At 38.9% G+C, this 1,153,433-nt stretch overlaps 6 protein-coding genes and 4 long non-coding RNA genes across 102 annotated transcripts; 5 read left to right on the forward strand and 5 right to left on the reverse strand.

Moving 5' to 3' along the window:
• Nucleotides 1–194,873: 194,873 nt before the first annotated feature.
• Nucleotides 194,874–682,432, reverse strand: PARD3 (par-3 family cell polarity regulator). Of its 29 annotated transcripts, none has more exons than XM_086863388.1 (25): nucleotides 682,161–682,432; nucleotides 633,953–634,054; nucleotides 489,357–489,537; nucleotides 459,734–459,912; nucleotides 444,617–444,748; nucleotides 411,013–411,104; nucleotides 407,975–408,058; nucleotides 399,695–399,820; nucleotides 397,934–398,313; nucleotides 387,702–387,841; nucleotides 386,069–386,197; nucleotides 382,195–382,233; nucleotides 369,595–369,783; nucleotides 368,952–369,122; nucleotides 358,865–359,015; nucleotides 352,149–352,338; nucleotides 347,205–347,353; nucleotides 346,116–346,160; nucleotides 339,684–339,911; nucleotides 332,776–332,992; nucleotides 310,502–310,612; nucleotides 292,369–292,623; nucleotides 209,818–209,938; nucleotides 200,427–200,554; nucleotides 194,874–196,985 (listed from the first exon to the last, which is right to left on the reverse strand). In XM_086863388.1, exons 1-25 carry the CDS (start codon nucleotides 682,278–682,280, stop codon nucleotides 196,592–196,594), a joined length of 4,053 nt encoding a protein of 1,350 aa, XP_086719514.1. In that variant the 5' UTR covers nucleotides 682,281–682,432; the 3' UTR covers nucleotides 194,874–196,591. The 29 variants fall into 29 exon arrangements, with proteins under 29 accessions (XP_086719514.1, XP_086719508.1, XP_086719568.1 ...); XM_086863382.1 differs by having other exon boundaries at nucleotides 347,202–347,353; nucleotides 682,161–682,384; XM_086863442.1 differs by lacking the exon at nucleotides 310,502–310,612.
• Nucleotides 502,292–523,803, reverse strand: LOC147655950 (uncharacterized). The gene is made up of 2 exons (XR_015279385.1): nucleotides 521,866–523,803; nucleotides 502,292–507,289 (listed from the first exon to the last, which is right to left on the reverse strand). It is a non-coding gene; the product is annotated as an uncharacterized LOC147655950 (long non-coding RNA).
• Nucleotides 558,468–564,425, forward strand: LOC147655951 (uncharacterized). The gene is made up of 3 exons (XR_015279381.1): nucleotides 558,468–560,217; nucleotides 561,197–561,252; nucleotides 562,800–564,425. It is a non-coding gene; the product is annotated as an uncharacterized LOC147655951 (long non-coding RNA).
• Nucleotides 682,433–684,207: 1,775 nt separating the features above from the next.
• Nucleotides 684,208–768,995, reverse strand: CUL2 (cullin 2). Of its 28 annotated transcripts, none has more exons than XR_015279394.1 (24): nucleotides 768,519–768,995; nucleotides 765,148–765,286; nucleotides 759,116–759,218; nucleotides 757,244–757,338; nucleotides 754,234–754,339; nucleotides 751,213–751,295; nucleotides 746,291–746,387; nucleotides 746,089–746,199; nucleotides 744,663–744,825; nucleotides 743,358–743,482; nucleotides 741,702–741,809; nucleotides 739,657–739,716; nucleotides 739,151–739,279; nucleotides 738,935–739,021; nucleotides 738,270–738,422; nucleotides 737,806–737,883; nucleotides 735,991–736,057; nucleotides 734,721–734,923; nucleotides 732,277–732,378; nucleotides 731,450–731,566; nucleotides 728,200–728,347; nucleotides 687,889–688,042; nucleotides 687,018–687,325; nucleotides 684,208–684,351 (listed from the first exon to the last, which is right to left on the reverse strand). XR_015279394.1 is itself a non-coding variant. In XM_086863663.1 (22 exons), exons 2-21 carry the CDS (start codon nucleotides 765,264–765,266, stop codon nucleotides 728,216–728,218), a joined length of 2,238 nt encoding a protein of 745 aa, XP_086719789.1. In that variant the 5' UTR covers nucleotides 765,267–765,286; nucleotides 768,159–768,777; the 3' UTR covers nucleotides 684,208–684,351; nucleotides 728,200–728,215. The 28 variants fall into 28 exon arrangements, 13 of the variants coding, with proteins under 13 accessions (XP_086719789.1, XP_086719826.1, XP_023775819.1 ...); XR_015279390.1 differs by lacking the exon at nucleotides 768,519–768,995 and adding an exon at nucleotides 767,950–768,092; XR_015279410.1 differs by lacking the exons at nucleotides 684,208–684,351; nucleotides 687,018–687,325 and adding exons at nucleotides 715,704–715,806; nucleotides 717,747–717,949 and having other exon boundaries at nucleotides 687,911–688,042; nucleotides 768,159–768,777.
• A 46-nt stretch (nucleotides 768,996–769,041) lies between these two features.
• LOC111924080 (uncharacterized) lies at nucleotides 769,042–779,955 on the reverse strand. 2 transcript variants are annotated; one of them, XR_015279450.1, is made up of 4 exons: nucleotides 779,615–779,955; nucleotides 776,820–776,913; nucleotides 776,189–776,228; nucleotides 769,042–774,309 (listed from the first exon to the last, which is right to left on the reverse strand). It is a non-coding gene; the product is annotated as an uncharacterized LOC111924080 (long non-coding RNA). The 2 variants fall into 2 exon arrangements; XR_015279449.1 differs by having other exon boundaries at nucleotides 776,138–776,228.
• A 25-nt stretch (nucleotides 779,956–779,980) lies between these two features.
• On the forward strand, nucleotides 779,981–816,056 carry CREM (cAMP responsive element modulator). Of its 31 annotated transcripts, none has more exons than XM_086863764.1 (10): nucleotides 779,981–780,265; nucleotides 783,058–783,158; nucleotides 784,939–785,048; nucleotides 785,615–785,732; nucleotides 793,032–793,178; nucleotides 798,054–798,145; nucleotides 798,288–798,433; nucleotides 804,616–804,759; nucleotides 812,656–812,812; nucleotides 814,474–816,056. In XM_086863764.1, exons 3-10 carry the CDS (start codon nucleotides 785,011–785,013, stop codon nucleotides 814,616–814,618), a joined length of 987 nt encoding a protein of 328 aa, XP_086719890.1. In that variant the 5' UTR covers nucleotides 779,981–780,265; nucleotides 783,058–783,158; nucleotides 784,939–785,010; the 3' UTR covers nucleotides 814,619–816,056. The 31 variants fall into 31 exon arrangements, with proteins under 31 accessions (XP_086719890.1, XP_086719873.1, XP_086719865.1 ...); XM_086863739.1 differs by having other exon boundaries at nucleotides 779,988–780,265; nucleotides 814,875–816,056; XM_086863781.1 differs by having other exon boundaries at nucleotides 780,018–780,265; nucleotides 783,058–783,137.
• A 24,008-nt stretch (nucleotides 816,057–840,064) lies between these two features.
• CCNY (cyclin Y) lies at nucleotides 840,065–960,081 on the forward strand. Of its 3 annotated transcripts, XM_086863993.1 has the most exons (10): nucleotides 840,065–840,486; nucleotides 912,810–912,884; nucleotides 918,521–918,555; nucleotides 929,099–929,199; nucleotides 932,260–932,295; nucleotides 936,074–936,131; nucleotides 936,233–936,352; nucleotides 947,367–947,533; nucleotides 950,810–950,972; nucleotides 957,089–960,081. In XM_086863993.1, exons 1-10 carry the CDS (start codon nucleotides 840,333–840,335, stop codon nucleotides 957,203–957,205), a joined length of 1,026 nt encoding a protein of 341 aa, XP_086720119.1. In that variant the 5' UTR covers nucleotides 840,065–840,332; the 3' UTR covers nucleotides 957,206–960,081. The 3 variants fall into 3 exon arrangements, with proteins under 3 accessions (XP_086720119.1, XP_086720133.1, XP_023775802.2); XM_086864007.1 differs by lacking the exon at nucleotides 918,521–918,555 and having other exon boundaries at nucleotides 840,088–840,486; XM_023920034.2 differs by lacking the exons at nucleotides 840,065–840,486; nucleotides 912,810–912,884 and adding an exon at nucleotides 917,242–917,367.
• A 13,152-nt stretch (nucleotides 960,082–973,233) lies between these two features.
• On the forward strand, nucleotides 973,234–983,272 carry GJD4 (gap junction protein delta 4). 2 transcript variants are annotated; one of them, XR_015279462.1, is made up of 3 exons: nucleotides 973,234–974,023; nucleotides 976,757–979,820; nucleotides 983,132–983,272. XR_015279462.1 is itself a non-coding variant. In XM_023920601.2 (2 exons), the coding sequence occupies exons 1-2, from the start codon at nucleotides 973,960–973,962 to the stop codon at nucleotides 977,935–977,937; spliced, it is 1,245 nt and encodes a 414-aa protein (XP_023776369.2). In that variant the 5' UTR covers nucleotides 973,234–973,959; the 3' UTR covers nucleotides 977,938–981,402. The 2 variants fall into 2 exon arrangements, 1 of the variants encoding a protein (XP_023776369.2); XM_023920601.2 differs by lacking the exon at nucleotides 983,132–983,272 and having other exon boundaries at nucleotides 976,757–981,402.
• Nucleotides 983,273–995,215: 11,943 nt separating this feature from the next.
• FZD8 (frizzled class receptor 8) lies at nucleotides 995,216–998,528 on the reverse strand. The gene has a single exon (XM_023920545.2). The coding sequence runs from the start codon at nucleotides 997,872–997,874 to the stop codon at nucleotides 995,859–995,861; it is 2,016 nt and encodes a 671-aa protein (XP_023776313.2). The 5' UTR covers nucleotides 997,875–998,528; the 3' UTR covers nucleotides 995,216–995,858.
• A 20,274-nt stretch (nucleotides 998,529–1,018,802) lies between these two features.
• LOC111924073 (uncharacterized) lies at nucleotides 1,018,803–1,078,126 on the forward strand. 4 transcript variants are annotated; one of them, XR_002861446.2, is made up of 6 exons: nucleotides 1,048,844–1,049,386; nucleotides 1,052,778–1,052,863; nucleotides 1,055,216–1,055,271; nucleotides 1,056,690–1,056,742; nucleotides 1,072,313–1,072,494; nucleotides 1,074,713–1,078,126. It is a non-coding gene; the product is annotated as an uncharacterized LOC111924073 (long non-coding RNA). The 4 variants fall into 4 exon arrangements; XR_015279464.1 differs by lacking the exon at nucleotides 1,048,844–1,049,386 and having other exon boundaries at nucleotides 1,052,319–1,052,863; XR_015279467.1 differs by lacking the exons at nucleotides 1,048,844–1,049,386; nucleotides 1,052,778–1,052,863; nucleotides 1,055,216–1,055,271; nucleotides 1,056,690–1,056,742 and adding an exon at nucleotides 1,018,803–1,019,586.
• The last annotated feature ends 75,307 nt before the right edge of the window (nucleotides 1,078,127–1,153,433 follow it).

Genomic DNA, 1,153,433 nt, shown 5'->3' on the forward strand with positions numbered 1-1,153,433 from the left:
ATATAATTTCATGCAACTTAAAACCCCCAATATCAAAATAAACGTGAAAGAAACTGAATGGGGAAGGAAAACAGTACAGCAACTTTTGTCCTCTGATCAGCATTTTTGCTGTTCAAGACTTCCTGAGTGGTAAAATAGCTCAGCCACCCATGCAGTTAAGTCAGAGGGCAGAAAATTTTCATATTACTCAGATTTCCTCAAGGGGATGACCACGCTGTGACCTCTTTGCATTCTGCAAAGCTCTGTGACTCAGAGAGGTTATGATGCTTCTATTTTAAAGAGTTTCTCCAGTGAACATTTAGGCTTTCCTCTGTGACACTTTTCAACTTGAGGTGGGTAAAAGCATCTCGCCAGATCTGGTAACCTAAGGTCATTCCTGGACTCCCAGCATTAACATTTCATTAGCTGCAATACTCGGTGTTGCTGTCCAAGCTGTGCTTTACTTATGTGACTTGACGCACTTGAGCAGCCCCACTCATTTCAAGCTCTGATGTAAATGAATGACTCTACTTACAGAGTCATCCCATCTGTTTTTTTTCTAGTACAAGCCTGGTAAGCCTTTTTTAATTAATCTTAAAAAAAAAAAATTCCTTTAAGGCTTGTAAAACAGCAACATGTTCCTGTTAGGAAAAAAAAAAAAGAGAGAGAGAGAAAAAAAGATAGCTCCATAGCTAGATATAGGCTTCAGATATATTAAACAAGACCCAAAAGAACAAAAAAAGCAATGAGGTAGGTGAACTAACTTACCTTAAAGTTATTCCCATTTCCAGGACTGAATATTAAAGCATCCTAGGATTAAAATAATAAATAAACAAATGTAAATGTGAATTTCAAGCTGAAATTTCTTTGTGACAAGTGCTGTAAGTTAAAATGAACAATTTTTCAGTATTTTCCTGATGTACTTCATTCTGTTGCCTTCTATTTTCATGGGTTTGTTACTTAACAAACATAGTTATACACATTAAAGAGAGCATTTTGAAGCATATAGCAGATTTTTCTTATAATCATGTGTATCCAAAAGCAGAAGAAACTATTTCCATAGTTCAAGAAGCAGGACAATTAATACAGCTTTTGCAGCTTGATACCATATATTAAAGTGATGATGGAGCAGCTTTTGAGGAAATTGAAGCAGGTACTGTACACAGTATATGAATAAATTGAGAAATATTTGATAAATCAGCTCATTGCGACACTTTTTCCTGCTTTGCATGGTTGCTTTACTGCTGATTGCATTGTAGCTTGGCACAAGGAACTGGTAAGGAAAATAAGAAACACTTAATACATGTTGACAAAAAAGTGAGAGAAGAGGAACAAGAAATAACCTGAGTATTTCCCATAACTTGCATGCCCCATGAGCTGTGGTCAGGTGGGAGAGAGGTAGTATCCCACTGTTCTTCCTACACTCCAAAGAGCACGGAGCAAGCTGGGAGCCAGGGTGAAACCACGCATTTCATTCACAGATCTTGTACAGGTTGCAAATGCATTTTCTTCTGACTTCCCTGCCAACCTCTATTCCAGGCTTTGAGAAGCAGGTGGTGCACAAACATGGAGAGGCAACAGTGCAAATGTCATTAAAGCAAATGAAGAAATTTCACCATCCCATATTCTGAAACTGTGTGATCCTTCCATATTACTATGGGTTATTTGTTGTAATATGCAAGAGCTAAGTACAATCTCTAGCATTTCTTAGACTTGTTGCGGATTTTAAACAAAAAACAATGTAAATCTAGATCATGCCAATGAACATCTCACCAAAACACAGGCAAGAGGAGACATTTAAGAGTAGTGATTCAATAACATTTGTAAAATGCTTCCCTTGTCACATAAAACACCAATTCATTTGCCCATATAAACACATCTAGTTCAATTTTATGCAACTCAGAATATGCTGGGCACCAGTGCAGCTATGGCACAGGACCTAGGACAGACCCAGAGCTTTCTGGAGAGGCCTTTGGAGGCCATATGGGATACTGGGCATTTCTAACATCATACTATTGATTCCCCTTCATGTGTCTTCCAAAGGCTCATCATCTGGTCTCCTACCACTGTCAGTCATTTCTGTTCCAGTTGACTTAGTAGAGATGAATATTCCCTCTTTCCATTAAGGGAACCTAGATGATTAAATAGAATAGTCCTTGACATGGTAAAAGGTAGGGGATGTCAATCTTGCTTCCTGTGCTAGAATATTATTCAAACAGTGTTGCCAAATCTGAGTGAGTTTGTGTCTACACAGTACAGCTCAGCCATCAGTCATCCCATCAGACAATGGTTATACCACTGCACCGACATCCTGAACAGACAAGGAGCAGACACAGCTTCTGCTCTGCTTGTGGCTCTCACAGGTAACTGCAAACACTGAAAGAGGAGAGGAACTTGTCCTGACACTGTCTTTCTGAAGCTGGCCAAAAGTAGTTAGCCAGCTTTCTAAAGCTAAACTAAAAAAATGGTCGATTATTTTATTTTTGTACTTACACAGGCATGGGGTTTCAGGTTAAACCAATGCAGGTATGCCTCAGTTTATTGACAATGAACGTCACTAAAAAATACCTGGAGACTTAAGAAAGGGAAGACAACAGTTTGAAAAGAATGTATTTTCCAATCAGCTTTTGTGGTGCAGCAGAGAAAGAAAATGCTACTCAACATTTCCGGAGAAGAGAAGCACAAATTCTGCTGAATTTTTTTATATCTATGACTGATTGAATTATCCATTGCAAATAGTGTTTGTTGCTAATTTGGCCGTTTTGCAGTTCATGAATCATTCTGGAAACAATCCTGATTTCTACAAACACATTTGTTATTTGTAAGTATTCACTGAACAGTTTTATACGAACAGATTCAGCCTATTGTTTTGTTCTCAAATGGTGTCATCTATTCACTATTTGAAGTGTTTGACTGGTCAACCAAATCACATACTATTGTCTGCACTTCCTGATCAGGTAACTGAGACTTATAAATACAAGTATAATGAATAACAAATGATGAATAGCAAATAGGGTATAACAAACATTGGATCATCTGAAATCTCATATTAGAAATACATAATTAATGTAACTTTTAGGACTTAAACATTTGCCTGAATACCTGGCAGCTTCCAGAAGATCCTGAAACTATGACTAATACCTGTCAGAAATATCAGCAATTATATTCTCCATTTTATTAACATAACATTCAAAAATCAGGATGTCCATGGATAAAGAAAAGTTGAACATAATGGCAAGAGTGCATTTATCTGCATTTATGAATGTGTATATTTTATTCTACTGCTATTTTCCACCAATAATCTAAATATATTGTTGAAGTAAGACTGTATGAACCTAGCACATGACACTTTTCAACCAATAACAGGATGTGACTTCTTGGTATATACCAAAATGGAATAGAGGAAACAAGCAGAGACAGGGAATGTGTTTTAAATTGAGATTTGATGAGGCAGAAGAAAACAGTTCCAGATTTAAGGAGCTTCATGAAACATTTTCAACTAACAAACTGTTTTAACATTGCTTTTAAACCTTGGTTTCTTTTTGACTTCTTATGTTTTGTTTTTAATGCTTTGTTTATTTTTAATTAAAATATTAATATTGTCTGAATTACTGATCTTTTCTTCTGTCTTTAGACATGAAGTTGTCACATATTTATGAATACACTCTGGCACAGTGAGATTTAATAACTAACTGATTATTAATGCTACCACTATTTGTTTTGAAGGAGAAAATTCAAAGAAAAACAAGTGATGGTTAGTTATCTAACAATTTTTCATGGTTTAGATACAGAATGTCAATGTACTCAGTGGCCAGGAGGATGTTTTGGCTGGAAAAGGAAGCTGCAATGGATAACTTGAGCAATCTCAATCTCATCTCTTGAGATCCCCAGGAGGTGAGTGAAAGGGTCTGTCTCTGCTAAATAGAACTGAATACTGTGTGTGTAATACAGATATAAGCAAAACTGCAGTCTTCTGTTTCAGTCCCTCATCCAATGTTTGGGTTCTATTTTATTTTGGTCAGATCCAATCTTGTGTGAGAATGAAAATATTTTCTATGATTATATGAAACAAGGCTTGGATGCTAACTAAATTTACAGACATTTAAAAAAACCCTTATACACAAGTATGAAGTACTGTACTGCTGTCACGATCTGTTGATTAGTTTAAGGCTATCGGTTGAAAGCATTGTATAAGATCAAAGTGCTCTTTTGGCATGACCCCTTAGCCAAATGCCAGCAGCTTTGCTTTCTGTTTCAAGTACGAAGAGAAAGAAAACTTCTCAGATGTGTTCTTTGGTCCATCTTCATTTTGAAAGACAGTATACCACAGGGTCTTTCTTGGAGCTCACAAGCTATAAACTACCACTCTCCCGATAAGAAGTTCCCCAGCCTTTCTTTCTACCAATTCCCATAACAAAACAATATTTCCTTCATTTTATTTGGCCATACCCATGACACCTTCTCTCACTTTGATGGCTTTACATTCACATTTTCTGCTGAAATACCTGTCCAAAGCTTGCCATGCCAGCCTTATGTCCCTGCAGTTATAACCAGTCAGCCTCTGAGGCTTGTGATCAAGTCTCCATGTTTCTAGGAATCTCACTAAATGTAGTTTAATTATTTTTTCCTTGGGGCTGAAGGATGGGTGTTCAACATGACCATGGCTAAACCAATTCAATTGTCTTGAGACCAAACAGTCATTAGAGAGCAGTCACTAATTTTTTTCCGGGATAACAATATTATTATTTCCTGGCCTTGCCATATGGGTTGCATAGGGATGGGACACATAGCCAATTAACTGGAACAAAGGTTTAACTTAAAGCAATAACTAGAGTGCATTTAGTGCACTTTGGAGCCATGGTTATCATTACTGAATTATAAATATTAATAACAGTTAAACACTTTGTCAATGGTGCAGCCATTAAACATCTGCTGCCTCTGTTACAAGGTGCTTTTTAGCCGGAGTGAAATCTCTACTTTGGGGCATGTGGATATACATTGATATTTGTGACTTAATGTAACCTGGAGTTCTGGTGTCTCCATGACAGCATTTTCACTTCAAAATGGCTAACATCACACATACACCTTTCAGGAGTATCAATTTTTCGAGACTGTTGATGAAAATTGTTATTCTCAATGACAGTAGAAACACTAGACAGGATCCATTTTTGTTTGCATTACAGGCTCAGGGCTTCAGGCACAAGGGCTGTTCCAACAGGACCTGGGCACCAAACTCCCTCCACAGGAATGCAACACTTATCTCCTCCTCATTGATGCATCGTGGTACCATGAGGAAGAGCATCTGTGCCTCAGAGTGGCCAACAAATGAGCTTCTTTAATGAAAAAAATAATCTGATTTTTTATCTAATAACATGCTGGAGGATGTGTCTGTCTTTTCTGAAAATATGATTTTCTTGATAACCACCAAGATGTCTTGAGCAAACATTGTCAAATACAGATTATCCTGAGAGGAATAATTTATTTATAATCTTTCTTTCAGGAGTGAAGACTACAATTTCTTTAATCTCTGAACACATAAATGAACTTAAAACTGTGCATAATGCTTAGGAAGTGGAACAGCAAGAAAGAAACTTTACTCTGACAGATTTTATTTTTATAAGGGTTTCATTTGGTGCTTTTAACACAGGTAAATGTACCTTGACAATATGCCAGAAAAAGAAATAAAATAATTTCAACTGCCAGATATTTCTCCCAGAATTACTTTGTTCCAAATCTAAGGCTCGGTGGGGAAGAAGTGATTAACTCCCAAGGTCATTTAAGCATCAAACTGTACTTCTGGCAATAAAAAAGCCCTCTTAGAAGGAACATTCTCAAAAGGACACCTCATTCTGAAAGCAGGTGTAATCAGAATTCTGTTAAAGTGGAAAGAGAGCAAACTAGGCAAGAAAGGAGTAAGGTATCTGCAGTCCTCCAAATTTCATAGGAGACAGAGAACAAACCAGGCTTCAGGCCATAGGCAAGACATTATGTGAACACATATTGTGTTGAATTGATTTCAAATCCAGCAAGAACAGTCTATTCTGTTGGTCTAGTAAAATGTTAAGAGGTAGTTTTATCTAAAAGGAAGAGGCTATCTTATAGTGAATTCTTAAATTCAGAGGATGAAATTCTGGTAAGATAAGACCAAAGTCCTGGAAATGTTAGCTAGAGATGAAAAATTTTTAATATGCAGTGGAAGCGGCTACTATAAAAGCTACCAAATATCAGAATCTAAAACCTTTATTAAGAAAATAATCTAGTGGCCATGCAATATTTTTATACTAAGGACTCAAGGAAACTTTATTGATTTGAATTTAAACTCAGGCATGTTTTGGATTCAGCTTTGAATCTCACTGTAAGTCAATTCTGGCACTACATCTTTAGCGAATCACCAAGGACTTTTGGAGGTAAAGATACTTACACATTTCTAATATCTTAGTTCTTGATTTACATCAAAATCCTATTAGTTAGTTCCTGTGTATATTCAACAAAAAAGAAGAGTAGCATTCAATATGCAATATTCATTCAGAGTGTAATTGAATCAATGGTATTAAACGTACAGATGAACTTAGCCACTATAGGATTATGGATAAAAACATATTTAGCAGAAGCAATAAAATGACAATTTAACATATAAAAGGGCAAGCAGCAATTTTTCTTAAATAAAACAGGGACAAGAACAGCAGAAGTGGAAAGTGGAAATTGTTAAATAAACTGGTTAAACGAGACATCACTATGCAACAACACTGTATGTTACCAACTTAGAACTCAGTTGAAGGTGTCACAATGTAAATGTCAGGTCTAAAAAGAATTTTGTATAATCTGGAAATTCATTGCAGTGATGTTAAGCAATTTTACAGTAAATTGACAGAGAGTTATATATGACCCATAGAAGGGCAAGTGTTCACCATACTTCAGTGGAGGTGAATGCCCTAAGAATATTAGCCTAGACTTTGTTTCCTAAATATGTTTGGTTGCTTCTTGCAATGATTTCTGTTTAGAACATAGGGGACTGAGACAACTTACCCTGAATGAATCTTTTCTTTGCAGTGAATTTCTAATTTAAAAAAAAAAAAAAAAAAAAAAAGGGAAAGATAAATAGAGGATTCTGATTCCAATTTCCCAAATCATTCTTGATATCCAGGTAAACTGAGCAACTGTTTAAGATCCACTATGATTTATAGTTCACATTAAATGTGTCTTTGTACATCATTTTGTAGGTGCCAACATTTGAAAGCCAAACCCAGCAATGTTTTTGGCTAGAAAATAAGAACATACTTCTGTACATATCTGGTTTGGTGAGTTTTTGGCAAGATGGGATGGTGAACTGCTCCTATGAGTACACACCCAGGAGGTGTGTCACAAACTACTTGCTGACCTTGCTTTGTCTTGAACTAGAAAGAAACTTGCACTGTGAGTATCAAGTGGAAAGTTAAAAAAAAGGAACCATAGTCTCACTGTGTTGATAAGAAGCATTACCCTGTGATACTTGCTAAAGGATTTAGTACCACTAAATTCAGTCTAAAACTAGCTTGAGGATAATCTGATAAAGTTAAATTCACTCAATTTATAAACATTTGCATGTTATTTATTCATATCGTTTACATGTGTTTGCCCTGATAACACGAGCCTATGTGAAACAGCTGTCAGCAGCCACCAGAATTTGCTTGTTCACTGCTTTTTGCTGGAAGCCAAAAACAACTGCCCAGGCCCCATGAATACATGCAGTTCATTTATCCCAATTAGAAACTAATTTCAGGCAAGTGCCACTAACCAAGAACAATGTGAGACAGAACAAGAGAAATTATCTACAGCAGTGCAGTAAAAGAAGAAAGAAATAACAAATGAATATTGAGACATTCCATAGAAAATGATGTTTTTAATTTTGCAGGTTACAGATAATGTGTTTTTCTGGTACTGTGCTTAATATTATCTGTGCAGACACATCAGGCTCATATTTTGAATTGAATTGGAGTGTTGTTTCTGTGTTTGCAAAATTCAGATGGGAGTCTTGCATGAAAATGCTTTCTCCTCTACCTGTATTCATAAATACTATGGGAATAGCCCTGTTCACAGCCTGCTGTCCTCCGGTGCTTGGCCAGCAAATCCAAGTCTTAAAACACTTAAGAGTTTCCAAATCACCTCATGTTTCTTCTCAGCTTGCACTGAGATTCTAGGAAGGCTCTTCCTCAATGGATAGCTGGTTCTTATTGCTAAGCTGAGTGCCTAAACACACCTGATGCATAGTTTGACCAACTATAATTTTCCTTTTATTGCTTCTTTTTAGTGCTGATTGTTGTGACATATATTGAAAAGGCCAGGATCACCCAGCCTCATATGCAGACATGTAAACTAAGTGAATGACAAAGCACAAATATGACAGCTACCACCATTCTATCAACATGCAATGTTCTCTGTCAGGTTAGTAGAAATTCTAAATATTTTTCCTTGCCATTTTTTTTTTTTAATTGTTTACAATTTTGCATAAATTGTTAGCAGCAGCAGTGTAGAATTACGGTACATCAGACAAAAACAGAGCAGAAGAGGTAAGAGAAGGCTGAAAAAGGAAGACTTGGCCCTGGTCACAGAGGGCTGGGTTGGAGATTGGATAGGCAGACCAAACACCCCTAAACCCATGGGTCTTGGTGGGATGCACCCACAGTGCTGAGGGGGGCTGCCAGATGTTGTTGCTCTGCTGCTCTCCGTTATAATTGAGAAATCCTGGAGAAATCCTCACAATTCTGTGATTCTGTGACTTCTTTTCACATAATTTTAAAAATACCTATAAACATCCATTAATTGGTTATAAATTAAATGTGTCACCTTTTCAGGAGCACAATGTCACCCATGTGTGTTGTAATGAAACCATTTGGCACTTTAAATTTCCTTACAACACACACTCTAATGTAGCACATAAGTTATTCAAGGTATAAATTAGAGTAACAGTACTTTTGTTAATATTAAAATATGTAGTGAAGGATATTGAAAATATTACCAAACCCCCAACTTGTGTAATATTTGAATAATTCTAGAAAGGAAACTGGTTTTTTTTGTCAGCCATTTCACTATTAAATTAATAACAGATTCTAATACAGAAAAGATGCACAGCTCTTACCAATTTTTAAAATACTATGCTAAGAAATGATGATGTACCATACCATGAAACCATAAACTAAGTAAATACAATCAAAGAATATGAAAAGAGAGTAAAATTCTAGTTTTTCACTTAGTAAAATTGTTTTGGAATAATGTATGCAGAATATTTGCTATTTTTCTGATTTGAAAAAAAAACCAACCAACAGGTTCTCAAAAACACATTAAAGGTGGATTTCCAAATCTTGCTCATGTCCACTGGTAAGTGTACAAATCCTATTAGAAATAGAAGTTATATTGGTCAAAACCAAACAAAACGTAAATAAATTTCCAGTAGATTTTCTGTGCAAAAAATTGAGACAAATAATACTTTGGCAGGCAAGGTAGCTACCACTAGATTATCAAAAAGAGGAGATTAAAGTATTCATGAGACCTTCAAATGGGTGTCCTGCTTCACAAGCATAGTTTGAATTTCAAATAACATGGACTAAGAAGATGCTACAGATCACTGCACTTGCCTGTCAGTGTTACATGTGATGCTTAGCAATTAGTTCTAGGACTTAAATTTGCAGGAAGAGATGATTATGTACAATAAAACCTAGGAATCTTAATTTGACATTGATGGTATGAGTGAAAATGAAGTGTTGTCCTTCCTTCCTTCCTTCCTTCCTTCCTTCCTTCCTTCCTTCCTTCCTTCCTTCCTTCCTTCCTTCCTTCCTTCCTTCCTTCCTTCCTTCCTTCCTTCCTTCCTTCCTTCCTTCCTTCCTTCCTTCCTGCCTTCCTGCCTTCCTGCCTTCCTGCCTTCCTGCCTTCCTGCCTTCCTGCCTTCCTTCCTGCCTGCCTTCCTGCCTTCCTGCCTTCCTTCCTGCCTTCCTTCCTGCCTTCCTGCCTTCCTTCCTGCCTTCCTGCCTGCCTTCCTGCCTTCCTGCCTGCCTTCCTGCCTTCCTGCCTTCCTGCCTTCCTTCCTGCCTTCCTTCCTTCCTTCCTGCCTTCCTGCCTTCCTGCCTTCCTGCCTTCCTGCCTGCCTTCCTGCCTTCCTGCCTTCCTGCCTTCCTGCCTTCCTTCCTGCCTTCCTTCCTTCCTTCCTGCCTTCCTGCCTTCCTGCCTTCCTTCCTTCCTGCCTTCCTGCCTTCCTGCCTTCCTGCCTTCCTTCCTTCCTGCCTTCCTTCCTTCCTGCCTGCCTTCCTTCCTGCCTTCCTTCCTGCCTTCCTTCCTGCCTTCCTTCCTGCCTTCCTTCCTGCCTGCCTGCCTTCCTGCCTGCCTTCCTGCCTTCCTGCCTTCCTGCCTTCCTTCCTTCCTGCCTTCCTTCCTGCCTTCCTGCCTTCCTGCCTTCCTGCCTTCCTGCCTTCCTGCCTGCCTTCCTGCCTTCCTGCCTTCCTGCCTGCCTTCCTGCCTTCCTGCCTGCCTTCCTGCCTTCCTGCCTTCCTGCCTTCCTGCCTTCCTTCCTGCCTTCCTGCCTGCCTTCCTGCCTTCCTGCCTTCCTGCCTTCCTGCCTTCCTCCCTCCCTCCCTCCCTGCCTCCCTGCCTGCCTCCCTCCCTGCCTGCCTGCCTGCCTTCTCTTCCTTCTTTTTGTCTACTTCTCACCCTTTCCCTCCTTTTTTTTCCAATGCAGTATGCTTTACAAGCTTTTATGGTAAGACAAATGGAAAAAAAGTTAAACACTTCTGATACTGGAAGTATGCAACAATATATCAGCTTTATACCACACTTAATAAATTCACTTGGTTGTTTTAAAATACACTTTATGTCTTGGAAATAGGTACCTCACATGCTCATTAGGGACAAAACTGGGTTGAAATGAGTTGTACAATGTATTTTTTTTATGTTATATAATTATTCATATATAATGAATGATGTATATTTTCAAAACAATTATGTAGCTCACTACTGACACAGAAATTACAGATGGCCTGAGTTAAATATGCTTTTTTTTTAAATTATGCATGAGGCTTATCCAAAAATCCTGAGCAGTGTCAGAATTAGACTCAAACAAAAGTTTGTAGTTTTAGAATAGCCTCTCATTTCAAGTGATACATTCTGTTTCCTAGTTTAGACATAGGATATTAAGGTAAAGATAGAATTATTTTATTATTTGGCTGGCTGTTGTAAAGGAATTGGAAAAAAAACCAAGAGTTGAAACTGCAGGTACAAGCTGCAGAACCACATTATTATGTTATTGCCAGGGTCAGGAATTAGCATTTCCTCTGTTCCCTTACACTTCCTCCAGAGTCCTCTAGCCATCAAATCCTGGTTCTGTAACTCCAGACTTTGGGGTTTTATAGTTGTTGTTGTTTAGGGTTTTTTTTTTTTTTAATGCTTTGGACATCAGAAATACCAAAATATTCTTTGATTTTCAAGGCTTTTGGAGCACTGAAGGTTTTGGAGGAGGAAGTTCATGTTCCATGAAATTGCACCAATGCCTTTATTAATTACCTCTTGTTTACACATCAAGGTCACATTGGAGACTGATTTCCTTTACTTAAAAAAGTGTAACATAGGCAGTGTTGATTGTTCAGATATTATTGGCTTCTAAGTTCAATTTCAGACACATTCTTACATGACTGAGCACAGTACTCCAAGCCTCTGCTCTTGTCATGGTGAGTTTATGAACATTTTGCAGTGAGATTTCTGTTAACCCTGAGGCTGTCAAACAGTATTTAAGATAAAACAGCACCTGATCACCACAGAACATTTGCCTACTTATAAAGAACAAAAGAGAAAACAAAAACAACAACAAAAATAAAATAATTAACGACTACTTCATTCCCACACAGCAAAAACTAGATGTCAACTGATCAGTTCTTTATGCTTGCATATGCTTTTAAAATTATCTTTTTTTTCTCAACATCTATCCCCATCAGAACATGTTCTACAGTTGTAAATCAGTGCCAGTGAATTAAATTTTGCTCAGGGCATTGTGTACAATTGCAATATGGCTATTAATGCAGGGAAAATAAACAAGGAAAAAATGCTTAACATGACACAAGATCTGACTTATTAACTGATTCAGTATAAATGAATGTCAAGTAAATGACAGCCCCAGGATCCATCTAACACAAAGTTGTTTGAAAAAGCATTTCAGCAATGGCTTAGGATATGTTATTCTTTCATTCAGTTGCCCATGCTTCCAAGGGAGGGAAACATAGCTTCAGACAAAAAGAAGAAAAAGAAACACACTACTTCAAGTAAAATATTGCATAAAAGAGATTTTCTATTTCAGAGGGTCAGGCTAAAGACAGTGATTAACAGAAGAGAATGTCTGACTGAAGGAAAGGAAGACTTCTTTCTAAAAAAGCAATTGCTGAAGACAAGAAGCATGAAAAGCCCATTGCCATGGTGCTGGATGTGTTGTTGTTTCTTTTTGACCTCACCTTGTCCAGTCAAGATGACTAAAAGCCTTACTTTGTTATTTACTAGCTTTTAAGCATATGGTTTTTGACAGTCTTCATTATTCTTTAATAAGTTTCTTTTGTAGTGGAGCTCACCCTTTAGAAACTCAGTTAAGGAATTGAATTGAATGTTCTATCTAGAGCAGGTTCATTTTAATTTATTTAAATATGTAAAGACATTCTGTTTTGTTTTGTGGGTTTTTTTAAGTACCCGTGGGCTTGCAGGCAGAGAGGTATCTAGCCTTATCTCTGAGTGAAAATTCAGCTCTCAGTTCCCTGCAAACTTTTCCTTGTTCAAATTAGGGCATCTCAATGCAAGAGCTTGTTAAAGTTTCATGTTATAAGGGATGGGTTTGCCTTGGCAGATTAATTTAACAGCAGGAAAATCTACTTCTGTTTTTCTTAATGCCAAGTTTTAAAGCCTGCTTACTTTGTGGGTGGTGTGATTCAAGAGGAAGCAGGGTAGCCACAGGCATGGGATCAGAACTTCGTCCTTATGCACATGAGTGGGTGTGTGGGTGTGAGAGAAAAGCAGGTACGAGGTTTCTATCCTTCCTCCTTGCACTCAAATCCCTCCCTGGGCATCTCGGGGTGCTGTGCATGTTTGTGACCAAACACACTGGGCCAGTGGGCTGCCCCTCCATTTCTACTGGGCTGGGAAGCCTGAAAAAGTGGCAGACAGGCTCCTGGATTTGAACCAAGAGGAGACAGAGGAAGCCATGTGAGTAGACAGGAGCCTTATTGTCCTAAGGAGGTTGCACAAAGTCTGGAGCAAGCTCCACTGTGCTGCACCAGGGCTGCAGGATGGGACGTGGGGCTCCCACAGGCCCGGCACTTGCAGGGCAGCAGCTGCACAAAGGCCCACAGGACACACGGTTTCCCAAAGGGGCAATATCACAGCCGACCCCACACAGTGCAGGCCTTTTCCCATGCACACCTATTTGGAAAGAGCTGTCAAATTAAAATGAGCCCTTTTGTGTGTGCTGAGGCTAATGGTTAATGTAATAAAACTCAGCAGCGTTTACAACATGAACTGTGTGGAACCATGGAGGGAGAGTTTGTGGGCCTCTTCTCACTTGGTTTTCATATATGTGTAATGATCAAAAGAGGCAAGTTAATAATGGGCCAAGTAGTGACACAAACAAACAAACTCCATACACACCAAAAGAAACCACAGCACCTTCACCTAGCTCAGGAAAAATCAGCTTTCCTTTGGGCCTGGATGTTGCAGTTTTAACTACTGGTGTGAGCTTGCTCCAGGTGTATACTCAGCAACATTTTAAGGTTGCTGCAGGTCCTGCTGACATATCTGGATGAAATTTTAAATCAGCTCTAGTGTTTTACTGATCAGAAACCATTCAGGGTCATCCCTTTGCTGCTGCCACTGTAGGTGCTGTGCTAGCTGCCCCCAGCCTGGCCAGTCCAATGGCACCTGGCATGCCTCAAGTCATGTTGCGCGACTTGGAGCTCTAGAAGATACTCCTTTAAAACATGAAAACTTACTCTTACCTCTCTTAAGATTACCAGAGGCAAACAGTAGGTAGAGTGTCTGGTTTGACAGTTTAATGGATCCCATTTGGCAATTCTGACCACTATCAAATTTGAAATCATGAACCTGCACATTGATATTTTTACCCATGGCACTCAGGAAGAGGACAGAGACACTTTTCTAGCTGAGACCCAAAGGTGGCAAGAAATAAGGCCCAATGATCTTTGATGTCTAGTAGCCTGTTTATTGTAAGGAGAAGCTGTAAGACTCCATTTACAGCTTTGGTAGCCTTCACTGTTCAGCTTCGATCACAATTTTCTGTTGTTTGCCAAAGCAGGATGATATTGGAACATCTGAGAGTAAAACCTGTCTTCTAGTTGTCTTTTCACATCTGTGACCACATAGCTATCTTGCTTTTGCACTCACTTCTCTCTAATTTGTTTTCCCAAGAAGCAGTCTCTTTCTAAAAATATTGATACAGGAGCATGGGGAGGACAGCAGAGAACCCATTCAGTGCCAGCTTCTCTGCTAGCCTGCACTGTGAGCTGTTTTGTTGCTCACAAGCTGATGTTTTTCTCACCTCTTCCATCTTCTTCTACTTAGTCTAACTCCAGCCCCTGCACCTGCTACTTCAGGATATTGCCATCTATAGCTTTCCAACACTTCATATGCTGATGAATAGTTGGCTTCTGGTTGATTCAGTATAAGTCCCCAACTGCTGCTGAATTCACTCTCCAAGTCCAGAACAGAAGGGACCTTTATTTACCTTAATGGGCTCTGAGGAGTAACACTGCAGACAGTCAGGTGCCTGGTCTCCTCCTACTGATTTCTGCCCTTGGTTTTGTGACTTCTGGTTGGCAAAAAATTTCTGCTCAAGGTGCTTGGATCTGTAAAGCATGATATTCTTGGCTAACTGCAACACTAGGAAATTCCATACCAAAATGTCCTGTTTCTTATATAGATATCTCTTAAAAAAATTTCTCTCAATAGAATCCCATAGTGACAGAGTAAAAATGACAAAATTTAGAGTAACAGAGCCTTCCACAGCAGAATTATTAGAAATTAATATGAAATAAATAAAAAATAAATAAATAAATTTTTAAATCGAGCAAAAACCTGCTTTTTCAAACACTGTCCACAGCTTAATTACTGTTAAGTCCTTCTATTTTTTAATTTTTTTTTTTTTTGTGGTGAATTTGCAGGTTGCTGTGCTAATACTACACAACATTCCTTTAAGGCTTAAGCACATACATTTAAAAGCTGATAACATTTTTTCCATTAGAAGAGCTTAAGTTCTTTTATGATATGTTCAGGGATCAAGTTTCACAAATTCAGTATTCAAGCCAACTAAAGTCAGATGTCCTAGTACCACAAAGCTTAATGAGTGAACTTTTGCCTCACTAAGGTCTGGCAGATAAGAAGAGATGAATACCTTAAAATAAAGGCAAAACATTTGCTTCAACATGTAAATGTATTTGTTCAGACTGTAAATTAAATTCAATTAAGTTCAGAGAATAGTATCTTGAGCATTTTGCTAATTATAGTTGTGAGTTTCAACTCATTAAACTCAGATAGTACATTTAAGAAAAGAGAATCTGCCAGGAAACTGCCCATTACACGGGCTGGTTATCTCATTTCCATTAAAGCACCACTAAAACTTCGAGATGTGCCTTCAAGACACTCTACAGGAGAAGGAGGAAAAGAGGAGAGAACCAAGAGCCTATTCACCAGCTATAGCAAATCACGATCAGCTGCAGAAGGGAATTTGTATTTTCTGGGTGTACAAAATGCACATCAAAGAATGCCCTCATTCAGCATCCATGTGACTGGTGTCCTCAGGAGTCAGTTTGTAGTGCCACCCACCTTGACAAACCTCTGGGACTGGCTGATCTCTCTCTGGTTAGAATCACCCCTCTGCTCAAGAGACAAAACTCACTTGAAAAAAGCTAAATTTCTCAGCAAATTTGGGCCAAATAAATGCTCACTTTTGTGATAAGGGCTAGCCTGGCCAGAACTCCAAGGCTTGATTTAGGTATCATTTGACCTAAAACATGAGCAAAACTATGCCAGCAAGCAAGAAAATAAGAAGGGGAAGTGGGGTCAAACTGAACCTATGATACAGGGTAGGAAAGGGCATGAGAATTACAACTGAGGCAAATGTGACCAAAACAGTATGAAGAGGAGATGGGAGAGTCCAGAGTAATGTATTGGGAACCTATATGTTCCCCAGTTGAGGGAGAAAACAGCCTAAAGTGGAAGGAAACTGAATCTTTTCAAGTGCCTGGCATAAAGAAGCAAGAAGTAGGCATTGAAGGGAACTGGAGAAGTAAAAATCAACAGGAGGTTGACACGTCAGGAGAGAGACATGGAGGATTGCAGCCTCTGGAGACTAAGCCAAGAACATGGCTTACAGAAGCTGCAAAATGTGCAACCAAGTGTTTTCATAGAGGGACTAGCTAGTGTTGGCACAAGACAGCAAGTGTTAGCACTGGAAGACAGAAGAAGTGCTCAGTGTGTGACAGTGATGAAGTCCCACGCAGCCCTGTGAAAGTATGTCTGAGCTGCATAAAACCGCGAGCTCGCTTTGAGCTAGTTAGCCAAGCCTCAGAAGCAGTCTGTGCATGTTAGCATTGCTTTAATTAATTTAACTGGGCTAATACCCCTAATTTGTTGGAGGTATCTGTAAACTGCTCTTTGCAGGGTTAGGCTGACATAGTGTACCTTTGTTAGAGAGAGTCACTCCAGAGACAGCAAAACAGGTCAGACCCTTACAAACCCCTTCAAACCCTTAATTTCCCTACTGCGTGTCCTTGGTCAGTGATTAGACTGAGCAGAGACTCCCAACAAGCTCAGGCTGCTGAATACTGACCTCTCTTAACTGCTGCCAAAGCTAACAGCCACAGCTATGTTCTCACCAGGTGGTCTCCCTTCAAGAAAATGCTCTTTCACTTTTTTCTTCTTTTCCTAAAAAAAAATTAAATTGTTGTATGATAGAGAAAACTTGCCCCAATGCACGCTATTTGCAGCAGACAAAAAGAGCTGCTTACATGATTTTTGTGTGCTGTGTTTTCATTCTTCTCTAAACTTTTTGACTGGGTTTGAACTCCTGCCAGCTTTTTAGCATAGCAACTTGTTTTCTTCATGACATTCAGCAAGTGGTTTTGCCTCCTCAAAGACCTGGGCTGCAACCCAGGGAGAATTTTACATTATGAAAGAATGAAAAGTTGGTTAGAGCAGGAGCAGCAAAAGCCACACACCTCTTTCCCTCTGACCGCAGACTAACCCACCACACTGTCTCTATGGCCTGGGTACGTGATATTATGACTATGATCATGTGGGTCCTAACTCTTCCAGCAGACAGGGGAACATAACTTATTTTATGGAAAAGAGCCTATTCACAGGGCTACTGTGTGCTTGCTGCTACATGCATGATTTTAATAGGCTCCTGCTTACATGTCTGACTTTGCACACTTAGCAGAGTAGAATAACACAGTTAGAACCAGACATCCTGAAAAAGTGGGAAGCCAGGCAGGCACGTCTTCCTCTGTAGCCACCTAGCCTACCTGCTCCTGGCTGCCCTCTTCCCTAATCATGGGAATCACATGAAGTGGAGGGAACATTTTCCCAGGGGAAGAGGGAAGTTTGGGCAGGCCATGACCTAAATAAATTATGCTAGCAGCCTGCGGATGGTTTGCAGACTGTGGGTTAAACAATTCCAATATGCACAAGCACTTTGAGAGCCAAACCCCACTGAAACCAACAGAAAGTTTTCCATTTGCTTTAGTGAGCATTGGATCAAACATTATAGATAGGCAAAAGTGAAAATAAGAGACCTCTGTGCATTGTTGGCACAGTGACTGTAAATACCATTGGAACAGAAACAAGCACAAGATACCCTGAGGCTGCATGAGTGTTGCTGTCCAGTGATTGGCTTTCATTTGTTCCCTACCTCAGTGGAGCCACTTTACACTGCTGGGTAGACCTGGCTCTTACTCTTTGCTCAGGAAGGTTTCATTCTAGTTGCTTTTATCATTGGGCACAGGGTGCTCACAGTGCAGATTATACCAGCTAACAGGAGCAAAGTAACTTTAGGTAATTGTGCCAGCATGAGGAACAAAGGAAAGCATTCTCGTAACACTGATAGGCAGAGCAAACTTGAAATCATTATTACTGAGCCAGAAATACAGATTCCTCTTCCAATAGTTGGTTTCCTGTTGGCTAGACTCAATGAGATACAATTTGCAGGATGGAACAGAGTCCTTCAGTGCAAGATGTGAATATGACTCTTGACGCTGCATTGCTTTAGGCAGATTATTAATCTGTCCCTTCTTTTAATCATCAGCTAGTGACAAGTTAGTGGTGATTTTATTAGTATTACTTGTTGGAAATGGTGCCTTAATTTATGGGTATTTTTTAATTTATACTTTTTTTAAAAATTAAAGCCACTTGATGCTAGGCAGTGGATTTTTTAAATTAACAAAACAAGCAGTAAGAAATGCTGTCTTAAACAAAGAGAAATATTGTAAATCAACAATAAAGGTGAAGAGTGAAGAGAGACACCTTCTCCTTACAGATACTTCTGGGTAAGAAAACATCATCACAGCTGGGGAATTTGTCCTAGAAGAATCAAGCCCTACACATGTGAACACATTAGCTTAATGAAATCCCTAAGACTAGTGGAACTTGGAAAATTTACCTTGGAGGGACAAAGTCCACATTTGCAACAATGTGAGACATCTTTCACAAGACTCATTTCAGTGCTCTGCCTCGTCCCTTTTTTTGGGATTTCAAATACACAGCCAGGTCACAGAGAGAGTGGGACTTATTTCAGGTTTATGCCTTGAGTCTTACTTTTCCAACCAGGCATTCACAGCTGTAGGCAGGCCCATGAAAGTGTGATCTTTCAGTCTTGAACTTGAAAGACAACTTTCAAGGTCTCCTGTACACTGGGGACGGCAGGATAGAGAGTCTAAGCTCCTACTTCTTTTGGTGTATCTATTTCCACCTAATTCCCAAGACTCTCTTGCCTCCACTTCTAATATACCAGATTTGCTGTGATCAGGCCTGTGTAGCGATGAAAAAGAAAGGTAGGGAGTGAAATAAAATGTCAGGAATTTGGTTTGCACCAGATTTTTGGTTTGTTCTTATCTCTTCTGAAAGTGACTGCTCTATTTAGTTTTGAATAACTGCTCTGCAAGTGGGATTAAATTTTCTTCTCTCCTTTGGTTTAATGTTGCAACAGAGACAGTCTATATTATACAGTAGCATAACACATGCCTTTTAGAAAAAATTCTGACAACATGAAATTCCCATAGGTGGTATTCTCAAAAAAATTAGCATAATTATGTTAGGGAGAGATCTTTACTCTTATAGAAACTGTTTGTATCTGTCAGGGTCTTACATATAGGTTGTTGCAAACACTATAGAAATGAGGAACTAAACTGACACAATAAATTTTTTTTAGTGATTGAACAAAAAAGTTTGAAATTGAGAAATTAAATCTCTTCCAGTAGTATAGTTGTATTTTTACTATGGCATTGCACAACTAAAGAAAGAATCAGAAAATAGAGATGGAAATTAAGGGCTGATGCCATATTACTGTGAAACACTTTAAGGCTTAATTCAAATCCTTCTGAAGCCAGTGTTATGTGTATCAGGTCTAATAGTAATAATAACAGTAATAATGGTTGTTCTTAATAATTAAGGCTGATTATGAGGCACTTAGGGTAATGCTGCTATTTACTTTCACCACCCATGTACTTGCTTATGTGGAAATAGATTAAACTGTGATGAACAGCTATGGTTGTGCATGTTCAGTTTTGATGACTGGAAAGTGCTAATTGATTCTCCTTGAGCTTTTTTTCCTTGAGGCTCTTTTGACCTCCATCTTGTTCAGGATTTTGGCTCACAGACTGAGTTTTATCATCATACATCAGGTATTTGACCTAAAGGACTTTTTCCCCATTTATTGAAGAAAGATTCTGCAAGCTTTAAGGGATGAATTCAGCATACAATCCAACTGGATTTTAGCTGTCCTTTTGCAAAAAGAAAGAAAGAAAGAAAGGTTCCGTCCAGGGATGACGAGCGTGCTGCTTGCCCACCTCTGCACTGACTGAGATCTTACCAAGAGAGCTACAGCATGAGTGCTTCTCTAGAGGATGAAGCCCTGGGTCTCCAATCCATGCCTGAATCCCAGTGAAGGCAAAACCATCCTGTTCTCAAATGCAGCATTTGTGCACACACAGAGCCCATCAAGGACTGCAGACATTATGACAAGCTGATAAAAGACAGTCACTGTACTGAGGAGTCACAAGATAAACACAAGACCTAGAGAAGAGAGAGGGCTGTCATCTGCCAAGAGCAAAGGACCAGGATAAAGGCTTTTTAAGAGGACTGATTATTTTTTTTCAAGCAGATGACATTGCCATGTTCCCAGTAGACTGGCACGAGTCTTAGTGTGTGTAATGGAAGTGGCCACTGAAGGAAGAGGACCGGGAAGAGGAAGATGAATAGATCACTTGCAGATTAGTGCTATGAAGCTCTTTTAAAATGCTGAACCACTGTTATCCATACAGAGAGGCATTCTGGTCTGAAATGAACGTCACCCCTTGGAGAAGAGATAGGGACATTCTTCTACAGTCAGTGTACCAGACATATATCCCCATCAATTCCCCAGTGGATTTCCCTGAGAAAAGTCAGAACATTTACATGAAAGGTTTTCTCTGGCTCAAAGTCTCATGGAAAATTTTGATCCCATGGTTTATTCATTGGGGATTTCCCACAGTTCCCAGGGAAACCAAGAGGCAAGGCTGTAAGGGAGCAGGTTCTTTTGCTTTCATCTTTCCCACAGATCAGTCAGTTTTACATCTTCCTATGAGCTGCTGCTCATAGAGAAATATGAGCTTGAGGGACTATAATAATTCTTTGTTTTGTAGATGAGACTTCATTTTAATTAACTCATGATGTGAAGAATGAAATTAAAGGTGAAAGAAGGAAACCCTTTCCTTAGCTGGACTTTTCTTGTTGAGTTTCATGAGTACATAGGTTCTCCTACTGAGAAGAAAGGCCCTGAAGAAAGGTACTTGGAAGCATGGAAGCCTTGGTTCGGGCACAAGGGCTGCAATGCCATGAGCCTCCATTCTTACTCCATTAATTCCTAGATTCCTTAAAAAACTTGACAAAGTATGCCTCAAAAAAGAGCTTGATACCTTAATCCAAAGTATATTACATTCATAAACAATTTCCATCATTGTCTCTTCTTCTCCCTTTTGAGACAGAATAATGTACTACTAAAATAGGATTCTGCTTTCCTGTTGAGAACATTAGAAGCAAGAAAATAAATAGTTCTCTTCATTACCAAAGTCTCAGAGGAACGCAAACAGAGAAAAAGGAGCAAACATAAAACCTATTTCCAAGGTGTTCTGGAGTAATGCATCAGCCTCTGATCTTCAGATACGCATCAGTAAATCCAGACTTTGATCTACAAAGCACTTAAGTACTTGCATAACTTGGAGCATATGAGTAGCCTCTTCACTTGAGATTAGCATGTGGTTAGGTGCTTTTCTGGACTGTGGTTTTTCAAAGGAGTGCGCTGCTTAGTTACTTATTTTGTAATGTGGGAAGAAGTATGGGGGGGAAGGAAGGAAGGAAGGAAGGAAGGAAGGAAGGAAGGAAGGAAGGAAGGAAGGAAGGAAGGAAGGAAGGAAGGAAGGAAGGAAGGAAGGAAGGAAGGAAGGAAGGAAGGAAGGAAGGAAGGAAGGAAGGAAGGAAGGAAGGAAGGAAGGAAGGAAGGGAAGGCAGGAAGGAAGGCAGGAAGGCAGGAAGGCAGGAAGGAAGGCAGGAAGGAAGGCAGGAAGGAAGGCAGGAAGGAAGGCAGGCAGGAAGGAAGGCAGGAAGGCAGGAAGGCAGGAAGGCAGGAAGGAAGGCAGGAAGGCAGGAAGGCAGGAAGGAAGGCAGGAAGGAAGGAAGGCAGGAAGGAAGGCAGGCAGGAAGGCAGGAAGGAAGGCAGGAAGGAAGGCAGGAAGGCAGGAAGGCAGGAAGGCAGGAAGGAAGGAAGGCAGGCAGGAAGGAAGGAAGGCAGGCAGGAAGGAAGGAAGGCAGGAAGGAAGGCAGGAAGGCAGGAAGGCAGGAAGGCAGGAAGGCAGGAAGGCAGGAAGGCAGGAAGGCAGGAAGGAAGGCAGGAAGGCAGGAAGGCAGGCAGGAAGGCAGGCAGGAAGGCAGGCAGGAAGGCAGGCAGGAAGGCAGGCAGGAAGGAAGGAAGGAAGGAAGGAAGGAAGGAAGGCAGGAAGGAAGGAAGGCAGGAAGGAAGGAAGGAAGGAAGGAAGGAAGGAAGGAAGGAAGGAAGGAAGGAAGGAAGGAAGGAAGGAAGGAAGGAAGGAAGGAAGGAAGGAAGGAAGGAAGGAAGGAAGGAAGGAAGGAAGGAAGGAAGGAAGGAAGGAAGGAAGGAAGGAAGGAAGGAAGGAAGGAAGGAAGGAAGGAAGGAAGGAAGGAAGGAAGGAAGGAAGGAAGGAAGGAAGGAAGGAAGGAAGGAAGGAAGGAAGGAAGGAAGGAAGGAAGGAAGGAAGGAAGGAAGGAAGGAAGGAAGGAAGGAAGGAAGTTGGCTGAGGTTAGAAAACAACAAACCAAACTGAGTTTCCTAGCAGATGATAAGACTGCTGATTTAGGCAAAATAAAAACTAGGATGTGTATTATATTGTAAAACAATTCAGAGCCTCTTAGCCTTATATTTAAATCATTACACTGTAACATCCAGGAAAATTTAACTTTAATGAGAGAAAAAGGTTGCCCACTGAGTAGTTAGAGCTTTAGGACTGTGTGAGATCAGTTTTATTTACGTTTCTTTCTTAGTTTCCCTGCTTCCTTTATAATTTTACCAGAAATCCTGTCCCTTATAGCCTTCAGATGAGATGATTATATGGCATGTAGATTCTCTGTTTTGGTCTAAAAAATTTGAGCTCATTTTAATTGAATGTCTGAGCTTGCTCTTTTTTAAATTGAACAGGTTAGGGAGATTTAGCTCATATGGATAATGCTCAACTCATATGAGCAGATGAATTGGCACACTGGAAGCAGAGATGGCCATATAAAAACTGCCCGTAGATAAGGATGATGGAGTTTCATGTCATGCAGTTAATTAGGCAGGGCCAGGGGACATTCCCAGGCACTGGAGCTTGATTATTTATACTATGAAATTGTTAGGATGATGTCTGGCGTGTTTTTGGCAAAGGTACAAACACCCCATCTAACAGAATGCCAAGCAATTCCCAGGAACAGCATGAAGAAGGAATCCTTCTCCATAGGCAGTTTGCATCCAGCCACCCTGTTCTGGAGGGTAAGTTAATTCAATAGTACAAATTCAGGCTGTTCTGCATCAGTTTGCCTCAGTGCCAGCAAATGTTCCTGGGCATGCTTAATTTACTCATAAAGATGCAGCCATAGGTCCTATTCATGGACACAGTGCTGATTCAGTTGACTTCCCAGTCTATTAAAATAGAGATAGAGTTTGATTCATTGCAAGCAAGATAAATATTTGGAAATGCAGTAGAGGTGAAACCAGCAGGAGCCTGGGAAAAAAGTCCAGCTGCAGGAGGATCTGCTTTGAGAATAAACAGTAATAAAAATACACTGGCTATAGATGTAAGTTCATCTAAGGAAACAAAATGAGAATGTGTTGAGCTGGCACAACAAAACAATTACGTTGGTGAGCCATAGAATTAATGAAGCCTGATTTGCCACAATTTGTATTTCTCAGCTGGTTGACATTGTGCAGCAGGAAAACTATGACATAGTTGCCATCACAGAAAGATGGTGGATGACTCACACAACTGTGCACTACAAGGATTGGCTATGAACTCTTCAGGAGGGACAGACAAGGGAGGAGACATGGTGAGGTAGCTCTGGTATAACATGGTATATGTTAGGGACAGTTTTGATTGCCTAGAACTAAATGATAGTGGCACTAGACTAGAGTGTTTAAGAATAAGAGTCAAGGGGAAGGCCAACAGGGAATATCCTGGTGGGAACCTGTTACAGACCACCCAACCAGGACCAAGATGCAGACAAAATATTCTATAAGCAGTTGACAGAAGACTCACAATCACTGGCCCTTGGTCTCTTGGGGGACTTCAGCTTACCACATCTCTGTTAGAGTTGCAATGCAGTAGAGAGGAAACAGTCTAGGAAGTTCCTGGAGTGTGGGGAAGATAACTTCCTGGCACAGCTGGTGAGTGAGCCTTGGGGGGTCACCCTCTGGACCTGCTGTGTGTGAACAGAGAAGGACTGGTGGGTGATGTGGTGGTCAGAGCATGTCTTGGGCATAGGACAAGTAAGGAGGGTAAGTAAGCAGAACTGCTATGTGGATTTCCCAAGGACAGACTCTGGCCTGTTAAGAAGCCTGGTTCACAGAGTTCACAGAGTCTCTCAGGAGACAGTCCTGGAGGACAAAGACAAGCCAGCAAAGACAAGAGCTTATGCAGAGACAAAATTAGAAGGACCAAAGCCAATATAGAACTTAAATCTGCCTACTGCCATAAAAGACAATAAAAATATTTCTATAAATAAATCATCCACAAAAGAAGGGTTAAAGAGGGCTAAGGTTGATCTGGCATTGAAACAGGCTGCCCAGGGAATTGGTGGATTCACCATCCTTGGAGGTATTTAAGAAATGTGTAGGTGTGGGACTTCAGAAGATGGGTTAGTGACAGACTTTACAGTGCTGGTTTAACATCTGCACTCAATGACCTAAGAGATCTTTTACAACCTAAAAGATTCTATGTTTCTATGACTTTGGTTTTTAAGAAGATTTGAATAAAGGTCCCTTCTATCTTTGTATGGTCTCTCTTCTGCTTGTATTCTCTGAAGTTTGTCCACATGTTTATATAATGTTCCTTTCCTTCTGTCAAGTTCCTTAGAAGATCTCTCTGTATACGGTGACTTGTTTTATTAAAGCTTGTGAGAACTTGGTTATCTTTGAGACATCTACCTCTCTGTCAAAATCAGTCAACATCTTCAAAATTTAGAGGAGTACAAACACGAGAGCTGACTGCAGAATCCTTGTTTCCATATGAAACAGGACTGCAGAACCATGGTGCATTAGGACACAGCTCATGCTCTTAGCATAGAAACAAGGAGACAGCATGGAAACTCAGGTGGGGAATATGTCAAAACCAATACATGGCAATTTGGTTAGCAGCATTCACTAATACATGAATTTTAAAGTTTCAAACCACTATTTCATTAATTTCTGATTCATTAACTCCTAGAAGCAGCACCCATACTGCTCAAAACATCTTTCCAAATACACTGCCAAGCCCTTGAGAAGATTTATTTTCACCAACACCAGAAAAAGAAAATATCTGGAAGAATAATAAAAAATGGATTAAAGAGAACAGAAATAATTTATCAACTGCAGACATACAGGAATAGAAAAAGATGACTACAAAAGACTCCTCAAAAAAAAATCAAGGAAAGAAAGGGAATTAAGTGCAACTATTTTACACTAACAATACATCTGTATATGTTTGTCATTGTCACTGACAAATTGCCTCCATGCCTGTTGGTACGACAAGATATTACATGATATAAAGGGTATAAGGCAGACTGCCTCATTGGAAATGTGCTGGTTTTTTTTTTCAGGTCAGATATCTAACAGGGCTGGATTCTTCTCATTTACACTGCATGAAACAGGAATAGCTCGGTCTAATTCCAGTATTTCAAAACCCAAAGAAATAGGAAGAAAAGATGCTACCTTTTTACTTAAAACTTGTGCTTCTGGGTAGGAAATGTGTAGGACAACAGACCTGAAAAGTGTCATGGGACAGATGTACATTTGACTTCCCTGAGCCCCTCTTTTACCACTCTGTATATGTTTTTCTAAAATTAGTCCCCTATTTCTCCATTTCCATTTTTACCAGCCCTGCTTTTTATTTCCAAACACTAGGTTTCCAGTTTGTGCTGGAATAAGAATGATGTGCCTGTCAGAGTACCAGTGTCCATTGTTGTTTCACATTAGAGAACTAAATTTCTTATCTGAGGCTACTCAGAGAAAGATATTGGAAGAGCTTGAAGTCAAACTTGAGTTTTATGCTTCTGCCATTGGACTTTGTGGACTTGAATAGAATTTCTCCCAATTAAGGAGTTAAAATGCTTGTTCTTGACAAAGAGTGGAGAGATGGGCTGACCTCAGACTATTCCCTTTGTAGACACATATCACTTAGCCTCTGTACTCTCAGTTTATTCTGCTTTAGGGCTGAATTATAATGTAATTAACATGGATATTTATGTTTATGTGTCTTTTTGATGAGACAAAGCACAAAATTGTTCTCAACAATCTTCAGAGGAAAGTGGGAGAACCTCTCTTCATTCCTCCAGACAAAGGCCTTGATTGCTATAATGCTCCTGGGCTTATATTCAGCCTGGTTTAACATAACTGTGGGAATAAGCAGGAACAACCACACTCCCCCATGGGAAGGCATGCTTGGAGGGAGCAATGTATTGGCCCTAAGTGTACAAGATCACAGTATTTCCCAGCCTATGGAATAAATCCCACATGGTGGAACAGACTTGGTCAAGCTTAACATGAGGCAGGCTCAGTGGTTCCCTCAAATCCATTTATTTTTCTCACTTTCCCTACCTCCCCTCTCATCTGTACCCCCACTGGTTTCTCTGCAATATGATCCTGCCACTATGGACTACAGGTACAGAGGACAAGAAAATCAAACCTCCTCCTCCTCCTCCTCCTCCTCCTCCTCCTCCTCCTCCAGCATCCTATGTCAAACCACCAGTTTAACTCACTGAACTGCAGAGAACCGTTCACTGTTTTCTGCTGTGCTGGTTCCACACCACTTTCAAGCTTGTTCCAGCTTATCTTGGGTAAAAAGAACATAAGAAGAACCATAAGGGAAGGCCATGGATGTTGGGAGCCTGGAGGAGAAGAGTAGGACTGGCCCTTGGGCATGTTAGCAGGCAGAAGCAGCTGCCTCAGGGGGTGGGGAGTCACTCTCTCAGGTCTCCTCACCAGGAAGAGTCAGTCTGGTGTCACCCTGAGTGTGACGAGATTAAATTGGTGATAGCAGCAGGAAGACAGAGAGAAGAAGGAGGGAAGTCTCACCAAGACAAAAATAAGGAAGATTAACTGGAAGGAAGAAGGAAGCCAAGGGGAAACAGATTGAGAGTTGCAGGAGTTCAGTGCCAGCAGATGTTCAAAATCGGATGGGCTGAGGGAGCTCCGTAGGGAAATGAGGGTTGGAAGGCAAATGCATAGGAGAACGGCAGGAACCCAGAGGGAATTGCTGCCAGGTTAGAAAAAGGAGCAGGTTGTGCTGACAGGCTTCTCTTAAGCTGCTTTTCTCCCACTCTGTCAGTCTGATTTGTTTATTTTGCCCCAGAATTTTTCAAGTCATTCTACGGTAAGGTTTAAAGCAGAAAGAAGGGATAAGCTTCTAGCAGACCCGTGTGTTTGACCCACAGTTCAGGATATATGCAGCTAAAAGCTGTTGCATCTATCACTTTGCAGGTATTTCATTATCTCTGAGTAGAAGCCTGTATATAATTTGAAAAATACCAGCAAGCCCTTAACCCCGGTAAAACAGTGGCAGAACAACCCAACCAGACAGACCCCTCAGTAACCCCTGAGTGTGTAAGGCAGAGTAAATGGCAGCTGCATAGCAGCCTGCAGCCACTCTGTACAACAATAAGGGAATTTAATTTGTTTCTGAAACCTCAAGTCTGGTGCAATGCATATTTATGGATTGTAAATGTACTTCCTTGCCTTTGTTTCACTGACAAACTTGCAGTTTGTGCAAGGTGGGTGCTTACTGAGTGTCCCTTCTCAAATACTGAAAGGACTGTAAACTAAGTCAGCTTAGAGTTATTCCTTCTATCAAGCTCCATCTGGTTTTGTGTGGTGGTAAGTTTGAATAGCCCTTTTCCCATGCTCAAACCATGGATAGCTAAGTGAAGACAACTATGGAATCAAAAGATGATACAGCAATTTTTTTTCCCTGTTTTCAAATACAAATTTACAACCTTTATTATAAACTAAAATTAACCATCTAGAACTATTTTTCACCCTTTCAATGAATCATTCATTATGTAGCTCAGTTGTTGCAACATCGTCATAACTTCAACTTCACCATTAAACACTATTCCGATTGAAAGGAAGGAGACAGATGTCTTCCTTCATTCTTTCTTCTGGTCTCATCTTTACTCTTGGGTCATAAAATCAAAAAAATTTTCCCATTCTGAGTACCTGGTGCAACTTGGATTGTACTGTCATGTCATGTTATGAAAGAGCTCTAGGTGCAGGACTTTCCAGATTAGTTGTTAACTACATTTTACAGGCTGAGAAAATTGAGACAAGAGAGATCATTTTCAATTATATGAAAGCCACTGGAAAGAAAATTAAAAATATTACTTTAAAAAAGAAAAAAATCAATTAGTGTGATAATGTGCCCATCTAAATAAAATGAATAGCATGGAATTTATTTCCCTTCTATGATGAATCTGCAGGCAGACACTCTTGTCCCAGATAATGTGGAATTATGTTCAGATTAGGCATGAAAATCAGAAACACTGAGAAAGACTTAGGATCAAAGCAAGTTATGCTATTCAGACCCCCAAATGTACACATTTTTAAAAGCAAGGCAAAGCTGACATTTCTCTTGAGCTCTTCCTATTTACATGGTAGATATAACCCAGGCAATACTAATTTTCACAGCACTACAGGGAAATCATGATCAACTACATCTTCTGTAAGGAGTTTCTCTAATGAATTAGTCACAAACATATTTGTATTCCTCAGCACTCTGTACCTCTTGTGTCCAACACATGAATCTCAGAAGCCACCACTTTTGTATTTTTAAACAAGTGCTTGAATGGTTATTCACGTTCTGGAAAGAATATCAGTAACAAGTGAGCAAACTTTACTGCATCCCAGTTGTAAAATAACCTCTGATAAATTCTGGAAATCAAAAGATAAGGCATCCTTTTTTCTGATTTTCTTTCTGAGCAAAAATTAAATCAAGACTTCTGTTCTATCAAAAGAAAAATACTGGTCAAGAATAAGGTTGTTCTTGTGTAGAAGACAATGAAGAGGTCTGCCAAAAATTCTTTAAATGCCCTTGAAAAAGACCACAAAAATCTCCAAGCCTTGGTCTTCCATTTCTAAAGTAAGACTGATGTTACCTTATTTCTTCCATTCTTAACCTTTCTGGCCTATTTTTGAATATAAATAACCAAGAAATAGGAACTGACTTATGGAATCAAAGGCATCAAATGAAATGCCTTCCCTCTGGCAATGACTAAGAGCAGATCTTCATAAGACAGTAGAATATACTCCAGGGAAAGAAGTGGAAGCATAATCTATCCTTTTGAAAGATTCACTTTAATCCTAGAAATTAAAGGTTGACCTAAACCATGAAGCATGAAGTTTTCTGTCAGAACAAGGTTATTTTAGGTATTATAAGAGGCCCTTTTTTTCATATCTCTACCAACTTTTCTTCTAAATGCTGCTAAATAATGTGGGAATGCATTTTGCTGGATGATTCTCAATGTCTGTCTGAATAACATCTCTGCTATGGGGTGTCTAGGACTTTAGGTTGTTCACAAAACAAATAAATACAGATAGGGAAGCAGTCAGGGGAGGGAACAGAGTTCTTTCATATAGGCTTAAACTTCCTTTTCTTTGTATGCTGGAAGGAATGTAGTCATTAAAGAAAATGTTGAGTTGTGCATTTTGCAGTGGAGTTCTTTGCTAAACTATATCAAACAAATGAGTCGGCTCTTTTGTATCCTCTTTCTAATTTGAGATGACTCTGAGACAGCTTTGCTTTAGGAAAAACAGGAAGTTTGGGGACTCCTTTCCTCCAAAGTTGATGCTTTTTGATTTCTTTAACAGTCAGGATGAAGGATAAAACACCACTGTCACCCTGTGTGATTTTGTTCTGCCTTCATCTTGTCTGCGCAAGAACCCCTAATTGCTCACCCCATGGTTGGAACTGCAAGCTGGGCATCTTTGTGGGTACAAACCCCAAGTAAGAAGAACAGGTCTAACCTTTACTCCCCCTCAAATGGTATAAACTGAGTCAAAGCCTTGTTTTCATTCAAGAACTGAGCCTTTTCAAAAGCCTGCTTATGTGTGTAAAGTCTGCTTGTTTTTGGTGGTTCCTGCCCCCTGGAAGGAGGCAGAAGCAGGTTTAGGTGCTGACAGAGCCTGTGGCAGCAGTGGCTCAGTCCTGGGATGCAGCCTGAGGCACAGCACAGGGAGGGGACCATGCTCCCCTCTGCCACACACGGAGATGAGGAAAAGCAATTTCAATCCACAGCATAAGGCTTACAAAATAAATTGCTCTGCACCACCCCAGATAATTTGCAGGGTATTAAATGGAATCCTTTTAACAGGAAATGCTTGCATCCAAGAAAAGAGCAGCAAAGTGAGGCTGCAGGACCGGGGGAATTGCCAGCCTTGCTTACTGGTACCGCAGGACAAAGATAAACTTTAAATGGATTCAGCAATTGAAATGAGGGCCAGGTGAAAGCTGCTGAGAGAAGGAGAGTATCTTCTACTTTTCTCCTATTGAGCATTCATCACGGTCTCAATTTATTCCTCATCACACTATCTGGAAAAGGATTGTGAAAGAGCAGCAGCAGCAGCCTAATATTGGCCACCTCCAGCTGCTCCCTATTTGCCCCAGCCCTGTGTTAGGCATGGGCAGCATGGCAGACTGGGAAATGGCTTTTACTTGCCACATCACCAGGGCAAGGTGGAGAGGTGTCACCCTCAAGGAGACAGGTCTGTCAGGGCTCCTTGCTGCAAGTCAAGGATAGTAAAGAGTGGAGACAAAGGAGACTTGTCCCATGAAGGGTAGATGGAAGAATTACATGGTTATATTGGATTAATATTCTTAGAGAAATTAGGTGAAGTAGTTAAGTATTCAAAGAGCCAAGGGAAAAGAGAGCAGGCATAATGCAGCATCACAGACTTGGCTAAAGTGGGAAGTCACCTTTGAAGGTCGAGAGCAGATTACTAAGGAGCACATCCAGTCAGGTACTTCCCAGCCCAATGACACTGCAATCTCTGCTGCAGTGCACAGAGTCCTTAAACTGGCTGTGCTGGCTAATATTGCAGTCTGATGAGCAAATATTCTGGATAGTAATCTTCCAGGAGCTAGCTCACCCATGCTTGTACGCACCTCAGTGACTGCTGCATAGAAACACTCTGGAGGATCTTTGGTCTTTTATGGACAGACCAGGGTCATTGCCTCTATCAGGATCCTGACCAGGTTATAGGCCTGGTGGACCTAATAATGAAAGACCTTTCAAAATGTTATTTCAAAAATAGCCTTTTGATGTGGCTTGGCCTATTGCAAAACATTGACAATTGTTACTGTTTGTTCAAAACCCTAGACATAATCACTATTACAGAGACTTATTTTTATTTTGCTTCTATAAATGTTACAATACACAGCCCACACATGTAAAAGGAAAAGCAGTGTAGAAAACAAGGTATGGAAGCATTTTAAATTTTCTTTATGTTGTTTTTAATGAAACTGGACTACTTCTTTAACAGGTGAATATTTGACTAAAAATGCTTCTGTTTAAAACTGCTCTCAGTAAACTGCAGCTCTATTTTTGTCATGAGTGGGAAGACTCTCTGTCAAAGGACAGGGTTGCTTTTCCATTAAAATCTTAAAATCTGGTTTATGCCCTGTGGTTGGTTTAAATGCATCCATGTTTCATTTGGATTTCTTCCTGAGTGAAAGGTGCAAAATCTATGTTCAGCTTGGATTTTTGAAGAGTTAACAAAAACATAGGTACAGATGAGTACAGCAGCTCTCTCTCCCATGAGAAAAAAAAGAAATAAAGTGTTTAGTGAATATCTTTCCCATGTGAATTAAAAGGAAGATATATGTAAAACTGCTTTTAGTATGCAAACTCATAAATTCAAAAGGAAACTGTTAAGGATCTGAGCAGCTTTCACACATACTGATTTCAATAAAAATTGAAAAGACTCAGGGGAAAACACCATCATGCCCTTAAATTTACCATTTTAAAACTTCTTGAGCTTATATTCTGAGCACAGCTCAGGGCAATTTATCCTTGCAAAATGGACTGTGTCTGCTGCTAGCCTCCTGCTTCCAGGGACTGGCCAGGAGAGCTAAACAGTATCATGCAAAGATACCCTGGTATAGCTCCAGTGTCCACTTTTTAGGGAAAAACAAGTCTCCACTCTGATATATTTCCAATCTTTTTTTTTGCAGCTATTCACAGAGTAGTTCCATTCACAGTGACAGACTTCAGCAATATTAGGCTAATGCTTATGTAAAGGGTATGAGAAACCACATCTTTTAGTATACTTTATTGCAAGCTTGCTCTGCAGTTCACATGCAGCACAACATGTTAAAGATCTTTAGAGAAAATATCTTTGTCATCTAGATACTTTTCTAAGAGGCAAAGTTACTGAGATAAATAGGACAATACCAACAACACAACATTAAGGTTATGGTTCCTAATGGCTTTAGCAAACTTAAGCAAATCCTTTTCACAATTCTGACACCATAAATGAAGTGTTTGAGATGGTATCTCCAGCATTTGAAAGAGCAACTCTGACACATACTTTGATTAGGGAAGCTGACATTTCTGTTAAAGTTCAGCAAGTCACAGAATCCTCTTAACATATGGCCAAATATTGCAATGTTCTCTTATGAAAAAGGTGAGTGTGATTGCAGATCTCATAAGTTTTGAAGGCAAAAACAAAACTTACTGCATCTGATTCACTTTTTCATTCTCAGCAAAACAAAGAAAGATGGGGAGACAGATAAAATACCAAAGCAGAATAATGATAATAATAAATCCCACAAATGCTTTGAAGACTTAGAGAAGACAAGAAAACAATGCAAATTTTGCTATTATACAAATATTATGGTACTGAAATTGCTGAGATAGAAGTTGAAGTATATTTAGCATGATATTATCACCCTTCTGGTTTGATGACAAACAAGCCTCAAACCTAGAGATGGGACTCAGGCCATAATGTGAGATTTACCAGCCAATTTTGCCCACAGCTCAGATTACCTCTGTCCGTATCTCAAGATCTGGATGTCCAAAATATTTCTGCAAATTTAGAACATATGTAGTGGAAACTAGTAGAAATCCTGCCACCACAGAGCCTTCTGAAATGTTGCAGTGTTGCTAGGTTGTGACTAGATAGGTGTACTAACAGATTACTCATCACAGGACTACATTCAATGAGAAAGTAGAATGCAAACTCTTTTATGTAAACTTGTAAAAGGATCTAAATATTTTTTCAGTTCAAGATCAGTAACGGATCTGGTCAATTCACGTTTATTTAAAGCAATTTATCCAGTTCTCTAGTTTTTTCTTCATCTGTCCAAAAATATAAAAAGAGGGTCTCTGCAAAAACAAAATAAAGCACTGAAGTGTAGCATAAAGATTAAGTATTTATACAGGTTTTACAAACAGGGTATCTTGAAGAGGAGGATGCTCCATTTATGCCATCCACTAGCAGCTGATGCAAGCTGTCTATATAACAGCACATCCTAAATAATGAGAATAAAGACCAATCTTCAGAATTATTTAAAAGATTTATTGATGCTTTTATTGAAATAAATGTACTGGAAATAACAGAATAAGGAAACAGTCTGAAGACTATAAAGTTTGCATAAAGAAACCATTATGAAGGTGTGCCAATAGAATAATTGTTTAATATTGTGTTACCAATGCATCTTTTTTGCTGATGTTGTTGCTATTGGTTTTTTGTTGTTTTAAGATTTATTTTAACCAATGGCTTTTCCATTTAAAGAACAAAATGCAAGAACTGTTTCCTGAGATACAAAGTGGAAATTTTCAAAAGAAAATCTAGTCAAGATTAGGCATCAGTCTGAGATGTGCCTGGCTTTTTTATTGAGATTTACCTTCACTCTTTGCCATCTGAGCTACACTACCAGACTTGCCTCTCACAACATTTTCATTTAGATACCATATGGAAGATAAAGGAACCTAAAGGAAATAAAGAAAACACAAAAACAGAACAAAGGATCCTGTAAATCAAAAATTTCTGATGATTTCAGACTAATGGAAAGGGTTTGGCCTCTTTTATTATCACTCACAAACCAAAGCGTCTGTCAGGATATCAGTCTTGGAGGAGGACTGCCCTGGTTATACAGCAATGGATTGCACAAACACTTAAATATTTGCTGTTTTCTGGGGAACTCAGAGCTGTGTCACCCTAAGTCCTTGGGATATTCCATCCAAATTTCATGAGTGGATGCTGTAAATACTAATCAGAAAGGCAACCTGCATTTTTGCCTCTATTTCCCAGTGTTGCTCCCAATGTCAGTATTCATATTGGAGAATCTGAGGATGGTCCTGGACAAGATAGAAAGAGGAGGCAGAAGGGCAAAAAGCCTCTTCTCCTTTCCTTTGTGCATTCAGCCACAAACAACCCTTTAACAACATGAAGTTTTCGTATTCAAGGGAAAAAAAAGCTGCCTGTAACTTACTGAGAGTAACAACTAACTGTCTGCAAACATGTGAAACAGAACGATAACATCTTTTGATCATCACACCACAAAGCATAAAATACCTTGTACACTCTGTAATATATTACCTTTGGATTCTTTTTAGAAAAAAATGTTGTGTGAAAAATCCTAGACTGGCAGACCTTCAAAGAAACTTCTCAACATGGGAGTCATGGCTCACTCCCTTGTTTCCCCTCCCAGGCTCTGACAACAGTCATCCCAGTGGCCTTGATGATGCAATTGCTCACAGGGAAAGCAAAAGGGGCAATTAACACTCAGCCTCAGCATGGGCCCTTGTGATGCTTCTGGTGAGAGCCATGATTTGTTCCTCAGGTAAAAAGTCATGTCATCCAAAACATACTGGCTTACCTTTTTAAAGTTCTTCACAGAACAGGACACCTCCAAAGGGTATTTTGAGAAATCTTTAACTGCGCCTGAAGACCAGGGCTAATGTCATCACTTAAAATTCTTTGCTAGAATGTTTGGTGCCATATTGATTTTGATCTTCAAATTAATTTTTATAAATTCAGTTGTTGATTGACTTCTCCAAGACAAGTTCAGAGTCACAGTTAGGGGGCTCTGAAGGGCCAGCAGCCGAAGGCTGGGGTACCAGCTCGGCTCAGTTGTGCCCTGGGGAATTCAGGGGGGCAAGTGAGACTGCCAACTGGTCCTGATTCTTCAGCATCTGAGAGGAGCACTTTGGAAGGAGTAACTTTCCTGCAATTTTGATGCAGCCAAAGAGGCTTGCTAGAGTAAAGAGGTAATGCAAATGCAGGATATGTTTGGGAGTGGGATCATTGCATGAAGCATTCAGCTTCCTTTAATCAGCATTTAACCTCAGTTCAAAATGGCATTTTGCCTCCATAGCAATCTCCTAATTCCTAAGCATATTTCATATGAGATGCAATGCAGGTAACCATGTGCTCTGACAGCTTTGGCTTTAACCTCTTTCTTGTATCAAAGATCTGTGGCCCATTCTTGGCACAAACCATCTGGCTCATACTGCGAGCAGGACAAACGTCTTTCTCAAGTTCTCTATTGCAAATGAACTCTAATCCCTTGATTTCTAGAGCTTGGGACTAAGTATGTAATAAAATCACTTCTTCCAGTCCTCAGATGCTATTTCAGACTAATGCCCACAGGAAGCTCAACTTCCTCCATTAGGTCTATACATGCAGAGGAATGTGAGCAGGAAAATCAACTAGAAATGGAAATGTTTCCAAGAACCAGGCAAAAGGATCTGACAGCATGTCCTCTGCTCACAGAAGTGTGGTCAGTATCGAGTCAGAACTGAATTTTAGGGTGCCTTAAGAAGAAGGGAATTTTCAAGGGCAGTGGAAAGGCTGCCAAAGTAACAGGCCAAAGTCTTACTCAGAGGAAACTCCCCCTAAGTTCAATGGGAGTTTCCCCTGAGAAAGGGCAGCGAGGTTTAGCTCATAAACCCTGCATATGGATTTAGCAAAAAAAGGATTTGTCTGTTCAGATTGGAGGAAAAAAGTTTATTCTCTTACGAACGAACTATACATATGGACCTTGTTAATTACTAGGAGTTCCATAGGATTTATCTGTTCACCAGCATATTTATTTCTCCTAACATCTAATGTACCTTTGACCTTTAATATAATATCAATATTAAAAAAAATAAACCAATAAAATAGCATGGTTACCAGAACTTATGAGTTTCTATTGTATTGTCAAAATGCTCTCCTTGCAGTCTCACTCATTTCCTGTCAGGAGAGTTTGGCTCCAGTCTCCAGTACATAAACAAGCCCAGGAGCTGGCCCAAGCCAGACATTTTGCACAGCTAACTACAGAAGATGCTTTAGAATAAAGAAAATATAATTGTCCCCAAAGGACCTGATCTCTTTTTGGGTGTCCAATATCCCTTTGCCTGGCTTTTTAAACAACCTCTCCTTTTGGTTAACAGCCAAATAAAAGCCATGAGAAGGCTTTTTTATTTTATTTTGTTCTGCATTTCTAATGAATTTTTCAATTTACTCTAAATACAGTTTCTTGATACTCATGTGATTATTCATGATGCAAATGATGCACTGGAATTGTCTCTTTTTTGCAGCTAGTGAAAGGAGGTTGGGGAGCAGCTCCTTGGGGGAACACATGTGCATTAGTTCAGGTAGTGAGGAAAGCCCATCTCCAAATTAATATTTGCCATTAGCAGAGTGTTGTGCCTATTGTTGCACTGGGGATTTGAGGTAGGTTATGGAAGGAGAGTCAACCTTTGCTCTGCAGCACACCATTTTCTCCTGTGGACATACCCGTGCCAATGTCTAAGCTTGAGTCAGAAAAAAAAATAAGATTTCTCCAATAGCTTTTTCTCTCAAGCTCTCACCACAGAATAATCCTTTCCTCCCTATAAACTTTTATCTTTAATTGGCTTTTAGGGACTCTTATCCATCTACTTTTTATTCTGTGTGTGAATAATTCTCCCTTTCTCTTCTATGTTGCACCTCAGACTTACAGTCATATTTGCCTTGTTTTCTGGGTTGGTCTTTAAGTAACATGAGAGTAATGCTGATACTGCATTAGTGATCAATTAAAACTGTGCCAAGTGCACACACTAAATAAATAAATAAATAAATAATCCAAGTGGTACATTTTGATGTGCCTTTGAAAGGAGGAAAATTCCTTTCACATGGCCTCTTGTCCCTAGAAATCTACAAGTTTCTTTGTCTTGGCAAATAGCCAAGCAGCACCGTGATGTACCATTTTTCTTGGCCAGTGTTTTTAGGTCTTTTGAAACCAGACCGAGTGTTCACATGGTATTTCTTCATTTAACAGCTGCAAGACAGTGACCACAGCTGCATGTGCAGCTTCCATCTATAGCAAGGGACGTGGTGGGTTTTTTCTGAGATAGCTGACTAAACAAAGTCAAACTCAGGACTGATACAGGCAGTGCTGTGGCTTCCTACAAGGCCATTTTACTCTACCTATAAACCTCAAGGTTTCAGAAAGCAGAACCAGAGAGAGGCCTTTGCAGGGTGGTTGTATATACACATGCTAATTTTCTGTGTGTACAGGAGCAAATTAGCATCTCCCGAGGTGAACACCATGCAAGTGGACTGAATCTGAACATCTGTAGTCCACCTGGCAGCAATCTTTGGGAGCCCACACTGCTTGGTGCTTTCCCTCAACCCAATCCAAGTCCCTTGAGGTTACAGACTTGGCTGTCTATTTAAATTGACCCTGCTTGGAGTGGTCCCTTACATCATTTAATTTAATAAGCAATAAACTAAACTATTTGTGAGATTGGCCTAAATTGCTTGCTGACAAAGTGCACTGACGCTGGTAAAAAAAGGGGGAAAAAAGAGAAGGGGAAAGTACCTGTCAAAACATAGTTCATGTGTAAGGCAAAGACAGCCAGGAAACACTCATGATGGATCCTGAATGATCAGACAGTCTTGAAGTGGAAAGGAGGAACAAATGTTTCCCTGACTGCTTGTTAGGGGTTTCTGTGGTGTTCCAGTGAAGAGTGGTGAGGTTTATGTGGGGTTAAGATATCTGGAACTAAGCCTGGCAGGATGGAAATATTGTGCCTATGCTTAAAAAGAGACATTGCATTTGTGCACTAAAACATGCTGGTTTAAGACTATAATAATAATATTATTTACCAGTTGTTGGTGGTTTGAACATGAACTGAGAATGGAATAAACACATTTTAAAAGCCACAATAGAAATAGTATCCCAAAACATCTCAGGAAAAACTCCTAAGGAGTTTTTTTTTGAGGACTGCGGTACTAGTCAGTTAGGTGGATGCGGCTGCTTGATAGATTTATTTACATACAAGGATTTGTGTTAGTTTTTTATCCATTTGTTTAGCAATTGCAATGACCACACTGTGAAAGCAGAATTCCTGCTTTAAAGAGGTCATTTAATCTACACACAGTAACAAATAGATAGGTGGGACAAACTGACAAAGACTGCATAGCAGCTAAGGTCAGCAAAGCAATCTCAATTTTCCTTTTGTCCAATTTACTTTCTGGTTTTGTTCTTGTAGAATAGCAGTGGCTCAAGGCAAGCATCGGGAATGTGGCTCCCCTGCTGTGGTCCAGCCCGGGAGAAGCAGGACAGTGGCATGGGCAGGTCTGTGAGGGAGCTGCACTGCTGTGTGAGGCAGAGCCTGGCAATCACAGGCAAGGAGGCTGAAATTGCCATGGAGGGGGGCACTGGGAAAGTGAGAGGAGCGGTCACTGCAGACCACCCTGGCTCGGCTGTGACAGCAGGGCCCTGGGGAGCTGTTAGTGTTTCCTGCCTCTGAAACTCTCCTGGAGGTCCCTTTCCTTTCGGGTCTCTGAGGTGTGTGCCTCATGGCTCTCAGCCACAGAAAGATTTGGGCACATGGCTCATAGGGTCAAAAGGAATGGCCACCCTTGTAGCAAAAACGAAGATCATCTGTGTTTGTTGAATTCTTTTGGCATGTTTCTTTTACTGAGGAGAAGCCTTCACATGCTGTCAGCTCTCCCAGACTGGGACACGTCATGGTTGCTTGGCTCCTCCTGCAAATATATTCCCTCTGTTGGTTGTTTTTACACTTACAGTTTTGCAAACTTGTCCTATAATGTGCTACCATTTTAATGTTTCAAAACAATAGATGAACAAAAATAAAAGAAGAAAGGATTACATGTTCTACTAAGGATCTAGCTACGAAACATGTTCAAAGGTTTCCTAACAATTCCATAGCTGTCTCAGGGTATAAGCAGACCAGTGGGTCAACAGGTTGCTTTTATCCCTCCCTAACTTGAGCACCTTATATTGGCATGTTTACATCCAGCTGTGGCATAGCCCCTTGTGTCTATTATGTATTCAGACATTATTAATAATTGATTAACCCTTTACAAACCACTTAGATGTGGAGTCTCTTTCTAAAGTGGAAACAGGAGCTGATCAGAAAGGTGCTTGTCAAAGAGGCTATTAGACAACATCCTTCCTGCCTGAAAAAAAACCCTCCACTAATAAACTAACACATGAATTCAGATAAATTCTGTTCCGTTTTTATCTGGAGTTCTCTTCTGTGAATTCAATTCCGTCTTTGGCTCTTTCTCTGTTTACACAGAAGAGATTTCAAGTACTCTAGGGGATTTGGGCTGTATTTTCTGTGAAAACATTTTCTACCTATGTCATTTATTAATTCACAAATCCTATATGGTCTTCTTTCCTCATGACACACCAGGAATTATGCACACTCAAGGGTGAGTGGGCTGTAATGATTTCCCCATGTAAGGCTGCCAATATGTTTGTTGTTGAAATGTGCAGCTATACAAAAAACCCTGAGGGAAAAACATGTGTGTAAGTTGGATGAGTAGCTTTGTTTGAAATTCTGTAACCATAAATTAATTGAATATATTTATGGGTTTATACAATCACAGAATAGTTTGGATTGGAAGGGACTTTTAAAGATCATTTAGTTCTACCACCACCACACCCCCTCCCTCCATGGACAGGGACACCTTTCACACTAACAGATTGCTCCATCCACACTGTCCTTGAATATTCCAGGAAAGAGACATCCATAGCTTCTCTGGGCAACCCATTCCAGTGCCTCCCTAACCTCATGGCAAATAATTTTTTCCTTTTGTCTAAACTAAATCTATCCTCTTTTGCTTTAGAACTTTTTGCTTTATACCTTATCCTGTCACTTACAAGCCCCAGTAAAAAGCCTTTCTCCACTTTTATTTAATGAGCTCCTGTAAGTACTGAAAGGCAGAAATAAGGCATTCCCAGAGACTTCTCTTCCCCAGGCTGAAAACCTGCAATTGTCTCAGCCTGTCTTGATAGATGAGGTCCTTCCTTCTGATCATTTTTGTGCTCCTCCTCTGCACCCACTCTAGCAGGTTTATGTCCTTCTAGAGATCACAGAAGTCACAAATATATCTGCCAGTGGCCAGGGCTTTGGTTTCATCATCCACACTGAACCTAGGGAGGTTACAATTCTCCCCACCTCTCCTCATAGGCTCCAAAGAAAGGATCTCTTGTCCTCTCCTGGGAAATATGCTGTAGCAATAACAACACACTCTGAAGCAGGGTAACAGAGACTTCTGTTAATAAATCCCCTGGGGTGAATTAGAGTGAAATGATACTAAATGACCAGTGTATACATGAGGCAAATTTATTTTAATACAACTTAAATGCAATGCAAAATAAGTATGTGGCCATCTTGGTTCTTTTCAATAAAAGTACAAAAGTATCAAAAAGAAAATACTCAAGGAGAAGAAAGAGAAAGAGAGAAAGAAAGAGAGAGAGAGAGAGAGAAAGAAAGAGTGAGAGTGAGAGAGAGAGAGAGAGAAAGAGGGAAAGTAGGAAAGAAGGAAAGAGGGAAAGAGGGAAAGAAAGAAGAAGGGAAGGGAAGGGAAGGGAAGGGAAGGGAAGGGAAGGGAAGGGAAGGGAAGGGAAGGGAAGGGAAGGGAAGGGAAGGGAAGGGAAGGGAAGGGAAGGGAAGGGAAGGGAAGGGAAGGGAAGGGAAGGGAAGGGAAGGGAAGGGAAGGGAAGGGAAGGGAAGGGAAGGGAAGGGAAGGGAAGGGAAGGGAAGGGAAGGGAAGGGAAGGGAAGGGAAGGGAAGGGAAGGGAAGGGAAGGGAAGGGAAGGGAAGGGAAGGGAAGGGAAGGGAAGGGAAGGGAAGGGAAGGGAAGGGAAGGGAAGGGAAGGGAAGGGAAGGGAAGGGAAGGGAAGGGAAGGGAAGGGAAGGGAAAGGGAAAGGGGAAGGGGAAGGGGAAGGGAAAGGGAAGGGAAAGGGGAAGGGAAGGGAAAGGGAAAGGGGAAGGGAAAGGGGAAGGGAAAGGGGAAGGGAAAGGGGAAGGGGAAGGGAAAGGGGAAGGGGAAGGGAAGGGGAAGGGAAGGGGAAGGGAAGGGGAAGGGAAGGGGAAGGGAAGGGGAAGGGAAGGGGAAGGGAAGGGAAGGGAAGGGAAGGGAAGGGAAGGGAAGGGAAGGGAAAGGGAAGGGAAAGGGAAGGGAAAGGGAAGGGGAAGGGAAGGGAAGGGAAGGAAAGGGAAGGGAGGAAGGAGGGAAGGGAAAGGGAAAGGGAAGGGAAGGGAAGGGAAGGGAAGGGAAGGGAAGGGAAGGGAAGGGAAGGGAAGGGAAGGGAAGGGAAGGGAAGGGAAGGGAAGGGAAGGGAAGGGAAGGGAAGGGAAGGGAAGGGAAGGGAAGGGAAGGGAAGGGAAGGGAAGGGAAGGGAAGGGAAGGGAAGGGAAGGGAAGGGAAGGGAAGGGAAGGGAAGGGAAGGGAAGGGAAGGGAAGGGAAGGGAAGGGAAGGAAGGGAAGGGAAGGGAAGGGAAGGGAAGGGAAGGGAAGGGAAGGGAAGGGAAGGAAAGGAAAGGAAAGGAAAGGAAAGGAAAGGAAAGGAAAGGAAAGGAAAGGAAAGGAAAGGAAAGGAAAGGAAAGGAAAGGAAAGGAAAGGAAAGGAAAGGAAAGGAAAGGAAAGGAAAGGAAAGGAAAGGAAAGGAAAGGAAAGGAAAGGAAGGAAGAGAGAAAGAAAGAGAGAGAGAGAGAGAGAATAATAGTAGATAGTGGAAAGATATTACTAGTCATGGATCTAGCAACAAGACCTGCAGTAATGGTACCAGTCTTGATCCATGAGGGGGGCGGCCCACCAAACCAAGAGTTTGTCAGGTTACACACATTCATGATGGCATGGGAATGCTCAGATCCCTCCCCAGGGACGAAATTCTTTGTGATGCAACACTATGAGGCATGTGTAGTCTTCTGATGGAGAGTTCCCAGAAAGAGTCTGGGGGTGCTTTGGGGCCCTTTGTGGCCCACACACCCCTCTAAGGAGAGGACTGCTGTTTGACCCTGCTTCTTGCAACAGTGCAGCTGTGGCTTATGATGAAAATGGGGAAGCTGGCATCAAAAAAGCATTGCCTCATCTCCACAGGATCTGCTTTTTACCAGCCATTCCCCTCAGCTGGTTTGAAACAGGTTCGTGAAGTCTCCATGTTCCCAAGTGTCCTGGATGCAATCACCCAAGCAGTAACAGAGACAGTGGTTAAGCTGCCACACTGTAGTGGCAGAGAAGGGATAAACATACATGATTTGTAGTAACTTCTGATGGAATACATTTGATGGCTTAAGAGCCTTCTATATAATAGTATTAATTCCTACTGACTCCTAGCCAAGCCTTTTTTCCAGTTAAGAAGAACCAACATGTGAAGCAGGAGGCACTGAAGTGACTTAGTTTGACAACAGAGGCTGAGTTCCACAATTGAAAGGTATTGCTGACAGGACGCTCAGGGGATTCACTGTGGAGTTTCATAAATTTAAAATAAAGCACCTGCATCTATGTTGAGCCCTCTGTTTCTGTACTACTGAATGATCCTTTGAAACCAAAGACATTGATGTATTCTACGCTTCAGGGGAATCAATAGAAACTTTAATCACAAAATTAAATAAACCCAAATCTACTGGCATTACATGCTAACACTTTTGGAAGGAGCAGCATGATGTTTTATATTCCTCCTGCAACTGGGCTTATTATTTACTAAAAAAAATAAAAAATTAATAGCTTCTTTAGAGCTATTGTGATACAGAAGAAGGACCTTCCCATCATTTTCAGATGACATCTCAATGGGCTTTAGTGCAGTTTCAGAGGAATAGCAAGACATGTTCTTTTGTGATGCAATATTTTTGGCAGAAGGAATTTGTTACCTCTTAGATCTTCATCACAGTCTCTGAATCTCCTTAAAAGGTCTGTGCCACCATCCTATCCCACTCATCCTTTATGCACTCCCAAGGCCTAGCTGTGAAAAAGCAGAGATGTGAAGGCAGGGACTTGCGAAGCAGCAATGTACTCTGCAGAGGCCCACCTGAATCACACATACAAGGATGTGTGCCTGAAGTTCCTACATTGTATCAAGCAAAATGAATCTAGAAATTAGTTTGTCAATTCTCCAGTAGAATTATGCAGAATGATAAGTAAACATAAAACTTAAAAATCCTTATTTATAAAAAACTAAAAATTCTTGTATGTGCAAAAATTTAAAGCTAAGAATTTCTTTAGAAAATGTACCTGTTTTGAAACTAATCAATTTCCCTGAAAAAGTGTTGCAAAAGTGAAGAATGAAGTCCTTCCACTTACTAAGTCCATTTCTGAAAAGAATAAGGATACATATAGTGGAAGCTTCCCAAGCAGAAAGGCATGAAACCTCTTCATTTTATGTCAAAAATAAAGATTCTACATCCATGTTCTTCCTGGAAATTAATAGAAAAATTCCATTTTGGAATTTTCTCTTTCCAGGGCAAATGTTTCAAAATATGAACTATTTCTTTACATAATTTAAAAAAAGAACAAAAAAAACCCAACAACAACAAAACCATAACAAACACAGTAACAAAACAAAACCAACAAAAAACTGCACAAAAGAACAACAAAAATAAAACAAACAAAAAACCCCAAGCAAACATTAAAAGCAAAATAAAATAAATACAATAAAATACAATAAACACAATAAATAAAATAAATAAAACAAATAAAATAAAAGATGTATTACTAAACAAACAATTCTACTAGAACCATCACAGATTTTTCATTTCAAATTTTGCAAGAAGCCAATGACTTTATATATACACAGAAAGATTTTTCATTTCTAATCTTCATATTTCTTGCTATTATGACTATTATTTGTGATAGAAGGAAAAAACATTGCTTCATCTGAAAATGGTTAGAAGTTTTACCCAATAAATAAATAAATACATAATCTACAATAACAGAAGCATACACTAGTGCTCTGTGAACCTACAGTAGTTCATCCCACTTCTGAACTAATGGAAACTTGCGGGATAGGGGTAAAAGATTTTTTTCTCTATAACCCAGGCAGAATCAGGTCTTTTTTCCCTCTTAAATGACCTGACATATTCAGGTTTTGTGGCATGTTAATTTTGGCTGGCTGCTGAGTGCTCATCAAGCTGCTCTATCACCCCCTTCTCATAGGACAGGGAGAAACTATGGGGAAAAGCTCACAGTTTATGGGATCAAGACAAGGACAGGCAGATCATTTCCCAATTACCATCATGGGCAAAACAGACTCAGCTTAGAGGAAACTAGTTTAAGTTATAGAGAATTAAACAGAATAGGATAATGAGAAATATGAAGAAATTGTAAACACCCTCACATCATCCCAGGCTGAATTTTCTTCCTCACTCTTCCGCCTCCTCCCTCCCAAGCAGAGCAAGGTGATGGGGAATGGGAGGGGTTGTCAATTCCTTATGTTTCATCTCTGCTCTTCTCTGCGCCTCATGCTCTTCCCTGCTCCAGAGAGGGGTGCTCCCACAGGATATAACCCTTCACAAACTGCTCCTGGGAGTGTTCTTCCCATGGGCTGCAGCTCTTCAAAGCCTGCTCCAGCATGATTCCTGCCCATAGGGAGCAGTCCTTCAGGAACCAAGCACTCCAGTGGGAGTTCCTTATGGGATTACATCAACAGAAAATAGAACACAAAACTTTGTTTTAAATCAATTTTGGATTTGTCATGGAATGATGGACAGTTCCATAGCTTTTTGCAAGGATGGGATCTTTAACAAGTTATGCTCATGATTAGAGTCAAGAAAGAGACTTGTGCAACTGTTCTAGATAACCTTGCTTAATTCCTCATTTGCACCTGTTAATTCTGAATTTATCCAGAGATACTGTTCCCTTTTCCATATTATCACCATATTCTGCAAAATGTTTCTCTGCAGGATTAACTTTGAATTCAGGAACAAGGAAGAGGTACCACCTGTTGAAAGATGTGTCCATGGAGTCATTTTCAGGATAGAGACTGGCTTCTTGAATTTTTTTTTTTTCCATGGAAGTAACCTTAAGGGCAGAATTTATATAAGAATCCATTAGGGACAGACACAATTGGATCTATCATAGCATATAATGACTTTCTGGGCCACATGTCACTTTTCTTTGCATCTTGCAGGCAATTTGTGAATGGCAGTTGGTGAGACAAGATCTGCTATATATCTTTCCAGTAGAATATTGAACATGACACAATAAAGTCTGATTTTAATCTCAGGATAAATAATAAAAATAACATAGAAAAGCTGTTAGTAAATACTGTAAAAGGAAGTGCTTTAGGGTGTTTTTTGATAGTGTACTTATTTATAAACCTCTCCTTCCCACATGCTAAAAGACTCATTAAGTATGAGGATTCTGGATAAGAGCAATAGAGTGCAATGTGCAGTGGGTAGCATGCAGTAAATATTCAAAAGGCACTGGAGAGTCCTTGTTCAGGGACCAAGCTCGGGAAGTGATGTAAACTCTTCACAGAGCACTTAATTTGATTCTCTCAGAGATTTATTTCAGCATGTGATTGATGGAAACTGACTAAGTGGTAGTGTGGCAAAAGTACAAAAGCTATTGAACTATTAATGTTATTTATAAGGACAGGACTAACCATGATAAGCAAGGACCAATATGAAATGTTTGTTTACTTATTTGGCGTGAAAACCCTTCCTTTGTGAGGAGCCAGCAGGACTGAACAGGCTGAACAGAAGGCAAAGACAAGTGCTGGCCTCCCAGAGCTGTCATAGGCTCAGCTCTGCCTACAGTGGTGTGGGAAGCAGGTTAGGGCTGAGAGCTTTTGCAACAGATTTCAGAAGCACTTTGTGCAAAATAAAGTATAAACACAAAGGCCCCGAACTTTCTTCAGAAGAACACGTTGAAGAAGAAAATGTTGTACTTCATCTCTGACCTGTCAGCTGCACCGGGCTTTGCCATTTCATCTCGTTAAGGACATCAGAAATGGGTAAGCAAAGTGGAGCAGCAATCAGTATTCTTTGTATTTGACAACCATTTCACCTCCCAAAGAAATCACCCCTTTCTTGGGTCCACATTTCCTGAGTGCTTGGAAATCACCACAACATAAATATACGCCAATCAAGTGGTTAACATAATAGCATATTGTGAAATTATATGTAAACATCAAACTACATTGATTGGGCAATTTCCTATCCAGTTATTCTTGAATTACCACTTCCCTGAATATGTCTTTTAGGAATGTCTCAGCTAGAAAGCTGTCTGCAAGGTTTTATTCTCTTTAGACCTGGTTTATTCAAAATATTCCAACTCCCACACACTGGCCAATATATTGCAGGCCCCTGGGCCAGCAATAACAACACACATGGGTAAGTTACTGGCCTGGTAGGGAATGCGTGGAGGAATATGGGTAATTGACCTGCAAATATTTGTCTGAAATAATTCAAGAACTTCTTGCTTGTCATTTGCCACATGAGCTCAACCTCTAACCCATTTAATACCATTATCCTGAACTCAAGCAGAGGGATCAGACATACCAGCATTCCAGTACAAGAATCCCTGTGGTACCATTTAATTTGGAGGAGGAAGGAAGGGTTGGAGTTGCAGGTGGCCTTGCAATTCTTGGGAAACATCCTGCTTCACATGAAGGTTTCCTCAGTAACTATGCAAAGCCAACCAATGTGTCAATCAAAATGTGGTGAGTAGTCAGTCCAAACATCTGCCTTTTTTGTCTGGTTTCCCTGGGTGTTCTGCCTGCATTTTGTAGCATAGAAATACTTGACATGAAAGCATTTGCTCAGTTCACAGGGAAAGGCACAGCAGCTTCTTGGATTCCTGTCTTATTTGCTTTAGCCAACCAGTCATCTGCATGACAGAGGACTGTTTTTAATTTGATGCTGGTGCACTGATTAACAGTGCAGGTCCCTTAGACTTGCCAATCAGAAATATTAGTGAACTTGTAAAAATTTACTTATGAAAAGTGACACCCTCATATCAGTTCATGCTGGCATCTACCTACTAAAAGAAAAATGAAATCAAATATTTTGTGTCATACAAATCAAAGTAGAGGAGAACAGGAGGAACATGTGGCACTTTTCCCCAGTGCATCAGACAGTTGTTTCCTAGATAATAATTAGATCTCTTTCATTTATTGACATTTTAGGTAGGATTTATGCAAAAAATATAAACTCCTGAGGTAATATGATATTCAAGATCTGCTTTCAAGTTTATTCCAAGTTCATAAAGGCCAAGGAGAGTTTTGTCTTAACAGAGCTTTGAATCAGGATTTTTGCTCCAAGAAGCCTCCACTCTTCAGTTATGTTCAAGATATGTGGTATCTTTTCTTGTGAGAACAGGCCTTCTGAAAGATCTTGTGGGTCACCAGGTCTAAATAACATCTGAATATTTCCCAGCTGTCTAGGATCTAATTCTGACCAGAATCAGGAGGAAGAGAAATTTCATTTTCACACAAATTTTCCAATGTATTTTTCAGAAGCATGCACACAAAAAGTGCTGGCCTTTTAGTTCAGTTTAGACCAAACATTATCTCATCTATCCTTGCAACCACATACCCTTCAAGGGAGAATGCTTATGATAGATGATAGAATTATGAAGAATTATAAAAAGAAATTCTGGTGAACCTCGAACTAGTATTGCCCCCACTTAGGTTCATATGTCTAAATGCCAAGTGCCAGCTGGGACATTGCAATCTTTGGCCATGTCTGCTCTACCAGAAGGATGAAAGAGTAGCTAACAAAGCAGTATGACCATGCACTTTCCTTCCTGATTCTTGGCTTTACCTGGGTTATCAGTTGGCTTCAGTGGGGCTGCACAGTGCCTGAGAAGAGTTCAGATCCCCTGCTCCCAGGCTGCACTAGACGTGCCCAGCCCTGCCCATATCCAACACACCCAGCATGGGAACAGGAGAGTGAACTCTGCTCATCCCCAAAGCTGCCTGAGCTGACCAGACCAGCCCCTGCAGCTCAGCAGGACAGGTTTGACAGGGAGGCTCAGTGGGGCCTGGGACTGTGACATCCATGTGACATTGGGGACATTTGTCTGTGTCTATATTAAGCAATTAACAACCATTGAGCACAGGACCAGGGCAGGGGCCATGACTGACCCCTCTGCTCATCTTTACAGGTCCCTGGTGATGCTCAGACTTGTACAAGCAGGAAGGGGCCAGGCACTGGTACCATCCCTGTTGTGTCACCTGCAGGTGGGTGGGGGAGGACACCTAGCTTCAGGAAAAAACATTCTCCCTTGGTTTGAGTTGGCTCAAGACACCCCCCGTTGCTGTTTATGTATATGTATATAGCAAACTTTATTGAAGGATGTCTGAAATACTGGTTTGATGCTGGTTTTTAGTGTCTGGTCCATACATTAATTTGACTGGGCATATTTTGCCCCTTTCAATCAGACAATCTTGAGTGTCTGTCATAGTGATAAAATGTCTCATGTGCTCTGCCAGAAACTGTCATATTCCCATTGTTTACTGATTCCAGGCAAGCTTAGTCATAGTGGTACTACAAAAAAAACCAAACAAAAAAACCTTGAAAAATAAGTTAGAATAGAAGATAAAGATGATGGAGCTGCCTTAGGACTTTAAGATTGCTATCATTTATCTTTTATGAAAAGCATGCATTTTTTTCTTTAAGTCCTGGATTCTGTGTTGTTTGTTGAATGTTGCAGCTACTGCTTTCTGTCTTGGCTTTTTAATTTTTCTAATTGGTGAGGCAATAACACAGGGAAGATGGAATGTGCTATGCAAGTGCAAAGCAAAATCCAGGCTCATTGATTTTGGTGGAAATTAAGACCTACATCTATATTTTATGCTTCTATAGCACATTCCATCTTCCACACTTTCCCATTTATGGGATAATGTCACTGGAGAGAATACTTCACATCCACTTCTGTATTATTTAGCCATGCAATGTGATAGTGATAAGATCAAGATGTTTGGCACTAAAATCCCAACTGTTTCAGCAAGTGCTTCATGGTTAGTTGGGGTGTCATATCTGTTAACAAGCTTATTCATCATCTTTGCTTTTTCCTTGTGGAACAGGTAATGAGTGGTAACTTGTGTATCTCTTTCTCTAGTCATCCCCTTCCCTGTTACATAAACAGTTGTCTTTCATTGGATAACAATAAATCTTTCCTTATATTTGGTGTGTTATTTATTTGCTTTGGTTTTTGGCTTTGATTTGGTTGGGTTTGTTTTGGGTTTTTTTGGTTCGTTGTTGTTGTGGTTGTTTTGGTTTTTTTTTCTTTATATTAAATCTATAGACTAGTTCACATGAGAGATTTTTTACAGAACTTCAAAACCTGAAATGAAGAACTGTCTGGTGCTTAAATAAAGGTTAGGATGGAATACCCAGTCTGACACTGACTATTATAATCATGGACCACTCACTTTACCAGTCTCTTTTTCCTAAAAATGGGACAATTTATCCTAACATTTATCCTCTTTATGGAGTGGCAATTTAATAATAATAATTAATAATACATAAAAATGGGACAATTTATCCTAACATTTATCCTCCTTATGTAGTGGTAATGTTTCATGACTTAGGAAATGTTTATAGCACAACACTGTTATTAGCATAGCATTGTTTACTTCTGCAAATGTTGATTAAAGACACTAAAATTATCTCGATGATAAGGGTAAGGTACAAAAGGAAATGAAAATGAGGCTTTAATCACTGTCTCAGTGTATAAAGGAACACAGATAAGACCATTCCCAAACACAAGCTATAAATAGGAAATTACCCAGTGAGTACAATTTTGTCACATATTTTCTCTCTGGGGATTGCATGTCAGCAGAACTGTGTCTTTGCTACCTGCTGCCACAGGCTGCCAGCTTGGAACCAAGATCTCAAACATGGTGAAAGGATAAAGACAATTAGCAGCCACAAGAGCTTACATGGGTCTCACTTCCACAGATTTGGTCACCTTGAGGACACCCGCTTTCAGTGGCATGCTGTGGCTTCAATTACATGGTTGCTGCTGTGTTACTGTTTTGCCTTCTGACATTAAGATATTGCCAGGTTAAATATTGCCTCCTGAAGGTTTGCACTGAGTCAACTTCATGTATGAAGCTAAGAGTGATGAAAATGTCTTCTGGATTAGACAAGTTAACGTTGCTCTTGCTGACTCAAGCAATGGGAGACTCCTTCGTGATCCTTTCACTTACTAGACATGCTTCTTTTGTCTAAAAGTCTGCAAGTCTTCCACTACTCAGAAGGCACAGCTTCAGCTCTCTTCTTCTCCTAATTTGGTTGGTCTCTACCTCAGCTTGCTGTGATGCTTGCACATCCACCCATGTGTGTTTTTTCCTTTCTGAGAAAATCTGTTGCAGACTATATAAAGTGATCAAATTCCAGCCACTGTCCCAATTTTCATTCTTTTCTTGAAAAATTCAAAAATTCTCAGAAAAGTCAAGAAATCATGGTGAAATCAACATGGAAGTTGTAACAGAGTATCCCTGGTGCCTGTATGAGCCTTGAAAAAATATATATTTACTTCACTAGTATTTTAAAACTTCACAGTTTGTCACTGTTTCTTTCCCAAGTTGGGTTTCTCCTCACATCTCCTTCTTGTTAAGTTTTTGACTTTGGGAGCCTTGCATGTGCACACCAGCTGTGTGCACATAACATACACTTTATGCAGAGCAGATGAGAAAGCAGCTTTAAGTGAGTACCAATTATCTCATTCAGAGTCTGCCCTCATCAAACTTTCTCTATTTGCACAGGTAGCACAGGTAGAGCAGAGGAAAAAAAAAGAGATTTGTTGTGGGTTCTTCATTACTTCCCTACTCAAATTTCCAGTTACTACTCTAGCTCTCTGCCAAAATTATTGTTTGTAGTCCTTGATGATAAATTTAGGATTACCATAATCTATCGCAGGATTAACAGTCTCTAGCTCCATGAAATACATACCACTCATCCACCCAGACTTCAGCAGCACATCTACTGGAGTTGGTAATTGAATTTGGCTTTTGTCCCCATGCCCTGTAACCCTCCCTGGCACCCCACAGTTACCCCCTTGCCTATAAACTGAGTAAGGTCAGGGTGTGTCCCAAGCACTGGCACAGCACTGCCCATACTACAAAGCCATAAAAAAGGTACATGACATGAGTTTGGACCAGCCAATCCAGTATTCTTCCAGACAAGTAGTGGACATGGCTATGGGACCAGCAAGGACTAGAATTCACAGCTTAGGTATAGTTGCCCTGCCTGGGAATTAGAGAAATGTTAGTTAGACATGTACTGTGCTATATCAACTGGCTACAGGTGCATCCACATCAGTGTTTTACTTTAGATCAGACATTTATTAAAAGCTTGTTTCCTGATTGGTTCCCAGTTCCCCACAATCCTATCTGGAATAAAAAAAAAGAGTTCAAATATCCTGTCACCTAGGTCAGCAAGGCATGAAATAAAATTGTTGCAAGTATGTTACCCTACCATACCCAGCATTCCTAAGCTACTGTACAAGACAGATAAACCAAAATTTTATTGTTAAAAACAAAGCATTTCAGAGTCTTGATGTAGCTTTGAACATTGGATGTAACTTTAATAACCAGGTTGCATCTTATAACTCAAATATGACAGCAGATGCTCCTTTTTCTTTGTGTTCCTGTAACACCAGTATTCTGTGTAAGACAGTCTAGTTTGTACAGGGTGCATCTAAAGACTCACAGCTCAAAGAACCAAATCTTTGTGCCCAAAACATATTGATATATACTCACAATCAAAAGGTCTCCTAGGTTAATTCTGCAAAAGGTGCAGCAACATCAGCATTAAACAACATGTATTATGTGGACCGTAATTCTTACTTGGCCATAAACATCAGGCAGTATATAAGTGCAAGTGTGAAATGATTTTATGGTCCTAGATGTTATTGCAGCCTTTTTTCTAGTCAGGTATTTGTGGGATCTTCTGCTTAAAGGAAAATATTGAAGGAGAATTGGAAAATGTGATATCTTTTTCAGATAATATTTCCAATTTTCTCAGTTATCTGAAGTCCTAGAGAATGTCTGTTAAGTTGCCAGATTTTTTCATTGAAATGTGGCCACTGTACTTTGAAAAACAGACAACAATAGCCCAAAATTCAGATTGAAAATGGAGGCCCTTTTAGAGGAGGACTAGAGGAGTGTATATCTACCAAAATCTTTGGTTAATTTTAAGGACACATACCATGATTTTCTATGCACAGCATGGGTTACAAATTGATTCAAGAGCATATCTTGGGAATGTCATTGCAGAACTTTGCAGGATGATCTGGACTGGCATTAAGATCAACAAGACTGTGCCAAGTGCTTTATATAAAATGATGCCCATCTTCCACATTCCTACAGTTCCTATTTTGCCATTCATGTGCCCTCACAGAGTCAAGCAAACAGGCAAGTGAGAGTATGGAAACAAGTGCTAGAAGATAAGAGAGATTTAATCCAATAGATGTAGAAAAAGATTGCCTTGAGCATGTTTGCAAAACAAGTTATTGTTTTGTATCGTGCACAGATTGGATATCTTGGGATAATCTGTACTTTGGGGAATTACCACTTTGCTCCAGCCCTGCATCACATGTACATGAGACTATGAGAAATCCTTTTCTGGCTGTTCCTCTGCCCAGCAGATGGACAGGATAGATATGGGATTTTACTTTTTTTTTTTTATTTATTTTAAAATTTTTTCCCTTTTTGTCTCTTTTCCTAAGTCCAGTTGGCAGATCTTGTAATTTGCTGTGTTGACCCTTCCAGGGCCTTGATACTGAACCTACCATCTGGCTGATAACGAGGCCAGCTGGACACTAACACCAAGATTCTGTCCCAGGCTCACATCTTCTTCTTCATCTGGCTTCTTTTTTATCTGTTTGTTCTTGTTATGCCTGGACCCCATTGACATCATGTTGTGCAAAGTCACACAAAGTTCTTAGCCAACCTTTTAGTTTCTGGGTACACTTAATGATGGCAGGGGTGTTATTGTTCTGTCCCCTTAAGCAACATTTTATTGTTGTATATGGACCATATAGGGTGACAAAAAGAGAATAACCTGATGAAAATGTTCTCAAATAATCAGCAAGGTTTGCTGGTTGTAGCAGTAGGTTCAGATAAATCACTGGATCATTTCCCCCAGAGTTTAATTGAACCACTGCTCTTACTCACCAGTTTGATTGATGTGACAATGTACACAGATTCTTGATTCATAAGAAGTAAACATTTTTCTGTTGTTAAATTAAAGATCGTCCTCTAGGACATTCAGAACAATTGAATCTGACAAATACTCTTGGTACACTGGATGTTATTGCATCCACCTTAGTGGGACTGGCTGTCACAGGCTCATATCTGTACGCTACATAAGCTTGCTTCAGGACCCCACCGTGTCTGCTTCTGCTATGTCATTACTGGCAGTGAAATGAGAGTTAGAGGATCTAGGTGTCTTTGCTGGACACAAACAACAGATCATACAGACAAAAGGGTCTCTCTTTACACCCCTGTGTAAGGAAAGGTGAGGCAGGAGCTGAGACAGCAGCAGAGAGGGCAGGGCACAGTTGTCACCAGCACAGCCCCTTAGCATCCCAGCTAACGTGAGCAGAGCAGGTCCAGGGAAAGCAGCTGCCTTCAGCCTGGAGCCAAGATTGGCAGACAAGTCTGTAGGGATGAGGCAGGTCTGAAGTCAAGCCAGGAGGCCAAGTCTGCCTGTCAGGGTCAGAACTCACATCAATGAGGTATGTGGGCAGGGACAGCTGAAAAATTGCTGTGACAAGGACCAAGGCTTTTGTGCAACATGCTTAAAAAGCTTAAAAGTTTCTGACAAAACACAGAGGATAAGAAGAATCAGATCTATTATGTTTTGTAAGTTTAGGTTTGGTAAGGTAACATAACAGACATCTCACTTTCAATTATAAAAGTATGATGTAACTATCCTTTTTACATTACTAATTTTACATTAATATGCTCTTTATTAATTCACAGACAAGTGTTTCTCTTTATAAATGCATTTCTCTTTATTAATTCTTTTTATGAATTTGCAGATACTTTATCCATGAGAGACTGAAAAGTCAATATCCATGCTGTGATACCCTTGCCCCTATCCAACAACATGCCAGTGTTATATCTTCATGTAAGAAAGAGATCATTCTTCCCCAAGGGAAGAATTTTCCTCAACATCTGCTCTATATCTTCTGCAGTTCCTGCTGTAGTCTCTTACACAGAAAGGACCACTCTCAAGTGTAAAGACCCCTTTTGACAATGATCAGTTTCTTGGCAGCTGTTAAATGAAGTGCAGTGCAAGAACAACCCTCCACATGACCATGGAGGTAAGTTAATGATACTTTGCCAATCAGGCATGTGTTGTCCCCATTTAACAAGCCTTACAAGATATATACCAACCTGAATCCTCTGAAGCTTGTAGTAGCAGGCCATTGATTTATGCTGCTGTTGCCTTAGAAAGCACAGAAGGGTTCATGTTGCCAGGGATGTGGGATCAATCCTGTAATTACAGTCCATTAGCAGGGAAGCCACTGTTAGGCCTCTCTTGCATTAGAAATAGACCATCATTTCTAAAACTGTCTAAAACAATGAGGTCTATGAAAATAGCTCCCAGTTGTGAGGAAGAGGATTGTACAATCAGCTGGAGAGGTAATTGCATTGGAGCACAGGTCAGCACAGAAGGGAGATGGTCCTTGTCTCAGAGCATTAAAGACAGTCCACTATGGTTTCAGAGTGATTTTCAAGGCCACATTTGAAATCAATCTGCCTCCAGGTGGTTTTCTCCAGAAAGATTTCCCATTAGATCTCTACTTAGTGTTTTGCACCCTTCTGCTTCATCTGGCAAAACTCTAAGGAATTGTTTTCAGATTCACCATTTAGTTTCTTGCGGAACTCTTAGAGACACTTCAAGGCCACTGCCTTACTGGTGTACATCTGACTAGAGTTTTGAACCAGTACACAGCCACTTGTCTCTCCTCCTATCCAAAACTCTGCTGATGAACTCACTTGTTGGAATTTAATACCAAAAGCTGAAGTACAGCTGTAGCTGAATGTAGTGCTATTCATGGTCACATTGTCAAGAGCCAATTGCTGTTCCACAGTGTTAATGTACTACTTCTATTACTTTTGTGAGAACAGGTGCCAGCCAGCTGACACAGGGTGCTGGGTGCTTGCAAGCTCAAACAGATAGGTTATTAAAACCTTTTAAAAAGAAAAAGCTGGCTCTCAGTTATAAATGTGGCTGCCCAGCATTGCCAGACATTCAGAATGCTAAGGAGGAGGTATGGCTGTTGGTAAATGATGTAGCTCTAATTTTATCACCTCTAATCTCTACTGTTGACAGCAACCAAGCTGCCTTCTACCCACCCAGAGAAACAGCAATTAGAGGACCTTCTTCTCTTACTCATTTCCAAGACTCCAAACCAGGGCCTGCAGTTATATCATGTCTTGCATTTGCAGAATTTTATCTTTTTTACACCACCTCCTATCCTGTGCATTGACTGAAATACAGCACTATTTCTCTGAATATATGTTCAATATTGCCTTCACCATCTCCTTTTCTCTCTTCACTGAAGAACAAGAGAAAGTCTCAGGGAGAGACATCTAAAGATTATTAATAATGCCTTTTTACCTAGATCCTCTTTTACCCTACATAATCATTTAGTCATGACTCTACTTATCCTATCAGACCAATCCATTTTTTCTTCTGTCAGTTCCCTGTCCAAGTGTCAGCAGTCTGGGGCACAGTGATGCTCAAGCCCCCAGGCTAGGTGGGCTCTAGCAATATATCCTCTCTTACTGGAATAGTTTATGCCAATACAGCTCCCTGGATTTCAGCCCACAGGCTGCACATGAAAGAACTGAAATCAGCACTCCCTAGTCTCTAATTCCTACCTTAATCTCTACACACTTATTGTAATCTTCCTGGGCAGTTCTAAAGGAAGGGCAATCTCACTCACTGACCTATAGCTTTTTTTCTCTTTCAGACAGGTCAGCAAGCAGCCTTATCCAAGAAAGTGTTTAACCCCTTAGCAGCAAGAATGGTTTCCATGGCTCTTCTACAGGAATAATGTCAATGATCATTAAGATCATAATTAATAATCATTTGTCTAAAAACTCAATAATGTGAATTTCTTGGCATATAAATATGGCTCAGAGCTTTGGGAAACTCAGGTCCACTTACATAACTTCATCTTTGAAATCTCCCAGTAATGTTGAGATTTGTAGCCACAAATAGATTTAGGGGAATTTAGAATTCTTTGAAGGTTTTGATCCACATTTAACAATCTGAGCCTCCATTAGATGGTACCTGAGAAGCTCCTTGACAGGCACTATCTCCTAGAAGCACTGTATGGTAATTACAGCAGCTCCCATCTTTGCTCACTATGTTGCACTTAGTAGCTCAAGAGTGTTTTTTTTTTCCCCCTGGTTATGGTACAAAATAGTATTAAAATAAAAATCTAACCAAGAGCCAAGAAGCTGTTCTGACAAGTTAACAACTATTCCTCATTTTGTTGCTTCTATCACCCTCTGTGTAAAAAAATGCTGTTACACTGGAAATAATTGCATTTTGTTCCTGTTCCATACTTTTCTTGCCCCAAGTGACCTGTTCAATTCTTACTGTAGCTCTTTTTTTGAAAAAGCAGACTCTACACAAGGTATCAGCAACAGCCAATTTTTAAGGGACATCTTCAAATATTGCAAAGTGCTCTAAGTAGATTTAGGAGATATCTCTTACCACCTGTCTGAGCAGCAGGTAGCACAGGTAGTTCTGCTGTGCTGTTTTGCAGAAAAGAACTGAGTAACAAGTTTATAAATCCAGGGAAGGATGTGCTGAGTTACTGCTGAGACTGGGGCTCAGAGGAAGTCCCTTCAGGCACTCATTCCCTAGCTGGACCAGCAACTCCCTTTCCCATCAGATGGCTGCACAGGTCAGATTTTGCTTCCCATGGTCATGGTGTATCTGCTGTGCTGGTGCCAGAGAAGGAGATGGCTGATAGAGAGATGTGGGTGCAGACCCTGAGCCAGTTGTCAGGTAAGAGCAGGGTGCTGCTGTGGGACAGCTGGCAGCCAGCTGGGTCTGAGAGGACATCAGGGTGCTGAATCCACCTTCCTGCAGACAAAGCTGGTGCATATCCAGAGGAACCTTCCTCCACTCTGCACCCTCCACAAGAGTGTGGACACAAAGAGAACAGGACTTACTGCTTCTCCAGGCACAAAACAAACCTGAGCATTTTGCCTCCTCCCCATGCTCTCTTGGCTCAAGATATACTCTCTGAGTGACTGGGACAACACAAATTTACCATTAGGATCTGTGCACACTCCACTGTCACAATGAGTTACGAGTGGGGAGCCTGAAACTTTGGCATGACAATCTTGTACCACAGAGCTTTGACCACTTGTGCTGTGCAGGGTAAGGAGCTACAGCCATTGGTGCTGCCATAATCTTCCTTCAGGTCCTGAGCCTTTTCAGTGAGCTCTGGTGCTGTATGTGTAAAGAGCAATGCAGTGTTGCAGCTAAATACCTCCTTTCAATCAAGAGAAGTCCAATTTTGAATCTCTCAGATACAGACAGAAATTTTAAAAAGTGACCTATGGCAATCATGGGAGAATCTTTACTAATATTCCTCCTCTTCAGTGGCTGCTGCACAAGCACAGAGACAGCTCCATCCTAAAATGCTTCCCTTCTAGAGGAAAAGACAATAAGCAGGTACAGAGAACTATCTAGAAATTACAAGGAAACAGTTAGAAAACTGGTCAGCATGACAAACACTAGCTTCAGCACAGCAGCAGCCTGCTAGTTGTTACATCTTTTGCAGCCATCACAGCAAGAGAGGATTTTTTAAATGGATTTGAAGGAGGGGCAGCAACCACAGAGGTGCTTGTTTTAAAATTGAGAAAGGGAATGTAGGAAAAAAGCAGCACAAATAGTAATTGAAGTCTAGAAGGACACTGTGTTGTCTTGGCTTTTGTTCCTGAGACTGAGGTGTTTTGGGTTTCTGGGTGGTGGAGGGGGCATGGGGGGGAGAGAGAATCTTTTCCAGTATGTGAAAACACACATGCACACAGACACACACAAAACATTTCCTGCTTAACATGCTTTCATTGCCTACATCTCGAGCCTTTGTTACGGTTACATTTGGTTCTCATTTAATCTGTGCTTCCCCCCTGGTGCCTCTGTCTCGCATCCCTCTATTGTTTAGCTGAGGCTCCTTTCAAGCCTCTCTCCTCACAATGCCACCGAGGGCTCATGCCAGTCTTTCTTCTCTTTCCCTCTTAGCATTGTTTCTCTCCACCTCTCCAGCATTTCCAGCATTCACTCTTATTTTAAGCCTTCATTTTTCTATTATTGTTTTTCCCACTATTATTTCTCCCTGTCATTCTCCCTCTGTCTCTTTTTCTGACATTTTCTTCTGCCCTGAATTAAACATGCCCTTTAACTTTATTTATCCTCTAGATCAATTCTAGTCTGTGTCTCTTTTTTTTTTTTTTTTTTTTTTTCCCTCCCTTCTGGTTGTTTCATTCCCCTTCTCTCTTTCTGATCATCTTTTTCATGCTCTCCTTTCCCCTGAGATCTGGTTGGTATTTAAGTAGATCTTCAGTGTGTAATTTTTGTTTATTGCCAGACCAAGATTTAAAGCCCACCTTGACAAAGAAGATATCTCCACTGACTTTGGGGGTCTACCTGAGTGCTGTAACTTATAGGATTTGTTCTCTTATAGAAACTGAGTTTCTAAAGGCTTTTGTTACAAACTGAACTCTCTACATATTATATGTGTTTGTGGCCAGAATTTGAACTCAGTGTAGTACACAGGTGTCACATAAGTTACAACAAACATCTTCTTTGGTACTTATTTATTTCTTAATTAAAACATGTGAAATTGTGCTAGAAAAAATATGGTTCCTTTTCTATTTCAAAAGAAAGACTTTCCTGATGCAAGTGATGCTACAACAGCTCTGTCATTGTGCATCAGTAGCTGTTCCCAGTGTGGAAAAAACCCCAACATTTTGATGTTAGCTTTTGGGATATTGTAAACTCTGTCTTCTATGATGCTCTGATTTTATCCTCACTGAGTGAAAACACTGGGACAACTGAGTTTTATTCCATCAAACAGAAAAATCTAAATCACATCTAAAGACACTATTTTAGTACTTCCATGTCTTCTGCAGTTTAAATAGTTAAATTTTTTTTTCTCATTTCTGTTAGGGGCTTTTTTCACTTTAGAAGAGAAGTACAGATCCAGAAGAGGACATATGGGCTGAATATGGGGGAAGCAGTCAGACTGATCTTAATGTGGAAGGTCAGAAATCCCCTTTATTATCCATATGAGTTTTATGGGTTGTAAAAGGAACCATCAAATTCAAGTCAGGTTCCTTGAATTGCAGGAACTATGCAGTTTCCCCATTCTGGATGGTTAAACAAAATGAAAAACATGAAAAAAATTACACATGTAAGACAGTCAGAGGAGTTACTCAGTTTAATATGTTTTTAATGATATCTTAGCACTTAATGTGAATTTCCATCCTGTATGGAGATGCATCATGAAACTTTTTAGTATTATGACACTCTGGTTAAATTCTTGCCTACTTCTGATCAGTGGTTTATTTCCCTGTTAAAAAGTGTTCATCATCATTTCCCCCTTGCAACTTTCACTATGTTACTTCTTTTCAGCATCTTTTCTTTTTCATTCACAACCAGACAAATTCCTCTCACAGCTACGTAAGTGTTCCCCTCTTCCACTTTCATCTCTCGTGTTGCAGGAACCATTTCCTCTTCCGCTGCCGTTATCTCGAATGGGCTTCCCCATATCAGTGACTCTTTCATCTTATTTCAAACATCGAGAACATCATTCAATCTGTCCCTTGGATAGCCTGCTTAGGCCTACTGTCACTTTTACATTGAAATTATAGTTTAAAATACAGCCTCACTGTAAAAGCATTTAGGGGCTATCATTTGCACAGATGAGTACAAAAAGGAAGACTGGTTCCATCTTATAAAGCAGCCAAAGCACACAGCTTGCAGACTTGTTTATCACATATCTCAGCCTGATTTAAAAAAAAAAATAAAAAAATAATTAAAATAATTACTTGGAAGAAGGCTCAGAAAGGTGAATCAGTGACCTGCCACCTCTGGGAAGGGTGTTCCCAGTGTAGAACCAACCTATTCTTGCTTTTGATATCTCAAATCATTTCACTGTTTGAAGATCAGGACTCCTAGCCCACCTCCATAGCTAAATCAGAAATCAAGGCACCAGATCTGAGGTGACAGAAAATCTCTGAAGTTCCCTTCACCAATGACATAGCCGAGGACAACCCACTTAAAAGCCTAGGGTGCCTAAAAATAAGATGCATCTGGAGCCCAGCTCCTTGCCTAAGGTGTTGATTATTTAGAAAAGGTCATGAAAGTTTCTGCTGGATTTCCTTCTCCACATAAACCAGTTTGAAAAATAGCAGTTTCAGTATGAGGGCATCCACATGGGCTACAGATTATCTGTATGAACACTGAGTGAGCAGGGCCTTTGCACCTGCCCTTTGGAGTTCACCTAGACATGGCCTCAGCCTGATGCATTTTCTTCAGAACTCTCTGGGTGCTGTGCTCGTGTCTGAGCTCTACAGCAGCAATGCCACAAGCCAAAACATTACCGTGCTCTGCAAACCTCTGGCACAGCAGTGCCTTTCTTTCCTGAGCCTTCCTCTGAGCTCTGTTATGGCTCTTTACAGGCAGAACTCAGTCCAAAGCATAATTGTGTGAAATTGCAAGAACAGGTAAGAACACATCTTTTATACCCACAAGACAGACTTGAAATTAAAATCTGGTATAACAGACAACTATTCTCAGATCTAGCTGCAAATGGTAAATAAATCCAGCTTGTAACTTAATGATCCTTGTGTTTGCAACCAGCAGTGAAAACTGCCTGGGGAACAAAGGCTGGAACTGTGTGTGGAAGACAGAATGAAGTAATTGGCAATCATATACAGAAAGCACCTGGATTTTATCATTCCAACCTGGAGATGCAGTCATGTTAGTCTGGCCAGAAATCACCCCGTTAGTGAGAGCTGCACTTCAGGATCAGTCCCCTGGATATTAGATCTGTGCTGCTGCTCATTTCACATTCATACCCCACATTAGACACCCTGCACTGCACAGAGCCTTAGCTACATTATCTCTCCAGTCCCTCCGGCTCCCTCCTCCCACAGCTTGGACCACAATCATCTGCCTTTCTTGGAATTCATTTCAAAACAGATTCATGTGGCACCTGCTATTCCCCAACAAACAAATAAATTAGCTGCTGTGATATGGAAATTTGCATGATTCACTGTACTTAAAAACTGTTAGCTGTGAACTTATTAATTGAAAACTGCAGGACAATAATAAGTGTGTCCTTCAGTCTGAACATGAGTCCCTTGCTGTAATGAATTTGTAAAGCAATAAAAATGTGTTTTTCAAGGAAAATGCCACTGCCTCAGGACAATTAAGTTTTGGTCATGCCTCTCAGGAGACAGATGTGCTCTCATGGAGGGAAGCACAGGGCTCCCTTCCAAACCTGTGGCACCCCAAGGCATGGGCAAGACACAGGGGACCTCAGGGACAGCTCTGCCAGCTTTGCCTCTCCTGCCCCTCTGCAGCAATCCTACCTTCACCTTTGGGATGCTTTCCCCCACCCCTTCCCCACAGCTGGGGTGCAGGGAGGTCGCTTTCATCTCCCTCTTGCACGGCTGCCCCAGGGGCTCTCTGTGCTCCTCCATCCCCTGTCATCCCCACGTATTGGTGGGGAGAAATTATTTAGTCCTGGTGTAACCTCACCTTTCAGCTGACTTTCCTCTTTATTTTGCTCTCCTTGCAGAATACTGTGCCTATTGATCTATTTGCTCTGTCGTGGTCCTAGGTACTCACACAGGCTTCTTTGTGCCTTGTTGCAGACAAAGTGTTTCTCCCATCTTTCACTGGAAATTTCATAAGCAAACTGCATTTGTCTTGCAAATAAATGTTGTAAACTCTAAAAACTATCAAGCCTATGTTTTCCTTAGTGTGTAGTGTGAGATAACACCCATCTGTAACAAGTTCCCCATATGCATTTGCATGTCTAATCCATGGAGTCTGTGACCACTTCCACCCTGAGACACAATCTGCAATCCCAGTGAAGCCAATACTAATTGCTGGTCTAGAATATTGTACCATATATTTTTGTACACATTACAATTTTCAAACAGGAAACCATTAGTTCAATCTGCATTGACAGAGCATGGCAATATTTGGTATGAATCCTGGCAAAATCATTCATTGTTTTGTTTTCTGTATTTTTCCATCTTTGTTTTCTTTCATTTATTCAGGAAGAAAGAAAGAGACTGCCTCTAGTGCTTGAATTTTAATTCTTTGCTGCACTGTCCTTGGGCAGAACTGAATGTTTCTAAGAGGTGTAACACATTGTACAGCAAAAACATGGATGCATTGCCAGTGGCTCTAATGCCAGGATTTGTCGTTGCTTTCCTTAACAACTATTACAGATTATTTTTGAAATATGTTGAAAATACTGATAGTTATTCTAACTTGTAAATTACAACCCTCAGAAAAATACAGAAGCAGCTGTCAAATAACCATCGTATTTGTGGGATTTAATTCAAACACAGTTTTATATTTCTGTTGTTTTTGATGACAATAGTAAACTACTACTTGCATTGCAAAGCCAGGGATTGATGTTTTCAGAAAAATGGAGTAACCATGTGAATCTCATGCCAATATTGATGCAAAAAGCAACTCGTATGCATTGTAGAAGATACTGTCTAGTGAAAGATCCAGCTCATGGGTTAGGACTAGGTCATAAAGCAAGGAACTAATACTTTCATAGTCAGAAATAACTGAAAAAATACTACTCGATTTAGAAACAAAGTTTTCCTTTATCTGCCCTATACAACCAAATTTTTCTTGCCCTACTTTCGGGCTTTTCTCATTTACCTTGTGTTTCTCAATCCAAACTGTTCTATTAGTCTGATTTTTGATCTCGTGTTAACATAAACATACAACTGCGGTGGCCCAGCAAAGCCAGGTCTGTGGGAGGGTTGAGCAGTCGTGCATCATCTCAGGATCCTTCTTCAAGGAGGACTTCAGATCACTCAACTCTTGCTGTCTGTAGAGTCACACCCATCACTGTTACTTATTTTCAGCAAAGTAAAATGAAATCAGACTAACATCTCAGGCTAATTAAAACATTGTTTTCCAGATCACTCTTAATTTTATATCGCTTAGTCATTTTGCATCTAGTGTCAAAACCACAAGCTCAGTATTAGAAAGCTCACTCACTCTCACTAATCTTTCACAGAGGGGAATGATGATGTTTTTTTGCTCTGAAATATAGAACAGAGTATCTGCAACAGATCTAGCCACTGGGTAAAAACACTAGAGCTCAAAACCTGCTGTAGGAACAATTGATTTCAACTTGTAGTCCATGAACTTAATCATAAGAACATGACAAACAAACAAGCTCAGTATCACCTCTATCAGCATCCTCAGTTTAAAAGATAAAATTTAAAAATCCAACTCAAAATAAGTCAAGAGCATATCAATCAAATGTATGAAAAAATAAAACCAGTCTGTAAAATTTTGGCTCTTGTTAACAGAGACTATTTGTCTAAAGGACACCTTTTTAAAAGGCATAATTTAAACAGAAAGGCAGGAAAATTATTCGAGCTCACTAAATGAATGCACATGACTAAAACATGAAAAAAATCAAGCTTGACATTCAAGATACATCTGAAGTTAAAGGGCAAGAAAATGTAATAAATCAGAATATTTTTTTATTATAAAAGCACAAAAATTTCTTCCATGTCTTTCAGTCAAAGAAGCATGGCTTATGTTATGTTTTTCTATTTATTTTAAGCTAAGAAATATCTCACAGTTATAGAGTTCAGAGAAAATGATGTTAGACTTATGGAAAAGAACATTAACTGCTCAAATTTTAAGACACCTTTATTAGATGATCCTTAATGCCTGATTATGGTTACCCAGAATTTAAAAATGTCTTAATGGTGGGAAGGCAAGTCATGCAATGAATAGATAGAAGAGGAATGTGGAGAGACACAATCCTAAGTTCAGATCAAAACAACAAATATTAAAATAATGTCTCTGATTAAAGCACTTGATCTCACTGGTATTATCCTATTTTATCTTTCCAAATGGCCTATCTGGCAATGTATTAATCTATCACTACCATTAAGAAATTGAGACAAAAAAAATCACCTGAAAAAAATAGAATAAAAAAACCCTGTCAACATTTGGCCCTAACATAACTTTCTCTTAGGCAAGCTGCAAGGTATTAGTAGTTCTTTTAATACAAAAAGATGGAAAATAGTTTTTGCATCAATTAAAAGCATGGACATTACTTTTTGCATTTTTTCGAAACCATCGTCTCACACTACCAACTACAGTATTTCTAGAAAGTGTATTTTAATTAATTATTATTAATTATATTATTCTTAATATATTAATTATTTTAATGATGTTTCCTTCTTAACATTTTCTTAAGTGGTATGAGGAAAACAACCAACAAAATAGAAAGGAAACAAACTTAATTAAACAAAAACCAGTGCAAAACTTCTCAGATATTTAACATGTTAGAAATAAATGGAAATACACAACATGACCAGGGTCCCTCTGGATTATATAACCAGGGCTTCAATGTTCACTTTATGAATTGAATTTTGAAGCTGCAATTTAAACCTTGATAGGAATGAAGTGGTAACATTTTACTCTCAGGAATGTCAAGGAGGTTGCCTTTGGTCCTGGCCTCTCAAAGACTGGAACTGGACCAGTCAGAGAGGAGATGGATGTGAGCATCACATGTTCTTCACTGCTGGGCAGAAAGCAAAAAGAACTATTTGGACACACTCTCCCTGTCAACTCCTTAAGCAGAGTCACCTCAGACTGAAGGACTGCTGCACTGTGGATGCAGCTAATCACCATTTCTCTGCCTTGGGTGTGCAGTCCATGGCCACACTGAGCTGGGTCAGAGGCAGCTGTGGGGACAGAGCTCCCTGATGACACAGGTGTCTCCTTGCCGTAGGGCTAAGGCACTAAGGCAGATCTGACACTTCACAGCTATTTGCTCAGTCTAAGCCACCACATAAAAACTAAGCAAATTTGTGTGTGTGGGTATGTGTGTGTCTCCAGGTAAGCAGAAATTGACCTTTCAGAGAAGACTTGTGCCAGTGTCCTCTCACTGTAGTTGTCTTTAAATCACTGTGCCACTAATACACTACATTAATAGCAAGACATCTCCTTGGAAGAATGAGTCGTGTACTCTTTGAGACTTGTGGGCTTCCTTTCTTCTGAATCACAGCAAGTTTATCCTGGGATAGGGCATACCCCTCCCTACAGGGACTAGAAAGTGGTGAGGAGAGGAGTAAAATAGCTTAGATTAAGAAAACAAATCTTTGAAAACAGATGATGTAGTTAATGACCTTTGTTCCCTTTTTCTTTCCTCCCAAAATTTAAGAAGCTGAGTGAAGAAATTTCAGTTTTCACACTAAAGAGAGTTTAAAAATTGTACTCCACATCTACACAGAGGGTACCATGCTTTTGGAAACACAAAACAAACCTGGTTCTCTCTCAGATCAGCTTGGTGCATCCTTATCACCTGCATATTTAATATCCAACAATAAGTAGCATTAGGAGAACAACAAGAGGCAAGAAGCTCTGCTTTGTTTAACCTGAGAATTGCTATATGCTTATCCAAACCTTATCTACATCCTTCTACAAATATGTGAACCTCTGGGTATGAGACATATTTAGACACCTGCTACTGAAATTAATGGGAGCTGCAAGCAGAGAGTTCCCAGGACAAACAGATATCTTAAGTCTACAAAATTAGGTTGAAAATCTCCCAGGAACAATTTTTCTCTCTCATCATATTTACTACTTCTCACCAGGAAGGACATATTTGAAGTGCAGGCTCGTTTGTAATATGCTGGTAATATGGATTTACTTTTTTTATAGGAAGCAACCAGGAGACAGGGCATTATAACAACAAAAACAAGCAACAGACAAAAAGGAAAAGTGTCTGAAAATGGGATTGTCTCAAGATTCCTAGTGGATTGTCAGTGGGTTATAATTTTAATCCCAGCAGATTAAGCTTTCTGTGATAAAAGGGAGAAGTGCGAGGGAAATGGCTTCTTAGGCCCACTCTTAGAATGCAAAACACACGGGCGTGCTGCTAAGCTCATGCACTGTCTTTCTGAATTCAATGGTCCCTTTGCAGATGCACGAGTTTGGGGAAAGAATGAGGACTGCAGCTTTCAGCCTGGTAGGATCAGGATAGCATTTTACACACTCTCAATCATGAGAAGAGGGTTCTTTGCCATTTAAGTACTCCCTTCAGGAAAAATGGCTTTGGGATGGCTTCTACAGTTTCTAAAGCTTAAAATGATACCCTGGAGAAAAAGTATATGGTTATGAGGAAGACTAGGTACTGTAAAACAGCTTGCTGTAAAGGTCCATAGCAGATGAGAGGAACTGGCTGGTTTACTTTTAGTTCTGCCTTGTTCAGCTTTATGGCTTTTGTTTCAATTTAAAAATAAAGCCAAATTTGTGCTTTGATTGGATGTTTCCAACACTGAACAAGTACTGCAAGATAAAAAAGGGCACACACATTTTAGTGGAATGAAAATATATCTAATCCTGCTGAATACCTTCTTTGTAGTCATCCTCCACAAGTATTTGTGAGAAGTATTATTTTCTTTTCCCTTCCCAGAGGAAAGAAAAAAAACCCCACATTCATAGCAGTCAGGTCTCTCACAGCTGATGACAGAGCTGAGTGCGCATGGACCACACAATTCATGGTTATGATGATAGACCTGTGTTCCCCCAGAGCAGAGCTGCTATATTACAGTTCTTACAAGTTTGTGGGTTGCTAGACATTTTGTGAGGCACCACTGCGTGATCCAGGCAATGCCCATTGGTGTCATGGTGTGTGGACCTACAGAGCTGGAGTGAGCTCTTTCCTCCTCCAATCCTCTCCATTAGCCAAATGTGGTGCCAAAAGTCACATCTTTTATACACAGATATGGGCAATTCAAAAGGTGGTCCAACATATTATAAGCCTGGGGGGCACATTTTGAACATCATCTGTTGGAAACAGAAGCTGAGATGAGCTTGGGTTAATCCTGCAGAAAAACTTGGGCACTGACCCATCAGCTACAATTCAAACTTTGGAAGTTATGGCTATGGAAATTAACCATAATCTTTCAAAACGACACTGCTGCATTGCCTTGGGGATAATGTGGCATTTCTTGTCCCAGCCTCTGCAGAGGCTGTGTGGGCTAGAAGTGAGTTACTTCTGTAGTCACAACAATCTCCCCAGGCATGTTTCTGTGGTGCCGACTACACTTGAGGACTCTGCAGGAGCAGCTGTCTCTCTCTTGTTGCTTTCCACATGCATCCACCAGAGTAATTTGAACTAAACCAGGTCTGAGTAGAGTACTTCAAACAAGCTTTTATGTGTCTCTACCTTCTCAGGCTTACAAAGTCGTGCCTTGATAGTACTGGAAAAGAGAGGTGCCCAAAAGCAACTTCTGCTTTTGCATTACATGAATCAGTAGCACAGTTGTCCATCTGCCATTGTAACCTGGCTGTTAATCAGCTGAGTGTTCCCATAAGGTTTCCTTCTCTTAACTATTGGTGGTTTCATTTCTCAAAACTCCCCCTGCAGCAACAACAATGACAATGAATTTCTCACCAATCCAGTCCCCAAGACAGGATGTCCTCAGAATGAGAGGGGCTCTGCATTCTTCACATCAGCAGGAGATCAAGGGTCTGACTTTTAGTATATGTGCAAAGCGACTTGACAGTGCACCAGCCTGAGATGAGATGAGATCCTTCTTATAACACATGGCTGAGCTAGGGAACACAGACCTGCAGGCTGTTGTGGGTGACAGGTATTTCTGGGCTTAGAAAAGTTTTTAGAAAAGTACTTACTGGGTAACATCAAGGCCTATGAAGAAGGAAAAAATCTTTGGTTCAGTGCTGCCCAGACCTACAGATTGCTGGAGGGTTGAAAAATGTACTAGGGAAGGGTCACTTTATCACAGAATCACAGAATCAGGTTGGAAAAGACCTCTGAGATCATAAATTCCAACCTATGACCAAACACCACCTTGTCAACCAGACCATGGCACTGACCACCTGGTCCAGTATGTCCTTAAATACCTTCAGGGACAGTGACTCCACCACCTCCCTGCAAAGCCCATTCCAATGTCCACACTTTCTGTGAAGAAAAGGGTGACTGCTCACCTTTGCCTAACATTTTCATCTCTCCTGGCCATCAGCCATTGGCCAGCCCTTGTGAAACCTTGCCTTTGCTAACGAGGCAACACAGATATTTAACCTGACTCTTTGTAGACATTCACACATTCTTTCTCTTTTGAACTGCTTTGCTTTGCAAGTGTGTGTGTCTGTGTGTGCGTGTTTTTCCAGGCAGGGACTGGGGGATGGAGGGAAAGGAAGGGAAGGATGCAGACAAAGCATCACAAGGAGTAGAAGGAATTCCTGCTACAGGCTAAACCCTTCTTAGATTTTCAGGTTTTATACAGAAGTAGGCATGAGTCAAAATCCCAGGTCTGAAGAGCCCAAAGCTGAGATTTGTTATTTCATGGACTTATTATGCATGTAATCATTTTCTCATACTGCCTTCAGGAAGGCTTGTTAAAGAGTAGGATTTTCATTTTCTTCCAGTAGGCTGCAAAAATGCATTTGGCAGTGTGTAAATTAGCTGATGTAGCTATCCCTTCAGCTCCACTGACCACTACACTCACCTCACAGGCTAGAAAATTCCTGCTGAAGCTTCACCACATCTTGTTGAATCAGAGATGCTATGCTAATGTAGGGATACACTGCCTATAATAAGCTCCAGTTTCTATGTGCTAATAATTCTAGAGTGCTTGTAAGTGTGCTTAATAATATATAAAAGGACAAAAGAGTGGGAAGCAAATGCACATGGGGTGGATGGACATAAGAAAGAAGATGCTTTTCCTATCTTACACTATTAAATGTAAGATATATGGGAGGTCTGAACAAATCTCTCTGGCTTTCTGTCACATAAAGGTAGGCTCCAGTTTCCCATTTTAAAGATGAGTTTAATAACGTGAACGATAGAGCCAGATTAATTTTGTTTTCATCTGTAGGTATTATACCAGTGGGAAATGCCATCTGATAAAGGGTCTGATTCAGCTACCAACCTTTCTTGAAAAGGCATAATAGAATAAAAGCTATCTTCAAAAGACATTGATGTATTTATGTACTGAAATTAAAAAGTAGATACTTCTGTCTTTGCTGAAGTTGACCAAGTATATGCCACATTTCTTCAGCTATCCAGCATCTCGGCTTGGTGTGAATCCTGTTCTGGTTTTGTGCTTCCCAATCAGTGACCCTGCCTGTTATTCCTGAAGCCTTTTTCTTTTTCACATGTAATAAGCTAACTATGTGAGTTACCAGATAAGTTCTGCATAAGGAGAAGAGCATTATTCCCAGGGAGAGAAGAGACTGTTTTGAAGCTGAGGAAATAAAAGGCACTCAAGTGTCTTTATTTTCATTCCAGTCTAGCAAAGCTCACTGCTGGCGAGCTCAAATCTAGGTGGAATATCTACCTTTGACAGTCTTGGGATATCAGCAAAATTAAAACTCTGAGCACAGAGGGTTTTTCTTTTAATTGGGCTTACAGCCTCCACTAACAAATTGCAAACATACACTGAGCATAGATGTAAACAAAAACCTGCATGTAGAACCCCTTGCACTGCACAAATAGACATTAAAAATCTTCTCAGCATAAATGCTCTTTCTGCACTACCCCCTTCATTCTTTCTACAAATATACAAACATACAAACAGGACCACATATTTTCATTTGCTTTCTTTTAGCATTAGAAAGTATAGGCATTTATCCCCACCAGACTGTTTATAATGATGCTCTAGGTTTAGCTGCATTTCCCCTTTGGCTTTTCTCCTGAAGCAGAGAAGCATTTGCACAGAGCACACCAGGTGTTACTTTCATATCCTCAGACATACTGGAATATATTAACACAAACACTAAATCAAAACACAGCAAAATTAATGATCACTGCTAGGCTAGAGAAACCAAACTCCTTATTACCAAACAAGACTTGTGTGTATTGTTTCTGTTATCTTAGTTCCTGATTAATATAAAATCAGATACCAATAGCTAATTAGCTGTTCTAATTATTGGTTTGAGTTTGCATAAATTATGCTGAAATGCCCAACTTTCTCTTGCTTTAATCAATACAATATGTCCAAAAGTTGCTTGGGGTTGTAAGATAATGAGATAACTAAAGCAGTATCCTGTACACTTCATTATTATAGGCTTCAGTCAAAAGAAATATCAGTATTTTCAAATTATCCCCACTTAAAGTGTGCAGTCTGAAGCCTACTGCTCATCAAGCAACTGCTCATCAGCCCTGTTACTCTCGTAACTACTGCCTGACAATCACATTATCAAATAAAATGTAGACTGAATAATGTAAATGGTTGTATATTTTCCAAAACCCACAGTGTCCTGAACAATACAAGCTGCACCATTTCTCCAATGCGTGGATTTAATCTTTGTCTGGATTGGCCTCTTGAGAGTAACATGTAATCCTCTGAGGGCACAACTTTGGCAAAAACTAATTCTCATTCAGACATGACCCTACTGCAATACAAGTTCACTTCCAGGGCACCATGGCCTGCTCATGCTTGTAATGCTAATCCTTTAATATAGGGGTTACTTCTATAAGCATCATGGTCATTTGCAAATGAAGTAAATTCATTAATTTCCTAAAAAGCTGACTGCTATCTCTCACTTTCATCTGCTGCTTTAAACCCCTTGATTATGAATAGATTCAAATGATTTTAGTAGAAAAAAAATTTTATGTATTAATGACATAAGTGAAGGATAAGAAGAAAATTATCACTGCAGTGAAAGAAGTAGAAACAGGCACAGTGAAAGTGAGCTTTATGGCTCATATATTTTCATATTACAATCCTCATACTGTTAGGCAACACTACTCTTCAGCTGTACAAATAAAACAACTATTCATCCTGAATCTTGCCAAATTACTTAAATATCTAAAAGGTGATTTCAGTTGAACTTGGGCATCTAAGTACAAAAAAGTGATTATATGATAATGTTTATTGGAATTTGTGCCAGCAAAGTTCCCTAAGAGACAAAGGTTTTGCAGGTGTTCACAGTCCCTCCCACCTTGGCTATCATAAGCAGTCTGTCACTTAGGCCCTGCTTGAACTTGTTCAAAGTGTACCATTAAGCATTCCCCAACAAGATTCTAAAAGGGAGAGATCCCATCACCACGAACTGATCATGGACTGGAAAAACCATGTTCTCTACCTAATATACAGGCACTGGTGATCAATGCCATCTGTTAAGATTAAGATAGAATGAATTTAAAGACCCAGCCAAGCCAGAGCAGGGAAAAAAATCCTCTCTTTGGTGAGAGGAAGGTTCATTTAGTTGAGAAATGGGGGACTTGGCTGCCACACAAGAGTCTTACAGTCTTTCCCTTGCTCTTTCCATTGGCTCTGGCTGTTTTGAATTCTACTGAATGGCTTCCATCCTTGCCCCAGCAGCAACAGAAGTTCAACTTGATCTTTGGACTCCACACAAAGAATCTCGTACTTATGATGGTTGTGGTCACGGAAAACAACACAAAACTGGTTAAACCCTGGGTTCTGAATGATCCTCTGTCATCACAAGGGACCAAAGACTAGCTTACAAGTCCAGATCAAAAGTTCACACCTGCTGCATATTTACTTAGGGCAAGAATTTCCCCTTATGTTTCTCATGTTATTAAGACATTAAAATGAGAAGAACATTGGAAGAAAAGTGGAAATAAGGATCCAGATTTAAAATATGATTCTTTCAGTAACAAAGGCATTTACTTTTCAAAACAATTAATTATGTTTTTTAGAATGAATGGAAATTGAAGAATTCCTCCTCATAGGAAGATCAAGGGATAGGATATAGCCCTGGTTGGCAGTGGAACTGAAAGTAAGCTTATCCGTTTAAGTACAATGGAAATTGTTGCTGCATAACACCTTCAGCTGTGACCTTGAAGAGCAATCCTTCTGGATTCAAAGAACATTCTTTCACAATGAAAAACCTGGAGATAGTTATGGTAAACTACGGAAGAGCACAAATACAAGAACTGTGATCAGTATGGGTGCTGTGAGAGAAAGCCCGTGTCTTTTCTTTAAAGGAGGTGAGGATACCATTGAAATAAACACAATAATTAGTGCTTTGTCATGGGGCTCATGGAGGGGGTTGGTTGGCAGATGTCAGAAACACATGGACATCTCCCAAGTGAACAGCAAGAGATATTAAAAAAAGAAAAACAATTGAGGGTCATAACCTGACAGGTAATCAAGAAATTGAGATGTCTGAAGAATGACAGAACTTTGAGACCAGATGGGATCCAGCATGCTGGAAAATATGGCATTCAGAGACAGGGGGGAAAGAGTAATCGCTTTAGTGACCTGCAGATTTATAATATCCATATATATCCATAACAGCAGCACCTGTGTATGCAAGTGAACTGTACAAATTAATTTCATCATTTATGATTTCTGAGGGTATAGAAAATTTACTTTGTTTTTACTTTTAGGTCTAGACAAAAAACTTTCATTATTTGTATTTTTTTTTAAGTTGCCTTTCTCTCTCTGGCTCTTTATCATTTCAGTCTGAACTTTGTTGCCCTTGTCTTTTGTTCTGACTGCCACTTCACAATTGAACAGCAAATGAATCCACTTACAGCCTCTTTATTTCTTCATTGGTACGGAAAGTGAACAAAACTAACACTTACCGTTATCCTCCTCCTCCTGAAGCCACAGCCCACCATGGTAAATTGTTCCCATTCAAAATGTCTGTGATGATAGCCAGAGCAATTCTTTGTTCTGAAGCACCCAAATAATTTCTCAACCCGTTTATTTGATGAAAAACACCTTCATGTGTTTCAGTAAAAAAAATGGGTTTTCTGTAGCAGGTTTGAAATTGTGTCATTAAAATCAAAATGGAATAGAACAAAGGACACTTCTTGTGTACCATACAATGTATGCAGGGTTGAATGCATCTAAGATGTGAGATCAGGATGCAGAGTTTGCAGCTGCTTCCCCTTTATAGAATAAGAATTACACACTGTGCTAGCAATGCTAATCCTTTGCCCATGTCTGATAAATTCTCTCCTGGTTGTACATGCCGAAATTTTGAGTTTGAGAATCATGACAAAATCCATGATTCTAAGAATAGAGCACTTTCAGGTATTTGAAAAAGTCGAAGTTTTACCTAAATTCAACCACCCCATCTGCAAAACAGCATAATAATGTTATGCATTGCTAGCGAAGGAATTTAATTTTTTTTCCTAGGATTTTTTTGGTGTGTAATTTTTTTGTGTGTAAGGAGCTGGAGACAGGATGTCCTGCCAGAGGAATGCTAGCTGTGGAGTGAGTGCATGAGTGAATGTGATATAACAGCAGGCACAAGAGTTATTTTTTTTGTTGTTTTTTTTTTCTTCTTCTGCAGCCAGAGTCCTTTTGTTACCACAGTACTGTGCAGCTTTCTGAAAACCAGCCAGGAAGGTAGTGAGGATCTCCAGCTTGAAAGGAAAAGGCATTTGCCTCGTCCTCCTCTAGAGGCTGGTGGGGAGGGAGCGGGAGCCAGCACCAAGGGCTGTAGAAATGTATCCCAACAGAGTGTGCTGCCCACCAGCAGCCCCCTGCTCAGCTCAGATGCTGCAGCCACAGGCACATCTCTGCAAGAACATCTTCAGTTATAGTGGAGTTACAGCAGTGCCTCTTCCTCAGCCAGCTCTGTTTAAAAAGGCTGGAGTCACTGCTACAGCCAGTCTGGTGATGTGAACTTGGCCCAGGTGCCTCAAAAGTATTTGTTTAGGAGTCTAATTCCTATTGTAGTTAGACATTTATCACCTTTGAGGAATTACATCTTCAGCCAAGGTAATTTGATAAAGAAATGTTTAATAGTATTTTTTTTCATGCATCTAAGCACCTCACATTTACCTGTGCAGGCCTCCTGAATGATAGGAAATTATTGTCTCTGCTCAGAAACATGGTATTAGGGCATGTAGCAGGTTAGGTCTGTTGCCTAAATTCACACAGGCAACCGGCATCTTGGCTAGGTTTAAATCCAGGTCTCTTGATCCAGTACACTAGAGAGGCTATCTTCCTCTTCAGGAAAGGTGACTGGAAATGCTCTGAAGCAAGAAATGTGCAGTGCTTGTCTAACTGCAGCAGTAGGAAAAAAATTTAAATACCACTCAGAGTCAGGCTTGGGGAAATTCTGATTTAATTATGAAAAGTCAGCATGGATTCAAGAAAGCAAGCTTGTGCTTATGACTCCACTGATGGGATTCTTTCTGAGTGGATAATAAAAATATCAGATAACAAGAATCCATACATTCTGTTTAACTAGATTTTTCTGTAGAAAAGTCAGGTTCTTTGTGTTAAATGTCTGACTTGGGGAAGCAAAGGGATGCAAAAGAAATCCCCTTTTAACTTCTGCCTATGACAGCTTTCCATTAGAAACTACAAAGACTTCTCTCTCACATCACAGAGACAGGGATAAGGAGACAGCTTTAAACCTCTGGGAGCTTCGAAACAAGATCAAGAACATTCTAAAGAGGAAATTGCTCATGGGGCCACTCACATTGGGACTCACCAAGTTGATGCAAGTCTGTCAGTGGCTGCTGGCAGCCCCAGAACATATCCTTCATCAGGCCCTTCACCTCACAGAATTTGCTGAGATGGTGCTTGCAGCCACAGGAGGTCTGGAGAGCCCTGGCCGACTCCTGCCAAGACCAATGGCTTTCAGATACATCCCCTTTCTTACTATTCTGTTTCTCTGAATTTGCAGTGTCAGCTTTCTTGGGATATCTAATTTCAATAAGCCATGAACTAGCTCAAATATTTTTTCAAGAGGTAACCATGTATTCTAACAGTTTAACATGTAAGGATGTGACTAAAAGAGAGTCACAAGGATTAGTGTGAGGATCAATTCTCTTCACTTTATATATCAATGACCTGGAAGAAAGAAGATGCTGTAAGTGGATTACACTTGCTGATGATATAAAGTGAAGGAGCAGTCAAAACAAAGAAGGAAGGGCAACAAAATTCAGAATGTATTCTTTAGTTATCTGGAGACAGCTAGGTAGCTCCTAAGTTTCAAGGTATTTAAGATAATGAGTCCGATAATAAAGAAACAAAAGGAGAGAATATTCACAGAATAGCCACACATTACAAAACATTACATAAGTGCGGTATGTGGGGTTAGTGGCAGAGAGAGCTCTAACAGCATAAGCAAAAGTGTTGAACACTTTTTGAACTGGAAAAAAAATATCTCAAAACTGTAAGATAAAGGTGACTGTAAAGCAGGAAAAATATTCAAATTCTGTAAATGAGACTAGTTTTATGACAAAATATTGCATATTTCTAACTAACTATGAAAAATATGTTGTGGGGAAAAAATGGTAGAACAGGCCTCTGCCAGAAACTGTCAGCTGTTGAAATAGCTTGATTATCCAGGGACTGGAGATGAAATCCAGGTTTGTATGGGTGATAATAGATTGAAGAAGTCCTTGGTGCAGTACCCACAATACTAAAAGCAAAATAGAGAAAGGACAGGAGCCTCTGGGAGCTGTGGCACTGCCTAGGGCACGGAGGCCTGGACACCAGCAGAGGGTGGGCGCCAGGCAGGACTTGTCTGCTCAGGGAATGCATTCACCTGACGGACAAAGGGCAGCACAGGCAGTAGAAGCAGACAATTTGAAAAGTAGTTTGGCGTGTACTGTCCAGCCCCCGCAGGGATTGGTCACAGCCTGTTGCGGCTGCTCTTCCCCACGGGTGTCCACGGCCTATGGGAAGCCCACAGAGATGGGCAGGGATCTCTGTGCCGGCCGCAGCGAGGGCTGGCTCGGATCCCACGTGGAGAGCGGCCTTCCTGTCCCTCTGATTTTCCTTCCAGCAGCCACTAATGAGCTCTCTGGCCGTGTCCCTGTGCCACGGTGCCGGGCCTGGGGCGGCTGCCCGCGGCTCTGGCGGAAGCTCACACTGCCCAGGCCGCCCCCGGCCCTCCTCTGTTCCTTTCCTCTGTGTGTGCGCTTGCTGCTGGTTTGTCACAGCCATTAAGCCGTGTCGCTCCTTGCTCCCCCGGCTGCCGGCATTGTTGCCCTCCCCAGGTGCCCCCGAGCTGCAGGAGCAGCCTGTCCCTGCCTCGCCTCCTCTGTGGGTGCCCGAGCGCAGCCCGGAGCGGGCCGGCCCCGCAGTGCTGCAGTGCCCTGGCAATGTCCGCTGCCTTTTCTGCGGTCTCAGTCCCCTGAACGGGACCTTCTGTGCCCGCTGTGACACACATCACACTGGGGCGACTCCTGGCATCTGCTGCCAGCTGCGTGCAGGGCCGCTGCTCCCTCGGGGCTCCGCCACAGGCCCAGGGCAGGGCGGGCAAAGAGCGTCGGTGCGTGCCCACTGCCTCACCTGCTGCTGCTGAAGAAAAGGACCCCACTACAAAAATTTTATGATCTTATGGTCCTAGAAGAATTTCCTGAGCCCAATGTCTGACTAGGCTAGAAATTTCAGTAGTGTTTTCCTTTCAGCCTTGAAATAAATGTTAACTGAATTGTGAAAAGCAAACTATTGACCTTGTTTGTAAGAGCAGATTTGTGCTAACAATATTCAGCCTTGCATTATCCCCTGCGTTTTTTCTTTGCTTCAAAACGTTTTAGATTCAAATCCTTTAGCTGATACTCCATGATCAATTTTTCTTTCCCAGGTCTTGATAATAATTCCGAGATAACTCCAGGTCTGTCCTGCAGTACGAATGCCCATCCACAGCTCTCACCACGACCAGCCCAATGAAGTCAAGCTTGCAGAAAGGACTCGGAAACCCTACAATGTCCTATGCGATGCAGAAGGAAGCAGATGGGGAGTCCTGGTCCTTTGCCCAGCTCAGGTACAGACCCAGCTTGATCCCTTCCGGCACCTTCTGAGACAGCCTGAATGCATCATGAACCATGGAGTCACAAACTGTATTTGATTCGTTATACTACTGAAATAAACGGAATCATTTGGGTTGTGTGACTTTCCCTATGACAGATAAAGCCAGAAGCAACAAATTCCCTAGTGGGTTTATATGATTAATATATTATGAATTTATAATATTTTTGCTTTTGACAGACTTTCAGAAGAAATTGAGACCTGTTCTGCTATCACACTTCCTAAATAAAATTGCACTTTTACTTTTTCTGTCAGAAAACTTGCTGATAAGCCAGAAAAGATCTGAGAAATAGACACATTTGGGAGAAGATTTTACATTATTATTGGGTCTTTGTTCCAAGCAATTTCTGCATCTTAGGGATCAAGGTGAGCCTCCCATAATGCACCTGCCAGTAAGCAGGTATTAAAAGGAAGTCTTTCTAGGCATTTATCTGTGAGACATCAGACTGTAAGATGAAAAGATACCTAGGGATTTGCTGACCATCACAGACAATGCCTTGCTATGATTAAAGCTATGTATGTTACCTGGACAAAGCTACATCAAAGTGCTAATTAGGAAACATGTATTTCTGACTGGTATCCTCTGAGGCTAATATGCTTTCATTTGTGTTAAAAACCATGTCTGATGCAGAGAATTGGTGTGAGCTAGAAAGATATATCTATATAATGGACAGTGTTACTATACTCTTATCTTTTCTGTGATATATTCTCTTTAGGCAGAGAAAGAAAATTTCTGTTTATCTCATAGGGCTGAGACATCCAATTAAAGAGCCTTGTCCTACAAAATCATCTTTCTGAAAGTAAAAATGAAAGAAAATTGGTTTGATTCACTTATTCCTGATGATAAGTACTTAACTATCAGTTTTCAGGAGATTCTAATACTATAATATTCCCCAAAGGCTTTCTGTAACGGGGATAGACCACACTTACACAAAGAAGAAGCGAAAAACATCACCCACACATTGTACATGAATATAGATGCTTTTAAAAAACCTAATTTACCAAGGCAAGCAATTGATAGATAACAGGTGAAGCAGTTCATAGAAAAAGCTTTCCATATTGGTAACGAAGCAGCCAGGATGCAGTGTGTGCTGTAACTGAGAGGTGCTGCCTGGTTTGCAGCACCTCATGCTCTGAATGCCCCTCTGGCTGTGGCAGGTCTGTTGGGAAGACAGCAGTGCCTCTGCTTGGGGAAATTTTGCCTTTCTCTCCAGAAGTGTCACATAACAGACAGGGATACAACAAATCAAGTCATACCAAAGTAGGGAGGGACATTATTCACCTTTGAGAAAAAAGCATATAGCTATTCTCCTACTGAATCATAAAACTGCATACACTTAAGTATAAAAGAAACCAGAACCTATCTCTTGAAGTCAGACTGGTTTTGATACCCTTTTATCTAAGGAACAACAGAACCCAATTGTTTCTTGGTTGGACATAGACCATTTGCAGGCCATATGGACGTCCAAGTTTTTATTGCACATGCAAAGGATATTTTCCAGTAACAAGTCTACATTCTCAGTGCTTCTTCACTGAGTGAGGCTGCAGGGAGTTCAAGTAAGTTTTTCTTTAAAGAAAACACAGCACCGGGACTAATGTGACTAAGTGCATTACATTTACTGCTCCACTTCATCTGGTATAGGATAGAAAAGGTCTATTGAAATGACTGCAAAGGTGACAAGCCTTCAGAAACTCAGCTGCTTTCATTTATAACTTACTTGAAGAAGTAATTAGGGTTCTCACTTCTTGGCTAATGCCTCCTAATGGTCTCTTTATTCTTGAAAATTTTACAGTACTTTGACAGCTGAAAGGTAAGGTAATTGTGTAAAAATGTTTATCAGGAATGGCCCAATAAAAATATTTTCTTTCAGGCTACAAAGGCCTATGCCTATCTTTTTCTGCAGAGAGGTGGAATGGAATAACTTGTGTCACATTGTGCAGACAATAGAGGCAGGCAATGGGAATACATAATGATAATTCAACCCAAGTGCTATGAATGTGAAAGGCCATTTTGGCCAAACAATGCTCTGCCCGTTTGACGTCCTGATTTTTCTTTGGATGTTTCTCATGGAGAGCAGAGTTTCTTTCATCCTTTACACAAAGTAATTTCAATTCATATTTCAGAAAACTAGAGGCAGCACTCTGTGCTATTCACTTACCCACACACTGCTTCCACTGCGGAGGTGCTAGTCAAAGACGTGGGTGCTTGAACGGCTCCGAAGTGCCCAGCCATGGCAGGGATGCACACAGGTCTCCCAGAGGTGCCAGGACTAGGGGGAGTGTGAGGCAGAAAACAGTTCTTCTTTTGTCAGTAAAAGCTCAACTGGATTGAAGCAGAACTGGCCTGTCTAGGAAAGGAATTAGAGGTGTGGAAGGGTTTCAGTACTTGGCCCATCACTTGTCTAACAGAAATATCATCGGAATCAGAAATGCATCATTTCCAGTGTAGGCATATCAGAAATCTTTGGGTTTTCTGTTATGGCTGATTCCCTCCTTCCAGTGACAAAGCAAATGTAGACTTTAAATCCACAGGTTCCTGACTCAGCATCATCAATAATTGAGCTGTTAAAGCATTTCCTTCTTGTTGAATGGTGCTTTGTTCACAACTAGAGCCTACTGCGCGAGGACCATTTTTCTTTTAAAAACTAGACTGTTCTATAATAAAATTCGCCCATACAAACATGCTTTTCAAACTTCTTATTGGCTTTGTTGATGTGTAAAATCCCATTTTTTCCACATATTCACAATAATTCAAACTTAGGTGTCAATCACTTTTTCATTCCCAGGAAACAATTTTGTACCATGGAATACATTCCATTCCTGTCACGGCACAAAGTGAACTATTACAAAAGGATAACCAATACTTAAGGAAATATATTTTTCCCCGCTTCTTCCATACTGTTTTTAAAATTCTATTTCCCATTGTGTTTTCTCCTACAACCTGGCTTTGTGATGTTGCTGTTTGCATGCAGAAGCTATTTAAGTAGAACGTTGCACCTCACTTGTTCAGAGCTTATAATGAAGAAAAATGTGCAAAAGCATTACTTCACAAAAAACAGATAAGTAAGCATAGTGCCTGTCAAATTTTGTCACCCATGCTTGGCAGACAAAAAAATAAACAACTGCATAAGCCCGGCACAAGAGTCTGCAATCCACAGGGCATGAAATGTCTTGGGGACTAAGTTTGTATTCTGCATTTCTTCATACATCTCACTAATTATCTGTTTCTTTTCCTAGGCTGCAGAATCTGCAGTGTATTGCAAAGCAGTAGCTGGGAGGCCTCTTAAATGTATCTGAGATCAATCCCTTGTGCGGTATTATCTCATTAAAACTGGCCCAAACCCCAGCCTGCTCACTGATATTTAGATTTCTACATCAAGCTGATAGAAGGAAAAGAAGCATTGCACTGAGGCATTCAGCACAAAGTATGCATTGCTTCATAACAAAAAAAAAAAGAGAGGGAAAGGCTTTTTTTCGCTTATCTGCTTTCATAAACAGACAGAGGTAAGAAAACTGCTATTAAAACTATTAAGCTACTCTTCCCCAGTATCTGTCTCACGCTAGTTCTCTGTGTTACTCATGGCATCTGGCAGTGTTTTCACTTAAAACAGGGTTGCTGTTTGTTTTTCTTGCCAGCTCTGCAATCCAGATCTGCTTTTATTTGGGGAAAGTGAGACGATTTGGTGATGCTCCTGACAGAAAGACAATAAGCAGTTAGTATGCATCCCATGTACGTGGGCTCACTGCTCTGCTGGGTGAAGACACTCCGCTGCAGGAGAGAAAGGCAGAACTGTGGCTGTGCCCTGCAGTCACTCCTGAAAAGCTGAAGCCAGGACAGAGGGTGCCCTGTGCTCCAGGGCCAACCTCCAAAAGGGTTGCACACATATATTTTCTACCAGCCAAAAGTCACTGAGAGCAGTGGCTCATCTGGCTTTCTGCTTTCCTGGTCCGACAGCCCCTGTGTTCAGAGATGGAGAAAAAAACGGTGTCTTAAAGCACACAAGGGGAATTCTCAACCTGAAACCTCATTTAAAGGAGAAACTTGCAGTGTGGTAGTGAACAGCAACACTATCCTGCTTTGGAGGGCTCAAAGAGGGAGCAGAGATGTGTGTGAGATGTTTCACTTATAAAAAGAAGCAATTTAGGCTCATCTGTTAGCAGCCAATTTTTCTGAGTAACAGGGCAAATCATAGGTACAATTCTTGAGTTCCCTCCCTACCTGGCCATGGAGGAATAGCAGTGTGAATCTCATGAATCATGAAGATAAGCATGATGCAGAGCAATAGAATTGACAAAATATTTCCTCAAATTCCATCTAAATGCAATGATAAGTTCTCCCTTCCCATGCCTGTCGGAGCAAGAGATGTGACAGCCCCAGAGTGAGAAGAGATAGCAGCAAGTGTAAAAAATAAATTAATCGTGTTCTAACCATATGAAAGTACACAAAGCACAGAGCAGAGCTTGAAGAGGAGAGCATTTTGCTTTGTAAATTCAAATCAGAGGAGCAGATATTTTCTGCGTTCAAGAACGCTGCAGTACCCCTCATTTTCCGCAGCAGGCTGAAAACCAGCATGAAGGGAGGAAATGAGGACCAGAACTAAAGCAAAAGCTTGTAGCATACAGATGCTCAAGGGAGAGAAATTTCTCTTTAATTATGAAGTTACTAGTGTAAGTTTTGTAATAGAAATGCTGCTCCATTAACAAAAAGTCTAGTTTTCCATGCCAGTATTTTCCAGATTTGTCCTTCTAACATTAACTTATTTCCATGAAGAAGGCGGAAAGATTTGGGTTTTCATTAACTGTTTTTCATGTGTTCTGAACCTAGGATGTCGATCAGAAATTATACTAGATAGTATCTGTGTGCTTTAAAGTATGTCTCTACTTGTAGCAATTTTCCATGACTATGAGCAAGCAAATACATAAACATGTGAAAATAGGAGAGTTTTCTTTTTTACTCATTGAATTTTAGTTAACTAGCCTCAGGAGGAACATGGTTGAGTATAGTATAATAGTTGGAGTTGCTCCTTTCTTCATGATCTTCAGAGGGGTTACTTGCAGGTGCAGAGTGGACATTGTAGCCTAACTCTCTCTTATGCTGTAGCATGTGCACCTAAACTGCTTGTGGGCATATCCAATATTCTAAGGAAGGGAAAACAGGGTTCTGCCATTATGATTTTCTATTATATACCTATGGAAAAGAATGAGGAATATTAGCCACACTGACTGGAACAGCTAGTTATCACCAGTTTTCTGGGGAAAAAAAATCATATTTCTCCAATTATATGAAGTTCTTGAAAGATTTTTCTTACGGGTCAACACTACCCACTGCACGGTATGTAGCCATATTCCTTTGCTGCTTATTTACAAGCAGCGTGTTGCTAATATTCAATAGTCAACATTTTTTCCCTATGCACTATTTGCTTAAAAGCAAAGTTTAAGGGCTTGACAAAATTGTCTTCCAGGAAACCTATTTATACATGCGTTTTGAAAAAGGAGCTCTGATACAAATGATGTTAATACAGTCATAAAGGTGGATATGACTGTGAGTATCTGCATCTACAAATAATAGTAAAATACTAGAAATTTAAAATCCCAAATTATTGAAAAATGTTTATACTTCTTCCTGCATCAGCAAGCACATCATCTTTCAGTATATAACTGGTTTTTTACCAGAAGAAGAGCTTTCCAATGCAATAGGTTGAGTCTCCTTTTATTTCATACAATTTTTCCCATAAGTGTATGAGTGAGATACCTTGACTTAATGATGTCATTTCAGTGCCAGACTCTTCAGTGGCAATTACCAAAAGGGAAGGAAAAAAAAAAAAGAATGAAATCCCCGGGTGCTTTTGTTAGTTTTTCGTTATTTTCTCTTTGAAAATTATTCTTCCATAGTTCATCTCAAACTGCCTTTTTTCAAGCTGAGTAACCCTATTGCTTCTGCTGAATACACAGACATGACCACCCACACTTAGGAAAACCTTGCCTCTTGCTGAGCTCCTCTGAAATGGCAGGGCTCATGCAGCAATAAAACTTCATGATCACAGGGGAAGGAAATAGCGCAAGGCTAGGAATCCTCCTGCTGTTTCCATATTATTTCCTAATTTCAGAATAAGCTGAGAAATAATAGGGGGTAAGTATATTGTGAGAGTTTCCTCTGTGCTCTTCTGCAATTTCCCACCTAGGCTGTCATGAGTGCAAGGAACTCTATTAAACTGCTACCCCAAAATCAGCAGCTTGGCAGCCAGTCTAACAAGCAGGAAAACTTTATTCTCCAATTTTGTAAAAGGAAGTTTTCCTCTTGCATGAAGGAAGTGGAATCATAGAGGGTTACACATTCTGGATTGTATTTTTTTTCCTGTCTCCCAGCAGGAATGAGATCTTGATCTGGGGCATGTGAAAGGTTATACTTGTTTACACTTAGCCCTCAGTTTGGTCCTATATTGAGGTGAGATCCAGCTGTGATGATTTTGAAACGTGTCCACATAGACTGAACAGCCCTGGCAGTCTGGGGACTGGGATACAAACACAGTGTTGGTTTTCACTAAGAACATCTACCAGGTACCACTCTTCAAATGCATATGGAATAAGGCATCTTGTGGCTGCAGCTGTTAATTTTACTCTTTTGTTTCTTTCCTTCCTTATAAGTCTATTTCTGTAAAGGGTCAATCTGTCCATTGATAACTCAGTCTAAATGACCATATTTTCAATTAGAGTTTCATATAGAGTAATAATTTTAGGGATACAGACTGCAAGTAGGTAGAATTTGTTCCATACTACAAATACCACATTGGTGGGAAAGTTACTGATAAAAGCAAAGATTCAGTTTTGTAAAAAATAGCTAAAGTTGAAAGTGTTATAAAACATTTTGATTATGAAACCAGGGCAAGCCCAGATATACTCCTCCATCCAGAAGACTGTCAGCTTTACATTGCATTATGAACAACACAGCAAAATCAGCCAAGAACTATATTACAGGGTGTGTCATATACACATGTGAAATATATCTATTCCAATGTACCATTTTCCTGTACACCTTGGTACAGTAAACTCTCTCAAGTCATCCCATCAGCCACAAATCACTTTTTGGTTTAGCTTTTTTTGTTTGGTTTTTTTTTTTGGTTTGGTTCGGTTTGTCTTTTGTTTTCTTTTACTTCAGAAAAGCCTATAACATTATTTGAACATGCATTTTTTTTGTGGTTTCCTTTTCCTTTCTCTGTCTCTAAATTGGTTGCTTAAAGACTAATCCTCTGAAGGAAGCAAATGAAAGCTGAAATCATATTGTGTCAGATGATTAAGTATTCCAGAATTTTAATTTCAAAGTACAGTGGATTATTGTACTTTAGACAGTGGATTTTTACTGTGTTACCACCTAATGAGAGCACCTGTGGTCTTCAGAACTGAAGTCACAGAGGGGCACTGCTTTTAAATCCCATGAATTTTCTGGTAGACTTGTTATTTGCTGTTCCCTTTCCTTCCCCAGAGTTTCAGCATCTTTGAACACCTCAGAAGTGCTAATGCTTTACTTCACAGAAAGTGGCTGAGGTACAAACCAGCCTGCTACAACAGCAGAGTACCACTGCACTCTGCTACTGGTATTTATTTAAAGCCTGCTATGAGAGGAAATTGCCCAAAAAAGGCCAGGAGAATGGGGAAAATATGTACTTGGGGGGATCACAGCTGCTGGGAAGTGGAGCTCAGCCATGCCAGACCACTCTGCTGCCTCTCCTGGTGCTCCAATCTCTCACTCTCTAGGTAGGTTGGGCTCTCCCACCGTACATTAGCACAGGCTGAATCCCATAGTGGGACTGTTGCTCAGCAACAGCAGTGAGAACAATTTGGTTTTGGACCATTCAGAAGATGATTACATTTGCAGCATGTTCCCCCCCACCCCCCCTCCACTTGCCAGTACCTATTCCTGGACATTGTAAATATTCATCTGAGTTTTGCATATACAGTAGTTTCCCCTGTAGGTAAAAACATACCATCCAAATGAGCTTTTAAGAGTACTTTGCTGTGATGCATACCTACATTTCCTCTCATTCAGTAGCTATAATGTTGCACATGAAATGGCACTGTTGGGCTTCTGGGGGGTTTATTTGTTTTGTCTATGTCAGACAAATTTCAGCTGGAGCAGGGCTGGGCTCTTTATGACAGTGCTGCTTCATTGCTTTGTTTGAAGCACATAAAACAAGTGAAGTATTTTAATAGTTGTGAACACCTGAATGACTTTAAAGCATTTGAGTAAGAGATAGGTTCAGATCTTCAGACTTGCAATTTCCTTCCTAATTGTTTCTTTATCTACACATCTTTCACCATCCCATTAGAAAAGCAGTCCCACGCTCTCAACTTAAAAGAGCTTGTCTAGAGACTATAATGCAATATTTAAATATTTGTCATACATTTCCCTGAGCTTTCAATCTCAGTAGTAATTTATTCTCAATCTTCCGGTTTTACTTCCTTTAACACACATGTAACAGTAGCAAGGGTAACTCTCCAGGCCACTCTGACCCACCCACCCTTTTGGCAAGGCCATTTTCCACTGCCACTGCACAGCAGACAGAACACTCCTGGTCCTTTTGTCTTTAGTGCTTCCTTCATGCCTTGCAGAACAGCGTACAGTCACCTACCCATCTGTGCCAGGATCACAGAAGCTAACTTGGATATCCCATTTACAATACATTTACAATCCCATTTACATTACATGCAACCTTCCCCTTATTTCTTTCCCCTGGATATGATGGAAAACAAGAAGGGAGGGAGAAAAAAACAAAACAAAACTACTTCAGAAATCAATTTTTATCCTCTAAGACCAGTATGGATGTGTGTGTGTGTGTGTTTTCAGTAACACTGGGTCCCAGCCCACTGAATCACATCGACATGTTACTAATTTAAATATATGGGATCAGCAATTCCATTATTGTGCTTTTAGTGAGATATGCGCTTGTGTACCTTACCAACTCAGTCAAGCGTAGGTTGTTCTCGTCTGCTGTAGATGTACAACAGGAATCTGGTATTTTTGCACAACCCCTGCTACACCTTCCTTTTCTCATCTTATTTCTGTCCTTGACAGTCCTCTGAGGCAGTGAGGTGACCCACTGTGAGCTGCCAGCCTACAGGGAAAGGACAAGGAAGAGGGCGGAAAATCTGGCATTTCTCTCAGTTTTTCAAGAGCACCTTGTTGTGCCTTGGCTGTGTCCTGACACAGGGGCACAGGGGCTGGCAGAGACTGTGGCATGGACCCACCTTGCCCACCAGTCCCAGACCCTGCAACACCAGAGCCTGGAGCTAATCCCTTTCCACAGCACATCTCCTCCCTTTTGCAGCCGTGTTCTGAAACCTCTGACAGGATCCACACCGTACACATGAAACCTCTCACGGACTGCAGCCTGCAAGACATTCTTGCAGATAGTTCACATACAAAGTCAAATGGCACTAGAATAAGCCCTGCTTCAGACTCCCCTTCATGCATACCCAATAACAAAATACTTTTTTCCTCTCTAATTGGATGTATTAGAGCAAACACTAATACATTAAATACAAAGTTGGGTGGTTTTTCTCAGCTTCCTCTGTGCAAGTTGTATTCATCATGTAAGTGCACATTTTTGGATTTTAAACATTCCTCTTTTAAAAATGCAAGTTAAATGTTAATCAGTGAGGTAATCTTCATAAAAATTACTAGGTATCAATGTTCAGTTCCAACCAGATATTTTCTCATTATATTGAAGGAACAAATTACCAACTCCTGCTGCAATGAACTCCTTGATACAACATGCATTTATCCAGGCCCCATGGGGGTCATTACAACAAGATTCACCTCTGTGTATGTGCATGTATATATTTAAAAATCACCCCCTCAAATCTCTCCTTTGGTCTTTCAGCGGGGAACATATCAAACAGCTACATCAAATCTCATACACACATCAATATCATGCTAACAGTGTTGAGTTTCACTGAACCCTATGCCAAATTAACTTTTACAGGGCAATTACAAAATCTTATAATCATGCAAATTAGTAGTTAGCAGCTTACATCTTCCAATTAAATTGCCACCTGCTATTCTAAGATCCAAGTTAGCCACAATAAACTTTTCATTTTTCTTTTTTAAAAAGAGACTCTTTATGTGGAGAGTCATCGATGTATAGATTAGCCTTCTCAGGGACAGGGGTCCAGCTTGAAGCAATCACAGGCAGATTATTTCAGCTAAAGAACAAACCCCAAACCATAATGTGAAGAGAAACCTATTTACACTTGAGCTATTATCAAATTTGAGTGTCCAGGTACACTCCTAAGCTCAGGGTCACATCCTGTCTGCAGCATAGTCCTGTACCCAGACAAGATCCAGGCATCATCTGCTCCCCTCTTACATTCTCCCTCCCTCTCCCTCCCTGTGTAAAGAAGAAAAGCCATGACTACCTGGGCAAGGGTTGGCCTCTGACTCGTGGAGATCAGCACAGTGTTCCCCAGCAGAGTGACCCTCTTTCTGCTTGGTCCACAAACAGCCAGGTGTCCTGTATATTCTTCCTTACAGAATGAACATGGCACATTTCAAAGCTTTCTTCCAGCTCCCTGCAAGGTAGGGAGCAGGATGAAGTCCTGCAGTTTACTATAACATTAGGGAAGAGGATGAGGACATTTACTGGATTTACAGGAAAAAAATTGGGGCTTTAAAGAGTCAAGCTCCTGAGTTTAGCAAAGCAAAAACATCATCTTTTGTTGCTTATGAAGTACAGATTTTGTAGAAAAGAAGGTTTTTGTTTTGTTTTTGTTTTTTGCTAAAAGCAGACAGAAGATCATACTGCTTGGTTTCCTAAAACAACAAAGGTGCCAAAGCGCACTGTGGCCTACAGAATTAACTATGGTGATGAAAATCAAACATCTCAGAAGAAAAGTCAGGCACAAAATATAGTAGGCAATGAAAACCAGTGTCAATTCTGAAATATGTTACAGAATTAAATTCTTCTTTCTTTACGTTTTTCTCTCCTTTACCTTGCTGCCCTTCAGGGGACACCCACAAGGCTTGACTTGCACACTGGGGCAGGATCTCTGCACACCTAAGGCAGCACTGCCTTCGGTATCCAGGAGATCATTTGTCAGTGGTTTGCAACCATCAGTGCTGTTCTTCAAAGTCAGTGTAGTTTACATCTGCCTTGTATTAGGCTTGTACAGAAAGCTGGCCTGATACAGAGCACAGCAGCTTCTCAAGTTTTGAGGAGACATTAGTGACCCGTAGCCAGCAGCAGAGGTTCTTCTGAGGGACAGTTTTTCAGGAAGCTTGGTGGGTCTCCCCAAATACTCAGCACTCCCATAGCCAGGCTCCAGTGCTGAGTGTGTTGCTGTCCTGGCATGTGAGTTTGGTGGCTCATTTGGAGTGACTCCTTACTTACTCAGCCCAGTTGTAACAGTTCTTTTCTGACTCATAAAATTCCTTATAACTAAAAGGAATTGGGGTTTGCTTTTGTTGTTTTAAGTGAAAACTGAACTTCTGAAGAGAAAAATAAACAGCTACTGAGCTGTAAAAAAGGACTGTTACTACTTCTGCCACCAATATCATTGCAGCTGTTCATAACCACAGCCATACAGCCTAAATCCAGCACAGAACATGAGAATATCCCCAAAAAAAGGTAACAGAAACTATAGATATCTTCATTCAGAGTATGCTCTCCGCTATCTTCTCTCTTCCTAGATATGACAAATGCAGCAATATCAGAGGATATGTAGATTAGACTTTTTGTCTTTGGAAACACCAGTGTTTAAAAACTCTGAATATTTAAGAAGCATCTTATTCTCAAGGATTTGCCAATGGAGTTTCAGCATGACTGAAATTTTGATTCCTGGCTGAAAACAGCATTATTTTTTTTTTTTTTTTTTGGGTACATAACTAATTTAGATTGAATATCAGAATACCAAATAGCTATAGAAAGTCCTCTCTTGCCTTATAGCCCTTATATATAGAATTTCTATGAATAAGGCAATGTATTTGCAATCAGTAGCAGTTGTAGTTTATTTACAATCAGTGTATCAAAGCACCTTTTACATACATGGAAACAGGGAGAGAAAAAAAACACGGTTCTTGTGCCAGATAGATGTGAAAGATTACACAGCTGCAGTGTCTTGAGGTTACAAAGCTGCCAATTTAACAAGCAAGATAAGCAACAATGCTGATGTATTTATAGCAGTTTAGACATTTATTGTGCGTTTTAAAAGAAATGTAATGAACCAATCCATAAATAGTATGGGGATCATAGGTTTATTGCTGCCTTAGTGTAACAGAACCTTATGATACAAAAACATGTCAATAAGAAACTTCTGCATTAATGGCATTGGCAATAAGCTCTTTGGGGCAGGGCTTGGTGTGTGTGCTTGGGCAGAGTGTAGCACAAGGCAGCATTCATCTGGTGGGACCTTGAGCTGCCATTGTAATGTAAATATTATAAAATAACAATGGGAGATCTGAAAGCTGCAACAGCCTCTGACAGGAAACAGATCATTATCTTGAACAATATGTTCAATTAAAATTTGTTTAATAGTTGGGACCTAATCTGGATCTCTTGTATGGATGTCAGTAGATTTTGGAGCATGTCCTTGGACATGGAATATTGCAAGTGTGCTGGGTGAGGCAGCTCAAGTCTATAAGCTGTTTCACAGAAAAAATAGAAAATCACAAGGATCTACCAGCTCATTAGACTTTAAGGTTGTGAGATATTTTCTTATTTAATTTAAGAAAAGGTATGTCAAGCAATAAATTAAATTCCTACTTCTCAATATGTACATCTAAAAGGCAATTTGCTCTGTCTGCTTTATTGATCAGCAGAACAAAAAAGACGTAAAATTTACTACTGTAAAATCCTTTTACTGTCCCCAGTCATATGTAAATGGCAAACATTTTCATTTAGTAGTGCTGTCATACGTTACCAAGTGGGGCAACTTTTCCTACGTGTCAAAATGGCTTTGCACCATTTCTGTGATAAGGAGAGTGCTGAGACAACTCTGAGCTGTCATCACTGAATTCTCACTCGTCTCCACGTCACGCAGTGCTGTTCAAGGATAGAGCTGTTGGCTTCTCCCCTTGACCAGCCTAGACCTTTATAGCATAAGTGAACAACATACCATGGGTTAAAAGCAATTTCCCTGCCAAAACCACTTTTCTGACTGGGGACTTCCTGTAAAAATTCTGGCTTCAAGAGGAAAGTAGAAGAGAGTATGCTAAATACTTTACTATTTAATTTTGAAAGTGATGACGCTCTCCAAAATAAATACTGGAGACATTCTTAAGCAGTATATGCTTTGGACTGTAGTTGTAGGCTGGCACTCAGCCACAGTTAGGTGGTGTTTGGTTCTGGTTTCCCAGCCAACCTCTCATGAGTGAGTGTTAAAATGTGCGGTGAAAGAGTGATGAGGAAGAAGTGATGAGAGAGAAGTTGAGATTACCTCTCTGTCACAGATTGCCCTGCTAAGGTCAAAGTCAATGTTATTAGCAGGGAATGCTGATCAGAATTCAATACTAAATGTAACCCAGTGACATGAAGTTTCCTCTTTCAAACTTTCAAGCCTGCTTGGAGATGAGTGACACATCTCCTAAAGTGCTCTCGTTTATAAATCCACTGCTCCTCAGACAACCCCTATTCATGATGGAAGCTCCTCATTTCCAGTTTTGAGTCCTCTGATTTCCTACAAAGTTATGGACACTTTCCCTACAGCTACTGGCTGGCATCAGTGGCATAACTGTGTGAGACTCTCATGCAGCATTGCTGCATCTCTGACACATCTGTCTCTGAACACAAGCCCGGGATCCCCGAGATGCCACTGCTGTTACATCTGCATGGGACTTTCAGATTGCTGTACATCAGCGCACATGTGTTTGTTTTCAAAGTCAACAACAAATGTAACATTAAACACCCTTGACTGCTCCAGTGAACAGCCTTGTCTGCTTCATGTTGCAAAACAGACCTAATTCTTATTGTAGCTGGTTTGTGATTGAACTAATGGTGCATGCAGAATCATAATTCAGCAAAGTGAATTAAATTATCAAAGAGTCTTTTACACTCAACACTTATCACTGTCTATCCAAGAAACAAAACAGTGTACTTGTGGGAGGGCAAATTTTTTCAGAGAGCTTAGAGGGAGGTGGATGGCCAGCTGTTGGCAGAGAGGAGGCAGAGACACAATTCACAGAAGCATTGAGGGGCTGGAAATATGCAAATGACAAATCTAAGCAAATCAGCAATCCTCCAAAGGAGAAGCATAAGTGGATTATAGGAATAATTTCCTCTTACAGATCCCATTTGTATGGCCCTGACTGTCATTCATTACCCCTACAGTTTAACAAGGGACATGAATTACTTGTTTAGGATTATTTTCCTCTTTTGGGAGGAGGGTCCTCAGGTATCTGCTGTTCCAGGGTAAGGTAAAATTTGTCACTTAATTATTTTCCAAATAAGAACCTAACTAAAGGTCTTTGCATGGCAACAGAAATTTTTCTTTCAAATCTAAAGGAGGCAGATATAGCTAGTATCCTAGAACAGTGTACTTCAAACCAGCTTGTATGTCACTGGGTCCAAATGCCTTCATGGCAGTGTAGCTCCAGCTTACCTGACTTACCAGATCACACCTTCACCTGACCAAGGAGGAGAATGGTTAGCTTTCAGGACAATGCAGAAGGACAAGGTTATGTGGCCTTTTCATTCTACCCTAAAGAAGTTATTTGAAGACTGCTGTGAAGTTTGGTTTGTTTGTTTGTTTGTTTGTTTGTTTGACTGTGTTATTTTACTTTACTTGGTAGGGAATTTATTTTCCTTACAGGATGCACTTCGAATAATCTTTAGGGCTAGTACACATCCTAGAAGATGCTGAGCTGACCCATCCCAAATAAGACTGAGACCAAGATAAGCCCTAATCCACTACTGGTTTTGTACTGCGAAGGAGAGTTTTGGCTTAGCAGATAAGATGCTTATCTTACAGAAAGCTGTTTCTGTAAAGTGTCTAGCCAATCTCATCATTTTTGTAAGCTCAAAAAATCAGCAAATTAGGTAGATCTTGGTTAAGTAGGGGAACAGGAGGTGTAAGACAGGAAGATGCCACTTTTCCATCCTATCTGTGCTGCAACAGAGGCTCTCTCATAACTCCCAAATAAATAACAGTGACAGTTCCCACAAATCACAGTTTCTTTCTTCTTGGAAGATCAATCTCTTTATCAAATTTTAATTACTTTCAGATATTTTGTTTCTCTTCAAGAGTTTTCAGGCTGCTCTTGAGGAACACTAGTGGGTTGCAGTTTCACTGAAGGAAAACTGCTGTTCAGGAATGCTGTTGAGACCATGACCATTTTACTCCAGCTTGGAAGGATCATAAAGCTGGAGATTCCCAAAGAAAGATTGGTTCTTAACGTGTCCTATCTGAAAGCTATATGAAAGATGTTTGTTTCTCTAATTCTTACAGATCTGTACAGCCATAAGTTTCACTGCCTCTGCACATTGTCTTTTTCTTTCCTGTCTGTACAATCTGAGAGGTTTTTCCAAATGTCCAGTCCCTTTTTACACTGAATTATTTTTCAATGTAATAATTCAACCTATTTCTTTATGTCCAAAACAGAAGACTGTGTTAACTTCTCCCAGCACTAGCATTTCACATGCCTGGTGACTATTACTGTGTTTTCCTCTTCATTATCCCTTGTTCACACTAGATATCATCTGTTCATTCAGTCAATCCAACCAGCTGGATTTTCTAAATCTCTGTTCATTCTCTGTTCCTTTACTCTGGACTCTCTCCCTTGCTCACCATCCTTCTCAAAATGCCCCAAACTGTCAAATCTGTTGCTGATTCCAAACTGGGCTGTGTACAGCAGAAAATCACCCTCACCTGTCTTTCCAGCTGTGCTTGCTTGTAGTTCCCTGCAAAGAAGAAGAACATGGGACAACAGATTGAAATTATTGACTTAAATTACCGTGCTGATTCACTGTAATCTCCTGCTCTGCCGAGCTGCCTGGCATAGGCGATGTGTTTGTGCAGGTGATGAGCTCTGCCGAAGTGTGCTACCTAGAACTTCCCCCAGAATGGCTCCAGCTTGTCAAGATTATTTAGTATTCAAAGGCTGCCCTGCAGTAAGTCCTTTTTGGGTTTCTATCGTCTGTATAATCTTTATTCCATCATCTGTTCATGAAAAAACAAGCTAAACCCAGCCTATGTGGAGCCCCATTTGATGTGTCCTTCCATTTTTAGCCAGCTCTCGGGATTCAGATCTGATCAGTATTTTGTTGACCCAGTGCTGATGCCTGGGCAGGAGAGAACTATTTTACATAAACTTCTGACACAACCCCTATTCTTTTCTGCTTCTATTGTGTCCTATAACACAGCTAATAATAAGGCAATGAAATCATTGCCTCCAGCTGTTTCCCAACAGAATTTACCAATAGGGTAGTGAAATGATCTCATTTAAATCTCATTCCACACAAAGCATTGAACTGTACCAGCCAACACCAACACTGGTTCCAGTGTGGTCATAGTGCAATTTCCTTGACAGTCCTGGACAGCTTCAGGGAGATTACAGATGGATGGGGCCCATTTGGTTCCAGCTGGACTGAAGTGCAGATGGATCCCAAATGTCAGAAAATGGATCCCTACAGCTGAAATACTTGTGGATACTCAAATTCCCTTAGAAAGTGACAGTTCTGGAAATAACATTTTCAGTACCAGTAAATTAGTCCCAGAATGGCATTTCCTGGCATGTCCACAGTCTGGATGTGGTTAGCTTGAAAGAGACACAGAAAAAATGTTGAAGCGAAGATACTATTGTGCTCAGGAGTTGCCCCATGGGAAAATATCTAGGCTTGTTCTCTCACATTTTAAAGATATTCCTTTTTATTTAAATATTGTTAAAATTGATACAGGTAATGGAACTCAGAAAGGCTTGTTTGAAAAACAGGGAAGCTATTTGGATGTGTGAAGGCAGCTCAGACAGACAGCTAACATAATCTACTGTGAATATTTTATTTCCTTGCTGTGGAAGGATAAGTCTATCTGGACAAAACTGCAGCTTCCAGCTCCAGTGTCAGAACATGGCAGGACTGCAAAGATATCGCTGTCCAGCTAAAGCCCTGTGACAGTGCTAAGGACTTTGCAGAATTGGAAAACAGCTGGTGGGAAAAATATTTGAAAGTGAAGATTTCAAGAACATTATCAAGTATTGCTAAAAAAATTCAAGTTCTCCTAAAAACCAAACGGAGCTCAAATGCTCTGAAGTAATTGGAGCTTGTGTTATTGCCAGGACAGCCAACAACCACAGGCTGAGCAACCTGGTTTTCCTGGGATGCTCCTGAGCACCTACAAAACTGCCCAGCAGATTCTAGCACTGACGAAAGCGGCCACAAGCACAGCAGGTTCAAGCATGCCAGGATCTTCTCCATGCAGGCAGAGAAGAAAGGAAACTCTGCTAAAATTCCTGCTGATTTCAAAGGAGGATCCTCAGAGATATCTGCCAGTTAGCTCATTCTGTACTGTCCCTTTCTATAATGGAGCCAGGAACAGAGATATACATCAAATACAGACCAGATGCTCAGAAGTACATGCAGATACCAACACTTTAATTCCTTTTATAGGTAATGCTTTATGTTAATTCCCAGTAGGGACTGTAGGCTGGACTATACTTTTGAGTGAAAGATCTCAAATTCAAGATTGGTTTTGAATATGTGTGGGAGAGAAAACAAAAGAAATCTCCTTTATGTGCTGTCCAAATTATTTATATTTGGACTGAGTGATCTGCAGAGCAGATGGCTAAATGATTTCTAAGCTTCTCATAGGAAGCTGAGTCCTCTGTATTTGCAGGTATGCACATATAGATACAGTTTGTCTCGCTCTACCTTTGTGTTTATTGTGAAATGTTTCTGTAGGTCTATAGGGTGCACACAGGTTATCTTTTCATCCTGGCTCCAGAAGATTTCCATGGGCCTTCTGTGTAATAAACCAAGCAGTGAAATTGTTTACCACACAGAAAATCAAAATATTTCAGTCTAAAAATTGATGACCTGATACAATATGTGAACTGTGCTTCTCTGAGATGTGCTGCATGCTTTACTTTAAGTTCATACAAATGTCAGTGGATATTTAACAGATTTAACTTCTTATTTCTCTTTAAACTGAATGAAGGGAACACTTTTCTTCCTTCTCATTTTAGATATGAACACTGAGTGACATTTCCTCTAATTTGAAATAAAATATGGCAGTAACATTACTCAATCTGTGCATGAGAAAATGGATGCCTTCTCCTGTTACAGAGATAAACGTGGCTGTTGGGCTATCCCAGTAATAAATTATAGAAAATACAGCCCTCCTGAAGTAATCTTCTTGTATCTTTCTGTTTTTTCTCCTGTGACTACTGCTGCAACACTGGAAAGCAATGAAACTGGTAATCACTATTTTCTGCAGTTAACTGGTTTTTTATTAGATTGTACAAAACTTGGGGATTTTATAACATCAGAACCATCTTGTTCATAAATGGGGTATAGCACATGTGAGGTGATTATGCTCTGGATTTCAGAATCTGGAAAATGCTGCACTTGATCATACAGTCCTTTTACAGCAGTAGTTTGCCAACAAGAACCCCATCCCAGTACCCACTAAAGGCTAGACCTGTTTTACATGAGACATTCCCATATTTTACAGTCAAACTGCCTTATTGAAGATGTATGTTGACTCAACTTTTTTTTTTTTTTTTTTTTAAATTAATAATCTATGTATTTTTCTTGCTCCTGGAAGGGATTATTTGCAGATGTTAACATATTCATTTTTCTTCAAATCTTCAAAGAGCTATATTTTCATAGTATTCATTGTTTTGAACCTGAAATTCCATACCTAATTCCATGAACATGATTGCCACAACATGTACTGCAGTTTTAGCTGCTTGTTTTCTTTTAACATTTTCATTAATAGAGCATCTCCATCTTATAGAAGTGAAGTGTTCTTCTTAGACCTTTTTTAACCTGAAATGTATCCCATCAGAGAGCACTTCTCCACCCTTTTATGCCTCTAGAAACATGCTGTCCATGTTATAAATATCAATAAAGCTGGAAGGACGTAACATCAAAATCTCCAAGACAACACACAAAGATACAACAAATCAAAGGAAAAACAGTGATGGTTTGATTAGACTTTTAAATAGGGTATTAAAATAAGGTTTTTAGTTAAATACAGTGTCTCTCTCAAATTGGCAGGAAAATCATTAACCAAATGATGCTAAATTTGCACAGATTGTTGAATAAATGAGTGAGACTTGCTTTAGATGGCAGCAGACCAGCCAAGAAACATACATACAAAGACTTGCTGCTAGTCCACATGAACAAATGTCTTACATGAGGATAAGAGTATTTTTTTAAGGATCAGTAATTGATTAGCTACTATTATCATTAGCTAGTCCTCCATATGGAGTAATTCTCTTAGAGTCTGTACAGGTGGAGGAGTTATGGACACATGTTCCTGTGCAATAATATGAGGTTTCTTGCTTGTGTGCAGAATGGCTGCTGTTAGCTGTATTGCTATTAATCAAAATTTGTAGCTATGTATTCCAGACATCTAAAATCTGTGTAACTTTAAATACTCACTTAACTTGTTATTTTGGTATATTTTTTGTGTGTCCTTCCTAGGATACATCCAGAGAAATCCAGGTAACTGGAAGCACAGAGATAAACAATGCAAGGATTTTTCTGAAAAACTGAATCATCTAAACAGAACATTTACAGCTCAGTTTATGATGTGGCTTTAGCTACCGCTAGCAATACATTTCCAGAACATATTTATAAACTGTGATTTCTTCCTCCTAATGAAAAATTTGTTTTCTAAAATCAACCAACTCCTGGATAGTCATCACCTGGAGTAATAGTTTAATATACAGTAAGTGTGTGTGAAAAAGCCAGAATAAACAACATCAAGGTATAACCTTTCTCCCAAAGGTGAAATGTAATTTTAATTAAGACTTAAAAGTAGGATTATTTGTTATCATGTTTTTATTGGCACTCATTTGATTAACATTGTGCTGAAGGCAGGGAAGAAGACAGTCAGCAGGTGCAGCCTAAAACTGAAATGAGATCCTGGTTCTTATCTCAGTACATCTGGTTGTTACTTACAGGATAGTCCCTGTCCAGGTCATCATTTCCCAGTCAGAACAGGAAAATTGTAATCAAATCCTCAATAATTTAAAAATCAGCTACATCACTGTTAATATGTCAGACACCTCAGGACAGCAAGGGGCATGTGACAGTTTATGTGGACATGGCATAGTTCCATCCTTCTTGAAGTTGTTTGACCCTTCTGCCCACTGGGAACCATCATTGTCCCACGCTGTTATCCAAATCTCCATTTGTGAGAATGGGGGCTCATGTGGCAAAAGCAACCTTGCAATTAAACAATCTCAGCAGCTATGGATAAACTGTTCCCTGGTATAGGCATGGCTGAAATAGGCAGGAGTGGGAGATGGTGATGACAGATATGCATCAGTTCAAGTTCAAACCTGAAATAAGGGGCCTTGGTGGGTGGACTGATGATCATACTTGTAAACAGTGATCCAGGGGGCAACAGTTTTCATTTGGAAACTAGAAATTAAAAAAAATAAGTGTCAGCTAAAGCTAAAGTTGGCTGAATTGAGGGGAAGGAGGACAGCCCAAGTAGCTGAAGGCCAGGCTTGGAGGTGGGTGGGATATGCAGCACAGAACCACATTTAAAATAACAAGGTAATTCTCAGAAGCGATTTCCCCCAAGTATTTTGAGCAATGAAATAACCACACTGGTCAATGCCTATGATGTGATCTCATCCCCAGAAGTATAGTTCCAGTTTCAAATACCCTCATAAAGTGATTACATCATAGAGATGCTTCCAATTTTACAATTGAAAAAGACTCAAAGTACAACCTCTCTACCAACATAGGCTAACGAAGCATATGGAGAAAAGACCCTCCCTGCTCATTAACAAAACTAACATAATGCCCCTAGAGGAATTAAAGGACTTTGGAGTTATAGTTAAATTTGTGCAATATTGAAAGACATTGATATTTCCACTCCAAGGACTGCAGCACATCCACTTACAATACACAGGCTCACAAGGCAATTCAATAAAGCAGTTCAACTCCAGTGAATTCAGTGGAGTTGTGCCAACCATGGATTCAGCCACCTGATTGTAAAGTACAGTCTGTGATGGTGTGAATTATATGAAGTTTCAGATCCAAGTAAATATCAGACAACAGCAACTATATTCCATTTATTTCAGAGTTCACCTGGGGACTTTGCAAGAAGACTTCTTTTTATTTGAACAATACTGGGATAATTGTAATATCTTAATATTGAAAAGAAAGGAGCCAAATAAATTGCTAAATGATGTGAGAGAGAAAGACAAACCATGCTAGAGAAATTATACAATGGGCCAAATTTATTGAACAATGCACAATAATATGAGAATCTGACATTTATTTTCAGTGTTGAATATGCAGGATACATTTAATATGCTCAAGATGCACTATTCAATCTGTAGCAGCTGTCTTTGTAGTGAACATTGCAGAAGAATCAAAAGGAGGAACATACAGTTAAATAACCATACCAGGCACCTTGCTCTGCCCCTGCTAGCTGTCACAACACTCCTTCCTTCTATTCAAATACAGCATTTAGCTGAGATTAACTCAAAGAACAGTGTTAAGTGTTTCACAGGAAAGAAAAGACAAACAAAGGAGAGTAACCCATTTGTGTGAAATGATCTGTACCCACCAATATTTCCACATGGAGAAACAACTATTCATTGTTAAATTATCAGCTCAAAACTATGAAACATCAAGGATTCAAACCTAAGTGAATTGTTAGGTAGCTTCCCCAAGAAGCTGGATCTTTTTCAGAACTAGATCTGCACTGACACCCTGCTTCTGGAAAGCTTCATTATTCATTTATGTTTTGCCTTCCTGGAACAGGAATGGATGTAAGCCTGAACTGCTCTAACTTAGAAGAATAAATAACTATCACACAGGCCACAACATGTAGAAAAAAGGGAAAAGATGCTATTGCTTCTGGTCATTTGTCACTAAATCTGGTCTTAGTTGCAATCACTGCATCTGAGGAGAAACAACATCCTTTCCAGTCCTTTATTTCTTTTAGTGCTCTCACAATGCCATATCCATGTGCCATCTTTACCATTTGTTCCATTTCTACCTTAATTTTATTAGTTCGACTCTGCCTCCTCTAGTCCCATTGGATGCACATACTCCTTCCTGCCTGTCCCATTTTAAAGTCAGGAAACATGAATCAGTGGTCAGACTATTTCCAGGTCTCAGATTTTCCAGGTAGCTCTTTTTCTGCTCCTGCCACCCTGCTGTTCTGTTTCACTCTGCTATATTTTATGCTCATCACTGCTAAGGCTGTTGTTAAACTGAAATGCAATGCTTGTTTACAGGGAGACATACAGGAAAATTATGTACAGATTAATCAAAGCAATGCTTGTTTACAGGGAGACGTGGGGGGAAAATTAGACACAGATTGGCCAAAGCAACAGAGATATACTTCTGGAGGCAGCCGTGCAGATGCGGCAGCTCCCAATGGCTCCCAGCTGGTGGTCAGAAATAATCATCCTGCCCAAGAAAAATGTGATGTGAAGTCTGTTTAACACATTTAAATGCAGATGGATTGTCTCACCTTCAGGAAAATGTCATCTTTCCCAGAGCATCTGATTTAGGGTGCACAAACCCAACCTAACTCTAAACTGGAAGATGAAAGTTGAGAGGCCACATGTGGACAGGGGCTGAAGCCTCCCCAAAGATCTGGGTGTGCAAAAAGGAGTTAGACCCCTGAAAGGCAGCAGGTATTAAGCATCAGGTAATTGGTGCTTATAGCTGAATCAGGATACCACTGGGCCATAGCTGGTGGGATGAATTTAGTAACCCCTCCCTTGGTGACATGGGCTTACTGTGAAGACTTCTGTTGTTCTCTGTGGGAACCATGTATTGATGCATGCCAGGTTTGGGTTTGGTTTTTTTTCAGAGGGGAGTACAGCAGCAATCTCCTTGCTTCTTTTGCTCTGGGTTGGAAGGGCCTTTGAAGACGAGTGAGGCCCTGCCCTCTGAGGAAACAACAGAGCATAGTGGGGAACAGGAAAAGGGATTTTTCTGGATGTAAGGTGAGCATGAGTGACTCAGCAGAGGAGAAGAGAGCCTGGTGCACTGAGATAGACCTCTGAGAAGTGTGGGAAACAGGTTCAACAGAGATCACAGAAAGAAGGAATTTTGGTGGAGTAACCTAAACAAACTGTAAATCTTGTCACAAACCAGAGCAACCCTGAGTTACTGATATTCAGAGCAACCCTGTCAGAATGTCCTTGTCTTGCCAGGACACAGTGCAGGAGAAAGTTCATTTTCAAACTCTCAGTTTACTGTATTTCCTTCTGGACCTCCTCCATATTAAGTTTATTCCTTTAGCTATTACTCAAATAAAACCCAGTTTTCCAAGTTTAAAAAGTGTCTTTAATACTTTGGGCTGCTTGCAGCAAGGTTGTGCAGGCTGCAAAGCTCTGGTGAACCTGTGATAGTTTCAACCCTGAGTGACTTTGGATTGAATTTAGAAGTGCACTCAAACATTTTGTCTGGCAGATGAAGAACAGCAAAGAGCTGAGGGAGTGTTCATCTTTTTCTATCAGACCTGCCTGCGATGTCTCTGTGACCTAAATTGCTTTCAACTTCTGTGTGGACTTCTTCATTCAGCGTGCTGGCTTCCCACTACCCACATGGTCCAAGTAAATTGGATGAGTAATATCACATCTGGTCTACTGTTAAATTTGTGTACCCATGTAGTAATTCAGTGTTTAGAATGTTAACTAATCCTCTGGATTATTTTGTTTTTGTTTTGCTGTGTTTTGTTTTGGTTAGTTAGTTAGTAAGCTTGGTTAGTTTTGGTTAATTACTTTGTAGTTTCAGTTATTGTGGGCAAAAGCAAAAACAAGTAGTTTTATTTCTTTTCATGTATCAATAGACATATTTTAGAAGCGGCAATTTTGTTTTCAGCTCTTTCAGAACCAATATGAATAAAATCATGATTCTGCAGCATTTTCACTGATTACTAATGAATTTCATCTGGTACATTTTTATACAGAGCCACAGAAAATGCAATATCTCGTCCTTCACTGGAAGGAAAAAATTGCCAAGCTAATTTAGATTTGCTGAAGCTTTAGCCTTTATGACATGTAAATGACTAACACAGTAAAAGGAGACAGCACAAAGTTTCACTGAGTTTCGACAAAGGGTAGGTTTATCCACGGGTGTAACTCAAGGAAAGTTAAGAGAAGAGTCTGGCTTGGAGACTCCCAAGCGGATTTCTACAATTTATGGTTTACAAATCCACCCTAATCCTTGTCCTTCCTATCTGTTATGGGCTACTCACAGGCAATAAGTATCTGTCACATTGCCAAAGAACAGTTGTTTATCTAGTTTTAAGTGAGTATGGGAGCCCATTTGTTTGTTTTCACAGGAGGTATGATGGATGCAATTACAGGGGCAATAATATGCATGGTTACAGCGTAACTGCTCTGCGGATCAGACAACAGCCAAACCATCCATCTTCCATGCATGCAACCATCACAGATCTTACCTTCAACTGAATGAGAGCTCTCCAAAATGTGCAGAAACTTTTCTTTTCCAAAGTTGAGGGTAAAACCGAATTGAATTGTTCCCCCTAGTGCCTGTGGTATTAGCATGGCAGGAAGATAGACTCAATTTCTGCATAACTGGGGCATGATTTGTGTCTGGGGAGCTCCTTCAACTTCCCCATTGTCTCTGCTTGGACACAAATGTTATATACTGGGTCCCTGACTGGGTGGAGGCTGCTGCTCTCCTCCATCATGAAGAGATTCAATATTTAAGCAATCAGAGCTCATCCTTCTGAATCAGGCAAAAAACTGATTTTGATCTTTTTTCTGCACACTCACTGTCTGCAGAGAAGATGCATCTCTCCCCGCTGTAAGATGTACTCTACTGGGCACTCTTTCACTATGAGTGTGCAAATCCTAATTTGTCTTGTCTTCATTGATATATTCTGTCTCCCAGCACTTTTAGGGCCTGCAACCTTTTCTTCTGTCTAGACTCTATCGTTTGATTTATTCTCCAATTTGATTTAATCTCTGATTTAATAGTTCTCTTGCTTGCACCTGCCCTTTTATTTTGTTTGTTTGGATTTTTTCCTCACTTCTTTACTATATGACCTTTCCTAGACCTGGTTTAAAAGACATATATTGCCCTTTCTATTGCTATATTGTTCTTTTTGTCCTTTTTCCCCAGCCCCTCCTTGACCTCCTAGTTCACTTAAAGGGGGAAGGGGTGCATGGAAAGTAAGGGTAAGACAAAGCTGATGCTGATTTGGCCCACTAGAGCCTTGGAAAATAGCTGACATTTGCTTGGACAAAATGTGGGAAGCTATGAGAGGCCAGAAAATCCTAGGATATTAGCTCAGCAACATTGCAATGTGTGTATTTATAATCACCTTTGCATTCTTTTTATATTATCTGATCAACTTCTAAGAGTTTTCTAAGTCACACTATACTTTATAATACCATATATTAAAGATTGAAAACATAAGACTTGATGCAGGAAATAGGGGTAGATGTCAGGATTTGACCCACTGTTGAAAAGGAAAGGATTTTTACAATCCAAAAATAAGCTTCACCCTGAAGATGTGCCACCCTCTTTAGGAAATTCCTGTTCTCAGTGTCAGCCCTGCTAAGGCAGCCGAGCAGCAGGAATGGAGCAGACTGTCACAGACAAGAACATCATTGTACACAGACAGAACTGGGAAAAATTCTGTTACTGTGATAGATTTCTGTAGTAACAACCAAGGATGATAAATTTCAGAAGTTGGTCAGGGTTAAACTGGTAAATCATGCAATCAGTTATGGGCTAAATATTAACACAAGATATTCTCAAAAAAAAAAAAAAAGACAAAGTTGATTACATTCTTTCAAATGACTCCCAGATGTTAAAATGTGCCTTCCAATGAAAATAATTATATAATTTACAAACCTGAACACCATGTTAAAGGAATGGTAGTGAAAATTACTGAGTTAACAATTTAGGCCCATGGCCATTTTGTCTCTCTAAAGACACACAAGAAAACTTCACATGTACTGAGAGCTGTTGAAGTGAAAAATTCTGAACTTAACAGATTTCATACCTAGTGCATTAACTAGAATCTTTTCACTGCAGGCTAAAATGCAGTCATTTTTGCACTTTTTGTGACACTGTGATTTATTTACAAGAAGTGTTTTCGTTTTCTATGGCTTGCAGTGTATGCCTTGGGACTGTGGAGCAGGCTCTCAAAGCCATTTAACCCTGTGACTGCAAATTCCAGTGACAATGAGGAAATACCCCTTACCTGCATAATGCTGCAGGGGAGCTTGTCTCTGTTTTTTCCCTTCTGCTCCATTACTTTTTGCTTTTCTTTGAAGTGCCCAAAAACATTCAGTTTACCAGTTCCTCTTTCATAGTCTAAATATAGAATACAAACTTTTAGACTAAAAATAACTTTGGGGTTCTTTTTACTTAGTTTCCATAATTTAGAATTCTTGACATGCTACTCCTGGTTTCAGTCCTTGCTTCTTTGCTCTTCTATTTTTTTTCCAAATTAGAGATGAAATTTTCATCTAATACTAAGCTAGTTTTTCAGAAAACATCAAATAAATGGAGCTTCTGAGAACTGATATTATCACAATGCCCTAAAAATGGAATTAAAATACACACACTGTCATTCAATATCTTCCATATTAAAGCTGTGAGAATTACTTATGAATTGCTGGTTAACTAATTAATACACAAATAAACACATACGTAAATGTTGAACTGTTGTTCATGATTACTTTTTTTTTTTTTTGTGCTTGTAACATTTATATGAATCTCTGAGTTACTTCCCAATAATGAATGTTGCTGGCAAATGTATTTTTTAATTAGTTGTCTGGGATATACGTAAAGATCATATTTTGGATGAAGACCCCACTCTGTGGCTCAGCATATGCAAACTGTGATGGTTGCTCAAAACTGTTATGGGAAGAATGAGGGGATTTGACTTTCAAAACCAATTATAAATTATTTGCAGAAATTAATGGTCTCATCAGTAGTGGAGACCAGGTTTCAAACACAAGTTAGCCCTGAGGCAAGGACACCACCAATGGTTTTCCCTTCTAAAAATATTTCCTACTGTGTTTTTTGTCTTTGTAGATCATCCTTAATGACATTGTTGTTGTAATAGTTTTAATGCAAAGAATAAGCCAAGAAATGATAGAGAAATATAAACTGTGATTTTAAAAGGTTAGGTTGCTCTTCTAAGGGATGTAGTTTGCTAGGGGAGTGTGCATCTTTTCAATAATTCATACTGACCATTGGGTGGATCATCTAACTTCAAATATCAGAAAGTTTGCCCTCAAGATCAGTGCCATTGACCTCATGATATATTTACAGTATTGTATCCAGCCCAGTACTATCAGACAACATTACACTCGTCTTGGCTTTGGTGTCCAGGATGCCTCAGATCTTTGGGGATCCGTGAATTATAGGAGTCTGTTTCTTGAGGTGCTTTGAATGGCACTTATGATTAATGTAGACATTTTTTATGCTTACATTAGGGAAAATGACCCCAAATTCCAGCTGTAGCTATAGAGAAGATCTCCATGCATGCCTAGAGCTTCAGAAGCCATGGGGTTGCCCCCAAGGCCAGAGGTCTCTGACACCTCTGGAAGGTTACTGGAGAACTGGTTTCCAAACAGGGCCTGAGACACCCATGGAAAAATTCTTGCTAGTTAAAAAGCCCAACTTCATCTTGCAGTGAGGAACAACTTGTGTTCTAACTGATGCATTCAAATGAACAGATAAATTACTGGCGGTGCTTTTGAAGTAGTATCATCCTCACCAATCTTAAAAATTCTGTTAGCTACCTGACAGAACAGCTTATATTTTTCATTAAATGCTGACAAATATATTTTCTAACTGAGATCAAAATGGCATTATTTTCCCTTGAGTGCACTAATGTTTTATTTATATATATTTATTTTTTAAAAATCTCTCTGATATTTACGGAGTTTATGAGTTTTGCTTTGGGTTTGTTTTTTTCTTAGTAAAGGTTTCTTTTAATCAAATGTGAGTATTAACTATTTATTAGCTATGGTCAAAAATAAACTTTCAGATCTGGAGGGCAAACACATTGTAAAGCTCTCACAGTTTAATCCTGGATTATGCAAACACTCAAATACTGGGAAGCTCATTTAAGCGAGAGGAGCAGTCAGCCTGGGAGGGCTTGGGGCAGTGTTCTCTCAGCTCCGTTCCCAGGCACCTGCAAAGCTGGATCTGGGCTTAGACGATCAGTGCCCAACCTTTTGTAGATCAAGAGCCAAGAAATAAAACACAAAAAGAGCCTTGGTTCCATCACTGGCACAAGTGCTGGGTCTTTGTGCTGGAATGAGCAAGCTCTGCCCCAGGTGTTTCCAGTGTTGTCTGTCTTTGTCTTCCGCTAGATGCATTCTCTGCCCCAGCTCACATCCCTGCTCCTCCTCCCCCAGCACTCCACTGCCTCCTGACTCACTCCATGCTGTGGATTTTACAGCTAGAATGGCAGGTTTTGACACTGTGCTCTTACCAAGTAACCACAAAGACGTCTGGGGACCGAAACTGCATTTCCAAAGATCTAAGTGGTAGATGCTTGTGTTGAAAAACTTGCTGTGCTTCAGAAAAGGAGGCTTCATTAACCAGTCATGCCTTCAGTCTTCACATCTTTGAAAACATCTGAAAAGTATGATTACTCATGGTTCCCGGGATCTTCTATCAAATTAGATGTTTCACCATTTATTTATTAATTTAATTTATTTATTCATTCATTAAGTTATTTATTTTTCCAGCTTATTTTTAAATCATGTTAATTTTTTTTTACTTGCCATAACCTTTAAAGGATCTTAGAGGAACGGGTGATAAAATGTTTACTTTCAAATGGACACAGCTATTGAAGTGTATACTGTTCATAGCTGCCAAAAGTAATACAGAAAAACAAAGGAGAGTGACATTCCCTTTAAATGCATGCTGAAGTGAAAAATAAACTTTCAGTGATCCAGACTGTAGAAATGCAAGATGAGAGACTGCCATTGAAAAAAGTGTTCTATTAAATTAAGATGCTACTAGATGTCATTGTGACTCTGTGGGTAGCATGTCTGTCTCACAGCCAACTACTTGTGGGTTCAAGTCCCATACTGGGACTTTGGCTCCCATCCAGTATACTGCAGTAATAAGCAGCGTGTGGCACTTTTAGAGGTGTCATCCTTCAGAGGAAATGTTAAACCTACTGTCCTTCTGCCAGCTCTCCAGTTGGAAATTAAAGATCCCAAGTACCCTTTGAATACAGTGAGTAATAACCTTGGGGCCCTGGCCAAGATTCCCTCTCTCAATAAAAGAATTTGTAATTCGCAGGGCATATTTCACAAAATAGCAGAAGTCATAGAAACCAATGGAAAAGCCTCATTAAAATTGTCATGGTTCCTTTATGTATTTTTCAACATAGCAAGTCACCTAATTGATTAAGCTTCAATGGCATTTTAAGCAGCTGCCATAAATTTCCCATACAGGGACATTCAAAAGAACAAAGAACAACTTTCACTACACATCTTTGAGAAACAGCTAACTCCCATAGACACCTTTGAAAAACTCAGTCCAGGTTCAGGAAAGGTCCTTGAAAAATGTTTGACAAGAGCCCCTTTCAGAACAGACCTTTAGTGCAGAGCGCCACAGCAACATTCACGGCCTGTTAAGTGGGAAGATGCAGAGGAATCTCTCAGCAGCCCCATGTGCTGCTCCACTCTCTGAGTGCCAAGAGCTGATACACTCATGTTTCCAAAGGTATTCTTGCACTGGAGACTTAACCTGGCCAGCTGGTGTTTACATGCCATTAAATATGCTTTTAAGACATTTTCCACATGTCAGGAATCATAGCAAAGTCATTTAATGGCAGTGGGCAAATATTGTGCTGCTAGCATATGTACATAATTGTGGGAGAGATCTCTAGCTTCTCTTGTGTGGGTTGGGTGAAGCAGGACTCACATGCTCTGAGCTCTGAGCCCCCTATTTCCCACTGGCCCTGGGCAGCTAATCTGAAATACTGTCATTTACTGTGGTGGTTTTTACCAAACTACCACATTTACATATCAGGAAACTGTAAACTATTTCAGAGCAGCTGGAATTGCATCTCATAACCTGCCTACACCTTTTGTCTGCAGCCTGGTTGCCCCTCAGCTGGTCCACTTTGGGGACTTTACCCTGTGGTGTGTCACCTGGGCGGGATGGAGGACCCAAGTAACGTGATTTCTCATCACAAATCCTTAGAGTAGCCATGAGCTGATCTCACGGAAGAGTAAGAGCTTTCACCAGCTTCCCTCTCCCCTGGTTACTAAAGGCAAAAGGCTCCATGTCCACATAACAGCTCGGTGATGTCACTTCTGGTGAGCCACGTGCTCTGGGAAACTAAAATTTAGCAGTCTGTTTTTCAGCCACCTCGAGCTCACTTGCAGCAAACAGGGAGAAAGTACACCTAGATAATATTTCACCTCCTGGAGAGCTCTAACATAAGAGAGATCAGAAGAATTTTTTACTAATTACAGCTGAGGAAACAGGAGTGCCTTGTGCAGATGTGGACGTCAGACGTAGGAATTCAACACTTCCCATGTCTTCACAACCTAAATCTTTATTTCAGGGAAGGGTATCCTGCCTATGCAGTGTGAGGAAAGCTGAGGCTGCCAGAACACAGCAGCCTGCAATGTTGCATAAAATCTCCTTTGTGAACTACATCAATAATATTTTTTTACTACTTTATAAATGCAAAATGTACCACAAATTTAAAAAAACTTAAGTGTTTTATAGAGAAACCTCTGTAGTGTCAGAACCTTCTGATTTTGTTTTAGTTTATGTGGCACGTATCCCTCATGCAGACAACAAAATGAGCTCCCCTGACGGTGTCCAGGTGCAGTAGCAGTCCCACGAGTACCGCTTGATGTGTGCCAAAGATTTCCCATCACTGCCCACTCGCTTCCATGACTACATTTTTAATGCAGTTTTATAGGATGGGTTGTTGTGGTTTCTTGCTCCTGAAAAGGTTTCCTCTCTCTCTGCTCACTAGCCTTTGAAGAAAATAAGTGGTAAGGAAAGAAAATGGCTTCTGTCTCTCTATACCTTTCTCAGCTGTTCCTTTCTCACAGTTCCAATCTCAAGTGCTCTTCTGAACTCCTCACTTCAGTGACCGCCTTTCTTAATTTAATCTGGACAAAGCACCGAGTTCATTTCAAGTCATAAAGCTTGATTTGCTGTGTGCTCTTGGCAAATGTGAATAAGCTCCCTGGCTCCTTTTAATCAGCTATCATAATAATTTCTTTTTTTTTTTTTTTTTTTTTTGTAAAGCTGCAGCAATTAGGTCACCAAAGCAAGTAGTCTCTTGTGTTCTATTGAGAACAAATCCATCCTTCTCTGACTTGCTGCATAATTTAATTATTAAAGCTTGATATAATTTTGGTTTCCATGTAAGGCAACCCCATAAGAGCAATTACACCCTTTCGAAGGCAAGGTTACTACTCCTAGAGCCAGTGCTCAGAGGGCCTGGTACTGTGCTGTATATGGTAACATTACTACTTCCTACCACTCACATTGCAACATTTGTCTACCTACCCAGCCAACAATAGCACTCTGCTGGCTGCCTCCCCATGAATCTGCACTGAGCTAGCATGTGCAGGATCTGGTATCAATTAGTTAATAATTTAGCAATGGTTTGAAGATGTAAAACAGCTGCTAAAAGCTAAGCCTTATTATTATGCTAACTAAATTTTTTTTCTTCCACCTTTTCATTTTTTTATTCCTTCAGAAAAATAGTATTGTATTATTAACTGTGTTTAGCACCTCCTAGTTCTGACATTAAAACATCTAAAATGTTTTGGTGTAATTGCATTGTTTTGTATCACAATACCCAAGATGTTAATTTCTGTATGAAAATTTGCATAGCTAGATTTTGGTTTAAGAACTGTAACTGTTTCTGTTCACTGCTTTCCAAAAGACAAGAAAATAGTGTGGTATAATATTTTACTCATCTGACTGCAGAAGTTTACCAGATTAAATTATTTATGAAATTTGAAAAAAAAGATTCAGTCACTGTGTTGATTTTAATTTTCAATCTCTGTTTTTCTTGGCTCCCTCTCGGTTCCTTTCACCACCCCAGGAGTATCAGATACTCCTGGTGCATTTGGGAAAGCACTCTCCTCAGTTACATGTTTTGAGGATCTGATTGGCACTCTAAAGGAGGCTGCTGGGCATAAGTAGAAATCCTGTATTTCAAGAAAGACTTGTAGTACCCACATGTAGCTGGAAATTGAAGAGACACAACAGCAGAGTTAAGTAAATGGTGCCAAATGTTGCTGGTCAGAAGAACAAAGTATCTTCACACTCACCTTAACACACTGTGCAAATTGCTGAAACACAAACACATTTTGTCTGACTCACGCAGACAGAACAAGATCCAACTGCAGCATGCTGAGAATAATGGGGCCTTACCACTGAGTAAGCTTGTGTGGGTGTTGCACTGCACATTATAATCAATAGGAATTATTCTAAAACACGAATTAGAACAACTGTACCATCTTAGTAAAATGTTGATTTCCACTTTTTTTGCAGGACTGAATATTGCAACCAAAACAATTTGAACTTGGAGATATTGTCCTATGCCAGCTATAGGAACTTGCTAAGATGACATGCAACATGGTTTTCTCTTGAATTTAGTTTAAATTCCAATAAACCTCACTAAAGAAACTTAAAATGATCTCTCATAAACTTCACAGCCTTTCTAGACTGAATATATCAAAATTCTTCTGGTGTTATAAATCATTAAATACCTTCAAGCCTGTCAGAAACACACCATTTATGTAACAACACTTCAGTTCCTTAAGGAACAACTAATTAAATGTCCCTTTTACATACTTGCTTTGTCCTGCCTGTAGTGATTAGGACACATCACGCATTTTCAGTCAGTGTGAGGGCACTGGAGTTAGCTTCTTGGAATTCCATCAGGATAAAAATAAAGTTGTTCTTAATATGTGACACATCATTCAGTATGGCTTGTTCCAGACACTCTGTGAGAGGAAAATAATGCATGCTTTGTCACTTGGGGCTATGTTGGGCCATGTGGAACTATTTTAGCACTCCATGCTTTTGATGGGGAGAGCAGCTAATCCCATTCTCAGGTACCAACACCAGAGGAGCATGATTAACATGCAATTCATATACAAAACCTGTGAGAAAGCTTTGTGCAGAAAATGAGGATCTTCACAAACCTTCTTGGCACAAACAGGTGAAGCTGTTCTGCTCTGCCATACCTGGGGGCAGCTGAGCAGGCAGTGCACAGTGGAGCTCTCTGCCTTTGTTCACAATCCAGGAGTTCCAAACAGCTCCGTTGTGAAGCACAGGCTCAGCCTTGAGCTCCTGGCAAAGGCTGCACTTTCTGCCATGCCTGTCATGTGTGGAAGAGCTGGGCAAGCTCTCCAGAAACACCTGGGCAACTTTCTGGGGAGCAAAGCTTCTCTTGAGCTATCAGGCAGCAATGTCTGGTGATGTGCTCTAGCTGGTGGCGAGTAAGGAATCAGTGGGGAAAAGAGTCTTTAGCACACCCCCCAACAAGACAGCATGAGCCAGCAATGTGCTCTTGCAGCAGAGAAGGTTCATGGTATCCTGGGCTGCATTGGGCAGAGTATAGCCAGAGTATTCCCAGCTGGGAAGGTGATCCTTCCTATTTTTTCAAAACAGGTGAGGTCATAGCTGCAGTACCATGTCCAGTTCTGGGCTCTCCAGTACAACTAACATGGCCATAATGGAGAGAAACAAGAGGCACTCAGGAAGGAAAAAGAAGCTGAGCTGCCCAGGTACTTTAAATTGCTAATGTGAAACTGAGTAAAATCAGCTAAATCATCCCTGTGCATACCAGGGATGTTAATGAACAGATAGATAAAGCTGAATCACAGTGAAACTTGTCTCAGGATTACACTGTCTATAAGTATATATATAAGACAGTATATAATATCCTGCATCCTTTATTATCTTGTCTTGGTATTCCCTTTAGGACTTATTCCCTTCCCTAAAGCTTCTTCCAACTGCCAGGGGCTCTGCACAGCCTCCTCAGGTTCTTTGTAGAGCCACCACATCCTGCCACAAGCCTGCCACTCTCCTTCAGTGTCAGCAGCAAGAGCTGTAGCCAGCAAGACTCAAGGATATTTGACCTCTCATTCAGTCCATGTATCAATTCTGCTTCAAGCTCAATCTCCAGCCTGTGTGGGGACTTCAAAGCCACAGTCTCATGCACTGCATTGATTTTGCCTCCAGAGACTATGAGAATATTTGCTTTCTCTGGGAATACTTTTTTTTTTGCTGTTGCAGAAAATCAGACATAGACATATATAAACAAAATCTTTGAAAGAACATCTGGGACAAGCAAGTGTCCAACAGAGAAGTATCCTGGCCTGTTTCCACTCTTTTGCCACTTGAAACTCATCCCTAGAGCCATAAACAAAGTAAAGAACAAGAGCATCAATGTTTTTCAAGGAATTCTCATCCTGCATCTCAAAGTAATTGCTACATGCCTTTGCCTGCAACCTTATTTTGTGCAGAACCTTCATTTGCCCTTAGACATCAAAAACTCCCCAACTTTGAAGAAGTTTGAATACAGATCTGGTCTTTGCAGTCGAAGCACACCTCTAGCATAATGATGAAAAAAGAAGGAATGTATTGAAGCAGAACACAGACAAACTTCTTCCAGAAGTCACTCTAATCAAGCAGCTGCTTCCAGCATGAGGTCATGTCAAAATGTTCCTCGACATGGCGAATACAGTTCTGACGCGTTTTTTTGAAAAGACTAACTATATTAAGCTCATAACACTACTAGATCCCTATACTGGCCTCTTAAGGCAAGCACGAGTGTGTTAAGACACTGGTTTATTCCATAGACACAGTCAGAGGATAATACTCTTATTCAGTTACTTCTGCCTCACCATGGGAAAGCAAACTGTAATGAGTTATATATAGAAGAGGCAGATCCAATTTTTTTCCTAAACAGTAAATCAGCTATACACTTCACATTCCAGTAGTTGCCCACACCAGTTGTAATGTACTGGTTGTAGATTTTGAAGGAATATATCTGGCATTTGAACCTCAAACATATTCCAAAATTGTTATTCTGGTAGTGTTGTTATCCAGACTACATAATTACAGATTAGAAATCCAGTGGTTTAGGCAATGCTATAAATACATAACAAAGATGGCATGATATAAACATGAATACAATTTTACATGAAAGTACATGATACAGAAGTGCATGATACACTAGTATTCTTCACCATTGTGATCTATCAATACTAACCTAGCTTAGTTGTTAAGGTTGAAATTAGGCTATAAAAGGTCAGGTGTGTCCTTGAGGTATGGATCTGAAATATATATGGGAGTAAAGCTCAGTGGAAGGAGAAAGGGGACCCTTCTGAGGTTGATTTGCACAGGTTTCTTACAACAGGAATTCTTAAAGAGCATCTGATTTTTATCATGTCTGGGGCACCAGAGCAGAAGCAATGGGACTAATTATAATGGCAATAGCTATGATAACAATAAGATGAGAACAACACAACAAAAAGATAAGCAATTTTTGTTCAGCAAATGGGTTCACTTTAACAGAAGCTTGTTTAAACTCTTGGGCAATGAGAGAAGGTGATTATTAGTGTACTTGAAATGTTTTCTGTCATCATATTTTTTCAACAATGCAAAGTTTCTAGCATTATAGGTGAAGAATTATTTAGTGAAAAAAAATAAATTTTCTGTTATCTAATCCAAGCCTTTACACTTGTCAGGTCTTGTCACATGTTTCTGTCCCCCTTCAGCTGGAGAATCAGTTATGGGTTCAAAGTTGAGAATATTTTCCTCCATGTGCCTGGTGTTTCTCAGAAATTTAACTAATGGTCACTCAGAATTAGTCATGTATCCGTCTGAACAGAGTATACAATGTTTTCCTTCCAAAGATATCATATCCTTGGCTATAGCCAGGCGAGGCGGGTAGGTGCTCTAATTACGCTTTCAGAGGACAACACTATCATATTTACTCTCATCTTTTACTCATCCTTTGATAGTTTTTTATGATTGCTGCCTGGCTTTTGGCTTGCAGCCATTTCCCATCCCAAAGGCAATGACAGTCACAAACAGAAAGAAAAAAGGAAAAGATGACAGGAAGAAAACAGTCAAGTAAAACAGAAGGAAATTCTGGAGGGTAAGAGTGAAGGTTTAAAAGAAAAACTTAACACACAGCAGAGCAAAATAAAATGCCTAAGACACATTGGTTTGAAGATAAATGCAAAACCTTTCCTTTAGACACTTAACAAGTACAGTGAGACAGTAGCAGAGAAAGAAGAAGGGGGAAGGACAGCAATGGAGAAATTGTACATTGTCACAAGATTTTCTCACAGCACATTCTGAATCCACACTATAAGGATGGCTGGTTGCAATTCATAAAATAAATATCAAAAACCATACCTGTTTCTGAGTGGAGAGAGTAAGAAAATCTCTCAGCACAAAGTCTCTTAGGACATATATCTCAGCCACAGCATGTTTGCTGAAAATATAAAGGTGTGTTTGACAGAAAATTTAAAACATATTTTTTTAATCAACAAAAACAAGTTAATTTTTTTTTTTTTTTCTTAAAATGCTTATAACAGTTATGAAGTATGGAGTTTCTGGTGAAAATCAGAAAGTACCATGTTCTCTAAGCCAAGCATCTCATAACCAGAAGGAGGACCTGGCCCTTTGCTTATGTCAGGCTGGGATGGGTGAGGAGCTTCTTTCATACCACATTTTAGTAGCCTCTAGGTCTATATGATTTTGAACAGGAACAGCTTTGAAATCATGAAAAGTTTTTACAAGACGTGAAAAATGTTTCCTGTCCAACTCTAGCATGAAGATTCTTATATGACCAAATAAAATGATATATAATGACTCAAATAGCTTCATTAGTTCGGTTTATTGTTGTGTAAATTGCAGAAAAGGCATGGAACTCAAATATGCAAAGGTAGCAATTCCACTACCTACTTTCCAGCACAACATCTGTTTTCAATTTAAGCAAATTTTACCATTTCCCAACTGCAAATTGGATGACATACAACAAAAACTGTGTTTTAACAGCTTTAGCATTTTATAGACATTACAGCCAAACACCAATCCTTTACCTTAGGAAAAATTAAGAATTACAAAGAGCTTGCTATAAAAACACCTAATCACCAGCACCCAGCTGGAAGCTGTATGGCCTACTGCATAGTAAGGTCTGCTAAGACACAGAACACACAAGCTCCTGGCCTTGAAAAAGATGCTTTTCCTTCTTTGTTTCCATGTCTATAAAATGGGGCAATGATACTTATCTGCTGTGTAATCAAGTGCTTTAAAAACAAGAGCTTGTTGTTTTTTGCAAAAAGGACATCACTTGATGTTTCTAACAGCATGATTAATAATAATGCAAGATAACAAATGCAGTAGAAAATATTTAAGCAAGCTTCAATGAATCAAGTTAAAACTTCTAGTTTTGGGGATCTATTTCCATTAGATTTTTAGTTCATATAAAGCACAACAATAGTCCTTGTTCATAGCAAAAATATTCCAATAGATTGAGACTTTAGTTACAAAACCAGCTGCATCTTCCTTAGCCAGAGTATGTTTTCCAGGCTCTGTTAACATAAGGCCTGACATTTTTATGCACTTTTGGAGCTCATCCCTAGTAAACTGGCAGAATACTAAGTATAATCACAGAATCACACAGAACAGGCGAGGTTGGAAGGGACCAGTGGGTCTGGTCCACTGCTCAAGCAGGGCTGTCTCAGGAAACAGGACTGTGTCAAGACAGCTCTTGAACAAATCCAGTGAGGGAGACTCCACAACTTCTTGGTCACTTGAACAGGAAAGAAGTTCTTCCTCATATTCAGGGGTCTCATATCACTTTGCCTCCTGTCCTCTTGCTTGGCAGTACCAAGAAGAGCCTGTCTCCATCCTCTGACAGCCTCCCTCCAGATAGTGATAGACAGTGAGCAGGTCCCCTCTCAGTCATCTCTTCTTGAGGCTGAACAGACCCAGCTCAGTCCGTCCTTGTAAGAGAGAGGCTCCATCCCTTAATCATTTTCATTGCCCTTCACTAGACATTGTCAAAATGCTATCAATGAAAGAATGCCAAGATCTTTAACTTTTTTGTAGCAGTAAATAAATAAGCTACATATTAAAATACTTATTGTGAAAGCCTGAAAAATCACTCCTTTATTCCAGATCATCTATAAAATCTGGGCTCCGCTTCAGTCTGTTGGAGTTTTGCCATTGATTCGGCAGGGTACAGATTTCAGAATGGACTTTGAAACAATTGGATTAGAAACAGCTACTTTCCTGATTTCCCATATTTCACAGTGGAAGCTGAGAAAGGACATTTTGAATATTGAAGTAATTTAAGCCAGCCAAAAAGGATGCAGTCGGTAAACTTGTTACTTTGCTAAAAGATTGACTGTCTGGAAAATGTTAGAAAGCTGGACGCTTATTATTTTTGCATTAGTTCTCAGAGATCTGAGGCACAATCTGTGAAATTAATCAAAGGTGTGCCTGTGTACACTATAGTCAGTGTGGTACCAGTTTTCTGTTTATCACATGCTCATGAACTCTTATAGCCATATGCTCATACACACTTTGATATATCGGAGTTTCATATAGCTTAAACTGTTCGTAAGCTGACAACTGCACAGAAAAGAAAGAAACCCAAAAAATGTATGAGAGTGCTTTCTACACTTACTATCTGGACAATATTCTGCAACACTTTCATTCTTCTATCTATCATACATCTTCTTAGTACTTTAGACCTCAGGAGTATTTTTGTTTTGGTAGCACCGATGAAACTAATCAATGTTTTTCACTTTTTTATATTCTACCTCTCTGCTTTCATTTTTCCCGAGACCAATATAAATACTCTCTTGTCTGAAAGTTCAAATCTGGGTACTGCAAATTATGTGTCCAAAAGACCTTGTTTCTCTCTGTGCTTTCTCTCAAGACCACAGGGTCAGAATCTTCCTGTTTTTGTTAGGCTGCTTTCTGTTCATCTTCTCCTTCTATACTCATATCATCGAAGCAATGTTTATTTCCCGTTCATGAAATCTCCAGTTCTTCTCCTTTAATCAAGGCCTGCCCCAAGGACAGTGATTTGGACAGTAGCATCTATTGTTTCAGCTGTCTTCTTCCAGGGAGGATCCTAATTGCTTCTCCCACCTGCATGACAAAGTTTGCAAACTCATCACCATGGCCCATGACTGTCCAGAGACCAAAACCACTTCTGCTGCATTTACCCATATTTTGCTACACTCTACTATATTGCTAGTTGATCCTGTGGGCCAAAGTCAGCCTCTATGCACATATTCTTTTCTGACAATAGACAGAATAAATACTGTCCAATCAAGAGATTATTTTTGGGAGGCCAGCAACTGATAAATAAAATTCTGTAATACTGTATAAGCTCTACCCAGTAAATTGGAAAGGCCTCAAAAGACCTACAAAATCTTATTTCACACACAGGCACATCTATACACACTTGTATTCAAGAAAAAAATATAATAAAAATACATTATAATTATTAAATTTTATATATATTATAAATATATATAATTATAATTGATCTTGCAATCAAATACTCTTACACAACTCAGTTTCTCTACAATATCAGCCTCTATTGTATAAGTATTCTGTTGCATTAATTTTTTTTTTCCAAGTGCCCAAAACTATTTAGAATAATGGTCCACCTGTTCACCCAGTTGTCTTCTTCAGAAAGGCTGATTGGGATAATTGGTGGTGGGGCCTGATGAAGGGGGCGGGAAGATGAGGTCAGTTAATTGCTGCCTGGGGAAGAGGATGTAGGAGGTCTCTTTTGTTCCAGGCCAAGGGCCCACTTGTAATAAATGACATACAACAGAGATGCTCAGAAGACAGTCTTTTAAGATCCTTCCCACAAGGGAATAGCAGATGTTCTTTGTGATTTATGGGTCTGGGTTTTGGGGTCTAATACTGTAAAATGTCTGTGCAATCTGGACTGGGCATCACAAACAAGCGCAAACAAATATATCATGACATTATATCTCCCTGTGCATTAACAGAATAAAATGGGAAGCACCAGAGCTGGGTAAAATACCTTTCAGTTCTCCTTTTACATAACTGAAATGTGTGCAGACCTCACACACTTTGAGAATTTCCACAGCCAATGCTTTCTGGAAGGAAACAGCCCTCGTCCTGAACACTGCTGTCCCATGGGTTCCCTGCCTTTAGATTATGGGAGATCTCACATCTGTTCTCAGACTTGCCAGCTCTAATAAAATGTATTTATTTCAAGCTTCGCTGATGGTTAGGAAAAAAAACCTTAATAACTATTGAAATGGAAATCAACAACTGTTCCAGGTCACAGTAAATGGATTTGAGGACTTAGTAACCTGGCACCCCTGAAATATCTTCTACATAATGCCAGACAAAATGAGCATATTTGTGAGCATTTGGTCAGCTTTCATGGATGCATACTCCATTGCTGAACAAACGCCATGCATCTTTCTTATTTCTTCCTTTTTCTTATCCTCTCTAGAGAAATAAAAATACAGGAGCCCTAATACAGTCTTTTCTATCTTCCTTTTCCTCTCCCTCTATCAAGTATCTTTGATGCAGCTGTGATTTACAGTGTTGAGGATGGCAAACCATCCAAACTCCACACACTGTTGTTTCAAGTGAGGATAAGGAGTTTCAGAACAGCACACTCCTAAAGGAAATAGTGTTGCTCGACAAAGCCATGAGAAAAATAACCTGCTATACTTTTGGTATTGAAACATGTGCATTTTCTTCTTCAGCCCCTAATGACTGTTTGAAGAAAAAAAAAAAAAATCAAGATTAATTTGCTTTGGAATTTGTCTGGGAGAGTATTTAGCACATTTTCACTTATGTTCGGATGCCGTGGCTAGAAAAGGGTATTTGTGTTGGTATTCATAAGCCATACCTCTCACTTCCCTGCCAAATGTCTTTATTGTAATGGGGTTTATATGGGAAATACCTCGGTTTATCTAAAATACGAAGAAAAAAATATTTTTAGATCTATTTTCCTCCCTCCCCCATCTCCATTCTCACATGCATAATTAGCCAGCAATCAGGTATAATAGCTAGACATGTAAATGCCTTTAGTTTCGTGCAGGTGCAAAAACCCAAGGTTATACACAAAATCAAGCCTTAAGGATTAGTCTTTCAGTATAGGACACAAAGGCTGCCTTCCCCTTCTCCTCTCAACTGATTCCTCAAATACAGATACTTCTTTCATGTATAAAATCTAATAATGTAATCACATCCTGACCCCTATAATGTATAATGCAAAAACAATGTTGAGTGAGCATCTATTATGAGTCAGTTTTGGCATCAGTTTTGGCAATCTGAAGATAGCAATACAGTGAAGAGAAAATTAACTCTGGAAGATGAAGCAATTACCAGGAGATCAGCTGAAAAAAATGGAGATATACTTCAAGGAAAACTTGGGAAACAGATTCTTTTCTGACTTAGAGGCACTAAGCTGTTTTTTAAGTTACAAGAAAAGGAAGAGATAGGGCCTTGGGAATAATGTCTGTGTATATGAGAACATACATAAAAAGCGAAATGGGGAACAATCTGTAGGGATTTATTGTTTTCCCATAGTTAGTGTACAGGATACTTACCTTTATCTTCCACTAAAGCTGGATTAGCATTTTGAACTTTAGAGATGAAAATCTTCTCCTGGGCATATAGGGTTTTCTAAAGGTGGCAAATAATGATTCAGAAACCTCTTCTCTCCTAGATCATTTGTCAATATTCAAAACTAAAATCTTGAGTGAAACAAATGGTTCAAGGTACACAATCAGACCTTCCCCAAGGGGTAGTAATATGGCATTTATTTAAACTCACCTAACTCTGCAGCTGACAATGTGTAGGGCTGTGTTTTATGAGGAAGAAAAGAGGTTTTTGAGGTGGCTGAATAGCTGGGTTAAAAGGTTTGTCAGCACAAAAAAACAACCAACTTCATCCTTCTTGTGGCCATAAAATAAATACAAAATGCAGGCACTGTGAGTAGGTCTGGGTATATGGTCAGAGAGGTCACTATATTTTTCTCCATAGTCACAGGTACTTAATTAGAGCTAACTTTTCTGAGGAGCTGTGGAGTGTCCTCACAATCAATGAGAGGATCAGTTTTACAGAGGCAAGAAACAAATTAGTATCACACAACAATAATCTTTTCTGTCAGTTTTCAGACTTAAGCAGCTGAAATTTCCCCCTCAGTACAGACACATTTTTATGGTGTGGAAGCAAGCTCTAACTTGCTCATCACAAAGTCAAGCAAGTGCAGGAAGGGCAGATCCCTGTGAGATCTGGCATGCCCTGTTTAATGACAGGTACAGATAGCAGCGACTGCAGCCTGTCCTGTTGCTCTTTACTTCGACCACAGAACCAGACCAGTTCCAGAAGCAAGAGAGAGCACTGACTACCCAACAAGAAAGTAAACATTGAAAACATGCCTTTGTCTGCAGCCTAATCTAACCCTGCTGGTACTGAGACAGAAGAGCGGGCTGTACACAGCGCATTCAGGCACTGCTGGGCTCCCACTCACAGCAGCAGGACAGAGCCCCGCTCCCGGCCCTGCGAGAGCTCAGCTCTCTGGGCACTGGAGAGTTTGCACTGCAGTCTTTAACCTCTCAGACTGACTCTTTTTTGTCTGCAAGAAAAGTCAAACTGTCTCAACATATGAGATTTAGCTCAGCATTAATCCACTAATCCTAAGCCTAGAAGGGCTTTTCTGTGGCAACCTGAAATTTCTGCCTTGCCATCCCATATTATGTCAGCTTTTCATGTTGCAGCTCTTTCCTCAGCATTCTTCTAGCTTAATTTTCATACTGTTTCTGGAGCAAAGTGCCCTAATGTCAGAGATTACATCCCTCACAGGGAGACCTAGGCACATCCTGAAAGAGCTTGGAAACTGAAAAATTGTGCAAGAAGGCCCAGAAACTCCACCTTTGAAATGACAACACATACTGTCACAGACATTTGGTGCCTCTCAGATTATTCTGTGCTCTACATTGAAATACAGTGTTTTTCTTCCTAAGACTGGCAGCTTGGAGGCAGTGCCAGGCTCTTTGGAAGAGCACCCTGCAAACACCTCTGTAAATCGCCTCTACTCCCCCAGTGCTCCTTGCCCTGCCTGCATTGTGTACTTTCCTCCCTCTGCCACTGATGAGGCTCTCCCTTTTTGAGAGCCAAAAAGCCATCCACTGTGGCTTTCTCTATTAGGCCATAAATGCTCTTGAGCTGCTGGAATCTGTTTTGTAAATAGACAATTAAAATGAAGAAGGAAAAAAAATCTCTGCTCATTTTGCATAGTCAGAGCCCAAAGACAGCTGTCTTCAGGGACTCAATCCTGCACATCATGAGAAGGTTCTGAAAACTGCTGAGTACCTTCATCTCTAAAGAGCTTAATTGGAGACAGGGGTAGTAAAGCACCTTCAGCACTCCACTGGATGAAGCCACATGTTATTGGGACTCCCACTGATTTCTGTCATCAGAGCAATTGGTTTTGAGAATAAGCAAGGAAAAAATCTCCCACTGACACCAGTGGGAATCCTTGGCACATACGGGGAGCAAAACGTTATGGTTGAGATCTCTGGATATGGGAGCAGTCTTTTATTCTGCTTATGCAAATTATTTATACAAATTATGCAAATAATTACCAAGTCATTCTGGTGACTGTGTAATAATAACAATAATAATTATTGTAATTACTAATGTTGATGTTTGTCACTATTGTTGTTGTTCACATTTGTTGTGATTGTGCCTTTGGGCCAGCCAAGAACAATGTCCATTAGGGCTGTACTCAAAGGAGCAGTCACTGCCCCTAAGAGTTTACAAACTGAAGAAACCCCATGGATGCAAAAGGAGAGGGAGGGAGGGCCAGTGGGAGGGGATGATGCAGTCAGTGGATTTAGGACTGGGGACAGGGAAGCAGCAGGGCAGGGAGCCATAGCAGGATCAGTATGGGCAGACTGTAAGGAAAGGAGACATTTGTGGATTGCCTTTGTGTTTTTCTCCCAGGACTGTACAGGTGTTAGCATTATGCCAGTGTGTGAGACAGATACACCCACTCCTCAGATCTGAGTGTGTAAGAGCTTTGTGGGAAGTGCCTGTCCCATAAAGTCACATTTTACCTACTCTTGATCAGTACAGAAGTCCCTCAGTTTATGGGGATTTTGAGGTGCTGTTGCTCTGCCCTGAGGTACACAATGTCTGTTTTAGCCTTCCAACCCACTCCCAAGGAAACTGCACTGATGATGAGTTTTCTCTTAGACTACTGTGTTCACACCTAAAAAGGTGGAGACAAAAAACCCAAACCAACAATTAATGAAAGTGAGACCTGGCCTTACCTAACCTCCTTCATTCCTCATCAGATGTTTTCCAGGTGCTTACTGATACAGAGAAAGAGTTTTTGCCAACCACTTCTTCCTTCCCAAAGTGGCTGCACTTCATTTCTCTCCCATGACCTTGAATAACTTCACCAACCACTTCTATATAAAGCAAGCTGGGGCTGGTTCTCCAAGCTTTGTGCCAGGTGGCAGGAACTAGCAAAACCCTCACAGCTAAACCCCTGTGAAGCAGGGTGACCTTCACCCAGCTGTGTGCCAGGACCTGGACCCAGCCCACGCTGTGCCTGGCAGAGCAGCGGGAAGGGGCAGGGCTGCCTCCGGCCAATGCCTGTGCCTATGCTCTGGCCTTGATCAGTTTATTAATAGAGCAACTTAATGTGTTCTTTTTGCCAGATCCCTGCTGCTGTTTCTCCTTCCTGCCATTTTCAGAGTGTTTGTTCATTGTTACTTGAAATAAATGAAAGAAAAACTTGTACAAATTACTTGTTCCCTGAAAAAATGCAAGGAATAGTCTCATTACTCATGTTGTAGAGATAACCCATCAGCCCTCTTGCATTTTGGAACTAGTATATGTAACATCTCATGGCTCTTCACCAACAAGACTTTCAATTACAAGACCATAAATCCAGTCAAATTTCACTGAAGTCAAGTCTTTTATTCTTGATTTACTCCCTTATAATTTAAAGCACTGTAGCTGTATTGTGCTGGAAAAAATAGAGGAACTTTTCAAATCTCAGAAGTCTGAATTTCTCAAAATGACATATGTGGCTATGATTTCCTGTGTGAAGTACAAATTATCAGGAATGTTTCTGCAGAGCTGAGAGATGCCAGAAACCATTTTTTTTTGGTCTACATTTCAACAGTTATTCTTATCCTGTTTTAACTTTTGTGTAAGTAATAAGGATGGATGAGCGTTCTTCCCTTCATTTTTCAGTCTCTGTATTTTCACTCTTCATTAGGTTTTGTCTCCTCTGTTCTCTCCCCCTTTTCCCACAATTTCTTATTATTAGAATACGAGGTCATTTATTATCAGCCTGAACCAAACTTTAAAAACTACAGTCTTCAAGTGGTTCCTCCATTAGGCATGAGCTAGGCCTATTCAAAATGTGTATCACATCATCATTTTGGTGCCTAATAGTATCTTGCATGACAGAAATATGTAACAGCATTTTTATGACAAGGCTTCTGATAATCAGAGAACATCTGATCTATTTATTTATATCGGGTATGATGTGGGGAGTTCAAAGTTGCACATAGTAACCTGTATTTGCAAAACTCTTAGACATTTTTTTGGAGGACTGTCTGTCGTGGGAGGGATAAGACAGATGAATGTGAGGAAATAGTTGAAAGGTTCAGCTTCCACTAGAATAAATATGAATAGCCTTGAGCTGACAGATGTAAAAGGACAATTGTTTAACAACTTCCTTTCTACTAGGAGACAATATTCCAAGCTCCTGTAAAATACAATACACTATACAATATAAACACAATGCAAGTGTGCTTACCAAATTAAATAACTGGGGTAAGAATATTTGGATAGCTGGACTTATTTTCTTGATTTCTAATTTTCAAAAAATGTTGGCTAGATCTTGGTTTACAAAAGTCTTAGTTAATTTAAATTTCCGGTCCTATTATCCCTTTCTGAGCCTCCTGGTAAGCTGAGTAGGTTTCATAGTTCCACAGAATAGTTTTGCTTAGTGGAATGGTATTTATCTTGGCCATTTTAAAGTTCTCTGTTCAGCAGAATTTCTCAGATTAAAAAAAATTCAGAATGTGAAAGAACTGCAGGAAACAGCCCCTTGTATAAAATCAGCAGAAGCATTTCCAGATTATCAGATCCCCACAAAACAGGGAAATAGCCACATTCTGTAAATGGGTAAAAGGAAATGCCTATATTCTGTAAATTTCAATGGATAAAATGTACCTTCTACCCATTGTCCCAGGTTTCCTCAATACCTGTTTCTACTCAGTGATAAGGAAAAGGGGCAAAGAAAGTCAATAGTGCTCAATAGCTGCATGATCAAGCTGATCCATCTCCAGCTCTCACTGTGGTCAGAGAGTGTCTTGGCTGCATGGCTTGGTGCCATTTTCATCTCCTCTACTACTCCCAGTAGTATTGTTGGGTTGAAACAAAATTATTTTTGGGACAGGATAGGAAGGAGCATCAGCACAGGAAATTCATCATGATGTTGCTTCTATTCTAGTCATGCAGAAGGCCAGAGGTAGAGGTGCAGCCCTTTCCCTTAGCCCTTTCCTTCAGATCCATGTTGCTGGGTTTCTGCAGAGGATTGTCTTATGGCCATGGACATGAACAATTGCCCTGAGTAAATCAGAGCAGTCAGTCTGCTCCCACTCCCCAGACATTCATATCCAGTGCTGGGTGTCTCAGGTACTGAATCTGCTTACACCCCACAGCCTATGGCAACAAATTTCTCTGTCCTTGTCCCATTTTGCACCTCACCAGATCCTGATGAGCCAGTGAAACAGCTATGTTTACTTCTGCCCCACTATCATCAAGCTGTATGTACAACAGAAGTCAAAGAAGTCTCATTTGCCCCTTCAAATGGCTCTATTTCTATATACCATAAAAAGGAACTGTTTCTATTTATTAAGGCATTGCTCTACCCTTAGATGAGGAATGTCACAAGCTCATTGTAATTATTAACATGGAACAGGGCTAATTCTGAAATAGAAAGGAACAAATTCTGAAAGTACTGATAACTAAATTATTTGTGAAACTTATGTGATGAGCTGCTTTATTGCCACACTGTCAGGAAAGCTGAGAGGGGTACTCACAGGAACTGTGGCATGTAGATGGTGAGTTTTAAGGTCAATTACAAATCACAGTGTATACATTTGCATATTGTATGGTGGCTGAAAATGAATGTGCTATTGTGAGCATCTATTCAAGATCCCCACGCTCCAACTGGCTCTGCCTGCTCCATTTCAGTATAGTGTCTAGTAATAGAATTATACTGTGAACAATATACATCCTGAAGAATAATAGGTTGAAATTAATTCCCCCAGTGGTGTTTTCACTGCACCTTCACCTTCCTGGCAACTGTGAATATTGGTAGCTTATCTTAGACACTACACCAGGAACAGACATTTAAATTAATTTTAAGCAGCTTGAATTAAAAAAAAAAACTCTATTCTTTTTAAAGTTGCCTCTATTCTACTGCTCTCAGCTGTCTTCCTTTTTTCAAAAGTGCTCACATATACTTGAAACAATAATTCTTTTACCCTAAAGCGTTTTCTCAAGATTAATAACATAAGCAAACATCATACCATTTTTCTTGGCAACAATCAGGACCTCATTTCATTCTTGAAGTTTATCAGTTCAGTTCAATTCAGCAGGACTTTTTTTTTTTTTATATATATAAAAAATATACAAAGATTCTCAAGCTGTAAAGAGACAGACACCCTCAGGTACCTGTCATAGGTAATCAGAAATCATACTCAGAATGTGTATTTCCCTTGTACGTCCATTTGTCAGGAAGTCCAGTCTTGGACGCAGATGACTGCTTTGTAAATGGATCATCTGTTGTCTAAAACACTGAAGTGGAAATAAATCTTATGACATATCCTGAGCCTTTCATCTGTTGATTTTTTTTCCTAGACTGGAATAAATTGAGGGATTATATCTTGTATATCATAGCTAGAGAGCTTAAAGAAAAGGACTTAGATATGTAATGAATAAAGATGTCTCCTGGGAAAGAAAGAAAGAAAGAAAGAAAGAAAGAAAGAAAGAAAGAAAGAAAGAAAGAAAGAAAGAAAGAAAGAAAGAAAGAAAGAAAGAAAGAAAGAAAGAAAGAAAGAAAGAAAGAAAGAAAGAAAGAAAGAAAGAAAGAAAGAAAGAAAGAAAGAAAGAAAGAAAGAAAGAAAGAAAGAAAGAAAGAAAGAAAGAAAGAAAGAAAGAAAGAAAGAAAGAAAGAAAGAAAGAAAGAAAGAAAGAAAGAAAGAAAGAAAGAAAGAAAGAAAGAAAGAAAGAAAGAAAGAAAGAAAGAAAGAAAGAAAGAAAGAAAGAAAGAAAGAAAGAAAGAAAGAAAGAAAATAAAGATTCAATGAATGAAATATTTGCATAGATAAACAGAAAGACCTGCCTGAACCTAAAAAGGGATGACAAAGAAATGAAACAAAGTTCACCAATGGAAATAGTAGCAAATATTACCAGATTTTGCTAGATCAAGTGTACCACTGTTCAAACTGGATCGGTTCTAAAATAAATAACAGTGAGAAATAGCTGTGATCCATTGATTTTTTTGCTCCAGACAAACATTCTCTCAGCAAGCAACACATTTTATCATAGCAGAGGTAAGCTTCAGTAGCCACTCTTATTATCTTCAGGAGTCTTCCACAGCTGATACACCTCAAATGCACATTTAAGTTCAGGTTTATGTCCTGACTTAACACTTTCAGTTTTAAGTGGCTTCTACTCTTGTTTTTTTTTTTCTGAGGGAGAAGGAATACTTTGTGTGGTCACACTACACAGAAAAAAAAATAAACTAAAAGTGACATCAACAGGAAACACTAGAAAAGCCTGCATTTTAAGCATCACATAAACACCAGCTTTGTTCTTTTCTTTCAGGACAGAGAGCATCTTTCCAGACAGGTACATTTGACAGTTCTTATTCACTAGCCCTCCCATCCCCACTACTAGGAGGTTCAGTTAATGGTCCTGATAACTGCATGGGTGCAATGCCAGCAGCTTTATCAACATGTGAGTGTCTGTGATGAGGATACAACTGACCTTAATTCCAGTTTCAGACTCTTACAGTGACTTGCTGTATGACCTTCAGCAAGGAACTTCTCTGCACACTGTTATTCCCAACGGGATAAAGAGATAATGATGTCTATCCACCTGGTAATGAGATTTGAGGGCTGCTGATAAAGTGCAGACCAAATTCTTGGTATTATCAGCACTTATGTGACTTCAGCAGCGTCAGTCAGTTAGCCTTTGCAGGGAGCAGGAGCTGGGTTGGGAAGCAGTAATTGGAAGTAAAAGCAATTGATACAGAGGTCTGCTTAATGTGGCATTCTGGGCATTGACTGGTATCGTGGTGGGGTTTATATGCACCTTGTGCACCTTGTGTCTCAGAAAAAAAGATAAGGCAAGCAGCTTACTGCAGAAAAATGCCTTTTCTTTAAAATTTTGCTTTGCAAGTGAACTTCAGTCCCTGCTTTGAAAGGAATGGTGGGCCAGACAACTTCCAGAGCTCACTTTCAACCCAAAACCCTCTTTCATCCCAACTGGCTGCTGTTGCCTTAATTTCCTTCACCCCTGTATAGCTGTTTTTCATATAATGCACTGTTTTCCTTCAAAATCTTTAGTACTCTCTCTGATCTATTTTCTCAATATTTTTTACTTGACCAACTAGAGGCCAAGAGAAAGTTACAAACATAGTTACTTTTAATACTAGGTCATCCTTGTCAGCAAAACATACCCCATGCACTATTGCACCTAGGCAAAGGTACTGGATATACCAGTTAAAGGTCAAAGTAGTTCTGACAGTGCAAATGCCAAGAAAGGAAAGTTCTTTTTCAAGTTTCTTTTCTGCTCATCCATTGCATATTATCAACTCAAGAAACTCAAGAGTATCCCACCTGCTTCCTCATTATTGTCCATAACCACATCATTTTTATTTCAAACACAGATTCCTATCCAAGTTCATAAATTACTTTTTACAAGCTTTTATACTCAGTATAAAAATGCGGAAACACTTTATGCCAGAAAGGGGGAAGCTCCACCCCACTGCATCAGCATTCAGCTGTCTTTTTAAAGATTTTGAATGGTGGAACTTGATCTGAGGGGGAAAATATTGTTTTACTTTAAAAGGGTATAAACAAGTGATTATAACAGGTACAATCTTTACTTTTACATAAATATTTTGATCATTCTGGCAGGAGAGGAGGCCTTTTGCTAGAAGTTAGCCCATCTCTTTTTTATTGCAAAAGTGTTGTACTGGCACAATTTTTTGTTTACAACAGAATATCTGAGAGTTTCCTTATATGGAAAATAATTCAAAGGAAAATTAATAGGTTATTGCTACAGCAATCTACATTGCAGAATTTGTACAGTTCCCAATCCTAAGGAGGTCTGTGAAATTTTGCATTTTTTGTCATTTTTTGTAATTTGCAGGGTTCTCATGTATACAGATGTTCTCCTTTTGGATGGGAAAATGCATATATTGAAATTGATAAAAAATCCAATATGCTTTGATACACTTTTATCTATAATTTTTATTATTTTTATTGCAATTACTAAAATGTGAAACAGAAGCAGAAAGGAAGGTGTTTCACACTAAAGAAATTAGCCATGCATTCAGGGAACACACTGAGTTTTTTTTCCCCACCCTTTTTTCTAGCACATTTTTAATCCTGCCTATCCAGAAAGAAGGAAAAGTGAAAAATGGTGACAGAAGTTTATACAAAGACAAGTTTTCCTGTCAGTGCCCCTCATGTCCATGGGAGTATGGAGGATTTTGTGCACTGGTTTCCAGCTGTCACCATGACCACATGGACAGACAGGCTGCAGCTCATCATAACGCAGTCCAAGCAGCTCCAGCCATACCCACACCCCAACAGGGATTCCATAAATTCACTGGCATTTCAAAAGCAAATGCATCCAATAATTGGAAAGGACATTTATCATCTTTTTAGAGGTTTAATTAGACTCGAGTCAAAATCACTACACACCTAGAGACTGGGAAGCACAACCAACCATACTTCTTGTAACTGTTTCAATGACTCAAAACTCTTTAGTAGGAGTGCAGTGGCCCATCCGGACAGTGGACAGCATACACATTTTTTCAGCTATAACTGGTAGGAACCTGCTCATTCCCAGGATATTTTGGCAACAGATACAAGAGTTAATGGCTTTACTCTCCATCTCAGTTCTAGCATTAGACAGGACATTCTCAGATCTAGCATTAAGACAGGATTTATTAGACTTTTTGTTAAATATTGTCGAAGTCAAATGCTGGTGTGGGAAAGCACCTATGTAAAGTGTTAAGCACATATTTCCTGTCAGTGACAGCTTTGTGAGTATTTACCTGAAGAAGGATTTGGCCAAACTGGGAAGGAAAACTATGTTGAACTTTTGTTAAATTTTATTTTCTGTTTGAATTCTAAGCCTAATACACAGAACAAGTTTTCTTTCCTGCAAACTGCTCTGAGTGCATGAGGCCTCATTCAACATATAAAAAGGAAAACCATGAAGCATAAAGGTGATCAGTGTCAGAGCAGTGATGAGGGAAGCACTAGGGGCTAGTTGTGCAGTGCAGAGTGCTGTGATACACAGGGAGGAGAGACAGACTAGTGGAAATCAGCTGGTGTTCTCATCCGTGCGTTACGTTAGATGCATTGACAGGAGCAGACATGATGATTTATCTGGGAGAAAATAGCCTGGTAGTAGATACAGAACTCAACTTCATTAAGATAGAACTGCATACAATATCCTTGAGGAAGGCAATGCAGAATATAAAATGGATCTGGAAGAAGCACTATCAAGTCGTGTTTAAAGGCATTGAAAAAAAAAAAAAAAGATGCAATTGAAAATACTTTGATAGAGCAGAGATTTGATAATGTGACCCTTCAGGCTTAAGGGTATTAAAATATGGTCTAAGATGTATTAGTTCTTTGTGTTAGCAAACCCAAAAGGATTAAACTTATTCATTAGATATTCTAGGAGATGTAGTGAATGCAAACTTACTGGGTCTTTGAAGAAGGATCTGACAGGATGGGTTTTCCTACTTCCCAAGAAAATCACCTAGTGACAGAAAAGCCAGGACTCTTGTCTTATCACCCATTGAATAACAGTGCCATTGACCCCGAAGTGGTATTGCAAAGGTGAGGCTAGGTAGGGAAGAAGGGAAGAGGAATGCAATTGGATAAAAATTAACCCGTTCTGGAATGTACAATGAGAGTCACAAGGTATTTTATACTTTTGTCTATGTACACCAAGGGTTAACTTCTTTCTGCAGCTTCTGGTTGAAATGAGGAAAATAAAGTTGCTTCTGAAAAGATTGTGATTGATGAGCTTTGACCTTTGATGTTTGACTGCTTTGATTGTTTCCTGATATTTATTATTTAGCATTTATTGACCAGAAGAGGAAAGAAAAAACGCGTCATTGCTATCTCAAATTGGTGAAGACTCCGAACTTCAGAAGATATTAAATTTTGTGGAAAATGATCAGGCTTTGGGCAGTATTAGTAGATTTTAATGTCAAACTTTTTTTGTTTGTTTGTTTGTTTTAAAGAAGCAAATTAATATGGAGCAGGCATTATGCAGTTTAAAAATAAATTTCCTGTTATTAGAGTAGGTCACTATTACAGGATGTTTGCTATGTAGAATAAACCTTTGGGGATAGCAATCATATTGGACAGAGAGCAGATTGTGACAGCAATAATAAAGTGAACAGCACAACAGTGTGGGAAAGGCAGAAGAAAGAAAAAACTATTGCACTGTATATTCTTAACAGAGATTCACATTGAGATATAGGCTCAAATAATTATAAGAATTAAAAGTATTTTTTCTTCTTTTACATATATATCCCTAGTCTGCTAGAATACAAAAAAGAAAACACAATTTTATGGATTCATTTCATTGTATTTTTTTTCCTTATCTGTACAAGACTCAGGATCTGTGTGCAGTAGTGACAAACACTACATGTCATGCTGCTGATCAGTGCTAGCATATAAACCCACCAAGTCAACAACCTAAATGCCAAGCCCCTTCTGAGAAAGCCTGAGAGGAAAGCTGAATTGGATGCCAGACCCTGAAACATCTTGTTTGCTCTTGTTGAACACAGAAGACAAGATCATGAGTGCTCCACACATTCTGGCTGCCCCCAGCAACAAAATACAAGCACACATCTCAGCTGGCTTTTAATATCAGTGCAAAATTTTTAGTCATAGCAGAGCAGAACTCCATCCATGCAGGACTTTAGAGAGCTATCTCAGCAGCTTGACTTGAAGCCAGATGAAAACAGGAAATCAGTACAGCTGTTTGTGTCTGCTGGTGTACTTATTTTCTTTATCTGGGATTTTATTTTATATTCATCATCCCAATGTCAGGGCACTTCTATTCACAGCATCTAAAATAATCATGAGCACCAACTCAGGTTTCCAAAGGGCTCTCAGACATATCTTAGGAAAAGCGCCATGCAGTAGTCAGGTCTGGGGTCTTGCAAAATTGAGACAAAGACTGCCCAGTGTCACAGTTTTTATGTGACAGTTGTAAATGGAAAGGATCCAGCTACAGTGTCAAAGCCATCTTCAACACACAACCTTTGGACCTGCTGTAGAACATCCAACATTCTTCCATCATCCAGTGATGCACTCATGAAGTTTAATCACCCACCACTTTCTAGTACAGAGTTGATATCATAAACACTTTGGGAAAGTGAGTTTGGCCCTTTTTCATGAAGACACTGGGGTTAGTGCAGTGCAGGACACTGTCTGGATGAAAGTTTTGGGGTTCAGTATTAAAACTTAATCAGGAAGGACTGTGTTTGTCTTCTCTGGTGTGAGTTTCTGTCACCTCAGGCAATGCCTTAAGCAAACTGAGAAGGAAGGCATTGGTCATCACATAGGTTCAATAAAAAAACTATGCAACTCTGTATTTCCTGATTGAGAAGCACTTAATAATTTCATTATCTCCCTTATAATCTTAATTTTGAAGCAGCACTTGGGCAAATGGAGCTCTATTTATGTAAGACTGGATGGAGACTGGTCAATGGACAGGTGTTTAAAATGAATGAAGACCTTTTAGACCAAACCTGAGCTCCTTGGCTGTGGCCAGATTCAGCCACAGGGGTTCTACTCATTCCAAGGAGGAGATGGAGGAGCAATGTTCTTCAGATGTCCCAGTGTCATTATTCCAGAGACTCTGAGCTGAGCAAGACAGCCTTAATGACACAGCCTGTGCAACACATCTATTCCAAACCAAGAAAGAGCCTCTGCACACACTTACTCTGTCATCCTAGGGTTGTCTTCTGTTACTGCCAAACACTTCATTGTGTTTTCTTAACACAGAGTTCAGTGTTTGCACTACTGAAACATAATCTCCCCTTGTCCTGGAAACATTCTCAGAGCAGCAGGGTGAAACCAATGTCATTCATTTTATACTAGGCCAGAAATACCATTTTAGGAGATGAATCCCCTGCTGACTGTGACACACCAAAGGGCTAATGCAGGGGCCAGTGGGTTGGATTCTCCTGTCCATCCATGATACTCAGTTATTTTCTAGTACTGCATGAAAGCTGTAACTTGCTACTTGGCTTTAGTTTCCTCTGTAGAGTCCAGATGCCAGCTCCCTGGTTGTCCTTGGGGCATTACCAGGAGTGGGAGGAGTGGTCATGAGCTCCATGCCTACCTTCTTCCCAGTTTCCTAAGCCAGCTGTGCTAGTAATTTTTCATCACTATAAAACAATTTGAAGCATATTTTCCTTTATGCCAAGGACTGGCATAAGCAGTGCCCAGCACAGACAGAATAAAACACTGACCTTTGCCATTCTGTTCTCATAACTTGCAAATGAGCACTGCTTAGCTGGTGCAGGAGCCTGGCCAGCATGTGACAAAAGAGAATGAGGAGTTAAGTGTTCCCTTCCTCTCACAACTATCTGAAATTCATTTGGCCCCTCCATGGCTGGAAGCCACTGCACCTGTGAGTATATCCCAGGGGGTCACTGCGGCCTGTCTGCCTCAAATGTCAAAAAATTTCGGCAGATCCTACAGTGGGAAAATGAAGAAAAACAGAATCTGCACCACTGGATTTTCATTTTGGATAGTAAAACACTATTTATTTTCCTTTAATTATAGAGCAATCATGCTTCTCTGAAATAAGGCTTGCAGATTTCACTATAACTTCTCTCTTAATTGGATGTTTGTGAATGTAAAGGTTTCTAGCATGACTTGTGAAATGAAACAAAAACATCATTTCTACATTAATTTAATTCTTCTATTTCCAACCATTCTCTCACAATCAGGTTTCCTTGATATGCTTAATCTTTTGCAATGGTTTCCATGGCAACTCCTCTTCATTGTGGTGACACCAAGGACTCCAGTAATCATGAAGCCAAACTTTGCCAAGGGATTGGCTTTTGCTTTTTTTCCCTGCTGTCTCTGCCACAGCAGCCCCTGCCTGCTTCCTCCTGTGTGCTCCACCTTCCCCACAGGCACACTGAAAGGCAGGGGTAGGAAACACACAATGGGATGTTATTGAGGTTTTGTGATTAGTGCTATAGACAAGGCTCTCTTTTCAATTCTCCTTACACATTGCCGTTTACTGCTGCATTCCCAGTAAATCCCCAGCAGAAAGATGTGGTTCCCATAGCTGTTCATCCTCAGAAATACAAAATGTTATCCTGGCTGTAGAGTGCAGCCCTGCAAAGCAGCACAGCCTTTCTCCAGAGCACAGCATCACCACTGTGCCTGGTGTTCAGTTACACAGAGCAGCCTCCTCTGTTGGGCTCAGCGCTCAGCCGTGGGGCACAGAGTGTGAGTTATCCCGTTCTGCACCGCACACATCCATCCCAGCATCACACAGACACTGCTTCACCCCTGCCACAGCATGACTGTGGTTAAACCCATGGCTGCAGTGTGCAGCTGTGTGAAAGTTGCTGACACCAGACTGAGGTGGCTCCAGCAGCATTTGGTTATACACTGCAAGAACTGTACTTTGTTGCTCCAATTTCCTTCCTACAGTTCACCTCCCCCTCCTCCAGACCAACCAGCTCTGAGGAATGGACTATGTGACTGGCAAATCAAACATTATTATTAATCGCTGTAATTACTTTTCTTGGCCCAATTGCAGAGCCTGGGAAGCTAACCACAGTCTCTAGAGTGCAACCTTAACTACAATATGTTTCTGAGCCACCATTACCTCATTGTTAGTCATGTTTAACCAGAAAGAATTGTGAAACTTTTTCGTCCCTGAACCCTCTCAAACCACGTATGCTGCACAGATCAGTGTGAGAATATCTACATGAGAATATCTACATATATCTCTTTGTGTTTCCATCTAACCACTGACTGCCAAAATCTCAAGTGTCTGGTTCAGGCTGAGGGATAGACAAGCACTCTTTCTTCCCCTAGTCACAAGTGGTGTGAATGGTTTAAAAACAGTAATGATATAAACTTCTATCTTTGAATGCCCACAGAAGGAAAAATGTCCTCTTCTGAAAAGCATCAGTTACGGGGTAATAAATTCATGACTACGAGGTCACTGAACAGAAAATGTATTGAAAAACACTGTGCCTCTCAGCACACTCCCTGCTTCTCATGTCCATCACCAGCTCCTCATGTTCAGCGTGAGAGGCCAGGGCATGGTACTTGTTCTTTGTCCCAGGTATTCCTGCCTGACCCATGCATCATTCTGCACAAGCATGTAACTGTCCCAAAAGCTGATTTTTTTGAAGGGTTACTTGTCTCTTGATGCAGTGACTTGATCTCACCTTGCCCTATACAGGTGTTAGTATCAGCAAGAGAGAAGGAGCAGGAGTGGAGTAATTTCAGGTGAGAGTGAGGCAGAGGATACCTTTTGTTTCAGGCTTCATTTTATGCATTGTTTTTCTTACAAATTTACTATACTGTGTATTACTTAAAATTAAACCTACAGTAAAAAAGAAAACTTTTGTGGTTGCACCTTTTACCACTAGGACATCAGAATCATTTCTTAGATCAGTCTTGTTTCCTTTCTGCAGGGACTCACAGAACTGTTTTACAGGTAGGAATGCATTTATGTTTTTCTACTGCACGATATGACCTGAGACAGATGAAACACTCAAACCTGTCTTTGGCTTAAGCTAAAATTGTACCTGAGGTTGTCCACATTATTACAGAAAAATTACAGACATGTGGTAACATCACAGCCCTTCTCAGCCACCCAATTAATGGAGTTGCCATATGGTTATGAAAGTGGCTGGCATTTTTCAACCTCTGCTCTTCAGCTAACTGCTACTTTGCAGCCTGAGTGGAAAGGGCAGATGATTATAGAGCCAGCAGGTGAGGGAGAAGGAGGGAACAGCTCAGACACATTTTAGCCAGGGTTTCTTAGCAATCATCATCATCAAGCAGAAGGAATTTTGGTCCTCATTGTTTTTGTACAGGCAGGGGTAGGCAGGTTAGTGCTAATTGCCAGCTACCTGTGAACACTCAAATTAAAACTCAGCAGCCACTTTGGGGTTTTTCAGAACTTGAGTGAAATGGCAGGAGAATGCTGCAGAGGCAAAGGACTGCTCGCTGTCCGTGGGTAAAATCAACTGACAGGAGGGCAGAGAAACTCCCTGGCCAAAGCAGCAAGGCAAGAACATCTTAGTCCTTCCTGTGGCACTGCCTTGCACCCATGGCAAGCCACCTTGAGAGAAGAGCCTTGGACTTTGCAATTGTTTGGGTGGCAGAAGAGCTACCCCTTCAGCTTTAGGGCTAACCTGTAGGAGAAATGCAGCCACCATCACTAAAGAGTAATGAGCAGAGTAAAGGCACTCAGTTCTGTGCTCAGTATAGTGAACTCATTCATGCGCTTGCTAAAGGTGCCTCTGCCAAGGACTCTGAACTCAGTGCAAAAGGTTGTTACTGTTTCCCCACTCAGAGAGCTCTACTGAGCAATCAGATATTCAAAACAACTCTTTTTGCCATGCTTGTGTACTCTGCTGCCAGGCACAAATGATGTGCACACAAATGGTGGCATGGGATGTATTCAGAAGTGGTGGACAAGCATCCCTCCATAAAAAAGATGTATCCATAGCAAGGACAGAGCAGCTGTTGTTCTTGTGTCCATAAGGGACACTGAAAAGCCTTGGATTAATCATTGCCAAAGAGCAGGTAAGTGACAATAGTGAGAATTTTCATTACTAAAATGGGACAAGAAAATGTGTTATTTTGACCTTTTGCAAAAAAACAATGTAGACCTGAAAGTATAGTAAAGGTCCTTTTGGCCTTGACCTTTTTTTTAGGGCTGTAAATATTACTATTTCTAAAACCTGAGCTAAAACACTGTGACTGCTTATAAGAAAGATGTGTTTGTAATTATTTACAGGCAGGAAATTTTATATGCAAGAGAACTTAATGCTGAAAATCTGGCCCTAAAAAAATTAGTAATGAATGCTCCAGTCAATATTTCCCAAACATTTCTCTGCTGTAGTGTTGGCTAAGCTTTTCTGTTTCAACAGTTCCATTTTGGTGAGGCACCTGTAAAAGTACATTCCACTAAAATGGAACTTTTGCTAAAGTGCAGCAGAAGAAAACAGCTCTGACATTTTTATGATCTCCAAACACAGACAGCCATTCAGAATACAGATACAGGAGTCATCATTCATATAGTCCTAGCTGCTGTTTTGGTTTGGTTTTCTGCCATGACTGTAAGAGGATCTTGCTTTTAGCAAGCTCGCCATCTAACAAGATTCCCAGCCAAGACCTTGAGCATGGTTGGGAGAGCATTTGTATTCAGGCACCTCTGGTTTGAAGAACCCTATTGTAAATTCACATAATCCAATTCTTGACTTCGTTTTGTTTTTTTTTTTTTCCTCTTCCCACATCCTGACAGGACAGACTGTCAGTAAGAAGATAGGTAGATATGTGCATACACCTGGTGCACACCTTGAGGAAGCTTTCTGACAATTTCCCTGGAAATTCCTACTAAGTTAAGTCAGTGGGAAGACTGACAGCAGAGCACACCACCAGAAAAGACTCTTCTTTGTTCTTGCCTCAGCCAGTCATGTTGGCTGTCCTCAGTGTCTCCAGTGAAGGCACAAGGGAAGCTGCAGGCATCTTATGCTGCAACTTCTTCTTTCCTCCAAGGACTGTCACTTTCAGCAGCACTATGCAAGGAAGGAATACAGCCCATTAACTAATTTATCAACATTTACATTGCAAATATTATCTAATTAAGTAACACCACTTCTTTAGCATTTACTGCATATCTCTAGCAAGAGTTTACTAGCTGGATAAAATATCTCAAAGGAGCTTAGGAGTTTAGCTTTCTAGTCACTCATTCCATTTGGTGTTATCTATGTTGATTTTTTCTCCTCCACCTACAGATACATGAAGCAATGAAAACAAGCTGCAAATCCACACTCTTGCCTTTGGAGTCTCTGATCCTTAAGACAAATGTACAGTTATTAAAACAGTTATCAGACACTTACAATCTAAGTGTTGCTAATGGACTTCTCTTTTCCACTCTTCATAATTTATACAGCATTTGTTCTCAGAAGTGCAGCTCTGGCTGATGCAGCAGCATAAAAAACCAACTTACCTGAAGCAAAATAATAACAGATCTTTGGGGAAATCCCACCATGAAAGGAGCCAAGAGTAAGAAAAGCAGAAGTTTAAAAAGCTGGACTGAAATGAATCCAAGGAAAACATGCATACACCAGCTACTTAGTTTCAAAGGAGGCAGGTGGCTCCTGTTCTTCAGCTGCCCATTTCCTTTTGTGGTCATTTTTCATATGAGTCTCTTCCTTTTCTTGCAAGGCAAAATCTGAATATATTGTTTCTGTACTGTGCTTGCAGTTTCCAACTCAGCTTACACATAAAATAATTCAACCGCAGCTTCCTACATTCCAAGTTTATCTTGCTTCTGCAATCGCTTTCCTCTCCTCTCTTTTGGATACTTCAGCATCAGGAGGATGTGGGCAAATCAAAGGGAACTGAGAGAAAACAAGCTGAAGGAATTAAGTGACTGAATGAAGGTGCATTAAAATCTGGGTAGTTTATGGCATAGTGAAATGCAATATCTGGCCAACATTCATGTATTTGGCATGAAACAATAATTGAAAGATTCTGTCCTAGACTCTCAGTGTCATAGCATGCTGCTAGCAGTACAACTCAATCACAGATGTATTGAACAATCAGTTCAGGAGAGTTCAGTCAGTCAAGCACACATAAGAACCTTCTTCTGCTTTTCCAGCGCTAGGAAATATATGCCAATCTCTTTATTTTTTTTAAATTCTCACAAGCAGTTCTTCTATGTGGCCTGACGTGACCAAATTCCAGTTATTTGAGACTATAGGAAAATGAAGTCTACTAGCTTTTAAATATTGCAAAAAAAATCAGGAGGGAGAACAAATGCTGAAATATTTGTTCTGAGTAATTCTGAATACTGAACAATTATTTAAATACTGAAATACAAATACTGAAAGTTGTAAGTGATTGTAGAGCTGGGGCTGGATTAAAGAAAAAGAATGTCACATAAGGATATCAGAAACTTAAGTCTTGATAATGAGATAATTATCAAGAAAAAATGTAATTTGCATGAAGATATCTTAAACCTGAAAATTTTGAACTAGAAAAACTGAAATTATAAATACAATGAAGGATTTGCTATTACTTTATGATTATTTCTATTATTTTTAACAGCACAAATAAAGGGTGGGATGGAAAAATACTTAGAGTGATTATTCAAATGACTGCTTCATATGCAATAAAAAATAAGGTCCATAATTCACCAAAAGATAAATTCAATGTTTTAAAAGTTGTTCTTAGTTCTAGGTCATTTGCTTTACTGTGACTGTGTAATAGCAGGGGCAGAAATATATGAGCTCTGTCTTCAAACAGAGCACACATATTTTGGATATATATGTTCATTTCTGAGGACAAGGAAACTATAATGTCATTGTAATTATGGGTTCTGTAAGCCTTGTTCAGCTTTATGATACACAGTATGCACTTATGTAGTTGGATAATAAAAATTTGTGTCTTATTTGTGAAAAACACCTTTTGCTTTAGCCTAGAGAGGTATTCACAATAACATCCTCTCAGGTGCTCTTGCAAGTATTCATGCTGCATCTCAGTGAATAGCTCCTGCTGCATTATATCTTCAGGCAGTACCATTTCAGCACAGAAATCTCAAGGAAGAAATGAGTCATATCTAAAAAAAGGGAACCAAACCCAAGCATTCCATGTGTTGCACAACTAGTGAAGGCTTATTGCTGTTGGATTTGTATCCTGTGTTCGCCAGTATTACCTATATCTCTACATTTCTTCCTAATCTCACATCCCCAAATCTTCCCCACAAATGTGAGCTCAAGCCACTAGTATGTGGTGTCTCCCAGTACTTCCATGTCATGTTCCTTCATTAACTGCATTTACTAATGTCTCTGCACCTACTGAGCTCTCTGATGCTTCCAGAAGCTTTCCTCATCCTCTCTGGTCCCCACGATGCTGCTCTCTTGCCTCACAGAGTGGGGATTGACCACTATGACAGCCTGAGACATTTATTTTTATCCCTAAGGAGCCTTTGCCAGACCTTGCAAGTGGGCAGGGGATGGAGGGATTGATAGTGCAGGGCTTCATCCTCATCCTCACTAGCTGCCAGCAGCTCTGTGGCCAGAAACCCAGACAGACAGGGTGGATCTCTCACTGCTACAGCACAGCCCTGAGCAGGCTGATCTGGACTGAACTCTGTCTTCTGAATAGGACCTTTCTGCGTTGGTAAACATCAAATTTGAAAACACTTTATATCTCTGAGACATTTAATCCTTTGTCAAATTTGCTAAACTCCTATCGTAACTTCTAAAATTCCTGGGTGAAGACAGGAGTAGAGAGACAGATGGACACAGACAAGCATCTCTGTTAGCACATCTCATCACTTTTCATTAGACAACCAGGGTAAGAAACTAAGAAGTTGAAAAAGCAGCACTGCCTCTATCTCACCAAAGCAGCTACTGAAACAATGTAGGATTTGTCACCCCTGTTTCTCAGAAAAAATGCTTACTTACTTCCATAATTAGTTCTATGCCTGCTAGACCAAAGCATGAAATCATATTTTTTCTGATCCAACTTATCTAGACATCATTGTCTCCTAATTTTCTTTTTCTAATTTTCTCTACTGCGGAAACTCAGATACACTGACACATGCACACCTCAAATGCCTATGTCTCACTTGCATGGTCAGTAATTTTGCACAGTTATTTAAGAACTAATTAGAGATTATTTTTTTTCCTCAGGAAAGCAAAACTATTTTCAACATCATAAAAATTTTAAATAATCCAGGTTGGCAATTTAAAGTTATTACTGGATTCATTAGAGCTTCAATATCCTACCTACTGCTGAGCTGCTGACAGGACGAGATTTAGCTGAAATTAGTGGATCCAATTAGAGCCAGGGGTTCACACATTGAGCACTTCCAGAGTACAAATTATTAGTGACATTTCTAAACAGTGATTGACACTGAAGCCAGCACATGTTTCCTATACTGTATGGAATACTATGAAAAAGGTTGAACTTTGCAACCTTTCCATGGTACTGGCAAAAAAAAAAAAAAATCAACTTTCACTTATTTGTTGTCCTTTATTTTCAGCATAGAACTTTTTTTTTTTTTCCACAGAACAATTGGACAGTCCCAACATAAATCAGGATTCTAAGTTGTATTCAAATTTATCAAGGGAATGGTTGCAAAGAGCCACCTTCAGAGACGGGGATTGTTAGACTTACCTCTGTGCAGAAAAATCAGCGTATTACAGACACTAAGAGTTGCTTAAGCCTCCATTATCAACCTACTATTGTGAATAAAAATAGGTGAGATGGTCTGTGTTTACTCATTTTCATATCTTATACAATGAGTTCTTTGGAATGTTTTTCTAATCTAATTAAAATTCATTTTGGTATGTCATTTATCAGCCCAACTGATTCCCAGTTATATCTCCCTGCAAACTGTCTCTGTTAGAATATTATAAGTGCATTCCAAATATAAATAATTAATAAGACAAGCGTGCCTTTCTTATCATGGGTTGCATGTTATCAACAGACTCACAATTCACATTTGGTGCTGCAATCACTTTGCTTCCAGCAGCCACTCAAGTACCAGTCCTTCTGGGTCCTATTGTGAGGGAAGAGATTTAACCATCTTGGATGTTCTACGTGGTAAGATAAGGAGGCGTGCATGTGTGAGAAGTCAAGGTCAATTATCTTAGTGTGGTTTTTCTGTTATTGGTATAACAAATTGCCAAAAACTTAGGCCCTGATCCTGTAATTATTTTGTATGCAAAAATCATGTGGACATCAAAGTGAATTAGTTCAGCACAGAGAGGGAGTGCAAGAACAGGCATCCAGCAAAATGTTTAATATTTTAAGTGTATCATTCTTCACAATACTGCTCTGTCAAAGTAAATGAAGCAGAGTAATGTTCATTGGGAAAAAAAACCCAACCAATTCCATTTCCACCTTCCCCATATAAATAAATACTAAAGATTCCAAGATATGAAAGAAAGCCCTGAGGAATAAAACCTGATTGGTAAAATTTTGCCTAAGGTGTTGTAATAGACACCACAAAATACATGCTCAGTCACTGAGTTTCCACTACATTCCTCATTATAGCTGCAACTGGCTGAATTATTCATTATAGATAACACACCATGTGAATTTATCATAATATTATTTATACAGTAGAAATTATCACCTAAGGCTGATGGCATTTGTTTATGTTTCCCACTATATGGCCAAAACTTTATATAGCAGGGGCACATTTCTCATTTGCAAACTGGCCAACAACTACAACAACAATATTATTAACAACTACAATAATAACCATACTTTCTGCTCTAATCTTCAAATAAAGTTTCATTCTGTCTGAGTCCATGAAAACATCATTCTTCATGAGTAAAAGCAGAGGAAAAAGTGGTTCTAAGTTGCATCAGTTGTTATTGTATTGCAACAGAAACACAAGGTAGGATGCCACTATCAAAGACATAATTGAAAACTGTAGAGAAAGGCTCAATAAAGCTGAGCATACAATGCTCTTGTCAATTGTTTACTGCAAAGGAAGTTGTGTCCTTCATGAACAACAGAACTGAGGAACATCTGCCAGTCATGCATAGTCCCCATCTTCCCTGTCACTCTGTGTAGTCTCTAGTACTACAAAAAAGATTTCAGAAAATTCCATTGGTCTGCTCCTAAAACACCTGTATTAGTCCTAAACTGTTCTCAATGTATCTGCACAGTCTTTCTGAATCAGCCAGAGCAATGATCCTGTCAGTGGAACAGCAACATTGATCAGGGCTCTAGGATGAGGTAGTTGGGTTCATATTTAGCTAAAGCCCGGGTTCACCACTTTCTTCCCCCTTTTTGTAGCTCAGAGGCTTGATCCCTCTGGCCTAGTGGGTTTCAAAAAATATGTGTTCTTCAATATCTCCTCCATAATTCTTTCTATTACCACCTTCAAATATATCAAAAAAAAATACCATTGGTTTTGTCATCAAGCTTTTTGCAAATTTGACTAATTCCCAGTTCTCTTCTTCAACTTTGATGTATTTCCTTCCTTATTCCCTTAAAGACTATTATGTCCACACATTCCCAGCTTACAGATCCTGGATATGAAGATCTCTCACATGACTGTAATCTTTTATATACAAATATCCTGAGAGAAAACAGAGGGGAGGCCCCCAGGATCCTGTTGCTCAATATCCACCATTCCATCTGGGATGCATAAAATTCCTAAATACTGTGTTTTGTTGCCTAAAGATGCTTCCAATCTTCCTAGCTGTAGCTGCACTTCTGAGCAAACAAGTCCTTTAGTGCCAAAAAAGCCCAGCCAAAAGTAACTGTCCCACAGACTCTTGGTTGAACTTGGACCAAACAGTGGCCTGAGAACTCTAACACTGCAACATCTGACCACTGCTGCAACTTTCAGAGGTTGTGTCTGTTATGTGCTTCCCGTCTCAAATCCCTTTAAGATGTGCATGTTTAAAAGACATCTCCTTGTTACGAACTACCCTTATGCCAGGTTATGTTACCCTACCACCTAGTGCTGCTAAACAACTATGAAGCCTAGAAGAAAGACCTGCCAAGCTGCCAGTAGGAAAATAATACTTTCCTTAACCAGCAATTTTCTCGTATTCTGTCACATTAGATTGGCTGCACAGCACAGTCTCACTGCAGAGCTCTGCTGGAGGCAATTTGGTTCCTGAACTGATCATCAAAATTGGCATCAGCAAGCTCTTGAAGCATCTGCCCTTTCTTCTCCCAGGAACCACCTGCATTCAGCTGGACAGGCAGAGGTGTCTCAGGTTTGCTCAGGCTTGCACTCAGAAGACAATAAGGAAAGGGAGAAAATAGCCTTCGCTGGCTCATTTCCTTCCCATAACACATTCCAGACCCCACCATTTTTGTTTTAGCAGCTCCTCCCTTATCCTGGTCCAGGCATTGGAAATAGCTGCTGGACCTTTCACATTCCTCTGGAGGCCTCTGCACCAAGGCTTCATCCACAGAAAGAAAATTCAGCTCCAGGATAGAAGTAAAGTCCACAGGGCCAGAGAGATGTTCTGTTTGTCCAACTTCTCTACATTCTCAAAACACTTGGCCAATCTTCATCTCCTAGATTCTCTTTCCCCTCCCAGCATGAGAATTATTTTCCCAGGTCATCTACAGCAAAGCTCTGCTTACACCACAAAAACACAGTTACTGATCCCATGGCTATGCTCTGTAGTCTTCTGAGAACAGATAGGAGCTCACAGTGTGCTCCAAGACAGCAGCTGCTTTTTTTTATAGCAGAATGTATTTGCTGGGCTTTGGCACGGGACTAGCCACATCCTCCAAGCTTTTGCATTTTGGAGCAAAAGCAGAGTTTGTTCCCACAGACCTGCAGTAGATATTCTGGAAATATCCTTCTGATCTACTCATTCTCCCATGCTGTGTTTTCCTCAGTCTGTGTTTTTTTTTTGACAGTTTCATAACTCTTTTGTGGGAAACCTCCCAAGTCCTGAGACCTTGATTCCAGCTCCAGTATTTTTCCCAGATACAGTACAAACTTGTGCCACAGTAATTAGATTTGTGAAAGTCCAAAAACTTTCCTGCACTTCCTTGTTCTAGAAAATATATAAAAACTAAAATCCATTTCTCCCTGGAGCTATATCATTGCTTAATGTTTAGAAGATGTCAGTGACCAGAGCTTCCAAGCTGCACTTCTCTCCCTTTAAAAGAAAGCAGACAATTGACCTGAAAAAACTGTAGTCCTTATTTTGAAGTCTGTCACATCCATAATACCTACCCATCCCAAAAATGGGATATTACTACACCTTTAATTGTAGTCATGGATAACCCTCTCCTTTCCAGATCTGTTTCCTTAGCTGTTAATCCAATAGCATCACACTCTGATGTGCTCAGTCCCCTCTCATCTTCATTCCCCCAGGCCACTTTCTGGACCTGTAAAGGACAGCATTTCCCTGGCCCAGGGATTACAAGACCCTTGCAGAGTGCTTAGAGTCCTCTGGTTCAGGAAGAAGGAATTAAGTAATTAATTAGGAATTGAACTTTCCCTCCTTTGTAGTCTCATTATGAGTACAGCCACTTTTCCCTATGAATATTATTTCTAATCATCCAGTCATAGAATATCCTGAGTTGGAAGAGACCCACAAGCATCATCAAAGTCCAGATCCTATACTTTCCATCTCAGAAGGTACCACTTACATGGCCAGTCTTTTATTCAGTGATCTTTGCTAGGTGTGTGATGGAAGAGTCTCTCTAGTCGTTGTACACCAAAATAAGTTCAGTGTTCAGACAAGTATGTCAATAGAACTTTCATATTCAGGAGTCTGGCAGTCAGCAGACTCTTGTAGACATTGACATAACTCAATAATTAGGCAGAATATTGAGTTAACCAAAGAAAACCAGCAGTTTTGTGGGGGCTTTGTGAGTTAAATAGTCTCAGTGAAGAGTCCAGAGGTGTCAATGTTAGTGCAGACTGGAGGAAAGAAGGGAAGGATGCACAAGGCACAGGATCCAGAAGGCAGGGAAATAACCTGTCCCTCTTGTAGCAGCAGGAGACAAGTCAGCCAACTGTGTTGTCCTCTTATCTTCCCCTCAAGATGCATTATCAGTGTGCTCACCACCAAGCCTCACTGGCTGAGGCACTGGCATGGGCTAGGTGAGGAAGACTGCTGTTGGTCAAGAGAAAAGTGTCCTTATAATCTAGTGAGGCTGACATTCAACTGCCAAGAAATACCATTTCAGATGTTGTGATTTCACTGTTAAAGCATGTGAAGAAAATGCCGACTTCTGAAGTTGTGAGTGAAGTTTCCTTCTGGACAAGAGGTCTGACTTCACTTTGAGCATGTTGAGGTAGGTGATTTGGGAAATGCATTTACACCCCTGTTCAGTGAGTTGTAGTTAGGCAGTAATTGTGCCATGTGGCTCTCCACCACAAACAGCCAGTAGACAGATTGCACAGTGGGATATTTCATTTTATTGGAAAAGACTTCTGAATAACAAATACATTAATGGGATCCAGAATCAGATCTTAACTTGCAAACAAGGCAAAAAAGCTCCATTTGCTGGGTAGTTTATTTCCAATAAATAATTTAACTTCTTCCAATAAAAAGTTCTGCATTCTGAAACAGAGAATTGCCTTTGCAGGAATTATTCCCGGTGCAGCATTTGTTCAAAGTCATCTCTACTGGATTCTGGAGGGCAGTATAAGTTTCAGGAAAATAGTTTGGACATCCTGCAAAACGTTAGTTGCAAAATCTCAGCTGCAAAATCTCCTCTGCTCTTTGAGCTCAAGCTGTACATAAAATAATGAGAGCTTCAGGCATCTCCTTCTCTCAAAGCTGTAATTTATGTCAATAGGCAGGAGGGAATTAGTGCAAAGCATAAATTATCCTTTCACTACACTACTGATTTCCAAAATTTATATTTCAACAATCCCAGTACAGACCTCAGCAATATGAAAGACTTTAAAATTATATTGATCAACAAGTGATAAAAGAATCCTTAAAAAATAACATAAACCCAGTGTGTTGAAAATATCCCCAGGAAAACACAAGACTTCTGAATATATGCTTACTCTTTCCAAGATTTATTTTTCCTTTGTCCTTAAAGAAATTCAAATTAATTATAAAAATGAGGACATTCCTAATGGGATTTTTACTGAAATGTTACAAGGCTTAATTTGTGTGAAAGTACCAACAAGTTTATTCATTTTGTAGGAGTGTGGAATTTGCTTCACGTAATACTCAGGACTTAGCTACAGCTTTGATAGAAATGTTATTTGGTAATTATCTTCTCTTCCCTTGGGGACAAAGTAATTAATTCTGTTCTGCAGTTCACAGCATATTCTGTTTTACACACATATGAAGGATGAATTTTGGAAGATTATGATCAATAGTTACTTTATTGACAAGCAATAACTCATCATCCTGACAGCTCCATGACTTTTAAAGAAAAGTCAGAAACACAGAAGTCAAACTTCACTTCTTAACATTTTTATTTGTATATTGGCGGGGGTGGGGGGAGGAGAATAAATCTAAAGGAAAATAAAAATTTTAAATGAGGCTTCATGAAAGAATTAGATGATATTTCACACATAAACAAAGAAAATAGCTGCCCAAAATTTATATTTTTAGTAAGTCACTGCTAAAGTAAAACCCATATGTTTTCCCTTACTTGTTGATTCTTTACTCTTTTCCTTTAGAGTAGAGAATAATTTAAAGTTTAGGTTAAATTCAAGTTTGAACAATAAATTTTAGACATAGTTAAGGAGCTGAACCTTCCCTAAGGTTATAGGTATGTGACGTTTTAGTCCATTACAGAGCAGCTCTGTGTGTTTGGACTGAAGGTGTTCATCACAGCCTACCTTTAGTCAGTGTGGTGTGTTTCATACTTTGAAAGAACATGAACAGGAGAAGCACATACCAGCTGCTAAAAACCAAATACAGAGAGCCTGGAATTGCTGTATTTTTGAAGAGGAAGACAAAAATGTTCCTACTGGTATTTTGTACCCAAATGTTACTTAGTGGAAGGCACTGCTTTCAAGAAAAGAATGCTTTTAGTAATTGCATTTGCAGACATTTTTTGCCTGCAACAAGGGAAGTCCCAGTTCAGCAGGGCTATGGGGGAAAGGGGTCACCTCTAGGGATTCTCACATAAGATGTGACTCATTCCCCATCCCAGATACAACAGCCTGGGCAAGGCATTTTGGCTAGAGAGTTATGATTTCCTCCATGGATCTTTTATTAACAAAATCTTCTGGTACAAATGCAAACATAAAGCATGGAATTCCCCCTTTTCAGTCTAGCCTATCCCATGAGAGATCCAATGAAAAGTTCCTCAAAAAAAAGCACTCCTGTATAAACAACTGTCCCCTCCAGGAAAGGTCGTGTCTTCTCCTGCATGTGATGTATTCTGTAATATAAACACCACTATCGTTTCTTGGGGTTCTGTTTTCCCAATTGAAAACTATTGATAATGATTATGATAACAACATTTTCTACCCAACAGGAAAGCTGTGTCAACAAATGTATTAAAATTGTCAAAAAATGGAGGTATAGGAACACAAATACTGATACTGTAGCAAGGAAATAGGAACTGTATGTTCTTAAGTTTTCACAGTCCAAAACCAGTCAGCTCTGAAACAACTGAAATTCTCATTTATTCCATCAGCAACTGAGGAACTTGGCACCAGCCACTTAATTGGTGCTGGCCTGAGTCAGTTTTAAAAAAGCTCATGGATGTAATCTGCCAAAAAGCCAACAATTAGATGTTTTACAGGAAGCTATTTCATTGACAAAAATTAAGTTTAGGAAGAACGAGTTGGAGGACTGGAACTGGCTGCATTTCACAACAGTGCTGGTAATAAATCTTGACAATAAAAGGTAATGAAATACTTAAGCCAGAAAAGTGAAATCACTAAAAATAAAACTAGAGACAAATTACATTCATCTCTCAGATCTCATTCAAATATCTGACTGGAAAAATTTCCTACCACAATAGCTGCATCATCCCCAGAGATCCGCATCTGCCTTCACCCATGTAACTCTGCCAATGCAGAAGACAAATAATGAGTGGTGTTCCTTTCCTCATTATATGTGCTTCAACTTGTGGCCAAGATAAAACACTCAAAGTGGATAAGTGAGCAGTAGCTATGTCCAGCAAAGATGCCCCTCAAGGATGCTATCCAGACTCAGAGTGACATTAGTGAAATAAAGAAAACCAACAAACAAACCAGAACTAACAGACCATCAAAGGTCTGAAAAAACTCTTCCAAGCCCAGACCAAAGAACGCCTCTGTTTTTCCCCAGGCACAGCCTGGCTCTGACAGTGCAAACACCCACTCTTGCTTCAGACAGCCAGGGACTCAGGATGTGAGTAGTCCTTGCACTCATCACATGAGTATTAGCACCTTCGGGTAAAACAAGTCTGGTTCTTCCATCACAACCAGGAAATAAATGTTGTGCCAATCAACAGGAGAAACAGAGCCATCAGCCAGCCTCTATTTCTTTTCCCCTGTCTTTAGCCTGTCTTATCACACATCTCACCCGAGCCCAAAGCACATAACTTGCATTAAGATCGCAGCATGAAGGTGGCCACGGTCTTCCTACTTTATCACTCCTTCTCCTGAGCATGAGGTCCCATGAAGTTTCTTCAAGCACAGGCTGTCCTGCAGTGTGCTGGCACATACAGGATGCACACCTCCTGCTGTGGGCTGGATCTCACTGTGCTGAGCTCACCCAGTTAACACCACGGGATCTGATCCCCACAGAGCAGCCCAGCACAAAGCCAGTGTCTCACTTGGTTCACACAGTAGCTTCCTCAGGATTAGTTGTCACAGCACTCAGCATCATTAATTTGCCCTTCCTTGCCACTGGGAAGCAGGGCTAATTACTGAGGATGCAATGCTGGCTGATAAAGCTAGAATGTCTCACTGCTCTGCTGCTATTTTAGTTGATACCAGTCTGAGATTACCCACAGCACCCTATACTGAGTACAGTGAATGAAATGAGGAATAATGAGGTGAAAAAAACTCCCTTTGCCCTTTTTCATACTTCAGCAAAGGTTTGGGTCATACTTGATTTCAGTACAGGTTGAAGGTTGGGGTCAAGTTTTACTGGGGACAGCTCAACTCTTCCTATCCTAATTGCTCAAGCCTATTTTTCATGATTAATTCTCTCATCAGTGCTTCAAGGTCTTCAGGGATTTTGGCAAAGATGACAGTGTTATCAGCTGATCTAATGTGGCTTAGGTGTTCCCATTTATCATGATGCCCTTTCCCTCTCTATTCAAGGTTTCTATAAACTTTTCCAAGCATGAGGTGAATTGTTCCAGTGTGACAGTATCTTTTTGTCTATTCAATTCTTTCATTTGATCTCTTCACTTTTCCTGTCAATGCTTAAATGTCACTGCAACACACTGCTCACGTGCTTTGGGATTCTGAGAAATCCTTCTTCTTATTCAATGTTTCTCATGCTGACTGTGTCCAGGTTTTTTGTGTGTACACTGTTTCCATTGCACACCTCATTAGGGGCGTGCACCTGCTCCCATCAAAACCAGTGGCAAAATTCCCACTTACTTCATTTAAAGCAGGTTTGGACCCAGCAGTGTGCCAACTGATAAATTAACTTTCAGACAAAACCCAAAGAGGTAAGAAATTTTCCAGGATTATGTTTTGCCATTTGAACAAAGGGAGATTTTTGTAATTGAAGTTGTCAATAACTTTTCTGTATATAATAAATCACTCTTTAGCCACTGCTGAAGACCTGAGTGAAAGTAGACTCTCTAACAATGTTAAAAAATAAAATAAAATAAAATAAAATAAAATAAAATAAAATAAAATAAAATAAAATAAAATAAAATAAAATAAAATAAAATCCAGTAGATTTTTCATAAAGTGAACTACATTAATGAAGACACCATTAATACTGTAGACTACAATTGCTTAAGATAGAAAGTGATGCCTGCTTTTCAAAATGAATTGAAGGCCATTGCCAAATGACCAATACAGGATATTCTCCAAGTAAAGTCGCTGCAGTAAAATTACAACTAAATACAATAAAAACATAAGAAGAAACATAAAATATTATTTTGGTCTCTGTGGCAAATAAAGAAAGCATTTATTATTTTTTTGAGAGGTTAGCCACATGGAATGAAAAATCAGGGTTGATACACTTTTAATATTAGTCTGCCATGATTACTATTTTGACATTGTAGAGATGTTTCTTCCACAAGAGATAGAGTGAGACTGTAGCATGCAGCAGCTTGAAATAGAAGACAAGCTTCATCTTCCTTTACAGTCAACATCAGCCTCTTATTTCTGTAACCTAGCCTAGCCTTCAAACAAATCAGGACATGTTTAAAGTTGGTTTATAAAATAAAGCACAAGATGATCTACATTTCTAAATTGGTTTTATTGTGTTGAGTCAAAATTTTCAGTAAATCAATATCTGATTACAATTTTCTGAAAGTCAAAAAAATTTTGTACTAGTTCTTGTTTGACTCACAACTGGCTATATTGTCAGATTTTGATCCCAAACACGAATTTCTACTTTCACTGGCTGCAGAACTGTAATATAGATTAATGTCCACTGAGCTATAGTTTGAGATGAAATTAATCTCTCTCATGATGTAAACCAAATTTAAGTCCTAGCCTCCAGAAATTGTTCTGTTAATGAATTTCTTCACTAGTCCTTCATCACAAATAACGAACCCAGCCTGAAAATCTTTAATCAAATTCCCATGGAGCTCATTAAAAAATCTGGACATTTCTCTGCGTGAACTATAGGATCAAATATATTCTTTGTATCACTGCTACTGCAGTGAGTTTCATCTATCAGCTTTCAGCTCCTCTGTGTTGATGATACCTGTGTGTTGCCCAGAGCACACCATGCACAGGCAAAAAAGGCAGCAGAGGCAGAACTGAAGGAAACTCTGCTTGGTGTTCAGCAAGTATCAGATAAAGCAACATAATCTTATTCCTTGTCAGCGCTGTACAACCCCCAGGCTTCCCTCCACCAGAGAACTTTTCCCTCCAGACTGGGAGGTCAGTTGCCATGACTGCACATCACATACCTTTTCTACCCGATACCATGCTTCCTAGTGTTTATTATGGAGAGAGACCAATTGCACCAGGTAAAAAATTCCGAATCTTAGTCTTGATGATTTGAGAGGCAATAGCCATGGAAAGTATGAAACAGACCTTTGCCCCCCCTGCTAGTCATACCTTTCATTAATGACTTGATCAGTGCTCTGGGAGAGTAAAGGCTTTCAGAAGACTACAGCCCAGCTTCCTTAATTTGGTTTTCATATCAAAAGTCACTGAAGTCTCCTTCTCTTTACTAACAGATACTTGTAGGACATTAAAAACATGAAAGTCCCACAGATCCCCTCTGTAATGCTCTCCACTGCAAGGTTATGTTCCATATGAGGTTATTCACTTTGGCTATCAGCTGCACTGATCTTCCTGAGCAGCGAAGACAATTTTACCCTGCACTTGACACACAATACACTGATTCCTTGGCTCCTGAGAACAGACTAATTGAGAGGGTGTGCTGTATTACAGAACACGATTTGCTTAAAAAGATTACCATCTAGCTCATTAATTTTACATTACCATACCATGCTTCTATTGACGTTATCACAATGCTTTCTACAACTACTTACAGTGATCAGAAAAATGCACAGAGATCACATAGCCATTAAGGTGATGAAAAGATTTTTAGAGCTGTTATTATTTATTTATGTTATAGCAATGCCTCCTGGTCTTGGTTCATTTTGGGGTTCACTGTGCCAAGCCAGAAAATGTGTTCCCTTTCCTGAAAATTTTGGAGTCTAATTACTCCTGTAAGTGACAAAGATGACACAAACAAATAGGAACAAGGAAGAACGCAGTGGTTGTAACTTGCATTTAAACAAACCAAATATTTACACAACTGGAGACCTTATGTGCATTTTATAAATATACATTATAGAATAGGAGTGAGCAACAACAGAGTGGAAGTGATTGGCAAGGGGACAACAAAAAGAAGACTGAGCTGGTGAGAATTTTCATGCTGAAATAACAGCCTGGGAAGGAAAAGAATTCAAATGGATCAGATAGAATCTGATCTCATCAGTGAAGCCAATGCTGCAGTGTTAGCATAATTAGATATAATATTTCTGACTAGTAATGGCAATATTACAATAATTTGTGAAGTGTCTTATACAAGGAACTAGATTAAATGAGTATGAAACAGTTTTTGTGAGCATCAGTATTCTCGGGGTTTTTCTGGGAGAAGCCAATCTGGGAGATTCTATCAGCAGAGAGCTGAGGGAGCCAGAAGAGATCCAGGTCTCTTCAAATGCCAGTGCTGACCTGGTCTAAATTAACTGTTTCTATTTTACAAAGAATTCTGACATTCCAAGTAACACAGCCTTTCATTTCAGAATGAAATGTTAAGTAGAAATTGCTGTTGAAAATTAATTGTAATAAGATTCTGCTTGAAAGGATTAAAACATTCCATTGAAAGAAAATGACGAGGAATTCTGCAGCACAACCATATGTGCCCAGTACCATCTGAGACACCCACAACAACATTTGGAAGAAGCACAAGCTGTGAGGTACCTGGCATGGCTCTTTTGACTGCAGGAAGTTATAGGAGTGCTGCAATTTACAGCTGAGTTTGGAAAACTGCTGCCTGCTCTTCCACAGCAATGGATTTGAAGCCATGAGATGGCTGGCTCAGAGAGGAACCTACAAGTCTGCCAAACACAGTGTTGCAGGAGTGAAAAACAGAGCTGAAGTCCTCAGGTTTTCCAGGCTGTGTGCTGCAGAGGAAGGACACTACAGCAGCAAGGTTTGCCTTTCCCCAGTTCATCACAGTAATCCTTCACAGTGTGCTAGAATCTACCTGTCATTCCCAGTTTCATCTTTTCCCACTGGTCGTAAAAATATCAAAAGGTCGATGGGCAACACAGCAGCTTTGAGCTTGGTTGTTGACTGTCAGGTTGGCATGGGAGAGCAGCAGTGATGCAGAGGTGGTGCTCATGGGGCTCCTGAGATCCCCAGTTCATGTTAGGAACCACTACATGCTGAAGAATCTCAGCTGAAAAGGAAGATGAGCCTAGACTTCAGATCTTATCTGGAAAGCTGATCCAAAGCTCCTGGTTCATGTGTGTATGGTGGGGACTCTGCAGACTCACAGAAAATCCAGCCTCAGAGCACCACATGACAGATTTTGTCAAAATGACAAACTCTGCACAACACAGTTGCTTTGAAGCCTCTGGAAGCCCATAAGATGAGCTGGCAAGAACTCAAGCATGTTGCTATCAGAAATCCACCTGTGTTTCTCTTGTATTTCATTTGAAACTACATATTTCCAGAACAAAATCTGGATTTCATAATAGAACTCAGCTGGAAATACCCAATACACTCAAACAGGAAGGTCAAGCAGTGCATATAGGAGATAAGGAAAAATTAGACCCCTTAATCAGCTTTCCCCTGTGGCTAGATATAAGCAATAAAAATACAGTGAAATAACTTGTAAAGGACTAACAGAAAGGAAATACATATATTTAAAACTACTATTCATCCTTACAGCTTTTAATACTTATAAAAAAATCTAACACCTTTATAGTTCTGCCATAAATTCTTCCTACAGTACAATCTGGGGCATTACACAGCACTAGCTTACCCACAGTACCTTATATTGGGTTTTATTTTCCCCTTGCTAATGTGGTTTCTACTCAGAGGTGATGCAGCTGTAGTGATGCTCCTAAAGACATTTGTCCCTCTGTCTCACAGACATGGTTTCAATTAAGTTTAATTACAGCCACTGCAGTTTCAGACCAAAGTCCACTTCACACCATGGGTAGCTTCTGTTGCGGGACAGCTCAAATCTGAAATCTCTACAAGAACAGAAAATCAGAAAATCTGCTGCCACTCCAATAGTATTATTTGCAGTCACAATGGGTGAGTTTCCAAGTCTTTTTTTTTTTTTTTTTTTTTTTAGTGCTATTTGAGGCTTATCTGGGGCTTCACTGCTGCAACCTGTAAGCAAGGAAAAAGATGGAGCGAGAAAAAGATGAAAGCAGATCTCCTGAGGCAGACTTTTATCATGAATCTAACCATCTCTGATGCTTTTTTGGAAACCCCAGTTCCTGCTGTCAGTTGATTATAAAGACCAGATTCCTTTTTTCTTAAAAAACATAAAAAGTTATTATCACTGACAATTACAGAGAAAAGTCACAAAAAACATGACTGAAGAGTTCCTGCAGGGCATCAAGGAGGAGACAAAGGAAAAGAGTTGAGAAATTATTTCTCTGACAACCTTATTCTAAGCAAAACTCAAGGTTTCAGAAGGACTTTGGACTGTAAACAGGTATCTACAAAGAATGAAGGAAAGGGTAAATCTCATGCCTAAAGGTTTAAGAATAAGTAGAACCAATCCTTTAATGCTGAAAACAGAGGGTTTGACACAGATTCTGGTACAATCATGGTTGGTTTGTGCATCTCTTGGTCTGCTCCAAGCTTAACTTCTGCACAGTAACCAGCTTGAGGCAAGGCTTGGTGCTTTGGGTACTTCCAGGTTTTATTCTCACCCCAGAACTTTTTGTTCAGAACCCAAAACCTACTGGGATGGATTATGTGGATGTTGTGCTCTAGCTCAGTGCTCAAACACAGAAAATGGCATGCAAAAATCTGTGAAGGGAATGCAAATCCACATCCTGAATAGGCCAGACACATGGCACCCTATTAGGAGCTGTTTCTCAGGCATCAGACAAGTCATTTTTTAATTTGTTGATGCCATGCACAGGATCCATATAAAGCCAGGCACAGGATCCAAGAACAAACTGAAAAGGAAAAACAAGCAGCATTTGCTCCCAGCAGCGATTGCAGCCACATGGCAATCTTGGCTGCTATGCAGAAAACATTCATTAGCCTATTTAACCAAAATTAACTATGAAAATGTACTCTGCATTTTCTTCCCTCATGTTGGTAAGGTGTCTTTTAACATAAGTGTTTTCTAACCAATTTAAAGCAATTTTTTCCTGTAAATGGTATCATTATTATCATTACGTTGGGAAAGGTTAGGTCATGATTTTTCTCAGAGTTCTCAGAATCACATTTTACTTGCTAAAATGCCAGAAAAAAACTCATACTTTAGATTCACTGAGATGCAGTAAATTAACATCAAGAAAGAAAGCAGAGAGCATCCTAATGGACAAAACAGAAGCAATAAACTGTAGTTACAGATAAATGTTCCCACAAATGCCTTTCTTCTCAGTGAAATCAAATCAATATCCCTCATTCAACAGCAAATATTTCCAATGACCTGACCTGACCACGTCTCACAGCATGGCCCTGGCTTCCCCAAAAATAGAAACAAAGGTGTTGCAAGTTGCAATCCTGAGTTTAGGTCACCGAATCAAAGTACCACTATGCCAGTGTTTGCACGCTTCCTCTCCATCTCTAAAATGTGATCAATCAATACATCTCCTTGGGAGACTTAAAACCTATATGTAAAACTGTGTTTACCACCCTATGTACACTTCAGTTGCAAATATATATATACTTGAATGATGCCTTTTTGTAAAAAGAGCCTTGGAATGACATTTGTTCCACAATCTTGCTGAAGAGTGTGGAGAGTTTTTGTTTCAGCAGAGTTTGGGCTTCATCTTTTCCACCTCCACAACCCTTCCTGTGTCATAAGAGAGCGTAAAAACACTTGTGCTGAACCAGGCTGATGGTTTATCTCACTCAGCATCTTTTATCTAGTAGTGTAACAATGAGGCAGCACGAAGTGACACTTGCCCAAAATACAATCCAGCAATTTGGAATACACAGCTTCCTTAGCAGATGATGTCTTTAAACTTACTAGCCCTCTCACTATATATTTTTGTAGTTGCTTTTTGAACTCCATAAACTTTTATCATCTGCAATATCCTGTGGCAAGAAATTCCATAGCTTACGTACATGCCATGGAGACCTTCTCCTCTTTTCTGTTGAACTTTTCAACTACTAACTTGTAGGTATAGGTGCTCTCCTAGTGCTTGTGCTGCAAGAGATCCATGCCCACCTTTTCTATTCCTCTTGCGATTTTATACACATTTGTCAGAGTCAATCTGAGGTGGCTTGGTTGCCAAAGTGTTACATGGATTGGATACTTGGTTAAACTTAAATGGGGGAGCTGAGATTGTGCATATTATTCAAGGAGCAGATGAAAAATTAATTTCTACAGTGAAGTAATATTTTCTGGGATTTTTTTTTATATTTTTCCTAGTATTTGTTAACACTAGATTTGGTTTTACTGCTAATGAACACTGAGCTCATACCCCACAATTTCATTCCTGAATTCTTCAGCGTTCATAATTTTACAGGTGAAGGTCGATTTTTTTCTTTTGTCCATCACTTCAACATTCAACTACATTGAATTCTTGTGCCATTTTATTGTCTAATCGTTCGGTATCGTGAGGTCCTTCTGCGACACTTTGTCCATGTGGGCTGTCATTTCTACTACCCTGAGTAACAGCCCCATCAACAAGCTTTATCACCCCTCCTGCTTCCTCAGTAACTGCTCACTGTTTAACCTCTCCTGCTTGCAGTTTCAAGTGGTAAGTAGCATGAGTTGTGTATGATTACAACACAGCACATCAGAAAGGAAAGACTTAGAAGAATTATTGTATAATATTTCTATTCCTTTTACCACCTTTTCCTCTTCCCCATCTGGCCTATATTCTCCCTGTCTGCAATATCTTCTGAGAAAAAATATATGTTGTTCAAGGAAATTGCACTGGTAGCTGTTCTCTGAAAAGAACATTTGGATAATTAAAAGGCAAATTCTTTTTGATCTTCAGCCTTTTTTAACTGAGCTAGAACCAGGGGTAACTCTGAAAAAGAAGTTTGAATGTACATGTAGGGAGAATCATCACTTTCTTCATTTAGTGTGATGTTCTGACAGAATCAACTGCAGTTTTCTTCTTACTGTCTGGTGGGCTGACAAGAAATCTCTCCAAGGCCAGAACAAAGAATGCTCCAGGGATCTGACAGCACACAGGATTTATGTAGCAGCAGACCATCATCCTATTCAGAAGCATTTAGCCAGAGAAGTTTGCCTTGCCTCTACATCCAATTTCCATCAGTCAGAAATGTCTAGGGACCGGAAGGATTTAAGAGCAGAGTGTAACCTTTGTTTGTGGGTTGTTTTATTCATTCACAACATGCAGGAAGTATGAGTATGCACTTAAGAAGGAAGAAGAAAATACAAAAATTGTTTTCAAATCTGACTGAAACCATACTGTTGAAAAAAGTCTCTTAATTAGAATCCTAAAAAATATGATCTTCAGGATTGCTGTTTTCTCTAGGACCAATGACAATTAAAATGTTCCTCTTACATTTTGTCCTCCAAAGTCCTCTTTCAAAGTATGGAATTTTGACTAAACTTTAACCAGACAGAAAATCTGCAGATGCCACAACTAAGACAATTCATGGGACTCATTTTAGCACTTATCAGAGTTTGATAAAAATGGTGGCTGTTCTTATTCAACATTCAGAAATTTAGTTTCTTTTGGTTTTTTGGGCTTTCTGCAAAGTCTTTGCTATTTCTTTAAGCTGTTTTTCTTCCAGGGAATCACATGTATTGAATGACTCCAAAGTTTTCTAACAAAGAAACAATCATCCAATTATCCTACATGAACCAAGCCAGAATAAGGTCATCCTTCTTGTATAAGGATTGTGTAAGTTTCATGTAAATAAAGCTGTATATGTACATATTACAAAACCAGCTTATATTTGGAATAGTTCAATGTTTCATGTGACCAATGTCTTACTACAATTTATGATCTAGTTACTCAATTACTCACATTTTCTAAAAACAAGCACCTTCACCTCAGTCACACTCCACCTAACTGGATAATGAATGTTTATGTTATTAAAACTGGGAGAGACATCCCAGAAATTTCACTTGATTGTGCAGTTTTGTCAGCAGTTATTCACAGATATTTAGAACCTCGTGCTTTCCTTGAACATCCCAATGAATGCTTACTGTAGCCTACACATCTTCACTGGAAACAAAGGCTGTGGGTATCAGAGTTGAAAGCCTGAATTTTTTATTCATAAGAAGTTTTTGCAGTCAATGTTGAGCCTGAAAATAGTGCTGTTTGCCTTGAGAGCAGAAAATAGCAATTTAAGCAGAATCACTGACTGTCATGCACAAAAAAACCAAGTTAGAAATATATTTGCATGAATAGTCAATGAACTGAAGATTTCTCTTCTTATGCATTAGACTTCTCAAAGATTGCCTAATGAAGATTAGAGTGTTTCCTTTTTTTTTTTGTTTAAATTAGGAGTAGGTGTGCTTCAAAAATAGTTATGCCATGTTTCTTTGCCAATAATCTTTGTTGACCACAGGATTCAGCAGCTACATCTTTACCATTTCAGCAGTCATCACATTTTAAATTTGTTTTCCATCCAAGAAATGTCAATTGAGGAATAACTCTGTCAAAATTATTATTAAATTTGCAAAAAAATGTATCAAAGTATGCATATGGGACTAAGTAGAATAAATCCAGACACTCACCTTTATGTTAAGAAATCTCACTATTTTTTGCAGGTGGACAAACTAGACTTTTCCTTCTCTCCTTTGAGGACAAAAAGAAAAAAAAAATGGCATCTGTACCTAGCACAAGGCATTGCCATCTGTATGCACTAGAGTAAGCCAATTTAATTCTTAGGATAATGGGACTTTCAAGTTTCCAAAGCTACAGGCAAAAACCAATATATTCCACTTTGTTTTCTCAGATCCTAAACATATTTTCCCCCAAACTGAAAGGATTGCCTTAATGATAACTATTGATATTTGTATATTTATTTTGTGAGCACAACTTTTGGAAAATATTTGAATAAAAAATTCTGTAAAGGAAATAATGAAAGACAAGTAAGGTCATGTGTCACTTTTGAGCTTTAGAAAGACATAGAGTTCTCAGAAAGTCACCTTCTGTATTAAGAATGTGCACAAGAAAATGAGTGATGGAGAGAGAAAAATCAGGGGTACAGCTACTTTGTGCTTCATTTTGATAGAAAAAATCTGTGTCAACCAAATAAGGTTTTTTGCTGTAACATAATTCAGATGAGTCATAATGTTGATTCTTAAACCAAAGGCATCAGACTCTGTGAGATAGCAAGCTCAGACCCATAATTGAAAGAATTATTTATCAGTCTGAGTTGAATAAGACATCATTCATTTAACAGAAATTAGAAGTAGCTGCCTTGGCAGAGTTTGCCTGTGGAATTACAAGAGGATGGGCAAGAATTCTTATAAAGCTGAAGAAGTCTGTTTACTGACTTGAGCAGACTTTGAAGGGAGTCTCTTTGCATTCTGCGTGCAGTGCTCTGTGCACAGAGTTATCCTTATCTTTAAATGAACAAATGCTGAAAATCTTCTACCCTACCAGTCTGTCTCAGCAGAGCAGGATAAACGTGCTCAGCTGAATGCACAGTTAACTCTCTGCACCAGGGCTTTACATGTGGACCATTATTTTTGTCTTTATTTTTAATGATTTGTTTCAGTTTGAAATTCTGTTTGCCTTCAGAGGGAATTTAATTTTTTGTACTCTCCTTTTAGCTTTTTTTAATCCAGATTAAAGAATACATCCCTATTAAAAAACTAACTATGCTTTATTCTGTCCAGTGTAAAATTCCCATTTTAAATGGTGCAATCATAAGTCACTTTTTAAAAATGTAAGACGGAATTTGCATTGTGACTGTTTCTACTTTTATTCCCCATGAAAATATTATTCAGAAAAGAGCTATATATTCTGGGCAGATAAGCACATAGTTTCATTTTATGGTGTTCATGGCAGTAGAAATTATATTTAACATTTCAGTCGGGCCTCTAATACAATTCATTGTTTTCCCTCATTCATATTTTCTTCAAAAAAGACCCTGAGGACTTGATAATCTTAATGCCTCCATTTTCCTAAGAAGCATCCTTTTTTCCATTATAAATGATGCATTTGTTGTTTTAACATAACTTAAGCTACTATTGGATAAGCAATAAAATTATAACCACTGTACAAAACACTTCTAACTTTGACATATTATCAGTCATGAGTAAAGTAGCTCTTTAAGTCTAAATTGAAAAAAAAAATTGAAAATAACACGATGAATTTAGAAAAAAAGAGATCATGAATGAAGAGTGTTTGATAAGGATCAGCATGTCAGTCTTATCAATAACATTAGTTCTAGCACTTGTAACACCTATTTGTTCTACCAACGTGCTTTGGACCCAGGTCAGGAGATAAAACAAGATCTTAATGAGGATGCTCCACATCCATTAGGCATTTGGATCTATCTGTTTCTGCTGCTGTTGCTGTTAATCACTCTCTTTATTAAATTTTTATGCATTTCAAGACATTCTTGTGCCAAAAATGGCAAAACCAGTCCCGTAGCCCACAACTTCATTGTTTCTCACTTGCCTTCTTCCTCTGGTGGCTCTCTGTGCAAGTGAATGAGGCGTAATTTACCCAGAGAGAGACACAACCCCAGCTCAGCTCCAGCTCTAAGATCCCTCCCCTGCCTCTCTTGCCCCTTGGTCCCCCTGGCAGTGATGCCAGCAGTGCCCACAGCCATGGGACAGAGAGGGGACACCAGGGGCAGAAAATGACTAAGGGAAGGAAGTCAGCTAAGAAGTGACAGGCAGGAATAGAGTAGAAGAGTGAGAAAGTGAGAGTGAAGCAGTCTGTGGTAATTACTCAGGACACAGAATCAGCTCTCCTGCTAAAATGAAAGGAGAAAAAAGGGAGATGCTGGGTTAACAGCAATGGGCATGAGAGTTTCATCCTAATACATACCGAGAATAGGAGCTTTATCAAAGCTCTTTATACACTGCAAGGAAATAATGTATCCTCTCTTTCAGGGTGCTGAAACACTGCTCAAGGACCTGATTTTGAGTTTTAAAAAATAGTGTAGTAGGGAGAGAAGTGCTAGAGGACTAAAAGCAGAAGGAAATACCCATACTGTGTCAATCCCAGCCATAATATTCCAAAATGCTCCTTTAATAGGGCTAGATCTTAGTCTGCAATCTGCTACCACTTACTCAAACAAGGCAGCTGCGTCATCAGTGAGGTCAGTAAAGAAGCAGCAAAACCCAAAATGTCAGACTAAAAATCCTCTTCTCTCTTAGTCACTCAACATTCATTTCCCTGGTCCTGACAAGGTCAAAATATCCCTAAAGTAGCTCCTGGGCAGGCAAGCCAACAAAAGATCAGATTTTAGGCATTAAATGCAGTTGTGGAAAAAAAAATAGCTTTGTGAAGGCAGAACATGGTCCTTGGGTTTATTTTAACATCAGACATCATGTCTTTATATCTACCAGCCACTTCTTTACTTGTTAAAGAGGTCTGATCTTAAGAACTTATCCCAGTCTTATATCATGTCTCTATCATTATCTGTCATTTATTTTGACCAAATTATGGATAACTACCTATTATGTTCCATATGCAGTAACTTTCTCACCTGGTTAACTTTGATTAAAATTATTGGAACTAATGGAACACATGATTCTGAGATGATAAAATTACATTCATATTCTTACACCTGCTGAATTCTTCACTTCTAGCAACAGGTCATCATGTGTGATTCAAACTAAATACGACATTTCTTTTTCTATTTAATCTTTTTTTTGTATGCAGCACAAAAGAAAAATGTTACTTGGCTATAAGCATCTTTCAGAGCAGCCTAAGAAAGAAGACAACTTAGATCTTCACTTCTTATAGTTGAATTTTGGTACAAAATTGCATATGCTACCAAATTTTTGCAATGACAGATTGCTGATATTCAGACTGTTCAGCATAATATGTAGAGATTTTAAATAACTGAATGAACTTTCCTATCAAAAGCAACTTCATTTTCACAGGCTAATCAAAAGGACATTGTCAAGGTTGTTAAGTATTAAAATTTCCATAAATTGGCAGTTGTTCCATTTGAAAGTACTTACCTTAAAGAGACACTATCAGCCTAAAAAGAGACACATTTAAACTTGATCTGAATGTAGTGTGCTTTTAATCAGTGAGTTTAAAGAGCTGAGGGATAATGTTTTATTTTAATTTTTGGGAGGCACTGGAAGGCTTGTTTGCTTTCCTGGCTTTTGTGATATATCATCTTGTAAAGTTTTCAAACACCTAACTGGCAAGAGTGTAATCCTTTCCAAAGCAGCTTCAGACATGTTTTCAAAGGTAATTTTTCACTTAAAGATGCAGATTTCAGTGGCAGCGTAATGGGTGCTTTTTGAAATGGCAGGAGGTGCTTATCTAAATTTTAGATTTCAAAATACTTCTGCAAATTGGGTCATTGAGTGTAGAAGAAACTGTGCCACTGTCAGACAGTGGGATTCGTATTCTTGAATTCTTTAAGTATCTATAAAGTTTTGTTCTCCTGAAAAATTCTTTTCCCCATCACACTGTTTCAGCAGTGACTAAGACTTGACTACTTTTGTGAGCAGTTTCATGTTATTTCTATTTCACTTACACTGGAGGTTTTATAAGACCTAGACCTTAGGTATTCAGTTTGAAAAAAGGACACACACTAGGCACTGCTACAAACTAGCTCTATCATACACCAACATATGTCAAAATAAAATTTTCCCAAATAAAATATGCCAAAAATATGCCAAACTAAAATATGAGTCATGTTCCCAAATCTTTTTCCCTTGAAAAGTTTAGCAAATTGGATACTGGTTTAAAGGTAAAGTACGTGCTATTCTAAGATAAATGGTCTTTTCAAATTACTTGTGTCTCTATTACACCCCACCATATTCTTAGAGAGGAATTTTAGTTTGTGTTGACATTATTTCAAAGGAAGCTGATGCACACTGATGACCATTGATGCCAGGATTCTTTTATGTGGTCAACTACACCTATGAGAATTTTTGACATCTATTAAAAATCATGAGATTCCAGCAAGTAATTTAGGAGCTGAAAAATGCACCAGTTATTCTTGCTTTCAGGAGTGGCTGACAGTTGTCTACATCTGCCCTTTACCAAGTGATGTTGTAGTTCTGTGAGACAATTTTGTGAAAGCCTTAAATTACTTAAGAGGGAGTTACTGCAGAGGAGATGAAATTTATACAATATGAACTCCAGCTACATGTTCCTTTTTGATGCCAGCTCTCCCATCAACCATTTACAGTTTCCCCTTTAGTCCCCTTTGGTATATTCTGTCCCTTCATGCAGCTTTGCATTGTTATCAGAGTAATTCCCTTGCCTTTGGTGCCTGTGCCTACTGCTGCTCAGCAAAAGTCACCAAGCCAATCCAGAGAAGGCTGCCATGCAAGCAGCTCTGTTTTGCAATAGAACAAATCTCCTGTTTGACATGAATACTAGACTCAGGCTAACTATCATCCATTTTCTGCATATCTTTGTCTTACTTTGGAAAGTATCTGTGGTTTAGATGGTGCTATTCTACACCATTCCTGGTAGTACTGCTGGGCTGTTTATTATCCCACAGATGTCTTGCAAGGCTTAGCATGACAAGAAACAACACTTTAGAAACTGAATTAAAAATTGCTGACAGTCAGCTCATTGTGCTTCATAAAATTGCTGCTGTTTGTGACATTGGTTTTGATGTTTTACTGTGCAGAGTCATACACCTGGTGTTTATCTACCCACTGCAGGAGAAATGTGGGCATATTATAAGACTATCTCATTTTGAGGGTAAATTTTTCTCAAAGGACTGTCTAGTAACAATACATCAGGTTTTTAAGCTAGGCAGTTTTTCTGTCTCACACTCATGCTTTAAAATATGTTTTTCACATCAAAAGTGTTACCACACTGTCCTTATTCCTGGTGATATATTATCTCCACTTCTCTCAGAATGAGGGACCTTATAAATGATCAGCATCATCTCATATCTTCTAATAGTAATGTATGTTTCATTTGCCACACTGGAACAGAATTACCTCAACCCACTCTATCAAATCTCTTTGGAGAATCTGATTTTAACCTGACATGTTGGGTCCATTAGAGACTGTAATTATTTAGGGTTAATTGTACAGGTGTGGAAGTAGGAAAGATATTTTGAGTCGTGACAGATAGTATCAGGGTCAGACTTGGGGTTAAGAGAAGGAGGGTGTGCGGCATTTCTTCTCTCCTTTAATAGAACAATTAACACTTAGCCCAATCAATCTTCCATTTTTGAATGTTCTGCTGATAGGTCATGCACCATTACATCAGCATGTGAGAGATGGCCAATGCAAATAGGTCACTGGGTATCATCTCAATGGCAGCTTGCTGTAAATCTGATATGGCTTAAATGCAACAGAAGAGCACCAAGATGAACAATACAGGAAGACTCACAGATTCAGAAAACTTTATTAGCTAAAAAGAATATTTTCTTAAGCAGGATAAGCAGAACAGCACTGACCCTACCACTGACTCTGGGTGCTGATCTAGCTGGAGGTCTCTAAATCTAATAATAAGTGTAGAAATATCTTCAGACACCAAATCTCATTTTGTAGATTGCTGTCCATGGGTTAACAGAGGTTTTTCCCTTTTTTTAAAGAACAAAGAGACAGCAAGCCCAGTTCTATTTGTTTAAACATTACTGGGTAGTGAATTTAAATGATGATCTTTTTGCACAGATGCAGGCTGTCATGGGGTAGCTTTACTTTTAAGACAGCTTAGAGGGAGAGGAAGTTGAAGCTGCTGGTGGCTGATGGGAGTTTTTCCCTCCTGACCAATTATCGGTCATTTTCAAGAATTGACAGCAGATCTGACTATTAAAAAGTGAATTCAACTTGTAAACACCCCCTTAAAAAGTACAGACAGAATTTTCTTGCTCTCTTTAGTTTCCGGCTTCGGACAAGGTAGCAGGCTCTGTCTTGGCCTCCTCCCCCCCCTCTCCAGGGGGGCCGCAGGGTGGAGGGGGGGGGAGGGAGAAGAGAAGCAGCGCTGGCCAGCCGAGCTTGGTTTTCAGTTTTTGCTGCTAGACTGAAACTTAACACCATGAACTCTTGCAGTTTTCCTAAAGCTTTTAATTCTTTTACTACCTGGATAAACATACAGATTACTCCTTTTCTCAGAAAGACAGAGAGAGAGAGACAATCAACATAGAGGAGACATCACAGAACCACCAAAAACAGTGAAGAAAAGAGTTAAGTTTAAATAAGAAAGAGAGAATAAGGAGATGCTTTACAGCTGAAATATCTTTCTGTTAAAGCTATGGAGATGGACAATAATAGTATAAAAAGACTCCTTTAATTCATGATAAGAGTATTAGGAGGAATGAGATATTCAAAGTGTAACTTTTGAGCAGAAGAGAGAGAGAGTGCTTGTGATACTGTGAGTTGCTGGAATTGAGTTGAGTGAAGATTTTGAAGCTTTGGGGGCAAAGAGAAAACTGTTTTCCAGGAAGGCTCACAGAGACAAATGAAGAAGACTTCTGCCTTTGAATAACTTATCCTTAAAAATAAGATTCCTAAACTCTGTGACCCATACACACCTTGGAGATGTGAAATGGGAGGAGAAGATCTAATGACAGATTTCCGGGCAGCTGGCATTAGAGAAATAGAAAACTATGATGAAAAAATAGTTTTCTCGTGAGAAACTCCGTAAGCTAACAGAAAGAGACTTCTGTTTCTCTACAAAGACTGATGAAAGACTGTAGCAAGAATTAAGACTGTTTTTAACCACCAAAGTCCTAAAGTTATTTGTCTCTTTGTTGTCATGTGTACAGAGAAATAGTTAAGATGTAGAAGATAAGGAGGTTTTCTGAAAGTTTATTCTGGTATTCTCATTCTTGTAGTTTGTTAATAAACTGTCTTTATTCCTTTAAGTCTTAAGCCTGTTTTGCTCTTGTTTTAATCCATATCTCACAACAAAAAAATAAGTAGTTTTTTAGTTACTGGTTTAAAACCACGACATTTGCTTCTCCATTCTTTCTGATGGAACAATATGAGAAAAGTCCACCCTTGTGTTTAGGGTGTGACTGTAAAGAACATGATCTGTTCCCAGTCAGGGCACAGGTGTCCTGGCACATGGCTGCACCACTGCTGTGTAAGGAAGGCTCTGGGGTTGCAGTGTACTCAGGACCCAAGAGAAATCCCCTGAGGGCACAACCTTATTTCACAGTGACCTGCTGTGGATGCAAAACAATTTCTCATGTCACACTGTGAGTCCCTCAAGGGTGGCACTGGTTTTGCCTCAAGGGTGGCAACTGAGTGTTGAGCCTCAACAAATGTGTGCCTCCAGTCCCCAGCACTTGCAAGTTTTTCTGTCATATGAGTTTTAACATGTTCACCATATGCTTCTTTAATTATTAGATAGTTAATTGATGCATGCAGTAGTTAAATTTTGCTGCAAAGTGGGGTTTCTCCACTGTTTCAGTCTGGCTCAGGGCATGCTGTTCTACAGTGGTCCCTCCTGTCTCCACCCACACAGTGCCCACCACAGCCCCCATGTCCCACCCCATGTGTCTGAGCAACTCGAGTGCTGTCAGCTGAAAGGCAGCAAGATCACACCTCACCCACTCTGCTCTCAGGTCCTCAATTAAGATCAAGACATATGCCCTTATAATGGGTGTAGGAAAATAACAAATTCCCAAAAGCTGATAAACAGTCTAATCAACTTAATTTGAAGTGTGCATTATATGCAGCTCTAAAGTTCAGCTTCATAACAAGAACACCCAGAACTGCATCTTGAGCTGTAATTTTAGTTTCCTTCATTGCCATCACATGGAGGGACACATTTGTCAGCTGCATCATTCGCAAGAGTATTGCAAAATCTTTTATAGCTGAAATATTCAAAGCTTAAAATTCCCATTCCATATGATTTTTTTTTTTTTTAAAGTTAAAGCCAAATCCCTACATTTAATCCAGAATAAAATAACAATCTTTAAAATTTTCCAGGGAAATGAAAACCTTGTCTGCTGACTCCCACATCTCCTCACCACATTCCAGAAATCATGCAGGAACATCAAAAACTCAAACTACCTGGCTCTGAGGTTGCTTGGAGGCTCCCATCTCAGTCTGTCTGTTCAGAGAAGTCTCTTAAGTCTTGAGACTTTGACCTCTCTCTGCTGTGGGAGCATCAGGATGTCTGATACAAGAGCAGGCTGCATTACAGGACCCAGGCCTCTGGATTGTGTTTGGGAAGTCGAGGGTTCAAACAACCTCCCAGGGGTCTGACAGAGACTTCCATGTCATTCTGTTGTTGGGATTTTTCAGAAAACTTTTTGTTATTTCAGGTTATCCCTGTTCTTAAGACTTGGAAAGTTTTTAGGGAAATATGTTTTTCCCATTTGTCTCTGGAAAAAAAAGGATGAGTTGCATGTGCAGCTTCCCTTCCTTTGATGTGTCAATCTTGAACTCCACTTCTGAGTTGGCTGAATTGGTTCCTCTCTTTTCATTTATTATCATCTTCTGAAGAACACTTTTAATAACAACAGGCTATCTGCAGTGTCTCTGATTTAAGTAGCAACTATTGATTGACTAGTTAGAACTTCCGTGCTTTATGAATTGTTCTCTAGAGGTGACGAAATGGGGAAATCAATGCATCAATTTGCTTTTATATTCCAACCCCCAGTGCAAGTTAAACTTTTTCTAAGCAAGTTTCAGAAGGTGAAGGAATATTTCAAAGTACAAGCAGATTTTGTGGGTGCAGAAGGGGAAAACATATCATCAGACATTCAGTTTATCAAATGTGGTAATTGCAGCAAAAAAAAATAGTAGCTTGAGCCAGTGATTAAACTTACTCCAACTAGAGCTCTTTATTGAAGAAGTAGACCATTTTAGTGTATATAAAATAACTTAAAAAGCATTTTAAAAAGTCTCAAAACTGAATCGTTTGAATGGGTGGAGAAATACTTTTATTACTGTGGCTGACCTAAAATAGTAATGCAAAATTTTCACTCCCTGATTGCTGTTATTGCCATGGCCATAGCGGTTTACTCTATCAGCCTATATTTATACAGGGGGAAAAAAGTCGGGGTTTACATAGATTTTCAGTAAAAATACAGCAGAAAGTCATGATATAATAGAAGCTGCTATTATTTGAGTCACTATAACATTTTCTGGGAGCCAGAATAGTACCACATGATAATTCACCTACCTTATCACAGCAGAAAACCTCTGTACACTGAAAATGAAGTACAGGACAGGTTAATCTTAATGGCTTATATTGACAGATTAAGTGCATATGTTTTGCCCATGCGTCAGTTCTGAATTCAAAGAAACAGCTACAGGCTATTAATTTTGTTCATTTTCTTACAGAGTAGGTACTACATATGTTCAATACATTAACAAAAATATGTCATGCATCATTTTCTTTCAGAAATGAAAACAATGCACTTTGAGGTTTTTACATATTGCCAAGAATGTTTGGAATAAATCGACCTTCAACCTTATGAAATACAGATTCGGCTAAAATAAGAGACATGTATGACTAATGGCCATACCAGGTAGAAGAAAATTATTATTCTGGTTTTAGAATAGCCATAAAGTAAAGATAATTTCCATATTTCTGGAAACAAAATGTCGTAGAGACTGATAATATGCACACGGCCATTATTCAGCAGATGGGGCATATTATATTCATGGGTCAGATCTTACACTAATGAAAAAAGTGTCTCCATCAGCTTTGAACTCCTAGTTCCATGACTTGTAAAGGAACTGTTTATCCTGAAAGATCAATAATTTAATCAGCTGCTGATTATTGTAATGATTAATATGAAAAACAATTCCAGGTCTTGCTTAAATGAACACACCCTCTATTTATATCTGTGCTTATTCCAAGGAGTGTAAATGTTGGATACATTAATGAGGAGCAGGACTCTAAAAATCTTCACCATAAATCAAAAACTTAATAAGCTACCAAAACAAGAATTAAAATTATAGCATTTAAATGTACAAGCAAAGAGGACATTTTAAAAAGCAAAATGGAATAAATTGCCACCATGAATTACCCGACAAGAAATCTTTGACAATAAATAGTGTTTCCCAGCATTTCCTTCTCCCCTGCCCAGTTTAGTTCAGAACTAATAATTACAATTTCAACTGCCATCATAAAAAAGCATCCTTGCAGAAAACAAACCAGAATGTTGTATTCATAGCCAAAGTTAAATAGCAAATCTGTAGGTTGCTGGATCCATAGGCCAGGAGCAAAGCTCACCAGATGTAGCTTCAGTTCCTGCCATGTACTTCTGATATAACCTTGAGAGGCTTAGGGCCATATGCATAACTCCTTCTCCAAGCACTGACTCCCAGGACAGGCAGGGTAGTGAAATTATCTTGTTTCACAAGGATATAAAAAAGGTGAGATAAACTCCACAAGCCAAAATAAGCCTAATTTTCTCATGCAACCTCTCCAGAAATCAGATGTATATTCGAAGACCCATCTGGCCCCACAGGAAACCAGGGATACTTGTCCTGCCTGTAGGAGGGTATCAAGTAAGAAACCTAGAGGCAAGAAGGGCTCCCAGCCATATCCATGTCCTTGAGAGCTTAAAACCACTGTGCTAGTATTGTGCTTAGGTATTTTTTTAAGTTGCAAGAAGGCAAGGTGTCAGCTTCTATTCTATGTCCCAAGACTGTCTAGCCTATGGCTCATGGCTTGATTTTGTTTTGTGCCATGGACGTTGCGGAAACAAACTGTCCTCATGCTTGGGAGAGCAAATCACTCAAACTGGTCTGAGAAATGACATAATTATTCAAAAGAGTGCAGTACAAGCCCAGCAGGGCTGGTTTTTAAGGTCACTCTTATCACATTACACGGTTGCTTAGGCACAGTGCCTCTCCTCTCTTGCCAGGGCTTCTGACCAGGTGCAGAGCCTCTGCCATGGTGCCTCAGGAATCTTTTCTGGCTCCAAAGTAGGTAGCTTTAGTAGGCCAGGCACTTTCAGCTTTATGCAGAATGCTAGAGTTTGAATTTTCCCTTGGTATTTCAGCTGAACTGCTCTCACAGATCTGTCTAGCACCTTTGGTGGGTGCCCACTCTCAGATGCTGCTCCAAAAGGACTCTCACAGGTGCCACATCTAAAGCACTGTCTGATAACATACTGGATGCCTTTGCTTAGCACTGAGCCAATGAACTGTGATTAAATCTTGATTTAATTGGAATTTAGGCATGTGAATGAGAATAATAATTCCCAAACTGTAAGGAGGATTTGAGAATAAGCTCACTAGTTCATCCTCCAAACCTAGAGTGAGACAGTCACAGAAAACAGTTCTCTATTACTTTCACACATTATCTAACAAATCTTCACAGGATCCTGGTGAAACCAGAATTATGATTAATCTATTTTTATCCTCTTATGGTTACTAAGGCAGAAAAAATAAGCCCAACATATATAAGTAGGTTGCTAAAAATGTCATTCATTTATTTGTCCTTGCAGACACATATTTTGCATGCATCTAATGATAACATTTTAGATATCTTTGTTAGAAATGTTTGGAGTAAATCACATGGCTGACTGAAATACGGGATTTTCATGGAATATGCTGACAACCCATGAGGCTAATTACCAGCCTGTGCACTTGTACACTGGTTATCATGATGGCACACATGATAAATGCACAAAAATATTTTGCATCAGCTCCTGAAGCTAAGACAGTAGAAAGATGAAAAGACAACACAAAAATAGGGGGGCAAAAGATGCTGAAATTACACAAACTTTTCTTCTATGATGTAGGTACATGCTATTTCTCCAAGGAGCTTATTACCTATGTTTTGATCCCGGTGCTGTTATTACTGAGCCTGGGGAAAAAGGGGATTTGAGAGACTCAGGTAACTATCTCCATTAGAACTAAACATGTTTTAGGGTGCTTGTTCCTATTACAGAAACAAAAAGAGGGATTGTTTTGTCACATGGAAGGTGTTGAAAGGCAGGTCTGGTCGAACATGCCAAGCTGTATTTATGCCTGCAGCTGGTCTGATGCTCTGCTGAGGAAGGCACAGAGAGCTGCAGCAGAGGCAGTGGAGCTGAGCTGTCTGTACAGCTGAGAAAGGCTCCTGAGCATGTCTCCTGTTTTATTATGATTCAAGCACACAGGTAAGTTTTTTAACCTCTCACTGGGTTTAAGATCACATGGCAATCAAAGTGTGGTTGTTTCCAGTCAGCAGGGCACTCTGGTCCTTTGTCAAGCTCAGATGTGTCACTCTCAGGGTACATCTCAGGGCTGGGGGACCCACATGTTTCTCTTGCTGAGGATGGCGGGTGCAGAATCCAACATCCCTCAGAGTAAAATCAACTGCAGAGGGGTTTATGGCTCACTTTTAGTGCTGCTTTCTTTTTCTATCACCTCCATCACCATCACTAGTTTAGTGGTTCTGTTCAGTGCTGCTCTCTAACAGCAAGAGATTAATTGCCCACTAAGACACCTGAACAAGAAGCCACAGCCTTGAGTAGAACAACACCTGCAGAGAAAAGCAGATCCTCCCCCATCTCTGCTCTTCAAAGTCTCTTCCCTCCTTCCCACTCTGTTACTGTAGGATTTTTCACAGCCAGGTAGTCTGAACAGCTACCTCTGCTTTAAAGTACTGAGGGTGGTATAGCAGAAGGAGGGCAGGCTATCTTTTAGCACATGACTATAGTCCAGCAGTGATAATCATTTCAAACTAGCTAGGAAAAAATAAGCAATATAATAATGTTAGTCAGGTAGCTTTTTCTACCTTATCAACACCTGCAGACACAAACCTGCACTGACAAATGCTACACCAGAGGGTAGGATAAGTGGAATTAGAAAATATTACCTTCAGGAGCTATTGGGCTCCCAAATGCGATATGCAACAGTAATGTAGATAGCAAGGAAAAACAGACAATAAGTACAGCTTTGAATTCAAACATGACCTTCAAAGAGCTTTTTCTTAGAACACAGAGTAAAAGCCCTAAACCTTTGAAAGAGCATGACCAAACAATAAGCCCCCAACTTCATGTACACCTCTGAGAATTCATTCTCAATAATGGACTCTCAGAAGTCTTTTATCACTATTTTGAAGACTTTATTTATCAAATTTGAAAGATATCTTCTTTTTGCCCCATTTTTATCACAGTCTCAAGGTATCTTATCAATATTCACTCAGCAAGCACAAGCATATTTCTAAGTGACAGTACAGAACAGTATGTGACAAACTGGAACATTTTTGCAGCTCAGACCAATGTGCAAGATAAAAGCATATAGACTCCTGCAAGAGCAGCAGGGCTTTGGCTGAAATGTCAGAAGCAACTATTTTGTGGGGAATGATTCATTAAGCTGGCACTTCAAAAACTGGAGGAGCTTTTCTAGTGCTGCAAGTTAAGTTTGAGAAACCTAGACTGCCTTGAACTATAGGTTGAAAACTGGCAAGAGACTACTAACCCTACTCTTACTCTTCCAAATCAGAAAAATTGTGCTTTAGGAAGCCTATTACGTGATGTTTCATAGGCAAGATCTTCTGTAAAATGGAATTGTGTTTGCAATTCATAGACAACAAAAGCCATTACACTTTCTATTAGGAAAACACATGTTTCCAGACATTTTTGGTCAAAACTGAAAAATTGTTATTCTCCTTCAACACTGAATTTTGAGAGTGGATGAAGAAAATTCCTTTCTTAATGTAATTTGAGGATTCCTTAGAATGAAATGTGCTTAGGAGAAAAAAACCAAACAATTGTCATCATTTAATGCATCCTTTATTAAGCAGATAATTCAGGTAAACAGATGAAGCTTTTAAAATGAAATAAACTTCCCAAAAGATTTTGCAAATATAACTTCAGTTTAGCAATTGTATAGTTGATTCAGAAATTATTACATTTGTCATGAAACTTCATTGCCTTGGGCACCTACTGTGTGAATGCATCTGAGCCATATAAAACATTTGTAGCTTACATATGAGATAAATGAAAAAGCTTGGAAGATGACCAAAATTTAAAAAAAAACCCCAACCTGTGAATAAGCAATCATAAAATCATATTGAAAAGATGAATTAAACTATGTAAGGGCTTGTTAGTGAACAAATATTAAGATCAGCCTGATAATTAATCCCATTATGAATAAGGTATAGAAGAATAATGCTCTGTTACCTCTAACTTACTTTACAATAATATTGCACAGTGGCTAGACAAACAGTCAATCCAAGAAATGCAATACCAACAGTGAATTCTTCAACGTGGATGAAGTTTTACCTTGTATTAAAGCAACAGACAGTTCTTTGATTTAAATATTCCTTTTGTTTATCTGTTATATAATAAAGGAAGACTATTGCAAAATTGATCTAAGGCACTTCATCGTTGAGTAAAATGATTATTTTTGAATGCATTTTTTGTTTATTACTCTTGTGAAATTACTGTGTGCTTCAAATGAGAGAAATCCTATGTGTATTGATGAAAGGAAACAAGAATTATCCAAAGGCATATTACTGAACCAAAACTTGATTCTGAAATGTATTTAGTCCTTTACAATCAAGTGTTAGATAGTGTGCTTAAGCATTTTGCCTATCATTAATGTGCTGTAAATAGCAGTGGTGTAACTCCTCTTGGCCTCATCAAAGTTAAGGATTAGTCCTAGATCCAATTACATAGTGCTAAACAGCTCTAAGTCCCCTGCTGAGATGATATACAATATTTTTCCCTGGTAGTGTGTCTTTTCTAAAGATAATACAAACCATACAGCATCGATGGATCACAGAACTTGTGGGGCTTTCTTATTCTGAGAAAAAACTCCAGCTATCACCTGAGAGTAGAATAACATGTTTACTGCAAGCCTGTTAAATGCAGGGGTTAACTCCTGTTCTTGGGAAAACTGGGGGTGGGGAGGAGGTGGCTCACTGGCAGTGGCAGGGCTGACCAATCTCTAAAAATCAATGCATGTAATCAGCTTTAGAAAGGTAATCAAGTGTTACATCTACATTCCCCTAACCAGTTCCAATCTACTGGAGGTTTAACTACAGTTGATTTAATGAGGCTGTTCTGAGAACTGGAAGGAAGTTTGGGGATTTTACTTAAGAAACAGTAGATGCAGGAGCAGACACTTGGGATTTGATAAGTGAGGATGAGAAACCCTTGTTAATCATGTCTTGCTAGAAGTCAATAATTAAAATCTCATTTTTTCCTAAAGGAATTCTTACTTCACTGTGTCTACAAACACAGTCCCTGGCAATTGTCATATGACTTTTGAGTTAAATGTTTTAGTCTCTAGGAAAATTATTTAATAGGTTTTTTATTCTTTTGAAGTCTGCCAAATTAATTAATAGAGCTACATGAAAAGGGGCATTTACTGCAGAATAAATCTGCTATAAACAGCTAGGACTTGTTATGTTGGATTTAACTCTCTCAGAGTGAAAAAGTGTTCCTTTCTTGCACACCAACATTTTAGAAAGGGGCAGGAAGAACATCAGAATAGTCCAGGAAGTTTCAGTTTGGGGAATGCATTGGCTCATGGATTTTGGTGACGCTGTGAGCTCCTCTTTCAGAGAGCAAAACCCAAAACACACAAGAAAGAGTGATATCATGTATAACTTTAGTGAGAGCACTTCCTGTAGAAATGTTTTCTACAGTGTGTGAATTTCACCATCCTTAACCTGTTAAATGTGTAAACAAATTTGTGTGGTGTGAGAGAAAGGAATAAAGGTGATTGATCCAAGCACTGCACGTATGTGACAATGCTTCACACTGCTTACCAGGACATAACAAATAGTTTAAAGACATTTTTTCTTCTTGCTTTTATCTTAAAATGAATCAGTTGAAGAAAGAAACAATAGGGAATTGTTGAATTAACAGTTTATCTAGCACTCTCTTGAAACTGTCCTAGGTTCTGACTGTAATACAGCTCACTCCTGAGATGATGTTCAGGAACCAATACAATTACAACATGAAGATTAAAATAAATAAAATATTAAAACAAATAACAAATCAGTTCCCCATGGGGAGCAATAAGCAAATGTCTTTATGCTATTTGAGATTCAATCATCATATCAGTCTGTGATATTGAAGGCTACTTTTGAAAAGTTGCTGGTAATAAAGACAAGTAAAGACAAGTCAAACCAAGTGCCTTTTCTCATAAAGTCTGCTCTAAGCTTCTTTTGGTTATCTGTGCAGGAAATAAAAATGCAATTAAAAAGAAAAAAAAAAAAAAGGCCAGCCAAAATAAACACACACATTTTATTTTCCATTTCTCTTCTCACTTGTCATTTATTTCCCTTTATGGAGGCCACCAAGGTTTTTAATTTATTTCAACCTCATACTCAGAGCCCTCTGATGTCATTAACCATTGAGGATTCATCTACTTCTATTCTTATATGATATGGTGAATATGATAATGCACATGTAGATTTCTGGTACTGTACAGCCAACTTTCCTTTCAGACACACACCTAAAAACTAATACATAAAACACCCATTACCCCCATTAGGACAAATATACTAATCCAGTAAGTTTTCTTCCCACCTGAAGAAACTCTGGAGCACACTGCATTAGATTCTTACACCTTCCACTTCCCAAATGCTTTCTTATTATTTTATTATTTTATTTTATTTATTTATTTATTTATTTATTTATTTATTTTTCTTTTTTTAATTTTTTAAAAAAAAAATTTATAATACCTCTGACTCGTATTTAGCTGAGATAGAGTTAACTTGTTGGTACAGTGCTTCATTTTTTGGATTTAATATGAGGATAATGTTTCTAATCACTGATGGTTTAGTTACTGTTGAGTAGTGCTTGCACTAAGGACTTTTTAGTGTCTCAGGCTCTGCCAACAAAGAGGTGCAGAAGAAGATGGAAGCCCATAATCAGGAAAGCTGACCCAAACTATCCAAAAGGGTATTCCATACCACAGAATGTCATACTCTATATATAAACTGTGGGAAGTTGACAAGGAGATGCCAATTGCTGCTCAAGAGCCATCTGGGCATCAATCAGCAGGCAGTGAAAAACTGTGCCTCACTTGTCTTCCTTGGGTTTTATCTCCCTCCCCCCTCTCTCTTTTCCCCCCATCTCCTCTTCACTGAATCCCTTTTCATTACATTATGATTTTATCATCATTAATATTACATTTCAATTATTAAACTCTTCTTATCTCAACCCATGACTTTTACCTTTTTTTTCCAATTCTCCTCCCCATCCCTCGGGGGCAGGGGAACAGGGTACTTAGTTGCTGGCTGTGATTAAACCATGACAACTTCCATCAAGAAAATAGCATATATTGTAAGGATTAATGTCTCCCAATAATAAGAATAGTTAATTTCCCAAAGGATATTTAATGTATTCACATCAGCACATACTAGTGGGAAGAGTGTAGCCAATAAACACTTGGGGTTAATACAAACTAGTTTGTATGATCTCAGACCCAGATATTCAGCTGGTGTTCATTGGAATGTATCTCCACTTCCTTCTATGAAGTAATAACAATGTATATCTGTTGAAAATTTGGCCATTTAGATTTATTCTTTTACGAAGTTAGAGAAGAAATATCTAGAATCAATACCTGGTAAACTTTTAATCTCAGTGATATTAAATTTGATTCGTTATATGATGCTTTATGAATTCCAGATACTTAATCTTTGCTAAATAGTTTTTCATCAGTAAATTCTAATGGCTTTGTGAAGTGAGTAAGAAGATGAAAAAAATTATGTTTCTTGCAAGGAAAAATATGTGCTTGAAACACCAAATAAATGAATCTTTTATCATGATTCCTAACTTTTGAATGTTAACAATTAAGATAGGTACATGCCTTCTGCCTGGTCTAGAGGAAGAGAACTACCTTCTACTACACCTCAGAGCTATTCAAAGTGACAGCCAGAAAAGGGATTTTTAAATTAAAGCATACTTTTCAAAGAACAGCATTTTTGGCACTGTGAGTAACTCACAGCACACTTCACCTTACTTCTGGAATATTTAGAGGGGTTTCTTTCTTTTATCTTAGGGAATTCAATTTCTGCAAGGCAGAGTGAAAAGTAGTCTGGACTATGAGGTCCTACTTCTATGGAACCTCAACAAGCAGCTGTTGCAAGCCCCAGTGCTTCAAAACATTGAAATACTTGCAGTCAGGGAAATGGAAACTGTGGCACACAGAAATGTAAAAGACAGAGAAAATATGTTACTGAGTTATTTTGTTAAAACCCTGGTGGTTTTGGAGAGGATCTCATGCTACAACTCCGAAAAAACAAAAAAAGCGCGGGAAATGGTGAAAGAAATGAATAGTGAGCAGTAACTGCTGGTCCATGTTAGATACCACATAAGTACAGAAAGTACAGATGACATGGAAAAAGCCATTGGAGCCAATAAGAAAGAGGGAAATCAACTAACCATGCCATAAAGCTCAGGAATGACAAATTGAAAATAAATCTCAGAGCAGAACCTCATGTCTCTCTAAAATGTTGTTGAGAAAAAGGTGATTATGACCTTAGTCTAAATTCCCACAAAGAAAATATGATCCTATCAATTCTGTGTTAACCTGAATTTTTGGAAATAACTTGAATTCAATCAAGGCATGACTTAGAAACCATTAGTTTGCTCTTGGGTTGTAAGCTTGAAAGTAAAACACTATTTTTAATGTGTTGCAGTTGAAGACAGGCTACAAACATAATGAGGGAAAGTGAAGAGAGATCAAGATTTTCAAGAGACATTCAGATTAAAAGGCTTCAGTGATACAAGCAAATTCCTTGTGAATAAGCACAGAAACTACACAATGTTTGCAGCCACATCATAGAGGGGCTGGGTACTGTACACAAAATTGCAGTCTTCAAACCAAAAAATTTCTTCACCTCTGAAGTGCACACTATTTACAAAGACTTACTCATGAACAAGTGTATGTCATTTACTCCTGCAGATAAATTGACTCATCAGCCACAAAACTACCCTTTGGCTGTGTTTAGTCATCATTATTGAAGGTAGAGACATGGCAGGTGTCACGCATTTCAAGCAAATACATTTAAGTAACAAGAAAGTGAACTGGTGCTAAATATTGCTGCTGAGTTATGCTATAAAAAAAAGCCAAAACAAAACAGTGATTCAATGGATAAAAGAAATCAGAGAAGAGAGTTGGGTGGGTGGATGGGTATAGTACACCAATAATCCCATCCTGCTACAGTAAAAAGATAGGATTGTCTAATAGAAGATACAGATAGAAACTTCAAATGTAAAACCTTACATTTAGCCCCTTCACAGTATAAATATGTCAAAGATCATTTTCTTTAAACATGCTGAATGTTTAACATGTTCCATAAACATATTGAAAAGATAATGCTTCTTCTCTTTCTCTGAAGTTTTGACTCTTGAGGCAAACATTTTCCTTCTTGATGTTTTGACCTGAAGAGAGAGAAAATGAGGTATCAGATATTATCCTGCTAAAGTCAAAGAGAGATGGAAATGAGAGAACATAAAACTATTTTTCACTAATGTCTGATGAGTTTGTTCAAGTATTTTTTAGCTTTCGAATATCTGTTAAATGTGGCAGTTTTTCTGTTTATTTGCATGACTAAGGATGTTAGCATGACAGTCTCCAACATCCAGAGATGGCAATAACCACATAGACACACTGTTAACCACATAGACAATCTGTTTGGAGACAGATTACTTTTCAAAAGTTGTTTCCTTGGGAAAAAAAAAAAATTATATTTGCTTTTTTGAAGTGCTCAAATGACTGGTGAAGTTCATTTAAAATAAAGCTACAAAGGTTCAGGAGAATTTTCAAGATTAAACGTGCCTTTTGTTAAGTACTGAAAGCAGAGCAAACCACGTAAAGATGGGAGAAGCTTATCCAGATCAGCTTTAAGGTATCTTAATAAAGCTTGAACTGCTGCAAATGATTAAGCTAAATTCATGCTAACATACTAATGGTTCTGCATATTAGCAATGTTACCTACTCAAAAGATTGAGGAGGGATTATTACCTGACATTTTCATGTCCTTCCTGAACTCCGGAGTATGACAGTTTGACTTAAAACAAAGTTATCTCTGTCAGGAGAGGATGAAATAGAAGTGACAAATACTTAATCAAGCCAGAACCTGGGATGCTGAATTGAGGCTGAAGGTGATTATAGTCACTGGTGATGGAACATTATCCACCTATGTGTTTTATCAGTGAAAAATTATAAGTTATTAGTTTGAAATTTGTGAAGTGATTCTTTCAAGAATCTTGCATTATGATGACAGAGGAGAGATTTACTGTATTTCTATTAGAAAAAGGCTGAACATCTCTGCTTGGACTAGGGAGAGCATCTTAACAAGAGATAGGAAGAGAAAATGAGTTGAGAGGACATTCAAAAGCAGACCCTGGAGTTCAATCTCAAGCTGAATCAGGACCAACACACAGATTGCAAAATTTTTGCGAGTTTTATAAACTGCCTTGGCAAAAATCCTATCAGATGAACTGATCATATGCTTTCTACATCTCTTAATTAGCAGCAATCATGTGAAATCAAGGAGTTCTGTGAGGATTCCCACACTTAATAAAAATCATCTGAAGAGAATGGCTACTTCACTACATCTGAGCTAGAAAGCAGGTAACTCCTGTTTCTGGATCCAGTTATGAACACAGAAAAGATCTGTGGTTTTTACTCAAGTCCTGGATATTAGAAATAAACAAATAAGTGCCTGTGTGGATGCCTTTTTCCCCCCATTTATTAGCAATTTCCTATAAATCCACAGAATAAGAAATATCTGAGGCATCCTCCTGTGTATTAAAATTCAGTATCTCTGTGTTTGGGCAATAAGATCAAATATGTTTCTGTGTCTGACTAGCTAATGGACACTGAGGCTGGCACAAACAGCATTTCTTCCATGTCTTTTCTTCCCCTCAAATATGCCCATCAGGATTTTCTAACCTGACTTTTTTCTCTAATCCTGCCAAAAAATGGAACTCCTGTGGCTCACAGGAAATCCTGAGTGGTATATTCTGACACAAAATTCAGTCTTGGGCAGAGAGCTGTAGGAAGTGGGTGACCTCTCCCATGTAGCTGGAGTGCTGCTGACCAGATGACTCACGGAGGAAACACAATGTTGACACAGACACAGCAATGCTGTTGAAAAGATTTTGTTTAGCAATTGTTTATTTACTCAGGAACTTGGTACCACATTAGCACCTTTGTTCTGACTTGGGATTCACTGATTATTTCCAGAAACCCTGACTGCTACCAGAGTAACACCCTTAGCAATGCTTTAAAAACAAACACTCATTACAGAATCCCATATACAGAGTATCCATATACAGGCAGGTTGGTTGCTGGATAATTCTGCCATGCTGCATTTTTAAAGAGAAAATGAGCTGGGGAAAAGTCCAGGAGTGCAAAACATTTGAGCCATGAGTTCTTTATTATCTTATCCACCAGTAAACACCTTCATCTAAACTTATATACTGTGTCACTTTGTCGACCGGAATTTGGCACAGGAATGTAGGTGCAATAAAGTCCCCATTCACCAAGTGATAATTTGTGAGTCAGTCATTGAAAGGCTGTGTGTTTTAAGCCATTCAGTTTGTCTTTCTCGTGAGGTGTAGGTGTTCCATGTGTTCTCACAGCATTTGGTAATAAGCCATCAGACACAGATGAAGGAACCTAGTAAGCAAAAGAGGGAGCCTCGTAGGATATTGTAAATACTGTGCCTCCCACTCGAGGATGGTTGAGTGTCACTATGGGAAGAAATATTTCATTGGTATTCTGCAGGCATTGCAGGAAAATGCTGCTATTACAAAAGCCTGGATCTTAAATACTGAGGGGGAGGGAGAGAAGGGTTTAATTCTCACTCTAAGTCTAAAGGATCTTTCTAAACAAAACTAGGAAATAAGGAAATACTGGTCTGATTAAAGCCTATTGATAAGAACTGAAAGATTTCCATTTGTGTCAAATGATGTTGGCCCTGTTCTTTTGTGATTCTGTGCTGTTGTTTGCAATTTATTTTTTTTCTGGGACACAGCAGCAAAATCACCTTTCCATTTGAAAAGCATTTCTCTCTATCATATTTTAGAAAACGTGAGGTTCAAGCCTCAGGGACATAGCATTTCACCTTACCTAGAAGGTGCTCAGGAGAAAATAAAGGCATAGTGGTCAAGACAAGCAGTAGTAGCTTCTAATCATTGAGTTTTACTGTCCAGCAAAGCATGAACACTCAATTTTATTTATTAATGTGAAATTTCAACAAGGAAAAAAAAGCCAGACTGAGCCTTTCTCAGGGGTATGAAATTAACCTATGGAATGATCAAATGGCCATTTATGTGCTTGTACAACTAAAATTAATATGGCACAACATACTTTTTTCTTCTGCTTGGCTGAACTTTATTTTCATAGCAAACATCAATTAAATATGAAAGATCAAGCCAATATCCAGTATTCAGCACACTCTGTGATTATTTGTAGAATTCTGTATTTTCCCTATAACAAACTGTCACTTTCTAAAAGACACAGCAGAACTCAAGGTTTCTCAAAATAAGAAAGTTGCCCACAGAAAATTCTATAACATTATTACTTATTTTTTGTATATGTAAGTTACCTAAGGGAAAGACCTCATATTTCATGCTACATGGGCAAGATTTAAAGCAGTGATACATTTTCTCAGGCAGTCTAAGTAAAGAAGATAGCATTCCCTGGTTTTTTCCCTCCTATCCTTTTTTCCATGGCTACATTCTCTTGAGGCTGGGAATGCTGTCCTCAGCTGGGGCTCTCTTTTTCTACAGAGGCTGCAAGTTAGAGCAAAACTGCCCTGTGTCAGTGGCATACTCCAAGGTAAATAACTCAGAACAGTCAGGCTGATAGCTTTATTTATTCCACTGAAATGGAAAAAGCATCAGTCAAAGTTAAAGAAGTTGTGTGCACTAAACTCATTGCCATGAATGAGTGCATTCAAATCATGGAATAAATCATCAGTGAAGTAGAATAAAATGAGGATGGAACAGGTAGGAAATGTCCACAGACCTTCTGGCTTCCTTGAGCATTTCTGTTGAGATAAGATTAAATAGCAGTTCCCCAAGCATCTTGATGACAAGCCCTCTTCCATTTGTCTACTGAAATCTAGAGATCTAGAGATCTGGGTTAAAAGACTACTAAATATTATAATTACCACTTAAAACCTAAGACATTATTACAAATATCTTCAAATGAGACTTGATGCTATTATGCTGAATTGGATCTGTGTGTGCCAGAAGAAGCCACAGCATGGGCCATCTACTTATGTCAGTTTAAGATGTGCCAGTAAAGGCACAAGCTCATGATAAATTGATTTGCTGAATGTTAAATATAAGCCCATCTACAACCTACCCCCCTCTAACTGAACTGAATTAAGACAAATTAGTCTGACTTGGGTCTAGTCACAGGCTCTGAACACAAAGGCAACTGTGTGTGCAGTGGAGCAACAGCCACCAGGGACCTGGCAGATTTCTTGGTCTGCTCCAAAGGGGCAGCCAGCCTGTTGATTAACCTAGGTAGCCAAAGTTTAATTAGTGAGGGCTGGAGAAGAGTCTAATGACAATCAATGTCTTGATCTGCAGTTATTTGTTGGAATTTTCAGCTGGATCTTCCTTGAATAATTTTAATTGTTGAATGTCTTATGTGAAGACTGGGAATGTCTGCAGGACATACTGCTAGCTTCCTTAATAGCCCATTGAATTAATACCTTTTTTTTCTTTTTTAATGATACTCCTAAAATTATACAGATATAAAATTATCTAAAAATAGATGGATTTTTTTTTTGTTTGCTTTTAAAGGCAGAAATGACCCTACACAATGCAGAATTAAAATGTTTCCCTGTCTTTAGTGATTGCCATGGTCTGATCAATAATTGCAAAGCCGATCAATACAGTCTCCCTCCAGCAGTACTCCTGAAGGAAGACACCCCTTGCCAAAGCACCTGGATCTACTCTATTGCTATAAAGATTTACACAACCTGCCAATAGATATGAGGTTTCTATTGGTATGCCTTGTTCTATTAGATACAAATAGGTTTTCCATTAACAGGGCGCAATGAGATGAATTAAGGAGAGATTTTCAGTTGCTAAATTTCCTCACTTCTGAGAGGTTAAAGTAGATGGTGGGCATTTCAATATAACATTTTGGAACTGAAGACTTTATTTAATTTAATTTTTTTTAACATGGTTTCCTACTGGAATTGTTCAATTTCTGTGACTGGGGCTGCATCGCTTGTCAGGCTTGTAGTTATTTATGTTGGTTTCTATCTCCTCCATAATATTTTAGTAGTAAATATGATTAGGAGTAAGCTTTCAATACTCACTTTTTAAATGTTTGTTATTAATAAACAGAGAGATTTTCATATCTTCCACCTAGGAAGCATTTAACAAATGTTTATTACATTTCCAAAGTAACAGAGTTGTGAGGTAGACAAAGATCAAGAATTTATCAAAAAAAAACAAGGAGGCTTATTTTTTTCTCCCACTTAGCACTAACCAGTGTAGCCCTTGCTTGTGTAACATGGGACACAGAGAAAGGCATTCATCTGGATCTGGGGTCTCAGGGACTTTAGTGCACTTTCCTCTTGAAATATGAGAAAGAAATTCTCTTAAAGAGATGTGTAAAGAACACACCCTCATCTCACTGAAATACGAAGGAATCTTGGTTTAAATTTAAGTAGGACAAGATTTTGAGATTAAAAGGGTGGAATTCATCACATCTATCTTCAATACTCTAAATTTAGCTGTCAATCATATAGACTTCCCTTAAGGTTAGGCCAGTCTTAGCACACAGTCTTGAACCCTTGTTTAGGGCAGGCAGAAGTTCTTTGTGTAGGCAGTTCTCACTCAGCTGACTCAGAAATATATTTATATGAATAACTTACCCTACACACTTTGGACTAACTCAAGTTAGAGAATGTAAATCCCACCCCAAATGGAGAGCACATGATAGAGACACATCACCTTGTAAGCAGCATGGCTGGGATAGGAATTTATGGTTTCCTTTTGCTCAGTCTAACATTCAGTAAAATGTGCTATGAGGCACTAAATTCTTATACTAAAAATAATAGAGAAACGGCATTATTTTATTCCTTTCCATTCACTATGAAAAAAACCAAAAACATAGTGAACCATCAGAGGCGTAAAAGCAAAAAAGGTATGAATGTAATACAGGACAGCAGATTCAGTGTTACTTCAGTCAATGTGTTGTTGGTGGCAGCCGCAGCTCTGGGAGCGCCTGTTCCCCCAGGCCTCCGTGACCCTGCTTTGTCTGGGGCCAGCTGAGCTCCCAGAGCCGGCGCTGAGGGGCAGCAGCTTGGGAAGGGCTGGAGGGAGGGAGGAGGGCAGGGAGGACACAACTCCATCCCTCCTTGCTGCTTGGGAAGGGCTGGAGGGAGGGAGGAGGGCAGGGAGGACACAACTCCATCCCTCCTTGCTGCAAGGCTCCTAAACCCGCGTGCAAGTGCCGCTGGTATTTCCTCAGCCACCAGCTGCTTTTACCTCATAAAGGGGCTTGATTGCTTTGTTCCCGTAGCCTGGCCGATTGCTTGGCACACCCATTATTTTTAACGAGGATTGTTATTTTCCTTGGAGCCAGAACATCCCTGTTGGCAGCCACTAACACCTTTCGGCCTAACTGTATGGTGCTAACGTGTAGCTTTAAACACACTGCAGATGGAACAGGCCAGCACAATCCTTTCCTCAAAATGTCTGCACCCTCACCAATAAAGGGTTGGAAAATCTGTGTGCAGCTCACACCCCGACTCACCAGGGCAGGAACACACAGAAAGAGTGAGCGAATGCCCGGCTCCTCCAGCCTCACGGGTGCCATGGAAAGGCAGGAATTCATGTGTGCCCTGGGCCTCTCGTATAATGAACATTCAAAGAGACTCGCAGAGGTCAAGCTCCAGGGCAGGAGAGTTCACAGAGATCTCAGAGCTTACATGTGCTGTGCTAGAGAGTGCTTTCTTAACATTTCAAACCTCTCACCTCTGTACCAGGGCCAAACCAAAACCGGCCAGAGAGACTGAGGGACTGAATGTGCAGCCCAGAAGTTGGGTGTTTGTTGCAATATTTTAATTTAATTGGAGGCCAGAGGAGAGAGTGCCTGGCCCTGTCTTGGCCAGACAGCAGCTCTGGGGCTCGGGCATCGCTCCAGCTGAGACTTGCACTACCACGCTCCTGGAAGTGCTGGAAGTCCTGGGCTATTGATTATTCTGCAGGCTTTATCCTCACTGTAAAGTTTTCCTTTTGACAGATGGGGTTTTTTCTTTATGATTAAAACCTCTCTGTCAAAAAACTCCCCACCAGTTCTTTCACTAAGACAATCAGTGACTCAAATCAAAAGAACTGCGATAACCCCAAACCTTAGGACTGAATTGCCTTAATTATATATTACACTTGATAGAGCAATCAGAGTTGCTTTGATTTGGGTTATGAATAGATAAGATCTGTATGAAAGATTTAAAAAGTCACTCTGTGCCTCTTTTTTCCCCTTTCTCTTTTTTTTTTTTTTTCTTTTTAATTGATATTACCTTGACATGCTCATGTAAAGTATCATATTCTCTCCCTGGCATGACTGAACTCTGCTGCTCACAGTTTTATCACTGCAACAGCAAATATTCTTCTTAGTTTTGAGAAAAAAAACTTGGCAGCAAAGAAAAGGAAAAAATGGATTTGGAGTACTGTCTCTGGTTTAGGCACTTATCTTGAATTTAATCTTCAAGCTGAAGTTCCTGTTCTCCTTTTTGTCCTCAGTACAAAAAAATAAAAATTTATTAGAATACAAAATATTTGTATTTGGTTTTCAAATCAAATTTAGATTTTCAGTCACCAGATACATTGCTTTCTTTGAAAACAGCTTCAGTCAGATCCTAGGATTTGACTACAAAAGGATATGAGAATGCGTCTGTTCAACAGGGAAAATAAGATTAAAGCCCTTTATGAGAAGATGGTAGGTTCAAGGTGACAATGCATCATGATTTTATACCAAACAGAAAAAGCATTAAGAATTATCTCTAGGTCACACTACTGACTAGCAGTCTGCAAACCATCTCTGTTACACAAGCCTGGTTTTAGTCACAGAAACATCAAAAACAACCCCATTAAAAAGAAGATATTGAAGCATCAAGAGAATATTAACTTGACAGCAGCAGTATCTTGAAAGTGTATTTCTTACTTGTGGTATTTACAAGCCAGATTTTCAAAACTGCTCTTTATTTTTGACTGTGTCCAGTTTGCAGATGGAAGTCCAGCATGTAACATCATTCTGGGCTTCGCTCTTCCTCCCTCTCTCCCTCCTCTCGCACCACCTGGGTGCTCATTTTTCCATGATCAGAAGAACTTCTGAGACTCAAGGCTAATGTTTCTCATTTGGAACCCAGGTCTTATTGAATCATGTTCAGTGTGCAAAATTATGTCTATGTAATTTTGCCTTTAACTGAGCAAACAAAAAGGCACAGCAAGATCATTAAAGATGAAGTTAGCAGACTTCAGACTGACAATAACATAATTTTTTATCAGTGCAAGCAATTAAAAACTAAGGATATTGCTGGAGGATGTGGTAAATTCTCTGCCCCTTATCATTTAAATATAAACTGGATGTCTTCCTGAAAGATTTTTTTTGATTTCAGCCACAAACTGGGTTTGATGTGGGAAGTATTGAACGAAATTCTACAGTTGGTGTTAAAAAGGAAGTTAGGTAATAAACTAGATTATTATAGCAGTCTCTTCTGACCTCAGAATCTCTCCAGAACCTATCTCTACCTTCAGGACTAATTTATTAAAAGCCTGGCTGGCTGTTGCAGGCAATGAAGTATTGCAATACTTCAAGGGTTCTGTGAAAAAGGACTGTTTCCAACATTGCTGACTGCAGTCAGCGTTTTCTGAAGATCATAGGAAGTGAAAATACAAAATAAGCATCCTTCTGATTCATGTACATTTTCCCCAAAATGCTTGCTTCCAAGTATTTTTCATTATCCAGTAACTGCACACCTTAAAATTTGAAATAAAATATTAAAAATTAATAACTTCCACTAGCTTATGATGCTTCTTCTCTGTCACACAGAATAGATGTCTAGGAAATATTACTTCTGCACACTAAGTAGGGATGCAACTCTGGCTGTGAAGAGCTTGTCTATAAAAATCTGCTTGCCAAGAAGCACAGTCTAATATGAAAATACTAAAAGAATCAGCAATTAGAAAGCTATCAGTAGTAAAAATTTGAATATTCAATCAGTTCAAAGACAAAAAAAAGTAACTGAAGTCTCCAGGGCCTGATGCCAAGACACAGTTGGTTAAGTTATTAGACAGATCTAGGTCTAGTGCTAACACCACACATGGGACAGTCTGCTGCTTGCTGCTGGGTTTGGTACCATGCTCATGACTCCTGTAATTTTCACATTTTGCTGATAAATGGGACAAATGGCATTTCTCAGTTTTGGAGCCTTGGAACATCTGCTGCAAAAGGTATCATTTTTTATCCTCCTCAGGCAAAAAGGTAACCAACTTCACACCTCCGTGAAAGAAGAGAAAAGGAAGAAAAGATATGAAAGGAATCCCAGATTTTTTTCTTGAGATGTCCTCTCTAAAAGAGCAGAAAATCTATTGTTAAAATAAGTCAGCTCAGTACTCAATAGTTAGTAAAACACACAGAAATCTGGAATGACTACAGAGAAGCTCTATACTGTAACCTTCTGAGAAAACCTTGAGAGGACTTCTCATAGAAATTTTCCTGCTTTCTAAGCCCAGATGCAAATCAGCCTCAGAAATATGTGGGGCCTGCCAGGGCACCTGCTCTGGGACCCCTTTTGGTAGCACAGTGATCCTGGAGGTGTGAAATCAACCCTTCAGTTCTCTGTTACCAATCCAGAAAAATGTATTATGTCTGTGTTCAGCTGTGCTGCTTTTTTCACTCATTTAAGAGGAAAAAGGGAAACATACTGTATGGAAAAGCATTTAAAAATAATATCTCCCTCATTCTTTACAAAATCTAGAGTTAGCTCTAAGGAACAGAGTTAAGGTTTAGATTTTGCAACAGGAGAATGTGCCCTTTTGGCACCTTGTATGAATTTCTCTGAACTTGGCTGAGCGTTTTTCCACTAAGTGCATTGTAATGTATTTGAAGGAGAAGAAAAAAAAAAAGCTTTTTTTGTTGTTTTTTTTTTTCAGTGGTGACTGCATGGGACTATATTTAAAGAAAATTCAGTGGTTCTTTCCATATGTTGAATGACATTCAAGATCCAAATGAGCAGTCATTTTTACCTTAGACATTTATCAGGAATGTGCTGGCAAATATCACAGGCAGAAAATTTGCTGGAAAAACTGGGCAGAGATTTCTATTATTCAATATGCCTTTACTCTTCTTTGCTGATGCTTTTTAAATTAAAGGCTATTTCTTTGGCATCAGTGTGCTCCAATTTTACTAGAAATCATGACACTAAATATACCATACATATACTATGAGGGCGCAACCTAAAACATATTAGCTCAGCGGTTGTATCCTTAAATGTCTACAAGTTACAACGTGTCAGGAAATCTGGGTTAAAAGGGTGCTAGAACTGAAGCCTGGTAAAAAGGGAAGCAGCAAAAGAGCGCCTGCTCTGACAGGTCACTGGATTTTGATTATGCAGTCAGATATGGTATTCATCCCCTTGATAATGAAAGTTGGGTGGCTGGCTGGAAAGAAAAGGCACGGAAGATGGCTTTTGGTCATTGTCTGAGCTATTTCTGGTAATCCTCCTTACTGTTTAACTTGTGTGTTCAGGAAGGATTTGGGCCTGTGGGGTAAATGGAATTGAAATCTCTCAAGAGGAAAAAACGATAAGGAAACAATGTGTGCTTGCCAGCATTTTTAGGCTGAGATGTTTAACAAAAGAAGAAGCCTGTGTTCTGTATTAGGTTACTGCATTGCCAGCTCTACTGCTTTCATTGCTGCCACACAATGCCAGCTCAAGACAATAGGAGGACTGCTGCTGTTCTCTCAGCTCTTTGCTGAAATTGTATCAGCTGGATCAGAATATCACCTATCAAATGTCATAATATTGCAAATTACTCACCATTTAATAAATACACATAGTATTTAGAGGGAGATTAACTCTTAACCACATTTCATTTATGGTTTAGTGTGGACTGGGACAACACCCGTGGTGACACCAGGAGACAAATCAGCTGCTATGTAACTGTTATTGTTGTTTGAGTTTTTTAATTTTTTATACTTTCAGAGCTACAAGTCAGGTTTCCAGATGCTCCTTCCCAGCCAGAGTGCTGCATCTTAAACTTTGTGCAGCAGAGGACATAACTGTGAAATTCACAGCAGATCAGTTAATTCAAGAGAAATGTAACAGCTAAGTAAACTAACGTTACTGCAAAGGTTTCTTCTGTGGTAATGACTCCCTAGCACACAGAGAGGGCAAGGTAGTTCCTGGCCCTGCTGTCCCTCCATCCTGTTTGAAGGAAATGCTGCCAGCTTTTGAGTCAAAGCTTCTAAGAAGCAACAGTGATGGTGCTGTTGGCACACAGCGGTGGGACAGAAATTTGTATCCACCCTCAGCAAAGTAAGAAAAAACACAACCCAATTGGCCACCCTTGGACAAACACAGCTGAGGTGGGAAATAAAGTGGGCTAACCAAGGTTCAAGTGACTCCCTTGTACTCAGATGGAACAAATGTGCTTCAGGCTGATGCTTACCTTGGTCCTGCACCCTCCACTTTCTCTCACCACCCTTCCAAAGGGGTGGCATCAGGTTCACAAGGGCTCTGCCATGCCAGAGGCATAATATCAGAATGTACTTCCACCATGGCAGTGTGTGCAGGGCTGTTTGCCATTTGCATTTATCTGCCCAAACCTTCCCAATCACTTTTTACAGTTTAGCTCCAATCACTGTAGACTGTAACATTTAATATCAAATACTCTTCCAACATTCCCACATTAATAAACACAAACAGTGAATCTTCTCTCTGTTGTAATCGTGATTTCTGGCAGCATTTAAAAGTGCATATTATTATGACAGTATTAAGAATTGGTACAGCTTCATGCAGTGCTGGAATATATATCCAAAAACTAATTTACTTGAGTTGTAATGTTAGGATTATCCTTCTGTCTTTCATGACTGATGCTTCATCTGGAGAATGCTTAATGTTTTCTTGTCAATGAGTGTTAACTCAAATGAATTATTCCAATCTGTTTACTTTGTCCCTTTCTAACAAATGCAAATTATAATTAAAAAGGAAAAAGAAAAGGAAAACGCAAACAGCATTGAAAACCTGGTATGACAACACTGTAGATTTTTCTACTCTTAAGTCCACATCAATAAGCAATTTAACAATAGAACTCTTAATGGGAGACCAACAGATGAAATTGTTGTAGAGCAGATCCATGGATGAAGCTTTTTCTTTGCTCACATAATTGCATGCAGCCATCCTTGTGTGAAATCCCCCATCAGATTACAGGGTTTGTTGTATGTAAATTGAAGACTAAATGCTTGGTAGCACCTTTCAGCTCTGCAATGCTGGAAATGAGTTTTTTAATAGGAAATTAGATCAGTAATATTTTAGTCAACAAAAATGCAGAAAATTTCTGCATAGAGATGAGAAAATTATTCATACAAACTGACTTTAAAAAAAAAGAATGAACAATTGTTAAATTCTGTACACTACTATTCACAAAAATTTCTGTGCATTATTTTGTAAAAAAAGAATGAGACGTGCAAAGACAAATTATTTCTGCTTTGATGGCTATAGTATTGGCTGAGCTTTTGACTAGCAACAGGTTGCAAAATTTAGTGGTTTCAATTTTTAATATGAGTTTATTCACTTTTCAAAGTGAGGAACAATATGTGGAAAATTACAATTAACTCAGTCCAGATTATAAAACAGACTTCTGCAAATCATCAACCAGCCACTATAACAAGACATTGCTATTTCCAGTCCCTTTTACGCAGCAGTGGATTATATTAACCTTCAGTGAGTTTCAGAAGCCAAAGCCAGACAAGGACTTCTCAGTCCTAAACTGCCTTTGCAAATGCAAAAGTAGTTCCTCTGGTGTAAATTTGCCTTTCTTTGTAGCTGATGGCCCAGATTTTATTACTATAAATTATCATTACTTATAAACACTTATTTAAATGGTTCTTGCAGTTGAGGCTGGACCACAGAGCAGAGCCTGACTGTACCACACACAGAGAAAGCTGAGGAAGACGTGTGTCACCAGCAGGAAACAGCAGATGGTTGGTAGAATGAAGCAAAACGTACATCACCACCATCAGATGCAAAGTTTCAGGCAAAGAGATTCCTGCTCCTAAGAACCTACTGGCTTTTAATAGCCTGGCTACAGTTGAACTATTACACAATGAAAACAAATGTCCTCTCCAGCTTTCTGAACACAGATGATAACTGTTCTGGGCTCCTGACAGAAGGCTGCAGCTCCTGAAAATCTCTTAAAATCCTTCTAGATAGTTTGCAATCTTCAAACTGTAACCTTGGGAATGTGTCTCCTATTTCTACGAGAAAGAGGTTTCTCTCTCTCTCTAAAAGCTTTAATGAAGTGGTCCCTTAGAAAAATGAAAAGAACTGAGGAACTCATTTTAGCTGTAGCAAAGAGCCTTCCAATATGTTCTGTACTTCTAAATGAGAATATTACTATGATTAGGAATACAGCATGCACCTGCTGCAAAACTCAATATAAACCAACTTTAAAAAACACCTTTCACACCAACTTCCCTTCCACCACCAAATATTCACTAGCTTTTACTGCCAACAATACTATTTTCTTCTATAGATAAAAAAATAAACGCAGCTCCTTGTCCCAAGGACTGACAATCTAAACACACCCCAGGGAAACCCACAGAGGAAATAACAGAGGGACAGTAACATTGTTCTCTTTGTTGCCTTGTTAATTCACATCTTATGTGCTACACAATAGAGTGACTCTAGGAGAGTTGTGGCTTTTGTGCTGAGGTTACTGCTACCAAGTTTATTTCTTTTTATGCCTTTGGGGCATAAAGGAGAAGAAAGGGCAACCAAATCCCAGTGGCTCTAATGGTGACAAGAGTGTAAGGGAAGTGGAGAACCTTTTTACTCACATTATACACCTCTCCCTCACACTTCATTTCTTTCCTTATTTTTCTGAGACAAGGATTACTCCAACAAACAAGCAGATTAAAATCAGATACGTGAAGCTATTATCACCTGTGGTGTCATCTCTCCCTCCCTGACAGATGTCACTGCAGCCACTGCACTGAGAGGTCTATTTGTGAATGTAAGTCCATTCCATACCTCGGCTGCTGTAAGATGTGCATCTGAAAACAGAATTTTGGGAGCCTATTTGCAAGGGAAGTGGGTCCTGGCATCCTCTGGAAGGGTGCGAGTGGCTTCCGCTTCCATCCATCCGCCTTTAGACCACAGTCATGTCGCTTTGAGCTCTGACACCATCAGTCAGGAAGAGCAATAATACATCTAAGGAATTTTGGTCTTTCTCACAGTAGACAGAACACAGTGGGCATAAATATCTTCTAAACTCCCCCTAATTTTTTTTTTTTCTTTCAAAGATCCTGGACTTGATGTTTTTCTTCATCTCATTCAGAGAGTATACTGCCCAGTCCCTAAAAGTGCCTAGGAAGTGTGCACTGCACACAGAATAGAGATCAAAGCCATGTTCTTTAGTCTGCTTTTGTGTAATCCCAACTCAAGCTTCCAGTCTCAATTTTTAAAATTGATTAAGGTGTAAATTACAAAGACAATATTACTCCCAAGGACAGAAAAATATTAAAATAGGTTTACAAATCTAAGAGAGAAAAATCAATCACAGGCAAGAAGTAGCCTAGGATATGAATGAATTGCATGTCATCTAGAGAAACAAATAAATGCAACAGAATTAATCAGCAGATGTAAAAGAGAGTGTGATGCTGATATAAAATACAAGAGATTACAAAGAGATGTGAAACAATGACCACATGCACCATATCATAGCTGCTTTCTGCGTGGATAGGAAAAACACTGAAGAAATGCTACAAGTAATTCTATGAAGAGGGACATGAATTAAAGGCAAATTAACCCAGTCTGTGCCTCTTTCATGTAACTGACACACACACAAACCCTACTTTCACAGTCAGTCCCCACTGTGGATTTCTGACCCTCAGCCTTCCTCTGCCATGCTAAAGCTGAATTTTAAATTGAGTCTGGAAGGCTAGGATGGAGTGGTACAACAGCAGCATAAGAAATAGGTGAGGTTTTTTCTGAGTTTGCATTCCTGACAGATTCCTCACAATGCTTATTATTAACTAGACTGAGGACTTGGGAAAGAAAGATGTAGAAACAGTCAGGCACAGCAAATAGAATTAGGAAATATTTTGAAAACAGTCTTGCAAGCCAGGACATGCAATAGCCAAATTCACTTTAAGTCTCAACAACCCAAGTTCAAAGGTTTGAATTACTCAAGAATATCCTATGTTTAGCCAACACTGCTAGTCTGGCACATCTCTTCCTTGTCTGGCCAAACCCTTCCCTTCTCAAAATGGCCAGAACAGATAAATGCAGTGTTACAGGTACTCATTAACAGAGAGAACGTGACCAAAACATCAATGCAGCTTTGAAAGGCAGGCCATATATCTACAGTCGTGGCCACATATCTACAGTCATGATGGGCTTAAATTTTGTTCTGTTGTTCTTCCAGCTGTTTGCCAGCAATAAATGGCAATTGTACTTTCCAACCATGTTCAGCTGGGCTCTATGCCATTTTTTGCTGTTTTTGATGGCAGAGTTCTCAAAGACATGCATTAAACTATCTGGCCCATGCAATAACTCACTAGGATTGCACTCATGCTTCCAAGGAGGCCCACAAGAAGAGGGAAAATAGGTTTTTTGAGAAAAGCAGCAGTATTCCACATTAGTAATATTAAACTTTCCCAAGGAATTTCAATAGCATTAACAAATTATTTTGATAAAATACAGGAGGCTTTGCAGATGGTTTTCTCAGGGTTTCAACAGAGCACAATGTGCAAGCTGCACACCCACTCCTCGATGTTGTAAGCTCCCTTACAGTCTGTCCTGTGACCATTCTCAAAGATACTAATGTTACAGACTTAATCTCATAATGGTAATGCGTCCACAAACAAATTACTGTAGTAATGTGGTTAGCTCAATTAACTTTTGAATCTATTCACTAGGCAGAACTAAAGGTCATTTTCTATTAAAATATCTCCCTCCCACTTCCTTATCGCCCTTTGTAACTTATGGGAGTTAATATTAGAAATCCTGTCTACACTATGTCAGGAAGAAGACAGGATGACGAAGCCAGAAAAAGACCTTATTCTTTACTAACATAACACAGACACAGCCCAAAGAGAACATCTGCCTTCTTTCATGAACACATCTAATTATGGTAAATTGTTAACACCTTGAAGAGGAGTTTCATAGAAGAGTAAACTTTAACATATGCCATCCTCACACATAAAACATCCTGTACTTCATACTTTTCCTTACACATGCCCTTTTTCCTACAAACAGTTTATCAAAGGCCTTGTTTTGAAAAGGACTTCAACCTGTTTTCTATTCCTGTGGATGCATTTTTTAGTGCTTGCAATTATTTGCCAGTGCAAATAAATCTGTAGAAATGTCAAGCTATGTAATCTGGGAATGCAGTCAGGAGATGAGACAGCAAGGCCCGCAAAACTGCAAATGCAATTATTTCCCCATGCGCAAATGCAAGACACTACAATTTAAGTATTTTGGAAAATCCTGCCTTTACTTTATTTGGGCATTGGAAGCTGCCTGTCCACCCTACAGCTCCTGTTACTCTTCCCCTTGAGATCCCACACTAAAGTCACAGTGAATAATTTGACACTATTATTGCCATGGAAACACCTTGATGTCATGCATACACAGAATCATGATTGACATTCCTGCAGTAACCAACTGAATGAGAAATGAGGGGAAGAAGGAGAAAGCCAGACTCTGCTCCAATACTAATGGGGGAAACAGACTATCATTGGCACTGTAAATATTGCTTTATTCATAAATCTGCCTTCTCCCATTTTTCACCATGCCAACATATCTGTGAAGAGCTCCCATCAGACCCCAAAACACACACAAAGTGCAGAGGGGGTTCCTAACACATACCTGGATTTGGCCAGGTTGCAGTGGATGTCCTGACAGTGCTCTCCTTGGGCAGAGGACTCCATGCTACAGCACGGAAGATTTTTGCCACAGAGGTTAGTCTTAAAAATATGGCTCTTAAATGTCATAGGTATGGCCTAATATAACACAACACATTAAGCAATGTGGGTTTTGCCTCTGAGGATAGTCTTCAGGTACTCAGCTGGGCTGTATACTCTTCTCTTCTCTTCTCTTCTCTTCTCTTCTCTTCTCTTCTCTTCTCTTCTCTTCTCTTCTCTTCTCTTCTCTTCTCTTCTCTTCTCTTCTCTTCTCTTCTCTTCTCGTGTTCACAGGATGACACACACAAACCATTAGGAATAGTATAAAACAATATCTGTTAAGTATTTTTAAAGCTCAGTGTCTGTAGCAGTTTTCATAGGGGTCTACAGGCAATACCAAGACAAGGATGGAAACAGCCTTTTATTTTAAATTTCATATGTACAATGAAAGCCATTTTACACAGTTATGTAAATTCTGCGTAAAAAAACCTATTGTCATCCAATGTCACTGTGCTTATACTAATAAGAACTTTTAAACATGGAGTACATTATTAACAACAAAAACTGTTAACAAACAGGCATAAAAGACACAGATATGTGTGCTGATATTTCACATACATTCTAGAAACAAGTTGGCGCAAAAATAAAATGTGCCAGTAAAAAAAAATAGGCTTCTTTTTTTTTTTTTATCACTCAATACATGATTTTTTTCTTGCTGTCTCTCTTTTTTGTACACAATATGCTGAGATCCATTCTCAAGCCTTTTCACATCAGGATTTGCAGGCACTTCAGCAACTCACCTTTTTTTTTTACAATACATGAACTTCAGACCAACAAACATAAAAACAGCTGCTGCAAAAGAAATTCTCATATCCCATATGCACATTTAAATATTATTCTCTGTTAGAGCAATCATTTTGCTTTAGTAATTTTTGGATACTGACATGTTTTCAGGATGATGTGTAACAGTTTGTCTCCACTTATCTCTCATTCATTTGCTTAAAGGTTTCTCTTTAATCTAGCATCATGATGCAACAGTATGGTATATGGAAGCACAAAGGAAATTGTCCACAAAGCTTCACACTGTCTAAAAAGAGGGAATTGTTCTCTTTACAGCTATTTGATCCAAAGAAAAACTTTGATTTCTGCTGCTCTTGCTTTGAGCTATCTCCAAAATTTGCTCAAAGAGAAATGAACTGACAAGACACCCTCCCTAGTTCTCTTCCTAGATACAAGTGTCATGTGACCAAATTAATTTAGAAGCAAAGCAAAGCAGAACTCAATTGCATGTGTGTTCATAATTTCCCATCTTTAATAAAATAGTAAAATATACTTATCAAAGGTTTGGCTGTGTCTATATAAATAATCTCTCTCCAGTTATTTCATTTGTAATGGGCTGTGCATTAAGATTATAAGGCAATTCGAACAGGATTCTCAGGATAACTGAAAGCTTAATATTGTTTTCCTCATGAGTCAGGATAAAGGCTTTTTTAATAAGCTCAGAGTGGGGAGAGAGAGAAAAAAAAGAGTGCATATGTGCATAATAGAAGAAGGATAGTTTTTCAGCATATAGACACTTAAATATTGATCAACAAAGACTGGTAATGACTCCACCATAAAACATATCAGAACTCCAACTGCAATCCAGAGTACAGCTCAGCCTTATCCACTCAAGAGTGATATGTACACCTCCTTCTGACCCGAGAGAAATAATAAAGGACATGTCAATGCTTCCTTCAAACTCAAATTCATTAATTTTATGCCACAAAGCTGCACGTTGGTGTAACAAGTCACTGCAAATTAAAACACATTACCACAAATCCTAGCAAAAAGCCATTGACAGCTACAGGGCTGGGCTACGGAACTCGGAACGCAGGGGTGGCACTGCTCACTTCCAATATGATTGTCAAATGGTGGAACGTCCTTCCATGGATTCAACACTTGGGACAGAACACCAAAGACCTGGGCAAAGGCCCACCAATGCCTTGCCCATATTTTCAAAGGCACTGAAATAGAAAATGGATATATTCCTTAGTACCATCAGCGTAAAAAGTTTTCAAAATATAAGTCTTTATATGAAAATGTTCCTTATTGCATGGTAAGTTGATCTTCATTTTCTTCACCTCAAGAATAAAATGGTCTTCCCTTTTCTGGTGTTTGCAATCTGTTCAGCCTCGCTACCTGAGATGGTGAAGGTGGTACATCTTGTCTGAAAGGACCTTTGGGAGGGGTATAATTAGGGTCCTGAATTTTCTTATACGAGTCATAGTTGCTAGGCCCTTCAGAAGAAGTTTTTTTTTTCAGTTGTTGTTCTTTCCGCCTCTGCTCTTGACGGAGCAGTTCTTGTGTTTCTAGCATCACCCTGGCATTAAAGCCATGTCCCCCCATATAGCCATTCCTTGATCCCTGGTAGCTGGAATATCTGGGATTTTCCTTCGCAGTCTGGAACCCTTCTCCAGGGGAATAACTCTGCTCCCAGGAGTCTTGAGATACAGAACTGGCATTTTTCCTGCTTTGCCTGAAAAGAAAAATGAAAAAGGTTTTTAAGACAAATATTCTGGCTTACCAGTGACTGTTACTGACAACGATCACTGGAAAGAAGGCAGCTTCTGCCATGCCCAGCTATGGACATGCTTCTAGATCATTCTATGCATGTTCTATGCCATAGCTAGGCAGCTTTTGCCCAGCTATGGTGTTCTCTAGAAGTCACTTTTAGAGTCACAGTTCTCTTCTGCCCCAAAATGCAATCTTGTCTTTTTTGCTGTGAGAACTTTGCTTTCCTAAATATCTGAACTATATTTCTAGGCCTCTGCAGGAGGAATATGCCATCAAAACCCATCCAGCTACAATTAACTTCATGTTCTCAAGAAAAAAGTGTTACAATTCAGTTGCAGACTAGGAAAGACCATACGTGTTGCTGTGCATCCTAAGAATGCAGGTAACAGCCAGCAACTGCAAAGTCACTCATGAAGGATCTGAATCTAGACTGACACTCAAAAATGCAACAGGCAGATCCTTGAAACTCTTGCCCTAACACTGCACAAAGTCAGAAGATAAAGCTCAGTACTGAGAGGTAGTTTCAGTTTCTTCCTCCCATTTCCAGAACTAAGGAATTTTGTGCAATAAGGAGTGTTTCCCAGTCTGTTATAGCTTTCATAAAAGAAGAGGCAGAGATAACTTTTTGCTCATTTTTTGGCTCCAGGGAGTAGATAAATAGGCCAAATACACATAGGAATTACAAATTCTTATCTCTTTACACAATAAATCACCACATTATTTTGAAGACAGATTATGGTTTTGAAATAACTTTAATTTACTATCAAACTGCTAGATGCTTGTATGAATTTAAAATAAGATTGGTGGTGATAAAGTAAAACAATTTTGTGCTGCAGCAAAAGAGATACCCACTTTGAGATTAAAATTAGAGTATGAGAATCAAGCAATAAAATAAAATATATTGCAACATAAATCAATAAGAAAATAATTTAGTTGCTTACATATGGCTTGGTTTTTCATGTCATCACATATGACAGTGTGGCCTCATCCAACAAACATGCAGGCGAGACGGAAAGAGAACTGGAAAATTTTTCTACCATTGCTAAAAGTAAAAAGTCACCCAATGTTTTTGCAATCTTCCTTCCACATGTGTAATTTGAAATCTACCTTATTTCATAACTGATTCTGAGACCTCTGGATGAAAAATGTTATGCAAGATGAATGTAAATTACTGCAGCAAAAATTACAACATAATGTAAATTCTTACAAAATTTTTAATAGTTGTTATTGGCATTCTCATATCCAAGTTTGCCAAAGCAACAATGCTTCTGAGTCATGTTTTATCACTCCCTGGAACAAGAGCAAATTGAATGAACCTCTGTAGGCTACGAAACTGTCAAGTTCCTGATCTAGAGCAAGATAAATTTTAAGCAGTAGAAAATTAACGTGGAGCTAAACCTTGCTCTTACAGTTTCACATGGGACAAGAGGATGACTACTTGAACCAATTTAATTTACTGACTGTTTTCTGGTACTTGTTCAAAATTAGTTGGCATACTTTCCCTGTCTTTCTGGGAAGTTCCTTTAAAATTGTCTCAGGAGTTTATTTGCCTTCAGAACTAAAGATTTGAATGCACAAAGGGGAAAAAAAAAGGAGGGTCTTAGAGAATACGCAGGATAAAAGGCAGCAAAGCTCAAGAATGAAGCCAGTGTACAAACTTCAGTCATTACAAAGTCATGGTTGCAACATAAAGCTTGGGACCCAGGTTTCAGAGTAACAGCAAGATTTCTTTAAAGATCAATCACAGCATTAGGAACAGTTTGTAAAGCTGAAGAACACGATGCCCCAGGTTGTTATAGGAGTATTGTGGTATTTACAGTGCTGAACTGCAGTTCTGTCTGCTCTCAGCACAGCTGAAACACCCAGGGAGCTCAAACTAAGCCATTAAATTATCATTAATTACCCAGTAACATGCATTGCTAGATTGCTAGCCATTTCTCATGTTGAAAACCACCTTGAGTAAAGTTCTCAGTAACTCTTTTCAAAACAAGCATTTCTATGAGCTGTTCTGTGATCTATTTTTCATATTTCTTGCAGATTAATTTTCACCTTGGAGTTTTTAATTTCTGCCACTGATCTGCCACTTGAACAGCATTGCAACTGATTCCAAATTTTAAATGCTACCAGAGATTGTGAACAGGGGAAGGAAGTTTTAAGAATCATAGTTTTAAAACTAAATAAATGTGGTTGAGTGGGGCTAGCATAACTGAGAGAGAATTTCTCAGGAGAAACAATATGGCATTAATAGGTGTGGTAACTTCCAAAGGAAGGCAAAGATAAAAAGAAGAGGGGATATAAAGATTTTCAAGATGAGAAACTAATGATCTCAGAAAACACAGGAACTTTACATTTCCCTTTCCCACCTTCCAAACTTAACAGAAAAATTCTACACTGAAAGGTGTTAAAGCATTTGAAAATCTGAAACTGTTTTATTTTCAAAGATGTTGCTAAGATAAGAGTTCATGGATAGAGAACTTTGCTACAAGGCTTATATTTGTTTCCAAAAAAAGAGTTATAAAATACCTGGTAAAACATTTGTCACAACAAATTTTTTTTCCACACCATTTCTACACAAGTCATGACAAATAATGCAGCCTTATTGGAAAGCAATTTGACACCAAGCTCCGGTGTAAATTATTCTCCATTCAACCATTGCTGCTGATATTTCAAAATGCAAAGACTATTTGCATAATGCTTAACTATGAGTTAATTTGCAGTACAAGCTGGCTAAACTTCTATTAATTCTTTAAATATCAAGTAAAAACATCTTGCCCAAACAACTAATCTTTTAAAAAGCCTTCTATTTTAAAAAACCATAGGTTTGTTTACACAAAAAAATGCATTAATTTTCAGCATTCCATATATATTTTAAAATGTATATATGTATAGACTTGAAGACCTTTGATTTCTTAGATAATTTTCTCAGTTCCATATTTTTTTGTTGGAGGTCTTGAAATTTTTTCCCTTTTAATTTTTTTTCCATATTAATATCTCAAAGATAGAATTTCTACCCAGTAAGGAATCAGGCAACAGAAAAAAAAACATCTGACATGTCAAAAGGGGACACCTCATGTCATGCTCAGGAGACTCTTGTAATTGTAGAAAATTAAACTGGATGGTATCCCACAAAGAAGAGGTTTGTTTTAATATTTCAATTCTATTGGGTGCTGAATGTCATCAAGTTTCCCTGAAATCAGCTCTGAAGAAATTCTCTGAAGCAATTCTCAGCTACCACATGCTCTCACTTAAGAAATTCTATGCCTCTTCCACAGTGAATACATTCCACCCAATATCAACGCTGAACAAAAGTGTGTGCACAAAGTACGACATTTTCCTCCACCAATGAAATTAGCTCCAGGCTCCCACACATGGAACAGCTGCAGACCAGTGTCAGTTCCCATACCTGGGCAAGGAGCTGTACTGGCGCTGAGCTTGCTGGAAACTCTCTCGTTCTTCTTGCCGCTGCCGCTGCATTTGGACCTCTACGGACACGGAGTGCCTGCCACTCTGTGAGTACGTCTTGGTGTTTGGCTGCAAAACAAACATGAAAGTGTCTTAAACAAAGCAGAAAAATGCCCTCAAAAGAGCTACCATTTAAGTTGCTGTTGTACAGTTACAGCGATACTTGATTCAACATGCAGTACAAGTAGCTCTTTCACAATTATTAGGTTAAATTCTCACCCGTAACAGTGGCCAGTGCTACAAATTCTGTTTCTGATCTACCATTTCTGAGATGTATGAGGCAAACAATCATCCAGAACGGGTTATGCTTTTATGGCAACACTGTAATTTAAATTAAGTCAGTGGAACAGATTTTGAGACTCTAAGTCACCCTATCCATGGTAAAGCTAAGTTCTACCCCCTACCCTCCTTTGAACCTCACCAATATACTCGAGTGATGCTCTCCTTTAGTGGAACCATCCTATTTTGCAGTTGGCCCAGAGATGGGGAAAACATTTTCTGGTTAAATATGATCATGTAGATAAATTCAGCAAGTCTCTTGGGGACAATGAGGACTCCTGTATCTCTGAGTAGGATCTTAATGAGGTGACAATTTGAAACATTGAAGACAACACTAAGAGCAAGTGAAAATGGATGACCTTTCTGGAAATAGAGTATTACAGGTCAAGATCTGACAGAATGGCTGGATTCAAACTTTGGAACATGGAAAAGTTTACTTTTGTAGAGATGCCACTTTTCACTTTACCCTAGCACTTTCTTCAGATTTTGTAATTTCATTTTGCAAAATAGAGTGTCGCAAAAATCAAAGAATGCTATGGGCTTTTCTTGTTTTACTAAGAAAGTTTTGCCTACAAAGAAACAGCATTATTTTTTTTATCCTTAAAATTACCAGTACTATTCAGAATATGTAAGCTTAAATATGGGGAGGTTAGGGAGCATAACCACTTGTCTGAGCCTGGGACTGAAACAGCTTGTCTAAGACTTACTTTTAAAAGCATGTTTTGCCTTTTTATCTCTGCTTTTCCTCAAAACAAACATCTCTTGTTTTTTTTCTATTACAATTTCTGCAGCAGAAAAGAGATCCTAATGGCTCACAAATATATGCAAGATAAAAGGCTTTTCAAAAGCTTTGCACAAGTTTTAGAAACTAGAGTTGTCATTTGTGACATAAGTGTTTTACTATAGTCACGTACCTGCAGGTAGCCAGAAACAACAAGTTTTAAACAGGTGTACAACTTTTAGAAACTTTGTTGTCAATGAGAATACACTTCAGACAGAGCATCAGTCTCAGCTCAGAATTTAACAGATAAAATTTTCCCATTATAAGATTACTGGCTGAAAGAACCAGAATGTGAAAGCACTAGGCATAACAGTGAACTCATTTAAGAGAATCCTGAATGTAACAGTAATGTCTTTTTCAGAATAGGTTTACTCTGTAAAAACCTCAGTAAAACAGCATTTCTAATGAAAAATGCTTTAGGAATGGTGAGATGAAGCAAGAAATTGAGAAAACAGAATCATGTGTCAGCCTTGTGGGAAATTTTCTTAGAGATGAATAAGCTGTACATATGTACGTCCAAACCAACAACCCCCAAAGAGATTTCCTACTATATTAAATAAGGGCAACACATACAGAGCAGCATTTCAGTTATTGCATATGTCAACATTTCTAACTTTCTTGACTTTATTGAGAGTCTTCTGACATTTGGTATTTTATTGAAGGGCTCAGCTTATGGAAGGGAGTGATTACCTGAAAATCACACGGTTTATTTCTGAATTCTCTCCTGTGTGGTTATAAGCAGCTTACAATGAACCAGAGGGAAACTCTAAAGTTCCCATATCAACTTCCCCATAAAGAATAAAACATTTAAACTAAGATTTTACAGCTGATCTCCTCATTTCATGGGTTTCACTTCAACAGCATTGGAAAGCTTACAGCTACATTATGTCATATGTGAGAAAGTACTTATCATAGATAAGACATGAAATCAGAATTGCTTCTCTTTATTTGAAAACAGTTTCCCTTTTTTCAGTTGGCTGTAAATATAAGGGATTAAAGAATTTGACAATACAAAGAATGGTTAAATCACCAAACAGGTGGAGATAGCATTGAGCTGCTGCTCAGTTTAGGTTTATACAAGCCAATAAAATGCATCATCTAGAAAGCACACATACGTGAGGAAAGATGAAGCCTGCAGTAAAGTGACAGAGGCTCTGCTCTGAAAGTCCTAATGGAGTATGAATAGACTGAGATCAAAATATAACTCCAGGGATATTTCTTTTTAATGCACAGAGGAACCAATGGTTCAATAGAGGCAGGAGCTGTCACTCCTGTCTGCCTGCTGTGGTGCATGCCCAGAATGACAGGATCTGAGGAGTCAGGTCTGGATTCTCTGCAGTTCACAAAGAATTTCATCTAATGGACGACATTTATAATTTGATGGGTCTAAAGGCAAACATCTCAAATCCATTATCTGATTTACTGAAGGTATGAGTACCTATATACCCTGTTAAACTAAGAGGATTTGCAGTACTTAACTGATCTGGAAAGGAAATTTATTTAGTCTGAATGTTTTTCACATCTACAATAAGCTGTTCATATAATTGAATCTATTATCCCATTTCAAGTATCAAAAAATATGTCCATAAGATATAAAAATTCTCCCTTTGTATGTAATCACATATTCCATATCATAACATATATATACACAGTCAGGCACATTCAGCCATCAGAAAGGCTTTTCTTTCAAAACTTTTCATTCAAAACCTCAGTGATACCATTGTGAATGCCCTTGATATATGGTTATGATGATATAAAGGCTTAATATGTTCCATTTTAGACCCTTAACTTGCTCAGTAAAATGCAAACCTCCATACAGTGATATAACTTTTCAATGTGCTGTTGACTAAAATAACTAAACAAAAAATACTTATTTAATAAGCAAATTTACTTATTAAACTTTAGTCTTCAAAAACTAAATGGTAATTTTGTCTCAGATCTCATAGTACGCTATTAGACACATATATTTTAATAAAATACATTCCCAAACACGCATCTGTATAAATGCCTAGCCCATATATGTTAAACTGGTGAAAATTAATAAAAAAAAAAGTTGCACTATTTTCAGATTTTTCAACAGTGAAAAAACGTGTACAAGGAGCACACATAACACAGTAATTATAACACTGATATCAACCCAAGGCTAAGGACAATTATAACAACCTGAAACCATCCAACAAAGCTGGAAACAGCTCGCTCTTCACAGAACAGATTGATAAGAACCCTGGCCTCGCTTGCAATGAGATGTGTGACAAGCATTGACCTTTTAAATTAGGATGTGGTCAAGGCCACAATAACAATCAAGGCAGAGTTATACAAATAAATGTATGTTCCTGTCTTCCACAATACATTTAAGTGGCAATGATAGTGAATTCAGCATTGTTAAACAGTATTCAGCACTTAAAATTGTGCTTTAAATTACACAGCTCTCCTCCCAAAGATGCATAAATTTAAAACCAGGGCTGCAAAGTTAAAAGTTCTTTCCTTCTCACTTTATGCAAAAATATTTTTTCATGTTACAGAGAATGGCTCTGTAACAGAACATGCAACCACCATGGCTCATGTTGCAGTGACCATTATCAGCAGTCCAGGGCAACTTATTTTAGGGACAAAGGTCCCTCTTCTCTTCTCCTACTTATCCCAGGGGCTGCCCACACACTTCTGTCCCTGCACAGTGGCACTTCTACCCACACAGGGGAGTTCTGCATGGTGGCAGCATGGATCCACTAGGAATGGCACAGATCACAGCTGCCACCAAATTACAGACAAGAGAACGTGGGGACCAAGAAGGGCACTGGCTTTTCAGGGAGATCCAACTAGTTCAGGTGACAGGAGATCTACCAGTGACAGTGACATACCTATCTGACAGCCTAGAGACACAAGGACAAGCTGGGAGAAGTGCTTACTGAGACTTAGAACTCTTTGGGTTGATAAACAAATAGTTAGCAGGGAGATTACTAAAGGAGCAAGCCAGTATTTTCCCAGTTATTAAAAAATACCACTATTTTATTAAAAGAAATGTGCTATAGTTTTTGGTTTTTTTTTCCACATTAAGCTCTGTGTTTAACCAAGAATTTTCAAGTTCACCTGGGGACTTGGCAGGCACAAGGACCAAAAGCCCATGGTTCTCATAGTGTAGCACTAATTAGAAATAGATAAGATTAAATGACCTTGCCTGCTTTATGTGCAAATGTACTTGGCACAGATGACAGACAATCTAGTAACCGTGTATATCAAAATTCAAAACGATAAAAAAACATTCAGTGTCTCTGGGAGATGTCCTTGAAAACTGTTTTTACTTCCATCTTTGTGTTTATGTTGCTATGGTGAACAGAATATGTAGCAGTATGTCTTTCAGTCTTTTAAGAATTGGCAACAGGTGCATTTATTAACTTAGGCAACATGTAATAAGAAAATCCCATCCCTTTCTGTGCCTTTCTATGGTGTATATGTAGGAAGCTGAGCAGTACAGAACAATGATTTCTGTTCTGTATTAGGAGGAGCAGAAAAATAATCTTCAGTATGGCAGAAACAAACCACTAAGCCCTGAAGTTCTGCTTGAGGTATTTATGTTCACTGTATGCCTGTGAGCTGTATATATGTTTGTTTACTAACTAAAATGACTTAATTTCATTTTAAAATATTATATCTTCACTTTTTAATTTCAAATATATTAATAGATTAAGGCTAGTGGGTAAGAAAAAAGTTCAAAATAAAAACAGATATTCAAGTTGGAGCCTAAACCTTAGCAAAAAATGCTGGCATTTTATTAAATCCTTTGCAGATTTGATATTTAAAATGGATATTAACCACACAGCTAAAAGAAAATACCTGTGGAGACACTTTGCTGCACAACTTTTTTTCCTCTCTGAAACAGATTGTAGGATAGGATAAACTGCAATTCAGCTTTGTTTTTTAGCTAAACTTTAATTCAGCTTAAGGTCTTTGTCTACTGCAACAGTCCTTTAGATATTGCCTAATATCTTGCATAAGCTATCCTAAAATAGATGCTTGAAATGGATTAATAATAAAATGAATTATTACAATACTTGTCTTTCTCATTAATATGTTGAGTAATTCTCAACATAATTTACAGCCTGATATAAACTTTACAATGTTTGTATTGAATAAAGTCTGTTATTTATTTTTTTCAAGTAATATTAATATACTATGGTCAAAGTTATAGCAATAAAAATTGGGCTTTTTTTTTCTCCTAAAGAATTTTAGACTATTAAAAGTTTAGTATGGCTTTGAGAAGGTCAAGGACTTGAATACAGGGATAAGAAATAAGTATCTTAAACAGGAAAAAAAGATTTTTTTTTTTTTCTTTAGAGACAAGCACTACAAACCAACAAACAGCAGAAAAAACCCACACAGTCCCCAGACCTTCTAAGTCTTTATTTATCAGGCCATGTATAAATATATTATTAGGACTCCTGGAGTCTTTCCTCTTTTTAATTTTTCTAATTTTTTTTCTAATTCATGTAATTATTTACTTTTCACAAATTTTTGCATGGAATTAAAGCTATACTCAAACAAGTCAGGTAGTGTATATATTATGACCTACTTAGCTTTTATCTTTAGAAAATAAAGTATCATTTTATTTGACTCCTAAATATTTAAAGTACATTTTCCTCAGCAGCTCTCTTAATGCCAGTTTTTTCCCATCATTCAAATAGATCCAGAATAACTGGAAATTAATGTATTTGTGAATAGAATTTGTTACTTCCCATTTTCAGTACCAATTATTGTATTAAATATGATGAAATAAAGCACCAACTTTTGTCCCTCAAGCATCTTTGTGGGCATTTTTGGATCACTGGTGTGCTTCCACAAGCAGGACTGGCAAGCAGCTATAGTATTTTCCATGGTTTTAAAATGCTCTGTTTTAAATTTGGATTGCTCACTCCTGTGGCATTTAGGGCTACAGAACTGTAATTTTATTATTGAAGGGGCAGGTATGTCTGTTAATCAAGATGTGACCAGGCAAAAATATGAGATATGGAATAAATCACAATGAAGTCCCCCCAAAGTCTGCAAAGGTAGGCTTCAGCAGACCTAACACAATGCAGAAATGCACAGAAAACAGGGACTCAACTTTGGTACCAAACAGAAAAATCATCCCCAAAAGAATCCTCATTGGTATAAAAGTGTCATAGCAACATCAAGGGCATTAAATATTAGCAGACACACTATAATTCCATACAATTCTGCATGCCCAGATACATATTTCTGCAAACTTTGACTGAATTAACACCAGCAGGATTAAAATGGATTAATCAAATGTTATTTTTATCTTTTTTTTTCCATGCAACATCAGGCCTATAGTATTGCCCTTGAAAGCTTCTTGTACCTTGCTTTTTGAAATAGACACACATAAAAAGGGCCACAGAAAAGCAAAAAGAAAGAACAGCTATGCAGCCTGAGAAAGCCATCTAAAATAAACAAATGCAAAATTCTCTTCTATAAAGCTTTGACTCAGCTTGCAGGTCGAGTGAATTTTAGAGATGGCTTGATGTTGCAACATTTAGGCAGTTATTTAAACCCTAACAGTGTGTCATTCAAATGGCCTTGAGCAGAAATGTTATGCTGCTTAATAGACGGTGTCATCTCATTCCAGCACTATCACTTTTTGTGCCTGTTAAGCTGCCTGATGCTGTTGAACACTCACAGGCAGTCAAGTACTTTGTTTACAGGCAGGACAAACACAGTGGGGCAAAAAGTCCAGCGCAGTTGCATTGCTCAAGTACAGAGAAAGGACCTTCACCTGACGGGCCCCAGCAGAAAGGGATGGGCCAGGCACACACAGGTACCACACAGAGACAGTGTGATGTTGTACTCCGTGGAATGAGATCTGCTTCCCACCCAGGGAGGAGACTGAAGGTATCCTTCACAGGTAACTGGACCCCTGTGTCACAGGCCGTTAATAATCTGGGTTTTAATCTGGTGATTTTTACAGGACTATTTTAATAATGTATTAGTACGTTTCTGAGGCACTGAGCTCCTCTGAATATCCTCAGAGCTGATGGAGCAGACTTCCATCAGCACCCATTACTTCCACTGCAAACTCCATGTTCATTTATACTTCCTTAAAGTAACCAACAGTCCCACATCACATCAGCACTTCATTCCCTATCCTCAACCATCCCATCAGCTTGGTAATAAGAAAGGCAAATTACTTATCACCTTGTAGCACACACTTCTCCAAGGATGGGTTTTGCCTCTCTTTCCATCCAAACCAGGTCAGAGTTGGCTGTTGTCTTGTGGCTCAGAGGCTTCTCTGTATGCAAAGCCTTTTGTTTATGTAGGCTGCACAAGCCATCTCCCTCAGGTGAAAACACTCTTTTCAACAATGGCCCACGTACAGTTGCACTTTGCACTGCTGTGGTTTGGAACCAACAGCTCACAGATGGAGAAGACTGAAAAGACACTGATGAATGTATCTAAGTATTTTCCTACACATGTATTATAAACCAATTCTGCATTTTTTATGTGTCATTGGTATTTAATAATACATCTGGATTTGTTTTGAGAGGTTGTCTTAAGAAATTCCATCATTTTAGACTAACATGTTAAAGTAGTAAAACACACTCCTAAGAAAAAGAGGGTTATGGTTCTTTAAAACTGAAATGACTGTGAACTGATGAAATGGATGAGATCATTGCTCTATCCTTTCCAAGCACTGTGATCTTGAAAGGCTGGAGTACATGATGGAAAAATAAAATTATAAGTTCAAATAGACTCTGGGAAACTTTTTTTTAAAGTACTTATCTAAAATAAAACATTTGGTCACCTATGTATTTAACAACAGAGCAGCTCCTACAAAAACAACAATAAGCTTCCTAATTAATATTAATACATTAAGCTGAATTAGTCACTTTGAACTCATTTGCATGATCTGTAGAAGAAGAGTAAACAGAGAGATACCATTTGTTTGCATGAGAGAAAATAGAAAGGTCAATGTTCTGACCCAGAATTTAGGAAATTATTCCATTCCTAAGGTAATCAGTCTGTCATCCAAATAATTCCCTTCTCACTCATTACAAGAAACTATAATAAAAGCCAAGCTGACTGTCTAAAGTTGCTATGGCATTTAGATATACAGCAATTTGGCCCATGACCTTCAGTAGCTTAGTTCCCAAGTCTTCAAGAGTGCAAGCTTTTCTCATACACATTTTTCCCAAGAATGTTGCTCAAATCTCTCATTTGGAAAGCAAACAGTAGCTGATATGGGTAACAGAAGGTATCAGCTACACCCAGCCCCAACCTAACCCAAACTGCTAAGCTATCCCTGTGATGGGCTATCACATTATCTTCCCTACCTCAAACTGAAAGCACCTGGTCATAAAAAAGTTTGCATTTATTCAATTTCAGAGGAAGATAGATGTTTTCTAGTACAGGAAAAGAGAAGCCTACACCCTGATACTGTTCTCAGTGAGTTCATACACAGACATGTGGCTCTTCAGCTGTTCTCACCTCAGCCTCGGTGTGCATAGCAATGCTGAGCAGCAGTAACTCACCACCTTCACCTGCTTCAGAGGAAGCTATGAGAGACTCAACTGTTGTCATCACACCATTCCCGTCTTTTTGGGAACACAAATCTTTATTATGGAATTTTCAACAAAATTAGGTTTTGCCCCATATTTAAAAGGTCCTAATTTAGGATACATAATTGATTAAAAAGCAGCACTAATTCATTCAATTATGTTAATCAAGATAAGCACATGTATTTAAATAATTGTATCACATTACTAGATCAGTTTGAACAGGATTTAAAAGATCAATTAGGACATATATCTCAATACAGAACTGTCTTAGCTAATGTAAGTGTCAGAGTGGCACTATTGTAAAGCAGTCACATCTCTTTTTTACTGTGAAAAGACATAGCTCTGCCTTTATGAAAATAACTAAACACTGTGATATTGATTCAGAGAAAATACCATTTAAAAGGTTACAATCTTTCATTATTTATTGTTAGTATGTATTTTATTCTGGTTTTCCCTGAAAATTTCAGATCAATGCCTTTGATACTAATCCAAGCAGTAACTCACAGAGTTCAAGGGTCTAACCACAGAGCAAGTAATGCTATCTGCACACATGACAGAAGGCTAAAGAAGTTTAGAAATGAACTAAATATCAATGAACCAAAAATGGGGATCATAGCAAGGGTAGAAGTGTGGAGGCAGAGCACCCTTTTAGTCTGCTCCCAACCCACCGAGGAACAGCAGGAGTCAGCCAAGCTTCCCAGATCTGACAGGCCCTGCACACTCACCCACGGCTGCTCAAAGCTGTAAGTGCGTCTCCTGTCTTCCACGTCCTCGTCCTGCTTTGCCTGCTGGAACTCTTGTCTCAGGCGCTGTATCCGGTCGTGATTGTTGGGGGTCGATCTGTTGCTAAAAGAGGAAGGATGGAAATGATCAATATACTTGGAAACTGCCACCTGTGACTGGAACTGCTACTGCAGTGCAGGACTACAGACCTAAAAATAATTTACAAGCATTGAGTACAAAGATCTTTCATTGTTTTACAGATTATTAATGTTTTTTGTCTTATAAAGAAATTTCAGATGTTGCAAGGACAAGACAAATAAGAATATTTCTAAAAGTTATCACAAGTTTTTGGCACCTTTTCAGTCTATGTCACTCCTAAAGAATGAAGAGGAATAGATATAGTAGTGTCAGACTTAACATAAAGGGAAATTAAAAGTCTAATGATCTCTGCTACTGAATAAACAATAAAGATACTTTCCCCCAATCAATAAACTGTAGTACTGTCCGATCTTTATTCACATCAAATTAATTACGTCTGGAGGCTCTACCTATATAAAATTTGGTTATTTTCCCCAGTCAATAAGAGCCTGTCATCCCTTAGTTCTGTTTTTAACAAGTCTTTTTAATTGATCAGTCTGAGAGCATTAAAAGGCTCGGGGGCCAGTAAAAAGCCATCCATTTGACAGGGCCATAGGCAGGAATGGATCTGGGCAGCAGGTGAGAGCTGGCTTCACTCAGCCCCACAGACACGGTGGGCTGGGGAGGGCTCGGTCCCAGAGGTACAAACCAGCACACCCAGAACCTCCAATCCTTCAAAACCATCAATTTTTCCACAATGCCCAGTAATCCATGCTCCATGGTGCAGGAGTGTGTGAAACCATAATGAAATGTGCACAGGAAAGGCTTATTTCATGGAGAAGGGGGAAAGTGGGTATTTATTAATCCTGGTGACATTTTTCCAGCTGTGCAGCTCCTACCTGACCCTACAACTCCACTCTTTCAAACATGTTAATGTGAGAATCACAGAAAGCCTGACACACAAATATGTTATATCAAGACTAACCAGAAGCACTTTAATCTATTCTTGTGGGCTTCTTGTGCCCTGCATTTCATTGTTTATTTCAAATGAGCTGATGAGGAATGGACAGCTATTACTTTATTTCCAAAGAGAAATCTGCAGAGAGACAATGGAAAGCAATTCCATAGATTTATTTTCTTGGACACAGGGTACAATAAAACAGTGAATTTATATCCTGTGTCTTCTTTCATGTGAAAAGAGACAATTCTAGAGTCCATTTGTGACAGTTTCCCATGTCTTTCAGGATTGGTAGGTGCAGGGGATTGGAGGCTATAGATGTTTGAGACGTTACCTCCCACTCTTTTCAGTGCCAATAAATAGAGTTTATCAGTGCTTGGTTGGCCAGACAGCAAAATTAGTAGGGTTCTGGCAAAGGCTAATTTTTGAAGTGGTTCAGGCTGATTTTATTTTTTTTTTTTTTTAGTTTATTTGAAACCAAAGGCCTTTGCCTTTGAAAAAAAAAAAGGAAAAAGAAAAAGGAAGGAATTTAGAGAAGTGTTTTCTTTCATGCTTTTTTTTAAACCCAAATTGGAGCTTTAGGAAATGCTTTATTTGTAGGGTAAGTCAATTTCTATGTGAAAATTACCCTTTTGTAAAGTACAATTAAAAGAAAGCTTAATTTAGAACAGGTGGAAATGAAACACTGGTATTTTCAAAATTTCCACTTCATTGTAGGTGTGCTGCTAATTTTATTTCCTTACTTCGACTTCATTTTGTGAAACAGCTTATCTCCATTTACAGTTCTATTTTATGTAAATTTATTCCTCATTGTCAAATTCTGCCCAGCTTTACTATACAACTGCTTGTTTTTTTCTCTGTGCATTGCTATACACTTCACAATTTAAGGGGATTCATCACAATCCAATACAAGACATACAAAACAGTTTTTAATGGTCTGTTGATTAACTGGTATTGTTAATTCAACAAACAAGTAGTCCACTGCTTTCTACACAGGCAAGTGTTTTTTTCTGCATGATAAATTGCACTTAAAAAAGAAAAAATATAGTTAATATTAATATTTCAGACATAAGAATGTATGTTTGAAAGAGAAAATATCATTGAAAGTCATTGAACTTCTGCACAAAAATTAGTAAAGAAGTGCCATCCATAGACACCTTGTGGTATTCAAGATGATGGGTCAACAATGTGTTCCATAATCAAGGTTGTTCCAGGTTTTAGGATCAAAGTGCAAAAGTGACACTGAAGCAGTTCATCCAATGGCAAACAGAAGGTAAACCCCAAAAGTACTGCACTAAACCCTGTGCATCATAAGGATACACTGCACCAGCCCCAAAATGGGTTACTGGAAAGGTTATTACAGATCTACAGGGCTTTTACACATTTTGTGATAGTTATTCATTAAAACAATGATATTATCAGAGGAATAGCAAGAAAATGAATAGTGTCCATGCCATGGAGCCAAATTGTGTCTTCTCCCAAACAGCAAATGTACGAATTTGACACTCTCTACACTGCAGAGAGGAATAACAAAGGACAAGGAGAACCCAGGGATTTATGATCAACTTGTCTCCAAACCTAAGAACTTATTTTAATGCCAAAAAAAACCTTACAGAAACATGAAAAGAAAAAAGAAGTCAAGCTGATTTAAGAAAAGTTATTCAAACTTATTAAAGGTTTGATAATGACAGAGAAGATAAATCTTTTAACAATATTTCTATTTTATCTGAAAAGCAAGGGACGTGACTCAGATTTAGAAAAACTGCAAAAGAAGTGAATTATAAAAAGGACTATTTCACAGAAAAGAAAGAGCAAAATTAGAAAAAGGCATTTCTGTATCCACTCAAATTTCTTTGAGCTCCAAGTCTCTAAGAAATAGAAAGTGAGATCATGTCAGTGGGTTTATAACAGTTAAAAAATTAAATATTTTTATTTAGAAAAGGAAAAGGCAGACAGCTAAAGAGGCACTAAGATACAATTCTTAAAATATTATTTGAGGGCTTAGACTATATCTTAGATTCACCTCCTTTGGTTTCCATTTTCATTTCAACCTTGTTCTGATTCTCTGGGTTAAATTATAGCTGCCTTAATCTTCTCACCACTGAGGGCTTGCACATCTCTGTCCTGGCCTGCCATGCTGTCATCTCTTTTTGCACCTTTCTTCATGCAGTTGCTCTTATCATCAGTGCTTTCTTTGCTGTTTTTTATGTCCCCCACTGCACTCCCTCTGCACTCAGGGAACACTAAGTACACCCACTTGGTATCTCATTCAACTCCCAGTCAGTACTTCTAGAAGGAGGGAAATGTAAAAATCTTAATCACAAGGGAACACTGTCACCAATAAAACTTTGGAGTCAACATTGCAAACCTAACTTTATTCCTTTTCAGGTCCCAAGATGTTCTGCTTTATTTACAAATCTTTATGTAAGTCACATTATTATCCCTTGGGGCAGAGCTAAACAAATTATATCCCATGTGAAGTGTCCTTAGTCAGTCTAAAGCAAAATGAATTTTGACTTATTGGATTAACTGACCCAAGAGAGATAGGGTCATATCAACAGACTACTAGGATGCAGGCTGCAGGTGTTCTTGCTGCTTAAATTCCCCATTGTGGGAGTATGGGGCAAGTCCTCAAATGTTCAATTAAATGTGCCATGTTTTGTTTAAATCCTTCATTCAAAAGGAAAATCTGAGGCAGATCCACCTCAAAGAATTCAGGACTATTAGCAGGAAGGAGGGAGTTTACCTTGAAATACATCCAAAGTCTATTGAAGATTTGACCTATGCTGGCTTTAAAATTTTTAGCAAAACTGGAATTACAACTCTCTACAGTAGCCACAGCTTGCCCAAACTGCCTTCCCTTGTGCCTACTTAAAAACAGGATGGCTGTGAATTTACAGAAGACAATTAGCACCTCCTAGCATCAGATACCAGTGATGTTCTTCTAACAAAGTGCTCTCAATATTAAATGTTCTTAAAATAAATAAAATTCAAGGAAATGCTTTTAGGGCCAAAGTTTACTTGGGTTGCAAAGCATCTGTGCTTTCTTGTATCACAGCTCTACTTGGCACCCCATTGCCTTCCATCTGCAGATGGCACATTTCACAATCAGTTGTTTTCTGAGTGCTGCTTCAAAACACACCACCACCAGCACAGACTAAAAATGCAATGGTAAGCAAGGCTTAAATAGGCCAGGGCTGTCACATATTTCCAGAAACAAGCAGTTGCAGCAATGGCCATCAGGGTCTCAGATCATTAAGCAATGTCTCAGTGTGATGTCATGCACTGATGTGCAAAGCTGTGTTCCTTTCAAAACAATCAGATTTTCAGTGAGATAAAGTAGATACAAACATGCCACTGAACAGGGATGACCAAAGATTTGGGAAAAAAAATTATTGGCGTGAAAAAGCATGGAAAAGGGTCTTAACAACACCACCAGGCAGTTGCAACTTGACTAGAATAACCAAAAGGTTAGTAAACAAACAGTGTTCTTTACACCTTGAAATCTTCTATCACACATTTGAGCTGCTGGGGCCTCGCTGGGCTGACCAGCTGCTTAGATCTCTGGATAGCAGTAATAAAACACAGATGGGTTCTTATTTGCTTCAAGCTGGCAAATAACTATCACCCATTTGTATGATATAAATTCCTATTCCTCTGAACAAATTACTTGTGTCATATTAAAAATTAAGGTCTGAATTAGTATCTACCTCTGTTTACACACAGAGAGGAGCAGGAAACAAATTTATTTCCATCACACTGAGGACTGTCAATGTGGCCATGCCATGGTTGGTGGCACACATCCTAACCAAAGTACAGGACTATCTGAATGTCTCCAAAATTGGCCCCTTTCTTCATCACTTTAACACGATGAAACAGCCCAACAGAAAGCAGAGTGGTGATAATCTAATATAGAAACTCCTGCTACATTTGCTGGAACTCAAGCACCCTCTTGCCGCAGTGCTTAACCCCAAGCAGATGGATTTGTCTGTTTCGGATGGCCCTTGAGGGTGAATAAGCAGAAACTGTCAAGTTATTTCAAAAAGTCATGGACATAAAATAAAATGAAAGTGTGCCCTTTACCAGCCTTGTAGTTGCCACCACGTCCCAGTGCACAGTCTGCTAGTTTGTTCACTTTAAGCAGATTTGTTAATCATCAGTGACACAGATGACTGTGCCCACACAGTGCAGGGTGATAAGGGCTGAGCAGCAGCACAGTTTGTACCGTCTCCTTCCTGCCACCAGCTTGCCAGAGCAGGTTGGTCTTTTCCTAGTATTTTGTTCTGTGGTTTATTTTTTGACATCTAAATGCCACTCCTCAGGCTTAAGTTAGTGTAACTGATTTGGCTGGTCCTCTCCTTCCACTGTGCCCTACATATGGTCCTTTTCTGAGACATCAGGGAATAGATTTTTCATGAACACATGGATATTAACACATACAGACATGGTACACAAACAGGAGCTACCATGGATGGTACTGTATAAAAGAGCTGTTGCATGATTACAGAATTAATACAGTTATCTGAGAAAAAAATTAGCTGAGCAAGGGATCGAATTTGTTAGACTACAAATGTACTTGTACTGTGGTTGTAACCTTGAAGGAGGCATAAAAAGCCTTATTCTACACTACTTTTTTTTTTCCTGAGTGTCAAAAATTTATTGGAAATAAGGCATAAAAAGGTAGGGGAGAGGTGTTAAAAACCAAAAAATGTATGAATTACAAAACTGCAAATAAAAATAGTTTCTCTGCACAAGCTTCATTAAGTTTTATCAGCTAGTATCTTGGGTTTTTACACTCAAACCACAGGTCATAAATTCACAGTAAATCCCCCATATGTTCACCAAACACCTGAATTCAATTTCTCTTCTAGTTGTAAGAAACAAAATGTGCAGCTCAAATTAATTATGCATGCAAAGTTAGTTTCTAACAAGGGCAGCTTCTTGCATGCTGAAGGGTATACATTCTACCAGAATTTTTTTTTCCCCCAGATCTCTTTCAATTTTGGCTAATTTCTACTGTTCACATGGTTATAAAGCTCATCCTCTCTTGCCCTTTCATATTTGCTAAATGAACAGAGAGCATTATATATCCTTTAAAGTCTGCAGATTTTAAAGGCAGTTAAATTCAGGGATTGGCTTAATGTGACAGGCAAGATATAGCATGTCACCTGTACACATACCTACACACTTCAGCATACTAATTCCATCAAAACAGGACTTAACCATTAGGATTTATGTCAATATGTATGCATGTGAAATCAGCTCATTGGGAATTTTAGTGTCATTCCAGTTTACCTTCACAGTGGAAGTTCATCAACTGCAATATCATGAAGCATGTAAGTCTCCAAATGCACTCACTTTCTTCTTTAGTGAGTAAAATTAATTTCCAGATTCTGGCATTATGTTTAGATGACAATTTTACACAATTTCAACAGAGGAAATAATTAAAAATTAAAAAGATACACTTCTCCAGATTAAAAAAAGTAACCTCAAATGCTCTAAATTCGGCACTCACTTCTGATGTAATGGCCATAAACAAAGTGGAGAGGTGGGGCTGATGGGGAGGTCACTTCTCCACAACAGTCTCTTCAAACTTTCCAGACTAGATTTCACTTTTAGTCCCTCTGTGGCCCTTCTGTAGCAGGGCCATCATTTTACAGCCAGTGAAATACGAAGAATGCACCCAAGACCCTTTTTATTGCCACCATCACTCTTCCTTATTAGCCTGTCAGAGCCTGCACACCGGAGACTGAAACCCAGTCTTACTTTTCAGTGGAATTCTTCTACTAAAAGGAAAAGCAGAGATTTTAGGAGCTTGCTATAAACATCTGAAAACAGATACTCAGCTACTGGGTTATCACACAGTCTAAGCCTTACTTTAGAGCTGTTAGATTTTGCAGATATAAGCCAAGCCAATTTTCAGCCACACACAACTTGTTAGAGCTGTTGTCATAGGCTATTGCATTTTCCAAGTTAGAAAAAAAAAAAAAAAAGTTAAAGAAAAAAGAGAATGCCACAAAACCTAAAAGAAAATACAAGACATCTCATTGTGAATTTCTTATGAGAATGTTAAAGAAATAGCAGAAATACGCAGAGAAAGGTTTAATAAATCATGAAAAGAAGAAAATTTAAAAAATCCTAGTGATCAAGCAAGACAGAAATTTGCAGTTTTGATTCTAAATTAAATACAAAATTACTTCTAAGTCAGGAGGGGAGAAATAGGCTCTGACCTAAGAATCTTCCTATCCTAACTGGAACAGCCAGTGATGGCTCCAGAGCTGTTAGGTCTGATGAACATCCACAATTAGGCATCACAGGCTATTCTGAATCAATGTGAGAGCTGCCTGGCACAGCAATACGAAGACATTTAACAAAGACCACAGAGAAGAAATCCCCTCCTGGACCCATCTGGCCATTCCTGTGCCAGCAGAAGGGATCATCTAGAAGATCCCTAGTAGGCTTCAGGCCATGTCAGCCTTTGTTTCCATTTAAGCTAATCCAGCTGCTTTGCTAGAAGCTCTTTAGGGAGAGCTCCCTCTGATATCTCAGGATGAGACGTGGGGGCAGAAACATTCAGCAGAGGGGCAGCAGAAGCAGCTAGGGAGCAGCCACTTCTTAAAGCACAGCAGGATTTGCAAAAAGGAACATCTGTCTGTGGCCAGCACCACCTGTGAGGTGTGAATGTTGTGATGTAGGTACAGCCCAGCTGCCTCCAGCACATCTTACACGACTCAGCTCCTGCTCTGTGCTGACACTGTGCTTTACACTACAAAATCTGCTTCAGAGCCCAACTCTAGCCAACACTGGAGTGCACAGAAGTCATGTGTCTTTTCATGGGAGGTGTCTAGCAACATTAAAAAATAAAAAAAAAAATAAATCATGATTGCACCATTTGAAGGACAAACCAAGAGGGATATTCAAATTATTCAAATTATTCAAGTTTTTCAAATTTCCAAATCTGAAAACAGATTTGGAAAATAAATAAATAAATAAATAATGCACCATTAAATATGTAGTGCAAATGATGATTTTTACCTCTGTTTCAGTGCAAAACCTCACTTTAAAAGTATTTAGATCTCGCTTAATGCACTGAAATGTTATACTAGAAACCTAAACAATATTTTATCTTGTTTATTTCTCTTTAATTACAGAAAACACTTAGTAAATAGGTACCAGGGTGTTGCAACTGACAAAACAGAATGTTTTTGACTCTTGTGAACACTTGCCCTTAATAAAAATGACATCTTGTTTTTAAGTATTCATTAAACTATAGTATTAAGCAATACACTGCTAGACAAACACTGATCTGTGGACTAAGACACCTCTTTAAAATGCCTGTACATTTAAAAAGATAATACATTACACCAAGTTCGTGTGTCTTCCCCTGTCCTTACCAGCCTCTAACAAAATTACAGTATAATTATTTCTGTACTTTGACAGAGGGGCTATTGCATTATAAATCTTCAAATAATATTTTGATTGATTTTACATTATATCTTATTTTAACTATAGGCTAATTTCAAACTGCAGAATGAGAAAATTTTCATTAAAACCAAACAATCAAAAATGACTTGGCCTAAGGATATCAAATCTAGGTGAAACTTGAGGAGACTCTATATAAAACACAGAAAATTGTGGGATAATTGTTTTATTTTTCAAACTAGATAATTTGCAGTCTCTAAATTAAACTTTTAATCTGAACTTACTGTTGAGCATTTCATCATTCATTGCCTGTGCACACAATATGAATCAACCAAGAAAAAAATAAAATCAAAGTTAAGATTGATTACTTGAATTGATGCCTAAATTCACCCGACTGTTGCCTTCTTATGAAGTTTATCACTAAGATTTACACTGATTAGCATAAAAACTAATTAAGATTTTTTTAATTAAATATTAGATGCATATGGAGAGCAGAAACAGATCTCAGTATTATACCTTGAAAAACAAATGATTTCTGGATAAATCCTTTCAGCACTGTATTTTAAAAATGAATATCTTAGCAAATAGATGTTTTAATCATGATTTACCATTACACTGTCTTGATTAACTTGAAAACTATAAATTGCTGTGAAATTACAATTGTATTAAAAAAAAAAAAGTCAGTTCCAGATAAGGACAGAAAAAAAACAGCAATTACCATTTATCCAAAAATTCATATGGTTATTTAGTGAGTTAGGTGAAACTTAACTTTTACTACTTGAGGTATTTTCAAGTTATTTCACTGATTTTTCCTCTTGGGAATGCTAAATATGTCTTTTCCTCAGGAATTCTTTTTCAGATGTATTGTACAGGATGCACAGTAATTGCTTGCTATGCTTTGAAACACTGAATTAGAAATGCTGAATTCTAATATTTCCGGCCATTGGGCTGTTTAGTCTCAACCCAAGTGCAGATTTCAGCAACCCAAAATCATGTATCTCTCTTACTGCAGACAAAATAAAATATTTAATTATAACACCAATATTTTGCCAACACAATTAGCCTGATAAAAGCTATAGGAAAGCTAATTTATTTACCAGGAGAAGATGTGATTTTTTGCAACCAAGTGTAATAATTTAAAAGGCAAGTATGTAATTCAAATTACTCATCTGGACCCTTTCTATGGGAAATACAGAGAAATAAGTTATTCCAGAGGGCAATCACCATACTTGTCTTTGGATGCAATTATTACTCTCAGGAGGTCATTACCTTTTTCATTGACAAAGAAGAGTAGAAGCTTCAGGATAGTTTTGACAATTATATTAGGGCAGATGAATCCACTCCAGATGGCTAAATTGTGCTCAAGGTAGGTGGAAAACGAATCATCCTAAGAAATCTGGTACCAGAAATGACTGGTAGGAGGTGATGGTCAACTGGCATAGCAGTATAACCCAACATTTTAATCTTTAGGCAGAAAAATTCATTAGAACAAAACTAAGATGCTCAGCATCTCTGTGTTGGCATTCATAAAACCGCAAATGGGCGAAAACCGTTTTTAAAGCCCTGTATAAAGTTTATACAATAAACAGATCTCATTTACTTCAGTATAATCTTAATGATTCTTTATAGAGTACATTATGCTTCTGTTTGTAATTCTCTTTTATGAAAAAAAAATTAAAAAGGCCCTACATTTCTTAGTTTCTGAAGTATATAGAAGTGTATAGGCATGCCTGAGATAAGCCAAGGACTGCAACACAACGGTTTTTGTGGTCAAGGTCTTATCACTATGACTAATTTGTATCTCAACTTTTACATTACTTGAGTAAATGCCATGCAAATGCTATAAGATTTTCTTGGTTAACATAATTGCCATATGCTTTTTAGTAAACAGGAAGAAATGAAACATACATAATAAGTAATTCCACTTAGCGCATCAAATTTATTTTGCATGATATTGGCAGTACATTACAAAGTTACAATAGTATTATTTCTCGTTGTTATTCTTGTAGTCAGCCTTAGGTTGATAACGTTTCATTTTGACACCATAATGGTGTCTCTGGGGATTTTGATGACAATGTGTTTTGACATCATGTTAAAATATATCCAAACTGATATCACTTTATTTTGTCATCATTACCTAGTTGGATTTCTAAGATACTGCTTTTTTTCTGACATCTTTAATCAGAATGATTTCAGTCCAAGTTGCAAGTGTTATAAAAAAGTTTTGCAGATATCAAACATGACTGTGTAGCACACATTACTGCTGCTCAAACTTGCACTGGCCAGATATCTCAAAATACAGCAGATTAGTCACATGGTACAGGGCCTCAGATCATAAAACATGAAAATTACTTTTCTTCTACAGCATGATAATAAATATAATAAATTGTACTTTAATTCTATTTCAGACACTTGAGGCAGGAGGCCCAGCAGCAAAAACGCTGCTGTAAACCAGAACCTTCTGCTGCCGTTGGAGCGCCTGACGTGCACTCACTTCATGGGTCCCTGCATAGAAACCAGAAATATTTCCTGAACGCTATTAAAAAAGTGAGATTTCTAATTCGTAAGCCTTGCTGAAATGGAAATTGCTACATATGTGATTCTAACTAAAGAACAGCTATGCCAGTTCCTGTACAGAGCTGTAAAATGCATCTCTGGGCTTGAGCTTTAACTAGTGTAAGCCTGTCTAGACCCACTGAATCCAAGAGAGCTTTCAGAATTTATGGACATGTGAAGATCTGACAAAGGTTTTGGGGAAAGAAAGAATGAATAATTTTCATATCCAAGCTTCTTGTTACCAGTATGAAATTCAGGGATTAATTCTAAAACAATTTGCTATAGAAATTATTTGGTAAGCTATCCCTGGCTGCCAGAAAGATGCACATCATACCAACTGGAACATGTCCACTTACAGCTCACTCAGTTATATCACTCAGTGTCTTCTTTTTCTTATTTACTATTTCTTCATTCTTTCTCTACAACGAATTACAGAGCAACTCCAGGGAAATCAACACATTACATGTTCTGAGAAGCATATTTATTCAGCACAGCAGCTCAAGTTCAACTTACTAAAATGATTGCTGATAAAATCTCTAATTTTAAGCATTAATGCATAAGATTTTTCTGCCATTCAAATCTGATCAAAGAGATTAAAGAACTTTTTCTTTTCCCCGCACTCTCCTAAACCATAATACTTAACAGAAATTGCTTGTATTATCTTATTTCAGAGAGCAGGCTAGAACTGAGACAATCCCTTGATCCCAGTTCATGAATAAAGCATTTAATGGACTGTACTTGTCAAAGGACACACTAAGCATTTGATCTATACAGTAAACAAATATCTATGAAAAGCAAGCCCCCAAAACACAAAAAAAAAGGCCATTTCAACTCATTATTTAAGATACTTTTCTTCCTTCCTCTCTTATTTCAGGATTAAGACTCTGAAGGCATTGATGGGATGACAGACTCACATTGAGATAAAAAACAGAATTTTTCAAACAACTGATGGTAACAATTTATATTCCAGGGAAACAGCTAATCAGGCCACCTATAGTTCATATCCAACCACTCTCCAATAGAAGGAATTAATTGTTACAACACCAGAAAATGTATAATTATTTAAGAGGTGACAGAAGTCTAAGTTGTACCCTGACATTCCAACGCTCTCCACATCTTTTTTTAGTGTTTCCTTTGGGTATTTCAAGCAAAGGAGAGCTTCTGCCAACAAAGGAAAATTAAGCTACAGAACTGTGAGTCTACATAACTATGAACCCAACTGACCTGAAGAATTTGATACATACCTAAAAAATGTTCTTTCATGCTCTCAGAAGACACAATGAGATACTACAAGCAAGTAACTGCAGCTGTTACCATAAGCATTACTGCAAAGCCAGTTCCATTTAATGCCAATTATAGACTTGTTTCTACTGGCATCGACCATTCTTCACAAGGTAAAATACTAGTAGGCTGAAATGTCTAAGAGGAACATATATAAAACTATGTCAATTTTAACAAATACATTTATTTTTAGAAGGTTTTAAAACTATTTTTTCTGCCTCAATTTTAAAACTGAGTGCAGCTTCTTCAATTATCTGAAAAAATAAGAATTGCAATTAATTTCTTAAAAATCTTTTTCAATACAATGAGGCTTATTAATGCAATGAGCTGTTAAATGACAGACTAATGAAACATCAGCACAAAACTGCACTGGTATTTAAGATTAATCTCTGAAATAAGCTCATAATGTAGTACTGACTTCATAATTCATGGGTTATATATTGTAACAGGTCACACTATTTTTTTTTTGTCATGTGTGACTGCCATGGTCCTGTAAAGAGAGATACAGTACTAGACATTGCACATCACTTGTGTAAGCACCAACCTTCTTTACAAATTATTTCTCCCATACAAATTGTAAGAGAAACTCCATGAGTATCTACTGGAATTTTAAAAAAGAAGTAAGGCGAGACATGACTTCCAGAGAGCAGTTCATGTTGCTATCATGCTAGCTCAGATTAAGTTCAGCTCCCACAAAATTTCCCATTTGAGCTACACAGTAATTTGCTTTCCAGGGAAACCAAAACCAGGAATTAGAGGCTATGTAAGGAAAGAATGATAAATGTCCTTAGTAAGCAGGACCCACAAAGATCTGATTTTGTTGCACTTTTGCTATTTGCTTTTTATTATTTTTGCTGGATTTCTGCATCATTAAGCATTACTCAGATAGCAGGACTCTATCTGCAGCAGACACTGCACAGACTGCTTACAACCAGTCCTTAGCCAAAGATTTCAGTTTTAGGACAGATTTCCTCTTGCACAATGGAGGCACACATACATCTGTGAAATGTTCCTTTTCCCCAGAACAAATGCATGCAGTGAGGGCTCAGCTCAGTGACTGACTGACTGCAAAAGGAGCCAAGCTGTACGGGACTACCCTGGAGACACCTAAAACCAGATGAATTAGATATTAGAGCAGGCTGCTGAAGTCAGAGTACCTGAATGAGAACCTGGTAATGATATTTGAAGGAATTCTGTGGGATTTAGGTGTCATCCAAACTACTGGAGAGGGTCACGTCAAAGTTGCTCACTAAGTCAGAAGCTGACTAGCACACAAGAAGGTGATGGTATCTACCCTGACTATGAATAGAGCTGGCAGAAAAACTATGAGTGAGGTGACTACAAACTCATTTTTCCTATGCTGAGGTTGAGTAGATGCTTTTTACAATCGTGATTGTTAGAAAGGAGAATCCTTCTTGAGACAGTTCAACCCCTCCCTGTCTTCACAAGGCAGTACTTACCCCAGCCACCCCTACACTCACGGGAAGGGAGGTCAAGGAAGTCACAGCACCTGGGGAATTGACTTCATTTGCATCATTTTTACTGCCACTCTGATTAAGAGACAATGTAAAAGTATAAGCAATTCCCAAAAACCATTCCGGGCATTTTTAAAATCAAACGATAACTCCCTTTGTTTTGTACAGCTAAATGTTTGTTTTCCAGCTGTAAAAGCTGGTATTGAGAGAACAATACAACTCTTTAGCTCATGGTACTTACTTAAAACAAACCATGGCATGTCATATTCTAGCTATGGCTCTATTACTAGTGACCAAATCTGGTTGCATTTTTCCAATTGCATCACTCCCAGTAAATTACTTGCACTTGATGTAGACTAGGCATAAAATGTGCAGAAAACAAAACTTTGGCCATTTTAATTTAAATTCTCATAATGGCAGGTCAAATTTATGTGAACTCTTTGGTGAATTGGTTCCTTTATTAGTACCCAGTTTAATTCAAATCAGAGTCTTCCACAGATGATTAATTAAATATTAATCAAAAGTCCAGGGCAGTCTAAGCTTCTGTTCCATTAACCTAAATGTGACTCCACACAGAACCACAATGCCTTTTTTCCCCCTGCTCTGTTTTAAAGAAGGCTTTTAGTTTTTTTTCCCGTTATGGTGCAACTCCCTGTAAATGCAGACATGCTATTTGCAGTGTATGTTTAAAGGTCGTGATTCTTTTTTCCTTCTCTAATTAAAGCTGCTCTTACTCACAATTAAGCCTTCAAGAAACAATTAACAGAAGTCAAAACTTTTTTCCATCAATATGTTTAAGAGACGTACAGTGTATACCCTCTATTACCACTGGTGTCACTGAACTAATTATGTGATGTTAAGGTTCACCTTCTTGGGTGTAAATTTTGGTTTGAGTTGACACTAAAAAGAAACATCAATTTATTAGAAGATAAAACTTGTTCCACAGTAATGGAACAGCTGTGTATATAAATTTATTGCAGCTTAATGTTCTCACACATAAAGCAATTAGGGCTTTCTGACAGACAGACTTGCTAAGTATAGTGTGGAGCATATAGTAATATGCAGTTACAGGCACAACACACTTAAGAGTGATCATATGTATTCTGTACAGTAGTATCAATTTCTCAAGCCTTCCAACCCTAGACGTGTCCTTAATTAACATAAACGTATGCTTATAACCATGTGAAATTTTCCTTTTCTGAGGAGGAACCTTTTCATGCCATGTCATTTTATTCATAGATACCTCTTGTGCTTAATTTGGCTTCTCCTTCAGCAGGAATAGATACAGTCTAGGCCTGGTTCCTTTAAGTGGGCTTAATTGTTTTGAGGCAATAATGCTGTCATGAGATTCCTTAAAAAAAGATCCAAAAGTAAAACCATATACATGGTGTTTGGGATAAGTACTTTTATTTCTGGAACCATAAAGTATGAACTCATGGAACAAGCTGTGTTCATCTAGCATCATTTCCTCTCATCATCTGCTCCCAGCTAGCTGTAGTTGCCTTCAAATATCTTCCAGGATATTTTTCCTTCTATTCTATCTTTCCTATAGAACAATTATATTTAACTTAAGCTAAGGATTGCGGTTTTAAGGATATTGATCAGCAAGACTAGCAATGGAAACTGAGTATTGAGAAGTGATCTTCCCAACTAATGGAATTTGATACATTTTTGTAGCATATTGGAAGCCTGAGAAATATTTGATCTTGGACATGGGTAACTGAGATGATAATCTTCCTGCTGATGGACTAAGTGCTTAGATTAAATGGAGTTTTTCAAAAGACAGTCCTGAAAAAAAAAAATTAGAGTTTCACTATGTGTATGAAGGGGTACAGACCTGTGGGTTTCTATGGGATTAAATAATGTGAAAGGAAGATTATTACAATAAAATAACCATGTGATTTTTTTTAATCTAAGGTTCTCAAAACTGTCTAAGACAACTGCAGTGTGTTTCACTCTTTCTCTAAACTGGTGTTGAAGTTCTGCTCTCTGAGCAGAATGTTCCTGTCTCAGCCTTTGAGCCACAAAGCACTCATGAAATTACAGGTTTCCGAATCAAAAAGCTGAATGAAAAACCATGTTATTTCCTCTTTTCTGTTTTTTTTTCTTCAAATTGACTTGCTTTAAGGAAGATCAGTGCCCTGGTCCCTCTGTGGGCTCTACCACAGTAAGGGACACACAATGTAGAGCAGAGGAAAAGGCAGGAGTATGGCTTTTTCAATGGAAATTGATCCCTTGGGTGTCCTGCACTCCCTCTCTATCAGCACAAGAGGTATTTAGATCCTCAGACAGCCTTAAGGAAGTCAGGTTAAGGTAGAATAGGAACCTAAGAAAGTACCTCTGCAGTGAGAGTCTGGAAATCCACTTGGCCACATGAGGAAGACAAATCAGTGGTGTGTCCTTCTCAAATTGAAACGTTAACAGGTAAAGCAAAAATTTATGAACAAAGAAAATAGGCAGGCATGTATGTTTTATCCATTTTACAGTTCAAAGGGATGTGATTATCCTCTGCTGAAATAGCAGCAGGAAATCCCCTCTAAAAAGAGGGAAACTGCACAACAATACAGGTGACAACTTGAGCTTTGATGGTGCTGTTATCATTAGGCCATCAGAAATGCCTAAGTGGTGCCAAGACACCCAGCATTTTCATTTGACTGCCTTTTCTGCTTTTGTCTTTGAGATATGACCTGGGTCAGTGAATCTGATCACAGCACATAAGCCAGGAATTCTTAACTCTCACCACTTTGGAGAAGCTACTCTTAACCTCTCTCTGCTGCAGGTGCTGGAAACACTATCTGAAAAATTCAACAATATTTAACTTCAGTGGAGGACTGATCTAAAGACTAGTGCTTCTGGAAGAATCCTGAAGATAAAAATGTCAACAACCTAACTAACTATTCTCCATTTTGGTATCTTTGCAGCATAGTAATTGAAGGTAACTGGCAAATAAAAATATTTTTAGTATTCCAGTTACAAACAAAATTTGAGCTACTACTGAAATATAAATCCCTTATAAAAAGACTCTTCCCAGTAATTAAAAATTTCTGCAGCTCCAGACTCTTTAGCTCAGGGAATAATTCATTCTTAACAAACTTTAAAACTACACTCTATCTCCTATTTCTTTCACACTATACTTAAAAACCTAAATTCTGGAGCAGTGGTGGGGTTTTTTGCTGTTTCTCTTTCTTTTGGAAAACCGTCACCTATCCACCACACTAAATAGATTCCTTTCCACTGTGCTGACAGCTGTTTCCCAGGTAACCAACCTAGATATAAGTTGACTTCAAGCAGTGCAGGGGAACCAGTACTCACATCCCCTCATTTAGGTTTTGAGGAGCCATTTTTAACAGCTGCAGTGTCCCCAGTGCCCCCAGCAGCCAACAGGAGCTGGGAGTATCCAGAAAGTAATTGAATAAAGCTCATCAGCAGTCAAAAAATACCAGCTAAGTGTAATTTTATAAACAGAACAGTAAATGCCATTGGCAGTTGGAAATTAAAACTATCCTCAGTGGTAAACCAGCAGGATTAGACTTCACACGAGCTGTCACTTTTCACGGGTTCTGCCCGATTCTTCCCTGTTCCATAAGGGAACTGGGAGAAAAGTGGCAGGCGTTTCGTTGCTTCTTTCTATAATCAGGAGTCATTGTCCCCCCAGCTTGTGAAAGCAACTGTTTAATACACCTGACTTCAGAGATTCCATCTGCGGTCAGCCAGAATTCTTCTGGATTTCACGGTGATTGAGTACATGCAATTCCAGTAATTTTTTGTCCATCTGTACTTTGCTGCTGTGTATTAACTGAAAACTGAATTACTCTGTAAGGCACTGGCTACATTGGAAAATATCTGTTATATTTCTCTGTTTTTCTGATTCAGGCACTTAATTTTTAGAGCCACAGCATCCAATGCTGCAGCATAGAGAGCTGACAGAAAATATTATATGTTCAACAACTGAACAGTGCACTAAAGGAGTAGGATTTGCCCTATAAGCATACAGAGTTTTTGCTGTTTTTTCCCCTAAGATAATGAAAAAGCTATATCTTTGGGAAATTCAATGCCAGATGTAAGTGAGTAGTATTGCTGATTAGTCAGTTCCTAATAATGCTTGTTAAGGAAACCCTACTGAGCTTAGGTGGCTTTATTTTTATGAAGAGAGGAATACACTTCTTTCAGTTCCCCCACCCTCCCCGAGATTTCTCCTTTTATTATGATGGAGTATGGGGTTAGAGATCCAACAAATGGGATGATCTCAACAATTATGTAGGAAATACACAATGCCATACATGGACGAGCATATGCACCTGGCCTGTCACATGAAGACAGCTGAAAGTCTTGAACAATCATTGCACTCTGTTTTAAAATAAAATCAGGCTTTGGCATGTGGAACATAAAGTTATTTGCTCACATTGTGCTCAACTGTTCAGATATTCAGTCATCCAAGAATTTTCTATTCACCATTCCATTTCAGACACCGCTTTTTCTCCAATGTTAACACAATGGTCCCTTACAGTTAGCTGCAATTTAATTTTCTTGTTCTCCTAGTAGTTTGGATCTGACTGCTGTCCAAATAGACCTGCTTTGAAAATTGACATTGTCTTCTCCCTTTAATATTCCATGAAAGACAGACTGACCACTTTGCACAGTAAAACAAATGTCATCACAATTATTCTAGTTTCATCTAGAAAGACTCAATGGTGCCTCTTATCTAAATAAGCCTATCTAGCAAATAATCTACCACGCCCTCAAATTCCTGCTTTGCCACAAGCTCGGAGGTCAGACCCACTCAGCCGGGGTCCAAGAAGCAAACAGTGATGAATGGAATCAGCCTGCTTTGTGGTTTCTTAGTGCCTGTGGTGGAAGATACACCAGGACATCCTGAATCTGGCTCATTTCCCTGTGGAACACAGTGAGTCTCTGTGAGATGGTCTCTGCCACCCTAGAGCACTACAAACAGGAGCAGCATTCTGTTGAAGAGAAATTCTTTCTTCTTTATGTCCTCACATGGACATGGAAGAGGGCAGAATATTATACATTTCAGTATTGTCCCACCATTTCTTCATCCAACATCTATTATGTTGGTTTTAATAATTTAAGGGAACTTCTTTTGCATAATCTAATCAAATTTCTTAAAAAGACATTGTGTTAACAATAGGTCATATTGAGAGCTACACATACCATTTTCCTAAAGACAGTGCTTTTAATACATTTCCTGCCTCTGAAATATGCACTGGTTACTCATTTCTAAGACCTGTTAAGAATTGGAATTTCTATGAAGTACAAAATTCAGACTTGGGTGTAAAGTCAAATACTAAATTCTTCTATGAAAGAAACAGCTTTGAAAAAAGCTAGGGTGCAGAAATGGTGGAAAACATTGCTCTAAAATTATCTACCAAAATGAAATAGTTCATTATTCCTTAAATGTTAGCATTCATTTTGATTCACCTGAACTGTACATGTTCCATTTGGAATCACTTCAAGAAACACCTGTGCTGCTCCCAATTTGCTACAGGCTCTCATGGACTGCAGTTGAAGTGCGTTATTATTCTCCAATAATGGATTTTTCAGCAAAAATAGGTATTTCATGATGTACACACAAAAATTCAAGCAGAAGTAAAAGTACATTGACTTGTGAGAGACAGCATCCAGTAATAAGTTGCCACAGAAGACCATATCCATGCTACATCTTGGTATCAACATGAAAAAAGAAATGTTTAACACATTAAAATATTTTATCGTGGATTGAATTGCATGATCTGCAATTATCATATGCTACAATTACACCTTCAGAATGAAATATTTTTAATACAGAAAAATTAAAACCTATATTTTAGGAGGTTCCAAGGGTTTACTAAACTTTGCTCATCCACAAATTTTATCATAATAGAATAAAGCTTTAAATTAAGGAAAAAAACCTGCGAGAAATAAAAAGAAATAATGTACCTCCTATTTGTACAACTCTGTGGAAGCCATATAAAAATCCATTGGAAAAGCATCCACTTTCAGTACCACTGGTGAAAAAAACCCTATCTTCTTCAGAAATAATGGGCTTTCTGAAATTAGCTACAACAGCATAATTGCTGGGTGAGGTATACAGCATTTTGCAGGCTGGCTTTTCCCTCAGAGCGAGATCCTAAGGCTGGTTATAAAGGTGTCATCTTCTGGAATCACTTCTGGTGCTCAAAGCAATTACTTTTCAATGGGGAAAGCAAGTAACAGAATAATAGTACACAAGAACAGAGTTCAGTAGTTTGTAAACCCTGACCCTTCATATCATTCATTTATTGACTGAATTGCTAGAAGAAGTGTGTTACAATTAAAGGACTACAACCCTCATCTCAGATGGCACATGGAGCACCATGAAGCCGGTGGCTGGTAAGAAGAATTTAGAGAAGAAACTTGTTTAAGATCTGATTCATACACAAGGACCTTTCCTCTCTTCAAAGGAAAATGTGAGAGCTTTGTACAAGTAAAATGCATGTAAGGGAGATGAGAAACAAGAAAGAAACACTTCATCTCCTGCTTCATTCTCCACTAGCAAGCAAAGGGTGTCTGAGATGGAGGGGGAGGTGAGGCACAGATGATTAGGAGTGTTCATGAGAAGTCTGGGAGAGGCAGGTGCTGCTGCTGCTACAATGGAGTTTAAAGTCAGGAAAAGAAGTTGCTGAGTAAAAAACATATGGTACTAGATCAAAATTGCTGAATGGAATGTATATTTTTTTCTACTACCCTACTTTCTCCCAAAGATTTTGGTTTTATGTGTCAGTGAATTTAAACAACAACAGGCCACTGCAGGAAGCAAATGTTAATGACCAGAGTGTGAGAGAGCTGTTTCTGAGTAAAGAGAAAGAACTTCTAGAGGTTTTAGGCTATTACTGCAGGTCAGTACACACATCTGTTCCTCAAGAGCTTAGCTCCATGGTTTTTCCTTTCAGGGCATCCAACCACCTGCCTTCTGCAGGAAGAAAGTCAAAGGAACTGGGTTCAGAGGATGCTGGGGAGGGCAAAAAGCAAGGAGAGCACAGCAGTGAAAACCAACTGAGTACTCCTTAATCCTGTTTTAGCTTGCACAAAAGCAAGAAAGAGGACATTACCCAAGACACCTCTGCCTCTCAGCTCTTATTCTCTTCTGCAAATCAGCTATTAAAGAAATGAGTGAAAAAGATTGTGAAGAACTCTTATGGGAGAAAACAATTTTTTGAGAAGTAAATTTAAAATAGAGGAGAGCTAAGGGAACTTCAAGGAGGGAAGAAGGGGAACAAACATATGTTTATGGAGATACCAGGAGATTTAAAGGTTGATGAAGTACTTATGTATAAATCTGAAGGGGAGATAGAGAATAGCATAATAAAATGTGACAATATTACTAGAGAAGGTGCTAGGAAAAGATGGAAAAAGGAACAGGGCTTAGGAATTCTATAAAGAAGCTATAAATAATAATGTGAGAATCATCTGAAATTTTAGATATTTAAAGATAAATGTCTGAGTGCAAGCTTGTCAGTTTTCACTGTAGGGAAAAATATCAGTACACAGACACTATGAATGATGGGTGTATAATTTACCTTAGATACCTAGGGATCCCAGAGGACATGACCCCTAGAGAGGTTTCTTTCTACTTGATATAAAAGGACTTTGGTAGAAGCCAAACTTCAGAAAAGAATCCCAAGCCTATGAGAATGAGACTAGGAAGGTGAAGACAAATGTTTTAACTGAGTGAGAACCAGACTCAGGCAAGTGAAGGTAGAAGTAGAGAGGAGACAAACCACTGGACAAATCACACAAGTGTGCAGAGACAGAAAAGTTAATGGAGGAAAGAAACATTTGAGGAGCAGAGATCTAATACAAGTTGGTTTCATTCAACTTTTGAGTATGCAGTGAAATAAAGAAAGTTTGACCTCTGAGATCATAGCCTTTATACTCAGAAATACAGTGCTCCTTTGGTTGTAGTCTGACAACAGTATGTGCATAAAAGCAGTTTTTCCTTTTCAGAAGATGAACATCTAACAGTGTGGGACTGGAAGTTCAGGAAAATCCACCAACCTCTGCACCCTGTAGCCTCAGGCTTAGCAAGACTGTACTCCAGAAAAATCCTCCTTTTCCACCTCCTTGCCAGGAACAGTGTAAAGCTACAAAATACTCTGAGAGAAAAAATTAAAACTCTCCATACAAAAGACAGTAAAAGTCTACAAAACTCGTTGTGCTGCATACAGAGACTACAGGCATTGGCAAGACAGGATACATAAAATGCCTACATGGTTCCTTTGAGAAATACACTTCACATTACAAAGAAAACAAAACTTTCTCTTTCATATAGAGGTCTCCAGCAAAAAGGCATTAGGAAAATGTGTCTTGACTTCAAAAGGGGTGTCCAGGCCATCCTTGAGTTTTACTGAGAAGTATCTCAGCAGTGTTTGTCAGCGCAATGAGGAGCATCAGCATTTCCCAAGACATGATTAAGCTCTGAAACTTCAGACAAAAGCCCTGTCCCCAAACAACCTGCCTTGAAAAGTCAAAGTAATTCTGGCCTTTTCAGGTGACTAATGGATGACATGAAACATGGGATTAATTAAATACACCATAAATTCAGAACAACAGATACAAACAATAAACTGTGATCTTGTCTGCTTTCAACTTCCTCTTGGCAATACCAACAAATCAAATATCCAAAGGTTAATATCACATACTTTATTTTCAAGACAACAGCACGGTATATGGGCAGTCACAGGAAAAGTAAACTAGATATGATTAAAGAAATGTTATGACCTTTGTGAGATTTTGAGGACTGCTGAGCAGCCTGCAAGTTAATGTGACAGATGAGAGAGATTGGTGTTTGTTTACAGCATGTCTAAAGGCAATAAAAGAACCTACAGAGGAAGAAAGTAACAAAGAACAATTCTCCACAGCTGAGTGCCCCTTCCCTGAGTCTGCTTCCCTGTTTTCAAGAGAGAGAAAATGCAATGCATCCATGCTCTGAGCCCCTGAGTCATGTATTTATAATTTATTAAGAGGTCAAAAGTGGCATTTGCAAAGTCTCAGTGTTCAAAACTTCTTGAATTGCTCTAAGAATCGAGACTCTGTTTAAATTCAATAACTAGAGCTTATTGAACACATCCATTATGACAGGAAGTTCACCTGCAGCAAAACTACAAATTCCTACCCCGTCTGTGCTGCACGTTGTTCAAGACCCAGGATCAGATTCTCTGCAAGGAGCTTCAGCATTAGGCATTCCAGGTCAGTCATACCAGGAGACATAAGCTCAGAGAATGCACTTAAATGCACTTTGATCCAGTTTTCTCTTTTTCTCTCTTTCCTTCTATCCACGTACAGTATTCTAAACAGGCTTTGCCAAAATATGAAGTACTTTGCATGTCTTTTGTGTTTGACTGGTCTTCTTAGATTAAAATAAAAGCTTAATGAAAGTCGACAAAGAACAGCCTGTAACATTTTAAAAGATATGTTCAAACATTAAGTGATTCATCCTCACTGGCTCATTAAGAAGAGGAAATTGCGGCAGAATTCAGTGTTAAAACCACTCAAAGAGTCGATGACAGATCCAGGATCAGTTCTTATAAATTACTGTCTCTCACCCTCACTCTCAGCCCCAGCCCTGCAATAAACCTCTGTGGGAAAGTTTCCTGGGCCAGCTCGGAGCCATCACGTACTCAGAATAGGCTGTCACAAGTTGAGAAATATGCTCGTCCTTTCTTCTTAGCATTCCACCAAAGTCTCAGCCCTTTCAAACACCAGGCTTATGATTTCAATAATCCACCATGGTAAAAGTCATTTGTGGAATTAGATATATTGCTAGCTATTGAAATATTTTCTATTAGCTATTAGTGCACTGTTGGAGCACATCAATACAGAGCCCAGATATTACAGCAAGGGACACCCTGGAAATGCCTAAGCAGACTGATCAATTTAATCTCTGTTGCAATACAGTGCATTAGTGGGATGGCTAATTTTTTTTTCTTTTTCTTGGCACAGCTTAGGGAGCTCAGAATTAGGACAAATATTCTCTTTCCTCCTCAACAAACGCTTAAAAAATGACAAAAGTGACAGCTTTGAAAGATTGATTTTTTAAAAGTGAGGTTCTGTATGGTAGCTTATAAAAGCACTTCAATTTAGAATGATTATTAATCAACCATCCGTTCAGATAATTTTCTAATTTAGGGAAAAAAAAAAATCTATATTCTGTCTCTTACATCCCCATCAGGTACTAAAGTATGAATGTCTGCACTTATTAACAAATACAAATAAGAGCACATTATCTGATGCAGAGAGACAGTTAATGCTGGATGCAATATTTCTACCTGACAGAAGATGTTCTGAATTTTAGTACAGAAGAGTTATAATACGAACTTTAAATATTTTATTATATTGCAGTCATAAATACCATACATGTATGAAATGGCAAACCTATTCTGACAAACTGGAAAATAACTGCATGCTCTGGATGCTCTCTCTGGTTCTACACAGAACATAGACTTAATTTCCTATTAAAAAAACATGAGATAATAAAATAGCAAGTGCAACTAAGGACAAAAAGATAAGAGTACAATACAAACAGCAGAACTGGCAAATAAAATTTTAGACCTGAGGAATTAAAAGATATTTTGACTGACACATTTATAAGCCTGTCCTTACACTGATTTATTGTTGTGTGGTCTATCTACTTTGTTTGCCCAGCATGAATAATGTGAAAATTGGAAATATAATGTGAATATTTATCACCACAACATTATTCTGAAACAACCCAAAGCACTCAAGTCATATGCAAATACCATAAATTAGTTTTCTAAACAAAGTACATTTAAAACTCAGTCCAGAGGAGTTATGTGCCTAAATTGGATGAGGACAGAAAAGTATTTACAAAGTAGGTCTTCACTTTCCTGGCCAACTTTTCCAACTGACTGACTGCCAAGGCAAAGAGGAATGCTACCCTTGCTGCAGCCATGCTTAACAGAATAAAATCTGACTTAAAACCAAGAGTTGCATGTCTGGGAGACTGTTCTCCCTTGAATTGCATAGGAAGTTTCAGAAGGAAAACCAAAATAAATGTACAACTCCAACAAAATATTCTTGGAGGCAGACACTATTGACTTGGAGACTACATAATTTTAGAAGTGACTCATAATCCTTTCTAAATGGACCTTGGAATCATGTCTGGTTGAAAAATCCACGTTTATTGTGACATATATATACATAGGCATAATTTATGAAGGAAGACATGCAAACACAATTGTAACACAAAATATGTGGCAAGGGAGTCATTTACTAGTCTTTCATACAAAATACAAATTTATTACTAAATGTCTATGCCTAAAACTCAGTATGTAGTACATCATATTTTAAATTATTAACATCTCTGCTGGAGAAGCTTCCTTCATAAAATATTTACACAGCACGTCTCAGGACTCTGTATTTTGCCAGCAGTTACTCAAAGTGTAAGATAAATATAGTTAGCAGGTCATTCTTTCCCTTGATAAGCTATTCTTTTCACTAAAAACACCACCCAAATGTTTAAGCTATGCTACTGCTGTGCCCTTTGTTATGAAATACTGCACTCAATATAATGATATATTTTGACCTCTGAGAGCGGTCAGGGTCAGAGGGCATCACTTTTGCTAATGACAGGGCATGGCTGTAAAATGCAAGAGGCAGGCATGTTCCAATTACTTTTCCAATTAGCAGCAACAATCAATGCAGCTGCAAAAAGCCTTAAGGAAACTGGCAAAATGTTACAAAATATGGATATAATTCTCCTTTAAGGAACAAGCTTAAGAACAACTATTAGTAGTCCCTTGATTATTTTTTCAATACTACAAGAGCATTATTAACCTTTCTTTCAAACCAGGCAATTGGAAGTGTTGCCTTATCAAAATCCAGACAGCTCTTCAACACAAACAAGAATGACATAACTTATTCTTTTCTAACCTAGGCAAGAAGAAAACTTCATGGTCATTTTGCTAGAGAAAGAAAATAGAATTTATGATGCACACTTCAAATATGCTGGATTTTTATTTATAACTAAAAAATAATTATGCATTATTTTTTCAGAGTGTGAAAATGTTCTGTTCAATGGAAAAAAATAGTCTCCAGCATTTCAAACTCTTGGCAAACAGTGGCCTGGGCTACTAGAAATCTTCTCAACACAGTATGAGAATTCTCTTGGCATTTGTATATTCGGTTTGTCAATGTCAAAACAAAATTTTAAAGATGTAAGAAACCAGAAAAGCAGAACTGTAGACTCAAATGGATTTTAAAACAAAAAAGACCCAATCGTACCCCAGACACATGCATTTTGAAACACATAAGTTGCTACTGTTACCAAACTTTGAGCAACATAATTTAAAAGTGCATATGAACCACTTTCTTCATGCTCGTAGTTTTCTTTAGGATATGAATTTATAACTATTTGGATCAGTTTTGTATTAAGGCTAATTGAAATACAGAAAAATCATGATGAAGTAGCAGTTATTTAACTTCACAATATGCAAAGATCATTTTCTACTATGGGCTGAGTATTCCACAGCAATATCCTTCACATCCCAAACTCATGGAAGCACAGAAATAAGAATTCTGTCATCATTCCATTTAATTTTTGTTTTAAATTATGTAAAAGGGACATATTTTTAATGAAAAAAAAATTACAGACTATGTAAGAAATTAAAATTATCTTCACGTCCCTTACTACACAGAAATTATTAGCAATAATACAAAGGAAGTATTTATTTTATATATTTGGGGAGAAAGAAGGCTGTCAATTGAATGGCAAATAAGGAGACTACTGAAGAGAAAATATCTATATGATTTTTTTTCAAATTTGCAAGAGGACATTACTTGTGGTTTACAATTTCTAAGGGATGGTCTGAGAGTTTTCTCTGGATAAGTATTTTGTAGTGTAATATCTACTGTAATACAGCAGAAATTCTAAAATCTATAAAAAACACAATGTGTCAACATTTCAAGGAAATAAATGGGATCATCTCAACATGACTTCATTGTAAGGAAAAATTGTGAAAATAGTGTTAAAAGAGGCAATCAGTCAGATTGAGTGGTAGCATGATTAATACCAATCAACACTGTTTAATAGAAAACAGGTCTTCTTGGGGAATTTTGTACCATTTTGTGATGATATTACAAATTCAGTAGACAAAGATAACTTTTGAAAATACTTGCTTTAATTTCTATATAAATATCTCTCCTTATTGTATCTCTGATGAAAAAGTGGCACAAAATCAACATGGCTCATATATTAAACATGTTAAAGATCTCTAAGAATCTGCAAAAACAATTTGTAAATAGGGAACCAACAGCTAATGGGAATATCTTTGGTGAGATTGCAAAGATGTGCATTATGAAGAACCAACAGGATTGAACAGTGATCTCAAGATATGGATGAAAACCTGCATACTTCAGAACAAAATCCTGAGCACAAGTGATAACTAAAAATACCCTAGCAGTCCTAATAAACAACCAGTAGAAAATGGAGTCTTACACAGCGACTCTGAGAGCTTGAGTATTCAGCAGATTCTTGCACCTAGATGTGCAGCGTAGGAACAGAAAAATCACATATATCTGCATGTGACATTGATAACATTAAAAGAAAGCAATTCGCAATTTCTGTCACCACACTTTCAACTGAATGTCTAATAGAAGAACAGAAAATACAGTGACAAACCTTTGGAATAATTTACAGTATATGCTGTTATTTTTTCTCTCATCTGTAATACTAAATTGAAATTAGATAGATTAGAAATACTACATTGAACAAGGAAAAGAGGAACTGATTAAGAAAATTCAGCAAACCTTTTTTTTGCACATGGAATATAAATTTGCACAGAGAAAAATATCCTTTCAGTGTCGATAATGCTTTTGTAGTTCACAGGAGCTGTGGGGCTGAAATAAATTTTAATGCTCTTTGTAAAATTATTTCAATGCAAAAAATAGGAGAATAAACACATGTTCTTTCTTGTTTACTGATTCTATCTCCTGAATTTCAATATTATTCATTAGTTCTATTGTATTTTAAATGAGACTATTTCAAAGTGTGGTTCAAACCACCGCTGACATTACCAGGGACCAATGCATCCTGCAGTCTCAATCAGAGACTGAAACCCAAATTGTAAACAAGATTGTAATAACAGATACAAACCTGGATCAACTCTGTGTAACAGTGATTAAAGCAATATGCACCCTGCACTTTCACCTTTGGAAAATCACCTGGTTTAGACCAGTCCCAGAGTTCCCAGCTACAACAGATAAATGCTAACATAGAATTTCTGGAGTCAAAGAGACCCTTGACTATGCAAGTACCCTCTTTATTTACTTCCCCTATGAATCAATCAAGAACAGTAGTAAGGTAAGAGTTAATTCTTTTTGCTGAAAGATTTGCTAATAGTTGTGGAATTTGCATGATAATACCCACTCATTACAAAAAGAAATATATGTATTATTTTAGATGAACAAATGAACTCCAGAAAGGAAGACTTAAAAAAAAAATAAATGAAAATGTTTTGTTGGCTGTGCCTTGTAATTGCTTTCCTTAGCATCTATGTGTTTGGCTGTGTATTTGTACACACACAATTAGGTCTGTGCAACTGCAGCAGCACTGCAGAGTTCCCTTTAGAATCAGAACTCTCTAGCTGACATGAGGCAGATCTCTAGCTCTGTTCCATTTTGTACTGGACAGCGGTAAATTGAAATTATGTCTAGTGTGGCAGACTCCTCAGCAAGCCAAACTGCTTAGGCTGTCACTCCCCTTGAACTTCCCTCTTCAGGTGAAAGTGCTGGGGAGAGGAGAGGAGGGAGGAAAGCATCCCACGGTCTTGGCTGTCTCAGGGACACAGGATTACAGCTGTCCCAAGTAAGTCTAATCTGTTTTTTTACCAACTGGAATCTTAGAAAAATAAAAAGATGACCCACAGATAGATGAAAACAACTTCTTGAACTTGACCACATAATCTACATGACTTTGCTAAAAATTGTGTCTTGCACATGAAGGTGGCATTGTAATGGAAGAACACAAAGAATTAGAGAAGGGTCCCTCAGATGACAAGCAAAAGCCAGTCCAGCAAATAGACCAGAGTATCCTTTCTTAAAATGATGCACTATACATTTCCATCTTCTGTGATATCAGTGGTATGGTAAGTATAGTATCTCCCCTTTCCACCTACCTCTTTCTGCTCTCATTTCTCATATACAGACCATGCCAGCACAAGCAGGAAGGATGAAAGGTAGACTGAAATATGCTTCCATATGGCAATGCATTGACCTCTGAGACATCACTCCGGATTCACACTTGCAAATAGGTCTAAAGAATTTCCCTTTGAAGAGCAGACAGAGCAGCCCCTCTCTGCAAATTACTGAGCTGGGGAAGTCAAGCATTTAAGGACTGCAGTATTTCATGCTGCATGGTAGAGGAATTGCTCAAATTTTAAGATATTACTAACAACTATCACTGTAACAGTATCAGAAAACTAAAGTTGAAATAATACAAAAAAACACTAAGCATTTTTTAAAATCACTTTTATGTGATGACTGTGAATCATAAAGGGAAATTATATTCATCACACATACCCTAGGTCTGTATTGTACTTGTGCTTTCCAAAGCTCTTAGATTACTAAACAGAAAACAGGTGTTTAAGTTCTTATGGTACATCTGTCAAATTCATGCCACACATGTTTTTTTTCCCACTGAATTTAAGCACTAATGTAAATATGATGTCTGTAAGTTCAGTAATAAAGAACACCATAAGATAGTGGTACAGGTACTTGCAATGGGTTAAGTAGTTGGTGTTTCTGGCTAACGCTCAGTATATTATAAATAATTCATTACTTTAACAGATCACTTTCTTTGTACCTTTTTTTTTTAATAACTTCTTACCAAAATTAAACCTTCCATTATATAAACTAAACATTACAACAAATAAAGAGACATATCATGTCATTTCACCTACTGCAGGAACAGCAAGTAATGAATGATTCTGTCTCATGGCTCTTGGATTGAGTGAGAGAAGGTGCAGTACAGTCTGCTTTTAAAGTTTTTTATGGTTTTATACACTGATCTAGCTTTATTTTATTTTTAAGGTCAAGGGGCGCTATTAAATCACTTGACAAATGGCATAACATATGTTCAGAGGAAAGAATCATAAAACCTAGGAAGACATTACAAAGTTGCACATTACTGTAGAAAATATACCAAACAGTAGAAGTATCATAAAGTTACCACACAACAGACTTCAGGAAACCTATTAATTAGAACACTGTGGACATGACGATAAAGGGATAAAAAGATAAATTATGTTCTTGTTAGAAGTGCCCCCATGTTTATCCACCAGCATGTACAATTAGCATTTAAAATTGCTGATGCAGAAAATGGTCCAATTTTTCACTGCTGCCACTTCTGGGAAAGGTGCAGTTACGTATTTTCAGGCAGAATAATAGGCACAGAGGTGATGTGCTTCCTCTCAGGGGCAGAGCTTGCCAGCTGCACAACTGTTTAGCACCCCAGGCTTGCCAATCAATGGCAGCAGCACCGGCAGTGAGCTCAGAGGAGACTTTCACTTTGAACTCATCAAGAGGATAAAGGTGCTGGCATGGCCAAGTGGGAAGGAACTAAATTTTCTTTAAACCACCTGCAAAGGCTAACTCAGAGCAAAGATTTGTTTCCTGACTGACTGGTGCCCCTGAGCATGAATTTTGGATGTTGGTAAAAGAAATAAAAGCTAACTTCCAGCAATTAAATTCATAGAGCTTTCTGTAGTTATAAAATCACCAATATGAAGTGAATAGCAATGCTGGGGGAGAGCAGAGGCTGTTACTCTCCTAATGAAAGTCCTCTGTCTTTGAGTTTCCACCTCAACCTCCATTTAGTTTCTGCAGCTTTATCATGCCTATGTAATAGGCAGTTTTGCTTCCTCCTGCCAATAGTCTGCCATGGTAAATAGGAAAAATGTTCTCAAAACTGCACAGCCCAATCACACATTTTATATCTCAGAAATTAGATCAGTTTATGAGCAGAATATAACAGTTCTGTTATCCAAGTCTCACAATTTAATCCTTACTCTTATGACATTTATGTATTTTCCCAAAGCGCCAAGTGATGGAAGTTACACATCCCTTGCATTTTTAATCTAGTTGCCTAAGAAAAGGAAGCTTTTATGATCATGCTGGTCTGTATTTCAAACTATGAATATTTTTCCAACTACAGCCTGATTTAAGGTACAGTTAGGGATCAAAGTATCCAAAATAATTAAGTTCCTAATAGTTTTATACAAATCTCTGTTTGGGTCAAGGACAGAAACTGAAATTGCTGGCTGCTCCAGTGGGACTGTGATCATAACTCAGCTCTAAGACTGCGCTGTGGAACTGCCAGTTGGTTGACCAAGATATTTATCCTGGCTACTCAGCATGTGTGTAGCTTTAGACTTGCTGAACTTTGCACAACTGGTGCCTTTTTTTCAGGTGGGAGTGTAATATGAAGGGAGCTGATATCTTTCTGGAAACAAAGAGTTTAGAAAATACAGGACAAAAATCTGTTGGACAAGAGACTTTCAGTTCTGCTACTCAAAAAAAAATAAGCTTTTCTCCTTTAAAGTAATACCTACTCACATGAATGCTGCAGAAAAGCCTGCAAACACAAGCCACTAAATCTCTAAGGGCTGAAAAATCAATATCATGCATCTAAAGAATTGTAAAATTTTTATCTCAAGACTTCTGTAAGCACCCTCATGATCTTAGAATGGCAAGCATTGATAATGTGATGTGAGACATTACATCAAAATGATGACAGCACCAAATCCTTGTTTAAAAGTGAAACACATCTGAGATGCAATGCTCAGAGAAATACAGAAGGGGAATTTCCCCATAGAAAATATAAACAAGAAATTGAGAATGGGGTCTGAAATGCTCCCATTTACTATGCCTTCACTGTGAAACACATTGGGAATCAGAAAGATACCTACTTTACTGCTCAGAACAGATGGGACATGGACTTGCATTGCTTTTGATACCTTTTGATAGAATTATTTTGTAATTTTCATGAATCTGTGTCTGAGAACCTTATCTACAGGGCATCTACAGAAAGAATAAACCTCCATAGTCTCATATTCAACTGCTCCTTAGAAAAACTCACATCTGCACAGAAGAGCTGAAGCTATTGAAGGGTTAATAGAAAGAAGAGGCTAAAACATTACTTTAAAATGTTTCATTCCACCTCATTTTAAAGTTTGCATGCTGATATAATACTGCCATTACCATATTAAATCTGAACCCTCCACAGCTACTGATATGTCACTATAAATAATTGAATAAAAGCCTATTGGTTGCTGAAGCAGAAAAATAAATCCATGACAGAAACCGACTCTTTTTTTGTCTAATGAATTTCAAAAAAATTAAAAATACCAGATGGTTTTTAATTCAGGCAAAATGATTAAAAGCTCCCAAAGTCACTTCTTCTCCTCAACTAATTCTGATCTTTCCTCTTCTGTTCATCTATTTTCTGCAAGCTTTAATCCAATGGGCAAATAAACTGCCCCCTGCATTAACCTGCAATCTAGCTATTACCTACTTAGCAGCATGTCATGAACAACAAGATCCCTCTAAAATTGCAAGAAGTCAGCCTGCTCAATGGAACAGCAGAGGCACTTTGGTAGTCCCTCTCTGTCCTCACAGTAACACATGCAGAGTATTTAGTATTTACACTCCTGTCTTGAGCTACACTAACCCTTTTTTTAATGCCTCAGGATAAGGACAGCATGATGCAGAAGCACAAAAATGGCCATTCCGTATCCTTAGCAGGCTGGTCTCAATGGAGGAGAAAACAGCCTTTTAGGGAAGCAAAATTCTTTCTCTACTGAGTAAAGAACTGAGGAAGAATAACTTCTGTGTAGTATTCAATACTGAAAGTTAAGGATGAAGAATTACCCCACATGTTACAATGAAGCTCTGGTTACCTTTCTAATCGGCATGGTGAGCACACTCTACTACGCACAGCTCATATTTCTGCTGCATTAAAAACCTTCAAAAATATAAAGTGTCCTGTTTTGTAGCCTGGTTTGACTGTCAGAAATACAAGGCGTAAAAAATATAAATATGAGGGGCTGCAACCTTTGCAGCTTCTTACATCTTCTTTCACAGGAGCATCATTTTAGGCTTGAATAAAGTAACATATAAAGCTCTAGTGAAGTGACGTGGGTTTGGTTACTTCCTCTTAAAACTGAGATATAACTGAGGGACGTTCCTGCACTAAAATTAGCAGCTGTGCTCTTTTACAAGATATTATCACTTAAACAGTGTCAGGAAAACACTATTCACTATTATCAACTATGGACCAGGAAGATCTTCATACAGACAGATCAAGTGAACAAAAGACAGATATGAGAGAAGGATAATAAAAATAAGTAAATCAAAATGCAAATATCTGGGGCTCTAAGGTAGCTGATGGATAAACCTCAAAACAAAAACATACACTGTGTTTTATTGGAAATGCATTATTAAAAGATTACCATTAAGAACGTGGCTAGGAAATTGTGATGCTCTTTTCTGCTACTGATGGTTATGATTAAGCATCCTAAGACATCCTTTGCTCAAGACATACAGTTCCTAAACAGAACTTTGTCTTTGTCTTTAGCATGGCTTGGACTTGAACAAACTCCAGAGTATACAAAGTTCCATTTTTATTCGAAAAGCGTAAATATAATTAATTTCCTGTATCAGGTGTCCATTGTCAAGTGTCAACAAAACATTTGTCTAGCTCATCATTTACAAACAGGAGCCATTAAATGTAAAGAAATGGGCATTTAAAGATACCATAAATCTTCTACTATTTGTATAGCTACCACATGATTTTGGCACAGTTTTGTATTCTGCTACTCTGGTTTTACAACAGTGTAAAACCGTCAACAATACACAGAGTACATCAGTCTTTCTCTGTGCAGGAAGATCAGACCTGTAAAGTCAACTGGTATCTGCAAGAGCAGAGTTCTGCCCAAATTTATCAACAACAAAATTATTAATAACTCTGCTTAATTACAACCTGTACTATCCAACATAGAATTCACATGAGTTTTCAAGGAGATTTAATTATTTAGAAAGTTGAAAGATGTAATAAGCTATTTTTGAGACAAAAAAAAAAGAAAGAGACAAAAGTCAACATTTCAAACTGGTAATTTTTTAATGATCTGTACTCAAAAGCTGTCAGAAGATATTCTCTGTAATACAATGAAGCAAATCCATTCTTCAAGTCAAGGTAATAGTGGGAAAAATAGGCTTGGTAACAAAAATAATTGTTCTTCTGACTGCAGAAGAGCTACCAGTCCATGGAACCACCACCTGAGCAATAATAATAAATAAATAATACTTTGGACACTGACCAGTAAAGAGGGAGAAGGTCTTAAATCAGAAACAAAAGTTAACTTTGAAATCAGGCCATACAAAAAATGACCACAAACATGGAGCAGAGTTATTAAATTTCTCAAATAAATTATTAGTGCAAAGAAGCTTATGGTGTTCTTGAAAAAGGAACTTAATATCCTGGCAGAATATTATATTTAGAAATGTATTCATAATTTCTCATGTGATTTTCACCCACATATCAGTATTTATATGGGAACATAAAGATACATCATAGAGAGAGAGTTTCAGATTTGCCACAGTGACACATTTCTACATCTGCATCTTTGTGCCTAGTCAAATGTCTTGAGGGACCATCAAAACCTTCAGCTAAAATTTCATTTATTTGATCAGTTAGGAAGAGATTTTCTCAGCTTTTCCAAGGCTCACTGGATTCCTTTCCTTCCAAACAGACTGTGTTTCATGTTCTCAGTCCCAGAATACAGTAGAAATATGCCAGCTGGCTTAAATGCCAGTTTTACAGGGGCTGTGCTCGGCAAAGCTGACTAATGTCTGCATGCTGTACAACCCTGGGAGAGATAAGCAAACTTTGGTTAACCAAGAATTTTGGTTAAGTGATTTTCTGTAAAACAGGGCTAGAATGTGTATTGTATGTCTTGCTCAAACAGATGTCATCTAAGCTGCTTGGATGCTGACATTTCAGCTGAATATTGCTTATTATTAACATATGCTAATTGCATGCTATTTATGAGTAGCGTACCATGCTAATCAGTTATGAGAGTGGTTCATCCTACATCCAGTTAAGGAAGGACTTCTGAAATAAGCCATGAGACTCTGGTCCTGCCCTCCCAAAATGCATCATGGAGTCATCTCTGGCTGCTTATACTATGAGCCCCAGACACAGTGGGCTCCTTCCTCCTTTTTCAATACCAGTAAATATCTGAGATCTAAACAAAGATCTCAGCACGATCTACTTGGAGATTTTACTGCTCACTGCAAGGAAGGTGGGTTAGATAACCTTTAAAAGGTCCCTCCCAACACAGTTCTATGATTTTATGATTACAAAAATGGCTATAAACAATAGAAACCTCCAAAATGGAGCACAACAATACACTGTGAGTAAGCAGAAAATGAAAATAAAAAAAGAAAATTCTGAAATGATAAGTAAGGCGCAGAAGGCAAAAAATATTCCTGAGAATATATGCAAAGGTAGAAGATAATAACCATGCCTACAACTAAAGTTGTCAAATAAAACTGTTCTGTTTCTCACAAAAAAACTATACTTTCTATATAAATTGTATTCAACATCATCAACTCAGACAGATTTGTATTAAGTACAGATTTATCCTCTAGCTAGTTATCCAGCACTAACGTAACATAGCTCATAAATTATGACAGTTTTATGTGAGTTCAAACCTGAAAGCTTAAGCCTGTGGTGTGTGCCTATAAAGACATTATAATTGTATTTGCATCATATAACCTGAAAAAGTAAACTTTATAATTTTTCTCAAGACCTAGTTTTAATGCCCACCTCTTCATATGATGTTAAATGTATTTGCACTTTTAGTTCATACTTATTTGTACCCAATGAGCCAAATTAATCAAATTCATCACAATATGAAAATTCCAGTGTTTTATATGAGTGCATTATCCATAGTTTAAAATGAATAAAATGTATCTATTTACAAATTTGTTTTAAAATTACACTATGGACTCTTTCTTTACAACAATAGCAAGCCTGCTGTTTTCATGCCTCTCAAAAACAGAATTCAGACACATAAGAAAACACTCAGTTGGGCAATAGAAAATAATTTAGGTTCCTAATCTGGACTTACTTAAATAGACCTGAATTCTGTAATAATGCCTAAAACCACTCTTTTTTAAGAAATAGCAATAGGGTCATGATATAGAAAATACTATGGGAAATAGCTGCCTAGCCTTTAGCCTCAAGAAGGATAAAAATTCCTAAAAGGAAAGGCACCCTAACATGCAGCTAAATTTTTGAGGACTAAATTGAGAGCTATCCTTCTGTAGTACAATGGAGATGGAAAGACAGATGTTTTAAATCTGCAGAGTCTCAATACTACTGTGCTCTGAAGACAGCAGGCAACAGAATGGAAGGAAGAAAGCATCTTGATAGAAAAAAAAACCCAGGAGTTAACCTGCTTGATCTTTCACACACAGCAACTTGATTTTACAGTGCTTCAACAGTTCCTCCACAGTCAGAGGTGCTCGCTATTGTACTTGTGCGTGTGGCAGCCCTACCAGCACACCATCATGATCTCCTGTCCTTTGTTCTAGCCTCAGAACTCTTGAAAAATAGACTTTTCTAAATACACTTCCTGAATAGTTCACTTCTGTTGGAAATGGAACTAAATAACCTAAAAGAGATCACCTTTACTATACCCAGTAGACAGACTAGCCGGTGTTGGAGATAATCACCTTTCAAAAAAGATATAGCTAAACCAGCCAGGTTAAAAAACTATTGATTTGGCTACATGAACACATCTTCTTCATCTGTTTTCTCATAAGGCAGACGATATAGCACTGCTTCCAATCACAGGTTTTTAAAAGCTGTTCTTCAAACAGGCTATTGAGCAAAAAATAGAAAGGCCATTTACTGAACTGAAAGGAAAAAAGCTGGTTGATTTGAACCAGGTCAGAATTCTCATTAATAACTTTAGCTCCATATACTAATCCAAAAGTTCTGATTACAGACATCATTACAGAGGAAAACAAAAGAGCTGCTATTTCTGCAGAAGGGGAGATAGCACACAGACTCTCAGACATCAAACAAGAGCAGCAAATATGTCTAAAGTCTGACCCTTCTCTTACTCCTATAGAAATCTTGATCTCAGATCAAGCCATTGACAACATTAATTATCCACTTGAAATGAGCAAAGGTTTATTCTAATATTCACATTGTTATTGCTTCTGTCTGTCTCATTTGAAACATAATTTAAAGTATGATGATCTGTCACAGGCTCTTAGCAGGAAAATACACACTACCACAGCATTCCTTCTAGGACATCCTCTGGGAGGTCATTCAGAGCCAGTCATGCCGTCAGCTGTAGGAATTAACATCAAGTAAAATATATTTTTACACCCTAAAGCAAACTCACTCCTTCCTTTCCGATTGCCTGGATAACAAAGTTACCTGCTACAAGCTACAGAGCAGGCAGATCTCCCACTAGATCAGACAATAAATAAGGCACTCAGCACCTAACAGGATAAAATTCAAAAACCCTGCTTCTGCAACACTTACATTTGAAGATCAAGGCTCAGAAATGAAGGACATGATGTTTTCCATATGCACAGTACTTAATGATTTAAAAGTAAACATATGTACAAGTGTTTCAGTAATTGGGTCCTCAGACTGTAGTGCTGTCTCTTTATTACTGGATTCTTTAAAAATCTTACATTACTAATATCCTCCAAGGAATCTTCTGAAAGAATGTTTTCAGCAAAATACAACCCTAAGATCTGCTTTCCTACTTTAAAGATATATAGCTTTTCTGGTATACCAAGAAAAAAAAAATCCTGTACTACTCCAAAGGAACAAATGAATAATCTCTTTATAGAGATTATATATATATTCTATATATATATATATTCTATAGCTTTATAGAAAGCCATGAGAACTGAAAAACAATGGCTATAATCACATTGAACAACAAACTGGATGTTTATGATTATATGTTCATTGTCCAATTTGGGAGAAATACAAGAAATGCAATAAAGAATGGATATATAATCAAACATTAACTTCAGGCCATTTCAAGAACATCAACTCATTTTATTGTTAGAGACAGGAACTCTTCCCCTGGAACTTTCAGGGTAACCCACCCCAAATCCCAAAGAGCCACCACAAGACTGTCTGCAGGCTGAAGTCCTACACTGGTGTGAATACACTGACATTTGATCTATTTGTTCACAAGACTATTTTCAGGTTTTCCTGTTAGGCCTATGAAGGACATTTGAGAGAAGTGTTTGTACTGGCGTTGTTGAAATGCAACATATCATGAACATGAGTGGAATTGTACCACACTCTTTATTCTAATGATTTTTCATGATGACAGATGGCTCCATAACCTTATGCCTCAGCCCAAGTGCAAATTACTTTGAAAGGCTGTATTGACATGCTCATGGACACGGCACAAATGCTCCTTCAGACGCACAATAATATTTACAGGCATATTAAAACACATAAATATAAATATAATGAGAGAGTAATGCATATTTCAGAAATTTAATATTCACTGCAAATGAATTAATGATTTCACCTTTTGTCCTATAATGTTTCAAACCTCTGTATAAGTTCTGGCATCACACTATCATTTCAAATTAACTGTAATTTTCCACTGCTATGCTTGCTATGAATGAGAAAACATCTAAAGAAACGACAAATGTGCTGACACATTCACATTCACAAAAAACCCAACCAAAAAACAAACCAAACCAACTGTTTTCTCATGTGGAAAAAGCTGTATTTTTATTTCATTTTGCACATTATTTAATTTCCAATGTTAGGGTTTAATCCTAGTGTGTTTTCAGTATTGAATTGAAAATTTCTAAGACTAAATAACCTGAAATAAAGATTTTGTGTATTTCTGAGGATAGCAAAGTACAGCCCAGCAGCAGAATTCTATCACAACGGGACAATGTATTAAAAAAAAAATAAAAAATCCTAAAACGGAATATAGCTCTTCAGATAATTAAAGTGCTTTAGACCACTAGCCAATTGATTTTCTCCTTGTAAAGGTAGTTCAATTGAAATGTTCAGAATAAATCATGTGTTAAAATTATCTTTTAAAGTAAGAGCTGAGTGCATATTGATTAATAATTATTTGCACTAACGGACTGAACTAAAGAAATACCATCAATTACTTCAAAAAACTCAAAGATCAATCATGATGAAATCAATCATTGAAAGATTCACTACACTTTTCCCAATATTTCGGAAGTGTTCATCAAATGACTTTCTAGGGATACTTTGGTTTCCTGTTTCTAGAGCTACGGAAATTTGTTTTAAATGCCAATTATCACTAGGTGTTTCAAATGCCTAACACAGCTCTCACCCTTCAGTTACAGGGGAGTTCTGCAAGAAGAGCAAACATTTTCTACATCAAGTATAAGGCATAAGGGGGCACTTTCACCAGGGAAGTTTAGTTAATATTTCATACTTATGCTCCCACAGCAAAGGAAATGCAAACAGCCTAAATTAATGACCAGAAAAGATGATTTACAGAGAGCTCCCATCCAAAGATGGGGGATACTCAGTACAAATTAACTCTGTTTTACACACTTATGAGTCCTACTCACTGAATTTGGCTGGGCAGCACAATAAAACTCCAATAATTCTCTAAAATTTGCAATTTAGTTTGCCTCGTTATAAATAGCATGGAGATCGTTAATCCCTTACAGCACCACAGGCATTACTCAAGCCTGGCATCGTATTGAAAATCAAGCTGAATTTTCTCTTCTCATGCTGCATAGCCCCATTAAGAGACAGGTGGGGAGTCTGCTGGCTGTAGCACCAGGTTTTAAGCAGGTTTGAATGAAAAAGAAAATTTTCTGTGGTTCTGATTTTCAAGGTTTCTTTTCCACTAGGTTTCAGGTTTATCCACTGCAGAAGTGTTAACTAGAAAGACAAAAACAGGTCATGAAAGCTGGTGGAACTTAGTCCACACTTGGGTGGAAAATATTCAAAACTGCAGTGCTGACCTCTTAGTTAGTTCTTTGTTTCTTGTTTGTTTGTTTTGTTATGTTGGCTGACACAGGACTAACTCCCATATACACTAACAGGTCTTCAGAAGGTAACATAATTTCTGGGCACTTCCTCTGTAATGCACAAAAAAACTTTTTACTACCTGAAACAATAACACATTTTAGCTGAAATATTTAAGTTTAAACATTCTTTACATAAATGAGATGCACAGATCTGTCTGAACACCTTAATTTTATGCATTTTTATATTTCTAAGCAACTTAGTAGTGAGGACTGCTTATTTGCATTCATTTACATACAATTTGCACAAAAAGTTGAAAAAGGGTAGTAAGGAAATCCATCATTTTGACTTTAAATTAAAATATTATTTCTGTAAGAAACATGTTGAATACTTATTTTATTTTACTTACAACATCGCTTTTAATATCTTCATAAATATCAAATGTCACTTCTCAGAAATGGTGACTTTTTTCACCTAGTAGGTTTAAGAAAACAATCCAACAACATTTTTGATATAGAGAGATGCAAAATGCAACCTCTTTTCCCCCCTAAGAGAATTTAATTTCTTAGCAAGGTGAATCACCATTCTGATAGATTCTGGGTCTCTAAATTTTTATTCTACTGATTTTTGAAGCCCCTTTCGAGTCTTTGCCAGGTTCAGGAGGGGAAAAGTATAGATTCCCTTATGAAAAAATGGTGCAACATGCATGTACAAATTTAAATGTTTTTAAGTCCTGTGCTGTGTGTGGATTATCTCTCAAATGATGTTAAAACATGTTCAAATAAATTCTCAGTAATTTCACACCTACATTCAGCATATTTTCTTAGTCTTGTAAAGATACATTTTCATATGCAGCCACAGCTCTTCTGGCTGCCAGCTGTACCCCTAATCAGCTGGTACTAAACCATATCTGTTCTCAGCATTACGATGGCCAATGGCTTCTCATTCCTTTGAGTTTGCACACAGTTTAACTCAGTTTATTTCTCCATCACATTCAACCTGTGTCCCATTACACCCCCATGCCTCTGCAACACACAAGTAAAACCATGAACTTCAGAAAAGGCAAAGAAAGATAAAACCATGGAGCAGATGCTATCCAACAGCTGAGCTTTCTAAGGCAGCACATTAGAAAATTCTGCAATGCAAAAGTGGTCTCTGGAAATAATCATGGGTCAGATTTGCTAAACATCCTACTGTCAGCCACAGTGACACTTGTATCAGCTTTCACCATATCCCTGGTGTCAGTAACTCACAGTGCAGTATCAGGGATAACTCACCCCTGAAGGGCTCAAGCTCAGCTCAAGTGAAGGCAGCAGAAGTGTGTGCTTGGCACATCCTCCAGTGACCCCGTTCCTGGGATGGTCAGGAGAGGGTGACCCCTGAGGCAGCACTCAAACCTCTGCAGGGGGACCTGGGGCATTCCACCCCTGCTGGGCACAGGCCACAGAGGCAAAACCCAGGGTTACTGTGGACATAGCCCAATATCCTAGGAGCGGGGCTGCCTCAAACTAACAGTAAAAGGGAAGATACTTTATACACTCTGCTTCAACTAAAGCCAAACACACAAGTGCTAGGAAATAAAATGTGTATTTTCAGGCTCTCATTATCATTGTTCAGGATTCTTCCCACTCTTCTTTCTTATATGTGTGCTTTTCTGTATTTCATCCAAGTTCCTGGGTGATTCAAGGTATACATTCCTTAAGTTTGACTTACATGATTTCAACTGCACAATATTTTTTAAAATAATTTTGTACTGATGTCCATCAGGTCAGTAACATATTGCTTTTTCTTACATTGCCCTTATAACACATTGCACTGGAAGATTTCAGACTTTGAAACTCAAAAGTCTCTACTATGTATTTCTAATCTGGCTGAAATGTGAAAAAAAAATTTTACTCATGCAAATTAAAAGATGGTAAAAGTATATTAATTTTCATAACCAGATTAAAGCGTTGTAATAAAACTTTCAGTGACTCAAGGGAAAGACTGCTTGAGACAGCAAAGTGTAATTAAGCGAAACTGGAGTATTTGTATCATTAAAGAAAATGTTAAAGGTAATTTGAGTCTAGGGATCAGCACTTCAAACCTTCCCTAACCCTATCCTTAACCTGCAACCTGACTTTGTGGTGTAAGCATTTTTGGTCAACAGCAGCCCAGAGGCCTCATGAAATTAATTAAGTATCCTATCTCTTTACAATGGAAACAAACCCATCCACATGCTGTTTGCGTTTCTGGCATGATCGGCATTTGTTCCTGAAGTCACCAGCATCAGCAGCTGGGAAGCACAAGACTGAGCTCTCTTTCATTTCTTTTGTCTTATCTTTCTGCTTTTATACACATTAATTATGGCAGTCCACAGGTGTTGGTCTTATAACACAGGTATGTCCCCTACTGCAAAATTTATTATTCTGATGGTTCTTAGCAGAAGAAAGAAAAAGCTTCCCAAAATGCTGAAAAAAATCCTTTGTCCTTAAAGTCTTTATACTCTCCCTTAAAAAAACCCTCATGTGAGTCACAAGTGGGAGGACTGCAAGGAGGCAAGGATGCATTTGCTTTGCCATCATGTAGCAGCTGTCAACACTTCCATGCCAATGACAGACGTGAAACTGCATGAGAATTTGGAAATCCAATATGGCACAAAAAAAAGAGATGCCAGGAAAAGGTTAGTCCATGTTTCCATGCTGATGTAGCCTCCACAAGCAACTGAGTGGACTCATGTGCTCTGTCACTACATGGAGACTAATGGCAAGATGAGGGTTCAGAGCCGGGGTTCTCAGCTTCAGGGCAGATGCTCCAGGCAACCTCCCAGAGACCTGTGGCAGTTGTGCCAATTATCCCATGGATCCTCCAGCTCTACACATTTATCAAACTGCATCAGCAGCCCAACACAAAGAAAAGACACCAAAAACCCCACAGAAGCCTTATTATTCACCCAGCGGTCGTACGAGCACTGTCCCTTTGATGGCCATCTATATAATCATCATTCTCACTCTAGAGAATGGGGTCCTGAGGCCATAACTTGGTTTGTTTTATAAATAGAATATTAATTTTCCCCTGCTTGACCATGAGATGCAGGTTTTAAAAGCAGCAGAAAATTCTAAGAGCCCCAGAAGAAAGTTATTGAGCAGAGTTTGACTGTTCACTGTCATGTTGTTTTACTCTCTTGTAAATAAACTGCAAGTAGTTTTATATTCCCTAAGTTAATACGAAATATATTAGCAAAATGTTGCAAAGGTCTCTGATTTTATAAGGTTCACTTTTGCCTTAAGAAAAGTTGGTAGGCAGTTTTAAAGTGAGACTTTACAATGGAATAACCAATGGCATTTAGCATATGGATAAATGATTTTTGAAAACTTGTTTACACCCCTACAGGACCGTAACAGAATCCAAGATCTCTGTAATCATCAATACCTTATTTATGTAGGACAATCACATGATTGGCAATGCACACATCAGTGAGAATAGCTTCAGTGCCAAAACACACACTTGGTAAGATTATTTGCTCTTAATAGACATGACCATCACATTGGTAAAAAAATGCTGATCAGAAGCCATTAACACACACCTCTGAAATGCTGCTCTTGGATCTTCTCTTCAATTTGAATATACTCTAGCCAAAACAGGAGGAGTTTCAATTTAATATTTTATATCCAGTGGTGAAGCAAATACTTCAAATGTCATGCCAGCAATTAAAATGTGTCTAGATTTTTTGGCTACTGTGGTAGTTGAACTTAGGACCTTCACAGTGAGTCACCACAGTCACACCATTACTGAGATATTATATTCTGCAAGTACAAAGATGGGAAATTTTCCAGATTGTCTGCCAAGATTCACTGCACCTAGGATACAGCAAGTGTCATAAATAGAATTTGCCACAGCAAGCCTTGCAATAACTGCCAGAGAAACGCAACAGACCTCCTGCGGTCTGATTTAACATAAACAAGCCAAGACATGGAAAAAGTAAAAACACTGCCCTGCAGTCACTGCTTAATAGCTTTTCCAATTGAGCACGGAGAAGCCTGACGTATTGAGAATGTCTGTCTATCCAGTGTACGGCTGTTCCTTATGCGCTGCAGCTTCTGCCACATCACAGGGAACCTTCCATTCCTACTTGGAAGATAGCAAATTTATGTTCAGAAAGAGCTGAATTTCGAGTCTGCTGCGTGTGTATATGTGAATATTTGCTTTTAGTGCTTCTCCGCCCTGAAACAGCAAAACAAACCCCATGCATGTTAAAACATATGGCTTGGGAGCAGAATCACTAAATGCAAAGTGCCTTTATTTCTTCATTGAGTCTCATTTTATAGCTGCTTGTGCAATCCAGATCACACATCTTCCTGAGAATATTTTACAAAAATAAGTTTTCCTCATGAAAACACAAGAACCCCCAAAGTTTTCTTATAGGTTATTACATTTTTATTCATAGAATGATATTTAACTTTTATTCTTATAATGAATTTCCTACAAATAAAAGAATTTCCCATTTTTTCATAACACATAGCTTGAAAAACTACTCCTCCTCCCATAAGACATCCTTTAAAGATTAAAATGTTAAAACAAACTTAAGAGAACAAATTCTCATTTATAAATACTTCAATTATTATCACCATATTGTTACAAACATTACCAAGGGTATTACGTGCAAGCATTGTGACTGAATAATAGACTGGATAGAACTCTACTTGTAATTTCTATGTAATAAACTTTAGATTGCAGTTATAGTATAATCCAGAGTATTGGAGGAGTCAATAGAACTAAGCAATAAAGGAATGAAATACTTAACAATTGCATTAAAAAGGTAACACTGCCTTTAAAACAAAACATTGGTTAATTAGTTGGAAAGGGCAAACTCTTATTTTTCTTCCTCTTCATCTTGCTACAAAGAAACACCATTCTGGGAAAGGTCATGGTGCAGTATGGAGAAATTAGGGAAATAGATTGCTGTGAACTTAGTCCTACTCTTCTGTGGCAAAGTGCAAAAGCCTGCAGTTGTAAAAACAGTCTAGAGATAATGGCTTATCAATAAAGAAGTAAAATTGTAAATGACTCCATCATGAGAGCTTCAGGCACAAAGCTAGCACAAACAGCACTGTCATATGTGCAATTCTTCCATGTCCCTAGAACAGGACAAACTTTACTCTAAAGAAATGTGGCTTCTGGATCTTAGCCCAACACAGAAGAACTCAGTAACTATGAAAAATCTGTGACATAAAAATGTGGCTTGTAAGGCTGAACTGGAAATATTCTCCTGATATGCTATTGGGTGACAGCTCATCTGACAGCATCTGCAGAACCATTTCTATCCTTTTCTAATTTGCCTGGGTTTTACACTGCTTTCTGCTGGCTTTTAGTGGCTTGATGTGTCTTTACTCTCTAAGAGCTCATTTTGTAATATCAACACCATCAAAAAGATACAACTGCAGAGCTACAGCAAGGTCTGTAGTCATCCAGGTATCTGCAAGTCAGCAATCAAAAGATTTATTTTGACCACATCTCCTTATTATCTTGCTTTTCAATCAAAGCAGGAAACAAATGCAACTGTTCTTCATGCAACATGAGTTCACTTTCAGTGAGAACCCAGCATTTGTTTTTCTGATATTTTCTGGTGGGAAATGAGCTAAACTACAATCAGTGGCAGTCTGTGATAAAACTGTGTTGGGCCTTAAAAAACCATGGGTTTTTGATGTCTTCAGACACTGATTTGTGTCACCTCACATCACTTTCCTATAGTCCTTTGTTACTATATGGCTATGCTAGACAATGCACAGATGTGCTAGAAAGTGTTCATAGTCAAATATACATGTGCTACAACAAATTCACTTCCAATACAATTTTAGCAGCCAAAAAGATTAGCTGCAATGGGTATTATTCATTTGTTCTTCATTTTAGTTCTTAGGGTATGAGCTTATCTACTTTTAAGCTATTAGATTCATGTCTTTCTAGGCTAAAAATGTTAGAACTCTTTCTTTGCAACTAGGAGCAACTCTGGGGCAAGTCATCATGTTGTACACAGTAGTGCAAGCTGAGCCTCTCAAGCAATCAGCAGCACTGGCCCCCTGCACCAGGTGCTGATTTGCCCTGTAACAATAGGCACAATTAAGTCAAAGCCAACCCGATTAACTCTGCCCCAGGGTAACCCCTGCATGCTCACTGGTTCCCTTGATTAACTGTACAGGACTGATGGACAGGAAGGTGTCAGGAAAACCCCTGAAGAATTAGTAAGCCTGCAAGGAGACTCTGCAGGAGGGAGAAGGTGCGAGAAAGAAAGAGCAGAAAGGTGGCAGTTTAAAACACTTATTAAAGGAGTTAACAAAATAAAAGGATGTAATTTAAATCACTAAATGACAGAAACCTATTGTGATGAGGCAGTGCAGTGTCTGAAAGTGGATACTCCCTGTAAAGATCACACATGTACCTGCACAATAGCATTAGATGAGGATGGAATTATAAACCTCAGTGATATTGGACTTTTTGGGTTCAGCCTCCTTGCAATAATTGGAGTAGGTTTTGTATTGATAGTTATAATGTTCAGCCATACAAAGCATTTATTAGTACCCACCTGCTGGTACTACTTTAGTGCCCCTTATGCATTGCCAACAAGAACATCAATCAGTAACTCATTAAAATAAAACTCAAAAATATGCCAGTGAAATGCTAAAACATACTTGAAATATGTTCTGTTAGCTTTCCCATATTCCTATACTCATTTATAGCATCAAGGTATAAGCCAATATACAGAAGCTCAGATGTTGTTGTAATTTTAGCATAGGGCAATGTTAATTATAGCATGTCAAGATATTTAAAAATTAATAAAAGGAGACAATTCCATTTTTTGTCACATACCAGTTAGAACTACTTCAGTTCATCACAGCTGACTGCTGTGTGGTTTTGGACTTTTATAGCATTTTGCTCTGTGTGGAAGGAGTGCCCTCCCCCACTTTAATGGCAGTAGACTGCTGGGAGATTGTTCAAAGATAAAAATATGTACCACCAAGTCCCTAAAATGTCATGATAAATGAACTCAAATGTCACTATTAAAATATTTCCTTTCATCAGTTTCACAGTGCAGATCTCCAATCACAATGCCAGAACTGACACAACTTTGCTCGTACTTCTGTGGGAATACTGAATTTCTTTTAGAAGGTTGATTTTAAGACAATGGAAATGTGTGTGGCATAAAACTGAGATAGCCACCTGCAAAGTGACTTAAAAGGTGCCCCCTGGAGAAAACCTCTTCTGCATGACCCTCTTCTAGAGGAAAAAAAATCCAGGATGAGTTAATCACAAGCAGACCCCTGAAACAATTCTCTACAGGTTTCTTTAAATGTGAAAAGCATCATTTTGCTTTTAACTGATCCTGTTAACAGTCTCTGAGAAAGAAAAAAAGTCACACAGCATAAGAGAGAACTGCTTATGAAGAAAACAGAGCACTAAATGAGAAATTCAAGGGTACCAGATTTTTTTTCCTTTTTGCCACTGTTATTCAGTGCTGTGTTTCCAAATAGCAAGGAAAAAAAAATAAAAAGAAAGAATACCTTTAATGCAACACCAGAATCAATATGACCATGAAAATTCTGTTAGTTTATTACGGGGATTTTCTGTAATGTGTCGTGCCTTTCTCTCTCCTGTCTAAGTATTTTCTATTCAAATATCCAGGTGATGTTTTGGAACTTTTAACAAAGGGCTGATAGGAAGTGAAGGCTAACAAACAATGCGTGTTTATAATGAGAACCAAACTGCTACCTGCAGAGAATAATACAGGATGATCTCTCTTTGGAGAGGGGGAAAAAAAATCAACAACATAAATGGAACGCTGTCAAATTTATAAGCAGCAATTTAGACAGCAAATATGTTGCTTGGGTTTCAGCAGTCTTAAACACTGTGAGCGGCTTAACCTTATCTCCCAGTGCCACTGCCTTCCTGGAGTAATTGATGCTCGGAGTCCCCCAATTTCACATAAACCAGGCCACTGTGTTATTGTATACAGCAATCTAACTGCTAGCAGAGACAGGAAACGGCACTGAACCCAGATCAATAGACATGTCAACAGTAAGCTGCTTAATCTAATTCTGCCTATCTCATCTTGGAGCACAGAGTTTGCAATTTTACTGCTAGGTCCCTCTGGCAGGAAATGGTTTGGAAAGTTTAGTCTTAAGAAGTTTAAGCGATATGCTTATCCTTCAGGCTCTTGAATGTTTATTCAGCAGAATAGCTGCTTTAAATGTTTTATAAATGGTAGCAATGTAAACAAGGCACTCCTGAATTCCTTCCCATATGAAAACCATAATGGTGATTTCCTCACAGTGGACAGGGAGCTTAACACGACAGCCAATTACACTTAAAGGTAAATTGCATTTCTACAGATGTACCAAACTCAAATAAACTTTTGTGATCAGAATAGTTTTCCCAACAACCCCTCCTTCACTCTGATGATGTTCCCACACGGAAACACTTCTCTTTTAGCAGTTAGGTTGCTCCCTCCTCCTTCACAGCATTTTCAAGTATTTCCCTGCAAAAATACAGACATACATATAGATAGAATTCACAGTTCACTGGTGCCTGTTCCATGTCCCAAAACACTCAGAGTTTTCAATTTCAACTAAACTATGACAAAGTCATGGTGCATCCCCAGGGGTTTTGTGGTGCCCGCAATTCAAGGGGCCATGGCCATTGCCAGCAGAGGGGAAATTTAAGCTCTTGGTTAACTTTGGAATCACAGCTGATGTTTTCCAGCCATGACAGACCTTTAAAACACTTTGACTGTCTATTTGTCATTGGAAAACAAGTGCAAACTTGTTTAGAGACGAAAGATGGTGTTTCACTCAAGGTGCTGGAGAGGGAATTAGGCTATACAGGTTCTTTCCTGAACTCTGCTACAAAGTGCCAGGGTGATTGTGCCAGCCAGTTTTTCAGTGCTTCAACTCCCCATCCATAAAATAAAACTTTCCCAATTGCCCTGGAGTGCTGAGATACTTGAAGCATTAGTGTCCATGAGGTGTTCAGACACCACAGTGCTGAGCACTACAGAAAAGTCAATAAATGAACTCCATAAATAAAATGTTACAAAAACCCACTCAAGTCTTTCAGCTTGAAATCATGACTGCTCCCATGAGTTAGTGCCTCAAAAATAAATTTAGCAAAGATTCCAGGAACAATACAGATGAGGCTAAGATTAAGAAATAGCAAAGAAACAATTATTATTTATATACTTGTACATTGCTTAAAAAAACAAGTTGTTTACTACTGGAAGTCTTACAACACACTGCATACCTCAGATGAGGAAATGAAGGTCCTCTGAGTAATTTTTTTTTTTAAAATCAACTCAATTTCTGTAGCATTATTTGTGAACAAAACTCTCTTGGACAAAGACTTAAATGGAAAGAGTTTGCATGCATGGCTTAAAATCTCTTCAAGCCTGCCATCTTTTAGTTTATAAAAGTTTTACTCTTGTGCTCTAAAAGCCTAAATTATAGAATATTATTCCTAAGATCAACAGCATGCCATGAATAATCAAAGCCAAAGTTGAAGAGATTCTTTTGTCAACAATTCATGGACTCAACAACAGCCATTTCTAATAAGGAGCAATTTAGTAAAAATAATAAAAATCAGGAGACAGTCTATCTTTGAATGTAGAACCCAGTAATTTAGTTCAATTAGTTCACTTCAAATAGAAACTTATAGTGTGCTAGTCTATTTTGGTTTCAAACTTATCCCACCCCCAGTCCACACTTTCAAAGCTCTAGTATATTCCAAATGCTAATTAACTACCATTCCTTTTAAACTCATGAATATCCCTACAAATCTGACAGTGTGGAGGTTTTACATGGAGGTTAGACTAAGAAATTACATTCTCATTAAAATGCAAACAAACTAGAAAGACCTTATTTTAATCCCTAATACACCATTACCTGTCTCAGCAGAGACCATCATACCCAAGAGCAGCTAAGAACAGGAACACATTTCTTATCTTAGTGACCCACTCATGGAGATCTTCATTTGTGGATTTCTCAGTGTTCGTAATTTCAGCTTTTTTCTAATGACATCTTCTCTTTCTCTAGATTAAACTGTGGATTTTCATCCCTCACTGTTCACTCAACTTCTCATAAAAAGAATGCCAGTACAGTGGTAAACAGTAATTAGCCAATTAACAATGCCACAAGATGGAAATAATACATTTTACCAGCTCATATATTTAAAAAAAAGTAACCCGATTCTTTACAATCATCAGTTTTGGCAACAGTGAAAATTATATATCCATCACTATTTTTGCACATTTACATGATGCTTCTCAATATAAATGAATATGTAATCTCTGTGGAGAGGGAACTCTGTTTTCACATGCATTTCTTTTATACCTACAAGTGAAGTCACTGATGATTTCTGCAGTGCAAATAAATTATTATTCCCTCTGTTCTGTAGGCAAAAATATACAGGGAGCTCAAAATCTTTCCAACTCTAACATTAAATTGCAAAACAAAAGCATGTGCAGAATCTTGTTGTCAAATGGCAACAAGTCTACTTGACAAAAAAGGAGAGCACATCTCGCAGTTCTGAGTGGAATAATTAATGTTAAAGGGTTTTAAAGTCTTGGCTTTATGAGGGAAAAGCACACAGAAGATAGATAAATGGGTAATTAGGGTTTCTCTATTAAAAATATGGCAAATCTTATAAATAAATAATAATTAAAATATCATTATTGTAGTGCCATATTCGGTATGTATATACAAAAAATACACTATCTGGACATTTAAGTGTTGGACCATTTTTATTAAAATTAGACTAGATCATAGCAGGTCCTAAATGTTGGGTTCCCCACCCCAAATCTCAGGAATTCAATTTTTTACTTCGAAACGTTTTCAACAGCACTGTACAAACTGCCTAATACCGTGAAGGCAGAGAGTTACAAAGATGGTTTCAAAGTATTGTGCCAAAAATTGAAAAACATGTAGCACATTTGCGGCAAAATTTGAAATGTACATGTTCAAAAGATGGAGGCACAACTGTTCAGCTGAAAAGTTATGTATACAAACACCACATGAATTTTTATGATGTCCTGATCCTTTGTAACAAAAACCAAAACTACACTCCTTTTTTAAAACTCCCACATAACCAACATGAAGATGTCACTTTTTATGTTGCACTGGCTTATATGCAACCAGATAGAGATTCAGACCCTGCACGTCGGTAGACAAGCAACCTGAACATGGGTGCTTACCACTTTCCTGCAAGCATGTGAAGCTTTGAATTGGTATCTAACTCCCTCTGAGTTCAGTAACATTTACATGCCTAACCTGCTTAAGCACTTCTGAAAACCCTACTGTCTGCTTAAAATCTCATTTTGGCTAGTCTGAAACTCATAAGGCTACTACTCACAAGACTGCTCCATTTCCATAGCCACAATCACCATTAGCTCATGACTTTACTGACTGGTGGAATGGCAGGCAGTCCTGCCAAAAGGACTGAGTCAAATAGATGGGTAGGTGTCTTTCTAGCCCTTGTGTTTAACAAGTACATTGGTTGCTTTCTATCCAGACTTAGATAAATGAGTAACAAATTAAAAGAAACGCTTTTATGATTCACTGCAGTAGCTCGCTTTCTGTGCTCTTCTCTTTTCTGATACAAGGTTAAAAGTGACTGGTAAACCTTTTAAGGTTATTGAAACTAAATTATTAACACTGTGTTTCACCTTCCTTTTGTCCTCTTCATGGCATTTTCCCTGATTGCTTACTGCTACTCCACTCCTACAAGTTGTAAATCAAATGAAAAGCCTTTAAAGTACAAAACCATCTGATTAAAATTTTCATCCACAAGGGAACCACAGATATGACAAGACGCCGCATTATGCAGTTTTTACATTTAAAACATCTGACAGTCTTTTTTTTTCATGTGTGTGAAAATTGAGCGCTTTCATCTTTGTAAGCAACAAAAAGGATGATTCTCACTCATAAAACCCATTTGCAACGTTCAAAACATCTTTGATAATCTTCTGCATTGCATAACTGCATTTGGTGCAGTATATGCAGGCATAAAGTACCGTGACACATGGCTAGTCTGGTCACATCTGAACTTCTTCCAGCTCTGACCTGTACAGCTCACAGGACTGCTGAGATTACCCATCAAACTCAGCAGCAGATCCTTCACAGGGAACCCACACTCTATGGGCAGCTGAAAACATAAAGGAAGACAGGGTAAACTGTGATCAAGTGTCCAATAAATACCTGTAGTGGATATTTCTGAATACCTTTAAGGAATGAAATCTGTCTAGAAGGAAGTAAAATCCAATTTACATTTTAGTGAGATTTCTAATGCAATTCCTATCTTAGATAAGATATGGGTTTATTTGACAGCACACTTCTGAAAAGTTGGCAAACAACAACTTTCTTAATGCTGCTTTTCAGCAGCAGAGTATAGGATGATCCATCACCAAGTTTTCAAGATCTGAGCTCCTGATACTCCAAAAGAGACTAAACCAAGCAAATTTCTGCATTTCAGTTTTCATTGGATTTCATAGCTGCTACAAATTTATGGTCTGCTAGGCTGGCATGCAGTTACTGCACATATGCCACAGCAGTAAGAGGTTTGTTTGTCCAGCAGTGGAATCCCTACACTGGAGTTAAAACATCAGCCTGAACCATGAACAGGCTTTGAAGAAAGCCCATGGTGCTAACACTACACTATTTAATATCTGATATTAATGATATCTAATATCAATGTCTGATAACACATTCATTACGGAGATATGAAGTTTCAGAGAAGCACCGAGCTCTCATTAAATAGTAGCAACAGTCTGCTGGGCCAGCAGCATTTATTTATTCCTCATTTATTTCATGGATGTACTATTTAAATGCTACTGCATGAACAAGGTGTCCTGTAAGCCAATTGTTACAGGTCCAAACCGAGTATTTGTTACACTAGGTTCGGAGTCAAAAGCACAGAAATGCTCCTTCCTAATCCCAAGGCATGTCATGTATGCATTGCTTTTCTAGGGAACGAGGTCAGTGACAGGACATTGAGAGCTCTGTCAGGAAAGAATTCTGAGCAGGAAAACCTTAACGTGTGGCAAGCTCCAGGAAAGTATCCCAAGAGCTCCAGGAGAATCACTGAAATGACTACCTGAGATAGTACATTTGGGTCAATAACGCTAATCAACAGAGATTTCTTCATGAGGAGAGGGTCTCAAAGACGTTTGTTTTCCTTTGTTTAGGATGCAAGGTACCAGTTCCATTTAGTATTTCATATAGAAAAAAAGCATTATCTCAGCAGGAGTGGAAAGCACTGATGGCAAAGTTTGCATGGGAAAGCACAGGGTGCTGAGATGGGCAGAGAGGACTAACCTGGGAGCAGTGGCTGAAGGCAGTGCCTGCGTCTCTGAGTCAGAAGACAGCAACGTGTGGGCATTTGTGCTGTATTTGATCTGGCACTCTTGCTTTTCCCTACAGATTAAAATCTGTATTGCCATTTCCTACTGGCAAGATTTTCTCATGGAAACCTGAGCAAGCTGCATACAGAATGAAGAAGCTCTTAGGGCTTGTATTTATTGAACAACTTGTTTTCTCAGATGTCAGTTTTTCTTCCTTTCCCCCCACCTTTTTCTTCCTGCCTTTGTTTTGGTGTTCAGACACCTAGAATCCCACAATCAATCACAGCAAACTAGCTCCCATAAACCTGCTTAGAGGAAAACAATTTCTTCCTCAGGCCTCGAACCCATTCCCTAGAAACCAGCTGTTTCTCTAAATATACAAGGCAACAGCACCTGAAAAACTGAGTATGACATTACGTGACAGGAGGAATCATTTCAGCTCTGCCATCCCATGGCTTTGTAGAATTGGGATTCATGTAATAAAATATGTAGTTCAAACAATTTGGAGATCTATTTATACAATATGCATTAAAAGAGTCACCAGCCAGCATAAAAAAAGGCAAGGGCATAAACAGCTGGGAATCCTCAGCAAGATCTCATACGCTTCAGGGAAAGATTCATAGTCTCTTCTTCTGTCCCAGGGAACTTTTTTGTTTTACAATGACACAGTTGTGACAAAGGAAGAAATGAGGCACAAAAAGGTGAAAAACAATTTCCCATCTTTCATTTGCTAAATGCTGCTGTACCCACTCTGGCGTCAGAGGATGAGCTTGGCTCCCCTTTGTTTCAGCAGCCACCGCAACACATTGTGCAAGGCCTCCAGCTGAGTCAGTGCTCGCTCGCTGTGCTCCGCGCACACAGATGGGAGTAGGCAGAGAAATGTCAAGCTACTTGGATTAGCTCGGCTTTGGTCACGCACAGAAGCGGAACTCAGGGCACCGAACAACCCTAAATTAAGCATGAAGCCTCCTCCTCAGTCCAGGCACCTCATTTTTCAAGCATTAGTCATTAAAGAACTTCCAAGCTGGTAGGTCTTGCTGTGGCTTTAAGTGCTTGCTTTCATAGCTCTACATCCTGGCAGTAAAGGTACCTTGCCCTGGCAATGAGATAAAGCCATCGCATAAAAAATGTGTTATGACGTTTTAAGTTTTTAAATCACTTGGAATGCATGAGTATAGTTAACTTTTACTGTTATTGTTGCCAATCCCCTTGAGGGAAAAGCAATCTTCCTATTCCCCTCACTCTATGTATGGCATCTTTTTTGTCTGACATATTTCAGTAATTGGGCATGTTTATTCCTCAGCTAGTTCTAACACAACCAGTAGAGGCTGCATTTTGAATCTATGAGAGCAAGCTGGCAAGTGCCATGGAAAAAAATTAACATTTCCAACAGTATGCAACACATGGATGAATGTTACTCAGCCTGATGGGATGTGCAATTCTAAAATCTCATACAAATATCTGTGTATTATTCCACCACTTCTCTCTGTGAACACTGATTTTGGTTGAAGGTTATTTCCAGTTCAGACTCTTTTTCTTCAGCATTTTCTCCTGTCTTTTCTACCTGCTATAACACCCATTACTGGCTCTCACTCCCTACAGGGACTTGTTCCACTGCTTTCCTTTCCGTTTTCTTGGTACTAATTCTGTCTCCTGGTCTTCTCTCTGACTTCAGGCAAAAAGCAGATCCTGTTCTCCTTCGATACACAATCTATAGGAATATGATGTACAAATGGATGAGAATTTGCCAATTTCACCTTTTGAACAGAGATAATAGCCTTTTGCACTATATTTCTGTTTGTCAATGCTAAACCACAGATCAACTACAAAGGCAGGCCTTTTCAATCAGGTAATAAAAAAGACTTCCACCACAAATTCTTCTTTTGCAAATTTCCAACTGGTTATGGGGGTTGCATCATAGATGAAAGGTGCCACCATGTTTGGAGTTCTCAAACATGAAAAACAGCAGAAAGAGCAGTATTACCATGGCATCAGCACATTTTTTTCTTCTTACCACTTTTAGCCCAAACCTTCAGGATCCTCCTTGCTCCTCACCCAACTGTCACAGGCAAAGGACACATAGGAAACACTCAAACATGAAACAAAATAACTTAAGAGAGCTGCTACCATACTGCTGAACAGCAGTTCATTGTTCCCTTCCCTTGGATAGTTTTAGGCCTTTATTTTACTCAAAGATCTCTTACTTACCAATGCCCTGACCTTGGCATCTGTGCTACTCTCTTAAAGCTAATGTGATCTGCTCACACAAAGCAGACTATTGCCAAGGAGCATAAGCAGCCCTAGTGATGTCACGGAACTCATTAAAGATATAGTTGACTTCTTGCCCCTAGAAAACCTAATTATTAAATGTAACCTTAGCTGAAAACAGTAGTGGTTGTTGATAAGCAAAGTAAAACAAAAGGTGTTTTGTTCAAACATAAATATAGTACTTGACCAATAAATAGGAGTTCCTCCTTTATAACTGTGGCAAACTGTAGTTAACCATGAAATTCCTGAGATAATTGATATAAAAAAAGAACAGAGTATTCTGAAATACAATCACGTGCATAGTTTGAAAATCTAATTCCTAATGCAATTCATAACATTAACACCAGGTCTAGAAAACTTAGTGGTTCATTTTAATAAATAGCAAATGCTGCACATTCTCACTCTGAGGACCCATTAGGAAGCTAACCCTGATGTAAAACTGCTATAATCTATCTTCTGAGAATTATTTTAAAATATACCTTTTATAGCAAATGTAAAACATAATAACTGTGTTGTAAATGTGACTGCTGTATTTATTTGTTGCTATAGCTATGGATTGCAAATTTAGAAAGGAAAAGTACACTTCAAATACTATCACAGACAATAAGAGCCTTATGCTTCTACACAATATTAAACATGGCACCTCCCACTGGTGATATATAAATCACAGCACTGTTAAATCACCTTCTTTCTTTGAGCAAACAAACTTCTTGAAATTTCTTAGATTTCTTGTAAGATATAATGTTCTTATTTTATCTATTTTTATCTATCAAAGGGCCAAAAACTACTGACAATTTACATGTCACTGCAGTCCAACCATAAAATTTACACAAACAGCTAAATCAGAGAAACCAATATCCTTGAAATACAATTGACTAAAGGAACAGTTAAAAAATCGAGATTTCAAGTGAATATTCTCAAGGGTCAAGACATTGTCTTAAGATTGGAATATGCCTAGAATATTTACAGACATCTCTCCCTCTTCTCTGTCTTTATAAAATGACTGCAAAACAATTCTCTATAAACACTAACAGGCTATCCTGAACAGAATGCACAGGTCTATCCACAAATAATTTCAATGGGATTGCTGCAGCTTTGCAGGTATTGTGCTGTTTAATAAAATAAGCCAGATACAGTCATCCTCAAAAAATCAGGTGGTTCACATGCATTTTAGTACACAAAATATTCTTAGGATGAGAATGGATATTCCATTATTTGAGGCAATCAATTTTAAGTTGGTTAAAGTTGCCCTGGTAATGATGCTATGGAGAGCAATGCTGCAGAGACAACATTCATCACAGATACTAACACAATCCCCTCAAGTTTCTTTATAGGTATTGCAGCCTCGTTTTGTACAATTTTCTTTCTTCCTTGCTGTATGCTTCAGTATTTCATGAGAAATTTTTACATGAGGTCTGTTCAACCTCCATGTAGAAGCTACCAGTTAAAGCATCACTCCAGGTTTGAAGACTATCTGATGAAGGCATTGACGAATCAGTGTGAAAATATGACTTCTCAGACCAAAATTATTCAAAAAAAAAAGAATATTCATATACATAATATGTAAAATTTTAGCACACATGAAAACAACACTAAAATATATGTGGATGGCCTTAAAAAACAGCAGTTAAAATACAAAGTAACCAGGGGGAAGTAGTTTTAAGGGAAGTAAAATCATATACACATATGTGAGCTCCAAAATGCTCCTTCCCTACTTTTTTTTTTTTTTTTTTTTGGTGGGGATGTATGTGAGAGAGGATATCTGACAGATGTCAAGGTCAAATCACAGAGCCTGTAGAGCTAATACAAACTATTACAGCACTCAACATGTACGTGTCACAAAAAGTGCATGTGATTTTAAACTCTTAACCACAGATTACAAGCTGGCTTCCTGTGACTTTTTAAACATATGGGCAGAAGCGAGGATGGAAGAAAGCATTTTTGTGTGATCTGTCATTGATCTGAGAATGTAATCTTTGTTTTATTTAAGTGTCACAGCTTGCTACAGTAATGAGCTGAATAGAATATTTTAAAGGGTTAAGCTTTTGAAATGAGGAAAGGGCACAGTAACATCTTAACCCCTTACAAGTCAGTAAACACTGCACATACCTGAAGGTCTTACTGTTTAAGGTCTTTCTTAAATTAAAAGATCATTTTTTCTTAAAAAAAAAAAATATCAATCTCAAAGCACTAATTTTAATGTCAGATTTGGCATCATTGCTGTATAATTATCTAATGCCTAATATATACTTGAAAGAACAAAATGCATCACATATTCCATGATTACAAAATATATATAATCCCTATTTATATACTCACATTCTTCAATATAAAATATGCGATTATAATATTCCACTAAATGAACTGTGATAAAAATTGTAACTATCTGATATTTTTCCTTCTCTCTCATTCTGGCTTTACTCTTCTGTCTCACCCTAACTATAAGCAGCAAGGAGTCAAAATTAATTATTTGTTATACAGTTACATCCAGTACACTGGGGCTTGTACTACACGAGCTTCTCCAATATCCATGTTAAATTAAACACTAGCAAGGTCTAGGCAAAGCCATTCAAAAAAAGGCTCATTCAGGTCTCCCTGAGCATTCTGTGAACACAGGGTAGAGTGTACCAGGATGTGAGGACCCAGTGTGGTAAATTTACTGCTCAATTTCTCAGCATTTTCCTCTCCAGAAGCTCTTCTCACCTGCAGTCAGGTACTCTCACAGATGCAGCTGATACACTATGTCTGACCTTCAAAATACACTGACACTGCATTCATTGCTGTGTTGCAGCAACAACAGAGTGCTGTGTGCACATAACACTCTGTTCACTATGATACAAGAAATACATTTTATGTTTGCTTTTGCCAATGATATTGCAAGGCAGAGTGCAAATTAGCTGAAATAGAAACATAATTATATAAGAAATCATTACAATTTCTGAAAAAAATGTGTTTTTATAAAGTGGATCATAACTTCCTAACTTCAAAATTAAAGGATGCCACAAAAGAGACTGAGTTACTTGAACACTTCCATAGGCAGTGATTTTTATGTTAATGCAAGGAACGTGCTTATTTTTTTCAACTACTAGAGATGAAAAAGAAACCTGTCTAATCCTGCAAAATAAATGGTTTTAAATGTCAAGACTCTGACCACTGAATTCTTGCCAGGTAACCTAATCCCGTTGCTTTCAAATTAAAAATGGAATTTGAACTACTGCAGTTCTGCTCTAAACAATGTTGTTTCAAGCAGAGGAGTAAAGGAAACCAAGCAATTACAATAAAAGAATAAAAACATGTCATTTTGTGCATCTATGCCACGGACACTGCCATTCCTGAGCAGAAGCCAGGTGTGAAAATAAAAACATCTGCCCTGCCTGAGCAACCCAGGTTTGGGTGTCCAAAATCTCCCTTTTACATCTCCTCCCACTGGGGTCACTGACATTGCTCAGGCTGCCCTTCTTTGTCTGGGGTATCAATAACCTCTTCACCCTTCTCAGAGCTTTTGTCTAGTCATTCTGTCAAAGTTGAGCCTCATATTTTCATTTTACTGCTATTGTGCTGTATCAGTAACTTAAAATATCAGAAGATTCATGATTAGTTACTACACTATTTCTTCCCATGTAATTTCATTTTCTCTTTTCATATCATCCACCTTCACAAATGCTAAAAACACCTTTTATTCACCTTGCATAAACATGTGTCTGTATGTATTAATCCTGGTCTAGCAATATTTGCACTCTACGCAGTCAACGTTTTCCAAAGATGAGACCTCCTCTTAGGCACCAGATTTAAGATGCAGAAAACCTCAGATACATGTTTCAAAATCATAGATAATCATTGAAAATAAGACATAATGGATAATAGAAAATAGATGTCAGTCCAAATTTAAATACCTAAACTGGACAATTTTATTCTAAACATGGAGCTATTAAACTGAAATATTGAAACAAGCCTTATAAGATGGCTACTTAGTCAATTACAGTAACGACAGAGAATGAATCACAGACTCGCTGAATATTCTGAGTTGGAAAGGACCCCAAGGATCACTGAGTCCAACTCTTGAGCAAATGGCCTGTATAGGGGTCAAACCCACAACCTCGGTGTTACTGGCATCCTGTTGTAAGCAGCTGAGCTAATCACCCCTACCAAAATCCTATCAAAAACCTGAAAAACTCTACAGGGTTTAGAAGAGTATTACTTTGTATTTTACTTAAGGGTCAGATATTAACATAACAAAGTACAAATATCATGGAACTATGACAGAAAAAAGTCAGGTCTGTCTCCTGACTGTGAAGCTCTTTATATCATTCTAGGTTTGAAGTGGGAAAGGCACAGCATGACACAAATGCACCTTGAAGTGCCAGTTGACCAAAAGGTGATGCCATCCAAGTACACAGAATCTGTTGTACAGAACAGAATCTGTTCGTGCCCCTTCCATGGGCACTTCTTCCCTCACCACACCCATGCTCATAAAATAACATGATTTCACCTAAGTCCAGCCCTGGTGTTCTGCACCAGGCATTTTGTGAGATTCCTCAGACTCAGCAGAAAATTATCCTGGGTAGAGAAGAGAGTTCTCTGTGCAGCCAGTGAGCAGATGTGGCTTAGCAAATGGTTCCGTGATTCCCAAACCACCACCGGGAGGAGGTCAGGACATCAGAAATAGAGGAAACTGGAAAGGGAACAAAACATTCCTCTTTTTGGTGGCTGTGAGACACCACAGCAGCCCAGTTGTTTACAGAAGCAGAGTACCAGAGCTCTGGGAAAGGGAAGTGCCTCTGTATGGAAATATTAACATAAGTGGTGACGTTCTCAGGTTCACTTCGTCAACAACCAGTATTTCTGTATACAAAATCCTTTAGTAACTCGGAAAAACTGCAAAATGAAGGAAACATCAAAAATTGCTTTAGCCAAGAAGCTTCATAGGTTAACAAACTTTTCCAGCAAAGTATCTATGATTCTCAATTAAAAAATTATTGTTGAAAGTTTGTGTTGAGAAGAGAAAATCACCATATAAATGGAATGACATGGACAAAACCACTCAGAAATGTTGCAGCTAACCATGTATCTCTAAACCAGTACAGAATTCCCCCTTCCATCTGCTTAGAAGAGTTTAAACCAGAAAACTTGTGATCACTCAGCTAAAGCCAAACAAATTCATGGGCATATTTTGCAAAATCTGATATACTAGAAGTCTGCACATATGGATGTGACACAAATAATTAAAATTAAAGAAGAAAGCACCCTCGGGTCATAAAAGAGTCTTGAGAGAGAAAGACAGAGTGACACTGGAACAACAACAACCACTGCAAAACAGAATATCTACATCCATAGACATCTACATATTAAAAGGAATGCATATTCATATTCCCTAAGCAATGTCCCTCTGCTCTTCCAAAGTCAAAGGAACTCTTCTCTAAGTGGATAAAATCTTTCTCACTATGTTTTTCAGCAGCTGTCTTTGCTGGTTTCTAATCAAAGCTTATGATAACTGGCTTTGGCAACAGACTGTAGTTTCCCAGATGAGTAAGCAAACAAAGAGTTTATTTTTCCCCCTCTTCCATAGAACTTGAGATGCATTTTCTGTCATAAAAGGGAATTGATGACTTCCATAATCTGGTCAACACCTCAAATACATTTAATGAAGGAACATCAGGGGTCTATGGTATTTGTATACTTCAAAATGCGGACAGCTACAAGACAAAGATAAATGCCAGCCTGGAAAACAAAAATCCAGATTGTAGCAATTTATAAGAGTACAAAATGAGAAACCTTTTGACAAGAATTCATTTATATTTGACTGAGAAACAGATATAAGAAGAGAAAGTACATTGACATATAAAAAAATCTTCACTGGGGTTATTCTTAAGTATTCTTTAAATCAGAGAGGGGGGGAGCTCATCACAACAACATTCACTGATTTTATCGATTTAGAAGGCAGGGCCTAAGGAATGTCAGACCAGAAAATCATTAAAATCAACTACAAAGGAAATTCATCATGACAAAAAAGGAAGTGGGTGGATGAGCAAAGCCCATAGAAGAAAAATAACATTGCCTGCTGTTAGATGCATGATTTAAAAAAAAAAAATAAATAAAGTAAATGTTAAAATAATTCCTATCCATTTAATATGAGAAATCTAATAGATAGATACCAATACATTAGGGTAGAGGGTGTATTGTCTTGAAGAGACATTGCAGAGTTCCATAAAAAAATGTGTCTTGCCACTGTGTCAAAAGACAAATTTTAAGTTGAAGATTAAAAATCTGACTATTCCAAAACATAAAACTTATATTTCTTAGAAAGACTGCATAAAAAGAGAGAAAATATATGCTAAACCCACAATTCTAATTTACTTTTCTATAATGAAACAGAAGACTATTGAATAAAGTCCAGCAGAAGGCAGGATGTTGATAATTGACAAAGCAGACAACTTTAAACATCCTAGGACAAGAAAGATTAAGTTTAATACATCTCAAATGTGTGGGTTTAAAATAATTTCATTCAGCATTTGTTCTCAGTCTTGAATAGGAGAGGAGGAAGAGGGGAGATTAAATGGCAGGTGAATTGAATGTTTCTTTTGACGATAATAAAATCTAGAGCACTGATGGAATGTAATTTAATCTAAACCAGCACAAACCACTTATGTGTGTGACACAGGTCTGATCCTGCTGTGCAAGCAGGAAGCAGGAACAGCAATGTACCCAATGTACCCAAAACTACCCTTTGCACATGGGATGTGTTCAGCTCTGGGATTCCAAGACAGCCTTAACACAATTCACAGCAAATTCAGGGAAAAAGACTCAGATGTGGTTGATGTTTTTGAATGCCCTGCTTTTCTCATGTTTGACTTGAGAATATTCCTCTTGACACAGACAAGTGCTGCAAGCAGTTGAAAATGAGGCTAGAGAAGTTTAATACGAAGCAGTCAGAAAACTGAAGTGAACAATATTTGGCCAGAAAAATTTAGTATACAAGCTGCATAATTCACTTTTCCCTCCACAGCCCTAAACAGTGCTACACTAAGCAGTAAGTCAGGTGCTAAAAAATAGACATCTTGCAAGTGGTGGTAATTTTTACCACAGCTGCTGAAATTGGTAACCCCCATAGCCAACCCCAAAGTCCATCTTCATCTTCTACCACCTATCTTCATTCGTGATTTAATAGAAACACCCCACCCACCATCCCCAGGAATAAAACTTGGGTACTTGCATGGTAACTACATACAGTTTTAGAGCACTGCTTTTTCACTGCTGTCAGTCAAGAGTGGTGAAAAAGACTCTGAGAACACATTGTCTCATATTTAAATGGCAACTTCATGAGTATCTGGAGTCAGACAGAGAGTGGGATTCACCTAATAAAATGAAGGCATCTATATCTGTGTCACTCAGTCAATTAAGATACATAAGACTTTTAGGTTAAGAGTTTGACTTGATGATTCCTATTTGCTTCACGAAGTGCCTGCAAGTTAATTCAAGCAGTTAGAGTCAGTGAACTGCATATGCAAATGAGTTCACAAAACTACAAATTTCTTATTTATGCCATTTTTTTTGGTTGCCTTTTGTTTTTAACCTAATTTTTTTTCATCTTAAAGAAACAAAAACAGTTGGACTGGGTCACAGAAAAAGTCCATCCTCTCCATGCCTTGTAACAGCAAAAATCCAGGGTAGAGTACAAATGTATAAAGAAACCTCTCTGATACACACCTCCCATCAATGCAATGTGCATTACTGACTGCTTTAGCTGGCTTAATATTTTTTTGAGGCAGCAATAACAACGCACAGGGTTCCAAAAGCAATTGTCTGTGCAATGCTTCAGAGCAGCAAAGCACGTTACAAGTGCTAAGTATGACTATTCAACGTGTTCACTTTTATTAGAGATTTGATGATGAAATGCTCAGATTTAATATGCCTATTACTTGTATGAGCACAAAATAATTCATCCAAAGCTTGAAGCCTATTAGCTGCCAACTAGTCTACCAATTTACATGATTTTCTGATTAAAAGCACCCTGAAGATCACTGCAGTAATAATGAGGTGTTTCTTAAAGAAGCCAAAGCAATATACTTATTTAAAAATATTTATTATAACAGCAGTTTAAACATAGTAGTTATAGTTTTCTTTTTCACACACAAAAAGTAAACATTTGCCTCTCTGGCAAAGCTACTTCTGTACAAATTTTCAAAGTAATAGCTTTGAACTTCCAAATTCCTACAACATATTGAGCTTATGTTAAGGCAAGGTAATTTTCTATGTTTTGAACTATTTAGCACAAAGGATCATGCTATCATCTCTAACAGTTCTTTTCTGTTCCTCTTAGTCCTAGCTAAACATTCTCTTAAACTTCTATGTAAATACTACTAGTAAATAACAATAAAATTAATAATATTATTAATAATAAAACTTAACAGCATGCCACAAAAAATTATTTTACCATTTTTTATATTCCTAAAAAAAAAATCACATGATCTCACATCACTAGCAGAAAAATAATAATGTCCTCACTAAAAAAAAAGTCAAATCAATAAGTTTACACTGGGGCCTCTAGAAAATACCATATAATAGACAATACAAAAATGCTCAGTGAATTCAAATGGTTTTCCCTAGCTGAAAGGGACCTGAAAATCCTGCTCTCAAAAAAATGAACTTTACCTGGTTATGGCAATCTCACGTGACCATAAAGACTTCTGATGGTGGAGAAATCCATAGTCTTGACAGGTAACCTACTTCCTGTGCTTCATCCTCTTTCTCATTAGACAAAAATATCTTTTTACCTTCCCCTTTAAATCCAGTATTTTTTGTCCCATCCACTGCAAACAGGGAGAATAAACTATTTCCTTCTTTTGAGAAACCTATTACACTATATCAGGGGGGTGTCAGAGTTTGACAGCAGTAAAGATCACCTCTTGAAAAGATGTGTATCCTTTTGAAAATAATTTATGAAACATCTTTCCATTAATAATTATTGCCTATGAAGATGAACAACATCTGTTTGCACAGTCTCATGTTAAATACTGTTAATGTCCTTTGTTATGCTGGCACTGCCAACATAAAATTTTTTAAATGTTTTACTTATTGAGCCAGTTATAATAATCAAGTGAGAAAAATTCCATTACAAATATTAAAACAATCTATTATTGCATTTTTAGGGATTGACTACATAATCCCATGACTACTTATGCAATATTACAGTTGCTGAGATATCACAATTCTTATATGCTTTTTCAAATTATTCTTTGAACAATGTCTCCCCCAATCTATCATATATTATATTATCTACGTAAAGCAAAAAGTCTTATAGTCTTACAGGTTCTCAAAATACGTCATAAAACTGGTTCTTGTCTTGCTTGAGTAAATGGTATTAATGGAATATGTAAAAGTAGATGACTGTATACAATTGCTATTTAGTCCCTGAAAGGCAAATTCTTCTCTTGCAGCCAAATTAGAGCTATCACATGCAACTGAAATTGCTGAGGAAATGTCTGTAAACAACATTTTGTTTTTAAATTCAGCTTCAAGTATGTAGAGATTGCACAGGAGAATTTACTCAAAAGCTACAAACAGACATTATTCAACAATTTGGGCATTATTTTCACTGAAGCATATAAAATTTTATAGTACAACATGGAAACAATACCTTTCTAAAAAATGAAACCCCAGTTATTTATCAATTTGGTATTCATACCTATGGCTCTGTGATATTTAAATACCCATCAAAAAGAGACAGCTAGTTAGAGATAACAGACATCCATGCATTTAAGTCATCTTACAAGAAAAAATAAGCTTTAAAACAGGAAACGGGCAGCATTTAATTACCAATATTTGAGTATCCAGAAGAATACAACTCCAGAAACTTTAAAACTGGCCAGATTCAGCGAGCTAAATCTTCACTGCTTTTTGTCTTGTATATATTCTTGCCCCAAAAAAACACTTTATGATGAAAGGAGAGTGATGCAAATGAAAGGCCTAAGTACTTGATTCTTATAATCCTAGAAATTAATTCCTTTACATAGCATTTGTTTTACATACAAATATTTAGAACTTATATGTATTTTAAGCACATTGAAGTATTTAAAAGTACACAATAGCTGTCCAGATGCTGTCAAATTCAGACATAATACTTTGCCTTTTCATGCACAGAAATGAGGACAGACACTGATCTAAGAGGAAAGGGCAGGAAAGTGCATAGCTTTTCAGCTTGATCTTGTATGTGTATGAATCAGGTTTAACTTTCTCCTGACTACTGTAACTGTAGCTAAAAGTCACTTTGTGAGTATCATCAGCTCAGATACCTAAACATGGAAATCTAAGTCATTTTAGTGACCAAAAGACTTATTTCCATTGAAATGGCAAATACAAAGTGGACCTATAGCAGCTGCAGATCCTTCTTGACTGGAGCTACAGGCTGGATTTGTGACCTTTAGAACACCCAAAGTTGCTCCAAATACTTACATTCGGGCATTGCATCTGCCTTTCATGGGATATTCACATGACTAATTTTCAGTACACATGTTATGAAAAGCAGATGTCCCAGACATTAGAGAAAGGCATGTTCTAGAGTGCTCTGATTTTCCCTGTGGAGGTATCTCTATCTATGCACTATATAGATTTCTCTCTCTTAATACCTATCCTGTGAACATCCTCCTCAGTGCCTTCATTTAATAAGAATGTCAAGATTGTAAAGGCAGATGCAAAAGTGAGGCTGATTCACCACAACATCAGGATTATAGAACATCATCAGAGCAAACCAGACAATGCCCTGGAGAGCTATGGATGGCCAAGCCTTCACTGAATGGACTTTCATTTGAACCATGCCCAGAGAGAGGAAGCTTGGTTGACTCTGGACTTTAAGAGTTCATATCAACTTGGTAACTAAATGACCTCAGGGCAGGATTAATATGTATGGGTAGGGAGCATTTGCAACTCTGCCTAAAGCTATCTCACTCCAATGCTCTGAATTGTCCTCCTGAGGATACTAGCTCTCTCCTTTGGCTATATAGATAGCTTGGCTTTCAAATTTAGGCATGAATAAGCTCCTTTTGAAAGCTTTGAATTATATTTTTGTGAGTGAGATACTATATAAGTCTGTATAGCTTTGGCTGGGACATATCCCAACAGATTTGGGCCCGATGGAACCACATTAAATCAGAGTATTTCAGAGATACCCATTCATCCTTCAGGAGCTAAGACTAGAATTTAGAATGAAAAATTTTGGATCTAAACATACCAGTGGCATTTCTTTAAGTTCTCTATATTTTACATTTTCTCTTTAACTCTGTGAAATTTTCTAATTTGACAGCTAGATCCATAAACCGTCATGACTATCTTAATGTTATCAACACTCTTAAGTGCAGTATGAAAGCTCAGTTCATTGAACCATCAAATAATATGACATGACCTAGTCCTGTTAATCATCATATATATATCTATATATATATCTATATATATCTATATCTATCTATATATATATATATATATATATATATATATATATATATCTAGAGAGAGGAGCATATGTAATCCATTGTACATTCAGCCTGTCAAAATGTTTTAATTATTCAGTCAGAACAGTATGAATGCATGAATCATTTCAGTGTTCAGCACACAGCAAGTTAGAAAATGGTCTTGATGAAATAACTGCATAGGAATTTTTAAAACTATTACTTTTAAATAAAATTTGGGGTATAAGTAAGGAAGGTATAAGCAGGTAGAAGTCCGGTCTAGGACTGCTCAGAAAACATCATTTTTTCTGCCCCCTCTGCTAAGCCCTTTCCAGTTCAGATAATGTTTCCACTCTGCTGCAGGCTTCTGTCAGGAAATTAATGTCTAAGCTTGATGTCACCTGAGGACATCCAAATGAACCACCTGCCATCTTTGTAGCCTCTTTTCTTTCTAATGGTGTGTTACATCTTAACATTTCACATAACAGCTGTAAGACAGGCAACCTGATCTTATTACAAACTCTATAAATATACTGCACCATACTCTATGGAACTGCACAAATGAGAGTAAGGTAACATCACTCTTGAGGACTTTTTGTGCTCTAAATGTTGTCTTTCACAGGGCAATGTACTGGGCAAAACTGTAGGCTTTGGCAACAGGAAACCAGACGGAAGAAGACTGATTTTCTCTCCTTTTCCTTCTTTTACAGGATATTCTTGATTTCATTCCCTTCATAATATTTCCACCCCTAATGTTGCAAGAGGAAAGGGGACAGATGTTGTCTAGAGGGGATAATTGCAGGAGATATTTTGCATAACAGGGTGAGAATCTAAGCTATGAGACAGGACTATTTCTTATCTGGTGTGTTTGCAGACGAATGTATTAACCAGAAGTCCTTTAAGGTACATTAGGCTTGACAGTTGTCTTTCCTCAGTTGTGAGTTTGGCACACGTGACTGCTGTGAGATAAAGATCCAGGCTGCCACTCACACTCATTTTAATGCCAGTTCAATCCTGACACTCTCCAGTGTCTAGTGAATCTGTAGTGAGATATCCTGAAGAAGTTTTCCCTCAGTTCTTCAAATGAACTTAATATAGTGTAAAGTGAGAGTTTATGATCCTGGAGAGAGATATACTATACAGACTAGCACAGCATAAAAAGGATCCAGCATCCCCCAGTGTCTCAATTCTGAGCCAAAGAGACTATTTCCTAATCAAAAGCCCTCATATTTTTCATTCTTTGTTCCTCTTTTGATAACAGAAGACCCAGACAAACAGAAGCAAATAGAAACTCTATTCTGCTGTTCATGCAAGCCTGTTGACAAAATGCCTCCCATAGGCTGCTTTCCACCAGCCCTGCTATTTCTTTTAATCCATTCAGTCCTGAAGAAGGATCAACTTAGGCAATTAGACAAGGGATGTGGGCTCTGAGGGATAATTGGATGACTTGCATGCAATAAACTTCTTGCACGGTTTCTTCACTTTTTTCTTTTGGGCTCTTTGCTCATCCCTTTGTTTCTCATCATTAATTTTTTTAATCAAGTTTGCAACACCCTTGCAGTTATAGCAAGATAGTAATGTGACCAAGCAGCAAGAACCTGAACACCTACATTGCAGCTCCTGCTGTTTTATGCCTCTTTAAATTGTTCTGATGTGGTATCAAAAGGGATGCAGCAGTCAAGGCTTCATTTTTGTATCTGCAGCACTGCTGAAGTTGCAGGGTGGGAATAAATGAACTCAGATATCTTTGCCTAATCTCAGGTGAATCCTGGAAGAGAGCTCATACGAGGGGAAAAGGTATTACAGCAGAATTTATTTGGTTGTATTCTGGTGAATTGTGTGTGAAATATATCATAGCCAAGGACCTTACTGACATACATAAGGGACTGAAATGTATGAAATGTAATTATTACCTTTTTTTACCTCCTATAACCATCTTCATCCCACCTTCTTGTCATCTCCAAGTCCAAAGTCTGGGAGCTCTTTTTGCCTTGGGCACACAACGTCATTCTCATCCTGATACTTCTAACTTTCATTTTCTCCTATTTTAACATGTCCATCTCACATCAACCACTTCCCTCATGTCATCCTTCTTAATATTATATTTATTTGCTGTATAATATTGCCTTCCTCTGCTCTCATGAGTTTAAACTTCTCTTAGTTCTTTTATTTCCTGTACACTAGCACAATTTGTCAGACTGGATGCACAGCAATTTAAAATCACATACAAGTTTCAACATTTCCCTCTAACATTACAATATAATTCTCTTTTATAATAAATCCTAGTGAAATATTAATGATCCTTATGCTATCAACTACAAAAAACCAATAACAACAAAAAATAAAAATCTGATTTTACACTGCCTAGCTTGAATGCTAGATTGTGTACCCAGCTGCTGAATGTGCAGAAGTCCTTTTCAGTGCTTGTCTGTAAGGAATAAAATATTGCAGCCACAGCTACCAAGATTTAGTTCAATCTGTAGGAATGACAGTTTTCTTTTTGTATGCCCACATTCAGCCCCACATGACAAATAGACAAAATGTCCTGTCAACCTCCTCTGAAAAGATGCTCAGGTAACACTGACATAATATGAAACCAGGACAGACTGTGCAGAAACTTGTGAAATGCTGTACATTTTTTACATATGAAAAACACCCATCAAAAACAAGGTCAAGAGCAGAACAAAATTTATTTCTCCTCTTAGTAGGGAGATAAGTATTCAAGAGATATCTGCCTTCAGATGAAAGTATGGAGGACTTTAAGACTGGATAAATACCTGACTGAGAAAGAAATGGAAAACCACTTTTCAGAGTTCTTGAATGACTTGAGGCAGCTCTGTTCTCAGTATTGCCTCAGTGAAGAAAAGGTTTGAGTACCTCAGGAAGAATGATGAAAGATGTGACTGTTGATTTGCTTGAAATGGCACTCCTGTGTTCTACCCAGAGAATATAAATTGACTGAAGATGGAGTAATGAAATAAGAGGGTGAAAGATGAAAAATGTGATTAAACTAAACACACAAAAGGAGTGATGTTGCATTTGTCTACAAAGAAGGAAAGGAAGATGGTAATGCTTTGTGTCTTTTCTGGTGAGCTGTGGTGATAGCTGAGCTTGCTTTGTTCAGTTCTTGGCAGCAAGCAGTTAACTTGCTGTTTTGTGACTGAGGAACACACATCAAAACAGTTTTTTCCTCCTTAGTATCCCAAGGGACACTCTCAGATAGATACTGTGAATCTCAGCTGGTTTACGCATTTCTGTTGTACACCTCAGTACATTCAAGAGAACATGGAGGCAATAAAACAAAACATTTAGATTAAATACCAGGTAATTGTCTTCTCAAACAAGAGCTATAAGAGAAAGAGCCCACATAATGCTGTTGAACACACCCCATTTCAATGTGCACTATGCAAGTGATAGAATACACCACAGTAAGAACCAGTTTTAACTAACAAGGTCTTCTCTGTAACTGCAGAAAATAGTTTCTGGAAGAATATCAACAGGCGGTTCTCACAAGCATACAGGTGTTAACCTTGGTGCCCTGGCCATGTTCCAGCCCAGGTAATTATACTTTTACACTTAAATTCTCCTTCCATACTGTCCTGGCTCGTCTCCACTCTCAGGCCCTGATTTATGTGCAATTAAAGAGCAGCAGTGTGTCACTGTTGTCAGTGCAGGGAGTGGTGAGGGGATCAGCTGAGGGGTGAAGGAGTAGTTATATTAACTACAAGTCCCTTTAAAGGTTATGGAGCTCTTCAGGGTCCTTACAAATATGCTCTCTAGCTGAAAGATAACCCTGCCCAGACCATCCTATTCATCATGTGTGCTTACAAAGAGGACAGCTGATTTTTCTATTATTTTTTTTTTCCTGCAGGTGAGAGTATAGCTAGCTCTCCTTTGTCGCAGCAAGCTCAGCAGGTAGCTTCCTCTCCCTGATCTCCATCCTGCAGCGCTCCTGATCTCCACAGGAGAGTTGCTTCATTTCCCCCTCTCTCCTCTTGTGTGCCCCTTCAGCTCCACATGAGATCCTGTGTCTCCTGAGCCTCCATTCCTGCAATGCACTCACCATCTGCGAATTCTAGCCCAGAACGAACATAGCAAGCCGGACTTTGAGAAATGCTTGGAAGCCTTTGATTCAGAATTCACTGCCAACACAGTATCATTTCTCTGAGTTATGATCTCTTTTTGTCCAAGGAAATTGTGCAGATGAGCTGCAGAACCTCGGTGTTGAAAGAGAAACACAGAAAATCCTTTAGCAAAAGAAAGGCAGTCAGAGCCACACGTCCCACACAGCAGCAATCCTGCCCTAGCAGAACTAAGCATGCATAAGGAGCAATCCAACAACACACACAGCTCTGAGTCATTTTTAAGGGTACTTTAAGATGCATCATTTTTGGTGGAGATGAATGCTGTAACCATAATACAAAACCTGTGAACTGAAAGAGAAAAGGCAACTTCCTATGCAGCTTCCTTTATCTAAAGAAGAATCAAGAGTTATACTTTGTTCTCAGACTTATTCAAGTTTTGGGAGTGTAGTAGAGAAAAAGACACGTTTTCAAAATAATTTGTGAGAAACTAGATATGTATTCTGAAATACAAAAATACAATAGGTAAAAAAAGCCATCATTGGTAATCATTCAAGGAGAAGTTCAATGACAACAATTATTTTGTAAGGTAATCCTATTATTTTAAATTTTCTTTTGATGCCTGAAAATTTTGAATCTCTTGTTTCATTTTCCTAATATTACATGAAGTGATTCATTCATTTTGGTAAGATTTTTTAGTTTATTTTTTTACACATGCGCACCAAACTCCTCTTTGAGCTGCACAGCATTAGAATGAGAGAAAATGGACACAAATAGCAGGACAGGAAATTCTGATATAAAAAGCTTTTTCTTTCTGCCTTTGTTTTTCTAGCTAGCATGAAGCTGATCAAATACTGGAACAGGCACCCAGGGAGCTGAATGAAATCTCCATCCTCAGAGATATTCAGGACACAACTGCAGCCCTGAGCTACCTGACCTGACCAAATCCACCCTGAGCAGGGGGTTGGACTAGATGACTTCTGGAGGTCACTTCCTCTAGAGCAGAGGAATTTTTAGAGATTTTCTAAATGAAAAAACATTTAGACAGACATAAACACATGCACATAAAAATTGTGTGACAGCTAAACACATTCTCGTATCTGCATTTCATTCTGCACATGGGCATGTGTTCTACTGAATGTGGACACACACATATGACACTCTACATAAAAGATGGAGGCATCTGAGCCATGAGAAGGAATAATAAAAAACACAAGTGTGAGCTTCAATAAAGTAGGATTATTTCTGACACTGAACGGTATGTTGGCTTTACCTATTTTCCTGCTAAATTCTGACATCTTGAGCTGCAGCAATTTTAACTACAGCAGAACAGTGCAACTAATGAAAGCTAATGAAATTCAGTCCGCATGAACTGTTCAGTGCGGCTTCACAGGACAAACAACTTAGCTGTGGCCAGCTAAGCAAGACGTAGAGGACGTTTCTGAAATTCTAATTAGACTGAATTGAGAAAAATGGCCTCTTGGAAGGAAAGAAAAAGATGGTTCTTCTCTAATTCACTATGCCCTCACAGAATGGACATCAGGTGCATCCACCCAGTGTGATACATTTCACAACTGAGATGAGCAAAGGAAAATGAACGTTGTGATGGTTTTCCAGCTACTCACAGAAAAGGATAAGGGTACAGCCTGATCCTGACTTGGATTGCTCCAACCCACTATGCTGACTAACCAGCCACTGGTTGTTTTAACAAGGTACCAAATGGAAAGCTTTCCGGATACTACTCTACAGGGAAATCTTCCAAGAAGAAACAGGTTATGAAGCTCAACTTAAAATAGTAACAGAAATGCATTTGGGGACTAGAAATTACCAGAGTATGATAATGTAGACAAAACTTAGGTGAACAGCCCTACTAAAGTGAAAGGAGCAATTTCTTTTAATTGTACATCCTTTCACAAAATGCCTTTGCATAAATTCCCATAATTGCTCTTCTCCATGATCCCCCAAAGATTTAGACAAAAAAACATTACTTACAGCACTGTTTTAATACCAGGTTAGTTCTAGATGAACTATAAAGGCCTAATGTAGTAACTGCACAATCTTAAAAACTCTACCAACTCTTTTAAATTCCCTCTGTCGTGTCTCTAATATTTTTGCCTCACTCGCTATATATAAAACCATACACGTCCTCCATTTTCAATGTCTGTTTGAGAACTTATACTTTATCAGATACATAGATTGAAAAAAACTCAAACAAGAGAAAATGCATGGAAAATTGTTTCCACAGAAAAGAAGCCTCTGTCTTAAGTACAGTTTTAAAAAAAGTTGGATCAATTAGCAATCTGTGAATGTTAGAAACATCTTAACAATGTCTCAAAGATGAAAGAGCATATCACAGAATGAGGAAAAGGGAAAAAATTAAATTATGTCTGCAGTCCTAATGAATCAAAGCCCAGAAGGTGGTCTCCGAATCAGCAGGTTTTGATGAAATATTAAGAAAAATTATTATTGATGAAAAATGAATAAGCTCTTTTTGATTTTAGCAACCTTTAAATCACACTTCACTAATTAAAATAGCTTCAGCACAACCCTCCATTCCTTGATGGGCATTTAGCAACCTTAAAAACGGGTGGGTTAATTTGACATTTTAGCCAATATGCATAGAGTTTATCTTAAGATGGCAGACAGAGCACAGTTTAAGGTGATGTACAAAATAATACACAGCTAAACCTTGTTTTTTTCCTTTTTTCTTTTTTTTTCACATTATATCCACTAACACAATTACAAAGTAACAACAGGCAACTTCTGCTTGTTTTCTCTGCAGCATAGTAACATATACTACCACTGTTAATGAGCCATGAACTATGTCTTGGGAAATAAAGACCAATGCTAATATTTTCTGTCTTCTTTGTTTGCCAGGTCAGAGCTCTTCCCATCCCAAAGATAAGTGGAAATGAGGGACATTAGTTCTCACATCCCTTTAAGTCTAATGTTAATTGTTTTTTTAAAATGTTGGGAGTAGAAATTATGTGTTCTCTTTTCATCCCAGTTTGCACTGTGTTTCCTTTTAAATGGAAACCTAGGAATGAGGGAAGGCTGTAATCAACAATGAATTGTTGCACACAGAACACATTTCATTACAGAAAGCAATGCAGCTCAGGCATGCCATGCATTATTGTTACAAAACACACAAATTAAAATGAAGCAAAATCTGCTTCTCTGCTTTTCCTTTCATAAATTAAGTCTTATATGTTATATCACTTTCTAAACTCCGGGTAGATGAAATTACCTATCCATTACAAATATGTCATCTATTTACCATAATAACATTTGATATATCCATCATGTAAGAAAGATTGCTATGAACATATCAAATTGAAAAGCTATTTAAATGCCACAAGTATTTTAAAGAATGAAAAAAAAAATCATGGCAAGTAAGTCTGATTTTAGAAATAAGTCTGATGTTCTTCAGAAATACCTAATCATATAAAATAGATCATGCAAGAAACCTTTCAATGTTTCACATCACAGTGTTTGAGCCTTAAGGAACAAGTTTTCAAACACCTTATAAACCAATTCTTTAACAATATATCATAAAGTACAAGGCAGTTAGAATATACACTGTTTTCTGAGTGATGAGTGGAAAAGCACTGTTTTTCAGCTTTCCAACCAAGAACAAACTGAAACGAGATCTTTCAGCAATTTCTCAGTTTCCAGGGCTGCCAGTGTGGTATGTTTCATACACATTCATTCAATGAGTTTACAAGATGTTAAAAGGAATTAACCACTTCCCCCTGAAACCTATATGAAGTGATGCTATTTTCCTTCCTGAAGTTCACTGCAGAGGATTCCTCCCCACAATTAGACTCCACCACTTCCTCCAGTGACAATGTACTTTAACCATAAGGAGGAAGATTTGTAAGTCACATAAACAAACAAGACTGGCCATAAGGATAAACAGTGTAGTTAAATATAGTTTGTCTCATCTGCAAAGGAGGTATTATTCATAAAAATAGAAAAGAAAGAAAACCCCTTCAAACTCTCCAATATTAGAAGAACATCCATTAAATTACATTAAAAATATAACTTTAATTTGCATATTTAATTTTAGAAACTAAAAAGCCAAGATCTCATGAAAACACAGGACTCTCTCCAAGCTCTTCCTGTGCATCCCTCCCCCATAACTACACAAATCTAAAATGAAAAACCCTAGCTCTTCAAATGCTTGGAAAGGAGAAGACTGAATCCTTCACCAAAGAGGAACAGATGGGTTGACTGGAGGAACATAAAAGACAAAAGGATCATAAATTTGTATTCTGTTTAGAAAGGGCCACATTCAACAGCAACAACAAATTAAACTGATTAAATTATGGTGTTCAAGTGAGGCACAACATCAGTCTGCAATCCAAATTTTGGTTAGTAGGACTTGCAAAGAACAGATTTTAGCAGTTTACACCGGTAAGATCAAAGCACTTGATTTAATGAACGGGAAAGCCTTTGCTTTTTCAGCTTTGTGTACTCAAATATTCTCCATAATTTTCTCAGGATGAAGAACTTCAAGTTGCATTGATGGCATTAGTGGGAAAAAAAGATGTGCACGTTACACACACAGCTGGGTTTTTGGACTGCAGTCTCAAGCCATACAATAACCATTTGATGCCCAAGACAAGGTCTTTTCTAGCTTTTGCATCATGTTTTTTTCATACTAGGATATATATAGTTTTCTTTTTCCTTCTTTCTTTTTTTAAGATTAAATATTAACTTCTACCATCTGGGAAAAAAAAAAAGTAAAGGTTTTTCTCTTTTTTTAATCCAAGCAACAAAACAACTGATCTATACTTGTGTGCAAATTGTACTAATATACCAACAAAAATACTATCATAATTCAGTTACAATGTATTTAAATTGCTAATAAATTGTATTGAAGTGACAGGTTTTGACCCCCTTTTTATAAACATTCTCTTATCTGCACTTAAAGGAATTAAAAATCACCCAGCTATGCAGATACCCCCAACTTCCAGTGGCGGGAGCCCATCCGCAGTCTCCCAGAACAGGGGCACCAAGGGCACTTTTGGGTGGGCCCCTCTTCACCTCCCGGTCCTGTAACCCAGAGCGGGAAGTTCATCTCTCTTATCTCTCTGTGCATTTGCCCACTGCAGCCATTTGTAGAGCTACTAACTCCAGCTGCTTTAGTGAAAACAAACAAATAGCTGTGGCACTTCAGACTGCGTGGCAGGCCAGCCGGAGGAGAGGGGAAGAGCAAGCACCGGGGTTTCAGTGAGGCTGTGGCTGTGGTAAATGGAGAAAGACGTGGTTCTCACAACAGTATCAGTGCTTGGTATCTATTCAGAGAGAGACCAGGACTTTCAAGTAATTAAAATGGGAGACCTGAATAGAGTTCACTGTAAGTCTGCCATTTATTCCACCAAAGTGGTAACCCAAAGAGGGGAGTGCAATTGCATACTTTCACAATAGGGAGCCTACATAAATCCTCATGAATTTATATTAAAACTTGTCTTATATTCTATCAAGATGGAAGAACAAAAGAAAACAACCAACCTAAGATAATAAAATGCCAATGCTAATAGTGTCTATTGGGTTCTAAATATACGGGTCTATGAGAGACCAAGCTAATTTTTAGGCAGTCCTGGGGGCAAGGATTACTGGCTTATAGGATGAAGGGTAGAGAAACAAAAAAACCCAATGTGTTAGCTCTAAAGTGAAATTAAACCCCATGAAGAGTCTCACAGAGGCTCTAACTAATCCTTCTCTGGGTTATAACAGACAGAGGAAGAAAAATACCACAATGACTTCCAAGTATTATTTTCAGTTTTACACATTAGAGAACTGCAAATAGTTCATTAACCCACTGCTCTCCAGGCAGCTTGTCTTGGAGAGTCTGATTATTCCATAATGGCATGTGTGCCATTTCCTAGGCCAGGAAACTCCTTCCAGAAGTCAGATTCTCACAGGAATGAAGCCCCGTAATGCCACAAAAGAGTGACATTGACTGGAAGGTATGGATTTAAAACCTGTGACTATTAATTTCTGAAACATTACCGATTACTTATGGAGTTTGCAAAACAGGAAGGTGCCTGCTCTGAAATGCCCGAGTATTCTCAACATTTACCTGCACGAGTGCTGCCTTCCCCTGTAGCATGGTATCTGCAAGGCTCTGATGGCAGAAGGTGACAAACAGGGAACAAGGGATCCAGGGGACAGGAAAACACTTCCAGATCAGCAAAGAGAAGTAAACAGAAGTAGGAGGGAAGAGCTTACTCATAATCTTATCCAATATAGATTGTTAGCCTTCTGCACAGCTCTGCAGGCTTTAAATGTCACAGGATAGATGGTTTGCAGTGTCGTGGCCTTTCCCTTCATGAAAGTGCTCTTCAAGTCAACTTCCAGAACCATCAAAAAATCTCTTCATCTAAGAAACATCCTAGCATTTGCAGGATGCATCACCCTGAGTAATAACTCCTATCTCTATCTCTGGTGGGCCTAGCAGTAAGCTCAAATTCCTACACACAAATGATCCCACAGACTTAAGAACACTCCTGTGACTTACATGACTAATAAAGAAGTTTAATATAGCTGCACAAGAGCCTGCTTTTTTAACAAATATTTATCCAAGCACAGCAATATAGTATTTCATAGCTTTCATGACCCATTCTGCTATTGCTAAGAGTCATTTTATATACACTAGAAAGACAGGGTCTGCTTATTTCATTTTTTACATATTCTTTTATTATATTAAAGTGTTTCTATGCAGTTTCCAGGTTTCATTACTCTCATGCCAATTTAGGCACAAAGATATTACTGAGAGAATCAAAGTTAACAACCTAATAAAATGTTCTCTCTTTCTTTTTGGAAAAGCAGCAAGCAAAGTATGTGACCCGACCTGAAAAAACACAATCTTGCCTCTTTGCACTGAACAGATGACAGTTAAAGGAAGTGGGGTTATTTTCAGTTCCCAGATATTCCTTTGACATAACTTGATTCCACTCCTGATAGAAAATAAACCAGTTCATAAAGGTCTCCCTTCTAAAATGAAGATTTTTTTTCTTTTAATGGCAAAATGCATGCAAAAAGCATATGATTATGGTATTTATGTTTCCATTAAAATGTCCTCAGCAAGCTGGAGGAGTCTAACCTACTATTTTCAAGCTATTTAGATTTACAGCAGCACAGTGCCTATTTTATTTCAATTTTATTTCAATTTTATTTCAATTTTATTTCAGGACAATGCACTCCTGGTGGGAAATGATTACAGAGTGACAGCCATTAGGAGTTGTCTTTCTACATCGTGCTCAGCTATGGATGTCAGGTGATTGCCATAAAGCCCCACTGTATGGCATCCTTGTCATCTACATAAAAAGCAGTATTGATCAGTCGTTCAGCTTCTCTTCTCCGTGATGCAAAACATACTAGAGACATTTTTCAGCTAAGCTGAAAGCCTTATTCTCAAGAACTATGTTCTTGAGACACCTCTGTCCCGAATGGTAAAATAAACATAGATTATACATTCCACCTCTGCTTCCCTCCATCAATGCCTAACATAGAAGTGAAACACTTCTTAGCAGCCTGTTTGCTATCAGCACATTGGATGGAGCTAATGTCACAAGGGTAGCTCATGTATATGGTGCTAAGCTGACCATCAATCTCTTCCAACATATTCACTTATTTATTTATTTATTGCTAGAGCTTTCTTTCTTGTGAGCAATAAACTCTTTTGTTAAGAAAGACAATCTGCTTTGATTCTCTAGGATAAAGAACAGAAAACAACTTTTTTTAGTGCTGCATCTTTAACTGATATAATCATGAAACACCAAATCAACCAAACAAGCAACACTGTCCCCTCTAAACCCCACCAATATCCATTAATGACTGAACTCTGATGCAATACAAATCTGCATTAAAGTAATTCTAAACCAGTTTCAAGTCCTGTAAGGATATATTTGAGTAGCATTTACTATTTACAGGCTGGGGTTTTTTTAACAGCCATTGTCAGTAAAATTGGGTAAAACATTGTCACTTACACACATCTAGCTGTGCATGTCTCGAAAGAGTGAGTTAACATCTTTTTCTCCATTGCTGTATTTTGACATTGTATGATCTACTTTATATTTATAGAAATGGACAGACAAAGTTTAAGGAATAACCATGTGCTTCCTACCATTTTATACTATCTGTCTGCACTGATGAGCAGTTTACATACTTGTCCTCCACTTTGCTATTCACTGTTTGCCAAGATACAGTTGAACTTACAACAGTTGGTGGCATGTGTTGATGAAAGTAATAGAGAAGTTGAGGGGATATTAAAGGAAAACAAACCCTGACAAGGCCTCACACACAGGAACAGTAATTCTCTTGCAAGTTACAAAAAAATTTGTCATAAGTGTTCAGCAATGGCATGCAAACTATTATAGGACATTTTGTTATGGGCTCCTTTGTAACAGGCTTTTAAATAGCCTTTTGGACATATTTAAATGTCAAATTTTGTTTGGCACTGAGCACCAAACTTCAATAGAAATAACATTTCCCACATAAACAACGCTGCTTTTAATAGGAACGTGCTAAAGATTTGAGACAGCCTGGCCATTACCAGCTCCTGGCAGTTCAGCAGGAGGGTAACACACTGTGAGTGATTTCCCTTTCCATCCACAAAGGCTGGAAGCAACTGTTTTTACTTGGGTAGTAACCTCTGAAACATCTAGAAGGGAGGAAAGGATGGGAGGCTGAAGAAGTAAAACACACTGAAAATAACACTCACCACAGGTTAACACTCATGTACACAATATTTGAAGGATGAAGAACTGCAACCAACTATTTCCATCAAATTTCTTGTAGCATTATCAGACTAAATCAGACTGCAGATATGAGAGCTCCATGAAGAAGAACCTTGAGCAGAGGCACTTACATGCTTGGTGTCAAAAGGGGCATCATAGGAGATGCCAAGTGAAAGAGGAAGGTCTCACTGCTAGAAAGGGATAGCAAGAAAGAAGTTGCAATGCACATGGGGTGAGGGGACAGGTATTCTACAGATAAGGAGACAAAACAGTTAACAAGCAAGTCCACATGGTCACAGCTGATTCTTAGAACAATGTTCAGATGATGCTTTTTTACTTTATCTAAGATAAAGCCTGTAAAAGACAGAGCAGCCTTTGGGAAGGTACCTCAGCCACAATCCAGGCTCTCATGCTGAGCATTACAAAGGTCAAGCTCCCAAACATCCTTCACACACCTCAAGGATGACTGAAAGCCGCTCCCTCACAGCTGTACACCTCCTCCATGCCCAACCAGGTGATCTTTCAGATCCTTTCTGATCCAAACTATTTATTATATGATCCTGTGACATACTCTTTCAGCACTAGGCCCAAAGTACAGACTCAGCTTCTGGGAGGGGTAACTTTGAGCCTGAGATTGTGCACATTACTGCAATATTCCCCAGAAGGTCGCCTAGATCCAGCTGGGATTCACCATCTCCACAGCTTGGCTGTTGATAAAGACGTGAGGAGAGAGAGGAAAGAAAACCCTACACACCAGACCTTCATGCCTCAGACCCCTGAACAGGTATGTCAGAGTACACTTACAGCAAATAATAGTATTTTTACATCTGAATTAAATATTTCTTTCTGGGTGTTTCTTGTCAAATGTGTCCCCTTTATCAAGGGACCAGGGTTGGTTTTTCATACCCCATTTCTAGTACCCTACTTGAATCTTTTCCTTTTGCTCAGGCCCGTTGTGTGTGCTGGGTCTTTCCTTTTGTCACAGCATGATCCAGCTGTGAGAGACAGGACCCTCCGTGCTCCAGGAGCAGCCTGAATGTACAAAACTACTGCACTGCTCTTCAGTCCTACCCACCTGATTAACATCAGATTCCCCCAGTACTCCATTATCTTCCACTTTACTCCCTCTCTCCTGGCTCTTTTATCAGCCACCACACAGAGTTAGCTGGGTCACGCAGGTCTCCTATTTTGCCGTGCCAGGTTTGTATCAAAGAACTTTTTTTTGTTGATGTGACATTGATGCCATTCAACTCCAGCATGAAACACTGCCTTTGGTCTAACAAAAACAGCCATGAGAGTCACCACGTGGCAGACATATCCAACCAAGCTATCTTGATTTCCAAAGGCACAAAAGTGCTGAAATGTCAGGCACCAGGGTATACCAGTGCCAGCCAATATAAGGCCAAGGAATACAAAATTTCAAGGACACAGATGAAGCTGTCATCTTTTAACATTATTTTGCTTCCTTCACTGAAATAATGTACATACATCCACAATATATAAATTCTTTTCATCTAGTATGAAAAGTAGACCTTTTACACAACGCAAGAGAACAGTGAGACTGAGAAAATAAAAAGACAGCTGTGCAACTGATTTTTAGTAAAAATGTATGCATTCCAAAATGCATCTGAGATTATGTTATTTGTCATATTAGAGGATGTATATTTATCAATATTATGTAAATAAACTTTGCAAAATAGATCAAGTGGAGGCTCAAATACAATACTCTCAGTCCTCAAAGACTTCTAGATATTTAGCTGAAATATAAATGACCCCATCACCACCTAGAACAGAATACACAAGGTGAATGCCACTGCTAATGTAGCAGCTATACAGATCTCAAGCACTGCACACAAAGACACTGCTTTGCTGATTTAACTGAAAATTCAATATTTTTCTCCTGGAAAGAGTGAGGTAGAAAACTAAATGAATGGCTTTACTAAGAACTACATAAATAACTTCCAAATGAGTGAATAATATGTCTTGCACTAGGATTTTACTGTTAATTTTTGTAGTGCTGAGAAAATGCAGAACTACAAGTTTATAATAGTAAGCAAATAAAACAGGTGTATTTTCACTGTTAAAGCACAAAAAAACCTGTGAATTTTGCTTTTCACTGTTTTTACTTTATGTTAATTTACATGGCTGCTTTAGCTTCAGGTTTTCAAATGCACTCAGAACTCCATCAATAGAAACCAGAATTTTGCCCAGTTTCAGCACAAAAACAAGCAAGACACAGTTCAGATAATGTAACTGCAGGAAGACAAATCATAAGCTACAACCCAAGAAGTAACTCAGGAGTGAACTGCAGAGTTTTCTCACTTGGTCTATACTTAATCAAAAAGCTCAACCTGTTAGACTGAAGTTCAAGACTAGAGTAGGAATCCATGTAAGCTTTACCCATTTTTGCTGTAACAACAGTAACCTTTTAGAGATTTTGTAACAGCTGTAAATAGATTGGAAATGCTGTATTCCACAAACATATCAGCTAGAGCTTTGGCAAATAAACAGGATTACATTAAAAATTTGAATTTAATTCTAGTGATACCCAACAGTGATTCCAAAATTCAAAACCGTCTGAAGAAAGAGAAGAAAATGTCACTGCTTAGCAGAAAACAACTTTCCCATCCCATTCTGTAACAGGTTTGCTTGAGTGAGTTCAATACTGTTCTACATAAAGGCTTTAAAAAGCCATTAATAAAAATGCAGCTCTGCCTCTCCAATTGATGCGAACAACCATCTCCCATGACAAAATCAATACAAGGGCAGATTTTGAGAGGGTGTATTGACTGATTGATGTGTGGTGCCTACCTGTCTACAGGTGAAGACTTGGAATTCCGTGGTTTCTTCACTTGGGCGTACAAGGCTTCCACTGTCTGCCCTTCCCTCGGGCTCTGTGGTCGGGCGTTCAGCGTTATTGTGCCACTGTTTGGAGAGTCGTAGGCAGCGATCCCAGCGTACATTGGATCCGCATCACAGCCAAACGTCCGGTTAAAATCCTGGATCTCTGCATAGTCACGTTCCCGAGCTTGTCTCTCTCGAAATTCTCGAGTTTTTGCTTGGATTCTGAAAAATTAAAAGAAGGCTGAAACTGATGGATGTCCCCCCTGAGGCATTTGAAAGCAGCAGTTACAGACGCTTTAGGTAGCCTATCTTAATGGAAACCAGTGAAGGTTTCCAGTTTCAGTTTGCCATGAGGTCTCAAGTTTACCTTGGACATTGAAGCCTAGATTGAAACAAAACTAAAATCAACATTGGACTTCAAGGAGTGTGTCTGATTATCCACTGTCTTTTGTTTCATTATTAGCTAAACAATGACTACCCATAGTTGCTGGTAAGCAGAGTTAATCTACTGTTTCATGCTTCTTAGGATGCCTGTGCTATTACCTGGCCTGACACCATTCATATTGTATTGCACTCCATCAAAACTTACCAGATGTAAAGGTTCTAATGCATATATTTAGAGAGGAATTTTAATGTATTTTTTTAGCTTAATACCACAAAAATCATATTGTGTAGGGATAGGATACACAGATATATTTATGTTTGCATGCATGTAGTAAACAGCAGAAGCAGATTCTTGTATGATTCCTTTGAGATGTGCATGCTTTTAAAAATATATAAACAAACTGAATCTGGCATCTCTCAAAAGCAGGCTGCTTCTTCTCAGAAAGTAAAAACATGTGCCTTGTGTTAAAGTTACAAATGAAAGGTGATGCTGGACAGGGTTTATATCTACGTGCACTAATTTAGCTGTATGATAAAAAGTGACAGATAGAAACAGATGACATTTAGGAATCTGACAAGCACAAATCGAGCACAGGTCATATTTTCAAAAGCACATAAAGCTATTACAAAAATTTGATCTGGGCTTCAAAGTCTCTTCGGTATTTTATAAAAAGTTGATGTATTGCACACACACAAGCACAGCGAACTGACCACACCCCCGCTTCACACTGCCACCCTACGCCAATTTAATGCTCTGTCATCATCCCAATATGAAGCTGTCTCCTCCCTTCCATTAGTAAAATGTGCTCCTTCTTCATCTAATACAGCCTTGGCTGCAGTGTGACAGCATTCATCCATGCAGACTACAGCTCTGTGCATCTGCTGTGTGCCATTTCCAAAGACATCTTGACAAGAGCAGCCTATTCAAAGTCTCTGTCTCTTTTGAAAGCAAGACTTGATTCTTCTGAAAATAGAAAAGCCTTAAAGTTAGGTAACTTTGACATTCTTGGAAATTTTAAAATGACCCTGTCAAGATTAGATTTGCAAAAACAAAAGGGGCTACACAAAGGGTAGGATTCAGACTGCAAATAAAGACCTGAGATCTTAGTGCCAGCAGTAGGTGAGCTCAGAGCAGCCACGTGTGCTGGCTCCCCTTGCAATGGCCAGGAGCTGCTGGCAGCAGATTCCAGAGTTAGGAACCATCCACGTGTCAGAGAATGAAAGGAGTCACTTAGAGACACTTTTGATACTGTTTCTTAGGTCTTCCTTGGGAGCTTGGATACCCAGCCTTGACTGAGCTGCTCAACCATAAGCAGCTCTGGCCACCTGACATCCCCAGGTAATCCTGATGGACTTGGGGCTGCTGGGCAAGGACTCCCCCAGGTCATGCTGAAGTCTCAGAGACTGTGACAGCCCAAATGACAGAAGTCAGCTGTGTTCAAGCATGTGAATCCAGCCCTGAGCTGGGACGTGAATATCAGAAATGTCTCTTGCTCAGACTGAGTCCCAAACAAACTGTTCCTTTACATTAACAAAGATCACCCCAAAAAATAAGGGAATACAGGGATGGATACACAGGATGGATACATGGATACACAGACATGTTTTCCCCCACAAATCCTGAAATTATTGACCACAGATAGTGATTTGGAATACAACTGATTGACTGAATTATCTTCAACAGACAGAGCCATCTACATTGATAGTTCAATGACCCATTAACATGCCCCATGTTCAGTCACAGTGAAAAGAAAAAAAAAATTAAAAGTTCAGTGTAAAATAACATAACTTTTTAATTTTGCAAATACAAAGTTATTTTCTTTACTGGTTGATTTTTATTTTAATAGGGGAAAATGGAAATGAAAACTATAACACTAGTGAGAGAATTTTCCTCTGTAGTTTCAGCAACATCAGACTGGAATTGTTTTTTGTTTAATTTGCAGCAGAGAGGGACTCAAAAGTTAAATCCAAACCTCATTTCAAACAAACATGGTTTCTGCAGGTCAATTTAAAAAAAAAAATTAAAAAAAAATTAAAAAAACCTCTTAAAACTCTTTAAAACTCTCCTATAACCCAAAGGTCTTACAGCCTTAATCATTTGGAAGGTACCTATGTAGGAGAAAAATCACCTGTCCATGTTGATTTCTCTCACTATAGTTTACCTACCAGTTTGTAGTCCAGTATTAAGTATTCTATGAAGAAATTTATTTCTCTACTGATATTTGTCCTCTGAATGGGAGAAGCAAAGGAAATTAGAAATTTCTTATGTATTGGTAGCTTTAATTGTCCTTTAAATGGACAATTTATCATCACATAAAGGAACACTGTCTGACACCGATTTGAAGGAGAAAAAATCCATGTATTTTAGATAACTACAATTTCAGTGCATGAAATCAGACAGTATAATAATAATAATAATGTGGCATAGAGTAATTAAATTAGAACATTGAAGTGCTTATAAGACAAACTACCTGGTGGTTACAGGTGATATCTGCCTTTGTTACACAAACTGCTATGGGAGAGGGCAGTGAACTGTGACTTTTGACCATGAAGATCACATCACCCCTCACAGGTGCAGACATCGGTGTTCCCTGTTTCATGTGAGCCACATTTTCTCCTGCATCTGCTTATTGGCTCTTTAATAGTTTGGATACTGAGCCATCTGCAGCCAGAGAATTCAGGTTTTCCCATGCATGGCTCCATGAGGGATACTTACTCCCATTCAAGTGGGAAAGAACTGATTGTTGAAGTGTTATGCAAGTAATTATGCTTACATCCACCAGGAAAATTTTTAGAGTACTTTCTACAATTGCTAATACAATGTATTAATACATGTACATAGTATTAAAAATCAGAGTCTAAACACATTAATCTTCCTGTTAATTATAAACAAACTACCCAGTAACTGTTTGTAATAACATTTAACAAATGATAACACTAAAATTAAAGTTATAAGATGTCCAACCCAAATGTGAAACCCAAAGTGTTCAGGTTTTTTTTCTCTTAATTATTGTTTTGTGCTTTACATTTAAGTCAGTGTGCAAATGCTACCACTTTCACATGACAGAAGTATTAATATTTTGATTGCTTAACATATTTTTTAATATTGTTTAAAATATGTTTGGCTTTTCCTTTTCAAGGACATACCACATTTAAACATTATGTCTTTCAACTTGAAGGAACAACTAGGGAAAAATATGTAGGCATATTCTTGAAAAGAATAAGAGCTCTCAGCTGAATACTGCACTATCCTTTTTGAATTATAATAGCTTTTAACTCTGAATATATTTTTATATAAGGACCTGAACTTCATGTAATGCTGTATTTTGTGTTGGTCCCTCTGTGTCCATGTGTGTGTATATGCTTGATAAGCCCTAAATCATTTGTTAGCATACACCACATCAAGTATCTATATGAGAAATGCCCGTGCAGATTTTTGTGGGGAAGATTAAAATGGTTATGTAAACACACTATGTAGCACAGATGAGAACCTAAAACTCGCTCTGTGCTTCAGCCCTAATCAGCAACACCCCTGCTAATGAAATCCAGTATCTGGAGAAGTGTTTGACCACAGTGCTTTGGTTTCATAATGTGGATAAGTGTATTAAGCTGTCTTCACTGAATTGTTTTCCTTCATGACATGGCAGAATAAAAATGTGTATGTCTGAGATTTCAGATCAGCTAATTTTGAGGATTTATGGACTTACTAAGGATTTCGTGAGGGTTTGATAATAACAGTAATAATAATAATGCTTAACAGTCACATAACTCTTCTCATTGTCACAGAATTTTTGCAAAAACTGCTATCAATTTTTCAGTGTTTAAACTGAACTTTTAAAAATACAAAAGCTATCCTAAGAAGTTTCTAAACCCTTCCTGCTGAAATGTTAATACTGAAAACGTCAACAACGCACTGTCATACTTTTGAGACTCAAATTATAATGTTCAGTATAAACTATCCTCATGCATTTGTGTGCCATTCAATTCAAAAGCTAATGATAACTGCTTCAAATGACAATATTGTTAGCTGCAGAACTTCCTATAATTGTTAGAAGAGCTTTTCATTGCAAGCTAATCCAGTAATGATAGACATACCCATTGTACAGCAGTTCCTATGCACATGAAATGGTGGTCACAAAAAGAAGGCAAGAGCTTTTGCATATCTGTCCCCAGCAAACAGCAGCTACCTCGTTCCCCTCTTAAAAACTGTGATATTCAGCTTTCAGATGAAGGCAACTACATTTTAGACATCTAAATTTAGATGTCAAGGTATGTTCTGAACTCCCAGGAAAGCTGGTCAAGATTCAGTCACATCAGCAGCTGCTGCAAGGTCCAGCACACAGTTCAGTTGAACATCTGCAACATGGACATTTTTAAGGAGAAGCCAGACCCTTCTGCAGGCTCTACCAAATGTGCTGAGTAGCCCTTCCTTGACCACAAAGGGCCTTTAGCCATGCAACTTATATGTGGGTACAAAGTAATCGTATTAATTTGGGATTCAATTCCATCCTGAGATATGTTTACATCAGCTCTCTGAACTAGACTTTTTTTCAGCAACAGAAAAGTCAATCTATGGAGCTGGATGAGCTATTGTTGGTTAAAGTGAAAAAGCAAAGCTGTCAAAAGAAATCAAACCTAATTTCATTTAAAGTTAGGAGTAAAATATAAATATATAGCAAATCCCCTGGGACCTTCAGTCTCCTTTGTTTGGATTTTTTCATATTAGTGATTTAGGTCCTTGCAAAAAAATCACTACTTATCTTAATTGATGAACACAGCATGGGAAGGATATTCACGGCTAATACATTACATTTACCATTGCAATGGCAGCAATGTCCTCCCCTAAGAGCAGAAAAAAAGTTGGCTGCTGTTTCTGGTGTGCAATTGCTTGGTCAATTCAATTAATCCTCCTGCTGCTGCCAAGATTCAGCTATTGCCCAAGTGATAATCCACACCCTAGTCTTTTCCACCGAGACTCACTCATTTACAAAATCAGTATTGAACACTTGCAGTTCCACATATGTGAGATGGCTGACAATGTTTATTAAGGATAGAAACAGCATTGTGTAAGGACAGAAGCTTAATGACAAGCCATTCACAGCTGCCAGTTCTCAGTTCTTCTACCATCAGACTGGCATGCGCTGGGATGATGGATTGGAAACAGAGAAAAACAACAACACGTTTATAAAGCCAGTCAGCTTGTTCAAGTTAGTCCAGCGGGATGAACACATTCAGTCCAATTTTTGCCAGATATCGCTTCTAATAAAGAGGTCAGAAAGTGCATTGGCCAGCAGCCAGATCTTGTCAAATTTGTCCCCTCCTTCTTTGCTAGTGAAAAATACCTTGCAGGCACGGCACACCAGGTCTCACTGTTCCTCCCCCAACCTCCTCAACTGCCTTCAGGGCTTTAATGGCCCTTTTTCTAATCTCTGGCAATCAAGTCAATATGGGAGTTTGTCCTCTCCTGTATTTTCCTTTGACCTTTGTCTGGAGCCAAGCAGAATTTTTCTGACAACTACCCTTGTAATGAGAGTACCTTGATTATAGGCATTACTGTGATTTCACTCTGAACCGGCATATGACACTTAGCTTTTCTTACCATGATTAGAGCTAGTCAGTTATCACAGTTATAACCACCTCTCAGCAAAGCCATCTGCTTTCCTGGGAAAATCATTCCGAAGGATCACTGTGCACAATGGATAATCCTGGCCACCAACAGCCACAGCTTGTAAATAAGACACCTCCTCTTCCTCATTTCCCCCCATTTCATTCAAAACTTCAGCACATTCTATAAAAAAGTTAGAAAATACTGCTATGTAAATATAATTTTTAAATTGAAAGGCTAGAGACCCATCTTTTCAAGTCATTAAAAGAAAAATATTAACAGTTCTGCCTTATCTGCTATAGATATACATGTGTGGCCAGTTGACTGAAATATGAACATCCTCTGACCTCAGACACATGAGGAAACACATGCAAAATGTGGTCAGTTTGCACAAGCATACAGGGACAAAATCAGAAAGGCTAAGGCATAATGTGAAATAAAAGTAGCAGGGAGCTTTAAAGATGACAATAAATCATTGCGTAATTGCATTAGCAGTAAAAGTAAGAGCAAAGAAAAGGTTGCTCCCCTGCGTGGCAGTGAGGGAAGGATATTGACAGATGATGCTGAGGAGACCTAAGGTTTAATGGTTTTCCCTTTGCATCTGTCTTCACTGAAATGGTTGACTGCAAGCAGATGACCAGCATAATTGACTACTACCACCAGTAACAAAAATATCTTCAATATACCAGCAAAAAAAGTAGCTAGAAACTGATTAAGGTAGTTGGAGCTCATCTGACTCACAAAACTGTCTGAGGCAGCCTCAGACTTTTTCAGCAACTAGGAAAACTTGTAGAGGACAGCTAATATACTAAAAAACTAGGAAAAGTCAAACATACCTCAGAAAAGGAGGAGAATTAAAGACTCATCAGTTTAACTTCAATCCCTGCTTAAGTAAACTACTGGTAAGCACAATGGGACAAGCAGTAGCCATCATAGAGTTATCAAGAACAGATGTGGTAAAGTCAGTCAGATTCCCTTCTAAAACACGGGAAATGGCCTTGTGAACAGAGCAGAAACTTTCCCTGGCTAAGAAAAACAGCTGTGGGATGGATGCAATAGGTTGAACAAGGCTGCTCCTACAGAGTACCTAGAGAATAGGTTCACAGTCACCAGAATGGACAGATGGAATTTACTCAGGGTTTTTCATGATTAATTAGGACACAACTGAATCTGCAGAAAACCCAAATGAACAAACTTTGGAGGAAAGCATTAACATTTCAACTGTTTTTGAAATACAGCGTAGAACTCAAAAACAGAATTAACTTAAATAACAGCAACTAGAAGGTAATTTACATAGTTAAAATAATTAAATGCTCAATTAAAAGTAGAGAAAAAAAATCTGTGAGTTGCTTTTTCAGGAATGGATCTGGAAGTTCTACTGGTAACACATGTGAGTCAGCAACATCAAGCTGTTTGGGAAAGAAAAAGACAGAGTGGGGACATAGCAGCAGTCTGCAAATACCAGAGGAAAAGAAGAATGTGTTAGGTATTTAACTGAAGCAAGAATAATTGAGTTAAGATACCATGAGCAGGGCAACTTCCTAAACAAAAGGCAGTGGAAGACTCTCATAGGAAGCTGTAGAGTTTATTGTAAACTAAAAAAAACCCCCCAAAATCAGGATGAAACAAACATCTTGCAGAAATGGCATACCATGCAGATCCTACCTTGAAAAAGTGACTCTTAAAGATCTGTAATTCTGCACCTACACAGAAATTTTACATGCATGTATTTTCTATGTATTGGTTCTACAACAGCTGAGAAATATAACAAGGACTACATTTTTTTTTATTTAAAAAGGCTGCCCATCATCTCTAAATTAAAGAAATGTATCTACATAATCAGACAGTCTTAATTTTCTTTCTCCTTCAACAATCACAGCCTATCTGCCAATTAGAATATGTGATAGTACTTACTGTCTCTCTGAAGATCCCCCCTCCTCAAATCAGAAGAGATGCATGAGAATTTCAAAAACGTTTAATGAGCTACAACCCAGGAGGGCTGCAGTTAAAAAAGAAAAAAAAGGTGAAGGATAAAGGTGATAAGGTGATTACTTTAAGTGCCCTAATATATTAAGGAGAGAACATTATGCTCATTTTTATAAGGAGTTATATTAAAGAAGGCTATTAAAGAAGGCAGCAAAATACAAATGAAGACGTAAAGAAATGAAAAAATGCAGGAGAGAAAGTAAATATTATGCATATGAGCAGGTGAAGTGCAAACACCAATTTGAAATCAAGTGACATTGATGAAACTAAAGGAGACATTAAAATTATTTCCTCTAACCTTGTGGAATCTCTCATATATTTCACCCCCATCCTGCCTTATCACCTGACCTTCTTGATTCACCCTTTGTCTTTCCAAAGTGAAGACAGTCCCCCCAGCAGAGTATCTCAAACCTGCTTTCCTGGATGTTGCAGTAAACAAGTGAAAATCCTGACTTACTTTGAGTTTAAAAAACTACAAATTATCTTACTTACATTTCAATGGAGCTTTCAGCCTACTCTGCAGTTAATAGTCTGCCACATTTTAGGGTGGAGGGTTTGTCTGCTGTGCTTTCTTTAAAGAGTATGTTTTAGCCAAAGGAGAATGTTGCAGGTAAACAGGCAGCATAGGTCTGCTTGTCTACAAAACAATCACTACCTTGACTGAAGTTTTTTGTCCTTATTTTCATGGCTAAATCAAGGGTTAGTGACCCCAACAGTGGAGGATCACCCAAATGAGCAACTGAGACTGTTACCCTGCTGGGAACCATGTTGCATCAAAGAACATCATTGCTGTCTGAAAGAAAAATGGATATTAGTTTTTCTTTTGCGTAACAAAACTGGCCAGAAAGGCTGATATTTACACCTATGACAACAGGACCCCGATCATTAGATTATTCTAGCTCTAATCTTCTATTTAGCTCTTCTGCTGGACTGAAGTAGCAAGGAAGAGATCATGATATTCAACTATTGCTGAAACACAACACTGCTGAAACACAAGCTCCTGCTTTCATGCCTCCTCACTTTAAGAGCTCTGGTTTCCTCCTTCATGCAGACTTGCTTGGACCATTTCTTCCCATACATTTTTTCCCCAACTGGAGAAAATTTCACAAAACAGCATTGGTAGGTAACATCTGAATTCTGCAGTCAGATGTGTAAGGAGCAGCTGCTCCCATGTGTGCAAGAAACAAACAACACAAGCATACTACATTTCAAATGGTACCATATACCATGAATCAAATCAGTCATTCCCAGATACTGCAGGCAGCAACTGGAGGTCGAGCTACAATACTTCGTTACCAGTTGGTTGAGCTGAGCCTCTCCACCAGCCATGCTCCTCTAGCTGAAGTCTAATAACAAGAGGGGCACAAAACTCTGCTGCTAGCTCTATTTCAGGTCCATTTTTCTGCATTTCTAGAGTACTACATATAAAATAGCCTAATCTGGAAGTTGGAAAATGAAGCAGTATGAAGTGAAAAACAAAACCCCAATGAAAAACCTCACAATAAAGCAAGGATTATGTGAAGCTCATACACCAAAGATGAAACAAAAGGAAAAGGGAAAAAAAAATGCAAACCAATAAAGAAAATAGCTTATAAGTCAATATCTTAGCTTAGGACCCTCAAATTCACACCTGCAATACCTCTGAGGATTCACTTCTAAAACCTTTCTGGGTTGCAGTATTGAGAGCACAAATGTCTAGCAGGGGCAGAATCAGAGCCAGGGGTCCCATAACTCACAAAAAGTTTGTTCTAGTAACTGGTTACAAAATAAAGGTTGTAGCTGTAGTGTGCAGGGATGATCAATATGCCTGTTAGAATGTATGTATCATTAGGTGTCTTTCTGGCTAGTCAAATACTTGCTGCTACATTTAAGAATTAGAAAAAAGGAGTAGGATTAATGCCTTGTTTTACTGTCAGAGTCCTGTAGTACAGCGTGGAAAACCTGATAGGTTTTGACTTCTGTTCTATTCAGCAAAAGTAAGTTCAGCAAGTCAGTAACTATGGTACAGCTATTTTAATACTCAAATAAGTCTTTGCCACAGTAACTCTGCCACTAAAGGAAAGTTCACATGACATCAGAGGACACGCTGCTGCCTTAGCCTAAAGTTCTTGGCATTTTAAAGTGAAACATTTTAGTGCTCTTACTTTGAACTGGTATGTCTAAGAGAGCACTGAATCTATACGATCTACAAGACACCTTAAATTAATTTGTAACACAGAATATTATAAAGACCACCTAAATTATGTTTTTACAGTATCTTGCAAGGGACTTGGCTAGACCTTGCCCAGGTGCAATGTGTTGAATCACTACAGAAAAATGATAGAGAAAATACGCTTTTTAGCATGATGTCTTAAAATCTCTATAACTGCAATATGTAGCTAGAGAATATGTCATGTTTTGCTTGAAAAATTACTCCAGTAACTATTATTCTACAAAGACTTCAATTTACATATCTCCCAAAGTCAGTATTTTTATGAAGTGGAACTGGCCTGAAATCTTTTTTCTGAAGTTCAATATTTGCATGCTTCACTTCTGTATTCTCTTCCAAAAATTACTGCCATTTATTTTTTTTTTTCATATCCTGGACCCTTATCCATCACGTAAAAAACCACTGCCAAAAACAATGCTACAAATCTCAATGAAACTGAGACAAGCAGACCACATCACAAAATAAGTGAGAATGAGAAACATATTGCTCTAATTTTCTGATCACTGAGGAGTTTTTCCTCTGTTACATGATGGGAAGAAGGTGAAAGTTTTAACAGAAAATTTTATAAATTACTTATATTCTGAATGTTTGCAGTAATAATGGTTTTGGAGGTAACACTTTCTCTGAAAGCTGTTAAATGGCATCAAAATACAACAGCAACGAAAGTAAAGGTGAACCTTTGAGTTATTTCAAAAATACAGATATCTCTTAGACAATGTAAGAAACAAAAATCATTTTCTTATCATAGTATGTTGTCTTTTTTCCTTAAAGTAAAATGAAACTGCTCAGTGAAAATATTTTGCTTAAGGGGGAAAAAAGTTGGGGTTTTCCAATAAAAATATTATGGTCTCTCTGGGAAATCTGGAAAGACACCAAGGGTGTCCTGCTGTTCAGCCCCCTACTCCATCTGATACTTTAACAGTTCCAGATGGCCTTTACTACAGGATGACCTTCCCTCTATTCTTTTATTATGACCTTTGGGTCACAAATTATCTATAGGATGCTGCTGTCATTCTGTAAGACACTGCTGTACTCTTTCATCTAAAGAATAAAGATGCTTAACATTAAAACTCATCTTTGTTAGGCTGACCTTCCAATGATGATCAAACCAGACAGTTATTCCAATCAATGTCATTGCTGCAGAAAATATGTTTCATTTTTTGCAACACTGACATTAAGAAACTAAGGCACAGCTTTAAATCAAACCACTTTTGCAATCCGGCTTGGCTAGAGAGCATAGCCTGTTATACTCATATAAATATCCAAAATATTGCTGCAACGCTTCTGATGAGTTACATTGATTAGAAGGATGTGGTGGGTTTGTTTTTTGTAAATTATTGATGTGGTTTTCATCCCAATGTCATTGATAGGAAGTAATAAAACTTTATGTAGGTTTTATAAATTATTTGTCTTTCTCTATCATCACTAACAGAACACATTGAACTTACATAGGAAAATATAATAAATAGTCCCAATGTACTAAATAAAGTAATAAGGTTAATTTCTTTCCTGCTGTCAGTAAATTCATGTTAGCAGTCTCTCGTCAGCTTGACATCAATTAATGATTTTAATTCCAGACTCTTGTCACAGTACTCACCACCCTTTCGTCTAATTAAAATGGATGATGCATGATGAAGGGAAAACACAAGACTTCTGTTCTTGTTGTAACATTTCTATTCATTAGTATACTTTTACAACAAAGGGCTTGTGGCTTTAATGGTACTACAGAAGGATGAAGAAAAGTTTATTACATGTTAGAGATAAAGACCCATATACCCTTAGGAAAATATAATACAGGAAGCATTTTATGGAATAACCAAATCCTTCAAGGAGGGGAAAAAAAATCAGTTTTATTTTAACTATTAATGAGCAGGCAGAATGTTTCCCTCTAAATTTAGGACAAATAATGCGTGAACGACACCCACTCTACTCGCAGCCTTGTTTACACCCGCACGAAAAAAGTGCTGTCAGCCTATTGACTGAGCTCCAAAAGCAACAGCAAATCTGCCAGTGCAGGACAGAGGCGACCCGCCTCCCCGGGCACCGCGACACCGCGCTGCGCCCTCCCGGCCCTGCGCCCTCCCCGCCCTGCGCCGCCGGCATCGCCTGCTCCCGGCGGCCTAAAGCCACAGCCGTGCCGGGCAACCCACAGCCGTGCCGGGCAACCCACAGCCGTGCCGGGCAACCCACAGCCGCGCCGGGCAACCCAGAGCCGTGCCGGGCAACCCACAGCCACGCCAGGCAACCCACAGCCACGCCAGGCAACCCAGAGCCGTGCCGGGCAACCCAGAGCCGTGCCGGGCAACCCAGAGCCGTGCCGGGCAACCCAGAGCCGTGCCGGGCAACCCACAGCCATGCCGGGCAACCCACAGCCATGCCCGGCCGTCCATAGCGCAGAGCCACGCCGGGCAACCCACAGCCATGCCCGACCGCCCACAGCCCACAGCCATGCCAGGCCGCCCACAGCCAAGCCCGGCCGCCCACAGCCCACAGCCAAGCCCGGGCGCCCACAGCCCACAGCCAAGCCCGGCCGCCCAAAGCCCACAGCCAAGCCCGGCCGCCCACAGCCAAGCCCGGGCGCCCAGCAGGGCTGTCCCCAGCTGACACCGGCGCCGGGCGGGGCCGCACCGAGCGGTCCTGGCGGAGCTGGGCCGGGCCGGGCCGGCAGAGCCGAGCCCGCAGCTCCCCCTCCCGGCCCCGCCGCTCCCCAGGCACCTCCCGGCCGGGAACTGGCGGCACTTGGGGCACAGCGACGGCAGAATCACGTAAATGTAGCTCCCTTTGTAACCCAGAGGAACAAAAGGTCACGCTTTCCAAAACAGAACGGGGGGAAACCGGCACAGCAGGTGGTTTCTGGTCCAGACGGGAACTATGCACATACACGTACACGGCGCGGCACCGCTCTGCCGTGTTAAAACTGTCCTCCGGCAAGCACAGCACAGGCTGGGACTGAACAGCTGCCGTGACAGAGCAGAGCGAGCCCCCGGCTCCACAGACCCCCATCTGACCGCTCTATCGCCCTCCCAGCGTCTCCGAAGCCTCTGCCACAGCGCTTCCACCAGTACAACACTTTAATTCTCTCCCAAAAGGTTTCTCCTTATCTCCTCAAGACTGATCCTCCCAACACAGGTGTTTAAGCACTTGATTTTGCATCCATTTCAGTGAAAGTTGAGGAAGAATACAATTCTAAGATTAAAACACTTTTAGGGTAACACAGGGATTTATAGAACATTAGTAAAGCTCTTAAATCAGTGTATTAACCAAACAGAGAAAAGATCCTCTAGACTTTGCTTCCAAGAGGAGAAACTGCCTCTAGAGGCGGATTACAGCATAAGCGCTGTTTGCCCATAGATGGATCATGAACTCTGAATCATGAGATTACATGAGAATTGCAACTTTCATCTTTTAAGCATTATCCAGCAGTGAAGCATGCTGGATTCAGATAATTTCTTATAAACTTCACAAAGAGGTATGTTTAATTCATTCCTCTGTTATCTACTACTCGGGTACAAAGAGTAAAGTTGTTCAGGTCAGGGAGAACTTTCTTTGCTGGAGGAAGTCAGTCCAAGGCTGAAGATCAGCAGCACACATGGTCTTGCCATGCGTGCCAAGAACTGCACATGCCTGTGCTAAAAGAAGGGAAAACCACAGGGAAAGGGTTTGGAAAGGTTTTGGATTTGCTAACAATTTATTCTGTAATGAATACAAAGTTTAAATGGAAAGAAAAAGAATGAAGGAAAAAAGGGAAGAAAAAAAAAAAAAAAAAAAAGGAAATTGAGGGGAAAATGCAAGGGTGTGGAAGAGAGAGAAACAAGAACCTGCTGTTTGGAGGGATGTCTCTCTCCAGCAAGAAATACTAGTAACAACCAGAAGAAAAAAGCAGTAGGTTTTTTTAAACAATTATGTCTTCACATATCCTAAGAAGGAGACTACACTAAAGGGCCTTGAAGAATTCAGAAAACATTTCAGAGCAATCAGGTTGCAGGACATCAATGGACACACTGACCAAATATTGAGCAAACCTACCCTGGAAGACCCTCAAAGACCAGATGTAGAGGGTTTCTAGAATGGAAAGGTCTGTGGGCTTCTAGAGGTTTAGATGCAGCAGCACAGAACAAGGTGACCACCCATATGAACTGATTCTTCTTGGTCACTGACAAAAGTTTCAAAATCTCCTTTTAAGTCTATCCAACATTGCAATGCTTGTGCAAAACTATAAGCAGTTGGAAGCAGCTCTAAAAGCTTAAAATATTCCACACATCTCCAGTCTGCAAAATCCAAAGGATCTTAGGAAATATGCAAACCCCAGGTACATCAGGAGACCCTGGATTTGATAAAAGACCTTCTATAACAAAACCACAAAGGACCTAGGGCTGTTTTCTCAGCCTATCCGTGTGAATGTAGCATCTCAGTGGTACCCACTTTGAGCAGTAAAGTGATAGACAGACAAGATGACCACACAGCAAAGAGGAGCTCCAAATTAGCATATATGTAAAACAGTTGTGATCTGGCACAGGACCAGAAGTAACTGAATTTGGTTCTTATTCAGCTTCCTCAAGACTGTAGTACAGACTCTTAGGAGACTCAAGGCCACAGTCAGAAAACCTATTGCCTCATCTTGCCTCAGGTTTTTGACTGGTGCCACTGCTGGGGAGAACCCTTTCTAACAGCACAGCACAGCCCAGACAGATTTTAAGATCAGTGCTTGGCAGATACTCAAGGATAATGCAAGCAGATTTGTTTTTGTGCAATAAACCAATGTTAAAGCACAGTTACATGGGGCAATGTTCTATGGCCTTGGATGAACTGTTGTTCCAACATTTGGAGGATTTACACATAGCAAGCATTTTACAGAATTTTTGGTAAGACTAGTGGGTGGTCTCCTCAAGAAAACTCCTAATTGTTCCAGTATTCCTTGTAATTGAAAGTTGGATTATTTTCAACTAGATAACTTCATCTTTCATTCAAAATTACTTTAAGATTGTCAGTAAACATGCACCATATACATATATGTATCCAACATAAATAGGATGTATATTAAGAGATTCACAGCTTGAGATACACTCCTTAACCAAAGAATCACAGAATCAAGAAATTATTATTAATAATATATTTATAATATATATATATTTAATAAAGGCCATTTTATTCATTTAATTATGGTAAATTGAAGAGCATTAATTTTCTTATTTGTCTCATAATCCATATGGATGCTAGTTTTAAAGAAAATACTACTGTAAGCACAATACTATTAAAATTAATAATTCCATAAAATTGTGGGCATGATTGATTTCTTAATGGGCTGTTCACTTGTTCTCAGATCCCCCCAAGGATTTTTGCTCCTAGCCTCTCATACATAGTAAATTCATTAAATCCAACCTATTTCCCCAAAGCATTGCATCATTTTAGAGGTATACAGTATCAAATACCAAGTAAAATAGAACAAGTGAATTGCACTGCTAAAAAAATTGAGGAGAAAAAAAACCACAGAAAACAAAGTTAAAATAGCAGCCATTATGAGCCAACACTGACAGTAATATTTTTACTCTGTCTCCTAGTAAGCATTTTGAGGGATTGTTCAGTTAATTTGCAAGAGTACTCTTCATTAACAGCATGTATCTAACATCATTATTTTACAGGATCAAAAGGAAACTCTGCAATCTAGCTGCAAAAATATTTAGTCTCTATGGACTAAATCAACATCTGAATTTTTTAGAAACATAAGGAAGCACCTCACACATTCGGTTGCTATTTTATTATCTTTTATTAGTTGTACATGCGACTGCCCCAAAGAAGTTGCATTCTCTTATAGACATAACACAAAGGAAAGCAAATACACAGGGAAAGAGAGTAATGGGAGGAGAAGGACCCATGTTACTGTAACATCAAGCTGTTATGAAGTTCTGGCACATGCATTTTCTGCAGTTTCAGTGAACACATAAAATTGTTTTTATGACACACGAGGAGTGAGATTCCAGGAAAGATTCAAATTGGTTAGCATAACTTGATGGACAGGGATTAGGATTTGCTCCATGCATTGGGGGCTATACAAATAATTTCATAATTCTACCTTGGTACCCAGCGTGACTATTGCAACCTCTCTTACATCATCACATGGACAGTCTATACTCTGACCATTCTTACTGAGAGAGACAGAGAAACACAGAGAGACAGAGAGAGAGAATGAGAAGAGAGAAAATGTTACTAACTCAGGCGTCAAGTCTTCTTTTTATAAATGTATACAGCTGATTTTTTATGTTACTAAGAAACTGTAAGGGGCAGCTGGGGCTCAGCAGTGTGTGAAGCCAGGGCACAGTGCAGTGCCTGTCTGGCCAACCATCCCCTGCCCTGAGCTGGGCAGAGCAAACGAGGCAGCTTTCCATGGCTCTGCACCCCTGGCATGAGCTCTGCAGCTGCTCCATCCATGTGAAGAGAAGTTGGCTGCACAAACACCCTCATCACTTGTTTCCTTCAATTCCAGCCTTTCTCTTTACCATTTAATCTGCAAGAACTTTACTTTTAAAAACAGGAACAAATTTAATGATCCTGCCTCACTTTTGTTAAAAAAGAGAAAATAAAAAAAAATCAGGCTAGCAAAAAACATGCAGGCACTATAATCCAGCCACCTTCTACAATCAGAATGGATGGACAAAGACAAGAATACATTTTTACATCAATTTATGATAATATATCTGCTAAAGAGTAAAAAAAAAATCCCATGGTATAATCTAAATAGATGGTCACAAATTATAAAGTTTCTGGAGTTTAACAAGTTAAACCAATAAACACACACTCCCAGCCTGCCTTTACTGTGAATCACTCAACCCTAAAAGAACTGAAAGCAAATCATTTTAGGTATAACTGAGGAGTCTACACAAGAGTTACTGTGGCTTTCTATTCTGCTGATCTGTTAATGATGAAGCCACCATTCATGAACTTTTGTTCTTATCTGCAGAAGACTAAGGTGCATAGAGATAATGGTTAAAGACATCATTATGACCGATTAGTGATATCTCATCTAAGGACAAAAAAGTTTCTCCATCTATCCTAAAGGTATGGCTGTGCTATAGCATGATTTTTAGATAAATAATTCTAATGCATAGTTCACTTTCACTGCTAAGTGTGTCTGAATCTATTTACCATTCAGTAATCAAACTTTGTAAAGTTTGTCTCCTTACTGATGTCTGCTCCAAGAGGCTGTCTCTCCACTCACATTTCCCAGTATAAGTTAACTGATAACCTAAGCTTCTCAAGATTTTGACTAAATTGATCTGAAAGACACCAGAGTCTAGACCCCAAATATCTAGGACTACAAGAGACAGGATGGAAAGTAGACTGGAAATATTAAGAAGAGCATATGACATATATATTATATAATTTTTTAATGTTAAGGGAAGCTGTCAAGGAAAAATAGAGGTACTCACCACTCATTTTTACAATTAGCAGTTTAATATACATATCATTCCATAAACAGACTGCATGGCACATAAATAGACTGGACTCCAGTGACAAATATACTAGTAAGTATAATTTTTAGGCTTCTTCTAAATTTATCAATGAAAAATCTAGATATGCAAAACTCTGAAGAAAAATACAAAACATACTTCATTCTATATAAATATTTGTTTTCTGAAAATGTCAGTAAAATCAGTTATAGAATATATAGAGAAAGCATTTCATTTTATTATTTCAGTCTCCTCAATAAGAAAGGGAGCTCTGTGTCTATAAAAGATGCTTAACACAGCCAAAGGAGCTGTTCATACTAATGTCCAAAATAAATCCAGCTTTGTCTTGTTATTTGAAGTATATAAACATATCAATATGTGGAAAATTTCATCAGTGAAAATTGAACTTCAGTTATTTAATTTAAAAAGCAAACTCTCTCTATCAAGGTTTAAGCAAATACTGAAGTCTACCTCTCCTGTTCTTGCTTCATTCGTATTCTCTCCTCTTCTGAAGAAAGAGCTTCCTGCACTTTTATTTTACCAGTTTTCTCACTCTTGTCATCTTTGCGATGTTTCCCAAACCTGTTAATAACACACAAAAAAAGAATCTAACTTGTGACATGAACAAAACTGTATTTTCCTTCTTCCATGACAAAGAGAGCTCTCCAAGAAGGACTGCTGGGAAACCAAGAAGGGAAAGTGCAAAGACCTCAGAATCTCAATTTTTAGTATTTTCAGGCTGCTTCTGGGTTGGTTGTGGTTTTTTAACACAAAGTGGTTTTTTTTAATTTTTATTTTCATTTCACTCCTCTTAAAAGTTTATAGAATTCCTCATTAGAGAATAGAACGAACAAAAAATAATAATTGGGACCACATTTCTCTTTTGTGGCAGGGTTTTGGGGCCACTATTCTCAAACAGACAGTCAAACAGTGTTTTAGAGTACTATCTGTGCCCAAAGACACAGCCCAGGTTTGCATTAAGCAAAGGCTTCCCCAGGGACACGTGGGGAGAGAGGGAACTGCAGGTCCGGCAGCTCCCGGGGCAGCACCGCCCCCCACACCCCTCCAGGGCCATTTCACCACACAGGGGACACCATTCAAAATTGCCAATTTATTCTTTTTTAGCACCAGGGGTTCTTAGTTAAACTTTATTACTCATGACTCCTTCCCCAGGGGTGTTCCAGTGTAGGAGGGACAGAGCTGTCTGGGCTGCCCTAGACAAAGACTGGTGCTGCCAACCCTGACTTTGCCCTCTTCACATCTCCTCTTCCCCTCTAAAGGCTACATTTCAAATATATTAGGTTTCTTCCATATCTGCACATTCAACTGTTTTCTTTACACTTTCAGGGAGTGAAGAATTTGGAATTTGAGATACTCAGTTATTATTAGGACAAAATTATTCATATTTCTTAAGACATTTCTGACCTATTCTGGAAGGAATGACTTTCATATAGAGTAAACCAAACAAACACTTTAATATAACCTTTAAATAGATCTAAACTTTAGATGGAAGTTTTCTATTTAAAGCAGAAGGGCTAACGCGTATCTGTTAAACAGTATATATACCAATTAAATGTGGCATCATTTATCACACCAAAAGCAGTAAGAATTTTACTTTTTTTATACCAAAGGCTTATCTGAGAGCTGACTGACACTGGCACTTCACATTCAGGTTCACATCAAAAGTGTAATTAAAGCACTTTACAATCAAACATGTCTAGCAATTGTGCTGACAGGACACCACAAATGCTCATGGACAGTGAAATAAACCACAGAGTTCTTAAAGCTTCCTTCAGACCTGTTAATATCTTTAAAATATTTAGAGTTTACCAGGCATTTAAAATATTTTCCCACTTGTTCCTTTTTTTCTAGGACAAAGCCATTGTGTGGGTTGAAGACATACCACACAGCAACCATGCAGAATGATTGATTTCCGGCCATTCAATCAACAGATATTATTTATATTGTGTAATCATGTTTATGGCTCTTAGAGCAGCTCTTTAAAACCAAAACACAAAAATACAGCGTAGGAGCATGTACATAAACTTTCAAGTGTGTGCCCATTCTTCACACAGATTGCTCATTTCCAAAGTAATTCAGGCATCTGAAAACTAAATCTGTTTATTAATAACCACCTGATAGGGTATAGGCAGAGGACATGATAGGGTTAAAAAATGCAAAATAGGGTGTAAAGTTAAAGTGTCTGATTTTATACTGTTATATATAAAACTGACATAAATTCAAACTGAATTTAAATTCATAAAACTGAAATTAAATTCAAAACACCAAAATGTATCTTTTAAAACACCCACCTATTTATTAGAGTAATCAAAATCATACAAAGTATTTACATATATGGCACGAGAGATTCAAATCAAGTTCTGGATGATGCAAACAAGACAAAAGAGATTGTTTAATTTAAAATAGCCCTAAAACCTCAAAGAGGAGTTTTGGCAGAAAAACAGTGGAACTGAGCCACTCTACCCTGAATCACAGGGAGTGCCTGAGGTGGCAGCATGGGTCTGACTGACAGAACATGCAGAGCTGTGAGGAGACAAGCAACATATGTGGCACTCTAGCACAGCATCTCTGGGATGCTCACATTTGCTTCAGTCTCCTGTCCTTCCTCAACCCATTTAAAAATGTCAGGCAATGCGAAGGAATCAAATTCTGGAGTACCCAGTTTATTTTTGAAAAAGAAATCACGGTTTAAAAAAATGGCGGGGGGGAAGAAAAAAATTGAATTAGTTATTGTCCATTAGGTTTTGGCAGCAAAACAGAATTTCTGCCACCATAAATCAATTCATTAAAAGTATGAACAGATATATAGTGAAATCAATGCCTTATTAAAAAAACAAAGTACACAGAAATTTTCTATTAATCCTTATAAGCAATCTAGTAAATGTCTGGTCAGGCTGCATGATTGTGAGGAGAGTGTTTCTAACATTAACATGTAATGCAAACCTAGCAGAATTCAATGGTTTGAATTTGCAGATCCAACCACGCAAGTCCAGAGCACACAGAGCTCATGTGCATTCCCACAGAGGCACAGGTGGGCACCACACATGGAGCACTTGGAGCAGCACCAGGGCTCAGTTTGCTTTGAGTCACGAGCAAGTTGCAGCAACAACCCTTCTTCTCTTTCAGGGTTTTCTTCCAACCGTCCGGGAATTAATGTTCCTTCTGTCCCCGAGGACCATCCTGATAAAAGTCTCTGGAAGACAGCTCTGGTTCTTTCCCAGGCATTTCAGAGGATGGCCATATTTTTCCCACTCTGACTGGAGACTTCCCAGTGCCCATCTCTGACAAGCTCAGTGGTCATCCCAGCAGTGGACAGCCTGGCAGGGTATGAACCATGGTGGTCTTGCACAGGTGCGTTCTCTGGACTTTGTCACCCGCAGAAGTGATCTATCTGCCATAATCACCACTGCCTGTAACAAGTTCAGCAACATTAACTGCACTGTCCCTACACTGGAACCCAGAAAAGCAAACACCATCCTCCCCCCTCCCTGATTGTTTCATGTTCATTGCCTCCATGTTTCTAGCTCAATGCACAGTTGTGTTAATTGTGGCTAAACAATCATAAAGCTTTGAGAAGACGCTAAGACAGCATCTCAAGAAGACACCGAGAGAGCCACCAAGCACTTGAGAAAGGTGCTGAAAAAAACTCTGATGGAGATACATTTTTACACCGCCACACACCTCCTTTATTTCTATAGGGGCAGTCAACTCTCCCCACTACAAACATAATTCTAAGTCTTTGGTAAGATTATTCTTGCTAGTAATAACCGTGTTTTTTATTTACTGCTATTAAAAGTGTTTGCTTCATGAAGTATGATTTACAGTCATAATGAAACCCACAGCCCAAATCAGCATCCTCTCCACCAAATTTATAGCAGACATTTATAAACTATTTATTTAACAGTCAGATTCAAGCTAAGTTTAACTACGGAAATGCAACATCCAGCAATGCTAAGGCACACCATTAAAGCCAGCTGTTAAAACTCTGTCAACTGTACTGTGGTGTGACTACACTGGTGTCAAGATACTGAAAATCACCTGTCCTAATTTCTTCAGGTAGATGTTTCCTACTTATATAAACAATGTTTTCTTTTCATTAATATTAACCGAAAAAAGACACAGAAATAAGACTATTCAGATCACTGAAATTCAAACAGTCTATGTAATATCCCTTTGAAACACCAAATACACATCCCACAGTGTCTCTCTGTGCACTGTCTCCACAGGCAGAGGTAAAGCCCTTTCTGCTGTTTGGTGGCCCTTGTTTAGTTGTGTGAGTCAAAAGTCTGGATCAGGCTCCTGGAATTACTCCTGGCATGTACAACACCCTGAATTGAACGCATTGGCTCAACACACAGATCTGGCTTACCTATATGAAAGTTTCACCTCCTTTCAAGTGCGATTTGTCTAGTCCCTGACTTGCCCCATGAACATTTTGTGTTTGACACCTTCCCTGCAAGCCACCAGGCTTCATCATTGTGAGTCTTACCTCTTTACTGCTCAGGTACTCAAGAGGAAGGAGAGGTGGAATTAGGATGTGCATCCCATATATGACCCATGGCAAATTTGGAATCTTACTGCTTCTAATACTATTTTTTCCATAATCCATATATTGAAAGGCCTGGCACACCCACGTAATAAGTTCTCCCTCTGAAGTGACTGCTCACTTACTGAGAACAGCCTAAGACTGAAACTTGCAAAGTGGAATCAAAGGTATCTCCTTTGTAAGGCAGAAATCATCATCAATTTGTGCTGTGTCAGAGAGACTCTAGACTTCTGCAAGGCCTTGAGGACACAGGCAAGTGCTGTGATCCCGGCCCTCGCTGCTCCCTCCCCAGAGGCAGGAGCAGTTCTCTGCTGCGTGCAGCTGGTTAAGAGTGCCTCAAGCACTTGGTGATTTTCAGGCGCTTGTCTGAACCTGAGATGGTCTCATTCTCACTGCTGGGGGGCTGGCTGCTGGGATACTTGTTGCAGCTCTTACAAATGCAAATGAAATGACAACTTTCCTTCTGATACAGACATGAAAACTCCATCGCTCAGCATCTGTGCACAGCAATGCTCCTTGCATTAGTGAAAATGAGGACAGTGCTTAAAACAAAGCTAGAAACTACTAACTTTGGAATTAAAACCCAAAAACGTTCAGAAAAGGAGCATCTATGGCACTGATGTTCAGACAGTCTTGAGAATCTAATCCCAAGCTCTTTTCTTTTGCAAGGTCTGGTGCTGACAATTTGACTGTGAGCTATAAAAGCCCAGCCTAAATCACTGCACAAAATACCAATGCACAGACACAAGCTACTACATGACATGCAACCAAATCTCACACACTGCTGCCTCCCCAAGCTACCATATTCATGAGGAGAACAGTTCTGGTGCTGAAGCTTGAGCTGCACCAGCTAGTCTGAAGCACCTACAGCCACAGAAGCACAACACTGACCTGAACACCACTTTCCTCAATCTCAATTCTTAGAAGCAGAGCACAGATTATTTTATCTCAGAGCAGAAAATAAAAGAGAAAAAAAGGAATGCACATTTTCCTCCAATTCTCAAGTTGTAAAAAAGTTACCATTCTGTTCATACATATCCTTTCCCAGATACAGTTTAATACTTCTTTGATGACATGAACTGTATTGTTACAGAATGATCTCTTCATAATACTAACAATGTTTACTTCATGTAACAGCTTGTTTATTCAATAGCTCTCGCATTTAAATTCTGTTATGAAAAGTATAGCTAAAAAGTTTAATTTTATTTTGTAGCTGCACAAGCAAAGAAAAAATTTCTATGACTTATTGAAATACAGGTTGTAAATTAAAAATACCCTGTCTGTCCAAGAGTGTGAGAAATTGATGAAAGAGAGCAGCTGAAATTTTGTTCACTCTAATTGCCAAGATACTCCAGAGTTCTACTTATTTTATATCTTCTTAATTCTCCTTTTACATTAAGGGTTGGAGAAAGTTTCAAGGTAAGTGTAAATGCTCAAAGTCATATTCACAGATCCACAGACTTAATATCCTCAAATTCAGCCAACAACAGGAATCCCAGTAAGTGAATAAATTAAAAATTGTAAGAGGACCATCTTTTAAATGTATAATCTCTAGTGCATAACAGCCAAGTCACATCAGAGGAAAGGACCACCCTCAGACCACATGATATTTGTTTGTCACATTATTATTAATGAGAAGATGAGAACACAGACCTGTAAACTCGACCCTCAAATAGGAAATCTCATGAACTTTGGATAATCTAATCAAACCAAAATGAATACACAAACCTCTGTGTCAGCTGGCTCACTTTCAAGCTTACTTGCTTGAATGACTGTCACCATTAGGAGGTGGCCTAATCCAAAGTCTATCACACTAACCAGAGAGGCACTGACTAACAGGTGCCTTCAGTGGCTTTGGGCCAGTGCATCAGAGCAACTGAACAGTATGAGGCTCAACAGAGAAGACAGCATAGAAGAACATCTAAAGAACTGGCTCAAGCTACAACACGATGCCATATATATAAAAAAATATGTGAAATGTACATAAAGTACAGATGAAGACATAAAGAACATGCAAATGATCTTGCATAAATAGATATAAATACAGATAGAACATGCGAAGCAAGAAGGATGCCTGAGTAACAACAGAAATTCCACATTTACAAGTTATCTCAAAAATAGATTCAGTTTAAAAGAATATATATCAGCATCCTTGATACAACAAAAATAATATTCGCATAATCTGCTAAATGGATTTTACTCTGATGCGTTACTGATGAGATCATTGTAGTCTGCCAAATCATCCACATATTTCATTAGAATAAAGAGCTACAGAAGAAACATGCATTAGTTGATTAATGAAAAAAACACAAAAATTGATTGAGACAGAAGTTCAGTAGCATTATGTTCCTTAATAGAAAAAAGACCATCATTAAAAATTAACAATTGGTAAGTGTCTTGAGCTATTTTGTCAGTGTTTTCTAGCTTCAAGGCATGCTCTTTTTCCCATAGTAACAAACAGTATTCAGACACACACACATAACCTAAATACTGCTTGAATGATTTTGCAATAATTTCTTTTTCATCCTGCTGCACCAGCAAAATCATAAGATCTATACTGCAGCATATTATTGGGATACACAAAACCATTCTGTTGCTGAAAAAAAAAAACAACACAAAAACAAAGATTTAACATAGCACACAAACAAAAGCCACCCTCCTTAGTGATGACCTGAAGGTTTAGAAGCCTTCCATTCCAAGCAAAATTGTGCAAGTGCTTTTTTTTTAAAAACATGTCTTTAAATGTAAACATTTACATATCAGCAATGGAATTTTAGATATAGCCTGTTATCACATGTTATCACTAACCAAATTAGCAGATCCAATTCTACTTGTTGGGAGGGAGTGGAATGACTGCTGGAGTGACTCAGCAGCAGCAGCACTGTCCTGAGATGACACAAAAGCACTGATGTGCAGGCACCTTGGTGCAGGAGATTGTGGGCATAATTAAAACAGACACTGATAACTTCATTTTTTCCATGGATTTCCTTGCCTATGTTAAAACTGATAAAGCAGCAATCCTTCTGATGCAACATTCAGCAGAGGATCCCTGCCAGGAGGGCTCCTGGAGCACTCTGCTGTCACAAACCAAGAAAAGCACATTACAAAAGGTCACACTTAACTCCTGAAAATGAAGAATACTCTAAAAAAGTACACCTGTACTTCTTCAGGCCAGTGAGGTTTGCCTTCAAGAAATAAGGAAACGTGCTGAGCCACAAACACAGAAATTTAAAGCACTAGAACCAAAGTGGATATTACTGCAAAGTATCAGCCCTTTGAAGTGCCCATCTTGGGCCTGAATACTCTAAAGCATGTGAAGGTCTTCTGTGTTTTATTCACGCATTTTCTCGCAGCAGCCTCTGTATCACTTTCCACACACTAAAAAGCCATTTTTCAGCCCCGTTCAAGGGGGTGTTCTAGTACATCTCACCAAAGTTTACTCAAAAAGAACAGACAGGACAGCGCATTTATCTCAACACTTCGTGTACAACAGCACCGGTGATTCCCACAACAACTTCCTGGAAAGAAGTGGAAACAACATATGTGATCCATAACTGCTTCCAGCCAGTGAAACGTAATCTGCCTGTCTTTGTGAGCCAGTATCCCAACTTCAAAGAAAATGGGTAAGATGCCAAACTAGAGACATGTCATGAGGCTTCATTCAATTATTTTCATAAACAGTTTTGATAACATTTCCTGAAAGGCATGACACAACAGGCAGAATATTATTCACACCAAGTCGCTCTCTTTTCACAACTTAAGCATTTGTAATATTTACTTCCAGCATAAAATGGTGGAACTTTTAAAAACAGATTTCTTTTATGGAAAGACCATCTGTTTGCAAATTTCTAAACAGAAGATAATCTTCTTGCATTGCTACTCGTGATTGCCTGAAGCTAGTTGGAGCCATGGACAACTCTAATAAATAAATGAAATAATAAATAAAGCACAAGAAAAGCCCTAACAACTACTTCAAACTACGGTAGTTGAAATGTAGGCTGAGAAGTTCAAAGAAAGTACGAAAAACTTTACAATTATACTATTGGAAAGAAAGCAGCAAGATAGCAGAGATGTCCAAATCTACTCAAGTAAGCAATACCACAGCATAGTAAAAGTCACCATAAATAATTCATATTCATGGTGGTCAGACAAAAACTGTTAGACTGGGGATTGTGGCATCCCTGAAGGAGTCAGGAATATCAAAAAAATCTTCTGCTTAAGTATAATTTTGTTAACAGTCATCAGTGATGGGAGCAACCACAGAAGCAGTACATGACATTTTAATGGACATTTCATAACAGTCTAAGCATTTTAAAATTTGTGACCGAATTCTTTAATGGTGTGCATGTATTCAAAAAAGAGAGTAGTTATTGACCACAGTTACTTGGCCCAATCTTAAATTTGATACACTACTACAAGTGTGCTACTTGTCACTGAAGAAAGTAGCTCATACATGCAACCCAGCCAAGCTAATTCAGTCTTTTTATAGAATATATATATTAATATGTATTTTATAAATATATCATCTCAATCAGCAACATATACTTTTATATTGTGATTTAATATACTTAGAAATTCTCCTTTCACCCCTCTCACACAGAATGCTCTTCAAGACGGCAGTGCCCTGTTCTAAAATGCAGTTCTGGACAGTAAGATACTAAACAGTAACTGAAAGACTGTAAATATAAATTGCAAAAACAAAATAAAGCCTCACTTACAGAGTAAAGAGCAGATTCCTGAAAAAGCCTGAGTGAAAGCCTGCAGTATGTTAACTCCCAGACTGCATACATAAAAACACACATAACAACTCTCTGCTTTGCAATACATAGTATCATACATAGGGATAACAAAAAATTCCTGCAGCCACTATTAACAAGTTCCTAACAACCGAAAGTACAGTGTAGTCACTCTTCTATAACATAAGCAATTTTTCTGTGAAGAAGTAAAATCCTACATCCCTACTGGGTGCCAGGTTCAGCCCCATCTCTGGCTCATACTGTGCCAAACAGGTGACACCACCTTACCCCAGCGTTCCCACCTGCCCACAGCTGCCCTGCAGCCACGCAGAAGCTGGGCAACCTCTGCCGTTGCATTTGTCACACTCCACAGAGGGGTTTAAAAATTGTGGACCCATTTAGGTATGAACAATACTACATTGTATGCCTCTAATTACCAGTGTCCACTAAGGATCCTTAGAGACAGCGTTTAAACCGTGGCTACTCAGCAACGCGTTCTCTCCACAACTATACTTCTAATTCCTGCTCTGTTCATTTTAATGCATTATTGTTTCCAAATACAATGCTTCAAATTGCAAATTATGTCTGGCTCAAGGGCTGATTATGAGAAACACTAGCACTTCTGCCTCTGTGTGAATAACTCTGATAATAATGAGTGATTGACTGAGCTCCAAGAAGTCCAAATGATGAGAAGGGTCAATTTGAACATTTTTATTAGCTTCTTTTGTTAAACCTAACACTTTGCCAGGCCAGAGACAAATACTGCATCTGGTTACCATGATTTTTTGAAACCCTACAGAAGTACAATTTAGAAAATGGGTACTGGTCTAAAGGCAGACCTTATAAGAAATGGTAATGAAACATAAAAACCCACCCATTTTACTGGCACTCAAGAGATGGTAAAAAAAAAAAAAAAAAGAGAATAAAAAGTTGCAAAGGAAATTTGCTTCAAGACTTTCCTTCCAGAAAAGGAAAAAAAGTCCCTCAGTAATGCTAAGAAGCATCACAGCTCTATTTAGCATCCAAAACGCTTTGCTTAATAGGCCTGCCTTAGGTAAACATGAGCTACAACATGAAAATCACTAAAAATGCTCACTAAGCACATGCAACAGCAGAGAAATTAGGACAGAAATGTAATACACAAGCTAGTTAGACCAGGAAATTGCAGTAACATTATTCCAAGAGCTTAAGTCTTGCACTCGTGCAATTACCCTGTGTAAAATCAGCAAAAGTTAACATAGACACACAAAAAGTTAATCAAAATAGTTGCAGTTCATCTGGAACCTTCCAAAGATTATATTTTCCCTAAAGATCTCATTACCTAGAAATGTTAATATGTCAGTCAGCACTTTTTCTGTCAGTTACCAGAGATCTTTGTTGATACACAACTCCTAGAAAATAACCTCTACTGGCTAAATTAAGCAATAAGTGATGCCTCTGTATCTTTAGCCTCTCATTCACATATTTACACTTACAGGAGGAAGAGAAGCAACAGACAATTTCCAGCAGAAGACCACAGTCAACACTGTAGGATCTGTGGGACAAGTCTAAACAAAATATTTCAGAAACCAAACAAGTGTGCAGCTGTCATTCTCTTCTCAGAGGATGCCAACAACACCAAAAAGCAAAAATCACCTCACTGAGCCCTAGCACCCTAATGCTGATGGCTTTAGGTTCAGTGGTCTCCTGTCTCATTCCGGGTATCACAATGCCACTAAAATCTCCTTGTGGCAAGTTCAGTTCTATAACCAAATCAATAATACCAACAGGACACCTTTACAAGCTACCCTAGAACACAATTCATTTAAGTGCCCTTGAAGTGTTCAAGACCAGGTTGGATGGGATTTTGAGCAACCTGATCTAGTGGAAGATATGGCCACTCAGTAGGGGTTAGAACTAGATGGTCTTCAAGTTCCAACTCAAACCATTCTGTGATTCCATGAACTTACATTATCATAAAAAGCAGGGAGCAAAAAATAACAGGCACATTATTTTGAAAGTTTGCTACAAGATAAGGCTATGGCACAGGGACTTAGCCTGAACCAAGGCTCTGGGTAATAAATATTAATATGCCACTGCTGGCTTCACATACGTCTGTCTCTTCTACCAGCTGATATTCTGCCCTGCAGCAGAAAAATTTAGTTTGCACATGCTGTATCTTCTGGGTGGAAAATGAAGAGCAAGAATTGCACTGCAGCAGCTGCACCAGAACAAACCATCTCTGGAGCAGATGCAATAGGACTCAGGTGGATCATTGCTGGGACAGCAGTCTGACAGCGCATCCCTGCAGCAGCTGCTTCCAGGGCTTGCCCAGAGCTACCTGGAGCCCTGGAGATGCCTGGCATCCTGTAGCTGCCAGTAGTCAGAGCTTGAGCTGTCTTCATGGTAACTGCAGTTGAATTAACTGTATCAATTATGATTTATGCTGCTATTATTTTAGGGCCAATCTGTGAGCTGAGATTTTTTTCAGATTCAAAATATGTACAAAGCAGGACTTACTCAGGATTAGTTACAGGCACAAGATGCGAGGTGGTGAGTTGAGTTTGTTTGGGGTGGGGGGATGGTTTTTTATTTTAGTTTGGTTTTGGGAGGGGTTTTTGTTGGTTTGGTTTGTTTTGTTTATTTTGAATTGTTTTGTTTGGGGTTTTTTGGTGGATTTTTTTGTTGTTGTTCCAGCCACCATATAAATAAGCTCCTAGCACAGAAAGTCTAAGACCTGGACCAGCCTCATGCACACTGACATTTTTGTTCTCATTTCTACATGCTCAGGCACTATAGAAAGCAAATGACTAGGCCTGTATTTATTTAGAAATCCAGACAGATGATGTTTAAAATAAACCCAGACTTGACTTCAAAGATATCCGGCTCTTGAGATGTTCTTCTTGTTCTTCTTCAAATGATAACAGCTCTGCTCACACTCAGTGCTGCACACAGTATACAGCAATCTTCTTTAGAATATGTAGACTAAAATAAATCTTGAAAAAAACCCCCAACAATTAAAATGGCACTGATTCTTCACATTTCCTTTAACTTACACAAGCAGTTTTCTTCCTTTGGGGTTATAAAAGGCAAACAGAACTAGCAAATATTTGGAGCTCTACAGATGATACCAGGACTCCTAATGGTTACAGATTATAATATTGTTGGTATCATTATCGACTCAGCAACATCAGAAAAACTAAATACTTTAATTGTCACACTACATCTGAAACTCCTGCTTGTGCCAGCATGTTGTGCTCTGAATTTCAGGATTTTGGCACTATGTGTTAAAGACAACGATAGCATCTATAACAACATTGTGAAATATTTGAGATTTATTTGTGGTATGCTGCTGTTGAAAGGTGTAATAGCAGTTCAACTTGCATACTAAACACCTGGTGTTGAATATGCTAGAGGCACTTACAATCGGTATAAAAATATCCTTATATTATTGTAGTACTAAAACTTGCTGATAAAGATAAGATTCTAGATACATTTTTGTAATTTAATCTTCTTTTTCAGATCTTTTAAAGCTAATCCATAAACTTTGACACTGATTAGACATTTTTTTACCAAGAATTACTTAAAACAGCATAGTATGAAAGAGAAATTACATATATTTTCAGTGATTCATGTATCCAGCATCCATCCAGCATTCATCTACCTTCAAACTAAACAGCATTATCTAGGAGCTCTAGCACATGTTTTCAGCACTCATTTATTTCATATTTATACAATACTGGAAAAAACACATCAAAACCCTAGACCTGGAGATATTAGCATGGACCAGTTACTATCCTATTTTTAAAATGAGAAAATAGTTCCTCTTGAAAGTTTAAACAGCTTGCCAAACTCCAGGAGTTTTTTGTATTGCAACCACAAAAAACATTAGGACTAACTATGCAGATTTCATTGACAAATCTAAATCTATGAAGCTAATAGTCAGTTAACACTGACTGAAGCAGTTATTTATAACAGAGAATTTCTCTACCAATACAGCATTTCCAACATACTTTCAACACAAAATACAAACTCTTTAAAACAGCCATATCAGTAGTATGCTGTTACATTTATTGAAATTAGTGAAGTTCACCACGTAGTTTCATGAAACTATACTACGTTCTTTTTCCTTTTTGGACTAGGAGTTACAAGACTGATAGCAACAAAGTCCTGAAAAAAGTGTTAGCATTTGTAGAAACTAAGAATTTATCTTCTGCAAAAGCAAACATTTCAAAATTTACTGTTAACCACATCATCAGCTAGACCAAACATACACTGTAAAACTAGTTCTTGAACTCATTCCAGCAGGGTCTATTTTATAAACATCTACAGCCCTTTCTGGCACTTCTGCTTATTGTAAGTTTGCACAGAAGTGGTAAAATTTAATACGTGGTGGAACACTACATTAACTACTGAAATGTTATTGCACATCAAAAAGGTTTACTGCTACTTTGTAAACATGCTTACCTGAGTGCCATAAAATGCTGACATAATGAGACAGATCTATTGCAGTGCACTGCAATCAGGTCTAAGCACTTGAAACGCAAAAGCAGCTCCTCGATAGAGAAGTCATTTACACAATCTCTAAAAGACATTTTTGTATATGGCACACTTCAAATTTTGTAGTATTTCAGAATTAGGTAAATATACCCCAAATTTTCAATAACAGGACAAATTGCCAGGAACACAATATGCACGCACACTGTGTTTCACTGTGTTTTCACTTCAGCACAAAGGAACTGTCTCAAGAAACCCCTGAGCTACAGATCACTGAAAGTCTGGAAGACCTAGGAAGAACTGTATATGGTCACCCAGTTCTGGTATCCCACCCTTGGGAGTTACTACTGCTCAGTGTCAAAGTACTGGGAAACAGGGACTTCCTGGGTATCATTTAACTCAAGTGTGACCAAATTCTTATGCTCTTACATTAAATCCTAAGTAATCAACCAAACATGAGTGGAATTAAAAATAACCATTTCTTCCCCTCCAAAAGCAAAATAAACTTCCTCCTTTTATGACTGGCTGTACTACAAATGCCTGAGGTTTTACTTAATATATGTACTTTGGGATGAAAATGAAAAGTATAACTAGTAACACAACACTAAGTTTAGATATTTAAAAAAAAATAGGTGGCATTTTCTGGTGTAGCATGAAATAAAAAGGAAGACTTCTGTGAACTGCTTCTTCCCCAGTTCCACAGAAAATAATCACCCTTTCTAACTCAGTGGCTAAAACACTATTACCACATCAGCCAATCAGCTCAGTATAATAATAGTTGCCAGTCCAAGAGAATTTACAGTAAGATGCTTGGAAGCACAATGAAAAAAAGTCTCTTTATAGATAAGTTCTTCCTTAACACTTAGCATGTCATGAATGTCATGTGTCTCAAATACAGGCTCAGGTATGTTACTTCCTATACTCTTGGGGTCCTGTGAGAGCAGCAGTCCCTGAAAGTAACAGCATATCACAAAGGTCCTTTAAAATGTCAAATTTTTGCATGAAAATCTTATTGTACATCCACATGTTCTTGATTCATGAGAAGGATAAGTACATGCTGATTGATTCACATCTTTTGTACCAGCAATTATTCAGTGTCTCTTCTTCCTATCTTACCAAGGACAAATACTTTTCACCAGGAGAGTGGTTAAGCATTGGATTAGGCTGCTGAGAGAGGTTGGCGACTCTCCATCCTTGGAGATATCTGAAACTAAACTGGGCATGACACTCAGATGATGAAAAGTTAAAGCTGCGCTGCTGTGAGTAGGAGCTGAACCAAGCAGAAAACATTTTTTGCCCAAATCACTAAGAGTGCAGTATTTTGAATATCTCTTCAGTTTCTCCTAATTATTGTTTTTTCCTCCAGAAGTCATCAACAGATTCAAAGTGGGGGAAATTGTCACTGTGTTTCTAATATTTCCTTCTCTCTTATTCTTTCTATAAAACGTGTGTTCCTCTTAGTTTTTCCTGAATTAACAATTCAAAAGCCTGGATTTAAATTAATAACTATTTAAAAGCCTAAGTAAGGCCTCTGAAAGCCTTATACCTACTATTTTCCTGCTGCATTCAGGGAAACACAGGTGCTCACCAACTATTATGTGCCAGTGTATTCTATTCCAGAAATTATAAGAAATTATAAGAAAATGGTTTAATCCCATTTTGCCATTTTCACTGAAGGGTTGCATAATTACGTCTTTAATGACTACTTCTTTGCACAACAGTAGGACATGCTAAACATCTTAACAGGAGGCATCAGCCTTCCAACACACCACAAATACAGATCATTGCTCCTGGGAACTGAAATGCAGTAGTAAATTGGAGCTTTGCCTTTTCTAAAAGGAACATCTGTCCTGCAGCTGCCAACTTAAGTACCTTAAGAAAATATTACTTAACCACCTATGTCACCCCAGATACAAAAATATATTAAGTTGCATTCATTTTCCTCTAAGCCAACATTTTTTTCCTGTTTTTAAAAAGGATTTTTGAAGATGTCTGCTTTAAAAACATAATCTACAGCATCCACAATATATACCAATGTATAGGTGCTATCAGTAGTGAATTAAACCTCCAAAGAATCTTTCCAAGAGATAACAAACCAAATGTCATTAATAGAGCTTTTCACCTAACAAATACTCCACGTCTCAAGATGGTCTTTATCTATGATGCTTTGTTACGGACTAGTGCACTGCCTGTTTAGTCTTCAATTATCACATGAGGTGGAGGAAAAAATCCTATTTCTATATGAGCTTCAAATGAAATTGACTTTGAATCTCTGAACTGTCAACAAATTCTTCCCTGAAAAGGCTGGCTTTGCAGAGATTATAAAGAAGGTGTCATCCTTGACACTTGCGTTCTATATTCATCCAGCAGGCCTGGAAGAGCAGCGCGCAGAACGCCGGGCAGGATGGCGGAGGGCTCAGCTGTCACCCTGCCTGCCTCTCTCGCTTGCTTTGCAGGCAAAGGCAGTGCTGAAGGTGTCAAAGGTTCTCTATTTAAAGTCGCTGACAAGCAAAGGAAGAACACTGGGAGAATATGTTAGCAGCCACTATGAACTCGTCTCTAGTAACAAGTCATCCCGACACTTACTTCTGGATGTTAGAAACAAGAGCCCTGGTTCTACTGAAATTTAAAAAAAACCCAAAAAACCACAAAAAACAAACAAAAAGAAACCCCAAAACAAACAAACAAAAAACCCCAACCAAACCCCCATATAGTATACCACCATCAAATTTATAAGTTCAAGATTTACTCTGGGAAAATCCAGCGTTAAGAACACATAGAGCAAAGCCCTGCTTTCTGTCAGAGTGACAAACCAGAAAGCCACATGCAATTATGTTAATCTCCCACTTCAAATCTCCCTTGCACAATTGCATACCACTGCTTTCTGTGTTTCGTTTAAAAGTCATAGAGTTTACTAACCACTTAATGAAGCTGCATTCCTTAAATCCCTGACAGATTATGTGAACTTGTTTGGTTTAGAAACGTAAATTTGCCATTCCACTCCCCCCTGCCCCAATGACATCTTAGTCAAAAGCTGGTGTGCTTGGGGCTGCAGGCAATGAAACACACCTCTCCTCAAAGCAACTGCCACCATTGAGCAGCAGGAAACAGGAAGGCAAAGAAATGCACAGAGAAAGGAAGGAGAACTGCTTGCCTTTCTGAAAAAGAAAAGTTATTTCCAACCAAGCTTATCTCTTTCAGTCCCTTTTTTAGTTTTAATTGGAAAGAAGGAAGTGAAGAATATGAAAATGCTTTGAAAGAACCTTGTAAGAGTCCTGTGTAATCGTCTGCATCAAAGATGACAATTTGCTGCATGGCTGATTTCATTTGAAAGGCTTTTCTAATGCTGTGTGTCCCAGTGGCCAGCTGAAACTTGGAAAATGGATCAGGACAAAGTAGCCCAGAAGAGCAAAGGAAAGGTTTATCAACAGTATCCAACTTGCAGACAGGATGAGGTCGGTGTTTCTCCTCTTAACTTTGAAAGGATATCCTGCTTAGACCCTGCATCCAGGATTATAGTAGGCCATGCATTTTCTAGCTGGTGGCAGAAGGGGGGAAGCAGATGTGGACTTAATGACAGTTGTGCCAGCTGGCTTGTAATAGCAGCAGGCAAAAACCAGAGCACAAGCGGCCCCACATTCCATTTACCTGACCAACGACCCAGCTCAGTGTTTCTGATGAAAGTCTCAGCACAAGCACCACAAGCTGTCGGCAACTTTCTTATATGAGCGTTAGCAAACCCAGGCACAATTCAGTGTGCACACAGTGAGCTTCCAGGTTTGAAATGATGCAGCTGATGGGTGTTTAAGCAGCCTCCTCTGTGTTCCAAGGACCAAGATTTATGGTGTTTTGTTCCATGAGCACTAAAGAAAAAAACTCTCTAACTTTTAGAGCTCATTCCCATGTTTTCTATTAAGTCCATATATCAGTAAGTGTCATTCACCAATACAAAGTCCTATTAGTCATGCTTCCAAGGAAAATGTCGTTATTGCTGCTTCTTAGAATACTGAATGATAGAAATCAGACCCCAGATTTTGTTTTATCAAGTCTGAGGTATTTGCCAGTCTTGCTGATTAGGATATAATTCAACAGTATTTTATACAGTTCTGACAGGTTTTAGTTATTGTGCCTAGTTAAAAGTCTGAGGATTGCTATTAAATGAAAGAGAAAGAAGGTTATTACTAAATCAATGGTGTAACCTTTGTGAGTTGCTTTTCATCTCCTCACAGATTTTACCATGAGAAAACTGACATGAAAACCAGAGTAGGTAATACAAGGAAGTCATGTCATAAGCAACAGTAATTCACGTAGGTTATTCTCCCAAATGCCTAGTCAGTGATCTCAGATAGCTAATGTGGTTGAAATATGCAATTCAGAGCTACAAATAGTATGTTTATAAATCTGGCTATGTCCAATGCACCTTGGAAACAGCTGTGTGAGGGGAAAAAATAGTCAGCAGTATATCTGATTTCAACTAAACAAGGTTGCAAAATGAATTATCTATTTCCTCTCACAGAACTGGAAAACACAACACTGCAAGGCTCCAAGTAATCATTTTAAATGTAATTAAATCTAATTAGGATTAGATTTTAATGGTAATCTGGGGGTATTACATTTGCATTGGTTATTCAGTGCACTGATTTACCCACCCATATGGTACAACACTTAAAATAGGAATTAAGGATCAGCTACCATACGTTATGACTTTACATCTCTATCAACATCACAGGCCAGATCTTAAAATATTCAACCTCTGATACAAAAATCATATGCATATGATTAATTTTGAGCATACTGTCTTGCTCTGTGAAGCTCAACACACAGTGCTTATGTTCTCCATTGAAAAGACATGTTTATGTGGGACCCAGGTAATTCCTATGGTAGAAAATTTATTTACTTCATATAACACACTTATCTACAGATGCTTCAAATTATATTACATCTATTCCATAAATAATCTCCAAAACCAATGTAGACATTTCTTGCTTAAACCCCAGGTTAAGGTACAAGTCATATTCCCCATCTTTTGTTATCATCATCTGCTCCTCACACAAATCTAAACATACCATATGAATTTTCAATGCCATTTTTCTCCGATCATATCAAGGGTTAATTGTTTCAGTAGGTTTGGGTTTTTTTATCAGGCAGTGACTGACTGTCCCTAGATATTTTCAGCAAGACATGACTAGCTAGCTTGGCCTCCCTACTATTCCCTTTCCTGCCTTTGGAAAACCAGAACTGCTTCTTCCTCATTATTCTCAATGTCTTGGAGGTTCATTTTCTTCTTAACATTTTATTCCTCAGGCACATCCTTTCCTGAGACTGACCACTTGCTGGACATATTTTCATCAGTCCCCCATCTAACAAATATATCCAAGCTTGTACACTGGGAAGAAGCATGAATTAAGTAAAGGGATTGTAAGTGATCAGCAGCACCACAGCAGATGTGTCACTTCATCATCATCATCCAAAACCTTCAAATACAACACCTCAAATCTTCCTCTCTCATATCCTATGGGGATCCACTTTCATAAAAATAGTCTGTACATGACAGGGGCAAAAGGAAGGGGAAAAAAGCACCATATACCATTTTTCTCTCAGGGAGTAAGGTCAAAGAATTGCACAACAGAGAGGCCCATTAAATTAATGTACATCTACCAGCACTAATTGCAGAAACACTCTTTGAAGCTGTGAAGACTCTTTCTTAAGGCAACACTACAACGACTTCTTCAACTTCTGATTACTTTTGTCAGGTTAATTTTTATCAAAAAACTAAAACTCTCCTTAAAAATAAACTAAATCAGACTCAAAATGAGTAAACATATTTCACATTGCATTTGGAGAAGCATACAGACTTCTATAAACTTCTGATGTCAAAACATATCCACTGAAGACTTCTCAGCAGTGAAACAAAAAACTAGCAGAACTTAGTATCAGCTTCCCAAAACCTATTTCCTCAGCTGGCAGTGGCCATCCAGGCATCTTCTAACTGGAGAAGGAGGAACTGCACAGCATTTCACAGGCCACAGGATTTGGCACATGATCCTCTTGAAAGGCTAAGACAAGAATGATCCCACTACTCAGATAAAACAGATTCAGGTGTAAGGAAAGCACTGCAGCACCTGCCTCTCCTCCAACAGACCAGTATTTCTGCTCGACACTTTTCTAGGCTAATTTCTGTCCTACTGTCATCTGTGAAGAGACTTCTCAGCCAAATGGCATAATTAAATAATCCATTGTGTCCTGAAATGTCAATTTGAAAAAAGAAATACACACATGCTCAGACAGATTTATGTCATAGTCAGAAGGGTGAACTTCCAGCCTGTCCACAGCCCAGTGCCAGCAAAGGTCCTCTGGAAATAATGGGAGCTGGTGTTTCAGAGCCACGCAGTTTTGCAGTTTTCAGTTTGCAGCTCTCTGCCAAGGTTATGTCAATTCTCTTTACTATGTTTGATACAAGCAGGAAAACAATGGAGGTGTTTAGAAGATTTACTTATGATTTTAACTTCTTATCTGTATCATCCAGGGATTTCTTGAAAATGATGACTAGATGCTGAAGGATAAAGGTAACATAGGGTTCTCTAGTGGGACTTTCCATCTCACAGTACAGTTTAATGAAGATTCCAGTAGCAAATCCTAAGATTTTAACTGAACACAAGGAGACTTATTTTTATACATCACACAGACTCTACTTTTTGAGATGCCAGTTTGCATATAGGCAACGAAAAGCCTTTTGCCTAAATAAAGACATTGGAATAAAGTGTCAGTTAATAGCAATTTCATCCCACTAGTGTTTTTGCCCATACAACCTAATGAAGAAAGATTATTTAAAGAACAGAGCACTGAAAAGGAAGAAAAAAGTGAAAAGGAGAAAAGAACGACAAAGAAATCACAATGTTGTACAGAACTAAAACATCCAATTATGCTTTGATCCTGGTTTGAATTTTAAATGTTACTGTCATCATTATTTTCTATCACACAACTTCTTTCAGTGATTACTTGATATCTATGATGTGTGTCAAATGTACAGAAAAACAAAGTATGTTATAGGTAGAAGTAGTAGCTTATTTTGCAGACATAACAAAGCCCATCTCTCAAACATTATTGAGAAGCCTGTCAACAAAGCAAATCAAGCACCAAGTGGAAATGAGGCATAGTGCTTAATTCTCTCAGTCAGCATTTTCTTGCTTGCCAGGAACACCTCTCTTGTGTGGGCTGACAAGGTGCAAGCTAATTTACAGATCCAGGACGAGTCAGCTATATCCAGATAGCACTGCTCTCACATTAATTAAGAGGAGACTGAAAAGTAAAGTTCACTCAGAAATAGTAGTGAATGAAAAAACCTCAAGAAAATGTTGACCATTATGAAGAGCAAACAAAGCATTGGATCATCCTATCACTCAAATTAGAGTTTTTTCCAGATTAGACTTCAGAAGTGTTATATCAAGCACACAGAAAAGGTTACCTTGTCTGGACCATGGAGCTGCCCAAGCTTTCTAGACGTTGTAAACTCTTTCTGACTGAACTCACAAGACAACACTCAAGGTATCCAAGATGCTAATACTCAGAACCTATAGAATTTATCATGTATATTGTGCCTCAATTTCACCTGTCATTTCTTCTGTTTAAAAATGACAGAGTGAAGAAAAGAACCAGCCAGCATGCCACATCTCCTGCTTTCCACACTTTCCCAGAGTGGGATGCAATGCTCTGCTCCAGGCTTGAACTGAGGCAGGCAATTGTCCAGAGGATGAGGGCATCCCCATGGGTCTCACAGGCTGGAGGACTCTCTTCCTGTTCGACATGTGGCACTATCTCCTATAATTCTTCTTTTTTTCTATGGCATACACTGTCTAACAGCCTGGTATTATTTAGTGTTTTCTAAAGCAGATTTCAAAGCAATATTTTCTAATTAACTACTTTTTTTTTTCCCTAATTAACCACTCTTTCTATTTATTACTCTCATAATATAATTCTCAGTTACAGAACAATTCTCAAGAACCTGTGCAGTTACAACACATTAAACTAATATTTTACATGATAAAGAAAGTCATGGGATGAAAGTTAACTGAAACTGAAACCTTACTTCTGCTTTCAGAGCAGAATCATTAATAAATATTTAAAATAATACCAGTACCTCACTTTAAAATTAAATAACAAACACTGCCTTAATATTGTGTTTTCTTTGAAATATATTTATTTACTCTAGCTAGCTAAAAGAAGGATGGATTTTCTTGCTCTCTCACCCCATTCCACAAGTGATCAAAGATGTTTGTCATGTTACAACATTTACCCACAACAGCAGGGTATACCTCAGCAGTGTGCCCCAGTGATCACTTATGTCAGCAGTGTGATCACTTATGTCTGCTGGAGGGGTGACTCCTTTAAAAAGAACTCAGTGTTTGGTAAATCAGGCCTTTCACTGACCCATTCTCTGTGGGTTCTCAGAGCACACAACCTTAGGTCCTGTCTTCCTTGAGAGGAGCATGCTGCTTCTCAATCTCAAACTGATTCATCTCTTTCACATCATGCCTCCATGATACCAACAGTCTTAACAGTAAAGCAAAGAAAAGCATTCATTTAGCAACACATAAGCTTTGGGTACAGTATTAAAGAAGAAAAATTAAAACAAAAAAACCAAATGTTTTGAGTTGTCAAAGGATATGAGCATGACTTAAGACATCACCAAAGACTCTTTCAAAACCAAGCAGTCTGTGGCTTAAAATTACTTTTTCCTTTGCCTTTCCCGTCCTTTGGCCTGCCAGCCATCTCCTTCTCTTCCATTCTGAGCTGCCTCCCTTTTATGACACCGCCCAGAGGCTCAAAAATTGAGATCAGCCTATATACATCATGTATGGATTTGCATAGTAAAATACGGCCTCAGCAACAATTTACAATATAATGACTAATTAGAAAAATAAACTTCTTTTTATAATTCATTCTACATTTGATTGCAAAGTACCTACCTGAACATGTCTCCTAAGCCTTTCAGCATTCCTTTCTTTGCCTTAATTTTATCCTTCTCTTTATCTCGGTCTTTCTTCTTTTCCTTTCCAGTTTTTTTTCTGTCACCTTTATCTTGGCTTCCATTCATATGTCTCTCTAGTGAGTGGGATGGCTGGTCACTTGCTGTGGACACAGATTCTCTACCAGATCTTGAGCTCTCCTCTGTGTCTTCCTCCACTGAAAGCACATATTAAGAAACATCAATGACATAAGAACAAGCAAAAAGGGCAGACTTTTTTGGTATATTCCTTAACGTATTTTGAAGCAGGATATATGCAAAACCACAATAAACTTTTTTTTTTTCCCCTTAAATCAGTATCTGCTCACATGGTTTTCCAAGAGTGTTCATTAGAAGTATTAAACTCATAAAAGCAAGGAATTCACCTTTGCAGACCATTCTGCAAAACACAATTTGCACTTTATGGGTACTCTGGATAATGTATGGATTAATAAAGACGATTAGCAAAGTGATGTTAATTGGCCCATTTTGTTTCAGTATCTAAATCAGTTGAGGAGACATTTAGAAATATTTGCAAGAAGCAACAACAGCAGTGCAGCATGCCTTATCCATAAATTCTTAGTAATATTCTCATAAAAATATGAAAGTCATTAGGGAGTGTTAACCCTTAACACAAGCCATAATATACTTTTTCTTCTTCTGTAAGTAACATAATAGTTTTTTTATGCTTCTTCATTTCCTGGAGCCATTTAGAACACATCATGCACTATGATTGTTATTTTTGGTGTTACTCTTGGTGAGACAGGGCAGCTTGTGGGGCTCAGGTGGGGAGATTTCATCCAGCGGAACAAGTAAAATCCTTTAAGGGCAGATAACATGTTCCTCCTCTGTTTCTAATCCAAGACCAGGAGTCCCAAAGCACACCCAAGGTTAAATTTAACAGCCCACATGTATTCCAGAAAGTTTGAAAGAAAAATAAGTAAAAGAAAAAAAAATCCACTGAAAACCCAAAAACTTCTTCAGTAGTTTAGTAAGAAAGAAATAAAACACTTCAAGCTGGTGAGTCAGAATACTGCACTGCATGGTTCGTGAAGCTGTGACTTTCCATGAGCTCTAACATTTTATATCATCACATTTAAGTAGGGCTCCAACCACCTCCCAGATTTCCAAGAGACTGCACAAAGCAGCAATTAGGATCACAGATGCATACTTAGTATTGCCTCCTGTAGTTCCAATGAGTACAAAGGCTCCAAACAACTTTTGGCAGTAGAATTTGAAAAATACAGTCTTGCCTTATATATACACAGTGAATGGAAAAGAAAAAATAAATTTGTACTCAGTAAGATTTTGAAATGTTCATGGCTTATAGAAGGAAAAAAAATTGGTTTTTAGTTTCACCTATGTTTACTACTTCTTAATATTATTCTGCTAATATTACTCAAGATCTCAGCAACTCTTCTACAGCCAATAGAAGAGTGTAATTCCTCAGAAATTTCTCATATATATATATATACTCATATATATACTATATATACTATATAATATACATACTATAAATTTCCCATATATAGACTACTGTAGAATATAAACTTGCTTTTCTTAGTCATCATTCATCTTCACCTCACAAGTAAATCATTGAACCTGAAAAGTCTACAAATCACTGACTGAAAACCATTCAATATAGTGTCTTCTCTCTCTCATGAATTTGCTTGCAAAATACTCTTTATTGCTTAATATTACAGTCCATAGATGTGTCCAATTGATTTTATACTTATTCCCCAAGTATCAAGTTTTCCAAATATTCTCCAGCCCTGGATGATAACATAGACATACTTCAAGAAAAATATACCATGTCAGATACATCTCAACATTAGTAACTATTTTTGAATCTTAACTAGTACTCTGAAGTATAAATCACCAGAGTGGCCAGGCCTTGGCATTTAATTCAGGACTGCTATGGGTAAAGCAGACGATACAGCTTCTCAACTGTAGAAACAGTTTTAATATTCATGTTATCATATTTTAGGAAACTAATAGGTCCTATACATGCCTCTGTACTAGCTGTTCTTGTACTTTTTTTGGTTCCGGCATTTCTTAATCAGTGTCTGGAATGGTATTTAGTTATTATTAAAAGAATTGTGGAAAACACTTTGGATGGAATAGAAATGTTAATTTTTTACATGTTAATTTATAGCTACAATCTGTTCTAACTAGACATTTAAAAGACTGTACTTGCAAATGAATATAATTAGTAAAAAAAATAAAACTGTACGGAATTTCTGACAAATTTTGAAGTCAACTGTTTACTTGGAACTTCACTGCTAGAATTTTAAAGATGAATCCATTTTGACCTATGTTTGTACATACTCATATAACAATGCATTAAATAAATCATCAATATGTATTGTTTACTGTGCTATGCTGAATTGTGGAACAATTTGTCATAACAGTATGGCGTGGTTTAGGAAGGGTACTCCCCAATTTGGTGCTCCTACTCAGACTCTCCAAAACACGTGCCACCCACTCGCTCCCCGTCCCTTCCCTTGCCCTTGCAGCAGGATGGAGGGGACTGTTGGAGGCACAAAAGGTAAAGTTCACAGGTTGAGATGAGAACAATTTACTGGAAACAGCAATGAGATATGAAAACCAACAGTAACAGCAACGCTACGAATAAAAGAGCTCACAAAAATGATTGGCACAGAAGTTTGAACCCCTGACAATGCCTGACTGCTCCCTCCACTACTCTACAGGAGTTTGTAGGGACCTCTTCCCCCGTATCTGGAAAATTATGTGAGGTGGTATGGAATAACCTCTGGGTCCTGGCCATGTCCCCTCCTGGCTACTGCAAAAGCCAACCCCATCCTGGCCAGAACCAGGACACAAAGCCTTCACTACTTTTTATTTTGCACGTTCCATGAAGAACATTGCCTCCTTTCTATATTTGTGTTGCAATTAATATTTGTCTATCATGCACATGATAGCTTTGTTTGCAATCAGCTCAGTAGCTTAGACTGAGGCCTATGAACTGGGATGCCTGTTGTTCTGGAGTAAACACTGGTTTCTCTACTGTACTAAAGAGATTTCCAGTTTTCTTAAGAAGACCCAACATGAAGAAGCTTGTTTCACTTTTATGCAGTGCAGTCATCCTGCAATTAACATACACATAATTACTACTGTTTAGAAAAAATGCAAATGCTGCTCAATTAACATTCAAACCCAGGCTACAAATGAAACTTCTAATTTTTGTTATGTTGCAGTAATGACATTAGGTTACTGCAAAACGCAGGATGTATTTGTTTTGGTGCTGTTATTTCCTTTTTATCCTGCAACCTCCTGCCTCCCCATTCAGGATGCTGAAGCCAAAAAATTAAATTGGAGTATACTTTAAACATCAATTAAAATGAACACTAGTGTCATTTCATGAACCACGCTGCACTAAGGAGTACTACACAAACAGGTATTATGAAGCTATTCTCCTAATTAGCCCATAAAATGGAGAAGATGCACATGAGGAATCAAAGCTACTTAATGTGAAACTATTTTGCTGCTAAGCTTCTAGACCTCTTATTGTGATATTTAATACAGCCCGAGATTCCAGCAATTAAGATTCAGCAATAGATTAGAAAGCTTTGTTGATCTCTCCCAATCAAAATGCCTTGTTCTTCTTCATCCCACTAAAGATAAACATTTTACTTCTAGTCAGCTCTTTCAAGTATTAAGGAAAAAACAAAAAAGGAAAAAAACAAACAACAACAAAAGCAAAACAAAACAAAAAAACCAGAAAAAATGATCTGTAAAAGCTGAACATCCACACCTCTTTCCACAAATGCTCCTTCTTTACAGCCATTAAAACTCACACATATCTTCTCAAATACCTGAAATGTTACCTCAGAATCAGTCAGTGCCATCTCATTTTAATCCTACATTTAGTAATTTAACAGCACATTGTTCCAAGGATATTTGGAAGAGTCAACCCCTTTGTCACATATGCATTTTTTATGGCTTTTGTATATGGAATATTTTGTATATGGAATGATGACATGTTAGGAATTCCTCTATACAATACACAGCAGTGCTATTATTTGCTAATCCAAAGTGATTCACTGTCTGGAAGACAAAAAAAATACTTCTAGCACTGGAACACTTGGAAAAAACAAAAAAAAATCCAGTAAGACAAATGGATCCAACCTCAAGAGCATCAGCAAATTGACCACCAGCATGTTTGCCTGGGTTTTATAATAAGAGAAAGCCACATTCTAATTTCAAACAATTATGGAATAATTAAACACAACTTAAAAAAATACTTAGACATCGTTATGGAAGCAGTGAGGCATTAGTTACGTTAGAACCAGATTGTTCAACTCCTACATATTCATATGTGCCCAAACTTTGTCCAGCTGAAGACACCATTTGGTAAATTCTCTGGAACTGAAGTCCATATAGAATTTACACAAAGTAGAGCATACTGCAGTGCTTTGAGGTTTAATGCAGATACAAACATTCCAAGGAAGACATGCAACATAGGACTGGAACAGCTCTTAAGCTCCCATGGTCACCATGAGAAACAAAAATCCTCAAGGACTGAATTCTGTCCGATGTATTTATCATATTTGCTTTGCTTCTCATCTGCTTCTGTGAATCTGGCACTTCAAATTGCTGGAATATCTCTTAGATGTTTCCTTACCATATGTGGAAGCTATTAGAACACAAGAAAATGTGTAGTTCTACACATATAGCTTGGTCATACTTTGCCATGCCCTTCTTTACCATGGAATCTGACAATCCTTGCCCTTGCTTTCTCATGACATGAGGTAGCTTTTGGTCCACTGGTGCAAGACAGCTTCATCCAGAGATGAAGGCAAAGACTCATCCCATGACATTTTGATTTCAGCCAGAAGGCTCTGTCTGGTTCCTGCTTGTGCTGGTTCTGGCTGGTGTAGGGTTATTTTTCTTCCCAGTGGCTGGTATGGGGCTGTGTTTTGGATGTGTGCTTCAACTCAGGGTTGATAATATAGAAATGTTTTTGCTATTGCTTACACAGAGCCAAAGCCTTTTCTGCCTTTTGTACAGCCACAGGGACAAGGAAGTTGAGGATGTATAGGAGGTTGGGCCAGGACATGTGACCCCAACTGAACAAGGGATATTCCAGACCACATGGCATCGTGCTTAGTGTATTAAGGACCTAGTTCTCCTGGGGATGCCTGAGCACTTGCCTGCCCATGGGTAGCAGTGAATTAATTCTTTGTTTTGCTTAGCTTGTGTGTGTGGCTTTTGCTTTACCTATGAAGCTGACTGTATCTCAATCCATGAGTTTTCCAGCTTTTACCCTTCCAGTTGTCTCCCCAGTCCCACTGGTGGGGGAGTGAGCAAGCAGCTGCCTGCAGGAACTAAGCCACAACACCACTGTTCCATGTGAAGGATCCAATGGGCTCCAAATACTTCCTTGCTACTCTCCATGCATTGCATCAAAAGCTCAAAACCTCTTACTAGAATCTCATAAACCTATACTCACCCTTCACAACAAAGCGCTTCACAACGACAGCTTTGCTATACTTTTGTTCAGTTGAAGTTAAACCATCTGTAACTTCTGGACAAACCTTGGATGTCTGAAGCCTCAAACCTGGATATTGCTATCACTGGGCTCACACCAACAAGGCCTTCTATAAAAACATGGTCTTATGGCCCAAAGGACCCGAGGCATGCAGTTTGTATGAATGAGCAGGATCATTACACATTTTCCCACACCTACTCTTCTACTGGCCAGAAATAGATTGACAGCCAGCAGCACCACACCAGAATTTAGCCACACTAGCTGTGTGGAATTGTTAGGTGCTGGAAAAGCAAAGCAGAATTAATTCCATCTGTAGCTACCTTTGAGAAGAGTGACTGGAAAAATAATCTCCCTTGTGGCCTCAGAACACTCTTAAAAAGAGGCAGATTAAAAAAAAAAAGGCCAGGAGTTTTTAAAAAATAAAACAGTGGTTACAGAAATAACTTATAAAATTAAGGAATGATGCTTACAAAACAGAATTTCTGAAACTAAATAAAAATAGTTTTAAAAATAAAGAATTTTTTAAAATTCCTTTTCAAGCCTCCATTAAATTCAGGCCAAATACTTTACTAGTTCAACCTTCCCATCATCATCTTCATTCATAAACTTCTAACTAGCTGCAGGTTGATTAAAAAAAAATTCTGCTGGTGTGTGACAAGTTGAAAGTAGTGCAACATGAAGGTTAAAAATTCAATGATTTTAAAGCAACTCCTGATTGAGGTAATTTACCATTCATACTATTTTCATTCAATATGAGTTGTCATTTTACCAGCCCATTCTTACATAGTTCAATAATGATAAGGTTAGCTTTGAAGTGATTCTTTTATGTTAATGACATTCTCCACATGTTGGGTCATACTTCAGGTTAAATAACTGAAAATGTAAATGAATGCCCATTAGGATGGGTAATAGCTGATCATTAACTTTATATTTTATTAGATCTGCCAACCTTACTCACTCTAATTAAAGGACAGTGATTTCTTTTTATCCCCCCAACACTACAAATGTAGTATTTCAAAGTTAGATGCCTATATTTTTGTAACATAGATTTAGTGGCTTCGCCTTTCTGTCTATATTTTTTCTAGTTTACATTAGCACATTAATTAGCCATCTTACAGAATATTTTGAGAATAATTTAAGTAAGCACATTCCAAATAATTTTATTCTTTTATTTTGGAAAGGAAGAAAGCTACAGTGTGGTGATCTGTTAAAGCAAATTAAGGGAAAAAGACTAAATATTGACAAAGTTAGTTCTATTCTTTAAAAATTCTAAAATTACGTTCTACCACTTAAGCCAATTTCTAAAGGAATTAACCTATCCCATCAACACTCATTATGTAAAATAACAGTTTACTTACAAGTTTCCATGCCTTCATCATCATCATCTGCTACAGGTTTATCGTATGACTTGTCTATGGCAGCTCTGAAGCTTTCGTTGCAGCCTCGTCCTCGGATAATTCGTGGGCGTGGGCGGTGGAAAGGAATGTCACCATTCAGAGTCACCTCAGCAACGGCTGTCTGCAGACTTTCTAACGAGCTGGATTTCTTCAGACCTAATGAGGGCCCCACATCTCTGGTTGGGGAACCTTAGTGATTTAAAGAGGGGAAAAAAAGTAATTAGAATTAATATTGAGAACATCATGCTTGATTATGCATATCCATCCTGAAAGTCTTTGGGGACACATTTAACATTATTCACATCATCTCTCAATAATCTGCAGGGAATTCTCCACAGATTTGTTGGTCTCAGAAGCAAATGAGTATGTCAAGTCACAGTCAACGAAACCGACAATGTTAGCAATGTCTGGCTTTTCAAACCAGTGAAGAGAGACCAACATCCATTACTATTATTTTACACAATTTAAATTAAAAAGACATCATGGGGCTTTAAAAACTTAGCTCATACAACCAGCTCAGACACATATCTAACAGCACCTAACAAAACAATTGCCTATTTTTGGTTTGAGCAGAAAATTTCCTCTGTACTAGCAACTGATGAACAGAGAGCAGCTTATGGGCATAAATCCTACTGTGTTCAGTGTTAAGTCTTGCAAAGTAGCCTGACCTCTTGCTTCAAGGAACATGCTGTTTGTCTGAGTTGCAAAGACTTTCATCAAATTACTAACAATTTCATAATTAAATGCTTCTGAGAAGTATCAGCTGACTTGCTCGGAATTTGTGAAATCGCTTAACAATAATCTGTGGAAAGGACCCAATAAAATGGGCAATAGCAGTTATCCCACAGGAAAATAAACACACTCCTGGCAGTCATGAGGAGTGACTGTTTGGGCAGCACTACCACAGCTGGGGCTGCAAGCAGCTTTCATCACTGCAGCATGTCCACAGATGTGCCAAGGAAGCCTCAGGCATTGTTCTGCAAAAGCCTCTCTCCATCCGGACTTTACTTCTCAGGTTTGTGTACAGCCTTTGTTCTCAGACAACCACTCACACTGCAAATCACCTCACAACTGCACAATTAGATCTCATACTAAAGTTAAAACTGGGAAGAAGCTTTCAGGGGAAAGAAAAAAACCACCACATTTTGTTGAAGTGATTTTGTTCAAAAGCGCAAGAATTTTCCACAAAACTTGGGACTGCAAAGCAAGATGAGGTGGGACATCATCATGGCTACATTTCTTGAAATTATGATACCAGAGCCCTCACCTATAATATGAAATTTGCTTTTTTTCTCTACCCAAAGGGAGCACAAAAGAGAATTGCTGTAGCACCACAACAGTCCCAGGTGGTAGGTGGATACCCAGTTGACATCAGTATCCTCATCTGGCAGAAATAAATTTCACAGCCAGCCACCACTGAGAGCCAGAACCAAGGCTTGAATCCCCAGGAATTCCAAAACTAGGAACAGTACACTAGTAAGCATAGGTGTGAATAAAGGTGTAATAAAGGAAAACTACCTCTTTTGAGTGTTTATCTCAGAGTAATACAAAGTTCTGAAGATGATTCCTATTCTGGTAGATATCAGGAGACAGAAGGGAAACAGCATCTGTCACTGCTCTTTACGAAAGGTATGTGAAATTACCTTAAAGTGGGGAAAATTTCCACTGCACTACTAAAACTATTCAGTATTAGCTGGGGAGGAAAGGAGGCTGTTTGGCCCCACAGAAGAGATGCTGAATAGCAGCATGGCAAAGTTTCTCCCCACCATTTGTTACCTTGGTATGAGATGAAGCAAGGCAGTGAATGCTATAACTTTCTATTCAGCTATTAAAAGTCTGAGCAATTGCATTAAACTGAAATCCCTCAGATCAAATAAATTCAAACAGCAGCTGTCAAAGTATTTCCCTTCAGCTACCCTACTGATAAGATTAACTTGTAAACAGAAACAAAAAATTCATACCCTCCCAGGTCTACACAACTCCTGCAGTTTGGTTCCCCCAGCACTCTGCAGTCCTGCTTGCTTGGTCAGAAATAAATGCACCCCAACAAATGAGAAATTTTATCTTAATGAATTCCCACCTCCTAGAAGGAGCCACCCTCTCACATACAGCCTGTACTTATTAGAGGGCTGAGGGTTCTGAGGATGGCTGGGGGTAGGGCACAGGGCCAGCTGGGACCAGGGAGGATTGGTGGCTTCCCAGCTGTGCAAACATGCTGCAGTCTGGAATCACCAAACTTCTGAAAATGGCAAGTCTAAGGCGAGTGTTTTACAGAACATTCTGACAAGTAAAAGCACTCCAATTCAGACAGTGCCCTATAAAACAGTCCACTTTCTAGCCCATGGTCAAATCTGCTATTCCTCCACTAATGCCTGCAGTACACAAGAAATGAGATTTGATTTTGCTTTGTACTTTTCAAGATTGTATTTTATTTTAAATTGTCTTTGAGACGGAAAAAATAATGAATGCTACATCTTGGAGAAAAAAGAGGAAATGGGACAATCATATATGAACCAGCTGTTTGACAGATCCAATTTCATATACAAAAGGAAAGGGTTTCCTCTTACATAGCAACTTACTGTAAACTTCCTTATTCCACATTCTGTTTTGCAACCTTTCAAATTAAATGCTCGTATATCTTTTCCTAATTACTGAGTGGCTCTTTTTGTAAACAGTAATTATAAAGAAGGCATTTATGTGCCCATTTGTGTTCAATAAAGACATTAAAAAAAGTTCCATTTCCTGACACCCAATACAGACCTTTGTGAGAACTGTATTTATGTAAGCTGTGTTTTCCCAAAGGATATCCCATCTGGGATATGACCTGATGTTGAGTACCGTAAAACTTTTAGTGGATTACATAAATTATAAGAATATTTATTGAACTTGGGTGGCCATGAACACAAAAGTGAACAGTTGCAGAATCTGAAATGGGGAAATTTCCTTTCACAAGCAAATTTATCAGTGTGATCATAGAGCTATGTATATTTTAATACCTTCACTATCTTCTATGGCTACTTCACAGTAAATCTACTATTATCAAAATATACAGTTAGGTGTCCCTGTAAATTGTGTGTTAAGAATTTATTACTAGAATTCACCAATCAGAAAGTGAGTTGTTTACCCATAATCTGGTAAAAACCAGCAAACTTTCTTTAAAATGGATTCTGTTTAAAATTTATGAGTCACATCAAAACGCTGTTTTCTAAATACAAAAATGTCAGCATTTTCCTCCAGCCTTTACATCACTGGTGGTAATCATCAGAAGCGTTATCTGCTCAGAATGAGTTCTACTTCTATTTTGACACCAGAATTTAAAGTAGAAAAAAGCAGAGGAAAAGACACATCTACCTAAAGCATATTTATATGACTGAGGATGAAAGGGATTCTTTTATCATTTTTAAAATTTGAAGTTTATCAAAATCTCCCTTTCCAACGATTTTCTTAACAAATATCCTTTGAGGTAGATTCATCCCTCTGCATTCCAGCATTCCTCCTGCCGTGACTGGCACCTTGCATTGTCCTCACAGCTTGGCAGTGCCTCTCCCTGCCCAGCACAGCCCCTGCCCACTGCTCATGCACCTCCAGTCCGTGTCCCCAGCTGGCCAGCCCTTGGGGACCAGGACCAAGCCTTGCCTCCCAGCCATGTACCATCCCTTGTTCGTGCGCGACTGTGCAGGTGCCTCTCCCACAGTACGGACACCTAGGAGACACTGAATATACAGACATCACATGAAGCCTGAGTGCTGCTCCCTATCCCAATCCTTTGTTTCTCCCTTGTGCTGACGCTGTTTAACAGCTCGCTGTGCCTCCCCTTATCTCACCCTAAGGTAATTATTTATACGGTGACACCAACCCGCTTGGGCGATTTGCAAAGGCAAAGCGCATGGTGTCAAGGGATATATGATGTTTTGTCCAGTGGCTAATTTTAGTCTATAAAGCAGGTTTTTCATCAGCACATTCTTTTAAATCATTTTAAATGACCATTTTTTTTCTTTCTGAAACATTATTTTTATGAGCTGCCAACTCAAATGCTACCTGCAACTGATGGCAAAAACTTCTCTGGATTTCATTAAACCAGTTTTGTGAAGGCGTAAAGTCTACTTTCTAAACACTTTCTTGAAGGACATTATCAGTAAGTCTATTTACTTAGTAACATCTGCTCCATTACATTTGATAAATTTTTCCATTTCTAGTTCGGTTCAGACACGAAGAGATTAACACTTCATCTGGGGAAGGCAGGGGAAGAATAAAGCAAGAAACTGCATCAAAAACAGTTTAATTTTGATTCCATTTAATAAAAGCTTAATTAAAAAGCATTGTGTAAAAATAAGTCAATAAATAATTTAAATAAATGTTATTTGATTTTTTTTTTCATTTTCATAACATGCATATGAAAAAATAACCACCTAGAGCTATAGTATGCCTGGGACTCTATAAATGAGCCATGCTCAATTGCTACTGAACATACTTCTAACCTCTAGGATGAACTGTAAACATTGCAAGGATTAGGTACTTCAAGTGAACTATAGAAAGAAAAATAATTAAAAAACTATAACAGTATCTAAGGCTGGAGAGTTCTGTGCTCTCCTTTTCAGCCAATACTATTAAATCCAACTGTGACAGTAACAGAGTTTGTTTTTATCTTTTCTAAAGTAAATACATGTTGAAGTTTTCTGGCTTCTAGAGTCCATTAAAGCATAGTTCACCACACATTTGAGCCTTTTTTTTTTTTTTCTTAGAACCAGACAATTTTTAAGCCAAACTACAGTAAGTGGTTTGTTTAACAGCAACATCCATCTTCAGTAATGGGAGATATCCAGTGTTTATATACAAAACCTGGTTAAAAGCACGCAAGATAAATAAAATAAAAGTACAGCAAAAGGTGTTTTCCTTTTTTCCAGCCATTGAAAAATTTTTCCGGCACATTTACTGTGCACAAAATATGTAACTGCCTAGTCCAGATGGCATGGTCATGCTCTTTCACCCAAGTTGTCCAATTTGTCTCTTTTTTTGGAATTTAATCCAGGTGTTACACATAGAGGAAAACTACACTCAATTCATACCACCCTCTACTGATACCACCAAAACCACTATGCACTTTTAAAACCTAAGGATTGTATTTTACTAAAAACCACAGGTTTTACACCATTCTAGCCACATTCCATTCAACTACACAGGTTAATAAGAAAATGAAAAATAATTCAGAACGATTTTGAGTTTGATCTTTAACTTGTTTTTATGTGAATAATGCTCAGAAGTGAAGGCAGTTCCTAAGCACTTATTATTACCACAACCATTAACACAATTCATACATTCACATTCTGATGGCTTTAATAACCCAAAAACATTCATATATTATGATTTTGTTTACTCATTCTTTTTTTGCAAAGTTGCAAGTCTGTGGCCATATTCTGCAATGTTTTAAAAGCTAGAAGGCTTATCTGTTCAAATAAAAATTATAATTTTATCACTTGATTACTTACAGCTTTTCAGTATTCCTATTCATGTTATACAGTCCAGTTAATCAGAGATGCAGTTCTGAATTACTAAATGTAAATTCTGTATGGAATGCACTATTCCTCAAATCAAGCTAAAATAAATAATATTTTCAGGTTAAAAAGGTGAATTGTTCCTAATTAGAGCTAAGTAATGTTATGGTGTCCTCTGGATCTAGCGTAATTACAAAAACATTCCATAGGTCAAAAGCTAACTTATATTAATAAATTATAAAGGTTCGTAATTGCAGTTGGTGCATTATTTTAATTACTGATAAAAAATATGCCGTGAAAGCCATTTCTCATTATCATTTTGTGAAACATTACAATGAATGGTATCTGGAAAATATTCTATTTACATATTCTTTTGCTCAGTTAAAATGCTCAAGTTTCAGCTCCAAAAGCAAATCAACTTGCACAAATAATCTTCAACTCAATGCACAACATGTACCTGATGACCACTTAAGGCAAAGGCAGCAGTTTTCTAATTAAAATAATTATTTTCAAGCACTGTGTTAGCACTGTAATAGCCAAACACTCAACTCTTCTAAATCATCTCTCTGTGCAATACAGTTTGAAGCTAGGAGGAGATTTTCCAAGATTTTTTTTTGAAAGGACAAAAAATCCCAAACAACTGAATATTTATGAGTTTAAGGTGTAGAAACAGGTGTCTGCCTACAATCACATGCGTGACCTGGCTGAATATACTACCCTAGATACTTATCTTTATAGAAAAAATTTATTTTTCTGTAGGACTTGATTATTCACAATAGAAGGCAGCCATGCAAATACTGGAATATTCATGTTTTCATGCAATTTGACTGGCAGTTCTGTAATTGTGGTAAGCTGCTTTGACCAAGGTTTCTATAGCAACAGCCTTACTGTCAATTCTTACCTGTTTTCTGGTCATCCATTGTACTGAGCTTAGTCTCGTCAGCTACTGTTAAAAGGTAAATGCATAACGGTTAGCCCAGTTAGTGCCCATGCCCCACATGCACTCAAAATTCCTTCTGGTTTGCATATTTTCTTCTCAAGTTAGGGGACCTTAGAAATGTCCTACTTCATGCAAATAAACTGCAAGATTAAGCAAACATTCTGGGTAGAAGTGGCAGCAGACTAGTAACCTTCATGCAGTGTCAGTCATGTTCACATCACAGGCAGGTACAGTATGTTATTGACACGTTAGCACACGGCAACTAGTCGAGACAAGTCAAGACCTCCAACCTGACTGCAGCCTGAGGAAGTTTGTGAATTAGGGGTTGTAGGCAAGACATTCACATGTAAAGGAGGGAATTGCATTATATTTTATTATTCTGCGTAGGGAATTCTTTGTGTTTAAACCATCAAAACTCACTGTTTGAGGTTACTAGAGTCTGCACTTCAGAATCTGAATTCAATGGCAGAAAAATTGATGGGCTTGTTAGCAATTACTTATTCTCAGCTGGATTATCAGTTAAAATGATCACTGTGATTGCCTGTCTTAGCCGCTGCTGCTTTATAGCGCTTCTGATATAAATATTAAAACTTGCGTCTCAAACAGATGTCAGACTAGGTCCCAATTTTTAATTCTGAATTCATCTACAAAATGAGAGGCTACAAAAGACCTTTAAGGCTAACTGCATTATAATGATGGACTGAGAATAAACCCGGCTACCCAGAACCACGCGGGGTACAGTTTTACACAATTATTCTATATGGATTGGTAAATGCATTTTTCACCTCCATTTTAAAAAATACTGTTTACTGCATTTGGGTATAACCATATATCCAGAGGGCTATGATATTTGAATGTATGGACATTTACAAACAACAAAGAACACCCAGGCCACTTGGCCATTCAAGTTAGTACTTTACTACCCACAAGGAGACATTATGTGCAGTACTACTGCACATGCACAATCTGTTTGGAATTATAAAATCTATATACTTACAACAGGAAAATCAGGTTCAAATAAAAAAAAATTGAAAAAACATCACTCACTACCTAGATCCATGCTTTTGGATTTTCGTGTTTTAACAAACTCCAACTGACTGGCATCTGAAAATTGCTTTGTACGCTTTTCTGACATGCTCTGGCGTCCAAAACCCTCTCGCTGGAAGGCAAGTACTGGATCAACATCTGGACTAAGAGTGCTGTAGGAAGGGAAAAAAATCATGGGAACATTTATCAAGATCACGCAACCTTTCACTCTTCAGAGAAAATCATTTATTTAGCACGTGACTTCTACCAACAATTAAGTTTTAAATACACCACTCCAAGTATTCAGTTACACACACAATGGATTTGTCTTACTGCATTAAGAAATTCTAGTTAAAAAGTACCAAGAATTTCACTCAAAGTTTTAATGAAAAATATACACAACTGGTGCACTTTATGTTCCTATAAGAACATAAAGTCCAACACAGGAATAATTTGTGGGACAATAAAACAGTTCTTTTTTCTTCCTGAGAAACAAATTTATTCTGTTGATAGAAAGTTATCTGGTCTGTCTCTATCAGAAAATGGTTTTAGTAAAGCATAAATAGAAACTGTCCTGCCGGAAGCCCGCAGAGCTTTAAACTTCCTAATCTAAAAACTTTGCATTAAAATTTCTCTCCATATGTGAAATTTCTTGTAGATTTTTCACAGCTTCTCCTGCTTTTAGCCTGGTTATGACAAACAACCATATTTTTACTCATTGCTTCCTCACAGAGCAAGTATTTGCCACAATGGATCCACAAGCAAATCAGAAATGGGGGAACTGTATTTGGTTCTTGTTTCTTCTGCAGGTTTCTAAAGTGACCTCAGCTCAGTGAGTCAAGTTTTCAGCCACTCAGAAACATGATGAAGATAGATATATTAATGGTGCTCAAACACTGGCAGAATCACGAGTGCAAGAATGCAAGCAAAATTTGGTTTGCAAGCTAAAAACATTTTTTCAAAAGGTGAGATTGTGTGCTGCTAGTAAACAATATGAAAGGAAATTCACAGAAAAACCTTCTGGCTCCTAGAAAAGAGGACAGTATATAGACCTCTACTTCAGCTGGCACAAAAAGAAATCAAAAGCATGAAATACTGAAAAAAACAGTATTTTGGACCATTGCTATCTATAGATATCCTATATATAAATGATCTCTCAAAATCCCCTCTTTGACTATTATTGTACTTCAAGATAAAAAAAAAGTTAAATATTTTTTTACTGAAATCTCTAAATGGATCTCTAAATGCCACTCAAGATATTGTGTTTAGTTTAGTACCATGCTACTAAGGAATCATTTTTACTCTAAGGTCTAAGTATAATACACCTCTCATTCCTAGTGAGAAACAGGAAAATAGTGAATTTCTGCAAAAAGCAACTTACACGTTTAAATTCTGTAACATGTACATGTTTATGTATGCCATGTACTCTAATTTACAGAAGTATCTTTGATCAAGAAACACCTGGGTATCAGGGAAAACAGTGAAAAAGAGGTAAAGTGTCCAAAGGCATAAAGTACTATAAAGGACTAAAATCACTGTCCTCATTACCAGGCAGCCAAAAAGAAATTCAGTCTAGTAACAGCACATTTACAAATAATAAGATATGTGCCTGTGAAAAGCATATAATACTTCAGTGTGAGCAGGATCAGAACTTATGTGAATAAAGCCAATGTCAAGTGCCTTTTGACTTTAATGTTTCTGGCTCAGGCTCATAATGTTTTACATTTAATTACTGCAACTATTTCAGAGATGTCTGCGCAATTTAGCAATGTTCTCAAGCATATGCTTAAAAGCTCTGATGAATCAGAGACCAAACTCAAAAATAACTATTTAGTCCTAACATTCACTCCCACAAAATAGGGAAAAAATTATCTCCACATGATAGAAAGATAAAACAGACAAGGCCAATATACACTTCTAGCATTTATGGCAGTGCAACACGTAGCTGACTAAGACGCACCTAAATCTGAAAACGTCCTCCAAAGTGACTCAAACTGAACTTACAGGGTTTCAACACCTTTCATAATCAGATCATAATTGATTTTCCCAAGGCCACACAGAAGTTTCTGGCTCCCTGCTAGTCAGCCCTGTCTCTAAAGGCCAGAAAAATGTGATTTTGCTAAGTGAGAATTTTTTTCCAGCAACATCTGTTAGCACTGGCTCACGTTTGTTAAAATGACTGGCTTCATCTTGCTGAACAAAATGTATCCTGTGACACTTTCTTCAAAAGAGGTGAACTTACAAAATTATTTGTTTTGGCTGTATGCTTCTTTTTTCATACAGGCTGGCTTTGATCCACTTATATAAAACTTCTAGTAGAGCAGAATATCATTTCCAAGTAAACACAGCACACACTTAATATATTGAACTTCAAGTCCTAAGAACAGACTAAAACTAGAGTGTCAAATGCAACTTGAAAAGGACACCACAGGTCCCAGAGAGAGCAGTAGGGTCTGGACATGGCATCAGCAACTGGGAATTTGGGAGGCTGGAACCCAGCACTTCCACTGACACCACCTTTAGAGACATTCTGCTTTTCTGATCTGCCCTTGTCTCACCTCCCTTCCCCACATACTAATGAAGGGAATTATTATTACATGTTTGCACAGTATCCTGCACCCTAAAGGTGCTACTTAGTGCATTTATTTGAGCTTTATGCAGAGTTCTGAATTTTCATGTCCTGTTTTACTTCTATTATTAATGATCCAAGAGTGTGTTTCAGTAATTAAGGAAGGAGTGAATCAAAGGAGTCTGAATGTGCCTACATGGTCTAAAAGTATTCAAAAGTCCTCATGAAGAGCCACAACTTCAAAAGCCAGTGAGCACAGAGCAGGAATTAATGCCCCTAAAAATGCCATATTTTAATACTTTTTAACTACATCAATAAAAGACAGAGGTGAATTTAGTGCAAGACATTAAGCAATGCCAAATGCAATTTACTATATTCTAGAATACTTAACAAATAAGATTTCTGGAATGACAGCTGATCCTTAAAAGAATGTAACCGTCTTCTGACCCTCAATGTTATTAAAATTCCATTTATTAATCCTGTCTTATTGGCCCTTTGTTTTCATAACATTTTCATCAAGGATTAGGGAGATATTGTGAGGCTGAAAAAGCTTACATTTTCTTCTGTGATTCAGAACAGCTGCCATTCTTGTTTGGATAACCCTTCATCCATATTCTTAGTTTTACCCTTTGTGCCTTCCAGCAAAATCATACAATGCACCTTCGTTTTACAAGTCTTCCTTCATCCATTAGCAACAGGAAATTATAGCAACAATCTAATTCTATTGCTATTTACTTTTTTTTTTTTACAAATAGAATACATTAGATACTATTACTAAGCATGACACTGATCTAACTCTTTCAAGTGCCATTGTTTCTGAAGATCTTTACAGTTTCTCATACACACACTTAAAATTTTTTTGAGTGTGATAAATTCTACAATATCTAATCCCTGTTTTTACTGTAATTTCATTTACAAAGAAGTGTATGAATAGTAAGTCACACTGCAGAAGTCAATGAAAAGCATCTGCAGTGTTCAAATGGACTTTAACTTATTTCACAGGATTTTGCTCACATTCTGCTAAAAATACTCCCTCAGAAATAAGCCATTATGTGCAGGCTTGAGTACCATGCTATTTAAATGTCTCAGATTCTCAGCTCTAAAAGCTTTTACAAAAGACAAGTGGACATTTCATGGACCCAGATTACGGGTATCACTTGTCTATAAGAAGGAACTGCAACATCAAAAAAAAAGTAAATGAGAATGAAAAAATTACATTTTCATATGGTCATTAAAATGGAGCTTAAAATACAGCATTCAATTCCTGGATATAAGATGAAATAAACTAGTTTAAAGCAGAGAAGAAGCTGACAGGTGCATATCAGCTGGCAGGTGCTATTGCTGTTTTATTAAGATATTGCTGACACATTCATAACAGGCTCAAGAGACAAGAAAAATAAGAAAATTCATGTACTTCACACTATTTGTGGTAATTATCTAGCTTCAAGAAGTAGCAGCGTACAGAGGTGGGCTTTTATTTTGCTATTACTATAGATAATTACAGGACTTGTAAATTAAATCTTAGATCTGTATTAATTGTACTAACTAAGCAATAAACAGTATTTCTTTGCCAGGAACTTAAGCAAGTCAATAATGGAGCTCAATACATTTCTCATTAAGGCTCTTATGTTAAAATGTGTTAAAGTAATTGGAGAGTCAACCTAAGACTCACTAAAGTTATTTTTACTATGGATTAAACATATAAAGTTACTTTCCCTAGTTTTAAACGTGGAAATGTTACTTTCCATATATTCAAATGTAGAGCTATTACAGTATTTTGTCTTTGCATATCATCTAACAATATGAACAGTAGTTCTTCACACATAATGAAGAAATCTTAACTAGCCCTTTTTGCACAAGGATTAACACAGAGAAAAAACAAACAGCTTTGACCTCTAAGTAGATTTAAAAGATTAACACATAATTAGGAAAAGGAAGGAGGTATACAGATGTACTGAGATGCTCTTAGATATAGAGTGGAATATGAAAATAAAATCTGTTTTATAAACTTTGAAATATTTACAGTGAGGTTTATAAATTACAATTTCCAATCAGTCTTTCATCTGTCATAAACTCAACTGTTTAAATTTTGGTAAGTTTATTTTTTTACAAAAGCTAGGTCAGTTAGCAATTAAATTAAAGTGAGATCATCAAAATAACACAGCTATGTACTGTCTAAGTAACATTTCCACAAATATGCTTTAACACAGCCCAAAACTGCAACCAGAAATATCTGTACAGACTTCCTCCCTGAAACAGGGACAATTACCAGTTTGAAAATAGTAAAATTCAAATGTGATAAAAAATAATTAAAATTAACAGCAGCCAAAAATGCAACTAAAGGAAAATATGCAACTACAGCTCTCTCTTTTTTTGGTTCCACTAAACCATGCTCTTACCAGTCTGTTGACTCATTAATTGCAGCTTTAGCCCATCCACCAGTATCAACAGTGCCAAACCCGACATCATCATGGGAGCTGGATGATGACTGGTCAGAGAGATGAGGAGGAAGGACCGACAGCCTGTCATCTTCAATAATGACAGTGTCATCCTGGGGCATGTTCACTGTTGGAGACAGCTGATATTTACCTGGACAAAAGGGAGAAAAAAACCCCAAAACTAAATAATGACAGCGTGCAGAGATTGCCTTGAAAAATATTACATCACAGATGATAAAATGTTATGTCAAACTGCAGTGCTACTGACAGGAGTGACACAACGCAGATAATCAAATTAACTACGTCTCACTTTGTGCCCATGTTCCTGTGCAGAGGTCTGAAAAGTGATGCACACCGGCTATTTCTGTGGCCTACTGCAAGACCACAGGGTCACAGAAAGGCTGAGGTTTGGAAGAGACGTCTCTTCTGTTCCAACCCCTTCCATTCAAACAGACACCTACAGCCATGTGCCCAGGACTCCAAACAAATTGCTTCTGAGTATTGTTTCTGCACCACCTCCCTCAGCACTCTGTGCCAGAACATGGTCACCCTTACACTGCAAAAGTGTTTCCTGATGTTCAGAGGGAACCTCCCACGTTTCTGTCTGTGCCCATAGTCTCAAGTCCTGGCTAAAGATCTGTTCAAAAGCACCTCTCCCAGAACACAGTATCTCCACTTATGTCTCCTTGTTTGGTAGAAGCAAAGAATGTACTCCACAAGGACTAACAGAGGCCACCGCTTTTCCTTATCAGTCTGGTGGCCATGAAATGAGAAATTGTTCAAGTGATGTTGGGAAGTGGACACATGCAAAATGTGGAGAAAAAAAAATTCCAAATTCTATTATCAACAAATTCAAGTAAGTTTTAACACTTTTGTTAAAACCCTTAAACAAGAGCCATATGATAGGGACTATATCAAGACTCAGCATTAGTCTGTTCAGTGGCAGACTTCATCAGGTAAATTTGTGAGAGTACTAGTTAAAAGATGGTATGATCTTACTAAAACAATTTGTAAAATTGTCACATCTCATGAGAAGAAACACACTAGCTTAATCAACCATTAATCTGACAGCACTGAAAATTATTCTAAAACTATGATGCACCAGAGTAATGCATCACAAAACTTCTATTTCCATAACTTAAACTCCTTCTATGGACATATCAATTATTTCCACACTTTACTTTCACTATAGATATGGAAAAAAAATATGAATAATTAGGGGAAAATAAAGTTTTCCCTTTTTTTTATAAAGGTTTCAGTTACCATCACTAGCTTTGCACACAATTATTAATAAACAAACAAAACCCTATGTATAAAGTGGCAGCTAAAATCCTCACTGCACTAGATAATACATATAGTAATGTTTCCAAAGAGGGGAAAACTGGGTCCAAAAGAGATCATTGAAGATGGCTGAAAAAGTGTCTGGAAGTAAAATGAACTGCATGGTGAACATCTCATCACTATCGAAGTGAAATGAATGTATGCAGTTTGCATAACAGCTGATTCTGCCCAGAAATAGTTCCTTTGATGGACAGGTTAATGTTTAGCCTGGTAATGTACTTCTTTCCAAATATAATGTCTATACAAGACTGTTAACTCTGCAGTTAATAATGTCTCCAAAGAATTGATTGTGAAAAGGTATAACCTTATGGCATTCGGCAGATTGAACTTCCCATTTGAGAGGCTACAGTAATTCAGTAACACTTTTAACTTTTCACTACCCTGCTTTATATCTGACAAGGGTGAAGACTGACATTTTAATAGTTGCTTTGCAATTTAGGAGAAAACCCATCTGACGTGCCTATGCTTTTCAATTGTGAATGAAGCTAAAAACAGGTGAAAGGCTTCACCTCCAGCAGATGGTTGGACAGACCTCAGCACTGGGCTCAATCCATGCTCTGCAGAGAAGCTGAAGTGGACAGAAAATACCCCTGGAGAATTAATTCCACAAGTGTTGTGAGAAACCTTACAAGGAAACATCAAAGAAACTTCAAACCCAGTAATCTTCAGTATATTTGACTGATCTACAAATCTAAGGCATTGCTCAGCCTGTCTACAAACCTCTTCAAGAAAATAATTTTCCCTCAGGCTAGAAAAGTGCTATTTAGACTATGAAATTAAGACTCTGACTACAAGTCCAGTTTTGCATATATTAATTCAACTTCAGTGAGATAGTCTGTAACAACATAAAGTATTTTGGACACTGTACTAAGCAAGGTAAAACATTCTCCCTTTCAAATGTTTCTCATCTTAGGACAATGCTCAAATGCTCAAATTTCCTGGTCAAATTACCAATCTAAAGAAACACAGCCTGAGGACCATAAGCTATAGGGCAAGAAAGGTTTCCCATCTGTCTATGCAGAAAAAGAACTCCAGAGCTCCAGTACCAAGTGGCTGGTCTCCAAGTATATGAGGATTTTCATCCTAGAAGGAAAAATATGCCAAGCAGCATATTTCAGAAAGTATTATACACCTTCAAACCTATTATACACCAGAAAATAGTTTGTACCTGAATTAAACCACCAGCATAAAGGACTTCAAAAAAACCCTAAGTACCTAGTATGAATAACAGATTTATTTATGAAGAACTAAACTGCTCCAGGTCCTTTCAAATCTTGAAATTCCCTGAAGTTCGGTTAATATGTTTGCTAGGATAAGTTGGCTCCCGTACTGACACTGCATTGTCATGGAACTCTTTCTGGCTCCATCCTCGTGATTTTACTATTGCTTTCTCTTTAAAGGATGGCCTACAAAATCTGTTGAACACTCTCACCGTATGTTCCAAACCCAGTATTACCTTATGAATGACTCATGAGCAATTTGATACTGTGGGATTCAGACCAATAGTACAATGAATGCCTGGAGAATGACTAAAAACAAAAATTTCTCCACTGTATGCAGGCTTTGGATTTCAAGAAAGTGCTCAGATCTGTCAACTCTTGCAGAAGAGCACCACATTTTGATGAGATTCCTAGCCAAGGAACTACATTCTGATTGTAAAGGGTTATTTTCATTTCACTGAGACACACACTCTACAGCTCTAGCTAAATTTTTGTCAGTAGTGCTTCCTCCTAATTCTACCCTTAAGACAGCAATTATTTATGTAGAGAACAGAGTATTTCCTGTTGTGTAGGAACCATCAAATTTTACAAAGTTCTGGGGGATCCTTCAGGATGAAAAGCAGATTCAGTGCAAGTGATTGTTAATCTGTGTAACCCCCCAATAAGTAACTTCTGTTTAGTCACCGTTAGCAACAAAACCCACCACGTTTATAAAAAAAATATCAGCAACTAGAAGAAGGAGATGAAAGAGGACTTTGTACTAAGCTGTTTGTTGAATAAGAATAATTTATATAGGCAGCAGCTATATATTTGTGTATTGCAAAACTCAGGAGCACAGTGCAAGATATACAAGAATGGTATGTCAGAAGACAACTTGAATTTTTAATTTTAGAGCCAAGCAAATGGGTATAACAGTTGTTATTCTGAATAACTTGCACCCTGGAAATGTTAAAATATATAAATAAAGGGTTTATTACAGCCACCTAATTCTTAAAAGACCCACTTTGTATAAATAAAATATCCCATCTCTTCCAGACCAAAAACCTGAATACAGAAAATTTTATCTTTTCTACATCAGAAATTTTCAGTGAAATATTACCAAATGAAAAATTATAAGAAAATCTGTAACAGCAATAACCACTTAGAAAAGTACATCAAAATGAGAATCATCAAAAACATGAAAATATTCATGTAACTTTATTGCAGTAAGCAAACATTATTTTACATAATTTAAATCACATCCCAAAATTGGTATTTTATTCCCACTCTCACAGCAAGGCTCTGACAGCCAGCTCTTGCTTGTCAGTTATGAAAGAGTAAGGAAATTGTCTTAAATACCTTTCCTGAAATTACATTAATGGTATTTAGAACAAAACAATCTTAAAATCTTTGTTCTAACTTTAAGCAATTACTAAAACATCAGGCATTTTCCTGACTTTGAGATTGTTACTTTTGAATAGTCTAACTTAGGAAGGAAGACAACTCAAACCCATCCAAGAGCAAAAGCAGCAGGAAGACCTACTGCATTCGTGAAAACAGGCTGTCCTCTCCTCACTAAAAGTACTGAGAACTTAAAGTTACATTGTTAAATCCATTGAGGGGTATATCAGAAGACATCAGCTGATTCAGAGAGCTCATAAAATGGCTTCTTGCTCTGGGGAGAGCACTCAAGGGAAGCAGAGCTGCATAAAGCACTCTGCTGGGCTTGTTTCCATGGGCAGGACTGGTGTGGGAAGGTACAGACCTCCAGTGTTCTCCAGCCAGATTGTTCTTAGGATCAATCCTCACTTTTAGGCCAATATTCAAGAGAGGAAGAATCATGTAACACCACACAAACATTCTCAGGAAAAGAAAAAAAAACCCTGCTTTTTTGTCATTACCAATGCCAAAAAAGACAGGGATTCCACTGCATAAAAATGACTGAGTCTTAAAAATGTTAGCTATTCTGAAACAAGCAACTGTACCTATCTCTCCCAATAGGAAATACCTCTCTGTTGTACGACACTGCAAGAAAACTTGCATGCAAAAGATTATGAACACTGCAGTTTTAAATTAGTGGCACTGATTAATTCAGAAAAAATAGTCTATTAGAAAACTGACCCTTCCCCAAAAACTGGGTTCAAACTTCACAGGTCTGTGAAGCTGCTGTGATTGCAGAAGGGAACAGTCCAGTCCTGGAAAGGCTGGTTTTCAATTACACACCACTAGATCACCTTTACTACAAGGTTCAGGCACAATTTGATTTTCCACTAACTTGTTTCCACTAAAGGTTCAATGGATTAAAGTCACAACCAAACAATTTTCTACATAGTTCCTGGTCCCTGAAAACAATTCAGAAAAACAATGATTCACAGGAAATCAAAACATTAACTTTAGGTTATAAGACTCTTAGAAAATGAAGGATTAGATGTTAACAGCCTTGAAAATATTTTTTTTTTATTTTTATTTTAGTTTAAACATCAATTACTGGCTACTGATAAAGGGATGACACCAGACTGATGAACTACTAGTTCAATTTGGCATGGCAAATCTTGTGCTCCTCTGATGTCAAAGGAAACTGCATTGCTGACACACGTGCACCCAGATTCTCTCAGGGTTCTCCTTCCCCCACCAACGGACAACGTGTTCAAGTGATAATTTGTTAACACTTACACGAGCTCTGTGTGTCAATCCTCTGCAGCACTGATGGAAAAAGCAGAAGGCAGTGCTTTGCAAATGTTTTATCTAAAGCCTTGACACCACAAGAACTAGTACTTCCTATGGGAGAATAGTGCTAAAGACTTCAAATTATTTTATCACTCTATAAATTTGTTGACAAACAAATACATTTTTTCCTAAATTTTTCTCTCTAAGAGCATATGACTTTGGGTGACAAGGTTTCACACTGCCTTGATTTTCATGTGCACATTTTTTCTTCCAAGCTACACAAAATGAAATAGAATAGAATATGATATGTTTCTAATTACTATTGCCCAATTGCACAAAAAAGGACAAAAGACTAATGGAAAGAAATACCCTAAATAGCGAACTTGTGGATTTTCAGACAGTTTAACAACAGTCCTACCACAAAGAAAATGCAAACCCCAAAACACAAAAATTATTTTAAAAAGAAATTATGGGAAAAAAACCCCCAAAAAACCTAATCCAAATAAAAAAATATAGTGTGAAAAATATACACGAACTGTTGACTGGAAAAGCCTAAATGGTAGACTAATTTTCCGAGGCTGAAAACTAATCTAAAGCAATTGAAAATGAAGTAAAGCTTTGCTTCATATCAAGTTTATAGCAGCATACTCTAATATATTCTGTGTATCTAATACATTAAAAAAAAAAGTCCTAGATTTAATAGCCATGTCTTCTTTTCAAAACTTGCAACTCAGGCGAACAATTGTCACGTCTTCTGTCAGGTGTTATTTTCATCAAGCTGCTTTTTGTGTTTAAACTTGAAAATCCTTTCAAACTAATCCCATCCTAGTCAGTAAATCCAACCACTCCTGTGTCAAGGCAAGTCTTTATTACCTAGTTCTGTACATCAGAAGTTGAATTGCTGAAAAGCAAGCACTAATAACCTCATTATCCACTGGGACCATGCAGATGGTAGGGCCCAGAATCTACACAAGGGATGTTTAAAATTAGTTATGAGGTTTTAAAATTGGTGTCCTATAAAGCAAAAATTCAAATAAATTAATTAGTCTCCTAATAAGCATAAATCGATGCAAGTTTGCCTTATTTATTTTTGTATTTTAATAGGACTGAAACAGAGAAGAAGGAATGATGAAAAAAAATTGTGAATTTTCATGAGTCACTGACTTTGATGCAACACAGCGATTAGACCAACCAATAATTTATAGTCCCAAATCAGACACTGAAAGCCCATGTTAAATACTACTATTACTCATTCTATGACCCGTCACAGGATACAAAATTCACTTTAGAATCCAGCTTTACCTTCTTCCTCACTATCCAGAAGGCTTGTGTAGAAGAATTTTAAGGCATGTTTTAATGGTCAGAGCAACCTCCATGTTCCCAATTCCCTCATAACACATTAATCACCCTTCAATGAATCACAGAGAGAAAGAAAAACATGCCCTGCTTAGCAGAGCTGCTTTGCCTCACCCACTATCCTGCCCAACGCCACGTTCTTTGTGGGCGACTCGCTGAGACCCTCGATCCCGCCGTAGAGGGAGTGGGAAATCCTCCGCTCCCGGTCATCCAGCAGAGTCTCTATGGGCAGCTCTGGCCCCGAGGGGCTCCCAGGTGATTCCAACTGCAAAGAGAGGGGAAAATTAGTGCCCAGGGTCCCCTTAACCACATGGGGGAACTGTAACAAATCGCCTAAGGCCTAGACCTGTCTGAGCACCAAATGAGCTAGAACTTCTCATCCTGGACAGAGATAATTTGCAATGACAGCTCTGCCTAATGACCAACTTTCTAACCCCTTTACACTGCACCCCCCACAGTGCCCTGTCATATTTCAAAGCCTTCAACAGAAAATTGGTGGAAAAAAACCCATTCCATTTTGGTGTCTCTTTGTTGGATAATTTCTTAAACAGACAGTTGGGCTGTTTTCAATACCATCAGCAGACAGCTGGGCCATCTTCCACACACTGACAGCTGAACACAACCAGGCCCTTGTCAGGAGCATGGAACGGGAGCTCTTATTTGGAATTGGGCTGCTGCTGCCACAGCGGTGCAACTTGCTTTCAAATGAAATCATCGCACTCCAAAGTTTTGTAGTTAGGAACAAAAGAAAAAAAACACAGAAGTGGTCAGACTTCACCATAATTTTATTTTTGAGTTTTTTTCTCCGTCTTTCCTGACTGCAGAGTAAATAGGTCTTACATGCTTCATTCAGCCTGGAAGATCCTCTGATCTCTTGCTGCAGCATCCAGGCAAAAACACAAAAAACTGAACTGTCAAGACCTGGGGTGCCCTCCACCCCAGCCCTCAAAGCCCTGGAGCTGCCAGGTCCCTGCCCACCACAACTGCAGCCAGACCCTCCAGGGCATCACAAGACAGATGAAGCGTGTGGTGGAAGTGATGGACACAGGCTGCTTGGCCACGTGCACAGGAGAGCAGAAAGGCTGCATATACAGCCTCCTGCCCACCCCAGCTGCTCTCCTGCAGAAGGCTTCCCTGAATGTCTTCCCAGCCCAGCCTTTGCTTGCAGAAGCTGGTCATCCCCTGTTTTCCTACAGTTGCCTCTCAGATTTTTCAAGAGGACAGGAAAAAAGTCAAGTTCTCCTTGGTGAGCCCCAGAGAAGCAGAGCTCAGGAGAACACATTACCCATGAGAAGCAAAGAAAATAACTTGGTATCATCTACCTGGATTTAGCAGCCCCATCAGCCACAGCTCTGCTGTCAGCACAGCCCCCTGGGAATGAGAAGAATGAGTATCTGTGCACTAAGAGGGGTCTGTGGATGCCCCGTGTAGAAGGGCCCAGCTGCTCCCTGCAGAGATAAGAGTCCCCACACTATGGCCCAATCCTCACACCATCCAGCCTTCCTGCTGCCCCTAAAGCTCTTGGTTCACCTGGGCTCCAGCACCCTGCTGTCCTCTCAGTAATGCTACCAAGGTGCTTCACCAAGACCATTAAACCAATTCACCCAAACATTGTGAGCTGAATTCAGCTCTATTAAAAAGTAAACATCTATTAAAAAATAGATGTGTTTTGTAGAAAAGTACTATGAACTCCAATATCAAAGCAATAACTCTTCTCACTTCTTCATGCCACTTCATTTTGAAGCATATAGTTAAATCTTAAAAACAGTCTCCTTACACAAATCCCACAGCATTTATTTCATATATATCGAAATACAGTGGGGACAAGATACTGAAAGATACTGAGCTTGCTGCAAACTATTTGAAGCCACTGGAAATGCTTATTCCAAGTACTGACTGACCTCCAAGCAAGCACGAAAGTAGTTCATAGTTTCAGGAATTACAACAACAAGCAACATGTTTGCTGGTCGTTTTTTCTTTTTGAAACAGCTGCCTATTATTAATCACTCCACCCGCACTCCCCAGACAACTAAGAAATGTATGCTATGAAAGAGTTTAAAAAATCTGCTTCAAGGGCTACAAAGCACTTGGCCCCATTCTCCAGCAGAGGCTTTGAAGTGAGCCCGATGGACGGGCGACTTGTGACACGCGGGCGCTGGCGCCCGGGGGTGGAGGGTGTCGAAACACCGCATTACGGTCGGGGAGACCGCGACTGGGAGGTCGCAGACTCTGTAAAAATTATTATTTCTGTTCAAAGCCATCATCTGTTTAATATAAATGAGATATTTAATGAAGTTCCAAATTGTAGACTTATCTCTCCTAGTTTGATAAGCACCGAGGAGATTTACTGCATCGGAGGGTCAACACAATTACAATTGGAGGCACGTCAAGCTGCAGGAGAATAATAAACTTGCAGTGCAAGTGAATTAGACTCAATAAGGTTCAAATTGTGAAATGAGGATTTGTTTTATTAGTTTTTTTAAATTGCAGATTACAACTGACAGCTTTACTGAAAAGTAAATTAAACAATATTTGCAGACTCTGTTATAAAGGAATCTAAGGCGCATTTGAAAAGAAATGTTAACTTCTGAAACACTGTATGAAAAAATGAGCATAGCAACATTAGACTGCTTGAGAGCATAAACTTGCATGATAAAGGTACTAAATTATGAACTACCCTTTATTTCACTGACTTTAAATAAGGTGTGAAAATATCAAAGTGCTTTGGGATTTATTCTCCCAGTGCTATATTGATGACTTTATGTAACAAGTGTCCAGCTTTTAGTGAGTCCTTTTTTGTGTGACAAGCCATCAACTTTCAGGCTCGCTTCTCTCCCTCAAGAGATTTTCAGAAAGACACTGACAAGAAGATGGTTCAGAAGCAGAGAAATATAAAGAAATGCACTCGTGATAATACAGTAAAGTACAGAGTAAATAAAAGAAATAGCAGGAGTGTTGCATTTATATGGCCATGTTTTGTAAAGTGAATCATGACTTTCATGAGTAAAACTTTTTCTGTTTCTAATTAGCATCTCAAAAGATGGGTTTAAACAAAGGCATTGACAGCCAGCTACACAAATATTTTACAGAAAATACATTGCTTTTTACAAAACACCAAAAATTAGACAACTGGCTGTCACAAAAAAACCCCCAAAATGCCTTTTCCTTACATTGTTAACACAAAGTTTGTGCAAGAAACAAACCATAGAACTTGGAAACTGTGTTGCAGGCAAGAGAAAAATTAAAGGTCCAAAGCAAGATTGCAGTTCAAATTGATTATGTTCTTCATGATGCATTTCTAATATAGGGCTAGAATTACACATTCTAATTCCTTCTCTTAGCCACTCTTAGTGCTATCTTTTGATATAATTTTGATATAATTTGATATATATTTTTGCTTTAATTTCATTTGATTAACTGATAAAGAGTGGGTCATATAAACAAGTTATACAAATTCCTAACTTCATTAAAGGCCTGGCAAGGAAAGAAATCTGCATGGCAACTGGCCCCCTATCAACAGCTACTGCAGCACCCCTTGGTGTGCCAGTTCAGAGTCACAGACCAAGTGAGGGTGGATGAAACCACTGGAGATTATCTAATTCAACCTCTTGCTCACAGCAAGGTCTGTAAGAGCAGATTGCACAGTGCCCTGCCCAGCTGGGTTTTGAAATCTCCAAGATCAGAGACTCCCCAAACTCTCAGGACAAGTTGTGCCAGTAGTGCCTCTAGGAAGGACTGTTTTTTTTCATATGTGTGAAGAAATTTCTTGTATTTTGGTCTGTGCCTGTTGCTTCTTGTCCTGGCACTTGGCAGCCCTGAAAAGAGTCTGGATCAGTATTTTTTATATACTTTTTTATTACTCTCATCAGGTATTTATAAACACTGACTGGTAAGATCCCTTGATCTTTCTTCTCTCTAGACTGAAAAGAGAGTTCCCTCTCTGGATCCTAGCACTGATCTACACTAAATGATCATATTCGTAAAAATGCAATAAAACCTCCCATACTACAGATTGCCTGTAGCTTCTTTTCTCTCCATTCTCTTAAATTAAAAAGAGAAGCAAGATTAATTTTTTTTTAAATAAAAAGAGGTCCCTACCCTGACCCTTTGTCATTCAGATAAAAACCAGCTGTTTGCTAAAGCACTGTCTGTACTAGCTAGCCCAGCTGCTGCTTATCTAGATGATAAAAGGACAAATAATATGGTCCCTTTAACTTAAACACCACCATCCATCCTATCTGAAGTTATGTACATAAATATGAAAAAAGTTTATGCGCAAGAAGAGTGCCAAAATATGCAAAGCATAAACAATCTTTTTCTTTCTTTTTTTTTTTTTCTTTTTTTTTTTTTTTAAATGAAACAAGAATCAGACTCCCTTTTTCCTTCAGAAAATAAATTATCCAAATATAGGCATGCAAGCATTATGGGTGTTAAAGAAATCAGTATACAAATCTGCCATATATGACACTGCATCCAGAATGCTGAAGCTCTTCCTGTCACACAGAATTATTCTCCAGGCTTTCTTTTTATCTTCTTATCTGTGTACTGTAATTGTCCAAAATACTACAGTTTCCTTTTCCAACACACACTAGTCCGTATCAAGGCATCAATATCAAAGGTGTTAAAGAATCTAAATTTTCTTAAGTCTGGACTAAATTTTCATTTTGAAAAATTGAGAAAAGCTGAAAACTGGCTAAAGAACTGGACACAAAGATTGATCTTAAGGATGGATAAGAGTTGTAGATTCCCCTAGGAATCAGAGCTGGGAACAGCTTAAGTTGATAAACAGCTTTATCAATGAGTTGGAGATGGGAATGAACAGGGAAATCACTGTGTTTGGAGAAGATGCTAAAGACTTTTTGACAGTTAAATTCCAAAAGGTCATCACAAGACTAATCTAGTGAGAAGGAAATAAACAAACCTGTCACATAAATTTCAATGTAGGTAGTTAGGTAATGCATGCAGGAGAAAATGATGCTGAATATTTTATACTTGCATACATACTGGAAAAGAAAAGATGCTTGCTTGTTTCTTTTACAATGAAACCACACATTTGCAAAGTCTCTCACTGACCTATCAGTCAATTCATTTCATGAATGATGAGGTCCTTATAAGGTCTGTCATAGTTTGCTCATTTTCAAATGGAAAAAAAAATGAACAGACATGCAGGAGGAAATTTGGGGATCCACAGATCATTTGCAAACCTTCATTTCAGGCAGATTTGGCAAAACATTCATTCTGTCAAAAAAAAAGGGAGGTCTAGACAAGAAAAACCCCTGAAATTTCTCACTTTGAGGAAAATGGTGATGCTTTCTCACTTAATGGCAGACAAGTGCTGCCTGCCTGTGACATGAACAGAGTGAGTACGAGCAATCTGTGTCTCTAAGCTGTCCAGGTTGCAGGACTGAAAAGCGCAGGATTCCAAAAGTAACAATTACCTTTATTTTCTTGAATCAGCACATGGAGCTGCCAGCTGCAGGGATGTGCTTGGCAGTCATGCCTGAGTGCTGAGCACGTTCTGGAGATGCAGCCGCCAGCTGTTTGCCCATACAGGCTAATCATAACAGCATCACTAATTAACAGAACACAGCACAAGGAGCTCCACTGTTTTTCCTTAAATCTGAGCAATTTAGAAAATTTCAACCCTGAGTTCAAGATCTAAAAAGCTGATGGCCACTTCTTCTGAAAAATGAGGTGTTAAAAACTGGCCATATATGAATATCAAGTCCAAATTACTGTTATTCTCTCCATGTTTCCCACTGTTTTCACAGCTTTGGAAATGTGTCTTAGTCTCTCCATGCTTATGCAGGAAAGTTGAGTTAACAGCAAGGATGGAAACTGAAAACATAGAACAGAACTGAATGTTTAACTTTCTTGAAACTGGGGGCAAGGGAACCTCAGATGTAGCCAAATCCCAAATTAAATGTTTTTGTTACACTAATCTAACAACGTCCATCAAATATTCAGTGTGTGATTTTTTTCTGGAGTGGCTGAGATATTAAACACAGTTTTGCAAGGTTTGTAATAGTTGAGCTTGCAGAATTCTACATTGCTGTACTCTGTATAGACCCAATGCAAACAGGAGACAAACTCAGATGCACAGCTTTGGTGTGGAGTTCATTCATAACTAACACTCCATGCTTATATCAATATTTACTACAAGACAATTCACTTGAAAACCTGGATGGATTACACACTATCTCCTGGTGAGTCAATGAAAATTCTTTCTACAGGCAAATATTCAGCAAAACCACAGCAGCACAAAATCTCTTTTTACCTTCTAGGAAGTTTGTGGTCTCTTTTGACTCTACATTTTTGGAAAGCTTGATGATATAAATGATCTCCTCCCTGCTTCTCTGAAGTCAAGATAATACTCTTATGGTGTTTATGTACATTTATATTGTTATTATAATTGTTCTGAAGGCTTAGTTTACAACATGAGAACTTGTGAAGCTGTTTGAGTATAATGATGGCATGGGAAAGGAGTATCCAAGGTCACTTCACAAAGTTTTGAAGCAGTTTCATGTTCAAGATGCCAAAGAAAGCTCTCTGACAAAGACAGTGCCTCTGCAGCAGATCAGAAGCAACTGTTCCTGCCTGTCTCAACCCAGGACAACAGAGGTTGAGATGTCAATCACTTGTAGACAGCAAACAAAATACATAAAGTACACAAAAATCTCAGTCTAAATTGAAGCATGAAGAAACAACAATCTGCAGAACTGTGCTGCAGAATTAATTCTCCCTCCTGAACAATTCTTAGGGCTGATTATGACAATAGACATTAAAACCAAAAGAACAGTTTCATATCACTAACTGCCTTAAAAATCCAATTCAAACTCAGTTTTATTGAAGAAAGAAGCAGACTGTGTAGTCTATCTCAAAGGAAGTCAGTTTGACTTTGCAAATGCAAAGCAATTACTGGACTTGAAGGCAGGGGGGGAAAAAAGGACTTGGAATTTTTTTTTATCATCCAGATGTTTAGCACAATTATTTTTGCATTGGCATTATCACCCCCGTACAGATTTCCCTTTTGAGCCACTTGTGGGTGCTCCGTGGCATGGCAGGGAATCAGGCAAGGACTGACATACACTGGAACAGAGCAGAGCAAACACTATTCTTGGTGACACACAAAAGGGAATATAACCAGACAGTTCCACTTAACTGTAGTTCAGACGAACAAGAAACAAAGGTATTTTTTTGTCTACAAAGTGGGCACATACAACGCTGAATCAACAAAGGAAAGAAATCAGCTGAACAAGATATCTACTGGTTTTTTATGGTGATTCCTCTGAAGAACAAAAAGAGGGAGGAGCGCATAGAAAACACCAGAATATACTTTCTGAAAAGTTGAACATTTCTTTTTATATTTAATTAAACCAGTAAATTCCCATTTCTGAGGAGCTGGGAGTGTTTAGCCTTGAGTAAAGAGAAGGCTGAGGAGAGACCTTTTTGCTCTCTACGGCTGCCTAAAAGGAGGATTTTAGACAGGTGGGGGTTGATCTCTTCTCCCAAGTAACAAGTGATAGGACAAGAGGAAACAGTCTCCAGTTGTGCCAGGGAAGATTTAGACTGGGTATTAGGTAAAACATTTAGTGGAAAGTATAGTCAAGCTTTGGAACAGGATGCTCAGGGAAGTGTCTGAGTCACCATCCCTGCAGGTCTTTAAAACGTGCAGATGTGGCACTTGGCAACATGGTTTAGGGGTGAACTTAGCAGTGCTGGGTTAATGGTTGGAGTCAGTAATCTTCAATCTAAATGATTCTGTGCTTCTATGGTGATAAAAAGTGGGAGTTATTAAGATATGGGTCTCCCCTTTTTAGTCTTTTGCTTCTAATTTGCAAGCCGCTGAATTTGCCGTCAGTCAAATGTAATTTCTTTTTAGTTCTAATACTAAAAATCTTTCCTGGTGGCTGTTACTGGAATGTTCCAAGGGGACAATTTGTATTCCAGTACATCTAAGTGATCTATGTTGCTGAATTAAGCATAATACAGCCACGGTTGCATGACATGGCCAACCACTGAGGCGATGCTGTCTCCAGCCAGCTCTCGGGCCACAGAGCACTACTGAGAGACTGACTGAATGCCAGACTCATATATGGTATTCCTGCAACATTCAGAAATAACATTATCACAGCTTATCAGTACTACATCAGCTCAATACTACCTGAAATTTAAATGGATAACAATCTTGAAGAAGGATATAGGGTTTAATTGCAAAATACCAAGAAAAAACACTCTTTGCTTTTCATTTCATTGAAGTCTGGGCATAGCAAGACTTCCAGAAAAGTGACTTCTTGCATACTGCCAGTTCAGCAGGTAAACAGCTTTATGTCCATGCAAGTCATCCTTTCATCATATTAAAATATAAAAATGGTATTGGCATCAAATTTCCTTTGGATGAGTGTGATAAAAGCAATTCCTAGGAAAAATTACATACAGAAGTTACTTTGTAAAGATGATCACTACAGCAATAGTGACATATCAGTGCTTTCCTAATCATTATGGTTCATCTTGCCAGCTTCTTAAGGAGTTGGGAAAATGCACAAAAAAGGGTGAAGGAGGCCCAGAAAGACAGGGTCTATCCTGCCCTTGTGCAGGTACACTTCAGTGTATCTAAATCTGTTTCCACAATCAGTTCTTTTATCTTGAAGCACATATACTGCAGCCAGCTGGGCTGCTTTGGGCACATGATTTCTGCAAAATAAATCATACTAAATGTCAAGCAGATATAGGGGACCAAGCTGTTCTTGAATGAGTAAAAAATGTGTTGGATTCAAGAAGAAATGTCTTTGTTTCATCGCTGCTAGATTACCTCCTTCATGTTTGCAAACACTGTCTGGAATAATTCAATTGAGAAGATTTTCACTAGAAAAAAAGGGATCATCTTCTAAATCTTTTTAGAAAAAAAAATAAACACAGAAACAGTCTAAAGTATTTCACCCTTTTTATATAGTAACATGAAGTAGCATTGGAAATTGGGTAAAAATAAGGAACAGTCTCCAAAGGATGGTCTGAATCAGGGCTAGATAAGGTCTTCATCACATACAAAAAGGTCAGAATTCCTTCAACACTAAGCAAAAAACACTCAAGCTGGCTTTCTAGCAGTGTGCATATATAAATGTGTGTGTACAAAAGCTTTGTATAAGCAGTTAATGAAGACGAGCTTAACACTTTAAAAAAGCGTAGTTGTCTTTTTCAGACATGATTTTATAATGCACTATGGACTGATTTTTCCTGAAGATTAGATTTATGCATTAAAAAGCAAACCATTCTTTTTTCCCCTAGGCAGGAGCACCGATACTAAACCAATTTGTGCACATCGTTTTTGAAGCATGATGATCAAGAAATAACATTCCTGATAAGACCTAACTATATTAGCAAGAGTGAAAGAATTGACTTTTAGATTTCTAAAGAAGACATGCTTTTCTGACATGCCATTCAGCTTTATCCTATTTAACTCAGTCCTTTCTCCCATTTATTCTGAAGTCTAATTCAGCCCTCCACAGCATCTACAGTCCTTCTCAGTATATGTCCAGATATTCCTACTATATAGCATTACTTACATTAAATAGAAAATAAGTTATTGGAAATCATTAATGTATTTCAAAACATCAACACATTAACATTGCAGAAGACAAAAGTAGCAAATAATCAGAAGAATCACCACTTCACCCTGAATTCCGTAGTTCAACCTTCCCCACAATTAAGGCCAAGACACTACACAGTTAAATTCCAAAATGACTGAATTTTTTGTATAAAGTTTTGCAGAATCTATACACAAAATTTTTTTTTAGATAATATATAGTAATGAAATATAAGAGCTCTACTCTTATTTAAAAAAATGAAGTGAGAAAGAAACAAGTCAGTTAACACAAAGTCTATAAATGAAAGATCTAATAGACCTCTATAAAAAACTCTGCTGAACAAAAATCACATAAACAGTGAGATCCGATTGCAAAATCAATATAGTTTTATTCAGTGTTTCCTGTTTTTCATTGACAAAAATAACCAAAAGAAAAACTTTATTGATCAGTAATAATGTTAGCATGTCCAACACTGAAATTCAGATCATTTTGTAATTCTCTCTTTCTTTAGCTTCTCAGATATTATTTTTCAAGTCTCAGAGGAAACATGACATCTCCTGTAAACACAAATGCCTCAGAAGTGAAAATTGCCAATCCCAATATCAAAAGCTTATTACCTCATTGCATTTACTTATTCGCCTCGCCACAATAAGCTGAATCATTCCTCGTTTGTTTCCTTCCGTAGACATGGATCTCCTTAAGGTTTCCATAGCATCTTGATTTGTTTTGCCCAATAATGATTCTCCATTAACTGCTATTAGTTGATCATTCACTCGAAGCCTGCCATCCTGGAAAAGTAAAAATTATAGATAGTTACATAAAACACACACAAAGGAAGCTTTGTCTACTGCAGAGAACTAAAAAAAAAAAAACACATCAAAAGAAAAATATTCAACCAACTATACTTAGTCCTAAGGGTTTATGGCCAAATGAACACTGCAATAATAGCTTCCATTGCAGCCACTATAGGAAATGTCTATTCCAATTACAGATTTGCACTGAAAGCTATTATCATAACCTGTTTGCTCAAACAGCATACTAATGGAACTGTACTGGAGACAGCTCGTTCTTTCCCGAATCGGTTCTGGCTGTTTAAATCCTGGGATGCACAAACAAGTGAGTAAAAATCTAAATGTTACCTCTGATAGTGTAATTGGAGAACACTAGAGATCTCATTCTTCTTAGATTTATGGTTATTTTTCAAAATAACTTATTATGGAAAACTGAGGAAGACCAAAGTACATAGGTATTCTCTCTTACCTTGGATGCTGCTCCACCATTAATAATGGACTTGACGAAGATTCCTAAATCGGCATGGTTTTCTTTTGACCGGTTACCTTTGACACTCACGCCAAGCCCAGCTGACCCAGAGTCATTCAGTGGAACTTCAAAAGTCAAGAATTCCCTGGTGCCATCAGGTGTGAGGACAAGCTCCTCTTCTTCTGCTTTCTGTTGGGGAGATTAGCATGGGATTATAGAATAGCATTTCTCTGGGAATTATTTTCCCCCTACAGCTATTAGCATTCAAAACTCTGCTTTTTACTACAGTGCCACAATATTTTACACAGTAATTATGTGAAGAAATGTGCAGAAATAGTGTATTTTCAATCACCTCCAGCTGACGCCTAGGTTCAGAAACAAATTTGTGCCTAAGTGCTTCTCTCTCTAGTAAAGTAATTGAATCACATGTCATTACTGAATCTGCCATCAATACTGACTCACATATAAGCTGCTATTTCATTAGCCAAAAGACAGTTTTATCAGAAATATTTTCCTACTTGCAAACCTACAGAATTTTTAAAATACCATCATCATCTATGGAGATTTGCAGTCTTAGGGAGAAACTAGTGCAAGAAAATAAATTAAGAAATCACTTGTTCACCTCATTTTATTTAAAACTATCTGTTTTAGGAAAAAACAGAAAACTACACAGCTGAGATCTACAATAGCACATCTCTCAGCTATTGCCAGGCTTATCATCAAATCCAGCTCTGAGTGCCCGTTTTCCTAAGTTTCCCAGCTCTGCCCTTCACCTCTGTCCTCTTACCCACCTCTGGATCTTTGCTGTCTTCAACACCCAGTTTTAGCCTGGCTGGGAAAATCCCAGGTTTTAAGCACCCTGAATTACAGCTGCAGTCCTGCCACAGCTGCCAGCATGGAGCTGCTCAGTGACACCTTTCCGTGCACCCAAAAGCCACACGAGCACAGGTGACCAGCCTCACACTTCACCTCCTGCCAAATTCAGGGTGGCAACAGGCTGGGACCAGAGGCCTTGCAGAGCAGTGCCACACATGGGGCAGCAGCATGGACACAAGGTATCAAAGTGGCCATGCCCTGAGGAGCAGTGCTCATGCACAAGAGACTTCTGCCAACAGGAGGGACAGGTGGGACAGGCTGTTCACCAGCCCTATCCCTTACAGTAGATGCTGGTCACTTGTTTCTGATCCTCTCTCAAATCTAACCAAGTGACTATAACCACTTTTGGTTATAATTTTATCAATCAAAGAAAAAAGTCATGCCCTTAAAGGCAATTCTCTGCAAAAAGATGATTCTGAACCCGAATGTGCTGGGCCTTTTTTTCTCCCATATGAAGGATAAAGAGTAAGAGAACATACAGCAGAAGTTTCACACACTAACGTCCAGCATCGGCAGTTCTTCTCTGAAAGAATTAATCTAGCCAAATTTTCATGATCTTAGCAACATGTCACCTCTGTTTCTGACACTGATTTTATACCAACTTTTCCCATATCACTGATCTATTTGCAAAGCTCACTTACATGAGTGAAAAGACATATGAGAAGTTAAAATGTGTCTGCTGAGCTGTCCCTGTTTCTTAAGACTTGAGGAAATGCAAACACAGCCTATGGGAAAGATAGATGTGAAAGCCATGTGGAGTACAGCAGACTGAGATGATCAATTTGGGCACAAGCATGCTAGTTGTGTCACCATTGACCTAGAAATGCAGTGCAAAAATGTCACGTGGGAAGGCAGTCAGACTGCTGAGAGAGCCGCAACAGCTGAGGGAAGAAAAACAGGAGCTCTATCTTTTCCCACTTGGTTAAAAGTGTGAACTTCCATGTGTTCACCAGCCCTTCTCCTTGCACTAGACTCCTTTTGTTTATAACTAAGCACAACAGTTCATCAATTAAAAAAAGAAAAAAAATCCAAAAATACCACAAAAACAACCACCAACCAAAAAATTAACACCCCCTATCAACGTGCCATAGCTAAGCTGGCTTGCTTGTGAATCCCTATTCAAACACATCTCTTGGCCACACAAAATAGCATGATTGGTGCTAAGTATGAGGAATGGAAAGGTGTATTGTGTCCAGAAAAACACTCTATTTAAAAGATGTTTCCCAAATTATGGGAAAAATTACCACCCTAATTTTCCTGCTTGGCTCACAGAAGCATTAGGTCCAGCACAAATTTAAATCCACGTTTTGTCGAGAGGCTGCAGAATAAAACAATCTGAGACAGATGCATGTTATATTTTAGTTTCTGCAACACTGATCACTTTCATATTCCTTAAAAAATAGTAGTAGAAATACAGCTTGCGAGCAAAAAAGAGAGATAAAGCCAAGGTAGGATGAATGGCTTATCCAAGAAAGCAGATATGCTTACTGAATTTTTCTTTACTACTGTTAACATAAATTTAGAATAAATTGCTCTCTTCCTACAGCATTTCCTAATCTTCAAAAAAATCCACTGAAACTTCAGGCAAAGCAGTCTCCCTTCCAGGGCAGAAAACTAAAGAACTTCCTTGCACAGCCTGTCAGGTGCATTTCTGTATGACAAAGGGTCAATTGGACTGAGCATCTCACAAGCATCCCCAAAGACTTGGCTAATGGCCTCTACCCTACTTCTCTTCAGCGAGACCAAAGAGCTGCATTATCAGCTCAGTACTGGTTTCAATGTGAGGCTAACACTTGCTTGTTTCCTGCAATCTTGAGTAAGGAAATAAGGCAGTATCAAGCTACAGACATCCGAGTGTGCAGGTGAAACGTGAGGCCAAAACCTGGAACAAAGTACTCCATAGCTGTACGAGCGAGCAGATCACGCTCATGAAAAAATGAGAAACAGCACCTCAGCACTGGATCAGAAGTACCCAAGGCATCAGAAAATTGCTCAACCAAGGAAGAAAATTATCATTACTAGGCTATGGCTAAATTTCTTTAGGGACTTCATAGGGTATCTACAGTTTTTCCCACCTAAGCACACTTGCTTTACCAAAATATTTGTGTCTGGAATTTTAAGGAAATAAGAAGCCTTTTGCCCTATAGACTCTGTGTGACACCTGTCAGTCTCATATGCTTGAATGTAGAGTTTAAAAATTAAAAAAAAGTAGAAAAAATGTGAAAAATGTGGTTTTCAATAAAAACTGAATTATTAACTTTCAAGGGCTATGGATATGAAAGCAGCAAACTTAACATTTGGGCCACACCATGGTATCAAAGAAGGTTTTATTTACTATGTATAGTAAAATATATGTAAGATATATATGTAAGATATATATGTAAGATATATATAGATATATATATATATATAAATATATAAATATATGTTATATATAAGATATATAATATTATATCAGTAATGATATATTGAATCAAACTTCATAAGACAAACCTTGCAACAGGACCATATAGTGACAAGGAACCTCTAAGCTTGTCATAAAGAAGCCAATCACAGAGAAAGGAGCAGGAAGGTTCCTACTATCATGATATTTTGAACCAAAGTTGTAAAGACAAAATCAAAACAAAAAAAAAAAAACAAAAACACCAACCAGCAAAATCTCATAATGACTGAATCCTTTGTTCTCCAAAGCCCTTTAGAGTATAGAAACATTACAAGTACAGCAACTCTCCCCAATCAATATAAAAGCAGCTATTATTAAACAGTAAAATTTTCACTGAAATTGTGTTGAACATTAAATATTTAAATGTAACAAATCACAGAAATTCCCTAATATGTCTATGAGACAGCATAAAAATGCACTAAAAATCTAAAATGCAGCATTAAAAATTTTCAGCTGAGAACAAAGTCACTTCTTAATTGCAGTAGTTTCCATTTGATCTTGATAGTCTCTAAATTAACAGCTTCACCATGTCAATCAAACACCTCAACACTACTTTCATGATTAGTTGATCTGTAGGAGAAATATATTCCGTCATATATTTTGACAGGCCAACAGTAAACATTCAAGCAAAATTATGTACTGTGAACCCTGAACAACAATATTCAACTCCCTTAAGATTTTTCACACACTATATCCAAAACAATTAACAGCAGAACAATATTCTGTTCAGACAGAGGCTGCTGAGGAAAAGGTCATCTGAAATAACTTCAGTTGGATGAATGAAGCTGTTCAAGTATGTAATTTGTAATAAAAATTAGATTGGTGATAAAATATGTAGGTAACTTTTTTGGCTTCAACATCATATTTAGCATCAATTTATGCTAAACAACATTTGAGATAAGTATTTTTAATTTTTTAATTTTTAATTTTTAAATACAACATAAATATATTGTAAATTTAAAGATAAATTTCCTGAGTAGAGCAGACTTATGGCAGTGTTTTGATATATACAGAGATTAAATAAAGTCATATGATAATCAGGGGGGGAATTGTTTTTCTCTTCCATATAATATTATCTTCTACATAAGCTCTGATCTGATCATAAAATCAGATTTAATTTTATAAACAATATTAAAATAGACTTTGACAGTTAAGAGTACCATTAGTTTTCTCATCATACTAGTAACAGCATCTCCTCTTTATACTTTTATCATAATATGAAAGAATAAGTTGTGTTGGAAGGGACCTTCAAAGATCATCAAGATGAACTCCTGGCCCTGCCCAGGACACCCCAAGAGTCACACCCTGTGCCTGAGAGCATTGTCCAAATGCCCCTGGAACTCTGTCAGGCTTGGTGCTGTGACCACTTCCCTGGGGAGCCTGTTCCAGTGCCCAGCCACCCTCTGGGGGAAGAACCTTCTCCTGATATCCAACCTAAACCTCTCCTGACACAACTTAAGGCCACTGCCTTGGGTCCTGTCACTGGGCACCAGAGAAGAGATCAGACAATGAGGTCTCGCCTCAGTCTCCTCTTCCCTAGGCTGAACAGACCAAGTGACCTCAGCTGCTCCTCACACAGCTTTCCCTTAAGACCCTTCACCATCCTTCTTGCTCTCCTTTGGACACTCTCTAATAGCTTCAGAACTTTCTTATCCTGCAGTGCCCAAAGCTTCACATGATTTCCAAGGTGAGGCTGCACCAGTGAGGAGCAGAGCAGGACAATTCTCTCTCTGAGGGTTCATGTTTTCCACACTGCTGCTTGGGACTTCTTCCTCTGCAGGACCTCGTCAGGGTTCAGCTGGTGAGTAAGCAGCATGACATGCATGAAAACAGAAACTGAACAGCAAAAAATACCTTCCTCCCACCTTGGGAAGAAGCAATTTTCAGTCAAGTTAGGACAGGTTTCCTATGTGCTACAAATCTGGCACCATTCTCTCCAGAGAAGTTAATTCTCCTGCAAGCTTAGACCTGCTGCCTTCTCAGCAGTTACTCAGTCACTGAAACTTGTGACTTTGTATACATTACTTTGTACACATTACTTTGTCACTATGTATACAAAAATGTTCTCCTGCTCCCTTTCACCGGGCAATTAATGAACTCTGCATCTCCACTCTTGAAGGGCAACCTGTATTTCCAAGTTATATATACACCACAACGATGACATTCATATGATTAATTAACTATAGCACAAACACTACCTAACAATTTGAATGATCCCACTGACTATTCAATTTACCTGTCTCAAGTTCTGTGTCCAGACTTCTAACATTACAGCAGTATTAGCCACTGTTTAAATACTATTTTGTTAATCTATCAACCTTTTTCCTCACAAATGTGTAAATTTACAATTGAAGTTTACAATTCATCTAGATGCAAAACCTGAAGTTCTCAAAAGATGAATTTGGTGGTGGTAAGAGTTCCAACACAACAGCTTTTTCCAAGATATTTTCAGTCTTTAAAAGATTTTAATGCAGCATCCATTATTTAATTCTTTCTGATACGGTACCCACAATACTAAGGAATCATAAGCCCTATAGATTGGGAAACCAATAAAACTTGTCTCTGCATTATTGTATCACAAAATAGAATGCAGCAGGATATCTGCAAGAGAGATTGCACTTAGCTATTGTGTAAAGACATTCTTCACATCAGGGATGACTCAAACTGTTCTGTCCTTCAAGTTAAGTGGGTGACACTGCTGTCTTACCAGGTCACCCTCTACGCTGAGGTACACAAAAGAATGATGATTCACTCTCACCCTATGCCATCACATATAGAAATGTAGAATACATGAAACAAACAGCTCTAAGGAAACAAAACTGCTTCTTTGGTCAACAACTGTTTTGTGGGGGGTGATGTTTAGTATTTATAAAAATGTAATGTGTTACTGCTGGAGGTACTGAAAACAGAGCAATGTAGGTGGCCTGAAACACACCTCCTTAACAACAGTTGAGGCCCCTCCTTGGGAGATCTAACTGAGAACTGGTTCATCCCACCATGGGTAGACATTAAATAAAAATGTAACTAGAGCAACCCAATCAGCACAGAAGATCCTGCCTACTGATCCAGTAGTGGCAGGCACACTCCAACCCAGTTTTTGCCTGAAATACAAGGCCATTTATTCTTTTTTGCTTGTGTTTTTAATCAAACAGTTGTGCTGCATTGTAGGTTTTGAGAAACTAAAGTATCTACTTACCTAGTTATAAAATTATACAGGGTTTAAGCCAACTAAACTACCAGAATTCTTATCTTGCTTTCTTTTTTTAGCTTTTCTTAGACTAAGAATTTTAATATCTGTCATATGTTAGATAAACACTAATGAATCTTATTTGCCTGTATACTTTGCTCATTATTCATATTAGCAAAGTAAATATGTCACATCTGGCAAAGATTGCATTCATTCAAATCCAACAGCAGCTGCTAAATATCAAAAACTAGATCTGAATTCTGAGATTTTATGGGAAATGTGCTCTGCTTTAATCTTAATCCCATCAAGGAACAGTTTTTTGAGTATTAGATGTGGATTAACTTTGGTAAATATTTATAAGCAAAAAATGCTAGCTCATGAAAGTACTGTAAAACAGCCCCACTGTATTTCCTGTTATGTCCATTTTAAGGATTTAATTTAATATCAAAAAAGCTGTTCCACATTCAAAAATAACTTCAGTTTAAAGGTTTGGATGGATTAAGAAATGATTTAGAAAAAAATTAAATGCTTTTCCAAAGCACAAAAATTCTAGCATGTGATTTTCATTTAGAATGGAAATCAAAGCTCTGCAAAAGCCTATGTTTAAGTACATCCACATGTTTGTTACTTCTGTCTATAGGAAATCTATTGCTCCTCTATACTTACATTTCTCTCCCTAATGTCAACACTCTGATCTGGGCTGTCATAGAAACTGGTTTAATTAAAAGAGATTCTACATTTCAAAAATTGATCAGACCATTAAAACTACGTTCTGTTACTTCTTACTCTCAGAACTAGCCCAAGAGGGGACTATTCTGTTGCAGGTATCATAATGACTGTACTTTATTCAGGCCAACATTCTCTGCTCAAAACTGCTCCTATTCAAACTCTGTGTTCCTACTGTATGTCCTGAAACAAAAACATGTGATTGTAATGCTAAGCCCGTTTCTTTACACTTTGCTTATCCTAGAGAAGTGAAAACCAAGGGATTAGGTACACAGCAGGTGTCTGTTCTGCCAAAGAAGCCCATAAAGCTACAGCTCTCTGCACTATCCCTTCTTCAAGAAAAACTTCAATGCCCAACACACTAATGACAGAGAGATCCCTAAAAATCCTTATACTTCTCTCCCTGGCCTATCGGATTTACAAGACCTGAAAGACTAAAGAAAGAGGTAGTGTCTGGAAAAGACAGATAGGAAAAACAAGTTAAAAAAGAAATAATGCCTTTTTAGAAATCTATGGCAAGAAACACATTCCCCACTAAGTAATGACAGTAGGGAGCACCTCAAAGGATCTCAGTCCTACTTCTGCTGCTGACTTTCAGGCAACCATAGCAAACCATTTCATCTCGCTATTTTCCTTGCATTTGATATCCAGGGAGAATCAACACCAAGAGTCTAAAGGCAGTGATGCAGTAAAACAAGGTTTGCACCAAATCAACAGGTTTGCACACATGGATGTGGCTTCTGGATGACTGCAATGGTGGCACTAACACAACCCTGTCACAGTGGAGAGACACGTATGTTGTCTTCCATGGAACTGGGGATTTTTCAGCAAGTGTCTTCAATGACAGTGCTCGGAAAGCAGCCACAGCTGCCCTAGGGTGCTGCACAAAGCCAGTTTAGATGTGCCACACCACATCCCAGGTAAATCACTGGCTGCTAACAGTCAAAACTGAGCCTGAGGGTCAGTTCTAAGCAGAGTATCATGCAGAAGTTTATGTGGCTTATCACTGAATGTTCCAGGAAATTCAGACTGGTCAAAATGCACTCATGATTACAGCCACTCAACTGTTGTATTAATTATTCACTAGGAATTAATGTCTTATCTCCAGTCATAAATGTGCCAGAACATGCAATACTAGAGTATCTGCTATGGTAAAAGATTGAAACCACGACAGTACCTTGCAGAAATCATACATTCATTACCTATTTCTTTCATATGGACAGCAATCTGTTTCTTATGTCAAAACTTTATTAAAATTATTAACTGAAACCACTCAAAATTGCACTAAAAATGCTTTTAGCACATTGCAATCACACTTATGCCTCACACACATTTTTTATCTTCTTTTAGAAGACAAAAAGTACAAAAATATATCTGCAGCATTCCTAAGCACCATGAAGTAAATAACAGCATCAGCTTAATCATCAGTCAGACATAGCCTCTTTCAATAGAACTCTGTATCTGTTGATAACAGCACTGCTGGTGGTAGAGTCTGACATTAGTCCATCTATGATCTTGGCTCAATGTCCAGACATTTGGATCACCAAGCTGAAGTTCTGTATAGGTGCTAAATAGGAAGTGGTGGGAACTTATTACAGCTTTTAAAAAACATCTATGGATACATCCCTAGTGACTAGGTATCTTGAAGTAATACAAACAGCTTTTGAGAAAAAGACAAACACACATGCACTCAGAATACATCTTCTTAAAGCTCAACACTGATCATGCTTTTTTTCCACAAGAATTTTCTATCCAATAATCAATACAAATCATGTATTTTCTAGGCATTTGCTAGTATTGCCTCTCATACTCACAATATGAAAACTTACAAACAAAAAGCATACAAAACTAAGTATTCATTAGTTCTTACAAAATGCCTCTGACAGTATCACCCCTTCCCCATAGGCAATGAATTTTTGCATTAAAAGGGTAGCTAGCTGATTTACTCAGTCACACACAGAAGAATAAGGTAAGAACAGCAATTGGACCTGAAAAAACACAGTGATCAAAATGAAAGTTAGATAATAACTATAATACCAGATGTATGAGTTCAGAAGAAAATAAAAAGCAATCCCACTTGCAATTTCTATCCGTGCTGCTAATCATTTATATATTGTTCTAACACACCAGCACTCTTGTTATGTCACTGTTACAAATCCTGCACTCAAATTCATAGCATTCTGCTCACTTACAGCAATTTGACAGAAAAACAAATGAGAACAGAAAACTGAAGCTTTTCCATGCTTCTGAGTGCAACAATCATGAAATGAAATCCTGAATTCTAACTCTGAATCTCTTCTTATCAACAGACAACACTCCTTAGAAAATACTTACTCATATGATAATTATTATTTTTCTAGCATTATGGTTACATGAAATTTAACTTGCTGTTTCTGAATTCAGAAAACAAACAGTGAATGACTATTGTAAAAGCAAAATATTACTGAAAAGTATCAACCTTCAAAGAGTATGAGGAAAAATTAATTGGCAGATGTTTTACATAGCATAATTAACAGTTCATTTCAATGCACTGTAACAAGATTAAGATAATTATGCTTTGAAACAGAAATGTAATAATGATAAATTACTAGTTTTTTCATATTACGGTCAATCCCCTACATTCCAAATAATCACTCTGTTTAGCAATAGGTGCATCTGTTCCATGCTGTCATCAGCTATACCAATAGCACAAACTCATGGCTGGGTGAAACAACCTTTCAACCAAGATAAGGAGACTTCCTTGTTTCATGAGGAAACAGATTGATGGCTCTGTTCATAAGCAAAGCAGAAGGCAGAAACACCAGTCCTGTTTTCACCAGGGCACAGTTACTGGATAGAAGCTGAAGCTGCATCAGCAATTTGCATTTCTTATGTAAAACTGGAGAGCAGAGCTTAAATTGTGTGAGCCTATCAAATTACAAATCCTCTCATATGGAAGTTTAAGAATCTGTATTTTGTGATGGTGCATAGAAAAAATGAATTCATATGCTTTTTTATATGGGTTGTAAGGAATAACTCTATTAAGGATTTCAGGCCACAAATTAGGAAAAAAATACCTTAAAGGTGTTCTTTTATTACCTCTATGAGGACTAACTACTGTATCCAAATGCTACAATATTTATGCAAACCATTTCAAAGCAACATTACATGAAGGTAACCCCTGAGAAAAGAACGGTAAGTTAGGCTTGATATTTTGTGATTTTATTTCAGGCTTTTTACTTTCAAGGGAGTTGGGTTTATTTTTTTCATTTCTTTTTTATTTTAATTTCAAAGGTGCATTTTCTTTCTATTTCTCTGCAAAGACATAACAACAACAAAAAAAAACCCACAACCATTTTGCCTTTAAATGAAAAACAGACTTGCATTCCACCTCTCTCATTTCTGTAGCCTCACTGCCTTCATCATGCTCTTTTGTTGGTTTGGTTTTTTTTGCTTTGCTTTCTACTATCAAGTCCTTGACACTTGGAGACTAAAACCTCTCTACTAACAGCACAAAGATCAGAGCAGGCACAGAAATAGAAATTGTGAGATTAGAAATCTCAAAGACCTGAAAAGTAGACAGAGGAGAAATAAATAGGTATTGAGGCAGAACCAAGGAGAATAAAGGAAAGCAATGAGAAATACTTTCAAAAATAATAATAAAGAATGTGGTACTGTATTATTAATGTGGAGCTCAGGAAAATTAGTTCTGTAAAATTGAAGTATCACACTTATCCAAAGCTAAGTAGGTTGGAACAAGGGACATAAGTGCAAAAGCACTGTGCATTACAAATACCCACTGAAATCTTTCACATTTAGTCCCTTTTTTTTATTTACATACTGGAGTCAGTAAATATAAACAGACTTAGTTTTCCCACTATCAATCACTGTTGTTCTGAGCCTTTATATAAATAACAAAAAATCCCAACACATAATGAATGAAAAAACTAAGACATTAGGCAAATTTTTTTGTATTGATCAGGTTTCTAGCTTCATTCTCTCAGTAACCATATCTTAGTCAGTCTTCATATGTTTTCCAATTCACATCCATATTTTCAAGGCTTGCTAGGCCTTTCTAGCTGATTTTCAGAAATCCCTAGCTACCCAAAAACTCCCTGCCCCTCCTGCATAAACTCCTGATTAACAAGCAATTTTTAACCCATATCTAAAGAGAATAAATGTGAAATACCTATTTTATTTCACTCTTTCCTTAGATGAAGTTAGGGTGTTGGTTCCAAGAATGCTGAAGAAGGGTTTTCACCATGGAATTTGCTACAAAACATTAACTTTGCAACAGGTGAGCAACTGATTTCTATAAACACCTTGTAGGCAATCTGCTTTATCTTAATGAGCTTTTGGGTTAGAATTTCAACTCCTAAAACCAGGATATTTTTATAAGGCTGCGCCCACAAATTATTCTCATTGGTATTCAATTACAGATAGAAATACTATCCTGGGCTTTGATCTTTGATCTCCTTACATATCAGCAATACGTGGTAAGAAAGTATCAAGATAAAAACACACATCCTCTAATGAGATGCAGTGAAGAGATACTGCAAGGCACGTCTGAAAAAATGATACACCCACAGTTTTGCAGAGCCCTGAAGCGGATGACTTTCAGAGAGAAGGACACTAAAAGCCAGAAGGACAGAAGTCAATATTGCTAACATTTAACCTTAATTCCCATTTTTACAGTTACATTCCATTGGCCTAAAAAATTAATAGTATCAAACATCATACCCTTGATTACCTCACTGAGTTGGCTCTAACATATCTTTAGCTAGTTCTGACCTTCTTTTTATTCCGAATACCATATTGCCGTTGATGGTAAGACATTCTGAATTATCTAGACAAGCTCTTTTTGTTATTCAGCAGCCTAACTCATTTCAAATCCCAACATGAATCCTCTCAATTTCTCCATGATCTACTTTATTATTTAATTGTTAAATAGGTACCTAACTGAATGGAGTTTCTTGAAGTATGTTTTTAATTAAGATTCAGTATATCTTTAAGGTAATATATTATTGTTATATTCTCTAATTTCTGTGTTTGTATCTCAGATTTCTGTCATATAATCATGATTTAAACAATTAGCTCCAATATGTAACCCAAGCTAAATTCTACTCTTATAATTTAACTTCAGGCCTTTGGCTGTGTAAAAGAGATGTAATTTCAAATAGCACTTGAACATACGTAGTAAAAGAATTGTGTATAATTTTCAAACAGCATTTGAAATTACATTAAAAAATGCATTTAAAATGTAAAGCTACAGAGAGCCATCTACAGTATATCAGGTGAAAGAAGGATCTGTAAAACTTTGATGGAGAAGTGCCATATCAATTCAAAAACATTTGGGAGTCTTCCAGTATGGAAAAGACAAAGCTCTTACCGTTTCCTTTGGAATTTGTGACTGGCTTTGTTCTGCATTCTAAAGGAAGTAAAAAAAATAAATAAGAACACAACTACAAATGACATATACTATCTAACAGCAAGGGGATAAACAAAGAGCTCTAATTCTGATAAAAAAATTAAGGGTGTTCATCACACCCCTGACTGAAATTTTGCTAAACAACCACTACATGAGAAATGGACAGAAATAATTCCAGGGTCCTTATGGTACATGCACCTGACTCTACCTGGCTAGGAGGGTGGTGACTGTCTGGCCAAAGAAGAACCACAACTTCTTGCACCATTTTCTGTCTGGCAGAATGTTCTCATTCAGGGAAGCTCCCTCCTGGCTTTTCCCTTCTACTTTGAAGTTTTCAGAGAATGACCTCAGCAGCCCAGATGAACTCTTCCAAATATTTTAAATGAGTACCTATTTTTTAAGAAATCCACTCTCATTTTAGCAAGGGATTCCCTTTTTGAGCCTGTCTGGATGAACTAGAACTGCAGCTCTGCATATCCCAGGACAAGAGGATGCATTCAGTTTCACCAGAGACAGGACCCTCCTGTACTTTGCATTCCTCACCTGTGTCTCGGGGTACATAAGGCAAACACACATCATTGGAAAATGCATCCCACAACCCATTCTGGAAACACACATAAGGAACTATGGCTCTTCCAAGCCCATACCCACCTATATTAAAACCCATCTGAGAACTCAGGAAACACCTTGGTGCTGGCTGGCTGATCTATAGCCAACCAGCTATTTCTTTCCATTCTGCTGGGCCCTAATGGAATGCCAGGGTTTACTGGATACTTTTGCTTTAGGCTGTTTTGCAGGAGAATCAAATGATAAATTACAAAAATGTAGTGGCAAAGCAGTAACACAAACATCCAGTGAGCTTCAACCTGAAGCCAACCACCAGTAAGAAAAAAAATGAAGACAACTACAAGGAAAATGTAAAGGTTCCACATGTACCAATGGGCATATTAATTCTTAAGGTACTGGAGACTAATGCTGCCAGCCAGTATCTGCTGGTAGTAGGAATATAGCTCAAAAGCCAATAACCTAAATCAATCCTTCAGAGGATTCATACAGTCAGCAGCAGCTCTAAGCAAATGCTTCACAAGCTATGTGAGGTAACCACAGTACTCCAGGAGCTCTACTCAACCGGAGTAATCCTTGGCCCTTTTGTAAGATAGGGCACAGAGGGAAGACTTTTAAGAGATAATGTGTCTCTAGCTCACATCAGTGTGGACAACCCCTATTTCCTATCTGGCATTAGGCAAATGTGGAAGGAGTCAAATGCCCAGTATTCTGGAGAAACATGGTCATTCTTCCAGATCTCACTCATTAGAAAAGCTGACTTCTGCCAACTTGATTTTATTCCCTGCTTTCACATTCTCCTCACTTTTATCATACTCTGCTGCACTGGATCATCACACACACACCTGACCTGATCCACACAAGCTTCAGAGATCCCATACCAACCTAAACTGGCTCAGCTTAAAGATCCCCTAAGTTTTAGCCACAATTACACATTTTCATAAGCCCCTTACAGATAATAATAACAATGTTAAACTCCATAACTTTCCTGAAGTTTAATATCTTTTGCTTAAAAAGAAACCCAAATATATTTAATTTTTTTCAAAAGTCATTCAAGAAACCATAACCCAAAACATAAAATCTAAACACCTGTTATATTTGGATTACTATGTATACAAACGCTGGCAAATACAAAATGGTTTTAATATTGAGTGTTCTCAGTAAGAAACAACAAGTCCTGCCCTTAATAAGGTGGAAAACATCAAACAACATGATTTTCTATATACAGTTTCTGAGACACATCTCATTCAGTTAATACTTTAAAGTACACAAATGTAGAAAATACAAGAGAAATAGGGGAAGGATGCAAAGACAAATTGTTCCTAACTGGCCAGAGAATGTCTGCATGTGAAAAAAATGAATGGACATGATTCAGGTCATTCACCTCCCTACTGCAATATTAAGTTACTTTCTTTTTTTCTTGGCTTTTTTGGTTGGTTGAGTTTTTTATTTGTTTTGGGTTTTTTTTTCAAAAAGCCAGTAAAAGTCATTGGTGAGAGGAGCTGGTTGAAAAGACTTGCTTTTTTTTTTTTTAAGGATTATTTCTTCCCAGAGAAGAAAGAACAGCCTTTATGATGACTTTTAGTTCAATACCTTCCCCAGCAATTCTGCTCCTGCTCTTTGACAGCAGTCAGCAGCGCAAACCTAAGAGTTCTTCATGTCAGAATGCAAACAAATCCTTATTCAACAGAGGATCATCACACACAGGTACTGTCAGATCCTCGCAATACCATTTGATCAACTGGAGCTGCAGAAAAACACACCAGTTCAGATCTGATGGCATTGCACTGTGCAGAGCCCACCTGCTACCTGACACAGCCACAGCAAGGTCTGGCTTCCCTATGCTGGACTGCCAAAGTAGTTGAGAGAGGATTGCCTGAGCCACAGCAGGGAGGCTGCTTGAACTCCTTCAAAAGGGCTGACTTGCTGTTATTTTAAAACTAGATAATGTATTGCTATTAAATCTCTGCATTACTTACACCATATATTTATTTACAGTTATTTAAACAAAATCTCACGTCAAATTATGCATTAAAACTTCCTCATTTTACCACAGAAATAATATACACAAAATTAAGACATTTTCTTACTTCTAAGTTTATTAGAAATCTCAAAAAGCATTTTCATTCACCTTTATGAAAGATAGCAGTGCCATGAAAATTATACCACAGGAACTTATAAACAGATTGCTTTCACTGTTACAGTGATAAGGTAGGCTGTAATAGGATTTCAAATTTTTATTTCTCTTCATTTTATGACAGCTTTCACTTCAGCACTTCAAGGCATGTTCCAAGAATTTTAAGGTAAAAGTTGGTTCATTTGCAACCTTCCCTGCCACTTTGACTTCCTAGATTTAATGGTAGTTTTGAAAAGTAAAAGGCTAATGTATAATATCTTGAAGTGGCCAAGCAAAATTAATTTTCTTTCAATTCAGAATAACATAAATCCAATAGAAAAGTGAAGTTATTAATTCATCATACTTATATTTGTCTATTTTCTCACAATAATGCAGCCAAGTAAGTTATTTTAGAGTTGTATATAGTTACAATAATACAAATAATAAATAACTTCAGCAGTTTGAGTACAGAAGAAAGTAAGACTGCTACATTCAGAGTCTACCCTTTCATAACAGAAGTTATCTTGAATAATTATCAGAAAAATATCAATATACATTATGCAAGTGGAGCAGGTACAGTATGAAACATCATTTTATTCCTATTTAATGTAAATTCCTTAGAAATATCTTCTGAATTGCCCTGCTAAATTAATAACTGCAGGGTTTCCATTCCACAGAGATTGCATTTATATTCAAAAAAGGCTACTACTTCTTATATTTTCCACTTTTTGATAGAAAGGTATTTACATATCCTATTTTGGCATAATATTATATGTTTGAGAACATATTAGTGAGCAGGTAGTGGGACAAATGGCAGGCTTTCAAACATAGATTTGTCCTTACGAGAGATATGAAATAATCTACTTGTCTGCATGCATCCAAATAAAGTCTATGCAATAGCTTCTCCTATAATAAACATTTTCACTCAAAATAAAGCTCTCACTTGTACATTATCAACAAATACTTAATTCCAATAGCTAGCAGATCTTGAAGAAAATAGAAAACATGCATAAAAAATTATCTAAATAAAGGAAAATAGCTTTTATTCTTTTTCTTATATCCAGTGCTGGCCATGCATGTTTACTAACAGGAGACAAGATCATATCATTTGCTCATACTCATCTAAATCTTTTAGCTGCTCTCTATTTTACGCACCAGTTCCCTTGGATGGAATGTTTCTTCCTGTCGAAAAATCAAAAGGGCAACGGTTCCTCCCATCTTGGTACTTCGCAGCAAGGACACAACTTCTTCTTGAGTTTTGCCTGTTAAATCAACTCCATTTACCTGTAAAAAAGGAAATGTTAGACATCAGCAAGGCTCCAAAACAGGGAAACCAACAGACACCTATAGCAAAAAGTCTTGTGAATCATATGGGACACTATTAAAAAACTCTCACTGGAGCAATCTGCTTATTAGCTCACATTACAGATTTCATTTAATAGAACTAATTAAATGGTCATCCTTCCCATACAAATACAAGTAACAAGCCAGACATTTATACTTCCCTCCTTTTCAGCAGCAACACTATAGTCCCCTACACTCCAAAGCCAACTAATCCCATTTACCAGTATTTCTCACAAGAACGTCTGCACAAGCATCCTTCAGCAAAATCAATGTATGATCCCAAACTGGTCCTGTTTCCATGTGTCTTGGTGCTATACATACCTTCCAAATATATTTAGCACAACGAATTGTGACAAAAGTAGAAATTAATTCCTTCCCCATATAACCTTGGGGTTGCTACTCTTGCCTGTTCAGTGGTCCAATCCCTTGGCCTCCACATGCCACTGATCAGGACAGGGAGGTATGGAATATGTGCAGGATTTCCCACTGTATGAGCTAACTTCAGTTAGGGGGTAGCCAGGGAAAGATCGAATAATTTTAGGCTTGCCTGATCAAAAACATTTTGGAAATGAAGGCAAATCAACTAACAGAGTTAAGCAAGGGAGCATGGTGCTCAGAAGTCAGCAAACCATCTTCTTCCTTCTTCCCTCATAAGAGAGCACAGCTCACACAATTGAGATGCCATAGCTGTCGTCTTAAATGTTTCTCAGTCCCCTTCTACTCAAGTCATCTGGGTTACCTTGAATTACAGCAATTATAGGGGGCTATCCTCCAGCAACAATTCAAGCTGACTTGGCCAATTTTGCAGTAAAGTGAAGTTAGAGCACTGAGAGGCAGTTACAGACCCAGCTGTACCTCCGGTGTCATTTGGCTTAGGGACAGCAATGAAGAGCTGTGGGTGGTAACATCTTATATCACTCCAGCTAGATTTGCAGAAAGATCTCTGCGGTGCACCTAAGTGAAATTTAGTTCCCTTGAGGACATCCTTACTTCAGGAGGGAAGTGGCCTTGATTCTCTGTAGGAATCCCTTCCTCTTATGTCTCTTTCAGTTAATTCACTAAATGTTTTCAGGGTATTGCCTCCCATCCTTGGCAACATCTTCAATAATTTCTGGTCTGTCACTCCATGCTGATTTAATTCTACTAACTAGGTAACAATCACTTTGCTTCATTATATTCCTAAACAGCAACACAAGACTATGACACTGTATTCACATAAGGACAGGTAAACTTATGTTTTTGTAGTATGTCTGGGTCCAGCTCTTCAAGCAGTTATGTACTGAAAATGCTCAGCAACTTGATCTCTTACCTAAAAAATAAAGCCAAAAAAAGGAAAAAGAGAGAAAAATTCTCCTGTAACATAAAAAGCTACGAGCCTCTGGAAGTGATTTAGTGTGTGGGCTCATGCCAAAACACAGACAAGGAACATGTAATATTTCCTCACCTCAATTAATCGGTCTCCAGCTTTTAATCTCCCATCTTGAATAGCTGCACCTCTCGGAAGGATGTTTTTCACATAAATTGGAGCAGAGCCACCAATTGGGACATCTCTTGAAGTAATGCTAAATCCCAAGCCTTCTGTACCTGCATAAAGAATGTACATTACTAGTTAAAATGCACATTTTATATTACATATTATTTTTACCAAGCAGAATGTATGTATACCTCACTGATACAATCCATGAAAATGCATATAAGATGCAAGAATTACTTCATGACAAAAAAAAAAGAAAACAAAAGATCTACAAGAAAGCTGTAGCTGACGCACTGAGTCTGGGCACAGGTGGCTCAGCAGGCACTCCTTGCAACTTGCTGTACTGATGACTTCCAAGTCATTGCCATATTTCCAACTTTCTATTTCAGATGAGCTGAGTGACAAGGAATCAGAACAAAGCATATCTGATATCCTATGACTGTCCCCCCCCTTGTCAATCTGGATCTCATCAATGATCTTTTCTTTCTCTTTTGCAGCTCTTTCAACAGTGACAGTCAGCCAATGCTGCTGGGCATGGGGCTCTGTCAGCTCACTTGTGGACACTGGCAGTGTGTCCCACTTGTGGACACTGGCAGGTGACAGTACTGGGGCACAGTGGTCGCATTTCTCCTGTTCTGGGGACCTCAGGCTGTTTTCAGTCACCAGCTCCTCTGTCCCCAGGCTTCACCTCAGCTCTCGCTGTGTTCCACACCACTGTCTATCATGCAGGCAGAGAGCAAACTCAGGCTGCCACTTCTGAGGTCCTGCTGTACATCCAGGTGACTGACTACACACGGCCAAAACAGACTGAAGCAAAACAGAGGCACTTAAAGTGAGCTGGGGATATCCAGAGCAATAGTGTAGTCAGTACAGCATATGAGACTTGTTAGTATTTCAGAGAAATTAAGTATACCATCAGTTCTGATATTCACAGGCTGAGGACAAATACAAAGCTTCCCCTCTACACAGAAAGCTCATTTGTGATCCTCTCTTAGATACAACCTATCCAATGCTACCAACAACCCCCAAAACCCTACAAAAGCCTGCCACTCCCCCCCTCAACATTATATATCAAGTCTATTCAGGACACTTAATGCAGCATGAAAGTAGCTGGCCATCCAGTGGAGAGCACCCCAACACAGTGCCAGCACCTACAGCTTGCACTTTAAACTTCTCAGAGGTTGTCAACGCACATCTACAGTTCAAGTTGCCTTGCTAGGCATACACAGGCCCAACCTACATTTAAGCTGACCTACAATGTCAAACTGCAGTTAGGACTCAGTAATATCAGGTAGGTCCCTAAAAGCTATGCAGCACACACCTTTGTAAAATGTCATGGGGACAGAAACCAAACTTTTATGGAACAGTCACCAGCTACAAGCTCTGGGAAGCTTAAAAAACCGTGTGAAAGACACAACAACAGAACCATTTGAGGTATTAATGTATTTAAGAAGGAAAAAAACCAAAAACTGCAACAGCAGCCAGAGCGATGAGTGAGTGAGCCAAAGAGCTCAGCAGATCCCAAGGACAATGCAGAAGAAATGGGAAGGGGTACTGGAGCAGAGATTTCCCTGCAGCCCACAGAGAAGATGATGGAGAAGCAGCTGTCCCCCCACAGTCCACGTAGGTCCATGGTGGAGCAGAGATCCACCTGCAGCCTGTGGAGAACTCCACACCAGAGCAGGGAGATGCCCAGAGGAGGCTGCTCCCTATGGGAAGCCCACACTGGAGAAGGCTCCTGGCAGGGACCTGTGGCCCCATGGAGAGGAGCCCATGCTGGAGCAGGTTTGCTGGTGGGATCTGTGACCCTGTGGGGACTGATGCTGGAGCAGCCCATTCCTGAAGGACTGACCCCACGGAAGGGACCCACACGGAAACAGCTCTTGGAGACCTGCAACCTGTGGGAAAGGTTCACCTTGGAGATGCCAGCACAGGACTGTCTCCCATAGGAAGGAGCCCACTCTGGAGCAACACAAGATTGTGAGGAGTCCAAACTCTGAGGAGAAACAAGTGGCAGAGACAACATGTAATGAATTGACTGCAGCTTCCATTCCCCATCCCTGTGCACTGCTGGGAGGAGGAGGTAGTGAATTCGTGAATAAAGATGACTCTGGGAGGAAGGGGAACATTTTAAGATTTGGTTTATTTCTTACTACCCTACTCTGATTTGATTCACAATAATTAAATTAATTTTCCCAAGTCAGGTTGGTTTCAGTAACTAGTGAGTGATCTCTCCCTGGTCTTATCTCAACCCACAAAGTTTTTGCTGTGTTTCGCCTCCCTTGTCCAGCTGAGGAGTGATAGAGCTGCTTGGTGGGCACCTTGTGTCCATCCAAGGTCAACTCATCACAATGTTACATAATTTCTATAAATTAATTAATTAATGTTGTCTATGTTTAATAGATAAACCTACTATCCTAGAAAGCAGATTAATATTCACACAGGAAAAGAAAGTAGGAGTCAAATCTAAAAACCAGTACTCAACATACAGATTTCTGAAATCTGCACAATTGCATTTGATTAAAATTTAATACAATATATTTTATTATCAATACAAAAATCATGCTAAGAAGTAAACTGACACAGATGACAGGACTGGGTGTGACACTAGTTTTTAAAATCTTCTTCATCTTGAATATAACTAAGTGCTCCTGTATAAACAGTAAGAGCATGTAGATCTTATTGTTCAGAAAATACGGATCAGTTCCTCTAGGCTAATTATTTTGGGACAACTTTCCTTCCTTCTGTAGCATTCAAGACAGTTGACATTTGAATTTGAAAGTCTTCATTCACTTTCAGGCAAATATAAAATTCATCTGCGCTGTTACACAGAGATAAAAAAAATACTAGATCTCATAGCATCCATATTTTACTTAGGAGACCTCCTAATTTTAATGATGCTTCAAACATTTATAGAGCTCTTTAATTCCCTGCAATATGTGAAGATGACCTGAATAAGGTTTTTTTAAGTCACATCTCAGCTTTTTATGGAATTTATCTTTTTCTTATTATAAGGATGAGCATTGACTACTTTTCTTTGAGCACAGGTTTTGTCTAATAAAATTTCTAAAGTAATATCAGAATGCAAGTGCACTCCCAGGACAATATTTCATTATTAATAAGCTTAATCCCTATTGCCTGATTACAGCATCATTACAGATGTCTGGTTCACACACAGCACTTCAAACCCCCATGGAAAAAACAGAAGTTGAAATGTTCACATTACAAATGCACACAGGATATAAATGTGGACTGTGGCATTTTCTGTTGTCAAATCTCCAGAAAGTCTTTACCAAAGCCTGCAAAACGTCACAAATCCACACTGAGCCCAGATATTAGCAGAAGAAAATTCTAATTACTTGTTTCTGTGGAAAGAAGGGCCTTGACTGGGCTGCGTTTTACTGTGCTGCTCTGTGCAGCTTTGCATGAAGCAGCTTTTGGGTGTAATTTTCCTTTTAGCGTTTCTCTGCTTCAGTTGGCTATTCATGCCCCATAGCTGCTCTTTGCTGGATGATACAGCTTCATAAACTACTATGCTTATTATATATAAATTAGATGTTCACAACACTGGGAATAAATGGATACATCCAACCAAGGACAAAAATAAATATGACTTCTGTGACTGAATTGATTTTAATTTTTTTTCTTTTTTATACACATAACTGATTTAGTTCTCTCCACTCCATTCATTTCCATTCTCCTGTTGATAGAAATACATATGAGATCTTAATATCTTCCTGCTGCTAAAATGTTTTCAGTTCTTAGGTGTAAAACTGCATTATAATAATGAGTGAACTGTGCAAGCATATTGTAGGCTCCTCTGATTTATGCTAGTAATACAGGAGAGACTGGACACACATATAGGCAGAACCACAATGAATAGAAAACAGAAGAAATTTCCATATTTTAGAAAATGCAGAAGTCATCCTACACAAAGCTAGGAGCTTTACTATGCAGTGTTTAGTTTTTTTTTGAGCTATGTTCACCTTACTCTCTTCTAGATTTTAAAAAGGGTAAATTTTTGAAAGGGTAGAAAACATTTTCTTCCTTCTATAGCTGTCATCTCTGACAATGATCAAATTACACCAAGTGATAATAACATTTAAAAATTACCCACTAATTTGTGTAATTCAAATTCTTAGGCTTCTTTGATAAATCAGCAGCTCTCTCGACAAGTTAGAGTTCTCCTTTTTTTCTTGAATGTGATGCTGAACACGCCTTCTAAAGTCTCATTACCCTCAAGAGCTCAGCCAGCTCCGAAGTGAAGACAAAGTACTTTTAAATGAATAAAAAGGGCAGTTACAATGGGAAAAGATCTATTTTGTACAAGCAGAAAAGAGGCAGATTTGATGTGTCAGTTGCCGTTTAAGAAGAAAAAAATTCCGGTAGCTTTAAGGTAAGGGGGAGAGGAAATCGATTCCTATAATTTAATTAAACATATTTTCAAAATGAACATCATAATTTTATTTGGAAGCAGTCTGATCATAAACTGACAGAATGCTAAAAATTTTATTAAATTTTACTACAGGTGACTAGACTCTTATCTCCCAGAGAAGAACTGTTTAATTTATTTCTTGCTAGTGCTGGGATTACCTTCTTGATTGTGGAAAGAATGTGTCTGGCATAACATTTCTGTCTTTCTAAAGCTATCCTCTACAAAAAGTTATGTGTTCCTCATTCAGCAGCAACTGCAGGTCTAAATTCTTAGTAGCGAAATGTGTTCCTGGGTAGAAATACAGACAGGATACGATACAAAAAGCCAGGATCACCTCTGCAGTGTTTTCATCCCTCTCAAAAGGACACTGGTTCAGAGACCAGTAAAGAACTGAAGGATCTACACTGTCAAGGTCTAATGATATTTCTTTTACAGCTGTCTTACCTTTCAGCTCTGTAAGCAGTGCTACAAGTAAATCATGCTCTTCCTTCAAGTCTAATTTAAGAAAATGCATATGAGTTCTCAGGGAGTTTAATACAGATCTCTCTACGTTTAAAAAACCACTACAAGCAAACAACAAGAAACACAGAAAATGTCACTTCTAAAACAATAGAAAATGTCTAAGAGCTGACAATTGGGCAATTTTTTTAGTGCTTATGCAAGAAAGGCAGAAAATATTTCAGAGCAACCTTAACAAGGAAAACTCATGTGGGTGAATGGTCCTCAGACAGAATAAAGGATTGTTAGGAGAAAGTGTAGATCCTTCATGCGAGACAAAGAACATTCTCCCTTTCCTGAAACAATAACCAAGGTTGGTTGCAGATAGAAAAAGTGTGTGACACAAAAATTACAAAATAATGCACTTAATGAAATCACTTAATGAAAGTAGTAGATTATACTTGGATGGAGAATAAGGAAAGAGATAACATAATAAAACTAATCAAAAGGGCCAATGTTGTCTGACAATAGTCACAGCAGACACTGTCCATCCATGCACTTCAACCTCCTGGCTTTTTCAGAGATGATTCTGGAGATCCAAATACAGATGGATAACTGCTGAGCTAATTATCCTAGTGTTCCACACTGGAAACCAGGTTTTTTTTAAGGACTGAATCTCATGTAAGATTTGAACAGCAAGTATGTTCTTATTGTAAGAGGCATCACTAAACTAACCAAGACCATTTAATTGCTCCTAGTTTAAGTTCCATATATTCAGAATTAGTGCACGTATAGTCAGACTTACTGTACATGCAAATGACTGTGCAGAAGGCTGACTGCTCAGCTGTCTACAAAATTTCTGCAGCCACATGCACAATCAAGACTAATTGCATGCCCATTTTTATGTAGTTGAGTGATTTGGAACTAGTGAGGTTTTTTTTCTCCAAGCAAAGCTCAGACCACTCAAGAAGACCTTTGATCAACCTAATAGAAATGTTCTTTTCCCCTTTTGCTGCAGCCTGCTAATAGTGATCACAAGTGGTTTTAAAAAATGAAAAGATGAAACTTGATGCAGTTTATGCTTCTTCAGTGACTAATAATGCTCAAAATCATTTGCTTCACTTTTGAATCTCATTTCTCAAGGTCAATGAAGTAATTTAGGCATCTACATGCTTCATTTCAAGTGACAAACACTCTTTCTGCATCTGAACAGGAATTTTAAGCAAACATATCACTTCAAAAGAAATTTTAAACAAAAATTTAAAATGTCAGTTCAAAGTCTGGCTCAAGAAACTGTGTGGGGAAAACAGGAGAGTATAATGAAAAATGCATATAAATCTGTACACTTCAGATACATGATGCAGGATATCTTACAGACGAGTTCAGGGTTCTGTCTTGGACACTCTCCTATAGAAACCCAAGCAATGCAAGTAATTGTCCATAGATGTGCTCCACTCCAGAGCAAATACAATGACATTTCAAATTAGCATACTCCCAAACTATCCATGGCAACTTATTTGAGTCTCTAACAACTTCTTGCAGAAAGGAACTTGGATGCTGCAGGGCTGAGTGTTACTGTGCCATGTCCCAGTCCCCTGGTGGGCCTTGCAGAGTTTCAGACCAGCTCTGTATGCAAGATGTGGCATTATTAACCTCAGTGAAGCCAAACAGGAACACAAGAAACTCTGAAGAGCAAAGTGTCACAATCCTGCTCACATCTACAATTCAACCATTTTTCTCTCCTTCACTATGCAGAGGCACCTCCTTTGTTTCAGGACTCATCCTCTAGACCAGAGCTGTTATGTCCTGTTTGTGATGGACTTGGTAACTGCTACAGCTTTCCTGAGAGTTCTGTCACTCATTTATTTCCCTTTTGTTTTCTTGTTTTGCAAGAGGGAGGCCAAAAAGGAAGAGATAATCACAACTCCCAGGGTCGGTGGCTAAGTCACCTTTAGTGGGGAAGTGGGGAGATGTGGACTGAACTCCTGATGCACTATATATTTCAGACAAAAAACTAGCAAAATATTTAGTGGAACTAGGACCAACTTAAGAAACATGAGCTCAGTGCTGACATTTTACTTCCAGAATTTTATATCTAATTTAGCTATACAAGCATGTAGTTATAGATAGAAATCATATGATGCAATGAGCATTATACTGAAGGGCAATCAAATAAGATTAAGCTAATTTCCAGACCGAGCACTTCAGTCTTGTCTTAGTACAGCAGTATCAAAAGCAGTAGGTACAAAATCTGAGTGGCACAATATCCAATGGAAAAGCAGTCTTTTGAATGCTTTAGTGAGTATCAGGCCAAACGTTGTGAGTTACTAAGTGGTCAAAAACTGAGCCTTAGAGTCATTTGCTGTATAATTGGCTATTTATTATTTCTAAGTGTTGGACTAAATTCTTCTCAGTTGCATGGGCTCAAAAACTTGCAGACAAAGAAGGAACACTCTGGGAGTGCCCTGGTGCATATAAGGTCAAAGTTTGTCCTAACACTCCTGGTGTTGTATCAGTGGTCTTATTTTCTTTATTCATTAGCTGCAAAGAACTGTTTTTATTTATTTATACTTGCTGTGTATCAGTTTACACCAAAATGTATATAAACCTAAGCTCGCTGTCATGTCTTGCATTATCTTAATTTGTGTGAGCTATTAAGCTAGACTGCTATACAGCCTTAATGGCATTAGAATATCAGCAATAACCCCTACATCTATATGCTAAAAGTTCAGGCCTTGACCTTTAAGGCAAGATAAACAGATATCCATTTTCATTTAGAAAAGCCAACAAACATTCTGCATTGACTAAAACACATGACTGACCTTCTCTTCTGACTTTATTAAATAGCTAAATCCTATGAAAGTTCAGGTTATTTTAAAATGCCAAATCAGCAATAAATATTAAGAAATCATAATTACAGAAGCACATACTACAGGGTTATTCTAGATTGTCATCCTATATCATAAAGCTTATGCAATATATAAAAATACAGCTGTAATAAAGAAGGTCTGTCTGTACTGAAAAAGTCAATTCTCATATACTACATCCATTATCAGAATGTACAGGTTAAATGAAAACTGAATTTCAAGATGACACCTTGCATGCCTTAATGCACTCCACAATGATATTTTAAAGTAATGATGCTAACTGGTGAAACAACTACTGCCTGTCAGCTACAAATAAGAACGTTTGTTAAATATCTGTAAGGCCGGTATTATTAAAAATTCCTTCCTTAGAAATAAGGAATCAAAATCAATCAACATCCCTGAACTGAACTGATAATTACAACAAAATACTTGGGGCACCCTTAAGCATATTGCTGCATTTGTTGCTCCATATGTGTTCTCAGAGTGATCAAATGTGAGTCAAAATGGGAGGCCATGTTCTTTCTGCAGTGGATATTAGCAAATGAAAGGCAGCATCATTAGCAATGATAAAACGGCATCTTTCTTTATGCACATTTTTCTTTATTTTTACCATGCATAAAACACAGTTTCTACCTTTATCTATAACCTGAGCTAGGTGCCATTCCACCATAAGCAGTATTTTCAAATAAGCTGACTGTTAGAAACAAACACCCCTTTAAACTTCTGAAATATATTCTAAATATATTTCAAAGTTCTTACTACTGTAAGTGCCATCAAACTCCTCAGGTATGAACTAGATTTTGAAGTATCTTAGAGATCACTTTTCCTCAACAGGTAGCATTTTTTACTCCAAACCCACCTAAGATATTAGAGCCAGCAAGAATAAATTACAATATAGCATTGGGGGAGAGTATTTCTGACTCAGTATCCAGTGCAAGATGACCAAATATATCATCATATTTCACAGTCAAAAATCTGTAACACACCAAAATTATCTTCTTGCATCTTATGAGGAGCTATAACACCATATTTGCTTCACACAAAAATATTGTGGTCCCAAATTATATATTTATTTGTTGGTGCTTTTTAAATAATGTTTATTTCCACATCTGGCTGAGAATTCTTTTATGTACTGCCCAAGTAATATTTCTGAAAACTTCCACAGACACAAAAAAGCCAGGTAAAAATCACTGCAGTGACTGAGAGCATATTTATAAGCACGCTGATTCCTTACTCAACTTGGAATAACAGCAAGTTTTTCCAAGTAGGCTGATCTGAGCTGATGGCCTAGAGAAATTCTTGAAGGAGCATCAACAACAGAAGCAAACTGTCAACTCAACCTTATGTCATCCAAGTTTGTAGAGCTTAAAATTCAGCAACCAGAAAGAAGCAATCTGGTGGTTCATGCGAAGTTCATAGAAAGGAAAGTATAATGATAATGTGACAAGTAGCCTGGTACCTGTGAAACTGTAAATTCTCTACCATTCAACGCACTGTCTTCAATGTCTTTCAATAAAAGACTGCTTAATAAATATTATTAACATTAAGCACATATAGTTTCTTAAGGGGAATATACCCCAAGTTCATGGAGAATACTGTCATATGGGTAAACTTTCTGCTGTGTAATGTAAATACTATTCTTGTTGCTGGAGACCAAATTACAGCTAATCTTAAACATGCTCATTTGAATACCATGAAGCTTACAGTATGTATAATCCTTTAAAAAAATCATTTTCCACGAGCTAAGAATACTGGCATCTAAATATCATTTTATTATACTTCAAACTATCTTAAAAGCATCTACACATTAACTACAAAAAAAATACCAAATTTTCTCACATCATAAAAATTTCATGGATGAATCAATCTACACATCTATATGTGCACATATAACATAGATGTTGAGATAAGCACACACTACTTTAAATAGTGTCTCTCAACCCCATTCAAATTATATTAGCCAAAGGGTCAAGACAGGAAGTATCACATTACATCTCAACCAAAGGTTTTAACATCTCAGTGGAAAAAAATGAAAGCTTTAGCTGGAAATTAGAATGTCCAATTTACCAACTGCATTCAAAACACCCTTAAAATCTAAAGGCAAAACTCAATTTGAAAAGTCATAACTATGAAGTAGACAACATGGGCCATTTTAGCTTAGTTGTTATATTAAATAATTCACCACTCCCTGGGTCTTTGCCAACAGAATTTGAGGCATTTACTGCACTATTTTTATTAGCTGAAACAGTGTTGAAGCACTCCTCAAAATGGCCTTTTGCTGCACATGCTGAACGCAGGGTGGGTCTCCTGGGCCTGCTCTCAGGGACAAGTCAGTGCCTTGGCTTCAAAAACCAACCCATTGCATCCCCCGTGCTCCTGCCAGCCCTCCTGCCCAGGCCAGTGGCACACACACCCCCTACACGCACATCTCCTGCTGGACGAGGAGCACACTGGTGCCTTACCTTTCCTTAGCTGTATACTGAGCCTCTTCCCTATCTTTTTGGTGTTATAGCCACTGTTGGCAGTGGAGGTGAGAACCTTCTGAGGTGATGGTACCAGGCCTGAGGGTGGTTTCCCTGATGAGTTCACACTATGAGGTAGCTGTGAGTAGGAGTCTGTCTGATCGGAGTGGTTCCCCGCTCTAGACATTCTTTGTAAGGTGTGAAGTCCAGAACTGTTAATACTTTTCCCATCAGCATACTGGGAGTCGGGGCTGAAGCGGCTGGAGTAGTACATGTTCTCACTCTGGGACAACTGTTCGTACTGCTCTTTATTCGCCGCAGGGACCACGTGGAACCAAATGAACGGCGTACGCATGGCTTGGCGAAACATATGCTGTGCTCTAGGTTTTAAAATGAACAGAAAATTAGCGAATTAGGACTGGCAGACTACGAGACATTATAAGCATAATTACTGATGTTAATTAAGCAACACGAGCTGACAGACACATTGCACTCAAGCATAAACCATAAAACTTGAAGCTGTTCGCCAGCCTATTTGGTCTGCTTTTCGCTAAGGTTTACTGCTTTAGGGCAACACTATGGTTAAATATGCTTAACGACTAATGTAGCAAATACTGGATTCAGAAAAGCAAAAATTTGAACCACAGTCTTGAAATTCAGACAGTTCTACAGTAGAACTGCAGTGTCCTTTTGTTTTGAATCTTGATAATTGCAATAATTGTGATAACTGCTACCGCAGTGACAACAGAATTATTAGAAAGAAAATTACTAATTATAAAAAGACTATGTATTCCATAATTTTCTGATTATATGCAGCCTTGCAACCAGTCTGGCTTACAACTTCCAGTTTTTTCAGCCAGTAGTCTATCAGAATACAACATTAAGAAGGAGGAAAAAAATGCTCAATGCTGTACAGACAAACACTGGGCTCAAGGTCACAATCCAAAGTATACAAAGTCAACAAAGTCTCTTCACAGACTTTACAAACTGTGAACCTTAGAACAAGCAGAGAAAAGCAGCTTTCAACCATATGGTACAGGGTTATGTTTCAATTCATTAGAATTAGGTTAGAGTCATAGAAATTAAAACCACATTTAAAATATATATTAAGTATAAGATGATCAGAAGAAATTATATTTGGCCCTCAACATGTTACACATTTCAGAACAATATTATCATCCATGAATTTATTCATTACCTGCATACTTCTTTTCTATTTTTGTCTTTCTCTTACCTGAGTGAGAACTACAATCTAATTTCCCTACTACAAGTCTGATTCATTTCAAGATTCTACCAGATACCGACAACCACTAAGAAAATATCTATCTCTCAAACTTCTCCAGGAAATTTCTGCATATACAGCACCTTTAGTTCTCAGACAATCAAAAAAACACATATTTTTAAAATGTAAAAATAAAGTCCTCAAGTTGTCCATTTATATTGAACATGGTGTCTTGCAGGTACAAGAGCAAAAGTCATACAGGAATTTCAGGAAAAACCCATTACCAATATAAGAAGAAAAAAATCTATAATCTACAAAAACAATCCAATGAGAATTACATACACTCTAATGACAATAATTATCCTGTTGTTTTGGGGGGGAGGGGGGTTGTTGGGTTTTTTTTTTTAGTCTGGCCACTAATGTCCCTAAGTTATTAGAAAGACAAGCTTAGACGTTGTTTACTTACCTTCCTCAAATTATTTCACAGTGGAGTGTTAAAGATCAAATAATGCAATGTAACGTGTGGTAAGAACACTTACTGCTCAAATCTCCTGTTCCGCAGGTCTCCGTCATTAATCCTGACAATACAATCATTCTCACGGAAAAGGTTTTCTTGTTCAGCTTTTCCACCCTTCTCCAATCGCTTCACCAGCAGCCCCAGGGTTCTGGAACATTAGGATTACAAATTATTACTATCTGAATAATTTGCAACATAGAAAATCCTATTGATTTAATATTTTTTCATGGTCACTACAGAAACTATATTATAAACCATCTTTATCTTGAAGCAGGACAGCACAGTTTTAAATAACTTCCAGAATTACCTGATTTATTATCCCTTCTCCATAAAACAAAAAGCCTAGGTGAACAAATATGTCAAAAGTCAGAACAAACAGGCTGTGGAATTACAGCACATCCATTCTTGAAAAAGGCCAAGATTTCTGTGTATTAAAAACTCCAAGAACCATCATACATGTGAGAAAAGACATCTTTTCTGCTAGTTAACTAAAGCTGAATAGGTTCAACTTAAAATTTGAATTTCTGAATTGTCAGAGAATGCCACAGCCTTCACTACTTCATCTGTGAAAGTGGGGTCATCTCATGTAATAAGCAGCTTGCAACGAGGGGATGGATAGAGAATTCTATAATTTCATGTGAACCAAATGCTTTTATTTTTAAATCTTAACATTTTTTAATAAAATAAAAAAGAAATTAAAAATTTAAATGATTTTTAAAAATTCAAAATCTTAAATTAATTGACTGAAGACAATTTCCATTTGATAGTCTCTGTGCAATGACTTAGTCCCCTCTGTTTCATGCTTACAGTATCATCTTAAGGCCATTTTTAGAGAGAAAGGGTAAACAAATATTCAACCTGAAATTATGAACAAGCATCCTGAAGAATGGACTTCTGAGGTACTGGCAGGACAGTATGAAAAAGTCAGTGATGTTTCTATACCTGAACTCTCTACCCAAAGGAAAACTCAATCTTCAGGATTATTCTTGCATTGACACTGCACTTGATTTCTTTTTGTTTAAAGAAGCTATACAGTGAAATCCCACAGGATGTATCAGTGGGTCAAACTCACATCACCCAAGTCAACAGCATTAAGTTTTTCAGAATCCATTTCAAGGCATGACATGAAAAATACTTGGTCCAAATCAGCAGGAATTGCAAGACCACACATGTCTTTTAAGCAAAAACCTTTCAGTGATCAAGCACTTCCATTCACACATAATACCTCAAAGTAAATGAGCAGTCAGTGGTGCATAAATGGATTCCTCATGTGCTCAAAAGTTACCTACATACTTGAGCACTTCATCAAATGGGTCAGAAAAGCAAAATTAACTTATTTCTTCCACTTTAAATTACTCATTTACCAATTCACTGCCATCATAAACAAATATATTTTTTTTACAGAACAGTCATGCATTTTCTCCTACAAGACAGATGAAGGAGTAGGAGAAATGATCCTAGTGGTATTTCCATTTTGGAACCACCTAGAGACTTTAAGATATAATGTTGAAAGGATCTAAACATGTAAACAGACTGTGAGAAGAAAAACAAAGCATTCTGACAACACAAATCATCAAATGAAGCTTGAGTCAGACATTTGCATGACAAAAAAATCTACAAGTCCACAACAGTGGCACACTAACCTAATGACCATATTGTGCTTCATTTATTTCATTACAATTTTCTGATCATTTTTAGGTTCTGTAGTCACAGGAAGTAAAACAAAACAAATTTTAAAATATTGATTCAATCTCTTTTTTCTTTCTGTTCACTAAAAAAGGTGTTGAAGGCAGTCTCAGATTTTTAAGACTGATAATTAATTATAAAGCAATTATAGATGGTTTGATAGTTGCATGAAGAACCAAACAGTTATATTAACAGCAAATGGAAAAATACTTGTATGGCTTCACTACATTATTTTTATCAGAATTATCGTTTTGACACATAGAAAACATGTCAGAAAACAAGCTTGTGACTTCTTCACTTTTGAGTTGATGAATTTCTTTTGAGAAGATTGTCTTTGAGCCACAAAGTGAAGTTACTGAACAGGATAACTAAATGGGGAAGAGATAGGCAAAACAAATATAGAATAGGGAATGCTACATTTAAGAGAAAACCAACAAAATACTTGAGCAGGAAAGGAAGGAGTTGTGTCTACTCTTCCTTTTCTTTCTCTTGATGCCCAACAGCTCTTTGATGCAGGTGTACTCCTCTGCAATGTCCAAAGACAATCCAGAATTTGGATGTGCATGCAATGCTTGCACAAGAGCATACACAGTAACAACATGTGTTTGGTTTATATGGTTAAATATAAAAAATAACAAAATATCGAAACAATATCTACATAAAGTACAGCAATCTAAGTTAGTGCAATGACAATACACGATACAAAATAATGTGGTTATTTCATCCCAATGTCTCCATGTACTTATGATTACAAAATAAATGCTCTCTCAATAGTTTTGACATAGCATTTTTCTTGAAATTTTCCTTTCTACTGTATTACATTCTGAATCGATATCAAATTATTAATGCAAGATGCACCTTTATGCATGGTTTGACATTTCTCAAATTTATTCCACCTAGGCTCTAAAATCTGTAAAACAACTACTAATCCTAACTAATAGTAGAATAATGTAACAGATAAATAAACTACCAGTCAAAATTGTAAATAATCTCATTAAACAAAGGCTACAAGTTCTGCTAATGCAAGACTGCTCATCTCTAACACAGCATATGGTTCTCATGAGGATTTTGCTTTTTAACAAATGTTAGAGCTAGGTTAACCAAGGCATATAAAACTGTAGTCACTGAGAGTAAATTCAAGGCTGGGTGAACAGACTGAGTTGAACCTGAAACCAGGCTCTTCACAGTGTCTTTTAATTTATTTAATTTCTTATATAAACACATGGCAAAAAAGATCCCTTTAAACACAATTCCAGAAACAATTTCCCAAATGAGGGTTTGCATAGCAGAGAAAACTAGAACTACAGAAAATGTATGTTCTTCAAAAATTAATGAAAGCCTACCAATTTCCTATAGTACTTCTTCAGTATATTATGGTTGGATGTAAGAATGCAACTCTAAAAAAAACCTTTATGGGAATTCATGTTTGTTGTTGCAGAAACTGGAGGTAAACAGAGTAGACCTGATACTGCAAATATGCAGTAACCTAAAAACAAATTAGATTTTTTTCCCCTGCCATATGCCACCATCATTAATTCTGCAAAGTGGAGCTCTACTACAGCTTCAATATTATGTTCCCTACATTAGGAAGATATAAATTTTGAAAGCATCTAAACTCATATGGTATGAAGTACCAAAGTCAGTATATACACTTCCTTAAAACACAACCATGTAGCATAAAACTGTATGGGTATATTTGAATTTGCTTAATTTTGTCCAGTTAAAGTAAGTCAATGCAGTTTCTAATATCAATTTTTCCATGACAAATCCTTTAAACTCCAGCTTTCTCAAGAATGAGATTAAGTATCACATAAACCTTCACAAAACACTCTGCAAATCTAAAATCCTGTTGAAACAATAATTACAAATAAATTTGGTACCTGTGATGTTTTAGACTAACATTAGCTGAGACAGAAACAGAAGGAAAACTGCCAAAGCACAGAGCTCAACCTTTGTATTTGTTTTAAATACCTAACTGGGAATGTAAGCAGCTGAGATTATATTAGCATTTGCACCACTGTATTTCTGCAAGGTTCATTAATTATACTATTAAAATAAACTCAGCTACATGTGTTAACATTTCAGTTCTCAGTATAAATTACAACCAATGATAAACCTAGAAATAAGCAGTGAATTTTTTATTGACATCTAAATTGCCTGACTTAGTTGGGGTAGTTTGTGAAATGCAAACTCTCCACGTGCCATCCAGATGTATGAAAATGATGATAATTTATCTTAATAAAAACTGACAGTGTAAGTAAAAATAAAAACTGACATTGAGCATCTAGAATATGATTTGGCCATCATGGCCCATTGTATGTACACACTGAAGTTATTTATCTATTTACCTGCAAGCTAACTGTAGTGTAATCAAATCAGACAGAACAGAAAATAGCCAATTTAAATGTTTATGTAAAGTCACTAACATGAAAAGGCAAAAAACTAGATTAAGGTACAAAAATAAGGATTGATTGAAAAGCTGATGTGCAGTGGTTTCATGCTATGAAAGATCTCTGAAAAGTTCTAGAAGAACATAAACACAGTGTAAAATTCCTAGATTCAGAGGTCAGAGTAGGAAAATTGGCTTGTTTGTTCGGGTTAAATTATTGCAGCTACTCAATGCTAAATTGCACATATATTCCTTTACCCAATATTGACATCACAGCACTGCTGTGGAGGCATTTAAATTTCATGCCTGAAGTCCAGAACCAATTCCCAATCTTTGGTAACCACCCCTCAGCTTTTTAGCTTGAGTAATACCTCAAATTATGCTTATAAAACTTCTTAAAGGCTGAGATCAGACAGTTTGAATTCAGATACGAGAGTGAGGGAATGGTACATTCATTCCACAGAGAATTTTTTCCCCATACATATGTTCTTGAAAGCCATGGCTACCTTTGAGACTTAAAAGGCTGAAAATGCAGGAGAGGAATAAATGGAGAGGCAGACAGCACGGACCTCCTACTTGATCAAAGAGAGTATCAGACATCATTAGAGAAGCACCTTGAAGGCAATATTATGGACTCTCAGTATAGACAATGGCCATTAGATATTACTTTAGTTTTCTTTGTACCTTGAGTGGAAAAAAAATTTTTACAGTGACACATGAGGTGAATTTATAAACTCTAGAAAATGAAGACTAGAAAAAGTATAAAAAAAGTTCAATTTTCTAGATTTCTTGTAAGGGTAGCTGGGTTTGTGTATGCCTAAATGCCTACCTTCATTTGAGGTTTTTCTTTCTTTTTAACAAAACCTGTTGAATTTGTCTTTTAAACTGACAAAAATTCTCTTTTTTTTTTCCTTTTCTTTTGAGACTTACTAATATATTAAGACATTTAGGATATATAACAAAAATCGTTTCTAGCTGCAGGTTTTAGATGTACAGTTAATCATGGATTTTGTGGCAAACTTCAACAGGAAGAAAAGCTGGCAGAGGTGTGCATACCTGTCTGTATCAAAGTAATATGTCTGATACTTATTGTTGGATGTTCATTGTGGGGTTTTCAGAAGAATATCCAAACCCTTTTCCATTCTGCTTTACTAAGTAGACTTCAGAGTAGTCTTGGGACTATGGGACTCTGACTTCCATATCATTATTCACAGAGATTTCTGATGTTATCTCATATATTCCTTGTGTCAATTCAATCTCTTTCCAAAGACACACATGGCAGGATTTCAGAAGAGCAGCTAGGGTATGGAGCTTGAGAAGATTTCAAAAGTAGAAAAGGCCATATAATGGTAAATTATGATATAATTACTGCTGAGCTTGCAGAGAACTTGGTGCATCCCCACTTAAACATCAGCATAACATCCCACATCATCCAGGCTGCTCAAATGAGATTCTTAAGGGGCTATTTGCTCTTAAGTGCTATTGAGCACTTAACAAGAAGAAAGGATTGGTAGTATGGCAATTTTGCACAGAGCTAGAATTTTCTTTCCTTCCATATTTTTCTCATTAATTTTCTCTTTTTCTACTCTTAACTGAACACTTTGCCACTTGCCTTCTCTCCCTCCTTCATTCTACTTTCATTTTCATGCCTCCTTTTCTGCTCAGCACCGCATCGATGCCATTGTAAAAATGTGCCAGCCGGTTTGCAAACAAAACTTTTATCCTTAAAAAATGCACAACCATAAGGTGATGAATATGTATACCCTCCTCCCTTCTGATAAGGTGAACAAAATCTCTTTACAAAATCATATGATCAAACAGGCCAATAAAAGACTGATATATTTCTAGAGGCAAAACGAGAAGGATAACAAGGAAACATATACATAGAATAACGTTTCACCATGTCTTTAAAAATCAATAGCACTTTTCCCAGAGAAATTCAGGGTTTTTTTCATTTAAAAAGCCTCAGTTTTACTGGGAACAGAAATAATTTGTAGCATCTATATAGATGAGGCAGAGACCTTTACAGATTTTATTCAAGATCAAAAGCCAATACTTAAAAGATTCTTATTCTTATTCTAAACCCACAAAAGACCATGAAAAAGTCAAATATTTTCTCAATAGAAGTAATGAGCAGAGTTATGGTGCATAATTTTTAGAGTTTTGGAGTGTTTCCTTAGGGAGGGATTTTCTGGTGTGAATTTTCTGGTGGAAGAAGGCTCCTGCTTATTGTATAGAGAGAAAAAAAGGTGAATTGCACAATATGTTTTTACAGTTTTTCAAGTTACTGATTTAATAACCATTGCCTATTGAGTAACATTTTCAACAGCAAAAGAAAGGAACTACAAGAAAAATAACTGAAAACAAAGCATAACTGGAATTGAACAGCAAGTTGGCTTGCCTGTAGTAAAACTTTAGCATATAATTTTGCATGATACAGTTAAATTTCTTTTTTAAAAAATTATGTATTTTATTTCTGTGTTTATGGCTCTTTTCTTTAACATGGCCTCATTATACATGAACAGTTTAAGCTTTGCCTCAGACTTGACAACCACATTAACAGGCTGGAAGCAAATTTTATTTGAGTTAAAATTCATATTCAAAATGTCAAAATATATATTTTAACATCAGTTTTATTAAACAACTACTTAGTAAGCAGTTGACATTCTTGTCTTTTCCTTGGCCTTCACACTGTCAAAATCCCAGATAACTGTATGAACATTTCAACCATTTCTAACTCTATCGGATTTACTTCTGAGTTATGTTTGAAGTACTGTTCACTCATGCCCTTTCCATCCCTACACTGAATTTACTGAATTTCAGATTATGAAGAGGAGAATTCCCCATTCCACAGAAAGCTGCTCTTAATACTTGTAGTCTCCAGACAAAGTAGCTTTAAAGTAAAAAAAAAATTACATTTTCTTATAATAATGTCAGTATGACTATGAAAGCATTGGGTTTTAAGTAACAACTGCAAATAAAGCTCTTATACTGCATTTAAAACCCCTTGAATATATTTAGTATAGAAGGAAAAATATCTAAAATACTCTAGTATTTCTGAAAACATATTAATATTTTCATATTAATGAAAGTATATTAATATTTGAGAGATATAACTGTATAGCAAGTTAGTTTTGTTATTTTGTTAGTTTTTAATTCTAAAACTGAAATTGCTACTGGGACAACAGACATGAGAACATAACACCCCTTTTCATGTGCAAAGATTACTTTTAAGATATATATATTTGTTCACCTTCTTGTTAAAGAGTGAAAATACAGTGTGTACTTAAAATATGCAACACAAAAATAAAATTTGCATATATTGATGAAAAATTATCATTTTTCAAGGTACTTAAAAGTTTCAAATCTACCACTAATTAATACAAAAGTTTAGCTTTTCTTTCTGAGATTATCTTCATGACCCTAAACACTAAAATTCTACATTAGCAAAGTAAGAATTACAGATTATGTTTATTAATACATTCATAATGTGTTAATAATAATACATAAATAATGTATTAGTAATTATTATTTATTAATTAATAATTAATAGTCCACCTTGTATTTTTTTATGTTAACTACTTTCTTTACACCTTTTTTGTTGTTTGAGGGGTTTTTGGGGTGGGGGGGCGGATTTTGCTTGTTTTGGGTTTTTCTTTGTTTTTGTTTTTTGTAAACAATCAAACTTCAGGAGTTTGAGCCTGTAAAAGAGGTTCACTTTTCCCCAAAACAGAAGGTTTCAGCTGGTTTTGCTACTTCACTTTAACCCCAACAGATGGGACAACATGAAGTTTTGAACGCGTGGCAATTGTTTCCTCCCCTATTCTTAACAAGCAGAAGCACAGAACGCTTCTGATTTAGACTCCTGCTGTTATTTGGGAACTTGTGGCTTTAAACAGTCAGCAAGGATATATTGCACAAATATCTACCTGAATTAGGGCAGAAGTTTATAAATTTTAGGAGTCCAAAAGCAAATGTCTTTATCCTTCAATTTCCCCCGAGATTACAACTCCCAATTCTAACTCCTAAGCAGATACTTTAAACTATAGAGTCCATTGCAAGCAGGGTCACTAAACTTGCATTTCTTCCTTTCTTAATCAGTGAGACTGCCTCTTGAAAAACAGGCAATATTGTACAGAGGGCAAAGGCACACAATACCAAAATTAACATAACCAAGATAAAGCACAGCAAATTACAATGCAAATAAAATCCTACACGATACGTTACCTTCCGCCTCGGGCACTGAAAGGCACTACATGGATTCCCAAAGGCCCGCCGTCATTGGAGACTTCTACGAGCTTTACCATATCACTGTGAGACAATGACGAATGAGGGAATATGAACATGTACCGTGAAGGAACCAAAAAACCCCACACAAACATACACAGAAAAACAAAACCATTCCAGAAACCAAGCCATGGCGATGAAAGCATAGTTGAATACTACGTACCTGAAGATTAATCTGATGGCATGAAAGGAGATCAATCATCAAAAATAGTTCAATTAAGAGAACCGAGAAAAATCAAAGAATTCTTTTTTAAATTTAGCTGAATACATAAAAATAGGTCTCATCATCATCACTGCATGCATATTGCTTTATTTCTTTCTTACTCTGAAGTTAAACTGAACATTGAGCAGAAATACCTTAAATGCCACACACAATTTTTCCTCAGAAACCCAAAAGCTCATCATAGCACTAGCATTCTTTACTTTTTTATCTTACAGCCAATTCTACATTTTAACATTAGCTTTCCCATAACTACCTCATAATCAAATGAGAATTATTAAATTTTTAATTGGCTAAATCCTTCCAGTTTTAAAACACATGAATCTGTTTTATTGTAATTCCGTGTATTTTTACTGGAAGATTCCTGCATCTCCTTATTAAGCAAAGTTTCCAAAGTAAGATTTAACTGTAGCATTCAAAACCAACCAGGCGTCCCCTGAAGCAACCATGCATCTAGTTTTCAATTATAACTTTTGCTGTAGTGAGGAAAAAAGCAGAAGAAGAAAATACAGGTTCAGAAAGAGACATGTAAAAATTGTAGAAATAGATTTAGACCAAATCTATTAATGCATTTAAAACATGCCCACATCTGGAAAGGTGGAATATAGCCCATGAACCATAAAGAGCTATAAATACACAAATGAGAAAATAATACACCAAGGCCAAACCTCTCAGTAAAACTGGAAGTGAGAGATCTGAACAGAAGCCACAATCTAAATTTGTGGCTTATGCCTCTCTCTGGTATTACATACTGTTTCCATATTTCCTGGCACTAGATATATATATACACACAGATCATTGAAAAGCTTGTTCCCCATAAGAACACAAATAAAATTTAATCTCGAAATGGAGCAAAGAGCAAGACAAATGCCCTGTGATAGCAGTAAAAGATTTTCTACTTCCTTCAATAAGCTCTTGATCATATGGTGGTCCATCATGAAAGCTTGCAGTTCTTAATCTGCAATTTGAGAATAACCAGACCACATGGTTGAGAAGTCAACACAAATCCTGGGTTACAGTTTGTTTTACATTCCTCCTACCTCAAATCTTTTTAATTTGTTTTTAAGATGGCCTTTATATTCAATGCATGCCCCAGTTGGTGTCTGAATTTTACCTTGATTTTTAAATAACATGAATGCAAGGTCTCTCCTTATTGTCACTGTTAGCTCAAGAAAGCAGTGGAACAATAGGAGAGCTCAGACTTCAGCCAAAAACGTGTTATTCTTCAGACATGGACCAATGTTTTAAGACTGAGATCAATACAGCATTTCATAGTGTTCCATGTGCAGTTTCTGTATGGGCTGACTTCATTTTCTTCTCACTGTATGTTAAGGCTAAGTTTTCACTGACCAGTGTGCAAAGCAGCTCACATTCAAGCAACTGCTCCAGTCTCCAAAAGGAACTCCATAAGACAGTGTTTCCTATTGGTAGGCCAGTGATTCTCTGTGAACAACTTTTTTCTGACTTAGCTATTAGCTTAGAAGAAAATTAAGGGCTAAGAAATACAATAAGTGACAATCTGTGTGATGCACCTGGAACTGTGTAAGTGGAAACACAGCTTATATTTAAAAAAAAATAAAATTATTTTCCAACTAGCTTGTTCTAGTGCTAGAGTCCACCATTTTTCATTTGTTCAAATACACATTTAACATCTCAGCACTCATTTTTCTTACACTTTTTCTTTATTTAAAAAAAAACTACCCCAAATTCAAATGTTAAGTTCTGTAAAACAGAAAACAAGTGGAAATGATCACTTCCTAAGAGAGATTCCTTCAATCTGGCTTCCTGATTTTCTCAGAAGTTTGGGCCAACTGCTTCAAACAAACATGCAAAGAAGTAAGAGATCAAAACAAAACATAAATGAAGCAGCATATGATGAGAAGTCAATAAGTTACTTAAAAGCAACACCAGGAAGCATTACATTTGACAGAAGTTCTGCAAATTCTATTTAGGAAACAGCATTTGGAATTTACAATGTAACAGATTTTGTAAGTGGAACCGAGTAAAATGCACGTTTCTACTGCCTAACAGATGTGACCATGATCTTTATCTAACATTTAAATCCTCTGTCCCTAATTCATAATTTAATTCAAAAATAACAGAAGCAGAAGATTTAATTTTATTTTAAATTTAAGTTAATAAATTTAAAATATTTACTCTAAGGCTAGAAGGGATATTTTTTCATTAATTCCATAACAAGGTATGGATCAGTTGTTTTCAATGAAATGCAAAAGGTCAAGTTTGCTGTATCTTTTGGTGACATAAAATATCATTGAGTGATTGTATTTTTACATTTGGTGGAGCTAACAAAACACCAGTTTTCATCCATTCTTGAAGTATGAGGTTTTTGACCACACAACTTTTGACTCCAATACATCTTCCTAGAGACTGTGAACTAGTGACTGGAATTAAGATTTTCCCTTTTGAAATTCTTGCCTGTTGATCTGCTTGTACTAGCACTGACCCTTTTCCTTCTGTCAAGTTTTCAACATTCCATCAAATAAGCATCTTTTTTGAGGCAGTAGTATCAGCTACTTATAAATGTCAAGTTTCCAACGCTCATCTTTAACATAAGCTTTTTAAAGTGTTTAAAATCTGTTTTAAAGAGGTTTGTTGTTAAAAACCAAAATGACACATGGCCTAAAAAAGATTGCCCCATTTTCTTAAGAGCAGTATCACTCATATTATTCTGAGTACTTCACTAGTCTGTGTTCAATCTTAAGACTTGTTAAAACAATATGTTCTGCCAGTAACTTACTCCAGGGAAAAATTGCTAGCATTCTCCAAACCAGTGTCTGCATGTCCAACAGGCTCAACTCTGCTGTTATCCTCCTCTGTTCGATCTTCATCCTAGATATTAAAAAATATATGTTATTTAAACCTACATTTAATTTTATTAACTCATTTTAGTAATGATATTTTACCATTCTCAGATTTTTGGGGTTACCACATGTGCACTGGAAATGTTGTGCTTCCACAACTACAAAAATCTTTCCTCTTCTGTCTGAAACTGTTCTAAATTGGATTTGTCACTTTATGCATTTTTGCAATGATATTTATAGTTTGGCCAATGTTATATCATAATTTACCACATTTATAAAACTTCTGTGCTACAGAAGCTATCCCAGTCAGCATTTTTTTAAAAGGTTGACAACAAAAAGCACAAAATCAGCTGATGGTCAGCAGTGTTTGGTGAAACTCCAAGGCAGATCACTGAGGCTCATTTGCAAAGACTTAAAAACAGTATAAGAAAATGCAGCTTCTGTAACTCCATGAAGTACCAAGAGCTTTTTAAACATTTTATCACGGCCTTTATTAATAGCTTGCCAGAGAAGGCTGCCATCAAATAGCTACATGAGGATCTAATGCTAACCAATTGATTTTTAGTTTCACTTTCCAAAAAGTACATACAATTTTTGCCAAATGTATAATTTCGATGTCAAAGTTGTGAATGATGTACTTCCAAATGCAGACCAGGGTAATTCAAGGACTTCCAGTAAGAAGATCTAAACCCATTCTTATATGTATGTTAATTATTGGAAACTTATACTTTTAAATACCATGTAATCAAACAGAAAATATTAGAGTGTGAACAGCAGGTTTCAGACATAGACTCTAGAGCTAGAGCCATCAGGTGAGTGAAATAATACATGACAGGTTATAAGTTTAGCATACAGAGACAGCTTTTTTAAGTTTATAAGACAACTTATAAAAGTATTGAAAGGATGTTAAAGGCAGGCAGACACAGTTGGCAATGTCCAATTGAGATTTTCACAGGGAATCTGCAAAAGCAGGAGGCTGGATGCATCAGGCTTCCATGGGCTATGGATCTGCCTTGTGCCTCCTGGAAAGCAGCATTGTGAGGCTGCTTGGAAGATGGAGGATCCTGTGTCTCAAGAGGTGTAAATGTGCACCTCCTTGTCATCTCTCTCTCTGTTAAGCACAAGGTAAATAATACATTTCAAAGGTTAACTAGCATCTTGAACCTGCCTAGAATTGTGTATCTACTTATATCAGTTGAAGTTCTATATGTACCACTGCATAAAGTTTAAAATTAAATAAATATTCAAATTTCCATGCCAATTCTAAGGTCACATGCAAAAAAAGTTTATAAAGGAAAATCAGAACATTTGGAATTGTTTCATACTGAAAAGAGGCGTTCCACATCTTGTTTCATACAGCATCTTGCAAATCACTGTTGCCATGGGTTTCCTGATTTGAAGTTAGGGACACTGTTGGTTGTAGAAAACTATGTATTTTTATTGCACTGAAGCTATCACTAGCCTGAAGAGAACGTTTCATCAGAGTTGCAGATGAAACCAAATTTTGAATCTCACATGACAAAAGATTATCACAGATGAACATGACATTCTTAATATTAAGGTTTTTGGCAATGTGTGTTTTTTCCAGGCAAACATGCAAGTACATATATATTTATAAATATATTTTTAAAATGCATATATATACACACGGAAGAAGAGATTGAAATAATACCCTATTTGTAGATGTCTCTGCCAAAAAATAAATGACTGGCTTTATGCTGTGTCATTTTAGCAGACATCTATATATGTGCAATGTAAGCATCATTCATTTAGTAACACTTGGATCCTATACACCACATTTTAGTCCCAAAAGCTTTTCTCTTGACTACTTTAAGTCTGCGAAAAAGGTTCCCTTGCCCCACTCAGTGTTTGCAGAAGTCCTTTGCACTTGCTCTTGATAGACCTGCCTTCAGTGCCCTTCTGGGACACAGCTCCTGTGCAATGCTTGAGCTAAATCCTTATACAAACCCTTCATTCCACCCTTCCCAGCCCTGAGAGTATCTTTGCTCTCATTTCCACCAGACCTAAGCCTCTCCACTTGTTGGACATTCTGTTTCCTTTCTTTCTGTCCCACCTGATGGTCCAGAGGTTTTTCCTGCCAAGGAGAGGAGCATTCCTCTGCCTGACTTTGAGAGCAGCCAGTCAAAGAAAACAGCCAATTCATCTGCCTCCTGCCCCCATGCACCTTTCATTATTGGGGTATAACAAATCAGAAACTGCAAATCAAAAGCTACATAAAACAGATGCTATCTGGCACCATCACATCTACATTTTGTGCCTTTTGTTTCAAGAATCATAAACACGGCAAGTTTTGGAACCACACTGACTGTCAGTTATCCAAGCAATTAAGAAACAGCAGCTCCACACGCCTCTGTCTGGCTTTTCCTGGACAGCAGACAGATCAGAAACATGCATGTGCCAATAAATAGGTGCTTAGAGGAGGAACCATAATCCTAATGAAAGTACTACTGCCATGATCAACAGATGTATGATGTACCCTTTTAAAAATCTTTAATATGACAGTAATCAGACTCTCTTTTCTTCTAAAAATAACACAGATTTTGATTTACATTGAAGTGAACAGAGAGAAAAATTGGACACCTGCAGAGGGATCTGACTTAAAATTCTGATTTACTATGAAAAATAACTAACTAACTGTGAAAATTTTTGCATCAAGCAATTATTTCTTTATTTGGAAAGCAGTTTTCTTCTGAAAGGCAAATTTGACCTGGATGAGGTTAACAAGGAAAAGGACATTTAACAGAGCAAGAAATGGAAGTGGTTTCTGTGAACCCACATACTGCAGATATTTCTCAGAAATAACTGATTTGAGCAAGCTCCCAAAAATGTAAGGCTTTTTTTTCTCTATGTAAAACCACTGATACCTGCTATATCAAAAGATACAGCTTTTAATGTACAGCTACTAAAGACAGAATGTGTTTTTTTCCAAAACTGAAGTAAGAGTAATTAAAAGATCCTTTCATCTTTACAGCACAGAGGAAAATTTAAAGCATCTCTTCCAATGTACTTCTCCCTATCTTGATGTGCTCAGTGTACAATTTCCCACTGTTTGAAAACTAAAAAGAAATCATTATTTTTCTAAGTTCTGTAATAAAATTAATGATGCAAAAACTGAAAAATTATCTTGACTGCTCAAAATGGACTATTAGTGCTAAAAGTTCTACCTATAAAAAGGTCCATTTCACAGTTCACCTGCACAGTGTTAATGAAATACATATGAAAAGTTGCAAACTGGGTTTTTATTTTTGAAGACAGTCTCTCTATCACCACTCAGGATTACAAAATCTGCAGAGTTAAGGAATGTCAGCAGTGTTCTTGCCAACAGAACCTTATCCAGTATATATGAACCCAAACAGTTCTTTGAATTACACTTTCTCAGAAAATTTCTGAATGAAATCTGCCTAGTGTAATTTCCAAAGCTCAAAACCAGCCATGCTTTCCCTCTCTTACTGGAAATTTTTATGTCTATTACCAAAATATGAGCTCCTGCTTCCAATTAATGCACATTAATGCACAACTTCATCTTCAAAGAAGCACTTTCCCACTCATCTCTGCTGTTCAATACACTTCTCATAAACTCCCCAAAACAGAAGCAGAACTTCACATTCCCTTGTCTTTTGACAATTTTTTAAAGAAAACTCAATCAGCAATCACAGCAATCACAGAGTCTAAATATTAAATTTCTACATGTTTCATTTTTGCCTTTATTTCTAGGTGCCTGCTCTGAGAAAGCGAGACAGACCCAATAGGAAGTGGGCTTGGAAGGCCTGTAATGAATGGTTATGTATAAATCTATCTTCTCTGAACACTTAACCCCATCTCTCAAAATCAACAGCAACACCCCCATTCTACCAATACCTGGGGTGGGGGAGAAACATGGAAGTAAAGGTGTTTCACTTGGGTGGCTTGGTTGGGTTTTTTTTTGGTTCAGGGGTACATAATAATTAATTCATTATTGTGCATATTTTAGTGATAATACCCGTATAAAAGAGTTTAAACTCTGCTTTCAAATTACTTCAGCATTCCTTGGCATTCCTTGACTCTGCTCCACTGACCACCAGTACACCTATAATGTAAATAGCAACTATTTTGTGCACTGAATCATTTCAGCTGGAAGAATCCTCTACGACCAGCAAGTCCAACCATTAACCCAGCACTGCCAGCCTGAAGTACAGGTGCTTCAAGGTTAAAGAACTGATTTTGGAAACAGATAGAGATACACTGAAATGCATCTGCACAAGGGCAGGATAGAAGGCTCTGTCTGAGCCTCCTTTACAGTTTTGTGCATTTTCCCAACTCCTTAAGAAGCTGGCAAGATGAACCATAATGATTAGGAAAGCACTGATATGTCACTATTGCTGTAGTAATCATCTTTACAAAGTAACTTTTGTAAGTAATTTTTCTTTGGAATTAGGAATTGCTTTTATCACACTCATCCAAAGGAAATATGATGTCAATACTGTTTGCATATTTTAAAATGATGAAAGAACAACTTGCATGGACATAAAGCTGTTTACCTGCTGAGCTGGCAGTATGCAAGAAGCCAGACTTTTCTGGAAGTCTTCAATACCCAGACTTCAATGAAATTAAAAGCAAAGAGAGAGGGGTTTTTTTGGCATTTCAAAATTCCTCCTACTTCCTCCTTCAAGAATGTGACCGAATTCAACCTCAGATATTATTGAGTTGATGTAATACTGATAAGCTGTGATAACATTATTTCTGTATCTTCTTTTAATACCATATATGAGTATGGTATTCAGTCAGCTCAGTCCCTCAGTAGAGGCTGTGTGGCCTGAGAACTGGCTGGAGACAGCACTGCCTCAAGTGAGCATCACAGTGAGATTCACTTCCCCAGGGAGCATCAGATACTGGGTTGTTTGTTTTCTACTTTTTTTTTTTTTATTTCAGCACAGTGAGTGCAAGTCCAGTAAATAACAAACTACAAGGATCCAACACCCAACAGGTGCTTTAGATTTTACTGCAGAAAAGGACAGATTATCAATAATGACAAGCTCCTGACAATATTTTTTTTCCTCAGCCATGACACAAATAAAATAAAGCTTGTGCTATTAAAATATGCCCTTCCCTTCATATTCCCCATTTCAGTCTCTTGCACTTCTCTGTAATGATTATGGAAGAACAGACATACTCACTATTAGTCTCCTGGCAGCTGTGCTTCATAAATGTTTGTTTGGTTCTTGCAGCATAAAGTAGGTTCTCTCTCTCTGTATGATCACACTTGATGGGAAACAGCTCCTAAGGGACCTATTTTCCTGTGTCTTAACTAGCACAAATACACCAGCATCAGGCTTTTGTGCTAATGTTCTCACTTTTTGATTAACCGGCCAGATCTCCAGAGAATGGCAATTTTCAATCAAATCTGAAGAGCAGTTACAAAGACAACATGGGGAAAATCCAAAAAATATTGAATATGAAAAATACACTATGTTCCCTCTTGAACATACATATATATGCACAAATAATTAAGTTAGAATTTTGTGTTATTCACAACAGCCCTGTACTTGGTGCACTGCTATTATCAGCAATCCAGGGAGAGAAACCTTATATTAAAACATCACCCATTTAAACACAAAAAAAAATGCAAGAAATTATTCAATCTTATGTGTATATATATACATACATATATATATGTAAGTTAATATTCTCTTTACATCTCAATAATCCCTATGTTACTCACATCCTTCTGCAAGATGGTCACCCTGCAATTGGAAATGACAATATTCACATAGTTTTTATATGCCTCACTACTCTAAAATGAAATTTGCCTTGCTCAGTCAAATAGATATCATATAGACATAGAGGACTGCAGAATGGAAGGGATTTCTCAGGTCTCTGATGAATATCAAATTCATTCCCTGCTATCACAGGCAATCATCTCTTATTTCCCATTTATTAAACTGATCAAGCTGAGCCTTAAGCCTGGTTGGCTTCACGATAGCACTATTTCTGTTTTGAAGTGCCTTAAAAGGAAATGTTTTTACAGATTTAAAGAGAGATGAATTTGATTTCCTATTGTCCAAAAAGGAGAACACAAGCAATGAATATAATTTGATACAACCTTCCTTTGGCCAATGTATGTGACAATTCATTCAATTCTGAATAACTAGCATTTTTTCATTCATAATGGCTTCTTAAAACATGTGTTAAAAACCTGGCAATGTGAATAACAGCTGGACAAGTCCTGTGGTACCGCAGTTATTTTGCAGTGTGTATCAATCCAGAGCTTCCCGCAAGTCAGTGGTCTTTAGGGGCTCAACTACCTGTGATGCATCGCTGAAATGTCACACATATATTCTGCAATGATTTGGTGGCACACACCTCTATCAAACAGCAAGTCAGGCTGGTGGCAGGAGCACAGTCCTGCTTGTCCATGTAGCAGAGTTTCCATTAAAAAAGATTTTAACTAACTGCAGCACTATCTAGTAATTTTCACAGTAGGCACTGCAGACAGCACCGAAAAAGTACGAGAGCCTTTTAGGAGCTTCAGTAGGTTTAGATGGTTTTTCCTGCTAGTGAATTTAACCTGAGACATTTTGCTGCTTCTGTTTCTTCACAGCAAAGAAAATCTTGGGTATGTCCTTACAGTGGTAGCTTATCAACAAACAGCAAGAAATGCATTAAAAGTCAAAAGATTTTTTTGTTGTTGACCGAATGTGCTTCTTAATTCATGCATCTGGATAGTCTCTGCCTACCAGCAGAGAAGAATATTGAGGAAAAGGGAAAAAATTATTAGCCAAAGATTGCAAACACACATGCCACTTGGCAACCCCATGTAAGGAAAAGAGCACCAAATGGGATCTGAAAGAAAATAGCCCATTAGTAATGTCTAAAGCACCACCAATTCCCAATTTCACAATGTGCATTGTAATTTTTTCACAGACTGTATTTGCTGTTTGACTGAAAACTACAGGGTTTGTTTTCCCCAGGCTGAGGTCATCCCACTCTGGATTGCTTCAATGACTTCTCCTGGACCACTGACAGTCCAGAGTGGGAGGCAGAGGGAGGAGATGTGCTGCAAAGTGATAGCTACCAGAACAAATCCATACATCTAGGCTCCTCTACAGATGGCAAGTATCAAGTGGATAACAAAAATATGTAGCTGTTCCCACCAGATCATATTTAAGAGACATTTTAAAGAAGATTCAAGTATTACTGGAGCACAAAACTACTTTTGCACTCATTTTGCAACAGCTCTAAGTCCATATATAATATGCACCACTATAACACACTCATAAGCACATTATAAAATAGTGCCCCAAGTTTCTGTTCACTGGCAAATGGGTAAAGTGTTGCCACATTGAACTTTCAAAAACACGTTGATGATATATTCATTACATTAAAGAGAGACTTTAAATGAAGACAATATTGCATCCTTTCTAATTTCCTACACTGACTTGCTATATGATAGCGGCAAAAACCACTTGAAAGTGCATTTCCTTATTAACATGATGGGGATAATACTACATGTTTGCAAAGGCAAATATAAGACTTTGGGATGTGACACTTTGAAAAGCAGAAATATTAAAATGGATCTCAAATGTCTCAGCAGCAGCTTAGGATACTAAGCCACAAAACGCTTCTTGCTCAAGGATACCAGATGTGTTTCATCTCTTCCTTTTCTTAGCACCTAGTAACACCTGCAGTGCATAACCTATTTTTTAAACATTTTATTAGATGCCAAGTATATGAAGAACTATGAAACTCAAGGCATTTCATCACATAATGAATTTGTCAGACAGTTCACTTACAGAGCAACTTGTAAATAAAACCAACCACAGCTAACAAGAATAGCCAGAAGAGATCTGGCAGGACCAGACAAGGCTTCCCAGCACTTACAGTGCTGCCTGTTGGGGAACCCACTAAAATTAATCTTTAAAACCAAATGTAATGATAAAATCAGCCAAAAGACTTGATGCAACAATAAAGCACTAACCTCTCATGTGCTACATATTTGAAATATATAAAGCATAGATTGTCACACTTTGAATATTAAGCGAAGCATTCAAAGAGCTCTCTGAAGATCGGAACAATAACAAATTATAGACATGTCCATCGTATTACAAAGAGAAGTAACACTCTCACAGACCCACATACAACTATAACAAATTACTTCAAACTGATGGCTGCCTTAAAAATGGCTTCATTTTGTCTTTATTCCACTTTCTGTTTTTCCTCAGGATTCAAAACATATCTGTTTCACAGGTGTAAATCTGTTATTCGTTTGTTTTAAGTAAGGCTTATCTACAAAATATTTCCATGTTCAAATCTCTGAAATTTTATATTATTCACATACGATTCACAGACTGACATACAGGCTACCAAGATCTGTCAATATAAAACAAATATTAGGGTTCACATTAAATAGGAAGTCTTACTTAGATGTCAGAATCATGGGAAGTATCTTTAGAGGAAACAGTTATCAGTGTTACTTGAAACAAGGCTACAAGTATAGGTCAATGTATAATCTAATTCCCCTGCAAAATTCAGCCCAAAGGCCAGGCCTGGTTATCATCTACCTTGCATAATGCAGGAATTACCTCAATTACAGAGACATCCCCACATGGTGAACCAACTTAAGTGTGGCACTTGGCATGTAACAAACACATTCTGGTTGATGTCTTCATATACCATTTATTTTCCCTTTCATCGTGGTAAGTGATACATAGACTGCTCCTAGAGACCACCCCTTGCTAACTCATGCAATACCTGCACACAGAGAGGAAACTGCCCCTGCTTTGGTAGAAGGTGCTTCACTTGAATTTTTTTCACAGTGGGTGACTTTTACAAAATGAAGTCTAATTTCTTTTAGAACTTGAGTTCCTCCTACTCCACAATGCCAGGTAATGCAGTTCTGGGATTTCAGGACCAGAAACATTCATTTGATATAGAGAAGTTGATGTTTATCAAAAACTCCACAATATATTCCTAACATGGATTGTTACTATGGCATCCAGGAAATAAATATATACACATATAGATAGATTTAAGCAGATATAGTTATAGACTTCTAAATAGACATATGTATTTAGAAGGCCACGACAACAAAGACATTATTTTGTTCTTAAGGTAGGAAAAAAACTGATTACATGGCAGTGCTACAACTACATTGTGTTTGTTTCTTTCTGTTGAGTAGTCTAAAGTAGGTCAAGTTAGGCACATCCATTAGTTCTCCTATAAATAGATCCACACTGAATTCACCTGCTTGTAACTAATGTAGAGCAACAGAATTTTAAATACTTTTCCCTTTAATCTGACAAGTTAGCTTATGCTGTACACAGACACCAGGAAAAAAAAAAATAAATCATTAAGTCCTGCGTGATTTTTAAAGGCCAAAAAAAAATGACAACGGAAACATGAAATTGGGACACACTTTCCCTGCAGAAAACCAAGTGTACATGCCTCCACCTATAAGTTTAGAGATCTAAAAGACTTCTGCAGAGATGTATTATAGATAAGTCACATAGTTTCCCCTTGATACTGAAACAAAGGAAAGGAGACAATTCTGTATTAATCACTTCACATTTTCCCTGTAACACTCCTGAATATATTATTATTCACCTCACCTTTTCAAAGACCGTGATTTTCATCCTTCTGAGGATTTTTTTTTTTAAAGATACAAAAAGCATTTCTTATTTAGCAACTTGAATTTGTCATTAGGCAATTTTCAAACAGGTCTCATAGCTCTTTTATCCTTATTCATTTCTTTTTTTCTTTTTTAATCTGAAATGGTCCCTTGTTGCTTGATTTGCAGATCTGTATCAGCATGCAAGGATTTCACTAGCTTCAGCCAAGTACAGAACAGTTCGATCCCCTGGAGCACTGAACGTAAGAGTCAATTTAGAAGCAAGGTAAAAGTATAGCACTCTGCTCCTCGTCACACAAAACATCATTTTACTCACACAGGCATCTTAATAACAAAATTCAATTCTGGATCTTTTTCTCAGCATGGCTCACAACTGTTCAGAAATTACATCAGGAAGCTCACTGAAGACTTGGCTTTTTAAAAATTGGGTTAAAATATCTGTTTTCCAATAAGGCAAAAGTCTGTACATCGGTGGGAGTTTAAACTTAGGACATATTTTCTGAGTTCTGTATTCCTTTAGGAAATGCAACTTTCAAAGCTTTTGGTTTTGTGTTATTAACAACCCCCATTAATTTTGCCCAAAGAACCATAAAAGTCATAAAAATCATGGAATAATTTTGTTTGAAATGGTCCATTTAGTCCATTAAGTTAAAATCCCTGCCATGGGATCAGGCTGCTCAGAGCCCCATCCAGCCTGCTCTTGAGCACTTCCAGGGATGGGGCATCCACTTCTCTGGATGTTCCAGTGCCTCACCACTATGACAGCAAAAAAAATTCCTTCTAATATCTAAACTAATATCTTTCATTTTTCAGCAATTCCCCCTTCTCCTATACTACATGTCTTTGCAAAAAGTCCCTCTCCAGCTTTAGTGAAAGCCTCTTTAAGCACTAGGAAGTGCTATAAGGTTCCTCCAGAGCCTTCTCTTCTCCAGGCTGAGCCGCCCCAACTCTCTTGGCCTGCCTTCACAGCAGAGGTGCTCCAGCTCTCTGGTCATCTCCATGGCCTCCTCTGGACTTGCCCCATCAGATCTGTATTTCTCTTATGATGGAGGGCCACAGAACTGATGCAGGGCTCCAGGTGGGATCTCCCCAGAGCAGAGCAGAGGGGCAGAATCAAGAGGTTTCCCTCTCACTGCTGCCCACGGTGCTTTGGATGCAGCTCAGGACATGTGTGGCCTTCTGGGCTGCAAATGCACATTTTCAGGTCATGTCCAGCTCCTCCTTAACCAACACCCCCAAGTCCTTCTCCTCAAAGCTCCTATCAAATTACTCTTCACCCCTCCTGTATTTTGTGCTTGGGATTGCCCCAACCCAGGTTCAGGATCCTGCACTTGCCCTTTTTGAACTTCATGAGGCTAGCATGTGCCCACCTTTCAAGCCTGTCCAGTTCCCTTTGGATGGTATCCCTTCTCTCCAGAGAATAACCCACACCACACAGCTTGGTGTCATCAGCAAACTTAATGAGGGTGCCCTCAATTCCACTGATATTTTAATATCTTATCATCTTCCTTAAAGAAAAATCCATGGGTTTCCTCTCATTTAGACAGTGACTGATCTCCACTTCTCAAGATTTGCTAGGATTTGCTAACAGAGCTTTGGTTTATAACTTTTTTAATTTATATTCATACTGATTAAAAGTAAAAACACCTATACATTTGTTTCAAAAGGTCTTTTGTGTTACACATCAAGTGGATGGACAAACACACCTGAGCTAAAGGAGCCCTAATGTGCCTATATCTTAACATTAAGTCTCACTGTTTCGTCCCTTCCCTCCCTAAAAGAACAAAGCCAGGGAAGCTTCTGGCCCCAAGTCCCAGAGAAGGAAGACCTGGAAGGGAACCCCAGCACTGTGGTGGTGATGCAGGACACCTGGCCTCGATGCAGAGGGACAAGGCACCCAAACCTGCTCTCAGCTCCTATGAAATTTTCAGTGATGAGATTTCATCATTTTGCAGTTTCATCTTTTACTTCTCTTTTGCTGAATTCATAGTTGCATTCCACTTTTTTTTCCATCTCATTCCACTGAGAAACTCCACTAAAATTGCTTCAGCTGAGTTTCCTTGTTACGCTATAAAATTTTCTTTTTCAGTCTTTTGCACAACATGGATTTTACCTTAGGCACCAAAAAAATTCACCATTTTAATAACAGAAAATGCTATAGCATTTTTCATTGTCCTTTGCTCAATTTGTTTTGTTGAAATCAACATGAAAAACAATTTCAAACTTCTCAGTAAATGCTTCATTTACAAATGCTCCATTCCAAGTGCCTACAGGGTTACAATCTGGTTTATGACAATTTTATTCATTTTTTAATCAAAAGCATTAAATCAAATTTAAAATAAATACTACTCAGTTCTTTAGTAGTGCCCTCCAGCACAGTATGGAAAAAGAAGTTCATGGACAATAATGACTTTAGCTTCACTGCACTCACTGGAAGAAGATTAAAGGTTATTCTCCAAATTATATATTCGAGGAAACTGAGGAACCAAAGATTTCTTTTCCTATTTTTGAGATTTATATCCAGTCTTAGATGCTTTCAGTTTTGAGTGATGTCTCTGAAATAGAGCCTTGTTTTACGAAAAAATGTAAAATGTTTACATGTACTCCTGAACTTGACCAAAAAAGCAGCACACCACAGGCCCCATCACCTCTTGGAGGATGCTGGCTGGAGAATGGCTGAGAAAAGCACAGACTCCCTCAGAGCACTTTGGTCCTGGGCCTGCACCAGCACACATGCATAGCTGCTATTCAAAACCCTTACACAGCAGGTGATGAAACACAATCAACAGCCAAACTTCATCATCACCACCTCACTAAGATATCCAGGGACCACCAAAGACAACCTCTTTGTCTAAAATGTACCAAGGAACAAAGTGTAGGACGTCACACTGCTATGACCACAGTTCCAGAGGCACTTTGTAAACTACCTGTTACAAAAAGAAGGGAAATTCAAGAAATAACTCATTTAATGCCATTTGTAGCAATAGAAGAGATCCCAGCTCCTCAATAAGATTAATTATTTTAAAACTTCTCAGAGACCTTATTTCCATTTGCTATTCTTTCCCTTCCTTTTCCACACCAAGTCAGAGCAGTTTGGACTAAATTCAGCATGTGTGATGGTGGTAGTGTATTTCCAAGCAATTGTATTTCCATCCTGCAGCCCATAATAACACCTCAGCCTGGCATTTCATTATCCTGCAAGGCCAGCACAAACCACAGATGTGGGCTGTTAAAAGCAGCAGTCTCCTCCTCTCCCGAAATGGTCATGTCTGGCACTGGATCCCTCTGTCCACCTTCTCCTTTCAGTTTATTCAAGCATTTGTATCATTATACAAAAGATCTAAATTAAAATTAATGTTTAATAGAAACAATTTTAATTGGTTACATTTCCCAGGCTGGTCCAGTTCAGTCTAATTAACAGCCTCATAAAAGCTTAGGGAGGCACAAGGGAGGAAGCAAAGCATGGCCAAGACTGCCTCTTTCAGCAGCAGAGATGACTAAAAATCTCTCTACTGCTGTGGCCTCAGACTGTTGTTTGTAAGGATACTGCTCATATGCAGTCCCAAAAACAGCTCAAGGCACTCATTTCAGCATTCAGTAACTTGCACTATGTCCATCTCTCTTTTAATATCATCCCTCTTTTATTACCTTCTTCAAAATCCTACCTATTTTCAACTAACCTAAATAATTGTGTCTTGTTCAGTGAATTTGCTTATCAGCAGCTCCCCCTCTTTCAAAACGAACAGGCTTTCCAGGAATAAATCCCTCTTGTCCTTGCACACTGCTGACCTATTTTATGTAATTTGTTTTTTTCCCTGCCAGTTTCTAATCTACAGCAGAACATCATTTGTCACCACATAAGCATTTACTAAACAACTTCATATAAATTACTAAAATTCTGCTGTCATCGTTAAAGGAGACCAAATTAAGACAGAGGCACAACTATTCTTTTAAATGCTATTCCTTGAATGTATTAAAAGTTGACATGCATAAACAGAAAGGGAGAAAAAACCCCATCTTGTGTTTGCATGCCTCTTCATTCATCCCACCCCAAAAAAAGGTGAAAATAAAGAAGTCATAGACACATTAGAGAAACATGTACCCAAATGCTTCTCATCAGAGTCATAGCACTTTATGCATAAAGTGTATGCATATGTCTACATAAACACTTCTTTAAGGTAAACAGTAGAATTTGGAGGAGCAAAATTCAGTAAGGAGATAGAAAAACTTTTGCTGATTAGGATTAAAAAAGCATAGACACTGCTAAACCCCAAAAGCATAGATAATGTTAAACCCCACATTTAAACATTCTGATTCTGACACAAGGTTTTCTTAGTTATCACTTAATCAGTTACAAACTAGCTGAAGCCATATTGAAGGTTTCAAAATGTACAGGAACTTGTCAATTTCCCATAAATCACATTTGAATCCCAGATGAGCCAATCAATTAAGCTAGTCCAGTCTAAGCCCTCCGAAAAGAAATGTTTATTTTGCTTTAACTCTTCAGACTTATTTTCTGAACCTGGAAAACAAAATACTTTTAGGAAACCAGATGGAAGCAAGTCCTATGACCTTCCCGTTCTGAAGCTGTTTTCTTCAAACTCTGAAAGGAAAGCTTGAAGAAACCTGAAGAACAAGGAAATACTGGGATTTCAGGAAGAAGTGACTTTAGAAATCAAGCTGCACTGAGAGCTTTTCTCTACATCCCTGGGCAAGATCTTTGGCCACTTCCACTTTCCAGTGTCCCAGAACACATCAAGTTTCAGACGATCTAACTGGGCTAGTCCAGCACCTTGCTATGGCCAGCTCTGCCTACTGCAGAGGGCAGTGCAAGGACAATACTGACCTACCAGTACTGACTAGATGGGAAATAGAAAATGATCTGCTTTATCATTACAGGACTAGAAGAGTGAATCAGAGACTGAACCTTTGAAACAAGGTAAAGACCATGATATCTTCTATTCTATTAAAACTGATTTACTATAAAGGCAAAAACCAATTTAGAAAAAAAAAATAGAAAATTCTGTGACAAAGGCTCAAAGGCTCCTCACTGAAATTAATAAAGCTCATAGGGCTCTCATAAGATTATATGATTTGAAGAAGAAATACAGAGAAACAAAACAGATTTGTTCAAAACCTATGAATTTTCATTTAACATAATTAGCAGGTTACTGACTGTTCTTTTTTGTGGTCTATCCTCATCTGTTTACAGGCTCAGAATGACTACTTAGTATTAACAGAATCTTTTTGCATCTCGATTAAACTAAAAACAAACAACAAAACATAAATATCTTGTACACATGTACTCTAAACAGTGGAAGAGTAAGTTAAAAACAAAGTGATGAAATTTGCGAGTGAAATACAACTTAGGTTTAAAACAATCTTTCAAAACACAATTAGTTTTGTGAGACTTCACTATATTTCACTGGTGGACTGAAAAACCTGGTGACTGGAACACGAATAAATGGAGAATAATTCTGAGAAATGCAATCTAACCTAAGCTTCAAAGGGAAGAATCTTGGAAAAAGTAGCACCTCTCAAAAAAAAAAACAAACCACAAAAAAACCTGGCAAAAATAACCATACATTAAATAATTAGTCTGCGATAATACTGAGGTATATTTAATAGATCTGGTTTTAACTGCAGCATGAAATAATTTTGCATCGAATTTAGCTCAAGAAGTAATTTCAAACAGCAATTCCCTTTAGTCTTTTGCCCTCTTGGGGTAGCATGGATGAATATTAATGTAATAAGTACTTCTTTATACTGTAGATGAATAAAACAAAAGAAAATGGGCAACACTATAAAATCAAATATTAATGAAGAAAATTAGTCAAAAAGCATAAGTAGCAGTGAAAACAACAGATTACTGGAAAGATTACATTACTCCTCTGCCTTATTAACCAGCTCCACAACAACACTGGTGAAAGCAAACACAGAGTGGGCCAATGATGCAATACATAGGCAGCCAACCCACATTTCCATTATATGGAAAAGTACTATATTTTATTCATTTTCAACTAATTCCTGGTCTGCCTGATCTACACATAGCACAGAGTTTGAAATGCCTGGAGTAGACAACTGCATTTCCACTTGTAAGTCTCTGGACATGACTAGAAAATATTTCTCTTTATGGTGGAAAAACTATGTAGGAAGAAAGCATTTAGAAACCCAGTAAATTTCTGGAGAGTAAAGTGTGCAACCTGTGGATATGGAGGGGAACAGAGATACCAATGCTCATCCACCATTAGCCTGGCCATACAAGAAGGACAGACAGAGAGGGGAGCTCTGCTGACTTGTAGCAAGGATGAAGGAACATCTCTCCAGCTTTATGAGACAAAAACTACATCTTCCCACTCACCACAGAGCACTATGAACATCAGACAGAGCAAGGCACAGATGCACACACAAGAACCATCCATCCAGTGGTGTATATGCTGAAGCAAACAGAGTTAAACATGACAAAGTTGGAGGCTTTTCGTCTATGCAGTTCAGGTAATCTAAATAGTAGCTGAGTACTTGAGAGTTTCCTGTCAAAATGAGGTAGTAAAGAAGAACAAAGGATGTATTTATATACCTGCTTGTCCCTACAAGAAAATCCTATAAGAAATACACAAATACTGAGGTGTTATATTCTGATACAGGTAAATAAGAAGGATTAAATGCAGGATGGGAAGACGATATCAGAACTTCCATGTGGTAAAAATCCATGTAGCTGGAAGAATGAAGGTAAAATGAGGCTAAATACCAGGAAGAAATCCTTAATGGAGTGATATATCAGATTTCGAAAGTCTCCCAAGGGAAGAAGCAGAATCCCCACTGCTCAACACATGTAAAAGCAGCATGGACAAAGAACTACAAGATAGGCTACAGGGAATAACTCAATACATAGCAAGAGGATGGCTCAGATGACCTAATAATATAACAGGATTTAAAATGAGTAGATAATTCTATTATCATTAACCACATTCAAAGTAGTACAAGCTAAAACACTGTTGCTATGGCAATCAATCCTTATGCATCGTTGCAGAAAATGACTGAGATACAAGGGATGGAAATGGATTGAACCAGCCTTTCCTATTCTCAATTAATTCAACGTACCAGTCAGCTGGGAAACTACCTAAGACAAAAGTTTACATCGAGCTTCCCACAAGCCTTTTAAAATATACAGTAAAGTACAGCTGAGTGTCTGGCATTCAAACATAGGTTATCCTTAGATTTACACAGTTAGTTAAAATTCAAGGTAAGAGCATGGCTCCAGTTCAGAGGGGATACTGCTGAAAACAGATGGATTGCTCTCATCATTGCATTTGGAATACTTAATACTACTTGAATTCTCTCAGCCCAAAGTAAACTGACACTATGGAAAGACCAATGAATGCATGGTTTTTCTCTCATGGTATTACAGCTCCATCTCATGAGAATATGAGACAACTTGTTTTCCACGTAAAAGGCAAGAAAAAAAGACAGCAGAGGTGACTGGCACTTTCTAACAGATCATAGTATGGAAAGCATCCTGATTCTTACTCTCACTTTATACTCACAACTGAAAACACACAAATTTTTAAGAGTCAAGCCACAGGGTAACAAATAATCAGCAGTCTCTTGATTACATATTATCAACTCTAAATCAACTCCATGTTTTTTACAGAGTACTAAAAACTGTTCATCTCACAGCACACTGGGAAATGGATACTTGTTTTCTCCCTCAGCTTTTCTCTTTCCTTACAGTAACAGAATATTTGTCAGGAAATCGGGAATTCAAACTTGGCAGTAATAAAACACTTAGAAATGGGGAAAATTTTGGAATTCAAATTTGGAAAAGTATAATTTTAATCATTTCTGGTACCACTCAAATACAGTTTGAATCTCTACTAGTAAATGCAGAAAATATCACTACATATTTTAATTAAAAATAAGCACTAGCAGTCCTCTTCTTCTAAAAAAACAAACAACAAAAAAAACCCAAAAAAACCAGAACCCACAACAATAACAAAAAAAATAAAGTTTACAGCAAGACACAACAATAATTGAATAGGAATGAAAGCTCAAATACCACCATGCCCTTCTAGTTTTGTAACATAGTAAAAGGTGGTTACAGTGTTTTTAGGAAAAGCTAGAGGTGTATACAGACAGAAGATATGTAATTCTGCTCCTTGAAAATTCACAGCAACTCTTCCTTTCAAAAAACAGTTTCTCGAGTGAACAAAGTATTACTTTCTTTGGTCTTTTGATAGTCTAGAGTATTGCTAATAATGCAAAGCAGCCCACACAAAGAGAGGGAGCCACATATTCAAAAAGGAACATGTTTTTACCTGCTAGTGCTGGTATTTTAATGTAATCCTTACTCAGTGTTTTGTGCAGCACTACACAAAATATACATTAGAAACCAAGCTGGGGAAAGATCAAAAGGGAAGCAAGTCCATATACTGGTTTGAAAAATCAACTAAAGAACAAGCAAGTATACCAGGAGGTAAATACAAACTCTGAAATACTCAGTTACAAATATTTGAAAGAAGCAGAAAAGAAACTATCATGTTTTTAAAATGCCACTAAATTTGACCATAAGGAATGTATTGTATTTTAAGTGAGAAGCAAAATATGTAAGTCAAGAAAAAGATCAGAGCAACAGTGGAGTTTTCAGTACTCATAAACACATACAGAAGCAAAACATTTGATAGATAAGCTATACAGTTACCCTTCTATATTAAAAAATTATTTGCACAATGTAATTTTTTGTAAAAAAATTATCAAGGATAAGCAGAGAAAATGACTTAAGTACTATCAGAACATTCTTGAAATGCTAGAACATGCCTGAATTTGTGAGACATTTATTCAATTGATGAAGATACATCATTTTTATTGAAAACAGCCTGTAATGTACTGCATGTATATTTTGTTTCTATTTTAATGTATTTCATTAGTATTTTTCTTGGAATTTAAACAAAAAACTTCCCGCTTGTGTGAGCTTCAAGTCATTAGTGTGAGAACTTCAGCCAATGTTTCATGAGAAAATTACTGAATTATGTCTGTTTATGATTATAACACAGATTTCTCAAGAAAATTATTCCCTCCTGGGCATTAAAAACTAAATGAGTATGAAAGACTAGAATGTGTTGAATGTGATCAAGCTAGCTTTTCCCGCCAAAATGCTTCGATTTAATCCAAAACTAATTTTTTAAAACTTAAACAAAGTCTAATAAGTTATTTCACTTCCAAAAATGACGTGCATTTACTAGGAGACTCAATATAAAGAGATCATTAAAAAAATCAAATATGAAGGCCAAGAATTTTATTATGCAACTGCTGTAAATAATTTCTTTTTTTAATATAAGTTCATGGATGACTCAAAAAGAGCATGTGTGAGAAAGAGAAAGCAATCCCAGTGCAACTGAGAAATTAAACTGAAAAATTAAAGTGAGGAGCCAAAAAACAGACACACAGATGGTAAAAACTGGCAAAAATTAAACGTAAAAATCATGCTCTTAAGTACCAACAGATGCAGTGACTTTAAAATATTACTCCTTGAGGATACACAAAGACAATAATCCCAGATTGTGATTCCTGGGCCAGTCTACTGCTATGCTACAGCCCCAGAGTACACTGTACTGTATGGAGAAAAAAATGATGTGTAAGGGACGGTGATATCTGCTCTGCCAGTCTACTAACACAGAAAGGAAGCAAGTTAAACTATCCCACACTGTGAAATTAATGTCTTCAGGGCGGGGGGGAAAAATTAACTTTGTCACTGAGATTAGAGAGGTGACTTGCAGAATCCGTTTACAGATTTATCGTAGTATAGAACTGAGCATGAACTGGTTATTTGAGCATTTCTGAAATATTCCTTCTTGAAATGATATTCAAGCTTCTTGCTCCAGATGCAAGGAGGACTGTGCTTCCCAGAGTCCATGCTGTTAAACACTGCCACACTCATAGCTTTGCTGACCCCCAATATTATTTAGGGTTTCCTAGATTTTAACACCACAATTACATAAAAGCCATCCCAGTTAAGACTACTGGTATAAAAACAGGGGAAGAAAAGTAATCCAGGATTTGAAAATCCAGAAATTGATGTGCAGAACGCATATGCTTGAAGTTCAGCCTTTCCTGAAAGATCTTCTTAGAATCTAAACTTGAATAATTACTATTATTACTTAAAAAACACATGATGTAAGACTGATTTTCCAGATTATTAAATGAATTCAGTTTATGCTGGTCTGTGTGACTGAACAGACCCAGCATCTTATGCCATCACTGTCAATTCAGGCTGGCTGTAGACATAACTATAAAGTCCACTGCTTTTTGCAAGGCTAAGAAACAGAGTCAAATTTAAAAAAAAAAACACATTATATTTATTTACTACCTCTTCCAGTATGCAGAAGTTTACACTGGGCACTTTCTTATCTAAAACAATTATTGATGCTATCAAGGTAAGCACAAGCTATGAGGAAAATAACTGGAAACTCAGAAACATGAATGTTTAAAAAAAAAATTACATGAAAAAGCTTTGTTTAGAAGTTGTAGAAGTTATATACGGACACACATGTGAACGTACAGATGGTCATATATGTATATATGTGCATGTCATCAATGACAACACTTTAAAGTAGTGTTCCTAAAGATGAGCACTTAACAAATTGCTCTGTATTTCTAGTATACAAACAAGTATGGACCTGCACTTCATTTAACTCCAATGTTTATGTTGATGAGCAGTAACAAAGCTGAACTATAAAAATGAACGGGAAGATTTGCTGTGTTCTAACTGGCAAACAAGGATAGCATCACAAATCAAATGAACTTTATCTTTTGTAGAGTCTCCTGGCTGAGATGACCCAGTGAGGTGCCACTTCTCAGCAGAACACCCAGCTAGAGCGAGCCCCAGCAGCTGCTGTGTGCTCTGCTGAAACAGCCCCGGGGCGGTTTCGGAGTGACTCCCACCACCCAAAACAGTCTCAGCTGCACTCAGCAGATGCAAGCACTGTTCTGGTTTCACCCAAGGTTTCTGAGGCTTGGCTTTGGGGGAAGACAAGTCAAAGCGTGCCTGACACCAACGTGCTCAAACCCCCAGGGGCCAGCATGGGAGGGCACAATTCTTCAACTGTGCCTCCTTTTATTTTACGTGCACAAAGTGTCTCAAACGTGAGAAGCCATAAAATTAAACAATCATTAAGGAGCTGTTGCAATGGTGTAGGTGGATATGTGGTTTCACATTGATTCTAATGTATCAACTTATTTTTTCCCTACATATTTCCCAGCCTACATCCCAGTATTTTCTGCTGTCCTCTGACACACCAGTATGGAGCTGAAGTGCCTCCTACCCAATCTTCAGTTTTTCTGCAAGACTGACATCTGTTAATTTAGAGAAAAAAATTGTCAGAGTCCTTGAGCTACATTAATTTCACCTACCCATAATGCTATAATACACTCTATCCTACTGAAATATAATACTATGTCTTGTGCATGGAGAACAGTTTTAAAGACCTTCAAGTCACCAGAAAAATCCATCAGTTCTGATGAGAGGATGAGCTAAAAGAGCTTTCATAAAGAGAAAGCTATTTATAGTGGCAAAGTGAAACTACAAGGAAGAACTACTGATGGGCTTGCTTTATGAAGTCTGTGCTTTGTTGTAACAATTATTGCCTAGAAAACCAAGATAAATAAAAATGGCATGATGGAATACTCAATGCAACTTTCAATAATTTTAAACAGAGATGCTCACAGATATGGCCACTTTCTTTTGGGACATTTAATTTAGTCAGGGCTTCAGATAAATGAGTGGAAATTATAAGCAATCATGAGTTCCTACACATTAGGAAACTGAAGATTTCTTAAGACAAATGAGGGTATCACAAAAGTAAGAGGAAATTAAGCTTTGAAACAGTGACTGAACACTGGCTTCCTGCCTAGTATTTTGAAGAAGTAGTAGAAGAACCAGAGGTTTTGATCATACTGGGTACCTCACTCCTCCCTCATGCATTTATTCCATAGTCTGTAAAAAAGCCTGCAGTACACAAACCAAAGGGCAATATTTTCCCCTCCCATTTTAGAAATAATTTTATATGAATACTGCCCTGATTTTTAAACTGTGAAAACAAGCAGTATTTTCAATGGCAAATGAAAATAATAGCCAACTAATTTTTCTCAAATTCATAAATAGTCAACTCTTGGCTGGAAAAAGAAGCATAGAAAATTCCAATCCAAATGAAGTTGAAGTAACCACATGCAGATGGCATGAAAGTAATACCTTAAAATGGAATCTGGGCGACAATACTTATTCTTAAAATAGCATATTCACGAGATCAAAGTGAAAGGTACTTTGTTTTTTTAAGTGAAATCTTTACAACAGTTTATTACAGAAACTCTTTTTGTTCATCCAATTGATTACTTCCTCATGGAAACACTAGTTGTGCTGTATTTGCTTTAGTTCTGGGTATTCTGAGTATGGAACCTCCCTCATCCAGAGTAATTGCATCAGTTACATATTGGTGTTCCTTCTTTGGCACAGAGATCCAGCAAAAAACCTCTCCAGTGCCACAAGGCAGCTGGCAGGTCTTCTGAAAAGATTTTTAATTCTTTTTAAAATCAGATCAAATAAAAGTATTTACAAAAAAAAGATAGGCATTTTTATTTTTCCTGTTTTGTATGTGACATATGTAGAAGTAAATAACTTCTTTGTACAGCCCTGTTTCCTAACTAGTTTAGTCCCTGCATGCCCCTTCCCTGGCCCTGGATAGGAAGCTGACCATTACATATGCAACTCCAAGTAGTTTCAAGAACAATTTAGAATGGACTTACTTTCAAACTAGCCACTGAAGGAACTGGTGGGGCTGGTCTACTGTCTTCATTTCTCACCCAGTTATATTGTGGAAATAAATTAAAATCTTATGGTATCTCACATCAACTAGGTCACATTACGTAATTCCATTCACTCAGTTGCTGCAGTCTCTAAATCTTGCTGTGTCGCTTCATGGGAATCATGACATTTCTCAAAGTATCCTATAAATTACAGTAACCACTTAATCCAGCCAGAGAGTACTACATCCAATAATGAAATGCCCATACTTAAGCAATAAAATCAAGATTAAATTTAAAACCCAAAATAAAACAAAAACCCAGACAAATTACTTCCACATAACTCAATTATTAACTCTAAGTTACACAGTATCATTCCCATTTACAGCAAAGTGCAACCATGTCATTAAAATGACCTGTCCACACATGATTTTAAAGAGTAAGCACCTTTCCTATTTCCATCAATGGGAGATAAATTATCACTTTCACAACAGAAAGGACTTGGCCCTTTTCTGAAAGCTCCTTCCTCACAATTACTGAAAGAATAATTCATTGAAAGAAAAAAAATGAAAATCATCCTGCTATTATTCAATAAATTAAATAAAGATATGTTTCCCATTCACACAAAATCTGTCTTTTTCTCTTACCCAAAATAACCGCTTTGTCTTTATTTTTGGTCTGCTTGGAGTTACGTGACTTGCAGGTATCAGCAGTGATTTACCTGAACTTTTTTACCTCCCCTAAAAACTATAATGAGAAGCCAAGAACTCTCACATCTATGTTCCAGTCCAGAAAAATTTATTTTAGTGTAGGAAGCGTTTTTATTTTATGTAGGAAGGAGTAAAACTTCCACTACAAATCAATAATATAAATATTACTTTAAAATAAGCAATATAAGCCATTTAGAGGAAAATTTGTATCAGGAAGAAAATTAGAGTATTAAAAAAAACCAAAGAAAAAGGCATCTGATTTTCCATTTAAGGTCAAGAAAATTCTACACTGTGAAATAGGTCAACTAAAAATTAAATTAATGTGTAGCATAATCTAAGACCAGCCTGGCTTCTAACGCAGGTTTATAAAACCTTGGTTTGACAATAAAACCAAATACATTATCAGTCTTAGATTTTCTTATAATTTGAAAATAACAAGAAGATAATTTTTTACTTTGAGGGTGACAGAGCACTGGAAAAGGCTGCCCAGAGGGTTTGTGGAGTCTCCTTCTCCAGAGGAATTCAATACCTGCCTGGATATGATCACATGCAGCCTGCTCTAGGTGAACCTGCTTTAGCAGGTGGTTGGACTACATGATCTGCAGAGGTCTCTTCCAAGCCAAATCACACTGTGATTCTTTGAAAAATTAACAGCAACAAAACCAACCAAAAAACAAAACACAAAAACAAAAAAACAAAAACAAAACAAACCGCCCAAAAAAAAACCCAACAAGCAAAAACAAAAAACACCACAAAATAAGAAAAATACAGCATCTGGGATAACCTTTTAATTTTGAATGGTGTCTTTCTGATAGATCATAGAAAAAAGCAGCATTGAGACTGCACAGAATAAAACAAAAAAGGGATTTAGGGAATGGAGCTTAGAGATGGCACCTCTTTCCTTCCAAGGAATTGCCTCCTGTCCCATTCCAATTTGTATTACAAACCATTAAGCAGGTACATAGGAAGAAGAGAAAGGTGGAGCCGAGAAAATAAGAATACAAAATGAAAGGGGAAAAGAGGTATAATATCAGTATCATGTACTACTAGTACCACCTTCTGAAACAAAAATGCATAATTTCTTTTTAAGCCTTGAAGACACAAGTAATCACATATTTACACTTTGGTTAAAAGCTAGAATGCAGAACGAGCATAATGTGAATTTTAAATTAAGAATACTTTACCAAGAAGGGCAAGGGAGAATCCTCTACAGACACAATTAACAGAATTGCTTTAATACACTTAAAAGTTTTAACCTTTGTGGTCTTTGAAGTGAACAGTGGAACTGCATCCATTTCAGGTTTGCACTGAAGGGCTGTACTGCCCTGAAAAGTTTTACAGCGCCGTAAACTAATGAAATAAATTATCTTAATTTGGTTAGATCTATTTTCATTAACTCTATTACCCAGCGAGGGAACGAGGACAAATTTTAATTTTACTAATGTATTTCAGTTCTGCATTACTTTGGCACTCTGTAATTGCAGCTCCTGCTCAGTGCTGCTTCCTCAGCCATACCAGGGCCACCTCTCCCTCCTCTTTCCAGGCAGGGAGGGCTGTGCAGGGGGAGAGCTGTGACCGTCACCACCCCAAGCTGGGCTCAACGGGGCTGACTCCTGCCACATTCCCATTGGGACTACTGAAGATACAGCACTGAAGCACCACCAAGCACATTATGAAAACAGAGAGTATTTTTGTTATAAACAAGTAGTGGGGATTCATTACATACACCTGGAGTAGAAAGTAAACATATGAGAAGACAAACCTTTTACACAGCATGAGGAAAGAAAACAGAGAAGGAAAAAAACACCGGACGCATCCTTTAGACAAAATGTTTTCCAGGGTCATTAATGGATTTTCAGATGTCATTGCTGCCATGGTCAGACAGAAGTCCAAAAAGAATCAGATAATATTGTTCCACAAAATATTTAGAAAACAGTCAAAAAACTAAGAGCAGTAATTAACTGAAAGCTTCCTACTGCATCTCTCTGCAATTTTAGAGAACATTATTTATACTGCTGGTATGGTACGTTCATTACCATAAATTACCATAACAACAGGATTATTTAAATAGCTTGGCCCAAAAGGGCAGAAAAATAGCAGTCTCTGGTTACTAGCCAGTTAGAAAATGCCTTTCATGTGTGACAACACTTTCCAAGAAGTTTCTGCAAAACAGAGAGGGTCTCATAGCAGACAGTAGCAGAGACAAAGCTGTGACATCTCGCTCCATTCAGCGCTTGTCAGGCTGCACCTGCAGAACTGTGTCGAGTTCTGGCTGCCATAGCCTGTGAAAGACAAGGATGCACTGGAAAAGATTCAGAGGGGGGCCATGAAGATGACTGAAGGGTTGGTGAGCATTCACTGTGAAGAGGGACTGAGGAGGTTAAGTCTTTTCTCCCTGGAGAAGGCTCAGGGGGACCTCATCACATTATTTTAGTACTTAAATGGTAGCTACAGAGAGGACAGAGGCTCTTCACAAAGAGAACACAGGAGGAGAAGACAAGGGGCTATAGGTTCAAGTTGCTTCAAGCAAGATTTCATCTTAATACAAGGAAGATTTGTTGGTGGTGTTTTTTTGGCTTGGTTTAGATTTGGTTTTTAGGAGATCTTGTTATATTCAGAACAATCCATCACCAGAAGTACATCCTTAAGAACATGATACAGTCCCCATCACTGGAGGTGGTCAAGACAGGACTGGACAGGGTACCAGGTAGTCTCACCTAGTCTCTCTTTCCCACAAAAGGCTGGATGAGATGACCAGGTGTATTCCAGCATGGACTGTTGATTCTTTATATTTCAGTCCATCATCTGCCTTCTTATACTTAAACATCTTTGAGAGTGAGTGTTTGAGTGTAAGGATACACACATCTGAACATGTTGTATGTCCAGTTCTATAATAATTAAAAACCATGAGTATTTTTGTTAAATTGCCATTTCTGGCTTTCATTTGGCTTTTCTTTTATTTTTTTATTTTTTTTTTATGTGGACACATATGGAGTTACATTCTGCCTCTGAATTCGTATCTACACAGCAGCTTATAACTGAAAGTAGACTGTAGCCCCCAACTGTCTCACCTATTTAATACACAGTATGAAATGACATATTATTTTTGAAAGGAGAACAAGATAGATGCCAGCATGAAACAGTGTTTATAAAAGCATCACCAATACAGCTGTCCCCAAGCAATAAAGCTGTTTATTCCAACCTCCTACCTCATATAAACTGAAATCCTCAGCACTGAAAAACAACTTCAAATCTGTTCATGACTCCAAGACAAATAAGAAGAGTCTTCTCTCTCCAAAATATACAATTATGATCATGTCCAGAAATATCCATTTTCTATGAAAGTGCACAGACTTATAAATTCCACATTTATATTTTCTTATGACTAATACATTCTGCCTTGGTTGTATCTTGAAATTTGATTCTACCTCTGTACATACTGATGCATTCGGCATAAAAAGAAGTATTTCTCTTTAAGGCTTCTTTGTTTCTGTGGTTATACACAAACATTCAGAGAATATTCAACAAACATCTGTATTAACATACTCATATCTAAGGTTTATGCAGGAAAACAGATATTATTTTGAGTTTGGGAGACACAAAAACTCATCTATGGGTGTAGGAATACAAAAAATTCAGAAAAAGATCAAGATAGGACTTAAAAACCAAATTTATTTTAAATATGGAAATCACAATTAGATTTAGAAATCTGGATCTGAATCAAGTCAGATCTAAACCTAGAACAGACCTGTGATTCTGATTCTCACCACAGAAAAACATGGTGAAAATTTTAACCTCAAAAGCAGAAACCATAAATACAGAGAACTTACATGCCCACCATAAGAGCTTCTTTCCCCTTCTCTGCCTCTTTTCAAGCATTCTTACAAGTAACAGAACCAACTCCAGCAATTCCCAGGTCGAGACAGGTTTGTGAGAGCTGGGTCCATCACCAGCTGCTGGAAGCAGCTCAGCACATCCAGCCTGGCAGTGACCAGCTGAGCTCATGCACACCTCAGCCTGGATCCATACTCCAGTGGTAAACAACAGGAGTTTGGGTCGTTTTTGTAAGTGTTCACATTATAGTCACTGAAATACAGGTTTGTAAGTGTTCACATTACAATCACTGAAATACAGGTTTCTCATTTTGGAGCTCACTATGCACACCCGTTTTTTCCTATCTAATAAAAGAAATGGAGAGTGGTAATTATCACAGATCAGTGATACCCCAATACCACAACAGTCTTATGGGAAGTCAAATGCTATTAGAAATTGCATAAAAATTTTGACCATATTATATATACAAAATATTCCATGGGGTGATTTGACAAAGAAAAAAGGAGAAAAAAAATAAGGAAAACATTATTACATGTGTATTTAGTAACAGCTCCAAGATGTCAGGATGCTCATCTGGCAGCCAGACAGACAGGGCATTTGGCTGCCTCAAAACACTGCCCTTACTGAGTTATAATTGTCCCTGTTCATGCTGAGTGGAGGCTGAGAAGCCAGCACTTGATAGCTTACATTTCATCTGAGCATTTGAGCTCAGAAATAGTTCATATCTTGCCAATATAAAGAAATAAAGGGAGCAGTCAATACCTAATTACCTGTAGCAGCACCAGCTAAGAGAAAATATTCTTTGGCCAAAACAAGCTTTTCACCATCTACACAGTACAAAATCCAGAAGAAACAAACTGCAAAACTGTAGCAGTCAGGGTGTTGGCAGCCATATCAGAGGGAAGCCAGTGTGATCACAGGACCAAGAACCTATCTCAAGTAGTGAAAAACCTTTGTTTGCAAGTGGATATGGGGAGACTTTGAACTTGTGCAGGGGCACTTTGAGGTCATCCAACCAACTCTGATTAACACAAACCTTATGTAAATCCTCCACCAGTGCACTGGTCACTTCTACCTGCCCCTGGTTACAACTATGCCCAATTGCTAAATATTAAATCATGCGCCAAGCCAGAAACAACCTAACACATGACATTTGGTTACATTTACTCCTCCCATGATCAGCTTCAGTGTTCTTGCCTAGTTTCACGAACACTGGGCAACCTCATGGTTCCACACACACATTCTCTTCTTTTCATGTGGGACCTCCACTGACAGCCCCCAAAAAGAGAGCTCTCTGCATTATGCCTAGAGCTCTGAACACATGCATTTCTCTATTTTAGTGATACATATCCTTTATAGGGAGTTTGATAAGCTTTAAAACCATCTTTGTATTTTATAATGTATATGCTGCCAGGGTTCTATGTTCATTGAAGTTGTTATGACAAGAGACAAATTATGAAGTGCATGGTCCTTGGAGAGAGGAAAGCAATAGACTCTACCCTGACATTTTACAGTGGAATAGATAATCTAATTCTGCTACAGAATGGCTTCCCCTAACTGAAGCCTAGCTATCCCCTTTTTCCAAAGCTTAAAGCTCAATTCCTTATAATTATAATAATTTTTACTGCAGTTTCAACCTCTACATGTGAGGAGTTTGAGGTAAGAGCCTCAACCCGAGCCTCTCCCATCTTCAGGCCATGAAACAGAATTCACAGACCCCTCTACTGCAGTTACAGTCACAATAAAAGATAAAACTTAGGGGGGAAAAAAAGTCAAAATACATCTGTCAGATAAGGAGAAGAACAGAAGAGATACACTAGTCAAAACAAAATATATACATTAGCTATAACTCTATAAAACATTTAAAAATAAACAAAATAAATGAGCAGTATTGCTGCCTTCTTTCCTAAGGCATGAAACAGAAACAGGTTGTTTGGTGTTACATGAAAATTTGACAAATCCACATGAAATTAGTGGTTTAAATTCACCAGCCTGCCTCTGAAGCTTTGATTATTTTTTTTTTCAACTGACAGTGCTGAAATGCATTAATTTATAGTATCCAAATATTTGAAGAGAGCATATTCAATGATATTAAAAGCAGGCCTTATTTTGCTGAAAATACAAGCTGAAGGCAGGTACTCTACAGCTGGAGATACAAGACCCATCTGCTGCTTCCACGTCTGATCCTGCTGCAACAGGAACCAGAGAAACTGTACCAGATTACTATGGACAGATGTCATGAACAAAAATAACTTAGGGAAGTGTTCTATGCAGCACAGCTCTGCTTAAGAAGACAGCAGTAGTAACCAGCTCCTCTTGCCATTTCAGAATGCATTTGAGTTGCTCCAGTCTCTGGCTTTTGCTGGACCAGAAAGCTACAGGCACTTTGGAATCACACACGTTTTTCAGTAGTAATTATGAAATTTTTACTCCATCTCCTACCTTGTTTTCATGCACCAATAAATACACCAAATACATAAATGTATAAATACATATATAGAGAGAGGGAAAGAGAGAGAATTATAGTTAAGTAAAGTATACTAAACTCATTGTATTTGCAAATCTGATCATCTGCTTCATACTTAAATGAGGCTGTTTTATGATTTCCTCTCCTGCTGTCCTCTCACCCATTCCCAACCAGCTGAGCAAGGAATATCCTGTTTCATTCAAGGAGTCTTGTTTGCTGTCAGTTCTGATATTTGGCTAATAAAACAAAAATGACCACCTGAGAGAAAGTTTCTGTGTACCTTAACTTAAAGAGCTGGTGAAAACTTTAACTCTTTCACGCATTCCCTTTCATGTCTCCCTGGTATGAAACAGCATGAGGCCAGATTTGATCAGGGCCCAAGCAGGTCTTGAGATGAACTGAGGGAAGAAAGAGTTCTCAAATAAAAGGGACATTACCACATATATGAATAAATTTCAGAGAAAATAAGATTTTTCAACTATTCTTTAAAGTATGGTTTCTGTGGGAAAAAGGAAGGTGTTGTGGAGGGCAAGGTGAAGAATAAAAACCAACTTTTTCTTTTTTAAAGATAGGTGAGAATCAAATTAGAGATTGCATTTTTTTTTTCCTAGTAAATCTGCGAAAATCTGTAAAAAAGAATTAATTGAGTGAAAGAATAAAAAATACAATCATAGAATCACAGAATATTTTGAGTTGGAATTGACCTTAAAGATCACCTATAGCTCCAGCCCCTCTGCCATGGGCAGGGGTACCTTTCGCTAGACCAGCTTGCTCAGAGCCCCATCCAACCTGGCCCTGATGGGATGGGGCATCCACAACTTATTAGAGCAAATAGTTTCAGTGCCTCACTGTCCTCCTAGTGAAACATTTCTTCTTTATATCTAATCTAAGCCTATTCTCTGTCAGTTTAAAGCCATTCCCCCTTGTCCTATCATATCATATTATCACATAGTGATGTGCTCTTGCAAAAAGTTCCTTAAAAATCCTTATCTTTCTAAATGTATTCTGAAACTGATTTTGCATTTTTGGCTCCATAGTGGTGAAATGATTCTTTTGTAGAGAGTTTCATATAACTTATCTCATGGGCTTGAGAAAAACTCAGAAGTTACTGAGAAATACATGGATCATTTGCCCAGTGGACAACCACAGGGCTCTGGAACTAACTGGGAACAATTGCTAGGCAGATACAGCTAACCAGCACATCCAACCAGAAGACCTTAAAGTACTCATAAACTAGACAATCTTTTCCATTTATTTGATATATCACTCTAATTTACTAGAGCCCAAGTAAAACTCAACAGATATGAGCAAAAGTAATTACTGCCAGAAATTTTAACGGGCTTCATACATTCCTCCATTTTTAGGTGCTAAAGCCCAGACAGGTTTACAGAACTACTTCTCTAACACCTACTTGAACATATCTAATTCTATGCCCTTATTAATCTCTGCTCCCTGCTATAATGGTTTATAATGGTTTCCTAGAAACAATGTCTCTCGTTTCATCTTCAGCATGAGTTGTGATGCTACAGAATTACAGTTTGCTCTCTTGTGCTGTTTAAAGGAAATGAGGTCCACACAAAAATAATTGTACTTTTTCAGCACATCAGACTTTCAAAACATAATTCCAGTGAATGTTCATTTAGGCTAGAAGGTGACAAAGATCACCCTGGAATTCTTTCTTGTGTTATATTCAAGAGAAAGAGATGAGGTCAGCTTTGAGAGAAGTAATTTGAATTCAGACAGAAGAGTCTTCATCCAACAGAAGGTTTCTGGAATCTGCAAGATAAACCCAATGTTTTCTACCATCTTCTCTGAAGAGCCATAAAGGCAGGTTAGATCGGGACTATTAATACCCCTGGTATCTGTAATGGGCTCAGCCCTAGAGGTTTCTTGGCCCTGTTGCTGCCTTGCCCTTGGTGCCAGATGCGCTGTCTGCGACTCTTCATGCACGTCCTGGCGGGGACTCCAGCCCTCCACAGCTCTGCTGAGCACACAGGAATATGACTGGAAGTTGCTAAATTAATTGATTATGCCAGATTGCAACCTCGCTGCTTGAGCTTCCCCTTCACAGAAGTGACGGTTTAACCAGTGGGAAAAGACATCCCACAGAGGATACTGAAGAAGATATTAAAAATGCCAAAAGGTGTGGAAGAGTATCTCTGTCTGCAGCTACTCCATCCCCTACCAGGCCCTTCCTTTCTTCCCTACAGTGCATCCCACTCTCCCAACAGACTTTCTTCTCCAGTATGTATCCTGCTAAACAGGTTTCAATCTAATTAATTATCCTGCTGATATGAAACTGCAAAAGGATCCTGATCTTCCAGGTACATGCAGAATCATTTAACATAATCAAAGAATAAAGCCTCTCTCTCGATAAAAAAAAAAAAAAAACAACCACTACAAACAAACAAAAACAAAAAGCAGAGAACTTGCTCTAAAGAAACATCCTATTTACAATTTCAAACTGCAAACAGTTAGCTCTGGTATCAAATATGTTTCCAGTCTACCACTAGTGGCAAATTATTTACCTAATTGGTGAACAAATTGAACTTGTTAAGCTGTTCAGAGACTAAAATCAACACAAAGCTTAATATGAAACATCATATATTAAAATTTCATGTACCCGACATTTTACAAGATGATCACTATTAAGATTTCTAATCCAACTTCTTTTGCTGAGACAACAGTTTCATTAACTGCCTTAGTGCAAATCTAATGATGCATGGAAATACGCCTCAACATCAAACAAGCAGAACCAACACAGGAGCTGCCTTCAAATCTGGGCACTGACTTTCCCCTTCAACACAGGCTGAAACAGAGACAGCAGCTCTCTTCATCCAACCTAATGCTCTATCATCTTGGAGGAAAACAGCAATGGAAGGAACACTGGCATTAAATGTGCAGAGGAAAGAATTAAAAGACTAAAGACAGAATTTTTCTCATAGAACATAATTAATTTGCACATAATTACGAGCCATAAAAGTAGTTAATAACTCATATTTGGGAGAAGGTTTAGGGTTTTTTTTATGCTCTGTGATATTATTTAAACTCCTTTTAAACTAAAAACGAGCTTGAATAAAGAATGTTTGGAGTATGCTATGATTTGTCAATGCCAAACTTCAAATATCAGTATGGGATTTGGGGGTAAAGGAGATAAATCCCAGGACACCAGCACAATGTTGGATTATAAACCTTCCCTTCATTCACACAGCACAGTGTGACAAAGCCTGGGCTGTGTCAAATGGCAAATTTCATTTTAATGCTCTTCTGTATAAAGCAAATTCTGGGTTCATGTCCTATTGCTGTAAAATAGAAAATTTGTACATTTTCATCCAATGCAAAAATTAATATTTTCATGGCACACAGCATAAAGATGAAAAATGCACTACCCTACATATGAGCTTGTTGCTGTATTTCCAATTTCCATATTAAAGATGCATTTTCTGTATACATCTGAAGACACTTCTTTGAAAATTTCAGGCATATACGAAGACATGAAGTGATTTCTAGGTAATTTGAATTTCAGACCTTTAAACCTCTGTGAATACCAGCTTATCAATAAATTAAGAAATAAATAGATTAAAAACAACCACAAATTGGAACTGCTAAGTGTCTCCAAAAAGCCTAAGATAAAAAGCATTATAAATATACACTAAACAAATATAATACTGTCTTAAGATTTATAATTAATATGTTTTATGGTGTTAAAAATAACAAGTATTTAGAAGTGCAGTGCCAAAACTGACACACATTTGGCTATCATGTAGCATTATTATTGGATTTCAATGGCAGAGTGTTTATTTATCCAAATAATACTAATTAAAATACCCCTGTTGGTATCAGTTGTGAAGAACAGCAGCACTCCACATACTATAGGAATGTGTTTATGAACCCAGAAATTAAATGATTTTGAGGTGTCCACTTCAGTCTCAATGCAGGGGTTTTTTTGATGCAGGAGGAATCACATACAAATTCAGTCAGCATACTGCTGGTGCTTCTATCATGCTTAGGGAGCCTATGTAAGGTAAGAATACACTTCTTTGTAATAGCTTGGAGTAGCATAAAGATTAGACTGATAAAGTAATATATATATATATATACATATATATTACCTGTTCTTGCCTCTCCAGCCACTTGTCCACCATGGGATGACTGGCACTTAACGATGAACGAGCATTGTCTCTCTGAAACTGGTTAGACCAGCTACTAGAATCTCGTGGTAGGCTTCTGTAGTTTTCATCTTTCTAGTTTAAAAGAAACAAAAAAGTGTCTTATAAAAAACAACCAGTCCTTGCACATTAACAATGCAGCTGGTTATTAAACGATTACAAAAGGAAGACTGGACCCAAGGACTGCACCCACGCACAGCGCGACTGCTCGGCCACTCAAGGGCAAGAGCTCCCATTCCTTAATGCCAGGGACGCCCAAAGAAAGCCTTGGTGGAGTTGTCGATCTTCCACCCACTCATGCTTCCCTTCCTCTTTTTCCAACCTCATACCTCTAGTGCACAGATTCCCAAGTACATACTCAACAAGGCTTTCAGGGCATCATGCTCCTCAGTTCATTCTCACTGAGAGCAAATGTACCAAATGAGCCCATCCAGTGGCCACTATGTAATTTTCCCAAGTCTCTGTATGCAATCAATTTTACAACCAAAGCAGTCTAGCTGCTCCAGGTACTGTCCTTTAGAATTAATTTTAGAGTTCAAAACTTGAATTTATTATTTCACATAATAATGCTCTGCCTGGTTTGCCTGAAGGTATACAAACACAGTCACAATTGTAGAACAGCAGCAGATGGAGGTTGTGCTGACAGAGATACACTGATCCTACTGAGACTGATAATTTTCTCTTTCTTTTTAATTGATGAATTTGTCTGCACATCTTTCCTACAAGCTCTACAAATTCTTCAGCTTCTAAAGGTTATTAGTCCTTACCCAGTCTGATCACTAAAAACCAACATAAGCATAGAGGCAGATTCTTAATGATGGTAGTTACCTTCAGCCTAAAATCAGTGTTACTGATAGCTTACATAGCTTAGCTCCTTCCAACTGAAATGATACATGGAGCTAAAATTCTACTTAGCTTTTCAAAAGAGAATTATAAATACACAATAATATATATAAGTAGGCTTCCTTCAGAAGCAGAGTATTTTTTTCCAGTCATTGTTTGTCTATCTTCATGCCAAATCAGATAATTTAGAGAGAGTACCTATTTTTAAAACAGGATTGTAGTCCTACATATTTTGCAGTATTACTGCTTTTTGGAATCTCAAAACCCTCTAAAATAATAAACAAACACCAGTGCACATTTGCAGCTAAGTTATTATTTTCTTTATTTATAGCACAGAGCAGATTTTTGACCCCCTCTTAAATCAATACTTCATTCCATCAGCATGAATATTTCCCTTCCCTGTTTGCCATACTGATATTTCTTTGTCCTGGAACAATATTAGTCCAATATTCTAGATACAGCATCAATTCCCTGACAGTTGTCCTTCACAACTTTATTTCTTGGAAATATATGAGCGGCTTTGCTTAAAAATTCAGGTCTTAGTGTAACTGTGAAATACAGCAGTTTTCAAAAGCTTCCTGTGCAAGACCAGTCTTTTCCCAGACATATTAAATTTAAGCTTTCTTAATTTATAGTAACTTATTTTCTTGAAAGACATTGTAGTATAAAATAGTCTTCCATTTCAAGACATTAAAGCTTCAATTCATCCAGCACAAGATAACCTTGTAAAAGTATTTTTGCACAGGTAACCAGCATAACAAATAACCATCATAAATTACTTTACTCTGCACAAATGAGCAAAAACTTTGTGTTTTTCAGCGACTAAAAACAAGCCAGTAATCCAGTGCTGGTTAACCACACAGCAAACTAGAAACTTGCTCAATGCTTTGCTTAGAAAGGGGAAGTCAGCTTTGTACAGCAAATGCCATAAAAGCCAGGGAATGGTGTGTACAAATTGATTTTTTTTCCTGTTGCTTCTCTTATTCAATTCTCCTCTTCAGGTGACAGGGGTGGCACAGTTCCTATAAGCCAAAAGAACAATTTCTCTTGTTCAAAGTGGTGGGCAGATATAACAACAAATTCAGAATCTGACAAAGAAATAATAAAAAATTATTTTATGCACAAAACCACCCTTACAGTTGGTGCATGAGTTTTTGTCACCTAACAATAACCCAGTACCTGACAGACCATCACCTAGTCTGAATGAACATAAATTTCTTCCTATGAAATATGCTTTCTGTATTTCTGTACTTTATAGATAATTCCATTTTTTATTGATTCCCACTTACAATGTTCAACAGAAACTTTTTAGAAAGATATTTTTATTTATAAAACACAAAGACCTCTCTCCACACAGCATCCATTGTGCCTGCACAGGAGTGTTTCACAAGAGCAGAGGAGAAGGAAAGATGTTCATGTAGGGATGCGCTGTTCTTAAACCACTCAGTCACCAGGTCTCAGAATCAAAATGAACAGTCACATTGCACAAAGTTTACATTGGAAATTTGTGCTGTAAAAAGTCTCAAGTATCACAGCACTCAATGTCAGGGAAATTATCTAAGCTAAGAGAGTTAAATTAGGCCTCTGTTTTGTGTATCTATACTAATGTCAAGGATTTTGCCAAGAGTTTACGCCTAATATTATCTGTGCTGACAGGAAGAGTACATTCATCCCACCTACCAAAGTATTTCTGCTTGTAGCTCCCTTCTGTAGAAGATTACCTTTCTCCTGCTAAGACTTAAATCAGCTCATTTTATACAGAAGACATACAAGTCTCTCAGCAATTCTTTCTGACTGCAGGAATAAAAGCTAGAATGGTAGAGAGATGTAGTTTCTGTAACTCTTTGTTTCTCAGCACTTTCACCTCTCACCTTTCTTCAGAGGTTTAAAATAGTGCTATTATCAGATTGGAATAAAATACCAGCGCTGCAATCACACACAGTTATGTTGGTGTTAGCCAAATAGAGAAATATTGGAAGATCCACAGACAAGCTCTCCACTCCTTTCTTTGTTACGGCCTTCTGGCAAACAGCTCTGTACCCCAGGAGTGAGAGCACTGGGACAAGCACCAAGCTAGAGGAGGAGCAGCAGGATCAGCACTCAGCACTGCCACACACCATCCTTCTCACAGACACCTACACCACACAGCCTTAGGGTGCTCCTGGCTACCTGTAACCCCATACTTGCAGGGGTTTCCATTACTGCCAGAGCTAATTCAAAGACAGCTGTGCTGGCAAACTATAAAGGTATGGGTGAAAAAACATTGCTGCAGCTCAGATATTGGGATTTACTGAGACAGCCGTGATGCTTCTATTTAACGTATATATTGTTTGGGGATTTTTTGTGTAAAACATTCAAGTGCTAATCCAGAAAGCTGTACTTGTCTTCAGCATGATCTAGCTATAGAGCACGTGCTCCCAACATCCAGCTGAAAAAGGTGTGTGTCACTTTTAGCTACAATACCATAAAGGGGAAAATTTCACGGTACAGAAGCCAGCAGGGTCACACAGGGAATTCCCATTTCTTCTGGAAATGAAGCTGTAAGCCCTCCTGGGACCAGGGCTGACATGCATCATCAGTTACAATTAAATGCCCTAATTTTTTAAAAAGAAGTTTCTTTCCCAAACATCTTTGGGGACCATGGGCCATGTCAGCTTTATCACGTTTGAAATGGAAATTGATCAATATAATATTAAAACTGCCAAGTCATAATACCACCACTACACTTAACTGCAGCATTTTGGAGTAATTTTAATGAGGACACATAATCTAACACTTTAAAATTTAGTTCAGCATGGTGTCCCTGTGGGGTTTTGCTGAAGGAGTGGGTGAAAGGGGACAGGAAAAATGAAGCAATTTTGCTATACTTTTAATTTCAGATGATTTGCAATATATAACAAGTCTCATCAAAGACTCTGCAGCTTGTAAGCGAAATGACGCATTAGGATGATCTGCGTACGTCAATTACTAGTTGTCATTGCATAAACTCACTTGTTTGCTTTTAACTTGCAGTTGTACCCCTGCAAACTTCCAGCATCACAACCCACAGCATCATTTCCCACATGGTGTGGTGACAGTTCCACATCTACTAAACCATTTGCTGCTTTACAAATAGTGAAGAAACTGGGTTTTTCCTTTGCTTCACCTCCTAAATGCCTAAAGTGTGGCAAATTTTGGTTGCTTATTTAAAATGAAACTACACTAGACAGCATTATAATAGGGGTAAAATACACTGAAGATCTCTTCAAAGTAATTCTCTGAAAGACAAATCAAAAATGCAAAGCAAGTTCTCACTTTAATTATTTCTACAGCAAATGGCCCATGTGTCCTTTAGGACTGTCACTAAGAGAGATCATTTCGGGCACTGATCATCTTTTGCTATCCAGTCTTTCTCCTTGTATCCTATGCATTTTGGGAAAGGCTGCTTATTTGTTTGGTTTAGTTCCTTGTGATGGCCTCAGACTGAGATAGGATTTGTGATGAGAAATGAAGAAAAAGACTTTTTTTAGTCTTTTGAGGTTTTTTCACCTGAAACCCAAAGGCAAATGCATGTCAATAAGGGCAATTATGGTTGAATCACTGTAAAGGTTATAAAGGTTGTCCTGCTTTCTTTTAATGCTCCACTATGAACACATTAGATCCTGAACAATTTGGTGTAACTCTCAGACAGGGTGCTAAAAACTGTCATTAATTACAAAAACATGCACACAGTTTATGTAAGTAATTCTGTCTGATCAAAACATCTGTTTATAAATGAAATAATATATACACCCATTTTCCATGCTGACTGATGATCTAGCAAATATATTCCTGGAGTTTTTTATTTGGTTGAGGTTTCATGGTTGCTTTTTAACGGAATTTTAGACAAAGAAATATGGAATAAGACCAAATGGATCCACATTACTAAAAAAAACAAAACCAAAAAACAAAGAAGGCTGCACAAATGATGTAATAATGTCTATTTTATGTGGAAAATATGTTACATATATGAAATTAATAAACCCAAAAGATACACTGCATGAACAGAAATTCCATTAGGAAAAAAACCCTACTTACACAGATGTCAAATTTGGAACTGTTCTATTAACAAAGCATCTTTTAACAACGATTTCTCCCAAATGTCAGTAGTTTACCTCCAAACTAATTGCACCAGTCACTGTCTTAAGAAACTGACACTACTGCTTGGGTGAGCTTCCTTTTATTCCCAGTAGATTCAGTTTTCCAAGGCTGCTCTTTTCCTGATGTGTACTGAAGAACATGACCCCAAAAGCCACAATAATGCAGATACAGCCCAGCCATTTAGTGGAGAGAAGAAATGAGTTACAGTCACCCAGTATCACAAACCTTTGATCTGAGGCCACTCTCCAAGGAGTACAGTAAAAGAGGACTCCCACATTAAAGAATTACCACAGCTTCATGCCTTCTGTCAGCTCTGACCCCGGAACACGGGTCATTTCCAACTGGTGAAAACTGATTTGGAGAAGATACAAATATAGTAATCTAATAAAGAGCTCACATGCCCTATTTATGGTGAAAATAGATGAGAAGAATGACCACTCCATATTTATTTGGACATTTTCAAATTGGACTTGTCTCAGAACTGACCCTCTGTGTATAGATCCATGAAAGGAATTAATGTATTATGCTTCTAAAAGAGCTCATTAGATGCCAACAAGAAAAAAAGCAATTGAAAAGCCAGCCTTCTGCTTAAGTTCTATCACCTTACATTCAGAAATTTCCAGAGTTGTGCTATTCCAATTTAGATATTCCATGTTATCCTTTGACTGACAAGCCAGGCCTGACCTTAAAAAAAAGCAGTATCTATGGGCCATGATAAACAGTTTTCTGTGCAAGTGGTGTTATATGTAAACACTCAGTGTTGAAGAATATGGGCTAAATTAAGAGTATACTAAAAAACATGACACTGCCTATCCAAAACATTCTGTTGATCTCTCTTGTTTACAACACAAAAATGAAAAATGTCATGATCTCTGCACATACACATGCAAAGCCGGAAGTTTCCAAACAGTGTGCACTGTTATTTCTCAGATGGAGGGACAGGAAAGAAGCTGCTTCTTCCTTTCACTCTTTACTTATTAATCTCCTAATAAACCCCCACAAGGGATAATGCAAAGACACTCAAATAACATGCAGCAGTTTATATTCAGAAATTATAATTCAGAAACTGGCTTTTATTTCTGTAAGCGTAACTAAAAAGACATGGCTTTCCACAGTTCCATTTTCAAGAAAAACCAATGAACCGGTTAAGTTAAAGTGCCATGAAGCTACAGCTCTGATTCTTCTACACATTATATGCAGAAAACCATTTCCCCTTCTACTATTTTTCATTCAAGTAAATATTCACTTTTCCTGTGCCACTTTAAAGGCATCTGAAGAATTTTTATGTATATACACCTATACATGAATCTATATAGGTATCTGTTTAAATACAATAATATCATTATGCACAGTCCTGCCATTTTCACCAGATATCTGCTTTTGTACCCAAATTTATATGTTTTATGCCAATTTGGATTTAGAGAAAATACAGTTTGTGAAGTTGTTTGTTTATTTTAAGTGTTGACATGATTCATTTGATTTCTTGGGAGAGCCAAGAAATTAAAGGGGAAAAAAGCTGCTAATTAATTAATTTCAAAGCAGTCTCTGAAAATAGGATTTAATAAATAGAATGCCAATATTAAATATACTTGAGAAGCTAAGAGAAACGGGAAACAAGGCGATATAGGAAACTTCATGAAGACCCTATATTTAGATCTTGAAATTTAGAGTATCTTATAAACTACCAGCAGTAGCCTTTTAAGTGTTGAGTAGATTTTAGTTGGCCAGACCACTAAAATGCTGCAACCGGCTGTCCGTATGTTTAGAAACTTGCATCTGATGTTCTGAAATGAAGAAAGGAGGCTGGGCTATGGGGTAACCAGTCTGTCTTCTCCAACTAATGGATTTTCTCCTTTCTTCATTACAGTGGCCAGCTTGGAGAGGAGCAGGTTTGGGTTTTTAAGGTCAGAAGCACAAAGGCAATGTCCCAAGCCTGCGGTACCTTCACACACGCCCAACCATTCCTCAGTGTCACCCACACCACTGCTCTCCTCCATTTGGGATTATATGGACCAGGAACTCCACTGGGCTCCCAGCAAAGCATTCATCACCTCATCCAACTTGCCAATTCATTTCAGAATTGGCCAGAATTCCTCCCAGGATCTCTGGAGAAAAGCCTAGAGAGGAACCAGGCCAGGGGCTTGTAGCAGTGTTTCTCTTTTATCTGAGTTTACAGCAGCACAAACACCCTCGGCTACTTGCAGTCTCACTGATCTTCCTCACACTGAAAAGCTTCCCATTTTTTTTCATCTTATGGATTTAGCTTTTGTCCATGTTTCATTTACTTCACATGCTCAGCAGGCAATGCTCTTAAGTTGGACATCTGTATATAAAAGCTGAAGAGTTCATTTATAAAGAGACAATAAAACTAGATGGTAGCACACAATGATCAACCCACCAGGCTGTGAAACAAAACCAGGGTAAGTGACCTCTGTTTCAGCCTCAAAATTAGTCAGAACAGAAATAAATAATAATAGTAATAATAGTAATAATAGTGATGATGGTGATGGTGATGATGATGATGATGATGATGATGATGATGATTATGATGATAATAATAATATTAATAATAATAATAATAATAATAATAATAATAATAATGATAATAATAATACTAGTAATGTGATTATGAATTCCTGTACTTACTGGAGCTGATTTTCCCCACTAACTAAAGATTAACGTCTCCTCCCCACCCTTACTACTCCTTTGCACTGATTAGTTCCACATATGACTGATTTTTATTCTTATACTGCTTGGTTGCCTTGTCTTTATTCATTGCTAGATGAGATAAGTTAATTTAAAAATGCAACAAATTTAGCAAAAAATGATGAAATGTTCACTGTTTAAAACTTGAAGGTTCATGTCTGAAGACTGCTGGGTAGCCCAGCCTGCAACCAGAATTGTACTTTAAATTTCTTCTTGCTAGCTACGCATTCAGCCAAAACCCAAACATGCTCTGCACCAATACACAACCTCAATAATCAGAAAGCAAGACAGACAAATATTTTAATCTGCATAAGCTCTTGAATGACAAATGTATATGGTTGCATGGTTGTAGGTTACAACAAAATAGATGAAAGCAGGCCAAAACACAGATACAGTGATTACCAAGGAACATACATGTGCTTCTAACCTTTGAAAATAAAAAAATCCACTAAACCTGAACATCTAACTGTTGGAGTTTTTTTTAAACTTACTCAATGTTTTATCAACCTACTCTTTTAGGACCAGTCTTTCACCCTCAAACCAAGGGAGAGCTGCAAAAACATAAAAAATTAAAACCAATAGAGACAAATACTTAAACATGGGAATTTACAAAGTACACCCTCACTTAGAAGAATGGCAAAGGAAAGGTCTTCAATCTTATCCTATACCATGTACTTGAGAGCTTTGTGTTTTCAGTATAGCTTTCAGTGGCTCCCAGAGAGGTGCTGTACACTGCATTTACTGAAATGAAAAGACAAACAACCTGTGCACATTCCACTGCTCCTTTATCACAAGCAAGAGACTCACTCATCCTGACCCTCCTTGGCACTCCCAGCTCATGATGCAGCACCATGTCTCCCCACCTATGGAGCAGACATTGCTCACCCAGACATTCCTCACCCATCACTCGGAGCAGGACATGGGATGGCACCGCACTGGGACACAAATACACATCCTTCCTACGTTACTGATGAAAAACAAAGGCAGTGTGCTTAACAGACTTGCTCAGCCTGAGAGCGGAAGTGGAAAAAACTCACCAGCTCTCAGCTCTTGCACTGATACCTGTCTCTTTAGGGGAACAGAGAGGAGATTTGACAGAAGGGCATCCATGAATGGATGACTTGGAGCAAAAAGAGGTAAAACAACAAAGGAGATGGAGAAAATTACACCTTCACTTCGGATTTATTGATTTTGTTGTTGGCTTTTTCCCTGCTTAACATGTGGTCATGACTGACTTTTGAATGCCAACAGCTGAATCCTGTCCATGTACACAGTCCTCAGCAAACGAAACAACATACCATCAAATGAGGAACACTGGCTGCTACGTCTGTGCACTAGGCAAGGAATTTTCACTTTATGTCTCTTATTCCCAACCTGCCAGTGAAGATAAGAAACACTATATTTGTTTACACATTTTGAAATTCAGGAATTTTGAGCTCTTTCATAGAGTTTTCATTGCATTAAAATATCACCAGCTTCTCTGCTAAAGACAGACAATTCTTCATGGTATTCACGAAAGTACCTGAGGCAAAGGGCACATGAAGAAATATGAATTATTCCATCAAAACATAAGAAAACAACTTTCTTATTCTGAGAATGATCGAACACTGGAAGAAGTTTCCCAGAAAGGTGGTGCAGGCTCCATCCTTGGAGATATATATACTCAAAAACCTGACTGGACACAGACCTGAGTAACCTGCTCTAGCTGACCCTGCTCTGACCAGGCAGGCTGGACTCAACAGTCTCCAGAGGTACCTTCCAACTTCAGCTGAACTGTGATTCTGTGAAAGTCATGAATTTTACACACTACCCAGGACAGAACAACACATTCTATATTGATTTCATACTGCACTCTCTTTGGGTACAATTCCTCTAAAATATTCAATTACCATGCAACAAACTGTCAGCAACAAGTTACTATTACAAAGGAAGAAAACTGATGTATGTAACCTCTATTTTCTTGACTTTCCATTAATCACTTTCCTGTAACATTTTACATATTAAAACACTTAATTTCATCACCTGTGGATAACCCACACTCATTCTCCCTCCCTCTCAGTCTGTGCAATATCACATCTGAAATGACAAAACTCATGACCATCTCATTGGATAGGAAAAAAACCCCTGCTTAATATACCTGGATGAAGAAATATTCATGGCTATTGAAACCCTCAGAACTTCTGTTTAAAACACTACATTTTTACATCAAAAGCAGTAAGCTGTATTCATCATGTGGGGATTTAAAAGCTCTCATGATAGAGATGGCAGGCTTTTTGCAGGTATCCTGAACTTCTCCTTAGCAGATTCATCTGTATTACAACATCTGTATTACATCTGTATTGTTTATCAGGTACACTACCTCCCTTCTGAAGGAGTCAAAAGCAGAGACTAAGGATCCTAAGAAACATCAGCAACACTTTGGTCTCTGGCTCCCAGAATGATGCCCAGTCTTTTAGTCCACAACCTTTCCTAGTTAATGTAATAGATTTACACTCTGCCATTTAAACTTCCTGGCTATAAAATGACACCAACACACAATTCTAATATAGGGCTCTTCAATCCTCTGAATTATACTTAAATTCTATTGAAATGCCATGTCTTTGTTGACAGTGACAGAACAAACTTCACACTAAGGTGTGTTTAAAAGGACTCCACAGTAAATGAAACTAATTTTCACTTTTAATTTCATTTTAAAACTGAAATATCATTCTTGTTGAATTTTTTTTTAAATCTATGCATGTTTTTCTCCTATCTAAACATATTTCATTAGAGATTTTTTTTCATTCTGTTTACAAAAAGAATTAGAAAGCATTGCATCTTTCACATAAATATAAAAGCCAGCAACTCAGCAATCTGAAAATTTGTACTCATCAGTCTCAACCCACGGGAACAGCAAAACTCCTGCAACAAGAGATGTGGGAAACACAGTGTTTTGCAGGTAAGGTAATTGATGCTAGATGAGCCTTAGAGCACTCACATGAAGTTTCAAATTCTTTCTCTGCAATTTACAGAGCCCAAAAAATTAGGTTTCCAAGTAGGAAGAAAGCATATCCCAGAAAAAAACATTATTCCTACAAGGCACAGTGATATTCCACCTCAAAATACATGTAGGGACAAACCCATCTAACAACAAAAAAGAAAAAAAATTGGCTGTTGACTAAACAGCAAAGACAAAAAACAAAGGAAAAAAGCAATTACAAAATGATGTGCCAGGTATACTGAGTTATGTGCTTGCTGCTGCTGATCCACCCCACAGAGCACATTGAGTGCCATTTGCTTTGCTGCAGGTGGGTGAACCCAAGAGCCAGAGGCACAGAAGCCCATGCACAAACATTTTTCTCTCTCTTGAGCTCTCCTTTTTAACCTACATTTTCAATTATTTCTGCTGTACCAATGTTGTTACATCTGACAGGGCAACATATGAATCAAAATCAGAAAAGTCACAGTGGGAAGTTTGTCATAAGCCTGTTATCAACAGTGTATCCCTGCATTAAGCAAGGCAGGTTAACTAGACAAGCCTTCAGTCTTTCAAAGAAGCAGGATCAGGCAGGTAACTAATTTGTAATGATAATCCATTTCTCACCACAAATGGAGTAGTAAATTTTACAAAAACCACACTGAAAATATATGGGATAATTAATTCAGTCGCTAGAAGATGCAACTTATATATAACTGGTTGTTGTATTTACACTCTTCCAACACCGTAACACAAAATCTAAGGGGAATGAAACATGATTTTCATTAATACACTCACGTCTATTAAGGACAGCTAATTAAGCCAATAGGCTTTGGTACTGAATTACTAAGAATGTGATTCAAATCAGCAGTTACTCAGAAAACAACAATATCAAAAAAGATTTTACTACAGTGGAAAAAAGCACATATGATATGCTTCAGCTGTGTACAATCTGTTCAGCTGTACAGTTCAATACAATTCAAACAAAATTACACGTTGCAAATCAGGTATTACTCCAGGCCTCTGAGATGAGATTTCTACTTAGAGATTTAGTCTTTTTTCCTTAGAATGGCTCAAGGTAGCAAGAGACAGGATTAAGTCAAGCTATGTGTGACTAGGTAATACAGACATGTCTCTTTCACACACACAGAAGTATCTGAAAAATTATTTTAATATTAAGTTTTAAAATAATAAGTCCTGGGAAGCGGATTTGCAACTAGAGGTGGTCCGGAGCCAATTTTGTGAATATTTCACAGATAGGAAGACCTATTCATTTGGTTGAAACCATTCATGGGAAGGATTAGCTCAGGAATGACCTAGCTAAGTACAGTTAACAGCACTACAATAACTTGCAAATAATCAATAATTCTGCAAGTAAATTAGTACCTTGGGACAAAAAAACACTTGGCTTCCAGTTGCTCTTAGAGGTGAAAAACATAGAAAGTAGAAATTATACGAGATTCCAATTCTAATGATACAGAGCATATTATGATATCCTGATAACAAAAAAGATGTTTCTTTACAAGAAGATGATTTGAAAAATGGATGAGAATGCACACCCCATTTAGGGCAAGGATTCCATATCATAACATTTTACTTATTGTAACAGAAATGCATCTCAAGTTCAACACACATCCTAATCTTTGCAGGACCAACTCAAGTCCCTCCAAAGCATACTCTGTCCCTCTCTGGTCATTCTCTTCTTAGGGCCACAGGAGATGCTGGTGTCTCATTTCATTTATTCTAGTTACTACAGGCAGCACTACAGTTACAGTAGTAGGATCCTACAAGCAGCCCGTATTTTTGCTCTTCCCCAGCACCCTTTTCCCTTTCTGTTTGCCCAGAACTGCTGGCATATGTCCTGGCTCCTCACAGCCTTCTGTGCATGGCAGCACTCTCACCCCTTCACTTCATCTCAGCTTGGGCATCTGCCCGCTTTCCTGACATTCCAAATTTTTCATACCCAAAATGAAACAAACACCAATAAGATGTCCTCTCTCACTTGTCCCTGAGAAATAAATCCCTTCTGCCAGACACATACAGCTTTCCCTGTGCTAATTCCTCCAAAAATTGGACAGGGTTTCTACCTGTCAATTATTTCTCTTTAGAGGTGACGGGCTGAAAGTAATGTCACTTCTTAGAGTCAGTAGGTGGATGAAGCTTTTGGCAATTCTCCCAGAAACCCTTTTCATGTTTCTGCAAGATACTGCTGGGGCAAAGTTGCTAATCTACAACTGTGCTGCAAATCTCAGCCCAAGAACATATGTTCTTGTGCTGTCAAGAAAGAGAACTGCAGTGAAAACATTACATAGTGCCAACCACTCACAAAAGATATATGGGTGCTCAAACCCAATGCGCTGAGCAGAAAATTAAGATTGTTCTCATTGCTTTTCTCAAAATGTCTGTGTCATCTATAATCAATGAAACAGTCTGGAACAAAGCACAGCCATCTCTCTGTTATCCGAGTAGCTGAAGAAAACAATCTAACATAAGAAAAGTACTAAGGACTTGTTATAGCTCAAATAACACAAATACATTTGTAAAAATTCGATGTTAGTATTTTGGCAAGAGATTGGTGACAGGGACTTCAAAAATGCTGCCAATTAGAATAATAACACAAATGAAATTGTTGCTAATACTGTGAAAGGAAATGAGATTTCTTAATACCGATTCTTAAGAGAAATAGGATTGGCTATGAAATCTTGACTCACATGAAGAAATCAAGACACTGAAAACAGAAAAAATCAGTCTAGCATAAATGAACTCAGGATTAATTAAGAACACACATTGCATAAGCAATTATTTAATTCCAGATGTTTACTGCATCTTATCTATTAAAAACAGTGATCTGCTCTATTCAAATTATCAACATATAGAGTGTTCAAAATTATAAAAGAAAATATCATCATCTATAACGTAACTTCAATTCTTTCCAATCCTCTTGATTTAATGTTCTCTGGTGCCTTGCTTCCCATCCCTACATGAGGTCATATGCATTCCTTTCCAGTTTGGTCACCATGCTCCAATAGACATGAAATATTTTCACAAAAATCAAAAGTACGTGCTGAACAACTAATGATGCAAGAAGACTAGTGTGAAAGATTAGCTGCTGTTCAATTTTCTCCAATTTCTGCTAACTTCAGACACTCAAAGACATCTGATTATGCTATGTATAGCCCTTCATATCTATGCTTTGGAGTAACAAAGTGTCATCTCATTATCATTCCACAAAAATTAACTGAAAATGTTAATGCTTCAAACGGATTAGATTATAATATTTCTTCTCTGAATCAGAATAGCATAAAACACATATTTACAAAACAGCACACACTTCTGTGCCAAACCAGTGCAAGTGACAGAAAACATACTATAACCTGCCTGAAATCCTGATCAAGCAGAAACCTGACAATACCAAGTTAAACTGACACCTCTGCAGGAGCAGGGACCTCAATGCCTATGAGCACTGAGCTTTTATGGATTCTTTTGAAATGACCAAAGGCCCAGGGAAAATAGTTTGGTTCATTAGCAGTATATAAAGACTTCTTTATTTGGGGTGTGTGAATCTTGACTGCTGAGAGTTAGTCTGCATTTATACAATGCAGAGTTAGCAGGAATGAGGGGAAAACAATAAAAGCTATAATAAGCTGCATATTTTCCACAAGGACTTTGCACTGTGTAGTCAGAATGGCAACCAAAAGTGCAACATTATTTTAAAATTACTCATATTTTTTAGAAAATACACATTTTTCTTTTTGAGTTTGACTGCAAGTTACCATCACAATTATGGGCAATGTAGGACCTGTACAAAAGGGCATGATTCTTCTGATTTTTTTTAATATTGCACTGAGAGGAGCACTTCTTGCTGACTTCTCTAGCAAATAATGCAATTCATGCAGAGATACTGAAATCATTGAAAAAATGAAGGGAAAAATACACAACATTCCACTGTTTTATTTTTATGACTGTTATCAAGGAGAGAACTCATTTGCAATTTGTGTTCTGTATTACTTGTAGAGCTTCAGAAAGTACAAATTAGCAATGCTGTGTTAGCAAAACAAACCTGACCAGCTGTGGGCATGCAGATTATTAACTGACATTAGGCCTTCTACAGAGATCAGCACAAATTATTATAGATACGGCCTACTAGCATTAAGAAAAAGTTGAAACCTAAAAATGTTGCAGAATAGTGAGTAATCAGAGATTCAACTACAGCTAAGGGCAAAACTCAAGTTTTTAGAGTCCCTGCTATGGTTATCACCAAGATTCCACAAAGGGCAGAACACTTGCCATTCAGACACTTCGCTGCTGCTAATGGGGTTTGGTGGACAAGGTCAGAAAACACAAGTTTAAACCAGGAGCAGATAAGGGAAGCAGAAAACAATTCAAGATTCATGCACATTTTTAATTTATTTACTAAGAGGGAGACAGAAATATACCTTTCTTTCATGAGCACTGGGCATGCCAGGGGTGTTCTGCTTGAGAAAGCCTGCTGTTGTGGACCACCTGGTAGGGTTTTTCCGAGAAGGCTCTTCTGAAGAAAAATTTGTGTCACTCACAGAGGTTGAGAGGCCAATCAGTGCAGGGTCACTACTACGTCGGACATGGAGAGGCATATCTGAAGAATAAAACAGACAGTAAATAAACACTGACTAGATTTAAAAAGTTTTTGACAAAGGCAAAATATTTTTTCAAGCTCTGGAAGGGTGGCTGCGACCAAATGTGGTTTCACAGAGTAAGGAGTTATTGACCTCAGCATAGCTCCTCAAGGACAAGGTCTGTTCCCTCAAAACCACAGCCTTGCGCTTGGCCGCACAAGGAGAAAGTGAGGGGAAAACCAACCCCTTTGAACCAAGCACAGCTCAGTGACTTTCCAAGCACAATGCTATCCGCTGGGTGTCATGGAAAATAAAGAGATGCAACACAAACTTGAACAATCAGGAGGTTATGGTGGCATACAGGTATTTTAAAGAGTGAGTAGCCAAAGCCTGGTGGCAAAGTAAGGGGTGGGCTTGGACAACGCATCCCCCACCCCACTGGCAGGGCTGCAGTCTGGGCACTGCTAGCACAAAGTGCTGCCAGAAAGCTGCAGGCCAGCCAAGGCAGCCTCCTGACCTTCTAAAATATACTCTGCATTTCTTTCTCAAAACTTAGGGAGGAGACTGCATTCCTCCTTTGCCTCTTCCTGACAGCTCAAACAAGATCTGTGCTGATTTACCCTGATTCCCTTAGCCTTCCTTAGTTGGCACGACTGATAGGAGAAAAATATTTCATCAGTAAAAAATGATGCAGCAGGAAGGTAGACAGATTGGAAAGAAATAAGGTTTTTTTTCTTAATATATGTAGAGGTCACATCAGTTTTGGAAACTTTAATGGCACATTAAAATTAGTTTCTTTTGAAGTACAGCCTAATTCTTTCCAATTTCATTTATTATCCTATAGCAAATACCCACACATCTATCCTCTCCTTGCCCAAACAGAAGTTTCACTACCTGAATTTGTGACCTCTTCGTACTCTCCCACTCAGCATCAGAACAGAGAGGCTCTGATTTATCAGTTTTATTTCTCTTTATTGCAGCACTGGGAAGTCTGAATGCAAAGTGCAAAGAAAAAAGGTGAAAGCGATGGCACCTAAGCAGTTGAGTCAGTGGGAAAGGCACAATGGGCAACAGCTGAGAATAAAAACCAGGACTTAGGTTTTAATGCTCTGATGAAACAGTTCCCAAGGAAACTGAGGGTGCATGTCTGGCAATACTAACAGGAAAACACAGTGACAGGAATTGTTAAATGACTTGTCTCAGTCTTGACAATATCTTCATGTTAATGTTATATTTAATAATATTAAAGAATCTTATTTTGCAGGGCATTATGAAGACACTGAGAAATACAGTAAGTCATGCCACACAATAAAAACATGTGAGATTTTTTTAATCTGCTAGGACTCCTGCTGCTGAGATACAAACAAGTGTTACATGACCAAACACCAAAACAGTCAATCTAGTTCATGTTCATTCTGGTAAACAAGAATAACAAAGAATTAATGTGGTTTCTTTTCCCCACAACCATTGTAATATTTCTCTCTTTGCTTTCATTTCCTTTTTTTTTTTTAATTTTCATAACAAAAGGTAATTTCCAGCAAATAAAACATTTTCTTTTATAAATATGTAGACACATATTTATAGATATGCATGTAAGTGCATAATGGAACTAGAATTAATTAAAGGAATATTTCATATTCACTAATCATGAAGGAAAGTATTAATGGTCAGAGTTAAGTCTACTAAGAATTTGATTTCTCAGTACATATTCACAGACACTAATAGAGGGTTTTTCTTCGATTGCCTGGTTTCCAATACTTCAGCTTTCATGAAGCAGCTGAAGGCAAAGCATCTCCTTTTCCCCTCGATGGCAACCACACAAACAGTGCCCTGTCAAACCACAGGAGATCTCTGAGCAGAGGTGGCTCAGCTGCAGCCCCAGCAGTGCCCCAGCACACAGGATGAAGTGACCCCTTCCCAGCAGTGCCCGTGCTGCTGGCACAGCCCTGAACACACACTCTCCTTTATTAGATCAGCCTGAGCCAAAAAGGGGCTCTGTAGTATGTAATGCCACTTAAGAAAAATACCAATCTATATTTGTTCCAAGCAGCAGCCCGTGCATATTATCATGTTTGCCTTCACTACCCACCCCACAACAGAGAATTACAATTTTCAAACATGAGTTCACTTGCTCCTTATGCTTGTATGTCTATATATAAGCACGGTGATAGCAAAATGTTCTTGTATTTTTACACTTCTTCTTCAAATTGCTTGACAAAACAAAAGTTCAGTTGGGTGAACTTCTGCAAGAAGAGAAGCCAAATTGCCAACAAAGAAAGAAAGGAAATCAAGCCAGCATTTCTGGAGAGGAGCAAGCCATTAGCTCTGCCTTGGCTTTTGCTTTGTAGTGAAAACCTGACAGTCTGCACAATGGTGAGTAGAGACACTTCAAAATACAGGTAGTCAATTATACAATGGAATTCCCAAATATTAATATGCCTTGGAGAGAATATTAACATGAGAAGCTTCTCTACAAAATTGACTCACAAATGAGCCACCTTTAGTATGATTCATTTTAGTAAGTTTAGCTTTTAAGATGTTTTCAGACATTTATTGAACATTTCATCAAATCTTAAGAAAAAGAAAAGAGTATTTGTCAATACAAAAATACAAATGATCTCTAGTCTACTCTTATGGAAAAGGTTCCATACTTAAGGAAAAGTGATTTGTTTTACTAAGCAAATTTTTCAATAAAGTGTATTATATTGAAGACAAAAACTTGTGTGTGTTTAATCTATGTACTTCCCAAATTAACAAGAAATTTAAATGTATGTCATAATTTTTTTTACTACTGAAAGGGGACAGGCACACAGAGCTGGCTCTAATGCATGCTGCTTGGCAATGGTCAATAGGTCTTAATCCAACAACTAAATCTTGTTCACACAATGTTAACCACAAGCTGTAAACATCATCTCCTGCATTCTCTTCAGTTCTGCTCTGAGAGACTGTTCTAACCTGAGTTTGATACTTTCCATTAAAACAACATAAAAGAATATATTGAACAGATTTTTTTTTAACCGATATATTGTTGGCAACAATCCTCTAGTTTACAGAATTTGACTAGAATTTATAGATTTGAAGAGGATATACTTTGAAATATTAAAAGGAAAATCAAAGGAAAGGAACTTAATAATTAAACCACAAGATAAAGTACGCATGGGACCGATGCAATGTCACTGATTCCAGGATGATGGCTGATACTGTTTGAAGTCTGTGGTTTCTTTGAAGAGTGGATAAAACAGCAATGAACTCTAATCACAAGGCTTCAAATTCTCTGTGGCACTAATGCACTGTAAATATTGATTTGCTTCTGCAGCTAAGGTGCCTTTTAAATAAGCACTTGAAATGGTAAATCTAATAATGAATTACAGGAAGTTTTAAAAGTCTAAGAAATAAAGAAAAATTAAATTAAAAACCCTGAAAGTTACCACTAACTCAGTTCTTGAGCCATATTCAAGGACTTGAAGTATTCAACCAAGAGTCAACTTCAGAAAGAATTATGTTGACAGAGAATCCCATTAAGTTATGTATATAGCCAGAATTCTTCTAGAAAATGGTTATTTGTAGGAGAGATCCAAGCTGTATAACAAAATGCTCACATTCATAATAATGAAATTCTGACTGGAAGTCTCATTTTATTAAAAGCAACAGCAGTTTCACTATAAATTATAAAAAAAGCCAATACACATTTTATAACCATCTTTAAATGTAAGGAACACAGAGTTGTACCTTCCCTTCCTGCCAGCAATTCCATTTTTATTTTAAAAGGGTCATCACCTTCTCTGATTTTCAAATATGCTCATGAGTGAAAGTATTTGAGGATCTGGCAAATTTCATCCATAAAGCTGAGTATGTCACCCTGCATGCAGGCACTCAGCACAATGGATGGTGGTCCCCCAGAGCAGAGCTAATATACACCTTCCCATACCAATTTCCTCTTGGATGTCAGCTTGGAGGGCATGACTAGAAATATACATAGTTATATTTATATAGCATGGCCATATTAATTTTACTCTGTGAAGGTTTCAACTGTTGCTTTAGCCCCCCTGTGCCACTGTGCAATTTGTGCAATTTGGTGTGTAGTGGATTTAAGGCAAAGGCACAAAAATGAAAAAATTATCTTAGATTTCTGGCCATCTCACACAGACCATCAGGCTCATGACAGATGAGCAGAAGAGGATTTTTTTTTTTTCCCTCTCCACACTCTAGGAGACATCTCTGGGAAAATGAAAAATCAGTAAAACAAAAAAAAATCTGAGGGAAATAATAGCTTTTAACCAAAAAAGGTTAGACAGAGTTCCTGAAAGTAAGTGGTCCCAAAGATATGTATGCACATCAGGGTGCACTGTATACTCAAGACAAAAACAGATCCTATGTCAAAAAACTAGTCTGGGAATGGCAGATAGAAATTGAACAGCTTTGCTGCCTCCACCACCCATCCAGCTCGTCATTCTGCTCAAATCTTCATCTGGAGCCCAAGAGAAAGGATGAATTAGGGTCATCCTGGAGATGAGGAAAGCAGAACTGCTTTTTTCAGCTTGAAGTACTTGGAACTACAAACTAAGGCTTTGCGTATATTTAATTGAAATATCTCTTGAAAAATATTTAGATTATCCTTGAGTTTCACACTCCAGCACAGCTCCTGGAGTTCTGGTTGCAATTTCAGTAGGTTCAGTTAATCTCCTTGTTCCACTCAGTTGGACACAGCAAGAGCCAAACACCTCTTATGACATTCAAAAGCTCAAATCCCCATATCAGTTCAACTTTCATATTTGCAAACCTCTAAAGACAAGGTGATGGTAACCTCCAAAGACCACTGAGGTTGTTCTAGACTTGACTATGGACAGAAGAAAAACAGTTGGAGACAAAAAACAGCTGATTGTGAACTTATCTACAAACTACATTAAACCCTAGCAGCAGCTAACATAAGCCAGCACTTCTCTACAAGATTAACAAAACAGTGCAAATCAAATGTAGGCATCTTGAATTAGAAATGGAAAAAAAAACCCTAAGCCGTTCCAAGAGGTGAAGAACCACTGCTGGGAAAACAGCACCATCTGTCCTGCAGAAGAAAACAGGCACTCTACAGGGAGATGGCAGCTGGGAGGGATATGGAACAGGAGCACTGCAAAGCTACCACCAGTTGCAGATCTTTTTAGAAACATACTTTTGAACGTCACAGCAAAGGAGGAGGATATTCATATACTTATTTATTTATACACACACCACCAACTTTCTCCTCATCACCCAGAGCAGTATTTTTTTTCTCTCCTGGAATCCATTCCAAAAAAAATAATTTTCAGCATTTCCAACTGTAAGAATATCCAGAATTTGTTTATTTGTACTTTCCTCCCCAAGTTTATCCTCCTGTCATTAGTTACTCCCCTTCCCTTAAAAAACTCTCTTTTCATATGTCACAGACCTCTCAATTCTCCCCTCAACACTGCTACACAGCACATAACCTTTGCCTCTTTTAAGTCTGTACTGCTGTTCATATTTGTAAATATCATTCCAGTCTTAACTTGTTCAGAAGGCACCCTGAATAGTGTATTTCTCTTATGAAATACCCTCAGCACTGTTTAAATCCTCCCTGTCATTTTTTGAACTTTGATGCTAATACGTAGTCAACAGTAATCATATTTGGGTATTTTATTGTCATAGTATCAACCCAGAACATCCACAGAAATCCTAGAACTTCTTCTGTAGTCTCACTTCAGCATCTGTCTTGATAATTAAAGTATAAGTTCAGTTTAGATCAATGTTCCTATACACTAGCTTCTATTTATTCAGGCTGAATCAAACTGTATTCAGTCATGTAGTACATATCTGTTGGGTTATGTATCTTTCCTTCATTCCTGCTATCCTATTTTCCCAGCCTATTAATGTCTGGAAATTTAATTAACATACTCTTTACAGTACTGATTCTCCCAGATTTAAAGATGTTAAATAAAACTAAAAGTGACAGGTGGTCTATTGGACAACAATCTCTAGACTAAGATTGCCTCCAACTTTTAAGATTTCTATGCTGACTTTTAACCCATACTGAAGTGATAATGGTCACATTTCAAGACACTTAAATTTCTACCAAATGCTTCAACATTTCCAAATACTACATGAATTACATAGCATTCACCTGCAAATGCCAAGTATTTTGTATTCATGGCTTTCCCTTTCAGAATTACAAGAAAGGTGACACAGTTTAAATAATTAGCATTTCTCTACTTGAAAATATGTTTATGTGTAAAAAGATCAACTTCTAAAATTAATTTTTCTACATTCAGAACTCTTGGTTAAATAACAAGACTTCCACTGCTCTTACAGAGAAAAAAAAAAATCATTGTTTCACACAATTCCAGATATTTATAACTACTTCATGTACAAACCAACTGTTTTCAGTTGTTTTTCTAGCAATTCATCGTCAAACAACAGCTTACGTACTTCTCACAGACATATTTTCAATGTTATCAAATACTCTCAGTTTCCTTGTATCTTTAGCTTTAAAATGGCACGTTTATAAGCATTTGCACATTAAACCATGACAAGTCACCATTAGCCTGTTTTCCTCCCAGCACTGCCCCACGCAGTTGGAGCTCTGGCAGGCAGCCACACCAGGAGTGGGGCAGAGGCTGGTCCACGGCACTGAAATGCACAGTGTGGTCTGGCAGATGGCAGATGAAGGCAGCAGGTTGTGTCCCCAGCCATCACAGAAATGTAGAGAAAAGGCAATTGGCTGTGTAAAACACACAAACCGAAGCCCACTGCATGCTAGCACACCTTTAAGAAACACAGGACATTATGTTAACATGCCTGTGACCAAAACTGGGAGAATGGACAACAGAGGAAAGAACGCAAGCAAGCCTCCAGAAAAAAATTGTGTTACAAAGCAAAAGAAAGAAGAAAAGTCTTTACTTTCCTGGTATAATTTTCAGTTTCTTTTAATGGAAGCTAAGTTTTCCCAGCCATGACTGCTCAATGACTTTGAAATTCAGAAATAAAAAAACAACCTGCCACAGTCATATTTTAATAATGAGTTAATGTTAAATCCTTATCTTGAAAAGCCTTTAAAATAATAATCTTCCTTCTCTTACTCTAATATTCTTTCTTCTTACTTTTGAATACTAGGATCCAGGAAGAAAATTATGATTGTACCCTGAAACTCAATTTACTTAGACACTGACTTTTAAAGCTAATTAGAGAAAGATCTTTAAAACTGAAATTAAAATTTAATTACCTTCACCCTCTCAGTCTCTTTTCTCTGGGCTCTTTTCTAAAATGCAAATATCTTTGCATGCCAAAAGAAAAGACAAAAATGTCAGATTTTACAAATGTTCTAGTCATCTCTGTCAAAAAATTGTGTTTCAGTGTATTTTAATGAGCTGCAGTCTCAGGTTTTGGGTACATTCTTAGTTTCCTTAAAACATGCTGGATTACCTCTTTACCTACATTCATGCTACTGCTACATATGTAAGAAAAATGTACTTCTGGTCCCCCAGATGCCAAAATTTTTGCAAAAAAATTGTCTTACTTTTTCAAACAGTTGTGTAACAGTAAGAAACATCATCAACTTTGCTGCTGCTGAAATTATTTTGCTTTCATTAAAGATCATGCTTACCTAATAATAATATGATTGATATTTAGTTATATTATAATGAAGACACTGTATTACACATCTTCATTCATTCTGCACTGCAAGCAAGGGTTTACAGTGACAGGAACAAATTCCTGGCTGCTTTGAGTTGATAAAACTTCAGCACTTCAGGAAGGAAGCTGGCAGATATTTTTCTTACCACAACTTTGAAACATCCCCTGAAACTTAATGGAAAAATTCCTCCTGTTGCTGAACATAATGCAGTGCTATGAAAACTGTTGATTGTTTATGGTCTAAATGCTCTGGGTAGGCACAGAAAAGAAGGAAGACGTTTGCAACATTTTCCTGGAGAGAAGAGTTAAAATATAGATGCAACAATAGGATTTAGATCGTAACTTGAAGAGCTCAGTTGGGAAGAACAAGGAATGTTATAATGTGTGTAATACACAGTACAGTTCTTTCATCAGTGATTTTCAGTCAGAGAAAACCTGCTGTGGTTGCCAATGTCATGACACCCTTCTGGCCCCCAGACCACCACTGAGCTTTTATGTGAGGAGGAAAAGGGGTGGGGAGAAGTGCAGGACCCTGCAGCACCAGGTATGAGGGGTTCAGTACTCCTTGTTAGTCTATGTCCATTTCTGACTTATCAGACAATGAAGTTTCTTTCAACATCTGTTGCCAACACAGCCTCATACATCACTGCATGACCTCATGTGTGAAGAGAGAATTCCTCTGTGGATCATTTGCAGATGCCAAAGAGTTAAATACGCTTAATTGCAATTCAGCAGGTATGTGGGTAATTAGCAAGAGATTTGTCACTACACAAGTCCTTACAAAGCTGGTACTGGAATCTCTCTCCTTCCCTACTCTCCATCAAAACCTAATGCCTCATTCACTGGCTCATGGACTACATCACAAATTGACTTGACAGAAAAGTAAAGGCCTGCATGGCCCAGAGGGCTTCAGAGCCTGCAGGCTGTCCATCAACATCCCCTCTGTGGGAAGGGCCCAGTGAAGGAAATCCTACACACCAGCCACTCCCTGGGAAGGAAATTAAAACCTGCAGCATTTCTACCAATGTTCAGAATGGGGGAAAAAAAACCCCCAAACTTCTGGATTAGTAAGACATCATGATGGCACCATCACTGAACAGTCTAGTGTGCACACAGGGTATGGTAAATTAAGGGTGGAAGCAGGGATCCTACTGGTGTCTTAATTACGGGAATTATGACAAAGTTACGTATGATGGTTGTTTACCTCAGTTAAATTTTTGAAGCACTAAGGGAGGAGGCGTTTCTTTGCCAGCCACCAGATGAATGCTCAGTTTTTGGAGGTGTCTGGCTGTTAATGTGCTATTTCTCCATGTTTGTGTGGAGAAGTTCCTTGCCATTGAGCAGGCACTTGGCAACCCTCCTTTTCAGGCTGGGGTAAGCATGGCTGGCTCCAGCCTTGCTCCACTGCAGAAAAGTTCAGGAGTCATAAAGAACTGAGCTGAGGGGTTTTTTGAGATATAAAAACAATCCTGTATATCACAGGCCACTGTCAAGCTGGAGAAGGCAACGATTTGGGGATATCAGTGCCTGGAGGTGGATCTGAACCTGAGTTACACAAAATCTAGGTAACTTCATTACAGAAATTATTTACACAGATTTAAATTGAAGTATATTATGACAACCGAGGAAACTTGGCCACAATCATTTAAAGGGTTAGGGTTGTTGGACAGAAATTATATGTGCATATCTACATGCACAAAATACTGAAAAAAATAGAACATGAGAAGGAATAGCTTTTATGCACACTACTGATTTTGCAACACAGCAAACAAAATTTACAACTAACATCTATAATAAGACAGAGTGAACATAGTCCTGAACATCTATTAAAAAATTACCAACAGCTTCTGCAATTTTAATGGCACTTGCTCTTGTTTCCACGACAGAAACATTTACTAGGATTATTACAAGTATGTTGGTACACTCATGAAACATGCTCTCATTATCAAATATCTGTGAGTTAACGTTCCACTGAACTCTTACCTGCTGCTGATCACCAAGAAGAGCAAAAATCTCAAGCAGAAGTAGGAAAAGGCCACGTCATGCCACCCCATGTGTTCAGATAAACAATATTTAGCAGAAGGCTCTTCTGCACGCAGGGACTAATACAGCTCAAAGGCAAAGCACAGAGCATAAAGATCTCAAGAATATTATTTTCTGTCATTCAGTTGCAAGTATCAAGTTGAATCCCTACAGACAAATCAAACATTTGCGTGTTTAAGTAATGAGATGAAATGCCACCAACCCTCCTCGTCCACAGGGGACACACGGCAGCAGAGCTGCCACGAGCATGACATGGGAGGGCAGGTAGTGCTGCTCTCTGCAAGTACATGTGATGCTGTGCCTGACCTTTCACTGGGGTAGGTCAGAGAACCTAGAGAATCTGCAAAGTTTGGTGATTACACAAAACTAATGGTGACCCAACAAGGTCTTTCCAAACACTGAGTGGGAAATAAGAAGCTCTAGCTTCAACACAACATGCTAAAATCTTCTCATTAATTCTTAATGTTAAAGATAACCTGCAGAAAACTCCGATGTTCCCAGTAGCCAAACAGTAAAACAATTTAGACTACACTGGAAGCTGCTGTTAAATTGTTCAGACAATGCCCACAATGGGACAACAACACATAATGCCTGCTATTCTCCACTGGATGACAGACCTTAATTATTAATCCTTAATTCTTTTCTAGATATCTACATATCCCGTTACGGTTTCAAAAAATACCTAATGAACAGGAGGAAACTAGAGCTGCTTGAAGTATGTGCAAAGTTGAGCCTCTTTACATGTACTTTTCAAAGTCCCCTAAAACAACAGAGAGCATAAATTGTTCTCTTCTGGAAATGAAGAATATTTTCTACACCTAAAAAAACTTTCGTAATGTCTTTCCCCACCTGCCTTTTTTTAAATTTATTTTCCCTCTGATTTTTGGGTGCTTCCCCCCCCCCCCCCCCCCCCATTCCTCTCCTTATACAGCCCTGGAAACATGCAGTTACGCTGCATGCTTAATTATGTGCCTCTCACTCCATTTTTTATTTCACATTGCCAAATCTGAAGAGAGTAAAAAAATATTCCTAAAAGTTCAAAACCAAGAATAAGCCAATAGAAAGAGCTTCAACTGAGGTTCAAAAGGAAATCATGCTACATGAAAGACAGTTCGTGAATTTTTGGATCAATGACTTTTCATGCTTGCAGTTGCCAAATTTCATTAGAATTTGTGATTGGTTCTAGCCCAGAGATGAAGATCATCTTTCTTAGTGGAGAAACAGCTTTAGCCAGAACTAACAGAAGATATTTACTGAAATACTATGGTATATATTTCGTGCCAGAATTTGTCAGATTCCCAGCAGCTAACTTTTCCAAGCTGTTTCAACACTACAAGGCTCCCTTTTTGTCTCATCCTAGAATGTGCTACAATAATTTCAAGTATCTGCATGCAGAGAGGGTACATGAGGTGGACAAATTTTATTTTACAAGATCCATAAATACTTATTGTTATTATTATTACTATTATTACTATTCATTTTAGGCTATTGAGGAATTCTCATTTTGTTTCATTCTTCAAAGGAGATTATTAAAGTAGTTATTTTTCTGCAGCCCAAAATACATTGATACACTGAAATGAGAAAAAAAGTGGACTACCAGTATTTCTCATTTGGTCTTCTTCCATTAGCATGAATAATTGGAAGTTGTTGCTTAAACATGAAGAATGTCAACAGATTCCAAGGAAAATCAATAGCCCAGGACAGATTATCCTGGAAATGCCCTGCAAGCAGTCAGCTGGACAAGAGTACTCTGCAAAACCTCCCACACTCTGCACTCTACACTAAGTAGAAGAAAACATATTGTTACAACTGGTCTGGCAACTTCTGCACCTGAACCCAGACAAGCGCCTTGTGCACTTGTGCACCTTGCTCTCTCTCCCAAGACCTCCCTGCAGAAAAACTGCAAGTTAACAAATTATCTAAGGATGGGCAGAAGAAAAATCAGGAAAACAAAAGAACTGCAGTTGTCCTAATTCTCATGAGCCCATGGCCAGGGTTGCTTTTCACATGGACAGATGGACAGAGAGCTCACTTCCCTGAGTGCCACACACCCAGACACAGCCCCACAGTGTCAAGGCTAACAACCTAAGTCCACGGGAAAATGTATCCAGGAGCAAAGCAGGAATATGGAAGGGTCACTCTTGTTCACAACAGCCAACATGGAGATGTAAAGGAAGAGCTACTTTTCTAGCTAATTGTCCCAGCTGCACTGAGATACCAGCCAGGATGTAAAGGAGAGCTGCAAGAGCACTATGGCATCCAGTCCTCAGCATCCACGGGCTTCCCCTACCCACCCTGTACCTGCATATTCATAACAACCAAATCTAATAACCAAAAATAAAATCCAGTGTAATAATAATTTTAGTTTAAGTTAATTCTTCACAAAGGCTCTGTGGAATGCAATTCCTCAAAATTTTCCACTCCTCAAAATAAAGTTACTTTGCATTGCCACTAAAAGAAAGCCACAGAAAGAAGAGAACCAAGAGCTCCTGTACTGATGGAGCTACTTCTTTAACCTACCTGAGAGCAAAGAGGTTTAGGAAATAAGTCTTATTATCATAATTTTTGTAATATATTAGAATTTCACTTCCTAGTAATAAGACCTTCCTATCACATTGATTTTCAATCCATGCATCCTTACATGGCTTGTGCAAAACACCTGGCCATTCACAGAATAAACCCAAGGAAGATACACAAATGACTGTGAGTGGAAGAACACCCATAGGCTCTCACAGATCATCAGCTTCTCTGCAGTGTGCACCACACAGTCAATGTGCTTCCAGCAGGAACCATCCCTGTTTTTTGAAGTGATTACTTAATAATCTGAAAATTAATTCAAAATATTCTCATTCTATATCATTTTTACATTAAATATGATGCTTCTGACTAAAACCACTTTACTGGTTAATAAAAGTAGCTATCTTGTGTTTTATGTAAAATAAGAAAGCAGAAAATTAGGTTATTAATGTTTAGCTACCTATGTTTATGCAGTCTCTGAAGGCAGAGTATTTTTATAAATATATGTATTTAAGCTAGTGTATTTAATATTTCATGAGACATCAAAAATCTACTGCATTAAATAACATAAAAGATACTTATTCATCACTACAAATACAAAGGCTACCTAAAACAGAGAATGCTCCTGAACATGTTTTTAAAGTCATTCCAGAAAAGTAAACTTGTATTCATACAGATACATATTATCTTTAGTTGGGATTTTGTCTGTAGAAAAACTAAAACATTATCTTTTACACCATTCACATAAACATGAAAAATACTTCTTAAATGTTTCTGAAACTAAATAGTTTTCTGAGGACAAGTTCATTACTTTGTGTTCTTCTCTGGAATGTTTAGAACTATTTTAAAGTTATTAATTCATGACAGAGTTCACTTTTTTTCTTTTTTATTTGTCAGATGAGATTTTGATTTTTGTATTTTTCAAGCTTTTGAACATACTTCCAAAGGATGCTTAACATTTTAATTCTCGAGTTCAAACTTAGGAGAGAAGACTTAGCCATTGGTCATGCAACACATACAAAATGCAAACCATCCCAACAATTTTAAAAAGGAAGCCAAGACTTTGCATATGTGGGAAAATAAGCTTGAATCTTAATAATGGAGGGTGTTCCATCCCCTCCACAACAGAACATTTCTAATAAAAGTGGTGGGCTTTATCCACAAGACAAAGGACCGCTCATGAAAGAACAACTCCTGGCTTGCAGGTATTACAAAACACACAGGAGGGGGCCAGATTGGGCTGCATCTTGTTCCTTGCCCAGCATCAAGCAGGCCACACTAACTTCCCTCAGTTTTTACTACCTCTTGGAATACAACCATCATTGTACTTTTTTATGCGATTAGTATGGCAATTCTAATGTAGGGAAGATTAAAATAAACTAGACAGATGTATGTGCTTTTTCTGTGATGACCAAAACCATTTGTGCAAAGGAAGACTGCTCTCATGTTCCTCAGAAGCAGCTGGGTTATCTCAAGTACAAATGCTGGACTAAAACCACCTATCAAATGTGAAGAGTTTATTGCTGTTTCCACATATCTGAGGAGAAAAGCAGTTAAACATCTTGTTGAGCTCTGTTGCTCCTCTTCAGCAGCAACACCTCAGCAGGGCTGGAAATGGGAGCCAAAGCTACCCAAGCCCACATGCATTCAGATGTCCACATTCCTCACTCCTGGCTGGCACAGGGACAGCACCGGGATGTTGACTCCTTGGTTGCTAACTCCAGGAGAAAGGAAGAGGCAGAGATCATGGGACTGAGAGGTTATTATGCTCAGCACATCCAAAGCCTGCAGGCAGGTACATAATATCTCCACTGGGTCACTGGATCACTCTGTCACAGATCTCCTTGAAACAGTCCCTTTTCTGGCCACAGACATTTTGCAATTCTTGTCCCTGTGCACACTTTGTGCTTTAGGAGTTCCTGTGACCCAGACTGAGAGGACACAGTGACATCTTTTCAGTAAGTGGTCCTTCCCAAGCCCCTTTTCTGAGGGTTTTTAATTATTTTGTTTCCCTTTTCATTCTACAGCAGAGGAAAAGGGAAGAACAGGACATCACATGCTTTCAATTGTATTCTGGTGCATTTCACCTAGAGATGACTGAAGGATAACAAGCTTAATCCACAAAAATATAATGCTAAATTCTTTAACAAAATTCACCTTATCAGATTTGCTATCAAAGAAAACCAGCCTCTCTGTTCCCAAACTGAGGGATTAAAGTCTTTGTACAGAGAAAACAAACACAAAATTCACTCAGTAGCATGAGGCTGAAAAAAATTTCCTGCTGATTTACTACACGGCAGTTTGCTTGTCTAGCCTTTCCAAACAGCAATCTAACATCAGTGTGAGGACAGCAAGAGGGAAAATTGCTGCCTAAGTGGCAGGTTTGTTATTGTTTGACAATTCTAAAGAGTTCACTAGAAACTTCTAAAAAGAGCATCTTTAATTCCCTGAAATTACTGATAATCGGCCAAGTGAATGGAGAACAATTATGAGGAAAATTGAATGCTTCCAAATGCCAATTTGCTGTATATCCTGAATTAATATTGCATAAGCATTTCTAGTCTCTTGCTGTAAAAGCAAAGGACTAAAATCCTAGGCCCACAGGCAGTCTTGCATGGCTGGCCTCACAGATTTCTGTATCATCGTTTTTGCATTTTATAATCATACTTAGCATTTATGTGGTGACTTAGATATTTAACCTATTTTTCTCTCAAATCACCCCCCCACACACATCTGTCAGGTAAACTGTTTTCTACATTAAATGTTCAACAATAAGCAGTCACACACAACAGCGTGAAGCCCCTAATACAGCCAGAGATATAAGCTGGCTTTTCCTCCTAATTAAGTCAGAGCACACTTGAAGCCATTGTTGCGAAATACAGTCTTAGGAATTTTTTTGTAATACAGCTATGCCAGCAGTTGGCCATGAAGTACAGTAAAAAGAATAAATACTCTGGGAAGAAAAGGGCTCAGAACATCCTTTTTTTTTTTAGCTGAGCCAAAACAGATTAGTTTCTGTTAAAGGGCCAAGAAAGCATTAAAAGTTAATCCAGAATTTTTGTCAGCCTCAGTTTCCTGGGTAACAGCTAATTCACTAGCCAGTCCCACAGGAGAACATGACCAGCCCAAGCCATGGTGACTCAAAGAGATGCTGTCCATCCTCCTTAGTCTGCACTTCCTCTGCACCAAGGAGGAGCTGAATCAAAAGCCAAATGCAAAAAAAAAAAGAATAAATTAATTTTCTCCTTATTATCCTTAAATAAAAACAACAAAAGATATAATAAAGCAAGACAAAACAAACCTAACCAAGTGAACACACCCCACCTACAAACAAAATGTAGGATATGGATGAATAAGAAACCTGGCTGCTGGACGGTTTGCATGAGCAACGGGCATTGGAGCAGCATATATAAATTTCTGTGGCAGACAGGATGGGAAGACTACAGAATTGGCTGGAATGGACAATGTAAACAATGAGAGAGGATGCAGCTGGAAAAACTGCACAAAAAAAAAATAAAAATAAAAAGTTAAGAGAAAAAACACAGAAGGATCTTAAAATGAGAAAAGCATAGGTCCAAGTATGTAAAGAATCATTTGCTACACTCATTGCAGCACTACTGTGAGACTCCAAACAAGACTCATAACTCAAATCCTGAAGACACCCTGTGATCATCCTGTCAAACACCTATATAAGCCCAGGTACACCATGCAATAATGTCTGCATTTAGTCTTTTAACTTCTGTTGGAAATACAGAAAAATATTGACTTTAATTTCAAGACTTCAGGAGACAGAGAATCCATCAAAGCCCCAGGACTGTCATTTTTAAAGCTCCGCAATTCAGTGAATGTCTTCTATGTCAGACAATCCACAGTTTGTGTTTCAGGAAAGGTAATTCAAAATGTCATCATGCACTTACACAAATCTAACATTACACACTACCATTTTTCATTTTGTGATTAACACTTGAGAAATAACAAAAGTGTAATCATGTGGGATTATCCTTCCTTTTCATGTCTTTAACTTATTTTTGTTTCTTTTTTTTTCTTCAGTTTCTGGCATGGACCAGGTCTTAGGTTCTTCAGAGAGTTTTGCAAAGAGAAAGGGTGAGCGGGAGGGCAGCAGCAACTTACTCACTTTCTCTCATAGTCATACATCATTTACATGGGTCCTAGGGTAACTGTTTATACAGCAAAGTAACATCAAGGAAACAGTTATGTATTTTTATTTGTCCCCTGGGAGGTAAGCTTTCCCTGCCACTAGATCCTCTTCCTGCGCTCCCCCCTCCCCTTTCCTGGTTCACGCATCTTTGTTCTTTAATTCTTCATGCCTTCTCTTTTCCATTCTCCTTCTGTTTCTGATCACAGGCCGATACAAAGTGGCTGTCTCCTTTCTGAAATTTCCATGAGGCATCAAGTCAACCCAGATGCACCAGGTTCTCAAACTGGAAGTCAGCAAATGGAGACAGAAGGAAGGAACATCAAGTCACCAGCTAACCTTCTCTCAGGTTAAAGCCCCATCCCATCATGTGTGCTGAGCATCTCACATTCTGCACCTTGATAACTACAGACAGAAAGCACAGAGCAAACAAAGAGCCTTCATCAGCAGCCCTACCTTTGACATTTCCTCACTTTTCATTGTTAAAAATGACCCTTCAGGTATTTTACAAGCAAATGACAGAAAAAATAGTGAAGGAAAAAATCAAGGATGGAGACACAGAGCAAACAGTTTACATTGCAGTGAAAGTAATAAAATAGTTATGACTAAAATGAAATAAATGTATTTAATTGGGCTGATCAAAAGGAAAATAAAACCGAATTAACCACACATACATATGAGTGAAAATTACCATCCCTCTAGTTAAAATTATGACTTTAAGAAATTTTTCCAAGGAAAGATAAATTAAACACTGTATTTGGTTTAAATATTACAGAAACAAGGATTAAAAAAAAAAAAAAAAAAAAAGAGGAAATGCAAAAAAAGCCCCACAAATACAACTTTCCTTACAAAAGCCACCCCCTTTGATAGAGCATAAGATTAATTATTTGATTTAATTACTTACTAAACTTAATAAAAACATGTGGTCAATGAAATGCTTTCCTCCCACAGATGTCTGAAACTCTGATCCTTGAGGAAATTCTAACTATGTACCAATCTTATCTGCTTTCATACAGAAAACACTGAAAACCTGCTGCCCTAGAACTCAAGACATCTGACAGATCTGAGAGGCATAGAGAAAAATGCAACATGGATTCACAAGGACTCAGTGCCTGTTAAACACAATTGGATTTGCAGAAAAACCTTGAAAGCAGATGTACTGAGAAGATATTTAAAACATCTGGCAAAATCTGGATGAGGGGAGGGTAGAATACAAGCCCACAACACAAGAGCAAATTAAAATACTTCATTAAAAATATTTTTCACCCTTAGTAAAACATTCTGACTTGAAAAAGAAAAATAGAAACAAATGGAACAAAATCTCAGCCCTGGGAAAACTGAAAAACTGAACCTGGGATATGGTACATACAGCATAGCACAAATTGCTCAGGATGAGTGAATCTGATGTACTGCCTTCAGGGTCTGAGGAGTAATTTAATATTCTATTCATCCCATAATAGGAATCCCATGCAAAAAACTCACACGCACGAAATCTAGACTGCTAGAAGCTGGTTGGTACACCAGCAGCCACCCAGGCAAACAGCACATAAACAGCTGTGTGACAATGTACCCCGAAGTGACCATTGGGAGCTCCACGGCGCTGCCCGGGAGCCGTGAGATGACCCAGGCAGGCAGGGCTCTCCTGCGGAGCCCAGCGCGCTGGAACACAGCCGGCAGCCGAGAGCTGCAGCGGGGACAGCAGGGCCTGAGCCAGCCCAGCACACACCGCCCCTCTGCCTGCGCTCTGGGGCACGCTCCGGGCACCAGTGACCCACAGCGAACGCAGAGCCTGCACCGAGCGCAGCTGCTCACTCCCTCACCACTGGGCACACGGCTCAAGCATGCACCGCTCTGCCGCCCCCATTTTCCATGGCTTCTCTAGATTTCCTACCACCATGACACACTACTGCACGGCAGCTGCCAAAACACAGTTTAGGATAAACTTTTCAGCTAACAGAAGAAATATGCAGACCAAGCTGCAGTAAACAAACATTTATTGAGCATTTCCAGCTGCAGTTTCACTGAAGCTTTTTCACCCTTCACTTTTTAGACGATATGTTTTTAAACAATTCCATTTTCTCCTCCTTCCCTCCACTGCTGCTTACACATGGCTTCTCCTCCTCCAGCTCCTGCAGCAGCAGCCTGGCAGTGACCTCTCCTCAAGCTGCACATCCTGCTCCCCCCATCACTGCCGAAGCACAGACCAGAAATAATATCTCAGTACCAGCACTAACTGCAAACAGATTTTCCCCCCATCCTTTACGGGTGGAAGAACTGAAAATACTTATTACACCGTAATGTTATGTTTTAAGTAACGTAACATAGAGCTATGGGAAAGCAGGATTACGGGAAGACTTGGCCCACTTGTGTTTTATTACTTTAAAGGTGAACTTAAAACAGAGGTAGAGGTAAATCATCTACATGTACAATACTCACAGAAATATTGCCTACTATGTCAAACTAGAGCAGTAACTTTATTCACTCACTTAATGGATATTTCCCATGGATAAATGTCATGCAGTTCATTTGACAGAGCAGTTTCATGGGTTTTTCACTGCAGTAAGACCTTCATTTTTATTTATTTTTCCATGAGTCAAGAGCCCAACTAAAATTTTAAATAAAACATGAAGAGACTATAGAATGTAAGACCCTTGAGATGGAAATCATTGTGAAAGTCAGGCAGTGTTTGACCTACAATCTCCCTGTCATCTAATGAAAGTCTTAAACATCAGAGCTCAAAATGGATTGGAATAGAAGCTAACATTTTTATATTTGGTGGAGAAAGCTTTCATGCACAGAAAGCCTCAAAAAAGTCCAAAAGCAGAAAGATCAAGTCATGACTTACCAAAAGCACTGAAAGACTTAGTTGTGTATTATATAAAGCTGGTTAACAAGGCACATGTGTGCATTTTCCAACTTGTTAGAAACTGATGAACATAATTTTGTTCTTCTATAATCAACTAAAAAGAACTGCTAGCATTGCTTCAAATATTATTTCATTTGAAACAGTTACAACAGTTGTTGCCCATCATTATTCTGTCTGTAAACTTGCAAACACATCTCCTTTAATGGTCTATATGTGAAGGATGGTCCTTTACACAGCCACCCATTCCAGAGGCTGAGTGTGTATGCAGAGAACTTTCCCAAGTCCACAGGGAGCCAGGATACCCTGAACATCAGGAAAGGCAGGATGGCTGTAACACCTGCACAGTGTGTGAGGGAACAGTGTACAGAGACACTCAACTGCATAGAGCAGTAAAAACAACTCATGTGCTTTAGACCTCATTAACTCCACATCACTTTTAATCCTCCAGATCTGGGCTGGCTTTCAGTGCCACATGGCGCCTGTGGTGCTTCAACATCTGAGAACACATGGCAAGAAAAAGTATAGCTGGTCCTTTGCAGAGGTTTACCTGTTTGGGACCAGCACCACAAAGTGACCAGATACCAGTGACAGACCTAAGGCAGATGGCACTCTTTAACCATAAAATTGGTTAAACCCATTTTTATTTTTTTAGCATTTAGTTTAATCATAAAATTCCATCCAAGTGTCTTAAACCCAATCTTACTCTGAAAAAAATTTGAACATGGGACTTTCTGCATTAATGGCATATTGTCCATAGCACAAATATACTTCCCAAGAATAGTTAGGGCTGTATAAGAACTTTTCCATGCAAAGTTACTCAGTAAGTAAAACTGAGAAACTGTTTGCTTGAAAAATGCCATTTAGCATTTCTCTTCCAAATTTGCAAATTACCTTTTTTTAAGGCAACAAAGGCAACATCCTACTTCATGATAATTTATTTTTTTTAAAATTTTTCATGTAATAATTTATTTTCACAGTATGAGCTAAATCACAGGCAGAACAGGATTCACAGACATTTATTTTGGAACTGGTCAGCTCCTTTTCTCTCCCAAGAGAGATTAGCCAGTGCACCTAGTGTAGCCAGCGGTGCATTTCACCCTGAATAAGCTGTAAAACAGGTCAGATGAGCACACCCTAAGGTGTCCAAGAATCAGATACTGTGTTGCCTTGAGCATTTAGCTCAGATGCAGAACCTGGAGTCTGTTGGTATTAACCTCATCCCTCACGTCTGCTTTGAATCAGCTTGATTCATCAGATTGATGCCCAGCAATTGCCAAAAGAGTCCAATTTTACTTTCAGTTATGAATATGAACAGTGCTGTACAGAGAACTGAATCAAATCCAATGCCTCGGGATAAGGTTTTAATGGTTGATCAAAGTTTGCTTCGAGAAGCCTCATTTCTGACTCACACGCACAATACTTGGAAGCTAACGCAAGCTTGCTCTTGCTGTCTCTGTAAAGCCCTTTACCATATGCATGCAAGCAGTAGTAACATTTTAACTTAACCTAAATGCCACTGTTTGCTTTTGTTTGTAAACTCACATGGTCCCCAGCTCCCTGTCTCCATATACAATAATTTCTACTTTCTGTCAATCCAAAACTATTGATAGAATTAGTTTCCTAAATCCATAACAGAGGCTAGAAACACAGACCTGGAACACAGCCCGAGTTCACATCCACTCCAACCCCAAAGTGCCCAGCTCTGGCATCAGCCCAGGCAGTCAAAGCAAGGTGGCACTGTGTCACGAAGGGGGATCCCCTCTGTCCCTGCAGTGTCACGGAAGGGGAGCTGAGCTGAGGGTCCCTGGCTGCAGAGTACTGGGGACACAGAGCCAGGCCAAGCTGTGACCACAGGAGAGCAGGTGCTGGGCTTGTGCCTCACTCTGAGCCCAGAACAGGTCCATGGGCTCAAGCCAAGCTTGTCACCTCCACAGCATCCAGTGCCAGGGGTCAAAAAAAGGAAAGTTCTTCTAAATACATACATTTAATTCTCACCCTGAATGCTTCATCTGCCCTAATGTGAATCCACACCATCCTGAAGTTGGCACTCAATTACATAACTCATTTAAGATTTACAGCAAGAGATGGGTAGGAGAAACAACAAATTTTGGTTTTGTTTCAAGTATGAAATAAGGCAATAAATTAATGAAAAGTTATTTCTCACCCACTCCTTTATTTCAATATCATGTTTCAGCCCTTTTCAGGGCAGGACAGTAAATAAAAAACAACCCTATTCAACCAGTAGCCATCTGTCTCTCTCTTATCCTCCTCAAAGGAACATGTCAAAAGACACAGAATTTAAAGCAAGTTTTTTCCAGTAATCACCCAAAGACATGGACTATCTCCAAAACACATCCCCATCTAAAAAAAAAAAAAAAAAAAAAAAAAAAAAGAAAAAAAAAAGTGTTAACGTGCTGCAAATGTAATAAGGGAGCAAGAAGATCCATTGTGAATTATGAACAAAAGCAAGCAGCAATTCTCACACTAAAGTAAGTTAAGCAATAATAATAAGCAACAATTAATAATAAAAATTAGCAGTAATAATAAGGGATACACTTTAAGTGTAATACCTTACAACGCTGGGCTTGTGATCAAAAATATCCACATGTTTTTCTGCGGGGTGAGACATGCACTAGCTGATGCACTAAACACACGGTAGCAACACAGACGGTGCGGCACAGAGCCCCCAGCACACACCCCTCTTCATTAGCCCTAAAACACCAATCCCACAAGATCAGCCTGCTTAGGACCAAGTGTGTAATGCAGTACATTTGATAAACTTTGCATCCTCTCCTGCTGGAAGATTTTTTGTGAGTAATTAATGTCAGTTGCCCACCCTGCCATACCTATACAAACACCATTCCTGTTGCTTCAAAGCAAAGCAAAGCACAACTGGGATACCAGTTACTGTTGCATCCAGTGGCTCTGGATGTTAAGGATGCCTTGAAGCATACTGTTTTATCACATTTCAGAACAAGTATCTATAAATACTGCATAAGGTTTTTAGAAACTGTTGGGTAAAAAAATGTAATGTGTACATATGCCTTCATAGAGCAAACTAGTTCACAGGGTGGTTGTCTGTACTGTGAGAAAGAACTCCCTGCTCATTTCAAATTCATGTTCCTTTGCTTTCACTGTGCTCCTCATTTGCTTATAAGGAAATTACAAGAAACAGAGAAGCAATCAAGAAAATATCTATTTTAGGAGTTATTACATTTACTGATATAATACTTATTGATATGTGTGATGAAGAACTCTTTAAATAAACATATAGCATTTTCTCAATAGTATTAAACCCTTGATACCACAATATGACAGACTTGAGCAGCTACACTGCAATGTTTGATGGGATAAAATGGCATCATATTTTTGCATACACAAAAATAGAGTTCCATTAAGGAAAAAGTTTCCTTTCATTTAAAGAAAGTGAAAATAAAACACAACAAGCACCACATAAGTGTTGAAATATTCTGAGAATATAACTCTGATTTCCATAATAGCTTGTTGTTCAAGTGATCATTAAATTTATTTAAGGTATCAAATTTAGACTAATATCCAAACATGACTTCTTAAACAATTCAAATTCAACACTTACATTTTTGCATTATTATCCATATAATATTTCATATTATCTCTCTTGTACTATATTCTCCAGCTATCTGATACCTCTAACCAGGTATCAGATAAAATACCATATTTTTATTTACTTCTTGTTATTAGTACTTGTAGATAGAAGTCTAGAAGTCTTCACCATATGGAATAACATCTTGAAATGTACCACAATTACTCAAGTTTCCTCTAGAGAATCAGTAAGTTCTAAAATTCATTGGTTTCAGGGATTTATTTTTTTTAATCCTACTAGAAGCAACAGTATTTTGCTTGCCGGTATACCAAGAAGATTGAAGATATTAAAGGTTAATTTAGAAACTTAAGCAGTTTAAAATCTTTGTTTTTACAAACGTGTCACAGTCTCATCAAAAACACATGGTTTTTAAACTGCTCAACAATCCCAAATTAACAGCAGAGCACTACACTTGGAGAAAACACCAACTAGAGATCACTCAAGTCAGAACTGTGCTGTACAAAGATCAAATTTAGCCTCATGGAAGAAAGCAGCACCTGGTACTGATTTTTTGATTCAATAACTCTGGCTTTTAAATAATCATATCCTTCACAGAGCTTTAGGGATAAAATGTGATAAGAATTCCTGAATGGCGAGAGCATCAGAAGGTGAGGAAACAGACTCTGCTCAATCTTCTCAAACTCCAATGCAGGAGAAACCTTCCTTATTCAGATGCCAAAAGCTGAGGTGCAAGCCTTAGTTCAAGGTTCTTTTTGCATTATGCAACGCAATAAAAGAAACCTAGGAGAACTTGACAAGGGAGTAACAGTGGAAGTGATGGTTTGGAAATCCTTTGTATTTCATTCCTGGAACTTCACTGGAATGACAGACATCTGAACACCAGTGAATGTGACCAAGGAGATACACTGTGGAAACCTAAGTTGATCCAAAACTTCACAGAGTGAGTGGAAAACCTCCCTCTGACTTCAGCAAGCTCTGTCTGTAAAGCCCTTATCTTTCATTATGAATGTGGATAACTTTCTCTGTATTTTGTAATCAGCAATTTAATCCTAGAGATAACTCAACCTGATAAAGCTCCTAACATCTGGGTTTTGATGAACTCATCTTTCTCTTTCTCCATTTCTGATCTCTCAATTCCTTAGTTCTTCAACATTTGAAAATATCTTTATTTCCATACATAAAGATGACTCGAAGTTGAATTAGGAGTCAAGGAGACATAAGAATGAAAAAGTTTCTAGTGGCCATATGTGGGAAAGAGTGCTGGAATGATCATCATTTTTGAGACTAAAACAAATATGACCTCACCTCTGCAGCTCTTTTCCAACACACTAATATGGAGTGCTCCAAATTATGAAACCAAACCCTTACCTTATAAAAATTTACATATTAATTCTTAGAATATACATTTGGTACTCTAGATAAATACTTGTGAATCAGTGAAGTGACCTATATAATGCAATTTTAAAGTACTTGAAATTCACACATTTATGCACTCCCATCTTTAAATGGTTTGTTTAGCACTGGACTTTTTGAATACTCAAATTGGAGATGCAAAGACATACAGATTGTTACAATGGACGCAAGAAACATCTCACCTGGGGTCACCAAACAACCCAATGGCTTAGCCAGGAGCAGGACAGATTGCCCCCAGCAGCCCTCCTGCCTCAAAGCACAGGACAGCATTCAGAACCTACCTCTGAACCATTCCCACAAATACTGCCTCGCTACATGAGGTGTAAACAACTTTTTTAGCCCTATGGGTTACAAAAAATGGCTTTTGCCCAGGAAATACCAACTCTCCTTCTCTTATCTGAGAAAAATATCAACACATTTGAAGACTTGGATTGTACCAGTTTTTATCTTTCCTTAACTACATAAACCAGTCCTACCAACTCATTATAGTCTCTAAAGCAACGTTTTCTTGTTGCTCTCTTTTGACTCTTTCCAACCCATTAAGAATTTCCCCATGGCTGGCACCACAATTGGTCACTCCAGATTAAGTCTTCCTGCACACAACAGCGAGCCCACAACAGCATGTGCATTTGATCTTTTGATGGAAGAGCGCAATGCCTGACTGCACTGTTAATAATGCACCATATTGCCAGGATTCTTCTAACAGTATTGTGAACTTTGTTGTTCATTAGGGCTGCCTTGCAAATTACCTTTTTCTTCCTAGATGCAGTGGCAGTGACCATATCACTGATTTCAAAACCGTTTATAAATGTATCAAAAGTCAATGCTGAAATGAAACGCTGTGCCTGAAACTCCATCTTAGTTTTTTTATGCAATACTTTATATTCCAGTTCAGATTTCTTAAAATACTAAACAGTCCTTAAACTAAGAGTGCCCTCAGGGACAATACTTCTTATGTCCTATTAATTTGTCAATGAACAACTAAAAACTACTCAGAAAGCAGAAAAAGAGACACAAATTCAAAGGCAAGCAAGGTCAGGAACTTTACTATAGCAATGAATTTCCAGTCAAAGTCTGCATGCATGCTCTTACCTGTGAGGAATAGACTTGTGCTGATTGCAGGGTAAGAGCACACTTGCACTCAGGGAACCTTAAAGCAACAGCCACACTGCTGGGTAAACAATGATGTGAAGCTGCAGCGATTTCTTTGCTTCTCTGCACTTCTAGTACATCTTCACAGCCAGCTGTGCACTCACTTCACAATATTCTCATCTAGATTTTTTTTTCATGGTCTGGTTCTGTGACCAGAATATGAAATTGATGCTAAAAGTCCTGAGAGTCCTGCTAAAATATATGATATAGATCACCTGAGCATATAATTCACTGGAGTGCACCAATATCAGCTAGCTCTTAGTAATTTCTTAAGCTCTCTGGCCAGTGTTCTGGGAGATGTTGACCCTCCAGCCTTTAGGAGAACCTTACAATTACCCTATATCTCATTTTTAAGGAACTGAAGCACCTACAAGACATCCTGAAAACAAAAGCAGCTGTCTTCTAAAATGCACAGGCAACTGATTTGTGTCACACTGGCACAAAGCAGTACAATACAATCCAGGGTGGGAAGCTGTACATGAACAATATGCTTGTACACCTGTCTGCTAAATATATCACTGTGGACATCATTCACTTTTGCAAGAAATAGTTTCAATAAGCAAATAGTTTACTTTTATTAATTTTATTTGTAATCACAGAATTACAAAGGTTGGATGAGATCTCTGGGGGTTATTTGGCTTAATCAGCCCACAAAAAAGGACCAGGTGGACCAGGCTGTTCAGGGCCATGTTCAGCTTCCATCTCCAAGCATGTGGAGATGCCGCAATTTCTTTGAGTAGCTTGTTTCACTCTCCAGGTGAGAATGATTTTCCTTATTTCCAACTGGCATTTTCCTCGTTGAAACTTGTGCTTGTTTCTCGAACAATAATGTGCCTATGTGAGAAGAATCTGGCTTCATTTTCTCAATATTCTTCCATTAAACAGCTGAAGAAAAAAGAGGATCTCCAAACCCCCTTATTTCCTTTGAGGAAAAAAAAATATCAGCTCTCCAAACCTCTCTACCTCTCTTATAATGTTTTCCAAATAATGTTATATATTAAAAATGTTTTGTTACTGTAACTGCTGAAATATTCAGAGAGACTTGTTACACATAATCACACCAAGACAAATAACCAAGGGTGGTCTTAGTTCTTGAGCAAGCTAAAATGATTTAAATGATTTAAAAGGAAAACAAGACAAAGAGATGACCCTTTTCATAATATCTCATGAAGCTGAAAAGGGATTTTATTTACAATATTTAAATGCAGTACTGTGAAACAAACAACTTGGTTCACAGGCAGTGCACCCGCTGCTGAACTGTCACTGCCTGACATCCTGTCTTATCTGCCAAATTGCTCATTAGGTTTGGCAATTTTCACCTGCGCCTCCAGTTTCTATTTCAGCGGGGAATAAACATCAGTCTGCTTTAACAATCTTCTGCAGTGAGCTTCCAACCTCTTCCCAGAAAACACGCCGGCACAACACAAAAAACGCCTTGTGTACTGTATGCTTGAAAAAAAGATGCAGCTGAAGTGATGAAATACAACAAGAAGTTGTTTAACTTGGGTAACAGAAAAGCAATAAAAAAGAAAGAGCTAAATAAGAAACATAAATGAATCAACTGCTTATATCGAAGAATTGTGTTTTCATAGTGCAAAACAACAGGGGGGGTACGGGCCAGCCTCATTTTTGTTTCCATGTTATGGAAAAATTGAATGGGAAAATTGGATTTGACACACACACACCCTCCCCAACATGCAAAGTACAGGCTGTGTGGCTGTGTTCGTGCATGGGAAAAGAGGGACTCCAGATGAATATTACTTTTCCAGCTGGACCTGATCTAGCTAACCTTTCTCTTGCTGGGAGAGGAGGGATGGTGTGATCTATAAACAAACAAAAGGGGTAGCATGGCAACCAGAACAAAGAGAGAAGGATCTCAGCAGGCTTTGAGCCCCAGCCTAATGCACGGAGCTGCTGCCTGGGAGCAGAGGGGGCAGGTGAGCGGCAGCACCAGGGCACAGAAGTGCGCGGCCGCGCAGGAAGCGCCGCGGAGCAGAGCCCGCCTCGACAGCAAAAAGCACCAGAGATGTAAAACAAAACGTCTCAAATGCTATAAACCAATTTCAGACGGAATACTGTTTTTCATTTGTTAGAAGTAAAATATTCACCGCCAACCCTGCAATTAGCTGGAAAATTACAATAATTACAGCAATTTTGTATCCCATCTCCAATCCAATTAATAGATATATGACCTTGTCAACATGTAATAATCAGGATCTGCATCTACCGCAAAACTGGATGGGTTTTATTTGCTGAATAGAACTTACACAGTAAGAAGATAATTATTTGAAATACTGAGAATACCATTTGTATGCTATGCTTCACTTCACAAGTTATAAAGGAAATACAATAAGGATAGTATTTCCATTTTCAATGTATATTTAAATGAAATTCCTGAAATAGGTATGTTTAATATGGGATAATATTACTGCACTGGGATTCCAAGCCTGTGGTTTGGAACATTTAAAACCAAAATATATCTGTCAACATTTAAAAAAAGGAATTAGGAGAACATTTCTGATTTCTGATAACATATTTATTAAAAATTGTTTAGTGTATTTTGTTTGTACATGTTTCTATAAAAAGTGTCAAAGAGCTATAATCCTTACCAACAGTTTTAGAAGTCTTTGGTATTTCTAAAGACCTTTGTAACGAGGAGTCTAAAACCCCTTTTTGGTCATCTTAGCAATCAGTGAACTAGCCAAGCATTCCGTGTATTTTCCAGAATGACACCAAAGATAAGTGAGCTGTCCAATATATCACTGAGTTTTATCTGTACTAGATGATTTTGATGTGCTAAAATTCATGTATTGTATAATACACCGGATAGTCACACAAAGGAGAAAATATGTATGCATTTGCCTGCTCTAACCCCTGCTAAGTTGAGAACCAAGGAGGACAGTTTTTTGGCTTATGCATGGAAATGAGATGTGCATTTAGCAGTGACATACTCTAGTGACAGCAAAATGGAAGGGTCCTGAAATTCCACGATACTTCTTTATTCTGCCATTAATCCTTCCCTAATTTAATTCTGTGTTGAAATGAAGTATAGTTGAAGCTTAAAAAGACACACATTCAGCTGTTTGTAAGCTAATTGTTAAATGCTATTCCCTTAATTTTACAGAAAACATTCTGGTACAAAACCCCTCAAACTTAACAGAATAGTAACTTTTCCATTTGCATTTTACCTGACTGCTTAAACACAGATTTTATCCATTAAAAAAAACTACACCAAATCAATCTCCTGGAAATTACACACTGGTTCTTTTAAAGAATCTGTAAAATATCAATGGACTGATAATACTAACTTCTGCTAAGAATTTTCTGGAGTGGAGATCCTATTTCAAAAGTTCAGTGAGCAAAATGATAGACACTACACATAAAAGGATGCAATGCTTTATCCACATTTTCTTGTTTGCCTGGTACTTTTAACAACAATGAAAATTACACAGTAAATTTCATTCCATAATTTTTCTTCTTAATAAGCTCAAATATTCAAAGAACCCGCCTGAGCAAGAAATGCAAAAAGTAATTCCTGCTATGTGGTTTTCCAACAAGTGTTCACCACATTGAAATAAACAAAGTAAAAGGATGTTTCTGGATGTAGTTTCTGCTTTTTAAAGTGTATTTTGTATTTTTGCAACACAGTAAATGCACATTTTAGCAGGTGTTTTTATGGAAAGGTAACAGCATAACCTAGCAACATTGACAGGTTAAATAGAAAGTGCTCCTATCTTTAGTTTCTTTTTACCATTTTATTCATTAAATGGAACAGAACTGGCAAACCCAAAATTACACCATGCAGCAAGTACATTTGGAGATATTGCTGTGATTTTCAGAGTGAGGACAATTTTAAACTGGCAGCATAGAAGGAGCTTATGGCTCCTAAAAGCAATTTATAAATAATTTATTAAAACAGAACAGGTTTGTTTACTTGCATGCAAGAAGCATTTACGCAGTTTCTCAGTTCTGATCAGCTTTCGATAAGGACAGATAATGAATCATTTTTCCCAGCAGCATCGATGGGTAACAGCACTTGGCATCTTTATATATTTAGACAAAACACATTGAGATACAGAGAACATTTACTCACTTGCACGAAGGACTGATGGGGTGACCTCAATTTCACTTGTTGCTTGGTAAGGCTGAAAGGCCGATGCCGCATTGGAGCCAAGCTCACTGCCAAAGATCTCCGGGCTCTGTGTGCCTGTCGAGCTGGCACTGGTGCCATCACCCCCATGATGTGGATCTTGCTCATCAAATACAGCCACGAGCTGCAAATGACAATTTAATCTACTGTTAAAAAAAAACTCAACACCATCAAAGTGCCATTACAGATCAGCATTTCATCATTTCTTCCCACCAAAGAGCAAGTGTCTATCAGCAGAGACTCCGATCAATGCCTAGACTACAACATCATCAGCCCAAGAAAAAGCAGCCATTAAGTGGATACTACAAAGGGTCAACAGCTCTGATGGGACGCGAAACTCATCACTGTGAGCCACAGAAAGAATGCAACAAGGAAAGCAAGAGTTGCACCTTCCCCGGCAAACCACTACATCTTACCCAGAAATGCAGAAAATTAACTGAGTGTGGATTGATGCCTGTGCACTGGAATTCAGTATCTGTGTTTAGATACCTCTATATACATCATTACTGCAGTCAAATCATGAGCAAAACCAAAGTTTTACAGAAAAAAAACATTCAAGAAGAAGTTCTATTGATACACACAACAAAGCTAGAGACAAAATGCAAAGCCAAAGAAGTGTTATAATCACAATCAGTCATCACCATCTCTTAATCTTTCACCTATTGATCCTGTTTTTATGACTTAAGTTGTTATTATGTTAACATAATGTTATTATGTTAACATAAGTTATTATGACTTAAGTTGTGGGCTTCTCTTGTGAAATTTCTTTAATCAGATTTATAGAGATAGTCTGTATCTGTTTGACATCAACTTGTCCAAGAAAAGTTTGAGATCTCAAGATCCATTTAGAACTTTACCAAGTCTCTAATTTAATAAATATTTACTAAATCTGTGTTTACTGCTGCAAGAAAAATAGGAAAACACCACAGTGATTTTTGATAAACCTGAGATATTTTTCCACTATAGATGATTTCATGCATTTGTTTGAAACAAATAATTTATCCCAATTTATCCTTGGTAACATACTGAAAGAGATAATGCTAGCTCTTATACACATTTCATTTTAGAACTTAATTTTCAAGATGAAGAAATAAGTTTTAAAGATAGAAGCATTCTGTAGCCTGTAAATTAATCTATAATATAATATTTGAAAGACATTTCCAAGAAAGCATTATATTCTTCTGTCCAAATTGGTAGGGTAAACAGAGCAAATCAACTTAAACCTATCTTGGTCTCTGCAAATTGTTTATTCTGTTAGCACAACAGCTAGAACTTTACGTAACCAAAAGGCACCAGAGGTCATTTTCTCTTTTTTTTAAAGCAATTTCAGCACCATCTTAGCCAAAATATTTTAATAATAGTCCCTTTACTCAAATTTAACTTACATAAGCATCAATAAAAAAATTGAAAACCGCAACTCTAAGTCCAAGTGAAAACCATTTGGGAATTCAGCTTTTGAAAGTACTCTTCAGGCATTTACTCTTTTTCACCAGTCATTTTGAAATTACAGAGAGTAGTAAACTTCTGCCAATAATTCCGTATCTAATGCAAATTTAGGCTCAGGCATGCAAAAAACAGAAAGACTAAACCAGTAATGGATAAAGGATCAATGCTCTCTCCAGTGCTAGTTGAAAGGTAGGTAGCAGCAGGAAAATCAGACTGCAGCTGCAGACAGCTGGAACATGTTTTTACCATAAAAGTCATTATTTTATGCTTGAGAAATCTACACACAAAAGAGATGTGACAACACCAAAATGTCAGTAGCTCAAGAGTATTGGAAATTTAATTTTCTAACACAATATGAAATATCATTGCTTACAAAAATATGCTTCTAAAACTTTACTCATAACTCTCTTACTGTTTTATAGCAAGCTAATTACCAATCTCCAGCAACTGAAAATAAACTAATCCACAAGTGAAGATCTGTGAGTTATTCCAACAAAAGACAAATCATTTAAGAATCCTAGCATGAAACATGAAATTTTTTTGTCCTTTGCATGTCATGTATCAAGATAAATCCCCCAATTACATTTTGTTCCTTTGAGGCTGATTGAAAAATATTTTTTGATGCATGCAACTACAAGTATTTTTATATACATATATATATATATATATATATATATATATATATAACATAAATTATATATATATATATATATATATATATATGCAAAAAAGGTATGTGCATATAAATCTCCATATATATTATCTCCTACTCTAAGTTGCCTCCAGCTTTTTGCCTATTCCAGACAGTCTACATCTATAACTTCAGAATATCTAAAAATGAATGTTTCTTATTTCAAGCTTAGCTTTTGATCTGATCGGTTTTTTGCAGGTATTCACAGTTTTGACAGCATCAAACCTTCAAAAGGCTTCAGTTCCATTAAAAAGCATACCAAGTTGTAACATTTTTTCAGCATGAAGAAACACAAGCCATGTTAGTCTTCCCCAAATCTAATTAGCATTAGGAACACAGGTTAGGAAGTTCGTTGTAAAACAACACTACAATGGTACAGTAGCCATCTGGACTACAATAGCTCAATCCTCATAATGAGCTAGAAAGTCTTTGGGACTGGAAGACTTAATGCAAATAAACACTCTGGAATCTTGATTTCCAGACCCTGGTATGCCATTCTACAAGACTGTGAGCTTGTGGGAAACAAGGACAGCCAAAACATCTTGCACTATATTATGATATCAAGCATTTATCTCTGATTTCTTCAACACCCTTTATTTTAATCAAAGGAGATTATTCAAGGAGTGGAATTGTACTGCTGGAGGCCCAGATCACACCTTGACTACGGTCCTCGCGAGAACAAGAAACAAAAGAAAAAACTTTCAGAGACACCTTATGCAATGTGGAAGGAACCACAGGAGTAGGTCACTGGAGCTATGAAGAATCCATTGCTGCAGGAATCCACAGCGATAAACACTGCTCTGTGCCACGGAAAAAGCCTCTTGATGAGCCACATTTCAAGGCCACAGAGATGTCTTTAATTTGGCAAAGAATGGAGCACACATTCCTAGACCAGCTTTTATCAGCCTTAAGTCTGTGGTATTTTGCTGGACTTTAGATGTCAGATTTACAGCAAGAGAAGAGAACTAAGATGACTATCTTTTCTGGAAACATCATCTTTACTGGCAGGAGACCGCTTCCGTGTTGATCCTTTTCTTCTTTAATAAGAAATAAATGACTGAAGCTACCCTAATCTTTTGAGAATCACTCTATTATTTCCATACCTGAAATGAGCTGTGCCTCGTGATCTCTATCCTTCAGTTTTAGATCTCATCACCTGCAGTGACCTGAGAAACTCATCATAACATCCACTCTTATGCAGAAATGAACAGAAGGACTGAACAAACCATAATGATGCATTAACAAAGAAAATAGCTACTGATAGCTGACCACTACTATCAGCTCTTTAAAAGAACTTCCATCAAAATTCAGCGAATGCTGATGCCATTTGGTTTCATTTTATTTTCCTTTGTGAAAGACAAACCCACACCACAGACCAAATATCATATCAACAACAGTTAATAAATGATTATATTTTATCCACCCCATATTCCATGAGACCTCAACTTGAATGCATCAAAGACATAAGAATATGGTTTAATAGATTACAATACTTTTAATCACCTGAGGAAACAGGACTATCTGCATTTTTCAATCACTGAACTAAAAATCTGCAAATAGGAAATAAAATCAAGCAAAAACAAACCACCTTGTCACCCCAAAACAAATTTAATAAACAACAGCTTAATTTAGATTGGCATTACATTTCTTATTGTCATATGGCAAAAGCAACAGGAAGGTGAGAAGTTTTATTATCATTATTTATCACAGTAAGATGGCACAGGCAGTGTCATCAGTTTGAATAATATAAGAGTTTGGTCCCTAATATATGTATACAACATTTTTCAAGAAAAAGTAAGTTTCAAATATTCATTAATACATTCAGATATAAAGACAGCAGCTTTGTTTGGATCATAATTTATGGAAGGTTAATCCCATTTCAGCAAAGGAATTGAAGTCTTCAAATGGTCAACTGCATAAACTACTTTTTGAATTTCATAACAAGAAATACAAGCAATTTTGTGTGAATTATCAACAAAAGATACAATTATTTTAAAAAGCAACAGCATTCAGTGTTTGATCAACAGTTTTTCTCTTTTAGAAATACAAAACTGCAGTAAAACTCAACAATTATCCCAGCTGTAGAAAGCATACTTGTGATCATTTGTGAATTTCAAGAGGTGTAAGGGATTTTTTTATTGCTATCCTTATCCTCCGAAGACAAAAAAATATAGGAGTACAGTTTAAAAAACAGCAACTTGATGCTCTTCTCTTTTGACTGATACAGAGTCTTTCCACACCAGACAGACAATGAAGGGAGAGTAACATAATATTTTTTTTTGCTAAATATATTAGCTGTATGAAGCAAATGCCTTATTTTTTGAAATAATGAGAAATTATTTCACAGCTTGAGATATCGAAACAAAGTTTTACTGAGGCACCTTTGTATCTGGGGTAGGAGGAAGGCATTCCAGCCTATGACTGCATTCTGCCCTCTGTAACACCAGGCTGTACTGAATTAATTATAATCCAGCATCTTGTTCTTTCTAAAAGAGAGGATGAGCTTCTTTATTGCTCTGTCTGGGATTCCACACATGATGCTGAACAGGTTATATTTACTTTAATAAATAAAAGGCAAGAAGATTGATTTATTTTAATATTGACACAGCACCAGCAGTCTGCATTCCAACATTAATTATTACAATTTCCATCTATTCTAAAGTAATTAAAAATTAGTAAACACATATGCAGTCTTAATTAATAGACTAGATTAAGCACTTGAATGTTAATTAACTGGATTAAAAAACTATTTCCACCAGAAATGGCTGTTTATATTTTCATTAAATACTACTATCACATAAACCAATTCATCACTATCAAATGCTCTGATCAGGTCATCTCTCTTCAGCACGAAACCACAAAACCAGAAATCCTCCATTTCAAAGAAATGCATAAAGCTAGAAACTTCTGCTATATTTTTCCACCACTATCATAAGATTGTCAAAAAGATCACTTGAATTTTGCATATGCCTAAGAACTTGTCCAAAATTTGCTAATTCTTTGGTGATATTTATTGATGAATCTGATACTGGCTCATGGGTAGGCACCAGCAATTATTTCAGATTTATTTTATTATCAGTGAGGATTACAGCTCCATTCTCCTGCTAGAAAGACAGAAACTGATCCTCTGGCTTTCATACCCTCTGGGTTTTACAGAGGCTCTACACTTCTTATCCAGTCTTTTTAACACTGAGTGAAACTGAAATCACTCACCTTTTTAGATTATTAGGAGCCATTTTAAATATCTGGTTTCTTCTCACCAGAAGGACACTTAGGAGATCATTTCATGCAAGAACGTTCCTTATTTGTTCTGGCTGTTCAGTGGCCAATTGCTCAGTAGTTAATCAGCTTAGCAACCCACAGTATCTGGATCCCCCTGGCTGAACCCTGCACTTCCTCTCCTGGTCTACGCAACTTCCAGATGTGGTCTTTCCTTTCACAGCTGCTATGGTCTTCTGGCATTTCTGCTCTCCTACAGGATGGCCATCCATGGACAAAACTGCCTTTCACACAAGATGACATTTTTCTGACTCCAGGAGAACAGGGAGCATAGACCTGAGACAGCTCCAAGTGATGGAACAGCTCAACCACACCTCTGGTGAGGCACCAATGGTATCAATGATTCTGGTTATCAGTTTATGCTTAAAAGCTGAACCTTTTCACAGGGGACTTATGGTCCTTGAAAATAGATTTTGATGGTACAAAAGAGACTCTAAAATATAAATTAGCCTTGTGAAAATACCTTCCTCTAAAGTAGCCACTTCAATCATTTCCTTCAACATCCAATGCCAGAAGGTTAAGCCCAGCCCTGTCCCACAGTCCCACTGTGTCGGTCTGTCTGCACTCACTGTGACAGCCACGGGCAGCTGATAAGGGAGATTTCAACCCCTCTCACAGCATGGCCATACATTTTCAGACATGCAGCAAGTGACTGGGGAGAGGACACAGAGAAGGCTGGCAAACAATTTAAACATGGCATCCTTTCCTCACAAAAAACATTTCTAGTCTCAAGCAAGACTGTACAGTGAACTAACAAGGCACCAACAGAACTGGCTACACACATCCTCTGCAAACAGCACAAGTGAGGGAGATGGAAAGAGAATTTAAGCACAGCTCTCTAGCAACTCTTGAGGACTGGCAAAAACCACTTATACCCAAGGCAGTCTATGTATTACTCAGTCCATGTTACAATGCAGAACTAAGGAGTAACTGTTTAATAAGGCCCAGCAGTAAATCAGATTTCAGCTAATAGCACCTCAGACTCCGTAACATCCCAAAACACAAGTGGCTTCTGAATGAATAGATGAGTGTAAGGGAAAAAAAAAACAACATAAATTCAGGAAAATCTCTAGCAAGGGAGTAGCCAATTATTATTTAGAAATGAAAGAAACTAAATACAAAATCAATTCATGGGTTTTTCTGATGACTGAACTGACTTTAATAGCCCCATGGCAGACCCAAATTCTTATCATTCCTTGAGCTTCACTTTTCTACATGGCTCATTAAAAACCCATTTAAATATAACTACCACTTCAATGAGCTAGTAAGAGAAAATACAGAATAGGTATTTTCACAATAATACACTACTACCCACAGATAATTAAAAAAATCAACTAGCAAAATAGCTAGGGTCATCAGCAGCATCTAGGGTCATTCTGTGCTGGATGTGATGTGCAATGTGAGCATCCCCTCTACAGACCTAGACACCACAAAGCATTTTTAAAGGAGAAAAAGGGCAAGTACCATTTCAATTTAGGATAAGCCGTAGCACAAACAAACCTCTATAATTTCAAGAAAATCATTACCTGTCCTAATTAATCACCTCACCCATGAAACCAGAACTAGCTTTTCATAAAACTTTTCAAAGTAAAATAGCTGGAAGGGAGCCAAAGAACTTTTCACAATCAGTTTACTGCATGAAAAATAATCACAGAATCACAGAATGATTTGGGTGAAAAGGGACCTTGAAGATCATCCAGCTCCAACCCCCCTGCCATGGGCAGGGGGACCCTTCACTAGAGCTCCATCCAACCAGGCCTTAAACGCTCCCAGGGATGGGTATTCACAACTTCGGGTAACATGCTCCAGGTGGTGCCTGACCACCCTCAAAGTAAAGAATTTTTTCCTAATATGTAATCCAAATCTACTTTCATTTTGAATCCATTCCCCCTTGCCCTGTAACTGCATACCCTTGTAAAACATCCTTCTCCCTCTTTCTTGTGGGCTCCCTTCAGGTACTGGAAGGCTGCAATTAGGTCACTCTTAAGCTTTCTCCTAAAATTCTCATAAAATTTAAACTCTTAAATTCTCAGTCTGAACAATCCTAATTCTCTAAGCCTTTGCTCATAGGAGAGGTGCTTCATCATCCCTCTAATCATCTTGGTGGTGTCACTTCAACAGGTCAATGCCCTTGCTGTGCTGGGACCCCAGAGCTGGATGCAGCACTGAGCAGGGCAGAGCAGCAGAACCCCCTCCCTTGTGCTGCCCACAGGGCTTTGGATGCAGCCCAGGATGTGGCTGGCTTTCTGGGCTGTGAGTGCACATTGCCAGCTCAGGTCCAGCCTAATCACTTCCCTGAGCCTGCTGGCTACAGGCATGGCCATACAGCCCAGGGTGGAGCTTGTCATCTTTACCACAAGGGCACTGCTGATCCACATTCATCAGGTTCTCCACCAGGCCTGTCCTACAGGAAGCAGCCTCCCAGCCCATACTGCTGAGAGGGGTAATTCCAGACCACATGCAGCACTCTGCATTTACCTATACTGAACGTAATCCACTCTCTCAAAGCCTCATGAGATAAAACAACCAGTGCTGGAAAATACATCATAGGTCTCAGGGAAAGTCATTCCCAAACCTGCTGACTAAGCAAGCACCCCTCGCTTTCAAACACTCAACGTAACACACCAAGTTAAGTCATATCTGCAAGATCAAAACTCATCTATTGATTTGAAGGATACTTTAATTTTACAGGTAGTTTTAAAATCTTCTGCTTTCATGATTCTTTAAATCTAAGAAATTATTCTCAAGTAAATATACACGCTTTTTATTAAAACATTGCTTTAGATTATTCATTTCCCATGGCACTTTGATCAGAGAAATTCTAGAATCAATATTAAATTGCAATCTAATCCTCTCCCAGTAGGAATTAAATGCAGTTTTAGGTACTATCCTGTAAGTTCCCATGCTACTAAAAATACTTCAAATATATTTAAAGTGTTAAAATATTTAAAATATTAAATTCATACTATGGATATTTAAAAGATTTCCTTTTTTCATCTTTTCCTCCTTATGGCTGGGCAACAGCCTAAAAGCAAGCGTGACTGTGGCACCCTGGAAAAGGTATTTGTGTATATTCTGTCTCAATTGCTCTTGACCTGACCTCCATGGTGTAAATCAGGCTGAGGCTTAGACAAAGAAATAAAACAACAACTGAACAGAGTTAAAATTATTACAAGGACTAGTAGCAGTAGCTGACAGTGAGCTGCCTGCTTGCTTGGATGGATTTGGCTCTCCATGACCTCACCCCTTGACTGTACTAGACACCACTTGTACATACAGTGCACTGTCTGAGAGCTGAACCGCCAGCCCACAGGTACAGACCGACAGACAAACACAAGGACAGACAGAGCACATAAAGAATATCCTGCAAAGCCCTTCTGTCGTGCTTACCTGGCTAAACCTACTGCATGGACACAGCAAGTCCAGCACCAGGGCTGGATCTTGGCCATCCAAAGGCTTCAACGCTGGTCAGCTCTTACAGACAACCCAGAAATGCAGAAACACCCCACATTTCATGAAGCTGACACAACGGGCAGAATGACAATGCAGCCAGGAGGTGAGTTTCTCTTCAGTAGGGCATGCTCACCTGGCCAGGAACAGGTCTAGAAGCCCCAGTTTGTTACTTCTGGTCATGCTTCTGAAAGCTGCATTTCTGCTGTTAACTGTAGACATGCTAAGGAACACGACACAAGCTCTTGCAATTAGCCACTGATGCCAGCCTCTCAGTGGACACATTCAGCAGCAGCTGGTAACACACAGCTGTTAAGCTAAACCCTGCTGAAAGGGTGGGCAGTGCCATCACTGCACCCTGACCTCACGGAGGATGGAGTCAGCCATGGAGTCCAAACAATAGAAATGCTGCAGACACATCTCACTGCAGAATTTGGTTAAGATTATGGAGTAAAGACATTTCCCAGCTTCCAACAAAAAGCAGAACTATGGTCAAGAACGCAAGAAGAGAGAACATCATCCCAATTTCTTCTAAATAATGTTTTTCTTTTATGCTTCTCAGCAAAAATTAAGGTATTATGCCTAGTAGAGGTTTGCTTCCCACAATTGTTACAAACCCTCCATATAAGAAGTACAAAAATGCTTAAATCCGTGCTTGTTTGGGCTATGAGAACAGCTGGAGAAAATAACTCTGTCCTAAATAGGATAGTTTTTCAATCACAAGGTTTTTATCATGGTATTTTTTAATGGGTTGTTTCTTCACCATTGCTTCCTTTGAAAGCACATATAATACTTTTCTGTATATGCTGCCCTGTTACTTTCTTAAATCCTCAATTTATACAGAAAAGATTTCTTCCAAAATCCTTTTGTACCAACAGTCCTCTTGTTCACGGCTAAGGACATACTCTGCAAAATTACCACAATATGTGATTTACCACGGTATCTCCTTAGCTCATTTTAAAAAGAAATTGGAAAGAATTCTATCCATCCTGGCTTTAAAGTGGTGCATGAAGAAAACATCGTTTCAGAAGAGAGAGTGCTGTGCTTGGGAAGTAGTTGGGTCACATTTGAGCATGTGAATAAGCCAATTTCATCCCCTCCATTTTTGACTCCCCAGCACAAATGAGTACATGTGAACCACACTGAGGACAATGATGTCAGTATTACCTTCAAAACAGTTTTACACTTTTAGAGCACACTATGAAAGTCTGCCTTCTTACAGGACAAGGCTGAAAAGGATACCCTGACTGTACTTCATGTACTGAGCTTGTGGTATGGGATGACTCTGCAGGTCTGCAGATTTCCAAGTCAAAAGCACAGACTGTACAAGAGTTCAGTATTTTATTCCTGCTACAGAGGTCAGCAGTTAAGCAGTGACGCTATGCAGTAAGTAATCCAGACACTGGGTTATTAGAGGGGCTGGTGTCACATAGCAAGATATATTGCTGAAATAAAAAAGTATTAAATCTTAACAGTTGTCTCATCTGTCATTGGGAGCTGCAGTCACTGAGTACTGAAAAAGAAATGGTTTCAGATACCTCCAAAAAAAGACCATGCTTCCATTGCTCTGCTACAGGATCAAAACAGCAGCATTAAATTCTAAGATTTTAATTTCAGCTGAGGTACAAAAAGGTAACTAGTTAGTTAAAGCACAGGACAATCTTTGCAAGCTTATTAAACTTCAAGAAAATAGACTTTGTAAAATACAGCTCTTCATTTTATATAGTGTGTGCTGTTCAGTGTAATTTGCATGCAAAAGCCAGGAGAATGTGATTAAAAATACCCATCTAGAGACACAGATGAAAAACTTCAAACATTTTCTGATTCCCTTCTGTTCCACTCATTATTTCAATACCTCACTACAACAAAGGAATAGATAACACTTGTCCTTGACACTAGCCTAAATTATCTTCAGTGTGCAATACAATACCGATTAAATTAGGCTTATTTTAAATAAACGTCAAGGTCTGTTCAAAAGGTAAAACTGTGTGCCTTATGCCTTTTGTGTAACACATACCCTCCCCATCCTCCAAACTTTTCAGAGGTCTGAAAAACAATGAGATATGATTGGGTTTTTTTAACTCCATTATCTAGATTTAAAAAAAACCAACAAAAAACAACCAAACCAACACATCAGAGAGAATCATTTAACATTAACATTTAGGACAACAATAACAGTATTCTTCATTTTGTATAATGACAAAAATAACCAGCACATTAGACAATAATTCTTGCCTCCTTTCTTTAAATAAGGTTCTAAAATATCCTAAATGCAAATGACTGCTTGTTCCCTTGTGACTGTTTTTATTACTTTAATATTTAACAATAGTGAAAATACTGCAACTTAACTTACATTAGGGCTATCCATAATTCATATATCCATAATTCAGAATATCCAAAATTAAGAATAAAAGGTAGCTGTCCAACAGCACTGGGCTGATTGTAAATGACACATGTCAGGGGATCTGTGGAGGGTGTCCCATCCTGTGGCAATCCCCAGAGATAGGATCTTGACTCATCACAATTATGTGAACTTATGCCAAATACAGAGCTCTGCTCTTAAGTAAAACACACTCCCTTAGATAACATTTGATAGTCCAGAAAAGGAGAGAATCTGCCTAAACACCTTTAGGTTTTCTACAGCTAAGAAGATTACAGTGGTCTCTGTATGTATTTCAAAAAGCCTGGCTCATCCACATCCAGGTGGATTTCCATCTACCACACATTAGTTTATTTCCCACAAAATACCAGGTTCAATGACTTGGTAGCACAGCCTCAGGGACATTCACTAAAGCCTGGGCTCCCAATGCCAAAACCATATTCAAAATATTCTGGAGTCACTTTTTCAACAGTATTTTGGCAGATAAGGTTGTGGAAGGGCATTCCATGTATTTTGTCCCCATAAAATTGCTAGAAATCAGGTGCCCAGGTAATTCGGAGATTCTTCTTTTAAAAGCCACCTGGCAACTTTTCAAATCTGTCCTCTTAAGTCCTTATGAACATAAACGGGAAAAAAAAGGCAGCAGGAAGAAAGAGTAAGAACGGAGAAACTGAGAAGGAAACTGGCAGGTTAATGCCATCACATCCATCTTGAAAACATATTCACTGGTAGTCAAGTGCTTTTCTTTCTTCGAAATTCAGGAATGACCAGTAAAGCACATCTTTGATATTACTCTAACAATAATTTTGCATCAGTCTGTGATTCTTGATTACTTGTTGCAGAAGCCTCCACCTTGCAGTGCTCCATCTTTACATAGGGATGTAGTGCATTATAACCAAAGAAATAGGAACATAAATCACTGTGGAACTGGGACCAATGCAACTACATGACATGGATTAATAAAAAAAACAAACAAAATACCTTGTAAATAAATAAATACCCAAAAGAAAATTACAGTTGCATCATCATTTCAAGCTATCAAACTTGGGACCAGACTATCATTCTTACAGTTTACCTTGACTCACCCCATATCCGTAAAACGCTTTTTTCAACACATAATAAAAGTGTAATGCAGCCTAGGGAAGGAGACACAAGCATTGCCAAAACCCATCAGCTGCAACTTGTGGACAGGGACTGCACTGAAAATCTCAAAACAAATCCCTTCCATTTTGTAGGTGCCCTAATGTTCCACCATCTCCTCAGGGCTCTTCTAGCCTATATTTCTCCTCTCTTCTCTCCCAGAAAAATTAAGGTTATAAAAGTAGCTGACACCTCATACCAGGCCAGCAGGCCTGTCCCTGGTTGAAGTGTCTATATTTCATAGTGACTTCAAATATTGTTGTAAGGTTATTAAAATCATTCATGATTTTATCTGTGCCAAATGGATCATTACACTGTCAACACTCATCTTTATTATGCAAAAATATGCAGAACTTAACATCTTTTGTCGAGCTGGCAAAACAGTATATTCAGTAGTAACTCTGTTTTTCATTAAATTTTGCACAAGGTTAAAGAGTGTGTGGAATCTGATTGCCAAAGTCTCCATTCAAAAGCATCACACAAAACAAGCTGTTTGACTCATGTAGCAAAAGATTATTTATTTATAACCTACAGACAAATAAATTCTTCTGATTAATTTATAGTTTCCTTTAATTTTTACAAATATAAGTTAAAGATTGCGATTTTGAGGGTGGGGGAAGGCAAGATCTTTTGTTCTTTCCTTTCTTTTTTCATATTCTACTGCATGCACCTAACAATCCTGCTTGATAGAAACTGTCCACAAGCTACAAGGCTATCTCCAATCTTGCCTCCTACCTTCCACTGTTCTCTAAATGTCTTTCAGCAAAAGCAGAAGTAAATTCAATCTGGTTACCTCTCGCAAAAAAATGATTTCTTGGGAAGCTCCAGCCATCTTGAAATAGCTTTTCTGACTGTCTCATTAAATCTTCATTTAATTATTCTTTCTTTGCTTTTCTCTTGCCACATTTAATTTTTGCAATTCTATGAATTTTTAGAAAGCCTTTTTGGGGTGCAGTTTGTATTTTGGTGCCACACAAAGCAGATACATTGCATAAGGCTAACACAGGTAGCTGAGTAAATTATGCTGTCAAAAGTCATTAACATTTAAAAGGACTAAACAGAGGAAGCAGATAATACCTCCCAGATCTGCTTTTAATTAAAACATCTTAGCAATTATTATTAAAAGGCAAAGACTGAAAATGAGAGATGGCATGGCTTCTGAAGAGAATAGTTTTTACAGTTTTCATTAGGGGTCACCTTTTCTCATGTGCAAGACCACTTTTAAATTACCTGCCTCACTGGAGACTACTCATTTATTAAAAGAACTTTGCCCACACTAAAACAAAAAAATGCATGTTTAATCAGAAACATTTATGCATTTGTTACTGTTTCAAATGTCCTTGCTTTAGGATAATGTTGCCCCTCACTGAAAGCAAACCGTATTTAAGTCTTGCTTCCTAATTGTTGTATCCCAGATGATTTCTCTGCTTTCCAAAATAATTACCAAACATTACATCACCTATGCTGAAACAGTTAAAGGGTAATACCATTGAACCCCATAGTAGGTAAAATGAATAGCAAATACCAGGAAAGTCTAACATTTGTAGCCTTTGCACATAAATCAAACTGCGTTACGTATTCTGACAGCTCCATCTAGCCACAGCTACACATAGGTAACCTTATCCCAGGCACAATGAATTAATTTACATTCAGCACATACCAGCAATTGCAAAAACTCTTGTGGTCAAAAGTGTCCTTTCCAAAACAACTGTATTGTTGAACAATTAGGTTAACACTTGCATGATCGTATCTGTGCTTCAGGTTACTTGGGTTTCAGAGAAAAACAGAATCAGAATAGTCATGGTTTAAAAGGCCCCAAAATTAGAGCATCTGGATAATGTCAGGAACAGATGCTGAGATCAGAACTTGGCAGGAATTCCTGAGATGGGAACCCCAAACGTCTTGGGGAGAACGCAGAGCAAAATGGGATATAATGCAAAAATGCAAAGCACACAGAGTGTGAGAGAGGCAGCGTGCAGGCCATGCACATCTGATGGAGCAGATGAGCAAGAAAAATAGCAGAACAGTCGGCTGCCAGGGTGGGAGGAAGAGGAGGGAAGCCTCCTCGTCATGAAGATCCAGCACTACCAGTGTACAAACCAGCAGCTCCCAGACCAGCCCCTGGAAAAGGAGCTAACTACCATGGGTATCCTGTTCTGTCTGCCCATGTGTGTATATATAAGTTCAACATACTAAAATAATTTGAGGAAAGGAACCATCATTTCCTTATATATTCTTATTTTCTACAATACCAGCCACTCTTGACCTGACTGTTGTAAAGATCAGGCAAGGCCCTTAAAAGTGATCCAACTTTTGGACACAAAGAATGGCTGTAACGTCTTCCTCAGAAAACACCACAGGTACTGAAATACACTGTGGTTAGACCTAACTTTAGGCACACATATTTGAAAGCAGTGGCTTGAAACTATATGATGAACAGAGGCAATACATCTCCTTATCATATCCATAATCATTATCATTATCAAATTCCCTATGAGAAGTGGCAAATGGCTGGCAAATATTTTTTTCTAGCATTTTGAGCTGTAGCCAATACAATTTACAGATCAATGATAAAACATTTTGTCTTTAAGCTGATCTAAATTAAAATTTTAAATTACATTAGTTTACCAAGAGTACTTGAGCTAAGTCCCTTAAAACTCCAAGTGATAAATCCTCAAGCTTCAAACATGTAATATTTCCATGTTGCACTTAATTCCAAAATAACTAATGCAGAAGAAAAGGAGATTAGTCCTCAGAGGTGAACTAGTGCAGCTGCCTAAAAATGTAAACAAATGTAAATCTGTCAGACCACTGTGCTGGTACCACGACGTGCAGAAGCACTTGCCCCCAGCTAACATGTAAAAAGATCAATCCAAACCAAAATTTTAAATTCCCTTAGAAATCACACAGAAAGAAAATGCAGTTATCACTACATGCCAACTCCCACAAATCCTCCCTCAGCCTGGCAGTGAGCAGAGCAAAATCAAAAGGCAAAGAGCAGAGGGGCTGCACATCTCCCAGCCCAGTCCACCCACACATGCTGCCAATCACAACTGTCTTTCAAAATTAACCTCAGTAACAACAACAATCTTAGGATGTGATTACTACATTGAGCTCCAAAGATGGACTCACTTCCTATGCCCACTAGGCATCTACATTGGATGTTCTGGTACAGATATTTCTGAGATGGGAAAGGCAAACACCACCTGGATTGTCTCCACCATCCTTTCACATTCAGGCATCAAGGAGAGATAGGAGGAAAAGAGAAAGAAAAACACAAACAACAAACTAGAGAGGAAAGAGAAGTTACTCTGTACTGGAACATGTCTTTTTTATTTTGGCACTGGTAGTTTAGCACTGTCCAATACAGATATTTTATTATCTCAGATGCTTTGGTGCTTCTCAAATGTGAGTGGAGAATACACATGTGTGCATTTTTGTAAGGGAAGAATTGTGTAAGCATTGGTATAAAAAACAGCTGTATCACAGCTCCCTGCACCAGGCAGTGGACAGGCAACGCACTTTTTTCTCTGGAAGCATGATTATTGGCAGCATTAAAAGGTAACAAGGGCAGAGGTGGGAGCAGCACAGGCAGCAATGCCAAGGCAAAGTGAAAACTGATAGCATGGGATGCAGGAGTGGAGATTTCAGGGCCAGCCAGAAGGAATGCAGCGGATGCAGTACTGGAATTAAAGCACATGATTCACGTTCACACATGCTACCACCAGAGAACAGATAACAGTGATGTATCTCAGAGCCAGCACACAAAAAGCAGCCTCCCCAACCCCTTCATGGTGGAATTTAGAAGCCATCAGCTTAAACCAGAAATTCCGGAAATAAATTGAGCAAATTGAGAAGCAGACACGACAGTCACTTCTTCTGAGGCCACTTACTTCTGCCCCCAGTAGCAGTACTGTGCCTAATCTCTCCTCACTCTCCTATCACTGCCAGAAAGCTGTGATCATTATACATATTTCTGTTCATTCTTTATCTGTTGCCCTGCATGAATAAAGTTTGGTTTATGAGTTTATTTCTGGCCTGTTAACAGCTATATTCCTTCAGTTCTAATTTCGCAAATTGGATCCTGAAAATGCGAGGAGGATCCAATCAAGGCTTTGGTAAGTTAAGTATCCTTTGAGAAAACAACTGAGCATCATTATTTTGATTTTCCAACAATCCTTCCCACAAGTAAACTTTAGCTCCAGTTGGAGCTACTTACATGCTTGTTTCACTCCACTCCTATCCCTAAAGCTCATGAGTAAAGGAGCTTTCTTAAGTATGTGAATTCCTACAGTCACGGACCAGCAGGTAAACCTACTCATAACTTAGAGAAGAAACTGTGGCCCTGGTGTGAATCACTGCAGAGATGAAGCACCAGGTGTTCAAGAAGACAAGTGTTTCTAAGAAATCAATTCAGTGTTTTGCATTGTTCTTTCAAGCAAGAACACTGCGCATGTCATGTCTCTGAATACATGTCCTGCATTCTGGATTCACACAATGCACCTTGACCCTCCATGCTTCCCAAAACAGGGGCCATAGTACATGCCCAGCCCAGAAGGGAATGTATAACATTTGTATAAAGGGGAGGATGCTCCCCCTCAGCTGACAGCAAAGAAGTGGAAAACCACAGGGAAAGGTGGGTGAAGAAAAGCAAAGCATGCTCAGCTTTCAAAGGCACAGAACAGCCAGGATCACTGACCAAGCCCCTTAAAAAAAACCCAAAAAACTTCTGAGAGTTGTGAGCAAAAGCAATCAACAGTTCAATACAGGATACTCTGAATATTGCACTGGAAGTACATTGGAATCTAATTTACACTTTGCTGATCCAACGTACTTTTCCATTCACCTTCCAGCAAACACTTCCGAGGAGAAAGCCCTGAATATGAACTGTTAGAACAGTTTCTAAATCCTGTTAAAAAAACATACTGATTTAACAGCATGCTTCCCTTTTCACCATGTTCACTTTGATCCCAAAAATCTAGCAATACAGAAGAATGAAAAAAAAATCCAAAACAAAAAACCAACAAAACCCCTGTGCCTACATAACTTAAAAGAACCACTCAACTAAAGTACTCAAGCTGCGATTAATTCTCATCAGAAATATACATTCAACCCAATTTTTTAGTTTATAACATCAAACTAGGAATAGGGTTTCTCTTTCTAAGAGGTTCACTCAAAGTCCAGTACATCTTGCATGCAACTCTGTCAGGGAGCGACCATTCAAACGGAGCACAGAGACCAGCTTACGAAACTCCACCTACAAGGTTTCCCTACAGAACACAGACAGACAAGGAAACAGTACAAGTTTCATTGTTGGCAAAAGGCATTTGGTGGTGAAACCTGAAGGGATGCTTCTACTTCCTGCTCCCTCTAATCCCTAAATACCTCTTTGGAAAGCCCAGATCATTTGTCATTTTCTGACCTGTGAGAACCTAATCAGCTAGGTTAGGTCATACCTTGAACTGGGTTCCTGACATGGAGGGTGTAAACCTGGGGCCTTGGAAGGCGGGGTGCTGGGGGGGATGCTAATGGAGTCATCCCAAAATAGGCAGGACCTTAGACTTTTAAGGTCAAAACCCCTGTCCTGCGGTCACAATCAGACACCTGCCCCCAGGGAACCCCGTCTATTGTGAAGTTCACCACATCCCCTGGTCTTTGGATGCAGCCCCTCAGACCACAATTACCCTGTGGTAATTCAAATATATCTTTGGGCACTCCATCGTACCCATCCCCATTATTCCTCCATGCTCAAGCAGGCCATACCTCATGAGAGGTCTCAGAACCCCACTGCCACACTGTCCCAAAGGGCAGAGGGCATCACTATCAGGTATCACAAGAAGCAGCAAGGGCTTTGACCACTCACTCAGGGAAAAAGTGTTTCTGATCTTTTAATCAGAACTTCCCCTGGTGGAAACTAAGGCCATTTCCTCTAACCCGGAAAGGACTGCATGCTGATCCGTCGGGATTTCGTCCATGAGAATAGGAACAGCCAGGAGGTATTGCTCCCCTGACCCCAGGCACACTGCACGACTCTTTGACACACACAGCTCTTCCAAAACAAATGAAAGTCAGCTTTAAGACAGGAATAAGCTTTAAGACAGGAATAACAATCAGACAAAGATGAAGAAATGGCAGTAGGAAAGAAGAAGAAGAAATAAGAATAAAAATAGGAAAAAGAAGAAGAGGATAAAGAAGAAGAGGAAATAGAAGCAGCAGTAAGAAAGATTAAGAGGAAGAAGAGGAAGAAATTGTAGTAGTAAATAATAAGAAGAAGAAGTCTAAAAATAAGAAGGATATGAAAAATAAGAAGAAAAAGAAAAAGAAGAATAAGAAGAAAAATATGAATAAAATGATTAAGGTGAATTAAAAGAAAAAGAATAAAAAGAATAAAAAGAATAAATAGAATAAAAAGAATAAAAAGAATAAAAAGAATAAAAAGAATAGGAAGAGGAGGAAGAGGAGGAAGAAGAGGAAGAGGAGGAAGAGGAGGAAGAGGAGGAAGAGGAGGAAGAGGAGGAAGAGGAGGAAGAAGAGGAAGAAGAGGAAGAAGAGGAAGAAGAGGAAGGACAGGAAGGACAGGAAGGACAGGAAGAAGAGGAAAACATTATACTAGTAGTAAATAATAAGTCTAGGAAGAAGAACTAGAAAATGTAAAGAACAAAATGAAATAACAGTATAGTAGAAAAATAAAATAGTTATAACGATAATAATATTAATAGTAATATCAAGTTGATACATACATCCACACATCATCTAGAATCATGGAATGCTTTGGCTTAGGAAGGGCCTTAAAGACCATCTGGTTCTTTACCTGATAACCTTCTGCTCTCTTGCTCTCTCTCTCTCTGAGACCTTTTTCCTGTTTCTTTCTACCTCTGTAAGTCACCTTTCTTTGCACATGACTAGAAGAGATGCAACAGATCCAGAGTCTGTTGCAGGAGACTGTCAAACTTGGCCCCTGCCATGGGAGGTACTTGGGCATTCCCGCCTGGCCCAAATGTGTATTATTCCACTGAACTGCAGGTTTTTGGGGCACCCTCAGCACCAAGAAGACCCGATGGACAGCATCAAGGGGACTCTACTGGCATGCACAGAGCAGTGAGGGTTTCTACTTAATCTGTCTCTGTTACTCTTTTTCTCTTTCTCTCTCTCTCTCTCTCTCATTTAGTGTTCATTAAAACCCATCCTACTGGCTTGGGAGTGTGATGTGGTTTGCACCTTAATTTGGGCAGAGGCATTTTGGATCATTTTAATAAGCAGATGATAACAAGGGGCTAGAAGCCCACAAGCCCAGGGGCTGCTCCATGACACCTGCAGCGGCTTTGACCGTTGAAGGGCTGCGGGTGTGGCCCTTGGCAACACAGGCGTGATGTGTCAGGGCCCTTGGCGATGTGGAACCTTGCGGTGCCCAGAGAGCCTTGTGACACGGCTGAGCCACGCCCTGCAGGGGTGTACAGGGGCTGTAGAACCTTGCAGTGGCCAGTCCCGTGAGAGCCACCGTGTCGCAAGGCAGCAACTCTCGGGATCTCGCGCGACAGAACGTCCGAGACACAGCAAGATAAGGTGGACCGCAACTCCGAGGCAAAGGAGGAAAAGGCACCAGCATCTCCTGGCCTAGGCGACAAAATTCCGACAGCACAGACAGACAGGTCAGTCTGTGCCACATACACCCCATAGCAAGCAACCAAGCTCAGCTGGACTCAGCAGGGAACATCAGCTCTGAGACCATGAGCCAGGTTTGCCTCGAGACCCAGCAATCTGACCAGCACACACAGGAACAGAGGGACCTGGAGCAGAGCATGGCTGCACAAGAACATGCAGCAGCTGCAGGAGAAAGGGAATTGGTCCCGATCTCCTCCCCTGCTTCCAGCCCAAGCCGCAGCCAGGCTCAGCTGGACTCAGAAGAGAACATCAGCTCTGAGACCATGAGCCTGGTTTGCCTCGAGACCCAGCAATCTGACCAGCACACACAGGAACACAGGGACCTGGAGCAGAGCATGGCTGCACAAGAACATGCAGCAGCTCCAGGAGAAAGGGAATTGGTCCCGATCTCCTCCCCTGCTTCCAGCCCAAGCCGCAGCCAGGCTCAGCTGGACTCAGAAGAGAACATCAGCTCTGAGACCATGAGCCAGGTTTGCCTCGAGACCCAGCAATCTGACCAGCACACACAGGAACAGAGGGACCTGGAGCAGAGCATGGCTGCACAAGAACATGCAGCAGCTGCAGGAGAAAGGGAATTGGTCCCGATCTCCTCCCCTGCTTCCAGCCCAAGCCGCAGCCAGGCTCAGCTGGACTCAGAAGAGAACATCAGCTCTGAGACCATGAGCCAGGTTTGCCTCGAGACCCAGCAATCTGACCAGCACACACAGGAACAGAGGGACCTGGAGCAGAGCATGGCTGCACAAGAACATGCAGCAGCTGCAGGAGAAAGGGAATTGGTCCCGATCTCCTCCCCTGCTTCCAGCCCAAGCCGCAGCCAGGCTCAGCTGGACTCAGAAGAGAACATCAGCTCTGAGACCATGAGCCAGGTTTGCCTCGAGACCCAGCAATCTGACCAGCACACACAGGAACAGAGGGACCTGGAGCAGAGCATGGCTGCACAAGAACATGCAGCAGCTGCAGGAGAAAGGGAATTGGTCCCGATCTCCTCCCCTGCTTCCAGCCCAAGCCGCAGCCAGGCTCAGCTGGACTCAGAAGAGAACATCAGCTCTGAGACCATGAGCCAGGTTTGCCTCGAGACCCAGCAATCTGACCAGCACACACAGGAACAGAGGGACCTGGAGCAGAGCATGGCTGCACAAGAACATGCAGCAGCTGCAGGAGAAAGGGAATTGGTCCCGATCTCCTCCCCTGCTTCCAGCCCAAGCCGCAGCCAGGCTCAGCTGGACTCAGAAGAGAACATCAGCTCTGAGACCATGAGCCAGGTTTGCCTCGAGACCCAGCAATCTGACCAGCACACACAGGAACAGAGGGACCTGGAGCAGAGCATGGCTGCACAAGAACATGCAGCAGCTGCAGGAGAAAGGGAATTGGTCCCGATCTCCTCCCCTGCTTCCAGCCCAAGCCGCAGCCAGGCTCAGCTGGACTCAGAAGAGAACATCAGCTCTGAGACCATGAGCCAGGTTTGCCTCGAGACCCAGCAATCTGACCAGCACACACAGGAACAGAGGGACCTGGAGCAGAGCATGGCTGCACAAGAACATGCAGCAGCTGCAGGAGAAAGGGAATTGGTCCCGATCTCCTCCCCTGCTTCCAGCCCAAGCCGCAGCCAGGCTCAGCTGGACTCAGAAGAGAACATCAGCTCTGAGACCATGAGCCAGGTTTGCCTCGAGACCCAGCAATCTGACCAGCACACACAGGAACAGAGGGACCTGGAGCAGAGCATGGCTGCACAAGAACATGCAGCAGCTGCAGGAGAAAGGGAATTGGTCCCGATCTCCTCCCCTGCTTCCAGCCCAAGCCGCAGCCAGGCTCAGCTGGACTCAGAAGAGAACATCAGCTCTGAGACCATGAGCCAGGTTTGCCTCGAGACCCAGCAATCTGACCAGCACACACAGGAACAGAGGGACCTGGAGCAGAGCATGGCTGCACAAGAACATGCAGCAGCTGCAGGAGAAAGGGAATTGGTCCCGATCTCCTCCCCTGCTTCCAGCCCAAGCCGCAGCCAGGCTCAGCTGGACTCAGAAGAGAACATCAGCTCTAAGACCATGAGCCAGGTTTGCCTCGAGACCCAGCAATCTGACCAGCACACACAGGAACAGAGGGACCTGGAGCAGAGCATGGCTGCACAAGAACATGCAGCAGCTGCAGGAGAAAGGGAATTGGTCCCGATCTCCTCCCCTGCTTCCAGCCCAAGCCGCAGCCAGGCTCAGCTGGACTCAGAAGAGAACATCAGCTCTGAGACCATGAGCCAGGTTTGCCTCGAGACCCAGCAATCTGACCAGCACACACAGGAACAGAGGGACCTGGAGCAGAGCATGGCTGCACAAGAACATGCAGCAGCTGCAGGAGAAAGGGAATTGGTCCCGATCTCCTCCCCTGCTTCCAGCCCAAGCCGCAGCCAGGCTCAGCTGGACTCAGAAGAGAACATCAGCTCTGAGACCATGAGCCAGGTTTGCCTCGAGACCCAGCAATCTGACCAGCACACACAGGAACAGAGGGACCTGGAGCAGAGCATGGCTGCACAAGAACATGCAGCAGCTGCAGGAGAAAGGGAATTGGTCCCGATCTCCTCCCCTGCTTCCAGCCCAAGCCGCAGCCAGGCTCAGCTGGACTCAGAAGAGAACATCAGCTCTGAGACCATGAGCCAGGTTTGCCTCGAGACCCAGCAATCTGACCAGCACACACAGGAACAGAGGGACCTGGAGCAGAGCATGGCTGCACAAGAACATGCAGCAGCTGCAGGAGAAAGGGAATTGGTCCCGATCTCCTCCCCTGCTTCCAGCCCAAGCTGCAGCCAGGCTCAGCTGGACTCAGAAGAGAACATCAGCTCTGAGACCATGGGCCTGGTTTGCCTCGAGACCCAGCAATCTGACCAGCACACACAGGAACAGAGGGACCTGGAGCAGAGCATGGCTGCACAAGAACATGCAGCAGCTGCAGGAGAAAGGGAATTGGTCCCGATCTCTGCTCCACACATTCCAAGCTGCTCCCCCAGCCCGGTATCCAGCCCACTGCAATCCCTTACCCTCAGCAAGCTTCTAGAGGAGGAGGAGGAGGCAGAGAGGGGCTCAGTCCGATCAGAGCAAGAGGGTGAGGAGGCTGTATTGGCTGGGGAGCTTGAGCTTTCCCAGTGTAAAGATAAGAAAGTGACAGAGCTGCTCCGAGGAGATGCAGGCAGCTACAAGGACATGTCCCAGGGGGAAGCCTGTGGTGAGCAAGACCTGTCCCAAGTAGAAACCAGCAGCAATCATGAGCTCTCAGACTGGGATGATTACAACGAGCAAGAGCTGTCCAAAGGAGAAGCCAGGAGCACCGACAAATTTTCTGACTGGGAAGAATGCCTGGAGCAAGAGCTGTCCCTCCGAGAAGTTGTTGGGTCGCCAGCACTCTCTGAATGGGAAGCGTACAGAGAGCAAGAGCTATCACAAGAAGATCTAGGTAGCTACCAAGAACCATCGGACTGGGAGGAGTCCATTGACCAACAATGTGCCAGAGAGGAAGACTTCAGCAGCCTGGAGGTGCCCGTAGAGAACGGTAATCTACCCTCCACACAGTCCAGCTTTGAAGATTACCGTGACAGAGAGCTCAAGCAGGGCAACTGGCACAGTACGAGCGCACACAGCATCACGGTCAAGCCCCTCCTGCCCGAGGACGACGACGGGGATGGAGTGAGCCTCCTGGAGCTCCATGAACAAGCCAGCGAGCGAACACAAGGAGGCTTTGCAGGAGAAGAGCTCCCAGTGCCCAAGCCTCGGGAGGCCTGGGGTGAGTGCCAGCCAGGCCCCCATAGGAAACGACCCTCACGCGTGAGGCGGGCACTGCGGGCTCTGCGCAGACTGTGCTGCTGTCCCTGCCTCGCGCCACAGCTCGAGGACTAGTGCCCGCTGCTGCCACCAGCACAGGCCCCACAGATGACACCTGGCCTGCAGCCTACCCACCATCCTGAGGCTTTAAGATAGCAATAACTATCCAAAGAAGATGAAGAAATGGCAGTGGTAAAGAAGAAATAAGACTAAAAACTGGAAGAAGAAGAAGACAATAAAGAAGAAGAAGAAATAGCAGTAGCAGTAAGAAAAACTAAGAAAATTAAGAGGATTAAGAAGAGTAAGATTAGTAAGAGGAAGAAATTGTTCTAGTAGTACATAGTAAGTCTAGGAATAAGAAGAATAAGATAGATAAGAAAGATAAGATAAATAAGAAGAGTAAGAAGAGTAAGTAGAAGAAATTGTAGTAAAATAGTAAATAATAAGAAGAATAAGTCAAGGAATATAAGGATAAGAAAGATATGAAGATAAAAGAGAATAAGAAGAATAAGACAAATAAGAAGAGTAAGATAAGTAAGAGGAAGAAATTGTAGTAGTAGTAGTAGTAAGTAAGAATAATAAGTCAAGAAATAAGAAAGATAAGATACAAAGAAGAAGAGAATAAGAAGAATAAGACGAATTAGAAGAGTAAGATAAGTAAGAGGAAGAAATTGTAGTAGTAGTAGTAAGAATAATAAGTCAAGAAATAAGAAAGATAAGATACAAAGAAGAAGAGAATAAGAAGAATAAGAGAAATTAGAAGAGTAAGTAGAGTAAGTAGAGTAAGAAGAATAAGAAGAATAAAAAGAATAAGAAGAATAAGAAGAGTAAGAAGAATAAGAATAAGAAGAATAAGAAGAATAAGAAGAATTAGAAGAATTAGAAGAATTAGAAGAGTAAGAAGTGTAAGAAGTGTAAGAAGTGTAAGAAGTGTAAGAAGTGTAAGAAGAAACCAGTAGTAGTAGTACTAAATAGTAATAATAAGTCTCGTAATAATAATAAATAGTAGTATAGTGAATAAATAAAATAATTATAATGATAATAATACTACTAGTAATATCAAGTTAATATACACATCCACACATCACCTAGAATCATGGAATGGTTTGGCTTGGGAAGGGCTTTAAAGCTCGTCTAGTTCTTTTCCTGATAACCTCCTGCTGTCTTGCTCTCTCTGTTTCTCTACATCACATTTCTTTGCAGCTGTCCTGTGGGAACTTAATCAGCTGGGATAGGTCATACCTTGGACTGGGTTCCTGACATGGAGGGTGTAAACCTGGGGCCTTGGAAGGCGGGGTGCTGGGGGGGATGCTAATGGAGTCATCCCAAAATAGGCAGGACCTTAGACTTTTAAGGTCAAAACCCCTGTCCTGCGGTCACAATCAGACACCTGCCCCCAGGGAACCCCGTCTATTGTGAAGTTCACCACATCCCCTGGTCTTTGGATGCAGCCCCTCAGACCACAATTACCCTGTGGTAATTCAAATATATCTTTGGGCACTCCATCGTACCCATCCCCATTATTCCTCCATGCTCAAGCAGGCCATACCTCATGAGAGGTCTCAGAACCCCACTGCCACACTGTCCCAAAGGGCAGAGGGCATCACTATCAGGTATCACAAGAAGCAGCAAGGGCTTTGACCACTCACTCAGGGAAAAAGTGTTTCTGATCTTTTAATCAGAACTTCCCCTGGTGGAAACTAAGGCCATTTCCTCTAACCCGGAAAGGACTGCATGCTGATCCGTCGGGATTTCGTCCATGAGAATAGGAACAGCCAGGAGGTATTGCTCCCCTGACCCCAGGCACACTGCACGACTCTTTGACACACACAGCTCTTCCAAAACAAATGAAAGTCAGCTTTAAGACAGGAATAAGCTTTAAGACAGGAATAACAATCAGACAAAGATGAAGAAATGGCAGTAGGAAAGAAGAAGAAGAAATAAGAATAAAAATAGGAAAAAGAAGAAGAAGATAAAGAAGAAGAGGAAATAGAAGCAGCAGTAAGAAAGATTAAGAGGAAGAAGAGGAAGAAATTGTAGTAGTAAATAATAAGAAGAAGAAGTCTAAAAATAAGAAGGATATGAAAAATAAGAAGAAAAAGAAAAAGAAGAATAAGAAGAAAAATATGAATAAAATGATTAAGGTGAATTAAAAGAAAAAGAATAAAAAGAATAAAAAGAATAAAAAGAATAAATAGAATAAAAAGAATAAAAAGAATAAAAAGAATAAAAAGAATAGGAAGAGGAGGAAGAATAGGAAGAATAAAAAGAATAGGAAGAGGTGGAAGAGGAGGAAGAAGAGGAAGAAGAGGAAGAGGAGGAAGAGGAGGAAGAGGAGGAAGAGGAGGAAGAGGAGGAAGAGGAGGAAGAGGAGGAAGAAGAGGAAGAAGAGGAAGAAGAGGAAGAAGAGGAAGGACAGGAAGGACAGGAAGGACAGGAAGGACAGGAAGAAGAGGAAAACATTATACTAGTAGTAAATAATAAGTCTAGGAAGAAGAACTAGAAAATGTAAAGAACAAAATGAAATAACAGTATAGTAGAAAAATAAAATAGTTATAACGATAATAATATTAATAGTAATATCAAGTTGATACATACATCCACACATCATCTAGAATCATGGAATGCTTTGGCTTAGGAAGGGCCTTAAAGACCATCTGGTTCTTTACCTGATAACCTTCTGCTCTCTTGCTCTCTCTCTCTCTCTGAGACCTTTTTCCTGTTTCTTTCTACCTCTGTAAGTCACCTTTCTTTGCACATGACTAGAAGAGATGCAACAGATCCAGAGTCTGTTGCAGGAGACTGTCAAACTTGGCCCCTGCCATGGGAGGTACTTGGGCATTCCCGCCTGGCCCAAATGTGTATTATTCCACTGAACTGCAGGTTTTTGGGGCACCCTCAGCACCAAGAAGACCCGATGGACAGCATCAAGGGGACTCTACTGGCATGCACAGAGCAGTGAGGGTTTCTACTTAATCTGTCTCTGTTACTCTTTTTCTCTTTCTCTCTCTCTCTCTCTCTCATTTAGTGTTCATTAAAACCCATCCTACTGGCTTGGGAGTGTGATGTGGTTTGCACCTTAATTTGGGCAGAGGCATTTTGGATCATTTTAATAAGCAGATGATAACAAGGGGCTAGAAGCCCACAAGCCCAGGGGCTGCTCCATGACACCTGCAGCGGCTTTGACCGTTGAAGGGCTGCGGGTGTGGCCCTTGGCAACACAGGCGTGATGTGTCAGGGCCCTTGGCGATGTGGAACCTTGCGGTGCCCAGAGAGCCTTGTGACACGGCGGAGCCACGCCCTGCAGGGGTGTACAGGGGCTGTAGAACCTTGCAGTGGCCAGTCCCGTGAGAGCCACCGTGTCGCAAGGCAGCAACTCTCGGGATCTCGCGCGACAGAACGTCCGAGACACAGCAAGATAAGGTGGACCGCAACTCCGAGGCAAAGGAGGAAAAGGCACCAGCATCTTCTGGCCTAGGCGACAACATTCCGACAGCACAGACAGACAGGTCAGTCTGTGCCACATACACCCCATAGCAAGCAACCAAGCTCAGCTGGACTCAGCAGGGAACATCAGCTCTGAGACCATGAGCCAGGTTTGCCTCGAGACCCAGCAATCTGACCAGCAAACACAGGAACAGAGGGACCTGGAGCAGAGCATGGCTGCACAAGAACATGCAGCAGCTGCAGGAGAAAGGGAATTGGTCCCGATCTCCTCCCCTGCTTCCAGCCCAAGCCGCAGCCAGGCTCAGCTGGACTCAGAAGAGAACATCAGCTCTGAGACCATGAGCCAGGTTTGCCCCGAGACCCAGCAATCTGACCAGCACACACAGGAACAGAGGGACCTGGAGCAGAGCATGGCTGCACAAGAACATGCAGCAGCTGCAGGAGAAAGGGAATTGGTCCCGATCTCCTCCCCTGCTTCCAGCCCAAGCCGCAGCCAGGCTCAGCTGGACTCAGAAGAGAACATCAGCTCTGAGACCATGAGCCAGGTTTGCCTCGAGACCCAGCAATCTGACCAGCACACACAGGAACAGAGGGACCTGGAGCAGAGCATGGCTGCACAAGAACATGCAGCAGCTGCAGGAGAAAGGGAATTGGTCCCGATCTCCTCCCCTGCTTCCAGCCCAAGCCGCAGCCAGGCTCAGCTGGACTCAGAAGAGAACATCAGCTCTGAGACCATGAGCCTGGTTTGCCTCGAGACCCAGCAATCTGACCAGCACACACAGGAACAGAGGGACCTGGAGCAGAGCATGGCTGCACAAGAACATGCAGCAGCTGCAGGAGAAAGGGAATTGGCCCCGATCTCCTCCCCTGCTTCCAGCCCAAGCCGCAGCCAGGCTCAGCTGGACTCAGAAGAGAACATCAGCTCTGAGAACATGAGCCAGGTTTGCCTCGAGACCCAGCAATCTGACCAGCAAACACAGGAACAGAGGGACCTGGAGCAGAGCATGGCTGCACAAGAACATGCAGCAGCTGCAGGAGAAAGGGAATTGGTCCCGATCTCCTCCCCTGCTTCCAGCCCAAGCCGCAGCCAGGCTCAGCTGGACTCAGTAGAGAACATCAGCTCTGAGAACATGAGCCAGGTTTGCCTCGAGACCCAGCAATCTGACCAGCACACACAGGAACAGAGGGACCTGGAGCAGAGCATGGCTGCACAAGAACATGCAGCAGCTCCAGGAGAAAGGGAATTGGTCCCGATCTCCTCCCCTGCTTCCAACCCAAGCCGCAGCCAGGCTCAGCTGGACTCAGAAGAGAACATCAGCTCTGAGAACATGAGCCAGGTTTGCCTCGAGACCCAGCAATCTGACCAGCACACACAGGAACAGAGGGACCTGGAGCAGAGCATGGCTGCACAAGAACATGCAGCAGCTGCAGGAGAAAGGGAATTGGTCCCGATCTCCTCCCCTGCTTCCAGCCCAAGCCGCAGCCAGGCTCAGCTGGACTCAGAAGAGAACATCAGCTCTGAGACCATGAGCCTGGTTTGCCCCGAGACCCAGCAATCAGACCAGCACACACAGGAACAGAGGGACCTGGAGCAGAGCATGGCTGACCAAGAACATGCAGCAGCTCCAGGAGAAAGGGAATTGGTCCCGATCTCCTCCCCTGCTTCCAGCCCAAGCCGCAGCCAGGCTCAGCTGGACTCAGAAGAGAACATCAGCTCTGAGACCATGAGCCAGGTTTGCCTCGAGACCCAGCAATCTGACCAGCACACACAGGAACAGAGGGACCTGGAGCAGAGCATGGCTGCACAAGAACATGCAGCAGCTGCAGGAGAAAGGGAATTGGTCCCGATCTCCTCCCCTGCTTCCAGCCCAAGCCGCAGCCAGGCTCAGCTGGACTCAGCAGAGAACATCAGCTCTGAGACCATGAGCCAGGTTTGCCTCGAGACCCAGCAATCTGACCAGCACACACAGGAACAGAGGGACCTGGAGCAGAGCATGGCTGCACAAGAACATGCAGCAGCTGCAGGAGAAAGGGAATTGGTCCCGATCTCCTCCCCTGCTTCCAGCCCAAGCCGCAGCCAGGCTCAGCTGGACTCAGAAGAGAACATCAGCTCTGAGACCATGAGCCAGGTTTGCCTCGAGACCCAGCAATCTGACCAGCACACACAGGAACAGAGGGACCTGGAGCAGAGCATGGCTGCACAAGAACATGCAGCAGCTGCAGGAGAAAGGGAATTGGTCCCGATCTCCTCCCCTGCTTCCAGCCCAAGCCGCAGCCAGGCTCAGCTGGACTCAGAAGAGAACATCAGCTCTGAGACCATGAGCCAGGTTTGCCTCGAGACCCAGCAATCTGACCAGCACACACAGGAACAGAGGGACCTGGAGCAGAGCATGGCTGCACAAGAACATGCAGCAGCTGCAGGAGAAAGGGAATTGGTCCCGATCTCCTCCCCTGCTTCCAGCCCAAGCCGCAGCCAGGCTCAGCTGGACTCAGAAGAGAACATCAGCTCTGAGACCATGAGCCAGGTTTGCCTCGAGACCCAGCAATCTGACCAGCACACACAGGAACAGAGGGACCTGGAGCAGAGCATGGCTGCACAAGAACATGCAGCAGCTGCAGGAGAAAGGGAATTGGTCCCGATCTCCTCCCCTGCTTCCAGCCCAAGCCGCAGCCAGGCTCAGCTGGACTCAGAAGAGAACATCAGCTCTGAGACCATGAGCCAGGTTTGCCTCGAGACCCAGCAATCTGACCAGCACACACAGGAACAGAGGGACCTGGAGCAGAGCATGGCTGCACAAGAACATGCAGCAGCTGCAGGAGAAAGGGAATTGGTCCCGATCTCCTCCCCTGCTTCCAGCCCAAGCTGCAGCCAGGCTCAGCTGGACTCAGAAGAGAACATCAGCTCTGAGACCATGGGCCTGGTTTGCCTCGAGACCCAGCAATCTGACCAGCACACACAGGAACAGAGGGACCTGGAGCAGAGCATGGCTGCACAAGAACATGCAGCAGCTGCAGGAGAAAGGGAATTGGTCCCGATCTCTGCTCCACACAGTCCAAGCTGCTCCCCCAGCCCGGTATCCAGCCCACTGCAATCCCTTACCCTCAGCAAGCTTCTAGAGGAGGAGGAGGAGGCAGAGAGGGGCTCAGTCCGATCAGAGCAAGAGGGTGAGGAGGCTGTATTGGCTGGGGAGCTTGAGCTTTCCCAGTGTAAAGATAAGAAAGTGACAGAGCTGCTCCGAGGAGATGCAGGCAGCTACAAGGACATGTCCCAGGGGGAAACCTGTGGTGAGCAAGACCTGTCCCAAGTAGAAACCAGCAGCAATCATGAGCTCTCAGACTGGGATGATTACAACGAGCAAGAGCTGTCCAAAGGAGAAGCCAGGAGCACCGACAAATTTTCTGACTGGGAAGAATGCCTGGAGCAAGAGCTGTCCCTCCGAGAAGTTGTTGGGTCGCCAGCACTCTCTGAATGGGAAGCGTACAGAGAGCAAGAGCTATCACAAGAAGATCTAGGTAGCTACCAAGAACCATCGGACTGGGAGGAGTCCATTGACCAACAATGTGCCAGAGAGGAAGACTTCAGCAGCCTGGAGGTGCCCGAAGAGAACGGTAATCTACCCTCCACACAGTCAAGCTTTGAAGATTACCGTGACAGAGAGCTCAAGCAGGGCAACTGGCACAGTACGAGCGCACACAGCATCACGGTCAAGCCCCTCCTGCCCGAGGACGACGACGGGGATGGAGTGAGCCTCCTGGAGCTCCATGAACAAGCCAGCGAGCGAACACAAGGAGGCTTTGCAGGAGAAGAGCTCCCAGTGCCCAAGCCTCGGGAGGCCTGGGGTGAGTGCCAGCCGGGCCCCCATAGGAAACGACCCTCACGCGTGAGGCGGGCACTGCGGGCTCTGCGCAGACTGTGCTGCTGTCCCTGCCTCGCACCACAGCTCGAGGACTAGTGCCCGCTGCTGCCACCAGCACAGGCCCCACAGATGACACCTGGCCTGCAGCCTACCCACCATCCTGAGGCTTTAAGATAGCAATAACTATCCAAAGAAGATGAAGAAATGGCAGTCGTAAAGAAGAAATAAGACTAAAAACTGGAAGAAGAAGAAGACAATAAAGAAGAAGAAGAAATAGCAGTAGCAGTAAGAAAAACTAAGAAAATTAAGAGGATTAAGAAGAGTAAGATTAGTAAGAGGAAGAAATTGTTCTAGTAGTACATAGTAAGTCTAGGAATAAGAAGAATAAGATAGATAAGAAAGATAAGATAAATAAGAAGAGTAAGAAGAGTAAGTAGAAGAAATTGTAGTAAAATAGTAAATAATAAGAAGAATAAGTCAAGGAATATAAGGATAAGAAAGATATGAAGATAAAAGAGAATAAGAAGAATAAGACAAATAAGAAGAGTAAGATAAGTAAGAGGAAGAAATTGTAGTAGTAGTAGTAGTAAGTAAGAATAATAAGTCAAGAAATAAGAAAGATAAGATACAAAGAAGAAGAGAATAAGAAGAATAAGACGAATTAGAAGAGTAAGATAAGTAAGAGGAAGAAATTGTAGTAGTAGTAGTAAGAATAATAAGTCAAGAAATAAGAAAGATAAGATACAAAGAAGAAGAGAATAAGAAGAATAAGAGAAATTAGAAGAGTAAGTAGAGTAAGTAGAGTAAGAAGAATAAGAAGAATAAAAAGAATAAGAAGAATAAGAAGAGTAAGAAGAATAAGAATAAGAAGAATAAGAAGAATAAGAAGAATTAGAAGAATTAGAAGAATTAGAAGAGTAAGAAGTGTAAGAAGTGTAAGAAGTGTAAGAAGTGTAAGAAGTGTAAGAAGAAACCAGTAGTAGTAGTACTAAATAGTAATAATAAGTCTCGTAATAATAATAAATAGTAGTATAGTGAATAAATAAAATAATTATAATGATAATAATACTACTAGTAATATCAAGTTAATATACACATCCACACATCACCTAGAATCATGGAATGGTTTGGCTTGGGAAGGGCTTTAAAGCTCGTCTAGTTCTTTTCCTGATAACCTCCTGCTGTCTTGCTCTCTCTGTTTCTCTACATCACATTTCTTTGCAGCTGTCCTGTGGGAACTTAATCAGCTGGGATAGGTCATACCTTGGACTGGGTTCCTGACATGGAGGGTGTAAACCTGGGGCCTTGGAAGGCGGGGTGCTGGGGGGGATGCTAATGGAGTCATCCCAAAATAGGCAGGACCTTAGACTTTTAAGGTCAAAACCCCTGTCCTGCGGTCACAATCAGACACCTGCCCCCAGGGAACCCCGTCTATTGTGAAGTTCACCACATCCCCTGGTCTTTGGATGCAGCCCCTCAGACCACAATTACCCTGTGGTAATTCAAATATATCTTTGGGCACTCCATCGTACCCATCCCCATTATTCCTCCATGCTCAAGCAGGCCATACCTCATGAGAGGTCTCAGAACCCCACTGCCACACTGTCCCAAAGGGCAGAGGGCATCACTATCAGGTATCACAAGAAGCAGCAAGGGCTTTGACCACTCACTCAGGGAAAAAGTGTTTCTGATCTTTTAATCAGAACTTCCCCTGGTGGAAACTAAGGCCATTTCCTCTAACCCGGAAAGGACTGCATGCTGATCCGTCGGGATTTCGTCCATGAGAATAGGAACAGGCAGGAGGTATTGCTCCCCTGACCCCAGGCACACTGCACGACTCTTTGACACACACAGCTCTTCCAAAACAAATGAAAGTCAGCTTTAAGACAGGAATAAGCTTTAAGACAGGAATAACAATCAGACAAAGATGAAGAAATGGCAGTAGGAAAGAAGAAGAAGAAATAAGAATAAAAATAGGAAAAAGAAGAAGAAGATAAAGAAGAAGAGGAAATAGAAGCAGCAGTAAGAAAGATTAAGAGGAAGAAGAGGAAGAAATTGTAGTAGTAAATAATAAGAAGAAGAAGTCTAAAAATAAGAAGGATATGAAAAATAAGAAGAAAAAGAAAAAGAAGAATAAGAAGAAAAATATGAATAAAATGATTAAGGTGAATTAAAAGAAAAAGAATAAAAAGAATAAAAAGAATAAAAAGAATAAATAGAATAAAAAGAATAAAAAGAATAAAAAGAATAAAAAGAATAGGAAGAGGAGGAAGAATAGGAAGAATAAAAAGAATAGGAAGAGGTGGAAGAGGAGGAAGAAGAGGAAGAAGAGGAAGAGGAGGAAGAGGAGGAAGAGGAGGAAGAGGAGGAAGAGGAGGAAGAGGAGGAAGAGGAGGAAGAAGAGGAAGAAGAGGAAGAAGAGGAAGAAGAGGAAGGACAGGAAGGACAGGAAGGACAGGAAGGACAGGAAGAAGAGGAAAACATTATACTAGTAGTAAATAATAAGTCTAGGAAGAAGAACTAGAAAATGTAAAGAACAAAATGAAATAACAGTATAGTAGAAAAATAAAATAGTTATAACGATAATAATATTAATAGTAATATCAAGTTGATACATACATCCACACATCATCTAGAATCATGGAATGCTTTGGCTTAGGAAGGGCCTTAAAGACCATCTGGTTCTTTACCTGATAACCTTCTGCTCTCTTGCTCTCTCTCTCTCTCTGAGACCTTTTTCCTGTTTCTTTCTACCTCTGTAAGTCACCTTTCTTTGCACATGACTAGAAGAGATGCAACAGATCCAGAGTCTGTTGCAGGAGACTGTCAAACTTGGCCCCTGCCATGGGAGGTACTTGGGCATTCCCGCCTGGCCCAAATGTGTATTATTCCACTGAACTGCAGGTTTTTGGGGCACCCTCAGCACCAAGAAGACCCGATGGACAGCATCAAGGGGACTCTACTGGCATGCACAGAGCAGTGAGGGTTTCTACTTAATCTGTCTCTGTTACTCTTTTTCTCTTTCTCTCTCTCTCTCTCTCTCATTTAGTGTTCATTAAAACCCATCCTACTGGCTTGGGAGTGTGATGTGGTTTGCACCTTAATTTGGGCAGAGGCATTTTGGATCATTTTAATAAGCAGATGATAACAAGGGGCTAGAAGCCCACAAGCCCAGGGGCTGCTCCATGACACCTGCAGCGGCTTTGACCGTTGAAGGGCTGCGGGTGTGGCCCTTGGCAACACAGGCGTGATGTGTCAGGGCCCTTGGCGATGTGGAACCTTGCGGTGCCCAGAGAGCCTTGTGACACGGCGGAGCCACGCCCTGCAGGGGTGTACAGGGGCTGTAGAACCTTGCAGTGGCCAGTCCCGTGAGAGCCACCGTGTCGCAAGGCAGCAACTCTCGGGATCTCGCGCGACAGAACGTCCGAGACACAGCAAGATAAGGTGGACCGCAACTCCGAGGCAAAGGAGGAAAAGGCACCAGCATCTTCTGGCCTAGGCGACAACATTCCGACAGCACAGACAGACAGGTCAGTCTGTGCCACATACACCCCATAGCAAGCAACCAAGCTCAGCTGGACTCAGCAGGGAACATCAGCTCTGAGACCATGAGCCAGGTTTGCCTCGAGACCCAGCAATCTGACCAGCAAACACAGGAACAGAGGGACCTGGAGCAGAGCATGGCTGCACAAGAACATGCAGCAGCTGCAGGAGAAAGGGAATTGGTCCCGATCTCCTCCCCTGCTTCCAGCCCAAGCCGCAGCCAGGCTCAGCTGGACTCAGAAGAGAACATCAGCTCTGAGACCATGAGCCAGGTTTGCCTCGAGACCCAGCAATCTGACCAGCACACACAGGAACAGAGGGACCTGGAGCAGAGCATGGCTGCACAAGAACATGCAGCAGCTCCAGGAGAAAGGGAATTGGTCCCGATCTCCTCCCCTGCTTCCAGCCCAAGCCGCAGCCAGGCTCAGCTGGACTCAGAAGAGAACATCAGCTCTGAGACCATGAGCCTGGTTTGCCTCGAGACCCAGCAATCTGACCAGCACACACAGGAACAGAGGGACCTGGAGCAGAGCATGGCTGCACAAGAACATGCAGCAGCTGCAGGAGAAAGGGAATTGGTCCCGATCTCCTCCCCTGCTTCCAGCCCAAGCCGCAGCCAGGCTCAGCTGGACTCAGAAGAGAACATCAGCTCTGAGACCATGAGCCTGGTTTGCCTCGAGACCCAGCAATCTGACCAGCACACACAGGAACAGAGGGACCTGGAGCAGAGCATGGCTGCACAAGAACATGCAGCAGCTGCAGGAGAAAGGGAATTGGCCCCGATCTCCTCCCCTGCTTCCAGCCCAAGCCGCAGCCAGGCTCAGCTGGACTCAGAAGAGAACATCAGCTCTGAGAACATGAGCCAGGTTTGCCTCGAGACCCAGCAATCTGACCAGCAAACACAGGAACAGAGGGACCTGGAGCAGAGCATGGCTGCACAAGAACATGCAGCAGCTGCAGGAGAAAGGGAATTGGTCCCGATCTCCTCCCCTGCTTCCAGCCCAAGCCGCAGCCAGGCTCAGCTGGACTCAGTAGAGAACATCAGCTCTGAGAACATGAGCCAGGTTTGCCTCGAGACCCAGCAATCTGACCAGCACACACAGGAACAGAGGGACCTGGAGCAGAGCATGGCTGCACAAGAACATGCAGCAGCTCCAGGAGAAAGGGAATTGGTCCCGATCTCCTCCCCTGCTTCCAACCCAAGCCGCAGCCAGGCTCAGCTGGACTCAGAAGAGAACATCAGCTCTGAGAACATGAGCCAGGTTTGCCTCGAGACCCAGCAATCTGACCAGCACACACAGGAACAGAGGGACCTGGAGCAGAGCATGGCTGCACAAGAACATGCAGCAGCTGCAGGAGAAAGGGAATTGGTCCCGATCTCCTCCCCTGCTTCCAGCCCAAGCCGCAGCCAGGCTCAGCTGGACTCAGAAGAGAACATCAGCTCTGAGACCATGAGCCTGGTTTGCCCCGAGACCCAGCAATCAGACCAGCACACACAGGAACAGAGGGACCTGGAGCAGAGCATGGCTGACCAAGAACATGCAGCAGCTCCAGGAGAAAGGGAATTGGTCCCGATCTCCTCCCCTGCTTCCAGCCCAAGCCGCAGCCAGGCTCAGCTGGACTCAGAAGAGAACATCAGCTCTGAGACCATGAGCCAGGTTTGCCTCGAGACCCAGCAATCTGACCAGCACACACAGGAACAGAGGGACCTGGAGCAGAGCATGGCTGCACAAGAACATGCAGCAGCTGCAGGAGAAAGGGAATTGGTCCCGATCTCCTCCCCTGCTTCCAGCCCAAGCCGCAGCCAGGCTCAGCTGGACTCAGCAGAGAACATCAGCTCTGAGACCATGAGCCAGGTTTGCCTCGAGACCCAGCAATCTGACCAGCACACACAGGAACAGAGGGACCTGGAGCAGAGCATGGCTGCACAAGAACATGCAGCAGCTGCAGGAGAAAGGGAATTGGTCCCGATCTCCTCCCCTGCTTCCAGCCCAAGCCGCAGCCAGGCTCAGCTGGACTCAGAAGAGAACATCAGCTCTGAGACCATGAGCCAGGTTTGCCTCGAGACCCAGCAATCTGACCAGCACACACAGGAACAGAGGGACCTGGAGCAGAGCATGGCTGCACAAGAACATGCAGCAGCTGCAGGAGAAAGGGAATTGGTCCCGATCTCCTCCCCTGCTTCCAGCCCAAGCCGCAGCCAGGCTCAGCTGGACTCAGAAGAGAACATCAGCTCTGAGACCATGAGCCAGGTTTGCCTCGAGACCCAGCAATCTGACCAGCACACACAGGAACAGAGGGACCTGGAGCAGAGCATGGCTGCACAAGAACATGCAGCAGCTGCAGGAGAAAGGGAATTGGTCCCGATCTCCTCCCCTGCTTCCAGCCCAAGCCGCAGCCAGGCTCAGCTGGACTCAGAAGAGAACATCAGCTCTGAGACCATGAGCCAGGTTTGCCTCGAGACCCAGCAATCTGACCAGCACACACAGGAACAGAGGGACCTGGAGCAGAGCATGGCTGCACAAGAACATGCAGCAGCTGCAGGAGAAAGGGAATTGGTCCCGATCTCCTCCCCTGCTTCCAGCCCAAGCCGCAGCCAGGCTCAGCTGGACTCAGAAGAGAACATCAGCTCTGAGACCATGAGCCAGGTTTGCCTCGAGACCCAGCAATCTGACCAGCACACACAGGAACAGAGGGACCTGGAGCAGAGCATGGCTGCACAAGAACATGCAGCAGCTGCAGGAGAAAGGGAATTGGTCCCGATCTCTGCTCCACACAGTCCAAGCTGCTCCCCCAGCCCGGTATCCAGCCCACTGCAATCCCTTACCCTCAGCAAGCTTCTAGAGGAGGAGGAGGAGGCAGAGAGGGGCTCAGTCCGATCAGAGCAAGAGGGTGAGGAGGCTGTATTGGCTGGGGAGCTTGAGCTTTCCCAGTGTAAAGATAAGAAAGTGACAGAGCTGCTCCGAGGAGATGCAGGCAGCTACAAGGACATGTCCCAGGGGGAAACCTGTGGTGAGCAAGACCTGTCCCAAGTAGAAACCAGCAGCAATCATGAGCTCTCAGACTGGGATGATTACAACGAGCAAGAGCTGTCCAAAGGAGAAGCCAGGAGCACCGACAAATTTTCTGACTGGGAAGAATGCCTGGAGCAAGAGCTGTCCCTCCGAGAAGTTGTTGGGTCGCCAGCACTCTCTGAATGGGAAGCGTACAGAGAGCAAGAGCTATCACAAGAAGATCTAGGTAGCTACCAAGAACCATCGGACTGGGAGGAGTCCATTGACCAACAATGTGCCAGAGAGGAAGACTTCAGCAGCCTGGAGGTGCCCGAAGAGAACGGTAATCTACCCTCCACACAGTCAAGCTTTGAAGATTACCGTGACAGAGAGCTCAAGCAGGGCAACTGGCACAGTACGAGCGCACACAGCATCACGGTCAAGCCCCTCCTGCCCGAGGACGACGACGGGGATGGAGTGAGCCTCCTGGAGCTCCATGAACAAGCCAGCGAGCGAACACAAGGAGGCTTTGCAGGAGAAGAGCTCCCAGTGCCCAAGCCTCGGGAGGCCTGGGGTGAGTGCCAGCCAGGCCCCCATAGGAAACGACCCTCACGCGTGAGGCGGGCACTGCGGGCTCTGCGCAGACTGTGCTGCTGTCCCTGCCTCGCGCCACAGCTCGAGGACTAGTGCCCGCTGCTGCCACCAGCACAGGCCCCACAGATGACACCTGGCCTGCAGCCTACCCACCATCCTGAGGCTTTAAGATAGCAATAACTATCCAAAGAAGATGAAGAAATGGCAGTCGTAAAGAAGAAATAAGACTAAAAACTGGAAGAAGAAGAAGACAATAAAGAAGAAGAAGAAATAGCAGTAGCAGTAAGAAAAACTAAGAAAATTAAGAGGATTAAGAAGAGTAAGATTAGTAAGAGGAAGAAATTGTTCTAGTAGTACATAGTAAGTCTAGGAATAAGAAGAATAAGATAGATAAGAAAGATAAGATAAATAAGAAGAGTAAGAAGAGTAAGTAGAAGAAATTGTAGTAAAATAGTAAATAATAAGAAGAATAAGTCAAGGAATATAAGGATAAGAAAGATATGAAGATAAAAGAGAATAAGAAGAATAAGACAAATAAGAAGAGTAAGATAAGTAAGAGGAAGAAATTGTAGTAGTAGTAGTAGTAAGTAAGAATAATAAGTCAAGAAATAAGAAAGATAAGATACAAAGAAGAAGAGAATAAGAAGAATAAGACGAATTAGAAGAGTAAGATAAGTAAGAGGAAGAAATTGTAGTAGTAGTAGTAAGAATAATAAGTCAAGAAATAAGAAAGATAAGATACAAAGAAGAAGAGAATAAGAAGAATAAGACAAATTAGAAGAGTAAGTAGAGTAAGTAGAGTAAGAAGAATAAGAAGAATAAAAAGAATAAGAAGAATAAGAAGAGTAAGAAGAATAAGAATAAGAAGAATAAGAAGAATAAGAAGAATTAGAAGAATTAGAAGAATTAGAAGAGTAAGAAGTGTAAGAAGTGTAAGAAGTGTAAGAAGTGTAAGAAGTGTAAGAAGAAACCAGTAGTAGTAGTACTAAATAGTAATAATAAGTCTCGTAATAATAATAAATAGTAGTATAGTGAATAAATAAAATAATTATAATGATAATAATACTACTAGTAATATCAAGTTAATATACACATCCACACATCACCTAGAATCATGGAATGGTTTGGCTTGGGAAGGGCTTTAAAGCTCGTCTAGTTCTTTTCCTGATAACCTCCTGCTGTCTTGCTCTCTCTGTTTCTCTACATCACATTTCTTTGCAGCTGTCCTGTGGGAACTTAATCAGCTGGGATAGGTCATACCTTGGACTGGGTTCCTGACATGGAGGGTGTAAACCTGGGGCCTTGGAAGGCGGGGTGCTGGGGGGGATGCTAATGGAGTCATCCCAAAATAGGCAGGACCTTAGACTTTTAAGGTCAAAACCCCTGTCCTGCGGTCACAATCAGACACCTGCCCCCAGGGAACCCCGTCTATTGTGAAGTTCACCACATCCCCTAGTCTTTGGATGCAGCCCCTCAGACCACAATTACCCTGTGGTAATTCAAATATATCTTTGGGCACTCCATCGTACCCATCCCCATTATTCCTCCATGCTCAAGCAGGCCATACCTCATGAGAGGTCTCAGAACCCCACTGCCACACTGTCCCAAAGGGCAGAGGGCATCACTATCAGGTATCACAAGAAGCAGCAAGGGCTTTGACCACTCACTCAGGGAAAAAGTGTTTCTGATCTTTTAATCAGAACTTCCCCTGGTGGAAACTAAGGCCATTTCCTCTAACCCGGAAAGGACTGCATGCTGATCCGTCGGGATTTCGTCCATGAGAATAGGAACAGGCAGGAGGTATTGCTCCCCTGACCCCAGGCACACTGCACGACTCTTTGACACACACAGCTCTTCCAAAACAAATGAAAGTCAGCTTTAAGACAGGAATAAGCTTTAAGACAGGAATAACAATCAGACAAAGATGAAGAAATGGCAGTAGGAAAGAAGAAGAAGAAATAAGAATAAAAATAGGAAAAAGAAGAAGAGGATAAAGAAGAAGAGGAAATAGAAGCAGCAGTAAGAAAGATTAAGAGGAAGAAGAGGAAGAAATTGTAGTAGTAAATAATAATAAGAAGAAGTCTAAAAATAAGAAGGATATGAAAAATAAGAAGAAAAAGAAAAAGAAGAATAAGAAGAAAAATATGAATAAAATGATTAAGGTGAATTAAAAGAAAAAGAATAAAAAGAATAAAAAGAATAAATAGAATAAATAGAATAAAAAGAATAAAAAGAATAAAAAGAATAGGAAGAGGAGGAAGAATAGGAAGAATAAAAAGAATAGGAAGAGGTGGAAGAGGAGGAAGAAGAGGAGGAAGAGGAGGAAGAGGAGGAAGAGGAGGAAGAGGAGGAAGAGGAGGAAGAGGAGGAAGAGGAGGAAGAGGAGGAAGAAGAGGAAGAAGAGGAAGAAGAGGAAGAAGAGGAAGAAGAGGAAGAAGAGGAAGGACAGGAAGGACAGGAAGGACAGGAAGAAGAGGAAAACATTATACTAGTAGTAAATAATAAGTCTAGGAAGAAGAACTAGAAAATGTAAAGAACAAAATGAAATAACAGTATAGTAGAAAAATAAAATAGTTATAACGATAATAATATTAATAGTAATATCAAGTTGATACATACATCCACACATCATCTAGAATCATGGAATGCTTTGGCTTAGGAAGGGCCTTAAAGACCATCTGGTTCTTTACCTGATAACCTTCTGCTCTCTTGCTCTCTCTCTCTCTCTGAGACCTTTTTCCTGTTTCTTTCTACCTCTGTAAGTCACCTTTCTTTGCACATGACTAGAAGAGATGCAACAGATCCAGAGTCTGTTGCAGGAGACTGTCAAACTTGGCCCCTGCCATGGGAGGTACTTGGGCATTCCCGCCTGGCCCAAATGTGTATTATTCCACTGAACTGCAGGTTTTTGGGGCACCCTCAGCACCAAGAAGACCCGATGGACAGCATCAAGGGGACTCTACTGGCATGCACAGAGCAGTGAGGGTTTCTACTTAATCTGTCTCTGTTACTCTTTTTCTCTTTCTCTCTCTCTCTCTCTCTCATTTAGTGTTCATTAAAACCCATCCTACTGGCTTGGGAGTGTGATGTGGTTTGCACCTTAATTTGGGCAGAGGCATTTTGGATCATTTTAATAAGCAGATGATAACAAGGGGCTAGAAGCCCACAAGCCCAGGGGCTGCTCCATGACACCTGCAGCGGCTTTGACCGTTGAAGGGCTGCGGGTGTGGCCCTTGGCAACACAGGCGTGATGTGTCAGGGCCCTTGGCGATGTGGAACCTTGCGGTGCCCAGAGAGCCTTGTGACACGGCGGAGCCACGCCCTGCAGGGGTGTACAGGGGCTGTAGAACCTTGCAGTGGCCAGTCCCGTGAGAGCCACCGTGTCGCAAGGCAGCAACTCTCGGGATCTCGCGCGACAGAACGTCCGAGACACAGCAAGATAAGGTGGACCGCAACTCCGAGGCAAAGGAGGAAAAGGCACCAGCATCTTCTGGCCTAGGCGACAACATTCCGACAGCACAGACAGACAGGTCAGTCCGTGCCACATACACCCCATAGCAAGCAACCAAGCTCAGCTGGACTCAGCAGGGAACATCAGCTCTGAGACCATGAGCCAGGTTTGCCTCGAGACCCAGCAATCTGACCAGCACACACAGGAACAGAGGGACCTGGAGCAGAGCATGGCTGCACAAGAACATGCAGCAGCTGCAGGAGAAAGGGAATTGGTCCCGATCTCCTCCCCTGCTTCCAGCCCAAGCCGCAGCCAGGCTCAGCTGGACTCAGAAGAGAACATCAGCTCTGAGACCATGAGCCAGGTTTGCCTCGAGACCCAGCAATCTGACCAGCACACACAGGAACAGAGGGACCTGGAGCAGAGCATGGCTGCACAAGAACATGCAGCAGCTGCAGGAGAAAGGGAATTGGTCCCGATCTCCTCCCCTGCTTCCAGCCCAAGCCGCAGCCAGGCTCAGCTGGACTCAGAAGAGAACATCAGCTCTGAGACCATGAGCCTGGTTTGCCCCGAGACCCAGCAATCTGACCAGCACACACAGGAACAGAGGGACCTGGAGCAGAGCATGGCTGACCAAGAACATGCAGCAGCTGCAGGAGAAAGGGAATTGGTCCCGATCTCCTCCCCTGCTTCCAGCCCAAGCCGCAGCCAGGCTCAGCTGGACTCAGAAGAGAACATCAGCTCTGAGACCATGAGCCAGGTTTGCCTCGAGACCCAGCAATCTGACCAGCACACACAGGAACAGAGGGACCTGGAGCAGAGCATGGCTGCACAAGAACATGCAGCAGCTGCAGGAGAAAGGGAATTGGTCCCGATCTCCTCCCCTGCTTCCAGCCCAAGCCGCAGCCAGGCTCAGCTGGACTCAGAAGAGAACATCAGCTCTGAGACCATGAGCCTGGTTTGCCTCGAGACCCAGCAATCTGACCAGCACACACAGGAACAGAGGGACCTGGAGCAGAGCATGGCTGCACAAGAACATGCAGCAGCTGCAGGAGAAAGGGAATTGGTCCCGATCTCCTCCCCTGCTTCCAGCCCAAGCCGCAGCCAGGCTCAGCTGGACTCAGACGAGAACATCAGCTCTGAGACCATGAGCCAGGTTTGCCTCGAGACCCAGCAATCTGACCAGCACACACAGGAACAGAGGGACCTGGAGCAGAGCATGGCTGCACAAGAACATGCAGCAGCTGCAGGAGAAAGGGAATTGGCCCCGATCTCCTCCCCTGCTTCCAGCCCAAGCCGCAGCCAGGCTCAGCTGGACTCAGAAGAGAACATCAGCTCTGAGACCATGAGCCAGGTTTGCCTCGAGACCCAGCAATCTGACCAGCACACACAGGAACAGAGGGACCTGGAGCAGAGCATGGCTGCACAAGAACATGCAGCAGCTGCAGGAGAAAGGGAATTGGTCCCGATCTCCTCCCCTGCTTCCAGCCCAAGCCGCAGCCAGGCTCAGCTGGACTCAGAAGAGAACATCAGCTCTGAGACCATGAGCCAGGTTTGCCTCGAGACCCAGCAATCTGACCAGCACACACAGGAACAGAGGGACCTGGAGCAGAGCATGGCTGCACAAGAACATGCAGCAGCTGCAGGAGAAAGGGAATTGGCCCCGATCTCCTCCCCTGCTTCCAACCCAAGCCGCAGCCAGGCTCAGCTGGACTCAGAAGAGAACATCAGCTCTGAGAACATGAGCCAGGTTTGCCTCGAGACCCAGCAATCTGACCAGCACACACAGGAACAGAGGGACCTGGAGCAGAGCATGGCTGCACAAGAACATGCAGCAGCTGCAGGAGAAAGGGAATTGGTCCCGATCTCCTCCCCTGCTTCCAGCCCAAGCCGCAGCCAGGCTCAGCTGGACTCAGAAGAGAACATCAGCTCTGAGACCATGAGCCTGGTTTGCCCCGAGACCCAGCAATCTGACCAGCACACACAGGAACAGAGGGACCTGGAGCAGAGCATGGCTGACCAAGAACATGCAGCAGCTGCAGGAGAAAGGGAATTGGTCCCGATCTCCTCCCCTGCTTCCAGCCCAAGCCGCAGCCAGGCTCAGCTGGACTCAGAAGAGAACATCAGCTCTGAGACCATGAGCCAGGTTTGCCTCGAGACCCAGCAATCTGACCAGCACACACAGGAACAGAGGGACCTGGAGCAGAGCATGGCTGCACAAGAACATGCAGCAGCTGCAGGAGAAAGGGAATTGGTCCCGATCTCTGCTCCACACATTCCAAGCTGCTCCCCCAGCCCGGTATCCAGCCCACTGCAATCCCTTACCCTCAGCAAGCTTCTAGAGGAGGAGGAGGAGGCAGAGAGGGGCTCAGTCCGATCAGAGCAAGAGGGTGAGGAGGCTGTATTGGCTGGGGAGCTTGAGCTTTCCCAGTGTAAAGATAAGAAAGTGACAGAGCTGCTCCGAGGAGATGCAGGCAGCTACAAGGACATGTGCCAGGGGGAAGCCTGTGGTGAGCAAGACCTGTCCCAAGTAGAAACCAGCAGCAATCATGAGCTCTCAGACTGGGATGATTACAACGAGCAAGAGCTGTCCAAAGGAGAAGCCAGGAGCACCGACAAATTTTCTGACTGGGAAGAATGCCTGGAGCAAGAGCTGTCCCTCCGAGAAGTTGTTGGGTCGCCAGCACTCTCTGAATGGGAAGCGTACAGAGAGCAAGAGCTATCACAAGAAGATCTAGGTAGCTACCAAGAACCATCGGACTGGGAGGAGTCCATTGACCAACAATGTGCCAGAGAGGAAGACTTCAGCAGCCTGGAGGTGCCCGAAGAGAACGGTAATCTACCCTCCACACAGTCAAGCTTTGAAGATTACCGTGACAGAGAGCTCAAGCAGGGCAACTGGCACAGTACGAGCGCACACAGCATCACGGTCAAGCCCCTCCTGCCCGAGGACGACAACGGGGATGGAGTGAGCCTCCTGGAGCTCCATGAACAAGCCAGCGAGCGAACACAAGGAGGCTTTGCAGGAGAAGAGCTCCCAGTGCCCAAGCCTCGGGAGGCCTGGGGTGAGTGCCAGCCGGGCCCCCATAGGAAACGACCCTCACGCGTGAGGCGGGCACTGCGGGCTCTGCGCAGACTGTGCTGCTGTCCCTGCCTCGCGCCACAGCTCGAGGACTAGTGCCCGCTGCTGCCACCAGCACAGGCCCCACAGATGACACCTGGCCTGCAGCCTACCCACCATCCTGAGGCTTTAAGATAGCAATAACTATCCAAAGAAGATGAAGAAATGGCAGTGGTAAAGAAGAAATAAGACTAAAAACTGGAAGAAGAAGAAGACAATAAAGAAGAAGAAGAAATAGCAGTAGCAGTAAGAAAAACTAAGAAAATTAAGAGGATTAAGAAGAGTAAGATTAGTAAGAGGAAGAAATTGTTCTAGTAGTACATAGTAAGTCTAGGAATAAGAAGAATAAGATAGATAAGAAAGATAAGATAAATAAGAAGAGTAAGAAGAGTAAGTAGAAGAAATTGTAGTAAAATAGTAAATAATAAGAAGAATAAGTCAAGGAATATAAGGATAAGAAAGATATGAAGATAAAAGAGAATAAGAAGAATAAGACAAATAAGAAGAGTAAGATAAGTAAGAGGAAGAAATTGTAGTAGTAGTAGTAGTAAGTAAGAATAATAAGTCAAGAAATAAGAAAGATAAGATACAAAGAAGAAGAGAATAAGAAGAATAAGACAAATTAGAAGAGTAAGATAAGTAAGAGGAAGAAATTGTAGTAGTAGTAGTAAGAATAGTAAGTCAAGAAATAAGAAAGATAAGATACAAAGAAGAAGAGAATAAGAAGAATAAGACAAATTAGAAGAGTAAGTAGAGTAAGTAGAGTAAGAAGAATAAGAAGAATAAAAAGAATAAGAAGAATAAGAGGAGTAAGAAGAATAAGAATAAGAAGAATAAGAAGAATAAGAAGAATTAGAAGAATTAGAAGAATTAGAAGAGTAAGAAGTGTAAGAAGTGTAAGAAGTGTAAGAAGTGTAAGAAGAAACCAGTAGTAGTAGTACTAAATAGTAATAATAAGTCTCGTAATAATAATAAATAGTAGTATAGTGAATAAATAAAATAATTATAATGATAATAATACTACTAGTAATATCAAGTTAATATACACATCCACACATCACCTAGAATCATGGAATGGTTTGGCTTGGGAAGGGCTTTAAAGCTCGTCTAGTTCTTTTCCTGATAACCTCCTGCTGTCTTGCTCTCTCTGTTTCTCTACATCACATTTCTTTGCAGCTGTCCTGTGGGAACTTAATCAGCTGGGATAGGTCATACCTTGAACTGGGTTCCTGACATGGAGGGTGTAAACCTGGGGCCTTGGAAGGCGGGGTGCTGGGGGGATGCTAATGGAGTCATCCCAAAATAGGCAGGACCTTAGACTTTTAAGGTCAAAACCCCTGTCCTGCGGTCACAATCAGACACCTGCCCCCAGGGAACCCCGTCTATTGTGAAGTTCACCACATCCCCTGGTCTTTGGATGCAGCCCCTCAGACCACAATTACCCTGTGGTAATTCAAATATATCTTTGGGCACTCCATCGTACCCATCCCCATTATTCCTCCATGCTCAAGCAGGCCATACCTCATGAGAGGTCTCAGAACCCCACTGCCACACTGTCCCAAAGGGCAGAGGGCATCACTATCAGGTATCACAAGAAGCAGCAAGGGCTTTGACCACTCACTCAGGGAAAAAGTGTTTCTGATCTTTTAATCAGAACTTCCCCTGGTGGAAACTAAGGCCATTTCCTCTAACCCGGAAAGGACTGCATGCTGATCCGTCGGGATTTCGTCCATGAGAATAGGAACAGGCAGGAGGTATTGCTCCCCAGGCACACTGCACGACTCTTTGACACACACAGCTCTTCCAAAACAAATGAAAGTCAGCTTTAAGACAGGAATAAGCTTTAAGACAGGAATAACAATCAGACAAAGATGAAGAAATGGCAGTAGGAAAGAAGAAGAAGAAATAAGAATAAAAATAGGAAAAAGAAGAAGAGGATAAAGAAGAAGAGGAAATAGAAGCAGCAGTAAGAAAGATTAAGAGGAAGAAGAGGAAGAAATTGTAGTAGTAAATAATAAGAAGAAGAAGTCTAAAAATAAGAAGGATATGAAAAATAAGAAGAAAAAGAAAAAGAAGAATAAGAAGAAAAATATGAATAAAATTATTAAGGTGAATTAAAAGAAAAAGAATAAAAAGAATAAAAAGAATAAAAAGAATAAATAGAATAAAAAGAATAAAAAGAATAAAAAGAATAGGAAGAGGAGGAAGAATAGGAAGAATAAAAAGAATAGGAAGAGGTGGAAGAGGAGGAAGAAGAGGAGGAAGAGGAGGAAGAGGAGGAAGAGGAGGAAGAGGAGGAAGAGGAGGAAGAGGAGGAAGAGGAGGAAGAGGAGGAAGAGGAGGAAGAGGAGGAAGAGGAGGAAGAAGAGGAAGAAGAGGAAGAAGAGGAAGAAGAGGAAGGACAGGAAGGACAGGAAGGACAGGAAGAAGAGGAAAACATTATACTAGTAGTAAATAATAAGTCTAGGAAGAAGAACTAGAAAATGTAAAGAACAAAATGAAATAACAGTATAGTAGAAAAATAAAATAGTTATAACGATAATAATATTAATAGTAATATCAAGTTGATACATACATCCACACATCATCTAGAATCATGGAATGCTTTGGCTTAGGAAGGGCCTTAAAGACCATCTGGTTCTTTACCTGATAACCTTCTGCTCTCTTGCTCTCTCTCTCTCTCTGAGACCTTTTTCCTGTTTCTTTCTACCTCTGTAAGTCACCTTTCTTTGCACATGACTAGAAGAGATGCAACAGATCCAGAGTCTGTTGCAGGAGACTGTCAAACTTGGCCCCTGCCATGGGAGGTACTTGGGCATTCCCGCCTGGCCCAAATGTGTATTATTCCACTGAACTGCAGGTTTTTGGGGCACCCTCAGCACCAAGAAGACCCGATGGACAGCATCAAGGGGACTCTACTGGCATGCACAGAGCAGTGAGGGTTTCTACTTAATCTGTCTCTGTTACTCTTTTTCTCTTTCTCTCTCTCTCTCTCTCTCATTTAGTGTTCATTAAAACCCATCCTACTGGCTTGGGAGTGTGATGTGGTTTGCACCTTAATTTGGGCAGAGGCATTTTGGATCATTTTAATAAGCAGATGATAACAAGGGGCTAGAAGCCCACAAGCCCAGGGGCTGCTCCATGACACCTGCAGCGGCTTTGACCGTTGAAGGGCTGCGGGTGTGGCCCTTGGCAACACAGGCGTGATGTGTCAGGGCCCTTGGCGATGTGGAACCTTGCGGTGCCCAGAGAGCCTTGTGACACGGCGGAGCCACGCCCTGCAGGGGTGTACAGGGGCTGTAGAACCTTGCAGTGGCCAGTCCCGTGAGAGCCACCGTGTCGCAAGGCAGCAACTCTCGGGATCTCGCGCGACAGAACGTCCGAGACACAGCAAGATAAGGTGGACCGCAACTCCGAGGCAAAGGAGGAAAAGGCACCAGCATCTTCTGGCCTAGGCGACAACATTCCGACAGCACAGACAGACAGGTCAGTCCGTGCCACATACACCCCATAGCAAGCAACCAAGCTCAGCTGGACTCAGCAGGGAACATCAGCTCTGAGACCATGAGCCAGGTTTGCCTCGAGACCCAGCAATCTGACCAGCAAACACAGGAACAGAGGGACCTGGAGCAGAGCATGGCTGCACAAGAACATGCAGCAGCTGCAGGAGAAAGGGAATTGGCCCCGATCTCCTCCCCTGCTTCCAGCCCAAGCCGCAGCCAGGCTCAGCTGGACTCAGAAGAGAACATCAGCTCTGAGAACATGAGCCAGGTTTGCCTCGAGACCCAGCAATCTGACCAGCACACACAGGAACAGAGGGACCTGGAGCAGAGCATGGCTGCACAAGAACATGCAGCAGCTGCAGGAGAAAGGGAATTGGTCCCGATCTCCTCCCCTGCTTCCAGCCCAAGCCGCAGCCAGGCTCAGCTGGACTCAGAAGAGAACATCAGCTCTGAGACCATGAGCCTGGTTTGCCCCGAGACCCAGCAATCTGACCAGCACACACAGGAACAGAGGGACCTGGAGCAGAGCATGGCTGCACAAGAACATGCAGCAGCTGCAGGAGAAAGGGAATTGGCCCCGATCTCCTCCCCTGCTTCCAGCCCAAGCCGCAGCCAGGCTCAGCTGGACTCAGCAGAGAACATCAGCTCTGAGACCATGAGCCAGGTTTGCCTCGAGACCCAGCAATCTGACCAGCACACACAGGAACAGAGGGACCTGGAGCAGAGCATGGCTGCACAAGAACATGCAGCAGCTGCAGGAGAAAGGGAATTGGCCCCGATCTCCTCCCCTGCTTCCAGCCCAAGCCGCAGCCAGGCTCAGCTGGACTCAGAAGAGAACATCAGCTCTGAGAACATGAGCCAGGTTTGCCTCGAGACCCAGCAATCTGACCAGCACACACAGGAACAGAGGGACCTGGAGCAGAGCATGGCTGCACAAGAACATGCAGCAGCTGCAGGAGAAAGGGAATTGGTCCCGATCTCCTCCCCTGCTTCCAGCCCAAGCCGCAGCCAGGCTCAGCTGGACTCAGAAGAGAACATCAGCTCTGAGACCATGAGCCAGGTTTGCCTCGAGACCCAGCAATCTGACCAGCACACACAGGAACAGAGGGACCTGGAGCAGAGCATGGCTGCACAAGAACATGCAGCAGCTGCAGGAGAAAGGGAATTGGTCCCGATCTCCTCCCCTGCTTCCAGCCCAAGCCGCAGCCAGGCTCAGCTGGACTCAGAAGAGAACATCAGCTCTGAGACCATGAGCCAGGTTTGCCTCGAGACCCAGCAATCTGACCAGCACACACAGGAACAGAGGGACCTGGAGCAGAGCATGGCTGCACAAGAACATGCAGCAGCTGCAGGAGAAAGGGAATTGGTCCCGATCTCCTCCCCTGCTTCCAGCCCAAGCCGCAGCCAGGCTCAGCTGGACTCAGAAGAGAACATCAGCTCTGAGACCATGGGCCTGGTTTGCCTCGAGACCCAGCAATCTGACCAGCACACACAGGAACAGAGGGACCTGGAGCAGAGCATGGCTGCACAAGAACATGCAGCAGCTGCAGGAGAAAGGGAATTGGTCCCGATCTCTGCTCCACACAGTCCAAGCTGCTCCCCCAGCCCGGTATCCAGCCCACTGCAATCCCTTACCCTCAGCAAGCTTCTAGAGGAGGAGGAGGAGGCAGAGAGGGGCTCAGTCCGATCAGAGCAAGAGGGTGAGGAGGCTGTATTGGCTGGGGAGCTTGAGCTTTCCCAGTGTAAAGATAAGAAAGTGACAGAGCTGCTCCGAGGAGATGCAGGCAGCTACAAGGACATGTCCCAGGGGGAAACCTGTGGTGAGCAAGACCTGTCCCAAGTAGAAACCAGCAGCAATCATGAGCTCTCAGACTGGGATGATTACAACGAGCAAGAGCTGTCCAAAGGAGAAGCCAGGAGCACCGACAAATTTTCTGACTGGGAAGAATGCCTGGAGCAAGAGCTGTCCCTCCGAGAAGTTGTTGGGTCGCCAGCACTCTCTGAATGGGAAGCGTACAGAGAGCAAGAGCTATCACAAGAAGATCTAGGTAGCTACCAAGAACCATCGGACTGGGAGGAGTCCATTGACCAACAATGTGCCAGAGAGGAAGACTTCAGCAGCCTGGAGGTGCCCGAAGAGAACGGTAATCTACCCTCCACACAGTCAAGCTTTGAAGATTACCGTGACAGAGAGCTGAAGCCGGGCAACTGGCACAGTACGAGCGCACACAGCATCACGGTCAAGCCCCTCCTGCCCGAGGACGACGACGGGGATGGAGTGAGCCTCCTGGAGCTCCATGAACAAGCCAGCGAGCGAACACAAGGAGGCTTTGCAGGAGAAGAGCTCCCAGTGCCCAAGCCTCGGGAGGCCTGGGGTGAGTGCCAGCCAGGCCCCCATAGGAAACGACCCTCACGCGTGAGGCGGGCACTGCGGGCTCTGCGCAGACTGTGCTGCTGTCCCTGCCTCGCGCCACAGCTCGAGGACTAGTGCCCGCTGCTGCCACCAGCACAGGCCCCACAGATGACACCTGGCCTGCAGCCTACCCACCATCCTGAGGCTTTAAGATAGCAATAACTATCCAAAGAAGATGAAGAAATGGCAGTCGTAAAGAAGAAATAAGACTAAAAACTGGAAGAAGAAGAAGACAATAAAGAAGAAGAAGAAATAGCAGTAGCAGTAAGAAAAACTAAGAAAATTAAGAGGATTAAGAAGAGTAAGATTAGTAAGAGGAAGAAATTGTTCTAGTAGTACATAGTAAGTCTAGGAATAAGAAGAATAAGATAGATAAGAAAGATAAGATAAATAAGAAGAGTAAGAAGAGTAAGTAGAAGAAATTGTAGTAAAATAGTAAATAATAAGAAGAATAAGTCAAGGAATATAAGGATAAGAAAGATATGAAGATAAAAGAGAATAAGAAGAATAAGACAAATAAGAAGAGTAAGATAAGTAAGAGGAAGAAATTGTAGTAGTAGTAGTAGTAAGTAAGAATAATAAGTCAAGAAATAAGAAAGATAAGATACAAAGAAGAAGAGAATAAGAAGAATAAGACGAATTAGAAGAGTAAGATAAGTAAGAGGAAGAAATTGTAGTAGTAGTAGTAAGAATAATAAGTCAAGAAATAAGAAAGATAAGATACAAAGAAGAAGAGAATAAGAAGAATAAGACAAATTAGAAGAGTAAGTAGAGTAAGTAGAGTAAGAAGAATAAGAAGAATAAAAAGAATAAGAAGAATAAGAAGAGTAAGAAGAATAAGAATAAGAAGAATAAGAAGAATAAGAAGAATTAGAAGAATTAGAAGAATTAGAAGAGTAAGAAGTGTAAGAAGTGTAAGAAGTGTAAGAAGTGTAAGAAGAAACCAGTAGTAGTAGTACTAAATAGTAATAATAAGTCTCGTAATAATAATAAATAGTAGTATAGTGAATAAATAAAATAATTATAATGATAATAATACTACTAGTAATATCAAGTTAATATACACATCCACACATCACCTAGAATCATGGAATGGTTTGGCTTGGGAAGGGCTTTAAAGCTCGTCTAGTTCTTTTCCTGATAACCTCCTGCTGTCTTGCTCTCTCTGTTTCTCTACATCACATTTCTTTGCAGCTGTCCTGTGGGAACTTAATCAGCTGGGATAGGTCATACCTTGAACTGGGTTCCTGACATGGAGGGTGTAAACCTGGGGCCTTGGAAGGCGGGGTGCTGGGGGGATGCTAATGGAGACATCCCAAAATAGGCAGGACCTTAGACTTTTAAGGTCAAAACCCCTGTCCTGCGGTCACAATCAGACACCTGCCCCCAGGGAACCCCGTCTATTGTGAAGTTCACCACATCCCCTGGTCTTTGGATGCAGTCCCTCTGACCACAATTACCCTGTGGTAATTCAAATATATCTTTGGGCACTCCATCGTACCCATCCCCATTATTCCTCCATGCTCAAGCAGGCCATACCTCATGAGAGGTCTCAGAACCCCACTGCCACACTGTCCCAAAGGGCAGAGGGCATCACTATCAGGTATCACAAGAAGCAGCAAGGGCTTTGACCACTCACTCAGGGAAAAAGTGTTTCTGATCTTTTAATCAGAACTTCCCCTGGTGGAAACTAAGGCCATTTCCTCTAACCCGGAAAGGACTGCATGCTGATCCGTCGGGATTTCGTCCATGAGAATAGGAACAGCCAGGAGGTATTGCTCCCCTGACCCCAGGCACACTGCACGACTCTTTGACACACACAGCTCTTCCAAAACAAATGAAAGTCAGCTTTAAGACAGGAATAAGCTTTAAGACAGGAATAACAATCAGACAAAGATGAAGAAATGGCAGTAGGAAAGAAGAAGAAGAAATAAGAATAAAAATAGGAAAAAGAAGAAGAGGATAAAGAAGAAGAGGAAATAGAAGCAGCAGTAAGAAAGATTAAGAGGAAGAAGAGGAAGAAATTGTAGTAGTAAATAATAAGAAGAAGAAGTCTAAAAATAAGAAGGATATGAAAAATAAGAAGAAAAAGAAAAAGAAGAATAAGAAGAAAAATATGAATAAAATTATTAAGGTGAATTAAAAGAAAAAGAATAAAAAGAATAAAAAGAATAAAAAGAATAAATAGAATAAAAAGAATAAAAAGAATAAAAAGAATAGGAAGAGGTGGAAGAGGAGGAAGAAGAGGAGGAAGAGGAGGAAGAGGAGGAAGAGGAGGAAGAGGAGGAAGAGGAGGAAGAGGAGGAAGAGGAGGAAGAGGAGGAAGAGGAGGAAGAGGAGGAAGAGGAGGAAGAGGAGGAAGAGGAGGAAGAAGAGGAAGAAGAGGAAGAAGAGGAAGAAGAGGAAGGACAGGAAGGACAGGAAGGACAGGAAGAAGAGGAAAACATTATACTAGTAGTAAATAATAAGTCTAGGAAGAAGAACTAGAAAATGTAAAGAACAAAATGAAATAACAGTATAGTAGAAAAATAAAATAGTTATAACGATAATAATATTAATAGTAATATCAAGTTGATACATACATCCACACATCATCTAGAATCATGGAATGCTTTGGCTTAGGAAGGGCCTTAAAGACCATCTGGTTCTTTACCTGATAACCTTCTGCTCTCTTGCTCTCTCTCTCTCTCTGAGACCTTTTTCCTGTTTCTTTCTACCTCTGTAAGTCACCTTTCTTTGCACATGACTAGAAGAGATGCAACAGATCCAGAGTCTGTTGCAGGAGACTGTCAAACTTGGCCCCTGCCATGGGAGGTACTTGGGCATTCCCGCCTGGCCCAAATGTGTATTATTCCACTGAACTGCAGGTTTTTGGGGCACCCTCAGCACCAAGAAGACCCGATGGACAGCATCAAGGGGACTCTACTGGCATGCACAGAGCAGTGAGGGTTTCTACTTAATCTGTCTCTGTTACTCTTTTTCTCTTTCTCTCTCTCTCTCTCTCTCATTTAGTGTTCATTAAAACCCATCCTACTGGCTTGGGAGTGTGATGTGGTTTGCACCTTAATTTGGGCAGAGGCATTTTGGATCATTTTAATAAGCAGATGATAACAAGGGGCTAGAAGCCCACAAGCCCAGGGGCTGCTCCATGACACCTGCAGCGGCTTTGACCGTTGAAGGGCTGCGGGTGTGGCCCTTGGCAACACAGGCGTGATGTGTCAGGGCCCTTGGCGATGTGGAACCTTGCGGTGCCCAGAGAGCCTTGTGACACGGCGGAGCCACGCCCTGCAGGGGTGTACAGGGGCTGTAGAACCTTGCAGTGGCCAGTCCCGTGAGAGCCACCGTGTCGCAAGGCAGCAACTCTCGGGATCTCGCGCGACAGAACGTCCGAGACACAGCAAGATAAGGTGGACCGCAACTCCGAGGCAAAGGAGGAAAAGGCACCAGCATCTTCTGGCCTAGGCGACAACATTCCGACAGCACAGACAGACAGGTCAGTCCGTGCCACATACACCCCATAGCAAGCAACCAAGCTCAGCTGGACTCAGCAGGGAACATCAGCTCTGAGACCATGAGCCAGGTTTGCCTCGAGACCCAGCAATCTGACCAGCAAACACAGGAACAGAGGGACCTGGAGCAGAGCATGGCTGCACAAGAACATGCAGCAGCTCCAGGAAAAAGGGAATTGGTCCCGATCTCCTCCCCTGCTTCCAGCCCAAGCCGCAGCCAGGCTCAGCTGGACTCAGCAGAGAACATCAGCTCTGAGACCATGAGCCAGGTTTGCCCCGAGACCCAGCAATCTGACCAGCACACACAGGAACAGAGGGACCTGGAGCAGAGCATGGCTGCACAAGAACATGCAGCAGCTGCAGGAGAAAGGGAATTGGCCCCGATCTCCTCCCCTGCTTCCAGCCCAAGCCGCAGCCAGGCTCAGCTGGACTCAGAAGAGAACATCAGCTCTGAGACCATGAGCCTGGTTTGCCTCGAGACCCAGCAATCTGACCAGCACACACAGGAACAGAGGGACCTGGAGCAGAGCATGGCTGCACAAGAACATGCAGCAGCTGCAGGAGAAAGGGAATTGGTCCCGATCTCCTCCCCTGCTTCCAGCCCAAGCCGCAGCCAGGCTCAGCTGGACTCAGAAGAGAACATCAGCTCTGAGACCATGAGCCAGGTTTGCCTCGAGACCCAGCAATCTGACCAGCACACACAGGAACAGAGGGACCTGGAGCAGAGCATGGCTGCACAAGAACATGCAGCAGCTGCAGGAGAAAGGGAATTGGCCCCGATCTCCTCCCCTGCTTCCAGCCCAAGCCGCAGCCAGGCTCAGCTGGACTCAGAAGAGAACATCAGCTCTGAGACCATGAGCCAGGTTTGCCTCGAGACCCAGCAATCTGACCAGCACACAGAGGAACAGAGGGACCTGGAGCAGAGCATGGCTGCACAAGAACATGCAGCAGCTGCAGGAGAAAGGGAATTGGCCCCGATCTCCTCCCCTGCTTCCAGCCCAAGCCGCAGCCAGGCTCAGCTGGACTCAGCAGAGAACATCAGCTCTGAGACCATGAGCCAGGTTTGCCTCGAGACCCAGCAATCTGACCAGCACACACAGGAACAGAGGGACCTGGAGCAGAGCATGGCTGCACAAGAACATGCAGCAGCTGCAGGAGAAAGGGAATTGGCCCCGATCTCCTCCCCTGCTTCCAGCCCAAGCCGCAGCCAGGCTCAGCTGGACTCAGAAGAGAACATCAGCTCTGAGAACATGAGCCAGGTTTGCCTCGAGACCCAGCAATCTGACCAGCACACACAGGAACAGAGGGACCTGGAGCAGAGCATGGCTGCACAAGAACATGCAGCAGCTGCAGGAGAAAGGGAATTGGTCCCGATCTCCTCCCCTGCTTCCAGCCCAAGCCGCAGCCAGGCTCAGGTGGACTCAGAAGAGAACATCAGCTCTGAGACCATGAGCCAGGTTTGCCTCGAGACCCAGCAATCTGACCAGCACACACAGGAACAGAGGGACCTGGAGCAGAGCATGGCTGCACAAGAACATGCAGCAGCTGCAGGAGAAAGGGAATTGGTCCCGATCTCCTCCCCTGCTTCCAGCCCAAGCCGCAGCCAGGCTCAGCTGGACTCAGAAGAGAACATCAGCTCTGAGACCATGAGCCAGGTTTGCCTCGAGACCCAGCAATCTGACCAGCACACACAGGAACAGAGGGACCTGGAGCAGAGCATGGCTGCACAAGAACATGCAGCAGCTGCAGGAGAAAGGGAATTGGTCCCGATCTCCTCCCCTGCTTCCAGCCCAAGCCGCAGCCAGGCTCAGCTGGACTCAGAAGAGAACATCAGCTCTGAGACCATGAGCCAGGTTTGCCTCGAGACCCAGCAATCTGACCAGCACACACAGGAACAGAGGGACCTGGAGCAGAGCATGGCTGCACAAGAACATGCAGCAGCTGCAGGAGAAAGGGAATTGGCCCCGATCTCCTCCCCTGCTTCCAGCCCAAGCCGCAGCCAGGCTCAGCTGGACTCAGAAGAGAACATCAGCTCTGAGACCATGAGCCAGGTTTGCCTCGAGACCCAGCAATCTGACCAGCACACACAGGAACACAGGGACCTGGAGCAGAGCATGGCTGCACAAGAACATGCAGCAGCTCCAGGAGAAAGGGAATTGGTCCCGATCTCCTCCCCTGCTTCCAGCCCAAGCCGCAGCCAGGCTCAGCTGGACTCAGAAGAGAACATCAGCTCTGAGACCATGAGCCAGGTTTGCCTCGAGACCCAGCAATCTGACCAGCACACACAGGAACAGAGGGACCTGGAGCAGAGCATGGCTGCACAAGAACATGCAGCAGCTGCAGGAGAAAGGGAATTGGTCCCGATCTCCTCCCCTGCTTCCAGCCCAAGCCGCAGCCAGGCTCAGCTGGACTCAGAAGAGAACATCAGCTCTGAGACCATGAGCCAGGTTTGCCTCGAGACCCAGCAATCTGACCAGCACACACAGGAACAGAGGGACCTGGAGCAGAGCATGGCTGCACAAGAACATGCAGCAGCTGCAGGAGAAAGGGAATTGGTCCCGATCTCCTCCCCTGCTTCCAGCCCAAGCCGCAGCCAGGCTCAGCTGGACTCAGAAGAGAACATCAGCTCTGAGACCATGAGCCTGGATTGCCTCGAGACCCAGCAATCTGACCAGCACACACAGGAACAGAGGGACCTGGAGCAGAGCATGGCTGCACAAGAACATGCAGCAGCTGCAGGAGAAAGGGAATTGGTCCCGATCTCCTCCCCTGCTTCCAGCCCAAGCCGCAGCCAGGCTCAGCTGGACTCAGAAGAGAACATCAGCTCTGAGACCATGAGCCAGGTTTGCCTCGTGACCCAGCAATCTGACCAGCACACACAGGAACAGAGGGACCTGGAGCAGAGCATGGCTGCACAAGAACATGCAGCAGCTGCAGGAGAAAGGGAATTGGTCCCGATCTCCTCCCCTGCTTCCAGCCCAAGCCGCAGCCAGGCTCAGCTGGACTCAGAAGAGAACATCAGCTCTGAGAACATGAGCCAGGTTTGCCTCGAGACCCAGCAATCTGACCAGCACACACAGGAACAGAGGGACCTGGAGCAGAGCATGGCTGCACAAGAACATGCAGCAGCTGCAGGAGAAAGGGAATTGGTCCCGATCTCCTCCCCTGCTTCCAGCCCAAGCCGCAGCCAGGCTCAGCTGGACTCAGAAGAGAACATCAGCTCTGAGACCATGAGCCAGGTTTGCCTCGAGACCCAGCAATCTGACCAGCACACACAGGAACAGAGGGACCTGGAGCAGAGCATGGCTGCACAAGAACATGCAGCAGCTGCAGGAGAAAGGGAATTGGTCCCGATCTCCTCCCCTGCTTCCAGCCCAAGCCGCAGCCAGGCTCAGCTGGACTCAGAAGAGAACATCAGCTTTGAGACCATGAGCCAGGTTTGCCTCGAGACCCAGCAATCTGACCAGCACACACAGGAACAGAGGGACCTGGAGCAGAGCATGGCTGCACAAGAACATGCAGCAGCTGCAGGAGAAAGGGAATTGGTCCCGATCTCCTCCCCTGCTTCCAGCCCAAGCCGCAGCCAGGCTCAGCTGGACTCAGAAGAGAACATCAGCTCTGAGACCATGAGCCTGGATTGCCTCGAGACCCAGCAATCTGACCAGCACACACAGGAACAGAGGGACCTGGAGCAGAGCATGGCTGCACAAGAACATGCAGCAGCTGCAGGAGAAAGGGAATTGGTCCCGATCTCCTCCCCTGCTTCCAGCCCAAGCCGCAGCCAGGCTCAGCTGGACTCAGAAGAGAACATCAGCTCTGAGACCATGAGCCAGGTTTGCCTCGAGACCCAGCAATCTGACCAGCACACACAGGAACAGAGGGACCTGGAGCAGAGCATGGCTGCACAAGAACATGCAGCAGCTGCAGGAGAAAGGGAATTGGTCCCGATCTCTGCTCCACACAGTCCAAGCTGCTCCCCCAGCCCGGTATCCAGCCCACTGCAATCCCTTACCCTCAGCAAGCTTCTAGAGGAGGAGGAGGAGGCAGAGAGGGGCTCAGTCCGATCAGAGCAAGAGGGTGAGGAGGCTGTATTGGCTGGGGAGCTTGAGCTTTCCCAGTGTAAAGATAAGAAAGTGACAGAGCTGCTCCGAGGAGATGCAGGCAGCTACAAGGACATGTCCCAGGGGGAAGCCTGTGGTGAGCAAGACCTGTCCCAAGTAGAAACCAGCAGCAATCATGAGCTCTCAGACTGGGATGATTACAACGAGCAAGAGCTGTCCAAAGGAGAAGCCAGGAGCACCGACAAATTTTCTGACTGGGAAGAATGCCTGGAGCAAGAGCTGTCCCTCCGAGAAGTTGTTGGGTCGCCAGCACTCTCTGAATGGGAAGCGTACAGAGAGCAAGAGCTATCACAAGAAGATCTAGGTAGCTACCAAGAACCATCGGACTGGGAGGAGTCCATTGACCAACAATGTGCCAGAGAGGAAGACTTCAGCAGCCTGGAGGTGCCCGAAGAGAACGGTAATCTACCCTCCACACAGTCAAGCTTTGAAGATTACCGTGACAGAGAGCTCAAGCAGGGCAACTGGCACAGTACGAGCGCACACAGCATCACGGTCAAGCCCCTCCTGCCCGAGGACGACGACGGGGATGGAGTGAGCCTCCTGGAGCTCCATGAACAAGCCAGCGAGCGAACACAAGGAGGCTTTGCAGGAGAAGAGCTCCCAGTGCCCAAGCCTCGGGAGGCCTGGGGTGAGTGCCAGCCGGGCCCCCATAGGAAACGACCCTCACGCGTGAGGCGGGCACTGCGGGCTCTGCGCAGACTGTGCTGCTGTCCCTGCCTCGCACCACAGCTCGAGGACTAGTGCCCGCTGCTGCCACCAGCACAGGCCCCACAGATGACACCTGGCCTGCAGCCTACCCACCATCCTGAGGCTTTAAGATAGCAATAACTATCCAAAGAAGATGAAGAAATGGCAGTCGTAAAGAAGAAATAAGACTAAAAACTGGAAGAAGAAGAAGACAATAAAGAAGAAGAAGAAATAGCAGTAGCAGTAAGAAAAACTAAGAAAATTAAGAGGATTAAGAAGAGTAAGATTAGTAAGAGGAAGAAATTGTTCTAGTAGTACATAGTAAGTCTAGGAATAAGAAGAATAAGATAGATAAGAAAGATAACATAAATAAGAAGAGTAAGAAGAGTAAGTAGAAGAAATTGTAGTAAAATAGTAAATAATAAGAAGAATAAGTCAAGGAATATAAGGATAAGAAAGATATGAAGATAAAAGAGAATAAGAAGAATAAGACAAATAAGAAGAGTAAGATAAGTAAGAGGAAGAAATTGTAGTAGTAGTAGTAGTAAGTAAGAATAATAAGTCAAGAAATAAGAAAGATAAGATACAAAGAAGAAGAGAATAAGAAGAATAAGACAAATTAGAAGAGTAAGATAAGTAAGAGGAAGAAATTGTAGTAGTAGTAGTAAGAATAATAAGTCAAGAAATAAGAAAGATAAGATACAAAGAAGAAGAGAATAAGAAGAATAAGACAAATTAGAAGAGTAAGTAGAGTAAGTAGAGTAAGAAGAATAAGAAGAATAAAAAGAATAAGAAGAATAAGAAGAGTAAGAAGAATAAGAATAAGAAGAATAAGAAGAATAAGAAGAATTAGAAGAATTAGAAGAATTAGAAGAGTAAGAAGTGTAAGAAGTGTAAGAAGTGTAAGAAGTGTAAGAAGAAACCAGTAGTAGTAGTACTAAATAGTAATAATAAGTCTCGTAATAATAATAAATAGTAGTATAGTGAATAAATAAAATAATTATAATGATAATAATACTACTAGTAATATCAAGTTAATATACACATCCACACATCACCTAGAATCATGGAATGGTTTGGCTTGGGAAGGGCTTTAAAGCTCGTCTAGTTCTTTTCCTGATAACCTCCTGCTGTCTTGCTCTCTCTGTTTCTCTACATCACATTTCTTTGCAGCTGTCCTGTGGGAACTTAATCAGCTGGGATAGGTCATACCTTGGACTGGGTTCCTGACATGGAGGGTGTAAACCTGGGGCCTTGGAAGGCGGGGTGCTGGGGGGATGCTAATGGAGTCATCCCAAAATAGGCAGGACCTTAGACTTTTAAGGTCAAAACCCCTGTCCTGCGGTCACAATCAGACACCTGCCCCCAGGGAACCCCGTCTATTGTGAAGTTCACCACATCCCCTGGTCTTTGGATGCAGTCCCTCTGACCACAATTACCCTGTGGTAATTTAAATATATCTTTGGGCACTCCATCGTACCCATCCCCATTTATTCCTCCATGCTCGATCCAGCTGATGTGGACAACAGGTCTCAGAACCCCACTATGACACTGACCCGTTTAGTAAAAAAAAAAAAAAAAAAAAAAAAGTAATTTAAGACCAGTGACCAACTTTGAAGTGAAAAATTTCACACCAATGTATCATCTGTCTGCTGTGCTCCCCAAAACCTGGGAATTCGTTGGTATAAAAATCCAGAACTGGATCTCCTTCCACCATAACCCCTGAAACTGAGGATGGGGAAACTGTTCTCCAGAAGGGCCCTGCAGCATGGAGCTAGTGGGCAGTGCAGAGCCTACCAGGTAACTTTTGGTCTGAGAAAATATACATATAAACAGGCCACAACTGTTGGCTTGGTATTAGCCAGAGAGGACCTTCCTGACTGCCCAGGGAAGGGCAGGACACTCACACAATTCCACAGTGCAGCAATTTGTGCACTGATTTCAGAAGCATGTGCACCCTTCCAAACCAGTGTAAGGAGAGCTGGCCAACAATCAGCACCTGTATAGATACCACAGCTGAAGAAAGAGGAGGGCTGCCAGTTACAACCATGGGCTACTGTTGGTTGGTTATAGAGATCCTTTGTATGCTTCTCACGCCTCTTTGTCAAGGTCTAATTCATCAAACAAGAAAATGTAGACTATGCATAAATTTTACATTCTGTGTTAAGTGATTTACCTGCAGTAGGAGCCAGTACTGGTGGTTCAAACTAAAAGATGCTCTAAAGATACAAATTGTAACTGTATTCAGACTATATTACTTCAGGGAGGCACCTCAGTCACTCCTGCCAGAAACTAGTCACCAAAGTCAGCTAAACCCATAGTACTGACTTTGCACACACACTCTGGAAAATGTTTTTCTGATATCCCAAAGTCTGGGATTTTGCATGGTTGCTAGCAGAACAGCTACCAGCAAGGAGCACCAAGTGCTAACTCAGCAGCCAGACACATTTCCTGCAACCTGGGTACCAAACAGTCTCCTATACACTCAGCTCACTCTATTTAGATCCTGTCATGCAGCAGATTTAATTTTGCAAATTAACCTTAACATTAAACCATAAAAAAAAAATTCCTTTGGTAATATTTTTTCCTGGAGAAGCATTGCATCATTTCAGACACCAATTGTAGATTCTTGTTTTGAGAAACCAGTTTCTGCATACCAGCAGCAATTCAGCGTGTCTGATGCTGAACGGCTCTCTGGAGGGTGTAGCTGTCTTCCACTAGCAATATATACATGAGGATACCAGTTTAACTTTAGCACAATTCTGATGCCTAAAATTAAGAAACATACATTCCCACCTGTGTTACTCAACTGCAAAGACATATGAGAATGGAGAGAAGAAAATAATAATAAGCAAAAAGAACATTGTATAATTCCACTTAGGAGTTGTGCTTCCAATTATCAAACTATTAGACATTAACAAATATGAGAACTGACACCAAGTATCATTTACAATGTTTAAGGATAAATCTACAGAATCAATGCTCAGAGGAACAACTACAGTAGTATTGCCTACAGTGTGTTATCTTAACCACATTATTGTTCCTTGTTCCTTATTGTTATTATTCTTCTAGATCATAAATCAAGGAACAATAGACTAAAAGGCTACAAAAACATAGTTTATGAAATAGACAGGGCTGTTAATAGTGTTCACCAGTTGCTCTCCAGACCAAGGCTGGTGTTTTAAGCCTTATCTAAAAGCAAGAAACAAAAGGTTACAAAGTGCTCATAACACCATCCATTCCAGGATCTGATTTTTATTTTGAAGGAGTAATTCAAACTGCATCAAAATGACGTGATAGGTCATTTTCACATCTTTGACTCAGCAAACTAATAAGAGTTGACTGTGCTCAAATGAAAAAATACATGTGTTGGAGACAAAAATTTGGATGGTCAGACAACTTTACTCTTGTATATATGAAAAGATCTGAGATTATTTTGACAAGTGTCCAGCTGAATTAGTCAGACAGGCAATCAGTCAAGTGTTTATTGGTGTCACACAAAGGACCATGGAAAGCTACAGCATCATTTTAATTAAACCACTGAAATCAAGTTAGAAAAAAGTCCTGTTAAAGGTACTCATAATCCCCAGAACCATCTACATGACATATGTAACTATAACCACTGACTGCCTGCAGGTCCTAGTGTGGCCCACAGCACTGCTAACCCTCAGGAATCACACACAGTCTAGACAAGAGCTGAAAATCATAAGGGGCTGCCTGCTCCAGTTTCCCTGAAATTGTCCATAATCAGAAAATTGAAGTGACGATTTGATTTTTAGCAACAAAGCCCCATGCAACTCTTAGCTGAAACTGCCCCTCACAGGCACTTAAAAGGAACACAGCCCAATTTTGTTTGCAGGTCATTGTAGATACGACCCAGTAATGCAACCAAGTATAACTCTGCCTTCCTTAGTAGAATTCCCCACCCACTTACACTCTGACAATCAGCCAGGAAAGAACTTCTTAACTAGGGCAGAACTACCACTACAGCAGCTTTGGGAGACAGACGGGACTGAAAAAGCAGGTGGCTCTTTAGATTTAGGATTCCAGATTTGTCTGTCCATTAGTAATGATCCACCTACTGTGTTCTTGTGAAATACGAATCTTTTCAAGCACTTTAAAATCACATTCATCAGCTATTTTACATTAAAGATTACAGTATTAGACTATGTGACTGAGGTGGAGAACAGATTCAGGCAGCTGGGAGTGACAAAGAAGAAAAGCAGTATTCATATGGGCAGCAGTTCCTTTCTTCATGCTACTGCCACCAGGCAAGAAATCAGGAACATATTCTGACTTTCAGCAACTGGACAACAAGCAAACAAAATTAAAACTAGAATAAGCAAACACAGACTGTATTCTCCAAGTGCCATAACCCAGCAAGAGCTGAGAAGGACACATCTGCCTTACTGCTACAGTGCTGTGACCACGAATGACATGTAGCCACATCCCCTGAAACAGAACTTCTCAAGTCAGTTTTGCTAAATCACATGTCTCAGGAAGTGTATTTCCCAATTAAAGGCTGTATTTCACTGCAGACTTTGCAATAGTTTAAATCTCCTATGACATGGAGAAGAAAAGGTTCAAATCTCAAAATACAGGAAACAGGGTGGCATCTCAAAGTGATAGCACTTCCAGAGCAAGTGGGTGTCTGTGTTCACAAAGAGACATGGCTGTGTTTATTTTGGTTTGTTTTATAGAAATCCCAAGAAATTACCCATGCCCATCTAACCAACCACTTGCAATGTACCACTGAAAATAGATATATACACTGCTTTTATTTTCCCTAAAATCAACTTGACTAGCTCTCATTCTTCTCATATTATTTTAGACAGTCAATGTATTTTCTTCCCACTGGACAGAGAATGAACACATTATCTTTCCATCTTACAGGGCCCCTGACAGCCAAATAAAACATGGTTATTACTGTCAGAACTCAAATGAAATATTCTGAACATGGCAAGAAGTTATTAGCCTGATGTTCAGAAGACAAGCTAGAAATGGAAATGGGAAGGAAAAATATTTCCCCTATTTTTATAGGCTTTTGTGGGAAAATTAAGTTATCTTCTTGTTGAAATAGGTTTAAGTTGGATTTCTTTTTGCTATGTTGAAATATCCTAATTATTCCATTAGGAAGATGCAGGATATTAATTTTTATTAATCAAAATACTGATAAATGAGAGAGCAATTATTGAAAAACATTAATATTACTTTAATATTTTAAATTATACACACTAAATCAAACAGGTAATGTCATTTCAGTGCACAGTAAATTCACAGCAAGTAAGATTTGTGATAACACAGTTAAACCCAGAAGCACTAAATAAAAGCATTCACCTTTCAAACCTCTGCACTTTAAAAACAAGCCAACAACAAACACCATGGCTGAAATGTTCTCTATACAGAGACTGCCTACTTTAACTAGGCTCACCTATAATTAGACAGCACAATCTACTCTGCATAATAACTGAAAAATATAGAACAATGGAGCAACAGTGAAGAAAAGGGAGATTATTTTCCCTGCACACTCAAGCGGTGGTAAAAATGACAAAGTAAAAATCAGTGAGATGCCATCTCTCCCAGTACACTAGTGAGAGAAGAATTGAGCTGAAAATTGTACTTATTACAGTTTTAAAGACACATCAGTGTGGTTTGAGGCGAATCTCAGCACCACTGGTGCCCAGGGAGGAGCCAGGCAGCCCCCACCACTCGGTGCTGCAGTCAGCAGCTGCCAAAGGACACTTGTCTTCAGTGGGTTCCTGCGAGCATCCTTACTGCCTAGAACCATCCGGAGGGATCCATACTGCTTGATCATAAAATCACATCCCTTGACAGCATGCGCATAAAAATGGCATTAAAACAAATTAACTGTGTACTAGCATTCAGCAGCATGCCATTTTGACACTTGAGCGGGTAAGTCCACTGATACTTTCAATGTATATTAAAGATAGATCCATGTGGAAAAGCAATTCTCAAAACATTTCTAGAAAATTAAGCATTTACTAAATGAGTTTTTGAAACCCCCACAAAACACACACAAAAAAAAACCCTGAACAGGCAGATGTCCTGGATGCACCTGTCCCAGTATTCTGCTTCTAACAACCTGCAACAGCAGATGCCATAAGAACAGGGCAAAAATATTTCCTGTCTGTTCTCTCATGACCTGCAGCTCAAGGACATCCTAAATTACACAGTCTTTCTTCTTAGTCTCTTTAAGCCAAAATTAAATATACATTTATAATACAAATATTTTGAAAATTATCTAAATCCAGGCTCTGGGATTTAGTGCTGTTTATGCCACTTGTTCAGATCTAATCAGATCTGTTCTTTTCAAGCAGTGCATTTCAACCCAAAACTTCAAAATTATAAAACTAAAAAGCTTTTCACTATTTTTTTCTGCTACAATTTGTATGAACTTGATCCACACAAACTTCAAAATATGTTTCAAATGAGTCTGAATATCCAGCATATGTGATATCCACGGAAATAACCCAAAAAGCCCTATTTAGCTCTAAAGACGTCACTGTGTTTTCAAATTTAAAGACTATTTACTTATACCAACAAAGTAATTTTTTGCACTGCTTCCTTTTCTGAGTTACAGAAACTCTGAAAGAACCCTGGAGCTGCTGACACTGTGTGTCATCCATCAGCCAGGTGCAACTGCCACCTGAAGGATCAGCTTCAAAGCTCCCATATTTCATATTTTAATAGTCGGCTCTGGTTCTGCTAGAGTGCCAGAGACTCAACATTCACCCTCAGACTCTCACTGCAGACCAGCCACTGAGGTTTCCTTCAGAGCTCTGGTCACCTCCAGCACACAGATCTCTGCAATGTGCCCATCTCTCTCCTCCTGGAAAACTCCCCTGGCCTTTCGGCAAAGTCCCAGTGCCCAACGCAAGCGCTGACAAAAGTTATAAAGAGCTGCTCTCAACTTTGATGGTTTTCTCTGAACTTCAAGGCACATTCAGTGAAAGGGACACAGTTCCTTCTGTGAAAATAAGTTTTGCACACTCACAAAGCAGTAGGATCATCAAGTATTTTCCCTTCATCTGCAAAGTGATAAATAGTTTTTTAGCCTTTAGCTGTTTAGAGTAAAATAAAACAACAGGACCACAATACTACTATGTTCTGTTCTTTAAGTAATTCTGTTTTTCATTATTTTAAATCATATTATATTGTATTTTATGCCCCTTTCTGGGAAGAAAAAAAAAAAAAAAAGATAACTAAATAAGATTTCAAAACCATTTAAATATATCGAAGTACTTTACAAATAAGACTTACATGTTCACTTTCTATGACATGATTAGGAATCTTTCTATAAAAGCCCTAAGTTCTGGAACTGTAATTGCATCATGCCTTTCAAACCAGGTACTTAATCTGACACATTAGAATCCATATTTTATAGTTCTACATTGCCCCAGAAAGGGGCGCGGAGGGATAGAAATCCAAAACCCAAACTTACAGCTTCATGGTTATTTTAAGTCAAAAATGTACCACGTTCTAAAAGTAACCAGAGAGGCTACAGCAGGAACAAAAGAAAAAAAAAAATAAAATTCAGGTACAGAACTTGAATTAGCTTTTATGAAATTTTTTCATAGTCTTTTCAGGCTTTTTCAGGTCTCTTCCAACCTAGTCATTGATTCTGTGATTCTATTAAAGCCATCTTGGATGAGAACCCATAGGGTTTATACCAGCTCATTTTATGAAACCCAAGCATACTATTTAACCAGCATCTTACAAACCTATTCAAAATGGAGTTCTCTGAGTTACTTAAGCAATTCAACCATTGATATAATTAATTTTGATGTAAATCTCTCTCAGGGGCTTTAATGAGCCGAGTCAGGAAAATCCAAATTAAATTAAAGAAACATACACTAGACCTCAGAAGCTCGTAAGTTATGATGTTAACAGTATTTCCCCAACACTACCTAGAAATAGCATATTAATAATAATGTTTAAAATGCAGTTAGTTAGTTCTTTGAGGAACATAGAAATTACTCAAGAAGTCCTAGAAATATTTTTGAAATATTTAGTTCAAATTAAGATTCTAGGACAATTAGACACAATGGTTTTGCTTCTACATTATGCACCTACTTCCCCTACTGTTCTGGAATCAGCACACAACAAAATTGAGTCCTAAAGTTCTAGAGGGGGAAATGAGAACACTCATTTCCAGACCTCCTTGACTCCACAGATGAAGTCCAACACTTCTTGTATAGGGCCAGCATGCTGATGGCTATCCCAGCCTCCTCCACTGCAGGCTTCTTGGAGCAGGAAAGAGGGCCAGCTTAAGAACCTAGCAAAGCAACACCTAGCCCAAAAAAAGTTGTGACTACAAACAGTGTTAGTGCATGAAAGCAAACTGAAGGAAAGCAGAGTAAAAGGCAGAATTGAGTGCAAAGACACTATAATCAGTTTCCACAACCAGTTACAATTGCTTCTTTTTCCCCCCAAACCTTACGCATGATAAATAAAAAAGCAAGATGAGTAAGGCATCACTGGTCCAGTCTATAATCAGGGTGACCTAATGTCATGGTTTCAAAGCATTAGCTAAAAAAAAATCAGTAGAAAACTTACTCATTTCTTCCTGTGAGATATGGATTAGAAAAAGGGCAAAACAGGCTTAAAACTTAAAAGAAACAAAGAAAGTTTATTAACAAAAACTACAAGAATAAGAAACCAGAATAAAAACTTTCAGAAACTGTGGCAATGTGCCTCAGGGAGACAAAGAGTTACTTTTCAGATAAGCATTGTCCCACCCCAAACCCCTTGTGAAAGGCGGCCCAGGAGTTCTGATTGGGTTTGAGTCCCTGGGGGGTTTCTCCCTTGTTGTGTTTCTAGTGGTCCCTGACCCTGAACTCCACCCTCAAAGGTGGAGACCCTCAAGAGTTCTGTCCCTCAAAAACCCCTGCTCAGCCTCTGTTCGGAGCTCTCTGTTCTGGATCTGGGTTTGTTCCCATGCTGAATAAATGGTTTCATGAACAGAGGCTCGTCTCGTTGGTGTTCCATGCTGGTCCCCAGAACCTTGCAGCTTCCCTGGACAAGATCCTGAGGTTGCGGACTGCAACAAGAAACCCTTTTTCCGCCATTACCCAACCATTCTCTTGTTCACATGACAACATAGACAAAAAAAAACTGGTGGTTAAAACAGTCTTAATTTTGTTATAGTCTCTTTATCAGTCTTTGTACAGAAAAATAAGTTTTGTTCTGCTAATTTATGGAGTTTTTCACAAGAAAACCATTTTCTTCATGGCTTTCTATTTCTCTGATGTCAGCTGCCCGGAAATTCTGTCATCAGTCCTCTCCTCCCATTTCACACTACTCTGAGGTAGGTTTTTGGGCCATGAAGTCAAGGGGTGTCATTTTAAGGATGAGTTATTCAAAGGCAAAAGTTCCCTTCATCTGTCTCTGTAAGCCTTACTGGAAACAGAAATTTTCTTTTTGCTTCTTAAGAGCTATAAATCTTCAACAATCACTTTTCTTTTTCTCTTCTAGCATCCATAAGATCACAACTACTGCCCTATTTGCTTAAATCCACACTTAGAAATACTTCATTCCCCCCACTATACTCTGTCATGAATTAAAGGAGTTTTTTCAGAACACTATTGTCCACCTCCATAGCTTTAACAGAAAAATATTTCAACTTATTAAAGCATCTCCTTATTTCTCTCTCCATCTTAAGTTTAATTCCTTTCTTCACTGTTTTTGATAGTTTATGTTGTCTCTTTACCTTGATCACTCTCTCTTGCCTTCTTCCTGGAAAAAGGATTAAATCTGCAAGTCTCATCTGGGTAGCAAAAGAGTTGAAGTCTTGCTCAAGCCGCAGGTGTTCATGGTGCCGGGTTCCAGCTCAGCGGCGCTTAGAGCCAGGGACCCTCTGGAAGCTTCCCAGGAGGCTGCAGCCGAGCCCGGCCTGGGCCCGGGAGGAGCCGCGCAGGCCCCATCTCCTGGCTCGGGAACTGCAGCAGGCCCAGCCCAGCCCAGCCCGGGCCGCACGGCCTTGCCAGGAGCCAGGGGGCCAGCTGGAGTTCTGCTACCTTTTACAGCCAGAAACAAAGAGACAAAGAAATTCTTGGGCTTTGGTCTTAAGGTGATGTTCACGGGTTGATCCCACTTTTCAACGCTCAAAATTACCGTCAGTTCTCAGAAGTGGCCAGTTATTGGCCAGGAGAAAAACTCCTGTCAGCCTCCAGCAGCCTAAACTTCCTTAGGTGTTTTTTTTTCTTTATTACTTAAATGCTAATCTATCACACCTAACATATACAAATGCACAATTAATAAACAAAATGGTTTCAAATCTATCTCATATTTATAAAGAATGCTTATTCCACCCAAACAGAGTCTCCACATGACCAAGAACAAGGTCTATAAAACTATACCATGTTTCAGAAGACAGGTCAGACCCAGGAACATTAAAAATTTGGTTAATTCTATTTTAGCAGAGCCGCATGATAGATGGCACTTTTATGCTGTAACCTAATAAAATATCCTCTTTTGTCTCTCCCACTAGAAGAATATTATACTTTAAACTAGATCTAATTAAAAATAGCAGGGAACGAGGTTTGTATCAAAGAGTAGTCTCTGCGCAGATGGTGTTCCCCACACAACACCAGACTGTACCTACAGCTGAGAAGAGGTCCCCATGCCTGGCAGCTTCCCACTCATGCCCTCAGGACGGAGGTGATTAATGGACTCTGTCTAATGGCAAAGTAAATGAATCAGCAACGCTAAGTTCCTCATCTGAAACACCAGAAAGTTTGGTTTCAAACAGGTGTCCAGGCTTCAGAAAGCTCTGCACAGAACAATGCCACTAGCATTTCTCAAAAGCCCTCAGCCCTTTGGCAGGCCAGCGGGAAGAGCACCCTGCGCATCGCGTCCTTCCAGGCTCTGTCTGCGAGACCGCAGTGAAGACCCTGCCTAGAGAGGGTTGGGAATGCCAGCCTGCATCGATGTGGAGCACACACCGTGCCAGCCTACGCAGCTCCCATGGGGGCACAGAGGCTGCAGGAGACTTGCAGCTAGTTCAGAGCAAGATCAGCATGGCACTGACAAGAAGAAACAAGATTTGCAGGGAAGGAACTGGCAGCATTGTACACTCCTTGCAGCAACAACTCCCTTCTGCAGCTCCCAGGATGAGGGGATTCAAAAGGCACGTGGCACAGGAGACCCTGGGGCAAGGCCCTTCTTCACCAGTCACCTGGAGGACACAAACATGTATGATTCCCCTGTGTGGAAGCAAAGGCTGCCTGAGCTGAAAGTTTGATTTTCTGAGTAACATGCCTCTTACGTAGTCCTTCCTTTCTGAAACACTAAGGAAAATACTCCACAGCAAAATAAAAGCCAGAGAGCTAAATAGCATATACTTACCCTTTCAGGAAATACCTAACTTGTTAAGATAGGTTGTTAGAGGTTGTTAAGATAGGTTGTTAGAGGGTTAAACAGATGGAAAACCAGACTATGAAAGTCCACATATTAAGCAGTTTTGAAAACTTAAACTTAAAAGGACCCTTGAAATCTTCAAAAATGAAGATTCAGTAGTAAAGTAATCCTGCTAGCTTTGCTGTAAAATATTCCCCATAAAAACAACAGTCACACTGAAAGCCATGTAGCAAGTGGAAATCTATCTCTGTTGAGGGCAAATACTACTACAGGTCTGAACAGTAAGACCTAAATAAATATCTTACATTTACAGGATAGGATTTTTAATACAGGTGAGTAACATGAGGGTAAATCTTAACAGTAGTCTATTTCTACCCTGCAATTCCCCAAAATAATTTCATTAAAGTAGTAGCCTGGAAAAAAACATTGTGTTTTCTTTCCTTGCTTCCTGTCTCTCTGTACTGGCACAAGGGACATGGATGTAGTACACAGTGACATTCAGGGCTTTCAATACTTTCCTTATCACTGATTATCTTCCAGGTATGAGGAACGAGCACAGGTCTTCAACTTCACCAACCCCCAAAACTTCCTTGCTATTTTTATCTCCAAGCTGAGATCCAAGTAGTCTTAGTCCCTACGATCTACTTATTTCCAACCCTGCAATTAGCAACGTGTACCTTGCTGCAGATTTTGCCAATGCTAGTAGAAGCTGTGACACTGAGCGGGAACGACAATCAAAGCAAAAAAACAGTCATTCTAATTTTTTTCCACATTTCTGTGACACTGAAAAAATACTTTTGCATGTATCATTATATCATTAGTTTCCATCACATGCATAAGCCAGTATGTGAGGTTACTTCTTTATTACAGCAAACACTTTCATATAAGAAAGGATAGAAAACAGCAAAAGAGAAATAATAAAATATAAAAATATAGTTATAAATTACAACAAAGTCTGCTCAATTTGTAGCAAATAATTCTTCAGATAAGCAAAAAATAATCCTGAGAACAAACCCACTGTGTATTTCATACACTGAAATCTCTTGATTTGGAGCATGCAATTTCTGCCCTCCCTCTCCCCAACGGAACAATTTGATATTTCAGTCCTAAAGTAATAATACATACAAACAGCTTCATTTACTTGGAGAAAACTGATGAGCCTTCATCTATAGTCAAGCTCTTTAGTGCTCAGATCTGACACAGGAGTCTACTTAAAGCTCAACAGGAGTTTGTGAATAGCTCTTTGTGTGACATTCTAGCTCTAGAAAAATAATTTGCTTTTGGTTTTATACTACTGTTTCCACCTCACAGATGAAGTTAGCAAGAATCTAAGCAGCCATCCTGTTCCAGAACAAACATGTTTAAAGGTAAGCAAGAACCAGGAGTACCTGCATGTGTGGAGAAGCCCCCTGCACTTTTTACAAGGGAAACATAAAAAAAAAAAATTCAGCTACTTCTAAATTTCTGAAAGGTTTTCTTCAGTTATTACACTATCACTGAATTGGGCATTTTAACACAGTCCACACCTTTTCACAGGTTTTTGTTTTTCTTTTGCTTTAAAATGTGTAAGACTACTAAAATACAAGGAAGTTTTTCAAATCTTGTATTGTTCTAGGTATACTATCCTATTGTGACAGTTAAGCAGTCAGGAAACTCAAAACAAGTGTTGGGAAAGTTTTCAGTATGGCACTTCAAGCAAGCCAAATGGAAATCCCATTGATGAAGAGTAGGCAAACAGTCCATCTGCATATATCCATCCTTCTTAGTAGAATTATTTCAGCTGTCAGATAAAATGGCATGAATAAAAAGTCTGGAAATAGAAATCCGATGTATTCATTGTGATAAACAATCAAAGATAGCAATGTTTCTATGAGACAACTTTGTAAATTATTAATACATATTGCCTCCCCTTTTTATTACTCCCTCTTCCTAGAAATAATAAGTCCAGTTATTTTGTTAAAAAGAAAGTATTTCATTTCATAATTCACAGATACTTCTGTATCTGCTGAAATGTTATTTGCCAATTACTAACACCCCTACCCACCACTGATTCTGGTATTAACAGGCATTTTTAATACAGTAAGCAGCAACTATTTTTTCATCTTAAAATATGGGCTGCACTAAAATACAAAACATGTGCCACCTAAATATATCTTTCAGATAAAGAATAGATTTTAATCTCAGTGTAGTGATTTAATAACAGAAAATTGCCAAGAAATCCAGGGTGAAAGCAATATTTTATACAAAAGGCAAATGAAAAGTAGATGAGTGCAAGATAACCATGAAATGTTTGCAAGTCCAAAGGAAAAAAAATACCTTTTTTTCAAGGACTGTTGCCCTTAATTTAGATATAATTTGACACATTGAACTCTGTGTGTCTCTAAAAGAACAAAACAGGAAACAACCACATCCCACTCGATACACTTGAATGAGTCTTATTAAGTTGAATGATGTTTGCTTCAGGCCATAAACAGCAATACAATATTCATCAAAGCTCACCAAATTAAACTTTTCTCCTACTTGCTTACCTCTAGCCCAGCTGATTTCCCCTAAAAGTAAATCGATTTTGCACTGACAAACATAAGAGCTGATAAAAGGGTTTGCTGACGAACCAAACCAAAGAAACCAGCAAAAGCCACTCCATAGCATCAGAGTATTCAGTTCATGTAAATTTATAGAAACGACATTTATAGAGAAAAGTAAACTACTTCATAAGCCAGTACAAATATTCTTAGAAAAGAAGGACACATCCGGACACATCAATCCTTCCCACATCAGTCTCCCACTAACATAAATGTGTATTCTAATTTTAATGAGTTGCATGAATACTAGACCTCTGGAGGTGATGCATTAGCACAGGGTCTTATCTATCTGTTCTCTCTGCTCAACAAAACAACTACGATGTCTCTTGCAGCTACTGGATTAGCCAGGACTCCCTCATCTCAGGGTCTACAGGGATGACACCTGAAGCAGCAAACTGCAAAACATGGGCAGGTGGTTTCAGCACACCGTGACAGGAGGGAAAATGGTCCACACACCTTCCAATGTTGGTGTAAAATCATGGCCTCCAGAATTCAGTAATGTCTGGAGGCCTTACATGAGCAACAACTTCAGCCACCCACAGAAAAGGTTTTTCTCTCAAGTTTTAAGTCTGTTGGTCTACATTTATGGAAAACATGTAACTAAGGCAATTTCAAAGCAAGATTTTTAGTGTTCAAATGCTTGGCAGAAGCCAACTGTCTTTGCATGTACCATTGCCTGGTTATTGCTTGATGCTCTTAATGGAGTGAGAAGTGACAGAAATAATGCAGCAATAAAAACCCCACAGGTTAATGTTTTATTTTGGGTTAGCACAAGGGGGAGAAGTACAGGATTACTGCTCATTATATAGTACCAGTACAGTGTTGCTATGAAAGAGCAGGGTTCAACAAAGGAATGATACATTCTCCAAAAATAGTTAATGGGTACTTTTTACTGTAAGGATATGCTTCCTACAGCACCTAACAGAAGAACTGCACTATAATTTAGATTATTATTCTATACTTTAATAGACTCTCTTACCCATCCACCAAAATATGCAGATAAACGATTTTTTTAAAAATTGCTTCCAGAACAGCAGTAAGATTTGACCCTGCTCACTCACAGAAACTAAAAGTACCACACATGAACAACAAAAAAGCACTTCTGAAGTAAGTGTTGCTAGCAGAAAAACACAACAGATGCAGATACCATTTAGAAATGGTCCATATGATCCACAATGTGATTTTCTATATTAAAGTACAGTTTTATACCAATTCTGCAGAGAAGTATGATTTGTAATACAGTTAATTTTTTTCAGTTTGCTCATATTTCAAAATGTTCCACTAAAAATCACAGCTCCTAAGTTTGTAGTTGACTGGGACTGAAAAATTCAGTGGGAGTTATGTGTCATTAATATCACAATAAAAAGGACATGCATTAATGTGTCTAATTATTGAAAATGTTTTTATTAAACCAATGTTTTTTTGGTTTCTCTACAAAGAAAAGTATATGCTGAGAGCTGTAAAACAAAGGCCAAAGTCCACAATTACTAAACAATAAATACCCCATCAGGTGCAAGGGTGGTGAAAAGCATCCAGAACCTTCACATCCATAGAAAAATAGCAAGAAATTATCCTTAGCTTGTGCAAGATGATAGAATGCAATTCCCATTATACTTCCCCAGACACAGGTTGCATCAATCCACTGTTCAAGAGCCCTTCAAAAGTTCTTCCGAGCTTAGATGAAATTAAAACTGAAACCAACAAGGAGAGCCAAACACGATGAGGTCCACAGAGCCTGGTAACCACTCGGAGAGTTTGCTTACTAGCCAGTTAAAGCTGGCAAACACTGACCTGAGGGGCATTCAAGAAAACAAATAGTTTAGATTATGTTATATGTAAAGCACTAAATATGATACCTTGACTTGCTCTTCCATTATCATTCTCCCTACTGGCTATTTATTACACACTGTTCATTTTCCTGGAATAAATGTTGAAATAAAAAGCCTTTAGTTACTCCATTTCTGATATCACTTTTATGTAAAACATGCACCTTTTTAAGGTGCCAAAAAGAAAACAAATAGGACTTGGATTCCAATATTTTACTAGATAAATTCAATCCTAATGCCAGACTTATTTTTTTTTAGTCAAAATTTGAAGGAAAACAAACATCAAACACTGGCATACATTCATGAAAAATGCTATAGTGAATTTTTGTTTTTAGTTTATCAATCAATAAATTCCATTCTATGTTCTCTGTCAATAATGTACAAAAGTCAAAAGAATACATCATCTTTGAGAACAGGACTTTGTGCGTGTGGAATAAGACTAGCTTCCTCCTGTACTTCTCTAAGTCCTCGTGTATTTGGCTTCATCCCGTAAGGAATCTCTCAGAGTTCATTTTAAGTCCACCTTCTCTAATAATAAATCCAGTACTTGGAAATCTGCAGCAATACATTTTGGCATGAGTACATGATTAGCTACATTTTTGCACACTGCTGTATTATGACCTTTTCAATACTATAGTTATCAAACACTTTTTAAAAACCTTGGACTTGACATACATGCCAAGTATGCTGATCACCTCATGAAAACATACTAAGATGGAACCTTATTTTTCTCCTTTCATATACTCCAGTCTTCCAAAAGCAAAATTTCAGTCATTTTTGGATTTAGCAAAACCATAGAAACACTGAAGCACCCAAGATGAAAAACATTAGAACAACAGACTTTCACCTCCAGGTCTGGAACACCTGGTGGTCTGTGAACTACTCTTTAGCCTGCAAAAACAAATTATGAAAATCAGAAAGTGTTAATGTGCCAGGAAGTGTTCACTGACAGGAAGTCTGTATTTTCACTAGCACACTCCAAAGGTCTCTGCAAATCAAAGAAAGTGAAAAAATATTGTAAAAGGCTATGACAAAATGTTTGTATAGAAAGGCCTTGCAACTTTGTGTTTACATCATGTTTAAAAAAAAAATGGTCTAGTTTTCTACTTTCTAATGAATAACCTAACCTGGAAAATCCTGGCAGAACCCATTGCAGCTCAGCTTAGAAATGAAGATACCAGAAGCACAGTTATATTTGCTCCTCAATAACTGGAACTGCTGTCACACCAGTGTAACTCTAACTTCACCTCAGCACTAATGGGGTACAGACACGGATTGCTGAGGACAGAACCCTAGGGCAGAGCCTGTGAAACTACTAAGGTATCTGTTTCACCTACTGACTCTCTTGTACAAGTAAAGCTTTAATATAAAATTACTTGATAGCATGTTTGCATCTCCACATAAATGTCCAAATTATATTACTTAGCATTCCAAGGCAAGCCAATTTTTCACAGCGTCTGTAACAGATTATTAAGAGACTAAATGTCCATGCAAGTGACTTCAGAAATCTGTAAAACATAGAACAGAAACCTACATTCTTCAATTCCAGTTCTACATTTTATTCAGCAGGGACATCACCTTTTACATTCCTAAAACCACAATTTGAAAAGCACCACCTGTCCCAATATGTCAGAAATTTGGTCCCTGTATTTCTTATCTGCCCAACCATTTCCATCTTCAGGCTGGTCACAATGCTTGCAGAATTCAAATAGTGTAAGATAAATACAAAAGGCATCCCGAAAAAAGTACAGAGGAATTTCAGTCATTATTTCCAAATCAATATCTTTTATTCCCTGCTGATTTCAAGTAATGAACCCTTTAAGAAAATTTGTAAGATCTCTTTTAAGATCTGTGAGGAAAATTTAGGAAATATTAACCAGAAAAAAGCAAAACATGTCTCCAAGACAGTTCTTCAGAGTCCACTTCCAGCAGAGATTGTGTAAAGAGATGAAAAATTGTCTAAGAGTATGAACATCATATGAACAGGAGAAGCAAAAACCCAAGATTTTTTTCAGAAGTTGCAGTAATATAGTTGAAGAGAGTATTTACCATCAGGGCTGATATGAGCATAAAATTAAATTCAACTGATGAGAAACTTTAAAGAAGAGTCTGCTGAAAACGAATACAGAATGTTTTTTATTTATAAGGTTATAATTAGCTGTTCAAAAATAAGTCTTCGCAAGATGCTGCTTCATGCTTGGCATTATAGTGAAGCCCACAGTCTACATAAATGATGTCATAGGCACAAACAAGCCCAAAGAAACTCTAATTTGGGCCTCAAGAAGACTTCCTAGGTCAGCAAGCAGCAGTAACAGCTAAGCTGTTTTTCAGAAATAAACTGTTCTCTTGGCCATATGTATGCAAAGATGTTTTATACATAAAATACAGTTAATACGTGTTCTAGGTAACAAAGAGCCCAGCACCAGCTCCAGTCTGCACACGTGGCACTCCCAGGACACTCTCAGTACAAGTCTGAACAGTACTTTGGAAACAGACTCATTCAAAATGTAGTTTTTGTGTGCTGGAATGTCTTGCTCTGGTTTCTCTTCAGAGTAGTAAGACACAAGTAAATCAGGCATTTGTCTGGACAAGAACAGTACCACAGAGAGGAAGACTGACTGAAGGACAGTTATCCCAAATTGTAGCACTCTGCCTGAAAAATAAAAACCACTTTTTCTAGTAATACACCCTCACATAACTACAAAATGAATACCAGACAAAAAGTAAGGGGACAAGTTTACCAAAGACTGGCATCTCTCAAAGACCGTAACTGATTTGGAAACACTGTACATAATTTTTCAGCAAAATCACCAGTGAATGGCAGCTAAAACAACTGCCTTCCTGTTGCTGTCAGACACAAGACTTGGCTCATCTCTAGTTTGCCCTAACAAGCACCCCATGTTTTACTTGAACTGGCTGGTTTTCACATTTGAAGGCAAACAAAACAATGACCAAACATCTCCCAGATAAATCCCATGTGAAGCCAAGACAAGAATATTTATGGAGAGGAGATAATGCCAACATCAGGACATATGTCCCAACAGCTCATGGACTGAGACCAATTTTTTATTTTAATTCATAGAATCATTAATGTTGGAAAAGACTTCCAAGACCATTGAGTCCAAACTTTGACTGAACACTGTCTTGTCAACTAAACTAGCTCTAAATGCCACATCCAGTCATTTCTTGAACATCTCCAGGGATGGTGACTCCACCATCCCCCAGGGAAACTCATTCCAATTCTTTCAGTGAAAGAATTCACCCAAAGATCCAACCTGAACATTTCCTATTGCAGCTTGAAGCCATTTCCTCTTGTCCTGTTGCTGGTTGCCTGGGAGAAGAGGCCAACCCCTACCTGGCTCCAACCTCCTTTCGGGGAACTACAGAGTGTGATAAGGTCACCACTGAGCTTCCTTTTCTCCAGGCTAAACACTTCCAGCTCCCTCAGCTGTTCCTATATGACTTACTCTCCAGACCCTTCACCAGCTTCATTGACCTTCTCTGGATATGCTCCAGCACCCCAATGTCCTTCTTGTAGTGAAGGGCCCAAAGCTGGACACAGGACTCGAGGTGTGGCCTCACTGGTGCTGAGTACAGAGGGACAATCACTGGCCTGCTCCTGCTGATCACACCGTATTTTATACAATCCAGAATGCCACTGGCCCTTTTGGCCACCTGGCCACAGGTGCTGGCTCACTTTCAGCCGACTGCTGACAAGCACCCCCAGGCCCTTTTCCACCAGGCAGCTTTCCAGCCACTCTTCCCCAAGCCTGCAGTGATGCATGGGGGAGGGTTTGTGTGACCCAAGTGCAGGACTCAGCACTTACATTGCCACGGTCCACACAGAACGCTGAAGGGCTGAACACTCTTTCCACTTTAAAGCTGAATTTTCTTCAATAGCTATGTCTGAATCGTGTGTCTCAAACTCCTTATAACTGATTATGGTCTAATAAATTTTGAGACAGGACATTAACCTCCATATATCAACAGCCATGTGAGTTTCAGCATTACTAGTTCTTTACTCTCAGAATCTCCCTAGACAGCAAATGTCATTAAAACTAAAAGTAAACCACTGTAATTTAAAGAGGCAACAAACTTTGTGATATTTCAAGAAATACCAGTCCAGCATTCTCAGTAATGTTTAGGAGAAATAAAAAATACAAATAAGAAAAAATAAATTGAAGAAAAATACAGCAAGCAGAATTCCTGCTGTTTCTCCTGACTCCTTCCTGCTCCCTGTTTGCAGCTCAGAACTTCTCCCTTTTCACACCAACAGAGACAAATATGAACCCACAGCCTCCACAGGCTGTCTTTGCCTTGCTCCCTGTAACCAGGCAGGCCAGGCACCACCCTTCTACCACCGAGATGGCAATAGCTGGACTCCTCATGGCACTAACTTGTCAGAGATATGGGCAGGAAGGGTCTGCAAAGGTAACTGCAAAAAACCAGGAAGTGTTTGTTGGGAAAATGCAGCAATACTATTTCTTGCCTTCAGTTAGCAAGGCAAAGTGTTAAAAGAGCTTTTAGACAGCAAAGCCCACCACTGCTGCAAGCAGAAACAAGACACACAAGACAAGTCTTTCATACTTCAATTCTGGTGGGAATATTAGCTTTGCAGAAGCCAAGGTTCAGCTCAAGATCTGTAATAACTCCCTCTTGAGAAGACTCAGCCATACGAATTGTGACTAACACAAGAGAGTAGGCACAAACTTCCAATGTATGTGGGCACACAGAATTTCACGTGCCCAGAAAATTCACCGAAGTTCAATAGGACACCTGGCAGAGTTAGCTCCTGGCATGCAAAAAAGGTCAACAGAGCTGGGGCCTGGGCTTCATGTGGGACAGCAACACATCGATCAGATTAAAAGGTTACTTTTCCTACATGTCTTTCATGTAACATCTGTGTGGAAGTATTTCCTCCACAGAGCTACGTTATCAGTGCAAAGTGCATGTGGAGGAGCAAGACATCAGTGGGAATCTTGCTTAGGAGGGGATGTTCTGTTAACCAGAAGACAGCAAAGCAGATTGCAAATCACAAAGCTGTCAGAGCATAAGAGACCTAGTTCATTCAGTTGCTCATGTTATATGGAAAACACAGGCTCTTATAATGTCAGTATTAATGGCACTGGTCAAAAGGTACTGATGGTCAAAAGAAAAAAAAAATATCTTGGTTATAAATTAAATTGGCATATTTCTCTTTCTTTTTTGTGAATATGGGAACTGTATGTGCTTAAAGGACAGTAGGTTACATTTATTATGCAAAATACTTAAAATAGATTTTAATCTCATTTTTAAGACAGAAAGGACATATCTTTCTAGCCTAGGTTAAGCAAGGGGTAAAAATTTAGGTGCATTTTTTTAGAAGAATGATCATACAACAGCAACCAAGTGGAACTATATTCCTTTCTGCATTCATTTTTGGGACCCTCAAGTCAGGGAAAAAAAAAAGAAACTCAGGAAATATCACAAAATGTTCAAAAATTCCAGGGCCTCAGTTAATCTTTCTGAAATAAGACAGTCTTGCTGGTTCCTCCTTTTAACCTGCTTGAAATGCTAATTTGTTTCTACATAGAATAGAACATAACTTCTTGAAAGATCTCAAGTAACTTCATGAAGTAAGGCATGGTGGCTTTTGTTTGATTTTTTAATCTTTTCCCAAAACAAAAGGTTTACAGTCAGATTTCCTGATCACTCAACAAGCTTCCCTCAGCCAGCAGTTTTTACTAACCCAGGTGAACAAAAACCTTCCAAGTCTGAGCTACGTCAGATCTGCACCAAAGCCAAAAGAGAAACAAAAGCATCAGCATTTGGCAGCCACGGTGTGCACACGTATGCTCTCAATCAAGTACTACTAGAATGAAGGGAAATGCCACCAAACTTTAGAAGGAGAAGCCTTTGGTGTTTGTTCTTCTCCCCAGCCTCTGCATTATTTTAAGAAAGAAACAGGACTACAGATATCCTCACTGTGTGTTCAAGTCACATCCTGCAAAACAACACAGAAGCTCTGAGATACCAGGACAGCCTCTTTCTTATCCTTCAAACAAAAACTGTCATATTTTTATCTTGATTGCTCATCAAGAGTTGAGAAGTTGCTTTCTTCTGCTAACTTCAAAGAGATTTAAATTTTTCATATTCTACATTTAAAAATAGTTCAGAGAATCTACATTAAAATAGGAAAAAACAAGTGGAATACAAAACCTCTAGTGTGTAAGATGCAGGCTATTTATTTCTGTCATACTGACACACTGTACTGGGAGGGCACCAGTAGAGATAGATAGATAGATAGATAGATAGATAGATAGATAGATAGATAGATAGACAGATAGATAGACAGATGATTGATAGATAGATAGATCACCATACTCTTATCCAATCTGAAAACATTTCTCAAAGTAGTTGTGAATTGTCCCTACAGTACTTTTAGCATGAATCACTGTCCTGATCAGTTTTTAAAACTCAGAACTGTCCTTGTTATTTAACAGAAGCAGAAACATGCACTCTAAAAATATATTATTCTTCCTGAATTATCAAAATATTTCAAGCTATAGAGAAATATGTTTGCATTGCACTGATACAGTTAATTTCACTGCACATGGCACTGGCAGCACTAGTGCCCACTTGGGGATGAGGAAAGGGAGAAAGAGCTGGAAGCTAAAGACCTTGCAGACAGCATTTCAGAGCTTTTAACATGTATAAATCAACAAGGTTAATGAGATTCTATTGCCATTCATTTCATTTTTATTTGCAATGTCTTTAGATCAATTTAGAAACTGCAACCCACCTAACTAAATCTATACAGTGCTTCCCAAACAGGCCATGGATGTATCACTACCCACTGAAACTGATTCCCTACACACACTCACATGCCCACACAGCACAAAATCAGGATACTCAAAATAAGAAGTGTATACATAGAACACAAACCCTGCCTGCATTACACACTGCCAGCTTCTCACCTACTTTAAAGAGTGTATTTAATTCCTTTAAATGACTAAGCTGTCTTTGCCATTGATGACACTTCTCCTTCAGCATTTTTCTCTACCTTTAAGTGGAATTTTCTGACAAGGCTTCTGGGGGAGGCCTGCAGACTGACCTCCCATGGAGCACCTACTCCAACTCAGTAATTAAAAATTTAAATAGCATGCTCTAACATCCACTTCCAACCTACTCTAATTTACACTTTACAGTAGTTATCAAATGGACAAACATCATGATCCAATTACACATCAACAGAAAAAGAAAAGGTTGAACAATTTTTTCTGTTCCCAGCAGCCTCATCTGGGCAGTAACCTCACAGTATTTAACAGATAAGCCTTGGTACAATATACTTGACATTTACATTTTCAAATGTATATTCTATCCAACTGCCCTCAAAATATTGGTTTAATTAAGATATAGGACATTACTGTTCAGAATCACTTCACTAAAAAAGCATATGTTAAATAGTCCAATAACCAGTATAATATAATTGAACTCTGCCACATGGAAAACCATTGCTTAACTAGAAGAAAAATCAATATTCCCTTTTCTCACAATGTTTTCCATTTCACTCTGAAATCAAAGCTGCACCAGAAATGCATACTGAACACAGTCAGCAGTTCCAGAGGAACATAAAGAATACACTCAGATTTACACATGATTTTAAAGCAGGGGGTTTATGAATAATAATTCAACATCTAACATGGCATTTAATCAAGATTTAAACTATTTATCTCTCCCAGTGAACAAAGACAGAAGTTACTGAAAGCTATTATCAATATGAAGAAAAAGCAACACCGATACCCATTAAGCACAAAGAAAGGCAAACATGACAAAAATGAAGAGAAACTAAAGGTCAACATTATAGGATGGAAATCAAAATGCAAAACATGCATTCCAATAATTCCTGGTGCTTTAGGTGCTGAAACAACGTTCTGCAGAAAGTGGCTCAATTCACAGGGTCATATTACAATCATAAATCTTTCTTATAATGAAAAATGCATATGGGGAAAATGTGCGAGTTGTTATTCCTTTCTGTATGTCATAGAAATTTTCAGCAAATTTTACAGGTTTAGCCCTGTCCAAAAGAAGTAGGATAAAAAAAAAAATTCACTCTAACTTTGAAAGAAACAGCAACAATGCATTGTTTTAGAAAAACAATTGGTTTTCCTCAAAGGAAAAAAGTAAAATGTCACAAAACACAAAATGAATTAAGTAATTCTTGGGCAATAAAGGATGTATGTGTTTTGCATAGAGGCAGAGGCCTTTATTTTCATAAAAGCTCCCAAATATCAGCAAAACACAAGTCACTTTCAATTGGTATATTGACTGATAATGACACCAAATTTCTCATTTGAACAAGCTCCATTTGTGAACTAACTTGTGCATTAGAGAAAATGAAAAAAAGATAGTCTTACAGTGCCAGTGATAATGGGAGGTTCTGTAGCACACATACAAAACTTGGGGGCTCAAGACAACAACTACCTCTGCCTAACAAAGTAAAGCCACTTTGATTTAAACATTATAATGCTGCCTTCTAGCTTTAAAATTTATTTAAGATCTTAAAATCTTTCCACCTTAAATATGTATTCCCTTGATTTCTACCCTTCAGCAAGAGAGAAAGAAAAAGTTTCTGTACACCCATTTCCTACTTTCTGTACACCCATTTCCTACTGCAGTGTGTTTGAGCTCTCACCACTGGATCCTTCTCATTCCTGAAACAGACACAGAACTCTCTCCCATGTACCATCTACAACTCATCTTCCAGAGGCGCTTATAGAAATGATGACTCCAAAAATTCCTACACTCTGATTTTAGCAGAAGGAAAAGCTCCCAAATTGTCGTTACTAAACATGTTGAGAAGGCAGCATTGAATTTTCCTTTGTTATATATCATCATTGTAGCCATGAGAAGCTACAAACATATATCCACAACTAAGTATTAACTTCTTTAAACTAAGACCAAGAACCAAATGGATAACAAAACCTTGTTCAAGTATATTAAAAATACTTCTGCAACCTCATTGTCACCCACAATCATACCGAAAACTGAATTCTGTGCCTGCTGTTCAGCATCTTAAAGGGATTGTTTGATTATTTGGTTTGCTAGGGTTTTGTTGCTTTTTTGTTGGGGTGGTTCTGGGATTTTTGAGGGTCAGCAGTAAGAGATGTCAGAAGAGGTGAGAAAGATACCTACCCTAGAGCTATGAAATATGAATTCAAATAATCATTACAGGGAGTAAGGGACATGAGAACAGCAGTCATCATTCCTTCTACAGCTTTATCTGCATCTTCACTAACAAATACACACGAAGAGTCTATAGTAATAGCCAATTCCATTTTCATCAATACAGCGTGCCAATCCCATCCTTCCCCTACCACCCAAACAATCAACCTGCAATACTGGACCTCATTATCTGGTGTCAAATGTTCTAAAATTATGCTAACAGCTCATAGCAAACATTGCAAAAAGACACTCTGCACTGCAGCCTGAAGGCAGCAGGCAGAGGCTTGGGCACATCTGCTTTTATAAAATGCTGCTGGCTCCTGCCATGCAGTAACGAAATGGCAGGACTCATCACAGAGCAAGAATAGAGAACAAACTCAGAAGAAAATGAGAGTATATTCAACTTGCTTCCCTCTCAGTTTTACTTGTGAGAATATTTTTGGCTCTGCTTCCTCACAGATTTGCCTTACCCGATCTACAGACTCTTCCCCTGAGAATTCCCCTTATTAATACAGGAAGGGGTTTTGTACTTTCTGCTGGGATCTCAATCAGAGCACAGCCTTGTAGGGAAGTTGCATTATCAAGTACTGGAATGGATGGTTTTAATCCTGGATTGTTTTCATGGACAGTCTGAACAACTTGAAAAGTATAATGAAGAATGCACATTTTACTTTGCCACAGTAATAGATTCATCCACTTTTAACACAGGACACTTTACCTATTCTCCTGAAACCCCATCTCCATGGTGTTACCTACAGGAAAGATTTGACTCCTTACCACTGCCAAGTTACCTGCCTGACTTGATGATGTTTTGACTTTGTAGCATTACAAGCACATATGTTCAAAATATTATTTCCTCGTAAAAAAACTACAGGACTGAAAATAGCCCAGATATCTGCACACCTCATCCATAGCTGTGTTCAAATATACAGCCACCTGCTGCATCAACAGAAAGAAAGGAAATCAGCTGCACAGACTAGGAAATCAATGCAGAGTCAAATTAAAAAGAATATAACAATGATATAACAATGTGAATAAGTGTTCGACACAAAAATATAAAAAGGTTTGTGACAGTACAATGTGGGGAAAAAACAGAAGTGTAAAAAGACAAACACCATAGTTTTGGGATCTTGTTTTCTTGTGGCCTAAAGAGAAGGTAGAGGAGACAATGGTGGCACTATAAAGTCCTAGTGATATTTCCTCCTTAACACTATACTATGTTCATATTAAATAAAAAAAAAAAAAAGGAAGTTTGCAAAATATTTTCCTGTAACAACTCCAAAGGATGTATGTCATAATAAATTACTGTTTTGTTTTGGGGGTTGTATTTGGTTTATTACTAAAGCCTATATTTTTTATGAAAAGTCACACTCAATAACTTTAAGCATGCAAAAAATTCAGACAAGGAGACGGCTTAAAAATATCTAAGTCTATGGGAATCAGAACAATTAAATTATTAGCAACATGCAACATGCTTTAATAAATTATATTACTTCATTCTGATTTTTATTAAAATCTTAGTGAAAACTAATCTGAGAATTAAATTATTTCCTGATTATTCACACTTGCCATTTAATTGGTCTGTTAATACACTGATACCACTATAGTTATGCTATTAATTTTCTATTGTGTTTTTAGTATGAACTAATCACAAGAATGTAATAGCTTTACAGAAGCACTGTTGTGCAACTTTTCACCTGATTTCTTGCTCATGAGATGTAAAGAGGATGAGTTCAGCACACAGTAAGGAAAATAAAGCAAGTCCCATGTCAATGACCTATCCTATACAACAGCTTGTATGTTAAAGAGAGAGGTAGGAGCTCAGTGATACAAAAATTTTATGCCTCTTGAAAATATACTAAAGTCTATTCCAGCCTCACAGGAGAAAATACATGCATTTTCAGCATATTTAATAACTGTAATAATTGAAATGCTTAGAAGTTAGAGTGATTAAAAGCTACATTTATCTTTTCCAGCACATTAGTGTACAATTACAGCTGGTCTAAAAATAGGCAAAGTTACTCATAGCTGAAAAGATCAAAAATTGTATAACTTGAGTGACTTGGTTTATTTTTAGGACAGTCTTAAAAAGATCAAGAGTTCCACTAGATTAGGGAAAAAATGTAATTGCTGTTGGTAGTCAAGCAGACATAATTTCTTGAACTGAAGACTAAAGCTGGGGACTTCTAAAAAATTGTTTTAAATAGATCATGAAATAATCTCCATTTTATGCAACTTGTCAATAAAAGACAAGTTGATTAACTCAGCCAGGAATAGTAACACTTTATTTTTGAAAGCCATGTAAGAAAATTTTAATTCTCATACTTCGAAATGACCATTTTAAAAAAAAAATCTGTAGTGTACATTTTCTCACTAATCTAATGAAACAAAATGTCTGTTTATCTATATTTAAGCATATTACAGATAAAACAAACTTGCAATGAATTAATATAATCTGCAGAAAAACTCAATTTTCTGCCCTGCATGTGCAGGTGAATACACAGAACAGATTGATATCTCCCATTGCGAGTGTGGCTCAGTGTTTCTAAGCAACCTTGCTCCATCATCTTCTGTGACAAAAACAAGTGAAGAGTTTGAACTGCAGTCTGATAGAGCTGTGAATACTAATGACTAACCAAAAAAAGAAAAATCTCATCTCTCATTGAATTCTGAACGAAACAAAAAGAAGCCACAATTGCAAAAATACTTATTAAACTGAAAATTCAACCAATTAAATATAATTGTGTCTTCAGTAATTATCTATGAAATGAGAATTCAGATTTCAAACAACCAAATCAGGTAATTATTTATTTCATATGCAGCACATAATATTGATGAACATATACATTCTCAAAATCTACAAGCACACAACCAGAGATGGCAACATTTCCTGGCCATAGAATTTATTTTAATTCTGTCACCACTTCTGAAAAGCAAACCCACATCAGCAGGAAATTAGTTGCTCTGACCTCACCAGCCAGGTTCATCATGCGCCATCACACAATAGTATTGAAAATGCAAATGCTGGAAGTAGCATACTGCTATTCTGCCCCAAAAAGTAGCTTGAAGTTACGTTAATTGTTACTCATTTTCAGAAATTGCATTCTGACAGACTTGCAGGAATTAAGAGTAACAGGTCAGAAATTTGCCCACTATTCCTTGTTTACCCACTCCAAATTTTGTCTAATATATAAGAAATATGTAAGGGGGGGAGGAAAACCCCATGTGTCTTTTTACAGCCATTGGGGGGATGGGAGGAAAATGCAAATACTAATTCTCAGTAAAGCTATGCAATTAGCAATTCAACAAAACAAAACCCTGTTCTTTAGAAGAGCAGCAATTATGCTGCTTAAGGCACTAAAAATGTCTCACAAGAAAGTGAACATTTTTCCAGAAAATAAAGCAAGCTTTGACAGCTTCCCGCTTACTAGAAATCAGAAGAAAAATTTGACTACTGTCATATCCCCTTGGCCTAAAAAAGCTGTATCAGTTACTACTATTTTGTCTTTTAAGGACAAAATCACTTTGTTTGACTTTACCTAAATTACAGCCTTTTCTTTACTACTGCAATTTGTCCAGGACAAAATGAAAACAAACTACACACCATTAGTAGTTTCAGCACTTTCTGAAAAGGAATTTTAAATCTCACTGCCAAGTACAGAAAGCAAGAAGAGCAAGAGGAAAATTAAGGACATGTAGGCTGATTTTCATTCCTATGCCAGAACATCATGGTGCTGTTGCAATTCAATTATTGGGAGATAATACTCTGCCTAAGTTATGGTGCAAACACGACCAAAAGCCAAAGCCAATAGTATGTCTTCTGTTTACAGTAAATGTGAGGCAGAGAGAGAGAAAGGAATAGGAAAGTGGGTGGAAGGGGGCAAAGAGGATGCCAGAAGGAGAGAAAAAGAAAGGAGAATGGGAGAGATTAAGTAGAAAGATACCACCACCCATGGATCCAGCAGCATCCAACTGGTCCTTCTTTTACCCTGAGCTTCTTGGTGGTGGCAGTCCCAGAGTTGTTCTTCCAGGAGTACCACCTTTATACAGTCCAACTTTCATATGATCCACAGAGCATAGATGCCACTCACATTACTTGGAGTGATATGTATAGGAACAGTTGCTTCCTTTCCCAGTTTGCCAGTGTGAAATTTTTGTCCAGTTGCATTAAGGATGCGCAAACCAAACCTCACCTCTTGCCAGGCTTGGAATCAGCACCTTTGTGTTGCAAATTCCTGTCTTCTACACTTATCTCACTCTCCTGATGTGGTGGCTTATCTCACAGCAAGTTCCTTCTTGTGGCCTTTACAGTGTTGGAGGCAACTTCAGTCTTTAATTCTCTGACAGGTGTCCACAGGGCTGACCAGGTGCAAACACTACTCAGAGAATCTCAGCACTGTCGGAGCTCACAGTGCTCTACCTTCCCCTACAAGGACTGGGCAGTTGCTTGCAGTTCTTAAAGAGTTTTTCAGAGAATTCTCAGAGTTAGAAGGGACTTATAAGGAATGTCAAGCATATTATACATTTAACTATATATACCGGCTGATCTCAAGAAGAGCGGAGAAGGGGAGATCTGTATGAAGTTATTTAGTTATAAAATGCTAATAACAATTATTAACAAATAAACTATTTTCCCCCCTCCCTTAAATATTTTCTGTTTAACATATCCTTGATGATGTGAATGTCTCCATGTTAACCTTGCAGACTGAGCCTTTGAGCCTGGCTGCATCTCAGGCACTCTCAGGCAATGCACCAATTACAAGAAGCAGGAGATTTGTTGAAATCACAGATGTTGTGCTACAGCCTTTTTAGAAGCTTTGCTTCTGCTCAGCTGACATTTTAAGAGACAGGATTTAAGGACAGTCACAAAGTAGCTAAAAATGGATTTTGCATACACAAGACTTGCCCATGGCCTGAAAATTCAGTCTACTGTATTACACAAACATACAAGATACAGTCCTAATACTGTCAAGATGCTTTTTTGGAACAACTAATAGATTTTTACCAGGTAGCAGGGATTTTCAGTATATTTTCTACAGCAATATGGAAGCATTCTGCTGATGTTAGAATATGAAAACATCATTTCAAATGTATAGTAAATTGAAAATGGGAAGCTCTGGAAGAAACATATATATAAATGTATTTGCACTAACAAAATTACATATCAAAGACCTACATAAAAATATCTTCCTTCCACCACAGTATCACTAAAGCACATATCAAAATGCTGTGAAAAAAGCTTTAAAAGAGCACAAGACATAAATATCAGCAATTTATGAAAAAGTTACTTTACAGTTATTAGTTTTATGCAACATTACCTAGAGATTGATATGTAAGTTATCATATTGATCTGCTCTCCAAAATTGAAAGCAACACAGACTAGAGAGAGAGGATGCACAATGAATTCATAAACTATGAAATTGCAATCTCATTACTATTTTGCTTTTCCCATACTAGACAGGATTGTTCTGATAGCAATAGGGACGCTAGCCAAGGAGCCAAGAACCTGGCACTAAGGGTGCAGTCAGGTTTTCTAGGATATAAATGTGAAAGAACAAACTAATGGCTCGATTTCTAAAACACTTCTTTTCCCATAAAACATCTAATGAAGCTGTCTAGAAGAGAAAAGTTTGCTAATAAAATTATAAATCACCCTTTTGGCTCCAACAGGGGTCACTAGAAAGGTTCTCCACATCTCTCAGAAGAGACTTACTTCTACAAGAACTGTGTTATCTTTGACAAAGTGATGTTAAGATGCATCAATAAAACAAGCTAGTCAGGATTTGAAGTCATAGATAACTTTTATTAGACTACCCCGTTGTTAATAATAACAACAATAATAATACGATGCTTTAGTGCAGATAAATCTTTCCTCAAGTGTGAAGCAAAACTCAGGCTTTTAATAGAATATAGAAAATTGCATAAGTATAAATAATCCTCACTTCTCATTTTTAATTTCTGTGTAGAATAAAGTAGGGATTTTTTCCATTAGGTAAATTTCATTTCGCAACACTTCATTAGTCCAAATAATGAACAGATCATGCAAGAGTACACAAGAAAGCTTTAAAAATTATAGAAACTTTTCCACAAGGGTTTTTACTTTTCCACACTGAGTTCAAAAAGTGTTTGGACAACACTCTCAAACCTGGTGTGACTCTTGGGGATGGTGCTGTGCAGGGCCAGGAGTTGGACTCCATGATCCTTGAGGGTCCCTTCCAACTCAGAATCTTCTGTGACTCTGCAAACACAACCTGGGATCCCTCTCGCATGCCACAGAACCTTACACTGAGGCAGGAAATCATTCTCCACCCCAACCATTTCACATCTCTTTGGTGAGGTCCAATTGTCCTTCTCCCCACAATTCAGAGCTCTTGGACATAATTACACCTCATAGGAAAAATGGAAAAATTACACCTCATAGGAAAAATGAAATCACATGGCAGTGCTCTCTCCTCCCTGCCATGCTGTGACTCACTATAGATGGCAAGCAAGATAGGATTAACCAAAGAGGCTCAACTGTGTCTTGCAGTTAAGAGATAATCACCAATTACTGCTTCAGACAAATCTGATTTAGCTTTACTGAAGAAGAAGAATTGTATGAGGGGGAGAGAAAGGGGAAAAGAGACCTTAGAATTTTGATAAAGCAAACTGATTTTCCACTAAGAAAATCAAATTTTATACTTGAAGTGTTCTCGCCTGATTAATACCACTGTACTTTCTAAAGAAATTCTCAACTAAATTGAGTTATTGATCAGTTTGGGGGTTTTACTTAATTCACTGCTGGCACCCATTTCTCTTTATCTAAGTATTTATATAATAAAAATAATAATAAATGGTCATCACCATGAAAGCTGAGTGCTTTACAGATTCTAAGAGGAATGTAATAAATTACTTCCTTGTTTCATTGAAACTCTTGTCTAAAGCAAGTTTCTCTATAATTAGAGGTATAGATAATAAATTCGAAATACACACTGATTTGCACTGTTTGACAATAAGAAATACCTTGTTTAAAAGTACAATTTCTTACTATCAATAAATCACTCCACCATTAATTTTACTTAAATTTGACATTAACTTTTACTGCATATCTTCACATTATAAAGAACAAAAGGAAAAGCAAGCAATATTTGGGGTATTCTAACATCTATTCTTCATAATATTTAAATTAAAACAAATGTTTAAGGGAAGAATTTACAGATCACTGTTTTAAGCCAGCTGTTCCAGGTAACTTCCTATAGGTATCACACTTTCAGATAAGTTATGAAAGTGTTCTATGTCAGGTTTAATGGGGCACTGAGCAACCTGGTCTAGTGAAAGGTCCCTTTCCATGGCTGGGAGCTGGAATAGATGACCTTTGAAAGTTCTTTCTAACCCAAACTATTCTATGATTCTATTCTTTTGTTTCATGACAAGGAGTTTTTAAGTTCTACAACAGCAAGCACCTTTCAAAACCACTAGTTGTTGACAAAGACTGTAGAGCCCAATCCCATGATGAGAGAAAGAGCAGCCCAATACCAGCCATCTGTACTGCAGGGTGGAAATTTGGGTCAGCAAAGAAAAATAACAGCACATCTTAAATCTTTAATGAGAGTATATAAAACTTCCATTGTCCACAAAGATGTTCACTTCATCTTCTCCATGTTTACCAAGACCATCCAATTTTGGCTATGCAAAAATAATCCTCCCAGACATAACCAGTTAATAAATTCATCACCAATCAATTGAACACCGGGCTAAAATTTCCTCAGGAATCATAAACAGTATTATAGTCTTAATTGTCTCCTCAAAAACAAGCAAAAAATAAGAAGAATGTTTTAAAGAAGAGTATGTTATAGAAAACAAGATTCCACAATTAATTTTATGATGTTCTGATGCAACACATTTATCAAATTAGAGGACGATGAGTAAACAGCAGCAGATTCACTGACTGAACAGGATGGGAAGGGCAAATATGTGGGTAAAATCATCTTCCAATTCTAAAATAGGCTTTAATATACTACTGAATGTACTAATATACATGCAAGGTACAAAAAACCATTATCATTTTCACCAGACACATAATTCCTATTTATGATACACAATGTTGTATATCATCTGTAATCACCAATTTAGATTATGAAAACCCTCAAGCAGTGGAACCAATAAATCATAAAATAGGTTAGAGCTATTAGAAAACATTAATTCTATTCTCAAAGCTAAATTACATTTTGCAATTTCTATCAATGGGTTTGAATGGAACCTTGAAATGATTAATGTTTTATCAGCGATAGCCTGGGCAGTGTACACAGAAGATGCCATTTAGAATTTAATGCTGGTGATGTGTTAGTGACTTAGTAAAAACTGATAGACTTATCACCAGTCCCAGCACTGTTGAGTACAACAGATTGCAAAAGTAAACCATGGATTTGTAATTAAGACTGCAAGCAAGAAGGCTCAATATTTGGTGGCTGACATGAGGTACTGCCAGCCACAACTCCATAACAGTCCCAATACGTTTGTGCCAGGGAAAAATTCCCTTGTAATTGGTGTCAGCATAATTGAAATGTATGCATGCAATTCAGGTGTGCGAATCAAGGCTCCCTCTGCTGTCAGATGAACTTTTGGGAACAGAAGCTCAGAGCCCACCTCAGCAGTGCTCTCCGCTTGCTGTCTACTCATGGCCACACACTCCCAAAGTAAGAATAAAAAATGTTAAATCACACTGAGCAACTCTTCCTGTTAGAGTTCCCCGCCCAAGAGGAAGGCTGTACAGAAGAAAATGTCAGACTTTTCTGTCCAAGCACCTGCTACAAGAAGGTAAAGAAGCAGCATTTTAATACAGAAGTGAGGTATCAGTAGCCCAGGCTTGCGGACAACTACGTTTATTGTAAATGACTTAAAAATGCAGTAAAACGTAGATTAAAACAGTATCTACATCTTCTGATCTCAAGTATCTATAATGAACCTTTTCTGAAAGTTGTATGTAGAGCAGCCAAGCTCACAATGGATAGCAACATGACCAACATAAAGAGACAATGAGAAACAGTCAGATGTCACAAGCAGTGGAGTGTACTTGAAAGGAAAAGGCAAAATTTAAACATGTCAAAATAAGAAAAGATCCTATATCACAGCATTAAAAATAAATTTAAGTCTATAAACTCTGAAGTAAGCCACCTGAAGAGGAGCAAGACATCTCCAAAGATCTAAGCAACATTTTTACAAGCCTCAATAAAGTATACAATAATGATGCAAGCCGCGCCTCTTTTGCAAACTTTAGAATACACTGTGAAGGATTCTTTACAACTAAGTGGAGGTCTGCTTAAATCATTTAAGGCCAATACAGACAAATGTATATACATATTGTATGTAAAGAGAGAAAAATGGTGTTCTGGTAAAGCCAGTGATGCAGAAGATTATTGTTAAGAATAAAAAAAATTGTTTTGTTGAAATTAACAATGCTTTCTTCATTTTCTGTGTCAAAAACAAAACAAAATTCTGTAATGATTAATTATGTATTATCCCAAAATCATCTGTCATTTTTTTTCCTTAAGTAAAAGAAACAAAGTTACATCTAGAAGATCTTTATCTATTTCTCACATACAAGCAACTTGTGTCTATATTACCAATGTATAAACATCTCTTCAAAATCAATGGTAAATTTTAACATTCATTTTCTCTCCCAACAGAAGAACTTCTCTACATGAAAGTACAGAATGGGTTTCATTTTGTTTTGTGTTTGCCTAAAACTGGCATATTTTCAGTTGTTCAGTGTTTCCAGTGAAATTTCTATTAATTCTTTCTCCTCACAATGGAACTAGAGATTAAATCTCATCACTTCTCTAAAGCAAAAAGCAAATTGTTCTCAAACAAAGGACTTCATATATAGTGCAAAAGACTCTGTTAGGAAAAAAACAAAACAATAAGAAGAGAGAATAATCATGGAAAAGTCTTCCCCTTTAAAACAGCACTACAGCTGAATTGATCTTGCTTCTTCTAAAATTCCTTCTCCAAAGAACTATTTAAGAAAGCTTACAGGAAATGGTAGCAATGAAGTTTTACTGTGTTCATTAGAGAAAATTTGATTAATTACTATGACAAGCTGGTGAGAAAAGTTAGACTTTCACTTCCTTACATTTTCTCATCTGAAGACAGATATGGGTGAAATGCTTTAATCAGTTATGACTTAGATTTTAATTAAATAAGTGCTGCTGTTTTGCTACAAGACACTATTCAAAAAAGTTAGACCTCTACTAACTATGGAAAGAAGCCTGTCTTTTGCCATGTCAAGTGCCAGCATTACAGGTCACAACTCAAAAAAAAGATCACAACACAAACAGATCCCAGTCCGAAAGTGAGGAGGTATGGGTTCCTCCTGAACACCAAGACCTTCCCAAACCAAGGAGTCTTTGTCTGAAATGCTTTTGATTCAACTACATAATTCTGTTCAGTCAGACAACTGTCAAAAATGTACCTATAAAAGGATTACTAGTAAAAACAATTCCTAATAAGTCATTGCTTCATTCATCTACTCCTTGGCTAACAGCCATCCCCATAAAAATTGATCAGACAGGAAAAGTTTACCCTTTTTTTTTAGTTGTAGAGGACTTAAAAGCCCTGCAGCAGCAGGATTCTGATAGTTTTCCATTACAGGAAAATTAATATGTGAGCAAAAGATTATTAAATGATAATTTTCATCAAAATCTGCTACTTTGAATAAAGTTATCACTCTAAATGAGAACAGGGAGGAGAAAAAAATAACACTTCTGACTAACAAAGGTTTTTGTGAAATCATTGCAGCTTTTTCTCACAATTCTGTGAGAAAGACAAGATTAACTTCTTTTAACTTTTTATTACTGTTTATTTCCACTGCTCCCTTCCCTCAAGTATTTTTTCTTCTTTCATTACCTCGTTTCCCCTACTAGTCAAACATATACCCAGATAGGCAGCACCTTCCTTCCTGCCCTTGCTCCAGCATATCTGTTGTAAAGCAGCTCAGTAGGAAAAAGTGGTGTGAGTCAGTTTAACTCAGCCCCCACCAGCCCTTCCAGTGCCCACTGCCCCCAGCTCATGTCCTGTACTGCTCAAACTAGCCAGCTGCTTCCAGCTGAAATAAACATCTGCACAACAGAGCTGCTGCTCAAACCTGACCTCCTCCAAGCCCCTTCGGTAGGCTGTTACACACAAACTCCAAATGTTTAAGCCTAATTTAATGAGGCAACTCCCAAAAGCATTTTTATTGTGAAAACCATAATTTTTTATCCCAATATGTAATTATGTGGATGTTGCCTGGTTTTCTTTTAGTCTTGTAAGATTAAAGAGCTTATTGCAGTTTAACTCCTTGAACTTGCAATGTTACCATAAGGACTGATAGCAAGATGCAGAGAATCTATGAGAGGGACAGAAAAAAAAAATCAAATCCCAGCTGAAATGGAGACCCCCTGCCAGATCACATAGGAATTTTCTTAAATAAGTGGTAACCATCTTTGAAGACCAGAACATCTCTTCTGTTCACAAAAATCAAAGCCTAACCAAGAGACAGCACAGACTTTTGGTGGTTTCAGCAGTATGATTACTTTTGTAAAATGCCTTGCTGCCACTTGCTCCAGTACATTTCATTGAAGTATTAAATAGCTGCACTATACTTGGCATACTAAGCCTATCAGACTTACACTAGTCACATTAATTTAAAAGTAATAAACCCAAGCAGAGAAAGTCACATTTCTTTTGTACAGGAAATAAAAGTGCCTTTAGCAATAGTCAATCCATATAGATTACTCAGTGGAAATCTAACCATAATCTCATTTTACTGTATCTCCTAGAAAGGCTTCCACTTTAAAAGAAAATCAGCTTCCAAGGAACAAGCCAACCAACAGTTCATGTAAGAATTTAAGAGACAATAGCCTAAGTTAGAACATACACAGGTGTGTGTGTGTATATCTGTATAAATTATATATATACATGTCATATAGACACTATCATCACTAACTTGACGATCAAGGGAAAACTGTGGAATATATGTAGAAACACAATTACACAAAAGATGTTTCCCTGTATACATTTGTTTAGCTCAGTTAAAGCTTTTCTTGAAACTGTAAGGAAATCCTTGTTATTATAAAAACCAAGAAAAGAAACAGTTCAAATAGAAGGCAAAATTAACAATTAAAAAAGAATCATAAAACATTTAAAGATAAGGGGTAAGGAAATTATGATTTCTTTTCCATCCAGTTTCATTAAAAGGAAGCAAAATTGAGACATTTGCAATGCAAAAGAGTCAGACAAATGAAGAACATCAGTAACACAAAGGCTGAAATAGGATAACAGAAAATAATGAGGTCTTTCTTTTCTTTACCCCCACAATCAGAATTCAGCAACAATATATAATGAGTGCTTGGTCAAATTATTATTTTGACTGGAAATACCATAACTTCCTGGCAATCCAGAGTTTCCATAAGTTAAAGCTAGGAAGAGTTGGAGATTTAACTATCTGGTCATCCTCCGTAAGGAGAAATAGGAAAAAAAAGAAGCATTTCATCTAGTAAGTTGATTTTATTCTCTCCTGTTTCAAAACCCTCTATGACTAACCACACACAAAATTAGCAACACCTCTACAAGCCTGGAAGCCTGGGAAAGTGCCAAGAAGGATCCATTTCCTATTGCAATCATTTCATCCCATTCAAACCCAGACTCCACAAAGCATTTAATACTCAAGGTTAAATTTCAGTTTAAATAGTTGCAATGAAATGAATGTAACTGTTCCTTGTTCAGGTTTTTTACTGAACTGTGTCTACGGTGAGGAAATCACGTCTTTTATGTATATAGAAACACATGGAAGACTTCTTTAAGAAAAAAAGATGACAGCAGGAGCAGGCGCAAGTACAGAAACTGCCAACCATTTTAGGGTACCCTCCAAAAGCATCCACCATTACATGAGAAATATAAGGCATAAAACGATCTAGATGTCCACAGTGTGTCAATACTCAACTACAGTTATGAAGTTCACAGCCTCATGAATTTGGGCAGAACTAAGCCTCTGCTGAGGCTTAATAACATGCTTTAATTGTATTCAGTTGGGAAATTTACAGTGCCTCATTTACTATGATTGGATAAATAATACTCATTCCACATTTGCTTAGAAAATACAAATTTGCAACAATGTGTGGTTATATAGGTCGAATAAACGATGGTTTTAATCACAGTGATGATTTCTGGTTTCCATCTGGTAGTGCAGCCTCTCTCAGCTGTGCGACCCACACCTCTGACCCGCTCAGCAGCTCAGGAATGGGGGGAGAAATTGCCCCTCTTTAGAGCCCTGCACTGACACTGCAGTGTTTGAGGCGCAAGCAATTTAGAGCGACTCATCTTCAAAGTCAGACACAAAATAACACAGTTTTGATCATTTTCAGAGGTCGCATAAAGCTACTCACTCCCAAGGAGAAGAGCTGGGACATGTGGCAGGTTCAGTAGTGTCTGACACACAGCACGACACTTATATTTTCATACAGACACCAAATAAATAAAGGCGACCCATTTTAGAAGTGTCTCTGTTATGTTTCCAGCTCTGAGAAAAAAATATACTGTCTTTCCTGATACGAGCCTTTAAAAAAAAGCCACACGCTTTGTGGTTTTTAATTATAATTATGCTTCTCTAAAAAACAGTATTTTTTTTCTGAGATATTTTATTTAGGAAATATATTTTCATTGCCTCGACTTAAATGACAGAGTAACAGGGATGTCCTCTAGCCTGCCTGAGGCTGCAAACAGAGGATGCTCTCTGAAAGCCCTGGGAGTCACCCTGCATCCAAAGCTGAGCGCTGCCTGCTGGGGTGGCCACACCACAAGGGACTGCTGGGAATGGGGCTCACAAATGTCCCCTCCAAGGAGAACAGGACCCCCACCAAGTGTTTGCTTATGGGTCACTCCATTAAAGCCTGCCCAGTGAGTAATACAAGCCTGGAGAGCACAGAGCAGGACCTGATCCTGGAGATCACACAAAAGGCAGCACACCCATGACAACCTGGACAGCCTGTGAGGGATGGGGAAAGATCCCTGACATTGCAAGAGCTTGCCTGCTTTTATCCACTTATTTGCTTGACTCAATAATATCTGAGAGCACATTTGAATTTAATTTCCTTTGGTTTAAACCTAAAAATCTTCTAGAAGAAAATTACATTTAGAAAAAGCCCACCGTAGCTGGCGCTCCCAGATAAAATCTCAGCTAAGTGCACAAGACTGCTCTATTCGTGACACCATGGCTGTTCCCCGAGCAAGCATCAGTGCAATCTCCCTGCAAGTGTTTGACACCCTCCCAAGCCCAGCATGGCTCTCAATGAACCCATGTGAGGTCAGTAAAGAACCTTCTCTAAGTAATATCCTGCCTGAGCAGGAGGCCACGGGGAGGCAGAGCGCTGGACAGCACAGAACACACCTGGCCAGCAGGTTTAGAGGTCTTTGGAGGTGTCTGTACTGTCTTATTGCTGAGTGGCACGAGGATGGAAGCACGGACACCCAACAAAGCAGTATCTAATAAAAGCAATGGTCAAGAGTCGGAAACAGTAGCAGCAGAGGGAAAAGTCACCCACAAGAACATTCTGCATGTACATGGGCAGAAAGGCGCTTGAATGCTAAATTTATTTTTATGCTTTTGTATGGTTGCCTAGGATGCACTCCTTTTTCCTTATGGGAAGAAGAAATATTTAAGCTTATTATATTTCTAGTTGACAGAATACACAACAGAATGTTCAGAAATACAGATTTAGGCCCCTACACAAAACAACCTGAGTATACATACCCCAAAATATTTTGGTTCATTAGGTTTCAAAGAAAAGCATTTGTACAATCCATTCTAGATAAAAATGGAAAGATATCATGTGAAAGAAGTCAAGTTAAGACCTGTCAGCTCATGCTGAGAATGCTGAAACAGAGGCGATTCTCTTATTATACACTTTATTAAATATTTTCTCCCTCTGAGTTGTCAGGACCTGTCAAAGCATTTTTTTCTTAGCAATACCCCTCTATAAATTATCTGCCACGTATTTAAAACAAATGTATGTATATATACATACAAGTGAGGCTTTCCATACATCTCTACCATTCCAGGTTTCTTAGTTTTAATGTCTCACATAGCTGACAGATGTACAAACCATTTTTCTCTTGCTGTACAACCTCAAATATAATAAGTCTTTATGGCCTGAAATATGAGCTTTTAACAACATCTGTGCAGTTAGAAAATGTAACTCAGCTTCCTAATCACTGTATGGAGAAAGAGTCTTTTCAAAAATACTACCTATTGTAAATATAGATCAGTGGCACAATGTTAAAATGATTATACTTTTATTTAATTACAATCCACTCTACATGACAGTTCAGGTAGCCTACATCACAATTAATCTTGATTAGTGAAACCTGCAGCATTGTACTGCTCAGTGTAATCAGGATGATTACACAACATATGATCTTTATGTTTCTGTTTTGTCTCTGCAGTGGTTATCAGATACTTATCAATTTTCTAGCCCGGAAGTGGGATGGCAACACGGGAACCAGCTAACCTGAATACATTTCATTTGGGCTGCACAAAAGCCATAAAACCAAACAGACTGAATATGCAGGGCTTCTAATGTTTATGCTTTTGAAATCTGACAGAATCTATAGAAACTGATTCTTTAGAAATAAAAGCAAGTTTTAGTACACTGTTTAACTTAGATTATAATTTCCCATAAATCTCATCAGTTGCTGGGGCATGTTGATTTTATTTCCCTCTTATGCCAAATACAGCAGACACTTTTACTAATAACGGTATCAAATTGATACAATAGGAAAGCAGATAAAAGAAAGAAATCTTTCAAAAAGCGAGAAAGAAGAAACGACTAGGACCAGATGATAAAAGGTCCTGAGTAAGAATGAGGAACTGGAACTACACAGATAAAAGGAGCCAAGACAAGAGCAGGGCAAAATGGAAGTTACTGAAAGGGAGCAAGTGGAATATGTGTAAATTCAGTAGAATGGGGCAGAAAAGCCTTCATCAGCCAACATTTGAGCTCTTAATAATTGAAAATATTCCTCTTGTGTACAGCACTGGTTAAACACGAGGATTATTTCCTGCTTGCCTGCATGCAAAGGAATATTGAAGGAAACACTCAACTTCTACTTGATACAGCATTAACAGAGCTTTGGGCAGCAGAACTAAGCTCTTCACAATCAGCTGAAGCCAAATGTGGTTTCCAGTTTGCATTTCACAGCCACAAGAAATTACACTCAAAAAGGAAAAATCTTATAAACTACTGTGTGAAAGCTTAAAATGTACATAAAAAGCCTTAATTCGAGCATTGCATCATGGAAGTGCTTCATTTGGTTATATAATTTAGTCATATTTTTTAATTACCATTATTCTAACTATTAGTACCTATGGATTATTTACACATAAAGGTAGAGACTTTTAAGTTTGTGTGTAGGAGGCAAACAAACAAAAAATCAATAGTGAAAGACTAATTCTGCCATAGTCTGAAGTTTTCAGGCATATATATATATATATATACACATTTATACATATGTGTCCTGTATTATGAAAGAGAAACACAAATACCTGTTCTTTACATTACAGAATAAAAATTGAATGTCTATATTCTTCTGTGCCTATACTCCAAATTACCTTTGCAAGCAATATTTTTCCCAGGAACAATTTATATCACAGATGTGAATGCATCAATAAAATTCTGTATTCTTTTTGAACATGGCCTGATGATAAAACAGCATTAAAAGCATCTTCTTTCCTGCCCTTAGCTGAACCTCAGAACTTCCAGGAGGACGTTTCTGCATTTATGATCTAATCAGCAGGGTCAACAAGAGCCACTGACCATGAAATGGAAAGAAACGTTTCAGTGGTTATATAATGACACCTTAACATGCTTCTCGTTAATCAATTACTGCCATTAGCAAGCCTCTCAAGAAGGAAGACTTGCAATGACTCTGCAATTAGGCAGCTAACTACAACTGTCACTATGAAAAAAACACAAAAACACAAAACAAAAAAAACAACCAAACTAACCAAAAAACAACCCTCAAGGAAATAGGGAAAAAATTAAAAGTCACAGAGAAACAATTACTTCACAGATGTTCAAGTCCCAAGCAGCCTGGTAACTCAAAACTATGTAATTGTGCTAGCAATTTTAAGTTCCTTGAGAAAATGCTGTAGTGGTGTCACTGAAAGTAATATAAAACAGATGCTAAATATTTTACCAATATATGCATTATACATTATGTACATCCCCTGAAATTTCATTTTTTAAAACTATCCAATCACAGTATGTCATTTAGCTTTGCTTTATTTTTAGAACTATTTTTTTTTACTTCCATCCTAGCAGGGTCAATAGTTTTATCCATATAGGAAATTCAGTGAAACAGAAAATCCTTGCAGTGAAACAAACATCAAATGAGATGGTATAGTCCAGGTATGTGCATACAATAAAAAATAAAGCACAATACAGAGGAGTTTAATAGGTTTTTTTTCACTTTTCATCATTTTGCTAATCCTCATTCATCTGCAAGTTAATAAATTAATTCATATTAATTACATAATTAGAATGAAAACTCCTGTGACCAGAAACTTCACTAAAGTGCTGATCTCACTGACTCTGCCCTATACATAATGACAAAGCTTAACTAGGAATAGTGACATTAGAACATCAGAATATTGTGCTCTTCTGGGAATACAGACATCACAGTTAGTATATCCCATCTTAAATATTGCAATAAATACACCCTCCAGAAAGCAGACATTTTCTAACAAACCTCAGTGACCTGTGCAATAATACAGGTCTCTTTATCCTAGCAGTCAAGGCATCATTTCTCAACCCCTGCTGCACTTACCAGCATTTCCCACTAGAAACAGCCTACACCATCTCCAATCAATAAACCAGAAACCAATGTAGAAATTACAGCTAAGTAATGTATTACTGTAAGAGACAGCATGATAGGAGTTCTCCCTACTACGTCTAAGTAGATACACACACTCACTACTATCACCAGAGCCCTCAGCACAATAGATGCTTTGAAACATTAAATCTTCTGCATGTCAACCTGGAATTCAAAATCTGCAAACACCCACCGACAAGACTTGTCTCACACGCTTTGTTAAAGAGTGCAGCCAAACAGAAACTTTGCAACAGAAGCATTAACTCTAATATTTATTTGACCCAAAAAGCCATGCTGCTCCAGAACACAGCATGCAAGACTGCTGCTCATCTTCCTCTTACGTTGCTCTCCCCGACACTTTCCTGCTGCTGCCCAGTTCATTGCAGGCTACATTTTAGCTCCTACTGGGTTTCAGCAAATATCCCTTGGGATCCTCCATATGCCACAGTAGATCTGTGACAAATGCAAGTGTTTGAATTGGATAATGGCATAAATCAGTGCACCCTCTGATCAAAACTAAAACTCTCTGATCTTTTGTAATTGAATTATCTATTGTATTTGGTTTACTCATAAAATATAAAAATAAGAAGTTGTCCCCATACATTTTGTTATCACACCTCCTCACCGATGAATGATTTTTCAATTTAAACTATATTGGATTAAAGTAATTTTTCATAGTGATGTCAGGGCTCCTGAAAAAGAGTAGTAAAGATGAAAAGTGAATTTTAGAAAAGCAGAAACACCATTCATTACCAGCTATAAAACTCCAGGTTAATATACATAAGGAATATCCAAAATGCCCCAAATCCATAGTAAGAGAAAGCTGATATTCCCTACAAGTAGTAGTACTTTTCTGTCTATCTTCCCATCCGTTGCCTTTGTTCTGTGTTAATGAAAGATCCCATGCAAAGATAACAATTTTCACCCCATGTACCTTAAGGCAAAACCTGCTGCTTTTCTCACATTCTTAAAAGAACACCTAACCTTCTCCCCAAGGGTAGAATTTTGCTGCTCCGTTATTTTTGCCAACTTCTAAATTGAAAGATCTTCCCTCTTGTTCGTGTGGCTGGGTGGGAAAGGCACGTAGCCAAGAGAAATGAAAATATATCCACACCCTGCTCAAAATAAAAAGCCATGACATGGGTATAAAGAAGAAGGGGAAAAAAGGCATCCAGAAAACTACTATTTTTTTTCTATTACATGCAAATTCTGTTAAACTCAATTCTAATAATTGAAGCATCTAATATACTGAATTTCTAATAATGAAAGCAGTAAATATAAAGCAAAAAGTCATTAATAAATCTTGGCCCAACACTCAGAAAGCTAAATTGACATTTAAGAGAGCATTGAGGCCAGGAGTTTTGGGGTGTGATTTGCAGACCTGATCCTTGGCACCTAGGTTAGTTCAAACACCCTTGCTCAGCACTGAGGCCAGCTGGCTTTGCACTGAAGCAGGTAAGTCCTTACATGATTTCTTCTGCTGGCCAGGGAATTAACAGAGGCTGTCATTTCCTAAAGAGCAGTGATAACACAAATGAAAGGACTTTCTACGGTGATCAGCTGGCCTTTCATTAGCACTCCATCTGCAAACCTATAACAAAAGTATTTCATTACCCAATTGGGTTTGTATAAAAATACATGTCACAAAAGGCCAGATGTCACCAAAATAAGGGTAGTAGAGGAATTAGAAGTGTACAGATCCCTAAGAATAGGAAGATGTATACATGTATTTAATGTTCAGCATCTCAGGTGACTCATAAATCTTAGTATTAAGCCATCTGCTCAGCTCTCATCCCCACTAATTCAGTCCTTACGTCGAATTATGCTCCTTAGTTATTTTTGTAAACAAGGCACCAAATTTTTGTCCAAAATGTTGTAGCATTCCTGGTGTGGGCTTTCCAGTCTGGAAGAAATGCCATTGGACATGTGGTTACTATGGTGGCTCAGAGTAGTCAGAGGAGGAACATGAATCTCCACCTTCTGGTGAAGGTTCACGGATGCATCCCACCAAGGCTGGGGTGGATTGCATTAAGGTAACTGATGGCTTCAAGACCCTGCAAGCCAAAGGAAATGCAGCAGTCAACTAATTCCTATCAAAAAGTTTATGATGCTAACCAGTCATACTTACGATGTTTGATTGCAGGAGGCAGCAGGAGGACAAATAAATTTAGCTGCAAATATGCTAGCTCGTTTAAAAGCAAATCCATTTAGTACTGACAAATACACAAGAGTATGTACATATTATGGAGTGGCAGACGCTTTCAGAAATTGTTTAGCCTTCTCAGTGAAAGTGGTTCTTTGTCAAAGAGAGTATTTTGGGGTTTTTTAGAGATTGCTGCCATAGTATACTACCACAGCCCAAGCCAGCCTTAATGCTGAGCTGTTTACTATCTTAATTTTCACATTAATCACTACTATCAGCCAGTTTTCTTAGAGCTTTTTGGTTTTTCTTTGTAGGTTTTCAGAAGAATCTCGAATTTTCTGATTGTTTTGAAAGCTTATGAATGCATGTAGTAAGGCAAAAAGCCTCAAAAGAAAAAATGAGAGAAAAGAAAGCCTTTACCTTCTCCACTGAGAAAATTAATTTCAGCAGATCGACCCTGTACTCCACACAGACATTCCTCCTTTTCTCAGTTTAGGTGATTCCAAATTTTTCCAATGACCTTGCCGAAATTAAATTTACAATCAAGCAATCTTATCTTTTAAATCAACAAACTGGATTAGTGATCCTGAGCTGGGAAGCAGTTTTCACATGCCTACCAAATTTGGACCAAAAAAAACTTTCCAAATTCTATTCAATTTAGCTAACTACTTGCAACATCCAAAACTTCTTTCAAAAGACTATTTCAAAAAAGATCATAATTATCTACAAAATCAAAGCTGAGACACTGCTTGAGAACTGCTACAAAATCCTTATATATTCACAGATAAATAAACAAAGACACTTCCAAAGCAGCAATAAAACTGATGCTTGGTTGCAAAAGGAGAATGTGTAATTTTTTGAAGGTTAACTTCACTCGCAGTTCAATATCTACATTTGAAAAGGTGTAGAAAGCACTCAGTACTATCACCAAGTGGAGCTTAACCTACAAAGAACTAAAACCAACCCAAGCCCAGAGGAGTTGCCCTTTTATTTCTCCTTATAACTGGTCCATATTTCTTCTTATGCAAGGCGATTGCTGGGAAGAATATAGATGGTTTGCATAGATTTTGAATTCCCTAGCCTTTTGCATATTAAATATTAATATGTGGAGGATCACAAAGAGACAAAATGTCAATAACTAATCAAAGCAGAGATAAAATGCAAGATTTATTTCACTGCTCATCACCATTTCAATACTTTGCATATCAAAGGCCACTAAACTCACTTTTGAAAGAAACATATAGTTTTGTAGAGGGGGAAATTTAAGGAACCAAGTATGTGGATTAAGCCTCCTTTTTTTTGAAGTTGCTCTATTACTTTTCTCAACTCCCCTTGAGCTGAATCCTGGGTAGCAGCTGGTCACCAAAAAATGGGATGGTGATGTTTTTATTTTTATCTTTCATAATTTATTTGCAAACAAATAAGAATAAATAAATAACAATAATAATGACTTACTCTCTACATGGATATGGAGAGGAGGAGAATGGGATTAGGAACAATGTTTCATGCTGCAGTGCAAACAGCAGCAGCTGTAAGTCGCTGCAATGCCATGTCTATAATGTGAGACTCTGAAGATGCTCTATGCCTTACCTTTGTTAAAAGACTGTAACAACATGGCTGAGGTCAGGAAGAGGATTCACCTGTTTAATAACCAACCATATTATGACTGTTCTTTGAAACACACAACTACTGCTGACTTTCAGGTTTTCCTTCACTGTTACATACATGTCTAAGAACTATGGATATTCATCGAAAAGACTGCAGAATCACATCACAGCACTAATATTTATAAAAATACATTTCAGTAATATAGTTACAAGCTGTTTTTCTATCAAACTTATTCATATCTTGGATGTGTCTAATAAACACACAATAGGTACTAGCTCTAACAAGCAGAATTCTCTTTACCACTGGTGTCGTGCCTGAAACATTTTCAATTTATTTTTAACAGCAGAGTTAAAATTATATTCCTGTCACAATATTCTTCTTCATACCTTCGCATCAATAAGCTAAACTACTGCGATCTTTTATCCATCTTATTCAGAAAAGCCCAACATCATAGCTATTTTCCATAAATACAGCATAAGTGAAGGGGTTCTATTTTGTTTACCAGATTTGGGAATCAGACCAGAAAACTGATACACTGATATTATCATGAAGTAGAGGATGAGTTGGCAATTTCTGTTTTAATATTTCAAAATGTTCTGATTACTGACAAAAGCTGAACAGAAATGACTGAAAGGATCACATTGTCTGAGCCCCTGATGCCATGCAGGTGAGCATTGCTCAGACCATATGATGAGTTGCTGCCTGTTTCCAATCGTTATGTCCTCTGACTTTAAGTTTAAAAAATAAAAAATCATAAGAAATAAAAATTTAAAAAACAGCAAGCTTGCCAGACCAAAATTTTTCCATTCTGAAGACATGAAGACTCCAATGAGCACTTAGTTCTTTAACAGAAAAAAAGCCATAAACTGTAAATTTTGTCAGGTCACTATGAGGAAGATCAGCTATTTGCATCTGCTCAGCTGCAGTTATTTATTTCAGAAATACCTGTGCCAGGAATTCCAGCTGCACCTGCACAGCAACATCTGAACTATTACAAGCTGAGGAATACTTCAGCACAAGCTTGCCACAGAATGATGCTCTGTGGATGGACTAACCTGCTGTGGACAACAAACCTTTGTCTTTTATCAATGCTTTGCATAAAGCCTTCCTCTATCCATGCAGACATCTCCAAAAATGCATTACCTCTGTTCCTTCATCTTTACAGAAACAATAATGAATATTTCAAGATCACAAATCAAAAATTATATTTTGTATTTTAGTCAAAGGGAAATTTGTGATAAGGTGTGGTCTAACAGTAAACTATCGATCTTACTGAGTTACAGCCAGCTTAATGTTAAATCAACTACCTTAATGTTACCCTAATTAGTACAGCTTATCTTCAGAAGACCAAGTTGGAATGCACCATGCAATGTTCACATGAGACATAGCAATATACAGATACAGTTTCAGAGAAGAAACACTGCAGGGGGAGGGGGGAACTGACAGTTTTACGTATATTTTTCAAATTCTGCTCACAAATTTTACATATATGTTTGACCCAGGACTGCTATTGCACTTTGTGTTAGTTGACTTAGCCTCATTATCCTGCAGAGAAAGGAACAGAGAGAACATCACACCAGCAATGCTGTTTTCAAACCACCCATTTTGAGGCTTCAGAACTTTTGCTCAGATTATAGCAGTACACATTTGCCATGTGGTATCTGGTTCCTTCAAAAGGAGTAGGAGCTTCATACTCATCCTCCAACTTGCTGGCTATGAACTCCTATCTGGCCACAGATAGGCTCTGTCCAAGGGGGTTACTTGTAACTGCAGATTGTGTCTGAGTTTCTGAGTCCTTGCCAAAGCTGGAGCCACAGTTCTTTGTCCTGTGGGGGACAGATCAACCCCTTTGCTATCCATCTTTGCCCCAGGTTATTCTTTGAGAACGAGGCATACTCAGAAAACTTCACACAGGTGCAGGAGGAATACACAAATATCATTCATCACTACATGTCCTTCCACCCTCAGGACACTCCTTGAGGTCTTTCGGTATTTAAAATACAGTACTATGACTAAACCGAAGTACAACTGAAAAGCCACAGAACCAAGAGGCTTGTGACTAATGATACAGTTCCTGCTTCTGGCAACCACCAAAACTGGTAGTTTCCAAAGTCACAAACACAGGCATGATTTAGGCTCACTATGCTGGGTTTCCAGTTTACTTCACCTCAGTGCAATGACAAAAAATAAAACTGATAAAGGGCCAACATAAAATGAGAATATATGTTCAGATAAGGCCCTGTTTGCAGATCTAACAAAAGACTCCTAGTAAATTTCACAAACATCATTTCCACACTGCAATGCTCAAATGAACTCCTCCTTCCTGTATTTTCTTGAATGGAATTAGAGCTCCTTGTTCCATCCAAACATGTAGCACCAATTTAACTCCACTTGCTTTTCTCTGCTAATCAACTTCTGGAGTCTCCCAAACCTTTACAGTGATAGAGCTGCAGCGGATGCAAAATTGCAAACATCTGTTGGCACTATTTCCATAAAAAGCTTACATAAACCCTTGAAGAACTAAGATCAAGTGAAAAATCCAGAAGACTTGAAAGCCTCATTAGCTTCTGGTTAATCAGAATCGGAAGTTGTCTTTAGAAGAAGGGGGACTCTTGAGATTTCTCCAAGGACTTGTTTTCACAGCTGTAATTAGCAATTGGTAGCAGGAAAACAAAAAGCTTTAAACCAGCATTTTTCAGAAGCTCTAAGAGTGGTTTAGTTGTTTGTAACTTGAAAACATTCTCCAGCAGCAGATGAGAACTATTACTGATATCCCCACAACAATGGCAGAGCACACAGTTGAGGGGGAAAACAACAGCAAAAGGTTATTTTTCTGCCATAAACTGAAAAAGCTTACTGTGATGATGAAGGGAACAAGACAAAACATACATTGTTGGGCAAATAACAGCTGATTTCAATGCTGCCTTTAGTAAGTCAACAAAGAAACAGGAAAACCATGCTCCTTTCTGTCTTCATCTGGGGCTTTTAAGTGCCGGGAAACTGAGCTTCAGGAAGGTGTAAAACATTTGTGCAAGGGACAGACACACCTGGTTCATGGGTAATTGGAGGAGCAACACATTTTAGAAGAAGGGGGAGGAAGAGGGACTTCTATAGAAGTCATCATTTGGATAAATCTTGATAAGTAATACTAAAGATGATTAAATTCTGGACACATGCCACATTTCTTAAGGTTATTCAGGTTTCTTTGAAATCTTGCAATCACCTGCACTTTCTGCTTCACAAAAAAAGGTATTCCTTAAAATTCACACAGTTTCATTTCAAAGTGAATGCAGGCACAAGAATTTCCTAGTCATAATATTAATATTTTCAGTACTACATTTTGATAAGTTGCATTAAAATGTCTCACACACAAACTCACAGTGACCTCTGCTGAACAGTTAGTGCATCTTCCACACAGAAAATGGAGCTGCCAATCCCAGCACGTGCAAATCCGTCACACAAGCAGCATTTTGAAAGAAATGTCACTGCTTAAGCTATAAAACCCACAGCTCTGTTTGATATGGAACAGATAAAATTTTATGCAGAATATCACGAGGAGTCTTCTGATAAGCCAAAACAAAAGGATTATATTTCACCAAAGCTCTATATGTCACTTTGTGAGCTATCTAATGCTATTGGCTACATCCAGTAATTTCAGTTATTCACTATGGGATTACACTTATTTCAGTAAATTAAACAACAGCAGGCTGCTTGTGCTTCCAGGGCCTAAATAATGACTGTGGTGAGAGCAGTACTGGCTGCAGTACACTAAGAATACTTTGATTTTATAAATGAGAAAATTCAGAAATCTCTGTCTGACACAGTCTTAAGACTATTGCAAGTATTTCTATTTCTCAAAACCCTCTTCCTAGGCTAGGTGCAGTTGTCCAAACCAGCCCTGCCAACACTGGACAGCTGCTTCTCTCCAGCTGTGACTCCCAGCAGAGCAGTGTAAGCAGAGAGCTGCCCTGGGCTATATGATCTGCCGTCAGCCTGGGCTCCGCAGGGCACAGCACGGGCAATGGGATGGGCATTCCCTCTCCCACCTCCTCCCTGCACAGTCTCCCACACTGCCTCGTACGTGGGTGAACCCCAACTGCTACTCCAAGCCACAGCTGTGTCTATCCGGGAGCAAGGGATAACAAAAACCAGCAAGTTCAACAAAAATTAAGAACTCCTGGACTCTGTTTCCAGGATTGGCAGGAGTATCACTTCAGCTCCATTTCCCTCCATACCTCCCATTTTCTTCCTGTCTTGAGGCAGCAACTATGTTCTGCTGGTGGACTCCTTTTTTCTATTCAGATTTAAGTCCATCTTTTTTTTCCTGTTAGAAAGTAAATAGTTCAGTAATATCAGTAACTATGCCAGAGCATTTTCTCCAAGACCCAGAAATAACAGGAGAGGGGTCTCAGTGCACTCATCCCGCAGAGTGGCACAGAGAAAGTGGCTCCTCTTGGTGTGCATTAAAAATGTTTACATATACACACACACACATCTCCTGTGAAGATACTGGGGCTTCTTCCTACTGAGACAGATCATTAAAAACCTTCTGGATGAATAAAAGGTTGCTATGTTACTACACCTCTTTTTTTATGAAACACAGAGAAAAACCTGTACACAGAGATATGTTACAGCCAAACTAAATGCATTAAAAATATTCTTCTAGCTTAAATAAATTTTGCTTATAGAAGATGTCCCATACCACTCTAATTTTTTACTTCATAGCAGGTGACTGCACTTCAGAATACAGAATGGCAGAAAAGAGCTCATTTACTTGTTTCTGCCATCAGAATACCATATATACATTTCAGACTTACCAGTGTTTACCAAAAACAAGTTATTATCACTACTTACAAGAGCATTTAATCTACTTGTGAACCTCCACATGCAAACTTGCTTTTATTTAAACAATATTCAGTCAAATAAACCTTATTAAACTGTGAGAGCAACATAAATAGCTTAATATTTAAGTCTCTATATTGCTTTTAAGTTATTATGCATAAAACTGGACTAGTTAAGGCTCCATTTCAAATTGCATTACACACCATGTTGCCAAGCACATAATTTGCATATTATGCTCCCAAACATTAATACCTCCCTGAGAGCCCTTCAAATTACTCTGTTCATTCAGACAAAACAGCTCCCAAGGCCATGCTCCCATATCAAAGCTGCCAGACAGCACCTCTGCAGTGCCCCACAGCTCTAAACCATGAGACTTTTGGGATTTTATTATCCTGACATGGCCTAACCAAGATTTTGTTTATGACAAGGACAAGACTTTTTATTTTAATCTTAAATGCCAAAATAATTGTGAGATAATAGCCCCAAAAGCCACAAACTGACCATCTCAAAACAGTATGGAAAGAAAAGATACACATCAAATCTCAGCTGAACCTGGATTCATGCAAGTCCTAACTAAAATTTCAGGATTTTAATATTTCATCAGAATCTTGTGATTCTAATCCAGAGTTTCAAAACACAGATTCTAGCTTAAACCCTGAATGCTTCTTCATTTTATGAAGACACATTGTCATAATGAGAATAACACTCTCATGATGAACTTCCAACAAATTCCAAGGATTTTTAAAAGGTAACCTCTTGAATATTCACTCAAATCATGATCTTTGTACATTAAGGGAGAACAGAACTGAAGCTTCCATGATCTAGCACAAAATTAAAGACAGATTTAACTTTCATATCTCTAAGCAGAACTGGAGCTCTAAGTCAACAGACAGCAAGGTCTTCACATTATTTCTGTACAGGTCCATGCCAAGCTTTGTGATTCTGACACTTCCAGATCTGACATTAAATGCAAGATCATGGCTGCAAACCAATATTTAATGTATCCTACGGAGCCCATTTAACAGTATTTGTATAGTATAAAATGATATCATATACAATTAGAATGTGTATCATATGCAACTCTTCAGCTGCTGACTCAACAGAAGACGGTAACTTAGAAATATTTTATGGTATTTTACAGTAACTATAAAACCACAATATGATTTCCTTATTTTTACAACTCAAATAAAACTCAGATTTGTTTTAAGCAAATGAAAGTGATGCTCCCACAGGAAAATACATCTTTAGTTTTTACAACATTCCATAACACACAAGATGTACAGAGGGTTTATTTTGCTTCAGAGACATATTTTGACATCATAAAAATTCCCATCTTTGGCAGTTCTGAGTGACTGGAATTAACTTATTTACTTGAAATTAACATAATAACTTAACCAGATGGTATGAGAGTTACAGTTGATTAGATCAATGACAATAATGTCACCAAGTCTGAGCATCTGACCTTGGCAAAACAAATATTGCAATATTTACAGTTAAAGAGGCAGACAAATCTGTAAAGAATGGCTGTTGGTAAATTGTATGAACACAGAGCTCCTCATTAAGAGAATATGCTACCAGAGAAACTGAATGTTATCTTGTCACCTATTCTATGAAGCTTCCTCTGTTATGAAAAATATTTTTAATATGCATTCCAAGCAGCATTCATTTATGTATATGTACTAATTCTCTCTTTTATTGGTTCATTTCTAGATTTAACAGACATGTAGATAATTGAAATTTTATATAGCACACTAAACAGAATATAAGCCATGCACTGATTTTAACATTTTTATAAACCAAAATTACAATCAGGTAGCATATATGCATTTTTTATATATTGCAAATAATTTTAAAAACTTAGTTCATTAATGTATTTTTACCTTAAAGCTTTTTTGAATGTCCAAATAATTTCCCAACTGCATCTCAAAATTAAACCCTTTAGTTTTCATCTCTATACCCTAGGGCTTTACTGCACAACACAACATATTTTAATATGGTTAAATGCTACTGATGTTGCAAAATGTTATTCCTTATTGAAAATGGTCATTAATATCACTTCATACCTCAGAGAGTATGGTAGTAATTTGGCAATAAAACACACTATTATCATCGTCTTCTAATAACCTGAAAGTGTTGTAATCTTAGGGCCCTAAATGTGTTATGGAATATTATTAGAACAAGCACATTCTGGTCATTATTTAGATGGGAACATTTCCCATGTCTCTCATACCTCATTCAGTAATTGCACACTCCTGCTATAATTAAATCTGCCCATTTTAAATTGTCCATAGTATTCTGAGGTTCATTTTCTGGTCCTGTGGGACACATCAATGACTCCATTTTGGGAACAACATACTTTTTAATGATGTATTTTAAATTGTTTATTTTTATTTAAGTGACTGTCTAGAATAATAACTTGAAACATCCTGAATTAGATAAAACAGTTTAAAGTGAGGGAAATGAAAAGAGCAGCAGCAGCTTCCTAAATATATAAAACAAGAGTGAAATACTTCTTCCTCCTTGAAGTGGCTTTATCCACTTGTCCAGCACTAAATATAGTGTCTTCCAGGGTAAAATATTCCTTTGAGATGAGCAGCATTTACTGGAGACAGGTTCATAGGAACATAAATGCTATCTGCAGGGCTTGGCCAGGAACCCCCCTACCAGAGCCACATGCACACAGCAGCCACACATTCCACTGCCTTAATTCAGGTGGAGATACCAAATATAGCAAAAAAAACGCAGTGAAAGGCTTAAATTAGGAAAAGCTCAAGGCTGCAGTGCAGTGTATTTAAACAAACAACTAACCACATCCAAGTGTAAACTATACACTGTGCATGAATTTTGAAAATGTGTATATTTGAAAATGAGTATGTTGCAAAACTGGTGTCATTTACCAGTATTAAGAGCAGCAGCTGCATGATCTGGTCAGCCCAGGAGGCGTCTCCATCCTGCCCTGCCAGAACTTGGACAAGAGCATCGAAGGAAAGCTTGCTGCTTCCACATCTCAGCTGAAAGCAAGCATTAAGCCATTTTCCCCTCATCTAAATAAACCTTCACCCACAAATCTCATGAGGGATCTCCACTGGCTTTTGTGCACTAACTAACTGTTAAACTTGTGTACAGCAGATAAATAGTGGGAAACTGTTTCCAGACAAAACTAACAAGTGAGCCAGATCATCCACTCAGCACCCCCAGCTGAACTCTGCAGCAGGAGCCAGGGGTACACCATCCCAGAAAATCAAAACTCCTCAAGAATGGCACCTGGGCTCACCATCTTGTGACAACATAAGGGAAAAAAAGTGCATTCATATCTAGAAAAATAATAACACTTAAAAGCATATTCAAAGGCCATGTGAAATACATACAAGCCTGCATGGTGGTATAAATCTCTTGTCACATATAAAATGCTGTAAGAAATAAAGAACTGGAAAGTAGACCGCAAAACCAAGAAATACTGTGCTTAATGAAACAGTTTACTGAAATGGGAAGCAAACTAATGCTTATGCCTCCCTACAAGCAACTGCCATTTGAAAATGCACAGAAAGATCCAGCAGAAATATTTTGCACTACATATATTCATATATGTATTATACATATATACATATGTATAATATGTATATATTATATGCATATTGTATATGTATGTATACATACAGGGTATCTTTTTATGTATATATATTGGAATTTTTATATATAAATACACACATACATTCCTGGTACACTGTAGGTAACAAAAACATTTCAGAGCTCAAATGAACTAGTAAGAAAATGAAAATATTATTCAGCTACCTGTCAGTAACAAGAAAGCAAAAGCATCCAAGAGCAAAAATTTAAGGATAAAAGGGGGGTCGAACTATTAACAGGGACAGCTTTAAACATCTGAGAAGTTAACCTCACACATAAACAGGAACTGCTGGGTTTAATCCATATTAAATCATCATGGAGGAGACTGCAGTCAAGCACTCAAAAGTCCCTATACTTGTGATTATCTTCCATACATTGTTAATATTTTGCATGTTCATTTATAGCTGGTACTAGATATCCACTGAAAAAAACTTCAGTTCCAGAGTTACTGAGTTACAGAGAGCCTATCTATATGTTTACACACAGGCAGATGCACAAAAGTTGGACAGAAGTCCCCAAATCCAACATTTACAAACAACAGAGTATTTCACTCTTTCTCTTATGAGCTTCTCTACAGCTGCAGGAGGAAGTTCTTTGTCACACCAGCATGCTCTCAGGTATTTATTTAGACAGTTTTACAAATCTGCAGCTCTACTGGTCTGGATCAAGTGTTGGAATTCAAGTAATAAACTTCCACTTGACACCAGTCACGCTCCTGGTACCTTGCTGTTCTGCACTAATTTAGAAATAAAACAGTATTTTTCGTTTTTAAACTGTCTGATTAAGGAGATAAATATGTTATGAAATTACTTTTGGAATTCTACTGTTATCACCCCAAATCAGAATTAGTAGTCCTTATCCTCCAAAAATTATAAAAATTCTAATTTTTTTTCTTAATTTCAGATTCAAAATAGATTCATATATCTGATATGTCTCTAATAATTGGAATAAGTGAAGAAATTGAAAGAAGAAATTCAGGAATTAATAAAGAAAAATGTCTACGAGTCCACAAATCCAGAAGGGTAAAAAGCTATACACTGTAACAACATCTTCCTGAAGAGAAAAGAGAACTCTGAATTTTCAAATAATGACATGATTTTGATAGCTTAGATCATATGTTATAAAAGCTTGTAGCATTATGTGTTCCTTTTACAGAAGATAATCATATTTTAATCCTTTAAGACAAAACAGATACACTAGTATTATAAATTAGCCAGCCAGATTCTCCCTAAACAGTTTTTATATATAACAAAGATTTCCCAAACACTTAGGAAAAAAAAAAATACCCAATAGTCACAGTCATTTGTTGGCATTTGCTATGCACTTTTTGTTGTCTATTGAACAAACCCAAAAAAATGTATGTCATAAAACTGCACCTATGGTTATTTAGTGACCTACATGTCTCTGAAGAAGTTACAGATTTTACAGCATTTTAATAGAAAGTTTAAAAAAATAGCTTTGTAAATTCATATCCTTGATAACTTTAAATCATACTAATTTTCATCAATGCAAAATGAAGACCAGCTCTTCCATAATGAGATCTTAAAAAAAATGTGTATCTCACTAAAAGACATACAGGTAGAAATATTGCCTCATCTACCTCTGCATAAGAGCAAAAAACTATACAGATATTTTTGATTTTTCAGAAAATTATTTGAAATCTGAATAAAGACTAATAATTGCCCAGCCTTTTGTGAGGAAGGAAAAAAAAAATAAAAAAATAAAAAATAAAAAAAAAAACCAAAAGAAGCCCCTGAGTGTAATTAAACAGACTGAACACAAGAGGTAGCTCGTGTCTCCATGTTCTTCATTCTACTCAGATGCAGGAAAGTGAACGGAATGGCATATACAGCCACCACAATGAAATATGTTTTTTTAAAAGCAAGATGGACAAAGGGATTTTTCTGGGCTCAAAGAATTCATTGAGAGCGATGAGTGGGTTATTCTGGGCGTACCTCTGTGGAGAGCACCCTGTTCACTCTGAGTCATTTCATAGCAAAGCCCTGAGTCCACACAGAAGAGTTAGTTTTCATCCAGGCTGCTTCTTTTTTCCCCACTGAAAAGCAATGTCATCTGCTTCACATATAACCCCAGTATTTTCTTGAGGATCATTAAAACTTACCCTAATTCTAGGCCCTTTTTGTATGGTAAAGACACCTTGAAAACACAATGATATTGATACTGAAAGTATAATTATAAATTCACAAGTTTTCATACCTGTTTTCAAATATGTTAATTAAAATATGGCACAGTTGCAGGAAAAAATCAGCTTAAAGGAGTATGATGGGTATAATATTATCAAGTAGACTACAATTATTACCTCTCCTTGATAAATATGTTTAGAAAATTAATGCTTCAACACTGCACATCTAATCACTTCAATCATCTTTTAATACAACGGACAAATCCATCAAAATCTACAGATTCCCTCACTGTTAGGTTCCTAAAAATGCACACCAGGAACTTCCAAATGCTTCCTAATGACAATAATTAGGAAGCTGGCCACAATGCCCTGTACCTGCCAGTGGCTCACTCAAGTAGTTTCTCATATTAATTACACACATGCTGAGAAGCAAAAGAGAATATTCATATGGACAACTCCAGGAGGCAGCAGTCTGAAGTGGGTGGAGCAGCTCCCTGCCCCTGACTGCTGCACCTCCCTGGCAGTGACACACTCCACCAGCAAACCAGGCACTGCAGAGCAGCTGGGAGAGCACCACGCTTATGCTCACCTGCCATAGTAAATATACTGCCAAAAAGAGGCTTTTATAAAGATCTTTTAGGCTTGCCCAAAAATACAGATCATCTTCATTTTCATACAATTTGCACGTTGCCTCTTGTTTAAACTCCAAAGGATCAGAAAATAATACCCAGGACCTTTCTAAAGTTACATTTTGTCCTTTGCAAAAGAGAAAAAAAAGCCTGTGTGTAAATGCTACAGGTACAGTTCCTTAATCAAGATACAGTTGCAGCTGAATTTTAAACAAGTAACCTCTCACAAACACTAGTGGGATAGAAGCTGTCTCTACTCAGGTGCAACAAGTTAGGTGCAACATTCTCCCCTGTGTACACACACACAGACAAGCACACATAAATAAACTTCAGATTAGGATCTGTTCTTCAGGGCAGCAACCTTTGGGTAGATATGTCACTGCAACAGCAGGATCCCAGTTTTAGCCAACATTCTTAAAATACATGAATGCACTCAACATGTAAATTCAAATTAGGACCTACAGGTTAACCTTTATCACAAAAACAATGTGAAGAACCATGTCGAACTCTTTATTTTGAATAAATGCTGCTGTTATCAAGAAGCTATTTCCTATGGGATAAACGGAGTGAAGGAAATTTTGCCAATTGCTACAGTAATGTTTAATATTCAGTGCCATAACAAATCACATCTTACTGTAATCTCAGTACCCAGTTCCCACTCAGAATCTTAAAGTAACAGATCTTAAAGCACTCAATGTTTCATGCTGAAAAGCTATCTATACAAAAACATTTAATGCATGGTATGCTGTGAACTGTACATATGATCTCTGTAGAATAAAATTTACCAAAGTATAAGAAACCACAGATATATAAAGATATGTATAGTCCCTTAAATCAGAAAATACTAAAACACAGAAGAAAAAAAAAATACACTATAAGTGTGTATTTGAGATTAAATCCCCATACCACTTAATTTTGCACCATGTTTTTGAGAAACATATAAATACAGCTAAAAACTATACTAGTTCCCAACATTTACTGAAAACAAAAATAAGGATACTATGACCTTAGTTTCAGTCCTGATTTACTTTCAGGGCTCATTAACTTCACATGAAAAATATGCCATTATTAAAATTTTAAAGGGGAAAGAATATTATAAGCTAATATCCGTTTCATAATTTGAAAATCTATTGGTCTACATTTCTTTTTAAATGTACCCATTTCAGGTGCTGTTGAAAACATCTGAAGCAATGATTCATTCGAAAAGTATTTTATTTAAATAACTTAAGTAGATTTAGTGAAATATTTAACCTAAGCAGCTCAATACACTTAAGTTTCTACATAGCTGTAGCCACTCAGTGGAAAACACAATTTTCCCAGTTTGAGTGCACAGTACCTGTACAGTGTTGGCACTACCTGTGTGAACTGCCAGACTGCTGACAGGGAGAAACAGGTAATTCACCTAATGCTCTTACCCATCTAACATCCTTAAATGCTGATGTTTATTTGACAAGACAAACCAGAGGAATCCAATCCTGGAACACACAATATAGGCTGAAGGAGATTAAATATCAACTAGGGTAGCTGGATGCCATTTCATTTTGGCGTGAACTCAAGTAAAACAGAAGACAGGTAACCTGACTGGAAAGCCAACAGAGAAGGCTCAGAGCAACAGGAGCCCTTAGCCAGAACCTGCATCACCCCCCACTTAATTGCATGCTGTTAATGAAAACTGCTTTATTCTATCCCCCAGTTTTGAATGCACTCCTTGGGCTCCTTTGTCCCCAGCAGGGACAGAGAGGAGCAAGAGGAGCCACCGAGATGGCCGAGGCCAGGCTCGCTACCAGAGAGTGATGTGAGAGAGAAGCAGGCACAGGTAACAAGCATGCTCCTACAATTTAATCATTTCTGAGAAACAACTTCACAGCACTGGGCAAGATGTCTGGAGTCTGTCAAAGTCAAGGGATTTAGGCATTTAGGCACCCTTTGACACCTTTTTAAAGACACTTCTTTAAACTGGAGCTTTGACAGCATCTGGACACAAAGCTTTTGCAGCAGCTGACTTCAGTTCCACTTGCTAATCTGCTTACGCTCCCTCGGTGGCCGACAACCAGAGCAGCTCCACCAAAGCAGGGCTCAGGGGACCCAAACTACAGCTGCTTCTCCAGCAGGACTCAGAGACAAAACCTGTCCCCAAAAACAAGGAGAGGAGCCTCACACTAGTCACAGTCAAGTTTCAGGGAGGGACATCACACACTGACGTGTTACCTTCACATTTGTGAGTATCTGATCAAGGCAAACATATCTAAAAAGGTTTTCATATAATTTGTTTAATTACTAAAATTAAGAATTGTCTTGAATACTACAAATTAGGCATATTACAAATCATAAAATCACAGAATGTTAAGGGGTTTGAATGGATCTTAAAGATCATCGGGTCCCAGCTCACCCTGCCATTCTCACTAGATCAGACTGCTCAAGGCATTACCCAACCTGGCTTTAAAAACTGCCAGAGTTGGGGTAAATATACTGAGTTTTAAATAGACAGTGAGGACAGGGAGGTACTTCCTACTGGGTCATGAATCCACTTACACCAATATAATTGCCTAGACTACTTCAGAACTTTCTCAGTCTTAAAAAAAAAAGGAAACTGGAATTCATTGTAGTCCTCTTTTATTATTCACTTAGACCTCACTACAGATATACTAGATGAAGAAGTACTCTATGACATTATGGACAGAATACAAACAAATGCTCATATTTACATTCAGTGAATACATTTACATGCTGCTAAATCACTTGATGATACAAACATCTCTCCATCTTATTAATAACAATTACAATGTAGTACAAGTAGGAAAAAAAAAAAAAAACCATTTGAATAGCTATAAAAAATCCACACCACTGTAAATATCTATATATATTTAAAAGTACTGTATAAACTAGTCACTTAATGAAAGTGTGTTGAATATCATTCTGTACTGTAAATCCAGAGACAAATAACAACTTTACTTGAGCATGCAAAATACGTAGCTATATCCAGATCAGCACTGCAATCTTAGAAAAGTAGAAAGTAAGATTTATGTTTTTAAAAAATTAAGTTATACTTTACAGATTCATTTACCGATGTCAATACAGAATGCTAAATACAACTAAATTATCATTAACAAATAAATTTTTTTCTACAGAAAACCTATACAAAGAAGTTACCATTACAAATTAATCAATTTTGCGATGTAGAAAGAAAAAAAAAATACACTACCCCCTGCTATAGATGACAGATATATTTGAAGTTATAAACTGGAAGCACAAGTTAGTTCTTAGTTCCAACAGCTATCTCAAAGCTCATTACTTTGGATATAAACTTGAAAAGGGGTGAAATAACCCCCTACAAACCCACAACATTTAACTGAACTGATTTCATCTATCACTGTAATGCCCATCACACAGTCTTCTGATCACCAGACATGAAACTGAGACGCCTTCTCTACCATTCCGAACAGTTTAGCATCATCCCTCAGTGTTGCCATCTCTTGCTTCCCTCTACAGCTCATTTACAGTTCTGTGAAAGAGCACAGGTCTACAAGTCTCAGCCATCTCTGAAAAAAAATGCTGGTGACCTTCTACTGCTGACAATAAAACCTTGATATTTACCCTTCCACTTTATTTCCTAACTTTTTTTTTTTTTTTTGTTAGTTATAGACAAACTTGTCCCTTATTCCATAGCTTTTGACTTTAAAAAGTCTTTAGAGCTTTTGGGGACAGAACTTGTCAAACATCTTTCACAAATCCAAGTAAGAAATACCATAATGGATCATCCTAATTCCACGAGACTAACCCAAACAGATTTATGAAATATGGCTTATACTAACAAACATACAAGTTAGAAAACACATTGACATTCTGGGGACAAGATCAGATTCATAAAAACCTCAGGATGTAAGAAGATCAACCAATTGCAAAGTCTTCCTCTGTGTTTGTTCCTTTGTCAACTCAGACTCCACTCCTGCTTACACGCAGTTGTATTGTATAACGAAATCTGAGCTGGCTGTGCAACATTCCTTCTTCTCATTACCAAGGTGTACCATAACAACAATTTCTCCAAAACAGACTTGCCCAAAGTCACACAGGATGTTTGTGACAGTCAAAACACAGCCAGCTACAGGATGATAGAAGATCAGTTTTTTCCCAGAGGTCCCCCAGTTGTTCTGCTGACTTCCAGAAGAGAAATCTATCTATCCTCTCTCCTTAATCCCAGTTAGATCACTGGGATTTCTGGGTATTCTGTTTATATGCTGTACTGGAATGCTCTTTTTTAAAATCTATAGACTTCCTACTTTCTTCCACCATCATCTTAAAATTTTTCATTAAATATATATATATATATATATATATATATATATATATATATATATATATATATATATGGGTTCTGTCTTAATTCCATCTACACTGAAGCTCATTGCCATGTCACTAATTTACTCCTTCCAAACTTTTTCTATTAAATTAATTCACTGTGTTACAGATGTTGCTATTGATTTATCTACTGAACTAAACATAATGAAGCAGAAAGTAAAACCAACAAAAAAAAAAATTATTGCTTTTTTTTCCCTTATTAATTTTGTCATGGCTCCAAGAATAATTCCCTCAACAGCAACAGAAAACCATATGCTTTTCCACTTCAGTCTCTCTGTAAAACCAGCTTTCTAGCAGTAGAATTATGAAAATAAGTAGTGATGAAAAGAAACCTGAAAACAAACAGAAAGGACAAGCTACTTAAAAATTCAGGCTGCGTTTTAGAAATTTATATAACTAGAAGTTTTTTAAAGGAACAATTTTCTTCAGATTATCATTCCTATGGTACAGTTTTAGGATTATAACAGAGAAACTTGAATCAAAATCAGTAAGCCTAAAGGTATTTTTTTGTTTGATCAAAGCATGAGATACAGCTGCTACATTTTATGAGTCCAACCCAAATGCTGATCTAAACAGTATGAGCAAAGACAAGCTAGGTTTGAATTTGCAACAAGTTTTCAATTTCAGGGTATGAGAATTATGAAGTGTTTACTAAATTGCAGCAGAAGATTAATGTGTTAATCTCTGCAAGTTACCAAAACATAAATTCACTGAATGCATCAATAAATACCTATCAACTTCTGGAGTGATTTAAAAGGAGCCTATCTGAGCTCCATATCACCAAGCTGTAACATTTGGAAATGATTAAGAACAGGTAAGAGCAGTTTCAAGTATTTGTTTAACCTGGATTCAATATCCATACAGTATCTAGGTCTTATGTAAATCTAAGGAAACACAGCCCTTTCCATAAGATGGATGCAATACATCCAGAGGGGCTAATCAAACATTTTACTTCCCAATAAAAGTAAAGTGAGTATATACATAACAACCCATTTTTATATTTTTTTTTATTTTGGCAGATGAAAATACAGTTGCTTTTTGGAAGCCATAATAAGGAAGGGGGTGGGGAAGGAAATGAATGGGAACATCAAGATGGTTATCCTGATCTTTAAAACTGCAAGAATCACACACCTGTTCTGTAACGCCTTTACAGAACAATCCTTCACATTATTAGCAAATACCTTCACTCTTTTGCATTTGATGGCCCCTAAGAAGACTGAGAATGGAAATTAAGAAAACAGAGCCAAGAGGCAGAGGGCTAGACAGAAATGCCCTGAAGACTTACCCTGCTCAGAGGTTGGACCCTGCAGCCTAAAGTCACAAACCTTTAACTCGCAAGCTAGGATGGCTCCATATCCAAAGATTTAAATAGTTTACTACAGAGTTTATTTGCTTACTAAACCACCACTTTATCACTTGGAAGGATTAAAGTCTTAAGTTTTTACTAATTAGTAGATGTCAGCTATTTCTCTTTTAAGATGTATAACAGGGGGAAAAAAGTTTAATTCCCTGCTCTGTAATCCACATGTAGCTGTTCAGGTGCCTAAATACTGACTTCAAGACATCAGGCCAAAGGCAATAGTCAAGTTATTTAGTTCATTTGCATCTGAGTTAAGTGTCTGTATTCAGCCCACCTAACTTCTGATGGAGCATGGAAGGAGGAAGAAAAATGAATTCATTGTGTTTCAGTAACTGAACATATTTTACATGTACAGAACTGCAGTTCAGTGAATTGTTTTGTAGCAGCAAGCATCAGCATTAGTAATAATTCAGGAAATCATTGTCATTCTAAGAAGACAAACTATTACACCACTGCTCTGCATCTGTTTCCCCTAATGCAAATCTGTCCATGTCTGTGTGCAAGTGCTGGTGCCAATGCTCCATCGCTTGTCTGTGGAGCAAACAGGTGCAGGAGCTGATAGGGAAGAGCTGGGAGTCTCAGTGCAATGCTGGTATTGTGCCTGAACAATGTCATAAAGTGAAAAAAACACTGCCCAGTGTCATCCATCAAAGCACTGCGATGGTATCAAGAAAAAAAACATGTTCTCTGCTGTCAACTTGTTTTAATGAAAACGCATCGCAATATTTTAAAAGTTTTCAAAGCTGACTTCTATTTCTGACAGCTGACAGATTTATGAAAGCTATTTTTGATGAAAAATGAGCAACAAGATTAACAATATTCAAAACAAAGAAATTGATACAGTCTGCCTGAAAATGCCAAAGTACTAACAGAGGAAGAGAAAGTAACTCAGTAAAGCAAGGACTGTAGAAGAGAACCTAGGACAGTTTAATAGCAATATGTAAAGTTTACAATATTGTAAAAATTGGAACAGCCCTTAATGAACAAATTGACTTCAAATGTGACAGACTGTGGAACACTGTGGTTCTCTCAAACACGAACACTTCATGTTTGATCTTGCTCTCAATAAAAACAGAATGAAAGAATGAAAGCAATGAAAGACCAATGGTAGAGTTATTGCTACCTCAGTTTTCTTGGGTTTTCTTTTCAGGAAACAATTCTGCAGAATTTCTTCAGTTTTATGAATTTTTTCTTTTGTGGCTTTTTTTTTTTTTTTTTTTTTTTTAAGGAATTAGCAAATGATGTAGAAAACTACATTATGAACACTTTCCACAACTCATTTTAAACATGATCAGCACAGGAACAACTAAAGTGTTTTTAAGTTTATAGTAACTTTTCTAACCACCTCCTTAATATGTATAGCATACAGCAGATCTAAAGTCAAGAGGCTGTGTAAATTTTTTTTCTGACCAGTAGGAATAACCACAACCACCACCCTGTTCTGCACTACTTCTTTCCACCTTTGCTCACAAATTCTATCCTATGCTTCAGAAACTACTCGAGGAAAGATTTTTGAAACCATTCCTGTTCCTACAAAAGTTCTTGCTCTACTTGAATATAAAAACAAGAGGAGATAAAAGCCATTGGTGCAGGAGGAAAGCTGCCATATTTGCCATCATGGAAATATAACTCACACAACTGGAGTGCTGCAGGGGTTGACTCTAAACTCTTCAAAAGGGACAGGCAAGGAAGGAGAAGTCGGACAGCCCTGTATATGTTATAGGAGTTTTGACTGCTCAGAGCTAAATGATGGTGATGCTAGAGCTGAATGTTTATGGGGAAGAATCATGGAGATGGGCAACAGGGCAGATATCCCAGTGGGAATCTGTCACACGACCACCTAACCACGAAGTTGCAGAGGAAATATTTTATAAGCAGCTGATGGAAGATTCACAGTTGCTGGCCCTTGTTCTCATGGAAGACTTCAACAGATGTCTTCTGGAAATACAGCAGAGAAATAGTCCTGGACCCAACTGCAGTTTATGGAAGGTGACCTTCCTGACACAGCTGGTGAGGAAGTCACCTAGGGAAGGTGCCTGTTGGTCCTATTGTCTGTAAACAGAGAAGGACTGATGGGTGATGTGATGGTTGGAGGTAGTCTTGGGCACTGAGATCAGAAAATGATAGTTTTTCATTCTTGAAGATGTATGAAAGAGGCAGAACTGTCACAGGCAGAAGAACTGACACCTTGGACTTCCAGAGAGCAAACTTTGGCATGCTTAGGAGCCTGGGTGACCTCGGGAAGCAGTACTGAAGAAAGGACAAAGAAGTCCAGGAAGGCTGAACATTCTTCAAGAAGGAAACCATAAAGGCACAGGAGCAGGATGGCCCCACATGCTCAAAGACAAGTCACTGGGGAGAAAGATGGGCCTGACTGAACAGAGAGCTTTGGTTGCAACTCAGGTGGTAAAAAGGAGAGCTTATAACCTTTGGAAGAAGATGCAGGTCACTTAGGAGGACTACAAGGATGATATGAGGTTATGCAGCGAGAAAATTTGAAGGACCAAAGCCCAACCAGCACTTAAACCTGGCTACTGCCATGAAAGACAATAAAAATGCTTCTATAAATACATTAGCAACAAAGTGAAGGCTAAGGAGAATCTCCATTCCTTACTGTATGCAGAGGAAAGCATAGTGACAAAGGATGAGGAAAAGGCCAATGTATTTCATGCCTTCTTTGCCCCATTCTTATATTAAAGAGCAGTTCTACAAGTACCCATGCTTCCTTCCTGAGCAGGAAGACAAAGATGAGGAGGAGAATGAAACCACCATAATCCAATGGAAGCAATCTGCTAAAACACTTGGACACATTCACACTTATGGAGCCAGATGGGATCCACCCAAGGGTACCAAGGGAGCTGGGGGAAGTCTCAGAGCCATTTTCCATCATTCATTAGCAGCCATGGCTAACCAGGGTGGTCTCAAGTGACTGGAAGCTGGCAAATGTGATGCTCACCTAGAGTAAAAAGAAAAGAGGAAGGAGGATCCAGGAACCTTCAGGTCTGTCAGCCTGACCTCAGAGCCAGAAAAGGTCATGGAGCAGGTGATCTTGAGTGCCATTACACAGCACATCTAGGACAACCAGGGAATCAGGCCCAGCCAGCACTGGTTTATGAGGAGCAGGTCCTGCTCAACCAACCTGATCTCATCCTATAACAAGGTGACCGCTTACTGGATGAGGGGAAGGCTGTGGATGTGTCTGCCTAGACTTCACTGAATCCTTTGACACCATTTCCCACAGCATTCTCCTGGAGAAACTGGCTGTTCATGGCTTGGATAGGTGTGCCCTTTGTGGGTAAAAACCTGGCTGAACAGCAAGGCCCAGACCCAGTGGTGGTAAACGGAGTTACATCCAGCTGGAAGCCAATTGCCAGCGGTGCTACCCAGGGCTCAACAGTATCTCTATTATCTCTATGTTTAATATTATTATCAATGACCTGGATGAGGAGATTGAGGGCACCTTCAGTCAGTTTGCAGAGAACACAAAGCTGGGCAAGAGAGTTGATCTGCTGGAGGGCAGGAGGGCTCTGCAGAGGGATCTGAACAGGCTGAATCAATGAACTAAGGCCAGTGGTCTGAGGTTCAGCAAGGCAAAGTGCAGGACACGGCACCTGGGTCACAACAACCCCTGCAACGCTCCAGGCTGGGGAAAGAGTGGCTGGAAAGCTGCCTGGCAGAAAGGGACCTGAGGGTGCTGAATCTGAGCCAGCCTGTGCCCAGGTGGCATCCTGCCTTGGATCAGCAATGGTGTGGCCAGCAGGACCAGAGCCGTGATTGCCCTCTGTACTCAGTGTTGGTGAATCTTGAGTCCTGTTTCCAGTTCTGGGCCCTTTGCCACAAGAAGGACATTGAGGTGCTGGAGTGTGTCCAGAGAGAGGCAGCAAACCTGGTGAAGGGTCTGGACCACAAGTCTTAGGAGGAACAGCTGAGGGAGCTGGGGGTAGTGTTTAGCCTGCAGAAAAGGAGGCTCAGGGGAGACCTCATCACTCATTGAACCACCTGAAAGGAGGATGTAGCAAAGTGGGATCTGTCCCTTCCCCCACTAGCAAGGGCTAGATCAGAAGGAAATGGCCTCAAGTTAGGCCAGAGGAGCTTTAGACTGGATTTGAGGAAAGATTTCTTTACAGATAGGGTTATCAAGCATGAGAACAGTCTGCCCAGAGGAGTGACTGTATCACCATCCCTGGAGGTATTTAAAAGAAGTGCTTATGTGGCACTTAGGGACACAGTTTTGTGGTGGCTTTGGCAGTGCTGGGTTAACAGTTGAACTGATGATCTTAGAGGCTTTTTTCAACCTAAAGGAATCTTTGATTCTGTGATTCTAAATCAGTAATGCACAATTTTTGCTTTTTTTTTTTTCATTACTTGACTCCATCTAATTCATCTAAAAGGTAATTTTCCTAAGATTGACAAGGAAACTAAGATCTTGATTTTTCAGTTTTAAACTTAGACCACATGAGATATCTCACTATTTCTGACCCTCCTGAAAACTAGAGTAATAAAGCCTGTGGGAGAAAAGAGAAAATTAAAACAACATCGATTTTTCACAAAGAAAGTACCCTAGAAGAAAAGCTGTCAGTCACAGATGACAAGAAGCCAGTTACAGCAGAAGCGTGAAATGTGAGCATCACTCTCTCACTACTTTCTATTTATTTTAAATAACAGATGAACAGTCATTAATATTTACTGTATTTCAAATTAATCAGATAACACAATATTCAGCCTGAAGTCAGATTAGGCAGCAGCTGCTTAGATGGATGTCATCTGTCAGAGGCTGTTCTTCTAAAAGCCTCTAATACTGTCAGTGAAAATTACAGTCTACAAATCAAAAGAACGTGTTTGAACTGAAACACATGAAATCAGACAGTTCCCACTGGATTTTCCCCATATGCTATTACCTCCATGATCAATTCACACTTCAAGTGACAGAAATTGCTGAGAAAGCAAAATATTGCTTGCTTTCTATCTGAGAAGTATACTTTGAGCCAGGGGCATATTTTAAGATAATTAAAAATAATTTTACTTCCTTTTTGTCAAGAAATATTAAAATATCAACCTGCTGTAAGGCAAATGCTCACTCACTCTTGTAAGGGACAACAGGGGGAAAACTTTGTTACTATTGCAAAAGTGACAACATCATAGTTGGAAATGAGATAAAATCCTTTTCCATTAGTAAATTCTGTAACATTAAAATACAACTTCTAACAGTATTAAAATGAAAACCATTCACTCAAAACTCCAGTGACTGTTCAAAATACATGCAAAAATACTGCTTATACAGCACAGGAAACTCCCACCATTTTATAACATGCAAGCATCATCATTCCACAAAAACAGTGGCACAGCACTTAAAATGTACTTTTAAGTACTGGAGGATACTAAAACTGAAATTTTCTGTTTCTGTCAAAGTGCTGAGAATATGAGCATTTTGAAGCTGAGTGTTATGATACATATATCCAGAAATCATTCCTCTTTTTTTAGACCCATCTAGTTTGTATCTGGCAGCCTTTTCCCCTCTGATTTGGAACAAAATGGCTAATCCTAGAAAGGTATTATTGCAGCTGAAAAAAGTGCCTTTTGAAATGCATCATCCTCATTTTGAGGATATAATGCTGCACAATAAGCAGCAAAAAAAAAAAATGCATGTATGCTGCTTCGTTGCTAATCAGGGAATGTCACCAAGAATTTTAAATTCATAATCAGTGTGCAGCAGTATTGGCTGGGTGCCAGTAGGATGCTGAGCTTGTGCAGAAGGGTGGGCAGATCCCTACTGGGCAGCACTTGGAAGGCAAGGGAGGAGTGTACCCTCGTGGTGAAGGCAGCTCCTGCAGACCAGGCTGTGACAGCACAAGTGTAGCTGGAACATCCTGTGACAGTCACCAGTCCAGTGGACACTGGACCACAGGATCTGCAAGGTGATGCCAAGAAAGCTGGGCTTAATCAGTCTAAAGAGGAGGCTAAAAGAGAAGCTTGTTGCTGTCATCTAATGGGAGGGAAGAAAGAAAACAGCTGGTAACTTCTAAGAGGTGACCCAGAAATGGGAGGAGATGCAACAGTCACGCTAATTGCAACACCAGGAAGTCAGATGAGGCTTTAGAAACCATTTTTCACCTTGTCAGCAAACACTGAAACAGGTGCATGGAGAGACTGTGCAATCTGCAGCCTTGGAGATGCTCAGATCCAGGCCACACAGGACCTGTTTGCAGCAAGGGGTTGGACTTGACGCCTCCAGAGGTCCCTTCCAGCCTTAACCATTCTGTAGCTCTATGACTCTGTTTTGTTTCTTAATCTCCTCAGTGCCTGCATTTCAACAGCAGATCAAAAACATTCAGCCAAGGCAGGGTGAGTATTTCCAGCTGTGAGAAGTTTGGTGAATACACACAGAAGCCACCAGCTCAGCACACTGCATTTGGCCAAACTTAACCCAGTATTCCGTGGGTCACCACCAGCCCTTTGTGGGCACAAGCAAGAACAAGGACAACAACAAATTCCCTTGCACCTCCTCCTCTCTCAGCACTGGGTAATGTCATGCACTGCCAAATGGAATGGCCAGCTGGCTATTCTACTCCCTTGGCTAGCAGGACCTCTGAATGCCTTTTTGACCCAGCTTTGCTAACAGAGACCCATCCTCTCCTGTAATATCCAGAGCTCTGCTGACAGCAAAGCTTCTCCCAGCATCCAGACTGTTCCTTGCAGCAGAGGCCATTTTACTACCCCTTCTCCTTTGACCTGTCCTTTTTTTCTGGCAGGGCTATCAGCAGACTTACCCCACCCATCACAGCAAACAATTCCCAGTGCTGAATCCAGGGAGAGATGGGAAGCACAGCATGGCCAGGGAAGGTGGGAGGTCAGACTCCTCTGCAGCACCACCAGAGTCTCAGTCTTCAGCTCAGCTAAAATCTGCCGCAAAGCCACACTTTTAGGAACCAGAAAGTGTGGTTAATCATGTTAGCTCTTACATGAGCTATAACAACAATTACTCAAACAGAATTAAAAATAATAGCTCAATTTAGAGATCAACCTCTGAATTGTCAAAATAAAGCCTAATATTTTGCTTGCATTAAAGAAATCACCAATTAAATTTGAAAACCTCCTGGCAACATGCTGTTATTTTAACACAACAACAAAATATTCCTCGAGATGGTATGACTGTATGTAATACCATAATAATTTCCAGGACAAGGCACCAAGAGAAGGAACCCATGACTCTGGAAGAGGACAACTTCTCTCTCAGTGCACTGGAAATCAGCAGCAAGGAGGGCACTAACCAACAGCACCACAGCAAATGCCATCAAGGCACAATGATCTTACAATGCTGTAGGGAGCACTCCAACACACACATCAAACACAATCCCCATAAACAAGCCTCAGTAAGAAAAGGAAAACATGAATTCAAGTCTCACAATGGCCAAACCTCTCACTCTGCTTCGATTTTACTCTGTTTAACTGAAGGTGAGCCTACTTCACCAGCTACAACCCACCTCACCCTGCTGCAACCACAGTTTTAATAATAATAGCTAACCACTACGGTTAACAGCTTGCCAGGCTCCACAGGGAATAAGTTTTGCTAGGTCAACTTTCTACTAGCAACCCAGCTGCCAGAGGAACCTACACACTCTTATCTCCCAGTGCTCTGTTACACCTATCACATGTTTTTCCTCTTTACATGCTTGTCTGTTTTCATTTTTTAAAAAATAGGATCAAATTTTTCACAACAAATCCTCAGGCTCACACTTAAAGCTGATTTCCTTCTCCCCAGAGAAGGCATTTGAGATTCCTCAGAGAATTCAAAACAAACTCTTGTGAAAGATAGGATGAAAAGCAGTCACAGATAAAAGTTTTCAAAAATAACTTCTGAAAATTAAATTCGATTAATTAATTTTTCTTTACTGCTTAGTTATCTCGAGTGATTACAAATCATTTGCTGGTAATTGGTGCTATGGCTTTTTGCTCACCAGAGCACCAATAGTCCTGACCCTGGCACATTTACTACATATTGAAGTGAAAAACCATTACCCTTTTGGGCAACCCCCCTCCCCTCACATCGCCAACCTTCCCAGTGCCATTCTTCCTCTCAGTGTTTCTTTCTAATAAGACAGCAGAAAGTGTAACTCATAGGCCTTTGCATGCTCTCAGATGCTCATAACAAGAGATCTGGAGCACTCTTGTTAACTGAGTCATATTTAAACACAGGGATTGGAAGACTTTCTAACAACACCCTCTTTGTATGTATTGTTCCACATCTGGGATAGCGGGCAGAGAACCCCACATGGTTCAGGAATTATGGAGCTTAAAAGAAAAGGGAAGAAAGGTTTTTCATCTCAATTCTGTAGCACTCAATGGAAGATAAACAGGAATATTAGTGAATAAGCCACAAATCTGCAGTCCATGCAAGCCTTTTATGAGCGTGGAACTTTGCCAGGTTCCAAAATGGTGTATGCAACACATAAGTAGTTATCAGGAAAATAGTTTTGGATCTTAATTAATTCACTGAGGCTGCAACCCATGTCCCAGTAATCAGTCAGCTGGTGATGACAAAGAGAAATAAGACTTGAGAGGCTCTCACACAACAACTAAAATCAAAACTGGATCTGTTTTTTATGTTCCCCTCCACATTAGGATTTTGCTCTCAAATTTTTGCTTATAGTTTATACTTCATGCAACTGACTTTGTTCTTCATTCAAAATATATGAAAGGCAACCACTTCTCCTAAAACTATCAAATGTTTTATACCTTATGTTGCGTAATACTTATACACCTAAGAAAAACAGCCTACATATTTCTGGAATGTGATTTCTATCTAGATCAACCAATATGACAATATCAGCAGCCAGTGAATGTAATTACCATCAGATTTTTCTACTTCAGCACAGAAAAGCCTAGGGGAAACAACAGAATAGAAAGCAATCTGTACTAATAAATAATTTGATGAGAAGATTATCTTTAAAGAGGTTCATTGCTACATCAGACAGGATATTTGATACTGTTGGGTTTGAACACTTTATGATTTCCCATTTCTAGTCAGTCAACTAAACAAACAGAAAAACCCAAGGAACAGCAAGAGATGCGCAGCAATTTGCCTTAACATTTCCTTACATTACTGTAATTCAGAAAATGTAAAAAATGTTTTTTTAAAAAAATGTTCTCAGATTCTTATTACTATTTTACCAGTAATTTAATGATTTTCATTAGGGAGAGGCCAAAATGAAATTTAACCACAAAAAAGGAAAATAAGAAATTAAACTGCAAAAAAGGGAGGTCAGTGACACTAAGGCCAAGGAAGCAGAAAAGGATTTTACAATATATTGTGATTTTGAGAGACTTTGATTGGTATCAATCTACCAAAACATTTAAAAAATAGTTTTGGCATGCCTGCCTGTATAAGCAGAAGCAGAGCCTTGTTCCTCCAGGGAACCACCCAAGTAAAACCACATATATTGTGAGCAGCGAAGTCTACTATTGTCTCCTAAAACAGCAAAGACCAAAGCACAGTCTTAAATATTCTCAGATGTCAAACATCTATTAGAAAAATGCTTTTTAAAAAATATAAAAGAAACTCAATCAACAAAGAAAAGCATTTTTAAGTAACATTTCTCCTGGTGCTGTAACTGAACTAGTGCTCACTCAGTAACCCAGGCCTGGAATGAGTCTGTGTAACCACCAGTTGCCCTGTGCTGAGCAAAATTGGGTCTGGGTGGCTGAAAACTGACCAGATTCTGGTAACTTCAAGCCCATAATTTTTTAAGTTCAACGGTAACAAATGCATTTGTGTTTTGTTTTCAACAGCATTTCCAATACACATAGAAGTAGCTGCCCTTGCGGGAAGAGGGGGAGGGCAGAGGGGAGGTAAGAATGGCTTTGTCTCAATTATAATGATCTGAAGACTGAAACAAGACCAAGCTTGTATGAAAAAATAACTTTTCTTACAGTTAACTGAAGCATTTAGAAGGGGAAAAAATATGTTCTCGAGGAAGAAAGGCCCTTATTCAGATCTTTCCAATACACAAAATTGATCAAAATGGACCTTTGTCTAGAGTGCTTCATTTCAGATGTATCACCCACTAACATACTGTAACCACGCCAAAGTAGTGAAGTTCTCTTAAAACCACTCCCATAATTCTGCATCTATGAGTATGGCAGTTCAGACACACATCCCAATGAATAAGAATTTTTCACTTTTTCTGTAAGTGACACCATAAAAGATTTATCTAAAGCAGATGATGCTTTTTTGTTTTCAATAAAAATAGAATTTAGAAGATTAAATAATCAAACCAACAAGAATACACACTCAGGACTTGTTCAAGCAACAGCCTGAATTCAGTAATTGAGTATATTTTTCATTAACCACTAGAGGTCATACAGTAACCATGGCAGACATCCAAAAGATGAGTGGACTCGAGAACCTCAAGGTCTGCAAAAATTAAAATACAAGGGTACTCACTGATCTGCACCCACAAATGAAATTCTGAACTCAATTTCAATAGCTTAGCTCCCCAAAAGATTCAATAAACCTGAATGTCCAGAGATCAAGTATTTTATGTCTTCCTAAAATTGAGATTTATTATTTTTACTTCCAAAAACACATCAAATAATGGGTGGGGGTGCAGCAGGATTGTCAGAGCTTGCAGTGCTTTTGAAGGTTTTCCTGATTTCTTCAAATATTTCCTCATTAGAACTTCTGGAACTCCAATTCAAGCAAAACATCTTCAGCTATACCTATAATTAACACTAAAGAATCACAATAAGCTGGAGTATTCTAATATTTTACTAGTAAATTTCTTGCTATGTAAATAGACATTTTAACATTCCAAGAACAAGAGAAGTAGTGATAAAACCAAGAATGACCCCACACACATAAAATACATTGTATTTTTAATCTCATACCAAAGTTTAGACTGGACACAGTAACTTACATTCTGTTAAATCTGAAAGGATATATGCCCTGTAAGTTTAGACAATTTAGACAGTTGGAATGGTCAGGGTCTGAAAACTACTTGCTTGAAAGAAATTCACTTTAGTGCTACTGAAAATCTAGTCTGTTTCAAAGCATTTGAAGAAACACTATTTGCAAAGTGTCAAAGTGCTTTAAGTTGTACACGGCTGATTAAAAATTTCCTGTAAAGTTCATTTAACCTTTCAAGAAGTGAAGGTGCAGATTGGGAGATGGATCAGAGTTAGTGACCCCATACTCCTTCCATATTAGATTAAATGTTAGGGATCAGTATACAAAGACATTTCATGAACTGACTTTTTATTCCATTTAAGACAGTTCACACTTGCATCTTCTCTTTGGAGAAATTTTATTTAATTAGATCCCAGCAACGAAATATAAAGAAAGACCTGTGTATGAAAGTCTTTTACTATGGCAGAGCAGCACTGCCAAGGCATTAAACTGCCCTCTAACACAAGAACTGGTCCCACCAGAACAGGTGCTTCTGTTGACTTGCATTACCTGTTCTGGAATAAGCAAGATATTTCACTCCCTAAAGCTCTCAGTCTGGAACATTTCAACATTAAAATAAAAATAATAACAATGAAGAGCAGTGGAACAGCTGTAATCTGAATAATAATTTCAAAAGTTACAGCAGCCATCATGTTTTTCAGCACAACAAACACTACCAAAGCTCACAGGACACATTGCACTATAGGAGCAATTCCTTGAGACAAAACAGAAATCATAAATCATGTCTTAAAAGCAGAAAATGTGCAGACTTTTCTCACCATAAAATTAACACCATAAATCTATCTAGCTCTTAAGAAATATCACAGAAAAAAAAAAAATCCAGCTTTACCTACACACACACAGAGATTGCTTTCCACTTCATACTAACACAGCAAAATTTAAAAACTCCATAAAAATTTAGAAAGCAATAATTTTTTTTGGAGGAATATCCAAATACAAACCTGCTTTTTCTGTGCCTGCCTTTTCTGAGCACCCAATGTAGCAGACTTGAAGCTAAGAGACTTGGACTGTCTCCTCACTTTCACTGAATCTCTCCGGCGATCATATGAAAAAGACGATGACTTCTTTGTAATTTTCCTCTTAGGTGTGTCTGCCATTTCACCCAAAGTATGGTCACCTTCAAGTAAACAGCATCCCACGAGAATAAGCACTCAGTATCATCAAGCTCCCACCAAGCTTGTATGAAACAGTCTTCAATCCTACAGGAAATCTGGCAGCCTGCAAGGAATGGAGCCCACCAAAGAACAGTTTCAGTCCTTCCAAGAGGTTGTAGAAATGAAAAAAGACGATGGTCCTGCAATGCTGTATGTCACTGAAGAGCAGGCAGAACTCCTTCTCGCTGTATAAACTCAAACAGGCTTCAGCAGTGATGCTAATCTGAAAACGTAGTGACTATCCTGCTGAGCACGCTGAAGGTGAACGGGAGGTAGTTCCCAGCACACCAACAGGGTGTGGAAGTACACCAACAGGGTGTGGGGATGAAGCAGAAGACTTTGGGTTCAAAGCATCTTCTTAACTCCTTCCTTTCTGGGCTACTGCTACGAAGTCAACTGGAAACTCAGACTGGTGAAAGCTCCCCAAAATAAGACAGCATTATTTTCTTCTCTTTGGATGCAAGGCCCTTTCTGAAGAAACCTTCAGCATGCAGTAACCACCCCAAAAAATGTATATGGGGCCCTGTTTGCATCTAATTTAATATTCCCTTCTCTCTCTTTGTCAGTAGGACTATTCATCCTACAAATCCAGGAGATACTTCAACTTCTAAGTCAGCTAGAAAATAAAGTACCTGACTCTGAACCTTATTGTCCTTCCTGGGAAATAACTACAGAGTTACAGCAGTCTCTTAAGACCTGTTGGTATCAATGGATAGGAGGATAATGAATTCTTATCCTAATGGCAGTGTGGCAATCTTATCAGACAGCTGAGATTGCAACTTTGGTACCAGGACTCTGTTTAGGTAGGAATGTTTCTCTTACATAAAGTATTAGTCAAGGAACTCTACTAGGGTGTACAGCCCCGAGAATTGCTGCTACTGATTTCCATTAAGCAAGATGCATCCAAAGGGCCAAGCTCTACAAACCATTTAAACCATGTTGAAAGACAAGGAGGAAAACTACCTTTGACAAACTCAAGCATTGTCCAGAGTATTTTCCAGAAACTTTTCCTTATTTTATTCATGATGCTACTTCGCGTACAAAACAACTGTGAATAATTTATAGTTGCAGGATTATCCATTACTATAATTAAGCTCTAATATGGGTCAGTCCTCTTGTGTATGAGTCTCACCACCTCTCTTAGGAAATATCTCTGAAGTTGGAACAGCCTTTAAGACCTGCTGGTATCAAGGAGTAAGAGAGTAGTGTTAATGAATCCCCATAAGTAACTTTTCCTGCAATTTCTTCCTTTGTTGTAGGATGAATAATATACCTCTAGGACACAGTGATATTGCTAAAATTAACCAAAAGCTATCAGAATGTTAAGTATTTATTAGCCATAATGGCCTAATTCTAGATTCACTGCACAGTTTTGTGGAGATGCACACTGTGAAGGATTCGAATGCACAGCTTTATATTATCTACAACTGTATCTAACCAGTGAATCAGCAATTACTACAAGATATAGAAAAAATCTATTATTAAATATTTTTAGTACAAAATCTCTTAATTGTGATGTGTTTATAATACCGTAGCAGTCATTATCTGTAACCACATACTGACCTCCAGTGTTACTATTAGACACTCTGAGACCATCATCATTTCAACACATACTGTGGTTTTCACCAAAGTTTAGATTCAAGGAACTTTTTCTCACAAACTTAAATCCTACCTCAATTACCAGTTTCCATGATTTACAAGCATCATCTTTTTGAAGAGTTAAAATGAGCAGAGAATTCAGTATTATGTGCTTGCAAAACACAACACCGCAAGAAAAAACATATTCTCCTAAACTTCATGAAGTATCTACAGCATTTGATAAACATCACAGATATTCTGATGAAAATTAAGGTCAAGGAAAGTTTGCAAACTTTTTGCAAACAGCTACTCTTATGACAGTTTCACTTGATGCCCCAGATCTTGCATTGAAAAAAACAAAGAACTACTTCTCAATATCACACCTGATTCTACAGCCATCTATAGGGTTTGCTTCTTACAATGTCTTTTCAAGACTGAGGTCCTGGTCCATTCAGACACTGCTAATGGAGGATGTTAATTTGTACCTGGAGTCAGTGTTGGCATTTGCTCTGTGCTTTATCCTATTTCTGCAAAATCCTTTCAGTTGTTTGGTTTGGTGCTGGAGGAGGCCGAGGGCTCACCACCAGCACACACAGCAGAGAGATCCCACCACCCATTCTCTTCTGCACCCCTTGCTGCACCATAGAGACCACTCCAGCAGCTCCACAGCCACTGGCAGCCTTGCTGCACTGAAAAGCAAGGTCTCATCCCACTGATGTTGCCATTCTTATTTCTTCATATCTCAACCACTCCCAGCAGCAAAGCCCTCTCCCTTTCCTCCTCAGCTTGCCAGGTCCTTTGGTGAACTTAAAATATTCATGAAATAGAAGAAAAATACTCAGTTTTGCAAGGAAGAGTCTTCTGCCATTTGAGTAAACACATCTGCTATGAGATGGGATCCAAAGAATGCCAGGGCCCTCATAAGCCAAGCAGCAGAACTGGGATGAAAATACTGAGGAGAGGCAGAGACAGGGCAAACTGCTGGAAGCCGCCTGAGACCTGGTTATGTACCTTGCACTTAAGCCACTGCGTCTAGAGGTCTATTGCAAAATCAGAAACATTCTCCCAAATATAAGAGCAAGCTCAGAACTCATTAGTTTGTATATTCAGTTAAAGCAGTCTCTCTCCAAAAGCACATCACCATTGCCAAGATGATATTGCACCCACCATGTTATTGTCAACTCCCTGAATGCTTCTGCAACTCTCCATGATCAGCATTCACCATCCATGTCCAGTTTCCCACACAGCAATAGAATTTGTCACTCCAGTATTAAAATCTCCCTTCTCTTCCTTCAGAACAACTGCAAATGTATTGAACAATACATGCTATATTTTCCATCTTCCCAACCAGTTATAGATCCACAAAACCCTCTTATTCCATGCCAAGTCTGTGGGACTTTTTGACTGTACTAACCCAGTCACTGTTGCTTAGGTGTGTCTTTCTGCTGAGAATACAGGCACATCTGTGAGATGTATATATATACTTGATAACACTGTCATGAACTTCCCCAGTATATCATCTTCATGCATGGGCCTGCTATTCCTCAGAGAACAGCTTTTACCAAAATATTCAATTTTCAGAAGTCAGATTTACCTGCAGCTCTTCAGATCTCCATGGAAACTGATTTATGGATTTACAAATGTCCATCCTCTCCTACCTGGGAGTTCTTAGTGCATCCATACAACTGTTTCAGCATTACAGGAAAGGAATTGGAATATTGCAATTTATCCCAAAAATACACAGCAAATCATGAATGAAAATACTGTCACAACACAGCTAGAAAAAACTAAGTGATGATGAGATTAACAATTTGAAGAACAGTGCTGAAAGAGGTGAAAAACTAAGAACCACAGTTACGAGACAGAATTTAGTTACATCTAATATCTCTTAGAGATTGAAAAATTCATGTTCCAATATTCATGTATTATGACCTTTATTTCCTCAGTCTCATCCATGAACACTGTGAAATTAAAATTTAGTTTACTATTAGAAATACTACAAGCATTTAAATTTCATTCTTTGTCAGAAGATAATATTTATATTTTGAGTATGTTGTTTTCAAATATGTTTTCATTAAGCATGCTGGGAATAAATGGTGTGTAAATACTCTGACTACTTCAGATTTATCAGCAAGACAGACCTAAAAATCATCATGTGCCATCCCAGTAATGAGTCAATAGTGTTAATGCAAAAACACCTGGTTTAAATGGACACATTCTATTTTTACCAATTTTTCAGAGTTTCAGTAATATAAAACTGCCAATCCCTAAAAGCATAATTAAAATAAAAACCACTGCCAAACAGTAGCCCATTGTAGAGCCCATTGTTCCAGAACTGAAGTTTTTTTAACAGAAAATAATCATAGGGTTGTTATATGATGGTTTTCTTTCCCAGTATCAATACTTTCCCAAGCTTGGTGGCTCAAGCAGTTATTTAAAGCTGTTACAAGAAAAGAATGCCTTATGCTCAGGATGTGTTTTGCCAAGTCACTTGTGAGTAACAACAAATTGTTTCAAGGTCATTCTGTTTTCCTGGGATACTGGGAATGAAGACACAGAACATGAAGAGAGAAGCTGCACACTTCTGTGTGTTCTGCACACTTCTGTGCAATCTTCTGTGGCAGAAGATCATCATGGCAATAGCTGAAAATTAATTTGATAGAAAGGTTTTGAGGGGAGAAAGGGTATACCAATAATGGTTTTGTAAATACTAAGAACCACATTTCTGAGTAATTTTTTGGCAATTTTGAAGTTTTGTCAGATTTGCTGCATAGGACCTGGAGAAGAAGTTTCTTCATTCACTCCAGGTGTTAATCTGTTAATGGCAGAAACAAGCACAAAAAGTTGTTATTCTCTATTCACAATTTTAGGGTTAAATTCTTAACTTGCAGAATGAAAGAGAAGTCACATGTAAATTCAGCTGCAAGTTTGCTTAAATGAGGCAGAGATACCCAAAATTTAGAATAAACAACACTACTTTGAGTATTCTGATTATGTGCTGATGGAAATCTAAAGATAACACAACATTATCTGCACAGCTTTCATTGACTTCAAAAGCTCTTTAACATTTTTGAGTGAATGAACAGGCACAGGGTTACCAGAATCTCATTCTTTGTAACAGCATCCTGTTGTCACTGGCCTACCCTGAATTTACTACAGAAATGGGGTCTTGCATAACTGGCTCAAAAAATAAAAGTGAGAGAGCAAGAATCAATAGCAGTAGGATACTGCAATCCCAGCCCTACAGTCCCTAGCTAGCCTTTAACCTTAACATTATAATGCATTTGCTCAAAATAGCCTTATTTCTGTGTAAGCTTCCAGTTAACATTTGTTACAAACAAAATAGAGTCATCCTTTCCAGACCCACATTTTTGTGTATCACATGCCTCTCTAACTCAACAGAGCTTTCCAAGAGGGAGTAAACAAAACAACAGTATTATTTAGAATTGACCATCTGTTTTAGCACAAAACCCAGAAGTTCATTTCCTCTCCACGACACTGGGCAAAGGTCCTAATATGCCTTCATATTATGTGAAGAAGCTGCTCAAAGACTTTTTCCCACTAGAAGACTTCACACTTCTTCACACTTGAAGCAAGTAGGCACTAACTTCATAGTAATATTAACAGAATCTCTGTAGGTCTCTTAAAAGCAGATGCAAATGAAGCACAATTGATCTCACTGAATTTCAGCTGTAGTTTGCTTACTTAACACAGTTGACTCCAGCTCATGAATGTTTACTAATTCCATTTCAGCACAGATCCATGAAATTAATCTCCATCCCATTCTCACCAGAAGTATTCCACTCAAACCAGCAACTTCTTGTGTGTCTTTCTGGGAGGTTCAAAGTTTGTCTAAGCAGCACTAAGCACCAACATCACCTTGAACTTCCAATGACCTGGGCCAGATAGAGCACCACACACAAACACTGTGGGAAGCGTGAGACTTCACTCCAGACAAGACCAAACCATATTCCTCTGGTTTTTATCTCTGCACTCAGTGGGCGTAAGCATGAATTATGCAGGGTGAAGAGCTGACTGAATATTTGAAAATGTTAAGTCAAGCAAAGAAAACCCATGCCTGCCTTAGTTTAGAGAAATAAAGCCAGGCTGTAAATCTGAGTATATATACCAAATTACTGTGGTTATTTTTGAGAACCAGTGCTGAATTTATCAGGACAGCGATAAAGGAATTTATAAGATGCCAAGGCCTTTGACATTTACACGTTGTTAGTCCCAAACTAATATAGAAAAAAATAAGTATATTGGAGCAAATGAATTTACGAATAACTGACATTTGGTTCATACCTTCAAAGGTATGAAATGCTTGTTTCAAAGTAGCTCTATTTGCTCAGCTGATCATCACAACCAGTGGCTGTTATTGGCAGATCCTTGCTGTTCTCTTGGGAAGGAAAAAAAACCTGATTTTTTCAGCAATATAGCTACACCAAAAACAGACATTTTAATCTAAAGCTTCCCATTGAGCAACAGTCTGAGCGTTTCTATTCATAAGAAAATTACATATAATTGCAAAGAAATTTTTTTTTAAGTTGTTCAAAATACAAATTCCTATTTCAGTGAGAATTCAAATATGAGCAACTTATATTCATACACATACTTTGGATTTGTTGGTTGCTTTTTTTTAAATAAGATTACACCACAATTTCCTCAATATTTTTTTCATGGATAAAGAAGGGTCTATGAGATCTCAGAATAAGCACTTCCAAATTACATCCAAAGTGTGAGAATTACTAAAGTGTCTACGTGCCTCAGTCTAGCCGAAGAAAACACAGTTAAGGATGGTTGGGTTCTGGCTTTTTTCTGCAGTTGGGTTTGTTTTTGCTGCTGAGAATGTGTGCCTACTAAAAACTGAACTGAGGTCATCAAGTATGCTATCATCAAGTTGGAAACTTATCAAGATGACATATGTTTTCTGAGAGTCTTCATAGAGAGGGCTACTTTTGCAAGTTACAGAAATCCGAACAAAAGAGGTTATTAATCTTTCTTTAAAATACTGGTCTAATCACTAAACGCACAAGAAACCTGTATTTTTTAAATAATAGAAGTAGGTTAGACTACTGACTAAATGCCAGCTGAAAATAATATCTTATTTGTTGTAGCCAAATATTTTTCAAAAACAGTAACAAGCCATTTGTATTCATGTATACAGAGGTAAATGTAAAAAACACTGATATGTTTCCACTGAAAACTATCCATATTTCCACAGTAAAACCTGATAAAATTACATTTCAATAAATTTTTAGAAGTTTTCTAAAAAAAACAAAATTCAAATGAGCATTACTTAGATTTTTGTTTATAAGGTTATTACCATTAACTGCATTAACCAAGCAACTTCTCATGTACTGATATTGTGTAATATAAATGTCCACATCTTCTGCTGGCTAAGTTAGAGTGCTTTATGCACTTTCTCAATAAACTATGTTAAAGGGCTTAAGAAAAGCTGTTTCAAAAAGGAACAAAGGAACAAACACCTTAGCAAAATCAGTTTTTCCATGTAATTTGTTCCATGTTTTGCTCCTTTTTTTTAAGGAGGAACAACACTGAGCATCACAAATTTTTCCAAAAAGCAACTAACTACCCCTTACTCATCTATTCTGTTTTAGTAAGTGACAAAAGAATCACAAAATACAGGGACAGAAGCAGCTAAATGAAGCCACCCTACTATGCTGCATTTTAATGTGAAGGATGCCATCAAAGATACTTCTCTCATTCCATTCAGAACAGCTGCTCTAAGGGTCTTTATATTTGTTATAGGACAGAACATTTTCTCCATGGAGACAGTGGAATAGGAGTAAATATATTCTTCACATCACTTAAGTGTTTCATTTTACTACAGCAGTTGACTACACAGAGCAGTAAATCCATCAAGATGACAAGTGGTCCTTAGCTGCTCTGCATTCTGTATTGTGCTGATATGACACTGCACAATTATAGCATAAAAGCACCACCAAAGACAAAAACTACATTTATCACTGATCCTTAAGTCTAAAGAACCATAATAAGAGAAAACTGATTTTCAAAAATACAGATGTTCAAGTAATAAATAACACAAAGAACTTCTCTTCAAGAATATAAGGCAGTTCCCTGTGAAAATGAACACTAAAACACTAAGTGTTCAGTTTTCCAATATCCTAGACATTTTTGTCCCTATTTTAAAGAAGAGAGATATAGGCAAATGTTTAATTTTAAGCACAGCTAATCCTACAGACCTCAATAATCATTTAATTACATGTTTAGACACCATCTGTTTAAATGCTTTTTTACGAGGTATGCTTAAGTGTACAGCTACAAAATATCCCTAACTGGAGATCTATTCCAAACCTTGAATTAATGGGGCCTGTATTCGGTTCTAGCAACACAAAACCAGTTAATACACTTGCTATGGAGGCAAAGCTAACAACCCAAAACTAAAGGGAGCCAGGAAGGTCAGCCATGAAATGCACTACAGGAAACTAAAAAACAATGACTAATGACCAAAATACTTGAAAATACCCAAACGTGAAGGTCAAGTGAGAATGACAAATTCAAGGATATAAACCAGTATAGCTCAGTACATGTTTATATTACACCTTCCTAATCAATGCCGCACAGTCCTTTAAAAAAGGAAATTTAACTCATAAGTGCCATCAGTAGAGATGAGCTTGGCAAATGCAGAGATAAATACTACTAATTGCTAAGTGTCTTGTCCATATGTACACAAAAACAATATTATAATAATGACTTTGCTTGCTTCAATTGCAGTCAGAGTTTTTCAACTATTAGTCATGCACATAAAAACACCCACAGAGTTTCACTGTGGGGAATTACCCCACTTGAAGGCAGCAAGACAAGGTAACATCCAAAGAATAAGATCTTGAAGTCACCAGAATTCAAACTTCTGAAGGGAAGAGCATGTGAGGAGCTAAGAACCGCATTATTCAAATAAGTCTGTATACACACACACACACATATATATATATATATATAAAAATATATATGTATGTGTATATATATTTGTATTTATATTTAGTGACAACTTGCACCAGCCTCCCTGAGGCCTGTAAGCAAAATAATCATGCAGCTGAGCACTTCAATATGAGATAACCAACTAGAGGTTTTAATTAGCTTTTTATGAAATCTTATCTGGGCACTATTTTTATGGAAGAAATTCCTGAAAACTCAGCACTGTTACTCTATACATCTTGAGTAATCCCAACATTTCAGACAGTGAGGAGTCTTCATGTCCCAAGACTCCTCACATAATTTTTCTTTATAAAGTCCTGGTTGAAATAACCATGTCAATTAAGTTTTGTCACAAGAAGTAACTACAGGCAAAGTATCTATTTCTGAAAAATTAGCCTAAGAGTCATCATTTGGCCAGTTTTCAAGGAGCCTTGACAGTGCCTGTTCCAACAGAGGCAATTAAGGATACTGTCTGTGAAGGAGTGTGGCCCAGAAACATGTTTCCAGGCTGAAGTCTGTATCAGGCTCTGATGCTTTCAAGAGCTTCAGCAAACACCTGTGCCTTTCCAAAGAAAAGCAGCATATTTACATGACTTTACAGTTTGCCACAGTGTTTCTTACCTACAGGTATTTGAACAAGTAATTCAAAGATATTTGTATCAATAACTTCAAACAACTAGCCAATAAACAAAAAGCCTCTTAGTTGACAGCAATCTTAATCTCTACTTAAAAAAGAATAAAAGCACTCAAGGCCCAGCAGTGTATAATTTTTGTCTAAAGTTCTGTATAACTAGCAATTCCTCCAAAAACAAGTTTTGAAAAAATAAACTACTCAACACTTTAAAACCAACACGATTTTTTGCACATATTCAAGTGGTAAAACAAAGCTACAACATCACCTTACAGATGTTTTTTTGGGTTTTTTTGCGCATCAAAGTTCTACTGTTTGAGGGGTTTTTTTGTCTTTGCAGCCCCCTTTTCCTATTTGAACTGTTAAAGAACCAGAAAGGATGGAAAACCCATTATTTCAATTATAAAAAACCCCAGGACAGTAGCCAATTTCTCACATCTGTCAGGCAAACTACATAAAAAATGTCTAAAATCTCTGTGTTGACTCCCACTTTGGGACACATGCAGGAAACACACACCACTGATGTGCTGAGGTACAGTCTGTGCCATGCTACTTTCGTAGCCATTTGTACTTACACGGTCTTTGTCATCAGCTACATCACAAAGAATGTCATCGAGATCCAAGATCCCACCATCCCCGTGCTCCAGCCGATGAACTTGTATCCAGTAGTTTTGATCCTGCAGAAATGAAGAAGAAAATAGTATCAGATTACTACATGCCAACAGGAAAATGTTATTCCACCATATGGTGAGCATCACAATCCTACAAATGCTTGACATCAAACATCTATTTAGGTCATATTTCTGTAAATAAATGTAAATTGAGATGCAAAGCCCAAGTTGTTTTTTTTTTTAAATTGCCTCAGACTAGATAGGTAGTTTACCCTCTTCTATCAGACCTGCACAACTTACAAACCCATCCCTGACAGATAAGATTCTGACACATTACCAATACTACTGCACATTACATTCCCAATATTGCTTCCATGAAATGAACGTACATTATCCTCAAAATAAAGTATGTAAGACAGTGGTCAATAAGCAGAAAAGGTTACATGCAGCTGTAAAAGGTGTGAGGTTTTCAAAGAACAGCTATAAAAGGCACAAACCAATACTTAAACACCATCAAATTGCTTTCTATCTGTCCTTCACTAGAGTTGGTAAATGAAGTATCTTAAACTTATACTAAGAACACTTTCCACATTTAAAATAAAAAATTACATATACACATAGATACATGCACATATATATGCATACAAATGTGTGGGTGTGGCTTTGTGTCTATACATGTCTCTAGCAGCAACTGGGAAGACTGGCTGTATAGTCTTTATTATTACTTTTGATAGCAAAGGAAGCCACAGGGAATAAGTTGTGTCCACAGTGTCTCCATATGACCCAAGTGCTGGTTAGTACTCGACATGCTACTCTTAAAAGATTTGTCTCCTAATGGGGGAAAGTTGCCTGTAAACACACAGCCTGATCATGCTACATAATCCTTCTTCTCAAACACAACCCCCAACACCCCAGGCTGTTGTTCAATGCCCCACAGGAAAAGAGCTTCTTGTTTTTCACTGAGAAGGCATGGCTGCACAAAGTTTCTGCTGGGAGGACCCAAACCTGCATCAACTTGCAGAGTTCCTGACTTCCTAAAAATAGCAATTAGCATCAGCCTTTTCAGGTATAGTGTCTAGAAGTGACAAAACAAACAAACAAAAATAATAAAAACATCACACCAAAGCCAAACCTGAACTGAACAAAAACCCACCCACACTAAAAATAGAACTCATAAATAAATAACCTCCACCCAAAAAGGCTTGAAAATATTTTGATTTCTTAAAGATGGAGCGGGACAAGAAATGGGACTACCAGAATTCATCTAAATCCATATATACAATTAAAGCCTGACAGAACATGCTACATGAAAAAACATCAAGAGATACTCATCTTGGTTTTAATATCCTAAAACTCTATTATTTGCACATTATATATATATACACATAGGTCAAATATTTTGGAGACATTTGATAACTATGAAACTTAATTGTTTGTATAAGTACATCCTCCTTAAATAGTGCTGGAAGTCATCATCATCAGATCATCAGATTCCAGAATTACATTTTACAGTCATTAGGTTAGTCATTTCAAAAATTAAATTACAGACTTTTTTCTCTGATTTCTCTAAGTATTAAATATCATTACCTTCCATTTCTTCTAAGCAGGCACTTATTATACAATTACCTGGATTTCTAGTATGTGGGTTTTCCCTAAACAGACTTATTGTTGTAGCATATTACAAGAGATAGCATACATTTTTAATGGTAAAGATTAAGGAATAATTAAAAATGGTATTACATTATTTACACTGTGATGCATACAGAGCAGCCTACATAGCTAGCTAACACACAAACCTGCTCTGTAAAAAAGGTACATAATGCAAATACTAGGATAAACTTGTAAGTCTGAATACTCAAATAAATAACACAGGGCTGGACAAAGTCACCTGTGTACACCAGGAATCTTTCAACATTTCTTAAGAAACATGTTCAAAGGGAAGTCTGCTCAAGAGATGCCTTTGTAAATTCTACTCTCAAATTAAAAGGAAAAAGATCTTTCCTCATCCTCCAGCCCATTAAAAAAAATCTCCTCTGCCTCTGGTATCTACACCAAAGACTGAAACACATTTGCAAAGACCAAGGCATAGAAGACACAGTCAAACAGACAAACTGTGAAGCACCTTGCTCTCGTAAAGGACTTGACTCAGGTTTCCTCAGCTGCGATTCTCAATCTCAAAGCTAAGCTAGAATCGAACCATAAAGCCAGCCTTCACTGCAAAATCGCAGATGGAAAATGGAAAACCTGGTTTGGTCTTTAACACAGCCTGATCCCTCACACATCACCCAATTCACCATTTTGTTTCCTACAACTGCTTCTTCTTACTGAAGAATGGAATCATTGAAAACAAGTAACTGCAATACTGGCTCAGTGACAGGACTACATCCGTCAAAACAAACAGCAGCCAAGCTAAAACTACAACTTCAATATCTATGTATCCTTGTTTCTTGCTTCCTACCACAACTATTTCCTCCCTCCAAGGCAAATGTAAAAAAATATTCAAAATTACAGAATCAATAGGAGAAATAGCCATTTCTAAATCACTATGGTGCTATTTCAGCATGAACAATCTACTTAAAAATAGCTTTGATATATAAGCTGCATGACTTCTGCTAATTACTTCCTTTAAAAGTTTCTCAGTATTGCATAAGAAGCTTTAGATAGACTTCATTTTTACTGCATCACCTATTAGTACTGCCATAGCCTGAACTGTTCTGGTCGCTTTTCCTGTCAGACAAGGTCCTGATACAAAACAATACGTGAGCAAGACCAGACAAGAAATATACAAAACTAGTTTGGCAAGAATTTACTCTGGCGGGATTTGGTAAGTAAATATGAAATAACAATGCAACTTTTCATTAAAGCTCTCTCCAAACATCAGAACAGTCTTCTCTTGAGGCCCTTCTACTCTATTAAAGGTTTTGCATAAATCAAGGATTTGGTGGGGAAGGACTGGAAGGGAAGAGAGGTCTAGGAGGGAAGGGAGTACTCACATTGTACAGAGATTAGTTACAGCATACTGGGCGGGGGAAATAGAAACAAAAAAAAAAAAAAAAAGAAAACAACATTGAAACTAGTGATTATACCAAGTTATGAAAATCCACAGCTATTTATGGTTCTAAGTTTTAGCAATTATTTCTATATATTATTCAACCAAACAACATGAAAAAACCAAACTGCTTAAATGTTCACATTTAAATTCCTATTCTGTGATCTGTCTAAAATGAACACAATGTTGTATTAGAGTCAGCTCATATGCATTGTCTGCTAAATACGAAAGACACTGAACCAGACTTGACACAGATTGGAATTTAAGTACTCCTATGTGGATGTTACAAGTGCATCTGTATTTGTGGCTTGGTCAAGTTGTATTTTTTAATCTCAGCCAGTAAACAGATACACACAATTACCTACACAACAGCAGTAATACAGTGCTCAAACATTTTCTGAAGGAGTCAAATACACTGTTTTGGCATAGACCAGTTCCTGAAGTGGAAACTAGCTAGTGCCAGAGTTTACTGCAGTTGACATAACTTCATCTGTGGGGAGAAATGGTCCAGTCACTCGTTCAGGACATCTGAACACCTTTGGGATTACCCTCTCTGGGTGGCAGTGCAGGGCTCTCAAGTGATATGTCAAAAACGAGGGACTGCCACCAATACTCACCCACAGCAATCTGCTCAGGGCATGTGCTACAGGGTGCTTAGACAAGCTAAAAGGAAAGTATCTTCTAGTAATTAAAAAGAAAAAAATGACAAGTATAACAAGTCTACAAAATTCAAGTTTCTGTAAAAAAAAAAGGAAAAAAATGAAACAAAATTTTAAAACTCTCCCAACAAGTTTTTCAAGAAACCTGCTTCAGAGTTACGGTTTAGTCAGACATGATGCTGTTGTTTCAAAATCTGAGTCTGTATAATAGAATCAGATTTTCATATTTTGTCAATAAAACAAAGCTACATTTATATTCTTTCACTGCTATGATTGTGTAAAAGGGTACTGCACTCTCCAAATCTGCAATGCATTTAGACAGAAAAACAAGCGGTGATAGAAAATTCATTAGTTTCACTGCTCCACCAATGTGTAAGTTAGCAAAGCACAATTATTTTTAAAAAGGTGCATAGATGCCTTTGTCACTAGTTCATGTAGAAGAACCAGCAAGTTCACTTCATTGAATGCAAGGATAGAAGTAACGCTAAACCTGATTTATAATATCTTCATTTAAATATTGCATCACTCAGCTCAAGTCTAAGCAAGTCAGATCTCCCGTTTCCTGTCTACACCCATTTAACTATTCAACTTAATGATAATTATAAAGGTACTCATAATTTAAGATCATGAACACCACATTTTCTAATCCTCAGCAATGAGAGATAAATATTTGCTAAGTGAACACCAGCACTGAGACTGGAAGCAAGGGCACATTACAAGGGCAGCAAGAATGTAACCATTCACATTCTGTTTATTACATAAAATTACTTCTAAAAAGCACAAAGGAAAAACTGAGAAAAGCATTTGTTTAAGTAGCATCATTCAGTGTTCTGTAACTAACAATTTCATGTTCCCACATAATGGAAACAAGGACCATATGTGGAAAACAATATCTAGAAATCAGAATGGAAACAGCAATGTGTTCTTATAAATGGCATAGGAAGATTTTTTTATTCCTTTACATCTAAGTATGTGTCTTCATTTTCACAAATATACCTTTTCCAAAAATATATTGAAATATTTAACATTAAAAGTAACAGTAAACAAGATTACTCTTTTAATAATATACTTATAATAAAATACTTTGTGCCTATCTTACAAAAAGACAGTACCACAAACCTCTGAGAAGTCGCAATCTATTTAACAGAAAGCAGAAAATCAGGCTCCTAAAAGCCTGATGAACAATGCTTAGTGTTTACTAATTGTGCCCACTACTGTGATTTAATCTCACCTGTCACCAGCAGGATGTCCTGAAGCATCAGAAAAACGACATTAATCTGCCTGGATACAATTACGTACTCAGAGCTGGGGTGGCAGAGGAGTGTGTGTGTAATTTCTTGTGTGCTGTTTGAAGCCCTTGCAGAGAACACTGCTGGGGGAGGACACCATGCTCACCCCAAGAGGCCCTTGTGCTTAACTTTGCCTACATTTCCCAGCTGTGTTTCCCTTCAGCTGATGCAGACCAGTTGCCACTACAACCTGTTGCACATCTGGAAATCAAGTAAATCACGTATCTTTCCCCTCACACTCCTGTATTTTCTAATCTGTTCTTGCCCAGAGAGGAAGTTTATTTTTTACCACACAACACTCTTGGGAAATGGATTGGCTTTGCCAAGCTGAGCTCCCAGAGGCTCTCTGTGCCTATCAAGACTTTGTTTCTAGAACTGAAATTATAAATTTATATATAATTTATAGCTTTTTGCTTTAACACAGATCCTTACATGATTTTTAAAAACCACTATCAGCTGGACTGTTGTGCACAAGTATTTCAGTGTAACTCTCAAAGGAAAACAGACTTGCCACCAGGACAAAGGACATAGCAGAAGCATATCAAAGTATGTCAATAAAACTTCACAATTATAGATAAGGAAATAAAGAGAAAGTAATTATATATTATTAGTTTCTGCTTAATACCATCTGAATTTCAAGACGACAAGGCCATGTGTGTGGCTATCTTCACCGGATTGACTTTTTTGAGAACAGATAAAGTCTTTGTAGCAAGAATACACACGGATAAAAACCAACTAAATCACCAGGCTGGGGTGTGTACTGGACTTGTCTGTTCAGCAGCATATGGCACTTGGGCGTGTTAACAGTCTGAAAGGAAACTATGGTTAATAAAAAACTAATACGCCTGAAAATTTGCCAGTGAATTCATTCATTTCCCTGTCTAGCTCTGCGCTCCAGGCAGGAACCATCCAAACAAGCACTTGGGTGCCAAAAGACAGCCATGAGCGCTTGCAACGTCAGCTGGCTTCCAGTTACGTTCCACAGGCTGAGAAGCCAGCAAGAACAAGTCCCCAGGTTTAAATTGCATCCCCATCCCATCGTCCGTCTCCTCGAATTTCAAGCACGGAGATCTGCTGTATAACACACAGGAGCAGCAATGGAGAATCAGCTTCAAAGCCTGCTGTGCTCTCTAAAGTACGCTGATGCTGCAGCACGGACGGCTGGCAATACTGGCACACCGTAAGTGCCTTCACTGTCTCGGTGAGGGCACAAGCCACAAAAATACTTAACATTAATGAAAGCAGCCCAGTAAGGCTCAGAAAGCAGCTGATACCTGTAGCAATTCTTAAGTTACCAGGTGATGAGCTGAAGGGACAGTTATCTTTTCCATTTCTGACCTCACTGTACCTGCAATCACGCATCTCACACGAATTTTAGAGCACATTCACATACATTTGCCCCATGTCCCATGAAGTCGAGAAAAGAAAGGCCTACAGACGACAACAGAAAATAGCTGAATGCTGTACAGCAGAAAATCAGCCTCATCCCTTTCATCTTTTTGATCCTTAACCTGTAAAACTGCTCTTTGTTTTGAAGAAGCACCACACTACAGTTAATTTCTTGCTCTTCTGTATTACTGAGAAAGAGGAATGCACATTCAGGAAGGTTACACATCATGCCGTAAAGAGACGGCTTGGCCTAGGATTAAACTTTTTTCAAACATACATTATACAAAACTTCTTCATCCAAGGGATGAACACTGATCTGATATGAACCAGTTATAGAAAAGAGAGAAACATACAAGCCTGATCACTAAAGCATCTTGCTCCACTTTTGTACTCAGCAATGCTTTCCCAGCCTTCCTAAAAGGGCTTTAGCTTACCAGAAATCCATCCAAGACAAAATCTGAACATATGGCGAATATCACTCTTCCTGACACAGTGAAATGTTAGAAAGGGTGTTTATGAAGCAAAGAAAAAGTAATATTCGGCTTTTCATGCATCCTGTATTCAGTTTCAACAAAGATTTACTTAAAAGTTAATCACATTACACTATCAATGTCAGTCCTCAGTAGACTGAGTGCAGTAGAGAAGTCTGATAGCCAAAAAAATGAACCAAATAGTCATCCACTTCAGCAATTAAATGCCTCCAAAAACCCATTAATCGAGCTAATATGGTCTGTTGGAACGCAACTACATACTGAGTTGTGCTGCATTACTCATTATCTACTGCATTATTTTGGAGTACAAAAAAACAGCATCAAGGAACTACTTAATTTTGCTTGAATTGGCAAAAGGTCGCTATTAAAAATGGTAAATTTGGCTGCTAGCCACTTTACAGTTTACATAAACTTCTGAATATATATATATATATATATATATATATATATATATATATAAAATCCTTGCTTTTCTGAAAAGAAATTCTAATTTCCTAATCTGTAAGGAAAGTAGTCTGAGATCTACTGTAGCAGTAAACTTCTTGTCTTCCTACCCTCCAAATATATGCAAGTTCTTTCTATTAATGCATTACCCCATGCATCATGAAAGCCTGGAATTTTTATTTAACTCATCCACTTTACCTAGAAGAAATCTATACCAATCCATGAGAAATCATATCACTAATTGCTTTAAATCAACCTTTCTATGTACTGCATAATTTCATTACCTATTAAATAGAACAGAATATCTATATGCCCCAATAACTTAATGTCAAGGAATAATTCATATTGGAAGGAACCTCAGGATAATCCAGAATTGGACAGGGACCATGCTGAGCAGAGAGGGATGATCCCTTCCTTTGTCTCCTGGATATGCCCTGCTGACACTTCCTGCTGCCAGTGTGCAGGGCTGGCTCCTGGCCACTCACTGTCCCCAGCCCCAGCCTGTGGCACTGCCTGGGATCCTTCTCTAGTGCAGGGCTAGACATAGGATCATAGAATTGCTTAGGTTGGAAAAAACCTCTGAGATCATCAGGTCCAACTGTTAACCCAGCACTGCCAAGCTGACCACAAAACCACGTCCCTAAGTGATCCAACTACACATCTTTTAAGTACCTCCAGGGATGGTGACTCAATCACTCCTCTGGGCAGCCTCTTTTCACACTTGATAATTCTCCTATGAAGAAACCTTTCCTACAATCCAACTTAAAGTTGTCCTGGTACAATTTGAGGGCATTTCTTGTCATCCCATCACTTGCTACCTGGGAGAAAAGACAGGCGCCCACTTTGCTACAACATCCTTTAGGCAGCTGTAGAGAGCTAAGGGCTCTCCTTTTCCAAAGGCTAAACAATCCCAGCTCCTCCTTAGCCTTGTGCTCCAGACCCTTCACCAGCTCTGTTCCCTTTCTCTGGGCATGCTCCAGCACCTCAGGGTCTTTCTTGCAGTGAGGGGCCCGAAGCAGGACACAGGACTCAAGGTGTGGCCTCACCAGTGCCCAGTACAGGGGGCAATCACTGCCCTGCTCCTGCTGGCCACACTTGCTGGTACAGGCCAGCATGCCAATGGCCTTCCTGACACCTGGGCACACACTGGCTCTGGTCAGCCTGGCTGCTGATCAGCACTCCAAGGTCCTAGGGTTCTGGCCACATTTCACATGTCTCCTGGAAGCCTATTCCAAAACTACTGCACTGGAAATACTGCTCACTGTCAAAACTCATGACACGACATTTCTCCACAGCACACAGCCCTCTAACCACTAGGAGGTGCCACCACCAAAGGGCAGGTCCAGGTCAGCACCCGCACTCTGATACCAGCACCAAGTCACACACCCACAAAAGAGGAAAAGTTACTCTGTGCTGCCACTAGAATGCACGTGGCAACCAAATTTGAGAATCATTAAATGAAGAATAAAGCTTTACGTTCGGCCATGAAAGACTAACACACTTTTCACCACAACTACTGATAGTTTACGCTGCGAGCAACTATGTTCTGTTTGCTAAGGGGAAGAAGATAAATATGACACTGCATCTCTGAACTCCATTATGCCCATGCTGTGATCACCAACTAACACTGTCCTGCCCAAACTGCAAAATAAAGCTTTTACATGGGATCTATTCCAATTCCATGTAAAGTAAATCCAAGACATCAATTGAAACACTGCCACAAACTCCAACTGTGGTAAATCCACAAGTAAGGAAAGGTAAATGTGCCCTTTTCAGATTATTTTTCTGTAACACAGAATTTATTACATAATCTGCACGTAAATACAACAAACAATGCAACAAAACTTTCTTGATTAAATTTTTTATTATTAGTATTAACTCTAGGTGACAGGTACGAATTACAGTAATGAAATCCATAGCTCATGAATATGCAGTGAAATGTACTGTTTATACAAGTGCACAATCTTGTATGTGGGGATTTAGAATTTGGGCAATAATGCTGAAGAAATGCAGAACATTTTAGGATTGCAGCTTGACAAATGAACCATAAGTGAATCTGATGAAAGAAGTGCTTTCTGTTTCTTCCAAGAGTTCATCTACCTCCACCCATCATTGCAGCATTACTTGGATTTAAGCAGTTCATTGTTTTCTCCAGCCACCACAAAAGCTCTGCAAATACACTACTAGATTTAGACCAGAATGATAGGTTTTACTGGACTAACCAACCACATATATACATCTGTACATACGTATTTGTTACTCACGATAGATGCTGATTAAACAAAACAAAAAAAGTGATTCTGGTAAAATGTTTCAAGGGAAAATTTAAGAGGGTAGAATTGTCTATCCAAGTGACATCCATCTTAAGAGCAAGAGCCTAATTTATTTCAGAAATGTGCTGGAAATAAGATTTTCATTTGCAGGCCATTAATCTCAAGTACCATGAAAGACAGAAAACAACCAGTTCTGATATATGCTCCCAAATGGGCACAGTCAATCGTGTAGTATGTGAACTCTAAACAATAATTAATATACAGAAAGTTGCAAAATCATTATTACATACACTGCCTCAAATTTCTAACACATGGTAAATATAAAGTTAAGACAAAATATTAAATACCACTCTCTGTCTTCATGTCTATATTATTCCTCAGGGAACTTCAAATTCAAGGGTTGGTGGGTAGGGCTTTGCAATATAAACAGCTTTGCTGAACCATGTGGAAGGAATGCACAAGTTATGTGAATCACAGAAAAATTTATCTCAATCTAGGTCAGCTGTGTTATCATAGGTTTTGATAGGATTTATTAGCATCCCTGGTGCTTTACACCCTGTCAGCCATGCACAGGGGTACCCACGAGATCTCCCTGCCCCTGTCACCTATGGCTGGTGGATCAAGCTGGTAAATGGAACAAATAAAATAGCAAACTAACATATGCTGAAAAACACCTACAAATAAATCAACACGACAATAGAGATATGGAGCATTTCTACTGATTTGCCTTGTAGGAGAACCCTGCTAATAGTGAAAGGTTCAGGACTTTCCCCTGTGATCTATAACACCACTCTGAAGACTATAACTTTATTCCCCACCTGTGTCCTCCTCTCCTCTGTGCACATTCTAGCTCATGGACAGAGCTCTCTACACTGCCTAAGTAGGCTGGCATGAGGCCAGGACCTCCACACAACTCCACTCCAACATCTCGCCTCTAAGGGACACCTGTGGAACAGCATCTGCGTTTAACACTTTCCTGGACACACGAGCAGGTACCTCCACATCAAACCCAGCAAGGAAAAGTGGTTTCCAGTAAGCATCTGTAAAAGCAATGTGGAAATAATCATGGTATCCTGTTAATTTATCTCTTAAATACTTCTCAAGATACTTTAACCAAAGCAGGTCTCATTTTAATCTGCAGGGAACAATTCTGAGCAATAATGTTTAGCTATTACTTTTCCAAATTGCTCAATCTTCTTTGAAGGTCTGTAATTTCAATTCCTTCTAGTGGCACTGATTTAAATATGTAGTCACTATTTTCTAAACATGCCCAATGCTCTTCTGAAGCTTCAAGAACAATCACTATATAAGTGCAACTATTACAATCATGCTTATTTTATAAGGTTAAATAAAACAGATCTGCAATTCTCTTTGAATTCAAGGTTCTGATTGGTGCTAACCCAGGGCAGAATCTGCAATGTAGAATTTCATGGTAGTGTGAAGGAGAGGAAGTACCTTAACACTAAACTTCTATAAACAATACTCTCAAGGATTATTGTTTTGTTTTCAAATCTATTCATTACTTGTGAAGATAAATACTTTTCTTTTAATTGACCCTAAGGTTTACTATGGCTGTAGTCCTACTGACTGACTATGCTGTACGTTATTCCCGTGTTTAAGATTAAATAAAGAAACTAGCACCATATATGGCTGCAGACCTCACCAGGAAAATAAAGACAGAACTAATGCTAACTGCTACCAAATCCACATTTTACCTTTCCTAACATTTTAATTCACATCCATGTTTTGTTCAGAGATCACCACTAACAGTTCTTCCTCACAAATCAGCAGTAATCCTCTTTTTCAAATCAATAACTAAGCTCAGGTCTAAGCTTGAGGCTAGCCCCAGTATAATCAGAACCCTGCTGCCACACTCTTGAGAAGTCAAGAGCCCACAACAGGAAAACCCTAATGAAGGAACCTTACTCATGACTTAATGAGGATTCTCTTCATTTTCAAACTCCTCCCTCAATCTCACTTCCAGTTCCAGAATTTGGTATAAATACTAAAAATCACCTGCCAGCTGCAGCTTCCAGGTGCACCACAACTTCCCCCCTTGCTCCTCAAAACCCACTCTTCTCCTCCATCACTTACATTTCCTTATGACTCACCATCACTTCCATACCTGGCCAGCAGCAGAAAACAAAGAGCATTCCAAAAGGTTAAAGCAAACACAGATGACAGCTATTGGAAAAAACTTATTTAGAAGTGTGCCCCTTCCATTTACCACAGCAGCATTCCTCCCAAGCAGACACTGCAATCCCCCCCCAAACCCAGCTGCTTTAGCATCAACATCAGCAACACGTGCCACGTTAAGCCCCGAGAATGAACCCACTAATGCAGGAAGATGGTGATCAGCACTAAAAATCCTTTTACTTCCTTAGTTATCTTCTCCCCTGTCACCTCCAGCGATAGGGAGCAGCTAACAGCGGTACATTGAACTCTAACCCATTACACATCTTTCAGAATCGCTTAAATCTCTAACGGCATGTCTGCACTCGTCAAAATTCAAGCAGAAGACTTTATTAAGAGAGAAGCAAAACCAGCTAGTCTTCTCGACCAGAAAAGAAAGCAATAAAAAATAACTATTAAAATCAGTGAAGCAATGCCAAGCCCTATTTTGAACAAGAGGTAAACCTTCAAGTCTTTTCAGCTGAGTTGTGAGTTTATCACATATAAAATCGTAAAAACTATTTAATTTTTTGAGCTCAGAGCACTTCAATTTGCATCTCTAGAAGTCTTGATTAATATTAGAATGACATGACTGTGGTGTTTTCAGTCATAACTTATACTGTGGTCTAAATTAGAAATTCCCATTGTTTTAACAAAGTCCATTTTCACAGAAGGTACAAAGAAATTACTACAATTGCACACACAGGGACAATGTTAGAAATATACTCAAGCACACACCATAATATTCCACCTAGAATTATACCTTCAAGCCTGGTAAAACCCAAGTAATTATCTCTCTTCTTTTCTGGTAGATAAATTAGAGAGCACCTTCTACTTAGTCAAACCTGAGTTTGAAACCTCTAGTTTCCAGTTCTTTATGTGCTTTCAGAGCCTTACTGAAAATGTTTTCAGTGTAACAGCCTAATTATATTGTATACATACAGAGAACTTAAGAATTATTCATACGTCATGGCAAAAATAAGTTTCACACAGGATTGATTAACAACTAAAAAAATAGAAAAACCTTATGATTCATTTAGGTGCAGCTCATCTCTTCATACAAAAGCAGTATTTTAAAAAACACTGCAACTTCTATTTTCATAATTAACTCCTGTAAAACACATACAGTGTGGACTAAAAAGAATAAGCAACAAACCCTGTCTAATAAGGTGCAGAGGAAAAAAAAAAAAAAACAAAAAAAAACCCAGGTTCTTAGAAGCTGCACAACTTTTCTTCCAGAAAACCTGTTTATATTAAGCACCTGGGGATCTCTCCAATGGATATTCTGCCCAAATGCAGATAGAAGAAGGTGGCTGTACTATCTCTAGGTAGCTTTGAATAATCAGAGCACAACCAAAGCTACAGGTAGGTACATGGAGATAGTGCCTTAAACTGCATTACAGAGAAAAAACTGTGTGTTCTTCTGTAACAGACTAGAACAAAAAGAAAATACCTTGATGAATAGAAAGAGACTAGAATATGGCATCTTTTTTGGACTGGTTTAGCTTATGGTTTAGATAGCATACACTTAACAGTTCCCCAGCCAGGACTGCACAAGCCAACCAAAGTTTTAAACCATTTCATCTGAACACAAGTCTCCACCCATGTACTTTTGCAAAACACTTCAAATAAATTAATTTAACTTTGCCAGTTTTCCTGTAGCAACCAACAGGCCTTTGTTTTGTCTCTTCCATATTAATAGCAACTGCACTGTTAAAAATACAATGAAAGTTTCAATAACTGAAATATTTTTTTATATAAACCTCTCATACTTTTTTAAATATCAAGATGTCTCGAATGATAGAAGCTTGAAAGCATCAAAATAACAATTTTGTGTGTATACATATATATATATACATACATACACACACACTCACTCTTGTATATGAAATCTGCTCTCCTGTCCTTAAAGACAAAAGTAGTGTTCTTGAAGAAGACTCCCTCACTTGGATTCTTAGTCTGCTCATGTACTCTGTTTTGATTCAGAAGAATAATTATGTATACTTATACAATTGAAAATATTCCATTAAATAAAATCATTTTTATTTTCCAGAAACAGAGAGTTTTGCTTTATAAAGCAGGATTCCTCAGCTTGGCAGAGAGTCTTACAGCTGCTTTAACAGGCTTTTTCCTAGAGAAATGTCACTCCCAGCCATGCACAGACTAAAGTCCCAGCACACAACATGAGACAAACAACTGCACACACCAACTTGGTTACACACAGCACCTGGGCACTGAGCTGCTCCACGGCTGCAGCAGACAGGCTGCTGGGAGAATTCCCAGGGAAGATGCTGGTCTGTATAGTGAGCTGCTCAGACACACAGAGGCCATGAACCTTCATTGCTTAAGACACAGAGCAAGATGTACCAGCTGCAAGAGGATGATAAAACCAGCCAGGATCTTTGCTGTCCCCCAAACAGGCAGCATTTCCAACACACAGACCTCAACTCCTTTAAAACTAAAGCAGGGGAATCAAAGCTTTGCTGCATTTTCATGCATTAGAGATGAGAAAAAGGGAGAGGCAAGAAACCTATTCATGCAGGCCTCAATTTACAAACCAGACTGTTTATACGAGTAGATGTAATAAATCCCATGACTGTAAGGTAGGTGATGGGACACAAACACAGCACACAAAGGGAAGGGATTGGACTCTCCCAGCTGCTGGAAATCGGACACTGACTCACAGCAACACCCTCAGCTAGTACGAATTCTGTTCCAAGTCCACATGTGCGGACTTCATAGGGAGGTTTGCATCATACAGTAAAATTTAGTCTTAATAACATTTCATTTAGCTGGATGGTTCACACACCTTCTATTCTTCTGATTTTGTAAAAAAATTGGTGTCATTTCCCTCTGTTCTTCTACACACGCTGCAGGTTGTTACATTAGGAATGCAGTTCCCTTTCATCAAGAAACACAAAGTAAAATGCAAAAATTAGCAATAAAGTAAAATTTTGCCATTTGTAAAAATAAATATTTTAGCCAGCTTAGAGATACTGGGAATCCTCCTCACCCTGAGGAGAAAGCTTTCTTAAACGCCAGCTTTGTGCAAACCAAACTTGAAGTAAAAATGTCAGCTTACTCAAAGCTTTTCTTTGATCCAAAGCTTTTTGAGAACAGACTTCAGTGTCAGTGATTAAGACATTCAACATCTGTGTTGAAAAAGCTGCAGGTTTATGGAAAGCTCTACAAAGTATGACCTTGATGCCAGTCCTCTCTCCTCCCAGCTGAGCATCCCTGTGCCATGGAGACTGGCTCTGAAACAGCCCCCACAGATGCATTTTAGGAAGCATTTTTCACAAAAGCTATCCCTTTCATTACCATGTTGGGGGAAAAAAACCTTACTTATTTTCACACAACAAAAAATGTGTTCACTAACTAGTTCTATTACTTGAAACCATGATTGTTCCAAAATTCATTTAGCTTTAGGAAAAAAAAAAGAAAAGATAATTTAAACTGCCTTGGACTCAAAAACTTCTAGAATCGTAAAGCTTGTATAAAACATTCTTTTTGGACTATCTACATCAGATGAGATCAAACAATACTGTAATAGACAAACAATCTCCTCAAATATAAAGACAAGGAAAAAATACACGTTCTCTGGAACTCTGGAGTTTTTCATGCTTCCTATGAGAAGTACAATCTTGTTGCACAATACAATAGAACATATTCAAGCTGTTCTCTGCACAGGTCTGTAAAGAAAGAGTAAAAGCAGACACATTCATGCTGATAATTCAGAACAAGTCATATCTTCCAAATTAAATCAATTTGCATTTAGCACATGGATGTTTTAAGGTGATAATTTATAACCACCTCATGATAAATCTAATAAAATTTCTTAAACTTTGAATTTTACATCAGTCTTTTCTGGATAACTGGTTTGTTGTTTTTTTTTATTAAAAACAAGACTTCCTTGAAATTTTAGTACTTTAGCACTTGTCCTTTGATAAGCTACAAGCCATCTTCAAGATTCACAGGAAAAAGGTCATGTGTTCAGAACAGCTATTCTTCCAGACACCAAACAAACGAATAAAAAAGATTGTCCTTAAGCTCTCATTCTCACATGCGTTCAGAAGACAAACGTTCCACTGAAACAATTAAGTCAATATACAAATGACAGATATCAGAAACAGTTCCATAAATAATTACAACTGCATATATCAGTCTGCACAGAGATCTATATTCTGGATGAAAAATCTGGACCTTGGTCACAACCAAAAAGGTGTATGCATTTTTATTCACACCACCATGACAATCCAATAGGGCAAAAAAGAAAAGTGACATTTTCTTTAGGATTTTCAGACCTCAAATATTAGACATGTAGCTGCAACACTTTTATTTTGAGCTCACCTTTTCTGTGAGCATCAAAGCCAGGTGAGGCTATAGGCACTTTGTGAAAAATGTGAAGAGAAGCAGAGCTGGGTGGGGTGTGCAGAGCACACCCAGCTCAGCACCGGCGCTGCTGGCAGCTCAACTGCAGGTGAGCAGTGCGCGGGTGATGCGGTGACGCACAGGGGAAGATCCCTGACATCTCCTCCTCCACCCCACCTTATTACTGACATTACCACAGAACCCAGAGACTTCAGCAGGAACCAGAGTCCTGCTTTGCCAGAGATGGACCATCTGCTTCAGAAAATTTACAGCTCACAGTTGATCCAGTTGAAATTTTACTGATGTACCTCAGCAGATTTCCTAAAATTAATTTTATTATTTCCAGAGAAAAGTGTGGACAAGGGTGTTTCACAAGTAGGAGGCAACCATAAGTTGTCAGTGCTAATTTAGATACTTTTAATTCTGGAACACCCAGCCCATTTTCATGCAAGTTCAATTAAATGAGAAGCACTTTCCACTTCTCTGACAGGAGTAAAGTACAGCCTTCATGCCTGTTTACACTGCTTGCATTGCATGGCAGAAGGGTTCTTCTCCTCTACTTCTGAAGCCAAAAAAAGAATACAGAATATTTGGCTTCAGACCAAAAATAAACTTTAGTATACTCTAACCAGCAGTAAAACAATCTTTGTGAAAATGACACAAATCCCTTAGAGACTCTGGGGGTTTGTCCCACACCAAGAAGCCTAAAGAGTCTAAATTATATGGATGAAGCATGGGTTAGCTACAGCAAGGAAGAGGGAGGGCACAGGATCATTTCAGTGGGTGATGCTCATCCATCTTTTGAAGATGTGAAGACACTCTAAGCACAGCACAGAAACGTTACAGGAAAAAGATAAAAAAAGGAGGGTGTGGGGAAAACTCAGAATTTGTCATTTCTTAAAGATCTCCATTCTCTAAAAGAAAAACTCATTATCTTCTCAGCCAAACTCTGGAAAACACAGTTTGTCTTTGGACTACAACTTGCAGTTCAAACTTTCACAGGGCAGCCCAGAAACAGTGGAATAATAAGCATTTTGTGCAATTACTTTGTATTTAGCTTTAGATTATTTCTGCCTACATAACTCTCTCTTGTTTCAGTCTTACAGGCAAAAGGAAAAGGTTATTTGAGACTTCTGTTTCTGACATTCTCTTTTGATTACAGACTAAATCCAAAAGAGACTACCCTGAAAGGCCAAGACAAACGTGCAACTGCATAATTGGTCTGGCTCAAATGGCACTGAAGTCAGAAGAAAGCATCCCCAACTCCAGAGAGATTCAGTCTGTGCTGAAAGCCACATTAAACTCTGTTTACTGTTTGCCTGAAAAGCCATATACATATGGCTACAGGAATGTTTTGCCAAGCTTGAGCTGCGATGGTAGATACACTATAAAAAGCCCTAGTTTTCTGCCAAGATGTGTATAGGACATCTGCATTGTTTTTCTAGTTCAGTCTCAGAAAACATTTTAACTTGGCATAGAGCATCACATTTTATTCTAGTGAAATTCTTGCAAGAAGCACTTGGGAAGAAAAGCAAATAAATGAAGTTCAGAAATACATTTGATTCCAAATCCATGAAATGTGCAAAGAGGAAAATTGTCATTTTGCTATAAAGCAGACATTGTGCTATGACACAGGGCAGTTGGCACATATGCATAAATAGTGAAAGTGTGTCATAACATGAAAGATGTCTGTACAACAGCCAGCTCATTAGTTTATATGACCGCCTCCTTCAGCAGATGAGAACAGATTTGGTTTATATCAGAGAACAACTAAAGGAAAAGTCTCAAACTTATTGCATATGACTTCAAGGAAAGAAGGGATAAATAAAGGAATTTCAGTGTAGTATTATTACTAGAAGTTTGCTCAGCTATGACATGCAGGACAGAAACAACTGGAAGTCATATATTTCATTCCCCAGCACAACAGTACTTCCTGCCCCTGCAAAAACACCACTTGCCAAGATCTGAGCCATCCATCTATTAAGGTTTTTTAATATACATTTCTGTTGCTTATTTTGTTCCTGTTTATATTGAAAAAAAGTTTCATTTACTGTAGTTAAATTAATATTAGAAAATTATTCCTTTTCAAAAAAATAAAACCTAGATTAAAATTATTTTGTAATCCATTATACAGATTTTTTTTTTCAGCTGTTTTCAGAAAGGAGAAGGGAGAACCAGGACATGTTTAATAATCTAGTATTTACCTATTCAGTCTTCAAAACAAAATTCTAATACTGCCTACTTGGGGCAATCTCTTCACACGCTGCCACCACTTGCAGAAGTCTGGCCTGTAGGAATGGGGTAGAGGAACAGGACAGCCCCAAGCCAGAGGCGAGGCAGAGGTGCCCAGCAGGCTGGACTAGGACTGGACTAGTCACATTCCCCTCAGGACAGCATGGCATAAAACACCAGCCAGAGCTTGCTGGGACACTGCTCTCAACCCACCTGATGCTGACCCACAGCCAGTGTGACTTCCCCAAGGGATGCTGTGACCAGTGGTCCCTGGCAATTAAGCACATTAAGCAAGCTCATTTCCTCAGGTCTTCCCAAACTCTCTCCTACATCCCTCAGTACAGCCTGGGCCTTTCCTTTTGCTGTTTCTTCTCTCCTTAAATTGGCTTTCACAAGGGCTGCAAGTAAGCAACTCCCAAATGCTGCCTCTGCAGCAACAAAGCACAGCAGGGAAAATAGGGTGGGGAAAGAAATGCCAGCAGTAGCACTGGCTCACGTTGGCTTCAGCAGCTATAAAATAGCCTCAAATTCAACTCATGGGCACTTTGGCCAACAGTACCAACAACAGTGCTTGGTAACTGCTACTCCTCTCGCCAGAGCCAGCACCTGGCACCTCAGATAAACAAAACCAACAAGGCAGAAATCTCCCTCCATTTCACCAGGAACTATCACTGAACATGCAGGGGAGGACTGGAGACTCTCTAGACAAATTCACTGTAGGTTGGCAAAGGGTAACAAGATTTTTCCCAGCTTCCTCCCCATTCCTACTCAGGGTGGGGAGGAAACCAAAAAAGTCTATGTTATGTAGGTTTTCCAAGCCCTCTGCCAAGCAAGGTTTATAACCATCCAGACCAAGGAAAAGATACCATAGCAGAAATCACGGATGCATACTGTCCATCTCCGGGAGAGGAAACAGCCCATATGCCACAGCCACCATAAACCAGGAAACCACTGATAACCAGGCCACAGTCTTCAACATCCTCACAAATACACTGTGCAAAACAGCTACTGCTGAGCAGCCATTTCTGTAAATCAAATCCCCACTGTTCATATGAGAGAACAAGAAGTTATTCCCAGCATAATGCACTGTTGAGGCCTGTAGCATGGACCAGCTCCTTACACATCATTACTGGAAGGCAAGAAACACAAAGGGGAAGGCAGTCCTCCTGTGGCTTGAAGTTCACTCTGCAGTCATGTGCACCCAGTTATTTCAATGATCCTTAAGACAAAGCATCCCCCAAACAACTGAGCTCCAAAATTCCCCCTTCTGCCAACACTACTGCCCAAACTGTTCACACCTGCTACAGTCTCTTGGCATTCACCACATACAAACCAAAGGGCTCCAGCATCAGAGTCACTTCACACCAAGACTTCTTGTAGGAGAACACTACGTTTCTCTGGTAACTTACTCATTTTGTTGATATCAAGCCTTCTTAAATAGTAAGGAAAATTAAAATGCCCAAAATCATAAATAGCAGCCATTTCTACAAAATGATGCATCTGTCCTCCAAGATACAGAAATTTTTTGTTTCGGTTTGGTTTTTTGGTGTTTGTTTGTTTGTTTTGTTATTGTTGGTTTTGTTTGTTTGGGTTCTTTGGTAAAAATATTAGAAAGTAAGAAAATCAACTGTCAAATAACAATGATGGGAAGTGAATCTGTGAACAAAGCAAATAAAATATTTTGTCTGTTTTGCCTCAACTTTTAAGAGTATTATTAGCATAGCTTTGTATACACAAGTTATAAAGCTAACTACACAAAAGGCATAGCAAAAAAATACCTGATTTATTGGAGTCGTTAAAACACGACAGGTTAGCTGGAGAAATAGCTATCGGTTCATTAAAATGTAGGTTCTGCTCCACAGTGTAGATAGCTGTTCCATACCCAAGAATTTAGCTGCTACGTCATGTTGTACAGAAATCATAACAAAAATGGTAAAAAACAAAATTAATGTAAACCAGCTTCTTTGACTTGATTGAGTTCACTGCTAAAAAAATCATATTCTATCGGAAATGATTTTGCATTCAGCTGTATTTCAGGTTGTACCCCAGTATAGTCAGTCAAAGCCAACAAGAAAGCTAGCAGGGCCAAAGCACTGTTTCCCTCCTCGTGAAGCATTCATGAGCATCCAATCTGCACTTTGGCTCTTGGCACTACAGATGTCTGGTTTTCTGGTCTTAAAACCTTCTGCAGACTACTTTTTTTTTTTAAAAAAAAAAAACATCCTGCATATCTTGTTTTGTTTGTAACACCCAGAGCTGCTGGACTGTGAACACAAACACATCCCACTGCAAATGCAGTTTGAAGCATGGCAGCAAGGACGGGTAAAGGAAATTTAAACACTGGTGACTCTAAGTTGTTCTGTTCTTCCAATTCCCTCCTGTTCCCCCAGGTGCTTTATTTAAGATAAAATTATTCCTTTGATAAAAAAAATCTGGTGCATCCATATATCATAGTTACATTTATAAGCCTTCCACTACATCCTGGCTGAGGTTTGTTTTCACTAGCTTGACTTTTAAACAAGCTCAGCTGTTTTGTTTTTTTAAAGCTTATGATTAAGCAATTCTTCTCGCAGGAATCAATGCTGTGCATTACACTTAAGTGGGCTCAAGGCTTCCCTTCCTGGTGTCCCTCAGTGTGCATTTATACTTTACAGAGTATTATTTCCAGGGCAGAGCTTTAGGAAAGGAAGCTCACTCTGAAACGCAGACAGACTGTGTTCAGAACTGGTGCCAGAAACCTTCCACGATGCACTGCAAAAAGGACTCTGCAACAGCCACATACACTCTGCACTCTCTCCCATTTTCTGCATATTCCTGCCTCCATTAAAAAATACATCATGCACTTCCTAACACACCAAAGTACATGCAAACAATTGGATTTCTCAGTATTATTTTTTTATTTCTTTATTTAGACTGAAAGAAGTTCATACTTCGAAAATAAAAATTATGAGCAAGCTGCACCCATCTTATCTGGAAAGAATACAGTTCCATCATTTGAGAAGGAAAATAAAATATGAGTACAGTGGGAATAGAGGGAGAAGATATGGGCAGTACATGTTGGGGGACTTGGGGTTTCTTTTGGATGTTTTTTTGTTTGTGCTTTTCTTTAACCTCCTTGTTGTTCTGTTGGAAGGATTTTTTTCACTTCACAGCTATACTGAAGTACCAAAAGATTCAGGAGAAAAAGAGATCTCTGCAAGAACAGTACTTAAACAGTAGACTTGGGAATACCTGCTTTTCATTTCAAAGTACATTTAGCATAATGCTGTATTTATAAAGTAAGAATTGTCTCTCAAGAACTCTAGAGAGCTCTGTTCTAACAAAATGGGCAGGATGCTTAGTGCCTTCTGTAGTTACAGAGTGTGTTGGGAATACTGCTGCTGGAAAATTTGGAGCAACACGCTCACTTTCATGACCTCAAGTGATAATTTTGCAATATCAGCAAAATATCGCAAAGCAATTTTTCATTAAATCCTGTGCCTTCAGTAAGCTTCCAAAAGTTTCTTATAAATAGTGTTTATCTTCTCTGTTAATGACATGTGCATGGTTATTAAACAGATACAGTACCAGTGCTGAAGTACAAGTGATGCTCACAACACATGACAAACTTTAAAAGGACACCAATGCCACCTACCACAAATACCAATATTCTTCAGTACAGTGACTCCCAGCAGCACAGCCCAGCCAGGAGCTGCTCTGGGCACCAAATATCAAACAAATCTGCAAATGCAGGTCAGGTGGCAACACTCTGAATAGTCCCAACACTCAGCTCAGGATGCTGCAGCAGGGAGATGGGATTTGGGGCACAGTCCAGTACAGGGTGAAAGGTAAGGGAGCACTGCTGGCACTCTGAGTGCCCAACACGCTGAGCCTAGGGAAGCTGGAGGGGCCACAGCCAAACTGGACCTACTGCAGGCACACAGGACCCCAGAGAAGACAAGGCACCACTTACCAACCTTCCCAGTGAACCTAAGCCTTGGTTCAATTCAATGTATTGTTGCAATGCAGAAACCCATGGTACATTGAGATCAGGGGCACAGGACTCTCTCCATCCAGGTGTCCCTAACAAAGCAGTGAAGCACAAAGAACGGCAACCTTCACACTTTCTTTATCTACCCCCATGGGATTCAAATGAGCTTCTGTAATTACCTGTAAATCTTGACATAAAATAAAACTTCTGGTAAAACAAACCATTCTACTCCATGGAAAGGATTTACCAATTTTTGTTTCCTGAATAAAAAAAATAAATTAAAAATATAGAAAATTCTCTCAAAGTTTTTCAGTGGTTGAAATAGCAATCTCCTCCCAACCTAAGGCAACTGATTCCACTGAAAAAAAAGTCACATCAGAAAAGTCTTTTTACAACAGCTGATTTATACTAAAATATTTTAGTAGCACAATCTTGACATTTTTCATGAGCAGCAGAAACCCCTGCAGGTAACTTCACAAATAGTGAGACTGCCTCGAAGAACAAACACTTAAATTGAATGTAGTTGTTTACATTTAAATGCCTCTGTCAATAAACAAACAAGAGAATAAATGAAGTTAATAAACACCTGAGCATTTATTAATTGACAGGACAGCAAAGAATTACAGTTCCAGGGAGGATGGGGAGAGGTCCCACCTTTCAGATGCTGTGTGTGCATTTCAGTGGGACCATGCAACAAAACCCTACCTCCCCTCTATGAGAGGGGCAGTCACACCACTGTGCACTGCTGAGAGATGGGCAACACCCACCTGGAAAACAGCAGATTTTTACATCATAGCAGACCTATTTACAGATCCAGCAATGTTTTGGTGTCATTTGTTGAGTCTGACAGGCTGCAGCATTAATAGTGGAAAAGAGGTTTCTGCAGCTGCCTATCCTCCGCACTGTCCCTTCAGTAGTTCTCCTTCCATTTTCAGCTGTATCACTTAGGTAACACAATACCTGTAGCAAAATAAAACATTTTGTCTCTGTCCTTCATGATTTTATTTTTAAATCAATTTACAAAGCAAGAAGAAGGGAACATGGAAGCTGAGCCAATGCAGTAATGCAAAAGCAATGAGATATTCACCTCAGGGAAATTGCTTTCTACTGAAATAAGACACAAGCTTCTTTTTGTTGTCATCAAAGAATTAACTAGAGAACATGCCAATAATTTATAAGGAAGTAGACATAAGCATAAATGATGGGAGGAGGGGAAGATCTACTAGCTTCTGTGCTGTTGAAAGACAGAAGACAGTGATAGACAAAAACCAGGAATTTTTGCTCCAATGTTTGTTAAAAGAATTGCAGGTGGGTAACACACAGCTTGGATTTGGAAAAACCTCTATATATTCCTCCCGTTGATTTCACTGGAGTCTGTAGGTCCACAGTACTTGAAGTAGGAGCACCAGCATTCTGCTGCCCCAGTTTTTCCTTTTTGCAGAAAGAGGAATGTGAACATCAAGCATTCTTATTAACTAGGGGAGGGGAAACAAATTCACAAGTGTTTAAATATAGAAAAATTTTGCCAGAATGCTTTAGGTGTTACTAATGCCCTCACTACAAAAATGTGAATCAAATGAAACAAAGAGGTGCCTGCAGGAAAGGACAGTCTTTCTTTATGGTAGTTTCTGGGTCATGAATTTTTTGGAGTTACCCCCAGCAGCACCAGCATGGTAATCCCTTCAAAAGCTCAAGAAGGACTTGAATTGACTGCATGTTGCCTTCAACTACAAGTTCACCCTGGTGTATATACTCAGACAGCTTTTGCCTTCCTCCAGCTCTCCCATGATTGCAAACAAACTGGCAGTTTACAAACATTTCCCTTCCTGGTTCCTATCTTTTTTCGTGCACAACACAAATGTTTCTTCAGTCCCACAGACTGCTCTCCCTTCACCCAGCCCTCTCCAGTGAATTCTTAAGCAAAAGCAAAAAGAAAAAAAGTTCTTTCACAACTGTTTTTCTCACTAATTTTGTCCAAAGGCTACAGAAGTTTCTGGTCCACTTCAAAGTGTTGCTGGCAGGGCCATAACTGAACCTTCTTCCCTCTCCAGTACAGGCATTACCAGAAGGATGATTATCCTTGGCCTTATTATTCCTTGCCTCTGGCTACCCTTCTCCATTTGGGAGCTAACCTACTTGCTCATCAGGTTCTTCCCCATTCTTGCCACCACTGACATTTTCCAAAGCTTCTCCTGGAGCGACCACTTGCTTGCCTCACCCAAAAAGTTCCATTTTGGCTCCAACACATTCTCAGCAGAAGGCTCTTCACCCCCCCTTGCAAGCAATGTCCCCACAGCCCTGGGGGACACCCATGCACAAGCTCCCTCCCCACGTCCATTAAGGAGGGAAGCGCTGCTACTTCTACAAGAGTCAACTCCTCAACTTGCAATAGGCTCCAAGAACAAGTGATAAGTCAACCTGTGTCTTGCTTTAGGATCAAAAAACCTGTTTAGGATGACAAATCCATACAGCCTAAAACTACTATAGATTTCACCATCAGTGGTGGTATCCATTTAAAAAAACACCAAACCCCTAAAACTGAGAATCCCTCACAGTCCAGCTACCTACTGGTTCTGCAAGTTTACTCCATTTTACAAAGCAATGGCAGTTTTTAAAGTACTATTCAAAAGGCATAAAGCACATTCCAAATAAAGAGGAATGGTGGGAATGAGAAAGACAAAACTTATGGTCATTACAGGCAACTGTATACACTAACCTCCCTGATGAAATATGCAATTACTCCTAACATTTTTTTTTCAGTTTCCCCATATTGTTTTTTCCAAAAAAAATCTTTTAAGTTGCAGCAGAATAAGCAACATCTGAATGCAATGCAATTTAAAGAGATACAGTTGAAAGAGACAATACATTTTCCCTTGAAGAATTCCTTTTTCTGACCAGTGTTGATAATTGTATATATTTTTACAATGCAAGATAGCCCTATTTCTTTCACTCAGATACCAGCACCTAATGAGCACAGATATTCTAAATAATTCACAGTAAAATTCTATGTTGAACATCCACCATGCAGAACATAAAAGATGTTAGAACAGTCTGGTTTAAGGCTGTGAGTTTCTAATTTGAATACTTCATTTCAAACCACTATTAACGTCAAGATGTTCAAAGCCCACTTGTATCAGCCTGGCAATGTTGGCACAGCAGGACTTTCAAGAACCTCAGATTTGTGCAAATGTCTGAAGTGAATACTCTGACAAATTAAAAACTTCAAGTAATAAACTAGAAATTTTAGGATTTACCTGGTGTGAACTCTCACACTAGCAAGGACTGATCAGGCAAGATTTGTGCACTGAGAAGGTACTTGTTTTTTTGTCCTGAATACCCAATGCACCAACCCAGCTGCTTCACAGGTCACTGCAGATGTCAAAGCATCTTCTAGCTTTCAACAGAATTTGGCTGAACCAATGGTTTCTCTGATACTTCATCACTAACTCACCACACCCAGCTTTACTGTTTCATGGGAACTGCTATTCATGATACTTTATTCACACTAGGCAGAGATAAAATGCTGAGAAATCCCACCTGGACTCACAGTAACAAGATTTCCTAGCTGTGAACCATCTTCTTAAAGTACAAGAGCAGCGCCAAATTAAAAAAACTAATGGTGTCACCACCACATAAGCAGCTCCTCTGGCTTCACAACATGTTAACAATACTCTACCTGAACTTCAGTACATGCAAGTATAATATCAGTGTTCACTAGGAAAGGCTGGGAAAATGCCACATGGAAACTGAAGAAGAACTGGCAGAGCTCACAGGGCTCTGCACTACTACCCACTCTCCTCCTGAGTGCCCAGTGCTCACCAGCACCCGCCCTTCATCTGCCAACCCAACAAACACTCACTTTACTACTGCAGGGAAAAACACTGGGTGAGACTCACACAGGGAAAAACAGTAATAATAGCAATAATAAACCAGTGATACACAGCAGGGAATTACTAAGGATTACAGTGAGAAGCAGTGCAGAAACAAAAAGAAGGCTCCCTGGTAAGATACCAGTACCCAGCCCTGAGAAAGAAGTTGGATCTTGTGGAAGGTTCTCCTAATTAAAAAGGAAAAAAAAAAAAAAAAAAAAAGTCTTTCTAAACAGATTCTATGATCACTAGGCTAAGAAACACCAGTTTGGAGAAGGGCTTTCCATTGCTTACATAAACAAGGACATGACTTGCAAAGCAACCAAGAGAAATGTATTTTCATATTCCATATGAATATTCCACATTCCTCTAACTTCAACACAAAACAGCTCTGGCAGTTAAAGTTGTTTCAACAGAAGAGCTAAGTTTGCAGCCTTGAAACAATTTTCAGTATTTTTTTGAGCAATGGCAAGCAATAAATATCATAACAATAGGGATTATAAAAATCTCAGTTCAAGAACACCAGAAGTGGTACCAAGCTCCTGATGCCTGCCCATCCTGAAGTGGAAACATTACCCTTCAAAAGCACAAATGGTATGTCTGCATGCAGCATACTGTGACAACCTGTTCGTGTGTGATAGTGTTCATGCTATGAAATGAACTGGAGAAAGTTTTACTGCCAAGTTTACCAACACTGGCAAGCTGTTAACATCAACTTTACTCTAAAACAGTGCAAGTAACTGCCTGCAAATTTTAGACCTGCTTATCTTTGTAAGAGGCTCTCTGTAGATTAGGATTACCTGACACTGACTACCTCCATAAGGTCATTCCACTACTAACTTCATTTTTAAGTTACATTATATAAATTGCCAAACAATACACTTTGTTTGCCCCAACACATCTACTTGCAGGAACAACTGTCTTCTGCTTATACTTTTTAATTAGAGTTACAAAATATTTACAGTATAAGGAACAATGGCCCTGATTTCTTTTCAAACAGCTTCTAGATGTGCTGCAACATGCCCATGTATCTGGCTGACACCACTTCTCACTACACAAAAGTTGTGATACAACCCTGGTACTTCTCTTGCACTTTTTCCAGAGTTCCTAATATTTATACTTCACATTTCATCTGTAAGAGTAAGGCATGTGCAAAACCTATTTGCCTCTATGTGATCACCACTTAGCTGTCTGCTTTCAAAGTTGCAGAAAGAGCAGGGAAACTGATCTTGAAACACAATTCAATATATTATTTTATTGAAATAATCAATTTCAAATTAGGTAATGTAACATGTAAAAAGTGTGAAGTTTTATACAACTAGGAAGCAGTAAGGGGGAAAAATCAGATGATAGATATGAACAGAATCTTATGCTCCTTTTCTTTAAATCTGTGGGTTTTGAAAGTTCATCTGAGCTTATTTAGAAAAATATATGCATGATTTTTCTAAACAATTTGAAGATGCTGACCTTAAAAATAATTCATTAAATTATTGATGGAATAGGAGTAAATGCCTCTAGTGGGAGTGTGCCAATTCCTCCTCCCAGTAACAAAGAAACCTTTCTCAACATGGCTCAGCTCCATGGAGTAAAGCAGTCCCCAGCTAAGAGGGAAGTCCATACTTCAGGAATGAGTTAATAAGCATCATCTCATACAGATACTGTCTAACCCTCACAACATCCTGCAAGCCATCAACATTTCTATCCCATGTAAGGACAGTGCACCCTACCTATGGCCACACAGTGACCTAGCAGCAATTTTCAGGGAGGTAGCTGTGTTTTTCCATGTATATATTTACTTTTACACACAGCAGCCACTCAGCAAGATCACATCCTAGTGTAAAAGTAGCCTGTGACATGGACACATGAAATGATTGGGACCCACCTGAGCCACCTGGATAGTCCACACTGGAAATGCGCGTGCCAAAGTGATGGCAGCATGCTGCAGCCAGCTCCAGAAATCTAAAAACTGAGCTATTTCACATGGCTACTTCTTGACAGGTGAATTACATCTTAAAGACACTTACTTCTCTGCACTGCCTCTGAATAGAGTTTATGCAGACTCCAATCTTGTAGATTAATAGTTAGGCTACATAAACTCTGCCCTACATATCAAGGTGAAGGAGATGAAGATAACCTAAGTATGAGGATATCAATTTGTAGTATCAGTAAGAGCTGCAACTGGAGATTTGTGCACAGTCTCTGTGTAAAACAACAGCATTTAATGCAAGAAATTGTGCTACAAAAGTGTCTTAAACCATCCACAAGAAGCTGACAGTAAGACAGACCAACCTAAGTCTCCCAAACAGGGCTTTAATTCTCAGTACAGAATATGAAACAAAACCAAGGGTAAGCGTTTTGGAGATAGCAACATACACATCTAGATGCAACAGCTCTCACACACTGTGACATTAAATCTCGTAGTGGCAAATGCTCTCTGTGACTAAACCCTGACAAGTACAAGCCTTTTCAATGAAAAATTCAACATCTTTATTCTCCTTATTCATGCAAATGTGACCTTTGTGTTCTTCCTCACAGACACCTTGGTACACACCCCCACCTCAGCATGAGGATCCAAGTTCAACATATTGTCTCAACACACACCTGAAGCTTCAACGCAGCCCTGCTGTGCTCAGAGTCCACACACACACTCCATCACGTGAGCAGGGCGGCTGCCTGACTCAGCTGTCATCCCAGCTGATTCACTGTTCCATTTCTTGTTCCTTCCAACTGCAAGGAGACACCTTTAACCAGCAGTGCGTAGTAAAGATCACGAGATATGACAGTACTTGATTATGATAAATTATATCAAAGCTTGTTCTATTACATTTTTTAGCTTATGAATGCTAAAAAAGAATCATTGAGTGAAAAATGATTGCCAAACAACAAAAAAATCATGCTCAGATTTTCTGTTATTTCTTTTGCCCTTGAAAATAGGTATCTGAATCACTAACACCATTCACCAGTGAATGGGTTACTCTCAAAGAGTTGTAATATTGGTAAGCCCTAAGCCACACAGGCAAAGACCCTTCAGAAAGCACATGCATTGCTCAGGAGTATGAACAAGGTTCAGCAGAACTGCAGAAAACAAAACTCTGGACATAAGTTACTGGTTTACATCATTGTGGTTTTCTTTTGCTAGAAAGGAATCCAGCAGATCCTTACACTCATGCAATTTACCAGCAACTGAAGAGCAGCCCCCTCACTTGGGAACCACATTCCCCAGACTGCCCGACAGCCGAAATCTCAACCTTTGCCCATGAGGGGAAGCAGGCTACCTACAGCAACTGATGTCACATCACCCCAAAATGAAACTTCAGGCTCATCCCAAACTAATACAGGGGCACTTCTGAATAACTGAGTATTTCCATGTACCCACACCAAAGAGGAATCTTACCCATGCAGAGGTTCTCTGTCACTGGAAAGCATTTCAGGGAGCCACTCCAAACACATTCTGGAAACTGTGGAGGTGACAAAACTCAAATTCTTTCTTGATAAAACAGCAACTAAACTCTACTTCAGAACAATCTTTGTGTATGCGAGTGTGAGGGTGACAGTAAAAGAAATATCAAAATAAATACAAACCCATGAAAGTTCCACCTCTGAACAAAAATAAAGCTAAATTAAGTAACTCCTCAAAATGTCAGTAACCTGACTCAGGATATGCACTTAAACTCCTTAATTATGGACTCTGTTCCTGTAACTGAAATCCAATGAAATTCAATCCTGTGGTTATCCAGAAGATAAACCATTGCAAGATCAAATGTAGTGTCTTACTACTTTACCCTTTCTCTCTTCAGTTTTCTATATCAATTATTTCTTAGTTCAAAATATTTATCCAGAACAGGAAGGATAATTGTCATCACAGAGCCTGCCATAATCCGTATGTAAAGAAAAATTTGATACATGGGGATCTCCAATGCCACCAGAAAATTCAAAGATAGTCTACTCCTGAAAACCCAAGACCCACCACATCGACTTGTGTCAATGAAATGTCATATTCTGTATTCATACTGAAACTACAGTGCACATCCTCACTCAGCCATTTACCTATAAATGCACTGGCTTCAGCTTCACTTGCAGTCCTTCAAAGGCCAGCAGAGCCAACTCTGGGAACCTCTGACAGGTCAGCAGGAGGGGCTGTCATTTACTCAGGCACCTCACTCAGTCATGGCAGCCTTGGGAAGGGTAATGACACAGTTGGAATAACACAGCAGCTCCCTCTGTCCCTGGATGTCCATCGCCCATGGAGCAATTCCCTCCACGAGCACTACTGCAGTGACCCAAGCAAGTGACACCGGTGACATTCACCACTTTCAAAGAGCAGGCTTACAGACATGAATTCCCAACGCAAACAGACCCTTCTGCCTCCTCTCCTTCCCACCCCCACTGCCTGCTGTAATCCCAGTGATCCCATCATACAAAGCACCAGCCTTGATCAGAGCTGGGAACTGCCCAGGATCACTCTTGGAACAAGGCCACCCCTGCTCATGGTGGGGAGCTGCACTGCAGCCATTTCACGGCACTGTATGCATCCAGCTGCAAGGCTGCTACCTGGAAAAACTGCAAGTCACAAAGTGCTAAAGGGGTATCACTAAGATTTTAGCTCCAGAATTTTACCAGTATCTGTACCAGCGGATCCCTTTGCCTGGACACAGTTCTGCTGATTTCAGGATACTTCTACACAATTTCTAACCAAATCTGATCACATAACACACCACAGTAAAGTAACCACTTCCCTGAGTGGCCTGGTACCATATATGCTCATTTCAAGATTCAAAAGTATATTTACTAAGCATGGCATTCTCAGAGTACAGCAAAAGAAGGGTTGAGACAATTTTCTTTTACAGATGCTCTACCTTCCAGGTTTCAGAGGTAAATACCAAATTCCAGACACGCAGCAGACTATTTTCTCTACTGATTCATACAGCACAAACTATAGGATGCTTGCACGGATTTTATGCTTTGTAGATGAGATACAGGGGAAAATGTGGATAAGCTTTTTAGAACAGAAAAGCAGATAAGGTATTCCAGTGGCCAGTAGAGCTGAGATGACTCCTATTTATTCTTTTGTACAAATACAGCTGAATGTTATCAACCATGCCTATGCACTGTGCAAGTGTAATAAAAAGGAGGTACCATTAAAAAATAGATAGAACAGTTTGCCCTGGACTGATAAAGAAGCCAGCAAATAGCACAATTGTATAGAAGCGTGCTTGTGAAAGCACAGTGCCCACTGCTACAATCAATTCCAGATTTGGGAGGGTGGGGAGGGGAGTGAAAAAGAAAGGATTTCACTTTCTGCCTGGAAGCATAAGATTCAAAAAAGAAGTGTCCTTCAGGGTTTCTGATCCTCAGGATATGTTAGTTTCTCCTAGAAAAGGAGTTCACTTGACTCAGATCACAGTCATGTTTGAGCAATCTGTAAATCGATGAACATACCTGATTTTACCGGATGTACTTCAGTGAAAAGTATATAGATATATAATACAGCCAATTATCAATTTCCATTTCTAACTAAATTATTTCCTCTACTTCACATTGCTCAATTCAGGGGTTGTTTTTCCAATATTGATTCTATATCCAGCTTGCTTGGCAATAAGCTCATCCAATGCATTTTCTGTCTGTTGTTGATGAAATGCTGACTATACACCCTCTTAACATTAAGTAAAAGTGTTTACATGAAAAAAGTATCACTAGCTCTTAAATAAATATTTTAAGGTTACTTAATGGTTTACAAATTCAATAGAAGTGCAACCTGGGATGTAACAGAAATAGAAACAGCCTTTTAAGTGATTATCAGAACAATCTTCATTTGGAAACATATCCCACTTACAACGTACAGGGCAAACAAAAAAAGCAACATCTGAATTGGCAGAGCCCTACCACCATACATCCATTTATCACCACTCCCTGCAATTCAGTTGCTTTCAATAAAACTCAACTTTTTGTTAAAAGTCCTGACTCAGTAGCATTTGCAGGATTCCCATGACAGTACTGCTGGTAGCTTAAAAATCTGTCCATGTGAATCCTCCTCACAGGGCGAGCTCAGGCGTATGAGGACAGTGCAGGAGAGAGTCGGGAGCGAAAGCGTGCTGTTGTGATCATTGCTGCACACCAGCCACCCCTTCTGTTTGCTACTGCATGCCCTAAGGAGCAAGTCATCAGTTAATCAGCAAGATTAATAGGACAATACAGAGTTCTTTGATTACTGTTCTGGTATCGAGAACAGACTGAGTTTAAAACAGCTAAAAAAGAAGCTCAAACACAGCCTGAAAGACAGCTAGTGGACAGCCTAAAAATAAAACATATTCTGTACTAGAAATACTGTACCAAAGTATCATTATTTCTTTCCATAGCATCATTATAAAACTCAGAAATGCAGAAGGACAAGGAAACCTAAACTAGCATCTTTGATGTGCATGCAGCACATTCAAAAAAAGGGGACTTTGTTGTGCAAAAATCAATCGCAAGAATCAGAAACAACACCAGAAGACAACAATAGAGGGTAGAATGTAGTAGAACAGAATGAATTTTTCTGAAAAAGCCAGGAACAGCAATACCATTGAACAGATCATGAACAGTTGTTTCCAGTGGCAGCAAAGGAAGCAAGGCATCAGCACTGTTGCCTCAGGACTGTTAAATCTAAATACAAGCAGCTTTTCTTTTCTCAGGGGCTTTCTGCTGCAGAGCGCTGTCTAAAATAAGAGGGATATGTCAAAACAACACGAAACACAAAATAATTCATGTAAATCGTTAAGATATTCTACAAGATTTCATGGAAATCAGGTTCTCCATGCTTAATAACAGCATGTTATCAAAGCTGTACAGAGTCACTTAAAAATACAGGTTCTAGAGGAAAAAGATAAAAAACAGTTATAATACCATCTAAAATGATTTCATAAATACCCCCAATTGCATAGTTCACCAGCCACATTTCTGCAGAATGCTGGAGATAACACAATGACTATTACAGCTGTTAATAAAATCTGAGGGCTTCAACAAAAGCAGTATTAATAAATAGCAGTTATGCTGTAGCATGTTTTTTAAAATACAAAAGCTAAATCACTTGCTAAATTCAAACCAATCATTCTAAAATAACTGGTTTAGGGTGGAATACAATTTGCAAAACCCCAGTTTTCAGGGTTTAGTATTGTAATTATTTAATTAGTTTGCTGTCTCTGGCCCTACTGTAGCCCTGCACATTTCCTTATTCATAATATAGAAATCCTAATGTGACATTATAATCATGAATGCTTACACCTAACAAGGGGAAAACATACTTTCTTCAGCACTGTATGCAGAAGAGATTTAAAAGTTTTGGTAGACTGAGTTCCTTTTAAATCAGCATCTATACCACAGTAGTCTACAAGCTAAGTTGAGACCAAGGCAATTAAGCCCATCAGTCGTAAAAAGAAAAAAAATGCACAAGCATGAAGACAGCTCTTTCTTACCAGCATCAGCTGAACACTATTAAAGCACTTACCAACTGCCCAGATTTCTTGACCATGTCCACCTTATTTACAACACTTCTGTATTACGAGAATACTTCAGAACTTTAATGAAGGGAAAAAAATTTAAAAACAGATTTAAAATGTATTATCATGGATTAATATTCCCCCTTCTCCAATTTTCTCATATCAAACCAAATAAATCATTTACAGACCTCCTCTGGCTTCAGTGTGTCACCTGAACTTAAAAAAAATCAGTATTCATAAATCACTTTAGATAGCCATACTGAATTCAAACATAAGCATTTCCTTCACTTACATTCTAAGTTGCAAACACTGAAACAATACTGGAATCAATATCCTACTCTGTCAAGGACAGATATTATATGAAAGTTTCAAAAAAAGTTTAAAAAAAAATTAGTAATGAAACAGCTATTATTAAGCAGTAGGAGCAGTAGGACTCCACACTTTTCTAAAACAAAAGGACTTTCTTTCCAACAGCCAATTACCAAAAGCTACTCTCTTTTCAGCTTGGGAAGTTTGGTGTGTCTTTTCATACAGTGTCTGAGCTACAGGATAGGAAAAGGACTAAGTACAGTAACATTTTACCACATCCTTACTAAAGGGCAAAGACAGTCTTGCAAGTAAGGAGTCAGCAGGTTAGTACTTTATTTCCAACTTGGATCCAAACTGCTTGTGTGGTCCTGGATCAGGCAGTGACCCCCTGTGCCTTCTTTCTCTATGCACCCTGCAGGGATAAATCCATACTTGCCAATCTCCTGCTATGACATTTGTTTGCCAATTTTGTTTTTGAAGGGAAATGTGGCAAAACAAAGAAAATTGCCCTGTTAAGAGGAGTAGGTGCTGAAGAGCCATCTCCTTGCAGATAGTTTGGGAGTTGCATGCTCTTACAACTGATGGGTGCATCTCAGCTTTGCTGCAGCACAGACAACCAATACAGCACTTTTCTCTTTCCTAAGGTCAAAGAAAGATGCAGAGAAAACCACAGAAGGACTTTATGCCAGTACTCACTTGCTGCAATTAACATTGTGCTGTTGTGAAATGCAGCTAATGAGGTCCTTGTAGGGAATGAGCCACGGGAATACACAACGCTGCTCCCAGGTGAGCAATCCCATGTGCCATCATCTTTGTTTGGAATAAACCTACAGAGTTTTCCAGTTAATGCAGGCCTGTCTTCAGGTAGCAGTGATAAAAAGCAGCCCACGCCTACTCTGTGCCCCTCTTTCACACCTGAAGAAGCAGTGCATTGATACAGACATTTTTGTTCTCGAATCACAGCATCAGGAAAGCAAAACTAACCAGGTATTTCCTGTATCTTCACCATAAGATTCAGCCAATGCTTCTGAAAGGAACCAAATGACACTGTACCTGTTTCTTAAATCTGAACCACGACACTTTTAGTCTCTCCTGTTCACTTCTACATATATCTCTTTCTGTAATTCAGGCTCTTGTGCACCAGGAAACTTGCTAAAATGGACTAAGCAATAGTTTTCACAAAAAAAGTACCTCTCATTTTTTTACAATGTATTACTCAAGCCACATTAAACTTCTCTGAAGATGCTCTGACTTCTGAATTAGAGCTGAGTTAGTGAATCTTTTAACTGTATAGGGACACAAAACATTCAGTTTTTTGTAACAACTTGCTCAACCTGAATGCATAACCTTACCTCCATGTTAAAAATTAGGATATTTGAAGTAGTTCATTCTACAATGAAAGCAAGTTATAAAAGCTATTCATCTACTAGGGTGGAATATACCATGGCAGCCCAACCTCATCGTAAATCAGAGCCTCTGCTTGCCTTGCAGCAACAGAGCTGGTGCCTGGCAATGGGACACAGCAAGCCAGCACCAGTGAGTCTGGATACAGATGTGGAAACTCAACACCATGGCAATGACCACGGCAACAGAGTAAGTCATGACACAAAGGGGAAAGTTTTATTCGTGGAGTTCCATACCAAGCATATGTATTAAAATATATGCTTTAAAAAATAAACAAAGTGGCAGATTGCTTTTAGTTCACTTTATCCTTCTGCATATTTACTTTAGTATTTTTTTCAAAATTATTCTGTTATTTTGTTTCTCCCTTGTCCATTTAACAACATTCCCAAACCAGCAGAGCCTATCAAAGCTAAAAGCCTTGTCCTCCTGCTGGTGTATCACCAACATATGTTAGAAGCACTTAAATTGCAAGGCTGCAATCTGCTCTCTGAAGGAGGCTGGTAGCAGGTGTGACAGTCTGATCTGCAGAATGAACTATATATAAAGATGCAAGCAGTGGGGGGGAAGACTCCACAGCTTTGCTTTTACATATCATGCTGTATTTGTAGTCCTACTTATACAGAAAGAGGGAGAGGGGAGCCACAAAGCTAAACCAGACAGACCTTGGCATCTTTGAACTCAGTGTTTGATTTCACAGCCCCTCCCTCTCGGCAAAGTAAGTGAGCAGCACCAGGCTGTCTCTGATTTGCTGTTCGTGCTGAGAAATACACAATTTGCAATTGCAAAGAACTGACCCTCTTATCTATTGCATCTAGGCACAGTGCACAAACCCAAAGGCAGTGATCTTCCCCAAAGGCTGGCTTCCCATTAGGTGAAAGGCAGGCTGCAAAGGGCTGTTGATTATAAACCCAGCTCAGATCTCTGCTTCCCATCTCAGCTTCCACCTTACACTGAAGAGTAACACAAAACACGGAGTGAATTATCACACTCCACACTGAAGTTTTCAGAAGCAACAGCACACTTTTTTCAAAAGTGACCATACAATTCTGAATGATAAACAGCATGTTTCTAAAACACTAATTAATTACAGACAAACTTTTTGTTTTTTTCCCAATATCACACACAACTATAATCCCCAAGACTGATCAAGAAAAAAATGTGGACTCATTGTGTCTTAATTCTCTCTATTCACCATGTCTCTGGCATCCACCAACCTTTGGAAACAAAGTCTTTCAGAAGGCAACAAAACACTGGCTCACTGAATCAGAAGCAGCTTGCGAAGGCTGCTAGAGTTAAAGCAGCCTTTACACACTGTCTAATCACAGACATAATACATGGTCTTATAAAGGGAAACACAGACCACCCATAAAACCCATAAAATCTGCAACTTCCCTGCTGCTCAGAGAAGCTGCAGGTGCCCCATCCCTGGAGGTGTTCAAGGTGAGGTTGGATCAGGCTTTGAGTAACTCAGTCTAACAGAGGGTGTCCTTGCCTGTGACAAGGGATTGGAAGCAGGTGATCTTTAAGGTCCCTTCCAACCCAAACCACTCTATGATTCTATGAAAACAAGACATACATTTTACAAAATTAGCTATTATGATTTACAGATTCCAAATAGTTTAATAACTTCCACATAAAGCAAATCTAAATAGCCTTTTTATTTTGTTCCAATATAAAACCAAGCAAGTTCTGAACTATGAAATTGGGGTAATTTAGAATAAAATACAACATTTTATACTACCTGGACTCAAGTACAGTGGATGGATTTGGCAAATATTGGGATTTTTTTTGCAATTGAGAAGAGTAGTATGCATGCCTAAGCATTTACAGGTCCACCTTGACAGCAGTTTTAGAAAGGGGACAATTATGTGGATCTATCTGATTACCCTGAACAGCCCACAGGGCAGCACTAGAGCCTTGCCCAAACCTTTCCTTGACCATTTAGCTCAGCACTTTCTCCCAGATCACTGGCCACTGGGAAAACACCACCACCACAAAAAGTAGATTTAGTCAAGTCTGAAATACATGACTATAAAAAAAAAAATCTTTTGGAAGTAGATTTAGGATACAGTTCCCTTCATCAGACTGTTTAGATTTTTCCAGATGTTAAAAGGTAAACAGCAGTACATTCAAGCTAATTACCTCATATTCAAATAGCAAAAGAATATTTAACTCAGCACAAATTAGCTCTTTGTGCAAGCTAACTCCCCTGCACTGTTGCTTCCATTCTTCAGCTAAGGAATTTCACCAGCAAAAGAAACTTCTTACCTCCACAGAGACAGGGTAAGGACCAGAAGCCTTTTCAGCTAAATATTCCATAAACACCAAAAGATCCGATATAAGATGTTCACTACCTCTGGCTTCCAGCTAACAACAGCTATTTTATGGCAAGGCCAAAGCAACAAAAGGGTCATCAGGAATTTACTTCAAACAGCCATGCTAATAAAGGAGAGACTTTTAAGACATTGATTACAATAACATTTCACACACATTAACAGCTGAGTTTAGTTTACCAAAGTAAGGATTGTGTTCCTGAATGATCACTGGGTATAGGGTGAGGAGACTACTCCATTGCCTAACATAACCACAAGTTAAATATCCTGTTTTACCTACAGAGCATAACATTTCCTTTTAAGGCCAGGTTAGTTAAGTCCAGAAAATATAGTTTTCTCATCAAATAGAAGTTCTTAAATATACAAATATTTTGCATACAGTTATAGTCATTTAAAATCACAATAACAGGCCTTTTTACAAAGAGAGCCTATGCTAACACAGTATTCTGAACTTAAAAGCTCTACTTTACTTCAGCCAGTCCACTTTTTCTTGATATCTCTTAGTGCAGACTTCAAATGTTCCAGGATTATTATGGCAGCATTTATTTATGCTATTTTTCGTTGGAAGAAAAACTGAAAAGAGGTTGCTCTTGCTCCTGTTAAAAAAAACTCGTGAGAGCAAAAACCATCAAACCTATCTTCTCAAATTAGTATTATTAATTACATTAAAAAATGTTCAATACAGGATTTGGCAACAATGCTCTGAACTTGCACCATTCCCAGAAAACAGGACTCAGTTTGTCTGAGTGAGGGTGGAGGAGTCTCTCGTGCTGGGTCTCCTTTCCCCATCCCCAGGCACCTCGTTCCTACAATGCCACAAGAGAAGCAGCAGTTTTGTCAGAGGTTAGGGATTAACCCTGGGCACAGCCTCACCCTGATGCAAACCGGACCTGCTGCCTCTCGCTGAGCCCCTCGCACACACACTCCTCGCAGGAGCCCTGCAAAGCCGCTCCCCCACTCCAGGAAAGCCACAGCCATTGCTGGGGCTATCTCCCCTCATCTCCCTGCAAAGGCAGCAGCATTTCTTCTCTTACCCAGCACCCATCTCTATAGCAAAAACCAGAAACACCCAGCAGAACAACTGAGGTGTACAGAGATGACTACTCTCCTACTATGGTAATACTCTCCAAATTACTATAATTGCACAACACTTTTTAACTTTTAGCAAAGCCTAACACTTCAGGCTAGCAGTCTTCCAGCAGTCTGCTACTGCCAGAGACAATTTCAAGGTGAGTAAAATCCCTTCCCTCTTCAGGCTGAACACAGTGCTGAGGCTAGAGTTCATCCACCAGGAATGGCTGGCCACCACAGCCCTCCTGCCTAAACTCTTCCTTTGGTACCTGGTGGCTGGCTGCTTTCCTGGTGCTCACAGCTGCAGGCACAGGCTCTTCACAGGAAGGCAGAGGGGCAAACTGACAGCACAAACAAACACACAACACAAATAACATATGGTCCAACAGGTTCTTGGAGAGGTCGAATTAAGTCAAGCTTTGTTATTTCACTTAGCAGCCTATTAAAGAAGCAAAAGGTTCAAAAACTTCAAATTTATTGGGGTTTTTCAACTGTCATTTAAGTTGTTACAGCAACAAAACTTTCAGATGTGTGGTGTCTCAGAGACACTCCAGCATCCCTAAAAGTAATTTTTCCAATATTTATTTATTGAATTTATTCAATATTTATTGAATTCAGTTCCTTCCTGTTCAGGTCTTCAAGAACTTGGAACGAAGTTGCTCATTACATGCGCAAAGAGCTGTATTGCTGCAAGGTTCTCACAAGTAAGATATTGCTTTTGACATTTAACAGAGGAGAAAAAAAACATTATGTGGCCTTTGCCTAGGGGGAAGATAGAGTAACTCAACAACTTTGAAAGCACATGCAAAAAAGATGGGGTAAGGTGAAACTACTTTTCCATTTAGTAAATGTGGCTGTTTCTTCAAACAAATGAAAACACCTAAGTGGGTGCACACACAAACATACAGGCACTCCCAGAAGTTCTATCTCCATTTAAAATACTTTATACCCACGTAACCTTTTTTTTTTTTCTTAGTAATACAACATCAACACCAGAAACATTTTAAATTGCTATTCTGTTTCTGTAAAGACATGCACACCCGGAAAAAAAAAAAATCCTGTAAATGTTGCCACTTGAAAAGAAAACTGCTAATGATACACCATCTTGCTCCTCCTGCAACGAACTCATAATTTCACTGCATGCAGTGAAAAGCAGGCTGAGCATGAGCAAATGTGGAGGGTATGGCCAAAAATGTGACATTGCTCTTACAAAACAGAGTCTATTTTCCTTACTAAATCAGGGATACACTACTTTCACTAAGCTTGTTGCACAGAAAGAAAGGTTTCTTACAATGAATTCCACAGGTTTATTTTAAAAATAAAGCCTTTGGGTGATATCTGTTGTGCCACTGAGGTCAATTTTTCATCCTCTTGCTAAATGGACCACTTGCCTCCAGGGCACCAAGTTAACCCTTTCTTCCCATCTTTGGCATCCTCTATTTGTCTCTACCTCATGTACTGCATTAGTGTCTTGCTTCCATGCAAACTCCCATTTCCCACTCACATGGAAAAAAAAAAAAAATACAGCAACAGGAGTCATACCTATCCCTCCATATCTCAAAAGCATTTCCTTTCACCAAACTCCAAGGACATCCCATCCTTTTTTCCACCCCCACAGAAGACCATCCCTGTCTCCAGAGTCATTTCCCTTCTGTGCCAGGCCTATTTCTGTCACCACAGAAGTCCTAACACAGAAGTCCTGCCTCCTGTCCTGGAGGCACAACAATCCAGGAGACAACCCCAGCCAACTTGTCCAGCACCAGAGCATGGTCTCTGGCAGGAACACAGCAGCACCCCAGGGCCCAGCTCCGGGGGATGCTCATCTCTTCCCCTGGGCAGCAAGGATCATCCCCTTGCACAGAAACTCTTTTGGTCTTCATTCCTCTTCTCCTGCACCATCCCAGCCTTGAGATGTAGGGTGTGGGATGCAGTCCAAGAGTTTTAGCAGGAAAGCAGGAATGCATTTCTCCTTCTTGTTTGGGACTAAATGGTCTTTAATGAGCATCACTTCGCCACTGCAAACTGAAGTAGAAAAAAAGTTGCCAACAAGTACCTGCTACCTGATTTTTTTTAAAAAAAAAAAAAAAAAAAAGAACAAAAGCAAATACTGTAATAAAATTATTATTAAAATTATTAAAAATTTAACGAATACCTGAGATTTACTTGAGAAAATAACTAATACCCACAGGAGAAAAAACCCTGACACTGTTGACATATTGTAACAAGAAAAACTAATGTGTTTCTCCCAAAAACAAAAAAGGCCTTAATATTTGCTGTTAATTTAAAATTATTTTTCCCCAATTTAAAGTCTGACTCATATATCTTTCACCAGTAATATTAGTCATTTCAACGAGTATTATGTATGTCTGTGCTGCTGTTTTCTTTTTAACTTTCTCAGTTTTTTAAACAGCCCCACTGGATTATGTAACTTAGCTCAAAGGCAGTTTGGTTTTTGGTGGTTTTTTATCCATTTTCCAGTACCAGACTTGCTGAGCATTACATCAAAATGACCTCAAAGAAACAAAGAAAATATATAACGTATATTAAAAAGGAAGAAATAAAAATAAAGCACAGATGCCCCAAAGTATCTTCGAGAATTTTTTAATACTTTTTGCTTCACTTTTTATTTTCTTACTGCTCAGAAAATATTTCTGAGTGAGAACATCTGTGCTATATTCTGGATTGATGTTAGAAGAATTCCACTTTATTTTCAATATACATAAGCACTGGTTCAGCATTGTTGCATGTTTTATCCATTCAATTTATATTTGGATGAAAAGGTTTGTTTTCCTTTGAAGAACCAGGAAATTATTTTAAAGCTACATGAACCGTATTCTGTATAACTAAGATCCCCAGCATTTCTTCTCCATTTATTCCATCTTACTTTACCGGATTAAATGTGCCACGACCAAAAGATGTCATAGTCTGGTACAACTGAGAAAGTGTTACTTCCAGTGGTGTTTTTATAACAGAACTAAAACATCTGTGACTGTTATAAGAGAAGTTCAAGTGTAAAAAGCTATGAGAATCAGATGGCTTTCCACTGGTGGAAGGCTATTGCCCAGGAGAAGAAAGGCTGGCAACTCCCTAAACCCCAGATTGCCTCCAGGAACTGTTCCCCAAATGTGCTGAGCACTTTCACAGGCTCCTCCACAGCCCTCCCATCAGAGCTACAGGAATTGCTCAGCAGCTGAATGGTGCTTTGCTCAACGGGAAATCACTCTCAAGCCACTCTTCCACAAACACACACTTCACTTTGATCACTGTTAAGTAATAGTGAAACACTGAGAAACCACATGATGCCAAACTGAAAGCCATGATGCATCCTGTCCAGCCAGAGATAGATGCTGCTCACACCAGCCAGCCTCAGCAGTACCACACACATCCTTCCCTGAAATCATCTTCAAAGCTGAAGGGTTTACATACTGTACACTGCTCAAGACCCTCTTTTTAAACACTACAGAATACAGTCTTCTTTATTAGCTTTGAATAATCCCAAGTGCCTGCTTGCTCAAATCACAGGGGTCCAGCTCCCTCAGGTCTTTTCAAGACAAGCCTTGAAAAAAAAGACCTTGAACATCCTCCCCTGTTGCAGGGATGGCTCGGAACTGGGGCAAGAGCCAGCAGAGAGGGCATGGCAGGGCTTGTGCAGCTCCTGCCTTGCAAGCCACAGGTGCCCTGGGGCACAGCACTGCTGTACAGCAAAGTCCCCACACAAGAGACCTCCGCAGCCACTGCCATGCTCACTCCAAAGGCTCATTTCTACCTTCACCCTGCAACTTCTCTTACAATGTGTGCAAGAGCCATCTGTATTTACAGATGAGCCAATGACATAAACCATTGATTTGGCTGAAAACACAGAAGGAACTGGAGAGAAGAGGTTAATAGAAAGTTTTCCATATTGAGCAGAGAGAGTTTATCACTATAGCCTCGCATTTCCAGCACCACACCTGCAGGATCACAAAGCAGCTTTCTAAACGTGAAGCAATCATGACCCATTTCAGTACTTTTCCTCCTTAAATTACTATCTCTACACTGCTGCTTACCAAGCCTCAGCAGAATAACCCATCAGCTGGGTTTCACTGCCACTGTTGGGAGCCCAGCATCAGCGAAGAGGTCAAGAGCCAGCTCGAGACAACTGCCAGGAGCCCCATGGAATCCTGGCTGACCTCAGGTAAATCACTGAAATACTACTCAGCCAACACTGAATGCAGAGCCCAGAAACATCATCCTGGGGGTGTCAACTAGAACTAAACTGATAGCCAACTGAGCAGGAGGGGCTACAGCGATTTTTTGGTGTTTTGGTTCCTTTCTGTGAATCCTACAGAGGATTCCTGTGTATTCTGGCAGTATTTCTGTAGAACAATTTCTGTAAAAATCCTGTAAGATTTCTTTCTACTTAAAAAAGACTTGAGATTCGCACATAAAGAAGAATGAAATCTGAATCTGAAAAAGGAAAAAAAAACCCACACACACATACAAAAAGAACTTCAAATCTTTTTTATGCTAAATTTAGCCACTGCTGCCCTTGAGTATTGCCAAAGGGGTCACTGAATGGGCATTGTGGCAGATCCACTTAAGCCTGTGGCAAAAACCTAGTGGTCAGGCTCAAGGAGGGAATGTGCCAAAAACAATACAAAGCCCAAGTAAAATCAGCAGATTTTCATACCAACCCACCCCAGTATTAGGCTCTACAAACGATGCCCCAGTGACACAGTCATGAGGAACTGTGCAACTGTTTGCTCAGCAGAACATAACTTGTATCAACGCTGCCCTTGTGTACCTGGCAGAGAACCGGCTGTCTGAGAACTGACTTTTAAGCAAATAATCCCCGTTAGCTGGCAGTGGGGGAAATAAAATCAAAAACGGGGGAAAAAAAGCCAGCTTCACAAACACAATCACTCAGGCTACAACCTTCCTCCCTCACAATTCCCTGCTGATGAATGTCAGACCTACCAAAGAGATGGAACTTTAAGCTCTGGGTGGCCTAAGCCCCCAACGTACAAATTAAATGAGAATATGGTCATCTGACACCTGTTACCTTTGCTTACACTGCCAACTTTCCTGGAGTTCTGGTCTCTTATCAGCAACAGCCTCTAACACTATCAAAGAGCAGATTACAATTTCTTTTCACAAATATTAGTGCATTGCAGTTTTCAAATTAACAATTGAAGTATTGTTCCATGCAACATGAAAACTCCCACAAAACTGCATCTCCTAAAACATTTGGCAAGAGAGAGGGGAAAGGTGTCTCAAGACCTCTATTAAAATCTTTTTGATTCAGCAGAAAAACTGTTAATGTACTCATTTTAACTGGAAAATAAGTTAATTTTAACTTAACTGGAAAATGAGGGTTATATATAAGGTCTAGGAACATCACTACAACCTCATGATATGCAGGGCATAAGCCTGAACTATCATGGAGACCAAACAATGCCTCTAGGGACTGAACATGACAATGAACAACTCCAGCAAATCAACAATTTCTTCTTTCATATTCTTGCTTACCATGCTCGTTTATATCACTTATTTTTTTCTTTTAATTATATCTACCCATTGCTTATGCACATCTATTTTTACTTGTAAGAAAAAGAAGGTAAGTTAAAATGCTTACAATATCCTCTCCAAAAACCAAAGCACGAAAGATTATGCTGACAGTCAAAAGTCAACATAAAAAGTCAGAAATATCTCTGGCTACATCTAGATCAAACCAAAGTTACAAGATGCAGAATTACTTCCTTTCCATATATCATTTTTATAATAATTTTCCACCTTTTAACACTGGTTCAATATTTGATAAACATGTTTCATCTCAACTGCCTGTCTGCCTTCTCCCTTTTGGTGCAGGCCATCATCTCTTGCCATCAATGTTAAGCCACTCAGATACAGCTGACCTCCCCTCTTAAATCTCTTACCTTCTTGCAAGCTTTTAACCATTAATTTAATTGCTAGGACTACACCAACTCCAAATGTGCACAACCCTTGACCAGCAGGGTCTGGAAAATGCATCTACCATTCCTCTGGCCAGCCATCCCCTGCCCAAGTTGTATTCCTTTAAGACTCAGGCAGAGATTGTGCCAGAGGCTGCATCAGTCCATCCAGCAACACAAAAGTGCACCATTAGCTGGCTGCCCCCATGAAAACTGGGTTTCATTAAACATGATCGATTTTGCTGACTCCACTTGCCCTTAACAAGGTGGACATTTCAAACATCTCTCATCACTTGCTTGTTCATTTCCCACAAACACAAACTACAGAAAGAATGCATCATATTTCAGACACAAAACTTGTCTTGGAATAAAAGCAAAAGAACAGAGGAATTTACACACACTACCTACACCAGCCTTTAAACACAGCCTGTCCTACTAATAACTAATTCCACGCACAAAGACCTAGCATTGTCAGCGGTATTAATCCATAATTCATTTTTGCAGATTTATGAATCCTGATCAAAGACATAGCACACAGCACTAACTGCAGTTACCTGCAGTTGTGTTATCTTTATGTTTTGAACTCCTAAAATTTTACAGAGAGAAGAACCTTACTATTATGTGGATTGTTCTCCCTAAGTACTTTTTCCATTCTTGACATGTCTCTTCAACCTCAATAATACTAAGTGAGAACACTGAGGTCAAATTTTGAAGTTTTTCATTCCTGCCACACCGCAAGCACAGTTTTGGGCTGCCTCACTACGACTGCACAGGGACATCAGAAGTGCACTGTGCAGATCACTTACTGCTAATCACAACCGGGAAACCGTGACAAAGCGGGAGGTAACCTGGGAAGGGCTGACAACTCAGTTCTCAAGGAGCTCTCCTGAGGGAACTGCTGCATACAGTAGACACACACATTCTTGCAGGATGAGAAATGCTGGTTTTCCTGTAAGTATGAAAACCATAAACTACATTCAAATATTTTGAATAATCTTCCACCAGATATGCTTCTTTCCGTAAGAGCATAGTGGTGGTGAAGTAGATTTCAGTGTTAGCTTGACACAAGCTGCCAGACTGTAAGTTCATATGGGCACATATACTTTCATCCTTTCAGCTAGGAATTACTTTGTCCTCTTTCTTGCGGCTTTATGAAGTGCAGATTTGCTCATCTGCTACACTAGCACAGAAAGGAACCATCTAACTGCTACAAAAACAATCATCTGTGGAATTCTGGCATCCAAACCATAAAATTACTATGTTGCTTTACTGCGAGCACAGCAAACTGCACTCTACACCTATTTACAAAACCTACTTAATGTAAGATCCAGTTCCTTACTAACTAAACATCACCACAGAAAATCTTCAGCAATTTTAAGTTAAAACTAAGGTTTGATGATGACCATATAAAACACTCAGAGAAAGCCCACGGACACTGCTACTGTCTTCAACCACAGAATTTCCATATAATAGAAACAATCTCAGTAATTGCAGCTACCTCAAGTCCATACCAGTGGCATTTAGCATAACCACCATATAAATACTAATAAATAAAACCACCATGTCATTTTAACCCAGGATGCAGAGCCTTTGATATGAGGGGCCAGTCAATGTCTGGCTGTCCCTCTGCAAACTGCTTTTTTAATAAGTGCATGGCCATTCAGAGCTACTTTTTTTCCCTCCCATGCTTCCACAGCTGGGCCACTTTCTTCCTGAAGTGAAATTTGCAATGATGTAACCTTTATCTAGTGACTGCGCTGTGTCTCTCCTGCACTTACAACTTCAATCCCTCCCAGGTTTAACATTATGCTGCAAAATGCAACTGCCATCCCTTAATGTGACTTAATAGCTGGAAGCCAGGATGCAGTCCATGCCACAGGAGTTACACAGGCCACGGTTTCGGAACAAAACACAGCAAAATAATTCCTTTTCTTAATGCTTCAACACTGATGAACAAATGCTACAAACACTTCTCATCTGAATGGCTCAATGAGGCATACCGTGTTCCACAGAGTCTCACTTTACTGTTCACTGCTTTACCTTAACTAGAGAGGTACTTTCTGCCCCAGTATCCTATATGCAAGTAGACTGCCATGTGCTTTAACTGCTGTATATGAACGACAGCTGGTATGCAGCCACAGCCATATCCTAGAGAATCTTTTTTTTTTCTTTTTCCAGCCAGAATCAGAACATGTTTGCTGTCTTTAAAACCATGTTCTTCAGGAATCAGGTGGGGAGGGTCACTCAGTTACTTTTCTCCTCCCAGCATCTAGAATTCTCTATGAAAAAACTGATTTTAAAAATTTTTCAGGAATCACTTCAAACCAATTAATGAACCGTTCACAATATTCCTTCCATTGCATGATTCAGGACAGCCTAGAAGTCTACATTTGCCAAAGCAAAACTACCAGGCTCAGAAGTGTAAAATGTCTCAGAAGGGCTAAGGGGGAGAAGCACATTCAAACTTCTTGAATCGATGAGGCAGAGGAAAGGGGAAGGGCACTGCTGAAGTTCTCAACCAACGATGGTCATACTGCCCAACAAACCAGTTGATTAAAAAGAAGTCTGCAGCAACAAGAAAGTACGGAGAGGGCGGGGGAAAGGGAGGAGGGGAGGAAAGAGAGAAAGAAAAATTTGAAAAAAAAAAAGACAAAGTAAGGGGAAAAAACCCAAAGCCCAACAAGTTGCCCGTGGAGGGAAAGCCAAGTATGCAACTGCCAGGGATTTCAACACGGAGCTGCGGGAGGCCGGCGCGGGCGGCTGTCGGGCTCAGCCCCGCGGCGGGCCGGGCCGGGCCGGGCCGGCGCTCCCCGCACCCCGGGGCAGCGAGGGCCGTCCCGCAGCGCAGCCTCCCCGCGGCGCGGCGGGCGCGGAGGTGCCGCGGGGGGCCGCGCTGCTGCGGCCCGCTCGGAGCCCGGCCCGGCGCGGAGGTGGCCCGCGGGGCGCCGCCGGACGCCCCTGCGGCGGGGTCCCCTCGCACCGCCTTCCCCGCCGGGCCTGGAGGGCCGGGAAGCCTGGAGCTGGATTTCCAGCCCTCCGCGGCGACTCCCGCCCGGCCCGCGGAGCCTCGGCCCCTCCACCCGCCCCGGGGCAGACCCGGCACCGCCGGCCCCCGCGCTGCTCTGCCGGCCGGGCTCGGGCGGCTCCCGCACCGACACCCCCGGGGGCCGCCAGGCACCGGCGAACAAAGGGCCGAGGCCCGCCAGGGGCCCGCGGGGAGCCGCGGAGGGGCCGCGCTGGCCGCTGCGGAGGGGCCGAGCCCCCCTCCCCGCTCCCCGCGGCGGCGCCGGGCACACGCTCCCCGCGGGCTCCGCCGCCGGCCGCCCCCGGCCCCGCTCCCGCCGCTCCCCCCGGCGGGGCAGCCCGGACTTTCCCCCTCGCTTCCCTCCCCACTCCGGGAAGCGCCATATTGATCGCGGGCGCCGCTCCCCGCGCCCCTCACCTTGGCGATCGCCTTCTTGTACCGGGTCACCGCTTGCTGGATCAAGCTGAAAACTTTCATGTTCCCGTCCCCGCAGGGCACGACCACCCGCGTCCTCCCGAAGCACACCGTGACTTTCATCCTGCGCGGCCGGGGGGCTCCCGCGTCCCTCCGGCTCCGCGCAGCCTTCCTCCTCCTCCTCCTCCTCCTCCTCCTCCTCCTCCTCTTCTTCCCCTCCGCCCTCCGCCACGGCCGCCCCCCGGCGGGGCGCGGCGCTCAGCCCCCGGCCGCCGCTGGGCTGCCGCTGCGGGCGCCCTGCCTCCGCCCCGGCTTCGCGGCCGGCCCGGGGAGGCGCGGGGAAGGGAGGGCAGCGCAGGACGGGGGCCGGTGCTGCCTTCCCGAGGGCCGGGGGCCGCTCACATGCCGCGGCGCTGCCCGCGGCCACCTGCTCGGCTCCTGCCCCGGCGCGCAGCGGCGGCGGGCGGGGCGGCGGCGCTGGCTCCCGCTCCGGAGGCGTGGGGCGGTGCGGCGGGGCGGGGGCAGCCGGCCGGCTCCGCGGGGCGCCGGCTGCGCGGACGGGGCGGGGGAACCGGAGGGCCCCGCGCACGGTCGGAGCGAGTGCCCCGATCGAGCCCGAGGGGGTGTGGCTGCCCCCGCCTCGCCCTGCCCCGCCGGGTCCCGGGGATGCGGAGCCGGGGTCGCACCGGCACAAGGAGCCCCGGGAAATGCTGTTCCCTCGGCCCCGGCTCGTGCACTGGGGGGAAACGGGCACCGCTGCTGCTCCTGGCCGGGCGCTGCCTGCTGTCGCCCTGCCTCAGGTACGCGGGTCCCGGGAAAGCAAGGCATGGCACCGCAGAGAAGGTGCCCGGCAGGACACCGCGGCGGTCTGCTGCTCCTCCGGTGTCCGGGGACATCAGCGCACGGCTGAAATCAGATGCTCTTCCTGGTCTGTCGGGCATCTGTTAACGCAACAGGACCAACACTGTGCAAAAACTGGTGCATCATCAGTGACACCAGCTTCAAAGGAGCCGCTGAGCAATCTCCTCCGCAAAGCCGCCAGAAGTCATAGGGGTTTATAGATACCGGTCACTTTTTTCCACGGATTTCATTGAGGACAATGGAATTGCAGAGTTAATTGGTCATTCAGTGTGGCCTGACAATATATATCTTTTGTGTAGAAATGGTAAAACAATTTAACTAGAGTAAAAGCAGAGTTTGGAGGACAGGACGGCAGTGAAAAAAGCTTTCTTCTTTTTTTTTTTTTTTTTTTTTTTTTGTTTTTGGTTTGTTAGGGTTTTTTTTTTTTTTCCTGAACTTATACACAGCGCTAAAGATGTGAAATTCAAGTAAGCTTTGTAGCACATAATATCAACATCCTTCTATAACACCGGACAACTCAGCACGTGTCCTCTGGTGCTCCCTGCTCAGCAGCTGTCCCAGCTGGCAGTCTGCTCTTGTTCCCTTAGCAATAGTATTAGTAACTTTAAGAACTTCAAACCTGATACAAATGGCAAAGCCGTCTGCGGTTTAGTAGGTACAGACCTAAGGAGCAGAATTAATGATGTTTTTAAAACATCAAAGGTAAAATTATTGCCCAGTTAAGTCAAGGGTGAGTATGGCATCCCTAACCCTTTGCATTCTACTTAGGAGTTTCCAGTACAGAAATGGAGGAGTCAGTTTATATTAATTTGGTTCCATGCATATTGTCCAATTTCTCTGGAATCCATAGAACCTTCTATATTAATTGCAGTTTTGGAAAGCTTTGGGACACTCACAAAATCAAAGAATCCATTTGCTGACCTACAGATAATTTTTAGCTTAGATGCCAGTTTTATTACCATTAGCCATCTGAGTTATCTGGATTAATATATCTAAATTATATATGATAAATAGTCTGTTTTTTAAGGCAAGAAACAAGCACACCTGGCATGTTATATTTTGTCATATCCCCAGTGTTCACTTGTGTGGAATAAAAGCAGCATGCGGGAGTTCAGGAAGGCAGAAATGAAATAAAACTGGTGTAAACAGTTTACAGCTCATGACTGAGACAACTGAGTACACTCTGCAGTTTTATGGCCATAGCTCATCAAGTTTATTATTGGAAAAAGATGAAAATGTCCTCTAACCTGCTGCTTCTGTACTTTCTAGGTGATCATAAGAGCTGCTGGGAAAGGATGAAAGAGCCATAAATCCTTGGTTTAATATACATCACCTAAGAAAATTGTAGAAAAGATGGTGAAAATGTGAAGTCAAAAGAAGCTCTTCCCAGACTGTTTTTAACAAAAATTTTACAATGGCATAGACTTTGTAATGTTCCACATTATATTTCAGTTGTTATTTGCATTTATCTGCTAAAACATCATGTTGCATGTTAGAAACTTTACCACACTGCTCTAAAACTTGATCTTGCTTTATTTATAAAGCTTAATATTGTTGCTAGTCGACAGTAACAATTCAACTGTTCAAACACAGCTACAGGTTTTTCATGGTTTTCTGTGATTTAATTCCTGCTCGTACTGTCTTTAACAAGTTTTTTGGCAGTTTTCCCAGCTGTTCTAACAGTCTCCTGGAAAAAAACTCCAACAGTTTAGAAAGAAATATTGATAGTTTTTCTGTTAAATGTGTGACACGGGAAAATTCTGTAATGAAGTACACAAAAACAAGTCTATCCTGGGATCTTATTTAAGGCCAAAACTTAAAGACTTGAACATGGATAGTGATAGACCTAACAGGAATGAGAACCTCCAAGATTTGAGTTTCTTCCCCACTAGACACACTAGTTATACATACATCATTCTGGAAACATTTTAAATAAAATTTACCACATATACTGTTTGTTTTGTTCTTCCTTGAAAGGAAGAATGAACTTTAAAAAACAAATATAACAAAGCTGTGAAATTGTATGCGGTCTAATTATGTAAGATAAATGAAGTATAAAACATTATTATAAGAGATTATGAGAAAAGGATTATACTAATCAGGAGAAGAATTGGCAAGAGTTTCTGGTTTACAAAAATACAACTCCTATCCATACTACGATATGGGTGGCACATATTTAGCTCTGGATATTGAGCTTTCCTGAGCTAACATACCACAGAACCTGTCAATTTGTTTATTAATGGTACATTGCTGGAGGATTTCCATGAAGACATCATCTGTCTTGTGGGAAGAAGTAGGTGATGGAGCATGGGATGGAGGGAATCAGAGCTTGCAACTACTAATGATCACTAGTCAGGTTGTGTTCAAAACAGCCAGCCAGCTGAAAGCCCCTGCGTAGACACTGCAAACATGCAAGGAGTGAGAATCTTGCAATTAAATGCAGATTATCAAAAAACTTTTTTTATGTGGATGTTAAAATATTCAGATACTGGACTGACGCTGATTTCCAGAGCTATTTCACAGTTTATCCCACCTGTATACTCTACATCAAAGAATTTTTATGGAATAATTCTGGATGTGCTCAGGTTTAGTAGTCTGTTCATGGCGTACAGATATTCCCTGGTTTCACAAGAAAGCATCAATTCCATGTACAGTATCTTTTAAGTTTACTCTGTTTTAAATATAGATATTTCCTTAAGCCAAGTAAAGTTCATTCAGTTCTGTAGTAAGACCAGTGTCAAACTGAAGAGCAAGAGTATTCCTTGAAGAATTACATATTTTTATAAAAAGTGCCATTTGTGAAAATGCCTTAGGGATATACCAAACAGTACTAGGTTTTAATGATTTCAGATAGCTACCTGCTGTAACCCTTCTGCTGAGTTATTAGGTAAACCCTTAACTTCTTTTTCAAAAATCTGAATTTAAAGTTCTGAATTGTTTACATTTTACTCTGAGGCAGAAATCTAATCAAAGTAAACATGTCTGTGACTGAGTTCTTTCCATGGATAACCTTTTAGCTGTAGGAGTGGGTTGACTTCTCAGCTGTTATATTTTGTGACTTTTTTCCTGCCATACTGCTGGTTCTTTCACAAAGGAGTTAAGGGAGTGTTTCCCATCATTTTCTTTTATGAATGAGAAAATCATTAAAGCTTATTAAGTTATTGTGGCTACCTTTGGTCTGAAAGTAAAAAAAAAAGAAAAAAAAAAGAAAAAAAATAAAAAAAAAGAAAAAGAAAAGAATCTGAATAAAAACTTATTTTCTACAACTTCTCAAAAGGGTCTGGGATCTGGGGACTGAAAAGCCCTCACATATTATGTTAGACTTAGGGGATGCAGACACACAAATCTGGGAAGACAAGAACTTTCTTTGTGGTATAACAAAAGAAGGAAGTTGTAGCAAAGAACAGTGTATGATTTTCAAGAAAAACCACAAGCCTGTTACCCTTTCCAAGGACTCCAACATTTGCTCAAGCAACTTCGGGTAGTGGGAAGGTGTTTTGGGCTAAAGAATAAGTAAGTTCACTACTCTTTTTTTCTGTATCTATACTGGTATTATGCTGTTTATAAAAGAATTATGTTCAAGGATTTTGAACAGTTTTCTTGATAATGCTCTGGTGGTTTTCAGCCATCATGGAACTGTTTAGTTGGAATTGCTTCCTCTAACTTATATCAACTAATGGCATATTGAGCTGAGATCTGGGAAGGCCTGAACTAAAATATATAGAGATACTTCTTGATGTGGGCCCTTAAAGGCAATCCACAGGTAAGGGCTCAGAATCATTAGAGGTCCAAAAAGTTAAAAACATAACCTGTATGAAAAGAGTGAAGTTACTGGGGGTGTCCAGAGCACACAAGTAGCATTGCCAGGAGATACCAAAATAGTCTTTGTGTGTGCTAGAGCTATGGAATGTCTTAAGGAAAACATTCACACCAGTGCTGTAGCCTGCTCTCATACCACATACTGTATTTGTGCTATGGGCTGAACAGAATTATACTCACATAATAATACAGGTTGGGTTCTGAGTGTCCCTGTACTGCAGAGCACGTATCGAGTCACACCTTGGAGCTGGCCAGCTCCTTTTATTTGCCCTTAGGGCTATGGAGAGTTTGTAGGTCTGTGCTTGCCATGAGGGTTGCCCACCACAGGGATTGCACTGGGAGGAGAATGATCTGTCACCTTCTGTCATGCCACTGAGCTGTTCTGCAGCCACTGAGGCTGTCCTGCAGACTCCAGCCACCTAGGGTTTTCCTTGGGGATGTGAGGCTTGTTATATGCAAAGTCCATCATCAGTCATAGTTTCATCAAGCTTTACAGAGAAAGGAAAAGGGAGAATGGGAACACTGAATGTCAGCATCTGAGACCAGAAAATCCCTGCATAATTTCACAGGACAAAGAAAAGGCACTTATACAGATTTGCAATTTTATCCCTGACCAATTTCAAAGGGCTGCTCCAGGCATTCAGTGACCAAAGCTTCCCAACAACTAAAAAATTAAAAACTAAACACGATATTTTCCACCATGGAAAATACTAGATAATCTAGGTAGAGAGGCCATTGCTGCTTAGCCCTATAATATTTAACACAAACTTATACGCATATCATTAGTAAAATTAAACTTGCAGCAACTTTTCAATTACCAGCCACTATTAAAAATTGTAAAAATAAAACTGTTAAAAACAGCAGAATCTGAGAGATTTAAAAGCAGCATCAGAAATCTAGGTATTTAATATACAGAGGACCAAACTAAAGGGTACTTGTACAATACATGATTTTAAGACTCTAGGATGTCCATTTCAGTTTTGTCCTAAAATTTTTAGAAGCCTGGTATTTCCTTGAAAATGTCAGATGTTACTTCACTTTTAAGCCTCACCTATAAAAGCTACTTGGAGACATTTTGCTTCTGATATGAATTTATTGGATGGTTTCCGTCTCCTTTTTTCATTCTGCCTGTCCAGAAGTTTGTTTTTTGCTTTTCTTCCAGCCTTTCAGTTATTGATGAAGTTCCTGGCACAGATTTCCAAGCTCTGAAACACGAAACACAGAATTCCAGTGACTAAAAAAGGCTTGTAGAGTCTTTTCACTGACTTCTGTGGGCTTTGAATCAAGCCCTCAGGCCTTATCTACTCTACCCAAATAACGAATAAACAATATCAACACAGAGCTACAGTACTGGGCTCATTTGTCAAGTACTTGCTACAGCTGGAAAAAAATCAGATACTGCCAGAGGAACCCATTTGCTGAAGAGAAGCTATGCCAAATTATTTGCCACTATCAGGTTTTATCTATTGATGAGCATTCTTGAAAAAATACTTTCCTGTGACATGAAGAGGAACACCCATGGGATGTGTTAGTCAAAAGGCCTTTCAAAACATGATAGAACATATATTCCGCCACATAAACTATTCATGTGGTTTATAAACATATTAAGAATATATTTCTCAGCTGGTGTTCCTCTTTAGGGATCTCTGTTCAATTTTGTACCCTGTTCTCATCCTCATTGGACTGAAAGTGAACGGGATAGTATCACAGCTTTCAAAAGCATGTTATCTTGATGTTCACAGGAAAACACTGATAAAGCTTGAAGGTAAATATATCCTTTGCTCAGCTTCTCCCTGTGTTGATGGTAACAGGGAGGACTGCATGGGGTAAGGATATTACAGCAGAGACCTTCCAATTGCACAGGAATTTAGAGGGATAAAAATACAGACATGCACTTGGAATACATTCATCTCTGTTACCCATGGAGTTAAATACACTCCTGCATAAATATTTGCTCCAGAGCAAAGTCCCATAGCACCTGCAGAAAAGCTTTTCCAGGGCACAGGCCAGCAGGCAGGTGTCAAAGCATGAAGGACCAGCAGGGAATGAGTTACACATTTCCTTGCAGGGAGTGTGACCAGGATACACACGGTTACCTTCACTGCTGCTGCAGAACTACTCACTGAAAACTTCCAAAAATTTCCAAATACATGCTATGACCAGAGACAAGTACTTGAGAGAGGAATGGGGCAAAAGCAGACAGCTGAAATTTGAACACTGCTTTTAAGATAGTTCTTGACTTAGAGGAGAAAAAATAAGAAAAAGTAATCAGAAAGAGGTGACAAGTGACCTGTTTCACTCTTTGATTTCTCTTATTTTCCCTTCATTAACCTCAAAATCTCCTTTCTTCCCCTCCTCTTCCTCTATTTTATTCTCTTTTCCATACTCAGTCCCACTTCTTCTTCCATCTCACATCCTTTTATTGTCTTCTCTCCTTGTCTTGCTTAAAAGTATTTGCAGCTGCTGAGATCAGTAAAAAGGAAGACTCACATGAAATAGGAGAATCCCCAAGAGCTAAAATACATGACAGATTGTGACATGCCAGCAGTAATCTATTTTATTCAAGACTGAAAAGATGACAGTAAATGAGTAGGCTTTCCAAAATTCAGTACAATGTTACACAGCAGAAGTTTTAATTCCTCACAGAAGAATCTCAAAAGCTCAAATTGATCTGCATAGATCCAAAATCTGTGATCAAAGCCAAGCTGTCTTCTCCCATACAAAGTCAACTAACTAGCTCTGACAGAGGTAGAATATCAGGCCCATCAAGGTGAAACAGGTGAGAAGAACTGAAAGCAAGGACAACAAAAAACTCGATAAGAATCTTTTGGGTTTAATCTGTTGTTGACTACAGTAACACATGGACTAGAGCACGCTGCAGGAGTGTCTCTTCGAAGAGCAGCAATAGAGCAGCTTGAGAGCCACTGCTCAGTGCCAAAAAGAACCCTTCTCTTAGGTCTGATCTTGTTTCACTGGGCAAAAAGGCCCTTCAGCAACTGACATTCCAGGGCTCAAGGAAACACTTAGGAGCGTCTTTAAAAACCAAGATTTCCCACACATTATAATTACAGAATGGTCTTCAGGACCACACCTGAGCACAGGTCCTGCTACCGTCAGCAGGGGCTGTGTGCTTGGATTTGAGAGAAGAATTTAAAGCCTATTAATTCATACATCCAAACCAACACAGATAGATCAGATGGACAAGATTAGCTCTACCAATCTTCCTGTAGCTGGAATTAGCAACTCAGGAGCCTTCTAATTTGCCAGAAGTTCACATTGTGGCTCCACGCTAATCCAGCTGACGCTGCACGTCCGTCTATCATGTCATCTGTTCTAGGATTTCAGTTTATTCTAGGTTTAAAAACTCTTCCTTCATATGGAATATAAGTGTGAAATATATATATCTCAATAAGTTATCTAAAGTTTATTTTCTCTTTTGGAAAAAAAAAATATTACAAATAAATTACTAATAAATTATGTCTCAGATTGATGAGTTGAAGTACAGAGAATCACTAGTACAGGATACTGCTTCATACAAAAAGACAGTGGAAATAAAACACTGATACTGGTACACAAGTGCATTATATCCAAAGAGCTGTAATTGCTCTCAAGGACTCAAAAATTGTCTTTCTCACACCACAGAAATTACGACTTCACCTGTTTCCAGCACAAATCCAAAACATAGCCCCATACCAGCTACTATGAAGAAAACTAACTCCACCCCAGCCAAAACCAGCACATAGGGAAGCCAACAGAGTTTAATTACAGATAGGCTGTTTGTTGCAAAAATTCAATCATTTGAATCTGCTGGGGTGAAACAACTATTTTCTATCAGGGAAAGCAATTTCCTCTTAAGCTCTTAAACTGGTAACATGGTAAGCTATTTGTCTGACATGGGGTTCTGCAAATGTGTTTTCTTTCTCGCAAGATTTATCAATACACTGCCTAAGTTTTTTAACTTTTTCCTGCAGAATCCAATACTTATCCAGCTCACAGCTTGAAATAAGAATGCTGCTTTCTCTCTACTTTTCCACCTGAAATAGATTTCAAAGTCTAAAGCTACCAAGCAGGGAGTTGGAGAGAATTAATGTTTTTCAGTTCTTGCTGTTGCAAAGTGCAGCAGCAATGGACACAGGTACCTTAGAGCTGGAGAGTTTATCCTGCCTGGGGATTTCTCCCCCTCTCTCCTGCAGGTCACTGACTTCACAGGCAGACGACACACTCTGAATCACAGCAGTGTCACTCACGCTGTCTGAAGGTGCCTGAACAGCCAACGCACAGTAAAATCCCAGCTACTAAACTGGAGCAGCTCAAGAGCTGCTTTTTGTGTTGCTGACTTGTTCTTGCCCATGGCAGGAGGCAGAGCAGTCACTAGTTGCAGCTTTGGGCTGCCTGTTCCGTGAGGGTGCCCTTTCTGTCAGAGTGTCTGGTTTTGTCTTCCAAGATTAATAGCTCTGATATTTTGTCCTGCTTCTTTCAGCACTGTGGGGAGCCATTACAGACAGGCACTCTGACCCGGTCAGAGCCTTTCACACCCCTCAAATAGCATGGTTCAGGCAAAAGAGAAGGTGTTAGCAATGCTTGAGGGTCTATCCAATATCCATTCGAGTCTATCCATCCAAATTTTCTGAAACACTAAATATTAACCACTTACTATCTGTAGATCTCAACCTGGTTTAGATCTAGTCGGAATTTTTAGCATATTTAGTGTATACTTGACTTCTGCTTCTACTTGTTCTCTTAAGTTTGCTTCATTTTTTCCCCACTACAAGCAATGTATGTGAACATTCCTTTTTTTCCTATTTAACCATGTTGTATAAATGTCTTATGTTTTTTTACAGTGTATTAATTCCAGAAATTAATATGTCTCAGCATATTTTCAAATACTTGGATCTCTCTCTGTGCTTGAACTACCTAGGTTATATCAAAAAATTGAAAGAAGTGTATTATACAAATTACCTTATAATTTGATGGTTTTTAGCTCAGTCCTGTAAGCATTGAATTTAACAGTAAAATGACTGATTTGAATGCCTATACATGGGCATATTTTAATGCCATGTACATGAGCAAATGGGTAAAGGTAAGGTAGTCAATGTGACTGCTCATACATTATGTGACTTAGGTCAGTACTTAAACTCCTAATATTTGCTTAGGATTGCACCTCTGCCACAAGGCCCACTGGTTAGATAACAGCCTCATCAGAAAGACGTGTGCAGGGAGTGATTTTTTCCTGAGACTTTTTTGGTTTGATCTCATCCTCTCATCATCAGTCAGATCCTTCTACTCATGCACCTGTTCAAGATTAGGGTTTTTTTCAGACAAGAAAAAAACCGCTATGTGTAGGTCTCTTCCTTCTCCCATACTGCCTGGCACCCTGTCTTGCATATAGCAATTACCTGAACTTGTTCTTCTCTAGTGATGACTGGGAATTCAGATTCCTGCTGTTCATCATGAAAATATTTTATATATTTTGCCCATTTTTACAGAACAGCTTTGTATTCATGGCACATTCTTGCATTTTTAATTACTATGCACTGAATATACTTTCTTGTCTTTTTTAATGTCTCAAGCTTTTAGGATATGATGACTTTTTCTAACTTTTGCATGTTTCTCTGTTTCATCAGATCATAACTTCACCTATTCCCTTTGACATTTTTTCAGGTTTTCTGTATTGCTTATGCAATATTGATATTCCTTCTTCTATTTTTGTTTCCTCTTTATGTATACTGATCCATGATATATTCAATAATTCAAAGCTGCTTACTAAAAAAAATCTTTTCATCCCTAATACAAGCACAAACACATGCTCAGCTGAGGGATGTGAGAGCTGTGTGCATAAAGCCCTTGCAGGAGCTTCTTTTTGCTAACATTGCAGCTCTGGCCTCCCATCGCTGCCATGATTTCTCTTTCTCTTTCTCTTCATCTTTTTAAATGCAGCCTTCTTCTCCTTTGGCAGTTTTCTCCTCTCTAAATATTTCTTGCAACTAATCACCAGAGCTGAGAAATAGCCATCCCTGCAGCAAGCCACAGTCCTCTGTGGTCTCAAATTTCTTCAGCTACCAAAGAAAAGGTAAAGCTCCCCTTTAATCGCAGTGCCCACAGAAGGGACACAAAACCAAATATCTGAACATATGGGCTGAGTGAGGCCTTTCCCTGAGGCTGCACAAGTGGAAGCAGGAAGGATCCAACCCTTGTCTCTGCAAATACAGAAGGATAAACTCAACTGTAGTTGTTGGCATCATTAGGAGACTCTTCTCACTGGCACTTGTGGAACTAATTGTAAAGCTCTGTTTTAGTGCGTGGGAGGTTGGAGATAATTTTAGTGATGGTGAAAAGTGCCAGACTTATCAGACATGGAAGATGTTGCTTTAGATTTCACTTGTGTAGTACTTTATGTCTACTCTAACACAGTGGAACAAAACATTACTGGTTTGACTGGAGGGGGGTTGATTTAATAATTGTTAGCACACTTGTTTCGCAGCACTAATGACTAGGCAAAGTTTTCTTTTCACAGAACCAGTACTGTACCGAGGCAGAAGGATTAAGAGCATAATTTTGCTGGTGTATGCCTATTCTGTTGTGGAGTCAGCACTTCCATGCACACAAAATTATTCAATATATCTTTAGTACCACAACTAAGGAAATTAATAAGCTTTCTTATACATCAAACCAGGGACACAATTAGCTTCTTAGTGGAGGGCACAAACTCAGCTCTGAATTGTCTTCTGTTGTACTTTCTTGGAGAAAAATACTTTTTTTAATATTTACAAACTCTGGAAAGGCTTGGGGGAAAGTGCATATTGCGATATCTTACTAACCAGAAACAAGATAGTTATTTAAAACATAATTTATTTCTTGGCTTGCCCCACAGTATATTGGTAATTGTTGTGGAAACTTTAAACAAATAGATGAAATGCAGTATATTTTTGTATCATTGAGCTCTGGGGATTTTATTGAAGGGCAGAAGAAGAATATATTTTTTTTTGCACTGGAGCTGCCACCAGTCAAAGAATACCATCCAACCATTGGCTCTGTTTGGAACAGTCAGTCAAAGGTTTTCTGAAGTGAGATATAAGACATATCAGAGTTACCAGTTTCATCAGCCACAGCAGAGTGTTAGTGGTCATTTTCAGTAAAAGTGTTCCCGTGACAAAGCCTCCAGTCCAGCACCCTTCACTTACAAGAGAGTGCATTTCCAACTGATGTTTATCATCCACAGTGGAGTAGAACAGTTCCATCGTGAATCTGATTGCCTTCACATTGCAGGAAAATTTGGCTCACTGTCCTGAGGCTTGAGCTCATATTCATATCTGAATATCTGCTCTGAGGATTACACTGCCTACCCAGGAGTAACTCACACATCCAGGTAGTCCTGCCCTCCCTGGGGGCAGATGTTCCTCTGGCCCCAGAGCTTTGTTCCACAAACTGCCTAATCCAGTTTATGTTTCCAGCTTCCACCAGTGCAGATATTCTCAGCAGTCATTTTTTAGAAGCATTTCACCTGATGATGAAGGACACCTGGTAAGGCACCAGTGTCCTTGAGAAAATACAGCTGAACACCTCGCTGCCCAAAACCCCAACCTCAGGCATGCGCTTTTTCTCCTGCAACCCAGAGAGCAACAGTAATCTCTGAGGCTGATAAGACCAGTTCTCTTCTTCCTCTTACATTCTCTCTCTCTCTGGCCAAAATCTCCTCTTGCCAAAAGCAACTTGGATACAGGCTTTGGACTGTCTGCCCTACCTGTCTGCTCTCACCTCTTCATAGAAATGCAATGATTTCCCAAATGACCATGTTAATATCTGTAATCAAGTGGGCTGAATAGGAAGAGGAGCTGCAAGTCTGCTTTCTGAGATACAGCTTTCATTCCATGTATCACTACCCAAAATAGAGACCCATGTAAAAGGACTAGTTTCTTTAGTATTATTTTGCAATGTTGGATGAAGAGGGATTGGAAGTCCATGCAGCTGAGACACAAAGCAATAGAAGAATATAAGAATGTATGGACCCATGAAAAAGCCTCACAAATAAGCTTGAGTGAGCCTGAAATAGGGTTTAAATCTGAAAAACTGTTGCTGCTTAAGATCTACCCTATAGTAGTGGAAAACAAGACTTTGATTGTAAATAAACAGGACTGTGCCACAGACACACCTGATTTCATCACCAGTTTCTCATCAGACTGTGAAATAACCCACAGCGCTGAACTTGACTGTTCATGTTAACCAGAAGAGTCCGACATGTTTAAAAGATAGATAACTGCAAATAGTAAAGATCCTTAGCAGTAACCTGAATTCAGACACTTTTAGTGACTACTTCACTCAGCCTGTTTTTGGCTCTAAGCAAAGCTGGCAGAAGAGAAAAAAACCTCAGCTCTGGAAGCCAAGGGCAAAGAAACAATGTGGGGAACAAAATGAAAGTTACCTTGTGAATGGCAAGTTTTGGCTTGCTTCTAACTGCAGTAATAAGAAGGCAAAATGATTCACTCTGGCAAAGTTTTCCAGCCTGAGCAGCTTGAAATAATACGGCCGCCCACCAAAACTGCTGCCTGTGAGTGAGCTCAGGGAGGGGGCCAAGGGCAGCACAAGAGTATTAGGGTGACATGGGAAAGGTAGAAATGGAAAGTTCATCTTCAGCAGGGTAGAGAAATGTTGGCCTGCTAGGGAGAAGGGAAGAGAGGGAGTAGCAATGGCACTGCACTCTTGTAAAAATAAAATTGAGTTCTGTGAAAGAACCTTTCTGCTCTTTCACAGAAGTCGGGAGATGAATATTTGTGTGTGTCACGTAGCACTGTACCTTGGAGGAATTGCCAGGTCACCATTTGAAGTCTTGATTTTGTCAGTTGCTGAGGGAAGATACATATATTTATATTTTAGAGGTGGGTAGGAAGGGTGGCATGACCTACCTGTGGCAGGCTAGTCACAGAGTGAAAAAGAAACCAAAATAAAGCCGATATTGATTTTCTGCCTGAGAGTGGTTAATATTTATCTAGATGTTCAAACTGGATCAGGCTGTAGCTTATAAAAACTTGGCCAATCACAGCAAGATTTTCCAACAAACCTGTTAACATTTTTCAAGTACAGACATGCTGATACAACTTAAAAGAAAGGTACAGAATTGCAAGTCTCATTACTGTCACTTATATAAAACCTCCAAGACAATTAATTATGTGTGTATACTTTAAACTTTGTCAAAATGTATGCAATAGGTAGTACATTTTATTTTCTTAACCTATATTTAGGTGGGCACGGCAAAGTTGTTTTTTTTATTATTACTTCCAAATCACTTATCACCAAAATCATACTTTGGCCCCAGGCATTTTCCTCATTTCTTTCTATTCTGTAATTCAATGACCACAAAATTACACGAGGTTAACTACAGAAAGATTAATTCTAGGTTGTAACCATTTCATCTTGCTTGGGCGTTTCTCTCTGTGGGCCATCTGTGCTTGATAGCTTGATACACACAGTCCATTTGCCTTTCTTAAGGGTGCTTAACTTTTAGTGGTTTCAATCCCTTTCAGTGTGTAGACCCCACAGAACTATCAGTGTCTCTTTTGATGCTTCCATAAAAATTTAGAGCTTGTTGACAGTAAGTTTTTACTTGCTGTTTCTTAGTGGTAGCACCTCAGAGGTCCATGGACCACAAACCTACAGCTACTGAAAGTCTCTGTGACTTGCACAGAGTTACTCCACCTGTTCTGCAAAGGAGTCTGACTTTAACCTCATATTAATGAACAGCACTAAAGTTGTGGGCAATGTATGAACTGCATGGGACATGAAATGCATCAACCATTTGAAATATGAGCTCCAAAATGTTATATAGGCTTCTGTATAACAGAGGTGGGAAGAAATGCCAAGGTCTATGGTTGTATCTAAAACTCATGTTCCTAGTTTCTTTCTCCCTGTACATCTATAGGAAAAACTGCCCCTATTTGGGCCTGAGTGTTCACTGAGAACCATTTTACAGCCTGGGTGTGTGAAACTTCACTGTTGTATGGTAGGACAAGCTCATGGAAGAGAGTCCTCTCCCTCCTGCAGCCTGCCTAACCTTCCAGCCCTGAACAAGGGTTTTCCCCAGGGGTTGCTTGAGCCCCAGGAAGAGAGAGCTCAGAATGAGCTGAACCCATGGATAACTGAATGAGCACAGCCTCATCAAAAAAAACCCCAAAAACTACAAAAAAACCCTCATGCTTTGAAAGGTCCTGATCACTGGCATGGAAGTTTTTCTCCTTTGATGATGTTTCTCTCTGATTTGTTATTCTAAGTTCAAGGCAGCTCTCTGCTGGTACAGCTGCTGCCAGAGTCCTGCCAGAGGAGCCATAATTTCTTAATAGCCTCCACCAGTGAGCTGTCGTGTTAACAAAACAGAAGAGAAAACGTAGCTGTAGAGCAGGCAGATGTAACCTCAGGCTAAGGAGGCAGCCACTCATAGCACCTCCTCTAACGTGGCCTCAAAGGAAACCTGGAACTGGTGCATCCAGGAGAGGTGGGATGTGACCCTCCTTCCTGAAACCACCAAGTTTCTGTCCACCTACTTAGACATGTAAAGCCAAGCTTCAGCTGTGCACTGAGGCAGGCAAACAAACCCAGGAGATTTCACGTGTCCCATTCACTTCTGAAGAGGAGCCTGACAGTAACACATTGACAAGCCAGGCTATCAGCTACTCAAGACAATCATGAGCAGTGGCATTTCCACATTTTCAGAGCTCTCGACAAACATAGCTAATTAAGTCTTGCATCATCTCTCCAGTTAAACACAAGTAAGTATTCATCTCCCCTATTGACAGAGGAGGAAGCTGAAGTCTGGGGGGCATTTAGGGCCATGGAGTGAGTCACTGGCAGAGACAGATATTTTAAGAGCTGTAAGCTCCATGATCACTGCCTTTTCATGTAAGTTATTAGACTCAGAAATGCCTCCTTCTCCATATGAATTATAAGGAAGATATTCTCAGATTATCAGTAAGAACTGGATGAACTCTTCCTCGCCGTGACACTAATCCTGTAAGTATTATTGCTTATTTGTGGTACACAGAATATTTCTCATTGCATGTACTATTCAGGTAGGAAAAACAAGAAGAGGTGATAGGAAGGCCCTGGTTCTCCTAGGCATGGCTGGCATACAAGACAGGGAGGGTTCATAAAGTGCCCTGCTTTCCTGCCAGCCCTTTCTTAGGCTGCCTCCTGCCCTGCAGACAGTAATGTCTGTGGCTGAAGATGAGCAGCTGCACTGGGTGCATTTTAAATTCTATAGAAATAATTCTTGCCACGTAAGTGTTACAAGAAGACAGAACAGGTGGATGAAAGAGGACTATAGAAGTTATCAGTGAAATCAGCCTCTCTCAGGCCTTTTTTTCAACTTTAAAAAAAACCAAACCCATTTCCAAATATAACATGGACACACAATTTCATTCAAATTTACTAAATGTGTGTCATAATTAGTATTCAGAGTAATCTAATGTACATATAATTATTTACGGACAAAGCAGTAGGTGTGTGCATGGGCGTCTGAAGGCAGTGACTTCTCAAAGCAAGTGTTGCCTAAACTAACCTGCCCCAACTTGTAACCACGCTTTTTCCAAAGCAGAGCAGTGGGCCAGCTTGCTGGGCGTAGCACAACGGGAGAGTACAAGTCAGAGATTGGATAGGTGACACGAGGATCACTTTTCTATCACTCTAGTCTTGAGGTTATTTTCTCAATCTCCTTTTTCCCCTGGCTCTGGGAATGTCTCGATGCTATAAACTCAAAAGGTGCTCAGGAGCAGCATTCTGGGAAGGTGTCTCCCTGAGCAGTTCTGAGTATCTCTGCTCCATCTCCTCGACTTGGTCAAAAGCAGCAGGTAATGAAGAATCAAAAGTACTCAGGAACAAAATTCCTACAGGACATTCTTCACAAAGAAGAGCTTTTCCAGGAACAAATAAATCAACTTTGTGGAGAAATAGAACAGCTGTTTTGCTCACTCCTCCTTGTTAACCCGTAAGCACTTTGGAAACACACCACTGCCACAAGCCAGAGTAAGCCAACACATATGTATAAGGACATAAAATCTGCCATACTGTGTCAAGAACCATGATCCATCTAGCTCACCATTGTAACCTCAGAACTAGGAGCAGATGTTTTTGGGAAGACTACAGAAGAGAGAGTATTTCTAGTGTGAATCTCCACATGGCATTTCTTCACAGCTTCCAGCACCACATTAAATATTTATACGACTGATGTAATATTACATATTTCCATTTTTCCAGCTCCCCCAGTGCTGGAGGATAAAAAGAAATTTCTAGTGCAGACTTAAAACCTCCAGGCTAATCAGAATTAGCCCATCTACTGTCATTCTCATCACCAAACTCTGCACTGTCACACTCGTTTTCTTTAGTCTGTTAAAGCGATTTGATTAAGAGACTGGATAAGTGTCCATAAAACACTGGGGAAAACCCTAGTAAAGAGGGCATAGTCACAGTTACTGCACTATTTATACATACAAACCTTCCAGCTAACACTGCACATAGACATCTCTTTCCAAGTGTCAGCCCAGTGACCTTCTGCACAAGGGCCCCAGAGGTGGAATCCTTGGCTGTTTTCTTATTCAGCCCTTTGTCAAAGTTTGTGTTTCTGTCTCAGGGCACTGAAGTTTAGCCTGTGGGCATAAGGCTGTCTTGCATTCAAGAAAATACTGTCAACCCCATAGAGGAAAACAAAGGAATTGAGCCAGTGTATAACCATGTATTTGTTTGTAATGCATTTTTAGGAACTTGCTGCCTTACTGCAACACATTCCAAATCCCAGTAATAAAAAGAGCTACAGTGAAGGGGAATTGCAAATCACATTTTCCAAGCCCCCTGGTTTTCTTTGTGGGAGCAACACTTCCAGCTCCACCCAGCAGCAAAGTACAAGCACATGACATAGTGACAACCTCGCTGCCACCAGATGCTGGGACAAAAGCTTGGTGCTACCAGAACAGCTCAGCTCCTCAGGATGAGGGGGACATCCCATGCCTCCCTATTCCATAAAAAGAGATACTGAAATTATCTCTTAGAGAAATGAAATAATGAAATGAAGCAGCTCCTGTCTTCTGTCTAAAATTTTCTAACACTGCCCATTACTTTATAAAACCTCTGACAGATCCTGGTTAAGCATCTGGATTAAGGATTTGTTGCACATAAAAATTTTAAAAGTTTTACAAGTTTTAAAATCAGACTGAAACAAATACTTTTCTGAAACTAATGGCAAGCCCTACCTTTCTGTGGGGATTAGTCTCTCAAAGAGGATGCCATGTGCACACTTTCCTTGGTACAGATGGTCAGGTGGTTTCTTTACCCAGATGAGTTTTCTTTCTTAGTGTTTCTCATGTATCACCACTCTCTCTACTGCCTGTCTTCCATTTCAGAAAATGGGCTTTCTTAAAAAGCCCCATGGGCTTTCTCATTTGCAGGTTTTGTTACCAGGAAAGATTTCCATCATGCTGCTAACATCCTATCTCACCCTGAGATCTTCTAAAAGATAGTTTTCCCACTCTGTATCATACAGAAGGACCTAACATCTCCTCTGTCACTATTACTTGTCACACCTTACTGCACACTCTGCTGTGAATCATACTCTGATGGTTTTAAAGAACCAAAAATATTCCTTCATCTCTAGATTTTCTGTGCTCCTACTTTTTCTAACTACTTTTCTTATTTTTCCTGTAAAGTTGCATGTTTTCCCTTGTTTTTCTATGCAGCCCTGCACTCCCAAGGCAGACCAGGACACATCAATTTCCCAACTACACAGCAAGGAGCTTCTGCTGGCACACAAACACATGGCAAGGGCCTTAGGGGTGACAAATGGCAGCCTTTGACTGTTTTTCCACCAAAACCCCCTTTGAACTGGGCAGGATTGTGTCTCTATAATATTCTCATGTAGTCAGAACCAGTAGGAGCAGCAGATACTGCTGCTCTCGGAGCAATCTGGAGTGGACTAAAAAGCCCCAGCAGTACCAGTTCAAAAGCAGCAAGAACAGCTTGGATGGACACCGTGGCAGCCCAAGGGCAGGACAATGCCCAGGAGCTGCCACAGCTCCTGCCCAGCCTTCTCTGCCCAGGGCTGACTTGGAACACTGGGAGCAGAGAAGATGAAGGGACCCAGCCCAGGAAGGTTGGGAATACACAGGTTCCTTGTATTCTCAGCTGCATCTGTCCTGCCAAGCACAGAGTATCTGATGATCATTGATAAAAAAATTATTAGGAACTTCTTAAAAAAAATTACAGCTTTTTGTTAATACTGTGAAGGTTTAAAAAAACCTGACAGAAGCAGAGCATGACCATTCCAGTAGTCTTCTTTCAGAATAAAAACAAGAAATTGCTAAGTTCCTTTTAGGAACAAACTAGCCAAAATGAGAAAAACTACTGCATCAGGCAATTGTTACAGTTTTTGGAAATTTAACAATGTAGGTGGTAGTGAGGAACACTTTAGAAAGGAGATGAAGTCTATGGCTTTGTGGAAATGCTCTGAGAAAAGCAAAAAAGGCAGCAAAAAGGCCAAAATGAAACAAGATTGAAGTCCTACTTAGAACACAAAAAAGGCAACAAAAGTCCATATTGACCAGAGGGCTGGGAGAGCAAATAGTGAGGCTATGAAAAGGAACCTCCTGTTGTTTCATCCCTTGTCTTCCAGATAACACAATTTAGGTATTATTTCCATAAACATAAAATAGCATCACAAATTTATGCAGTGTGTTTCACTTTCCAGTAAAAGTAATAAGACTTAGTAAATACAGAATATATATAGCATATATATAAAATAAATTAAAATATAATGTATATACATAAATATATATAAAATATATATATATAAAATACATAGATATAAAAAATAAAACAAAAGTAATAAAACTAAGGACCCGGGTATTGACTATGCACTTCATGGGCTGCTGAATAAATTAAGCTGATCTCCCCCTTGTACACTGGAAATAAACCCCAAATTCCATATAATATTAAAAAAATCACCAATCAATACAACTTGAAATAAAATTATTATTAGTTCATGTAATTTCAGACAGGTTTGCAGCCACACTGTGAGCACAACAACATTAGTGTATATATCTGGGGAGCCCCATTGGAGCAGACAGTTTTTTCAGTTTCACATCTCTAACGCCCTGGTGGATTTGGGGATTTTTTTGCCCATAAAGCAGCAGCAGAGATAAATGAGCCCCCTAAGCCTTTTTTTTGGGTAAAAGCTACCCTTCAAAGAACTTGCATTATTCTGAGAATGCTGCACTGTCCTTCTCCCATGGCCAGCCCCTGCAGCAGCCTGACCCTGCCCATCCTTGGCTGCTGGTGAAACCCTCTCCCCATCCACCCCCTCCATACATCACCACCAGATGACATATTTACATATATCATGCAAACAAAAAACAGTGACACAGACAAACATTTCTGCTTCTGACATTTGATGCTTTCACTTAGCTCAGTTGAGCAATAATTTGTAGTCTTATGGTTTAATCTTTTATTTGTTTCCATTACCTTGAACTCATTTCAACTCTAAACCAAATGTCTATATTTCCTTCTCTAATATCTCTTTTCTGATGAAGAAGCATTAAGTCATTTCACAGAGTCTTGGGACAGCCCATTGAGTGTATATGCTACATTAGGTATAAAATGGTAGCTACAGAGTGATAGATTTGTAAACAGCAAGTCCAGGAATTTCACAAGTAGGAAATTTATTTTGTCTTGCTCAATTAATAAATCTTCTTGAAAAGTCCTAAAATATATATTTACAAATTATATGGTTTATATGCACTGCTTTAGGTTTTTCCTCAAAGTTACTTCAGCAGCTTGCAGATTTGGATGGAAGTGCTCACTGAGACAGCATGAATTACCCACTCTAAGAATCACAGGAGCCTGCTCTCATGGCAACCCGTTGTGATTTGATACTGGAATCAAATCAATCACAGATACAGCAAGCACATATTTTGTCTGTTGGTTTGGGGTTTTGTGGGGTTTTTTGTGTGTCTGTGTAACCTCAGTTTTGCACTGAGCTGCCCAGCTCTTAGCAAATGCTTGCTCTGAAAAACTTCCTCTGAAGGACAGACCTAGCAACGTTCTTGGTAGCTCATTATGGCTTACAAAAGAGCCTGCATAGATGTGTCCAGAACCCACTTTTTAAAAAATAAAATAATTCAATGCCAGGTCATTATTGTGCTGCATAATCACTTCCATGCTATGTCCTCACTACAGAGAGCTTGCATCACTCCTGTTAAAAGACACTAATGCTGACCAAATATGACCCATCCCAGTGACCAGGTGCCTCAGCTACACTGAGCATCTCTTGAAGCTTATATCCCATGTCTGACATCGCAGTATGAAGACACACATGGTCTGAAAGACACACCTGAAGGAAGGACAGAGTGCTTCTGCTTCTGGTGCTGCTGCTAAGTGAACTCCATGTCACCCTTTCATGGCAGGATACTTAGTACTGATCCTCGTGTATCTCAGATATAATCCTTGTAATTAATCTCAGAGAACAATGCATTATATGGTTAAAATAAACATGCAAAACCTATAGTAATTTGACATTATGAAAATTTTCTATATGGACACAAATATTTTCCTAAATATTTCTTTCTAAAGGAAATCTCACAGTCACCTATGGAGTCTCTGAAACAATATTTCTGCATGAAACTTGCTTTTCACTGCTACTCCCTTGCCAATAAATTTTACAGGGATCACAGCAAGCACCAGCTGCTCCCTTCAACTATGTTACAAATATACTTTCCAGTGGTGAATAAGCACTGCCGTCATCCTGCATTCCAGAAACAGGCCCCATGGAATGACCCTGGTGAACACAGCAACAGCAGGAAAACTGCTTGCAACGCCTCACCAGGCTGTTTTGCTGCTGCCTGCTGCTCTGACAGGCCAGCTGCTGCTTGGAGAGCAGCACAAGACCCCCATCAGAGTTTAAAAAAACAAGAAGTAACTTCTAAATGCCTGAGTAGACATCGGTGAGATGCTAAAGCAAATTGCAGGTTAGTTTGTTAAATAGCCTCATGTCTTGATTAAACAAGAGGTGTTTTGGTTTGCCATGAAAATAAAAAAAGGAGATGTAGATCAAAAGAGCTTTCCTGCCTCTGTGATCCCAGGAGCTGTGCCCAAGGACCTGGTGGAGCAAGGACAGCTGTACCACCTGTCCATGTTGAGACAGGTGCTGCTGCTGTCTCCTCTGGGCTCTGCTGGCTGGCTCCAGCCATCATTTCACAGTGAATTCAGCCAGGCACAGACTGGTGAAGTGGAGCATGACGGTTCACTGAGACAGACAAGCAGATCAATTATTTAGTGATTTTCTCCTGAAAGGCTTCACTCAACCTAAAATACCATGTTGCATTGGCAGGAAGACTGCCTCAGTCTCTGTAAGGTTTGACTATGTGAGCACTACACGTCCACATCATTAGTAACCAACAAGTCAGAGAGAAGAAAATGTCAATAGTGTGGCACAATATGGAAATACTGATTTTAAATACATATATTACTAAATACAAACTAGGGACACTGCCCAAAAGATGAGACAACTATTAGAATGTAAACTTAAAATTAAATTTAAACTTAATAAATATTTTAATTATTATTAGTAACATCTTGTGCTAGTATTAATGAGACTACTAACTATAATTGTTATTAATGTTAACATCTTGTAACTACAATATTAAAAGACAATTTTTAATCTTGAGTTACTTATAGTATATGTCTAAATTCTTTAGGTTTTGCATTTTATTTTACTTAGCAATTAAAACTGACTCACTTTTGAATTTGGTCCACTCTTATCAAGCCAGTTTCACTCTGAATTCAGCAGCAGAAACAGCAGCAGTGTCTGAGATGAAAGTTTAAATTTAAAGTGTTTTTGTCAAAGCTTCAACAAAAAATGTCAAGGAAACAGTCTTACTGTGCAGTCAGTGAAATTCTTCCCCAACATAAATCCACCAGCATTATTAGCAAAACATATGGAAAGAAATACAGAAAGCTAGCTGTCAATGCTTAGAAGAAGCAAACTAAGAAAACAGCATCACACACAACCATGTGGAATCAGACCTTCTCCCTCTCAAGCCTATATTTCCCCATCTCATATGTACTTGATATTCCCTTCTTCTAACTTGCTATTTCCTGAAGTTTGAAAATTAGAGAGAGAGAATCATAATTATTTTTGCAACATGCATTAAGAAGACATAAGGATTGAATCTAGTTAGGTAGTTTGCTTTAATATGTTTTCACAACAAGATGTGTTTCTTACTGCTCTACAGTGTTTTAACTACTTGCTTGAGCTTCTAGGGCTTTCTTTCCTGCTGCAAGACATACTTTTAGCTGCAATATGCATCCCATATAAATAGATTTGACTTAAGTTTAAAAATCCTTTTGAAAGGATACACATACCACATTTAATACAATGACCTTCTGTGCACCATGATTATTGTTACAAATTGTTTCTCTTTGCCTTGGTTTTGCTCAGGTAGAGATAAGGGGGCTCTTTTCCCAAAGCAGACCCAGCACAGAGATGTGGCTATGGGGGATAGGGATAGGCAGCCAGAGCTGGGCTGGAATTTTTAATGGAGCTCTCAATGCAGACAGGGTTGGAGCTCTGTAAATAAGTGTTGGGAGACAGCATTTTAGAAAAACAAAATTATCTCCATAAAATTAAGGAAACCATGAAGGCAGAAAATTTTATAGACAAGGTGAGAGCTGGGGATGACATAAAGCTCAAGGGGGTGAAGAGGAATTAGGAAGTGTTCCCTCCACTAGGCACAATGGCTTAAAACTACTGCAAGAACTTTTCTTCCTGCAGTGGACAAAGTTTTTTCCTTCTAATCCTTCAGGCTCCCAGTCAGATGTGGTGACAGCTGCTCATGCTATGAGGCAGGATCAGAAGAATTTTAAATATGTCTTTTTTTTAACTCTGCAAAAAAGCCCCTGCTCTTGAAGGAGCTTTCCTTTCTAGACACCTGAAATGGTTGGTTGTTGCACAATTTGCACAGCTGTGAAGGTCTCAATTTTAGGTATGTTTTAGACAACTACCCGCTCTGAGGGGGCAGAAATAGAGGAAACAAAGAATTTTGAAGAAAACATATTATGAAAAACTTCAGCTTCTACTTTTCATGTCTTCTTACACCGGTACTTTGGCTTAAACACCACTAAATCTAATAGGCATAAATGCTACCTTCACGTCAGAGCATGAGAAATACAAGAAGTAATCGGGCTCATTCTCTAGCAATCACCACATGCAATAAGAAAACTCCCGTTAAAAAGACACTTCTGTTTGTCACATATTGCCTCAAGCTGGCAGTCACATGGGAGAGAAATACAGCCTATAGGGAAGAAAGTCATCCCTGACAGATCTTTCTCCAGAATCCAATCTCAGAGCTTTCAAGCAAACACTCAATCTTTCAGACTTTAAAGAAAAAAAAAAGGGAAGGATCAGAGGACTGACTACAACCACATCTTTCCAGACCCAGAAATGCAAAAGCTACCAGTCTGCCCCCAGAAGCTCTATAAGAAATACCCTTAATTCCTCAGCCATCAGACTTTACAGCCAGCATGTGATGTACATTGTGCAGCATGCCCGGGGTCCTTGGAGAGCATACAGGGGGGAAACCAGTCAACCTCCACATACTAAAACAAACTCATGAGAATTATAAATAAAAAGCAGAGTTATCATTTACCCCTCCCCAAGACGTATTATAAAACAGTAACTCCTTCTCACATCTGACTCTGAACTCTGAAGGGAGACTTACAAAACATTTTGGTTTAAATATGACTAAAATATGATGTAGTACTGAATAGTACAGAATAAATAGGGACACCAAGTTTATGTTGATTGCATTTCTCTCAGCATCTTATCTCCTACTGCTTTATTTCTGTGCTGCAAATGGTTTTCCTTCATTTCAATCAGTCAATACTCCTGGTACTGAAACTCTGGTAACATCACTTCTCCAAGGGATGAACTAATTCATTAATATAATTACAGAGTACTTTTTGTCTGGTTACCTCAAAATGACTTGCAGAACTTCATTGGCTTTACAGTATAGTCCCATTCTGAGGGAGCAGTCAGTGCAGGGATGGAGTGACGAGTCAGACACTCTAGAAGGGTGAAGGACTCCTAGATCTGTTTTGCTGCTCCAACAGATATATCAGGAGCCTGGGAATAATGGTTTTCCAGTGTTATCTGCATCAGACTTGCTGAAATGCACACAAACTGGAAAGCTTGACCACATTTTATATTGGCTGATCTAATCACACATATTTCTTGCTGTTGCAAACATGTTCCTTCTTTTACAAGCCTATCAGAGTTACAACACAAGGGGTATAAAATGATGAAAAATAAAAGTACATTGCACCAGTAAATCAACAGTGGGCTCCATCGGTGGGGTGTCAGGAAGAAGGGAACAGAGAGTCCCAGCTGGGCAGCTGCCTGCTGGTACTCTATTCCTACCTTGTTCAGGGAAAGAAGCTGATGGATATTCTCAAATATTTGACCCCACACACATTCAATTATCCAGTGAAAGTCATACAAAAGACCCCCACTGCCAGATAGTGCAGGCTACAGTACACTGGGATATACAAAAGACAGCCATGGAATTTAGCCAGCCTATTAAGGTGACCCTGCTCAGAAGCACTGACAGCCTCAGAGATGAGCACTATGAATGGAAGCTTCCATATTTCAACTTCTGCCCCTATTTCTGCTGCTCTGCCCCTCATGAAAGCCAGATCAAATCTGAATTTACCTGAATGCTGTCCATCCTTTCTTTTGTACCTGTACTGCTTCTTTTCAAAATTCTTGACAAAATTATTTTCAACAACCACCCATGCTTTGATCTCATACACACTGAAAAATGTATTTTATATAACAAGTAACGGAACAAGGCATCAGTGAGGGGTTTCTTTGACAACCACCACCTCTCCTAAATGAGAAGCTCTCCAGAGCATCGCCAACAAAGGCCACATGGCGAGTAGGGTGACAGCTGGAATTCCTGTGGCAGTTCTATTTTGAAAACTTGTCTGATGGGAACGCCTCCACTGCTGCCAGCACAGGCTGCTGCTTAGATTAGGCAAAAAAACCCCAGCCCAATGAAATGCAAAATAATTTTTCAGAAAAGTCAAACTTCAAAAAACACTTTCAATGATTCTCTGTTTTCAAGCACTGAAGACAGATGTCATTTTATTTGACTTCCTTCACTTATATTTGTTGTTATGGAATTTCTCTGCTTGGTACAAGCATCAGAGTCAGGTCCCTACTGTGTAATGGGCCCCAAAATACATGCAATACATAATCTCTGTTGCACAAAATTGACTCTTTAAGATAAAAGAGATTTGAGGAGAGTATTTAAACTAAAAAATCATTACTCTCCTTACCCATCTAAACCATAAAAAGTAGCTTCTTTCATTTGTCCTACATGATGGTTATTAATTATTTTCATTCCAAGATGCATATTTTGGGGAGAGGGTTTTCATCTTGCTGATGAACTGGGGGAGGGATCTTTTGCATACACAGGCAAATATGAAACAGATGTATGTATGTATGTATATATATATATATATATATATATATACACACACACATCTTTATATAAAAAAAAAAGAAAAGGTAAGTGGGTGGAAAATGAAAGTATCATTGGTAAAATGAAAGTTATGGGTTAGGACAGGAAAAGATAACAGAGAGAAGCAGAACTCTGATGGCATTCAAGGTGAAGACAAGAAGTTTAAGCTTCGTATGCTGAAATGAGAAAGGAACATTAAGAAGGAATGTGCCCAAAGTGACAGGCAAGGAGACAAGCTTAGAAGCTTTGCACCATGAGGACTGTGCAAGGCCTCATCAGTCAGTGGAGGCTGAAGTTCAACAGCGGAGTTTGAGCTGGGCTCATAATCCTCAGCATGAAAACATTCTTCCAGTTTGCCACATTCTCATTTCTTGATGTTGCTCCTTGCTTTGCCTTGGCTCGAGTGCTTGTTGGACCCCATGATCAGAATATTCAACTCACTAAGCAGGCAGAAAACAAATCCAGCAACAAGCAGTAGAGAACTTTCTGTCAGGCTGAACTCAGGGTCTGGCAGGCGGCAGAATGTGTCAAGGAAGGGGAAGGAATCAGGTTGGGAGCAGGCAAGAAAAAACTTCCCCTTTTGGTGCTGAAGAGATACAAGATTAACTTAGCAGTCAGACATAACTCCATCCTGAGGGTAGGAAGGTTATAGGACTTAAGAAAAGATGCTCAGATAAAGATTTTGGTAGTTTGGGCACACAGAAAAGAAGGGAATTTGTACATACTAACCAAATTAATTGATACATGATTGGTGTATACCTTCAAAAGGAGCAAGGAGACAAAGATCACACTTAGTTTTAGACTCCTGAAACAAAGTTGACAGCAGAGATGCCAACAACAGCAGCTTAGTTTTGACTCTCAAATTTCAGTAAGAGATTACAAATAGAAGCCAGAGGGAGAACTTGGGGTAACTGATAAAAAGATGATTAGTGAAAGCAGTGATGAGCACAGGGAAAAGAAAGATGATCATGAGACAACTGGAAATTGGTTCTTCTGACCGCTTTTACATTGTCTGTCATTTCAATACATCAGCTGGCAATCAGAGGAGGGCTGGGTCATGAAACCACAATAGACAAGATTCCGACTTCCATGGGTTGCAGCACTACACAGAAGTGGGTAGGTTTTAAAATTACGAACCTTCAATTGAAGGCATTCCTATAACTGCAGATAACCTGGAGCAAAGGAGGTGAGCACCTGGATATTTGTTTACTACTTGTTCTGAAGTGTGAGTGCACCAGTGTAGACCAGAATTATTAACTATGTTACCCTTGATCAATCAGAGCAGGTTGTGATGAACTCAAGCCCACAGCCAGCTGCCACCTGCAACACCACTTTGCACTATAACACTGGTATTTTTTCTCTTAACTGCCAGGCAGCACCAAGTACCCAACACTGGGTGGCCCTTGGACTTAAACAGAAAACTTCAGCTATGAAGTGAAGCTTCAAGAGCCTCTCCTAGAGAAGTCCAGTTCCAAAAATGAGCTTCCCTTGATTTATACCCTGCACACAGCAACTGGTCAACCACAGCTCCCAGTTACCTACACATAGCATGTGGCAGACATGGAAAAAATTACATTAAAATAAATGATCTGGCTGACAACATGCTTACCCCCTAACAAATCACAAATCTATATTTGAATATTTTGAATAAATATTTTCAGCATATCAGGATCATCAGTTGAGCTAAATGGCAGCTTCAGGCTCTCTGCTGAGGAATTCCAGACTATCTCAGGGAGTATGACTGCAGGGGCAGCAGGGGAATTACAGCACCCTCTGCTTTCCATTTGTATTTGATATAAGATCTTTTTATGGCTTCTGAGACTTCAGTGTTGCATAAGCAGAATGACACCAGCAGAGAGAATTCAAAAACCAAATATTTTTGAGTAATCACTGAACCTGTACTGCCTAACTGCAGACAGGTTTTATGGTTTGTTTATTTGTTTGTGTGACTATATCCAAAAGGTCTCATCTCCCACAAGAGGGTTGCCCTACTATACCTTATCTGCTGTAAGTTTTTCTTGTTTGCTTGCTGTAGTGCTTTCAGGGCTTGTTTTTGTGTTCTTTTGTTTTTCAAACACAGAGAACATCTTGGTTTGCCTTTGAATACCGCTGACTTTCCTTTGCACAAAAACAGGCAACATTCACCTTTCTCAAAGAATGGAATATCAGATGCTGCTAATCTGAGTTTCCTCTGAAGGATCAGTCCCAGGTGCTCCTGGTGCCCAAATCGTGCTGGTGAGGAGTCTGTGCTTCCCTGTCAGTAAGCAAGATGCACACTAGACAGAAATACTCCTGGCAGCAAGAAATGGATTGGAAAGGCTGATGTCCCTCCACCAGATTGCATCACTTCAGCCTAGAGTAAAACCCGATAGCTCAGTGATAATCCTACTGAGATTTTAGGCGCCTGCTTAAGCAGGTATGTGAGGCTTTTTTAGGAATGTCCAACTCATGTTTTTTGGAGTTTGAGTTATTTGGACTAAGCATGAACTTCAGCCCGTGGCTGTGCAGAAAAATAAGAAAATAAAGCAAAGAGTAGCAGGTGGTTGGTGAGGAGGAATTAAAGCAATGGTTCAGTGGACCGAGCAATCTCATTCCTTGGCCTTAAATCTGTTTTTGTTATGTCAAGTTGTCTGATATAATTGCATGAAGAATAACAAAGTCTGTAAGAAACTAAGAGCTCTGCAGGATACACAAAGGTCTCACAAGGTGATTGATCATGGCATCTGTTAAATCTCTGGGTACAAAGTCCATGTGCTTTCCATGAGCCTCAGAGGAAAAGAGTATGGAGTGGAGTCTATACTATACATGGCATCTACAACAGTCTCACTGATTGCTGTTTCAAAACCAGGAAAAACAGCAGTCCAGAAAAGATGAAGATTAATAGAAACTTTTAACCATATTGATTCAAACTGCTGTTGCTAGAGAATCAATTTGAAGGAAAGGGTAATTTTCTTACTCATCTTCAAAAATTTGGAATAATTCTAATCCTTTCAGTAATACATTCAGATGACTTTAAAACTATGCATCATGTCTATTTCTGACAGCCAAAAAAGGCAGGCCAGGTATTTTCAAAAGTTATTTTCAGGAACTTATAGTTAATTGGCCTAATACTGGCAAACTAAATAATGTGCAAGAGCAAATAACACAAATGGGAGCCTTAAACATAGAGATTTGAAGTTCAATTTGCATAAATATCTCACCCTGCATCACCTGGGGATTTGCATTCCTGCAGGGAGGACACTGGAGCAGGAGTACTGGGAGCAGGCTCCTGCAACACACACCAGCATAGCACTGCAGGGACTAACATCAGTTTTCATCCTGGCTCTCTGCTGTCACACCAAAGGCATTTTACTCTGGAGGTTAGTCAGCTCACCCTACACATTCCCTGCTAATTTTGGCATCTACTGACCAGGCAGAAAGCGTTCTCCACCAGGAAAAGGAGAAATAGACATTTGCTTTCCAGGACAGCAGGTTGGTCTTTACTTCTCCTTGCCTGATTTCCAGACTGAGTAACGCAACATTGCCTGTGGGAGTGAGGAGTGCCAGCAGGTTGTGACAACAGGTCATTGCACACACTCTGCTGAAACCTTCCTTACACAGGGTAATTTTTCCAGGTATCAGTCACCACTGGTATGTTATTATCTGCTGCCACCAAGGACAAAAGCTCATTGCATTCTTTGAGGATAGCTTTTAACTCATAACAAGTATAGGTTTGGTTTGGCTTCTTGTGGCTTATTTCTGAGTTGGGTATACTTACACTGCCTATGCATTTATACAGCTGCCCTTACTGCTAAAATAAATACCTTTCCATTGCAACAGTATGAGCACCATCACTCCCATAAAAGAGGTATTTTAAATCCCTAAAGGCTTCACTGAGAAAAGCCCTCTGTGTACCCATGCACTTTCCTCAAGGTGTCATTTTCAAATGCCTGTACAATCTTAATTTCTGAAAGGTGGCAGAGTGAATAAAATGTAACTGTACTGTCACAAAAAAAGGACAAATGCAAGTAGAACTGAGATTGCACAACCACATGGTGATCTTGTCACAGAATTCCTGAGGCACCAAATGCTTATTATCTCACTCAAGAGACATTCACTGCAGTGTCCCAAGCCTTCCTTACACTGCACTAGGTGTCTTTGCATTAGGCTCAGTATTAGCCAATTATTTATAAAAACTTTGTGAATACTGGCTTTTCTTCTCAATAACCCTGAGCTGAGCAGATAACCTTACCCATTTCTCAGTGAGTCTGTGAAGCAGAGGATGATAAAGGCCAAAACTGTTGAGAATATGCTGATTTTAACATTTCCAACCAGAAAATCAAGCATCTCACTGCCAGTGAATTTTGCGCTTCATAGAGGATTTTCCCATCCAAAACAGACATCCCAGGGACTGCAGTGCTTTGTGTGAGTACCCAGCATCTCTGCTACAAGGGTTCAAATATGGACATTCAGAAACAATTTCATTTTGAGACAATTGCCTGGGATTTTACAATTGTAGTTGCATAACAGCAAATAGACACCATATTCAAAATATTAAAAACAGATCTTCTAACTCAATTCTTCCCATTGTGAAAACAGATTAATGATACAGATTTGAAAGGTTTTCCTTCATACTGGGCAGTGTGCTCTAGCCATGCTATCAGCCCTCACTTTCCATGAATTTATGTCCATCTCTACACTCTACCACCCTGTTTTCCCCACGGAGATAGCAACAGGAGTCCCAGTAGGCAGGACAGAAAGCTGAAAGCTGTCGATGCACACATTGTTTTATAACAATAATGTAAACAGCTCTTTGTAGCTTATTTTGGAAAACAAGATGAAAGTCTGACCTCAGCAAGTTAAATTTACTTTTGCATCTTCTAAAGTACAAAAACAGATCTCCCAGAAGTGCTTTGGCATGAATGAGTTTTTTTTTAATGAGTTTTGTTCCCCTGAGATGAATATCTCATTTTAAAAATAAATATAAGTAAAGCCAGAAAAACAAATCATTATTATAACATGACAGGAAAAGAAAACATGGCTCTATGGTATGAAGAACATGCAAAATTGCTTTGGAAAAAAAAAGTTACCAAATCAAGGAAGATTAAATAGTTTTCTGGAGGTGAGAGAACGCTTAAGAGTGGTTACATAAGTCAGCACTAAGGTCCCTCTATAACCCAGTACCTTCACTCCTTAGCACTAGCCCAGATCAGAGTGTGAGAACATATACTTCTGCCAATATTCTCCCTGTCTCCAGGCCTTTTCAGGGATTTCTTGGCCAGATGTGGCTTCTTCAGTATTAGTAGCGCTTCACAGAGTTCCATAAACTTGTCTGGTCTCCTCCTGAGCCACAAGAACTTCCAGCAGTCACTACATCCTTTAGGCAAAGTGTCTAACCACTCAATTACCCATCCTATGAAAATCCACTTTACTATTTATTGCTTTTAGCCTGGCTCTTGCTAGCTTCATTTGGTGTTGCATAGTTTTTGTTGAAAAGAACTTAATCCCTGCTTATCATTTCCACACCATTCACATCTATAACCTTTATGAAGTTCTCCTCTGCTCCCACCTCTTCCCTAATTCCTGTCTACAAATCTGTCCTTCCCATTCCAGAGCCATGGGCAGGTACAACATGGTGTCTCTCCAGCACAGCAAGGCTTGGTCAGGCAGGTTCTATACCTGGCATGGCAGGTGTTTCTTTTTCATTATCAACCAGCCCTTTAAAGGATATAAGCGTTTATGAGCAGTGCCTTGTCCTAATTGCATTATTCCATTAGCTCAAGGAACAGAGCTTTATCTCAGTAATCGAGGCAGCAGCAGCAGCCTGAGCTTCGTGAAGGATTACTGCCTTGAGCCCTGGGAGGAGCAGGCTGCGTCTGTCAGCTCATGTCCTCTTCTGCATGTCCAACCCCCACAACCAAAGCCAATCACAATAAGCCCCCTCTTCTTACAGCATCCTGATAATTGATTTCCTACAGCTGCTCCTGGGTCTTGTTCCAACCCTAAACATTCCCAAATACTCTGAGAAATTCCAAGGTCTTTTCCAAGTTTTGGGCCCAGACTTGTTTTTGCCCTCATAGCATTCCTCATGGCCAAGCTTCCAGCACAGCATTCATCTACGTGAACGTAGTGTCCGTGTGCATTCATTCAGCACTCCTCTCACTGTGGTACACATCCACTCAGTAGCATCTCTGGAGCATTTCTTCACTGAAAGGAGCCCGAACAGCTGAGAGGAAACCACAGAGTACCTACTTTTTCCTATTGACTATACAAGGGTGGAAGATGAGTAACTCAGGTACAAACCTTTACTCTCTAGACTTCTGAAGTTAGACATCTCTTGACATCAAAAAAGGATTATACATGCTGCTAAAATAATGGAATTTTTTTTTCCTAGATAAAAGAATATATTAATTTAACAAACACAAATTTTAACAATTCCTACACACTGAATTTCAAAGTTTGTTATTAAATACAAAACTGTTTATGTTTATAAACAGTCTACTCAATAAAACAAAACCTAAATAATTAAAGGAAAGGCTTTTGCTTTCAATAGAGATTTAGAAAATAATTGAGTTCTCTAAAATAACTGCAACTATTCTGCAGCCCATTTAGAAAGACACAAACAAGGGTAATTTTATTTAAGACAACGAATCTAATTTCTTTTTGATCTTGCATGTAGTATCTGCAAAGGACAAAGAACAAAGGTCCTCAGAGCCCTTTGGTTGTGCTTCCATAGCATCTCACTCAAAAAATATTAGAAATGGTAGAGGTCTAGTTCACTCAGCTCTGCCAAATGCCTCTCTTGAGTTGCATTCTTATTGTTTGTTACATTCTAGGTCTAAGTATCCAAAATGTTGGAATGCTGTTGTATAGCTAAAAATCATAGTAAGGAAGGTTTTCCTCATGTTCAGCTTGAAATATCTTTCAGTTCACCCAACCATCCCTTATTGTAGCTGTTTTATGTCCCCAGATTGTTTATGTGTTGTTTATGCTCCCCCCACCTCCTCCTTGTTCATATTTATCATTCAAATATTTTTAAATCAAATGATATCACTCAAAACCCTGAGGTGCTCAAGGAGACTCTACAGTCCTACAGCTCTTCTACCAAGTAGGTCAGGGCTCAGGGACCAGCCCCTCATGCTCTTGTAGCTGACAGTTACAGCAGCAGAGCTATAAGGAGCTCTTCCAGGCAAGGCTGCACCAAAGGAGAAATCCAACCCACAGTTAAGCCAGGGAGTGAGCTTTGGCTCACATTAATGGTATGTTATCAGTGGTTCCAAAACCAGGATGGGCTTGGGTACTGCCATAGACTTTTCATCCACAGTAAGAACTAACATACTCATTGCCTGGGGTTTTTGCATGCTGGCAGCAGATCCAAAAGGCCAAGCCTGACTCATTGCCACCTTCTTCAGCTGGGCAGCCACCATGGCTTCCTTCTGCTCCTGGAAATATCCAGAGGAGTAAAGACACTCAGGGATTGTCACCATGCTCCAAGACACCAGCAGGTATGTGGCAGAGCAAGGTCATTCATTATTGCAGTAATTATGTACTTAGATGGTTCTTACCAAATCTTCATTATTTGCCTAACAAGTTTCAGATTAAAGCCTGGAGTCCAAATTGTCTCCTCTACCTATCCATTTCCTTTTGGGAAAGAGAATGCACATGAACCTGGCCTGTCAAATCTAATGGTATTAATTCTGCCATTCAGCTTCATTCTATTTTCCCTTTAGCTTCTCTCACCTAGGATTTCATATTCTCATGCAATTTTATGCATGTTTATTTCATTACACTATATTTCATCTTCTGTGTATAATCACTGGCCTCAGCCCCATAAACTAGATGCAATTTACACAAAATTAAAGTAATTCCTCACCTTTAAGGATCCATAGAGCACAGTGGAGAGTAACATTAATGGGAACATCCTGAAATGTAAACTATGTCGTTCCATCCCACCATGTATTCTCAGACAGCTTCATACAACTACAGCAATTCAGTCTCCCACTGTGGAACCTACAGTTACTAATGCTACCTGAGAAGGGATGCAGGTGCCTTTGAATTGCTGCTAAAGAAAGAAGCCAGAAAAGAAGGTTGTATTCCTAAGGACTTCTCAATCTATTTCTAAAACTTTGTAGTAATGCTAGCTAGACTCTGGTGAAAATGCACATACTGATGTCTCTTGGTAGTGCTAAAAGCGTGTGTGCACAGGAGGCCAGTGCAAGCAAGCAAGACACCCAAGAGAGAATGTTAATCCTGTGGAACCCATAGAGATTCCAGAGACACGGGTGCAATTGTAGATGACAAATGATATTTGGGTGGAAAGGCCAAGAAATTAATCTCATGAAGGTTAGGAAGAAATGAGCATGAGGTTTCATAATAATCTGACAGGCACAAAGACTGGGCAGTGTGACTGGAGAGGGGTAGTGATGAGAGCTGGAAGTTAGCTGGGCTCAGCCGTGGAAGGAGAAAGGGGCCAATAGACTCATGGTCAGCTTCTCCACAGAGACCTGTAAGCAGTCCTGGGATATTTGCTTTGTTACAGCTTCCATCTAATATCAAAGCAAGCATCCAACTAGAACAGGCTGTTCTCTTGCCAGTTCCCTGTGGCACCCCAGTCTAAGACTTCGCTGGTTTCGTGTGTGTGTGTATTTTTGTTTTAATAATCATATAAGAGGATTTCAGACATTTTTCCCCTGGTGCTTTCACTCCATTTAGCATTGTGAAAATCTCCTCCGCTTTGTAGTTTAGCTCTGCCTAGGGTTTGTGTTTTGCACGCTCTGATTGAATGAGGGCACTAATCCAACAATGGGGTTGCCCGTTAAAATTTGTTCAACCTTTGCTTCAAGTTATAAAAGAAAAAAATAATCTCTGCTTCTCACAGAGATGGAGATTGACTTTATTAGGTCAAGGTTTACTCAAAATTAAAATATTGAACTATATTATCAAGCTAAACCCAATAGTGACAAAAATTGTGATTCTGAAATTTCACACACAGAGGCACCTTACTTTTTTTGATTTCCAGACGTTCCAGATAGGTGATGTCTCACCTCTATGCATGCCCAGAACTGCCTCAGTCTCAGCAGGGCCAAACAGCTCAGCACTGCAGCCTGAGCAGGCTCCAGAACCTCATGTCCCCTAAGGGGCTCTGAAGGGTGTTTTCAGAACACACAACAAGATTAGGCGCCCCATGAAGTGCACTGATGGCAGATACTTCCTTTTCAAATAGAGCCAAAGGAAGCCAGCAACCTTCTCACCTATCCCTTCTATTTAATAGCCTGGGGATGAGAATGCACACCCAGGAAGGAGAAGACCCAGGCTCAGTTCCCTACACTGAGCCTTAGGTAATCCAAAGCAGCCTCTTAGGGGCACCTTGCTAAAGGTTCACCTGAGAGCGAGGCCTCTCCAATCTTGCTACTGAAGCTGCCAAACACAAGGGAATTCGGGATCCCACCAGGCCAGACTGGAAGCACACTCTCATGTCCTGGCTACCTGGGGCAAATTTTGGCTTCTGCTCCCAGATGAGTCCTCACATTTCTTCAGATCCACAGCACTGCCCACCACGCTGAGGCATCTGTGAAGACAAGTATTCTGTAATATAAAAGGTTAAAATATCTAAATCTTCTTACTATTGGGTTGCCCTATATATTCCAACCAGATTACTATATCCAGGCATCTAAAAATCCTTTCTTATTATTTATTTCTGCCACAAAAAATAGGAAAAAAACCACAAACCCATTAAGACTTTGGGAAAAAAACCCCAGCAAACAGCTTTCAGACAGAAATCTCAAAACAGTAAGGAGGCACTAAGTGGTGCAGGAGCAGCCTTTAAATAACAGGATTTATTATACCCTTTTTCTACTGTCACACCTCCCCCCCTTCCCAATTAGCTGCAGCCCGTTTCAAATGGTAAGACAAGTATAGATTTTTGGCTCCATTCCCAACCTGTTTCTCTGCTTCAGGGCTTCTTCCATTCTCTCCTGTTCACTTGGAACTCACATAACAGCATTGCTAAGCCATTTCAAAATCTTGGGTAAGAAAGTTTGGTATCTGCACCTGTAACTCTCATTGCTTTCACTATTTCCAGCTTCTTCCTTATGCCAAGTTTAGATCCCCTATTTAACTCACATGCATCTTCAGATGAAGAGGCCTTTATTTTCAGTAAAGCTTCAAAAACTCGCACCATCAGATAATCCACACAAAACTCAAAGAAATGATGTTTGGGGATTGAGGAAGCAGCTAACAGGAACACAAGGAATAAGGACATTAAGACAGGAATAAATAATGGGGAATCAGACATGAAGCTTCTCTTTGGTTACTACTTGTGCTTAAAAGCTGCCCAGCTGGTGAATTTTAGGTTAGAGATTTTTCCTGCCTGAGACAAAATTATGTACCACACATCAAAACACACAACATATTCTGGCACTGTTATCTCTGTATCTGTCTATTCCTCCATTTCATACATCCTTAAACTCCAAAACTGTATCTTTCCCCACCTTTCTAGGGCCCCTCTAACAGTGATTTGTCTGTGAACAGCTTTACACCCATCTTGTTTCTCAGCCCTTCTCTCTCTCCGGTCTTGGTAAGAGGATGATCAACACTTTTCAAAAGCTGCAGTGCTCCCCCAGCCTCCTCTTCCTACGACAACAAATGGTTATCTCTACCCAGGATTCCAGTGGAAAAGCAAAGCACATTTTCCTGCATGATGTGCTGTCCTTGCATGGAGAAGGCACTTGATTGAGATGCAAAGTACCTTCCCCTTTTTCCCCTCCCTCCCAAATTTGCTAAAGGGTTGCAGCTGTCTCAGCGGAAATGAATCACAGTGGGTTAATACTCATTAGGAACATTGAAATCACAGAATATCCTGAGCTGGAAGGGTCCCACGAGGATCGTTGAAGTCCAGTTCCTGGCCCTGCAAGGGATAATCACAAGAATACCAATCCTGTTAACCTAAACCATAAGAGCATGGCAGCAGTGGGACTCTGTCTTCCCAGCTTCTAACTGTGTATGCACAAGTTTCACTGTGTTCTTGTCCTGAGCCCTCCAAGCTCTCCTTGCTGCAGCAACTGCTAAATTCTGGGTCTGTAATGGAGAGCGCTTCCTGTCCTAGAGCACAGCTGGCTGCTGCTGTAGGAAGCTGCTGCTGGGACCCGCAGGACCGAGCGAGGCTCCCTGTGCCCAGCTCAGCTGCCGCAGCTACCTCTGCTGGCAGGAGGCTGCAGCGGGGCCTCTGCTCCCCCGACACGCTCAGGCACCTCGAACGCCTCAATCTGACCAGGGACAAGCATTACAATTCCATTTTTGCATATCTGTCTTCCCGATATTCGACCTTTTCAGCAGAATGTATGGCCACACTGGCCCCCACCCTTGTCACTAGGGTTAGAAAGTCTTTAAACCAGCACAGATTCTGCTGTAACACTTTGAGGAAAGCACCCGCATTTCCCACAGTTGCAATCAATTCTGCTGCTCTGAGTTAGCAGGGGAATCATATTGCAGTAGTGGCTTCAGGGAAGATGAGAACTGCTACAAGCAGGTTCGATAGCATTCTATCACCTTCCCCAAATTCTCCCAATCAGCCAATGTTCCTGGTGAGTAAAGAACAATCTCATTGTGCAAAACCAGAACAGTGGAAGGATATTTTCCCTCTATGCTGCAACATAACCTAAAAATATTGATTTTAGAGCAGTTGTCACTGAATGTAACTGCTCTAAAATTTCGGAGTCTTTGTAGCATCCAGCAGAGTCTGAATACAGAGATGTTCTGTCACAGCTGCTTCCTCCGCTACTCAAGCAGGTGATAGCTTGAAAAGGAGTTTGCATTTATGTTGTCCATCCTTAAACTAGCATGTAGCTAAGTGGAAGTTTTCAGTCATTTTATACGCTCAAAAATGAACAATATATCCCCCAAAGGATTTCTACGGACTACAAAAGTTAATTCAAAATACTACTCTAACACATGGATCACTAAATGCTGGTTTTCAGTGCTCTGTAGGAGTGGCATAAAAACTTTAGTCTGTATGGTCAGGGTTTAATGGGATTTTTAGTTTCATAATTAAAAACCAGACACAACCATAGCAAACTCCTGAAGAAAACCTGGTTTAAGTATCCTAGTGCTCACACAATTATGACAGTAATAAAATCACATTCTAAGGGAGGCTAGGCAAAACCACTTGCTACAGAAGCAGACAGAAGAGTAGAAACTTGTGACATACCTTTATATGCACAGATTTTTAAAAAAGAAAAAAAAAGTTAAAGTGCTATGTACAAGTGTCATATATTATATACAAAATGTACTATGTAGGCACTAGAGCCTGGAAGGTATGGCATGAAAGGAGATGGTCACAGTGAGGAGGTGAATGCAACAAGAACAGCCCCTGCAAAGAGAAACAACTTTCCCATGTCTGGAGCTCAGCCAGCCAACCACTGCTGCAGATGTGCAACAGCACAATGGCCATTTTAGCCAGGGCGGAAGGGAATGCTGAAGGATGCAAAGCCCAGAGTGCACATCAACAGGAAATGTGGATTAAATATTCCATTAAAAAAATCCTTTCAAAACAAACTTCTTGAAGATCTTATTTTCAAAAGCCTGTATTTTATTTTATGAAAGGGTTTATAAACCAGCAACTAAAAAAAAAAAAAAAAGTCAAAAAGAAAAAGTTAAAGGCAAATCCAAGCATAAAACAGCAATTTTACCTGTCATATTTTTATCTTTGTCATTGTAAATGACCCACATAACCTAGAGTTTCCTGAGCCACCTCAGCTAATACCTTATTAAGAAATTTATCACATGCTTCCTGGTATTTTAATGCACAGTTTCTGATCTTTGTCCCTATATTAAAATTAAGTCCATGCAGACCACAGCCTCCTTTGCCACCTGAAAATCCCCAAGGTCATGTCCCAGCCAGCCCTCCACCTTCCCCGATTGCTGAAAGAGTGACGGCACTACCGCTCTCTTTGGGCTCTGTTGGCAAAGCGAGGCTTGTCCCGACACGCGGTCCTAACGCACACGGGAGCTGTACCAGGAAGGGAAGAAGCAGATATTCCAGCTCTGCCTGTCAAGTCTGCATTTCAAAGGTTGTGCCTGGGTGTGGGAAAGAATAAAGAGGGTCTGCCAGTCCACATGCAAAGCTCCGCACTCTGCTGCCCCAACTGCCAGGCTGTCGCTCAGGACCAGAGCACATCCCCACCCATCTCTCCCCTCTGAGTTAATACCAGTTGTGCTCAGTGGCACAAGCTCCATTTCTTCCCATCTATCTAACAAACTGCACACATCCTTTAAAATACATATTTTAAAAAACTGAATGCCCAGTGCCCCAAGACAGAGAGCATCCAAAACAGGCAAGGCTACTGCCTTGAGGAAAGAGCGTTGAGGAACAGCTAGTGCAGCTTCTTAGTTACAAAATAATAAAATGCTTTTGGTTGAAAAAAAACCTTTAAGATCACCTAGTTCAAATTTCACTGCCATGGGCAGAGACACCTTCCACTACACCAAGCTGATAAGAGCCCCATCAGGTCTGGCCTTGAACTCTTCCAGGATGGATGACAGGTATTAATTTGTGGGGTCTTCTCCATGGACAGAGATTTAATGCTAGAGCCTATTTTCATGCAGATGGGTGGTTTCCCTAGCCCAAAATCACACTACTGCTGTTCCCAAGTGGAATGTTACATATTCCCAAACCTCCTTCACCAGCTGCAACGGGCACATCTCTGATTCACAGCCATGACTCAGGTTTTAAGCAGGGAATGACTTGTGGGTGTACATCTCTTCAATTTGTGGCTGCAGTAAGGCTTAGATACACCATTACCAGTACACTAAATCATGTGCCAGCAGACACACACTTGGGGGAAGGGAGAATTTCACTTGGAATCCCTGAGACAAGGCTACAGATTAGGCTTTCCTTTTGAAGAAAAAGATGACTCCTTTTCATGACTTCAGATGGCAGTCAGGCAGAACATATGGGCGAACCCATAAACGTAGTTTTGAAAGCCCAATTTCCAAGTCTTTTTAAGTTGCCAGATGGTGAAATGACCCCTAAACTTAAATGTTCAAATATTAATTACTGCTATCTAGATTACTAGCTCTCACTTAAGTCTATTATGAACATCAACCAGCACAGAGGAGGCAGATTGCATACAGAATTCTGGCCACTGCCACTTTCCTTCCGCACCGAGAAGCAGATGGCTCTTTAGTTACCAACCCACTGATGGGAACCCACTCTCCCAGCCCCAGCTCCCACAGGAATATATTAATGACTAAATGACAGATCCCTTGTTTAAATTATTGTTTTCTAGTGCCTAGAATATTGGAATGAAAAACACACAAAAATCCATGGGAAGTAGATAAGAGCTCACTCTTTTTGATTTACCTTCATGCCAGTTTAAGTTCGTACATATTCGAGCAAGGTGACAGGCCTTGCTTGCCTTATTAAGACTGGGGCACTCTTCTGGTCAAGGAAAGAATGAGAACAGACTCAAAAAGGCTGAGTCTCACATTTCTTGAATGCCCACTGGCATCGCTGCTTGTGCATCTCTTCAAAAGAGAACAAACCCTGAAGAGAGCATGTGATGTGCTGGATTCTGTGTACTACATCAACTTCTAAAGTGTAAGGATCAGCAGATCATTCATACCCTGATACTGATAGCTTCCTCTTGATCAGCTCCAGGCAGCACCTCACTCATGTATCTCACTGCTCTGAAGGAGCCAAATGCCTGGCATTTCTTAAAACAAATCTCATAAAACATCCCAAACTGGTTCAAATATACAGATGAGTACACGGTATCATGAGTTGCAGATTTTTTTTTTTATTCTCTCAAACTCAGGTTTTGATAATCACAAATTCTATTAAGCTGGTGATTGGAAAGAAGAAATGAAAATGGACCCATGAGTAGAGTTTTTAAGAAAACAGACCAAGTACATCTTATGAAACTCAACTGAAACTTCAATATAATGTGAAATACTATCAGAGAAGTACTGCACTTTTTATTATATATTCCTAGGTTATAGATTATATAACCAATATTAAAAGACAGGCAACAGTAATCTGCCAAGTTTCAAGACTGCCTTCAAACCACTCCTCTTTACTAACTGTTGACAGCAACAGTGCTACTGTTCTCAGCTGCTGGAAAAAGCCAGTTTGACACACATCAGAACCACCAGCTTCCACCAAAAGGTGATAATTACAGAGTTTGCCGTTCAGTGACTATGTTAAGAACAAGGCCTCTTTCCTCTCTTTCAGGTGAGAAGATGCCAAACAATCTCCTTATGTATCCATTGCTCCTGTAAACACCAAAATATCAGATGTTTGGCTGGTTTTCAGTCAGACTGAAAAGAACTGATGCCTTGGCTATACAGACAGGTGGCAAATATTTTGTCTTACAATACTTTCAGTAGTCCTAAAATACATGATTTTCTGTTCAAACAGAAGTATACAGTATACAACTGCATCAAAGATTTGGAGAGCAAATTTTACAGAACAGCAGTGTGTTATTTTATTTATCTCAGTGGAAGAGCGGAAGGAAGGACACACAAAGCTAGTATAGCCCTCCTCTGTAAAATGTCAGAGACTTCCAGCTAGTCCAGAAGGTCTGGACAAGGGTTCACATCCACCAAGTCTGCCAGTGGTTCAGGTGTACTTTGTACCTGATACTGTAACAGACTAGTAATGCATGTATCCAGCACTGTCCCCAGCTGAGGAGGAACTTATGATGGTGTTAATGCCAGCTGCTTGTTACTCCAGCCAAAACAACCAAACAAGTGAGTATTTCAGTCTTGCTTAAATCACCAGTCAGCTTTAAATCACAGGGGTCCTAAAAGTAATTCCCTAAATTACTAGAACTGTTTTAGAAGTGACCAACAATACCTTTTGGCTTGCTCTGTATTTACTTCTGAGGCTTCACTTCCCAGATGCATATGCAAGGCTGGGCTTACTGGGGAGCCTAAGGGAGCTTTCATGTCTTATGCTGTACTCCTGGGACAGCTGGTGGGAGCAGCACCAACAGGACTGCCAGATGCCAAACAGCCAGCCTCTCATCTACCTCTCTACTTTTGCTGCCTTTTATGTTCTTCCCTTATTGATGCAACTGTGAATTCCACAGAATGGAAACAATAACAAATGCACATCCAAGCATCCATCTGTATATGGATATGTTTGGTTACTTTTACCATCATATTTATTCACCCCCCCATTTTAGAACCACACATGTGTTTATCAGTCTTGCACTGTTTTAAAATTATTATACTGAAATGCTTTTTTGACCCTTCCTCTTCTTTTCCATGATAAAATTGAAAAATGCTGCTTTCATACCAGCTCAGAAGTGCATCTTACCATAAACAAGTGAAGACAAATTCAGATTTGTAATAAGAGAAAATAATCAGTGAAAAACAATTGTTTCTGGAGAGTATGTTTTCATACATTGTGACATCTCAGATTAATTAACTCTAAGTACTCACCATATTTGTAAATCATGGACGGTCCTAAAATATCTGTCCTAGTGTACAAAGAATTTACGCTCAATATCAATACTAGGCTATAGTACTTGTTTTTAAAATTAACTTTTTTAAGGATAAGAAATATCTGTCTAAACATAACTGAAAGATACCAGTTTATAAAATTTATTTCTCTACTGATCCATTTCTGTACTTTGCTTATTTGGAAAGGTGATGTACTCATTGAAAGTAATGATACTCACTGCTTTGCAAACAGTTTATGTTATGGTGATTAAGTATCTTTCATAGCTCTGTCTGCCTTATGTATATGAACACACTAAAAAGCAAGTACACGGTTTTCTCTCCTAGAATTAGACAATCAGTCTCAAGACAAATTTGAACATCACAGAAACACCTTTTCAGTTAGTGTAAGAATGATCAGTAGTACTCCATACCAGAGGTAAAATGCATTTTGATAAGAGGGATGTATGAGGTGTATGAAACCATTTTGCTTCCACTCAGCTGTACGGCTTCCTGTACACTAGCAGGTCATACATGTCAATAGGTGTATGACAAACAAAGAAAAAAGCAGTACAGTTATACCAGTTTCTTCTAGTAAAAAATTTAAACTGTATGGCATTTTTGGCTATCTTCTCTTTTTCACAATTTGCCCCTCCTGTTAATAACTGTTAGCACCTTATATTTTGAACCTACAGTTTCCAAAGGTATTGGCTGCCAGGCTGAAGCTACAGACTATAAACAGCATCCCTGTGTGCCAGCAGTGATTTCAGTGACATAACCCAGCTACAGGGGTCTGAATTTTGCACTACTTTTTTCCTGAGGGGAAAGCTGTAGAATAAAGTAGAATAAAAAATGTTTTCCAGCTATAACATTTCCTAAGAGGCACCATAAAGACTGAGTTTGTGTGTAATTATGAAAGACATCATCTGGGGATGCCAACTGCACTGAAGTAGATGAATGTTTTTAACTCACTAAACATGCCTCAACTCAGCAGCATGCTTATCTAAAACCCAAAATGATGGTTAAGGTATGCAAAAATTGAAAGATAAGGTAATGTTAAAACCTTGCATGTTTGGGATAGAGCAGTGAAGTTTTGTGTTGCCTATTAAATGATTCTGAAAATAAATTGGTCAAGCCTTCTTCAAACTCAGCCTTAAAATTTTGCTACTGGAATCTATATTTAATTAAAGCTTTTATTAACCCTTTTATGAACAAGCTTAAAATCTGTTGACTCAAATAGGAGTTACAAGATAAAACACATTTGTTTCCAGAAGCTTTGGTGTCAGTTAGTTTGTTTTCTGGAGAAAGGATCTGCTAATTCAACATTCAAGAAATATTTCTTCCTTTTTTTTCTTTTTTCTTTTTTTTTTTTTTTTTTTGTATAATGTAATAGAATATTGCCCCTATTTTTTGTCCTAAGATGTAATGCAATAATTTTTTTCTTTATAAAGCACAGAAATGCTTCACACTGAAATAGATTAAAAGTCACTCCAGTCAAAATCTATGCTGATGTGTCTCCTGTTTACTATACCTGGTGACAGTATAAGTACCTGTGCTGTCTCCCACCACATAGAGACAACTCTAAACTAACACTTGAGACAATGATCTACAGCACCATATTACAATTAAAAACCTCACTTCTTGAATACGTAAATCCACATAAAAAATCTAAATCTTAGCATAGTGGGATAAAACACCATAAATATGGAAGGAATGTTTACTGCCTTTTATTGTTTATTGCCCTTTATTCATCCTGAGAAAAATCCACATCAGGAAAACATAGCACCACTTCTTGATGCATTTCCTAGTTAACCACAGAAAGTTTCCTATACCCTCTAGAAAGTATATGAATGTAATACCACTTAAAAAATAAGAGACAGCAAAAATCTGCGAGTTGGAGAGAAGCCTTACATACCGTGAAAAACTAGAAAAAGAAAAGAAAATAAGAAGCTCCCTCCAAAGGTTTTTTCTTTAAAATTTGTTCTTGATGTGTGCATTTTTAGTAGGTGATACTACACAATCTAAAAAAATACTGCAAATAGTATGTATCTACATATGTATTTTTATATGCACACGAATCTGGCAAAAAAAGAACATTTAAACTTAATATTTATCCTATCAATCATAATTGCAGGCATAGCTATGAGGAGACTCTTTTCTGCAGCAGGCATTCAGTGTGTTCAAATTCTCAATGCTCTTAAACTCCATTCACTTCCAGTGGGAGAGTTAGTACCTTTTAAAATTATAGTTTGCTTTTTTGAGAGTGAACAGTCACCATGCCAACCCTGACGAACAACACAGGACATGAAATAGCCTGTGGATTTCTTGTCTCACCCTAACAGCTGGAAATCTAATTGGGGCAGAGGAAAACAAAACATGATAAAAACAACCATAGGAGTCAGGAGGGAAAGTAAGAAACAAGCAGTATGAGTAATGTGGAAACAAACATAGATACTTATCCATGTAGTGTTTCTATCCAATACATTAGAGAAAAAACATTTTTCAGTTACCAGTCTGCTATATGCTTTCCCATTAAGGTGGTTTCACAAGCCACTGAACTTTATCTTTGATGTCCATGATAACTATTCCTAAGTGTTTGTGAATTACACCGCTTAAATCCCCTCAAACGTCAGTTTATTTTCTCTTGTAATGTATTCCTGCAGTGTGGGATTAACAGACACAGGGGAGGCCTTCAGGCATCAAGAATGTAAATTAGCCTAATCTCAAGAAAACAAGATGTGCACTTAACCATAAATATTTTTATAATCACATCAAACATGACATACCTGGTATTCAGTTTTATATAAATTAGTTGTTATGTCAGACCTACTTCTGAGGTTATCCAAAACCCAAACACATAACATTATTTCTACTCTTCAGGCCTGAATGATATTTACAGACATTAATGCTATATTCCAGCTCTACAATCATTCGAGACACATTATATAACTTTATTTTTTTATTTGACAAGCAGCAGTATCATGTTCGTCATTTTTTTTACATTTTAATGTAGATACAATTATTAGGTTATCTGTCATATTACAATATTTAGGTTTTTCATGTGATTTTTTTTTTACTTTGTCTTAAGATACATTAAAAAACATCAACTGCAAACGTGAAAGGGGAGGGGAAAAAAAAAGCATGGTATCCAACCAATTCTCCACATTTCAGCAATACTTCACTCATTCTTTTAGTAAAGTTTTAAGAAATGTCATAATGACATGAGCTTGAAATATCTATAGGCATTTTCATTGACGCTCATGACATGGCACTGGTGATGTTGTAAACAGCAGAAAAACAGGGGCTGCCAAGTGACCAATTATGGAGGCACAGGCCTGCCTCTTCCCACAGGAACACACCAAACAGTGACAGCAATGATCTCCTTACAATCATACCTGCAGGATAGCAACATCATGCTACATAACTGTATTCGTCTGCAGAGGCCTGGCTTCGTTCTATGTACTGTTTGTCTATCAGGACTTCAATACACTTCTTAATCATGCTGATACTTGGGTTAAACCTAGCTCTTGATTGGCTAATTACCTGCAAAAGAAAGACACAGTTTTTGTGTTATTCTTATTTTTCACAGTGATAAATGTCATCTAAATATTTGCTAGAGGCTTTAAGGCAGATTCAGTATATTTTGCTTTTCAAGACAGGATTAAATAACCCTGGAATAGTTAACATATAACAAAGGAAGTATCTATGTATTAGTGTCAGGACACTGAAACTGACTGGTCAGCTCACTGGTTACTTTGGCCACATCTTCCCCAGATCTCTTCATTCCTTCTTGCTTACTTCATTTGTCACAGTACAAATGAAGACAAATATCCACATTAACAATTAATCTAATATTAACACATTTCTTCACGACTATCACAATGGAGTTCCCCTACCACTAACCTCTTTTCCTACTCAGTTGGAGAAAATCAGGATGAACTTCTCTTTCTTCAGTCACTGAAGACAGACCTACAATTTAGTGAGTTCCATCTGGCTATGCTGGAACTTTTTAATACATGCAGTAAGAAGCTATTTATTTTAAAAACAAATCTATATTTGCATTGTGGAAGAAATTGCCACTCCAGGCAAAATTTCAGATGTCTCTTACTAATTCTCAGTTTTGCCCATTCTCTTATAGAGAAGGGAAAGAAATTGTATGTAATAACAGAATGTGCAAATTTGTAAGTAGGAAAACTTTTCAAACTAAAGATCTTACTACTCAAGTGTCATAATATATTTTGCCTGTAGTTTCTTATTTCTTCTGTAAAGAAAATAATTTTTGTTTTAGCTGAATTTCCAGTTTTCTTTACAACCTCTCACAGCTGGCTTTGTCCCAGCTCTAGAGTTTGCTGGGGCCCTCTGTGAGCCAACAAAACTCACCAGGTGGAACTCACCCAGCAAAGCAAACAAAAAGCTCAAAAGAGTGAGTTTTGTTGGGCTAACAGCCAGGGGTCTGGTACATTCCACAGCAGTACAAGTGAGGAGAAAGTGGGTGCTAACAAGCTGATAGACCTGCTTGGATTTCACCAAACTCAGCCCTCCACTGAAGCTGATTGTCATCGCAGAACTTCATGTATTTACATGAATGAATAAATATAAGACAAAGAGAACAGAAGAGAGAATTTTGTATTGGTATGGGTCTTCTTGTTTTTTGTTTTGTTTTGTTTTTTTTGTTTATTTTTAATCAAAGATAGTACAAGAAAGAAGGATAGACAGAAATACCTGATGACCAGAATAAAAATTTTCTGTGATTGACTGCTCAGATGTCTCCCCTCCACTACTCTTCCAGACTTATTCATTTTATAGGAAAAGCTACCTTGTCCAGGTGACTGCAACATTGAGCTAGAACTGAGATTATCAGGGTGTATCCAACACAATTAACAATTCCACAAAAACCACATGCTGACATATACATGTATACCAAGGGCCTCGAGTATTTTCTTGGACACCTCACCTTAAAATAAATGTGTGGTGCTGTAGTCTAAGTGTTAGAGCTAACTACATTAGGGTTAGGAGTCTCAAATATCTCTCTAACAGTATAATCCTACCCTTATAGCTAAGAAAAAAAATATTAACGAGGTGAGAAAATATTAACTATTCACAGTAAATAGACTCCTTTCTGAAAGATTCGTTCTTACTCAAGAAGTCAAACAACACATTTTAATTGATACATTATATATAAAAATATAAATGGCTTGATAAAAATAACAATGGCACCAGAATTAGTAACAATATCACAACTATGCTCTCTACTTAGTATTTAACTGAGTAACCATGAAAATATCCACCTTTCTTGTAAAGCTGAAGAAACTATTCCGCAGGAGCCCTGCAAGAGCAAAACACAGCAGGGGCATATAAGTGGCCCTTCCCTTACACAAAGGAAGAAGCAACCAGAAAGGATTTCTTTCCAAAACATAAAAATTTGTAATCTATTTGACCCTTATAAGTGTCAAGCAAAGAAAGCAAATTTCAAGAAATTTTTCTAATAATTTGACAGTGAGCAGAAAAAAAAAAAAATTAAAGATGAAAAGGCTTGCCTGTCATTTTCTGGTTTTAATTGCAAATTCTTACATGATTTCATCATAATTGCATGAATGATTTAAATAACAGGAAACCAAATAAACACAGATTTTGAAAAAAATCAGGACCTATGCTGCCTCATCTTTTAGATATTCAAAATCAGATTTCTCAAATTAAGCTTGCTTTCAGACTATTTGTATATAAACACTTCTTCAATATCCAAAACCTTTCAGAAGTCTCACACTGCATCTTCTGGGCTTATAAACTCCCTGTTTCTGCTAGGTTATTTTTTAAGAAATAAAAATTAAGTAGTGGATGTGGTAAACTGTTTCTTCCATCACCACAAATTACTCAGTGTCTTTCCACCTCTACTCAAAATGGTTGAATAAAGCAGGAATCTTTATTCCCCCTCCCACCAGTCTTCTCTGAGGCCATCCAGCAAGGCTAAGAGATGCAAGAATGAATTAAACTGAAGAAAGGGCTTTGGAGGGTTGAGAAAAGTAAAACTGGGAACTGGTTGGAAGAAGCAAATATTAGGCTGGAATGAGAAATACATTTAGGCAGGCAACCAGCAGATGGGAAAGCCGGAAAAAAGCTAAAGAAATAGTACTTCCTTCCAAGCCAGCCTGTGACAGTTCACAGGTCATTAATCTGGAATCCAAAAAATCTAGAGAACTGTACCACTTTGTGGAAAAGGGAGATTAAAAAGTGCATGTCTCCATACTCAGACAACTTTTAAAATTTAAACCATGAGTTATAATAAAATAACGATTAGAGCACAAACTTGGTTAAGTGCTTCTGTGGAAATTCCATACTAGAATATCCCTATTCAGGTTTTCAGCTGAACCCATAGTTCTGGCAATGATTTTTATAGGGTACAACATCTCTTGGCATAGAACCAGCTGACAGGAAAGAGCAAGAACCTTAATGCTTTGGTGCTAAGACAAATTTACAAGATTGAGGGATCCCAGCTAGCGCTCCAGTACTGCAGTTCAAAACAGACCCCATGGAAATTCTCACTAATTTTGCTGGAGTACTGGTTTCCACGTGGTTGAGTTCTGTAGTCCAATGTTCTACCCTACTATCCTGAAGATTTTAATGAAATCAAGCTTGACTTTCTCTTACCTCCTGAATAAGAGCATTATGTCGCAGCACTTTACGTGCTTTCATGATACGGACTATAGCAGCTTGAAGATACATTTTCCTGTCTTCATCTACAGCACTTCGGGTCTGCTCCATCTCCTGTGACACAGGAAGAACAGTAATGCCCAAAGTAAAGTAAGACCAATAAAGACTGCATAAAAGTATCTTGAATCTATACTTTTTAATTTACTAAAAGTAGTGAATTAATTGAAAAATGCAGGTGTAGTTCAATTCCAGGAAAAGTATGTCCATAAATCAAGGATATCAAGTTCCATGGAAGTCAGTAGGAAAGTGGGAGAGAGGCATCTAAACCAACATTTTTGCTAGGGAAAAAAGCAAGCAGAATTGACCATAATGTACTGAGTTTGGCAGCACATACCTATCTTGTACAAAATGCCGTGTCCTAGGAGATACACTGAGAACATGTATTAACAACACAGGAGTTGATTTTAATTGCCAAAGGACACAAAACCACAGAAAACAGTTGATTGGTTCTGCTTTTCTTGCAGTAAGTTGCTTTTATAAACACCAGCAACAAAAAAGTCTCATGAGATAGACTAAACATCAATACCATTTGGTACTACCATTTTGTTTATCTTTTTCTTCTACTTTTTTGTTCCTATTTCATCTTCTCTTGCCTGTATTTTAAGTACAAAAAATTGTGTTGCTTAAGTTTTAAACCTATAAAATTTCTTTTGTAAATGTTAGGGAATCTGGTATCTGCTTACACCAAACGAACACAATAAATTCCATTTTAGAAAAATCAGCTTTCTAAGCTATTCAGGCTACAAACACCAAAGAATACTTGCCTGTGGCGTGTCTTTCTGCATTGATGTGGTAATTTTAAACTTTGTTCGTTTACTGCTGAAGTTCATATTTAATGAAAAGGTAGACTCTGTCTCTATATCTTCCTGCAATAGAGAATACTTTTTAAAAGTCAGGAATAGAACCAGAAAGTAGTAACAATTTACTTTTAAAGGTTGCAGTTAGGGTCTTACATACACAGAAAAAATTTCAGATTTGTAATTGGAAATTCTAAAACGCCACTTGAACCGGGTGAATTTTTAAAGCCAGTTTAACTCATCTAGAAATCAAGTTATTTCAGAAGACACTACAAAAAACTCTGCCATACAAGAATTTTGTTAACAAGCAATTTCTCTTTTAATACTTTGATAACTTATCTTAGTTGCAAACACTCTCCACTTAAAGTCATTGTCTCCCTGCAAAGGAAGTAGGATTTACATTTATTTATGACAGGACCTCAAAGGGCAGCTGCTGCTTTCAAAATTTTTACAGAAGTTGTCTTCCAGAATTTAAGGAAAGGCATGTAAGCATTTTTTTTATGATATTGCAGAAACAGCTGACAAACTGCAACTTTTACAATGCACATCTATCTGCAGATTTTTTTTTTTCCTCCTGCAGTAAAAACACCTTTATATTCAACACAGCATGATTGGACACATCTCTGTGGTTTCCAGGCAAGAGTCTGAACAGGTATTACCAATTTCCAGCAGAATAAAGTTACTGAGTTACTGGGATTCTGAGACCTTGGAATCCTGCCAAACTGTCTAAAGCACAAGCATTTTAGTAAGCATAGAAAATATTTATCTAAATATGCACTCAAACTGATATTAATTCTAATTTTATATCTTGCTACAAATAGTTTGTGTTGCAATATATGTAAAAACCAGGATACCAGGCACAGTATAGAAAATATAACATGAAAGGGGAAAGACTAAGAGCTTTAAAAATAATAAGCTTGCAAAAAATAGGCTAACATTAAATTTTAGCATTATTCTGCTGGCATGGCTTGAATATAAACCAAAATAAATTGTGCATTGAGCATTAACTCATAAAGCATAATTCTAATGAACCAATGAAGATTTTGGCCAAAGCTTCTCATGCTCTTTCCCCCACACCTGTTCAAAAAATGAACAAACAAGCAAAAAGCAAACTACATTTACTACACTGTACTTTTCTGTTTGGCTCAGATACAGGTAAAGGGAAGTTTGTGTATTGAATTCCACTGCTTAAGCCACTAAAGCTCACTTCTTTATTTAATAAGTAAGCTGATAGACTGTCTACAGATCTACTATCACATTGCTGGATAGAGTACAAAGAAAACAGAAATAGTAAAGACACTTGAATACAATAATCTGGAAGGTAAAGAACTGGAAAATGCAGTGGTAAACATTAAAAAGTAAAAGGGTTGGAAAGCTGTATTATTCCTTCTTCTATGACGTAAGCTTTAAGAAACTGGGTGAACCTTATACAACTGACATAAATAAATGTAAATCCTTTAAATAAGAGGCAATGTTCTAAGATTATTAAAGGTCTCACTGTTTCCTGTAATAGCTCCCAGTGTTTTATTTGACCCATGGTTTAACAGACATCTTCCCAGCAACTGTTCCAACCTGAGCACATTTCTAGGTATTGGAAGCATGTCCTATGCTTCAGCCAAGCATCAGATCTTCCTTGTGATCTCACTTTCCATTTTCTAAAATTTTCCTGGTTAAAAACAAAAGCAGCTATCAGAGCAGCTTTGGATTTCTTCTTGTAAGTGAATTGAATAGCTTTTTCTGTCTGATACTGTCTGCATAGTGGGCTTTCTAGGTGAGCTGGAAGCACATGCTAATGTCTGTATGGGATGCACAGGCACTTCTACAGTGTTTCTTACTTAACAGAGTAAGGTCTGTGCCTTTTGCTGGATGGGAAAAAAGGTCTCACATAGGCTATAAAGAAGGATGAGACAGAGTCAGAAAAAGAAGTATCAACCATTGCCTTAATTACAAACAAAGCTCAGATATTACTGTAATTCCAAGAAATTCATGGTCTGGCAAATTGCAGCAAAAATCCTCTCACAGAAGTCCTCCCTGCTCTCTTTCTTGCTCCTGTAATCTGTCAGCAAGGAAGAATATGGTTGCTGGTGCTTTCAGCCCCTTAATCCCACAAATATTTTTTTAGGATCACTATAAAACTCTGGTTTACTGCCTAGGCTCCTTCCCGTGATTCAGTACAACTTTGAAAGCAAGGCAACAGAAACAATAAAGTCCCTGCATCATAGCCTTCTGCTGCTATAGGCATAGAAAGCCTGTATGACAGGCACTCTGCTTCCTCCTGTCTCTTTCCTTGTAAGTAGAGATTAACAGTTTTTCACAAGGGTCAATAATAAAAGCAAACAATGGATATTAAAAAAGTCCTCAACAAATATCAGAATGACAAGACTGAAAACATGAATATTGTTATGGCATACCTTGTCTGAGTCATGGTTGATCATTTTGACATCAAGCAAAGATTTGATGGTTTTTGTCAGTTCCTTCTCATTCATTTGTGTACTGTCCTGAAGCTCCTTGTAACTGACAGTCTCACTGTTGTTGAAGGCAAGCAACACTGCCATTTGGTATGTTGTGACCATGGCTACGTAAGGTTTGCACAAATAATTCATTTTTACTTCACCTGTAACGATAAAAGTAGTATTTCATAAACTGATGAAAGGTGCTGAAAAGTCTTAATCTTAACTACAAGAGCTCCTCCTACATTTCCAGACATTCAACCCAAATCTGCATTTAACACTTTAAAATGGGACAATGACAACTGACGCTGTGAATTTACACATATATAATGTGGCCTATAACACCCCCCTCACCCTGGTTAACTATGAATGCTAGACAAATAGTGCAATATAATATATAATAATTTTAAAAAAGAAATTCCAAGTAGCCTTAACACATTGCAATACATGAACTTCAATTAACACAGTTTACACTCAGAACAGTGATTAACAGGAAAGCTGTTTAAAGGAAAGATCTAAAAACAAAGTAAAATACGTGCCCATCAAAAATTTTTCATATTCTTAGATTTTTAAAATTCCCATGAAAAACAAAAAGCACTGAAGAAATCTACCTGAAAGCAGATTTAGATTTTCTGTGCAAAGGTGAGTGTGAATTAACAGCAACCTTCTACTACCAGAACTAGATTTTCATAACATTACATTATTGTGATTTTCACCTCCATGTTATATATTGCAGTATTCAATTGTTAAAGCATGATACTGAAAGCACTTAGAATAAAACATGATTGACACTCACTTATTAAACTTTATGACTACACTGACCAAAATAAACTATAATTTAATATACATCTTTTAAGGTATTTTTAACATATATTCCTATACAGTAAAAATAAGTATGTATTTATGTAGATACTCACATACCTGAGTGAAAGAGGATAATATGCATTCTTAAAATTATTCAGTATTTATGTAAGGAATATCTAGACTACAGAAACAATTCCAGGCCAATTATTATTAACTCGGCAGTTCTGCAGTGTTTTTTTGCAGTTAAGAACATACAGCTCTAGTTTTACTAGGATTTAATAAATCTTTAAATTAACTTATAATACAAAATATGTCTGTTGACTTTATATGAAAGATAATGTTCCAACTCCGCAGTCCTTTGCCATTTGAAAAGAACGTTTAGCAAGTAACTGTCAGATCATAAGTTGAACAAAGCACTTATTTTTACCTGTACAAAGATAATGTAACCAAGTAAGCTTCCTTCCACTAAAATGCTGACTGTAAAATAATTCAAACTGCAAAACAAAATGAACATCAATTAATCACACATATAAGTACTCAAAACAGTTTATTATCACCTTACCACCCCATTGAAGAAATACTGGTTTTATGTCCACCACACTGGATGCAAACATTGCAGGTCAATTCATGATAGCATTTACCTTAAAAGATGAGTGATGACTGAATCCTAACTTAAGGTCTACCTCTGATAATGAGAAGAACTTCAGAAAATTCAAAGAACCCTTTCCTAAAATGAGATCAAACTCCCTAAACCCCACAATGGCAACACTGTGTACACACACACATTTGGTTTATTCCGATTTAGTCTGGAAACTCTGATTATCACTGAAAGAAAACATAAAAACAGGGACTTTTGACCTCTTTAGGAATTAGGTGTTTTTCCACCCACAAGCTTGCACAGTATGAAAACCAGTATTTGTACACCACTCAGATATATATTTACAGGAAGCTTCAGCATGAAGAGGTTGCTGAAGAGGTTGCCCAGTTACAGAGGTACTCACATACTTTGGAGTGCAATTACAATATTTTTTTTTCTATCTCAATTCTTCCCAGAATACTAAGAGAACTCTCTCCATGGGTCAAATGACCAAATTGGACAGTAAAAAAAACCACTGTCAGACAATTTTCAGACTCCCCCCTCAAGGTCATGTTGTTTCTTTAGGGAATTCTAATTTAAAGCACTGATCTAAAGCATCTAGCTATATGACACATGAATAAGTTTGCTCATTTAAAATGGCAAAACAGTGAAAATAAGCAACACAACCCAGACTATGAGCTGGTTCTGATACACAATTCTGTACCAATTTTCCAACTGAGGCACAACTGACAATACTCCTATTTTAAACCCACAAAGACAGCAAAGTCTCATCAGTCACCAGGTGATCCTGTAGTCTGGGTCAGAAGCTATTATATTGCTAAAACCAGGTGCCACTTAAGTGGAAATTAAAGCTGAATATAAGTAGTCCTAATAGTCAGTAGTAATACAAGAAAATATCCTTCACCACAGAAAAAGACATTTGCCATTATAACTTATATCAAACAACAATTTAAGGTATAAAAACTGCTATAAAAATCTCTTATGTCCAATAAGACAAAATTTGTATTGCTCAAACTGTACTTCACCATTAAATATACCTTAGCAAAGATCAACAAAAATATTCTGTTTTTCAACAAACACTGAGCAAGTAACACTTAGAATACAATATAGTCAAAAGCAGCAAAATACCTCTACAAAGTGGAAATAATCACATAAGAAGAAAATATTTGGCTGAAGCAAAATCTTTACTGCTTTGAGAAATTATAAAATGAGCTTTAGAGAAGTTTGCATGAAGCTTGACTTTGAACAGCTTCTATGAAACAGAACAAGAAACCTCTGTTTGCATCTTAATCTGCTATTAAAACTTCAGATTTAATATTAGAAATAGAATCTTCTTTTATCTAAATATTAAGAGTTGGTTTTGATGCGAAGAACCAACCTAGTTCATTTGACTGCATTTATTAGCATCTCTCTGAGCAATCAGAAAGAGTAGAAGAGAGATGTGAAAAAACTACATCAATATGTACATAAATTCGGTAACGTATTTGGGTGACCCTTCCACATTGCATATGGACTGGAAACATGATAGCCATAATTTATAATCAAATGAAGCAGCTTTAGTTTTTCTCTGTTAGAGTGATGATTTTTCATTTGGAGTTATTTTACATTTTCCACATGTTTACAGGAAGCCTCCTACTAACCTACCATCTGTACACTTTTTTCCAGTTCCTGAGGAATTGCAAATGTAGAAGAAGGAGCCTGAGTTAGAGGCCATGCACCAGCCTGAAAGTATTGGGAAAAATAAAAGCATTAACATTTACATACAACATATATTTAGAAGAAAAAAGTAACACTCTTAAGTGGATGTAAAGTGTACATTATGTCATAAGACAATCAATTGACCCAGGAAGTTTTACTGATAATTTTTTACTGCACCTTCTGCACACACCACTGAGGTGTTAATTGAGACTGAAATTTTATATCACTATTTTTTAGGGACCTAGTGGGTTGATTTTACAATGAAATACTAGGAAAGTAAGTAATTCCACAATGATCACAAGCCATCAGTTTCCATACAAAGAAGTATTCATAATTATAAAAATTTTATATTTGTTATCAGAACATAAATAAGCACAAAGAACTCAGCAGCAATAAACATACATTAGTACCTGTAGAACATATATCTGAAAACTAATTCCCAAATCAATGATTGTGTCCTGGTTTTTGATAAAGTTGTTGAATTTATTGTTGAGATCAGCACTGACACTCATGTCTGTATACATTCGATGGAGCTTGCTGGTAAATTCATAACCACAGGCTTGCTGTGAAGAAATATTGGTAAAGGTTTCAAAGTGAAAACAGTACTCATCATATAAATTATGTTCCCTCACTAATACAATATAAAAATCTAGTCAGCAGAAGTGTTGTTATATTTATAGAAAACATAGTTACAATAAAAAGCAAACACTGTAAAATAAAATTATCACATTTATCTTAGTTTCACCTTATATACATTAGTCTATAAGAAAAATATTGTTAAATAAAATCAAAAGATAGACATGTTTATGAAAGCCCTTGGTACTTTTTAAATGTTAACATGAACGACTTGAACACAGCTAATAAAATTATCCAAAACCTCATAAGAACTTCAAATGCTTAGAAGATACTCAGCCTTTTATCTTACATAAGGCTACAAAAAAAACTAGCTTTTGCTTTCAGCTACCAGAAACAGATTTATGGACTGCTAAGTTACTTCTGGCACCCTCTGCTGCTCCCTCTCAACACTACATACTCCTACATTTGTTTATTCTATGTTAGAAGAATATTACCTTACCTTTAGTTTATTTATCATCGCCTCTTCAGAATCCATAGACATAGACAAACCATGAATTAATCTTTTTGCCAACATTCTGGCATAGAACTGCATTAAAAAAAAACCGAGATGAGGATTTTAAGACACATAACCATGTTCTTCAAGTATGCTTTAAATGTGACATTTTAACCATTATTGAATGGTGTGCATTAAACCACAACAAATAGGAAAAGTTACCTTTTGGAATACATCTTTGTCATCAATGTATTTGAAAACAGTAATGAAACTTGTAAGCTTGTCTTCTACTTCATTCTCTGTCATTCCTTTTGCTGATTTCTTTAACAAGTTGTCACAGTATTTGGCCAGCTCAAATTAAAAAAAGAAAAATCAAACCCAAACCTACTTGTCAAGCTTGAGAACAAACATACGCCAAGATATTTCCAAATTTCTACAATAGCTCAAACATGAAATAAGCCAGTCTACAGTCTCACATTCTATACAAGGGCTATATTCATGGGCAAACAATACATTCTACATCCACAGAAAATACAGTCTAGATCAAAAATTACAACTATAGCAATTTTGCACACTCACAAAGCATACGTGCAGCTTAAGCTGTTAGTACTGAAATACACACCTGAGTGTGACCCAGTGTGAGAATTGGACATGCATGTGAAGGACACTATGGCAATTCATTGGATGGTTATATACAAGAATTATCACTTTCTGTGTGCATCACTTACCAACTCAGGTGCTTTGCAGATCGACTTGGGCTCCCGATAGTTAACTACTGATGTCAAAGCCTACATAAAAACATGGAGCAAAGAGAAAAATTGTCATGACTTAAATAATTTTCTTTTATGAAATCTGAAGAAATCAAAAAAGGACAGGACAAAGACCATCTGAGAGCCTATAAAACTGAACTACAGAAAAGGGGATGAAAAAAGAAACAACTAATAAAAAGGTTTAAATTACTGCTTTATGAGAATTTGGTTGTTAAACCAAATTTTTAAGTTGATAATTAAGTAAATGCAGAAAGAGGAAGAAAAATAATTACATAAGAACAAATTAAGTTCTGATTAGAAACTTCACAAAAGTATGACGATTTTGTTATACAGCAATATTATGGTCCAAAAGAATGGATGGAAACAGACTTAGGAATAAATGCAGATAAAGTAGATTTGAGCAGCAGCACGTTAATAGCATGTATGTTGAGCTAAAAAACTTATGTATTCACAACAGTAAGAAAGGAAAGTGCTTTTGGTTGTTGGATTTTTTCATACACTGAAGAGGACAAAAATATATTGTTGAAAGTGGAAATTAGAAGCAGTAGAGTACAAACAATATAGTGGCTGAAGAAAACCTGAATATGATGAAAAACAGAAGAGATAATGGCAGTTTAGAAAATTAAAAACATTATCAGAATAATGGAGTTTCTAAACTACATGTCACATTTAAATTAGTGTTGTAAACTAACAATGAACCAAAAATACTGTGTGACCATAGTTCCTAGGAATTATAGTTCCTCTGCAGAAGGAAAATCTTGTTATTATTATAAAGACAAACTGAGAAGGAACTCATCTGTATAATCCCTCAACATTCCAAAATTTGCCAATCTGAGAAAAGAATGCACAACTTGACAAGAAATAGGAAACTCTTTAAGCTTGGAGCCCTCTTTTACAGAATACTGGAGGCAGCAATAACTATTTTGCTATCCACCATCAAAAAATTAACAGCAAATTAATATTTTAAGTATTTATTGCAAGAAAGATCAATGAAGTGAAGAATTGATGTATTTAAGAAAAAGTACATTGCCTATGTGCCAGCAAATGAAGCAGTCAGTCTCGTGTTACTCCACCTTCTGGTACATGAGATTAATTGCAGTGGAGAGAAAAGTATTTGGTATTGAAGTATTTGTTTTAAAATGATAATTATTTTATCAATGTCACAAATAAAGATGGGTAACTACTATTGGTACTATCACTGGTATCTTCTCCATTGTGCCTTTTCAAGTTAACCTTGAATGAAAATCATCAAAGCTTAGACTCTGACATTAACTACGAACAGCAACTACTGCACATACCACAAAAGAGCAATGAACTGTATGTGTGCATCCTGTAACAGGAAATTAAAGAAAGTAAAGATATTTATTATTTATAATTAATAATTATTAATATTAAAACTTATGATAATTAGAACTGCTATCTTGGATAGCTGCATGGCTATGCATTTCAAATAGAAGAGCAGCAAGCCTCTTTCCCTATATTTATTATTTCAATTCAAGTGCAGCTTGCTCCTGGAAAAAGTTACCTATTGTGGCAGTGACTGAAGTAATGTAAGCTTCCAGATATTCTTTGTAGTCAGCTTGAAAAATATAAGCAAAGATTATGTGGAATTAACACTAAGAGCATTCAGAGATAAACATTATCTCAGCAAGCAAATTCAAGGTCAAATACATGTAAGAATTATCAAACCTCCCAAGCCCCCCCAGTTGCTTATTATTATCTGCACTTATATTTACACTGGATGGATCAGCACCATTTTTGTGTTTTGAAATATCATGAAAAGAAAGGTCCTTCTTTCAGAAACCAAGTGGTTAAAATGGTGTCCTTTAATATATCTTTTCCTTTACAATGGATTGTCTTTTGCTCCATTGCATTTCTAAACTAGAAAGACTGCATATGAACTACCATTGAACATGTGTTGATGCCATGAAGAGTTTTGGTGAGCCTGAATCAGGGTCCTGGATTTTGTTTTCCAATGCTTTATTTACTTAAGTAAAAATTACCTTGTCAAGGGCACTCATAAAGTGTTGATCACCATTCAAAACAGTGTTGATCAGTTGAACAAATTTACTATGTACTTCCAAAACTGACTCCACAAACTGAGTTGGCATCTAAAAAGGGTAGATAAAACAGAAAGCAAGTTAGCAAGAAAAGCAGTAGTATCTAACACAAACATATCTACATTAGTTGCAGATTTTTTACTAATTACTCTTTTTTGAGAAAGTTAATATTACAGTGATTTTTGAGAGGATGGATTCTGCATTCTTGTACTCTCACACTATGGTGCTAGAGCATGTTTTGGAAATAGAAAGTCTGGGCTATATTTACAGTCCTGCTATCCAACCTAGATTTGAGGCTGTACTGCTATCATGGCATCTAATTTTTCCCTAAAATCCTTTATTAGCCTTTCCAAAAATCATTAATACTAACATAAATACAGCAATCAAGCAACTGATATAACAAACTGCTGCTTGTCCTACAGAGTGACTTCAGAGACAGAAAATCTGAATGATCCCTTTACATTTTCATACACAGGACATTTACCAACTGAATTTCATGAACTGCATTCCAGTATCACATTCTGCATAGAAATGATTGACAAGAGCTGAAGAAGTCCCTACACAGACAAGCTGGCAGGCACAAGTGCAACAGTGCACAAGGCACAGGCTCTGTAGCATAACTCCCTAAGTACATTCTCAGGTCACACATCAAAAATGTTCCAAAGTACATAATTTATACAATAGAGCAAGTGTTTCGCACTTTGAAATTATCTACATAAGGTTATGAATTGTCACCACCCTCATGGGTTTGTATTTATTTATCTGTGTAGGCACTATTAGTTTGAAAGACTAAGTTCAATAAACCTAAAAATAAATCTGAAAGCCAACCATACTGCTAAAGACTTCAGTCCCTTTTCAGTATGCACATGGGAGTCACAGAATAGTAAGCATCCCTGTGCAGTCAGTAACAGAGTGAATATACAACAACTTGTGTTTATATACTACTATAGACAGAAACACTGGATAGCTGAAGTCACCATCCTAAAGCGTGCACAGATCTAGACAGCAAGATGTACACATGCACAAATACAATGTCAAATGAAAGCTTTGACTCTGAACAACAATGCTGGAGAAACAAAAATGGAATCAAGTAATTTAAATAGACCTGAATGGAAAAAAGTTTAACACACTTTAGTAAAATAAATAAGATATAATATTTTCAGAAATTAAATGACAATATGAGACTACAAAGCTATTATGACAACCGCCACTTTGAAATCAGGACAGGATGTCAAGTCTTTACAAAATGGAATCACTAGTTCCTAATATACAAGAACATCAAATACTACTGACTTAAGAGAAATTGAGGAAAAAAATGCATACATGGAACAAAAGAACCTACTTGCCCTGACAGTATTAAGCAAACAACAATTTGTTTCTGGTTTGATCACAACCATTACAACAATCAGCTCTCACAAGAGATAATTGTGGCACAGCTAATCATGCTGATGAAAAGTTACAACTTACCCATCACATTCCAAACCGATTTTATATAGGCAAAATTAAAAAACCCAAACAGGATAAACAGAAAAAGGGCAAACACTCGCTTAATCAACAATGTTAATAAAATAGTCATTTCAGCTGCCTGAGGAAACTCACATTTTCCTGAGAAAGATTGCTGGTTGCTCTAAGGCCCTCATCATGGATATGGTTTTGTAGTTCCTGAATCATATGAGGTAAACCACTTGACACAGCACGAAGTAGAGTATACATATTTGCCATGTCTGCAACAGAGATACATTTTTATAGACTACACTTAGAAACACTAAAAAACAACCACTTAAGATAGTATCATAATTTCACACACAACTTTTTAAAGACTAAAGCAATACCGACTGCTCTGAAAGAAAAAAAATTAACATATACTGGATCACTGATAAAAGATAAAAAGGGTAGGCCTATTATCAGTATTTACTGAGTCCTGCCATTGTGACTACCTCACTCTTCCAATACAGATTCTTTAGGAGAGACTCTAAGAAGAGAGGTGGGCTAGTGTGGAGAAACAGTGTGCCAGTTTATTTTAAACCTTGGCCTCCCTAAATCTCCCTTAGCAGCAGCTGACTAAAATCAGTTTAGGTATCTTCTTGACTTTTTATTTGCCTCCAGTGGCAGCTTGAAATTTTTCTCAGGTGAGAAAAGCTCTAAACAAGCAACTGCTATTTTTATTATATTTTGCCTCCCCCCACCCCCAAAAAAGAAACCAAATAAAACAGATCCAAACCCTGAGCAAATCTGAAAAATTCCCTGGAAACTGAACACACCACTATTAGATACAATTTGGGTTTGACTTTGAAAAATAATTTGTTTCACATAAGAGATACCATCTTCCATGCAAGAACAAGCATTCTGTCAAAGGTAAGAGGCATGTAGTCATGGGGAAGCATGTTTTCTGTAGTCAGGCTGGGAATAAAACTACAAGAGCATCTCTTTCTGTAAAAAGGATTTGGGATGAGAAGTCACAAAAAATTCAGGACAATAAAAAGTGGCTATGAAAAGAAGCCAAAATGTTTTATAAGCCTGACCTGTTAAGTGATGATGAAGAAATCTGTTAAGACAGAGCCATTGGTTTACAAATGAAAACACAAGCATAAAATACAATCAATTCTATGACACAGGACTTCAGTGTTTTTAAGATGACTAAGACAAGGAAAGAGAAAGAGCATTAGCTGAAAGAAGGGTTGTTAACAGTAAAAAAGAAGTTTTGACTACATACTTGGAAGAATAAAAATTAGTTACATACTAAAAGAAAAATATCATTCAGGGTTTAATGGGGATTTCTGCATAAGTAACATTAGCTGAAAATGCTTATGTGCACAGAAGGTCACTGAAAAAAGATAGGAAATTGCAATGCTAAGTGAATAAAACAAAAACCATTTCAGTCTTTTTGTGACCAGTGAGACTTACCACTTCTTTTCTCTTGTCTGATAATATTGTGACATTCTGCATGTAGAAACTGCAAGTGATCAGCTACCATCCTCTGTTGGCATTCATGAGTCACTTTGCCATATGAGCTGGGATGCAAGTACTTCCGACATCGCATTTCTTCATCTTTTAATCTACCTAAAACCTGCAGACGAGAGTTTAAACTGCGAGCTGAAGAGAGAACTGAGAACTCTCTGAAGAGAACTATACTGAGAACCAGTATAGTACCAGAATATACAACAGTGTAAGTTATGTAGGATGAGAAACAAGAATAAATAACAAAGTTACAAAAGAACTTGTGCAGGATGCTGAAAAATCAAATTTGTTCTGCTGAATCAGGCTATTACTGAATTAATATAATCTAGTCTGAGTACTAACTAGGCTCGGTCCTACTACATGTCCACCAGCATTCCACAGTTTTCATCTTGAGATTTCTTGTTCCCTTTAACCTTGTGACCAGTCTTCCCCAATTTCTCTTACCATAATTCTTATTCCTTCTGAGAAAGTTTTACCACAATACCTAATAAAAAGAGTACCCTAACAATCACTCTACTATTCCAAGTCCATCTGCTTGTATGTAAACATCTTCTCAACTGGTAAAGGAGTACATCTCAGCTATTAATAAAAGCTCTTTTTATAGCTCAATGAGGGGAAATAGGCTTTATCATAAGATAAGTCATATGAATACTGCCATAATAGCACTTACGGCCTGCGAATATGAGGGGAGTCTAGGGAGAGTAGTGCAGCTGCAGACTGCTAATGATAGGCAAAACTGCTTTTGGCTTAGTTGAAGTCTAAGCCTGTCCCTGAATTTCACTACAGGTGTGTAAAAGCAATTTCACAGCCCTCTTCTCAGCTCTTCTATCTTGGTAGTGTGGGCAGTATGGGACCAAGAACTGACTCCTAGTGTTGTATTAATCTTTGTTTTATCAAACAAAGTACAAGAACTGCAAGTAATTTAACCACAACATAAATTCATACACAAAGCAAAATGAAAGAAAATCCACCTCAGAGTATATAACTTCTAATAATGTTTTCTAACAACTTAAGAGTCTTCTCTAACCACATATTGCTAAAACTCTAAAGGTACCCTACTCCAAACTGAAAGAAAATAAGGAAATGAGAAAGTAATACTGATCAACCCAATATGTTTTCATTTTTGTCTCTTTCACTTTTCATGCCATTGAGTCATAATTTATTATGAAATATTTTGATATTAACTGTCCATCCAGAGCAAAGTTAGTCGTTTATGTTCAGATTAACCACATCACTAAAAAGTTTCATTTCAATTGCATGAAAATATGCATGAAAGCATAAAAGAAAGAGCAACTATGAGAACTGTAGAGGACAATATGTAACATCAGTAAAATTATTTTAATTATTGCATATGTATTGAAGAATCTCTTACCTTCTCCATGTACTGTGAACAATTTGACTCTTGCAATAAGTTTGAAGCTTCTTGTTTATAATACTCCCCTGTTTCATTCAGAAATGGACACTCAAAAATTTCCTGATAAAACTAGAAGAGAGAATTTTTTTAAAGGACAAAAAATGTACATACTAGATTGACATTACAAATTAAAAATACATAATCAGAAATGTGTATCTACCTTTAGGGGGAATTTTTTCTTATACTGTTCAACATGAACAAAGGAGTTAATAACCCCATGGATTACTTTCTGGTTTGGGTCTTCTCCACAGCGATCACTGAAAAAGAGTAAACATTTATGAGAATGCAGGTATCTGGTGTAACTCATCTATAGTCAAATGAAATAAAATTGGATTAATCCAATTAAAGCATTTTCCAGTAAACTCCTCCGCTCAAATTGGCAAAATTGAAGAAGATTAATCTTAAAATTAGAAATGTGCTTCTTTCTCTCATATACATTTAAATTGTTGAGATATATGTTGATTCATAAACTGTTCAAAAGCATTTAAAGGTCATGAAATTTCCAAGTATTTGTTAAGGATACAAGTATTCCAAATTACATATTCTAAGCAAGTAGTTTAAAAGCTACAGTGATTTCCATCTTGTATTTGTAGCCTTCACACTCTTGTCCCTTCCAAAAAATTCATCCTTTTTACCAGCATAGCAACAAGAAGCATGGTGTTTTCTTTTCTGAGTTTCTACTATTCAACATGTAGATTTCAAGTGGAATAAATAACACACCTGGCCCATTGTCACAATATTTAATCATACATCAGAAAAGAAAAACCATACATCTTCTAGTCAAGTTTGTAGCTTCAAATGAAGGAGCTGAAGTGAAGAAAATGTTGTCTTTAGTTCCATTCAGGTAAAAACAGAAATAATTAAAATGAGTGTTTTGCATGCTGAAAACATTAGTGTTCAGTCCTTTGCAAAGACCGGAATTAACAGACCCATACTCAAAACAGAAGAGATTTCCTCTTAAGACATGAAAGGTCCTAAAAAAAGACCATTTTTCATACATTTATGCACATTTTAAAGTACATTTATGTACTTTACATATGAAAATACTTTTATAGTAATAAACATGTAAATATATTAAAAATAAAAGTAAAAATACTTCTTAAGTAAAAAAATATTTCCTAACTACTAAAGTGTTAAATAGGACTAGAATATGATTTACAAAAAATTATTTATTTATGATTAAGCATCAAAGACAAGTATTACCATATGCCCATACACATGTGGGAGGGGAGGGGAGGGGAGGGGGTAGCAATGGCCAGACCCAGGAGACTCAAGGGACAATGTGCATTAGGAAAAAGCTGTATAAGTACAGGAGATATGCTCCATGGAAGAGCTGGAAGGAAGGAAACAAGCTTTTGAAGCAGATGTCAGATGGCACAAAAGTAATAAATGAAAACAAACCCAGCACAGAACAGGCCTTGCTTGGTCTGGCAGCCACTTCAGGTTTCTTTTTACACCAATAGCACTCTGCTCCCAGGAATATTCAGTGCAAATGTCAACAAAATTTGACAGAATTTTTAAGGATGACTTTCATGAAAGTTGTAGTAGTAAGAACAATTGCAACACTACAATGGAATTGGTGACCCCACAAAGGTAGAAGTCTATGAAATGTTTATTTTTCCCTCTTGGCAGCAGTCAGCAAGCAATACAGATGCATAAAGCTACAGAGCAGCTGCAACATAGGTTGAAGTAGGGATGTCATAGTATATCTTGGGTATAAGAGTATGGTGATGTTTGTAAAGGAATCTGGATAAAAAGATAAAGTGCTAGAAACAGAAGTTCCACTAACTCAGGTGGTGACAAGTTATTTTTTTTCAAAAGAAATGGAGAAAGCTACAAAACACATGCACAAGAAAGTTGAGCTGGTTTATATTAACTTCATCTTGTTCCTGTCTTCAGGTTCAAGCTAACAGTGGACGTTCATCGTGTATTGTACAGTGTATTACTACAGACCCAAAGAACACTTCTAAAAATTCAGGGACGGTAATTAAATATCAGATTCATTAAAAGAAGATTCCATCACTCAAAAGAAGTGCTCTGTTGTGTCACACCCAGGGTGTTTCAAACACAATTACCTACAGAATTCACTGTGAACTGGATGAGCATGTTCCAAACACTTTTTAAAAAGTTGAGTTCCGATAGCTTTAAAATCAAACAAATGGTACAGATAATATATCAGTTTAGACAGTAATAGGTCCAGTTAGTTAGAAAGTGTTAGTTATCTTTAGCCTCTCTCAGTCTGTACTAATCACACTGTCATTTGAGATACCACCTATTTCCCAATTTTTTCTGTTTAAGAATTTCGTAGATGAATTTTCTCACAATTCAGGATCTTGTTGGCTTCCTGTTGTGTTGAAACAAAAATGCTTAAGTTGATATTCAGCTTGTCTTGTAGAAGGAGTGCTTGGGCTAGAGGGAGGGGGAAGAAAGTGTTATACTCAGGAATCTATATTAGGAGTGCAGACAAGACAGGCTTAAGTGATTTAAGAATTCTCTGCTGTTCAAGGGGGCTAATCCTGCTCCCTTTTGCTCAGTCACAGTCCTCCATTTCTCTTCCTTTGCTTTGGTACTCATCTAATGCTTTGCTGAATTGACTTGTGCCAATCTGGTGAAACATTAGCCAAGATGGTTTTCTGTCACATTAGCAGTTGAGCTGTGTCACTAAAGGACTAGGTGAACACCAAATTCAGCACATGAAAGGTAGCAGAGCACAGACTGCTCCTTTTCAGTGTCAGCAGATGCTTAGATCAGTTTAGATATCTTGTTCAGCTGAGCCACAGGTCACTACTTGTATTTCTTTATTTTCATATACCAAAACAAGTTTATTGTCAATTTTAATGTATAATGTATTGCACAAGCTTTTAGCTTTTAAAAAGTCAGTTTGCTGCAGGCTGTAGTCAGAAGCCTTTTTAAAAATCCAGTTAAATACATTGATAAAGTAACATTTTAAAGAAGAATTTGTGGCTCTGCTTCCCTACCTTTTCCAGTGCAGTAAGAAAGCTACTTTTACATGTAACAATTGTTGACTACAGGTTTGGTTATCAACTGCACATACTGTTGTATGCTATGCAAACTTCCTGCCTAGAAGTAGTTCAACAGTCCCATCTACATTAATTTAATTTTAAGCATTGTAATAAATTGAACCATGCACAAACAAGTACTATGAGGAAGGTGCAGAATAGAGGAATTTTTAAGCATATACATGTGTTAGTAATTTTATTAAAATTTTAAATTATATTATTCCCATGCATATGACATCTGAAAGATATAATTTATGGATATTCACCTTGTTTAATCCCTGAATTACTGAACTCAGTGCTAAAGACATTTAAGTCACTTGCAGCAACATCTTTAAAACTGCTTCTTAAAAGCTGTATTGACCACTGAAATTACAGCAAAGAACAGCAACAAGCCTATTGTTATATACAAAGGCCATACTCAGAATCCCCACAGGAAGCACTGCATTCCATGATAGCAGGAATAAACCAGCTACAAGACGTAGTTCTCTCCTACGTAATTCATTAAATGATATGCAGACCACAAAGTGGTTACCAGAAACTTAATATGAATTGTTGGATTTTGAGAAGCAGAACTGAATTAACTTCTCTCAGAACCCACCAAAGACTCATCAATAAAGGAGAAAAAAATCCAAATCCAACCATTCGAGACCATGAGCAAAGTTTAATTTCAAAGTTTCCAAATAGTTTAGTAACAAATAGTGTCAACTAGTTACAGTCTCAAGATCTCATGCCTCCCAAAGCCAGTGACAGCCTTGATCTAAACACCTGGGCAGGTCTGCAATCAGCCTCAAGCTAAATATGGACCATTATTTTAAGGTGCACCAGATGTCTGTAGAAAAAAGTGTTCACATACATTGCTAGTCCCACCCACCAGTAAAATATATACATTAGCTAAGACAAGTCTTCAGCATCACTATGCTTGATGTAACAAAGGAGAATGTTCTTCACCATGAATTAGGGAATCTCCATTCAGTAAAAATAAATTGTTAGAGTAAAAATGGATAAAGCACTATTAGTCCTGGTTACAAAGGAATCATGATTCAACGACTAGAAGCAAATAAATACTTCCTGGCTTCAGAAATGCCAGCCAAAAGACACATCATATCTGTCACTTTGTTGTCAAATATTTAATTCAGGAATGAAAAACGCAAATAAACTATTAAAATTAGGTTTTTAATGCCTTACAATTTTTTTTCTGACCAAGTGCATGTTCAAGGAACCTCAACTGGCCAAATTACCTCTCTCCCTCAGTTTACCTACATGAGTCTGGTCACCTGAGCAATCACTTAAACTCCCCAGTGATTAGGCAACTCCAGTTATCCTAGACAGTGGCAGGAGCGCAGAAACTGATGAAACTTACAACTACAAGATATGTAGTAGATCTCAACATTTCTGTTTATTCATAAATTAGAATATCTTCTAGAAGTTAAATAAATGTTTTAAAACAAAGCTTTAAAAGTCCTAAGCTCTTTGCCCTTGTTTAAAAGTAAAAAAAAAAAAAAAAAAAAAAGGACATTCAGAAAAAAAAAATCTTCCTTTCATTCAAGTCAAGCACCAAAAATGTTAAGTGAAGGTACTGATCTGAAAAACAGAAGCTTTGTCTTTCTGGCAGATAAGCAAGAATTGTTCTGGGTTCCATGCAAAGCAACACAGCTTCTCTGGCTTTGGCAAATCTTTGCCCAAGGCCTGGTTCTTAACTTTATTGACAGCACAGAAGCTAAAGGCAGTCAGCATCAGGTGGAGAAAAAGGCAAAAGTTATCCTACAGGACCTGGACAATTATTCTAAGTCTGCTCCTATCCCATTGCTAAGAATGGTTACTGAAACAGAAAGATCACTACTCTACTGTTACAAGGAATTCATTACCTTCATTACCTTCTTCTACACATGAAAGCCACAAATACATGGCTACAATGAGAAAAGCTGATACAACATCATCAGATAAGAAGTTACCTTAAAAAAATCAAACATGAAAGAATTCTGTCAAAGTCCACAATTTCAAAGTTAAAAAAAGGTGCAATAATTCCACATTGTGTTAATGCAAGAAACAATCAAGCACTCACTTTTTTATTTCTCGGAGGAGCATCCGAATAAGGATGGCCTGCAGTGGCTCAATCATTAATTTTCTCCACATATCAAGAGCTAGCTGTCAAGACACAACACAATTTTACATCAATAAAAAGTACATTTAAAAAAACCCCTAAAAACTACCACACCAAATCCAGAACAGTACCAAAACTGACACAATTCCCCATTCAGGATTTTAGAAACTAAGTTGTTACATAACCTCCTGTTTTTCTAGTCAGGCAGTAGGTGAATGCTGGCTTCCCAGCCTGCATTCTTCCTACACATCTAATAGGACTGATTCATTCCCTGGTTCCACTCCATCCAAGTATTCTCACATGCATATAAGGACCCTAAGCAAGTTGGCTACAAGGGCAGATTTTGAGACTACACGTAAGCACAACATCTGCACAGTAATAGGTAAGTAACATACCTTTCATACCCAAAGTGTCTGAATGTGTACAAACACCAGCATTTCTAACAATAATTGCAAAACAAGCCTCAGCTGACAAAAGGAAATTTCTCCTGGCCAATTTGTTAGAGGTCACAGTCAAAGATACAGAATCCTTTCATCCAACACACAAAAAACATCTCCAAACTAAGATGCTTACATCTTAAGCAAAGTTACTGGCAAGTTAACATTTGGCTTCAAATGGAATTCAAATCAATTCACATTAGAGACATTTTTAATATATTTTTAATAATTAATTTTTTAATATATCATTGGAGGAATCAGTCAAGTGTACTCAAATATTTCAAATTCTTACAAGTGAAGCAGTTGCTCCATTTTAAAAAAACACAATTGCAATAGTTCAAATGAGCTTTTATGCTTGAATCAAAGTCAAATTTAAAGCCCAAAAGGGATAATGTGATGCCTTATATACAGAGAATAAATGCATATAGAAGACCTCCAAAAACACCTGCCAGGAAGTAGAGACTGGGAAAAAGTCTGCAAAATTCAGTAAGGACAGAGGGAATATTGCTTCTAAGAAAGCTTTGACACAACTAACAGGTCATTAGATTTAAAAATTAAACTATCAATCAAGTATGTCTTAACAGAAAGCAGGCACATAGCTATCAACTGCCAATCTGACTCACTCTGAAATAATCTCCTTTTTAAAGAGCAGACAAATGAACTTGCTCCAGCTGTCACACCTATTCTGCACCCATGCTGCAATACAGGGTTAAGGAAGTAAACCTGGCACAACTGCATCATAAGCAGGCTAAAGGACAGGTAAAAGTTCGCTTATAAATCCAAAGACAGATCACGTTTTGAAACCAAAGTCGTCTTAGGAGTAATTTTCACTGTCTCGCCTTGTGGAGAGTAGTTGGAGAACAGTTAATTTTCTGTAAGATAACAGGAACTCATCCATAACAGAATGAAAGAAGCCAGCTGAAAGAAGCCAGCTCTGGAGAGAGAGAAGAAAGGGAGGGGGAAAAAAAAGGACAAGAACTAATACATTTGATGACTATGAAGAGAAACAACCTCAGGTAGATCTATTCTGCAATGTGGTCTCTAGCATGGTCCTTCTCACATGTGAGCTACCAGTGGGAAGCAAAGTCAAGTTGCCTCCTGGAATTTTCTTGTCAAATAAACTATAGACAGATCAATCCAGCAACTTGATGTATCAGTACAAGACAATTTCTCCCCCTTGAGGATAGGGACTGATCTTATTTCCCCAGCTAGACTGGCAATACTGAATGTGAGGGTTTTCTCCATTTTCCAGAGTTTATTTGTGGGGGGAAGAAACCCAGAAGGCACATCTTAAATACCTTCTAGCTCAGGGCTCCCACAGAGCCATTGAAAACTCAGGAGTCTGAAATCAGCGATAGGAGCTCACCTCAGAAAAGCACTCTCCTTCACCATGCATTTGCAACACACAGAGGGGAAAAAAGTAACCTCTCACAAGACTGGCAGACTATTTTCATTAACTTATCCTGTGTTTTTCCTATTACAACAATTACTGTATGTCTGGAACACTTGTGGGGATGAAAGTTTGTTGTTCCAAAGTGAACTGTTGGAAGCTGTGCCTGCACATCTCACACATGCATCTCTGCTCTCATGTACAGACCTACTGCAACACAACATGGAAGAAATGAGTGAGAATGGACTTGTTTAAGATTACTGAAAAGTTCTCAAAGTTTTGTCGCCACACAAGAGTGATGTTGAGACAGAAACTTCAGAACAGAGAGTGCAGTTCTGCTTCTAAAAATATTGGGCATTATTTCTGTAACTTCATGCTGAGACTGAAGAGAGCTATATATAAAATAAACATGTTTGCCCTTGGGTAGATAAAGGCCATATCATTTCAGTCATCTAAAATAACAAAAACTGTAATTCCTTCCATTCTAAAGTGATAAACAATAAATAATTTGACTTCTGCCAGAGTTCTTGTTCAATCCAAAGAACAAAAGATAGAATCCTACAGGAACCATAATGAAAGAGAAAATGCTTTCAAAACAAAGACTTGATAAACTTGCCAAGTGCCTTGTAGGTCAAGATATGGAGCAATGAATTCACCAAAATAGTGCTGCAATTTAAAACAGGACTTTTAAGGACAAAAGAGTGACTGCCATAAACTTAATCCTACACCAGCCATGAACAGACACTTTACTGCCTTAAGATTCTACAGGAAAGGTTTTATACTTTGTCACATCAAGAAATAGAAACCTAAAAACTAATGTTTCAAGGGCTTCCAAAAACAAAAGTATACTGCTTCTTCAACATGTTTTCTAGATAGCAGTATCACTTAAGAATCTAAAGTTTGAAAAGTGGTTCAATTATCACATTTTAAACCCAAGTCCTCCAACAGTTTTCATATTTGCTTTGGTTTTTTTTTTCCTCGCCAGGTCACTCTTATTTTTCTTAACCAAAACTGTGATCTCATTTTACAAAGGGAACAGTGCTTACATCTGCAATACTTCTGTGACATAAAAATGTGGACATTTCAAAGGACAAAGCAGAACTCATAGCATTCTGAATACCATTTATACCCAACCTCACTTTAAGAGCTACCTACCTCTCCAATTTCCATCAGAGGTTCATTCATATCCACTCCTCCATAACCGTACTGAAGATCAGCTTCAGTCAATTTGTTCTTCTTAATAAACTGTGTGTTGAGGTACCTATAGAAACAAAGATATACTAATCAAAACAGGCAAAAAGCTAAGGCTTTTTAAATTAAGTCCAGAATTGTGGAATGCCTTCCACATCACAAAATATAACCGCCTTTAACCATTTCCACTGCTATTTGTAAAAAAATGTTACAATACAAATGACACTGAAAGAATTTATGTCACATTAAAACAGTAGTATTGGTAACTGAGAGATCAAACAGGAACCTGAAATATCACTGAGAGCATTTTCTTGGTGAGCAATATACTTGTGTGTTGCCACTGAAGATGAATAGATCACATGGACACAGGTCAAGGTGTGGTGAAAAGAAGAGCAGAGTTTATTTTTCCTCCCAGCATTTATAGGTTTCTGACCACAACCAGGGATTGGATGGTCAGGATAACACTTTCTCACTGCACTGGCCATGAGAGATGTCCATCACAAGACATGTAACAGAAAGAATGTACACATATCTATGTTTACAGTTAATGTCCTGGGAAAGTCTTTAGAAAACTATGTCAGCAAGCTCAGAAGCTGAGTTTTCAGGGCGACACTTGTGTAAGAATCTAACCTTTCAACATGCACTGCTGTGTTACTCATACATACATGTATGTACAAAATAACCCCTAAACTCACAGATTAGTATTACAGTGACAGTAGTTTATTTCAGTGACAGAAAAACACTTCTACTATCAGATATTTTTAAGTTAAAAGTATTTTCTTCTACCTGCACTATTTATTCTTTTGTGTTTCTCCCAGACTGAAACACAAAAGTACTGCTAAATTTAACAGGGCAAACTTTTGTCAGTTAAGATCCCTTACTCAGGTCATGGAAACTAGCTAACAAATTTTAAAGAGAAGCATTTTCAGAAATTATTTTAAGTAACAGTTATAAAGAAGAAAAGTTATAAATTCTATTTTAAAATTCAGTATTTACTACTGTATGCACAGTTTTTATAAAGAACACAAAATGGATTCTGTGCAAGACCTGCTAAAACATCCTCTTGACTCTCAGTATTCCCATAAAACAAATATTGTAACATTTTAAAACTGAACCATTCTTTCCTTTCCCAAGTAACTGAGAAAAAAAAATTCTAATATATTTCACAACTACACTTATAATATTTCTTATATTAGAAATGTTTAAATGAGGCAGCTGAGAAGGTTTTGTAAATTTCTGAGCTAACCAGAAGTTTTGAGATGCTCAGTTTCAGACACTGAAAAGAGCCAGATTACTGAAGCAAGAGATTCAGGCTTCAGAGACTTCAGAGACTGCATCAGACCAGAGATATCTGAACTCTCTCAGCATGATGGCAAAAGCCAAGAAAAGGAGAAAAGGAGGAACACACTGTGAAATCCTGTAAACTTCAAAGAATTTAGGACACCACAGAGTCCAAAGAAGGAAGACTTGTCATAGTGCAGTGATGACAAACCGAAGTACAGCAGCCTGAGCTACTTTCAGACTCTTACGGAGTACTGTAACCCTGTGCTACCATCAATACCAACCATGAACTGCAAATGCACGTCTAGAAGGCTGCAGGCCCTCCATGTCATATAAAACCTGCAAGGACATCAGGAACAGATGGAACACCAGCCTTAAGCAGGCTCCTTGGTAGCTCTTTCCCACCTTCCCCCATGTGAACAAAGCCAACAGCTGCCAATCTGTTTTTTCTTGTTAAACTTGCTAAAAAGGAAAGCCCTACACTCCCCTCACTTACCCCCTCTCTTTTCCACCAGTACATACAGAAAGAGAACTAAGAGTAGCATGTAAAACTACAAATTGCTATACTTTGATATGCTGGCACTATTACAAATATTTTAAAGACAAAGTGGAACAAAGCAAAAGCTGCACCATATTTACTTTTCAGGATTTTATTATGAACAATTGCAATACTTCTTTTTTTGTTTTTTTTTTTTTTAATTACTTAATTTCAATTTGCTGGATAAGAAAACCCTCCCAATCACTTGAAATTAAAGTACATGGACCAGATTTTTTAGAAGTACCTATGAAACTAGTTGCAGCACCTAGACACTGGAAGGCCAAATGTCCATCATTGTTTTTATCTATTATTTTACCATCAGAACCAGCAAAAACAACAACTCAAGAGGCTTCTTTCAGTGCTGCTTATTCCATCAGTTTTGTCACCTTGTTTTCATCAAGCACGTGTGGGATTTTACCTTTCAAACTGAATCCAGATTTGTTTTCCTAGCAAAATGCATTGAGGAGGATTGGTGAAAAAAAACCAAACAAACCAAAATCAACACTGAAGAAAGAAAATATTTAATTCATTTGCCAATTACATGACTGATCTCACATTTTATGAATTTTTCTCAGAAGCGTCCCACACTTGAGTAACATTTCAAATCTTGCCTATCAGGTTAGAAGCAGAGATGTAAGCCTAATTAAATTTTAAGGGAATCTATTTTAAAATAACTTTCAGATTACACCTGTAGACATTAATCAGTTTTCACTGCTGGAAGAATTATACAGATTAGAACTTGGATACAACAGGTTCTTTATTATGGTACTTTTTTCAGAGCAGGCATGTAATAAGCAAAGAACTCCAACTGATTCATAAAAAGCAGAATATCTTAAAACTTTGACTCAAACCATTCTGTTTCAACTGTATACTGCAGTACAGTGCCATCCTTGTAGAAGAACTGCTAGGATTATAATCTTATACACTGTAGGGTTGATTAGCACCAACACATTTGGCACTGCAACAGCAAGTAAAATATATTAGTAATGAAAGAACTTTAGGAACAATCTTGGATACTTACCAGTTGAGGCACTATTCCTGTTTTCTCATATACTGCTACCACAACTATATTCTCTCCTAAACTGACCTGAGGCATATTCATCTGCAGATCATTTTAATAATTTCAAAGATTTAACAATCTATTGCAAAGCTTACCTGTATAAACAGTCCATATAGTCTGCCCCTTTGCTATACTCTTCCCAGTATCTGTGATACATAACCAGTACTTGTTCTTCAGCTTCCAGAACTCTCTGTGAAGGCACACACCCACCACACACCAGAATTAGTATGAAAATAGCATATATACTTAGAAAGTTATCATGGGATTATCATTTTGGAACAGCATTTGCATATTAAGAATTGTGGTAATGACCAAAAAGCTAACACATCTCAATACTACCAAGTTTTGGTAAGCCAGCTAGAACACCTGGACTTGCTTTAATTTGATCTTTTCAGAAGTATCTGCTTGAATAAGCCTGGTTCATATTCTCACATTAAACTGGTGGGATAACCCACAGAACCATTCCCTCACTGACACAGATCAGTTTTATATTCACACAGCCGCATGCACTGCACCCCAGAAGAATTGGCTCAATATAACCATTTAAAACCACTATGCCTCACGGGATAGTATAAGTCCTTGTACTTAGCAAGAATCACAGAATAAAACGAGTTTAACAAAGCACAGATACATGAAACATAAAACACATTAAAGTTTTTCAAATCTAGGCCCAAATCTTTTGAAATTTAAGCAAATCATATCTAAAAAAGCTACTGAACTTCTAAAATAGATTCATACTTCAGAAAAGTAAGTTCAACAATTTAAACTAATTATCATTTGTGAGGGGGGACAAGATCCCAGGAATTCTACTTTAATTCTCTCTAGAGTTTGTAATTTTAAAATCTGGCTTAAGCAGCAAAGAAGCCCATGCAAAAAATGCAAAAAAAGGTAAAAAAATTATGAAAGAGGAAAGCTGATAGACAAAACAGAATTGAGAATGCTTTCCTCTGCTGTATGCATTTTGCAAAGGTTTTCCAACATTATTTCTGAGGCAAGTGGTGGATAGTCAATTTAAAAACTGGGTATCTGCTTTCCGCTACTTCCCACAGCTTCCACTGTGCTGGCACCTGCCTGATTATCCTAAGTGAGCTCATTCTGCTCACTAAATAAATGAGCAAGAATTTATTTGACAGAGTTCTCTGCTAGTTTAGTGAACTGAATTACTCTATCAGAGTTCCAGAATTATCCTCTCTGTAACCACTGGAACAGCCCATTAAGAAACCCAGGCCATCTTGTCAAATACTCAGGTACCTATGAATGAAGCCATTCAGCAGCACTATCCAGAATTTGCAAAACTTTATTCCCTATAAAGACACTGATAAGCATCTTATTTAAATCTACTTCTCTTTTTACTGATATAGATGGAGACACCATTCATTTATCAAATACGATGAAACATAATTCTAATGAAATTTGCTGTCTTAGCTGATGAAACAGAAGTTGACTCACAGCTATATAGACATACAAATATTACTGTCACAATAAATAATCTGCCATTATTTCCTTTCCTCCCAAGAATTTGTGTTATTTCCCACATATTTCAGAAGGTTTTATTTATGTTTTTAACAGAGTATATACAATCAGTTTCCAAGACACTAGAGTAGATACTTTTCTGTTGAAACAGAAGGCTAATGGCAAACTACATTTGCAAAATGAAGACATTTCTCTAACTTGTTTGATCATAAGCATTCAACATAAAAGAAAGAACTTTCTTCTCAAGCCAATGAATATAGTGCATAGACCATAACTGTTGGCTTAGAAAGAAAAATTATTTATTTTGTGTTTCATCTCAACAGGTATCTATAATACCTGCCTACATTTGTGTACATGTTGTGTGACATGTGGCATATTTCATATGTACAAGTATTCTGTCTCTGCAACTCTGTGATTTAGTCTCATAAAGACCTACAAAAATTTTAAAAAAAGAATAAAGAACACATACATGGACATCAGTAACTACAGGTTACCTTGTGCAAATGGCGTACATGATTCTCCAAAAAAATTTTAGTCTCAGTATAAAGTCTCTCTCCAAGAGGTTCGGGATAGGCCACACACAAAGCATAAATGTCTCTGGGCTCAAAGTCAAGGTTTGTATTAAAGTGTGAAAACATATCAACAAAGTTTATGATTTACAGAATCCTTTCTTCTCCATACATGCAGTTTAGGTTTTGGGGTTTTCTTTACATTCAAGCAAAAAAGATAAAATGGATCATTTTCTGAAATTTGTGTAAGTATTGGCTTGTGCAGAATCCAAGTTTATAGCATCAATATTAAATTTTAAATAGTGAATGCTGAGAAAATGTTAGAGCTAAGATTTGAAACTTCTGATAGCCCCATACTGATATGGCTTCTACCCTCTATTTGCCTTGTATAATATACAATAACTTCAAGGTGAAAAAGCAGCTTTCATGCACCATTCTTGTGTATCTGCAGCCAACATGAACTGAAACTCTTCTCATATAATGGAAAGAAGCATTAATCAGGTTAAGAACATAATTAGCCAAGTACAAAGCAGAGCAAACGTGGTAAAGCCGACTTCAAGTTGTCCTTCCTGGAGTTGAAAACAACTTACTGTCCCTGAATTTTGCCCTCACCTCCACAGGTAAAAGAATTTCAGGGGACACTGAAAATTAAAAAACCACAATGGTGTGGATAAAAAAAAAAAAAAGTTTGTATTCTTTTTAGCCATTATTTTAATTCCAGTAGTCCTGTTTAGATCACAGCCACAATAAACAGTTTTACTTGTTAACTTCAATGGGCAGTAGCAAACTGCTAAGCCACACTTAGGGTGTCCCTAAACTACCTTGCAACGCTACCCTTTTGGTTTGTATCAAGTTTTAAGAGTAACTTGAGGAAAAGAAATTACTGAGAACTTTGTTTTCAGAAAAGTCAAGCAAGGATTAGGTCAAGCTTCACATGAACAACTAAAATAATAAATATTTACTATATATTTATATTTTACTTATATATTTACAAATATAAATATATATGGGAGATAAATTAATTCTGCTAAAATTACTTTAAAATATTGTTTAACCACTAAGCCTAGGCACTTTATAAAGCCAGCTATGATAGAAATCAATGATTTCACTTTAATTAAGGGAAGACACAAGATCTGCTTTCCTCTAGTCTACCCTATAAAAGCACATGCCTGTGTAAAAGGAGGTAGAAGACAGACAGTTGAAGTCACTGCTTAATCTACAGAACAGTGTCAAGCAGTCATCACACAGTTCATCCAAATGCATGTTTCATTTTTTTTAAAGAATTACTACTCAAAACAAAGAAGATTCTGATGCATGAGAACTAATTAGGAAAAAACCCTTTATCTGGACACTAGAATCTCAGAGACCCAAACCAGAATCTAATCGTGAGTACAGTTATTTCATTCATATAATCTTTATTAGAATTCTTCTCAGAACCACAAAAAGCATTAAATGGAAACACCGAGAAACAAAACAGGCAACATTCACTGCTTTGTAACAGTAGCTACCATGGCACTACACCAGCTTGTAAGTAATGCCAAATAAAATATCAAATCAAACTTAAATAGTGAAGAATAAAATCTTCTATTAAAGAGATTGCAAAGAATAATTGGTTTTTACACCTTCCTCTCCCCAGCAAATTTTCTCATTCTAAGGATGGTGAGTAGTCAAATGCATCCTCAGTGTAATTCAAGCCACAAACCTCTTTGCTATGCAAAGATATTTTTGAGAAATTAAACTCAGAATTAGAAATCTTCATAATTTACTCACAAGCAAAGGGGACATGACTTTTTTCTCTTTAGATCCACAACTACATTACCTGAAATACCAAAACCTACAGATCTCTACTACAAGAAAAATTTACCACAAATCTAGAGGAGAGGCAGACTTCACCACAGCAGCACAAGAAAATAGCAATGGCAGTTTATTTGATGTGAGCAGCAAACAATTATCTCTGAATTTATCTTGTAAATAAGTTTCTTAATTTTAATAATCCTATTTAAGAATGAATATGGTAACTGCTCTTTCATGAAAACGCACATCTTCCAAACATACCTTTCTTTATTGTAGAGAACAAATTTTCTTATAAATGATTAAAGCTGAATGTAGTATTCTTCCTTGACATTTGCCACTGTGTTTATTACCAGCAGATACACAAACTAAGAGCTTAATCACAGAAGCACTTGAACCAGCACCTCATCCTCCTGTATCAACCAAATACTACTTGTTGGATATCAAGTTTCTCTGGAATTCTACCCAAAAAAAAAAAAAAAAAAAAAAAAAGCTATCATAAGACTGAAATATCTCACTGTAGCAAAACTGTTCTTTCTTGCATAACTGGTACTTGTTTCTTTATCCATTTTTATCTTTGAGTCCAGAATCCAAATTTAAGTGTCATATTCAAAAGGTTTTTTTCAACTCTTTTAACAAAAACAACAACAAAAAAAATCCGAGGCGAAATTAATCACTGGTATTTTACTCCATAAACTTAAAGCACGTTTTTCCTGTGCTGTTGTCCCTTAGAACAACAGGAAGAAGCCTTTACTGTTAAATAATTTATCTTTAATGGTGAAAGCCATCTGTTCTTCCGGTTAAGCATGCAGTTTAGCAGGGTGAGAAAGGCCAGAGGAAGCTGCAGCCAATCCGCTGCCTAGGAGCCTTCACTCTGTATTGAGAACAAGAACATCCAAAACCTTCTGTGACTTAAGTGCTTTAGTAGTTGCTATTTGAGGGGCACTACCCAGCAATGGGAAACTGAAGCACTTCCAAACTAAGAAGGAACAATAAAATTACCATGAACCAGGAAATACTATATCCAAGGCTATAAAAGCTCACAAATATTATCCTTGGGGTTAAAAAAGCATTAGTTAAGACTAATTAAGAGACTAGTTAAGACTTCTCTAGAGCAATGTAGGGCTTTGGAAAAATTTCTATTAATCATTCTGTAACAAAACAAAAATTTGTAGAGGATTTCAGTTAGAAAGAACCATGACGGTATGAACTTTATTTACTCTTCCTTCCCAGCCAGTTGTTTTTAAAGATACATGTTTAAGTCTCTGGTTCATCATAGGGTCCTTGCAAAACAGTTCATTAGAATGAAGAGCACAAACTTGGAGAAAAAATGGTGAAAAAAAGCAAGTGGCCATGCTGCAGACTTTTAAAATTATTCTGCTTGAAGTACAGCTGCCCCTGGGTACTCTTCAACTTATTTGTAACTTATTGGGTGGAAAACCCAAGAGAACAACAGGAAGATCTTGATGTTCTACCTGTTCAAAAAAGTTCTACATAAAAGACAGTTATCAAAGTACAGATGAACTACCTATCCCACTCTCTAACCAAGCCTTAACTAAAAAAGCACTCCCATGCCTACAGAACAGGTAACAGCAGTCTTGAAAGTGATACAATGTATTCACAATAACACCTCAAATAGAGACATAACTGTCACTCATTTACCAGATAATGAAACAAGTTCATACACATTTCTTTCTGCAGAGAATCTTAAAAGGAAATCTGAAGGTCAAAGGTGGCTCAGGATGACTCACATTTTAAATAAAGTGACATGTGGTCTTTCAGTTGATCTTTTCCAGAACTCTTACACCATTGCAGTTCCCAGCTCATTGCCATTCTAGCATTTCAAGTATGAGGTAAAATGTTTCTTTAAAGATAAACTATGTTTAACAATAAAATTACCCTAAGTTACAAATGAAACACTATATTCAAAATAAAAAAGTTCTGGAGAACTAGTGGGGCAAAAAATAGTTCTAGAAGTGGAATACGTGCAGTACAAGTCCCTCATCCCTGAAATACTGTCAGCTTCCATACTCCACTGGATCTCAGCTGCTTCAAACAACACAAGGGAAAGCTAACACTTCTTAGAATACACTGATGCCAACTGAAACAGTGATTGTTTGCTGTTTCTTATCCTTTGTATCACTGCATTGACTATATAGTACAAAAATCAACTGATACTATAATCAATGAAATAACCTGTATGAGTTTTATTGAAACAGTCCAAATAATTTGCCATCTTTCTATTGTGCTGATTAAGCAATAAGAAAAGTAAGAGTTAATAGAACGTTTCCTTTAAGAGAGAATAAAAAGTTAACAAAGAATAAGATGATGCATTTTTTAAACGCCAATTTTTTTTTAAAAAAATATTTTTAATAGTTTTGTCTTCTTTATGAATAAAACACAGAAAAAGCTTTTATTCCAGCTGTACAAAACTACCAGTTCCACCAAGTTGCTGAATACTCATTGAGCAGCTTGTGTTAAAACACAGTTTGGTTACAGGAACCAGAAGTACTAAACAACCAACATTCTAGCTGGAAGTTACACAAACTCCTTGGGCCATTCAGCCACAGACAAATCAAAAGGCTCAAGCCTGTGCCAAATCAGGCACTAATAGTACCACTTTCCAATGAATGTAATTAAAAGATGATAGTAAGTAAGGTCTTAAGAATTACATGCCAAATGATTATTCCAAGATTGCTTCCTGAGTCTGCTATTCAAAAGCAATCCTTTTCTGATGTTCAATCAACTGGACTAAATCCCAAAAGAGGATCAACAGCAGACTTGTGTGCAAGGTCTCCACATAAGAAGTTGTAAGCAAAACAGCGTGACAAGAGGAATCAATGCAATATCTAATGCAACAATTATTATTTTATATTTAAATCTATTTTAGATGCCCTTGTTTAAATGTTTAAAGTTTTAAGCTACAGAATTTAACCACTTGATAAAGACTGAATTATGTAATCCTCAAAAACTGCTTAGAATGACTGCAGAACAACTTCTTAGCATTTAAAGACCCACCTAACTGATTCAAACATTTTTTAAATTCTAGAATAACTTGAACCTGACTTCAGTACAATGTGGCAAGTCATGCCCCTAGAAATTAAATAAAAAATTTTAAAATGAAAGAGCTCTTAAAGATTATTATACCACAAGAAGTCTCCACAAGAACTACAAGTTATGTACATATACACATGCACATACTCAAAACACAGGCACTTGGGAAAGCAATTCTGAGAAATAGTTAACAGGTTCAGAATGATATGAGACTTTAGAGTCAAGCTCCTGCACACAGAATAAGCTTATGTCGTAAAAACTTATGCATAAGGATCTTCTCAGGTGCTTCTTTTGTCACCCACAAGAATTAACAAATCAATAAATAAGTCTAAACAATTTTCCTCCTCATAATTAAACCAAACTGTGTCTCATCCCTGCAGAACAGGCACAAAGCCTCCTAAAATTCTCCAATTACTCACCACGATGTAATGGCTAATGAATATATCTAGACACAAGGTACAGTATAACTGGTTAGAAATGCTAAACTTCTTTTAAAAGAAATTCACTGAAACTAAAATCTTGTAAAATATTACAGGTCAATTTTACATGTAAAACACAAAACTTTCCACTACACTGTATGTACAGCTGTGACTTGAACAGCAAGACCATATGAATGCAGAAAGAGCAGATATTTTTAAACATAGCTTAACTGTCACAAGTAATGAGGCAATAACAGTGGAGGGAAAGGAAGAAGGCTTTTTAATAAATCCTTGCTGTAGAAATGTCTACTATGGTAGTTATCCATACAGTTAGAAATGCAAAGAAGGGGGAGAAATCTTTACACAGAACAACCTCATCATCCCCCACATCCCAAATTTAAAGATGTGCACACTGTCTTGGGTATTTCCCCTGCTACACACAAAGACTTAAATACACAGGACAACCTCACTGTCAGAATAGGGGACATGCAATACCTGTAAGAACAGCTTTAGCATAAGCTAAGCATTAGAGCTACCAAAAGTGACTAAAACTGAGACCAGTTTACTTTTTATCAGCATGGTGATTTTTCACATGAAATACTTCCCAAATATGTAGAATTTCCATCCCTTTCAACTTATTCAAAGTCCTAATAACAGGTACAGTCTAACAAGCTGCTCAAGATCACTTAGGTTTACTCTGTCCTAAACACATCACACAAACACATTATGTCAAATTTTTCATTTAAAGGATACGAGAAGCGATCGTTCCACGTTGCTCTTTCAACATAATCCAACATAACAACAGCTTTAATCGTTGTTAGAAGTTTGTTCCATGTTTCATCGAAGTCAACTACTCGTGGTTTCAAGGACATTGTGGGGCTTTAGTGTTAATCTGTAGAACAATTAAACATATCAGACAACAGGGCATAATCATTAAAAAAAATACACTTCCTTCGAATTTTTCAATTTAAACTTTGTACAGTGTCGCACCACTATGATAAAGCAATACAAAGAACACCACCCCCTCCAACAGGAAGCTCACAATCCCTCATTTTTAATGGTTTGGAATGGAACATTAATGTTGCACGAGTAGACTACAATATAACACAAATTAATCTAACAGCATCATGCTCTGTGAAATTTATTATCTCACCAACTACTCATTTAACAGTGTCACATGAAAAAAAACAACTTTTCTGGAAATTTTGATTTCCTCATTTTTATTCAAAGACTTATTTAACTGTATCTAAGGAAATTTGGGGTAAGAAGAACAAACTAAATAGTTACCAAGTATCTGAAATTCCTACTGCCAGTTTGTAGCCAATGCTCACCTCAGGCTTTCATGAGACATTTTCAATATTGTATTTGTAAAGCCACAAAACCCTACAGCTTTGATCAGGATGTGAAAAAGAAAACACAGAGCAACATGCAGAGCTTTTGCAGCTTACTGCACTATTCAATATGATGAACAGTGAGATCTTTCAAGTAAGACATGACTTGAAAATACAGAAGCTGTGTTAGTAATTTAATATCAAAAATACCAAAAGAGATTTATTGCAAAAAAACCCCACTCGACATTAAATTATCTAAATAAAACTAGGGAAAAAGTAAGGTGATTTTAAAAAGACACTGTGAAGGCCTCTTGTTTCCACTAGTCTCTGTCCTATGCACCTAATCTGGAAAGGACCTGATGTGTAACATTCCATGCACAAAGCAGGTCTGGTTCCTGCTCAGAAACACAACATTGTAAGACTACAATAGAAAGTGGAAAGAATACTTCTATTTCCATTTCAAACAGATGGACAAGTGACTCTTGTCTTTCCAAATTTTCAAGGTCAGAAGGGAAAGTAGAAAGCTAGTGACACACTTTGAGCACAAGAGGCAGACCTCTGCAAGGGAAAGAATCAGATATCATGCTAAAAAACTATTTAGCAACCAGCTTACTACCTTAAGCACTACTAGCTCTTACAGGATATATCACTTCTCAGCTTAAGAAAAAAGCAATAAAATCAGATGCAACTTTTAGCATGCATGCTTACAACCCACCCCCCTAACTAACCAAGGCCCTCAACTGCTATAAATGTTGGCATATTTGTAACATGGTTATTAATTCAATCCATATGTCAGCAGGAGCTTACACAGAAAAATCAGTGAAAAGTGACAAAACAAAGACCCATCAAAGAAAGTAAGCAGAAGAACACACTGATGTATGTTTCACAGAAACATGAACCTCAGCAGAGGCAGACAACAGCTTGCTTCCAGGAGGACAGAGGGGTAAGTGGTAATCTTCAAAAAAACCTAATACATCCCTCTTCTGGAAAACGCAAGAGCATTTCCAGCTGACCCCAAGAAAAAATAATCATGGTCCACAGAAGACAATAAGAATCATAGTAAGTGCTTGTGGTAATGAAGCTGTACTTGTGCTATATTAGATGTTGCTCACACAGCAATCAAGGTAAAAGAGCCCTTTCTTCAAAGACAAGCAAAACCGAGGTGAAGAAGGAAGGGCAAAGAAAAAGTCCTCCCCACTTCAATGCGGACATTAATTTATTAAATCTCAATGTCATTAATCAGTACCATTGTGTTCAAGATGATTAAAACCTAATACTAGGTAAAGCATCCACATGGTCATCCAAGTATAGATTAAGATAACTATTATTTGGCATTCTCTTACAACTTCCATGGAAATATGAATTTAAATGTGTTTTACAGACATTTGAACAAAATGGTGTAACTTTGACTGTAAGACACTGGGCTTTTTGGGGTATGCTGTGCTCCAGTGTCACAAGCTCGCCAACTTCGATTGTTAAATGTATTATATTGATCACAGTAAGAACTATAGCAGGGCAGAATATCTACCCCAGGGTTTAGACTATTCAGGGGGTGGGAAGCCATACCTGTTTGATAAGCCCTAAGGTAAACAGATGTTACTGAAACATATTTACCCAGCAGGATAATAAAACGATGCCGCCTCCATCGCCTCATTCTTTAAAACATACTGTTGTCATACTGCATATATTTGTTCAGATTAATAAACACAGCATTCTGTCCAGCATCAAAGGACGCCCCAAATTTCCAAGCTTATTTCCAAGCTATTCAACCACTTCGATATGCAGCATTACAAGCCCGTGGTGGGTGCGCAGCAACAGGCAGGAGCACTCGCGTCAAACAGGTGATCAGTGCTGCCCGCCCCCGCCCCGCTCTCCACCTTCTCCCTCCACCAAAACAAAAGCGAAACTGGCTGAGGATGCAGCCAGCGGATAATGAGCGGCCCCGCCGGAGAGGCCGCACCGCGCCCTCCCCGCGGGGCAAGGGCAGGAGCCGGGGCAGGACGCAGCGGGCGGGCGCTGCCGCGCAGACACCGCCGGGGGATGGGAGCCCGGGCCGGGGGCAGCGGCGGGGCCGGGGCCGGACGGAAGGCAGGGCCCGATCGCCCTCGCGCACACCCGGCGGGGTCGGGACCGCCACCTCCCCGCGAGCACGGCGCTCCCTCCCCTCAGCGCGGCGGGCGGACCGGGCCGGACCGGGCCGAGCTGGGCCGGGCGAGGGCGTTACCTGGCGGCCCGGGGCCCGAGTCAGCGACCCCCGCCCGGCCTCCCTCGCTCCTGCCCTCGGCCGCGGTCGCTGCCCCGCTCCGTCCTCACAGCGCTGCCATTACCCAAAGCCGCTCGCGCCCCGCCCCTCCTCCGGCGCCGCCACTGCCGGGGTCGGGGCGCGGCCCCGCGGCCTCGCTCGGTGCTGCTACCGCCTCGCCGCCGGCTCACCCGCGGCACCGCCGCCCCCGGGTTCTCTCCGTCGGCCTCTGCCCGATGGCCGCAGGATGAGCTGGGGCCGACGAGTCCCGGCGCTCCGTCACTTTCCGATCGCACCCACCCCCGCCAGAGCAGCGGGGTTTGGTACAGCCCGCACTGTACGGCGAGCGCGGGCGGCCGCACTTCCCAGCGGCGGGTCGTCGCCGCGCACGCGTCACTCCTCCTCCATGGCGGGACCGTTCCCATCCCGCGCCTTCACGACATGGAGTCGCGGAGGGCGGGCGGGACGTGTCGGGACAGGGACTGGAACAGGAACCGCCCTCTCCCCCGGGCGCGGCGTTCCCGGGGCTCATGTGAGGAGGTCGCCGTTACCTCTGAAGGTGGAAGTGTCCCAGTCCCGCCGCCGGCCCCCAACAGGGAATTTCCCCAGCTTCCAGCAATCCGCTCCGGTGCGGGACGCTCCGGGCAGTGCCCCGGCCCCGGCTGCCTCGGCAGAGCGCCTTCGTCCCCTTGGGGACCTTGGCAGAAAGGGGCAACACAAAGTTGTTGGCTGGAAGTCACAAAGTAGAGTCGCTGTGGAGACCAAGTAGCCGGGCGTGCTCACGTGTCCCGGGCGCACGTGCGCGCTGTGGGAGCCCCTGGGCATCGCGTCCCCCTGCGGACACCGCGCCTGGGCTCACCGCGCTCGCAGCTGAACGAACGAGTTCTTTTAAAAAAAGGCTAAAAAATAGGGATTCATTTAGAGCACATGGTGCAGCGCTCGGTAGGAGACAATAGTATTCTGGAAAACAGACATTTCTTTCTGAAAAATCTCTACTGTTCAAACTACTCAAAAACTCATGTCAAAATAATTTCTTTCCCTGTTTTCACATTCTTAAAAACGAGATTCACTTAATAAATTATAAAAATAATTTAATATAAACAAAAGACAATTAGGAGACAAAAGAAATAAAGCAAAGGGTTAAAACGGCCGGGTGCCCTGGCGCCTTGCCAGGAACACACCTGGTATTTCGGGGAACTCTTTTATCCCCCCATGTTGTGAAGGATTAATGCATATTCAAAGCGTCCCCTCCCTGGTTCCGCCTTCATGTTTTTGTACAATTTTAATTTTCTGCTGGTTAGCATTTATTTTTGCTGGTCATCATTGTTCTAGCTGATGAGCATTATTTTGGAGTTTGGTTTCCTTTCTTTTGCACATGGTCACTTGTTGATAACAGTCCGGGCCCCTCATCCTTCCCCTGAGGGCAGCTGGTCTTCATATCTTCCGCTGATAACAGTTTGGGCTCTATTGTTCTCCTGATAACAGCTTGGGCCCCAGTGTCCTTGCCCTCTGGGGTTTCTTTGCCTTGTACCTAGGAAATCTTTTTAAACCTAAGACTTGTTAGCAAAAAAGTACATACATAGCTAAAAAGTATTTAATATATAATATTCATCTGCGAAAGCCAGTATCACAATACAAATTTATAACAACATTAAGCCCTTGCCCATTTTATTTCCAGTGCTTGTAACTTTATCATTAAGCCTTAATGCTTTCCTTTGTGTTCTCTTTCAAAATTATTTTTATTGGCTCCTTCTAGGCATTTTAAACACCACTTCAACTTTCTCTGTTTTCACCCTAAACCCTTTTATTTTTCTATTCTGCTAGCTTAAAGCTCTTCTGTTTGCTGTGGGGGAGGTAGGTTGTAACTTCAAACTCTTAGGTGCTTGTTATTTTCTGGAAGTGTTGGATTATATCTGTGGCACTTTCTCCTTTTTTTAAGGGCTGAAGGATCTTTTTAAGTGGTAGTGTTAGTCACAAGTTTATGACTTAAACTCTTAGAAGTTATAATATATGCTGGCACAATTCAATTATGCTGTTTAACCAAGCTATGTGAATGTATTAATTGTACAAGATCAGATATCACAAGTTATACGGCCAATAATGAAAAACAACCTTATCTGTACACTACCCAAACATTACACATTTTCTAAGTTTTTATTATATGAAGAAGTTTAGTCCTAAGTTAACTGTTAAAAACTAGAAACACAGATACAGGAAGGCAGGTATTTTCAAAACTAATAATTTAGGGTGTTCAGCATGGGAGAATCATGTATTAATTTTCTAAAATTATGAATATTCACAGTTAGCACAGACTTAATTACGTACCAAATCCTCAGCTATTCTGCACACTGTTCTAGAAGACTGCAGTTAAAGAAGCAAATTAGGGAGTCACAATTCAGAGGAGAACATGAACATTTGTTACTGCTTTTATGTAAGGTATTTAAAAATTGTTCTTGGATTTAAATGTATTTAAGAAATAACAATTCCTACTTAAGTCACAACTTTAAAACCTGGATATCCTTTTCATCAAGTTTCTTTGTCAACTGACAAGTTGAAACTGTCAACTCTGAAAACACAGAATGGGGTATTGTAGGAGTCTGAAATGAGCAAGCTGTGAGCATTACTCTGTGTTGCTGAGGTCATCTCACCAAAACTTCCAAAAGAACTTCCAGAAGAACAAAGGTTCTCATGCAGTCTAATAAGAAATAATTATATCTGCCAAGAGCAAGACTAAAACTTGTGCGTATGCACCAATGCTTTATGTGAGTGGATACAAGATTTATGCATCAGTGAGTTCAGTTCAGTGTTAGCTGTGTGGTGGGGCTGCTCCTACCTGCTGAAACCCAGATGTTGATCATCTGAATTAACCTGCTGTGCAGACATGCACAAGACAGCCAGAAATGCAAGTTGCCATTTGACAAAGCGTGACAAAGTAATGGTGTCCTCAGCTACCTCAGTCGTGTCTTGACGCATTTCATGATAGAAGCAGATGTGCAGACCTGCTTTAAATCCTGCTTGACCAATGCTTAGTGTTGTCTTTCAGCAGGTGTAGATAGCAGAGACACAGATGGGGACAGATAGAAATTCTGCAAGTTTTTGTAGGATAGTCCTACAGAGAAGTCAACTTCTTCCCAGTAAATTCTTACCAGTTCTTTATGTATTGTTGATTACAGTAGTGAGTGGCAGAGGTTATTTTCTACTAAATGCATATGCCACCTTAAAATTTTGACAATACATCCACAAATTCATGTTTCTTTGATTACATCTGCTACAAGTCTGCTCACTGTCCCAATCAGTATTGCAGTATTTCCTGAGTTCCCCCATTGTTTACATGCATTTATTTTCTCTCATCTGCTATTTGTTTCTATCTGTTTGCATTTACTTGTTTTCTCTTATGTAATTATTTTCGAAGGAGCTGTCTATTTTTTTTTATGTTTATGCTACATCTAACACTATATTATTCTGCTACAGAACTAGGAATCCCATGGCCCTATGGTAATACAAACACTATATTAAATGTGCCACTATACCACTTGCTGCTTTATTTAAAAGCTGGTTTAGACTGCAGTCTGAACTGACAGTGAGTATCCACATTCGCCCACCACCACCATTTCATTTGCAAATGCTTACTATCTGCACATGTTACTATCTGCTCTTCTTATCTTTGATTTAAACCCCTATTTTTTGAGTAACATATTCCTTAGGCTTTTTCATGGAGAAAATGAGAATATTGAATGGATTATTTATGTTATATTCAATTTATACTAGATGAGTTAGTCTACATTATAGATGCAGGTAATAATACTAAAATTTTTTTCAAATAGTATTTTGCTTCTGAAAACAAGATAAATTATAGATGCAGGAACGGACTTTTATTTCATTATAGCTATTTTTAATCTAGACTTTTATTGTGGGTATTTGTCTTTCATGTGGTAATGTGCAAAATATATGCATAAACTGAACAAATCTTTTGTGATTATAAAAATACACAGTAATTAAGTAGTGTTCTTGTAGATTATTTTAAGTTTATGAAAAATTTAAAATGTGTGATTATTTAATCTTCTTTAACCCCTTTAATTTTCATTAAGAAGCAGACACTCACTGCACTCTGGCCACAAGATGGCAGCGCTGAATAGATAAAAAATAGTTCAAGAGTTTCAACTTGCATAACCTCCAATAAAACTAGCAAAACCCACGGCTCTTTGTCCATGAAACAGGAAAAATAACGAAAGTTGAACTCCACCAAACAACATTTATTAGTTAGCCATCAATTGTTTTGTTCAACTCTCGGATTTATTCTATCCTTCCCCAGGACTGCTTGGAAAAAAATTTGCAAATGTCATTTTCCCCTATCTATTACTAAAAAGGGGCACCGATTTATTTTCGTGTCATTGTAGCTAAAAAGTTAAATTATCTGTCTGAGCAATATTAGTTTTTTTTTCTATTTTATTGCCAAAAACATTGCTAAAAATATTCTGCAACATTATTGACAAGCAAAATTGTGTATTTAGAACTTGTATTTAGAGATCAGTGTGCTGTCAAGACTTTATGATGCAGTAAATGAGCCTACTTACAGGAATTTTCAGATATTAAACAGCTTTATATATGAGGTTATATATGTGAGGTATATAGCTCATATATATATGTAAATGGTTATAAATACTGTGAAGTACATGTTGTGAGGAAGGTGTTATACAAGTAAAAGATTTTGGAGCTTTTCTGTGTTCATTTTACAAGGTTGTAAATCCTTCCTGTTCACTAAGTGAAACAGATGCCGATGGCTCAGGTACTTGCTATGGGCTGGGTGAAGCAGATATAACAATTTACCAACAAACAAGCAACCTGGCATATAAGAGGCTTCAGTGTTCCTATTTATCATGTTGTTTATCTAAGCATTTGGAAAAAGAATACAAAAAGCTTCTAAAGAAGCTATTAGATTGCTTTATTTTCTGAATTGTTAAAAATGAAGGAGTCCTGTCTGAGTCATCATGTGGTTTGGTTTGAGTTAATTACTGGGATTTTGCTTTCAGGTTTAATTTGAATATGAAACTACCCCTGAAATTTACTCTAGTAAATAACCTAGTTTGTAGTTTTCATGCTTTAGCATATATGCAAAAAATCCCAAAGCTGGTATGAGTCAGGGAAGCATGGTGACAGAGCTGAGGACATGGAACTGTTCAAACATCATCACTTATCCCTGCTGGTGGAAATGAGAGGGAGGGACAGAGCCATGAGATGATGCTGCACACAAGGGAAGGGAAGATGCAGTTCCAAGAAAGTTCAGTTGCTTCTACCAGGTCATGAGCAAGGAATATATTTGTTTATAGTACCAGCAATGAACCAAACAATATTATTCTAAATTTATCTTCTTCCCTTTTGATTCAGAAATTATGCAATTGTCTTCGGAAAGTGGTTCGAGTCTTTTTTTAGCAGTGCCTTTTAATAAAAGGCTCATAGATCATGTGCACCATTGTACTATTGCTTTTAAAAATCATAGTGAAATAATTCTGTCATGGAGATGCTGTAACACAGTAAAAAGACACTGCTCAATACTTCAAGACCTGTGCCCAGTTCTGGGCCTATCACTTCAAAAAAGACATTGAGGTGCTGGAGCATATCTGGAGAAGAGGAATGAAGCTGGTGAAATGTACAGAAAATAAGTCATATGAGGATGCAGCTGGAGGAGCAGGGGGTGTTTAGCCTTGAGGAATCTCAGGAGAGACCTTATTCCTCTCTACAACTCCTTGAAAGGAGATTGTAGCAAGGTGGGGGTTAATCTCTTTCCCCAGGCAATCTGAGACAGAATGAGAGGAAGTGACCTCAAGCTGCGACTGGAGATGTTCAGGCTGGACATCTGGAGGAATTTCTTCACTCAAAGGGTTGTCAGCCATTGGAACAGGCTGCCCAGGGAGGTGGTGCAGTCATCATCCTGGGAGGTGTTCAAGAAACAACTGGATGTGGTACTTAGTGCTGTGGTTTATTTGACAAGGTGGTGTTCAGCCAAAGGTTTGACTCGGTTTCCTTGGAGGTCTTTTCCAACTTCAATGATTTTACAATCCTATCATTTTACGAGCAGATACTGTGAGAGGAAGGCAGCTGCTGCTTTTTGTTTGCTAGGCACAATGTTTTGGAGAAAATAGTCATGTAAATCTTGAGTTGTTCTACCACTATACTAAAAATGTAAACCCCAGCATACATCTCTATGACATCTGTGTGTGCAGTATGTATAAGTACACATACAGAAGGAACAAAAACACTTGAACTTGGTGACTGCAGAACCTCTAGTGATGATGACTCTTAGGCAGCACAACTTAATTTTGATACAAGGTTGAATTTGCAGACCTGTTGTTTCCGGGAAAAAAAAAAAAAAAAAGAAAAAAAAAAAAGGAAAAAGAGCAAATAGTATCTGTCTCCACTAAAATATGATAAATGGGAAATGTCTAGTGCTGATTTCTAAAATGTCATTTTCTAAATTAAAGTAGGCATCATTCCATTTCCTTGGGTTTTCTTGAGAAATTATTTTATAAAAGTATATATATTTGTCTCTCAGATAATACAGTAAAACACATATTTCATACTTAATGGAGATGGAAAACTCCTGTAATGTGCAAAAGTGCTAGACAAATAGAATGAGAAGAAACAGCTCATAAATAAACCAGCTGGCAAAACAGAATCATCAAAGAGATAAATTCGTTGAGCTAGCATTTGATGAAGATATAACCTTTTCAGAAAAATATGTCTCCTTAGCCATTTATCTGTATCCCTGGTAGATTAAGAACTAACAATTCTTGACATGAAAGAAATACAGAAGGCCTCTCACATAAACACATTGCAAATTCTCTCACATAAACACATTTCAAATAGCCTGATAATCTTGTGTTATACAGAATACTCTTCCATTTAGATATTTCTCAGTTGCACCTAATCCTTCTTTTTATAGCTCCCAGACACCTTTACCTTGCTCCATTTAATCAGCAGCTCTTGCTTTTCATTTTATATTCTGTATTCTTGGTCTTCAGTGTCATTTACAACCACTTACCACCAACAAAACGATCTGCTTCCCCATCAAAACCAGCCTACAGCTGCTAGAAAATCTAGTCTACAGCAACAGTGTTAACCAAATGCAGATTTATTAAAAAATATTTTTTCAATGAATATTTTTAATAAATATGAACTCTTTGTATGAGTTTGCCTTTTACTGCATTATTTGAATGTTTGATGTCATTCACCTTTCTGTGAGGTAGTTCCTCAACATCCTATTAGTGCTGGCCACATTCCTGCACTGGCTCACTGTGCCTTACAGGATACATCTTTTTCAAGGCACAAGTATATGTCAACTGTTTAGAAGACCCATACTCCTGTAGTACAGTGTATTCACATTCAACTACAAACTGTTTTCTGTGTGCTTCTTTTAACACAGCCTATTCAGAAAACTTTTAATAGTAAAGTCTTATGTATTTAAATTATAAATACAACTTAAGCAGTTGTTTGAAAATTTAATATTCATACTACAGGTATAAAATAATGCTTTATACAAACCTGGTACTTTTTACCTGAAAAGTTCAAAGATCTCTACAAACAGCAATAAATTGTAAATGGTTATAAATACTGCGAAGTACATGTTATGAGGAAGGTGTTATATAAGTAAAGTTCATTGTTCAGCAAAGGAAAAGAAAATTTCATGGAGTGGATCTAAGTTACCATTCTTTTTTTCTGCTGTAACAGAAATATCATGATGTATATATCTTGAAGTCACCAGTCAATCCTTTAAGCATATCAGATGCCTTACATTGTTCCCAAGTCAGAATATTATTTTCAGATTATAATAATTTGTCTCATGAAATGAATATGCAACAAATGAGTATGCAGCAATTTATACAAATGTCAAGTTATTTGTCAGACTTGACAGGTTTCTCCGCTGTTTTGTTTGTTCTGGCTCCAGTGTGTAGGGAGACAACAGTGCTGGAGACCTAACCTAGGACTGGTAAATTAGGAAATAGAGTCTGAATGCCATTAATTCTCCTCATTACTTACAAACACCAGGTATCTAATGACACATTCACAAATCACTTCAGCCATTTGTGTTGTTCAAGCAGTGATTAATAAAGTGATCACAGTTTAGCTGCTAGTGTACTCTGATTTGCTTTGCTATGTTTTGGTGCATCAGTACCTCCTTTCAAACTGCAGGACATACCAGACAGTAGCATATGAATTGGGATACCTGTTTCGTATTTCTAAACTTAAATTTCTTATCACAAATCCTAAAAAAGTAAAAAAAAAAAAAAAAAGCAATCAATCCATGTTAAAATTTTGTATTTCATCTTTGGAGTATAAAGTATTATTATAAACCCAAGAAAATAAAAACAATGATATTTTAAAAAATGCACCTAGAATAGTGCTTGATATCTCCTCCACCAATAATAACATCTAACCCTTCCAAATAAAGAAATCCTATTGTTTACATGACACAAGGCAAAGTAGAGCTAGCTGAGGTACTGCAAAGCCTCACAGCTGTTAGGCCAGGCTTCTCACTAAGCCAGGCCTAGGACTCCTCAAGGCTATTCCTTCCTGTGCTTCTCGATTATGCAACCCGCAGAAGTCAAGGTGGTGCCTTAGCAGAGCACTAATTTAGGCAGTATCGATTTTCAGAAGTTCCAGTGACAGGCAGCAGCAAATAATAAGAATCACAAGATCATCAATTTGCTCTTGTACTGCTTGTACTGTCACTCAGTGTTCACCTTAACACAGTTTAGGGAAGAAAACATTACAAAATATTTATAATTATACAGATGTGTAACTTTTAAAAAAAAAATCTATATACATTTGGAAAAAGATCTTTACAAAGCTTTTACCTTTTACAATACTGTCCAATGTTTATCTTTCTAAGGGTGTGCCATTTCTTTTTCTGTTTGTGAGACAATGGAAATCAATATTTTTCTCGCATTGCTAGGAGTTTATAAAAGAAAAGAATAGGTAAAATAAATTATTAGTCTTATATTTTATACTCACTGAAGTGTACTTCTTCCCTTACCTGTTCTCTGTTTCAAACTGATCAGGATTCTGTTGCAGCATGCAGATATTGGCTACTTCCGACTTTCATCACATTTACAAAATAAATTGTGAAATCAGTGGCTGTGCGTTGACAGCACTTTCCTGTGACCACTCTGCAAGATCTGCACTTGTCCCTCTATTTCCTTGCAGGCAGTGAATGAGCAGAGGTAGGGTTATTCAATGATCAGCTAAAATTGGAGTGGTCCATGAGGAGACCTGGGGTGAAATTATTGATCAGTAAGTATCAGTATTATTTCAAATAGGATAATACCAGTCTATTTTTCTGTCAGTTTTACCTGTATTGTCTTCAGATGTCTGGATTCTAATTAAAGAGAAATTGACAACTAAGCTAGGTAGCATATCCATTTTGCTGTCATTGTTTATTCCAAGACAATCCATGAACTTTTTTACAAGAAAACTAAACAGGTGTTTCATAACTAAAATGCATTAAATTCTTTCAATCCCCTTAAAAAAAATCTATTTAAAAGATAGCAGCTGTGAGACCTATATGTAGAATCAGTTATCTGAAAATTACACAGATAGCATTCCTACTGATGTAATGTGCATTGGTGAAGTATTTGTGTTCTCTGCAAAGAGGACCATGTTTCTTTTGGTGCCAAATGAAGTAGCTCCAACCCCCTGCTCATCTATTACCCTCCCTGGTTAAGGTAGTACTTCTTTCTGTGTGATGGTGCAGTAGATCAGACTTAAGAATTGATCCGGATTTAAAGAAACTTATTGGCTCTGCCCACCAAAGTTAAAAAAAAAAAAAAAAAGATGTTTTGAGTTAGAAAAGATGACTCAGGCAGTCATTCTGATGGCAGCAAAGAATCTGGATTTCAAGTTTACGTTCTTACATAAATTATGAAAATCATGACAAATCCTGACTTGCGTGGCCTTATGGATTGCTTTTGGTCTCAGTGTTTGAGATTAAATGGGTTCTCACCCAGGCATTGATCCCAATTTAAAGAGAACTGTTTTTAGTTGAAGTGAGCACTTTTGTGGCACAGGTCAGTCTGGCCTCAGGCAAGAAACACAGTACCCCAGCCCTGCTGCAGTAAGAACATAACAGTTGCTTTTCATTCCCTTCCTCTTCCAGCCCACCAACTTCAGCGAGCTGCATCAAGAGCCAGACCTGGTTAGGCATCTTTGTATCGCCAAGGTCTAAGTCCCTCTGGCAGCTCACTTACTCCTCTGGTACACATCATTATGAGAAAAGCAGTATAAATAGTAATAAATTCTTAGTTAAACATTTCAAAGCTGTTTATGACTTACTTGAAAGCTAAAAAAAAAAACCTGCTTGTCCAAATCCAGGCCCTAAGAGTTCATGGAAATTCTCAGTTTGTTTACGGGTAATTCACTCCAGTGGTTTCCATTATTTAACACCCTCGTTTGAAATTTCTTCCTGTTTGTAATAAGACTTTTACCTTCAAAAATATTTTTGAGGTGCTGCTAATATCCTAAGTGACATTTTTGGCTTTTTGAGTATACAGGGCAAAACTGGAATTTCTTCCAAAGGTTTCAGCAGAGTAATTCTCAGTAGTTTAACACTTTCCTGTTCATTTGGTTATCTTACTATTTTAACAAATATTTTTAATTGACACAACATATCTTCTAATGGATGAGCATAACAATAGTGTATGTAATGGGTGAATTCTTAATTAATTATGGGAAGAGAAACTCCTATTTAAAAACCCAGAACAGACACAAAATATATATGTAACAAAGGGAGGGAAACAGAACTCAGAACAGGAAGGGGGTGTTTGATATCTCAGGAAAGGAAATGTACGATGAAAACAAAAAACTTGCACAAGCAATAGTGATAATTGAAGAATCTGTATTTTTTTCCACTGGATTATGAATTTGATGGCTATGATAAATAACTCCTTTGAAGCAAATTAAAGAACTAAATGCTTAAAGGCAAAACCTTTGCAAATAAATATGATTCATCTCTTATGAAGTCAGAGATAAGAGTTATTTGTTTTTTAAAAAAACACAGGAAATCCATACGCAGGTTCTCTCCATGCCATGAATAAGACTGAGTGTTTGACCTGTGTGGACCTATCACCAGTCCTGACACACACATCCTCCAATTCTTCAATCACAATGAGTTATGTGCAATTAACTTAGGTTTTTCATGTTTATTTACCACACTGAGTAGTTTCTCACAGTATTAAAAAAAAAAAACAAAAACAAACTAAAACATAAAAATGTGTAAATACATTACGTAACTTCAGAATATATGTGCAGTGATGTATAGACACCCAAGTTAAAATATATTTCAGTAGAATCCCTTTTTACACTACTTTGTAAAATACTGAGCAGCAATAACACATATGATGTTCAAACACCGCTAGTAACAAAGTTTATAGCTTACTCATGTATTTCATTTTAGTGTTACTAACCCTGAGTTGACGGGCCCTGTGCTCCCGGCAAAGGACGTGCTCACACCGACAGCACAAACCCAACATGACTCAGGATATTTGGACGTAATCCCGTGGCAGCGAACGGGGAAACACGCACGTCGCTCCCTCTTGTTGCCTCTTGGCAACTTCTGATTTCTTTAGCCAAATAAATGTAAAGTACTATGTCATACCATGAATGACCGATGTAAGGAACGTGCTTTTACTGAACAGATTCACACAACAACCTGCGGGCAACACCTCGGCGTGGCGGCCTCTGGGCCCTTTCCGCGTCCCTCAGGGCTCCGGCACCGCCCAGGGGACAACCGGGGGTTGTGTCGCGTCCCTTCCCTAGGTCAGCGCTGGGACAGCTGGGGCTGGACCCTGCGGGGGGCCCCAGCCAACCGCCCTTATCGGCGGGGCCCGGCCGGCGCGGCGAGCGCTGGGCACCGCCCCGCTATCGCACGCCCGGAGCGCGGCCCAGGGAGCGCGGCGGCCCCGCGGCTGCCCCGGCTGTTACCGGCCGCCCCCGCCCCCGGCAGCGCGGGGCCGCCCCGCCCGCACCGCGTCCCGCCCCGGCCAATGGGCGGCGCCGGCGGGGCCCCCGCGGCGGCGGTTGGTCAGCGCCGCGGCCGTTGCGCCCCGCGGCCGCTCGGCGCCGCCGCCCGCTCGCGGCTCCGCCTCCTGCCGCGGCCGCTGGCGCTGGGAGGCCCCACAGACGCCATTTCCTCGGCGCCCCCGCGGCGGCGCGGCTGCATCAGCGCTGACGTGAGGCCGACGTGCGGCTCCGCCCGGCTCGATCCCCCCCACCCCCTGTGACGGGGGCAGCACGTACAGGGCGGCGGGTGAGTGCGGGAGGGGCGGGGACACGTGTGCGCGCAGCCCGACCCCCCGCGGGCCGGGAGCGGGGCAGCGCGGAGGGCAGCGGGCGGCGCGGCGGGCAGGGCAGGGCAGGCGGGGGGCGCTGTGTCGCGCTTAGCTCAGCCCCGCCGCGGGAGCGCGCAGGAGGCGCCGGTGGAGCGTTCCCGTCGGCAGCCGGGAGCGCGCTGTGCTCGGGGACGGCCGCGCAGAGCCCGCACGGCGCTGTGGGGCGGCCCCGCATCCCGGCAGTTCCGGAAGGACTGCGCGGACCGCCGGCTCTATGCAGCCCGGGAACCACGGCTATCGCCGGGCTCCGGCAGGCGGTGGCACCAGCCCTTGCTCGGTGCACCGGCTCGGCTCGCCCGGCGTTGCGGCTCGGAGCGGGGGTAGAGCCTGCCCGCTGCGGGCAGAGCGCCCCGGACGGCCCGGCCAGGGGGAGCGGGGGTGCCCGGTGGCCTTTGCCCCTTAGTCCGTTACTCCCGGTTGTACCCTTGCCCACAGGGCTTTCGGAGCTGTGTCAGAACAAGTGGGGAGGGATCACAGTGGTCTTCATGAGTCCGAAGTCTTGCTTAAAACTTTGAGCATTTTGTCTGCATCCCCCACTGCTGCGATAGCATCATTATTGGTGCTGAGTGCAGCCGCGTGTTGAGCAATTCCACGGGAGCTCTGGCCTACCCAGGGGCTGGTTGGGCCCTTGTAGCGGGGAGCCGTGTGACCTCTCACAGCCGGCTCTGCACCGTCAGGATGGTTGAGGCGGCAGGTGCCGAGTGGCCAGATAGCGTTGCCTATGCTCAGAGTAATACCACGTTGGGGTTTTAACATTTTGGGGTTTAGTGTTCAGGGAAGAAAACAGGGAAATATTGAGAGTGTAGGAGACACAAGAAGCTTAGTGATGAAGCTCTGGTGATACTGAAAACTGAAAGTTTGTGCTTTCAAAATCGGGTCTGTTGTGCTGTTGCACATTTTACTTGACTGAATTCTGTGACCACCTTATCAGCTGGTGTCCTTCATGCCACCAGGGTGGTAAAAGAGTCATTACAGAGTTTATACTCTGTAACACAGTGCTCTTCTGAAACGAGTGCATTCTGACAGTTTCCACACTCACTGTGGGGCCATCAATAAATGCAAAACAGGTGTTTGTAAATTCACATTCTTGCTTTCTAGCAACTCCCCCTGTGAATAAAAGTCGTCAAAGAGGTTTGAAACAAGGGCTGAAACATATTTTTCAGCCCCTTACGATTGATTTCCTTTGTATCAAACCACCTTTGCAAGCAGTCCCTGATGTATAAAGGATGGTTGAAATAAAAAAGTTGTTTTTAAAAATGTCTCTGGGTATTTATTTAGATAGTCACACACTTCAAGTTATGTAAAATACTGTAGTAATCTGCTTTTGCAGTAAAATTTCACCAATTATATTATTAATTAATTATATTAGTTATTTAATAGGGATGCTATCCTCCATCTCTTAGCTATGGGCAAAAATATAAAAATTTCACCTCTTTAACTGTAAATTGCTTTGAATTTTCTAGGAAAAAAATTCTGGTTTCCTCTAGCTGATTCCATCTGTCAGATTTCTCCTGTCAGGGGTGGTTCATCTGATTGCAGTTGAAGAAGCTTTTGATTTCCACTGTATGCATTATCTTGATCAGTGTTTATCTGCTACTGGCCTGCTTTCCATTAGTCTCAGTGACTACAGTAAACATGAGCTTAGATATGTTGAAATGTTGCTAGTTGGGTAACAGTTAAACTTCCTGCCAGATCCTGAAGATCTCTTTGCAATGTTGTAGGAAGAAGCAGGTATCTTTGTTTACATTATGGAAAGCCATTTTTGTCCCCTTTTTATGTGAGTGTAGAGGTATAACTTGTTTATTAATTTGAAAATCCAGACTAGTATTTATTGTTCAGTCTTTGTAAGCAACTAAGATAAAAAATATAAAAAAAAATTGTAGTAGTACTGAGTATTAGACTAAAATGTGTATATAATTAGTCATACAATGAAGAAAAACATTGTATAATTCTAAGCAGGACCCAAGACCACCTACTTTAGACTATTTGCTTAGTTTTCCTTTAAAAATAAAAGGAAGGTAATGTAAACTTTTAAGTGTGATGTGTACTGCTACTGATAGACTTTTATAAAGGATTTTAAAGGCTTGATGGAAAATTGTTTTTATTTCTTGAAAACTTAAAAGCAATTAATATGTTAGAATTTTCTTGCAATGCTGACTGATTAGTGTGATACGAGTGGAAACTTTTCTGAATTGGATTAGTAATGGTTTCATGCCACAGTCTGCATTACTGATGTTTCAGAAAAAGCACAGTTATAATATTGCTCACTGTTTTTTCTGTGTATTTATTAAAAAGTTCGATGCATTCATGTTGACATGATACATAGTACAGGAAATAAAAACTCTGTATAATTCAGGTTATGAGAGTGCTCTGAAGACTGTGACAGGAGTCTGAAATCCAGGAGTTCCTTGGCATGCCTGGTCTTGAGCTGTGTACGAGCCCACATGACCTGGCTCAGCTCAGTGTGACTGTGCCACCGCTGACCCTGTCGGCTCAAATGACCGCAGCTGACCTGCTCCTGCCAGTTCAGTGATCCCATGGTTATGTCTATCGAAGGTTCCTAATCTCGTAACATGTCTGAATTGTGATACTAATGTGCTACAGTTTGTCTTAAGTCATCTTTCTCACTGAAATTTTATGCCAAGATAGCTCCTGTACCTTTTAAAATTACTCAAATACTTTTTTTTTTTTTTTTTTTTTTTTTTTTTAGGCTGTGATTGAATCTTTATATTTGGATGTGGTTTTAAGTCAAGTCACTATTTGGTCACAGAGGTTGTCAAAAAGAAGCAGGTTTGAACTTATTTAGGAAAGGTATTTTGCTGCGTTTCAGAGAAGTGATTGCTTTTTATGGCAAATTTTCAGACTTTACTCCACCCTGCAAAAGTTTTCAATTAAGCAATAATTTGTATTACAAATCAGAATATACACAATTCTAGATGGAAAATATATATGAATTCTAGAGTTTTCCATTTATATCATAAATCTTAATTATGTTTGTCAGTTCTTGTATACATGTATAGTTCTTGCTGTTGTTTTTCTAATTAAAGAATCAAAAAATATACCCCTTTCTCTGTATTCCATTTTGCAAAATAGGAGGAGTAACATTGTGTGATTTTCTGCTGCACTGATGTTTTTTTTGTAGCTTTTTGCTAACTTAGTGCAGCATTGCAGATGAAGAGTCTTGGGGAGAAAAATCCTGATAAATTAGTAGAAATAAGTACGTTTTTATGCTGTTCTGCAATCAGTGAGAAATTAAGCTAAAAATTAGTAACAAAATCTTTTCCATGATGAAAAATGGCTCTTTCTGGGTAAAAATTCTATGAAATGCATTCAGTGGGAAGAAAAGTACTTGCGTATTTTGTTGTTTGTTTTTGGTGTTTTTTTCAACAGTAGGTTTTCTGTGACGGATGGCTCTGGATGCAAAAATACTTCAGGGCCTTCAAAAAGTGAATTATTTCTGACTATATTCCTATCTTCAGGAAGAGATTACAATGAATATGTTGCCAGTACCTATGCATTAATCTTTCGTGGTGTGTGAGCTATTCTGAAGCTTATTCTTCATGAACCATATAGACCTTTCATATTTGACACTTCATGGGTGGCCCTTGTTTACAAAGGAAGAACTTTCTTTCCTACTTTATTATTGTTATTATATTGTACATATATAAAACAAGAATAGTTTAATTAAATAACATCTTCTTATAGAAACTTATGGTGAAAAGTGTGGTGACAACATTTTCCTCAGAGTTGTTAGACTTTGGTGAATTTCAGTAGATATTTAATAAAATTGTAGGTAAAGAGAAAGATAATTAGTCATAACTAGCAAGATAAAAATGTAGAAAAATTTTAGGTGTAAAATAGCTCCCTATGATTCTAATCTGAATTAATACTGGCATAGGGTACATAACTTCTCTGAGCAGAAATACTCGTGTTAACTAATTAAATATTGAATTGTTTTGCAGCTTGGCTACCTTTAGCTGTAGTACTGTTAAGTCTTGTCAGTACAGTACCATTGAAGGCATATGAGCTCGAAATATGCTTCTCTGCATCTTTTCATATTTTCATGCCTTTATTTTGGGCAAAAATTTGATTTTTAAAGAAACAATAAAATTTATTCTCTTCAAAGACTGTGGAATGTTCTGTAAAATAGTGCAGCAAAAGGAGTTTTGTTTACATTTAATTTGATTCAATGCAGTTAACTTACAGCTTGTAGTACTAAATTCCAGAGACTCAGAGTCAGGTGGGTAGCAGTTCTTGACTTGCAGCTCTCAGTGTAAGTCCTGAGAAGAAACCAAAGTAACTATCAGCCAGTTGAAAGAATTGAACTTTGACTTCAGTCAGGCCTGGCGTCCCCTAGTTATAGAAACTGAACCTGGGGGACCGAGATTTGCTGCCTCTTAAATACCTCAACTAACATAATGTCTTCCTTTTGTGGCTGTCAATTGGTTGTGCAAGTAGGGTGTAGGTGGGAGCGTGCCTGCAGGGCATCCTGCCTGCCTCTGCCTGACACTATCCTGTCTCTGTTCTGTTTGTAAACTGACCTGTTACCATGGCAATGTTTGACATCACCTGTTCAATGTTGCACCTTCAGTGCAGGGTTTGGTAGGAGAGAAAGGGAGCCGAAGAGATCCAAGCTCTTGTTTTAAAACTCACACCTTCCATTATGACTAAGTGTGCCAAGAAATATCGAAAAGGAGTCAGGTAATTGCATTTTTATATAGCGGATATTTAGCAGATTTGGAAGTTATCTCTATGAAGTTTAAACTCTTAGTTTAAATTGAGGGTCAGCAAGTTGCTTATTTTTCAATGAAATCTACCCTACTTTTAAACCTTTAAAGTGAGAAGAATTGTGACTCTTGAGCCGTGAATAATTTACAGACAACTCAAGCGTAGACGCTTGCAGGGAATAGGTATCTTGGAAGGTTCAAGAGGGCTGTAGCAGCCCATGGCTGCTGGACAGTTTGGGACTGAAGGGACCTTCTGTGGGCAGTACTGCCAGCACTGCATGTGACCCTGGGACTCTGCTTGTCCCTCCCTGAGAACCATCTCCAGAACTCCCTGCAGCTTTCCAAAATACTTGTTTTAGAGCTTCTGGCTATATGAGTGAATATTTTAATGCAGGGGAATGAAGAAAGGACTTCAGTTTGACAGAAACATATTTATTTTCTGTCTGTTTGAAGTATAAAATAGTTTGGAATTACTCTCCCTAGCTGCCTGATATATCTGCCTGTACTGAGGTATTTAAATGTGTATGTACTTACTTTTAGACTGATGACCATGGAAATGGTTGAACAGGATGACAATGCAGTGGATTCTATTACAGAGAGAAGTGCTGGTCACCTTCCGAATCAGCCAGGCCAAAGTCAGATTTCCTCAGGATCTGAGGTAAGTTGAAATGTGGAAAGATGAGAAGAATCAATGAAGTGATATTCAGAGCTGCTAGGACTTTTAAACTATCAGTTTGTATGTCATTCTCATGTTTTATAAATCTTGGTATTAAGTAGGAAAAATATAGCAAAGGTGTACTGGAAACTGCCTTCAGTAGTTGACAAAAGACTAATATAACATCAGGTCTGTTAACAGGTAACATTTTTAGGAGCCCTTTTGGACAAGGGCGATCAGTAGATACACGGGTTTTTTCTTTTTACGTTCACAAGATGGTTGTTACAGAGATGGGATACAGTCTTAAAGAATTGTGGTGGCTACAAGATCAAACATATCTAAACCATTTGTGTATCTTGAAGATGTGTTGTATAACGAAAATGAAAACATGAATAAAAATAACCGTGGTTCTCTCCTAGTTCCAGTTTTTGTACAGAATGTATTTCATCTAACTGCAAGTACATTTTTAATGTGTGCTTGTTTTGTTTCATCCCTGTGTATCCGATGACAGTGTATGGGCTTATAAAAGCATACTTTACATGTTTTCTATGGTTGCTCTACCTGGATTATTCTTTGGTAGTTAATAGATAAAAGATTATATAGTACCCATTCTCAAACATTAAAAATATGTACTGAAACATTTGGTACTTGAGAGAAACAGTATTCCTGATAGTCCCAAGATTAATAGCTTCAGAAAAGTGTATGGACCACTTAAAAGTTAGTTAAATAAATAGTTTGTTAAATAAAAGAACTGATTTTAAAAAACGTCTTACAGAATTTCTTCATCATTGGAAGTTAGAAGTTACTTGCTAAGATCTGATGCCATGTATTTGGTATGTTAGATACTTTATTCACATTATAGATATATTTTTAAAACTGAAAGCAGCTGCTCTTTTTGTCAGATCTTTAGACACAAAATAGACTGCAAAATATCTATCAACCTTTTTTTGTTGGTTTTGATACATACAGCATTAGGAATATTGCTTCTTCAGCTTTTTCTTTTTTTTTTTTTCTTTTTTTTCTTTAAGAATTTTATTTGGTTTGCTCTGTTGATGTCATCCCCTCATTTCTTTTTTAGTAGTTCTGTTCAAATTTTCTGTTTTAACTTCATAGGATGATTGATGTGTAAAATCTATAGGCTTGTGTAATAGTCTCTGGAGGAGATAGCTGTGAATTCTGTCACTTGGGATTTTTAATGTTGATCCAGAGACAAAGATGTCACTAATTCTCTAGGAGAGTTTTGCACTCCTATATTATGCAGTGTATAACACTTTTCATGTTTGATTGCATTTAATGCTTGAGTACTCTGTGTGAAGGTTCAGCTAGCTATATAGTCTCATACCTTCTAGTTAAAGTGAGTAACTGAAGTATTGATGAATCTCCTTCAATTAATGCTAAACCAAAACACGTACCTCAGTTTGAAGGCTGAGTGTACCAGTCCGGGGTTGGCATTTGGAGTCCCTTTTTTTTGGCTCAGAGAGCTGTCCTGGACATGTCAGGACCTCGGTGCAGGTAGCTGGAGCTGACCTCCCTCTCCTGGGCTCCCAGACAAGCAGGGTTGGTGCTCCTGTCCCACTCCGAGGTCTCCGGGAGCTGCGAGGGCTCCGGGCCTGTGCCCGTCTCCTCAGCCTCTGGCTCCTGGGGCCTGCAGCCCTCACATGCCCTCAGTGCCTTCAGGCTGCTCTGCCACAGCATTTGGTGTGCTAAAACTGCCCAGACAGAACACTGATCGCTGGCAGGCCTTGTTGAGAATCTCCTTTGGCTTAAGATGAGTAGGATTTTCTTAGTCTGTGTTCCTACCTGGCTGGCTTGGAAGGTGAGGCGCTTTCTCATAGAGACTTGGGCCTGGGTGTTGAGGGGTTAAAGCCCACTGGAGGCCCCTGTATGGGGCATCTGACTGGTTTTGTGGTGGTACAGATGGGAAGTTCTTGTGTTTCTGAGGAATTCATGGCTGTGCCACTGGTCCAGTGCCTGTGTATTTTGACTGTTAGAGAGGAGTACAGACCTCTCTCCTTCTTTGGCCTGTGGAGGAGTGCAGTTAAGAGAAGACAACACTACAAGTGACTGAAATATCTTGTGCCAACTTCCAGTCATCCCTCTTACTGACTTTGTGGCAAATGTACAGAAATAAGAGAAAAGAATGACTTGATTCTTACTGAGAGCTAAAATGCCTGGTCACTGAAACTGAGGGCTCCTTTTCAGATATCTCCAAGGGAGTGGGGGCGATGGCAGCTTTGTGTTTTTTCTAGCAAAATATTTGTTCAACCTTGGTTTTTGTCAGTCAGAAGTAAAACATTTTAATATACTGTAATTTGGGTTTTTTTGTGTATTATCAAAGAAATAATTGAAGAAAGGTCAAGCTTGAGAGAAACCTTTTACGATTATCTAGTCTGACCTGCCTGTGTAAGCAGGGTCAGTCTGAACTGTGTTGGGTTGTAAATATCTCCAAGGATGGAGTCTCTAGAACCTCTCTGGGCATCTGTACCAGCAGGTGACTACCCTTCCAGTAAAACAGGTGGAGTTTTTTTGTCCAGATGGAATGTAATGGTTTTTAATGTTCTTGGTATTTAATTGAATTATGACTTTGGCCAGGGAGTGACTAGAAAAATGCTCAGGGATTCAACTACATAGGAGGTGAGCACCTTTTATTTTCTTCTTTGGCAGGGGGGAAAGAAGCTGACTTATTTTCACCTCCTCTCTAGGCTTTTAAAAGAAATACCTGCTATTTAGTTTTAAAGGATGGATCAGGTACTCCATAAGATGATAATCTCTAGAGGGCAGAGTTTGTTTTGTGCTGAAGCATTTTTAATGTCTCCCCTGTTGGGAGGGAAAGGAGACATTAAGAATGTGTGGGCTAGAGCTTTATGGCATGATGGGGATAACCTCCAAAGTGAAGAAGGGCCTACTATAAATCACTTGTAGAGAAAAAATAGTGTTTGCATTATTTTCTTAGCTTATGTCATAGATACTTCTATATTCTCTTGCAATTTTTCGGTACTGAAAGTAAAATTACTTTTTATACTAAAGCAAAAATGAGAAAATTTGAAATTAGTAAAAACTGGATGTACTTTTTGTCCATTAAATGTTTTTTTTTAAAATAAAATGTCCTTTTATAGAATCAGTTTATAGCATTTCTATGGATGGATTTTTCATCATTTTCAGACAGATGTTATTTCTTGTATCCATCACTTTTAGCCAGTTGATGAATTGACATGGTAATGTTTTTTGTGATCCAGCCACTGTAATAAATAGGTAAGAAAGTAAAATTATTGGTGGCTGTCTTTAGAAGTGGTTGAAAATGTGCAGAACACCAGTACAAAAGCTTGATGGCCTTGAGGGAAGAGCAGAGGTGCGAGATGGAAAATTTCTCAGCCTGTTTTGAGATGAGCTCCATGGGTTGTTGCATGCACAGATCATTTGTTGCTACACATAGAGCTGTACTTAAAAGGAAATTAATTTGTGTTGGAATATCCTGATAATGTTGATGATAGTCAAACTTACATCTTGAAACATTTATATCTGCAATGGTATTCAAAGAGAAATTAGACATTCCTTTTGCAGGATTTCTGGAAGCCATACTGCATTCTGCATTGCTCTGTGCTCAGCTACACTAAATATAACAATGTACTTTAGCCTTTCTCAGATTTGATAAAAACACTTTCAGTACTGTTTTCTTTTTTCTTTAATCCTGCATCTTGATTCACTCTACCTTTTTGATTCACTTTTTGTTAACTTTACTGTCTGTCAGTAGGGCTGTCTGCTGACCTTGTCTGAGATACCATTTGTTGACCTCTTGGTGCTGGCCCTGAATTAGACATATGTCAGGGTTTGCAATGTGAGAACTGCTGTCAGAGAGCATAGGGAGACTTTCAGGGATATTTTCAGAGCCTGGAGTGCATAGCTTATTGTAAGCTGGGACTGTTCAAGTTTAGCACTTTGCGGGGGGTTGTCCTTGTGGGCTCTTGACATCAAACAGTGTTAAATCTTGCTCCCTAGGGATTGAGTCTGATAGTTTGCTAGGCTGTTGTAAGTAAGGCTCTAAAACCACCTACCAAATGCAAATGCTGGCCATTTTGCAAAATTGATGCTAGAGAATTATAAATGTGCAGCTATGTCACCATTTTGTGCTTTCTTGAAGCGCATGGTGGCACCAAAATGTCTGGACTCAGCCTAACCTTATTTTCCTTAAAAGTAGGTGCTTCTATTTTGGCAGTAGCTTTGGAACTGATCAAAACGTCTGTCTCCACCTTTTCCTCATAGAGGCTACTCAGTGCCCAAGCTGGCAGGTCCTTTGTTCTTTTGTTAGGTGAATCCAGTGTGGATTTGCCTTGACTTTTCTAGAATTACTTTTCACTTTACTTTTAGAGTCCTCATAGTATTTAGAGTCTACAGCAGGGGCAGAAATCAGATGGGCCTGTGTCCTGTGTTCTTCATTTGACAATGTTGAAGGTGTGAGGGGTTGAATGTGAAGGTAATAGTACTTATCCTATCCTTAAGGAGAGGATGTATGACATTCACAGGGTCCCCAGGATAACTGTTCAGATAGACCATGTATCTTGAAGTTAGATAAATGATAGGCAGCCTCTTTCTCTGCATGGGTGTGTGCCTCATTAGGAAGGTAGTACCTGATCATTCTTGCTGGCTACTTTTCTCTCCCCACATAGAAGAGGGAGCACTTACATTTCCAAATACCTGAAATATGGGACCATACTGATATTATGGGTTGATATTTGTTGAAGCTGTTGGACATGACGGTTGCATGCCTAGGAGCATTGAACCCATTCAGAACGTGTTAAGCTTCCCTTCAGCCTCTGTGTTCCTGAGTTGCTTTTGTGGTTTGTTTTCAGTTGCTGTGCCAGACAGTCCTTGAAGTAATGATGTTAAAGGTAGCATTGCTCATCACTGATGTCAGAAAGAAATTTCTTTGCCAAGTCTGTTTCAGTCAGGATTTATGCATGATAGCATGAAAATGTTCTAGTATTTCAGTTGACACAGGAATATTCAGCTTGAAAACTGTAAAGAGAAATCTGAATCAAAATTCTAATAATAATTTCCAATATCTATAAAACTGATGCAGAATATGAACCTTGAAAATTATATAATACTACCATCTCCTCTTCCCTTAGCACTTAGCCCCCTTCATTTATTTTCATACCTGAATTAATGGTAATATAAAAATTTCTTGCCAAATTGTAAACTTTAGTCCAAAGGAGTATTAGCTGAGTGAGGTTTTCTTTTCTCTTTTTTTTTTCTCTTTTTTTTTTCTTTTTCTTTTCTTTTTTTTTTTTTTTTTCCCTGTGGGATTGTACTGAATAGGGAGTTTTAAAATGAATGTAGTTTCTTAATCTCAAGTACTGGATTATTTCCTGATTATGTGTGACTGACCCATTGTGTACCAACAACAAACTTTTAAACTGTTTGCCTTTTACTGTTTCATGGCTGTTTTATTCAGAAAGTTAATTTCTGACTCACTGAGTATTGTACCAAATTGCAATTCTCACAAAAAGAGCAGTAAATGGAAAGATTTGGTGAAATTGCTTTTATAACGTTTTGAAAAGTTAGCATGCTTTGTAAACACTTTGCTCTGTGATGGCTCCTTGAAGCTTTGGTTTAGGATGTAAGCTTTGCCACATAGTAAATTATACTCTTCAGATATTTGAGACTAATCTCATAAAATCTCAAATCTCTAATTTGAGATTTTAGAGCTTAATATCAAATATCTATTTCTGACAAATTTCTCATAGTATTAGTATTTGTTGAATAGGTTGGGAAGAAGGTTTGTATGTCCTATTTCCCGTTACCATTTCATACCATTTAAGGAATGATTTAAGAAACTCATTTCAGGGTTAAAAATGCCCTCAGTTGTTCTGTTTTTTGAAATGGTTCAGTATCCTATAACATTGAATAGTTCTATAGTGAATGTTGACAAGATCTTGTCTTTGTTTCCTAGAAACATTTTTTCTTCGAGGTAATTTGAACCAATATCAGGACTTTTTGGTAGCAGTGCAACTTAATAGTAATTAAAATTTTTCACTTGCTTCAAGGACTTATTTTCTAGACAAGCAGTATCTTATGGATCAGGAATGAAAACTACTTTTATATTTGGATTAAAAAAGACCACTTCAGTGTAAATACATAAAAATTACAAAAGTTTCTTTAACTGTTCTTTTTTTTTTCTTTTTAAATATTCAGCATTCTTCATGTTTTTCTTCTTACTCTCATCTTATTTTACATTTACTGCTCTTACCAGATACCTTTGGAGCTGAGAAAACTAAGAAGGGAATAATAATAGAATTTTATATTTGAGTCCAAGTTCATTGTTGAATGTGCAGAATATAGAAATAAGGCTTTTGAATGCAGTTTAATTGAAAAACAGTATTTCTTTTTATGATATGGTTTATATTTGTCATTGACTTTTCTGAGTTTAGAGATGTTTCATCACACAAGTTGAGATCAATTGTAGTGTTTTCCATTTGCATTGCTACTTGTTTCTGCTAATAGATTTAACAGTAATAGCAGAAATATTGAACCATTTCTTAGCCCAAAGGTGTTAAGCTGTTTCTCAATGCATTCATCCTCAGCACTGAGGGTTGAGAGCCACAGGCTGGTGAAAGCTCTTCTATGGCTGTGCTAGGCTCAAGGAAGATTCAGCTAGTCTTTATTTTTGTTGTTGTTTTGAAGCACTGACATACTCCAGCTCTCTTTTTCTTGATATATATAATTATATACAAACTAAATCAATTTACAAAACCTTGTATGGCTGTATTTAACACGGTGATTTTTTGCTGTCTGAAGAATTCTCATGTCTCTTGAGACATCCATCTAAAAAGCATAACTTCTTACCTATTCAGCAAAGCAAAACTAAAGCAGTTGTAGGTTTTTTTTTCCTAAGAACATTCTGCCCTTTATGTTGTTGCAGACATTCCACACCAGTGAATATGCATGAATTTTGTTATGGTTCTGGAGGTTCTTCCTAACCTTCATGCTAGCAACTGCAGATTTGGTGTGTGATGGCCGAGGGTTGGGTTTTTTTTGATTGAAAAGGAAATACAAAGTCTCTGGAGTTAAAAACAAATAATTGTAGTTTGTTAGGGTACAGTTCTAAGATTTACAGACCATTTGGAGAGTTACATGCCAAACTTCTACTAGTAAAAATAATTTATTTTTGTGTGTGATAATTATATACATCTAAGCTATTTTAGATGTGGCAACAAAATCAGTTTATTTTAGTTATCACTTGTAAAAGCATTTGCTGAAGTCTTAAGGCGTCTTATTTAAACATGATGATTGTAATTTTTGCAGGTTTCTGTAGCTGCTTCCAGTGCTGGAAGAGGATCTCCAGCTGTAACTCTAGTGCAGTTGCCTTCTGGTCAAACTGTTCATGTCCAGGGTGTTATTCAAGCCACACAGCCCTCAGTCATTCAGTCACCACACATGCAAGCTATTCAGGTTAGCTTTTTTATTGTTACATTTTCATTAATATTTGGTACCTCATAATCCAACCGATTATCAGTTTCTCTCCATTACAACCAGTGCTGCAAGATTTACTCAGATGGTACAGGAAACAGCAGGGGGAAAGGTGGCAAACATCCAACCAGCAGCAGCACTACAAGCATTGTGAAGCAATTTCTTAATGCTTCCTGTTTATCATACAAGAAATTGTCTTGGAACTTGAGTCTGAACTTAAGCAATAGCAAATTTGTGTCATAACATGGCCTTACTTCAGTGTATCCTGCAGTTTTTACATTTCGTTAAATTCTATGAAAATAATTTCTAATATTTCTAATGAGACTATGAACTCATAAATTTTCACATATCTCCTATTGTGTTATTGGAGAGGGTCTAGATGTAGTAGAAGTAAGCATATTATATCAGGTGGTTCCTTGTTTTTAAGCCCTATCAGATCCTGTTAGAGCATCTGGTATTGCTTTTTGTGGTTGTAGGTACGTAGATACCAAAAATACGGGCAGCCTCAAAACAAACATTTATGTGGCAAATGTTCACATGTTTGAACTTGCTGGAACTAGAAAAGAGGAATTGGTGCAAAATGTGTAAGACTTTTCAGAGTTTTTAAAAAGTAGAAAAGGCAAGAGAGAATGAATTTGTAGTGTCTTGAAAATTCCTAGGCCTCTCATTGGTGTTTATTTTCTTGTAGCAAGGAGGGCCTCTGCTGTAGTTTTATTAAAATCTGTTTGGGAAATGTCAACTGAATTGATTTTTGCTGATACAAAATATATCATGTTTTGTGTTGATGTTTCTGGTAAGAGAGGTGATATATCCCTGTTATGAGGGAAGGGGTTTACCTGTGGCCATTGCAACATGTTAAGGAAAAGCCATGCATTGTCAGTCCAGAGAAGCCTTTAATGTTAGAGGTTTCTAGTAACTTTCTAGTATAATAAATAAAAAGACATAAAAATGATTTATATCTGAGAAAAAGAATAAAACCATGATCAGATAGTGAAAATTTAATTGCTGAGCAGCATACATAGATGACACCTCAAGGTTTTGAAATCCTAGATCACCACTGAAAGAAGTGCAGTTGATGTCAGTACTTCATCAAACTTGGAGTTAGAACAGAGTATTCAAAGTAAATACCCTTTTTCATTGGAATTCTTTCTAACTGTAAATTTCCTGAGTAACCTTTATTCAATAGGCACATTAGTAATTCTGTTTCTGTCACTGCTTTTCTTTAAGTCAGTGTAGTCAGGGCATGCATGCAAAGATAGAGGACTTTTTTCAAAGCACAGAGGGAGAAGTTTCTCAGGAATCTCTTGCCAGCTGCTGCTCTGTCATCTTAGGAGAGTGGAAGTCAACTATTTGTTGTATTGACTGAACTCTGGCTATCCACCCTTTCCCAAAGGAGTAGAAACAGGAAAGTTTTGTCCCAATTAATACTGACTAGTTAGTTCCAGGATTTTGCTTTAGTTTCATCTGGATAAGAAAGGGATTGAAGATGCTATAGAAGACTCCATTACAGAGGGTGTTCAGCCCTCCTGTGATCCTTTTCAGTACACTATCCTTCCATCTGTCATTTCCTCCAGATCATTTGGCTTCAACTTGCTACCTTCCCTCTGCCAGACAGTGGGGAACTTGGGAAATTAAATCAGTTTAAAAAAGAAATAAAGAAGTATGCTAGAGGTTGGTGTTGAACCTTGCGTGACCTCTCCCTCACACATCTGCCGTTTTCAACTGGAAGGTGCTCAGAAGTTTTTCTCATAATGCTGTTGCTTTTTAGATGAAAAAATACATTTATAGCATTCCTTATTGCTTTGTTAAATGTTGTTTTATTGTAGGAAGATATAAATTGTTATTTGACTTATTGCTTGGTCCCCCCCTGTAGTGTATCAGGTCTTGGAAAGTCTTAACATGAAGTTATTTTTGAAGTTAAATTTGTTCAAATGAACAAATTTGCAGATGAAGTTGAAACAGGTAAAGTTGAAATCTGATTGACGTCCGTGAAAAAATGGTTTGCTTGTTAACATTATGGACATGGTTGTTTGCCATTAGAGTGATCTGAAGTCTTCATTTCTCTCTTTGTCGTGATGAAAATTAAAGCTTTTGAAATTTCTTGCAGAGAATGTCCTATTCCATATTGTAGTGGTTTGACACCACACTGCCAAATGCCAGGCACTCTCCAAAGCTGTTCACTCACCCTTCCCAGCTACAGCTGGGCAGTGGAGAGAAGGTTTAACAAAGGGTTCATGAGTTGAGATACGGACTGTGAGAAAACACTCCAAGGGCAAAACAGACTCAGCTTAAAGTGAATTTATTACTAAAAATAAATCAAAAATCAGAGCAGGATAATGAGAAGTAAAATAAGCCCTTAAAAACACATTTTTTTCCCCAGCCTCTCCCTCCTTCCCACTGACAGTGCGGGGAGACAAAGTGTGGGCGTTTTGGTCAGTTCTTCACCCAGGGTTTTCCCCGGCTGCTTGGGGACAGAAGCTGTTCCTCGGTGAGACTGAGCAGTCCCTCCCATGTGAGACAGTTCTCCATTAACTTCTTCAGCATGGCTACAATCTCTTGAGCAGCAATCCTACCAAAACTGCTGCAATGTGAGTCATTCCCATGGGCAAAACATGCTCCCAAAACTACTGTGGCATGGATTATTCTTCTGTGGGGTGCAATCCTCCAAGGACAGGCTGTTCAACTTGGAACCAATACCTGTCTCTCTGGGTCTCCCGCTGGACCACTGCTTCCTGCAGGCATCCATCCACTCTGGCATGAGCACATCCCCCACGGGCTGTGGGTGGATCTCTGCATCCATCGTGGATCCATGGGCTGCGGGGGCACAACTGCTTCACCATGGTCCTCATCTTCTCCACTGACCTCAGTATCTCTGTGTTTTTTCCATAATATGTTCTCACCTCCTACGCTTTCCTGGCTTGAATTGAAACTGTACCCACAACTTTTGTTTTGATTTTTTTCCTGGATATGTTAACACAGAAGCATTACAACCATCTCTAATTGGCCCAGGCTTGGCCAGTGGCGCATCCATCTGCAGAGCCATCATAGATTGGCTCTAATGGATATCATGGGAGCTTCTGGCAGTTTCTTAGAGAAGTCACCTTCGTGTCCCCTCTGCTACTAAAAACCAGGCTGTGCAAAACCAATACACACATTAAAATGCTTGAATCATCTTGTGATTTCCTTACCTTCTTCCTAAAGTATCACTGTTCCAAACTTCTTCAGCTGTCTCCACAAACTAGGAGGTCTGTTGGTAGCTGTTAGGGGAATATGACTATTTAAAGACAACTGAGGTCTTGTTTTTGAGCTATTTATTCTGGGACAAATAGATCATTTATTAACCTCCATGCCCCAGCAGAATGAAAATTTTGTTTTGAGTTAGGATGCCCAGGCTCTTTCTTGGCTGTGCAATATTATCTTACTTTAGAAGGATTATGCCAGAGCTTGAAGGTCAATCCATAAGCAGATTGCTGAAGGCATATTGAGAGGGAAATGTCTTTCAGGATTTCTCTCTGCTGCTCAGCATTGATCTGTCCTGCAAAAGGAGGAATACAAACTTCTTAAAGCACCTGTATCTCTGCAGTCAGCTCTGATGCCTGGTTTGGTGTTATCCATCTGAACACATGCAGAAGTAACTCTTATCCCCTAGGTGTCAGACACAGAGTTCTAACGTTTGTTGCATATTACCCAGCAAAATGAGGCTGGGTTAAATATTTTTACACAGAAGTGTAATGTAATAAAATTAAGAAAATTAATAAGTGAAGGAACAATTTTGTTCTGCAATAAGCAGCAGTTCCTTCAAGGTGTAGTTCTACAGGTTTACGTTGTGTTGACCCAGGCCTATAAATTTCCAGAACCTTCCATACAGTCATTTTCTATTGAGGACAGCAGGTTTTGTTTCTAGTACCAAACACTGAGGTCTGGCAGATGCACTGATTCTGGAACTCTTCCTTGTATTTCCTGAGCTTCCACTGAGTTTGGTTCAAACACCTGAAGTCTTCTAGTCTCTTATATCATGTTTGTTCAGTATTAGTTTAACAAAGTGCTTAATCTGAAACTGCAGTTTGGTCTATCTTCACGTGAAAATGTTTTCACATTGTTTAAATTTGAAAATCCCAATACAGCAAAAGTTCTGAGTAGTTAAAAGAATCCAAGAAAATAATGCCTTTTCCTTGTTCAATAAGGACTTTCAGTTCTGTGTAGTAAGATAGGTGCTGGTCAGAAGTGTGATTCAGCTCTAGGCTTTAATGTTGTCTGGGGTAATTTTAAGAGAAGAAGAATATATGAAAACACTACAAGTCTGAGAAGATGATGTGCTGTGGACTTCTCAGGCATTTCCAAAAATCATACAACATCACTAAGCAACGTCTTTGTATTTATGAATGTGTTAGTAAGTCTAATAAATGTGTATATTTAAATAAAGTTATTTTTTAAATAGCTTTGGTGTGGTGTGAAGAAACTGTTATATTCTGTACTATTACTTAAGGCATATTAGCACAGTATTCTGTATTTTAGATGTTTGAGATCACTTTTAAGAGCTAATTAAATTGTATAATATTTTTATATTTAAAGAAATCCATTTCTATTTGTTTTTCAAAATATTATTCACAAAAAAGTAACCTGGATTATACTGACTTTTCCCTTTTTCAAATGGAAGATGTTTTCTGAGTGGCTATGTCTGGTAATCTCAGAATTTGCCATTTGTATCGGAAAAAGTAGTCCAAAATTACATGATTAGTGATAAATAAGTCAACAAACTTCCCATATGTAAATATGGAAGGAATTTTTAAAAATATTTTACTGTGCTGCTTTTTTTTTTTGATGGAGTTATGAATTTCAGGAACTTTGCTATTACAGGTAGCATCGATTGCAGATGAAGCTGCACATTCAGAAGTGATAACTGATTCTCAAAAACGTAGGGAAATACTTTCAAGAAGGCCTTCATACCGGTAAGGACTTTTAATCCTTAGCTGTATAAATCTGCTGTAAAGGCAGCTTATTTATTACAGCAAAACTGTCTGATAAATTTATTTGATTTTCTTATGGGTATAGATTCTTAAGTACATAAAATTACTTACATTCTTTTTTTAGAAAAATTTTGAATGAGCTCTCTTCAGATGCTCCTGCAGTATCGAAGATTGAAGAAGAAGAGAAGTCAGAAGATGAAGGAACGCCTTCTGGTATTTCTGCAATGGCCATGCCAACCAGCCTGTATCATACTAACACAGGGCAATACCGTATGTTTGAAAAGTACTTTGTGATAATGCAGAACATGCATAGCACAGCTTTGTTTCTAGGAGTTTTATAATGCAGTAGGGTTGTTTGATTTTGATGAAGAAGAATAAGAGATTCTGTATTTCTAAGTAATTACTATTAATTTTTTCTAACATGGGGATTATAGACTTGTAGTCTCTTTCTTGTTGTATTTGTTGGCTTTTATATTTAGTCTTTCTAGAGCTTCTCTGCATTAAAATGTGGAGGTGAGGCTCAGCTGAAATGAAAAATGTAAATGGTTTATAATACTAATCATTGCAGTTTCAAATTCTTGTGATTTGCTGTGTATTAGTGCTATTAATTATATGAAATGGCAAGTAGAGTTTTTTGAAATACAAGATTGGAGTATGAATTTACTTAAGTTCCAATTTTCTTTTTTAAAAGGACTATGTCTTTTTGTCACTAGTTTTTAAGTTTCCAACATTTGATACATCATCCAAATGCAAGTTAAAAGTTATACTCGCAGTTCTGTTCTACAGATTTGCTTTTGGATATTTTTATTCCTGCATTTATAGTAGAAGTGTTGCGTAACTTGCACTCTGTGTCTTCTTTGGACATAATCAGATAATCAGTTATCAGTTTGGATAACTTTTTAATAGCAACTGTTTTTAAAATTATGTATTTTATAAAGCTTCGCTCCTACAGTTTGAAGGGGTTTTTAATGTCTTTTCATAAGCAGACACACTAAAGTGCAGGTGTTTTTCCTTTGATATAATGACAGGAAGATTACATAAGAAATGTTGTGGAGTTTTTTTCCTGAAATGAGAAAGCAGAGGAAATTTATTAAAACACTGCAGTGGCAAATAAAAGAGGATAGAATGGCTCTAGTTATGTTCTATTCACCCTTAGAAATCTCCAGTTATTTTTAATTTATGCAACTAAACTAATTATTAATGGTAAGAAGACAGAATTTGCCTATAGTATCTATCCTTTCGACATAGAAAGTAATTTTGCTTGTGCCCCTAGGCTGCTTTTCTTACCCTTTCTGTAAGCTATAGACATAAATAAATGTTTGCTGTGTGATGTCCAGCATCTGAGGTGTTCTTTTCTGTGGAAAAGAATATGGTCATCCTAAATTACAGCTGTCCAGTACAGAGTCTGGCATGTGTTCATGTATTCTTGTATTCTAAGAAAAAATACATGTTTTTCTTCAATTTTTGAATTTTTTAAAAATTTTGCTTAGGTTTAACTAAGAATATATATGCTTGCCATTTCAAGGTTTTAAGTGTTATAATGCCTGTGTATTACCTAGTGAGCCTATAAACCTGTAGGATTTCTAAGAAATTTTAGAGCTTAGGTTTAATTGTAGCTTCCTCTGGGAAGCCAGAGATGTGCTTTGACTGCAGTGTCTTGCAGGATAATTCTTAGGGGAATATATTTTCATTTGAAACACCTATAAACAATCATGACAGGGAAGTGTTTAGGTGAATAAAAAAATTAAGGGGTTTTGCTTTCTTATTCAATCAGACATTTGCTTCTGAAAACCAAGCAACAGAATATCATTGACAATATGAGAACAATCCACAAAAAATTAATTAAATCTCATGTGTCTTAATTTAATCTTGGCTATAAGCCAAGCTTGGAAGATTTCTGTTCTTTGCTGCTTTTTCTTTAAGTTATAGTTGTAGCCTAAAATGTATGCTGTATAATTAACGTTCTCATCATAATGGGGCATTGCTTAAAAATGCAATGTCAGCCTTCAGGGACTTTCTTGGTTTTGGCTCAAAAACTTTGTCTTGAGATATTTTTCTTCTTGGAAATAGTTTTTCTTGCTGAATTTATTAGTTGATTAATTTGATTTTTTTTTTTTTAAGTTCATTTTCTTAAGTTAAAATATTTTTTGCCTCAGCAAAATCTGTGTATTTTACTTCTGCTTAGGCCAGGTGGTAGCAAGGATGGTGATTTCCTTGTAATAGAGGGGGTCTTAATTTGGAACTTACTGAAGAGAGCTTGACTGTTGACCCCTAGTCTTTACATGTATGAAGCACAGTTCTGAAGCATTTCTGAGTCATCCTGTTGGTTGCCTGTGATCCTCAGGAACTGCTGTTAGCTAAAACCAGGAGCACTGGGTGAGCAATGTAGCTACTCCAGTGTTGATTTGAGACTGTGTATGATGTGGAGGGTCACTCCATGTACCTCCTTCATCTTTACGCCTCCTGTCAGTTGCTCTGTGCTTCTGCCTGTGCCTGAGGACCCTTCTCTCCCTGGCCAGAATGGGCTGCACAGGTTCTCCTGTGCCCACACCCAGTAGTTTATGCATTAAGCTTGTCCAGTGTTCATGGAAGAACTGGCCTTGTGGTATCACTGTGGCCATCTGTACTATGCCCTGGTTTAAAAGAAGTGTTTGTTACTACATTTGCTGGTTCCTTTTTTTCTCTGCTTTTCTCTCTATTCCTGCAAAGGAAAGGCAGTTTAGTTGAGAAGATTATTTTGACTGGATGTGTCTGGATGTCTGGGATGACTCTTTATGGAAGAACTTGATAAGTAAATTTTTCTGGAAAACAAATGTATTTTTGTCTATTAGCAGCATTGATGGCTGTTCTCTACTTTCTTTTCACCAGCCAAAATGGTATGTTGCCATGGTTTCCAAATATCTTTTTCCTTGGAACTTCTTGGCTTATGGAAGCAGACAGACTGACATGACCAGATAAAATGTCTTTGCCAGCTACCTCCATCAACATATGTGTGATTTTTCTGTCAGGGAAATGGGTAGTTTTGCACAAGGTGCTGTCTTGTGTAGGAGCCTTGTATTCTCATCTGACTACACACCTACTCTGTTGGCTGTAGTTCTGTCATGTTGGTTTAATTTAATACTGAACAAAATTATTAGTTCCTCACCTGTGTTAGTGGTCTAATGTGCAAGAGTTGTTCATTCAGTTGGAGTGTGTGAATCAGCTTTCCCATCCCCCTGCTTCCTTGTGCATATCATGATGATCTGCATGAAAAAAATGCAGGGGGAGTGAAAATTATTAGATCTTTCACTATTTTTTGGGTTACTTGCTGTCTTAGAACAGACTTTTAACAATTGGAGAATTAAGAAATCTTTTGGGATAGACTAACTTTAGTTCCATATCCAGTTTTGGAAGGGAAAAAGACCTGTTTTTGTTTTGGTTTTTTTTCTGGATTAGAGCTGATGATCATACTCAGAGAGTGGTATTAGTACTGTCTTCTAGCTGGAAGAGAAGATGCCACTTGCATCCGTCCACCTACATGACATTCAGCTACAGGGACTGTCCAGGAAAGTCCTGTATTCATCATAAAAGACCCAGATTTCAGCAGAGCTCCAGCACAACAAAGTGTGTGCAGTGCTTAAGATCAGGACAGTGAATCGGGGGATGGGCAGAGAATTGTTCTGGGAATGTGGCAGGAATCAGTCCTATAAGGGAAGCAGTTACTGGAGTTAATTCACTTTTGTTTATAAAGCACTGGATTGGAATCTGAATGAATAATTGCAGGGCAGCTGTGACATAATTGTTTACCCAGGTTCACTGTGGAGCCAAGAGCTTTTTATCAGTCTGTGCTGATATTTTACTTCTTAGGAAGCCAAACTGGCTGGGGTTTATGTGGTGTGGTTCTGTGATGCTGTAGATCTACCATTCCTGGTGCTAACTCTGAGAGGCAGAATTTGGCTCTTTGTAGCTTCTCTGGGAGGTAGAGTTGACAAACCTTGTTACTCTTGTCCTGGACTTTGTGAAGAGTAGAGGATACAATGCTTTACTTTTCTTCTTCTCTCTCTTTCCTGCCCTAAAATGGGCACTCTGTGCTTCGCAGGCTAGACTGAAACATCTTGCAGTCTACAGCCTGCCACACTCTTCCCCTTCTCAATGCCTTATGGAGCCTATGGGCAGCACCCAACTAATTCCTATGTTACATTCTTTGTTTCAAAGGCAGGACTGGAGGTCCATGCTGAACCCTGTTTCAGTATTGCAGATAAGGCTCTGAACTTAATTTAGCATGAGAGAAATTCCATGTTTTCCCTGAAAGAAGCTAATTCAGCTGTTAGGATTTGGCAACCTCAGTTTCTTTCAAGTGTTTATATCTGAAATTGAACTTTAGAGATAACCTATTGTTGTCAGAACATTAGAAATCAGCAATCTCTAAAATTCACATAGGTATCTAACAAATCCTGTATTGAGATAAGCAGAGCTGAACCTTCAAAAATGGCATCAAATACTGTAATCTGACAATGAATTCAGAGGAGTTGGCAAGACGGAATCTTTTTTTTATGTCTGACTTTTGTAATCTCAGATCACTTTAAGTACACTCATAGTTCATTGTTTAAATACCTTTTGGGGGAGAAAGGAGTTTTTACTTCTTGGAAATGGGGCTCTCAGCTATAAGTTTCAAGATTGTTTTAATTAACATAGGACATAGGACATATGGATTGGGCTGGTGAATCACTTGATAGATAAGGAATTGGCTCAAAGAGCTCCTGGTGGAGGCCAGTGATGAGTAGTGTCCTTCAGAGATCTGGTTTGGGACCAGTATTTACCGGAGATCTGGAAGGTGGGGTTGAGTGCACCTTCAGAAAGTTTGCAGGTGACCAGGCTTAATAATACAGTTGATACTCAAAGATCAATAGAGAGAAGGGATCCCATCCAAAGGGAGTCTGACAGAGTAGAGAGGTGGACTCATGCAAATTTCATCATAAGGCCAAGTGCAAGGTCCTGTGTATGGGTTGTGGCAATCCTAAATGTGGATACAGGCTGAGCAATGAGTGGACTGAGAAGATTTGGATGTGCTGGTAGCTGAAACACTAGGTATGAGCTGGCAATGTGTGCTTGCAGCCCAGAAAGCCAGCCAGATCTTAGGCTGCATCAAGAGCAGTGTCGGCAGCAGATCGAGGGGTGGGATTCTGCCCCTCTGCTCTGGTGAGACCCCACCTGGAGTGCTGCATCCAGGTCTTGAGTTTCCAGCACAAGACAGACATGGACATCCTTGAGAAGATCCAGAGGGGGGCCATGATGATTATCAGAGGCTGGAGGCCTTTCCTATGAAGACAGATTGACAGGTTTGGGATTAATTAGCCTGGAAGAAAGAAGGCTCTTGAGAGACCTTGCAGTAGCCTTCCAGTACTTCCAGGGGGCCTACAGAAAAGATAGGGAGATAAAGATATGCTCTTTATCAGGGAGCATAACGATAGGATGAGGGGCAGCAGCTTTAGAGAGGATAGATGTATCTTAGTTTAGATATTAGGATGAAATCTTCACTTTGAGGGTGGCAAGGCACTGAAGCAGGTTGCCCAGAAAAGCTGTGGATGCCCCATCCCAGGAAGTGTTCAAGGCCAGGTTGGATGGGGAAGCTCTGAGCAACGTGATCTAGTGGAAGGTGCCTCTGCCCATGGCAGGGGAATTAGAGGTACATAATCTTGAAGGTTCCTTCCAACTCGAGGACTATTCTATGACTGAAGATATTTCTGTGTTTAACAAAGGCAATGCTAACTTCAAAAGGAATATACAATTAATAATGTTTCTAGGGAATTGGATTTTTATAAATACTCGATTATAGCAAGAATGCAGTATGATTTTTTTAATGGGGAAAGTATATTTGTTTTTTTCATATTGCTACTATATTGAAGGAAGAACCCCACTTTGTTCTCTTTCTCTTTTTACATGAGGATTGGACTCCATACAACTGTGTACAACCTGGTTAAATGTGCTAAAATTCTTCTTACACTAAGGAAAGGGTTGTTACTGTTAGCCAACTTTCTCTTCCTTTGTCTTGGTGTCCTGATTTTTGTTTTGTGAAAGTCAATAAATAGCTTTTTTAAATATTTTTTTAAAAAATAACTTCTGTATTAGTATTTTAAACAACACTTTTATATGGCTAGGAGCTATTATTTTTTTTCCCCTGATCTTTAAACTATTTTAGTAGAGTTAATATTTCTGGAAACAGAGATAAAATGTGTTGAACCCTGCTTTTTATCTGTTATATGCATGGCATATACTACACAACAGGCTTTATATTTGTGGAAGTCAGTATTATTATTACCTAGGTTTTATTATACAATTGATCCTTAAGCAAGGAGAGGAACAGCAGAGAGGAACTGTAAGACAATGTTTATTTCATATTCTTTAGAATGTGTTACATGTTTCTATTGCCTAACTATTTTTTACTTTTTTTCTTTTCTTTTTTTTCTATTTAGTTACCATATCTCAAGGTGGTACAATTCAGACTCTGACAAATTCAGGAGCTCCTCAGCCAGGCGCTACCATTGTGCAATATGCAGCACAGTCATCTGATGGCACGCAACAATTTTTTGTTCCTGGAAGCCAAGTTGTTGTTCAAGGTATATTTTGTTTGTCTACTTCATTTTTGGTTTTTTCATATTAAACAATTTTTCTTAAAAGATTTCTTATTTTGTTTGTAGTATTGCACTATTTGTAATAGTATTGCATTATTAATTAAAATACTCATAGCAAGATGAAAGAGGCTTAGGAAGGGATTCATGTTCTCTGCTTAGTAAGACAGCTACTATGTTTGGTTAAAAAGAATGAAATAGCAGTATAACATCACTTGCTGATTTGGATTTTCTTGTCCAGATTTTGAGACAAGTTTAATTGGAATAAAGATACTCTTACAGATTGAAGTGAGTAGCATCTCACTTCAGGTGTGAAGGTGCACATCATTTAATATATTAAAATAATTTGGTTTTTTTCAGCAGCTAATGTTAATACAACACAAATTCTGAAGATTTTGGGATATGTTTAGGGCAGAATTTCCTTGCAACTTACAGCTCTTGCAGTTACTAGAAAGCACATCTTTTACTGAAGCTAGTTTTCTCGCAGAGGAACACTTTGTTGGTCCTACAAAGTGCACACATGATGTGATGAAAACCTTTGAAAATCTGAGAGAGATTTCTCTATAGAGACACTAAATTAATAGCTGTGGAGGATATACAGAATATAAAAAGAAATTATTTTATTGACACAGAGAAGTATGGCGGGCTGTATGGATACTTTCTTTAGCCAAAACAGCTATCTGAAATAAGCCATGAGAAGAGCTAGAAAGGATTTAGATATGTGTTCATGGAGTGGATGAGGGTCATCAAATAAATGCTGAAATGCATTATCGTCCCAAGACTTCCCAGAAGCATTTCAAGTGCTTTAAGACTGTAAAATGAAAACACCTTTGCCAAATGTTAGTTTTTATTGTTTGGAGTATTGTTACAAATTCCCTAAATGTCATTATGAATACATTCTTAACAAAGCCTTAAGACCCAAATTTGGCTGTCCCCCAAACCAATTTCCCACTCTAGTACTGCATGTTTTTCTGAGTATGAGTCTAATGCATTTTCTCTGTGTGTGCCTACACATCCCTTCAATCAGAGGCCGCCTCCATCTCTCCAGGTTGACTGTTGTATTTTATAGGTATTGCTTTGATTATTCAGAGCTTTGGCATCAGGGGCAGAAAGAATAACTCCTCAACTGCTTCTTAAAACTTCCCAAGTCTGTGAAGAAGCACAGCATTTGAGGATTTTATCTGGCATCATTTCCATCCTTGGGAATTCCATTTGACTGACTTTCCTTTACAGACTCTCCATTACAGAACTGTTCTCTGGCCAGGCTACTCAGTCCCAGCAATAAGGCTCCACAAGATGGAATTGCCCATTAAGTGTTTTGCCTGGGATGGAAACTTTGTAAATGGATTCAGAGGCAGTTACTGAATACCTTTTTTATCATGTTTCTGGAAGCATCTACATATTTTTAACTAATTGATTTGTTTTCTGCCCATGCTTAGAGAAGTTTATTTCCTGGAATTCTCCATTCCTTTGGTTCAATTTCCACTGCTTTAGTGAGCCTTATAGCAGTTAAACCAGAAGAAAAATGTAACATAACATATACGGGGAAAAGTACAAAGCAAACAGTAAGTGAGCATGAACTTGGAGATGATAAGATAAAAGGCTTCAACTTATTCTACATGCTATTGATATTAGAAAATCTGTAGAAAAAACAAAACATGTAGTAAAAAAGAAATGTATAAAAATCGTATGAAAGCACTTGAAGTTGTTTTTAGTAATACAACTGTATGTAGGCAGCAAACCTGAGTTAATCACGATGGAGTGAGGCAATGGAATAAGTTGAATATTCAAGTGCCTGAAATGTCCTTACTACAGGTCATCTTGTCTGTGCTAGAAAGTCTGTTGGAATACAGGTTATAAACATTTGTCATTTATGTACACTTTGTAGTTGACTGTTCACATAATATTGTGATAGCATATATTATAATAGAAAATTTTTTCTGCTTAGTAATCTTAACACTTGTATATGTATTTTTATGATGATTTTGGGTAGTCAGCATATATATATATGTATTTTAATCACAGAAGAATAAAAAAATGTAACAAATACCTGGAAACAGAAAAGATCTGTTTCAGATACTATTTCAGAACCTTTCAGATAGCATTATGTATTGATATTTTTTTCTAAAGTATTTCTTAATGAATCTCATGTAATAATGGATAAGATCACATAAATAAACCCTGTGCTTAGTATTTTCTGATAACCTGTGGTGTGGAAAAATGTTAGGATAAAAGTGCCAAGTGTATTGATCCAATTGAGTGACATTATATTTGCTACAAGTTTACATTTGTTGGCAAAATAAGAGGCAGTTCTAGTGTTTGGGCAGTTTCCTAGTACATTAAAGGTTAAGGATTTTTTTGGTAGCTGAAGAAGGAAGTGTTGGACTGTTAGTCAAAGTGAATGTAGAAAAGTTATATAAAAAAATGATTCTGTTGGGATCTGTGTGTGGTTTCGTTATATTGTTAGTGATATTTGAAATCTGTGGCTTTAATTTCTTGTGCTTTAGTTCTGATCTTCTGTACATATCATCCTGAAGTGGTCTAGTAATCACAGGACACTCCTGTAAACACAGGATGTAAAACACAAAATATCAGTGCAAACATTGAAGCTTCCACTGCTGCCATCCAGCACAGTTTCACAGTTTGTAAATTACCAGTCTGAATTTATTACAAAGACCTTAGAAGTTTGCTGTGCCCTACATACAAACCAGACTCCTGGTCTGAAACTAATTTCATTTGCATTGATGCACAGGAGGAGTAACTCTCTTACAGCTGAATTGCTTTTTTTTTTTTTTTTTTTTTAAAATTTGTATTTTAAAACTAAGTCAACTAGATCTCTTGGGCATATTTTGAAAAGTGAGGGAAGGGGGAAGAGGTAGTCTCTACCCAGAGTTACTGTTCTGCTTGTTACAGAATCTGAAATCACTGGTATTAGGTTGACTTACTTTGTTGGAGTGTTCCTTAATAATTTCTGAACCTTTTAACTGAAATTAAATGAGTGGGTTGTGGGTTTTCCTGCAACGCAAGGAGCTCTAGCCTTTCATTTACCTATTTGTTATAGCTTATTAAGCTTTCCTGCCTTACATGTCTGTCCAACACAGTTCTCTGCCTTTTAGTAGAACTGTTCCAATGAAAACAGCTGCATGTCTGTTTTAAATTGCCTTATTTTCTATCCAATCATGACTTTATCATTTGGATTCATTCATGAATGCTAGAGCCACGTTTTAATTTCTGTCAGTCAGTGCTGGGATTTTCCAGGTCTTTCTTAACAGCCTGCTTTGTGGTGCTTTCTCTAGCTTTATGAATAATTCAGGGGAAAAGAACAAAGCTAGGATTATAGCAATATGGAAGAGGAAAAAAAAAAGCAGGTTTACTGGAAAAGGAATTCTTTGGACTGCAGTTTTAGTGAGCTGTTCCAGTGATGGAGCATGTTAATGACAGTGGTAAGCAAGTGAGGTCATTGTGATGTCAGTGCTCTTGCTTGTAATCCCGCACATGCTTGGTAGTTTGGAACAGTTCATGCTGAGCTCTGGTAGAGGAACAGCAGAATCGTGTGTGCAGAAGTTGATCATGGCTGTAACAGGAGATGAAACAGGTAAAAATTTTGTTAGCCTTTGACATGGTATTTTTGTATATCTGTGCAGTGCTTAATTAGTATTTGTGACATTTTCTTTTGAACCTGTTGCTGTAATTCTTTTATCTCTCTAACGGCATACAAATAGCTTCTAATTCTATCTAGTTAGTGTAGTATTCCAGGGGAATTTTAACAGTTTCATTTGAGGGGGGAAAAAAAAATCACTGTTAGTGCATGAGTTCTTGCACAGATTGATTCAGTAACTGTTCTTTATTATTTCATGCAGGATTTTGCTGAAAACAATCCACCACTCTACTTTTGCATTTTTCTTTATTGTAGCGATAGTCATATGTTACTGTGTTTATAATTGCTTTTTGTTTTGTAAAAATGACAACTGCCCTTTTTATTAAGCAGTAGACGCTACAAATTTGATAGCCGTGGGCTTATTCCTAGCTGTATAGAAATTGTTCCAGCAGTGCAATTCAACCCTGTGCTTCCATTATTAAAAAAACACTGAATGGAAACAAATTTGAGGGTAATAATTGAAGTATTGTAATGCCTGCTTGTTTTCTCCTCCGCTGTTAAAATGGTCTGTTCCTCGGCTAATTGAGTTCAAAAGGCTGACGTCATTAGATTTCCTGGAATCGTGTTGCAGTAGGGAACTGGAAAAGTTAAACTCCAAACAAGATACACATTGACGTCAGCTCCAAGTCATGCTGCGAATTTAGTCAGTTCCTTTCTGCCTCGTCAATTGCCTCCGGCAGCTTGGTAACATTAACTACTTCCCTGCCGGCTCCTACGTGCTGCTGCTCAGTGCTGGCGCACGTTGTTTCATTAATCCAAAGATAAATATCTTCTCCAGGTCGATGTTTTTAATGCTCAGAGGGATAATGATTCATGCGTTGTGTAGCCAGTTTAGTGGTGAAATTAAAAACCCTTTGATAATCAAGTCCCACTGTTATGACTCACAGAGGGGGAGAATAGGCATCCAAATACATCGGGCATTTTTTTCTCCTGGGTAGTCACTGAAAGGGTGCAGGGATGCTCTCTAGTGTTCAGCAAGTTACTTCTTTTAGTTGGTTGCTTTTTTATTTGTTTAAAACGCAGGTTGTTTTTTTTTCACTAGCTGTCTTTTGGCTTTCTTCATTTTCTTTTTGTAAGTCTCAACTAAAAGCTTCAGTTTTTCAGTGACTTTTTATTCCCTTGCATTTTAAGGAGTCAAAAAAAAAAAAAATTACCTGGGGCAATGTGTTAGGGAAATGCACCAACTCCCGGTTTGTTAATATTCTCAGTTCTGCTTCTTGTACCTTAGGAATTACATTAAACCTTTGTGAAGTGTCATTAGAAACAGCCACAGAAGTTTGTCAGTCTGGATGAAGTATGTGTGACATTTGTCTCAGATGCTGAAATGGAAGATATGCTTCACTGTAATATAGATCCATAACTAGGCTTAAAATAACTTTGATATAAAGTAAGTCTGTTCCACTCTGTTTAAAGCCTGTTTCATCTTTCCAAAGGTCTTTTTCTGGGGAAATCAGTTTCATTGTAATTTCTTCAGATAATATACAAAACATTTTTCAGTCTTTGAAATATTTTTTGCAATGGTATATCATTAAGCATATATTATTGCACAGGTAAAAGATACTTTGTCAGTGCTATGCTTTTTTCTTGTTTCTAAACAGTGGTGTCTGGATTTGCAAGGTCTGTACCACCAGAATAGTTATTTATCTGTGTTCCTATGCTGGCAGGTTTATAAGTAAGACAACAGACAGAGACTGCCACCACTGGGACCTGCTCAGACTAGAATACTTACCAATGGTGTTTGCTGATCCCTGCTGAGATAGGGACTGGATTTTGTTTAGTCTTGCTGGAGGTACGTGATCACATTGAGTCTTCTGCACAAAAGCTGCAGTAAGTCCTGTTTGCTGCCGTCTGAACATAATTCAGACACAAACAGCAAAGTGGTTGGTCTTGCCATCTGAGGTGATCTGGGTTGTGGAGCTTTCCCCATGATCTGATCTACAAAATGGTTTTGCTTGGATTTCTAGTTGTTTGTAGATAAGGCAAACAAAGATAACATCTCTTTAATACCTAGTGATGAGATATAAAAAGGTAGCTCTTACCATGGAGTCTGTAAAATATATGTAATGTGGCCAGCTTAAAGGTGAGCCTGAAGAGCTGCTAAAATTCTATTTATATAGTTAGTGAGCTGAGGTGTCATTCTATTGATGTGATTGGGACTGCTAAGAAATGTGGAGGACTTAAAGGGTTAAGCAATTCCTCTGTAGATGTACAAGATGACCAAGCCCTGTGTTCATGGCAGCTGCCTGTCAGTGCTCACAGGACTGTTCTGGGCTGATTTCTCCCTCCCTCCACATCCCCGGGGGATTATCCAGGTCAGTTCACTGGTCCAGTTCATCTTGTAATTCCACAAACACTTTTACCCACAGGACTGAGGCAGGGGGAGGTGCATGGGATTTAAGCTGATAATGATTTCAGGACATGGCTGTGGAATTGTAGTCTAAACACAACTTGATTCTGTTTCTCTGTTTTGAATTAATGAAGCACTTGCATTGATATAGTAAGAACAATAGTATATTTTTATTGTTTAATTTTTTCCCCTCTGTAGTTAACTGATGTTTCTTAACAGCTCAACCTGTCAGCCTGCCCAAGATGTTTTTGTCTACATTTTATTTTTCCAGGTTGTCCTAGTGTCAGTTGGAATAGAGTTAATTTTCTTCCTATTAGCTGGTATATTATTAGTGCTGTGTTTTGGTTTTAGGCTGAGAGAGATGTTGATAGCATACTCTTGGTTTGGTTGTTGCTCAGCAGTACTTGCACTAAGTCCAGCTTCTCATGCTCTGCCAGTGAGTAGGCTGGGGGTGCACACAAAGCTGTGAGGGATCACAGTCAGAACAGATGACCCCAGATAGCCAAAGGGATATTCCATACCATAAGGCATCATGCTCAGCATATAAACTGTGGCCTGGGGCCTGCTGCTCAGCCACAGGCTGAGAATCAGTTGGTGAGTGGTGAACAATTGCTTTTATTTTGTGTCAGTTATTTTTCTTGTTTTTATTTATCTTTATTTTTATTATTTTCCTTTTCATTACATTTATTATTTTATTTTATTTTCATTAAACTGTTCCCATCTCAGCCTGTGAATTCTTACCTCATCCTACATTGGGAGCTGTGTGGGTGGAGTGAACAAGTGACTGTGTGATGCTTAGTTGCAGGCTGGGGTTAAACTGTGAGACATGTTTTTCCATTATCTGAATAATGCTTTAAAGAATTAAAGTATAAACTAAGTGTAACATAATAGCCTCTGAAACATCACCTGTATACTTTAGCTATATACTTTTAGCTTTAATGACAAAATTTGAAGTTTTGTTCTGTCATAATACAAAATATTTGTGGAAAGGAATAGGTAAATACTTGCTTATAATGTAAAGAGGAATGTATTTTTTGTTTGCTTTTGTTTTCTGTCAGACAAGACAAAAGTATTTAGGATTTCCCCAGTGTTTTTAAGTTGAGGTACATCACATAGGGGATGAGTACGTCTGAAACAAAGAAATGACGTGAGACTGCCAGAAAGGTGTTGGTTTCAAGTCACATCAGATCAGCATTTAGCTTGGGGAGAGCACAAAACTGCTAAGCTCAGGAGCTGGATCTGAACTTTTGCTCTCTGATTTACTGTGCAGCTACACCCCTTCCTGTGTAACAGCCACTGCCTCCTGTTGCTTGCTATTGCTGCAGCATCCCATGTGTGTTCCTCTTGCCTAGGGAACAAATGCATGTACATCCTGAGCATTTTACATTGCAGCTACAGCAGCTCTTACTCCTTATCCAAGAGTTCCCAAATGGGTGTTGTGAGAGGAGGAGAGGCTGTAGGCTGGTACTGCTGCTATCACAAGGAAGAAGGAAAGAGTTGTCTTCTGAAGCAAATTAAGTCCTGTACAGGTTACATGCTACTGAGGGTAGCATGTAACCCTCTTTTTAGGGATTCTGCAAACAGGAAATAAGTGTGACTGCTTGAAATGTTTCTCAAACTGCTTTCCCCATGTTACCTGAAGAGAGCCATGTGGAAGCTTTCAGTCTGGCTGGCTAGTGGGGTCATATGCTAGAGCAATTCAGATACTTTACAGTCTGGAAATAAACTTAATTAAGATTTAAAATATAGTTGTGTCATTACAGACCTGTGAAATAATTTACGTATCTGAGAACCTGGATAAATCATTCTCAGAAATCTGTTATTTGCAGATATACATTTTTTTTTGCCATACATTTTAAAATAAGTTTCTTTTATACAGCTGCCACTGGAGACATGCCAGCTTACCAGATTCGAACTCCTACTACTACCTTGCCTCAGGGAGTGGTTATGGCAGCCTCACCAGGGACTTTGCATAGCCCTCAGCAAATGGCGGAAGAGGCAACACGCAAGAGAGAGCTGAGACTTTTGAAAAATAGGTAAGACTATATAACAATTCATAGTCAGTGTTGCAAACCACCCCCCCATGAACATTAGAGTGAAGTTTTCTTCCTAAGGTCATGAGCACTGCCTGTAATTGATGAAGGGAAGGCAGGAAATTGTCTGTCATCCCATGTCCTCTAGAATAGAGTATTGGCTGTTAACTCTGGAAGATTAGAGTTGACCTTATACCCATGGATTTTTAATTAGAAAGTATTAGGCGATTCAGAAATCAGTATCAGGTAATTTTTGTGATGACCTAGAGTTATACTTTTTGTTGAATTTTACTTCCTGTACTCTCCCACTACTGAGAGTAAAATGACCAGTAGGGTCATCAGTAGGGATTTTTTCATTTTAAAATATCCCAGCAATGAATTGGTTAGGAAAATAGCTGAGGATCTCATTAGCAGCTGTTCATTAATGATGCTCTGAAGAGGACTTATTCAAAGATGGAATGATAATTATAGACTTTCTTAAATACTTGGCTGCTGGGATGAGATACTTTGCAGTGCCAGGTCATTTTGTGAGTCATATTGTGCATTTTTTAATTAGCTGTCATGGACTTGACTGGCTGTTGTAAATGTCAGTCTTTCTCTGTGCATTCTTTTTGCTATTCTTAGGGGAGTCTGTCTTTTTTAAATGTGTAGCCACCTCTGTCATTGGCAGATTAATAGTAGAAATAGTTTGCTCTGCAGATCTCTAATCCACTGCTTAACCACTTGTCTTATGATTAAATTAATAGTATTGCTTTGCTCTCATGCCTGTCCTTTATTTTAAATTACTTACGAGGATCACTGCATTGTTGTGCCTCTTTTGTTTCTTCTCTCTTCAGTTTTAAAACTAGTGCCTATGCCATAGCTCATAATTTGCTGGAATTCACAGTTTGATAGTTTCATGTTCCAAGGTGGTAAAGGAGGACTCCCAAAACTTCTAATATTTCCTCTGGAATTAAATGCTTGTTTAGTCACACTAAACTTCTGAACACACTAGCCAAAGCGTTTAACTCCAAAATAAGAGACTTATAGCAGAACTACAAGAGTGGCTTCAGGATGTCATTTGCCAGCACAGGCTTATGTGGCTGACATGTGCTCAGGCAGCCAGTTCTGAAATGCTAATAAATTGTATTTGTTTGGGCTTAAGTTGTACTGTACATTGTTACAACATGCTGTAAATTTTTATCTTCATGTAAGCTTGGTATCTAGTTTTTTATCTGAAGAGAGTAGGGTTATGTTTGTGTTTTTTGAAAGTATATTCTCTGGGTTTGGTTTTAAGATTTTGATGGCAGAAGACAATGCTCCTGATAAACACACGAAGTAGAATGTGACTGGAAGAAGAAATGCTGCTTTCCATCCTAATGTTTAGTACAATTCAAGTCAATACATCATAATTTACTCCCGGTTTTTCTCAGTTCTTCTGTGTATTGGTTCCATCTTTGTATTTGGTGATGCTGGATGCGTTTCAAGTTCTAGATGTTTTGGATTATATTTTAACTTATGTTACTGCTTTTGGCTATTATCCGATGTTCTGTTTGTGCAATCCAGCTGGTGGTGGTGGTGGTTGTTGTTATTGTGGAACCACAGGGATTGCAGGTAATTGCATTTATCCAGTCTTTGCCATATTGTGGCTGTTCCTGTAGTCATTTGCCTTGTATTGGTTCCAGGGAAGCTGCCAGAGAATGTCGCAGAAAGAAGAAAGAATATGTCAAATGTCTTGAAAATCGTGTGGCTGTGCTTGAAAACCAAAACAAGACTCTCATTGAGGAACTCAAGGCCCTCAAAGATCTTTATTGTCATAAAGCAGAATAACTGTCTTTCATTTGGACCTCCTTTATTATGAACTTTAATCAAGGCATGAGAGGAAGCAATTCTACAGATTGCCATATGAACTTGAGAAAGAGACACTTGAGGCCCTTGTGGAACCCAGTTTTGCTTAGTGTTTTCAGACTGATTTGGGAGATATTCCAAAATTTGGAATTCTGTCATAGTCTCCATACTCTGCTGAGCTTTCTAATGGCATGCAAATGGCTTTTTTGTTTGCACTTTTTACTTCTGCTTTTTGCAGGGAAGCTGCTAAAGAATGTCGACGTCGGAAGAAAGAATACATAAAATGTCTGGAGAGTCGTGTTGCAGTGCTAGAAGTTCAGAACAAGAAACTTATACAGGAGCTTGAAACCCTAAAAGACATTTGTTCTTCCAAAACAGATTAGTAAAAATATTTATTATACTGTGAACTAAGATACGTCCAGTTGCTTTGTAAGACAATACATAGCCAACATGACTTATGGCTTTCTCTTTGTGTCATTTATAATATATTCCAACTCCTAACATTCCTGAATGCTTTCCTGCTTTTTGTCAGTTCATAGCTCTAATTTCAGGTTTTTCATACACCATCCTTCTGTCTCCCAAGGAGCCAAATGTTAAAAAATATAACGAAGTAAAAAAGTGCATAATTTCTAAGAGCTGTTTCTTTGCCATATATTTACGTACTACTTTCTACATGTTATTGAGTGTCCTGCACATTCAAACTATTTTGCAATTGTTTTAGATGAATCATAAAGATAATGCATCCAGTAATACAAGAAAATCAAACAACCCAAGGTATCTCAGGAAAGAGTTTATAAAGAATGTTATGATTATATGTATGTACTAGCATACTAGTCTACAGATGATTTTATGGCATATTTTTATATTAGTTGCTTTGTGGAAAAAAGTATTGTATTGCTGTCACTGAGTGCCATGGTTAAAGATAGTTTTTAATAGAACCATGTTGTTTAACCTGTGTAGTGTCTGATTTCCTTTAAAAATCTGGTTGAGTTGCTTTAAAATTCATGAGTATCTGAAAGAAGACAAAGGGAAAAAAGCACACCTAAGCTCATGACATGATGCTAAGTGTATTGTAAGTACCTGTAAAAAGCTCTCTGTTATATGGCTGCTATTTACTTAAATTTTCTGTAATCTGCAGAATATTTGATTCATTGGAGGTCTGTATATCAAAATTTAAAAGTTCATCCTGAATACTTCACATTTCAGATCCTGTACACCTGTGGATAGATGCCTGTAGTGAAGATTGATGGTTCAGTTCTTTTCACAATTTCAGCAAACTACTGAGTGGTGGTTAAAGTGTCCTAAAGAAGGAAGCTTTCCAATAAATAGTAACTATATTAACTATATAATTCACTGGGTTCTGGAGTAGCCTACAGATGAGAGCTGAAGATTTTTAAAATAAACTCATGTTTAAACCAGATTGCAGCTCTTGTAAATGCAGTATGTGCCAACTTTCCATTGTGCTTTGAAAAAACTAGTGCATATGCAAAGTTGCTTCTGGGTACTTTTTAAATTATGGAGTGACTTAATTGTTTGGCTAGTACAGTCTATGAGTAGAGTATTTGCTGGAACTAATAGCACCATTGCCTTACTGATGTGGTGGGAAGGAAGGCCTGGTTCCTACCTAATTGGCTTTACTGAGGGGTGTGTGTGAGAATGTGAGTGTGTGGAAGGGGAGGAGGGATGGAATCATATTGATGTCACTGAGACTTCCTGATTTAATTTAAGCTCAATTTGCATTTAACTCTCTTCACTCTGACCATGTTGGGGTGGGTTGGTTTATGTATATGTTGTTTTCTTTTTTCCTAAATTACTTGAAATACACAGGATAATTTTCTCTATTTTGAAAATCTCACTAGGTACCTAAGTGAGACCATTTGTAAGAAGAGATGTTGTCTCTCACTTTCTGCAGCCACATCTGTTGTTTTAAGGCAGTAACAAGATGCCTCTGGCCTCTAAGTCTCTAGAACAAAAGTACAGTAAACTTTGAAATGCCTTCTTCACTGTGAAAATTCATCTGAAGTGCTAAGGTCAGCAGAAGTCAAAGGTTCTGTTCAGGTTGGACAGGATGAATGCAATCTGCAGGTGCGTGTTGCAGCCTCTGTAGTGCAACAAATAAGTTTGTTGTGGCTCTGTCACCAACGTCTGCTTTCTATTACAGGTAGGCATTGCTCCTGACTCGCAAGGGATTTGGAAACTTAAATAGAGAGAAATTTGTGTGTGTGTGGGGTATAGTATCTGGTTCTAACTGGTTAGAAATTTGGTAAGAGGAATCCTTGTCTATTCCACATCTGTGTAATTTATACTCATTTCTTTACTAGAAGAATCATAGAATGGTTTGGGTTGGAGGGAACCTTAAAGATCATCTAGTTGCAAACCCTTGTGCCGTGGGCAGGGTTGCCACTAACTACTAAATTATGTAGCTTAGAGCTCCATCCAACCTGGCCTTGTATGCTTCCAGAGATGGGGCAACCACATCTTCCCTGGTCACTTTGTTGAGTGCCAACCTCCGAGTAAAGAATTCATTCCTAATATCTAATGTGAATCTCTCCTCTTTTCTTTATAACCATTGCCCCTTGTCCTGTCATTGTCTACCTGTGTAAAAAGTTCTCTCCTTCTTTCCTGTAAACCTCCTGTAAGTACTGAAAGGCTCAGTGAGGTCTCCCTGGAGTTGTTTTTTTTTCTCCAGGATGAAAAAAAAAAAAAAAAAAAGCCCAGCCATCCCAGGCTGTTTTCATAGGAGAGGTGCTCCTGCCCTGTGATTATGTTTGTGGCTCTCCATCAAAGCTGCTCGAACAGGTCCATGGCTTTCCTGTGCTGGAGCCCCCAGAGCTGGATGCAGCACTGCAGGTGGGGTTCTACCAGAGCAGAGTAAAGAGGCAGAATCCTCCCCCTCACCTGCTGCCCACCCTGCTTTGGATGCAGCCAGGATGCACTCAGCCTTTGGGGCAGCAGGCACACTGAAGCAGAGTAAGGGGTGTGGTATAGGAAAAAGGCCATTTCAATAGAGTACTATTTTTTATATAGAAACATCAAGTGAATCTGAGTTGGTTTATTACAAGAGCATTTGAACACTGCCCAAGCTTTGATTTGGCAGAGTTAGGAATTTTGTTTTTTCATTATCAGGAATAAAGGCCAAAATAATTGTGTTTTTTTCCTTCCTGTTAGAAAACTGCATTTCTATGGTATGAACTCCTTTCTTGCTGAAACCACACAACTGCAAATTTCTTTAAGATAGACAGCTAGAGGATTGGCCTTTGAGGGGAAGTGTACACACAGGCCTGCATGGATTAATTTTTTTTTTTTTTTACAAAACAGATTTTCATGTATCTCAGGTAAAATAGTCTCTTGTAAAATGTCTTCAGCTTCCTAGAGTTGTGGGCGATGAGGAATATAATAGTCAGCTTCCTCTTAAGGTACAGCTTTGAGTCATAGCTGTTTCCTTCTTAAGCAGATGTGAAAGAGAAACGTCTGTATATCCAGACAGATCTCTCTTGACCCTCTAAAACAGTCTCAGCTGTTTTGGCCAGTAAAGAAAGGGATTAAAATAAGTATATTGTGTGAGTAGGTGTGGATTTAGTTTCTTTGTGAGGACTTTTAGATTGTTAGTCCCATTGATTTTGCTGTTTGCAAGAATAATTGCAGATTTTTAATTTTTTTTTTTTTGCTGCACTGATACAGTTCTGAGGAGTGCAAGTTGTCTCCTGCTTGGTTTTCCTTCTTCTCTTGTCACACATAATTGCTAATCTGTACTGGTACCCTGCAGACATCAGTGTAATAGCTAAATTCAGCATGATCTTTTTCTGAATTAAGTATCACTTCAAAGACAACTAAGGGGTCTGCTCAGCTTCTGGTTTGGATTGACTCATTTTGCCCATAGTTTTTTTCTGTTTCATCCCCTTGGTGTTTAATGTGTGGGTGTGTACATGGCAAGACTGTAGTGAATGCTGAGCTGTTAAGCAGCTGACAGAAGTAACTGCCTTTTGGTTGTCAGCCTTTCTGTAGAAAATCTTGTGTGGGGAAGGGGTCTAGTTTTTTTGGAGATTTTTTTTTTTAAGGCACTAAGAAGCCTTTCTGGATGAGAATAACAGTGATCTCATTTTCAGCAAAATTTTTCTAGTATTTGTTTGATTTAATAAATGAAGAAAATAATTAGGTAAATTCCAGAGCAATTTGATAGTCTCTTATTCCAGCTGGAAATAGCAGGTAGCAAAAATCAGTTTATTCTTCTGTGTCTAATGAGTCTTTAGTGTATTTTCTCAGGTTTCTGTTTTTTTCTTAATTTTGAGTTAGAACTTCCTTCTTTCAACAGGCTAATTCAATACAGTATAAAGCAGAAGCTGTGTATATGCACAAAGTCTGAGAGAGAGCCTAGTGTGCGAGTTGAGTGCTGCATATAGACTAAGGAAAAAAATAACTTCATTGTATTCTGTGTGACTTGAATGGAAAAAACAGTGAAGGAAGTGTCTTTGTTATGGTAACTGCTGTTTTTCCTCTCCTTTAATAGCCTTTGTCAGTGGAATCGGGTGTGATTAATACATCTTGTGAATGGAATTATGGCTATAAAAATGGCACAATTCAGAATCTGGTTATCTAGCCAAGTCATTGTTTTTGTTTTGTGGCTTCAAAAATACGATTTCCAAACAACCTTGAATGAGGCTCTTAATATTCTCACTTTCATGATTCTCCCCTCCGCCCCTTCTCAATGTGGTTGTACTCACACCAGGTAAAAGCTTCTGCAGAGTTGCTTAACAAGCTTGGTCTGGACCAAGGGAGTTGTTTTTTCTAGAATAGTTCCCTTAAAGATTTTTTTTTCCCCCTAAGCAAAGTATTTATCACATTTCTAGCTTTTGTTAATTCTTACAGAAGTGAGAGAACTGCAAACACATTAAGTTTAATGCATACTGAGGTGTTTTGCTTTATGAATTTGATTTTGAAGAACTAGATTCTCCAAGATCCTGGTTATGTGAACTAAAAGCTTTCTGAAGTTTGTAGTCAGCATACAAACAAACAAACAAAAAAGCTTAAATCCTTGACACCCCTGCATTTTTACCAGTAAAGTTGTCAGCTACTTCAAAGATACAGACATGGGCCTGGAGCTGCAGCTTTCATGACAAGTGAGCAGCCCAAATCTGTTGAGATCTTTGAAGCAGACATTGTTCTTTTTCTCTCATTTGAGGCCTGATCAAATTAGCTTTTCTGAAGTGTGTCTATTGGAGATGGTCCTAACATGAAATACAGCCACAGAAAAACAGGAAAAGTCAGGACAGATTGAACAAAATGTATGAAAGCAGTGCAGTTAACAGAGTACAATGCAAGCAGGTATGGTAAGTTTGGATGTGGGATTGTTTATTTTTTAATTTATGTATTTTTTGTGCAAGAGGCCCATTGGTCTGCGCAGGTGTCAGAGCTCTGCAGTGTTGAGCACAGGATGAAAAGTGTTAATATTTCAAAATCAGTTCCACTTTTGTTGTATCTTGTGTAAAGTGTTACCTACAGCTCGTTGTCTTATGCTATCAGACCTGTTCCATACATTCTTTGTTTTTATTAATAATTTTAATTTTTCTGAAATACTAATATTGTTTCCTGTGAAATGACAATTGCTCATGTTTGCATCACATTTCTTCTAGTATATTTTGAACCTGGTGGTCAACAGCAATTAAAATTCATGTATGTGACAAAGATCCCTGAAAAGTTCATGAAAATAGGTAGTTAGCAATGAAGGCATGGACTTACTGCAGGAAAAGTTTGAATGTAAGTTTTTTTAGCTTCAAGAAGGCTTATTGGGAATTCTCTCCTCTTAGATTCCAGAGAATTAATTCACTGATTGCCCGTGAACCATGGAAAGTGAGGTTTTGTTGCTGACGACTATTTGTATTTTTGGAGGATTGAATGTCTCAAGATTATACCATATTTGTTTAAAGGGACAATTTGTTTATAGACAAAATGTATTTTATTAAAAAGCTTGAAAACCTTGCAGACCCAAACTGTTGGGTCTGATGTTGTTTTTTGTCTCTTCAACGAGCCAGTGGTAGTTGAGTAAAGGACTGTGTAATGTATCCTGTTAAAATACTTTCTGGATGCTCCCCTGAATTAAAACAGTAACTGGCACTTTTTTTTTTTTTATAATTTTATTTTATTTTTCCAAAACTTAAGCTAGGCAAATAAGTTAAAAATAGACTGGTTTTGAAATACACTGTTTACAAGAAAAAATACCCACTGCCTATACTGTTACATTGTAGTAGCTCTGAGTAAAATTTGGTAATTCAGGGTTAAATTTGAAATGAGGGTTGTTTCTGACCTTCTGGGTAAAGTTCAAAGCAAAAATGATGATTTTTTTCACAGCTGTTTTAGAGTGACACCTTGTGGAGTATAAATGTCTGCACTTTATTTTCAAACTGATAAAGAAGCCAAAGGTTGTTCCAGAAGTAGAGAATTTCTTGTATCCAGTGGGGGAGATGTGGGGAGTGAGGTGTTCTGTGGCTGTTGAGGACACAAACTCATTTTTCCTGCTGTTCCTGTGTTGATGTCTAGTTAGAAATAAGTGATTTAAAATTTGATAGCCTTTCAAGAGGAAAACAAAAATCAAATGGACAGTTTTTCAATTTATAGTCTTTCTGATCAATAGTCACATTTAATGAAAGACAAAATTAGAATTATTTAGTATTTATAATAATAATAGTAATAAATTTTCCTAAATGCTATTACAAATTCTGCTATTGAAGCGCAATAGTTATTAGTTCTAGGTCACAGAAATGAAATGCAATAAAAAACCTAAGTATCTTTGAGATGTAGTGATGTGAAGGAAAATGAAATAATGTGGTTTTAATCCTGGCATATGCAAATATCATTCTGGAATTAGAAGTGGGAGGTAAAAAGGGGGAACGCAGAGCACAAGAAAAGATAATGGCAAAGTCATAAAGAAAATAGTTTTTCAGGCTAGATAGATTCCACTTTTCTAATAAATAAGTTCTGCATTACAGCCATGACTGTATAGCATTCTGTCCCCCGCAGACGTGTCTGCAAGTGACCATGTGGATAGTTCATGTGTGTGTTTCCACAGCACCTGTGAAGTGGGTGAACTGAGCATCTAAACAGAATTTTTTTTTTACTCTTTCAAGAGAATTAGCCAAATACATGAGATGTGATGTCAAGATCTAGAACAACAAATGGCATTTGCATATGATAAGTTTATAGGCCTATTAAATTAAAAATATATGTGGTTTGGGAATTGTTGTTATTAAGAGAATAAATTAAATATATAATTTGATCATTAAATCAGTTACTAATGCCATGCCAATTTTTTTCCCAGTTGAAAATACTAACTTGGTGACAGTTAAGTTTGTGTTGTGGCAGAGACAATCTGAAGTGGGTCAGTATCCACTGTTACTGTGGTTTATGACTGCAAAGCTTATAAAACTGATTTGCAGTGCCAGCTGTTTTTAGTGTAGCTGTTTCGGCCAGTGTTAGATCTGGTTGTGTATCTCTTCCCCAGACCAGAGCATTCCTGAGGTGACAAACATTATGCTCAAACAACATCTAATATTAGCTCTTCCTGTTTGAGTAGATCAGTTGGTTTCACCAAGTCTTTCTGTTTCCAATTCACACACACCCCCACACCACCCCACTTCCAAGAATAAAAGAAATGTTAGATTTCTTTTGCCAGTATTTTAGCTCTGGAAATCCTTAAACCTTCTGTTTGGTCTCCCACTTTGCCATTAGCTCCCTAAGGATCAGAAATGGATTTGCTCTTATAACCTAGCTGCGTGCTTTTACGAACAGCAGAGGTCTCATTGCAGAACTTGGAAAGGTATGAGCGGAGAACAGAAACATCTCATGCAAATATGCACAGCATCATCTGCCAGCCCCAGGTCAAGAGCCATCTCTAGAGACACATTTCTACCAGATCTCCTTTGTAAGTGACTAACAGGAGAACCTCTGCTTTCTACTGCTCATTTGCCCAAAATCACATATAAGAACTTGCTCAAGTTATTAATATTTTTGGAAGTATCACTTTGTATTGGCACCTTTTTGTTTGTTTTCAAAGTTTTTTTTCTCAGAGTGATAACTCTTCTAGCAGAGCCTAGCTGCCTTGAGGTAACAAAGCTCAAGTTTGAATTCTTCTCTAGCAAGATGGTCAGCTTCCACTTGTGGCAAGGGAACTTGTTATTCTTTTTAATGCTCAGTTAATGCTAAGGGAGCAGCTATGGAAATGTCCAAGAGCTTTTTCAAGTGTACCAAGGTAAAATAAAAGCATATCCCTGAACTTGAAGGAAAAGCTTCCTTCAAGCAAGAAGAGAGCACTCCTGTAATTAAATTACCAAAGCTATACATGAATTTTCATAACAAACTGAATCTGGCCAAAGCATTTCCTCATGTACATCTCTGCCCTCTGCAAAGGTTTTGAAAATACAAAATTTCAACTGCCCAGCCAGTCTAAAGAATCTGAAAGAATCCATTTACAGCAGATTATGTAAAAAATCTGATTCTGATGCCTGCTTCTGCTGAGATTGAAAGTAAATAAACCTAGTGCTTTCATGGTTTTATTATGCACTGCAGAAAGACTATATTTAGGACAAAGGAAAGAATGATTAACAGTGTCCATATAAATATGGCTTAGGATATGGGATAGTCTTGTCTGTCTGAATTACTCTTGGAAAAATCTTCATAAACAAGAAAAATAAAGCATTTATGCAATTGCATGAAAGAAATTGTATATTGATCAAACAGAAAATATGAGTCAATTAGTGTCACTTATGAACAGGACAATGGTCAAGTATGTAGGTCACTTTTTAGAGATTAGTTATCTGGGATCTTGGACAGACGCCCAGCAAAATGAAACACAGTAAATGGAATTTCTTATAGAATTCTATATAGAATCCTAAGGACAGTAGCTAAATACATTTTAAATGTGGTTAAAGATTTTATTCCTAATGAATTTATCTTCTTTGAATCTTTAGCAACATAAACTAGGATGAAAGATATTCAAAAATACAGGGAATGTAGCTGATACGTCATCAGTTATGACATTTAGGCCAGATCAGCAGGCTTTGTTTGCTCAAGTCAGTCAATAATTGTAGCAGAAAGCATAGCTAGACCTTGTAGCATATAAGCTACAAAACCTCCCCCTCAACTCGGTAGATAACTGAGGCAGAGTGAAGAAATACACTGCAACAAAGGGGTTGGAAAAAATAGTTGTGCCTACTGTCTTAGCTCAGTGTTCAGTAGCGGTGGTACAAAATGAGTCTGGAGTGCTACCCCTGGTAGCTACCCCTGGTTGGTGGAGCTGAGTATATCCAGTGGAGCCAGCGTTCGTGGAGCTGAGTATGTCCAGTGATGAGAGGAGCAGACATGCATGAAAAACAGAGTTGCTGCACAGCCAGAATTTGGCCTGCAGATTTACTTGTGCCTTATCACTGCAGAAGCTCAAGAGGCGATGATACCTTAAAGAGCATCCCACATTGATGGTAGCCAGGAGAACTGCAATGGCATTTGTGAACCTGCTATAGGACATACCTTTATCTCAAGGGCCAGATACCATATGATCCACTAAATTTTTGTGTGTCTAAACTTAAATACCTGGTCCTAAATTTGGTAATTGGATATTTCGGTATGTACGAGCTCTCTACACAATGCATGACTGCTTACATTAAAATTCAGAGAAGTTTATAGAATTAGGTATAGAAAGTCCATCTCCTTTCTCCTGATTCCTGGATAAGTTAACTGTTAATTGCTTGAATTGATACTCATTTTATCTAACAATGGTAATCTAAACTCCAGGTATTTCTCCATAATCTAGTAGTGTATTTCAGTGGGATGGCAGGCAGTGTTTCCATAGTGCAGTTCATAAGTCTGAGGATGGAGTTACTTGCCCTTTCTGAAGTCCCTTTCCTTCCACTAAACAAACAAACAGTTCAGAGAGGAGCTAGGAACAGAGGGCTGATGTTTTCAATTGAAGTTAATCAAGATACTTAAGATACACTCAACGCAATGTTATAAATTCCCAGTCCTTCCTGAGACGGATCAACTTTTATCTTAAAGTCCCAAGAGGATCAGCTGTGGTAAGGAAGGGGAGATGGTATTATCAGAATAATGGTGTACAGACAGTAGACTGACCAGCATGGTAGCTGAAGACTTCCCAGTAGAGGTGAGATTGACTGTTCTTTGGCAGAGGAGGAATTGGATACATCTGGGACAGTGATCCTGATCTTGTGCCATAGAAGATGTGCCATAAACATCGCAGGCATGGATTCTTAAAGAGTAGTAATAGTTTTGTTTGCTTTATAATGTCAAGCTTGATCTGAGTGTATGAAGTGTGTTTTGCAACTTTGAAGCTAACTGAAAACCCTAATGGTGTCAGGTTGCATTCGGCATTCAGGTTAGGTTGAATGTAAGCAGCAGATCTGTGAGAACTGAAAAAATTGTAGCTGTTAACAGGAGCAAGACTGTAGCCATGTCAGGAGCTCTTAAGACTGAGATATCCAAGTTCATTCACATCCCATTTTAAACAGCAAAACCTTGACTTTAGGTCTGGCCTTGTTTGCGGTATGCTTAGTCAAATATCATGCTCTCATTAATATTTCTGCTTTGGTGAATGTGGATATAATTAAGTTTGAAGTACAGAGTATACATGACTATTAAATACTAGATAATGATTATTTTGTTTCTTTTTACTCTTCCTTATAAGCTAGTGTATGTTAACTTATTTAGCATAAAGTAAAAAATTATTTCTGAGTAGTTCATAACCTTTTGAATGTATTCTAGAAATATTTTAGAGCTATTTAGAGAGCTGAACAATTGCATAAGAATACAATAAGGGCTTAAGCTAATGTGTGACTCTTGGGAATGAGTCAGCTCTTCATTTGGAATTGAAAATACACAATCCCAGGAGGATATTGTAAAGTGTTGTGGAGCTATTTTGTTAAAATTTGTTGGATTTTTGTCAATAGTTAATTTTCAACATTGTTCTGTAAATGAGAATTCACTGCTACCTGTGAAACAGTCTCAGAATAAAAACCTGAAATTCATCAGAAGATTAATTTTTTCTTTTTCTTTGTTAGGGAGGAAGGTTTAAATTTGAACATTGTACAAATTGGATATTGCAATAAAGTTCCCCGACCCAAATTTCTAGTCTAACCTAGATAGCTATTTAGTTTATGTGTGTTCCTGATGTCAACTTCAAAAGTTATGTTATTCAGATGAGCAACATAAATTAATAATCAGTGCATATCTGAAAATGTTTGAAGATATTTTTGTCTTCATTTGCAGTACCATGTGCCACTGATGCTGACAGCTTTAGGACATGTGTGATTAGTTCTCTGTGCAGACAGAAACCTATTTGTTGTCCTGTATATATGCTTTCAGACTTGCCAGTACCTCACAAAAAATCCTGATTTACAGAGCTGTTATGGATCTTGTTTCTCCAGTTCTCTGGACCTGTTCTCCAGTACTTCGTACCTGTTCGATCCCATCTGGAAACCAGTGGTTGCCTTAAGCTCTTCCAGTCTCTGTGCACCTCACCATTCTCTTTATGTAAATTGATTTGCATTAGGAGGTAGGATAGCAAAGGCTTTTAATTCCAATTCAACAGATCAGCTTGTTGAAATAACACTGTTAAAATAGTTGTCCCTAAAAATGTGGGGTTTTGGTCCATATAGTTAAATTGCATACATAATAGAGTTCCAACACATACATGCATTAACTATGGACTTCAGGATACTCAGATCTGTGGTGAAAATAACAGTGGTATAGGGAGTTGCAAAGCTGAGATCCTTATTCCTTTCTCAGAAAATCACACAGATACTGCATTAGTCTCTTCTGGAAACCCATCAGCACCTCAGTACTTTCTTCAGCAGTGTTTTTCCCTTTATTATATAAAAGGAAATTGATTAGTGATGAAGGCACTTGCCTCCTGCTATGGCTGGCTAAAAATACTTGTTTTGCAATGGAGTTTCATCTCTTCTCTTATAGTAAAAAACACCCCATAAAATCAAACAAAACATCAGTGAAGGCTTCTTTCTTGACAGCTCAGGGGTGTGAAACCCCAGAAGAACAACATTAAAGTTCTCTGTCATATGTTCCATTGGTCTCTTCTGATCTGAAAAGAACAGTGGGTGTGATGAAGATGCCATTTGTTCATGGCTTTTAAATGTGATTTAACTTATATCCATTTAACGAGAAGAAGGTTAGAGTGCCTGCTCCAGTATGGTAATTCCTATATTCCCCATGGATATGTGATGAAGCAACAGGACTAAGAAATTAAGATGCTTTTCAAAATAAGAGAATGGGCAGAAGAGAATATCTCATGCACTTCTCTGTACAACATACATTAAATGTGCTTGATAATGCTTTGTTAATGGCATAATGCATCTCTCATTGTGATGGTTACTTCTGTGACTTTAGAACCTCAGTTCTTTGAACATGTAACCTAATTCCTATTTCTGCTATAGCCAACAAGGAATAAGGATAAGGAATAAGGTTTAAATACTACACCAGTAGTAAAATCCTGCTACTTCAATCTGTTACCTAAACTTCCTGTCCAGTGCTTGGGGATGATAGTTTTGAAAAGGAAATTCTGTAAATCACATTGGAGTTCTGCTGAGTTGAGTGGTTAGTGAAGATAGCACAGCTTTATTGTGTAGATGTTTTAGCTGAAAACAGCATTAGTCACAGATCTTGTGTATCAATACAATCTGAAAGATGGAATCCCAGTTGTGCAACATTTCTCTGTTTCAGGCCTCTTTTGAGAATTATGTTTTGTGTTTATTCAGGCCTAGTGTTCAAGTTGTTCTACAGTCAGATAAGGTCTTGTACCACTGGGGTCTGATGGTTTGCATTCTATTTGTTATTTGTAAAAATTGCGTTTTTACTTTGTAGGAGTGACTTAATCTTGCTTTCTTTGACTTTGTGCTGGCTTTGGCTGGGGTAGAGTTAATTTTCTTCATAACTGGTATGTGTCTGTGCCTCAGACTTGTGCTGAGAGCAGTGCTGATAACACAGAGATATTTCAGCTATTGCTGAGCAGTGCTGATGCAGCCTTGAGGCGTTTTTTGCTTCTTGTGAGGAGGCTGGGGTGGCAGAAGAAGCTGACCCCAGCTGAATGGAGTATCCACAGCTGATACCATGACTCCACAGGGTGCCGTTCTCTGCATACAAAGCTGGGGAAATAAGGAAGGGGTGGATGTTCAGAGCAATGGTGTTTGTCTTTCCAAGTTGCTGTCATGTGTGATAGAGTCCTGCTGTCCTGGGGATGGCTGAAAAGCTGCCTCCCCATGGAAAGTGATGAATGAATTCCTTGTCTTGCTTTGTTTGCATGCACAGCTTTGGCTTTACCTGTTGAACTGTATTTATCTCAACCCATGAGTTTTTTTCACTTTTATTCTTCCAACTTGTCCTGTATCCCAACTTCAGGAGAGTGAGGCTGCATGGAGCTGAGCTGCTTAAACCATGACAGACTTGTTTAGTTAAGTACAGAAATGGGGCAAGGTTCGCTTTAAATGTGTATTCTTCAGAGAGCTGCCCTAAAATAGGATGAGGACTGGAGGTGGTAGACTCCCATGCATACAAAAGGATTGGGATGTGCCTGAGTTGGGATTTCTGTCCCAAAGCTGTTGGCAAACCTGTACCTTATGCAGATCCCAATTTCTGCAGCAGAAGCTTGACAGCGGAGGTAGGAATTGTTTCTCTGTTGTTACATTTATAGATATTCCAAATTACACTTGCAAATGGACAATATTTTTCTTGAGTATACAGGGTACAATAATCAAGACAGCCACTACTCATCACTGTGAGTATTGTGGGTGAGAGAAGATTCAAAGATGTAAATGATGCTCAAGTGCATAAAATAGAAGTAGTAAAAAGGGTCTTCACTTTGAAAATGAGGTATGTCCCTGGAATACCTTGACAGAAGAAAGTAAGTAGGATTTCCCAGATTTCAGGGGCAAGGAAAAGCAAGAATACTTGATAAACATAGCTGTGAATATAGAATGTTGTAAGCTTTTCAGGAAATATGAAAAATCAGTGTACATAGAAATGACAGGCAGATGACATGGCTAATGCATTAGCCCAGTATGAACATATCTGGGTCTAGAAATTGTGGGCACAATCTGAAAAACATTGACCTCTGCCCATAAAAAATATTTCCAGGTGAAGTCCCAGATGTGTACAGTGAAAGGTAAAAGAAATATTTCTGTAAATAAAAGTATTCATGAGATAAATGGAAAAATACACAAGTACCTTTATCTCAAAAATGCTCAGAATTAAAACTGCACATTCTTAACCTGGAATTCAAGAAATGAAAGAATAATTTTCCTCTTATTTCAGGTGAAATCCAGTAAACTTTGAGATAGCTTCAAGGAAGCTAAGATGTAATTTTTCCAGGCTATGCTTGTTCTCCAAATGTCTGGAAATTAGTTTTCTAGGACTCTCATGCCAGTGCTTCACATACAAATAATACTGTATAATCTCAAAACTGTTAGGAAGAACTGGGAAAGTTTGCACTTTTAGACCCCTCCTCAATGGGTAAATCAAATTTATTATAATTTGTTATATCCTGATACAGCATTCTTTGGTTGATTTTGTGAAGATAACAGCCAGATAAAATCCTTCCAATCTTCTCTATTAAGCCCTCTTATGTTCAAGTAGATTGCTAGAAGTCAAGATTAGCATGACATCACAACTTTGAAAGTAGAATCAGGTACCTTGCTGTTTTCACATGTCTAACTAATAGTAAGTTGGAGTGGGAGAGTGATTGTGCAATAGCTGTTAATATTTTCTTTTTGAGAAGTGGCATGAAAAGAGATTAAATTTCACTTGGCTATATAGCCTCTCATTTCCATGAACATTTTTATTTTGTCAAAAAATATGTAACCCCTTCTTTGACAGAACATTACAATTCTAATTTTCCTTTGGCTTAGCAGAAAACTTTGCATCTTATACTTAAAAAATGTTTTTCAAGTATTGCACCAGCAGAGATCCAGCAACTGTGTTGTGAAATGAGGTAATTCAAAATGGTTATTTCCAGCATGATAGGTAAATGTAACAGATTAATAAAAAGCCAGTGCTGGTTTCAGCATCTGTATTACATATTTCTGATTCTTGGTCTGTGCTCAGCAATGCTGTCTGATGTTCCAGGTTCTTGAAGTGGAAGTAAATGATATAACCAAAACAAAGAGAACAGCACAGTGGAAGATTTCAGATAAACTGCTGAAGCTACAGTTGTCTGGCATTAGTCAAATTCACATGATTAAAAATCCTCTCCTGCTTTTATTTCAGCATCTTAGAAAAAACACTGAAATGTCCTGCAAAAGCAACTGGCAATATAGAAGTAATGATAGGGAGGATTCATGAGAATACATTTGCTCTCAGAGATGATTCCCAAATTTAGGCTGCTGTCTCAGTCACTTAAGCCCCTTGAGTGAGACCGTGACCCAGAAAAACAGTCCTATCCTTCCCCAGTCACGTATTTCCACTGCTTCTCCTGTGTTGTATTCCTTTACCCCCTAAGCCAGTAATAATGTTAGCACAATTACATGATAAGCTGGGTTACAGACTAACTGAAAACTTTTGCCTGATTTAACTTCAAGCAGAGCAGGCTGATAGAGCTTCCTGTATGGCCATACAAATAATAATGTGGGCAGGGGGGAACAGATATGATCCTGCATGTGGGAGATCAGGACAGCTGGTTTTATAGCAGTGAACACATGATTCAGAGTGAGTGTCAATATATCTTGTGTTTTTGAGGAGATGAGTGTGAAAACTGGGAAACTATCATTAGGGGCAGCAAAAGTTCCCAACTCATGCATAGAGAATTACAGGCAAGGATTTTGCTTCCTCTGCTTATGTGCTGGTCCTGGGGAAAGGAAAGGGGGACATTTTCATGTCTTTCAGTGTTGGTCATTTTGAAATACTTAGTAGTATCTGGAAGAAGTTCTGCATATTGGATGCATCTGTGGTAAACTGAGATTTTTCAGTGGTGTAAGTGAAAATTAGGCTGTTGGATCTTGTTTACTTTCACTGGAAAGAAGGGATTAAGCTCCGAAGCTCAGAGTGACAAGAATACCTTCTGAAATGATCCTTGTTCATTTGTTCAAGTGTTGCAGTCAGTGGGCCAGAATGATTTGACTCTCCTTGGGACAGACTCTACTATGCAGTTTTTAGTGATCCTCTATTCTGCAGGGGCCTCTGACACATTTTCTGCTTTGATGGCACCTTTAAATTTGTACATTAAGTTTAAGCACATGTAAAAGCAGGATATCTTGAAGAGTGAGCACTTGCAGTGAGACAGTTAACTCAGTGGTTGCATTTCTGCTTCTCCCAGTGGTTATTCTGGGAAGTTTTGATCTACAACACTGGTTTAGGTTTTTTGTTTTGGTTTTGGCACTTTTTAAAACTCTTATCAATGGGATTGTACATGATTAAGAGTATAGATCAAACTCTGAGAGTCTGTGAGCCCTAATGCTCTAGATGAATGATAGAAAATTTCTTTTGCATTACATAAGGTGTATTTTTTTTCTCCTTTTGTTTGCTACACTGTGGTCAGCAGCATGACTTATCCTGAACCTAAACAATTTGCCAACACATATTTGAATAGAAATTTTAGTCATTACCAAGACACATATTTTAGCTATGTAGGCAATCCCATACCAGCTGTGAATTCTTAAGATAACTCAGTCTGAACAACTGGGAAAATTAAGAAACCAGTTAACAGACTCAGACAAAATACTTTATTATTCTTATGGATAATCCATCATACTAAACAGTGAGATGTATCTTTGGCAATTTTATTTTGGACAAAGACAATTAAGGTTGAGGTTAGAGACTTTGTAAGCTTGAATACTTAGAGTCCTAAGATTGCATTTCATGGGTCTTCAGTCTTTAAGGGGAAACTGCAAATATCTGTCCTGAATTGCCTAAGCACTCCAAAGAAGGAAGTTTGCTTTGTAATCTTGTACCAAATTTTATAATTTATGTAAATCACCCAGTACTAGAAATTATTTTAACTCAGAGATTATAGAAACAAACAAGTATTTGTTGATGTTTTTTGCCACTTATTGGAAAGGTCTTGCTGCAGTTTTAGAACTTTTACTACAAAACTTGGAGAAAATGGGCATATTCTTATAGATATATATTATGTCCTATGTTACACAAGATATTTTTCTGGTTTTCAAAATGAATTTGAGAAGGCTTTTCTGTTTGTAGCCAAGCTTATCTAGAAGGGCTACAATTTATAGTCATGTCTTGTTATATGCTTTTATGTATTCTTTAGACCTTAATTGTCAAATGATGTGACAGTTCAAAGTTCCTGGAATGTAAAAATCTGGTATCTCTAAATAGTTTCTAGTTAAGTAGCTTTACAGGAAAGGAATACTCATCACTGAATTAATCAGTGTTACAGAAGTGTCACATGCATGAGGACAACAGAAATATGCTGCAATAAACCTGGTGATGCAGTGAGCTGGACCTAAGAAAATACCTGTTTTGATGCACACATTTTATTTCCTGAAGCACTCCCTAAAGGGTATTTTTTTAGTGACAGCAGAGGACACTTGGGTGAAGTGTTAGCTGAAGAATCCCAGCAGTGAAGGGTAGCATTAAATTTGAATGAAAAACAGCAAACTAGTTCCTTATTTGAAATAGAAATGTCTTCATTTATTATATTCTCTTTAATTTGAAGTATAATTCAAATTGACTAGATTCTTCTCAATGTTAGTCAGCAGTTTCCTACAGAAATGTGCTGAGTTCCTTTAACCACGCATTGCCAGATGCAACTGCAGGTCATGGGGCCTGCTGGCTGGTCAGCTGCTGAAATTCCAGAGCTCCTGCAAGGACTGCTGGATGCTGAAAATATATAATAATTTCATCATTAAGAGTTTAAGAAGTATGGCTCATTTTGCCTTTTGATTATTTAGAATACTTGCACAATAGTATAATTGGCACAATAGTATAATAAGTGCAATTAGTTGCACTTGGTTTTATTTTCATGTTTGCTAGGACACTTTATTCTTTATTTCACCATAAAGTCCTGCTTCTTTAGTGCTTTCACTCTTGTCACTTTTAACTGTGTGAAATGGATTTCCAGACAGCCAACAGGAAGTGTTTTTAGGTCAGTAGCTAATTTTCCCAGGCCCATTTTGCAGACTCTTGTGATTTATACCAACTCTATTTATAGAGGAAAGATGACTTTTTTAACCTATGAACTTTCTATCTTTATGTTGGCATTTTTTCTATCAACTGATATATCTGGTTGTTGATGGTGACAGCAAAGTTAATAAGCTACACAAAGTGGCAAAATGTATTACAACAGACAAGAATTTAATAATTTAATGATGGTCATGTCACTGCCTGCATCATGCAGTGTTGGTGTTCATATCAGAAGCACCACAGGAGGACAGCACATCTGTGATTACAGAGTAATCACTCTAATTTTTTTTTTTTAATAATCTCTCTAAATTTTATTTACTTAGTCCCTTTTCTTGTAACACATGAACAACTTGCTGTTTTGAAGATTTTAATCTTAAAAAATCCCCTTTCATATAGTGAGATTCTATGATTGCCAATTCACAAAGGTATATGAGATATGGGGATTAAGTGGTTTTCAAAAGCCTTGCATAGTCTGCAGTGTAGCAGAAAAAATAAACTTGGGTTCTTTTACTGTGGGCAAATCTCTGGGTGGTTATTCTTAAAAATAAAACAATCATTAGTCCTGTCTCTGTGGTTTGGTAGTTTAAAATGTGGTAATAAAAACCCATGAGTGTCACCTGATTAAAGGAGAAAACTTTCTTCCTCCCCCCCACTTCCCCCAAGTAAAGGAAACTTAATCTAAGGATCATGCCAGGTTTTGCTGTATTTGAGGGGAAATTTTTAAATGTTTGCACGGAAACTCAGTTTTAGTTCTGTAGGCTTGCTTATGTCCTGGATACTTTTTCATTGAGAGGGGAAGAACTCTAGAATACAAAGAGGTAATGTTTTTATTACTTTTATTGATTTTGTAGCCTTTCTACTCAATGGACATTGATATCAATGACCACTGATAATGGACAGAATTTAGAAGAAAAGCTTTTGGTCTGTTTTCATGTGGAGTTTTCAATCTGGCATTATTTTTCAAAGGAAAACGTCCTGCCTAATCCTATATAGGACCTGAGGAAGTAGAACAAAATCTATAAGAAGTACACACTTCTTTAAAATTACATATCTGTTGATCATTTGTTAAGTACATTAATTAATTTTTGTTTCTTTACCTTTAAGATCCGTGTTTCCATTTTCTGTATTTTTCAGACATATACATGGGGGTTTTGTCTGGAGAAGTGTGATTTTTGGCCTCTCTACAGTTCCAAATAAGTTCCTACAGGTATTCACAATGGTAGAACCCTGCTAAAAATCAAAAAGGCTCATGCCTGGACACTTTTCTATTGTATGCTTGAATGCTTCAATTTAATTTTCATACTGAGGATTTTCTCACTTTTTAATTTCACCTCTTGATTTGAAAATTAACTGAGGTAAGTCTATTTTCACTCAATACAGATGTTAATACTTAGGGGAACTTAGCTTGAGAATGTTTTTCACAGGAATAATTCTTGAGATGCATCTGTACATCTCACCATTTTTAGCTTGATTCCCTGTCTCTGAAACCTGTAACTTTTCTTCAGATCTATCCTTCAAACAAAACCCTTTTTTTAAATTCTACCTTAAAAGGATGGTCTTCTGGGGAGCTGTGAGCTCTTCATACAGAGAGCTCAGCCTGAGCAAAGGTATGTATAGACACATGATCTTCTGGTTAGCCATGTTTTGAAAGACTTCAATCACTTGCATATTAGCCTATATTAACTCACATTACAGGACTCGTAAGTTCATACTACACATAAACGTTTTTAACTGTGAGCTGCCATGACTGATACTCAGAATTACTAGGTATTACAGTTGGTGAAAGTAGGAGATGTTATTTTCTCAAGATGAATTTGAGAGAAGATGGTTTTGTATGAACATGCTATCCCAAATTGCTGGGCCTCATTCAATTCTCATTCTTAGTGGAAATTAGGCACAGCTTCATTGAAACTAAAGAAGTTGTATTTGCCTAGACTTGTATGAATTAAGAAGAGGCTAACACATACCCCTTTATAGAATAGGATCTTTCATGGGCAGGACAGACTAAAACACAGTAGACTCTTATTCATACTCCATATAGACTCTCTAGCTAGCAAAGTTCTTTGTGGCAGCACTGCCTGGTTTTACACATTTTGTTTTGTTTAGTTAGGCTTTTCTCTACAAGGGATTTTATTGTTCTAGAGGGGGCACTCCCACCCTTGCTCATAGTCATCGAGTCATACCATGGAGTAATTACTGCTCTTTACATGCCAAGATCGCAGAACAAGAAAAGGCAGCCAATCCTGATGCAGGAAGACACACACTGGCACAAAAAAACTAACTAGGGAGACAATGAAGAGAGGAAAACACAAAGCGAGCCTGTATGGGATTGTGCTCTATCTGCCTGTGACAGTAGCATCAGGGGCAATGTTGTTTTTGCCCAGTAGCTTTCCAATATAGTTACTCCATTCACTGATGAATTGAGAGTATGTGAAACTGTGCCAAAGCTAATCAAATCAAATTCCACCCAGCTGGTTAAATCCAATTGCCTGTGCCTTCCTCCACAATGCAAGGGCATCCATGGTACACTGCTGAATTGCCTTCTCCCTCCCAAAGCTCACTGAAGATCTGTGCAGAGTGGGTGATCTTCCCTCATAAGTGTAATGTGTGAGTTTCTGGCTGCCTCTGAGTGCAGATCTTATCTCATTCAGTCCCTGAAGAAACAACAAAACCAAAAAGAACAGTTACATATATGTGTGTATATATATATATATATAAATATATAAATATTCTAGCACAGTTGCTCTTCAAATGTTTCCCCTAAAGCAATGAACAATCTTACCCAACTTGTGGGGAAACTGCCTCTTTCTGCAGTGTTTTCAAGCTGGTGGGAAACATGACACTAATAAAAGATTGTAATACAAGATAATATGTACTTATCTGGGCTATGTATGTTTCAGGAAGTATTCCAACACCTGCTCTCTGGTGAATCACCTTCCTTCTTGGAGACTGTTTCCTTCTGCATAATAAGTGGCAATAGGCAGAGTCCTTGGGTTGCCACACTTCAGAGTTGGAGCGTGACTTAGGGCTTTGCATTGTTGACTAGAATTGTATCTCTTCATGGGCTAGCATGAGACTAATATCCCAACTGATGCACTAAAGTTGAATAAATTAATCAAATAGCCCAAATTTCTGCCTTGATCTTCAAAAGAAATCTTTATTACTCTTCCTCCGTTTCTCACTGACTCGAGCAAGGCACTTGATTCCTGTGAAACAAGTGTGCCATTCACCAGAGGAATAACTTCACTGATACCATTTGTGTATTTTTAAACCAGGTCGCATCTCTTACATACTTCTTTTGTTAGGTCTGGGTGTCTGTCCTGTGATCAGGAGCTGCAGCTATCTGCTATGCAGAGAAACCTCCACCTATCTCTGGTGATGGCTCAGTGTTTGGGGCTGGCAGATAACTTGTGTTGAGGCTGAAAGGATGTTTCCTGGCAAGCACTGGATTTCTATCTCCAAGAAAGAAAATAGTGTCTTAACTCTGGACTAATCAACACCTTCAGCAAAGGGGAAATCTGCCATAGGAGTAGTCTATGCAAATCCATGTGGGAGGGGATCTAAGACGTGATCCATTAATGCATTCCCTTGAGGAGCAGCACAGTAAAAGGCTTTGCCATACAGCCTGGGTCAGAATCATGTGTGGTGCATTCTGAACTTGCCTTCAGGAAGGAAGTCTGCTACTGAATTCAGGCTTGTAAAAATAAATGCAAATACTAACAATAAGAATTGTCAGAGGGATAATAACAGTCCTCAGGTGTATTCATGACTGGTTTTAACTGATTTGGAATTTGTTGCTATCATCAAAAGAAATGTAGCTGTTACATCAACGAAGTCTAGGATATGATTCAGTTAACCAGACTGAACACTTTGTACATGGAAATGTTAATTTTAAGCTTTAGCTTAAACTCTGGACAATGATTAGCTCTGTGAGAAAACTGACATGATGGCATTTTAGAGTGTAAACTCAAACTGAGAGTAGGACTCCTACTAAACATCAGATGGCGGTGTGGGGATGGTATTGTGTGGCACAAATTTCTCAGGCTGTATTTGAAAGATGAGCAGAATCAAAAGATCTGTTTATCATCACTCATCTATCTATCTTAAGGATTGTTTTTTTTGAGGTTTTTTTTGTGTTTTTTCTTTTATTTTTAAATGTGCTTCCCAAATAATATGCTTTGCAAGCAGGAAATACTTTTGGATTAAATAATAGTTGTAATTTTTATCTGCTCAAAATAGATAAAACACTTATATAAGCAAAACACTGACCTATATCTACTGGTTTGAAACACATTTTTTGACAACATTCCAGAAAATTTCAAACTGGAAATTTAATGGGTCACATCATTAATTTTAGCCTATTAAAATCCATTGTCTTGTGTATAGTGGAGTGTCTTCTGTACAGTGGAGATGCTACAGATTTAAAATATTTTTGTGCAGGAAAAGGCCCTTTTTAAACAGAGGTATGTCAGTGCTGACCAGTTGTGAAAGCCTTGGCCTTAGTTTAGGGAGCTTTATGGTGTTCCTCAGCTGATGCAGCCGCACAGGAGGGCAAACTCATTAAAATACATAAATGCTAAATCTCAAGATCAGAATAGTATCAAATCAAAGAAGGACATACATTGATATCTAAGCATTTCAGTAAGCTACAGAGAGCTGTTCTTGCTTTACTGTATGAATATTTATCAAATGATGCAGTTACATTTGCATCATGCACTTCAGATAGCTGAAATAAAATAATCATAAACCCCAAATATGTTTTCATGGTATATTTCACCTTTTCTCAGCTCTTACATACCAGCAGGACACCATTACCCTAAAGCAGCATCCCTTTCCTTTGATTTAAAATATGTATTGTACAACCTTTGTCATTATAATGTACTTCAGCAGGCTCTTAGAGAGAAAAGAGGAGGAATAAAGGTAAAAATTTAGAATGAAAGACTGCAAGTAAGAAAACAGGTAGCTGTACAGAATAATAGAATTATGGATAGAATATAGAATGGTTTGGGTTGGAAGGGACCTTAAAGAGCATCCATCTAGTGATCACATAGTCACATCTAGTGATTACATCTAGTGATTACATGGTCACAGCCAGTGATCACAAATTTTAAAAGCATTAAAACAATTACAGTGCTTAGTTTTAGAATATTAGTTTTAAATAAAAACCAAAGTTTAAATTGATCCTTTCTAATAAAGAAAACATGTCTTTTTAAGCTCTACTTACACATTTAGAGAAGCAAACTTTGAAATTAACCCATCTTCATCATTATGTGGTCTGTTTTGTTTCAAAGCTTATGAAAAGTGTGGAGCAAGTATAAGCTGCAAGTTTTGTCTAAGATTTTATTACAATAGATTTATAGCTGTTATAAGTTTCTAAATAATTAGGTGTTTTCAAATGCTTATGTAAAAATATAGTGGGATCGATACATAAAGGCAACAGTTTCCCAGTTAGCATTACCAAAAAAGTACTTAAAAGACAGCGGCAGTGGTGCCCTTACAGCAGTCATGCCAGGAGGCTGCAGGCTGGAAAGGCCACGAATGAGCACACGTCCCTGATTCGCACAGGAGGGTGGAATTTATCAAGGCAGGTCAGGGAAGTCTTCCACAGAGATGTTACTGCCTTGAGGTTCTCTTGTAAGATGTGGTAAGCCAGGCATTGCAGTAACATCTTACTGTTCTGTTGTGTATATATACTGAGATGATTGATTCTTTAAAAACTGTGTTGAGATTTTCTGATTGTTGCTTATGCCCATTTGAGATTCATCCTACCCTGCTGCCAGGTTAAGGTCAGGCCTGGTCTGAGCAAGTTCAGGCTCAGCTGGAGAGCAGGTGAGCTCCAGTGCAGGAGCTGAGGTCTCCTCAGCAAGTGATGACATGGTGCTGGAAGGCACTAGCTAGCATGACATCCTCCTAGGCAGCATTTCTAAACCAGAGCTCAGCAAAGATTTTCCTTTTGTCTGGATGCAAACTACTGAATACACTAATAGAAAAAATATGCTAAAACTACCCTTAATTTATCTTGAGTTACTCAAATACAAAGGGACAATGTAACTCCAAATCTACTGCCCATCCATGTTTGGGGAGGAGAGTGTCACAAAACTAGTTACAGAAGACATCCCCAAAACAGTTTTATTTTGAAAAAATTTGACATTCTTTTTCTTTCTTCTTGATTCTTTGTACCCCACTAGAGTACATTTGCATCAAAAAACATTCAAAAGGTAGTTAAAAATTAATTCTTTGCAATGTGTGACCTGAAAAAAAAAGTAGGATAAGAACAAGTCTTTCATGTAATCATCTGATTTGAGCAGATCTTATGAAAATATCAGATGTCATGAGATGCCTGATATAATAAGTAATGGCTCCCTGGACGCAGGGCTATAAGTCAAAGCATCTTTTATAAACACAGGAAAGTACTTTTCTGTTAGCAAATTATCAGTGTACCCATTCAACTACCATGACTCAGATCTCCAGCAATCGAGAGACTTAGATTACAAAGATTTAAAGGAAAAAAAAACCAAACCAAAACCAAAGCCAAAAAGACTAAAGAAAGCTATGCACAATCCCCACCTTTAACATTACTTTGAATCTGGCAAAAGTGGATTTTGACTGGGAAAGCCCTAAACATAGTGAAGGGGCACTTTGCACCCTCTCATTTCTCTGTGCCCCGTTATCTTTGGGATACAGGAGAGCTGAACAAGTTCTCAAAGAATTCGCGCAGTCCCTACAAAGCTCTGAGACACCAGTGACTATCTCCTGTTGGATGCGGGTCCCCACGGCGGGGGCAGGTGAGGGGCCGGGCTCCGGCCTAGATCCGGGCCGCCCGCAGGAGTCCCGAGGAGCCCCCGGGCCAGCGGTGCGGCCTCAGCCCGGCCGGGCCCCGCGGGGACGGCAGCGCCCGGCGCCGGCCGGACAGCGCCTGCCGCGCCCGCTCCCTCCGGCACCGGCGTGCCGGCCTCCCGGGCTGTGGGGCAGCGTCCGTGGCCGCGGGCGGGACGCTCGAGTGAGGAGGCCCGGGGTCCCAGGGGCCGGCGTGCCGGGAGCCCCGTGGCTCAGTGGGGGCCCTCGGCCGAGCCGGGCTCCGCCGCCGCTCTCGCAGCCCGCCCGGCGGGAGGCGTCACCGCCCGCTTGAACCGGAACCGGTTGGCGGGGGCCGCCCGGGGCGGCTGCTGCTGCTGCTGCTGCTGCTGCGGTGTCGCTGCCGCGGAGGCTGCGACGCTGCCGCGTGGGTGCGTGCGCGGAGCGGGCCCGGCGGCTGCGCGGGGGCGGGGGAGGATGGGGCTGTGCCCCGGCGGGCCCCGCGCTGCCCGCCCGCGGAGGAGGGCGGCTTAGCTGCCGCAGCCCACGCCGGCGGGCCGCGCTGCGGGGCCGCCTCCGCGGATGAGCCGCCGGGGGGATCCGCCGGCGAGTGCAGCCGCAGGGCGCCGCAGCCACCGCCTCCTCCCCCGCCGCCGCTCCCTCTCGTCGCCGCTGCCGCCCATGGCTTCCCGCCGCCCCCGCTGACCGGCCGCCCCTCGCCTCCTCCCGAGCCGGGCCAGGCCGGGGCCGGGCAGAGAAGATGGGGAACACCACGTCCTGCTGCGTCTCCTCCAGCCCCAAGCTGCGCCGGAATGCCCACTCTCGGCTGGAGTCCTACCGCCCCGAGGCCGAGCTGAGCCGGGAGGACACGGGCTGCAACCTGCAGCACATCAGCGACCGGGAGAACATCGACGGTGAGCGCGGGCGGCCGCCCCGGGGAGCTCCCGCATCCTTTCCCCTCCCCTCCGCTCCCTGCGGCGGGCACGGCTCTGCCCCGGCGGGCACGGCTCTGCCCCGGCGGGCACGGCTCTGCCCCGGCGGGCACGGCTCTGCCCCGGCGGGCACGGCTCTGCCCCGGCGGGCACGGCTCTGCCCCGGCGGGCACGGCTCTGCCCCGGCTGTCCCCTGTGGGTGGGGCCGGGCCGGCCGGTCCCGCTGCCCCGGCACTGTGTCCCTCCGGGCCGCCGTGGACGGTGCTGGTCCCCGTGCCCGCCCCCGCGGGGCTCTCGGGGATGCCGCGGTACATTCCGCCTCCAGAGCTGCTCCTGTCCCCGGGGAGAGCTGTGCGGGACCCTCCTAGCGGGGGCTGGGAGCATCCTGGCGCCGCGCCGCATTCTCTGGCACGGTGCAGTTTTTCGGCCCCGGGTCTGAGCTGCCGAGACCCTTCGCCTTTCAGAGTGTCATGAGGTGACATTACGGGCAGTCCGGGGCACGGACACCCGGGGCTCAGCCGTGGCCCAGGGGAGCGTCCCTCGCCCTTGGCAGGGCTGGCTGTGCCGAGCTCACGTCACCTGCCGGGATGTCACCTGCCAGGCCTCTGCAGGGGTGAGCGTTTAAAGGACAAACCCTGCCAGCGATAAAAGTGGGAGAAATGTTTCCCATGACAACCTTCTCTTCCAGAGACTTTTTCTTCCGTTACTGTCGTGATGAGGCGCAGTGCTCATCATGAGTACTGCCTTGCCCTCTCTGTCTCTGCAGAGATATTAAAAAAGCCGTGTTCCTGTTGGTTTAGTCGTGACTGAATGTGGTGCCATTCACGCTGGCCAGAACACAGCTTTATTTTAAAGATGTGGGTTGAGTTAATCTACACATGTAATTTAGTTTTTGATTAGCTGAAGTATTTAGTCCTAAAACTTTACTTGCTAAAAGGTCAGCTATCTCATGGGTTTGTTCACATGAACTGCTTTTGGTAGAAAGCCAAAAAGAAGGACTTTGGTGCCCTTCAGTTTGCCTTGCATGTTTTTTTCACAGTTTATTAGATTGTGATTTTAGTGCAGAATTCAATGTAGAGTCACTTCTTGACACTGGTAAAGTTATGAAGCCCATGGAAGCATATAGGTACCCTCAATGATTTCCTTTAGTGAGGTGCATTCTAGAAATAGGAATGTTTTTCAGATGTCTTTGCTACTTGCAGCTGAAAATTTGAGTGTAACAGGATCAGTAGGTGGAAAAAAATACATAATGGTCTGATCTGAGAAAGCCAGGGAGATGAAAGAACCAATTGTTGATCTGTGAATGATTAATTCTTCCAGCATCAGTGGTGTACAGTTTAGCAGGATGCAGCTCTCAATGATGGTACGGATTTCTCCATCTATAACAACATAGGCTGCAGTAAAGTTTTTGGTCAGAGATGTGTGGGTTTTGTGCCTTGTTCTCAGTATGCTTTTTTTTTTCTTCTATCGATGGGAAGAAAAGCTTTGATGGAAGTAGTAAGTGCATGTGTACTTGTTAAAATGTGCATAAAATGCACATAAGTTCCTGCATCTTAGTAGTTATTTGCAAAAAAACCCCAGAAGATCTTTATTGGTTGGTTGTTTAATTTGTTGGGTCAAGGTACATGTGTATTCTGTCTCTGTTCTCCTTTTAACCGTGGCATGTGTCAAGTGTAGAGTTGTAACCTGTTGTTAGAACACAGAAAATACGTCATGCATTATTTATTTTTACCTTCTATTGGTTTTCATCTGGGGCCATTGTCAGTGCAATGCCACAATTTCAAATGGGCAAGTTGTCCTCAAATTTGAAAACAGCTATGAGTTTCCTTTTTATGCTTTACTCTACTCTTGACCCTTTTTATGGATAGAGTCTGACAAGTTTTCACTGGGGACACTGATGGGTGATAGATGTCCATACATTCAAAGCAACTGGACAGACTTGGGTAAAATAACTTTCTGAAGTGTGCTTTGTTGCAGGTCTGTTACCCTGGAGTCATGCTCACTGATGGTCTTTTGGTTAAAGATGATGACTGAGTATTAAATGTGATAGGATGATTTTTTATTTCTGAAATTTTATTTTGCATTAGACTAGCTATTATGTTTTTGTTGTTGGATTCTTTGAAGTTATATGGCATGCAGATGTTTATGGATGAGACATTGGGGTGCAAAAAACCCTTCGCAGTAGAGAACTCTGAGTTTTACTGTTTTAGAATGAAAGAACAATAGTCTGGTTATCTGTGTTGTGAAGAGAGAATGCTGGATGTTTTATTCCTTAGTGTTCCTGCAAGTCATAAGGTCTCTCAAACTGGTAGTGTTTCCAAATGTGGTTTTTTTTGGTTTTTTTTTTTTTTTTAATTAAATAAATTATGACAAAGACTAATGCAGTGAAAGGAAACTTTTTTGACACTTCAAATTTATTTCTCACTCTTCTTCAAGTGAGAACCTTTCCATCCTGCTGGAGTATGTGTCAGTGACTGGTCTCAAAGTGCAAGTTCATGTCTCTAACAGGCGTTTACTTTGTCACTGGTACTTTTAGGAACTGTGAAAATCATGTCATGCAGTGTCTTAGTTACTGTGTTTTGTGTGGAAGTTGTTTTCATGCTCATATTGATGGAAATTCAGAAAACATTTTCTTTTTTGAAGTGGGTAAAACTGCTTGAATAAATCAAGCTTTACATCAGCTGTGGGCTATTTTAAGCTATTTTAAGTTTTTAAGAGATGCATGGTTTTCACTGTTGCAGGCCCTGTGTCTGGTAGTATGAGAGGGAGAAAAATAGGGAAGGATGTCAAATCTCAAAGAGTGATTTAACTGTAAATTTTAGTTCTAGTGGAACTATTTGACTTTTGCCTGTCTTATGTACTATTTTTTCATAAGAAAATTCTCGCCAAATCTGCCTTCAAAATCATGCTTTTGGATTCTCTAATTCAGGTTCCATGTCCAGTCCACTAGTAGTTTTTCAGATAACAGGTGGAGAAATTATTTTCCAGTAGGAATTGGTTTTATAACAAAATGCCTCTTCATCACTGGTACTTTGCCAGGAAAATCTCAATTTCTGTAATATTTTACAATTGTTTATAAATTGGTATCTGAAAGAGAAGGGGAAAGTTGAATTTACTTTTCTTCCTCTTTTTTATTCCACTTAAATTTCTAAGAAGGTAGTGGACTTCTACAAAAATCCCCACATGCAAAATTGCTTCTCTGAATATTGTGCAGGCACCAGAATGCTTTGTTTATGTTTGTTTCTGAATTATTTTTTTTGTTTATTTTATTGTTAGTTTGTACAGGCCCATGATAATGAAGAACACCTAACAGATTTTTAATGTTTTTCTCTTTTGAGGAAGAGCAAGAGGGTAACTGTAATGTACAGTAACATACAAAATCTTCTGGTTTTGATAATTTATTGCTTAGGGTGAGCTTCCACATTTTTCAGAGCTTGATATTTAGAAATTAAGAAAATTGTGGCAGTGGATTCAAAACTTGTAGATTCCTATATCTATCTGCCATCAAGACTTTCCTTTGCAGCAGTTAATGGCAGCCATAAGTAGAAATAGTTGAGTCCTCTATGTGCCAGATTCTGCAGCTCTTTGGATGCAAGCTTTTGCCTGTGCAAGCCGTGTAAGCACCTTGGTGTAGGCACCGTGTAAGTCCTCACTGGCTGGGCTGGCCATAGCCTGGACTCTGTTACTCTTTACATCAGCAAGTCACAGCCAGAGCCACTGGTGGCTTAACTTGGGAAAAGGCAACATGTGCTCAGGTGTGGCTCTGCTGTTTGAAGCATGATTTCTACAGTCAGCTTTTCCAGTATGGAGCTGTAGTGAGGGCGTGAAAGGGAATGTCTTACCACAAATATGGTGATGTGAAGCAAAGCTGATACCATACAAAGAAATTGGCCAAAAGGCTGTTCTTGAAACAGAGAATAGATGGAGAGCTCCTAGGCTATTTCAAGAAAAGGCAGTTCTTAACGATCAGCCTCTCCTCTTTTTTCCCCTTCACCCCACAAAAATCAGATTTATTTTTTTCCCCACTTTGTAAACTTCTGCTAATATCACTAGGTCGTGCATTGGTAGCTCAGATAATGTCCTGTGCAACTGTGCATCACTGAAAAACCTTTTCAGCCCTTTTCACAATGGGTCAATCATGTTAATTTTTTTCCTACATAATGCACAGGCTCCTAAGAAAGGACTGCTTTTTAAAAAGCCATTTATTTGTTCCTTTATGTGTTTTTTTTTTTTCCTCCATCTTCTTGGATCTCTCATAAAGAATGTCTCTGACATGGGATTAGTTAGTATGTGTATATTTGTTGTCTCCTGGGTTTTGTAAGAATTACAAGATTTTAGCAAAATAGAAGGAAGTTTTAAAATGTCTGCCCCATATACCTAATGGAATTTTGCTGAAAGGGAATGCTAGTGTTTGCAAGAGCTAGGGCATGATGGGTTGCACATTGTGAAGGAACTGACCTACTTCACAAAGTCAAGACATAAGCATTTCAGAAGCAAATTAAACATCTAGTGTGCTGCAAACAGACATTCCTGCTAAAAAAAAGGATTGTAAAAGGATAGCCCTTCTTTAAAAACAAAGTCTATTTGGTTTACAGAAAATTCTCTTTCAAAAAATGTTCTTGTTCCCTTAGCCAGAACTCCAGCACAGAGGTGATCTATGTGATCATTTTCAGTACTACTGTTTAGGTATTTTGCATTATTTACCCAAGCATTTGTCAAAGGTCATGTATCAAGGTAGCCCTGTATTCTGATGCATCAAAAAATGAAAAATGCAGTCTGCTGTGGCCTGCATTGGTGAGCCTAGGCCTATATTACACCTTGCTAATGATGCCTCCTGCACAGATTTCTTTTTTCTTCTGTTATCAGCCGAGGCTGGTTATTCTGTCTGTGCCCTGCTTCTCCTAAGAGACACTATTGTGTTGTACAAGGCCTTCCTAAAATCTCATTTTTACATTGGTCATATCAAAACAATAAATTTACACACTGTATGAAGTTGGTATTTTCATATTTAGCTGCAGAAGCTTTCAGAGGCACACATAGTAAGACTAGTCATATTTGAACTTGCCTTTAAGAAATTTTATTAGTGTACCGCCATGTGAATAATATTTTCTTTGAAAGTGAGTTACACAATCTTGCTGGGTAAATACTTGAAACAGAAGGACAAAACTTAGAGGTCTCAGAAAATGGAAGGACCACTGTATTTTGAGTTGCTTTGGATATTTTTGGATTTATATTTGGATTTTTTTTTCCCTTGGATTTTGTAATAAGAATAATGTATTTAAATTTAATGAAAACCTCCTCACTGCGTGGTCATAGCTGGTTTACCTAATTTTTTGTGCTTGCTGAAGGTTTTTCAGACTTCCAGGCTATGTTTACTGCATCTTCAGGCCTTTCTCAGGTCTGAAATTTTGTCAGGATACAAAACCAGTCGTGGTGGGACACCATCCAACAGCTTGCTGACATTGTGAATGCCTTTTGCTAGCTGCTCTCTGCTGTGTATCCTGGGGCTGGAAGGGGAATGAGTGAGCAATGTCTAGCACTACCTGATGGCTGTCCTTGTCCTTGTCCTGCCAGCCTTCCTTGTTTAACATCTTTGTAAGAATATGAAGTACACTTTGCAAACCAAAAGCATATATATATAAAGCTTTTCTCTGAGCTTTCCATGTAGAAATTAATCAACATTACTTTTGCTTCTTTTCCATTCCTTGTAATTTGGATAAATAGAATTTTTAAAATTTATTAATTTTCTATGTGCATTCTGACATATGGAGTAATCTTTTTCACCTCATTCTGCAGAATATTTAATATATGTGCCATACCTCTATGAAATATATGTGAAGAGCTAGTAAGCATTAATAAATCTTGTAAGTCTAGAACTATGGATGGACTAGATGGGCTATTCCAAGCAGTATGCAGAGATGGTGCCTTCACTGGAGTAGTTACTATTTCCTCTGTATCTTCTGTAAGAAGAGCCAGCAGTTTGTAAGGAGTTTTATCTCCTCACAAACCAACCTTAAAAGCAAATACTCCAGAACTGCTGAAATGGACAGTTGGGATGTTCATTTCCCGAGCTGAAACTTTTTGCAGAAGTTGACCCAAGTTCAGAGAGCTCAACTTAAACTAGCTTTTGTTGCTGATTTTGTAGGCCCCATATGCCACTGTAACCCATCCCCTCAGCTGGTGCAGTAGGAGCATCACCAGCTCTTGTGGCTCTTCTGGGAGGACTGGTTTTAAATTTGGAGTGTTCATTAGCCTGAACTGGGTAGAGTAAGAACTTAGTCTTCAGGCTAAAGCTTCTGCTTCTGATCCTTAACTAATATAGAAGCTGGCTAAAGAGCTGTGATTGGCATTATTGGAAAATTACTAATGAAAACTGATTGGAGAATTTGCACTAAATCCTGCTTTTCCCCTCATTTGTTTTTATTTGTTTGTTTCCCTTTCTCATCATGCCTATAACATTTTGGGCCTGCAGATTGGAATGTTTTTTTTTAGATCATTCAGCTAAGACAAGATTCTCAGATCATCAAGATTCACAATTTCCATTAAACTGGTGTTAGAATCATATAATATTCTGAGTTGGAAGGGACCCACAAGGATCACTGAACTCCTATTTATTTAGTTATCTCTTTATTTCTTTGGAAATGAATACTGTTTCCTTTAAGTCAAGCTAATGCTGCAACCATGTTGCTGAAGTACCTTTGCTATGCCATCAATAGGTGGTTTGCACTGCAAAGCTTGTGCCCTCCTCCTGTAGCTTATGGTAGTTTGAACAAAATGTATCAATAAAATAAATATTTTTTGTGCTGTGAGTGGGATTTTATTACTGTCTTTGTTAGTGTGAAAATGTTGTAGAAAAACTGCAATAATTGAATGCTCAGACGAGGTTTTGGAATAGAGCTAATCCCAAGATTGAAAGTGAATTTTCATTCACCTTGTGTAATATTTCCTATGTTCTTTTCTACCATGATTCTTAGTGCGAGAGTCTGCACTGTGCTATCATTTTCATTGCAATAGGAAGAGTCAGCCTTCAACAACTGACTCGTAATTGTTTTTTAAATAAAACTCCACCCAGCCTTAGCTGAAAAAGTTATATCTCAGACATTTTGCTTGCTTACTTTTTTTTTTTTCTCTGTGAAATGAGTATTATACAGCTGTGGCTGGGATCCAGAAGATATCAGTTGGGAAGTGAAAGTATTTACTTTCAACGGTATTGAAACCAATATGAGAATGTGTTGAAATTTTAAAATATTATTTTCTTTGCTGTGTTGGTATTTCATTAAGAGTGAGAATTGATGAGTTATTCCTGCATCTGAAAGTTGGATTGTAAGGAGACAAAAGTTACAGAAGATACAGAGTACTCCAGGGCTTTGTAAAGTCAGGCTACACAAAGTGATGTGATAAAGGTGCAGTGCTACTAAATGAAGATGCAAGACTTGATGTTACAGGGATTCTTTTCTAGATTCAGAATTGGATCCAGAATTTAGAGCTACTGGCATGCTTAAAATTGTTTCTGTTTTGCATTTTATCTCCACACATCAGTTTTCTGGGAAGCTTCTTGTTGTCATGTTGTTATTTGTTTTATGACATCTCAAGGGACGCTTCCAACTGAAAAAGAAACTTATTACCATCTTTGTTCTTGAAAAAATACATTCATTTCAGATATTGAAAGTAGTACTGTATGGGAAAGAAACCATGCTTGGTCAACAAAGATGTTTTGCATTACTATCCTACACTTTTTCACTTCTATGCAAGCTGTCTATGCAGGGGATTATTTAGGAATTGTCAGTAGATGAGGCTGTGTATGTGAAATAACTGGCAGTAGTTATGCTTCTGTGCTGTTTATCAATGGTTCCATTTTACAGCTAAGTATATGGTGGTTTCTTTATCCTCCTTCCTGACCTTCTTATGGAAGAACATTGCATTAGATTAGAAGATCCAAAGTTTGGGAATTGTAGCTGATCCTGAGCACAGCAGACCATGCTTCCCTGCTTTGACTAAAAAGCTTGAAAACTTTCAGGCTGTGGTCAGTGGGCTTTTCAAGCAGTAATTATATCTCTGAAGTACTTGGTGAACTGTGTTGTGCTGTAAAGTGATGCAAGTGATCTAAAGACCTTGAAGAAGGTCTTTCAACATTTGAAATGAATTAGATCTCTTCATTCCTAGGCTCATACTAGGAGTTTTAGATCTCACCTGTCTTTCTAGCTTGTAAAAAAGTTGTCTCCATGTTATATAAGCAGTTTTCATTCAGTAAACTGTAGTCTCACACCAATTTGGTGTGGGTCTTCCCCTACTTCCTCCTCTTCAAAGAATGCTGTTAGAATAACCAGTGTGAAGTACAGGTTGGAAAAAAAAGTAGTTACAATTGAGAACATGCAGATAATCCTAAAAGAAATTTTGATTTCCAGACGGTTGGTTTGCTTATTATAGAACTGCAGTCTCCTTATACAGAACACAGCCTGTGTGTTTGGGAGATAGAACCACAGCTATTCAGAACTGAGATCTTTAAAATCTCTTTTTATTCATGTTTGTTTTGTTTTCTCTTCATTTTGGAGAACTTTGAAGGACTCATTTTGTTTTTATTAATTAATTTTATGAAACATATAACTGAAATCAACATAATTAAAATTCATAAGTCCGGTGGCAGAATATTTTGCCTAACAATTTATAGCATTATTCTGCTTTGTTTGTAATGAGGGAAAAAACAGTTTCAGATTTTATTGGAAAGAATTTTATTTCTAGTTGCTGGCAAATTTTCAACTGCTGTTATAGTCAGAATCTTAAATATATTGGATCTCCAAACTCAGTAAAATCTGTTTTGGATGATCTTTAATGTGAAATTCTCTGCACTATTCACTATCACTTTTAAAATAAAGATTGTAATTAACCACTTGACACAGTTGTTCATACATGTGGTTTGAAATCCCAGTGTTTCCATTTTTAAATAGTAATCAATGATTGATTTATTTACATTTGGAGCGAACAGTTCCTGAGAAGAGATTCTGAAATTAAGATACATGAGCTTTTTTCTGGTTAGTATTATGATACTTCTTGTTAAAATCATATGCAGGAGATTTCAAAGTTCAGATGGTAAAATAAACATCAAGGTAAAATCCAGTTTCACAAGTGAACAACAAGATCTTTTGCATGTGCCTCTGCTCTGAGCTGTCAGTCCCACCTGATGCTCCCTGGGAATGCACAGCTCTCAGTGGCACTTCCCTCTTGGAGCTGGTTGTTGTGACAATTCCTAGCTGGCAGGAATCCATATGTATTTATTCAGTCAGTCAGTGGAGGCTGAAAGTGTGTGAAGAGTTTGGAAGTGCAATTGTGTTTTAAGCTTTCAAATCACACTTTGTGCAGCTAAATGTCCTTCTTTCTTCTATGATGATTCACTTGGGATAAGTGTCTAGAATGCTGCTTTGTCAATATACGTATTACTCAATATATATATATTCTCAATATATATACTCTCTCTATATATTGAGAATATATATATATATTTTCTCAATATATATGCTCTCTATGTGTCAGACATAGAAATTGGAATTATAATTTTCTGGGGGGTTTTCTGTACTTTTTCATGGGATTAGGTGCAGGAAGGATTCCTGTAACAGATGGTCCTGGAGATCAAATCTGTGATAAAAAGAGTAAAAAGTAAGAGAGATTTAACTGGTTGCTTCATGGAGAATAAGAAACCAATACTCCATTTGAAAGCTAAAGGAAACAAAAAAATAATTCAAAATTCCATATATAAGCAGTGCTGCAAATTTTAAGTCTAGAAACTGGTTTCCCCTGGGCAAAATTGGATATTTAAGTGAAGGGGATGGTGCCAAGTTAAATTGGACTGGAGATGAATGTTTTATGAAAAGTAAGCTCTTGACATTAAGTCACATTTCTTTAAAAAATATTATGGTAAAGAATTATTTTCGTAACAAGTGTTTGAGTTACAGTTCATGCAATCCAAACAATGAGGTTTTATATTACTACATGAGTACTTGAACTTATATTGTACAAGTGCTCTCATATTTTCACATATCTGGTTGTGGGGTTTTTTGTTGCTTTTGTTTTTCTCCTTACTGCATGTTGTAGTTTTTAAATATAAATTTGCAGTTTCAACAGCAGTGAAATTATGTATGATTGTGTGTAGAAAAGAGCAGAGAGCTTAAGGAAGCGCTTCCGTAGTCTCTGATTTTGTGTTGATTATCTCAAAATGGGCTCCCATGGATATACCAAAGTATTTGTTAGTGTAGGGGAAAAGCAAGTGCGTGCATACTGCCTCTGAAGATGGTTATTGAGGTGAGGAAGGGCGTTGGCACTGTGACTGCTGCCGGCTCTTTGTGCTGCAGGGAAGGTGCTGGCACTGGGTGATCCCTGCACCGAGTGTCCTCCTGCCCCTGTGCCCGAGGTCAGCTCAGTGCCCGTTCTGGTGCTGGGATCCTGGATAGCTGATGCAAACCCAGCGTGGTGTTTGTCCTTGGGATATCTGGGGGCTTCAGGAAGCTCTGGAAGCCAAGGCTAGGCCTCCAGGCTTTGGCAGAAGAGCAGGCTATAGTTAGGTAGCAGATTCTGCCCCCTATTATTTTATTTTTGTGTGTGTGTGGTCTTGAATGAAAACTTTGTTCTTAAGGTCTTAGGTTTAACAAACATATTGAAATAATATTTTTGAAGTAAGAATTTAGTTTATTGTTTTTGGTGTGTTGCTAGTACAATGGTAAAAAGAGCTTTGAGCTGAAAGATAAATGTATTTCTTTTTTGACCGTTCTTCAATTTTGATTCTCCATTTTTATGATTCCTCTATCCTTGTTGCTTTACCAGGACTGTCTGATTTTTATCTCCTTTCCCCTCTTCCCCTTTGTTCTGTATCACTTTGTCATAATCTGCCTTAGTTGCCTCCTGCCTGTGCTCAGCCCAACCTTCTTCTGCCCACAACACACAGACATCCTGTCCCTGGTCTCATCTCCTCTTACTTGACCCCTTCTGTTTTGCAGCTCTTTTTGAGTGATGAGGAGTGTACAACAATTACAGTTTGTTCTAGAGCAGGGTCAGTGAAGATTCCAGGGTGGCACCATAACTGTCAACATTATTTTCAAAGCTCTGTATTATCTTACATCGTGTTTTCATTTCAACATTTGCTGCACATTCCTACTTTCGTCCCTCTCCTACATGTTTTACATGCAAGCAAATAGTCCTTGTTCTTGTGGATTTGTGTATTGGTTATCCACAAATTGGTAAGATTTCTGTATTTCTGCACTGTGTCTTTGGACTTCCAAGTGCATTTTAATCTCTATGATTTTCTTCATATCTTTTAGAGATGTGTGTTTTATGATGAATGTATGTCTTGGATTACAGTTTGGGATTACAAATAAACCATCATGCATGAGTAGTAATTCTTAAAACAGGCTGTGAAGCTGTGTAGGTTTTTTCTTTTTAAAGAGTGGAATGCATATATGCACTGCTTTCTTCTGAATAAAAAGCTGAAAAGAGAATTAGTTGGTAGGAGTCTTAAGATCTGCATTTCATGGAAGAAATTTTCTGGTAATTACCATCTTTGTAATTGATACTCTGCCCATTATTCAGTGTGTCCAGCTGTATGTAAATCTTCTCTAACCATGTGTTTTTGCATTTCTTTCCTCATGCAAATGAAGAGCCTTCTTGGTTTGTATTAGGGGACGCAAATTTGACTGATTGGCGTGTCCTAATTGGAAGACGGTCTCTTGCTGGAAAAATTTTTCTTCCTATTGAAGGAGTGGAAATGTGCTTGAGCTCAGCATTGCCCAGTGGGATTGGTGGCTGGCCTCTTCTGGCCAGGATTCTCTGGCAGACCAGGTGGCACCCTGAGGGGCTGGCAGGGCAGGAAGGGCAGTTGTGCTGTCGTGTTGGGTTCCTGGAGTCCAGCCCAGTCCTGTCCTGCTGGGTAGTGGTGGAACCTAGAGGTCCCACTCGTGGGACCGTGTCTGGTATTCTTCCTTCTCTTGGTTTTGTTAGTTTGGGCTCTTGGCCACATGAAGGTTTTACTTTGTAGGTCAGAAGAGCTCTCTGTCCCTGTTTTGTGGAAGTGTTTTGTAGAAGGCTGCTGAAATGGCCATGAGTGCTTGCTGTGCTCCCCTTGCTGGCCATGCCATCATCTGCACCAGCAGTTCCTTCACACTGGCCATGCTGTGCAATCAAAGCTGGGGGAATGTCACATGCTAAGTCAGCAACTGTCAAATGTGGCTGCAGCTTTATAACTTGTCTCATTTATGCAATAAAAATTATATTTTATTGCAACTAGATTTCATAAAAATGTGCTGACTTGCTCAAGCCACTGCCAATTCTTACATGGAGATTTTAATCCTGTTTTTCATTGAGGTAAAATAGCTTTGATGCAGGTATATCAGAAATAAGCTGTTACAGATAACTATCAAATGGGGGGTGGGATAAACCATGATGAAAATGCTTTGGCAGGGATGCAGCAGTATACAATTAAGTGTGAAGCTTCAGTTCAGCAGCGCATGTAAACTGTGTACTCAAGTGCATTGCTGGCTATAAAACACTTATATTTGAAATGATACTAAAGCATCTAAGCTTGTTGTTATCACACAGTTAATTCTATGAGAAATTTTCTAACCAGGGCTTATGTGAGAATAACTCTTGTTGAGGTAATTCAGAATATGGAACTTGCTCTTGCAAGACCCTTAGTGTTCAGCAAGGCACCTGTTGAAAGAGGATATTGCATATTCTAAATAGTCCTATTAGCTTCCTATTGCTTGCTGCAATTCTCTTTCCTCAAGTAACTTTTTTCTTCATATCTGATAGAAAATAATAGGGCAAGTATGCCCTGATAAAACTGTATTATTGATGTCTTCTAAAGAGTTGGTAATATCCACTTGGAACCTGGAAAATAAATTTTGCCCAGGAACCTGTTTGATCTCTGGAAAGATCTCTGTGGCATCTTTCAAATAAGACTTGTCAATATTTACTTATTAATAGTTGTTATTATCTATATTATTTTGAACCAAGACTTGGTTCAAAAAAGCAGTTTATGTTGCTGCTAAGTGGCATTACCTGTCTATCTTGCTATTTGGGTCTGGTGGTCTTTTTTCATGCTCTAAGTTTTTCTTCTATCCTTCTCTTTTGTTTTCTGTTTATCCCTTTTTGGCAGGGTTTATTATTTTGCCACAAGTAAGCTTTATTATCATAGCAAGCTGAAGTTAGTATCCAGGACTCAGTCATGATAGCATTTTTTGGTGCCATAACTAAGGGATGAGTGTATCTTCTCAATGGAATTTAAAATAGATGAGAGGAAAAAGTCAGTTTCCTTCTGATAATATATAGCAGCTATGTCCAGGCACATGCCTTTGTGTTTTAAATAAATAGCCAGTATATTGGTAGTTAGCATTAATTATTTCCATTAGCTTCATTCCTTTGATTAAAAGGGATCATTGTCATCTCCGTGGCGGTACATTGACCTAGTAAACAGTGGAGAATCAGAAATTACTTGCAAATGAAGGTTATTGTGATGAACAACACTTTATGTGTTTATGCTTGTGCTGATTAGTACAATATATTAATAATGGGTAACTTATGTGTTTTCAAGCTCAGACAGCAGTAAAAAATGCCCTTGGCTCTCTATTTATCAGAAATATGAAGGTAAAAAACATCCAAAAGGATTGGTGATATGAACAAAAAAAACTGAAAAGTATTTGAATGTTAAATGATTTGAAAATACTATGACTGACTCTTGGGAACAGAATTTATTTTTAAGTTAATATATGTCCTCTTTCTCTTAATGGAAATTATTTTATTTCCCTGATATTTAAGATATTTATTTTTTAAAGACAATATATTGATGCTGCAAGCTAGAATTAAAAATATCAGTTGGCATCTTTCAAACAAAGCAATCTCCATGTCAATAAGTAATATTTGTGAGAGAATGAAAAGCCCTTAAAACGTGCTAGAAGACTTACAGTGGGTGGGGAAATAATTGTTTTATTCACTGGAACTGCAGACTGTAGTAGAAGTTGCAGCATCCCTGATTTGCTTGTCAGGAAATTTAGTAGAATTACATGATAGAAAATTTATCTCTTTATTTTCCAAGGTCATGTATCAAGGCAGCTCTTGAAGTTAGAGCCAAGGTTTGGCAGTTCCTTCAGGCTGTGGAATTTTTCAGAAGCCTGCAGGAAAAGAAATGGAAAGGTTTTCTACCAGTTTGGACCAAAGAAAAAGTTAATCTAGTTCTTGTAATAAAATTGTTTCCCTGAAAATAATGCTGTAAGATTTAGACTAGATTTTGGTTTAGTTAAGGGGTTATTTTTTTTTAATTTTTCTTTGTGTACATTTACATATGTATACATATATTTATGTACATTTATATAAAACCTCTCACAACTAAAACCTTTTGGTAAAGAAAATTCAGGGTTCTGTGTGAATGTAGAAGCTCTTGGGACATAGATTCCCGCCAGGAACGTGTAAATTAAGTAGAACTGATAACAGCCCTGCCAGGAACATGTAAATTAAATAGAGCTGATAACAGCTAAAGACTTACTTTGCTAATTCCTTTATGACTCTGTACACTGTATGATAGCTCTTCTTGGCGTCTATTGTTCATTCTCAAGGAAAAAAAAAAAAAAAAAAAAAGTGTGTGTGTGAAAGATATATTAAAAAAAAAACCCCTTCCTGTTTGCAGTCAAAACCAAGGTAGCCTTTTAGGGTTTGGTCCTGAGTTCCTGGCTCATATAGGTGTTTGTCATTCACATCAGTTCTGGCTGAAAATACCTTCTTCTGTGCTGGCTGTTCAGATGTGAAGGACACACACTGAGAGGTGCCTTATGGAACCTGCAAGGTGAACAGCATGTGGTGGGCTCACTTGGCTGGGATGTATCCAAGACAAGATCAGCAACTTTGGTTTTCCTTTGAAGATTAAGGTGGCATTAAATGATACATTAAGAGGGAAGTTCAGCAGTGTCTCTACTTGGAGTTTAATTTATAGCTGTTTTGATAGTGGTTACAACCTTGAGCTGTGGAAAAAATCCTTTCTACCTTTTCAACCACCTGGGTTTTAGCACAGGACAGATTTTTTACTATCTCAAATATTTCCTCTGTGAAAGTGTATTTAAAACGTAGCTGGCCAACTGGTCTCCTGTCTTCAGAGTAAGGGTCCATTCCTGCCTCTGTTGTTTTCTGATGAGTGTTTGCTATGTGTATATTATAATAAGATACTCACTAAATAAGACTGACTTTTAGAAAGCCAAACCACTTGAATACTCAGTTAAGTTAAAAAACAAATGCAGAATAAGCTTTCACTAAATTTTATTCCTTCCAAAAAGCACCTTACTTACTTGTCTCAAGTATTGTATTAGCCTGTAACATAGAATTTGAGAAATCTCACAGTTGGCCAAGACGGTGTCTCTGACAGCAGCAGCTGCTCAGAGAAGGTGCACAGGAACATCTGCACTGTCTTGTATTAGAAGAGCTTTACTGAACTGGAGAGTACTTGCAAACATGTAAGACAGAGGCAAGAATTACAACTGTCTTTGGATGTGACTTTTTTAAAGGGAAAATACTACTAGCCTTAGAAAACAATAATTCCTTCCTTGTTTATAAACCTCTGTATTAGATTTTGATTGCTTCTGGTACAGAAAAGTAAGTTTGTCTATGGGATTGTTTTGGAGTATTTCCCAGAAGGGCATGTGCTGGAGTCTTACAAAACTGTGAGCAGCAGACATCCTTACATTAATTTTATAAGGCCTAGACTACATTGATGGTCTATGAGCACACAGTGACAAGTTTTCACAGTTGACTAGAATGCTAAAATGTACTAATAATTTTTTGTTTACTTAATTTTGTTCTTAAAGAAAAAACCGTATATTTTATAAGGACATCCAAATCGAGATGAATTTTCAGTGTGAAATATGATTTTAGTGCTTGTGCTGCACAGTTGCATGCCCATCAAGACTGATATTTGATTTGGACTTAAAGGGAGGAGCAAGGGGCCATCTTTCTCAGTCAGCTCTGGAAATAGGGTAGGCTTTCTAAAACTCAGGAATTAGTATATTTCAGTCCTGGCCTCCTGATTTCTGAAGGAGCTGTGCACAGCCTTCTGGTTTCTTTAGGTCTCAAATTTTTTGCATAGAGTGCTGCAGGTGATTTGAATATTGCATGTACTACAATTACACTTTGGTAGGAACCTAGTGGTGTCATGAGCTGTGCTTCACAATCTGGGTTTTCCCTGCCTAAGCAGTGTGTGAAGGGGAAAAGAAAGTGGAAATATGAAACTTCTTTTAACAGTTGCAGTTTTGATGCTCCATGTATGGGGAGCATTGATAGCATACACTGAAAAGAGAACTGGATTTATATTAGGAAATACATTGCTACTGGATAAAAGGAAGTATTTTCTTCTAGAAAAGGTATCTTCCAGAATATACTGCACTTGATTATATAGGCAGCTTTAGTAATTGCAAGAATTACATACTTGAAAGGTAAGTCAGAGGCTAAACTAAAATTGAGGACTAGCCACTGAGTTGTGTATATCAAGTCTCTTGATGCCTTAAACAGTAGATTAAGAGGAAAGAAATTCTGTGGCCTCTGCTCCCACTGAATTCTGTACTGCACTTTTTCACTAGACAGATATTCAAGGAGGAAGCAATATTGCCATTTTAAACCACAGTCAAGTGTTTGTGCATTTGTGGTGTTACTGTTTTGGTTCCCCTTCATTTCCAAAGGAAGAAAAAACTCCTGAAAGATTGTATTTCACAAAAGATTAGTGTTCAGTTTACTGAACAGTTTACTATAAAAATATAAGTTATATATATAGTTAACTAACAGTTAAAAGATTCAGTTTACTATAGTCAACAGGTCACATTCTACACCATATTTTTTATGGATTTTATCTAAAAACACTGATTAAGGAAATACTTTTACCTTGGTAGTTTTAGTTCAGTTAAATAGAAAATATTTAACTTTTGTACATGTCTGTTTGCATATCTTAATTTGAAGCCTAGTGAGGACCCTGACATGCAGGTATCAGTATTTTCAAAACTGCCCTGTACCCAATTCATTTTCTGAGGTTTGAAATCTTGTCCATTTTTAATCTCTTATGTCATCATTTTAAAGCTGTTTCCAGTCATTACTGAAATTGCAAGAAAGTCTTTATTTTGTCTGAGGCTTGAAAAGTCTGGATATAAAACTAAATAGACAGAAGATGATATTATTCTGTGATCTCTGTCATTGCTTGCTATTAGCTATTTGTAGTCACTGCCTGTGACTTCACTGATGTCTCTGATGCTCACTTCTGTTTGTTTCCTAAAAGTAAATGTTTCTTAAACATGTAATAACCAACCGTTTGGCTTTTTGCCATTTCTTGTATCTAAAGATAAGAGAGAACCAGCTGATCAGTACCTCCAGTGCAGGTGAACAGTGTGATATGGGGCATTATATGGAAAATGAGCATTTCAGCAGTGTCCCTGCCCTGTGCTGTTCTCTGGAGTGGATTCTCTATCTTGCTTTCATTAGATGTGTGCAGCAGTGGCAGCTGTGTCGGGGACAAGGTACAGCAGCACATGTTGTGTTTCTGCCTGGAAGTGGCTGTATTTAATTGGTGGATGAACAGTCAGAGTCCACTATTGGCAGTAGTCCTATTATTGTTTTTTTTAGCTAGAAATAGTTCAGTGATGGGCACTGAAATTCCAATGAGGCAGATGGAACAGCAGCAGAAAGCTTTTAGATTTAACAAAATTAAAGTCTTTGCTTTGGCAAGACTCTCAGTTCTTTTTTCTGTTTTAACTTTGTTGTTAGGGAGGAGAAGAATGTTGCTCTAATTAAAGAAATTAATTGCAAGCAGGTGTAAATATTGTTAATTCTAGTTTGTGTTTATCCTTTCAGCTGCATCTGCTAACAAAGCTATATAAGCATTTCCTTTGTGAGGCTGATCTTCTGTAATTTTGATGAGATTAAGTTAGCTCTTTGACTATTAGTATGTAATTCCAGTTTTCATTGTATTGCCCTTGAAATATTATTGATGTATTCATCGTAGATTTTCATGCTGAAAATAAAATGTCCTGTTACTCATGAACACTGCTTGTTTTCTGTTTCAGCTGGACTACCTCATTCTGGCTGCTGTGCAGAAAGCCCTATAGACTATTAAAGAATTATCAGCTTTCTGGATGACTTTTCTTGTATCTACCTTGTTCTAAATAGTTAAAATATTCTGGCTTTGAAATGAATATCTTTTCAGAAGCTTCTTGTTGCAGTTAAAATCCTATCAATTTATTTCCAATGTTTTCCATTTCAGGTGATCCTTTATAGTTATCTTGATTATGTATTTTCTGTTTCTCTTTTCTCTGTTGCTGTGAGAAAAATGCCCTTTTGCATAGGGTAATTTCACTTGGTGATACTGTGCTAATTCTTACCTTTTAAAAAAATTTGCATAATCTTTCTGGTAACAATGACAATTCCTACATATTCCTGCTTGTGTATAAATGTGTCTGTTCTTAAAATAATGGGGAATGGTTTGGGAGTTTTGGTCATTTGCACATTGCAGGATATTGAGAACTAAAGGATACTTGCAAATACAGCAAGCAACCAAAAATATTGCTGTAGGGATTCTAGGCAGATACAGAGTCTCTGTTCCTCCCTCTCTGTTTCTGTAGTACCATTGCTTATTGAATGGTTGATACAGAAAGTTAACATGGATGAACATTTAGAGAATAGATGCATCATCTTGAAATGTAAATGTGCTAGGAAGTGAGACCAAAAATATTTAATTAATGTTTTAGCGTTTCTTAAACTGATCCAAACTAAGAAATAGATATTTTATCGTAATTTTGATTTAGGAATTAATGCCTAATCATGCAAATTAACTTTTTTTTTTCTTTTCACAAATGTGCATCTGCTGGTTTTCTTTACCATAAATGTGATGTGATTAGTTATCTGAGACTAAAAGTTCTATAAATAATTTAATTATATTCCCAAAATCCCCCTGGAAGGAGTGCAACTCAAATTGCCAGCAAAAGCAATGCCAGCCTGGATCGTGTACAGAAGTCAGAGAGGACCTTCTGTGCTTATTATTCAGTTTAAGTAACTTCCTGGTACAGCACTATGAAATCAAGATACAGGAACCCAAACTTTAAAACCTCTGTTACAACGTTTAAGTGTGTGAAAGATTTGATGGGTTATTTTCTTGTCCTCTTTGAAGAAATCACATGATTCACTAGACTTCAAGCGTATGATTGAATGGCCTTTTTTTTTCGCCAGGGAATTTGAAATGTGTTATTTTTAGGGAAGCACCAAATCACATCTGTATGCCTTAGTATTTAAATGTTTAAAATACTAGCTTTGTATTAGTTAACAAAATTGCTGGAAACTGCTTTTTTAACCACATAGAAGTGGAGCTTCTCTTTCTGAGGTTGCTTTAGCCTGTTGCTGGATGCTGTAGTGCAGAGGTTGTTCCTTCTCTAGCTAAACTGAAGTCAGAACAGAATTGCAGTATGCTGAGAGCAAAAAAGCTTCAGGGTTAACTCTGGTCTCAGTGGGCACATTGATCCCTTGGAAGAGAGTGTCTGTGTGTGTTTTGTGTAGCTCTAGTCTTTGCTTCTTCAGTGGAGAAACATAACTTCCAGGTAATTAAGTTCTTTTTTGACAGATCGTTTTCCTTCACTTAATTAATTTATGTACAGATTTTAAACATTCTAAATTCTCAAAAGTCCCAAATTCTGATGCTAATTCCAGCTAAACCTGTGGCACCTGTGCTCATTTATCTCAACCATGCAATCCCCTTTAAGGGCTTGAATTTTCCTTTTTAATCTGCCAGCTCACATCACAGTGTCTCCTTTCAAAGCCACTCATGTGTGCTCTGAACACTGATATCATCTGGGGCTGTGGCAGGCTGGAGCCCCATGGGTTTTATCTCTGTCTGCCATAATGTGCCTATAGTAGGCAAAATTTCTGGTATAATCATATATTCTTTGCATTCTGAAAAGACTGTGCCAGTTGGTTTATTGCTATGGCACAGTTAACCAACAGACAACCAATACAAAACTGTAATTTTAAAACAATGTTTCTTGTGCAGTTGGTACAAAGCTGCCATGTAAATACTGGACTTTAGAAATGTGTGAAGGAATGCAAATATTATAGCATTTGTGAAATGACTGTACTGTTTATCAAGCAGTGGTACTGGGGGACAAGAAATGTACAGCATGCTTTGGTTTTACCTTGCGGGGGGCTGCTTGCAAGTTGTATATTTGTTTCCAGAGTTTTAGGATATGAATGAGGCAGTGGAACTGAAGTCTGCTGCTCCATGAAGAATTCTCTGCCCCAAAGCCAGTAGGATAGAAATGCAGCAAATTTGCATCCTCTGTGTTAGTCCTGCTTCTTGGAGATTTAATTTAATTTAAGGGTCATCCAATCTCTAGACATATTAATTATCAGAGCTGGCTTTGAGATCTAGGCATAATGATATGAGGATTCTGAAATGCTTTAGGAGAGAAATTGGATAGTCTTTCCTTACTTTGCAGTTGAAAGCTCTTTTATGTTTTGTCTGAGAAGTCACTGTTGCAGGAAAAGAGCAATTAGGCTGGGTTTTTTACCACTATGAACTGAGTTATTGCTTCTTCCCTCTGGGAATCAGTTGGGGATGAACTTGAAATGGAGATAACTATGAAGCCCCAACTTTTAGGGCTTCCCGTATCTGAATCTTTATCATAGGAGAATTGTGTAGGTTCTGAAGTTCCTGTAATGCAAGAATAAATCCTAAACCAGTCATGTCTTGTCAGAAAGGTGACTGGATAACTACTAGAGGCTGTATTTTACAGAGGCTGTATTTAATTTTGTAAAACAAGTCTTGGCAGCCAGAGGTTTGTTTGAATAAGTTATTTGAAACAAACATACAGCTTTCAGATAGCAAGGAATTGCAGTGTCCTGTCTAGAGGCAGAAGATATTAGCCATTAAAATATACAGCAGATATAATAACCAATGCATTAAAAATTCTTAAAACATTATATTGGGTTTGAGTCTCTTAAACATTTTTTGTTTGGTTGTTTTGTTTGGGTTTTTTTTGGTGGGAGTTGTGAAAACAGAAGGATTCCAAAACCTTAGTATGTACCTGGCCTATGAATCATCAGCTGAATATGCCTTTTCTAAAGAGGAAATTTAGTTTGCATGTTTTTATATATTTTTGTGTTCCATGTGTTAGAAATATTTTCAGAGGCCTTTCCCAAATCTATATAACACCTGCAATTTTTTTACCCAGAACAAACAATACTGTTAAGCATAAGTAGCTAGCTGAGTTCGTGGTTCCTGTACTTTTCAATCTGATTTGTGGGGTTAGCTTGTTTCATACATACTTGTTTAGTTCTGAGATATTTCAGGAACAGGTCCCCATTAGTATTTCCGTTTTAACATTAATAAAGCTTTTAATGGTTTGATTGACCATTCATATATTATGGTATGTCACACACTAAGAGGTCTGAAATACTAAATATTAATAATAATAATAAAGTATTTTCCCCATTCTCTCTTCTGAAAACAGGAGTGCTCTGTAACTGGACTTCAGGAGTCATCTGGTGCAGGACTGGGTAACTTATGCTTTAAATTTGACAAGGTTGTAACTTTTAAGAATGAGCAATTTTCTGCTAGGATCTGTTTCCCATAGTACCAGAGGAAAGGGATCCAAATTCAACCTTTTTGCTGAATTTATTATGTTTTCTACATGTTTTTATGACTGGGGAAGAATAATTTTGACTTAGTTTCTGTTTGCAGAAATGCCTATCTTCTTTCTATAAATTAGTTCAGCATTTTACCAGCTGGCTGAATAGGCTTCCTCCTCCTCTCCCTGTACTCAAATAATATCTCTTTCAAATTTGGTGCATTTTAGCTTTTTTTTTGCTATCAGGGTCTGTAAGTAATGTTATTAATTTCAGTGCTAGAGGGACAGTACTGTTATATTTTAACTTACTGATCAGGCTTCCCCTTGGCTGAGCATTTTGATGGGAAAGAAAACCTTCATATCTGTGCTTGGCTGATCCAATGTGGACCCAGGGCCTGAGCAAGCCAATATTCTTCTCCTTTTTCTTAGGGATGTGCTCTGTGCTAATGCAAACATTGAAGGCTTCTATTATGGGCTAACTTTCAGTTATATCATAAGGATATATGGGTGGCCAGTGACATGTTACAAACACGTGGAGGTTGTAAATCAATTGTGTTTGTAGGAGAAAGAGTCTTTTAAGAGAGAAGATGTTTGCTGAGAAGTGTTAGTCTGGAGAGCTCTCTTGCTCCAGCAAATTTGTTCAGATGTCTGACCATTTTTGCCTGGAAATGGTCACCCTTCCCAGTGTTTGCTCTTCCTTGTGTTGAAGTTTGTTTTTCTTTTGGGTTGAAATAAACAAAGTGTTGATTTGGCTCTAGCTATCTTTTCATTACAAGGTTTTTTGAGTTTGTTCTCTCCTCTGTTTTCTGTATACAATTTCAGCAGTAGTGTGATATTGGAGGAAAAAGACAAAAATAAAACATTGCTTGAATTTTTTGTCTATTTTCATTTAGTTCTCTGGTTGAACCCACTGTTGATGATGGATCGAGGACTTTTTCCTTCTTTCTCTGGATAACTTGATAAAATAGATGAATAGAAATGAATGAATGAAGATTTACCATTTTCTAATATGGTAAAGTTGAAAACAAAGGAGGAATGCATTTGTACTAGGAGGTGGAAGTGAAGGACTTAACCTTACATCATCTCTAAGGATGTATTTTGTTGATAAGCAATGAGGTATGCCTGTAGCTCGAGGGCTGTATATAATATAATTCAACATACATATATATTTCAGTGGATGCCAACTAGTGGGAGCCTCTGTCAGCCAACATCAGAAGTACAATGCTGAATGTACTGTTTAATACATTAAGCAGAGTCTTCTGTTTCTTCTTGGTCATAGCTAAAGCAGTCTTAGGTATAGTTTTGGTTCAAGCATGGCCCCACTGCATACAGACATTCTCCCAGAAGCCAACTACGCTTTTGTGGTTAAACCACAAAGTGTGTGGTAAACTGAACTACTGTCTTGGTTTCCTTCATGCTTATGGAAATGAACTATGAGGATTTTACTATGTAAAAAGGAGGGCGCAAATTAAGGGGTGTGTGATACCCCAAACATTTCCCATTCCCCTGAAATGGGAAGTATTTTGTAGGGTTATGTTTAAATTCCATCTGAAAAGTAAAGATTTCTGTGACTCCATGCAAATGTCAATGTCTCTTGCCCCATCTTAAGTGGGAAAGCTAAGTAAATTTGAAGTCCTGTTGTTTATCATCTGTCTGAGACTGAATGAAGGACTGTTAAGAGGGAGTCAAAGCCCAGTAAATACAGTCACAGAGATAATGACAAGTTTTCATAGCTGGTTGAAAATAATTTTCCATTTGACAGGAGTTTTGGTATTTACTCTTAATTCCTGCTGCTTTCCCGTATGCAGTTTAACTGAAATGGTGTTAATTATGATGCCAGATAATGAACATCCTGCAGGCTAGAGTGGTTCTCTCTTCTTTAAACCAGCACAAATGGAGACCTCTTCAGCCTTTAGCTGTTCTGTGAAGTTGCCAATGCTTTGATTTTCCTGCTGCCAATCTTATTCAGAGAACCAGAGCTTTTTCTCACATGTCCTACCAGGAAGTCAGCTGGTCCAGATTAAATGAGATGAGTTTTGGTCCTGTGTGGACTTGGGCTTTTGACTTGTGCTGAAACCATGCTTATTTTATTTTAGACTTCAAAGTAAACTCTCAAATATCTTTCAAGCCACACAGCTCCCACCATATGGATCAATATCATTGTGGTTTTTTATTATTAGGTTAATTCAGAGGTGCTAGTTCCAGTTATTTTTCTCTTTCAGATGATTGATCTGCTGTATTTCTGTGTTTAGGGTTGCAAACTGAGTACTAACATACTTTAATATCACAGACTGTTCTTCAAGCTTGAAGGTACTTTTCTAACATTTACTTCTGTAAACTTAGTATTTGGGGTTAGTAACTTGAGGTTACAGCAGGGGGTAGATGCTCCTTAGTGATATCATTCTTTTTATTCCTCAGTGGCAAATATGGCAAGTACAGAGTGCTAGTATCCTACAAGAAAGTAGAAAACATGTTATACATATATGATGAGTGGTTTGATTTAGCTTTTTCCAACAGTCTTCCATCTCTTCCTCCTGGTTTCCTTCCTTCTTCTCTGCAGCTTCTGTTCTTGTCAGATCCTATATTTGCTTTTAGTATTGCTTTTGCTTGTGTATGAGGGAAGCCTGTTTGGTGCTTTTTAATAAAAACAGTGATTCATGATTTCAAGGCCAGGTGCTTGAAATTAATCTCTTAAATAAAAGGATCCCAGTTCTTAATGTGTGTGCTGAGTGCACACAATTTCTGTGGAAATTGTGTATGACCAGCATTCTATCCCTCTTTGATTTAAGATACTAATCTTAGGAAAGTGTTCAACTTTGAAGCAACTTATTATGTTTATATTTTAATAATATTAATGGCAAACACATTTTTGTTCTGATTTTTAAAAGGCATAAATACTACAAAAGCTAAGCTTTTATGCAATTTAAAATTCTCTCTCTGTGATGAGGCTTTCAGTCATTTCCCTTACTTTACCTATATTTGATAACTAATCTCTTGGTTGTTTGGTAGAATTTGCTTAAATGTTAGTGTGACGCAGGAGCAATATGTGTAAACTGTTAAAAATTACAATTTGCAGGCTAAGTCAGGAAAGTACAGACCAGCTTCTGCTGAATGGGATTAGGATGTCACCTTCTGTTCTTAGTCTGCTCTTTTTGTGTGTCAGGCAGGTGGCTGGCAATGTCTTTGGTAAGTGGCCTGCCCTCAGGATTGCAACATAAATAACTCCATTAAGACAAAAGGAGGAATAGAATTACAGTATCTTCCGTCTATTCACAGTAACATAATTTGGCTGTTACAGTTCTTTCTTAATGTACAGTCAGCTAGGAAAGTCTCCTAATACCCTCTGCAGCCTGGGAATTTTATCTCCTGTCCTTTCTCATAGATTAATGGAAATGGGCTTTCGAAGAGCTGTGAAACAGATGTGAAAATTGCAGCAGAGAGCAGTGACAAACTCTGCCTTCTGTGTTTCTTGTTATTGTTGGATCTCAGCATGGTTTCAAATCAGGATGAAAGGAACCACATCAATATAGCAATTTCTTTTGTTTGTGGTGGATGTTTATTTTAAATGTTGGCTTCAGAATATTTTTGGTACATTCAGTAATCTGTTAGGAGAACAGGAGGCATTTGGTTTGGGTGCTGTAGCTGTGGTGTGCTGCGGAGTCCTGTGCCTTACAGTCACTAATGTGTGTGGTAGTCTGTAAGAAATCAAAATGCTATCTGCAGTTCTCCAGCTTTTCTTTCTCCTTGGCTCTGGAAATAAAAAAACCCCAAATTTGGGAACTTTTAAAAAGAACTTTGTTCTCCATTAGCTTACATTTTTAATGTTTATTAAAAGCTGTCATATAATTCTTCCCCGCCCGCAAAGGTGTAGAGCTCAGATCTTAAGGGATTTGTTAGTCTGGGAGTTTGCAGTTTGGAAACTGTGCAGAGGTAAAGTACACTGCTAGTTTTCTTACTGTTAGAGAATGCTTTTTCTGTACAACTTCTGCAGTCTAGTCTGTTCTTTACATATTATTCTGAAGTTAATGTTTTTAGGGTTTGGGAAAGAGGAAGCTACCACTATAGAAAAACCAAAATAAAACCAGAGAGTATTCATGAAGTGTATTCTGTTGTGAATAGCCTGAATTTGTGTAGTGCCTTGATTCTTAGAACATCTACACATATGGTGCAATTATGGACTAGATTAATGAAAGGTATTTTTATCCTCAGCATTAATATTCAGTGTTTTGTTTCTCTTAGTAGTATCAGAATGGGTAAGTTGTTACACTGAAGGTGTAGCTAAATAGAGAATTCCTCCAGCAGCTCACTTGTTTCCTTATGTTCTAATTAAAGGCAATTCCATTGAAGTTTCATTTCTTTGCCATGACTTTGTTCATACTTACAATTTTTTCCATTCTTTAAATTAAGATGCAAGATTTCCTGAGCCAATAGGACTTTTTTTTTTTTTTTGCAATTTCTGTCAGTTGGAGCAGGCATGGGCTCTTAAAGAGCGTTATGTTCAAAGGAGATTAGATTGACATTAATTTACCAAGAAGAAGAAAAAATTACCAAGAAGGATTTACCACCTATGCTTGCTCTTTCAGCCTTTAACTGAAACAGAACCGTGCTACTAATACGTTTCCAATAGTTTTCAGACAGCCTGCAGGTAAATATTGGATGATTAAACCAGTTGTTACTTGGGTCATGGAAGTCAGTGGCTGTGTCCCTGTATTGGCAGTGAGGCATGTGCTCTGTTTCTCCAAATAAAATAAAACATCAGTTTGAATTTACAGTATAAAGGATTGTTTATATCCATTACTTGAAATACGTTTTGGTTTTTTAAAAATTATTTTCTGAATTCCTGCCTTAAAAAGTAAGGTTTCGAACCTGTGTGGCACAGTGAAATAGGTCAGTGGAAATGCATAGGAAAAAGGCTAAAAATGTCTCATCGCTGTCTTGCTGTTGTATTTCTAAAATCTTGAAGCCACCCCTGCTTAGTCTTTCCTCTAAGGGATTTGACATAGAGATGCTTCAGTGATTCACCATTGCTATGCAAATGGTTCAAGTATTTTGAGGCACCTTTCCTTCAGGCATCCCATGATGTGTAGCAGGTTCAGATGTTTTGAGACTGTAGGACATCTCCACATCAGCTGAGAGGACCTGTTGTCCCCAGGTATACTTCTCCAGTCTGCAGTTACAATTCTAATACAGGGAAGTACTTCTGAATTCACTCTATTGGATGGAGAAAGATTTTGTAGAAACATTGTTTATAGGTGAGTCCAGAGAATTTTGTCTTGCTCAGATAAAATGATTTATGTCAGTACTGGGGAAATCCAAGCACATACTCTCATATATTCAATGTTTTGTGGGTTTTTTTTGTTATTCTTGTAGCCAGCTGAAACTGATGGAAGTGTTTACTCTTAAAGTATAAAGACATTCAGCTTCAATTTGAAGACTGTAGTGAGTTGACCCTGGCTGGATGCCAGACACCCACCAAAGCCTCTCTATCACTCCCCTCTGCAGCTGGACTGGGGAGAGAAAATATAACAAAGGGTTCATTGGCTGAGATAAGGACAGAGAAAGATTATTCACCAAATACTGCCATGGGCAAAACAGGCTAGAATTAGAGGTATTAATTGAATTTATTATTAGCAAAATCATGGCAAGATAATGAGAAGCAAAAACAGACCTTAAGAACAGTTTTCCCCCGACCCCTTCCTCTTTCCCAGCTCTACTGTCTCTGCCAGTGGTGCAGGGAGATGGGAATGGGGGCTATGGTCAGTTCATCACACGTTTCTCAGGCAGCTCAGGGAGAGGAGCCCATCCCCTGCTCCAGCTTGGGGTCCCTCCCAGAGGAGACAGTGCCCCATGAACTTCTCCAACGTGAATCCATCTCACGGGCAGCAGCTCTCCACAAACCGCTGCAAGGCGGGTCACTCTTCTGCAGGGTGCAGTCCTTCAAGGACAGGCTGCTCCAGCATGGGTCCCCATGGGGTCACAAGCCCTACCAGGAAACCTGCTCCAGCATGGGCTGTGCTCTCCATGGTTCTGCAGGTCCCTGCAAGGAGCCTGTTCCAGCAAGGGTCTCTCAGGGAATATAGTCTCCTCTCAGGCATCCACCTGCACTGGCATGGGTCTCCTCTATGCTGCAGGTGGAGCTTTGCATCCCTGTGGCCTTGTCTCACAGCACATCCGACTTGGAGCCAGCTGGGATTTGCTCTGTTGGACATGGAGGAAGCTTGTAGCAGCTTCTCACAGAAGCTACCCCCGTAGCCACTCCTGCTACCAAAACCCAGCCATACAAATCCACCACAAACACTTAGAAGAATCACCACAATAAATAAACTGTTGAAGATTAATGATCCTCACAGGTAAATATAAATTTTATCTAAATGTATTTATCACTGCTTCCAACTATTAGATGTTATTATGGCTTTAAGAATACATTCTATTGCATCTACTATGTAATAATGTATCTGGGCAATTTTCACCTAAATTTTTTTTCGTAAGAATTTAATACTCATCAAAATACTGCTGTTAGTGGTTCATGTGGACTCTGTGCTTTCTCACATACTCCTCTGACTGGTAGACTTAATGATTGCCAGAGTGGTAAATTATATTTTTATTTATAGTCTTTTATTTCATTCAATAATCAATAATAAGTTTGAAACCAAATTAGTAGTCTTCTCCATCTGTCGCTTTTATTCAACCACTGCTTTTCCCCACTCATCCAGAGGAGCTGACTGTGTTCTGCTCTTTATCTCTCTTGTTTGTTGCTGCTGTGATAATAATAGATGGGAAGTTGTCTGTCATACAGCCTCTGGGACTAATTTAGCCATGGTAAGTCTTGTCTGTACTATAGCTCGTGACAGCCTGCACTTCTTGGTGCACTTCATGTTTGTGCATTATATCTGCCAGGTGTCCCGGCAGAACCTGGGAGAGCCGTGACACCAATAAACCACTCTGTTACTTTCCAGTTTGTAAAATAAAGGGAGCTGAAGAGAATTTTCTAGAAGGTGGCCTGTAAATGGCTTTGGAGGGTTTGTGGGGGTTGCATGTGTGGCACAGATGTGAGCAGACGGCTGGAGTGAGCAGCCTGTGGGCTATCCCCTGGGCATGGCTCCTGCCCAGCCTGCCTGGAAGGGCTGGCACCGTGCTTCTGACTCCTGTTTGTCACATTCAGAACTCTTGTCTCCCAGGAACTGCCTGGTCATGGGCAGGCATTGCACACCTGGTGAGCCCCCAGCAGCAGGGCCCTGCCCAGGGCACAGTGAGGAAGAGTTGTGGCTCTGCCCCTTGGGGAGCTGTCAGCTCCATTCAGGCCATAAAGACCAACATTTCATTTGACTTGGCAGGGCGAGCTGTGGCAAGCCATGCCAGTTACACCCCTCAAGGGGCTGAAGCCACCCACGATCTGTCCCGTTCTGTCCATTTGCAGCACTCGGGGTGTGGAGGTGGGCAGGGATGCTGCCCAGGGCGTTCCACCTGCTGTGTGCGTGTGCCGGCGCTCCGCTGTCCTGCGAGGGAAACACAGCCAGCGGGCGCTTCCTCTGGGGTTAGGCACTCTCACAGTTAGGAAGAAATGCAAACATTTGGATCTGTTTTCTGGCAAATTGCCCTGCAGGGAAGTTTAGTATTTTAATGGTGTTTCTGCCTTAATTTGGAGGGAGGTTATATTTTTATCTGCTTTGCTGATCAGTTGGGAATTATTGTGCAATTAAATGCAGCAATATTGAGATTACACAGCTTTTTTTAAAAAGAAAAGTAAAAAAATAGAAGACATGCAATGCTAATGTAACTTCTGTTTTTTTGGGTGTGAGGTTTCTTTCCTTGTTAGGCTTTCATTCCTTTTTTTTTTTATCCTATTGGACTTTGGTATATGAAGAATATGCAGCATAGGCAAGCTCAAAGCTTCTTTCTTTTTCTAGCCCTGCACAAGCTTCTGCTATGCCATGACAGACCTTTGGGATTAATTAGTTTTCTTAAAAGAAAAATTAGCTGCACTTATTACACTACGTTTGAATTTAGCACTGAGATTTCATTTTAGTAAGGTGACTAGGTGTAGGAGGAAAACATCTGTGATGTCTGTCCCAGCTATGTTATCTGTAAATACAGTTTTTATAGGGCTAAGCTGTAGATCAATGCAATATGAAAGTTGAATCTGCTGTATCACTTATATTGTTTTTAAAAAAATAATTTAAACATAAGGTATGTTTTTCTTAAAATTTGACACAAGCTTCTGCATTCTGAACATGCTTTTATTTTTCTGTTTAATTTTGATATTTTAAAAATGTCTTTGTTGGTTGTATATTGATTTTGGAAGATCATGATATATAAACAAACTTTAATTAACTTTACTGTTACGTGACTCTGTGATCTCTCTAATATGCTGCTAATTTGGGCCTGTGATATTGATGTTTTTATCATGTGCATTAACTGCAAATGGGGTTGGTGATTGTGGTTTCTCTTGCTTGCCTTGCAAATGTCACCTGAATTGGGATTCTTTCTTGTGATTTCTTAGTGTCACTGCTGTTGCACTGCAGGTGAGAAGAATGAGGAGTGCTACTTCTCTAGCACAGCAAATTTCTGTCCTACTTTGTTGACAGCATGCCTGAGACTAAGGAAGTACCTAAATTTTAGAAAACATTTGTCTCCTCTTCTGAAAATATTAAGACTCTAGTACATAATGTTCTCGCAGCAGTTGCCTTTCTGATAGATAAAAATAAAAAGTGATTCCTGAGGAGGACAAAAGCTATCATAAATTCCATTAAGATCTGAACAAATGCTTCTAAGTGTTCTTGGAAATAATAATGCAGAAAAAAAATATCTCCTGTTACTTACCATATGGCACTGCTTTAGATCTTGCTGGGAGGTCTTGACTGTTTTATTTTAATGATTGCATAACCTCTCACTTCAGAAGCTTGTTCACATTAATAGCTGGCTAAGGGAAGCCTGGACCTTTGTCTTCTTTAGAATGTATGGACTTCAGGTTTTAGCTTTAATGTGATTCACTGCAGGAATTCAAACTAGCTTTCCTTCTCAGCTTCATTGCTGGAAGCAGGAGTCTTCATCTGACTAAGCAATAGTTGATTTCTGTTTTTTTTTTTTCCTTTTTTATTTTTCTTTCTCCTCCCTAATCAACTGTGGATTTATTAAAAAAAAATTCAGGGTCTGAGACTGCAATTTGTGGGGTTTTTTTAAGTGGGATGATTTACATGGAGAACAGTTTACATAAGGAACAGTTGACAGCCTCCAAGAGCTGAAGTTTATCTAGAAGGATGAAAGATCAGAATGACATTTGTAGAAAATATTATTACCTGCTAATTGTCTACTTTGCATGTTTTTGGATTATATGATATACAGTGTAATTACTGGTATTTTAACAAGAACTGCTACTAAATGGGGTTTAGGTGCTGGGTTTTTCTTCCCAAACTTCTCTTCTGGTTCAGGTTTCTAAATCTCTCAGGCAGTGGTATGCTCCCTTTTCCTTGAGAGCTTGTCATAATTTTGAAGCATAATCAGTATTATGTTTTTTTAAAGATTCCCCTCAATATCTTTTCTCCAGCTTTTCCTCTACATACATCTTCTCTAATTTAAATAGTGTTAGGAGTTGCCTTCAAGATTTTTTTTGTGCATAGTGTAGGAGGAAATGGACTCCAGCAAATTATTGCATTGCTGTATGCTCTTAATTGTGCTGGAAGAACTGTGAGATGTGGCTTCAAAGACTAAGAAGACACCACACTAATTCTATTTTTTGCTTTTAGACTGATTGATCCAGTGAAATGCAGACAAGGTGATTGGGAGTGGGGCATTATGGACTGGGTGATTTGTTCCTGGGTGACATTAGGATTGTTTCTTTTTGTTCAGACATGAATCCTTTGCTTCCATAACACAGATGCACATCAAAGCAGTGCTTTCACTAGAAGTGCACTTACTGTATCCTTGATTTACTTCAGATTTTTTGTTGTTGAATTTTTTTTTGGTGTAAAATATATAGCAGTATAGATATATAATACATTTTTACTTCGCAAGGTTGGTAAATCTGCTACTCTGACTCTTGTTGAATAATTCACTTTCTCAGTAACTTTTTTATTTACCTTATACAATTTATTTGGTAGAAATACTTGCACTGTAAAATACTTTCTGACATGATTAAACTTGCAAAAATAAATCCAATAAGCTATTAGATGCACTCTTTTTATATGGGGAAGATATTTCCTACAGTTCTTCTCCTACTGTCACACCTGTTTTTATTATTGTAATTTATCCACTTCTGTAATGCAGTTTCATGATTGAAATTGTTGTGGAATTACACGCTGTGTCAGTAGGGATCTCTTCACCTCAATTACTGCCAGCTACTACAAGCTTTTTCCCAGATGAAAAGCACTAGCCATGGCACAAACAACAATAACAAAGCAGTTTAAAGATTTGGGTGGCTGTACCATGGGCTTTTAAGGTTTCGTGACTGGAATTTTTAGTCCAGAGCTATTCTTCCTTTTCTGTCTAGTAACAAAATTATGTCTAGTAACAAATTACATTATAGTCTTCATTGGCCACCATCTTAGACCTAGATTTAATGCAGGAACATGTATAGATGGAAGACGGATTTTGAAATTAATGACGAGCTTCTCCACTACAAAGTGAGACCAAGCAAATATGTAGAACTTGATCATTGCTGTTTTTTAGCCCTGGAACTAAAATCATTCCTTACTTCCCCAGGAAGCTTCATGTTTCCTGATCTTCAGGCCTGAGTTATTTGAACTTCTGGTGTACACACGATTTATGTGTCATCTCTTGTATCTTACGTCTCAAGAAACTATTTGCCCTGCCTGCTGTGTGGAAGAGCTGTAGCCTCGTACAGCAGCTTTGTGTTGGACCTTGATATCTGCTGGCAAAGTCTCAGTCTGTGAATATTGCCATTGTATTTGTCTTAGGTCTCCAAGTATATTGAATCACCTAAGTATTCCTGATGTGGAGATATATCTTTTTAGCTGAGTTACACAAAATCTTCAGTAAGTCTTCAGTCTAAGTAAGATAATTTTATTTTAAAATACTGGATTGTGAAGAAAACTCAACATGAGGCAAGCAGTGTGCCAGCATCCCATCTTGTAGACCAGGAGCATTCTTCAAAATATTCAGTATTCTTTGAATATCCAAATACCTTTAATGATACCTTGTGGCTTCCTGTGCCTCAGCATAAAATGCAGGTAAGTATATAAACATTATACTTGTTTTGTAAGACAGACCTTAATTCTGTATTTTGCAATCCAGTTATTTTCCCCTTCTGTAAGGCTTATTCAGGCAATTAATCCTCCTTTCCTCCTCTGTGTTCAAAAATGAATTTAATGCTGAGTGAAACAGACATCCTGAGGCTTACTTGAACTCACTTTTCTCATCAGGTACTAATTACTATTTTAAAGAAAGGACAAGGATTGGAAGATTACAAGTATATACCATATTTGGGTATGGAATCTGCTACTCTGAAGAGAATGGACTTAATAGCAAAATAATGTTATTAAATTAATGATATTTAGAAATAATAAATTGCGGTACAAACAATCAAAATAATCCTAATCTTTTCTCTCTCTCTTATACCTTTTTGGACAGTTAAGTTCAAAGCTGTTTATTTATTTCTAGCTATGTTCTAATTTTGTGTTTAGTTTAGTTTTCTCTGACTAAATCACTTTGTGAAGTACTGCTTTCCCCCAAAAAATGTTTTTTCCTGGCATCTATAAATAAATATTTTATATATTAAATAGGAGTCTGAGTAGATAGCTTCTGTACATTAGTGGTAATTGAGCTGTAGTGTTGCTGGGTAGTGTCAGTGCACTGCCAAAGGACCACTGCCAAATTGGACCTGAGGGGGTCCTGAACTTACCTGAACTTGTGTAAGTTCTCCAGTGAATTGTTGTTTTCTGTCCTTTAATAGAAGTATTTATGTTACATAGAATGTATAGGAAAAAAAAAGAAGTGTGAGGACTCGAAAGGCTTCTAAAATCTTTACTTCTGTCATTCAGTTTTCAAAAAAAGGTCTTGTTAATGGCCAAGAAGCGAGCTGCAGCAAATGTGTCCTGTGTCCCTGTGAACCCGTGTGCTCGGGTGTGTTAGAGCCAGTGTGGGCTGGCTCAAACTGCTTTCTGCATCTGGCCTTGGCAGCAGTGAGGAAGGAGTAGTGTTCATTCTCCAGTCATGCACTTTGGGGTTTTGGGTGTGGGGTTTTGGTTTTTTTATAGTCTCCAGCTCCTTCCTGGATAGAGGTGTGCCTGTTGTGGATTTCTAGCAATTGTTTCCTATAAATACTTTAAAAATGTTGTGTGCAAGCAGTGCCCTTTTTATAGCTACTCTTCATTCTTTGTGACAAAAATCTGCTAATCTGTTTTGCCTTTGGTTTGTTATTTGTCCTCATGTCTTCTGAGTCATCTTGAAAAATTAATTAAGTGGTGTTGACAGAACTGGGTAGGCTGTGCCATGGAGCTATGAATTTGGGGTGCTAGGGAAGGTATCTATATTTCTCTTCAGCATGGGTTCCTTCCAGAAGTGTTTCTGGGTAGTTGTCCTCCCAAAGGGGCTGTGTTTGGGCACTGCTGCAGAAAGCACTTGCCCTCAGGGAGAGGCTACACAGTTTGGGAGCTGACCATTCTGTTGGAATGACATAAAGCACTCAGGTTCCTTACTGTTACTTGAACATTTTTAAACAAACAACAAAAAACCCAGACCAACTAAACCACCCACAGTGTTCTTGCCAGCATTGTTTTGAAGTCTTTGAGTATGTTCGTGGTCAATTCCAGCAGCAGACCACAGATGGTCTTCTGTTCCTTCAGGGCAGCAAAAAGTCTCTGGAACATCAGTCTCTGATGGCCCCTCTGTGCAGGCACCTCCCAGCAGCTTCAAAAGGGGCATCCATGTTCCAGTCTTTCTTTTTTTTTTTTCCTGACTGCATTTTCCTTATATCTCTGTATGGCTGGGCAGTTCTTCTTGTCTCCCATCTCTGTTTTCCCACGGGTGCTCCCTGCTCTGTGGAGGGAAGGCTCAGCAGAGCCGGCTGGAGAGAGCAGTGTGGGTGTTGGCTCTCTGCAGCTTTATTGCCACAATCACTTTTTGAAACGTTTGCTTTCCTCTGCATTCTGGGTTTGCTTCCCTTGGGCATTTTTCCATTATTAGAATGGTAATGGAAAACAGTTTCTGTTCTCTCCTGGTGAAATTAGTGTATCTTGAAGCAGCTATTCATGTCTTTCTTTCTTCAGGTTTTAGTGATAAAAGATTTAAAGTCTCTTACATTGTGCTGCTCAACAAATTTTTTTGTGCTGCCTTTCTCTGATTTTCTTTAGATTTCCTTTGATACCATTTGCTCCTTTGTTTTGGTGATGTGCCTCCATTTTAGCTGGAAAGTGATCTTTCCTACCAATAGCCCCACATGTTTTCATCTACATTTATTTTTTTGAGAAAGGAGCCTTGGTTCTTGTGTGAAGGTTATTTTGGATGGATTTGTTTGATTTCATGCTTTCAGCAGTAATGCAAGGCTCAATATTTTACTTCAAAAACCTATCTGACAACCATTGTGAATTTCATCTGCCTTATATTCAAGGATGCTTCTTATTCCGAGTCTTTTAACTACCTTACAAATTACCTTACATATATATTTGTGACAAAGATCTGTTTGGTTTATGCCAAGTGTGGTGTCTATGGAATGGGACATGGTGCTTTTCAGGTGTCAGAGACACATAGAGGTTAGTGGTTCTTAAGATGGAATATATTAAAAATATATTAAAATATATTAAATATTTTAAAAAATAAATGCTTCTGCTCCTAGAAAGGAAGATGATGGAACTAGAACAAGGGGGATTACTGGTGGGGATAATAGCTCTTTTTTCTTAGCCTGCCTTATTTAAACAAAGGCTAGTCCCTGGAGTTCGTGCCTGGTGTATGAACTGCATGGAATGTGCACCTTAGGTCTTGATTTGATTTTTGCCTTTTCTTTGGTCAGTATAGATCTAATCAAAGTCATTGCATCCTGCTGAAGTACTGCAGAGAGACAAGCTGGGTTGATCTAGGTATTCAGAATATGTCATCTACTTTTTTGTATCTGGTATGAAATGTTTACTTCCCGTTGTTTAAATTTAGTATCTAATTTCTATACAAGTATGTTCCATTTTCATCTGAAAAACTTTCAAAGTCCTTTTGGACAGCATGAAACAACTGAGCTAATTAAATTTGCTTTCATTCAACTACAGAGGCACTCTTGGCTCATCAGGGATTTTTACAGGGGTTTCACGCAGTGATTAATTTTGTTGTCTTGCTCTGTTTTAAGCAGCCAGTATACAATGTGCATTTAGAGTAACATTGGTTCTTGCCTTCTAGAAGATCATGTTTTGTGGTTCAATAGTTCATCTCCACAGAATGGAAAATTTGCCATTTCTAAGTGAAGCTTAGTTTAAGGGCAAAGTTAAAAAAAATAGATTAAAAGAGATAAAACCAGGTTATTTTCTTTTGTTCAACGAGGCAATAGAAGTGATTTTTAAAAAAATGCTTCAAAAAGGACATGGCTGAACTTCAGTATACTGAAAGCTTGAGTCTCTAAAGATAGCTCTCTGAAGTAATAAATTTGTCCTCTCTCCATGCATTTCACTACTTGGTCAACCCTGAGAACAGGCAGCATGACTTTTGTAAAGAAAACTGAAGATTAAAGATTGGTGACGTGCAAAGTAGTAACAGATGATGGAAAGAATTAAGTCAGAATAGTTCAAACAAGGTATTAATAGAAACTTTTTTTTTCAAAATATTGTCTGCAAAATGCCTACTTTCAAGGCTTCTGGTTTTTTGTGTTTATTATAACTGTCTTCTTGAAGTGTTTTGTGTGATGAAGTTTTTAGCTCAGTTTATGGGACACAGCTGTCACTAAAGTGTTCTGCCCACCCCCAGTGGAGAGGCAACATTGTTTAATCTTAGCATGTTGAATTGCTGCTCGAAAAGGTAAAAAGTTGCATTGAAATTGCTGAAAAATGTATTTGATGCTACAAAGTAGTATTCTGTGTCAGGTGGAAATCCTTGCACAACCATGTAACATTTGATCAATTTATTAAAATGTCATTGGCTGCTGTTCAAGGCAAACTACAATAACTGAGCTTACTACAGTAGTGATACTGGCTTACAGCACTGCTTTTCATTTTCTTAAGGTACACTGCTGCCTTTATCTAGCATTTCTTCTCATATTATGACCTTCATCTGCCCTACATCTGGGGAACGTTTTCTTGCTTTTTTCCCCTTTCATTTATTTTTTGTGTAAATTCCCAGCTGTGGATAGGCACCCCTACTTGCCCATCTGCAGTGTGTGGGGTGGTGGAGAGCCCTTGCTCTCCTTGGTTTGTGTATGGGCTGTGTTTGTAGGGGTGCCAGTTTCTGGTTTATAGACCCTGACTGTTCTGTGATTCTGTGGAATGTCTGAATTGATTTCAGTGCCAGCAGGACCAGCCCTCGTGGCTGGATGGCAGAGCCGTGTCTGAACCTGGTGGTTTCAGTCTTCTGCTAAACTTCCTCACTGTTGTAGTGAGTGTTTACTGCAGGCCAGGTCTGCATGTGTACTGCCCCCTATTTAAGTGAAATACAATTTGAAATTTCCTTGAGTCTTTTTTGCTGGACTGTGGCTCCCTCCAGAAGCAGAGACTAAGAGTGTCTCATGGAAGGGTCTCCTGGTGCTGTTAAAGGGAACAGTTAAAACCACATTGTTAAGCGTGAGGAGAAGGACATGGACATTTTCTTTTTCCTTATGATAACATGTTAATCCATTTAATTGGTTTGCCAACAAGCTGTTATACAGTGATATTTCCAGTTTTCTTAATTTCTTGAGCCATATGTGTTATGGATAAACTTGGTCCAGGTTTACAGTGCCTTGAACTGCTATGGGCCATTTGGGTCTGAGGTTTCCAACTAGTCTTTTCTTTTTGCAGTTTTCCACCAGTACTCTGTCCAGGCGAGGTCAAGTGGTGAAGGCTGGTTTGGGAAGGCATCGTGTGTCCTGACACGCTGTTCATGTGCCTGTCAAGGGCAGTTATATAAAACCCCTAAATAAGCTGGCATGACTTCTGACGCAGCCTTTTGCAGCCCAGGAGGAAGAATGTAGAATAAGGCTGATCTTAGGCTTCTGGATATATGTTATAAACTGCATGAATATATCTCTAGCAAAAAAAACCCAAAACAAACAAAACAAAAAAAAAACCAAAAAACAAAAACAGCAGAGGGACTCTGGAGCTGTCAGCTCTTCATCACAGCCTCAGGGTCACTTCAGGCTTGCTCTGCATTTTCTCCACTGACCCATGGTGGAGTCTGCTTCTCTGTGTAGGAGAATACCTGTGGGACAGCACTGTCTCTCACTTGCTACCTCTGTCAGTAAACTGGTAACAGGGAAGCCATTTGGAGGTTTTCAATTGGTGATTTTTTCCATAGGGATACTTCATTCTTGAAATTCCTTGTGCTGCTTCATTTTAACCCACTGGCTGAATAAACAGCCTCCTTTGCAGTATATATGGCATAATGGAGAAGTGGTCCTGTTGCTGTGGATGCTTTAGTTTCATTCATCAGAGCTGCTGACCAGCTGCTACACAGTTTATAATTGGAATTGAATGGGAATAAAAGCTGCAAAATTCTTTATTTCCCTCATAATTGGGTAAGACAAAAAAAAAAAGTTTTATTTTAGAAGATCTGTAAAGGCTGGATGTTTTTGGTGGTTGGTTTGTTTTCTTTGTAGCTGAAGTTCTGCCCTATTGTGTGCAGTTGACATTAATGTGCTTGTAAATGTATTTTTTAAACATCTTATTTTGAAATTAATGACAAGTAAATCTTCAGCTTTTAAGCCTTTATTTACCCTGCATAATGTGAAACTTTTCTATTCCATGGTCAGCAGCTTGAGTCATAGGCTAAAAATGGTGTAGTAATTCCTTTTACAGGTCTTAAGCATACCTCTTTTAACACAGTGTTAAACATTCTAAGAGAGCTCTCATTATATTGCATTGAGATAAAAATTCATTACTGTCTGCTTAAAATAAATTGTGAAAAATATCCTTGCACAGATCATAAGTCCTGAATTCATCTACCCTGTTGAGGTTGCATAAGGGGGCCTCTGTCATCTACAGCATTATTTATTTTTAAATGCACATCTGTCTTACTCAGAGTCTTTCACACCTCCCTTCATTATGGTGAGCAGCTGTTTCAGCCTGCAGAACCTTTGCAGTTTTTATAAGTAACAAACAATTACGTAGCTTCTCCATACATCTCTTTAAAATTTAACTACTGATTTAATAATTAATATTGCCTTATGAAGATATGTACCTTTTCTTATAAAGGTATTGTGACCCATTTAAGTCATTTGGAAGAGTGTCAGTGAGAAAATAAAATTTGAACTACATATTTCTGTATTGCAGTAGTTATTTTCTTGGGGATAGTCGGGTCAATCCCCCGTACAACTTTAAACCTCACTAAGGTGCTTGTTCTCCTGTCTTTAAAGTGATGTTTAATAAGCTCCTGTAAATGTTTATTTATTGGGTTTTTTTCCACTAGCAAACACATTACAGAGTGGTTGCAAGTTCATAAGTGGCACATGTGGTGCTTAATCTCTCATGTAAAGCCTGGATAATACATGTGTAGCATGCAGAAGTGATAGCAAAAGGCTTATCCCCAACACTTGGGTTTCTTAACTTGTTCTTCTGATTAAAGATTTTGGTCTGAAATATCCAGCCTGAGCTTAAGTTTTCATTCTGCTTATGTTTTGTGGTACAGAACAGGAGACAGTTTCTGGAGCTTTTTAATAAACCTAGGCCTGTTGTAAATCAGGGCTGAGTGTTTCTTGCCCTACAATTAGTTTAGAATCCTTGTAGGTGTAAACCTCTGTTCTGTTTTCTTTCCCAAAGCAATTAGTTGTTGAGTACATGCCTTTTGAATGTGCCCCTGATGAGTTCACAGGCTCCTGTGATTCTGTCTTGTTTGTACCAGTCATTTGAGCCCAGAGCAAAGAAGACATCAGAAACATAATGTGGGACTTGAAGGATTTTTCTGTGCCTACATTTATGTGGCAATTTGTTTTTTTCCACCTTCTGTTCAGTGTGTTCTAGCACTGAAAAGAGGAGTCTTTGGAGACTTAAATAGAACGAAGCTTTTTTGTCAGAAGATCCTACAATGATAAATGCCTTAGAAATGTTGATAGGTATTCTGAAAAACTGCCTATCACTCAAAAAACCATTTAGTTCTGCTCATTGAGTGGTGTGTAAACACCCTTAATTTAGCCTGATATTTACACACACACTTTGAATATAGAATGCTGGGAAATACTATTGCTTCAACTTCGTGTGGAGAAAATTGATGGGGTGAGATTCTAATGGGATGACCAAGTTGCAGTGAGTTGAAGATGGACAGAATTTTGGACAGGAATATGATCTAGTGTTTTGCTGTTTGACATAATTTTTGACTTCAGTGATGCCTATGGAGGTAAAAAACTACCTTTGCCTAATCTTTTATTTATTTATTTCTTCTCTCTTTTGTCTGCCTCTTTTCAGCTTCCTCTGAAATTTTTGTGCTAGTATCTCCAAGATCAAAGTCTTGGTGTAAGTGGGAGTGTATCTGATGATATATAGCAGCTTCCATCCTTAGGTTCAAATATGTAGGGAGGAGACAACCACCTGAAGTGTTTCCTAAACCATCTGTGTGAAGTGTTTGCCAAGACAGGAGACAGATAATAAAATGTATATCATCAGTTTATAGTAATTTTGATGTCTGTCTCCATTTGTATGAGATATATGAATTATATAAAGAATATATGTGTAACATGCACTGTTAAATCAAATATGCAGTGTGCTATCATGAAATACCCTTCTGTATCTTTTTTACATCTGCTTTCATTTGAGGTGCCATGCAGAACCTGTGAAAGAGATAGACATGTTTGGTGGGTGTGTTCTGGCTTCCCAGGTATCCATGGCAAGAGTGCAGGCAGTGTGGGAGGACTGGGGGCTTGCTAGAGAAATCAGAGATGGACGAGGCAAGGATCGGTCAGATCTGCTGGGAAGAAAAATGAAGCTGCTGCCAGCTGTCCAGGAGGAATTTGGCCATTTGAAGGGGAGTGAGCATGGGGAGGTCAAAGGAGGTGCAGACCATGTGTGAGAGGGAACAGTGTGCTTAGAAGTGTTGGAGAACAAATCCCATTTCCAGCCTGTAGCTGGAACCCTTTTTCTCCTCACCAAAAATTCAGTTAAGGCAAACCTAGGACACAGCCACATGCTATCACAGTTCTCAATGTGCTTTTGCAAATTTACTCACTATCTTTCTGCTGTTTGTTCTACAAACACATCAAAATAATGTAGTGGTTTGATTCCATGTTAGTGATTTTTTTTTTTGTGTTAGTTTGTTGGTTTTTTTTTTTGAGGTAATTCTTCTCAAAATTGAGTTGATTTTCCTATTCCATGTTGAAATATCCCCAGAATAACACATAGGAAATAAATTAATCTCTGTCAACTGTGACAGAAGCCTTTATTTGGCTTTAGCTAAATAAGACTTTATATCACTTTATTTAGCAAGATGGGTTGACTATGAGCCTAGCAAAATGATTTCACAAAATCATTTGTTGGGGAGAAAAATTAGTAATATTTAAATGCAGTTTAATAAATGCAGTCTGTTCTCTGGTCTCCTGTAAGTTCTTACTGTTCTCATGCAAACCCCTTGAATCCTCCATTTTTCTAGGCCATATCCCTCCTTTAAGCTGCTTTATTCTACAGCACACACCCTACACAGCAGTTTTCTATTTTAACAACTGAATTTCTTGTATTGAAGACATAAACATAGTGTGTCCTTTCCACGTGAGACTGTTAATAACGCTTCCCTTGTCCCAGCTGCAGCATCTGTATGGTTCTCCAAAGTTCAAAATGCTCTTTTTTTCAGTCACTCATGGTATCCTGGGTCATCATCTCTCCTTCACACTGAACCTGCTGCCTGAAGCCACGTGGGTCCTGCACTGAAGCACTGCCTGGGGACTGAGTGAGCACATGGGTGCCTCAGAAGTAATTTCCACCTCACCTCTTGCACACTGTAACTGTTCCTCTGTTTTCCACAGCGCTGGAGCCCTCGAGTGAGCCCTGCCTGTTTATTTCAGACTCTGATTTTGATACTGGAGATCCAGGTAGCTCAGCTACTGCAGAGTGGGCAGCCACTGCTGCAGCTGCTTTGACTTTGTTTGCTGCATGTGTTTCTGGATGGATAGAAGTGGGTAAAGAAAATGTAGGAAGTAAGGGAACCTAGTGAAAAAATAACTGAGTGCTCAGTGTTGAAGTCAGGGGAGTAGAGAGAAGTAAATTTATTTTCTGCTAAGGGAGAGGAAAGAAAATGTAGTAAACATAAAAAAACCAAAGCCCAGGGGCAAGAAAAATAAATCCAAAAGAGGGAGAAGATAAATTATATAGCTTCAAAAAAGATATACCTCAGGAGGAAAAAATTGAACTCTGGAGCCATGGAGTGGAAAACCTAGGTTCAGAAAAAGAAATGTACAAATAGATAATGCTGTATGTTACTGTGGCATTACAGCTTGTTGTGGAGAAATAATACCTGGAAAGTGTAGGAAAATTCACTTTCCCAATTCATAGCATCAAGAACAGGTTAATGGAATAGACATAGGTGGTGTGATGTCCTGGTTGGGGATACAAAAGTAATTTATGTTGCTTACCAGCAACAGGGCACTGACATAGAGGAAAACCAGATACCATTAGTTAAGATCTCCTCCCATGTCTTTGCTTCTCATTGCATCTGGAGATTTTGTTAAACACAGATCACCTCTTGTTCCTACAGGATATGAGAATAAACATGAAATTGCTGTTCAGAATGAACATTTGTATTAAATAGCCTAATGCAATTTGCCTCAATTTTTCTAATTTGATCAGAACATAACTTAGCCTTCATCATAACATTATTAGTGCCATGGGACATATTTTAAAGATTGTGGGGAGCACTTAGGATCATTTTAATCTGATATGGATAAGTCCCATTAAACAATTGAGCTAATCTTCCTGCCAAGACAGCATAGTATGCTATATGCAGATGTATGAAGTTTCATGAGCAGCAAGACCAGTGAAGTTTCTCTGTTAAATTTAATTTCTTTTTTCTTAATAGTTGCTTGTTACTTGCATGCTGTGCTGCTCTGCCCCATCTTCCCCCATTTTCCTGTCTTTGAATGGACACAAGTGCTATCTCTGGGCTGGAAATGGCAAGTTGCTGGCCAGCCACCACTTCTTGGGATGAACCATCACTACCTCCTTCCTTTTAACAAGGTCTTTGATACACTGCCTTTCCCCCACCAGCCTGCCAGCTTTCCCAAAATATGCAGGCAGGTTGTTCGTACTTAGCTTTTTGCAAAATTTGTCAAAGTAGGTTTTGTGCTCAGAAAATTTCAGGGCAGAGGGCTGAGTGTTAGCACAGTTACGTATGCCTGATTTCCTTAGGAAGTTAGCTAAAAATAGTGTTATGCTTGAATATTTATCTACAAGCCAAGACGCTGACATCATCTATTGTCTGTGAGCCCTGTTTGTGAACAGCAAAAATAAGCAAGTGTGCCACTTCTGTAGGTGTCACTTTAGAAAAGAGCTGAAATTCCCATACCTAGGTAGTAAGATTCTCAGTACTTTCCTACTTAGTTTTTTTAGCAACATGCATCCTACATTTTCCTTTTTTGGTTCTTTTTGTTTTACTTTTTCCCTTTTTCCTCTTCTTTTTCCCCTTCTATTATTTCATTTTTTGATAAACTTCTTGGGCCTCTGGGCTAGGTAGTGTGCTCTGTGTGCCAAGAAATACTTTGCCAAGTGACCTGAGTTTCACAGAGTTTTGATGAAACTTTGGAAGCCAGGATAATAGTAATAATAATAATAAATAATGCATAGCAATAATAATAATGATGAAAACTGTCTGCAGACAGTTCATACCTCTCCCTGCTTGCTTTGCCCAAATCCAGAGCCACTTTGTGTGTGTACATTCTTTATTGCCACGATGGATAGAGACAGTTGCTGTTTGAGCAGCAGTCCTTGAACAAATGCTTAGATTTCCATATAATTAGACTTTTTGTCCAGTATCTTCTACGAAATACCTGCTAGTTAACAAACAACTGAAAATTTTTTCTCTTCAAGGGCAGTTTATTTGTGTGAAATGTAGCACTTAGTGGAATAAGCACTAATGAAATACTGTGTCAGAGACAGATGATTTGGGTGGTTATTTTTATGCCCTGAATATTACCTTCATTTGTTGTTACAACTTTCCTGATTTTTCTTCTTTCTTTTCTGTGTGTAAGCATGGTTTTTAGTGGAAAAAACCTCACAGGGAAATGAGTGCTGATTGCTATTTAATAAGGAATTAGAGATTAACAAGACTAACAGCTAAGCTGCTTTATTTACTTGGTAAATACACAGTAGTATAAGAGAGCACACATTAATGAATTTTAAGATATAGCATAAAACAGCTGCTCTGACAGCATCATGTGTTTTGTTCTCCATGCAGACCAAATGACACTGGTCAAAGATTTCCCTATCTCAGTTGATGCTAAGACTTGACTTCAATAGTGTTTATTCATGATCTGTCTCTAAGAGCTACTTACTAGCATAGTATATTTTCCCATTTACAAACAATTTGCAACTGTTTTAAAGGACTGTGTCATTGATTTTATTTTAGGGAAGCTGACAGCCAAGCAACTTTTGCTGTCATATGTTCCACACTTGAATTGTAAAGCAGGAACCACTCGTTCACTTGGATATCTTAGTGCCCTGACAGTAAAAAAAATATATATTTATTAATTCTTGCTTTCTGGAGGCAATGAATAGATAGAAATAAAGAAATAAAAACAAGAAATAAATAGAAATGAATAAAATTTATGGAAGTGAATAAAATAAAAGAAATAAAATTTTAGAAGTGATTACAGGGTTGTACTTGTAATGAAAAATTCCGAATTCAGATTTAAAACGTTATTTAATTTGTTAATAATATATGCTCCATTTTTCTCCATAGTGCAGTGGGGATTTATTTATTTATTTGTTTGTTTGTTTGTTTGTTTTAATTTTTGGCTAAAAGTCTTTTACTTTAGATGACTACTTCAATAGAAGCAGTTTGCTAAGGTAAAACCGGAAGAGAAGAGCTTGGTTTTAAAATGCCATAGTGGTCAGCTATGAAGCACAGTTCCTGTTCCTTTAAGTTTTTTCTGTAAAGGAAGTCCAGTATAACGTTCCTTGAACATGTTATGGGGCAGATGAGCAATTCTGTATGAATTGTATTATAAATAATGCATTCAAATATACTAAGAGCCAAGAATCAAACACTTGAAAAATAGGAAATATCAACATTTAACGTTGCCTTTCAAGCTTAATTAATCTTGTTATTCCCCTCCTGTTATGCACAATCCAGAAGTCTGGACACTTTCTTGCCTTATTCAGTAGCACTGGTCACCTAATGGACTGCTTTTCAGCATCTTTCTCATTTGTTTGTCACAGACCCAGGTCTCCTACTCATCAAATCTTGTTCCAAGGTAAGTTGCATAGTAGTGCTGGTGAACACTAGCATTTTAACTTGTCTTCCAGGAGTTTTATCAGATTTATCCTTATACTGCAGATGGTGAGCTGATATACAGATTAATTTTGGAAAGGCCTGCTAATTTAGTCTTGTTTCTAAGCACCCAGGAGCTCAGTTTACAGGGTCTGTGCATTATGTAGCGGTTCATGTTCTTAGCAAAGCTGCTGTTGTTGGTTGAGAGCTGCAACTCTTGATTACTTTGGCTGTTTTTTAATGAGGCCTTAGGAAGAGCTGGACATAGAATCAGGGAATCCTTTAGGTTGCAATAGACCTCTAAGATATTGAGCCCAACCATTAACCTCATGTTAAATGAGGTTAACATGCCAAGTCCAGACATGCAGTGCATGAGGAGCCATGGATTGCCTCTGTGAAGTTTGGGGTTTGCCTGGCAGCAAACAAGCTCTGTCTGGAGGCAGAGGAGCCTTTTTTCTGTCATCACTAGAGACTGGTTTCTCTCTACACAGTCCACTGCACACCTTGTTTTCTGTGACGACAGGAAGAAATCCTTCAGCTAACTGATATCTTCATTTGGTGCTGCAGGTTTGTCCCTGCAGCTGCCTCTGTAACCACGGGGGAGGGGGAAGTGTGCACTTGGGGTAAGTAAAGGCTCTCAAAATGAAGGAAGCCTGATGAAGGCTTTCCTTCATACTTTTGCTGAACTTCCCAAAGTCTTGGAACTATGCTGAAAGGTTTCTGGTCACTTTTTTCAAAGTTTTCCAAAGTAATAGGGTGAAGTCTGCACATTGGAAACATAAGCTTATCAGCTGAGAGTGTTGGGAAGCCTTTATTATTAGCCTTGGCAGATACAATTTTTTTTCAGAGTGCAGTGCAGTAAAATATTCATACATTAACATTACCTTGTGTGTTTATTTCAATTGTGGAACTGTACCTTGAACAAGTGATGAGAGTTTGCCTATTCTGACAAATAGGAGATACCCAGATATCTTAGGATATTTAGGGGAATAATTAGGGTAATGATTCAAGTTATTTCAGAATAATAGGCTACACTTTGAATCCTCTGTCCAGTTCTGGGCCCCCCAGTTCAATGTTTGGGAAGAACATTGACATAATGGAGCAAGACCAGATAAAGGCAACAGAGCTGGTCTGGAGAACAAGTCATATGAGGAGCAGCTGAGGGATCTGGGAGTGTTTACTCTGGAGAAGAGAAGGCTCATGGATAATCTATCACTCTCTATAATGCCCTGAAAGGAGGTTGTAGCCTGCAGGTGGGGGTCAACCTCTTCTCCATGGCAAACAGTGACAGCATGAGAGGACATAGTCTTAAGCTGCACTGGGGCAGGTTTAGGATGGAAGTTAGGAGGAGTTTATTTGCAGGAGGGGATGATTAATATTGGAATGGACTGTCTGGAGAGGTGGTGGAGTCATTGTTTATGGAGGTGCTTAGGGAAAGACTGGATGTGGCACTCCACATGTGGATGGTATAGTGGTGTTCATGCCAAGGTTGCACTCAGTCACAGAAGTCTTTCCCAACCTGTTTGATTCTGTGATTCTTTTATGTGTACTTAACACCTTGTAATTTTAGTTTCACATGCAGATTATCTCTAATGCCATTACTTTAGGTTTTGTTGTCTCCTTTCAGAGAGAGGAGACTGTTGTGCCATGTGTTTTGATAGCAAGCACAGAAGAACCACCTGAGGACCACCTCAAAGAGGTTCATGAGGAAGGGGCGGGCACGGATCTCCTCTCTCTCTGGTGACCAGTGATAGGACCCAAGGGAATGGCATGCAGCTGTATCAGGGAAGGTTTAAGACTGCTACTAGGAAAAGGTTCTTTACCCCTTTGAGGAGGGTGGTTGGACACTGGAACAGGCTCCCCAGGGAAAGTGATCAGAGTACTGAGTCAGCCAGAGTTCCAGAAGTGTTTGGGCAATGTTCTCAGACACACAGTTTGATTCTTGGGATTGTCATGTGACTTCATTAGTGTATCACTGGCACCCTGATTCCCACATTTGTGAGCAAAATTTGCTGTACTTCATCATAGCATCAATCTGCCAGCTTGGGAGCTCTTCTGTTGCAGTGTCCACTTGGTACTTTAGGGTTCAGACCAGAATAACTAGATGGTCTCAGTGGTAGAGTATCAAGGGAAGTCGAGTCAAGTAGTATCAAGGTAGGGTCAAGGGAAGCACTCTTCTGGATTAATGTCCTGTACTGAGGTGCTGACATTTCCAGCATAACATTCCTAACCATAAATGTTACTAGTGTTCAAGGTATTATATCTGCCTGAGTTGTGTACTGCATTCATTTAGTTTAAGTAGAAAATACATCCATGCAGTGACAATGTCACTTTATCTTTAGGAGGATAAATGATGTTAGAAGTTTTCTTACAGAAACAGATATTAAATGTGATTGTGAAATGACCCTTATGGGCTGTATAGGATGACAGACAAGCTTGCTTGTTTGTTTTCTTTACAAGGGAAATTGAAATTGGTTTAATATACTTAGAAAAATCACAAAATATATCTGGAGAACTCTCAGATAATACTGTAGGTATTTATGCTTCTAAATGCAAAAAGGATACAGGTTCTCTCTCTATAAAAGTGTAGAAAAAATGGAATAATTTCCTTCAACCTATCAACAGTATCTCTCAGAACAGAACTTTATTTTGTATTACACACTTCTGGGAGAAATGCAGATGGTCTGGTTGAGTGTGGCATGCTCTACTGGTAACATTTTTTTGTTTTACTATGGAATACAAAAACATGCAGTTTGCCCTGCTTCATGCTAAGCATCTCAAGGTATTAAAATTATTCTTAGTAAACAATTTACATTGCTTTACCATTTTAGCAATAAGGAAAACAAAAAATGTAAAAAATGGTGAGTTGTTATTCAAAATAATAAGTCAAGCTGTTAAACTTCTATGTCTCCTATGGAGTTAAAAATTGTTGAGACAAGAGTGAGGTACTGTATCTCTCTGTAATCTAGGAAGTTGTTTCGGCGTATGTATTTAAGTATTTTCCTGGTTTGGCAGGAAGGAAAAATTGATGCTGTCTGCTTAAGGTTGAAAGTAAGAGGGTAGCAGCTAAAAGAAACAAAAGAACCAAGCTGCTTTTGAAGGAGCCAAACCAGCTGACTGTTTATTAATTATTCATGAAGAATATGTTCATGTGAAGTCCTTCATTGTCTGAAGTGTCAGGCTTCCTGATGAAATATAATAAAGCTCTTGGTGAAAGGTTTCTATTTATACACCTTCAAGCTCCAGAAGGGATGATTATAGTAAATAAGACCCTGCATATTTTTGAATGCCTGATTTGTTATTTTTCTGAAATCTGTTTTGTAGCTGTTTTCCCTGATGTACTTTTAGGCTTTTGATCTTCCAGCTAATCAACCAAATCTGTATAAATGTAGAAGGAGTGATAAAATTCTTAAGTCGTGTAAAATTTCTTCCCAATGAATGAAAGTTTTTTGTTTTCTCTTTTTCCTAGAAACTAACAACCCCACCATAAGAAAGTGAAATCCTATTGCAGGTTTTTTCTGCAATGTCCATTAGAGTGTTAATTTTTAGTATTTTTCCTCTCACTTTTGTCATACTTTATTTATTAGCATCTTCAGCACTTTGTTTCTTTTAACGTTAAAAATAATTAGGTCAAATCAGCTCTGTTAAAGCTATCTATCACCATGTCACATAAAAAAAGATCAATTAAAAAAATAAATAAGAATGACAGAGGAATGATTATGGACTTCTAAGTTTACTCCTTTCCTGAGTGGCTTACTGCCCCAATTCCTGAGTTACCTCGAAATTCTACCTCCTTTTTCCCTTTTCCTTCACATGCATCAGTCAGTCTCTGCTCCCTGTTGATTTTATACCTCCTGCTGTTTCTCTGCATTGCAGGCAATTTTCCTCTTGAGCTGTGTTTGGGGAGAGCTAGACTTGTGGGAGTTCAAGCAAAATGAAAAAGAGAACACCTACAGGTGGACTATGTTGGTTTTAATTAAAAATCCTCCTGAATTAACTCTAAGGTCTAAGGACAATCCCATTTAAATAAAAAAAGAAACATCTTTCACAAGCATCTATAGTGTCTAAAACATTTTGGCAAGGGAAAAAAAGGTAACAGATCAAGCTATCAAAGCTGGAAATGGAGAAAGCCTGATATTTGTATTCACTTTCACTAATGGTTTGTGACATCTCCCTTTGAAATAATAAGCATAAATTTGCTTGTGAAATAAGCAGCATATGTGGTTTAAATCTAGATCTGTTTGCCAGTCTGCTGACATAGTCATTGGTGCCACTGATCATTGTAGCTTAGAACAAGTAGCTCTTCAGCCAGTGTAGTATGGCAGGATGATGGTAGAATATCCATTCATTTGATGCAGAACAGGGAATTTAACTGTTTAGTAGCAGCTGTAGTGCATGATAAATTCAAAACTGCAGTACAAGATATGTGATCCTAAATGGAAAGTTTTACTTTGTATTTTCAACTCTTTATTAATAGAAACCTGATTTTGGAGCAGTTTGGCAGCAAGATGTCCATTCCAGCAGCAGCTGTAGAATAGGCTGAATTTGTTTTATATAGGAATGTTTTTTTTTAACCAGAGAAGAAGGATCTATGGATTAGATAAGCAACTATATTCAATTAAAAATTAAACTGCACATAGGTGAATCTCTTTTTGTTAGAATATGCTAAATGATACCATTTTATTTACATGATGATGAGGGTCCCCAAATATATGTCACCACTAACAATATGCAGACTGCTTCAGAATGATAGGCTGTTTGATATATAGCAAGGGTAACTTCCAGTGATATTTTTTGCTGCCTTTCAAAGGTGTTAGCAGTGATAGTTGTACTTGATAAAAGTATACACTTGAAACTGTGCTAACACATAGCTCACTTTAAATGTGATGTATGTCAGGCTCTGTTTGCTGGGATGTAGCTGCTAGTGTAAAGTACACGGAATTTCTTCCAAATACAGTCATCTACTGTTGTTTGGTACCCTATGGCTATCTTGGAAATGTATTTTAAACCAGCTGATAACTGATTTATTTTTCTCAAGATTTTCCCCTACACATTGATGCCTGAAGTGGAGGCCTGGGGACTTTTAAAATGCACATATTCCACTTTTCAGAGAGTGGTAACTTCTGGCTAAGATTTTGTAGCCTATTGTGGTCTAGGGAGTGTTTAGAGAGGCATTATCCAAACGTTTTATTATCCAGTAAGATGTGATCAGATGATTATTAAAAGGCTGGCAGCATTGGAAATCGTCAGGAAAGGCTGTACTAGAGTACATGCTTAGATGGAATGGGACATGCATAAGAGGGGAGAACAGTCAAATAAGTGATGGATGATCATCACCTGCTACTAATTAGACAAACTTAGTTATACTTGGAGATGGGGAAATTGTCATATCTATTGTAGAAGGGGTTACTTTTGATTACTTGGCTAAGATCATCCTATTTAAATTTTTTGTTTGGTTTACTGAAGACCAAGGAAGTAATGAAGTCCAGTTTGAAGGGTAGTTTACCCAAAATGTGTTGCAAAGTTCAATTATAAGCTTCTGAGAGCAGAAGAGTTAATTTTTCCAACACTGTAATAATATTTTTAGTTCCCAAAATAATGTGTATATACAAATGTCTCAAGAGACTAATAATCTCATCAAGAGAACAGAGCAGACCCTCAGATGGAAGATAACAGCTGGGTGGGCACCAGGCTGCACCTGTAGTGTTGAGAATGTAAATATTTGCAGGAGATATTGGAGTGAACTAGAGAGAAGGTATTCCAACACAAGATATTTCTTTAACTTCTGCTTTAGGTCTGAGTAGAAATCAAATAATAATGGCACAATAGGCTCCTCTTTTAATTTATATTTAATCAAGGACCTTTAACAATAAACTGTGTGAATCTTCATCTGCCTACAAATAACAAAGTCTTGAGATAACTGACCATTGTGGAATTACATTCTCTGTGCCCATGTCTATTGTTTCTTAGGCCTTTCCTACTCTTCCTTTCATGAACAGAAGATAAATGAAGCTCAGGAGTTGCCAATGTGAAAATGAGAAAGTTAGAAATTAAGTGAGCCAATGAGATACAGGGGTTAGATTCTCTGAGTACAGTAGAGACTAGGGCAGCCTGGATTACTGTGAAATGTCATATACATAAATTGACAGTATTAACTGCCTTATGGCCTCTGCACTTCACTTGCTTGTGTGTTCATTTGTAAGTTTTTAAAACTTCTGTTGAGAGTTTTGTTCAGCAGAAAAGCATATGTCATAAGGAAAATTAACATTGAACCAACCATCTGTCTGTAAATGGTGAAATCTGTGATAATGCAGAGGTTATACGTAGTTGGCAAAAACTTGGCATTCATGTGCTTTTTTTCATTTCAGGCAATATGAAGGTGGCTTTAAAAATACTCTTGGTGGTTAATTCTTTTTATTTTTTTTTAAATTTTTTTGAGAAATCCAGTAAGGAAAAAATGATGTTGGTAAAAGAAAGGGAGGCAAATAAACATATTTTGAAAGGTTCTGTTCTAGTAATTTTATTTTTTTATTGCTTATTGGTTTCAGTGGGGGATTGAAGGGAACAATTTTCCACTTGATTGTATGTGTGTTTCTTTATGACAGTTGCAGACATACTAATTCATTAGAGAATGGCTATGAAATTTTTCTAGTGATGAGAAGTGGGAGAGATGGCAGAGAGAAAGATTTTCTTATGACAGTTAAAAATAAGAAAAATTTACTTGTGAAAAAAACATTTAAACAAAAATTACTTACAGCTATTTGGAGACCAATTTCTCTTTGTTTTGGTCACCCTGGAGTCAGAAGTGAACAAAGCTATGTTTTTTTGAAAAATACCCTCTGTAAAAATATGATTCTTCTGATACCAGTGTGACCAACTAGGAACAAAAAGTGAGAAAACGAGCTTATGGCTTACCAGAAGAAAATGATGTAATTCTGTCCAATTTTCTGGAAAATATATAACAATTTTCTGCTGTTTTCTAGTTTTGCAGGTTTGAAAAAATAGGTGTAGGCCAATATGGATTGCTTATATATTTTCCTGAAACTCAGGAGTATCTCTTTGCAAGCTTGCTCTTTGCAGTGTCAGTAAGTGGAAACTTACTCACAAATGATGGATTTGCCGAATGGCAGAAATGTAGGAATTTTGATTTGTGTGTTTTGATAATGTGCTGTCTTTTCCAGAGTTGATCTGACTGGTCAGATTGGTGGAATTTACACTAATCAATTTGAACACTCCTCCGTCTCAGGATTTCAGCAGTGCTGGGACATGTGCTATGCTTTCTGTATCTCAGGAAGCCTTTGTATTGTTTCTTTCTTGGCACATCTGAAAGATTTCCTGGCTTTAGGCCTATTGTTACCCTGTCACAAAATAGACAGGCTAACACCCCAGCTGCCTTCAGCTCTCAGATCTTTGCTAACTTCCAAGGTATTTGGAACCTAAATATGACAGTGTCCCGGATGCCCATCCATACTGGTTTTCTGAGACACCCAGTGCATGTATAGGAGTGTGTTATGTGCCACCCTAAGCTTTTCAACTATTTTAACATTTCATTGCTTTTTACTTACTAGTGTAAATTACATACAGATTAGGCAAAAGTCTCTACCCGCTGGTGTTTCCTCTTCTGAAACTCTGCTTTGGCTGAGGGAGAAGATCCACAATTCTTTCACCCCTTCTCCATCTCAAACTTGTCCACAGCCTGCCTGTGCCAGCTCTGTCCTCTTGGCTCATTTGGTATTTTCCAGTCCCCAGACTGATTTTCTTAGCTAAATTTTTCAACCATTCTCATTAGTTTTTCAAATACTTGGTTCAAGTTTGGATGTTTTAGGCAGTCCTCTTAGTTTGGTGGGTACATACTAAAGTCTGCTCTAGAAGGGAGAGAGCAGAGCATGACAGGATATGGCAGCTTAGTTGCAACTTCTGAAAATATGAAAGTTGTCATAAGCTCTATGTAAGCTCTTCCTCTGAATCATTACACATGGCTATTGATTTGAAATTTGCTTGTTTTGCTTCAGTCCCTTGCTGACTGCTACACGAGCCTTGAGAGGCAAAATGGCATTCTTAGATCAAGAAACAGCTGCTCTTCTGAAAGGTTTGAAAGTGTCAGTGGTCAAACCATTAGGAGTTCATGGCAGAGTTGAATGCTTGCCCTGAATCTCAGCTCTCACAGCCTTTTGCCTCAACTGCAGTGACAACCTTGCCTTTACTGAGCTGAAGAAATGACAGTGCTGGAAATACTGGCAGCTGTGCGCCTGGAACATGGTGTGTGTGCCTAAAGCATGAGGAACATGGCAGACTTTTGTGATGGTGACTCAAAAATTGCTCCTGTCTCTTCAGTCATCCTGGTATTTTTAAGAACTGAAGTACTGTAAACTTTCAGAATATATTATCATATTCAGTTGATCGGAATAACTTACGGTATCTGTTGTCATTGTTGATGACAAGTGACTAAGATCTCAAAAAGATTTCAGGAATATCAGCTGTTTTCCACTTACTTATATGGGAGCAAATTGGTGTCCAGTTGTGGAAGTTTCATTTGCACATCTTAAAGAAGAAATGTAAGGTAAAAAAAGGTCAAAATGAAAACATTCATAAAGTATTTTTCAGTATGCAGATATGATCATATTGAGGGCAAATAGTTTCCTGCTTTTGAAGTCAGACAGATTGGAGACAACATCAAGTCTTAAAGCCTGAGAAAGAGAAAACAAGGGTGATGCTAATGATTTTTCAAAGACTGATACATTTCAGCTGGATTCATCTTGCTGGTGTTTGTGCTGTAAAAATATGTTGAGTTGAACCTTGTCTCTCTTCTATGCTTTTCTTCAGTTCTGTGAGTCTTCAAACAGAATAATTGGAACTTTTCTTAAGACTGCAAAAATGAATGTTAAAACTTCTGTGTTGTTTTTGAGAATCTCAGCCTATCAATGAAAACAGACTGATTCATTGAAAACGGAAAAATTGCCATTTGCCTTAAGACCAGGGCACATGGAAGAGTGATGGATAAAGGGAACAGGAAGACCTAACACTTCTGTCACTGGAGCTACTGGTGTGTTATGTGCCTGAGTGTTTATTGAAAAAAGGCCAAGGTTCAGCCGTCCACAGATTTCAGAAAAAGCTGCCAGCAACAGTGACGTCAATGTCAATTCTGGTGACTGTATTTTACAGTGACTGATCTGCTGGTATTTGGACTGAAACCACTGAAGTTATTGGATAGTATAAATTGGTGTAAATCCATTAAATTTTTTTTTATTTGTTCTTATTTATGGCAGGACCAAGCTCAGGCTGTTGTATAGATGTCATGTGTGTTTTAATTGTTTATTAATTTTACCCTCTTGCCTTTGTGGCCTTTAGTTTTGTGGTAGCTTTTTTGATGATATAGAGTATATAGGAGCTCAATTGTGATTTCAGCTACGTGGATGTGTACTTTGGAGAAACGTGCTGTCAAGCTTTTGAATGTAAAAGAAGTGGCAAGTTTTCAGGCAAGCTTCCAAATCCCTCCCACATATCTGGAGATTATATAATCAAATTGTGTGTGTGTTTCATGTTGCTAGGACAGAGTAGAAACAGCAAATTGAAATTAATTCTCATTTTGTATAAGGAGGCTGTGAGGTGCCAAATTCTGCAGCATTATTACAGCAAAAGTAGTAGGGAATTTTTTGAGGGGGATGACAAGGATGAAGTACAGATTGGATCCAGACTGGTCACAGACAGTAGGTAAAGCCGGTCAGTCAAACCATTTTTCTTCACAACTCTGATGTGAATGAGGGGCAGGCAGAGAATGACAACTCTGTTGCCTTCTAGACAAGAGAGTTTTCTTTTGTAGGTTCTCAAGAGTCCAGTTGTGCCATTCAAATCATAATACAGCACTGTAAGGTAGTGAATGAACATTTAAACATCATGGTTTGAGGACTTTTTGTTTACTTGTGTTCCAGTTCTAATTTGCCTCTCTAGCTGGCAATGATCAAGATTTACAAAATGTGGGAAATCTGTTTTAAATAATGTTTGTCAGCATGCAAACCTTACATTGAACGTTTTTCTGTATCTAATTTTTAGAAACATGAACTTGTGGTATTTTGAAAAACATTGACAAAAATTGTTTCACCAGGGTCTTGGGATGTTTAAAAAACAGTAGCAGTTTTGATCTGGATTTACTGAAGTGTTAAGTTTATCTGTGTCTCACTGAGCAGTGCTGTGCTTTAGGTGTGTCAGGCAGCCTGGTGAAGTCAGGATTCAGTCCTTCCATATAGCCAGAGCTTTGTTGAAACTTCACTTTGTTGTATAGATGCATTATAACCTGTACATTGCATAACATGTGGAACAAATACCAGGAAAAATGTTCAGCAAGAGTTTTTAGATACTAACTCGAGTTAGCCTGTGGTTTGACACCTCCCCTGCCCATTGCTGGCTGGGCTTTTGCATGATAATAACCCAGATGGAAACTGAAATCTTGTGTTCCTTTCACAGGTAGGAAGGGCCCACAAAATGCTCTGCATTTAATCCATTTTCAAGAAGAAAGAAGAAAACAACTCAAAATACAAAACGCAAAGCCTAAAACCTCTCTTTCTCTCTACCCAAAATATATTTTTTTCTGCAGAACTCGAAAATCTAGTCATTGTTTTACAAATGTTTAATCTATGGCTTCAGGGTAGATCTCTACCAGTAGGAAAAAGAAGGTTCATGATGAATTCCTCTTGGGCTTGTCTAAGTCCTTAGGCAATTTCCAGTGCATCAGCCTGTATTTAGTAAGAGATGGTACATGAGCATTGTTCCAACCAGAAAAATTATAACATGGCAGTGCACTGACCTCAGAGTTAACTGGGGCAGTAACATGGCCTGTAGCAGATCAATAATTGAGCCCTTACTGAACATTTGGTTTGAGCTTGTTTCACTTCTGACTACTGTGTTTTGATTCCTGCAGCTGCTGTACAAGACATGCAGTACTTCCCTTTTCCAGAACAAGCAGAAGGACAAATACTTCTGAGGATGAAGAGCACAAAGGTGCTCTCTGAGGATGAAAGTCCATATATTGCCATAAATTTGATGCTGGCTGGACAAGCAATCTGATTCAGTGGAGACAAGTTAATGTTAAACTGTGAGGCAGTGACAGCTTTGCTCCTTGCTTAAAAAGTACATGCTTGCCTAGCAATTTCCCAGCTTTGGGTTTAGGTAATTCAGATATTTTGGTAGCTCTCAATAATAAAGGACCTATTTGGTTTAATTTAAGATGTTTATTTTACTGGTTTATCAAATTGCGGTGTTACAGCATTTTAATGTGACTGGTGCTGGTTATACTGAAGTTCTGCCTGGCCTTCTCTCCTGTCTCTTCTGTGAGCCAGTGGCAGAATAATAAAACAGGAATGTAACAATATTTACCCTAAGACTGCACTCTGGGAATTCCCTGAGGTGTTACTATGCACTTTCTAATTATTAATGAATTTGTCTTCTAGGAACCTCTCTAATCTCTTTTGAACTTATTGATACTGTAAGAACATCACTGGTGTGTGGAAAGTAGTTACACAGCATTAATGTTGCTGAGGAGCCTCCTCCTTTTGTGTGATTTGAGGATGCCCATATCTAACTGCATTTCTTCTGAATTCCTATAACATACTTCCTGAGAAGGAATATTCAAAGCTCATAATATTGAAGAGGAATTTTGAATGCTTTTTCCAGTGTGCCCAAATTTTTGCATTTATTTACAATTACCATTTTGTCAACCTCTAACCAAGGTATTTTTCACAGTTGATGCCATTTGTGACTTTCTGTCCTGTTATCTACAGACTTTGCCATCTTAATAAAATCACTTCATGGTTTTGAATGTATTGAAAAATGACAGAGAACAGTTGTAAAAGTGACTATTTCATCCTGTGCTTCTTTTCCCATCTTTTTTGTAATTTGTGCCCGGCCTTTCTGAGCACTCAGTGTTTGCTTAGTTTTAGAAGCGAGTGACCTTGTTAAAGTCTTTTGATAGCCTTAAGCTGCACCAGAGGAGGTTTAGGTTGGACATTAGAAGGAATTTTTTTGCAGAAAGGATGATTAGACATTGTAATGGGCTGCCTAGGGAGCTGGTAGAGTATTTAAGGAAAGACCAGACATAGCTCTCAGTGCCATGATCTAGACATGGTGGTGTTCCATCATAGGTTGGACTTGATGACCTCAGAGGTCTTTTCCAGCCAAGCTGGTTCTGTGATTCTGTGTATCTGCCAGATCTCCCTTATGCAAATGTTTTTTATCTTGCTAAGGATAGGACTTAAGGAAGTCTGAGAGATGTAACCTTCCATTACAAAAGCCTGCTCAATTTTCCCACTCTGTATCTGGATACTTTCAGTATCAGGACACCTGATTGAACATGTTGTTACAAATATGTTCTTCAGAAGAGAAGGACCTTCAGGTAAATATCACATGTCAATTTTCCAGGTAACTCCTGAATATATGAAGTTGATTTGGGTTTTTTTTTCACATTTAAAGGGAAGTCAGAGTTGGATTTGGTACCTGGTTCTGTACATACAACACATGCCAGTAAAACCTCTCCTATGATGTCAACTGACATGTTTTAACAAAAAAACCTCTGATAATATTTGAGGTGAGGAGCTGCTGTCCAGATTAAAATGACTCACTGTATTTAATTTTTTTTATTGGCAGATTAGACATAAGCCTTTGAATTGGAAAAAATTCATGTCTGCTTAGCAATTCTTTAAACATTTAATCTATGGTATGACTAAATGCATTCCTGACAGCTGTACAAATTGCTAATGATGTGGTTTTTCTTCCCTGTCAGTAGATTGTCTTGAAGGAGACTTGATGAAATCAGTCTGATTAGCATGCTGCATTAGGTATTCTCTTTTCTGGTTTAATCTATTGTCTTTCTGATTCTCTTTTCTCATAGCCACTCTTAAAGCAGTGTTCTAGGCTCACGTGTGATGGTTTTGGCTCTTCTGCGGTAACAGTTCACTGTTGCTGCTTTCTCTGTGTGTGTGTGTCTAATGGGTTGAGCACAGGTCTGAATTTGGCACGTTGATCTATTTAAAGCAAAAAAAAGGCTCAGAAGAATTGAACTTGGTGAATTAAATTAGCATTTCCCTGGCAGGAAATAATAGGAAGTGTTTGTTCAAAAATGTTACATTACATATGGCCTGACATTTGGATGTATCTTTCCAGTAGCCTTTGTACCTGGAACAGTTCCCGTAATCTGGAAATAAGATACTGCTTAATAAATAAGCAACACATAGTGTCAATGTGAATAGTTAGAAGCATGGCTGGTTAGTCTAGTGCATCGTTTTATATATATTATTAATTAATTTCCTGGTATGTTTGTCAGTAAATGTATCAGGAAAGATAAATGAGATCTATGTCCGTCTCTGTGCCTGAGGAAGAAGAGAGACCAAACTGTATGATGACATTACTTGACATTTTAGTAGATCCTCCCCTGAATCTGGGAGGCTTCTTGGGGCTACAGGTTTTTCTGAAAAAAGGATCAAGTGTTCAAGCAAGTTTAATGTATATGCATGGTTTTGAGAAAAGGCTTAAAGACCAATGAAGATAAACTGATTCTGGAACTTTCAAGATTAGATACAATCAAAGAAACTTATTCTGTCTTTCCCAGATTTCTTATATGCCTGTATGCTGTTTTTCAACACAACTCCTGTCCTGCCTCATCCTGTGCTGAGAATGGACTGGTCCAAGTAATGCATCAGTCAGTGCAGTGAAGGAGAGCTTGTCTGTAGGAATCCAGTGTGATTTGTTGGTGAAATAAAGATTATTTATGGAGGACATCAAGAGAGAGTGGGATGTGAGGACAAAGAGTCCAGGTTCGTTCACGATGCATAGTGACCAGTCAGCAGCCTGTGCTGAGTGACACAGTCAAATCAGAAACTTTACAACCAAGAGAAGAGTAATTTGTTTTAGCCTTCGGTGACTGCATCCTGGTTTAGACTGAGTTTGTCATCACTGGTTCCATGTATAGACAATGGGAAAGGGTCATTGTGTCCAGACTATGATGTATCTGTTCTATCCCAAACATTTATTTTAGGATTTTGTGAAATAGCTGCTAAACACATGCACTTCTAGAAGTGTATACTTTGTTTATTGAGGGGCAACTGGATGACTAGCTCTGAGTTAGACATCTAAAAAGTAACTGTAAAGTTTGGACAAGATAGTCCTGTGACCCCCTAAGTATGTGATCTTCTTTTTCTGGCTGCCTAGATTGATGCTTGGAGTCTGATCTAGAGAGGTATGGACTAAGTGCAGAATGGCACTGGGCTTTTAATGGAGCATTGGCTTTATTCCTTTTCCTCAGTTCCTCACCTGTAATGGAAATAGCAGTACCCCCTTCAACTTTTTTGCCCATGCTGCACATAATTTAACCTTGCTCTGTGACTCATCTTTGGCGTTCTGTTTCACAGTGCCTCTCCCACTTCTTACCAATGGCCCAGGCATCCCTGTTCTGGGTTTAATCTGTAAGGTTTTATCTGCCTGGATTTAGAATGGCTGCATTATTTGATCAGGTCAACCTCAAGACTTGAGTATTACATGTGATGGCACCTGACTCGCGGGAAAAACCAAATAGGAAATTGCTTTTATCCTTTTTTCAATTGTCCAGGGCTTTTATCAAGAGCTGGAGAGGTGCAAGATACTGAATCTGAAACTAGTTGCTTCACTGGGACTGAGTATTACTAGTCCTAGGCATTGAGCCAGTGTAATCTTGGAAGTAATTTCATCTTTGGGACAAGAACAGAACATTTCTGTAGGATTTTGACTTAAAAGTAAATTTAAGACTTTTCTGTGGTTGTTTAGAGCTATTCAGATTAATATGTTAAATCATGATGAAGATAGATGGCAATGTTCGAGATGACGATAAATTCATGGCAAATAAAATATCACTGGAATCTCACTGGAAATGGTAGCTCCTATAGTGACAATTCATAACATATTCAACTTTTGTAAGGTGCTTCCTCAAGATCAGCACTTAATGACTCTGAGCTGACTCTTCTGAGAACAGATGTTGATTAAACAACTGAGGGACTTAAATGTCAATTAAAAATCTGTATCTCTTTTCTTCAGAGATTTTCCTTCTTGCTCTTTTTTGTGTGCCTGGTATGTGGGCTGCATGGGTGTGGAAGTCGCAGGGTTTAATGTTTTAGAAGGTGTAGTGTCTGGAGCAGGGGTAACGATGACGTGGCTGCATCTGAAGCAGATGTGTGTTCAGGAAGCAGTGTGCTGCTACCTGTTGTGCCATCAGACATGAATGGCACTGAGCCTTCGGGGCATGGGGGCAGCACGACAGCTGAGCAAGGCAGGTGTGTGCATATACAAACTGTGTATGTTTATGGGCCTTTGCACACACTGACAGATGTAGAGATTCACTGATAAGGGGTTTGTAATATCGGGTGACTCGCAGTTTTAGGTGTCAATTTGTATGTATGATTTTGACACTGTATCTTGGTAGCTTGGTAATTTGGTTGCCATGTGAATACAAATCTGCAGGGGAAAAATTGAAAGCCTGTTATTGTAGTTTGCCAGATATCCTGGGGTCCTCCACAGCAAAGATTACAAGTTGTATTTTTGCATATTAAAAAGGCAGCTACTGTCCTTGAGGTCAGACATGTACCTTTGAAAGTGTTGTATAATACACTTGCACTGAATTTTCTGAGAAACCAGGGTCGATATTTTTCTCTTTGTATTTCACAGATTACCAACTTACTTTAACTTTGGGTCACACAGCTCAGTAGGGAAGCAAAAGAAAAGAAGAGAGCCTGGAAAGATGCCATTTTCACTGGTACTTCTAAAAATCATTTCTGTAAGGGAATGAGGAAGGGTAAACTCATACTACCCTGCTGGGCTGGTGTGAGAGCTCCTCAGAGCTTCAATCAGTATCATAAGATGCCTTTTTCCAGATGTAGAGTTGAGCTGCAGCTCAGGCTTCTGAGCCCTGGTTTGCAGAATATAATGAATCTTTAAAGTCATGCAGTTTCTTGCTGATTTGTGTGGCAATAATGTCTGTGTTTTGAGGAATGGTGAAATGCATACACCTTGGTGCAAAGCTGCAGATAATGTTTCAGTCTGAGATTCAGGCTCATAATGTCAGCTCAGCTGTGAAATGATGATGATTATGCTGCTAACTTTGTATTGATCTATGTCTTCAAGTAAAATTGCCTCACTTTGCTGTTGGTTAACCCAACACTTCTGCTGACTGGTATTATGTGCTTGGCTCAGTGACAATAATTCCCTGCCAGCTGCTAACCTCTAGGTTAAATTCGTGGCAAGAGCAGCTGGGTTCACAGGCAGCCTTTCTTGGGGCATGGATGGCTTGATGTCTCTTGGTGGGAGAGCATGGTAATGCTGTTTGAAACAAGTGAAATAATTTGGTATGGCATCAGCTGGTGTAATTTGTTTAGGTCTGTAATGGTACTGTGTTTAAAAGATTTTACATGTGTCATGTAAAGTAGGTATCATAATGAGTGGTAAGTGAATCACAATGTAATTTTTTTCTGATACATTTATGTGAAGAAAAATAACTTGGTATTTTTTAAAATTATTAATTCTTTTAAAAAGTCTTTCACAATGCTTTATCTTCCCTTCTGTTCTGTCTGCCTTTGAACCTAGTAGGGCAGAATAAATTAACTTTAAAGTGGTGTATAAGCTAAGTAAAAGTGTGTTAGGGAGAAAGCTATGGTGCTCAGTGTCACAGGGGCATTAGAGAAATGCATGCATTTTGGTTTGAGATTAATAGGACAGAGGCTTAGTTCCTTTTGTTGTTACATGCACTGTTAAGTGGGGCATGAGTGATGTTGCCAAAGCAGGCAGTAGCTAAGGAGTTAATAAATTCTGCTAGAAATGGGTGATGGAGCAGTTCAGATGGTGACATTGTGTTGCTTTATGTAGAAATGCACTTGTAGTGGTGAGACACCAGCCAGTATTCCTGAAGGTGGGTGCAGTGATGGGATCACATCCAGTGCGCTCTAGCTGGCTCCATGGCATTTAATCAAGGAGGGTTAATAAGAGTGAAGGTTAACTGGGAACTTGAGAACTGTGTTCTCAAGTGCCCACAAGTGTGGTCTAGTAACAAAATGAAAAGGTTATCAGTGAGAAAATGAGCAGGCAATGCGCAGCAAAGCCCAGGAGTGCAAAACAAGGTGCTGTTAAAATGGGCGGACACTGTAGTTTCTCTCCCCAGCCTACATTACTTAAGGCAACTATATCATATATGATTATTGAGGGGAAAAAAAGGTTTTGTGGAAGTGTTATTGTTTACATCACTTATAATATTTAGAGCAGACCATGCTTTTGAAAAAATGAGAGCAAGCCTTACTCCGTGTTTGTATTCTAGCAGCAGAACTGAAATGCCACATGCATTCCTTGCCTTTTGCTGAGGAGCGTTTAGAGCAGTTTGGCTTGGCTTCAGCTGTGTGTCCCTGACAATGTGCTCACCCAGATGAGCTGAGGCAGGTGGCTGTTCACAGTTCTGAGACCTTTGAGGGAGGCTGCTGCACCTGCTGGGTCTGGCTCAGGCCACCCGTGTCTGCTGGGCTGAAACCTGCTCTCAGCACCATCCTCAGCACCGAGGAGTCAGAAAGCAATGGGAGGTCTTGTGTGTGATGGACTTGCAGTGCTCCATTTGCTGTCCCAGTGTAAGCTTTTCATTCCAAAAGTCATGTTACACTCTCATGTAATGAAAATGGTGTTTCAGAGTGAATTTTTGTCCATGAAAACCTGTAATGTCCTAGGGAATGTTTTTCCTCAGCTCTGGAGTCAGTTTATGTGTATTCCAGCATGCCTGCTTGATGTTCCTGGATATCCTGCATATGAACAAGTTTTGAGCCCAGTTGTGATTCTTGGGCTAGGCTCTTTTGAACTCTTCATTTAATTAAAAAAAAAAATAAATTTACAAGACTGGTGGGAGGATTTCTGTGAGGACAGTTTTCAATTAAAGTGTTATTGGTGTCCTTTATCCTGTAGCATGCCTTGGGCATCCTGTCAGGAAGGAAGGCAGGCATGTTCACACATGTACCCGTCACCATTCTTGCTAACTTTAACAGGAAACTGAAAATCCTAAAAGCACCATATTTCAGAAGTTGTTTCATTTTGCTGGCCTTAGATTTTCAGATCAGTGAAGTCAGATAAGTGAAGGGAAAGTCATACTCTTGTATATCAAGATATTTTGATCTAAAGAAGTGACTTTTAGAGTAGACAGTGTTCTATATTCCATTATTTTATTTTATTTTTCTTACACTTCAAATGTTTCCGGGTAATGTAAAATGAATCATGTTTCATGACATTGAGTGAGTGTGTCCAAAGGACAGTGAAGCTTCTGAAAGGACTAGAGCACAAATGTTAGGGGAGGGGGCTAAGGGAGCTGGAGGTGTTTGTCCTGGGGAAAAGGGGGCTCAGGGGAAGACCTTATTCCTCTCAAGAACTCCCTGAAAGGAGGTCTGTAGCCAGGTGGGCATTGGCCTCTTCTCCCAGGCAATCAGTGATAGTACAAGAAGAAATGGTCTCAAGTTGTGTTGGGGGAGGTTTAGATTGGGTATTAGGAAACAATTCTTTACTGAAAGGGTTGTCAGGCATTGGCACAGGCTGCCCAGGGAAGTGGTGGAGTCACCATAGAATCAGAATGTTGAGAGTTGGAAGGGACCCTGAAGATCATCCAGTCCTCTGCCATGGGCAGGAACAGCTTCCACTAGACCAGTTTACTCAAATCCTTATCTGGCCTGGCCTTCAACACTGCCATAGCTGGGGTATGCACAACCTCCCTGGGAAGTCACAGTTAAATGCTCCTTTGAGCTGTAGACTTGAAGAAAGGGTCAAGCTGTTAGCCTGACTCCAGCCTGCATTATGTCCTCAGTTATCTTCATGACTAGCTCCTAGAAGGAAATGACCCTCACTGGAATAGGTCTTTAATTTCTGCTTTGTGCACACCTTGAAACACGTTCCAAAGGCTTGTAAGTGTGCAAATTTTTTTAAAGCATACTTAGAAATCTTACAAAGCAGGAACATATATTCTTCCAGCTGATATTTGTGTTCACATTAGTATTAATCTCAGAATACTTTTTACTTAGATTTTCTCTATGATTTTAACTCCCACAAGAAATACTATTTAGTGTCTCCATCTTAAGACGTTAATATTCAAGAACTGTTTTCATTCTCTTGGGTGTTTGCTATGCAATTTAGGTTGCCTGATGGTCATGCTGCTGTTTTTGAAACGTGGTCTTTGTAGGCTTCATTGAGCTGTGTAGCCTGTCAGTGACAGGACTGTCCCTGGAGGCCTCTTAAAAACTGTGGGTGTGGTGCTTAGGGACATACTTGGACCATCCAAGTGGTGGACTTGGCAATGCTGGGCTAATAATCTTTCCCAACCTAAATAACTCTATGATTCAATGTCTCTATGTTATACTCAAAAGCCAGAGGAGCAGTATTTGAGAGTGATGGAAATTCATGTATGCACAGTCTTGTATGTTGTGTTAGGCACTTTTTACAGTGGATAGTTGCATTTAAATAAGGGGAATGCTCCTGATTTAATAATAGCGCAGAACTGTTGCTCTCTTCAGTCCATATTGAATTCTGCATGTAATAGAGAGAAATGGTATTTTCATCTCTATTTTCCTGTAGGGAAGGGAGAAGTATTTGCATTAATTTTTATTTTTTTTCTTGTCTTCTTCTGTCTTACATGTTAATAAAACTTTTAAAATTAATCTTGGTTACAGTTAAAGGAAAAACTAATAAGTGCAGTACTGGAATGTCTGAAAAACTTCCATGAGATGAGCTTGAGAGGGGAAGGATTTAATAATTGGTATCTTTCATGTTCTAAATGTAAGGAGACATTAAACAAGAAACTCATATACCACATAATGTCAGATCATTTAATTTGCTCTTGAAATGTGTCTAGTTAGTTGGGAGAGACTGCTGTGTAAGGGAAAGCAAATCCTGAAAAGTGATGCAAAACTAAAAATCCTGCATACAAGCCTTGTTCACCCTGTGGAAAATTATATCTGTGATTTACTTCTAGAAGAGAAAATAAATATAGCTGTGACCATAACAACTGCTCTGGGCTCTAACTTGGCTGACAGGTCAGGCATAACTACAGAAACAAACATTATTTGCCACAGAGGGTTTCTTTTATTGATGAACTATCTCTGCCTCCCTCGAAAACTGAGATCAGAGCAGAGCCTGGATAGAGTCACCATGTAATTGGAACTTGCTGAGAAATGTCGTGCCTGTTGTTTGCTTGGAATGGTAGGCAGAGAACACCATAGCTCCAGGGGAGCAAAGATCACATCCAAGTTTTTCCAGCAAACTAGCCAAACCTGAAGGAGTTTACCCTTCCAGGCAATTGGCTCTTGAAAGCCTTCCTATTTCCAACTTCCTTTTCTTTTAATAATCCGTGTTAAAGTGTACTGGAACATGATCACAAACATTTGTTCTTGCAAGAATACTGTATGCAGCTGAGAGGCATTTGCATTTGTGGTAGGTTAGTTGCTGCTTAGATTAGACATGAAGTATTGTAAAAAGTTACAGCTTGATCTTGTGTTCTGATACTGGTAAATCTTTATGCTGTGATTGTGTGGTGTTTGAATGACACTGAAACTTCTAGTAGTGGATCTCACATCTTGGAAGTTTTAGTATAAAAGCAGGTGCAGTTACTATTACTAGCCAGTGAAATCAGTCTATGCAATTCAGTCTTGTTTTGGCTTGAAGGTTTTGAAAACCTCTGAACAGAAAGCACCTCAGTGCTTTATTTTTTTATCCCAGTGAATTATTTTAGTCCCGGTGTTTGATGCATCCCATGTTTTGGAGACATTGATGTATGGAAATCTCAAATGGAAACTTTACTGCTAGATTTAGTCATAGGGCTTTCCAAATGTAAGGTTGTATCATGCCTCTTTTGCATAAATTATGACACTTTAAAATAAAATCTGAGAAAATTGATAATTATGGTGAGGGAGCCTTTTCCAATCTTGTTTCTTTGCTCTCTGTTCTATTTTAGTCTTTGTTTTTATCTTCATTTGACTAGAGACAGATAAGGGAGATCCTCTTAGCTGAGGTCTCCTTTTAACTCTTACCAGCTCCTCAGGGAGTGCTAATAACATAATGATGTTTAAGGGAGTATTTTCATTACCGTACACGTGGCTAATTGCTGTTAATAGAGGGGAACAGCCCACCGGAGTAAGAAAGAAGCAAAAAGGCATAAGGTGTAATGAGACTTTTTGGAATTTTTTTCTAGGTTCACTGTTGGGGATGCTTATCTCCCTGTCTGTGCCTGGAGAATACTGTTTCTGTTTCTCTTCCCACAGATGACATCAGCTCATTCCTGTGGGCTGGTACAGTGAGAGCAGGAGCAACAACTTTGCTCTTTCTGCCAGTTGGACTAATTACAGCTGTGGTGCTGCTGGGGCACAGAGGTGGCACAGGCTGGCAGTCAGAGCTGTGCTGGTTCCCACCCACGCTGGGGCACAGGGAAACCCAGCCTGGGACATCTCAGTGAACGCTGTCCCCTTAGCTCAGGTCACCTGTGCTTCCCTTTCCCTTTGCTCCTGTGGTGATTGTCTTCCCTTCCGTTTTGACACGCTTCCTGGAAGTGTGTAGGGCTTAGATATTATGTAGGGCTTAGATATAGTGTGTAGTGGCTTGCATTCTTGTAATTGCTCAGCAAGAATCTTTGTGGTCTTTTTGTTTTTTTCCACCCACTACAGGCAGTTTCTCTGTAGTGCCAGGCTGTGGGTGGAGAAAAGATGGCAAAGAAGTAAAGCAATTTGTGTAGTGCCTTGTCAACTCAGTTTCCTCTGCAGCATGCCCTAGATAGGTCAGTTCTTAACCTCAAGTCACTTTAAATAATTCAAGAAAATAATCTTACAGGATGAAGAAATATGGATTAATTTAATTTTGAAGCATATTTTAAGTCATTAATATGGGTCAATATCTCTTTCCTAAATGATAATGGTGGCTGTGCAGTGGCAGTGATAGCCTGTGGTCCCAGGGTAAAAGGAGGAGAGAATTTCACCAGGTTATTTCAGAATTGAGTAAGATTAAAACCAATGGTTTACTCAGTTTAGATTTTATTCTGTTATCAAATCAACATCAGAGATTTGGTGTTGCAAGCTTACCTGACTTTCATTGTTCAAAAGGAAGGAAATAACATCTTGTTTTTGTAACAGAATAAACACGTTTTCAGACCTGCTCCCTGTGCTGCAGCCCACGTGCACTGTTAGAAAAGCAGCGACTGTGTTGGTTTTTCCTGTTTGTATCACACAGAAGCTTTGATGTGTATAGCTCAGAAGTTAGTTGCTACAGCACCCATCCTTCATTCTGTTGTCATGCCCTTTCCTATCATAGTAAGATTCATGAGTTGAAGAAACAATTGGGTTTTTGTTTAAGTTTTGCCACAAAAGATTTAGTCTCATCCTTTACTGTTGTTATCTTGTCTAATGTGTTCTAACCACAAGTTTGATAATGTACCTCTTTCTGAAGAATTGCAGCAGAGCTTGGTGCAGTTTTAGAAAGTTTACAGATGTGCTACTGGGATTTGCTGAGCTTTTGTTCTTAATAATTTAAATATTGCTATTTCTGAAGATTTTATAGACCTTAGGCTTGAGGCCTCTGGGATCATCTGATCTGACCTGCATATGAATCATAAACAAGTAACTTGCATAAGTTATTCTTAAATTGGGCCCAAATACTCATGATGGACTAAAGCCCAAAGATGTTTGGCTGAAGCAATCTTCTCGAAAATGAAAACATCAGGATAAGCTGAATGCATGTTCCTTGGGTGTGGAGCTTCACTGCCTAATTGTCCTCCCTCTTTTATCATCCAAGGTCATAATTAAGATCTTTCTTTCTGCTTTCATTTTCCACCATTTTTGTTATATTGTGTGCTAGATTAGAGAGAGTTTTCAGTACTTATAAAGTTGTATGTGAAAAGCAGACACCTCCTAGTTTTCCTTTTTCTTCGGCTACAGTATCAAGACTCTCAATTGAAGGCATTTTCAGCAGTCTGTCCCTCTTGTAGGTCACCTCTACACTCATCTAAACTTTATTCTTACACTTTGCTCTTTAAAAAGGGCAAACTGAGGCTGTGTTCAGGTTTTTTTTTCAGTAATGCTTTTTAATATCTTGTTTTGAGATTTAAAATCTTGCTGGGCTTTAGCCCAAGTCTGAAGCCAAACTGTTTTACAGTTTGCTTCTTTTTATGGTCAGATTTGAATATAGTTGTTGTAGTTTTAGGAATTAAATTGCTCATACTGTACAGGGTGAATCTTTTTGGGGTCTTCTGGTGGTTGTCTTTAACTTCAGAACAGTTATGTACCAAATTAAGCTATATGCACAAACTACTCTTTTTTTTTTTTTTTTTTTTCCTCAGACAGCATTTGATGTGATGCATCAAAATGGCCATTATAATAACTGTTAATTTGGCTGTTGCTAAGCAAATAAGAGAATGCAATCTTAAGTGTATTTGCATGTATTTGTAACTATTCTTGTCCAAATGCTCCAAAATTATGTGAATTCTGTTAGACATATGAGCTCTTATTTGATGTGTGTGAGTCTGACTTAGCCTTGGCTAATGAAAAATTAGGTTTCATTTAAATATGCAACTATCAGTCACTCTATAAATATAGATATATGCGTGTGTACATGTATTTATAGACACAGACCTTTGGTTCCTAATCTTTAGAAGACAAAAGCCCTGAAACTTTCATGGGGTACCAGACTGTTGAGATGTTTACAGGATGTGGATTATATTTTGCTTAACTTAACAGTCCTTTAGTAATGGAAAAAAGAAAACCCAAAGCAAACTTGATCTTTGAACTAGGAAAAGATATAGAAAAATATTCCAATTCTGTTTAACAGAAAAGAAAGCTACAGTGAAAGATATGGGCTATCTACTTTGGACTATCTACAAGACCATGGCTTTTTCTATTTTGGAGTGCTGGATAACTGTTGGAAGAAGTATTCACTGTTATTCTTTAATTTGAAATCTCTGATGAGTTGCAGAGAAGGCTACAAGTAATGGAGAATATTTTTTTGCAGGTTTTGAGACTTAACATTCTGGTTCTCATTTTCTTCTCCTTTGAATAATAGACTACTGCTTGTGTGAGTTTAAGTCTCTTTATCTTTGTTTCATAACAAAATGAGTATACCTTTCCTATTATGGCTGCTTTTCATGGTACTTTTCAAATACTAGAAAGAACTAGTAATAACACAAAAGCAGTATGAATATACTACTTTCTTTAGGGTGGAGTTAACCTTTTTATGGGTAATGTTCCCTTTGGTGATGAGTTACTAGCTTTAGATATTTGTGTATCATTTGAGCACTTTCATGTTCTGTAACATGTTTTCTAGTGACAGATGTGTCAGGATTTGTTGCCATATTCAAAAAGACATTTGTTTTAAATTCGCACAATGAATTAAGACATCTAAGAACCACCAGAGGCTGAAATCTAACATGTTGTGAATCATCCATTCTAATACTCCAGTGTGCCAGCAGGGGTGGTCTGGAGTGATGTGGTGCCACAAGTGTCCTGTGGGATACTTGGATTTGCCTTTTCCTTGGAGGAGCTGGGAGGAGTCGAGTTGCAGGTGCACACCAAACAATGCTTCTGCCTGCCAGACCTGTGCTGTTCATCAGAGGGGCGTGGGGGACCAGCCCCTCTCAGCAGCATCTGTCCCCTTCTGGCCATGTTGTGCTGGGTAAAACAGGCTTTGCCTTTCCCCATACCCATGCTCTGCTCCTCTTTGTTCTGTGCAGGCAGTTGGAGAAGGACAGATGGATGTGTTTGGTCGTTGCAGTTGCTGGGGAGGATATGAAAGAAGGGACATGGAGAGAGGAGGATGTGTGCTGCTCTGTAGGGTTCAGTGGTGGGAAGGAGCCATGGTTACTCCCTGGCTGTGGACTGTTGGCTCTGCCAAGATAATTAAAAATCCCTGGACTGTCCTCTGCAGCTGCTGGGATGGGGTTTTGCTGGCCTTCTTTCAGCTCCTGTCAGAAGAATAACAGTTTATCTGAGAGCCAGTGCTTTTTGGTAGTTCATGCTTTTTTCAGACAGACTTTTCAGTCCTCTATTGGTTTACTGCTTCTGCAAAATACCACCTTGTAACTCAGGCATCTTGTCTGTAAGATGTGGCAATTGGTTTTCCTTTCTTACAGCCCTGCAAACAAACTGTGAGCCTGTACCAGGTTCTTATTATTCTCCAAGCAGATAATTTCCTAGTCTTGAAGGAAATAAGTGTTTTTCTTGTTTTCTCTGTTTCACAAGCTGGATTTGGTTTTGTATTCCTGATCCTATTATATTGACTGAATTTGCACTGCTGTACTTTGAAATGTTTATAGAAAAACTATCTGTAGTGTTATAAAAATAAAAAAGTTCATTTTTTATTTCTGATGATGTATTGTGCTGATAAAAGATGAAGAGGTTGATAAAAGATAATGTATTTTGCATTTTTAAGTGCTGATTACTTTTCATGTTAGGAAAACATCTTGAATTCAGCTTAACAGAAAAGCCATCCTGAAATGGACAGTCTATACCAGCATTGTCTATCTCAGTGGGTGATAATTTTTTTCTTCTGTCTAACTAAGATGCATAGAGTAACATGAAAACATTCTAGTTCATAGTCCTTTGAAGTCAGAACTCGTAGCATAAGATGACGTTCTTAAGATCTTCTCCAAACTTGTCTGTGATTTGTGGGACAATCAAAATAGCTTTCCCTTGAAATCCCTAGATTGCCTTTCCTTTGTGGCATTGATGGTGATGATAATAGTAATAAAAAGGCCATTTGCAACTGAGAAGTTGCACTTCTGCATTTCTTGGTTCTTCCTTGTAGAAAGAAGAACAAGTTTTTTCCAGAAGTTATGCCTATGTTTCCAGCTGCATGTCAGGCTGCTCATCTTACGGGCTACAGAATGCAGGGAGGTGAAAAGGAAACCAAGAGGGCATAAAAGGGAAAAATACAAATAGAAAGTACATTTGTAAATGGGTGTGATTTGTGTGGTGAGGAGAAAAATGAAGGCAAGTGGAAGACGTAGTAAATTATTAAATAAAAGGGCGAGGAGAGCAGACTATGGGCATGGATGCTGAAGGAACAGGGAAAGCTCTAGATAGAAGATCTTGACCCTGGGGCAAAAGGACTTTGTTTTCTTTTCCTAAGACAAGACCTGGGGCTTAATTTCCAATTTTACTGAGCTTTCACAAGGATATGAAGAGGGGATGGAGAGAATAGTAGAAATGCTGGGATAATCACAGAAGATAAACATCAGTGCTTCTATATAGTCTCACAGAAATGCCTGCTTAAAATGCAAGAAAATGTGCGTTTGGAGATAGAATGTAAGAGAACTAAGAGAACGCCACACTGGCAGAGCAAGGAAATGCTAAAAAATTATGTGCTATTTTAGTTGCATGTTTTCCAGTGGATTCAGGCCTGTAAGCTTTAGCAAATTGGTAGTGAAGTAGAATTTGGGAACAAATAAATTCAATGGATTTTAACCTTGGTAAGAAAAATCATTCATAGAAGTTTGTATAATACATGATCAATCTGAATTTGTAACTGGTAAATATATTTTAGAACTAGTTTTGGTTTTTTGGTTTTGTTTTTTTTTTTGTAGTTGTGGGGATTTTTAGTGGGTTTTTTTTAAGTTGTTACAGCAAACAGAGTGTTAATCTGTGAAAGTGCCATGTTTTTCTAATCTTGACCATATAAAACACTGGCCTAGATTTTACTTGTTTACATTCAGTTGCAATAACTATTTTTTTTTTTTAAATTGTGTCTAATCTTGGAAACCTGTCTATCTGTAGAGGGTTATGCATTTGGTTGTAATACTTAATTCTTCAATAATTACATATAACAAAGTGTGCTCCTGTGCCAAGTTGTGGCTTTGGGGCATGGTGTGAAGAAAGTGATGGTAAATGGGAAATTCCTGATTTCTTGTGTACCAGCTTCTCAAGCTGCTTTATCTGTTTTAATCCAAAAGCAGTCCTTAGAACTAAAGTCTAATCCCAAAGCTGTGTTGATGCAAATGATTGCATGCCAAAAAGAACCATTTGTGCAAAAAAAGGATAAAAAAGTGGGCCTCTAGATAGATTCTGTTTTACAATATGTGAACTTGGTGTTATTAAAAAGAATGAGAAAATCTGTGTCTGCCATTGAATAGTCATAAATGGATTTTGTGCTGTTCTTTCTTTCCAGATTTGAACATGGAATTCAACCCATCAGATCATCCACGGGCCAGTACGATATTTCTCAGTAAATCACAAACAGATGGTAGGTTACTGAATTTATTACAGTAGTTATCTCTAAACCCTTTGTTAAAATGCATGTGGTAGTCCTTTAATATTAAATTGCCCCCTCTCCCCCAAAAAGAGGCATTTAGAGGCATCATGTTAGAGTTTTAAGTAGTCATGCCTTTAGCTAATTGTCTTGTCAGACCAGTAGTAAAAATATGGGTGAAACTTAATAGAATTGTATTTTTAAAATATTTACTCTAAATCCAAAATTTTTTGTGTAACTGTTTCTTAATTTTTTTAACACTGAAAATTAGGCTTCTGAAAAAATGTGTAGAAAGTATTTTTTTAGAAAATGCCAGTTTATATGAGCTAAGAAGACATTCCAGGGTTTCTGTGATCTAGATGATACTGCAAATGAGTTCAGTACTAGATTTTCTTAAAATAACTCCCATCCTACCCAAACATTCTCTCTTCCTCTCTTGTTGTTACGGATTTGATATAATCATGTTTGTCTGGAGTTCAGCTGTTTTTTTTTATACATAGACAAAATGATCTCTAAAACTAACATTGGTTAAACAAGCCTTCTAATAGAGTTAGTAGAATAGAAGCCATTTACTGTGGCTCTTTTGTTGCCTGTTGGACATGTATGACATGTTAGTTTAGAAATAAATGAATAATGGTTACAAAACACATTATTTTCTAGCAGAACTTTCAAACCAGTTCCTGCATTGTAATTCTGACTGTTCAGTATGAATTCTTTGTCTTCCTTTCTGCTGCCTATAAATGCTGCTTTTGATTTACATAGTAAATTGCAGTGTCAAACACATCACTTGAAAAATAATGTAGTTTTCACTTACTGTATATTTTTTGCTAGCTTTTGAGCATGACTAGAAAAAAGAGGATATACATTTAAGCCCTAATTGAAGAGTTGATTATGTGAGTACCTCCTCTGACCTTGAGATTGTCTTTCTGAATTCAGCCCTGGCTCTGTCAGTGCCTCATTATATGGGTTTGGATGCTATATACCACACTAATCTGGTTTGGTAGTCTGAAAAATGAATATGATAATATTTCCATAGTTGTATTATGAGGATCGATGTCTATTTTATAGTGAATTTGCTGTTTTGAAACTGTCTAATCCCATATGGATGCTACTTATTTCTTGTTACAGCTTGTTGGAAGAAAAGACAAAATAGACCCAAGTTAAACAACTAAAATTTTGACCAGACTGGATGATTACTCTTACTTGTAATATGAGCTGTTAATTTATTGCATTATGGAGTTAATTTTAAGCATTTTATAAAAATCTTTATACCCATGCTAGAGTTGGTCAATGAAGCTTTGTTCTAGTTTAAGTAACGCGAAGAACATATTTTTGAGTAAGAACAATGAATTTAGTGAAACATTATAGAAATGTTATCAATGGGAGTGCAAGATCTGTTCAGCTGTCCTTGATACATTGGAAAAAATACAAAGGCTAATTTGTTTGTACAAAAATAAAAAGATTCTGCAAACATTTATCTACTGATATATTGCCAAGAACCATCGTGTTCTGGTGGGACAGCTCCCAGAACCAAGCATTTTGCTTGGCTGTACTTTGGGCCCCTTGTTGATCCAAGAGAGCTGTAGGAGTTACCACACTGTTCAAGGATGTTGTCTAACCAAAATGCAATAAAGTGCTTGTTATGAGGAAAATAGAGAGATTTTTTTAGGGCATGTAGGGTTGTAATCTGACAGGTTGCTGTGGAATCTGGGGGACACCCAAAACTTCCTCAGATGATATAGAAGAGGAGAGCTGAGCTGGCTGTGTTGAAAAAACACCCAACTTGGCCAAATAACTGCTCCATTACTTGAATAGTATTGGGCTGGTAAACCTTCCTGTTGACTGTAAGTGAAAGTATTTCTATAGATAATACCTGCGGCCATTTAAAATATACATTATACGATAGACAGAGAGTCGAGTAGTGTCAGGATTCAGGGTTTAATCCAGGATCTGGCTCTGGCTGTGAGCATAAATCTCATGGTTTTACAGTGGATAATGGCCAAGTCCATCACTAGAGTGACTTGGCAATTTTACCTCCAGACAGTTCCATGTTTGGCTTTCTATTAGCTCTGTGCTCTTTGAGCCTCATTGGTCGTCTTATAGCATTCTCCTGGAATAGGAGCTGTGCTTGACCTGCTTGTGATCAACATGTGAGCGAATAGCGACAAATAAAATGAGACAGGATGTGGCATCTCTGTTTATTACGTGGTTTCTAATTGTCTTTGTTCTGTGAAGCCTGGATGCCATGCTAAGCATATAAATAGTCCTGCCCCTCGTAGTCAGTAGTCTGAATGAATCCTTAATTACCTGCACATTCAATGAATCTATATAAAAGTTATAGTCATGATAAATATTAATTTGCTTCCTAGCTGGGGGAGCTTTTCTAAATGTTTCCATTTCCTTTGGGGATTTTCATGTGTGTGGAATTCTTCTTATTTAGGGAGCTGGTAAAGAATATTGCCTGTTATGTTTTTAACTTTTGTGAGTGCTTTATGCAAGTTTTCCCTTGTTTGCTGAGCTTGGCCAGTGAGCTGTGGGTGACTGGAAGCCCGTGCACTATTTAGCATGTGGCTGTGATTAACCCAGGGTTTCCAAACAGCACTCCAGCAATGTAACTGTCTTCCCTTTATTTGTTGCAAGAAGGCAATATTTGCTCCTCCAGGGTGCTGATAATGGTGTTTCCTGTCAATGGGTTCCAGTTGTGTGCCCCTCTCCTAACTTAGATTGGGCTTTACACATTCAATGTACTGGCTAAATTTTGCAATATCAGTGCAACAGTGGGCTTCAGACAAAAAAGATTTTCAAACTGTATTTATATTGGCAGATAGAAGTGGAGTAAGCTGCTTTTAGACTTTAATGTTAGCTGGGACCAGTCTTCTCAATTAAAACAAAAATAAATGAGTTACCAACAATGATTGGTAATTCCAGCTTCCAAAACACAAGACGTTCTTATAGTTGTAATCCTCAAGGATTTTGTTTTTGGCCCTGATATGATTAACATTAAAATTAGTCTATTGAAATGGTACAGTGAAAGTTTTTATTACAGCTCAATGGAAAATACATATATCCATACATATACTCACAGGTGCCTCTGTGTGTATTTCCTCACTCACTTTTAATTTCAGGATCCTTTCCTCCTATTGCGAAAGCTCAACAATAACAGTTGAAAGTGCCTGCAGCAATAGGAATAGGTCATCGACTGGAGAATGAGGAAAACTGAGACAATTTGGCAGCGTCTCAGGCTCCACTTGAAGTTTATGTTGTCTAAAAAAAAGTAGAAGTTTAATTGTTTATACTGACTCCAAATCTGTTCGGCTTCACGTCATCAAAATGCCTTGCCTGAAACTCAAAATCCTGGAGTTGCAGTTAGGAGTTTATGCTGCAAAACACTGGTTAATTCTAACAGGATGGTCTGGCCTGCTGCAGACCATACTGAGTTGTGTGAGCAGTGAAGCATTTTTAAACTGACTGAAGGCAAGTGATGGAATTACCTCTTTACAGTCATTTTGCCTTGTGCAATAATTGACTTCCCATTGTTTGAAGTGGGGGTTGTGATTACAAAAGAGAGTGGTTGTGACAGAATGGGTTTCTGCTCTGCCCAACTCCCCACTGGCATGTGTGAGAGCTGAGCATTACACTATGGCAGAGTGAACCAGAAGCACAGAAAGAAGCAGCTGCCTTCCTGTAGTGTCTCACCTGAGCAGCCAAGCTGACTGAATTTCTGTTGTATTGGGAGACAGGGAAAGGAGGTCAGCATGGTGCTTGCAAAGATGTGCACAAGAAGTGCTTGAGCAGGCATAAGGGAGGGGTGTGTATAAATACTTTAAAATATTCTTCTGGAGACTGGAAATAGCAAATGAGATTGAGCTGTGAGTGATATTCTTGCTTTGGATAGGAAAGGATTGTACTTTCATAGGGAATTGAATAAAGGATACAAATACAGAAGAAAAAAAACTAAGGAGAATAAAGGTCATTAAAATGGAATTTTGGAGTATATGTGCAGGCTGTCTTTGTAGGATTTCAAGAACTTCAGATATGGTATTTGTGATTAAAATTGTTAATACTTAACTGTTCAAAATTTCACAGCTAATAGGTGTTAACTTTGAGTTAAGTATTATATTAGGTTTGCACACAGCTTATCAGAATTGTTTACTGCCTGTACATTGCAATATGTGATACTAGACAAGTACTTCAACTCCTCACAGAAGTATCTGACATCATTTTGTTGTTCCCCTGTAGATGTCTTGTGTGTTTTGCTGATGATAAATGCAGTGTGTGGAACTTAAGTATAGTGCAGTGTTTTAGCAGGATTTCAAGAGTTGAACAATTTACTAGGTCATCAGAATTTTTCCGCTGTTCCTGTTTAATTCTGTTTCTTATACAATGTCCGTAATTGTGGATTTGAGCATATTCTAAGTGACATGGCTAACATCTGTCATGTGTGATTCTCCTTTCTGCTCCCTGGGAGGAAAATTATGTAAGGATTTTTCAAAGTTTTTTCTTATTTCTTTATTTTCATTTTATGTCTGCATTAAACACAATTATTTCACAGTATTCACACATACAGCCTTGTTTATGTGAGATTGCTTGCTTATAATAAATCACAAATAATGGCTTCTCATCCAACAGGGAACGGACAGGTTCTCCCACCATTGTGAACGCTCTTATTTTGCTAAGTGCATTGGGTTGCATAGCTTCTGAATCACAATGCACCAAAGTGCATTTTATCACCTACAGCATGAAACCATTATTATTTTAATCCTGCAGTTTGATTTATGTGTTAGTTGCCTCCAGAGTTGTATCCTAAATGCTGTGGTATTTTCACTGGAACAGAGCTCCGCAGGCTCTCTACGGGGTGAGTTAATTGGGGAAGTGATTTAAGAAAATTAAATAGAATATATTTAATCAGCTGTGATAAGCATTTGCCTGACAATTGAGACTTTATACATCTATCTCTCTTTTTGTTGCTATTTACTTTCTGAGTGTTTTGGCTAATTGTGGCTTTGACTTGCAACCATTGCTTGTGGTGACTGGTTCATACTCACCAATGAAACATATTTTCATTGTTACATCCAACATGAGTAATAGTTTCAGGCTTGTGCCTGATCATTATAGAAGGCAGTGGTGTAATCCATACAGTTTCAAGGCTCCTCTGTGGGAGTTAGTGCACAGTAAGCTGTGATGAGAATTTGCTAACTCCGTGGTGTAGCTGTTTAGGTGCTTTCATACCTGCAAAGTAGAGTAGGCCACTTTGCAGCAAGGTACCTTGCATGAAGGCGCTGGTGGCTCAGGAGTACCCACACAGAGAAAGGGGAAGAATGGCCAAGCCACTGCTGCCTTGGACTGCAGCTTGCTGCATTTTAGCTTGCCCATGTGGACCAGCACCTGGTGAAGTACCCAAATGGATGAGAATTTTAACCCATCACCACACTAGTGAGCATAAATGCCTTTCTGCATACAGATATATGTTCCTTCTGTGTTTGCTATAGAAATATACTTGGTTAGTGCAAAAGCAATTATAATGTTGCACATAGATAGTGTCCTGTTCTTTTTATTATAAATGGTGTATAAGAAGCTTAATCGGGAAAAATAGTCATGTAATATTTCTATCATATTTTGTGTTTTTGCAGTGAGAGAAAAACGCAAGAGTCTCTATATAAACCACGTAAGTGAAAATGCCTCGCTATGCAGCTTTCTCCTTGTTGTCTATATTATACAGTAAATGAGAGTTATCACAAATGATTTCCACATCGCTGAGGGGGTGCTGATGCTTCACATGTCTGTTCTGCATCAGGATCCCAAAGTATAGGCCTTGACTATTGAGCTAGTGGAACAAATGTGTTGGTTTGAAGACAGTGTTATGCTCACAACCAGTGTACGTAGGTAATTGGTATCTGGGTAAAAGCGCTGCGCACATTGGTATGATTTTTAAAATTACTACAGAAACTCATGGAGCTTTAGATTATATTTGTGTGCAAGTTTGCATTGGCAGGGAACTACAGCATTGGATATTTACACAGTTGTTCTGAAGTGCTGATGCAAGGTAAATGTGGATTGACATGTGCTACATGCTGAGTATGAAGACAGGAGTTTGATATGCTTATGTACTCTGGGCATTTTTCAATTCAGTTCCCTTCTGTTTGAATCAAGTTCTCAGTGAAGCTGACAGCAAATACCCTGTAGCCTGCTTTAGGTACAGGACCAGGCTCTTCACCTCAGTTAGTGTTGTTTGTAGTGCTGAAGCACCTGGAACTAGTGTGGTTCCAAGCATGTGAAGCCTTGTGCTGAAATATATGGAGTCATGGCTCAGTAAAATTGCGAAGGAAAAGAACTAGTTGTCTACCAAATGCTATTTGCCTTAAGGTGAATGGGGAGAAGCTTTCAGTCTGGAAATTCAAGCTGTCATTTCATTTTTATGACTACTATAGCTGCTGAAACAAACAGATGTAGTTTATACCCACTTCATCTCTTTGTGCTGAGGTGAACAGTTGTGTAGCTCCAGATAAACTGGATTGGGGCACAAATGTAGGTGGACTCGGCTGAATGCTGAAGTGGGGCTTCTAATTGTGGTTGACTCCAGGGCTCACACCTGCAGAAAGGGAGGGAGCCAGGAGGGCAGGAATGAACTGCTGTGTGGGGTGAGAGGGCAGGACTGCTTCATTTGTTGATAGAATTGGTCGGTTTTAAGTATTTCTAAAACTACTGCATGACATCCAAAGCAAGCTGAGATTTTCAGTTTCCCAAGAGTTAAGATTCTGAGAAGTCATGAGATACTGTGAGGCTTACAAAACCCTTAAAGTAGTCCTCACTAGGTTAGCAGATGTTCTTGGTCCTCATCTATTCCCCTGCAAAACATTCCTATTGTTTATAGTGCATGGGAGGGTAGTTTGTGGAGCAGTTGTCTTGTTATAAAATTACTTGGAAAGCCAGTGTACTGGGTTCCTGTAAAACTAATAATGTGTACTCAGTACAAACCATTCCATATGTAAAAATTATGTTGTGAGTTCTGATTCTTCCATCAGATTAACAAAGATGACTGTTACAGATGCTGCTGGAAGCACACTATTGAATATCCTGGTATAAAGAGATTTTAGGTTAGGCTGGACATATGACAGAAAAGGGACGGGTGATCACATTACTGAGGAATTGTGTTGTTGGGAGCTCGGTGTACCAGCATATGCAGTTGATGTTCTAAGTGCTCTACCTCTTCTTAATTTGTCTTTCCCCCCGCCCCAATACCATTCAAAGTATTGGCTGAGGTTGCAGTAGTGTAAACTTCCCTCTGTGGTTTACTGCTGCCTTAAGTCTAACTTCTTTGTACTCATAAAGCTAAAAATAACCTTTATGAAGCTGAAGTCCTTATCATGTCTGTGTTTTTACAGGTCAGTTAAGTTTTTTATGCAGTACTCATAGATAAACTGTATTTTCAGACATGTCCTGTAATATTTAAGTTGTTCCTTCAGCACACCTGTGAGTATTCATTCAGCACCTTCTAAATTTTCAGTGTGCTAAACCTGATGTACAAACTGGTGATCATTTTTGAAGGGGAAGCCATGGCTTGTAACTGGAAACTGTTTAGGTTTTCAGACTGCAGGGAGCCATCATGGTTTTCCTAGACCACTTTGTTGGAAGAAATTTAAGGAATTAGTTAGATTTAACAGTTGTATATGACAAATGATGGGTTTTATTTACATGGTACAATGGTTTATTATATACCCTAGTGACTGATTAGTTCTTTTCCACTGTTTCTCAGTGTGTGCTAATGGAAGCTATTGCTACTCATCTCTTTCCCTGTTGATGTGAAGTGCTGGGTCCCCACATCTGCTCTGGAGGGAACATTCCAGAGGACATAAATTCTGTAGTGTTATTTTGTCTTATTTTAAAAGAACTCTTCACCATAATGTAACATCTTTTTCTTTTGTGGTTTTTCCATGATGGCATCTTTTTTGTTGTTGTTGTTTTTCATGCTTATTCTCCTTTTGTGGTAAATAACCAAGATGAGCAACAAAATATTTTTATCTTTTTGTGCAGTATCTGAATAAGTGGTTATTTTGCAGGCAGAATTGAATTTCTCCCAAGTGATATGGGGGGCTGGTAAGAAAGAGAAGTGTCAAAAAAAGCTGTGGATTTTTTTTTAACTACTTGCTAAATTCTGTGTAGTAACAAATGAAGATAATAATTTCCACAAATGCAGTTTTGAATTATTACTTATGAAAAAAATTAATATTGACTCTTCCTTATTTAAAAATGCACTTTCTTAGCATGATCACACCTCTGTTCTTTTCCTTTCTTGCTTGCTTTTGTTTGTAGAATATTTTATTTGGCTGAATAGTTTCCTGTGATCCTCAAACACTAGTGGTGGGTTCCTGCTTTGATTTGTTGTGCTTTGTCAGGGGCTGACAATTGCCATGTTTCAGATTCACCTTGTCAGTAGGTGTGATGGAAGAAGCCAGCAGCTGTTCTTTTTTTTGGGGTGGGGAAAGAGCGAAAGGAGCGAGTGACAGAGTGCTATGGAGGAGCTGTCATCTCTCAGTCTTCCCACGGAGCCCAAGGAGAGATGACAGGCTGGGAATGGTGCTGGAAGTTCCCTACCTGCAGTGTACCTGACCTGTTTGCTTTTCTTCCAGCCTGTTTTAATTCCTAAGCAGTTGCAGTAGACTGCTTTTCTTTCCCATTGCACTGGCAGTTGCTGTTTTTTGTTATTTTATGTTGTTTTTTTATGCTGCCTTGGTGTGCACATCTTTTAATCTGCTTAGTCAAGCTGCTCAGAGGGATAAAGATGCAGACTGAGATAGGGGCGTTTCCTTTCTCAGAGAAGAGAGATTGCATCAGTATCTCTGCCTGTACAAGGAAAGCAAACAGGAAGACAGACACATCTTGTGTTTTTAGAGGAGGTGGTGGAGAAAGAGTGAATCTTTTATTATTGTTCCTGTAAGTTGTTCTTTTTACTGGGTTTTTTTGTAGAGGAAAGGAGCAGGGTGGGGGGAGAAAAAAGGTTGTTTTCTCTTTCAAGTTTTTCCAGAAATTTTTCCTTTCAGACAAGGAGAAAATGTTGTTAGTCCAAATAATTTCTTCTCTTCTAGGCAAGATAAACTCTCAAAATGAATCTGTGTTTATGAGCAGTAATACCCCTTAAAAATAAGGGGTATTTTTCACATGCTGGTATATTTCTGAAGGAAGGTAAAGGATAGGAAAAGGAAAAGCAAATAAATGGAAGTAATGTCTCATTTTTGCATATTTTTTATTCTGGAGACTCTTTGCCAGCCTTGTAGCAACAGCATCCTTTCATCATTGTCTTTTTTAGGGGTCTGGACATGGCTTCCACTGTCTGCTACCTGGCAACTGGATGTTCAAATGCAAGCAAACTAATACTGTTTTTATCATTCCAAGTAGAAAAGTTAATGTCTGTGTATAGACCAGAATTATTTTTTTTCATCATCCTGGGGAAAAGTTACTGGGCAACACTCATGTCACAACCCTGGGCAATGTAAGTGACCCTGTGGTGATCCACATCAGGGTAAGTTTATTCCCAGACACAGTACTGGGGACTTGCAGAGGGGTCTTCTGCTGTATGTGGTGCGGCAGGACCAATTTCTGTGAGCCCTTTTGCATGCTTGGAATGATGTATGGCGCTTAGTCCTATGTAGCCCTCAAATTTTCTTGTCAGATGGAATAAAGAGGCTGCTCTGCTTCCCTGTTGTAAAACTACAGGACACATGACTGATAATCAAACACTTTCAATTAGTGATTAATGAGTGAATAAGATACATGCTGAAATGGGAACATAGTCTAAAAAGTAGTTTAATCTGTGAAAGTAAAGCACAACATAAAAGTGAAATGTTTACAAGTGGACTCCCTGAGGCTGGCTATTGTGAAGGCTTATAACTGCTGTCCAAGTTCCTTAAGATATTTTAATTGATATTCCTTACTTGAAGAGAAGAACAAGATAAACTGGAAGGTAGATTAGAGGCTCCTCAGGTACTCTTGAAGTTCTCCTAGAGATTGCTTAAGGTGGTCTTTGCTCCACTCCATTGCAAAATCATAAAAAGAGCCCGGTCTAGAGGGGGCCTTTGTAGGCCACCTGGTCCATTTAGCAGATTCCCTATGCTGATGCCATTCCTCATAGATGCAGCTTAAGATTCTTGCCATGCATCTACTAAGTTAAAATTAACAGGTTTTCTTTAATGGCTTACCAAAACTTACTGTTGGAAATGTGCTTTTCTAAAGTCTCTTAGCTTTTCCTGTCCTCTAGGATGAAGAATTTTACCTCTCCTGTCAGCCTCAAGGCACTAGGTTATATGAAGTGATAAACTTTTTTATGGGGAGAAATAAAAGCTAACTTTTAAGTTAGAATGAGAACATGCAGGAGAGTTCTTTTACAAGGGGCTATGTAATACTTGCTTTACTGGGAATGTGATAAAGTCCCTCTGGTGAAATTGCACAACAGTAGTAATTACACGCTTTGTAAATATAAGCCTTTGAGCTGATTTTAACATTCAAAGAAATAGATAGTCTTTCGTGTTTGTAAAGCAGGGTGCTTTATCAGTGGTTAAATAGGGCCTGTGTATGCTGCAGAGGAGTTTACTGGTGATTGCTGAGCCCCTCAGGAGCTCAGTGGTTTGCTGACATAATTTTCTATAGCTGACATGAGTAAGGACAAACTTTGACAGCCAAAAACTTGCACGTACAGATCTAGTCTAAGCTAGGCTAGTTTTGGACATTATCAAACATTGCTGAACTGAGGACAAAGCTGAATCATGAGGATCAAGGAGTATTACTTAAGAGTAGTTGGACTGGTTTTTTTTTTAAATTGTAGCTGTTGGCAGAGGAAGATGAACGTACAATGGTGCAGTTTCCTATTACTTTTGTTCTGGTGAATATATCTACACCAAAGGTAGACAATTTTGCTGTATTGACATGATGCAAGATGAAAGTAAGTGCAGAGCTTTGCAGAGCCATGCAGAGAATTGTGTTGCATGGTTTGCTTGATTTTGGAAGCACTTTGTTGACCTGTAAAATCATGTTTCTTCTGTGAAAAATGTTGTCAAAACTAAATCATGTCCTGAAGCAACAGAAGATCCTCAAGATAGGAACATCTCTTTTCCATGTCAGAAGCAGTCCTGGTATTTTTGCTTACTGTTGAAATTTGGCTTCATGTGCACTTTTAAGTGCCAGTTTTTCCTTTTAACATCTTGGCCAGCCTTTGCTGCCTGGAAGCTAATGGGCATGTCTGCACAGACAGGTGCAAGCAAGCCTCAGTTTTTCCATGGGGGAAAATATTATTTAATAGGAGCTTTTAAAATCATGCACTAACTTACACCTGGTTTGCAGGAAGAAGAGACACTACTGTTGTTATTTAGTACAGAAGCTCCAATTATCTTTTGATGGACAAGTGCAAAAGAACCCTGGAAAAGGCTGAAGCTGCTTTGCCAAACTGGAAGCTGACTGGCTGAGGGCCAGTGCTCGTACAAAAGTTGTATAGCTTCATTAGGGGAGGGTTATGCCCAAACAAACAAGTCCTGCTGAGCATCAGGGCAGAAAGCCACCCTAGTGCTGCTGAAGAGGCCAGAGCTTGCCCTTCTGGTCAACTCTGAGTGTGGGTTTTGGGCAATGTGCACCATCCATTAGCTGTTTCTACAAAACCCCTCTGAAGTGCCTACTTTAATAAGAGAAATAGGAACATTCCTTCTTTCCCCACAAATTTATATTTAGTTTCTAAGTGATGCTTCCTGAGAGAAATTAACTTTTTTGTACATTCTCATTGTGAAAAAGTTAGCAATTCATTGTGATTCCTTTTAAAGCTGGTACCTATGAGCAGTTCTGCAGTGTTTATATGATTTTGATGGCAAACCAAGCCATTAGATTTCTGATAAAATGTTTTTATGTAAGCTTCAAGTAAAAACCTGTAGTTCAAACATCTTAAAACACACAGGATTTGGAAAATTGGAAAGCATCAGGATGAAGCTGGAAGAAAATAAAGCAGTGATATTTGCTTAGTACTTGCTGTGCAAGGGAAAAAAACTGCTAGTCTTAAAAGCTAGGAGCACCTGCATTATTGGAAATTGAAGCCTGATCTCTTAGGGCTTTTTCTGTAACACATTCAAAAACTTAGTAAGTTATAAAACAGAGTTTTCTGTTCTCCATCTTTTCCTGTTAAGAAAGAAATTCCACATAACTCCCATTTTGTATTCATTGTCACTTATAATGTCAGCATTTCTTGGTGAATGTCTTTGCTTGAAATGAGAAAAATAGTAACTGTTTCTGGAGTAAAAATCCTCTCCACCAAATGATAGAAGATTGGTCCAGAATTCATCTCAAGAGCTTGTTCAGTCTGGTATCTTGTCCAGGAGCAGAAGCCTGCATCTAAGCTATTCCTGAAATGTCTTTTTATCTCATCTTTACAATTTCCAGTGATGGAGATTCTATCACTACTCAAGTCATTGAAGCTATCCCTGCTATTAGAAAAAGGTGGTGGATTGGGGTTTTTTTTGCCATTGCCTCTTCTCACACTTTCATGCCCAATCTTAATTTTCCATAGCTTAATATAAGCCTGTTCTTTCTTATCCCATCCACAAGGGGTATGGAGAACAACGTCCTCTTTTTAGGAACTCCCCTCAGAATGACTTTAAGGCCATTATTTTTGCATTGTTCCTGGAGAAAACCTTTCCAGCCTGCCAGCTTTCCCTTGTAACTCAGGTTTTTCAAATCTCTGATTGATGTTCCTTCTCTGTCCTCCAGCCTCTCTGAAATAAATTCATTATTCTTGAAATACCAAGTATCCAAAACTGGACATAAAATTCCAGGTGAGCGGAGTGGATGGGTGCTCTACTCTGTTCCATATATGGTAACTTTATAAATTCTATTGATATATTGCATTTTTTTAAAGAAAAATGCCCTCTGCAAGTTAATGCCAGCTGGAAATTAAAAAAAAAAATACTTTGACACTGTGATCAAAGTTGTTGCTTAGTATTTTATGTGGAGTACACCGTATCTCTGTGGAATGTCCCTTACTTCAACCCTCCAATTTGAAACTGATCGATGGCTGACCAGAATATAATTTTCCAAGTAGTTTTTACCTGCCATGTTTTCCTTGGTTTGCCCTTTGGGAATTTTATGTGAGATGAAGTTGGAAATCTTGCTGAAGTTGAGAGGCGTGACTTCGACAGAATCTCAGCTTGGGTACAGATACGGTACTGAAGCTATTCAAAATACATGTAAAGTGAATCCCACTTATATCAATGAGGTGCTTTGAATTAGTAAATATTTGTAATAGCAGAGGTTGTCAAAGTTTCACATGTGTCCTATGCTTATTTTTGCATATGAAGATTTACAAAAGGAGGTGTACCAGTCTGTCCTTTTCCCCATGCCAGCCTTATGGTGGAATAGAACCTTAGAAGGATCTCATTAGAGAGTTTGGCTAATTTCTCAAAAAGCTCTAGAGTAATTCTCAGCCCTTCTGTTTTTTTCCTTAATTAGAGCCTCTTTTGACTTGTCTAAATGGGAGCATTTTTGTGGTCAGCTGTGATGAATTTGAAATACAAAGGCGTTAAGCTTCTGTACCATTTTGGTCAGGACTTACCCCATTGAAATAGACACAGAAGAGAGTTTGTCTGTAGGACAGTGCTGAATACTGAGCTGATGGTCAGTAACCTCTTTTGTCCTTTGCAAGGATGGAGGAGGTTCTCATGCAGCATTTTGTGGGGGCTCAGAAAAATCTGTTTGACTGAACTGTGGGACTTCATATGTCTCCCAGCTTAATCAAGATAAAATATGAAACTCAGGGTGTTTTCTAGCAATTGGAAAAGGCAGAGGATCTGTTACCTAAAGTGTCATATGGCTGCAGTTAGACATCAGAGTAGAAGCTGGGAATGTTGATCTCCTGACAGGTCAGTTATTCACATGGCCCAGGTGTGTATATTTACCCAAGGGTGTAGGTTTATTCTTGGCACCATTCTTCTGACTGGGAGAGGTGCTCTTTCCTGCTGAGCTGTGAACAGAAAGTGAAGCTTGAGACACCACATATTTTCCTGAGGTGTGAAAAGTTCCAAGCCTAACCGAGTGTGATGTGGGCTGAAAATCCAAGGAGAGTTCTGTGATGTGGTAGTTTCAGAAATAAGGTGCGTTGCTCTAATTATTGTTGTGTGTCAAATGGTAGCATGCTGTTTACATAAGACAATTTAAATCTGATAGTGGTGTTGTTACAGAGTTATTTTCTGTTTTATAATTGTGCTTCCCTTGAATGAATCCAGTATATTTATCTTAAATTTTATCTAAGCCTTTAAAGCATGTTGACTCTTATTATGCAGAAAGAAAACTTTGCATGTGTTGGGTTTTTTTTAATAACAATGCTGAGATGTATGTACATCTCCCTTATTTTCCCCAGACACTAGAGTCTAATTTTTGTTGTTTTTAAGTTGTTTTGCCTTTATAATGCCTATGAAAGGTACTCAACAGACCAATGCAGATATTTAAATTAAACTGTGGTAGAAAAAGAGCAATGAATCACCAGTCCCCTAGTAATTCTCTCTGTATGCATCAATGCTAAATAATAAATTTTATGGCATTAATATTCACAGTGCTTCTAGTTTTTCTCTTTCTTGCCTAACATACAATAGCTTGGAAGGTAGATGGATTGTCAGCTTCCAAAGCATTACAAAGTGCCTTTTCAAAGTCCTGAAGGATTTTTGAAACGGAGTATTTTTCATTTTCTTGGTAAACCTTTTCACTTCCAAGAAAAGCAGTTCAGCACCAATTTTATTGGTCAAGTGAAGGACTGTAATTAAATTTGTTGGTAAGCTTTCAGATAATTTTTTTACAGATAATGTTTTTACAGTCGTGGCAGCTTCAGAAAATGTTGGGTTTTTTTTTTTTTTTTTCAATTAACAGGAGACTTTGTGTGTTTTTTCACTCATAGCTGTGAAATACAGAAAGATGACTTAGATGTGTGTAGGTTTTACCAGGAGTCTGTCTGTGTAGTGAATGCTGTTAAGGAGTTAGCTGCCTATGGAAAGTAGAACATTGGTGAGCTGATGGGTGCTGGCACTTGTAATAATATCTGTTTTGGAAACTGGGCAGGGGAAGATGTACTGAGGTAGGAGTCACAGGACTGTATCCTGGATACTCAGTTGCTCTGAGCTGGTAAATACCTGTGAATTCTGATGATGGTATTGGCATTGGTCTCTCCACTGAAACACTGGAAACAACATTAATTGTAAGATGAATTAAAATTTCCATGTTGATGTGCCAACTGAATTTTAAACCCATTCTTTTGTGAGTTGAACATGTAATTTGACTGATCTTAACTTTCCTGACATAGGTTCTTGGTCAAGTTATTTGCTAGTGTAGATGGAATAAGCAAAGATAGAATCAAAGAGGATTAAGGACTGTGATAGCTATTAGCTGATGTGATTGAAACTGGCCTCTTTAGCCTGGTGGAGTGCTGGCTACTCTAAACAGCTGATGAAGAAGCTCTCTCAGCAAAAAAAAAAAATTAAAAATAAATACTGTTCTCAAATGCCAGTTTTTTGGCTGAATTTTCCAGTGTTTTTCTATGGTAGTACAGAAATAGGATTGAAATATATCGAAAACCTTTTCTATTAAGAGATTTTTTTATTTCCTTATACTCTTTTCTTTTGTCCTTGGATCAGTTTTCTTCTTTTCTGATAATCTATTATTGATGAATTATTTTTTCTGAATTCTTCTTATTAATTTAGTAGTTTTAGTGTAAAGACCTCTTTCCCTTGCTTCATTCTGTTAGGAGCTTTTTTGAGGATTTCAAATCTTTTTTTCTGCAAGCATGGTTTTATATCTGTTGCTAAACCAATCTTCATTGCTCACATGATTTCTTTTTCACTCTTCCATTTACCCTTTTGGAATGAGGACAGAAATATAGGTCTTATTCATCTTTGCTTTCCAAGTGTATGTATGTATTTGACTAAGCCTGCAGAAGAATTTTTGCATGATTTTGGGGAAGGAGGGACTCAGAGGATTTGGGACTTGAAAGCATTAGCAAGACTCAGGCAGGAGTTTCTGTGACTTTTGTACTGTTAATTATTTCTGAGCTTTCTGAACTGCTTCCAAATGTGATCACATTACTGTGTGCGTCATTGTGAGAGACAGAAATTTGTCTTTTAAAAATTCTTACGTCTCCCCCCAAAAATGCTTCAGCATTACATAATTGCCATTGTTCTTTTGCATGTTTCTCATAGCATCCTCCTGGGCAGTTGAGAAGGAAGTACAGTTCCTGCTCCACTATTTTCCTGGATGACAGCACAGTCAGTCAACCAAACCTCAAGTATACCATCAAATGGTGGGTTTTACGATTTATTTATTGTTGTTAGCACTTACATTTTATGTGTGAATTTATGTATACATATTTCTGAACCATTACAAAGCAAACTTCAAAGGTTTTAGTTTTTGAAGTAATACATTTATTTAATCAGTCATGCTCCAGAGTTACTGGGTGATGTCTCAGATGAGCATTTTAAGTTTCACTGGTGCCTTTTTACTTTTGGAGAAAATGAAAAGGATATTTGTAGAGTATTGTACTTTACATTTTGTACTGTAAGGGGAAAATAGAGACCAAATGCCCAGGCATTTTACGCTCTTTGTTAATGGTTGCTGACAGCCTCTCTTGAGCTGTCTGTAGGATGGTTACCTCGGTGTATGCAAATGCAAAAATTTATTAAGCCAGTATCTCTGCTGCAGAGGTGTTTACATGAGAGACAAATCTATTCAGACTAACACATCCAAAGGAGTTTGTGATGTTGATCACTAAGACAGTCTGTAATTTTTCTGTTAAAGGCAAAAGATGGGAGAGGAGAAAGGTTTTGTAGTTAAACTGATGCCTGATTCCTCAGCTCTTTCTTTCTGAAATATAGTCTTCCTTTTCTTCAGGTTTCTGTCACTAGTAAATTAAAAATAGTTCTGATTAGCACTTGAGAAAGGTTTTGCATTTCTGAGGTGTTTGGGTTTTTTTCCTCCTTGATTCTCAAACTCTTCTGCTCTAAAATCCTCTGTATGCAGAGTAAGTGCAGCTTTTTGGGTGGGTTTTTTGGTCTCTTTTTGCATCAGAACTGGCACAGCTCATGAGAAGAAGAAATGGGTTCAGCTGCAGCAGCCAAGAAGCATTTTCAGGGGGGCCACAGGGCTGTCAGAAGCCTTGTGAAGGAGGACACAGAAGGACGAGCTGGTAGTGGGGAGAAGGGTGGTGTTTGGGTGATACTCAGGTGCATGGTGGGGAGCAGAGTTGTGGGGAGCAGAAGAGCTGGGAGAGCCAGTGCAGGGATCAGGTGGGAATTGTGCAGGGCTGAGGGCAGGCTGCCAGCATGGGAAGGGTTGGAAGCTGCAGGGGTTCACAGGGCTTGAAAAGACACTCCAGAGGGTGAGAAACTGAACTCTGGCACACCAAGTCTCTGCATCTTCTGTCTGGCTGCACGTTTAGCAGGTTGAAGGGTGAGGAGATTGTAGACTATTGCTTTTGTAGTAGAACTTCATTTCTTTCCTCCCACCTTGCAGTCTCTGCAGGAAAATTACTATTACGCATGGGTAAATCTAAGAGGGAGGCATTTTGCTCAGCTCAGTGTATCTCTTCTAGGTCATGTTATGCACTGATGTGTTTAAAATATTACTGCATCCACTGCAGCATCTGCTGCAGGAGGGGTGGCTGGGGTAGGGTGATGGAAAGCTCCATAATCATCATTTCTGCGCTCTTAGTGCCAGCTGAGCCAGCCTATGAAAGGTAGAATGAAACTTGGATGAGTACTCTATTACAGCCTTGAGAGACTTTCAGATTCTGATACAGAATTAATACTTTCTAAATAGTAAATACTTCCTAAACTTAATTTGACATTTTGTTACAAAGGCAACCATATGGGCACCAAGCAGGGCTGTGCACATACACTCTTGCATCTGCTTTCATAAAGTGAACTGGAGCTTCAAATGTGTTCCTAGGGGCATAATTTTAAATTGAATTTTAGGATTAATTCATTTTGTGAATAGCTTTCTGTCAAATCAAATTCATTCATAAATGTGGGTTTTTCTTCTGTTCAGTAACAGCTGTGGAGTTTAAATGTCCGTGGTATACACTATGTCTTGATTCCTTAAATATATGTTTGTAGAAAAAAGTCAAATTTAAAAAGAATTTACAATCTAAGAACTTCTATTGCAGACAGGTAAAAGTTCATAAAAGTTTAATAAAATGTATTTACTTGTAACAGGGAAAAATATTTTCTACTGTATGGCTATTCAAAAAAATCACTAATCAAACCTGAAATAATTTAAAATTCTACTAAAGTTTTAGCTCAAACACATTCTTTTCCTGACATGTAATATCTCAGTTTTCATTTAAAAATTCTGAAATAAAAACAGAGAGCAACCGATTGACTCTTAAGAGGTCTTTTAGGGAAAAGAAAAGGGGGAATTTTGGATCAATATAAGACATAAGCATATTACAGTGAATCACTGGTGAAACAAACTGTCTACAAAGAGAATCAGTGAATTCCCTCCTTCATCCTCTTTCCCCTTTAGCTTATATTGGTTTTATGCTACTGCAATAAGTGCTGGCTCAGCTTCGTTCTTCAATAAAAATGTATCGTGAGTAAAGCATGAGCTGGGACTTGGAAACTGTAAGATAATCATAAGAATTCATGCTTTAATTTCATTCCATCTCAAATGTGAATGAGATCAGTTAGTCGTGTATGTAATCAAAATCTTAACTTTCTGTGAATATTAAGGACACTTTTTGTCTATATGCAGAATATAAACAGGGGTGCTTTGGTGTGTGGCTGAGAGTAGGGGAAATGCATAATGCACTAAGTTATTCAGGGAGCTGTCTTTCCTGAGTTAAAATAAGTAACTTGATGCCATAAAACTGTAGGAGCATGGTATTTGAGTCTGCTGTTTGAGCAGCTACATAAAGACAGACACAAGCGATGGATTTAAATATACAGTTGTAAGCCAAAGGCAATTAAAACATTTCATGTTAACCTGGCAGCAAAACTAAAGAGAATGTCCAGTGCTTGTGATGCTTTGTCTTCAACCTTGGAAGTCATTAGGAGTTTAATCACTGAGTTTAGTGGAGTTGGGCAATAAATGAAAAATATGTGCAACTTGATACATGAAATCTGAAGATTATTGTAAAGCACTTAATTACTAGTAAAAAGGATGTAGTTGGAGTGTACAAAAAAAAACATTATAAATTTTTCTGTTTACAGCAGTTTTCCTGATATCTAAGAGTGAACAAAAGAAAACAGGCTGTTGATCATATACTGTTTGTCATGCTTTGTGCTAGGGTTTAAATTTGCACGTAATATGACAGAAAATGTAATATGGTAGTCCTGAGATATTAACTCTGTATTTTTCTTTACAGTGTAGCTCTTGCAATATATTACCACATCAAAAACAGGTATGTGAATAATGGAATCTTGTACTGAAAATATATTTTATTGAAACAAGTGAACTGCTCAAACCCTAAAAATCCATCCTTAATTTCTTTCAAAATGTTTTTCGGTAGTAGTTTTCTTAACTCCCATGCTAGCAATAAGAACCACACATTTTCTATATATATTGTTTTACATAGAAAAATTATAATTGGAGGATTAAATACCATAAAAAATAGAAGTACAGCTCAACATTGAAAAGCTCTGATGATTCAGTGTTTGATTTTATATGCATTGGGCACTTCTGTATTGTTGCATATGTTGCAATTACATGTGGAATAATCTGAAGAGTGTCTTTAAGATTTATATTTTTAGCTAGGCCTTTGAACTGCACATATCAGTGATCAGTTAGGATTTTGAAATAAAACTCATGAATTATACAGTAAGAGTGGCATTGTGAACAGAGGTAATGCAATATGCCTCAGAAAGAGAGCAGGTCCTGGCCTGCCTCTCCTGGTGTAGTATGTTTTAGATCTCTGCTCAGTCAAGTTGATTGAAATTGAATAGAAAAAAAGGTTCTCTAAAAAGTAACTTGGCACATACATGAGTTTTCTTCATGTTGAACTGTGCTTTTGTATCTTAAATTCCCTGTCCTCATGATACGTCACAGAAGCCTAAAATAATGTCTCCTGACATTTCTAAGGAGAGGTTGTACAAATAATTTAAGTGACTCTTGTGTCCATGGTTTTTCAATTGGCCTGTTCAGAGAACTTGGCTTAGATCTTGGTTTATCAAGCCACTTAGACATTTTTTCTTCTGGACTATAAGAAGTCCAGCTAGAACAAAATTAATTACTCATGAGTTTAAAGTTCAGCTCGTACGTCATTCAGGACCATGGTTCAGGTCACAGGAACCCATCACACTTCATGAAACAAGGCTGACATCTCCAGAGAAATCTTTAAATGTGCACAGGGGCAGAAAGGCTTAGGACTTAGTTCCCACTGAAAGCTCTTAGAGGACTTTCCAAGGCATCAGTGGGCCTTGGACTGAAACATGGCAATATATAGAGCAAAAGTTGGACTGAAATCTTCTCTTGAACTTTTAATCTCATTTACCAGGAAATAAGGCATGAGTGGTCATGCTTGGATTACTTGTTTATCCATTTGTGGTTCCTTGTCCCCCCTTTTTTCCATGGTCCCCAGATTAGTTTGGTTAACTAGTCAGTTTTTGCTATGCTTGACTAAATAATAGAGATCTCAAAGATAATCAGACTCCAAAGTTTTTTGGAAATAAATTATTAAGTGCTCTGCTAAGTATCATGGCAGCTGAGTAAAAGGCTTGAGAGAACTGGGCACATTAGAGACTACAGAAGGTAAGAAACCTCAGTAAGAGCTCACAAGTGAGCAAGAAGGATCCAGAGCCAGAGGTATCCAGAGCCACAATGTACCAGACTTGCTTTATGCTGTTTGCTATGAAGCTGATTCCTGTCTGCAGTAAATTATGCCCATTCGTGGGCTTGCAGAGCCTGATGCAAATTTGATGTACAGCTGGTAGACAGAGAGACCAAATCTTTATAAAACAAAGAGTAGTGTGTCAGCATCTTGAAAACAAATGCATCCTGACTGTTACTTTCTTGGGTAAGTTGCTAAATCCTTTTATTTTCAGGGTGGAGAGGTGATTTATTCAGGAAACTGGCTGCTCTTGCTTTCCCTGGAATGTGCCTGGGCTGGGGAAGTGCTGTGCCTGCACTTGGGACTGACAGTCCCAGCAGTGATGCTGGAGCGAGGCTCATGTGTGTCAATTACAATTCTGAAATGAGGAGGGATGTGAAACAACTGTTTGCTCTTGGGTCGTCTCTGATTTGGGAAGGGAGGGACAATGTGATAACAGCACTCAGTTGTACTTGCTGCTGAAACAGCAAGAGTAAAACATATGTTCTCTTTCCTGCTATTATAGGCAAAAAGGAAGTTGTTGACGTATGTGGGAGATTTTGGTTCATTATGGGGGATGGGGAGTATGAAACTGCTGTGGCTCTTTGACTCTAGGTTCATTTGGACAGCAAATGAATCAAGCATCTGCTTTTTTCAGAGAAGAACTCTCTTTAGACAGTATTTAGTTGGTCCTATTCTCCTGCATAGGAGACTTAAACCAAAATTGCTTCATAATATTTCAAAATCTCACAAATCTAATTTTTTTGAGAAGCTATGCATGAAAAATAGTATTTTGTCACGTTTCTCACATTTCATTTGATTGTAGCATTCTAGTTATCACTCCTCCCTTTCACAGTGTCTCCTATCTTGGTTATACTGACCAGTTTTCTTTGTGTTTTTTTGTCTTAGTTATTCAACAAGTGGTAAAATACTACACCCATCTTGTTTTTGAAGGAATGTATAAGCATTGGTGAATTTGCTAAGGAAACAAACCCCAGCAAACTAACCATAAAGGATGCTTGGGTAATCAGTAGATGGTCTATTTTTGAAAGAGTACAATGTGAATTGTAGTGAAGACAAAAAACTCTGAATTTTTCTCTTTTTAAGTAGATTTTTGAAGGCAGTCAGGTGTGATTTCATAGCATACAGCAACTACAACCTGAAGAAATAGTAAATTATTTCCATTTGCATTGTGAAGTGGCATACTTTACTGTAGCACACCAATCATTTCAGGGAGACTACTTCTGCATTAAGAAACTGATTTTTTTCGGTAGGGGTAATAGAGTCTGGCCTAGAATCCTTGCTGATAGGAATTATATAGTAATTTCCCCAGTCACCCCAGTCCAGGTGTTTGTTTGTTGGTTTGGTTTTTTTTGTTGGTTGTTTGACTGTTTTAATTTAGGTGCTCTTTTTTATATTAAAAATGTGTTTATTTCCAGTGTTAGCCCATTGGAAAAAATGGCACCTTCAGTTTGAGTTAACAAATGCATTTTGCAGACATGAGTCCACTGTAAAACTTGTGGTGTGCATGCTCTGAGAGACACGTGCTGCTGAGTAAAGATAGAAGATATTTCAGTGGTTTGTTTCTTAAAGATGGGATTGTAATAAGTAGGTCACATGGATGCATCTGTCCAGAAAGTGCCAGTTCTGGTACAGTTATACTTCTTGTTTTTGTGTTTGCTACTGTCCTTGCCAAAGTTACCTACAGCAAAAATCTTATGTTGCATCCTGGATGTTAGGCTTGTGAAGTTGCATCAACATGCATGCTGATATTGAGGTACAGGGATTTCAGAGAAACATCTAATAAAAAAAATGAATGGCAGTATTATTTTGTCTGATTTTTTTATTTTTTTTTTGAATGTGCTTCTTTTGGTTCTCAGAAATCATTAGTACAATGGAGTTTTTCAAATAAATTAAAAGTGAAGCATGTATGTATTAACTAAAAGATTACTGTAAAAATAGCATTGCATATTAGTAAATGTTTAAAATGTTGGTAATAAAGGAGGAAAAGGAGTTGAGGGATTGTAAGTGTGGACATGACTAAGTTAAAAAAAGGAGAGAAGGAGGATAGCTGGGCTGATTTTATCAAGTTTGTAGTACTTCTTAAGCCTCACAATAAAGAGCACAACAGTTTTGTAATCCTGTGCACTGCAATCTGAGTGTTTTAGCATGCTTTGTAATATGAATTTCATATTACACGAGGGCCTTACGGCAGAGTAGGTCCAACCTCTCTTTGAAAGTCACATTTCATCAGTATTTCTAAGCACCCTACAGCATGGGGAGTATTGGAGTTTAAATGGTGCACTTGTGTCTATGAGGGTTGTGTGCTGTTGTGCTCAGATAATGACAGTACTTTGGTTTTAATACTTTTTAGGGACACAGACGGAAGAATGCTCTTAGATATTTTTGATGAAAACCTTCATCCCCTTTCGGTAAGTTCATCTGCCTCTCCTTCCCTTTCATGTGAACTGTCTTTTTTTTCTGTCTGCTTCGTTTTGTTTCAGTCACCTATTTGGAAGTATTTCTTCCTTAGAAATCCGAAGTGCCACCAGACTACGACAAACATGACCCGGAGCAGAAACAGATTTACCGCTTTGTCCGGACGTTGTTCAGTGCTGCTCAACTGACTGCTGAATGTGCCATTGTCACCCTGGTGAGTGTCTGAGGGATGACATCAGCCATCTGACAGACCCACTTCTGTTCTCAGAAGTTGTGTTTGTATGATTTAATAGATGTAGATACTGCCGGGGAATTTTTTCTCGCTATGGAGACTGAGGTAATTTCTTGATGGGAAGAGATGCCACAGTTCATTTTCATGGGTTAGAGTGAGGGAGGAAGAAGAGATTGGGTAACATGTGACACAAAACCTGGGCTCCTGCCTTCATGGAGTGAGTGTTACAGGCCACCAAGGTGACTCATAGAAAATGTAGGTGGTCTGAACACGAGGGAATGTTAAAAGCAGAAAGGCTTCAACTGTTGGGGTTTGCTGTGTCTCGCTGTAGCTCCCAGGAGAGACTTGGGAACAGCTGTAGGAGATTTGATAGCACTAATAAGAATTGATGGCATATGAAGGATTCAGTGAGTGACTGGGACATGTTGGCTCTCTTCTACTTCCACGATCCTTGTCATGAGATTGAACAATTGTACTCAAGTCTGAACTTCAGCTACTTTAAAATAGCACAACACAAAAGAAGGTTCAAATTTTCAGCTGGTGTGGATCAGCATAGCAATGCGGATTAAAAGAGCTAAAGTGATCTCCACCAGCTGGGAATTCCTTGATTTTTTTGAAATTTATATCCTGCCAATTCTGACAAGTCTCTTCAGCTTTCAGTCACAATTTTGGCCATGTTCTTCACTCAGAGATTTTAAAATAACAAAATGGTTTTTTACCACTACAACATGTGGTTTCATAACAGCTTAGTTATGCCTTTTAGATGGAAGAAGGAGAAATTGGAGAAGGTGAATTTTGAAGCCCAGGCCTACTCATTTCCTCTGTTAATCTATTTCCCTTGGCTTCTAGGATTAGTTGGCAGGCTTTTCTCCTTCAGACAGTCAGAATGAATTGTACTAGCCAGTAAAGAAAAGGAGTACCAGACAAATAGTGCAAGAAACACCCTACAGTGGTCCACCCTTCCATTTTGTAGTATTACTCGACATAGTTGCTTGACACAGCCAATATTTTTTTATTTGCCTCTTTTTACATAGTTATGCTAAGTGCTTGTCCTTCTTCCTTTTCTTCCTAAGTGCTGTCTGCTGGAGACAAGAAATGTTGTGTGATCAGTATGTTCTGTAATTTAATTAACCCACTGTCAAACACCTTGTATTTATCTGTTATTCAATCTTAAGTTATCTGATCAGTGAGGGCACTGTTTAGTAGAAAGACAGGGGGCTTTTTTTAAACTGTTTTTAGTAGCATTACCTTTCTGTTACTGCAATGCATGGGAAGATCGTTCACACAGGTCTTATATAACTACTTCCTTACCTCTTCTGGTTCTTGTGTGGTTTCCTTGCAAGTAACTCTTTCAGTGTCATCTCCAACAAAGTATAAATGTTTTTAGTTAATTCATTATATTGCAGAAACAGTTTTCATAGCTGTTAGGGCTTGAAGACTTAACTGACTTGTTTTGTTGTTTTTTTGACCCAATACAGTGGTAACAGGAAAATGTATTATAGCCTAGCTCTCAAAGGAAAATGTATTATAGCCCAATTCTCAGAGTAACCATGCAATTGTTTATGGATAGATTTGGTGCAGGTGACTATTGTTTACCATTCTGCTATCCTTGCCTGTGTTGTCAGGATAACAGCACCTGCCTGTCTCCCCTTTGCAGAAACCTTAAAAATTTATACATAGTGTTTTACAAGTGTGAAATTCTGCTCTCAGTTTCCTCTGTACTTCTAGATCCCATTTCTTTATTTGCTTGTGTCTTCAGGAGGGGCCCCAGACACAGATTGTGTTGTTTTTGAAATACTCATATGTGGAAACTAATCTGTGAAAAAGCAATCAACCCTTTCCCCCTTCCCACACTCCTGAAATCTTAATAATGTTGATACTGCTGTTTATAAGCCTTGCAAGTGCTTTCAGTTTTGATATCCTGTCTGGAGAAGGAGAGATCAGCATGCCCTGCTGGAGCTTGTGTTTTGCCATAGTCTGGCTGTCCATCAGAGAGCAATGTGATAGCCCTGTCTGCCACTTGTTCCTCCTGGAGGGTTGCCAGGAGGCAGGAAGTGTGGGGATCAGAGACATTTTGAACACGATGCTACAGTTTTATCTTTCTTTCACTCACTCTAATTATTTTTAAACAGTTCTAAGCACCCTTTTTTACTGCCCACATTATTAACATGGTCTGAAGTGTGTGGTTGAATGCACCCACTGTTTGTCTTGGTACATGCATTAACCAGGTAAAAGCAGCAGTAACTATTAGTTCTGCAGCAGCTTGTGTTCAGCACAGGAGCTGAGTAAATGTGAAACTCCAGACTCCAAGATAAGCTATTCTGCAGCAAAAAGCTGGCATTGTGTGGCTTCAAGCACTTAATTAAAATATTTCAATTAAAGCCTCAACTATTACAGCAAAACCAATTTATAATTAAACAAAAAATTTAATTTTCACATAGCCTCCAGAGCTGCCAAGAGATTTCCCATACCAATAGCTGGAAAATTGAAATATCAGGTTGAAACAATTAAATACTAATTCACATTATTTATTTTTAAAACAATACCATAAGAATAAAATTAATTTTAAGACTTGTTTTGCCAATTTAAATCTTGTGACTAGTGGTTCTAACCCCAGTGAATGGTATAACTGTGACGACTTACTGAAAAAAGTCACTCTTGGCCCCAGAGTATTCCCACCTTTGCTAAAACTGAGAAATGCCTGTCTCCTCTGTAGCATCTCCTCTGGTGCAGAGGTGGGAAGTTGTACTTGTGTTAATCTACTAATTAATGGCAAATAAAAATGTGAACAGGAGTGTTACCCATACGAACAGGAAAACAATACGGTGTTTGCCTGTCAGGAGAATTAAATATTTATGCTTTGTTCTTTTGTTCTGTGAAAACAATCCTATGAACTAGACCTGAAGAACAGAATGGTCCAAGTTTTCTGCTTTGTCTTGCCATGACTTTGAGTTTTATGGAAATAGGCAAAATTTAATGCTCTTTTAATATACTTCTGTGTCCGTAGTGGTTTCAGAGAGGACACATTTTGCATTTGCAAACATGTTGGGTTCTATATGCTGTAGACAGATCAGATACAGTGATATGTAAATGCATACAGTACACGAGCTGAATTATTCTGACAAGTTCAGAGGAGCATGCTTTTGGAATACCTTGCAGAATTCATACTGTGACTAAGGGGATTTAATATTAGTGAATTTGAAATTTAAAGTATGTAAGAATAAATTCTCCTTATGAAAAATAAGGATTTAATTAATCCAGCCAGATGTTCCTGAGTTCTTACTGTATTCTTTGGTCACATTTTCAGCAACTAGGTAAAGAGAGAATACTGCTGAGCTGTATTGTGAAAATTACTGTATTTGTGAGAATTTTGTTCTGTTTTCCATGTATTTGGAAGAACAGAGAAAGTTTTTTTTTTTATTGGTTTCCTTTCACTAGAATATTTTTACTTTTGAATGCTGATAAAATACTTTATTTAAAAAGTGTATTTCAATTAATGTATAAAGTCTGATACTTGTTTAAAAGGGAAGGAAAACACAAAAGGGTTTCCAGAGTCCATGGTGACACTTGATCTGCAGAGGTCCTTTTCTGCTGGTGCAGTGTAACCTCCAGCCTTTACACAGCTGATGGAAGATGCAGGCTTCCCTGAAGACCATGGAGTGCAATCCAAAGCAGTGCTTGTTGCCTGGTGTGACCATGAGGCAGCCTGAGTGTGGCTGGGTGTGAGCAAGGCCAGGCAGTGAAGCCAGGCTCTGCCTTGTGTAAGGAACCCGTGAGGAGGGTTGTGTGTATCCACTGCTGGTGGTGTCCACCTTTGTCCTGATCTTCAAGCATTCCTGGGGAGGTGCCAAAGCCCAGCATTTGGCCACAACAGAAGGTCTCCAAGGTGTAGAGAGAAGGTCTCTCGACCTGTGCTGTCCATCCTGAGTCCCTTGGCAGCTGGACATAGCTCAGGGTGCACTGTGGATGAGGCCAGGAGGAGCCTCTACTCTGGATACTGGCAGAATAAGGGGACTCTGGTCCCTGGTTTTAGGACTATTCTTATCTTTTGACTGCAGTCTAATGTAAAACACACGAGTGATTATCAGTTAATATTTACACATCTATTTAGTAAATTTTTGCCTTAGAGTTGCTAGGATTTGCACTTAATGAAGAGACTAATTAAGGTGGGGATTAGAGGGAAGTCTTTTTAAACTGCAAGAGAAGAGGACATTCAAAGAGTGTGTATCTGCTGATGCCTCTTGGGCCTCTGTGTGGGCAAAGAATGAATATTGACCCCACTGGAAAGTCAATGTTGCCTAACAGTTGGAGTTCATTTGACATGGATTATAGATAATGGTCTTAAAAAGAGTAAATTAAGGGGAAACCTGGAGATGTGTGACTTCTCTCCCAGTTCCATTCATGCTTTCTATAAATATCTGTAATGGTACTTTGCAGTTGTTCACTTTTTTTCATAGTTCTGTGACTGCTTTTGTTACTTCTGTGTTGTCTCAGAAATAAAAAAATGGGATGAATTTGCAAGGACCACAATGATGCGATATCCTTTTCCACCAAATGGGTGGCACCAGACCTTTGTAGAATATTTTAAATGCCCAGCTGGGCAATTGCAAGCCGCAGTTATTTCTGGAGAGTCGTGGTAGGGAACTGGCTGATTGCTTAGAACAGAGCATATGGCAGTTTAGTGATTGGATTAGAGCCGTGATTTGGCTGTGTGAGACCTGCTACCAATTATAATCTTTTCCATAAAGATATCATTTCAATTTCAAGGCATTTTGACACACTGAAGTTTTCTCATTAGAAAGAGATGACTCTGTATTTCTCCATAATATGTGGGGATGGAAATATCTTTGTTAGTTACTCTGTGCTCCTGCAATTTACAGTGAGGGTTACCTGATGAGGGAGGGAATGAGGTGTTTGCAAATAAAGGTTAGTTTGTAGATTCTCAATTATAGTAATTAAAATAGCAAAGTCATTGTCTCCTTTTTGTCAATATAAATCAAGTGAGAAATAATTTAAGCCACTAGAGGTTTTTTAATAAAATAGGGATAGAATTTGACATAAAGCCATATAAAAACCACATGGGAGAAGATAATGCTTTGCTCTTGCTGCTGCTTCAAAATTCAGAATTATTCTAGTCATTTCAGTGACCTTCCTCAGTGATTGGCCATTGTTTGAGTGTGCTGAGACTCTGAGTCAGCTTCCTTGGAGGCAACACACAACTGACCTCTTAGTGTGGCACCACAGGGAATTCTAGTACTGCATACAAATATAACTGTGTAATAATTTTGGTTGGAAGAGACTTCTAGAGTTCATGTCTGGTTTGGCCTTTTCTCAAAGTGCAACCTGATCAGGCTGATCAGGGCCTGACCAGTTGAGTTCTGAGTTTCTCTGAAGATGAAAATTTCATAACTTCCACAGAAAACCTTCTCCATTGCTTTAGGGAAGCCTAAAAAAAGAACTGCTGTATTTTTAGTGCTTAGACCACAGCTCCAATGTGATAAGATGTATCAGTGAAGTATTGGAAGTTAATGCTGAGCAGCTTCAAGGTGAAGTAACAAAAAAAAATCAAAACTTCTATGAGAACTCCACAGTTTTTAAAAAAATATGTATGGTTTTTGTGATTGTGAAATACTGAAATGAAATTATTTGACACTTTCATATTTGGCATATATCCTCCTGAAGAGGGGAAAAAAGAGAAGGAAATCTTCTCCAATATTTTAACTTTTCTTTCTACTTGAATGTATTATATAATGTCCAAAGTCTGCTATGATATCCTCTGAGATGGGAAACATGAGATGCTGTTTCACACTAATTAAAACTGAACTCTTCAGTGCTATCTTTAGTTTTCAGTTTCTTCAAAAGATTTATGTTCTGTTGATTGGAATGTTGTGTAACCAACACTGCTATCCAGGATTATGGGAAGCCTGACATCTTAGATAAGTGGGACAACACTGGACACTGTGGTTAGTTACTTTTAAACACTTGGGAAGAGCAGGATGGATTCACCCATCTGCAAATAACCATGCTGGGGATTAGCTCAAGCTCAGCAGTGGCCCTGCTGGTGCAGCACTGCTGGGCCTTGGATGCTGTTGCTGATCCTGATTGTGCCATATTACAGTTCTGTGTTTGGATAAAAGAAGCCCCCCAGGACTCGTGGCTATAATGGATGGCCTAATGCTATGTAAGTCCAGGTCCTGGGTGTCAAGATCAGAGGCATCCAAACTAGGTCAGCATGGAGTTCTTTCAGGTCTGGCAGATTTAAAAGCTGAAGAATGTGCTGAAACAAATCGGTTCTGTACTTTTGCTGGACCTGAAATGGCTTTGGAAGCCATTTAAGTACATTCCTGTGGTGCTACATCTAAGCTAATGAACCTCTTCAGAGTTCATTGAACATCCAGCCAATTTGGGATTATCTATACCCATGGAGTGGTAATTCTATTTAATTAGTATAAATAAAGTCTTTTCCATTCAGATAAATGAATTTTTAACAGAGGCAAATCACCAAATTGGTTTCACTTATGATTAAATAATAATTTGATGATACTCCAAGTATAAAGGTCGGTCATTGTGAAATCTTGGTGTTAGTCTGTGGGAAAAGATGGAAAATAATAATGCAATATTGCTCCTTTGAAATCTTAACTCAGTGCAGTGTGCCTTCTGACTTGTGCTTAGTTACTAAAGCATCTCCAGTGAGGTGCAGCTGATGTCCATCACAGCTTGTTAGACTGACAAACCTGTATAACCATGTGGTTCATTCCCAAATGAAGAATGTAGACTAATAATGGAGGTGCCAGACTCTGAGGTATTGAGTTTGTAAATAAAAATATTTTGACAGACCAATGGCCATTGGCATTTTCCCAATCAGAATTGTACTTTCATTTCAGCTAGGATTTGAATTATGGTACAAATGAGTTTTGACTATTGTAGTGTTGTTGTTACAGAGTTGTATCTGTTCTTTGCAAGCTGGAAAGAATTCAGAACTATGTGTTATTTGACTGAAACCACTGAAAGTTTTTGCTCATATCACATCAGTAGCTTTCATCTGTATAAGCAATCTTGTTATCATTCTGTAAAAAATTTCTATACATACAGTCATAGAACTAAGTGGGCAATGATAAATGTGATGAAGATGGCTCTTGGATGCTATGAGTTGAGCAGAGCTAGTTGTTAAGTAAAGGCAGAATAAATCTGAGTCTTTTGGGAATTCAGCTTATGAATGTTTAATAGAGAAGTACTGAAAAGTTCTGCCTCAAAAGCCCACTTTCAGGCACTGCAAAAGATGAAGCAAATTGGAAAAAAGTAGCAATGGTGCAACAGCTTCAATTTGTTTTAAGCTTTAGTTCCATTCTTGAGCATGGATACAGCTGTTAAAAGTTGGTGGAGGCAAATAATATTTTAACCTCTAGGCACTAAAAACTCTGTAGCTCTATTCTGTAAAGGAACTGGAAATCTGCCAAAATAATCAGAAAGACAGATAGTTCTTAGACTTACATTTGAATAAAAGAAAGACAAATAGTCTTTCTCACATTGTTTCTTCCAAATTTTTTGTCTTTTGCCATATAAGCCAATTTATTCCAGCATTCTGGGATGCAAATTGTAATATTCTTTTCTATTGTGACCTTTTAAAATTCATCTTTATTATATTACTTCATAGCACCTTGTGCTAAAGAAGATGTAGAAAGTGTTTTGCTGTTGAAAATTAGGGTAGTGAAATTTATTACAAGAGACAGATACTCTGAACCATGTAATACACTCAAAATCACAGTCTGTTTGATACAAAACTTGTATTTAAGAAAATGACCCTTGCATTTAAGACACTGTTCGATGTGTAGACATAATTGCATACAAATGGTATTTCCATATCTCACATTTACCATTACTGGGCCAACATTTTCAGTGATTTTTTTTATTTTTATTTTTTAATGAGGTGGAGCATGCCTCCCTGTGTGTGTGGGAAGACTCACTGTTTTTTGCCAGCAGAAGCAGGTGGTGTTCTCCCACCAGCCATGAGTTTGTTTGGGATGAGTAGTGTAGTGATTAACCACCCCACCAGCCTTCCTTTTCAAACAGGCTGAGAGCCACCTGGCCCTTCTCCAAAAGTCTCTCCTGATTCAGCACATCTTCACAGCAGCCAGAAGCACCCCCTGCAGTAATGAGTTCATGGCAGATTCTACCTGTCCTGCTCTGATGTCCCATCATGGGACATCATGGGCTGGTACTGTGTCCCACTAGGGCATTGTATACTGAAATGCTCTGAAATGAAACCAGCTCCATTTATGAGGAATAATGAACTTTAGCACATTTACATTGGAGACAGTTCACTTGGCTCTGTTGTGCTGCTGTTACAAGGCTGCTCTACATCAGCAGGATGAGAGCTCAAGTATGTACCAGCCTAAATTTCCCGATCTGCAGTCAGTAGGTTCTCTCTGGGAGAGAGAGACTGGCAGAGCTAGAAGAAGGACTGTGTGTGTAGCTGGGTTAGCTTGATTAAAAGTTGAAGACCTACACTAATGTCTCCCTGAGATACACTGATGATGTCACAAATCCTAAATTACAGTGAGTTCTCACACTGGCTGAGGACCTTATTAAACTTTTACAAGTGTTTGCTGCAAGTAGTCTTGCTCTTTTTCTGTCGTCTCTAAGTTGAACATATACTTAAAGCCCAAGACTGAGTAAAGGAGGCCACAGCAAGTGAACAAAATAAAATGCTCATTTAAGGCATGTTCAAGAAAGGAGTTGAAAGCTACACTAAGTGCCTTTCTCATGGAGAGCTGTTTATCATCCTCAGTTTTATTGAAGGATGATAAAGGGCCTTGTTCCAGCAAACAGTGCATCTGGAGTCAAGCCCAAGTTATCACCAAGGAAGCAAGAGTGATTTTTCACAACCCTCAACATGTTATTGGAATATGCATCAATATGGTAATGAAGTAAGTGTAGGAATAGAGTCTTATCAAAGCCCTAAAATTAAAAATTAAAATTAAAAATTAAAATTAATTTTTAATTCTGATTTCTCAAGTGTGTGCTGTGGGAAAATAGTGGCAAGTTTATGCTCCCTTTTTACCAAGGTGTCATTTCATCTGCCATGCAGATGGACCTGGACAGGCTTGAGAGGCTGGCCTGTGCGGTACTCATGAAGTTCAAGGCTGACTGAAAGGTCCTGCATGTGGGTCAGGGCAATAATACAAATACAGACTAAACAGAGGATGGCTTGGGAGCAGCCCTGCCAAGAAGAACTTGGAGATGTTGGCTGGGATGTGGCTGATATGGCAGAATGTGGCCTGGCAGTGTGCTCTTGCAGCCCAGAAAGCCAGAGGTGTCCTGGGCTGAATCCAAAGCACCATAGGCAGCAGGTGGAGGGAGTCTGTCCCTCTGCTCTGTTCACCCGAGTTCTGCATCCAGCTTTGGGGTCTCCAACGTAAGAAGGGCATGGATCAGCTGGAGAAAGTCCGGAGGACGATGATGAAGCTGATCAGACAGCTGGAGCACCTCTCCCATGACAGGCTGAGAGTTCAGCTTGAAGAAGAGAAGGCTCTGGGGATGCCTTGCAGCAGCCTTCCAGTACTTAAAGAAGGCTTACAGGAAAGGTGGAGAGGAACATTTTATGAGGTTTTTTAGTGATAGGACAAGGGCGGTAAATGGATTTAACCTGAAAGAGGTTAGAGTACATGTTAAGAAAAAATTCTTTACTGTGAAGGTGGTGAGACACTGGAACAGGTTGCCCAGAGAAGTGGGTGCCCCATCCCTTGAAGTGTTCAAGGTCAGGCTGGATGGGACTCTGAGCAACCTGTCTAGTAAAAGATGTTCCTGCTCATGACAGGAGGGTTGAAACTAGATGGCTTCTAAAGGTTCTTCCAAGCCAAACTATTCTATGATTCTGTGTCTTTCCTTGCAATATAATTATCTGTTTACATATCCTTCTCTAAGTGCCTTTGAATGTCAGCCCCCACAAAATCCTTACTTAGTTGGTTTTCTTTCCTCTCTTTCTAAGCTAGAGCTGTACATAAACTCTAGCTTTTTTTTTATTATTATTTTTGATGCTTTATATATCTATAAATGTGGAGTACTCATTCTAAAGCTACTAAAACTGGATGTGAAAAGTTGAGATTTAAAAGGTTTGCATTGAAGTAGAGAGTCAAATTCTGCACTGATGTGAAGCAAATGAAGTTCATCTGCTAATTTGACTGGCATAATATTACAGCTTCCATATGCTCTCTGCTTATGAATCTCCCAGTGTTAGTGTATTGCTTTAAAGAAGTTTTTTGCTTCCCAGGGATAACTCCAGGGAATGCTGTGTTTTCATTATTTGAGGAGCAGTTTTGCTTGCGAGGTTGACAGATTGCCTTGTGCAATATAGAGTGTAAGGAGCTTGTTTACACAGACAGTCTGGAAAGCAAAAGACAGTGTTTTGCAGAGAACCCCCAGGTAGTGCAGACACCTGGGAGATCCATGTGGTACCTTCTTACTGAGCTTTGTGCTTCTGCAGCCTCTCAATATCAGATTTTGTACATCAAAGTCTTTTCAGAATGATCCGCTAAGTAAAAAGTCAAACTTCCCATCTTCAGTAATGGGCTTGATGCATAATTTGGAATTTTGTGCTTAAATAACAGTTTGCCTTCCTTAAGAAGGAGAACAAATATTTTAGTGATTCATGATATTTTGTTTTACAGCATTATAAGATAATGTTAAGATTTTCTTCAGCTTTAGGTTGGCAGACAGGGGGAAAGCTAAAGAAGGAATGGTGTATTTAGGAGTCTGGTGTCTGACCTCTTGATATGGGTAATAGGATCAGAAGGCAAAGGCCAACTAAAGTGGATTTATCACATCCAGTTTTGAGCCTGGCATTAACATATGTATTTGAAACTACAACTTCAGTAATGAAAGAATCTTCTTGAAAGCAGATTACTGTTTTAGAATTGCTGGAATGGGAATAATTTTCTTTTTAATTTCTACTTAATAGCAAAATAGATCAAGTCTTGATTTTGATACGTTTCCACAGGTATATCTTGAACGACTCTTAACTTATGCAGAGATAGATATTTGTCCAGCAAACTGGAAGCGAATAGTACTGGGGGCAATTCTGCTGGCATCTAAAGTTTGGGACGACCAGGCAGTGTGGAACGTGGATTACTGCCAGATCCTGAAGGATATCACGGTTGAAGACATGTGAGTGCAGTTTGTTTATCTTTGTCAATGAATGCCATGATCTGTGTCTGTGAGGGTGATGGGAAGTTCTTTCATAAATGATCTGAAGTTTGTATATTTGTGTTGTATCTAAACATGGTGAATGCTGATAGATGGCATGAGGTTGTCTTGACAGCTGCTTACATAGAAGACATTAATTATTTTTGTTTTCTGGTTGAAGTGTATTTTACCACTGGATATTCATGCACAATAATGAAAACAGATCTACAGAATATTTAAATGTATGGTTTGATAAAAATCCCCTATATCCAGGGAGCCTGATGTATTCACTTCAGCATCATTTACTGTCACGCTAATTCTCCACGTGGACATAGATGGACATGTAAGGCAGGAAAGGAAGTTAACGACCTTTAGATGATCACCCAGTTATTTATTCCCATTATTTAAAATGGATGCTTTTGGGCTTTGATATTTTTTCCCTTATATCCTGCTGAATTAGTTTTCAAGATGTTAAAAATCCTGACAGAATGAGGTTTCCAAAATGAAAGAGAGAGATAAGATGGACAAGAACCAAAATCAGGCCCTTCACATTTCTGTGTGCAATATTATTCCATGCAGAATAATTTGCTAATGGTTCCTTACCTGACTGTGTGGAATCAAAGTGATTTTGCAGTTACTTCTCCTCTTGTTCCTTTTCTCGTGCTTTTTGAGTATTCAGTAGAAGTAGGGGTCTCCTTCCATTGACTTCTTCTCTAAGGCAAATCTGGGTGATTTTAGTGTTCCTGAAGCTGGGATATGAGCTGAAGTGCTGAACAGCTTGAAGCAGAGTCACAGGTTTGACTGTGCCATATGACAGTATTAATCAGAAATGGTTATAAATGTGAGGTTTGAAATTGCTAATTCTCAGGGCTTTTCTTGAAGGTGGTGTGAAAGGAAACAAAAAAAGAGGTTATTGTTTCTGACAAACACATGATGGTGCTACTGTTAGAAGCTGCACTTGAGCTATATAACACCAGTACTCACAAGACAGACCTGTGCTGACATTGCCCCTTTCTGCACTGCGCATTCCCGAAGCCAAACTGTGATGAATCCTTGTCCTCAAGGTTTCTTTCCTTAAAAGATTTTTGGGTTCTCACAAGCTGCAAACCCAGAAGGCTCTGGGGTGCCTGAGCTCTCTATATGTACTTGGTGATCTAGTTCATGGGCTTCATGTTTAGGGCTCCATGTGAATCCCCCAGCAAAGATTCTGGCACTTATATTCTTGCAATCAGTTTTTCCAAATTTTGTTTTATCTGCAATGTGGTGGATTTTTTTTCCTTTCTTATTTTTTAGTTAACTGGGACAATACAGTTATGATGATTTTGAAGTGTCTGGCTCTAAGCAAGACAGAGCCTTTCATTGTATAAGTAAGGCAGAAGAAGAGCTCTAGGTCAAAATCTTCTATTTGTTTGAATCATTCAGCATAAGTGTATCTTGCAAAACATCAAGCACACCTTTTCAGGGTCATAAGTCAGCATCAGTGCAGTGATGTGAGCAGGGAACTTGGGAGGACTGAAGTGCAGTGGGGACCTGTAGTAATGTGTGTGGCATTACATTGAATTTCTGAGGAGCAGCCCAGGAAAGCACATGCTAAAGCAGTCTGAAGGAGGTGTATGGGGTAAGAAGGGTATGGTGGTCAGTTAAATTGCATAAGTTCAGTAAGAAATACTTGCATGTTTTTGTCCTTTCTGTGGCTAATCTACTGATCCAAATTTGAGATCTTGGAAGTATGGGATAAGAATCTGAGGTTATCTATTTGAGATTTTTGAGGATGCTTTTCAAAAAGGGTACAGCCAATCTCTTCTGCTAGTAAAACAAGCTTTATATTATGAATTCTCATAGAACTTTAGGCTTAGCTTGCAGAATGTACAATCTTGGCAGTATAAAAGTACATGCAAAGGTAAAATTTTTTTTCTATTTATAGGCATCTTAAGGTGTAACTTTTTTACTTGGATTTTTAACTTGGAAACGTCAACAATGTGGATTTTAGCCTAAGACTCCATATCCAGACTTCAGTTAGTCTTTTAGTATTAATTAGTATTTATCATTATGTAAACATAGAATTTTGGCACAGAGAGTGAGGATAAGGAAGGACAGTGATTATGATGTAAGAATTATATAAGGGCAAAGAGTGAGAAGGAGAAAAATAATTCAGTGTTGAAAAGCTACTGTACCAGTACTTTTTATCTTCAGATCCTTCTTCTATTGCCAACTGTGCAACTTCTGTTTCATATTCCTTGCACACTTGCACAGCAGTCAAAATGTAACTTAAAGACAATATAATCATCAGTCAATGCCCACTGGTAGTATAGCACTGCAGTCACTGTAAACATTGATAGCTCTTCAGTAAACATTGATAGCTTTCACCACCTATTTATTTTTTTTTTTTTATTTCCTATATCTTAAAATCACAGTTTTGGATGTATCACAGGTCCCTGCATAAGTATTAAATAATATATCCCATTACTGTGCAATTTATGAAAATTTCCAGTCCTTAATTTTGTTTGGCTTATTTCTCAATGTACTTTTAAATGTATTGGTGTAGGTAATGTATACCAAAGCTCTTCAGGGTGGGAGCTCAAACAGGAGCTCTGTTCTGATCAGGTATTTTGATGAACACATTTGGTTTAGCTGCTGGAAAACACGTGATCACCACTGTGAATTTTGGTTGCACATCTGAGGGAAAAATTGCTTTATTCTGTTCATAAAGAGAGTATGATGAAAAATTCAGGTTTCCCATGACTAATTCTAAATGATTGATTATGAAGAGCTGCAAGGAGTAAATAAGTTCTTCAGTAATTTTTTGTGTTGGAGTAATTTGCAGCGTTTATGAGAGGAGCCTGACAAATTTAGGGCAGGGGTGTGTGTGTGTGTTGCTGTGGCATAGCTGTGTGTGCAGACCCACCTAGTGGAGGTGAAGTGGAAACTACAATTTTTTTTTTCCCCTGCTATAAGTTTTCTTTCCAAAATGAAATTGTGTTAGCTAAACTGATAAAGGTGCCCTTTCACTAGCAAAAATTTGTGTCTGGATTTGATTGGCATTGCAGTAGCTGCTGCAAGGTGCAGCATCTCTCATATTCCTTATTGGTGTGAGAACACTGATAGAGCTTGGTAGGGAAGGTCAAACCTTGGGCTGGGATAATTGCATCTGGCAAGAATAAAAAATGACCTTGGTTTATACCATTTGCAATTTAAAGTAAAATTACATTCAGAATGAACACTCTGAAATATGTTTCCATGTTTATCTTCTTTCCACAGGAATGAGCTAGAACGCCAGTTTCTTGAGCTGTTACAGTTCAATATTAATGTTCCCTCCAGTGTTTATGCCAAGTATTATTTTGATTTGCGTTCCCTGGCAGAAGCAAATAACCTGAGTTTTCCCTTGGAGCCCCTCAGCAGGGACAGGGCATATAAACTTGAGGTAAGACTCTTTTCAGATTGCTCAGTGTTAAATACATAGGGGGATTGGGAATTTCTTTGCTGTTTCTCCCTTCTCCCATGTCTTCCCAGAAACTCCCATGCGATCTTAGAATATCATAAGCCTGATTTTCATAATGGTTTTGTGTATGCTTTAAGTATTCATGGCTCTGGGGACAGCTTTTTGACCCAGTTTGCTTCATACCTTACCCTGCTTTCCATTTCTTTTCAGTTGCAGTTGTCTGTATTGGCCTTTTGAAAGTGCCCACAAGTTTTATTATTATTGCATTCACAGTCTAGTGTTGTTCATTTGGTTTCTTAAAATTGATTATCCACCTTAAATGAAAGAATATTAATTAACAAGTGTTGCTGAAAGTAGCTATTCCATGTTCTTCTGCAAGTACTCAGTTTCATGTTGATCCAAGTTTTTTATCTCCCATGGTGTTTATCTCAATAAAGGGAGAACAGAAATGAGCATTCATGTCTTCAGTGAATAAGTCATGAATGCTTATGAGACGTGGATATACCATGTGCCAGAAGCACTGTTGGATGGTCTGGACCTGTGAAATGCTGGGCACTGTGAATACCATGGACACAGGAGGAATTTAAATTATCAGCTAATTGTGGGCCCTTTGCAAGACTGTAACATATTTTTCCTAATTTTTCAGATATGTTTTTCAAATATGGGCATAATTGCACTGGGTATGCATTTTGTTACTAATTTTGAAAATTTTCATTAGATGCTGGCTGCTTTTAACAGCACACATCTTTAATTACATAAGATTTCTATACAGGAGGTTGTTTGCCTGTGGGTTAGATTGAGCTCTGCATGTTCTGAAATTCCTGTGCTCCTGTAGAACAGGCAGGCAGTTCTATGCACGTTTTTGTGGGGAGAAATGGTGCGTGGGAAGGTTAATTGACTTGTTTGTGACTCTAATGGGAACTAAAAGTGGTAGAGCAAGAATCAAAGCAAATTTCATTTAAGTTGTATTTCCCATTCTTTCTAAATATTCTTCCTAAATTTCACAGGCAGCTCCAATAAGAATTTCATTCTCTGAATGGAGTGTGGTCTAAATTTGCATCAGATTTTGCTTCCATTAAGGAGAATATTTTTTTAAAAATTTGATTGTAATCTTACTTGAAAAGAGGTGCTCTACTGAGTTATGGGATTCTTGATAATATATTACATATATCAAAATTAAGTGAATTACTTTTTGATTTAGCCCACAGTTTCTTAAAACTGTCAGTCTATATCACACACAATGTATAACAGCAGGTTACAAATGAGTTTAACAATGATAGGTCCTAAAACCTTAGAAGAAAAGAAAAGAAAAATGGGAAATGACTGTAAATAGCCAGAGAATACTGGTAATTCTTCTGTACTAGCTAAAGAAAAGGCATATTTAAAAAGAATTAATGGAATATTTTTTCAATAAATCTGTATAATTAAAAATTTTCCCATCAGGCGTGCTTTGAGCTGCCAGCAGAAATTGTCTGTAAATAACCCTGCTAGCCAGAGGATGTCTTCAGGGTAGAGGAAGAGTATCTGCTGTGCAACCAGCTTGGTCTGCCACCTCGTTGCCTCTATATTCTGTGACCAGAAGGAAGGGAACTGCTTTGTTCCCTGGCAGTATGTGGTTGTCATTAGTGTGCCCTTGAAACTACTTGACAGCATAATTTATAGCCCAGTTCCCTGAGCACAGTAAAGCATTTAGCTTGCCAAGAGTCATCAAAATGCATTTGCAGCACTTCTGTAGTCTCTCGTGTGCTGTTCAGACCAGAGTTCCCTGTTTTAAAACAGTTGCCTGGATTGTCAAGTGGAGTAGATGTAGTACCACACAGGCTGTGATATTTTTGATACTGAGAGAAAAGCTGCAGCCTGTGATGAAAGACAACAGCCTCACAGCAAATGTATTCGTGCAGTGGAAGGATTTGCCTTGTGTGATATAAAGACCTTGCTCAGTTCTAAGATTAAAGCAACTTACTGGCATTTGAGATCACAAAAGGTGTTGCGTAGAGAAATGGCTATGTTATATTTTTGCTACTTTTGCATTTTAAAGTTATTTTTTTATGTCTAAAGCAGAAGCATTAGATCTGACATGGCAGAATCTGCACTGCGATTTCTGCAAACATCATGAAGTTGACATTCCCATGATGATGAAAAAAAAAAGCCCTAAAAAGACCAAGGACAAGGCTAGCAAGAAATGTACCTCATCTAGAGGAAATGCTGGACAAGATCCATTACCTTAGCAGTGTTATGAGAGATTGCAGTACATGTTAAAAATTATATCACTTTCTCAAGCATCTGCAATGCTTGTTTTATCTTATTTAATGTTCTCACAATTGACACTTAAAAAGCATCTTTGTCTTTTAAATGACAAAATGAAAGTAATTTTTTTTTACCTTTTAATTATCTGTGGACTAAAGCATTGTGGGTTTGTTATACTAGTCCACCTAATAGCCAGAAACCATTTTTATGAGCCCTCTTGTTTTTTTCTCATGTTCTATGGATTCAGGCAAGTTAAAAATGGCAAATAAACTTTCATTAGATCATCCAGTCTGTCCACCTGCCAATGATGTTTGTTCCAAACAGCATATGTTATAGTGTGTTTTGTTCTTCCTTTTAATTATGTCAAATGTCAAGCCTTCCTTTGCTTTTCCTGAGATCTGTTATCTAATATGGGAGAATTTTTTCTGCCAAGAAGGTTGTTGGGTGTCCAGCCTTAATCCACTATTTCGCAATTTCCTACTCTTGCACCTGGTTTTTCTCCCATGTACTGAGCTAAATATGAGTCAGATTCTCCTCTTTGGGTTATGTAGACAAAACGTGTCTGTCCTTTTGCTGCTTGTGATCTTAGCACTGTGCTTGTTTCAAGGTTAGATTTTCTAAGAGCATTCATTAGTGCTCTCCCAATTTAACTGACTGTATGTTGTCTGAGATCTTTATTGTTAGGAAGGTACTTGAGCACATAGTTCAAACCCTTGGAAATATGTGCTGTTTTCTTGACCCTAAAGATACAATCCCATCATCAAACAGACAAAACCAGGAGTAAAGAAGCAGAGAAGTCTATATCTCTTCAGCCTTCCAGTGTCACAGTGACTTGATTACAGTTCTGTGTGTTTGTGTGTTCAGAACCCTCAAAGCCAGGAAGAAAAGGAAGAGAAAAACCCAGCAAAACTTGCCTTTTTGGGTTTTAGGAGTAACTAGTTGTGCTTTATAAATTAGGGAGAACCACCTGCTGTTTGTTCCTGCTAAGTTTCCTCTGGTTTGTCAGTTTTTGGAGGGTGTGCAGCAGTCACAGTCTGTGCCTTTGTGCATTGCTGGTAGTGAGCTCATAACCAGTTTGTGCTGCCTTCCTGCCCTGCACAAACATGCATGCAGCCAAAATTTGTACTACTGCTTCTACTATTACTACTACTACTGCTACTGCCTTTCTCCAGCCTTCTTTCTTTTTACTTGTCCCCTCCTCCAGTGTTGGAATCTCTGGAAGAGTCATATAACTCAGCAGAGGAACTAACTTTAGTTCTGTATGCATGGATGTAAGAATATATATGTGTACACATTCTAGCTGAACACATACATTTCAGCCAAGTCCAACAAAATTCCACATGATGGACTAGTGTTGCTGGTTTTTAAGAATATTTTGATTTGACATGAAAAATGGTCCCTTGCAACTGTCAAAAATTGGTTTCTCTTTCTAGCAATAAAAGCAACAGAATTATCAGATATATGATACAAAGGTGATTGCAGCTATTTTGATTTATTTTAACTGAAGGACAATAATAAATATTTACAATTTTCTGCTTTTGTCTTGGGTCCCCATATGTTATACTAAAGTTCACTAGCTACCTTGCCAAGTATACTCAAAATGTTGATTTTATAACTTGCAAATGAAGAGGCATCTTTAGATACAGAGCTGCTTTAAATGGCACTGTGTTTCTGATCCATATGATTCATCACCATAGCCTAGAGATGCCAAATATTGAGTGCCACTTCCAAGCAACGTTTCATTTTGTCTGACCAAGTGCCAGAATAGAAATTTTCCTGTGTCACACAGGCGATTTTTTGGTGATTACCTTCTCTGACTGTTGGATGCCTAAGGTAATCAGTCTGATTTGGCAGCTGAAAGAAGCTGAGCTCCACCTCAGTACAGCCCTTTGTCATGCCATGCCTTGGCACATCATTTCATGGATAAACATTTTTAACCTATTGGATTTTAAATCTGATTGATTTGTATAAACTCTCTTAGTCTACTAAGTTCCTGGTTAAATGAAATAAAATGTTATTAAGTGGTTTTAAGTGCATGAAGTTATGATCTAAATGGTCTGAAAAGCAATATGAATACTTAGTTGTGTTATTGTATTCTGTGTTCTCTTCATGTGCACCATGAAGGAAAACTGTGTTCAAGAGTAGTCTTAACAAAAATATGCAGTTTCCAACTGAAAAGTAGCAACTGTTTTCTTGGCAGTGGTAGGTTTTATACTGTTTTGGGATTTACGTTTGTTTTGTTTTGATTTGTTTTCGAATTTAGTGATGTTTTATGGCTGACTTGACCAGAGCATTAGGTGAATATGCTCTCAGATGTATGAGTTGTGTGGTTCTGCTGTACCTGCCTCTGGTCTTTGCGGGACTACTGAAATTAAAGGACTCTTCACTCCTGCAACTTGCTGTGCTATAGAAGTAAAGATAAGAGAGAAAATGATAATCCATGGAGTCAGGATGTTTAATTATTTGTAATGCCTTGTGTTATAATCAAACACTTCCACTGGGTTTGTTTGTACAGTACTCTTTATTAAACATCTTATGTTAAGGCACAACTTGAAAGCATTCTGAGTAAATAAAAAATGCTGCTTTAGTTTGTCATATTTTTGAATTTGACCTTGAGTATTCCTTGAAGAGAGCTTTCTCTGCAGTTCTGCAGTTTGATTGCCAGTTAACATCTCTACTGATGCCAGCCACAGCTTGTCCCAACCATATGAACTCTAATACAAAAGCTATTTTTAGGAACAGTAAATTCATGCATGTGAGGTCCATAATAAATACTATTTTTAAACTTTGCTAAAAATAGTAGAAGAAATATCAAACATTAACTCCAATATAGCATAAAAGGAATTGACACTTGAATGTTTGTCTCTCACTTCAAAAGGTTTAAAAATGACTATGTATTTATAATGTGAATTAAATTATTCTGAATATGAGTTTCATTTCCCTCTGGCACTATATAAGATAGCCTGGCCACAAAGAAACGCTCATCTGCTTCTGAAAGGTGAGTTAACATCAGCTCAGGAGGCAAAGCAGGGCGAGTGATCTGCAAGATCATTTCTCAACAGAGAAAAATATAATTACTACAAGATTTTTAGGGGAAAAAATATTTAAGAGCCACCCAAAATTTAAATTTTCGAAATATGCTAAAATTACTAGGTCCTCTCTCCCTCTGCTACCACTGTCTGCCCTGCAGCGGCCAGGGAGACAGGGGAGTTAGATTAGCTTGCCAAGAAGACCCTAAAAATGAGGCTCTTTCCCTTTGCTGAGATGGCAGGTGCAGCTTTATTTCTTGGGATCTTTCAGAGTGAGATGGCAGGAAGGAAAGAGAGAAGAGGTATTGATAAGCAGTCCTTTTTCAAGACAGGGGAAAGGGGTGTGGGGGATTTACACAACCAATAAGGGGAACTGGGGAGAACAAGATAAGGGAAAAAACTTACAAGTCTGCATTTTTGGGGGTACATTTTTGAGTCATACCATTTTTCCTAACTGCATTACAACACAAAAACATTTACAGTTTCTACAGTTATTTTATTAAGTTTTCCATGATTCTTCCCCTATGAAGGATGATACATCAGTTAAAATGGGTAAGCACTGTCAGCTCCCTCAGTGAGATTTGTGATGGTTCACCTGCAAAGAAAAGGCTTGGGGTACGCTGAGTCTTTCTGAAGCTGCCATGTGGGGCAATGCAAATCTTCCTTCCAAGACTAGGATTTGAGGAGAATGTTTTCATGTATTTTGCTTAATGAGGTGACTTTTGTAATTTCACCTGTATGTAGAAATCTGCAGTTAGTCTTGCTTTGCCTGTACAGCTGTGGGCAATGTGATCAAGGGTTTTTTCATCTTTTCTCTTGCAGGCCATTTCTCGCCTATGTGAAGATAAATACAAGGACTTCAGGAAAGCTGCAAAGAAACGCTCGGTCAGTGCTGACAATCTGACTGTGGTTAGATGGTCCCCTGCAATTATCTCCTAACAGAGGAGACTGGAATATTCCTACGGACGAACTGTTTCATCCATCCATTTTTTTCAGAGTGGGCTGGGGGCGGGGGGGATAAAGAAAAAAAAGACTTTTGTTTTTTTTATTTTTAAATCTGTCAAGCTGCCTTTACAGTGCCTCCCCATTGTGTAGCACACGAGTGAAATACCTAACGAAGGAGAAATGGAGAAATCGGTGATCGAGAGAGAAGATTGGCAACAATTATTTTCTCACTTCCACTAACAGCTTTACACTATTATGAGGAAACAGAAAATCAGGTGCTTGGAAGAAGAAACAAAAAAAAAATGAAGTAGAGGCAGAAAAATATTTAAGAACTGTGCCATTTTCTATTATACTGTACTCATGAAGGGAAATGGCAGCATGAAAAAAAAAACATGTAGTCAGATGACTGTGCACTAGAGGAATGACATTGGGAGAGTTCCATCTTAAAAGTTTCTCTTAATACCCTTTTCTGTTGTTGCTGTTGTTGGTTTATTTTGCATTCCTCATTGCTGCTTCCCAGGATAAATTCTTCCCCTTGCACAGCAGGAAATACAAAGTCTGTATTTACAGTAGCACAAGCCCCTGAATAAATAGCGTTGGGTTTTTTCACTGCACTTTTCTCTGTAACCTGTCTTATTAACATTATTCTTCTTAATTATTATGCATATGTTACATTTCTTGTATGCCTTTTATTGTATTTTGAAAGAGAGAACTTGACCATAGTGCTGAACCAAAAGTGTGTACAGGGATCAGAAGATCTTCGTAATTTCATGATGTGTTTTATTTATAGTATACTTGGGTGCGTGTGCCTTCCTGAGTTCTTGGAATCGTTTATTTTTCCATAATATAAAGATACAGTTGTAAAAGTCTTGAGATGATGATGATAAGACTTGGGCCAAATCTCTGAAATTTGCAACAGATCTTGTGATCCTTCTTGCAGATTTTCATAGCATTAGAAGTTTAGCAGAATTCATCCATTTTGAAGGAGATTTTTTTTTTGTATGGCCTGACAAGTTCATTCCTTCACTCCCAGGTCCATTGTTGCAAGCAATATTCGCAATTTTTATATGTTTACTTTAAATCAAAGTGAGTCTGTTTGTATAAAATAAAAAATAATAAAAAAAATTGTTCCAATGAGAAGGCCTGTAGAAGAGCAGAATGGAAATCTTAACAAGGTATCTGTCACAAGGAGATTTTATTTGGAAGCTAAGATATAAACCCTCATGTTTTTCAGTGTAGGTGCTTATAGAAATTAAAAGTAACTGAACTGTGAATATGATTTCCAACTCGGACTATTAAACTCCTCTGTTGTTATTATTTTTTCTCTCTTACTGCGGCTGTTGCCCCCTTGGCATTGTAAGAACCTTTTATACAAAATAACTTGTCAGTATAAGCATATTTGCTTCATAACACCGCAGGGTGATTTCTTTTTTCCCTACAGTTGTTTGTTTTTTGTTTTTTTTTTGCACAGTTTAGAAAGATCCAGCTGAAAATTCTCAGTTCCCTGAAATCTGCCCTTGCAGCTATCACTGAAGGGAATGGCAGCAGATGTCCCTGATTTGTGCACTACTGTTGTAACCCACAAAGATTCTGTGTTTGTTTGGTTAAGCCCTATGGGCTTGTAGCAGCCTGGGGGCCCAGAGATGCTCACTTGACTCCCAGAGTGAGGCGATTCCAGGGCCTCCAGGCGGGGAGGCACCGGCAGAATCGAAGCAGCGAAACCAAACAGTTTCCTGTTAACTTTCCAGTCTGATTTGTTTAGTTTGAGACATGAAGGCTTTGTCCATAAATTCTCCTGATGTTCTTTGGGCCTTTAAAATTATTCTCATCACTTCTTGTTGTGCCAATGCATCAGAACTGTGAGTATCCAAGTCCATTTTTCCCTTGAACATGGAATGTAAGGCAAGTGTTTATAACAAATTACAGCATTTGAAACCTCTTTACAGATAGTATCAAAAGGAACATTTTCAGAGCATTTGAAATTCATCCTTTATAAGCATAAATTTAGGCTTTAAAATATGTAAAATATTTTGATTTATCAACACTTTGCTAAACTATTTTCCATTTAACTTGATATCAGGAATATTTGTTTTATCCATTTCTGGGTGATAGAGATATGAACTTTGGATTATGTAAAGATATCAATGCATCTACTATAATTTTTGTGAAGTTTATTAAACTACTTTAAAGATTGTATAGTCTATTTATTGTATGTATGTACATACAGTCTGATACTTTAAAAAGTGGATTCCGTAAAACCTGGCTCAGTCTTGTTTAGACTATTGAATATCGTTTTAGCCTTGTGCACTGGACTCTACCTCTGTATAGGAGAATTTTCCATATTCTTAATTAGTACTGATTCTGTGATTAACTTGGTTATGTTTCTTGCACTAAGAATTAAAAAAAAAATCTGCTGTAAGTGTGGATTTTTTCTTTAGTTTTACCGTATGAATCCTCTACATTTGGATGGATATTTCTTTCCCTCATGGTTATAGAATAATTCTTTGCTTTTTCTTCTGGTCTGTTCCAGGGTTGCCAAAAAATACAGTATCTGTCAGTAAACCTGAAAAGTGTCTTTTGTTTGCAAGGTATTCTATACCAGGTAATTAAAAATGAATTATTATTTAGGATTATGTTGTGTTTACTGTAGTTTTTTCAGCATTACTGTATGGAAAATACCATTGCAAAGTTAGAGAATCACCGGAGATGTAAGAAGGGAGGAGAACCATATAACATTTTAATTAACAGCACAAAGACATTGTGTTTTGCTGTAAATGTTTTTTGGATTAAGGTTTTCATCATTGCTTTGGTCACCGGCTCAGAACTGAAAAGGTGTAGGAGATATAATAAACCTGTCCCTTCAAGTGTCATTGTCTTAATGAATTATTTTTGTATGTTAAACCAGTGGGCCACTTGTTTGGTCATTTATGCATTGATAATTGGATCAATATTTGAAAAAGGCATCTTGTAAAGTTTCTAATCGTTCATCTGTATGCAGCCCAGAGTTGTTTCTGTAATTCCTCTTTCCACCTGCAGACCTCTTTATATTTGATTTGCTGTTTGTTGTTCATTTTTTGACATATTTCATTCTTACAGACACTGTCATATGGCACTTTATCCCATAATTCAGCTCACTGGAGTTATGGGATAAAGTGCAAAAACAAAATGCTCAAATCACCTTTTTTCACCTTCCACAAACTCAGCTCTTCCAATGATGCATGTTTTCTATTGCTAAAAATATACAAAGTCCTGTCCTATAGCAGGGTAATGATTTTGTTTTGTTAAGGATTTTGGGATTTTTCTTAGAGGCAGAGAAATTAGCATATATTGTATAATTGCTGTTTACATTTATGGAATGTAACTGAGTCTGAACTAAGACTCTGTGTTTTAACACCTTTCTCTCCAGCTCCCCTAATGCCAGAAACCTTAGCTATAATATAAAGATTAGAAGTAACAAAAGCCTCATCAGAAAAGGGCAATGGTGTAATGGTGGCAGATGACAAAATGACATCTGGTAGTGTTGGCTATATATAAAAATAGCAATATGTGGGAGGGGATAGAGGAACTGAAAGAGCAGAAAAAAAACCCCAAAATCTTAACACCTGAAGCAACAAATTATTTACAGTTGTCCTTAGTTGGTAATGAGCATTTAATTTCCCAGTGATGTGTTTAAACTCCCAACCAAAGTGCTGCACATCCACTGCAGACTCGTTCTGCTCTCTGCTTATTCTTGCTCTTCATGTGGAGTCCACTCAGCCTAGCTTTTAGCACTTTCCTCACTTCTGTGTAAAACACATTTTCTGTAATCAGAACTTTTTTTTTTACTTGAATTGGCAGTTGTTGACAACATTTGCCTACTCTGCAGTGAAGCTCCCACTTAGTGTCTCTAATGGGTTCTGAGAAATCAGCTTAACTATAAACACAAACATACCTGTGAGTGCCCCTAGATGTACATGGAAATGTATCTACACCCAAAATGCAGTGTCTTTCTGCTGTTTTTATCTTTCTTCTTGTCAATTGAGCTCCATCTTGAGGAAACCACAGAACTGGTGAAACTGAGCTGCATAAACTGAGGTAATGATGGCAGATATGTAGTGACCACTGTTCTGTGGAAGTGCTTTAAAAAAGGAAATAAGATTTAGAAGAAAAGCTCATAAGGAAAACAGTAGTGATAGCAGAAGTAGATTGTGATGCTGAAAAGGGTCTTTTCATACTGTGTGTAGACCTGCTTTTCTGGATCTTAAAGAATCCATAAAAAGTAACTGGTGAGGACCACAGCTTGAAAAGGACTGAATGAGTTGAGGGCACTGAGGCACTGGAACAGGCTGCTGAGACAAGCTGGGGGTGCCCCACCTCTGGAAGTGTTCATGGCAGGAGAATTGGAACTAAATTATCTTTAAGGTCCCTTCCAAATCAAGCTTTTCTATGATTATAGCCAAAAAAACCTCAGGCTCGAGTTTCTTTGTTGCCTGGCCTGGATTGCTGGGCTCTTCACACTAAAGGAAGAAGCAACAAGATGTCAAATTGGAGAAATGCAGGTGATAGAGTCAGACAAATAGACTGTATTTCTTGTGTTCCTTCTAGAATAGTTGGCCTGATGCAATTTGGTGTGAAAAAGGAGTTGTTTTTTCATGCCCTTTACACCATGTGTAATGTGTTTCAGTATTATCAGTAGATTTCAGCTGTTACACCTGGATATATTGTTTGGTGAATATATACTAAGCAAGCTTCTTGGTGTGGTGAAATGTGGCTATATACCTGTGAGTTGTCCAGAATCTCTGTTAAGAGTTTGTAAAGCTCAAGATGCCAATGGTCTCTGCAGATGGAGAGCAGCAAATAACAAAATGTCAGAAATTGTACTTTGTAAAATACCATTTCCCAATGTACTTACATGATTTACTAAATGTACCTGATTTAATTTCAGATTTTTTTTTCCTTGCACCTCTGACAGATGGGGGTGCTGTGGTAATTATGAAGTGAAACTAACTAATGCAGTAACACTAAATAATGCAGTAAAACTTAGATGCTGGAAAATCTCTGGAACTAGCACTGCCACCCCCTTGAATTCACTGGCAGTGAAGTGAATCCTCAAAAAGCAGATGAAGACTTACTCATGTGACATGAAGGCTTCTCTAAACAGGCATTAGAATAAGACATCACCTTCATGTAAGAGATTCCACATCACACTTAAGTATAGAGCTAATTCTTCTCTTAGCTGTAGGTTTTCTTGCTTCACTTGCTCTGCGTTTTCATGACCCTGTATTTTAGATGTTAATATAAATTATTCTCCGTGGAAACAGTATCTTGGGAATTGCAGCTGTGATACCCTTGCTGCCTTATATTTAAACAATTCAGATCATCCTGCAGTCATGCATTTCAGGCAAGTGAGGCATTTTGCTGTAGAAAAAGGAGAGTCCAAAAAGATGTGGATTGGTGTGCTAGAAAAGCTATGAGGTACAATTAAGTGTCTATATTTTAAAAATAATCCAGGAAATAAAGATAGGGAAATGTATTTGTACCTTCTATGCTGTCAGTACCAAAAGGCATTGATGATACTTCAAGAAGAGTGATGGTGTTAAATCTCTTGGGGAAAGAGTCTAAGGGATTATTCAGTGGGACAGGATACATAGATTATTTTGTCATAGATCTGGGGAGAAGGAAGACTGAGCAAAATGGTACAGAAGAACATGTAAAATACATAAACCAAATAATCTTGAACATCAAGCATTAGAATAGCAGAACTATCTTGGTATTGGTACACAGTTTCAGTGTTTGGAAATATTGATGGTCACCTTACTTCCATAACAACATCCTTTTCCTTTTGTGGCCTTGCAGTAAAAATCATCCTGTGTAGGCAAGAGCTTAGTACACATTGTTAAGTATTAGAATATAATCAGTAATACTTGAAGGGACTTTACAAAAAAAAGGTTTAAAAAGTAGTAAGAGTTCCTGTTAAGTACAAAAGTTGCAGGAGTTAACCTGGTGCTGCTGTGGGGCCTCATCAGTATGAGCATTAAGTAGAGTCTCCTGCTTGTGACAACTCTCAGAACGTGTCAGTTCCACTTCTGAAGTCACAGATTGGGAAGGTGAGAAGAATTGCAGAGAACAATCTCCCACCCCCCGTCCCCCAGTAAAACCAGCCCAACCCCAAGTCCTTTGTAGTTACTGTAGTTTTGAACAGCAGAGTTTTGAACAGAGATGGAAAATTATCTTCCAACTTACATTGTTGCTTTGCACATAAGAATGGTTTAAATGTGTAAATTCACCAACATTTTTAACATTAAATGTTTAACTTATTAGTGCCAATAGGTAAATACCTTACACTCTGACATAGGAATGAGTCCACAGTCTGAGTGTGTTCTCTGTCAGTGCTATATGGGGCACCTATTCTGTCCTCTGAAACTAGAGGAATGATTCTTGTAACCTAGGAAAATAGTTGGGTGTATCTTGATAATTTTGAATGCTGTTGGGTAAGGTGATCTTCCAGATCTGCCTGATTTAAGGCTTTGGATCAATGATTCCTTCAGCTGAACAGAAATAAATACTACAAAGCATAGAGTGACAGTAGTGACTTCATCTAGAGAAATTGTGGTCATGTCACCCTGGCACTGAGCTTCAGTGATCAAAGGACTGGCCTGATTCTTCTGCTTCCCCATCTAATCATGAATCTCAGTGAGAACATTGTCAGTGTTTCTGACCTGGGAGAAGTCTAGACTATGAAATCATTGCTTTTTTGTGGTGGCCTGTCATTGTGGTGCATCAGAAAGGCTTTTTTTGTTCTGCTCTGTTTTGCTGGCATGTGGCAGAACAAAGTTGTTCTGCCCCTTAAAGTGTGCAAAGAGCTGAACCATGTGTTAGCTGAAACTGTGTGCTCAGATATCTGATTCCCAGCTGTGACATTTTCCCTTAACCTTTTCTAAAATAGTTTTCTCTTAGAAAAAGGAACCAGGGCAAGCAGTTTTCTCTGAAATGTATAGCAAATCAGCATCTTGATTTTTCCATTTCAGATTTTTTTTTTATATTTTCAGACTTGAGCTTGACCTTGACAACTCAATATGAGTATGCATGTGAGCATTTATTTTTGGTTTTAATTGCATTAGATAAGGAATTTCTATGGCAGTTGCTAATAGAAAAAACAATTATTTAAAATGTCATTTGAACCTGTTGTTTGCCCCCTGAGGAATGCATTTATCTGTGACTTACTAAGAATAGGTAAATTCAGTGATACTGGATTACAGTTTTTTTCCCTGTCCCTGTCATCCTGTTGCATGAACAATGAACTTTTACCCATTTTCCAATATTTGTAAGAAATTTTATGGATTTCTAATACTTTCAGTATAAACTGAGAGCTTCAGAGGATTGGGGGTACAGAGAACAAAAGAAAACTGTAGCTTTGATTTCTAGCAATTAGAGAAAAAAATTAGAGAAGACTCTAGTGTCTATTTCCCTCAGCTTTTCTTGATAAAGTGTCCCCAGAAACAGTTTCAGCATCCGTTGCTGAATGTCCTGTATTCTCCTGAATGCAGGATTTCTCAGGATTTGAACAGAAAGCCCCAACCCCATCAACCCTGAGGTTGCATTCCCAGGGAAATCAGGCTGAAATGCAATATGAAATGGTGGGTGATAAGGAGGGTGGGGGAAGAGGATCTCTTGGGGCAGTGGAAGAGCGCCCTTAAGCCAAGTTAGCACCAGACTGAGGATGTAGCTGAGGAACTCAGGCTTCTCACCCCACAAGTTCCTTACCCTCATCCTTGCAGCCACAAGCCTGAGCAGCCACTCTGGGCGCTGAAAAGATCAGATTCTGTAGTGGGTCTGCACTGATTTGTGTTATCAAGTGTATATGTATGGGACACAGTTAAGTGAAATTGGGTCTGTATGAATGGGCAGCCCCAGTGCATCTCTCTCCTAACACAGATTTGCAGCTCCTTTTCCCTGCATGGATCTCATGCATCAGTGTCTGCATCTTGCCTGGCCTCCTCCTGTGCTGCACACTTCGGGCTGTGCCGGTGTCTCGGGATCTGCCTGCTGGACAGAGCTGGCTGTTTCAAGCACACCTAGCTGGGCCTGCTCCCTGCTCCAATGCATGGCATTTGCATTAGCAGCAGCACCTCTGTTAGTGTTAGACTACACAGATAACTGCTAGGCATCACAGAATGGTTTGGGTCAGAAGGAATCCTTAAAGATCATCTCACTCCAACCCCCTGCCATGGGCAGGGACACCTTCCACTAGACCAGGCTGCTCAAGGTCCCTTCCAGCCTCACCTTTGGTTTATCTGGACATACTTTAGCCGTGTATTTAGTGAGGTTTGTGCATTAAATGAGTGGCCAGGCAAGATGGAAGTCTCATCATTTACACTTGTGTAACACCTGCCCTGAGAGTGGAGGCAGAGCTGAAACACCGAGCTCACCTGAGGGACTTTGGGTTACTTTATCAACATTAGATGAGTTGAACCCTCTAAACCTGAGGGATGAATCACAGAGTTGCTGAAGGCAGGAAGGAACGGTAGGGGGCCACATTACTTGAACTGAAAATTACTTTTGCCCATCTGAGCATCACAACCTGGGACAGGAATCCCTGCAGATCAGAAACAGGGGTTTGAGGGATTCTGCCACAAAGCTCTAGAGGGAGAATTAGTCCATACATGAGTAGCTGTAACCTTAAAGTGAAAAACTTTGTCCTCCTGACTCTTTCTATGTGAGAAACCACATTATTACTGTGGGGGAATGAAGTTTAAAAATGTCCTGAAACACTAAATTGCAAAGATGTAAGACCTTCTAAAGTCTGTATTTTTGCATATAAATGAATGTGGCCATTGAAAGAAAGGTCAGTCATCTTATACACACTTAAATACGACATAACTTCCTTTGTCGTGTACATAAAAGAATACGATTTTTTCAGGAATGCAGGTATATCATATACCATGATGCTGTTTGGTGATTTATTGGATTGATTCCACAGAAATGAAAACATCATTGGCAAATTTTGTGGGTTAATGCACTTAAACAACTGTTCTTTGAGGTGTTTCCTAAGAGTTCTTGGATGACCTGTATATTTTTTTTCCCCAGGAAGGGAAGTGAAGGCAGTCAAAAGAGAAAGCAGCAAAATGTAAAAAATGTGGGGGAAAAAAGAGGAGAAACTGAAATAGTAGCAGCAGTTAAGAGGCACAATACAGATCACAAGGGAATATATCCATAAATATCTGTGGCCAGTTGTCAGGTTTGCCAGCGCTCAACCCACTACACCAGTTAAAAGAACTAATGCAATTTTTAATAGTGTCAGGAACATAGTAATTGGTAACAATTTTGTAGATTAGATTGAAATGGCAAAGTATCTGTCATAATGCAGAGGAGGCAGAAAGTTTGAGCTAATGGCCCTGTTTTGTCTTTTTGTGCTGTGTTTGTGCCTTGCCATAGTAATAAAATTTAATTTCTGTTACTGGTGGTGAAAGAATTTTCAGAGGAGGCTATGCAATATCTTGGAGTGACAAAATTGCTTCATCCAGGTAAAAGGTTTTGCTGAGGCAAAGCTTGGAGATATTTCTCAGTTCTGAGGGGGAACTACCTTTGGAAGAAAGCTTGAGGAGAGCAAGTATAGAAATGGGAGATGGTTTATTCTGTGTTTGTGCTGGGCACAGTGAACAGAGAGGCTGAATTGCTGTGCAAGGGATGGGTAAGTAAATGGAGCATAATCAGTAATTCCTGTTCTTTCATGGAAAATAGACTGTCAGACTATCATTTTAAAACAAACAGGACCTGACTTGGTGTTCTTCCCCATTTCTGCTGTGGGTTACCTTCCTAGCAGAATCTTACTGCTCTCTGCTTTGACCCCAGTAGGACATTTCCAATGCATTTATCCATTGTGGGGATTTCTTTGCCTCTGGACAGCACTGGGAGCTGCTCCAGGGTAGGGAGCAGAGCTGTGTGTTCCCAGCTTGCCTTGGGGATGGGTCCTGTGGGGAAATCCACTCTCGATCATTCCTGTTTCCCTTTGCTCTCTGAAACATCAGAATAAATCCTTCAGGATCCATGTTACCCTTTTGACATTGTGGTAAAAATTTTCAAAGGAATGAATGAGAGTTGTGTATTGAACTATTAATTCCACTAAGGACTGAGACATCAAACTGGATTTTATGATGCTTTTCTCTTTAAAACAAAAAATCCTGGTTGATAGAATACATAGAATGTGAATACTATTGCAGTTTAATGAGGGAATTCCTTGCATACTGCCCAGTATGTGTTGAGTTCATTAGCAATGATTATTAAAAATGGCTCCTGGAAAAAAACAAAGCAGAAACCATGGAAACTGTAGGCAACTGGCATGGTAGGACTGTATTGTAAAGCAAAGTTTGGTGTGGAGGGCAAATTCAAATCCTGGAATAAAAATCTGGGGTAATTTTTCCTAATGTTGTGGAGGTTAACCTATCTGGATTTTGTTGAAATGACTTTTTACAAGGCCACACAAAACTTAAGTACACAGACTATAAGCAGTTTAAGGTCAAAATAAATCTTATAAAACCATAAGGTGATGTGCATCTCATAAAGGTGAGGTGCAAAAACTCAATTTTGTGTTATCTTTAAATGGCCAGATGTACATACTTAAGTTGTACATCCTGATACTGATGCAAGAAATCAAATAATTCTTTTGTCTAGTAAGCTGGGAGTAGCAACTATGAGGAATATTAGATTTTCCCCTTCATTGTTCATTAAACACAGCTGAAGATCAGAATTTCTCATTATAAAACAGTATGATAGATGTACACATTCTTTTTAGATAGAAGTACTCTTCTGAATAAGGATTTTATTATGCACAGGATACAGCATCTATTTATTTAAAGCCATATTTTCCAGACACAGATGAGATTTAATAGAATGTACTTTCTGTCTTCTGCATAGGAATGAATTTGACTTGAAAATTACATTTCTTCACATATGAGAAGAAATCCACAGTTGATGCTGTCTGCAGTGGTTCCTGAAGTAAAGTTGTATGTGAATTAGAGGGGGGAAAATACCATTTCTCTTTTCAGCTTCCTTCTTTCATTTAGCCTTTTCCCCTGTGCTTGGTTTAATGACCACATTGTTACAGTGCATCTGCCCAAGGTGAAAGAAAAAGCAGTGTCAGAGTTCAGTAACAGAGACAACAGTGTAGGGTTTGTTTCTTAAAATGATCAGCCATGAAATACAAGAAGGTGTAAAGAACTCTTATTTTAAATCCACAGTGGCTGCCTGTATGTTAAATCTAAGATGACAGATTAATTTACTGAAATCCAGAACCAACACAGTAACCTCTTTTGTTGTGCATGTTTGTTGTGCAAACAGGAATATTTGTCCTCCACAGCTCTAGCAATATTCATACGTAGAAACAAAGTAATAAATTTAAAACATGGTGACCCAAAGATTTTCTTGCCATCTTCTGTTTATTATGAAATCTCTTTTCCAATTACCTAAGGCCTTTTTCATATTGAAACAATTTCCATTATATCAGGTGACCATGCTTTTTGCCTGCCTGACCATTGCTAGGTGCAGACCTACTTGAGGGAAGAGCTCCTTGGTTGAGCACTAATGAAACATGAAATCACCTGGTTCATCATAAAATACATGATCCTTAAGCATTCCAAACCTTCAGTTTTGTATTTGGCACTATGAAGAAAGCTAAGTGTAAAATTCAGCGTCAAATGTTATGTGCAAAATTTTGAAAAGAGCTGGAATCTCTCTTATACAAGATTTTTTTTTTGAGATACAGCAGAGCAGATTTCAGTAATAATGTCATGTGCTCATGTAGCTACCTATTTCAGTGGGAGTTAAGCAGATACTAATAATATGCTTTTGAAAATCCAGTAGACTCACTTTGTATTTTTACTACTTAGTAAGTTAAATACTTTTGTAGAAATTGGCCCTGAGGTCCTGAATGAGAATATATTTTCCATTACTTAATTTTCCTTCATATCTGTCTTGAAGTGTTCAAAATTCTTGGTTGAGCAGCTGTGAAATTGCTGAACCAGTCTGAAGAAGGGCTGCTTTTTCCATTTGTCACCCTTTTAGAAGCAGGTTCCCGTTAGAAATTTGACTTTTCTGAACATTCAAACTTTTAGAATAAAGGGCCCTGTTTGAGACAATGTGGGAGAATGGTCTAAATCCTTAAGAGTATGCAGTAAAACACAGTCTTTTTTTAGGTTTACTAAATTAGGAGAGGAACAGTGAGACAACACAACACGTGCGAGGCACTGGGGCACCAGGCTGAGGCATCCAAGAGGACCGAGCTGGTGCGGAAGTCAGTCAGTATGAGCAGTTAAAAATGAGCTGAACTTCATTGTTCTGGGTGTCCTTCTGGGCTGTTTTAGACACACATGCATTGGCATTTATGTACATTTGAGCATGTGTGCACGCAGCTCCTCCCTGGGAATGGAAGGCAGGGAGAGATGGGGAAGAGTGAGGCGCGTTTGCTGAAAGTTTCCTTTCCTTGCACTCAACTCTGCTGCTGCTGGGGACTGATGAGTTAGAGGCTGAGCAGTGGGGAACAGGAGTTCATTGTTTAAGCTCCCCACAGAACAGTTCATGATGGAAAACATTCACTGCACCCCTACCTCAGTGTGTGTAGGCTCTGTAGCCCAAAAGCTGGAGCTGTGATTGCCTTGCCCTCTCCTGTCTGAATTGCTGTGATGGCTGTTCTGGGCACAGGCTGCTTTCAAACTATTTCCCTGCAGCAACACCTGAGTGGCAGCTGGACAGGGGTCCCAGGGAATGCAAAGTGTGCAGTGCTGCATGTGCCTGTGTAAAGCAAAGGGTTTCTATGCTGTGCTGGCTCCTTGGCTGTGTGTGTGCTGTGAAGATTCCCATATGTGTGTATGTGTGTGTGTGTGTATAGCACATATGTCTTAAAAACAGCGTTTGTTCTGGACAGCTTCTCCTACTACTTTGCTATCGCCCTTCACGCCCAGCTTGTTACTTTCTCTCCCCCTTCTGCTGTATTTTACAAATTTTAAAATAAGGCCATCAAGATAAATTGCCTTTTAATGCTTACTGTCATTTCTAAATAGATTCTCCTGACCCTCCATTTACAAATCACCTTCAGAAGAGCTAGATTTACTGCAAGATTTGTCACTAATACATAACTTTTGCTAACTAGAAAAATTCTAAATAGATTTTTAAATTAGACTTTAAAATATTAGATATGCATCTGTGTTTTTTCTTAAATTATGATATGTCAAAGGACCCGGTCTGAAATCACAGATCCTTTTGTCTATTAGGGAAAATACTTTGCTGACCTATTTTGCCTTAACTTTAATTAAATTGGTAGAAGGATTCATTGGCTGGTACTGTGTAGGGTGCAGTCTCCCTTAGTATCTCTCACTTCACTTTGGTGTCATTAGTGTAGGTCTTGGCTGGGTAAGGCAGATGGGTTTGGGATTTGCTACACCAGAGGAATACCTTTATTTTCTGAGAGCTTTTTTGATGTGTGATGTAGATTGTGGCACCATTCAGGTGACAGATTTGATCCTGAAGTGGCTCCAAGCTAACACTGCCTTACCTCTGGATGTCATTCTGAGCCAAGGACTAGCTGAAGTGTCTTTGCTCTGTGTGAAGTAACCCAGCTCTAAGCCTCAGGACGTGGCACAGCTCACACTGCAGTGAGATGCAGTTCCACTAGCTCAAAATGTTTCAGTGTGTCTCTCACAGTGCTGGAGTCACATCTGTGAATTTTTACAGGATCAAGCCCTAGACCTATGGTAAGGGGTTATAAATGTGGACAGCAGTTGTGAATTTTAAAATAGATTTAATTGTGTCTTCTTATATTTCATTGTTTATCTCTGAAAGCTTTCCAGTGTCTTTTAGGGCCCTTCCTAAAATCAGATGTCCTGAGGTACTGCTGGGTTTCAAAGTTTAACTTTACCCAGGTTTTTCTACCTGTCTCTCTTTTTCACTAGAATGCAGTGCAAGTTCACAGATTTAGGTTGGGGAGAGTTGTTTGTGGGATTCTAGAGCTGGAGCGTGTGTGGAGTGGTGGGGCTGTGGTGCCCATCCTCTGGTGTGGGGAATGGTGCCAAACCAGCTGGTGGCCCTGCAGAGCTGGCTCCTGCTGCTGCTACACCCATGCCTGCCATACTGCTCTCCCTGTTTCTCTACTGTCCTTACAGGCCAACAGGGAATGCAAGGAACAGCTAAAGATAAATAATAAACGAGGAGGATTGTATGGTGAATATCTTCAGCTATGATGTGGAAAATCTTCAGATGGGAACCGTGGTCTGAGAGATGGTGCTGAGCCAAGGGGTGAGGGAACTAAAGCCAGTGGTTCTGTGGAGACCAAACACTTTATAACAACCACCACAGACTGAAGCCTGACCTGGATCGAAGACAGAGGCTTGGGAAGAGGGCACACTACAGAAAGGAGAAGATCTGGATTCAAGTGAGATATGAGCTGTCTAGAAAAGCTAAAATTAAAAAAAGCTAAAGTTGTCTGAAAAAGATAAAATATAATTCAAACTAAGCTGCACCATGACTCCGGGGGTGACTGCTTTCTTTTAGAAAAAAAATGGTCCATCCTATCTCAGTGTATCCATGCTGTGGGATCAGATGTTGTTGCCTGGTATAGTTCCTCAGGCAACAGTCTGGGGGCTTAAATTCCTAGCTGTTATCCCTCTTACACAAATGGTAGAGGTCTCACAGCAACAACAAGCAAGGATATTTTAACTGACAATATTGACAGAGACAATTTATAGCCTATTGTGTGGATGCAGCTGCTGAGCATTCATGTCCTGCTACCATCTTGGCATTCCTGACTTTATTTTTGACAAAGGGTGTTTAACCAGGAATATCTCCATATCTCAGCATAATTAATATCTTGGTCACTTGGATCTTTTTTCTATTGACTTTCTCCAACTTTCCTCCCTTCCCTTACTTCTCACACACACACATATCTGTGGTTGAAACAAAAAAAAAGAAAAAGAAAATGTGTGTGTGTGTGTGTGTATAAGTGAAGTTAAAACCATCATGACAAATCATAAATAGAACTTGGTAACAGAAGAAATGAAAGTTTGGCAAATATTTTACATAAATCAGTTCTGAAACCAATAACATTTCCACATTTACTACTGCAATTAAAAATCTTTTTAAACAGGTTTTGAGGGGCCATCTTTCAAAGCCCACTTTTATGCTTTCCTTAGGATGTTGCTTACTGCAGAGAGGACTCTCAGTGTGTTCTGCCAGGGCATTGCAAAGCCTGTGAGCAGAGAGCTGGGGAGAAAGTCTATGTACAGGTATATTTTACTTTGTGAAACTATTAGTTTTACCTTTTACCCAGGTCAGATGTGATCAGTCATAAAGCTCAGCCCAGCTGCAGTGCCCCTAATTCATGGAGTATCTCCCTGCAGCTCCTTCTGAGCTCCCCTTGCTCCCCCAGAGCAGTCGTGGATTGAAGCACACAAGCAGGGCTGCAGTGCCCAGCTTGTGCCTGGGCTGTTGGCACCCCACAGGTGTCAGAAAATCACTTTTCTCCCTTGCTGTATCACACACAGGCTCCTTCACCTGCTTTTCTAGTGATTGTTACTATTTTCTGACTAAGTTTTCACAGTATGTTTGTCCTCACCACAGAACAGATTAAAAAGGACAGAGCAGCATCCCAGAACTGGCTGGATAGTGGGTGGAAGATGCTGGAAGACTATTTTCCCTGAGGTAACCTGGGTGAAAAATGAGGCAAGGAATGAAAAGCTGAGTGTTGTTTTCACCCCTGCTTTTTCCTGTGGTACAGCAGAGTAACATGATGTCCAGGACAAGGAGCACTGACCCCACAGGCATTCTGCTCCAAGTGGGAGCTCCCTCCACCACTGCTGAGGGGCTGCTGGGTGTCAGATTGCTGGTCAATCATCCTTAAGATCTTTTGAGTCATCTCCAAGCAGTTTGAGTGAAGTACCAAGTGGTTTCAGCCGAGAGGACTGACATAAATTAAAAATAAGCGACCTGTGGCATCTTGAAAACCAGCCCCACCCTTAGGATTTTTATTTTTTAAAGCTTCCCTGTTTTTCATCTTGCCTGCAGGGAGGCTCAGCCTGCTGGCTGGCTCAGCACACAGAGGAGAGTTTGGTCTGGCTGTGATTGACAGGGCCATGGTGTTCTGTCAAGGAGATTTTGATTTAGAAACCAAGTGGTTTTGGGAAATTTCAATGGGATAGCTTCCAGTGACCTGAACTGAAATTGCCTTTCAAACACAGGGATGATCATCCTTTTCTATCCCCTTTCCTTCTCTTATTCATCTGCAATTCTTGTGGGGAGACAGAGAGGTCTCTGTTATTTCCCAGTCTAAGCTATTTTTTCTCCTCTCGCTGTCTTTCACCACTGAAGTATCTCAGCAATGCCAGGAGGCTGCTATGGCCCAGGAGGGTAAGAATAGTCTACAATGGCAGAGATCCCTCCTGTTGTTGTTTGTCCACTTGCAGTTGCCTGGACAGAGGATCCACACTGAGGTAGGAGCAATTGGATCTGACAAGCTAGAGCTTCTGCAAGACAACGTGTTAAAGCCTGAAGAAGATCTACATTCAAAACTAACAGTCCTGTTCAAATCATCAAAATAATCCTTCAACACTTTGTTTTGGCTGAGTTCCTGATTTCTGTCCATGAACGTTAGCAAAAATTCCTTCCTCTTTTTTTTTTCTTCCCTTGTTTTACCCCCTTTTTTCCCTGTCTAGGTCTAATCTCCTTTGGAAATGAAAAAACTGTTAGGACATCAGGAGCTGGAACTGTTTTGAGCCTGTTCAAACATGGAGCACTGGGACTCACTGGGATTTTTGATAGTCACACTCAACTATAATGTGACTATTGTAGGTAAGTACTTTAAAAGAGCTCTCTTCTTTCTTTTGCTGCTTCATATTCTGAAGCCACCCAAGTGCCCTACTGGTAATCAACTTTCATTTCAGGCTATGGCTCTGTGATCTGTACAGTAAGTTGTTTTCATGATCCCTGATAGAAGAGGTTAATGTATTTCTTTTCTTGTTAAACAGATTACTTCTCTCTCTGTGATAGGTTTTTCCTGAACATTGCGTAAAATATTCTGGCAAGGTTTTCAGATTTGGGTTTTCTTGATCGCAGGGCTTCCTGCCAGCTGGAGGAAGGGATCATGGTAAAAACACATAGAAGTAATGCTGAACTTATACCACATAAAGTGAATGGTAGTATGTATGCAATAGCTTTAGTAACAAATTAAAAAGTTAAAGAAGAGGACAGAAGACCCGCTGTCTTCTGTAACCCGTGGTTACTACCATTGTGGTTAATTATTGCTTTTCATTCCTTATTTTTGTAAACAAATATGCATCACTTGCATTAAAAAAAATACCAACAAAAAACCCAAACAAACCAAAGCAAAATGCCAATGTCTTTTCCTTAGGTAACTGTTTGCTGTTTATTTTTTTTCCCCCCTATTATTTAAATAAGATTCTGTTTCTCTTTCATGGGCTATTTTGAACAAAGTGTGAGCCAGAGAAAAACTTTCAAGGGCCCTTTAAAGACTCTTTGCCTGCAGCAGTTGCTGTAGTTTATTCTGTGCACTGCAGGGAGCATCCAGCTGAGCCCCAGCAGGGTTGCTGGAGAGGCTTGTTCTTGTATGTTTAATCAAGATTGGGTCTTTAGGGATGGGGATGCATGCAGGGGTTATCTCTCAAATGTATGTCACATTAAACTACTTCCTAAGGAGCCATTGATTTTTCTTAAGCAGTGCTCCCTATTGTACATGTTCTAATTAAAAATTGATAGTGAAATAGCATGTAGTATTTTGAACCTAATTAACTAATGAGTGTCAAAGACTTTGAGGTCCTTGCAGGGAAAAAACTGCTGCCTAAGGATGAAACATGGTTTGCTAAAGATGATAGATTCTATAGAGCTGGTGTTTCCTACTGACCCACACTATCAAAAAATGAGTAAGCCTGCAAACACAGGAAGCTGGAAACACAGCAAAACCACCACTACAGCTCAGGTGATTAGAGATAAAATGAAAGGCCTCAATTTTTTATGGCTGGATAATATATTATTTTGCCAGGAGCAGCAGTTTCTCTGATGATCTCTCATAAACCTTACATATTCTTCATGTTTTTCCACTACAGAGTGCAGTTTTACTGTTCTAGCCCATAATCAGTCTACTGGCCACAAATGTTTAGAGGGCATTTGAACTGTATGTTTAGTACAATATTAGGTATCACATGATGCTGTGGAAATATTCGGATATTTTAAATTCACACCAACTACTGGGAAACAGCTTTATGGGAAATGCAGAAGAAAGTTCTCCAAGGTGACACCCATAAATAATTGTATAGTTTATAGAAAAATGCTTTTAATCTGGATTTTTTAAAAGCCTTTATTGGTGCTATTTCACAGATTGCACACAAAACCTTGTGTGCACATGAGATGTGCATTCACTATTAATGGCTTGAGCTTTCAGTACATTTCTCAGCCATTAATTCTGTATAATACACTTCTCTTTAGTCACTGTGTCTTGCTGTTTCTCTGCCTGTGTTTACAATTCCTGTCTTAACTATTCTTTAAAACAGAATTAATCTTCTAATTATTTTATGTTGTTTTTTCCCCCCTCTTTTTGTTTTTAAGCAGTTTTTTTCCTCTTTTCTTGTAAGGGATTATTAAATTAAATTACTTTTTCAAAACTTTATAGGGAATTAGTGACAGGATTCAAAAAAAAAAAACATGAGAAATTCAAATGTTAAACTTAACTTCAGATGCTGAATGTGTGTTTGTACAGAACGCATTCTTAACTTTTGACAACAGAATGGTGTATCTTTGAGCCTTCCCATCCTGCCCAGAAAAAGATTTTAGACTTTCATGGAATCATAGAATGGTTTGATAGAAGGGAACTTTAGGTCTGAGTGGAGAAAAGCTTCTCACTGGGGTGAATGTAGGTTGGAAATCATGGCCAAGATGGGGCAACCAAAGAAGAAACAGAGAGAAATGGGGTGCACATTTGCACACACAAATGTGTATTTGTAGAATACTTGGAATAAGTTTTCTAACAATAAAAATAATAACTAATTAATAGCTTGCTAGTAAATAGCATTCTAGACACACCTGAAGAGATTTAGTTGGCCAAAGTAAACTTTTCATACAGTGTCACGGCAAAGACCAAGAACAAATACTATGTCATGGAGCAATCTTTTCTGTCTAGATGAGTCTCATACTGTGTTACCTGATCTGTATTATTGAAATAGGACAAAATTCAGGTGTAGGAATTCCAATAACAAGGAAAAAATGTAAGTGAAACGGGATTCTTTAGTCATTTTTGTTCTCTTTTTATCAGAGTGTTTTTATTATGTTTCAGCTGGCATGGCTTATTGTGTGTTTAACTCCTACATTGTCGAGTTTAGATGAAGATTATGGAATATGTAAACTACACATTTTCACTGAATTTTCAGTCCCAGTTCCAAAAAAAAACCCCAACAAATGGAGCTAATAAGAAGGGAGACTATTTCATCAAATGCCTCATGTATAGAATCACTGCTTGACCTACCTTCCTTCTCAGGCTCTGACTCTTTTTTCTTACCTTTCCTTCTCTTGTAGGGAAGATCTGGCTGATGTTGATAATTCTGCTGCGAATGGCAGTGGTGGTGTTGGCAGGCTACCCCCTCTACCAAGATGAGCAGGAGCGCTTTGTCTGCAACACCCTGCAACCAGGATGCTCCAACGTTTGCTATGACTTGTTCTCCCCCGTATCTCACTTTAGGTTCTGGCTCATTCAGACTGTGTCTATCCTGCTGCCTTATGCTGCATTCAGCATTTATGTTTTGCACAAGGTAGCTATGTACATGGTAAGAATGCACTGTCTGGTGAATGAGTGCGAGGGGAGCAAGGGTTTATCAAGCCCCAAAGACGTGAAGGAGATCTGTAGAAGTGCAGTCGTCAGTAGAGTAGATTGTGGTGCAGACAACCTAAGTGTCCTTAATTTTTCAGGGGCATATACCATTCATCTTTTTATTAGGACCCTACTTGAGGTTGCCTTTGCAGCTGTGCAATACTTTCTTTTTGGATTTTTTGTTCCTGACCGCTTTTCATGCTACCACTCACCTTGCACAAGCACTGTTGATTGTTATATCTCCCGGCCCACTGAGAAGTCCATCATGATGATTTTCATCTGGGGGGTCAGCAGTCTGTCCTTCCTGCTCAGCCTTGCAGATCTCATCTGTGCTCTCCGGAGAATGACAGCAAGAAACCAAAAGAACAAGCTGCTGGCAAAGCTCTGCACAGAGAAGGAGTGCATGCTACATCCTCCCCCAGTCCAGCACAGCAGCTCTTCTCCACCTCAAAATGGGGATGGTCCAGTAGCAAATAGCGGTCGGACCAGTGATGGCTCCTGCTCGCTTCTCTCTGAAGAGGAAGAAGAGGCTGTTCTTCGTCCTGAAGGTGTCCCTCAGCAAAGTGCCAGCACTAACCTCAGCAGCAGTAAGGGCTGTGTATCAGGGGACCTTGCTGTTAAGCAACAGAGCACTGAAGAACTCTTGTGTGCCAGTGACCACCAAGGAACTCCCTGCAGCCAAGTGAGACCCAGAGCTCAGCAAGACTTCATTACAGATACTGCCCTGGCTTTGAGACCTCAGATCCAGTCTCCCCTTGGAGTTTCTTCCTTTGCTGTTCAGAGCAAGCTTTTAGGATTCCACCCTTCAGCTGAGCTAAAAAGCCCTGATGCACAATCAAATTATAGCAGCACTAGCTGCCTGAGGTCAAAAAAGTCAGAATGGGTATAGAAGCCAGAGTGAGCACTACACTGTGACCTTGACAGGGAAAATCATTGCATCACTGAAGAGGCTTCAGGGAGTTCCAGCTGCATCCCTTGGCTGTGGCTGTGCTGCAGAGACACTCTACTGTGCTGTGCACCTCCATTAGAATAGAAGAAAATCTTTGGATAAGAGGGTGAAGGGTATTACATTAAGTGACATGTTCTTTAGAAGATGTGACATCTTTATGTTTTTCTGCATGTAGATGGTTTTAAAAGGCTGTGGACTGTCACTGATGTGACTGACCTGGTTTTCCAGGAGTATGTGTGAACACTTCTTTACTCTAACCTAGTTTTATTGCAAAAGATAGAGTTTAGCAAAGATTTGTTGTCTACTGTCAGAAGCCTCATTTGTCTCTTCATAATAAATTCTCAAAGCCCACTCTATGACAGGATATTCAAGAACACTAGACAGTGAATAGAATAAAAAAACTTGTTTTGTGGCAAAGTGCTAATATGTTAAAACCCCTGGATCTTATTACTTGAAGGCAATACCTCTCCCAGCTAGCAGTGCCAGGGCACTTTCTCTGACACTGATGCCAGGTGCAGTCTGACCACACTCAATATATTCAACTATAACAACTTCCAGTACCTAGAGGGGCCTAAAGGAAAGCCAGAGAGGGACTTCTTACAAGGGCATGTAGTGATAGGACAAGGAGGAATTTCTTCAGACTGAAGTAGGGTAGGTTTAGATTAGACGCAAGGAAAATTTTTTTTGCTTGATGGTGGTGAGGCAGTGGAAGCGTTTGCCCAGAAGAGTTGTGGATGGCCTGAATGTCCCTTCCCTGGGTGTTCAAGGTCAGGTTGGATGGAGATTTGAGCAATCTGGTTTCATGGAAAGTGCCTCTGCCTATGGCAGGGGCTTTGGAACTAAATGATCTTTAATGTTCCTTCCAGCCTAAACCATTCTATGAACTACAATAACCTCCAAAACAGAGTGGCTGCATCCACATTAGCTGTTGGGCATGATCCTCTGTTTGAGAATTTCTCAGGAGACAAGGAGGTGTGAGCCAGAAGGGTGTCAGGGAGTGCTCCAGCAGCTTGACAGGGACTGAGCAGCAATGCCCATGCTCTGGCTGCACTGACACATCTACAGGGTGTTACTTCTCAGCCTTAAATAGTCACACTGGGCTCTCAATTTCAGGAGGTGGGAATGAGTCACCTGACCTGTTTTAGGGGTCTCTAAAGGTAAGATGAGTCACTTTCTAGATATACCTATTTCTCCCACAATATGATTATCTCAGACCTGGGTTTAGGGAAAATGGATTCCACCCTGAAAGAAGGATATAGTGGCAATGTCTATATCAAAGTGTCTTTGTCTGACAGACTTATAACGCTACTAATTTGAAAACATGTCTAGATTGAGTGAATCACAGAAGATTTTATTACAGTTATACTTTGTGCTTTCCTTCAGTGTTAATTCTGTTGCATTTGCATAAGCGTGGTCCAGCGCTACAGCACGGCAGTGCGTGAGATAAATTATCTTTTAGCTGCAAGTCAGTGGGGGTTGAAGGTTACACATACCTGCAGATCATCAGTGGGAGTGGATGTGGAGGAGCATGTACCCAGAGAAATGTGCTGGTGGTAGTGTCTTATAAAACAAATTATTCAGAGGGTGTCAAGAACTGGTATTTGCAGATACGGCTTGGTGCTAGAGCAGCTACGATGCTTTTTAGACCAGACACAGATCTTGCTCCTGGGCTGCCATGTAACAAGTTTCTGTAATGTGCAGGATATGTGCAGGACATGAAGGGACAACAGATTTCACATTCTTCCTTTTCTCTCCTGTGGGTGAAGAAGTCTTCAAGACTGTTAGGCTCATCACTCCTGTGTATTATTTCTCACATGTGTAAGGTAAAGGCTAGCAATTATCCCTTCTCTTCTGCATTCCCCCAAAATTAGGTGGTTTAATAGAGAGACAGAATTGCTCTTGAGGTCAGGAGCAAAGTACTTTGGGATCCTGAGGTAGGCTACAAGCATTTTTAATTACTCCCTTCTAAGCAAGGTTTTCCTCTCTCTGTTACCCCTGTTTGTTTCTTTTATTGTGCATGCTTGTTGTGTGATTTGTCATTTCCAGGGTAGAAGCAGCATTAATTATTAAACTTATCATAGGCAGAAAAGCATTAAATATTTAAACTTCTCATCCTCCAAAACCTCTTTAATGGGGTCTGTGCTGATTACACATGCCATGACAAAACATTGCAACAATGAAACCTTTTATGATTCATTGCATCTTCTCAGATGTGAGAAGGAATGCAAGGCACAAATGTGGATTCAGTCGATTGCATACATCCCACAGCATGAGATAAAAATAGGGTAGGAAAAATAATAAATGCATTTTGGCTGGACACAGTTTGGGTTTTTTTGTCTCTGGTTAGACATCTTTTAGTGACTGAAGAATCTCATTTCAAGTTGGAAAGATCCTGTTTGTGTTTGAAATGGAAAGTGAAATTAGTGGATGTCTTCCTTAGTCTGCAGAGACTTTGAACTATTGTGAACTTCCAGAGCTCAAAGAAATTAAAAGTGATGGTTGGGAGGGACATCCACAGTGGGGAGGAGGAAATAACAAAAGAAAGATCTGCTTGAAAAAAACAAAGAGGATCACCTCTGATTTCTCCTTGTATTCAATATCACTGCATGTGGAGATGCTCTAGACTTGTCCAGATGTCTCGGAGTGAGAAAGGAGCTGATAGATGTGAAGCAAAGAAGCAGCAAGTCTTTCTGCTGTTAAAACAAAAATTTAGCCTTTTAAACTCATGTATTGGTTTTGTAAGTCCTTCCAGAAATTATTACATACCCAGAAAAATGTTCCAAAGGTTCTTATTATGTTTATCTATGCCTCTTTAAATAATTTCTTAACCCATCTGCTTCAGAAAAGCATTTCAAAGATGGGTTGAAAGCACAGTACTCCTAAAACTGCCCTCAGGGAGCTTCATCTTGTGCTCAAAGTGTGGGTGTCACTTGCACCCTGAGGTGGCTTTATGGAACAATACAAAAGATATATGTGTGTGTGTATATATATATATATATATATGTATATATATATATATATTTCTCATCCAGTCTCATGTGGTACTGAGACTATACAGGAAGGAATTGAGCTCCCTGGAAATAAGAGTTGGAACTGATCAGAAAAATCTATGATAAAATAGTTTACATGTAAGAAAAAAAAAATAATTGGAAAATTATAAAATGTCATAAAAATGTTGTTTTGAATTGCACTTCTACAGCACTTCTCTTGCTAAATAAGTATCTAGTAGGCTGTTGGAGACACAGAATTTTCATGTTTTCTATGCAGCAAAATCAAGCATCACTGGAAGTTTCTGCAGCATGAACATGATTAAAAGAAAAAAAACAATTTTGTTACCTCTAACTAAAATAGATTAAAATTTTTCTCTAAACAAATTTTGAATGTATTTTTTTTTGTTTGTTTTGTAATATATTTTTAAATACCAAAATAAAAGCCAAACTAGTTTAGAAGCCAAGTTTCAGTCTGTTATAATCACTTTATTCTCTTGTTGCACTTTTTAGGTTGGGTCACTGATTTCCTCTCAGCAACATAACAGAAAGCTGTGACTCTCTCTCTTCTCTTGTGAAAGACACTGTAGACAGGTGTCTAGGGAATGCATAATTTCCTGTCAGCAGCAGTTGTTCTCCATGAATATCTCAGTTCAGCCCAGAATAAGTATTAAATCTGAAGTTAGCAATGTACTCTTTCAAGTTATTATCTGCCCTTACACGATACATCATTATTTCAATTATTAGCTTTCTAATAGAAATCCTTAAAGAGCATATTAATTGGACATTATATTATTGTAATTTCATGGTTACAATGGAGAACAGATAAACTGTTACTGCTTGTAGTATTTTAGGACAATAAAGAAATACATCTCAAAATATAGGACAGTAGAGTAGTTCAAAAGTCTGTTCTTTAACTTCTGTCTTTTGATCTACTTTTAATAGCCCGAAGTTCTCAACTGACAGAGATGTAATTTTACAGCGTAATGGCTTACATTGTAATTGAGTTGATAAAATGTTCTGCAGATTAGATGGTCTCTGCTCACTCATAGCATGAACTCTTGGCCTGTGATACCCAGCAATGCCAGCTCTGAAAAACGAGTTCACTAAGGCAGAAATCTGATCAGAATGTATCAACTGCATCTCTACATTAAAATTATCCAGCATCCATGTAGACAGATTACAATCACAATTTGTTTCACTGACTTCTGATTTCTCCCACTTTACTGTCTGTTTCCTTCCATTTGGCTTGACTGGCAGGAGGTCCCAGGTCATCTCCACAAGTGTAATTTATTCATGGGAGGGCACACACAGTGCTCAGTCTGAGAACAGTTTTATAATCTTGTGCTGTTCACACCGTGGAAATGCCAGGAGGTAGAGAGCTGTCTCTAATTCAGTGTCTGCAGGTAACACTTTGAGTACTGGATTAGCTTTGAAAAGCTTTCACTGACAAACAATTTACTGAGTGAGAATGATGGCAGATTTTGAGCTTGTTGTTAGAAACTGAGGTCTATATATGCTGCTCTCAAGAACGATGGGGGATTTGGGCTTAACAATCAGAAGTAATTTCCTTCATTTCTGGATTTCCCATATGAGTATCATCTATTTTGCCAGTGAGACTTTAGGCACCACAGCATTTTCTGACACTGAAAATGTTACTTTTAGCGAAGAAAGAACAGTAATGGAAATAAACAGGAGATTTTGACCTAGCAGAATAAAATTTTGCATTTTCCCCTGTGATGCCTTGCCTTTTCCTTGCATTGAAGATAGGCAATTTTTTTTAAGAGAAACCATGATGCTTTCAGAGCCCCACTTGTCCTGACAAATTAAACACCCACATAGACACCCACTCCTTCTACTCATTTCTCTATGAGTCAGTGTGAGTGATTCTTACTTCTGACAGACAATATACAGTGCAACGAGCTCCTTCTTTCTGGCACAAACTTTAAAGCTCTGTGCTATCTTTGGAGGTCTAGTGGAGATGTTCAGAGGTAGGCAGATGAACAACTTGTACACATTGGCTAACAAATCCCAGTTTTTTCTCCTTCAGCAATCCTCTTTCTAAAGCATTTCTCTGAAACATAGATAAGAACTATCTGTAACACAGTTTACAGTTGTGATGCATTGACAGACACCTGTTTGTGCAGGTTCACCAGAGACTTTCATGTCCAACCTGATGACTTGATGGGACCTCACCACCACAGGATTTGCATTGCAGCCCCACTTCAGCCTCCCATCAGTGACTCAGAACTGATCCCATGGGCTACCAACCTTTATGAAGTTCACAAGGTGAGCTAATATTAAGGAATGGTCCACAGAAATTTTTTGTAATATAGACAGACAGACAGATGTGGTAACAATCCACCTCACAGCCTGGAGTTACTTGGAACACAGAGCTACTTCAATTTAGAATCAATCAATCAGTCATAATTTTCAGAGCTTATAGCAATAGACTTTGAATTGTGCAGATAAATGGGAAATATTTTCTTCAAATTAACAATATCTGAGAAATATATTCCGTGACTTTTAGATAGAAATATTGACAACCCCTTAGAACAGCAGTTTTATGCTCCCTATTTACTTAGCCCTCTGTACTTCAGCAAAAATCCTTAAAGTAGTATAGGGGGAAAAAAAAGGAAAAAAAGTCAGGAGTTGATTAAAAAATCCAAACAGTTGCTTTATTTGTACATGAGGTTCCTGAAATATTTCTACAAGGCTCATTTCCAGAAACAACTTGGCTCAGCATACTTTATCTTTTGAGAAGTTTTTGCTACAAATTAAAAACAAAGGCTTAAGCAAAACATTTAGGCTTTTTATTTTAGTTGACATGCTCATTGGTATCCATCAGTAATATTTTTGTTTTGTAGAACCTGTGATTCAGCCCAGTCTAGAGCCTGGGCACCAAGACAGCTGAAATACAGTCCCACATTGCTTCTGACACCAATTTCTATACAAATTCTGCCCTAATTTTGGAGTATCTAAGAGTAGTTCATCTGGGGCACCAAAATACAATTTTCATGTCTCTCTAGTTCCTACAGAGCTGCCCTCTGCATCCCTCAGGCAGCCTGCAGGCCCTGCCAATACAGACTGAACACCTCCAACACCAAGGACTTCTGCTGATAAATGAGAATTTAGTGGATGTCTTAAAACTAATCCCACGCTATAGGGTTACATCGAGAAACTGTTGCAAAGGTAAGGCCAGACAGGGCAACTGTTTAATACAATTGTGAGCACAAGTCTGTGGCTGCAAAGTTAACCATAGATAAATTTATTTGGACTGGAGAACCATCAGGATCTTCCAAAAAAATGGGCTATGCAAAGCATATCATGAGGTTATGGGTGCCTCAGTCAGCACCTGACAAGAGCTCACCCACCATCTCAGTGAGCACTGAGCTCTGTTGGAGTGTTCCTGGGAATTTCCACGTTAGTGCCCATGTTAGTGTTTGCAGGATTTAGTTTGTAAAGAGGAAGTGCTGGTAAGTGCCAGCTACTTCCCATTTTGTCAGTGCCTTTATATTCTCTCTGTCTCAATGCCAGGTGGGCTCTCATGGTGCAGAAGGCTGTGCTTTTCCTGTGCACCCTGTGTGAGGCTGTCCCAGCTGCCTGTACGCACCTCAAAAAGCAGTGAGGGACAGCCTCCACTATCCATCCAGGAGAACCACTTCCACGGTTTCCAGGATCTTTTCCACTGTGTTTCCAAAAAATGAGGTGGAACTTGGTTAGCAGATTATCTGTTTTGCTGTATTTGACTGATCCAGCCCACCAGCAGAAGCCATGCAGCTACTGAAGAGGCAGGATCCTGGTATGAAGGGTGACATAGGGAAGGGGAAATTGTGATAAACATCATCTTCAGCTGCATACAAATCATTCCTTGCTTTTTTTCCCTCTTTGCCTGACTTGATCCATCTCCTCCTCCATGTTATGCTGGGATGAGGTGAGCAGCCTTGAGGCAATGGAAGATGCCAACTCATGGTAAGTCCATTTTCCAGAAAGGATTCCCTTGCTTTGTCATGGCCTTGGCAGTCACTCTTACACTGGTGATATTTTCTGTCCATCTAGAATTGTCTCCCAGTGTTCTTTATGTCTAACAGAGGTCAGGCAGTGACTCTGGGGAAGATGATTCCCATTTGTACCTCAGTGCCTGGCAATTTGAAGGGAACGTCACCAGCACAGGTGTTAGTGGTGATGACATGTAATGTATGTCACAGGAAGCTGAGGAAAAGCTGCTCTCCGTGCAGCCATGTGCCTCTTGCAGCTCTGGGATTGACTTAATCGACCAGGCTTTTAACTGAGAGGAAAACCTTTGCAAAAGCTACTTTAGACTGTCAATACAGACCAAGAAGTTTTATTGGCAGAAAACCTTACCAGAGACAAGTCTGCAAACATGAGCACGTTTCTGGAAGCTCTGTTTTATGGGTTTTCCCATCAGAATGAGTCTGCCTTGTTAGGAGTGTGCCAGCTGTGTGAGCTCTCAGGCAGGCAGCTGTCAGTTGTGCTTGGAGACTGGTCTCAAAGAACAGAGGGACTTTTGTCCTTCTCTTGAAGATTTATGTAGCATTTAGGCCCAAACACATGGTGACATTAGTCTGAAGAGGTCTGTATCTAGGAAGACTTTACATTATCTTGGCTATTTTTCATAAGAAATAGAAGAATTGTAGCTCACTGTCAGGTGCCAAGTTCCCTTAAGCCCTAGTTAGTGCACACCAGGAGCCAGAGTCCCATCTGTCAAACACCCACTGATGGACACGAGCACGGAGAACTTGTGGGTGTTTTCCTGAGAGTGAGCGCTTCCTCCTGGCTGCCAGTGCTGTGTAAAGATGGAAGCTTTACAGCCCACGGATCTGGTGGGCATCCAAGTCCGGTCCCTGGCCCAGGCTGAACCCCTGCTGCCTTCCCTCTCCTCTCTGCCATAAGATATTGGTGAGCTGGTGTTGGGCTTTTGGAGAGGGTAGGAGGCTTCCATACTAAATACCAGGGCTAAGACAGTTCTCAGACAATGTCTGAAAATGCCAGGTTCAGGTTTAAGACCTTCATTCCTCATAGTTTTTTGCTCTTCAGCTGTACTTAGCAAGCTGAGTTACCAAAGATTTTGTTTCAGGAAACATTAGATTGAAGCATGCTACTATTTTATTTGAACATATTTGCTGCTCTCTAGAGGAGCTGGTAGAACTTGCATGATTTAAGGATATATGTTTATGTACTTTAAGTGGTTCTAAAATTTGGATAAATGAAGAAAACTTCAAATAGGAGGTAAACCAAAGGAAGCAATATACTTTCTAAAATTTTATCAGGAAATGAGGCAACAGAAAAATAAAACTTAAAGTAAAGAACAGACAAGTTAATATACCACAAAGCGATAGAAGAAAGCATGTGAAGGGACTGCCAAAAGAGGTGATACTAAAATAACACCTTTTCAATAAATTAAGATTATACTGAATAAATTATTACTATACCAATCAAAGGCCTTATCAAGAATAACACTCCCCACTCCAGATCCTTAGCAGATAATGTGGAGAGTGGTTTTAAGGGGTCAAAGAGGTCAGAGCAGTGGCTAAGAAATCTCTCTACAGAAAATCAAGACTATACATTGTGCCAGCTTGTAAAAAGACATGAGAGAGCCCAGCAAAAAATGTAAGTTTTGAGGAAACAGCAATTAAAGAACTCATCAGCAAGAAAATACTGAAATCTTGTAACAGAGATGATAAAAATAATCACCAGCCTCTCTTGGGACGGTTCAGCTCAAGGTTAAGACACCTATACTTTGTCACACAGCTTTGATGTCAGTGTCCATAGTCCCCCTACTCTTTGAGGAGATCTGGTTAAATCCAGAGCTGGGCTGCAACAAATTGCCCTCAAAGTATCCCATGTTATTAGAGTTGCCACAGGGTAGCTGCGATATTCACCTGTGTCTTTCAGACATGACAGAGAATTACAGGAGAGCCATGCTCATTTGGAGAGGCAGGTAGAGACTGGTCAGGAATCTCCAGGATCACCTGGAGCCCATGTCTGAGCAACTGAAGTGAGGCCCACAAGTTACTTAGAGCCCAGATTCTGCTTCCACGACCTACTGACTACATTTCTAACATTCTGTTGACTACAATAAGAGTTCATACAATGACTTACCTTAAAAAACCCCTGTACTGAGATACCTACCTGTATTTACGTCCTAGTCTAGAGCTGATCCTCAGCCTTCACCTAAACATGACACTTGGAGGGAAAGGGGTGGAGGGAAGAGGAAGGAAAAAAAAAGGTATGAAAATGTTGAGAAATATTTAAGCAATGATATCAGCTAGAGAAGTACTGCTATAGAGGATATTACCTTTCAACAAATGTGATCCTGGTTTTTATTCAACAAAAGAGACACAGAAAGAGCAGTCAGGAGAATAGTATTGCTGCTGACCTGGAATAGCACATGATGCCAAACATTTTCACAGTAGAATTATTTAGAAAGAGAGAACAAAAGTCAAAAATCACACTGGTCATACCATTCATAGATTTCAAAAAGACGTCTTGCAAGCCATCACCACAACACTCCAAAATCTTCTAAAATGAAAAAAAAATAAAAAATAAAAAATTGACACTAAAATCTGACTTTCACAAGTACAGTCAATATGGCCACATGGTCATACACTGAGCTCTTGGAATTCTTATGTGTGTTGTTGCTAAAGACTTAGTTGAGAGATGTGCATAAAGGAAGTGCTGTATTTCCAGAGGAATATGGTAGGAAATATAAATACATGGCTGGAGCAATGCTTCTGTAGAAACAAAAAGATTGTCCAATGTTGACAGAGACAGATGATCTCTTAGTATCAGGCAAACACGGTTGCATCAGAACCTGCCACTTCAGCCATTACTTCAAAAGACAAGACATTTAGCAGTAGACACATTTTATTTTAGGAGACAGTACATAAAAAGTTTGTTCTTCCCAATGTTAGTGACCACTGACTGAAAACAAAAAATGGCAGGTGTTTTTTAAAAGAAATGCTCTTTTCTCAAAGACTGAATATAATATAATTTAATGTAAAACAACTTATCACTTTCCTTCCAAGAGACTGAAATTAGCTATAAAACTCCTTATATTCAAAACCTTCCACAATTTAGTTGAGATGAAACCAATAGTCAGTCTATAAAAGTTACTGTATGCACATTATATACTTTCAGCTTCCACAGATTGTTCACTGTTGGCTTTTGGACCTTACAGAAAATTCTATCCAGAATAATTTTCCATTAACTTATTTTAAGATGTGCAGAAATATACAATTAAAAAAATTATTCTTGTCTATACTATTTTCCCAGAAGGAATTATGTTTGAAAGCACTGTGTAAATTCATGGGTTAAGCCCTAATTCAGAAAAGCACTCTTGTTCAGGAAAACATTTATGCACATGCTCACTTTAAGTATCTTATAAAATCTCACTGAAATCAATAGGACTTTGGCATGCACTTAAATAGTCCTTACCACCCTACATGCTTATGATCCACTTCTATTCAAGAAAGCAATCAAGCACAAGTTTCTGAATCAGGATCTAAAGGTATTCTGTGAAAACCATTTCTATTCCAAGCTCTACTTATAAATTAGGTTTTTTGTGATTTTGCTGCTTTTTTTTTTTCATTAAGAATGTATAACGTGAATGTGCTTTGCTTCATTTTAAGCTGCAAAGGCCCATTTTATGTACTGCTTGTTAAATCAGATTCTAATGATTCTTTCCCGCATGCAAATCTTTCCTCTCATTCATGGATTGTATTTAAATTCTGCTCAGCTTGTATTCATGATGCCTTGTCAGTGATTTGCATTGCTCTGATGCGTTTGCCCTGGTTGCACCCCTCACTCACTTTGGCTTGAGAACATAGAAGCCATAAATAACTCTTTAGCTGCTAAAAACAACACACACAATTCTTGTACACTAATGAGCTCGAGGATGGCAGCAAAGAAGCTCCGTGTGGGTCTCCGTGGTTTCCTGGTCTGGCTAGTCCTAGTGCCCTGCTCTGTGTCCTGGAAAAATAAGATTTTACAACTTGTTCTAACAAAACATTTCTTCCCTGCGTTTTGCAAAAAAGTAACTTCAGTTTAAAACCCACAATGATAAATGTGCTTTCTACCCTGCAGGTTTGAGGGGAGAAAGTTGTGCATCTCCCTGCAGAGTGATGCACAGAACACACAGTGCCCAAAGCTGCACAGACTCCACGGGAAACATTCCCCCTTCCTTTCCTAAAAGTCAGATTTAATTCTGTTCCCTCCCTACATCTGGAGAGAAAGCCAAAGCAAGTAATTTGTTTCCTAAGCCAGATGGCTACATTTTCTTATTTACATTGAAAGAGAGCATTTAGATTTCAACCACTGAGAAATGATGAAGGTATCATGTCTCAAACACATTTCTGTTCATAGCATGAAAATTATTCTTTCTAATTACAGAAGATGTGAAAATGGGACATTCTGGTCATAAGTATATTTCTGGAAAAAAGTCAAGTAGAAAAAAATAATTCGAGACTATCTTTGTGAAGAATGTCACGTATAATTATCAATGACAGAAGTTTGGAGGAAAGAACTTCTGACTAATGCATTTAAAGCACACCTGAAAGCACCTAACAAGTCACATGTAAGGCAAAACCGATGGGATAAGAACCCTTTCTTAATGCAGCATATTAAACAAGTAAGGTAGCGTTCAAGAGAAATAGGCCAGCATTCTCCTTTATAACATATTAGGCATCTACAGGAATGTGGCCGTGTCTTTCTGACTAAATTTCTATTTTCTTGGAGAGCTGGATTTTAAGAAAGAGCATCTTAGTTCTGTATTCTGCTTGTGGCAGCGGTGGTGAGCCGTGCCCAGAGGGTGCCAGCGGCGGTGTGTGCAGGGCCAGAGCAGGGAGCGGGGCTGGCATCTCCCCCCACGGCCCCGCCACGCTCGGCCGAGAGGAGAAGCTCCGGAAAGGCTGGCAAAGCGGGAGCAGGAGCGGTGGAAGGGGCTGGCGCTGGAATTCCCGGTCTCCCCAGCGGAGGGCACTGCGGGATGGAGATCGCTGCACATCCCTCATCCCTCATCCCTCCATCCCTCCATCCCTCATCCCTCCATCCCTCATCCCTCCATCCCTCCATCCCTCCATCCCTCATCCCTCATCCCTCCATCCCTCCATCCCTCATCCCTCCATCCCTCATCCCTCCATCCCTCCATCCCTCCATCCCTCATCCCTCCATCCCTCCATCCCTCATCCCACACTCCACATCCCACATCCCGCTCCCGCCGCTGTGCCCGCACAGCCTCTCCTACCGCAGCCGCTTTCCCTGCCGGATTCCTTGCCCGGTGCAACTCCAGAATTGCTGTGAACTTTCTTTTCCATACCTACCTACCTGTAGGGAATGGGAGGATGGAGCAATTTCCCTCCAGTCTTGCACAAGCTGATTTCGGCTGAGCGCTGCAGCATGCATGGCCCGATGGGCTCGGGCAGCCTCACGCCGCAGGTTTGGAGCCTGGCAGAGCCGGACACTGCGGGCATGGGGCTGTGGCCTTTGGGGCTGCTGTGGGGACACTGGTGGGAGAAAGTGCTCATGAAACGGAGCTGTACTGAGGACACAGAGCAGAGTCAGGAAATCCAGGGTTTTCTCCTAGAGTTACATTTAAGTTTCATTAGCCTGGGTATTATTACTGCAATTTCTGCCTCACAAGAAGAAATTTGATTAGTTCACAAGTGAATGTAAAGTGTTTTGAGATCACAGATAAGAGACTAGTGGGAGCAAAGAAGTGCTATCTCAGCCTTCAAAAAGCTTGGTTCAGCATTTGACCTTAGGTGATAGTTTCTGAGGTGTTTTGACTACCCCTAGTCACCTCAGATTATTGCTCCACATTTTAATACCAGACACTAGCTATTTCCATATCACCATAGCATTTATGGTGTGTGATCCTTTCTGCTGAACTAGTGAAATTCATATACCTGATTACAGTAATGATGGGCAGTTATAAAAGCTTAAATAAATAGAGCTGTCTGAAGATTTCTAATTGAGTTCTCTTAAAGGCTGCCTAGAGCTCATCATGACCACATGCTGGGAGCCTGCCTTGTTTAATGTTTTTTCTTTTGGACTGACTTTTCAGATCTCTTTATTCTTCTTAGTCTCATCCTATTGTTTTCAGGGTGACCTTTGTCACCCAGCCTCTTTAATTCTAGGGAGAAATGCGCTATCTTTTCCATACCATCCAGTTTTGGTATGCAGGACAGAAAGAGGGAACATGGCCAGGATGGGTAATGGAGAGAGATTGCTCTTCACTCACTTCCCTGTTGGGCCAGAAGCTGAATTGACCACGGTGTGTGGGAGTGGAAATGTGTGCCTGGAGAAATGCAGGCGCTGGAATGGGGTGCAGGAGTAGGGCATGCTACAGGCAGGTAGTAACAGGCACTTTGGAGATTGGCTGTGATCCCACAAGCTGGTTTGACTGGTCCACACTGAGCTTTCCTCCAGCATGATCTTGACTGCAGGTGAGTTTTCACTCCAGGAGCATCTTTTGTCATTTTTCAATGTACATTATCACTAGTTCTCTCCTCTCTCACATTAGGTGGTGTGTCTATCCCATGTAAAATGTCATGTTTTTATTGGTTATGAGGGTTACCTCACTGCAGGCTAGGTTTGGCTTTTGCACTGCATGTACTGCTTGTGACATAAGTGCATTGAGCAGCCACTGGGTTCAAGAAGTGGTCTAGTACTGAATTTTCGTATTTCAAAATAGAGATTCTCCCAAGGTCCTTCTTTCTCAGCTAGTGATTCCTTTTTAAATTTGGGCATTCTGCCTTGTCTCCCAGTACCTGTTTCCTCCTGTAAAAAACTGTTTCTGCTTTCTTCTACAAGCTTTCAGGTGTCCAGGGATGTGTCCTCTTGAGAGAACCTGGAAAAAGCCCAGGCTCTGAAGCTGGGCTTCAGAGAACATTGTGGGTAGTGTGTGCACAGAGGCACCCCTGCCTCCAATTTTTCTACCCCACCCGGGACAGCTTTTAGAACATTTGAAGAACTGTTTGATGGGTGAGCACCCCAATACTTTAAATATTGTGTAAGAAAGGAGAAAAGACTCCTTATGTGCCAGTCCTAGCCTTCATAGCCTTCCCAGAAAGCCTGGCCACTTTTGTATTATTACAATATATGAGAATTTCCAAATTCCTCCCTGTCTCGAAGCCCCTTCCCAACAAAATGATTGATTATCAAAGCTTCAGGGAAGCTTCTCCTTCACAGGGAAAGCTTTGGAGCACATCTCCAGCTAGCTCCCAAGGACTGAGCAGCAGGGCCCAGGGGGTGTGCAGTGTCCCTGCTGTGGCTCTGCAGCACACCTGCACTGCTCTGCCTCCTTTTAAGAGGACCACCAGAAGGGAGGCCAGATCTCTGGGAGGCTGCAGGAGGTTTCAGTTTTTGCAGCAGGAGAAGGAAGATCTGTAAGATTTCCTTTCTGAAGCAGGAGCATGTAAAGCAAGGAGGGGTCTTGGGGAAAAAAATAAAAAAATAAAAAAATAAGAGCTCTGTGTCTTGCTTACTAGAGAGGAAAAGAACCCTAAACCATGTTTTTCTAACTTGGTCACTCGCCTGAACAGAGCAGTTTGGCCTTTCTGTAGGAGGCTCTTGGTTGCCTTTATCCAGCCCCCAAATGCTGCCATACAAGTTGTGCTACGGGCCCCATCAGTGACTGCAAAGCTTTGCCTCAGCTCTCCAGAGCCAGCGTGTGTGGCTGCTGTCCTTGCCCATGGATGAGCCTTTGCCAGCAGGGATGCTGATGGCACTCTTGCTCTGCAGGCAAGGGCTTGGGCCATGGGTCTCCTTGGGCTATTTTCAGTAGCTCTCTGGCAAATTTACAGAGGAGGCAGTTTATCACAAGATCTTGAAAATTAACATTTTCATTTCTATCACCTTACCAATACTTTTCGGATTGTCATAGCAAATTTAACGTTAAAGTATTATAAAGGGCATCTTAATAATGTGAAGTTCGTTGTAGCTGTGGATTTTTATTTTTTTTGTGTACCTAATTGCCTTGTTGGTGTTTCTGATTGTTTTTCCTTATCTATAACTTTTATACTGACTCACAAAAATCTGTACTTCTAAGTTAGCTTCTTTAGCTCCATTTCCCCAGGTTTGTGTTTCTAGTGATTTTAATTTTGCCTCATTTTCATTTGTTTAACCTTTGCATTATTACTCAGTCACTTCCAAAGCAGACATCTTGTTTACCTGGCTAGCTCTCAGACTCCTTTTTTCAGTTCACCTGTCTGGTAGTCACCTGCATCACCTCTTGGCTCATTCCCAAGTAGGTTAAGACATAGGGCTACTTCTTTCTTTTACTAGAAATGCTTTTATCTCAGTGCTAGCAACCTGCAGCCTGTGAGAAACCTATCTAAACAAATTCTCAGAGAAGTTGTGACTGTACCTCCCCTCTGTCTTCCTTGCTAGAACCTGGTAGAGGGGAAGGAACTCAGATTTTTATCTGCAGAACTGATTTTGCTATGTGGGTCTTCCCCAGCAGAAGGTAAAAGTGCCACCTTGATTTAATTCAACAACCTTGAAAAAAATGTTTCCAGCAATATAGAAAAAGTACAGCCTTTTCAACTTACAGCTCTGTCAATATTCTGATTCTTTCAGTCAGTGCATAAATAGGCGCCATGCATAAATCCCAGTGGAATTTCCTTTGCATTTAAGAAGATGAAATTATTTTTCACATCAAGGAGTTAGGAGCATTTTAAATTACTCCTTTTCATGTTCCTGGCAAGTTTGCAGAAGTGGGGTCTATTAAGTTAGGAGATCTTTGAAAGGGACACCAATAATCAAGTCAGTGCTCAATGAAACAAGGTTTTTCCCACAAATCGTGACTGATATCTGTGTCATTAGTAGGGTAGCTGCCCATCTCTTATCATGATTGGCAGGTTAATAAGGGACCTGGGGCTATCTTTTCACTGCTAGCACACAACCTAACCAATTGCTTTTAAATGATTGCTAATTTGACAGAATATAAGCAGATGATGTAAAAATATCTGGAGTAACGTCTAATGCAGTTTCTACTCTTGGTATTCTGAGTGCTCTCACTTTAGAAAACAGATTAGAATGTTGGTTAATAGATTTTAAATTTTTTTTGGACACTCAGTTTTTAAAGAAAATCTTGTAGTTGTTCTTTGGTTCAATTAGGACCAAAAGAGAAGGGAGTTTTGTAATGCAATTGTCCTGTAAAGGAAAATGTTTTAAATTGGGGAGATTATGTGAGCAGACCACCTGTAGGGCATTCATAGCTCTTTTCTATAATGCTCCAAGCCATGCCTTGCTGCCTGCAGTCTGGCTAACAATGCAGGGAAAAGCTGTTTAAAAGGCTGTTCTCCCTTTTCCCTCTGGTGTTCACTAACTGTTACAAGTCTTCCTCTTAAAATAAAAAAAAAAAAAAAAGTCCCATGTCCCTTTAATTGAAGAACTTTAAGGCTCCATGGTGGCCAATTGGTCTGCAACAAGAGGAACCAGGCAGCAGGGAAAGAAACTTCAGACTATACATCACGTTTGGTGAAGAGAAAAGATCAAAGTTTTCCCAAACTCAAAAGAAACCAAGTTCCCTACAGATTAACCCTATTCATTTAGCTCCTCTTAAAGGAACGATGTTCTGAGCCACTGGGCAGACAGGTAAAAAGTTCAACAATTGCCAAAGCATTCTTCTGTTAATTCAACAGCCTTCTGCTCAAATAAATTAGCTTACTCCTGACAGAAGAACAATACCTTTTCTCTTGAAAAAGGACCATATTTGATATACAAAAGTTAAGATGTTAGTTTAATCTGTTAAGAAGAGATTGATCTAACAAATCTCAACTCACTGTTCCACCATAGTACATGATCTATGAATTTAAAACATTAACCTTTTACACTTCAGTATGCATCCCAGGAAAGGCAGGTGCTTACAGAAGTGCAGACAACAGATATGAGAGGCACATTCCTAAAATAACACCCGTTTTAAAGGGACACTTAACATGCCATGGGAGACAACTCTTTTGTAAAGGCTCGGTTTAAAGACACCGTCATCTTTCAAAAAAGGAAAGAAGTACGCTAAGGCACCTCCCAGTTTTGGCAAACACTTTTTCAGAACAACTTGTTGAATGACTTGTTTTCTTGTGTCTACATATTTCACTTCTTTAACTGGTAATGACTGGAGCATGAATGCAGTTGATAGTTTATGGAACTACCTAAAGATACAGCATCTGGAATAACCAGGGTGGGAATAGTGGAAAAGCTTGAAAAAGTCATTTATCAAAAGTCATTTTATTGACAAAATAGAATACTCGTATTTGCTCTTACAGGGGTAGCCTCTAAACTTTTTTACAAAAAAAATTTACAGACTGTATAGCTTTGGATATATACATATTTTACACATCTGTACAAGGTAACAAATAATTATATAAATACATCCTTTAATGTAGGAAACCCGTATTTAGCTGGGGTGTAATATTAAGACATGTTTTGATTCAGTCAATATTGTAAGGCATTTGCCTGGTCATCCACATCCCAAAAACCTGCAGTCCCCAGCAGACTCCCATGTCAGGATGGGGGGGAGGAAGACCCTTCCTCCCGTGAGTAAAGAGCTGCTGTTAGTCCAGAGTGACTCAGAAGCTGCTGTGCCTTGTCCTCTGCAAGACACGGGTGAGCCTCTACCCTCCTCTGCCAGCAAAATAATAAGCTGGCTCCTTGAAGTACATGCTCCCTGCATATGAATGGAGGGGAAGGAGGAGGGGGTTGGAGCCTGGGGCCTCTGCCAGCTGCATTGTTCTATACAAGCTGTGGCTAATAAGGACCATTAGGGGTTCATTAATGGCACCAAACAGTGAGGGGGCATTTTAGGCAGGCCAGTGTCCCTCATTCCCTAACCTTTGGCCTCTTTCCCCCTCCTCACACTTGAGACAGGGGCATCTGCTTGGGATAGGAGACAGAGCTGGCGGTGCCTGATCTCCATGTCAGGCCGGTGCTGACATCGCTGTAGAGGGAGCCACCACCTCCGGCCCCAAGTCCTCCTGCTGTGGTGATTACTGCCTGTCCACCTGCTCCTGCCCCTGTGCTCCCAGCCACGGCAGCACCTTTGCTGGCCCAGCAGCAGCGAGTGCAGAGGGCCCTCCAGGATTCAAGGGTTTTGCCAGACCAGACCCAGACACCAGAGGTGATGCCCACCACCAGGCACATGAAGTACTTGAGCATGAAGACGGCGTAGTCAGGGCGGCGGGCCTGGTCTGGCTGCTGGTCACGCAGGCAGGGGCAGTTGTGCGTGGCCTCCCAGCGGGGCCGGTTGTGCTGCTCGTAGAAGAGGCAGGCAACCACGCTGGCAGCTGGCACAGTGTAGAGCACAGTGAAGAGTCCCAGGCGTATCATCAGCTTCTCCAGCTTGTGGGTCTTGGTGGGGCCACCCTGCTGCTTGATGACGCTGCGGATACGGAAGAGCGAGACGAAGCCAGCGAGCAGGAACATGGAGCCGATGGCCAAGTAGATGAGCAGCGGTGCCAGCACGAAGCCCCGTAAGTTCTCCAGGCTCTGGTTGCCCACGTAGCAGATGCCAGCCACCGGGTCCCCGTCCACAGAACTGAGTGCCAGAACAGCGATGGACTTGACGCTGGGGAGCAGCCAGGCGGCCAGGTGGAAATACTGCGCGTAGCCGGCGATGGCCTCGTTGCCCCACTTCATGCCTGCGGCCAGGAACCAGGTGAGGGAGAGGATGACCCACCAGATGGAGCTGGCCATGCCGAAGAAGTAGACGAGCAGGAAGACCACGGTGCACAGCGCCGGGCCGGTGCTCTCGTACCGCACGTGCTCGGCCACCGCCAGCTCCGGCTGCAGCTCGGCCGCGCCGCCCGCCGCGCCGCGCCCCCCCGCCGCCGCCGCCCCCGCCGCGCCGCCGCCGGCCCCCGCAGCCCCGGCCCCCGCGCCGCCCGCGCCCGCCCCGCCGCTGCACGCCACCTTCTCGTGCCCCGCCACCAGCCGCACCAGGTAGCCGAGGGACACGAAGAGGTAGCAGGCGGCCAGGAAGATGATGGGGCGCTCGGGGTACTTGAAGCGCTCCATGTCGATGAGGAAGGTGGAGACGGTGGCGAAGGTGGAGAGGAAGCAGAGCACGGACCAGAGCCCGATCCAGAAGGCGGTGAAGGCGCGCTCGTCGGGGCTGAAGTAGGGGTTGTGGCAGGGCAGGGCGCAGTTGGCGATCTGCCCCGTCTTGACGCGGTTGTAGAGCGGGTGTCGCTCGCTGGACACCGACACCATGGGCGCCCGGCACTGGCAGCCCGGCTCGCAGGGCGGCGGCGGCCGCGGCTTGCGCGGGGCCTCGGCCGGAGGGGCGGCGGCGGCGGGGGGAGCCTTGGCGGGGCTGCCGGGCTTGGAGCCGCGGAGCGGGGGCTTGGCGGGCGGCGGCGCGGCCGTGGTGAGGTCCGTGCGGTTGTAGTCCATGCAGAGCGTGTCCGGGCTGCCCTGCTCGGGGAGGCGGTCGCAGCGCATCCTGTCGGGCCAGGCGAAGCCGTACTGGCGCATGAGCGGGGCGCAGCCGGCCTTGGCCCGCTCGCAGACGCTGCGGCAGGGCGGCAGCGGCTTCTTGTAGTCCTCCAGGCAGATGGGGGTGTACATGCTGCAGAGGAAGAAGCGCAGGTCGCTAGAGCACTGGATCTCCACCAGCGGCCAGAACTGGTGCACCTCCAGCCCGGCCTCGTCCTGCGTGTCGTGGTTGAACTGGTTTGGCATGTAGGTGTAGTTGTAGCCGATGCCCTTGCAGAGGGGCACGGTGATCTCCTGGCACGACAGCTCCTTTGCCGAGGAGGAGGAGGAGGAGGACGCGGCGGCGGCGGCCGAGGCGGCGGCGCAGCCGGCGCGCTGCAGCAGGGACAGGGCGGCGAGCAGCGAGGTGATTTCCAACAGGTAACTCCACTCCATGCTCGGCGGCGGGCGGGCGGCGGCCCCGGCTCCTCTCCCGTCCCGCTCAGCAGCCGCGGGGAGCACGGCGCCACAGCAGCCCCCCGGCCCGGCTACCCCCGCGGGGGCGGAGGGCGGCCCCCTCCGTGCCGGTCGCAGGTGAGAGGTCTCGCAGCCCCCGCCGGACTCCGTCGTCCGCGGGCACCCGGTGAGGGGCAGCCCCCACTCGGCGCCGGAGGATGGGGGTGGGCTCACGGGAGGCCCCTCAGCCGCCGTCGCATCGCTCCCCGCGGGGTCGGTTTCGGCAGGGGGAGGCGCAGCTCCTCTCGCCGCTGCTCCAGCGCCGGCCGGGCACGGGGCGGCGGCGGCAGAGAAGTTTGGCCGTCAGCCCGCGGGGGGCGCGGTGAAGAAGGCTGAGGCGTCCCGGGGACCAGGCGGTGCCGGGCTCCCAGCGCCCCGAGCGGGCGGGCAGCGGCGGAGCCGGAGCTGGGGCGGCCGGAGCGGCTCCTTCTGCCGCCCGCCCGAGAGCACGGCTCCGCGGGTGACCGCCAGCCGGCCGGCCCTCGCCCTGCGCTGGGTCCCTCTCCGGCTGCCGGGCGCCCCGGCCGCGATCGCGCCACCTGAGCCCGGGTCGAGCGCGGCAGCGCCTCCGCCAACTTCTCGCTCTCCGGCCCCGGCAGCGGCGCTCCGGCCGCCGCGCTCTCATGAATATTTATAGCGAGCGCCGCCTGGCCCCGCCCCCGCCGCCTCGTCCGCCTATCAGCCGCGCTCGGGCGGGACGCGGGGGGCGGCTCCCGGGGCTCCTTAAGGTGGAGCCGCCGCCGGACTGTGGCCGGTGCTGCCGGGTCGCAGCGGCTGCGGGGACGTGGCGGCCCCTGCCCGTGCGGAGACACCGCGTGTTCTGCACCGCGGTGCGCGGGCTGCGGCGGCCAGCCACTGGCTCGGGCTGCGCAGGGAACCTTTGTCCCCCTGCAGGGGCTCCCGGCCGAGTGGCAGTCAGCGTAGCAGCAGTATAAGTAGCACTCGGGGCTGTCTCGGAAGGGGTTTCCTATCACCTCGTTGCCGCCCGTGCCGGTGTGCGCGCTGCCCCGTCCCCGCCGTCCTGCCCTCTGCACGTGTTGGTGACGGGCGTGGGAGCGCAGCAGCGCCGCAGCCGACAGCCGGCCCGGCCGGCCCGGCCCAGCGCGGAGCTCCGAACAACGCGCGGTGCGAGCGCAGCAGCGCTGGGTGCTCTGCCCGGGCTCGGGGCGTGTGAGGGGACACGCGGGGCGCGGACAGCCGCGGTCACGGCGCTCGCCGGGGCGTGCTCCGGCGGTGCCGCGTGTGCGCCCGGGCGGCGCCGGGAGGTCCCGGTGGGACGGGGGGAGCAGCCCCGCGGCCCTGCAGGTGGATGCTCGGTTCCCAGCCGGGGGAGGACTCGGGCGTAGCTCCGCGGGTAGTGCTGGGCGCACCCCGCCCGCACGGCGGCGGCCGCCGGCCGCTGATCCGCAGCCCCGGGGCAGCGCCGGGAGGCCGGTCCTGGCACGGCCGCGGCTCCCGAGCGCCGGCCCGGCGCCGCGGCGGTGACTCGCCCAGGAGCCGCCTGCAGCCGCCCAGAGCGGCGCGTCCCGCCCGGGCCGGCAGAGGAGCCATCTGCGGCCGGGTGCCCGCTCGGCCGCCGGCGCCCCGCGGAGCCCCCCCCTCGCCCTCCACTCCCGGGGGGGCTCCGCGGGGCGGCCGCCGGAGGAATCGCCGCTTTTCTCCGCCCGCGGCGGGGAGGGGGCGGGCGGCAGTTCCGGCGGCCCCGCCGTAGCCAGACCACCTTAAGGGGAGCGGCGGCGGCGGGCGCGGGCTCCGAGCGCGGCGGGGCCGTCCCGGGGGGTTGTCGCGCTCCCGGGACGGGGCGTTTGTTTGTTAATCGAGGCGCTGCTGTGCCTGGCGCTCCCGCTGCGGCCCTAATGACTGGAACCGCGGGAACGCGGCGGGGCCCGTCTGCCGGCGGCGGGAATCGTGTGATTCGCGGGGAGTCACACGGAGAGAAGCGGAGCCGGGCGGGGGGCGGGGGGGAGCGAACCCTCCCCGGGGGGCGGTGCGGGCGCCCGAGGAGGAAATGGAACGCGTGAGGCCAAAGAAGGAACAATCCCCGGGTTGTTGGCTGAGCCAACGGGCTCCCGCCGCCGGGTCTGTCGCCGTGTGAGCGAACGCGTGGATTACCCCGTCAGGAGGAAATGGGCGATGATGGGGCGATAAACTCGCCCGCTGTGTAATCACAATTGATTTGCAATTGACCGAGCGCCGCTCCCGACCCCGGGTCGCGGGGAGCTCCCGGGGGCCGCGGCCGCGCTCCTCCGCCTGCTCGGGCTGGGCAATCGCTCCCGCTGAGACACGCGCGGTGCTGCTTCTGACCAGAATCGGAACTTTGCCAAAAGTGGCAGGTAGTTATTTTAGCGCTCATTTAGTTAACACCATTGTGAAAGGCGTTGCGACATCGAACAATGCCCGCTGAAGAAAATGTCTGGCACGGGACCCAGTGACTGATAGAGGTTTAAAAAGTCTCCAGTCCTGGATGCGGTGCTCCATTTTAAGATGTGACTCTTTCGCTGGTGGCTGCTTGAAGCGCACCTGATGTAAAAATCTCTACAGAATGTAAAAGTGAGTGCGTCTAGTCAGGGGAACTGGGCGAGTCTGTAAATTACCGCTCAGTCAGGATTCCTCTTGCCTGTTACAAAGTACCTTTTTATGCTGAACTTAAACTCTACACTACAGAGACAGCAGATGTGAGGTGATGGCTTCCAAAAGCAACACAGATGCTGTAAAATTTCCATTGCTATATTTCAGCGAGGAAGCTCAGGAGACATGCTGAATGCTGCAGTTTAGAGTTACACTATAACTCTCCTAGAAATAAGAGAATACCAAGTTTCTCAACAGTACATTTGGCTTCATTTTTTGCTGTCATTCATATGCTCTTGTTTTCTTACAGCGAGAAAAAGAGATGCAGCACAAAGATACTGTGTGTCTTGAAGCTGTTCAGTAATGACAGAATTGGTAATATGGAACTTTATGGCAATTTAGTAATGACTGCATATCCAAATTCCCCAGTAAGACCATGATAATTTTAAAAATTGTTTTTCAGGTATATAAAACAGCACAGCTGTGAGGAGGCTGCTTTGCTTTATGTGACTGAAAAGCAGCCTGATTTGCTCAAGACTGTGGAATCAGAGCCCATTGTGTGTTCCTTATACTTGGAGACTTCCCTGAAGTCCCTAGAAGTCCTGTGATGAAGGAATCAAGGGTCAAGTCTTTAAAATGGTTTGTGTGTTTATTCCAGAAAATTTAGCAGCTGCTTTCTCTGAAAAGCTGAACTTTGCTATAGCAATGCAGAATACTTTAGAGCACTTTTTTTTTTTCTCTGGGATTTCGAAACAGATGTCCAGTCATCAAATCATGCAGAAATATAAAGCTGGAAAGGATGTTACAGATATTATAACTTTGTAAAAAGTTACAGATTTGACTTGTTGTCAAATCTAGTCACTTTGTGACTAGTTTTTGTCACTATAGATCTTTGTTGCCACAGATACTCACACCTCTTTTATTCAAGCAATTAGGTTTGGCACTGGCCCCTCTAATATAAACTTATTTTTTCTGTTCATGTGAGGCTTTGCATTTGGGATTATATGGATCCCACCAAATCAGGTAATGGACACTACAGGGCATTTTAGTTCAAAATAAGTAAATTTGGTTGTGTGGTTTTTGTTTTTTTTTTTTGGGGGGGGGTTGTTTGTTTTTTTTTTGTTTTTTTTTTTTTTTAACTGGAAATGAAAATGCCACATGAAATCTTGGATTTAACATGCTATTCTGTTTATGTAAAAATAGAGATTCTAAGTTTATAAGATTTGAAAAAAATTGCTTTTTAATTCCCACTGAGTGTTCTCCAGTAAATTTTAGTGTGGCATTGACTGCATTGGATAGGTCACTGAATGGTGCTTTTATAAAAATGTTTGAAAAGAAGAACTTGGTCCATGGAAATTGTTCAAATAATCTTGTTAGAATGAAGCCTTGACTGAAGGCAGTAATTTCATGGATTAAACCCAGAAGGGCTGGCTAGGCTGATCTCCTTCCTATCACAGGCCACAGAGCTTTGTGCAGAGACTGTGCTGGTTAGCTGCAAGACATAGGGGATTTTGCATGGACAATACATTGAACAACACCATGAAACTAGAAACTGTGGATCTTTTTGAGGACAGGATAAATAGGAGCAAGAAGAAATAGTATTTTTACAGGCCATTTAGTAAACACAGGAAGGTAGAATTGTTTGCTGTGTTCAGCTTTACCCTAAAAAGTTCCAACTAAAAGTAAAGGAAACTGGTTTGTTGGTTTTATTTTTATTTTTTTTTCCAGTCTGTCCTTTTCTCTCACATGCCACGTGGTCTAGAACTGAGCTACAGGATGGGATATCCAAGTATGGGAAGGAACTGACTGATTTGTACTTCTGCAAGTCTGAAAAGCACAAATTATGAACAAAAATCCAGTGCTGTGAAACGTAAAGAAAAATAGGGATGGGAGAACACAGTGTGCATATCTATCTTTGCTATTTTTCCTTTTACAAAAATAAATAAATAAATGGCATTCAAACATCTTCTGAGTCAGCCTGTACTTTATTGTGATTCATGAGAACTTTTTGTAGGCAAGAACAATGTTCTGCTTACATTTTTTCAGGCATGTCAGATCTGATTGGGGTTGGGCACAGTACCATGATGCTACTGTTGTTCAGTGAGATATGAGAGAAACTTCAGGCAACAAGAAAATAGCCTGAATACAATGTGCTGCAATAGCTACTCCTGGAGTGAAGAGCAGGTGACAGGGGGGGAGGAGAAACTTCTGGAAGTGTTCTTTGCTGTCCCTTTGCCATAAAGGATGATGACAAAGTGATTATCAGTGCTGTGCGCTGAGGATTGCTTCAATGGTGAACTGCAGGTTGTGACCCTGAATGTAGCTGGAGGATTTTCTGCTGAACAGAAGCAGACCATGGTTGGATTTCTTCCTGAGGCTGTGTTGAGTGCATGAGCTTTGTTAGAGAAGGAGTATGAGCAGCAGAGTGAGCATAAGGAACTGGTGGGAACAGCAGTTTAGCATGGGAGCAATATAAGATGAGCTCTTATTGAGGGGCTTTAGTCCTGTTTTCTCACACTGTACAGTTGGTGATTGGGCTACAAAATATTTGCTCTCTCAGTGTAATTGTATATTGCTTCATTTCTCATTACTGAAGCAATGCAGGAGGAGGGAATGCAAGAAAATACAGATTATAAAGACTGTAAAGGAAAATGTGTTCTTGAGGACTTTTTTCATAATATTATTTTTTTCCTCCCACCATTATTTAGCAAGGTGCATTTCTAATGCAGTTGTGCTACAGATTGTAATACCTCATGGTGTGATGTTTCACACACGATAAATCATGTGACTTGAAAGCAAATTGTGCTGAATTAAGTAGTCCATTGATCCATTGTCATCCTATTTGGAGAGTAACACAAACTTTATGCAGTTAAATTGCTAATCATAATGTATGTAAGGTATGTATGGACATAGTGAGTAGTGTTGTCTTCCTCTGATCACCAAGGTAACCATGAATTTACTTTTGGGCCACTGCTAGAACATTAGTATGTAAATGCACTCCTGAATCTCAGGAAGGTTATGTGGATTCAGGCTGGCAAGGATCTCTCCTTGGTCTCTGGGGTTTAATATGAGAATATAAACATGCATCACTTTCTTCTCAAAAAGGAAGCATGTCCAGGCCTCTGGCACACCAGTGACTCCTGCAGTCATGTTTGTGATTCTGTCTCCATGCTCTGTCAAAATGTAATTAATGCTCATAAATGCTTGAATGGCACATTCACCATCACTACTGCCAGCATGGGTTGGGAAGTCCATTTGGTCAGTCTTCAGTTTTGGAGACCTCGGTTTTAACAGCTTGGGTATAAACCCCTGCAAAGCTTCTGGTAAACATCCACTGCTGTTGCATGGCCCCCTGCACTACCTGTCTGGGGTGTGGCCACCTGGGATGGGCATCTTCCAAATTACAACTCCCACCTGGCCTTAAGATTGTATGACATGCAGGTATGTGGACTTTGATGTCATAGCTTCTGGGGGAATTAAGGGGACTTTATCCATTAACTTGACCTCCTTGACTTTGTTACTTAATCCACGTTTGGGTGCATACTCTGAGTATTGGTACTGACAGGGCGAAGGAAAGAGGCACAGCAGAGGAGGTGGGGAGTGCAGGGCTGTCTCATGCAGGGGAAGTCAGAGTTGGGATGGCTCAGTTGCCACACTCATGCAGCTGTGGGACTCCTGGCAGGAAATCCTGTGTGTAGCACTGTGCCAGCTCCTGGTGGAAGAAGGCTGATGCAAAGACAAAATTAAGCAGTGTAGTCCACTTTGAGCTAAAAACTTCTGCATAAGCTACATGGAGACATTGGCTTGCAGATATGCCCTCTCATATACTGTAAATTAAATGAGAAACTAAAGAGGTGATGTGGTTATGAGTAAGAGGTGAAGTGAAAAAAAAAATACACTTTGTGTTGAAAGGCATGGATAAGACTAAAATCTGGATATAAGAAAGCAAATTGTATAACTGATTTGAAGAGAAACATGTAATTAAATCCTTGAACAATATGAAGTTGGTCATAAATTTTGATGCCATTTTTTGCACCTTGGAGGTTAGTGAAACTATGAGTTAAGGGAATATTATTTTGCATATGTTTGAAGTAGACATTTTTTAAGTTTCACTGTTTCCAGTCCTAACTTTTGATGGATGCCCAGTAGTAATTTTTAAAATATTGAATGATAAAAATCACACTGAAAAATTCTTACTGAAATTACTTATTGCCCAGGAGATAAAATTGAAATAGCAGATGTATCATTCATCATTGATTTTTAATATTTATTCTTTTTATTTAATTTATTCTAAGCATTTTTTTTATCTCCAGAGTTAGATGCTGACTAGTCCTTCACCGTACCAATTTTGCTGGGACAACAGTGGCTGGTTATTCCAAATATGAGAAAGGACAGCATGCTTGGGCTTGTACTAATTTTGATGAATAAATTTGCCTTGAGAATGACAAATTGTGTTAGCACTTTTCAGTTTATAACATTAGACAGTCAAAGATATTAACACTTTGTAGGGAATTGGCATTAGGCAGTGTTTGGAACTGCTTATAGGGAGCTCTCAGGTGCCTGGTCTCAGCAGAAACTGCTGAAAACCTTTCTCTATTTTTATTTTAGTAAAAGAATGGTGCCATTAAAAAGCAAGGTGTTGAAAGGAATTTCACTGTAATAGCAAAATGTCCTTCCTTTCCTTCTACTCACTGAGTTCTAAAATATGGAAATTTCTTTGCCAGTTCCTTTGAATTTTCTTGATTCTTAGTAGGCATAATGGTGGCAGGAATAGTCCTCTCTGTATGGTGAGGGGAAAGAAAGAGGTACCCCACTGGCATGAGAATTTCTGCAGTTGTCTCTTGTAGGTTCACAGCAGTGTTACAAAAGGTGCAGTCTTGATTGTTTTCTTGTCTTTTATTTATTTTCTTTATACATTTATTTTGCCGTTGGGGTGAGGGGTTGTGATTGTATGTCAGGAAACAGCCACAAGGGGAGAGAAATACTAGAAATTTAGTTGTATCATTTTTCCTGATAGTATTAGTTGAGTGTTTCTCTGTCTTGGTCTGGTCAGGGCCTAGTTTTGGATGAAAAGCTTTCAATTCTTCGAGAGGATTGTGGTGTTCCAAGAAAAGGAATGATAATAGCTATGTTTGGATAGCTGATACTTTTTATTGTATTAATCTTAATGGATTTATTCCTTCTGGTGTACTCACTGAAATAGAGAACCCTGAAAGGGAATAATAACTGGAGTATCTTATTTTCTTGCCACTTTGCTAATTTTGCTATACATATTTTTGTATTACAGATTTCCTAGTAAGTGTAGGCATTGTATGAATCTTATCTTCATCCTTTGCTTTTGTAAAGTATGCTGGTTGGTCTTTTATAACTTAGGGCTCATACATTAAGTAATCACATCCATTGAAGTCTGTTTTTGTTTGGGTTTAGCTGTTTGGCTTTTGAACAGTCCTGCTAACAGAAATGTGATGGAAAACTTTAAACATTTTACTGCTGTTTAACTTTTTTCTGATTTGTGGGTGGATGGGTCTAGGTGATAGGTTTGAATCTGCAGGTTAATGAGTAAGAAAGACCTTTCATGACCCATGAAATTTCCTGCAAGAATTTTCGATAAAAAAATACAAAAGTTATTTTGTTTCTTTTTTGTCTTAATTTTCCAGGAAACACAACATGCTTTGACAAAATTCAGAGGACTGGAAGGCTTTGTCTGAAAACTAAAACTTCTGGGTTTGAAAAATGTTACTGTAGTCCTCCTCTGACATTATGACTTGGATGCCTGCTGGCCCTGCTCTGCAAGGCTGAGGCTGCCTGCCACCTTTGACATTTTGCCATGATCTTTTCTCTTTGAAGGGAATGCTGGAAATGGGGAATCCCTCAAAGTGATCTATCATCAGAATTCTCATTTAAATGGTAAGTCTAGTTGATAGAGATCTGCCACATAAAGCAGGTAAGCTAGAGATACAATGAAATGCTACACTAGCATTTCTTAATAACATACTATGTTTTCAATCAAAATATTTTTGTTGATAAGTTTGGCTTTTTGGTAAGAAAAGTATACTTGCAGAAGCACATATTTAGACATGCCAAAAACCCCCAAACAATCCAACCAGAAAGTGTTTAGCTGAAAGCCTCATTTCCCATCAAAAATAGATGCAGTGGAAAATTTTCAAGCAGCCCTATATTTAACCTCCTTGGATCAGAATTTGGTTGTTGGACTGAGGGAGGCTTGCAGAGTTTTTTGGCTGCTTTTGTTAGGGTGTCTGTTTTTTCACTTATGACATCTGCTTGCTTTTCAAGTTATATTCAACCTTGTTATAACTCTTGCCATTGCAGCATTTTACTGTGTCCAGAATGCTAATTCCCACTGGACTCCACTCACTTGGGTATATGCAAACTCAGTTTCTTTCAAGGGTTTCTTTCAATCTTGCTTTTTCAGAGTTCTATTTTGTCTGTGTTTTAGTAAGGAAATGTGAGTAGTGTGTACTGACTGTGCACAAAACAGGGACACTACAATACAGTTCCTAGTTCTTCACCCAGGGTAGCCTTGCTTTGGCAGGCTGTGGATACAAAAGTTTACGTAAGTTGAAGGGATAACTGGAGAAGTGAAAGAGAGGGTCCACTGGACAAGATAAATAGATAAATTACATTAGTCTCAGGAATTCTTGAGTGGAGTATAGTTGAAATGCTAGAGTTATTCTGGGAAAATACTGTATTTGATTTCTTTGCTCATGCTCTCTTCACTCTGACTTATCACTGACTGCTTTTGGAAGCAGGATACTGAACTAAATGGACCTTTGATCTGAATTGTAATAGTCATCCTTGGATGAGGAGAAGTACGCTGACAAATGAGTAACTGTGGGTTTTGGCCATCTAGAACTCGGCAAAATTTATCAGAAATTAATTTTTTTTCACTGAGAAAAGTGAAAGTGAATCCCTAAATATATGAGCATAGGAATAGAAAATTTTGTCTGAATAGATTGTGATTCTGGAGTCTCAAGCATTCTGTTGATTTTTTTTTAAGTAGGTTTTGCAGCTTCCATTTCTCCTTTGTTGCTTTTTATAGTAGTAAGAATTTGCAACAACTGTGTCTTAAATACAACTATGAACCTTTTTGTGTGTTCTTCCAAAACTGGTGGGTAGAACATTAGTGTGAGACTCCTGCAAAATTCACTGGACCTTGTATTATGATAAGAAGAGAAAACAAAGCAAATATTAAAAATCAGGGAGGAAAATTGTTAGTATGATCTGCATTAGTTTCAGTACGTGTTATGTTCTGTCATTTGCTCAGTGTCAGACTGCAGTTTGTAGCCAGAAGCTACCACCAACTGGCAACATGTGGCATTTCCTAAGCAAAAGTTGATATTCTTTATTGCTTGTTTGGTATCATAGCAGCTTTACAGAAATGTCTTTCCAGATACTCTTAACTTTGTTCTCATGGTAGTTTAACTTAGTTCATGACTACTAAGTAATGCTATTCTGTTTAAGTCTTCACAGGCATTAATGATCAAATCTGTAAAGGAACATACTCTTAGTAAAACAGCAGGGGGTTTTATTTTCTATATTTTTATTAAATGCTTTGGAATTTTTATGATTTCCTGAAAGTAGATATATTTAGTTTTACGCCTGTGTGCTTAAATTTACCTGGGTGTTATACTGACCAAAATAGGTGGGGTCTCTTTTATTTCTTTTCCTGACATGGCAGACACTTTTTATTCAGATTTCTGTCAGCAAAATTTTATTCTAGTACATTGTTAGTACTAAAACTTCCCTTTTAGAACTATTTAAAATAAATATTAGTGAGAAAGTAGAATAGCCAGGCAACATTTAAAAAAAAAATAGTTTGAGTATTGTTGAGAAATACATTCATCAACCCAAAGTGTGGCAGGACAACAGAGAATGGAAAGCACAATATTGAAGCACAAGAGTGAGCTCATATGGTGCCAACTGCTCATGAGTGGAATCTAAATACTTTCTGAAGCATAGTGCTCCACAGTCAATTGGCATGACTTCAAATATTCATTGTACAATGAAGAAATTTTAGTACATTAGAATTCATGAGTTGGAAAAAGTAAAAAAAAAAAAAAAGTAATTTTCTCAGAAAAGCAGTAAAAATATGTAAATTCTATTAAAATTAATTTGGAAATTTTGTGAAGTGAAAGAAGATATTGTAATCCTGCCTCTAAAGTGTGTCAAGAATGGCAGAAAAGTGCAACTTCTCTCACATAATTTGTATGCCTTAATCAGAATTTTTATGATAATGTCAAGAACTGAGAAGCAAACAGAGTTACCAAATCTGTCCACTCTTGAAACTGGAAGAATTGAGGGGAGTAATTGGGTGCAAAATAAACATGTATTCACAAGTAATTGGACTGACACTATTAAATTTCTTTCATTTCAGTACTAGGTAGTAATTACTTCAACTTCAAGGAAAAGAGAAGATTACATCCTGTAAACTTTCTCATGCAAAATAGTCTGTCCTGTCAGTGATGCTGGTTACTTTAAAATGTCTGTTTGCTTGAGCAAAGGTTTGTCAAATCTGGCTGTTAAATGGGAGAGAAGATTAGGAAACAAAAAAATCTGGTTTGTAATGGGAGCTAACTTTTGGGGGTGTGGGGCAGAGAATGGACAATGAATATTACCATCATTAAAGTGCTCAGTACTATTAAAACTGTTTTCCTTGTGGAGAGTCCTTTATTGGCAGAAAATTTGTGAAATAGACAGTGAAGGCAAATGCTGTAGTGCAATATATATAAAGAATCTAATGTCAAAACACAGAGTTAAGGCATACATCTACAGATTTAGGAAATTATGAGGATAAACTGAAGTATCTGTTTCTGTGCTTAAAAAGCCCAATTGTCATTGTATGTATCAGTCTCTTGTCTGTTTTGTAGATATGTTTGTGTTATCTAACTGGCATTTTTGAAGCAAACCATATTTTTACAAGAGTCACTAATCTGGTCTGGGATGTAAGAAATAGTTGTTAGCTTTATGGGCATTGTAAGTTTTATGGGTAGTAAATGTGAATGTAATAATTTTCACTTTTAAATAAGCTGCTTCATTCTGCATGTAAAACAAAATAGCTTCAAGATGCTTGGTTTTGTAATTAACAATTGTCTAGTTGATCAAAAATATCCTCTCTAGTATGAGGCATGGAGATTAGGCTAGACTGTGTTACAGAATAATGTGATTATAATGATTTCCTTAAGAGAGCACAAAAGCAGCATCTAAGTTTCAACTGACGTTTATTGACACACAGCATCTGTTGGGAGCCCCATCAAACTTTCTATTCTTTTCTGTTTACCACCTCCTGCTTTTATTTACAGTCGGCATATCTGTTAATTAGCCTCTGGTAGAGCCAGTTCTTCTAAGAAGATCTCTTGTCTTGCTGGTGATGGCCCCATGAGGTGACCATGTACACACAGTCTGTGAGTGAATTAATCTTTAACTCATTAATTTCAGTGCCTGATTCTGCAATGTTTAACTGCTGGCTTGGGCTGCTGCTCAGCAATTTGTGTTTGGAGAATTGTGATCCTTGACTTCTGCTGACCTTGATGTCATGAACACATCCCAGTGAGCTCTCAGCTTCTCGTGGGTAACCTCAATAAAAGTCATATCTTCCTGTAGTTTTTTGGTTTCCTATGATCGGACCGGAATGCAGATAGGACGCTGATGACTTCCTCTGTGTCACTGAGGTTATTTACCTGGTTTTTATTGCACATTTGCAGAATTAAATTACTCCTGCACTTCCTCAGCTGTCTCTGTCACACCATATCTGAATGCAGCATTTTCCAAAAAAAAAATAATTTCTGAAGTAACGTTGCAGCACGTGGATCTCACAAGAGGGTGCTCTGGAGGGTTCCATGCTGTTTTACAGTCTCAGTTAGACCTTGTGATGACATGAAGCTGTTTATAGCCACAGCCTGAGTGCTGGAGGTGCTTGTTGTAGTGCACTTCCCTCACAGCACGGCTTGTTGATTAGAAAAGAAAAACGTTGTAGCTATACTTGAAGGAAAAATTCAGGAGCAGGGTTCAGAGATCTCCTGCCCAGGCCTATGGTGTGTGCTAGAAGTGCTTTGAGAGGTGGGAGCTGATCTGTGCATCTCACCAGGGTGTTAATGGTTGTTTGTTTCACCTGAAACCTAAGAAAAGAATGACTGGGCCACTTATTTGCACAGTCAGCTGCAATGCCTTTAGTGATGCCTTAAGTGATGGCCAAGTTCCTCACTTTTGCCCTCTCACTCCTCCAATTTAGGAGTAGCCAAACTGTGAAGACTCAAGCAGAGGTTAAAGGTGCCCTTGAAATCCTGCCCAGAGCAAGTGTAAGTATTAAAAGCCATAAAGTACATGTTGTGGTAATGTGAACATTTTTTCATAATTTAATGAGAGCTTTACTGATAAAAATTCAGTTTCAGTTAAATTAAAAAAAAAACAAAACCCAACAAAACAAACCCAAACCACCCAAGCAAAAGCTTAATCCCTGGAATACATCCAGCTTTTGTACTGGAAAAGTACCTCAAAGGAGTATGATCTTCTCTCTTTAGTGGGAAGTATTTGTGCTTATCTAGAAGGTTTTGTGCTGGCAGAACTGCAATGCATTTTCTACTTTTTGTGGCTAGGCAGATCCAGGTAAAGTTTTAAAGGAGCTAGAAACCTTAATGCCTTTAACTCAAATCCCTAAGACATCCAAATGTCCAGGATGCTATGAAAAGAGACACAATAATTAAAAGTAGAAGGTGAATGTTTGTTACTGGTAGCTCATGGCTTTAGAGGGCTAGTGGTGATGCAGTGTTGTGACAAAAAAATCAATGAAAAAATATCAGTTGAAGTTTCCTTTACCACCTTTAATTGTAAAAAGTCAGTGCTGACTGATCTATTAATGTTTCATGGGGAAAGTTGACACTGAGGGGAAAGGGTGGGTGACATTTCTTCAAAACATCTTAACTGCTTCTACTTGTTTTGTGGTTGAAGGACAGAGAAATAAGAGATGCTGGAAATGTTTTCTAAAATTTTGTGGCCCTTAATCAGTGTTTTATAGGTACTGTTTAAGCCACCTTTGCTAAGGAGAAGCTCCTTTACTATTAATATGCTGTCATCTTTCAAATCTCATCAAGGCAGCACCAGGATTTTTTTTCCACAGATTTCTTTTGACGTACAGCCTCAATAAATATGGAAATTACAACTTAAATCTCATTTTTTTTTTCTTGCAAAGGAATGCAGTGCCCAAATTCATTTAATTTCAACTTTTATTTTTTCTTAATGTTGAAAGACTTATATGCAAATTTTATTAACAATATGCATGGTTAAATTTAGCTGTAAATTCCAGTCAGGGATTTTTGCTTTGTTTATTGTCCAAGTCAATATGTCTGTGGAGAAAACCTCCTGCTGTGCAGGAATACATAGTCAGCTACTTGGAAAAGTAGAAAGTTTAATTATGAGAGTTTATTCTGAAAAAAGGTAAAGCAAGCACTGTTTTTTGGGCTGGGTTTTTTTAATTATGATTTCAGCTAACAGAAATTCAAATACACAGTTTGTTTTGACATTAACTGTTATCAGACAAACTACTTGATTTTTCTTTAACCTGGTCTTCTGTGCACCTGAGAGGTTCTGAAAGAAAGTAGAGGTCATGAATAAATGATGCATTTCTTAAACTTGCAAGGTAAATCATGACATAAATGAAATAAACTCCAAGTGTGAAGGGAAAAAAGAATCATAAACACATGTATTGCTGACAATATCTTCATTAAAATATACTTTACCCTACGAAGATATTAGTGTCAGATGCAAATTTCCTTTGTTGCTCTCTCTGAAGTTATTCTGATTTTTTTGTGTGGTAACAGGGAAGTTCCTTTATACAAGGTTTTTGAGTGGAAGGGTAAATTATTGCCAGGGAGTATGTGTTATAAATGATATCCAAACATATTCTTGTGTTTGTAACAGAAAGCCCTCCAAGACTGTAGTTACTGGAGTGGTTCCCATGTGTTCAGTTTTTGTAAGTAATTTGCATGGAATACATTTTATCTAGCTATGGAAAAATCCCCACTGCTTTCAAAGAAGGTGTTTCTCCTGTCTATGTGAAATATGTAATAGTATAATAATCTGTATTTCTCCTTGTGGTTTGATGCATATTTCTCCTTTCTAAACCTGTTCAAATGTGATCTGAAGAATGTTTTTTTATAATTCTACTATGGATGTTAGCAATTAGCTATAAGATAATAAAATTTTTAAAAATTATCTTGTGGATACTGTTTGGCTTGCATGACTTGCATCAGGTGTGTGGACATCTTTTTTTATTTTCCATCTGTGTAGGACTGATCCATAGCCTGGGCTTACATGTTCTATAGTAACAGAAATGGTACATGAAAATTGTGTGTGGAGAAAGGCTGGCAGCTTTACAGAGGAAATTTCAGAACCTGTACATAAGGTCAGAATAAGAAACTGCCTTAACTTCCCTTCCCCCAAACAACTGCTTTTTACTGAGTCTCATTAAATGGCCCTAAGTGTAGGACATTAAATGTATTTATGGTAGAGTGAGAGTTTTGTTCTGAGTCACTGGTGCATCAAGAGTTGCTTCATAACCTTCTTCTGGTTGCCTAACACAGTGAGACAGGCTCGAGAGGCACGGACTCCGATGTCTCGTGGGAGCAGTCCTTGAACCCGATTGTCAGAGATCTGAAGGTGCCTAATCTCCTGCAGAACTGAGCAGAACTTCATGTTCCTAAGTGGGATTCAGTAAGCTAAATACCTTGTAATTCTCTATGCATAAAGCTTAGTTGCAATATAGCCTCTTAATTGCCCACACATCCTTGTATTCTTCCACACATGTTCCTCTCATTGGCTATTTACTGTTAATTGGCAGTTTGGATGCTTAATTATGCTTCTGTTTTGGGAGATGTTTCTTCCTAATCTTACCCTCTATTTCTTTGGACTGTCTGTTCTTCTTCAGCTCTTTCCACTCTTACACTTTCTATAGGTAATAAAGGCACTTAATTTCCAGTGAGTGGCTTCCCTCTTACAATGGCATGTGTGAAACATAAGGACTGCTGGTATTTTTTAGAGCACCTTGTAAGGATGCTGTAAAAGCAATCATTAGGGCTCAAAATTGACAGGGATTTGACTATTTTGTCCAATCTATTTTTTGACCAATGTATGACTGACCAATATTCAAGTTGCATGTTAGCCAAATTCTACTTCATTTGACTGACAAAAAGGGCAGGGTAGGGATGTGTGTCACAGATAGTTAAAGGATGCAGAACCTTGTGCCAGTCTAATGCTATTGGAACTATTCTCTGCTCTGCTGTTGGCTCTTCTGAAACCAGCAATAGTAAACCAGGGCATAAATCAACATAATACTTTCTTCCCATACTGAACTTTATCTCAGTTTTAGGAGTAGGATGCAGTTTGGGTGGGGATTTAAGTGCTTAGGTATCGCAGACTGCTTTTCTTGTCTGAAATACGCTTTCTTTCTTTCTAGTCAACAAAGGAACGTTAATTAATTATCTAACTAAAGAAATTAATGTGATTGAATGCTTCTTTTGGCTCACAGATTCATGCTGTTTGGCTGATCGATGGCCATGAGTGTTCCATGTGTAAGTAGTTATAAACACTTTGTTTTATTCATGTTGCTTTTTATCACAGAACATAGTTTGTATTGAGGAACACTCCAGGTGGACCATGGCCCTTGCATTCCACCCCAGTGAGAGGTGCTTTCAAAGGCCCTTTTGTTGCTCCATCAGTGCAAGGCCTAAACATATTCCATAAACTATCTTACAGGATTAGAGAGTAACTGGAGTCAGAGAGAATATGGTAAATTATGTTAGGAACAGGTACAAGACTGGTGATCCTTGAGGGACCCTCTGCAACTCTGCCTGTGGCAGCATGTCTTCTTGCAATCATCTCTTCAGCTCTGGTGTTGTTGCCTAAAGCCATGTGGTAGATTTATGCATTGAATTGTCTTGTCTTTAAAGATATCTAGCTGCTTTCAAACCAGTATCGTTAACTTTCTACCTAATGAAGCTGATTAAAATGAAAGATGTTTGTTCTTGGTCGGCTTCTTCCATGATCTGGGATGCATCTGGGAATTCAATCTCTTCTTAGAATTACCTAAATATTTCTGAGTGCCAAATATAACCAACTGAAATGTCCAGAGATTAGTAGATTTAAACATTTTTTAGACTAATCTAAAAATCACAGCAAATTTTTACATAGAACTGTTGGTCCTTCCCATTCACTGGATTTTTTTATGGCATTAATGTAGTGTAAATAGATAATTTTTACATGGGAATACAGAATATAAATAGTTGGCTACTGATATATTTTCTCCTACTCTATATGTGTTAATACAGTACCATACTAGTACTGTGGTCATGAGAGATTATGCTGGTGGGAAACATGATCACGGGATTTGACCTCCTTGGAAGCAAGGACTTTTCCAGGTCATGAAAGGCCAAATATTCAGCTCATGACTAGTGTAGAACTCTTTCTGTAATAACAGAAATACTGACACCTGGTTTGCACTTGAAAGTGTTATCAAGGAGGCCTGTCAGGGAGGGATATGAATTTTTTGCTGACATAGCTATGCCAGCAAAAACCCCAGTGCAGAAGCTGCATAAGAAGTTCTTTTACCTGTACATTTTACTTCTCTTGAGGGATAGGTGTAGGTTGCTTGAGAAGAAGAGTCTTGTTAGTGTAATTTCTATATTAACCTTTCTAGTGTAAATCACCTGTAAGCCTCATCCTGTAGGGACCCATATGCCAGTTTATCACTGCACACACAGATGATACATCACAGCTTATGCTTACATTGCTCCCAAGAATGACCCCCAGAGCAACTCTAAGAATAGTGCCATGGTCTCCTGCTCATCTTCTGCCTACAGGCTTGTCTTGCAGCTGCAAGTCCCTGACAATGCAGGAATTTTCATGTTTGGCATCTATCCTGTTGATGGTTCTAGTCTTGAAGATACTTTTGGGGCCACACTCAAGAGGTGGTATAGACAAAACCTTTGCTTAACTGAACTACTTTCAGGAAGAAAGGGGGCTGGATGTGGATATAACAATGAAAAGGAGGGAAGAAAGCTCCCTAATAGTGCAACATGCAACTAAAGGATGAGAAGTAGAAAAGTAGAATTTTCCTTGGGTGAATCAGCTCCAGCATAAATAAGCATGTGGGAACACCTGGTGGATCAGGATTGTCCTTTGCTGGTGCTATATGCACTACCGTAAATAACAAGTAGTTCTAAAGAAATTGGTAGTGGAACAGGAGGTAGAAATGGTTTGAGTGAGCTTAGGTTATGACTTGAAACCTTCCCTTGTCTCTTACAATGCTCTTCCTGTATGCCTTTAGTTATCTTTCATTTAGAAGTTCTGCCTTAGAATTGATGCCCTGAAGTGTGGGCTCATAATGTTTGTTGCAGGAAGGACTCCTTTTCCTTTATGGAGAGAGAGACACCCTAACTAGAAATTACAGCTATCCTCCAGTGTGTGAATATTTTGTATTGGTTAAGTTACTTCATAACATCTGAAATAAAGGCTGGACCAGATACCAGAATACGTTATTTGCACTAGTAGAAATAATTTCACATCACACTCTGCAGGAATTCAGACTTGTTCTATTTTTGGGCTTGAAATGGGAACAGCTTGAACAAGCTCGGTGATGTTTTATTTGAGACAAAGGTTTCTTTTTTCCTCAAAGGTTTTTTCAAGATATGTGGAAAGCCCATTTCAAATAATACTGCCAGAGCTAGAGCTGAGTATGGAAGCTCTGTGGCCATGCACTGAGGTTGATTAATCAGCCAAGGTTAATTGAAATTGGTATTTTCATGTGAAGTCCTGGAGACTCACTTTGGAAATGCATGAATCTGTAGGCCTGCAGACTCCCTGACAGATGAATCTAGTCTTGAGGATTGCAAATTTGATCCCTGCTGTTACCAGTCCAGCCACAGGGGCCATTTAACAAAAGATCCCCGAGTTAATGATTGCTGTTCTATGACAGAGATATTGGACTTATTATACACTGAACACAAAGGTCTCTGATCCATATTTGTGCCTTGTTTCCTGCTTGGGATTCAGCACCACACGGTGGTAACTGTCTGCTTCATGCAGGAAAGCGTTCTGCTGTGATATCAGTGAGTGATAATATCAGAAGAACATCCATTTCCCATGAATTTAAGCTATTACAGCAGTTAGGCGCAATTATTGAGAATCCCTGCAGAGACGTACAAAAAATGTTGTCTCTGTCCAAAGATGTTGATTCTGGAATGTAGCAGTGCCTGTCTGACATGCTTAGTTTGGGGTCTCAGTGGCTGCTGTAAATTGTACCCTGGAAAATGGTTACTAGGGCTATAAAGTATAGTGCTGCATTTCAAGCCCTATTTTAAGTATCAGTGGCTTTGTCAAACTATACATGTAATTTAAATCGAATTTATATGGTGAAAATATGTTGGAGAGGAACCAATGGAATAAGATGACTTCATAACAAAGAATATTGACTTTGCATATTAACTTGATTAACTTAATGCTATCTCCTGTGTATTGGAAAATTGTTCAAGTGAGAATAATAGCTTTTGAACTACTTACAGGCTAATAGGTAGTGATTGTAGTCACTAAGACTTTGAGTAGCTGTGGCTGTTGATTACACAGATTAAATGTGAGTGCAGTTTTCAATATGGGTGATTTTCAAAAAACTCATTTTCTGTCCTTCATTTTGACTTTCATGGCTAATGACACTGACTTTTAATGCATACTAAACTCAGAGTGAGAAATTAAATTCCTCTCCTTCCATTTCATAGTAGACATGACTGCAGAATCTTCCTATATGATTATTTTAAATTGTTCGAGATTGAAGCTGTCAAATATAAGGTTGTATTAGTGGTGGTTCCCATACAGTGGATCATGCTCTTTTTAAACAGCTGATTGGTTATACATGTTTGTAGTGTTCATGTCATTATTTTTTTATGCACTCCTTCCTTATGTTTTTTTTTCTTCATATCTGAACTGTGTGCTTGTCTCTTTGCATCTGCTGTGATTTCTCAGTGAATGCTGGTTCCCAAGTTCTTTCTCTATTCTCTCCTTTTTTTTTTTTTTTTTTTCTTCAGGGCCTAATTATGAAACAGCTTCAAATAAATACAATTTTTTAACAAAAAACATTCTGCTTCCTGTGAACAATGGGCTGAATTTTTCTCTTTATTCTTGGGGAGTTCTTATTCAGTTGGAGTGCTTTGCAGTTGGCTAGGCCTGAGATTTCTGGGAGCTGTAATTGTGTCTCATTAATTCTTACAGTAATGTAGGGTAACTATAAGGAGCATGCAATTAGTGGTCTGGTCAATGAATAGAGCAGTTAATCAGCAGACAAAGGATGGGGCTCAGGACCTATTAGGCTGAAAGGAAGTGTTACTATTGTCACAGGCAGTAGGAATGCATGCAGACATGCCTTAAAGTTGAACTGTTGAAGGGAACTGTGTATGTCTTTTTGATAAACCAGTTTTCCTACCTATTCCACTGCTTTAGAGAGATTCATTTAAGCTTGCCTGCTAGAAGTCAGGGACCATAGCAAAGGTTTTCCACAGGCTGAACGGGCTGCTTGGTGTGTTCTCTCACCTTAAGAGAGGTGAGATGAGGTTTTGATAAACCCCAGGGTTTATGAAGAATAAAAAGTGGCATGAGAAATATAAGGCATCCTTTAGCTGTTCCTCCTCCTCCTTAGAAAAATGGTTGGTGAATGTAAAGTTTAAATCAGCCATTGTGTAGATTGTCAGTCAGTCATACTCAGCATGTTTGTCTTCATAATGAACCTTGCTTGTTCTGAATGGCTGTGCTTTCAGTGCATGTAAATGTATGCAAATACTCATAACAGTTTAAAAATGGTGGCTCTTATGGTAACAAATAACCTCTCCTACTTTTATGGAGACCTGACTTTTACTATATCTAAGGTTTAAAATGCAAAAATGACTCCAACTTTAGACAGTGCTTCAGGGCTTTTTGTTAGCTTCAGATCAGAACTTCCAGTTGTTTCTGCCTTTGAAAAAATATGAACCTCATGAATCCTGTGAAATGTTATGACATATAATGATTATTAAGAAAAAAGCTTTATCAATAAAACACTGCCCTTGAGTAACTCTTATTTCTAGTAGGCAATACTTCAAATAAAAAGTAATTTCTTCTCTTAAGTTAAGCAGACACTTGGAATAAAAAAGCAGTAATTAAAATAACTTTTTTTTTTGGGAAAAGGAATCGAACTTTAATAATTAACTTATATTCAGAGCCTAGTGTTTTTCTCAAAACTGAAAGTAATTTTTAACTGTCTTCTTTGTATTAACAGGTCTGTGGCTTTATCTCTTCTCGTGGTATTCACATCAGCAGCAAGTAACATTAGAAGAATAAAGTCTCTTAGGCTTTATATTAAGAATTCAATTATTCTGTATAATTGGCCTTGATTTGTTAAATATTTGAAACATTTTCTGCTCTTAGGTATGGAATAGTGTACTGGAGTGATCAAAACCACAAATAACTTGTACCTTTACTCAGAAAATGCTTTTTTTATCAAATAGTAAGGAAGATTAAGCCTAAGTCTCTCTCTTTTTCTATTTGGATTTTATTCCTACAAGAAATATCACTTTTGTCCAGAATCTCTCATGTATTTCTGTTCCCTTGAAATACAAAGAGGCAATGGATTCTGGTATAAATTAGGTAGATTTAATGAAATTTATGAGTCGTAACTTGTGCTTTGAATGTAAAATACTTGAACGGGGCATTAAGGTATTTTGCTGATGCCATTATTGTCACCTGTCTGGTTTTTTCATTCTTCTGTGCCTGTTTTTGAAACACTTAGGAGCTGTGGATTCTTGGGAATAACAGTTTCTGTATGCCATATGTAGAAAATCTTCCCAAGGTCATATTTTTCTTTTTTTTTTTAAAACAGTGTCTTCTTTAAAAGAAGCAGGGAAGATCTACCCTGCAAAATGAGAAAGTGGTATTACTTCCACACTGAGAAGCTGGCTGTTACCTCATATATCTGCCACTTTCCCATTTAATGAGAAAGTGATTTATCATCTGGTGTCAGACAACATCAAAATGTTACTGCTCAGTATCACTGGTAAGCATTACCAATTTAGTGGAAATCATCTCCCCCCTTCCTTCCCCAATAAAGTTTTTCTGATTGAAACACAAATTCAGCCATGATTGACTATTGATCTGGAAGGGGTCTTAAACCAAAGTCACTGAAACTTCATTTGGAGAGATAGCAGACTAATGGTGGTATTACATAAATTATAAATTATGACTGAAATGGGCATTATGATAGAAATGATAAGAACTCCTTAGTATCTAAAGATTGATGAAAATCTTTAACCTTTTTGTAATAACAGAATATCCATCTCTGTATCTCTACATTGACACATATATATTTTTACTTATATTTTTAACAGCAGTATGAACTACTGTTACTCTGATGGACAGTGTAGGGTAAGGTAAATTAAACAACTCTATTGCTGTTTTGAGAACTTCTCTTTTTCTTAATATAGTGTGAATCTTATCTGCTGTACCTGGCTTGTTGTGCAAGTCTTCAGTTTGCAAGTCCCAGAGCAGAAAAAGTTTATAACTGTTAACTAAATCTATACCAATGTAATTTAAATAGCATTATCTTTAAAGAAATCCTTCTGCACGTGTATTGTTTCTTCTGGTGCAAGGTGACATTGATTTTTATGATATAAACACATGAATGTTGCTTTCTAATTTAAGCTACCTGTCTATGTTTCTTCATCTGTTATCAGAATAGTGAGAAAATACTTCTTTCTGGCCAGTTGCCCCACTTTAAAAAAAAAAAAAAAGCTTTAAACTTTGTTCATGAGTATTTTTGTTGAGTGTCTGACCATGCTGATGCTTAAGCTGGTACTGTCACCAAATCACCTTCCCATTATGAAAGAGATACTGGTTTTAAAAGATGGCTGAAGTGCAATGAGGGGATTGCCTTCACAGTGAAAATCATTCCATTATAACTATTTCTCATATTATCAACCTATCCTGAGGAATCACCTTAGGCATCAGGCTATGCTCCACATGCCCAGCAAGTAATTTTCTCAGTCAGTTGAACAATAAATCTGTAGAGCGTATGATACTGCTGAGAGAAGCATACCACTCAAGCCACCCATTTTAACTTGAGGTTTGGAATAGTAAGCTATTCAAGTCCAAAACTGTGGCTCTAAGAGTGCCTCCTTTAACTCAGTCTAGCCCAGGTGGCACCTAAATTCCATTGAGCAACTTTTCCATGGTGTCTGTCACGCTGGTTGCAGCCAAGGTCCAAACCAGCTCTGTTTTGGCAGAGCTTGTTGCTCTGTTCTGTCAGCTTGGCCAGGCTCCAGGAAGCAGATGTTATGGGATCAGAATTACCTGGGACAGCTGATCTGGTAAATTTTCCCAGAGAACACAATATCCTTGGACAGCTTCATCTCCTCCTAAGATGCAGTGACAGAAGCTGGGGCTATGAGAAAAATGGAGTAGCTCCCTCTTACATAACCTTATAGTAGCTAGATATTCTTCCAAGAAATGTCTGAGTGAGCTTATAGCCATTCTGTGCATTGCCTTGCAGGCTACCCTAGCTGCTGGAGTAGAGGCTAGACTGAGCGAGCAAAAGAAAATAGTGTTAGTCCTTTAATGTCTTTGCATATGAAATAGTTTGTCAGGAATTTGAACCAGAATTAATTCAGTGACCCAGAGGAGAATATGGAGTATTGGTGTGCAGCATGCTCTGTGCAATTTGTAGCAAATAAGCAAATAAGCTGCTCTATAGGCTACTGGTGGCAATTGTTGTATAACATTTTCTAGATACAGTTTTTTTAGCAAACTTGCCTGAAAGAGCATGAATTAAAATGGCCAAGAGCAAGAACAGGTGTAGTCTCTCTGATGGCTGTGCTGAAAAGAAAATTTCTTGTGACTGCTGTTCCTTATTTCACTGTAGCCTATAGTAAAGGAGGAAGTAAAACTCTTCCTGACTAGGAATTGTTCCAGCTGTATTTGAACTGTGATGATTTGGACCATCTATGTACAACTTAGAAATTATGGTAGACATTGTGACATTGTCACTATATTACAAAATTTCTCTGCATAGCTGCTTTAGTTCCCAAATGTTTGATGTCAGGATAATGAATGCTGTACTTTGTGAATAAGTTTTGACTTGCATATCAGAAAGACTGGTGGCATTGGAAAGACTTGTTTTCTTGCAGAGAAATGAGAATGCAGTACAGAAAATGCCACAATGGCATTAGCATGATGCCAGGTATTAATTTACACAGACAGGTCAGTATTTTTTATTTTTTTGGGTAAAGAATGAAATATGTAACTGAAAGATCAGGGGAGGGTAGGGGAAGTGGTTTGACTCCAAAGGTGCACTATATCCTTAAGATTAGTTCTAAAAGCTGTGAGAAGGATTTTGGACAGTATGAACTTCTCGCAGGGGTCCATAGTGATCAGAATTTGCTCTGAGCTGACACGCCTCGATTTGAATCTCTTCACTTTCAGCTGCTGTGCCTGCTTCATCTTCAATGTCCATGTGATCCCTGAGTTGCACATAACTTTCCTCCTATTCACATTTATGTATTACTGTCACAAAGGAGGAATAGTCATACAGGATCAGACTAAACATCTGTCTAGCTGGGTATCCTGTTTCTGACAGCAGCCTGGGGTAGCATAAGAAAATGTCAAGCATGTAATGATCCCTTCTTGGTGTACTCTCCTACCTTCTACTGAATCATGGTTTTGGGACTTCCTGAGCTAGAGATAATGCGAACATTTTTCATCCCTCCTCACAGTTCCATTAGTGGTGCAAGCCTTAGAGACTTTCTATTTTTTTTTACCAAGTCTTTTCTCTTTTGTTTAAAATATTTTTTCTTTTTTTCTTTTTTTTTTTTTTTTAATGTGGTATCTTACACAAGCACTCTTTCGTACGATGAACTGTTAAGCTCATGTATGTTTTTTCCTGTTTAAATTCCTCTTTGGAATTCTCTTCTTCCTTGGCATCTACCAGAATAAGTTTGTTGCTAATTTATTTCTATTTACTCTGTTAGTTAGCTGCTCATTAATGTGAGGGGAAGGGTGTGGGGGATCCCTAGGGAAGCTGCTGGCTGTACAGGCTCCAGCAGGGTGGCTCCATTTGAGCTGCTGTGCTAGAGAACAGGGAGGAGTTAAGGTGCTCAGTCCAAGACAAAATTTTTGAAAACTAACAGCTCCAGGAGCCTTCAATTCCAGAAACCTCACATTTCTCTGCAAGACAAACTTGTTGTGCAACCCAGGTCCCAGCATGACAGGAGGCAAGCCAATTGCCACTGACACAGGTTTTGAATGATGTGGATAATCAAACAGTAAAATAATTTATTTGGCTTCTGGTTCCCAGCAAGTTGTGACTGGTCCTTTTCTAAATCAAACCTTGTCTGAAAGGGATAAATGGTGCTACATTGCACGCTGCCTTCCCTCCCCCTTCTTTGCAGCAGGAAGTAAAAGCGTCTGTGGAAGAACTTTGGTGTGAGCAAACACAGCATTGAGCCAGGAAATGTTTATGCAGGAGCATGTGAAAACCTGAAGGAAAATGTAGATCTAAAAAAATCCTGTACCAAACAACTACTTCCCTCTCCTCATCAAATATAAAGGAATTTAAAATTTCTTGGTATTTTAGTGCAAATAAAATTTTGATTTTTAATTAAAAGAACAAAAAAACCAAAAAACTTATACAAGTACTATAATTTTGAGTTAGATCAGCTCTTTTTCACTTCATTATTTAATTCTTCTGTTGGAGAACTTTATAGGCCACTGTTGGATTCAGGAGGAGAGGATGCATATCCTTTGTAGCTATAGGTGTATGGGGCTTGGGCTCCTACATTTGAAAAAATAGTCCTTATGACCAAACTGCTACAACTGCAACAATTCCAACTACAGAAATTCTTATCTAGATGTAAACTAATAAGAAGGAAGGAGGTGGTCTCTAAAAACTTCATACATGGGAAAGAAGTAAGAAATATCACTGAGTCATTCTTTGTCACATAGTTGCCAAAGCCAGCTATGACAAAGAGTTTATAACTTTTTCTGTTGCTACTTTTGCATGCTGATAGATTTAATTTGAGTGATTAAGCCTCTGGAACATGAGATGCAGTTTATGTGTCAGCTAATCCAGTTCTGACCCCAACTTTCTAGTCTCTGTGGGAAGGTTCTCTTCTGCTTCAGCATCTTGTCAGCTACTTTGAGTGCACTTAATCCTACTCATATTTTGTGGTATAGGCCAGGCCAAAAATATGTTCTCATCATTCAGGCCAGGCAAATTAGAAAGGCTTTGCCTGCTAGGCAAACTCATTGTTTTATTGCTCAAATGTTTCACTGTGAAAGCAATGTATTGTTCCTCCTCTGTGTCACAACAAAAATATTCTAGAATCACCTGGTTTTCCATTGTCCTCTTCATGTCCAGTTCTCAATAATTCTGATGCTGTGCAGGTCTCTTTATATACCTCTGTTTTTCAGAGTATTCTCCCCTCTCCAATTGACCCTCAGATTTAGAATCCTCCTTTGTTGCCGCATGACATCCCTATTGCCAGTCATCTCTCAGGGTCAATATTGCTGTTCTTTTTATTGACAAACAGATAAAAGAATCTGGTGAGTGACCTGCTGTAATAAACTAAAAAAGAACTTTCTATCATGAGTAAGTTATGTCCTGTTTTTGAATTCTGTTCCTAAAAATCTTGCTTGTTGAGGTAAATTTTCGATGGATTGATAGTAGATTAATTTTATATTTTCTAGATCTGTGCTGCTTTTGGGCACAGGAGGTTGAAGGGCACTTGTTAGAGGCCTAGCAGCAATGCTAACCTTTTTTTTTTATGTTTTCAGTCACACAGAATGATATAGTGCTTAAAACAAGTGTGCTTAAAATTTCAGGGATGTGATTTTTTCTTATGTCAAGAAACCCTTCCCATCCTTTGCAACAAAAAAAACCTGGTACTAAACTGGGGATTTGGAGGTTAGAACTTTTTATATGTAAAAAGTTTTGTTTATTATCCTCATGGATTGGACTAATACCTATCAATAAAACAGATTCTATGTTGTTGGTGGGGACTGAGCTTTAGGCATAATTTTATGAGTTACTGTTTTTTGGGAAATAAAACCATGCACATTCTATCTTTTACATTAATGTCTCTAACTTAAAAAAAACCAATTTACTGCACTCAGGTGGAATACAGCACTCCTTTTCATCCATTTGTTTTCTTTTTGATTTATTTGAATCAAGGTAGATGGTGAGCTAGAGGACACAAAGACAATGCATGTATTCCAGAACTTCAGTCAGGATTATAGGCTAAAATTAAAATAAAATTATAAGTGCATACAGCTCTGTCTGCATGACAGTTTGTGTGTTTTCCTTGCTGGTTTGTCATTAAAGTTTTATTTAATTTTATTATTTTTTAATTTTTTTTTTTGTTATTATTATGAGAAAGGTGGTATTGGTCTCCAAATGTTGAATCTTTTGCTGCATTTCTGGTTTGGAAAACTTTCACTGTGCCTCCTCCTCATCCTCCTCCTCCTACCTCTACTGCTACTAATGTTACTACTTCTGCTAATAATTATAGTTGAATAGTACTTAAGACATACTAGCTACAGCAAGAATACACAAAAGGGATGTCTCTTGTTTTGGGGAACTCACCTTCTGACACAGGAGACCAACCAAGATACAAAAATGGAAAATGTATTCAGTAGTACAGGGTATGGAAACTGAGCAGGTATTATTAGCAATATTGTTACTGAGGTGTTCGAAGGCTTCAAGTGAAAGGAGAGGCTGAAGGTAGACTCGAAGAATAATGAAGTTGCCATCTAGTTATTTCTGGAGATTTCCTGCCTTGGAGAGACAACAGGAAGCAGAAAGCACCAATATAGTTACTTAGGGGAATTAGGGGCTTATCTGGATCACTTTATATACATAATATACAAAATACAAGGGTCTGAAAAATGGGCTATATATGCAAGTAAAAAATGAAGTGTCTTATGTTTTAAATAGAAGAGCATGCTGTATGACAAGTGACATCCTGATTACAGTGAAGGAAGGGCATAGATCCAGTGAGTCATGGATGAACTCAAGGCCAGGCAACTCTTGCGCACTGCCTTTCTGTGCTGATGGTCTGGAGAGGTGGGGCTGGATCTTACAGACATCCAGAGTCTGAATCCACTCCCCCACTCCTGCTTTATCTTCATGAGGTGGAGTGGCTGTTGAAATATGACTTTGTATGTTTGTTAATCATCTCCTGGTTCATTATGAAACTATTTCTAACATTTTAGTAGCCCTGAGATACTCTCTTCCATCCCTGACACATAGCCAAGACCACACCATTTGTACCCAGCCTTAAATTTGCAGTTGTTTTGTACAATGCAATATTGCAGCTGCTCCAAAATTTGTGGTTGAGAATCCACATTCTGGAACTGTGGCTCATGTGCCCATTTATGGATGCTGCTGATACTCTGAATCGTTAAGGCATTGATATTTTGCTGTACCGAACACAGAATCTGAGGAGGCTTTAAGTAACTATGAGCAGGATGCACAATGAGCACAGCTCACCACAGCAACTTTTAATGAAAGTGGAGGCAGACTGTTGGCAAGGTGTTGTACAGGAATGGCTGAAACGTACCTGACAGGTTTTCCAAAAAATTTAAGAGATTTAAATAATTTTTTTGAATAGTCAATTTATCTTGTGTGCTGAGTATTCACTGCAGCCTCTCCATTCATTCCTCTGCCAGATTTATTGCGCTGCAACTGTTTTGTCACCACGTTTGCTGCTGTTCAAATCAAGACTTTCATCTTGTTTGCTTCCTCTTCCTCACCCTTCTGCGTGAGGCTTCCCCTGCCCCTGCCATGCATTGCAAAGAACTGGTGGCAAATGTCTTATATGTTGAATTAGAATGGTGATGATGCAAGACTGAGCGATTCAGCCCCTTTGCTGTCCTTTTCACTTTAGTTATGAATTTTAAATAATTATTCCTTGAAATGACATCAATGTTTTACTGACATGTAGTTTACCACTGGGTTTATTTGTTGTATTTTTAAAACCTAATGCCTGCTATTTTATCCATTGTTTTATAGACGTGTAAAGGGCTCTGAAAGCAGCTACATGGTGGAATTTAGCAGTGCATGATACATTTTATTAGGATTAAGGGCTTGTAAATTAATATAGAAGTTCTTAGAGCTTCAGAATATACCTGCCTGAAAAAATAGCAGTAGTGACTTGATATGATATTTGTATGTTTGCTTTTACTTTGCAGAATGTCTCCGAGAGACAAGCTTCCTGCTAGCCAATTTATTTTTCAGATAACAGGACTGTCAAGAAGTACATTCAGAAGGAAAACACAGTAATTAATTTGTCACTGAAACCTGAGGGGTCCTCTTCCTCATATAGGTGATAATGAAGGTTTTGCATGTAATTAGCAGGAATAATTAGCACATTTCTGGTAACAAATAGACTGAGTGGTTCTCTGCAAATAAATTAATTGTTGTGCTAACACAGGCAATTGTCTCTTTATTGTCTGACAATGCCCCTTGTTTGCACTAAAGCCTATTTCCGACCTTAGCAGCTTTTCACAAATAGGAAAGAGAATCTATAAAATTGTACCTCATCCATCTGCTTTTAAGAAACTTCAGGACCACCAAGGGACTTGTTTGTTGAGACTTGTTAAACAATTTATAATCGTGAATGTGTGTTTCACTATATTAACAAATGGATTGTTCAAATCAACTTAGTGGGTAAACAAGAAAACCCACACTAATCAGTCAAGTGCTGCTCTGGGCATCTAGGAGAAGAAATGTCTCTGAAAAGTAATATAGCAGTAAATTCACAATGAAGATGAACAGAGCTCCTCATAGTGCAAAATCACACTGTGATGTGTGCACCCTTTGCTTCACCGCTGTAAAAAGTAAAGGTGTCATGGGTCTGCTAAAACACATCCTCTGAGCAGCCTTAGTTTAGGCAAGTCTTACTTTGCCTATATTCGGTCTTCATTTGTTCTTTTCAAAAGATCTTAAAAGCTACACTTGAGCTAGGCTTCCTACTTCAGGTGTTTTGTTTCATCCTTTTTCTTTCTCTTTTCTTCTTCCCCCTGTATTTCCTCTGCTTAGGCACAACTGTCAGCAATAAGCTTATATTAGCTTCTGGGTTTTCATAAATATGGAAACTGTTGGTTATGGTGAAGTGTACAGATAGATTTAATCCCTTCCATGTGCCTGTGGAAGGGATAGAAGAGGAAAGGGAGAAAATTTAGTTTGAAGATGGGATGCTGCCTGTATAGAGCTGGGTAAAATAGTAAATTTTGTTTAGGGGAAGTATTGCTGCTTCTATTTTTTTGCTATAGTAATAATTCTCCAGTCTTCCTCTGGAATGGAAACAATGAGATTATAACTGATAGGTGTCCCTTTTCCTTTGACGGTAGGGTTACTGTGCTAAGCCAAAATAACAATTATTTCACTTCCAAACAAGTATTTATATTGATGTACGTTTTGATTTTCATATTTTAATTTTTTCCTTGGGACTGTGCAAGTTAAATCTTGAAACATAATGCCAGCAATTACTGGAATTAATGTATCAAACTGTGGCAGAAACCAGTCCTACATTTTTCAGTGAGAAGTGTTGTTTAATAGCAATGGTTTCCTAAAAATAGAAAAAAAAAGAGGCAATCTTCAGTTTCCTAAACTAGTGTTTTCTGGAGTTATACGTCAGTGGAAATGTAACCATTTTACCATTGGATCTACACTTCCCCTTTTCCTGCCTTGTTGGAGAAATGCTACTCATTGCAGCTACTCCATGTTCTTGTAATAGTTGACTAATAATGGGTACAAGAATATGGAAACCACCATCAACAAAAACCTCACAGCGAAACAGTGCTTTTGCAGGTGTCTGTACCATTGTGAAATTTAAGATTTGTCCTAACATGTGGCTGGTTGACCTCAATCCCTTTTCACCAGTCAGCCAGAGAACTTCTGTTGTACATCATGTCAGGTGTTGAGTTGTTGGCTATGCTAAGTGGAACTTTGTGAGTATAAAAATAATGTCTACTAAAAACACACAAAAACTTGCATCTATCAGGTCTTCCCAGGGATATCCTGCAAAAATTTTTTTGCACTTTTCTCTACTGTTTGCTTTTGTGACCACAACTTGTCATCATGCCAAAGGTAACTTCCATGTAGAAATGATCCTGTGGAGAGGGATGTAAGCCTTGGATATCGTGCAATCAAGCCTTTTACTTTTTGCAGGAAATTTTTCAGTCCTGAACTAAGATTTGGACTTTATTTTCCACATAGGAGAAGACTTATTAATGATGTCAGTATTAATTGATGGTTTAAGTGGAACTGGAGAGACAAATGGCTGTTGAAAGCTGGCTCAGCCAGCACAGAGAGGAGAAGAGGGATTCTGAATGGGCTGACTCAATATTCAGGGTAGACTTCTGATCTGTTTGGAAAATGTGGCTTCCATGAGATGTGGAAGTGTCTGCCATTCAACCTTGTAACCTCTTTCTGTCTGCTGGATCTTTAGGATGCCACTGTTTTGTTGCTTTATCTGGAGTGATTTTTCCATCCCATTTTTCTTCCCTGTACCTACCCAAGCGAACAGCCAGCATTTTCACTTGTGCCCTGCTTGGTGCTTGCTGCTCTCTGCCCCTCTTTAGTTAGTCTCAAAAAAACCCTAGCTGACCAAGGTGGTGGCCCTGCATGAATTAAATAATAGAAAGCTTGAAGGGAAACCAGGTTTATGCTAGCAGCAGAGTCAGAAAAGCACTCCAGTTTTTCTGATTTGGTGTTCTATCAGTGTCTTCATTGTTGAGCCAACATTGGTATGAGATAATTTGGCCAAGTCATACGACACTCTTCTCAAAGAGCAGTATTTTATGATACTTTAAAAATTTTGATCCTTTTTTGTTACTGCAAAATTCTGTTTCTCTTGTACGATGCTGATTGTCAACAGCTAGAAAAGTGAATTTAAGAAAAGAATTATTCATATCACATGGAGGTGGCAATAGAAGTCCTGGAACAGCCTGGCAGAATAGCTGACACAGTCTGTGATCCAGTCTGTGCTCCCTGTGCTTTCCTCAGCTTTGGATGCCAACACATAACCTGTCCCAAGCTCCTGCAGCTCCTCCTTGCTGCACTCCTGGGGCAGCTCTGCCCATGTGTGGGGCACACAATGAACCCCAAGGTGGGGTGGGTAAGCCCAGCTGTGTGATTCAGTGAGGAACCAAGCTGTATCCATGCCTATGGGTCTCTCTCTCCCTGTGGGCTGCATGGTGATGTGCTGGCAGCACACTTGGCTCCAGACAGCTCAGGGCCTCAGTGTGTGCTCAGCCACAGGGCTGGGCATCACTAGACAATGTGTTAAGTGACTGTATAATTTGTACTGGTGACAAATGTTGACAGAAGAAAGATAAAATCTAGGATTAATATTGTTCTCATTAAAATGTTTCCTTTGGTGCTAATTTTGCCTGCTGAGATATAGTATTCATATTTGAACTACTGCTGTACACAGAATTTGGTAGGATAAACCAAGTTTAATTCCTCAGCTTTTAAATAAAGCATGTGTTTTCTTTTTAAATAAAGTCAAGATTTTTTACTTCTGTTGTTTTATAAATCCTTACATGTGATGACAGCCTTGTGGTGGTGAAATAAATGTCTTCTGCCTTTACTTGTGTTCTGTTTGTAACAATGAGCTAAATTAAGGTTCTTTATATTTCGCTTTATGAAGCCACTTGCAAAAACTTATGCAATACAAATTAAAGTGTCATTTGCTGATCCTGCATCTCAGAGCTTTATCTATATTTTCCCAAAATTGAAATAAATCAGGGTGTGGTAGATCTTAGCAAATTTCTGCAGTGACTTTATAACAATTGAAAAACACCAGAACTTCTGGGAATCTCACATAGTGTGATAGTACATGATAGTGGGGGATGCAGACATAAGAATTTGTAATGCTTGCCCCAGTCAAGTTGTAGAAAGTTTGCTAATATAGTCCAGAAATCCAGTGTAGGAGACAACTTAAGCAAACAGGTAGTTTAACTTTCCATGCTCTCTTTCTCTGAAGGCTCAACAGTTCTGATAATTTTCAAAGAAATAACTTTCTGGAATTTGCTTTTAGCCATTGCTGGTAGCCTGACTTTACACAGTGGGATTAACTGAGGACATTTACAAGAGTTGGGAAAGGTTTTCTTTGGCTGTTTAGGTTTTGTATTTTTCTCTTGATTTAGTTTTAATCTAATCTTTACTGGGCACCAAGCAGAGCTGAAAAGTGAGTGACTTTTAATCTAAATTGAAGTGATAGCAATTGATCAGGTTTTCATCATCTGTCTTTGCTGTCATTGGGGCTTCCTCTGTGATCTGCAGTTGACTGAGAGAAATGAAAACTTAATTGAATTCTTTAGTTCTCTAGCTGTTTATTTATGGATAGGTATGTTGAAGCATGGTGATGTAGGACAGAGTTCTCTTTCTTGCTATGAATATAAAGGTTTTATTGATTTCATTAAAAGCAGGGACACATTTGACTTTCATGAAAAAGCAGGATGAAATCTAGCTTTGTATCATGACTTGGGAGTTGGTCATGGTGACTGATGATAGAAGAGAAAGTTAGTTAGTCTCCTTGGTGAGCTTTCAGGTAATGCTTATCTCCCACATTTTCATTTTGTTACTGACTAAAGGACTGAGAAGGTTTTTAGAAAATATGTTTTGCAAAAATGTGCTGGTACCATTACCTTTGTGGAATTTGAAAAACACCTGGGAGAGTCTTCAAAAAGTATGCCAACATTTTGTTTTTCCTTCTGCTTTAGTTTTCCTCATTAAAAAATGACATTGATTTGGATATTTGGCTTTACAGATTTTGAATTGCTAGAACTGCAGTATTACTGTGCATTAAGTAATCAAGAAGAAGAGCAAAATTCAGCCTTGACAAAGGGAAATTAACCTCATGAATGTTTGTGAGTAGTAAAAAGCATATAAAAAGAATTTACCAGAAATGCTTAGTTTTTTTTTCAGATGCCAGAAGTATTATCTTAAACTTGGAAAACAGATATTTTACTTATGTTATGCCACATGGTCACTATAACACTTTTCAGAGGTATTTTTCCAGCTAGATATATTGTCAGTACCAACTCTTGTAGTCAGTGTGCATTGATTCCATCAACACATGGGGAATTCTAGTCCAAGTTAAATATTAATAGAGTTTCCTGCTTGCAAACTCTCTGCTGCTTTTCAGCTTAGCAAATAAGCTCCTTGCCCAAGGATTTGGTCAAAAGAGGGAGGAAAAAGCCCAAATCACCAAAAGAATACCTTAAACTTTAGTTTGTTGGATTTTCTTTAGGATGGACCAGGGCATAATTTTCACCTTTTTTCATTGAGTAATTATATTTCCAAATTTCATGACATTGAAACAAATTCAGGGGTTTGAGGGGTATATGTTATATTTATTGTGATAAATGTCCTTGAATTCTTCTTGCTAATTCGCCATGTATTTGCAGAGCTGATCTAAGTGTTAGAGCAAACATTGACAGCTCATGTTATTAGGAAGCACAGAAGAAAGATGTAAGAATTCACCTGTGAAAGTAAAAACCTTTCATTTTATTTTTCCTTCCCATTGTTGGTGGCTTTTCTTCTTTATTGGAAGACAAAAAAAATGTTGTCCCAGTGCAACAACCTTTTTTTTTTGTTTGGATCTTTTCCCATTGCTCCATCTTAATGATGCTCACTGAAGTTCACCAGCAAAACACCTTGCAACATTTATTGTCTCACAATCTGCAAATTGCAAATACCAACTGAGCCTTCGTTGAGTATTTTTACCACTCCAGAGGGGTAAGAATAGTTTCTATGAGCATTGGAATTAGAACATTCCTAACACTAATCCAATATTTCCAGCAGTCTAGTAAACAACTCTTATTAAGATAATGGATATTACTGGAATGTATTTCACCATGGGAAGAGAGGTTCTTGGGGCAGCAGCTGCTTCTGCCCCCTGAGAGTGTTATTAATATAAATCACTCCTCAGATGTACCCTGTCGTTTAATCTTCATGAGTGCTCTTGGCATGAAAGGTGCTGTGAATGGCATTGTCCCTTTCTTGTCTGAGGAGTGTTTATTTGAGGGTAGAAAATGAAATCATATGCAGTGAGCTAATTAAATGTTGTAGATTCCAGAACTGATGCTGCAATCTAAAGATATGAAAATATATTTGGTAGCAAGGTTTAGGGGTGGCTCCTGTGAGAAGCCACCAGAAGCTTCCCCTTGGCCTGACAGAACCAAGGCAGAAGCAGTGCCAGTTGCCCATGGCTGAGCCCATCAGCAGCAGTGGTGGCCCCTCGGAGCTAACACACTTAAGAAGGGAGAAAATTCACTATTCAAGAGAAAGCTGCAGCTGGAGACAGAATATGTGAGTGGAAGAGCTCTGCAGACACCAAGGCCAATGGAGAAGGAGGGGGAGGAGGTGCTGCAGCTGTAGAGATTCCCCTGGAGGCCGTGGCGAGAATCATGGTGAGGCATCAGTGTCCCTGCAGCCCATGGGGGTCCGTGGGGGAGCAGAGATCCACCTGCAGCCCATGGGGGTCCTTGGGGGAGCAGAGATCCACCTGCAGCCCATGGGGGTCCATGGGGGAGCAGAGATGTCCCTGCAGCCCATGGGGGTCCTTGGGGGAGCAGAGATCCACCTGCAGCCCATGGGGGTCCGTGGGGGAGCAGAGATCCACCTGCAGCCCATGGGGGTCCGTGGGGGAGCAGAGATCCACCTGCAGCCCATGGGGGTCCGTGGGGGAGCAGAGATCCACCTGCAGCCCATGGGGGTCCGTGGGGGAGCAGAGATCCACCTGCAGCCCATGGGGGTCCGTGGGGGAGCAGAGATCCACCTGCAGCCCATGCACCCCACATGGAAGGGAGGCTGTGACCCCATGGAAAGGCTGTGCTGGAGCAGATTCCTGGCAGAACCTGTGGACCCACGGAGAGACAGGATCCCACACTGGAGCAGGTTTGCTGGCATGATTTTTTGTGGAGGACTATCTCCTGTGGGAGTGACTCCTCATCAGAACAGGAGAAGATTGTGAGGGGTTGTTTCCCTGGGGAGGAAGAAGCAACAAAGACAGAATGTGATGGACTGACCACAGCTCGGTGAAAATGAGCTGGAGAAAAAGGGAGGGGTGAGGGACAAGTTTTTTAAGATTTGGTTTTAATTCCCATTCTCCTACTCTGATCTGATTGATAATAATTTAATTTTTTTTCCGCAACTCAAGCCATTTTGCCCTTGACAGCAATTAATGAGTGGTCTCTCCCTGTCCTTATCTCAGCCCTTGAGCCTTTTGCTATATTTTCTTTCCCCTGTCTAGCTGATGAGAGCAATGATAGAGCAGCTTTGCTGGGCATCCAGCCAGGGCCAACCCACCACAAACAGATACCAAAACAGGTGTGATAATGTCTGTGTACATTCAAAGGGATACATGTGGATTATTGTCATCAATTATTCCTACTGCTTAACAAGAAAACAGCAATAATGACAAACCTTAAATGTCACCAGGAGAGAGAAAACCCTTATTTTAAGAATAATAAAATTTGTCCTGTCTAATTTTAAATTAATTTTTCAGTTGAGGGTTCAGCCATGATTTTTATATGGATTATCAATGAAGGGAGGGCTTGAGTAGGAAAGAGCTAAGACTGGCTTGCTTTCAGAAATAAAGTGGAAGAACACAGCAGCTTCACAGCAAAAATCTTCCACATGCTCAAAATATTAAACACCAACTTAAGGTAGCCTAGGTTTTTCATGGCTGTTTAGAAGCAGGTTCAGTTATATCAAAAATGGATCCCAAACTTTGATTTGATTTGATTAATTTATAGATTTTATTTTTTTGACTCCTCAAAATAGAGGATATTTGCCAAGTTTCGAACTCTATAATAAAGTCAACTCAGTCATCATAGGAGTAATTACACAATAAGGAGGGCTGCCAAGTACTGTTTTATAACCAGTATCACTGGAATATGCAAGACTCAACAAGATACTTATCTGTCAGGGATGCTGTAGGATTAGTGAAATTATGCGGCAGGAGGCTTGGATTTGAAATCCTATTGACAGAAACCTTTCCTAACCCAAATGATTCTAGAAACACATTATAAGAGCTTCTATGCAGTGGGATTAGCATTAGAAAAAAAAAAAAGTACATATTTTTCAAAATATTCCTAATTATTTTTTATTCTTTCTTGCAAAAGAAGTTAATTTCTGCCTGCATGGATGTATCTTGCACAGTGTCTGATATTAAAAGTGAAAAACCCAGCAGAATAATTATATGTGTTTACAGAATTTTATTGTGGTTAACCTTTCATAATGAGCATAGACTGCTTTCATGTAGCAGCAACTCTCCAAAACAACTTTCCTTAAAGAAGAATAGGTGATCTGGAAGCCTTTTTTTGCACCAAAACAGAATACTGCACCTTCACATGAAGGATAGCCTGGAATTTACTGAGAAACATAATTTTCACAAAAACTTCTGTCCCTGAAACAAATCCTTTATGTAGGAAGTTCCTTGCTGTACAGGACTCCACGTGTCCCGAGGGTTTTTCCTGTCACAGCTGTGGTTAGCATTCTTATGGGTCTGGATGTTGCTTCTGGGCAATGGATATGTGACTCCTTCATCGAGGACACTGGGTTCCTTGGGGCAGTGCATTACATTAACCCAACAGACAGCCTGGTCCAAGGAGCACTTAGTTTCTGGGGCAGCAAGATAAACTTCCCAACCTAATAAATTGGTGAAATTTTGAGTCTTAAAATAATTCAAGAATCATGGAATAATTTAGGTTAGAAGGGACCTCTGGCATTTATCTAGTACAAACCCCTGCTGAAAGCAGGGTGAATGTCACAGTTACACCTTGTGGTGAAGAATGAAGGAACACCAGAGTAATTCATAGCTGATATAGCAAAGGAAACTTATGACCAATCCAAAATCCTCAGTGAATCCTAAAAAGACAAAATGGTTTTTGTGCATGCTGCAGTGATGGATGCTCGTCAAATATACTGAACACTGCTCATGTTATCCATTTCTATTGTGCTCGCACATACTAATAATGCTTAAATTTTCTACTTCTATTTGGAAATTCATTCCTCTGTTCACAATGATATAATTTCCTTACCTTTCTAATTTTTTAAAGAACAGTTTTTGTCTGGCTTTCTTTGTTGATATTCAGTTGATAGATCATCTGTAACAATATTTTTTCTTTTTTTCAGAGGTCCTGTGTAGATTTTGGAATTGTCAAGGAACCTCCTCCCATGACCCCATGTTCTTTCTCATTCTTAAATGAGCCTGTGCATATGAGTTTTGGAGTGGGCTGTCACATAGAGGTTGAATTATATGTGGAGCAGCTGCTCTTTCTGTTGAAGGAAGAATATCCCATGAAGGATAGATTAACTTTGAGGTTGTCTCAAGTAATTAAAGTTACTAATTTATACTTTTTTGCTGTTCTGAATTAGTCTAGACTTTTATGAGATTGTTAGGACCACAATTTGTGTCATATAACTTCATACATTTTGCCAAAGAATACCAGATGAGAGTGTAGGTAACTCCTAATGACAGATGAGCACCTGCAGAGGGTGAGTCAGCAGACCAAGGCTGATAGTTGGCAATACAGGATTTCTCTGTTATAAAGCATCTCTAAGTCACCCTAACCTAGGAAAACATCGTGACTGAGCACTTGACTATACATTGAGCTAGTCAAGAACAGCCATTCCAGAATTCTTTCTGAATAATTGTGTGTGCCTATATATTTATTCCAGCTGTAGCTCCCTATACTCTGGATTATTTCATGTTTGTAATAGACACAGGAAATTTTATATGTTCTTTTCACACCAGTTGAAGCACAAACAGGCTCTAAGGAAGTCAATAGTGTTAACATTAAGCTTTTCCTGGAGTTACATTGCTTGCTATTAGGTGTTTCATGATAAATGCTGTAAATGGGGTTTGTCACAGCTAATTCTAGCACTAGACTGAGGTATCACTGATAAGAATATTTTCTTTACTCCTTCCTCTGCAATTAGACACCTGTGGATCAGGACTACACAGAAAACTAGCCAGCATGTCTCATGTATATCTGTGACTCTCTGTGACAGCAGAAGACTCCTGAGATGGGAGGCTACTGGGGGATGAATCAGGACCAGGGCCACCAAGATCTCTACCTGCACTGGAAGTGGTATTCAGACTTATGTTCTGATTGATATATTTTTGTAGCCTCTACGACACCACAAAATTACCCAGGTTTTCTGGAAAAACATTATTGTGTAGTTTGAATATCACCAAAGCAATGATTTATGTCCTGCTTTCAATGTTATTGTAGTGCAGACTCCAAAACTCCAAGAATTTTCAGCTTCACCTTAATTTTTAGCTGGTATGTGGCATCTTGAGTGTGACAAGTGGCTGTTGGAATGAAGGTGCATGTGAAGGAAAGTTCTTATAGATAAAGAAATGCAGAACCTAGGACAGACAGAAAAGAGGAAACCAAAAGAACTGATTCATGAGAGTAAAGAGGCAAAAGACAAAGGCAGTGCCCTGAAGTTGGCAGCAATTTTACACAGATATGCTGAATAGCGAGTTGTGGCGTCTCAGTAAACTCATGGAACTTCTGTTCCTACTATAGGTGTGATGGAATTTGAGGCAATGATGTCTCAATTCCACACCTAAATCTGATAGAATTTACAAGCTGAATACCTAATTCAAACACAATGGTGTAACTTGCTGTGAAGAGTGACTGACTCTCACCCGGGGACTGCATGATGTAAGGTAACAGTGAACTGTATCTTCTGAGGAAATTTGTTGTCTTTTTGTATAAAATGTTTTCCTCTGTGAGGATATACACCAAAATGATAGATTTCAAAGACAATCCCTCTCCAATCTCCCCATCTCCTCAGTAAATAATGTGGCTTCCAGCAGCACAACCAGTACAGTTAAAAGCCCAAGTTATAATCCAATAACCTGTTGTGTATTTTCATCTCTGAGAGTCAAGGTTAAAAGGATATTTTGATGTAATCTGGTTAACAAATCTAGTCTGATCTGTTTTTATATATCTTTCTGCAATTAATACATCTTTTATATCTTTAATGCTTCTGCTACCGGCTTTTTAAACCATTTTAAGTGTTCCTGAGGCCGAGTTAATGTCACTGGAATGGAAGCGTTCACCTATTTGAGACCATAGACTGTAGAATATCCTGAGCTAGAGACAATGCAGGAGGATCTTTGAAGTCCAGCTCCCAGCCCTGCACAGGACCAAATCTCTGTGTGTTCTAGAAAACACTGGTTTTGCCACTGTTTAGCTTTAGAGCATATAGAGTATATTCAGATTCTGTGAACCAGGATGCTTGGTAACATGTTATCTTGGACCAAAGTTAGATTAAACACAATTTGGTTTTCTGTTGAAATATTTTTCTTAAATTTTAAGGTTTCTTTAGCCTGATATGTTCTATCAGGGTTTATTAATGTGTATTGTAACATATATAAAAATAAGACCTGTGTAAAGAAAAGTAAGGAAAAATGCCAGTAGAAAGCAGTAACAATTGCTTAGAACTGGAGAGCAAGCAGAAATCACAGAGGCCTTAGCAGCTGAGAAGTGGAGTGCTAGATATAGCAAATGTAGATGATAAAATAGAATTGTAGACAAAAGTAAGGGCAATTGTTACTTTTGTGTTTGTATGGATGCTTTTTCTTTCTCAAAAATTTTAGGTGCATGAGCACTTTTTTTTTATTTTTTGGTAGCTTTTCTATATTCCATCCATTCAACAACCTCAGGAGTTAAGACATCTGCCTTGGAAATGTACTCATGTTTTGATGAACTTTAAAGCATCATGGATTTTGACATAATGTTGAAATTAAATCTTTGAGGCTTGACAGCTGTTGGCTTCATGGAATGCTTTTTTTTTTTTTTTTACCCCTTTTAGTGTGATGTTTACTGCACATTACAAGAATATGCGTCATTTTGAAGAACAGGTTTAATTCCCTTTATCCAGAAAGCTTTCTGTAAAAGTGACAAATTCATAGGAGTTAATGTCCTTTCGGTGAAGAAAGCTGGCAAGTTTAACAGCTGTAAATGTGTGTGTAAAAGCAGAGACTTGGATAAGAGGCTGTGTGAAGTTTTGCACATGGTAGCAGAGAGATGCCAGCAGATGAAATGCTGGAACTGACGGTATCATCTTGGCATTCCTGACCAGTGCTCAGTGTTAACCAGAGAGGAGCTGCAGTTGGGAGGCTGTCAGCTTCATAGAAACAAAACACGTCCCACAGAAGTAGCTGCAAATGCTGTTAGAGGGCTGCAAAGCCAGATGGGATGGCTCATGTGGCTCATGCAGGGCAGGAGCACTCCCATGGCTGCAGAGTTCCTGTGGCCATGGGGGCTGAGGGGAGGAGAATGCTCCTGTAGCACAGGGGTGGGCAACTCCTGTTGGCAGCAGCAGCTGCCTTCTCCAATCTGCAGAGTGATCCCCAATCCAGTTATGACTGATAGTTCACACTGATGCTATGACAGCCCTTAGGGCAATTTCTGTGCAGCATTTTATTTTGTGTTTATTAAAGGTGGCATCTTTCCAGCTGCTCTTCACCAGCAGTAATCACTTTTCACTCATTCTAAATGGAAAGAATGGTGACCTCTGTCTTTATGCAGCAATGGTAGAAACAATAAGAAGCCAATGTCCAAGACTGTGAAAAAGCCAAAATTGAACTAAAACCAACAGGAAATGAAATTCAGAGGGAATGCTTGCCAGAGAATATTTGCAACTGCATTGCAGGTGTCCATGTATGAGACATCAGTGAACAAAAAGGTAAAAGAATAAAGAGAAGTGAACATGGCAGCAGGGATTGTGAAGGCGTTCACAGAGCTTAAGTCTACAGCGCTTAATGGAAGGGCAGATGTAGATTTCAAGGTAATTATATTCACCTTTGGTACTGTTTTTTTCCTCCTTCCTGTTCAGTAAAACAGGACTTATACATTCTTTCCTTTCCAAATAGAAGCAAGAGAGAAAGGCCACAGCTACTGGCAAACTCTCAGACAAATGGGAACAAGTTTTAATTTTATCAAGGTTCAGTATCTATGGAAAGTTTTCAAATGTGCCAGGGCCTCATCCTTACTTTTGGAATCACTCCTGTCAGCTGCTGAAAGCTGTGTCCCTGAGCCAGCAGTAAAACAGATTTTGTGAGGGCTTTTAAGTGTTCAAATGACCCCATGGTTTCCATGGGACAGTTTACATGTTTAAATTAAATGTGTTGAAGTGCTTCACTGCTGCAGAGCTAGAATGCCTGACACTGTGTAGGACTCAGTTCTTGGAAATCTAATCAATACATTTCAGTGCCAAAATGGGGACCAATTTTGAAAATCTGTCTGCTGAGTTAAGTGTCTAAAATTTGAATGCTGAATTTTCCTGAAAATCTAGCCTTTACATATTACAGTGTAAGTTTGACTGATAACCAGTTTAACAATAACATGGAGCAAGTATTTTCAATCCAATCCTACATACCATTACACTTCCAAAGGCAAAGGACTTAATATGAACTAAATAATGTGTGTGCTACTGTGGTTGGTTATTTATTTTGTAGCTCAGATAGATACACAGCTGCAGGTCTGTTCCAAACAATGTAGATCTCACATTTAATTAAATTTAAACACCACACATTTCTGCAAATGTAGTTGCCTTCCTTTGTTTTTTAAAGTTAATTTTTCTTGTATGTCTCAAAATCATTTTTCAGTAATAGTCAATGTGTTACAGATTGTGTTCATGCACATAGACCATGGATCCAGTGCTAAATCAGCATTAATCTTTGCTTTGCTTGTGTTTAGGAAACACTGTTCTGCTAACTGCTATTTTTATGGATGTGGCTAAGGCTGTTTTTATCTATGCAAGGTTTATTGGTTGCGTTATATTTACGAATTTCCATAATTAAGACAGAAAATTCCATAATTACAGCTTCAAAATAGAAGAATTTTTGCCAGAGCTGAGTTTGATTGTTGTTTACAAAAGGGAGATTTTTTTGGTGGTAGTGAGGATGATACCACTTCAGTTATGTCAGGATTTCTATTGGTCCAACAGAATTCTTTCCTCCTTTTAACGAAGCTGTGGCAGTGAAAGTTTCCATTTTAGGCAGGTTTTCTGATTTGCTTAATTTTTTTTGATATTCTAGCTGCTGCCTTGTAAAATTACCACCCGTTGTGAACTTGGAAACAGAATATGAAACTGCATTTTACTTGACTATCCTTAGTTTACAGTTAAAATATAAGCAAGTAGGAATAACTTTATGGCTCTTTTATATAAAAATAAGGAAATCTTAATATTATGCAGTAAAATCATGATTATAAGCAGTTTAGACAATTTTTGTTTTTTCCTATGTAAAAATATTACCTCATAGTATGAAAGACATTTATGAGCCTTATTAATCAGAAACCTATGATTTGTGGTTTTTGACACTCACAGAGGTTGACTCAGTGGCACAGGAATTTCTCTAATGCATTAGAAGCAGTTCAGGCTTGCATTTTTGCCACTAACAAATGACATCTTTGCTATTTTCTAGAAAGTTTTCCTCTATTAGTGATAGTCAAAAGTCAAAAAAAGTAGAAGTGATATCTGGATAAATCTTCAACATGACACAGAACATATTTCAAGATGTTATTACTTTTCAAGCTGAAGAGATCAGGACAAATTAAAGTTTGTGTGCTGTGGAAGGAAAAACCCTTTATACTCTAGTAATATTTAAATTCAGAAAAGGAAAAAATGTAAAGAAGGGGAAGCTTCTTGAAAAACAGCAGCCAACAGGGTAAAATGATTAAAGACCCTACATTAGAGGCTCAGAGTAACAGTGTACCACCTATCAAATTAAAAATTTAAAGAAAAACCTTTTCCTAAACCTGTCTTGGCCAGCAGAACAGCAAAATGAAACTCAGAAGTGCAAATGACAAATCAGCAGGACAAGATGAATTGTGTCCCAGGATTCATGGTGCCAGAGTTCTAGAACTTGAATATGGAATTTTAAAATTATTAGCTGCAGTCTGGGATGTATGTTCTAATCAGCCTGAGGCTGGCAAATGAGTCTGATATCTTTAAACACTTCCTATCTTCTTATATATTTTCCTGAAAAAATAAAGAAAATAATGGTAATTAAAACTTACCTGGTGATTCAGTCTAGCAAAACATACATATCTCAAACACTACAGACATATGCACCATTGCTTCTCTATTTAAATAGTGTCTATGTAAATTTAATTTAAAAGGTCTGAAGCCCTGCAGTATTGGTGAATAAACATCCAGCAATAATAATATGTTTGCTATATGAGTGCCAGTGCTAACTTAATTCCTCTTCAGGATATCAAGAATCACAGACACCTTCTTCCCAGTTAATTTTTATATTTAATTTGTTTGCTCAAGTAACATGATACTTTAGATTATAATAGAGACCAAAAGGTCTCAAACCGCTCATTCCCCTGAGCAACCCAAGAAGTGAAGAAAAGGCCCAAACATGTTGAATATCCATCATAAAGAACAGCTATTATTTTGCAATTTGTTGACGTGAAAATTTACTATTATATAGTTCTTTTGAAATGCTCCTATACTGTGAATTTTTTAGTTTGCATGAAGGAAATATCTAATGGTAGCAGGCTGCTTGTTTTGGACAATGTAAGATGACCTTCTACAAGCATCTTAAATGAAATGCTGGCTGAATAATCATGAGATTAATTAAGATTCTGAATAATTTTCTGCTATGCCTGTGACTTGGTAGCTAGCAACCAGGGCAGACACAATGTTCATGGGTGACTGCTTTTGTGGTGCACACATGTGCATTCTCTGGTTATTATCAAGGTAAACTTTCCAAGTGGGAAAGTTCTCATCTTTCGGAAGTAATTTTAGTGGGTAAACTCTGATAAGTCCACCTCATCTTAATGGTATTATAAAATCCCAGGTACTGAAACTGTTGAAATTGAACCTAAGATTAAAAACTTCTGTTTAGTGTAAATTAAAAAGGTGCTAGCTCTTTTCCTTTCTGCTTCCATCTGACTAGGTCAACATTTTCATGTATATCTGCTGTCTGATTTTTTTCTTCCTAAACCGAAAAATCTGTAACTTCATAAAATCAGCATAACTTTAAGTTTCACTGACCCTGAGGTTCTTCAATATCAGTTATCTAATCCTTAGTTGGGAGACTCACCATCTTTAAATTAAACTTTAAATTAAGCAAAACATAGTTGCTCTAACTGAATGGAATCTTGGGAAAAACTCATCATGAAACTAGAAGTTTTGCAACTTACTTTTCCTTGCTGACTGTAGTTCTTTGCTATTCTTTGATATCCACTTTCAAGATTTCTGCTGTAGCTGGAGTAAACAGTAGATAGGATGTAAAAGATATCTATCAGCTCCAGAGAGAAGCCATAATGGCACAGATAATCCCCTCAGTATGCAATGATTTCTTGAGATGATAATTTATGTGATGTATGTGGTGTGTATATTTAACCAACAGAACTAAGTATTTACAGAGTGTGTATGCAATTTGCTTACAGGTGATGAGTGTTTTTCTTTTCTGTTCTTTTGGAAGAATTCACTACAATCTTCCCTTTTCCTAAATTTTATGCACCAAACATGTTCATACCTAATTTTTATCAATTTGAATGCCTAAAGAATTCTTTAAAAGTCTTGTTTACTTTGGCCCTGAATGTTTCTCTGGAATTCACAAAGGGCACTGGCTATCTGCATTGACCAGTCACTTGTAAAATTTTAGCTCACTGTCATTTCTTCAATTCAGCAAACTAGAATGATGCAGCATAACTTTGGGAAACAGCAGCATTAAATTAGAGATGCAAACTGCAGACTGTAATATTAAAAATGTGTTCTCCTACTGTGGCCTAATTTGCCTTTTTCTTTTTATGCTGATAATGTATCTGAACCCACACTGTGAGCAGTGTGTAATAAGTTTCTAGGCTTTTGGCATCTGTTATGGACAAACTGTGAATTCTTTGCAGCTTCAAACAGCAAGTGAAATGAGAAGATCGATGGAATTCGTGTCTAGATGTGTGACATGGAAATGTGCCTAAACTAATGTAATTTTGCAGCAGGAGCACCTAAATTGTGTTGAGGCTGAAAAAAACAGATCTTGCTTAAAACACGAATTAATTAACTGCAAAACATTTCTTTCTCCTGTTGTTACACAAAATAAAGGGCTGGGGATTTGAGTCCTGTAATTCAGCATATAAAACTGCTGTCAGAACCTCAGGCTTAGGAAGCCCTGAAACCGCAGGATGCTGGGAGTGTAATGAGGAGAAGGATCACAACGTGCTTGCCTTGCTTCTGTACTTTTTCTTAGGCATCTGCTACTGGCCACGGTCAGAGCCAGGATATCCAGCCAGATGGACCTCTGGTCTGACCTGGCATGGCCACCCTTATGTGGCCAGAATACGTGTGATCTGGGTATTTTTGATTTTCAACCCCTACCAGGGCTGGATCACCCCTGAGGATGAATGAAACTGTGACTGGAGTTCATTCTAAAACATTATTATTTGGGTTTGGAGCACTTTCAAGGAATGTTCTGCTGTCCAAAAGTATGAAAATCCACTGTCTATACAGTCCTACTCAGAAGAAGGAAATTGTGTATGTTCACATATTCTGAAAGGATTTGAAGTAAAAAGGAAATTGTAACCTTCTGATTACACAAGTTACTTTGATGGGTGTTGTACTTTGTACACCCTTCCAGTGGTAGGTGTGTGCCTCACTTTTACAGAAATAGTCTGGAAATAAACATATTTTCTCATTCTTATTGCCTGTTCTTTTTGTTTTTCTGGTTTTCTCTTTGTTTGTTTGTTTGTTTGTTTGTTTGTTTTTAATAGTACATTCTTTGTAGCAATGTAGCACAAATATCCCCTGGCATTTGTGGTTGAAGCAGCAGACACAAAGAGTCCCAAATTTACTTGGGGTGTTTAGGTGTTGCTGAATTGCACACACGCCCATGCTTTCAGCTGAGGTGGTAGAACCCAGTTTGTCTGAGGGGATATAGACTTTGGTTTAGAGGCACCTTCTCTTTCCAGATCATAGATGTTTATGTAAGGCTGTAAAGTGTAAGTTAGAGTTCTGCTAGCAATGGAATAAATAATTCATTCTTTTGTTTAAGTGGTGCAGTCTCGTTCCTGAATCTCTTCTGTCAGGAAAGCGGGCCTGGCCCCATGTTATTGTCTCTTGGTGAGTGTACAAGAAAAGAGGCCTGAATTTGACATTGTCAAGTTGCCTTCCTCAGGCCCATGGCTCGGGAAAACTGCCCTGGAAGGGAGAAAGTGAATTTAGATGTGACCCCAATTGCTACTTGAACCATGGCTATTCACATTGCAGCAAGCAAAAAGTGGGGAAAAGGGGTGAATTCCATTGTACTTGTTGAGCCTGCAGCTAAGCTGTTTCCAGTCTCTGGTTTTAGACTGCACAGTGTTTGGACAGAAGCAAGATGTGTTGGGCAGCTGATGTCAAAAAAGAAACTCCACTATGAGCACATATTTTTATTGGTATTGACCTTTCAGATGTTAAAACAATGCTGCAACAGTGTGCAGGTGACTGAGCTGTCCTTTTGATTAGTGCTGAGAATACCTGCTAGAATTTAAAATACAAAGAACAGTATGGAACTGTCAGCTGTGGGAAGAGCTTCTTGTCCTGTCTGTGCAGATCCTTAAGTCTGCTGGACTGACTGAATTAGGTGCAGTTCTCCTTCAAATGCTCTTTAGAAAGCATGATTTGAAGGTGGCAAGTGAAAAGGGAGCTAAATCTGTTCTGCAGTATGCAGACTAGAAAGAGAGAAAATGTTACAAAGGAAGAAGGAATTCTGAGAAAGCCTTGATTTAATTTCCATAAAGGTTTGTTCTAAAGATACAGCAAATACCAATATGAAAAAACTATTAGATTAATCCCATTTCTCCTCCTTTTCTGGAATTTTGCTGGTTACAACTCCTTCTATAACACTTTTTTTTTTTTTTTTTCCTCTGACTGTTAATATTCTGTGCAGTTGCATGAGCCTGTATTTAAAACTAATGCAAATGGTAAAAAAAGTCTTGGGAGCACACATGTGAAGGGCCACAGTTTCTGGTGAAATAAAGTTTTTAATGGAATTAGAATCACAGTGACATATTGTGAAAAGCTTCTCTCTATTACACCCCTAAGATTTATGTAGGAAATGGTCTAGACTCCTACAAATTCTTGTGAATAGTGAGGAATATATACATTAGTGTGCCAGATGACATATCTATGTTATATATGCCAGATTAAAACAAATGGAGTTTGAGTGTAGATTTCAGCTGAGATAGCCTTCTGGAGAAGTTCAATGTCTTTCAGAAGATTTTAAAGCTCAGTTTTATTGATCAGATGCTTGAGAGTGAGAGGTTGAACTAATTCCACCTGAATTCATTTTATCTGAATGCTGTAAAAGTGTAATCTTTGCTTACAGCAAATGAGGGACATGAATTTACCCAGTTGTCTGAAGTTTTCCTTTCTGGTGTTCATTTCACATGCTTATACTTTAAGTCAATATGATTTAGAAAGTTATGAAACAGAAAATATCTATATTTTTTTTTACATGACTTTAGACTTCAGGCAAAATATAAGACTAAAAATGGCATAAGGTCTTGTTGTTTTTAGTGATAATGAGGGGTTGGTGTGGTAATGACTTGCCTGAATGCCAGTTAAAAGTGTCTTTTTCTATGGGATTTGGGTAAATTGACTGGCCAAAGTATAGGAAAATAAGCTGTTCCATTACACTTATTTCAGAATGCTTTCCTATGTAGGGGTTCTGTAACAGAGTAAAATCTGTTAGTTTATTAGCAGAATTTTTATTTTACAATTCAGTGTTCTTGTGATATTCCAGAAGAATGTATGTGTATGGAAAGGTATTCTGAAGGAGGATGCAAAATCCATTGTTCTGAATCTTCATGTGGTCAAGATGTTAATGTTAAAAGGGTTAGTTCATTCCTCTTCTGCCTGCAGATTGAAATTTCCCATATGTGTCCCAAGACAGTGGGGTGTCAGTGACATGTCCATTAGGATGTGGAATAGGGATTATACTTTTGGGAAAATTTTTGTTTGTTCATTTGTACATGTTTGTTTGTCTTTTTAGTAAAAAAATATAAGAAAAATAAGGAACCCAAATTTTTAGAAATTCAGTCCTGAGTTTTGACCATAATTTCATATTTCTGAGATTTTCTAAAAATGAAGTCTATATCTATCTTGAGAACTTTCATATTCATCCAAGGCCATGAAAATTAGGTTTCTTAATTATTATTCTTAATTATTATTTATTATTATATCAATTATTCTTAATTATTATTCTTAATTATGTATTATATTGCTAGTTGAAAATGGCATTTTTATGTTGTTCAGTATAAAATATGAAGACTTCTTTTTTTGCTCTAACTTAGAGAAAAGCTTGAAGTTTTGCAAGGCATGGAAACTGAGAAATTAAATTTTTAAAATTCTGAATTACTGTAACCTGATATGCAGATGATTTTGCTGTGTTAGTATTGACACATGCTACATATTGGTATTTTATGGCAAAGGTGTAAAACAAGTGAAGTGATGAAGTAAAAATATAATGGAAATTTTAAAAAAACCATAGAGCAGCAGTTATTTATTAGAAATTATCACATTTAAGCTTTCATCAAAATTGATAAAAACTTTGTATTTTGCTAAAATTGCTTTTTCCAGAGAATAGTACTGACCAAATTTTCTTTCATCTAAAATCTTCCTGCATCAGTATGGTAGATATTTCAAACTTGAAGGGAAGAAGCTGCTTGCTATTAGGTACTGCAGTCTGAAAACTGTGCCTCCATTAATATCAATGGGGATTAAAGGTGAAACAATACATAGTCATTCATTAGTCATCAGTATCTGATGGTCCATCTAGCTTGAAGATCAAGTATTTGCTTTAAAAAGAAGTAACAGCTGTATCAATTCCAGGTGTAATGGGTTTGAATAAAAAGTTTTAAGTCTAAATTGCCTATATAGTTGTGCAAATACATAGGTCAGTTCTTGTACAGTGTATCTACAATCTCTAGAGCACATCTTTGCAGCGGGACTGTGGGATAGAGGGGATGAATTCTTGTTCATTCAATCCTGAGCAAATGTCTGTGGATATGAAAGAAGAACTCACTTGACCAGATAGAGGCCTTGAATTTTGGTGTTGTGATAGGTTACCACTTCTCTTTTCCTGAGGTTTGGTGTCTGAAACAGCTGTCAGACTGATATTTGTGGTTAGAAGAAGGAAAAAAAAAGACTTTGGTTGAATTTACTTGTGATATTTTAAAAACAGTGAGAAGGTTTGGTATGAGTAGCAATAAATTTAGATCTGGCTGTGGAGGGAGAGATCAAGTCTGTGAAGGGAAAAGGAAGAAAGGAAACGTCAGAGATTAGATAAGCAGCTGTAATTTTCATGGCATACATGATCCAAACCTCAGAAGACATCGCGGTTCATATATCATTGGATTTTGACCCGTGCGGGAAATTCTTTTTAGCAGAAATACTGTAATGAATTGGCAAACCCCATATACATTTTCTTTGAAACCTTTTGTCTTTATGCCAATGTAAGCAAGAGAAATGCTTTTACCATAAGCCTTTCGATTTCTTATAACCCATGATTGTTACTTCATTCTTAACACACTTAAGCAGTGGATTAAAGTTTTTTCTTTTTTTTTTTTAAAGAACAAGTCTAAGGGTTTTTTTCTTGTAATTAGGGTAAGGGGGGGGGAAATATCCCACTGGACAATTACTTTCTGCATATTTTTAGGTCTCTTATATTCAATAGAGCTCATCAATGGGCAGCAGTGAACATTAAAATGCATGAAGTTGAATTAGGCTGTTCGGCCCCCAAATGGCCCCATAGGCAAACACCTTGAAAGAACTGTCATTTAGAATACAACTAGCAAATAATATGTATTTTAGGCTGGAAGCATAGAGGCATTTAAAGTTTTTTCATAATTGCGAAAGGATGAGTATCAAAAGCAGTTGTGGAATGAAGCCAAGAAATTATCAGTTTTTCAAAAGACCATTTACAAGAGGCATTTTTGATTTTTCTTTGGTTTCAAATCCATAGATATATGCAGACAGCATACTGAATCATGACAGATCTTTGGTGTGTGAGGTGATGGGGTTTGTTTCTTCAAGTTTTTCCTTTGCTGCTGTTTAATCTGTAATTGGTCCCTATTCCTGTTAATTTAATTGTATGCTCTGAATTTAGAGGTTTTATGTTGGTACACTTGGCATGCTTCCATTTTATCCTTCCTTGCCATACTGGAAATGGGCTCTGAATCAGACACTGCAAAGGACATGCATTTGCAAAGATGCTTTTGAAAGCAGGCCTATCCCCAGAAGCACACATCTGCTTGTTGATGCTGCTTCGCAGCTCAGCTTGTCATAGGTGCAGTCTTCAGTGTCTGAAAACAGTGGCTGAAATGACTCAGTGAGAAACTCTCTCTCTCTCTCTTGCTTTTCTTTCTTAGCTGTTTTCAGGCTGTTTGTGACACCCAAGGGATTGAAAGAGAATTCTGGAACGTTATCCAACACACGGAAAATTTGGATAATGCGGAAGAAAGATGGCTTTTTATTTTTCTTTGTTAAAAGAAATGTATGCCTTCTTTCTGTATTGACTAACATGGCTTTTCTTCATAAATCAAATAGAACACGTCTGGAGACACCTCCTGCCAGATATGCTGCCGTGTTTTGGACTTACAGAGGATCAATGATGAGTTGCTTCACTTCAGAGGACAATTCTTCAGTGACAGTTTCTTGAGTTTGTTGAGTCCCAGTTGCACAGAGGAATACCTTGCTCTTTGGAACACAGGGGTGGTGTCTTCCATAGTGGTTCTCTACTCTCATCTGTGCATTTTGCTACTCTGAGACTGCAATGGTAGAGCATGACCTTTTGCATTTTGGGGTTTTAACAAAATTGTATCAATTATATTGTCTCTGGTGTGGAGGGTCTTTGCAAATGTTTGTGGAGACCAGTCTTCAGTGCTATGGTAGGAAAAGAAAATACTCTAATGGAGGGGAGGAAGATTCAGGTGTGAAATGCATGCAATGCTATGCCATGCACTGGCCTCATGCATATTCTAATAAGTAATCGCTAACTTTCAGAAATAAGTCAATTAAATGGTTTTCTCCCACACTGGTATGCCACATATCCATAACCCGATGTTACTAATGCACATCCTCCTCAATCCCACTGTACTTTTCTGCCTGGAAAGTGGACAAGACAGGAAATCTATCTGCCCATTCCTGCTATGTGACCACATGAAAGTGAATCAGAATTTGGCTTGTCCTGAGAATTTTACCAGTAGTACTATAGAGCCCGTTTGAAGAAAACCAAAGTTTTCTGCTTGAGTAAAATTTGTTTTCCTGATGAATTCCGTGGAGCTTTAAGTGGAAACCCTCTTTGGTAACTGAACAAAGCCATCAGGTATGTTATCTGACTTGACAGTCTGGTGTTTGATTAATCAAACTGTTAATTTGATTTTAAATGACTGATGCTCTTTTAGTACATCTGACTTAAGTGCCTGTTTATAATTACGGTACTGAATCAAAGGCTCTTCCCAACCATTGTACAGATTAGTTTGAGAAGATGTGTTTTGATTTTAGTAGTCGTAAAAAAATAGCATTGGTGTTTACTTTAAAGCACAAATATGTTCAAAGAAACACATAGTTAAAGTGATAAAGCAGTGCCCTCACACTTTTTATCTGAAAAAGGAATGCAAGGGTGCAATTTTTAATAAGTTATATAAACAGCACACTTTATCTTCTAAAGAGATAACCAGTTTGGGGGCATTCACAGCAGTTTGATTGGTGGGCACTTAGCTTTGTGTAATGAACATACATCATGCAAAACTTTTGTAAAACTGCTGGAGGTAGGGGATTTAATCTTTTGTGCAGCTGCTTGCAATCTTGTATTTTGCTGGGAATAAATTCCTGTGGAAGTCAAAAACTGAGTAATAGCATATAGTAATTCAGTGTGCTGTGGTATATTTTCAAGTGGTTGGAGTAAATATTCAGATATTAGGATAGCTGTATGTTCATGGAGGTTATGGGGAAGGTCCTTATCCTATAGACAGCCAAGCACACTCTTCCTTGAAATAATCTGCATAATCCCATTTGGCCTGATAGTTATATGAGTTATATGAACCCTTAAATGCAAATTAAACCCATAAATTTCTGCAGGGTTCACGTATGATTTTATCTATAACTGCAGGAGAATGTCTGCACTTGGAGAAAAATGGCCACAAATTTCTGCAAAAACACTTTTTTGAAATAGTTTAGATTATGGCTAATCACTCACATAGTAAATTCAATCTCTAGTTAATGTGTAAAATACTTTAGAAGTGCCATCTTGGTGTAGCAAATAAAAAATGTCTGGAGGCATTGTTTCTGACTATTTTTAAATTCTGCATGTCTCAGATAATACATTATCATCTCTAATTTTACTCAAAATCAGCTTGAATATCTCAGGGGTGTGTATTGCAACACTGTAATTATATAGCAGGAAATCTGATCACTTCACAATGACACTGTTTTTTCCAAGTGTGTTTTTGGGCATTGTAGAGATGTGGGTGTTTAAAAAACAATCTAAATTTAAAGAAAGTTTTCCATGCCTTCTTTTTTTTAGTTTCCCAACTACATACTGTTTCAAGAGGCTTGATTTGCAGAGGAAAGATGCTCAGTACTTTCTGGAAGTTAATTGCCACATAGGCAATTCAGGCGCTGTAAAAGCCCAAATCATTAGTCATTTTTGAAAATGACTTGGTTAAAGAACACTAGACAATGTATCTCTGTATCTGTAGGGTTTACTTTTTCCTACTTCTGTTTTCTCATATCACAATTTCCTAAATTCTTTGGTCACTGCAGCCTTTCCAGAGTACACAGACATGAATTTTGTCTGTAAAACCAAGTTAAAATCACCTCATTGACTCTTCCCTTTAGTTTTTCATATATCATGTAGAAAAGTATGAAGGCATGAAACAACACTGTTTTTTCCTTAACAGGGCATTGTTTTGGGGAAAAAAAAATATTCTCTAAAGGAAGGAAGCATTGGGAAATAAGTTTTATCTCTTCTCCATCTGCATCTGATCCCTAGAAAGTTGAATATTCTCACTTAGCATTCCTAAATGACTCCTTGTTGGCATGTCACTAGCCTAGATTTTTTTAACCTGGTTTATAGAAAAACTACTGAACTTGGCTGGGTTAATGGAGCTTGTGTCCCTTGAATGAGGTTAAGTGTACCCTGAGAAGAACTTAGATAAATACGTGGATCTGATTTTTAATATTTTTTTAATTTTTTTAAAAAAATTCATGGCTCTGTGTTCTTCCTGTGTGACATTCACAACCAGGTTACTTGTACCTGAGAGTGCAGAGTACCTCTGTTAGAGCTGTGTATCCTCAGGATTCCAGGGTGCACTGAATCCTGGATCATGCATGTAGAGAGTTACTCTGGGCTCTGTTTTACTTTTTCCATCTGTGTTCAAAAACACTGCAGGTTTGCAGTGGGGAGCCACATCATTGTTCTTTCTTATTCAGCCTGAGACTGTTGAAGATCCTTCCTGGGGACTGGAATGGCTTAGAAATGGGGTGAATTTGAAGTTCAAGAGAGATAGCTAGAAATGTCTACTGGGAATACTGAATACAGTCTAAGGCAGTGGCAGTGGTTATGACTTTGTGAAGCCATAACACCAGTGAGAATGGCATTTTCCATAGGTTTTCAGAAGCCTGCAGGGCCAAGTGAAAGACAGGAGCATCTGTCCTATGTGTTTCTTGGGTTTGTGAGTTTAAAAAGAAAATATGTTTCTTTTTCTTTCAGAATGAAAGAAAAAAGGATTTTTTTTTTACTGTAGGAACCCTAGGGATGGGGCCAGAATTAATTTCAACTAATTGTAATACCCAGCTGAGATTAGGAGCCCTGTTCTATAGAGCATGAGAAGAGGCAATTTTAGAGTAGCAACACTGAATTATCCTTTAAAGCTGTCTCTCAGCATTGACTTATATAGGCAACCTTTGTTGATGTGCTTCCTAATTAGGCACCCCAGAGAAATTCCTGCAGTTAGTGAGATGAATTTGGATCTCAGTGAAATAAAACTTCCTCAAATTTATCTCCTGTCTGTGGCAAAAAATGATATAGAAGAACATACAAGCGTTTAAATTTTACAGAAAAGTGTATTTTTAATCTGTAGAGTTGATCACTAAAACTTTGGTTAAATGCCCTGCCTTGCTTAGCTAAGGAGATGAGTCAAAACCTATTTTTTTTTTTTCTCCAGATGATTTTCATTTGCACCACCTTTATTACTTTTGAGCATATTTTTACAGCTCGAAGTTCAAAATTTCCATTTGTATATCACAGATGGTGAGTATATCATATTTGATGATACACTGCAGAAATATTGTTTAATTTGGATGGGTCTCTTATAGAGAAATAGAAGTAATCGTACCATTTACCAAAAATGGCAGCTGTAAAGTTCTGAAAAAATAAGTAATATATAATAGACAGTAATATTGCATGTGAATAAATGTTCTTTTATAACAAGATATGAATGTGCTCTTCTCAGCAGTATGAAATTCGACCTTAGGCATTGGATATACTTTAATCACTCTCATTCTTCTTCTACCCAAACTTAAAATTTAAATAGTGAAGAGCTTAATTATACTTTTTTCTTTTAATTTGCTTGTTTTGTATGGATCTCTTGCTAGAACTGCACCAGGGCAAAACAGATTATTTTGAAATCAGATGAAATGAAGCAGCATGGCAAAAGAGTTCAGCATAGAGGATTTAATACTCTTAAAAAAACGTTATTACCATTCATTTAAAGAAGTCTGTGCCAGTTACCCAGGCTAACTCTTGGAGCCTGAAATAAGCATTTTCTCACAGATAGTGCTAGTCACTCTCTTCTCTAGCAGTGACCTCCCAAAGAAATTCCTTCACGAAGAAGACATTTCTGTGGGGAAAAGAAGGAATGTGAACTTGTGTATCCTGATAAGTAGCTGCTGCTAAATTATTAACTGAATATCTCGGCCTCAGTTCTGGCAGTTCCAGCTCTTGTTCTCCTTCAGAGCAGCTTTAAGTGCAATAATTGTTGACTATTGCAAGAAGACTGAAAGTGAGGGGAACAGGAGCTTATACTTAAGAAAAACTTTGTTGCAAATCTCTCTTTTTAAGCTGTCCTGACTTAGTTATAAATAAATGAATGCACTTTATTATGGTTGTACTTAGATGTGGGTGGGTTTGTGTAGTATGGTTTGCTGGGTATTTCTCTTTTTTTTTTGTCTCTCTTTTTAAATTTTTTTTCCTCTTTTTTTGGTTTGTTTATTTTGTTTTGTTTTCTGGGGAGGGGAGACAGATTTTTATATATGTAATTAGGTAATTGATCCTGTACTGCCTATGGATTGAAGTCAAAAGCTATTAACTTCACGGCTTTAAATGCACAAGGCAGAGTATTTACAAGGGTAAAAGAACACCTATATGGATGCACTGCTGTGTGCAGAGATAAGTTATGGGTGATAGGCCACACTATTTGAATTTCTTTGGATATACTTAGCATTTAATGATGAGGTTGAAGGGGTATCTCCCCCTGCTGCACAAGTTCCTAAGCACTTTCACCCATACACCAGTTTTGGCTGGGATCTTGTACTGGTTTTAGTACTGTGCACTGTTGGCTTGGATCTGCCAAATTATTAATGTTCACATCTGGACTGGTCTCTCCCAATAAGCTCAGTGCAGGTGAAAGGGGTTTTGCAGTAGTATGGAAAGGGAAGGAGCTTGCAAAACCCCAGAGATCTAGGAGAGTATGTACAGGGTGGACAGGGAGTCCAGGCAGCTGATGACAAGGGACTTCAGAGGGATTAGTTTAAATGTTTTTGTTTGCACATTTAGTCAATATATTAAAGATCTTCACTTTCAAGAAGCTGATGCAGTCGACACTGCCTAGGTGGTCTCAAAATTACTACAAAATACCATTTTTTCCCTAGTCAGACCCAACCATCATCCCCCATGTGGCCCCTCCAGAGCAGGATAGTCTTAAAGATCATCAGCAGTACTTGTCCCATCTGCTTGTGCTTCACTTTGCTTTCTGTGCTGTTGATGTATTTTGTTAATGCTACTTTGACATTAACATACTAATCCTGCTTGAGAAATCCTCTCTCCATTTTGGAACATCAGAGTTCTTGCACCTTTGCTGGGTACAGCTCTTAGGGTATTCTGCAGGGTGGGGAGGCTATAGGAGAATGAGTGTTCAGTTCAGAGAGTTCATTTAAACTGAGTTTAACTGAGCTAAACTCTATATAAGGGTTAATCCAGTTTAGAGCTCCACACAGCTTAATGTCCTCTTCCAAATTAGTTTACAGAGTTCTCTGCTCTGAAGCAGAGCAGTTCTTGGTACTCATACCAGGTTTTGAAAGCTGCTTTGTTTATTTTCAGATTTTAAGTAGGTTACACATATGTTTGTGATCCTCCTCTGTCCTCTTTATGTATTGAAATCCTCACTGAGGAGCCTGGAAATAATCTTGTCTAATTTCTAATCACCAGATTTTTTTTTTAACCATCAAATTTTTCCCATATAAAGCAAGTCCCTGAGCCTATGAATCTCTAAATTCTTACCTTGTGCTCATGTCTCTAATAGTTACTCATTGCAATACTCTGTATTTAGGCACAAATAGTTTTTCTTCTTTTTTTTTTATTTTTTATTAATCTACATTAATGAAGGCTTTGGAGGTGTCTTGGTGATTCCTGGAGCATTTGAGGAGTGAAGAAACAAGAGGGTGAGTAGTAAGAGAAATCCTTCATTTAGTCTCCAGGCACTCCTGAGCAAACTATATTTCTAATTTTCTAGTTAGAAAGAGGAAAATATATATGAAGTTAGTGGTGAGTGGCTGTCCCTCTACGGTTCAAACCAAGGCTTGTTTAGGTTAACTGGATAATTTTCCTTACCTACTACATAAATTGGAATTGGATCCTTCAGGAAATTTTTATGAATGGCATCTATAACGTAATATTTTAAAGAAGTTTCTAAACTCTGACAATGTGGGAGGGAGAATATCCCACTGCACACAGCTCTACTGAATATGTTTTCTTAATAGGTCTGTAGGTGAAAGTAAAAGACTGCTATAGTTGTCTGGCCTGATGTTACTGAGATTAACAATTTTTAGTCACTAATGTTTTTAGGAAGCCTCCTACTTCTCTTTGAACAGTGGTGTATAGTACAGGCTGTATCATAAATATTTATACACAAATATAAGTACATGAATACTAAACTTATTGAATGAAAATTTGATTGTTGTCAAATTTAAGATGTGGATTTCCAGAGGGATTACAATTTCTGAAGGGTAACCTTAACTAGAAAAGAATAGTGTAATTAAAACAAACTATTACAGATTCATTGATTATACTTCTACTTCAGAAACAGAGTTGGCATGTCTTCATCTATATTGTTTATTAAAACCTCTCCTTTTTTGCTTTGATTCTCTCATGCTGTGCTTAGAACTTCTATTTGCTGAGGAATTAAACATTCACATTTGCTTCCTGAGTCTTTTCTTAAGCTTGTGGCAGAAAAAAATGAAAGAAAAACAAAGATTGTCTGGAAATTCAAAAGTAATTTAGTTCTATAAATCCTTTCAGGAGATCCTGTGTTTACTAAGTGAACTACATAGGGTTAATTTACTAAAGTGTTCTGAAGGACTTGCCCAAATGAGAAAAGAAACATTACCTAGAGTTGCTGTTCTTTGCCAGGAACAAAAGTAAAACAAATCAGTGGCAGGATGAGTGGATCCGGTTAAATAATAATGTCTCTCCAGCAGGAAGTCTGTCTGTCAACTGAAAGGTGAGACAGCAGCATAATGACAATGCCCCGTGGATCAACTCTGAGAGTAAAAAAAAAACATCCCACAACACAACCCACCCCCAAAACCCTGTCAATGAAAATATAAGATGACAGAATTCACAACAGCATTTTTTTAGTCTTTAAGCTCAAGTGTCTGGAAACACATTTCTTCTCTAGGGTTATTCACATGCAGATTCCTCCTTGTGGTGGAATGCCCCAGGGTAAGGAGAGCAGAATTTGGCCCTTTCTGTTTGCTCACTGAGGCCAAGTGCTGCTTTCTCACTGAAATACCTGCCTCAGAGCTGTACAGCTGTGATACGCAAGAGTAGCTTTGGCATTTCCTTTTTTTCTTTGGTATAGGAGGTGAGTCCTGTGAAATCTGAAGACTTTGTGTGGAAATGAAGCATGCAGGGGTAGGTGACATGCGTGAGTTTTGGCTGGAGTGGGGATGCCTTTGTGACAGCAAAGATAGAAATAAAGCTTATCAGAATTAACAAGTAACGTTTATCAGAATTAATAATCATGTTAAAACATCCACAAAAGCTTTTCAGTCTGTTGCTCTGTTATTTTTATTTCAGTTCTGGATGAGTGCAGTGCTCCTAGGACACATGAAAATTCCTTGGAACCAACAGTTTTAAGTGCTCATTGTCTCTGAGAGAAAATCTAGCTATTTAATATGTTATTTAAATATGGATTTAACAGCTGACAGAAGTTTGAAAACTTTGGTTTCTGTTTCTAGGACTTTCAGCATATAATTTTTCAAAATCAGTGTATTTTAATTTGTAATATAATAATATATTAAAATTATATATATAAATTTATAACTTAGTATATTAGAAATTATATATAAATTTTTAATATATTAATATAATTATATTTTATTTTTAATATATTAAGACTCCTCACACTGGCATAGAGAAATCCCAAATTGCTGTTCCCAAATCTGCAGGAAGCAAAGGAGTTGGGTTGCTTTGCTTTGGGTTCAGATCTCATTTCCATTTGGTAATTGCTGTGAAAGGTTTACCTGCTGTAGTGTAGTTTATTTTGTCTGGAAACACCTCTGTCTCTCTGTGTGGCTGCTAAGCAACAGCTCAGATATTTACTGTCAAACAAATAAAACAAAAGCCTCATCTGCCACTTGGAGGCCCGACGTCATGAGCCACTCAGCTGGGTCATCATATTTGAGAGTCAGCTCTAAACTTAGTTTTTGACCACACAGTAATTTAACTGTAAGAATCCTTTCAGTCTTCACGTTAAGTAGGGAGATTGTAACTGTATGGAAGTGTTCTAATGCCTCATATATTATTTATTTTAAATTGTTATGTTTTTCCTCCATCAGAGGGTGAAAGGAAAACTTACCTCGTGAGACAGCTTAATTTTCAAATGTAGAATTACCTTTTTGATTACCCTGGAACAATGAGGGATTTCTTTAATAAGTTCCTGCCATGACTGGAGCTGAACCTTTCCCTTCTAATACCTCCCTTGCTTGACCCAAAAAAATAACCAAAATGTATTTCTTGGAATTGGTCTGGAGAAACAAAAAAGGAGTATAACAGAAAACCCAATTCCCAGAAGAAGCAGTCAGGCAGAAATGTTACTGACAAAGGGAAATTACCACTGAGGCAAGTGGGTAATCAATAGTAATCAAGTTGGTGGCTCTAAAATACAGAAGTTTCCCTCAAGACTTGTATCATATTCATCTGCAGCGGGTCAGAGGCCAAGAGAGACTAATTGCATTTGAGGTAAACTTTTCATAAAGATCTGTGGAACATGAAAAATTCTGTTTTTAATAGCTGGAATTTGTCCCCTTCTCCAAGGCTGTGGGTGCTAGCTGCACCCTCTGTCACTATGACCAGCAGCAAGTGGGTGGCTCCTTGCTGTTTCAGCAGGTCTGTGTTCTGGTCATTCTGGAAACTGCAGCTGAAATCTGCCTGGTACCTGTACACATACAGTCCTACACAGGGAGAGGCCTCAAAAGCACAGAGAAGTGGTTTTGGGAATTACTTCAATAGTGTTGCTAAAGCCTGTTGCCAAAAGTAGGTACCTAAATATCTCAAGATCCCATGTACTGTGCACCTTATCATAGGGTTATGCAAGTATTTAAATGTAAGCTAGTTAAATGAATTTTGGTCTTTTCACCAGGAAATGGGTGCACCTGGAATGGTGAAAGAAATGTTCAAGGAAGCCATGGCATCAAAATAACAAAGTGTTCCAGAATTGCCTTTTACTGTTGCAGGTTTTGGTATTTGTGGAGGAAATAATAAAAGAGGCCTGAAAAACAAAATCCACTAAATTGACTTAATGGATTTTGAAACAGTTAGTTCCCATACAAAGTCCTGCTGTGTATGGGTTTGGAATATTAATTTTACAGGCTAATCCATCTGGCCATCTGCTCATCTGAAATTCAAACAAGGCTGTGTATTGCAAGTTAGTATATTATAACAACCAATAGTTATAAGTGATCAGCAGAATATGTCACTCTGTCTTGCTCCTCCATCAGTGAATGACTACGACATGTCATTTAATACTTCAGCTACTGATTATTCCTGATGGGGAGGAAAGGTGAGAAAGCAAATGACTGAGCTGGTAGTGATGTTTGGCATGCATCTTGTGGGTCCATTTTTTTGCTGCTCTCTCCCATGCTCCAATTATTATGGGTTGTGCCAAAGGCTAGAGGAAAGACTGTGTTTAGATCTTTAGATTGGAAGTAGCGTGACAAATAATTTCCTCTGAGAATTACTTTCCTGTGGAAAGAATTGGTCTTGACTGGATAGTCAAGACCAATATTTCAAGCTCTTGACTAGCCTCTGGAAACCATGAATATATGCAGGCTTTTTTTGAAACCTAGTAAAAATTTGATTTGATGTAGTTCCAACCACCAAACTGAGGATTTCTGTGCAGAATTGAGAAATATGTATTGAGCTTTTTAATTTGTACCTGATTTTATTAAACATTCACTTAGTAGCTCATACTGTCAAACTCAACACCTTTAAATCTCTAGTATTTGTCTAATAATTTTAAAATTCCAACTCAGATATAACAAAACTGGTATTTGTCATTACCTTTTTTTTAACTTAAAATGTAAACTTTAATTATTTTGTTTGAGAAAGGATGCCTTTGCAAACCATGTGATTAGAGTAGCTGCTAAAGTCTTTATCATATCAGTGGTATGCTTGAAACATTTAAGATTTTTTTTATATTATGATTATATTCTTCTAATTTCAGTAAATTTTTGATGTGATTATGGCTTTAGTTACATAATAAACACAAAACTCTAAGCAATAGTTTATTATTAATTCGTTATATTCTTAAGGTCCAGTACCACAACAAGAAAAAAAAAGAAATAAAATGTGAGGCTTTTGATAATAGTTTTGTGTCTGACTACCTTTGGTGTCTTTGGAATGCTTCATCACTGAGATACTTAAGAGTAAGAACTTTCTTTTTAAAGAGACAAATCTTGTCTTTCCAGTGTTCTGTTACATGAAGTTGCCTAATGCCTGGGTTTCCACTTCTCATTCTGCAAAATGCATACAGTCAGAGTTCATTGAATTATTTGAAAAAAAACCTGAATCAAACCCCAAATTTTTCCAGAATCTAAACGTAATTTGCTTTTGGAGCAAATCCATTAATTTTCTTAGTCTGTGTAAGGAGTGATAGCAGGAACTGAATCATAATGTTTGGAAAGGACTTTAGAGTATTTAGAAAACTATAAAATATTATTAAGTGTATAATTAATTGCTCAAATTCATAGTCTTCCTAATGGGTTTACTTTGTTGTCGTAGTAAAATGAGAAGTTAGATTGCTCTAGGACATACATTTTTTTTGGTAAATTTTGAAACCACAGCAATTTGAATAACACATTTTAGCCTATATTATAGTTATGAGTTGCTGCATTACAAGGACTCCACATAAAGCCATTTCATACCATCAAGGGTAACATCTTTATGTAGGTGAATAGTAACCATGAGAAATCAAAGAGGCTCAAGAAAAAAACCCATCAAAAAAAGGAGGAAGATGAGTGTAGGTGAGGGAGATGATATTTTTGTTTTCTCTGCTGTTAGTTAATTCTGAGAGAAAAGAAAAAGACTCATTTTTCTCTATTTGATATTGAGGAGGAGTCAGAGAAAGAAGCCCTTTTGCTAAGAGCTCTGAATTAGTTTTGTTTGGCACCATTCAGGTGCTGTAGACCAGGATAACAAAGAAAGCTTTCAGTTTGCCTTGTTGAGGTTCACTGAAAGGAAAGAGTGTGACTTAAGGAAGAGTTTAGGTAGAACTTGGAGAGGCAATTAAGTAATTTAAATATTTCTGTTTGCCTTTCACTGGAAGACAACATAGAGTTTGGAAAATACAGAGTCAAAAATACTGTGCATTTCCCAAGCATGTCTATCTTTGCTATTTCCTGCCTTGACATTACCTAAAAGGAAGAAGCTAAATGTTATACATTTAAAACCAATGCCAAAAATCTAAGTTTTTAGATTTAATATTTAAATAGGGTTTTAATTCTGGTGAATAAAGAATGATGAATGGAAGAAATACTAATAATGCAGATTTTAAAGAAATGCCTCATAATATTTAACCTTTTCTGCAACTGTTTGCTCAAATAAATGACTAGAAAACATCTCATTGTAGATATTAGTAAGAAACTTGCTAATGTGATAAACTGATTGTGTTGAATACACTGTTTTCTTTCAAAAGATACCTGGTTTGTCTTCTCCTTCTATGAATATTTTTATTGAGGCTTTTCTACATTTTAATGTGACTGGAATAATTTTAAAACTGTGCATTCAATACTTTCTGGGAGTGTGGAAGTCCTGGTTTGGGACAAGTGAACAATTAGTATGTTATTTACAAAGCACTGATAATGTGTACATCCTCATATCTGTGTCCCAAGGAAAAATGTAAAAACTCTGTTTGTTACTGACTAATTCTCCATTTTTCTGTTGTTGCTCTGTCTAGTGCCTATTCTGACAACTCAAAATGTTGAAGAAACAAAGTAAATAAGCACTATGGAAACCATAAATCATAAAATATTCATAGGCTTAGAAAAAATACATATTTAAGTTTCTTTTGGTCTCTTCAGGATGACTTTTGTCTCACTGTTTCAGTTTCAATAAAGGAGACAGCATGTGCTGAACAGATAAAATATCCATTTATGTTTGAGGATATTGAGCCAAGTTTTGTTATCAGCTGTACTGCTGTCACTCTAACTTCATTTGAGTTACTGTGGTATTACCTTGACAGAAGATGACAGCAATTAATTAGAGTAAAATAGTTTCTGTACACTCTAGGAAATCTAGAATAGTGGTATCAAACTATAGGCCAGATTTCTCCCTTCATCTCCAACATGAATCTAAAGTCAGCCTTGGGTTCTAGATGAATTCAGTGGAAGTTCATGTATTGCTCTGTGATGTAGTGCAGAGCCACACTAGGGCACTTTGATCAAGTTTTAATTTAGTGGTTAGGGCAGTTTCTTTGAAAACAATGGATGAACACCTTTTATCTCAGGAGAACATATTACCCAAGTCTCCCAGAATCTGATTATATATTTTGTTGCTCTACTGTCATTTAAAGCAAGGGCACTGAACAGTTTTTCCATCCATGCTGAAAGTGTGCAGTACTTCTCATGGGAGAGAAACAGATAATCTACCTCACTGCCTATGCAGTGGACAGTTCCACCATTCATGAGCAGTGGCCATTTCTCTGGGATTTCAGAGAAATAGAGTTGAGAGGTGTGAAATATTTCTACATGACTGAACTTGTGTAAGTTATTCAACTCTCCCTCACCAAAAATGCAGAAAAAAACCCCTAGAAATGTTATGATCAAAACATCCATTAATTGGGTTGCAGATTCAGAACTATTAGAATACAGTTACACACCATTAGACACATGGCACAGGACATGGATGAATTTGGCTGCCAATAATGGTGTTTTTATCAAAGTAATTTACCCAGTAATTCTGTACCTGCTGGGTGTGTGCATGCAGACATTGTAAGCAGTAAGGAAACAAAAGACTGAAAAATGCAATGATTTTTCCAGGTGCCATAGAACAGACACTCCCAACAATAAGAAAAAAGAAGAGGGAAAAGGCACTGTAGAAAGTGAGATTCCTTGGCTGTGGACCTTGCCGTATTCCAAGTGGAGAATACAGGGAATATGTACCTGCAGTGTAGTCAATTACTGGGACAGGAGGATTTACATCAGAGGAGCCTGAGCTGCTGAAATGTCATCACATGTTCTACAAAAGGGTTTACAATTTAAAATGTAAACAGTCCTAGAATTTCATGTTTTCAGAAAACCAAAATCATCTGGTAAAATGTCAAAGCTGCTGACCAGAAAAAAACCCAAAGTAAATCAGGAGACATGCGGAGAAAAAGGAGGCAGAGGTCAGCGGTGTGGCAGCTCCTGGGCAGACAGTAAAGGTGCTTTTGTAGTGATGTGTTGGTTTGAATGTGACAAGAGAAATCCTTCTCCCCTGTTCACTACATGATAGGAAAGAAAGAGAGTATTTTAAAATCTGAAAAGGATACCTATAGCCAGGCAGAAAAAAAAAAATAAAAAAAAATTTAAATATAAAAAAAGTCATAATATTTTTATAATATTTTTCTTTCTGTTCAAAGTTGTTATTTCTCGGATAATCTTCATTGGTTTTATTGGATGGTGGAACATATTTTTCAAGTGCTATGCTGTTTATAAAGTTTAAGAAACCTATTTAGAGAACAAAAGTTACATTGTCTGACTGGTAGAACCAGTCATGTGGCTGGAAAAGTGAATTCCAAATGTTAAGTCTGCAAAGGAATAAAGAACAGCTCAGGTGCATTCACTTATATTTCTGTTGTTTATAAGCAGTGAAGGCTAAATTATTATGAAGGATTCACAAAAATTATGTCTTAGTTAGAAAACAGCCTAAATGTGAAAATTTGTGACTAGAATTTAACTAGATTTGATTGTAAGGAAAAGAAAAGAAAAGAAAAGAAAAGAAAAGAAAAGAAAAGAAAAGAAAAGAAAAGAAAAGAAAAGAAAAGAAAAGAAAAGAAAAGAAAAGAGTAGATTTTGTAATTGTTCACATGCAGTCAGGAAATCCTGAGTAAAGACTGATGACTGATTGTGTCCTCTATCTCGCAACAGCATTCCCTGTGTAAAACAAGTGTAGATGCTGCCACACTGATACAAACATAAATGATAATTTAGACAGAGAGGAACGCCCAAAAGAGTGTGGTTGTATTAGCAATGTAGGCCTTGGGTCAAACCAAGTTTTATTTTTGAAACTATGACTTGCAACCAAAGTTGCTTAATTACCTGTGAGCCCTCTATTAAATCTCCAATAGTTGTAACAAGTTAACTAAATACCAACACTATCTTCACTAAATCGAATGTCAAGTTTTCCCATCACCTGTCTCACAGACCTAAAAGAAAATTATAATGTCAGTACGTGGGATTTATTCACTTGACAGCCATCTTCTATGCTAGAAAGTTACCAAAACTGAATGAAATTGTAGATGAGAACTCAGCAGGAAAGGGCAATGTTCTGCAGTGAGAACGAATCTGGATAATCAGCTTTAATTCTAGAATTCCTCATTGCTATCGATATGTGTCAATGGGCTGTCATTACTCATGCCACTATTAAAAAGGAATCAAATTTACTGCTGGAGACAAGAATCTCTCCAGGCTGAAACTTCACAAACTTTTAAAGATATTTCTTGTTTCATCTGAAGTGTTTGGGCAAAAGATTGTTCACTTTAGTATTTAAATGGAAAAAATACTGATGCATTAATTTCTGCTGATTTGGTACAACAGCAGTATCTGCTGCAGTGTTGTTTGCAAATTCATCTTCCATTTGTTAATTTTTTTTTTTTTTTTCCTAAGGAAGCAGCAATCATTGTGCTTTTTGTTTGAGAATATGATAAATATCAGTCTGTGGATTCTTACATTACCATAAACCTTGTTTCTTCTTCAAGGTCTGTAACAAGTGTTTGAAGGAAGTCTGGAATATAATGTACAGCAGGATGTTTCTTGGCTGTTGGGCTCTGGCAGTGGTCACACAGTCATGGTTAAAATGATGAACAAGTTAGAGGTTGTCAGGTTGCCCTCACCGTGTTTGAGAGGTGTCTCCACAGATGTGGATTCTATGTGTGCATGTGGAGAGAGTAAATTTCACTCAGAGTGAATAAGACTCTGGAATTATTTTTCCCCAACAGTTCTGTGTACTCACCAGAGTGTGCCCCCTCCTTTAGCTAATATTTGCAGTAACTTTATATGTTAAAACAAGGCTATGCAGTAGCTGTTGGTAGCTTAATCATGTGGCTACAAAATTAACCTTTGACCTTTCTTAGCCTAATCAGGAAATTGATTTCAGGAGCTATTCCTTAACCCAGGATATGTGGTTAAAGTTAAACATCACTAATAGGAAGTCCAGTAACAGGAAATGTGTGAATGCTAATCCATACAAACATAAACAAACCTCTGGCTTACATACAGTTTTATTGGAATTTTCCTCTTGACTCCCTTTCCTTCAACAAGCCAGAAAAAATTACAAGCAGCTTGTTAAACTCTTTGAAAAATCTTGAGGAATTTTTGTTGCCTATAGGTTTATTAGGTTTCTGCTAAAGGAGACTTTCAAACTTGGGTAGAATTTTGTGAAGAATAATCTCAGGACAGTCACATGCAATTCATCTTCACTGCAGTTCTGATCAATGAGGTTTATTATCAGAAGAACACAAATTTTTAGTCAAAGTACTAAGTGGGGAAATTTCTGTTTGTGTAACAGAATTGGGTGATTAAGAGAAAAGGGGCTTACAAAAACTCTATTTCCATAAGGCAGTTTTGAAATATTTTTATAAAAAAGATTGTCAGTCACTGAAATGAATATAAATTCAGGACAGAAAAGTAACTTTAAGAATTTGAAACATTTTTATTATCTTCATTGAATTCCAGCTACATTTCATTAGGAAAATGGGCTGGTGTGACTTGCAGCTAAACACAAACCAGTTAATCACCATAAATATGTGTACAGGCCTTACCTTGGGAACCTGTGACTTATGCTTTTCTCTTCACACTAAATCAACAAAACCTTCATGTTCATATTGAGCTCCACTGAGTTCAGTGGGATATTATGCATATCCATTGACACAGATCAGCTTTCAGGATTAGGGCCAAAGTAACTTTTCTGGGAGGAGTTTCCTTGAAGTCAGAGGAGGATCTTATGGGAACAGAAAAAAAATGTCTAGTCTGATAAAATTCTTTCTCAAAACAGGAAAGAACAAGATAGCTGTAAAACAGTAGCTTACAATCTCTGTAGTTCCTCTTTTGTCCTGTCCAGGTTGAGTAAATCAGTGATATTCATAAAATAAACCCAGGCAAAGCATTTACTGTGTATATTAAATCAGGGGATATGTATGGCATTAGAATAGTGTCACAATGATACATGTTCACTTATTTACAAAATTGGCTAACCCATGAGCCACACAAAAGTGGATTTACTTTGCAGATAATTTTTTTCCTAAGGGAACATTTTCAAAAGAGTTCTTAAGATGTACTATTATGTTAACTTCAATAAAAATGTTATTGCATGTAAAATGAATATCTGATGACTATCTAAAATGTATTTAATGATTAACAACTGTGAAGTAAACTGTAAAAGAATCATATCAGTCCAGCTTTGTTAAATAAATTTGGGATTAATTCAATTTGCCTTAATACAGTGTCTACCCTAGAGATCAAAAAGCTTCTCTTTGGGGTTTGATGGTCCTTTGAGTACTTGGTTGTTTTCCATTTTTGGATCCCCATTTGCAGATTGATGAATTGTAGTCATTCACTCCACTGTAGTCCAAAAGCTCTTTGCTTATGATAACTTGTAAAATTGATTTTGATCACAGCCTCATTAAACACTTGTTTTGTAAAGTGGGACTGATGAGTGAGGAATATGCAGCCTGCAAGAGCCCTCCCACTTAAATGTAATAATGTTAAAAACTGAAGAAAAAGTTGCTATGTAGAGGCATGACAATATTTATACAAGCAACTCTTATGGCCTTATTCTCTCATTAGTCTGAATTCCTGAATTCAGTAAATTTAAATATAGCTCAAGATTTGATTGTAAGTTAATAGGACTTAATTAAAAGCTATAAAGAAGAGGTGGAGTAAGCCTCAGAGTAGTATTAACCAGCTATCTTTTTGTTTGTTTTCTAGCATAAATAAATGATTTCCCTTTTTTTATAAGTTACCATTTGACAAGGGGTTTAGTCAGTTCCCTGGAATACCAGTTTCATAGCAAATTTCAATCAGGCAATAAATTTAATATTTTAAATTATTTGAACCTTGTGACACTTTTTCTACAGGAAAAAAATCTCCTTGTTTTTAGTATAAATCTACAATTTTTCCCCTCCCCCACCCCATTCAAATATTGCTTTATGCTTTCTGTCAAGAAACTGCTGTTAAAGTATTTTTAAAATAATCAAGAGAAAGAATCTGTCTTTATGATGTTTGTTTTGACAGAACACAAATCGCTGTCAGTGTGTCAATGTGAGGCACAGTCCTTTTTTACTTCAGTGCCTTAACGATGGCCTTCTAATGAGGAATGTAATTTGCCTAATTAAAAGGTTATCTGTAAGATACAGCTGTCCCTTGTGCTGTTGGAGTGAGCACAGTGGCTGTACCTGGGGAATCTGGGAATCCCTTGCTTCCCCCAACAAGGAAAGGTCTGGTAACTCACTGAAGAGGCTTTGTAGCTGTGGATGCTGGAAAAAATGATGAGGAGTCAGTCCCAAGTTCTACACTTCAGGCACAAGATTATCTTCTGATAGATACTACAAAGGGTGGTGCTGCCATCCTCAGGGATCTGGATAGGCTGGAGAAATGGGCTGACAAGAACCTTACAGAGGTGGACAAGGAGAAGTGGCAGGGCTGGCACCTTCAGAGGAACAACCCCATGAACCAGCACAGGCAGAGGCCTAATTGGATGGAAAGAAGCTTTGCAGAAAACAACCTGCTGTCCTGGTGAATGCCAAGTTGTCATGAGCCACAAACGTGCCCTTGCAGCAAAGGCTAAATGCACCCTGGGCCATACTGGAGAAATGTTACCAGTCAAGGAATATTCTAGTCAAGGTAGGAGATCCTTCCCATTTCTGAATTACTGGTGAGGCCACTGTAGAGTGCTGTGTCCAGTTCTGGCCTCACAAGGGACACTTGGACATACTAGAGAGTCCTCTGAAGGGCCATGAAGATGATTAAGGGACTTAAGCATCCCTCTTGTGAGGAAAGACTGATGGAGCTGGAAGGGTTTAGCCTAGAAAATGGAAGGTTCGGGGAGGCTCTTATCCACGTAAGTAAATCTATAAAGGGAAGGTGCAAAGAGGATTTTGTTAGTCTCTTTTCGGTGATGCCCAACAACAAGACAAGAAGGAATGGGCTCCATCTGAAGAGGGAGTTTCCTTCTGAGCACAAGGAAACACTTATTCACTTTGCAGGTGGCCGAGCACTGCCACAGGGTGCTCAGAGAACATGTGGAGCCTCCCTCTCCGAAGATATAAAACTGTCTAGTCATGGGTCTTGGCAGCTGTTTGTAGGTGACCCTGCTTTAGCAGTGGGGTTAGACTGGATAACTCAAGATGTTCCTTCCAACCTCGGCCATTCTGTGGTTCTAAATGAATGCTGTATTTCTGTTCCAGACTTTCATGGGCAGTGAATCCAGTGACAGATCAGATGAGGGCTATATCAGTAGAGTATACTGTTTGAGCAGCCACTTATTGATCATGTGAAATAGAAGAGTTGTCCAAGTCTTGAGTGGAAATACAAACCTTAGGGAGAAGAATATACATTGTGTGGCTGTGAGGCTGCTAGTTTTTGTCTGTTATTACATCAGATTTGCGTGGAATGAGTTCACCTCACACCTAATGGGCGGGTATCCTAAAACTGTAAATTTACATCTCATTTAGTTCCAAATGATATGTCTTCTGGTGTTCTCAGACTTTGACTGGTACTAGAAAATGCAATGTTCTGTTCACTTTAAAGAACATTGTAAGAAACACAATGATTGCTTATATTATATTTTGTGTATAGGATGCCAACATCTTGAGACAGCAGTCAAGAAAATCCTTTTACAGAAAAAACCCAATCAATAAACTAATTTAATTGTTAGATTATTTAAAGTTTTTTATCCATCATAATTCACAAAACTGAAGACTTGACAAAGATAAAACAGCATGTTTTGATATGTTGCTATACCGCATGTTTAAGTAAGCAGTGGGCTCTAAATGAACTTTTTCACATCAGGAGTGTCCTATAGCCAGAGTCTGTGGCTCAGTCCTCTTTCTAGTCTAGTCTATGTGGACACCTGCTTCTTCAAGTGTAGGGCTACTTCATGCTTGCAGTGGTATCCATTTAGAATTAAAGGCAGTTAAGGTTCATTAATTTCAAGCTGTTATGATCATACTGGCTACACAACATATATTTGAAGCAGGTTGATTAAAAGCATATATGAAGGATGTGATGAGTTACTGCAGGTTTACAGTTTTAGACATGCTGAAGGAAAAGTAGAATTTCATTTTGTTCCAACAAGGCTAAAAATTATTATAAATGGATATTTCTTATCATGGCATTATAGTGATAGCCAGCAGTAAGTACATGTGAGCATCTTAACAAAATATTCCATCCTTCTTAACAAAATCAATAACCCCAAAGAACTGTCTTTTGGTTTCAGACACAGCAAATTTTGTTCAACATTATCATCACAATGCAAATGAGTTTGGAGCTCCTCGACCACATGGTATGGTGGGAGAGACCTATTAAAACTCAGGGATATCTCAGGAGCTCTGAAGTGGTTGGTGGCTCCACACTATTATCTCTTCCTCATTACTAACCACTCCCTCAGGGCTGAAGGTCTACAGTGCATGTATTCGTCAGCTGTTTATAATATACATATCCCCCAAAGTTTCACTTGTAAAATAAAGTAAAAAGATTTTGAAGCCAGAAATTGGGAGCAGAAGCTGAAATCCCCTGCTGCTTTTCATTCTGCCTTAGTCTCTGAAATTTCTTTTTCAAACAAGTAGCTTAAATTTCAGGGCATGGTATTTTAGTCAACCCAAAATATTTTGCCACAACTCCCTTAATTTCCAAGCCCTTGTGGTTGAACTCGGAATCTCTGTGTGTCACTTTTACATTTCTTTGTGGTTTAATATATTTTCTTTTCTTCCTGATATATTTGAGGCATCTCTGTGCTGAGCTGTCTCATCTGAAAGAGGCTGACAGCATATGAAGGCAGAGACATTCCTTTGATGAGAAAATGCAAATCCCAAACAAAACATTTGCAGAACCACTAATCACCATTTCCATACAATTGAGCAATGATATGGTATTTATTATAGAATGACTCAAAGGTAAGGCAGACTCCTTAAGAGAAATCCAACAAATAACTTAATATACACCTCCTCCACTTCTTTCTACAGAGGGTAATTTTTACTTATTACAATTAGTGTCAGGACTCAGCATTCAGTGGAACTGAGGTTTGATCTTTTTGGTCTCAGGAATGACTTGTGAGTGGTTTAAGGAGTTTGACAGTATAGCACATACATCAGCAAATACTGTCAAAAGAAGTTTCTAAATTTGAAAGAAGGTGTGGTGCTCTGAACCTGATATTCAGAGATGCTGGGTAACCCCAGCTATAAGTTTTCATGGTTGTGAATTCAGCACTTTGAAATGAGAGAACTGGCAATGCAGAAGTAACCAAAATCTTGGAAAATCTGGAAAGTATTAATCTTATTTTACATTTTACTTTGACTTTACTGTTACAGTTATGGCTATTTCATAAATTAATTTTCACAACACCATTTGATAAAGAAAACATATATATCTGTGAGTTTGGGGTTTTTCTTTTTGTATTTTTACATGCTTTCCTTATTTCCTTATTTTCCTATATTGTATTTAAAATACAAGTTCAACTTGTATTTTAAATAATTTATTTTAGCAGAAGCTGTTTTAATTCTGATTGCACCTTAATTTAAAGCCATGGATATTGTCATTACATTTAATTATAATGAGCATTTTTTTTTATAAAACCCTAATTAGTCAGGTTTGGGTTTATAAAAAACCGCATCAGTTTATGGTGCATTTAAAGTCTGATATTCTACTATGCTAAACCCTGTTTATTTCTACTAGTAGAGCTTGGCTAGAAAATTAATTCAAACCAAAGTTCAGATATGGCATTTTTCTGTATCTAGTAGAACCTACAACATCCAGATGTTCAAGACTGAATGCCCTAGGCACAATTCTATTTCTGATTTGGATTCACGAAAGTTGCAAAAAATATTCATGCTAAATATAATTTTACTTCTCTGCATTACACAAATCAGATAACAAATCTAAGATGGAAAAAGCCAAAGGTCTTCTTTACTGGTGGAAAACAAAGTAGCTTCATTGCAGGGTATATGTGGAGTGCTAGAAGAAGAATTTAGGTGTACTGAGTCTAGTAGGCTGCAGTTTCTTGTCTCCATTTTCAGCAAAAGATTTCATTTTGTTCAAAATTTCTATGCCAATAATTATGTTCTGTTTATCAAGTCAGAGGTTGAGTCATTTGATTTAACAAAGTTTAAGGTGTGATTGATGCCATTGCAGTGTAGATCAGCAAAAATAGGTCAGATGAATCATCTTTAAACACTTGTTTTTCTTCTTTAACTTAAAATCCCCAACCAACCTAAATTAACTAGCTCAGATATAAACATCTACACTCTAGGGGATTATAATCAGATGAAATCTACCCAAAATAATCACAGTTTGGTCTCAGCTGGATAAAATAGACTGTTTGGTCTGGTTCAGTCATCATGTAGCTGAGACCCTGGTCTGCACTGAAAAGCTAATTGCCATGCTTAAAATCTTAAGATTTTGGGGTGTACCTCTGCTAAGTGCATAACTTAGTGGGCAGTGTGTTTGTAGTTGGGTTCAGATGTTGGCATAGACCTACCTAAAGCACCTAGTTCAGTAGGAATAAACACTCTGTCCCTCCAGATTTTGTTTCCCTTCTGACCACCACTGGCCAGTCAACTTTCTCAAAGACATTGCAGCCAGCAAAAGCAGGACGTGTCTGTTAGAGACTATGACCAAGGAAAGAACTACTTGGGATATTGACATCTCTCCAAGATAAAACATCCCAAGAGAAGGAAGCTTTGGGTTTACTTTTATGCTTATGGAAAGTAACTCAGGAAAGATTCATGTCATTACTGGAGGGATGGCAAAAGAGGGACCCACGAGATGTCAGTGCTGTTTGAGAAATGCTGCATCTGTTGCCATGCCAATCATATAAGGAGATCTTTCTATAAATCAAGTGGCTCTTCATTATTAATCCCAGAGTATATGTATCTGAAAAAAGCCAAATATTGAGAACATGGATGAAGTTCAGGTGTACACATTTTATTAGGAACAGAAAAAATGTAGGAGTCTTTGAGTCTTGCTGAAGATGTTATTTTCTTAGACTTTGTGTTTTGCTGGTTCATTCCTTTTGATTTTGGAAATCCATTTTATTTCTTCCCTTCAGTTTCAGACCAATTCTTTCACTTAAATTTGTTATCTTTCACTGTCTCAGGGAAAAGAGTTGAAACTGCTCCTACAGTTTTCTACCTTGGTCCTCTCTATAACTTTCTTTTCAAAGTTTAACTCAGGATTTGCCAAAAATTGACCATGAATGCAATTTTCTTGATCAAACCCCTTTTTGTAGTCTCTTTTTGCAGTTTCCTAAGCTTGCTATTTTTGCCTTGATTATGTATTATGTAAGGAATTGAATTTCTTGGAGTTAAGCTGATCCTTGATTTTACCAATAGCAAATATCCATTAAGTTAGATTTATTTTTAGACTCAATCTGAGTAGTAGTTGTCTTTAACAAGAGATTAAATGTATACAGTACCTGAGGTAATGAATGTGCTTTTAATTTGCTTCCAAAGTTGCAACTAAGTTAATTCAGGTTGCTTAATTAACCTGTAGCCATTTCTTATGTTTTCTGTAGTTTTGTACCAAAAATAAACAGTTGGATCCTGCTGTGGCTCTCCTCCCGTGTCTGCTGCTCTTCTCTGTTTCTTCTTGACTTCATAGCTCGGATTCACATAGCCTTCCTGCCATCAAACACTGCTGTTCCACTAGAGCATCTTTCAGTTCTCTGGTTCTTTCTGTTAATCTTCAGGTTTTTAGGTGAGTGAGAGGAATTATTAAATTATTTATATTGGTCATTATAAATCTTGTCTCTCTCCTACTTTAATTTGGGATATAACTGAAGCAGTGTTTTAAGAGGGCATAAAGTTAAAAGCAAGGTTCTGTGACCTAATTGGGTTATGCATATTTTGAAATTGTCTACATGGAAGTAATATTTTTGTAAGAGTTGTAATTCTTTCAGTGATAGAGTAATTTCATGACAAATGCTATTATACTTCAAAGGCAGAGGGAGAGGTGAAAGTGAAACCACTGCTTGTGCTAAAAGTTGAAAGTCATCCTACAAGTGCTCTTTACTTTCACAGTAAAACTGACAAATCTGAAATATCTAGTTCAAATGTTTAGCAGGCATTTGTTGCTAAAGCTGGTAGAAGCAGTTTTCATTCTTTCTGCCTTCTCAGTGATTGATCTGTTTCTTTCTGCTTTTCTTTCAGAGAACTTAATTGCATGGGGTTTTTTTTCAAAATCAAGCCCATCAAATGTCACAACATTAGCATAATCATAAAAATGTCAAGCATTCAGTGCACTTGCAATATGCCAGAGCATATTTTTTCATGAAATTTATGTGGGTCTCTGGAACATGCTTTTGAATGGGCATCTCTTGGAAAAGTTGACTAGTGGTTGCTACAGATTATTCCCATTAGGGAAAAGAATAGTTTTTCCCTAAAGTAGAATAAAATTGGTCCTCAAAAGCAGCAGATATTAAAGGAATAGACAGATATAAAAGGTCATCTATGAAAAGAAAAGGTTACTGGTAGAATAATAGAATCATAGAACAATTTGGGTGGAAAGAGACCTTAAAGATTATCTAGTTCCATACTCCCTGCCATGGGCAGGGACATATTCCTCTACATCAGGCTGCTCAAAGCCCCATCCAGCCTGGCCTGATGCTGTGGTTGTGTTCTGTGCACAGTTTTGCTCTGTCTGGCCATATTGATCTCCAGCTGCAAGAACATGGAAACCTGGACCACAAATTTTGGTGGCTGCCATAATCTGGATACTACCATCTGTGTCATGGCTAATTTTTAAAAAAATATAGGTAGTTGATCAATGCTGGATATTTAACATGACTAGATAAGCTAAAAAGCATCTGCTACATACTAATAAATGTACTTTTTTGATTGCATGTAAACTTGCACAGAATCTAAACTTTGTTCCACTGCTTGTACTAATTGCAATGGCATTATTTTGGTCAGCAATTTAATGGAAGGATTTGGGACTGTGAATCTCAATGGTAAGGATGGAAATATGGGAAATGGAAGTTTCAGATACCCATTGTAAAGCAACTATTATTCATTTCTGGGCAGAGTCCCTTCAACTTTCTTGGTTGTTACAGAGGGAAATAGCCACAAAGTACAATTGAATACTTTAAAATTTAGACATAGGAACCCAATGTATTTTCAGTGCAGTAATTTGCTTCCCAACATCCTCTTCTGGATTGTGTCCAGAGCACTTCACTTGGTTTGTGAAAGCTGGCTTCATTAAACTCTTGACTACACTTGGTAAGACTGTTATCTAAAAGATTCCTTGGCATTGTTTTTTCCATGCATGGAAAGCCATAGACACAGTGTGCAGTGCTCTGGTATGATCCAGGAGAGGAGAGCAGGCCTGCTGTGAGCAGGGCATCTCCTCCTCCTTACAGCCTCTGAAACTCCTTGGAGATTTTTCTGAGTACCCTGTGGTGTCACAGGACATCTCTGTCTTACTGTCTTTGTTCAGATGGGCAGATGTTTGCCTTTTACACATTGCACTTGTGAAAATACAGTGGAGTATAAACAGGTCACACAGCTGGCAAAATGTGCCAAACTAATAACTTTCTCCCTCCAAATTTGTTTATAGAGAGCAAAGGCCTTGTAAACACCTCAATTTATGCTAAGGTCAGAGTCATTACAGGTAGCTTTTCCCAATGTCTTCTCCCTTTAAGGAACAAAAATTGTGTCCCTGTTTGGTTCACTCTTCTGTTCTGTGACACATCTGAAACAATGCCAGCTGGTGTGGTGGCACAGCTCATGCTCCCTGGATATGGGCTGCAACAAATGGGTCACTTCAGCAGAATCTGCCAAAGGACACTCAGGGGATAGATACCACTGGGTAAGAACTGCCAGTGGATGTCTGGATCTGCATCCTCTGCTCTTCTGACCAGTTCTGTCCTGAGAGAATATTTTTATGCTGCATTTCCTTTTTTTCATTTTCCCTACAGATTCCTTTCTGAACCTCACAGCATGTTTGATGTTCATGTGAAGCTGAGTGTGCAATGCTCCAGGAGCAGGAAGATCACAGTGGCTTCAGTCTGCAAACTGAGTGGAGAGATGTGCCCATGCCCACATGGACCTGCTGAAAGAGGACGTTTTGCTCATTCCTTCTGCTTCATTTCTCCTCACATTCTTCTCTGGCCTAGGAAATTTGACTTTGTCTCCTGTAGTGTTTGAACATCTGTATCCTTTCCTGGGCTGCTGGGTATCACTTCATATTCCCTGAACTGATGATGGGATTCTATCAGAGATGTCAGAGGACATGGATTTGGCAGTGGTAAGCCCTGATAATATAAACCATTACAAGTCAGATTTTGTAATCCATCCAGATCCCAAGGACGGACTCAAATATACACGGGAGTATTTCAGAAAACATTCCGTGTAACTGCAGTATAGAAGCAACTTCCTTCAAAATCCCAAGAACTGAAATGTTTGCAATTGCCTGTGTAATATGTACTTTTCTGATCATTAAAGTCTGCTCTGTGCTAGTTCTCAACATGTAAGAGCAGATCCTGCATTCACCGTGGGGATGTGATGAGCTAGCAGCAGAGAAGCAGTGCTTGCCTGCAGAGCAGTAAGACCAGTAGAAATAATCAGGATTTGGGTATTGAAAAGCAGAAAGTGATGTGTATGTATGTAAAAAATATAAGCAGCTTTCTAAATTATTTTCAGGTGTCTTCTTTAATCCATCTGTAAAGATGAAAACAATGTCAGATTTTTCCAAAGTCTCTTTTTAAAATGAGTTTTGAAGACAGTTTCCAGGTTATGTACATTTTCCATTCAGCAATTCATGTGATGCCATGCAAGGTTCCTATCCTGCTCTTTCTCAGTGTAATGTGATTTGACATTGATGTCATGAAGACAATAGAAAATATTTCAGGTGTGCACTCAGTCCTCAGGATCCATCCCTGTCACACGGAACTGTGTACAGCTGGGAAGCATGGAGGGGGTTTAGGACAACAGTCTGCACTGCCAGGAGCACTTTCTGGCCTGATGTGGAGATCCCCAGGGGAATTGCTGCCTCTGAAGTTGGTAGAAGGGGTGTTAGGGTGTACAGTGTGTAACAAGGGAACAGCCACAGCTCCTCTGCTGTGCAGGTTGAGGCAGGGCAGCTCATGAGTTCCTCTTTCTCTCTTGTGAATGAGAGTTTCAAAGGGGGTGTATGTTGGACTGCCAGCACACTAGTCATGTTCTCCACCTGAATTTGTAGATTTGCACTTTGACATCCCCAATCTGCTTCCCAACTGGTTATCCAAAATGGAGCTTTCACATGAAGTTTGCAGGTGATTCATACTGCCTTGTCCTTTCCCCTAGGAAACCATTGGATTTCACTCTTTGGCTAGCCCTGTCTACCTTCAGAAAGCTCACACATCTTTGCATTATGGCCCCATATAAAGCTGGTAACTTTTGCATGTCAGGAGTGAAAAGGACATGTATAAACAAAATGGTAAGATGTCAAGGGATGGGAAACAAAAGTGTGATCCAGAATGCTGCATCTATTTGTGGGTGACTTGGCTGAGATACAGATTGAAGGGACAGATCTTTTTACTATTACTCCTCAGAATCAAAAGAGAAGAAATTGCTTTGCTGGAGGCTACTTCATCCTGACCTCATTCACATACAGGTGATTTGTTTCAATGCACAGGGGCACATCCTGCGGTGTTAAAATCAATGGGAATGTTGCTCCTGAAAACAGGAAAAGCATTTTAACTTTGTTTCTGATAACTGATGTCACAAGATCTTGGAAGGGGTTACTGCTCTTAAAAACAATCTCAACTTGTGTTTTATTCCTGATGCCTAATGCCTCCATTGTAAGTGGCATTTCACCAGGATGCTGTGCCTCGTGAATTCAGGGAGAAGGTTACACACTGGAAAAGCATATGAAACCAGCACTTAGTGAGAAACGAGTAATTAAGACATCTGGATAGAGGAGGACACATCAAAAATAATTTAACAAAGTAGGTATCTGAGAACAAGAAAGAGGAACTGGAGAGGTGAGGTTTCAGGTGAACTCATAGCACAGAACAGTCATGGTTATACTGGATCCTCAACTTGTTGCACTCTCAGCTGCTCTTTCCTCCCTGGAGTCTTTCCAGGGCAGATGGTGTAGCTGAGGCTGCATGGCCTGAGGCAGAGCATTAGAGCAGCAGCATGTTGTTAGCTGGCTTAGCAAAAATTGTCTTTTTTTCTTTCTCGGCCCATGCAGTGTAAGCTGAGACCTAACTCTGGACTTACTCTTTTCCTGTAGTTGAATCCAGAGAGAACTGGACTGTAATAATGGCAGCAGATTGCATATTTTCTTGTCCTTGGATGGTTCAACAGCAGGCCATTGATAGCAGTTTTCAGAGCAAAAGGATTACCTGTATGTTATATTTCCCTTTTCTTACTTACTCCTCTCACCAGGCCAAATTATATTTTTTTAAACAGCTGGCATTGCATTTCTTGTGCAAGTTAACTTGCTAGAACCTGTGCAAAGCTGGGTTCTCTGGAGCACTGTCAAGTCTATGTACAGCCACAGTTTCTTTCCAAATATCCGATTCCAAGCAGGCTCAATCTGTATCTCTGGGAGGTTGGTATTCCCCCTGTAATATCTCTGTGCACCCTCATCTAATAGATCATTCTGAAGATCAGCAGCAGCAGCTCTCATTCAATAAATGGTGCTTGCAAAATCCTGAAGTGGGAAAGGATGTTCTGAAAATTTTATCCAAAACCTGGATTTTTCTCTGTATTTTTTTCATGGTTCTGTTATATTTATATATTGCTCTGGAACCTTTGCATCTTCTCTTAAAGTTGTTTTCAATTTAGGTTTTCAGTAGAGGAGCCAATCTTAGATATGTAGTTATGCTTTTTTTTTTTCCCCTCATGAGAACCTACTAAATAGAAAGCACTCTTCTATAGGATATTGTTCTGGTTTGGATTCTACCTTTTTTGTTCTTTAGGAGTGTTAATATGATGTCACTTAATTTGAACAGCAGCAAACCTCAGCCCCAAACAGAAATATGCAGTCTTTCTCAGGACATGTTGAGACATCCCCCTGCAGCTGTAATGGGTTATCAGGACATCTCCACCCTTTCACCAGATGCAACCTCTTAGAGGCAACTTTGTCTTCAGACTTCAGTTATATATCACCTGATCTCAACTCATGTCAAAAGACCCAGGAGCTCTCTACCTGTCTGCTGGGAACATTGATCCACTCATCACAACTATTTATAAGATGTGAAGTCTTTCCTTCCCTTGCACTCTCTTTCTCTCAAAAAAAAAAAAAAAAAAAAAGCAAAAAGCTGTCAGTATTTCAGAAAGTGTGAGCAGCAGATCTTTGTGTACTTTAATCCATAAATAAACATTTCTTCTTTTGAACATCATTAAAATTGGATGTGTTTTCACTGTAAAATACTTCAGCATCCCTATCCTTTAGACATATTTGGTGATGAATATTGCAATTAAGTTTTGTCTGTAGGAATAATTGTTGTCTAGAAATACTCAATTTATGCCAAAAAAGTAAATAAGAATCAGACTACAAGATATACTTCTTGTAACAGTAATTTTAGAACAAGATATTAAGCTCTGCTCCTGCTGTTTTAACAGATTGGGCCAAATTCGTCTTTGTTTTTCTGACCAAGCTTGCAGGGAAGTTGTGGAGATGTGAGCTTGGTTTGACTTCTGCACAATTATATCTGACTTTCTTCTGGTAAGACTTGTTGATGTATCACATTCAAATCTCCAGCTTTGCCTTCTCTGCATTTAACCTGAAGAAAGGAATTCCTGCTTTAAAATGCTCATCAATCAGTGCTGTGTAGTTAAGCTGATAACAAAACTAGGGCCAAGCCAGTGTTAATTTAGCCAACTGTTACATTACTGACAATATTTGTCAGCAAATGATTTTAATTAGACCAGCATAATGAGATAAGTAGGCTAAAACTAAGCAAATGACTAAAACTAAAGAGGGATTCTGATGACAAACAAGTCCTGATGAGAGTAAGAATGACTTTTTTTATTTTTTTTTTGCCACTAATGTCTGAGTAGCATGTGGGAATGGAGAGACAGCACTAATCACATGAGAAATCACTTAAAAATGGTGCTGGTGTGCTGGAATGCTGAGCTGGTGTCAGGAAGGCTTGCAGAGTTTGAGCAAGTGCTGTGTAAACTTCCTGAGCAGCCTTGCATGTCGGTGACACTCTCCCCTGCCCTGGCAGGGCTCATTTGTGTGCCTGCCTTATGTGCCTCTCATGGAACAGGACAGGGAAAGCTGCTGGAAGGTTCAAGTGAAGAGGCAGAGGCACCTGTGAGATAATACAGTGGAAGGCATGTGGAATAGGACCTTCTGAAGTTTGTGGCTGTAATTAAGAACAGGTAGGGAAAATAATGGGAAGAGTAGGCAGGGAAAAATGCAGTGTTTGTTTGGAGAAAGAAGTAAGAGTGAGAGAGAGTCAGAAAGAACAGCACTGTTTGATGCTTGAACAAGGAAATGTTTGGTGTGAATAACAGCTGCTCTATTTGTCTTGTTCTCTCCCTACACATTTTTTTGTGCTGATTTCTGGTACTCTGGCCCCTGTGTTATTTCCCCCTGCCTACCCATGGTCTTCCTGAGACCTGCTGGCAGAGGGAGGTTTTCACAGCCTGAAGTGTTGATTCTGAGAAGTGTGAAGGAAACAGAACCATGCTGGATGATGTGACTCACCTTGGAGAAGTTGATGTTTTCCGGATGAGGGAAAGTGTAAAGTTTCAGCTTTGCTAGTCCAGATGTTTTAATGGATATTGCTGAAGTAAGAGAAAACCTGGTCTGCATGTTTGACTCAGTCCTGAACAGGAGAATAACAAGTTACATATTAATATAAATTTTTAATGATTTGTGATAAAAAAAAAAAATTAGATGGTGAGCAAAATACTAGGTTAATTGACTATGGAGTCCTAAGTTTCCTAAAATGTAGCATTCCAGCCAAATATGGCTGAAATATCAGCTGTCATATGATGAATATTTTAAAGAAGATTCTATTATACACCTAGGGGTTCATTCGCCTCAGTAATGAAGACAGTTACCTCTAGGGAAAGGAAGCTATATTATGCTTGCCACTTAACCAGGGGCTGGTTTGACAGGCATCAGCTCAGAATATATGTGTATATATAGGGAATCACAGCAGCTTGTCTCAAGCTTACTGAGCAGGAAATGTTGTGCTGTACAATACTTTGGGTTTCTATCTATGGATTTGTGGATGGCACCGAGTGGGATTCAGACTATTTTTATTCCCGAGTCTGATTGTTGAGGTGGAATCCATCACCTACTAAATATTAAATCAGCAGGTTTTTTAAAGAGTAACACTGTCTCTGCTGACTTGAATATCCTTATGTGGCCCAGAGGAAAAGAGAAACAAAGACAAGATGAGAAAACTATCGTCTTTGGCATTCTTCTTAATATTAATGATTTCCCTAGTTTTCAAACTGTTGAAGGCAAAAAGTGAGATGGTAGAACTTTCACATGGGTAAGAAATGACCCAGGTGAAAAAAAACATACATTATAAAACCTGTGGTGAAACTTCTGGAGCTGAATTATTTGTTGGAAGAGATGGGGAAAATGCCTCAACAGATTATTTTTTAAACAAGTTTTGTTTAATTGTTTCCAAACAAACATGGCTGGGAACTACTAGGAATGTGTCAATTCCAAATTACTTGAACAATTTATTGTAGATGCAATTTATGTCAGATTTTACACTGAGTGTGGCTTCTGAAACCTCGTGTTTGCAAATGCTGAAGTTTTGGACTAAGTACCCAACTTACATCTATTGTTCATCTTAGTAGACTGACTGGAATTGTAAATAGCTCCTTTATGTTTTTCTTTTTAAAGTTGTGCTTCACAGACAATATCCACAGACATCTGTGAGGTGTCTGAATGAGTAGTTCTGGTATACCCATGGTTGCCTATATGCACTATCATGCACCACTGCACAAGTAAAAGCCCATCTCTGTCACTCTGAAAGGATGCTTTAAGACTTTTAAGGATTCTTTACGATTTTCAAAATTCCTCTTCTGATAATGAGCAGGTAGGTGAAATAAAACAAAGGCATGATAAATGATGACACTCTTTTTTTGGTTTTACATTTTGCAAAATAGTCACATTTCAGTTCCAGATATCAAAATTAATAATTTCTACACCAATCTTCTAAAGGCAGTGAAGATTCTTGAAAAGTTTCTGCTAGGTGACTGCTAAGATGGAAGCTCACTTCTTATGCCACTCTTTTAAGGCCTCAGATGACATATCAAAATGTCCTTGATGCCCTGATATTTAAATAGCACATCCTGTAGGATCCTATGGTAAGAGAATTCCAGTCCTTTGCTTAATTTCAAGTAATTCTCCTTGTTTAGCCAGATGAAATATCTAGGTTTACAAGTGATTTATTCTGATGCTGTTTGTTAGCTAAACTGACCTTTCAATGCAAAAAAAGGGACAAAGTGAAAATACTCATTACGTTGATGCCTTTGCATTTCAACATACAGTTTTTAAGATCGTGTTACATATTAATCAGTTTTAGTCACAGAGTTGTTGCCATGAATGCTCTGTGTATATGTGGATATCTGAGCTGCTTTGTAGCAGTGGGCAGGGCAAGGAAAAAAGGAAAAATTTAATATGAAAATTGGGAGGGAATAAGCGAGATGAGGAGTTAGGAGGGACTCTGAGCTATATTGTTCCCATTCTATACATCTGAATCTTTAAAAGTTGTAGGGTTTCCTTTCCTAGTATGACTTGATGTTCACTGGGAGTTTAGGTCAAATTTTGATATTATTTAAAACCCAACAGTTATTATTTTTTATCTTGAGATGAGGGTTGAATAATCTTAAATTGTCCAGGGACCACAAACTTCTTTGTCATCCTATAATTTCATTCATTATCTACATTGGCTTTAATAGTGTGTGAAAAAGAGAATATTTGAATAAAACCATGCTGTTTCAAAACTTTCTTCAAACTTCTTCACCATTCTTCAAAACCATTCTTCAAAACTTCTGTTTTGAAGAAAAGTTGTGTTTCTGGAATTTGTTTTAGCTTTGTCCTTTGCTTGATGCGATGGCCTGTTATGTAAGACTACAACATAAAGATTTTATCAGGACTTGGAAAGTTTGGGAAAATAAATGGATTTGTTGGTTTTTTTTTTTTTTTCTTTCAATAGTATATGGGCTTGTATTTTTTTTTCAAATTGTGAACCAAAATAGATGAATATTTACATCATGAAACTCAGATTTTTTTCCAGTGATAACGGTGAATTTGAGAAAAAGTTTGAACTGATAGTCAAATATCTGCACAAAGGAAGTAATTTCATCCCAGAAAGCTGCAAAAAATTTGCAGTTGTGCTTCATTTTAAACAAGGTCTATATCAACTGGAACTGGAAGTTGGTGCGAACACTCAAAATCCTAGCCCAAAGAACTCTCCCTTAATTTCCGCCCCCCTCCCTCCCCCCCCTCCCGCCCTTTAATTCCCCTTCTTCCAGATTTGTTAGCCCTTTGTCATGTCTTAGAATTGGTTTGCTATAAAGAGGTAAGGGAATTAATTTGCTTGGCATAGAGCAGTCAGGAACAAGTCCCACAACTCCCTCAAGGCCTGAGGTCATGTGCTGTTTCCAGGTCTGGTTCAGAAATGTCACTGCTGCCTGCAGTGGCCGAGGCAGAAATGTGGAACTGGTCCCAGGAGGCTGGTCCTGGCCCCACTGCTGGCTCTGCCACTTCAGCAACTCGTGTGTGTGCACTTGGGGAGGGCAGATCTGGGCTGCCTCACCTGCAGTGAGTGCTTTGGATTTATGGTGCAATGGGTAAGGATGGGTGACCTTTTACTATCCAGTCTCTAAGAGATCGTGTGGACAAAGCAAGCCCCTGGCTAGAATGTGCTGCTGCAAGTAATAATGAGGATTTCTGCAAACAGTGGGTGATTTGGGGAAGTGAGCTGTTGATGTGGCAGTCTGCTCTTTAGTAAGCTGTGCAGCTCAAAAGAAAGCTACGTGGGCATAAACTCATATGATTTTTTCCCTCCAAAGGCCTCAGCATAAACCTGGCACTGCCAGGGCCTTGTTTAGGAATGATATGACTGACATGTTCTCTGCCTGAGTTTTGCAGAAGAATTATTTAATTGCTACATGTACCTACCCCCTGTTTTGCTCTTAACTCTCTGCTCATTTTTCTTTCCAAGTCACTGTTATAACCAGTGATTTTAGCCAGAAGCAGCTAAAATGACAGAAATCTGTAAAAGGGGTTCATGGTTGGAAGTAGAACACTACATGCTGAGTGTTGCCTGCCAGCATTTTACTTGGATTTTAAGTGAGGGAGAAGGAAAGTAAGAGTTCTCTTCTTCATTTTTTAATTAATGCAGACACCATTTTCATTCTGAAGTGTCACATACTGAAAATCAAAGGAACCTTGTACAAATAATAAGAAAAAAAAAAAAAAGGTTCTCCCGATTAGTAATGGAAAACATTTTCAAACACAATCTACAGAATTATGATAGGACTGGCACTTCCTCAAGGTGAAAGTCTCTCAAAATCATAACATAAATTATTGATTTGTCCAAGTCTCTTCTCCATAGGAGAGTTACAATCTCATTTTTATAGTTGTATTAAGAAGGGAAGAAAAAGATTCTTATGTAGGTCAGAATGAATGCATCTTTTTACAAAATAGTAATAATAAACCCCCATTTTAGGTAAAGTGAATACCTATGCTATGAAATTGCAGGGCTTTCTGTTTATGTCAGGAAAAACTTCATTTAAGAAAATATATTTACAGCTGTGCAAATGTAATCAGAGTCACACTGTATGACATCTCAGATACAAGGAAGATTGTTGTGAATTGTAAGTCAGATATTTAAGGAAGACTTATGGCCTTATTTGAATTTTGGCTGATGATAACTGTCTTCATGAAAAGTGAAAAGTGGAAAGTATAAAGATATTGGCAAATTAGAAAGGGAGCAATATATGAATCAGCACCCTTTTTTGCTGCCACCTTAGTTCAAATACAACAATGTGAGTCTAGCAAACGAATATCAGGAAAATCAAATGAATGGCTAAGGTAATGTGGCATATAAGTGAAAGTAAGCCTTTCTTGATGAGCTGTCTGGCAGAAGCTCTCCAGGTCTATGAAGAAGAGATTTGATGGCTGAGGAACATAAGAAAATGAAATCTGAGAAGAAAGTAGTCATCTCTTAATCACCCCAGGCAGGAGAGGAGGGTACCATAACACACAGAAGGATACAGAAGGTGATGAGTAGAAATGCACTGAGCAAGCAGGAAGTTTTTGGGCAATATCTCACTTTCTGTGGTGAGAAGCAACAGACTTCAGGTGTTTCCATCTCTTTATAAGCATGATACAGAGGGTTAAAATTTATTCTTAAAACCAATAAAGGTAGAGTAAAATACTCCAAAGATTAGTGCTGTATGTCAAAGGAAAGGAAGCCCTCAAGTGACAGACAGTTTGAAGCTAGTGATCTTAAGTGTTTGCTGATCAGGGTCTTAAAAGAGAAAAACATGACATAGAATTCAGTTCTCATCTACCATGGTAGCCACAAAACACCCAAAGTACCCAAAGTATAATCTCTAAAGACTCTTTTTAATAAAGAAAACTGCACTGTGTTATCCTGGAAGACTTTAGTGTGAACAATATGTTAAAAATACCATAATAGAAAAGTGAATCCTGCTTTGGTTTTAGTCTAGTCATTAGGTCCCTGCTCCTGGTACTCTCTTCCTGTTCAAGAATTCCTCTCCAGATGGTGACTTCTCTGGCAGAAGAACTCAAATCAGTTGTAGGTGCAGTAGGCAGAATTAGTAACTTTTTTTTTCTACCTATTGTTCTAAAGTTTTATCTGCCACATACAGCTATCCAATGAACAAGTATGTTGCAGAGAGCAGTATTAGATTGTCATATACCACTGTTGTCAGGCATCTGAAATAGTCTCTTTTTTTTTTGTCAGCCTTTGAAGAAGAATAATGGACCCTAAATACGGATATTTGAATAGGTGTTTTCAGCGGTGTCTTTAATACTTGGCTCTTTCCAAGATTTCTGGTTTCATGATTGGCACTGTTTGGTCAAACCATAACAGATATATCTGTAGTATGCAGTGTAGTCTGAGGCTGAAAATGGAGTTCTGGATTGTAAAGCAAGGATGACTGTACAGGGACACTTTCTTCCATATAATGTTGTAATCAGAAGCAGGTAGTTGCTAGAGGTGATAACAACTAAGTGAATACTCACTTGAAAATTGCAGATTGAATGCCATGATGAGATCTGTGTCAAACAACAGTTCAGGAACCAGCTGGACCTGTGTGGGCTGTAAATCCAAACATTTCCTTTTGGACCTGCTGTTTCTCACAGTTCCTCAATAGCTACTGTCCTGCATGACATTGAATATACACTGAAGTTACCATAGAAAGTATTTTTCCAGCATAAATGGCTATTTCTGAGTAACCTTTCCATCAGAGATGTACAGATTGAATTTTTATTCAAGATTTGCAAGTGGTCCTTTAAGTGCAATCATGTTCTTCCTATCTAGCTGTGCCGTAATTCCATCACAATTCTTGAAGCTGCTGCTTGGGCTGCAAGTGAAGCCTCATCAGGATTGTTGCTGGAGATGTAAAAGAATGTTCACATTGTGCTTCAGATATGTCTCAAACGAACATCCAGCTTGCAAGTGAGTAAGAAAAATATTACTTTGTTAGTAAAATAAACATATTTCTTTCAGGTATAGTGGAAATGAGTCCATTTGATGAGGAAGAGGGAATTGTTTCTACCAGATAATTTTTTTCTAACCGTGCCTAGACGTTGTTCCTTCCCAAACACTGAATTTTTCCTCTGTGGAAGAAAAATCTTCTTCATGATCGGAAAGTTTCCTACATACCAAATGGCAGTTTTGCCAGAGGACTGGCAATTGTCATATAAAAAGTAGTTAAAACTAGGAATCCCCTGGGCTGGTGGGTTTATCTAGTGTGAAGCTCTTTCCTTTTCTTCTCATTCTAAGGGTACCCCTAGAGCTCTTGCCTGGCTTGATTCTGTTCTTGTTTGTGCTGGTGTAAATCAGGAGTAACTCAGCTCCCATAAGCAAGTTTGGGTAAATGAGATCATGCTCCAGCACATGGTATTCAATCACTTTATTTGCTTAAAAGACCTAAAAATGAGTGTTCATCTAGTTATGATTTACATAGATCCTCTGTTTTGTACTTTTGCATAGTTTCATCAGATGTCCTTCCATTTTCTACTCCTAATAACTCTTCAATTTAAAATTCTGTAAAGCTTTTTAAAAATTTCAATTACCTTCTTTCATAACATCCTTGTAACATCAGTTAATCAGTAGGATTGTACAACTGTTGCATCCCATCAAATGTATCTCCCAGACCAAAAGAAAAACAACCAAACCCAAACAAACTGACCAAAAGGCGTGTTAAGACAAGATTAGATATGCAGTATTAATTTAAAATGCCTTTGGAATTCAGGGAAAAATGGGTTATCTAGTTTACAGTGAGATTTTGAGAGAAAAGCAAAAAACCAAGCAAATGTTTCCTTCATATAGGATTTAATGAAGAAATTTCAGACAAAAGCAGACTTTGTGGACAGATTGGAGTGATATTCAAAATCTGTTCTGTTTAGTTACAGTCCATTTGTGGAATTTCTGCCTCTCACAGTTCTTCCTAAGGTTTTTTCTAAGATATTTAGAAATCTATCAGGAAATCCCAAGGCTTAGCTTCCTAATTAGTGTTGTGAAGCTGTGTTTGAAGCATATAGCAATTCAGTTGCAAAGTGTGTAACACCTCTGAAAATCCTCCTTTCTCTTCTCCCACCTTTCCTCCTGCTGAGCAGTGACTCTTAGCATGCCATACACTCTGGGCACAATCTGTGGGCTGCTGTGAGGGGCTTATTCTTTATGGAAATAGCTGTGCCATCCATGAGACAATTCCCCCTTTCAGGCAGAGGCTCTTGCTTGCAGCATGGGAGTCCCTAGGTGTGAGTGCAGGTGAATTTGTCCAGGGAATCCCGCCCAACAAAGCAAATGAGATCACGACCACAAGACAGTGCCCAAGTACATTGAAATGAAAGAACTCTATTTTCAGTTACTGAAATTGAGCTCTTGGGCAAGTAAGTCTTGACAAAATCTATTTTATTTTTCTGAAGGGAAATAGATGCAATTTGCTGTTGACTAAATCGTATGTAGCGAAAGTTAAAAGGGAAACATTTCCAGGAATCTCTTATTGCAAGTCAATATATACCACTAATATGTTCCCTACTGCAGTAAAAAGGAGACCTTGGGACCAAGCTCTTACTGTTTGATTCTTGCAAGCTCAGCTGGTGGTCCCTGTGCCTTATTAAATTCCTCTCGTCTTATTTTTGCACACTTATTCCCTTGAGCTACAGCTTAACTGCGTAACTTCTCTCGCAACTTGTCGATTCTTAATAAAATTTGTTGAGCATTAAGGTCCAAGGTTGGCTCATCCCTATGAGTAAGTCTGTTCAGCTTTCAGTGCAGTCAGTTATGTTGCACTTAGCTTGATTTGCTTTGCTTAAGGCTTTCTGAACAATTGGTTTGCTCAGTGCTGTTGCTAACCCCAGTTATAGCCGTGTGATGACCTTTCTCCAGCCCTGATTATTTATGTGTATCCTGCAGCTCACTGGGGAAGTCTGTGTTGGCTTCCAAGCAAAGATTACTGTCTATTACATATAACCTAAAAATATAACTGTGAATATGTGTAGGAGCTAGGAGCAGGATTTTTTTCCTGGAGTTTATTAACATACTATTGTATTTATTTCAAAACCTACAAGATGGATGTTTTTAGAGATTTACTGTTCAAAAGTTGCTCTAATTATAACAGACAGATTGATAGGTGCAAAGTAGAACCAGTTACATTCATGGGCTTTATAAAGCAGTTTAAACTATTGCTTTTATATATAGCTATCTTCACTGGAAACCTGGAGTTGCAAGACAAAATGCCTGAGTTTTGGTAGCTACTTACAAATATGGTAGAGTGGTAGACAAAAATGAGTAAAGGGTGCTGAAAATGTCCAGCTACCCAGAAACAAGTAGGATGAAGTGTCCTAAATTTCTGTTTTCATTAAAAAGGAAAAAAAAAGGCCAAGCAAAAAAATCTGTTTGATTACTAAATAAACCTCTCTGCTCCAGCTTTCCATCTTTCATTTGTTTAGTTAGATTTCCTATGAGGTTTAGGTCTTTTTCCTCTGTGTGTGTGTGATCCTAAGATGACACTCATGGAGTGAGGAACATCAGAAGAGAAAAATTTCTGAATGTCTCCATCATGCAGAAAGCTTCATCTGCAACTCATGCCTACCCCAACACCCAATAGTAGTCACAATTGTGGTGCTCTAAAACACCAGGCTGCATTAATTTGGGCTCTCGTAGAGATTTTATTAACTTTTAATCAAAAGACAATTCCACAAATATGATGTTGAGTAATCAGCCATAGCTTATTTCTTTTTCTTTCAAAAACCCCATAATTGTAAAAGCCAGTAACATTTGGTTGTGTCTTAGGAGTATAAAATGGGGAAGTGAGAAAGCCCTCCTGTGCCTGTGTGTCCTGCTGCAGCTTGCAGAAGCTTTGTTCATTCTGTTGCAGGACAGTGTGCACCACAGCTGTTTGTGCTGCTGTGCACCAGAGCAGGGGCTGCCAGGGGTCAGCCTCAAAGGAAGGATGGCTTGGAAATACAAATATATCTCATTACTTTTACTCCCTCATGGATTCTTGCCTGGTCCTGTGAATTCCTGCAGTTTGCACTTACCTAACCCTGGATATTCAGTGCTGTTAAGAAGTTTCCATTATCATAAGCTATAAATTTTATTCACCACACCCATTCCCATGAGCATCCAAGCACCTGGTCTGACATACCATTGAAACAGACAAAGCAAAATTATGCAGAAAGTGGTAGCAGGAATTATGGGCATCAAAGATACATGTGAAACCCATAAAAATGGCAGGTGGGTGTTCTCCCAGGCTGGCTGTGCTAAGAGAGTGGGTGAAGCAGTAGCAGAGTGGAAAACCAACAGAAATTAGAGTCTAATGCTACTTGCACAGGAAGGATGGAGAGAGGTGAGGGGGAGTTCAGAGGGCAGTCAGGCAATGTGAAGGAAAGAACAACTTCCAGCTGTAGAAAATTGCAGGGAGGAGACCAAAAGGAAGCAATTCTCACAGACAGTAAACACTTTTGCTATTATAGTAACTAAAATTAATAAATATTTATCTTATTAAACTGTCCAAAGGACTTGGACTTCACTGGACTGGTCTCTGAGTAAATGTGAAAACTGTCTCATTGGGGCTTCCTAGAGAGATCAGTGAGTTTGTAGAACAAAGCTTGTGACAACAGGTCAGGATAAAAGAATGCAGGTCTCCTGGGCAAACTGCTGTGCTGACTCTCTTTCCCCCTGTGCATAACAGATTCTGCTCTGCTCTGCAGAAACTCCAACAATGTTTGATGCTGTTTAGATACTGCAGCAGAGTGGATGTATAGAAGGGCTCTGGCCAAGCTGATCCTCTGCAAGTGTTGCTGCATTCTGCTGCTGCTGCACTCTCTCTCCAGAAGGCAGCTCTCTCTTGTGCTTTCATTTGGCATGACAGAGGGACTACACACCATCTCCAACCTCTGGAGGTGGTGGTACTCATAAGATGAGCTGGTGTCAAAGAGGTAGCTTGGAATAAGCCTACAGAGATTACACTGTCCAAACCAAAGTTAGAATAACTTCAGATTTAAACCAGGTTAACCAGGACCTTGTCCAGTCTTGTTTCCAAAATCTCCCAAGACAAGACTCCACCATGTCCCTGGACAACCTCTTTCAGTGATTAATCTCTCTCAGTCTACATTTTTATCCTATTATGTCCAATTAGATCTTGTCTTGCTGCAACTTGTTGTGACTGCTGTCTCTTGCTGAACACCTCAGAAAGAGTTTGCCTCCACCCTCATGCAAAGTCCTTTTTCTATAGCAGGAGGCTGTAATTAAATTCTCCTAATACTCTCCTCCAGGCTGAGCAAACATGTTCCACCAGCTTCTCCTTGGATTTAATCTGCTCCAACCCCCAGCTGAATGACCTTTCTCTGGATTCTTTCTAGGTTGAAAGTGTATGTCACCTATTGGTGAGCTCGAAGCTGGACCCAGGTGCAGCCTCACAAGAGCTGAGTAAGAGCAGTATGCCCCTTGTCTTTCTGCCTATGCCCCCTGCTAAGGCAGTGCTGTATTCTGCACCCCTCCCCAGGCCCCTCTCACTGAGCTACAAGGCACAAAGTCTGTCCCCTGTTTGTACTGCCACCAAGAACATTTCTGTCCCTGGGGCAGTACTTGGTATTTTGCTGAAGTTAATGTGTTTCCTCTCTGTCCAGCCTTCTGGCTTGTTGAAGCCCCTCTGCTTGGCACTGCAGCTCCTCAGCACAGAAAGTTTTCCCCATAGCTTGGCATCAGCCATCAGCCTTTTTCATTTTTTCTCTCCTGCTCGCTGATGAAGATATTAAAGCATGTCACCTTCCATATTGGCTCCTTGGGCCCACCACCACTTATTAGTCCTTAGAGTTGAGTGTAGTCCTTAGAGCACACTTTGAGTGTAGGCAAATTTTCTTCTGCTCTGTTTCAAATCACCCATTTGCCTGTGTGTCCTGCTAATCCTTTGGGCTAGCTGTGTAACCAGCTAGAAGAAATGAGGGGTGCAATTGAAAATGCTTTAGACAAACTTTTCTATTCCTGGAAAAATCCCTGCAGAGGTGATTATGGATCAGAATAACAGTATCCCATAAAAACTTTCCTATTCACTTATATTATTAATCATCATTGCAATCATCACCATCCTCTTAGAATTTAAAACTGCATTAAAAAAAAGATATGTATCATGCTTGAAAGAATAAGAACCTTTTCCATTTGTATATTTCTGACTTTCAATTGATAAAATGCTTCAAAATAACTAGAGGTCAGTGTAAATTTGTCAAGAATGTTTTTATACTTTATCATAAACAATAACTTCCTTTTTGTATATATTTTTTTTCTTAATGGAGGAAAATTAATGCAGCATAAATTCAGTTTTTGTTGTTTTGGCCATTCACCCACTGAAATCTCAATCAACAAAAAAGCCTGTTGCCTTTCTGCAGCCCCTAGAGTGAACTGAGCATCAGGAAGTTCATACTCTGAAAATCTACTAAATTCACTTCATTTAAAATTCAACACACAGTCCTTCCTTTTGGCAGAAGGAGCAGTTGAATACAGCAATCAGTGTGTAATTTAGTTTCTTCCTACCTGTGCAAAATGAATGTTTCATAGCCACAACAGAGGCTGAAGACTTGGAAAGCCCTTGTCCCAGTACTGCACAGAAGAAGGAAGTACATCCTGGTTCTGTCTGCTATGAAATATACCTCAGACATCCATTTCCAGCATTTGTCTCTCTTGAGCACATGGAAATAAATGAGATAAGACTGATTCTTATTTATGACGATGTAATGCCCTCTGTTTCTGTAGCTGCAGGAGTGCTCAGTTTATCAAAACCAAATGATGTGCTAGATTGTCTTAAAAAATTTCCATTGAATATTCTTGATTGTATATTCTTTTTATACATAAATAAGTTAAATGCATGAGTTTCAGCAGACACATAGAGAAATTTTGAACAAAAATGTTCTAAAAGGGCTCAAGGAAAATCATCTTGAATGATCAGCTAAAGGTTTGAGGAATGGGCTGCTGGGATGCAGTGCAGAAATGGTTTGCAGTAACAGCCTGGGTTAAAAATCGATGTTTTATACCACAGCTGACATGATCTTATGGTCTTAAATAGTTTGGCTAATCTAAAGGTTTTCACTACCTTCATAGAAAATGTGGGAGAAAGAAGACTAGATATGATAGATTTTTCAGTTAGTGGCAAGTAAAGCAGACCCATAAATTTTATCTTGAACCAGTATACTCCACAGGCTGCAAATGATGTTTTCATCTCGTTACTGTTCATTAACCCGAGGATGTGAAATCATTCCCTATATCTGGTCCATCACCTCTCACCACATGCCCCCTCCCTTTCTCCCTCTCTCCCACCCTGGATTCCTGTGTAAATAGTGCAAGTTCATTCATCACCAGGTAATCAGAAGACTGTCATGATCTACTGGCTGTAAAATTTGAGAGTACTTATAATTTCATTTGTATTACAGAAAGACATATTTGAGAAGCTGCTGGACAGAGAAATAGAAAGAGGTGTGTATTTCACAGAATATATAGTTCGTGTTTTGCACTAGATTTTACATTAATTTTTTTTGTGATCATGGAGACTGTTTCTATTCTGTGCTGTTGTTCACATTTGGCCTGCTTTCAAGTGAAGCTTATAAATGGGGGCTATTGCTGCAAATGAAAGATAGAAAACATATACAAATATATACAGGAAGAAAAAATAATTTTGATACTATTAATCTCACAAAAGTTAACACAAGTGGGCCTTTAGTCATAGAGATTTCAAATGTGAAGGATTTATTTAATCTAGTTTTCAAGGCAAGTTTTGATAGCTTTAAATAATAAACATTTTGTTTAAGAAAAATCTCAAGAAAGCCCTCTGTCCATTTGAACGTATGTTAACATTCCTGTGCTTGGGACCTCCCTGAACTGTCTTATTCTGTGACTTTAATGCTGTTGACTTTGCCTTTTTGCTAGTAATGTCAAGCTTACTTGTTCAATCTAAGCTATGTGACTGAGGCACTCAGAATTATCCATTGTTTGAACAAGGCCTTGTTGTGTGCTCTGGCTGATTGATTGCTTATTCACAATAAACAAAGACTTGCACTCAAGGTCTTTGAAACATTTCTTGCTCAGCTAGTCAACATATTCAGAGAAGGCCAACTATCCCTTTCCTATATTCATTTATTCAAATAGATAACTTTTTTTTTTTTCTCAGACTCACTATCTTAGAAAGGGAGAGAGAGCAGTCAGGAGGAAGTATTATTTTTTTTAGTCCTACTTATCTTTCTGTTTAAGATGTAGGGGTTTTCTGGGTGCATCTTTAATCTGAGGTCACAGCACAAAATAATTTTAATGAGTACCATTTATTCTGAAATGGGATAAAGTGAAATCCTAGTAATGGTAGAAGAGGAAAAACAGTGAAATCCATTGTTTCCCTGTGAAAAGGGGGAACCTGGAGTTATGCTGTGAATATCTGCAAAGGGTGATGCACAGCTCAGAGCTTCACTTGGGAGGAGTATCAATTCTCAGTAAAAACCCTTTGCAGGTGATTTAGTCAATAGTTCTCTGCATAGTTTTCCTCCTTCGCTGACACAATTGGTTAACATAAACAGTTTTAAAAATATCTTAATACTGCAGTGTCACAGTCTGCCTGTTGTCTTTAAAAAGTGCTATGGAATCAAGAGCTTTTCTAGACTTACCATTCTGTATCTCTAATATGAGAAAGATAATTGCTCAGTAATGCTTTCACTGTCTAGTCCAATGGAAAGATGCAATTTGGAGATGCAGATCTGCTTTCGTTTTATGGTGAGGGGGAAAGAGAAACGTCCTGCAGGTTGCTGACATTTTGCTGTGATAATGACTCCACTGTGCTGTGCAGTCACAATATAACACAACTGTCTGTCTTCTGTATTCACCATTCCCTTCTACCTGCTCCTATGCAAGGGAAAGTCTCATGTAGAGGTGAGATCAACAAAGTTCCTCCAAATAAAATTAATGATGTTGCTATAAAGGGGAACATTTTATAACATATGGTATATATGCAGACAAGTTTTATGGCAATTCTATAGTAAGAGTCAACCTTATTTAAAAAAAAAAAAAAAAGTATGAATCCTAACATTTTTTAAATAAAATTCTCCACCATCCCCTCTTAGTGTCTTTATTAGTATTGGATTGGGTTGGGAATGGAGGAGAAATATTATATAGTACATTTTTTTCTACCCACTGGTTGTAAGAATTGTTTTATTATTTACATAAATTTCAAGCTCAAAGCACACCTGTATTGCTATGTACATAAAAATATGCCTGAAAGATGTGAAACTTCCCTCAAACACTGCATTCCTTTGCTGCATTTTGGAAGCTTATTCTTATGCTTACACTGGTTAAATCATTCATTCTTTTAGAATATGACATTCTATATATAAACATCACTTTATAATTTTTTTGATTCTGTATACCATTAATATTTGGAGGAAAAAAATGTATCTTGAAAAGTTAATTGAAACAGCAGATCAGTCTTCTGCTTTCAATGGCAGATCACATGCAGAGGTGGTGAGATGAGGTCAGTTCAAAGCAGGTGTTAACATGAGGGAAGAGTCAAACTCCATTTTTTTTGTATGAAAAGAGTGACTAATACATGAAAGGTTAATTTAGTAGTAGCATTTAGTCATGGCTTCCTGTAAAGGTAGCACTTTGTGTAACACGCAATTATACAGCAGTAGTTCTAGGTACCTGTGTGCTGGAAAACAGGGCACTAATAGGAACAGAACCCCTGCTTTACAGTCCTAAGAAATGAAATTTGTATGTAATCTGTCATTTTACACACACACATGCACACACACACTCTGTTAAACCTTAATTTGATTGGAAAAGAGAGGTTCTGGCTGATTGGTGCAGCTCCATTCCTACTGCCTGTAAATCTGGAGATGGTAGATACTGCTCCATCCCTGTCAAGGGGGCTCCTAAGATTTTCACATGGGTCTGTCTGTCTTTCTGCATTCTTATGCCCTGTCCATTTCCAGTGGATTTTCACCTTGGTAATTTTTATCCAGTAAATTGGCAATTCCATTGCTGTGGGATGGCTATACCCCATTCTGTGCAGCTTATTTATCAATATTTGAACAATGCACACTATCCCCCTATGACACTCATTCTATCTGATTTTTCCCTCTCAGAAACTTCTTTTTTTGGATAATTATTTTGACAGACTAATGACTTTGTCTCTAGAGACAGACCCTGATAAATTCATTTCCATTTAGACTTTTGTATCCTATGGTTCCTTTTACCACACAGCACCCAATTTCACAGGCACATTAACCAACATAAGTAACATCTGCTGCATTTGACCCAATTTCCAAGCCCCGCCTCCCCCCCAAAATATGAAGCTTTTGCAACAATGTATCTTGGATTCTTTTTTTTTTTTTTAAGTATGGGAGCATCCCTACATGCGTGAACATGTAATGTGTGGAAAACAAGGTTTCTAGGAGGCAGTCAGGTTTGTGAGAGTTTTATCATGTAGTCTTGTGTAGCCATCAAAACTTACTCTTGTGGTGGAAGTCCCAATGTGCCAAGTAAATGGCAGTTTTGGTTTTAATCAATATTCTGGACATAAGTTACTTTGAAGATGGCATTTCATTGTTTTAACTATACTCAGTATTATGTGGGATGTTATTGTAGAATCTGGCAAACAAATGTGAGATAATGCAGTATTTCTTGTTAAATACTGCAAGATGTAGTTCAAGTTTTTTAGATTCTGTGAACATTTCTGATCCTGCAGGACAGTACTATTTGAGCTTGAGGACAACTTGCAGTTGGTCAGAACTAAGCACTATTATGTTGAAGATGGTGTTAAACAACACTGATGAACTCATGACATTCTAATTCAGCACCACTACATAAGTCAGTACTAATCAATCCTAATTCAATAGTGTAGGCCCTCTGTCCTAAGGAGAATGCTCTAGGGCTAAAAATGCTACTGATTGTTTTGTTTCTTTTTGTCACCAGAAACTTCACTGGGATCAGCTCCATCTGGTCGGTCTTTGAGCAGAAGTTATTAAGAGTGGGAGAGCTCTCCCACTGGTAAGCAGGAACCGGCCACTGACTGGGAAATATGGGTTGTTTTGTACCATATTTTAGAAGGTTAAATGAAAGTGATTAAGAACCGAATTTCATACCAAATTCTTCCTAGTTGTATGATTTCAGTTACAAGTGGTAAAGTTAATTAGGAGAGGTATCAATGTACAGGATTTTTAAGGGTTAAAGAATCTGGACAGGTGTGAAAGATTAGAGGTAGCTGAGAACAGTAAACTGGTGGAAGAAAATCCCTTGAGCAAAGACTGAATGTAATAAACATCAGTATAAGAAAAGAGAAGAAATCACCTTGCCCTGGAGAAAAGTTTTAGAATAAGTTTTGTTTGTTTGTTTTTAATTTGTTTTTGTTTTTTTTTCCCCAGTAGAATCTATTCATAATTAGCAGTTCTTGTGTGATTATCTGAGGAGAGCGTTTGTGCTTTATGATTAACTGAGTACCTGTATATCATATGACTAACTGAAGTGTCCTCAGCTTTTTCTAGTGTCACCAAAGGTTAAGAACCAGTCTTTTTGATGTACAGTAAATGCTAATTGGCATCATATTTTACTGGAAAAAACTCATCCTCAGTCAAAACAGAAAAATGCATTTTTGTAATCAGCAGTTGTGGCTGTCCTTGCTTGGCAAGTCATAGCCTTGTCCAGACAACCTTATCTCTGTCCTGTAAAATTAATTGTTGGGGTTTTTGGGGTGATAGTGTTGTGGGTTTTTTTGTTGTTGTATTTTTATTTTTATTTTTATTTTTATTTTTATTTTTATTTTTATTTTTATTTTTATTTTTATTTTTAATTCAGGAGATGTTAAAACAGGATGCAGAGTAAAAGGGGATAGGAATTCAGATGAATAATTATATACCATGAAAAGAAACCCCCATCTTTCCAAATTGGAGAGCACTTCATATATAACCATGAACTTTCTGTTTTGCTCTGTTTCTGTTCTGTTCATATTTCACTTCTGTAGATTTGATTGGAAGAGAGCAATGGGGATGTAAAAACCCAATATTTTTCTCAAATTGATAAGAATTTTGTTTACACTGACAAGGTTTTTCAAGTCTCAAATGAATGGTTTTCTTTGACCTCGCAAAGCCCTTGATTTGTGCACACACAAATAACTGCAGCAACTGGTGCCAGAGTGACCAGGCCCAGCCCAGGTGTGAGTGCATAGTTCTGCAAGTAAGCACATAGAATTACAATCATATCTCTCAAACTTAATTGCCTCATAGAAAATAAACACTCCCGGTTACATGATCTCCCCTATTGCCAGGACAATACAAATCACAAAGATCTGTGATAAGACCCTGCTTTTAATGAAAGAAGATTGTATTTCTCCTCAAATCCCTCTAAGTCTTTGACTTGATTTGAGAAGAGAAGCTAAATTAAATTGAGTTTGAGAATTATGAAGATTAAAAAGTCTCCTAAGACCTCTGTTAGGATCAGGGCTTGAAAAGCTTTGAGGATAAGATGAGAAAATCTTCACCGGGGCAGTCAGTGTGGGCTGGAGCTGCTCAGTCTGGCTCACACCGTGAGAGATGCTGAGCAGCCGCTAATGCTCTGCACTTGGGGGCTGCTGAGGCTGAGTGACCTCCAGAGTTTCACCTGGGGAAGCCCAACTTGGGCACTGCATCAAGGCTGTGTGCTCCTGCCCTGCTAAAGGGTGTTATTCCTACTGCATTTCACTGTTAATGTACTCCTCTGAACGAGCACGTGTTGTTATCCCAGACAGGCAAGGCATGGGAGAGGTTCCATTAGTGCAGTGGTACAAGGAAGGGAATTGTAATCCATACCAAAGTATTGTGAAAGAATACTTGACCATTTCACCTACACCAAGGTGCCAGCACGTACTGTGGGTCTGGGCACTTCATACTGGTTGCCGTTTATGAACTTCCAAAACTGGTCAGACATCTTTTTCAGCTCTATGAAAAACAAGACTGCTTTAAAAAGTCTAAAGGCTTTAAAAAAGCCATATGTTTTTTGGGATGACTGTTTGCTTTTAGGGAGTAGTGAGGGGAGAGTACCCTGCTCCCAGTGGGGACGTGGCTGTGCCCTGGATTCAGCTGTGTGGGCAGGCAGTGCACGCACCCCCGGGCTGCAGAACCTGCTCCAGAGCACAGAGAGGACCCCGCTCTTCCTGTGCCCATCTACTGCTGAGTGGCCTCCTGATTGCTTCTGCACTAAGCTGACCATCCAGATGGGAGCAAAGGCCTACCAGGATTTCCAGTACCTTTGCTGTGGCCGGTCAGTGAGATGAGAAGACTTTCAGCTTCCCTTTTGCCTGTGACTGAGCAGCCCCAGAGAGAAGCAACCTGGTCTACTGAAACGAGTTCCTGCCCACAGCAGGGGCTTGGAACTGGATGATCTTCATGGCCCCTTCCAACCCAAACCATTCTATGATTCTGTAGAGGAAAACAGTGAATGTGACCTCTTCTCTGTGGGAACGGGTCTGTCATGGTGTGCGGAGGAGAGCTGAGGGGTTGGGAACTTCCATGCAAAGAACCTGTCCTCATTTAGCACACAAAAGAGAAACCCTATGAAAAATTCAGAGCAAAGGAGCAAAATGACCTGCTCATTGCCTGCATACCTTCTCATGGGGCGCTACAGTTACAGAAAGTTTTTATCAGATCCCTAGTAAGCAGGATGTAACAGCAATTACCTTTCTAAATTCACATTTATTAATTGGTATTGTTATGGGCTATGACTCTGGTCTTTGAGAGAATGTCCACCTGCTAATAATGTGATTCAAATAAGGGCATTGATGTAGAATTCTGAAGTGATTTTAAAGCACTGTGCAGAGGGCCTGGATTTCAAACAGAAGTAGGTAGCTGCTGTGCTTGCTAAAATGAATATTGAAGTGTGCCATCTGGCAGATGTTACCTTGCTTTGGGAGTTATTTTCAAAGATTATTTTCTGGTTATAATCCGGATATCATAGATTAATTTGAACCTTCACAATCACTGAATGCACATGTCCATGTACAGGTATATTTAAGCCTAACTCCCAAACTTGGCCTAATTTAAAAAATAAATTATTAAGTCAACCATATTTCGGATATGGAATAAAAGTGAAGAAAAGATCTTGCCTGCTGGAGATGTTACAGCCAACTCCTCCTAACAAATAATATGTGTGTATAACTATATAATCAGACTCCTGTTTGAAGCGTGCTTTCCAGTGATTCTTCAGTGCCTTTTTGTTTGCTACTTGGAAATTCTGTGAACCTTTTTATGGGGCAACATTGTTTTCCCTGCAGGTGCCTGAGAGACACGCAGTATTTCTTGCTGCTGCAGTTCTGTGGCTTTCAGCAGGCAGCTGGCCAGAGAGCCTTTTTTTAGCAAATGTGAACAACTGGAGAATTTTTGTTTGCAAGATTGACGTGACCTGCCTCAATTTACTGAGAGCAATAACACTGTTTCTCCTGCACAGAATAGATCTAGCCTGAAGCTCCCTGACATTAATAAATGACTAGATCAACCCCCTTTCCCTCCCTGTCTTCTTGCTACAACTGTGAGGTATGGAGACATAAGTAATACTAGCTGCAATTTGATACAGAAGTTGGAGAAGGGCAAGGGAGAGGAAATACTCTTCTGGTAGCTTTTGTAAAAGCTAATAGTTAAAATGCAGTGAAGTATTTCTCATTAGCTGGACATTACCATATTGTGTTGTCATTTCTTGAAGGAAATAATTAGCAATCCAGCTATTAATTTGCATTGAAAATGTTTGTCAGGTAAGACTGTAATGAAATATTTAACCTGAAAACAAAGTAGAGTGAAACTTTCCAGTGGGAGAATGGAAACTGGGAGTAAAATTCACATGAAAGACCTTATTTCCAAAATGGTTGTAGTCAGTTTTAGTTCAGCAAATATGCTAATAAATTTGTGACAGTCTTGGAGCAGAAATAGGATTCTTGGTAGAGCAGACTAGCTAAGCTCAGACTGCCAGCAATTTTAGGAAGTCTTTATCTTGATCTGTTTAGGATATTTCTCCCTTTTTCCATTACCTACGTAGGGTTAAATACCAGTGCTAGGAAAAGAGCAACTGCATTTTTGTAGAGCATATTTATAATGACTTTAGCATTTTGCTATTTATTTGGAAATTACCAGTTTTTCACTAGTTTACTTGCTGATGAATCTTACTTTCCTTCTTTGCTCATCCTGATCTGCCATGGTTAGATGCACAATCTTTCTCTACAAGGAAGAAGTGCACCTAAAAACTGTGAGATTTTTCTGCTTTTTGGGTTAGATGAGACCTATGAAAATTTCATGTCTATTTTGTGCACATTTTCCTTTGACAATTCTTCTGGTATTAAAGTGAATAAAAGGAATTGAGTTAAAAAAAAAAAAAAAGGTTTAGATTTGATTTGACTAAACATATGAAATGACTGACTTTGCAGGTAGACATTAAAGTGGAAATCTCTGTTTGTCTCCCTTTGCCTTGAAATATTTAAACATTTATAATATGTTTGGACAAATATCAGATCCCTTTGTGGATCATAAAGAAACTTGGTAGCAGGTGATAGATGTTTCACTACAAGAGTTTGGGGCTAGGATTTGAACCCAAATTTTCTGGGCTTTGGACTACCTTTGTGTTGTATTAATAAAGCCTGTATTTCTAATGAATCATAGAATATCCTGACTTGAAAGGGACCCCTGAGGGTCATCATGTCCAGGTCCTGACTCCACCCAGGACAGACTAAAATACTGTCTGAGAGTGTTGTCCAAACACCTCTTGAACACCCTCAGGTTTGGGTCCATGGCCACGAGCTGGGGAGCTTGCCCCAGAGATGGGTTTTGGTTGCCTCACTGTTTTCAGTATCCAGTAGAGCTATTTTCATTGTTTATGGCTTAGCATGTCCTGGGTTTAGGTAATTACAAATTGGTGAACAGAATTAGTCACATCTGAAGCTTTTGCCTAGCCATGAAACTATCTCAATTCCAGATATGGGAATTAGAATACAGATTTCAAGGGTCCCAGCCACTGCCTTGAACAAGATTATTGATGTTAACTCTTAATTGCTTGTATATATGCATTACAAGACTGAATTATCATCTGAGATTTTTCATTTGTGATATTCATCAACAGATTATTGAAATTTTCTGTTTAGTAGACCTGATGGGGAAGAATAGTTAAAGCTTTAATGGTTTTCATAATTTTACTATAAATAATTAGTCTATTTATGCTGAAAGTTCTAAACTGCATATATTTTGGATGCATTTTTAAGCTGCATCCAGTGTAAAGGGAAACAAACTCAATTTCTATGTTGGTTTCTGTTCTGTGATATTTTTGCTTCAAATTGTGCCGTCATGATTTACAAATATAAATGTTCTCCTTTCCTAGTGAATGAATATGTCACATCCTGGTTATATATGTTCAACAACAGGCTTGCTAACATTACCACTTCATATGAAGAGGGTTAATTATGAACTAGACTACAGATCTCAAATATATCAGCAAGCTAAGTAGCTGGTGACTGCAGCAATCAGTTAACTGCAAGGATATGAAACAGGACTTATTTACATTTAGAGTGATGCCTGAGTTCTTAATCACCTCAAAGCATTTAAAAATTAACTTTACTACTAACAGCTCAAGAGGCATAATGAACCCCAGGAGGGAGTTTTCTTCTCTTTCATTTTCACTGAAGCCATCTATTCATTTACATCAGACTACTAGCACTCCAGTCTGTTTTCCTGCTAAAACCTCAAAAGTTTCCTTATTTCATTTTCTTAAATAACTTGTGGTTCATTTGGTATGCTTCATCATAAATTAGTATTAAAACTGTGCGAGAACTCTTGGCAACTACTGAAGTATATCCAGCCACAAATCCTTTAAGAACAAATAGAAGCAAACAGCTTAGCATTTCTGTGATTTGTTGTAGGTGTAACTATGTATTTAAAAGGCAACAAAATACTTTAATTATCATCTTCATGCTCTCCCAAGCTTTTGCACCTGCACAAGCACATTTTGTGATTTCACACACGGACAGAGCCATGCTCCAGAGAGGGATCTAGGCTGTAATCAAATGAGCAGCTAACAGTCTGAGCAGTAATGACATTTGACAATTGGCAATTTAGAAGATGGAAGCAAAGATATTGAAACTAGTACAAATTCTCCAAGCTTTGCACCATAACTTTGTTTTATCTTGACTCTTATTTGCCCTGAATCTCCTAATAGGAGCAACCCTTTCATAATAAACTCAGCCAACCCATTATTTCTATACACTTTTTTTCTGTTGCTACAAACATGAAGCACTAACATCTCCAAAAGTGTCCTATTCCCTTGGGAAAGGTCTCAGTTATGAGGGAGAAAAAACATCTTTTCTTTGGAAGTTTCCCTTTAAGGTTTGAACAGTTTTCCTGAGCTATTTATGGTTGAAGTGAAGGTGATATTTTGAGAGACAACAGTAATGAAGAGTACAAAAATCCAGCAAAATTTAATAGAGGTAAAACTTAAGAAGAAGCTTTATTAAAATTGTGATTTAATGCAGAAATTGAACTAATTTTTTTTACATCTATTAAGATAAGTAGAAGTTCTGTCAGGGCAGATTATTTTTATTGTTTTATTAATATAAGAGACAATGTAATAGTATCATGGCAGTTCTAATAAACAGTAGCTACAGAACTGCAGTAGATATGGATATGTTTATTTAGTATAGTTCTTTTAAATTTTTTATTGTTTCTTCTCTTTCAATTAAATGTTAGTCATAAATCTAACAAGCTTATAAATTAATTGTAGCAGCCTTTGTTACCTGATTATTTTACAGAGCAATTACATTTGCAACTAAAAATCTCAGGTCTCTTATTACTTGGGCTTCTTATGGGACATTGTCATCAAACTGGACTGAGGTGTTTTGGGGTTTAGCTGTTGTGTGTGAGGCGTCTGAGCCCTCCTGGCTGCCAGAGTCATCCTGCCCTGGCTGCCTCCCTCTCCCTCCCTCTGGCCGCATTAGCTCTGCACCCTGAGCTGCTGCAGCTGCTTGGTAAATTGGATGGAGGAGTTGATCCTTTGGAGAAATAGGTGGTCTTAACATTTGTGCAGCCTGGGGTGGTGTGGAGGTGGAAATAAATTCCAGGGAAGGGAAAAAGAACTGTCATAGTTTAGTCCCAGCTGACAACAAAGTACCATGCATATGTTTAATTTTCACCCCATGCCCCCATTGGCACAGGGAGGAGAATCAGAAAAAAAGATAAAACCGGTGACTTGAGATGAGTAGTTTAATAATTGAAATTAAATGTAATAAGAGCAACAACAATAAAGAGAAATAAAACTCAAGTGTTGAATGGTGCAATTCCTTACCACCTACTGACTAGAGTCCAGACTGTCCCTGAACAGCAATCAGCCCCCCCCCAGCCAACTCCTCCCAACTGATATACCAAACAAGATGTTCTATGGTATAGAAAATACCTTTGGCCAGCTCAGACCAGCTGTCCTGGCCATGATCCCTCCCGGCTTCTTGTCCCCCTTCTCACTGGCAGGGCATGGGAAATAAAAAGGTCCATGAGTTAGGGTAAGCACTATGAGCAGCAGCTAAACCACTGCTGTGTTGTCAACATTTTTCTCATACTGAAACCAAACCCACAGCACTAGTAAGAAAATTAACTCTATCCCAGCTGGAACCAGGACAAGAAGCTAGGGTCTAATTTTTTTTAGATAACCATGTCACCTCAGTACTGTTTATCTGCAGCCTCAGAAGAGAAAAAAATAATGGGCTTGTGGCATCCAAGGGGGGAGATAAATGGTTTCATTTGAGTAACCTGGGCACTGATGCTGCAATTGTGAGGAACAATTGTATATATTTATGAAACAACTACAGTCTTGCAAATCCTTTTTCAGTCATGAGATTAACAGTTCTGCTAACAAAATGTCTTTATCTTTTTACTGAGGTGATAAATACTATGATTGGGAGACAGATGGTTTTTGCTGTGTGATGTCCTAGGGAAAGATGTGACTGCTGATGGCTGACACCTTGGGGGAAGCTGGGACAATATCTGATCACCTGCTGAAGAAGCTTGAGAGATTGTTTCCTTCCTTAGCCTAAAGCTTCATAGCTGATATTGCAGTGTCTCTGCAGGGGGATGGAATATGACACATGGCAGGGCTGGGGACCAGTAGGGCTCCAGCAATCTGTTTTGGAAAAGAGTCAGAAGGTGTTTTATAACACTTTTAAATGGAAGAGTGCTGTTGTGTATTTTAATGTTCAGCACTTCAAATCTGCAAAATTATTTTCATATAACGTTCTCATGATTGACCATGCTGCCTCTTGATGTTGTCTTTCAAAACTAAGAGCTCATTTCATCTTTCAATACCAAATTATCCTGAACTCTAGGGTTTTCTGTAAATACCTAATTTAGGCTACAAAAAGCCAGAGTATGAAATTAAAATAAATAAAAAAAAATTGGTTACTATTTTCTTTCTTATTTGTTTTCCTATCCTATCTCTAACCCACCTCCTTTAAATTTTTATTTTATTTTTAGTAGTTGCCTTGTTATGAGCCCTGCTCAATTTAGAAAAGTCTAAAAAATATGTTGTTTTCTTCTCCTACAGTTTCAATGCATTTTGATGTATATGGATGGGTATGCAGCAAGTCTGGCAGGTCTGGAAGACTGAGCAGAACCCAATCCTTTATTTAACAATACTGTGAGCAACCCACTTTTCTCTCTCCCTGTTGCAAATGCCACTCACCTGTGCTATTAGTTGCTAGATAAAAACTCTGAGAGAGTTTTGCTCCTTTGGTATTTTTCAACTGTTTATAACTGCATATACTGTTTATAACTAAGTATACTTATTTCTTCTCTAGAGAACATAGTTGTCTCTGGAGTTTACCTCTATTTTCTCCCATAAAACCAGCTATAGTTTCATCTTGATTTATAGTTGTTGAGTGAGAGATTCAGGTCTGTCTGTCAGTTCAGTCAAACTCTTTAAAGACATTTACTCTGTGAAAGGCTTTGATGGAAAAGAGTACATTTAAAAATGTTTTTTTCAGTATCATTTCATAGAGATTAGTTTTCCTGGCTGGTATTACTTACAGCCAGTGATTCCTGGATCCCTTCTGATTCAGTTTTAAGTGACTCTTGATATAAATGTCTTCAGGACTCCTGCCAAGAAGTATACTACTATTTTCCTGTACTTTATTTCAGCCAAAGGCTTGTAATGTAATGTAATAAAATCAAAATTTAATTTTGTTTGTGACATTGATTTTGAAGGATTTATAATAATATAAATAAAAAATGAATATACAATAAATAATAATATTGATAGAAAACAATTCAATATAGAAAATATTATTTATGTATAAAATGAATAAAACATTATAGTAATTCAGAAAATGAAAACTTAATACAATAAATTTTTCTTCATTCACATGTGGCACGTAGATATTTATCTAACAATGCAGATGGTCTGTGTGACATGTTTGATCTAATACATGGTAGTAAGTATTTTGTAAAAATTCTGGTGGTTATAGACTTTATGCAATACTTTTTAACTTTCTTCAGTCTGGTTTTTTAATCTGTCTTCATGGTTTCAGAATGTGGGATGGAATTTAAGGTAGATGTTTAGCTAGAATAATTAATATCTCCGTTGCCTAAGACAAAAGCAGCTAAAATTAAGCTGTGGGTCTTGCAGGACCTTGGGATGTCAAAATCCTGCAAGCATTCATAACTAGGGAAATTTCACTCAGTCATTTCCTCTTAGCTTCTGACTTTCCTAAAAGCGATTTTATGTGGGGCATGTTTAGATACTGTGGTTCTGAAGGAAATTAATGTCAGGTAACAAATTGCTAGGAATGAATTATCAATGTACTAACAGAATTGTTCAGATCCATGTACTCCTCAGGCACTGCCAGCACAAACAGAGCTCCAACTCTAATTCCTGAGTGTTGCCTGCTATTGCAGATTTGGTGTCCTGCTTTACATAGTTTGCATGGAAGGAGTTAGAAAAAGGCTGCCTGGCAGCTGACTCCTTTGGGAATCCCTGCTAAAATGAAATGTATATTTCATCAGGCCATCCCAGGGAACAAAATTTTAAGTAAACATACATTTTAAATGAGTAAGCAATTGTCTACTGGGAAACTGTGTATGGAGCTTTATTTTTAGATATATATACTCCTCTTTCAGATTGGGGAATTACATACATAATCCACAATTAGAGAACATGCTGGTTAATTCTTAATATCTCTCTAAACACAGCCTTGCAAGCTATATTAGTAAACAATATAGCAAATATGTTCTCTGCATAAGGCTCAATTTCACTGCAGTCAAATCCAAGCTCTTCTGTCATAGGAGAATGTTTTATTGACATATAAAATTTGCAATGGGTCTGGCTGGGTGTTCCCAGAGAGGATATTTTAACTGGAATTGCCTGCAGTGGTTTGAAGGTAACAGATATTTAGAATATTCTTGAATGTTTTTATGTATTTTCTGACATTTTTTCTGTAGTCATAACTCAAGTTGTGTAAGTCAGTTTATCAGAGACTGGACACAGCAAATTTTTAATCTCTCATGGCTTTAAGCATGTATGGGGTACTTATCCATACCTGAGACAGTTATTTGGGCTCCTCTTATTTTTAGTGAGAGAAATAGACAGTATTGTAATGTAGTTAAATGATTTGTTTTAGATCTCTGCCTAGGATGAGACCTCTTAATCACTGGACTCTGTCACCTACATTGACTGAGCACAGAGACAGGGATTGCTGCCTCAGATCAGTATGCCTGTCTCTAGCTGAAGGCACAGAATCTCTACCAATGCTGACTAGCAAGACTGTTTTTCTTTGGGATGAAATCCTCTGTTTGCATTTTTAATATTAATAATTTGTAAGAATTCAGTTTGGTTATGTTTATATGGGAAAATTGGACCTTCATAATAAAGGAAGAAAATTTGATGAATTATTCAGTGCTTTTCTCTCTCTTCACTTCTGTAGTTCAACAGAGCTATAAATAAAGACATTTATGTATATATATATATATTTGGAAAAAGTCTTCAGGACAAGGCAGAAACAGTGCTTCTTTGTTGCTTCTTTGCACTTCAATCTTTGCAGTTCAATCTTGCTGCTATGATACCTTTTCTGAATGGATTGCATCAGTCTAAAAGAATAAATTGTCAGATATGCCAAAGGAAAAAAATAAGAATAAAGTAAAAAATAATGTCTTCAGATTTGGACCCTTCATTATTCTAAATCTTGCATTTTTCAGAAAGCATTCTGATCTTACTGCTGTCTACCAAAAATAGCAGCATTAAAATCAGCAGCACTCAAAGACAAGTTAGAGGGTCATTGCAAAGATTTTAAGGTGCACAATACCCTGTACTCCCAGAATCAAAGAATCATAGAATGGCTCGGGTTGGAAGGGACCTTAGAGATCATCCAGTTCCAACCCTCCTGCCATGGGCAGGGACATCTTCCACTGGGCCAGGCTGCTCAGAGCCCATCCAACCCTGAACGCTTCCAAGGTGGGCACATAGAAAACTGCCTAGCCAGTCACAGTTAACTGATTCTTTGTTAACACAGTCACTGATTCTTTGTTAATAAGACTTAACAGTTGTGCCTCTTTTATATATCTGTGAGGTCTTATTAACAATGAGAGGCATATGTACTTTCAAATGTATTAATTCCCCTTTGTCCTTGCCTTGCACTGCTGTTGGGTAGGAAAACAGGACACTTGGGAATTAGGTGTAGCATGGTTTGACAGGGCTGCATTTAGTGTATCTTTCAAACAGGAAAGGTCAGGGAAGAGGTTCCTGTGCTGTGTGCCATGTGCCTGTTGCATGACCACACCACTGCCCCCTTTGTCAGAATTTAGTGTAACAGGTCCTTGTGCAATTTGATGAGGAATTGAAAGCAAAGCAAGGAAAAACACACAGAAGAGATAAAGACTTCATGGTGCCTTGATCATACATTTTCTTCCCCTGTCCCATTCATTTTTTGCACTGCTTGTATCAATACCCCAAATTGCATCAATATTCAAGAAAGGATTAGTCCCAGATTGAACAAGCTAATATAAAATTAGAAGATCCAATATAAACTGGATGCCATTTTTTTCCTGTCCTGTGACAGGAGAAAGGAGTCAGTATTTAAAATGTGTGTAAATGGACCAAGGTCACTCTACGCAGTTAAAACTTGTTAAAACTCAGCCCCTGGCTCAGTGTAATATTGGATGATGGACTGTTCAGATTTGAGCATGCAAACAGAAGCTTGCTTGCAGAAGTGAAAGTAGAAGACTGATGGTACAGGACTGACTGAACACAAGCAAGAGGAATAAACTTGCTTCTTGCACAGTTCCTATATTCCTGGTACTTGGTTTCTTTTACATTTTTTCTTTCTTTCCCTTTGCAATATGCCAGCTGCAACTTAATGGGATACTCAGGTGGACAAAGGATGCAGGTCTTACAGTTCACTAGACTTAATAGTTTTCAGTTAAAAATGAAAGGAGATCACTATTGTACATATATCTTTATTTGCTACCGCAAGTCTTTTTCTGGTTGTTGGCACATTTTTTCAAGCATTTGTGTAATAATGTATTAGAGAGGTATGAAGGGTAGATATAGGTAAGCATTAATTCATCAATACAGACCACTATGTACAGTGTAAAACTTGTATTGAAGTTGATGTATAAAATACACTCTGTGTAATTTTTCCCCTGATACATAAGCTACATAAAATTAGCATTTTTAACAATAAAGAACCCATGTAGGTCATGAGATGTTAGATCTCCTTCCTTCCCTTGCAATGTCTTTTATTTCTGAGCAACTTGGCAGTAACATGAGATCACAAGAGTCTTTATAAAATGTGGGCTTTAGTAAACAAAAAAAGATTATGAATTTTCTGATCAATGCTCTCGGAGGTTGTTTTTTGCATTGATATTTTATTACAAATGATAGCCTAAAGAATAAGTTAACAAAGGCATGTCTGTTCATTTCCAGCTGATGGTGTCAAAAATAACTTTCAGTGGCAGCATTTTGAATTGTTAATTGTACTGTTGTTTTATGCTGAATTTCTTGACCTAAATATTTATGAGTAATTTGGTTCTACAATACTCTACATTAGTTCCCTGCAATAGGATCATGTAAGCAATAGTAACTATGATTATTCACATGCTCCTAGAGACAGTGGTAATGCTGGGGAGTGGAAAGTCTGTGCCTCTGGATCCTGGAGGTTTCTCTCTTGCTCATTTTCTGTGTCACTCTCTCTCTGCAGATCAAACATTCCCTGAAGTGTGGTAGAAGGCAGGAAGAATGACACTTGCTAATTTGAATTTCAGAAAACGCCTAAACTTCATTCTGATCTCCAGGTAAGTGTCTGTGAGCCTCTTGCCTTTGACACTTGTTAAAACTTAATCACATACTTTTTTGGTGCCAAGTTATCTCATGCAGACCAAAGAGAGAAGCATGAGTGAGCACGTGCTGGTGTTTGTGGGGGAGGGAATACTTCATTCGTTCAGATGAAGTGAAAACATTACTCTGGAAAACATGAGATCAGTTTATAAAAAAGGAGGAGAGATTAAGTGACAAACTGAAAAACTTAAACTACAGGTGATCTGATACAGTTGCTCTATACAAGATCTCAAGAAGGAAACATCTGGGAACATGTAAATTACTAATTTAGATCGAGCTTTATTTTCATATATTCATTCTCTTCATCTTCCCCCAAACTGATTTTTAAAAATACCCTCAGGCATGTCATGGGCTATATCAAAGTCTGTTCTTAAACTGTAGCCATCAAAAATAAAGGAGAAGGAAAAGAATGAACATTTAATGTCAGTACTAACTACATGGGTTCTCTCTCTGAAGATTTGGATAGCTATAGAGAAGTTTGCAATGTGTTACCTATACTGCAAAACTCAGTATTAATAGCCTAAAGAGTGTGTGTGTGTACAATGGCCAGTGACTCAAAATGAAGACTTCTTTAGATCCCTCATCATCACTGTTAGACTGAGGACTGCAAAATATTTTCTGTCCTTTCACTTATATTTAGAAAAGAATTAATTTCAGTCAGGACTGGGCTGCATCTTTTGGGAGTATTTGAGCCATGGTTATGGGGGATCTGTTGCATGATTTCACTCAAATGTTGTTTATGCCTGAAGTCCTATGCTGAGCTAACCACCCATGTCGGTGCTGATGCAAGATTGACTCACTGTCCACTTTAGATATCAGACTGAAATGTGATTTCATGCACCAAAAGTTGGAAGCCTAATGTTAGTGTTCCTCTCCTCTAGAGTCACTGGAAAGGGGTGGGCACATCTGAAGGATGACTTGTGCAAACTCTAAAGGGGGATGCCATGAATACAACCCATTGTGACTGCTTGCAGACTAAGTACATTTGGCAAACTATGTCAGTTTTGTGGTGTGTTTAGTAATAGCAAAGTCAGCTGGTATATTTTATGCTTGTGTAAGAATGGCTTAATGAATGGAAGGAAAAACATTCCCAGGGTTCTTGGCAGGGATACTACATGGGATGTTGGGCATGGTTGCAGTCAGCATTGTGCACATGATTGGTAAGGTGGGAAACCAGACCTTTAAATGCTGTGTCATCCAGGTCCTGGAGATCTCGTGTGACACTGCAGAACAAAGCAGGGGTGTGTGATACCTTGAACATATTTTCCATCAAATAGCTACATGAAGCAGCCCTGCTGCAGCCCGTGTAGTTTCTGGAACAGGATGGTATATGAGCACTTAGCAATTTTGAACTGTGTGAAATATTGCTAGCAGTCACAGTGACCTTGTCTAGGATGTCCAAAAGCAAACTGGTACAAAAGGAGGGTACAAATGAGGATAGCTTGTTCTCCATTCTTGGTGGACAGGGAAGAAAAATGTGCTTAAACTGTAGCAGAGAAGAGTAGTGAGACATAAGCCTTTCTGAGCAGCACCGAAAGAGGCTGCCTACAGGCTGTGAAATGGTTTCCCTCAAGAATCTCTAATTTCGAAAAATGCATCTGTGGTGTGTGCCACGTGGGGCTGAGCACTGCTGGGCCTGTGGTGAGGGCTGGCAGGGAGATGATGGTATCAACAGGTGAGATTTGGGCTGCAGTGAACACCTGGGCCATACCTGGGACATGGTTTGATAAAAAGTGCAGCTTTGGCTGGGTTTTTCTAAGGCTGACACCAAGACTCCTCTGTATCAGTGGTCTCAGCCTTCCCTGACATGCAGCCTTGCTTTATTAGCAGGGAGGAGTGAGGCAGATTTTGTCAGCAGAGCAAACCAGGAGTTCTGCTCACTGCCAGATATTCAGAGAGCCATCAGGAAGAGTTTGTTTACCAGAACACTTTTCTTCAGCAATTTCCCACCTCAGAATGAAGCATGATGGTTTTCACATGTGTAGTGAGCACTATTTATAGCTGAGCAGCAAGAACTGAGTTTGCAGCAGAACTGACACAGTCATTTGATGCAATGTATGATTTCTCCCCAACCCCAGACATGGTAAAAAACAATCTGCAATATACATTTTATCTAGAAGCACAATTAATCACAGTGATTAATTCTCATGATCTCTTAGCCTATTATTAAGGTGTAGAAATATTGCTTGACAGATAATGGGTTAAGGAAGAACATTTCTGAATCACTGTTTTACCTACTGTGGACACATCACTTTGCCTCTTTGTGCTTGGTGAAACCACCAGGGATTATTCCATCTTTCTGAAAAAGCTGAATAAAGATAGATTCAGGTCAGGGTATTTTGGAGATAATAATGTGATCTGTACTGTGCAATATCACTGTCTTTTCCTAATGGCTCATAACGTGCATTTTTAATATTTTTGAGAATATATTTGTTACTATTTTTCAATATATCAATGCATGCATAGCATTTTCTGTTATTCCTAAAAAGCACAGGCTTGTTCTTAATGTAAAACTGGACCTGAAGGAACTTATGTTGTAAATGTGTCTTGTCGCTGGAGAAACGCTGTGCCTGTGAACTGCAAGCTGGCAATGGATAGTGTGGAGCTACTTGGATGGAGCATGGTAAGGATGTAATACCTCCCATATGATCTGCTGGATATGTGTCCAGTGTCCAAATAAAGGAAAATCCAGGCTCATTCCCTATCTCCGTAGGTCACCAATCACATCACATTGTGATCCATGGATCAAAACTGAGGCCAAGAAAGTAGGAGGAAAGGTTGGACCCTCTCTTTCCTGTGCCCTGCTTATCCAGGTTTCTTTCTCCCCTGTGGCACACAGTGCCTGTACCCCAGTGGGCAGCAGTGACTGTTTTGACAGGGCACTATGCAGGGACAGCAGGAGGAGGAGGAGGATGCCCAGCAACTTGCTTGCAGCATATCATGCAAGCACTAACTGTAGCTTTGCCCTCAAGGATCTTGCTGAACAAGCCCTTATTTGTACAGGATGTTGTAATTGTGGTTCACAAACAGGGTGGTTGAGATGGTGTGATAGCTGAACCTCAAGGCCTGGTGCCTTGTGACTCTGTTGAAGGTACCATTGAGACAAAGTGCCCACCCTCCCAGACCTTGTAGCAGCCTCTGAGGGGCACTAAGAATCCCCTGTGAGGGGAGGATGCACCCCTGGCTGTCTCAGGTGTGCCCTGTAGGAGCAAGGGCTGCTGTTCCAGGGCCTTGTGCACAGGGCTGCACCCACCTTCAGGCTTGCAGACCCGTGGTAGCTGAGCTGGCAGTGGTGGCATCTCCACAGCTTGCCTAATAAAGGGCCCTTGTGCTAATGAGCATCTCTGTGCCTTCTTATCCTTACTCCACAGCCTTTATTTGCAAACTCAGACAATGTCAACACTTGGGAAACTGGGGGGAGGGCTGACACGGTGGGGCCAGCACCTGGCTGGGACTGACTTTTTCCTCTCTTTGCCAGCCATTTTCTGAGGCCCTGTGCCATATGTAGGGTTGCGTGGCGAGCTCATAACATCTACACAGTGTGGAAAAACGGGAGGATGAATGATGGGTGACTTATTGCACACCACAGAACCTGCGTCCCAGGATTTTCTCAGTGCATACTTGTGGGAAGTATAGCTATAAGGTGCTGGGAATGACTCAAGCACTTTCAGTGTGCAGGCACACAGGGTATTCTGGATGCTTTCAGGAGTTTTCTGTCTGAACATTGTCTAAGCACTCCTTAAAAAGTAAGAGTTCTGTTTTTATCTCAGTAGCAGAATACAAAATTCAGATCAAATCCAACTCTGTCCTTAAGCTGCTTACAGACAGCACACTAAACTTTCCTGAGTTGAACAGGACACATGAAATATGAGACCAAGTCTGAGTTCTCCATGTTGAAGCAGGATCAAGTCAGGAAAAGAACCCAACATTGTAATAGGAAATAGTTACTTGACTAAGGGGGTGTGGTGTGTATCTGTGAAGGTTTCAGACTGTGCAGACCGTGTTTCAGCAGGAAGGCTCCAGGTATGCATTTTCCATGTCAGCAGGCATGTGCTTCTTAAATCCATCTGCCCATCTGAGCAAAACCTGCCCTCACAGCCTGAAGGTCCTCTAAACATATCTTGTGTTTCGCAGGATATATAAAGGGTCTGAGGTTGTGCATGAATGGATAAAAACCAGACAAACTATAGGAAGTAAAATGTTGAAAGGAAAGGAAATGGATTTCTGAAGGATGAGGATGATGAGCAACAAAGAGATTGTCCAACAACATGAGAAATTCTGAGGCAGCTCTAAAACTCCAACACAATTATTCCTGGAGTTTGTCATTTTAGCTGCTTTGGCATGTAGTCCAATAACTGGGAATAATGATCAGAGCAGCAGTAAGTTGTGGTTTTGTATAGCTCGCCATAAGTTTTCTCATTCTTGTCAGAAAGTATGTATATTTGTTTTTAAAAATAACTTTAAAGCCTCTTTCAAATGCTATTTTTTATGACACTGATTTTTGGGAAATCTTGCTGATGAAGTAAAGAAACTTTCTGAAACAATGTTTTCTCATAGTGCCGTATTTTATGAGGAGTTCCTAGTAGCTCACTTTTATTAGAAAGTATGTTCATACATAGATTTGTTCTAAATACAAGGATCTATACTGGCAAGTGGGATCTTGTTAACACTTTTTCTAGTATATATTTACCATTTTGAGTAAAGTTATCTGAAAGACCTGTGAGTTTTATGAGCTCACAGCAACAGGGACATTTGCTGCTTTTAGCAGCAGCTGTTCTTTGCTATTCCCTGTTATTTTTAAGACTAGGAAATGTGTTTTATGAAAGAGAAGGACTTTCAGATGTAGTGAGGGTAAGCTCAGCACACTGCCTTCTCACCACTCTTGGACTTGGTCCTCTCCAGCTTTGTGCGCAGAATTTCTCTTGGCTTCAGTGGTAGTTTTCCACCCAGATGGAGAATTCTGTTTAACAGTTCACGTGTGCTATTAAAGCACTATAAAGAGCTGGAAATGGAACATATCACAGGTTTAATTAAACATTCACATGTTATTTCTCTCAGAACTATTAATGTAAGAAGGGACAAAGGCCTGGAGGCTAAAACAAAGTGGAGAATATTTGAATCCAGTTATGTCAGACAGGATGGAGACCACGTTCCCTTTTAATGGCCCAAGGTGTCATTTTCATTATTTCATCTGTCCAAGAAATTTAGAGGAGTGTCATCCAGACTGCTTACAGGATTTGCCTCTGCATGGTATACTGATACATACCTCAAACTTTTAGGTTACTTGATAACCATGCTTGTATGATGTAAATATTATCCACAGTATTATATAACTAATGACCTATTGAAAAATTTGGAGTAGGAAAGAAAGTGACACGAATCAATATTTCTGAAATAATGGACATGTCAGAGCTACAGGATAAAGAAATTGATTTTATTTTATTTACTTTTTAATATGGAGAAACTGACAACTGTTGAGCATTCAGTAACCTTAGAAGCCAGTGCAATATGGACTACTCACAAAAGCATTAAATTTTGTAGGTGTAATTAATAACTAAACTTTAATCTTTTTGGATCAATTAAATATTTGGACAGAAAACAGTGGTCTACTGTGAAAAATATCTGAGAAATCTGTATATCTGTATATCTACAGTTTCAATTCCTCTGCTGTAATCAATAGCATGCTGCCTAGTTAAAGAAAATTTGATTCCTTGTTTAAGGCGTTCATTTTACTTTCATTTTTCATATTCAGCTGACATTATAGTGCTCTTAATGGAGGTATATGTTTAGCACCACAATCTATACTATGAGCAAGGGTAGAAAGTGCTGTACTGTTTGATAATAATACTTTTTGTGCAATATTTATGAGATCAACTAAATCAAAAGTGTTCTCCAAAAGAGGAATGATGCAGAAAACCACTCCTCACTGTTGCTTGGCTTGCTCCTCCTTAAAATTTCTAGCAATCAGGAAAAATCTCCGTAGGTCTATTACTCATTGCTTAGTTGGCCTTTCACACTGTATTATTTCTCTCACCTCTAACCTAATTCTCCCTTATTGCAATCTTTTCTGTTTTTCAGAGATTATCGAAAACAATTCATTGTCTGCTTCCACAAAACATCTCTCTGAAAATCTGAGAACAGCTATTGAACCTTCTCCTAGTCTTTCCCCTCCTGGATTAAGCTTTGCAAGCTCAGTTCTTGCAAAGTCTTATGCTAGAAAAGTTTTTTTAAGTTCATTCTTATTTCAGGTTCTGGGACTTTCTCCAGCTGGTTCATGTATTGTATTGACATGTGATAACCTGCAGTGGTCACAGGGATCCAGGTAAAGAATTACGAGCTCTGAAAGGAATATTTTGTGTGTTTAACATAAAATGTACTCCTTTTATATAACACAGCATGATTGCTTCTTAGGCAATTGTACAATTTTATTGCTTGTTTGTGATCCATTCTAATTGCCAGATTCTTTTTCGCACTGTGTTTGGTTAGTCATTCTCCTTTTTATATTTGTGCAGGTAATTTTACTTGTATAGGCACATGTGAATTCACTTAATTGCTTAGCTGCATCCAGATTTCTGCTGTGCACCAAGGTAATTTAAAATGTACATTCTGCACTCTGATGGATTTGAAGTCCATTTAGCTTAGTGTAATTTTAAAATGCAAAAAGCATCTTAATCATCTACTGGTTCAATAATGAACATGTCATGCAGATTCTTGCAGAATCTGACCTGATGCATCTTGCTCATTTAAAGATGAATCACTAATAACTATTGGTAACTAATTCTGTGAATGGGATTTCCCAAATAACTACCTACCTCAAATCTGCTTGTCTATGCAAATGTCCTGTGAGATGTCAAAAGCCAAAATCCAGATGCATGACAGTGTTTTTTCTCTTCTGTCCATTAATCTTGTTATCTACTGTAGAGAGAAATAAATTTGCTCTTACATGATTTATTTATTATAAATTCCTTTGTCTCCTACATCCTATTTACATTCAAGATTCTTGCAAATAGACCTTTTCATTATTTGTTCTGATATTTTCTGGTAATTGTAATTGAAGTTAAGCTCTCTTTTCCCTTTTGACATTTTGAAAGTAAGTATTTGCCTTTTCTAGACTTCTGGAATCTGTGTCCCTCAAGTTGCTAAAGACAATTGCTAATAGCTAATAAAATATTTTCAGTGTTCTCAGAACTGAAATGCAACAGACCCAACCAACTTGAAAACAGCTACTGTCTAGTGTCTACTGGTTTTCTTTTTTTTTTTTTTGTCTGGTTTTCACTTGTCTATTTATGATTTTAATGGGGTTGGCTATCACATTAAAACTGATCTTTTAAACAAAGGCTAAGGAAAAAGATAATTGAACATTTTCAAGATAAAGTGATAATGCTGTAAGTGTGATAGCCTAAGAATGTAAGCAAGGAACAGTGGTGGAATAAAAAACAATCTCTCTCATTAACCCAATTGATATGGTTGGAAAATGGACAAGCATCTGCCTCTGTAATGGGGTTTGTGTTTCTGAAGCCTTTTTTGTTAATACTAAATTAGTCAGTTTAATAAGAGGTATAACTTCTCTCCTGTAACCCTGTCTGAGTCAACACTTTAGCCTATTTGTTAGTAATTAACTGTATTTTTTGTTAACTATAACATCTTTTTCTCTTAATAAAGCACCTAAAAGTGTCTTCTCATGATGTGTTTTTTTCCCCTTCAAATTCTGCCACAGACATGGTCCTGAGCCCATAGAAGTATTTCTGCTATGAGTTTCTGCCATCCTTTTATACTGGCATTTAGTAATTTGTGCCACTTCTATAGTCAATTTGATTATGCATCTTTTTATGTGTCTTTCCTGGATATTGGATCATTGAGGAATGCATGATCAGGCCAGGCCAGTGTTCTACAACACACTGTATGTGTCCTCTAGACAGAGATAACTGGCATTGTACAAATTCTGCTATTCCTAGCATAGGATGATCTCAACTAAAGGAAAAGGTTGGCAAAGGAAGGCAGGAAGTGCTTGCAGTTTAAAAAAGCAAATGAGACATGAAGGCAGGCATTTCGTAATAAGAAATAAGAAGCATGCTGATGGCTTCTCTTTTAATGTATTTAATATTGGTTCCCTGTAAAGTACTACTAAAACAACAGAGAAAAATATTGATAAGTACCTGGAGTTGTCTATAGCGAACTTATTGATTCCACAGGTTGTTTTTGGTTTTCTTTCACCTCTATATGAAACATGGAGAGGGACTAAAAAAAAATTGTCTCAGTGTGTTAATAGCATTAAATACTTATGTGGACTTTGAGACATAGCTCCAGATGACACAGATTTTTTTGTCTATAGAATTATGAAGTTTGTGATCATGTGAAAAAAAGTGTGTTATAACAATGGATCGGTTGATAGCTGTGTGTTGTAAAATCCTCCTCTATGCACAATTAAATATACATTTAGTTAAATGTTCCATAAGTGCAGAGTTACTGATGGCATCATAACCAAGAGAAGAGAACAGCGTGTAGAGACACAAAATTCTTCTGAGCAGCTGTCAAGCTTCATTGCTGAGATGGCTGTTATCCAGCTCTGTGTAGATAGAGAGATGTAATTTAAAGATAACATTTTATTACATGCTTTCTTTCAAAGGGCAACTGGACACATAGGTATATAGGGCTAGTTTTAAACCCTCATTTGATTTTTATCGGGACTAATTGTGATGGTATTCTAAATACTCATGCATACTGCAGGAATCTGCTGGAGCCTCAACTCTCCACAAAGCAGTTTGTATAAAAGATGATACATATCTTTACATATGAATATGGAATTTTAAATGTGCAGGTAAACATAGAATCCATATAAATTCTCTTAAAGCCAGTGAAACAGTCCACAGGAATCAAAGCGCAAAGTCTGGTTCAACAGTAATAATTATTTATGAAACCTCGGGGACCTGTTACCAGTGATTTCCTTGTGCTGGTTCTCTCCTGCTGCCTCTCCAAACTTGGCCATTCTTCCCTTCTTTTATATGTGAATGGAGAAAGAGAAAGAGGGTTGTGTTTCTATTGGTTTGTTCATCTGGCTCTGCTCTTCCTCTCCCCTTTCTCTTTCCAAATTTAGCCTTGATTTCTTTTCTTGTGCTCAGTGATTTCTCGGTGAAGCAGTGGGCATCAAGTTTTCACATTATGCACATAGATGATTATATAAAGTTTAATACATTTAAATGTTTATTGAAACACATTTAAATGTTTATTGTAACACACTAAACTAATGTATTCCTTGAGCTGAGGCTCAGGGTAGAACGATGTGTAACTGCTTGGAAAATGTTAACATGCTCACTGGGCTTTAGAACGTAATTCCTCATGAGATTGGCTCTAAAGAAGCATCATACTTTGCCCATAACTTTAACTTGTTCATCCTTGACTTCACACTTGATAAACAAAGAATAAAATATATATTAGGAACAAGAGCACGTTTCAATCTACTGCAAACACAGATCACTAAAGAGAATAAATCATAAACCAGCCAACTATGTTTTTCTCCTTCTGCTTCCTCTCCAAGCTCAATTAAGACTCAACATGTTTTTCTTCTTCCTAGTTTCCTTTTATCTCTTCTCCTTCTCATGTTTCCATGTCCTTCCCCCAATACTCTTTATCTGATGAGGGATAAAGAATAGTGCTGTGGGATAATGAGGTAATTCCTGGTAGTGTTGGAAGTCCCAGACACCTGGAAGATATATATTTTTTTTTCTATCCCAGACTAGGTCAGATAATACCTTGGTAATTTCAGTGGTATATGTTCAGATTAAGTCAGTCCTTATGGGACCCAATAAAATTTCTGTGTACTGAAAAATATGCAAATATCCATGTTTAGATATGGTGGATTTGGTCTGGAAAATTTGATTTACATGAGTGGCTAGGAAATGGCCTAGATGTGTAATGATCCAAAGTGTTTTACCTTTGTCTTCATCCCATCCAACACTTTACAGATGTCTAACCCCTGGCTCTCTTTCCTTGGCATGGATCCAGCTCTGATTTGGCACTGACTCTCTCTCCATATGCAGTGGATACTCCCAAACTAGTGAATTTTTAAATACAACTGCTTTGCATACACTGTGTAAATCAAATATTAACTCTTCTCATCCTTGCAAACTCAATATTCCCAAGAAAACCCCACAAAAAATACCATTCTCAAGACTAATTTTTTCAACAGAGCTTAATCTAAATTAGTTCTCAAAGTAGTTTCCATATTTTTAATTTTATGTAGCCATTAGAATTGCATGATAATTTCTTAAAAAATTGGATTAATTTAGATTCAATAAAGCAATTATAACCAGCAAAGGGATTAACAATTAAGAGACCTCCAAAAAGGCTGATTACAGGGCTAGTAATTTAGCTGACTGTGTGATGATTCAACTCAGATTCCAATTTCTTAAGCTTTTGTGTACTCACTCTTCTCCCTTGTGCTTTAATAGCAAGCTTGCATGCAAATACTTGCTTTTCTGTGACTGAGGCCTGTGCTGCTTTGGGCCAAAATTGATTGCTGAAGTTACATGACTCAAGTGCCCCAGGTGAAAAAAAAAGCAAAACTCTAGAAATAAAATATCTAGTAGACAGCTTTGTGAAGTGTGCAGCCTGACAGTCACTAAAGCTCACAGGATGGAAGAAGTTCTGCAAATAAGGTCAGCAGAATTAACACTCATTTACCCCTTAAATATCAACTACATAGTGCTGGCAGCTTTTGGGGGTGATCACAAGTGCAAACCACCTGCTACATGGGCTATATGTGTCTTTTTCTTCCTTAGAGTAACTGCTCTTCAGCCAATATTAGGAGCTCACTGAGTCATATTTCATTTAAGAGCACGGATGGCCATGAATGTGTAGAGTCCCTTCTCCTTTATTGTTCAGATCTCTCAGCTGACATTAACTCTCACTACTCCACTAGAGTTGTTGGAGTCCTAAGGTTTTATGCCATTTGAGGTCACACATGTTTATGTAGTAAATCAACAAACATAGAAACAATAACACATTTGTATACTGATTAAATTAGTAGCTTAAATTTGTTTAATACTTGCCAAGATAAATACTGCCACTCTCATTTCCGTAAAACACTGAGGTTTAGGTTCTGACATGTTGAAATCAAGGAGGTTTTCACTTAACCTCAGGGGGCTTTGGCTCAGAACCACAGTCCAACCATTGTGAAATGGAGTTTATTTCTAGCCTTTAGTAGAATGTATTCCAGAAGTATTTTCCCTTATTTAGACCCTAATTCTGTTTGTTTTTCCATGTTTTCTCTTTGAAGAAAAAAAAATCAAACAAGACAAAGCAGGATTACAAGTGTCTCTGAAGGGGATGTCATACAGTCAGTCAGTCATCATTTAGCAGCTCAGCAGTACAAAACCTGACTCATGTCTCCCTTTTTCAGTTTTCATTGTCCTTTCCCCACCCTAAGACCTTGCTATCAGCCCCAGCAAGTAACTAGTATTAAAGACCTCCTCTTGCTTTTCAAAAATGGAAGAAAAAAATTAGCTTTTTTTTTTTTTTTTGATTGTCCCAGTTTAGTCCCTGAGTCTCAATGGGGCTGTGCAATCTGAAATTTGACCTTTTCAAATTGGGTTTGAAGAATGAAATAACAGCAGAAAACCCTTTTTTCACATTTTTGTTCATATGCTTTGTGGCTTACAATCCTACAGTATCCAAGAGTTCAATTAGGCAGTGTGTGATTGGCAGGTTCCTGAGTTAAATAGCTGGGATGGAATCATATACTTAAAATAGCTTTAAAAGAAAACCTGTAGACAGACAATCAGTCAGACAATCTTTTCAGGCGCTTGGAAAGCCCCTACTTTCCTAAGCACTTGCCCTGTAAATGATCTGGAAGTCCTGCACATAAAGTAGTTTAATAGAAAAGATTGCTTGGAGGCAGTTAACATGCAAACATACCCCTTGATGTAATATCTAGGGGGGCATTTTCTGAAGCTGGTTTTTTTCAGAAGCATTGTTGTTGCTCATTATGAGTGTGACATCACTTCCCCTGACCTAGTGATGTGTGTACTCTCTGTGCTCTGACTTTTAACTTTCTTAGGATCAAAGCTTCAGTTCTTCTGAATTCAAGCCCACCTTTCCTTTTGCTGTGTTCATTTCCAATATCTAGAAAAAAAAATTACCAACAAATCAAGGGAAAAAGGAAGGCAAAAAAATTTCCTGTCTTTCCCTGCTGCTAGATCCTCAACTTGCTGGCCAAAAGGTCCCTACTTTTGTGCTGCTATACTGGGTTAGAAATCTCAGTTCTTAAGCCTGTGTATGTTAGAAAAAATAGGAATGTCTTGCTTTTCTGTTCTTGAAAGAGTGTCACTGCACAGTGTACAATTCTCCACGTTTATTCACACAAATTTACAAAGATTAAGCTTTTACAATGTGAATTTAAAAGTAAAGAAAAACTTGCCCCCCCTCCTTTAACAAAGCTGGAAAGTATAAACACTCTTTTCCCTCTGTATAGCAGCTCACGGGTTGGATCTTTTGACCATCATGTAAAAAACCTCAGTTCAGTGACTAAATTCTGTGGGTTTAAATCCAGGTTTCTTCCCTTTGAAGGGTGCCCTGTTACTCCTCTAGACACTTTCAATCCCTGCCCTTATAGCTTACAAAAAACTTACAAAATACCCCCCATGACCCATTGTGGAGGGCTGGATGCTTTCCCCACCAGCCCAGGTGTCACCTGGGAGGAGATGCACCTGTAGGTTCACCTCTGTGGGTGCTCCAATGGAGCTGAGAAGGATGGCTTGGAATCATCAACAGCAGAAAGCGAGAAATTGGACCAGAGTTCTCTCAGATCCAGTGGGTGCTCTCTATACAATACAGTATTTTATACAGAGTGCTCCTCATGAGAAGATTTTTTATACTCCTGATCTGGAGCTCGTGAAATCCCAGATTTAGTGGTTGCATCCCCTTGCTCTGAGTGATTCCTCCCAGCTTGCTTTGAGCAGATCCTCCTCAGCAGGGGAGGGGGCAGAGACCAGAAGATCAGAACACAGATGTATAAGGATTTTTTCTTGTCAATCAGGGGTGAGATCACATATTAAACACTGCCAAAAGTTTTGATATTTCCCCTGACAAAAGCATATAAACCAGCAAGAATATTTACGCAGAAGAGCAAGAAGTATGGCAATAAATGTGAAACAGATCTCTGTGTGAACATATACTAAATTAATTAAGATCTTTTATTTCAGATAAGAGGCACTGAAATAAAGACAGTAGGAATATGAGAGAGGGTTAGAAAATCACAATCAGAGAAGGGATGGAGAATAATTTACCATTTTTTTTACAATACAGGAGCTGAAAATTACCATGTAGCAAGAAGTCAGCAAAACAATACCTAGAACTTTTTCACACAGTGTTATGGAGACAAAAATATGAGTGGATTTTGAGGTTTTTATGCATATATATGTGTGCACACATGGACATGCACATACACAGATTCACAAATATGGGTATATAGATTATTAGATATAGATAACATATAATTGGCCTGATTCAGTCTTTCTTTTAGAGGGGAATTCTCTAAACCTCTGGTTGGAAAAAAACAACCATAGGAAGCTTTTATAGGGCAAAAGACAGTGTTTCTATTCCTTCAGGGTAACTGACAATTTACAACCCATGGGGGATGTATAATGCTACTTTTCTCTCTCTTTTTCCTGGTTGAAGAGTTGGTTAAGTGCAAGTCTAAGTTTCCTAAACAACACAGAAAAGCAGACCATGCTCTGAAATTAAAGTTTTTGAAGTTGATACTTTTTAGACAAGAGGACCAGGAATATAGGATGAGTATATATGTATCTTTATATGTCTCAATTTTCAGTTTAATATGATATGATATTTACAGCTTCAAGCCTAAGACAATTTTCTGTGTGGTACAGAATGAGTTAGGAGATCCCAGACATTGCCAGGTTTATGAGATATAACATGCAAAACTTCCAAGAAAACCAACACAAAAGTTTCCCTACTCTTTCTTATTCAAAGAACCCACTCTTAAGATGGATAGTAGTAATTTCCAGTAGACTTGCAAGAAAATAAGCATGTGGCTTCTTATGTAACCTGAGGACTAGCATAATTTTAATGATAAATTATTTTAATTTTGTTAGAGGATTGCTTCCATGAGGCTACAGACCCCTTGGTGAATGGGAAGTTCTCACCTGTCCAAAGGTGATTTTAGAGAGATTAAATAAAAAGTTCTGGATGGTGAATTTGTAGCTGAGGACATGATACTACTGAAGAATGAAAAAAACCCCATGAAATATACAGAGATTATAAGTGTTTTGTTTTCCATAACTGGAAGGGTTTAAAATATGTTCTAAAATACTTGTTCCATTCTCTCTCAAAATCCCTGGTGCATTTTTCACTTACTGATGTTATTTTTCATCACAAGGAGTTATTCCTATCTTAAACCATTTGGGCAATTAATACAACCCTGCCATGATCAACAGGAGGAACTAATCCCCCAATTTTTTAAGTCTTCTGGAAGTAAATATATGCCATGTATTTTCCACTTTTGATCCACTTATGTCTGGATTACTTTGGAGAAATCAAATGAATGCTGTGCCTCTAAACAGCCCCCAAGGACTTAACCCCTAAAAGTAAGTTTTTGTACTCCTCAGCCTAAACAAAGCATTTCAAATTTTTAGAATTAATTTCACCCTTAAATGCCTGCTTCCTTCTGGATTATTATTAAGAAAGCCTTTTGGTATCCTTCCCACAGCACTGCACTGCAGACAACTCACAATACAAACCGCATTCATGGTTCACAGACAATGTCAGGTCACAGGTGGGGATCCTGATGAAAGTAAAATATCATTTTGTTCCATATCAGGGACTCTGATACAACCACTTGGTTTGTTTGTTTCTGTTTGTTGTGCACCTTCTGTAATAGTAAAAAGGAAAGGGACTTTTTGTTATCCTGCCTACTTCTGGAGAATTTGGGAAGAAAATAGAAATTACACTCTTCCTTAACAGAAAGGCATGAAACACAGGTAATTAGGAAACAGGGAATTGGGACAGTAGTGCAGAGTATGATCTGCAACAAGGATTAAAAACTAGCACTTAGAAGTGATGAACAGAAGAATAATTGTCTGGAGAACCATGCGAGGTTGGGTCAATGTAATGCAGGAAGTCACTGAAACTTGCTGGCCTGCAAATAAAAACTCTCAAAAAAACCCCTCTCAGTAAAACAAAACACGGTACAAAAGCCCTTCAAACTCTCCCTGTGAAGGAGTGAAACATCTTCCAAAGGTTTGGCTTTAGTTATCTCACCCAGCAAATCTGAGTAATATCCTTTTAAAGAGTATCATTACAGTTTGTTGTTGGAATAAATCAAGCTTAGGGTTAGAGACTGGAGTCCTGTTAGAATCACAGACTCACAGAATCACAGAATCAATCAAGGTTGGAAGAGACCTTCAAGATCATTAGGTCCAACCCATTCCCTAACACCTCAACTAAACCATGGCACCGAGTGCCACTTCCAATCTTTTTTTAAACACATCCAGGGATGGTGGCTCCACCACCTCCCCAGGCAGACAATTCCAGTATTTATCATTCTTTCTGTAAAAATTGTTTTCCTAATATCCAACCTATATTTCCCTTGGTACAGCTTGAGACTGTACTATTGCAAGTTCTATTGCATGACAAAGGGTGAAGAGTTCCACAGAAGATTCTAACACCTGTGACAGCCAATTTATCAGCATTACTATAATGTCACTTTTCTACTGGAAGCTTTGTTCCATAATAATTTACCAGATTTTCAGATTTTTCATGTCCCTATTATAAGGCAAGGTTCTAGCTGTTTCCTGCTCTTGCATGTGCTGCAGGTTAAATACATTTCAGCTATATAATCTGCAGGTAGGGCAGAAAGTTTTGTGGTGTGCCATATTATGGACAGGCACTGCATACAATAGGTTCTGAAATTCCTTACTGTGTTTGAAAGGTTGAATGTATTCTGTAAAACATAAGGTCATTTCTGAACTCCCTAGAAACCTGAGCAGGGCTAGAGCAAAAGTCAGCTGTAGAGCAGGTGATCTGAAATGGCAGAGACCTCTGGATGAAAAGGATGCTCAGAGCTGTCATTGAGGGAGGAAGAAGAAAAGCTTTCATGGGGCAGGTCAGAGGACTGGTTCACTGGGAGAACAGCGAGATCACTGGATGCCTTGGTGCAAATCTCACTTTTGTTCACATACAGATAGATACATGTTTATACTCATCTTCAGTTATCCTTCAATAATTGAGTGGTGTTTAAAACTCAGGAGCATAACCAGCCCCTGAGACACATTATTGCTGAAGCTCAGTTCACAGTCTATGTGTCTGCCTTTTGCTCATTCTTGTCTCATTAGAGCCACTTGAGTCCCCACCAGCCTGAATGGAACAGGAATAGGAGAATGGATTTTTTGTGTGGAAAACTGTTGCACAGTAGACTATACAGCCACACTTTCATACTTTCACATGTCTCTCCCCAGCTCTCATGATTTTACAGAGGTTCCCCTATGTTCCTCTCACAAATGATGTGAAGCAAAGTTTTGAGAGAAGAAAAGAGCATTTAACTGAAGACTTTCCCTGTGGTGAGGGTTGGCCAATGTTTTAGTGGAGGCAATTTAATTTCTCCTGGACTGGCTGTGTGCTGACTGCTGGAAGCTCCCCCTTTGTGCAGTCCTGTGGCTGCTGACCTCACCAGCACAGCTCTGCCGCTGCCCAGCGTGGCCGTGTGGAGCTGCTGTCTGGATTTAGAGACATTCAAAACAGATGAAGAGCTGCTGTACAGAAATGCAGGGCAAAGAAGTGACTTTTTCTTATTGCTTTTTCTGAGAGAGGCAGCACGGCCGGGCCCCTTCCATTGTACACACCAGAGCACGTAGCAACTGCTCAGGCTGCTGATCAAATGAAGAAATGCTGTCAGCCCCTTGAATTTGGAACCATTAAAAGAGATGCATATGGCAGGAGAATACAAGTCCAGCCATGCATATCTCTGCAAATCAGAGGGAATCCTTCAAGCTCTTCCAACTCCATAGACTTTTGGAATCAATTTAACTTTTAGACATCAAAATGACAAAAAATACAAACATCCAGAATATGTGAAAAAAGGAATTGAATTATAAGTATGCATCATATTCCAATGAGTATTGAAAAAGTATTTCAATCACATTCCTGCCGCACAGGGAGCCAGTCAGAACATTTCCTATGCTTTACAATGTATTACATGTACATTGCACTTCAAACTATTCTATGAAACTACTGATATCCTGAAAAATATTCCAAAAATAAAATCAGGAAGTGAACTTATGTAGTGGTTTTTGGAGCTCAGCAGTGGAAAGAGGTTTGTTGGTATTGTTGTTCCTCAGGTCAAAATTTTAGGAGTGATAAAAATGATTCCTGGAGCTCAATGTTTATTATCTGTCTACAACCTATAGGTGGGGTTTTTTTTTCTTACTTGCCATTGCAGTACTATTACCTCTCTTCTGTCCTAGAGCCTCCAGGTACATACTCCCAGCAGTTTTTTGGACCACATTACACAAATCAGCTCCTTTTCCATTGTACCTGCTGCTGTTTCTCAGCTCCACTATAGCTTGCTGTCCTCTCCTTGGGCTCTTCTCTTGTCTGTCATCTCCCAGGATGCACACACACCTGGCTTGCTACCATTATATCTGTACTGTGGAGTGATCTCACATCACACCTTTTTCCTCAGCCATCAGCTATATTTTGGGGGACTACTCTGTATTAAAAATTCTCTACAGTCTTTTGCTGTTACTTATATGCCAATACCATCACATAATTCCTTCCTGTCAATTTACTATAAATATTTTTAATTTGGCATGGGAATCTATTGCCTTATAGCTCCTGTTATCTAAAAGGAAAAGCATTTTCAGCTCCTTGTTGCACATTAAAACCTGTTTTATATCTGTAATTTTTACTATCATCAAATTGAATAACTTCAGTATTCAAGTTGGTGCATCATGCAGGGATATATTTTGCATGAAAGGCACAAATCAGAATTCATTTATAAAGTCCAATATGTTATTCTCATCTTGAGGCTGGACTCTTTCAGAGACAGTAACATACACCAAAGCCTCTCATGTTATCTTGTTTCTATGGAAACAGTGATGCAGAGCAGTTATGGGTGGAGATCTGTGACATTCGAAAGCACAGTATAAAACTGAAACACTCCACAGCCTGCATTTTTATTCATCCTTAGTGCTACAGAATAGCACAGCATAATAGTTGTGATAGTTATCTTGCTCATGTGTATTGGTAAGTAATATCATGTAGAAGAGGAAATAATAAAATAAAGGAAAGTTTGAGACTGAATAGGGAATAAGGAATCAGTCCTTTTGCCACTGACTTATTGTATGTCTTTGGAAAATGCTTTTGAGCACATCAGTCTGTGTCTCAGTTCTCCAGCTGTAACATGCCCTCTTTTTCATTCTCCTCTTGTTTTCTTTATTTAGGTAACAAAGCTTTTAATGTAAGAAAGCTTCCCGCTGTGGTTTAAGACTAAGTGGCACAATTTTGGTGAGGGTTTCATTAGGCAACACAAGTACAGAAAAAAGACATATCTACTGTAATAGAGATATATAAAGACTTTGTGCTGGTAGAAGCAAAGCCAAGTCTATAAACAAAATTTTTTTACATGGTAGATGGCATTCATTCTAGGGAGTTGGAATGGTCAATGGAATAAATATTTATGCCCTGTGGAAGTAACTAATAAGAACAGAAAGTGATAATGCAATATGATTGTAACCACAAGAAATAACACTGCATTCCAAAGTTTGTGTGCAGGAAAACTCATCTTTTTTTTTCTAATTGTAAAAGTTGGTGTCATGCCAGAACATCATCTTCCGCTACACAATTTGCTATGCTTCTATATATAGACCATCCTAATTTCACTATCACAACTTCTCTAACTGCCTTTTAACATGGAGAGGATATTTCTGATTTTTTTGTGTTTCAACCACAGATTTTGTCAACTGAAGCTTCTTGTTGGAGCTGGTTGTTGATTATTCATTTATTAAGTAAGATATTAATGGAAGTATTTGTTTATTCACATTACTATTTAGTCTTCCTCATAGATGAAGCCCCTAGCTAGCAGACATAGAAATTTTTTTTAGTAAGAGAGATTAATAGAAAAAATCAGCTCAATAAATGTTTACTGTTTACACATTTGTATTGTAATGCCTGGAAAATGGAACCACAGGCAAAGTTACATTTTCATAGATGCCAGAAAAACACTGATTAAGGCAAGGGACCAGCTACTGTGTGCCAGTGATTCAAACTTAGAAATTAAAATATCAAAGCAGGGTGGAACAGAACAAAAAAGGGCATTTGAACTTCAGCCTCTCACTTCTCTTGCTACTGTTAGTTTACATGAGGTCTGTGCTAGATTTGTGTTTTCCATGCTGATAAGCCTTTGTCTCCAATTTCTGGAAGCAATTCTGAAGCTACACTCTTTGAAATACTTCTGTTGCTTTCTGCTATGGCAACTATGAATTAACTGATGACTGATGGTTAAAACGATTGTTGCCTGCATAAAGGTGTTTTGTTACCTTGAATTCAGGGGAGACCTTACTATCTACACTAATTTCTTTATTTAGACTGCTTGTTAGTTCTCATGGTGTAGGGTTTTCCACAACTAGCAGATTGTTGGCCATGCCCAGATTCTTCATTCTTGGAAGAGAGTCTGAGCTCTTCATGTCCCCATCTCATTTCCTCTTCTGGTGAAACCTGTGGTTTGAAAATATGTAGAATATTCTGACAATCAACATAAAAATGGGCAGCTGTGTTGGTTTTTTTTTTAAAGTGGCTGTCCTACCTGTCTAATTATTATGTCTATTTCTCTCAATATCAGCATCTAAAGGTCTTGGGGAAAGTTCAGCTCAGCCTTTTTAGTATCAAAAATCTATAGACTTCTGGTGTAACACACAAGAATAAATCCTAAATGAGAGACACTGATAAGGTGAGTGTGGTGAGGCTTGGATAAAGGTGTGATATGCAGAAGTAATTTTGGCTAAGAAAAGTTCTCATGCTTGGGGTGTGTGCTCAGTCTGTTACTGAAAGTTTGCCACTGCCCTGCACACCTACAAATTGTCCTGTGCTTTAGATGTAGATAAATATTAATTTCTAAATTTCATAGAATAGCTTATTTGTCATAGGAGAAGGAATTTGTACACTAGAGTGTTGTACATGATCTCTCAAATAAATTACTTCCCTGAGTGAATACATTCTTTTCTTAAAAATCCCTTTTGTTATGTGTGGTCAGGGAACCTAGTTCTCCAAGAATAATAGGGAGTATTATGTATCTCCTGAAGTTTATAGCAAAAGTGAGTTCATACAGGTAGTCCCAGTCCTTCTGCATTGGCCCAAATTCTTTTTCTTGGCCTGCCACACAGCAGTTGGTCTTCATCCTCTCTAATTTCAGGCATTTTAATGTTAGACATCTAGACTGAGCCAACTCAGCTTCATTACACTTGCCTTAGACACCCATGATAGGATGACATGTGCTTTCTTTTGAGCTACGTTAATTTGAGAGTCTGTGTGTTTGAGAGGAGGAGATGAATAACCACAACATGCCTCATTACAAAAATGTTTATGTTCTATGCTTTCTTTGTATGTATATTTACAGGTATCTGAAATGTAAGGGAAAACAAATGAAACACATTTTTTGCTTACTCTGCAAAAATTTGTTAAATAATATCCTGGAATATCCAGATAATTTCTAACCACAGATATTGTTAGAAATTATTTTTAAATACAAAATCTTGAATGGATGTGTTTTGCTTAATGGCTCATATTATGATCCTGAAAAAGGCCGTGAACTCTAGGCAATACCATTGTCCTGAAGGTAAGTAAAATGTAATGCCTGGAGAGACAGGAGAAAGTCTTGATTTAGAAAAAGCTGAGAGGAAGAGATTGATGTGTTTATGCATTATCTGTTCAGCACTTGACATGCTTGGTGATGCTTTAATAGGAAACCTCACCATATACTCTTTATTTTCCCTCTTTATTGCTGGGAGATAAATTTCCAATAAAAGGGTAGGGGATTCATTTTTTCTATTGAGCTCCCAATTGCTGTGTCAGCAATACAATCTACTTGGCATTGATTCTGCTTTCAGCTGCAGTACTAGTAATTGAAAGGAAAATAGCAACTTCAGTGGATTCAGAGCAAAATTATCATGACTGAGCTCCTGCGGCAGGGCCTACTCTGCAAGCAGCCAAGCTCCATCTCAATCTCAAAGTACCCATTCTGCAACAAGTGAGCTGATCTATTTGGTGGTGGATGATTTCTTGCACTTGATCCATCTTCATGAGAAAGAGCTTGGACCAACACCACTTTGCAGAGGAGCTGCTGACCCTTCCTCTCCAGAGGAGGAAGTCTCTCAGTGGAGCATTAAGAGACTGATTGCTCTCACAGTCTTGGACTGTCTCAAGTGTCACAGGAGACATGTGCTGAATGTTTCTGCAGGGTGTTTCAGTGGGACTCAGGAAATGACATATTTACACATTTATGTGCTTTCCCCATCCTCTTGTTTCAGTTTAAAGCCAAAGACGTCTGTCCATCCTGTCTCCCAAAAGTGTTGTCTTATTTTACAGTGGCAAAATGCAAAAACCTTTTGAGATAGAATATAATTAATTTAGCCACTTGAATGATGGGATAAACATCACAATCGTTCCTTCAGAACACAATAAAAGTTATGACAGGCTTAGAAAGGGGAAGCATGAATGTAGACTAATGAGTAGCCTGTATTTGAATCTCAGCCTCTGTGAGTGCTAACAAAGATCAGGCTGATGCAAGTATTTGAGAATAGTTTGTTTCACCAAGCCTGTGGTAAATGGCAACATATGATCCATGCAGTTCTAGATTTCAAGTGCAACTTTAGACATAACTCTTTGGCACAGGCCAAAAATGAACCACAGAGATTTGAGACTTCACTAACTTCGCTAATAACTGCTCCAGAGGATGACTGGCCTCTGACAGAGCTGCTGTGCTAATTTTCCCAGGCTGAGCCCTCACCTAATTTTTCTTTCAGGTAGTAGATGTAATGCCTTCCAAACTTTTTCAAATCCATAGCACTTCATTACCAGACCTGGGCTTTGGTGATTAATTTGTTGCAGCAATGAGGTGCTGCCTGAAAAAGGACTTCTGAAGAACAAAGCAGCCCAAGCAAGCAGCACTTGACTGTGGAAGTTTTCTTTTGTCTCTGTGGTATTCTATCCATGTAGCTGGTCTGGCAGGAAATTAAGAGAAATGCAGTGATAAACATGAAAGATAGAAAGACTAAGAGTCTTGAAAATAAATAAGTGACTGTTCTTTATAATGTCTTGAAAACTTTAGGACCTGTATTTTTCTGGACATAAACAGATTCTTACAATTTGAAATTTTAGCTGATTGAGTTGGGAGAGGTGATTTTCTTACACAATGGTACTTTTAATGTTTCTTCCAAGAGCACTGCTTTAATTTGTCATACTTTCTTTGTGGTTCCTGTACACAAAATTATGTGAATTCTGAGGCAATAACATTTTGTTAGGCACTAAGGTCAGTGAGATTCAGATAACATATAATAGCTATAGCCCAGCAAGGTATAAAGGAAATGAAACGAGGTAGCTCCTGGACACTGGCTTGTGCAAATGGATTGTGTTAAATTCCTTTGTTGAAGTAGGAAACAATATGGAACAATAAGAGTTTTAACTACAAAAGAGATTGTAATAATTTCTGTATTTACATAAAAATATAGACGGTTTCTTTAGGACACAGAAAGTTCCAGGTCTTTCACAATGTGTCTGAGAGCAGCAACAAAGAAAGGACCAATTTAATTAAGTGGGAATTTATGTTTTACTTCAGTAGAGTTGTAAAACAAATTTCACTGACCTTATACAAGAGCAGTCTTTGAAGGGCAAACTTTGTTGTCCTCCCTTCCTGTGATAACCTCTTGAAGAAGTCATTAAATATTCATTCCAGCAGTTATTTTTTTCTTCACTTTAGACTGTTTGTCTTCTTGCAGGTGAGAATTCTAGTACCAAGGGTAAAGTTTTTATTGTCTGTGTGTATGGCACTTCCACTGAATAGTAATGAATGGAGTGTATGCTGAATGGCAAGCTAAAATTTATTCTGGATTAGAGTTTCCTGGGCCTATTCTTTACTATAACCATGTCCTGCAGTTGTTCTCATGCTATGGCTTCATCTGTGGACCATGTGCCATCAGGGTGGAGCAGAAGCTGTGACTCAAAAGACCTCTGTTTCTACCAAACAAATTATAAGCAGAGAATAGAAAAGATGTGTTGCCTGACTGAAAATGTAGATTTTCATGTATGGCTGTGTTTCCCCTGGACCTGGGAGATTACCAAACTGGGAGGAGAAAAATCTGCTGTAATCTAAAATCAAATGTAAAGAACTTCTTATGAGGTTTTCAGTCAAAATTTTAAACTTAAGTCTTAATATGTAAGTTAATACTTCAACGCTTTCATGGACCAAACGTTGAATATTTCCTAATTGGTGCTGATTGATCATATAGAGAATTGGACCAAAACTCTAGTCTGTACATTACCTGGCATATTTACTGATTATGATCTTTTTCAGACAGTCAGAACAAATATTCTGCCTGTGATGATGGCAAATGGACTTTGAAAAGTATTCTCCATTATAAAAGAAAAACATTCATTTCTTGTTATATTTATTCTCAGGGGAAGAATACTGAGGAACAGAGTCTACTCTTCAGAAGGACGGCTTTGTGTCCTTATTTTAGACTTACAGCACCAAAGATAGAAGGAAAAAAGTTACATCACTGTAATAGTTCAAATTTTGTGTTGTTAAAGCCAGCTCCTATCTCTACTGATAGTTTCTACAGGTAGATAGCAAATCATGCCAAATGTGCTCGCTCTTCATGTGAGAGTCCTGCAGAAGGACCCAAGACCCAGAGCACTGAGGTGGTTCCATATTTCTGAAGGAAAGGAAAGCATCATATCCACTTTTGGACACTGGTGGAGGTCCAAGAAGGCTTGTGCTTCAAAGTATTTAAAGAAAAGGCAGAAGAAAAGGTGAGACTGTCTTTCTGATGACCTTTTTTACCAAGGAGAAGTGATGGCAGAATACTACCAACTCTTTTGAGGAGCATCTGAAGATGACACTGAGAGTGTGAACAAAATAATCATAGAGCCACTCCTGAGATTTATAAGTGTTGGATGTGACCTAAGTCTTTCATAATGTGGTCTGCATCTGAATACAGATCATGCCCCTCCCATCCATGGACCCACAACCTTCTTGCTTTCCTCCCAGAGATCAAATACTATCTGTATGGCAAGCTCAGCAGTTCTGAGCATGGAAAAGCAATATGTAATAAATCAGTAATAAATTAATATTTAATTAAAGCTTCTTTTAATGAAAGTTAGCACCTGAAAGGAGGTGGAGAGACAGATGTATGTGACCAGGAAGCTCTCTAGAACTGAAGCAACCACTTTGCAGAGGCTTATGTAAAAGCAGAATCTTACATTATAAATGAGACCTATTCTATCTCTTAACAGTTTTACATGGTCTATGCAGGACTAACACTGCTTATAATGTAATTCTGTGGCCTGAAATCCTTGTGTGACAGTGCAGACTGCAGTCCTGTAGTCCATTGGCCAAAGGTACAGCTCTTAAATGACTATTTGACTTCACTCTTTCTTAGAAGTAGTGTGCAGTTTTTGTTAAATACAGGTCAGGAGATCATTATATGAATGATTGCCTGTTGGGACTGTTCCTGTCTTTTCTTTAAGCAGATTTTTTTTTGCTACAGTTGGTTTCTGTCTATTTATGTTTCTATAACATAAAGGCAGGTATGTTAAGGTAAGGGCAGCTGCAAGCTGTTCAGTTTTTTTGACTGCTTTCTGGTTTCTGAAAAATTACTGGAACAAAAATCAGCTATGTAAAGGTTGTATGCTCCTTGCTTATTATTATCTAGTTTTGCTCAGATATTCAGTGCATGGAAAAATATTTTTGGTAGGAAATCTGAAGATATAAGTGATTAAATTAATTCACGATCTTCCTTTCTGCTGGTTTGCCTTGCTCTGTGTGGAGCGAGGGTTTAAAGCACTCATAATGGCTATGCTTTTTAATAGGTATATATCCAAGTGACTGAAAGAAACTTCCCCTTTGTACAGTCAACCTAGTTCAACCCATGTATTAATATTCCTTGCATTTTCTTGTGCATCTCCTCAGAGAGCAGATTAAAATTAAAATTCTGCCAAGGTTAGGTAGCAGAAAGGATTAGTGAGCTAGGTCTTCACCTCTAGAGAGAAAGGTGACATGAAAATGATTGGACTGGACACATCCTTATTCTGGAAACTATTTGTATGGATAAAAAATTCTCTATGCAACTGGCAGCTTGTGCTGAAGAGATATCTGGGACCAGCCCAGCAAAAAGGCTGAAGGTCAGGATTGAAGTGCAGCACATTGAGAGGGTTATACAGACTTTGCGTGTTTATCTCAAGCTATTAGCATTTCATTTTCAAGATCAACTCTTTACTGGAAAAACTTTAAAAATTATTGTGCTCAATCCTCCCACACAAACATATTTTCAAAAGCTCTGGAGCAGGAAAAAAAAACCCCAAACCCAACCCCAAAAAACTGGTCAATGAAATAAAACCCTCCCCTTTCTCATGTCTCATAACTTCTTTGTAATTGAAAGGCTAAATGTAATATCTCATTTTTGAAGAAGAACTTCAATGGGATTTTTTCTTAGAAGAGGAGAGAAATATTTAAGCAATAAAAAATGAGCACTGCACTACTTAATTTCATGCCTGTGTCAATTTTAGGAATTGAACATTTGGCCTAAATTGTAAGGATGAAGATGACTACTGTAAGTAGAGAAAGGGGACAAGTAAATGTAATTGAAGGAATGTCCTTGCCTGCATAACTCACCTTGCAAACCTTTCACAAAAAAACAGCAGAAAGCAAGCTTTCAGAACTTGCCCTTGCTTTTTGTTGCCATATTGTTATTGTATAGAAAAACTGGGGCATTCACACGTTATATACACAGTCCATTAAAATTATGTGTACATAAATATATAGAAATGATACACAAACATAGCCCCAGATCATCATCACCCTTAAATACAGTTTCTCCAGTGTTTGATTGCTATTAGGAGGAGAACCCCACCAAGAGTGCAGTAATCTGTGCTTCTGAAAAATGTAAATGTCAATTTTTGGTCTTTAAAAATTATTAAGCCTAGCAAAAGATAGCAATTTCCAGTGTTTGCTTGCTTGGTAAGATGCAGGAGAGTGAGCATTACTCCTGAGAGCTGCCATTGGTTAGCTGGAGGGAAAATGGATATCAATTATACATAATCTAAGAAGCCTCTGCATAATAATCAGGCCCAGTAGGGGCTTTGGGGCAGCTTCGTTATTCTCTTGTAAACACAAGAGCCCAGATAGACATGTCAGTCAGGAGTAGCGGCTGCAATTCTTCCTTTTTAACACCTTCACATTCTATTGCTTCAATATGCAAACAAGGCTGTTTAGCTGAGGGTTGAGGCTGTGCTAATGAGCTCCCTGCACTAACCCTGAAGTAAAAAGGTTCTGTTTCACAGCTGCTCAGAGACTAGCTCCTCTGGGCATGCTCAGGTATTGGAAAATAATTCCTTTTAAACAGAGAAACGCCAATCAGGATTTCTTGCATTCTCTTCTCTTTTCTCAGCGTGCTAATGCAATTACCTCCTAACTTGTGAACTTTTAATGCTGGTGAAAAAATGTTTTGTCTTGGAATTATGTATTTTTGTCACCAAAAAGAAGAGAGGACTTGGAAAATTTAGCAGATGTAAAAATTATATCCTCCTTTGTTCCTGAAGGACCATAACTAACGGTAATTTTCACATTTCTTTCTTAAAGGTGGACAGTCCTCTTATCCCCCTCACCTCCATGCATTTCTCCATTCCCAGCATAATTTCCATTTCCTTTTAGCTGGTTCATGTAATAAGCGACAGAGGAGGCTCCTAGGACAATGCTGCCAACTTCATTCCTGCTTGTCACAGAAAAGGCCAGCTCCTGTTGGTTTAGGACCTTGACTCTGTCCTAAAGCTAGGTTTCAGGGCATTGCTGAACTTAACCAACTGTATAATTGCCTTGGTAAAGAGGCACAGACCCCATGATAATCCTTTGTGGATGAGCCAACATTTACAACTCATGGCACAAAACATGACGATCTCTCGAATATCCAATTATTCTTATGAATAAAGTAGTTTTTTTCCCTGAAACAGTCAGAAATCCCTGCTGGGTTAATTTAGTGTCTGATAGAAATCATTTAGGTTTTCTGTTTAAAATAGGGCAGCGTCTGATTTCTGATACCACTCTGTGAGACGCTGCCTGTCTTCCTTCATTCATCCACTCACTCTTCCCCAGGACTGTGCCTTCTAGCAACATGACACCTGAGAGCAGACCTACAGGCAGAGCCACAAAATCCCTGTCAAGTGAAAGTTACAACTATCTCAAACCATAACGTGTTCCTATGAAGAGAGACAGCGCATTTGTAATATTTAGCAGTCAAATGTTGTGATCTACTTTTTTTCACTTTGTTTTTGGTTGGATTCCTAATGGCTGTCTCCATGTGTGAAAATTCACCTTACACAGTCACTGGGAAAGTCTTAGCTTTGTAATGTTTCAACATTTAAATTATTTATTATGTTAGCTTTATGGCATATTAAAACCCTGGTTAGACAGGTATAGCCAACTCCCTTCTGCCTTGCTGAAGCTCATTAAATGGCCATCATAACTGGACAGACTTAATTGTGCTATATCCAAATAATTCTGTCATTTGGATTCAAATCCAAGGCAAATGGCCTACCCAGAAATCTCACTTATTTGACTGTGTCTGCCAAATGATTAAAGTATGCTGCAAGCAGTTTACTTATGGCATGTTGGTGAAAATTTACAAGTAAAATTAAGAAACTGAAATAGGATGAGACTTTGCTTGTTTCAGAGTGTTTTTATATTATACCATACCATTCTACTACTAGTATCCTCAGCCAGCGGAAAATTCATTTATTCATCCTTTTTTAAGGTATTTAAAAAATAATAATTGCCAGTGGTTACATTTAACTGCAGTTTAGAATTCAAATTTTGCAGCTTGGAGAATAAGTGACTGAAAAAAATATCTGCTTTCTATTCAGGTCACCTTTCCAAATGTCAGTTTACAACTCTTTAGTTCACTTTGCATGGTCTAAATGATGAGCTTTTAAGAACTGTTATTATGTAAGTATTCTATTGCCTTATAGCTCCTGCTAAGGAAGAAGGCTGAAATAATTAAACCACTTATCTGGGAGTTTTTTCTTAGAGGACCCCCTCTTCTTCTGAAAAGTGTCTGTGTCAGTTTGGACAAGTTACTTGACACAAAAGTTTTACAAAACACGTTTAGGAATTTAGATACTTTTGCAAACCTTACTTGGTCCTTCCTCTTTATTCGGTGGTTATCCCTTACAGCAGGGTTACAGGTGTCACAAGGATCTGTGACTCTGAGGAGTGCCCAGCTCCAGCAAGTGTGGAAAGGTTTGATACTGAACACATCATTTTTCTTTCCTTCATTTCATATTTTGCTCTAATTATACTTCAAGCAATTAGGGCTAGAATGCCTTGTGCTCTGACTATGTGGTATAAAGTTATCTGAGGAGCAAAAAAAACCATTCTACTATTTTCTACCATCCATCAGGTAAGGACATCTATACACAGTGGTTTGCTTCCCACAGAAATGAGATTAATCTCATATATATAGACATTAAAAAAGCAATGAAATCCTTTCACTGCACTTGTAAACAATCAACCATTAAAATTGTTGGTCCTATAAGAGAAAACAACAAGGTAATGGCACCAAAAGCCCCTTAAAAATAGCAAGTGAGCTGTAGCTTATGATTAGGGGAATTGTGCAGTGGTTTTATATTTGGTTTTGATAGCTAAAAGAAGAAAAGATTAAGTAATGCAGAGGTTCACCTGTAATACCAACTTGTTCATCATCACCACAGAAGCAATACTTATTACTTCATTCTGTTAAAAAGTATCTTGACTTGTGATTCAAGGAAATGATTTTAAACCAACTATCTCAGAGTCCCAAAACCCAGACAGTTTATATCAGTTCGCTGCATAATTTCCTAATTCACTAGGATTTCACAGATTTGAAAGCTCTCATCATGCAAACTGCTTGTTTGAAAGGTTAAACATAAAAAGTAGAGGTCAATAGAGCACATTTAATTACTCTTGGGATACTTTTCTTTTTAATCACATATGAAAAACTTTCTGTGTTTATTCCTTTGACTTTATGCATTAGGTGTAGCACATTACAGGAAATAATAGCTGGATCCTGATTTTTGATATTTAATTAATTTTTGTGTGTATAAATATTTTTCTAAAAATTGTGCACAATTACTGCAATAGGAAACACCCTGCTTCCAATGCAGCTGGGCTATTGGAGACAAGGCATTTAAAATAGGTGGATTAGGAGCCTGCTGGAAAAGAGCAGAGACTGTTGTAGAGTTCTGGGCTGGGGTACAGATGCTTAGCTTGATACAGCTTTGACTAAGAGGGCACAGATTGTCACACATCAGGGCTACTAGCCATGGGTTGACTTGGGAGGTTGGTGTACATATAAAAGAGAATTTTGTTCTTTTCTCTGATATATCTGAAATAATTGATTCTGTTTGGCCACACAAAGGTTTGTCCACCCTGGTTTTGGAAATGGGATGGACCTGTGTTGTGCATTTGAAAACAAAATATTCTGATGGTGGGATCATCCGGTTTCCCAAGGAAAATACACAGAACTCTCATCAGTAAGACAGCAACAAGGAAAACAGAATAGTGAAATAAAGCTTGGGGCAAATCCTGTGGCTGTCTGCAGTTGGGGTGGGGATGGAACAGATTGGGCCATTCCAGTGTGAATCACCATTTCATAGGTGGGAGGCAGACAACTTTGACTTTGTTTGGGATCCTGGTGATCCTGGCTTTGTTATAATACATACATTAAGATCATTTATTTATTGCTATTGTTTTCCTTCTGTTGAAAGAAAAGCAATTTTTTTCCTAATTAGTTTCATTAAATATTTTTAGTGTGTGAATATTTTCAGATTAAGCACTGACTCCATAAAATCATTCCAGGTACTGTTTTTGCTGCAGGACATTAATTCCATTTTTTAAAGTATTAATACAGATAAAGGAACTTTGTTCTTTGTCTGTCTACCAAAGTGCCTGAAGTGAACTTCTTTCCCTCTACTCCTGCTAAATTACTAATTAGTTCAATGTACCTCAGAGATGACAGCCTTTGAGATTGGCAAAACTTGTGGTTTGAACAAAAGTTTTTAAGATGGTAGTTGGTGCTCTTGATGACAGATTTGAGAAGAAAATGATAATCCTTCTATTTTTTTTTCCTTAAGTAATATCAGAGTGAAGCACTTGATTAAAACTGACACATTGTAATTAAAATTGTGCAATAGTCTAACAGGAAAACATTGTTTATCTTCTCATGGGCAAGTGTTATTGACATGTGCTGTTTCAACTCCTACTGGGGAGTCTTAGGTTCAGAATGGAGTTGTAGCTGTTGATGCCAAACCCATGATGCCTGAAGTTGTATAAGAAATGTACTCATCACCACTTTGGCTCCTTCCCTGCTCAGAAACAGCAAAGCTGGGACTGAAGCTTTGGATTGGACTATTAATAGCATTGGAGTGCTTGAGCTCAGCCTGTCTGTCCTGGCTGGGGTAGGTTTGCTGAGGAATTAAAGCCATGGTTCACAGCACACCTCTTAAAAGCAGAAATGCTTATTCATGCAATTGGAAAGGTGGAAGGTGGGAATATTGGAAATAAACTCTCCCACTTCCTTCATGTTCCCATTCAAACGTATTGTGGTGACAGAGCTGATATTTAGGGTATTTGGGTGGGCTGTACAGCTGTAATGTGAATTTCTCACTAGTGTGTAGTGATCACTGTGTTTTTAGCCATGGAGAAGGTGGCATAGAGGCAATAAGGGATAACATAATACTTTAAAAAAGTTTCAGACGCTGAATACTTATTAACATAGAGTGACACCAAAGAACCTGTGAACTAAAGAGCCAGAAAAACTAATAATCCTATGAGTATTAATGTACACAGTATTTCTTTAAGCATGAGCTTTTATTTGGGCTGAAAACATTAATGTGATATTTCATAACTTCACAATAGGATTGTAATTTGTACTTAAAACTGGGAATAGCAAATAGCTATGGTAACACAGCAACAAAAGAGCAAGTTGTTGCTTTTTATTGAGACAAATGTTATATTTGCCTCAAGATTTTTAAATGAATTGTATTTTTCTTCATGCATGGTAATTCCTGACAAAATCAAAGAAAATCCCTACATAAATTTAGAATATAAACTATTTGGTACAGTGATGACTAAATATTTACAGATGTGGCAACATAGAATACCAGGAACACATAGAAACAGACAATAATAGGTGTTGGTAGTCTCTCCATGTCACATATAAGGAGCTCTAACCAAGTAATTGAGCAAATTATTCAACATTATTTGATAAGTCATCATATATATTGAAGAATGGCTGAAAGCCAAGGCAGGAAATTCTGGCTGAATATCAGAGGTCTGTCTTTACCTGTAAAGACTATTCTGCAGTTGTATTTTTAGATGGTCTGTCTTCTTCTGGCAGTCTTCCTTGTTCAGCTTAGTTTTTTTAAATTATTTCCTTAGTAAGTCCAGGGAGCTAGGAAGGAAAGGTAGCAGACACTAAGGAAACTGTGTACTCTGTGAGCACAGGCTGTATTTCAGGTACTGAAATCTTCTCCTTGCATGCACTCACCATTGCTCTGAACACTGTGAGGAAGGAGACAATAGCTGTGTTGGAGAGTGTTTGAAGCCCTTCATGAACCTGGATTTTCACACATAGAACAAGAACATGTATTCCCCAATGCTTTAGCAAAAATTCTATTTGCTTTAGAAAAAATGTTGCTTTTGGGCAATATAGCAGGTATTCCTTTGGTATTGATGTGTTTTGTAGTTCATTTATTTAAATAAGAAAACTGAAGGCCTTTATTTAGTGGTCCTGTCATACTAATGCTTTTAAAAATGGGGACATGCTGAGATATAGAAGCTCTCTCAGCTTTTGTTATTCTAAATCTTTTTTTTCCTTATGTGCCTCCAGAACTGCTCCTAGCCACTAAGAGACCTTATGTTAACATCTTCCAGGGCTCCAAGGGGGGGGTCTTGAGAACTCTTTCATTTTTTTGCAATTCTTACTCCATCTCTTTCTTTGCTTTGCTTGCTTTCAAGCCAGTGACAGGTTGCATCACAAAGTCAGATTGTTCTGTATATCTCCTGGGGATTAATGGTGGAAAAGAAAGGAAAATAAACAGAAGATGGTGGTTTTTCATATTATTGCACAATTCTGATCCACATTGGAATGATTTTGTATTATCTTTTCAGTGGTTTTACTGTATATAGACAGAAAATGATAGTGAAGCAATGAGAAGTGGGAAAAGAGAAAGGCCATGGCTGCAGCTTCCTGAGACCTATAAACTGCAGTATCTCCTCCTAGAAATTTGTTCTCATCTACCTCCTAAAATCCCACTTGTTCAGAGGCTTCCAGCAGAAATCTCACTGCTTCTCTGAGGTCCTCCCTGGCAGAATCCATTGTACTGACAGTGGAAAATTAAATTTGCCTACAAAGCTGGATTACTTTTACATTAGGTTGTATTGCCAGTTATCTCTAAAATCATTGTCCCAATCAGCAAACCTGTATGAAGTGCCAGAATGGTCCAAGACTAGATCTGAAGATCCAAGATATGACCCTAGACAGCTAAATCTTCAACATTCCTCTTGCTATTCAGGAATGGGAATCTTGCAATTAACTGTGTTCAAAATTAAAAAGAAATCTGGGATTTTGCTTCTTGCAAATTTATTCAAGTTGGTTATTGGCATTATTCAAGTGAGATCATTTGAACTCTCCAATCTTCATTTTACCTTTCAAAATTATACCCTAGGAGACAATTTTTCTACACACAGGCATTTGGATACAGCGCAAGGGGGGAAACATTTACCTTTATGTGTCAGAAAGAAGGGTTTTGGAAAATTGATAGACTGTGGAATTGAATTAAGAGTCACATTTTCACTCTATATAATGGGTGACTGCAGTGGAAGAACTGCATGGAAGAACATTGGAAGAACATTGGAAGAACATGGAAGAACAGATAACCCTACAGACAAGGGGAACCAGGGCCCAGAGGTAACAGCTTTTTATCTCTTATGTTCCCCAGGATTTGCTAGGCTCACCATAACAATACTTTCCACTTTCAGGGAGTCAGCCTGTTTACTGAGACAGAATATTTTTGTTAAGGACAGCCTGTGTCTGGCAGGACCCTTTTGTTCCCTTACTCTGTGTTTCCTATACAAAGGTCAAGTGTAATCACAGGCCACAGTGAACAGGCTTAGGAGACTCAAAAGGCATAGAAGTTAAAAATGTGGTGACTGGGCTGCTGAATCTAGATGGGAGATCTGAGTTAGGCAAAGTGTGGGTCTGAATGAAGTATTTGTCTCCAAAAAGATGACATTGATCTTGTGGGATAGAGCTCCTCCAATCCCTGAAACAGAAGCTGCTAAAAAGTTTGTAGTGTGCTTAAATGATCCCTGAAAAGAATCAACAGAGGAGTTACCCTCCAGTAACTTCAGAAACTCCAGCAGGGATGAGGATGTTTACCTGGGTCTCTATCTACTCTGAGAAGTAGCCTCTTGTGGGGAATGCTCTGCTGAGGACTGTCAAAAAGTCTTATCTCAAATCCCAAAAGTAAAAGCAAGAACTGTAATTTGGAGATTATACGATATGTACCAGAGACTAAGTTGGAGGATAAACCAGTGAATCTTATTTTGCAGCATATTCATGAACCAAATCCTTCATTTCCTTGGCTTGTTCCTGACAAGTACCTTTAGATGTTTAATGTTGTCTACAAGAGAACATGATGTACAAATGGAAAATAATGTATGTATTTTTTGATTTTTGTTATGGAAAACAATTCAAAGTATTTTCAGTTCTACATTTTTTTTCCCCTATTCTGTTACCATGTGGATTTGGGTAGGAAGGGGAAAGAATGGGTTCAGCAGTCAAATGTAGGATTTAACTGTGTACAGAGCCATACTTTCAACTCACATAAGCCCTTTTGAAATACCATGCTTTGTCCTCACTAAAAGGAAAAGCTGTTCCTTCATGTGTTAGTTAACAAAGGTTAAGTAAAGCATATTACAATCTGAATTATATAGGCCTGTTGCAGCTTGCTTAAGTGTTAGCAGGTCAAAGAGAACACTGTGTCCTTGAAAATGTTTTAGTTTGACCTGCTAACAAATGTTAATACATCTGTCTTGTTCAATGTGTTTTTGTGTGTGAATGTGCATGTATTTAAGGACTAGAAAAGAAATGTTATATGTCAAATGGAAGTCCCTCAGAATTCAGCAAGTGTTATTTAAATGGGAGCAATCAATCACCGAGTACCAGAGTATACTACACATTCCCATACATGACATCATGTTTTACTGAAGGCTTTGTAGACAATACTTCTGCAAATATTATTCATTTTTTTGAGCATTTCCATTCATAAATCCATTAAAAGCTAGACAACCCTATAAATTGTCTATCTTTATCAGTGTTGATAAAAAGAAGTAATTTTTGATTCAGTGCAAGTTAACATTTAAAAGACCTATCAATTTTTAAATTGTTAGCAGCTATTGAAACTGAGTCATATTGTCTTAAAAACTTTTCATTATTTTAATCAAAGAGGATATAAAAATACTTTTGATATCTTCTTGTGAGAAAATATTTTTCTATTACCCCTTGACTGTATGTTACATTTGCACTAGTGATGTTCACTCACCAAGCTGAACTACCTGGGCTGAAAAAACTCAGAAGGAAGAAAATCCTTCATTATGCAACTCACAACCTCTAAGGATGAGAAAGACTTAACTGTTGGGTCCACTCCAACCAGAGGAAGTGCAAAGAGACTGCAAGAAAATGCAGAGATGCATGTGTGGCTGTGGTCTCAGGCCACTGGCTGCCTAGACACTGTAAGGGACATGAAATATGAAAATGTGTGTGAAATTAAGATGTGGGCAACATTTTGCTAATCCTTGTGAGCTAGCAGGAGAGGGCTGCTGAAGCAAAAGGTGAGAGTTCATGGCTGATGAGATAAAAAGTGGGAGTGCTGGAGGTACACAGAGAAAGGAGCAAGGTGCTAAAAGCAAATAGTCCAGGAAATGGTTGCAAGGCTGGGTGCATATGGAATATCTTTAATAGTTATAATGAGGTGACATTAATGAGTGTTCTAGCAGTGTCCTAATATTGCAACTTTGCTCTGTCATATCTTTTCCATACCAAATTCATCACTTCTCAGTGACCTTTTTTCCAGAGGGGTCTTCTTTAAAATGCAGAGGAAAAAAAAATGGTCTAAAGGAGAAATACATTGCTCTGGCCATTGCAGGAGTCTGCATAGGACCAGAACATGCAGCTCTGGTGTAGGAGGGAAAGGGAAAATAAAAGGATTGCAGCTATAAACTGAACAACTCTTTTTGAGGCACCCTGCAGTTTTGGTTTTGTTTTGTATTGTTTTTCACTTTCCCCTCCTATTTTACAAATTAAAAATCTTTTCATCTTGTTATTAGGAGGCAGACTATCTTACTGTGTCTGAAAATTCTTACTTGCATAGATTTGTAAATAAAAAGTCTGTTTGTTAAAGCATGTGATATTTTCCACTTCACTAAAGAGATGAAATGTCATAACTGTGCTGTGATGTTTTATTTAAATATAAAAAGTACTGAGCTATCAGTACAAACCAATTAAATAATACTTCTTGTCTCCAGATTAGCCTACACACAGCTTTATATTTATACTTTTATTTGGTAAAAAAATGAGCCTTTACTCAATATAATCAGAGTCAATATTCCAGAAATATTATCCCTCCACTCTTGCTGGAAGCACAACAACAAAAATTTTTAAAAAACCCCAACAGTTCCACACATTAAACATTTTTGGAACCTCTAGCACATCTGCACTCAGATCTATTCAGTCTGTAGATTTTAACAGTCCACAAAACATCAAATAAGTAAGAGTGACCATTTATTAAGATTGAAATGTAGGGCATGGTGGCAACCACTTCAGTTATTCTTAAGTCCATTTAGTGATACTGAACCCATCATGATCACAAGAATCCTTTCTGAACAGGAGAATTGTCTAATAGATCATCAATGTCCAGGGCCGATATAATTTTGTAATAATTGTCTGTAGCTAAATAGGAATAGCAAGCTGTTCAATAGGACTCAGTTCTGTACAAGGCATTTACAGTGGGCCCTATTTTCAACAGGAATTAGACCAGATGGTCTTTTAAATTTATTTTTGAAATTATTTGTTCTATAATTTTGTATTGTCATGCAATTATTTTTTTAAAACAGCAGCCTCATCCTCCCATTAGCACTCAAAATGAACCACCATAATGTCACTGTAAGAAGACTGAAATCTTTGGTGTATTTTTCTGAGTTAATCTTCATAGTCAGGAAAAATATCTGAGGCATTCCAGAATAGTAATTTAATCTTGCATCAGGTTAAAAAACAGGTATAACACATCCTTAATCTATTAACATATCTATACATTAGTATCATGGATTTATAATATGACCAGGGAGATTTTATTTGTTAATCCAACAGCCAGTTCACAAGTGTAAAAGCAGAAAATGGAACTGTTTGAAGGTCTGGCAAAGCTGCACTCAGTGGTGTTCAAAATAACTTCCACTGGGAAGACTATTGTCCCTCAGTGAAACTAAAAGTCAGTATTGGACTTGAAATAGTCCTGATTGGTGGGAATCTGAAAGACAAAGCCAAGAATCAGAGAGCACAGAGTGGTAATGAGGAACTGATGGTTGGTTTTCCAGAGAAATGGAGTTTTCTTTTTGGTTTTAAGTTGTACTGTATTTCTAATTTATAGGTATTTGTGGTTCTTCTGATTGAACTGTGCCTACATGATATCATGAAAGGATTTATTCAGCAACTCCCACAACCCAGATCTAACAGAGAGTACTTTACTCAGAAACCTTCTCATCAAATTTCTGATATGGTGAAGAAGGAGCTATAAAAATTTTATTGGCTTGTATCCCTGTAATTCACTCTTGGAGAATCATGTAATTTGCGAAACTCTCCTGACAAGATAGACTCTTTTTTTTTTTTTCTTTTTTCTTTTTAAAGTTTTTAATAGATATTTTTAAAAAACATGTTATTTAAGGACAAAAAAAGAAATAAGGTGTCAGAACTGGATTATTATATTACCATTTAGATTGGATTCACCATAGGTTTGCAGTAAAAATCATCTTCTCTGAAGACATTTACAGAAAACAAGTAGAACACAGACTTATTAATAGCTTTCATCATCTCATAAAATTATACATACATGAATTAATACTTTTGTGTTATATTTGTGTATTACAGTAAAATGCATTATCTAGGTAGTTAGTAAATCTAAACCTTTAATGGTGAAATAATTTTAAATCAATTCCATTAAGAACTATGTATCTTAAGAAATACCTTATGCTGCAGTACAGTTTATGTATGGAAAAAATGCATTAAAATATATCTTAGTTAATCAAGATATTTTTTGTCTTAATTTTCTGTTATTCTTCTATGCTATAGAGTATTTTATAATGTGTTAAATAGAAGGTAAATAAAAAGTCATTTAGCAGTCTTATAGTGTTGGCATGCTTTGATATAACTGAACTGTATTTGATTGGATATTTTTCTGAAACAAAATATTACCAAAATGAACACATTTCTGAGTAAGTCCAGTAGTATTTTCTGAGGACACCAATATTCTCAGAAATCTTTTAAGTTGTTATCTAGCAAATTGCTTATCTAGGAGCCCTAATTTATGAAACTGTCTTAACATTTAAAGGGACTTAAGAATTTTGTGTTCATACATGTTAAAATCAGTAAGAATGAAATATTTGAAGTAAAGGATGGAGCTCAGGAGTTTTAATCAATATATCTTTGCAAAATGAGAATACTTTTGAATTTTTCTGGCACAGTACCATTTTGTTTCACAAACTGATTCTACACTCTTATTCTTAGCAAAAGTAAATCAATATTGTCCAACTGACTTCTGTGAAATTATATCACTGCAAGCCAAGAATGAACCTGGTTCATCTCTTCCATTAAAATTAATGTAAGAAAGATGTGTCCAAATGACCTAGAATACTTTAAATCTGTATTTTCTTCAATTGTGTCAAAACAATGCTTTTAAAATTATATATCTTTTTATACATTGTATGTGTAAGTGCATATCAAATGTGCTGAATGTCCTAAATATAATCTGTGATTGATTATTCCCATATGAGCCCAATCTAATTCTAATCCATTGGTTAGGATATAATAAAAGACTGTTTTCATCAAGGACTTGGCATCCCCTTGAAAATTTGACTTCAATATGACAGCAAGAATGAACATAATCAAAATTGGGAAGTTAATCAAGCTTAGACAGAAGTCATGGCTCATATGAGCCTAGGACTTCACAGTCTTAAAAAACAAAATTTAGAGAATTAACATCTGATTTTAATTAATAATGTGGAAAAAAACAAATAAAATGCTCTTGAAATATTTTCTTCTACTATTTATTGTTTCATACTTCAGAAAAGACAAATAAAAGAACCCAATTTTTAATCATCTTTGTAAATCTGGAACTTACAAACTGTTCTTGTGTTAAGTAGTCCTTTACTCCATGGGTAGCCTGTGAGTAAGGCTGCCAGATTTTCTTGTGTCTCTGGGGAATCTCCTTTTTTCCTAATCCTCTTCACAGAATTTAGAAGGCAGCATGCTGTACTTCTACTCACATGACCTGTCTAAAAGGTCTAAAAAATATTTTTTCCCTCTTCTAGGCACTACTGATGTGTTAGAGAAAATTGAATATGCCCTATCCAGATTTTTGAAAAATATATGGACTGAGAAGATTTTATTGTGTGAAAATCCAACAGATGTTGAATGAGATAAGATGACTTTTAGCAATTTAGCCACAGATAATATTGCTTTACATGACATAAAATAAGGGAATTGTGATGTTACAAAAGAATTTGTGACTTTTACATTTTAGAACTTCATAAATGGGGTCTGGACTCTTGCATATGTCTCTCCCTATCCTGAGATGTCATACTTCTGGCAGAGTGTATTGTGGTTTATGTCCACACAGATATTCCTGTTGTCTCTCAAGAATGCATTTGTGTATTGCTTTGGATGGCTCCTAGACTAAGTTCATTCCCTTTGTGTTTGTAAGATCAGTTGCTCTTCATTTGAAGCTGCTTTCTAGTGGGGCTGGCTGGATGGCTGGCTGGCTAAGTCTGGAGAGTTATCTGCTAGCCTAAATATTGGCCTTTCTTTCAGAATTCATCACCCATAAATTTTGAGTTGCCCATTGTTATACAACTCCCTTGATTTCTCTGGAAGCCAAACAGAAGGTCAGAGTTTTTCCCACGTGGAGCAATTTCTGCACTGATGCTTCTTCTGGAATCCACAGCCCTTTCTGCACAGCAGTTAATGAACTGAGATCCAAGAGAAACGTGAGTTTATGTTCTAAATGATGGCTCTGATTAGCATGCAAGAACACTTAAATGAAAAATACTGATGAAAGCATACATATTTTCCACTGAAAGCTTCTTTATTTTATATTCATGCTTCAGAGAACATAACTCTCACTATGGAATACTTGCATAATGTGAATGCTGGAACGTGTGCGAAATGTGAATGCTGGAACATTTCTGTCACATCATGAGAAGCTGGCCTGAGTCTGTCCATTCTCTGTACCTGGGAGTGATCTCTTGGAGCACTCACTCGATCTGTACACTGTGCATTTCATTTTCTATAGTTTATTTTAGTTTTGTAGTATTTTTTAATCCTGTAGTCTTCAAGAAAGTTTTGTCCTGCTGGGGTTTGGATTCAGCCAGAGCTTATTGATACACATAGGTTTTATGGGGACTTGCACAGATCTTAGTGAGAGAAGCACAAAATGCAGAAGGGTTTGGAAACACATTAGTCTTACGAAAAATGGCATATGAAAATTTATAATCTACCTTCACTTTAATCTCTTAATGGAAAAAATCCTGCATGTGTAGAAGTAGGGGGTTCACAATGGCTAATTTAGCCTTTTTTTTGGTCTGAAAGTGTCCTTGTGCTTGGTAGCAAGAGAGGCTCTGGCAGAGGGTGTTTCAAAGCAGGAGATATTGCATAAGGAAGTTAACCCCTGAGGCCAAGGATGGCCTTTATAAATACCCTTCACTAAAACATTCATATTTTTTCTCAAATGTGGTATACAAACCTGAATTTATCTGCCTTAGGAGCTGATTAGACACCTTGTAAAAGCCAGAATTATGTACCCAATTAAAGTGTTTGTTTCTAAGAGATGCTATGTTATAACCTCTTGGGAAAATCCTAGTGTCTGCTATGTACTGCACAACTAAGGAAACACGAAAACTATGAAATGAAAAACCAGACTGAAAGAATATAATAATTTTTGATTGTTGTTATTTTTTAAAATTAAAGCTGTTGAACAAGTGTTGAGACTTTTTATTTCTCAGAAATCATTTTTAATTCAAAGAAAGTCAGTTTTGGGGTCTAAATAACTGTCATCTTGGTAACTATGCACTTTCATTTCTGTTTTGATTGTAGTTTTATCTGTGAAAATCTGAGAAGCTGAAACATTTTGTCTAGCACTGATATAGCTGAATTTGTCAGGAATGGCCTGCCACTTGTCACTTTCCCAATCTCCATGCAATTTGGAGCTTTCTCATTTGTGATTTACATTTAACCCAAGCAATTATATCCCTCTGCTTTAAGGAATTTCCAGGGACCTGACATCCCTGCATTTCACTGAGGTTTCTGTGCAATGGCTACAAACATCTCTCGTCACTCAGGCCATCACTGTCTTGGGAAAGAAGGGATCTGAACTCCTGGTCCCTGTTCCCAGAAGTGGGGGTGACTCCACAGTTCAGTCTTTTCTCAGCCCACTGCAAGTTGTGGAGGGAGAACTTGTGGACAGCTGTGGGCTCAGGAACCAGGAGGTCTTGAAGCAGCAACAGCAAACTCCTGTTAGCACTGGTACTTCTCAGGGGGACAGTCCAAGGACATCTTTACCAAAGCCAGGGCACAGGTTCCTACCAAGAAATATAAAATAAAATATCAAGGTGAAATTGTTTTTCACAACAGATGATTCTAAAACTTAGTAATGATAATACTTATGGCTAATTTTTCTCAGATGAGGAAGGGCTTAACTCTTAAAAAGTTTATTTAGTTAGTGATAAACATTTATTTTCTTGAATATAGTTTTTAATTTTGAGCACTTAGGAATAGCAGCCTCACTTAAAACGTGTGTGCTCTTTTCCTTCCCCCTGTATTGTTTGGAAGTTTCCTGGCTACATGTGCTTTTACACATTTGTCTGCTAAATGAGATATTAGTGTATAAAATGTACCATCCAGGAGCATTCTTTGGATTTGTAGCATTTTCTTTGGGTACTTGAATCTCCAGAGCACCAATTTTCATTCTTGATTTTTTATTTTCTGAATTTCAGAGCATACACGAAATTTCCAGGCAAATCAGTCCTATTTTATTGATACACTGGGGGACCGGGCTTTTCACCAGCAATTTTTATGCAAAATAGAGGTTAACCAGATTTTTTTTTTTAACATGACAGCCTTACAAATACTTTTCACTTTTATTTAGCCATATGTTGACAATTCTAAAGACAAAACTATATCTTTGAGAACAAACAGAATATAAAATCTAACATCTCTAAAACTTCACACTTCAAGGCTGAGAAATTTCAATGACATTTTTTCCATTCTTTGACATAATTTTAAATTCTGTGTTTACACTTAAGTTGAAATATACTCAGAAAAAGAAAACTGAGCATCTATAACTAGATCTCACAGATTTCCCAAAGAGGAACGTTGATGTGTATTTGGGGTATCTCAGTTTATAATGTATTATAATATCAAAGTTTTGCCATATTTTTAGGGACAGTTAGATGACATATTTTTAAACACCTGTGAAACCACCCCCAGTAGCAAATATATCCATTTAATAATATTTCCATACAACTTAATGAAGCTGTAAGTACACATGAAAGGTATCAGGAGATCTTTAAATACAGCAAGTATATTCTGCATTTTAAGAAAGTAAAAGTCTACTAGAAGAAGTCTAGTCCACATGTATGTTTTACCTTCTAAAGAAGGTAAAGAAATATTTCAAGGTATGTGAAATATTTAATCAACAACACACTCAACATAATAAAAATGCAAGGACAATTTGTGGTATAAATTAATAGTGCTTATAGCGTTTTAATGCTGCCAGTGTGTTTCAGCTTAATTTCTCTAAGCACACACTAGAAATTTGCAATTTTTGAGGAATATTTCTTAATAATTCAGACAGTGACTTGTTTAAATAGAGTTGATCTGCTTTTTTTTTTCACTAAGAATCTAGGTTAATGGAAATATAAAAGGTATTTTCCAAATACATAAACACATATTATACATATTATTATTTAAAATATATTTCAAATTTAAAGAAAAATTTAAAACTACAAAGCATTCCTTACTCAACCTTTGACTAACTGTAAGAGAACCAAGTGGTCAAGAGAAAGGCTTTCTTCATATCTTATTTTCTGAAAAGAAAGCAATGGAACTATGAAATTTTTCAATATTTTCAGGAAACTTATGTGGATTTCTTCCAGAAGAATGTGCAAGGCAGCAATGACAGCGAACATGACACATGTGCTAGGTGACATTCTGACAGTGGCAAAGTCAATGGGATAATTGTCCAAATTTCCTTCATATAGTCAAGCTTCAGTTCTTTTCAGGGCAGTCTTGACTCTCTAGAAGTTCTTTCATGTTGATATTTTCCATGAATAGTGAATGTCTTGAATTTTCATAAAGCATTATAAGAGCTACTTATGTTATGACAACGTGGGAAAGATATGCTCCTTTTGATATATTTTAAAAATAAATATTCTAGAATAAAAAATATTACTGATGCCAGCTTCAAAATTGGCTTGTTTCATTGTTCTTGCAGAAGAAAAAAAAGTAGATCAAGTTGAAATGAAGTTATTCTATATGAAATATACTAATATGGAAATGAATTAATATTGCATGGAGATTTAGGTGATTTACCGAAGGTCACTTTGGAATCTGTAAGAGAGAGAGAAAATTAACTTAACTCCTGAGCTGTTAAGCACTAAATTGGTCTTTGGACCACTTAGTCTTCAGATTTCTCATGCAAAGATTATACTCCCAGACTGAAATTAGCTCAGTTTTATCTTAATGTGTCCAGATAGAATCTTCTACTAGTCTCCACCATGAATTAAGTATCAAACATTAATAAACTAAAATGAATGGAAATTCTTCATATGTTTCTATATCAGTGAGTTTTGGGAATGCAAAATATTTTCAGTAGAGTTATACAAGAGAAGACCATGGACCATTAACTTTTGGAATTTCCTGACCTGTGTGGTTGATTGAGCAACCTCAATGCTACATTTGACTGTACTCTTTGCATTTGACTGTGTATATATTTTATACACTTTCACTTGTTTTAATATAACCTGTGTGGGGTATTTTCATTTCTGAAATAGCTGGAAGGCATGACCTTTTTTCAGCAGGGGAAAGTTCATAGAGAATGCACAAAATGTGTCTCCAGTTTGCCAAAGTATATTTGACTGAAATTTTCAGCATAGTGTCTTAAAGGATTTTCTTCTGGCATTCACTTTGCATTTAAGACATGTCTGTTTTCCCATTATATAAAAGAAAAAAAAGTCTTTGTCAACCACAAGTTTTAAACTTTAACTCTGGTGCTGTTGCAGGCTTGTGTGGGGCCTCTAGGTAAGTGCAATGTTTGGCTGAAGTCAATGGGGTTTGTGAAATCCACCAACAAGCACAGCTTAAACACCCCACTCTGCCTCTTCAGTGTGTGAAATGGTTATGGTCTCTACCTCATAGCCTTGCCAGTGTAACTGTATCAATGCAGTTCTGGTGGCCACAGGTTAAATTTAAGATAAAGAGTCATCATATTTGTGAGTGTACAAATACATTTAGCTGTCAGCCTGAGGTCTGCCAAATAATGTGTTGGAGGTAGAAATAAGTAAAATAACTCTTAGAAGGTACAAAATTCACAAAGAAGATACTAAAATAATCCAAACTCACAGTCTAGAGGCTGCAAGACCAGTGCCTAAACAGAAAATATAACTCAGCTTTCAACTCTCTTTTATTAGTTCCACCCTCCTGTACCACTGACAGTTTTTGCGACAACCACGAGTCAATGTCAGCTTCAGAGCCTTGGCCCTCAACTCTTCTTTTAACTATATTTTCCTTATGTTTATTCATTTGATGAAATGCTTTGACATGTGCTGCTTGTCAGTGACCACTTGGGAAAAAGTAATTGATTTAATTTTTTTTAATCTAGTGAACTTATCATCTTGGCTCTGCTGAGAACTGTTTTTGCATTTTATTTACCTCTCACATGTTACGTTTTTTGAGTGTGTACAAAGACTGCATAGAAAAGCACTTTATTTAATACAAAGCATAAGCTGCCAGTTTACTGAGTCCAGCCTCCATAACAATTATAA

Source organism: Cyanistes caeruleus, chromosome 1 (assembly GCF_971803275.1).
Source record: "Cyanistes caeruleus chromosome 1, bCyaCae1.hap1.1, whole genome shotgun sequence".
In the NCBI taxonomy this organism is placed as follows: Eukaryota; Metazoa; Chordata; class Aves; order Passeriformes; family Paridae; genus Cyanistes; species Cyanistes caeruleus.

Excerpts from the sequence above, each read along its gene's own strand:
- PARD3 (XM_086863382.1), bottom strand. The coding sequence starts at position 682,280 with ATGAAAGTCACGGTGTGCTTCGGGAGGACGCGGGTGGTCGTGCCCTGC. Across the intron at positions 387,842-397,933 it reads CAGTATACAGCTAAGGAAAG|GTACAGAAGGCTTGGGATTT; the intron begins GTAAGGCACCAG and ends TTCTTTATGCAG. Across the intron at positions 369,784-382,194 it reads CACAAATTCCAAAGGAAACG|AAAGCAGAAGAAGAGGAGCT; the intron begins GTAAGAGCTTTG and ends TCTCCCCAACAG.
- CUL2 (XM_086863663.1), bottom strand. The coding sequence starts at position 765,266 with ATGTCCTTGAAACCACGAGTAGTTGACTTCGATGAAACATGGAACAAA. Across the intron at positions 739,022-739,150 it reads ACAAAGATGTATTCCAAAAG|TTCTATGCCAGAATGTTGGC; the intron begins GTAACTTTTCCT and ends TTTTTAATGCAG. Across the intron at positions 734,924-735,990 it reads GTTACATTATCTTTGTACAG|GTGAAGTAAAAATGAATTAT; the intron begins GTAAAAATAAGT and ends TTATCGTTACAG.
- CREM (XM_086863764.1), top strand. The coding sequence starts at position 785,011 with ATGACTAAGTGTGCCAAGAAATATCGAAAAGGAGTCAG. Across the intron at positions 785,049-785,614 it reads AAATATCGAAAAGGAGTCAG|ACTGATGACCATGGAAATGG; the intron begins GTAATTGCATTT and ends ACTTACTTTTAG. Across the intron at positions 793,179-798,053 it reads CACACATGCAAGCTATTCAG|GTAGCATCGATTGCAGATGA; the intron begins GTTAGCTTTTTT and ends TTGCTATTACAG.
- CCNY (XM_086863993.1), top strand. The coding sequence starts at position 840,333 with ATGGGGAACACCACGTCCTGCTGCGTCTCCTCCAGCCCCAAGCTGCGC. Across the intron at positions 936,132-936,232 it reads AAAACCTTCATCCCCTTTCG|AAATCCGAAGTGCCACCAGA; the intron begins GTAAGTTCATCT and ends TTTCTTCCTTAG. Across the intron at positions 950,973-957,088 it reads ACAGGGCATATAAACTTGAG|GCCATTTCTCGCCTATGTGA; the intron begins GTAAGACTCTTT and ends TTTCTCTTGCAG.
- GJD4 (XM_023920601.2), top strand. The coding sequence starts at position 973,960 with ATGGAGCACTGGGACTCACTGGGATTTTTGATAGTCACACTCAACTAT. Across the intron at positions 974,024-976,756 it reads CTATAATGTGACTATTGTAG|GGAAGATCTGGCTGATGTTG; the intron begins GTAAGTACTTTA and ends CTTCTCTTGTAG.
- FZD8 (XM_023920545.2), bottom strand. The coding sequence starts at position 997,874 with ATGGAGTGGAGTTACCTGTTGGAAATCACCTCGCTGCTCGCCGCCCTG.